At 42.5% G+C, this 1,105,449-nt stretch overlaps 6 protein-coding genes, 1 long non-coding RNA gene and 1 pseudogene across 20 annotated transcripts; 4 read left to right on the top strand and 4 right to left on the bottom strand.

Annotated features, from left to right (window-relative positions):
• Nucleotides 1-12,663: 12,663 nt before the first annotated feature.
• On the bottom strand, nt 12,664-34,373 carry LOC129563202 (uncharacterized). Its single transcript, XR_008687317.2, has 3 exons — nt 33,668-34,373; nt 31,255-32,673; nt 12,664-13,488 (listed from the first exon to the last, which is right to left on the bottom strand). It is a non-coding gene; the product is annotated as an uncharacterized LOC129563202 (long non-coding RNA).
• A 99,668-nt stretch (nt 34,374-134,041) lies between these two features.
• On the bottom strand, nt 134,042-895,279 carry RAD51B (RAD51 paralog B). 10 transcript variants are annotated; one of them, XM_055435705.2, is made up of 12 exons: nt 895,160-895,262; nt 892,403-892,468; nt 891,976-892,087; nt 887,056-887,169; nt 884,158-884,274; nt 864,458-864,594; nt 847,346-847,465; nt 844,627-844,810; nt 424,126-424,222; nt 304,645-304,748; nt 259,581-259,659; nt 248,400-248,888 (listed from the first exon to the last, which is right to left on the bottom strand). In XM_055435705.2, exons 3-12 carry the CDS (start codon nt 892,057-892,059, stop codon nt 248,872-248,874), a joined length of 1,053 nt encoding a protein of 350 aa, XP_055291680.1. In that variant the 5' UTR covers nt 892,060-892,087; nt 892,403-892,468; nt 895,160-895,262; the 3' UTR covers nt 248,400-248,871. The 10 variants fall into 10 exon arrangements, with proteins under 10 accessions (XP_088695647.1, XP_088695644.1, XP_055291680.1 ...); XM_088839515.1 differs by lacking the exon at nt 248,400-248,888 and adding an exon at nt 254,635-254,743; XM_055435704.2 differs by lacking the exon at nt 248,400-248,888 and adding an exon at nt 256,813-256,955.
• A 1,798-nt stretch (nt 895,280-897,077) lies between these two features.
• ZFYVE26 (zinc finger FYVE-type containing 26) lies at nt 897,078-964,422 on the top strand. 3 transcript variants are annotated; one of them, XM_055435699.2, is made up of 42 exons: nt 897,078-897,162; nt 897,637-897,914; nt 899,867-899,945; nt 903,544-903,633; nt 905,071-905,572; nt 906,103-906,233; nt 906,803-906,967; nt 907,107-907,195; nt 908,610-908,773; nt 911,598-911,801; nt 913,035-913,646; nt 914,136-914,222; nt 917,033-917,101; nt 917,694-917,845; nt 919,722-919,923; nt 920,766-921,029; nt 923,212-923,331; nt 923,426-923,590; nt 924,814-925,032; nt 925,648-925,750; nt 926,581-927,323; nt 928,856-929,052; nt 933,017-933,121; nt 934,821-934,943; nt 935,322-935,498; nt 936,815-937,061; nt 937,777-937,875; nt 940,581-940,744; nt 941,775-941,911; nt 943,824-943,855; nt 944,610-944,746; nt 945,818-946,038; nt 949,449-949,596; nt 949,820-950,029; nt 950,804-951,022; nt 955,400-955,597; nt 956,515-956,714; nt 957,446-957,587; nt 957,884-957,943; nt 959,126-959,308; nt 960,011-960,055; nt 962,345-964,422. In XM_055435699.2, exons 2-42 carry the CDS (start codon nt 897,721-897,723, stop codon nt 962,546-962,548), a joined length of 7,602 nt encoding a protein of 2,533 aa, XP_055291674.2. In that variant the 5' UTR covers nt 897,078-897,162; nt 897,637-897,720; the 3' UTR covers nt 962,549-964,422. The 3 variants fall into 3 exon arrangements, with proteins under 3 accessions (XP_055291674.2, XP_055291675.2, XP_055291677.2); XM_055435700.2 differs by lacking the exons at nt 897,078-897,162; nt 899,867-899,945 and having other exon boundaries at nt 897,817-897,914; XM_055435702.2 differs by lacking the exons at nt 897,078-897,162; nt 897,637-897,914; nt 899,867-899,945; ... (4 more) ...; nt 907,107-907,195; nt 908,610-908,773 and adding an exon at nt 910,028-910,248.
• Nucleotides 964,423-996,138: 31,716 nt separating this feature from the next.
• Nucleotides 996,139-996,564, top strand: LOC148776411 (small nuclear ribonucleoprotein E pseudogene; annotated as a pseudogene).
• A 1,192-nt stretch (nt 996,565-997,756) lies between these two features.
• Nucleotides 997,757-1,006,474, bottom strand: RDH12 (retinol dehydrogenase 12). The gene is made up of 7 exons (XM_055436049.2): nt 1,006,259-1,006,474; nt 1,004,703-1,004,821; nt 1,004,077-1,004,232; nt 1,003,319-1,003,423; nt 1,002,373-1,002,582; nt 999,683-999,872; nt 997,757-998,593 (listed from the first exon to the last, which is right to left on the bottom strand). The coding sequence occupies exons 1-7, from the start codon at nt 1,006,324-1,006,326 to the stop codon at nt 998,491-998,493; spliced, it is 951 nt and encodes a 316-aa protein (XP_055292024.1). The 5' UTR covers nt 1,006,327-1,006,474; the 3' UTR covers nt 997,757-998,490.
• A 22,401-nt stretch (nt 1,006,475-1,028,875) lies between these two features.
• RDH11 (retinol dehydrogenase 11) lies at nt 1,028,876-1,040,015 on the top strand. 2 transcript variants are annotated; one of them, XM_055437405.2, is made up of 7 exons: nt 1,028,876-1,029,032; nt 1,031,081-1,031,199; nt 1,032,684-1,032,839; nt 1,034,247-1,034,351; nt 1,035,524-1,035,733; nt 1,037,325-1,037,520; nt 1,039,667-1,040,015. In XM_055437405.2, the coding sequence occupies exons 1-7, from the start codon at nt 1,028,959-1,028,961 to the stop codon at nt 1,039,767-1,039,769; spliced, it is 963 nt and encodes a 320-aa protein (XP_055293380.2). In that variant the 5' UTR covers nt 1,028,876-1,028,958; the 3' UTR covers nt 1,039,770-1,040,015. The 2 variants fall into 2 exon arrangements, with proteins under 2 accessions (XP_055293380.2, XP_055293381.2); XM_055437406.2 differs by lacking the exon at nt 1,028,876-1,029,032 and adding an exon at nt 1,029,525-1,029,654.
• Nucleotides 1,040,016-1,043,246: 3,231 nt separating this feature from the next.
• On the top strand, nt 1,043,247-1,060,355 carry VTI1B (vesicle transport through interaction with t-SNAREs 1B). 2 transcript variants are annotated; one of them, XM_055437407.2, is made up of 6 exons: nt 1,043,299-1,043,651; nt 1,052,799-1,052,857; nt 1,054,457-1,054,648; nt 1,056,773-1,056,946; nt 1,058,757-1,058,818; nt 1,060,025-1,060,355. In XM_055437407.2, exons 1-6 carry the CDS (start codon nt 1,043,537-1,043,539, stop codon nt 1,060,119-1,060,121), a joined length of 699 nt encoding a protein of 232 aa, XP_055293382.1. In that variant the 5' UTR covers nt 1,043,299-1,043,536; the 3' UTR covers nt 1,060,122-1,060,355. The 2 variants fall into 2 exon arrangements, with proteins under 2 accessions (XP_055293383.1, XP_055293382.1); XM_055437408.2 differs by lacking the exon at nt 1,058,757-1,058,818 and having other exon boundaries at nt 1,043,247-1,043,651.
• On the bottom strand, nt 1,059,937-1,094,548 carry ARG2 (arginase 2). The gene is made up of 8 exons (XM_055437404.2): nt 1,094,359-1,094,548; nt 1,093,353-1,093,425; nt 1,071,475-1,071,652; nt 1,068,878-1,069,037; nt 1,064,538-1,064,632; nt 1,064,259-1,064,363; nt 1,063,214-1,063,350; nt 1,059,937-1,060,791 (listed from the first exon to the last, which is right to left on the bottom strand). Exons 1-8 carry the CDS (start codon nt 1,094,467-1,094,469, stop codon nt 1,060,586-1,060,588), a joined length of 1,065 nt encoding a protein of 354 aa, XP_055293379.1. The 5' UTR covers nt 1,094,470-1,094,548; the 3' UTR covers nt 1,059,937-1,060,585.
• Between the last annotated feature and the right edge of the window lie 10,901 nt (nt 1,094,549-1,105,449).

Below are 1,105,449 nucleotides of genomic sequence, written 5' to 3' on the forward strand. Positions count from 1 at the left end.
AATTCTCCCCATTTCTTCTGGAGTACAGCTGGCCTGATCCTCTCCATCCCTTAGGAGCTTGCCATGAAGGCAGTACAGCTCTGATTTACAGAAAGGCAGGAAGGGAGGCGGGAAAGATCCCAATGCAGTGGGGGTATGAAATTGTCAATTGTGCTGATAAAATGAGTCCCCCGTGGCCAGAAGGTGACACTGTCTTGTGACAGAGCATTGATGGGAGGCCTCTCCATGGAAATGAAGCTGAGCTGTCTGCGTAATGAGAAGGTGCTGGCTGTGAGGGCCTGGGCACTGGAGGAAGGACTTGCTTAGCCAGCCCTGCCCAGGCGTGAGAACTCTGCTTTGGGTGCCTGCTGAGTCTCTGTGTGCTGCCTGCCCTCTTGGGGGTTATCTAGTGCCTCTCTTCCTTGGCTGATGCTCCAAGCACTTTACATTTATCTCAGTCATCTGCACACTCTGAGGAGTGGGGAAGAGACATATATTATCAGCATCACTTTACAGATAAACTGGGACACAGAGCAGGTGTGGCACACAGGTGGAGCTGAGACCGAGAACACACATCTGACCCTGGCTCGCGGGACACGCTGTGCCCTGTCCTGTCCACATTGTTCCCTAAGCCCAAACGAAGAGGAAAAATAGCTTTAGAAGAAAAACAGTGTTAGCCCTTTCAGTTCAGTTCAGTTCAGTCGCTCATTTGTGTCTGACTCTTTGCGACCCCATGGACTGCTGCACGCCAGGCCTTCCTGTCCACACCAACTCCCAGAGCTTACTCAAACTCATGTCCATTGCATTGGTGATGCCATCCAACCATCTCATCCTCTGCTGTCCCCTTCTCCTCCCGCCTTCAATCTTTCCCAGCATCACGGTCTTTTCCAATGAGTCAGTTCTTCGCATCAGGTGGTCAAAGTATTGGAGTTTCAGCATCAGCATCAGTCCTTCCAATGAATATTTAGGACTTTTATCTGATGGTAAACTTAATACAGAGACTGTGAAGAATTTCGAGTGGTCACCAAATTTAGGATATAGGTTCCCCCAAATTTGGTATATAGGTTCCTCTGAAGGGGAGGAAGAGGGCGGGACTGATGGTGTCAGGATAGCCAGGGACTTCAGCTGTATTAATAATGTTTTAGGATTGTTTTTTTTTGGGTGGTGAGAACAGGGGTGTTCTGTTTTTCTTTATTTCCTTTCTGCATATCTTAAATATTGCACACTAAATTGAAACCATTCTAACAGTACAAAAAGCATAACATTATTGTTCAGAATGAAGGCGTTTTAACTATTATTTCCAAGGCCTGGGGTATTAAGGGTTGAAAGGATTGTTTAAAGAAACAAAAGGGGGTGGTGGACCGGGACCAGTTTGGCAGAGAAACAACCATGGAATTTATTATCATGAAGTCAAAAATTAAAGCAAACATTCTAGAAATATTTAATGAGGGCCTACTACGTGCCAGGAACTGGTTTAAGCCCTGAAAAATGTAACACAGTGCCTGTTCTCATGGAGTTTTGATTCTAATGGGAAACAAAAGTTAAAATAGGTCAGCGCTCGGCAAATACATGAGTTAGGCTGAAAACAATAGAAAGGGGTTTAGAGATAACATTTTGCAGGGAGAAGACCTCTTGGAGGTAGGGATGCCCTGTGGACCCATCTCTTGGTCCCCAAGGTCTCCTCTGTGATGTTCCACTGCACGAATTTGGGAAACAGCCCAGCTCACCCCGGGGGGCGGGGGGGATGAGGAGAGGGTGGGGCAGAGCTAGTATGAGCAGCACCCGGGAGGCCTAGAAGCCTAAAACCTGGATGCTGTTTCCACCCTGGGTGTGTCCAGCGCTTGTGCATTATACTCTAATGAAGGGCTGGGCCAATGGTGGTGTGTTTCTTTCTTTCTTTTTTTTAATGAGGTGCTGTTTTGCATAGATAAATACTATGATTGTGATGTGGGAACGAAAAGGCAGATCATTATGCAAAAAGCACTGGTAGAGGTGAGATTATGAAACCAGTTCTGCTTCAGGCCTGCTGTCTGAGCGTGGGAACTAGGAGGTGTTTGATTGTCTGGGCCTCAACCTGGGCCAACTGGATGGAGGCCGCCCTCTCTAGCTCATCTATTGACTGCTGGGCTGGGACAACAGGAAGCACACCTCTCCACTTTTTACCAGAGATTCAGAATTCTGGGAATTGGAAGTGGAGGTGGAATGAAGGTGGCTTCCCCGCTGTGGCTCCCACCTCAATGTATGGCCCATGACTGGGGGGACCAAGGCTCCACCTTTAACATCTATTGAATTGATTCCTGGTTGTTGTAAAATGAGATTGGGTGCTTTAAGTGACCCTGGTGAGGCTCATAGAGATGCTGGGGCTGGAAGGAGGCAGGGAACAGAGAAAGGAAGGACTCTCTTGGTTCTAAGTTAACAAGCTGACTTAGTTGGGATAGCTGGATCTCAGAAGAGGAGGCGGAGACCTGCCACGAGATGCTACTTAGACAGTCAGGGAGGGAAAACGCAAGTAGGCTGGAGAGAGATGGAGAAGACAGCTGGGAAAGAAGAACCTGCACTCCAGTTTCCAGGCAACAATGTTGCCATGATGCCTCATGAAAGGAGGCTCTGTAGCTGCTACAGTGTGCAACCGCCTAAAAAACATCATGCACAGACTCTGCTTCAATGCCCCGTCTGCCTGCCTTTTGTCTTGCGGAGACTGAGCCCTGTTGACAACTTCCCTGAGGTCAGATCAAAGAGATAAAGCCAAGGTCACACTGTCCAGGATGGAGACACAGCTGCCCGCATCCCAGGTGTTGGCTGCAGCAAAGGCCGAAGTGAGAGTGCCCCCTACAGAGCACATCAGGGAGAGGCAGTCTGGGGGATGGGGATCCTGAGGGGTCTAGGAGGTTAGACAAAGGGCATCGATTCATGTACTCAATCAACAGCTCTTTGCTGAGTACTTCCCAAGGGGTCAGTAAGACAAAGATCCCATGTGCATGGAAGCGAAATCAGAATGACCACTTTATGTTACACGTCTGGGGAGCAACGAGATTGTTCCTCCTGGTTTTCCCTGGTTCCTCGTACATGGTGACAACATCAGCTCTGAACAGGAAGTGAGACTTGGCTAATGGTATTTGGTACAAACAGGCCTCCACTTCTATCCTCTATTGGTGGAATAGCAGGGGACGGGGCAGGGTGGGAGTTAGGGGTGTTGGCTCCACCTTTCCCAAGGTCTTGGAACTCAATCGGATGCTTCTAGATGTTACTGAGATGGTTGGGTGGTGTGGCAAGGAGTATCCATGGTGCAATTCAATTATGCTAGACTGTTAGTGAACCAAGTGTTCTATCTTTATTATGTGTCGAATCCTGGGACTCATTGACTACATTGTCTCAGGACTTCCCAATACATGCTACAGCAAGATCATGATGCTATATGAAACTCAGAACCCCTACATGTCCAGCTTCTTCAATGACTTGAACTTAAATTGACCTGTAAACTGTGATCCTTATTCCTGTGGCCCCACAAGAGTGACTTAGTAGAAAATTACAATGTACACATTTCATGTTATCCTAGGAATGGCCTTTGTACCTTATTTCTATTTTGTTCTTACTGCAGGGAATGACTGTAGATTCCTACCACACCACTAGTAACATTCCTGGAAATGAATTCTAAGGAAATTATTCAACAGAAACCAAAACTTCACATTTGGAGATGTTTACTGCTGCTAAAAATTGGAAACAATTTAGCACAAAGGAGATGTAGAAGATTAGAAGGTTAGTTGAATAAATGATAGCAAATCTGTAGGTGGTATATTATATATAATTCATATACATGGTAGTAAAGGAAAAAGATGGGCTTCCCAGGTGGTGCTAATGGTAAAGAACTGTCTGCCAATGCAGGAGACATAAGAGACTCAGGTTTGATCCCTGGGTGGGGAAGATTCCCCTGGAGGAGGGCATGGCAACCCACTCCATTATTCTTGCCTGGAGAATCCCATGGACAGAGGAGTATGGTGGGCTACAGTCCATAGTGTCACAAAGAGTTGGACATGACTGAAGTGATTAGCATGCAGGCAAAAAAGGAAAAAGTAGAATATAAGTAAGCATTTTTTATACATTCTGGTAATCTGTAAAGTATGCATTCATACTGAAGGTTTTTGCAAAAGAAGCTAATTGTGTCAGAATGGTGGGATACAAGTGATTTTTATTATTTTATAAACCCAGTGTTAATGTTAGATGTAATTTTAAAGCACTCTAAAAAAAGAAAAAAATTCCACTTTAGAATATCATAGTAACTCTTCATAGTCATTTCTTCATCACCCTAACCAAAAGACGGAGAAGGAAATGGTACCCCACTCCAGTACTCTTGCCTGGAAAATCCCATGGACGGAGGAGCCTGGTAGGCTGCAGTCCATGGGGTCGCGAAGAGTCGGATATGACTGAGCGCCTTCACTTTCACTTTCATGCATTGGAGAAGGAAATGGCAACCCACTCAAGTGTTCTGGCCTGGAGAATCCCAGAGACGGGGGAGTCTGGTGGGTTTCCGTCTATGGGGTCGCACAGAGTCGGACACGACTGAAGCGACTTAGCAGCAGCAGCAGCAGCAACCAAAAGAATTCCAGGAAAACATCTACTTCTGCATCATTGACTATGCTAAAGCCTTTGACTGTATGGATCACAACAAACTGGAAAATTCTTGAAGAGATGGGAATACCACACCACCTTACCTGCCTCCTGTAAAAATCTGTATGCTGGTCAAGAAGCAACAGTTAGAACTGGGCATGAAACAACAGACTGGTTCAAAATCAGGAAAGAAATATGACAAGGCTGTATATCGTCCCCCTGCTTATTTAACTTATATGCAGAGTACCTCATGAAAAATGCTGGGCTGGATAAATCACAAGCTGGAATCAAGATGGCTGGGGGAAATATCACCAACCTTGGATATGCAGATGATATCACCCTAATGGCAGAAAGTGAAGAGGAACTAAAGAACTTCTTGATGAAGGTGAAAGAGGAGAGTGAAAAAACTGGCTTAAAATTCAGCATTCAAAAAACTAAGATCATGGCATCCAGTTCCATCACTTCATGGCAAATAGATGGGGAAAATGTGGAAACAGTGGCACATTTTATTTTCTTGGACTCCAAAATCACTGTGGACGGTGACTACAGCCATGAAGTTAAGAAGACTTTTGCTCCTTGGAAGAAAAGCTATGACAAAACTGGACAGTGTATTAAAAAGTAGAGATACAATTTTGCCAACAAAAGTCTTGACAATAGGCAAGGCTATTTTTTCCCCAGTAGTCATGTATATGGATGTGAGAGTTGGACCATAAAGAAGGCTGAGTGCTGAAGAATTGATGCTTTTGAATTGTGATGCTGAAGATTGTTGAGGGTCCCTTGCACTGCGAGGAGATCGAAACAGTCAATCTTAAAGGAAATCAACCCTGAATATTCTTTGGAAGGACTGATGCTGAGACTGAAGCACCAATACTTTGGCCACCTGATGCGAAGAGCCAACTCATTGGAAAAGACCCTGATCCTGGGAAGGATTGAAGTCAGGAGGAAGGGGGCAACAGAGGATGAGATGGTTAGATGGCATCACCAACTCAATGGACATGAGTCTGAGCAAACTCCAGGAGATGGTGAAGGACAGGGAAGCCTGGCGTGCGGCAGTTCACGGGGTCACAAAGAGTCAGACACGCCTTAGTGACTGAACAACCTTTCAGAAAGCCCAGGGTACCCCAGCCATGCTTAGCTTCTGGAGAGTTGGAAGTGTAGGGGGCTGAGGTTGGGTTGCAGGCTGTGGAAGGATCTGGGTGAGGGAGCTGTCTCTCCGAGGCCCTGATGTCCCCCTTAGAGTCCGAAGGACGCCAGTGGTAGCTCTTCCTGTGCTCACATCCAGTGGGTCTGGAGGCTGGCAGCTACTTGATCACAGAAGACAGCAACTCTCACCACTCTTGTAAAGACCTGAGACCCATCCTTTTCTTTCTTTTTTTTGTAGCTTTATTAATAATTTTGGGAACTTGGAAACAACCAAGATGTATCTCAGTAGGTAAATGGTTGAATAAACTGTAGTGCATCCAGACAATGGAATATTATTCCCCGGGAGTTGGTGATGGACAGGGAGGCCTGGCATGCTGTGATTCATGGGGTCGCAAAGAGTCGGACACGACTAAGCGACTGAACTGAACTGAAAAAGATGAGCCATCAAGCCATAAAAGGACATACAGGAAACTTAAATGCATATTACTAAGTGAGAGAAGTCAACTAAAAGGCTACCTATTGTATAATTTCAACTATATGACATTCTGGAAGATGGAGATCTGTGATTGCCAGCGGTTAGGGCAGGAAGAGAATGAATAAGCAGAGCATAGATTTTTGGGGCAGTGACAATACTCTGTATGATGCCATAATGATGGACACATGTCATTATACAGTTGCTGAGACCCATTCTTTAACAGGAGGGTAACAGTTTGCAATACTGTTGTTGGAGAAGTAGGGCCAGACTGCACTCTCAGAGGAAAGAAGCCACTGTAATTCTTGCTCCCCTCACCTAAGGTGGGAGGCACTTTCTCCCTGGGGTGACCTGCTCTGTGACTGCCTCACTTCTGCTGTTTGTGCCCATTTACACATGACTTCCCTTGCGGGTTTCACCCTGACAAGTTAGCAGCTGGTGAGAGGAGATCGTGCTGATGTCAGCAGCCTCAGTTAACAACTGACAATGTCAGCTCACGCTCCCCGAGTGCCTTCCACTTAAGAGTCCTCACCAATTTCCGTGCATTATCTCATTTAATTCCCACTGCAACCCTCTGAGGTAGGCAGTATTATTATCCCTGGTTCACAGATGCTAAATCATTGCTTGAGGTTCTGCAGCCACTATGCTTTAAAACCAGGCAGGTTGGTTCCATATCTTCTGCCTTCTTTGGTGAGCAAGAAATACACCATTTTATCACCTGGAGCCCATCCGCTGCCACTTCAAATTTCAAGATAAATGTTTAAAGGGAAGAAGAGGAAGAGGTATTCTCATAGGTGGCATGCTTTGTGCTTGCTACAGATTTAGACTGGACCAAAGGCATTTAAACAGACTCTGGATCTTGAGGCCAACAGCAGATGAAAGCCAACAATTCTCTACTGAGTATAAAAGGAATCAACAATACAGATCCTGAAGAATGTCTCCGAGTGTCAAACACCAAGGGAGGTGGAAAGTACCAGACAAGGGTTTGTGCTTCCTTTGTTGGGTTGCCAGAGAAAATACAGGATACTCAGTTAAATTTGAATTTCAGATAAACAACACAAAATTTTTAGTATAAATATATTCTAATATACATGGAATACACTTAGACTCAAAAATTTTGTTGTTGTTTATTTTTCGATTCAAATTTTACTGGCAGTCCTGAATTTTTATTTGCTAAATCTGGCAACCCAATTTCTCTGAAGAGACAGTTCACAACCCAGGCACTGTGTTAATAAGGACAGAGGGGGAGAAGTACAGATAAGTACTTTGGAGAAAGAGCAGTTTTGGATGTGATCTGCTGGGTACAGACTCAGTGGAAGGGGGCTTGTGCTGGAACGGCTTCCTGGTAGAGCTGGTTCCTCAGGTTAAGTGGGAAGGATCTAGAAGAGCAGGGAGGGAGGAGGGCTTGCGGCACATGGGGTGATGGTGAACAGATGGTGAAATGCCTGGAAGAGACTTCACACTGGGAAGGACCAGAGGAGGAAGATCAACCTGGGGAGGGTCTTAAGGACCTTGGTAGGATTTTGGACCACATGTTTTGGATAAGGATGCGTAACCAATTGAAGCAGCATTTTAAAACGATTAATCTGGTGATAGCACGTAAGATTGGTGAGAATGGTCAGTGGGGTGGGGAGCTAAGCATGAGGTGGCCGGGGTCTGTGGGAAGGGAAGAATGATCAGAAAGACATTGCAAAGTAATGGCCTCGTCCCTTAGGTAGGATGTACAGGTGACCTGCCATTGCCTTCTCCGATCAAGAGGACAGGTGGCCTAAAGTGGCTGTCTTCTATCAAGTGGGGGATCTGGGCCTTGCTGGGTGCAGAGGAGAGGGCACCCTTGGTGCAGGGTCTTGGAGGGAAGATTCTCATGTTAGACGTACTGTCAGTAGTCTGTCATCCTAGAAAGACAGATGGAGGCAGAGTGAGATCACATCTTGTTCTGTTCTACCTGCTCTCTGCAACACGCGTGCACACATACACACATAGAAATACAGACACACACACAGACACATACAGACACACAGAGACAGAGACACACATATAGATACACACACACAGAGACACAGACACACACATGGACACACACACCCCTCACTATGCGCTCATTAGCTTTGTATAGATTTCCATAGAAAGGCAACTCCTGCTTTAACCTCAAACAATTTTTATTAGGGATGCAATTTCAGCTTTTGGATTCTGCGGTTCTTCTTCCCTGGGAGCCAGTCTTTTCGAGCCTCCATTCCACTCAAAGGTGACACCCGCTTGCCATGTGAACCGCTTCTCTGGCTCCTCCCACAGCTGGCACAACCCCTATTTCTTGTAAGAGGTTTTGAGGTCCTCTAAAATAAGGTATTTCAGCAGCCCGTGAGATTGTCAGTCCCGAAATGCCCGCCCAGCTGTTTTAGGTTTTCCCAGAAGAGTTACCAGGGCAAGAAGGAGAGGCCCAGACATGCTGGAAATAGAAATGGTCCCAGCCCTTTCCTGGGACTGGGTGCTACGGGACAGACCCACGGGGCAGGGCAGGGAGAGGCTGGGTCCTGGGTACCCTGGATCTGTCTGATCTTCTCCCTGACCTGGGGTGATGGAGGGCTGGTCTTACAGCAGGGGTGGCTTTCCAGAATGGCCTGGGGGAAAGGGATGGCCCCAGTGGGCCAGGGCACAGTGAGGATGGAGAATATTAACCCCCTCTTCCACCTCATCACTGATCACAGGGAGAGATCAGTGCTCAGACAGCAAGTCGTCCAACATTCCACTCCTGCCTCCTGTCCCTGCTCTTCAATCAGGTGACGATCCTACCTTATCCTCTTGCTGGGCAGGGCAAAGGGGGGCAGTCCTCAGGGTCTTCCCCAGGGAACTGATCAATGCCAGATATACTTGGGGTTAGGTTCCTGCAGAAACAATGGCCACCTCCCTCACACCAGGAGAGCTTGACTTTGGCTTCAGGGTGAGCTGAACTTCACTGGTGAGGTGGGGCAGGAAGGAGGCCGAGTCAAACGGTCTCTTCTCGACCTGGCCACTCTCTGGGGGCAGAGACTCACAGACTCACCCCACCACCACCCCTGTGCTGCCCACCAGGGGGCCGACCCCAGCCCTACAGAGCTGCGACCTTCCTCTGTTCTTTGGGCGACCCTGGGCTGGGCACCCTTTCCTGGAAATGTCCTTCCTCCATTGGCTTCTCTGCCTGGCGAACTTCTCATCTGACAAAACTAGTTCCACAGTCACCTCCTCTGTGAAGCCTGCTGGTTTCCTCCTCCTTTCCTCCTTGCTGTAACTTATAAAACCTGTTGCACTGGAAGCTTTGGGCCCTCAGCCCCCTGTGAGGCTCCAGAAATGGCCGGCCTAGGTCCTCTGAATGTTTGGGGTCCAACCTGGCTGGACTTTCAGGGTCCTGGGAAGGCAGTGCCTGGTGGCTGAAGCTCTGAGCTCCCTGTCAGCTCTCGGGGGCCTCCCCAGGGGTGGGCTCCTGACCAAGCAGAAAGTGCCCAGGTCAGTGCCCACACACACCACCTGGCCTTGCCTCAGCCTCATGCTCCCCGCATCCCTGGCTCATCTCTGAGGCACTAGATTTCTCTGTTCGCCCCCAGGCTCCTCCACTGACCACTCCCTGGCCCAGAGCTGGCCATTCTCGCTGAGTCAGGCCATCTGCTAATTGCCACAGGCAGCATTCCCAAGATGCAGCGGGCTGCCTGCGCTTGGAGGCCGACTTCAGGTGGTGCATTTGCCATGGAACTGGCATTGCTTCTTCCGACGAATGTTTGGGCAGACACCCCCGCCAGGCCTTGGGTGGGGGTGAGGTGGGGAGGAAGGCTCAGGAGGGTGCAGGGAGATGGGGAATGGACTCGTGGGGGACAGAAGGCCCCTCTCTGTGCCCATAACCTTTCTTTAGAGCAGCGGTTCTCCCTGGAGGCAGGGAGGTGATTCTCCATCCTGCCCACCCCCCAGCCTGGGGCACTTGGCAATGTCTAGAGGTATTTTGCATTGTCACAGCTGGCAGGGAGAGGGGATGGCTACTGGCTTTTATTGTGCAGAAGTTGGAGATGCTGCTAAACTTATCTGACAATGCACAGAACATCCCTCCTCCCCCAACAACAGAGGAGTAATCTGGCCCAAGAGTCAACAGTGCCACAGGTGAGAAAGAAGAGAGAAGAGGCTGGAGCAGCTGGTGTGGGGGGGCCTTGTGTTAAGAGGTGAACTCACGTGGGCTTCCATGAGTCCAGGGACGACGGTGCTTCTGCAGCCTTCTCTCCCTTTGGGTCCTCACGAGGAGTCACAGTTCTCCCTGCAGGACCAGTCCTGCTCCTCGCTGCTCATCTCCACCCATGCTTCCATATCTGGGGCTGGGGGGCAAGGTCTTTAATGCTGAGAAAACCTCTTACCTTCTTTAATTTTATTCCCTGTCAGCCCAGAGTTTCAGAGGGGCAAGGAAATGAGGGATTTCTTACTGTTTTTCAGAAAACACTACATATAAAGGAATACTTTTTTCTTTTATCTGTATATGTGCTTAGTCGCTCAGTTGTGTCCGACTGTTTGCAACCCCGTGTACTGTAGCCTACCAGGCTCCTCTGGGGATTCTCCAGGCAAGAATACTGGAGTGGGTTGGCATGCCCTTCTACAGGGGATCTTCCCAACCCAGGGATTGAACCCAGGTCTCCCACATTGCTGGCAGGCTCTTTACCATCTGAGCCATTAAATAGTATTTAATAGTAGTCAATACCATGAATCAATTGCTTATTCTGTACCGGGAACTTTCACATATGACGATATGATATCATTGTCACAATAGCCCTATCAGATGGGTAATGTTATTGTATTATTACTCCTTGAGAAAAAAGAAAACAAACCCAGCTGAAGTCCAGATGAGTTTCTTAAATTGCTCAAGATAGAGAGGTAGGAAGGGGCGGTGCTGAGATTGGAACCAAGTCTTTGCCCCCAAATTTGTAATTATTAATAGAACGCCCCTGACAATTTCTCCTGCAGGAAATTGGTGTCACAGAGGAAAGGGACCATGGGGCTCTCATGTCTGTCTGAACTGTGTCAGTGGGTGTGGTTAAGGGTGGGTGGGAGTGAATCTTTGGGCAGGTAACCATGGGGAAGGGGGGCCCTACTAAAGAAGAGGCTACTAGAGGACAACGCTGATTTTTGTGCAGGGATAACTAATACTACAGTCAGCCTGAGCCTAGGAAGCATCCTCTTTTTCCCCCCAGGCCCACGTCCTAACCCTGGGGAAGGTGGGTTGTGCTATCTAGCTCTGGGATTGATTAAATCGTCTGAAGGGAAGGACCAGGGTGCCACCCCCTGCCCAGAGAGCAGCCATCCAGCCTTGTCTGTCCGGGCAGCCAGCGTTCATCTGTCCATCCGGGGAGCTCTGGGCTGCTGGCTGCTGCCTAGGAGCTTGGAGGCTGCAGAAGGCAGGCGGTAAACAGGAAATGGTTAAGTAAGAGCAGGTGGAGCATGCTGGGTGCTTGAACAGGGCAGGAAATAGCTAAGCGGCTGAATGGACTCAAAAGAATGCCCTGCCCTCCTCCCCGAAGCTCTGGCAAAGGCGCTGTCCACCCACTCCTCACTGGCCGATGCTTCAAGGCGCTGGGTCTGGCAGTAGCCTGACCCCCTGTCTCCCACCCCTCAGCTCTGCAGGGCCTGGAGAGGCAGTCCTGGGAGGAGAGGGGCCCAAGGAGCCAGGCTATCCAGCCAGGACTGATGGGGCAAGAAGGAGGATGGTGTCCCTCCCTGGGCTGCCATCAGGCCATATCCAGTGGCCCAGTTGGGGGAGGCTGCAGGAGGTGGGCAGTCTCTCCAAGAACCAGAGGTTTTTCCCTTCTTTGAAAACAGGATCCGTTGCATTGACTAGGGCTTCTGTGAATATTATGTCTCACCCTGGATAAGAGCACACAGCCAGGCGTATGGCCTGAGATCAGGGAGGAAGGTTGGATGCACTGAGGTTCTCTCCCTCTGAACCTCAATGTCTCTCGTCTTCAGATATTTTCTGTACTCTGCCCTGGAATAAAGTCAGTGGTGCTCTCTTGATCCCCTCCTTCATGGGGACCTAACCTCATGGGCAAACAGGGCTCTGCTTCCTGGGGTCCTCTTGCAAGTGAGCTTCCTCCTCCACGGTAGATGGTCCAGTTGGTCTGGACTTGAAGCTGACACATCACTGTCTGAGGACCCCAGGCCATCTGGGTCTGAACCCCGGCTTAGGCCTCATCAGGCAGGGATTCCCACACTGCTGGACCCCCGAGGGGCTCGCAGGAACGCTGAGGCAGAGCTAGTCTGTCCCTAGTGCCAGTATGTTCTCTACCATGTGCCTCCTGAGAGCAGCAGTGCTGGATTAGGGAGTTGATGGCCTTGACCTCTGCCTGAGGGGGGTTACCAGTGGGGGATGAAGCTGTGCTCACATGTTTTCTTGACAGCTGTGGACTCAAGGGTCCGCTTAAATGATGATAATAACCCAGCTTTATTGGGTATTTGTTCTATTTATTACACATGTGTGAGTGCTAAGTCACTTCAGTCATGTCTGACTCTTTGCAACCCTATAGACTGTAGCCCACCAGGCTCCTCTGTTCATAGGATTATCCAGGCAAGAATACTGGAGTGGGTTGCCACGTCCTCCTCCAGGGGATCTCCCTGACCCAGGGATTGAACCTGTGTCTCTTATGTCTCTGGCATTGGCGGTTGGATTCTTTACCACTAGCACCACCTGGGAAGTCCTCTATTTATTATAGTAAGTATATATTTAAGTCAGATATGCAGATGATACCACTCTAATGGCAAAAAGTGAAGAGGAACTAAAGACCTTCTTGATGAGGGCGAAGGAGGAGAGTAAAAAGCTGGCTTAAGACTGAGCATTAAAGAAACTAAGATGGCACCTGGCCCCGTTCAGTTCAGTTCGATTGCTCAGTTGTGTCCAACTCTTTGCGACCCCATGGATTGCAGCACACAGGCTGTCTATCACCAACTCCCAGAGCTTGCTCAAACTCATGTCCATTGCGTTGGTGAGGCCATCCAACCATCTCATCCTCTGTCGTCCCCGTTTCCTCCTGCCTTCAATCTTTCCCAGCATCAGGGTCTTTTCCAATGAGTCAGTTCTTTGCATCAGGTGGCCAAAGTACTGGAGCTTCAGCTTCAGCATCAGTCCTTCCAATGAATATTCAGGACCCATTACTGCATGGCAAATAAAGGGGGAAAAGGTGGAAGTAGTGACGGATTTCCTCTTCTTGGGGTCCAAAATCACTGTGGACGGTGACTGCAGCCATGAAATCAGAAGATGATTGCTTCTTGGCAGGAAAGTGATGACAAACCTAGACAGTTGTTGAAAAACAGAGACGTTACTCTTCGACAAGGGTCCATATAGTCAAGGCTATGGTCTTCCCAGTGGTCACATGCAGTTGTGGGAGCTAGACTGTAAAGAAGGCAGAATGCCAAAGAACTGATGCCCTCGAACTGTAGTGCTGGAGAAGACTCCTGCAAGTCCCTTGGACAGCATAGAGATCAAACCAGTCAATCTTAAGGGAGATCAACCTTGACTATTCACTGGAAGGACTGATGCTGAAGCTAAAGCTCCAGTATTTTGGTCATCTGACGGAAAAGACGCTGATGCTGGGAAAGATCAAGAGCAGAAGGAGAGAGTGTGTCAGAGGATGAGATGGCTGGACAGCATCACAGATGCAATGAACATGAACCTGGGCACACTTCTGGGAGATGGTGAGGAACAGGGAAGCCTGAAATGCTGCAGTCCATGGGGTCGCAAAGAGTCGGACATGGCTGGAGGATGACCGAGCAACAACATATATTTAAATATGCAGCTGTCTTTATCTATACATATATTAACTCATTTAACCCATACAGCAATCCAAAGAAGAGGCACTTTGATTGTTCCTGTTTTACAAATGAGGAAACTGAGGCACAGAGAAGGGAAGTAACTTGCCCTAGTAGTGAGGCAGCCATGGGTTCAGGTACTCTGAATTGAGACCTGGGCAATTGGCTCCCGTCCACACTCCAGCCACTATGTTGAACTGCTTATGAGCCTTTCGAGGAGGCAGTCCTGGTTCCCCTGGATATTCCTAATGAGACCCTGATTCCTTAGGAGAAATTCCTTTTCTTTCAGGATCCAGAATGTCTGAACCTCCTTCTCTACCAGCTGAGGCTCCTGAGGGCTTTGATAAGAACCCCAGGGAAGAGGAGGAGAAACCTCTTTAGGCTGAGCTGCAAGTTTGGTATCTTCCACTGTCACCCACGTGGAGGCCTGAGGAAAGTACCACTGAGTCTCTTCATTCAAGAGCCATGTGTTGGCACCAACGTTGTGCCAGACACTGGGCTGGGCACCGGGAGGAGCCCGCTAAAGTAGACATGTTATGTACCCTGGGGTGTTGGAGGCCGAGGAAGAGACAATCAGATGTCTATTGACTGACTGTGGGAAAGAGGGAGATTTGGGGGTGGGAGCAGGGAAACAATGAGTGGGGCCCTCACTCTGCCAGCCAGCAAGTCAGGGAAGCTGTCCTGAAGGTGATCATGCCTTAGTGGAGCCTTGGAGGATGATCTGAGTTAGTCAGGAGAAGAGAAAGAGGTAGGGTGGCGACAGAGGCAGGGCCTTCCAGGCAGAGGTTATAGTGTAGGTAAGGACTTGCAGGTCTGACGTTGCTGGATGAAAGCAGAGAACATAAGTGTGTCATCATTCCTACAGGCAGTGTAATAGGAGATGAGCCAGTGGGATTGCATCACAGGACCTGCAAGGCCACATCAGGGCCTTGGGGCTTTGTTCAACCTCTGCCTCGTGACCTGAAAGACCATAGGACAGAGGAGGGCCTTGAAGGAAAACAGTGCAACTGGGCGGATTCATACTCCCTGATTATAAGAATCACTCTTAAGCTAGAGTAATCAAGATAGTAAATAGAACTGATGAAAGGGTGGACATTCAAAACAGCGGAACACAACAAGGACTGCACACATACATAGTTAATTTTTGACAAAGTGCAAGGGACATTCAAAGGAAAATGGACATTCATATGAAAAATGAGGGAAAAAAACCTTGGCCTATAACTCAAAATAAATTATAGGCCTAAATGTAAAACATAAAAGAATAAAAGAAACAGAAACAAAAGCATAAAAGAAAAAAAAATTCCCTAAAAGTATTAAAGAAGAAAACATGGGAGAAAATCTTTGTGATTTGTCTTTAGGCAATGATTTCTTATATAAGACACCAAAAGCATAATAAACTCATAAATGAAAAAGTTGACAAGTTGAACTTCTCAAAATTAAAAAGTTCTTCCTTTTTTCCCCAAAAGATACTGTTAAGAACATGAAAAGACAGGCCATAAACTGGGAGAAAATGTTTATAAAACATGTATCTGATAGAGGACTTGTATCTAGAATATGTTAAAAAAAACTCTCAAAACTTGATAACAAGAAAACAATCCAATTTTTAAAATGGGCAAACATTTGAACACACATTTCACTACAGAAGAGATAGAGATGGCAAGTAAACGCATGGAAAGATGTTTAGCATCATTAATCACTAAATTAAAATCATAATGAGAAACCGCTACATAACTTTTAGAATGTCTAACATAAAAATAAAACACACACACACACACACAAAACAAAAAACACACTAAAAAAAACAAAAACACTGATGATACCAAGGACTGGGAGGATGTGGAGCAACTGGAACTCATTCATTGCTGGTGGGAGTGCAAAACAGTTCAGCCCACTTTGGAAAACATTTTGCAGTTTCGTCGTCATCGTGAAGTCGCTCAATCGTGTCCAACTCTTTGAGACCCCATGAACTGTAGCCTACCAGGCTCCTCCCTCCACAGGATTCTCCAGGCGAGAGTACTGGAGTGGGTTGTCATTTCCTTCTAAAGGGATCTTCGAAACCCAGGGATCAAACCCGGATCTCCTGCATTCCAGGCAGACGCTTTAACCTCTGAGCCACCAGGGAAACCCCTTCATCTCCATAAGCAACCGCTTTCCCCAAAACTTGAATTTTTGAGTCGGGAGTCAGCGTTTGTCCCAAGATATACATCACATCCTTCCAAGTAAGGTCATAAAGCAGAGTAACACCTTTAAAAGCTCTAATATATTTTTCTGGGCCCTCTAAATAGTCTCCCGGATCCTCCTTGATTCTTTGTATTTCTTGATAAGAAAAAGGCTTATTAACTCTCATAGACTGATTATTTCTCCCAGTGGGTGCTTCATGAAGAGGCAACAGCTTGTGTGACTGTTCCTCAGTCTTTCCAGCTGCTCTTTGGCAGTTTAGTGTAAAGCTAACCATACACTTGTGGCCCAGCAATCCCACACTTGGGGATTTACCAGGAGAAATGAAACTTAGGTCCACACAAAAGACTGTATGCAAATATGTAACATAGCATTATTCATAATGGCCCCAAACTGGGAAAAAACCAAATATCCTTGGATTGCTGGATGGTTAGACAAACTGTTATGCCTCTTACAGTGGACGCTCACTATTCAGCCATGAAAATGAAACTGCTTGCACAGGCAATAACACAGACAAATCTTAAGTGGACTGTGCTAAGTGAAAAGCAGACCCTGGGGACTATGGACTATATGATTCCATTTACGTAGCATTTTGGAAAAGGCAAAGCTACAGAGATGAAAAAACTGGAGAATGGTTTTCAGGGGCTGGGGCTAGCGGCAGAAGTTGGCTACAAAGAACACTGGAGAATTTGGGGGGATGACGGAACTGTTCAGTATCTTCATTGTGGTGGTGGTTACATGGCTCCATACATTTGTTGAGACTCAGAACTATATGCAGTACATGGTTTTAAAATTTTTATTTTATATTGGAATATGTGCATGCATGCTAAGTTGCTTCAGTAGTGTCCGACTCTTTGTGACCCTATGGACTATAGCCCATGAGGCTTCCCCAGGCAAGATTATTGGAATGGGTTGCCATGCCTTCCTCCAGGGGATCGTCCCAACCTGGGGATTGAACCCCTGTCACTTACATCTCCTGCACTGATAGGCGGGTTCTTTACCAATAGCGCCACCTGGAAGCTCATATTGGAGTATAGTTGATAACAATGTTGTCAGTTTCAGGTGTACAGAAAAATGATTCAGTTACACATATATATGTATCTACTTTCTTTCAAATTCTTTACCCACTTAGGTTACAGAGTATTGAGCTGAGTTCCCTGTGCTGTACAGCAGGTTCTTGTTGGCTATCTGTTTTAAATCTAGCAGTGTGTACATGTCAACCAAAACTCCCTAACTATCCCTCTGCCTCACTCTTCCCCTCATAAGTTTGGATAGAATTATATTTTAAATGGAAGAATTTTGCTGCTGCTGCTGCTGCTAAGTCGCTTCAGTCGTGTCCGACTCTGTGCGACCCCATAGATGGCAGCCCACCAGGCTCCCCCGTCCCTGGGATTCTCCAGGCAAAAACACTTACTGTATGCAAATTATAAACATATGTATGTAAATTCAGTTCGGTTCAGTTCAGTCGCTTAGTCATGTCTGACTCTCCGCGACCCCATGAATCACAGCACGCCAGGCCTCCCTGTCCATCACCAACTCCCGGAGTTCACTCAGACTCATGTCCACAGAGTCGGTGATGCCATCCAGCCATCTCATTCTCTGTTGTCCCCTTCTCCTCCTGCCCCCAACCTTTCCCAGCATCAGAGTCTTTTCCAGTGAGTCAACTCGTCACATGAGGTGGCCAAAGTATTGCAGTTTCAGCTTAAGCATCAGTCCTTCCAATGAACACCCAGGATTGATCTCCTTTAGAATGGATTGGTTGGATCTCCTTGCAGTCCAGGGGACTCTCAACAGTCTTCTCCAACACCACAGTTCAAAAGCATCAATTCTTCAGCGATCAGCTTTCTTCACAGTCCAACTCTCACATCCATACACGACCACGGGAAAAACCATAGCCTTGACTAGACGGACCTTTGTTGACAAAGTAATGTCTCTGCTTTTTAATATACTATCTAGGTTGTTCATAACTTTCCTTCCAAGGAGTAAGCGTCTTTTAATTTCCTGGCTGCAATCAGCATCTGCAGTGATTTTGGAGCCCCAAAAAATAAAGTCTGACACTGTTTCCACTGTTTTTCCATCTATTTCCCATGAAGTGATGGGATCAGATGCCATGATCTTCGTTTTCTGAATGTTGAGCTTCAAGCCAACCTTTTCATTCTCCTCTTTCACTTTCATCAAGAGGCTTTTGAGTTCCTCTTCACTTTCTGCCATAAGGGTATTGTCATCTGCATATCTGAGGTTATTGATATTTCTCCCAGCAATCTTGATTCCAGCTTGTGCTTCTTCCAGCCCAGCGTTCCTCATGATGTACTCTGCATATAAGTTAAATAAGCAGGGTGACAATATACGGCCTTGACGTACTCCTTTTCCTATTTGGAACCAGTCTGTTGTTCCATGTCCAGTTCTAACTGTTGCTTCCTGACCTGCACACAGGTTTCTCAAGAGGCAGGTCAGGTGGTCTGGTATTCCCATCTCTTTCAGAATTTTCCACAGTTTATTGTGATCCACACAGTAAATTACTGTATATAAATTACAAACAATAAAGCTGACTTTTGGGACTTCTCTGGCAGTCCAGTGGTTAGTAGTCTATGCTTCCGCTGCAGGGTACATGGGTTTATAGGTTTAATCCCTGTCCGGGGAACTAATATTCTGCATGCCACATGGCCAAAAAAGAAATAAATCTGATTTTAAAAAGACACAGTGCAACTAGGTTTTAGGACAGAGGTGTGGAGACCCACCTTGGGTCTGGTTCCTGTTGCCTTTCTGCCTCCTTAGATCCCGAACTGCCCCTGAGGGCCCCAGTAAGCTCTGATAGACCTTACTCTCCTTGTGTTCCAGGACCAGAAAAGGAACTATTAAGGAGCCTCTGCTTTGCATATTGAGACCCTTCTTTTTATTAAATGCAAGTACCCCTGGGAAGGTGAATAGCTGAAGTTGAGAGAGGCTGTGGCAGAGTTGTTGGCAGGGAGTGGGGGAGGGGAATGGGAGGGTGGGAGAGGAGTGGGAGGTGGGGGTAGTGTCAGTGTGGTCGGAGGACCTGGCTGTATCCATGCACTGTGAGGACGCTGGGGCTGGGGCTGGAGGATGGGCAGAGACCCCAACCTCCCCCATCATGGCCTTTGGCTTTGTGTACACAGTCCTCCCTCCCTACGGGGCAACCACAGGCTGGACGTCCTCCCCCCTTCCCCTCCTCACCTTCCTTCTTCACCTCCTAATTATCCAATCCAAGTACAAATCGCCCCGACAAGTTTGGGTGATTCTTTCTCTCGGGCAACCAAACACTAAAGGCCTCAGCATCATTTCCTGGTATATTTCCACTCCTTTGGGTCCTTACGCATTTCTGTCCTGTTGGAAGTTTCCTAGCCAGGGCGGAAAGCAGGAGGCCCTGAGTACGCACCGAGGCCCCAGGCTTCAGTGATCTTGAGTCACGAATTACGGGGTAGGCACCCCACTCCAAGTCTCCTGCCTGGAAAATCCCATGGATGGAGGAGCCTGGCGGGCTGCAGTCCATGGAGTCTCTAAGACTCGAACACAACTGAGCGACTTCACTTTCACTTTTCACTTTCATGTATTGGAGAAGGAAATGGCAACCTACTCCAGTGTTCTCGCCTGGAGAATCCCAGGGAAGGGGAGCCTGGTGGTCTGCCGTCTATGGGGTCGCACAGAGTCGGTCATGACTGAAGCAACTTAGCAGCAGAAGCAAGGTTGGTTAGGGCACCTGTTTTTCTCCCTTAGCTGGTACTTGTACATATATATGTATTTTTTTATATAGCATTTTCTTCAAATGTGCCATTTACCTTCCCAACACAAGGCCTTAATATATAGTAAACTTTCTCTCTGAGGCTCCTCCCCTTCTCAAGTTTAATTTAACCACCACTGACTGTGTCTTATTAAGTGCTTGGTGCTGAGAAAGCAAAAATAAATAAGACAAGGCTCCTTATGTTGCAGAAGACTTTGGCCTAGGGAGAATGGTGGTAATAGTGGTAATAATAGTAATAACAACAGCAGTGCAATGGCAGGACCATTTAAGGAGCACTTATTATGTGCTGGGCATTTATGAACCCAAAGTCATTAAAAGCTCAGTAGAACAACAAGGTTGTCATTCTTGTTGCTCCCATTATAAGTGAGGAAACTGAGGCTCAGGGAAGTGAAATCATTTGCTGAGCTGGTATGTGGCAGAGTTGGAACTTGAGTCCAGGTCTCTGGGTCTCCAAAGCCACTATGCCAAGAAAAGTCCCCCTTGCCCCATGTGAAGGAAAGTCACTTTCCAATTAAAACTATGGCTTGGTGGGTCCTTAATTGGACCTACCAGAGAAGGAATGAGAAACAAAGATAATGTCAGTCTATCCCATAGGATGCAGGATGCAAGCTGCAGCCAGAGACTGTGCCAACCTAAGACTGTGGGCAAAGGAGGGCTGGGCCAGGATGCTGCACACACTGGCTAGCCAGCCCCCTCCTTCCTCCCAGGACCCTTCCCATTCATTGCATCCGCAGGGGATGTTTTTCTAAGATGTGAGATACAGGACTGACTACTCAGGGGTGGGCAGAGGCCTCAGGAAGATACTCTGAGGATGAGCCCCCTTGACTTGGTGCCCTTGCACTTCATTTTTTGGATAGAGGTAAGACGTGTACCTGATGTTGAATTCACAGCAGACTGATAAGTCATGCTCTGGCTCCATAAGTCATGTTGGGCTCTGCTGTCTAGTAAACAGAAGATGATCACTCATGAACAATGCGGGTGTGATATTGTGAAATGTGACAGTTCATGGGCTGAGGGGTGACTCATTCCTGAAGGTCTCAAGTCAGACCAATGTTATTTCCTTTGGCTTCCCTTGGCCCTTACCCAGACTCTCTTAAACACCTGTCTCGGTTGCTAAATCAGGGATGCAGGCGCTGGTTGGTGAGCCTGAATCCCTGTAGGTTTTCTGGCCTGAGACCAGTTCCAGAAAGAAGAGGAGATGAGACAATGTTACTGGAGCAATACTTTCCCGAAAGGCTCATGGATTTAAGCAGGAAAAGGAGGCCTGGTGCAGGTGACAGGGCGCAGATTCTGTGCCCATGGAGAGAAAGAGGTGCAGTGTTTTGGCTGAAGCCAAGAAAGTTCAGAGGGAAACATAGAAAATAACATTCCTGAGCATGATTGGATTTTTCTTTGTTTTCCCTCTCTACCCTTCTTCTCATGAGTTGGATGGAGGAGAAACAAAGTTGGAACAAGCCCCAGGATAAAGGCTGGGGATTTCTGCCTACATTGCAGTTGCCTCCAAGGGAGACCTGGCCAAGTGGAGCCTGGGGCAGCCTGTGTGGGGCTTCCTATGGCCTGAGGGCATGCTGACACTCCTGGAAGACCAGAGCAGGGGTCCTTCCTTCTGGGAGGCTTCCCAAGGTGGAGTGTTCTTTCCCTCCCATCCTTCCTCACACCTTCAGCAGCATCCTGAGCTTTGGATAGACTAAGCAAATGCTCATTGAGGAGAAAAAGCCCAAAAGAGGGTGTGGAGAAAGACTCTGGGAGGGTGACTCTGGGGCAGTCATCAGGGGCTGGAGATGTCAGTGAAATCAAGTGGGGAAGCCAAGACTTAAGAGGGACGTTTGACAAACAGAGCAGGTCCAAGCGGAAGGCGCCAGGCCACACACAGCGCTCCTGTTTTGGTTCAAGATGCCTCCTGGCTTTAAGCCAACCCAAGATACACAGCAGTTATCCAAATTATCCAGATTATATGAACACACTGTACAAAGACTGACCCCTTCTGGGACCTCTAAAATCATTACTTGAATAGCACCATTTTAACCCCAGTAGTTCTGGGGGGAACATGTCTATTGTATGAAGCCTGTTGTTTGCATGTGAAATGTGCAAATGACAGCTTATTCAACTCCTGGATCTTGAGGAACATCATAAAGACAAAGGTTCAGAACCATGCTCTGATCTTTGTTTTGTTCCCCATCTCTGTGATTTCAGAAGTCCCGTGCCCAGGACAATGCGATCTACTGAGAGCCTGGGCTTCTGGGTTACCTGGGCTGCAGACATGAGTGGCAGCAATGGGAGTCCTGCTACTTATGGCTTGCTTGGTCAGGGCTGGGCAGTTTACTGCCCTTGCAACAGGAAGCTAAAATGATGGCTGGGTGGGCTTCCCTGCTTTATGGCACCAGCCCTGGTATCACAAGATGTAGCACTGGAAGGGGCTTAGAGGATCCCTCCCAGGAGTTCTTTCTATAAAATTCCGAAGGTTGCCCTGTGGGGTCCCGGGACATGGGTGGTATTTTCATTCTCAGTGCCCCTGCATCCTCCCCACCTTATCTGCACACTTTGCAGGCCTTCTGCAGTTTGCTCCAAACTACCTCTGTCTCCTTCACTTCTTTCTGGGGAGAGAGAAGTTTCCCCTCATATGTTCTACTGAGCTCCCCAGCTCAGGATGCAATGATGAGCGCATTCTATTGCAAGGCTTCCAGGAGAAGAGCCTGTCACTTTTCTCTGGTGGAATGGGATACACAAAGGCAGGGTCTGAGCCTGTGTAGCCTACAAAGAAGCTAGTGGTGAGGGTGATGGGGGTGTACCGCATGTCTGCCTCCTTCAGTCTCCTCTTTGGGTTTTACGTGCCCACAACTTCCAGATCCCTTGGCCTGGTGATCACTGCCTTGTCCCTGCCCTTCCAGGCTCATCTCCCCACACCTTCCCCTCCACCCACATTCTGTGTGCTGGCCCCACTGACTGCCTGACAGCAGCACCTGGGGAGGCCCAGGGAGCCTCCATGCCTTTGCACCTGCTGTTACCTCTGCCTGGAATATGCTTGTTTCTCTGATAAGCTCCCATTCCTCTTTAAAACTCAAGTCAGATCTCCCGCTATCGGGAGTCTTCCCTGGGTCTGAACAGAGGGAGTCAGGTGAGCTCAGTGCAAGTCGCCAGCTTCTTTATCTACTTACATGGTGATTAATGATTGGCTCTGTTGTCTAATTCCCCTGCTCCAAAGTCAGGAGCTCCCGCTGTATATGGACAGCAGGCACTCCATAAAGGCCACTGAGTCAATGAATGAATGAGAACACGAAACAGACATATCCTTGAAGGGGAAACCTGCCTCCAGGAACCTGACTCAGGATGTCCCCTCCAGAGGCTGCTTTTCAGGGGCCGCTTCTCTACCTCCTGTCCTCAGAGCTAAGCGAGGAGCTCCTCCAGCTGGGGGCCACCTGCCCAGCCTCCTCCAAGGACTTCTTCACTGTAGTTCAGTTGTGGCTTTTCTGGTCAGTCCAATGAAAGACTTGCATATTTGGTGGTGACTTCAAGCCTGAGAATGCCTGGGACTCAGGTCTGGATTAAACAGAAGGAAGGTGAAACTTACACTCTCCAGTGAAACTGGAGAGAGTCTGCTGGGGGTGGGGGTGGAGCGTGCAGCACAAACAGACAGGAAAGAAAGGTTCCGGGGTTTGGGGGTGATTCCTTTGGGAGGCAGGAAATAATAAGGACAGTTTATTGAGCTGAGTGTGGGTGGGAGAGGGCTGTGGGAGAGAGTGAGTGACCCTGTGTGAGGGTGGATGTGGAAGGAAGGGCGTGGGTGAGCTTCCACTGTGAGAGGGTAGGAGGGAGCAGGAGTGCGTGTGACTCAGTGGCCCAGCTGGTACAGCAGCTGAACCGTAAGTGCCTGCAAAGGTTCACCATGAGAGCTGGAGGAAAAAATTAATCAGGCACGCACAGGGGCCAGGGTCACATCGGAGGGACAGAATCACAGGGGCGGTGAGCATCCCCCCCACCCCTACCCCCACCCCCACACACACTTAGGATCACTAACTCAGGCCAGAGGCTCTTCAACTCTCAGACTGGGACTCCAGAAAAGACTGAGGAAGCAGGAAACAGACATGGGGACTTGGCCCATGTCAGTAGTGGTTCCGTTCACTCCCCGTTTCTTTACAACACAGCCTTCAGAGGACGGGAGTGATCTGGGGCTCAGGATAGTCCCCAAGCTACTGAGGCGTGCCTGTTTTCCTTACCTGCTCGCTGTCCCCCAGCAGTTGATATACTAATAGCCCCCAGCATCGCAGGAGGGGGTGGACGGGGATCCATTTGTTTTTCCACGGTTTGACCTCTGGGTAAAACTCTTCCCCAAAATGTGCCAGTTTAAGTGAAAGCGATAGATCAATCCCTTTGAAATGCAGAAGCAGCTTGGGGAAGCCCCCTTTGATATGCAGCTTGGAAACGGGGCCCTTAAAACCTGGGTTAATTCTCCCGCTTTATTGGAGGCAGAGAAAAGGGAAGAGGAGGAAACCCAGGGCCAGTCATTAAGTCTGGGCACTTGAAAAGCCTGGGGCAGGGGCCGGGCGGCGCAAAAGGATCACGAAGGCGCGACAGCCCTGGGAAAAGCATCCGCGGGCCCGGACCAACTCTAATCCCGGTTCCCACCCAGACAGATGAGAGCGGAGGGCGCAGGGAAGGAGGGGCGGGCAGGACCGGGAGAGGCTCTTGAGGGATGGGGAGGCGGTTGCTATGGAGACGGAGCAAGCGGCTCGGGGAAGAGAAAGCCAAGGGCCAGCTTGGCAATTTCCTGAAAGGAGCTGAGAATTCAAGAGAGTGTGTGTCCCATTCACTAGCCGGCTCCTGCTTTCAGAGGCCCGGGGGCGGCTCCTCCATGGGAGCCAGAGCCTCACTGCTTTCCTGTTCTCCCCCGGGGCCCTAGTCTGGGCCCTTCATTGGAAACATCTGCTCCTCGAAGTACTCCTCGGTGCAGGGCACAGGGCTGCGGAGGAATAGTGCCCGAGGGTGATTTGCAGCTGTCTTCCCCCATCAGATTCGTGGAAGGGAGTCAAGGCTAGGTGTGGAGACAGCAGAGGCCCCCAAGGCCCTTTGGCGCTGGTGGGGTGATCTTGCCGCCTGGATTTCAGGATGGTGCCCACTGTTAGCTCTACAGGTGACAAGTCCAAGTCTTTTCCGGCAGATCGCTCCAGCTGTGGACCTGGCACAGCAGCCCCAGTAACTGTGCTCTGTCTCCAGTTCCCTGGAACCTCTGAACATAGTCTCTACCGCTGGCAGCCAGTGCTGTGCTCTCCACACAGCGAGTGGCCTGATGATGAGTGGGGGCACGAACTGGGTGATGCTTTAGTTGCGGCCTGTCCACATTGCTCTGCTGGGGCTGTTTTTTGTTTTGATTTTGAAGGGGAGGTAATTTGGGTGGAGGATGGGAGCTGAGAAAGTAGAAACTTGGGCTTTGGAGGTTTGCTGCTCCCATCCAGAGAGGCCAGGGCAGAGGACACCTCACACACAAGCTCTTGTCACCCCAACCCTGCTCTGACCTTGCTTGGAGTGCTGAATTCTGGGGAACGCATTTCCATGCAGCTGGGCTGGCCTTCCCCCCTGCACTGGTTGTGGCTCAGTGGGTCAGGGTTCACATACACAGACCCTCAGGGTAAGCTTAGCTGCCGGTCACAGGAGACAGTTCCTGGGCCCCCAACACACTTCCCTCCCCATCCCTCCTCTTGGGAATCTGCACCCCTATCTGTTTGGAGGAGCTTCGCCTCCACCTCGGACTCCAGCCCACCTTGGACGGAGCAGGGGCCTCCCAGGGCTGCCTGGTTCTCCCAAAGCCTTTTCCTGTGTCAGGACCACATGCTGACCATTGCAGGGCTCAGTAGTTCCAGACAAGGAGTCAACCAAACAAATCACAGAAGTAACTCCTTTCAGGTTTTTTTAACTCAGGGAGAGCTGGGAGCCCCTGAAAGGCAAGGGCAAGGCAGCGATTCTTTTGTTTGCCACCCCCACTCCCAGGGGAGGAGAGAGAGGCGGGGCAAAGGACCCCCAGTGAGCCCAGCTCCCCCAGAGCTGCTGCCACCTCTAGTCCCTCTGCTGTCCTGGGGTGGCTCCGAGGAGGGAGGCTGCCCTGTGCTGTATCACACCTGGCTCATCTAGGCTCCAGGTTTATGAAATTAAACAGAGAGCATCTCCCTGGAGCAAAAGCAGCAGGAGCTGGGCGACACCAACTCAGCTCCGTGGTCTTCTAGAAACCCAAGGCAGAGGCACCATTTGTTCTCTTTTCCTTTCTCCCTGATTTCAGGGAAGGGGGGTTTGGGAAAGGGGGTGGGAGTCAGGCTCAGAGACTGCCGGCATGGATGCAGGGGGATGAAGAAACAGGGGCAGGCCACACGGAGACACAGTCCACCAATGGCCCCAGAAAGAAAAGATGATGGTTGGAAAAGGAGGAGGTGTGTGGGCACAGGGCCCAGAGAGAGGAAGGGCACAGAGGAAAGGCAGACCACCTTGGCCCTGGAATGTCAGAGCCAATCCCGGTGCAAAGTGAGTGAAGGCCAAACTCAAGGCGTCTGAGATGTTGTCTGGAAAAGATCTGTGATGGTGGTGGAAGAGAGAGAGAGTGTGTGTGTGCGTGTGTATGCGCATGTGTGTGCGTGTATGTGTGCGTGTGTGCAGCAGAACAGGAGGAGCCTGTGTACACACACACACACTCACAGCTATAGGGTAGCCCTGCGCCAGAAACTGCTACATTCCTCTTAACCCCAAAGCCAGCCCTCTTTCCAAAATGCTTTCTCATTATTTGCAGGCATATTTTCCCCCACCGTGCTCGGCTCTTGTTTCTATATTGCTATACGCTTGCTGCGGCTGAGACCCTTTCTTCCCTGCTCTGTAATGCGACTGTAAAACACCTGCATTTTATTAATGCTGCCTGGAATGGGGTGGGCTGGGCCCCTCTGCGTGCCCCCCAGCAATCCTCCCACCGCGCTCAGTGAAGCAAAGCACGTGGGTTAACCCTGTGTGGTTGGGTCTCTGTCCTGGAGACATGAGTGTCCATGAGGGGTGCAGACATTGCAGAAGACTTGGAGTTTCTTGCGACTTCTAGACAGATGGGCAGGCATTCTGGGATCTCCCCTGACTCCGCACTTCCCTCTCCTGACACTTTTGGCCCGTTCCTCTTACCACTGTCCCTCAGTTTCCCTTTCCAGAATATGAGGACACCATTCTGTCTTGAAAGGAATCCTTGCAAAGTTCTAAGAGGAACTCTTCTAAAGGCTGGCCCTTTAAGCAACTGTTCCATCCTTTAGGAGCCAGTGGAACTAAACCATTCCAGAAAAATAGCTCCTTTCCCCTTTAAAACATTTTAAATAAGGAAAGCGTACAGAATGTAAAAAGGCCTCATATTCCTATCACCTGAGAGTCCTGTTAGCATTTTTTTTAATGCAGTGCATGTACATGGCTTAAAAGAAAAGGACCATAGGAAGGTATATCATGAAACTTAAGTTTCTCTTCTCTTAAACCATAGCTGTTCCTCCCCAAGGTAATGATTGCTAACAGTTCCTTGTATATTCTTCAGGGAAAGAGTTTAGATGTATGCTGACATCTTTTTTTAATTAAAAATAAATCTAGAATTCTTGCCATATCAGCACATGGAGACCCCCTTCATTCTTTTTAATAGTTGCATATTAATTTGTCATGTGACTATACCATAATTTATTTAACCAGTGTCCTAGTGATGGGCACAGAGGCTATTTCCATCTTCTAGCTTTACAAACATCGTTGCCATGAGGATCTTTGGTCATATGCCTTGGGTGTATATATGTGAGTATATCTTCAGGGAAGTTCTTACCAGCACAATACAGGGTCAAAGGACATGCTCTTTTAACAGTCTGTCTACTCTTTTTTTCTAGAAAAAGGTTATTTCTTTTCCTGTCCCCTTTCACTTTTGGTTTTAGCCAGGCAAACTCCTAGTCATCTGTCAGAACCTACCCAGCTCAAATTTCCTGTCCTCCCTGAAGCCTTCCCGGATTGAACCAGGAACCCACTGGCTCCCTCTTCCATGCTTCCTTAGCCCTCTTGCCTAAGCCTGATTGCAGCTTCCATCCTTTAAAGTGTCTGTTCTCCATACAGGATCATGATGTGAGCATAATGACATTTTTCCTGGGGCACAATGCTTTTTAAAATTTTTCTTCATGCAGTTCCACTTCTGGGTATGTAACCAAAAGAATTGAAAGCAGGGCAACTGAACAGATATTTGTACACCCATGTCCATAGTAGCAGTAGTCACAATGGTCAAAAGGTGAAATTAACCCACACATCCATCATGAGTGAATAGATAAAATGTGACATATACACACAGTGGAGTATTATTCATCCTTTAAAAGGAATGTAGTTCTGACACATGCTGCATCATGGTTGAAATGAAGATATTATGCCAAGTGAAATAAACCAGTCATATAAAAATGACAAACATTGTGTGTGATTCCACTAATATGAGGTACCTGGAGTAATCAGATTCATAGAGGCAGAATGTAGAATGGTGGCTGCCAGGAGCTGGCAGGAGAGAGAATGGGGAGATAGTGCTTAATGGGTGCAGAGCTTACACTTGGGAAGGTGCAAAACTTCTGTAAGTGAATGGTACAACAGTGTGAATGCTGCTGAACTGTAAATTTTAAAATGGCTTAAGATGGTAAATTTATTGTTATGTCTATGTTACCACAACAAAAACTTTTTTTTGTATGAAAATATACCATCTTAAAGACTCAAAGTTCCTGGTAAGCTCTCTCTGTGGGTTGATGTAACCATCTCCTCACCTCAAGGCAAGGCTGACCTATTCAGGATTGGAGAGTACTTATCCTATTTTCAGATATTTCCAGGGAAGGGAGCCCATTGCAGTGTTAGGCAATCTTTTCCAGTGTCTCAAAACCCCAGACATTCTTGGTACCAGACCTTTCCTGCTGCACCTGAAGTTAATTTTTCCTTGGTCAGTAAGTGCTTTGTCAGGCCCTGACTCTTCATACACTCTAAGGCTCTGGTTACATTATCCCCCAGCATCAGAGCTGAGGGCACCACGGCATAGGCTGCTGAGTGGACTCTGAGGGCCTGCTCGCTTCTCACCAGCATGATGGACGGACGTTGCTGGGCTTGAATCCTAAGCATAATACTGGAGCACAGGACTCCTCAGCCCTGGAAGGTAAAAGAGATACCCCCCTCCCATCTCTCACCTCATTTGGGGTGTGTGTGTGTGTGTGTGTTACTTAGAGCTTTTCCCTTTTGGCTCTCCAGCTGCATCCTCTGTTGAAGTCCTTTGGCTGACAGGATAGAGTTCCCCAAAGGATGGAGGTTGAGTTAGTTGAGTCATTTCAACAGCCCTTGAGACTCTCCTCTGACCAGAGACTGCCTCCTGTCTTAATCAGCTGCTTGGAAGGTGTATCTGGCAAACTTGTTCCCCACAGCCTGGAAGATGCTGACTTTTGCCAACTTAGAAACATCAAAAGGTTAGTGAGAGAAGAATAGGCTGAGAAAGACCTCATCACCTGGGTGCCTGTCAACCGCAGGCTTGCAAAGCTGCAAGGCCTGGCGCGGCTGAGAAGTGTTGTTGTCAGGAGCTGGAAGGAAGCGGAGGCTCCTCTGCTGTGAGGACCTGCCCCCAGCCCCCTTCCGGGGCAGAGAGATGGGAAGGGGTGAAGCTACATGGCGGCCCCACGCTCAGTGATTCAGATGTCACTGTCACCACAAAGGGAAATCCGTGGGGGGCGGTGGGCACCTCCAGAGACCTCATTCACTTGCGATTCAGGGAATGAGAACATCCCCCCTGTGTTTGCATGCCAGGCCTGACAACTAACGGAGCATTAGTCAACAGTCCTGTGCTGACGTTTCTGATTTCAAGTCTTGGTTTACATGAAGGACCGGCCTCAAGAAGGAGCTGAGCTTTGAGGAAGACAGCAGCCCTCAGGAACTTCCTGCCTCTAAAGCAGGGTCCCCGCAACTCAGTCCAGGAACCAGGGCTTGATGTGGGCTAGCTTGTCCGCATCACCATCAGCATAGTTTGTGCATCATTAAGCTGCCATGGTCCTTTCTGTGTGCCAATGAGCTGGAATGTCTAATGGAGGGGATTCCAACTGCCCTGCTAGAACTTTCATTGTGGTCAAGGGGCTTGCCAAGTGGTCCTAGTGGTAAAGAACCTACCTCCCAATGCAGAAGACATAAGAGATGTGGGTTTGATCCCTCAATCAGGAAGATCCCCTGGAATAGGAAATGGCAGCCTACTCCAGTATTCTTGCCTGGAGAATCCCATGGACAGAGGAGCCTGGTGGGCTACTGTCCATAAGGTCACAAAGAGTTGGACATGAGTGAAGTGACTTAGTATGCAAGCATGCAGGTGGCTAAGGGGCTGTCCTCTGTCCAGAAGCATTTTGGAAATGCTAGTATTAGTGTCTTCTTTTTTAAACATTTCAGTGCATTTATTTTTTGTTGTATTTGCTCCTATCCCATCCCTTTGGAGCAGAGACATCACTTTGCCAACAAAAGTCTGTATACTCAAAGCTGTGTTTTTTTCCAGTAGTCATGTACAGATGTGACAGTTGCACCATTAAGAAGGCTGAACGCCAAAGAATTGATGCTTTTGAATTGTGGTGCTGGAGAAGACTCTGGAGAGTCCCTTGGAGAGCAAGGAGATCACACATAAAGGAAATCAACTCTTTCCAATATTCATTGGAAAGATGGATGCTGAAGATGAAGCTCCGATACTTTGGCCACCTGATGCTAAGAGCTGACTCATTGGAAAAGACCCTGATGCTGGGAAAGATTGAGGGCAGGAGGAGAGGGGGCCAACAGAGGATGAGATGGTCTGATGGCATCACTGACTCGATGGACATGAGTTTGAGCAAACTCTGGGAGATAGGGAAGGACAGGGAAGCCTGGCATGCGACAATCCATGGGGTTGCAAAGAGTCAAACGTGACTTAGCTACTGAACAACAACAAAATCCCATCCCTCAACCCACAGAGTCACCCAGCCAAGGAGCGTGTTTCTGGAAACTCAAGAAAGCACCTGCTACAACAGATACAGAAAAGGTTGCCCAGGTTTCATATGAAGAAAAAGACTAAATCTGTGTTCTCCACCTTGGAATTCCCAGCATCTTGCACATTGCAGGCATATAGAGGCTCTGACTAATAGCTGATAGCTCTCTCAGGGAGGGACAAATAGTCACAGAGTTCAGTTGAATTGCCTAAATTCTACAGCAAACCAGCAGTGATGCCAGGGAGGAAAATCTGCCTACCCCTCATAGGCTGGTCCTCTGAAGGATACTGCTGCATCCTTTGAATGGCTTTAGGTGTCAGTTAACTCACCCAGGGGAAGCAGTGGTCAGGGCTGGGTCTCAAACCTCTTGGACAGGAAGGGCAGGGCTCAAAGACCTGGAAGTGCTGATTTTGGTAACACTGGGGCCTTCCTGCAGCAGTTGGCCTGGGGATTGATGTGGTCCTTGGAGTTGGAGTTCCCTTGGCCCTAAATTGCCAAGCAGCCAAATTAGGACCCAGATCACTAGAGGTGCTCCTGGAAAGGGTCTCCTCCCAGCCTGGCCTTGTGGAGCTGAGGCAGGGCTGGGCTCTTGCCTCTAGGACAGGCTCCAGAGAGCCCAGAGCAAAAGCAGTACACCAGTCTGTTCCTCCCCTGGAGGCCTCTGTTCTCTTTCCCAAGGAGAAGACTTTCGGCTGCTCTTTTTTCTTTTGGTCAATTGGGTTCAGAAAGCCCATTCCCCGTGGACAATGCTGATGGATCAGAATGTGAACAGGAGGGAAATTGTGACTTTGCAAGAGTGCCCTGTGCTTGGACTGACCATCCTTTGGGTCCTGGTCCTGAGAACCCAGGGCCCAAGGGCGTTGACACAGAGGCCCAGCAACTGAGCCAGGCTTTAGAACACCTTGGTTTGCCATGCCTCCGTTTGCCCCACCAGGAGCCTTGCCTCCAGGGGTTTTGAAAAGCTAGTCCAGGAAAATTCCTGAGATGGCAGGCAGCTCTGCTCCTTCCCTAGCCCCTGCTCTGCAGACTTCCCCAGAGTCAGAGTCCTGCCACATAAATTCTTGTTCTTTCTGTGGCCCACATAGCCTAGGGCACATCGGAGGCTGGAGACGAGGGTGGTTTCGCTGAGGCCATCAGAAAACCTTCTGAAGCTTGCTTGGCCACTGGCTGGGCCCATGGCACGCTCATGAAACTGGTGTGGGTCACCACAGGTTCTCTGTGGGACACTTAGCTCACCCCCTTAGTCTGTCAGAGGCCTGCTTCAATGTCACTGTCCTTTTCCTCTTCATTTTCCCTCTCCCCCCGGGGCTGTCCTCTTCCTCCCCTCTCCTATCTTCCTTCTTCTTTCTAAGCTCTCAGCACTGCATAACTGCCCGGACTTGGAGACCTGGAACATCTCACAGACCCAGCTCTTTTTAAGCCGGCTCCGTCGTTGTGGAGAATCTGAAGGCTTTTTCTTTTAAAGATAAGCTGGGGAGAGGGTTAGAAGAGTGCTGAGAAGTTACGCCTGTTTCTTCTTTCTTTTCCTTTCCCCCTCTGGGGCTGAGAGACCAGATTTTTTCCTTTTTTTTTTTTTTACAGTACATTTTGGCAGGCCCCATTTTTTTTCTGACAGAGAAAAAAAATAACAGGCATATTTTGGGCGATTACTCAACTGGGGTCCTTTGTGACAGGATATGCAGCTGCGTGACTAATGGAGCTGGCTTTCTCCTGGTTTCCTTCCCCTTTCAGAGCTCTTGTTTACTGCCCTATACAGGAAAAAAAAAAGCCATAAGTTACAGATTTTTATAAAAAAAAAAAATGCCTTGTGAGATACTCAAAGGCAATAAATCCTTTGGATAGTCCATTTCCAGGGCTGCAAACTCCCCACCCTCTCCCACTTTTTCTTTTCAAATGTTCAAACTCTTGACTCACGACATGTGAATCTTCTCCCACCCCCACGTCCCTGCTTTCTTCTGAACATATGTCCAGCAGATCGGCTGTGTGAATGTGTATGTGTGTGAGTGTGTGTGTGTGTGTGTGCAAGATGGAAACCATATTTTTACTGCTTAACTCAGCAATTGCTAAAGGAAAAAATAATGACTTCCAGGGGCCTCGGGACATTTTTTCCCCAAGGCTTTTGTGTTTCCATAATCTATGACAATTTTGTGGTGTAAGCAAAAGTTATTAGGAAACATGGAACGAGCTTAATGGGGAAGGGTATGTTCTTCATGGGGAGGGACAGTCTCTTTGTAGAGGAAATCCAGATTTGGCTGGCTTTGGATTTCAGAATCCTTGGACTTCCCGTAGAAGTTTTGGAAGAAACTCTCTAACTTATAGTGTTTGACAACTGGAACTAGCCGTTCAGTTCAGCTGGCTTTTTATTTCAGAATGTGTCTGGCCTATGGAGGGAAAAGCTGGCTAGCAGGTTGGGTTTGGTAGAGACAGCTTGGTGTAGATGAGGTGCTAGATTTGTGGTTGAGTGATGGATCAAGCCTAATGTGATCTGGGGCAAGTCACTTAATATAAGTCTCAGTGGCTTCTGTGTTAAAATTAGGAATAGAGTCCCCTCTCCTCTGGGCTGCTGGTGAAAAGAGTGAGATGGCAGAATTCCAAGGCATGGGGAGAACTGGACACAAGTACACAGAGATCACTCCTAATTTTTCCCCTTCCAAAGGGCCGAGTCAGGCTCTCAGAAAAGGGGAGATTCTCGTTCTCTGAGAATTACAGTGCCAGGTGGGGAACAGTAGAGGGGTTACTTACATGGGTGCCCAGGTCACAGGTGGGGCTTCCCAGGTGGCTCAGTGGGTAAAGAGTCTGTCTGCCAGTGCAGGAGATGTAGGAGAAGGAGGTTTGACCCCCTGGTTGAGATCTCCTGGAGTAGGAAATGGCAACATGTTCCAATATTCTTGCCTGGGAAATTCCATGGACAGAGGAGCCTGACAGGCTACAGTCCATGGGATCACAAAGAGTCAGACCCCACGAGTGACTGAGCTTGCACACATCAGGTCACAGGTATTCCAGGGGTATTTCCAGGATGGTATTGCCTTCAAGTTTACCCACGCCATGGTCATCTTCCACGCAGTTAGATTTATTAATATAACTTCGATCACATTCCATTTCTACTCAGGAAACTAACTCAAATCCAAACAAAAGGCACTACAAGCCCTGCCTTGACTACTTTTTCTTTGGTAGTTAACTCACCCTTTGCACAGACTCTGTCCTGGTGAAGTGAATATGGACCCAGGTTCCTCTAACTCCTGGTCCAATATTTTCTCCAGACGTTGTTTGAAGGCTCATCTGCTCCTTTACTTTCTATTGCTTTTCGTGTTCCTCTCTGTTAGACCTTGCTCACTTGTCATTTCTTAAAAGATTTCATCTAAAACTTAACTCCTTCTAGATTCTCCATAGATTAAGAACCCCTCGAGTAGATGCTCCACACCCTTTGGAAACAACGTTATTCACTTCCCAGGTCTCAAGTCTAATAACCTCAGCTAAGGCAGTTGACTTGATTTCACCAGAGGATAAACCGAGGCACCAGCCAGGGCGCTAACTGGCCAGGGATGTCACAGCAGATTCTTGAGACAAGAATAGAAACCCCACATCCTGATTTCGGCTTGCCTGGAGTTTAAAGAGGCACCTTAGCTTGGATATCCCAGAATAGTTTCTCCCTGGCTGACCAGCTGTGAAGTGATGTGTTGCAAGGGTTATTTTTTGCCTTGGCTTAACTCTTACAAAAACACCCCAGACTCCTAAAATCAGCCTAAGAAAATCCATTTCTCACAATGTCATCCGCTTGCCAAGTTTAAACCTGGTATATTACATCATGAACGCCTTTGGGCCTTATTCTCAGCTTACAGTGATGCTCAGGTATCTGAATTAAGTTCAGAAATCACAGTTTATTGAAGGAAACAGATCATTAAGTCACTCCATTGGACTGAAGCCGTGGACATTGCTTGTTTGGAGAAGCTGAGCACTGAGTGATGTTCTCTTAATTCCTGTGAACCTGGGCTGGCTGGAGCTATTTAATGAAGGGTGTGGCCATCAGATGTCATGAAGCCCATAGAGGCTAACAGGAAGGAGGAAGGGACAATGATGTACTGGAGCTGGCTTACATCGACTGATTGTTAAATTTTCAGGAATTTCATGAGCTGCTTGTTCAACAGAGCCATAACAGTAAATTAAATTTTATAAACTTAAATTAATATTAAAAACAAAGGTAATCAATACTAAAGACAGATCACAGCCTAATTATTTTGCTGCCGTTTGCTATTATCCATGCTCTGGAGTTATTTGCATTACATGGATGTAGTGAAAATACTACATAGTGCTATGGCCCTGTGCTTCTCTTCCCGAATTCACGTTTTGTGGCATCACATTCGGTAGTTGGGAATCAGACATAGGGAGATTATTTGTACCACAGAAACTGACACACTCTACAAATGGGGGCTTGATATATTGTTTTGTTGATTGTCTAGACTTAAGAAAGTGATAGAGAAAATGCTTAGAAGGCAGAATAAGCATAAAAGTATGTTCTCTCTGTAGCAATGACATGGTGAAGGACTCAAGTAGTCAAGGTAATTTTTTTCCAGTATTCAAAAACAACTATCCAGTTCAGCAAAGAAATCACTCCTGATGCTGACGAATGAGTGAAGTTCTTGGATGCATCCTTGTTTCACTTTTGACTTACTGATGACTGTAAGTGTGATTATCAACCAACATTCAATGTCAGTTCTCCATGTAGGAAACCGATGGTGAAACCATGACCATCAGTTCAGTTCAGTCAGTTCAGTCGCTCAGTTGTGTCCAGCTCTTTGTGACCCCATGAATCACAGCATGCCAGGCCTCCCTGTCCATCACCAACTGCCGGAGTCTACCCAAACCCATGTCCATTGAGTTGGTGATGCCATCCAACTGTCTCATCCTCTTTCGTCCCCTTCTCCTCCTGCCCTCAATCTTTCCCAGCATCAGGGTCTTTTCAAATGAGTCAGCTCTTCGCATCAGGTGACCAAAGTACTGGAGTTTCAGCTTCAACATCAGTCCTTCCAATGGACACTCGGGACTGATCTCCTTTAGGATGGACTGGTTGGATCTCCTTGCAGTCCAAGGGACTCTCAAGAGTTTTCTCCAATACCACAGTTCAAAAGCATCAATTCTTTGGTGTTCAGCTTTCTTTATAGTCCAACTCTCACATCCATACATGACTACTGGAAAATCCATCATGCTACTAGAAAAGAGGGCATATGAATCATTTCTTTGGGGTCCCAGAAGTAAGATCATTGTAGAATACCAGCGACTCAGCAGTAAGGGGCATGTCTGAAGGACGGAGTGGAAGAGATCAACACAGATGATACAATTCAGAGCCAGCAGCAGAGACTAGCCCATCAGAACAGGAATGCAGGAAATAAACTAGATAGGCTAAGTTGAAGTGTACTATTGGATACCAGTAAGTTTAGAGAATAGAAAAGCGTTGATAACTTCTAAGTTCACAGTGAGCATTAATACCGTTTATTCACACTGCCTTAAAGTTTGAAAGGCCTTTCTTATTCATGAGTTCATGTGACCATTGGAATAGAACTGTGAGGTAATAGATAACTTAGTTTTCAGCATCCTACCTATTTTACATATGGGAAACTGAGACTACAGATCGTTACGTTATTGGCCCAAGGTTTTTCTTTCTACATAGATGGCTAAGCTGGTACTTGATGAAGAAAGAGAAATAGTGCAGACTTTGGGGTCGGGGCTTCCCTGGTGGCTCAGACAGTAAGGAATCTGCCTGCAATGCAGGACACCCAGGTTCAATCCCTGGGTCAGGAAGATAGATACTCTGGAGAAGGGAATGGCAACCTACTCCAGTATTCTGGCCAAAGAATTCCATGGACAGATGAGCCTGGTGGGCTATAGTCCATGGGGTTGCAAAGAGTCAGACACAACTGAGTAACTAACACTTTCACTGTCTTGGGGTCAGACCCACCTGGGTTAAGAACCCAAACTTGTAGTTTATGTGACTTTGGTAACATTTGTCTTTTGAAGTTTTTTTGTATTTTTTGTTTTTTTAAGGAGAAAGACTGGTCTATAGGCTTTTTAAAAAATTATTTATTTATTTTTGGCTGTGCTGGGACTTTGCTGCTACACACAGTCTTTCTCTAGTTGCCGCGAGCAGGGGCTACTCTTTGTTGCAGTGTACAGGTTTCTTCTTTATGGCGACCTCTCCTGTTGCGGAACACGGGCTCCAGGGCATGCAGGCTTCAATAGTTGCAGCTCTTGGGCTCTAGAGCACAGGTTGTGGCGCATGGGCTTCGTTGCTCCTTAGCATGTGGGATCTTCCTGGATCAGGGATCGAACCTGTGTCTTCTGCATTGGCAGGCGGATTCTTAGCCACCGGATCACCTTTTGAAGTTTTGTTGTTCGTTTTTAACTTATCAAATGGGGACAATAATGTGCCTAATTTACAAGTTTGTAGCAAGAGTTGGTTTAGATGAGATAATAAGTGTAAAGGACCTGTCACTTAGGAGGCCTAAATTTGCACCCTGAAATGGTTCCCAGTGGCAGGCCAATTTATGGCCAAAGCTCCTTGTTGTGTTTGGTGTTTTAAATGCCGTTGGTGCTCAGGACTGAATGGTATATGTGAAGATAAACATGAAGGCGGTATAGTGCAGGGGCCAGGAGATTTCATTTGAGGTTCCTGAAATGTCATTTTTTAGCTTTGACCTTGAGCCTCAGTTTCCTCATCTGTGACACTGGGAGGAGCCTGCTTGGCTCCTCCCCTGGAAACACTGCCAAGGCTGAATGAGATAAAGCACTGAAAAAGACGCAGCTGGTCTCACAGGCCCTTTTGTTATGAACCCCTGGGGCCTCTGGCTCTGGGTGCTCAGATGACCACTCACTGCAGCAAGCCCACTGGGCTCCTTTGAGAAGAACTGGGCTCCTCTGGTAGATGCTGACCTCCCACTGGCCTGTCTGCAAGTGGAGACACGGTTTCTGGATGCTGGGCCAAGAGGCAAGTCAGCCAATCAGTGAGGCTCAGGTGCCAAGCACATGGAAGAGAACCTGCAAAGCACTCCGGGCTTTTTGCTCAAAAGCCGTGGGAGCGAGACAAAGGGTGCCTTCCCTTGCCACATTCTTCAGCAGCGGGCTTTCCAGCCTGCCTTGCCCCAGAAACGCCTGTGCAGATGTGAGCACGTACGCCTCCCTGGATGCTGACTGTGTCCCTGAGAGTGTGCATCGCAGTGCCAACTCCACTCTCCCACAGCTGCCTCTACACCTGTGGGCCCTGCAGCCCTAATCTCCCTGGGTCTCAGTTTCCAGACCTGCCAGGTAAGAGACTCAAGCACCCTAAACCCACTTCTTCCTGAGAGTTCTAAAAGTTCATGGGTAGTTTTAGAGTCTCTGGGACCTCTGTGGGACAGCCTGCCTTCACCAACCACATGCAGCCCTGTCCCTTGTTCTAACTCAGGGACACCGGTGTCCCCACACGTTACCCACTGTGAGGATCTGGAGTCAGCCTGCCAGGAGGGGCTCTGGTTTTCATTTACTGTGACCCTGGGTAAGTCACTGTAACCTGTCTGTGCCGTGTTTCTTTTATCCCTAAAAGGAAGACTCGCAGTCACATTTCCCTCATAGGTTTTTACATAGATGTCTGAGCCGGTATATCTGACATATGAGTTAACATACGAGTTAGCACAAATGTATGAGTTCAAAATGGGTAGGAAAAACACTTCAACCAGTGCCGGGCATGAAGCAAGACTAATTATAAGTGACGAATCATAGTCGTTACTACTGTCCAGTTTCTAGCCCAGTTATTATTCTGGTACCATTTTTCTGACTTCTCATTGTAGCCTGTCCCCCAGCCACCTCATGTTGGCTACTGCCATGAGCGCTCCAAGATTCACGGAAGCTTGGGAGAAAGAGAAGTTGCCTAAAGCACATGGGGAAGGAGGCTGAGAAGGGGATGAAGCTGGGCTTAGGGAGGGAGCGGGAGAACACAAAGGTCATGGAAACAGGATGAGGGAACAATCAGGATGAGGCCAACAGCCCAGCGCAGTAGCAAGAGCAACTGTGGCACGGGTCCACTGTTCCTTCCAGCATCTGCCTTAATCTAACTTTGAGTAACATGGTGGGAACTTTTAGTACTATGATGGTATAGAACTAGTTCAATTCTCCAAATACTAAGCTCTTTGAGGGGAAGCCTTATCTTTGCCTTCCTTGTGTCACTCAATATAAGGCCCTTAAATTGAACTGTGTTTGAAAGTTAGTGTATTCACCACACACCTCCTCCCTTGACTTAGGGTGGAGGGCTGAGAACACTGTGGCCTCTTGGTCTTAACCCCAGGCCTGTTCATGCTTCTGCTACTGTGCTGGGCCCTGTGGGCATCTGGAATCCCCGAGACACCCAAGCAAGCTGCAAGACTTATGCCGCTGCCCCACAACCTGTGCCACTTTCTGCTGTCACTTCTAACCCACCCCGTGGCCCCATGCAGGATCTGTGCCAGGTGAAACCAAGAGACTTGACATCTCCTCAAACAATATCTCAGACATGCAAGACCCAACCCAGATGTTTTTAGATCCCCCTGAATTTTCCCCAGGGCTTCCTTTGTGGCTCAGAGGGTAAAGAATCCATGTGCAATGCAGGATACCTAGGTTTGATCCCTGGATCGGGAAGATCCCCTGGAGAAGGAAATGGCTACTCACTTCAGTATTCATGCCTGGAGAATTCCATGGACAGAGGAGCCTGGCGGGCTTGGACACGACTGAGTGACTATTTAGCAATTCCCTCTAGATGCTGAAAAACCCCAATCCTCAAGATACGACCTCAGGAAGGGGAGTAGGAGAGACCTGGCTAGTCTAACTGCTGCCCCTCTTCCTCTCCTTCCTCAGTTTCTCCTCCTGACCCAGAAGAGCTTTCTGCTGTCCCCACTGTGCTGCAGGAACTTTCCTCAGGTCGTCTCCTGTCTTCTCTCCACTGTAGCTTACTGTAAGTTCTGTTATCAGACTTCCTGGCTCTGCTCCTGTTATGGAAAAGGAAGACTTTAATGTTTAGGATTCCTCAAGAGTCATCGTGGACCCTGCAGGCTGGTCAGTGGCCCATCGTCACAGACGGTGTCCCCTCCACAAGAAGAAGCCATAGCAGAAGATAACTCATGGGGAAAGGACAATACGATGTTTTAGGAGGTTCACCGATATCGCCCATGCTGCTTCTGTGTGCTTTGACATATCATTTCTTATTGTACTTATGGATGTATATTTAGAATAAGTGAGAAGGGCATATACAGCAAATGAAAGTGGACTTTGCCATGTGAGGAAAACAATTTTCATCTCTTTCGGCTAAAGCTTGTTTCTGATTTCTATAATTAACATACGCTACTTTAACTGAGAATTTCTTAACATTTTATTTGAAATTCATATATGAATGAATTAATATTTTATATGTAAATAATTCTATAGCCTTCATTTATATAACTATATATTATGAAATATATAATAACAATATATATATTATGTATTATATAACTGCACTCTCTGCAGTGGAAGTGCAGAGTCCTAACCACCGGACCGCCAAGGAAGTCCTAGAATATATACTATGCATTAGTATAATGTTGTTGTTCAGTTGCTAAGTCATATCCAACTCTTTGCAACCCCATGGACTGCAGCACTCCAGGCTTCCCTGTCCTTCACTATCTCCTGGAGTTTGCTCAAACTCATGTTTGTTGAGTCGGTGATGCCATCCGACCATCTCATCCTCTGTCACTCCCTTCTCCTCCTGTCCTTGATCTTTCCCAGCGACTGAGTCTTTTCCAATGAGTTGACTCTTTGCGTCAGGTGGCCAAAATATTGGAGCTTCATCTTCAGCATTGGTCCTTCCAATGACAATTCAGGGCTAATTTCCTTTAGTATTGACTAGTTTGATCTCTTGCTGTCCAAGGGACTCTCAAGAATCTTCTCCAGCACTGCACAGTTAGAAGGCATCAATTCTTCATCATTCAGCCTTCTTTACGATACCACTCCCATGTGTGTATAGAAAAGCTATAACTTTGACGTAGCGTTAGTATATATCATACTGTTAATATATATATGTTAATATATAGGTGACTGTTCTTAAAGAGATATTGGAAGATAACACAACAAAATAATAGTTTTTCAGTTGTGTTTTTTTCTGTATTTTCTGTTTCTTGCATTGGGCATTTATTATTGTTGTAATTAGGAGGGGAAAAAATGTGTGTGTGTGTTTCTGTTTGGTGGAAACAAAAGTTTTCAAGTTATTTTTAGGTCATTAGTTTTGTTTGTTTTCCTGGTAGAGGGTATGTGCTTTTCTTTCTTCCCCCCACATGTATAATATTTTTGCTTGTTTCTTTGTGCCATTTTTATTTGTTCTTGGCAACTGTACATTTCTTTTCATTTAAAAGAGAAGAAATCAGAACTCATATGCTTCTCTCTCCATCATCATCACCAGTAAATCCATTTTTACCCTTTGACTAACCTAAATTTAGAGGATAAGTATTAAAATTAGCTTTTTTTCCCCTTCTAGTTTTTTGAGATATAATTGACACACAGCACTGTATAAGTTGAAGGCGTCCAGCATAATGACTTGACTTACATACATCATGAAATGATTATCACAGTACATTTAGAAGACATCCATCATCTCATACAGATATACAGAAAAGAAATAGAAAAAATTTTTTCTCTTGAGATGAGAACTCTTAGATTTACTCTTAACAACTTTCATCGGAGAAGGCAATGGCACCCCACTGCAGTACTCTTGCCTGGAAAATCCCATGGACGGAGGAGCCTGGTAGGTTGCGGTCTATGGGATCGCTAAGAGTCTGACACGACTGAGCGACTTCACTTTCACTTTTCACTTTCATGCATTGGAGAAGGAAATGGCAATCCACTCCAGTGTTCTTGCCTGGAGAATCCCAGGGACAGGGGAGCCTGGTGGGCTGCTATCTACGGGGTCGCACAGAGTCGGACACGACTGAAGTGACTTAGCAGCAGCAATGACTTTCATATATAACATGTATCAGTGTTATGTATTTACCGTGTTGCAGAGTATCAGCTTTCCTTGGCATGAAAACAGGTACAATGTTTTTTTTTTTTTTTCTTTCCTGTTGGATCACTTCTGAAAGTTGGGCTTAGACTCAGAGGCTAAGCAGGACTTGATGTTTCAATTTGGCCAGATCCCACTGGTCCATAGAACTCGTCAACATGTGGCGGAGGAGGGGAGTAAGCATCTACTGTTGTTTACAAACAACATAAAAACCACACCGTAGAGAACGTTCTGGACTTAATTTTTATGCATGAGGAACCCTGTTGTAGGCGTTGCCTGTCTGGGAGTGGAGGTGGGGGTGTATGGACGATGAATCTGGGACTCTGTTCACAGTCCCAAGCAAGAGAAAGGTGAAACACTCTCAGAAAGGGGATGGTGAAGCTGCATCCTGGCTGTCCAGGTCACTGGGGAGATGAGCCTGATGATCTCATGGTTATTTTCCATCCCCTATGATCTGTGGGACTTGCCTAGTGCTTGTGTAGCTGTTTGTAATTTATTCTTTGGCTAGTACTTTCTAGATTGCTCTGAGGGAAAACACTGATTTCTCCATCTGTATTCTGAGCCATGTAAAGAGTAGTTTTAGGTTCCTACCCTCTGTTTATAGATTCCTCAGGAAATTTTATCCAATATAAAAATGTGCTCAAGAGAAAGAAAATTCTTAAATAGGTGGCTCTAGAGTCTGTGGACCCTCTGGGCTCCAGTGGGTCCATCTACAAACAAGGACTTACTGTTCCTCCTCCCAGCCCCATTGCCCTTGGAGTTCTCTAACGACAGATAGGCCTCCCTCTCTATTATTTTGAAATTCTCTGCTAGAAGTTTCAGTGTAATGGCAAATGTCATTTTTGAGGCCTCAGAATGTTTTTCACTCATCACTAATCATCCTTCCACGAAGCAGTTTTTAAATCCTTCCCTAGCACTAGCAAAGATTGAGAAACAATAGAGGTTTCATGCTCTTGTCCAAACCATGGAAAGTTCCAGGGGCTGCAGGAGGGAAGGATAGGGAGGAGAATAAAAACAGAATGTCAGAGTCTCAGGATGTCCAGTTTAAAATATTACCCTCTGGGACTCACTGCTTCAAACATGTCACTGAGTCTATAAATACCGTTCTCATCACCTGGAGTTGTGAAGCTAACATTGCTCAGCTCTCTCCTTTGCATTTATGGTCTCCTTTGGTTGCAGATCACTGTTCACTCAACCACCACCTTCCATGGGCCTCTGTGGGATTCTAGGCCTATCAGAGGTCAGCCTAGAAAGGAAAACCCATTACACCACTTCCCCTAAGCAGGACCACCTGGGCCCACACTCACAGTTTCACTGAACATTCTATTTTCCTTCCAGGTTATGCATCTTTCTGATCACTTAAATTCCTTTTTGCATAATCAATCAAATCTGTAGGTATTGCCTAAGGCCCTATAGTGTTCAAAGAGCTGGGGGTGTGTCCTTGAGGCAAGAATTCTGGGACACAGACTCAAGGAGACAAAGGCCAGCACATCTGAAAGAGATCATATGGGATGGTCATCCGTAAAGAAGTAAATTGTGTAGGGTGGACAATAAGTGTTGGGAGTGGAGAAGGTGAGGTTGTAGGCTCTAGGATTCTCTGAGGTTTGGCCAAGGGTAAGGGTTTGGTGGGAGGACAGGGTTGAAGCAAGGCCTTAGAAGATGGGCAAAATCTAGATAGATATCGTGAGCAAAGGTGATGGAAGGAGCAAGAACAGAGAGCAGGAATGAGCAGGCTGTTGTTTGGGTTTGTAGGTCTGACCAAGATGCAATTCACATGAGAGAAGGTGTGTTGGAGCAGACTGGAGCCATGGTGGCATGGGGTTACATCATAGAAGACTTCATTTAAAAATATATATGTAATTTATTTTTGTGCAATAAATAATTTTAAAAAATTGCTGTTGTTTAGTAAATGAATAAATTGTAGAAAAGATCTTAAAAAATGAACTTGCTACAGGACAGAATCACTGAGCACTGTAATTACAAAGACTCATCGTGAAGTCAGATTCAGGTTGAACCAAACCCATAAATGCAAGAAGAGCCCTGAGAGACAGTAACCCAGAGAGCTAAGCCCTCTTTCTGTCATCTCCTCTCACTGGCCTGGGACCTGAGAACAATTGGCACCCAGCACAATAAGCCGCAGGAGCTGGAAGGATCTCTGTGACCATTTCTCCCTAGTAATTGAAACCCAGAGAGATCAAATGACCTCAGTGGCCCAAGATTCAGGTTAGTTCAGTGGTGAATCATTTTTTAGTATTTATGTTGCACTGGATCCTGGCTGCTGGGTTCCCTGCAGGCACAGCACGTGGACCCCAACCCCACCCCACCCCGGCCCACCGCAGTGGCCTCCCCTGTTTGGGAGCATGGGCTCCAGAGCACACAGGCCCAGCAGAGGCAGTTCATGGGCCTAGCTGCCCAACAGCACATGGAATCCGCCTGGACCAGGGATTGAACCCCCGCTTCTTGCGTTGGCAGGTAGACCCTCAACCACTGGAACACTGGAGAAGTCCATGGAGGCCTTTAAACTCTTCTTTTTCACTGTAAGTTCCTGCGTGCTGTTTTCCAGATAAAGGCATGTTGCCAGCAGCGAATAGCTTGTCCCCAGACCTGATACTTGCCCTAGACTTCTTCCTCCTACCTTCTTCCTTATACTGGTCCACTAGTAAGCCCCCAAGCATGGACCCATCCAAGACAAGTGGTTTGCCTGGTTATCAGAGGTGCCTCATAGGCAGTCCAGGCTGAGTTTTCCTCATCGGAGAGTTTCATTTTGCCAACAGAACTGGACTGGAAGGAGGTTGAATCAAGGGTTTGGGCTATGTCTCCCCATGCTACCACCTTGGGAGGGCCGGTGGTAGACGCCAGGAGCTGGCTGGCATCAGGGTGCAATCTGGTAGCCACAGAAGAGATTCTCATCTTGGGAAGGTCTGTGAGCCCACAGACAGCTGCCTGGCTTGGCTCGGCTTGCTGCTGCTGCTGCTGCTAAGTCACTTCAGTCGTGTCCGACTCTGTGTGACCCCATAGATGGCAGCCTACCAGGCTCCCCTGTCCCTGGGATTCTCCAGGCAAGAACACTGGAGTGGGTTGCCATTTCCTTCTCCAATGTGTGAAAGTGAAAAGTGAAAATGAAGTCGCTCAATCATGTCTGACTCATAGCGATCCCATGGACTGCAGCCTACCAGGCTCCTCCATCCATGGGATTTTCTAGGCAAGAGTCCTGGAGTGGCTTGCCATTGCCTTCTCCATTGGCTCAGCTTGGCTGGGAGTATTTCCGGCAGAGATGAACGGAAAATGGGTGGCTGGTTGAGAGCAGACAGTGAGAGGGAAAGAAGGGTCTTCAGAGCTGAAATGAGATATTTATGAGCCCCTATCTATAAAAGAGCAACAGTGGTTTTGGGCAGTCTTGTTGGCAAACTTGAATCAAGTTTCATTGCTGCCTGAAGCAACAGGGGAAGATGAGGGTGGAAGGCACCTGCCAGTGCTGCTCTCCCCGTGAAAGGGAAAATGAGAAGGAGCACGTGGCCAGGAGGGCCAGGTGGGTCTGTAAAGAGACAGAGGATGTGAAGGGTCAGGATGGGATAGGGAAAGTCATGGCTGGGGATGGCCGCGGACTGGGGGCTTCCAGGGGTGGGAGCTATGGCAGCAGTTCTTGGGTCTTTTCCACGTCTGTGCTCCTGGCCTGCTGCCCATTGTTAGGATTCATGAGCTCAAGAAGCAAAGGTAAGGGAAGAAGGGCTTTTCAGCAGAAATGCCTCATAAACTAAGACTTGCTTCCACCAGCAGAAGTGCAGCACGGGGGACACTTGCCACTCCCCTCTGCCTGGTAACCATGACTTTCTCATTCAAAGAACTGTCCATCTGTCCAGCCATTTCGCCAAGCCTCGGAGCCCCATGCTGATTTCCTTTGGAAGAGCCCCAGCTCCTGGGGTGACCTCAGCAGCAGCAGGACCCACGGATGGCTCCAATCCCAAACTTCCCATCCCAGGCAAGGACCGGCCTGCTCCATGGAAGTTAAAGTAACACACTGGCTGTTTATGAGCAAGAGCCCTCAATAAAGTCATCGGGATGGTTCTCTCTGCAGCGTGTCTAATCTCCTCTGGCTGCCTTTCTGGGTCCTCCGCTCCCAATCTATTTTGGTCTTTCTCTTGTTTGACTCATTCTGGGACTTCCGTGCCATAAATCTGAGCCCCCTCCAGTGCTCGATCCCACCAGCAGGCAGACAATTCCAAATTAGCTGTGGTCATGGTTGTCCAAACTGACGGGCAGGGAAACTGAGGCACAGCAGGCTACAGGGCCTCGTCCCACCTCCTGCAGCGACCCAGCAGCACAGCTGCCAGCAAGACCCAGGGTTCTGGCTGGTACTTTCAAATTGGCTTTGTGGGGAAGGCTGGGGGCCATGTGAATGGTTAGAAAGCTCTTACTGGGCCACACTTAGCCACAAATCCCAGGGCTGTGTGGCAAATGGAATTGCAGTGTGTGGGTGTGGGTGTGTTGTAGCCTTGATGGTGCTGTTTGAAATCCTCCCCATGCCTGGAATTTGACAGGCAACAGAATAGAAAAGGGTCAGAAAACCCAAAATAAAGGGGATGGGAAAACAAAGAGCCTTCCCAAAGCCATGGTTCAAGTTGTGGGTAGAATATCTTCCTGTTTCTCATGCAGAGCCCCTGCCTTCAGGCCCCAGGGGCTGGCTGGGCTGGTTTGGCCAGTCCAAGGCCAGAGCTGAACTCCTGATTCCAACCCCTCCTGCCTCCACCAGGCCTCCCTGGGTGCAGGGCCTACGTGCTCTGGGGAGGGAAGCATGCAGTGGGGGAGACGAGGAGACTGTTAGGGTTTCAGACACTTTCTAGGTGCCTCGGGGGACCTACATATTTTCTATGTAAAGTTCAGTCTGTTTGCAATTAGGCCTGTCTTCTTTGCTTATTTCCGGAGAGATTAAAAATAGCGAAATCAGCTTAATCTGGGACTCTCAGAGATCAACAAGGCCACTGTTTCCAACAGCATGAAAATACCAAGCAGCCCCACCCTCATTCACGGATCACATGGCGTGGCAGGCAGGGTAGGCTTTTTGTAATGTAGAAACTTGAAGTTGCACGAATTCTCAACAGATAAGACTGTTTTGATCCCAGCAAGGATGTCTTCAACTGAAGTAGAAAGGGTTCCATACAGTTTAGGGTCTGAAGTTCTCTCTTTCCTCCTAACTGAGCTCAAAGCTGTGAAAGCCTTTTCAGAAAAACCTACTGGGGTTCAATTACTTCACTAATTTTTGCCTTTCCTTAGGGATTTGGGACAGAGTAGATCCTGGGCCGGAGAAGGCAATGGCAAGCCACTCCAGTACTATTGCCTAGAAAATCCCATGGATGGAGGAGCCTGGTAGGCTGCAGTCCGTGGGGTCGCTAAGGGTCGGATACGACTGAGCGACTTCACTTTCACACATTGGAGAAGGAAATGGCAACCCACTCCAGTGTTCTTGCCTGGAGAATCCCAGGGACGGGGGAGCCTAGTGGGCTTCCGTCTATGGGGTCACACAGAGTCGGACACGACTGAAGTGACTTAGCAGCAGCAGCAGCAGCAGCAGCAGATCCTGGGCAACTGTGGACACAAAGATGCTGCTCCTGACCTGTCACCATCAGCGCAGCAGATGTCCAAGTTTGTTTCATCAGAGATTGAGAGAGATGCTGGGGAATACCCCCCATGTGTGAGATGGCTCACTGAGGTGAGGAGGGCCATGGTCAGAGGAACACTCCTTCTTACGCTCTGCATTAGTCAGAGCACGAAAGACTGGGCTACAGTAACAAATACACCCCCACATCTCAGTTGTCACACCATCTGAAACCTGGGACATCAAGATTGCCGTAGTCAGGGAAGGCAGAACAGGAGGATTGTTGAGATGCTTTTAAGGGCCTGTAAAATTGTCTAATACCATTTCTGCCCATGTCTCTTTGGCCAGAACCCAGTCACTACCTGGCTTTGCCCTAACAAGGGACCTAACAATTTCCCGGCAAGGGAAGCTGGGAAATATCAGATTTGGGATGAGTGGGCATCACTGGAGGCTTTGACCTGGTGTCATCAGCCGTAGCATGGAAGCCTAAAGAACATCCTCAGAAAAACTTCTTATGAGGCTGTAGCAGGGCGGTACTATGGACTGACAGGGCCTGCTGTCACCCACCACTATTCCCTCCTGGCGTAGATGCCTGAAGGAATGTAGCTGCTTCAAGGAGACACCCTGGGGCATAATGCAGGACTAGAAGCCAAGATGGGACCTAGAACAGGTAGCGAAAGAGAATTAAAAAAAGTGCCTGGCTTATAGTGTAAGTAGATGTATCCCAGATCTTCAGAAGGCAGAACCAAGGTCCTTCAGTTGAAAGCACTTGTGCTTACGGCTGTGAGGGGCAGGGGGGGCTTCCCAGGTGGCTCAGTGGGTAAAGAACCTGCCTGCAATGCAGGAGATGTAGGTTCGATCCCTGGGTTGGGAAGATCCCCTGGAGGAGGGCATGGCAACCCACTCCGGTATTCTTGCCTAGAGAATTCCATGGCCAGAGGAGCCTGGTGGGCTATATGGTCCATAGGTCACAGCAGTTGGACATAAGTGACTGAGCACACGCACATGCTTATGGGGACCAAAGGTCAATTTCCCTACTAGACCCAGGCCAGGTGAAATGTCTTCTTTGTGTCTGTTTCACCTGAGGCTCTCCTACAGGCAGAACTCATGGGACAAATGCTTTCTCCTGCTTGAGGTGCTTCACCCCAACACCCTAAGGCTCCTCTGTTGCCTTCAACTAGGATGCAGTGGTCACATCCTTGGCCACTGTGGGGCTGTGGGGCAGGGCTCAAGTGCTTTTCTGGGATGGTGGTTAGGAAGGGAAATTCTACAAATAGTGAAAACTAAACCAAGAGAGATTTAATAAACGAGAGCTGATTTACATACTTCAACAGCAACAGAAATAGTAAAGCAAATCATCCAAACTGAATTGAGTGATCATTATGAATTTTCCTCTATGCTGGGAACTAATAGAACTTTGACAAGAGGATGTCATTTGTATAGAGTCCTCCTTGGTATTGGCTTGAGAATCTGGAACTGAGCCCTCACTAATATATGGATGAGCTGGTGGGAATATTGGTTCAAATCGGGTGTGATGGTTAATTTTATTTGTCAACTTATATAGGCTGTGGTGCCAGGTTATCTAGTCAAACACTAGTCTAGATGTTTCTGTGAAGGTATTTTTTTAGATGTGTAACATTTGCAATCTGTTGATTTTAAGTAAAGTAGATGACCTTCCATAGTGTGGGTGGGTCTTATCCAATCAGTTAAAGCCTTTAGGACAAAGGATGAGGTTTCCCAAAGAAGGAATTCTGCCTCCAAATTGCAACACGGAAATTTTGCCTGAGTGTCTAACCTTTGGATTCAAGACTGTACATCAACTCTTATCTGAATCCAGCCTGCCTGCTGCCAATTAGGAAAAAATCTCTCAACCTCTCTCTTGTCTTATATCTCTATCTCTACCTCCCATTGGCTCTGTTTCTCTGAAGAGCTTCAATTAATTCAATGAGGGGAAAGCGGAGATTAAATGAGAATTCATTTCATAGATGAACAGGCAATTTTTTATGAATTCATAAGGAAAAGGGGTAAATTATAGGGAATTATAAGTTGAAATGGTATAAATGAGGGAATTTTACTAAAGTAGTAGTATTTACTATTGCATTAAGTATATAAAGTGGGGTGTAACACAAACTGAACTCAATAGAAATGGTCTAGTGTATTAGCAATTTCATCTCTAAAAGGTGGTGTTTGCTGGGGGAACTTCCTGTCTGGGGCTCTTCCTCTTCCTGTCTGGGTACATCCTGGTGTGCTTTGCTCACATTTAAGTGTGTGATGAACCTCAGTCTGTGCACCTGAGCCACAGATTGTGCTTGCACATTACAGGCCTAGTGCTGGCCCTGCTGCCTTTCTTTTAGTTCCATTTAAGCCTTATGTATTCTTTTAAACAACTGTTAACAAAGGCTGGGGACAGAAAATCTGTCTCAAATTGCTTTCACAAAAGGGAAATCTAATGGTCCCCTCAACTGAAAGATCTGGAATGAGAACTAGCATCAGACGCAACTGGATTCAGGGTTTAAAAGAATATGTTGTCAGGACTTGATTACTTCCCATCTCTCAGCTCTGCTGGCTTCAGACTCAGTTTTCACATGTTAGAAAAATAGCTGCAGTTCCAGGCCCTACCTCTCCCAGATTTGAGGTTTAAGGGAAAGAGTGAGTCTCTTTCCCAGAAATCCTAGAGAAAACCTCAAGGTATCTAATTGAATCTGATTGATCAGCTGCCAGTTCTTAAACTAACCTCTATGCCCAGGAGAATGGACTGCAATGATTGTCTTGAGCCTGGATCATGTGCTTCATCTTGAGGTACCCTGGAATCTCATGGACTGAGAACAGAGGACACGGTGGGATTCTCCAAGAGGAAAAGGGGGCATGGGTACCAGAACAGTCGCTTAGTGCCAAATAGATAAAATGATGAATGAGAAAGCGGAAACATTCACAATCTATTCATTTACGGAGAAGCACCTCTGGGGGAAATGCCACTGTGAAGTTGGTTTATCCTTTTTTCGCCTGCCCCAGGATCTCTTTCCATCAGTGTTTGGTGCAAATGCTGCTGCCAGGGTGATGCAAGGTCTATTAGTAAAGTGTTCTTCCCTTAAGTCCCTTTCCCAACACCCAGCTCTGTTTCCAGAACCTGATTATAGACACAGTTGGGGAGGAGGTGGGGGAGTATATTTCTGACAAAGTGATGTTTCCATTTCACACATATGACTAATAAGGAACTTGGCCAGGAATAGCTCTTTATACAGTTTTGAAAGCCCTGGCCTAGACCATAAATCACTGAATGGAGTTCTATCCACTCCTTTAACTTGAAACCCAGTTTCCATCTGCCCAGTATCCTGCCTGAAGACCGAAAGAACAGAACAGTGGACATTGAGTCTCCAATGGTGTCATCCCAATGGGATAGCCCCTAGGCCTGTGGGGAGGTCACCTTCCCGTGGCATTGCCCTCAGTGGTGATCTGCGGTCAGGCAGAAACTCAGCATGGTCCCTGACTCCCTTCTCTGTATGCCTTGCCAATAGAAGCCTTAAAAGTCATGGAAACATCTCTGGTTTTTGAACTCAAGGGATTTCAGCAACAGGGGTCAGAGAGTGAAAGGCTGTATAGGAGTATGTGGAAGCGCAGGTATCTCTGGGCAGGAAGATGCTTGTCCTTGATGCATCCATGTGAGTAGTAGGAGGGAAGGGCTGAAAGGAGAAGGGTATGGCAGAGCTTGGGGCTCTTAGGAGAGATAAACCAGGAAAGAGAAGTGTGTCCAGGCTGAGAATCCAGGACACTTTGTCGTGCATTTCCATTAGGATAGAGATTCAGAAACCCACCAAGCTTCCAACACAAGAGCTAGAGAATAATGTGGCATGAGACAGTCCACAGAATGAATTGACAAATTGACAGCTCGGTAGCAAAGGTTGGGGCTGAAACAGTGAACAAGCAGACCAACCCAATGGGATCAAATGTAAGCAAGACAGAGCAGGTGGAAGACTCCTTGGCAGCAAGTGGATACCCTGGGGCAATAAAGGAGGGAATTGTTCTCGCTCTTCCAATGGGGGGAACTGTATTCCTCCATCTTGGCAGAGCTTCCAGCTTTCACAGGACCCAGATCTTTGGGGAACCTTGTTTCACCCTATGCCAGCTAAAAATAGTTGGGTGAAATGTGACTGACCAGAGAACCTTTGTCCTCTCTTGGGTTTAGCTTTTGGACAGAGTTAAGAGACTCTCTTCTGAGCCTTATTTTGGTTAAGAACATCATTTGGGGAAGGATGGGATGGTGGGGGGAGCTCTGCAAGGCTAGGTGAAAGGGCATCACATTTCTGGAGTTTAAACGTGTAGGAATCATGCTTTGTGGTTGGGGGACTTTAAGATCATGTAAAAAAGGAGTAGGAAAGGAGTTCAGATCGAATATAAAAAACAGCCTTCTAGAGGATTCTCTGTTAAAACTTCTCTTGAAAGTAAGTATTAATAATAGAATTGACAGTTTCTTTACCTATTAAAATAGCAACAATAATGTTTGTTTGCTTTCTCCTATAGCGTGTGGACCAATAACCTGAGGTCCAAATTCCCTGGTAGCGATAACTAGTAAAATCTAGAAGCATGCTGGAGCTGATCCTATTGCCAAAGCAACACCCTCAAAGGTTGGATTTTCTTTTAATAATAATCTAAGATACTCTTATTTATAGAGTGATGCATTATAACTTGATGCTAAACTCAGTGTTTTACTACTATAATCTCATTGAGTCCTTGCAATGAGCATGTGAGAAGGGATTGAAAGTGAAAGTGAAGGTTGCTCACTCATGTCTGACTCTTTGCGACCCCATGGACTATACAGTCCATTGAATTCTCCAGGTCATAATACTGGACTGGGTACTCTTTCCCTCCTCCAGTGGATCATCCTGACCCAGGAATCAAACCAGGGTCTCCTGCATTGCAGGAAGATTCTTTACCAACTGAGCTATCAGGGAAGCCCCTGTTCCCATTTTTCAGAAGAGAAAGCAGAGGTTCACGAAGTGAAATAGCCATAAAATGAGAAAATGGTGGAGATAGGACTCAATCCTGGTTGGTTAGACCGTAGATTCTGTGCACTTAACCACTATAATGTTCTCACCAGCACCTACACAACACCTGAACACTGTTGTCTAAGGCTTTGGGCAACATGATTCAGAATGGGAGTGCATCTATCAGCATCCTGGCAGGAGACGAATGGCACACTCCAAAGGGATAATTGAGGAGAATTTAGAAACGGGAAGACTTACAGGTTGAGTAAGGTTAAAGGAAACTAATAAGGTATGGGGAAGCCTTCCAGGGCTAGTAGGAGTAAGAGCCTATGGGGAGAGGGACAGAGGCATGAGAGAAAGTTCCTTAGGAGAGAACTGCCCAACAGGTGCTATGGCCCTGGGTAGAGGGACAGTAGAGGGACACAGCCAAGTAGGGGCTGGTGGAGAGGAACCAGGGGAATATACACCATTGATGTTGCCCTGCCTTCCTCTCTGTGGGTGCCTCTCATTGGCTGAACCCAACTGAAGTCAGAGGGCAAGGGTGCCCAATGATGGTCCTCAAAGTTAGCTTCCTGGGGCACAGAGCCAGGGGAGAAGGATGAAGAGGGGAACTGGAGGAGCAGATGGACAGATGGACATGCCCAGCCACAATGAGATAACAAGTTTGACTGTCTGAGGGTAGCTTCTGCTTTGGGGTTCAAGGATAATCTCTTTCATCTACAGGTAAAGGAATGTCTTCTAAGGATGTGAGAAAGAAAGTTCTGGCCATTACGAATCAGCATGGAGTCACCAAGAAAAGAGATTGCCTTCAAGTTGCTGTTTTAGGGAGGGCACGGGAATCCTGAGTTGGGAGCTCATGGCATTGCGGTAGGCAGGAAGGACCTTAGGGCATTCTTGAGGACAATGAAGCAAAGACAGCATAAATAGAGTGGCTGGGGATGTGCTCAGAGAAGTGAAGTGAAAGTTGCTCAGTCGTGTACAACTCTTTGCCGTCCCATGGACTACATACAGTCCATGGAATTCTCCAGGCCAAAATACTGGAGTGGATAACCTTTCCCTTCTCCAGGGGATCTTCCCCACCCAGGGATCAAACCCAGGTCTCCTGCATTGCAGGTGGATTCTTTACCAGCTGAGCCACAAGGGAAGCCTTAAAACGCTGATAAGCAGATGAATGTCAGCCTGGACAGATAGTCCCATCAGTGTCTCAAAGCTCCCCCAAAGCCTTTATATCAACAGTTCCATCAGAGACTAGGAAGAACCATCAGAGGTCAGGCTTATCTACGAGTGGCTAGGAGTAGCTCATACTTTGGATTAAAGAATTTAAATCCACCCCCCCAATAATAGATAGTTTGGATGAATTTTGGCTAACTGTAACAGGATAAACAATAATAGGGTTAAAGGTACATCTGAAACCTTGGGGCCTAAACAAATGGACCTATCCATCTTGGATGGGAGAATGTGAAAAACTTGGGGGTTTATGTTGATGATAAACTTGACATGAGTTGACCTGCATGATTAGCAAGAAAATTGGTGTGATTTTAGGTGACATTAATTGACAAAAAGCATTGAAGACAGGGAAGTATTTCTCTTGCTGGACCCTTTACTGGTCCATCCCATCTGGAAGGCCACAATGTTAGTCCCTCAGTTGTGTCCAACTCTTTGGGACCCCATGGACTGCAGCCTGTCAGGCTCCACTGTCCATGGAATTCTCTAGGCAAGAATACTGGAGTGGGTAGCCATTCCTTTCTCTAGGGTATTTTCCTGACCCAGAGATTGAACCCAGGTCTCCTACATTGCAAGTGGATTCTTTACCACCTGAGCCACCAGGGAAGCCCTGGAAGGCCACAGTGAGCATCACTTTTAAAGGAGAAGCACAGATGGCCCTGCATTTGGGGAGAGGCATGGCGATGGAGGAGGGTGTCAGAGAGCGTGGCACGTGAGGAACACGTGTGAAAGAAGAGAAGCGGCGGATAAGCGAGAGGGAGAACAGGAAAGGGGTCTTCAAGGTGCCTTGTCCATGTTGTGTAGAATGCAAGCACCGTGCCCATTCAGTTCAGTTCAGTCGCTCAGTCGTGTCTGACTCTTCGCAACCCCATGAATTGCAGCACGCCAGGCCTCCCTGTCCATTAACCTCTGTCGTCCCCTTCTCCTCCTGCCCCCAATCCCTCCCAGCATCAGGGTCTTTTCCAGTGAGTCAACTCTTCGCATGAGGTGGCCAAAGTATTGGAGTCTCAGCTTCAGCATCAGTCCTTCCAATGAACACCCAGGATTGATCTTCTTTAGGATGGACTGGTTGGATCTCCTTGCAGTCCAAGGGACTCTCAAGAGTCTTCTCCAACACCACAGTTCAAAAGCATCAATTCTTCAGCGCTCAGCTTTCTTTATAATCCAACTCTCACATCCATACATGACCCCTGGAAAAATCATAGCTTTGACTAGACGGACCTTTGTTGGCAAAGTAATGTCTCTGAAGTCTAAAAAGAGGCCAGCCAATCTGGCAGTCAGAGAATGGAGTGAGGTCGTGGGTCTCTCTCCCTGGAGGTGTTCTGGCCACAGGTTGGTGCAGAGGACACTGAGGCACAGAGTGAAAAGGACGCCCGTATCATTTCAGAGGATCTCTGGTGAGTCCGAATGCCCAGCTGCATGAGCAATGTTTGCACACTGACCATACATTGGCTGCGGTCATGGGGATGGAGCACATCCAATAACTGTTTGAGAATCTTGGGGATGGAGGCTTCCCCAGTGGAGTGGAGAGAGCCTGGGTTGTGGGGTCAGGCAGACCTGGGCTTGCCTCCTCTTGGCCATGTCTGGCTGGGAGACTTCAGAAGATTTACTCGGCTCTTCGGTGCAGGCTCCGTGCTGGGGAGCGGAGTTCAGGGAGCTGCCATGCTCTCTGCCTCCTGCCCTGCAGCATGCCTTGTAAGACATACAGGGGCTAACATGGGTGGAGGCTGGGGTCAGCCCACACTTAGTTCCCTTTGCCTTTTATTTCTTGCAAGGAGCTAGAGCTAGGGACATTGGCAGGAAATCATGAAGGCCCAGGAATTTCATGGGTCTTTATGCAAAATTTGTCCCCCTCTGTCCTTCCTGAAAGGTGCTGAGCACCAGGCCTGCCTCTTGCTGCTGTTGCTGCTGCTGTCACTTCAGTCGTGTCCGACTCTGTGTGACCCCATAGATGGCAGCCCACCAGGCTCCCCCGTCCCTGGGATTCTCCAGGCAAGAACACTGGAGTGGGTTGCCATTTCCTTCTCCAATGTGTGAAAGTGAAAAGTGAGAGTGAAGTTGCTCAGTCACGTCTGACTCGTAGTGACCCCATGGACTGTAGCCCACCAGGCTCCTCCATCCATGGGATTTTCTAAGCAAGAGTACTGGAGTGGCTACTCCTTCCTAAAGGGCTGCTCTTTCTCCACAGCTTGTTCCTGGCTCATTCCTCCCCCTCAATAACTTTTCCTTGAAGATCCTCCCCATAATTTGGTGGCAGTGGTGGTGGGTGGGTGGGGTTGGGAGGATGGTGCCAATAATAGGGTGGCCACTCTTTCTTAGCAGGCGGAACCTCCTCTTCCTGTGCTCCTGGGTACTGATTCTGTACAGTTCTCCATGTCCTGGGTGGGGTAAGAAGCCTTCCAGTTTCAGAGTTCACAAGCAGCCTGAACGAGTGGGTGTTCCGCCCATTTGTTGAGGTTCAACCCAGACACCACCTCCTCTGGGAAGTGGTGCCTGGTTTCTCCCCGTTCCCTGGACATTCTGTGCCATACAAGCAAGCACTGTCAAGGGCCAGTCTCTTTGCCCGCGTCACTGCAGTCTCCCCAACCCCAGAGTAAACCCTCGAGGGCTGGGACCAGGTCATCTGACTTTCTGAATCCATCACAATGTTTATCTCTGTCTTGGGAAGACAGTGAAAATGGGAAAGCATGAGTCGCTCAGTCATGTCTGACTCTTTGCGACCCTATCGACTACAGACTGAGTGGTTAGCCATTCACATTTCCAGGGGATCTTCCCAACCCAGGAATAGAACCCAGGTCTCCTGCATTGCAGGCTAAGATTCTTTACCATCTGAGCCACCCAGGAAGGCCAAAGTGAAAACATTAGTCACTCAGTCAGTAGGTACTCAATAAAAGCTGCTTGATTTTTTTTTTTTTTCAACCTTCCTCTCACGAAAGTCTAAGTCTAGAGCGGGAGGAGTAAACACAAAGTTAGCATTCATTCATTCAACCAACATTTCACAAATGTCTCAAACTCATGATTCATAAACTAAAACTGCCCATAGGCATGTCTCATGAGGTCAACAGTCAGTTTTGCTGTTGTTTTGTTTAAAATTATTGCAAATGTTTGGGGAAAAAAAAAACTGCCCACAGATTTTACTCTGGATTTCTGGGCTCTCTTAAATGTTCGGCTGACACTGAGCTGTGGCTCCCCTCTGTAGAAAGGCCTTCTTTAGGTCATGGCGGTCTACCCAACTTTACCTCTTTGGGTTCCTGCTAACCTCCTTCGGCATTTGCATTTCGTTTGAGAGCGACTGACGTCAGTAGGAATCCCATGGCATTTTGAGTTTAGAGATATCTGACTTCCTGGGTTATATCCTGATCTGCTGGATGTGCCTCTCCAACCCGCTTCAGCCCAAGATTCTTTCTCTTCCTGGTGCGCCAAGTCCTGATTCCCACAGTGGGCCCCCTTGCTCTAGTCGCTCTCGCGGACAGAGCTTCTGGCAGTAAACTGAGCATCCCTGCCCTGGGGGCCTCGCCCAGTGCATGGGCAGCACCAGGTGGGCAGGTGTGTGCCCCAGCAGGGCCCGGCTTCAGGTTGAGCCCAGAGACCCCAGCGGCTGCTTTGTGTGTGTCAGGTCCCAGGCCGGGGGTGGGGGAGGCTGTGTGGGGAGATCACCCACTCCAAGTGCCACTTCCCTAGAACCTCCTTTCAAAGACGCCCTGGGAAGTGACCCGAGGTTGCCCACGCTCTGAGGGCAGTAGGGACCCTGCCGAGGGCCCACTTCCTGCCCTCCTCAGGCCCAGATTTCAAAGCTGTCGATTCACTCTTCCTTCTCTTCCCGCCCGCCTCTTGCCCTCCTCTCCTCCCCAACATTCTTTGCTTCTTGTTTATATTGCAGAAAACATCTGCGAAAGTAAATGACTGAGATGAAAGATCTTGGCAAAGAGCTATTTTTCTTTGCTTGGCTTAAAGCGGGACAGATGAAGACTTCAGCCTCACCCTCGCCCTCCCCAGCGGGACTCCCTCCCCCACCTCCTGGGGAGAAGAGAAACGGGATCTGAATGAAGACAGACCAGAAGGTGGCCCAGCCGGCCCCAGGTCCCCAGGCAGGGGAGGTTGTTTTTCCAGTGGAACAGGCTGGCCTGGAGGAAAAGTCCGTGGAAAGAGGCTCGGCTTGCTTCTGCAGCTGGGTCTGCAGTGTTTCCTGCCGGCTCTCTGCTCTCTGCCTGCATGCGCTGCAGGCAGCGTGGCCATGTCCACTAGCAGCAAACCCCTTGTTCTGAGCTCTGAGGCATGTTATGGAGGAGGGACCATAACACCAGCTTTCCGGCCCTCTGCTTCTCTCTCTTGACGGCTTGCTCAGTTTTACAGGGAACGACAGCCTGGGCTTCATGTCTTCTTTCCCGCCCCAAAGGAGCTGTGTGGTTCTGGATAAGTTAGTAACTTTTCTGATCCTCAGTTTCTCCATCTATGGGGATAGTGATACTTAACTTCACACAGAATGGAACAATATAACAAATCACGCTCCACACAAAACTGGGCACTTCATATATACTTAAAAAATGGTGACGAGGGGGTGGCACTGGTGGCGGAGATGATGACCCGATGGGATGTGGGGTGGGAGGGAAGGAGAAAGTTGATGCTGAGTCTCTGGATGACTTGCAGGACCTCCATCTTCTCTGCAGATGGAGCTGAGTTTTTCCCCTCCTCTCTGTAGAGGGATTGGGGTCATGAAGTAGAGCACATACTCTTGACATACCTGAGATGAAGGGGCGATGGGGAAACTTCACCATTCTAGGGGCTGTTTCTCTGTGTCTGTAGGCTCCATGGTACTCGCCAGCCCTCCTGTCTGGTCGTCACTAGTGGAGGGAGGTCAGAAGCCCTTGTCATGTAGATGAACTCCCTGTGCCATGCATCATGAAGACAGACCTGTCAGGGCTGGCTGGGGCCGGGTGGCCTGGGGTCTCTGGGATGCTGGCTTAGAGGTTCCCATAGGAAAAGGCAGAGGATGAGGCTGCCCTCAGAAGGTGGCTTGGGGAGCCCTTCCCAACATGTCACCTGCCCACCTGGCCCAGAACCTCCCTCCTTTACACTCTGCCTGACAGTCCTGCTCCCGGAGTCCTGCCATGGCCATGGTCAGATCTCAGGAAGATACCAGCATCTGGACCAGGGATAGGCAGCTCTCATTCGGGAAAACGATGAGCAAATTCTTACCAGGATGGCACATGGGGGTAAGTTTGACTCAGGTACAACAGGAAGAAGAAAAGTTGGCACAGATGCATGGCTTAGGCGGAAAGCAGCTGACAGCAGAGGTCCAGGGAGAGAAACTTCCTCCTAGCCTGATCACTGTCCAAACTGAATCTGGCAGGCTGGCCAACAGAATCCAGGATGTTTGTTCATAGATGATCAAGCAGGTGGGCACAGAGCGGAAGGCCCAGGCTGACGGCCTGTCCCAAGGCTACCAGACTTGCTCTGTCAAACCTTTCGCACCCCATGGAGAGGTGACCTTCTTCGGTGCATAGGCCTCCCTCTGTGAAGTATAGACCTAGGAAGCAGAAGTCTGGATCTGTCTCCTCTTTGCGGACTTGGATGCCTGAAGCCCCCAGACTGACCCTACCAGGGGAGGATGCGCCCTGACTGAGTCATCTACCAGCTCACCTCTGCGCCTGTGAGTTGGGCCCTTCCAGTCAGTGTCAGGCTACTCAGCCTCCCCCGCCAGGCTCACTTCGTATCATTATACAACCATCTATTTAATGATGGGGAAACTGAGTCAGAGAGGTCAAGCACCATGCTTTGGTCACACAGCAATAAGTTCCAGTTAGGATGTGAACCTGGTGTGTGTGGCTTCAGAGCCTCTGTATCCCCTCTCCACTAGACCAGCCCTGACCAATCAGGGATGTCCCTCGTCCAGGGATTAAATTGCCAACATCCACTGGATCATCGAAAAAGCAAGAGAGTTCCAGAAAAACATCTATTTCTGCATCATTGACTATGCAAAAGCCTTTGACTGTGTGGATCACAATAAACTGTGGAAAATTCTGAAAGAGATGGGAATACCAGACCACCTGACCTGCCTCTTGAGAAACCTGCATGCAGGTCAGGAAGCAACAGTTAGAAATGGACATGGAACAATAGGCTGGTTCCGAATAGGAAAAGGAGTACGTCAAGGCTGTATATTGTCACCCTGCTTATTTAACTTATATGCAGAGTACATCACAAGAAACGCTGGGCTGGAGGAAGCACAAGCTGGAATCAAGATTGCCAGGAGAAATATCAATAACCTCAGATATGCAGATGACACCACCCTTATGGCAGAAAGTGAAGAAGAACTAAAGAGCCTCTTGATGAAAGTGAAAGAGGAGAGTGAAAAAGAAACATTCAGAAAAAAGACAGAAAAAAACAACATTCAGAAAACTAAAATCATGGCGTTTGGTCCCATCACTTCATGGCAAATAGATGGGGAAACAGTGGAAACAGTGGCTGACTTTATTTTTCTGGGCTCCAAAATGACTGCAGATGCTGATTGCAGCCATGAAATTAAAAGACTCCTACTCCTTGGAAGGAAAGTTATGACCAACCTAGACAGCATAGTAAAAAGCAGAGACATTACTTTGCCAACAAAGGTCCGTCTAGTCAAGGCTATGGTTTTTCCAGTGGTCATGTATGGATGTGAGAGTTGGACTATAAAGAAAGCTGAGTGCAGAATAATTGATGCTTTTGAACTGTGGTGTTGGAGAAGACTCTGGAGAGTCCCTTGGACTGCGAGGAGATCCAACCAGTCCATCCTAAAGGAGATCAATCCTGGGTGTTCATTGAAAGGACTGATGCTGAAGCTGCACCTCCAATACTTTGGCCACCTGATGAGAAGAGACGACTCATTTGAAAAGACCCTGATGCTGGGAAAGATTGAGGGCAGGAGGAGAAGGGGACGACAGAGGATGAGATGGTTGGCTGGCATCACCGACTCTATGGACATGGGTTTGGGTGAGCTCTGGGAGTTGGTGATGGACAGGGAGGCCTGGCGTGCTGTGACTCATGGGGTCGCGGAGAGTCGGACATGACTGAATGACTGAACTGACTGAACTAGTCCAGGGGCAGCCACAGGTGACTCAACTAATTCAACTGAAGAAAGTACTCAGCTCCTCAGTCACACCAGCTACACTCTCGTGCTCTGTAGCCACGTGTGGCTGGTCCTATCCGACAGACATGGAGGCTGCCACCTGCCCAGGAAGTTCTTCTGGGCAGGACTGTGAATGGGCTGTGCTAACGTGCTATCGTTTTAGTCATGCCACCTAAACCATTAATAAAATTAACAATTAGTAAAATAAAAACAAACTAATAAAGTAGCTACAAACTAGCTATTTTTCAAATCTATGTCTTCTACCCTCTGCCTACCCAGCTTATCTGTCCCCAAGGGGAAGGTGGTAATTAATCCCCAGGCTCTGGGAAGGAAGAGGAGCCCAGCAGAGCAGAGAGGCTGGGTCCAGGCACTCAGCCCTGTCCTCGGGCCCCTCTGTACATTCCTTGAGGTGTCTATGCAGATTTAGGGCCTGGCAAACCCCTCACGGGGCTTCCGTGGTAGCTTAGCTGGTAAAGAATCCACCTGCGATGCAGAAGACCTAAGTTAGATTCCTGGGTCAGGAAGATTCCCTGGAGAAGGGATAGGCTACCCACTCCAGTATTCTTGGCCTTCCCTGGTGGCTCAGACAGTGAAGAATCTGCCTGCAATGTGCAAGATCTGGGTTCGATTCCTGGGTTGGGAAGATCCCCTGGAGGAGGGCATGGCAACCCACTCTAGTATTCTTGCCTCGAGAATCTCCATGGATGTAGAAGCCTGGTGGGCTACAGTCCACAGGGTCGCAGAGAGTTGAACACAACTGAGTGATTAAGCTGCAAACACTTCAGGGCAGCAGGGCCATGGGGCCTGACTCCCTCACCCACCCAGGCAGGCCCAGAGGTCGTCCTTTCAGTCCCTCAGCCCTCTGAATAGGCCCTGTGAGTGAGCTTTGTGCAGAAGTGTGCAGAAAGGCCCTCTGTCTGGGAGCCCGGGAGCTGCTCTGAGCCCTGCACAGAGGCCAGCCCTGTGCAGCTCTGCCCAGAGAGGTCGGCCGGGGGAGGGGCAGCATGCTCCGGCGGCACACATCACCTCCCTGTTCTCACGCTGGCTCGTGTGGGACAGACCGTCATCCTCGGTTACCCTACTGGGAAAGAGGGAGCCGAAGGATATGAGAATCAGAGCTGTATACACTGCCAAGGGGCTGTGTGCAGTCTAACTGGAGTCTGGCAGCTACCCTGGGAGGCAGGTGGGACTCCCTATGATCATCTTCTGTGGCGGACTGAGATGACTGATGGGCACAGGGAAACTGGCCCTGGGCACCCAGCCTTACTTGACAGAGCAAGTAAGTGCCTTGTCCTTTGATTACATCCCCACTCCACTGCTAGCACTGGTGGTGGCAGAGACAGAGGCTGTCTGAAGTCCAGTGAGCAGGTCGCTTGATCTCTCCGAGGAACTGAGGGTCTCAGATCTGGACTCGCCCTGCCTGAGCCCCTTCACTTTGCACTGGACGCGTGGACTTCTTCCTCTGGACTCTCCCTTAAGTGGAACTCCCAGAAGGCAAGAATCTTGTTCTGTTCCTTACAAGAGCCAGTACCTGGACCATGCCAGGGACTAAGAAGGCCCTGAACAGACATTAGATGGACGGATGAATGGCTGGGGTTGAATGGGGCTGAATGTAGGCACAGCAGTGTCACCCAGATCCTGTCTGCTGTGAGAGAGTTAACTGTCTGGGAGAAAAAGAGGTATGCCAGAGCTGGGACGGTACCACCCCTGTTCAGGACAGTCTCTATTTCCTCCTTATCAGCAGCAGGATGCAGGGAAGAGAGGCTGCTCATTTGTACAACCAGGCCCACTGGCACTGCTGATCCGCCAGGACCCCAGATCTGAGAGCCAGTCTCCGGCTCCTCTCTTGCCCCTTGGCCTTGGTGGTTGGAAGCCAGAGACTCGCTCCCAGGGCTGACTTCCGGTGGAGGCAAGAGCCCCACGGGCTCTGGGCAGGCAGGCTGGGGCTGGGCGGAGACTGTAACTGTAGCAGGAGCCATGTGTCAGAGGGGCCGGGGCTGCACAAGAAGACCTCAGCCAGGCTGAAATAAATCTGCCCATCTCCCCCCATTTGCCTGCCCTCTCCCCCGACCTGCACAGGTTTGCAATTCATCTGGCGTCCTCAGATGCTGTTCCTGCTATCAGATGATGAAAATAGAGCTTCATCTTGAAGCAAGAAAGAAGTAGCTCACTTCTCCCCTTCCTACTCCATTCGAGCCCCTTCCCTCCCCCCTCACCATGTGTTCTTGAAACCTGGGGCTCTTCCAAGTCCTAAATGTGCTGGAAAGTATATCCCGGAGCAGCTGCGAACCTGCTCAGGCTGCAGTGGCCCGGGGTGAATCAGAAACCAAGAGACAGGCAAGCTAACAATGCAGACCCTTGTTTGTGCACTGAGAGAGATCACCATCAGTGCTGGGGCTCCTAGGAATGAGGGGCAGTGAGCTCACCCCACCCCGCCCCCCCCCACCCATAATCATAGGCACACACATACTCACACCCACCATTTGCTTCCTGGTACCATCCACACACCTTGCCCAGCAGAGTAGACTCTGGGAGAGGTGGTCCTTAGTCCAGGTCCATGATGCCTGGCCAGCTGGGCTAGCCTCTCTCTAAGCTGCTTCTATCCCAGCCGCCTGCTTTTTCCCTCTAACTTAACTGGGAAGCAGTCAGGGGGAGTTGGACGGGAGGGTTTGAATGAAGCCAAATGGATTAGGATTGTCTCAGCTTCCCTCTGAGCTGGGGGACCATGAAGGACAGTGGGATGCACAGCCAAAGGGGCTTCTTGGAGCCCGAGAAGATTTTGGGAAGCCTGTTTGCAGGAACCAGACACCCTGGAAAAAAAAAAAGAATTTGCAGGCAAGTCTCAAAGCAGGCCAGTCACAGAGCTGGCAGCTGCTCAAGGCCGCGGTGGAGTCAGGGGCCTTTCCATCAGGCCTGATTACAACCACTCACGATCCTGGCCAACTGCAGGCATTAAGTGCCAAGTACCTACGGGGGTCTGAGCCACCCACAGAAACTGCCCTCTTCACACTCACCACATCCTGGTGAGGTGGGGGCGAGGGGGCGGCGGGTTCTCCTTCTACCGCAAATGGACAAACTGAGGCTCAGTGCCACCTGACTGCCAGACGCTGCTGGTGACAGAACACAAAGCTCAGTCCCTTAACCCAGTTCCTAAAGGTGAGGTTCCTCCCACCAGCTGCCTCCCACGAGCCTGGAGTAAAGGCAGGAGAGGAAGGAGGCTTAATGTAAACATTCCCTAAGGTAAACATATTTCCAGGGCCTCACCTTCCCTTGTGAGGCAGACGTGGTGCGATCTCCAGAGTGTTTCCAGGATACAAACAGGCCTCAGCTCCAAGACTGACGCAGATGGATCCTATCCACTCTGAAGCACCGGGGTCATGTCCAACTCCATTCTCTTTCTTTGTCACCCATCCGCCGCTGTGTCTGAGTTTTGCAAGTTCTGTCTCAGAGACGGCTCTCAAATCCTGCCTCTTCCTCTGTCCCCAAGCACCACTGCTTTAATTCAAGCTCCCATCATCTCTTTCTGAATTATCACCATACCTGCTCATCCCACCCTCCCTGCCACCATCCTATCATACCAAAAATGCATCTGCTCATGACACTTCCCAGCCTGAAAATCTCCTTGCTTTCCTTCATCCCCAGGCTCATGTGCAAGCATCTTAGCCACACAAGACCCTTTATAAACTGGGGCCAGCCCCAGTTCATCCTCATCACCTGTTGCCTCCCCAGGTACCTGCCATGCGAGGTGCATGAAACTGTTCCCTGAGGCCCCTGTGCCTTTGCACATGCCATTCTCTCTTCTTAGAATATCCTCCCCCTCCCCTAACTTTGTCTCTACCCAGAAATGCATACCTGTCCTTTAGAACACAGTTCAAATGGCCTCTAACTCCATGCACAGTCCCATGTTTGCGCCTCTTTCGTAAGACTTCTTAGAAAAAACCTGTAACCATCAATTACATATTTGTCTATCCCCTGGGGGTGATTTTACCTTCTGGGGACTTTTGGCCATGTCTGGAGACAACTTTGGGGATCACTGTTACTGCCATTTAGACGGTAGAGGCCAGGGATGCTGCTGAACACGGTACAATGCACAGGACAGACCCAGGACTAAGAATTATTTAGCCCCATATGTTAATAGTGCCAAGATTGAGTCACTCTGTATTAGAATGTATATCTCTAAGGTGACTTCTTATTTGTGTCTTTTTGTCTGCAGTGCTTGGCCTAGAGAGGTATCTGACAAATATATGGGCAGACTGACCAATAGTTTTATGTCCTCTCCATCTATAACATGTGAGTCACTTTGAGACTAGGTAATTTGTACTTAAGATAAATTGACCAATAGTGAGGAAGTATATTGAAAAGGCTGGAATAAAACATGTACGTGAATTGACGTTTGCATTCACTGCAGGAAAGGATCTATATAATACCATTGAAGTAGATGTCAAGTTTGGCATGAACACATATCTCCACTGTAGCATCTGTTTTTTAATTAGACAGAAGCCTGTAATTGAGAAGTATCAGGTGAATTCTTCCAATGCAGGCTCACGGCAGGAGTTGACCCTTATTAGGTCAGAGGACTCAAGGATCGGCTTCATGTCCTACTGGTGGGATAGGACCAACTTGGAGTCATTACAGATAGAATCTATAAAAATGATTAAAGTTCTGGACGCCTAGGCCTGATGAAGAAATGCAAAGGAATGATATTGTTTAATCTCAAGGAAGTGATGGCTGAAGGGAGTCCTAGTGGCTGTACTTCAGTAACACAGGAGGTTTCTAAGTGGAGGACATGACCAGCCATTCTTTGGTGCCTAGGATTGAAGAAGAAGCAGCCTTGGGGGTAGGGAGAGGGATGGAGGGAAATGGCCCCTGGACAGAGCAAGTAAGTGCCTTTTTCCTTTGATGACATCCCCACTCTACTACTGGCACTGCTGGAGCTCTGGGGAGAGGGCTGGCCAGGTTTCAGGCCTTGCCTCTGGAACTTTCCTTTGAGCTGGGGAAGCAGGAAAGACAAGGGGAGCCTGGGAGGCAGAGGGCAGGAGTGTCAGGGAGGAAAAAAAGGCGAGAAAGAGGGAGAAAGGAAAGCAAGAGCAGAGAGGCAGCTGGAGAGACATCAGGAAAATGTCGAGGCCTCCGCATCTGGAAAACAGACCGGGGGCTATATTTAGACTGCCATGACTTGCAATAATTTGTGCAAGGGGGGAAAAAGGAAAATGTGAATTTGGCATCGTTTCAGTGAGGGAATGAGTTATAAGAAAAGAACGGCTTGATAGGGGAGAGCCGTGCACGAAGCCTCAGCCCTGGGCCCTAAGGAAAGGGCGTCTGAACAGTGCAGGCCGTCAAGAGTGAGTGATGGTGTTTACGGAGCCTGATCCAGCTCATGCCCATGTCCCCAGACAAGCCCTGTGCTCTCCACCAAGGACACCAGTACATTCCTGGGCGTGCCAGGTGGCCCGTCAGCCACGGCACCGAGATGTGGGTGAGGATGCCTCAGGGGGCTTTCTGGAGAGTGAGGGCCGAGGCAGGGGTTCGGCGTGGGGGCTCAGAGCTCCTTGAGCAGCACTCTGTAAATCCTAGGAATTTGTATATATTGCCGAGGCCTTTCTCCAGCTGGATTATAAATAGAGGATTAGTTCAAAGGCAGGCAGCCTTTTAAAGAGATGGTGCCAAAAGAAGCCTGCAAACCAAATACAGTAAAACCTCCTTAAGCCCCTGTTGCTTTATTCCAAATAGCATATAAGTCAAAGCAACAGGATTTCCCCGGCTAAGTGCTCCATCGTCCTTTAGGAAAAAATCTAGGCATTTCAAATGGAGCTATAATAAAACTTCAGTTATCCAGAATGGAATGTATTATTCCATACAGTGGAACTTTCTGGCTAGCTCAAGGTTTGCTCTTTGAAACATTACATTTAAAATGTAATTATTTTGAATGGAAGTTTTTCTAAAAAAAAGCATTCACTTCCTAGGTTTTGAGATGGAGTATGCTGATTTTAATTTAATATTGTTATTATGCTTAAAGTTATCTTAATAAACTTTAGTCACCATGCTGTTCTTCCAGTGGACCCAAGACCTTGGAGATATGTGTGGCCATTGTCTCTATCCCAAGTCGCTTCATGTTGTTGTGCTTTTGGGGTTCGTGAGTCTACTTTTTATCAGGGAGCATGCCATTTTACTCCACGACCTAACTTTTTTTAGTCTGTTCTGGGTTGAGAAACCAGATATGCCAAGTCGTTAAAATTCTGTGTAAACAGAAAGTAAACAGAATATGAGTGAGGAATTTAGCCTCTTCTATTCCTATAGGATTTATTCAGTCTTTCTTAGAGGGTAATAGTTCATCTAGTTCTCTGGGGACAGTTGCTTTGAATTATATGCTACTTTAAATAAACCAATATGAGCCTATGCAGATAATTTTGGCTACTTAGACGCCACTTGGCTCATCTCCAGGTTCTGGTCTGATTTTAGATAGTGAGGTGTCTGGGTAGTTATGTTTTCGGTAGAGGAAGTCTGATTCTCCTTTGAACCCTATTTTCTCAAGGCCCTTGCATTTGAGGTCAATGGATTTTTTGCCTGCCTGTATGTGAGGCTGGTAGTGTGATTAAACCCAGCACAGGAAAAAGACCATAAAGAATGACCCTACCCACTTGCTCACAAATGTCCCATTTTCTATGTGCTGGAAGATGATGATGATTTCCAGGCAGGATGCTGAGCAGAAGAGTCATATGTAGCATCAAAAAATGGGAGGATAGGAAGGAATTGGGTTGTGTAGTGGTTCTAGGTAGAAACTGGATATTCAAATCAGGCCAACCTGGGAGGGCCTAAAGGTCCTTGGGTTGTTTCTGCTATCTTCTGGTTAAGCAGTGATAGTCTTTCTGTGGTTAATCAGATTCAGTGCTGTGTCAAGTCCTCAAATAGCTGATCTCCCATCAGCAAAGTTCAGACAGAGAAATTAGGCTCCACCGGGGGAAGTGACTTTCTATTTTCCCAGACCAACAGGCCAAAAGGGGACTCTCAGATGCCCTGCAGCCCAGGCCACTGCACCAAGGCAGTGCTCTGTTAGGTTGACTCAAGACAGGAGGAGTCTCACATTATTTCAAAGAGGGTCCTGAGAAGTGCTATTACAACTTTCTCTTATATAAGAGCTCAGGGTCAGACATATTTTACTCTCATATCAGTGTCAGATTAAAAGACAGTTGGTCCCTTTGCTGAGATGTGCCTCATGGCCGATCTGCCCACTTGCTGATCTAAGGAAATGTGCCCTACACAAACCATGCTCTGGAACACATAATCCACCTCCGATGGAGGAGCCTGGTAGGCTGCAGTCCGTGGGGTCGCTAGGGGTCGGACACGACTGAGCGACTTTACTTTCACTTTTCCCTTTCACACATTGGAGAAGGAAATGGCAACCCACTCCAGTGTTCTTGCCTGGAGAATCTCAGGGACAGGGGAGCCTGGTGGGCTTCCGTCTATGGGGTCACACAGAGTCGGACACGACTGAAGTGACTTAGCAGCAGCAGCAGCAGCAGCAACCAATGATGACCAAAGATTGAGATGGCCTGGCTTAAAAAGATGAGCCAGGATAAATCAATCCTTTCAGGAAAATCTAGGATTGGAAGTGGAAAGACTGGGCCTATTGGACCCTGACGTTGAAAATGTAGCTATGATGGGGCCATGATGTTGGCTGAGAGCTGACTTTCCTACAGTTAAATGGGAAGTGGGAGTAAGAAGTGGAGAGCAGAGGTTTGGAGAACGTGTAGAATGTGAAGTCACTAAAGGAGGGCTGGCTGAGCCCCTCACAGCTGTCTGTTCCTGAATCCTTATGGATGTCTATGATCTATCTAGAGGAAGTCTCTTCTTTGCAACAGAGAGTGCTTTGTCTAAGACTGCCACAATCTCGTTAAAACACTTTCTCAAACTCCAGGAGCTCCAGGCTAGATGCATCTTAATATGTCCTTCTTCAACCCGAGGAATTCCAAGTCTTTAACCTTTCCTCAGAGGACCAGTTTTCCAAGGCTTTAATCTTCATGTTGTCTTTCTCTGATCCCTCCTAAAGATTTCCAAATTCTTCATGTCCCATTGCTCCATCTGGTGCCAGGGTTGCCCTCGGGGATATCCAGGACTGATTGCAATGCACCCTGCACTCCTGGTCGTCTACCCTGGGACCACACTCTGCTTGATTTCCTAATGACAGAGCTGTCCAGCTGACTGACATGCAGACCTGCTTCTCCCCTAACCTGATACCCCTCCAGGGTCATCACTGTTACAAAATAGTGCAGCCAGGGGCTCAGCAGTTATCTAGCCTAACCCTGTCATTTTAGTAATGAGGAAACTGAGTCCCGAAGAGCTACATAACTTGCACAAGTTCAGGCAGAGTTGAATAACTTGCTTTTCTTGTGTGTGTGTGTGTCTGTGTCTGTGTTGTGGGGGGGGGGGCGGTTTGCTTACTCCCACTAGTTTATAAAATTCTATAAGCTTCAGAGGGCATTTTGAGTTGTTAATATTCCAATTCAAATACATTATTTGTTATCTTTGATGACTGCTAGACATGCGTGTGCACCACACAACTTGGTATTCACCCATGGTAGAATGAACCTCTAAATCCCACTAATGCTCATCTTTTATATGACTGGTCATGGAAGTAGGGTATGTGAAAACTGATTTATTGGGGTAAGGGAAAAATATTAGAATATTTATTTTAAAAAATCTAATTTGTTGTCTTTTATAATGTACATATTATAGTAAATATACACACATGCATATAGAGTATATGTTTATTTACTATTATATATAATTGTAAAACTCCACATATAAATAAATATATATATATACACACAAATATATTTGGAAGATCTTCAAGTTTTTTTTATTAGTAGGCTTGTGCAATCAAGATTTTAACACACAGTTCAAGTTCAGAGCTGCTGCTCACAAAGGTACCATATAATGTAATATGGTGAGGATTGTGCATATTTACCCAAATTCTACCTCATGCAGTTTGGTACAGCAGTACTTGTACTTCAAAGGAAAAACTATAAAAATAAAAATGGCACAATTTTATTATTATTAATTATTGAAAGTCACTCAGTCGTGTCCAACTCTTTGCGACCCCATGGACTATACAGTCCATGAAATTCTCCAGGCCAGAATACTGGAGTGGGTAGCCTTTCCCTTCTCCAGGGGATTGTCCCAACCCAGGGATCAAACCCAGGTCTCCCGCATTGCAGGTGGATTCTTTACCAGCTGAGCCACCAGGGGAGCCCCAACTGCAAAATACATTAAGCAAAATTAATCATTTCTGATTTTCCATTTCTTTATAAAAAAGAAACCTATTAGAAAAATAAGAGACTATTACTTTCTTAACATGCAAATGCTTCTTAAATCAAAAGCCAAAGCTATTCTTTTTAAAATTTTTATATTATTTACTTATTCAGTTCAGTTCAGTTCAGTCACTCAGTCATGTCCGACTCTTTGCGACCCCATGAATCACAGCACACCAGGCCTCCCTGTCCATCACCAACTCCTGGAGTTCACTCAAACTCATGTCCATCGAGTTGGTGATGACATCCAGCCATCTCATTCTCTGTCGTCCCCTTCTCCTCCCACCCCCAATCCTTCCCAGCATCAGAGTCTTTTCCAGTGAGTCAACTTGTTGCATGTGGTGGCCAAAGTATTGGAGTTTCAGCTTTAGCATCAGTCCTTCCAATGAACACACAGGATTGATCTCCTTTAGGATGGACTGGTTGGATCTCCTTGCAGTACAAGGGACTCTCAAGAGTCTTCTCCAGCACCACAGTTCAAAACCATCAATACTTCGGGGATCAGCTTTCTTCACAGTCCAACTCTCACATCCATACATGACCACTGGGAAAACCATAGCCTTGACTAGACGGACCTTGATTGGCAAAGTAATGTCTCTGCTTTTTAATATACTATCTAGGTTGGTCATAACTTTCCTTCCAAGGAGTAAGCGTCTTTTAATTTCCTGGCTGCAATCAGCATCTGCAGTGATTTTGGAGCCCAAAAAAATAAAGTCTGACACTGTTTCCACTGTTTCCCCATCTATTTCCCATGAAGTGATGGGACCAGATGCCATGATCTTAGTTTTCTGAATGTTGAGCTTCAAGCCAACCTTTTCACTCTCCTCTTTCACTTTCATCAAGAGGCTTTTTAGTTCCTCTTCATTTTCTGCCATAAGGGTGGTGTCATTTGCATATCTGAGGTTATTGATATTTCTCCTGGCAATCTTGATTCCAGCTTGTGCTTCTTCCAGCCCAGCTTTCCTCATGATGTACTCTGCATATAAGCTAAATAAGCAGGGTGACAATATACAACCTTGACGTACTCCTTTTCCTATTTGGAACCAGTCTGTTGTTCTGTGTCCAGTTCTGACTGTTGCTTCCTGACCTGCATACAGGTTTCTCAAGAGGCAGGTCAGGTGGTCTGGTATTCCCATTTCTTTCAGAATGTTCCACAGTTTATTGTGATCCACACAGTCAAAGGCTTTGGCATAGTCAATGAAGCAGAAATAGATGTTTTTCTGGAACTCTCTTGCTTTCTCCATGATCCAGCGGATGTTGGCAATTTGATCTCTGGTGCCTCTGCCTTTTCTTAAACCTGCTTGAACATCTGGGAGTTCACGGTTCACATATTGCTGAAGCCTGGCTTGGAGAATTTTGAGCATGACTTTACTAGTGTGTGAGATGAGTGTAATTGTGTGGTAGTTTGAGCATTCTTTGGCATTGCCTTTCTTTGGGATTTATTATATTAAATTTATTTATTTAGCTATTACTATTTTGGGGGGGCATGTCATGTATCTTGTGGGACCTTAGTTCCCGGATTGGGGTTGAACCCGGGCCTTCAGGAGTGAAAGCACTGAGTCCTAATCACTGGACCACAGAGACTATTCTTAATGGCACAACATTAGAGACATTGTCATTAAAAGTGGAGACAAAATAGAGATTACATGAAACTATACAATTTTATTATAGAAAAATCATTTGAAGTTTCTTCTAATGCAATAAGACATGATACAACAATAAGAGGTAGAACTCCTAGAAAGGAGATGAATAAAATTAAGCTTTAGATGTAGGAGATATGGGTTTGATCCCTGGGTCAGGAAGATTCCCTAGAGAAGGGCATGGCAACCCACTCTAGTATTCTTGCCTGGGAAATCCCATGGACAGAGGAGCCTGGTGGGCTACAATCCATGGGGGTCACAGAGAGTTGGACACGACTGAAGTAGCTTAGCACACATGCACACAAGTAGATTAATGTAAGACACATAAATAAAAGCCAACAAGTAGGGCAAATTATGTCCATTTCTTCCAAAGATGTGAAAATACAAGGATAGAAGTTCCCATATACTTAGAATTTTAATGTTGGAAGAAATCTTAAATATGTACCTGACCTACAGTAGGTGCTCCAATAAATATTTTTTGAATATATGAGTGATTAAATGACATTGATAAGTTCACTTTTAAGAAACATGGATTTTTCTTTATGTATAAGATTAAGAGGTTCCACAAATCATTGAGAAGGGAAGGACTTTATTCAGCAAATAGAGCTGAAAAAAATTAGAGATTTGAGAGAAAAATTTCAGAGACTCATTGGACACCATTTTCAAATAAACGCCAAATGCTTCAAAGAGTTAAATATAAAAACAAACAAACAAAAAACAGGTAAAAGTACCAACACAAACTTCTAGAGGAAAATATAAATGAATGAGCATACCTAATCTCTAAATGAGAGAGGACTCTAGACTCAAAGCAACTGGAAGGGTCATAAAAAACTAGAGATTTGACTATATAAAAATGTTTAAATACCTTTACTTTGAAAATTATAGAAGCATAACTAGCAGCAGCAACTAAAAGGCAGACACAAGCTGGGAGAAGTATTTGCAATGAAATGGTGAAAGACAAAAGGTTATTATTCTTTAAGAGTTCATATACTTTGATAAGAAAAACAAAAAGATAAATGAGCAAAGGCAGGAACACATAGTTTATGTAAAAGGAAGTGCAAAAGATCAACTTTTAGAAAGGAAGGACCAGATTCATTGATAATAAAAACTTTGTGATCAATCATTTTCTTCTTAAAGAAGCAAAGTTTTACTTATTTTTAAATGAAATAACTCAAAGATGCCAGTTTTGTAGGAAAACAGGCATTCTATTCACTATTGGGGGAAAAACTAGCATCACTTTTCTGACAAGACCTTTTGCCATATGCTTCTTGAAAATGTTCATCAACTTTGATCCATTACTTCCACTCCTGAGAATTCTACCTGTGCTAAGTTGGCTAGACTTAGCAAATAAAAATATAGAACACTCACTTAAATATGAATTTCAGGTGTACAACAAATATGTTTTAAGAATAAATTTGTCCCCTACAATATTTTGGGGACTAAAATACTAAAAAATTATTTATTGTTTCTCTGAAATGCAAATTTAACTGAGCATCCTATATTTTATCTGTCAATCCTTGCTTATGGAAATAATTTAGAATGCTGCAAAGATTCAAGCACAGATCTTTGTTACAATTTTATTTATGATGATAGCAAAAATATCAAAAGAAAATGATCGTAAATTTCCAACAGTAGGAGAACAGGAGAGGGTCTGTGTTTGAAGTTTCTAATGACAATACTTATGTTGTTGTTCAGTCCGCCAAGTCATGTCCGACTCTTGGCGACTCCACGACTGCAGTACACCGAGTTTCTCTGTCCCTCACCATCCCCCGGAGTTTGCACAAGTTCATGCTCATTGAAACAGTGATGCCATCCAACCATCTCAGCCTCTGCTGCCTTCTTCTCCTTCTGCCTTGAATCTTTCCTAGCATCAAGATCATAAGGACAATACTTATAATGGGAGGTAAAGTTAAGATGGCTACTATCAAAACAGAACAAAACAAAATGGAAAATAACAAGTGTTAGGGAGAATGTATGAAGAAATGGGAACCCTTGTACACTGTCGGTAGGGATGTAAAACAGCACAGCCAGTGTGGAAAACAGTATGGCAGTTCCTCAAAAAATTAAACATACAGCTAACATATGATCCAGCAATTCCACTTCCAGGTATATACCCCAAATAATTAAAAGAAAGGTCTCGAAGAGATTATTTGTACACCTGTGTTTATAGCGGCATTATTCATAATAGCTAAACTGTGAAAGAAACCCAGGTGTCTATTGATGGATATAGGGATAAGCAAAATGTGGTATTGCAATAAAATATTATTCAGCCTTAAAAAAGAAAAGAAATTCCGACACAGGCTATCACATGAATGAAATTTGAGGACATTTTGCTAAGTGAAATAAGCCAGTCACTAAAAGACAAATACTATATGATATCACTTATTTATATAAGTGGGCTTCCCTGATAGCACAGTTGGTAAAGAATCCGTCTGCAATGCAGGAGACCCCGGTTTGATCCCTGGATCGGGAAGACCCACTGGAGAAGGGATAGGCTACCCACTCCAGGATTCTTGGGCTTCCCTTGTGGCTCAGCTGGTAAAGAATCTGCCTGCAATGCGGGAAACTTGGGTTCTGGCCTGGAGAATTCCATGGACTGTATAATCCATGTGGTTGCAAAGAGTCAGACACGACTAAGCGACTTTCACTTTTATTTTTCACTTTCATCACTTATTTAAGAAAATTAGAGTAGTCAAAATAATAGAGACAGAAACTAGAGTGGTGGCTGCCAGAGGCTGGGGGGAGGGTGGTGAGGAATTGGTGTTTAATGGGTACAGAATTTCAGTTGTGCAAGAGGAAGAGTCCTGGAGATGGAAAGTGGTGATGGTTGTACAACAGTGTAAATGTCCCTAATTTATATGGCAACCCACTCCAGCATTCTTGCCTGAAGAATCCCATGGACAGAGGAGCCTGGTGGGCTGTAGTCCGTGGGATGGCAAAGAGTCAGACACGACTGAGCGACTGACACTGACACACGTACACTTAAAAAAGGCTTGGGTGGTAAATTTTTGGTATATTTTACCACAATAAAAAATTTAAAACAAGTGAGGCCAAAGCTATGATCTCAAGTATATAGAACAACAAGCACAGGTTCAGCTCAGTCGCTCAGTCGTGTCCGACTCTTTGTGACCCCATGGACTGCAGCACGCCAGGCCTCCCTGTCCATCACCAACTCCCAGAGTTTACTCTAACTCATGACAGGGGAGAAACACAAAATGCCAACAGTGGCTCTCCCTGAGTGCTGAGACTATTTTTATTCTCTTCTCTCTATATTAATAGTTTTGTTTTTTCCTAACGTCTCCAGCACCAGCATAGATCAACGGCAGGTGTGGAGTTAATTAAGAAAATAAAATAAAACCAAAATTGAGGCACGGTCCCAACCTGAACCATTGTCTGATGACATATCTAGGAGAGTCCAAACAAATGACACTCCAAGGTGAGATAAGAAATGGATGGAGGGGTGATGCCTCTTCTAATACAGCCCTGCTCTTGAGGCAGAGATTCACAAAGGAGGGCAACCCTCAGGGTGGTATGAGGGCTTCAAAAAGTGGCAGCAGAAACCAGGGTCCTGTTTCCACGTGGGGTCCCAGGATGGAGTCCCAGCTTCAAAGAAGGATCCTAGGGGCTCCTAGAGGGACAGAGAAGAGGCAGAAAGAGGTAGTTCCTGTAGTTGGGTGACCAGGAACAGGCCCCAAGGCAAGGGTCCTGGGCCTCAGCCTGGCACCAGAAGAGGGGCAGACCCCACAGCCCTGCAGAACGCTCACCTCTCCCCCAAGACCTTAGGGGCAACCTTCTGAGCATTCAGTAGGTGCTCATTGCATGAACTGTGATGAACACGTAAATATCTGTTGGCGTGAATCAGCATGCCAGTAATGTCCATGGCATACTAACCCTCCAAGAACTCTTTTTTCCCCCCTCAAATCTTATTTTTAATTGCAGGATAAATATTTTACAATATTGTAATGGTTTCTGCCATAAATCAGCATGAATCAGCCACAAGCTTACACATGTCCTCTCCCTCATAAAGCTCCCTCTCAAAGCTCCCTCCCGCTTCCCTCCCCATCCAGCCCCTCTAGGTTGTCACAGAGCACTGGCTTTGGGTTCCCGGGATCATACGGCAAATTCCCACTTTGAATTTGACTTCCTATTTTACATACGGTAAAGCATATGTTTCAATATTACTCTCTCAAGTCATCCCACCCTCTCTCTCCCCCACTGTGACCAAAAGTCTGTTCTTAATGTCTGTGTCTTCTTTGCAGCCCTGAAAATAGGATCATCAGTACCGTCTTTCTAGGTTCCATATATGTCTGTTAATATGTGATATTTGTCTTTCTCTTTCTTACTTCATTCCGTATAATAAGCTCTAGGTTCATCCACCTCATTAGAACTGACTCTAATGCATTCCTTTTCATAGCTGAGTAATATTCCATTGTGTATATATACCACAACTTCTTTTATCCATTCATCTGTCAGTGGACATCTAGGTTGCTTCCAAGTCCTAGCTATTGTAAATAATGCTGCAATGAACATTGGGGTACATGTGCCTTTTTCAGTTATGGTTTCCTAAGGGTATATGCCCAATAGCTGGATTGCTGGTAATTTTATTATGGTAATTTTATTCCTAGCTTTTAAAGGAATTTCCCTACTGGCTCAAAGAATCTGCCTGCCAATGCAGGAGACACAAGAAACCAGTGTCAACCCCTGGGTTGGAAAGATTCCCCTGGAGAAGGAAATGAGAACCCACTCCAGTATTCTTACCTGGAAAATCCCAAGGACAGAGGAGCCTTGCAGGCTACGGTTCATAGGGTTACAAAGAGTTGGACATGATTGAGAATGCATGCATATGCATACTGTTCTCCATAGTGGCTGCATCAATTTTCACTCCTATCAACAGAAAAGAGGGTTCCCTTTTCTGCACACCCTCTCCAGCATTTACTGTTTGTAGACTTTTTGTTGATGGCCATTACAACTGGTGTGAGATGATACTGCATTGTAGTTTTGATTTGCATTTCTCTGATATGAGAGATGTTGAGCATCCTTTCAGGTATTCATTAGCCATCTTTGGAGAAATGTCTACTTAGGTCTTCTGCCCACTTTCTGATTGGGTTGTTCATTTTTCTGGTATTGAGCTGCAAGAGCTGCTTGTATAATTTGAAGATTAATCCTTTGTCAGTTGTTTTATTTGCTGTTATTTTCTCCTATTTTGAGGGCCGTCTTTTCACCTTGCTTATAGCTTCCTTCATTGTGAAAAAGCTTTTAAGTTTAATTAGGTCCTATTTGTTTATTTTTGTTTTTATTTCCATTACTCTGGGAAGTGGGTCATAGAGGATCTTGCTGTGATTTACATCAAAGAGTATTCTGCATGTTTTCCTCCAGCAGTTTTTATAGCTTCTGGTCTTACATTTAGGTCTTTAATCCATTTTGAGTTTATTTTTGTGTATGGTGTCAGGAAGTGTTCTGATTTCATTCTTTTACACATTGCTGCCCAATTTTCCCGGCAACATTTACTGAAGAGACTGTCTTTTCTCCATTGCATATTTTTGCCTTCTTTGTCAAAGACAAGATCCCCAAAGGATCTTGGGTTTATCTTTGGGATTTCTATTTCAAGAACTCTTCTCTACTAAGAGTCAGCCAGTCATCTCCTCCAGCCAGCCAGGGCTGGACCTCCCCATTTAGAAATACTTCCAATACTGCATTTATACTGTTATATATTAAGGATCTGCTTCTGTGGCTATCAGCCCTACCAGAGTATAAGTCTCTTGAGGGCAGGAATTTTGTCTGGGTCCTTTAAATACCCAACGCCTAATAAGGTTACCTGGCCCCTAGTACGTGCACAATAAATGTTCACTGCACGAATTACCCAAAACTGACACTGAGCAAAGCACTTTACTCAGGGATAGATTACTTGTAACCCTTCCCACAGGCTTGAGAGGCAGGGAACAGGTAAGGAAACAGAGACTCAGAGAGACAAGCGTTTGCTCAAGTGAAGATGGCGATGCCTGGATGCCTGGATGCCAAACCAGGTCTTCTCACCCCAAAATCCATGTTCCCGCTGCTGCTCCACAGCAAGTCATTAGTGCAGTTCACACCTTCCCAGGGGTCACGCACACCTAGTTCAGGGGTGTGCTTATGGAAAGCCCTAGGGAGTCACTGCCGGCTGCTGCTTCACCCCACTCCAAGGCCTTGTGAGAGTCGCATCCAAAGGCTCTTCCTGAGTCCCCCTTCCCTGAAGACTGCAACACTGACCCATTCTCTCTCTTTCCCCTCAAGCTGCCTCCCTTGACTTTCTTCTCTGGCTTCGCCTCCTCCTAACTCCTAAATGTGGCCACTCTGCCCACTTGCCCACCTCATATAAATGAAAGATTTCCTTTTCTGCTGCCAACATACCTCTTCAGATCTGAGTCCCTCTCCTTGTCCTTGCAGCTGAGATGACCTCCTGACTGCCATGTTCTGAGATGCGTGGCCAGCCATGGACTATCCACAGGGCCTCTGCAGGTGCCTGGGCTCTGGTCAGCAGAATGCCTGGTTCATATAAAAAGAAAAACCCTGTGCCAGGTGGATGTCAATTGCAGGGTGACCTCCAGCACTGCATGCTGAAGGGGACAGAGCCCTCCTCAGTCAGGATCCTTGAGTCTTTGAGTTATTGGAGGGGCACAGCCCTACACCGAGCCCTGGGCCGAGTGAGCTGTACGTGAACAAGGAATAAACTCCTATGGTGTGTCTGAGGTTTGGGAGTCTGCTGCAGCAGCTAGTAAACCTCAGCGAGTTCAGAGCCCTCACTGATCTTTGTGTCCCTGGCTCTCCCCATCACAGAGACTCCCCATTCTCCTTCACCCTATAACTCATTGCCAAAGCAACCTTCCTTTGGTCTATCTGGGTCGTGTTGCTATTGCCCCCGCCAAGTCTTCAATGGCTCCCCTTTGTCTACAGACTCCAGGGTGAGCCTCTGGAAGAGGCACAGAGCCTGCGGCTCCATCCCACCCCGCCACTTACGCTCTCTCTCCCGTTCTTGCACTCTTGTCAGATCCAAACTCAGAGCTGCCCAAATGTTATCCTGTCCACTGTTGTCTCCGCAGCTTCTTTGTTTTTTTCTCCATCTTTGTCAAAATCCTCCCACTTAAAATCCTTCCTTCTCTAAGACGGGGCTTCCTGGGTCCTCCAGCCACGTGGAAGGATGCTCACAGCCCACCATCCGCTTGCCTCTCGAGTAGGGGCCCATCCTCGTCGCTGTGCTGCAACGCCGTGAGCCTGTTCACCCCTGCTTCTCTCCCTCCCGCTGGACTGTCGGCTCCCCTGAGCACAGGCCTGGATTGCCACTGTGCCCACCAGGCCAGGCAGAGCTCAGATACAAGGCGGGTGTCTGTGCCCCCTCCCCGCAACAACCTTCCATCTTTCGTGCTGGAGGGTGAGGCTGGTGTTGCAGAGTATACACAGCCAGCTCATCCATCTTCCTCCTCCCAGCACACTCAGAGGGCTAACTGCGTGACCTTTTGCATCTGTGGATTCCTCTCTCTTCCCCCTCTCCTTTTTTTTTTCTTTTTAAACACAGGCCCTTGGAGCTTGCTCGGAGTCCTGGCCAAGCTGGGAAGAAGTTGGCTGCTCAGTTATATTTAGGCTAGCAGAGACATCAATCTAAGGCTCTTTAAAAATAAAATCCTGTTTCAGCTGGATCCCCGAGCATGTCCCCACCCACTCCGAACAAGCTTGTTGGCCTCCTCCGGGTCCCCAGTCTCAATGACAGCCCCTTCACGTGGCCCACACATGTGTGACCACGTGATAGGATGGCAGCGATCAATTCAAAGATTTCTCTCTCCTTCCAGGCTTTCCTCCCCTGCGGCTTTCCTCTCCTTACTGTAGTCCAGGGGACTACGCAGCCTTCTTCCATGCCTCTTCCCTCTCAAACTAGGCAGAGCAAACCTGGCGAATGGACAAGATACTGCCTCCTCCTCCGGAGTTTCTGGGTCCTTGTTCTCTGTCCCCACCAGGCTGTCTTTATGGAAACGGGAAGAAGCCAAAAGAAGACAAAGATCAGAGATCGAAGAGGAAAGCGGAGTCTGTAGTTGTGCTCGAACGTGTGATGGGGGCTTTTGAATGCACCGTTCTTGCCGGCAGCCTAGTGGGTCCTGGCGTGCATGGGTGTGTGTGTGCAGGTTCGCAGGCGTTGTCTGCCCTTGTGCACGTGTGTAGCACACTGCGGGTGGATGAGACCCAGCCCACGGGAACGCTGGGGCTGACCCTTCCTACTCCTTGACTTGGCTACCGCAGCCCTGGTTCGTTTCCATCCCCACTGATGAAACACTTCTTTATGTCTTATTCACATCCTGTCTTGACTACCACAATTGTCTCCTTGCCGGGCCCACATGTCTCTCATCACCAATGGGATCCAAATGTTGCTGACAAAATAATCTCACTGCTTTTGTTCTGCAATCACATTCCTCCACTTTCTGAAATTCTTCTCTGTCTCCCATTGCTAGGGGAATCGCACACACAGACCACCGTCTCTTTCTGTGTCTTCACACCCCTCCCCACCCTGTCCCGCCCTCATTGCCCTTCTGAAGCACTCGCTTTCCTCCTCTTGCTATTCCGGGGACCACAGCTCTTTGGGGCCTGCACAACCTCTCAGCACTATTTATTCAGCCAGCAAATGTTTACTAACAGTGACAGACACCCTCCTAGGCACTGCAGTGCAGCAAGAACCAAACTGAGGACAGACAGTCAGCAAAGAAAAACGTAAGAGCATGTTGAGACTTACAGGGACTATGAAGAAAAATGAAGCAAAGGGGACTTCCATGCTGATCCAGTGGTTAAGAATCCGCCTAGTAATGCAGCGGACCTGGGTTTGATCCCTGGTCAGGGAACTAAGGTCCCACATGTCGTGGACCAACTAAGCCCAAGTGCCACAACTAGAGAGTTTGTGTGCAGCGGTGACAGATGCAATGAAAGCCTGAGTGTGATGCAAGAAGACCCAGAGCAGCCAAACAAATAAATACTTAAAAAAATGAAACAGAGAGAGGGGGCCGGAGACCACTCTTACACAGAGTGATCAGGAAGGCCTCCCTAGGAGGCCTGGAACATTTCCCCCACCGTTTTTTTCTCCATGTGAGGTGTATGGCTGGCATCTTTAACATCCCCCTGCTTTGCCAGAGGTCTTCACTCCCATCCTTCTCTTTGTATGGTGTTTATCTTGATCTTAAGAGCAGGGGAGGCACTGGGCACAGCTCAGCTGCAGCAGGAGAAGTGCTGCATTATTAACTCATTAGAGACTCATCCTGGCCGGAAGGAACCACGCACATGCACGGAAATCATTAAACAGGTCCTCTCCTGGTTCCCTGTTCAGAACACAATATGGCGCCTGAATAAGTAGTAGCAGCTTTGTCCAAGTGTCCTGTCCGTGTCTGAATCAGGTCTCCTCCTTCCTAGAATTAGGGTGCATCTATTGGCATTGGTGACCACTATCTGGCCGACTACTCAGGGGGAGCCAGGGCTCCCCTCTCTTCTGACAGTGGAACCCACTGAATGGATGCTTGATGTCCACCAACACCATCTTCACCTTGAAACAGCCCAAAGGAAAAGTACCTTAGTGATAGAGGCTTCAGTGAACAAGTTTATTAGCACCTGAAATGATTAACATTAAATAAACAGCAATAAAAATGGCTACCATTTAAAAAACATTGTGGTGTGTGCGTGTTTTCTTTCCTGGGGGGGAAAGGCTAGGGGGCAGGAAGATGGAGTTTGGACCTTTGTTTTGACTGGAAACAAACTCGTGGCCTGTCCATGTTCCCCTAGAGCCTTCCGATGGCAGCCAGATCAAGGGCGATGGCCATGCTGCCCATGACAGTCTTTCCTGGCCCCATAAAAGACAGTGTAGTCTGTCTAGACCCTCCCAGTCCAACACAAGAGCCACTAGCCACTGTGCCAACAGAACACCTGGAACGTGGTTAGTCCGAACTGACACATGATATAAACATCAAACACACACTAGATTTTGAAGACTAAATGTCAAAAAGTGAATGTGAAATACCTCACAAATTAAATTTAGAAAAATGCTTGTTTTAAAGCATCATTTAAGACAGTTACACTTTGTCCAATGGGAACCCCTCTATACAAAGCAGGTAAAAGTGGAGCTGCTCAGGTGGAAGAGAGGGAGGAGGATTTGGGGGATCTCTGGAGGGGGCCTGGGAGAGAGTAGGGGTATCCTATCCATGATCAGAGCCTGGTCTGGCTCATTTATTATTGGGTTGGATGGTCCATTCATTTGAAATTGTGGGGGAAATACCCAGAGGAGGCCCCCATTCAATCATCCTAAGTGGAATCTGATCTTTATCTTGGGATAAACATTCCGAATGGAAGGTGAGTGCTGGGCGATAAGGAAGATAAGGAAACCATATGGCCCTGTCAGGAGGCTCCCAGGGCCTTATTCTCAAAAGGATTAATGAATCCCAAAGGGGGTCATCTCTTTTCTGCTTTGAGGAGGCAAAAGCCCCAAAGCCCCCAGTAGGGATGGGAACTGACTGATCCCAGGCAGGGAGGACTAGCATTCAGAACTTTCTCTTGCCTTCCCTGGGCTCCTCTCTTCCCTACACTTGTCCATCCCCCACTTCACAACAAAGTCCTTCGGTTTTGCGACCCCATGGACTGCAGCATGGCAGACTTCCCTGTCCATCACCAACTCCCGGAGCTTACTCAGATTTGTGTCCATCAAGTCCTGTGGGCTGTTGTAAATGAACCCCCAATCTATGGACCACACTTAGCACCCCAGGCTTGCGCAGGGTTGGCGGTGGGGATCTGAATCCTCACACCCTCTCGATTAGGCAAAATTTCCAGAGACTCCACCTGTGTGCACCTCCCCGTCCCCACACTGGCTATTGGTAGCTGCCCAGGTGGCACAAGAGGGGCTTTCCTGGCGGGGATATGGGGTTTCGGTGGGCCTGCTGGAACTGGCCACGTGGCATGGCAGGGCTGAGAACCATCAGTGGTGGGGGAGGGCAGGTAATATGAGAAAGGGAGCCGGGGCTGAGGGGAGGGAGAGGCGGAGGCTACGGGCTTTTGAGCACGTTCTCTCCTCCCCTACGTCACGAGGCACCTCATCCTTCATTCCTCTGGCACTGCCGCCCGCACAGCTGTTCTCTGACCCCCAACTGGAGACTGTCAAAGGCATTCAGTTTAGGTACAAAAGCGGGCCCTCAATGCAGAGAGGGGGTGGCTTCAGGATGGTGTGAGAGTGGTCACAGACAAGAAGAATTATGCAAAGAATAACGAGTATTTACGGAGGGCTCTGTCAGGTGTCTCCCTTGATTGTCACGTTAAAGCCAAAAAAAAGCTCTAAGAGGGATGTGTCATTTTGCCAAGGAGGCAACTGAGGTTCAGAGAGGCTAAGCCACTTGCTCAAGACTGCACAGCTGGTGTGAGCTGGAGCTGGGAGTCAAACACAAGAGGCTGACCCTTGGAGCCCCAAATTGTTGAGGCAGGCGGGACCCAGCACATGAGTGTTCTTGTCACACTGCTGCGGTCAGCGACAAGCAACTGGAAGACACGTTTCCTCGTCCACGCTGCGGCCCACCCTGGGTAACATGGGCAGTAGCGCCTAGCTGCCAACCAAGTGAACCTGTGCCGTGGCCTCACACCTTGCTCGGTGGAACAGCCCAAGCCCTCTGTGGTCCAAAGAGCCTCCGCTGAGAAGAGGCCACCCTCTCACCCCCCAGCCCCAGCAGGGTCACATTTAAGGGAGAGGTGGGAACAACTCTCGGTGGAGGGGAGGAGGCCCCCAGAGTTCCAGTCTCAAGCTGGCCCTGGCTGATGGCCTTGGTCTGGGGCTTTTCTGTGCTCTGAGCACATCTCAACATTTGGAGAAAAACAAGAAAGTGAACAATAGACGTTTGTGGGCTAGAGGACAGGGCCGACTTCCCCCTGGGACCCGCGCTGTTCATAAACTGCCCCAGCTGCACTCTCACGGCTGGGATGTCACAGGAGCCTGGCTGAATCACAGCCTTGTCCTGGCTGGGGCCGGCGACTGGCTCCTTTTATATAGCATTGGGGGGGATGCAAATGCCGGTGGGGGGAGCCAGGAGCTGGGGGTGGGGTGGCATGCTTTCCTGCCTGGATTTGGGAAATCAGAAAGGACGCATCGGGCCTTGGCATTGTAGCTCTGCCAAGTCGCCCCCTGGCTGACGTGTCCTGATCAGAGCTGTTTGCCCCACAGGAAAAGAATCAGCTTTCTATCAAGTGGACTCTGGGCTCCACCCCAGAGAGCTGGCTCTCCAGAGGACTGGGAGACTGACCGGTGCTGAATGCATCTTACCCAGCTGGTCAAGGTGGCTCCTGGGCACCATGCTGGGTGGGGTGGGGGGGTGGGGTAGTGGTGGGCTACTCTGAGTTGCCCCCACTCAGGCTTTTCAGGCACTGCTTCCCACTGTGACAGCCAAGGGCAGCAGGGCAGGGTGTGGTAGGCCAAGAAAGAGTCAGTGGATGGAGGGCTGCAAGCCAGAGTTCTGATCCCCTTTTCACGTACGACTGACCCAGTGACCCTAACTGAGGCCCAGTCAGCCAAGTTCCTTGACTGGGTGCTCTCCCACCTACCCCCAGGACCCCCGACAACTTCGAGGGGCTGACACGGAGCGACCCTGTCTGCATGGCATTGCTGGAAAAGGCTGGAGTGTGTCTAAAGAGGCTGTTCAGACATCACATCACAGTCCCAGACTGCCGAGAGGTTCTTGCACTCACTTGGCTGCCCTCCCTGGGAAATGCTTTGGATCAGACAGCATTTCTGGGTTGTTTTTGCCTGAGGAAAGTGGTAAGAATTCAGCAAGAGGTCTTTCGTTGGAGGAAAAGTCAGTGGATTTACTTAATAAAAGTATTTGTAAAGAACCACGGTGTGGTGGGGGAGGTGAGGGGCAGGCAGCAGTACAGGGCTGAGACTGAAGACGCCAGTGTGAGCAAGAAGGCCCACGGATGAGGGGAACTTGTGGCAAAGGGAGAGGAATTTACAGACAGATGGTCTGCGTCTGGAGGAGAAAAAAGATTTCGTTAAAGAGTCTAAGGCGTTCAAGGTGCTTTCCTAGTGGTTCAGACAGTAAAGAATCCGCCTGCAATGCAAGAGACTTGGGTTCAATCCCTGAGTTGGGAAGATCCCCTGGAGAAAGGAATGGCAACCCGCTCCAGTACTCTTGCCCGGAGAATTCCAGGGACAGAGGAGCCTGGCGGGTTACAGTCCATGGGGTTGCAAAGAGTCAGACACGACTGAGCGACTAACACTTTCACTTTCAGAGGGTTCAAATGACAGCACTAGGTCGCCCTTGCAAGCACTCATCAACAGTCTGGTGCCAAAGAGGTCTTCCCAAGGGTCTCCTGGTCCTTCAGTCCTTTGGTCACTTAGCAGACACTTCCTGAGGGCCGCTGAGCCTGGATGCTGAGGGCTCTCCTTGCCCTCAGAGCTCTCCCAGGCAAGCCAGTGACGGTGACACAGTGCGCAAAGAGTGAGGACAGAGAGTGGGCAGCGGGCACGCAGTGAGCGGGCAGGAGCGTGAGCTGAGTCTGCAAGGAAGAGCCGGGCGTCAGCCAGGCAGCCCAAGGGGAAGGACAGCTAATCCAGGCAGAGGGCACGTCTGTGCAACCACGGAGAGGGGAACGTGCCCCCGCCCTCACCCCGGAGACAGCTGGGACAGGACTGTGATGGGAGCCTGTGCCCAAAGAAGAGGCCAGCCCGGCAGTCTTTGCCTTCGACTCTCCTGATTTTCTGACAGCCAGGCACAGGCGGGCTGAGAAAGCCTCCTGGTACAAGGGCTTCTGTTGAGTTCCCTTCTGGCACATCCACTCGAGGCCTGTTCCTGACTTTGGTGCTAGGGGGACCCCCGTGGTGACCGTGTCCTTGGCCACCATCTCCTTTCATACCAAACGCTTTCCTGAGAATCCACTGGTTTCACATGCAAGAGGCAAGCAGCTGACTTGCACGTTCTAAAGGAAGGCTCTGTTCCCAGGAAGTTAGAAAATATTATCACTCTATCTTCTGGATTTCCAGTCTCATGGCATCTCCCTCACCCCAGCTCAGAGAATGGAATTGTAGCATGTATATTATCATAAGTGACCAGTCCAGGTTCGACGCATAAATTTTCCTCTGTTCATTTCTTTGCATTTGTGCTTTTTTAATAAAATTCTTTTTTAGAAATAAAAAAAATAAAAATAAAACTTTGTTGGCAAAAAAAAAAAAAAAGAAAATGTTATGAAATCAGTGCAGGTTTAGAATTGAAGAAATATGGTAAATCCTGAAACACACCACCTTTAGATAGAATCTTTGACCTTGTATGTTCAGAATTTTATATATAATCTTTTATTCTTTTCCTTCACGATTGAACACACAGTTGACTGGCTCACATCCAGTGTGCAGTTGATTGAAGCTAAATATTCCTCATGTTCGGCATGCCTAATGATTTCCATCTTTGTCTCAATTATATTAGGTTTATGAGACCTGCACTTCTTATCACTAGCATCAGCACTTCATTTTTCCATTTTCCACTCATTCTTATAAAATAATAAGGTCGAAATGCAATAAAATATTTAAATACATGCACAAACATTGCTGAATGGTCAAAAGGTGACACTGCTGAAATTGAACTGTTGGCTGCCAGGCTGTGTTTCCATGGGATGGCTTGAAATGTTAGTTCATCTGCCAACCTGGGAAAGCCTGAAACCAACATCTGGCTCAAGGGGGAGGGGGTGGGGTGAGGGCTAGAGGTGATACGGGCCAGTGTTGAATGTACAGAAAAAGAGGGCTGTACCAAAGTCAGAAATACAAACTAAGTCATCTGGAATGACCCCACCCTCTGAAGCTCAGTGGGAGTATAAATCCTGCTACCTCCTGCCCCAAAGGGCAGGCACTGCCATGCAGTGAGGTTGGTGATGGTTTTTCTCCAAGCAGTTTGTATGACGTCACAGATAAGCTCCAGTAAACATTCTGACATCTCTGAGGCTGTAGGTGTGTGAGCGGAAGGGGATTGTAGGGACCCCTATCCTATTTTACAGCTGGAGAGATTCTATACACTCATCACCAGGAGTCAAGTTCTAGGTAACACTTTTCCACACAATTTATGGCAGGCTGGACTGCTGGCGGCGGGGGGCTGCTGTCACCTCCAGAGATATGGGGCTTACTGGCGAACAGAGTGGTGAAAGGACACTCCGTGTTGCTTGAAGACATTCCTCAGCAGACCAAAGAGTGCCTGGAAACAGACACCCAGGATTTCTCTGCCACTTAGCAACCCTGGCAGCAGAGCGTGACTTACATCTCTAGGCTTCAAGCTAGTGTGGTCCTTGCAAACTCAGCAGCAGTTCTAGGGGATACACTGAAGAGTGAGTCCTAGACTCTCATCGGAGCTGCCTGACACTCAAGAATCTTTTCTCAAAGCTTCTTGCCCTTGAATTAGAATACTTTATTTGGAAAGGACTTTCGGAGGAAATGGTAGGTGAAGCCCGGGTCTTTTAGTCCACAACTATCTAGCGCCTCAGAGGGGAAAGAATCCAGTGGTGCCTGTAGGAGGCTTGGCCTCCAGGCCTCTGCCTTGCCTTTCTGAGTGGCTCTGGACAACTTCTCTCATTTGCAAAGACGGTTGGTTTGTATGAGCTCTAACACTCAGTGTACTGGTGAACTGAGATAACACGTGAAATGTGAAAATTATAAAGCACGATTCTAAAGAATAAAGCTCAGGAAATATTTCTGGTCTTCACAGCTGAGGAATGTGACCAAGGCAATGTGAGACCCACCCTGAAATCCGTAACAAACCATGAGGGGGGCTTTGGGGGCTCCCGTCAGGCCTAGAACAGCCACATCGAAATCACAGCGCCCTTTGCTTCTGAATCAAATCCTCTGAGCCAGGTCCTCCTCCTTCACCTGCCCTGTGGAAGGCTCACAATTTCCCTCCCAGACTCTGAGGGGTCTTGGGGACTTTGGTCACAAACTTAAGACCAAGCTCACTTTTCAGAATTGCTAAGGCCCACATTTTGTGTTTTGCTTTAAGTTTCCAAGACCTGGTCTGAAAGGCAATGTTTTTCCTGTCATTAAAAGAAGAAAATGGGAAAGAGAAGTGGGTTTTTGACTGGCGTTTTGCAAACCTCCCCAGAGTACAAGAACTCCTCCTTCTCAGCAGGTAAACAAACACCTGAGCTGGGAAGAAAAACTACCTGGGAGTCTGCAGAGAACGCCAGCAAGACAAGGGAGGGGCGGGGGTGGGGTAGGGCCAGCTAGCCAGCGAGCTGAAAGCCTACTTTTGTTTGAACCCCATCCCAGCCTTCACTACCTGCCCGTGGGAGGGAGAAGCCTCGCCGGGGCGGGTATGATTTCCCCGAGGGGGCTATTCCTAAAACTGAGCGGGGCACCTCCAGGGCCTGAAAGCTGGGGTGCAGATGTGCCTTTTCTGGAGCTCCTCTTGGGCCCCCAGCTTGGAGGAAGAAGTGATGACCCTCCCCCTTCCTCCCCCTCCCCTCGTTCGGGTTGGTTTGCGCTGGAATGCCACGCTTTTCAAAGTGTCTGAGTGATCGGCACTTTCTAAATATACAGCGATGGAGAGATAAGAAACCCAGCGTCTGGCTTCGCCGGTTCGTGGCCCTCCTGGCAGCCCCGGGGCTGGGGCAGGGCCGGCCAGCCACCCCGGTGGTTCGGCTGAAATCTCAGCACCTCCTCCCCGGGCCTGCGTTGGAAATTTTGGATTCTGCTCATTCCCAGGGTCCCCAGGTTCCGATCTTTGAGTCTGGGACAGGGAAACAACAACAACAAAAAAAGACGAGGAGACACCCCCCACCCCCGTCCCTTCCTCATCACCCACCCCGACGACACAACCCAAGTGACCCAAAAGGCTGCGTCAACTTGGCGAAACACGAGCGTCCCCAACGGGGCGGCCGCCCCCAGCCCCCTTCGCCCCTCGCTCGGCCCCACAATGCGCCCTTGTGCCGCGCCTGCAGCCAGGCCGGGGATTTGGCGCAGGGATGGGGGGAATAACCGTCAGATATTTAAAACAGAGCCGAGGGAACAAAGCAGGTCTTTGTGTACCAAGCAGCCTGGAGTGGGGAGATCGGGCGGGCGCGCAAAGTGCTGGCCCAGCGCATGCGCCCAGCGGACCGGCCGCGCTCGGGTTACCGAGAGTTTTCCACCCCGGTCCGCGAAGCCTTCGTTAACCCCTTCCCGGGCCGCTTCCCGGGGTCGGCGGAGAGAGAAGCTGGCTTTCATCTGCTGGCCGTTACACGTTTAATTGAAAAAAGAAATAGTCGTTTTCCGTGTTTCTATAGGAAGCACAGATCATTAAAATAAAATGATATACCAGTTGGGAACCCAGATTTTAAATGACCGAGATTTAATGGGACGCTTGGGCCATGTAAAAATCGAGGCATTTCGAAAAGACGCCTTCTTTAGGCGTTAGCGAAACCTTTTTAAAGGCCTAGTTCTTCTGTCTTGTGTATGCTGGGTGACTGGCTGTTTTATTTTCCTGTTTACTGTCACTTGGGATTTGAAAGATATGTTGGTTATTGTCAAAGCCCTGGCCTTTGTTTGGGGTTGTGGGCTGGCCGATGTTTATATATATAAATATAGTTTTAAAATAACTAAGTAGAAGTGGAGTGTGCATGGTACAAAGATAAGATTGGGTCACGAACCAAGAAATATAATTCATGCAATCAATGCACTGGAGTTTCTGAGCTAGAGAGGAGAAGAAGAAAAATAGTAATTATTAAACATTTTGTTGCTTGAGAGGAAGATTATTGAAGAAATCTCCCAGCTAAGATAGACTAGGAATGACTTAGTGGGGGATGGGTGCACAGAATACCCCATCCTGCTGTATACTGGCAATGATTTCCTCCCTCCCCCACCCACCCCACTTAATGGGGGAGTGTCAGGCAGAGGCTGGGAGAAGCTAACTGCAGACTTAGAACTGTGAGTTATTATGCTTGAATTATCCAGAAGAATGGGAAAGGCACCAGGTGATCCCAGAGCCTTCAAAATAAGGGAGGTTAGATGAAGGCCCCATCAGAGTAAGTCAGGGGGAATGGAAGGCATCAGTGTGGTGTCTCATAACTTCTGTACCGGGACTCTGCTTTAGCTCTCTTTGCTCTGCCTGTGAACATGCATCTAAGGAATTTATGGCTTTTTCTTTTTCCTTTGTAGCTCAGTTACCAGGTGGTCACAGGAAAGCAAAGAGATTTCTATGTGGGGTCATCTTGGCAACACGCTTCCTCATCATCCTTGACCTCTGGGTCTCCAGGGCAACCACCGCTGGGATGTCACTGGCACCAGATCGTGTCCCTTAAAGGCCACGCTGCAGCAAGGGCAGATAAAACAGTTTTGTGGCAACAGTCACGTAGCAGACTCGGTCTCAGATGAAGGCTGGTTACTTAGGATGATGTAAGTGGTTTTTTTCCACTCTTCTTTGCGTTCTGAGTCTAGGACAGTCTAAGAATGTACCTTGGGATGTGAGGCAAGAGAGCAGTGTGGGGAGAAACTTGGCCAAGTACCTTCTTCTGGACACAGGGACAAAGTCTCTTTCCTCTCGACTTCCTTAGCCCAGAGCTCATTTCCTCTCCCTCTCCCAGCTCAATAAAAGAGTTTTATCTTTATCTACAGGACGTTGTGGTAGGCAGTTTCCAAAATGGCAGCCCTCAGCCATTTTCCTTCTAATGTTGGTGTGCTGCTTCTCACCTCTTGAATCTGGGCGGACCACGGAGACTTGCTTGACCAACAGAATATGGTGGGAGTGACATCCTGGAACTGTTAAGACTTGGTCATGAGAACCTTGTGATCTCTGTCTGTGTTTTTTAGAACCTTCACTCCTATAAGAAGTCCAGGCTACACCGAAAGGCCAGAAGTAGGTGCTCTTGTTAAGAACCCTAGCTGAGCTCTCCACCAGCATTCACATCACTGCCAGCTTGTGAGTGAGAATCACATGGCTGTCTAGCTCAGTAGTGCCTTCAGATGACTCTAACAGGAGCCACCATTTGACTCTAACTGCAACAGATTCTGAGTGAGAGCCAGATTGAGCTGAGCTCAATCGGCAGGGGTGTAAGGGATAGTAATAAATTATTTTAAGTTGCTGAGTTTGAGGGCAGTCTGTTTCATAGCAATTGGTAATTGAATGGGCATAAAATGCTGGAGAGTGAAAAAGCTGGTTTAAAACTCACCATTTAAAAAACTAAGATCATGATATCCAGTCCCATCACTTCATGGCAGATAGAAAGGGAAAAAGTAGAAGCAGTGACAGATTTTCTTTTCTTGGGCACTGAATCACTGTGGATGGTGACTGCAGCCAGGAAATAAGAGGATGCTTGCTTCTTAGAAGAAAAGCTATGTCAAACCTAGACAGTATATTAAAGAGTCAAGACATCACTTTGCCAACAAAGGTCTATATAGTCAAAGGTATGGTTTTTCCAGTAGTCATGTATGGATGTGAGAGTTAGACCATAAAAAAGGCTGAGCGCTGAGAAATTGATGCTTTCAAATTGTGATACTGGAGAAGATTCTTGAGAGTCCCTTGGACAGCAAGGAGATCAAACCTAAAGGAAATCCTAAAGGAAATCAACCCTGAATATTCATTGGAAGGACTGATGCTGAAGCTGAAGCTCCAATACTTTGGCCACGTGATGCGAAGAGCTGACTCATAGGAAAAGACCTTGATGCTGGGAGAGACGGAAGGCAAAAGGAGAAGAGGGCGGCAGAGGATTAGATAGTTAAAGATAGCATCACTGACTCATCGGACATGAACTTGAGCCAACTCCAGGAGACAGTGGAGGACAGGGAAGCCTGGTGTGCTGCAGTCTGTGGGGTCAAAAAGAGTCAGACACAGCATAGAAACTGAACAACAGCAAAATGCTGGATGGAGAGGGAAGACAGAGAAGAGGCACTTGTGGTAACTCATTCACTTCGAGGGGCTCCAATATCAGTCTTTACTGTTCCCCCGTGTGCTCCCAATGCCACCTCTCCTTTTGCGATGTGCTTGGCACACAGCACCAAAATCTTGTATTCCTGCTAATTGCTCCATGTGCGTTTGTGTCTTCCATGCCGTGGTGGACATCGTGAGGTAGGCTCTTATTTAATTCCTACCCTCCCTAACAATGGCAGATTTGTCAAGTTGTTCCTCTGGATAAACTTGGAGAATAACAGTTGAAACAGCATCACAATGTGCTTAGTGGCTTGGCTTTTGCTGTTTCACATGTAATCGCTGATGTCTTTTATCATGGCTGTCAGGGGGTTACAACTGCATGGATGGAAGCAAGTCCCACAAGGATGTGAGCCCGCAGGACTCCCCAGGCTCACCTATGGACTTGTATGGACACCGGGGTCCATGGTGGAGATGCAGGGCTGCTTCTGTAGAACTTGATGCTTACTCAGGGTGCCTCATTATACCTCAATCTTCCAACGAGACCTGGAAGTTCTGGTGCTTCAGGGTGGTAACGTGTGTCAGCACTGAGGCCACACAACCTGAGTTCGAGTCCCAACTTTATCTCTTATTGGCTGTGCTCTCTGAACCTCGAGTTCCTCATCAGTAAAAGTAAGAATAGTGATATTCTTCATCTGAGTGTTGCCTGGGGATTCTATGAGATTCTGCTAGCAAAGTAAGCATTCTGCTCCATTCCTGGTGCCTGTGGGTGCTCAGGAATTGTTGGCTCCTATTGTATGCACTTCCGTCAAGGCATGGGTAGGCTGTGGATGTACACTTATCTGCAAGGTCCTGATTGAGGTAGCAGGAGTGGTTTTTACTTAGAAAAATCAACAGGGATTATGGGGCTAGAGGAGGGAGACTCACCTGAGAATGAAATTGCCCAGGGTCCTGGATGTTCCAGTCGTCTGCTTCTTGGGAGATCAAGCAGGACCCATACGACATTGACTTGATTTTACTGACTGAGATACTCACATGTGTCCCACCACCCAGAACTGCCTCGGCATACTATGAGTTTCACATGGCTCTGGGAGCCTTGGCTCCTCTTCCTGAAGATAGGGATAGACTTGTCCCAACTAATCCCCTCAGCGTCATTCGCAGGGAATTGCCTAGCCCAGGTGCCATAGAGTATTTGGAGCTGATGGGGGAGGGAATTGAGGCTGGGGGGTCCCCAGAGCCTCGGGAAGCATTTTGGTTCTATCCCTTGGTTGCACTTCAGGCTCCAGGCTGTGAACATGTCAGGAGCACTAGGCGAGCTGTGACTTGCAGTCCCTGCTCCTCTCAGTGTCCCCAGCCCATAGTTTGTTTTTCAACCTCCAGGAAGATGGGGCAGATAGACAGCTCCCAAAGGAGACCATGTTGGAAGGCATTTCTGAGAGGGGGCAGCAGCGCCTGCCCAGGAGTAAGTTACCCTTGGCCCAACGTGCCTGCAGTGTAGAGCAGTGAGTGAAGGACATCACCACCCTGTCCTCGGGGTCCATCAAGTGTTTGCTGGGGTCACAGTGCCTTTCCCAAGCGGTACATCATGTTAGGCCACCTTTCAGACGGTCCTGTCAGGGAATCCTTCTCAGTATGGAGTGTGTTCTCTGGTGAGAAGCCTGGCCCTCCACAGGGAGGGTCGTTTTCCTGAGAAAATCCCAGCTTTACCTCATCTTTCAGGGGCCTACTTCCTGACCAACAGGCTCAAGGTACGTGAAGCTAGAGCCCTGTGTCTGGGAAAGATTCCAAAACTCTGGTGTTTTCAACACAGAACGGTTATACTTACTGTAAATCTTTACTCTCCTTAAAGTATTTTAACAGAAGACATTCGATCCTCCTTAGTACATCTCAATAGTTCATTTTCTCTGTCATCTGAACTCAGGACATAGAGAAATAAAACCTTAACTGGACCTACTGGTTTATCCATCATATTCTATTACCTTCTAAGAAGGCTGCCCTATTTGCATATCTAATCAGTTGAGGAGCACCTGGTTAGACTATTTAGGTGATGACAAGGTTAGGATTGGCTTATTTCCTTCCTCAGATGCAATTCTTTGGGCTCTCCACCCAGGGTCACTGCTCATCCACATGGCACCTATTTGCAAATTAGAACAAGCCACCCCTCCCCCTGTGTGGATGTAGCTATGCCAGGGGGGCACAGCTTGGCAAGCAGAGTGAGGGCTGGATTTCAGCCCCTGCTTTGTGCAGTGAACAGTCTGTGCAACTGTGCATGGTGGCCCTGCCTGTGCACATTGTCACTAGTTCAGTTTCTTTTCTTGGAGAGGTGTTTGCTGGAGAGGGAGAGGGAAGAGAATGCCTATTGCTGTATGTAGAGACAGGTTCCTGGAGGCCCAAGAGCAGCACTTGAATGCAGGCATGTTTTGAGAGTTTCAGGGCATTTTCCAGTAGGGAGCACTTTTCCTGGGACAGAGAACCCAGTCTTTGAAGTTAAGACAGACCTGGGGGTTGGAACAGCTGGCCAGGCTGCCCATAATCCTGCTGGGAAATCTGACAGCAACCAGCCCCAGATTTGCTCGTCTGGATGCTTTACAGGAATTTCCAAGAACCCTTCACTCTCTTCTGAGAAAGAGAGAGTAGGGCCGTGGAGCTAGTCTCCCCTTGCCTCTTCTTGAGCTTTGGTCTGTGGTTAGGACATCTGGGTGCAGGGAGTTGTAAGCCATCTCTGCTTTCAGATCTAAATCCAATCACCTGTCAAGGGGCTGGCCTTCCCTGCTTTGATGAGCCCATTTATGGAGTTCTCCAGGGTGTGATCTGCGGGGGAGGGTGTGATCCGGAAGACTTCTGTGGAATCTCAGGGGTATCATCTTCCCCAGCTATGCCCCAGCATACTCACCTCTAAAGCAGAATGGACAGCATGCAGCTCGTCCATAACATGAGTAGACCTCATGAAGACACAACTTCAAGTTCACTTAGATTGTTCTACAAATGGATACATTAATAGACTCAGCCCCGAGTCCTGCTGGGAACCAAAGACTCTCAGGAAACATGTGGACGTTTGTTCATTTCCTCATCTATTCATTTAGCAAACATTTACTGAGTATCTACCATGTGCCAGTTCAATACTGCTGCTGCTGCTGCTGCTGCTAAGTCACTTCAGTCGTGTCCGACTCTGTGTGACCCCATAGACGGAAGCCCACCAGGCTCCCCCGTCCCTGGGATTCTCCAGGCAAGAACACTGGAGTGGGTTGCCATTTCCTTCTCCAATGTGTGAAAGTGAAAAGTGAAAGTGAAGTCGCTCAGTCATGTCCGACTCTTAGCGACCCCACGGACTGCAGCCTACCAGGCTCAACCATCCATGGGATTTTCTAGGCAAGAGTACTGGAGTGGCTTGCCATTGCCTTCTCCAGGCTGGGGTAAAGAGGTAAATGAGAAAAATACTCTCCTGCTGTCTGTTTAAATGCCATTTCCTTGGAAAAGCCTTTTCTGACCACCCCTCTGCACACTCCTTTTTGATAAACAGCATTTCACTTTAGTTGCTTGATGCATTTCTGTTTTCCCCACTAGTCAGTTTCAGGAGAGGAGGGACAATGTCTACACTTGTCAGATGCCTCTGTACCAGTCCTGGCTAAGCATGGCCCCAAGTATTGTGTGTTGATTGAATCCATTTGTTCTCCACCAAGTGGACTGGATCAGAATGGCTTCTTGTCCTGTGATAGTCCAGTGTTTAGGAAATACATCTCCTGTGGGGGGTTGAATCCCAAGCAGGGATTGTTCTGCTTCTGAGAGGGTCAGGACCAGATGATGGCTAAGGTTCCTTCAGCCTAAAGCCAGAAATTCTAGGATGGATGAGACTCTGGAAGCCTGGATAGTAAAGGGGTAATCAGTGTATGGGGTGCAGGCCAGGTAAGAGGGATACTTGCAGAACCATTCCATGTGCCCTGGCTCTGGTCTTGCTCCCTCTTTAGGAAAGAAAGAAAGCTGTGACCTGAGAGTTCAGCTTGGAAGAGGCGCCCTCATCAGTGGGCTGGATGCTGATGTCGGTACTCCAAGCCCATGTGACCCCCACCGCTTTCCAACCAACCAGAGGCGGAGGAGACAGAGGAGAAGGGGGAGGCTGTGGCTGTGGACCTGCCTCCTGCACCTCCGAGCTCTGGATCTGGTAACACTGATTGTCGCTGTGCAGAACCCAGGTCACCGTGGAAGGAGATTATCTGGGCCTTGGTTGTGAATAGCACTGTTTAATTCTTGTTGGCCCACTAGATACTGGCCTTCTGTTGTCAACAGTAACAGGAGGGAAGTCCATCCTTTCCATGTTGGGAGCTCATTTTTTCTCCTGTAAATGGGCTGTAACCAGGCTGGGGCCCCACACAGAGGCTGGATGCTCTGGGCACCCCCAGAGAAGCCTTAAGGTCCAGACCCTGGTGGCCAGTGAGGAGTAGGTAAGTTTAGCTCTGCCCCAGGCAAACTGAGGTTTCCGTAGTGGCTCAGAAGGTAAAGAATCTGCCTGCAATGCAGGAGACTCGGGTTTAGTCCCTGGGTCGGGAGGATCCCCGGAGAAGGAAATGGCTACCCATTCCAGTGTTCTTGCCTGGAGAATCTCATGGACAGAGAAATGGGCTACAGTCCATGGGGTCACAAAGAGTCAGACACAACTGAACAACTTGTACTTCAGGCAAACAGAGGGTGGCTGGGGGAGGGGGGACCTGTGAACAAGAGCTATTAACTCTTCTAAAATGAGACTCTGTGGTCCTTCCTTAGTTTTAATGGCAACACGATAGCTGTGGGGCTTCCTTGGGTAGGCCTAGCGCACAGGGAGCAGAGGGGGGAAAAAAAGGAAAGGAAAAAGTGAGAGAAAACAGAAAAGACACTTGTAAGTAGAAGGCTAATCACCGAAGAATGGATGCTTTTGAACTGTGGTGTTGGAGAAGACTCTTGAGAGTCCCTTATACTGCAAGGAGATCCAACCAGTCCATTCTAAAGGAGATCAATCCTGGAAGTTCATTGGAGGGACTGATGCTAAAGCTGAAACTGCAATACTTTGGCCACCTCATGCGACGAGTTGACTCACTGGAAAAGACTCTGATGCTGGGAAAGGTTGGGGGCGGGAGGAGAAAGGGACGACGGAGAATGAGATGGCTGGATGGCATCACCGACTCTGTGGACATGGGTTTGAGTGTACTCCGGGAGTTGGTGATGGACAGGGAGGCCTGGCGTGCTGTGATTCATGGGGTGGCGGAGAGTCGGACACGACTGAGCGACTGAATTGAACTGAACTGAAGTAGAGATAAGGGTTGGGGAGGGGATGAGGAGAAAGGTAACTTGGAAAAATGCAGTGACACCCACAGCAGCCTTGGGCACCACTTGGAGTGTGAAGTCAAAGTAGGTCCCACAGGCCCCACAGGCCTGGATGAAAAAAATAGGGCTTCTCTCTAGCAAGGGACTTCCTTCCGCATTGGGAATGAGCTGCCATCATGGGTGAGTGGGTAGGTGAGTAGGACAAAGATCAGCAAGTTGGAATTTGCCAGGAATTGAGTGGGTAGACGCGAGAGACGCCTGGCTCCGGTGGCGCAGACGCGAGAGACACCCAGCTCCGGCGGCGCAGACGCGAGAGACGCCCGGCTCCGGCGCAACCAACCACGTGCAGATTTGTGGCTGAGAGGAGCTGCCCCACGCCCAGGGTTAGGGCGGTGGCCGAGAGGAGCTGTACCACATCCAGGAGGCGGTGGCTGCTTGGGCACCAGAGGGCCGAGAGGAGCTGATCCACATTCAAAGCAGGAGGGGCGGCCTTGAGGAGATACCCCTCGTCCAAGGTAAGGTACAGTGGCTGCACCTTGCTGGAGCAGCTGTGAAGAGATACTCCACGACCAAGTGGAATATAAGAATCCAGTGTTCTGGGGAGGAAGGAACAAGATGGCGGAGGGATAAGACGGCGAGACCACTCTCTCCCCCACAAATTCATCAAAAGAACATTTGAATGCGGAGTAAAGTCCACAAAACAACTTCTGAATACTGGCAGAGGACATCAGGTACCCAGAAAAGCAGCCCATTGTCTTCGAAAGGAGAGAGAAGAAATCCAGCTCCACCCACCAGAACACCAACACATGCTTCCCTAACCAGGGAACCCTGACAAGTCACCCGTCCAACCCCACACACAGCGAAGAAACTACGTAATAAAGAGAACTCCACAAACTGCAAGAAGAGGGAAAGGCCACCCCAAGCAAAGCAATATAAGCAAGATGAAGAGGCAGAGAAATACCCAGCAAGTAAAGGAACAAAATAATTGCCCACCAAAACAAACAAAAGAAGAAGATATAGGGAATTTACCTGATAAAGAATTTAGAATTTTGATGGTGAAAATCTTGAAAGCAAAATGGAGTTACAGATAAATAACCTGGAGAAAAGGATTGAGAAGATGGAAGAAAGATTTAATAAGGACTTAGAAGAAATAAAAAAGAGTCAGTATACAATGAATAATGCAATAGATGAGATCAGAAACACTCTGGAGGGAACAAACAGTAGAATAACAGAGGCAGAAGACAGGATAAGAGAACTAGAAGATAGAATTGTAGAAATAAATGAAACAGAGAGGAAAAAAGAAAAACGAATTAAAAGAAATGAGGACAATATTAGAGACCTCTGGGATAATGTTAAACGCTCCAACATTCGAATCATAGGAGTCCCAGAAGAAGAAGACAAAAAGAAAGACCATGAGAGAATACTTGAGATAATAGTTGAAAACTTCCCTAAAATAGGGAAAGAAATAATCACCTAAGTCCAAGAAACCCAGAGAGTCCCCAACAGGATAAACCCAGGGCGAAATACTCCAAGACACATATTAATCAAATTAACAAAGATCAAACACAAAGAACAAATATTAAAAGCAGCAAGGGAAAAGCAGCAAATAACACATAAGGGGATTCCCATAAGGATAACAGCTGATCTTTCAACAGAAACTCTTCAGGCCGGAAGGGAGTGATACTTAAAGTGATGAAAGAAAATACCCTACAGCCCAGATTACTATACCCAGCAAGGATCTCATTCAAATATGAAGGAGAAATCAAAAGCTTTACAGACAAGCAAAAGCTGAGGGAATTCAGCATCACCAAACCAGCTCTCCAACAAATGCTAAAGGATCTTCTATAGACAGGAAACACAGAAAGAGTGTATAAACTTGAACCCAAAGCAATAAAGAAAGTGGCTACGGGATCGTACTTATCAATAATTACCTTAAACATAAATGGGTTGAATGCCCCAACCAAAAGACAAAGGCTGGCTGAATGGATACAAAAACAAAACCCCCATATATGTTGTCTACAAGAGACCCACCTCAAAACGAGGGACGCATACAGACTGAAAGTGAAGGGCTGGAAAAAGATATTCCATGCAAATAGAGACCAAAAGAAAGCAGGAGTAGCAATACTCATATCAGATAAAATAGACTTTAAAACAAAGGCTGTGAAAAGAGACAAAGAAGGAAACTTCATAATGATCAAAGGATCAATCCAAGAAGAAGATATAACAATTATAAATATTTATGCACCCAACATAGGAGCACCGCAATATATAAGACAATTACTAACAAGTATGAAAGGGGAAATTAACAATAACACAATAATAGTGGGAGATTTTAACACCCCACTTACATCTATGGATAGATCAACTAAACAGAAAATTAACAAGGAAACACAATCTTTAAATGATACAATAGACCAGTTAGACCTAATAGATATCTATAGGACATTTCACCCCAAAACAATGAATTTCACCTTCTTCTCAAGCGCACACGGAACCTTTTCCAGTATAGATCACATCCTGGGTCATAAATCTAGCCTAGGTAAATTCAAAAAAATTGAAATCATTCCAAGCATCTTTTCTGACCACAATGCAGTAAGATTAGATCTCAATTATAGGAGAATAACTATTAAAAATGCCAACATATGGAGACTGAACAACACGCTGCTGAATAATGAACAAATTATAGAAGAAATCAAAAGAGACATCAAAATATGCATAGAAATGAATGAAAATGAAAACACAACAACCCAAAACCTCTGGGACACTGTAAAAGCAGTGCTAAGGGGGAAGTTCATAGCAATACAGGCACACCTCAAGAAACAAGAAAAAAGTCAACTAAATAACCTAACTCTACATCTAAAGCAACTAGAAAAGGAAGAAATGAAGAACCCCAGGGTCAGTAGAAGGAAAGAAATCATAAAAATTAGGGCAGAGATAAATGCAAAAGAAACAAAAGAGACCATAGCAAAAATCAACAAAGCCAAAAGCTGGTTCTTTGAGAAGGTAAATAAAATTGACAAACCACTAGCCAGACTTATCAAGAAACAAAGGGAGAAGAACCAAATCAATAAAATTAGAAATGAAAATGGAGAGATCACAACTGACAACACAGAAATACAAAGGATTATTAGAGAATACTATCAGCAATTATATGGCAATAAAATGAATAACCTGGAAGAAATGGACAAACTCCTAGAAAAGTACAACTTTCCAAAACTTAACCAGGAAGAAATAGAAAATCTGAACAAACCCATCACAAGCACGGAAATTGAAACTGTAATAAAAAATCTCCCAGCAAACAAAAGCCCAGGTCCAGACGGCTTCACAGCTGAATTCTACCAAAAATTTAGAGAAGAGCTAACACCTATTCTACTCAAACTCTTCCAGAAAATAGCTGAGGAAGGGAAACTTCCAAACTCATTCTATGAGGCCACCATCACCCTAATCCCAAAACCTGGTAAAGACCCCACAAAAAAAGAAAACTACAGGCCAATATCACTGATGAACATAGATGCAAAAATCCTTAACAAAATTCTAGCAATCAGAATCCAACAACACATTAAGAAGATCATACATCATGACCAAGTGGGCTTTATCCCAGGAATGCAAGGATTCTTCAATATCCGCAAATCAATCAACGTAATACACCACATTAACAAACTGAAAAATAAAAATCATACGATTATCTCAATAGATGCAGAGAAAGCCTTCGACAAAATTCAACATCCATTTATGATAAAAACCCTCCAGAAAGTGGGAATAGAAGGGACGTACCTCAACATAATAAAAGCTATATATGACAAACCCACAGCAAACATTATCCTCAATGGTGAAAAACTGAAAGCATTTCCCCTAAAATCAGGAACAAGACAAGGGTGCCCACTCTCACCACTACTCTTCAACATAGTTCTGGAAGTTTTGGCCACAGCAATCAGAGCAGAAAAAGACATAAAAGGAATACAAACTGGAAAAGAAGAAGTAAAGCTTTCACTGTTCGCTGATGACATGATCCTCTACACAGAAAACCCTAAAGACTCTACCAGAAAACTACTAGAGGTAATCAATGATTACAGTAAAGTTGCAGGATATAAAATCAACACACAGAAATCCCTTGCATTCCTATACACTAATAATGAGAAAATAGAAAGAGAAATTAAAGAAACTATTCCATTCACTGTTGCAACGAAAAGAATTAAATACTTAGGAATATATCTACCTAAGGAAACAAAAGACTTGTACATAGAAAACTATAAAACACTAGTGAAAGTAATCAAAGAGGACACTAATAGATGGAGAAATATACCGTGTTCGTGGATTGGAAGAATAAATATTGTAAAAATGAGTATACTACCCAAAGTAATTTATACATTCAATGCAATCCCTATCAAGCTACCAACAATATTTTTCACAGAACTAGAACAAATAATCTCACAATTTGTATGGAAATACAAAAAACCTCGAATAGCCAAAGCAATCTTGAGGAAGAAGAATGGAACTGGGGGAATTAACCTGCCAGACTTCAGGCTCTACTACAAAGCCACAGTCATCAAGACAGTATGGTACTGGCATAAAGACAGAAATATAGATCAATGGAACAAAATAGAAAGCCCAGAGATAAATCCACGCACCTATGGACACCTTATCTTTGACAAAGGAGGCAAGAATGTACAATGGAGAAAAGACAGTCTCTTTAACAAGTGGTGCTGGGAAAACTGGTCAACCACTTGTAAAAGAATGAAACTAGAACACTTCCTAACACCATACACAAAAATAAACTCAAAATGGATTAGAGAGCTAAATGTAAGACCAGAAACTATAAAACTCCTAGAGGAGAACGTAGGCAAAACACTCTCCAACATAAATCACAGCAGGATCCTCCAAGACCCACCTCCCAGAATATTGGAAATAAAAGCAAAAATAAACGAATGGGACCTAATTAAAATCAAAAGCTTCTGCACAGCAAAGGAAACTATAAGTAAGGTGAAAAGACAGCCTTCAGAATGGGAGAAAATAATAGCAAATGAAGCAACCGATAAAGGATTAATCTCCAAAATATACAAGCAGCTCCTGCAGCTCAATTCCAGAAAAATAAATGACCCAATCAAAAAATGGGCCAAAGAACTAAACAGACATTTCTCCAAAGAAGACATAAACATGGCTAACAAACACATGAAAAAATGCTCAACATCCCTCATAATCAGAGAAATGCAAATCAAAACCACAATGAGATACCATTTCACACCAGTCAGAATGGCTGCTTTCCAAAAGTCTACATGCAATAAATGCTGGAGAGGGTGTGGAGAGAAGGGAACCCTCTTGCACTGTTGGTGGGAATGCAAACTAGTACAGCCACTATGGAGAACAGTGTGGAGATTCCTCAAAAAACTGGAAATAGAACTGCCATATGATCCAGCAATCGCACTTCTGGGCATACACACCGAGGAAACCAGAATTGAAAGAGACACGTGTACTCCAATGTTCATTGCAGCACTGTTTATAATAGCCAGGACATGGAAGCAACCTAGATGTCCATCTGCAGACGAATGGATAAGAAAGCTTTGGTACATATACACAATGGAGTATTTTTCAGCCATCAAAAAGAATGCATTTGAATCAGTTCTAATGAGGTGGATGAAACTGGAGCCTATTATACAGAGTGAAGTAAGACAGAAAGAAACGCACCAATACAGTATACTAACACATATATATGGAATTTAGAAAGATGGAAATATAACCCTGTGTACGAGACAGCAAAAGAGACACAGTTGTATCGAACAGTCTTTGGGACTTTGTGGGAGAGGGTGAGGGTGGGATGATTTGAGAGAATGACATTGAAACATGTATGTTGTCATATGTGAAACGAATCAGCAGTTCAGGGTCAATGCATGTTACAGGATACTCGGGGCTGGTGTGCGGGGATGACCCAGAGGGAGGATAAAGGGAGGAGGGAGGTGAGAGGGGGGTTCAGGAGGGGGAACTCAGGTACACCTGGGGCGAATTCATGTCAATGTAGGGCAAAACCAACCAATATACTATTGTAAAATAAAAAAAAATAAATTAAAAAAATAATAAATAAAAAAAGATAATTGAAAGTTAAAAAAAAAAAAAGGAATTGAGTGGGTAAAAAGGGGGAGAAACAAAGTCAGGAGTGAGAGAATCTAATAAGAGATGAAGCCAGTTTTGGCAGGGACTGTCAGCTACAGTTTTGGCGCCAGGGGTGGTGTGAGAGGGCCTTCTCTCCTCCCTCTAATCTCTGTCCTAAAAAAGCAAGCAATCTAAGTGAAAAGCAGCGTTTACTGTACAAGCATCCTGAAGAAAGCCCCCCGGCCTCTGTGCCACCCATATTTCACATCTAGGTCATTCTTTACGGAAATTCTAGAGCTGCCACTAGTCAACTGCAAGGCAGTGTGTCTGCTCTCCCCCAGTCCCTTCCCGGACCAAGTGAATGAGGTTGAGGAAGACAGGTGAGAGCCTGAAATATGATTAGAGCAGGCGGGGAAAATAAAGTCCAGATTAGTTTGAGGATAGGAAAAGTTAAAGAGCCTTAAGCTTTTCAGTCACTCCTACTCAGGGCTTTGGAGTATTAATTACTCTAACAATAAGCAAATCATTGAGTGGATTGTCTCCTCTCCCTTCAGTAAAAAATGTCAAGTACAGGCATATTCCCAGGGAAGGCCCATTGGGAACAGTTCATTAGGATCAGGGTCAAGGGTTAGCAGGCCAAAGGGTTTCATCCTCCAAGCCTTGGACCAAGAATGTGGGCAGCTGGTGTAGGGAAGAGTGAGGCTTATTTCATGAAAGGCCCTTATCCTTCCAGAGGGAAACTGTGAGTCAGTATACAGCAGCTAGGTGGTGGGGGCGGTTAGAAGGGACGTTAGACAGAGGCTGTATGGAATGGGTCCCATTCTTAGGACCCTGCTACTTCAGGGCCCTCCAAACTCACTCAGGAATCCCAGGGCTCCTGGGTAGGTCCAATCCAGCAACCTGCCTGGGTGAATTCTCTGGTAAGTCTAGGTTGCTGATAATGTCTGCAAATAACAGGAAAACAATGGCAGTTTCTCTAAAAAGAGATGCAATGTCACGTTTAAGACTGCGTAAGAATAGGGATGAGGAGGCCTCATTCCCAAAGAAGTGTAAACCTTACCTGAAAAATCTTGGAAGGAGCTGTAGGAGGAAGAGTGAGCAAGAGAGAGAACGACTGAGCAGTGGCCCTGGAGGCTTTGGCACTGAGTTCCAAGGTGGGCTGAGAAAAGGCACATTGTATTTGGGCAAGGGTCAAGTGAAACTCTAGGAAAATGTCAACCCTGGAGAGTGAATAGACTTGTCATGTTAGATGCCTCAAAGGGGCCTTAAGTGTTCCTTTGATCAAGGGGAAGACACAAAAGGTGCACTATGCAGAAATAACCTCCCCAGGAAGGCAAGTGGGTTTAGTGGGTTTTCAGAGAAGGGCAGAAGGCCACTTCATCATCCTTCTCACAGGACAGGAAGCTGGTGGATGCCTGCCCGAGTAGTCATGTTTTCACATGTAGGGTCTTCCCCGGTCTTGAAGGTCTTTGAGGATAGGTTGCCACCAACTGACTCCTCTTGCTTGTGGATTCCTTCCACCATACCTTTGGCATCCATTTCTAAATCTGCCTCAGCCTGCGGGGTGGAGGGGGGCTGCAGTACCAGCTCTGTCTGATTTACTTTATTGACCTTTTTTTTTTTTTTTGCTTTCTGGACTGACTACCTTTATATAACATAAACCCTTAAAACTCATGACTTTCCCTTCTTTATTATTTAGAATCTTGAACTTTCAACATTTTTCTTTATTTATGCTATTCATCTGTCTTTCTAGTTAAAAACTAAAAATAAATGTTTTTCCAGGAAGCATGTGTCAGGAGAGAAAAGAAGCTCCTGTTTGTTGAGCCCTACCAGTTCAGGCTAAAAACTGAGTGGCTTGTATGAACTTGACCTTGATTATGATCCCTACTTGATGGTCATCTCTATGTAAGTGTTCTTCATTTGGCCAGCTAGCTTAGCCTTCAGCAGGTTATATCCATTGCTAAGATCTGGAGGGAGGAACTTGAATGACCCTGTGAAGCAGAGCAGCTAAACCAGGAACTGCAGTGTGGGAGTAGGGGACAGAAAAAAAAAAAAAACAAAACAACTAAGGGACATAGAGGGGCCACTGTTTGTCCCAGGGCTGCTGCTGTGGTGTAGTCTTCTGAATTAGGGCAAGATGAGGATGGATGAAGCCAGTCGAGGGATCTGCCTAAGGTCACACAATTAGTGGACAGCAGATTGTTCACATTTAGGGGCATCAACCACTCTGTAGTATCAGTTGGGGGCCTGGTGGGGAAAATAAAGGGAGTTTAGTGAAGGGATTATTTAGCAAGGTATGGGCAGGGCTTAAGGAACTGACAAAGGATGGTGTGATACTTCAGATTTAATAACTTGGAGGAAGTATTACCATCTCTAAGTTTGAAGTGTGAAGAAGAAGGAATAATTACTAGAACCCAGAGAGCAGACCTGTAAGGAGAAGGCTGCCTGACCCAATTTGTGATCTTTGGTGGAGACACTAATCCGCAGTGATTGGCAGGGAAGGAACTAGGGGGATAAATAACCCTCCTATCTTCCAACTTCCTGCTGTTACCTCCCTTTGCCTGGGTACAACTAGAGACCAGAGGTCACAGGAGCACCATGGATGCCATATGGACAGGTTCATCATCTGGGGTGCCAGTTAGGGTGAAGGGTGGAGGCTGCATCTGGAGGAGCACATGGAATCTATCTAGCCACCTAAGAAAACAGACAAGATTGGTTCATAGTAGCCTCTACATTTTTTTCTTCCTTCTTTATTGTACCTGATCCTACATGACTTAGAGATGCTCGAGTTTTACTAGTCCCTTTCTATACCCTGGGACCCCCAGCCTAGTCATCAAAATCTAGACACTCTAACATCTCTAAGTCATCCTCTCTTTTCTAGACCCTGTTGCTCTATCATGGCTAGAAGTGGAAATCACTATTATTTCTTTAATCAAAATCAGTTCTTTTGATTTCCACTTCTAGCCATGATAGAGCAGCAGGATCTAGATTTACCTTCCAACCATCAATAATTAAAAAAACGAGACAACATAAATGTACAGATGGCTTCAGATTCTGAACAACAGGCAGTACACGACCGTGATCCCTGAGATGAAGGAAATAAAGGAGGTGAGCCCTGTGATTGGAGATGTATTTCTAGATGATGCACTAGGGGAAGGAATCCTGAGCAGAGTACTGTGGTTTTGCTGAGTTGAAAGACACGAAAAGGAAGATCAAAGAGAAACTTTGGATGGAAGTTATGGGGCAGAGGTCTAGACAAGAGAGGATTCTGTAGAAAAAGCTCCAGGAATCTGCATAAGGGTCCTCTTGAGTACTTGTTTAATACGAAGATGTACACACGGATTGAAGCTCAGTAAGGCTGGGCAAAGAATGACCAGGAGCTGAATAATTCACAGACTGCACATGGGACTGAGAAATGTTCAAATATTAACCAACTTGATCCCCTCGGGCATTTAGTAGACGCCCCATAAGGGCCCTGCCCAGCCAGTAGAACTAAACTATGCTGTGTGTGTACTAAGTCTACTGAGTCACTTCACTTGTCTGACTCTTTGCAACCCTGTGGACTATGGCCTCCAGCCTCCTCTGTTTATGGGATTCTCCAGGCAAGAATACTGGAGTCTGGTTGCCATGCCCTTCTCCAGGGGATCTTCCTGACCCAGGGAGTGAATCTGCATCTCCCGCATTGCAAATGGATTCTTTATGGCTGAGCCACCAGCAAAGCCCAGGACTAAACTACCCCTAGAGAAATGAAAACTTTAGACTCACTCTAACAAAGCTTAAAACAATCTCCTAAGAACTAGTCCTATCCATAAGTAACCTACTGCTGCTGCTGCTAAGTCACTTCAGTCGTGTCCGACTCTGTGCGACCCCATAGATGGCAGCCGACCAGGCTCCTCCGTCCCTAGGATTCTCCGGGCAAGAACACTGGAGTAGGTTGCCATTTCCTTCTCCAATGCAGGAAAGAGAAAAGTGAAAGTGAAGTCACTCAGTCGTGTCCAACTCTTAGCGACCCCATGGACTGCAGCCCACCAGGCTCCTCTGTCCATGGGATTTTCCAGGCAAGGGTACTGGAGTGGGGTGCCATTGCCTTCTCCAATAAGTAAACTAACTGCCTGCTAAATAAAAGTCCAATACTATTTAAAGGAAGGTTTTAAAAAAAAAGAGTAGACAATCCACAATATAACTTTAAAAAAATCCAACATCCAATTAAAAAATCACTAGACTCACCAAATAGAAGGAAAATGGGACTCAGAACCAAGAGAAAAATCAGGCAATAGAAACAGACCTGGAAATGACAGAGTTGGTAGAATGAGCAGACAGGCACTATGTAAAGTGTGCTCAAAGATCTAAAGAAAAACATGAATAAAATGAGGAAAGAAGTGACGTATGCATGTGTGCGCGCTTGTGTGTGTGTGCGCTTGTGTGTGTATAACCAAATGGAACTTCTAGCAATGAAATGGTAAGATATCCGAAATTAAAAGTCATTAGATGAAATTTAAAGCAAAATGGACACTGTGAGGAAAAATAAGTGAAGGTGAAAACACAGCACTGTGCAATGGTTTCTCAGCTGTGACACCAAAAACACAAGCAACAAAGGAAAAAAATAAACTGGACTTCATCAAGATCAAAAACATGTGTGTGTCGAAGGATACTATCAAGTGAAAAGACAACTAATGCAATGGGAAAAATATTTGCAAAGCACATATATGATAAATGATTTGTATCCAAAATACACAAAGGACTCTTACAATGCAACAATAAAAAGACAAATGTCCTACATTTAAAAAAGTGGCAAAAGATTTGAATAAACATTGCTCCAAAGAAAACATACACATGGCCAATAAAGGCATGAAAAATACACAACATGTATAGTCTTTAGGAAAATGCAAATCAAAATCACAATGGGATATCATTTCATACCTATCAGTACGGTTATAAGAAAAAGACAGACAGTAACAAGTGTTATAAGAATGTGAAGAGATTGGAACCCTCATATAGTACTGGTGAGAATGTAAAATGGTACCACTGCTTTGGAAAACAAATGGACAGTTCCTCTAAAAGTTAAACGTTTAGAGTTACCATCAGTTCAGTTCAGTTCAGTTGCTTAGTCGTGTCCGACTCTCCGTGACCCCATGAATTACAGCACGCCAGGCCTCCCTGTCCACCACCAACTCCCGGAGTACACTCAAACTCATGTCCACAGAGTCGGTGATGCCATCCAGCCATCTCATTCTCCGTCGTCCCCTTCTCCTCCCGCCCCCAACCTTTCCCAGCATCAGAGTCTTTTCCAGTGAGTCAACTCGTCGCATGAGGTGGCCAAAGTATTGCAGTTACCATATGACCCAGCAATTCCACTGCTAGATATGGTCCGAAGAGAACTGAAAATACATCTGCACCCACACTTGTACATGAATGTCCATAGCAGCACTATTAATATTGGCCAAAAAATAGAAACAGCTCAAATGTGCATCAACTGATGAATGAATAAAATGTGGTATATCTATACAATGGAACACTATTCAGCCATAAAAAGGAACGAAATTCTCATACACGCTTGGATGAACCTGGAAAACATGCTTAATGAAAGAAGCCAGACACAAAAAGGTCATATATGGTATAATTCCATTTATATGAAATTAAAAAATAGGAAAATTCATAGAGGCAGATGGTAGATTACTGGTTGCCAGGGGCTAGAGGAGGGAGGAATGGATAGTGACTGCTAATAAATATGGGATTTCTTTCTGGGGTGATGAAAATAGTCTGAACTTAATAGTAGGGATTGTTATAAAACCTTGTGACTATACTAAAAACTACTCAACTATACACTTTAAAATGGTAGATTTTATGGTGGATTAAAAAAATAAGGATCTGATAGAAATATATCAGTACTGATGCTGATAAAGGCTTTATGTGCCAGTCTTCTCAGGAATATCTGATTTAACTTGAACCCTCCCCTCAGAAACTATAGAATCTGTTTTCTCAAAAAGTCTAGTTCCTAGGACTTTAGATTTCATTCTCAACTGTAGTTGCTACTGGGCTGCCTCCAAAGTCAAATGAATCTTGTAACAGGTAGTACAGGAGAACTTGTATTTTAGGGTCTATGCAAATTTCCCTGTAGTGTGAGTTCTTTAAAAAGCATTGCCAACTTGCTCCCATAGCTAGTGTCGATTGAAAGAATAAAAGATGATGAAGAGACACTGTACTGTTTACAAGGAGTATTTTCATATTTACACTCTTTTGAACTTAGGCATTTAAATTTCAATTAAGCATCATGACTTGCCACACAGGAGCAGACTGTGAACTCCAGCCCCAGTTTCTCTCACCTCCCAAAACCTAGTCTTTCTTAGAACATCTGATATTCATTTTTAAACAGGTCATGGAGAAAAGGCCTCCTACCCAGCCCTCCAAGGATATTATGCAGGCTTTCTGGCATTCAAGCAACTTCCACTGAGAATCTTCCATTGGTCTGCATTCAGCAGAATGATCTCCAAACTAGTCATGGGAAGCCCTGGAGGTTAAACGGCTTGGTCTAGTAAGCTCACCTCCTTAACTGTGATGTTGTACCTCCTTTTTTCACTCCTGCAGGGCCTCATCGCCCATGACATGTATGTACCTGTGCATACATGTGCACATATGCTCACCTCCAACCCCCCCCACACACCCCACCCAGCCACCCAGCCTCCCTCACACCCACCCATCTACCCTCACACACAGCCTCCTACCCAAATACACACACCCCGGACTCCCACACATACACCCTCCCACCTACTCACACTTACACCCTCCCACCTACCCACACTCACACCCTCCCACCCTCCCACACACACCCTCCCACCCATCCACACACCCACCCTCTTTTGAGATGGGAATTGAGTCACTTGACTGTCTTCTCTAGCAGTGCTGTGATCACAGCTGAGTCCCTACTTATATTTCTTTTGTTCTAATTTTATTATGGTAAAAACTATAGAATGTAAAATGTACTGTTTAAACAAGTTTTAAGTAAACGATTCTGTGACATTACCATCCATCTCCAGAATTTTTTCATCTTCCCAAACTGAAACTTCCTCCCCATTAAAGTCAGACTCCCCATTCCTCCTCTGCTGACCACCATTCTCTCTTACTTTCTGTCTCCGTGAATTTGACTCCTCCAGTTACCTTATCTAAGTAGTTTCATACAGTATCTGTCCTTTTACAACTTCTGTTTCTCGATGGCAAAGTGTCACTTAGCTCCATTGTTGGCCCAGAGGATGGGGGTTTGATGGGGGTAACCCACCCAGGGAAGGGAATAGGAGAGACCAGACCATAGAAACAGCCCGAGTTTCTATGTCAGAATCAGGAGGGCTCTCTCACCATGACAACAGCTGGAAATTCTTCTGTAAGTTGGCTGTTATAAACAGGAGCCCTTACAAACCCAATCCCAAACACAGGAATTCTCCCCTTGTTGGTCTGTCTCCTGGGCCCCATCGAGACAGCTGGACTTCCCACGCAAGTGAAAATATTCAAGCGCCCGTTCCCAGGTCAGCCTGCTCCCACTTACCTTGAAAGAGAACATAAGCTCCTTCAGAGGAATGAATATTTTTCTGTTTCAAGTTATGTAGAATGCAATGTGAAGGACTTTCAAAATGTCCTTCGCTGTGACTAATTGTGGTTGATGCAATCTATGCCTTGGCAGGTTGGCACGACATGGTATTTACTCAGTCAGGTCTTTGAAATTCACTGCAAAGATATGAGTCTCCTGCATGATCCTGCCACCAGCTTTTGTGAAGATGAATGAACCAATTCCTTATACTGAAAGAGAGAAACTTTCACTGGATTTGACGTAAGGTCACAGATAGACGGGAAACAAGGAGATGTGAAAATGAAGGTGAATCTCACAGGCACTGTGCTGTCCAGACCAGAACTGGTGGTGGAGGCCTGAGTGCGTTCTGGGTGGGGGTGCCCAGGCACAAAGCTATATGAACCTTCACCAAGTGAAAAAGTTTAGCTTTCCCCAGATCCCGCTATGGGAACTCCTGCGTGACTACCCAGTGTGAACAGCCAGCTACCCAGATAGTGAAAGTGAAGTGAAAGTGTCAGTTGCTCAGCCATGTCTAGTCCTTTGCAACCCCATGGACGGTAGCCCACCAGACTCCTCTGCCCATGAAATTCTCCAGGCAAGAATACTGGAGCCAGTAGCCATTCCCTTCTCCAGGGGATTTTCCCAACCCAGGGGTTGAACCTGGGTCTCCTGCATTGCAGGCAGATTCTTTACCATCTGAGCCACCAGGGAAGCCCCTACTTGACTTTTATAAAACACGCTAATTTGTTTATTTTTGGATGGTGCCTCGTTTCCTCCTAGGAGCCATAAGCCTTAACCAGCTTCAGAAGTCCTGCTGTGGCACAGACGATGCTGTCATGAAGGCAGGAGGAGCTCCTCCTGTCTCCGCAGAAGACCTGGCCACAGCAAATGAGATTGATCGCGGGTGTCAAGGATTGGAGGGGGAGGCGGAAGATTTAGAGAAGAGGAAAGTAATTTTTCCCTGGAGACGTTGTAAGACAATGATGTTCTTTGCTAAGAAAGATGAGAAAGCAATTTCCCCAAAGGTTCAGGAAACAAGGTTGTTTCACTCATTGTTGGGTATTCAGTGTAGACCTGTGGGTGCTGGAAAAATAGGCTAGGTGACCCCTGGCGGCCCCTTGGCTACACATCTGAGGTCTCTCTGTTCTGTTCTTAGTCTGCCCAGTTTAGAGGGGGAAGAGCAGAGTTGAGGACAGTGGGTCCCTACCTCTGCAGTGAAAAAAAAGTGAAAGTGTTAGTTGCTCAATTGTGTCCAACTCTTTGTGACCCCATGGACTGTGGCCCACCAGGCTCCTCTGTCTGTGGAATTCTCCAGACAGGAATACTGGAGTGGGTAGCCATTCCCTTCTCCAAGTGATCTTCCCAACTCAGGGATCTGAACACGGGTCTCCTGAATTGCAGGCAGGTTCTTTACCAAGCTGCCAGGAAAACCCCACCTACCTCTGTAGAGGGCATGTGTAATTGGACACTGGGCAAGTAAGCCTGGGATTCCTTTATTTCCTGAGTAACCAGGAACCAGGAGACCAGGGCTGGGATGTGATTCTACTGCTGACTAGCATCTAAGACCAGGCCACAATTGTATCATGAGGGAATAGGACCCAATTCAAATCCAACAAAAGTTTCTTAAGTATGTCTGGGCTACAAAGTTGAGCAAGCACTGTCCTTTGGCCTGTAGGGCCACTCAGAGAGGGAGATGAGACACATACCTGTGTTCGGACACAGTTGTAATAGGAAACCGACAGTACTGAGAAGGAGAACGGGGACGGGGACAGATTGAGTCTGTCTCTGGAATCTTATAGGCTTCCTGGAGGAGGTGAGCTATGAGCTCGGGCATGAATAAGGTTGGATAAAGTGTTGATAGGTGGATATGGGAGCAAATAGGAGGTGTCTTTGGCAGAAAAACAAGTGAATAAAAAGAAGGACCAGCAAACTGGTGGGGAGAGGGCGGCAAGTTCTGGGAGCAGAAAGTAGGCATCCTTGAGTAGGGCTCATCACACAGTAGGTCTTCAGTGACTATCAGCTAAGTGATGATGGAGCAGTGAGGACTGGGCCAGAGCAGGGGCAGGGTCTCCCCGTCTGGGGAGCCATAAGCAGTGTGGAGTCCACATGCGTTTCTGAAAGGGAGATGGATCACTATCGTTGGCTCTGTGTTCAAGGGCAGGTGGACCATGAGAGGGGAGCCCAGAGGCCCAAGGAAGACTTGATAATGGCTTGAATTTAGATAACCACAGTGGGGTGAGAAGGATGTAAAAAAAAAAAAAATAGAGCAAAAGAAAATTCTGCAGACTTTAGGTTGATCAGAAGTACAAGGAGAGGGAGAAGGAGAGAAGGACAGTTTTGAGGATTTTGAGCCTGGACATTGGGGAGAGTAGAGATTCACAGAGATGGGCAACCTCCAGAAGAGAGGTGGGTGTAGAGAGGAAGCAGCCAGTTTAGTTTTGTGCAGAAAGACTTTGACATGCCTATGTAGAGATGACTAGCAGGCAGGTGGAAGTGTGGAACTTTGGTAGCTAGTGATCTGGAGCTCATGGACATAATGGTTGAGGGTGTGGTTGTAGATGAGACAGACGAGGGGGATGTGGTGAGGGGGGAGGATGGCCAGGCAGAGAAGCAGGTAAAGGGCACCTGGATGGAGAGGAAAGTAGGAGCCCAGCAGGAAGTAACAAGGAGCCTAGAGAATAAATCTCAGTGGTGGGAGGGGTGCCAGGCCATGTGAGGAGGATATGAGGTGGCTCCTGGGCCACTGTTGCGAGGAAGTCCTATGAAATGGCCCAGGACCAGCAGCCGATTGCCGAGGCCTAAGAAGAGGAAGTAGAAGGAGAAGGTGTATAGGACCTGACAGAGAAGTTTGTAATAAAGGAAAGGAGAACAAACTGAGAGGAGGCAGCAGGGCCAAGGGAGACCATTTTAGGTTAAGGCCATGCTTCTCACCCATGAATGTGCGTTCAGATCACAGGAAACCTGTTAACATGCAGCTTATGACCCAGGAACGAGGGCAGGCTCAGCATGGCCTGGAAGAGATGGGAGTCGATGTGCCATCTTGGACCAGGGAAGTAAGTTAGTTGTGCTGAGGAGGTGGGAGGTCAGCTGCACTCAGACTGAGGGAAGGGTGATGTCAACGAGCTACGGGGCGGGGTAAGGAGACTGAGGGAGTCCCTGTGGAAAGGCCTGGACTTTCTCTGTCAGGTGGGCGGTGAGAGATTCTGGAGACAGAAGGTAGAATGGGGCCTGGGGGACTCTGAGGAGAGTGAAAGCCTAGGACAGTGGTCTGGCTGACTTGCTGGCTGTAGAGCAGAGCAGGACTCAGGTAAGCTGTGTAGCCAGGGTGGCGACTCTGCCCTTTGCAGATCCTGGAAGCTCAGAGAAAATGGGCTGGTGGGCCTGAGGGTGCAGATGAGAGCTTGGTGGAGGGAAAGCTCCTGAAGGGAATGGGGGCAGGGTGCAAGCACAAGAGACAGGGTTAGAGGGGAGAGCAGGAAAAGGGAAGATGTGAGAGGAGGAAGTTGTGGTCCGAGAGCCACAGGCAGAGAAGGTCTCAGAGGTGAGCAGTCATGGGCAAAGAAGGTGGCCGGTCAGGTACGTGACTGAGATGGAGCAGAGTGGAAGCTGGAGGGGTGAGGAGGGGCCAGAGAATGGAGGGCAGGGTGAGGGGGGAAGGTTGGTCTTGTGGCAGAGTGATGACCATTGAGGGAGAGTCAAAGCCCATCAGCACTGGTCGGGGTGGAACCCAGCCATAGCCTGTCAAATTCCTGGGTAATTCCTTCTCATTTGCAACAGCACCTGTTTGGAGGCCAGGATGGCTCCCAGAGGCAGAGGGGCCTGCCCTGTTCTCATTCACTCAGTCCCTATTTCCTGAGGCTCCTTGAATGCAGTCTTGGGCTGGGAAACTGGGGCCTGAGTTTCATGTGTTTGGACTGTGACATGGAGTGGAGGGTGAGAGAGAGGATGCCTCAGCGACTGACCTACTGTCCCACAGCCTGCACTCCATGGTCATCCAGCCACCTGCAGCCGCTCTCCTGGGCCAGGGAAGATTAAAACCCCATCCTGACATCAGGCCCTTTGGCACTGAGCTTCTAGCAGGTCCTGCTTTCCCAGCCCCTGGGATCTGCATCCCATCCCCCTCAAACTGTGAAGGCCTGTAGTGGAGCCCGTGCGTGCCCCTTGCACATCCTCCACCAAGGAGCTCTGCTGGGACAGGGCGTGGCACTTCCCGCCTCAGGAGGACCTGCTGGCGGCGTGGCTGGACGCCTGGCTCGTGGGTTGTTACCTTCAGTTTGATTCTCTTTCTTTCCCTGGTGAGCTTCAGCCTGTGATTGTTTGCTCTTCCTCAGTGGTTTGGGGAACCGGTGGCGTCTGGGGAGGAAAGAAGAGGGAAGGGAACTCTCAGATGCTGTGGTCGGCCCTCCCAGAGGGTTTCCCCTTGCCTGAGTGGCCTCCATGGGCGCATGTCCAGAGTCAACCCTCAGACCCTCAGCCCTTGTCGGACTGCCCCATGCGACGTCCCATCCAGGCCCTTGGGACGCCCAAGCTCATACCACCACTGCCAGAAACTGCCATGGGCTCCTTCCCTCCAAATCAGAATTAATTTTTCTTTACTCCCTGCACTGAGCCCTGGGATTTCTTTGCCTGTCCACCTGGCTCGTCCTTCCAATGCAGGTCTTTGTAGGAAAGGGATGGGAGGTCGGGCGCTGGCCTTCGTTTGGCCTGATCTTCCCTGGGTGACCTGCAGCCAGTCCTGTGTGGTCAGCCTTGCTATTTTTCCCCAGGTCCACAGGGGACCACCTCTGGCCCTTCTCCAGGGTGTCCTCCGCCGTGTCCTTCTGTTCATTGTCCACGTGTTCCTTCTCCCTTCCCTGTGTCCCCTGGTTATACGTCCTCAGGAGGGGAGGAGAGCTCAAAAGGATTTGTGCAGAGACACTGGGCAGAAGAAGATAAATGAAATTTGCAATAAATCCAGGAGCAAAGTTGTAACTTGACTTAAAAACAAACGAAAGGGCCAGAACTGCACTTAAGCTCAGTAGACGCTCATCTCACAGTATAAACAGAAAAGGGCGGACGTGGGCTGTGGAGCCTCGCTCAGACTGGGACGGCGAGGGAGGGGCCTGGAGTGGCCCCCACTTCCTCTGGGAGGGCTGGGTTGTGGGGGAAGGTCTCCATGGCCTCGTAAAGGAGAGAGAAGACGCTGGCCCTGCCTTGTTTGCCACTCATTTTTCCATGACTTATCCTTATGAAAAGATATTCTCAGGATTGGGCCAGAAGGTTGTTTAGAGGAAATGCTTTCTTAGGCTGGGGTCGGGCAGAGAGAAAGCTTCGACCACTGGAGAGCAAAGTGAAGCATGTGTGTGAGCTCGCAGGCCTCAGCCTGTCCTGGGACTGGAACATCGGGGAGTTTGCTGGACCTCTCAGCTGGCTCAGAGGACTGGGCGGCACCACACTGGTCTTCCTGCCCTCAGACAGTGGCCGGCTCATCGTGACCCTGGAGGGCGTTTCTCTTGCTGGAATCTCTGTGCCTCGCCTAGAAGTGTGAGGCTGTAATTGCCACAATTACAGCGTCTTGCCTTTATATATAATTTCAAAGTGATTCCACACACCCCTTCTCATCTGAAGTGGAGCAGATAGCATCAGCATTTTATGGGCAGGAAAATGGACACAGAGAGGGAAAGAGATCTATCAAAGGTCACACAGCAAGTCAGCAGTTGACCTAGGTCAGTGCAGTGGAAAAGGTGGGTCCTGAGGTATCATTCCCACTCAGTTAATAACGAACTGTGTGATCTTGGGTGAGTGACTTAATCTCTCTGGGTGCAGGCTTTCCTCTGTAAGATGCAAATCCCTCTGACGTTTAAACAGATCGGCTGCTGTTCTGTTTAACTCTGTGGCTGGGCTTTTCAAAGTCAGGAAATTCAGGGGAAACGAATAATGTGTCAAGGAGTGTAAACATGGCACATCTTTCTGGAGCCTCATTTCTATACTTGGCTATTTCTGGAGGGGAAAAAACACACTAATGTACAAAAAAATTGTGAAACAGGATGGCCAGACTACAGAAGAGGATGCAAAATTTAAACTTGACAACAGGAAACATCAAGGGCATTCTGTCCTTGCTGTCTGTTTTGGGTTCTCCCAGAGTGTGTACATATTTGTACTCTCTTGCTGCCTGAGAATGATGTTCTGGGACCCCCAGGCAGCTGAGCTGCAGAGACCCATTGTGCTGGTGAATGTGGTCTGGGTGGGGACCATGGGGTGGTGCTAACGGAAGAGCTATTCTCATCCCAGGCTTCACACTGGTATCACCTGATGAGCTTTTGAAAAACACCGAGACCAGGTCCCACCCCAACCCAGCGAGCCAGAATCCTGGGTGTGTGGTTAGTGCTCTGTGAGGTGAAGAGCTTCTGGGTGATTCTGAAATGCAGTGTGAGCTGGGTTCACTGCCTTACAGTTCAGACTTGGGTGTTCAGGAGCCCCAGAGGGTCCATGTCCAAGGATGGGAAACAGTGACAGACAGACAGCTCCCTCCCCTCTGCCTCCCAGCTGTTGCTTAGACTACAGGAGACTGAATTCCAGAAGGCCACACTCCCAACTAAAGGAAAAAGGAAGTGAGGTTGCCAGGTGGTGGTGGGGCGAGTAGGTGAAGAACAAGACAGAACTTGGTTAGGGGCGGAGGAAGGGTGTTCTGGGTTGGATGTTGTCCCCCTAAAATTCATGTCCTTTCTGCTTCCCTGGTGGCTCAGCGGTAAATAATCCACCTGCAATGCAGGAGATGTGAGTTCAATCCCTGGGTCCGGAAGATCTGCTGGAGAAGGAAATGGCAACCCACTCTGGTACTCTTGCTTAGAAAATTCCTTGGATAGAGGAGCCTCGTGGGCTATATAGTCCATGGGGTCACAAAGAGTCAGATATAACTTAGTGACCGAACAACAACAACATAGGAATCTCAGAACATGAACTTATTCAGAAAGAGCATCACTGTAGATGTAACTAGTTAAGATGAGGCCATATTGGAGAAGGGGGAGCCCCTAACACAACATGACCGCTGCCCGTATGATAAGAGGAAAGAGACACACAGGGTCGATGCCATGTGAAGAGGGAGGCAGAGACAACTGAGGACGCAGCCATAGACCAAGGGATGTCGAAGACTGTGGGCAACTGTCAAAAGCGGGGAGGAGGGCCTGGAACAGATCCTCGCTCAGACTCCAGAAGGAGCCGACCGTGTTGACATCTTGGTTTCAGACTTCTAACCTCCAGAACTGTGGGAGAATGAGTGTCTGCTGTTTTAACCCAAGCTTTACTGAGTTTGTGATGCTGTTATAGCAGCCCTAGGAAACAAGTGCAGAGGCTGATGGTAGTAAATCCCTGCTGCAGACCCTCCTCCTGTGACACTTGTAACAGAGACCAAGGCCCCGGCCCCAGTCATACTGGGGACACCTGGGGAGCAGCAGGGTGTGCCTGGCTTGGTGCCAAGGATACTGCAAGGCAAAAGGGGGACACAGTGGGCTCTTTCTACTGAAAAGCTGAGGGGACAGAGTGAGATGTGACCTGTCCAAAACGTTACTCTATGAAGGTAAGCTGAGAACAAATGAGTCAATCCAACCATTAACGCACTCACTCACCACCTATTTATAGAGCCCTACTGTGTGCTGCGGAGAAGGCAATGGCAACCCACTCCAGTACTCTTGCCTGGAAAATCCCATGGGCGGAGGAGCCTGGTAGGCTGCAGTCCATGGGGTCGCGAAGAGTCAGACACGACTGAGCGACTTCACTTTCACTTTTCACTTTCATGCATTGGAGAAGGACATGGCAACCCACTCCAGTGTTCTTGCCTGGAGAATCCCAGGGACAGCGGAGCCTGGTGGGCTGCCATCTATGGGGTAACACAGAGTCAGACACGACTGAAGCGACTTAGCAGCAGCAGCAACTGTGTGCTGAGCTCTGGGAACATGAAGGTACAGAGCCCAGAGCCAGCCCTGCCCTGCACTCAGGAGCTTGAACCCAAATGAGGAGTTTGGGTCCATGGGCATGGCTCTGATATTTGGTGACTAAAAGGGAGCAAAGAGGGCATCCTGGCTGGGAGCCATTGTGCTGCCACCAGGGCATTTTGCGGGGCTACTGCAGTCTCTCTGGGCTTCCCCAGTGACTCAGAGGTTAAGAATTCACCTACAACATAGGAGCCGCAGGAGGCGCATATTCGCTCCCTGGATTAGGAAGATCCCCTGGAGGAGGGCATGGCAACCATGGACAGAGGAACCTGGTGGGCTCCAGTCCGTGGGGTTGCAGAGCGGGACACAACTGAAGTGACTTAGCACGCATGCACACACGTGGTCTCTCTGCCTGGACTGGGCCCAGGCAGGGCTGCAGGGGGACATGTGCCTGTGAGGCTGAAGAGCTGGGCTCTGCTTTCTTCTGCAGAGTTTACTGCAGGTGTGAAGTGGCCCAGGACAAACTGCAACCACAGGTGGGATGCTGTAGGTGGTGAGACAGGCCTCAGCAGCCACCACTAATTGTACAAATCCCCAAATCTTGGGAATATTTTCAGCCCATTTGCACTTATCAAGTATCACACTGGAAACCCCAGGAACTCACGCAGGATCAGAACAGGGAGGATTTCACACACTTGGTCTGGTGCAAGGGGAGTGTCTTGGAATGGCAGCCTTGAAGCAGGCCTGGCCTCCCTGTTCTGGGTCACCCACATTCGCATGAGGCCCAGCTGCTCCCCGCACACGTGGCCCCACATCCAAGTCCGCTCTCAGACTCGGCAGCCACAAATGTCTGTGCTCCCCCGGCTCTCTGGTTTCTCCTTCCCATTTTGGGGAGTCCTCGAAGCCAGGGATTCTGGCAGTCTAAGAAATACAAAGTTCAGGCCTGAGGCTGTGGGTTTTTTGAAGCTCCAGTTCATTTGGGCTAGAGGTGAACACTTTCTTTCTGAGACCTCGGCAGGCAGGATCTGAAGCAAATTTCAAAGAACAGTTGCTTTCCCCACAGCTTCTCCCATGGGTCTGGGTAGTGCTTCTCTGGCAAGACTGACAACACAATGATAGGCACCCAGCTGGCCTGGAGGCTGGAGAAGTGGCCTGAGGCAAGACCTAGGTACCTGGGTTCCCTGCTGTCTCTTGTTTCACAACAGCCATAATCATTAACTCCTTGAAGCCTTTTATGAAAAGTTCCCTGTTACCTGACACTTGAACATAATTAAAACAGAACAACTGTTTGCGGTTCACTTTACCTTTTATGACCTCATGGATTTTTATAAGGACGTTCGTCCCAGAACACTTTCTTTTCAAAGGCTGTATAGATATGCTGAGAGCCCCCAGAAAATGCTGAGAACGGGACCTTAATCTCCTCATGCTCATAAAGGAAAAGATGAAAGAAAAACAGATTATAAAAATAACACATGGTCACAGAGGGCACATTGGAAGACACAGAAAAGAATAAAAAATCCAACAGAAGCCACCCACAATCCTACCCCTAGAGACCATGGTCAGTGTTCTGGAGTATATATACCCTTCCCTGGTATGAAAATGTCTCTTCACATCTGCACCTTAAAAATAAAAATGGAAACAGACTAGCAAGGCAATTTATAGTTTTGTAAATGAGGCCCTAAAATTGTGGGTAAATTTGATATGCAAGTGTGCTCAGTCGCTAAGTCGTGGCTGACTCTTTGTGACCCCATGGACTATAGCCTGCCAGGCTCCTCTGTCCATGGAATTTTCCAGGCAATAATATTGGAGTGGGTAGCCATTTCGTCCTCCAGGGGATCTTCCTGACCTAGGGATCAAACTTGCGTGTCCTGCATTGGCAGGCTCATTACCACTGAGCCATCTGGGAAGCCCTTAAATTTGATATAAGGATTAGTAAAAAAGGAATAAAATTAATCCATAAGTAACTGGGGGTCTGCTTTGTCTAAAGTACTGTGGGGATTAGTGATGTCTGCAGCACAGGGCGAGGCCTGGAGGTAGAGGGAGAAGACAAGTGACACATCAGTCAGTTCAGTCACTCAGTCGTGTCCGACTCTTTGTGACCCTGTGGACTGCAGCACGCTGGGCTTCCCTATCCATCACCAGCTCCCGGAACTTGCTCAGATTCATGTCCATTGAGTCAGTGATGCCATCCAACCACCTCATCCTCTGTCATCCCCGTCTCCTCCTGCCTTCAATCTTTCCCAGCATCAGGGTCTTTTCTAATGAGTCAGTTCTTGGCATCAGGTGGCCAAAGTATTGGAGCTTCAGACACATAGAGAGGCTTTTGATATCTGGATGTTGAGCTCTTGGCAAAGCTCACTGTTGGGCTCTCAAAATGTTTTGCTGCGTTGAGCTGAGCGGTGCCCATCACCAAGGCTATTCATTATTCACTTACTCAATAATTATTTACCTTGTGTCTGCTGTGAGTCAGGGGTGAAAGGTGTTTAGGTGTTAGAGCGGGGGACCATTGTGATGAGAGTGACATTTAGGAGATTTATATGAGCAATGGCTTACCAGATGGATGGTGTGACAGTTAATTGTGTGTGTCAACTTGGCTAGGCCATAGTATCCAGATATTTGGTGAAACACCAGTCTACATGTTGCTGTGAAGGTAATTTATAGATGAGATTAACATTTCAGCCAGTAGACTTTGAGTAGAGCAGATGACCTGCCACTATGTGGGAGGACCTTGTCAAATCTGTTGAAGGCCTTAAGAGAAAAGACTGGGGTTCTATTGAAGAGGAAATTCTGCCTCTGGACTGCTTTCTGACTTGAGATGCAACATCAGCTCTTCCCTGGGGACTGGCAAGATTTCAGAATTGCCAGCTGCATGAACCAATTCCATATATATATATATTTAGAGAGAGAGAGAGACAGAGAGGTATAGGTGTAGGTATTGTTGTTGTTGTTTAGCCACAAAGTCATGTCCAACTCTTTGCAACTCCATGGATTGCAGCACACCAGACTCCCCAGTTCTCCACTAAATCCTGGAGTCTGCTAAAATTCATGTCCATTGAGTCAATGATGCTATCTAACCATTTCATCTTCAGCCGTCCTCTTCTCTTTTTGCCTTCAATCTTTCCCAGTATCAGGGTCTTTCCAATGAGTCAAATCTTTGCCAAAATACTGGAGCTTCAGCTTCAGGATCAGTCCTTCCAGTGAATACTAAAGGTTGATTTCCTTTAGGATTGACTGGTTTGATCTCCTTGCAGGGACTCTCAAGAGTCTTCTCCAACACCACAGTTTAAAACCATCAATTCTTCAGCACCCAGCCTACTTTATGATCCAACTCTCACATCCGTACATGACTATGGGAAAAACCATAGCTTTGACTATACGGACCTTGTCAGCAAAGTGACGTCTCTGCTTTTTAATATAGTTGTAGGTATATGTAAGCATATAAAAGAATATTACATATCCTATTTGTTCTGTTTCTCTGGAGAACCCTAACGCAGATGGGAGAGGAGATAGTAGGAGGAGGACCAGTTCAGTCTGTCAGGATGCTGGAACACGGCAAAAATGGATGTATGTGTGTGTATTCATCCACGTGGGTGTCATTATATGCATGCCTACTTGGTTTGTGTGTTTCTGGATGTGTGTGCCTCTGTGCATATCTGTTTGTGTGTATCTGTTTGAGTACTTATGTCTGTGGCTATATCTGGGAATCTGTGTTTGTGTACATCTGCATGAGTGTGTGTGTCTTTGTATTGTATGTCTGTGTGGGCCTGCGTGTGTGCCTGCATCTCTCTGTATGTTTGTGTGCCTCTGTGTGGCTACCCACACAAGTGTACAAGTGCCTGTGTCTGTTGGTGGGGGGAGGTCTGTCATGGTATCCTAGAAAAGGACCTCTATTGTTGGACTTTTGGTTAGTTTCTGAGCAGCAGTGCAAACTGGGTTTGGGAACCAGGCAGGAAGGTGGACTAGCAGGAAAGCAAGTCTCGTGGTGCATGAAGTGGAAAACAGCAAGATGGCAGGAGACTCAGGTGGGTTTGGGAACAGGATAGCTGGAGGCCAAGGTGATGCTGAGAGGTCTGGGTGAAGGGAGCAGTTCAGGGACATACACATCAATCTGCCTTGAGTCTGGAGTTTCCACCAGCCAGGGACAGTTTTTTGTGAGGACTAGGTTGGGGCAATAAGGGGCTGCCCTGAGGGGATGGCAATGGAGAGGGATGTCTGGAGGCTGGACTGCACAGGAATGGTCAACTGGCTTGGGGACGACGGTGACTTCAGTTTAGATTTGCTGGACATCGCAGACATCACAGAATAAGATTTTCACAGGTGAGGACGGGGTAGTGACCAGTATCATACTCTAGAAGGGATAAGGAAAATAAAGACTGAGAAAAAGCCATTGGGCTTGACAATTTGGTGACCTTGCAACCTCAGTGGAAGGGTCAGAGGTTGGTGTGTGGGAAAGAGGAAGTGGGTAAGCAGGGTAAGTGGGTAACATTTGTTGGACTCCACTAGTGGAAATGAAAAGCACCAGGATAATAACAAGAGTGGAGAGCAGAGTTGAGTTATGGGAGCCTGGTGCATATTGGAATAAAGAATGAAACTCAGTCATCAAGATATTCACCCCTGATCCCATTAAGTACTTCCTCTGAGAGCTGGCAAACTGATATCCTTTAATCATGCCTTATATTTATAAAGGCCTTTCTCCAAAGAACTCCAAGTGCTCAATAAACATTAATTAATTCACTCTCGCAGCCCCCTTTAGGGAAAAATTGGTGGCAGTTATCATCATTATGTTTACAGGCATAGACATTGTGGCCAAGATGAGAACAGTGCTGCCAACCAGGGTCACAAAGCTGGTCGGGGTGGGAGTTGTGTCTGGTTCCACCCCTTCCGCTGCTAGGCCATTCCTAAATCACCCACATCTTGCCAGACCCCCCAAGTAGCTGGTGAAACTTGGCAATGAGACCAAGTACAGGGTCCAATGCTTCAGCGGGTGACTGGGGGATAATCCCAGAGAGATCCTAAGGGCCAGCCGGCTGTGGGGCTCAGGCAAAGGGTCTTTTGTTTGCTCAGTCCTGGACCACATGGGCATTTAAGCAGCCTCCTCTGCTGAGTCCTTGAGGGTCCTGAGCAAATGCTGGGTCTAGGCAACAACAAAATTGCCAAACTCAAGAAAGCATGCAGTTGTTCCACTTTTTTTTGTTTGGTGGGTTCCCTCACACAAGAAATTCTCTAGTGCCCTCAAGTAGGGAAATATTCCCAATCCTTATGCTTGGGGCTGTGCAAGATCCACCCATTTTCTCAAAAGCAAAAAGATCTCTAAATGCAAAACATAGTCAAGGACAGCCCACTGAGAAGGTGATTTGGTTTCTTCCACTGAGTGATGAGCTTGGGTTTTATCAGGACAAGAAAGGAAGAGGATCCTAAGATCCCAATGGTGCAGGTGGTCTGCAAAGCCCCCCAGCTGCAGCCCCAGGGAGTATAGATGTGAGAATCATTACCTTAAAGTCATGCTGCGTTTCTGGGATTGGGCCTGCCCACGTCTGCTGAGCCCTGGGAGCTGGTGATACTCAGGCTCTTACCTAATGAGGACTGCTCTTGTGGGAGCAGCTAAGCAATTCACATTCCCATTCCAGTGTTTATCCACTTGGATGGACCTGGGAAATTCAAGGGGCCACCGGTTTGTTGGCCTGAAGCCAGGGTTTAATTAAGCCCCAAATCTCATGTGATTCCACCAAGGGGCTGAACCCCATGAGGCTAGGCAAAGGGAGAAGCAACCCAAAGAGCATTGGATCAGCTTCTTTTAAGTCTTCCTGTCAACCCATTGTTTGTGGAAGCCTTGCTCATTAGTGGGAATAATCCCTTCAAAGTCACAGAGCAGTGAACAGAAAACTGGGTGACCAGCCCTGCACAGGATCAGCTAAACTGTGGCGCCTACTGTAACACGTAGGTGGTTTCTGCTGCAGGCCATGGAACATGGATGTGCGTGAGGAAAGAGAGGATAAATTAGCATCCTAACACTCTCATTTTGCAGTTTAAGTTGCAGAATTCTTGGTGCCTGATCAGAAATTACCAAAAACATGTCTTGCTCATCGTCATCGTTTTGTTGCTAAGTCATATCTGACTCCTGTGACCCCATGGACTGTGGCCTCCCAGGCTCCTCTGTCCATGGGATTCTCCAGGCAAGAATACTGGAGTGGGTAGCCATTCCCTTCTCCAGGGGATCTTCCTGACCCAGGGATTGAATCCAGGTCTCCTACATTGCAGGCAGATTCTTTACTGACTGAGCTACAAGGGAAGCCCATATCTTGTTCAGGAAATGGCTATTTGAATTGAGAGACCCAGAAGGCCCAGCCAGTCTGAAGGGCAGAGGCCTGGGCCCCAGAGTCGAGGCCTCATCTCTGGCAGACCAGCAGACCCTGTAAAGAGGGTGGTTTGAAGGGCTTCTGAATGGAGGGAAGACCTGGGATTTTCAGGGAGTTTCTGTCTTCTTTTTCTTGTCCCCATCCCTCTTTCATAGCCTTGGAACAGAGAAAGTCCAGCCTTTTACCATAAGGGTGAAGTGGGCGAACAGCAGAATGGGCAGTCTTGGTGCAGACCCACCCCATGGACTGGGTGGACAAGGGTGAGAATAGCATTTCTTGACATAACTTGACACTGCTCAGATAAAGGTCATGGGTACAGGTTGAACATTGGCGGGGCTGATCAGATGGAAGGTTGTGGTAAAAGAACTAAAGTCTTCTCTTTCTCTGTTTTTTTTTTTTTTTTTCATTTGAAGAGAGTAAAGGGTGAGTTCTCAGGTTGTGGCATCAGATGGCCCGAGTCTGTACCCTGGAAAGCTGGTTCCACTCCAATGAGGGAGCCTACAAGCCCCATGCTGCTGCTTCTGGGAGCACTGAGGCCAGCGGACTTCCCAAAGCGGGCAAGACCACATTTCTGCCTTACGGCATCTCCTTTCTGCTGCAGCTGGGGAAATTGTGAAATTAGTTATGTTATATAATATTACAACAGCCTGGCACCTAGTAAGGTCTAGATGTTAGTCCCATAGTCATCTTTCTCAGCCTGGCGTTTCGGTTGGATGTAGGGATTTGCCCACACGGCCACAGATCCTGGCAGCCTCCCCCTGTTCTCAGAGTGTGGGAATCGGGCACTGGCCTGCATCCGAGGGTCAGTGCTACAGTGGGTCACAACGCAGAAGCCGAGGGAGCGGCCGGCGCAGAAAGGGCGCTGGAGATGAAAGCCGCCGTGTTTGCCTTTCCAAAGTGCCGCTGTGTTCCTCAAGGCCTGCAGCTTCCTCTGCCCTGCTGGGGTTTTTTTCTTCCCAGTTCCTCTCAGTGATATCTTAAGAGGCAAACTTCCAGCACTAACAGGAGGTCTTTTGTTCTCCTTTTCTCTTAGTGGACTTTAACCCAGTTACGACAGATGAGTCACTGTAAAAACAAACAAATAATAATACTCCATTTTCTTCAAGGCTCTTCCAGGCCTGCTGACAGCAAAGGGGGAACTTGACACTGCACCGGGGCCTGTGGGGCTTCTGCCCTCCCTGACCTTCTGGAGGCATAGCCCAGGAGAACCTTCCAGAACACTCTGGAGCCCAACACTGTGGAGCTGTTCATTGAGGCTCTGGCTTGTTTAGAATTTCATCCGATTTGGGGTGGCCCAGGGGCTCTGAGGAATTCTGGTCTCAGCACGATCCTGGCTGGGATTTACGCTCTGGCATCTGTCACAAACTCAATTCTGGACTTGCTTCCCCTTACACGTTAGTTTCATTATATGTGATGTTTTTATATGTATTAGACACTCGGGGATTTTTATCAGGAGGGGCTTTGCAGTGGAATATCTTCTGTTCTACTGAGAGATTCCAGGGCATGCTCAGTACACAAGTGCAGCCTGTATCCATTCAGTAAAAGTTTGCCAGGCACTCAGGTAGACACCAGAGATGGTACCCTCAGGGAGTGTTAGTGGCTTAGTTGTGTCCAATTCTTTGTGACCCCATGGACTATAGTCCGCCAGGCTCCTCTGTCCATGGGATCCTCCAGGTAAGAATACTGGAGTGGGTAGCCATTCCCTTCTCCAGGGGATCTCCCTGACCCAGAGATTGAACCTGGATCTCTTGCACTGCAGGCAGATTCTTTACTGTCTGAGCCACTATGGAAGACAGACATGTAAATAAATGAATGCAGTGACTTCTGATAAAGGTAAGAGGGCACATATGCCAAGGGTGGGGTGGGGTAAGTAAGGGGATGATCATTTGATCTGGGAATATTGAGAAAAGTGTCTGAGAGGAGATGACATTTTGTCTTGAGTCCTGAGTGTGTGTTCATCAGATGCTCAGGGGAGAAGGGGGCAGATACGACAGGCAGAGGGAGGGAGGGGGATAACCATGGGACGGAGACCCACGGAGAATTTGAACCTACCCTTGTACAAGCCCTTTCTAATCTTTGTCCAGGCATATTTGCCTGTTGCTTCAGTAGAGTTGGACCCTCCCTTTCCTGAGAAGGAGCTGTCCCTGGATGGATATGCCACTGGCTTCAGGACTCTGGTCTGAAGTATCTTCTGGCTGCATTAAACATGATGGCTTGCTTTGGGTCACCAGCCCCCTGGGCAGGCTCACTGCCAAAGAGCAGCCATGGCTTCTGTTGGTGGAGGTGTATATGTTCTTCAGAAAGTTGTCACCCACTGTCACAGTCACTGTGTTCTGACTCCCTGGAGCTCAGATGCATAGTAAAACACAAGCGTGTCTACAATGAAAACATCAGTTCAACTGCTTGGAAAATTTCTGCTCATTTTCAACCTCAACTTACAAGTCTGCTTGGTTGTGAAGAGCCCCAGGAGCCATAGGTAGAGTGAGAAGCCCTGGGGCTTGTCCTTACTTTGCTTTAGGCATTAATCATGTTGCTGTTTAGTCACTGAGTCGTGTCTGATGCTTTGTGATCCCATGGACTGCAGCACATTAGACTTCCCCGTTCTTCCCTATCTCCCAGAGTTTGCTCAGGTTCACGTCCATTGAGTCAACGATGCAATCTAACCACCTCGTCCTCTGCCGCCCTCTCCTCCTTTTGTAATTTCCCCCTCTCTCTGAATGCCCTCCTCCTGGGCTGTGAGCTTAGGGATGGTAGGTAATGCATGATATTTGGTTCATGTACATACCAGATGGTCAATACATGTTTGTTGAACAGACCCAGGAGGTTTGGGTTGGTTTGGGTTGGTCTGTTTTGCATTGTCTGACAATGATATCAACTGAAAGCTTCACATTCATCAGCTTTGATAATGAGACAGTAGGGCCTCAGGATTTCCTACTGATAGTGCTATTTTGTGCACAAGTAGATCTCTCTTCCCCAGGAGCCACTTACTTTGGAGAATTTAAAATCACATGGAGCCCACTATGGCACTCTCAGGGGCAAAGGGGATCCTCATTTATTTTTCCAAGCTGACTTCCTCACTTCAGCAAATCCCAGGAACTGAAACAGGATCTTCTGTTGAATCTGTTCTGTTTGGGCCCCGTGAAATCCAGTACTTTATATTTCTGTGTCTCCCCATCTTGTGATCTGGCAAGGATAAGATTGACTTCCCACCATCAGGGTTGATCTAGGTCCATCTCCTTTTATTTATTTATATATCTTTTAAGAAGGCTTATCTAGGACCAGGGCAGAGGAAGCCTTATTCAATAAAGAAAGTGCTCCTCAGCTGGCCCTTCCTTCCGTGGTCTCTATTCTGCCGTCTTCGGATGTCCCCAGGCAGTCAAGAGCAGAGGACATGAAATTATTTCAGTGGCGAGGCTGAGTGGGTGTGGACACAGCCCGGCCTAGCCTCAACTTATTTCTCTGCTTTGGGAGAACTCAGGCCCCTGCCTCAGACTTCATCTCTTGGGGTTGGATTATAGTTTTCAAAGAATAAATAAAAAATTCCAGGAACAAGCTCTGTCTCCATGACAGTAGATGGCTAATTACTTCTGAGAAAATGGAAACCTTGGTCTCCTGATGTGCGCAGTGACAGGCACAAGAGGAATTTTCCAATACAATAGGGGATGAACTTTCCAAAGTCAGGCTGACTGAAAGAAGCCACCCTCTGACTGCACCCTTAGGGGGATATGGCACCGCCGGGGTGGCAGACGGAGCTGGAGGCGGGAGTGGTGGCCTGGAGGGCAACAGTTCGCCCCTTCCAGTAACATCTGCCACTGACAGGAACGGAGCCTCCAGGACAGCTGGGACACTTGTAGTGCTGACTCCTGTGGTGAGGAGGGAGACAGTCTAGCCTGTTTTGCTTAGATGAGGAGCCGCTAAAAGCTACATGGTGTTAGTCGCTCAGTCGTGTCTGACTCTTCGTGACCCCCATCAGACTGTAGCCCGCAAGGCTCCTCTGTCCGTGGGATTCTCCAGGCAAGAATATTGGAACTGGTTGCCCTTTCCTTCTCCAGGGGATCTTCCCAACCCAGGGGTCGAACCCAGGTCTCCTGCCTTGCAGGCAGATTCTTTACCATCTGAGCCAACAGGGAAAACCAAATCTGTGGCAGACATGGCGCGTGCTAAGGGCCGCCTCTCTCAGCAGTAGACTTCTCCGCGCTCTGGCTGTTCCCTCCTGAGAACTCATTTCTTACCCCCTTCATCCACTCTCTGGGCACTCCCTCCTCTGTGTGAGGCCCTGTCCTGGGAACTAGGCACACCAAGCCAGATCGTCTCAGCCCCTCAGTTCTGTTCTCTCCATCTCCCTTCCTCATCCTTCCATGAAAGAAGCAGGGTCACGGCTCCTCCAGCTCCTTCCCATGTCACTGTGACAGCAGGTTTCTAGAACTCTGAGGGACGCGATGCCGTAAAAAGGGCCGGGAGAAGAGATGATTCACTCTCACGTTTGAAAACCCATGGAGCAGCTGTTGAGGTTTGTAATTGTTCTCTGTAAGCCCTTGTATACATATTAAAAGATCCCTTGGAGAAGCTCATTCCTGATTAGGAAAAAAAAAAAGATTTGGGTACAATTAATTCCCAGTGTCGGATGGAAATGAAATCTTTCCAATACTCAGTGACTAATTCACTTTGGCGCTGTTGTCCAGGACATCAGCTACTCCAGTCCCCCTGCTCCATCAGGGTCTCTGGTGGGAAAGGCTGAGGCGTCTGAATCTCCAAAATCAAATGGAGAATAGACATGGGATAAGAAACAGGAAACACATCTGTGGATCCCTGAGATAATAACTTTTTAAATACAATTCTTTCCCCCCTGATTTGGAACAATATGTATGTGTTTATGGGAGAAAATTTGAAGAACAGAGACAAATCCAAGAAAGAAAATAAAAGTCAAGCCAAATCTTAATACCCAGAGACAGCACTGTTAACATTTTTGTATGTATTCTTCCAGTTAAAAAATGTACACAGTATTTTTTTTTCTTGCACAACTGCTACATTCTATGCATACTGCCTTATAATCCACTTTTTCCTTAATGATATGTTGTGAACATTTTCCCACGAGATTAAGCCTGTTTCTAGCCCATAATTCTATCGACTGTCTTCCATCATACAGATGCTCATTCAACTTATACCTCATGGGTGAATATTTAGGTTGTGCCTAATATTTTTTGCTATTAGATAACAGTAGATATCTGCAGATAACAGTTTGTACCCACTCGCGAGACTAACTCAGGCTGCCTCGTTGTCCTAGATGTATATCACCTAGTTCTTCCTCAGCAGCCATCAGTCATTTTGGGCCAGACAGACTCCACCTCATGACTTCCCAACTCTTGCTCAGAAAACAAGGACAAGCAATCTACTCAAGAATGCGTAGCCCTGAGACGTCCCTCAATGCCTCAGAAACATCCACCAATATGAAAAGATAGCTGTGTTCAACTTATTTCTTCACAGATGCATTGTTTCAGACAAAACGGGGGCCCTTAACTGGCTCCCCTTTGACTTGATCGTCTTTTTCACAGGAGAGGGAGGGTGACTTTAATAGCTGTGGAAGCCTGTAATTAGAGGGTAGAGCAGTGAAGACAACTGGGAGCATGCGTTCCAGACTGAACCATCCATCATTTGGAACCACCGTCTATGTTTTGTATTTTCAGTGTTGCTGTTCTCTCCGTTAGAGTAGGTCACCGTGAGGGGAATAGCACAAAGACCCAGGGCTCCCTGTGTGCCAAGGAGCTTATACTGTTCTTGGCCTGGCCAGAGGAGAGCACTGAGCAGACTCCCAGCTGAGAATCTGGGGCAAAATCTAGGTCACTGGTTCCCAGTTCAGCTCAGCTTCAAGAAGCTCAAGCTGCCACGTGGGGGTGTGCCTTAGACACCTCCAGTCTCCATGTCGCTGGTACTTCAGGCCAGAGGAAGCCAGAGGAGAAACGGACTCTGAGGTGGAGAGGCAGGTGCTGCAGGCCTGACAGTTGGGTCTGGGTGGGAGGGATCAGTGGTCACCTCCCACACCATCACCCCTTTCTCATCCCAGTGGCCCCACGCACATCTTCAGTGGGCTTCAAATGACGAGAAGGAAGAAATTCTCATTTCAAGGCAAATTGTAAGACCTTCTTGCTATCCTCTGAGGTCCCGAGGCTTCCAGAAGAGGCCTGTAGGGGAAGACTCCAGGGCAAGAGAATGAGTTCAAGGGGAATGTCATGGGAATCCACAAGATGGTTGAAATATGCAAAGAAGTATGAGAAATTAAAAGTAGGTGGGGCAAAAGGCTCACTTGTGCATGCATATGCACGCGCATACGGGCTCACTTAGTTTAATGGGACTTTGAGAGGAAATCGTCGTCTCCCGTGCATAGGAGAAGTCCTGGAGCCAGTTCTCTAACGAGTGGGAGTGGGGCGCTGGGCCAGTCACAAGATTCCCCTTAGGCTGCATGTCTGTCCCACCTCCAAAAGGCCATCCTTGCGCCTCAGCTGCTCTGCTCTGTCACCAGGTGCCCCTGCCCAGTCTGACAGCCCCACGTCCACAAACAAAGCACCCCAGCGAGCTGTTCCTTTCCCAAGCTGCTGAGGGGTCTTCTGGGGATTGGAAAGGATTGTTTCTGGGCCGTTCCAGCCTTGGCTGATGATCTCAGCTGTCTCCTCTTCTAGGAAAGCAGGCAGGGCTTCTAGGAAGGATTTACTGCAACAGAATATGGCTGCCGTCCACCGCCTCCCCCAGTCACCCCCGTCTTTCTTCCAAGCCAGAGGCTGAGGTTGGGAGGAGTTTATAGAGAGGATGCTGGGAATAGATCAATAAGCCTGTCCTGAGTGATTGAGAAACTGTGCAAAGGCAGCAGGAACCTCTCTTCACACCCATAATTGGACATCAGTGGTGACATTGTAAATGCCATCCCAGAAAAACACGCCGCTTCCACCCAGCCCAGGTGCCAGGCACTTGCATCTTGGTCTCTGGTGATTAAGAAGGGAGAGCCCAATGCCCTTTTGCCAGCCTGTTCCACCAAGGATGTGAAGTCCCTCTGTATGCCTTCAGAGTTCATCTCTCCCTCTCTTTGAAGCCTCCAGGGACAGGCTCTGACTGGTTCCTTTTACAGTTTTTTTTCTCTCTGTTGCTGAGACAACTTGGCCCTTACCTGGAGCCTCTGCCTGTCTCAGCCTCAAGGATCCAATGTGATAACAGGTTGATGGGAGCCTGAGAGCCAACCATGGGCCAGGCCCTGTTCTAAGGATGTCCCCTGTATTAACTCAATGAGTTCTCACAACAACTCTATGAGATGGGCACTGCTATTATCCTCATTGTGCAAATGAGAATACTGAGGCCCAGAGACGTTCATGAAATTGCCCCAGGTCACACTGTTGAAGAGTAGAAAAGTGAGGATTTGAACCTGGAAGCTGAGTTCTGGAGTCCTGTTCTTAAGGCCCCATTGCAGACAGAATCAAATGGCCCTGGTTCCATCCATTCAGCTGCTAGTCCAGATGTGACCTGAGGCCTCAATCTGATCACAGGATTCTGTCTTGCTCCTGTGCTTGGGTCTCTGCTTTGGAGACCTCCCGGTATGCCCATCTCTCTAGGATATCTTAGGATGCCCTATTGTAACCATGCTCCATTTCAAGTTCCAAAATCCCACCCCAAGCTTACTCTGCTGGTCATGGCCATGGACTGTGCTGATACTCAGAGGATAAGACTGGTGTCTTACTCAACTCTGGGTCCCACACAGAGCCCCCTGGTGCAGCGTTTAACACACAAGAGGTGTTCAATTTATATTTGTGGAAGGAAATCAGTATAGAAATGCTCCATGCCTCAGTTTCCCCATCTGTACAATGAGATAATAGCAAATAGAGTTTTGTGACAATGAATTAAGTGAATCTATATAAAGCACATAAAACAGAATCTGGCACATGGCAAGTACACTGTAAATGTGAAGACGTTAGCTGCTCAGTCGTGTCCAACTCCTTGCAATCCCATGGACTGTAGCCCATGAGGCTCCTCTGTCCATGGAATTCTCCAGGCAAGAATACTGGGGTGGGTTGCCATTCTCTTCTCCAGGGCATCTTCCCGACTGAGGGATCGAACCTGAATCTCCTGCATTGAAGGTGGATTCTTTACCACTGAGCCACCAGGGAAGCCCATGTAAGCAGTCGCTATTATCCATGTAGATATTGTCACTCCTCTATACAGGTGGATGAGCAGCCTGGTGAAGACTGTGGGCTCTGGGTCAGGAGCTGGGAGTCTAATCCTGGCTCTGCCACTTCTCAGATCCATGATCACTGGCAATTGACCTAACTTTTCAGTACTTGCTTTCTCATTTGAAAAATGACATAACAATACTTGTACCCCATAGGTACCTCACAGAATTAAATGACATAAATATATGCCAAATGCTTGGCATGGAGAAAGATCTCCCTGAATGACAGCCAAAAAAATTATTAGTATTACTACCGTGGTTCTGTGAAAACTGGGGTACATATATTTGAAGCACTAGGGCCACTTAGTCCTCTCCTTGCAACAGAGACCTACCTTGGATATTCCAGAAAGACCTGCTTGCGCCTCTCTCCCTTCCCTTGAACACCTCATCCTTATTGCATCATTACCCTTACATATATGGTGGAATAAAGGCCTGGGGGTTCTGCTGTTCCCTTATCAACCATGAAAGCAGGGCCTCCTTAGGCGGGAAGGGGATTGGTTCTTTTTTTTTTTTTAAGATTTATTTGTTGATTTATGGCTGTGCTGGGTCTTCGTTGCCTTCTCTAGTTGTGATGGGCCGTGGCTACTCTCGGTTGCCATGAACAGCCTTCTCATTGTGGTGGCTTCTCTTGTTGTGGAGCACAGGCTCTAGAACTCATGGGCTTCAGCTGTTGTGGCACGTGGGCTCTCGAGTGCTGGCTTAATTGTGGCACATGGGCTTAGCTGCTCCAGGGTGTGTGGGATCGTCCCAGACCAGGGGTCAAACCCCTGTCCCCTGCATTGGCAAGTGGATTCTTAACCACTAAACTTCCAGGAAAGCCTGGAGGTTTGGTTCTTGAAGAATGAGGAAAGCATCCTTTTCCTCACTCCTAGGATAGAAGAGACACGACATCATAGCTGTCCAGAAAGAAGGGTTCGGCCAGGTCCCTCTGGGAAGGAGACCTACAGAGAACACGGAGGGTAGGCTTTCTCTGACCATCTGGAGGTCACTTGCCACCTGTATCTTGCCTGGCTCCACACGGTTCTAGTTTTCTAGGCTTCATTCCTCTGGTGGGATCCCCTAGTGACAGGAGAAAAAGGGAAGTGACCAGAGGGCTATGTTGGGTATCTGGCTGGCCAGACAGTCCCACTTCCCCAGGGCTCAGCATTCCCAATCCAGTGGCCCTTGGAGATCCCCAGAGATCTTCCTGGGCAGAGCCAGAGCCTCACATGGATGCAGGTACCCAGTGCTCCTTAGAGACGGGGAGAGAGATGCTATTGCAGACACTTGATTTTGGGGACCCTGGAGAGCAGCAGAAATGAAACAAGCAGCCCCCTCTGCCCAACTCACCTCACCCACCATTCAGACACACACAGCGGGGCAAACACTCAGGGAAGGATGGCTCCAGACTAACAGGGCTGTTGATGTTGAATTGATTTTGAACCATCAGCAGGATCTCTGGTTATGACATTACCATAGAGTTGTTTCTGGAGATATGTTGCGCTGGAGGGGAATTCTGGAGGGTCATATGAATGGAGAAGCCGAGGACCAGCTCCCGTCTCCCTCTTCACCAGTGAGTATGTGCGACAGGGAAGCAAATGGCAGGGGGCGTCCTCAGGACCCTGCTGGAAGCACGTGGCTGCCGTTCTGCACGCCCAGCTCAGCAGAGCCGGGGTGAGGGACCATCACCCTTCACCCCTGCTTCCAGGGCTTCCTCCTTCCTCCTCTCCCCGCAGCCTTCATGTGTGTGTCACCCTGTTATTGAAGCCCAAGCTCACCCCTCTGTGGCTGACTTCCCTGAGCAGCCTCCCTTAATCCACTGTGGGGAGGGGGTGTCACGACTCAGCCTCCAAAACATGAAGAAATACGAACCAGGGTTTTAACTTGTGTCAATAGGAAGGTGAGAAGAGAATGGCGATGCCTGTAATGTATACAGTGACAGGACCACAGTGGAGAGAGGAGCGGGTGCTGGCTGGCTGGCCCTTCTCAAGTCGGGCAGTCACTTAGTAAGGACTTCATGAGATTGAGCTCAGGCCCCTGTCACTGTCCTTCTGAAAAGGCCCTTCATGTGAGGGTGCTGAAGATGGAACATCCTGATGACTCCCCCTCCGCCACGGTCAGCAGACGATGGCTCACAAGGGCTGGTGGTCCTTGATGGTTAGCTCAACTCTAAACATGTCCTGAGAGGTGAGTCAGTATCATCAGACACTCAGGTAGAAAGGCTGCAGGGACCTGGAGGAATTAAGGTTGGATGTACTTCTTTGGGCCTTCCCAGGCAGCTCAATGGTAATGAATCTGCCGGCAATGCGGCAGACCTGGGTTCAAACCCTAGGTCAGGAAGATCCCCTGGAGGACTGCATGGTAACCCACTCCAGGATTCTTGCCTGGAGAATCCCATGGACAGAGGAGTCTGGTGGACTACAGTTCATAGGGTCGCATAGAGTCAGATATGGCTGGAGCAACTGAGCATGCACACACGCACTTCTTGAGCAATGGGCAACCAGGTGAGACAGCAGGTGGTGTCGCCATTCAGCACTCCGGGTAGATCTGTCCACACCCCTGGTGGGAGCCCAGAGGAGGAATCCAGCTCTGCGCCTCAGTCTCGGGAGGTGATCAAGGGTTCTGAGCCCCAGGGGCCTTCGACACAGACCGGCCTTTGGCGGAGCACCTGCAGTCTCCAGGCTTTCTTTGCTCTGGGAACCAGACTCAAGACAAGTGACCCCAAGCCCTATAGGGCCAGTGGATGGGAACACCCTGCCACGGTGGCAAGCCAGGTAGAATTATAGGTGTTGATGTGAAGAGTGGCCAGACTGGTTTCAAGCTTGTCACGTACCCGTGGAAAACTGGCTCCATTTTTTAACAGCTGTCACCTTGGCCCCACCTGAGCCTGGGCAGACCGGCTGGCCAGGCAGTTTGACAAGATACGGGGCCACTGTATTCTCAGCCCTCCCTCTATCAGGCGGCGAAACCTTCCCAGACCTACAGAGCCAGACAGACACACAGCTCTTCACGTCTCACTGGAGGGACAGGCCAGAGCCCGAGGCCAGCACGAGCTTTCAAAATCAGCAGTTGGGAAGACACACTAATCAGCTGCCCTGGGGTGACCCGTGTGGGGACACAGAGGGGATAAATGTGAGGTGCTGGTGGAGGTAGGGAGGGAGGTTTTGAACTGGGGCTCAGTCTGAAGCGAAAATAAATGTCAGCGCAACGTTGACAAATGCACGCCGGGAGCCCAGATCTGCCTGCCTATGGAGTGTGTGTGTGTGCGTGTGGCTGTGTGTGTGTCACTTGAAGAGCTAAGTAAAAGGGAACAAATAAGAAAAAAAAAATAGTCCTTTCTATCCCTGTAACCATTAGAAAGAAAATGAAGTCCAAATTGCGTTCAGGGCTGCTGGGACAGAGGAAGAGAGCAAGAATGGAAAAAACAGGCCATAAAGATGCCAGGGCTGCTTAAGCAGAAACATCTGTTGAAGTCATAAGACTCAGGGCCTGGTCAGGCTTCTAACAAACCCAGGAAGAGGAGCGTCTGTGCTGGATCAGGACGAGCCCGGTCCGCCCCGCTCAGGGCCCCTGGGACCAGCATACGTGCAGCGGAGATACCTTCTCGAGGGCTCAGCCCCGGCCTGGCTTCTAGCAGGAGAGGAAACGGGGAGAGGGAGGGGGAGCCAGCCCCACGTTAGGAGGGCCTGCGGCAGTCATGGGGGCAGGGGCGTGATGGCAGTTTTGAGAGTGTATTTATTTCAAGCTTTAAACTCATTGGGGTCGCCTGGTGAGCCACAAGTCTCAACTTCTGTGTGAAAGAAAGAAATACGACGGTAGGGGAGGGAAGGGTCAGTTGCTGACCTGTACAGGAGCCAGGAGGCTGGCCTTGCTATTTGCAAATGGAGGCCACTCTCTTATTTGTGATTTTCGCCCGGGGCCAACTGTCTGAGGCCTACACCTCTTTGAACAACCCACAAAAGGGCAGCTAGCATGTATCGACCGTATAGATCCCTCTCTGGACCATGTTCTTTCTCAGTATCACCTCATTTAATCCCTCAGCAATCCCATCATCCCTGGAATGGGTAAAGACTTGTCTGGCATCTTCGGGGCATTTTTTTTACTTAATATTTTCATCTTAGGAGGAAATTGAGGCTTAGAAAGGTTAAATGACTCATCCAGGTCATCAGCCAGCACATTCCAGGGAACACCTGGGGACGGGCCTTCTCTCTTCTCCCTGAAACTAAAGTGAAAAGTAACTTCAGCCAAACACTACTGGGGAAGCAGTTCTGTGAGCCCAGCATGCAGGAAGACCTCGAGCTCCCCGTAGACCCCATTACATTATCCTGGGAAAGTGGGTGGAAATACCGAAACATCAACACAGGACACAGGGGAGTGGGTCAGTACCCCCAACCCCCTCAACCATGTGGGAATCTGACAGTGTCTCAAGGAAATGCAGAGGTGATAAAACCCAGACTCTGTACTACTTGCTCGTGGGAAATGGTCAAAGTGCTGTTCATAAGGTTCCATTGCCAAAGTCAGAGGTGGTGTCATCTCTTTCTAGAAGCCCTGGCTCTCAGCCTGGCCCTGCCTGGCCACATACTCCAGCTCCTTCACCCACAGCATCCATCCTACCACGAGGGCACTCATGTCCTAATTTCACTTATGGGGAAACTGGAGATGAAAGGCTATGACTGTTGTCTTCAGGATTCATGATTGGAGGTCTATAGATCCTCTCCAGAAAATGCAAAAGTGAAATAATAGCAAGAAGTCTGGCTGAAGCCCCACCTCCTGGGTAGCTGGCTTGGGGAAGACAAGGATATTGTTCTCTGAGCAAGCAGTTCTGTGCTGCTACCATTTACTAGGGGCGTCCCTGGTGGCTCAGTGGTAAAGAACCCGCCTGCCAATGCAGGAGACACGGGTTCAATCCCTGGGTCAGGAAGACACCCTGGAGAAGGAAATGGCAACCCACTCCAGTATTCTTACCTGGAAATTCCATGGACAGAGGAGCCTGGAGCATTATAGTCCATAAGGTCACAAAGAGTTGAACACGACTGAGTGACTAAACAGCAAACAACAATTTACTAGGGTTGGAGCCTACTGGTGCCAAGCCCCACGTCACATCAGTCAAACCTTTATGATAGACGACAGCATTTCTGCTTTCAAGTGAGGAAACTGAAGCTCAGAGAGAGGGCTTCACTTACCTAATGTCACACAGTTACTGACTGGCAGATCTGGACTAGAATCTGTGGGGTCAGAGATAGAAGCACCCTATGTCCCTTCCTGAGCACCAACGTGTCTCAGACTCAAGTGTGCCTCGGATCCGCTGGCCATCTTGTTAAAACATATTTCCTGATTCATCTGGGGCCTGAGATTCTGCCTCTGTAGCCAGCTCCGGCTGATGGACATGCTGCAGGCCCCTGGACCACACGTGAGGAGCGAGGATCTTCATCCCCCTGCCTTCTTTAATCCATACTTATCTGTGCCCTTGGGGCTGGCCTCTTTGATACAACTTTGCCACCAGAATGCACCCAGAAACCACCCATGAGGCCCAGTTAGCTACGCTTAATTACTGTTAATCATCCCACTCCTCCTTGCTCCTTGGGTGACTGCTGCAAACCTAACATCATCTCCGGGTGAGGAAGACTGGCAGGGTCTGCTTGAGAGAGTCACAGAGGGGATGGTGGCAGCGAGCAGTCGCTCCCCAGGGCCAGGGTAAGACTTTGATATGATCCTGTATCTCAGGGGAAATCGATGTGATGATATCTCCCCCAGTTGGTCTCTCCCATGAGCTGACAGGAATTTCCTGCTCAGACCAGCAGAGGAACTCGGGGTTTGCTCCTCCAGGGTCAATCTCGGTGGGAAAAAGAACACAAGCAAGAAGGCAGAAGCGGCTTTTGTCTGAGCCGCACACCTCGGGTTCCTGGTTCTGCTCCATTTGTAGCCAGGAGGACCTTCTCTGGCTTTTTTGCCCCAACCTCCAGGGCTGGCTCTGAGTACAGACCTTTCATGAGGGCTGGGGTGACCTGCATTCCACAGAAAGGAGGGGCTGGGAGAGGCTGGGACTCAGGTCTGCTCAGGAGCACAACGACAGGCTAGAAAGAAAACCCAGAAATCCCAGACCCTGCAGTCCATCTGCCGACAACTCTCCTTTCAATAGGCATTACCGAGGGCCTCCTACACACAGGTGCTCGGCTGGCACAGGTGTGTGGCAGAGACCAGGGGTCCCTGCCTGTAGCCCCATGGAGCCCACAGCTAGAGGGAGCTGATCTTTAAGTAGAGAAATGGAGTTGCATGCTAAGTGTCTGCGATGCTGGAGTTACAGGTTCTGGGTGTACGTTCCCTCCCTGGCCGTGTTGATCACCCAGCCCAGCTCTCTTCTCTCCGGTGAGACGGCCACCTCTTTGGGTAGACTTGCCCACTCTCACACTGACTTGCAAACACGGATCTCCCTTTCTTCCCTGGCGAGCCTCCCTGACACCACCCTTTTAGAACCCACTGGACATCTTGGTGAAAACCAGAGACACACATGGGCTTGTGCTTCCATGGGCATCTGGAACTTATCAGCACAATGACTGGCCAGGTCGTTCCTTGGGAACTCTGCAAATGTTTGCCCTGATCAAGAATAAACGTATGTGCAGAGGGGAAAGGTCAGGTCAGACAGGGAGGAGACGAGAGTTAAGGCTGGGTGTGCAAAGTGGAGGAGGGACTGAAACTGAGGTGGTGCTGCTGCAGCCTGGTTATCCCAAACTCATTACCACCCAGCCTCCAACTGCCCCCTGGGGTCAATCATCACCCTTGGAGCAGGAAGATTGAGGCTCTGTCTCTCCACGCCAGCCTGAGAGTTGGACTGCAATCTCCCCCATAATTCTCTTCTCTTTTTCCAGCCTAGGAGGTGCAGGCTGAGGGGAGGGGTTTGGAGGAAGGCTGATCGCAGCAGATTCACTATTCAAGAAAAGGCGTCATGAGCTGAGGATGCTTTGCAGGGAGTGAGGGGATCTGCCGCAGATGGGCCGTTGTCTTGGAGACACTAATGAAAAGCAGGCCTCGGAGAGGTCCCAGAACCCCCGTGGGCTGAGTTATCTCCCCCTTCTGCTGCTCCCCTTGCCTCCGTACCTCCAGCTTCAGATCAAACTCTCCGAATATTTATAAAACCTCTACCAGAAACAGAGAAAGCTAGCCACCCAGCCAGGCGTCTGCCCACGGCTTTCCGGATGTACTTGGGTGTCACTCTCTGACGACGTGGCTCATTATTCTATTTTTCTTCCTTGGAGTGAGCAGGGCAACCAGAGCAGAAGGGAGAAAAGAAAAATGCTTGCTTTGCCCTGTTCCGGCTGGTTTTGAATGGGGTGACTGACTTGGAGTTTAGGGACCTTATTTTGGGCAGGTCATCCTGGCCCTGCCACTCCCAGGTCTTCTGCCCCCAGTCTGTTTTTCCCTTGCTTCCCACCCTCTGTGAAAGCTGGACCCTTCCACTCGGGTCCTCCTTGGCTGTGTACTCAGTGCCCTTCCTTGCTGTGGCCCACCAGCCTCTTGCCTTCTCGTCTGTCCCTGGGAAAGTCAGAGGAGAGGCTTGCTAAGATGCTCTCAGTTCTTCCAAAATGAAAATGTAAGGGATTACGGGGATTGGCAGCAGGAGAACCTGGCCTTCTGCCACAGTGGAGTAGGAACTGGGCTTATTCTTTTTGAATTAAAGGGGATACAGCAAGAAATCAGAGCTGGTCTGAGAAAATCCAAGGGACCTCTGGTAATCACATGTTGGTTTTTTTTTTTTTGGCTGGGTGGTTATTAAAATGGATAGCAAGGAACTTGAAATACATGGGGTCTACTGGTGGGCTGCAGATCTGGGCTCTGTTCTACTGGTAAAGGGGAGGAACCATGTGCCCAGCTGATCAGTACATCATCTGATTGCCCTGCATGACAGCCCCAGCCTGTGGGTGATACAAAATTCCATGTAGAGGGACAGCAAGGGGATATGGGGAAGTCCTGCATCGGGTTAAGAGAGTTGACTATAGTTTTAGTGTCATTTCAACAATTTTTGCCTGGGTAAGTTACGAAATCTGTTTTTCTTGGTTTCCTCATCTTCAAAAAGTGAGGGTTGGATGAGATGGTCTTTAGGGTCTCTTCTAGTCCTGGATTACTGTGTAACAAGGAACAAATACTAACACCGTATGATATAAAGTGCTACATGAATATTTTTCATGGGCCAAATGTGGGGTCCAGGTGGTAAACCATGCAGGTGAGAAATCAGGAGGATTAATGGAACTATTGGGAAACTTTCATGGAGGTGAAATTTAAAGTGTACCTTGAAGAATGAAAGGGATTTGGACAGGAGAAAGTTGATGAGCTGGGGGCAGATGAGCAGATGCTGGGAGCAGGGGAGGAGGTGAGCTGGCTGGAGTCGAAGTAGATGTTGAGACACACTCGGAGGGAAGGCCTGATGAAGATGGGCGGTCGGGGCAGTGGGGAGCAGAGAGCGTGCAGGAGAGGAGAGTGGAGGCTTGCTCTGAGCAGTGTGACAGCTCCTGCTTCTCTTGTTGGTGAACCTACCCTGAGTGACGCCACCCGCACCCCAGCAGTGGGAGACGAGAGATGCCAGGGTCCATGACTGGAGGTTAGGGCCCTCGACCATCGGCTCATGCAGCCACAAGGAGGCTTGGGTTCTGGCTGAGGGATCTGACTCTTCAGAGACACTTCCTTTTGTCACCTTTCTGCCAAGGAGGCCAGCCAAGTGGCACCGGTTGGTAGGGATTAGAGTCAGGGAGTGACAGAAGAGAAAAACAAGTTCCCCACTGTGTCAGGAGCGTGAGACGGTGACACCCGAATGACCCCGAGGCACGAGGTGTCGGGCAGATGCCCAGTCTGGGATAGGGAGATGCCTGGGCGCACTGAGGACTCTTCTAGGAAATCTGGAGGTTCTTCCTCATTGACTACCTTCACCCCCAGTGGGCACCCCCATCCAGGGACAAGAGTGGCCCTTGCTATGGCCCACAAGTTAGGAGTCTTCTTGTTCTCCTCCAGCCACAGTCCAGCAACCATGAGCCAGGAGTCCACGGGGTAAAGGGACACTTCCCCCCAAACCCACACTTGCCCTGCTGCCAGACCTAGCTTCAGGTACTTGGACCCTGGAGTTTCCTGCCCAATTCCCTGAGCTTAATCCCAAGGTCAGTGCAGATCTCTGACCTATGTCTGACTTGCCAACAAGAGTAGACTATGCCACGGTCTACTGCCTCAGCAGTGACCAAGTGGTGGGTTTTGGGTGTGTGTGTGTGTGTGGACCTGGAGCTTGAACATGTGAGCTGAGTGTACAAACATGTGCACTCAAGACCCTACCAGATGGAGTCAGGCTATGAAGCCAGCCCTCTGCTTAGGCCACCAGAATACAGTAGGGAACTCCGAGGAGTCCACAAATTCTAAATTCAAACTTGGCCTTCAGGTTGTCATGAAGGTGTATTTGTCAAGGGTAAGAGGAGAGAACATATGATATTTAACAGTTTGTTAGCTTGATTTGTAACTTTCCAATATTTAGACATGTGGGAGCAGGCCTCCGTTGTATTCATGGCTGGATCCCAAGTGTTAGAGGATGAGTCTAAGTTTCCTACCCACTTTACAGTCCTTCCTTCAACTTACAAGGCTATTAAGGATCACCGAGTCTCAGATGAGCTCATCCCCTCCTGACAGTCCTGCAGGTACCCTAGGCAAGCTCATGGGCAAACCCAGCGGAGGGCAGGCCTTGGTGAATTGCCCCCCTCCCTGCAGTCATCTCAGAAGGCACAGCGCCACGGAGCCCAGGCCTGCAGAGAATCTCCCAGGTATGTTACTCTGGCCTTGATCACGCGTTGGTCCTAGGGATCCTGTGTGAGCGTGCAGGACCTGCCTGACTGGGAGGCAGACTCGGCCCCTGAGTGATTTTGAGGGAACCTGGAGGATCTCCTTGGCTTGCCAAAACATCCGCTTCCCCCATGTTCTCTGTCTCCACCAGTGAGGCCTGAAATTTCTATACAAGCACCAAGGCCTCTCAGCCCCTTCTGTCTCTTACTCTGTGCCTTTGCCCAGATTGTCTGTTATACTCTGAATGTCCTTCTTCCACCCCATCCTAAAGACAGACTGTTCAATACAGAATTGCCTGTGAACCCAGTCGGAAGGCATCCATCCCTTCCCCTCCAAAAAACCACACAGTCATTGCAATTACTATTTGAAAAGTAATTAATGCCCATGGAAAGGATTACATATCCTCCAACAGGGTAGAGCGTAAAATGCAGAAGCTCCCTTACCTTCCTGAGGCTCAGATGCCCGTCTGCAGAGATGACCATGGAAACATGGTGGTTGTGTCCCATGTAGAACTATTCTGTGCGTGACCACCAAGGGAAGGGGATCAGAGATGAGCACATAATCATGCCTAGAACGAACCTTGGAGAAATGGGTCTGGTTAGAAGAGTCCGAAGGAGGCAAAGGATCTTGAGAAGAAAGCAGAGATATCAGTGGTGGAGAAGCACTGGATGCCGCGAGAGAAGACAGTGGGAGGTGCGCGTCAGGGGCAGCGAGGGGCTCGAGAGGGCGAGGACCGAGAATGTAATCAGCAAGGGTGATCAAGGTGGCCCTCTGGGAGAAGCAGGGATAGAAAACAAGCCCAAGCGTTTAATGGCGCCTTCTCCGTGCGGTTCACTGTGCTTCCTGAGTATTCAGTCATTTCATCCTGACAATAGTCCCCATTTGCTGATGGAAACAGGTGGGCAGAGTGCTAAGTATTCCAAGGTCACACAGCTAGGACAAGGCAGGGATGGGGATTTGAGCCTGGGAGACCAACGTGTGCTGGTCACTACCCTCCAGTCAGACCACAGTGGGTCTATGAGCAGGACATGAGGATGGGGGATAGAGTGGTGGGGTCTCTGCCATGTCTGGAACTTTCCATAAGGTGTCCATGTCCACCACCTTCCAGAACATTGAGGGGGCCAAGAATGGAGACAGGATGAATTTAAAGGGGGAAATGAGAGGGTCCTAGAGCTCAGGCCCTGTTTTGTCCTGGGATAGTGGGAGCCAGCTGAGGCCTCAGGGAGGGCAGGGCTCACAGCTGCTCTGCAGGAAATCAGTGCCTCCCAGGTGGCACCTTCCAGAAGCCCCCTTCAAAGCTCCATGCTGGCCCTGCTGGGTCCTTTTCTTCTCTCCTGCTTCCACTCCCTGTCGCCACCCCTCCCTGGCCACCTCCTCCTCCCGGGTATATTATCTGAACAAGGCCCTTCACAGATCCCGGTACCCTTGACTTTGGGGAGCACAATGTCATGAGCAGTTTCTTCTTTGCATTTTCTTTTCTCATTTCTTTCATTCATCCATTTATAAATTGAGATCATGTTGATTTATAACATTATATAAGTCATATGTGTACAACAAGCATTTTCTTTCCTCGCTCCCCTGATGGAGGGCCAGCCAGCTCCTTTGGAAGGGATGCGTGTGGGCAACAGGAACTGGGGTCAGGAGTTGTGTCCCATGCCGCAGGCCTAGAGCTATCCAGGCTGACTGGGGTGTGGCTTGTGTTTAGGAACCATGCAGATAGGGTTGTCAGATAAAATGCTGCTGCTAAGTCACTTCAGTCGTGTCCGACTCTGTGTGACCCCATAGACGGAAGCCCACCAGGCTCCCCCGTCCCTGGGATTCTCCAGGCAAGAACACTGGAGTGGGTTGCCATTTCCTTCTCCAATGTGTGAAAGTGGAAAGTGAAAAGTGAAAGTGGAAAGTGAAAAGTGAAAGTGAAGTCGCTCAGTCGTGTCCGACCCTTAGCGACCCCACGGACTGCAGCCTACCAGGCTCCTCCATCCATGGGATTTTCTAGGCAATAGTACTGGAGTGGCTTGCCATTGCCTTCTCCGGTCAGATAAAATAGAGAACGCCAAATGTAACTGGGGATTCAGAAAACAAGGCAATGATTTTTCAGCATAAGTATATGCCCAATATTTTAGGGAACATACTTTTAAACTAAAAAATCATTCACTGTTTATCTGAAATTCAAGTTTAAATGGGCCTTCTCTATTTTCATTGGCCAAATCTGGCAGTGCTACCCTGAAACAGAAACCCCCAGCCTGGCTCCCGGGACTCAGTTAAAGAGAAGCTCAGGAAGGTGTCATGCCTTTGATCTAGTGGACCTGCTTATGGCCTTGTGCTTCTTGAATAAAAGAAATCTCTGAGTTGTCTTGTTTTGCTGTCTGAGAAGCTCAAGTGCCAAATTAAGAGGTCCCTCCTCTGGCCCACTCTGGCAGGGGGGCCTATGTCTCCATGGGTGGTAGCCAGAGTGAGGCAGAGGGGTAGCTTGGCACTTTGGAAGCAGCTGGACAAAGATCTTGAAGCAGAAGATTAGGGGCTGCTTCCTTGCAGGAGAGGCTCTGAAGGATCTGCCTTCAGATCCTTGCGTTGTTGCGGCAAGCGAGGAAGCGAGGCCAGGTGTACGAAGGGCAAGTGGGGGCAGTCCTGCTGGAGGGAAGCTAAGCCTGCAGCCCAGATCACTGAATATTCCAGTAGTTCCCAAGAGTTAGGTCTGGGGTAGGGTGAGACATAAACGTTTTAGTTATTCCTGCAGCACACTCTCCTCTCCTCCTGTCTCTGATCACCCTTTGATCTGCCATGTGCTGGAAGGTACGTGCGTTGGGTACAGTGTCTAAATCCAGACTATTTTCTCTGAACGCCTTTCTGAAGTTTGGTCCTGTGACCTACTCCTTCCACCCTGACCTTGGCAGTTCATCATCGAGGACTTTTCCCTGTAATTTGATATAATCTTCAAGGAGAGAGGTTATCAAAAGACGTTCAAAACCTGGGGCTCAGATGTGATGTTTTGTTTGTTTTTAGCTAATTGTGTATCAGGTCATGTATGAGGGGCGCTGGCACATTCTGAAACCCCCATGAAGGCTGCCATGTCACACTCTCTATGAGGGCACTCTACTTTGTTCATTTTTGCTTTCTTGGCTTTTGCTTCCATTAGCAACGAGTTTCAACAGCTGTGGCAGCATTCTGCTGCATGGGCAGCGGTGTGTCTGACTATGTGCCGATGACACGCACACCACGCCCACCCCGCAGCATCAGGAAGGTCAGCGAGCTCGTTAGGAGTTTGCCTGATGGAAATGACCCGCTGGACCAGCTTGAAACCCCACAAAGCAAAACAAATTCCACACCCAACATTCCTCAGCTTTGATTCTACCCCTAAGGACAAATCATTCATTCATCCATTTATTAAATATTTAATGGAGCACTCACTACATGGAAAGCATTATTCAAAGTGTTGGGGATATAGGTTTGGAGAAAATAGACAAAGTCCTTATTTGTGTGTGTGCACATGTTGAGGGGGAAATGGCTAATAAACACCATCTATCTGGTGACAATAGTGCTAGAGAGAAAAAGCAGTGAGGGTGACAAGGTTGTTCTTTTCTGGAAGCAGGTGACAAACCCTTTTCTGATAAGCTGATAATTTGGAAACCTGAAATGAGGAACTAGTTGCAAAGATCTAGGGGATAAAGCATTCCAGACAGAGGGATCAGCAAGGAGAGGGTCCTGAGGGAGTCAAGCGCGTAATGCAGGAGGAAGAACACAGAGGCCAGTGTGCAGGGCAGCGTATGAAGGCAAGAAGAGGTAGGGGAGGAGTAGAGCCCATCAGGCAGGCCTTGACGGCCACCATGAGCACACTGGCCTTTACTCTCAGTGAGGCTGGAAGGCCCGGAACACTTTGAGCAGAGATGTGACATGATCGGTTTATGTTTTAAAAACAATCATTCTGGCTGCGGTGATGAGAATAGTTTGAAGGGAGGCATGGGAGGCTGAAGCAGAGATCAGCTGGAGGCTTTTGCAATAATCTAGGCAAGAGATGATGGTTGCTTTGACCAGCAAAGGAGCAATCAAGGTGGTAAGAGATGGTTGGATTCTGGGTTTATTTAGAAGGAATTGCCAGCAGGAACGGAGAAGGCAATGGCAAGCCACCCCAGTCCTCTTGCCTAGAAAATCCCATGGATGGAGGAGCCTGGTAGGCTGCAGTCCATGGGGTCGCTACGAGTCAGACATGACTGAGCGACTTCACTTTCACACATTGGAGAAGGAAATGGCAACCCACTCCAGTGTTCTTGCCTGGAGAATCCCAGGGACGGGGGAGCCTGGTGGGCTGCGGTCTATGGGGTCACACAGAGTCGGACACGACTGAAGTGACTTAGCAGCAGCAGCAGGAAAAGCCTCTTGATGAAAGTGAAAGAGGAGAGTGAAAATGTTGGCTTGAAGCTCAACATTCAGAAAACTAAGATCATGGCATCTGGTCCCATCACTTCATGGGAAATAGATGAGGAAACAGTGGAAACAGTGTCAGACTTTATTTTTCTGGGCTCCAAAATCATCCTGAGGATGCTGATTGCAGCCATGAAATTAAAAGACGCTTACTCCTTGGAAGGAAAGTTATCACCAACCTAGATAGCATATTAAAAAGCAGAGACAGTACTTTGCCAACCAAGGTCCATCTAGTCAAGGCTATGGTTTTTCCAGTAGTCATATATGGATGTGAGAGTTGGACTGTGAAGAAAGCTGATTGCCAAAGAATTGATGCTTTTGAACTGTGGTGTTGGAGAAGACTCTTGAGAGTCCATTGGACTACAAGGAGATCCAACCAGTCCATTCTAAAGGAGATGAGTCCTGGGTATTCACTGGAAGGACTGATGCTAAAGCTGAAACTCCAGTACTTTGGCCACCTCATGCAAAGAGTTGACTCACTGGAAAAGACTCTGATGCTGGGAGGGATTGGGGGCAGGAGGAGAAGGGGAAGACAGAGAATGAGATGGCTGGATGGCATCACCGACTCGATGGACATGAGTTTGAGTGAACTCCAGGAGTTGGTGATGGACAGGGAGGCCTGGCATGCTGCGATTCATGGGGTCACAAAGAGTCAGACACGACTGAGCGACTGAACTGAACTGAGATGCAGGGTGTAATATTCCCAGAGCAGGCAAGGAGGACTCTAAAACTTCTGGCCTGAAAAACTGGAAGGATGGAGTTACCTTTTATATATGTGAGGAGACTGAAGGCAGAGCATGTTGTGGGGATGAAGGAACTGGGAGTTTGATTGCAGATACTTCATCTGAACATGCCCCAGAGCTGTATCCCAGTGCAGATGTCAAGTAGGCAGTCGGATATGCAATTCTGGAATCTAGGGGAGAGGTCCAGGCCAGGGACTCAGTTTGGGAGCTGTTGGCAGATGGATGTCATATGAAGCTAAGAGACAGCACAAGATCATGTAGGGAGTAAGCGAAGACAGAGAAGAGAAGCGGTCTGAGGGTGGAGCCCTGAGGTCCTTCTCTGCGCTACTGAAGAGCCACGCTCAGAATTTGGTGGCAAGTCAGGTTACCCGCAGCAAAAGCTGGTTCTTTTTGGGTAAAGATTTCTTAAATCAAGAAAATCCTTGGGAGTGAGTGATGGCTGCAAATGGATTGCACACCTATTCTATTGCGCCTGGAGATGGGCAGATCTTGGTGTCCCAGTGAAACTTAAGGTGTATACAATGGGAGACCTTTTGAAGGCATGAAAGCCAGGCTACACAGGTAGATTGTGGGTGATCATGTGCTGATGACAGGCTCTGGGGCCTCATGAACCAGAGGTGTCGGCAAGCAATGTGTAGTGAAGTAGATCCCAAGAAACTGGCTATGCTTGGGGGCGGTGGGTGCTGTAGGGCAGGGTCCAGGCAGATTCGAAGAGAGAAGGCAGAGAGGAACCTTTCTGTGTGGTGGTTCAGGGAGTGGCCTCTGCAGTCATGCTGACCCAGGGTCACCCCCAACAAGTTACTGAGCTGAGCTATCACCAAGGAGCTTAGTTAGCACTGAGCCTGCAAGTGACAATCAGTAAATGGCAACTGCTAGGACTGTAATGATCATTCATGATCTTAGGCTACTCTGTCTACATCCAGGTCTATTCGGATAAAGATTCAGGGTTAGATTTCAGAAAAAGCAAGGACAACATGGGGTCCCTTAAAGATGCAAGTCCAGTTCCAAATTCCAAATGGCTGTACTGAAGGTAAAAGAAGGAGGAGATGTATTTTTATGAAGTCGGAAGCAGCTCCCTTACTGAGAGAAGTGCACCTTGGGAGAACGTGACTCTCGGCAGGGACACATTTTTGTCTCCAAATGAGACAAGAAAAAAGAGAAAGGCAAGGAGACGGACAAAGGACGGAGCCAGGGAGGTGGACGTGTGGGCTGAGCTGGTCCCTGTGTCAGCGAAGAGGCTGACCTCCACCACAGGGCACCAGGGAAGGGCTGCATTCCAGGACCAGCCTTTTCCCTTCCTTTTGAGACAAAACCCAGGCCTCAGCAGGGAAGCAACATGGCAGGTAGAATGGCCTGAAGGCAGAAGGGCTCAGACCAGGTCCAGGAAGGCGGCAGCTGCAACGTGGGATCTGGGTGGAGGTGGGAGGAAGGTGTGAAGAGAGCGATAGAAACCCTGGCTCGTGGCCTGGGATTTAGAACCTTATGGCAAGGACCAGCTTGACACTCAAATTTGTTACTCTTTTTAAGTAAAAATCAGTGGAACAATGAGTAAAATCACCAGAATAATAACTTTACATTTCTAGAGTAGAGGTGACAGGATTCATCCTCAGTTCATCCTTTTTGTGACTTCATTTTCAAAATGATTAAAGTCACAGACAAGGGCATGATAAAGTCTTGGGATGAGGAGGAACCAGGGGCTTTGCTTTAGTTATCTTGCAAAGGGGAGGGCAGTTCCTTGGGTTTCTGTGACCCTGGACATGCAAACCTAGCATTTCCCCCATCTCCTGGCACATGGATCTCCTCTGGAGTCATGGTCATCATAGAGATCAGTTTGGTTCTCTGGCTTTTAGGTTAAAGGTCAAGGCCTGAAAAGACTTGGACCCAAACTGGAAATTCTGCTTCCCTCTCCATGACTTCCAGCCAGTTCTAAAGCCCTTTCCGTTTGCACATATCTTGCAGAGGGCATTGGTCTCTCCTGCTCTGACGTAGGCTCCGGCCTCCTAAGCTTGCCTTCCAGGGAATCTCAGCAAACCACAAACAGAATGGCCCTGTTTATTCCTCCTTCATCCAGCCTTGTTTCTAAATAAGAGAAAATTAAATGTCTCCTCTTGCTCTTGAAATATCTGTATGCTGGGATCTGCTATACTGAGGCCGCGGTGAGTTCAGAAAAGAGCTCAGTAAAGAGCATGGATTCTGAATGAAGAGGCAGAGATCAAGCTCAGGCCCATCTCTGACCCCTCGCTGACCTCACGTCATGCTCCTGCCCCGAATCAAAGTCTAAACCAGATCTTGCCTCTAACACAGCTCAATCCAACAATAGAGTTCAGAGGAGCAATAGTGACCTACTTGTTAAGAGGCGAAGATATCTCCCACACTAGAAGCTCCCAAGTACCAAGGCCTGGATCATTCCTTGAGAATATTTCCCTGCATCCCTCAGGGCTAGTCATGCCCACAGTTTTAGTGTCTGTGTCCCTAAAGTAAGACTCATTGCTCATCACCAGGCAGCATGGAAAAGATGCCAAAGAGACTTGCATTTGAACAAGGATTTTATGTTTATGCATCCTCAGCCTTCTTGCAAAGGTCTTAACATCTCATTCTCCAAATCCTGGTGATCCACGAAGGATGAAACTGGCTGCCTGTTTGGCGAATAGGCTAGGCACAGGGGTGGCTGCTGGCTTCTACAGGTTTCTAGAATGAGCAGGGCAGAGGGCCCTGGCAGTTACTGAGCCTTCCTTTTTGAGATAGTCCCACCTCAGCAAAGGTGTACAAGAAGTACAGGAGGGGGTTATAGGGAAAGAGACAGAATCTGTGTTTCTGTGTTCTGAGACCTGAGAGGCTGGGGGTTGATCCAGTGATCAATTTCAACTTACCAAGTGGGGTCCAAGACACAGAGAAACATCCCCTGAGCTCATTTCACTCCAGATCAGCTGGACCCCAAACTTTTGTGAATTCTCAGCCTGGAGTCTGGCTGAGTCCCCAATCCTCCCACACCTAGCAGCCTGAGACGAAAAATCCCTGGCTAAATTGGCAGGCTTTCACCTCTCTCTGTGGAGCTCTGGAATAGACTAACGAGGTTACCACAGGTGCAGCCTTGCCATTAGCCATAAAAAAAAAAATAAAAGACTACTGTCTGTTGGAGAACAGTGATGGGGGACTCAGGCCCAGAACCTGTTCCTATGGGGCTCTCAAACCATGGGGCCATTTCAGTAACACATTGCTATTTCCCAGCCCAGGATCCATTGACCAAGCGGGCTCTCATTAGGGCGGTCCTGGTGGACTCAACATAGAGGCCCCAGTGCCCCCAGACACACTCGGGCAGCCCTCAGGGTGCTACCTACATGGGCTGCAGAAGTCCTAGGTGGAGCCATCCTTAGAAAGAGATTAACAATGATTTCTCAGTTTTACTATTTTAAATAAAGGTCTTCAGGGGAGTCCTGGGGCTTCACTCGTTCATTCATGAGCACATGCTGGAGCTTTGTTTGCAGTGGGAGAAACAGATAATAAACAACAGATACATATCGCATGTGTTATTTGGTGACAATCTTATGGAGAAAATAAGCCAGGGAATGGGCTTAGGGAGTCTTTGGGTAAGGGTGCCACAAATATAGGTTTTGTTTTGTTTTTTCGTTATGTAGACTGTTCCCTTGTGAAGAGAATGACCCAAGATATGGGGACTGGAGAGAGCAACCAGGGAGAAAGACTAGCAGGAGAAAGAGCAAGGAGCCCAGTGTGGCTGGAAAGGAAGAGAGAGGGAAGAGGAAATGGCAGGAGGTGCCAGCAGAGAAGGAGCAGGGCTCGATCATGTGGGCCTGTGGGCCACTGTGAGCCCCTGGCTTTTCTTGAGTCAGATGGGAGCCACTGGAAAGTTCTGAAAACAGGGGGCACACAATCTCATGTACATGGATCACTCTGGCTGTGGGCTTGGATGGTAAGCAGAGCAAAGTGAAAAGAGGGTGGCTATGGCAGTAATCTTGGTGAGGCATGACGGGCCTCCACAGCCTGGGTTTGCATCCTGACTCCATCTCATATGAGCTCCATTCCTTTGTGGTTTGTTGCTATGTCGTGTCTGACTCTTGCAACCCCATGGACTGTATCCCACCAGACTTCTTTGTCCATGGGCTTTCCCAGGCAAGAACACTGGAGTGGGTTGCCATTTCCTTCTCCAGGGGACCTTCCCAACCCAGGGATTGAACCCGGGTCTCCTGCATTTGGGTTTTTTTTAAATTGACTGAGCTGCCACGGAAACGCTCCTTTACTTTGGGTAAGCTGTTTAATCTCCCTCTGCTTCTGTCTCCTCATGGGTGAAATGGACTAGTGCCCGTTCTTCAAAGGGCTCTTTCTAGGGGGGTTGCAAGCATTAAATGAGGTAATACATGCACAGTATCTGGCACACAGGAAGAGTTCCAACATCAGCTATTATTACGCTGCTGCTGACGCTGTTTGTGGGACACAGGCAGTTTAGAGATGGGAGATTAATATCCTCAGGGGCAAAGGATGTCTGCATTTGACTTCAAGGGTTTTGATGGACTTCCTAAAGAGCAAACTTCAGCTTCTAACAAGGTGAGAAGCAGAGAAGCTGCTGACACAGGCCAGCCTGCAAGCTGCGAAGTCCTCAAGGCTGCTGGGCAGAGTTCATGAAGCAGGGCTGGGGCTGATGTGTAGGAGACAGACGAAAACCCACTGCGGAATTGAGAGGCTCCAGGGGCCTGTTGGACACTTAGCAAAATCCACTAGTGTATTTGGATTAGATATACTAACTCAAAAGGTTGACCGGACATTTTAGAATGGGTTACAAGCATTTCTGCTTCTAAGTCAGAGGACACGGGACAGAAACCAAGAACTTGAGGCTAATTTTTTTCATGGAAAATGACCCAGCTATGCACCAGGGTCTGAGAGGGTGTATGGACTAACAGACTTCTCCAGAATTGTATGCTGTCTTATTCTTGGGATTGTGGTTTTTCAAGTCATTCTGATAGGCAGTGGGATGACATTGGTATTCTCTACCCGTGTCTGCCTCCCTTCTTCCCCTTAGAGGCCTCTCACCCTTGTTTTTCCCTTCTTCTTATAAATGGGATTATCCAGTTCTTGAGTAAGTGTGGAGGGCAGGGATTTGTCTCAGAAAACAGACAACCAACAACCAAACAACCAGTAACTGACTAATAACCAACCAACTAACCAATGGCAGAATAATGGGCCCTCAAGGATGCCCATGTCCTAATTTTTGGAACCTATGAACATGTTACTTTCCAAGGAAAAGGGGGCTTAGGGTTATTAATTGATTGGCCTTAAAACAGGCATATTGTCCTAGATCGTCCAGATGGGCCCAATGTAATCATGTACCTGCATGCTAAGTTGCTTTGTCATGTCTGACTCTTTGTGACCCTATGGACTGTAGCCTGCTAGGCTCCTCTGTCCATGAGATTCTCTCTGAAAGAATACTGGAGTGGGTCACCATGCTTTCTCCAGGGGATGTTCCAGATCCAGGGATCAAACCTGTGATTCCTGCGTCTTTTGCAATGCAAGTGGATTCTTTACCGCTGGCCACCAGAGAAGCCCAGTGTAACCACAGGGTCCTTAAAAATGGAAGGGAGGCAGAAGGGGAGTTCAGAGTAATGAGATGTGAGAAAGATTCAACCTTTCATTGCTGGTTTTGCAGATGGAGGAAGGGGCCACAGGCCAAGGAATGTGGGTGGCCTCTAGAAGCAGGAAAAGGCAAGGAACCGGAGTTGCCCCTGGAGCCTACAGAGATGAACATGGCCCTGCCAGTATCCTGATTTCAGCACAGTGAGACCCATGTCAGGCATCTGAGCTCCAGCACTGTAAGATAATGAATTTGTACTGTTGAAGCCACTTAGTTTGTGGCAACGTGTTATAGCTGAAATAGAAAACAAACACAGTAACGATTTAAACTCTCCGTTCCACATGGTCAATCTCAGGTCTGCAGCATATGCGGCCCTCAGCCTGCTGCTCCAGCCAGTCATGGAATCTTGCCACTCTTGAACTGTGCCTGCCAATGTTTGAGATTCCTCCTAGAAGGGTCATTATGTCTTACATTTGCATAGAGCTTTCAGCCTTGCAAAGCACCTTCCACAACAGTTCATTATACGCAAAAGTTACCCTCCCACTACATAGAAGCCTCTCTGAGGGCAAGGTCCTAGGCTGAGGTATGTATCTCGTCATTCCTCATATGGAGATGCTTACACTCATGCTGAGTTGCTTCAGTCGTCTCCAACTCTTTGCAAACCCATGGACTGTAGCCTGCTAGGCTCCTCTGTCCATGGGATTCTCCAGGCAAGAATACTGGAGTGAGTTAGGGAGAAGCTAAGCTGTGATAAAAGTGGGCACAGGAGTGAAAACATGAGGGTCAGGAGGAGGTCACAACATGTTGCCAAGGGCACTGGCCCTACCTCCTGGCTTAGCCACAGCTCTCAGACTCAGACTCCCCAAAGACAGGGCCATACTTTGGCCCTTTAATTGTAGATAGAGTAAGGTGTTCAGTAAACAGTTGCTGGCAACATTTCCCTTAGGACTATCCCCTGGTTTCTTTTAGGTCCTACCATGAGCTCTACCAGATACTTTCACTCCAAGGATCTCCAGTTGAAGGACCCCCTGGAGAGAGTCTTATGGAGAGAGTCTTAATTCTGGGCATTCCTCTAATGTTGAACTCCTTTGTAGGTCCTGCTATGGTCTCTACTCCAGGCAGGACAGTCCCCGGGCTCGTCCCTGTCCCCATAGGTGGACGCAGGGCAGAAGGACCTGGGTGTGGGGAGCCAAGGGCTACCAGGGCAGGCCCGCTCTTCCCTCTTGTGGGCACGGCCTGTCCTGTTACTCTGGGTCACTCTAGGTAAACAGGGGAAAGAAAACAATGTCTGTCAGCTACAAAATGAACCCATCAGGAAACCAGTGTTACTGCCAAGTGTTCTCAGAGGGCACGGCAAACAAAAAAAGTGAAAACCTGCCTTTCACATCAGGTCCCAGTTCGGGTCCATGGGCTCTGGTGGCTCATCTGGGAGCAGAGACCTGGTGGCCCTTAAAGAGACCCCCTTTCTACTTGCCTGTCCCCACTCCTCCAGGGTTAATGGGCCTGTTCCCTCAGCTCCTGAGTAAGAGGCTCCTGACTGCAGAGCCAGTCGGGGGCAGAGGCTGCTGGGATCCAAGCCATCTTAAGCCGGGCTCTGTGGCAAACCCAGGAGCCCGAGGCAGTGCAGACTTGCTGGCTGTGCCCTTTCGGCAGTGGCATTCCCATCTCCAAGGAAGCAGCCACCTCAACACAGGACTTCAGCATCTCGTCCTTTAGGCACGCAGAGGTGTCCCATAGCAACTGGGGCTGTGATCTGCATATGACAGCGCTTTGCATCTATTCAGGACTTTTCCTCCCCCTGCTCTCTTTGAAACGAGCTTGCCCTATACCCAAGTTCCCTGTGAGTCCCATACAATGAAAACAGCAGTTGACAGGTTCCCTGTAACTCGTGAAATCTGAGTGCATCCAAGGGGAGAAAGAGAGCGCTCATTACTGAAACACAAAACGAGCGCCTTTCAAGGCGCGGCTAGTTGGCCCTTCAGTTTGCTACCGCTGACCCGCTGCCCTTCTGAGCACAATGAGCAGAGGGAGGAGAGGGAGAGAGAGGTCTTTGCTCCTTCAGTTCCCAATTGATCACCCTCCTCACCCCTCTGGGGGCTTCTTCATCTGAACAATTCAGGTGACAGAGGTCAGGCCTCCAGCCATTCCTCCGGGGAGATCTTCGCTCTCCCTGAAGGGACTTTCCCAGGTGAAACAAAGACAAGCTCTAGAAGCCTCAAACAGACTCCTGCTGGCAATGAAACGGCGGAAACAGAGAAGGGGGAAATTAGAGGTGCCCAGAATCACAACATGGGGCTTCAGCCCTTTCATCCAGCAAGGCCTCGACACCCTTTTCATACCCTGGGACTGGGCCACGCACTGTGGCAGCCCAGTCGTGTCCAAACTCCAACATGGCAGCCAATGGCTGTCCACGTAGCACAGGACTGGGAAAAGGAAGCCGTGTGAGGGGCACCAGTGGCCCACACTGGCGTTTAGCTGATTAACCAGACATTTAATACCCCCCAAAATCAGAGGATGAGAAAGAGGAGGAAGCAAAGGCAGAAGAAGAAGAGGAGGAAGAGAAAGAAGAATTCATGAAGTAGGCCAAAACAGTGCAAGCTTCCAAAGCAAGCCTATAGAAAACTATGACCCATTCCTGAGACTGTCCAAGGAGGACTCAGGAGGACCCAACCCTGCTGCCCGGATGGCCCACCCCATTGTGCAGAAATCAACACGGGACAGGGTGAATGAAAGAAATACACTGGCTCTGGGGCTTATCCCAGCCAGTCCTCAGAAGAGCAAGGGATGACTAAGCAGGATAGGGCTCTACTCTTTTCATTTCTGATTCCAGAAGCAGCTGCTGAGTGAGTACGCAGTCCGATTGGGCCAGTGATCTGCTATCAGTTTACCTGGGGAGCATAGGCAATCATTTAACCACTGTGCTTCTAGTTTTAACACTGGGAAATAAACTGTACCACTTGTAAGTCTCTAAATATACCATCTGGTTTCATTTTGCCATCTTCCTGCTGGAGTGTCCTCTACCCACTCCCCTGCCTGATAGATTCTTGCTACTTTTTCAAGCTACATATTTAGTGCTGTATTCTTTATACATAGATCTATATTAGCACTGCTCACATTGTATTATGGTGATCTGTTTACTTAGTTTTCTCTTACAAGACTAGAATCCCTTCTAGGGTAGGATCACCCTCAGTTAATCATTATTGATTTGGTATTGTTGGTGGTTTGCTACTTAGCTATCACCTGAAGAATTGAATTGAATCATGATTAGGATAATTGTTTCTTTTCAGGTCCTAGATTGGGATTTATTCAATAACCAAGGACTTGTGAACAGGGCTATGACACTACATAATTCTTGTTGTTGCTCAGTCACTTAGTTCTGTCTGATTCTTTGTGACCCCTGGGCTGCAGCACGCCAGACTTCCCTGTCCTTCACCATCTCCTGGAGTTTGCTCAAACTCATGTCCATTGAGTCAGTGATGCCATCCAACCATCTCATCCTCTGTTATCCCCTTTTCCTTCTGTCTACTATCTTTCCCAGCACGAGGGTCTTTTCTAATGAGTTGGTTCTTTGCATCATGTGGCTAAAGTATTGGAGCTTCAGCTTCAGCACCAGTCCTTCCAATGAATATTCAGGACAGATTTCCTTTAGGATTGACTGATTTAATCTCCTTGTAGTCCAAAGGACTCTCGAGAGTCTTCTCCAGCATCACAGCTCAAAAGCATTAATTCTTCGGCGCTCAGCCTTCTTTATGGTCGTCCAACTCTCACATCCATACATGACCACTGGAAAAACCATCTAGCTTTGACTAGATGGACCTTTGTTGGCAAAGTAATGTCTCTGCTTTTTAATAGGCTGTCTAGGTTGGTCATAACTTTTCTTCCAAGGAGCAAGCATCTTTTAATTTCATGGCTGCAGTCACCATCTGCAATGATTTTGGAGCCCAAGAAAATAAAGTCTCTCACTGTTTCCATTGTTTCCCCATCTATTTCCCATGAAGTGATGGGACCAGATGCCATGATCTTAGTTTTTTAAATGTTGAGTTTTAAGCCAGCTTTTTCACTCTCCTCTTTCACCTTCATCAAGAGACTCTTTAGTCCCTCTTTGCTTTCTGCCATAAGGGTGGTGTTATCTGCATATCTGAGGTTATTGATATTTCTCCCGGCAATCTTGATTCTAGCTTGTGCTTCATCCAGCCAGGCATTTCACATGATGTATTCTGTGAATAAGTTAAATAACAGAGCGACAATATACAGCCTCAATGTACTCCTTTCCCAATTTGGAACCAGTTCATTGTTCCATGCCCAGATCTAACTGTTGCTTCTTGACCTGCATACAGGTTTCTCAGGAGGCAGGTAAGGTGGTCTGGGATTCCCATCTCTTTAAGAATTTTCCACAGTTTGTTGTGATCCACACAGTCAAAGAATTTAGCGTAGTCAATGAAGCAGAAGATTTTCTGGAATTCTCTTGCTTTTTCTATGATCCAATGGATGTTGGCAATTTGATCTCTGGTTCCTCTGCTTTTTCTAAATCCAGCTACCTAATTATAGGGACCCTATGCACATGGGTATTATGAGAATGAGACCCCCAGAGCCATTCAGTATGGTGGCCCTGTTTATGAAACTCCTACACAGGCACAACGGGGGAATCCAAGTACTCGGAGCTTCCACCCTAGTTACAGAGAGGGCACTTACATGGAAGGATGCAATAAGGGCATTGTCAAGGGTGTCCCTACCTGTGGGTACAGCAAGAATCCTGGGGAAAGAGAGATCTGTGAGGACTACAGTTACTGGAAGGATTTTGGGGAAGAAAGTAGAGCTTACATTATTTATGATGATTAAAATAGGATTGTAAGAAGAAGGTGTAGAGAGAGTTTTAAGGGTAGAGAAACTGTTCTGTATGAAACTGTAATGGTGAATACAGGTCATTATATATTAGTCAAAATCCACAAAATGTATACCATGAATGAACCCTAATGTAAACTACGGACTTTGGGTGATTTTGCTGTGTCAGTGTAGGTTCATCACTTATAACAAATGCACTCACTCTGGTAGGAAATGCTGATAGTGGGGGAGATTGTGCATGTGTGGGGACAGGGTATATAAGAAATCTCTGTACTTTCTGCTCAGTTTTGCTGTGAATCTAAAACTGCTCTTAAAAAAATTAAGTCCATTTTTTTTTTACAAATGTATGAGTCCATTTTCAAGCATATTGAAAAAAAGAGCCAGCAAAATACATGGGGAAGGCAACAAACAACATGGCTTGACCATAGATTGTGGAAAAGAGCATGCATTAGAGAGTAATAAGGACTTATGTTGGGTAGGCAAGGTGGGGCCAGATGTCGAAGAGTCTTGTAAGTCAAGCAGAGAAGTTGGGACTCGATTTTGAAGAACACAAGAGGCCTTGTAGGTTTTAGAGCTGAGAAGTGATGTAATGAAAATTATAGCCGCAGAAGCAGTTTGACGAGTATTAAGAGAAACTAGAACACTCTCCCAGTCATCAAGGCAGCAGGAGTTTCTCCCAGCCCAGCAGCCATATGCTGTGATCTCATGATTATCTGTGAACAGAGCTATGGAAGATTGCGGTGGATCTGGTAGCAGTGGGTAAGACCTTACAGTGTTCCGTGAGTATGGACTTTCTAGAAATGGATCAAGATTGTGTTATGAGTGAATCAGGCATACCATGTGATGCAAGGAGTGCACAAGCGTGAGGAGTTGGCCTGGCTATGCTGCTTTCTTGCTGTTTGAAATATGGCCTTGATGTTGCTTTCTTAACGTCTAAATAAGACAGTGCTGTGGACAATGGGCTCCATTCACCTTCTTGTTTATTTTCTGGGTTTTTAGTACAGAGGGTGAGAGATGAAGATGTGGGTTTCTTTATAAATTGCACCTTGGGAGTGAGGCAGTCGTTCAACAAATAGTTACAGACTCTGAGGACAGAGCAGCAAAACTTCCTACTCTCCCAGAGCTACCATTCTAGTAAGAAGCTGTGTAAAGTTAGCTTCTCATCAGTTGCAGAGAAACACGGGTCCGCGAACTGCTTAAGTTGGAGAGGCCAGGAGAGAAGAGGAAAACCAGAGAAATATGGGGCTTTGGCACCATGAGGAGGGAGCAAGCTTACCTTGTTTTAGAAAAGCAGTCCTCACGTTTTCTACCCCACCATGCCCAAGGGATGCAAACAGATATACCGGCAAGAGTGACTTGTGGTCATCGTGATACCAGGAAAGGATGGGAGAGGTGAAACTCCCCTGGAGAGGAGAGATCCAGATACTCTCCCAGCTACATCAGGATAAAGGGATGGAATGAGACGCTCACAGGAGCAGTTGCTTCCTCTGAACATTCTCCAAAAATAGCATCTTTCCAGGAAGATCTTAAAAAAGTACTGTTGACATGAAGATGTTAAGTCCATCATGAAAATACATTAGGGGGAAAGCAAGATTCAGTCTGTCTAATGTGTAATCAAAGTATTAATAATCTGGCATGAGACATAGAGAGAAGCAGGGGTGGAGGGGATAGGGGTTAGGCTTCTCAGTGTGCCTGCTCTGCCTGGTATGGAGACCTGGCAGTACTATTACCCAGGTCTCAAGAATTAGTATAAAACTGGGTTAATGGATCCAAGTCATGGAGTGGCAGATTTCACCTCAGTAAGAAAAAAAACCTGCCTAAGGATGAAAACTTTCAAACAATGGCTCAGACGTCAAAGTAGTGGACAGCCCATTCTGGGAGAATTCAAACCCCAGGATGGTCATCTGTTGGAACAGTTATGTTAGACTCCATGGCCAATCAAAGCCCTCCTACTCTCCCGCTCTCAGATTCTAATTAAGGAAAGCAGAGACCTGAAAGGTAGAAGGAGGTATCTGAGGATCAGCCTCATCTAGAATCCAGAGAAAAACGTTTTAGCAGCTATTATAGGACCCCCAAAGCTGGTTCTTTTGTTTTTTAAGACTAGTAACTGTGGTGGTGAAGAAGACTCTTGAGAGTCCCTTGGACTGCAAGGAGATCCAACCAACCCATCCTAAAGGAAATCAGTCCTGAATATTCATTGGAAGGACTGATGCTGAAGCTGAAACTCCAATACTTTGGCTACCTGATGCGAAGAACTGACTCACTGGAAAAGACCCTGTTGCTGGGAAAGATTGAGGGCAGGAGGAGAAGAGGATGACAGAGGATGAGATGGTTGGATGGCATCACCGACTCGATGGACATGAGTTTGAGTAAACTCTGGGAGTTGGTGATGGACAGGGAGGCCTAGTGTGCTGCAGTCCATGGGGTCGCAAAGAGTTGGACATGACTGAGCGACTGAACTGAACTGAATTAACATTTACTAAGCACTTTACATGAACAAAAGTTCTAAACACCTTAATCCTTACACCCAGCAATGAAGTAGGCACTTTATTATTGCTACTTTATATGTAAGAAAGCAGGCACAGAGAGGTTGAGTCACTTGCTCAGGGGCACACAGCTAGAGAGTGCTAGGCAAGGATTTTAACACAGGTGGTCTCCCTCCACTACATAGTATAAAACCATTGTTGAACACCTACTATATGCAAGGCATGGTTGTAGATGCAAAAGCTGGTTCTCAAAATTGAATGTTGACAGAATTAATTCCCTGCCAGCCCTTCATCCCCAAGGGCTTAGCAGTCATTCCTTCTGCTGGGAGTCATTTTTTAAAAAATGCCCAAAATGGAGAGGTGAGAAAGTCAAAGAAGAGACTTGCTCAGAATTAGAACACAGTCCTCAGGGGTCTGTGCAGAAACTCCAGAACAGAAGGGCCTGGCTCTGGCTAAGTCAGATCCCACCTGCTCCCAGCCCTCCTTGGCCATCTCAGATGATTGAACAAACAGCTGTAAATCACCTTGTAAGAGAGGAAGCCTGGTCCTCACAGGAGGGCCTGAGACTGGCCCCTGATAAGGCCGCTCGTCGTGTCTGGCTCCCCGTCCCCACCCTTGCAGCCGGGCCTGTGGTGGATGCCGCAGAGTTCAAAGGCGCTACTTCCCTTGGAGCCACATCAAGGACTGGAGTGATGAAAGAGTCCTCTGACCTCCTCACAGTGAGGATGGAACCACCTTTGTATCATGTGCGTGTGTGTGTGCACGCTGAATTTTTCCTGTCACTATTGTGTTTTCATATGCACTAGATGTAGAATATCTGAAAACAATCATCGGAAATAGTCTCTCACCTACGGCCAGAGGCTGGAACCTGGCCCAGTGTCGGGGAGAGGATGTGTTCTCCCAGTGAGAACCTGGTGACCCATGTTAAGTAGGCTCATTAGAGGCTTGTGGTGGTGGCAAGCCCTCTGGGGAGACAGTAGGATTTCCACCCATCCTAAGGTCAAGGCTGCTGGGTGCTGGTGGTGGGCAGCTGACGAACTCTGTGGCAATAAGGAAGGCATGAGAGGCTCCTACAAGCCCAGCTCCCCCTCAGACCTGCACGGGCCTCCTATCTAGGAAACGGGAACACATCATACTCTCATAGGCCTGCCCCACGCTGGGGTGGACCGCCCAGCTCCAGAGGCCTCCGGTTAACAGAAAGTGCCACAGCAATGCTAACAGGGGCCGTCCAGGCCTCTGCGGTGTGACCTCTCCAGTGAGGAGCCAGGCCAAGTGGTGGGCCAACGCCCACAGGCCAAGAAGTAGAGTGGGAACATTGAGGAGGGAAAAAGTGAGAAACATGAAGGTTTGTACTGAGGGATACTGGCCGGGCGAGCCGGTTTGCCGGCCGTCTCGGCCATTCTCTGTTGGCCCTGAGATTTAAAGGATCCAACGAGGAAAAATCAGGCTCCAAACCATGATAGCCAAAAATCCCCGAAAGGAGCAGATCACCCTTCTTCTGCCCCAAACACCAGGCCAAGCAAATGCTATTAATAACCCTGCCTGCTCCCAGGTCCACTCAGGGTGCTCAGGGCTGCAGCCTGCTCCTTGGATGCGGCCAGCTGTTTCAAACAGGTTTGGGAAAGTGATCTTTGGCACAGAATGAAGAAGGCGTGTGTGTGTGTGTGTGTGTGCGCGCGCGTGCGCGTGCATGCGCACACGCGTGTATGCACGGTGTTGGGGGCACCCATGAGTCCTCTATCAGGGCCAATGTTATTTTTAATTGCCGAGAATCAGCCCATGGCTGTTCCTCAAGGCTGCAAAGCGCAGGCTTGCCAGGGGTCGGAAACCGACTTCAGAGGAGGTAAGAAAGCCAGTCCCAAGGACGGTTCATTACCGAGCTGTCGTGTCTTATGGAAAATCAGGTGACGCCTCGGAGTTTATACAATCCTCTCCCCACCACCTCTCCCTCTTTCATTCCCCTCTAAAAAGGGAGCAGTGAATTTGAGCAATCTGGGAATTTTGGTTTCTGCCCTGCCCCTGAAGCATGACCGATGGCCCATTTTTCAAGCCAAATCTCACCCCTTGCAGGCAGCTGTTAGGAAACCACAGAAGGTGCTTGAAGGAGCACAAGAAATGGCTGGTTCTAATCTGGGGGGGAAAAAAATGAATTAACAAGGCAGCTACTATGGAAGAATGTTTTCTTTTCTTCGGCCTCAGCCTGCATATTTTCACAACATGTGTACTCTGTTACCTTGTCACTTCCCTGTTTTCTTTGGGTAAATAACTGGGCTCTGGTCTTAGGGGAAAAAAGGAAAAAGAAAAAAAGCCAGATCGGGAGGATCTCTGGGAAGGCCTGCCTGGCTGGGCTGGAGGGGAGGAGCATGAGCGTGCTCTGGGGGCCAAACAGGCGTGTTCCAGACCCAGCCTGGCCCGTTCTGGATGGGGCTTCTCACTGAACTCTGCAAGTCACGGTGTGGGAGTCAGGGAAGGGGGGCAGCCCCCTCCCTCAGCCGTGGGGCTGGCAGGCCCCAAAGCTAGGGGGAAACAAAGGACTTTTCTCCTTCGCCAAGTCAAATGGGAAGCCCTCTCTGAACTCCACAGAGTCAATAAAGCACACCCTGGCTCTTCTCCTAGCCTCGTCTTCCCACTCACCAGGGAGCCACCCCAATGAGGGGGTGGGGATCAGTTCCAGGGGGCCCCACTGTGAACCCTGCAGGACCTTGGTTCCTTTCATGGAACACAGAGAAGGGTCTTCCTTGTTAGCAACAATAGCTGGTGTCTGGATGTAGAAGCAATGGTCTCCATCTAGAAAATGCTCCATGGGTTTTGAGTTTCCCTTGCAGAGATGTTACTTTGTTCTTTTTCACTTTTCTGGCCCAGGGATACTTACCTTGGACTTTTATCCCAGATGAGTACAAAACAGCATTGCTGACCTTTAAGACATGTGCTACTGACAAGGGGGCAGGGAGACAGTTGCTTCGTGGCTACCTGGTTATCCTGACAAATTGAGATCTTTTATTTACAGAGCTATAGCATCTCTTAGGTGCTCACAGCTGATCATTAGATCAAAGAACAATTACTGATAGTGCTCCCAATACTATACCGCTTGCAAAAGGAGCTAATTTGCCATACAGTGAAACACGTGTGCTGGCTCCACCCTGCAGGGGGAAACTGGGGCAAAGTGTCCTTCAAGGCCGAGATCAGTACGACCACCACCCCTCCCCCCCAAGGTGGCAGAGGCATAGAGTCGTTAGTTGGGAGCCGTCTGGACCTGCGTTTGTGCCTTTCCTTTCTCCATCTGCTCGGGAGTCTTTGATTCCAACCTGGAACCCCCTATATCACTTTGTAGATCACACAGCCTTCAGCAGGCGGAGGTTTGGAATTCAAACCCACAGTTTTCAGTTGCAGAGTTCTGGCCCCCATCTGTTGAGCAGAGCTTCCTTCAATATCACTGGGAGGGCATCCATGTTCCGTGAGGTGGGGTCACTGGGAGAGGAAGGCAGGTGTCATTGTAGGCGTTGCTTATTTCAAACTGGCACTTGCAGGGCGTCAAGGGCCTTCAGAGGGAGGAAAAGGGAAAACCAAAGGCTTTCCGGTAATAGGGGAACAAAGACACTCATGGACCATCCAAACTATTCGTGTGGCCCAATTCTGCAAAAGGCAGCCTTGGAGAGGTGCTTCAAGGCAGACAGGCAGTGGTGAGGACAAAGGCCCTGGCCCAGGTTCATGGAGCCCTCGCTGTTCCCAGGACGGCCCAGGACTTTGTACATATCATCTCAGATTTAACCCTCTCAATAACCCTCGGAAGCAGGTACTATTCTCCTTTTCCAGAGGTGGACACCGAGGTGCAGAGACAGTAGGTAGCTTGTTCAAGTTCGCCCTGAGAGATTGGACAATGGCAATCACCCAGGCAGGGTGAGTCCAAAGCCAGGGCTTTTGTTCTTCATGCGGGACTGACTCTGGGGAGAAGCTGCAGGAGCCCCCCCTTCTCACAAACAGCATTTAGGAGCAGTTCCTTCATCGGGCTTGACGGCCTGTCCCACGCCAGCAGAGAGCGTCCAGGTCTCCCCAGTCACCATCCCAGCTGTGTTTCCGTGCAGGGCCCTGCAGTGTTGCTCCCTGAGCCATCACACTCGGAGCTGCCCTCCCTCCACCCAGCTCCCCAGGACCAAGTCCGTGCCCACCTGGTTTATATTTGTGCCTCAGTCCTTACTCTCACACTCGGGTCTTTCCTTCCTCCTTGTCACCCTTTCCTCTAAGTGCCCTGGGTGGCGCTTTGCAGAGTAGAGGCCCCAAGTCAGCCAGCCTGACCAAGCATCCAAGGGTGGCCATTAGACAACCAGCACCGGAATCCTCTAGGGTGCTTCAAGAATGCAGATTCTCAGGCGCTGCTGTAAACCTCATTAAAGTTCTCAGTAGTGAGACTGGAAATCTGAGTTTTAAACAAGCTCCCTAAGGGGTTCTGATGCTCCCTAAAGTTTGAGGCCCATAGTTTAGGCTTTTTATGAATTACGACGTATCGAACATGAGCCAGACGTAGCCACACCGAAACCAGACAGCAACACACTGAACTCTGCCTCTTGTGGTTCAGAGGCTGTAGAGCAGGCGCCGTGCAAAGAGTTGGGAGTTTATCTGGTCCCCGGCGTGGGTATTCTCAAATAGGGAGACTGGGCTGAGAGGAAGGGAGGACTGGCACAGGAAGCTGTAGGAGGCGACGTGGTCTCTCTGCCAGTCCATTTGAAAGTCCTGGAGAGGCGAAGGCCCTGGCAAAAAATTCCCCAGCAAAAGTTCCAAGTAGAGTGACTCCAGAACCCCATTTTAAAAGGCATTCCTGAATCTGGCCATTTCCTGCTGGATGATCCCAGCAAACAGGATGGAGAGTAAATCAGGCCCTAGGGCTTTCAGAAGGGAAAGCAGATAGCCTGCAAAGCGGAAAGAACGTTTTGGACACCCAGGTAGGCCACCCGGGGCAAAGGAAAGGACATTCCAGTACTGCTGAAGGTCACTTTCAGAGGCTTAGGAGAGAGGCTGCCCCTGAGAGACCCTGAGTCCCCAAGTCATTAATGGAAAACAATCCTGGGCAGGTCACTGTGTCCAGATAATGAGATTAAGCTTTTGATCAGTTTGGAGTTTGAGGAAATGAAAAAAAGAAAAATCCTTTATCAAATTGGAAGAGTTTTTCCTCAACTCACCAACAACTCCAAAACAACTGAACACAGAGCAGTTTAAACTTGGCATGTGGTAGAACCTCCATGAACATAATTTTTCAGCTCATTTGAAGGAAAATAGTGCTATTTTGGTAACCACCTATAACATCTGGGCATGCTCAGTGGAAGTAACTCAAGTGAAAATTTGACTGTTAGTCTGGAAAGTGGTTAGAAGATGAGATGGAGATGCTGTCTAAAGCCTCACCAACCCAGTGGACATGAATGTGAGCAAACTCTGGGAGACAGGGTAAGACGGGGAGGCCTGGGGTGCTGCAGGCCGTGGGGTCACAGAGTGGGGACACGACTTAGCAACTGAACAAAGGTGACAGAAAAGTGGGACTCGAGGAGAGAAGGAAGTGAGGCGGCAGGGACACGGGGAAACTTTGGGTACCCGGAGGCCAGCTTCTCCTTCTCCTCTGTGTCCACATGGACTCGGGTGAGCCACGTCGTCTCTGGGTCTGGGGAACACGCAGAGGAGCAGGGCCAGCAGAGTGGCTGCCCGCGCAGATACACGGAGCCTCTGTCCACTCTGCATGCTTGAGTCCTCCTCAGAGCCCAACCTGGGCAGACCCAGGCCTTCCCACTGTCTCTTCAGTGGGAAAACCGCAGGAAACAGACTAAGAGCAGCTCTGCGGTCTTCTGCAGATTAATAAGATTAGAGCATGACTCAAAGTTGCCCCCATGATGTGTATTTATATAGTGTCATATATTTATTTACATTGTGTTGCGGAGCACTTATACAAATCATAAATAACTGTCATTTGTATTTATATAATGTTTCGCATATAGTGTCATGTATATTTATACAGTGTCATATATATGACACTATACAAATATAAATTGAGGGTGTTCATATGTATATTACAAATACCTATTACATTATAGGAATATATAGGTAAATATCTATATATCGGTATTTGTATATGTATACACATGGGCTTCCCTGGTAGCTCAGCAGTAAAGCATCCACCTGTCAATGCAGGAGATGCAGGTTCAATTCCTGCATTGGGAAGATCCCTTGGAGAAGGAAATGGCAACCCACTCCAGTATTCTTGCTTGGGAAATCTCATGGACAGAGGAGCCTTAACGGCTACAGTCCATGGGGTCGCAAAAGAGTTGGACATGACTTAGTGACTAAACAACAGCAAATATATACACACACACACACACACACACACACACACACACACAGGCACATATATGTTGGTATTTGTATGTATATATAAAACACTATACAGAAAGACAAATCACATATATACACCTGCATTAGCCACTGGTTAAGTTACCTAAGACTTCCCAATGAAACCACAGACAATAAACATTTGACTCTTACTGAGGGTTGAATTGTGTCCCCCAAAAGATATACTGAAGTCTTAAGCTGTGAATATGACCTTATGTGTAAATAGGGTCTTTGCAGATGTAACCAGGATGTGAACTAAAATGAAGTCATACTAGAGGAGCGTGGGCCCTTGTTTCAATGACTGGTGTCCTTGTAAGAACAGCAGAGACAGACGTACACAGGGAGAAGACACAGACACGCAGGGGAGAAGGCCCCATGGGGATGGGAAGAGATTGGACTGAGGCGTCTTATAAACCGGGAACTCCAAGGATTGCCAGCAACCATCTGACGCTAATAAGCAGCAGAGACGGGTCCTTCCTGAGAGCTTGCATGGCTCTACAGGCACCTTGACTTCAGACTTCTGGTCTCCAGAACTGGGAGAGAATGCATTTCTGTTGTTTTAAGCCACCCACTTAAGCATCAGTGTGTGTCTTTGCTGGGGCAGCCCTAAGAAATGAACAGGCTTCCCGCTGTGGAATGGAAGAGAAGCAAAGCCTTCATGTTCACCAAGCTTTTGCATCTGCAGAGCCCCCACTTCTTGGCCCCTTTCCCTGGCAGTCTCTCTCTCTCTCAGGGGAAGGGGTAGGGTGGAGACACTTAACTGTTTCCAACTGAAACCAACATCTGACAGATTATGAAGCTCCCATACCCCCTAGTCCTCGATGGTGATGGCTGATGGCTCAGGGCAACTGGCCACTTACCCTAAGTCCAAGCCTGGTCATTTGGAAACGGGGAGGGGAGAGAGGATGACACTTCATAGCCTTTTCTCCCTGCCCCACTTTCTCCCAGCACCAGGACAGCTTTTTTGAGAGCTTTGAGCCCTCAAAGTGTGGTGGAAATTTATGGCTAGTGTTCTAGATGGGAGTTTCAGGCTGTTACAGAGTTTTGTCTTTTCACTTTAATGGTACACAGGAATCCTCCCCACCCTCCTCCAAACAGCCACACATCTTTTTAAAATTTGCACCTTTTTTTTTTTTTCCAGACTGGTTTCCTATGGTGAAGGAGAGGGTAGGAAATGCCCAATAAATCATCCATCTGTCCTCACTCAATTGAGAGGCAGGAAATGCCGAGAACAGTCCCCTTACCTTTTCCACTTTGAATATAACAAGAGCTATCAGGACCCTTTGAAGGGCAACCCCTCTGACAGCAATATTAATTCTTCAAGGCCACTGGAGTTGTTTCCAGGCACCAGACCCAAAGGCGGCAGGCAGATTTGGGATGCTGACTGCCTCTGCTGCCTGCCCCTGCCGTGGGCAGCCTCTCCCTAGGCTGGCTCTGGGAAGTGGATGCAATCAGCTGCAATCTAAGGGGCTCCATGTCCACGGCATGGTAGTAACTCTCTGCAGGACAAAAGGAATTTTAATCCCTAGTCCTGTCTTTAAGGAGTTTACAATCTAGATGGCACAACAGCTAAGTCATGAACATCAAGAAAATGATCCCATACAAGGGGGTTTATAGGAAATTTCCCAGGAGAAGTTGGGTGTGTATGAAAGAAATGGAAGATGCTTACAGGCATGAAGACCAGGAAGGGCTTGGGAACACGGTAAGAGGAAGAAGATGCCGGAGCTCCTGAGAACAGGCTGGAATGAGTGGTGAAGCCACTCATGCCTTCTCGGGGGATGGTGAGAAGCTGGGGTGTGTGGAGAAGGCCAGGCAGGGACAGAAAACAAGGCTGGAGAGGTGGAGAGGCCTTGAGTTGGGAGGCGGGGGGTGGTCTTGAGAGCTTGGCTAAGAATGGTGGGCAGTGGAGGACAGATTGAAACTATGCCCAGAATCTGTGTAAACGGGTTGTTCCTCCCAAACGATGGCTTCCCCTTGGACTTGAATTCAGAAAAGGGCCTGGGAGGCCTGATGGGCCTCCACCCCAGACTTCCTGGTGGCCATGTTGTGGGTTCTGACATGCACTTCAGAGCAAACCTTGCCTCAAACCTTGTGGGATGTTTTCTCCTCCAGTCTCCCACACTAGAATCACCCTTCTTTGTTCCCTGTCCCTCGTGCTCTTTCTGGCCACCTCACCTCTCAGACGGCCCCCACCTGGTGTGTCCCCTGCCTGCCCTCCACTCCCGTCTCCTCTGACCTTCCCTGCTTACCTGGCCCCTGCCTTTGGGGCAGGTAGTCCTGTCCTTCAGGAGTACGAGGCATTTTCAGCTGGGCCTGCTTTTCTCCACAAGACTAGCCCTCTGGCTCTGCTGGGGCCACCATGCTCCATCCAATCCAGGCTTTTAGGAACAACCTGGAAGGGAGCAGGCTGCTCTGTGGAGAGGGGGGTATGCAGGGAGGGTGCAAACAAGAGCATGGTGGGGAGGCCGTTGGCTCATGGGACAGCCTGAGCAAGGCCTGGGAAGGAAGACACCTCAAAAAGGAGGATAGGAAAGTCAGACCTGAAGGTGGGTCTTTCCTGAGTGATGTCTGTTCCCCTCACCTGACCAGGAGCCACGAGTCTTTGTCTGTGCCTTCAACACCACTTCTCCAGGCCCCAGCAGGCTCTGGACATGTGTGGACACTCAGCACATATCCACTGAATAAGTGAAGTGGGGGTGAAGGGTAAGTGAGTGACTCAGCGGTGTCCCCACCAAAGAGAAGGGACCCTCTCTGCAAGCCCACGGCCGATGATGGGGTTCTAGACACTCTATCCTCAAATATGGCAACTTAAGACATGAAATATTTTAAGCTGAAGGAGTCTGAGAAAACAATAGAAGCAAGAAAGTCACTCTGATTGTCCTCCTGACCCTTCTCCCCGACCCAGCCCATAAAACCCTCATGTGAGGGGTGCCCTTCCTGTGACCGGAAGTGTATCTGTCTCTGAAGACAAAGGAACGCCAAGAAGAATCCTAGCAAACAAGCTTTGCCAAGTTTCCCTGGTTTGTTCCACTGATCTCATGTTCCTATCCTATCCCTCCACGACTGCCCACTCTTCATCAGACCTAGCATAAAAATATCCAATCTGTTTCTCTGGGTCTCCTTTTCCTGATGAAGGCCCTCATGTCACATACAGCTTGCATTAAATAAATGTGTATGCTTCTCACCTGCTAATCTGTCTCTGGCACTTTAATTTTCAAGCCCAACAGGGACCTCGAGAGAATGCAGGAAAACTTTTTCCTCCCTTACAGGTTGATGACCAGACATCCCAGGAACTCTGGCAGGCAGAGGAGGGGACTCACTCCTACATCTGTCGCCTATTTCAGCCACTCTGAGTCACGCCTGGCTGCAATCGCAGACAGCACTGAAAACATCCCCTGAGACCACACGTTTCCCCTCCCACTAGATGGACCTAGACCCTCACTGGTTTAGGATGTGAACTGCCTGCTTCTCTTGAGGGCCAATGTGGGCTTCTTCTCCCTGCAATATCTGCTTTATGGACTGGATGTCAAGGCTTAATGTGTTATCTCTTTCATAAATATTTTAATTGTAAAAGATGACTGTACCAAACTCCACATACGTGGTTAATGTACAGTGTTTGTTTTTCTCTCTCTAGCTTCACTGTCTGTGTCAGCCTTTAGGTCTGTCCATGTCTCTACAGATGGACCCTATTTTGTTCCTTTTAGTGGTTGAATAATATTCCATTGTATATATGGACCATACCGTCTTTATCCATTCATTGGTTGTTAGACATCTAGGTTTTTCCCAAATTGTACAGATGAGCTTGTTTCCAGGGCAGGAATAGAGACAAAGTGTAGAGAACAGACATGCGGAGACGAGGGGCGAGGGGAGAGTGGGACTGACATACATTCACTACTTTGCATAAAATAGACAGCTAGTGGGAACCTGCTATAAAGCACAGGGAGCTCAGCTCAGTGCTCTGTGATGATCTAGATGGGTGGGGTGGGGCTGGAGATGGGTTGGGGGGAGGTCCAGGAGAGAGCGGATATATGTATACATAGAGCTGATTCACTTCCCTGTACAGCAGAAAATATAATTGTAAAATAATTATATTCTAATAAAAAAGATAGCTGTGTTGAGCATACAGCATTTAACAGAGGAGAAGGAAAGCAGAGAAAGGGACCCAACACATATTCATTCCCTATTATGAACCAGTCACCATTCTAGTACTCTTAAGAAGTCTTTATTTATTCTAATACCTCTACTGCTACTCATTCAACAGTTCCTTTCTGAGCACCTACCATGTCCCAGGCACGGTCTAGACTTGGGGAAACAGCAGGAAGAAAACAGACAAAAATCCTGTCCTCATAACATTCACATTCTAGTAGATGGACAGGGAGGCCTGGCGTGCTGTGGTTCATGGGGTCGCAAAGAGTCGGACACGACTGAGTGACTGAACTGAACTGAACTGAGAGTAAGCAAACAAGAAGATGAAGGGTATGTACAGCATAGAGAAGGTGATTCATGCTATGGAAAAAAATAAAGCTGGGAAGGGCAGGAAGTGCCAGTGGTGGGAGTTGGCTGTCGGAGACACACAATTTAAAGTAAAGAGGACAGGGAAGGCACCACTGAAAGGTGTTATCTTTTTGGATTGAAGAGGTGAGGAAATGAGCTGTGGTGACATTTGGGAGAGATTTTAGGTGCAGCAACTGCCTGCAGAGGGTACAGTCCTGTGCATATATGATCTGTTCAAGGCTCCGCGAGGAGGGCAGTCTGATAGGAAGAACACTAAGTCCATTCTGATCATGGAGAGAACTAGCTTTTCCTGGTAGCTCACCTGGCTAATTCATCTTGCTAAGGAGGTCAAAGTCATAGGCTTAGGATACATTTGTTTCCCAATAAATGTCATCTCACAAGGGCAGAAGGGACAATACCAGAGAAAGGATGGTCTGTCACAACTCTGTCTTTCATGCTGGTCTGGAGCCCAGCGCCACTGTTGCTACCTGTCTGCTTAGACAAATCACGTTCTATGAACTCAGATAAATCACAGTCTCAATTTTTTCTTTTGCAAAATGGGTACACACTTAATAACTTTCACCCGAAGATGTTGGACTAGGACTATATTGTATAAAGCATTTGTAAACTGTGATGTGCTGTAGAAATTGTTCACTGTTGTTATTATTATACCATAAAGCAATTCAGGGGCTCTGTTCAGCTCATGCTGGATCTGTAAAGCCATTCTAACAGGCAAATATAATTTCTTAGTTCTGTGTGCCAAGTTGCAAAGACTATTTTTACTTATTATTTGGAGTGGGAAAAGACTGCATGAGGCTCTCTGGATGATCTATCGAGCCATTTCCCAAACTTGAGATAACCCTACGATCCCACCCTTACCCCACCCCCATCTTAGTTTCTGTCTCCCAGCCTCACTGGAGAGAGTTGTGTGTCTGTGCCAATTGCCTCTGTTACTAAATCCCATGGTGTGACCTCAACTGGGCACTCAGTGCTGCCAACAGCTTTCATTCTTTGGTTAAGCCCTTGTTTGCTTCCTGTGGTGAGAACTCCAAACCCAAGTCCCCAACTCCACATCCACTCCCCTTGCTCCGGCAGATGGCTTGGCTTTGGCCACACTAAGGTGCAAGTTCAACAACATGGGCTTTTCCCAGCCTGGACATTTCTTGTGTGTGCACAGGCCAAATCACTTCAGTCACATTTGACTCTCTGCAACCCTGTGGACTGAAGCCCTCCAGGCTCCTCTGTCCGTGGGATTCTCCAGGCAAGGATACTGGAGTGGGTTGCCATTCCCTTCTCCAGGAGATCTTCCGGACCTAGGGATCAAACCTCTGTCTCTTATGTCTCCAACACTGGCAAGCAAGTTCTTTACCACTAGCGCCACCTGGGAATGCTGGACATTCCTTACCAAACCTTAATCTACTCTTTACCCATCTTTTCTAGATCCAGAGCCAACATTATCTCCCAGTGGAGGGGATAAGGTCTTTCTGTACGGGTGGGCACATCACACTTTCTATAAAAGCAATCAGAGTGAACAAAAAGGGTTTATCAATATGTGCTGTTTTTAAGAGCTGAAGCTGGGAACCAACTCTCTATGTTTAACAAAAGGGGATTGGTTGAATTCATTATGGGTTCAGCCATGAGATATCAAGAAAAACTTCTTAAGTAGTAAGATCCCAATTTTTCTGAGGGCCAAAAGAAACAAAAATTTTTTTTAACAACAACACAAATATGTGCATGGGGGTAAAAAAGACTGGAAGGAAATACACAAAAATATAAATAGTGATTATCTTCAGGTGATGAGTGTGTGATTTTTATTTACTCTTAGTCCTTTACCATGTTCTGAAATTTCTACTGTAAATATATAGTATTTTTATAATTAGAACAAAAGGCAAAAATAGTATTAACAATGTTTCTCTGAAGAAAGGCCACTTGTGATTTAGTTCTGCTTGTTTCCCTTTAAATGCAGCCTTTCTGGGTGGTGTCTGGTTGACAGCTGCACAGTAACTCTTGTTACATGTAAGGACTAGAAGCAGAGAAAACCATAACCAATTAACATTACAGCAGGAACCAAGGCATGTAGAATGGAAATGCCTCAACGGGAACGTGTTAGTACTAATTTTTTTTTCCACTGTTGGACAGGTGTTTAGGGGAATGCGCTAAATTCGCTCCAGATAATTTATATTTTTAAAAATGCTTTGATTACTTCATTTTTCTGCCTTCTTTTTCATGGGAACTTTTCACATGTGGAACCATTTGGTTATGGCTATTTCATTCTAAGTCTACTTAATCTATTTATCTGAGGTCCTACTGTGTGCCAGCGCTGGTAGTGTACGGGGTTGTCTACCAGGGGTTCTCAACAGGGGACGGTGTGGCACCCCCTACCAGGGGCTTTGGAAGTGTTTGGCGGGTGTTTTTTTGATTGTCAAAAGTCACAGAAGGAAGGGCACTATTGACTTACAGGGGGTGAGGACCAAGGTTGCTAAACAGCCTACATTATGTAGACAGTCCCGTGAAACCAAGAATTGACCTACCCCCGTGCCAACACCCTGGAGGAGAAGAACAGAACTGGATAGTTGATGCTGACCACGTCTGGGAGGGACAGAGAAAGGAGGGCACAGCTGCTTCTCAGCAGCAGCCTCGTATCAGTGCTGAGGCAGTAACCGTGCTGAGGCAGGGTTACTGGATCGCCTAGGTTTTCCAGCAAAGCCAGAGATGTAGATGATGATGTAAAATTTCCTGATTTTTAAAAAATACTGCAGGGGCCAAACAAAACACATCTGTGGGCCAGATTTGGCCCTCAGGTTGCCAATTTGCAACCCCGTCTTAGGGAGAGACACAGTCCCTGTCTTCATGAAAGTATAACGGAGCCCTTATGAGTTCAAGTTCAGGTTCAAGAGTGGACAAACCTGGGTTCAAATTGCAGCTCTGTCATTCACTACCTACAATTTCAGGCAAGTAAACATCCTCTGAACCTCACTTTCCTACTCCATAAAATAGAACACTCATTGGGAGTGTTTGAAGATTAATCTTAACAGAAGTCCCCAACAACTTGCATATGGGGAATGTGTAATAACGTAGAATGACCATTATTATTAAGTATGTCACAACCTAAAACAAGCGCCTGCCGTGTACAGCACACTGTGCTAAGTGCTCAGGACTTAACAAATAAGTGCGAGGGAGAGTCCTTGACCCAAAGGGACATTCTGAAAAGTGAGAGAAACTCTGGATATTGTGAGTCAGTCAGCTATAAGAATGTTACCTGCATCAGTTACAGGAGACCAGAGGAGGGTCTTTCAGGGTTAGGGGAGTCCTTCCAGACAGAGAAGGAGCAGGAGGGGCAGCCCAAGCAAAGGCAAGATAATAAAATCATCATAATAACTGGTTATTACAATGATAACTGTGACAAACTAGGCCCTCTCTAAGTACTCTATGGGTTGGTAAGTATGCTCCTTTGGCTTCATACACGTGAGGGACAAGGCATGAGATGGGAAGGGTCCCCTGGAGCCAGGGCATGAGGATGCTGAATGCCAGGCCAGAGCATAGCAGTCTATCTCACTTGTTGGCAGGGAAGGGAAAACACAGAAATGACCTGTGGGAGTGGTCATCAGGGGTCAGTGAGCCCAGGATAAAGCAGAAGTGGAGACGAGACAGCAGACTTGTGGAGAGACCCTGTGTGGGGGTGGGGCCTGGGAATGGGTGGGGAGCCCTGTGATGCTTTCTTTACCAGGTCTCTGGATGGATGAAATTTGGGAGGTGGTGGGGGATGCTGCCAAAACTGACTGCCTCGGGGGGATAATGGGAACTTTATAGAAGGAAAACAATTGTAAACTCATCTCTTCCCACCTGTATGCTCCTCTGGCTCTCCTCCACTAGTACATCCGTGTTCTCTGCTGACCAGGTCTTGTGGTTGTAAATACCTTTTCCTTAACTAATTTTGAAAATTTGGAAGCATCTCCTTCTTTTGCTAATGTACTATTATCTTCACATCTCTCCAGAAAATACTCAGCCCTTCTTTGTCCCCAGCTCTCTATAAAAGAGATCATTGCCAGGGTCGATGGCTTGAGCACAGCAAAGCTTCCAGAGTTCTGACCCTTCCAGGCTGGCTGATATAAAATCCCTTACTGCATACAAAGGAAGAGTGTGCAAATTCTGTGAAACAATTTTTTTTTTCCAGGGGGAAACTGGTAATCCACTAAAAGAACAAACTGTTTCTGAGCACTCCCACACCATTTATCGTCCAACAGGCAAAATGCTGTTTATACACGAGGCCCATCTACTTCTCAAAGTAGAGCAAGCTTCTCCCAGAGAAGATTTTTGTTAGCTGTGATTATGATTTATTCAACAGGATGGAGAGTAATAAGACTATTAGGCTGGGCATGCGTGATGCCTGAGGCTCTCTAGCCATAACCTGTATTAGTCCGAATCAGTGCCATTTCATTGCAATGCATCTGTAAGAAAGAAAAACTCCATGAAACATCACTGAACACCTCGGTCCCACAGGTGGACTCCCTGGTGGCTCAGATGGTAAAGTGTCTGCCTACAGTGCGGGAGATCCAGGTTCGATCTCCAGGTCGGGAAGATCCCCTGGAGAAGGAAATGGCAACCCACTCCAGTACTCTTGCCTGGAAAATTCCATGGATGGAGGAGCCTGGTGGGCTTACAGTCCGTTGGGTCGCAAAGAGCTAGACACGACTCAGCAACTTTCTTTTTCTTTCTTTGTTTCAGTCCCACGATGACGGTATAACTCTCATTGGGGATCATGCACCTTAAGGCTTCCAGTAAAGGACGCCTTGCTCTAAAGTGAGTCTGCATTTCCAGGAGGCAAAGTGAACAAGCACAAGTATGGGTGGACGGACACGACGCACGTGCAGAGGGAGCGTCTGTCTGGGTGTAGACACAGGAAGGAGGTGGGGCCAGCTGCGGAGAGCTGAGAGGGCCTCTCATTGCTGCACTGGACCCTCAGCCATCCAAGACCCACTACTTCTTTTCCCAAAGCAGGACAGCCTATGTCCCCCTTCAGAGACTCCCTGCCCCCCCAGTTCTTCTCCCAGGTCCCACCCCACCCTGTGAAAAAGATGCATGACAGCTTGCAGAGGCAGAGTTATTAGACAGCAGTCTGAGCTGACCGACATTTTCACAGGCTGCCTCCTCATAGACGACAAGCTTCCTGTCCCCAGAGATGACCAAACATTGGCTCAACATCTATCAGCAGAGATTGCAGCTTCCTCAGAAACAAAGAAATACCCATCAGACCCTTCTTTCCTTCTTCTAGAACCTCCTATAAAACTGTGTCTGGGCCATGGATGAAGTACCAGATAGAGGCTAACAATCCCATGGTTACTGGGTCCGGTGATTTGGTGTAGGTCATTTCTCTTTGGTCAAATGGGGATTTGGGCTCAAAGAAATCTGAGCCGGCTCCTGGGATGAACATTCTGTGACTTGTAGTTGCTGTTGCTTAGTCACTTAGTCTTGTCCGACTCTTTGAGACCCCATGGATGCAGCACGCCAGGTTCGCTGTGCTTCACTATCTCCCAGAGTTTACTTGAAATCATGTACATCATGTCAATGATGCCATCCAACCATCTTATCCTCTGTTACCCTCTTCTCCTCTTGCCTTCATTCTTTCCCAGTATCAAGGTCTTTTCCAGCGAGTCAGCTCTTTGTATCAGATGGCCAAAGAATTGGACTTTAGCATTAATCAATGGAAACAGTGATAGACTTTATTTCTTTGGACTCCAAAATCACTGCAGATGGTGACTGCAGCCATGAAATTAAAAGACACTTGCTCCTTGGAAGAAAAGCTATGGCCAACCTAGAAAGAATGTTAAAAATCAGAGACATTACTTTGCCAACAAAGGTCTATCCATTCAAAGCTATGATTTTTCCAGTGGTCATGTATGGAAGTGAGAGCTGGACTATAAAGAAAGCTGAGTGCTGAAGAAATTGATGCTTTTGAACTGTGGTGTTGGAGAAGACTCTTGAGAGTCCCTTGGACTGCAAAGAAATCCAACCAGCCCATCCTAAAGGAAATCAGTCCTGAATATTCATTGGGATGTGAAGAATTGACTCATTTGAAAAGACCCTGATGCTGAAAAAGTTTGAAGGCAGGAGGAGAAGGGGACAACAGAGGATGAGGTGGTTGGATGGCATCACCAATGCGATGGACATGAGTTTGAGTAGGCTCTGGGAGTTGGTGATGGACAGGGAAGCCTGGCATGCTGCAGTCCATGGGGTCGCAAAGAGTCGGACACGACTGAGTGACTGAACTGAACTGATTACAGTGAATATTCAGGACTGATTTCCTTTAGGATTGACTGGACAGTGGCTCAAAAATTGGGGCCATTCCAAGTCCAGCTCAGAGCCTTGGGATTAGCTTTGTCCTTCAGACGGTGGGGACAGCTGGAAGCATTATCTGGTGGCTTTAGAAAGACCCGACATGGCCCTGGGCTCTAAGTTCTTTCAGCTCCCACCCTGACTCCCAGTGCCTGAAATGTCAGTCTCCTAGTTGTTTCCTGGGGATTTGAATCCTCCCAGAGACTGATCAGGGGTTCTGCACTCAAATGCAAATTATGCCATTAAATGCTATAGGGGTGGGAGGAGAGATTAGCTGACAACCCTGGGAGCCTTGCCTGAGGCCCTTGGGAGTGACAGCCCCCCACAGGGGTAGGTCAGGAGGGAAAGAGTAGGAAAAGGGAGTGAGCTCAGGAGGGGTCAGAGGCCTCTGGCCGTCCCCACTTCATCTCCAGTGTGATCTGGAACACGGCCCTGGGTGGGGACTAATCCCCAGGCTACTCACCCTCTGCATTGTCATGGCAGGGTCAGAACCCCCACCCCATGTGTCACTGGTTACCCTTTTGGCCCTAAGTGCCCTGTGCTAACTCACAATTCTCCAGGCTAGGCTCAGAAACCAGGCACATCCCTTGTTCCTTTCCTTTCTCAGAGGCTCAGAGAAGTTCAGACTGAAAGCAAGGAGAGGGGCCTGCGGAGGCTGCCGCTTGGGAAAGGGCACACAGAGAGTGAGTGGCAGGGCCAGCTAGGAACCAGCTCCAACAGAGTAACCCAAGCTCTTCTTCCTGCCCTCTCCCCATTCCACCCCACAACCCTTTGCAATCAGCCAGTCTAAAATTACCATATTTACAGCATCTGCAGCCAAGCCGAGCACTAAACAAGATGAATAGCCATGACGCACGAGCTGAGTAAAGTATGCAGCAGGGCTAGGCTGGGCTGGGCTGGGCACCAGGGTGAGTGAGCTTCAGAGGGAGACTGGTGCGGTCCCAGGTAGGGTGATGGACAGGATTCACCCGGCACTAAATGGAAGTGAAAGGGGGCAAGGAAGCCCTAGTAATGTCAGTCTGCTAGAAAAAGAGAGAGGTGGAGCAGTTAACAAAGAAGGGGAGAGAGAGATAGAGAGCTCTAGATAAATGGATGGATACAGTCAGATGGAGGTGCTGTGCTCTGTTAAGTTGCTTCAGTGTTGCCCGACTCTTTACTGCCCTATTGACCATAGCCTGCCTGGCTCCTCTGTCCATGGGATTCTCCAGGAAAGAATACTGGAGTGGGTTGCCATGCCCTTCTCCAGGGGATCTTCCCGACCCAGGAATTAAACCTGTATCTCTTACCTTTCTTGTATTGGTAGGTGAGTTCTTTACCACTAGCACCGCCTGGGAAGCCTAGATAGATGGATAGATCGATAGAATATGAAAATATGATGCTAACTTTACAAAGCGCCTCCTTTTGCTTTCCTCCCTAAGAGGAAACTGTTGAGGCCTGTAAGACAGGATCCTTTAAATTATGTCTCTGTATGTATGTGTGTGTGTGTGTGTGTGTGTGTGTGTGTGTGTGTGTTGTGGGAATCCTCCACTGGAGACTTGCTTTGACTTCTTACAGTGGGACACCCATGTCTCTGAGTCCCCAGGCAGCCTTTTCCATGTAAGCTCTGCTCAGCCACACACACTAAATGACTCCATTCATAGAAAGGGTCTGAAAGTCTGGGAGATGGAGCTCTGGGAGAAACCAGGGGGATGATGGGAGTGTGTTCTGAGTCAGGGTGTCCAACATTCTGTCCCAACCTGGCCTGTTCTTTCCATGGGAGGGAAAATGCCCCCGCAAAGAGAGTGGAGACTTAAGACCGGCAGATGCTTTCTCAGAGAATTTCAGAGCCAGGAGGAACCTAAATCCACCAGTGATAAGGGGAAGAGATGGGCTAAGGAATCTAGGTCTGCAGACTCAGAGACGTGACCTGATTCTCCCATCCTGAGGCTCACAGAAGATTCCCTGGCACTCTAGGGCTCTGAGTGAGCCGGACTGCTGGACCCCTATGCTCCTCTCTGGAGTCAGAGCACCTCCACTTTGGTCTGCGTTCCAGGCTTCTCTTTAGGTTTTCAGTTCTTTTCCACAACATTTTCAGTGACGAAAATCAGTGTGGAAATCACTGGTCTGTCCTGGCAAGCACGAAGTGGAAAGCAGTACACGGTGGCTGGAAGGCAGGCAGGCAGAAGGAGGGTTGGTAGAAACACGGTGGGATGTGGCAGAGGATGCTGAGCACTGAGGAGAGGTTGGGAGCAGCTCTTCCACATGAACTAGCTCTCCGAGGAAACCGTCTCCCTGAGAGAACTGGAACCAGCTGCCAGCCGCCATCACCCTGCTGGACCCTGAACCGGACCCCGGAGTGGGGGCTGTTTGTCAAGCAACCGTCAAGTTCCCTTGAGCCATTCTCAGCAGAAGGTGATAAGAGGCAGGACGTGTTGGTGTTAGAGTCATAACTGCCCACCCAAAAGTGTTTCCAAGCTAAGGACATCCTCAAATAGCCTCATGTCTAAATCTGGCCCTGCCCTCAGGGTCTTTCAGAATGTGAAAATACTGATGAACTACACAGAAGTGTTTCTGTTCTTCTCTGCGGCCCAGAATTGCTAAGAACCACTGCCCCCGCCGCAACATCATTAATATGGGAAGAAGTAGGCAGTTAGTCACCAAGATGGCAGCTACCATTCTCTTGGCTCTGTCCTGTGTGTGTGTGTTCAGTTGTGTCCAGCTGCTTGCAATCCCACAGACTGTAGCCCTCCAGGGTCCTCTGTCCATGGGATTTCCCAGACAAGAATACCGGAGAGCGTTGCCATTTCCCTCTCCAAGGGATCTTCCCAACCCAGGGATCAAACGTGTGTCTCGTGCATCTCCTGCATTGGCAGGCAGATTCTTTACCAACTGTGCCATCTGGGAAGCCCTGGGTAGACCCATATTTCTCAGTTAGCCAGGAATCCCTCCTCCCTTCTCCTCCTATCTCTAAGACCTCATCTTCTGTCTCCTTCACTGGCTCCTCTTTTCCAACCTCCCTTAAATTATATTTCTTCCAGGTTTGGGCTTCTGTCTTCTCTGAACTCTACTCTGAGTGCCCTTATTCTCTGCTGGCTCCATTCATCACTGAAAACCTGTGACCTCAGCCCCCACCACCTCCTGAATTGCCCACATATATTTCCAACTGTCTGCTGAACATCTCCAGTTGGACGTTCTACAGTTGTCTCAAATCACACGTGTCCAAAACTGATCTCATTATCTACGGTCTCCTGCTTCCCACGACAAGCCCCTCCACGGTCCCCCCCCTACCCATCCTCTCTCCGTCAGTGGTATCACCGGCCACTCAAACCTTCCAGTGGAAACCTTAGAATCACCCCGACCCCTCTCTCTCCCAGATCAAAGTCTGTCGGTGTTAACTCTGATGAACCCTTTGACTCTCTCCTTTCCATCTGTGCCACCTTGAGGCTCTTAGCATCTCTCTGCTATTACAATCCCTCCTACGGGATCTCCCAGGCTTGCATCTCCCTCCACTTTACAAACAGGAGACAATTGTCTAAACACAGATTAGATTCAGTAAATGTTTGCTGAGGGCCCACTCTGTGCCAGAACTGGGCATACAACAATAAATATGACTGGGAGGATCTCTGTCCTCGTGGGGCTCACATCTCAGTTGCAGAGTCAAAGGGGAAAAAGCACAAGACACATGAATGAATAAAATACTTTTAAACTGTAGTAATAATGGGTAGGGTGAGTATCTGTGCCACCAGCCATGTAAAGATCTTCAAAGGCTCCTCAATATCTATAGTACCTAGTTCAACTCCTCAGCTTGGCATGTGAGGCTCTTGCCAATCTGGCCCAATCTTTTTTCAATTCTTCTCCCACAACTTCCTCTATCCTCAAGCCCCTCTATTCTGTGCTCCAAATCCCATTCATCTTTGAATCCCAAGTCCCTTGTTACTGGCAAGTAACAGATGGGTAATAAATGTTTGGGGAATCAATGTGTGGATGAATGAATGGTGGATAGGGTTCCAACCAGAGTAATGCCCTCTCCCCTTTCTCACGTCTGCTCTTTGGTGAAGCTTTTTTCAATGACTCCTTCCCCTGAGTCTCCACGGTGTTTCCACAGTTTCTGCCCCAGGTACTTGTAATATTTGACTGTCTCTCCTGCTAGCCTGCTAAGGCATTGAGGGCGGTCTTGTTCCATTCTGAAAAAATGCCTGGCACAGACTGGGTGCATGAAACATGCCAGTTGAATTGACTGTGAAGAGCATGAAGCAAAGGCAAGTGATTGTTGTCCTTTGTAGACTATTTCCTGCTAAAAAAATTTTAGTGGCCAAAACATTTGGATGGAAAGAAGCAGTGTGGAGACATCCATTGCCAAGTGGATGGTCAGAGGCACACACCTCCTCCTGTTCAAGGAACAGCTTCAAAGAGCCTAAATTTGTCACTGTGTCTTTGCCTTTGAAAATATTTTTGCACAACCAAGGAGAGAACAATGAAGCAGATATGTGTCAGTGGAGACTGGTGCTCAAAGATTTGCCTGTATTCATGTGAACAGACACTCCCCTGGGTTGTGAGTTGGTTCTAGGGTTCAGTTCATCCCTTCAAAGGATGTGCAAAGAAACAGCACCATTTCCATCCTAGCAACTAGGGTACTTGTTTCTTTCCAATGACCTTAAATGGAACCTATCTTCTGTACTGTTCCCACCTCGCATTCTTGGAACTTCCTAATCATTATTCCCTAAGACCAGAATAATTGAACACAGGGGTCTGTTGGTCTTTGGTAAATACATTCAGAGTCCCTGGCTTCTTTGGCAGGATGAGGGAAAAGTGGACAGGGAACCAAGAATAAAAATTGCAATAAAAATCCGATTAAAGGTAAGAATGAAAATAGGAGTTAGATTTTCTGAAATTTTTTTTAGGCTTGGAGCCTGCTCTCAGAAAGGTCCTGGGCATGTGCCAATCTGCCTGGCTTTCTCAAATCACTGTTGATTTATCTGAATTTCACACATGGTCACCTCATCCTCTTTTCTTTTCTCGGTCTCCCCAGAAAGCACCCCACCCCTGACCTGAGCATTTCATTACTCCTATGTCCTTAGGGACCATTTCAGATTTTTTTCTTGACAGCCGTATTTTATTCACTCTGGTTCAATGTTGCCAACTCAACTGTCCTCAGCCAAGCCTCCAAAGGAAATATGATCCACTTGCTGCGTCAGATCATTTGGAAACAGATACGATTGGCTTGGAGTTGCTCCACGCGGGCCTGTAAAATTGCTCTCTCTGCTTCTAAGTGGGTTGGGTCAAACCCAAACTGAGGCAAGAGGCTTCCAAGGAACACAGAGGAAAGGACTGGAGTAAGTGGCGGTGATTCAGTCATTGGACTTCTTGCTTCTGAGTCAGTATTAACCTTCCACCGGCAGCAAGGATATGTAGGCGGCCTTCACAGTCAAACTAAAACAGTGAGGTCTTCAACACTGGGGTTCATGAAACATTTTACAAGAGTAGCAAGGATGCAGTCTTGGTTGGTGTGAATCTCTTCATTCAAGCCAAAATTCAAGCTTACAATTTTGTGTTTCCAAAATAAATGAAGGTTAGCTAAATCAATTTTGAGATTTATGTATCTTGTGTAAAGTTGGCAGGGTGTTTATACTTCCACTGGGCCAGCTCCACAAAATACCATTGAAATTCTCACGTGTATTGTCCCACGTCTCTCTGGAATCTTAAAGAGGGTTAATTTATTCTTTGAATTAATTTTGCACTGTGTCACTTTGTTCTAATTAATTAAGAGGTGTCTGATATAACGAAAGAGCCTAAGTGGGGAATCAGAAACCAGGTCAAAGCTCAAGCTACGTCATTCCTTGGGCATCTCCCTTACAGTACCTCAGTTGCCTCATCTACAAAATGGGAATTGTGTTACATGTTTTGCAAACCATAAAGCATTATATACATTTAGGGAGGTTTCGGTCTTAGAAACGCCTCTGTGATTGAAAATGAAGGGCTTCTCCAGGTTCCACTGAAGTAGTGGGTCAAAACAGCATGATAGGGATATGAACGTGGGTGCTCAGATCAGCAGGACACTGGCCTGTTAGCAAGTCTAGTTCCTACTGAAGCAAAATCCTTTAATCTCATTAATTAGGATTTTTATATATTTTTTATTTGGAGTAAGTCTTAGAAGCAAGCTATTCAAGTATAAACTCAATGGAAGAATTTTTCTAGATTTTCCTATCAAGAACATCATGGTAATGCTTAAAAATCAATAATATGCCTTGGCTATTGGTATAGCTACTCTGAACAATGTATGGATGATTTTTCAAAAATTAAAAATAGAGCTACCATATGGGCATATATCCAGAGAAAACCATAAATTGAAAAGATACATGCACCCTAATGTTCATAGCAGCACTTTTTACAATAGCCAAGACTTGAAGCAGCCTTAATGTCCATTGACGGATGGATAAAGAAGATGTGGTACATACATATATATATTTCATTGTATATATATATACAATGAAATATTACTCAGCCATAAAAATGAATGAAATAATGCCATTTGCAGCAACATTGATGGACTGAGGGATTATCATACTAAGTAAGTCAGAGAAAGACAAATTATTACGAGATCACTTACATGTGGAATCTAAAAAATGATACAAATGAGCTTATTTACAAAACAGAAATAGATTCACAGACATAGAAAACAAATTTATGGTTGCCCAAGGGGAAAGAGGGGAGATAAATTAGCGGTTTGGGATTAAAATATATGTACTATGGTATATAAAATAGATAACCAACAAGGACCTACTGTATAGCAAGAGAACTATACTCAATACCTGGTAATAATCTATAATGGAAAAGAAAGTTAATAAAAAGGATATATATATCCTATGTATCTGAAACTAACACAATTTGTAAATCAACTATATTTTAATAAAAATTAAAATGGAATAGTATGCCTTTGCCATGCTATGTCTTGCTAAATTGCTTCAGTCCTGTCCAACTCTTTGCCACCCCATGGACTGTAGCCCACCAGGCTCCTCTGTCCATGAGATTCTCGGGGGGATGACCCAGAGGGAGGATAAAGGGAGGAGGGAGGTGGGAGGGAGGTTCAGGAGGGGGAACTTATGTAAACCTGGGGCGAATTCATGTCAATGTATGGCAAAATCAACCAATATAATATTGTAAAATAATTTGCCTCCAATAAAAAATAAATTAATTACCAAAAAACAAAAAGACTACTGGAGTGGGTCACCATGCCCTCCTCCAGGGGATCTTCCTGACCCAGGGATCGAACTTGCATCTCTTGTGTCTCCTGCATTGGCAGGCAGGTTCCTTACCATTAGCACCACCTAGGAAGCCCCAGTATGTCTTTACTGAATGACTTCTAGGCCCAGGACTTCTAGGTTCTAGAGAAGACGTATAAAAGTCTTTGACTTTAAGGAATTCTGTGTTTTGGGAAAGGGGGATTTTACACAGACAATCCTGGAGAAAAAAACTGGAAGTGGGATGGTAGAAGCTCTCTATGGAAGAAGTTAACAAACAGCAGCCCTAGGGCCAAATTCAGTCTACCTCCTATTTTTGCAAAGAAAGTTTTGTTGGAACACATGCTCATTGGTTTATGTCTGTATTGTCTGCGTCTGTTTTTGAACTACAATGGCAGAATTGAGTAGTGACAAAACAGTATGGCCTATAGAACTTTTCTGGTCTTTTACAGAAAAGTTTGCTGACCTCTGGCCACAAAGACTACACTGACAATATAGCTTTGCAATGAACGGAGTTATTTGGGTGACATAAAGCACAGAGCAAGTTTTGGGGATGAGAAAACATACCCAAAGAATCCTGTATGCCATCCAGACTCAACCTTCCTCTCTGACCTGTAAGGGTTTCCAAAGCAAGAATTCTTCAGTCACGAGGGACATAAGCACTGTTTCAGTCACAGAGGACATTCCCACTGTGGACAGGCATGATTAATTGATTGTGATGGGCAGGCTCATCCTATCAAGACTCTGCAAGTAGTAGGATGTGGCTTCTTGGAAGGACTATGGCATTTCTCCATGGAGAGGGGCAGGTGGGCCGTTTACCTATCACAGCCAGTTCTCTTTAACCATCTATTCCTTGCCACAAAGAACCGAGTTGCCAGATTTTAATAACTTAACCTATATCCTGTCAAGTCTTTAAGGAGAGAAGGGATAAATTGAATTGGGCAGGATAAGGAATTCCAGGGGGTACAGAGGTCAGGTAGTCTCTGGGCAGGAACGAGCACTAAAAACCCTGAAAGAGCAAAGAGAGTTTTCTTCTCTGTGCTCCATGAAGGAGAGTACACCCTCTTCCTTTCTATTTTTCTTATTAAAGCATTTGGAGGGGAAAATGAAAATAAAAACAAAACAAAAGCAATTACAACCATTTTTTATGGCCAAATATGGAGTTAGGAAAGAAAATAAAACACAAACAAAAAAAACACACTCTGGTTTTCACAACTCTAATCATCTGGCCCTACTCTACAAAATCTTAAATCTTACGCCTCATGTGAATTCTTCATTCTAATGATGTCTGTTTCCTTCTTGCAAACACACCATTCAATTTCACCCTTTGCTCCTGGTTGAAATTCTACTTCATTTGGAGTCCTCTCAAGCCTTCCTCAGCTTCATAAAGCTTCCCTCACCGCTCCTAAACCCACTCTCTCCTCCTCCCCCTGGCTAGCCTCCTTGTGTGCTTCTCTAATTGTTTTAGGTCTTCCCAGATGACTTTCATGGGGTGGATGTATCATGCATTTCAGTAGCATCTAGAACCATGCAAACCCAAGTTTATAAATACTTTTTGTCTGACCATCCAGCTAATAGTATGTGTCATTCAGAGAAAGGAGTGACCAAGCTGGAGAATAAATAACCCTCTCATTTCTCTATGAAGAACAAGCTCTTGGGAAGGTAGCAGGTGAATTAAACTGAATAAGAGTGAGATGGATTTGTGACGTTCATGGTTCGTGGGGTCAGAGCTTATCTCATTTGTCAAGGATTTCTGGGTTTTAAAGAGTTCTGATGACCCCCACACTGGTCTGCAGTGGACCCCTTGGACTTTGAGCCTCAAAATGAACAGAAGAAACTCAGAATTTTTCTCCTATGTTTGACCTCAGCAAATAGTTGGAATTCTCTATTTTGTTTTGAGTTAAAAACAAAACAAAAAGAGGAACAAGACAGGATTCACTGATGACTTGAAAGTACTTGGAAAGAGCTGAGAACAGACAGATCTGTCCAGTGGATTCTGCCCATGTCACCTCAGCCCAGCTGTTGGGGTCAGATGCCAGCACAGACGTGCTCTTACAAGGACACATCCTGCCAGGCGTACAGGGCCTATAGGAAGTACAACACAGAAGACAAGCCTAACACCCTTCCTTGCTGCATCATAAAACCCGCAACTGCAGGAGGCTTAGCTCCCAGCAGCCTGGAAGATGTGGGGCCCAGCTGGAGTCCGTACTTAACATCCTTTCACCCAGATGAGGGAAAAAAGTCCCTCCTTTCTCACCCCTTCCCCAAAATTAAAACAATGAAAATCAGTTCTCATTATCCCGATAATTAAGTCCCATTCAGCCAGCTGACAGCGGCCAAAGAATGATTTTTCTGTGCTGCACTGTGTGGCTGCCCTCCATGGCCCCATTCATGGGCCACTGTGTGCATTTAATCACCCTTAGTGGGCTGAGCTAATGAAATGCTAGGGCCTTGCCCTGCCCTGACCCTGCTGCTATTTCTATCTGAGCTCAGCACGTCCTTTGCTTGACAGTTGCAACCGAACAAGCAGATTTTTCTCTCCCATCTATGGAGTGTAAAGAGCCTATTTTGGCAGGCTGTGGGGCTGGGGACCCCGCTGGAAACCCAGTGAATGCCCCTGGAGGTTAACTTGCAAAGCTGTTTTCCAGACTGAGAGGCGGAGTGGAGGAGGGGTAGAGCTCTGGAGACATTGAGGGCTGTGGCCCCCATGCATGAGAGGAGGAAGGGCAGGGGGCTCTTCTGAGGTAGAAAGGGAAGATGAGCCTGGTAGAAGTAAGGGACCATGCAGCGGGGCAAGCTGATTTATCCTGACGCAAACCTGAACAAAAGCTCTTTGTCAGTTATCAAAAATCTCCCTCCCTCACTGGGGTCAAAGTGAGAAAATTCATCTCGTTTGGTCTCCAGTTTGCAGAGCCTGGTGAAAGAGGGTGATCTCTGCCTAGAGACTGCTCCCTTGAAATTCCCCAAGATTCAGAAGTTAGGGAACAGGGTACTAAAGTGATGGGACTCAGCCATATTAAAATTTAGGGAATTATAGTTAGCTAATGAAAACAAAACCCAAAAAACAGTTTTCTTTGAGGAAAGGTGGAGAGAAGAGGCTCCAAATGTACAAAAATGTGTGAGCCTGGTGGCTTTATCTGGAAAGGAGACATCTAATGAAGGGCCTGACTCAGGGATGACAAACTCAAATGCCCCCGGGGGCCAGAGAGGTCACCAAAATGAGTGAAAGCAGACAGGTGGGAACTGTGGCCAATGCGAAAACCCCTGTCCATCCAGGGAAGGCAGTTAAGATGTGGCCTCTGCCCCTTCTTGCCATACAGATAGGCAGGCTCTGAATGACATGATTTTCTGTGTTGTGTTAAAAAAAGAAACCAGAAATCTCTAATTCTTATATGAAATTTCCCAATTGTTAATGTTGGAAACGAATTCAAGATGTTTAAAAAAAAAAAAAACAAGCACGGTAGCCAAACAAAATATGTTAGCATACTGCAAGCCCACTCCTCACGTTCTCAGGGTCTGGGACAAAAGCACAAATGGAGGCCCATGTATCACATGTCGAAATACTGAAAAGGTAAAAATCAAGCTCACTAACTGTTAAAATATGTTCTGTCTGCCTATAATGAAAAAACATGCCTTCCTATAATGACCTGGAAAGTGAAAAGTGAAAGTGTTAGTCGCTCAGTCGTGTCCGACTCCTTAAAACCCCATGAACTGTAGCCTGCCAGGCTCCTCTGTCCCTGGGATTCTCCAGGCAAGCATACTGGAGTGGGCTGCAAAGCCAGGTATAAATTCAGAGTTCGAGGTCACCTTGGAGTTCCTTACAGAAATGGGGCAGCAGCGGGGAGTGCTGATTCCTGGTCCCCAGCTTTCTCTTCCCACTCCTGGCTCTGTCCCGTGTTGCCTGGGGCCTCATACATTCACACAGACACTCCAGCCCACAAGTCCAAGCTTTGGCTCCACCCCTACATTTCAAACGGTCACCCTTTGCTGTCCCTCTGGCTTAGTGGTACCCACATCAAGGGTGCAGTCTGCCCTTGGGGACGACAGACCCAAATGGGCTTAGAGACCCAGCACATGGTCTAGAAGGAGGAGCATAGGCTCACATTGGTCACATCTCTTTGGTCCATGGTATTAGACAAGGGACAGAGTTAGGCCCTTTAAAGCATGGGTTTCAAGGCAGGGGTTCTCCTTACCAAGATCTTGATGAAAGTGAAAGAGGAGAGTGAAAAAGTTAAAGCTCAACATTCAGAAAACTAAGAACATGGCATTCAGTCCTGTCATTTCATGGCAAATAGATGGGGAAACAGTGGAAACAGTGGCTGACTTTATTTGGGGGGCTCCAAAATCACTGCAGATGGTGATTGCAGCCATGAAATTATAAGATGCTTACTCCTTGGAAGAAAAGTTATGACCAACCTAGACAGCATAGTAAAAAGCAGAGACATTACTTTGTCGACAAAGGTCTGTCTAGTCAAGGCTATGGTTTTCCCAGTAGTCATGTATCGATGTGAGAACTGGACTGTAAAAAAGGCTGAGTGCCGAAGAATTGATGCTTTTGAATTGTGGTGTCGGAGAAGACTCTTGAGAGTCCCTTGGACTGCAAGGAGATCCAACCAGTCCAACCTGAAGGAGACCAGTCCTGGGTGTTCATTGAAAGGACTGATGTTGAAGCTGAAACTCCAATACTTTGGCCACCTGATATGAAGAGCTGACTCATTGGGAAAGACCCTGATGTTGGGAAAGATTGAGGGCAGGAGGAGAAGGGGACGACAGAGAATGAGATGGTTGGATGGCATCACCGACTCAATGGACATGGGTTTGGGTAAACTCCGGGAGTTGGTGATAGACAGGGAGGCCTGGCATGCTGCGGTTCATGGGGTCGCAAAGAGTCGGACGCAACTGAACTGAACTGAACTGAAATATCCATGGAGGAGCTGGGAATTGTGGGAGTTGGTTGTGCCAAAATACCTAGCACCCATTTTCCATGCCTGACAACACCCTGTTTTCTTTTGGGGGGTTAATCTCTTCCCCATAGGATACAGTCTGTGGATAGAGCTGGTTATTAGGAAATTTGTGGTCTAAGTTAGACCAATCAGATGCTTCTTCACTGGAATATGAGTTTTGAGCAGAGGAACAAAGAGAGTGAAAATGTTAGGAATGTCACTCCATCTAAGCAGCATATCCTGAACAGACTTTTATGACCCTTTTTGTGATTCTTACTTTCTAGAATTCTTACCTCAGAGATTGCAGAACTTGATTGCTTCTCATCCATTTCTGTGACTGGGTCTCTAGTCTCCCCTCATGCCTGTAGGCATCCTACCTCCTTCTTTTAAACTCCCTTGGGCTTATGTTAGCCAGAAGTGTTTCTGTTACATGCAATCAAAGAACCTTAAGGGACACAAGTTATTGTATCCATTTATCACTATACCTAGTGCACCATCCCATGGATGGAGGAGCCTGGTAGGCTGCAGTCCGTGGTGTCGCTAAGGGTTGGACACGACTGAGCGACTTTTCACTTTCACACATTGGAGAAGGAAATGGCAACCCACTCCAGTGTTCTTGCCTGGAGAATCCCAGGGACGGGGGAGCCTGGTGGGCTTCCGTCTATGGGGTCAGAGTCGGACACGACTGAAGTGACTTAGCAGCAGCAGCAGCAGCAGCAGTGCACCATGAGTGGAGAAGGAAATGGCAACCCACTTCAGTATTCTTGCCTGGAGAATCTCATGGACAGAGGAGCCTGGGAGGCTACAGTCCATGGGGTCACAAAAGTTGGACATGACTTAGGGAGTAAACCACCACCAATGTACCATGGGTACTGACCTTCAGTCCAGTTTACCTAATGTTTATCGAAACCTTCCATATATCTTGACCTCTGGGTAGCTCACTGAAGGATATGATGTAGAGACTTAACACAAAAACAGTGGCACTATCCCAGGTTTCTTTCTCCCGGTTACACGGATTCAGTTTCCTTCTTGGTTTTCCCGAATTGTGGAATGTTCATTTCATTTTTCTCTTCACAGCATGAGCTGTTCAGAAAATGGCCAGCAGACTCTCAGCACTTCAAAGGACACTCCCAGAATGAGTATATAGTTGGAATCAGTATGACAGTGAGTCAGCCTGGTGAGCCTAAGGCCTGCTGTAAGAGCGATGTGTCAATATCACATGCTTAGAAACTAGCTTCCAATGCGCCTGACTGCCCTTGATCAAAGCTAGTGGAAAAGGCTGAGGGTTTGCCAGGTGGAACGAAAAATAATGAAGAAGGGGGATAAGTGAGGGGTGGGTGAAGATATGGAGGAAACAAATGAAAAGAACTAGGAACTGATTGCAGAAAGTGCTTGGGTCACAGTGAGAGACGGACATGAGTATATGACATTAGGGGCAGCAGATCCCTAGACCAGCTTTCGAAATCAGTAGCAATATTTATTGGTTAACTTTTAATCTCATTGCTCTTTCGTCATTTACCATCACCTGGGCTCTTATCTTGATACTGTTCTAGATGTCCACCAACCACAAGGGTAATTTAGAGGTTAAGAATACAGGGACTCTAGGCCCAAACGGTAACTAAAGTGTGTTTGAACTTCAGCTCTACCACTTACTAGCCCAATGACCTGAGTTAGGCAAGTTATTTAACCTCTCTGTCCCTCAATGTCCTGACCTATAACATAGGGTGATAATGATAATGCATATAAGCATTTAGCATACTCTGGTACATTAGTGCTCAACAAATATTAGCTACAATTATTCACTCAACAAATGTTGAGTATCTATGATATTTCATTCCAGGTGCTGTTCTGGTTGTTGGGATATATCAATGAACAAAACAGACCAAGATACCTGCCTTCATGAAGATGACATGCTAGGGCAGGTGGGAGTGAAGGCAGAGACAATTAACAATGTTGGTGCTATTTTTAATATCTGACCCAATTATTATTATCTGACCCAGTACCCACCTATTTCACCAAACTTTCTGAAATTCCTTTAAATCTTTATCCACTTCTTTAAGCATTCCGCTCTTCTTGGTGTCTTAAATGAAACCAGTATGGCCCTGAGGATGTGGTTTTTCCCATTGCCCTCAAAAGTGGGTTATGCGTTTTCTCTCACTGTCCACATATCCCAAAGCCTGAAGATAGAAAAGCTGGTTTCCTTTCTCCTCCTCATCTTATATGAACCACATCTCTTCCTTAGGCTGTATTCCTCTGTTCCCATTTTGTTGCTGTCATCAACAACCTCCTCTTTAGCCACTTATTGCACACTGCAGCACCCAACTCACCCTCCTCCCTTTCACTCCTATTTCTGGCATCATTCTTCATGACTTCAACATCCTGAGTTCCTTGGCCTCCTCACTTCCAGTGATCTGTTCTTCCACCTTCCTCAGCCATGTTAAGATGGCTATAGCCTAGGTATTGGAGAAGAAAATGGCAACCCACTCCAGTATTCTTGCCTAGAGAATCCTGTGGACAGAGGAGCCTGGTGGGCTGCTGTCCTTAGGGTCGCACAGAGTTGGACACGACTGAAGCAACTTAGCATGCATGCATGAATTGGAGAAGGAAATGGCAACCCACTCCAGTGTTCTTGCCTGGAGAATCCCAGGGGCAGAGGAGCCTGGTGGGCTGCCGTCTATGGGGTCACACAGTGTCGGACATGACTGAAGCGACTTAGCAGCATCAGCCTAGGTACTGTCATCACAACTTTTCAAGTCTAGATTTCATTTGTCATATGATCCAACCACCCCTTTCATCTTTTCAGTTAACTTTCTCTAATATTTCTCCTCCAATCAATTAAGCACACCTGCTTATTATTTTTGTGTTATTTTTCTCTGTTTTGTTCTACTTGTCACCTTCTCGCAGGTCCTTATTTTTCTCTTTACCCATCATCGGTGTTACAGCCCATGATTATAAACACTGCCTACAAATACTACAAATATCCTCGACTTCTTTGTCCCTCTTTCCTCAAGTCAAACTTGCCTACTATAACCCCAAGCTCATTAAATCCGACTCCTGGAGAAAATAATATACTGAATTGATTGATCAAACTTTAAATAGATGACTACAGCAGTTCTCAAATGAGTCCTCAATATTGCCCAGAAATCCTACTTTGTTTTCCTAGTAAGTTCATTCTTTTTTTTTTTTTTCCAGGATCACACTTTATATCTCTTCTCCCTCTCAACCCTCCAATGATCACCTACTTTTAGCTGATGATCTCACCTCCTGTCTCAATGAGAAATAGAAATAATCAGAAACTCTCCTATCTCCCCATAATGACATCTCCAAATTAGTATGTCTTCCCTCTCATTGTTTAACTAGGTATAAAACTCTAGATTAACAATTTTCCCCCTCAGATCTTTGAAGATATCACCCCCTTATCTTCTAGAACCTATTGTTATTGAGGAGTCTATCATCAATGCAATTTTCATTCCTTTATAAGTAACTTCTTTTTCTTCAAGTAGCTTTCAGTATTGCCTTTTTATCCTTGAAATTCTACAGTTTTACTGAAAATATAGATATGGATTTATTTTTATTTATCCTGCTCAGTATGCAAAACTCATTTTTCCAATTAATATGTTTTCAAATGTTTCTTTACCAGCCCCTCAAGTTTCTTCCAGAACTTTTATTAATATTAGATATAAATTGGAACTTCTCTATCTTTCATGGCCTTAACTCTGACTCTGGGCTACTTTTTTTGGGTGATTTCTTCAAGACAACCTTCCCACTTACTAATTCCCTCTTCTTCTGATTTGCCTAGAATATATTCTATCTAAAGATTTTACCTTTCTGATTTTCTTTTATATTTACCAGTTCTTCATTTATGTCTGCTGTTTCATAATTAAATTTTAAAAATGGATGTTATTCTTTGAGTATTTAAACCACGCAAAGTTTTTGTCAGATTGTCATATTAATTTCTTTTGGACAAAACTGATCTAACAAGTGTTAATTTTGTTGACTGTTTTTCCTAGTGTTGGGTATCTTTTTGAATGCCCATTTGAGTGGGTGTCCTTTTACTTTCTTTCTCTTCATCTTTTCTATTCTAGAGCTTTTATAGAGGTCTCTGGTTCAGAACTAAATGATAGCTTGAGATCCTGCCCAACCATGGTATTAGTGATCTCTCCCTGAGTAGTAGAAGCACATGGTTTTTGGTTGCTGAGCTGTGACTACTTCCTCGTCCATCTAAAGGCTTACAGTTTCATGGAAGCAGTCCTAGGTAGTGTCATCAGCTTTTGTTTTCCAGCCTTCTTTCTCTCGTGAGGAAGCTCTACGTCAGTGCCTAACTTTAAGCCATGAACCTAACTCCAGTCATCGACTCTGCTTGGAGCAATTTAGTCCTCCCTACCCCACAGGAGCTTTTTTTCCTCCTTCTGGATTTGAAATTCAGCCAGCTGCAGTTTCAGCATTGTCTACCATATTAACATGAATTCACTGAGAAAAAGAAAATCAGCTTCATTTGCGGAAGCAGAATTATTTAGAGTTGGACAGACCAGGGTGTCAACCACAGACCCACCACTTACTAGCTGGAAGTCTGGGGGAAAGTTATCTAACTTGTTTGATTATGTTTTCTCATTCATCAATTAGAAATGATAATACCTACCTCACAACTTTGATGGGATGAAGTTTGAAACAGTGTCTGGCACCCAGTAGATGCTCACAACATGCATTAGAATGATTATCAACCAATCATTTTAAAACATAAATATTTAGTTGCAAACAAATCCATATTTGTAACCAGCAGTCCCCCTCCCCTAAATATGGGCTTAGAACTTAGAGACTTTCTCCTCAGTACTCTCTTCATGCCTCCCTCCTGGTACTTGCTGATCAAGATGCTTAATAATATGAATTTTAACAGGCTGATCATAGGTTCTTACAACAGATCAGGTAAAATTTCACTAATTTAATTTGGACTTTATAATTTATATCCAACTGTCAAAGTATTCTTGAGATAGTTTATAATAACAGACAATAAGTTAGATGAATAATAAAAAGAGAAGTTTGAACCATAGAGGAGAAAGGGAGAAAACATGCCAAAAACCTGAGCTAATTGTTTCTGTAATTGAGAATTAAATTTGTTTAAGGCTTCTTGGCAGAGAAGGCAATGGCGAGCCACTCCAGTACTCTTGCCTAGAAAATCCCATGGATGGAGGAGCCTGGTGGGCTGCAGTCCGTGGGGTCGCTAAGGGTCGGACACGACTGAGCGACTTCACTTTCACTTTTCACTTTCACACATTGGAGAAGGAAATGGCAACCCACTCCAGTGTTCTTGCCTGGAGAATCCCAGGGACGGGGGACCCTGGTGGGCTTCTGTCTATGGGGTCACGCAGAGTCGGACACGACTGAAGTGATGCAGCAGCAGCAGCAGCAGCAGCAAGGCTTCTTGGCAGCTGAAGGCAAAAGAGTGGATAGTGATGGGTGACATAGTTCTCAATGGCTAAAGTTTTTCTCTGAAGTAGTTTGGCAAGGTTCAGTTCAGTTCAGTCGCTCAGTCGTGTCCGACTCTCCGCGACCCCATGAATCACAGCACGCCAGGCCTCCCTGTCCATCACCAACTCCCGGAGTTCACTCAAACTCATGTCCACAGAGTCGGTGATGCCATCCAGCCATCTCATTCTCTGTCGTCCCCTTCTCCTCCCGCCCCCAACCTTTCCTAGCATCAGAGTCTTTTCCAGTGAATGGGCTAAAAACCATTTAGGGGTTGAGCTCCATTCCCGGTACATGGTGTGGAAGCAGGAATTCTCTACATAGAGGTGAAATCTATCCTTCTGGCTTTAGAAATAGGCTGAACAACTCTGGATTTGGGTGACTTAGTGCAAATATGACTCTCAGAGATAGGAAGCTGGGATTGAGGACTTTTTAAACAGTAATGTTTTGAAAACCTCAGGCAATAAAAGATACATATTTATTGCCAAAATTTGGAAAATACAAGAGTATAAAGAAGAAAACAAAAAAGGTCTTTTCATAATCCCATTGCCTACAATCATTATCAAAACTTTAATGAATTTCCTTCTAGATGTTTTTCTATGTATACATATATTAGCTGACTTCTTGTAGTTTTCTTCTAGTCAGGTGACTATAAATTAGGTGGTCTTTGGTCCAAGTGGTTACTATATTTAATAATATCTATTGCTTGCCTACTGAACGCCCAATGTGCTCCAGATATTTACAGGTATTTACAGTCCTAATACCAACAGGTACAAGGCAGTTTTTCATGTTTGCAAAGAGGTTATATAACTGGTTTTAAATAACACCCAGTGAGAGGAGGAGCAAGAACACATGCTCGGGTGTGTCTGACTCTGCAGTGTAGTGTTTCTCTCTTACTAGGTGGCGCTTCTCTGAGACACAGGCATCTCCTTGGTGCCTGGTACTCGCCTGTGACTCCTGGGAGCAGGGGTGCCTAGGTCTGACATCAACTCAGCCGGCTCGTGGGTGCCAAATGGCCAGAACAGAAAGCAGAAGGAGCTCGTTCTTTCCCTTATCTCTCTCTTTTCTTTTCTCCCCTTCCCCTACATGTTGGAGGTCACTAACTCCAGTATGTGGGGTTTTCAGGTTAGCTCAGGCAGCTGTTCTGATGGGTTTTGCTCTGATAAAATATTGTGATTCAAACATCTTTTATGGGGATCAAGGTGAGAGAAAGTCAGAAATCGTGGTTCTGTTTTCAGTCTCCATGATACCAGAGAGCAAGGAACATTCCTGCTTGTCATTGTTAAACTGTGCTTTACAATTGAAGCTTTGTGCAGTTGTAAGTTCCTTCTCTCTTGAGCCCCCTTATCTGCCCAGAAACTTCTCTCTTGGGTCAGTCACAGACTGAAGCGTCCTACAGCAGCCCTTAAGGAGCTATGAATAACCTGCTCCCTCTACATGATCCAGGCTACATGGCCGCCAAGACAGACTGGCTGCCACACCCAGAAGGGGCAGTTAACTGTGAGTGGCTTCTGGCCAATGCGAGTAGCGTCCTGTGCGCCGGGGGTGCTTCTGCCTGAAAACTAGCCAGTCTTCTGCCCTCTTCCTCACCGCTTTTGGGACCTGATTAGCTAAGTGTCGAAGAACCAAGAGGCCTACATGTCAGGGCTCCTGGTTGTCCACATGGTGGGCTGAGATCCTCCGAGTGGAGAGCTCTGAGCCACCTGGATGAATCTGGCTGGGTTGACAGTGGATGTGAGTCAGCAACTGAGATGCCCTCTCTCCACTACATTTGCATAACTCTAAGCATAGGGCTTTGTCTTTCCCAACAGTTACTCATTTGACCCTGGCACAACAGAGTCTGCTTCCTGAAGGAGGTGTTTGTGGGAAGAAAACTTTTATAAGGATGTTACACACCTGAGCTTCCACACTGTATGTGGTGGTAATTCATCTCAATTGCTGGAAACATAAAACATGGCAAACCATAAAGAGATGGTTTTCCCAATGTGCCAAATGACTTGTCCTTGAGGCCTGGGGCTCATTTAATAATAATAGCAACCAGAACACAAACAGTAATAACAACAAATAACTCTTGCATAGCACTGAACATGTCACAGGAAGTAATCTAAGCACTTTACCTATATTAACTCATATTTTCCCTATTTTACAGACAAGAGATGAAACACAATAAATTTAAATAACTTACCTAACATCACAGAGTTAGTAACAGACTGAGCCAGAATCCCAGGAATCCTAGCTTCTTAACCCAGACCAAAAGTTTGACTTGAATGTTCATGTGAGAAGAATAGTGGATAGAAGAAAACCATAAATTTTGCCACATACGGCTTCTCAAACCCAAGGATGGCTCAGGTGGGCCTCCCACACTTAGCATATCAAGGTTCTGTCATGTTAACTCCATATTCTAGATCTCAGAGCAGCTGTGGCTGGCTGTTTGGAAAGACAGAAAAACTCCCCCAAACCTTGAGCTGGCCAGAAGGGTTTGGCATTTTGGATGGATGTGTCACACCATACTGGGGAGAGGCCTTGGCAACACTGCCCCGAAATGGACCATGCCAGCTGAGAAAAGGCCCCATCCAGGGAAAACTCTGATGACTGGAGTGTGTGCACGCAGATGGTAACTGGCCAAGGGGTGGGGGCAGTGAGGGTTTCCAGACAGTTACTGGGAAATGCTGAGGTGGCCATCATGGTTTCTTACTCCCAGGTCATGGACCCTGAGGAGATTGTTGTCTTTCTTGTTGTGGCTGTCTATGGCCTTGGATTAGTTTTCTATGACTGCTGTCACAAATTATCATGAATGTAATAGCTTAAAGCAATACAAATTTATGGTTCAAGAAGTCAAAAGTCTGACATAGGTCTCACTGGGCTAAAATCAAGGTGTTGGAAGGGCTGTGTTCCTTTCTAGAGCTTCTAGGGGAAAATTCATTTCCTCCCTTTTCCTGCTTCAGGAGGCTGTCCACATTTCTTGACTCATGGCCCCTTTCCACCTTTAAAGCCAGCAATGGCCCATCAAAGTCTTTCTCATATCACATCATTCTGACTCTTCTGCTTCCCTCTGCTGCATTTACAGACCCTGTGATTCCATTGGGCCCACCTGTATAATCCAGGATGCTATTTCTAAAGTCAACTGATTAGCAACCTTAATTTCATCTGCTTCCTCAATTCTCTCTTGCCATATAACATAGTCATAGGTTGCAGGGATTAGGACATAGACATCTTTGTGAGGTCATTATTCTGCCTACCATAGGCCCCAAATGGAAAAGCTGAGAGCCCTGATCATGGGCATTTAAGACCAACTGAGAGCCTGCTAAGCAGCTGGCAGTCTCTGCTGCATCCTGGAGAAGAATCACCTGGCATCTGCTGCAGAGAAAAGGTTGGGAAATCATATAAATGATGCTTAAAGAGCTTCAGACACACCCATCCTCCTGAGAAGACTCAACTCAAAGTCTAAAGCATCAATGCCTCTGCTCTCCACCAGAGCCTAGAAAAAGAACCACCCCACAGGGTCAAATTAATGACAGCAGCCAGGAATCCTCCTGAACAATGACCACAAGACACAGTGTCCAGGAGAATGTGACCATTCTCCACAGTTAACTCAGCTCCAAAGTCTTGAAAGTGTTTCCAGAACATTTCTTAATCATGTGTTTTGGATACATTCAGTCCAGTTCAGTTGCTCAGTCACGTCCGACTCTTTGCGACCCCATGAATGACAGCACGCCAGGCCTCCCTGTCCATCACCAACTCCCGGAGTTCACTCAAACTCACCTCCATCGAGTCGGTGATGTCATCCAGCCATCTCATTCTCTGTCGTCCCCGTCTCCTCCTTCCCCCCATCCCTCCCAGCATCAGAGTCTTTTCCAGTGAGTCAACTCTTCGCATGAGGTGGCCAAAGTATTGGAGTTTCAGCTTTAGCATCAGTCCTTCCAATTAACACTCAGGACTGATCTCCTTTAGGGACACTTTATTCAAAAGCAGCTTGAGCCTGTGAGTGTTTCACATGTCTCCCTTCTAGGGTTGTTAATGTAGTACTTGTAACATGCTTCTATTTCTTGGTCTTGACACAGCTCCTTCAGGAGTATGCAGGAGAGAGGCCTCTGATTCCAACATTGCTTGGTTACCCATTCAGGGTTAACTCCAGCCATACACTTTTAGTCTGACCAGATTGAAAAGTTTGGATTTTTAAAATTTTAAGCATCTTATTATTATTTAAATTTTCAGTGCTTCTAAGCCACTCCAAAATCATGGCAGCAGCTTTCTCTGTTGGTCTCTTATGAGCAGGGTTGATTCCCTCTGTGATTCCTCTCCATGTCTCAGTTTCCTCATCTGTACCTTGAGGATAATAAAAGCACCTGCCTCAAAGGGCTGGAGTCAGGAGGAGATGAGAGACCACACAAAGCCCTTAGAATACAGCACAGTACTTGGTAAAAGCTCTGATACATCTTGGCTGTTACAATTATCAAAAGACCTAACAAGATATGAAGCTTTTCTCTTATAGTCAGAGAACCAGTCATTTTGACATCTCAGGAACACTGATATTCACCCAATCTTGACTGCAGCAGATATATTCCTAAGCAAAGTTTCCTTTGTACTGCTCTACAGGAATACTATTCCCATATGGCTGTTTCTTATAGTCAAAGGGAGACATCAAGCCTCATATTTCAAGTGGGTGAATGACAGGCAGATGGAGAGCAGAGCAGCTATACCAAGTTCTCTTCTCAGTTTGGAATAGGAGCACAAATACAGCAGAGGGCATTCTCTTGGGGCTCTCTGGTGTCGTTTATCTTAATTCAAACTCAAAAGAGAAGCCTCCCAGAGCAATGTCACGTGGCTCTCAGGGTCAGCCCAATCCTACTAATTCAAAAGGCCACCTGGACAATCTTTCTCATGAACAGATTTTGGCCAAACCAGTTTTAATCCAGCTTCAAACCTCCATGCCCCAGCTCCACTTCCATCTCTGTACTTTGTGGCACAGTGTTGAACAACACAGAACAGTCATTGGGTTCTGTAAAGAAGCATGAGTTCTCAGGCTTCCCGCCCCACCCCAGGACTGCTTGCTGACCTCTGACCTTATGCCTGGTCATCTGCTCTTTCCACACTCATCATGGTAGTTACCCAGCCTGCCTCCACACGGCCAGATTCTACAAGCAAGCCCAGAAGAGCTTCAGGGTTGGAGACCTTCAACCCCAAATGGCACATGGGCCACATAAATTCCTCAGATATGCACCCCAAAGCAAAAGAGCCTCTGGGGATTCAGTTTCTCTCATCAAGTTTGAGCTGAGGGAAAAACATTTTAAAGGCATGTACGGAAAGCTGTCAGAGAACTGTTTTGCTCAACATCAAATGCATTCCAGGCCTTATCTAATCAGGGAGTCTTCTTCACAGCTGATGCAGAGGCCGTTCCTGCAAATTGTTCCTGAGCCAGGGAAAGGGGCCTTGATTTTAAATACAAAATAATGGTCCTTTTGGCACAGGCAAAGTCGGTTGGCAGCTGGAGGTTTGGGGTGACCCCTGACCCTCTCCCACAGTTCCTCCTGAGTCCCGCTGCACAAAACTAAGCCATCCTCAAATCCCAGGCTCTAATTGGCTCTGGTTTGTTTTGCTTTTCTATTCTATCCAGAGCTTCAAAAGGCGCTTCCATAATTGTTTGAGGCATGAAAAAGGCAGGTTTCAGCTTTCCTAACTGGAATTGGAGGTAATTACTGTCTTGCCCACACGAGCCGGTACATGCTTCAAATCAGATGGCCCTGGGTTGTTTCATAAAATGTAGCTGGGCCTCTGAGGGAGGATTATGGAGCCTTCCAAAGGCTTTGTTCCAGAGAGAGAAGAATTTGAACACCTCAGAGATGGTGAGGGGAGTTTCCATATTCTTCTGTGGTCACTGCAAGCTCTACCCAAGAAGCTTGGCTTGAAAAGATTGTGTTCTCAATCTAACAAATCCAGGAGGATTTTTGGTCCTCTCTCTAAAGAGACAGAAGCCTGACACCTCACGGGACTCCCATTTTGTTTGTGATCAGAAATGACAGGCTTGGCCTGGGCTGTCCTCCTGAGACACCTCAGGATGGGGCCAAACGAAGCCAGGCATAGTGAGAGCCCACCTCAGAGCACCAGCTTGGGGTTCACTTTTATACTGTCAGCAAACCCAAATATGGAGTCTCAGATTTACCTCCCCAATGTGGACTGGGAAGCAAGACCCTGTTTCAAATCTCAGCCTATGAGCTGCATGTCCATAGGCAGCTGAGTCACATGGCAAATCCTTCTTGGCCTCCCCTATAAAGTGAGAAGAGTGACTGGCCCAACCTTGTAGGGTTGCTGTGACAGCTAAACGAGGTCAACTGTGGAAAGTGATTGAGTGTAGCACTCACTACACATAGTGACTGCTTAATTAATGTCCACTGTTATTAGCTAACATAATTGTCAGGGGCATGGTTATGATGCCAGAGGATCCACTCTGCAAATGGTGGAGATTTTCAAGACTCTTGGGAGTCTTGCAATGGAGGAAGAAAAGAAGCTGCTGCAGGAGGAATGGAAGGAAGCTGAAGGGGGAACAGGGTGATCACCCCTACCCACAAATGTCTTCCCTCCCAAGGGCATCACCATAAATATACTAGGTTTCCTGAAACTGCACAGATTTGAGATTTAGTTTTGGCTTTTTTCAATGATATATCTCAATGAGGATTAGGTGGTTAGACAGCATTCACACACCAGTGTGAACTGGTTTACTTGCTTTCTTCCTAACACCTACACACTCAGCATCTCCAAGGGGCCAAGGAACTTGAAACTGAGGAAGAAAGAGAAAATAACAGAGCTACGAGGCACTTCCCAGGACAAGGCTAGTTGTTCCAATTCTGGAAGTTCTAGTTTAATCCACTCACTGGCCCACAGACAGCCTGCTTGGCTCATGGGAAAAAAAGGATGTGGGAGTCAGTGTCCTGGGGGCCATGAATTGCTTTTCTGATTTTTGTATTTTCATGTCCACTACTCCTAAGTGCAATTGACCAGCCTTTTCAAGTGGCTTTCAGGGCTCCTCCTCTGTCCAAGAGAGCTCCATATGGGCAGCCCAGGGTGCAGTCCTTTTACATATCATCCCTAAATGATCTCATCTGTGCCCTCTGATGAGGGCTCCAGTCTTCTTCTGTGTTGCTGACTCCCAAACCAGCTTCTCTCCTGAGTTGGGAATTCAGTTGCCTACGTGACATCTCCCTTTCAAGGGTTCCCAACTAAACTTTCAGCAACCCCTTCTCCCCACCCCGTGCCACTCAAAACAATGAAAACAAAAAATCCCATCAATAAGGTCTTGTAAATGTTCTCACCGTGGATGACCGTCAAAACCATTGACCTCTTTGTACCATCTGCTCTTCTTTCACAGCATTTCAGACAAGGTATATTTATTTTTATATATTTTTGTATAATATCTCTCAATAGACTGAACTTCATGAGGATGAGATGTGGTCTATCTGCCTCCTGTTCTTCCCTGACACGTAGTGGTGGGGGGTTTAGTCACTAAGCTCTGTCCGATTTTTGAGACCTCATGGACTGTAGCCTGCCAGGCTTCTCTGTCCATGGAATCCTCCAGGTAAACAATAATGGAGTGGACTTTCATTTTCTTCTCCAGGGAAATGAATCTTCCAAACCCAGGGATTGAACATGGGTCTCCTGCATTGCAGACAGATTTTTTACCAACTGAGGCACCAGGAAAGCCCTGACGTGTAGTAGGTTCTTGCTAATTATTTGCTAAATGAATGAGTGATTTCAAAGTGGAGATGAGTCTTTGAGTCAGGAGGAGAGTTCTTAGGTACAAGAAGGCCATGAAACCTCAGAAAAAATACTTGAGATCACATCTTGCTTTCCTGAAGTAGGCCATTTGGCCACTTCCCCCTTCCACTTGATGAAGTTTCATATTTGATAAAAGCCCTGAACAGTTAGAACAAACAAGTAGGCCCTGATCGTGAACTTGATGAAGTGCTGTGAGCCTAAATGCCTGATATGGGGAGTGCCTAAATTATACTCAGTGACATGGTGGACTCTCAACTGTCCATTCCAGTGGATAATTTAATAGCCAATAATCTAATAGTTTGTAATTTAATAGTTAATAATCTTGAAATCTTAATAATCTTTACATGTGGCTTTATGTTTCTGAATTTTGCGTCAGGATACAAGGAGCTCTAACAGTTTAAGCATTCACAATTTGAGCTGAAATGTCCAATGTCACTGTCCCAGTTGCCTGTTAACAACTCCTCTGGGCTCCAACCACATGCAAAAAAAAGCAAACAAAAAACTGCATTGGGCTTGAGAGGAAACTGCGTTGGTATTTTTTGGGGAGTGGGGCTTTGTCAGAATTGGAGTCCAAACTCCAGCCCTTCCTTCCACTTACCAGCTCTATTTTCATGTGATCTGGCCTGGTCTTTGGTTTCTCATCAACACCTACCTCCCAGAACTGTTTGGAAATGTAGTCAAGTTTTCAGAAAAAATTAATCTGTACTATTCCCTCAGGTAGATGCAAAACAAGTCAAAAGTAACGTTGAGCCCTCTGCAAAGTTTCTGTTTCACCTCTGAGGACCGAAAGATCTCTTTTCTTCTCTTTTTCTTTCTTCTTTAAAGGACCTTCTCTTCCTGATCCAGTGTGCTAAAGTAAACATGGACCTTTTTTCATAAATCATATCTGGCTGTGAAAGCTCCTGCTAATGCCTCTACAAACCTGAAAGAAAAGTGCTGTCCTAGGCAATCTAATATGGAAACCCTGGGTCCTGCTTGGGCTCCTCTGCCTGGAGCCCTGGGTATGGCTTCTACTGGCCCTATCGATGGTGTGAATGGTGGTGAATTTCTTCACGCTAATGCATATGTCTGGGCGTTTGCTCATGTTGTCCTGGGTCCAAGTCTCAAGGTTAGAATGTGGAGACATCCTGCGATCCAAGGCAGAACCAATCATGTTGTCAGTGGGTGGATGGGACCCCAGAATTCCCACCTCCTTTTTCCCGTCATGAAGTTTATATCTCGAGGGAAAACAGCTGTCCGGGTTCAGGCCAACTGGGACTGAAGCCAGCTGTTCCTTCTAGATGCCAAAAGCCAGATGTACACCCACTCTTCTCTCCCACTCCCTAAGCCTGAAGTCTTAAACTTTATCAAATTTATTAATAACTTTGCTAAAAACACATCTCTCCAGGCTCCCCTCCAGAAAATTTGATTCAGTGAGTTCAGGTTGACCAGGAAATCTGCATTTAAATAGCAACACCTCCACCCCTACCTTCTTTCTTTCCCTGGGAAATTCAGATACAATTGCTCTGAGAATCATACTTTGAGCAACAGTCTCCACAGTGAAAGCTGGTAAATGTTTAACAACTGATTCTGGAGGGAAAAGAGTCTGTGTTGTACCTATTGACTTCCATGATGCAACCATCCCCATCACGGTCAATTCAAGCTACCAACAATGACACCCTGATTTAGCTTTGTTTCTCCCTGTATTCCCAGCTCTTGGAGGGGTTTGTTTTAGTGACTGATTTCCAGAGACCTCTAGGGGTTCCAAAGCAGAAAGAGAGGAAAAGGGAGCAGGAAAGAGAATGCAATTAGTGAGGGACCCTGGCCTTGGCCACATTGACAACCTTGTTCAACCCTGCTTTTAGCAGGAGGAGGTTTTCAAACACCTGCTTCTGCCTCCGTTTGATAAGATTTCTGGTCGACTCACATAAACCTGATCCTGCTGACCTAGGGGATGATGAAAAGGCTGAGTGTTGGGCACCCGAGGGGATGAAAGGGGCTGGGGGAGGACCATGGTGTGGTCATATGACCCGGGGTCGCCAGCGGCTTAAGCCCTTTTGTGCCCCACCCCCACCTCCAGCTCTGGCCCAGCTCTGGAAGGTTTTGGTGATTTCCTCCCACCCCCGACTAGGCGAACAGATGTGGAAAGGTCTCCAGTTCCCAGGGCTCCGGACAAAACTGCTGGTTGTTTCTCCCCCGCCGGTGGGGCCCATGATCACAGACAGAACAGTCACACATCACTCACCAAAGAGCTGAGCCCAGTCAGGTGCGGGTTCAAACCTACTCTGTGTGTCTGCAGTGAAAAACTGAACTGAAACGGACTGAAAAATAACCCCGTCCCTCTCTGCCTTGCTCTAAGTCCACTTTGTGGAAATGCTGAGGACTTTAGGAGAGGCCGGGTTGTCAGCTTTTCCATGGCGACCAAATCCTCACAGGTGCCCTGACCTTTAGAACGAATGCAGCCTCTCGGGCCTGCTGCTTCTCTTGTCCTGATCGGTGGTCCTGCCAGAGGGAGTGAGCCCTCTTGCCTGCTTTAAGTCTGGAGCGTGAAGGACCCCACTGCTCTGAAAAGGATGCTGCTGCAGTGCACTGAGCTTTTATAGCTCATTGGATGAAAGGGAGAGAAGAAATGCATTATAAAGAAAGGGGTGCAGGTGTTAGCTTCCTCGTTTACCTTAATTATACCATCCTGATCATCTGAGGCATTTCTCAGAGCCTAGCTTTCTCCTACCATCCACACACCTTTTGTAACTGGGGCAAACAGAAACATAAAAATACCCTAACCTCCCTTATAAAAAGAACCTTTCTCATATCTACTCTATCCACAAGAGTAAGCTGGTATCTAACAAACATCTAACGATGTTTCTAGTTCATGTAACAGATCGTGGCCATCATAGTCTGACATAAAGACCTGGTACACGCATGTGTAAGCATGTAGCACACTCACCTACAAATGCTGTAAGTGATGAAACAGCACCCATTTCTCTAAAACGATGGGTCTCAAAGTGAGGTCTATGGACCCCTGGGGTCCCTGAGACCCTAAGAAGGTGTTTGCAAGGTAAAAACTGTGTTCATAATTCTAAGACGTTATTTGTCTGCTTCACAGTGTTGACATTTGGGTAAAATTGTCATATTCTTCACTGCCACAAAGTCAGACCAAAAAAAAAAAACAAAACTAATTTCACTTAAGCGTGTCTGAGATGAAGCAGTAAAAATTGTTAATTTTATGAAATCTTGCCAAAGTCCAAGTCTTTTGAGTATTTTGTGTGGCAAACTAGAAAGTAAGCATAAGGTATTTCTGGTGCTTTCTGAGGTACAGTTGTTTGTTCAGAGAAAAAGCATTTGTGAGAGTGTCTGAGTTGTGAGTTGAACTAGCCACTTTCATGAAATACCATGTTTACTTGAAAGGACTGCATTACCAAGGTTATTCAGACTTGGTTATTTGACAGTCATTTTCTCCAAAAGGAACAATCTGAGCTTGTCGTTTTAAGAAAGATAATTGACAGTGCTTGTTGTCAAAATAAAAACTTTCAAGCAAAAATTAAAATTTCTGAAAATTTGTATCTGTCTCAGTGAGCTTAATACTGTCTCAGTACTTAGAGAGGTTTCTGATAAGATCAGTGGTGATAGCAACAAATGTGAATTTTTAGTTTTCATCATGTAGTAGATCAGATTCAGATCGGCATAACTTAGTGAAGCAATATTTTCCAAATGACCATGCATAGACTACAAAATCATGCATGGGCAAAAGATCCATTCAGTGCAACACAGACCAATCAGATTTTAATGAAACTGAGTACAAAGAGTTCATTGAGATAGTTTCAGATTCCACATTGCAAGTAACCTTTAATAAATGACCATTTATCGAGTTCTGGTATAGTGTCAAAGAAGAATATCTACAATTATCTGAAAAGGCTATTAAAAATATTCCTCCCTTTTCCAACTTCGTATCTATGTGAGGCTGGGTTTCCTTCATAAACTTCAACCAAAACAATATTATCACGGCTGATTGAATGCAGAAGTAGATACGAGAATCCAGCTGTCTTCTATTAAGCCTGACATTAAAGAGATTTGCAAAAATGTAAAACACTGTCATTCTTCTCATTAAATTTTGTTCTGTTTTGTTTTGGAAAGCACAGCTATTTTTACAGTAAGATTGTGCTATTTTAAAGTTTTAAATAAATGAATAAAGTTTTGGATTTTTGTTAATTAATAGGAATTTATTCATATAAATATATGTTAAATGGTTAATAAATAAGCATTAACACAATATTGACTGGGAGATTTTTGCAGAAACTAATGCCCGTGGCTGACAATTTATTATGTAAGTATATATCAAAACACCCACATTTGAGTAAGTATCAACAACTTTTTTTAAAATTTAAATAGTTTTTTGTTCTAATTTTTAATATGGTAAATGACTTAAATATCTATTGCTGCATAGCAAAATATTCCAAAACCTAGTGGCTTAAAACAACAATAGTCACTAAACAAATAAAGAAGATGTGGTACATACAGAGTGGAATACAACTCAGCCATAAATGAGAATGAAATAATGCCATTTGCAGCAATGTGGATGGACCTAGAGAATATCACACGAAGTGAAGTGACTCACAAAGAGAAAAACAAATACCATATGATATGACTTATATGTGGAATCTAAAATATGACACAAATAAACCTATCTACAAAATAGAAACAGACTCACAGGCATAGAAAACAGACTTGTGGCTGCCAGGAGGTAGGAGGGTGGGGGAGGGACAGATTGAGAGTTTGGAATTAGCAGATACAAACTAGTACAGAGAAAGGGTAAACAAGGTCCTACCGTGCAGCAAAGAGAGCTATATTCAAAATCCTGAGATAGACCGTAATGGGAAAGCATATGAAAAAGTATGTGTATGTATGTGAATAACTGAATCATTTTGCTGTACAGGAGAAATGAACACAATATTGTAAATCAACTATACTTCAATAAAATAAATAGAACTCCCCCCACCCCGAAACACACAACCATCACTTGTTTCCCCTTAGTTGCTGAGGATAAGGAATTCAGGAGTGGCTTGGCTGGGCTCTTCTGGTTCAGGGTCTCTTGAGAGGTTGTACCCTTAAGGCCTGACCAGGGCTAGGGTATTTGCTGTCGAGGTAGTACACTCACAAGCCTGGACAGTTGTGTCTGGCTATTGTGAGGGGCCTCGTTTCCTCTTCACATAGGCCTCTCCCAGTGTCCTAAAAATGCGGCAACTGGCTTTCTCTGGAGGGGACAGTAGAAGAGAGCAAGAAGAAATCTGTAGCCCCTTTTAAGGCCTAGCCTCTGAAACCAGCTGAAGTCACATCTCCTCACTTCTGCCATTTTCTGCAGCCACACAGACCAGCCCTCATTCAACACACAAGGGCATGAATGCTGGGAGATAAGGATCACTGGGGACTATTCAGGAGGCTGGTTACCCCCAGATTTATCAACAGATGCAAACATGTAAACAAAGGCTTTTGTGGCGGGGGTGGGGGGGGCTTCAACAAGTTTTAAGTATAAAGGGGTCCTTAAGAGCAAAACCTTGAGGAGGCATGGCAACCCACTCCAGTAATCTTGCCTGGAGAATCCCCATGGACAGAGGAGCCTGGCAGGCTATAGTCCATGGGGTTGCAAAGAGTCGGACACGACTGAGTGACTAAGCACAGCACAGCACGTGAGCAAAACATGTGAGAGCTGACAGCCGTGTTGATTCTTTTCCTTCTCTTTCTCCTTCCCCTCTTTCTCCTTCATCTCTCCTTCCCTCTCCCACTCCTCTTCCTTCTTCTTCTTTGCCTCCTTGCTCATAGTCATACGATCATTTAGGCAATTTCTTGCTCACTTACCCTCCACGAACTTGGGGACAGTTCCTTCTAGCTTTGTTTCTTCTGACCTTGAACTTATCGGGGGTTCCTTTATGAGTTTAACCCTCCTTGTAGCCTTGACCTATTGGATTCTTTTTGCCTGGCAATACTTGGGGCCCAAGTCAGCTCTAGTCTTCTCAGGTCAGGCTCCCTGAACAGCACACATCTCCAAGAGGGGGTTATTGGTGGGAGAAAAAGAGAGGCTCTGAGCCCAGTGCCTGGAAGCACTGGACAGAAAGCAAACTCAACAAGGCAGGGTCCCTACCTTCATGGAGATGACAATTCTAGAAGTGAGAAGAGAGAAAAACAATAAAACCAATACCCACATGATGCACAGTCATCTCTCTGTGGAAGCAAACCCTGCAGATCTGTGGACTTGGGTACCCATGGGGATCCTAGAAGGGAGACTGTAGTAGGTTACAGAGTGGTAAGTGTTAAGGAGGGGAGGCTGAGTCAGCTCAAAGCAGGGAGTGCAAGGGGGTATGAGGAGAACTTGAGATGAGCCAGGTGATCAGAGGGAGCTTTGGCGAGAAGGTGACATTTTAGTGAAGACTTGAAGAGGTAAGGGAACAGCTGCAGCAAAGGCCCCCACACGGACACGTATCTGGTGTGTTTGAGGAAAGCAGGAAGGCAGGGTAACTGGAGATGAATGAGCGAGGGCGAGAGGGGAGGGCAGAAAGGTCAGCGTTAGCATGGGTGAGATCCTTCAGGGCCCCCAGGGCCACTGGAAGGACTTTTGACTTTTTACTCTCGATGGCATGGGACTCATTGTGGGCCATGTGGGGATTTGGAGCAGAGTATGTTGAGAATACACTTCAAGGCAAGTAGAAGTACGTGGGCCAGTTAGTGGGAAGTGGAAAGAGGGAGGTTGGCTGGAGGTTATCACAGGTGATTGAAAAAAAGTTGCTGGTGGCTTGGACCAGGATGCTGGCAGAGGGGAAGATGAGAACTGGGTGGATTCTGGACAGATTTTGAAAGTAGAGCCAATATCATTCTCCAGCACCTTGGAAGTGGGGTGTGAAAGAAAGTCGGGGTTTACGTATGACCCCATTTAGGTTTGGGTCATAAAGAGCCCAAGGGTTGGAGCTGCTATCACTGAAGAGAAAGCTGCAGGTGGAATAGCTTGCAGGGGGAGATTCAGAAAGTCCCTCTGGACATGGTAAGTCCACACTGTTTCCTGAGTTTTCTGTAGAAGCCCAGCTGCACTTTCTCCCCTGGGTTCCCAAAAGCAGAGATTCTGAGTACTTGTACAGGCCCTTCTCCTGCCATTCTGACAGTAGACAGTGAAAAAATCACTCACTGTGTGCAATTTAATTTAAAAGAGCAGGAGACTTGTTCTTGAGCCTCTCACTCTTTAATTTTTTCTTTGTCTTTCTTATCGGAAATGAAAGAAAACAGCCAGGGCAGATGGGATCTCAGGTCTAGAAATCCTAGCAGGTAATTTGGGAGTTGAAAACAAATCTCCCCTGAAATGCATTAAGCAGGTGAAGGGGATTCCAGCTTCAACTCTGAAACCACACCTTCTCCTGGCCTGGCAAATAACTTCCTTCCAGCCCCAGGCAAATCCACTTCCACACACCAAATGCCTGCAGTTAATAAACGTTCAACAACAATAAAGCCCCAAAGAAGAAAAAAGAAGACTGATTGGAGGCTAAGATACCAGAAGGGCTGCTTGAGAGCCTCTCCCTGCAGGCTGCACCCTGAGAAGGAGCATTCAGGCAAGGAAGCGGGGGCCCAGGGGTAGGGGAACCCAGACAGACTGCTTTCAGAGTATTGGAGCAGGGGAATATCTGACTTGAGTAAAAATGATTATATTCTTGAGCAGACTTGCCCACTTGTTTCATTAGAACTTCACACCCCTGACTGTACTCAAACCCTCCAAAATGGCTAAAAGTTCCAGTACTCATCACAGAGCCATGATCTCAGTCATGCCTCCTGCTAAGCATGGCAGGATTGGAGATTCCAAACTTGGGCCTTGATAAGTCAGCAGAGAGTTAACGGGGATGTTCTCAGGTCCAGGGAGAACTGAAAAAAATAAAGATTATGTTATGCTGTGAGAAATTCACTCACTATTACTTATTATTCCCATTTTAGAGATCAGAAAACTGAGGCTCAGAGAGGTTGAATGGCCCCACAGCTGGTCAGTAGCAGAACCAGGATGGGGATTCATATAGTAAATCATGGAGATTGCTGTTTGCTAGGTACCTATAATGAGACAGAAGTACCCTGTGCTTTGTGAAACTATCCAACAGAACTTCCTGCCATGACAGAAATGTTCTATGTCTGCACTGTCCAATACCATGATAGTTACTAGCTCCATGTGGCTATTGAGCCCTTGAGGTGTGCCCAGTGGGATTAAGGAACTAAATTTTAAATTTCATATCATTTTAATTGACTTAAACTTAAGATTTAAATGTAAGTAGCCACACATGACGGTGGCTACTGTATTGGACAGTGTAGTTGTAGCAGATTCAGTAGCATTTCCAAAAGTTTGTTAAGCATGGAGACAAAAATTGCAACCCGAGGCTGACTGAAACCACAGTTCATGCCTTTTCCCTCTCCCCTCTGCTCCCCAGTTAAGTCACCTGCATTTTGCAAAGTGAAGGGCTTGGGAATGAAACTGACCAGACAGAATACAGTCAACCAGAAATAAAGCCCGATCCCCTAAAGGCCAGGCCTGTATTTGAGCCTGCAGCCAAACTCCCCACTGGGGGCTTAAGTATCAGCAATTTTCCAGAGCCTAACCAGTGGTGCGGAGAAGGCAATGGCAAGCCACTCCAGTACTCTTGCCTAGAAAATCCCATGGATGGAGGAGCCTGGTAGGCTGCAGTCCGTGGGGTCGCTAAGGGTCGGACACGACTGAGCGACTTCACTTTCACTTTTCACTTTCACACATTGGAGAAGGAAATGGCAACCCAGTCCAGTGTTCTTGCCTGGAGAATCCCAGGGAGGGGGGAGCCTGGTGGGCTTCCGTCTATGGGGTCACATAGAGTCGGACATGACTGAAGTGACTTAGCAGCAGCAGCAGCAGCAACCAGTGGTGACCTGATGGGTTGAGAGTTCTCTGACTCACGGATCCCAACCCTGATATTTAAACAGCACCATTTCCTTTTTTGGGGCTTAAGACTAATTGGTAGAGAGGTAGTGAGCTCCCAGGCCCAGCCTCACCCTGTTGAAACATGTAGCTCTCTTCGAAGGTTTCCACTTCAGGCACCGCCCTTGAGGTGCAACCACCACCTGCCAAGGGTCTGAATGCAAATGTTTAACCGGAGCTGCGCCATCATCACTTTGTCAGTGTCAGCTTCTCTATGGCCCTCTTGTGTGCATCTCTGCAGCATCACTCTCCTGCTCCAAAGACATCCCATAATGCTCAGAACAGAAGTGAAGTCTTCCTTCCCTGACCTGGGCTCTGCTCACTTCTCTGACCTTCTGTACCCTTGACATCCCTATTGCTCCCTCTGCTCCAGCCTGGCTTCCTGGCTGTTCCCCAACACATCCAACAGGTCCTTGTCCCAGGTCTTCGCATTTATTATTCCTTCTGCCTGAAATGCTCTTCATTCAACCTTTGCCCAAAGGTCACCTCTTCAGAGAGCTGTTCCTGACTCCTGTGTGTAAAAGTGTCCCCTCACCCCTGTCTCTTCATTGTGCTTTACTTTTTTCAAGTCACTTATCACTAGTTCGTGGATGTGTGTGTGTGTGTGTGTGTGTGTATAGTATATACTATATATATATATACACACATATTTGGCTTCTTGTATGTTGCCCCCCCAAGATGTAAACAGAGTAAGGAGGGACATTGTCTTTTTCCACTCTGTATCTCCACCATCTAGAATGGAGTCTGGCGCCTAATTGCTCACTGAATATTTGTTGAATGAACCCATGAATCAGTGAATGAATGCCTGCATGACTGCTCAGGGTGAGTGTGGTGGGGGTGGGGAGGCTCAGACTTGGCTTGCTCTACACAGATCAACGCATCCATGATTTGGATACTACATCGTGAGAGAAGAGATTTGTAAAATTTCTTTTGCCTTGGGAAAGTTAAAGATCACAGATGATCCAAACCTCAGTGCCAAGTTCTCTGATTTATAATCGAGCAGTTATTCACACAGAGGTAAACAAGAGCAAAGGACTGACAAGCAAAATTATATGAGAATGATGGGAAACAGACCAAGGGACCCCTACAATCTGTATTCCTTCAACTGGCTTGGGTTTCCCACAGTATCGGCTCAGACTTGGATCCAGAGAATCCCTGATGATTGTCACTCCCAGAATCCTTTGGGCTAGGCTGCCTAGGTGGTGACTGCAAGCGGAGGCAGCCTAGTTAAGTCCATCCTTACATGACAGCGATATTACTAAGCCATCTAAAAGGCACATCCAGCCCAGTAGGTGTTTCCCAAGGGTGCCCAGGCTCACAAAGTTTTCCTAAAACCTAAACTTGGGAGGGGGGAAGATTTTCCTTTCCTTCTTTATTGTATTCCACAGAAATGTACCTCTTTTATTCCATCTCAAAAAATTTAAGGAAACAAAATTAACGCGCCTTAAAGTGTCTGGCTCATAGGAGATAATCAATAAATATTAAATGAATGAATAAAAATATCAAGGCAAAGGGAACTGTAGCTTGGTGAGGAATGGTATTGTTGAGCAAACTGATAGTCAGAAACCATGTGCTGGACCCGACCCTGGCTTCTGGCCTCAATTTCCCTATTTGTAAAATGGGCTGGCTAGACTTGCATTTCCTTCCCAGCTCTGATAGTCTGTGATTCTCTGAACATGCCAGCATAGCTTTCATGTGGATGAAGGTCTTACTCATGTCCTCCTGAAAGCCAGGGCTGCGGCTCTGGAGCAACAGAGGCTATTTCATTGAAATTCTCCTAGACTATTTTTCATGTCCCCCATGAAAGAACGCTCTGGAAAGTAGCCACCATCAAAATAGGAAGGAAAGCCAGGCTGGGGTTCCATTTATCAGATAATACAGGCTTAACCGAAGTTCCTGTTGCCCTCCCTATATGGTGATTCTGGGAGTTTGACCAGGTTTCAGAGGTTTTGTACTCAGAGCGGCAAGAAATCATCTCTGTGGCTTGTGGGATTTGGTACCTATTCCCCTTCTTTCCGCAGCCCAAGGCTGTGGGTGCCAAGTGAGGGCCCCAGTGATTCCCTTCTCCTTCCAGGGCCTCCGTGCTGCTGCTGCAGCCTGAGGAGTGCACCCCCCACCCCCGGCACCCCTAGAGGTACCATCAGAACATACAGCACTGGCCCGGATCAGTTCCCTATACACCGCGGCGCTTTATTTAAGCTGCATATGAATCGGACCGTTTCCTTTTACTCGCAGAAGTGTCCTGAAGCACCCGCCTAAGAGAATTCAGACTCCTCTACTTCTGCATCTGCCTCTGCAACTCTTGTTCAGGAGGAAAAAGAACACTGGGCTGAAAGTCAGAGAGCCAGAGTCCAGCAGGAGGCATCTTTTTTGGCCTCAGTTTCCTCAGATGTGAGGTCAGGATGGGGTGCTGGTCGGGCACCCTCCCTGCCTCTTCCTAGCCTCATGATTCCTGCCTACCCTCCACCCACCCAGAGGCAGAGCCAGCTCTTTCTCATGAGGGAGTATTGGCTTTGTATGTGATGCAACTTCTATAAAGGCAGGGGCTCTTCTTTTTCTTTTCTTTTTTATGTTCTTAGGTACTCTAGGAAGAGAGAAGCATTTTTATGATCCCAGTAACCAAACAACATAATGAAAATCATGGTAACCATCAGCCTAATAAAACCCATGGCAAAAGCCTCCACATTCTCAAACAAGACCCTGGGAATTCAAAGCTCTCTGAAGCCATAAGTGGCCAGGGCCTTGCTAAAGGCCTTGGGCCGCTGGCTGATGGCTGATGAAAGGATTTTAACGCGCCACTGAAATTCTCTTTTCCAAAATAACCACTTTGAAACCTGTTAATTACAGACACACAACCAGCCCCAGTCCCCCAACAGGACCTGGGGCTGCACCAGGGAGAGCCCAGCTCCATTTCTGCCCTTCCATGGTGCTACACGTGCTTTGTGTTGGGTGAATTAGCTTCAGGAAGAGAATCCAAATTAATTAAAACCACATGGCCACTCCCCTCACCCCCGGCCTCCTACCCCACCTCCCTCCCCTGGAGACAGAGGCCAGTTCAGTCTAATTTGGTCCAGTGTTTTTGTTTCCTAAAATCTGTCTTGGGCCCTGGGCCATTAATAGGTTGCAGCTGATTTTAATCTACATGAATCAGAGACCTGGCTTCTTGGGCTTTAAGGAGATTACAAATTGTGTGTCCCACAAATGGGATGGAAGGGAAAGGCCCTAGGTGGGGAGGGGCAGGGAAGCAGATCCTGGAAGGCACACAAATGCTGCTCTCCATTATGGGGGTGGGTTTGAATGAGCCTGTGGTCTCTCAAAGCTGGGGGAGGGGAGTGAAGAGGAGGTGAGGGTCTTGCCGCTCTGACCCCGTGGTAGGAACACATAACCTGGGCCTGTGTAAACAGCATTCAAATCAAAGATCTGGATGGACAGAGAGATCCCTACCCACTTATCTTCAACAGGTTAATTTCCCAAGTGTTTGCTGGACATCTACCATGAGCTAAAGCAGGGTCAGCAAACTACAGCCCATGGATCAGATCAGGTCCACAGTCTGAATGTGTAAATAAACTTTAATCGGAAGACAGCCATGCCCACTTGTTTACATATTTTCTACGGCTCCTTTAGTGACTGTGGCAGAGATGATATGGCTTGCAAAGCTGAAAATATTTGCTATGTGCCCCTCATAGTAAAAGTTTGCTGACCCCTCAGCTGGAGAACTATGGGGCGGCCATTCCACTCTCAGGACAAGAGGAGACAGATTTAGGATCCACTCAGTTCCCACACCATACTAGGCTCCTTGCAAATATTGCTTTTTAGGGAAGTGTCTTTATGCTCACTTAACCAGTGAAACTCCAATACTTTGGCCATTTCATGCGAAGAGCTGACTCACTGGAAAAGACTCTGATGCTGGGAGGGATTGGGGGCGGGAGGAGAAGGGGATGACAGAGAATGAGATGGCTGGATGGCATCACCAGCTCGATGGACATGAGTTTGAGTGAACTCCGGGAGTTGGTGATGGACAGGGAGGCCTGGCGTGCTGTGATTCATGGGGTCGCAAAGAGTCGGACACGACTGAGCAACTGAACTGAACCAGTGGCAAAAGGAAAAAAGGCTAACAATCTGGCCACTCAGTTATGGGTTCAAAGCACTTGCCCTGACAACACTATACTCCCATTTCACAGGTGAAGACACTTCTACCCAAGGAAGGATGTTACCCCGGGCTGCAGTGGCTGTGACCTGGAATATCCCCTCTTCCTCCTCCCTTCCCCCTCATCTTCTTGGTTATACTGGGCCTTGAACAGAATCACAGCTCAAGAGACTGCCACATTAACTTGCACAGAAGGTCAACTCTCTGTAAAGACCTCCAGCAGACAGGATCTGAGAATTCCTGTAAAGAATAATGATCTGTACTCCACATTTCCATCTCCACTGCTGTCCCCTGGTCCCTCTTCCTTGGCAAGCTCCTCCTTGAACTTTAGGTAGTGCCTCAAAGGATTGTAGAATCCACTAAGGAGCCATGGGTCACAATCTTTAGAGTCCTGCTGTTGTTCAGAGGTCTCCCAGTTCACTGCATGCTAAGTGAGTACTAACTCGCTTCAGTTGTGTCCAACTCTTTGCGCCCCGATAGACTGTAGCCCTCCAGGCTCCTCTCTCCATGGGATTCTCCAGGCAAAAATACTGGAATGGGCTGCCATGCCCTCCTCCAGAGAATCTTCCCAACCCAGGAATCAAACCGGAGTCTCTTGTGTCTTCTGCATTGGCAGGCAGGTTCTTTACTACTAGAGCCACCTGGGAAGTCCACTCCCAGCTTACTGCTGCTGCTAAGTCACTTCAGTCGTGTCCGACTCTGTGTGACCCCATAGATGGAAGCCCACCAGGCTCCCCCTTCCCTGGGATTCTCCAGGCAAGAACACTGGAGTGGGTTGCCATTTCCTTCTCCAATGTGTGGAAGTGAAAAGTGAAAGTGAAGTCGCTCAGTTGTGAAATGCCTGAGGCTGATGGAAGGGCTCCAACTGAGCCAGGATGAAGTATAAAGCAAATTCCTATCATGAACAACTGATGTAAGTCCCAAGTTGAAACAGAGTAAAGCCTGGGAAATGCCCCCATAAGCATCTTTGGGTCCCACCATCACAGGGACTCTGTGCTCAGGAAGAGCCTTAAGCAGGACTTAGATCTTGGCTTGATAAAGGATAAGGTATGGTCCTCAGGCTTCCACCTTTCGGTGAGCCTCCTAGCACATTCCCTGGTTGGTACTCTTCACTTCCAGCAGCACCATGAGTTGTGGGTGTAATCCTCAAAGTTGTGCTTTACCTAGACTTGGTCTCCTGATAGGGTTGGGCTCTTTGCTCCCTGGAGCCCAACAGCTGGGAGACTTTTGTTCCAGCTTCCCTCTACTCTAAACTAGAGAAAGAACAGAGGCTCATGACTGTCACATGGATATATCAGGAAACCATGCAGGTGTTCAGGACACCTGATCTAGCAAGGTCCTGAGCTGGGCTGATGAGCGAGCGATATTGGCTCTGTTGTCTCTGGTCATGGCTTCATGACCCTTGAACAGAATGGAATGCACCATGGTTAATTAGCGGCCACTGAAAGTTTGTTACAAACTGGGTGCCACATGGATGAACACTCTGACAAGACAGACTCTGAGAAAGTCACACGCCAAGGAGTTTGTAGAGTGCAGTGTCTCCCCACGTTGAGGCGTTCAGAAATGCCTGCCCACATGCACACCACGAGGTGATGGCGCAAACTCCTCAACTTGGCTGTGGATGCCAGCCCGAGGACCCTCTGTGATCTGGGGTCCCCATGCAAAGAACAGAGTGCTGAAGTTAGGCGCTACCCTCTGTGCCACCAAACAAAGCTGAGTCAGAATAAAGCTGAGTGAAAAAGCTCATAAACAGGTTCTGGAGCTGGGCTCCCAAACTGAGGCTCAGAGTGAAGCCAGAGAGCCGAGCTTAAAAACGCATAAACACACAAGAATGCCGTGCTGCTATTGGCTGAGCAGATTGGGTGCTAAAATGGCTTCAGAGCGATGATGCAGGATGGCATTAATTTTGAGTTCAATCATCTCTCCCTTTCAAGCCTATAAAGGTGGGAACATTGGATTTTAAAACTGAAAATTGATTTCACTTCTCCTTCAAAAGACATGGGCAGCGACTACCCTCCCTTCCCCATCCTCTTGAAATACACTGTCCCTTGACTCACCTCTGACACCTGGAGCTTTTGCTCTAAATCATATTTTGTGTCCTGTATAAACAAGGGCTGGTAACTAGTACAGGAAATGAGCTTCACAAGCATTGAATGTGTACCAACCTGTGGTATGGGCAGTTGCCAGATTTTTTTCAGAGAATTTTCAAAACTCGCAAAACTTTCTCTCAGCTTCCCCTCGGCACGCTTGAATGCACGCATACCCGCCACCAGGGCTCGCACACCCGAATGCAGAATTTCCCCTCAGTTTCCCCCGACACACACAAATGGAGATGTGTGTTCACACACAGCTGCCCTCCCATTCTCAAAACTTCCCCTTGCTTCTCCCCATCTAGAAATCTGAGCAGCTAAGTGTCTGGGGGCTCCCTGTCACCCTCTCAGACACACGTGAAGCTTTTTGCTCACTCAGCATACCCCCGGCACGTAGGAACTCAGAGCCAAGTGTGTTTAGGTTCCCATGTGTACACACACACACACACACAGAGCCACATTCCAACAGGCTCAGTCATATACTTGACAGGCCTGGGTCTGCTTGCCATTGTTTCCCCTATGCCTCTAATGGGACATTCATGTAACAGAGAGGTTTGCCATCTGTTTTGTTGTATTTGCCCTGAGCCTGAGTGCTGGGAAGGTGGTTTTTTAAAAGTACGTGTGACAGTAGAGCCAAAAGCAGGGACAAAGTCGGCCCTCCTAATTTCCTGCCTGAGTTTCATGTGCTAATAAGCAGGGTTAGAGAATTTCTTTATTTGCTGCCCTGTCTGAAACCAAACTGGGAGGACGGAGGCTCAGCTGAGGAATTTCCACAAATATTATTGTCAGAGGGTGTAAAAACCGCAAAGCTAGTTTATTACAAATGCAGCATGATGAACCCTGGGTTAATTTTAATCACATTTTAGGTCTTATGCACCAACCTGTGCTGGCTGTTTTACCTTGCTGGCTGGAAACCTAGCAGTAGTCCTTGACCACAAGAGAGAGGATCTTTGGGCGTGTCCAGGTGGGGGAGTGAAAGATGACCCTGTCCAGGATGACGCAGGACCGACTCATAAATGACCACCTAACTACCAGCTCAGGATCCTGCTTTGCCACCTCTCGTTATTCTAGGCCCAGGCTGCCTGAGGGCAAACTGTGTCCTCTGAGGGCCTGGGCAGAAAGCACCAGCCACACGGGCAAAGACCAATTTGGGTAGAAACTAAAGGAGATGAAAATGGGCCCCAAGTGACCACCCCTGCTCTGGGAACTTTGGTGCACCAGGAGGGCTGGATTTCCCTGCCTCCCCGCCACCACCCACCCCCTGCAGTAAATGTTGCACCACATGTGCACACACACTGACACGGTGTCTGCATTGACCAGAGGACCCGCTAATGACCAAGTTCATTTTTTATTTCCAAGAGCCTGATGGACTTCAGGCATCTTGGAAATTAACCCAACTTGCTCGTGTCATGGGTCTGGATGGAGCAGATGCTTGCCATTGTGTCAGTCACACATCACAGTTTATTCATGGTTTACACAAGTGGGGCAGTGACAGATGTCCCGCTGTGCTCCACTGAACACTGGCAAGGAGACGGCTGGAGTACCTGGGCTTTGTCCTCAGTCCTTGCTTGTAAATGCCACGCCACCCTCCTCCCCAGCAGAGTCCTTTCTTCAAATAAAATCTTACTAGAAGGCCCAGTGTGCAAGAGTGATAAAAGCAGAGTTGCTCTGGTTGCAAAGGAAGGGGATGAATTCGTTGTGTGTGTGTGTACATGTGCGTGTGTGTGCAGGGGGTAGATGGGGGTCCCCATCTCTTCTGGTTTCATCCTGAACCTTCCCCCTTCAGGGCCTCTCTGAGGGCTTCCTTGGATCCCAGTTTGGAAACTGCTATCACAACCCTGACTATTCATTGGAAAGACAGATGCTGAAGCTCCAATACTTTGGCTACCTGATGCGAAGAGCCGACTCATCGGAAAAGATCTTGATGCTGGGAAAGATTGAAGGCAGGACGAAAAGTGGGCGACAGAGGACAAGATGGTCGGATAACATCACCAACTCAGTGGACATGAGTTTGAGCAAACCCTGGGAAACAGTGAAAGATAGGGAAACCTGGAATGGTGCAGTTCATGGGGTTGTAGAGTCGGATACGACTTAGCTCCTGAACAACGTCACAATGCAGGCAGGCCTTTTCTCATAACAGCTGTTGAACATCAGTAACCAAGAAAACACACAAAGTAAAGAACTGCTAGAAATTTGACAAACCTTTCAGATTAACCTGAATTTTGCATACTGTTGATTCAGGCTGTAGCCCCTATTTGGTGTAGGGTACAGAGGGAGGAACCTCTTGCTGAAACTCCATGGCCCCCATAGATCTACAGCTCACAAATTTTGGGGAAATCCCTGCACAGAAATTAGGCGAGGAGTAAGACATAGGAATTGGGGTCCTAGAAGGAGTCACACAATGACAGGGGCCCCAAGGAGGGAAGCAACTTACACTGGGAGAAAGGGGGTGTCCCTAGGGGTAGGCTGATGCCCTTGCCAGTGGCAGAACTTAGTATCTGTATATGGTACACCATCTTCAGAGATCCCATCACTGGTGGCTTCAGCCAGGGGCGCTTGGAATATTGCCTACAGGCTTTTCTGCTTCCTAAAGTTACTGGCATTTCATGGATGAGGCAGGAAGGACAAAGTCCCCTAGTACACAGGACAGTCCCACACAACTGAAGAACTACTCCAGCCTTTTACTAATAGCAGGCATGGCTTTCAGCAATAGTGAAGAAAGAAAAATCCAGCTAAGGGTGGGTTAAGGAAAGCACAGTGAACATGTGAGTTATAAATGATTTCTGTTTATGCAAAAATACGACATGATTGGAGCTTTTCCTTAGTGTGGCCAGAGCGGAAATGGAATGTGAGGTCAGTTCAGTTGCACAGTCGTGTCCAACTCTTTGCAACCCCATGGACTGCAGCACGCCAGGCTTCCCTGTCCATCACCAACTCCTGGAGCTTGCTCAAATTCATGTCCATAGAGTCGGTGATGCCATCCAACCATCTAATCCCCTGTCATCCCCTTCTCCTCCTGCCTTCAGTCTTTCCCAGCATCAGGGTCTTTTCCAATGAGTCAGTTCTTCGCATCAGGTGGCCAAAGTATTGGAGTTTCAGCTTCAGCATCAGTTCTTCCAATGAATATTCAGGACTGATTTCCTTTAGGATGAACTATGTTATTAAAGCCAAGAAATGACATGACTGGATATGAACCAGCAAAGGGGGATGACTCTCTTGCAATTAGATCCCTGTTCCCTTCTCCAGCTGTCTGAGCCTCAACAGCCCCTGTGTGCAGCAGGCCTTCCTGGATGAGTGTCAGCCCACATGTCATTTTCCCATCTTCATCTTCAGAGGTGCTTATTGTCTGGTGAGTGGCCCATCCCAGACCTCTGTGCCCCATGACTGTGAGCACCAATGATGGACATAAGCCTAAGTTAAAGAGCACAAGCCTATGTTAAAGAATGGGCCTATGGGCGAACAAAGGGGGACTTACATTATGTTCGGGTCAAAGTGAGGCCTCCTTCCTCAGCTGTGCCCCCCTCATTCCTGGACCCTCCAAACCTCTCAAAGAAGAACCTAGCTTTAATTGCTGAGTCAGGAGACACAACTAAAGGTAGCGCCTCATACAGCTTTGGGGAATGAGGCTGTGCTCCCAGCTCGGCTCTGTACTCCGTTTACTTTAGGGAGAACTAATGGTTTTAGTACTCAAGACTGTCCACGCCTGACATGAGGACCACTGTCCACACGTGTCCACCACCTCCAGACAGGGCCGTGGGGATGAGGACATAATGAGACCCTGTGGGGGCTTTGGCTTCCTGGAAGAAAGCTGACCCAGTGAGGCTTTATTATCTACCTACTCAGCTTTTGACTGATCTAGTTTTCTTCTGTTTTCGCTTTGGGGAGGTCAGTGTCAACTTTATTAGGGAGTATTTCCAAAAAGGCCTTCTTGCACCCCAGAGCAGGATTTTATTGGTGCCTTGGAGAATTTCTTTCCATAACCCAGACCCTGTAAGGATGCTTCTTGATCAGGGTTAAAGAGTCCTGCGTGCATTCAGTTGGTAGCATCGACAAACACATGCCTAACCTGAGAGGCAGTGAAGGGCTGGAAACAGTGGGGAAGGTTATGAACTTTGGAGCCAGGCCATCTGAGGCTGAGTTCTGGCTCTGCAGTTTCATGTATGTCCTAGCAGAGCCTCGCTTACCTTTTGGGATCTCGGTTTTGTTGCTTGTAAAATGGAGGTAATCCCAATCATCTCAAGGGAAAAGTAATAAAAAGGTCTAGATCTCCTAGTGGGTAGTGGGTGGGTGATCAGTAGCACCCAACTGTCTCCCCTCTTTAGGATCTGGGCTCTGGATAAGTCGGGAGAGAAGCCGCTGTCCTCCATTCTGTTTCTCCTCCCTGAGGCCCTCTGTCTAGTCCTCATTCGTCCACTGTGGAAAGAATGCCAGCTGGTTAAACCAGAGGTTCTGGAACTTTCTTATCTCAGTTTCCCCCACACTGCTGGGCAACTACTTCCTCCACACACTCCCTCTTTCCCCCTAAAACCTACAAGGCCTCCATATGACTGTCCCCCTCCACCCCCACCCCCCACACTTCAAACCTATCCTCAAAAAGGAAAAGAAAAAATCCTTCTTAGTCTTTCAAGAAAGACAACGCAGTGGAGATGGTTTTGCTCTGCTGCACCCGGCTTCAGAAAAGATCAAACTATGGGTTCCATGAAGTGTTGGTTCTCCAAAGGGAAGAACCATGAGGCCAGGCAGAGTGGGCTGAGGCTGTCCCAGAGGGACCAATCCAGGCAGGACTGACAGGGCTACCCTCATCCCGGATCCACCTAGAAGGTGCCTCCAGAACACACCCTGGCAGAATGTCCCTATTCAGCCTGAGAGAAGTACACTGAAGGCATCCACATAGGGCCCTGTCCCACCCTGATGAGGCTTCTTGCTGTTTCTCAGTTGCCAGGGAGGAGAGCGGATGCAAGAAAACCCTTGAACAGGCACCACGGAGGCCAATGCACTTTAAATTAAGCTTCCAGTGTTTACATGAGGCCGGGCTTCCCACAACTCCCTCGGTGCACGGAGCTTTGAGGTGGTGTATTTAGCCTGTTTGTTCTTTCAGAAGTGTGCCTGGGAAGCTGGCAGCTATTTGTTTCCGAAAGGTGGGCGCTCATCAGGTGGGTGGTCTTTGCATTTTTCTGTGTGCTTTGCTTCCCTTCCTCTTCTTTTCAGGACGGCTGAAGGGTTTACTTTCCCCTGGCCCACACTGCTAGGGGGTTTGGCTGCACAGTGCATCTGTGCTGGGTTTTCCCACAGGCCCCTGCGAAGGCGGCCCGGTTGTCTTCAGAAAGCCCTGGGCGGCCCCGTGTGGGGGGTGGGGGGGGAGTGGGGCTGCAGCTGTGGGCCTCCTCCCTTCTGGAGGAGGCTTTGATCAGGTTTTGTGGGGGCTGCAGGCAGCCTGACCTCCCATCTCCAGCGTCTCTCAGGTGGAAAGTTCTGTTCAGCCTGTCTGTGGCTTCAAAGGCTGTCCCTCCTTCAGGCCGGGCCGAGACTGATAATGGTTCTCGTTTTGTTGTCATGTGATCTCCCAGCAGCCCCCAGCTTTCCATTGACAGGCTTCTGCATGTTTGCTTGGGCTGCTCTGGCTGAACTCAAACCACCTTTCTGGTTGAGGAAACACATTGACATCCTCTCCCATTGAGGCTCCTTTGATGGCGCAGATATGACCGCCAGCCCAGACAAAGGTGACCGAGCCCGCTGCAGCCAGGCACCTGGGGAATCAGACCCTGGCACTGGGCAGAGCAGAACGTCTGAGGGGCCAAGGACTCCCTGAGCCCCGCAGGTCCACGAGGAGGAACCCTCGGCTCCACCCTTCCTGTCTCCTCATTCCAGGGCTGAAGTAAGGTGATGCTTTCTGCTCCAGTTCCCCCCAGGAATCCAGTCGTGGGGCCTGAAGGTGCACACCACCCCATGAACACAGGCAGAGCAGAGGAAAGGCCACAAATCCTGGAGCTGACTATGTTTCCTGAGAACTTGAGCAATTCACTGTCTGAGCCGTAGGCACTAGGCCAGCCAAGCTCGGGAAGTTCCTTTTCTGGCCTATTATTTCCAAGGGTTGTGGCCTTACAGCTTCAGTTCTCAGCCCCAGGGGTAAACAACAGCTAATGCAGCCACTCCAGGGCCCACTTCCGGCTACCCCACCTCCCCAGCGCTGCTGACCCTGGGCTCGGCCTCCCAGGGCTGGGCTGGCCGGGGTGAGAGGACCAGGGCTGGATGACCACGGCGGCTGTCAGTGGGTTCTGATGGGGGTGCTGCCTCACTGAGGGCTGTGCGCCTCACCATGAGGACGAGGTTAGGCTGCACACTGCCCTTCGGTTTCCTCATATTTAACATGAGGGTGGCCAAGGGCAACAGGAGCGGTCAGGAGAGCATCCTTCTTCCCCAGCCTGATAGCACAGAGCTCTTCCTTCCTTTTGATCGTACTCAAAACAACTCCTGCAATAGAACAATGAGCCTGGGAGGAGGCCGGGAGAATTTATTATGCTGCTGTCCTGCGGCTCAGCCTTGCCTGACTTTATCTCGCACAGAGGTCTGCCTGGGAGGAAATCTGGCAGGTCCTTGGGTCATCTCTGGGCTCCAGCTCTCTCCAACCCAAAGTGCTGGAAGGACGGGGAAGCAGCTGCCATGTTAGCCACGGCCTGCCTAAGCCACAGCCAGTGGGGGATCGGTGTAGATCACCTAAACCTCTGACAGGGACTCAGGGAAACGCACAGGGGCTCCAGCCAGACAAGAGGGGGTCTCAGATGTGCCGGGCTGCTCAGGACACGGCTTATCTAGAGCCTGTCTCTCAGTTGGTTCCCTCTCTTTTTCGGCTTGGCTAGGGAGGGAGTGATGTGGATATGTTCTCTGTGTGTGTGTGACTGTCCATCCAGTCTCTCACTTGGTAGAAGCCACTTGGCTAGGGGTTTCATCTCTTTCTCCAGCAAGGTGAGAGAAAAGAAAGGCTCAGGGCCTTGGGGCCAAGAGGACCAAGATGGGTCTCAGTTGTGAGTGCTGCTGCTGCTAAGTCACTTCAGTCGTGTCCGACTCTGTGTGACCCCATAGACAGAAGCCCACCAGGCTCCCCTGTCTCTGGGATTCTCCAGGCAAGAACACTGGAGTGGGTTGCCATTTCCTTCTCCAATGTGTGAAAGTGAAGTCGCTCAGTCATGTCCGACCCTTAGCGATCCCACGGACTGCAGCCTACCAGGCTCCTCCGCTCATGGGATTCTCTAGGCAATAGTACTGGAGTGGCTTGCCATTGCCTTCTCCGTGACTATATATTTTGCTAAACCTCTACCATTAGCAGGGCTTCCCAGGTGTTGCTAGTGGTAAAGAACCCACCTGCCAATGCAGGAGACATAAGAGACGCAAGTTCGATCTCTGGTTCAGGAAGATCCCTTGGAGGAGGACGTGGCAACCCACTCTAGTACCCTTGCCTGGAGTGTCCCATGGACAGAGGAGCCAGACAGGCTACAGTCCATGGGGTCGTGAAGAGTTGGGCACAGCTGAGTGCACACGCATGCACCATGCTACTGTTAGCAGAGTCCAAACTGGTTCTCTCAGCAAACTTAATCTGTCATCCATCACCCAGCTGTGGTGCCAATGCTGCTAATATTCAGAAAATAAACAAACCCCCTTCCATCATCCAGCTGGGCGCTGTGGGATGTTGTGGGAATCTGGACCCACTGCCTTTGTGGAGCTTGAGCCTTGTGTAATGCTGTGGATCGAGCATAGGTAGACATGGGCTCACTCGCTGAATGACCTTGAACAAGCTACAGGACCTCTCAGAACCTCAGTCTCCTCACCTGAAAGATGAGGGTGGGAATGCTAATCTTGTGGCATTATTTTGAGGATTAAACAAGATAATGCATGTAAATGTATCTAGTATGTATTCAACATTCTAGGAGTGTGGTTATTCCTGTTACCACCATTCGAAACAGGTAGGGAGTATCTCATCTGACCGCCTTAGATTTTGAGTAACTTCTTCACGTGAGACGTGGGCCCCGCGCCCAGCTGTGAGGCCCGGGAATGTGAGGAGCAGAAGAGGAAATGAGCCTGCAGCATAAAGTTCACAAAGCACCTCAGTCACCGGCAGCAGCTCCAGGACTGAACTTGGTTTTCCAGACTTCCAGACTCTCCCGCTCTGCAGCCCCTGACTGTCTCTGTGCATCTCCCCTGTCTTAGCTACACCAAGTGATCACAAGCTTTATGGCTTAAGCAACAGAACTTTATTCTTTCACAGTTCTGGAGGCCAGAAGTCCAGAGTCAAGGTGTTGGCAGGGTTGTGTTCTTCCCCAGGGGAGGATATGTCCTTGGTTCTGCCGGCTCCAGGTGGCTCCAGATGCTCCTTGGCCTAGGGCGGCATCACTCCAGTCTGCCCTGGTCACGTGGCCTTCTGTTACAGGGACAATTGTCATTGGATTTAGCCCACCAGGGTAATCTCATCTCAAGATCCCTAACTTAATTACATCTGCAAAGCCCTTTTTCCAGAGAAGGTCACATTCACAGGTTCCAGGGATTAGGGTGTGGACATACCTTTGCAGGGGGCACCATTAAGCCCACCACACCCGCTAACTCTGCAAACTGTCTCATTGGATTGTGACTAAAAAGTTAAGAGCTCTCACCTGTGGCTGGGGAGGAGGCTCTCTTCTTTCTAGGCTGACATCACCAGGTTTCCATTTGACCCCCAAAAGGGAGTGTGGCTCATCTTTGAAAGATAATCTGGCTGTTCCTTCTTTATTTACTGGCAGATAGTAAAGACTATAGTGGGTCCCTCCTGCTCTATGAAAAATTGAGGACCACCCCACCTCAACCATACCCAGAGGCAGGGTTCAATTTCAATTCAGAACTGCATCCTGGGGCCTCCTATTCTTAGCGAGATACATTGGGGTTTCCAACCTCATTTTGCCTCTGAGGCTTATGAGCGAGCTTCGAAGACCTACTTCCCAACAGTGTGGTGAGTCCCCTTCCTTCCAAGTCCCTGGAAGCACTAATTCTCCCTGAGCTCAGGCCCTTCCCCTTCTCTTCTCCTTGCCATCCTCCCGAGGCCCCACACTCACGGAGAACCCCCAGGGGACCCATTCCTCTCTTTTCTCAGAGGCCTCCTCAGGCCCTCCTCCCTGGCCCCTCTTCTCTATTCCTCTTTCAGACCCTTGTTCAGCCATGAAGGCCTCTGTCTAATAGAAAGAGTATTGTCCCAGGGTTTCCCCAGCCCTCTCATGAAGGCCTTCCTAGATGGCTGAGACCTCAGCTGCCAGACTGTGAGAAAAGGAAGATTAGAATGCTACAATATTTTTAACTCTTCCAATCAAATAATACTGATATGTAGATTTAACGCAGGCCTTGGTTCCTTCTAGGTGGTTTTGAGAAAGAAGCCGGTTTTGTGCTCTTTCCCTCTGAAGAATCGGATTCAGCAGGGGACTCTGTCGATGGCCTTACCTTTCTTCTCAACAGGTTACTATTAATAATTCTCACATCTCTTTCTTTAAAGGTGTTCTCCCTATTTCTGGCTCGCAGATGTTGCTGAGTGGTGTGTGGAGCATGCAGCATTCACAAATGTGGGAGCTCTAAACACTGGATCACAAGCTAACAGTCCCACATGTTTACTGGAAAGTGGCCAAGGGTGGAAAAGTCACTGTGACGCTACAGTCTTGAGGATAAAGTAGGAGTGAAGACTTAACTGGAAAGAACTGAAAGAAGACAGAGCAGACGTGAAGTTCTTCAGTGTGTTCCTTGTTTAGCTGATTCAGCAATATGTGAACCGTGAACTCCCAGATGTTCAAGCAGGTTTTAGAAAAGGCAGAGGCACCAGAAATCAAATTGCCAACATCTGCTGGATCATGGAGAAAGCAAGAGAGTTCCAGAAACCATCTATTTCTGCTTCATTGACTATGCCAAAGCCTTTGACTGTGTGGATCACAATCAACTGTGGAACATTCTGAAAGAGATGGGAATACCAGACCACCTGACCTGCCTCTTGAGAAACCTGTATGCAGGTCAGGAAGCAACAGTCAGAACTGGACATGGAACAACAGACTGGTTCCAGATAGGAAAAGGAGTACGTCAAGGCTGTATATTGTCACCTTGCTTATTTAACTTCTATGCAGAGTACATCATGAGGAACGCTGGGCTGGAAGAAGCACAAGCTGGAATCAAGATTGCCGGGAGAAATATCAATAACCTCAGATATGCAGATGACACTACCCTTATGGCAGAAAGTGAAGAGGAACTCAAAAGCCTCTTGATGAAAGTGAAAGAGGAGAGTGAAAAGGTTGGCTTGAAGCTCAACATTCAGAAAACGAAGATCATGGCATCTGGTCCCATTACTTCATGGGAAATAGATGGAAAAACAGTGGAAACAGTATCAGACTTTATTTTTTTGGGCTCCAAAATCACTGCAGATGCTGATTGCAGCCATGAAATTAAAAGATGGTTACTCCTTGGAAGGAAAGTTATGACCAACCTTGATAGTATATTAAAAAGCAGAGACATTACTTTGCCAACCAAGGTCCGTCTAGTCAAGGCTATGGTTTTTCCCATGGTCATGTATGGATGTGAGAGTTGGACTGTGAAGAAGGCTGATCGCTAAAGAATTGATGCTTTTGAACTGTGGTGTTGGAGAAGACTCTTGAGAGTCCCTTATACTGCAAGGAGATCCAACCAGTCCATTCTAGAGGAGATCAATCCTGGGTGTTCATTGGAAGGACTGATGCTAAAGCTGAAACTGCAATACTTTGGCCACCTCATGCGACGAGTTGACTCACTGGAAAAGACTCTGATGCTGGGAAAGGTTGGGGGCGGGAGGAGAAGGGGACGACAGAGAATGAGATGGCTGGATGGCATCACCAACTCTGTGGACATGGGTTTGAGTGAACTCCGGGAGTTGGTGATGGACAGGGAGGCCTGGCGTGCTGTGATTCATGGGGTCGCGGAGAGTCAGACATGACTGAGCGACTGAACTGAACTGAACTGAACATGGCAAGACAGATGGGCAAGAAGTTCATTACTCTCTGAACCGTCCTGCAGCTTGTCTACCAAGGGCTCCACTTTCTCCCCTTTCCACGTGTGTGCAGAATCTGTATCTTCACATATAGACTGTGAGTTCTGTGTACATGGAAAATGGCCCTTTAGACCTAGGAGGGCCTCGTGTCACTTTAGAATGTGACTCCCAGAAGGATAAAATCTGACCTGTGCTCATACATTGCTGGTGAGAATATAAAACAGTTCAGTCACTGTGGAAAACAGTATGGCAGTTCCTCCAAAAGTTAAACATAGAATTACTATATGATCCAGCAATTCTACTAACCTCATAGAATTGAAAACAGGTATTTGCATAAATACATATACACACAAACTCATAGTAGCACTATTCACAATAGCCAAAAGGTAGAAACAGTCCAAATGTCCATCAGTGGATGAATGGATAAACAAAAAGTGGTATATCCATACAATGGAATATTCAGTTCAGTTCAGTTGCTCAGTTGTGTCCAACTCTCTGCGACCCCATGAATCACAGCACTCCAGGCCTCCCTGTCCATCACCAACTCCCGGAGTTTACCCAAACTCATGTCCATTGAGTCGGTGATGCCATCCAGCCATCCCATCCTCTGTCATCCCCTTCTCCTCCTGCCCCCAATCCCTCCCAGCATCAGGGTTTTTTCCAATGAGTCAACTCTTCACATAAGGTGGCCAAAGTATTGGAGTTTCAGCTTCAACATCAGTCCTTCCAGTGAACACCCAGGACTGATCTCCTTTAGGATGGACTGGTTCGATCTCCTTGCAGTCCAAGGGACTCTCAAGAGTCTTCTCCAACACCATAGTTCAAAAGCATCAATTTTTCAGCACTCAGCTTTCTTCACAGTCCAACTCTCACATCCATACATGACCACGGGAAAAACCATAGCCTTGACTAGACGGACCTTGGTTGGCAAAGTAATGTCTCTGCTTTTTAATATGCTATCTAGGTTGGTCATAACTTTCCTTCCAAGGAGTAAGCGTCTTTTAATTTCATGGCTGCAATTAGCATCTGCAGTGATTTTGGAACCCAAAAAATAAAGTCTGACACTGTTTCCACTGTTTCCCCATCTATTTCCCATGAAGTGATGGGACCAGGTGCCATGATCTTAGTTTTATGAATGTCAATGGAATATTACACGGCCATAAAAAGGAATGAAGTACTGATTCATGCTATAATGTGGATGAACCTCAAAAACATGCTAGTTAAGGGAGCCGGACACAAAAGGTCACGTTGTATATGATTCTATTTATATGAAATATCTAGAAGAGGTATATCCAGAGAGGCAGAACACAGATTGGTGTCTTTCAGGAGCTGGAGAAAGGCTGATTGGGGAGCATTGCCTAATGGGTATGGGGTTTCCTTTCAGGGTGATGAAAATGTTTGGGAACCAGACAGAGGTGGTGGTTGTACACAAAATTGTGAATGTACTAATTGCCACTTAATTGTTTACTTTAAAATGGTTATACTATGTGAATTTCACCTTGATAAAAATTTAAAATGTGGCGGAAAAAAAGAGAAAGAAAACCCAAAGCTGACCTTTGTGTTCCAGGCACACACCCCAGGCACTGCTCTCATTTTCACTTCTTTGCACCTTCCTGGGCAGACCTGTGTGCCCATTTTCAGTGCCAAGGCACCCAGTTGGCTTAGGGTGCAGATTACTGTCAGCCTTGCTCTTGATCCCACTTTGGAGACACATCCTCTAAAATGCTGTGACTAAAGTTGAGTCTGCATAGAGGCAAGCAAATGTTTTGAGAGAGAGAACAATGGGTGCGGGTGAGAACACCTTCAAAGCCAGACTGTTGTTTCACAATATTTGGGTTTTGTGGCAGTAAAATGGCCTTTCTAAGCAAGATGAATGGGCTTGTATATTTCTTTGTCTTTAAGAATTTCTACAGGCTGCAAAGAAGAAAAAGAGCACAGGTGGTAATACACCTAGAGAAACATATTTAGGGCCTGCCTAAAGCACACAAAGCCTGTCTAGGACCCTTTGAAACTGGTGTTTGCTGAAGTTAGGAAGTAGAAAGTTCATGTTTCTATTACATTTGCTCCAACTTTGAGAAATACGAAGAGACGTTTTAGTTTTGTGCTTCGAGGACAGAGGAGATTTGGGATGTAAGAGGAGAAAAATGCCTATAAGGAGAACTGGGGGCACAGGGAGTTCTTCCTGTTAACTGGGGCAGAAAGTTGTAACTCTGATGACTGTAACTCTGACTCATTCACGCCCTCACTCTCACTCATCCACTCACTCGCTCACTCAGCATGGGCCAGACCTGCACCAGCAGACAATGGGTCAGGATACTAGCTGGAGCAGCCAGAGAGGCCCCAGGCCCTGGCCTTCCTGCCTCTGCAGCTCAGTGAGAGAGTGGGGGTGGGCACCCTGGGAATGTCATGGGCATAGTGCTCAGACAGAAGCAGAGGGCCGTGAGAGCTCCAGAGTCGCTGCCTGGGTTTGATGGGAAAGGCCTCCCAGCATGGTGACATATGAACCCACAGTCGAACAGGACTGCAATAGGGGACGAGCATTTCAGGCAGGTAAGCACAGCATCCGTGTTGGTCCAAAAGCCAGGAAAAACGGGTGGGATTCTGGGAACCTGGCATTTGGAAGGCTGGGGAGGGCTGCAGAGAGGAAGGGAGGCTGTCTAGGCAGGTCAGGGCCAGGTTAGGAAGAGCCTTGCATTTGACCCAGTTCTTTCTGCTGACTTTTTCCTTTTCCTAAGAACAGCAATCAAATATTTATCATAAGGCATTCCCTTTAATCCTCTCAAAAGCCCCTTTATACAGATGAAGACACTGAGGCTCAAAAAGGTTAAGCAATATCCCTAAGAGGGCTGCACACATCACTGGGATGTGTAAGGTGTAAAGAAATGCCCGGCATAGCTGAGCAGTTAGCATGGCAGAGGCAGGGAGGAGAATGGTTCAGGCAGGGCTCTAACTGCATGCAAAATATTTCATTTCTTAAGCTGGGTGTGGGTCAGTGTTGCTCCTTAAGCCTTTCTGTATGTGTGAAATTTTCCTAATGACTTTTCAAGTATTGGGGTAGCTTCAGTGTTGAAAAGCTTGCAGTGCAAGGAGGCTGAGGAGCTCTTGGAAGCACAAGAGCTGCCCTTTCATGTTCCAATGCCTGCTGAGCTTCCCACTGTGTGGCATGTAAGTCGCTATGTTTTTATTCCCCTTGCCAAGGTCTCAGTGGCAACATTTGTACGGAAAAAAGGACAAGGAGGAGGTTTGACCCTCCTGGCCCTGGGGCAGATGGTTACTGGGACTGAATGTTTCCCAGGGAAGGATGCAGGAGGAGAGAGGAATGAGTCTAAGCTCCACTTTTTGTCCTTGGGGAAGGTTTATGCCCTGCTTGATGGCTATGTTCTGAGTTCTTTTTCAAGTGAATTTCCCTTCAGTTACACTGTTTGCTTTTCCTGCTAGAGCATCCTGCCCCCTCCAGTGCAGCCTCCAGGAGGAGACCCAGCCCCTGCCTTCCTGATGTGCACAGCTTAGAACAAGAGCCGTCTGCCCATCGGACATCCTTACCATTTCCAGCTATTGAGTGTAATCAGGTGTGCCAGGATCTGATTTCAAAGCCCAAAGCAAAGGGACTCCGAAGAATCCTCTCTCCCTGTTGCTCCGGTGGGAGACAAAGGGGACTGAACAAACAGGATGTGCTGAGAGCAGCACAGAGCACTGCCTCAGCAAGATGGGAGGACGGGATGCAGGGCTGGAATAGATGGTTTTTGAGCTGGGGCACTGGCATGTGTGGCAAATCATGCCCAAGAGAAACAAGAAGTAGGACAAGATGAAGAGACACCCTGATTCATCTGACAGCCTCTCTGGATGGCTCTTGATAGACAGTCGCACTCTTCAGGGTCCAGGGAGTTACTGAATCCCTGCCCTACTACAAGATTCTGACTCTGGCCATTTGCAGATTTGTTGATATTTTGGAAATTAGAACTCGCCAAGCTTTGTGGGGTAGGAGAGGAGTGGAGCTCAGGGATTCACATCGTAGCGAGTCAGGACTGATGTGGGGCGCAAGTGGGGAAGTTGCGATGGGCGCCGTCCAACGTTTCTCTCTTTTGTTCCTCTCTTTTATCCCAGACTTTGATTTTATCCCAGATTGCTGATTGGACTTGGTAACTTACGTCTAGTAAACTCTCTCAATCATGAACCTGAAAGAGTACAAGATCATTCCAGAGAACAAAATCCTTCTTAAAATGATATGGGCCCAGGGAAAATGTCAGTACTTTCTCCTCTTCTTCCCACTGTCTACATTTTTACATAGGAGAAATCAGAGATTAAGTGTTCATCAAGGCCAAGGACTTCCACTGGGACAAAGGGAATGCCCTTGGGGGTAGGCTGATGCCCTTGCCAGTGGCAGAACTTTGTATCTGGTGCACCATCTTCAGAGATCCCATCACTGGTGGCTTCAGCCAGGGGCGCTTGGAATGTTGCCTACAGGTTCTTCTGCTTCTTACAGTTACTGGGGGATGCACCTGGCATTTTATGGATAAGACAGGAAGGACAAAGTCCCCTAGTACACAGGACAGTCCCACACAACTGAAGAACTACTCCAGCCTTTTACTAATAGCAGGCATGGCTTTCAGCAATAGTGAAGAAAGAAAAATCCAGCTAAGGGTGGGTTATGGAAAGCACAGTGAACATGTGAGTTATAAATGATTTCTGTTTATGCAAAAATATGACATGATTGGAGCTTTTCCTTAGTGTGGCCAGAGCGGAAACGGAATGTGAGGTCCTTGGGGGAATTCTAGCTACATCATATGGACTAACTAGGGCTGTGTTTTTGAAGGGGGCAAGGGGAAGCCAGTAGATACCATCCAGATTTTTCTCAAAGGGAGAGATATGAAATCCATCATTCTACTCATAAGCAAATGACCCTCAGAAAGAATCTGAATTCTAGGAGGATTTTAAGCACAAACACAATGTCTTTCAGAACTTGATTTATGACTCAAGATGAACCACTGCTAACACTGGAGTTACCAAGCCACAGAGGGTGGGAAAGGCAGGCCAATTAATCAAAAGGTGGCAGGAGCCTCCTCCAGGTGAGTTAACATACAAAGGGAACACAGGAGCCAGACGGAGAAGAGAAAGCCAAGAAGAAAAGAAATACCTATTCCCTCATCTCCTGGTGTGGCCAGGAGACAGATCTGCTTGAGGGGAGCCTGGAGGGCTGATCTAACTTGAATTCTCTCTCAGAACCACTGTGACTGGAGCTTGTCTAAGTGGAACTGAAACCCTTGCTCTAGATTCCACACACATGTGTTAATATGTGATGCTTACTTTGCTCTCTCTGACTTCACTCTGTATGGCAGTCTCTAGGTCCATCCATGTCTCTACAAATGACGTATTTCGTCCCTTTGTGTGGCTGAGAAATATTCCATTGGAAATACATACCACATGGTCTTTACCCATTCCTCTGTCAATGGATGTTTAGGTTGTTTCCACGAACTGGCTGTTGTAAATAGTGCTGCAGTGAACACTGGGGTAGCATGTGTAAAATAGATGGCTAGTGGGCACCTGTTCTAAAGCACAGGAAGCTCAGCTCAGTGCTCTGTGATGACCTAGTTGGGTGGCAGGGAGGTCCGAGAGGGAGCGGATAGATGCATGTATGTAGCTGATCTACTTTGTTGTACTGCAGAAACGAACAACATTGTAAAGCAATTATACTCCAACAACAAAATAAAATAAAAAAGAAATCCTTGCTTTGTCACTCACTAGTTGTATGATCTGAAGCAAGCTACCTAAACCTGAACTTTGGTCCCTCACTTGAAAAATGGGTTAACAGTACCGCTCCAGAGAGTTGTTAGGTAAATAAGGGAGCATTTATTGAGCACCTTCTAGGTGCTGGGACTGGTGTAAGGTCCCATAGCGACAGCGGAGACGGTGGATACTTTTGGGAGATCACTTATGTCGTAAGTTGAGTGCAGACACTGCCCAGCACACAGTAGCTACTCAACAAATGTCCTTAAAAATGTGTTTTCCAGTCTAAAATCATCATAGTTATGTTGTGTGAAACCAAGGAAGAATAGACAAGTAAGGCTTGGTTGAGTGGTGAAGGCAGCAAAGACCCAGTCCTGGGATCCTTGCCCCTGCCTCGCTACCCCTCCAATTCCTTTATAACTCTACCAACGTGGCATCTGTTTGTACCAACCTGTTTGTGCCAGGTCTTTGGACTTGACATGGCACTTTGTATCTTAGACATGGGTTTTACATAGAAGGGAATGTCAGCAGTTTTCAAACCTCGTCTTCAGAGCAAGAAGTATTCCACAGAGAGCCTGCAGAGATGGTGGAGGAGATCTTGAGCTCATATTCCCTTCAACTGGAGTAGCCCTTCTTGGTCTGCTTTATACCCTGGACCTCTGGGAAAGATCCAACCTATTTATTGAGGGTCCTTAATGTGCCTGACACTGCTCGAGGTGCTTAGGACACAACCTGAAAAATCAAAGATGCCTGCCCACCAGGGCTTAAATTGTAGCAGGGAAGACACACAATGAATGGCAAACATAGTGAGTTATTTGTCATGTTGCATGGTGATGAGTGCTTCGGGAAAGTACAGGTAGAACAGGATGAGGGTAGCAAGAGTGGGCTGCAGCTTGAACTGGGTAGGTCTCATGGAGAAGATGACATTTTGGCAAAAACTAAGCAGTCAGGGATTCATGCCAGTATCTGGGGAAATAGGTGTGGGCATCAGTTACAGACTGTCTGGGAAAAGAGCATTCAGACAGAGGGTTTGGAGTTGCAGAGACCCCAAGGGGAAGGATTCCTGGTGACTGGAGGAAGGGCTTGGAGACCTGGTGCTGCAGCAGGTGAGCTGGCGGGGGAGCTTTGAGATGGGACACCAGGTGCTTTTGGGCACGTGGGGCTTTAAGGACAGGGGAGAGACTTTGCTTCCAGTCTCAGCGAAAAGGGAACTACTTCAGAGTTTTGAGCAAAAGAATAACATGACCTGATTTATCTTAAAGCCGGAGGAGGGGTCAGTGTAGTAACCCTGGTTCAGATCACAGTAAAGGCTGGAAAATCTCCTGTTTGCCTACCTGCTCACCTTCATGGGTCCCTCAGGCTGAAAATGAGACAGATTATCACTGTAACCATTTTATACACTGGGAAATTGTGACTCAGGGAGGTCACATGCATTCACTGAGGTCACAGAGCTGGAAGGTGGCAGTCTGGAGACTAAAGTCCTATAGCCTCCTCTGAGTTACTCTCGGCAGGTCGCTGGGCACCAGGATCTGTCTGCTCCACGGTGTCCATGTAAGTCTGTTGCGTCCTTGACGACTCTTTTGGTCCAGGAAAAAGACCATCTGGGACTTCAGTAGCCCCCACTAATCTGCAGAGGATATAAATTTAAGACCCCCAGTGCCTGATCTGGGGAAAGTACTGAACCCAATATATCATACACCTTTTCAAGTCAAGAAATTTCACCTTTTCACTTGAAGAAAGCACTTCACTGCTTCTCTCCGGCCCAACCAAAGTGTCAGTATCACTGCTCTTGCACTTTGGGGCCATTATTAAGTAAAATAAGGGTCACTGGAACACAAGCCCTGTGATACAATCGGATAGCCCAGAAGGTTATTAAGAGACTAATGCGCAGGGAGAGCATACAGCATAGACACGCTGGACAAAGAGATGATTCACGTCTAGGGCCGGCTGGAGCTGAACAGTGCAAGACTGCATCATGCAGAAGGGTATGCAATTTAAAACTTAAGAACTGTTCATTTCTGGAATTTTCCAGTTAGTATTTCTGGGCCATGGTTGATGGTGGGTAACTGAAAACAAAGAACATGAAACCATGGAAAAGGGGGAACTACTGTAATTTGCTTTTCAAAATCAGTATTTTACTTAATTGAAAAACCCAGTTTTCCCTTTGGCTTTCAAGTCCACCTTACAAATCTTCCTTTATTCTCGTTAGACATCGTAGATGCTCCATAAAAGTCTGTGGGTGATGTCCTCACATTTCAAAGATCCTTTCTTGCCTGATGCCTCAAGAACGCACCCAATATATTCTACATCCCACTTCGTACATTCTGCAGTAAATCACACCAGAAAGGAAGAGAGAGCCTGCTGGCAGCCTGGGGTGGAGGTGCCACCGGGCCAGATGGAACTGATGAAAGGAGGTAGGGGGAGGGCTGGGGTCCAGGCTCAGGGGCGACTTCCTGCCAGGCCTTGTGCTGTGGGCTCAGGGCACCAGGGACAGGAGACTCCAGAGGCCCCTGAATGACGGAAGAAAGGGAAATGCTTTCCCTATTCCCTCTCTTCCTTCGTATCTTGACTCTGGAGAAGTATTGGGAGGACAGAGTGGCAGGCTGGTTTTGCTTTCTGCCATGTTGATTAACAAGGGGCAGCTTTGCAGCAAAGAGCTGCCTCCAGTAGCCCCTCTTGGTTCTTTTACTTCCTTTGCTCTCCCCTCTGCCTCTCAGGACTCCAGCCCTCCCCTCCCCTACATCCCCTCCCGAGTTCTTTGGGTCTCAGAGCTCTCAGCCTCTCCCCCTTCCACATTTCCCTCCAAACCCCACGCTCTTTGTTGCTGAATTCAAGGTTCTCAATACAATAAAGCTTTGATGATTTGCCTCAATTGAGGAGGAAGGTCAGCTTAAATGAATGAGGGTCTGAATAATAGAATTTTAAAGCAAGGTTTAGTTGCTTTCGTGTTGGAAGGCATCCTTTCCAGGGTAGAAGCTTTGGCATTTACATGCACTTAAGAGCTCATGTTGAGAAATGGGGCAATGTGTCTTAGAGACCCTTTTACATGCTTCAACAGAAGAGCCCTTTATAATCGGCATATACTTTCTTTGAATGTTTCTGCTCCTCAAGCCTTTCATTTTTAGTGACCAACATTTCTTATATCACCGTGATTTTACTGGGCTTCTCACACATCCGCCAGTTTCATTACCTAAACCCTTTATGACAGACATTTCTACTCTAAAAGTCTCTTTAGACATTTTAAGTTTTCAATTACACAAGCAATACATGAATATGTTCATGTATAAAACCTTAAAAATAACAACAACAAAAAACCAAACCCTTAAAAACAACAATAAAGACCTTATAAATAATGAAAAAGTTTCTGTGTCCCAGGTTATAATGCCACTATCATTAAGATGGTACTAACATATCATCCTAATAAAAAATCCCTCACAAAAACCACTTCTTTGGACCCTATCTAAAAAAAGGAATCATCTACATCTGATTGGGTTTTACTTTCTTGCAAAATATGAGTCGTCTCTGAGGGATTTAAAACTCCCAGTCTCTCCCATTCAGCACCATTAAGCCCAGCTCCTCACCCCCCACCGCATTTCCTTACTGCATCTCTGTCACATTCCATTCCTACATCTCTGCCAGGAACGCTCCCTAAGATGAATGTTAACAATGATTAAATCTAGATAAGTATACTTGGGTATTCATAGACTGTTTCCTCTATGTTGCTGAATGTTTAAACATTTCATAAAATAAGAAAAACTCATCAAATTCTAAGAACAGCAATATGGCCAAGTGACTCTTGAAAGAAAAAGAAGACCAGATCTAGTCACCACTGTCCACCTCCTCCTCCTAGGGATTCCCAGGCCTGCGTGGGGCAAGGCTGAGTCTCATTTATATGTACTGTAACAAAAATTATGCATGGTGTATTTCTTAGTAATGTTCACACTTTGGTAAATCCTTTCATTTACATTTATTTCCTTTGGGGGACAGGTAAGGCAAACATGGTCTGCATTTTACAGATGAGGAAACCAAGAGGTTTATTGATACTACCTAATACTCACTGGAAAACACTCTGATGCTGGGAAAGGTTGGGGGTGGGAGGAGAAGGGGACGACAGAGAATGAGATGGTTGGATGGCATCACCGACTCTGTGGACATGAGTTTGAGTGAACTCCGGGAGTTGGTGATGGACAGGGAGGCCTGGCGTGCTGTGATTCATGGGGTTGCAGAGAGTCGGACACGACTGAGCGACTGAACTGAACTGAATAATACTAGCTCAGTTATTAGTTTTTTAGTAGGAAGCAGACATTCTTCTTGGCATCTACATGTATTAACTGATTTCATTCTCATAAAACCTCTGAGTTACATGTATAACTTGCCCGAGATTACTAAGCTAGTAAGGGGTGGGCTGGAATATGAACCCAACAGTGTACTCTTGACCCTGAGCTCTTAAACACCTACATCCTCATGTGATGACATTATAGATGTCTTTCTAGTATTCTGAGAATGGAAATTTGCCAGCCTCCAGGGTTCATTTAGACTGTAAATGTGTTTATTCGACCTACAGTATTTTATAATTTTTGAATTACTTTCCATAATGTAAAGATTTATTTAAAGAAAAATGTCATCTGAAGATCCAGAATTCTGGCTTCCCTTGAAAAATCAGAAGTTCTGGCAACATTATCTCCTTTAAAAGGAGGTAATTAAGGTTAAATGAGGTCATAAGAGGAGACCCTAATCCAAAGTGTCCTTACAAGAAGAGGAAGAGACACCAGGAGTGCATATAAAGAAAGGCCACATGAGAACACAGCAAGAAGGCATCCATCTGCAAGCCAAGGAGAAAGGTCCCAGGAGAAACCGAAGCACCTGGTACCTCGATCTTGGACTTCTAGCTTCCAGAGGTGGGAGAAAATAACTTTCTGTTGTTGAAGCTCTTCTGTGGTATTTATTATGGCAGCCTTAGCAGATGAAGACAGCAGGAACTGTTTTCCATGCATCTCCTGCCCGTCTGTTCTACCTCCCCAGCCCCTGGCCCCTTTCCTCAGCACAGATAATCACCTAACACCTAAGGGCATTTGGATCAGTTATTAAAAGGAGTGGTCAGCAACTCCAAGCAAGAGGTTCTATGACTTCTGCAGGGTGCAAACACCACCATCAGATGGTCTGGGAGGGTGGGGAAAGGGCTGGGAAGAGGCCACTACCAGCGCGAGGCACTCAGGGCATTTTGCTAAACTTGAAATGGGGAGATGCTGCCTGGAGTACATGGCATAAGGAGACTTGGGAGCTGAGATGTGGGGTATTAGCAAAACTCAAGGTGGGTGAAGGAACATTAAGTTACAGGTCCATCCAGCTATTACAGGTCCATCCAGGCCATTGCTTGGGTTTAGCAAGCTCTTCTTGTCTGCAGAGTCTGAATTAAGCTTAAACAGAGTGATGGTCAGAATAATTACTGCGGAATTGATTTCATCTTAAGTTTTCCTATGGGTCTCCTCCAGGTGTTCTAGTTAGAGAGGCTTATATTTTTAACACAAAGATACGTAGCTGTTTGCTGATTAACCCCAGAGGGGCCTGGAGAACTGGGAGAAAGCCAAATTGGCTTCTGCTCCATCTTTGTATCAACTTTCAAGCTGTTAGAGTTGTAATGACTGTGGAGGGGGGATGATGGGAGGGAGACATCAGACAAATCCTAGATGGGCCCTAAGATCCCAGGGGACAGCCAATAGCAAAAGACTTCAAACCCAGATTTCAAATGGAATGAGCAGAGATCTGGAAGTGGTCCAGTGAAACTGGCTCTAGAATTTCACAGCAACAGGTTTAGAAACACCATTAACACCACCTTCTCAGCCATCTTAGATTCCTAGGGAAACTGCAATTTTGTTGTTGTTCAGTCGCTCAGTGATGTCCAACCCCATGGACTGCAGGACCCCAGGCTTCCCTGTCCATCACCGACTCCTGGAGCTTGCTCAAACTCATGTCCATTGAGTCAGTGAGGCCATCCAATCATCTCATCCTCTGTCGTCGCCTTCTGCTGCCTTCAATCTTTCCCAGCATCAGGATCTTTTCTAATGAGTCAGCTCTTCACACCAGTGGCCAAAGAAGTGGGGCTTCATCTTCAGCATCTGTCCCCCCAGTGAATATTCAGGACTGATTTCCTTCAGGATTGATTGGTTTGACCTCCTTGCAGTCTGGGGGACTCTTAAGAGTCTTCTCCAACACCACAGTTCAAATTTTAGTCAGTAGATAAAAGTATCAGTCATAGGACAAGGGTTGACCTGTGATTTAATCAACACTGATGCTTTTGAACTGTGGTGCTGGAGAAGACTCTTGAGAGTCCCTTGGACTGCAAGGAGATCCAACCAGTTCCTTCTAAAGGAGATCAATCCTGGGTGTTCATTGGAAGGACTGATGCTAAAGCTGAAACTCCAATACTCTGGCCACCTCATGTGACGAATTGGCTCAATGGAAAAGACCCTGATGCTGGGAGGGATTGAGGGTGGGAGGAGATGGGGATGACAGAGAATGAGATGGCTGGATGGCATCACCGACTCGATGGACATGAGTTTGAGTGAACTCCGGGAGGTGGTGATGGACAGGGAGGCCTGGCATGCTGTGATTCATGCGGTCGCAAAGAGTCGGACACGACTGAGTGCCTGAACTGAATTGAACTGAACATACTCAGAGCTCAGGAGAGAGCAGGAAAATACAGAGTTGTCTAGATTTCCCTTGAATTCATTTCTAGCTTCATGCCCACTGAAAGGAATATGGAAATACTGAAATTTGAACGTAGATGGTTTGGGTTGGGTTTTTATCATCTGATGAGGGATAAAGGGAATGGTCTATAATGAATAAAAGGCAAAGCTCAGTATCACAAGTCAATTTTCTCCCTAGTCCTCTATTGATGTGTGGGATTCAGACAAGCACAGTTTCTCTGACTCAGTTGAAATAGGGCAACACCACACATGATCAGTCCTCCAAAAGCATCATGAAGATTTGTGAAAACTGCCAATGAAGAGCTTTGTGCATCTTGGGAGTACACAATTGGCAAAGACCTTATTTAAACAGAGTCCTTCATTTGTGTTTGAAACCTTAGTTTGAAAGTAAATTGTTTGGCACTTACTATTCAAGGATCTGAGATCAGGGCTCCCTGAAGCCTAGGTGGGGCCAGGGAAAGGCAAGGATCTGGGATGGGGACTTGGAATGCTACGGCTCATCCAGGCATTCTGCGCTTCATCATCAGGGGTCAGAAGGTCTTGAGGATTAGCTGAGCCAGAACACCTTCTCTCTCAGCTTGGTCAGCGTTCCTCAGTGGACGTTTTTCTTGCTTCTGCTGATGTCTGGTTTTGGGGAGAGGGAAATTGCTGTAAAGACTGGGAGAAAGTGGAAAGTGGTGCTTCTGGTGAAGGTGTGCTTCTGGTGGGAAGGAGATTTTCTTTAACTAAGAAAGGATTTCATTTCCATTCCTCCTTCCATATCACACCTTGCCCAATTTTCCTTCTATTCTCACATACATGTTAAGATCTCTTCCTTCCATCCCAGTCATACACCTCTGTGGCTGGGTATTTTCACAGGATGAGAAGCAGGATACAGAAGTCAGGGGTATGTGCATGGTTGCTTCAGTCATGTCCGACTCTTTGAGACCCTATGGACTATAGCCCGCCAGGCTCCTCTGTCCATGGGATTCTCCAGGCAACAATACAGGAGTGGGTAGCCATTTTCTCCTCCAGAGGATCTTCCCAACCCAGGGATCGAATTCGCATCTCTTACATCTGCTTTGGCAGGTGTGTTCTTTACCAACAGAACTACCTGGGAAGCTAGAAGTCAGGGATGGGGGATGAGCAATAGTGGGGGACCAGGCTGTGATGGGGGGGTCAACGGTGATGAGAAGGGGGGATAGAAGAAAGAGAGAGAATGAGAATCTGTGCAGCAGGCTGGTTAAGGGTACAAACTGCACTACGGTTCATTCCTGTCTCACTCTCCATGGCCTCTCTAATGGAGCTGCCTTGCCCATATCTGCTACTGCTTAGGCAGCTATGCTTTCAGCTCCTCTTTCAGCCCACAGCTAGTGACCAATGATGTTATCTGAGAAAAAACAATAAGATGAGTCTACGCCAATCATATTTTCTCCTAGGAATTCTAACTACTAAATACCAAGGAAAAATGCCAACAGACTTGGAGTTGAAAGGCTGAGGTGGACAGAGAGGAGCTCAAGAGACCAGGACGAACATATGCCAGCTGAAGTTCTGAATAAGCAGAACTGTAGTGTGCAGGGCATGTCTGCTGGCAGAGAGTTGCCTTGGGCATGTATGCAGAGAGAAGCAGAGACTCTAAGGTAATGAAGCCCCAGGGTTGCCTTTGCTCCTCAAGGTTTTCCAGTTCCAAACCCCTTGTACCCTTAACAACATCTGTTCCCTTTTACCTGAGTAACTGAGTTTCTTCTCAATGGAAAGAGCCTAACTGTAATTGTTTGCTCAAGTTCTTGTAAGTAAGCTGAAATTGAATTATTATCTGAAGACATTTGCTTTGGGGAAAAGGAGTAGGTTGGTTCGCTTAGCAAACATTACCTACCACCATGGCTTACTTGGAAGCATCTTGCGTTCTTGAGATTAGGTTTTAGGCAGGAAATGGTGTGACCCAATTGCTCCTTTTGTTCTTCTGATGTCAAAGCAAGTCAAAACTACATTTCAGTCCTGAGGAAAGGAGATCTTGGCATCTACAAAGAACTGATTTAGTCTAAGAAAGGTAGGACCTTTTAAAGTTACTAAGATCCATGTCAACAAATCTCTCTAAGGGAAGCTTCAAAAGCATGCATTTTTACTTAGTTCAAAAGAGCAGAGAAGTGTGGCAGCCATATTGGTTCACCAGCGAGATCTCGTGAATCATTTCTCATCTCGGATTTCAGGGCCCAGGAGGGCTAAACTGGAAGGAAAACTGAGAGCAGCTCTTGTCAATATGAGACCGCAGCCATTATGTCCACAGCCTCTTGGAAATGTCCCCCAGCAAGGCTGCCATCAGCACTTGACTGAAAACACATGGAAGCAGCCCACTCAGAGCAGGAATTCATTATTGGAAGAATAATAAGGGAAAGTTTCTTTTTTCTTCTCTCTCTCTCTGCTGCTGGGAAAGCTGCTTTCTGGAAAAATCACAGGGCTTAGAGGGAATTTGAATCATGTCTGGTAACAAGGGATGGAATGGAGGCAGAAGGGCACATTTCCAGAAGTCTTTTCACACAAAGCATGATGATCCTGGGCAACTTAAGGCGAGTCGTTCTGTCTTTGATGTTATCATTTAAGTTGGGCCATGGCTGCCTTTAACCCATTATCCTTTCCCAGAGTTATTAGTATCGATAGCTTAAGGGAAAAGAACCCAAAGTTAAATGATTTTCCTTTGCTACTCCTCTTTTTCAAAAAGGTCACCATTTTGTGGACTAAAATCGGCTACAAAATTATTTGGTCTTCAGTTCTCAACTCTACCTCGTTAAGTCTTTGCTAAATGCCCAGTTATCCAAGGGAAAGGAACAAGGGGTGGACGAAAAAGAAGGAGATGTTTACCACTTGCCGGGTCTGGAGTATGTGGCAGACATGGCAAGTATTTACCAATCTCCAGTTCACCTTTCCTTCCCAATACAGTTGAGGTTGGATGGATGGGTGGATGCATGATTACTTGGCCATGAAAGAAGTGATAATGTGTTGTTTCTGGGAAGAGGCACTCAATTGCTAGTATACAGCACCTCCCCCCATTGGCAAATGTGAAATGTATGTTGATACTGAATTGAAGTACTGAATCATCCACACAGAGGACAGCCTCCCGGGAGGGTCTCTCTGATATGCACAGATGTGGTTTTAAGTCACTGAGATTTCAGGGAGTTGCTTTCAGCAACAAAACTAAGTCTGTCCTGATAATAGGCCCACTATTGATTGGTCTTCTCTCCTCCAAGTTCTGTTCGGAGTTCTGGAGCACTTGGGCTACATCTGAATCCCACCTTCATTGAAATTCAGAGAAGTAGGCCATGTGCTTTCTCTCCCACTTAGGTTATTCATCTGAGAGGAGTGATGGACTATTTCCCTCCATCTGAGCAAAAGTGGCCTCTGCTGAATTCTGTAATGGAATATAAAGATGCTCCTTTCATAGCCATCAGACAAAAGTGATGGTGATAGTATTAAAATCGAAGCTTAGGGAAAAAATGACACTCCCAAGTGGTTCTAAGACCATGACTTTTTAGGTCAGAATCTGATATTTTGCACTTCCTCTTACTTTCATTCCCCTCTCCTCCATTACCTAATCCTCACTGCCAATTTCCAGAATTCTTATTTGGCAATCCTGGGTTTGCAGGATGAACTTCTACAATCCCATCTCCGGAATTTGTTCACAAGATCAAACTAAAAGACACTAGGCATAGAGTTTGGCACTTCTGGGTTAATTCAAAAGTGTTTACTCCATGGGCGGACGGGGACCACACACTTCTGAATCTTCACCAGGACTACAGCACATCAACAGAGCAGGCACGGTGCTAGAACACTTAGGAAGACAAAAGGTGGACTTTGCTTACATATGTATAGGCACATACATCCCAAGAAATCACTGCATTACAGCCAAGTTCAACAAAAGTAATTAATGATACAAGCTTCACTAGCATTCCGTGAGTGGTACCAGTTTGGCAGATTTTCAGCTCAGGAGTGCCACCTGTGTCTTCTTCCTTGTGAATATTCCCTGGGGCAGCTTTCCTATGCATGTCTCCCCATTTTTAATAAAAAGAGAAGAAGGCAGTGATAGATCCTCTACCATATTCTCTGCAGTCACTTCTACTGGAAGATCCAACTACCAGTACTGCTCTGATGATTCTTTTATTTGGAAAATATTCGCTGAATTCCTACTATGTGTACAGTATTGTGCTGCGTATGTTAGTGAGGGTGACTAAGAAAGGTTGTAGCAGATACGAACAGAAAGAGTACAGGGGTGAGGGGGAAGAAGCAAGGCTGCCAGGGTTCAAATCCACACTCCATCACGTTCTAGCAAGAGACAACTTTTCTTGCCTCATTCCTCATCTTTGAAGAAGGAATGACGTAAAGTCCGACCACGTGAGACTGTGAGGCGGTAAGATAAGTGGATGCAACCACAGTGTGTGTGAGACGCACACAGCAACACTGAGTGTTGGCACAATGCACAGACAGTACTTAGGTCCTTTCCCGGCAGCTTAGTTTGTGATGAAAGTCCTGGTGGACCTTGGAGCAGGAGAGCACAGGGATTGGTTTGTCTGTCAATCTGAGCAGAAAGCACTGTCTTATTATTTTCTGGCTCAAATAAAAAAAAAAAAGGCCTCGGACTTCCCTGGTGGTCCAGTGGTTAAGAGTTTGCCTGCCAATGGAGGGGACATGGGTTTGATTCCTGATCTGGAAACTAAGATCCCACAAACCACGGGGCAACTAAGCCCATGCACACATCTACTAAAGCCCCTGCACATAGATCCCGTGCTCCACAACAAGAGAAGTCATTCAAGTGAGAAGCCCGCACACTACAAGAGAGTAGCCCCTACTCACTGCAACCAGGAAAAGCCTGCACGCAGCAACGAAGACCCAGCACAGTCAAAAATTGAAAAGAGAAAAAAATGAGTGACCTCAAGTAGGAAGCTATTTAATCTTTAACATTTGGGACTGAGATATGCTTTCCTCATTCCTTTCTCAGACATTCCTAAGCGCCCTGTTTAATGTGTGAACTGCTTAGCTTTTCTTTCTGGGTGGACAGTGAAAGTGCAGAGAGCGCGAATTAATAGTTACAGAGAACAAAATATATTTCTCACCTTCCTGAATAGTCCCTGGCTGTTTCAAGTTAGTCAGCTCATCTTCAAGAATTCATAGGAAATGTACATTGAATCAGCTGCAAAAACTCAGCTTGGTTTTCACAAATGTTCTATTGAAGACCACAAGCTCTCCAAAGGCCCCTCGCTCTGAAGGAGACAGATGACCACTGTCTGGAAACTCGGCATCCTCCACCTCTTCCAGGTCCAGCAAAAACTTTCTCACCCTCCAATGCCCAGTGCATTGTTTGCTCTCCAGGAATATCTTTCTTGATTCACTCCAGCTGCATAAAATGTCATTCCTTTGCCCTTTCAGCCTGTGACTTGGGCGTACACCTACAATGTCAATTTTATTTTATTCTGCTTTATGTTGTAGCGGGGAGTACATGAGTCGTTTCCATTCCTCATAATACATACACATAACCTATGTTTCTGAGCTTTGCCTTAGTATTTGGTATGTGTTCAACAAATGGTGAGTTTTGTTAAGGAAAACTTTGTCATTTAACCATTCTTCGCTGATCAGGTACCTATTTTGTGTACGACACTCTGTTGGGCATTGATGGCAGACATGAGATAGGACAAAACTTGATTCTAGCATCCAAGGCATTTATAAACCTCTGAAGGGAAAGCAGATACAGGGTGATTTTATAGAGGACAGACTGAGTGTCAGCAACAAGTTGGGGGAAAGAGGCCCCAATGTCAAAGGCTGGGAAGATTTGATGCCTGGCTTTGAAGAGGCTGAACCTGCCAGTTTTGACGCTTCATTTGGAAACCTCATGCGGTACGAGGAGTAGGCTGGGCCTTCTGCTGAAAATGACTAAATTATCCTGTGGGTCACCAATTGATTGATTTGCTCATTGACTGGCCCAGCCTTGGGCTTTAAATCTAAAGAAATAATTTCATCCTTTATTAAACACTGCATGAATCTCATTCTTTGTTCTGCAGGGCTCTACACAATATACCAGTGAAACTTGAATTTACACCACAATACATGTACCACTAATGACCTTCCAAATGCCACTAATACCATACGTGTCCCGCTTCTCAGTTGGATCCGAACCTGTCAGTGAATTCTGAGCCCACTGACCTCCCTCTGACACAAGAGCAGACCCCCACGCCCATGCCCTCCCTCAGCCTCCCCCATCCTTCCAAGATTTCATTTCTGAATCAGTTACTCTTTGGAGACCCCAATTCCTTTACACCTACTCTTTTTATTTGGTGGACAATACTTTATTCGGAAATGTTCCCTCCTGTAATTACAAATCCTGTTAGTCCTCCTCCTCCTCTCCCCAGGGGGATTGTGGGCTTTAATTAATTAATGTGGTTAAACCGCTTTGAGGTGCCTGGTTGAAAGGTGCTATATAAGTGCAAATTATTATTATTATGGCTGTTGCCATCCCATGGCGGCAAAGCCTTCAGTCCCAAGCATCTAGAGACCTGAACAAAGGCCTCTTCATCTTCACCATCCCTGCTAGGTCTGAGATGGCTGGCTCAATGGTGAAGGGGTGGGGGGGCGCAAATCTGTTACCATCTCAACAGCAATCAACTAATTAATCCCCATTATGTTGGCTTCCGTTTCCTTCTTCCAAGCAGCCCGGTCCTGTTTCATTTCACAAATCACGCCCCCATCAGCTCGAGACAAAGGTCATAGTGTCCCTATGGCCTCTGTGGGTCTAAAGGAAAAAAAAAAAGAGAGAGAGAGGGAGAGAAAGAATGTTAGAAAAACCATCACTGTCATGAAATGCACTAGCTTCTCACCAGCAGTCTAAATAAACTTCTCCTTCCGGTGGCAGTCCTCTGACATGCATACCCATCTATCTATTACTCAGGGAGCCAATGGCTTTGTAAACCAGAGACACCCAGAAAGTCAGCACAGGTGTGGGCTAAGGCCCCACAGCCCTGGCTGGACTGCCGAGAGCTGTGAACTAAAGGGGAGCCTTTCTGGGCCGGGTGGGAAGAGGTCATCTAGAGAAGCGGGAGCCCCCTTTAGCTTCCTCTACTGCCCCCAGGTTTCCCCTGAGAAAGCCAGCTGCCATCTGTAGTCAGGAAGCCCTCACAAAGACTGGGGGCTATGATTTAGATGTTTTGTGCTACACCTAGCACACCCCGGCCCTGAACAAATGCCTAGGGCTTCCACTGCGATGGGAGCCATTGAAAACAGCCCTGTGGGGGAGACCTGGCCTCTCGAGGGGACGCTGCTGACCAAAATGCTTCTTACAAGGTTGTGCCTCAGACCCTTTGTTAGCGTGGACGTGGGCGAGCCTCAGGGGGTCATGTCTTCATCTGCCTCCATTTATCCTCCCTATTGAAGGGCTCCTTCAGGACATCGGTCAGTCTCTGTGGGAAGTGATTTGGAGAGCAACAAAGGAACTTGGGCCCTTTGGGGGGGCCTTCAGAATTCAGTAAACATCTGGACACGGAAGGCCAGGTTCTCAAGCAGTCTAGCTGCGGAGATGTCAAAAGAGAGAAAGAACTGTGTGTGCAATGCAAGCTCTCAGTTCTGTGGCGACATTTGTTGTCAAGAAACAGAGACACCCCAGTAGGTATATAGGAAGATTTTTCAAAAGCTCCTCTGTTTGTCAGTTTTTTGTGAGTGCAGTGCACTATTTGTCAGTTCTCATGGCATGTGTGAGGAAATAGAAGTTTCACATGGCTAGGGAGCAGCATGTGATGGATGCTCTGATTCTGTGTGGACTGTGAATAACCCAAGGTTGCATAAGCCTGTCCTGGGAATTGTTGTTAAACGTTTCTGTTATCCTTGAGCTCTGTAAAGCACTTTCTAGTCAAGGTGATTTGTTGGCTTCTCATCGGGAGCACATTTTAATTGACAAAAAAATGAAGTACTGAGGCTAAGTGATTTACATTTCATCACATGATAAAATTCAGGATCTGAACTCTTGACTCTCAGTGTTCCCTTTATTGTTGAATCAATCCATTTAGAACACATTAGTCAGCATGATTCAACATGAGTCACACGGCACTAATCAGCATTCCCCAGCCTGCCCAAATCTATCCTCAAACAGCAAAAGAAACTGGCCTCTGTCAAGAGACAATGGAATGCTGTTTTCATCAGTATTCAGGAGCTGACATCCAGTTCAAGTCCCATGTCCTCTCAGGAACCTTCCTCAGTCATCCCAGATGGAATGAGTCTTATTTCCTCTATCTTTTCAGATCCCATTGTTTGAACCTTGATAATAGGTGTGGCAGTTTGCTATTCTGTTTCTAAGCTAACTATTTAGATTGTCAACTACTAAAATAAGGGAATTTTTTTTTGTTTTTAAATCAGCCTCTCTCCTGAGCACCATGGTTTATATACAATAGATGTTCAAGAAATACCTGATTAACTGAACTCACTGAAATGGAGCCTAAGTCATATTCCAGAAAGAACTCCAAGTCCTTCTGGAAGAGATTTTCAAAGAAAATCAATAACCTGAATTGATTTAACATCTTTGGGTATTATTACCTGGGCATTTTCACAAATGCAAATTGTTAACTCTGCAAAGATAGCCAAATGGCTTCCCGGTTCCAAAAGAGGAGTATGGATCGATTCTAACCATAGTCCAGGCCTTGGAATAAGTTTTTCTCTATAACCTTATTCAAACTGACATTTTGTTTCATGGTTTTTTTTGAAGGTGGAGACAGAAAAAACATTTTGGGAAAAAAATTGTGTTTAATCTATGACTTTGGAACCAAATTTATACTCTGCTTTGTGCTATAAGCACTAGCTCTTGTTCGAGCATTTTTCTTGAATAGTGCACAATAGCAAAATACGTCCTAAGTTTCTGCTTGACAGAGATTTTGTTTTGGAAGGGGAACCAAGATTTTTGGGTGTTGATCTTTGGTGGCATTACTGACTGATAGTCTACTACTCTGTTTTAGACTCTATTAAAGAATGTCCTGATACCATTTTAAAGATACATTTTTTTTTTTTAAGAACGGAAAAGAGATTTATCTAAGCCAAACTATTTTCCAGGTAACTCTGAGAAACTGCAATATTTATACTGCATTTGGACATGATGCAACAAGTCCAGCTCTAGGGTTTGTACTATTGTACCCTGGGGCCTAATCTCTGTAACTATGCTCCTCTGAAAGAAATGTATCATTGAATATGATCATCTCCTCTCTCTCTCATGATAATAGAACTCCTCAAATTTGGCTGGGCACATGGCCACTGAGATTAACAACTACATTATCCAGCCTTACTTTCCATACATCTATAGATTGGCAGAAATGATATGTGTAACTTCTTGTTAATATCCTTAAGGAAGGGAGCTGCCCTTTCTTCCTATTGGATCTCTGTCCCACATAACTCCTGTTACCTTGATATAGGACATGATAGTGAGCCATTTTGGATCATGACAACAAAGGCAGCCTCTCAGGCATGCCGGAGCAACAAGAGAATTGCCAGGGTCTCTATGGCAAGCCACTCCAGTACTCTTGCCTAGAAAATCCCATGGATGGAGGAGCCTGGTAGGCTGCAGTCCGTGGGGTCGCTAAGGGTCGGACACGACTGAGCGACTTCACTTTCACTTTTCACTTGCACACATTGGAGAAGGAAATGGCAACCCTCTCCAGTGTTCTTGCCTGGAGAATCCCAGGGAAGGGGGAGCCTGGTGGCCTTCTGTCTACGGGGTCACACAGAGTTGGACATGACTGAAGGTGACTTAGCAGCAGCAGCAGCAGCTGGACCAATATGTGGGGCTGAGTTGCTGTATCAGTTCTGGACTGCATTCCTCCATAATGCTACATGAGAAAGCAGTCAACTTCTACCTTGTACAGCACTGTTGATCTAGGTTATGGTTCCACCCAGCCAAATTTATGATCCAACTAAGGAAATTTCTTGAAGGATCACTATATCAATGTGACTGATCCATCATAGCTTGGGATTTCAGGATTCAAGATTCAGAATGGGCCTAGACTATCCCAATGGAGGCTTATGAAACCCCAGAGGTAAGTTGTCACAGGGGCTGCCATGACGGGAGACAAGGGGGCCCAAACTCATTTCGGATTTTATGAAAAATCACAGGAGCCCAGGCTGAGTACTTGGAAATGACTACAAACCAAATTCTGAGGCAGTGAGCATCACTTCACCTTTCTGGCACTCAGTCCCCTCACCTGAAAATAAAGATGAATGGAATGAAAAGATCCCTTTCTGGGAGAGAGAGGAGTAGAATAATCAGTTAATCATGTAACTGTATGCATAAAGCACGTGTGACAGTGGCTCAGTCATGTCCAGCTCTTCACGACCCCATGGGCCATACAGTCCATGGGATTCCCCGGGCCAACATACTGGAGTGAGTAGCCATGCCCTCCTCCAGCAGATCTTCCCAACCCAGGGGTCAAACCCAGGTTTCCTACACTGCAGGCGGATTCTTTATCATCTGAGCCACAAAGGAAGCCCACGACTATGCAGAAAATCTCTCTAGAAGCTATGGAAAGCTTACACCCCAATGGTGTAGATAAAAGAGTACATAAAGAATACATAAGAAGATTGCCCATGGAAACATGACAATGCACTTATCATTATACACAGTTACACAGGAATTGGTCCACTACTTCCAAAGGAAGCACAAATTGGTAAACTTCTTTGAAGAACAATTTGGGAAAATAAAGAAAAAAGTGTGCATCCCCTGGCTAGCCATTCCATTTTTAAAAATTATATATACCTAGAGAAACTCTCATACTTGCATATACCAAGAAACATGTGCAACAGGATTCAGTAAGTTAACAAGTAATCAAAATTTCTGTCAATAGGGAAATGTATATCATGTGTTATATTCATACTGTGAATATGGACATCTCAGTTAAATTGAAAGAACAAAATCCATGTATATCAACACAGATATGTCACAAAGCATGATGCTAAGTGAAAAAAGCAAGTTGTGGAATGATGTGTACACAGACTATTTATGCAAATTTAGGATGCACTCAAAGCAAATATGATATTTGGATTCACATAACCAGTCCATTCTAAAGGAGATCAATCCTGGGTGTTCATTGGAAGGACTGATGCTGAAGCTGAAACTCCAATACTTTGGCCAGCTCATGCAAAGAGTTGACTCACTGGAAAAGACTCTGATGCTGGGAGGGATTGGGGGTGGGAGGAGACGGGGACGACAGAGAATGAGATGGCTGGATGGCATCACCGACTGACATGAGTTTGAGTGAACTCCGGGAGTCGGTGATGGACAGGGAGACCTGGCGTGCTGTGATTCATGGGGTCGCGAGGAGTCGGACATGACTGAGCGACTGAACTGAACTGATATGTAGAAAAGTTTTTCAGAGACGGGGAAAGATATATATCAAACCCTAGAGAGATTTTACTTCTGTGGAGCAACATAGAGGAGAGAGAGAATCGGCTAGGGATAGGTACAAAGGAGCTTTGAACTGTGTAAGGTGATATTCCTATACTTTAAAAAAAATCTGAAATTATGAGTTTGGGATTAACATATGTGTGTGCTAAACTGCATCAGTTGTGTCCAACTCTTTTCAACCCTATGAACTATAGCTTGCCAGGCTCCTCTGTCCATGGGATTCCCTAGGCAAGAATACTGGACTGGGTTGCTGTGCCCTCCTCCAGAAGATCTTCCCAACCCAGGGACTGAACCTGCATCTCTTATGTCTCCTGTATTGGCAGACGGGTTCTTTACCACTAGTGCCACCTAGGAAGCCCCAAGGAAGTGAAGTCGCTCAGTCATGCCCAACTCTTTGCGACCCCATGGACTGTAGCCTACCAGGCTTCTCCGTCCATCGGATTTTCCAGGAAGGGTACTGGAGTGGGTTGCCATTTCCTTCTCCAATATATAAAATAGAGAAACAACAAGTATCTACTGTATTATACAGGGAACTATTCAGTATTGTGTAATAACCTATAAGGGATAAGAATCTGAAAAAGAATATATATATTGATATCAATTTACTGAATACCTGAAACTAACACAACACTATAACATCAACTATATTTCAGCTTAAAAAAATCTGACAAAATGTTAACATTTGTTAATTCTGGATGTTAGAGTCGTGGGTTTGGCTTTAGTATTTTCTGTACTGTTAAATATTTAAAATATTTTTTCTACATTAAAAAGAAAATCTGTCTTTGAGGCTAACAGCGAGAGTGAAAGAAGGGACCAAAAGCCGAGGGCCAGTGTGGGACTCTGTCATGCAGAAAGGGGATGAAGGGGCAACGCTGCGAATGGGAGTCCGGTGTTCTCTGCCCTGGGAAGCGCCTCTTGGAGGGGCAGGCAGAAGCAGCTCAGGACAATGAGCCCGGCATCCGCGGCCCTCTCCTCCATGCCCTGTGGGAGCGAGTTCACTCTGCTCCACTGAATCCCAGGGCTCTCTGCCAGGCTCCTGAGAGCATGCCAGGCTGTGCCAGGTGTGTGGGTGATATTTACCAGGCAGACACCTCCATACCTGGATGGATGGATTCAGACTGAGAATCTTCTGGGTCACTCTGAATCCACTGGGCAGAAACATTTACATGGGTTACTGATTGTAACTGAAATCTGATGAACTCAGATGGTGGTATCTGGGGGCAAAGAAGTTTTCAATGAATCATCCAGTTGGCTCAGTGACTAAGAAAATGGGGTGGAAGAATCTAACCCAACTTTGTTACAAGGGAACAAACAGAGGAGATTAATGTCTTTCCCAGTGTGCTTCAAAAAATCGATCAAACAATCATTTTTGACTTTACAAGGAAGATGAGGCATATCGCGTCCCAGTTTTCAAATCATTATTTTTTTATTTTCTGAGTCCCTATATACTGGGTAGTTAGAAAAACGGGAAACTAGCTTTGTTTCCAGAACCTTCTCTGGACCTATCTCAGGTGCTCTGGGGCTTCCCTGAGGTCCCCCATCCCAAAGTATATGCTGCTTATTCAAACTAAACTAATAAAAGCAGCACCAGAATCAAGATTCAACCTGCCTGACCTGATCTTTATTTTTTTAAAACAATTTAAAAGCACATAATTCTGCTCTATTGAGAAACTAAACCACTGTCCTCTATCCTGTTCAAAACAACTTGGTTTTTGTTTTTCAAACACTTCCTAGATCCCTAAGTAAAAGGAGACTAGAGGGCAGGGAAGAGTGATCAAGGAGGACACTCCCCCCCCCCCCCCCAGACTCCGAGCCCACTCCTGCCTTTTCCCTGGCCAACCCTTCCTAGGGTATCTGCTCCTTTGCCAAGTTGGCAGGCCTTTATTACCCATGAAAGTCACAATGGCTCCAGGAGACTCGGGCTCTGGGTTGTCCCTTCACCTCCTGTGGCATCAGCAACAGTCTGGCTGCTTTCAGGGACAGAATCATTATTCCTGGCCTTGACACAGAGGTCCAGGGGCTGCAGCTGTGCTCTGGGTGGCACAACATTTGGGGCTTACTGGGGAAGCAGAGGCCATGACCAGAACAGATGTGGATCAAGTTGGATTTCAGAGTCAACATTCCCTTCCCATCTGCAGCCATGTGGTTCTGTGGACCCACTCCATGCAAGCCAATTCCCAAAGCCAAGTCTCGCTTTTCCCTCTCCTCTCCACTAGGTCCTGGCACCCCTGGGCCTCACTCTGGGCCAGTCAAACCTCTAAGCTTTCCCATTCAGTGGGCACTGGGACTTCACGGGAACAAAAGGGAAAATGGATTAATGGGATCTTCCTTGACCCCCTTCCACCTTTCCCAGTTGAGTAGCACAAAACAGCTGAACTCATCCTCTGCTGGGACCTGGTCCCTCTTAGAGTCAAGAAGCTGGGGGCTGTGAGATCCCTCTCCTTGGGGGCCCAAATGTTTCCAGGGTCCGGGGGCCCAAGTATTTCCAGAGTCTTGAGCTCAACCAGGAGAGGCCAGGATCCTGGACCAGTGGGAGACAAAGAAGATACGAACAACGCAGTATTACCATGGTAACAGCCTGAGCCCAGTAGCCTCCTGAAGATGCTGGGGTGGGGGGTGGGGGGGTTTCTTTCTTTCTTTTTCCTTTGCGAAAGGAGAATAGTTCCGCTTTCTATTTTACTACAACAATAGCATGGACCGGCTCCTTCAAGTGTTTCAAAAGCAGCCTGAGAAATCTCTAACCAAGCCCCTCAGTCTCCCCAGCCTGCCGTTTTATTGTACCTCCCATCCCTGTGAACAAAGGGGCGGGAAGGCTGAAAGGCCCCCGGTGGCTGGCTTGTTCTCAGCATCCTAATCCTTGAGAATTGGGGTGGGGCGTGGCCTGCGGAGCTGGTAAATCCAATGTGGGCCTCACCTTTTATTCTCTCCCTCCCTCTGCTTCTGCACTCAGGAGCTCTTCAGGTATTATAAAACCTCCTGGTTAGCAGGCTGGTAGGAATCTCGGGGCTTGCTAAGGGGATAAAAGGCACCCAGCGATCATTCCCAGATTCACTAATAGCCCTGTCCCCTCACCGCCTCCCACCCCCACCAAAAGCCAGGCTAGCCTATTTGGATTGTTTTTTTCCTGCCACCCCAGGCTGGCTCCATTACAAAGAAGGAAAGTGGAGCCACAGCGGCTGGCTCTCCTTTAGTTGGTAACCCAGGAACTGCCCTCACTCTTCCAGCCCTTCCCTTCTCTGTCTCTTTGCCCCTCAGACAAGGATTATACACGCCCCCATCTCCCCCCAGCTGCGGGTGCCAACCTGCATGCCACTTCAGGACTGTCAAGGCAGAGCAACCTCTCACACAAGAAAAGCTTCTTGGCCTTGACTTCTGAGACCTTTCCAAGGTTATCACCCAGGGATCAAAGGTTTCTTTGCTTTAAACCTGAAAAACGGTGCAGGTGTTTTTTAGCTCAGTCATCTGTTAAACCTGGGGGAAAAATAAGCTTTTACCTTCCAGGTTGTGGCGATCTCATGGGTACAACTCTACTGAGCTAAGTGAATGATAAGTACATCATCTCCTCAGAGAATCAGATAAAGGTGAAGTGGGAAGGCCTTTAGAGATCACCCAGGCTGATGACTACAATCCAATGAAGAAAAACATTTTGCACTGCAACCTCTGTACATAAACTCATAATGCATGTACATGCACACACAATCACACAAGAAATATTTCACAAAGCAGTACAACATATGTGATATAATCTGTTATTTTCTATTCTCTCTTTCTTTTTTTTCCCCCAATGCTGGTTGTGATTCCTTAATTTTATTTCATGATCCACCAATGAGTCACAAAACAGTTTGCAAAGCACTGAGTCAAGGTCAACACTGTCTTTTTCAAGCTGACAAAACTAGGATTCCAAAGATTTTCTCAAGAACATACCAGAGTTGGAACGGAAATCCAAGGTGGGTCTAATATCGGAGGGGCCCCCATTTTTCTGAGGATCAGAGCTCCTTTTTGTTTACTTAAAGCCTTGGGCGCACATAGCTAAAGGGGAGGGAATGCCCAGAGGTTTACATGAAATGGCACTGCTGATAGGGGCAGAAGGTTCCTGCTGCCTCCAGAAAACCTCAGAGAGGAAGGTGTGGCTTCAAAAGCAAACAGGTGAGGCAAACATTTTTATTTACTGGTTGGGATTCTTGCATCATCAGACACTTTCCTAAACGTTTCTATTTCCTGGACACCCTGTTCCAGGCCAGCCTCCTTCAGTAATCCACTTTCTCTCGTTTTCCAACTATTTCTAACAGTCATTCTTTGCAGCTTTCTAACCCCTACCAATTTACTGTGGTTTCAGTTTCTACTTTCCCTAAACAACTTCCTTTTTCCTGGCAAAATCATGACCTTAGCAATGAGAGTCAGAGAGGCAACTCTGTGAATCTCGCTTCCACAATATTATCCCAAAGTTATCCAATTAAGACTGGGCTTTCAACTGTTGTTTACCAAAATGCCCAGTGATCAAGATATAGGCATCATATCAAGGCTCTCCTACAAACTATCTGGGCAGAACGGGCTCTTTTCCTCCTGAAATTATCTTGTAATCTTGCTTAGAACTTCTTGAAATCTTCGTCTAAATTTGCTATTTGCTGGAGTTCTAATCTTTTAAGGAAGGCTCTAAAAATGAAAAGCCAAAGGGCACACTGTGCACAGTGTAAACACAAGTCCAGCTCTCTGACTGCTTATTACTTATACACCCTTAGAGAGTCTGTAACAAAGAAGACTGCTGTTTGCTTTGCTTAATCTGGTCTTAAAATCTCTGCTTCTTTGTCAGAAAACAATATTTGCAATTGTAAAAAAAAAATATTTACCAAGGAACTTGGATAGCATAAGTCAAAGGCTAAGAGCCAAAGGTCAGGAGTTCTTAACTCCAAATTTCCCTGGACCCGAGTCCCTGCTGTGGAACTCAGCTACACCAAACAAACACGCGGCTTTCTGGATCCATTAAGAAGTGGATGCTTTAGAAGGCAAGGAAAGGGAGGGCTGAAGCCTGTCCCTCAGTCTGAAGCATTGTCCAGTGGCTGCCTAGAAGTCCTGCTAGAGCTTTGTAATGCAAGGTGTCTCCATGGGGATACTGTAAGGGCTCACCCTATCTCACTAACCTGGGGAAAACACTCAGCTTATAAAATCCTAAAGGGCAGATATTCTTCCCACAGACAGCAAAGACAATATGCTCCTCGGAGGTTCTGAGCAGACGTGTGCCAAGCATCTCTGTGGGTGACGCCTCCAGCCCAACAGTGGGGGACAGATGTGTACTCTGAGCACTTCTGTGGGGACCCTTCTTAATCTACAAAGCAGCCTGGGACAGCTGACCCTCCAGGTTATGTTCAATGGGGTTTGAATTTACCCCCTCCTCTTCGTTGTTTTCTGCAGACCTGCCATCAGACGATGCCTTTTCTAACCACCCTGATCCTACATCAAGGAATGACGCCACTCAATCGGCTTTCTCCCTTGTTTGTTGAATTAGTTCCAGCTTGTGGCCTTGAGGGGCTCTTCCATGAGTCAGAACTCAGGCCCATGTCACAAAGTGCAGGTCTGCAAGGCCTGGTCCCTGGTCAGGACTTGAGTACAGGGGGAAGAAATAGAGTAACCAGAAGGAGGCCGAGGAAGTGGTCTGCTCATGGAGCCTTGACAAAGTGCTCCACAGGCTGCCAGCCCAGATGGTTTTCCCAGCTAAGTGAGAAGGCTCTGAGGCAGGGCTGGGTCCCTTCCCCCATGGGATCTGCAAAGAGGATTGGAGGAGTTGCAGTTCCTAGCCTGCTCGACTTGTCCCTCATTCTTGGGTTGTCCCACTCTGTTAGGGAACTCTGTAATTCTCCCTGACCTCTGTCAAATTCTTGCCACAATTGCCAATCTCTTTTATCTTATCAGGATCAACATCACCGGCTAGTTCTTCTTGGCCTTTGATTCTGTCCCGAAGGAGCTTCCATCAGGAGCAAAGCAGTAATTATCACCCACAATGGGCAGTGCTGAGCATAATTAGATGAAAGAAATGGCTTTGTCTGAAGATCTTACCTTGAAGAACCAGGCCTTCCTTCTCGATGGTGTAGACAAAGGCGGTGAAGGGTGCCAGAGGGGACTTGGCAATGAGAATCTGCACAGAAAGCATATTTGCTCAGGATTAGTCAAAGGAAATAGAGATGAGCCTCTATTCACTCCTCTTCCCACTCTGAAGCAAAGTGGTAACATGTGACCACAAACTGTGAGGTTTATTTACTTTGAAATTATTTTAGAACCAAATGAGTGTTATTCCTTCAAACAACTGACCACCTTGGTAGGCTGTACATCAATTCCAACTATTCTATCAATGAAGGCCATATTCTTGAGCTAGTTTTAGATATAAGTTTCATTATTATCTCACATGTTTAAATAGCTACCTTTCTGCCCAAAGATAATTTAGCCTGAGCCTCTAACTATATTCATAAATTTAGCTATTTTACTAAAAAATTCAAATCTACCCCTAAAAGACAAAGATTTAACCTCACTGCAAATATTCAAAATAACTTGATAAAGGCAGAGCCATCGCAGGTTGCCTGGTTGGCCCCAACTCTTCACCAAGTCTGTAGTCACATCCTTCGCCACGTGACTTCCTTCCTTCCTACTGGAGGTGTAGAGTATTTCCCATGGACCTTGACCATAGGTTTGGCCACATGACTTGCATTGACTAATAGGTTGTGCCAGTTCTTAGCCTAGGCCTCAAGAAGCCTCACAAAACTTCACTTGTTCTTTTTATGCTTCTGCTACTGCCAGAGAAAAACATGTTCAAGCTAATTTGCTATCTCAGAAGGAGGAAGAGAGACACTTTCAGTTCATTTCATTTCAGTTCAGTCACTCAGTCGTATCCGACTCTCTGCAACCCCATGAATCACAGCACGCCAGGCCTCCCTGTCCATCACCAGCTCCCAGAGTTCACTCAAACTCATGTCCATCGAGTTGGTGATGCCATCCATCCATCTCATTCTCTGTCGTCCTTGTCTCCTCCTGCCCCCAATCCCTCCCAGCATCAGAGTCTTTTCCAGTGAGTCAACTCTTTGCATGAGGTGGCCAAAGTATTGGAGTTTCAGCTTTAGCATCAGTCCTTCCAATGAACACCCAGGATTGATCTCCTCTAGAATGGACTGGTTGGATCTCCTTGCAGTATAAGGGACTCTCAAGAGTCTTCTCCAGCACCACAGTTCAAAAGCATCAATTCTTCGGCGATCAGCTTTAGGTCCAATCTAAATAGCTGACCCCCAGGAGATCTACACACACATTGGTTAAATGATTATGACTATATGCACACACCTCTCTGATTCTGAAGTTGTCACAAAGCATTACTGCAGTGACAGTTGGCTGACATACCAACCAACACAAAGTATCAAAAATATTTTGCGTAATGGCACTCTACTATGAAGATACCTACTTTAAAAGGGATGTTCATTTGATAGTTAAAAAATTACTATTATTTAACCCTTTAATACACTGCATATGATTCCACAGAACCTCTAAGAACTAGTGGATTATGTATTATTATTGTATTTCTCCTGAAGGAAGATGATGATCTACTTCCTGTTTTACAAATTAACGTCATCAAAAAATAGTGATAGTTTGGCACAGAGCCACTTAGGTAATCAGGGAGAGAGGGGAGAAGGAAGAAATAATTTCAAATAACCAAAGGCTTACACTTGTACTATCTCAATCTACAGCAATTCAACAAACATTCACTGTCAACTATGATAAAGGGTGGAACAGAATGGTAGAAAGTTCACAGGTTGTAGTCATGGAGTTTGAATCAAGGTTCCTCGACTAATCAGCTTGATGCCTATGGGAAGTCAACTGATGCCTATGTAGTCTCTCCCTCGTAGCCACCTCTTTTCTTCCTTAGAGTTAACAACTCCCCAGGTTTCAACATTTTTATGCCTTGTTTGCAGCTAGGTGTGGTGATGTGGCTAAGCTTTGACTAACAGAAGTGACAAAAGTGACAGGTAGAACTTTTGGATTATAAGAAAATTACGGACTCTTCACTTTCCCTTTCCCTCTTCCCAAGGGCCAGACCCAGCTTCAACCACATCCTGGGGGATGATGAAGCAATATATGAGAAGGAAGCTGGGTGACCTCATAAATCAGTAAAGCCTCCCACCTGGTCACCTGTTCAGCTCAGTACAGAGCCACTTGTGCGAACCACTGTATTTTGGATGCCTTTGTTACTATGGTATAGCCTGAAATGTACCCAATACTTAGGCTCTGGACAACCTCACCTTTTGGAGCCTCAGTTTCCTTACAGGTAAAATGGAGACAACAACACCCACCTAAATGAGATAATGTTGAAGATTGAGTATAAAAAAATGCCTGTGTTGGGCTTTCCTGGTGGAATCCTGTCTGCCAATGCAGGGGACATGGGTTTGATCCCTGGTCCAGGAATATCCCACATGCTGCAGAGTAACTGAGCCCATGTGCCGCAACTACTGCACCTGTACTTGACAGTCCAGGAGCCACAACTACTGAAGCCCTTGGACACTAGAGCCTGTGTTCCACACAAGAGAAGCCACCACAGGGAGAAGCCTGTGGGCAGAAATGAAGTGTAGCCCCTGCTTGCCGCAGCTAGAGAAAAGCCTGTGCAGCAGTGAAAACTCAGCATAGCCAAAAATAAATAAATAAAACTAAAATAAATTAATTTTAAAAATACCTGTGTCAAACTAAAAACCTTAGTTTGAATATTTCCAACCAACTCACTACATATGATTCCCAAGTTCCCCTTAACTTTCACTTACCAAAAAGCAATATACTTGGCTTTTACCTGAAGGATTCAATTCAAGTTGAATCTCCATTTTGATAACTGCTCTAAAGTTATCTAGATAAACTAGCTCTCATTCTCAGAACAAATGAGTAGATGGTATAGGTGGAAACTTACATCTTTATGTCAAAAACTTCTCACCTGATAGTTAAAGTGGATCATTTCTGACAGAGATAATGTAGGGATGGTTCAATGTGAATTTATGGGTGCTCCTTGGTAGGGGAATGGCATAGCAGAAGAGAGGACAGTGCTTCTCAAGCTTTAATGCTGGTATGAATCACCTACAGGTCCTGTTGACATGTAGATTTTGATTCACTAGGTTTTGAGTGGGGCTTGAGAATCTGCCTTTCTAGCAAGCTCCTAGGAGATGCTGATGCTGTGGTCCATAGACCACATTTTGAATAGCTGGGTACAGGAAATTAGCCTGACTGAAGAGTCTAAGGTGGAGAAGCAAGAGACAGGAGTCCTGGAGTCAGTTAGGGAGCTACTGTAATAATTCAGGGATGAGGAAACAAGAGCCTAAACCACAGGTATGTCAGGAAGAATGGGAAAAGAGGAAATGGAGAAGAGAAATAAAAAGCCTTTAGATAAAAAATCATTATAAATAAACATATACCAAACCTCAGATCTTCATTGCCTGCATGAAAAATTGGACATGAAAAGCCAGAAGGGCGTAAATAAACAGTATTCAATAAACTATCATTCTGTATTTTTGAAATTTTATTTTATAGACCACAGAATCTTAGAATCAGAAAAAGGATATGATATTCCAATGGAGAAGGCAATGGCACCCCACTCCAGTACTTCTGCCTGGAAAATCCCATGGATGGAGGAGCCTGGTGGGCTGCAGTCCATGGGGTCGCTAAGAGTCGGACATGACTAAAGTGACTTAGCATTCCAATGGAACACAGTAAATGCCATCTGAACTGAAGCCTTTCAGCTCAGTGGCACTACCCACCATCATCTGATGACTTCCTCTTCCAGGAAGCATGTGCCCATTCTGTGAGCAAGCCCAGAGCCTGAGCCAGAAGGACCTCACACGGAAGGTTCTCACACTTGGAAGTACCTCCTTTCCAGGAAATCAAGGGTTGGACAGGGTTTAAAATGAGCTATCAAAAGGATGATTGTATGCAGTTAGAAAGAGGAAGTGATCAGTTACGTCTGATGAATCCCACTTCCTTTTTTGGGAAAAAACTTCCAGATTGATAGCCCAGAGGGCTACCACCAGCATGAACTATCAGATTTTCAGCAAAAAAATGTAACAAATTCTCAGTAGCCTTCTGGATAAAGTGAAGATAAGGTAGACTGGATGCTAATACCATGAAATGGATCTGAAAGTATCGAAAAGTTTAGTAACAATCTGGTATGGGGTAACAACCTCTAGTAGAAGGTACTGGATTCTATCCTCAGTCCTATCTCATTCAACGTACTTACTGACCTGGATGCACACACTGATGTATTCAACCACATCCATACAACAGGGAATAGAACTGATAAAAATTGCTACCCTAGGAGAGCTTACATTCTAAAGGAGGCAAAAGATAATAAACAAGATGAATATGCAGTGAAATATATCGCATATTAGATGATTATATATGCTATGGATAAAAAAAGCAGAGAAAGAGTATAGGACGTGTATTGGATTAAAAGAGGGAGTTAAGAGACGCTTACTCCTTGGAAGGAAAGTTATGACCAACCTAGATAGCATATTAAAAAGCAGAGACATTACTTTGCAAACAAAGGTCCGTCTAGTCAAGGCTATGGTTTTTCCCGTGGTCATGTATGGATGTGAGAGTTGGACTGTGAAGAAAGCTGATCGCCGAAGAACTGATGCTTTTGAACTGTGGTGCTGGAGAAGACTCTTGAGAGTCCCTTGGACTGCAAGAAGATCCAACCAGTCCATCCTAAAGGAGATCAATCCTGGGTGTTCATTGGAAGGACTGATGCTAAAGCTGAAACTGCAATACTTTGGCCACCTCATGCGACGAGTTGACTCACTGGAAAAGACTCTGATGCTGGGAAAGGTTGGGGGTGGGAGGAGAAGGGGACGACAGAGAATGAGATGGCTGGATGGCATCACTGACTCGATGGACATGAGTTTGAGTGAACTCTGGAATTGGTGATGGACAGGGAGGCCTGGCGTGCTGTGATTCATGGGGTCGCAGAGTCGGACACGACTGAGCGACTGAACTGAACTGAACTGAACTGAACTGAAGAGACGATCTCACCTGCAAAGTCACATCTGGACTCATGGATCATGTAACTAAACCCACTGATGAGACGCTGAATACGGCAACAGGAGACACCAAATTTAGAGGAACCGTTAATATATTAGACAACCGTTATGTGAAAACAAACTTCACTTTGGTTAGAATGTTGGGACAAATCCTATGAATCTTTAGGACACAATTTTATTTAAATACATGTAAAGCCTTGTCCTTAAGAACAGGGGACTAATTTGTTCTGGTTACAGAATGGGGAGGACGAGATTTAACATTCAGAAAACAAATTACGTATTAGTTTACTACAGTTCAGTACCAGTCAGCTGGGAGATGTGGTTTGCAAAAATCTAGTGTGATCTCAGGTTGTATTAATGGAGACAGAGTATCTAGAACAAGGTCCTACTCTGCTCATTCAGCAAACCATGGTGGATGAAATATGTTTGGATTTGAGCCCAAATTCCTACAGGGAAACTGACAAGAGAACGATTGGAGGAGAACTCCATCAAGATGGTTAGATACCCAAACCAACCTATGACCATAAACACTTCAAAGCAAACATGCTGGTAAGAGGCCTGGGGTGAAGGTAAATGCATATTGCTTTTAACATGAGTTTTCTGACCTGAAGATTCTCTAGTGTTATGTGGCAGAGTGAAGAAGTGTAAATTAGCTTTTTAGCTTAACAGATTTCAGGAAAAAAGGTGATGTTTGCCACGTTGTCTTTGTGAATACATATTGACTTTTCCCTCTTTTAGACTTCAATGAGCACCCCGTGCCCTTGTGCCTTTCAAACAATAAATAACCCTCTTATAAAGCAAACAACCCTCCCTAGCCGATAACTCAGGCTGCTCTGTTTCAGAAGTTCACTCAACCTATATGCTGGGGTGTTCTAATCATTGTCTGACTTGCGCTGTTTTCGAGTGCCCTCCTGTATTCTTCAATACATAAGCCCTGCAGCTTAATAGAATCCAGGACTTTCATGAAAAGTTTTTATCCCACTCAACCCTGTGTGTAATATGTGAAGTTGGTTTTAGAACCTTCTGAGGGTTCATGGAAATATATAGCTGGGTAAGAATGAGTATAGACATGTGCGGCTCTGAAAACTCTGGAACTCCACAAGACAGGTGTGTGGTACTGTGAGAATTTGCACTTTTTAAAAGACTGCCATCTGAAACTCACACATATAAAGAACAAACTAGTGGTGGCCTGTGGTGGGGGTGGGTGGACCATTAGGTGTAAGCTAGGCTTGAGGATATATTGTACAACATGGAGAATATGGCCAATATTTTGTTGTAACTGTAAATGGAAAGTAATCTTTAACAATTGTACAAAAATACAAAAAAAATTTTTTTAAAAAGAGAAAGAAAGCAGACACAATCATAGAGCAGACAATTAATTAAACTTTCACCATTCAGTTCAGTTCAGTTCAATTACTCAGTCATGTCCGATTCTTTGTGACCCCATGAACCAAAGCACGCCAGGCCTCCCTGTCCATCACCAACTCCCGGAGTTTACCCAAATTCATGTCCATCGAGTCGGTGATGCCATCCAACCATCTCATCCTTTGCCGTTCCCTTCTCCTCCTGCCCTCAACCTTCCCCAGCATCAGGGTCTTTTCAAATGAGTCAGCTCTTTGCATCAGGTGGCCAAAGTATTGGAGTTTCAGATTCAACATCAGTCCTTCCAATGAACACCCAGGATTGATCTCCTCTAGAATGGACTGGTTGGATCTCCTTGCAGTCCAAGGGACTCTCAAGAGTCTTCTCCAGCACCACAGTTCAAAAGTATCAATTCTTCAGCAATCAGCTTTCTTCACAGTCCAACTCTCACATCCATACATGACCACGGGAAAAACCATAGCTTGACTAGACAGACCTTGGTTGGCAAAGCAATGTCTCTTCTTTTTAATACGCTATCTAGGTTGGTCATAACTTTCCTTCCAAGGAGTAAGCGTCTTTTAATTTCACGGCTGCAATCAGCATCTGCAGTGATTTTGGAGCCCCCCAAAATAAAGTCTGACACTGTTTCCACTGTTTTTCCATCTATTTCCCATGAAGTGATGGGACCAGATGCCATGATCTTTGTTTTCTCAATGTTGAGCTTCAAGTCAACCTTTTCACTCTCCTCTTTCACTTTCATCAAGAGGCTTTTGAGTTCCTCTTCACTTTCTGCCATAAGGGTGGTGTCATCTGCATATCTGAGGTTATTGATATTTCTCCCAGCAATCTTGATTCCAGCTTGTGCTTCTTGCAGCCCAGCGTTCCTCATGATGTACTCTGCATATAAGTTAAATAAGCAGGGTGACAATATACGGCCTTGATGTACTCCTTTTCCTATTTGGAACCAGTTGGTTGTTCCAAGTACAGTTCTGACTGTTGCTTCCTGACCTGCATATAGGTTTCTCAAGAGGCAGGTCAGGTGGTCTGGTATTCCCACCTCTTTCAGAATTTTCCACAGTTTATTGTGATCCACACAGTCAAAGGCTTTGGCATAGTCAATAAAGCAGAAATAGATGTTTTTCTGGAACTCTCTTGCTTTTCCCATGATCCAGCGGATGTTGGCAATTTGATCTCTGGTTCCTCTGCCTTTTCTAAAACCAGCTTGAACATCTGGAAGTTCACAGCTCACATACTGCAGAAGCCTGGCATGAAGAATTTTGAGCATGACTTTACTAGCGTGTGAGATGAGTGCAATTGTGCAGTAGTTTGAGTATTCTTTGGCATTGCCTTTCTTTGGGATTGGAATGAAAACTGACCTTTTCCAGTCCTGTGGCCGCTGCTGAGTTTTCCAAATTTGCTGGCGTATTGAATGCAGCACTTTCACAGCATCATCTTTTAGGATTTGAAATAGCTCAATTGGAATTTCATCACTTTCACCATTATGATGAAAAAAAAAAAAAAGACTGCAATACATTTCTACCTCAGTTTATTTTCTAGAAATATGTGCTGAATTCTCAGTGGGATTGCAAAGATCAAGGGTGTTGCCTTTGATCCCATACCCTTTCATTTCATAGAGCCCAGTTCAGTGCTTTACATGTGTGGTCTCTGAAAATGACAGATGGACATTTTCTTCACTGTTCCTCACATCATCCCCATGCTACATGTGTGAAGGTTTCTCTCAGCGTACAAGTGAAACCCTGGAAGCCTGGGTACTCTGAATAAAACATGGGGGGAGAAGTTGGCTCCTGGAGCTCACTGGCCTCCCTGTATAGACTCTCTTCTCTCCTTTTATATCCCTCCACTCAGGTGCCTATTTTGATCTAAGCAAATTACTTATCAGCTGATTCTCTTTTGCTCTAAAGCAGAGTTGGTTTAAACCTTCTAGTGCTGAGGAAACTTTACATTTTGCATTTTAATGTAAGACTGTCAGAAGGAAGTAATAGACCTAAAAATGGTGAAAAGTCTTATGGTTTGGGGTGGGTTGGAGGACCTTCCAAGGGTCCCACAGTAATGATGATGGAAACAACAACCAATAGACATTATTCCTCACAATAACCCTCTGAGGTAGATAGCTTATAAGTGCTGAAGACAAGATTCTGGCCCAAGCCAACTAGTTCTGTAGTCTGTATTTTCAACCAGCATGATGGTAACCTCTAATCTGTCATGCATAGATAAATCCACATCCAAGGGATAAGACATCAAGGAGGCAAAATACATAACAACAAATAAAGGCATTTGCTTTCCAGCATAGACACTGCACAGTTCAAGACAAAGAAGGTCATCCATGCAGGTTGACTCAGAGGTTCACAAGCTTCCACACTGATCATCTTCCTTCCGTTCTTCCTGTCTCAACGTCCAAATCCTACCTACTCGTGGAATGCTGTAAAAATACTGCCTCTTCCAGAAAGCTCATGCCAATTTCTTTAGCCTGAGGTAATGTCTCTCGAATCTATCACACTTTATCTATAACCTCTCTAATAGTACTCCCTGTTTTCCCCACCATTTTATAGTTAGTGCCCCTTGATTTTTTTACCATATGTTTGAAGGTGAAGGACATCATCATCATTGCTGCTTCTCCTAGTCCCAGCAACCTCCAGTATGGTGTTGTGTGCATAACAGAAACTCAATTATAAAATACAAAAAAAATGGTGACTCTCAGAAGCTCTGACTCATACCTATTTTGAGGCTTATCTGGCAACCCATCCCCTAAGTTGGGGGACTTAGAATATGTCATATAGAAAAGTGCAGGCTGCCCTGTCAATCATTGCCAAGACTTGGCTTGGGCAGGACCACAGTCTTTGGTTTCAGCTTGCTATAGCATCACATGTTTTTCCTGGCCTGATCCCATTTCCAAGAGGCTCAGAAAGTGGAAAAGGAGCCACAGAACAGAAAGTGCTGGGCATAGGAACCTCAGGCATCCTCCAGGATGGTGACACCTTCTAGAGATGGTACTTGTGTCCCTTTAAAGTACAGGTGTGACCCTCCTCAGGAGCAACCCGGCCTACCCTTCTCCTCCATGGGTGGCCAGGAAGGTCAGTGTGGACAAGACAGCACAAATACATGAGGAACCTTAGGTAGAGGCTCTCCTGGAGGCTGCTTTTATAGAATTTGGGTCCTGGCAGGGTATATGAGTTTCTGCAAAAGAGCTGTGACTTTAGGAAAAAGTGAGTTTTGCCTTTGTGGCCCAGGGAAGCAGACATGAATAGGCAGTCATGTGCTGAGGGTTAGCTGGCACCAATTCTTCCACTTTCTCTTCTCTGACTCCTGTGCCAGGCAGGCTTCCTTTAACACTGCTAATGAATCCTTCCTCTCTTTTATTTCCTTCCCTTTCCCACCCATTACCCCAAATCTCATATTGGTCAGGGGCAAAGGGCAGAGTAAAATGAGCTGGCAGAAAGAAGTGTAAGCACAGTTTCTTCCTGCAGGGGCAGGTGGTAGGCCTGGCTTTCTTTCTATCCCTTTCTTTCCATCCACAAAATGCAGGGACCAAAGACATTGTAATGTGTTCAGCTGAGAAAGCTGGGGTGAGAAACGGTTGAGTTGGATAGCTCAGAAATAGGACTTTGCATCCATCCACAGATTTCTAGCTTGATAATTTTTTAACCCTATCTCTGTCTCCCCCATGATCAGCAGGATTGTGTGGTAGTTGATGAACTCACCGGCGGTGTCCTTGTTAAACACTTCTAATATTTACATCTGTACACAAGGGACCTGCTGAGAAGGAAGGGAGCAAACCCACTCATTCTAAAATGTCCTTCAACAGGGACACCATTATCTCATTTCGCCTGGATGTCTGGGCTAATAAAACCTTTTGCAAGCTAACCAAACCTTTCCTCTAGCTGTGCCAAATGTCTGCGACAGAAATCCTTCATGCCAGAGATTTTCCTCCTTGTCCAAGACTTAGAAAAAGGTTGTTTTCTCAGCTGCTTTGAAGCCCAGGAAGAGAGCCAGGGAGGCAAACAAGCCAGCCAGTCTTGCATCAGATAATTCAACAGGCTTTTGATAACCTCGAGTTTTCTGTCCTTTCCCCAGGTTGAGCTGAACTCTCCAAGCCAAGGGACAGAAGGGCCGGAAATGCTCCAGACAGGAAGATCTCTGTGGCTGGAAGGAGGCCACAGGAACAGGGTGGCTTGAAGCATAGTCAGTGATCCTCAAAGGAATTCCCTAGTCATTGTGTTAAGAGAGCTGGAGGGAAAGGTGGCAGAGATCCAGGTCCCAGTACATATCTGGATTGTATATTGATTAGAATCTGCTTCATCACTTGGAAAACCACTCTCCATCGAACACTGAAGCCTCAGTACCAACAGCTTTGCAAGATTATGAGGGGAGGGTAGAGAAAGAGGTGAATGGTGTCTAAACTGCCTTCTCAAAATAGGGAAGCAAGATCTGTAGTAGTAATACTGTGCTGGAAAATGACAAGGTGGAAAAAGGCACTGTATTTGAGCAGGCATGAACTTATTAATTTATCTACATGTGGCCTATTTCACAACTTTTCCGACAGAAACTGGGGGCAGAAATCTAAAGTTGATCTGAGTCCCTTATGACATATAATTCTAAGCCTGGGAAGATTCTCCTAGAAAGTTTGGCCCTGAGGCTACAAGATCTTATTCCCCTCCCCAGAGTATTACTATGCTCTTTCATAACATCTCTCTGGGTGAAGTGATTGTTTAAAAATGTTTATATAAAACATTAGATTCCCAAAGTTTATAAACTAAAATAACTTGCTCCTTAAAGAAAACATTAATTTCTTCAGATCAATAGGCTATTAACTTAGTAAATTATGCAATGGTAATAGTTCAGGTCAGAGTAGTATTTTGAGTTTATTATTTTTCCTATCATTTTATTATGAAAAATATCAAACATGCAGCAAAATTAAAAGAATTTTATAGTGAATACCCATAAACCTATCAAGTAGATTCTACCACTAACACTTTATAATACTTGCTTTTATTACTTATCTATCTACCTACCCATCTTAGCTCTATGTTGTTACATTTTATTTATTTTTTACATTTTAAATTAAATTGCAAACATCAGTGCACTTTCCCCTAAATTCTTCAGCATGCATATAATTAAGCTTAGTATTTGTCCATATATTTTAAAAATCATGTTAGGTTTCTTTTTTTTTCCCCCGGTGAACTTTATATGTGGTTTGAAACTGTTAGTGGTTTTTTCCAAATTATACTGAAATTAGAGAGAATTTAGTGTCTACACCTATATGGTAGCATGCAAATGTATATAGTCAAAGAATACGGGTCATTAATTCTATATTAAATGTCAGCTGTATTGAGGTGAATATGCATATGATGAAATTCTTTTTAACAGTTTTATTTACCTGTTTATTTTTGGCTCTGCTGGGTCTTCATTGCTGCTGGCTTCTCTTTAGTTGTGGTGAGTGGGGACTACTCTCCAGTTGAAGTGCGAGGGTTTCTCATTGCAGTGACACCTCTTGTTGCCTGTGTAGCACAGGCTCTAGGGTGTGTGGGCTTCAGCAGTTGCGGCTCCTGGGCTCTAGAGCACAGGCTCAATAGTTCTGGCACATGGGCTCAGTTGTTCCTTGGCAAGTGGGATCTTCCTTGCCCAGGGACCAAACCTGTGTCTCCTGCTTTGGCAGGCAGTTTCTATATCACTGAGCCACCAGGGAAGCCCATAAAATAAAATTCTTAATATAGGTATTTAAGCTATATATTTCCCTCCAACCACTGCTTTAGCTGCATCTCATAAGTTTTGGTATGTTGTATTTTTGTTTTCATTTTCTCAAAGTATTTTATAATTTCCCTTGTTATTTATTCTTTGACTTGTTGCTTATTTAGAAGTATGTGAGTGTGTGTTTAATTTGAACACATTTGAGAATCCCCCAAATTTCCTTTTATTATTATTAATTTAGATCAACAACCAGAAGAAGGGATACATAGGATGAGGTCCCAAACAAAAGAACTTCTGTCCTAGTGGAGCTTGGAGCCCACCATAGGGGAGCGTTCCGGTTCCCCAATGTGGAAGCTCTCTGAACACCTCTCTTTTTCAGTTTTTATGGAGGCTGAATTACACAGGCATAATTGATTAACTCATTGTCCATTGCTGGTTGACTCTATCTCTAGCCTCTCTGCCCTCCCCAAAAATCAGGGGGTGGGACTGGAAGTTCCCACTCTCTTTTCATGGTTGGTTCTCCTGGCAACTAGCAACCATCCTTAGGTGCTATACAAAAGTCAGCTTCATTACATGAACCCCATTGTGGTAGAAACAGCTTGTTATAAGTAATAAGTAACCCATTTCACTGTGATGGCTCTGAGGCATTTTCAAAAACTAAGAGATGAAATATTGCAACAAATGATGCTCCTGTTGTTCTTATCACTCAGAAAATTCCAAGGGTTTTGGAATCTATGAGTTAGGAACTATGAATAAAAACTAAATATAAATGAGAAATATATTTTGGTTATCTGAATGACCAAATATATATATATATGTATATATACATATATATATATATTTCTTATAAATCACAATATTATGGTATATAATTTCCATTCTTTTATTTTCAACTGATTTGTGTCTGACTTTAAAGTTATCTATTGGAGGCAACATATAGTTGGATCATGGAGGTGGGGTTTGTTTGTTTTGACCCATTCAGCCAATCTCTGCCTTTTGATTGATGTGTTGAGTCCATTTACTTTTAATGTGATTATTGATAAGACAGGATATATGTCTGCCATTTTGCTATGTGTTTTTCTGTATATCTTGTGGTTTATATTCCTCTATTTTTCTATTACTGATGTCTCTGTGTTAGATATTTTTCTAGTTTACCATTTTAATTCTCTCGTTTCTTTTACTATCTACTTTTGAGTGTTGAGTCCATTTACTTTTAATGTGATTATTGATAAGACAGGATATATGTCTGCCATTTTGCTATGTGTTTTTCTGTATATCTTGTGGTTTATATTCCTCTATTTTTCTATTACTGATGTCTCTGTGTTAGATATTTTTCTAGTTTACCATTTTAATTCTCTCGTTTCTTTTACTATCTACTTTTGAGTTATTTTCTTATAGGTAGCCCTGAAAGTTGCTATTAATGTTTTAATATTAATGTTTAATGTTTATGTTTATGTTAATGTTTTAAATGTTTAATTAATGTTTATTAATTAATGTTTAATGTTATTAATGTTTAATTACTATTAATGTTTTAAACAATATTAATGTTTATTAATGTTTTAATGTTTATTAATGTTTTAATTAATGTTATTAATGTTTATTAATAATTAATGTTTATGTTTAAACTATTAATGTTTATTATTAATGTTTATTAATGTTTTAAATGTTTATTAATTAATGTTTATTAATGTTTAATAGTTTAGACTGATGCTACCTTAAATTGTTTACAAAAAAATTGCTCCACCATAGCTCCTTCTCTTTTTCTCCTTTACACAACTATTGGTATGCAAATTACATATTTATACATTAGAAGTCTACCAACACAACTTTAGAGTTATGGTTTTATGCAGTTGTCTTTCAAATCATATTTGAGAAAAAAAACAAAAACCTCCCACATTCATACTTCTATATTTACTTATATATTTACCTTTACTCATGCTCTTTAATTTTGCACGTGGATTCCAGTTACCCTCTAGAGTCTTTTCATTTCAACTTGAAGAACTACTTTTAGTATTTCTTGTAGGCTAGGTGTACTAGTGACAAATTCTAAGATTTTGTATTTCTGAGAGTGTTTTAATTTCTTCATTTTTGAAGGATAGCTTTGCTGAATATACAATTGTTGATTGACCGTCTTCCTTTCAGCAATTTGAATACATCATCCTGTTGCCTTCAGACTTTCAGAGTTTCTGATTGGAAGTCAGCCTATAATTTTATTGCGGATGCCTTGTAAATGAGGTCATTTAGTGATTAATGACTGAACTGGATTTGACTGAACAGATTTCCCTAAATAACCTGTATCAGTAAGTCTCCCAAGCCTTGTGTGTGTGTATGTGTTTGTGTGTTGTGTGTGTGCTGGGGCATGCATTCAGGGAATTTAAAGCTTTGTCTTAATGTTCACTTCCTGTTCACACAGAACCTCAAGGTCAGCCAGAAGTAACAGCTTAAGGTCTTGGGTCCTTCTTGGCCATGAGCAAAGCTCTGGGCAGGTGTGTAGCATTCTAGCCTGGTATATGTATGACCTTTACAAAACTCCTTGAGGACATCTCATCACCCAATTTTTTTCTTTAAAATATTTTGGTCAGCCACTTGTTAGTTCTACCAAGTAACAAGACCTTAGGCAGCCATGATGTAAACAATTGCCACCAGCCTGTAGGGTAAGGCTATTCACACAGACCAAGCTCTGAGTCAGGTCAAATAGTGACAGTTCTTTTGCATGGGGCTTAAAGGGACCTCCAAACCTTTCCAAGCTACAATTCAAAGCTATTGTAATTGTGAGATGGTTGGCTTTCAAGATTACTACACAACTGGGGAAAGAATGATGGAATTTGTAAAAGTTTAATGCCACAAATCTTGCTGTTCTTACTGAGATTCACTTGGTTTTCTTGAGTAAAAAGTTGCCAGATTTTCCAAGCCTCCAGTAATTTACAGAGTTCTGAAAAAGTTGATTTTGACAGTTTTAATCAATGTTCTTGTTGCTTTTGAGGAGATGCAAGTTGCCTGAGTGCCTTACTCTGCCATTCTATATGTTAAGTCTCCCAAGACAAATTTTTAAACATTGATTCAATATCATCTTTGTTATCTCCCCCTGTTCAACTATGCAATTCTCTTTCTGTTTAAAATATTTTCACAGTTCTAGAAAATTGATTATTTCATTTTGTTTTAAATCAACTTAATGCTTACACATAATTCAAATAAGATCATTTGTTATTATCTTCTACCTCTTTAATTGAGCTTATGTCAACCATCATATTTTTAATTTCCAAGAGCTCTCTCTTGTCTTCTATTTCTAATTCAACACATCCTACCCTTGTTTTTATATAATTTTTAATTCTCTGAGGATATTAATTATAGTTTAAGGGCTTTCCTCCCCTAACTCTTGTATTTTCTATAATTCCTCAGTGTTCTTTTTATTTGTTTTCACTTTCGTGTGTGAGGTACATTCTATGAGTCAGGCGACCCTTGGTTGTCCAGTCATTTTTAAATTATATAATAGAAAATATATTTTACTCTAAAACTATAATTAGAAATAATGTGCACATGGTAAACTGGTGGGATTCACTGGGGACTGATAAATGTCAATACATGGAGATATCTTTTCAGAGGTAGACTGGTATTTACAGAAAAGACTTGTCCAATCTCTTGTCTAGTTCCTATACTCTAGAAGCAGGGCGGAGAAAGGGGTTTCAGGTTCACCATTTGACAGGTGTAATCCCTTGTTTTAGGCAATGCCTCCCACTTTGTCCTCCACTTTTATTTGAAGTCCAAGTCTGAAACTTCTTTAATTCATTTTCTCCAAAGATAAATTTTGGTCTTCAACTTGGATTGGAGATTGGTCACCTGGCTGTCAGGGTGAAAAAGGTGGTCCAACTATTTCCTATATTTCATGTAAAATTTTCAACCAATCTCCTGTTTTCATCTTCTCTGCTTTCTGTGATGTCTGGTGCTTCCAAGTCCCAGGAAATCTTTTACGTGTGCCACTGTTACACTACACTGAGAATACTTTGGCTTCCAGTTTCCTCTGTTATATCTTGTCAATCTTCCATCACTTCCTGTCTTCCAATATCTTGTTGAAACCTGTTGATGTTTCAAAGAGACCTAATCTCCTTGCCCTTTGGGGTCAACCATTTTTATTCTTATTAAATGGAAATAACTTCAGATAGATCATGAGAGAGAGTGGAGATATAAGTGGTCAAACCTTCACGTTAGACAGGAGGCCCTCTTTGTGAGCTTTAGTTCTTTTATCTCCAGTTGGGTAATGAATTGGTGGTATTATGACAATATCAGCTTTGAGCGTCAGTTACACACACACACACTTATGCACACACTATATATAAAATTACCATACACCTAAAAGCTCCTCTCAGTGTCAGATAATATAATTTTTAACTATCTTTAAATCATCCGTTCAGGGGACTGAAAAAAGGTGGCTTGAGGCCAAGTATGATCATCATTATTACAAAATGTAAGTTGCTTTGAATTCAGTCACTGTGGCTTCAAATCTTGGCTGTATGATTTGGGGCATTCTAACCTCTACCTCTCACTTTCTTTATGTCTAAAATGAGCACAGTAATACCAGCTTCATCAGCTTATTGTGAAAATTAGTGAGATGAATGAAATGAATAAAAAAAATATGGCACATCATAAGAACCTAAGAAATGTAAGTTTCTTTCCACTGTGGTGGGGGAGCAGGTAGAAAATGTGGGAAGGTTAGTGATTTTTCTCTATCTTGAAGGCTAAAGAATTAGTTCCATGATCTATTTGCCTTTGCTTACTTTACTGCCCATGTGAGATGGTCTATGTGTATAAGGCTAATGTACAGTTTTATACACAGGCCACGGCACTGTACATTTAGGTTTAGAATGAGATTTCTAACCCTTTTTGAAATTGTTAGTGTTATCATTTGTTAGTATTGCTGTGGGGCGTGTTAAAGAAAGATGTTTGTATTACTAGTAAGTTCATGGCCATCAAATACCACATTTAAACTTTAATGTTTCTTTTAAAAATCAAAAGTTGGTATAAGTATTACTGGTTTTAACTTTCAAGTATGAACAAGTATGTGCTGGTTGCATTGTCTGAATTTAGAAATTTGGAAATTTTAATCTGGCTCCAATTAAAGCAACTAAATACTGTTACAGGCAATTTCAAGAGACAAAAACCAATTCCCTTTCTCTACCATAAACCAGGAGTATAAAAATGACCAGAAAAATAAGATGCACAGGAACTCTGTCTAGATATAAATACTAAGTTCTCTGAACACCTGGTGAGATGGGCCTAGCACTGTCCACAGACCCAGAGGAAGCAGAGCTGGCCCTTCTTGTCCCGGGTCTGCTAGGAGACAAAGCCAAGGGAACTCTGGCCTGCAAGGGTCACTGAAGGAAAGTTGTGACTGTGCTATTATTATGGTAAAAAAGATGCCAGGAACTCAGAGGGTGTGTCTTGAATTCTGAAGCACACATCCCTGTTACATCATGCTTGGGGCACACGGGATTTTCTTTAGTCTCAAAGGAACTGATTCGAGGAAGGCAACATGTTTCTATGTAGAGAGACTGAACTCTGGACTTGACATCTCCAAAAGTGGCTGGTCAAGTGGGACTGGCTTGTGTAATGGACCACATCCTTGCCCTGTTCTGAAGGGTAGAGAAACTATTGCTGGTGGGAATCAACACACTCTTTCTTCAGAGCAGGGTCAAATTAATTCCCTCTGTTACCGCAGCATTCTTACTATTTCCCTAAAGCTTTTCTCCAGTGGAAAAAAAGGGCAAAGGACAAGAAGGAAACACAAGACAGGATTTCAGATGACTTCATGGGTGTAACAGAGAGACAATAGAGTACCTTTCTTAAGCTTTCCTTTAGGGCTTCAACTCAATCAAGTTGGAACCAGTCTTTGCAACAAGCTCAATCAGATGGAAGGAAGCTGCAACTTCATATAATGACTCTCTGGTGTTGCTGGGGCATAATCAGGAGTTGTCAGTTTAGTCTTTTGTGTTTTTAATGGTACTGTATCTAAATCTTACACTAGATATAAAATATAAAGTGATGCATTTATTACATATTGTTGGAAAATTAAGGTATCTTTAACCTAAAGAAACAGGTTCATAGACTGAAATAATTCAAGAAATGGGAATCTGCAGAAGGACTTTAGAAAGAACTTGGGAAGAAGAGCTTGATAGCCACCAGACTGGATTTGGAAGGAGTCTAAAACTTTCTGATCTCTTTGAGAACCCATCAGATTTCCATTTGGGGTCTACTTTAAACATCAGGTCTCCTGGCAGACTTGGTAATGATAGTGATAAGAACTAACAGTTATTAAGTTCTTGTTATGTGCCAGGCACTGTCCTAAGACATTCAACCTTACGAGGTGAATGCTATTATTATCCCCATGTAACCAATGAAGAAATTGAGATACAGATCATGAAAGTCTACTGATCAACAGAGGGGCATGTCTGGTTGCCCATACCCATGCCCAAAACTTTTATTTATACAATATTGAGAACAAGTGTACTTATTAGGCAGCCACTCATGGGAACTGATTGGAGGGGCTGCCAAAGGTCCCTAGTCAAAATTTTCCCTCTCTCGCTAACTTGTTAGGGTTTGAAATTCTCATTGGAATCAGACATTCAGATAAAACCTGTGTCTCCAGGTGGTCTCCCTGTTCAACACAAACAGTGTGTTCTACCAGGCAGAGAAACTTCTCCAGAATAAGTCAGTCGATAATCTTGCCTAAAATGCAGGACCCTGAAGAATACAGATGAATATTGACCATCAAGAGGGTAGAAAACTGTCTAATGTAGATGTTCTGTGGGCTGGGAAATCTCGACAGGGAGCTTTGTAGGGTTAGCAAGGCCTGGCACGGAGCCCCTAAAGGAAGGAGGTGAGGGTGTTTAGTTTTCCTTTTTGGTCCTCATGCTAATGATCAGCTCTGTTAAGAATTTAGGTGCCTTTTAAAGTATCCTAGTCCCAAACACACTTTTTATCCTTAATGTTGACTGGACTGCACTGAGGAATTATTTGCCAGTTCTACCAAACTACTGACTCTCTTTTTTCCCCTGCCACACTGTAAATATAGCTTTCTTTATGTTTCCCTGATTATATAAATAATACATGTTTACGATAAACCATTCAATAAATATAGAATTGTGAGGAATAAAGCAAACCAGCATTTTCCCAGAAATTCTGGGTAAGGGAACTCTTGATGTCAGGGACCACAGAACAGAGTGGGAGCTGGGGTTGGGGTAGGTGGTGGGTGGTCGAAGCTCCCTTCTCTCCCTTGGGGCCATTTGGAGGTGGGATGGGAGGCAAGTCCAGAATATTTGGCCTTAAAAAGTCCTAAGCTCTTTCTGGTTCCATGCCTTTCCAGTGTCAGCTTCAATCTGTCACCCCTCTGCTCCTGTCCCCACCACCAAGCAGGGAACTGCCTTCTGGAATGGCATACAGCAACCTTGGCTTGGCCCAATTAGGAGGTACAATAATGTGAAAAGCCTCTCCTTTGTTCCCCCAGGGCACCATCTTAAATAACAACTCTATTTTCCCCCTCCTTCCCAAGGATTAATCATGTTTTAGAAGTAAACGAGAGCTCTGCCTCATTACTATGGGACAAAAGCTTTCATCGCAAAGACAAGAGCCCACACATTGACGTTTTCTTAGCGCTGAGACAGAGTTCCTCTAATAGCAATGAGGAAGAATGATTAGAGGTAACTCCCCTCATGACACCGTGGATTCCTCTATACACAGGCAGGCAGATTCATCTCTAGGGGAGTCAGCCAGGACTCTATAAAAACTGGGACACCAAAGAAGAAGAAAGGCAAGGGAAAAAAAAAAAAGAATGGAAGCAAAAAAACAAAAGCCAGGTTCAGTAACACAAGAGCAGAGATTTTAGTCCTCTTCCAAACAGCTGCAGAATCTCCAGCTCACAGAAGTCATGGGATGGAGAGTGTGATTTGGGGGGAAAGCTTGGGGGATGGGCCTAAAGGAATCCTATTGTTCTGAGCTTGGATTTATTTGGTGACCTGGAGCAGTTTTCTGAGCCATCATCCCCTTTTAAAATCAGGATCAAGAGAGACGACCAATTAAGGCGAGCCCTATTAAAAGACATTAAAAAAAACCAACTATATTTTAAGATCCATTTCGGCCCAGATCAGTAAAGAACAACTTTTATGGAGTATTTGTATAACATTTACTGTGCTCTTTGGGGTTTCTAGATAGAAGGGGTTAGACAAGGTTAACAATGAAGCAAAGAATGGCGACAAATATTAGTAGACTGCCAGCTATTTCTGAGTTGAAGCTATTGAATGCTACTTCTCCAGCTTAGATCAAAGTTGCTTGTTTTATTTAAATAATTAAAAACAAAAATGCTTAAAGTTTTCGAGTTTAAGGAGTGTGCTATTTCAGTCATGTTAATGTCATCATCCTCTTGCCTGTTGTTCCGTCACTAAGTTGTCCCCGGCTCCTTGCGACCCCATAAACCGCAGCACGCCAGGCCTCCCTGAACTTGACCATCTCCCAGAGTTTGCTCAAACTCATGTCCATCGAGTTGGTGATGCCATCCAACCATCTCATCCTCTGTCGTCCCCTTCTCCTCCTGCCTTCAATCTTTCCCAGCATCAAGGTCTTTTCCAACGAGTCAGCTCTTCACATCAGGAGGCCAAAGTACTGGAACTTCAGCTTCAGCCTCAGCCCTTCCAATGAACATTTCGGGTTGATTTCCTCTAGGAATGACTATTTTGATCTCCTTGCAGCCCAAGGGACTCTCAAGAGTCTTCTCCAACACTGCAGTTCGAAAGCATCAATTCTTCAGGCACTCAGCCTTCCTTATGGTCCAACTCTCATATCTGCACATGACTATTGAAAAAAACCATAGCTTTCACGATACAGACTTTTGTCAGCAAAGCAATGTCTTTGCTTTTTAATATGCTGTCTAGTTTTGTCATAACACTTCCAAGGCAAGCGTCTTTTAATTTCATAGCTGCACTCACTGGACACAGTGATTTTGGAACCCCAAGAAAATAAAATCTGTCAGTTTCCACTTTTTCTCCATCTACTTGCCATGAAGTGATGGACCGGATGCCATGAGATAAGTGTTTTGAATGTTGAGTTTTAAGCCAACTTTTCCACTCTCCTCTGTCGCTCTGATCAGGAGTCTCTTCAGTTCCTCTTCACTTTCTGCCATTAGAGTGGTATCGTGTGTATATCTGAGGTTGTGATATTTCTTCTGGAAATCTTGATCCTAGCTTGTGATTCATCCAGCCCAGCATTTCACATGATGTACTCTGCATAGATGTTAAATAAACATAGTGACAATATCAGTTCAGTTCAGTCGCTCAGTCGTGTCCGACTCTTTGTGACCCCATGAATCACAGCACGCCAGGCCTCCCTGTCCATCACCAACTCCCGGAGTTCACTCAAACTCATGTCCATCGAGTCAGTGATACCATCCAGCCATCTCATTCTCTGTCGTCCCCGTCTCCTCCCACCCCCAATCCTTCCCAGAATCAGAGTCTTTTCCAGTGAGTCAACTCATCGCATGAGGTGGCCAAAGTATTGGAGTTTCAGCTTTAGCATCAGTCCTTCCAATGAACACCCAGGATTGCTCTCCTTTGGAATGGACTGGTTGGATCTCCTTGCAGTCCAAGGGACTCTCAAGAGTCTTCTCCAGCACCACAGTTCAAAAGCATCAATTCTTCGGCGATCAGCTAATACTCCTTTGTCAATTTTGAATCAATCTATTGTCCATGTAAGGTTCTAACTGTTGCTTCTTGGTCTGAATACAGGTTTCTCAGTAGACAGGTAAGGTGGTCTGGTATTTCCATCTCTTTAAGAATTTTCCACTTGCCATCCTCTTGCCTACATTTCTATATATCCCTATCATGGAATATTATGCTGCTGAGAAAAAAGATAAGTAACTATATTTACATGGAAAGATTATCCATGATGTATGGATGATATTTTGAGCACACACATATTTTAATACATGCACAGAAAAGCCTAGGAGATTATATACCCCTGGAAGATTTTCCCGTCTACTATGTATATTGTTTGCTTTTTTTTCCCACAAGCAAGCATTACTTTTATGTTTCCTATTTCAGAATAAATAAGCAAAAACATTCTTCCCTTCATACAGGTAGGGAAAGTCAAGTTAAAGAGAAAGTGAGTGTTCTGCCATACTTAGTCAGCAATCTAGCCAGGATATGCAATTTGTTGTTGCCAGAAATTTCCTGTTGAGTGGCATACACTGTAGCTGAATGCCATTGAAAGTAGATCATGCCAAAACAAAAACACAGGACCTAAAAAGGACAGACATTTTGCAATTATATAAAACCATATTTAAAATAAGTGTAAGCAAGAGTTGCTGAGAGCTGAATGACTTAGTTAATGTTATACTAATTCAACAAATATTTACTGTGTACCTCCTATGTCCTAGGTACTAAGCTAGACATTAGGGAAAATGAATATGATGAGGTTCCTGCCCATAAGAAGCTAAATGGTTAGCTCTGAAATAACCGACAAGGCCTTGGGGATCCAGAAGATAACACATACAGAAAACTCTTGCTTCCCAGCCCCTTGCCTCAGGGTGAATGGCAGTCCAAGGTTTTCATGGCATAAAGTCCTGTACTTCTAGCTTTTCCAGATTAATTAGATCAATCTATAAAAGAGGGGTCCTTGTAGATCATATGGATCATATATCCATTTAATCTTAAAATGAGTGTTCTTTCTCCATCAGAGAAGCAAGACTCCTTGCAGATAAACCAAAGGACCTCACCATTGAACTATCAAATTTTTTAATTTCTCAAAATTCAGTCTTGGCTCTCTAGTATCTACTTTTCAAACTCATGGTCAGGTCCTTCTCAACCTGGCCCAACTCATTGCCCTGGTTTCACCTCTTACCTCCTCCCCTCCTGATCACTCCCCAATCTAACTCTGCTAATTAAAGATGTCAGGCGTGCCTTACCTTGGGCTGTTCTCTCTCACCTGAATGAATTTCATGAGAGACCAGCTCAAAAGTCACCTCTGCTGTAAAATTACCCTTCACCTCCTTTCTCTGCATTCTTCGTCATTCTTCCCTCCCCTCTATTTTAAGAGGCCTTGATCACGGAATGACTCCCAGGCTTTTTCCTCAGGCCATTCCAGTTGTTACTGAAATACTGCCATGTCATTTGGCAAATATCTGCTGCTCCTAAGGCCCCTAGGGCTCCACTATTTCACTAGCCCAAGGCCCCGCCCACGTGATCCAGTCTAAGGGGTTACTGCCTGGTGCAGGGGAGGGGATACTCCGGAAGCCCCTCATGGTCTCTCATCTGTCCTGCCTGGTCCCGCCTCTTCAGGACCAGTGGTACAATGCTTGCGCTATCCTCCTGCTCCTCATACTACGTTATGTTCAGTGGTTCCTAGCCTTGCCGATCCAGCTAGATTTTGAACATTTTGTTTTATTCGTCTTTGCTTTTTCCAGAGCTTAGTCCAGTACACAGTAGATGTTCAGTAAATGCCAGCTTGCTAAATGACCACATTTCCAAAATTATTACTAATCTCAGCTACTTATTTGATGCCACTTTTGAACTGGAAAGAGTATTTTACAGCCCATCATTAATGATTAAGTGAAACTAAACCAGAAAATGCTGTATTTTTATCATGGAAGAAATGACATCAAGTACTTCCATAAAGCTTCGTATGTAGCAAAGACGCCATGGCTAACTAAAAGCTCAAAATTATTTTTTAATTGCTTTTAAGTCATTATTTTTAACTTACTCTTTATCTGAACTGTTTCAAAGAGCCTCATAAAACAGAAAAGCTGTTGAATGTGAGTTTCACACCTTTTTTTCTCTCTAGAATAGTGGAGGGGAATAAGAAAAAGTCTGAAAGGAAACCAGTGAGAGGTTCAACAAATGTAAAAGGAGGAAGAAGAGATGCACAGGGATAGAATCATCTAGAAACATGGAAGGTGGGCCTGAATAATCAGGACTGGTCTCTACCTAATGGGAGGATATAAACCAATTTAATAATAAAGATTCTCGTTATTAGAATTTTCTGGCTTCACATTGGTACACAACTATGAGCATCTAAGGCATGTATTATTCAGATGCAAGTCAAAGAAATGAAACTGAAACTAAATAAAAAGAAACCTATTGGCTCACATAAATGGAATCTCAGGCACAGCTGGATCCAGGGCCTCAAATGATGACCTCTGAACTTCCCCCTCTCCCTGTTAGGGAATCTCTTAGTTTTGTCTCCTTCTGGGTTGACTTCACTGTCATTCTCAAGTAGGTTCTCTCTGGATAGTGGCAAAGATGGCTGCCAAGAGTGCCAGGCTTACGTTCTACCAATGGAGCAATTCTGATTATTTTAGCCAAGTCCCAGGATGATTCTAAACTGACTGCTGCAAACCATCTCTACAGAAAGAGGGTGTGATCCCACCATTGGTCAGACCTCAAGCCAGTGGATACAGAGCAGGCTGAAAATGGAAGAGAGGTGACTCCTTATAGAAAATCAGGGCTCAGTCACTTCAGAGTTAAATCTGAGTTGGACTCCATTTTCCACCATTTACTAGTTGTTTTTGCTTCAGAGAACCTGAGCCTATTTCCGCAACTGTAAAATCAGAGTAATAATACCCATCTCATAGTGTTACTGTAAAGACCCATCTCATAGTATATTGTAAAGATAAAGTTTGTATAACTCTCAACATGTACCTGTTGCAAAAATGGCCAACAGTTAATGTTATCATCAGCATTCCCTGGGGCATTTATAGAAAGCATAAAGGCTACCCCACAAAGGCTCTTTCTTACAGAAATGAGTAGTAAAGAAGGTGCATAGCCGTAACCTAGATGCAAACCATGGCATACAGCCTCATTTTTCAGTACCCCTGGAGTCCACGGGCTTGCTCTTGGCACTTAAATAGAATCCCTACCTTCAATTTTTTAAATTCTTCTCAGCCCAACACCACATTTGTTTTCTCTTTACCGTACAAGTTCAGTAGAATGGATAATCCCCCTTGTTCACCAAATTGATCACTTTCCAAAGTCTTAATTTCTAAGGTTTCTCAATATAAGAATGATGTAACCTGAACATGGCCAAAGACTACTTAAACTTTAAGGCGAGTCGGCAATTAAGAATGCTAACTTTGGCCACCTCATGCGACGAGCTGACTCACTGGAAAAGACTCTGATGATGGAGGGATTGGGGGCAGGAGGAGAAGGGGATGACAGAGAATGAGATGGCTGGATGGCATCACCGACTTGATGGACATAAGTTTGAGTGAACTCCGGGAGTTGGTGATGGACAGGGAGGCCTGGCGTGCTGTGATTCATGGGGTCGCGGAGAGTCGGACACGACTGAGCGACTGAACTGAACTGAACTGAACTCTACTAACTCCAATAATTTTATTATTTCTGGCCCAGTGATAAAATCTGAGGAGAAATGGGTTCAGGAAAGCCAGTCAATTTTAAGATATACCTGCAGAGTTGTACCTTAACTTAGTGAATAATAATTAAGCACAGCAACAACTAGTAATGGCTTAACCTCTTCGTGCCTTGATTCCTTCATCGTAAGATGAGGATAATAGTACCTATCTTACGAAGATGTGATGACTGAATGGATAATTACATGGGACCATGTAAGTGGTTAAGCATTTGATGTTAGCTGTTGTTGTTGTTGTTAAGCACAGCTACATTGAAAACCAGTAAATTGATGATCTTACTGGTCCTTTGCCAAGCAAGAGATCTTTTTCATTTTGAAAGAAAGAAAATTTAAGAGATCTGGCCAAGCTTACAGGTTTAGAGATGCATGAATTTGGGAAGAGAATTCAGCAGTCTCTTCCCCTAACTTGTCCCTTTGTTGTAAGCCTTGTGGGCCAGCTCTTTAGCCTTGAAAGCAAAGTGTGAAAGTGGGAAGATAGCCTGTAGTTCTAGTCTGCTGTTAGCTTTGGGCTCTGTAATGAGAGTCTCTATCTACCTCTGAACCTCACAAACAGAGACTTGAGAGGGAAAATTTGCCAAAGTTCAATTGCATATCAAAGAAAGCCACAGAGCCAGAAAGCTCCCTATGGACCCACACAGCCGCTTTGTCTACTGCCAAGCCATGGCCCTAATGCATGGATACGCCTGTAAGCCAAGAGCCAAAGCCACAAAGTTCCACCAGTTCATTTAGCCTTGGCATTTCAACGTACTGAGGGATCTGTTATTTGGGTTGTTGTCTCATTGTTAAGGGGTAAAAACAGAAACATCCTTGTCATCGGAAAATTGGTTTACTAAAATCACCACCACTACCCCAACCCAACCCCAAACCCTACCGTGAGAATAGTTCCTCTGCCTTCTGTGAGGAAATGGAGCAAAGGCCAGCTTTTCCCCATTGGTGAACCCTGATTTCTTTGTGGTCATCCTTTCCCATGGACTCATTTGGATGGGCCAGTTCCTGCATCCTAGGGTAAGGGCAGCTCTATAGCCAATGTCACCAATGCTTAAATCGGGCATGGGGTCTACTTCTATCTCAATCCCTGCCCTTCTCAAGGGAACCATGCATGATGGCTTAGTTTCTATTCCAATAACCCTTCAATTCTTCCCTAACATCTCCCCCCCTCCCCACAAAAAATTGTAAACACAAAAGGATTCATAACTCGTTCCACAAAACTGGGATTTGCTTGTTTCTTCAAATGGTACCCTCAAATACCGTGACTACAACTTTTCTCCCTGGATGGCCATGATGCACTGAGTTTTCAAAATGTCCCCAGTTGGACAGCTACATAGAGGACTCACACCAGAGAATTCTGAAGTTACAAACAGTAGCTTGTCATGCTTGGAGAAGTCGATTCCATTTGAGTCAACAAACATACATTGGGCATCTGCTCTGCACTGTGCTGGGACCTTTGGGAGTGAGTCAGCCCTGCCTTCTAATTTAGCTGAACGCCTAATGTGGCAGGAAAGTACTACCTAAAACCACACTCAGTGGGAAGACAGAGAGCCTTGTGGTTGAGACAAATGCAAAGAAATGGTATCATCCAAGCCACACCATAAAGGACAAGAAGTAGGATTTCTTCAAATGAGGGCCTTCCAGGCAGGTAATACAGCCTGAGCAAAGAAAAAGGGTAGAAAGTTCTAGGCACTACCACACACTGCAACGTTTTACTGAAAGCACATAAATTATGAATAAAGAAAATGTACCTAGTACTAGTAATATTTCTTATTTGCGAATTCTGTTGGAATGCTTGAGATTCATCTCACATGGAAGAGCTTTTATTATTTGAAGCATACAGCTGGTTTTTTTTTTTTTTTTTTAATTTATGTTTTTAGACAGGAAAAAGCAGTCCTTGAGAAGCAGTGACTTATGCAAGGCTGGGCAAAGGTCAGTGTCCTGAACTTTGCAAGCAGCCAGGCTGGAGGCGGATCTCAGAATTCACGTTTTCTGCCATCACCACCAGACCACCCTGCCATCTAATAAAACCAGCCCCAGGTCTTGGTTTTGAACATCTGAAAGTGGAAAAAAATGTGACAGGTCAAAATCTCAGATTCCCTTGGCTTTCTAATTACTTGCAAATCCACATAAGGCTCACATATCACTCTCTTCTCACTTTGTCAGCATCTGAATTTGTTTGGTTGTCGTGTGAGTGATGAAACCTTAAAAGCTATGTTGATGTGTGCAGCATGTGGAAAACCATTCCTAGGTTCTCTCTGCCCTGGAAAGGCCAGAGGTACATGTACACATTCTTATACACCCAGATAAATGGATCCGTCCACTTGTGTACACACTCAACATCACTAGACACTCATTTAAAAAAACACAGCGTACTGTGTGCTGACTTGATGGGAAGCCATGGGCTAAGTTCTCAGACACTGGCCAAGAAGAGATGGGATCCAACCCATCCCTAGACCACAAAAAAATACTTTCAACCACAGAGCTGGCTGCAAAATATTCTTTTTGTAGGAAACAAAATGTTTCCAGCCCTGGGATTTTTTTTTTTTTTTTTAAGGTCCTTTCACTGTTACTGAGTAGGAAAGGCAAATGCTTAAGCAAGAGGCCAAGTAAACATCTAAGGAAACCAAAACCAGGCTCCTTTGCTGGGAGAGTAGAACACAGAGCGAGTGAAAGGCACGCTGGACAAGCCCCGGGCCTTTCGAAGTCATGGGGGCACAGCAACTCCGGCAATTATTCATGTGAAAATGACCCCAGTTTAATCCCAGTTCACTGCGGTTCCCCGTGTTAGCTAAGCAGACTTGGACAAGCTGCTTCACTTTTCCCAGCCTCACTTCCTTAAGTGGCAACAGTGAATAATAACAGCGCTAATATCAAAGGTTACTGTAAAGAAAAAAATAAAGAATATGTAAAAGTTGCACAATGCCCAGGGCATAGTAGGGACTCAAGAAATAGGATTTGCGAAGGTTGGTTCCGGAACTCTAATAAGTCACCAGAGAACTACCATCACAGACGGTTAGAACCCAATGATTCCTTAGAGATTAACACTCCAGCCCCCACATTTTATAAATTAGAAAACAGTCCTAGAGAGAAAAGTTTAAGTTGCTCAGTTGTGTCCGACTCTTTGCTACCCCATGGACTGTAGCCCGCCAGGCTCCTCTGTCCATGGAAATCTCCAGGTGAGAATACCAGAGTGCGTAGCCAGTCCCTTTTCCAGGGGATCTTCCCAATGCGAGGACTGAACCCGGGTCTCCTACACTGTAGGCAGGTTCTTTACCATCTGAGCCATCAGAGATGAAAACGTGTGACCAAGTCATCCAGTTAGTGGTAGATCCTGAGCTAAGACCTTGCAGACTGGATGCAAAGAGTAAAGAGAGTTAAAAGTAATTCACGTTACAGAGGACACCATGTGCTATCTGCTGGCAGGGGATCTTAGACCTAGTGTATCTAAGAATCACCTGGGCAATGTATAAAACAAGCAGATACCTAGAACCACCCCCAATGCTGCTGATTTAGTTTAGGAGGGCCCAGGAATCTGAATGTTAACAAGTTCTACTAGTGGATTCCAAGAGGTATTCCTCTGACCACTGGTCAAGAAACATTACAAGAGGAAGTCATTAACCAAATAAATATTAATAACTGTGCAGAGTGCTAGGGTTATATACCATGGTTCAGCACAAGCAGTGTGGCAAGCCCTACCATAAATAATGTAGAATGTTCCCATTGTACAAAACAGTAATTGAGGTAGAACATGGAACTGCTTCATCTTCTAGATCTATTTTATAGAAGAAACTGTGACTCAGAGTCCTCTGCCCAAGATCACGCATCTAATTAGAAACAAAGCTAGAATGCAATTCTAAAATATCATTGCCTGTTTTCACAATGGAGGAATCTTTTTTGTAAGTACTTAGAGGCGAAGACCGGAGAAGGTAATGGCAACCCACTCCAGTACTCTTGCCTGGAAAATCCCATTGATGGAGGAGCCTGGTAGGCTGCAGTCCATGGGGTCGTGAATATTTGGACACGACTGAGCAACTTCACTTTCACTTTTCACTTTCATGCATTGGAGAAGGAAATGGCAACCCACTTCAGTGTTCTTGCCTGGAGAATCCCAGGGACGGGGGAGCCTGGTGGGCTGCCGCCTATGGGGTTGTACAGAGTTGGACACGACTGAAGCGACTTAGCAGCAGCAGCAGCAGCAGAGGTGAAGACAAAGGGCTATGTATGTATATTTGCTATAGGCTAGGAACTATGAATTAATTTAAATCGCTGAGAGAATAAAAAAATTATCCTAGCTTTTTGATGCAATAAAATGTAAAAGTTCTCCCACGGTGTGTCTGGGGCTATTACTCATTCTATCAGCTCCTTTGCAGGCTAATGGAAGAAACTTGGTTAGAAGAAAGAAGTAATACCATACTGGACATTTCAGAGACACCAGAAACTCTATTCACATTAGTGCACACCACCTGCTTCCTTTTCATTAAAATTCTGCTCTTCTAATATAAAACATATATCTGACCCCAAGACCTATAAAGTTCTGTGCGTCATCAAACAACCACACAAGTATCCTCTTTAGTGGTTACTGTGTTAAAGAATTTGGGAACTTCCTGGACATAGCCCAGATGAATCAATATGGGGCTGGATTCAGAGTCATTCGAAAGGATGGAGTTTCAGATATTCCCGGTAGTGATACAGTATGTAAGAGCCTCTTAGCAATTTCTGGGGGGTTCACCCCCACAGACTAGAAATGATTACTCTCTAATTCTTGGCCCAATATTGAAGGATCTGAGAAGGTACACAAATATAGCACCCCCACTTCCATTTTTCTTTGATGAGTGCTTTAAGATAACAATGATCCCCCAACAGAGTCCCTTCTGAAAGTTGTTAAGAAATGTAGGCAACAAAGCACAGTGAAAGCCTCAGCTTTTTGTTTGGAGAAAATCAGTAATGTATTCTGCAGTTGGATGATGCCCATCCTCATGAGAATCTCAGAAGGATCCTATTCATTAAATTGGTAATGGTGGCCTTAGAAAAGATTTATTATGACTTAGATCAATTTTATGGGGCTTCCCTCATGTCAGTAAAGAATCTCCCTGCAATGCAGGAGATCGCCTGAAATGCAGGAGACCCGGGTTCAATCCCTGGGTCAGGAAGGTCCCCTGGAGAAGGAAACAGCAACCCACTCTAGTCTTCTTGCTTGGGAAATCCCATGGACAGGGGACCTGGAGGGCTGCAGTCCACGGGGTTGCAAGAGTCAGACATGACTTAGTGGCTATACTACCACCACCAGATCAATCTTATAGTCATTATTATTGGCCTTAGAAGGGGATAATAGAATTCTCATTATAGAATCAGAGGTGGAATCTGAATTAGTAACCAGCTACATAGTAAACCACTTAATCATCCTGTCCTTCCTGGAGAGAATTCCAACCTTCAGAGCTGCTCCTCTGCTCCATGACATCAGTGCATTCAGAGAATGCCAACTCCTCTTCCACGACGGGGAAGGGAGCCTGCCAGGCTTCCAACAAGGGAGAGGCAGGGTCTGGATATGTGCATACAGGCCATGAAATATTTCAACACATCTCTTTTAGGTGTTCTGTGGGTTTCAAGCCCCCAAGCCCCCATGAGGCGTTATTTCCAGCCATTAAAATGTTTCCTGAGCTTAGATACATCTGGAAAGTTTTGGAAAATCCCACAGGAAGGAGACTGAGCCAAGAGAGCTCCTTTTCTCATGCCATTCAAGAAGCACTGCACAAAATGTTTGCCTCCAAGACAGCCCAGTCCAGGAACCCAACTCTCAGGACTGGAGTATCATGGCAAACAGAAGGGCTCTTTGGGGAACAGAACCAACGGAGACTATCTAGGGTCTCATATCCATGTGCTAACCAAAGAGCTAATATAGACCATGTCAGTCAAGGTCCATCAGAAAAATGGGACTCACCCCAGGTAGTTTAAGAGAGAGAGTTTAATGTTGAGAACTAGTTACAATGTGTTGGAAGAGCTTGAAAGGAGAATAAGGAACAGTGAAGCAACATAGAGACCAGCAACAGTAAGAAGCCACTATTACCCCTAGGGCTGGAGTAACAAAGGAAGGGGTGGTGCTGTTAGGGCTCAGAGGATGGAGCTGCCCATCTCCAGCTCTTCACAGAGCTGGGTCCACAAAGGGATTGTGCTCAGTTGCTCAGTTGTGTCCAGCCCTTTGCGAGCCCTCCAGGCTCCTCTGTCCATGGGATTCTCCAGGCAAGAATACTGGAGTGGGTTGCTTCAGGGGATCTTCCTGGCCCAGGGATTGAACCCATGTCTCTCACATCTCCTGCATGGATGGGTTCTCTACCTCCAGCACCATCTAGAAGCCCATATAAAGGGATCACAGAGGAGGAATTGGGGTCATTGGAGACGTCACTGGAAAAAGAGAGAGGGTGGCAGAAATATGTGGCTTCTCCCAGGGCCCCAAACAAAGCAGAATCAATGGAAAGGGAGCTTGGAAAGGCAGATCACATGGTCAGTTCCCTGTGGTACTAACCTGAGCAGAGGAAAGGCAGGGAGTGTATCTGAGAGCAAAGAAGCAACTGACTGGCAGGACCCAACAAGGCAGGGCCTCTTGATTCCCAATTTGCAGATGAGGATCTTTAAAAAACAAAACTTTGAAGCCTAAACTGGTAGTTCTCCAAACTGGTTACTGATTCTACACCCCAGACCTGAAGTTTGCCAGAATTCCCAGGAGCAGGAGATACACCTGTCCTCACTTTCCCCAGCATGTGTTTCCAAACTTCACTTCCTGCACATTCTGATGACCACTGTCTCTTTATGGAAACCAGGGTTCTCAAAGAAGGAAATAGCACTGAAGGTTGGGAAGAAGGGAATGATGGGCTGGAAGAGATGGTGCAGGGCCAGCGGGGGGAAGAGAACATTTGGACCTAAGATTCTGCACAGTTATAAAAATCCCTTCTGATCTCCAACCTAATCCCTGACGGCAGTCACTGAGGTCTGGTGGAAGAGAAGAAATCACTACTCTGTCCCGTTAGGGAATGGCGTGTGTTCTGGGCAAGGCCTGCTCTGTCCCCCTCCCAGGCCTGCTCATCTCCTGGACAGGCCCATTCTGTGAGTGGATGAACAATAGCCTCACTACTCACTTATATCAGAAATGACCCTTCTTCCCACCTCTTTCCAGGCCAAGCGCGCTGCTAGTATGCTGTTGTTCCTGCCCGCTAGTCGTTGCATCTCTTTTCCTGCTTCTCCATCTCAGTGACCACTGTTCCCATTCAGGCCCTCATTTCTTTGCATGTTATTTCAAATGCCTCCAAACCCATATGGCAAACTCCTGCTCAAGAGCACCTTGCAGAGTATAAATCTGATGTCACAGCCCTGCTGGAAGTCTCTCATGGGGGCTTCTAAGCCTTCACAGTCAAGTCTAAACTGTCCTGTCTTTCCTTGCTGTATCTCTCTACACAGGCCTCAGTTTCCCCCACCCCTACCCATTGCGCAGACACCGCCCATATCCTCTCCCCAGCAGCACTAAAGAAGGACCGTTTGCAGTTCCCACCCTGGAGCCTTTGTTCATACAGCTTCCTCAGCCTCCTTTCCCACCTGCCTGGTCAGTACTGATATGCCTTTCAAGTCTTAACTTAAACATTATACCCTCCTCTGAATCCTCCCCGACCATGTTTTCCCTGCTGAGGGTTCTGAGCATCCCAATACAGATGACCACTCTGTCCTCCAGTGAAGTTCCCCCAGTTCCTCCTTGTATATATTGATATTTATGTCTGTCACTCTCTACTAGGCATCTTCCTCCTGCTGTATGGCTTTTTGGGGCAGGAAATCAGACTCATTTGACTTCATATCCCCAGCATTTGGCACACACATCTACCCGGCAAAGATCTGAAGGTAGAAAAGGAAGAAGGAGGGAGGAAAGGATGGTAGGAAAGGGGAGTGTCAAACACTTAATGGTCTAGTCTAGATAAAAATAGAAGAGTTATAAGAGGATCCATGTCTATGGTTAGAGCATCCACAAAGGACTATTATTACAATTGCAGACTCTAGAAGATTTATTGCGAAAGCCTTTAAAGCTGTAATGTATACCATTTCTTAACTGAGGGAAAATATTCAATTTTTAGGAGAGGGGGAAAAAAAAGTGACCAAGACTTCACAGATGCTATGGCCGTCACTCAGCCAACTTGTCTCAGTGGGTTTTCTTTGCAAATACTTGGCTTTTAGACAACCACAGCGTGTAATGAGACTCCCTATACACAGGGGTCCTGGAGACAAATGAAGCCTCTGGTAGAAACGTCTGCTGTTTAATAGGTTAAAGGCTGGTTCTGGGAAGAACTATTCTTCTCCAAGCAATGGGATGAAATGCTGACATGCTCTTAGCAGAGGCTGTCTCAGGGATCTCAGAGTGAGGGCTATAAATACGTAAGGTTAGTCACAGGTAGAAAGTGGAGACCAGTCACAAAGAAGAGCCTAACTTTCCATGTGTGGCCGTATACAGTGTGTCTGGAAAGAATACTGTCTAACTATAAACAAGAGGGAACAGCATGGTATAAGCGTGCCTGCGGAAGGGGAAGAGGTCACACGGGATCTGTTGCACTTGGATTTTAAGGAGGCCCCCGTAAGAGAACACAGAACCGTCAGAGTCTTCCCATTTCACTAGACACTGACCGAATCTTCCTCAGCAGGGGCAGAATAATGTTTTCAGAGAGGAAGAGACAACTCAGGAAGGCTGTAAATGTAAAACATGGCACTGACTACTCCATGGGGAAAGTGACTTTGCAAGGAAAGTGTAAGGAGGCAGAGATGGCTTATATGTCCTGCTGTATCATCCATGAGGGAAGGGCTGTCGCTGCCACCGTACCTCCTGGCCTGCAGGTTCCCACTGGAAGAGACCATGAACAGGTGGGCACAGATCTGTCTCCAGTGTGGGCAAGACTCCACCAAGGCTATTTTTTTCAGCTTTCATGGAACATGGCAGAACACTGAAGCCAAATCAGAATGTGAAAAAGAAACCAGCTGGAAAGGCCAGAACTTAGCAGTTAAGAGAGGAAGGGCCAGGCTCCCTGACTGGATGGTGAGGTTCAGAGGAGCTGAACATGTCCCATGGAGCTCATTCTTCCTCAAGGGTGTTCTGTAGCTACCCAGAGCCACATCATCATAGGAAATAACTAGGGATTATTTAACTAGTGATTATTATACAAAGCTCTCTCAAGGCAAAGACTCAGTTCATTCTTTGAAGGCAGCATTCTCCCTGGTTCAAACATTGAAGGTGGCCACGCCACAGTGACTGTTTGGAGAAATGTTCTGCAATTACTTCCAAGCAGTGTGCATGAATAATCTTATATTAACATGGGGTTCAGTATAGGATGGGCTTCCCTGGTGGCTCAGATGGTAAAGAATCTGCCTGCAATGCCGGAAACCTGGGTTCGATCACTGGATTGGGAAGATACCCTGGAGAAGAGAATGGCAGCCCAATCCAGGATTCTTGCCTGGAGAATTCCTTGGACAGAGAAGCCTGGTGGGCTACAGTCCATGGAGTCACAAAGAGTCAGACACAACTGAGCAACTAACATTTTCAATATAGGATGATGGTTAAGAAGAGAGTGTGTATGTATAGGGGGGCCACCCCTTGATTCAGGGCCATGTGATTCAGAGCAGTTTTTAAAAACTCTGTAAACCTCAATACATTCATCTTAAAGTATACCAAGTAATACTTCTCTCATAGAGTGTTTGTGAGGCTTGAACAAGAAAATGCCCACAAAGTATTTACGAGAGTGACTGGCACAAAGGAAACTCAATAAATGGTTGGGAAGACTGAGCAAAGCAACCAGAAAGTCAGGACTGTGCAGGGTGATTTGTGCTCAATCCCTTCCCGACACACCAGATGCCTCACTTCTAAGGTTTACTGATGCATCTCTTTCCGGAAGTGTGACACAAAGGGAATTCTGTTACTTAGAGTCATGGATCATGATCTCGGCTCAGTCTCTCACTGCTAGTTCTGAGTCAAGGATTCAGAAAGTAGGCATAGGTAGGGCCACTGTACACTATAGCTTGGCTCTCCAAAGGTGTTCGCCAAATCATGATCCCTTTGGTAACAATAAAACAAGGGTCCAAGACTCCAGCACACATGTTCTTTGTCCTAGATGCCAGAACTCTTAAGCTATGCCAAGCCAAGAAGGGAAACTTTCAGAAAGAGACCCTCTGTGGAAAAATCTCTGCTTCAAGCATTTGAACGCTAAGGCAGTTGCCAGCAGTCATTGACTGGTTTAAAAATCTGAAGGTGACTGGAGGGGTGGGTGTGGAGAGAGGAACAACAGGGTAGGAAAAGGTTGAGGGAAAGAAGGAGTGAGTATGTCACCTCTGGTAACTGAAAATCCCAAATTACTTAGATCAGCAGAAATCAGGAAAGCTCAATGAGTTATACTGCAGTTGACAACCAATCATGCATTAGATAATGTTCAGCATATCATAAAATATTATGGTCACACAATCAGACATATATATTCAAATAGAATTCTAGAGACATACTTGATTCATTTCCCCTCACATCTCCATCATGCAAATGCTTTGTCTGCTTCCCATACCCCTACACCTAATTTCATAAGCCATTAAGATTTTGGAAGGGTCTGAAGCCCCACCCCATGCACTGCTCCAATTAGACTGAAATGCAAACCGGCATCGAACCAAGCAGATCCCTGGGAGGGAAGCAGAGGCCACAGGCTCAGGCAGGCACGCTCTACCATCCACAGCAATCAACCAGACAATGAGTTCTGTAAGCTGGACCTCCTTGGTTCATATGTGTGACAAACTATGTTTTTCAAATCATATACACGGACAGGGCAAGGAGCATTCTGAATCAGTCACGTGCCAGAAGTCACAAGCCAAATAATGGCAAGAGTAAGAGAAAAAAGCAAGAAGCGGCTCATCATCTACTTCCTAATGTCCCTGCCCCAGAGCAGAAGTGCTGTTCTAATATGCAATTTAGTAAACTCTGGAGGTAAGCTCAATGACACTCAAGATCCAGCCATCCCCAGGGAAAAATCAGACAGAAAGATAATAAGAGCTATTCATTACAAGCCAAAAGAATCACCACTCAGACAAGGCTTCATTTTCTAGCATCTCATTTCATTCCTAAATTAAAAATAAATTCCTTCATCTTAGAGAATATGGTATAGCCAAAAACACTTACGCTCCAGAGTTAACACAAACCTGGCTTCAAATCTCAATACTACTACTGGATATACAGTATTATCCTCTTAGCCCGTTTATCTATTTGTAAAAAGGAAGATGATGAGATGTATACTAAAAGGTTCTTGTCGAAGTTAATGGAAAAATGCATGTGGAATTATAAAATCTGATACCCACAAAGAACTTCCTTCCATCCCTGGAAATTAAAGAAGCTTTAAATTAGTGCTGCCTAGAGCACAGAAATGGAGAAAGGATATTTTTCACTACCAAACAGTGGGACCCCAAGATTGTAGAAAACAGGTCCCCACATGGGCTACTTCTTGCCTTCTTTGCTCTCTCTGTACCATTTGGACTTCTCAAACTAAAGATGCAAACACGTAAAAAATATAGCTATGAAGTTTCTCTCATGTTGAGAGAACCAGACACACAACTCCAGTACTCAAAAACCATTGAGCACATCTAGCCTATGAAGATAGGCAACAGGAAGCTCAAGATTTTAAGGGCGACCCTTTATGAGCACAAAAGACCATTTGCAGGAGAGGGGCAGAGAAGTCAGCCCTGTTTGCAGGATGTTGTCTGTAAGTCATTCAACTGGGAAGTCCATGCTCATGGTGAGGTTCAACTTAGAAAAAGTCACTTATTCACTTATCTGGGCCCAAGCGTTTAAAAGGCTGATGATTCATTGCAATGCGGGGTGGGATGGTACCTTTCAAAAATATTTTTCTGCAGAGTTCTGTAGAACCTTTTTATGAACCACTGAAAGTCAGAGGGAATATAAATATCACATAGCCTGCAAACACAGTAATTTGACTGGGTTGGGGACTTTTTTGCCCAGTTTTCTTACTAAAAGTCGGCAAAGTGAAAATAGCAACAGATTAGAAGTTGAGAGAATTTAACTCCAGTTCCATTTCTACTGCGTACTAGTTGTGTGATCCTGAATAAGTCATCCCTAATTGTTCACCCTTTGATGAAGGGACTAGAATAGACTATGGGTCTGAAGACCACTCCTGTGAGAATCACCAAAAGTACTTGCCCTCTCTGAGTGGTCATTAGGGGCAGGGCCTAGGTATTGTCACTGTTAATGAACACCTGGGATTTTGTTTGTTTTCTTGTTTTAAATTTTATTATTTTTCATTCTGTTCATTGGAGGATAATTGCTTTACAATGTTGTGTGAGTTTCTGTTGTACAACAATGTGAATCAGCTATAAGTTTACAAATATCCCCTCCCTCTTAAGCCTCCCTCCCACTGTAGTTGATACTCTCTGGATGAGATGATTCCTAGAGGGCATCTCAGGGCAGCGACACTGTCATATTCTAAATGGTTTTGTTCTAGTGAAAGTGCTGGTTCATTTGTAAATCCGTTTACACTTTATACAGATATGGAATCCTTTGTTCCCCTTTGCTTCTCCTAACCAAAGAACCCCATTTTTCCCCTCACTCATAGCTAACCATGGGGTTGCAAAGAGTCGGACATGACTGAGCAACTTCACTTTCTATAGCTCACCAGCCAAGGCTAAAATACAACATCCTGTCCAACCTTCATTTTCAAATGAGCCAACTAATAATCAGCATCCTTGACTCCCGGGTCACTGCCTTGTCCACGAGATCTTGTAGTTGTTTCCTCTGTTGTTTCCCTAACCTGACAATGAGGCCTTCAGTTTGATTCCAAAGCCCTGAGTCTCTTCTACTTCCTGCCACAGCTGAGATTTCTCTAGAAATCTCTCATTCACCTATTTGCTCTGGTTTACTTGGCAAGTTAGAGCTGGGAGGGTCATTGAATAAGGAGATTTGGTGCCAGACAGTGTGTAAAAGTAAAACTAGTCATAGCTGGGGGAGAATGACGGAGGTAACAAAACACCGGTGAAATGAGTGGTTCATCACAGGGGAAGTCACCTAAACACGCAGTGACTGGACCACTCATTCAGCCCCTGACCGTCGGAGGCTGTGATCCTTAAAGAGAGAAATGAAGACATGTACTAAGTCTTTCATAAAAACAAATGTATTCAATTTACAGCAGTATTCTTTATTCACAGACGTATTCTTTCTACTTTCTGGTGTTAAAGGTACTTGAACCTTTTTTAAAGGGTGGCAACAATTAATTTTGCAACTCTATTTGATTGAAAAAAAAAAGACATTCAAAACTTTACGTTGGTTCCCTAACTCTTGCTTTGGTTTGATTTTTCTTTAAACTTCTATTGACCTCAAGTGGCTCAAAATCTCCTAGGGACATGGGCACTCTTCCTCATCAGAGGTCTGTGGTCTTTCATGTACAAATTATCTGAAAGGGGGCACCCCCATCAGAAGCATGGGGGCAGTTGTGCAAAGTACATTTTAAACTGTCAATTTCCAATGGAACCTCGTCATTGGAAAAGGGAAAAGTTTTCTCTACGTTAGCCCATTCACAAGGGTGATTTTGGGAGCACACTGATTTTTTTCAAAGTCCTATGGAGTCCTGAGTCCTATGGAGTTCAGGTTTTTTTGGTAAGTGGTGGGAAAGATAATTATATTCTTATTTCGAACGTGGAGATAGAAACAGGCAGTGTGCGCTTGGGGATGTGAGTTACCCTTTCGAGGTCAGAACCTGTCTTTCTCCTCTGTGAGTCTTAGTTCACTGCATCATTTGCTGTCACTGTCTACTTTTAGGTGCGATTTCCTTAGATTTTAATACCCTTACCGGGTGACCTTAAAAATGAATCCTCTTAAAAGTCCCCATTTTGGGGTCCCCTTTCATACATTCTCCCAGACTCAATAGCTGTTAGAGCACTTGCGATGGAAGAGTGTAAGCCATGGGTTAGACTTCACACAGGAGAGGCTCTGAAAGGGAGGTAACATTTATACCCAAGGCAATGTACTTGGCTGGGATTCTCTGTTCCCCTTGCTATTTCTGCAGATATTTATGCTTAAAAAGACATTTCTCCCACCCCTGCAGCACAGCCAAACTTCTCCTCTGGCTGGATCGAGTCACCATTGAAAAAAAAAACGAACAGTCTCTTTGCTTAAGAAAAGCAGATGAGTTGGGGCAGAAAATAAAGGAACAAACAAGATGAGTGCCCTGGAGCCATTTTACAAAGGTAGAGGTTCATAAAGATTTATAAAACTGACTTAACATCAGGCAAAACATCATTTCCAATCTCTGTCTTTGTTTGGGTGAATAGGGATATATGTTTGATATTCTTGCCCCAAATCTGCCCTTCAGTTTATCTGGGAGAAATGATTTATCATCTTTTCTTTCAGTTTTTCAGTCCTTCATTAAGCTTTTCCAACCACACAGTAGAGAACTTAAGACCTGTGGAAGAAAGCAGCAAAGATTTCTTATCCTTCCCCGCGGCCAAAGTCCCCTGGCTGCCTGTTCCCTGAGAGCAGCTGCAGGACTCCTCCTGTGCTCAGCCTGGGTCTGTGTTTAGGCCTCTGGCTTGCTTACACAAAGGAATTCCAACTAGGATTTCAAGGGAAGCCTGGTTCCCACTCTCCTACAGCCACCAGCAGGCAGGTTCTGCAAAAAGATATTCCTATAATCAGTATTCTTACAGTGTATCTACAGAAGTATCTGCTTGAATTATAAGATTTTATGCTCACCTTTAAAAATGACTATTACTAATAATTTAAAGGAATTTTACAGTGGAAAACTCGAATTCTATGGGGAAGAGTGATTCTAAATAGGCAGTATACCCTTCTTCCTCAAGATTGCGTTCATGTGTGGATGCAAGGAGTTTCTTTTTCTTTTTTTTTCTTTTTCAAAATACATGCATTGAACGTGTGAGGGTCAAGCACTTGTCTTGCCTCTGAGGGTACACAGTTAAGATTCAGTCACAGCCTTCACAGGATCACAAAGACTTGGACACGATTGAGCATGCACGCATTACAAAATCTTCACAGTGATGGGGTTTGAGTCTTTCAAAACACAAAATGGATACGGAGTGAAGAATTCCGTCACCAAAAAGGAAACACTAAATACTTTCAAGATGCAAAATAACCAGGGACTTCGAAAAAGCCTAAGGATTCAAGTAAGAATCAGAGTTTGGTTAATAGGATTGGTCTTTAGGCTCTTCCCTCCAGTGTTCTGTAACTTCAGAGTGCTTTCTGAGCAGAAGATGAAAATATTATTATAAAGTCCATTTCAATAAACCTCCTATATGAAAAAGTTACCTCTCTCCAATTTGTTGAAATAAGAGTCATAATATTTATTTCATCAAGGGGGTGTGAAGCTTAGTTGGGATTAATTTACTTCATTACTCCTTCCAGGGCACTTAAAAATTTATATAATCCCATATGTGGTTTGTATGAACAGACTACATGAGGATCTGATGAGAAATATTATGAATATTTCATCAAGTTTTTTTCATCATTCTTTCAAGTATAACCACCCTCATTCTAACTTTTCCAGTCCCTTGTTACAAGGCACCTGGTTACTATAAGAGCTGCCCCGAAGGAGTCCTTAGCCGATCCATTCTACGAGCCGCTGCCTCATTCATGGTTTTCCTTTGTTGTAGCAGCCGCCACCTCCTCTGTTCTCACTGGATGCATGATGCTGGTACAGCATGTACTCTTTAGATGTTTATCTGTGAACAACTACAGGACATCCACTTACACTTTGAATCTCTAACATCTTACACACAAATTGGCAGACAAGAGGTGATTAAATAAAGGTGTATCAAATGAATGTGTGACCCAAACCTTCTGCTCTTGTTAAAAGGCAAACCTCAGCCTGGATCTTCTGAACACGTGACCTGTCCTTCTGTTTCTCTTCTTTTGCTGTTTGACCTCCCTCCCACATCTTCTCCTTCCTTTTTCACTCACCTAATTTGATCTATTTAAGGCAGAGATTTTCAACCTTGGCTGCACAGTAGAAGCATTGGAGAGAGTGTTACAAATAAAAGGAACACGAACTCATGGCCCCATCAGCAGAGATTTTGATTTACTTGGTTGGGGTGCAGCCCTGGCGTTGGTATTTTGTAAATGTTCCTGTGGTGAGTGGGAGGTGCAGCCAGGGCTTGAGAAATGATTTAAAGTGATACTCAAGTCCCACCTTCTCCTGAAAAGATGAATGTGCCTCTGAGGAGTTCACCTTCCTCTGGCTTCAAAGCAGTTATCGTTTTTAACCACTTATTAGATCACAAATGAAACACTGCCTGGGACAGGACCTCAGTGTGAGTCTGCTCTTTAACTCACTCACTGCATTTTGGTTCATCTCCTATACTAGACTGGAAGAACCCTGAAGGCAGGAACTGTGTCTTCTACTTTGCACGCATATAGCGGACCAAAACATATTTTTGAGCATTAAGAAACAAAACAGAACACCTAGTTTTGGAGAAGGAAATGGCAACCCACTCCAGTACTCTTGCCTGGAGAATCCCAAGGACGGAGGAGCCTGGTAGGCTACAGTCCACAGAGTTGCAAAGAGTCGGACACGACTGAGCGACTTCACTTCACTTCATTTCACTTAAGGATATGTCTTTGGTAAGAATAAAAATGCTGCAAAAAGGGTGGGGCAAGATTGAAGGAGAGGAGGGAAAGAGTAAATAAAAGTCAAATGGAAAAAAAGCTAAATTAGTCCAAAAGAAAATGTTTCCCAGCTTCTTAAAAGGGTTTTTTTTTTTCAACACTGAAGAAGAATAAACAAGAGAATTAACTTGGCTTGTGCCCTGATAAGGAGATTTCTTTCCTGGTTATATAATTTTACAAAGTTTCCAGGGTGTAAAGAAAATAATCACCCACGGCGGACTCCTTGCCTTGGACTATACAATTCAACTCTCGGGTTAATCGGCTTGCGGATCTGCTCAGCTTGACCTGACCCCCTTCCAGCTCTGTGGTCTCAGACTAAGCCTCACATTCAAGAGCCCTGTTGTAGAGCTCAGTGTCATAGAAAGGGGATAAAACATAATCCTTATTCTATAACCTTGATCCTTTGGTCTAGTGGCCTCTACCTGTGCAATAAAAAAAAAAAACAAAGAAAAACCCACAAGCTATCCTGGTATCCTCCCCAAGCAGCTGGTGCTCCATGGGTCTGCCCACACAAGAATGATCCAGGCAAATTCTCCTATTAAACTGAGTTAGAAGGAAATATTTTGTGCAATTACCTTAAAAGATAGCTTTCAAATCTTATTTTGTGCCCATATCCCAGAAAAAGTTTGGCTTTCATATGGCTTTCCTACTTGATCAGGAAGTAAGATCACAGGAAAGGTTCAGGGAATCACTAGGTACACACTTTGCTAAGGCAAGATAAGGTCATCAAATAGAGACATGTTTTCAATACCAACATTTATCCTGGTTGTTAGGCCACACATTTAACAACTGGTCCCAAAAGTCACGTACATTTCTATAAATTAATTAAATGTACATTCTTTTGCTTGGGTTGGCCATTTTAACACTGTTCATATTTTACTTTAATTTACTTTCCGATTATTGTGTGCGAACATGATTCAAAGACATTTAAGTCCACTCGATGGATTAGTAATGATGGTAACAAGTTGCCCTTTGTAGATAAAGATGACGCTGCTGACCTATCTAATAGGACAGGAGTTGATAGACTGTCACTGATCTATCCCTGCTTTGCTCCCTGTTCTTCTTGTGGCTAGTGGCCTGCATTTGACCTTATGAGCCAAGAACCAACAGCCACCCAAATCCTCCACTCACCAAAGGTACACAGATAACAGTAGCCCGCCAGCTACTTTCTGTTGACACTGACAAAAAAGAAATGACTAATTAATTTACTAAAACAAAAGGAAAAGAAAAGTGCGGCTCTGACTTCTTTATTTACTAATAAATGCTAAGCAGAATTACTAAAACTGGGATCTGGGAACCTGGAATCCATGGTACCATATACAATAACCTGAATCAAAAAATCCGTGTGTACCATCTAAAATCAAGAACAGAGATAAACTATAAGTTTTGAAGGCATAAAGTTAAGGATCCATGAAAATGAAAGCATTCACAAGCAATTTTACTTTCTCAAATTAGAGTTTCGGTAGTAGTGCTTGACAGTCCTTAATGGTATCCCTGATGGCTGTAAACAGGGTCTATTGAACATGATTTATAACTTAATGTACAAACCAAAGGTTATTAGGTTCTACCGGAACATTTTTTAACGTGTTCCACTGAAAGAGAAGTAATGGATTTAGAACCCAGAATACTTAACTCATCAGGGAAAAGGTATCACCGAGGTAATGAGCAGGCCAGGGCCTGAACACTCAAGAATGTTCCCTTCAGTGAAAACAAGCAGCTCTGTCTTCTCAGAACATGGCCGACTCAATCATCGAGCTGGAATGTTATTTACACAGTCCCGAGCAAACTAAGAAGAAGTCTCTGGTCTGTAACCAAGGGCACTCAGAAAGTTATGTCTGCAACAGGCAAAGGCTCATGTCTGTTTTTGATGATTCCTGATTCCTTGAAAAACAGCCAGTTTACCTAATGCAGGTAAAGGGAAACAACTCCCTTCCCACCACCTTCTCCAGAAAGGACCACCAGCATGATACTTCATGCCTCTTTCATTAATAACTTGGATTTGTTATATATTTAGCAAGATGGGCAAGTCTGGGTTCTGAATTCTGCCCCATCCAACAAAACAGGATAATCACCCTGTCTTCTTTCTCCCACTTGGAGGAGAGGTCAAGATGGAGCCTAGTCCACAAAGCAGGATACAGCTGAGGTTAGATATCAGGAAAAATAAACTTCCTAATTATAAAACTTTTCACAGAAGGGGTCAGAGTGTGGTGTTCTTTTCTTTGGAGTAGGAGGGGAAATTAAGAAAGATGTAAAAAGTAACCTTTCTGGTTACAAGTGGGGATTTGAGTCCAGGATGCTGCTGCTGCTGTCACTTCAGTTGTATCCGACTCTGTGTGACCCCAGAGACGGCAGCCCAGGATAGACAGCATTAATAGAGTTCTGAGAGAGTCATTATCCTTTTGGATAATTTCTGGCATCATTCAGTACTTTAACCTACTGGTTTATGAGTTAATGCAAAAGTACCCAGGATCTGGAGAAGAGTGTATTCACTTAGCAGAGTCTGTGTGGCGTAAGGATTTCAAAACATCCTAACCTCAAGAAAAAGCATCATCATTATTTAATTTATACAAAAATTATCTAGCCCTTAACAAATACTAGCTAAGAGAAATGATCATTCATTCACCCTTTAGAGGTAGAATGTTGGCGATCCCTTAGGGGTGGAAACCTTGGTCACTCACCAAGCTACTGGCAAAAATCAGGGGGCAATGCTCTATTTTTTGTATTTTTTTTCCTTGTATGTGACTTACCTACCCAGTTTATTAGAACTGCTATTGAGGTAGGCAGGGAGACTGGTTTCTTTACCCACCCTCTGACAGTGTTGGCCCAGGACAGACAGCATGGCCAGTACTTTCAGAAGATGAACACCCAGATAGATGGTACACTTTGTTCCCTGACCTTGACAGCCAGAGAACATTGTCAAAGCACTCACCTGTCTTCTGTCTGAACCAAGGTACTGGAAAATCAGCCGGGTGTTCACACTGTGACTCCAGGTGTTTCCTAGCGCAGCTGTCAAACAGCTAGATCCAGAAGTGCCTGAAATGAAACAGAACGAAAGCATGCTTACGGACACCCAATCTCATCATGGTCTTCCACTTAAGCAAAAGTCCAGTCACTGTTCATGGCTCAGACATACTTGGGAGCCCAGGTCACTACTACAAAAGTTGATGAAGGAAAGAAGGAAGCAAGGGTTTAAGGAATATGAGACTAAAAAGAAAAACCAGCATGGGTTTCCTTCAGCCTCAGTGAAAGTACCCACCACTGGGCTCAGAGATAACAGAGTTATATATCAATAAGAGGTTGCAGTACAAGGCAGGTTGGAGCCATTGCTAATAATAAATCAAGCTACTCAACATCCATGGCAGAAAGACATAACTCGACTACACAGAATAAGAACCAGTTATGAAACAGTCTTAGTGTAATAAAGTTGTAAGACTTTTCCAGCTTGATAAGACTCTTAATTCAATTTCCCTTATCAATATAGAAATGGAGCATATATATATAAAATTTCTATGCCTTTCCAACCTGAACATACATGAACCCAGAAGAGGAATCTGGAAGATATCATTTCATATCTAATCTGTATTAGACATTCTTATCCCAAGAGAAACATTCTTTTACCTTCTAAGACTTTCCTATAAGGGGGAGGATCTGAAGTAAACTTTATCTGACTTTCTAGTCTATACCAAGTTGTATTTCAGCTACCCTCTGACATCTCCAGAGCATCACTGATCTCTCTTGACATAACCAGAAGGAACCCATTCCTGCACTTCTCCCTTCTTCTGTGTTAGCGACACACTCACAAGTCCCATCACTTAGAAGTCAGCCCTGACTCTCATCTGGAGCACACTCTGAGGTCTCCTCCAAGCTCCTGTGTTCACTTTGGTCCTGGGCCATGAAATGAGTCTTAGCCTGAGGGGGCATATTGGACTTGTAGTTTCACTTGTGTCCTCAAAATGCTATCTCTTTCCAATGAGGAGACCAAGGACCAAAAGGCTGAAGTCCACTGAATCTGCTAAAACGAGGCCTTGAGTGTCTCATTTGTTGCCTGCTCAAGGCATCATCTCACGTTCACCCTCTGTGTGAAATAGGAATTGGTCCTCTTTTCTGGGTCACCATCTTTCAGGGTGCTCTCCCAACTCTGCATGGTCTTAAGCTTGTTGCTGTTCAGTCACTCAGTCATGTTCAACTCTTTGGAAACCCATGGACTACAGCATGCCAGATTTCCCTGTCTTTCATTATACCTGGAGTTTGCTCAAACTCAAGTTGATTGAGTCGGTGATGCCATCCAACCATCTCTTCCTCTGTTGCCCCCTTCTCCTCCTACCCTCAATCTTTCCCAGCATCAGGGTCTTTTCCAATGAGTCGGCTCTTCGCATCAGGTGGCCAAAGTATTGGAGCTTCAGCATCAGTCCTTCCAATGAATATTCAGTGTTGATTTCTTTAAGGATTGATTGATTTGATCTCCTTGCTGTCCAAGGGATTCTTAAGAGTCTTCTCCAGCACCACAGTTCAGAAGCATTGATTCCTCAGGCACTCAATCTTCTTTATGGTCCAACTTTCACATCTGAACATGAATATTGGAAAAAACATAGCTTTGACTACATGGACCATGACTACATCGGCAAAGTGATGTCTCCACTTTTTAATATACTCTCTAGGTTTGTCATAGCTTTTCTTTCAAAGAGCAAGCATTTTTTAATTTCATGGCTGCAGTCACCATCCACAGCGATTATGGAGCACAAGAAAAGAAAATCTGTCACAGTTTCCACTTTTTCTCCATCTACTTGCCATGAAGTGATGGACCAGATGCCATTAGTGTTTTGAATGTTGAGTTTTAAGCCAGCTTTCCCACTCTCCTCTTTCACCCTCATCAACAGGTTGTTTAGTTCCTCTTCACTTTCTGCCATTAGAGTGGTATCATGTGCATATCTGAGGTTGTTGATACTTCTCCTGGCAATCTTGATTCCAGCTTGGGACTCATCCAGTTCAGCATTTCACATGATGTGCTCTGCACAGAAGTTAAACAAGCAGGGTGACAATATACAGCCTTGACGTATTCCTTTCCCTATTTTTTTTGGTGTTTTAAAAAAATGTTCATTTCACGTTTACTGACCATGTTGATCCTAACCCTGTGCTTAGGGAAAATCCTTGTGATGAAAATCCCGGTTTCCATAGGGAATCAGGCCCACACTTGGAGAGAAGAATGGTAATAAACAAGACCACAAACCCCATCAGGGATGCGAGCACATGGAGAGAGTGCTTGGGATCAGGAGGCTGCACCAGTGGGTTCCCAGCCACGGCTGGAAATTGTTCTTCCATGTCCAGTTCTAGCTGCTGCTTCTTGACCTGCATATACATTTCTCAGGAGACAGGTAAGGTGGTCTGGTATTCCCATCTCTTTAAGAAATTTCCAGTTTCTTGTGATCCACACAGTCAAAGGCTTTAGCGTAGTCAATGAAGCAGAAACAGATGTTTTTCTGGAACTCTCTTGCTTTTTGTATGATCCAATGGATGTTGGCAATTTGATCTCTGGTTCCTCTGCCTTTTATAAATCCAGCTTGTACATCTGGAAGTTCTCAGTTCACGTATTGCTGAAGTCTAGCTTGAAGGATTTTGAGCATTACTTTGCTAATGTGTGAAATGAGCTCAATTTTGTGGGAGTTTGAACATTCTTTGGCATTACCTTTCTTTGGGATTGGAATGAAAACTGCTGAGTTTTCCAAATTTGCTGGCATACTGAATGCAGCACTTTAACAGCATCATCTTTTAGGATTTGAAATAGCTCAGCTGGATTGCCATCACCTTCACTCTCTTTGTTCATAGCGATGCTTCCTAAGGCCCACTTGACTTCGTACTCCAGGATTTCTGGCTTTAGGTGAGTGATTACACCATCGTGGTTATCTGGGTCATGAAGATCTTTTTTTGTACAGTTCTTCTGTGTATTCTTGCCACCTCTTCTTAATCTCTTTTGCTTCTGTTAGGTCTTTGCTGTTTTTGTCCTTTATTGTGCCCATCCTAGGATTAATGTTCCCTCGGTACCGCCAATTTTCTTGAAGGGATCTCTAGTTTTTCCCATTCTACTGTTTTCCTCTATTTCTTTGCACTGTTCACTTAAGAAGGCTCTCTTATCTCTCCTTCCTGTTCTCTGGAACTCTGCATTCAGTTGGGTGTATCTTTCCCTTTCTCCCTTGCCTTTTTCTTCTCTTTTCTCAGCTAGTTGTAAGGCCTCAGACAACCACTTTGCCTTCTTGCTTTCTTTTTCCTTGGGATGGTTTTGGTCACCACCTCCTATACAATGTAACAAACCTCATCCATAGTTCTTCAGACACTCTGTCTACCAGATCTAATCCCTTTAATCTATTCCTCACCTCCACTGTATATTCATAGGGGATTTGATAACTCTTGGACTCAAATACAGCAACAGATAAATGTGGTTCAGTGGTTCTAGGCTGGAAGTGATTTTGTGGGCAATACCGAGGTGTGAGTACTATCGTGTCTAGAGGGTAGAGGTCAGGGATGCTGCTAAACACCTTGTGATGCACAGACCAGTCCACGCAACAAAGAATTATCCAGCCCCAGACACAACAGAGCTGATGGTGAGAAGCCATGGGTTAAAAAAAAAAACAACAAAACATATATTTTTCTCTGGTTCAAGCAGATTTGGGAATTGGATATCATCCACATTAGAGCCTTAACAAGCCTGGGGTTTCAGACTGAGGGAGAATTTAATGAAGGAGAGAATAACATTTAGGGTGACCTTGGTTCATCATATATACAATTCAAAACACAAATGAATTAATTTGAAAACAAGTAATCTGGACTGTGCTGATCTGACCACACTGCTAACTTCAGGACTAGGTGTTCTGAAAGCTTTTCCATCTGCAGCTGCGTCTCTCTCTAGCCCCATTTCTCTGGATGGATGGTCCCGTAACCTCCTGACTTCTCTGTTTCCATCCTCCTTGAACTCTTGTCAGCATTTGGTAAAGCTTCTTCCAGCGTCCAGTATACCAGCCTCTTTTCTTCTCCTTGTACCAGTCATGTTGAGTATTCCTTTTCCTTCTCTGCTTTTTTTTTTTTTTAAACTACCATTTTAAGTTTATCATCCTAGAACAGAAATGTCTTAATATTTCAGTTCAGTTCAGTTCAGTTCAGTCGCTCAGTCGTGTCCGACTCTTTGCGACCCCATGAATCACAGCACGCCAGGCCTCCCTGTCCATCACCAACCCCCGGAGTTCACTCAAACTCATGTCCACAGAGTCGGTGATGCCATCCAGCCATCTCATTCTCTGTCGTCCCCTTCTCCTCCCGCCCCCAACCTTTCCCAGCATCAGAGTCTTTTCCAGTGAGTCAACTCGTCTTAATATTTAGGAAGTCATATTTCTCAGGATATCAAAATGGAATGAATTTTTACTTTCTAGAATTGCTTTCTTCTGCTATTTGACACAAGGAACGGATTAGATGACCTCTAGGATCCTTTATGTTATTGTAGTCCCAGAGTTCTATTATCAACTAAATTTCCCAAGTAGTCATATAACACATTTTAGGGTCAGATGGTTAAAACTGTACACTGTGGCAGATTCAAGCAATTCATCTTTTAAATTTCCTGTTATCAACACATTTAAAATATAAAATATGTGCTAAGAACATTTACCATACTTTGTCAGCTAGCTTATAGGTACATTAAGAGCTGGAATCCTGTCACCTTGTGCAAATATAAGTCTAACATGATGCTTAGAATACTGTAGATGTTTAATAATTATTTTTAAGTGAATTAATGAATATTGTTAAATATCCAGAGATATATATTTTCATTAGAAAAATTAGTAAAATTATTGTGTTGCTAAAAAGTGCTCTATCGTCCCTGACTCTGCAACCCCATGGACTGTAGCCCACCAGGCTCCTCTGTCCATGGGCCTTTTACAGGCAAGAATACTGGAGTGGTTTGCCATTTCCTTCTCCATCCTTCTTGGCTTTTCCTCTCTCTCTCTCCTTAGCTGTGGGTGGACCTCAGAGAGCTGATCGTGAGCAGTTATTTCCCTAACACCCACATGCCTTCAGTGGCTAGGATAAAGTAATGTATATTAATAAAGAGACAAAGTGTCTGCATCTTAGCCAGTAGAAAGTCTTCCCTACCACAAAGAGACGTACTCTCTCCCATTTTTCTTGAAATACATGGACCTCTCAGTCCGTCTTTCACTCTCCCGTTTATGATAGAGACACATTAACAGAGAAGTATTTTCTGCTATAAGAAAGCCAACACTGCAAGGACAATAGCCACTGATGTTCCTTTTTCTTGCATTTTTACAAAACAGCTTTGTTGAGACAACTCACATGTTGTACCATCCACCCATTTTAAGTGTACAGTTCAATGGTTTTTACTATATTCACAGTTGATCAACCATCACTACAATCAACTGTGGAACATTTCATCACCCTCAGAAGAAACTCCAGATCTCTTAGTCATAAGCCTCCAGCCCTTCCTTCCTGCCTTGAAGCCCTAGGCAACCATTAATGTGGATTCCATCTAATATTAAGTGCTAGGAGATGATGGGGAATAGTGGAGATGGTGGTGAATTAGACAATTCACCCATGATTTCAAGGGGACAGCCCCCAACCAGCTCCAGCTGCTATTGTCACATGGCAATAAGAGTTCATGGTTAGCCATATCTTTTGATCTTATTTTAAAAACCAATACTTTAAGTACAATCTTCTGATTGGAAAATGCTGGTTTATTTAAAACAACTTTTAAACATGTTAAACGACTCACTCCCACCAAGCTTGCAAGGTCTGCTCCATGCGGGATGTCCTCACTGCTGACAAGAATGACACCCCCAGGGGGAATGACTTCTAAGCCTCTGTCTTAGTGTCCCATGTACCTCAGCACCTGTCCCTCATGTTCAGCTACAAGATCTGCAGGCCTAACATGATGAATTTGGGTACCATAAATTCAGTATCTTCAAATCAAGCTTGTACGCTTCCCGTATAAACTTACTCCTCCTTCTTTAGCCTTCTAGTTAATCTGATTTGAAACCTTCAGTTCAGTTCAGTTCAGTTCAGTCGCTCAGTCATGTCCGACTCTTTGCGACCCCATGAATCACAGCATGCCAGGCCTCCCTGTCTGTCACCAACTCCCGGAGTTCACTCAAACTCATGTCCATCGAGCTGGTGATGCCATCCAGCCAACTCATTGTCTGTTGTCCCCTTCTCCTCCTGCCCCCAATCCCTCCCAGCATCACCAGTTAAAAAACGTCTCCCTCTCCTGTGCTTCTCAGTTTCAATAAACTGTGAAGTCAGATTCGTTTCACTGTAAATGTCTCACCTACATCCATTCGTTCTACCCCAACCTAGATCAGAGGCATGTTAGCTTTCACCTGGGGATGGCTGCGGTCACCACGTTGCTCTGAGTTTCTCCCTAGGAAAGCATCCTTTATTCTACTGTTTGATTCAGCTGCCCAGGCACACAGCTAAGCGTGTTGCCCTTTCACTTATGAGCAGCAAGCTCAGAAACTTTTGGCGGCCCCCGAGTTCTTTTGAAGAGTTCTAAATTCCTAAGACTGGTGCTCTTGCAGCTGTGTCCGACCTGCTTCTCCACACGTCTTCCTCCATTCCACTTCATAAAGACTCTGCTCCATTGTAATCACTCCTTCCTGATGTCCTCCACCTCCCATGCCCACACATCATCTTCAATACTCCTTCTTACACGCCACCTCCCTGATCATCACAGAAATAATGCCTTCCTCCTTCAAATGCCCATAACACTTGATATAATTCTTTCATGTTGCTGCCATTTTCTATCCTGTGGCATGCTACTTGTGTGTTTTTCTTAGCACCTCTGATGTATATTTTAAGAGGACCAAGTCCAAGTCTGATTTATATTAGTATGCCTGATTCACGAGGTTGAAGACCCAAAGGATGCTTCAGAAACTGTGGTTAAATAGTCAATAAGTTATTACTATTAAATTTTGAACTATGTTATATATTTGTTTTAGCAGCAGATTTACATTCTTAATCCAATCTTGCTTAAGCCAAAGTTAATAGGTTTACATTTTTCAAGCAAACTCTAGAAGCTTAAGTGATAGGATGAACTGAGCCTGAATTTGAAAGTTCACCAAGGAAGAGCTACATGTGAATACTGAGGAGTTGCTAATGAGTTCAGTTCAGTTCAGTTAAGCACTCAAAAAAAAAAGTGGTGATACAACTGTAGGTGTTGCCCAGGTCCAAAAGATGTTTACAGGGGTCAGAGCCATAAACGGCCAGTAGTGCCTATTTAAAGAATTCCATGTCCCTAAATGAATGAAAACAGAATTTTAGAAAAGGACCCACATGCTTGGCTGCTTGTCAGACAGGTAAGCTTGGGTCCTTAACCCAGGGCCATGAGCGAAAATAACCAGAGAAAAGTTTCCAATGGAAACCTTGAGTGGGCAAGCTTAGGGAGCTATATCTTCAGGAGTGTTTACAAATGCTAAGCCACCACAAGAGCAATAACAGCAGGACCTTAGATGATAAGGAAATGGGAAATGTTAAACGTTAAACATTAGTTGATAAGGAAAAACAATATTTTAAAAGTATAATACTATAAACTAGGCACTAGGTAAGCCCTTTAAATAAGGAGGGCTTACACCCTGTTTGAGCTTTGTATCTTAGGTACATCTTTTTTGATCCTGAAAACCACCTTATGAGGTAGGTAATATCATCATCCCTATCAACAGACCAAGGCTGTAATAGATTAAGTAATTCTCCCAAGGTTACAAGTTGGTTAATGATAGAGCCAGGGTTCAAAACTAGGCTGAGTCTTTTTTTTTTTGGGGGGGTGTATAGTTGATTCATAATGTTGTATTGGTTTCAAGTGTACAGCAAAGTGATTCAGATTATATATATATCTTTTCCAGATTCTTTTCCTTTACGAAAGTGTTAGTCGCTTAGTCATGTTTTACTCTTTGCGACCCCATGGACTATAGTCCGCCAGGCTCCTCTGTCCATGGGATTTCCCAGGCTAGAATACTGGCGTGGGTTGCTGTTTTCTTCTCCAGGGTTTTTTCCTTTATAGGTTATCACAAAATATTGAGTAGAGTTCCCCGTGTTATACAGGTAGGTCCTTGTTGGTTATCTCTTTTACATATAGTAGCAGGTTTATGACTGGGTCTTAACCACTATTCCAATTAGCCTTCTCTTGGCTCATTATGTCAAATAGCTGGCCACTCTGCCAGCCTGGGGCGGGTGCGGTGGTGGTGGCTGGGAAGGGCCTGAAGGGCCCAGAGGCTTATTGCTGGGAAGACACTGATGGAAGTATGTTGTTAGCATCTTATCAACTCATCTGAACTCTGCGTGTCACTCAGGCTCTACGCTCGGCTTCCTTTGTTCTGATGCACAGCGATAACCCAGGGCGAGGGGTTTCCAGAAAGACGCTGCATGCCCTGGCTTGGCAAGTTATTTAACCTCACTCAACTGGCCCAGCAACTGGATTCAGGCAAATCAGGTGGCCTGAAACTGACCCTTTCTGGTTGGAGGATTAAAAAATCTGGTCAAGATTGAAAAGTTATTTCACTTAATAGGACCCTGAATATGGAAAAACAATTGAAGGGTGGTTATAGGTGGTGGCATGGCTTGAGAAAGGGAAGTGGGGAAGCTATCAGTTACTATAAATTTGTAATTTTATTTTCAACTAGAAAACTCAGTGGTCTCTAATGTCTTTTGACTTTTAAGCATTCCTATGTGAAGGCTGGTATAGATGATCATTAATGCTGTTTATAGGAAATTTAAGGTGGAAGGAATCTGCTTATTGGCTTTTCAGAAAAGGTGATTTCCTGCCCAGTGACCTAATTGGTCAGGAAACAGCTGTGTGAATCTTTCTTAAGCTCATTTTAGCAGAAGGTACAAAAACTGGGGCATTCTCTCCCTCTCTCCTTTTCGATGACTGTGATATTTAGATCTGCAAGGCAGTATGACTTCACTGTACTAGAATTTGGTTGATTCCAATACAAATAAAAAATCAAATAAGTGAACTGGGTTTTAAAATTTTTTTCATTATTGGAGATTTTTCATGGTCACAAGATTGAGCTTATAGAAGTACCTGAGTAAGCTCCGGACAGAAAATCTAATTTATTTACAGTGAAGTCAGGTCTCTTTGGGAATCCCCGATGGCTCACTGGGAAAGAATCCGCCTGCTATGCAGGAGATAGGGGTTTGATCCCTGGGTTGGGAAGATTCCCGGGAGAAGGAAATGGCAACCTACTCCAGTATTCTTGTCTGGGAAATCCCATGGACAGAGGAGCTTGGCAGGCGACAGTCCATGGGATCATAAGAGTTGTTCATGACTTAAAACTAAACCACCACCACCAGATCTCTTTAAAAAAGACCGAGGGAATAGTCATCCTCTACTGTCTCAGAGACACTTTCAGGTAAGTCAAAGCAAACTCTCTCTGTGATTGCTGATCCATCTGTAAAATGTGAATAATAATTTTTGCCTCCAGGCAACCAAAGGTTCCCGATGACCCTTAGATGAAGATACTTGATATGTATAAATGACAGAACAATGATGATCAAACACTGAAGATAAAATTCTAGGGAGAAAAGAAGTTTAATCATCATCTAGTACTTTTTTTTTATTCTTACAATGAGGCAGGCTAGTAAAGCTCAGTAATGAAGTGGTTAAAACAGCAGGATTTGGATTCTGGAATATCTTTCATGATGACTACCTCTGGATCCATTCCCCTACTCCTTTGGAGTGGGAGTGGTTATGCAGACAAATTTCTTACAAGGCAAGAAGCTCTCTCTGTCTCGCCTCTGCACAGAGGGTGTAGTCCTTGCGCAATCAGCCTGGAGGAGGATAAGCAGGTTGCTATGAAGCCTTGATTTCCAAAAAGGTAATGGGCCTCTGGTACCAACCAGTGTCAGTATTGAGGGAGCTTTTAATGAGGAAACTCCTTCTCTAAAAACATTGCAATTTATGACTCTTATGCTAAGCGTTTCTGGGAGGTCAAATGGAATCTCCAGTATATAACATGAAAGTGTGCCCTGTGGCAAAAGGTCAACTTTAAAAGACTAGACTTTTCCATGCTTTAAAAAAAAAAGTAAACAAAGCAGCGACTCCCAGAATAGGCACCGAGGGGAAGGAGAAGTTCATGGCCTGAGAGGGCTGGCTTCTCTGGACATTAGGTCTCTCCTGCCCCTTTAAATGAAAGACAATTTATTGAGACTAGAAAGAGGAAATTTTAAAAAACAAAAAAGGATGAAAATACAAATGTTTTCAGTACTTAAATAAGTTTGGGGAAGGGGATGGTGTCGTTAACCATTGGAGTTGACATTCTCTTTCTGATCGCTCATCCTCACATCTGAAACATGTTCTATATGATGCCTGATGGCGTATGGCTGGCTGGAAGGCAGGACCCTGGAATTCTATTTCTGACTTAGCTGTGGGCTTTTATTATTATTTTTTTTAATATTTATTTATTTATTTGGCTGTGTCGGGTCTTAGTTGAGGCACGCAGGATCTTCGTTGCTCCATGTGGGAACTTCTGTCGCAGTGAACAGACTCTAGCTGTGGCACACGGGCTCCAGAGCATGTGGACTCTAGTTGTGGTGCACCAGCCTAGCTGCTCTGTGGCATGTGGGCTCTTACTTCCCTAGACAGGTATGGAACCCGCATCCCTTGCATTGCAAGGCAAATTCTTAACCACTAGACCACCAGGGAAGTCCCTAGCTGTGGGCTTTCAATGAGACCAGGTGGGAGAAGAGAATGATGTAACCGAGAACACCAGACAGACCTTGGTAATGACCAGTTAGTGCACTTCTCTGAGCCTCTGTTTCCTCATCCACGAAAAGAAGGGGTTGCTCAAAATGATCTCAAAAGTCCTCACCTGTACAAAGAACTTTGAATCTACTATATTTTCATGGCAAGAAATTAGTTCCTCATTCTGGGCCTTACTTTTTCCAGGAAGTCAGACTGCTCTACTCCATGTGCTGTTTCTGAATGTCTGTGCCCCACCCAGCCCTCATCTAAGACTGAGGAGTGCAGATGTGGGCTCCTTTTCCTAAGAGCAGATTTCTCCCCAGACTAGGGATTTTCTTAGTCTATCCTACCTACTAAAACCTTTTGATGGGTAAACATGTGTTGGCTAGTGGCCAAATCCCAGCAAACACAACTTCATAAGAACAAAGCTTAAAGATGGGAGTCTGAGTGAGAGAGTAGGGATTAGAAAGGGATTATCATTCATTAAATTCCGTTTCCCCTGTTTAAAACCAGGCCCGTGGAAGTTGCTGAGCTTCAGCATATGTTTTTTCGGTTGTTGTTGTTGTTGGGTCACTCGTTTGAACTGAGGAAGTGACTGAGAATCTTGTTTAGCCCCAATAGAAAGATGAAGTAGGGAAATATTTAGATCTTTTCCTCAAGCTTCCCAGAGTAGCCTGAGTTACTTCTGCTAATGGATCATGAGCTCTTTTGCTATTTGACGCAGAAAGCCAGAATTTCAGCAGCCTACACTGAAGAGGCTGACTATAAAGAGGGAGGAAGACTGCAGAGGGTAGGGTATTTGAGAATAAGGATTCAAGATGACTGACAAGTTCCATAAGGCCACATGGCAAATGAGAAGGAAATTCAAAAAGGAGGGGATATGTGTATACATATAGCAGATTAACTCTGCTGTACAGTATAAACCAACACAACATTGTAAAGCAACTATACTCCAATAAAAATTAATTTAAATAAAAAGCGACTGAGACAAGCTCAGACATCTGTCCTCCAGCAAAATTAATTTCCCTGGAGGCTTGTGCTTCACTAACTGAACCTGTGAACCAGCTGTATTTAGCATATAGTCTACTTCCTTGGGTCTTTAAAATTGCCGATGGTCTGTAGGTCAAGTTCCGACGGAAGTGATATTTCTGATCTAGCTCTATAAATAGCACACTGGAAAAAACCCATCAGCTGCATATGGCCCAGGGACCACACGCTATTAAGTAAGTAACCACAGTATCTGTGCTGCCATTTTAGATGAGAAAAAAAAATCTCTTATTTATAATCTGAGCCTTGAGTTTCTCAAAATACTTTAAAGTTATTAGTCTTCTTTCAAATTTACAAATAAAGGATCTGAGGCATAAAACCACACAATAACTGCCTCAACAGCATCTGCCCACTGAGGAAGACCTTCGGCCTGAGTAAAGAACAAGGTTGCTGCATTTGAGAAAACAAAGGATTTCATTCCCAATGTCTCTTGGCGAGAGGTGAAAAAGGTGAATGCAGTCCAGAGTCTTTCCTTGCACAACACACCCAGGCTGGTCCAAGTTTCCGTAAAACTCATTCCTGAGGAAGGTAAGAAATGTGAAGAAGACAAGATAAGGTGGGATGATCAGAACCTTTGGAATGCAAGGGTTAGAGATGGGGCAATCCTCCACAGCAGAAGGGAGACATAGAGTTAAGCTAATCACTAGGATAAAGACTGGTTATGCAGCAGCACAAACCACTCAAACAAGTCCACTGGTTTTTGTGTGGGGAGGAAATACTTTAAGTTTCCCATAGTCTCAGAGTGGTTCATGTAAGCTATAATCCCACCAGAATGCGTTAGAAAATGAAATGGGGACATTTCAGTAAATATATTGGGATGAAAGAGAGAAATCAGGACTGTTCACGGGCCAACCAAGATGCATGGTTCACCCTACAGAGATATATCTTAGGAAATGTCCAGAATGGGGATGAGGATTCTCACCCTACAAAATACTGGTCCTTCCAGAACTCATCTCATTTACCAACCAGAAGTTCTATAGGGGATACTGCATAGGGCTTTTATGTTTGCAGTGACAATCGTAAAGGTCCTCAAAGACAGCTAGGAAAATACAGGCCTGAGAAGAACAGAACTAGGGTGTCAGAATAGAAAGGAGCAATCTGCCCCACCCAGCTCAGTTTCCATCTTGCCCAGGAGGCCATGACCCTGAATATTTTCTCCAATGACACAGTTTTCCTCCTGTTATCCTCCATTTAAGGAAAAAAAAAAAAGATTCTGAACGGTGGCCTCTAGCTAGATCTCCTGACCCTTTGAAAAACTCTTTAATAAAAATAAATTCACTCACTAGAGAAAACACATGCTATCCTTAAGTAAATGCCAGCAAAATAAAACAAAGGGAAAAAAATCCCCAAACTCAAACATTTAAGGAAATTAAAGACTTTTTTTTCCCTCTTAATTTCGGTGTCCTTCAGTATAAGCCAGGAAGATGGCTTATGTGAAACAGGCTTTCTTCAGCAACAATGTGTCCCATCTGTTTGCTGAGAATTCCTCAAACTGTGCCCATCAGCCATCTTGGTATGAGTTCTGCTTTTCTACTCTCTTTGTAGAATCTGAGGCTATCAGAGCCAGATTGCAGTAAATCTTAGGTATTATATCTGGTTGTCATCTCATTTTTTTGACCATTTAATTTTCTTTTTCAGGTGACTCTGTTTTCTTGCTAAAGCAGAAGGAATACAGCCAACTTATCCTGGTTACTGACTGTTTACAGTGGCTCAGTGGTAAAGAATCTGCTTGCCAGTGCAGGAGATGTGGTTCAGTCCCTGGGTCAGGAAGATTCCCTGGAGAAGGAAATGACAACCCACCCTAGTACTCTTGCCTGGGAAATCCCATGGACAGAGGAGACTGGCGGGCTACAGTCTACGGCATGGCTGAAGAGTCAGACACCATTTTGTAACTAAACAACAACAATAGTCCTGGCTTCTGGAAAAAGATCACCCTCAGATATGTGCATTGCCTTTGGAGAAAGTTGGGAAGGGTAAAAAGTCACATATTTTTTTTCCTTATCAACATTGCTTGGAATTTATATATTCTTTAAAAAATGACTTTATTTCTTATTTACTTTTTTACTTATTTTGTTTGTTTTTAAAGTGGCATATCACTTACCAGTCACTTTTCCTGGGCAGATTTAAAAACTATGCATGTGTGCTAAGTTGCTTCGGTAGTGTCCGACTATTTGCAACCCTGTGGACTATATAGCCCATCAAGTTCCTCTGTCCATGGGATTCTCCAGGCAAGAATATTGAGAATTATCTGGTGGATCAGTCAGTGAAGAATCTGCCTGCAATGCGGGAGAATCAGGTTCAATCCCTGGGTCAGGAAGATTCCCTGGAGAAGGGAATGGCTACCCACTCTAATATTATTGCCTAGAGAATTCTATAAGATAGAGGAGCCTGGTGGGTTACAGTCAAGGCTTATTAAAAACCATGGCAAAATAATATTTAGTAGCTTTTCATAGCCAAGGCATTAGTTTGGACAATGAGTAAGCCAGGTGACAGCCCATTTGATTAAAGATCAAAGGGATACTACTAACAGTCACAGGGTTTGTCTTTGGGAAATCAGCTTACAGGACAAATCCAGGACAAGGAGACAGAGTCTTTTCCCAAGGCCTCAGCTGATGCAGAATTTGGCCCAGGTAAGTCTGCTTTTGCTTCAGGCTGACACTGGATCACTGGCTCTTTGCAAGTAATTAGGAGAGAAGGAGGGAAAACGTTGTTGTTTATCAGGAAATATGTTGTTGAAAAATATTCCTATAAAAACAGCAGTGGCTTAAAAAAGATCATCAATGTAGAAAGACATTTCAACTGAATACAATGTGTTATCCTGAATTGGCTCTTGGATCAGAAACAAAAAAAATTGCTGTGAATGACATTATTAGGACACCTGGCAAAGTTTGACTATGGCTGGTATATTAGATAATGGTATTATATCAGTGCTAATTTCCTGGGTGAGATCACTGTATTGTGGTTATGTCAGAGAAGTTCTTGTTCTTAACAGAAAAGTGCTGATGTATTTGGAGATGAAGGGTCATGATGTCTAAAAGTTACTCTAAAATGGTTTAGCAAAAATAACAATAATAAATTAATATTATAAAAAAATAGACAACAGTGATATGAAAGAAATCAAATGAATAGGGTAAAATGTTAACAATCTAGGGGAGGGATATGTAGGAGTTCATTATACTTTCCTTGGAATTTTTTTGTAGGTTTGAATTCTTTTTCTACCAAAAAAAAAAAAAATTGCATGAAAATATAGGCTGGCCTACCCTATGAGGAGATTTGGGTAACTGATAGGAAATCAGGATACAGGACTAGATCTCTGGAGAAATGACTAAAGGCATTCTTTCATTTGTGTGTTTATGCATCAGAATCACCTAAACCAGGTAAACCCCTCTAAAAAATGCAGAATCCTTGACCCCATACCAAACCTAGTGAGTCAGGATCTCTAAGCAGTGATTGCCCAGAGGTCAGCATTTTCAAAATGCTCTCCCAGATCATTCCTTTGAAAACAAGATTACATATTAGGCATTTGTTGTTTTGGTTGTTAACTGTAGGTTTCGCAGACCCATGGACAGCCCATGGAACAAATGTTATGAAAATCTCTACCTAATACTCCATGATGCAGCTTTTCATTATGGAAGGCAACATTCTGGTGAATGCCCTTTGGACTGTTTTCCAAGGAGGGTAGAGAAGAGATGTAAATGCTCTTTAGAAATTCCATAATTCATCTGGTTAGACTGCTTGTCAGAAGAATCACCCAAGACCCTAATTCCGAAAGTGAACGAGGGGCAGCTGACTGCCTGGGGCATGAAACAGGACAGGGTCAGTAAAGGGGCCCCGGTCCCCATGCAGGCAGAGACCCTCAGTAAGGTCCTCAGTCAGGCTCCCTGACCACCATGTCTTCCAGAGGCCAAACACAGCTCAGCTTTCAGAGTTCAAGCTCCCTGCTTTGTTTCTCACCAAAGAGAACAGAAACAGAAAATAGAGAATGAAATGGGATTGGAGACAGACGCCCTGAGGTGCTTTGAAAACTCCAGGGAACATAGGAGCATCCAGTGAATCCAAGTTAAAGTGCATTAATACATACTGCTTCCTTCAAAGCGGCTACATTGGTGTAATCATTATTCCCATTTCACAGAACAAAGAAGTGACCTGACTCCAGAGACCCACCTAGTCAGAGGCAGAGCCGGGGCCCAAGCCCAGGTATTCTGCGACTTCCTGCTGTCCCAGTTGCTTCCCTTTGGGCATCTGAGAGCACATCATCCTGGGGAATGCTTCTAATTATCACCTTGCCCAGAGTGTGAAGATTTATTGTTATGCTTTCCTCCGGCCTCATCTTAAGCACCCCTTTGGGAAGCAGAGTGATCATGACAGAAATCAGGATATTTTCATGCGTGGGAGGGAATGGAATGCTAGCGTCACATATGTTTGTTGCCCCTGAAGGCTCTAAGAAGGGGTGGGGTGGGGGAAGCAGATTGTTGAATCCTTGGTGAGGCAATCTCAGAACCCACAGCACCCTGAGTTTTACACAAGAACCCCAAAGGTTCTTCGGGTTTCTTTCCCACACTGGTGAACTCAGCTTGGCTGCTGTGTTCCTTCAGTTCAGCCTGTGTCTCCCTGACATTTGGAGCTGGGCTTCCTGAGTCAAGGCGAGGATAGAAGCAACTGCACGTCTCCTATTTTGCGATGTGCACACACACACACAGAAGCACATACATGCACGTACACCAGGGCTATCTATCCCCATGCCTGTCATACCACCACAAGGCTCAAAACAAATGGCAGCCGCCAAGGAAGGGAAAATCCCATCTGTGACAGGAACTCACAGTGGCCCCCAGATCACAAGCTGTAAGGTCCAAACCACGTGCAGACAGCTAGGGTGTAGGGGCTCTTAGGCAATGCAGATGACCTTGCTTTAACTTCCTCAAGTGTTCCTCCAAGAGAGTGTCCCAGTCCTTGGTGCAGCACAGCGTTTCAGGCAGCAGGCTCGTGAAGGGAAAGGGAACTGATGAACCGAATGTGCTGATGCTAACAGGGTTATTTTAATCGGGGGAACTGGTTTTGGTGGCAGCAGGCTGTCAGTCCACATCTTCAAACCATGAGTTCTTAAGCAAGGCAATTTCCTTCTTCCTTGAAGGCTACTGTTTATCTATGGGCTGGAACTATGGGTTTACTGAAAATGACCAGTTTCATCAAAATAACCAAGACGACTGGGTTGGTGTAATTTGTCTCCCATCTCAGAGGTCAGCTGATATAAGACATTACGGTAAAGGACTACCTACCAGGTAACATTTTTGGGGATGATTAGTACTTTCTGAGTAGTAGGCTCAATACCTTACCTACATTATCTCTATGAGGGAGATGTCATTATGATGCCAATTTTCTAGAGAAGGAAGCTGATCAACAGGGAGAGTCAGTGATTACCCAAGGTTGCTCAGCAAGTGACAGAGTAAGGACTTGATCCCAGGTGTCTAACTAGTCACTTCAGCCATTTAGATGGTATCACAAGAATGACCACTCATTTCCCTCTCTGGAAGAGAAAACTCATAGGGCTGCCTTACCCCATTTTCTAAATATTCTACTCATTTTCTTCTCCATGTTAAACGATAATATTTAATGTCTTATTCAGAGTCATCTGTGCCTGACTAGAAAAGCATATTTGATTAGCGTTCTCTCTCTGTTGTTGGGAAACTCTTAGTCATATGATAGGTTTCTTGAAACTGATACCAAAGAAAAATAAATCTCCAGATTCTGTAGCTTTTCAACTGAAAATATGTCAAATAACCTGAGTTGCCAAAATCATGACTGGCTTTCCTTCTGTGACTATAATCTCCACATCTGGTTCACCTTCTTTGCCAGAAGAACATTATCATATGTCTTAGGATGTTGCTGTGTTTTATGACATTTCCAAGTGGAATTGCTATGTTAATCATCATTACAATCCCATTGATAATTGCATTAGTGTTTTTCTCAATGCTAACTGCACAATAAAAAATAAAGCCGCAGAAGGCAAGTATGGGAGAGTCAGAGGAGACCCACAGGAGCCAACTAGCCCATTTTCTCATCTGTACTTCATGGCAGATATTACTATAGTTGTGAGATGCGTGGCAATACAACAACTACAGTTATCATGTACCCATTCCTACTATGTGCCAGATGTGATTCCAGGCGCTTTACATGATAAAAATCTCTTAATCATCTCAACAATATGAAGCTGGATACTATTATTGCCCTCATTTTACAGATGATGAAACTGTGCTCACATCTGTACAGCTAGTAAGTGGTGGAGAGGATTCAAACCCTCACGGTCCAGCCCCAGGGCCTGTTCCAGCCTTGCCCATGATTCTGACAGGCAGTCCAGGCTGGGAGTCCATGTTCTAGCTGACTTCCCATGGCAGCAGCTGAGTCTGATCCCAGCAGGGGATTATTCTAACATCCATAGTTAAGGATGGCCCATAATGTTTTCATGACATTACCATAGACACATCTTGTTTATGAAACAGCGTCACAGTACAAATACAAGAGTCACGTATTAAGCATTTTTTTGGAGTAGAAGATTTTTATCAGCATTGTAAGATTTTATCACCATTGCTCTTAAGGAAAGTGACATACCTATGGTGACACACTTAGTCACAGGTCAGTGCTGGGACAAACACTCCTTCCTTTGTCCTGGAACCTCAGGACCTAGTGCTTCTCTTAGACAATATTGGCCTCCTGTCTGACCAAGCATCTTTGTAAGTGGACACAGCTCTACAGGGCCATAGGGAACACAGCACCCACTTCGCAGCAGCCCTGCCTCTAAATTAAAAACAGCACAAGACACGTGGACTTAAAAAAGAAAATAAATACAAACAACACAATAGAAATAACACAAATAATAATAAATGGTGGAAACACCTCGAGGGTATAAACATTTCTTTAAACTGATCATCAAGTTCCTTCTTGAAAGAGGCAAGTGCCTGCCAGCAGGAACCTAACACTTATTATTATTCTGTGTTCTCTTTCTGCATGACTGAAAGGTTTTTCTATCCTCCCCACTCCCATCCCTATCAAAAGAATAGCTCCCCCCATCCAAGACAATCACAAAGTTCAAAAGCAGCTAACTCTCACTTCAAAAAAATTTTTTTTTAAATAAAAACTCCAAAACCCATAGGGGTTGTAAAACAGCTTTGTGTGGAAGAAGGGCAAGTTTTCTCTTCAGAGAAGCTCATTTCATAGGGTTGGGCAAAGAGAGAGATGATGATGGGGTGGGGGGCGGGGAAGGGTGGGAACGCAGAAGAAGGGGAGGCGGGAGAGGAGGAGATAAAGGAGGAAGAATCATTGGCTTTAAAAAGCAACATTGTCCAGAGAGGTGAAAGGGAACAGATGGCCGTGGAGAATGTGGCCCTCAAAGCCCTGAAGAAAGGGGCAATGCTGACAGATCTTGCTGTTTCCCATTGATGCCTGAATGTTCTAGTGTGGGGAGCCGAGGCCAGTGCAGGGGGGTGGAACAGACCTCTGTTCCCAGCGCCTCGCTGGGGCACCAGCGGCGTGGAGGATGACTGAGAAAAAGAGCAGGCAGGGGGCGGGGAGGGCAAGCAGCTGTGGCCGCAGAGGGCAGGACAGCCGCGGGGGCCTGCGGGTTTCCACAGCCTTCTCTTTTGGCCCAGCCAGGAAAGGTCAGCCCAGCACTGGTCTTTGCCCTGGCAGAGGTGAAGGAAAGGACAGTGGCTGGGGCCCAGTGTCTCAGCATCCTTCCCCCCCGGCCCAAAGGCACTGGGGGAGGCCTGCCTGGGACCAAATAGATACCTTGGGAGAGGGAAATGAAGAAAATATTCCAAATGCTTTTAGAGGATTGAAACTACAGTAAACAAGAAATCTGGGTCTTTGAAAGAGGTCAGAGAATCCTGCCAAGTAAGTCCCATATAATTTCAAGGAGTCTCAGGGCAGAGAAGATATGCTGAGGAAATCCAGCAGGAGTTGGGGGGCAGACTCAGGAAGCAGCCCAGAGATCTGAGTCTGCCCCCAAAGAGGTACCAAATTCTGAGCAGGGCTTCGCTGGACACAGTGGGATGACAGGAGGAGAGGAGGGATCTTTGGCACCCAGGGTGTGTTCGTGTGTGTGTGTGTGTGTGTGTGTGTGTGTGTGTGTGTGAGAGAGAGAGAGAGAGAGAGACAGGCACCAGGATGGGGTTGCTGCTGGGCTCACTGCTGGTGGATGTTACTGGAGACTCACAAGTCACCATGGAGCAATGTTGGTATAGGCATCTCTGGTCTCCTGGGAGTGTTAACCCCTGCATATGGAGGCCTGGATGATTGGTTTAAGGAGCTAAGGGTTTGCGGAAGCAGCGATTGCAAAAAGGCCCATAAACTGGGGTACAAAGATGCATCCATCGGTATACTTTCCTTAATATAACTCTGATCAAGAAAATTTCTGTTCCAAACGACCCCTTGAACTCTCCCTAAAGCCTCTAGAGGATGATGAAAGAATTCAACCCTGCTCCTACCCAATGAGGAGGGAGCCACATTCTTCTTGGCTCACTGTCCTGTTGGCCCACAGAGACCTGCACAAGCTCAAAACATTTCTCTGGTTTTGATTTGCCTCTCTCTTCTCTGCCATGACTCAGAAAATAGAGAACTGAACTCAGGCCTAAGGATCTTGAGACAGTGGGGCATGAGTTTGGGGAAAGAGACCAGAATCATTATTTGGAAACATTCCTATACATCTTAGACCCCCACAAATACCTCTCATCTAACCCTCAGTGGGAGTTGTTGTTTAGTCACTGTGTCCAACTCTTTGCAATTTCATGGACTGTAGCCCACCAGGCTCCTCTGTCTGTAAGATTTCCCAAGCAAGAATCTTGGAGTGGTTTGCCATTTCTTCCTCCAAGGGGATCTTCCCGTCCCAGGGATCGAACCTCTGTCTCCTGCATTGGCAGGTGGATTCTTTACACTGAACCACCAGAAAGCCCTCAGTGGGAGTAAGAGAAGTTAAAAGGTGGCTCTAAATATATTTAGTGACCTGGCACATTTATCTTAACCTGGGCTAGATCTCCATTTCCCCAGGAAAGAGGATGTGGCAATGGCTGTCAAGCCATATTGCACTGTGCATACACCGAGTTACTGAGAAAATTCCCATGGAGCAGTGTAATAAAAAAAGATCAACCATGATGAAGACCTTGCCTTTTTATTTCCCAGCTTCATCCAAATTGCTCCCCAGGGGCTTTAGATTTAGAAAGCTCCACTAATCAACCTTATAAACAGCAGCCCAGCCACTACACAGAAATGACTTTGTATAGTTCCTAAGTGAATTTACCCCTGGGGATAGAAGATGCCCAAGGCTTTAACAATTACAACAGAACAGAGCCTCAGGAGAATAGAAGACAAGTACGCTTTGACATCCCAACTGAAACTCCAGGCTGAATCCGACATAGAAGAATGTAATTACCTTTCCTAGTTTGACGGTACACTAAAGAAACTGGAGAAGTGGAATACTTATTAGGTCCCCACTAATCCTCCTCCTAAATTCAAAGCAGGGTCAGTCCCTGGAATTCATTTCTGGGTATTCTTACTCTCTGCTATTGTTAAACAGCTCAATTGATAAGTGCTTGCAGCTAATAATGCTTTCTACTGAGCCCACCCCTCCTCTTTCCCAGCCGCTCAAAGCACTTTAGAAATATCACCTCATTATTCTTTACAACACTCAAGTGAGCCTGATAGGTGGAAAGGTTCATTATCTTCTCCTTACCAACAGGGGAAATAGACAAAGGAAGAAGTGACTCATTTGAGCCAACAAAGCAGGGGCAGAACTGGAAATAAAACTCAGCCGTCTTCTAACGGGACATGTCCTGTGTCAGCCTGGAAAGCTGTTTTTGCTGATGGGGCAGGATTTTCTGGCTGTGGGAAGTGTTGTAATCAACAGGTCCACAGAACTGCGATACTGTCTGGAGAAGGAGGACAGGAGTCTACTGGAGAAGCCCACGGGGGTGGTCCTAACTGGCTCGGATAAGTCACTTTACCTCTGATTTTCAACGTCCTCCACAGGAAAACGAGGGGTTTCAGTGAGAGGATCTTTAAGATCTCTTCCAGCTCGCTGGGCTTCCTTGGTGGCTCAGACAGTAAAGAATCCTCCTGCAATGCAGGAGACACCCACATCAGGAAGATCCCCTAGAGAAGGAAATGGCAACTCACTCTAGTATTCTTGCCTGGAGAATTCCATGGACAGAGGAGCCTGGTGGGCTACTGTCCAAGGGATCGCAAAGAGTCGGATACAACTGAGCAATTAGCACTTTTACTTTTCTTTTCAGCTCCTTAGATCATGAGTGGAGTGAGAATTTCAAAAGAGGGCCTCTATGTTTCACCAGCCCCTTGTGACAATCTGAGCTTCATTTTGCTTGTAAGCCTGAAATAGCATCCTTGTCTCTTTATAGAGCCTCTGTGTCATCCAATATCCTTCCAAATGACAGCGGCATCAAATCAGTCTTCCAGGTGGGAGATGCGAGAGGTAGTCCTGGAACATCAAGGCTAATAAAGACTAAAGAGATGGAGGGAGGCAGGGAAAAGGAAGAAGCCTGGAAGGATTAGCAAAAAAAGAATTGGCAAACAACATTTCGAGTTTGCCCAGGGCTTACCGAGGGATACTCCTTACATTCCAAGGAAACTATGACAAGTCGTTCAAAGTTTAAGAAGGCTCCAAGGAAATAGCATTTGCTTTAGTTTTTCTAAATACAGGGTTCACTTGCCAACCCTAAAAGCCACGTGAACAACGCCCTCAATGTACCCTGCAGTGGTGGTTTTCCATTTAAAGAGAATTTCATTTTAATGAAATAACATTGGTGTGCCTTCAAGTTAATTAAAACAGGATTTTACAGGTGGCTTCATAGTTTATAATTTGTGTTGCTTGAGCCAGATATGTCTAAGCATTTAGAAAACCCGAAGTATTTTATCTCTCTGATCTTTTATACTTTCTTTTCAAGAACGATGCTTTGATACTCTTTATCACAAAGAGGGTTGGAGAGACAGGACTTTTAGTAAAATCAACATTTGTTTGCAGGAGAAGCAGCCCCCGCAACCAGAATAATGACTTTGGAAAGAGTCTTGGGTGATGGGCTGATTACAATGACTGGATATAAAGGACTGACTGTGTAGCCGCCAGAAAGAAACACATTTTTGTAATATCTCAGTTGTTTCTATTGGCCTGACCTTCCTTGCATTCACCATGGGAACTGAGTCAACAAGTTTGCTTGCTTTTATTTCACTGATTGCAGCACATTCTTTTTTTTTTTTTTCCCCTCCACATACAGGGAAAAAGAGTAAAGAACAAATGAAAGTCAAAGACTTGATGATCCAAAAAAAAATGGGTATAATTTTATTTATCTTCAAATCCAGCTGCAAAAGTGACTAGCTGCAAGCTTTATTCCATCTGCTCTCTCTGAGGACCTCAGCCTGACCTTGTGGAACCTTCTTTCTGGGAAGTTAAAGAATTTCCAGGATTAGCTCAAGCCTGGAGGCTGCCAACTGTGACAATCTACAAAGCCCTCTTAGGTAATGATTCAGACGCCACTTCTGCTCAAGGCCAAGATGGTCCCGGATGAATTGGAAATATTCTAATTCCCTGGACCTAGACCATAAAGCAAACTGACCCCGGAAGAATTACAGAAGGGAAGTTCAATATGTCTGCATACTAAAGCCTCGACAACAGACATATCTGTGACAACACAAAAGTAACTGAACTTGAAAAGCAAGAATTAAGAGGTTATCAGAATTAAATTTAAAAAAGAATACTGGAAGGAGGGGAGGAGGAAGGGAGGGAGGGAAAGAGAGAGGAAGAGAAAGAAGCTTTATAAATTGAACAGCAATTGATCTTCATCACCTGATTCTGGAAGAAGGGATTTTCTGAATATCTCCTGAACTGAACGTTTGAATTCTCCAGAAAAAGGTCAAGTTTCCAGTGACAATCAGATAAAATGCCAAATATCTCTCACTATTATAATTCCAAGGTGAGGAAAGGGGAAGAATGGATTAATGTTCTCAGTTTATCGTTGGATGGCCCAGAGAAGTGTATGGCTTTGGATCCTACCAAGGATCCTACCAAGGATAGTACTAGTTTAATGTAGCCTAGAGCTCACCCTTGGAGAAGGCAATGGCACCCCACTCCAGTACTCTTGCCTGGAAAATCCCATGGACGGAGGAGCCTGGTAGGCGGCAGTCCATGGGGTCTCGAAGAGTTGGACATGACTGAGTGCCTTCACTTTCACTTTTCACTTTCATGCATTGGAGAAGGAAATGGCCACCCACTCCAGTGTTCTTGCCTGGAGAATCCCAGGGACGGGGGAGCCTGGTGGGCTTCCGTCTATGGGGTTTAACAGAGTCGGACACGACTGAAGCGACTTAGCAGCAGCAGTAGCAGAGCTCACCCTAACCACTCCTCTGACATGTCTTTCCCTGTATCTCCTGAACAGTACAGACATCTGGGTAGGTAAGAGAACAATAAACTGAGCTTCCAACTTGATTCTGTGATGAACTTATTCTGTGATTTCCTTGGACTCAGTTTCTCGATTTGAAAAATGAAGGAGTAGGATTAGAGGCCCTCTGAACTGAATACCCCCTCCATCTCTAATATGCCCTAAAACTACTGTATCTCTGCATAGATTGGCTCCAGCATTTTCCCCAGCCACACTACATTTTCTATCTTTGTAGTTTTATCCAGTGCTGGTCACTAGGTAGGGGTGCCTTACAGAGATTGTGAAGTCTCAGGTCAGGAATTCAAGCTTTACTGGCCACTTCTCTTTACTCCTACAGAAGAACATTAAAGTCAGAATACCAGTGTTCCAGGTGACCTCACTCAGGAGAACCCGCTGGCATATGCCAGTGGATACATTCCAAATGGGAAGGGATGAAGACCCAAATGGGGAGATTAATAATGTAAATAAAAACTACAACAGGGTAAGCTCTCTATGCTAACATCTAGGAAATCAATGGGTAGCTTTTGAAATAAAAGACTAGAACTTTAGGACTCAGATGTTTCCACTACCCAAGATTTGCAGTCTAGTTTATGACCCAGCTCATCAACTATCTCCATGGCAATGGGTTTCCACAATGTTAGTTGAGGAAATTTTATGAATGGTCAGCAATTCCAAGGAACTTTTCAAAGATATTGAAAATGTTATGTAAGTATTATTTCTATGATCTCAAACAGATGTGGCAATGAGATTCTCCATTTGAGAAATATAGGACATTTTATCGATTTATCTAGGATAAGAGTGTAAGGACTAGACCAGAGACTCCAATAAGTCACTCACAGGATTACCTGGATTCTGAATGGGTTATCAGAAAAACTGGATTTAAAAGAGTAGAGAGAAATTTAGAAGATTCATTGCGAAAGAGGTTCAATTCAATCTGAGTATCTGATTTCCCTGGTGACTCACTGGTCCATTTGCTTACTATCTTTATTTAGAAGTCTTTTGGAAGCCTGACCAGGATGGAGCAAATCCAGATCTATCAAAATGACTAATACAGATAATAACGTGTGTTCCTGATTTTTTTTAAAAAGTAAGTTTTCATTTTTCTATATTACCTTTCAGGTTAATCAGAATGCAACCTTAAGACAGACCAAGGTTTAGAATACTTTGGTAGATCTGATATATTAAACAAAAAAAGCAAATCATGAAGTAGTATGTGCACTAGGGTCTAATTAAAAAAAATGTACATAAGTATTATATGCATAGAAAAGTGGATAAAATTATAAACACTGACATTTTATATTATCTTACTGGAATGGCATTATGATTTTTATTTTCCTTTTTGGTTATCTATATTTTTTATTGTTACCTACAGCAACATGGATACATTTTATAAATATAATGTTGAGCAAAAGGCAACAATACCAAAGAAAATATATTACATGATTCTGTTTATATGAAGTTTAAATACAGGCAAAACTAATCTATGTTTGTAGAAATCTGGATAGTGGTTACCTTTGGTGGAAGTGTCCAGGGTAGTGATGGAAATAGGGAGCTTCTAGGGTAGTCAAGGCAATGGTTTTTCCCGTGGTCATGTATGGATGTGAGAGTTGGACTGTGAAGAAAGCTGATCGCCGAAGAATCGATGCTTTTGAACTGTGGTGTTGGAAAAGACTCTGATGCTGGGAAAGGTTGGGGGCGGGAGGAGAAGGAGACGACGGAGAATGAGATGGCTGGATGGCATCACTGACTCTGTGGACATGAGTTTGAGTGTACTCCGGGAGTTGGTGATGGACAGGGAGGCCTGGCGTGCTGTGATTCATGGGGTCGCGGAGAGTCGGACACGACTGAGCGACTGAACTGAACTGAACTGAGGGTATAATAATGTTCCTTTTTCTTACTTTGATGTGGTTACACATGTGTGTTTGCTGGAAAAGTTCACAGAGTTGTCCACTTATGATGCATACACTTTTTTGTTTGTGTTATGCTGCACTTTTAAAGTTACTGAAATGAAAACCAAACCAAGCTAAACCAAACCTGCATCCAGAGGCTTCCTTACACACACACACACACACATACACACACACATACTGTCAAGAAGTTGAGAGAAATGACGGTTCTTTTGGGGTGGGGAGAGATACTTCAAACTGAACTTTCAGGTATACAACTGTCTCCTTCGGATGGTGGTGATCCCAGGGAGAAGACGACAGTATCCCCATAGCTCCGTCTCTGAGGAAGGGGGCCTGGAACCAGGCTCCACAAAAGCAGGAAGAGAAATTCAAATCTATGTCACAGAAAGGTCCTGATCTGTTGATGGTGACTAGAAATCCAGGTTTTCATTTGACTCAGCCTCACTATAAGGCTTGATGAATCAGCCTGGACCAGATGCGGCTACACTGGGAGGTACACTTCCCGCACTGAGTGTGCATTCATAAAAACAAGCGAAAGTGACTATATTTGCTAGAAGAGAGGCGCTGTGAAGGCCAGGACCTCATATCCCCAGCACCTAATGCAAGTCCTGGCACAGAATAGAGGCTCAATAAATATTTTTGAAGTGAGGGAGTGTATAAATCCACTTTCAAAAAGAGGAAACTGTTACAGCTCAAGTAGAAGTTACCATGAATGGTAAACAGAGAGGAAAAAGATGTAGTAAGATGACATATATTTAGTGATTTGTGTCTCTGTTTGTCACTTCAGTGTGCCTCAAGGAAGCCAAGTCAAGAATGGGGAGGTTTGTGTTACTGTAGATTTTTGGTAAAACCATTTAGAAAAGCCCTGTCCAATAAAAATACAATATAGCCCACAGATATAATTTAAATTTTGTAATAGCCACATGAAAAAAAGAAAAAGGTAAAATAAATGTGAATAATATGTCTTATTTAGTATGTCTACAACATTATCAGATAAACATGAAATCAATTTTAAAATTAAGATATTTTACATTATTTTCCCTGATACTAAGTCTTTGTGATCCAGTGTATATTTCACACTTATAGTACATTTCAAATGATTAATAGCCACATGTATCTAGCGACTACTGTATCAACAATGCAGGTCTGGGGCATATCCATTTGGTGGAAGTTCTTTTACAAAGATGAACAGGGTATGTGTGTGTGTGTGTGTAAAACTGCCAGAGAGAAAGAGAAAAAAGCTGACACTGACTTAATGGTATTTAATACCAGCTCCATCTGTTCCTGAAATCAGCCATGTTCCAGTTTTTAGTTCCTATAGATACACCAGTATCCTTTGAGAATTTCCACTTTCTGCTCAAGCTATTTCAAGTATGGTTTCTGTCACTTGGAATAAAAAGAGTCCTGACTTATAAAGATAAATATAGGAAAAACACGCCCATAGGTGCATCCTGCTTTAGAGGCACAACATCTGTCAAAGAGTTGACACTAAATCAGCATTGTTGAATTTATAAATCAAGAAATAATAGCATTAACAAAAATTTAATTCTGAAAGTTTTTTCTATTACTTGCTGTAGGTTGCACCATCAATTTGTACATCACTTTTGAGAACAAATGAACCAAAGTCTTGTTCTGGCTTGAAGTATTCCAGGTGCATTTTAACTGTAAATTCTGAATCAAACAGGAGTTTAATAAGGTGCAGGCGCTACAAGTTACCTGGATACCATCCATCTGAGACTGCTGCAATGTAAAAGAAATGAAAGAACAGCCTTTCTATCAGCCAACATCCCTCCTACTTCATCTCACGGTTTGTCTTTCTGCCAACACACATTTATTTCTGTGTGTCTTTGGTTAAACATGGAACTGGAATTTGAGGGGAATGGGTCGAGAGCTTAACTTCACTGAGGTTAACTTCATTCTGCTATAGGTCCAGACCTGAATGGGAGAGGTGATATCAATGTAGTTTTATCTGGATTCTAATTTTCCCATGTCATAAACCAGTCTTGGGGCATCCCAAATGCATACATGGTCCCAGTTTCCAGGACATTAGGGCAGGCAATTACTGCCAGCAAGGTGGAAAGGCACAGCTCAATGAGAGGCTAAAACAATCACCCTCCTGCTGCTTGATGGGAAACCCTCCTGCGGTGAGAAGAGAGAGAATTCTATAATGAGGGTTTCTGGCCTGGCATTCAAACCCTCTAATGCTAAAGGCACATGCGATCCAGGGAGACTGGAGGAGATGGTAAAGGCCAAAGGGTAGTAGGCAGTATCAGAGTAGAGAGTCAGAAAGGACCAAAAAGAGCAAGCTCTCCATCACCTCCTGCTGTTAAAATTCCCTGATGAGCCCTGCAGGGACTGAACGTGGGAGGAAGTCTGCAGAATTCTCTGGAACTTCTGCCATCCCAAGAGGTGTGAGCTATTGAGTGCCAAGGAGAGAAATGGGGTACGGTATGTTATTGCTACACTTGTCTATGTCATAGGCTTGTAAAGGCTTTATATCCTGTGTAGATCATTCATCATTTGAGTTGGGAACTTAACCCAGTTGTCTGTGGACTTGTTCCTGATTTGCCCTGGTTGAAAGGGTTAAGCAGGTCAAAGAATACTTAACCTCTAATATTTGAATTTTCTGCTCGTGATGAGTAGGAGAGACACTTGGAGGCCCCAGCCAGAAATCAGGGGCTTCTGGCTTCCGAAGAGAATAAGAACTTATGTGTGGCCTTATGCAAGTCCCTGCTTTTATCTCAAAGTTTAAATTTGTAAAAAACAAGGGGCAACAAAACTTTCAAAATATCCTGCCCTAAATGTTAATAAGAGCACATCTGAAGAACCTACAAATTCTGGAAACAACACTGAGGAAACAGGCAGATTCAGTTCAGTCAGTTCAGTCGCTCAGTCATGTCCGACTCTTTGCGACCCCATGAATCACAGCACGCCAGGCCTCCCTATCCATCACCAACTCCCGGAGTTCACTCAAACTCATGTCCACAGAGTCAGTGATGCCATCCAGCCATCTCATTCTCCGTCGTCTCCTTCTCCTCCCGCCCCCAACCTTTCCCAGCATCAGAGTCTTTTCCAGTGAGTCAACTTGTCGCATGAGGTGGCCAAAGTATTGCAGTTTCAGCTTTAGCATCAGTCCTTCCAATGAACACCCAGGATCGATCTCCCTTAGAATGGACTGGTTGGATCTCCTTGCGGTACAAGGGACTCTCAAGAGTCTTCTCCAACACCACAAGTTCAAAAGCATCAATTCTTCGGCGATCAGCTTTCTTCACAGTCCAACTCTCACATCCATACATGACCACGGGAAAAACCATAGCCTTGACTAGACGGACCTTGGTTGGCAAAGTAATGTCTCTGCTTTTTAATATATTATCAAGGTTGATCATAACTTTCCTTCCAAGGAGCAAGCATCTTTTAATTTCATGGCTGCAATCAGCATCTGCAGTGATTTTGGAGCCCCAAAAAATAAAGTCTGACACTGTTTCCACTGTTTTTCCATCTATTTCCCATGAAGTGATGGGACCAGATGCCATGATCTTTGTTTTCTGAATGTTGAGCTTCAAGCCAACCTTTTCACTCTCCTCTTTCACTTTCATCAAGAGGCTTTTGAGTTCCTCTTCACTTTCTGCCATAAGGGTAGTGTCATCAGCATATCTGAGATTATTGATATTTCTCCCGGCAATCTTGATTCCAGCTTGTGCTTCTTCCAGTCCAGCGTTTCTCATGATGTACTCTGCATATAAGTTAAATAAGCAAGGTGACAATATACAGCCTTGACGCACTCCTTTTCCTATTTGGAACCAGTCTGTTGTTCCATGTCCAGTTCTGACTGTTGCTTCCTGACCTGCATACAGGTTTCTCAAGAGGCAGGTCAGGTGGTCTGGTATTCCCATCTCTTTCAGAATGTTCCACAGTTTATTGTGATCCACACAGTCAAAGGCCTTGGCATAGTCAATGAAGCATAAATAGATGTTTTTCTGGAACTCTCTTGCTTTCTCCATGATCCAGCGGATGTTGGCAATTTGATCTCTGGTGCCTCTGCCTTTTCTAAAACCTGCCTGAACATCTGGGAGTTCACGGTTCACATATTGCTGAAGCCTGGCTTGGAGAATTTTGAGCATGACTTTACTAGCGTGTGAGATGAGTGCAATTGTGCGGTAGTTTGAGCATTCTTTGGCATTGCCTTTCTTTGGGATTGGAATGAAGACTGACCTTTTCCAGTCCTGTGGCCACTGCTGAGTTTTCCAAATTTGCTGGCATATTGAGTGCAGCACTTTCACAGCATCATCTTTCAAGATTTGAAATAGCTCAACTGGAATTCCATCACCACCACTAGCTTTGTTCGTAGTGATGCTTTCTAAGGCCCACTTTACCTCACATTCCAAGATGTCTGGCTCTAGGTCAGTGATCACGTTATCGTGACTATCTTGCTCGTGAAGATCTTTTCTGTACAGTTCTTCTGTGTATTCTTGCCACCTCTTCTTAATATCTTCTGCTTCTGTTAGGTCCCTACCATTTCTGTCCTTTATAGAGCCCATCTTTGCATGAAATGTTCCCTTAAACAGGCAGATTAAGGGGCCACAATAAGTGACCACATTAAGTGGCTAAAAGCAGAAACTCTGGAGCTGAGCTCTGGGTTTCAGCTCTGGCTCCGCTGCTTACTAGCTGTGTGCGTCTGGACAAACTACTTAATCTCTCAGTGTCTCAGTTTCCTCATCTGTAAATCACAGAGGACATCGGTAATCAAAAATAAGTGAAAATGTTAGCTATTCAGTTGAGTCTGACTGTTTGTGACCCCATGACTGTAGCCTTCCAGGCTCCTCTGTCCATGGAATTCTCCAGGCAAGAATTTTGGAGTGGGTAACCATTCTCTTCTCCAGGGGATCTTCCCAACCCAGGGCTTGAACCCAGGTTTCCTGCATTGCAGGCAGATTCTTTACCAACTGAGCCATGAGGGAAGCCCATCTGTAATCATGCTGCTGCTAAGTCACTTCAGTCATGTCCGACTCTGTGTGACCCCATAGATGGCAGCCCACCAGGCTCTCCCATCCCTGGGATTCTCTAGGCAAGGACACTGGAGTGGGTTGCCATTTCCTTCTCCAATCTGTAATCATAGGTACCTTTAAATGACTTCATATATGTTAAATGCCCAGAGCAGTGTCTGGCAAGATTAGTAAATTTTACTACTAACAAGCACAACATACTTTCATTTTCAGAGCTGGAAAAGACTTCACAAAATATTGAGTCCTCAGAAAACACCTTTTCACAGATGAGAAAACCAAGGGCCAGAGAGGTCAAAATAAGTGAACAGAAATGACTCGCATAGCCCAACCAGTCTGTCAGCAGAGACAACGACATTCTTGAAAAACTATTCTCAAAAAGTTCCATAAATATCATCATTGGATGTTATTACTGCTGGACTAGGACCAGAAACGAGATGTTTCTCTCCTCCTGGTTACTCTTCCTCGGCACTGTCCTAGGGGACAAATAAGGGCTCACTTGTTCTTAGTTGCCCAATGGGCTCTTGTGCCCCTCAGCATTTTCAGAAAGGATGAAAGACCATTTGGTTGATAGTATGTAGTGCCATCAAACTTCCAAGATGGTCAGCCTGAAATGGCAGTTGCCTTGGCCTGTGGCATGGTGGGTGTGAGGGCAGGTGCAGGGAACAGGGTGCTAGTGAATAAAAGGCCAAGGAGTCTTCTGGAAAGGTGCAGGCCTGGCAAGCTGCCCACTGTGGAAGGCAGCAGCCCAGCTGACAGGAGAGTCAGGCTAAGCAGCCCCACTATCTCCTGGAGATCTGGATCAAGCTCATAGCCAGGGGAAGTGGGGATCAACACAATGTGGTGTCCGAGCTAATGAGTTAGCAAAACAGAGACAGATGGCAACTGCAGTAACTTAACTCTCCCATCTCTGTTTGCAATGCGCTCCCACTAGCTTCTCCTCTGTCCTCATGCTATCTAACTCTACCCGGCCTTCTTGGCCCATCTTAGAAGATCACAGTCACAGAGAAACCATCCTGTGTGAAAAAAAAAAAGCTGTAACAGGACTTTCTAAATATAACCATCACCCACAAGTGGGGTATAGTGGTGAGAATGTCTTTCAGAGAGCTTTGGAGAGATACTGACCTAAAGGAAAAGCAAAGTTAATTTTATTGAATTCTTGTTATTTTATAGTTGACATATGATTCCGCATAACAACGGCTTAAAAGGCACATAGTTGCAAACGAGAGTGCTCAGAAGGGTGTAATTTATAACTTGGGGATGAAAACAAGAAAAGGGAACTTTTATTCTGAACCCAAAATAAGTTTCCTTTAGTCAGAACTATAGACTGTGGAACAGTTTCCTTCATAGGCATTTATTACATGTGATAAATGATGCTTGTGCATGCTTAGACCAGACCTTACCACTTTGAGAGGCAAACAACCACCTTACAAGTTATTTTCCACACTGTACTTCTTGTAGGTTTTTTTTTTTTTTTTCTTCTGCTTCTTTTTCACTGGTCATTGTTTCCAGGTGGTAATATTGTGTCAGCTGCTCAGAGACTCACCTGGCATTGACGCCAGCTGAGATTGAGCCCTGCTGGAAAACCTGCCTCATACTTTTCAAAATTGGTTCATTTTTATAATAATCTCTTTAGTAACAAAATTCCAATATGTAAACAACAGAAGAGCTTCAGAAAGAAAAAGAAGCTTAAAAAGTCCCTGAGTTATGTATTTTGGTAAATGTCCTCCACTCCAGCTATTCCACCTCTATTTCATTCAGTAAGGTAAATAAGAGGCTTAAAAAAGTTAATTTAAACGTCACTGATGCAAATGGGTTTTGCTTTTGCAAAGTGAAAAGCTGACTCATGAGAAGAAACTTAAGTGGTCACTAAATTATTCAACAGACCATGCACCTAAATAGATATATTGAGAAAAAAGCCAATATCCCCAAATTTGCTTACCCATTGACCCTCTGGAGGCTCCTTGCTCACCTCTGTCTTCTTAGAACAGGACCTTGGGACTGACACAGTGAAAGTGATCATCTGTAAGGATCTCCAGCTTGTCAGCCAGCAGGGTCAATTCTAGACCAAAGGATATCTGGGGAAATACTTATATTCTACCCTTCATCATAGTTAGGAGCAGCAAAATATGACTATAGAGACCTTGAACATTGGGTACAGAAAGTAATGCTCTGAGGGAACCAAATACAACCTTTTTGGAAGTGGAACTTCATGGTGGAACACACTTCCCAACCCTAAGGGTCAGCTGTCTTTCATGGGAAGTAACTAGGCACGACTTCCTTGTAAAAAGACGAGGATATCCTGAAGAAGTGAAACCGGTAAATGATCAGCATCTAGTTCAGTTACATTTCCTGCACTGTACACTATAGGGTTTCTCAGCCTCAGCACTGTTGGCTTTTTGGCTGGGTAAGTCTTGGTTGTGGGGCTGTCTCATACATGATAGGATGTTTAGCAGCATCCTCCAGAAGTATCCCCCTCCAGCTGTAAGAAACAAAATGACTTCAGACATTGCCAGACATCTCTAGAGTGGCAACATTACCCTAGCTTGAGAATAACTGGTACATTAGCACATAAGGTAGAGCTAAAATTCTGAAAAAAGCTTGAATGGGAGACAGCCGATGCTTTGGAAAGTTAAGTAACTAGCTTGTGATATATATCTTTATCTTGCTTAATAAGGATCCAGCTCTTAAGCATCCAGAGAGAATGAAATACTGAAGAAGAGCCAGCACCAAATGACAAGTGGCACTGATTACTTTCGAAAAGGGAGATATTTAAGATCTACACATGGATACATGTATACGTATTGCTGAATCCCTTTGCTGTTCACTTGAAACTGTCACAACATTGTTAATGGGCTATACTCCAATACAAAGTAAAAAGTTTAATTTAAAAAAAGGAGGAGACGTTTAAGAGCAAATTAAGTACTAACTGATTTTCCCTCCAGCTGATTTCTTATCTAGACAGAAGAATCAGAGGAAACTAAAGGAATATAAGAAATATAAACAAGGCCATCTGGTATCAGAAAGTATAGTGATCTGAGTCTAAAGACCAACAGGGCTGGGCTCAGTTGAGCCAGAAAAAGCCATGTGACACCATGCTGCTGATTTAACAAGAGGATTTATCCTCGCCCCCCCACTTGTCTGTAAGAGTCCTTTCAAGCTTTTACCATGTCACCTTCATATCCTAGGAAGCTCTCAACATACCATCAGTAGGATATGTCTTTAAAGTGTTTTTTGGAGTAACCAGGATACTTTTATGCTCGTCCAATCTGTGAGATGGCTGGTCCAAGTTAAAGCTAGATAAGGGAATACAACCTCAAAATCTTCATTTTGCTCACATGGGTGAGCGAATCAACTATACTGAGTAGCATCTAAAGAGTATTAAGTTCTGCATCCTTGTGGGACGGACAGAGTGTCATCTGCAGTAGCTATTCTTTCAGTGAATGAATGAAGGAATGATTTTGGAAGCTAATTACAGGGCAACTCTACTCTTTGGCATTTAAACAGAAATTCACCATGATCGATTTAATGGAATTAGAAAATAAAACTGTATTGCTTTAAGTGAAACTCGCATTACCAAAATTCTTCTAACGAACAGGTAAAAAAATACATCCTAGGGATGACTACCTGGTAAAGTGAAAAGACGAGAATTCTGGTGGCCCAGATTCTAACTAGCTAACAAGCTGTGTGATCCTAAAAGTCCCTTACTGTCAATGGGACTTGGTTTCCTCATCCAAAATAAGAAGTCACTTTCAGCAGCTAAATCTGGTGATTGACAGGATGAAGAAAAGAGAATATACAGAAAAGCTGGAAAAAATGAAGGATTTAAAATAAACATAAAACTGATTTCATGGTTTAGGTTCCACTCTTTTTATTTAGAATCCTATCAGTGGATGCTGGTTAAATGGACTCTGTTGGTCAGATCTAACTTAAAATGACCGAAGTATCCGCCTCATTTATTTTCACAAGACTAGAGTCACTACCCTTTCAAACTGAAGGTTGCCTCACGTGGGTTTCCACAAACACAGCCTCAGTGTAGGGAGAATTAACACATAGTTTTCCTCCTGCAATTCAAGTATTCTAACCTAACACCGAGAACCCTGAGATTGCAACAAAACATGTGGGTTATGTTTTCACTGCAGTGTCACTGGAGGGGCTGTGCCAGCCTAGCTTCTGAGGAGCATGGCACAGACATAGCTCAGAGACTTGGCTTTTCTCAGTTTCTTTTTCAACCGATGACTCTCTGTAAAAGCTAGTGATCCTACTCCATCCCCCACCCCCACCTCCATCTCTCTGTGGGGAATTATAATGTGATTAAATACTCTTAATTATACACACACACTGACATCCTGAGGAAACTGATGAAAACTACCTGGCAGAAAGTATAGGTGTATATTAACTCTAACCATCTGGGGCCTGCTGGGGCACTAACCACAATCCTTGGCTTTTACTCCCCAAGTGAGATGTCATTCCAAGACCATGTGTGTGGTCAGTTAATCATGTGTGTTTCAGTTTGGCTGGGTGACCATGCTCTGCAATTTCACTCTGGTCCCCTCACATCCTTTGCTTTTCAATATGACCGACAACTGCTGTCAGAGAGGAATAATCGGGAGGCAAAGGAGCCTCCTCATTGACCAGCCGGAGCCAGACCCATTCTATACAGTTCCCAGAAGCTACTTAGAAGCCCACTTTAGCACAAGAACATCTTCAGAACCCTGGGGCTCCGAGAAAGAAGCAATTAGGAAAATGACAGAAAAAGAAAAAAAGAAGCCTGGAATTTCAGGAAGTGGTTCCAGGAACAATGAGTATATAAAAAAGAAGTGGAATCACTTTTTCCAGGCAATCCACTTTCAAAGACAATGCAATCATATGACAATAACCAGCATTTATGAGTATGTGAGTGAACACTATATGTTTATAGACACCACAACAGCCGCCAACAACGGAAGAGGGTGACTAGATCCCTTTGTGACCAGGAGACTCCCTGGTCAGCCTGTTATAACTTCACCACACTCTTGGGAGCCTAGCTTACCAGCCCAGAGAGCTGCCTTGATTGAAATGTGATGTCCCTGGTCACTAATAGTTCTCTTGGGAAGCAGAGGGAAAGTAGCCAAACCACACCATGGAAGGAACACACCAAACATCTCTCCCCTCTCCACTCAGACATAGCCTGACCACAGAAACTGTCTTCCCACCAACTTGTCTACTTTCCGTCCTCACTTTCTAACTCGGTTCCACTGATTTGCCTCTCCATGTACTCTTTACACATATCCATCATTTCTCTCCTCTCCCTATGGTGGGAGTTGATTATTTCGGTCAGCTCCAGGCAAAGTGACACCGTTTCCCATATCTACTCTGAGCCGAGGAAACCGATCACAGGCAGGAAGGTAGATAAAGCCAGAAAGGGGATTTCCTCTGTTGGACTGTCAGTGCACCTCTCTCAGCAGTTCCCTGCTCTTTTCCCTTTAGAGCACTTGGCAGTCTTTGAGCAAATCCAATTGACTGAGAACTTGAAAAAATCTTGGACAAAATGTGTGCAGCAAAAATTATCTCCAGTGTATGAGTTTTTATCGGAAGGATGACTTTTTCAGAGTTGTTCATCTATGCACTCATCCCCCAATAAATATTTATTGAGTAATCTCTAAGTACAAGGAACCGGGCTGAGTAAGACCAGCTAGGTCTTTTAGTAAATAATGTCATATGACTTATGTCAGGCTAAACAAGCCTGGTAATATTAGTCTATCCTAAGTGAGAAGCTTCACTTAAACTTTCCTGGAACAAAACCACAGTGGAATAGCACAATATGGCAAATCACAGCTACCCAATATATATTGCTGCTATTATTGGATGAAGAAGCATTATTGTTGGAAAGAACGAGTAAACTGAGTCAGAAGACAGGAGGCCTAATGGACTTATGGACATGGCTGGGGTCGGGGGAGGAGAGGGTAGGATTGTGGCGAGAGTAACATGGAAGCATATATTACCATATGTAAAACAGATAGCCAATGGGAGCTTGCTGTATGACTCAGGGAACTCAAACTGGCACTTGGTAACAACCTAGAGGGGACGGATGAGGGGCAGGTGGGAGGGACGTTCAAGTAGGAGGGGACATGGGTAGACCTGGCTGATTCATGTTGATGTCTGGTTAGAAACTAACACAATACTGTAAAGCAATTATTCTTCAATTAAAAATAAATAAATTTTTAATAAAAAAGAAAAGATAGGAGGCATCTCTGGACCTCAGTGTCTTCATCTGTAAAATGGGGCTCCTGCTACTTGTTTACTTACAAAATGAGATTGCATCGAGAATCAAAAGAAAGAACCTACATGAAAGAAGGCATTTTGTATAGTCTGAAAATAGAAGGCATATATAAACTATAGCTGCGATTGCTCAGTCTTAATGTAACAGATGAGAGGAGCTCATCTTTTCACTTCAACCAACACAGAAGCCTTTATAGAAGAAGGTGGTCTCAACCAGGTCAATTACCAATAAATTAACTCATCTGAGTCTTAAAGGGAAAGAGAAACTGCTTTGGGGAGAAACATGCTCTATGAATTAAAACATAGTGATTGAAAACGGGATATTTAAGTTATGAAAACTAAAGAAGCCCACGTGCTAGAAGACTCAAACATATTAGGGTGGTCTAAAAATAATTAGGTTGAGTAGGATGAGGATAAGAGAGTTAGAGCTAATATTTTGCCCGACTTATATATCTAGCTTATGAGTATATGGAAATAGTCCAGTGTTTCTCAAAGGGGAATGATATATTGCTTCCTTTTAAAGGAGAAAAATTATTTGAGACACCAAAAATACATTTAAAAACCTCTAAGAGACCTTACTCTGAGTTTCAGAATTGTCAACTTAAGAAACTTAGGATTTACTTATTGAAAATCTTTTCATTGCAAAGCATTGTCTTCATAATAAAAAAAAAAAAGATATTTAAAATAAAAACATAAAAATAAAAACCCTACAGAATGTGCAGATTCCAAGTTGCCACAGCCCCCATTTTGAGAAATCTTGATTCTTGTCTCACCCCTTCCTTTCATGGATGAAGGAACTCAGGTCTGTGAAGACACAGACTCTCCTAAGCCACACAAATGGCTATTAGCAAAAGCAAGCCAGAAGTCTAGGTCACCTGATTTCTAGAGCAAAGTCTTTTCCTTCTTTAGACAAGGCCTCCTCTGTTAGTGGCAGAGCTCACTATCTGCTCCAGACAGATACTGGTATTGTGTTAGCCCAGAGACAGGGAAACAGATGGAGGCGAGAAGGTTTGAAGGGGAGGTGACGTGGGTGTGGCTGATGCGGAAAGTTGCAGCTGGGCCAGCAATTTGTAAGAGAGTTATTTCCAAGGAGAGATTCTTTTGCTCACCATTGAAACAAATGAACTTTGGGTAGAAAACCAAACAGTTTTAATAGCGGTGCATTTCTGCCTAACAAGTTTGGGCAGAAAAGTAGGAAGAATATGGTCTCAAGCTAAAAACCAGAGAGGAACTGCAGAAGGTATGAGGTTATAATTCAGGGTGGCCAATTTAATCAGCTCATATTCATTAAACACCCACATACACATGGCGCTTTACAACAAACCCCTTTCCTCACGCTGAAGCATCCACGGGCCTGTTTTAAACGGGCCACCCCGTACATGTTGGGAATCTGGCCAAGGTGTTAAGGCAACTGATTCCCTTCCTAAGAAAAATAGGGCAGATTTTTAGACGACCACAAGTAAAGGAAGGTTAAGGCTTCTAGTTTTACATCCCATCTGAAAACTGGGAAAGACTTAGGGAATCTGTTTTCCAAGTATCTGTTTGCAAAACTCAATAATACGTTAAGCCTTTCCATTTAGACCAATAATATCCTATACTCTCTCCATTCCCAGACTTTACCCTACAGTTTCCCTGGATGCATTCCTTCTCCTATTAGAACTAAACTCAAGTGCTTTATGAGTATTCCCACATAATGACTGAAGCATTATGGCCCTTGAGTTATGTATAATTAGCCAATCAATGATTTCGGTCACTTCCAGCCTTTGCATAATAAACTCATTGTAATTCAGAAAGCATGTTCTTACCTCTGCCTGTTAAAACTGCCAAGAATAGTTTCAGCCTTACTGATTTATCAAGTAACTTTTGATTGTGATCTGATGAGAAGACTGACTGGGCCCGCTGCCTGACCCTTCCCTGGAACAGGTCCTAACAAGTTTTTGGTCTTAGGTGGTCTCTCTGAATATCAGGGAGCAATGCCACACAAGTCATTCCACTTGGGTCCTTGCTCAACTCTGTTGGGACATGCTGTGACTTTTTCAAGATATCTCTGATCATTCCAAAGATTGTGACACATACAAGAGAACATCAGATGTTCAGGCAAGACTAAAAAAATTGCCCTGACATGAGATCGTTTTCTGATAACTTTCTTATTCTTGCATGATGGATTATATCCACAACAAGATCCCAGGATGCTCAGGACAAGACTCAAGGTATCTTAATTACTGCTAATAATGCAAAGCACATAGTAGGTATTCAACTGACCACTGCTGGCTGATTGCTTGTTTTTAGGTTTTAATTTGGTTTTGTTTCAGCAGGTGGCTTAGGAAAATGAGATGGGCTCAAGAGGTAGTTGACATAAAACGCTTGTTTGCAGGAACTCTGTCTCCAGAGAAATAAGCAGGGAGAAACAGGTAGTTTTCAAGGATTTTGGTGAATCATAAGAGTTATAAAGTAATAAGCCTATTTTAATATCACCTTCCCCTTTTACAAAATCTTTAGGTGGTCCTGATGACTCTGCCTTGGGCATGCATAGCATAAATTGCAGGTGGCTTATTTGGCATGTCCCCCTCAGGGGGCTTTCCTGGTGGCTTAGACAGTCAAGAATCTGCCTGCAATGCAGAAGACCAGGGTTCAATCCCTGGGTTGGGAAGATCCCCTGGAGAAGGAAATGGCAACCCACTCCAGTATTCTTGCCTGAAGAATTCCATGGACAGAGGAGCCTGGCATGTTATAGTCCATGGAGTCACAAAGAGTCAGACATGCCTGAGCGACTAACACTTTCACTACTTTCCTAGTTCAGGAATGAGTTTGGGGCCTAGGAGTCCTCTAGTTTAAGAAGTAGAACCTTATCAATATTCTGAAAGCTCCTTGTGCAATCTTCCCCCATAGCACCATCTTGTCTCCAACCTGAGTTAACCTTTATTCTAAACTTGGTAATTTTCAGTCCAGCTACCGTCAACACTTCAAAAGAAGTAAGTTGCTTCGGTTATGTCTGACTTTTTGAGACTCTATGGACTATAGCCCGCCAGGCTCCTCTGTCCATGGGATTCTCCAGGCAAGACTACTAGAGTGGGTTGCCATGCCCTTTTCCAGGGGATCTTCCCGACCCAGGGATCAAACCTGGGTCCCCCACATTGCAGGTGGATTCTTTACCGTCTGAGCCACCAGGAAAGCCCCGTCAACATTTCAAAAATCCTATCAAATTTACACAGGATAAGGTTCCCTAAGTCAGTATAAGGGACAGATTTACTTTTCCCTGGGATGAAATCAGCTAATTCATTAATTCCCTCAGCAAATGTTTCTTGAATGTCCACTATTTGTCAAATGAAGGCCTAGGCACTGGGAAAATTGCTGTGAACAAGACAGGTGTGGTCCTTGTGCGCCGGGAGCCTGTCTAGATGAGCAAATAGTCACACAAGTAATTAGTTATAATTGTGAAAAGTGCTCTGTTGAGGTTAGGACACCCTGTGAGGTATAACTTGAGGCCACAGCCCAAGAATGGTCACAGGGTCTGGGAAGGTGGCCCTAAGAAAGAACCATGAAGACCTGAGCCAGAGACGATGCAGCCTAATGACAGTAGGTATCAACAAGAAAACCGAATCATTATCTAACCCTTATGGTTTGTTTACTAGACCCAAACATTCAAAATGTGGGGTCTGACATATACACACTACCAGGTAAGATAGTTAGCTAGTGGGAACTGCTGCATAACAGAGGGAGTTCAGCTTTGTGCTCTGGGATGACCTAGAGGGGAAGGATGGGAGCGGGGGTGAGAGGTAGGGCCAAGAGCGAGGGGATATATGTATATTTACGGTTGAAGCTCAACATTCAGAAAACTAAGATCATGGCATTTGGTCCCATCACTTCATGGGAAATAGATGGGGAAACAGTGGAAACAGTGTCAGATTTTATTTTTGGGGGCTCCAAAATCACTGCAGATGCTGATTGCAGCCATGAAATTAAAAGACGCTTACTCCTTGGAAGGAAAGTTATGACCAACCTAGACAGCTTATTAAAAAGCAGAGACACTACTTTGCCAACCAAGGTCCGTCTAGTCAAGGCTATGGTTTTTCCAGCTGTCATGTATGGATGTGAGAGTTGGGCTGTGGAGAAAGCTGATCGATGAAGAATTGATGTTTTTGAACTGTGGTGTTGGAGAAGACTCTTGAGAATCCCTTGGACTGCAAGGAGATCCAACCAGTCCATTCTAAAGGAGATCAGTCCTGGGTGTTCATTGGAAGGACTGATGCTAAAGCTGAAACTCCAATACTTTGGCCACCTCATGCGACGAGTTGACTCACTGGAAAAGACTCTGATGCTGGGAGGGATTGGGGGCAGGAGGAGAAGGGGACGACAGAGAATGAGATGGCTGGATGGCATCACCAGCTCGATGGACATGAGTTTGAGTGAACTCCGGGAGTTGGTGATGGACAGGGAGGCCTGGCATGCTGTGATTCATGGGGTCGCAAAGAGTCGGACACAACTGAGCGACTGAACTGAACTGAACTGATGGCTGATTTATACTGCTATACGGCAGAAACCAACACAACATCAGAGCAATGCTATATTCCAATTTTTTTTGTTTTTAAACGTGAGGTCTGTAAAAAGAAATACAATAAATAGTGAATTGTTTAGGAACCTCTACTCTAGAGTGACCCACTAGCCACAGAAACTGGGATGGGGGAAAGTGTTAGGAAAATCCAGCTTTACCACCACACAAAAGAAGATTAAAGAAGATCCTTGCATCCCAGCTCCTGGAGTGCCATTTCCCCAGATTAAGTAGCAGGCAGGTCACAGGTCTAAACAGGGTAGTGCTAAGTTTCGGTTGTTGAAGCAGTTACAGCTCTACTAACCTTTACAGCCACGACTGTGTCAGTTTTTCCAAGCAGGAGAAATGGATGGAAAGCCAGGCCACATCTTAATAGGGCCCTGGTGAGCTAATGGGTGTGATTATTTCATTGTCTCGGATTCACGCCAGCCCAGGCTCATCAGATACAGGCACAATCCAGGAGAAACATGACCTCACTTTCGACATGGGACTGTGTGCTCAGATGCCAATAGGAATTTAGCGATCCCTCAGTGCAGGTAAAACTGAGCTCTTTACGGTTCCAGCTAATGAGAAGCATACCAAAGTTACCTAAAACAGTAAAGCTAATATTGACGTTAACTTACTAGATACCATGAGGGTAGGGGAAGCCAGGAAAAACTTTTGAGACCATCTGTGCTGTGTGTCACATCCATATGAAGGAGTGTATTTAAGATAAATTGCCATCTCTTTAAATGATTAAATGATTAAGTTACAGATTTATGGAAAGCTTTAATCCCACCAGCACCGCAGGATCATTAAGCGGTTGAGGCTATAAAGGTGAGAATCTCAAGATTTTAGGTGTGCCACAAAGTGTCCACTGACGTGCAAACCTTTGCCAGGGTGACTTTATGCCTCAGTTTTCCTGACGAAAGAAAAGCAATTTTATCACTGAGCTCACACAACTGTGAGAAGAGCAAGGGCTCTGTAATCAGAAACACTCCTGCATTTGCTAATTCATTTTTCAGAATCCCCTCATTATATCATGTCAATATTCACCGGAAGACCCTAGGAAGCACAAGACAAGACTTCTTGCATTCTAACTGCAGCTTATAGTAGGTTCAATCATTATTTATTCAATAAACCTTTCCTGAGCATCTACTATGTGCCAGAGACCCTGTACTATACACTAGGGGTATGCTGCTGCTGCTGCTGCTAAGTTGCTTCAGTCGTGTCCGACTCTGTGCGATCCCATAAATGGCAGCCCACCAGGCTCCTCCGTCCCTGGGAGTCTCCAGGCAAGAATACTGGAGTGGGTTGCCATTTCCTTCTCCAATGCATGCATGTATGCTAAGTCGCTTCAGTCATGTCTGACTCTATGCGACCCCATGGACAGTAGCCCACCAGCCTCCTCTGTCCATGGAATTCTCTAGGCAAGAATAGGAGTGGGTTGCCATTTCCTTCTCCGATACATTAGGGGTATGCTGCTGCTGCTAAGTCGCTTCAGTCATGTCCGACTCTGTGCGACCCCATAGACGGCAGCCCACCAGGCTCCCCTGTCCCTGGGATGCTCCAGGCAAGAACACTGGAGTGGGTTGCCATTTCCTTCTCCAATACGTGAAAGTGAAAAGTGAAAGTGAGGTCGCTCAGTCGTGTCTGACTCGCAGAGACCCCAGGGACTGCAGCCTACCAGGCTCCTCCGTCCATGGGATTTTCTAGGCAAGAGTACTGGAGTGGCTTGCCATTGCCTTCTCCGAGGGGTATAACAGGGACTAAAAACAGACTAGCTCCCTGCTCCAGCAGACTTTAGCCTTTGCTGAAGACAAGTGCCAGAACCGACTCTTAACTCCTTTGTAAGCTGAGGCACTGGGTAACTTAGTAATTTGTTAAGCTTCATTTCCTCATCTGAAAATGAAGATAATATAACCCATCTGATATGTGAATGTGCCTAAAATTATATCTGACACTTATAAGGTGTGTGCATGCTCAGCTATGTTCAAGTCTTTGCGACCACAAGGACTGTAGCCCACCAGGCTCCTCTGTCCATGGAATTTTCCAGGCAAGAATGCTGGTGTGGATTGCCTTTTCCTTTCCCAGGGGATCTTCCCAACAGGAACTGAACCCATGTCTCTTGTGTCTCCTGCATGGGCAGGTAGATTTTTTTAATCACTGCTCCACCTGGGAAGCTGACACATATAAGGTGTCCAAAAATATTGGTTCTTTCCTTTCTTTCTCCAAACCACAAGGAAGACACTAATGTTTAGAGTTTCAATAAAAGATATTTCACCAGTTCAAATGAGCAAGCCATTATTACTATTGATCATTTAGTAAGCAATGCAGTTAGTGGAAAGATTTCTGGCTTTGGAAACACAGACAGCGGAATTAAAGTACTGACTCTCCCTCTTACTGGATATGTGGTCTTGAGCACAATATTACTATTCAAATCTCTCTGGGTCTCCATGTCCTTATCTATAAAATGGCAATGATGGAGCAGTTTTGAGGGTTAAATAATTTTTTTTAGCTGGTATTTTCTTTTTTTTTTTGTCTTTATTTTTTAATTTTTATTCATTTTTTAGCTTTTTTTTAAATTTTTTTTTTTTTATTTTACAATGTTATATTGGTTGGTTTTGCCATACACTGACATGAATTCGCCCCAGGTGTACATGAGTTCCCCCTCCTGAACCCCCCTCTCACCTCCCTCCTCCCTTAAATAAGATGATCAATGCAACATGTCTAGGTTAACCAATGTATATTATTCGCTCAGTCATGTCTGATTCTTTGTGACCCCACAGGCTTTAGCCTGCCAGGTTCCTCTGTCCATGGAATTCTCCAGGCAAGAATACTGGAATGGGTAGCCATTCTCTTCTCCAGGGGATCTTCCTGACCCAGGGATCGAACACAGGTCTCCTGCATTGCAAGCAGATTCTTTATTATCTGAGCTATCTGGTTGACCAATAAGCTGTGAAAAATAACTGGGTGATTAGCAAGTAATAAAGACACAAACACAGCCTATCTCAAAGGAACTGATTTGATTTAATTATTACAGTACTATTTGTATGTACTTTTCTTCATTTACTTCATTTATTCATAGAGCAACAAAAGTACAGATTAAAGGAATATATCATTAATCATAAGGATGTAGTACATCACAACAGGATTTCTGGGAGAAGAAATGAAAAGTGCCACAAAAAGGCAATATCACTGAGACGTCCCTGGTTATTCAGTGGTTAAGAATCCACCTCACAATGCAAGGCAAGTAAGTTCAATCCCTGGGTGGGGGGCTAAGACCTTCATATGCCTTAAAGCAACTAAGCCAGGATGTTGCAACTAGAGAGCCTATGCACCACAACTACCGAAGGCCATGTGCTCTGGAGCCCTTGTGCCACAACTAGAGAGTCTGTGCACTATGAAAGATCCTGTATGCTGCAACTAAGATCCAACACAGCAAAATTTTAAAAAATAAATAAATAAAGGTAATATCACCACCTTAAAGCGGGAAGAAAGTTCTGTTTGACTCTCCTGTTGCCATCCTTTCAGGGGCTCAAGAATTTTATCATCCATAAGCCTAGCTTTTTTACTTTCTAGTTATCAGAACACAAAGCAGAAAATAGAATAAGAATTCTTCTTCTTAGAAAATAAGAATTTTAATTAACCCCAGCATACTGATAGCATCTGAGCAGAATTCAATTATCTGCAGGGGAATATACTAGACATATACCATATGTGAAGTCCTCTGGTCATTACTCTCTTTCCCTAAGAGGGTCTGTAGTACATGCAGACATGAGTCAAGACTTCTATCATAAATATGAAAGAGGCGTAATGTGAATGGGGAATGATGATATGATGAATTGATTTGGTGAGTGTCTCTAAGCAACCCAGTAAGGGACAGAATGAATTGGGTCAGAAATGCCCCTGGGAGAGCTGGGAAATGTGACTTCTGCCAAGTGGGGCAACTAGGAAGGAGGCAAAGGCTCGCATAGCTTCCCAGCTCCACACACTCTATCGGGGGGATATAAACAGGGGGCAGGGGAGTCTTTAGAGATGGTTCACTTGACCACCAACATTTTATCCCTTCTTTATAAATCCCACTTTCTCTAGTCCACAGAACTGGCAGCCACTTAAGTCATATCTTCTTCCTGAGCTCTTTCGCTGTCGAGTAAATTACCAAGTCTAGACCTGTTATTTGTTTTCCCATGAAATCATTAGGAATCAAGGCAGTGGTGGCTAAGTACAAAGATTATCTGAATATTTCATGTCTTCTGCCATCTCCAACTTTTCTTCCCTCTCTCCACTTTCTGTTGACCATCTCATGTCTAATTTCACAGAGAAAAGTGAAGCCATAAGAAGAGAACTGCTTCATTCTTAATCTTCACTAAATCTACTGACGCATCTACACTTGTCCTCAAGCAGTCGTCCTTCTTCTCTGGTCCAGTGGATAAACAGTCCTGCTTCAACCTAAGGCCAGCCCATCCACGCAGACCTATATGCCGTTCCTGCTTACATCCTCCAGGTCTCTGCACTTACTAGTGGTGATCCTTCTTTCTCTCCAGCATTAACACATTTTCCGTTTCTACTAATCAGGTACATCAATACAATAACATAAAATAAAAACACCTTTGACTTCTCCAGCTTCCACTCCATTTCCTTTTTTCTATTCATAGCAAAACACCTTTAAAAAGTTGTCCATGTTATTTCCTTATCTCTGATTCTCCCTTAAACCTACTCCAGTCAGGCTTAAGTCCCCAACATTCTACTGACACCATTATTATCAAGTTCAACATTGACTGTATCCTGTCAAGTCCAAGGGTCAATTCTCAGTCATCATCTTACTCAACCTCTCAGCACTGGGTCTAGCCCCTTCCTTCTTGAAGTACTTGCTTCCTTTGACTCCCAGAAAAATCATACTCTCAGGGATTCCCCCACCTTATCATCCCTTCCCTCCCAGTCTCATTTGTAGACTTCTCTTCTCTGTCTCCAAATGTTGCTATACCTCTGAGATCAGTCCTTAGGCCTCTCCCTATCTCCAGTTCAGCCCATTCCCAAGAGTTCGAGACTTATATATTCAGCTGCCTACTTGATATCTCCACTTGCATGTTTAACAATCATTTCAAACTCAACTTTTCCAGAACAGAAATCCCTACCCTACTCTTCTCCACACAAATCTGCGCTTTCCTTCAGCATTCCTAGATCTGGGGGCCTAAATAACATCACAGAACTTCATAGGGGGAGAAAAAAACCCCAGCATTCTATGTTATCTAGGCTTCCAAATTTAGATATTCTTAATTTTTTAAAATTCACACATTACCTCCAATCTATTTGTAGGTCTTGTAAGTAGTTTCTTTCTTCCTTCGTAAGTAGTTTCTTCAAAATTTATCTAACCACCCCTTTGCCACCACTACCCAGTCCAAACCATATCATTTTTCACCTGAATTAGTGTCATGTTCCCTGACTAGTCCCTCACCTTCTGCTCTGGCTCCCTATAGTCTATGTTCCATAGAGCAAGTTGAACGACCTTTCTAAAATGTATGACATGTCATGCAATGGCCTTGCTTAAAAATTTACATCATTCTTAAAATGAAATCCAAACTCCTTACCTTGCTTACACACCCTGAAAGAAATGAAAGTGAAAATCGCTCAGTCACATCCAACTCTTTGTGACCCCATGGACTATATAGTCCACAGAATTCTCCAGGCCAGGATACTGGAGTGGGTAGCCATTCCCTTCACCAGGGCATCTTCCCAACCCAAGGATTGAACCCAGGTTTCCTGCATTGCAGGCGGATTCTTTACCATCTAAGCTACCAACCTCTCTATCCAACTTACCAGCTTCACCAGGTTGTTGTGAATATAGAACTAAGTACCCAAAGGAACTTTAAAATTATTTGGTACCATAAGCAGACAATGTTGTTGATGCTACAGCTATTACTGGATCAGTTGCCCTCTGGTAAAGAGTTTTAAATACGTCTTCTAAACATAAACTGTTAAGTTTGGCCAATGGCTGTATATTATTATAAACAGACTGTGTAACAGGCTGATCCTTTCATTCTTGTTAATGGATTCAGTCATTAACTTCCTGCTATATATTTAACTTTGTCTTTTTCCCTTTCTGGCTGTGGGATGTCCCTAGCAGGAAACAGCAGCTGTGTCACTAACCCTGGATGTGCTCCAAGGCCATTTCCATATCCTGTGGGAGAACCATCCCCTCAAAGTTTGTTTTTGCAGCACAAAGTAGAAGAAAGATCGTTTTTAAAAATATATGTTGCATACAGCACTTTTCGTCCTACGTGACTTCTGTGTGACCCAGAGGGATGACTAGGCTGCAGTTTCCAATTCTGCAACTTGTACTGAGTTAGTCATTATAATTATTCCATCTATTACTTAAATTTAGTAGGCTCTGGAATGGAATCTAGCAGCCAGAAATAATGTATAATGACTTGGGAGGGAAAATGAAGGATGTGGCACCCGTTTAAAGAACAGGAGGAGTTTATGGAAGAGGTCGATCATTGACTGAGTTGCACTAAATTCTAAAGCCAAGCAACTAACATGTTTTCCCCTGGGAAAGGGAAACCTTCACATTTTACTCAAGAAGGAACAATGGTATGATCAGCAGAGAACCTTAGTGGACATAGCAATGCCTTGTGGATTACCAATACTACTTCCTGAGTGTTTTGATTTTCTCAAGGAGGTTTCCCATAACTCAACTCAACAGACTCCATCTGTGCAAGAGCTGGTGTGCTGAAGTGCAACATGCCAAGTCCGAGACAATGCCAAGAAAATCCTGATGGTGGTTTCCTAAACGAGTTTATAAACTTTACAAATAGCCAAACCCATTGGCACTAGGCTATCTGCCTTAACTGACTTTCATTTTTAGACAAAAACTCAACAAACACATGAACAATCTGGGGATTCAAGCAATGAGCCCAATAAGTGATATCAATATGGAACCACATCTCATCTCCCAAGAGGGATGAATCACCGGCCTCTTTTTTATTACAAGCTAGTGCTGGCTGCAGGGAGGGGAGCTGGGTACTGGCTAAACTGTACAGCCAAGAGACCCAGGAGGCTGTTGCTTTTTGTGGTCACCATCTCACTGTGCACAGAGGGAAAAAAATACAATGATGCTAAAAAAAGAAAAGAAAACAGCAAACAGATTCTACATCTACTCTGAAGATAAAAATCCCAACTTGATTTTTCAGCTACACTTCAGATGTTTGTCATCTATTTCATCTAGGGCTCTACAGACTTCCCCTTCTGATTCTCAGGCAGAAAATCTTTCTTATAAATTCACTGCTGTCTTCCATTTCTTAATGTAGAAGAGGTGTGTTCCCTACTTTGGGAAGAAGACATAACTTTCTTACATTAGGACTTTAGAGGATTTATCTCATTCACCACTTTAGGGATGATATGAAGATGCTAACATAGCAGCCTTGGTAACATATATGCAGCCCACGTACCACTCCCCACTACAGAGACCATGGGAGCTGCTATTAAGCAATTACAAAATAGTCATCCAATAAACTACTACTGATTCTTTGGAATTGAATAGAAGATGGAACCTATTTGCCACCTCTGATTAGAAGCACCTAGATAATATAGGGAAAAAAGAAGAAGGAAACAAATTTACTTTATAGGAAGAAAAACATGGTCTGCGAGAAAACCAAAACAAATATGAGAGAGTTCAAGTATTTTGCGTTTATTCCTGTAGGTGGGGGCTTCCCTGGTGGCTCAGTGATAAAAAATCCGCCTGTGATGCAAGAGATGTGGGTTTGATCCCTGGGTTGGAAAGATCCCCTGGAGAGGGCATGGCAACCAACTCCAGTACTCCTTCTGGGAAAATCTCATAAACAGAGAAACCTTGCAGGCTATAGTCCATGGGGTCATAAAGAGTTGGACATGACTGATGTGACAGTACACATGCACACCTGTAGGTGGCTAAAGATTTAGCCATGAGGGGTGGGAGTATTGATATGAGGCGGATATGGGCTTTGCCAAATGCTGATGGAGGATTCTGAGGATTTATTTAACTTCTCTGAAGTTGTTTATTGTGACTACCTAGATAAAACACTTGCCTCATAGGTTTCTATTCAAATTACAGGAGAAAAATGAAAATAAATACTTGGGTCACAATTAAGTTAGTTTCTTTTCTGATTCGCTTTCTGGTATTTTAGTTCTTAGAAACAACTCTACCCAGCTTTGGTAGTATTTCTTCAGTTAAAAAAAAAAAGTCACCTTTAATTAGTCATAAATAGATAGCAGGATTCTTTGAACTCTTTTGGAATCCAGACAGCTCTACAGACATTAAGATAAGAATGTCAATTCTAGAATGTTCCCCCATGAGTTCTTCTATGTGGGTGCCAAAGGCCTCAGAATGTCTATACCTTTAAAGATATATTTCAAAATGATGTATTTTCAGAAGTTTTCACTCCTTTCCCCATTTCTACTCAACTTGGGGCTCTAACTTTTTCCTTCATCACTAATAATTCAACTTCTTCAGGACCCAACAGGACCCTTCTTGATTCTTCTCCTCCAAGAGAAGAATGACAGTTTTGGCCAATATTGCTGCTGCTAAGTCACTTCAGTCGTGTCCGACTCAGTGTGACCCCATAGATGGAAGCCCACCAGGCTCCCCATTCCCTGGGATTCTCCAAGCAAGAACACTGGAGTGGGTTGCCATTTCCTTCTCCAATGTGTGAAAGTGAAAAGTGAAAGTGAAGTCGCTCAGTCGTGTCCAACCCTTAGCAACCCCACGGACTGCAGCCTACCAGGCTGCTCCATCCATGGGATTTTCTAGGCAAGAGTACTGGTGTGGCTTGCCATTGCCTTCTCCGGGCCAATATTGCTAATCTGGGTCAAATCACTCACCAACTTGGCCTTGGTACAGAATCTTTCCCAGTGTTGAACCCTCTGCCTGGAATGCTTTTCTTCATCTTTCTGCCTCCTAGACTCAACCCTTGTCTGAGTGAAAACTTTAAAACAAGTTTTAGCCCCCTCCTGATCTGCCCATTCCTAAGAAATAATGGCTGCCTGTTTGCATGCTCCTTCAGTCTTGATGAACCTTTATTTCAAATATCTATTCATGGGTCTTACTCTACTTGTATTGTTTTATGCTTTTTATATGTTCTCAAGTCTGGTATACAGTTCAATTCAGTTCAGTCACTCAGTCGTGTCCGACTCTTTGCAACCCCATGAACCACAGCACGCCAGGCCTCCCTGTCCATCACCAACTCCCGGAGTTCACTCAAACTCATCTCCATGGAGTCGGTGATGCCATCCATCCATCTCATCCTCTGTCATCCCCTTCTCCTCCTGCCCCCAATCCCTCCCAGCATCAGGGTCTTTTCCAGTGAGTCAACTCTTCGCATGAGGTGGCCAAAGTATTGGAGTTTCAGCTTTAGCATCAGTCCTTCCAATGAACACCCAGGATTGATCTCCTCTAGAAAGGACTGGTTGGATCTCCTTGCAGTATAAGGGACTCTCAAGAGTCTTCTCCAACACCACAGTTCAAAAGCATCAATTCTTCGGCGATCAGCTTTCTTCACAGTCCAACTCTCACATCCATACATGACCACGGGAAAAACCATTGCCTTGACTAGACGGACCTTGGTTGGCAAAGTAATGTCTCTGCTTTTTAATATACTATCAAGGTTGGTCATAACTTTCCTTCCAAGGAGCAAGCGTCTTTTAATTTCATGGCTGCAATCAGCATCTGCAGTGATTTTGGAGCCCAAAAAAACAAAGTCTGACACTGTTTCCACTGTTTTTCCATCTATTTCCCATGAAGTGATGGGACCAAATGCCATGATCTTAGTTTTCTGAATGTTGAGCTTCAAGCCAACCTTTTCACTCTCCTCTTTTACTTTCATCAAGAGGCTTTTGAGTTCCTCTTCACTTTCTGCCATAAGGGTAGTGTCATCTGCATATCTGAGGTTATTGATATTTCTCCCAGCAATCTTGATTCCAGCTTGTGCTTCTTCCAGCCTAGCGTTCCTCATGATGTACTCTGCATATAAGTTAAATAAGCAAGGTGACAATATACAACCTTGACGTACACCTTTTCCTATTTGGAACCAGTCTGTTGTTCCATGTACAGTTCTAACTGTTGCTTCCTGACCTGCATACAGGTTTCTCAAGAGGCAGGTCAGGTGGTCTGGTATTCCCATCTCTTTCAGAATGTTCCACAGTTTATTGTGATTGACACAGTCAAAGGCTTTGGCATAGTCAATGAAGCAGAAATAGATGTATAGATACATCTAATTTAATCTAGACAACAGAATGATGACCGAGGAAGTGAATATCAAGCACAATTTGAAAGAATATCATTGTCATCATCTCTTAATTCCAATAATACAACTCATGAACAGTTTTATTAAGTGGCTATTTTATAGAGGCTTTCAGGTTGCCCACCCATGAGATGGACCATACACAATTACAAGGATTCCACAGAAGTCTGCAGTCCCTTCTTGCATTTTATAAAGAGCACTTCAAAATGCTCTGGGGGGCGGGGGGAATATCTGTTTTTATGTCTTAAAGCTCCTGAGAGTGAAATGTTACAGTTGGAAGCCACCTAAAGCTCATTTATACACTGAAGTTATTAATTCTCTTCTTATATGTTTGATATAAGCCCTAGGGCACTTGGGAGGGTGATCCAATTACCCAATTCAGAGAATTGCCCTTTTCTTTCAACCCAGTTCAGAGCTCTGAAAATTTTGTTCCACCAATGACTTTTTGTTTCAGTCAAACAAGGTCACAGAAGAGGCCAATATCTGCCAAGGCCAACAGGGGTTTCATTTACATGCCCACTAATGCGAGCAACATAAGAACCTCTTGAGAGCATTAAACTAGGGTGTGGGACAACAAGCCTGTTATTTATTTACCAGCTCCTGACGCCACCATGGCCACTTCTAGCTACTCAACATTTTGGGTTACCATTTTTGATTTAATCATACTCATCTTCTGTGTATCTGGAAGATGCAGTGGGACATGCCAGGAGGCAAGAGACCTCTGGGAAGATACTGAGATAAGCCCAGAGGGAAGGAGCTTGAGTCCAGGCAGATCAGGAACAATCTGCCTGTCCTTTGAGTCAAACATTTCCAAAGGTAGCTTATTAAGGATGCAGGATCAGGGTGTTCTTTTGCTATTCATCATCTGCTACAGCTCTTATATTAGTGACTTTATTTATTTTTGTTGTTTCCTTTAACATGAATACTAAAGCATGAGTTGGTCTATCTTTAGCTAAGATTGGAACACGTCTATCATGGTCAGAGAAAAGATGGTCTGGCCAACATCCTATGACTCTAAGAGAGAGACACTGGCTCTCTTTGGGGAATTGACTATGGTGTGTTTGTTATGCGAAGCTAATGAACAGTTGAGCATAAACCTTTAACAGATGGTCCAGAGAAATATGTCAACATGTCAATCCGTTTATCAGAACTTCCAGGACTCCAAGTTTAGAATTTGTGAACAGTGAAAATGACACTGGGATTGTTAAGACTTAATCTTAGGAATGTTTATTAGTCTCAGGGATAGCTAGTGATCAAAAAAATGTTTCTTCACTTTACCAAAAAGTGATACCAGTCTTTGAATTGTCCTGTGTTTGCAACAGAGCAGTCAACAGAAACATCTGGAAAACTCTCCTTCCTGCTTGAGTATTTCACAAATGCATTAAAATTATCACTGGAAAGAAGTCAGGGAATGAAAAGGTAAGGGAAAAAAATGTTATATTTTTCTAGTGGCTCAGCCGTAAGGCCAACAGTTTTTGAGCCTTATATGGTCAAGAGGTGATAAAATTTTGTAAACAGTTGAAAACATGACTTATACAAGGTAAAGAAAGAAAAGATAGTTTTAAAATATAATTTAGACAGCCATTCGGTTTCTGATAATAAATTAGGCTCAGATGAGAGAATGTCTTGATTGCTCTTTTTCTTTGGAACAAGCAGAAACAATTTGCAGATCACACCGATTAGTTAATGATCTGGAAAGGTAAGGTTTTAATCATAAGCTTTAAAATTAATTCATCATCATGTGGTTTTGGGACAGAGTTTAATCTGCCTAAACTCAGGTTTTCCAGATGAAATATCTAGATTATATGATACAATGTAATTCATGAAATAAAAAGCCTTTAAAAATGATAACGTGTGCATATGTAAGCTCTAAGGTTACTTGATCCTCAGCAGTCTGAGACCTAACACTAAGATAAATAGGATAGAGTCTTGGTTTCCAGTGGTGCTATCAGGGTGGGGGAGAAATAAACTACATCTTCCCTCATGAAACAGCTACATCAGATAAAGAACCTGACTTCTCTTTATTCCAGGTTTCACATACAGACCCTTTTCTTTTCACATATTCCCCTGAAGCTCTGGCATTAAAGCTAGTGATCTGACCTGAGGCAGTCCACAAAGCTGGGTTTCCTCCCAGCTCACTTTCACTCTCCTGTGAATTCTAGCCTTAGTTATCCAGTCCCAAGCACTCTCTGAGTGCCTGGGATGGGATGAGAAATGTGCGGAGTACCAAACCTCTGGGGCGCTCAGCCCAGAGCCTCATCACCACAGTCAAGGGCAGTCAGATGCCAGCACAGAGCCCTGGGCATCTCTGCCCCAACACCTGCCAGTTCCTGCCTGAAACTATCAAAGAACACTAGGGTTGAGGGAGCATGAGTGGGAAAAGGGTATCTGGCAGAAGGGAAAACACGATCCTGGTCTCAAAACAGCAGTAAAAATAAAATCACACACACACACACACACACAGGCACACATGCAAGATTCTTTCTGGCTTCCATTGAAGTTGCCTGAGTCCTTCACACTGGAACTACATGCAAGAGGATTTTCTGAAAAAACAAACCGCACACACAACAGACCTTACTGCTCCCTTGAAGGGGCTTATTTAAGGCAAGGAAAAAAAGGCCTCCCATCATTCCTGTGAGAGATCATTGTCCCCCTGGTTGCCACAGCGCCCTGTGAGGCTGTGGGAAACAAATGACCTCAGAGGCGCTGCAGTGTGTGTCACTGCGAAAGAAAAGAGACACGAGGGGGCTGGGGGAGGGAGGGAGGCTGCCTGCGAGCGGAGCCCCCCAGGCCCGGCCATCCTCCAATGACAGCCCTCCAGGCCCAGCAGGAAGGAGGCTCCTGCCCCCAGGAGCCTCCATCCAGCCAGTAACGGGATTAGGCTCCCACTCCCCAGGAGCAAAGCGTCTTTCTGGACGTCCCGCTGCTCGCCCTGGTCAGGCCGGCCTCTAATTGGCCCTCCTCACAAAGTGCCCGATGATTGTTAGTGTCTCAGTCTTGTTGAATGGGTGTCTTGAGTCAAGAGAGGGCTCTTCTGGGGCCTGTGGGGAGTGAGTGGTCGTAAAGGGAGGGAAGGGGGTAAGGCAGCAAGGGGTGAGCGGGGTGGCCGGGAGGTGGGAAGTGCAGTCCTGAGAGAGGAGAGGACCAGGAGAGGAGAAAGCGTCAGGCCGAGCTCGACGGTGAGGCAGGGCCAAAGGAGATCCCGAACACACATGAACTCTGCCACACGCGGCCAGTGCCCGAGGAGGAAGCCCGCTGCAGGGTGCCCTCACCCAGAGCCTCTGCGTAAGAATGGGCAAGCAGCCGGCCAGCAGAGCGCCGGCCTCTCTCCACAACACAGCACTCTCCTGCAGATGCTAACACAACATCCATTTTGCCTTTTCTTTGGGAAGCTCTGTGATTTCCATGTTATACATGGGCACAGGGACGCACACAGTGAAAGACAGGCTCAGTCTTACTAAGCGGGTGCCTCTACCTTCAACACACACACACAAACACACCACCAGCCTGTTTCCAGCCCTGCCTGGTGCATTACGAGGCTGGTGGAAACACGGTGGTAGAGCATCTTCTTTAACACATTCAGAGGTGACACCAGCCCTGGGTCTCTGCTTCTGGCCCGCCACTTGAACCCCGGAGTGACGGTAACCACAGGGTGACGAGCAGGAAGACAGAAGCGGGCACAGGTCTAAAGAGCCCAGCACACCACGGTCAGGGGGTCTCCCGAGTCCCAGCCTGCACCCTTCAACGTGTTCTGTCTCTACACCAAGGCAAATTCAGAAAAGACAGATTAGCACAAAGAAAAAAATATATGTTAACACATTCCTATATACACACACATAAATGTACAGTTTCTGTATGAAATTTCTTTTGTATATGTGTGATTTCCCATGCAAATACGCAGCATCTAGGTATATATGTTGCTTCTTTACAGCTTAGCTGCCTAGGTTAATTCTACTCTCGGCATAGGACCATTCTGAAAAAGAAGCTGCAAAAATTGTTCTCAGCCATAGAATTTGTTTTGGCCTCTGGCAGCAGGAAGACATGGTGTTTTGCAGTCTCAAGAGTAACAAGAGCGAATATGAAAAACATTTTTGTACCAAAAAGTCTTTCCTCACAAAACAGGCTCAACTGTGGTAATGCAGGATTTTGCGCCAAGCTGGCAACTGGGAAATACTAGTTTGCAGAGGCTGGGTTTGGCGCACAAGGTTCTACCCATTTTGAGTTGTTTACCAGGAACATGGATGACTCGGTTACCCGCCCTCCTCCTGGTCGTGCCTGGGACAGTGCAAAAACACCAGAGGCACTGCCTCTCACAAATACATTCACTCTCCTGAAAATACACATTCAAAAAAAGAATGAGAAGGGATTAAATATATCACATTTCTGTTACGTTTCTTTCAGGCCTGGTGCCTACTTTTTTTCAGAGCAGTGATGACTATGAGAGTGTAGACTCTAGAACCAGAGACTTGAACCCAACCTCCCCAACTTAACCTCTCTGTTCCTCCATCTTCTCAACTGTAAAAAGAGCCAGTGATAGTACCTATGTTATCAGATTGTAAGAATTAAAGGAGTTAATATTTGAAAAACCTTTTAAAAAGTGCTTGACACATAGTAATAAATATTTATTAGTTGCTATAATAATTATTAATATTAAAGTATCTCCCTTGTCTCAATCCCTTTTAGGAGTTTGAGTACCCCAGTAAAGGATTTATAAAAACAATGACAAGGGCTAACTTTTGCATTTTTTGAGAACTCACCATGTGTCAGGTCTTATATTTATGTAATTCTTACAACAATTCCATGAAGAAAGTTTGTAGGCACCTTCTTAGGGCTTCTGATAGAGGCACTGAATTCGTTTGAACCATGCAATATGGCAAATCTTCAACGGTTTTCGATATACTGTGAAGAAAGCTGATCGCTGAAGAATTGATGCTTTTGAACTGTGGTGCTGGAGAAGACTCTTGAGAGTCCCTTGGACTGCAAGGAGATCCAACCAGTCCATTCTAAAGGAGATCAATCCTGGGTGTTCCTTGGAGGGACTGATGCTAAAGCTGAAACTCCAATACTTTGGCCACCTCATGCGACAAGTTGACTCACTGGAAAAGACTATGATGCTGGGAGGGATTGGGGGTGGGAGGAGAAGGGGACGACAGAGAATGAGATGGCTGGATGGCATCACCGACTCGATGGACATGAGTTTGGGTGAACTCCGGGAGTTGGTGATGGACAGGGAGGCCTGGCGTGCTGTGGTTCATGGGGTCGCGGAGAGTCGGACACGACTGAGCGACTGAACTGAACTGAACTGAACTGAATTTCCTTTAGGGGACAATAAAGACTTCAGGGGAACAAAGACCAGTTCAAGGAAAGACACACGGAACAAGGACCAGGAGGCTACTGCTTTGCTCCATCCCCACCCTCCAGAGCTAAAACATGAAGAGAGGGTATGATGCTTAGAGGCAAAATGGGAAACGAGATGATACTCGGAACAGAAGAAGAGAGACTAAAGGTCAAGGGAACCAAGTGTAAGGGATCAAGTGTAAAAGCTGTGGCTCTTGAAATTCCTGGAAAGATTTCCCCAGGCTCAGAAAAACAATTTCAGGGCCATGTGTTCAATAAATAGATATTTATTGAGCATTTATTAGAGGCCTGGAAATAGAGTAGGAATGAGTTAAGACCTGGATTCCAACTTGGGTTCAGTTATTTGTTAGCTAAGTGAACTTTCTGAACTTCTAAGCCTCAATTTCCTCATCTATAAAACAAATATGACATCACCTACGAGGTACGGTTATTGGGAGGATAAGAGACAATGCATGTGAGAGGTACCTAGCACAAGGCACATGTCCCCAAAAGAGCAAGTATTATGTTACCATTACTGATGCCAATCTTAACACCCTGCTGCCCTGGTACCACAGGCGCTGTGCTAGACACCTAAGATTAGGCCCTGCTTTCAAGCCATCAGCCAATGGAAGGGAAGGGAAGTGAAGTGGAAGTCGTTCAGTCGTGTCTGACTCTTTGTGACCCCATGGACTATACAGTCCATGGAATTCTCTAGGCCAGAATACTGGAGTGGGTAGCCTTTCCCTTCTCCAGGGGATCTTCTCAACCCAGGGATCAAACCCAGATCTCCCGCACTGCAGGCGGATTCTTTACCAGCTGAGCTCAGTGCATTTAGGGCAGCTGGATATGACCAGGAGGACTTCACCAGCCAAGGATGGGGGAGAAAGCTTCCAGGAGAGGGAGTGGCACCGGCGAAGGTGGAGAAGCCCCAAGGGCAGCTCTGTCGAGGAGTGTGTTTTGGGGGAGACTGAGTGAGGAGGAATTAGGAGGGAGGTGGGCCACGGGATGAAGAACAAGGACGTGCATTTTCTCTTCTGCGTTCATCAGGAGTTCGAAAACAAGCAAGCCTAGACAAATTTCAGGAGCTTCTTTGAGTGCCAAAGAATTTTTCTTTTTGGATTGTTTGAGAGTTTGTTGTTCGAGACCCGGAGCCCAGCCCAGGCTGACCAGGGTTCCTGTGTAGGCTACAAATAGGGAGAAAGGTCAAAAGTAAACAAGCGAAAAGTCTCCAGGCCAAAGACAAACCAGAGGATTCTTTTTTTTTCTTTCTCTTTCTTCTCGTCTCTGAAAGGACTGGTGTCCAAAGTCTCTACTTCAAACAAAAAGAACAGACAGTTCCAGCTTCTAAATGCTGGCAGAGGGGAACAACTACTCTTTTTAGAGAGAGAAAAAACACACCACCCACCACACACAACTTTCGGCAACATTTTTGCCAGCAGCATTCAAAATGATTTCGAGTTAGCCAAGAAGAGCCCTCAAAAGGTGGAAAAAAAAAGAAAAAAAAACAAAAAACATTTCACAGATAGGCATGGCTTCTGAGAGAGGTAATTGCCTCTAGGAACTGCTGGGTCCTGCTTACAGCAGCTGACTGCCCTGGCTGCCCGGCCCCCACGTGTTTGCAGGCAGCAGCTGTTTGTGTTTACCACTCACCACCTTGAAGCAAGTGGGGGACTTGGTTTTCATTCTCCCCCAGTTATGGCCATTCTCCTTTTCCCCAACCAGCCCCCTCCCCCTCCCTGCCCTCTCTCCAAACAACAAAACACCCTGCCTGCCCCTGAGCTAACGGAAGCCAATCACCCAGAAAGGGAGGCTCTATGAGCTTTCTGGGGGCTGTGGGCGGATGGAAGGGATTAAAGCGAGGTGTGCTTTATGCCTTTTGTCCTTTACTCTCCCGCTGCCCCATGGAGTAGCCAAGTCCCCACCCTTGGACAGGTCTGCTGGTTCCTCTTGGTGGGTTCTGTTTTTCTTTCCTCCCCTACCGTGGTTTCTCGTGAGTTGGGTGGGGAGGATGCAGTTAAACTTCATTTCAGATGCATCATAAAATTTGGAGAGGCAGGCCTATGGCCTCTGTGAGCAAGTGGGGTATGGTTGGCTGCAGCAGCGGCTCCTCTGCGGGGTGGTGTGAATTTGGAGAGGTTTCCAAGAATTCCGTCACTACTAGCAGACAGGCAGCAGAGGAACACAGTCCTGTCCACCTTCCCTAGGCCTACTGTCTCCCATTAGCATTGTAAGTTTCTCCTTTTGTTAAGGATACTTAAACTCCATGGCATAGTTTATCATAAACATGCAATACTCTGAAAATATCCTTCTAATGGTTTTTAAAAAATTTCTTTACTATAGGCTTTCATATCATGCCATCTAACTGAAGAATAATTTATAGCCCACATCCTGCATTCCATGGACCAACCAGACCATAGCCCTCCCAGAGTTTCCAGACTGGACTAAACAAGCCATTCACAATATGAAAAATACAAACAGGCGATATACACACAAAAGATTCTTAACCTCTCTAGGAATTGAAGTAAAGCAAACACAATCAGCAACAAGATATCATTTTCATATGAGAATTCACAAGACTGAAAGAAAATACAATCCCCCAGTGTAGGCATGCGAACTGATACCCTCCTCACAGGTAGTCTGGCAGTTCACATAAAAATAGAAACACACATATGACCCATAATACCACTCAATCAGTTCAATTTAGTCACTCAGTCGTGTCCAACTCTGCAACCCCATGGACTGCAGCACGCCAGGCCTCCCTGTCCATCACCAACTCCCGGAGTTTACTCAAACTCATGTCCATTGAGTTGGTGATGCCATCCAACCTTCTCATCCTCTGTTGTCCCCTTCTCCTCCCTCCCTCAATCTTTCCCAGCATCAGGGTCTTTTCCAATGAGTCAGTTCTTCGCATCAATGGCCAAAGTATTGGAGTTTCAGCTTTGGCATCAGTCCTTCCAACGAATATTCAGGACTGATTTCACTCAGGGATGTATTTTAAGGAGATGATTAGACAAGTTTCAGTTCAGTTCAGTTCAGTTCAGTCGCTCAGTCGTGTCCGACTCTCCGCGACCCCATGAATCACAGCACGCCAGGCCTCCCTGTCCATCACCAACTCCCGGAATTCACTCAAACCCATGTCCACAGAGTCGGTGATGCCATCCAGTCATCTCATTCTCCGTCGTCCCCTTCTCCTCCCGCCCCCAACCTTTCCCAGCATCAGAGTCTTTTCCAGTGAGTCAACTCGTCGCATGAGGTGGCCAAAGTATTGCAGTTTCAGCTTTAGCATCAATCCTTCCAATGAACACCCAGGATCGATCTCCCTTAGAATGGACTGGTTGGATCTCCTTGCAGTACAAGGGACTCTCAAGAGTCTTCTCCAACACCACAAGTTCAAAAGCATCAATTCTTTGGTGATCAGCTTTCTTCACAGTCCAACTCTCACATCCATACATGACCACGGGAAAAACCATAGCCTTGACTAGACGGACCTTGGTTGGCAAAGTAATGTCTCTGCTTTTTAATATATTATCAAGGTTGATCATAACTTTCCTTCCAAGGAGCAAGCGTCTTTTAATTTCATGGCTGCAATCACCATCTGCAGTGATTTTGGAGCCCCCAAAAATAAAGTCTGACACTGTTTCCACTGTTTTTCCATCTATTTCCCATGAAGTGATGGGACCAGATGCCATGATCTTTGTTTTCTGAATGTTGAGCTTCAAGCCAACCTTTTCACTCTCCTCTTTCACTTTCATCAAGAGGCTTTTGAGTTCCTCTTCACTTTCTGCCATAAGGGTAGTATCATCAGCATATCTGAGATTATTGATATTTCTCCCAGAAATCTTGATTCCAGCTTGTGCTTCTTCCAGTTTGGAAATCTGTAATAGGATGTTCATTACAATGCTTTTTTGTGATAGTAAGAAAAAAAAAAACCAAACCAGAAAAACCCAAATGATCAACAATTGGGAAATGCATAAACGAACTATGGCACATTTATTTAATGAAATATTATATATAGCCACTTTAATTAATAGTATTATTCTTTATTTATGAATGTTGAACTGACTCAGAATTATTGGAACTAAACTACCACTCAGTAAGATTTATATTAACATTTTATTTATGCAATGCAAAGAATTTAAAAAAAAGGTGTTTCTCTAAAAACAGACAAAATAAAAATGTGATGCAAAAACATATTTGCACTAGTCCCACCAAAGCATGAGTGTCATCTCTACTATTCCTGAGAAGGTCACCCCTGCAGTGACGAGTCCACATCACTGTACACCATGGTCTGCTACACGATCACAGAGCTCACTTCCTTCACTGGAATTTTTCCTGAACGCTGAAAGGCACTGAGATACTAGCTCTAATCCTAGGATTACCTTCTGCTTTTACAGAAAAAGAAACTGAGTCACGCTGAGACCACGTGGCTTACACAAACGCATTTCAGAACTTAAAGTTTGAGATGGGACTCTGAAGTCAAATTTCAGTCCCGAATCCACCCTTGAGTTTTCCTTTCCTTCCTCAACTCAAGAGTGATTCCAGAGGTTGGCCTACAGATTCCCAAGGACTTAACTGATTCGTCTTCCCTATCAGACAGCATAAGGTTTTCAGACTTTCTGAGTGCCCAGAAGCAACAAACTTCATTTTTCTATTTTAAAACATCAGAGAGAGAGATGCAAAGGTTATTATAAGCAGATCACCAATGTTGCACCAAAAATAGTAGTGACTGTGGCTCTTTTTCCAGTGTTGTTACTTTACAAGTAATCTCTGTTGAGAAAACACTACCCCTATAGTCAACAATTCTAAATATTTTTTTGTTGCACGGAAGTGGCAATGAGAAAGGATCAGATGTTTGTTTGTTGGTTGGTTTAACATCACAGATGGCTCTTACATTGAGTACATGTGATTTAAATACATCTCTTAGAGACCCACAGACTTGGGTGGATTACTCCATTTGGGTGGCCTGAGATGCCCAGAAACCTCATAATAGAATCACAACTATGTGGACACAGGGATGGTCTTCCTGAACCATTTCCCCAAAGTGGCAACTATTCTAGAGAAAAATTATAAGTAAATGTTGACAATTTTGTGTTCCCCGCCCCCTGCTGCAACAATCAGACAACAATCGGACAGGCCGGCCCACTGCAACACCTATGCTTTGTTCTGTTGTAACCTGGCTCCATTTCTGCCTCCAAATTTTTATCCTCTCCATGGCTGACCCCCATAGCTGCTTGGAAACCCACTTTTCTCAACACTAGTCTTTGCGCTCATCTTCCTCAAGGGCCAGTCTGAATCTCCCATGGGCAGAACTGGTCACGGAGGAAGGAAGGGACAGGAGAAAAGGGCAGGCTAATCTCTGCGGCAGCACCCAACACCAGATCCAGCACTTTCCCATGCACCCTCCCTCCAGTACCCCAACCCCTACACTGACACACGCAGAGTGTCCCAGTCCAGCTGTTGGGACAAAACACCAAAAAAGCTATGCTGCTGGCTCACTAAAATACAGATAAAGGTGGTTTCAGTCCTTTGTGAACACACCATTACCATCAAGACATCAATTTCTCTTTCTCTTTGAGGTTAAATAAGGTGGCTGTAATTTATCTTCTAAACATTTTAAAGGGCAAGGAGGTGTGACTGGCAATTATGCCAAGATACCAGGTGTACAGCAGGCCTGACCTCAGAAACCGGGCTAGGTATATAAGGAAAACAACACAAAATAAGGAGAGGCTGGGGGAGGAGGCCCAGAAGGGACTGTTTGGGCTCTTAACCTGCTCTCTGACTTTGCAAGTCATAAAAACCCTCAGAAACTTCCAAGGAGCTGTGTGCTCGCTTCAGGAACTGGGAGGATGAGAAGTTTTATGACTACACCTTGCAGGCTAAACATGGGGAAAAGCCTTGCCCGCCCCCCTTCCCCGTCATATCCCTCCCCCCCACCCCACCGGATTCCCATCTGCTGGTAGTGAAAGCAAGAGCCACAGGCAGGCCAACCCTGGGGGTCCTCAGAAAAGATGACAAAGGGGTGACTGGATTCAGGGGCAGACCTAGAAGATCCTCAGGGAGCTTGTGCTTGTAGGTATCCCTGAATCCCCTGAAACTCCCTCTCTGAGGCCCAAACCCCTTCTGATGACAACTAGGTGGACAGTCCTGTCTCAGTGCCTGGCAAGTGGGATGGGAGGAGAGTAGGGCAGACTCCCCAAATGAGCACCCAAGGCAGGAAGGCCAGGACAAAGTCCCCCTGGTGCCCCAAGGTCCTCGTGAACACAGTGTCTCATGGAGAGGACCCTGATCAATTCAGATTATTGATGGCATCAGCCTAGGAATCGAGGCTGTTCTTTGGGGAACAGTTTTGCAGCCCAAACAACCATCTTCTCTGGGAACTCTTGGAGCCTGCCCACATGGAAGTTGGAAGGGTTAGGAGAGGCATCTCCTCATGGGAAAGAGGCTGCCTGGTCACTTTCGTGGTTCTTGTCAGCTCTCCAAATATGTCCATGTGAGGCATGAGAGCTAACCATGGAAGCAGAAGCTTACCTTGGCATCCTCACAAGTGACGATGGCAGTTACAGAAACACAGCGTCACGCGGTTGCTGGCCCCTCCTCTTACCCTGCATGCTCTCTCCTCTCCCAATCTCATTTATTAATTTATTCATTCTATCATCCATTCAGTTAAGCATATAACCCCACTCATGGCTCAATTTCCCTCTATAAGGAGATGACTCTCCAATGGGTCTCTCAGCCCAGATGTGTTCACTGAGCTCCAGACTCATAACTTTCTGGTCTGTCTTCTCAGTGTCTTACAGGCATCTCAAAATCAATGTTTCCAGGGCCAAGCTCATCCTCAGCCCTCAAAATCATTTCCTTCTTCTCACCTCCCTAGCATTACCCCAGAGTAAACAACCAGCAATATTCCCTCTGGAAAACTGCATCTGCCATCCAGGAAAACTCCCCACCCCCTCCCAACATCTCTAATTCAGCCAGAGTGAGTTTTCCAAAAAATACATCTTATCTTGCCATCGTGTGCATTGCTCAAAACAAATCAATAGTTTTCCTTTGCTCTTAGAACAAAGACAAGAAGCCCATTCCACCCCCTGACTCTCTGGGGGGCCGCACATAGCCTCACTCTCACGGTCTCCTGCACACGCTTTGTACACTCCTGCTTCATGCAATGACCCCTTCCAATCAGTTCCTTCAATCAAAGCTATGGTTTTTCCAGTAGTCATATACGGATGTGAGAGTTGGACCATAAAGAAGGTTGAGAACCTGAAGAATTGATGCTTTCGAATTGTGATGCTGGAGAAGACCCCTGAGAGTCCCTTGGATTACAAGGAGATCAAACCAGTCAATCCTAAAGGAAATCAACCCTGAATATTCACTGGAAGGACTGATGCTGGGCACTAGAGGGTGAGATGGTTGGATGGCATCATCAACACAATGGACGTGAGTTTGAGCAAACTCCGGGAGACAGTGAAGGACAAGGAAGTCTGGTGTGCTGCAGTCCATGGGGTTGCAAAGAATCGACTTAGTGGCTGAACAGCAATAACAAATCAGTGCCTATCATCCCTTTAAACTACTCTGAAAGGCATGTTGAATTCTCCTGTAATGCTCTCTTAGCCAAAGCAGCCCTCTTCTTGGAGGTAGGGATCACAACTACAAACTGTCATTCACATTGGGTTTCCCTGAGTCATCGCTGGCTCCTCTCTAGACTGTAAGCTTTGTGCAGACGGGGGCCAAGTCTATTTGGTTTCCCCCAGGTATTCATTAAATAAGTACTGAATAAAGGAAAGAGGGAAGGAAGGAAGTCTGGAGAGGGCTTATTCCCACACTCTTGAACGCGTTCTGAACTTTGCTACTTTCCGAATTTTGTTTATGTTGTTCCTTTAGTCTAGAAGATTCTCCCTGCTGCTGGTTAAAACCTGATTTCTACTCAAAACCCCATTTAAATGTTACACTCCAGGATCTGCCCTTCATTTCCGGCATTCTTTGAATCTGGTCCTGATAAAGGTGATTCATATCCACAATCACCTTCTGAGAGGGTCCATGTCTTAACTGTCTCTATATCCCATCACCACCCCTGTCACCAGCTTTTGGGCTTAGGATGGTGCCTTCTACAAGTTTATTGAAAAGAACTGAACTCAGCAGAGACACTGTTAATAAGACTGAGAGGCACCACGTTGCATGGCCACACTGCTGCCCAGTGCCATCCTACTGAAGATGATACTGAAGCTGCCCTGCAGTTCTGCTAAACTTTTTTAAAAAAGAAGTCAAACAGATGCAATTTTCACCTTCTAGTATCCCAGTATTTAAGAAAGAGAATGATAACAAGCCAAATGCTTAAAGAGGAGCATGGCAGTAAGTGTGTTCCGTGGGCTTGATGAACGGAGGCGGAGGGAGTGAGATCCCTGGGGCAGCCATCACCTCCCCTTCGCTAAATCAGGGAAGCCGTCTCTCTTCACTTAATTCTATTTACTTAACACGAGCCTAAAGAAAACTTGTTTTACTTTATCTTTCTGTCTCATGGTTGCCACGATATAATTTTCAAATGAAATTTCTAAATGCAGACCACACACGATATTCCAATGGACCTAACATTGATTTATGCTGAGACTTGGGGGGAGGGAGATACTCTGAAGAAAGATGCTTAGCCAGCAGTTTTCTGACTGCCAGCCTTCCTTGCTTGGCTGTAGCAGATGGGAGTTTTGTGTCTCAGTTACTTCTGGATTTGGCCCATTCAAGACTTATATCATCTATACTCTACCAAGTAGGCATGAAAGGCAAAACCGTGATTCCTCAGACAACCATGGTGATAGAATATAAATTAAAAGGCCCTTGCTTGCTTAGCCTTCATCTGAAAACATCAGAATGCAATTTGTTGGACAGATTCTATAATCTGCAGATGAAGGCAGTTATAGGGCTCAAGTTTATCCAGCGTTAACAAGCCCTAATAGTCTAGTTCAGCTCAGACATAACAAACGGAAATGGCTTTAAATTATCCTTCCCGAGAGACATGATTTCATAAGAGAACAAACTCTATATGCGCACAGAGAGATTTCCAATGTAAACATGTGGTGGAAGCTAAAAGCTGCAGCCGGGTTTCAAGCCTGAATATGCCAATGGCAGGGTATTTGATTTCAAAGACACCGGTTTCCTCCCAGTGCAATAGCGTGCATGCATTTTTTGCTGACTACACTTTGAACTGCAGATACACACAAGCTTGCATATATGTGTAATTTTATAGTTTTCTTTCTAGCTAGGATATTAATAAATTTTACTTAGCCTTTTCCATGCATAAGTATGACTGGGGTACAGATGCTGAAGGGATAGAGTTCCTCGCGGAAAACACAAGACTCACTCATCACTCGGGCTGTCTGAAATGCAGACTAGCCTCTGAGGTGAGCAACTTGGCTCCTCCACCTTCAAGTGGAATATCAACCCAGCTTCTTTGGAGTATGAAGAAGTGAGGAATGGAGCATTCCCTGGCACTCTATAGAGGATAGCATATATTAACTTGTTCCTCTTGGTCTAGTTAGGACTGAAAAGCCTAAGAGCAAAAATTTTTAATGATAATCATCGAAAGGCCATTTGGCCTGTGGGCCAAGTGAGGTCTGCCTCCTATTTTCATATGATCCACGAGCTCAGAATAATTTTTACATTATTCAATCACTGGGGGGAAAAAGACAAAGGAAAAACAATATTTTGTGACATGGAAATTATACACAATTTAAATGTCTGTATTTATGAATAATGTTTTATTGGAATACGTGTGTGCATGCTCAGTTGCTTCAGTTGTGTCTGACTCTTTGCAACACCAAGGACTGTAGCGTTCCAGGCTCCTCTGTCCATGGAATTCTTTCAGCAAGAATACTGAAGTGGTTTACCATTTTCTCCTCCAGGGGATCTTCCCGACCCAGGGATCGAAACCAGTCTCCTGCATCTCCTGCATTGCAGGCAGATGCTTTACTGCTGAGCCACCAGGTTACCCAGCCAAGCACATTTGTTCAGACATTATCTATGGCTTCTTCCTCACTGCAATGGGAGAGTTGAGCAGCTGCAACCAAGACCACATGATTTACAATGAAAAGCCTGAAACTTTGATTATCTAGCCCTTTACTGAAAGTGTTTGTTGATCTCAGATCTAAACCATGAAACAAAGGCAATATTAATTTTCAGTTGCTTTTGGGGATGGGGCTGTTTTTAACAAACCTATGCATTATGCCTAGGAACTCACAATAGAGCTAAATATACTCTGTGTTTCTACAAGAAACCACTTAGCCAAAACTGTTTGTACAGTTTTCCCGCAAGAAACCACAAGCAGGAAATCTTAATTTTTATTTAAAAAAATTCTTGAATTTGAAAATTTTGTATGACTCTCGTCCAGTGGCCAACATACAGCCTCTGATTCAGAACATGAGCATCCCTTGAACTCTTCACTTTTCAACCATTATAAACTGTAAGAAAACAGTCTGGGCTTTGCGAAGTATTTTATGCAGTGCACAGTGCTTGCATGCTCAGTTGTGTCCGACTCTTTGCGACCCCATGGACTGTAGCCCACGAGGCTCCTCTGTCCATGGGATTCTCCAGGCAGGAACACTAGAGTGGGTTGCCATTTCAGCCTCCAGGGGACCTTCCCTACCCAGGGATTGAACCCACATCTCCTGCACTGGCAGGCGGATTCTTTACCACTAAGCCACCTGGGAAGCCCCAAAGTACTTTACGTTGTTATATAATTTAAAAAAAAAAAGCTGTCTACATTTCTCATTAGAACCTATCACAGAAGGTATATTTATTTTAGTAACATTAATGACTTTGTACTGTTACCTCTTTGAAGAATGTTCTTTTTACTTAACTTTGGTCTGTGCCTTCCCTCCCATAGCACGAGCCAAGCAATGGTCACTAAGTAAATCCTTGCTGACTTTACCAACCATCTTTGCTTCTCAACTTCCCTCTTGGCCTGTTGGTTTTCAGAACCTGGATGGAATTCTGAGCCAATTCATTTATTCCATCCCTATGCCTGAGAGATGCATGTTTAAAATACTCCAGAAAGATGAGGCTCTCAAAAGCTTTAAAGTCCTCTCTCAATATACACAGATAGTCTCTGCTTGGCTTCCCATGCAATCTTTCTGTGTGTGGGTGTTTGTAAGATAAAGACCAAAAGTGGCCAGCAGCTCTTTGAACCCTACAAGGAACAAAGGCTGCTAACATCAGTAGTTGAAATTACTGTAGGCAGAGCCTTTCACAAGGCTGCTTCTTAAAGCCAATTCTTTACAATACAGGCCCCCCTCCCCAACCATTTTGGGGAAGCAGCTAATTCTATATTCTCAAAGTTACAGGAAGTAAAGGAACACTGCTAATAAAAATTCCTGAATTGATCTTCTTTCATGCATAGAAACATGCATTTAGTCAACAAACATTTATGGGACATTGCTAAAGTGTCAGATAACTAAATCCATGTCAGACATGGATTTAGTCCCCAGGATCTTTTCAGTCTACAGGAGGCAGAGTATTGCAGACAGCTGATGAAAAAAAGGGTATTAGAGATTACAAAACACAGAAGGAGACACATGGAAGACAGTGCTTGATTTTTCCTGAGGGTGAGTTGTCAGAAAGACTTCAGAGATGAAGTTGCACTTGGGTTGAGTCTTGAAAGCTGAGCTAGTTAGGGGGCAAGAGAGTGGAAGGGGTAAATTATAGGCAGAAGAGCAGCAAAAGCAACCCCCCAAATGTGAATGAGCCTAGCCCATAAGAGGTACTTTGAGCACTTCACAATGGCTCTAGTGTATGTGTTTTGGAGGAGGAGGGGTGATGGCGAAATGGGACTGAGAGAGAAATCATTCAGAGACATGGCTGGAGAACTCAGCAGCTGCCAGATCCTTGAAGTCCCTGCATGTATGCTAAGGAGTTTGGACTAAATCCTAGAGGCAGTAAAGAGATTTCAAATGCAAGAGTAATACAATCACACTGTTACATTAGAAGGAACACTTAGGCCACAGTCAGAAAAGGAAAAGGAGGTCTATAAAGGGGAATGCCGGATGGGGTCCAGGAGAAAGAAAATTCAATGTGTGAACTTAGACACATTGGATATGAAAGGTGTCAAGGAGGAAAACCTGATGATAGAGTGGATATTTATGGGGAAGGGCAGCAGGGAGGAAAAGAAATCGGCTAATTCCAAGTTTCTGGTTTGGTGATGGGGTAGCTGGTGGAGCTTTTCACCATAAGGAGCAATAGGATCCTTTTTGCTTAAAAACAACAATAAAAAGGATCAGTGCCTTCCGGATTATAATCTAGGCTAAGAAATCATATATCTGCCCTTGTGGCTTTTGAAGGTCATGGATTAGATTAGCATGCCAAAGTTGAAGCCATGTTTTGGAAAATGATGGGATATAAATAATTATTATGTAAAATACCAAGATACTTATTTTTTAATCCATTCTCTGCACATATCTAAACACAAACACAGGATCTTTCTAAACTCTTTGAGAGGACCATTGAATTATACACTCTTTCTGCACCTGAATTCTGAACCCATCAAAAGAAACAGGGGAGGTGAAAGACATGGTTTGGGTGCACAGCAACTGTGGGCTTCCTCCAAAGTGGATCAGGCAGTGGCTCCCATGCCTCTGTGGCCAGTGGAAGAACCTACTTGAATGTGAGCAGTTCCTTCCTTATCCCAGACTCACCAATCAGATGAGCCATTCTACTTTCCCTGGGGAGGAGTGACCTAGGGTCTAGTGAAATTTTTACTATTGCTGTTTTCCTAATTTAAGCAGTACATATGATAGATAGATGTTAGATAGGATCCAATTCCATTTTAAAAGCATCAGGTGGCTTTTGTGTCCCGGGTACTGAACTAGGCACTGGACATTAACAGATGAAAGACAAAGTTCTTGTCTTCAAGTGTTCACACCCTGTTTCAGGAAGATAGATCTGTAGAAGAAAGATAACTGAATAACAGAGCAGAGGGCTAAGCAAATATTTACAAGCAAAGAGAAAGTAATAATTAGTTGTAACCCTGGGGCACTGGAGAGAATATTAAAAAGGACTCAAACATTTTTTCTTTTACTACTTATAATATTTCAAGCTGTCATTTGTTTTTTTTTTCATTAGTGAAGGCTTTTTTTTTTTTTTTGCCAAGGATGTGAAAGTGCCTAATGGGCAATTGTGTAATGTATGGGTGGACATCTGTTCTTTCTGCCTACTCAACACCCCCTTCTCCTGTTTCTGGTAACAGAAGCCTTCCTTTTCTTTAGAGAACTACTCAGCCCCAACTTTAGGCCTCTTGCCTCCCTGCCTAAGGGGTAGGCAGGTGATCTAGTGGTCCAATTGGATTCTGTTGGGGTGTAATGACTTAAAAGCAGAAAGAAAAAGGACCTCATGCTTTCTGATATCCTAAGTGATAAGGACCAGGGAAGCTACTGTGTCATCATGTAGCAAAACCTGCTGAGAATAAAACCATCAGGAGAAAGGCAGAGCAGAGAGGTGGAAATATCAGAAGCAACAATGATGACATCACTGGAAACGGAGTTAGATTTACCCCTTAGATCTCAATTGCCCAATTAATTTTACCCAATAGATTCCACTGAATCTGCTACTTACAACAAAAAATCCCAGATAACACAGTATTTATCATAAGCTTACAAATTACTTGAGAACATTACTTATAGATTGTTTTTATTTTACCCTTGACTGAAGATGTTAAAGCTGAGACTTCTGCAAAGCTTTATGAAGATGCTTACGATATGCTCCAGGACTTGCCGGTTATGCTCTAAGTGACACAGTGTCATCTAATGATGAAGCTACTCTGATACAGTAACATTTATCAACTATCACTTTCAGTTTTTAGCTTTCCTATCATGTGCTCAGTTGCATGGAGTTTTAGCCATGGGACCACCAGGAAAGTCCCTTTCCTATCATATCATACTTATAACCCAACCTTCACTAACATAAATTTACTGTGATTTATCTGAGCCACTGTGAATTTTCTTTGCATTATAATTTACTGAAATACAGTCTCCTTGGTTCTTGTTGCCCTTTAAAGAGACCAAATTCAATTCTAATTTAGTCATTAACATTGTGCTATCTCTTAACACTCTATCTGCTCAGTTCACCTGAGTGATACCCGCAAGATTAAGTCACCGTGATATGTGGAAATTGTTGTTGTGCACCTTCCCTGAAGGGGAAATTAGGGAAATTAGAATCTTTAATTGTAGGAATGGGTGAGCCTCTGTTTACTCAGAAGTGAAACAGAGACAGTGAACCCTATTCCTTTTTCTTGCCCTGTAACAATAAAATGGGACAAGTGAGAGCACGTGGAGACCTCTGAATACCAAAGGTAAGAGTGTTATCCACTGTTTTTGTATTTTACTTCCTCTAACAAACTCTGTTTTCATAGAGAGCCAAATATTATGGGTATCTTTGTATACAAAGATATATCTTCCATATTTGTAAGATGCTCATAAGACGATTAAAATAGGAGTGAATAAAATCTTACCTACTTTCCTTGGTAACTTAGTCCAGTGTTTCAATACTACCTGGAAGTTATTTCTAATAAATATTTCTAGGTAAATGCTATTGGTAAAACACTATTGAATACCAATCCTTTGCCAGGCTCTATGTTTTATGTTTAGCATTTCCTCTTTTTTTTTTTTTTTAGGTCCTTGTGTTGACAAAGAAAAGGCAGGAAACTTTTCTGTAAAAGATCATTATAAGGTCACATCTCAGCACTGTCTGTGATGAACTACCTCAATGCCTTTAAACATTTTTATTCTGATGATTAAAATTATGCATATTATAGAAAATAACTGTGCCATTCAATTGCTCTTGCTCTACCACTTTTTGACTTTTACTACTTAGGAGAAGCAGATTTCCCAAGGCTCCAATTTTCTCAACATTTTTAAAGTGATGCATATTTATAAAAGGGAGAACAGGGGATAAAGAACAGCACATTCACTGTTTGGCATCTGCCAAATTAAAACTCCCCGATATGTGGAAATTGTTGCAACTCAACTTCCTTAAATGGGAAAATATTGGCAATAAAGCTGAAATCAAAAATAAAGTGATTCAGTATGGAGAATATGGCAAGTAGATAAATAGTTCAAGATATCTGAACAGCCTTCATGCTGAATTCAGACAGGGTGGCCCTTTGGCAGCCATGTTTGAACTGTGTTATCTGATTTGTAAGGGCAGACACATCACCTGTCCTTGGCCAATCTGATCTTCTCACAGGAATTTAGACTGAAAGCTGCCAGTCAACCTAGACTGATCAGCTGAATTGAGGACATACATAGTCTTGGGTATTGAGGAGGCTACCATGTTGGGACATGTGTTTATGGTGAAAGAGGCTCTGTGGACATGAGTTTGAGTGAACTCAGGGAGTTGGTGATGGATAGGGAGGCCTGGCGTGCTGTGATTCATGGGGTCGCAGAGAGTCGGACACGACTGAGCGACTGAACTGAACTGAAGAAAGAGAAAAAGAAAGAAGCAGACATACAGAGCGAAGCAGAGCTCTGAGATCACAAGATTTGAAAGGAGCTGGGAAGATAGAGGGATGCATGGGAAGAGAGGTCTAGCTTCCCTGGGTCCTTGTCAGTGCTCCAGTTTCAGGACTGGGTCTTTTTAAGAAGCCCATGTAGATCCCACACACCTGGGTTCTGCAAGACTCTCCTGCTTTCTTATGGTAAATTTCTCTTTTTTGTTGCTGCTGTTGTTATGGGCAGTTTGAGTGGGTTTCAACTATTTGTAAGCAAAAGATTTTTAACCTAGGCAATAAGACAGTGGTTCTCCAAATGTACGGATATCAAGGGGAAAAGTGTGTGTGCGGGGGGGGGGGGGGGGGGGGGATGAATTAGGAGAATGGGATTGACATGCGTACACAATTGATTCTATGTATAAAACAGATAACGAATGAGAACCTGTTATATAGCCCAGGGAACTCTACTCAATGCTAAATGGGAAGAAAATCTGAAAAAGAAGGGGTATATGTAAACAGATAGCTGATTCACTTTGCTATACAGAAGCAACATCATAAAGCAATATTTTTTTTTTTTTTTAAAGAGACAGTAGTTCTCAGTTCTGGTTGAGCATCAGAATGCCCTAGAGAGGTTTCTGAAAATCCAAATACCCCTGCTCAGACCCCTAGCATGTCTGATTCAGCAGGTCTGGGACAGAACCCAGACATGTGATGCTTTTAAAAACTCAAGAGAAGAACTATGGTTGATGGAATGGCAACCAGAACACAGCAGAAGGCTGGGCATCAAAAGAAAATGGACATTCCAGGCCAAGACAACAAGGGCAAAAGGGGAAGGAATACCCACAGGACGCAAGACTGCACACCACTTCCACAAAGCTGCACACTGTAAATGACTCAGCATGCACTTCCATGCTGAACAAACTGTGGCCAGGTCAGTCTTCTGTGTCATGAAAGGGATTTAAGGCTCCAAGGATTCAAAGTATTTCAGGTTTGCTTTACATAACAATAAAGTATTCCCTGTAGCTTTAAATCTAAATCATTTTGGTATCTGGATGCATCAGATCTTAAAAAAACATTATTTAGCTAGACAATTATAGGTTATGATGGGCTGGGCAAGGCACAAATGAAAATAAGATGTGGGTGTGTGCAAAAGAGGCAATTAAGTGGGAATTTGGTATAGAAATTCTCCCCTGCACAGGAAGAAACTGAGTCCAAAAGTTGATTGTATTCATCTGACAACAAAATTAACACCTAAATTATGGAATAAATTAGTAAGTATAACTACAAATGAAATCACCCTCTTGTAACTTTGACAAAGGAATTTATCTCAGGTTTAGAGAGTAATCTTTTTCTGAGCTAGATGAGAAAGATTACTGTAATGTTTGTCAAGATTTTTTCAACAATGACAAAAAAGTTTGTAATCGTCTACTCTATAAAAATGTATCTTTTAAGAACTACATTCTTTGGTTAAGAGGCACTGGTAATAAAGAAAGACATGGTTAGCTCTCCTGCAAACCCTGGGAATGAATTCTCCACCAGTGAACAGACTGGAGTCTGAAAGGCACATAAGGATTCATGTACAGCAACAGGAGTTTCAATAACAAATAAAATAAGAGGAAGATAATCTGATTTAGAACTTAGAAACCTCTTCCAAGTAATAAATACAAATTTGGCAGCGAGTAGAATTCTGTCATCATCTTAGGTTCAAGTTCAAGGTACTTCTGTCAAGATGACTGTAGGAATTTAGGGGGTGGTTATTTACCTCTTGAAAAACCTCAAGAACCTGCTGGTAACTGATTGGAGAGTACCACAATAATTTGGGAACTGGACAGGAAGACCCCTCAAGGAATGAGTCCTCTACTACGGTCACTTCACTGCTTAATATCCCCCACCGATGGCCCCAGGTGTACCAAAAGAAAGGAACACGTGTTAAGTGAAATGTAGTGAAAAGAAAATATAATCACTGCCACTCCTTTATGACACTGTTCTGGACAAACAAATGATCTTACCTTTTTGAATTCTGCTTTCTTAACTCCAAACAGAGACTCATCCAAGTCAAATACAAAGGAAGATACTAATGACAGCTTTGAGAGTAGGTATGTGGTTTAAGGCAAAAGATGGCAGAATCATAATTAAATATCCAGTTTCCTCAATCGCTTGCTCTACAAATGATGTAATAATAAGAGCTAAGACTTGTTGAACACATATATCAGACAGCATCCTCACAGATGACAGTATTAACTCTTTCAACTCTCATTATGGCCCCTGAAATGGGTTTGATTAATATGCTCATGTTTACAATGGCACAGAAGGGTTAAATAACAGCCAAGGTAAAATACCTGAAACAACAGAGCCAGGTTTTGTCCAGGCAACTGCAAGTTCTGACAAGCCCTTTCACCTCTATGCTTTCCTGCTTCATGTGTTATAGTGACCACACAGTCTTCACTTTTCTCCTTCCAGTCTCTTCAAGTATTTCTGGTCTAATGGCCATTTCCATAACACTAAACCTGTGTGGGGTACCACTGTGAAGGCTCTGAAGAAAGGATCTGCTTCCATTCATTTCCACACGGCAAACTTTTATTACTGGAAAATCATAGTCATGGATTCTAGTCCCAACTCTACCTTTAGTTAGCTAGTGATTTTGAACAAGCCTCTCAAGGCCTCAATTTCCTCATTTAAATAAAAGAATTATATTAGATATTTTTAGGATATTAGAGATTCAGTTCAGTTCAGTCGCTCGGTTGTGTCCGGATCTTTGCGACCCCATGAATCACAGCACGCCAGGCCTCCCTGTCCATCACCAACTCCCAGAGTTCACTCAAACTCATGTCCATCGAGTCGGTGATGCCATCCAGCCATCTCATTCTCTGTCGTCCCCTTCTCCTCCCGCCCCCAATCCTTCCCAGCATCAGAGTCTTTTCCAGTGAGTCAACTCTTCGCATGAGGTGGCCAAAGTATTGGAGTTTCAGCTTTAGCATCAGTCCTTCCAATGAACACCCAGGACTGATCTCCTTTAGAATGGACTGGTTGGATCTCCGTATTAGAAAATACCCTGAGGCTATTTTCCAGCTCTGCAAAATGTTAATGAAAAACACAACAACAGAGAGAGATTCTAGGCCTCTTCTAGAACACCCATGCTGGTGGGCCTTGTCAGCACCACCTTCACAGAGCTTATAAGCAGCTCTAGGCAGGAAAATGAGTCACAGTGAAACCTGTTGATATCAGAAAGGAAAGTCAGTGTGCTCCAGGACAGGAAAGACGCAAATCAGAAAATTATTGAAGGATTCAAATATGCTGATAGTACTAGTCAAATGCATGGATGGTTCTCTTCTTTTTTTAACTCTGAAAAAATTTTAAATATAGAAAATTACAGAGAAAAAGATAACACATACAGTTTCTATATTTTCTTCAGTTTTTTTCTTTGTTGTCTTGTATGTCTAAAAATATATCATGCTGAAGTACCATAATCACCTTACCTTCTCCAGGTGACAACCATTCTCAAGAATTTGGTATGTATTCTTCTAGTCTTTCTAAAATAGTCTCTTGGGACTACATAATCTTATCAGTGAAGCAGAGAGTATCTCTAAGGCACAAATTCAGAACTGTATTCATTGGGTTGCAGTGTTTGTGCCTTTCTACATTTAACCTGAAGCTGCCAGATTGTTCTTCAAAGTGCCAGTACCAAAAAAAAAACAAAGTGCCTGTACCAATTTACTCTTCCATTAGCAATGGAGTCCTAATCTCTACACATGCTCACCAACTTTAGGAGTTTTCAGTTTTGGTTTTGATAGAGTTATTTGTTTTGTTTGTTGCCAAACTGATGGGTTAAGAATGGTATCTCATTTTTGCATTAATTTTTATTTCCTTAATGACTTGTAAAGTTGAATACTCAGGTTTCTTCTAAAAATCACCAGTTTATAGCCTTTGCCCATTTTTCTCTTGGGTTGCCATTTTCTTTTTACTTACAGAATATGAATATACTGAACATCTTAAGGCAAAGGGGCCACCCAACCTGGGGGCAGGCTTCGTGGCAGAGCCTGCATCAACAGCGCCAAGAGTGAGGTCATGTTATTCAGGAAACAGCTAACTGGTTACTCATCTGGATGGGCAGGTTGTGGACAGAGCTCTTGGGTTCTTTTTCACTTGCTTGGCCATTTGTCTGTTCAATCTGCTACTCAACACCTCTATTTCCTAGGCAGTAAGAGACAGAAATCTTTTCAAGCCTTTTCATGATCTCTCACGGACTGAAGAAGAAAAAGCCTTGTACTCTCTTAAGCTTTCTAAAGACAAGTTTCATTTAGATGAAATGACCTGAAAATGTTTCCTCTCAGCTTACAAAACATTTAAGAAAAGAGCAGATGAAACTAAACTGAAATGCAATTTTTATAAAGACATTTAGCTTTATTTCTCTGCACCTTCTGAGAAACAGGAGGAAATATTTTTGTTTTCTTTGCCCTAGGGTTAACTAGAGACAGCCTAGTGTGAGAAATACAGCAGATGCAAAGTCTTCTCTTCTGTAAGGTGAGTGAGTATGTGGCGTAAGTTCCTTCCTCAAGAGAACCTAGATCTTTGAACATGTGGGCACCAGGCTGCTGCACGGCTCTGTCCCCAACTTCCTCAGTGGAGAAGAGTCATGCACCCTACAGAGGTTTAGAAAGGAAACAATGCTATGAAAGGGAGCTTAGTCTCTTTGGGTTTCCCTGAAATAATGATCTCGTGTCAAACCTTGACTGTTAAAATGAATTGTATTTTGATTAATGACTTTTATTCTGTTAAAAAAATAAATGACCAAAGTGTGTGTTTATATATGCAGAGCTGTATATTCTACATGTGTATGTGTGTGTCTCCTTTGTGTTTGTGGGTGCATACCCAGAGTGAAAGGGCCAGCTGTTTTAGCAATTTATATTTGGGGGGTGGGAGGGTAATACAGTAAGTTCTGTTGAAAGGAGATGATGGGAGAGAATCTGATACCCTGAATCTTTCAACAAGACAGAGGTCAGAGGGCAAGTGTGGAAATAAACTTAGAAACTAGCTTCTTGTTTCTAAATCAGTTCTTAAAAAAGTCCACCTATAAATGTGCAATCCGTTTGAAAGCCAGGTTTTGTTGCTGTTGTTAGGAGGTGTTTGGACTGTTTGCTTGTTTGGTTTTATTTCTCAGTTGATTCTTTCTACAAAATTCAGTCAGAAGATGTGTACGGGTAAGGGATTGTGAGGTCCTGTTTTATCAAAATCACCAGCTTCAGAAAACTCTTCCTCTAGTCCTCTCAACAAAAGGTTTGCAGACTTGCCATTCTCTCTCCCCAGTTAGTCCCTGTAACCTGAAAACTACAGATCTAGAAATTATCATTTGAATTTATTTAGAGTAACTGACTGAAGTCAGTCAACCTCTGCTTATTAAGAGATTTGCTTAAAGACTGGAAAGCCTCCTGGATAAATGACTGGCAAGCGACCATGTGGGCTCCATGAAGGAAAAATGACGGTTGGTGTGTAGTATGCAGAGACTGTAGCCTCTAAGCAATGTGGCCAAGGAAACTGCAGAATCCAGCAGTGAAGCCAATTAGTGGATTATGTGGATGCATGAAAAGTATGGTCAAAGGATTGCCAGACAGTAGAACTTGATGTAATGGCCCAAATATCAGGTTGGCCAAAAAGTTCATTTTCAGAACATCTTATGGAAGAACTCGAATGAACTTTTCAGCCAACCCAACAGTATAGAAGCACATGGAGCAACCTGTGGGCTTTACCACTTTTTTAACCTTAACTTTTAAAATAAGTCTAGAACTAGAATCAAAGCAGTAATAATGCCAAAGCTATTGTGCTTCAGAATAGCTTTTCTATATATAAACTAGAATTGTTTCCCTAAGTAAAATCCATTTTCTTGAGTCTTGGTTTGAAGTCTAATTCTAAATTAGATGTGTAGGAAATAAGTCAGATACCTACCAAAGCCACCATTAAAATGCTCCTGACTCATTATGGAACCTATATACTTAACTCTACCTCTCAAAAAATACTGGCACAATACTAAGCTATCCCATGATTTGTCTCATTTAAATGAATTCTCATTTGCTTTCTAATGCTAAAAATGGAGGAGTAGAAAACAGAAGTCCTTGGTTTTATCATTACTTGACCACTAGGTTTCTTTTTTCTTTGACATGCTATTTGTCTGTACACAATATTTACTTCTTCACAGGCATATTAAGAGAATTAGAAGTAACTCCTGGGCCGAACTACATTTAAACTAAACCAGTAGGTGTTTGTTCATGTTATCTTTTAAGGTATGCACCAAGCAGTTCCACAACTCTTTTGATAAGCAAATTCTCAATCCAGTAATCACAGAATCTTCAGTTCAGTTCAGTCGCTCAGTCGTGTCCGACTCTTTGCGACCCCATGAATCACAGCATGCCAGGCCTCCCTGTCCATCACCAACTCCCGGAGTTCACTCAAACTCATGTCCATCGAGTCGGTGATGCCATCCAGCCATCTCATTCTCTGCCGTCCCCGTCTCCTCCTGCCCCCAATCCCTCCCAGCATCAGACACTTCTCCAGTGAGTCAACTCGTCGCATGAGTGGCTTAGTGAAGAGAAATATTAAAGTTCACCTAGTCCAACTTCTTTATCCAGTATAGAAATCTCATCTGCTTGAAAAAATCCTTCTTTACGACGAATAAAATACCTAAGGCAAGTTTCTCTTCATATACTCAGTGGAGGTGGAAAACATCAGCCATTTCTTTATAAGAATTCTTTCTAGACTTAAACACCATTTATTTTCTCCCTTCAGTCTTCCTTTCTGTAGGTTAAATAGCCCACTTTCATCATTCTTCAGAGATCTGATTTTCCATGCTTTTAATCAATTCAATTGCTTTCCACATCCTCTCAAAATGCAGAAGCCCAAGCTGGGCATGGTGACTGAATGACAGCTTTGCCACTAAGAGTCTCATTAATGCTGAGTATGGTGACTCAGTCTTTCATGCCAATATAGTCCAGCATCGTGTTAGATTTTAAAGTGTACTTAAATATATATATATATCTACACACATCAGTTCAGTTCAGTTCAGTTCAGTTCAGTCGCTCAGTCGTGTCCGACTCTCCGCGACCCCATGAATCACAGCACGCCAGGCCTCCCTGTCCATCACCAACTCCCGGAGTACACTCAAACTCATGTCCACAGAGTCGGTGATGCCATCCAGCCATCTCATTCTCCGTCGTCCCCTTCTCCTCCCGCCCCCAACCTTTCCCAGCATCAGAGTCTTTTCCAATGAGTCAACTCGTCGCATGAGGTGGCCAAAGTATTGGAGTTTCAGCTTTAGCATCAGTCCCTCCAATGAACATCCAGGATTGATCTCCTTTAGAATGGACTGGTTGGATCTCCTTGCAGTATAAGGGACTCTCAAGAGTCTTCTCCAACACCACAGTTCAAAAGCATCGATTCTTCGGCGATCAGCTTTCTTCACAGTCCAACTCTCACATCCATACATGACCACGGGAAAAACCATTGCCTTGACTAGACGGACCTTGGTCGGCAAAGTAATGTCTCTGCTTTTTAATATACTATCAAGGTTGGTCATAACTTTCCTTCCAAGGAGCAAGCGTCTTTTAATTTCATGGCTGCAATCAGCATCTGCAGTGATTTTGGAGCCCCAAAAAACAAAGTCTGACACTGTTTCCACTGTTTTTCCATCTATTTCCCATGAAGTGATGGGACCAGATGCCATGATCTTTGTTTTCTGAATGTTGAGCTTCAAGCCAACCTTTTCACTCTCCTCTTTCACTTTCATCAAGAGGCTTTTGAGTTCCTCTTCACTTTCTACACACATACACACATATATAAATATGTGTGTATATGTAATTGATTTTTACTTTGACCTCTTTAACTGTTATTAAAAAATATTTTTAACATTAACTTGTTTAAAAGTGAAAAGTCCCCAAATCATTTAGAATGTGCTTCTTTTAAGGTAAAAACCTAGTCCTCATAGGGTTTTAACAAATTTAATCACAGATGGCACACATAGCCGGTAATATACCTTATTACAGGCCCGAGTCTGCTCCTGGAATTTTCAAAATTTCATATGTGCATCATCTTGTTTTCTGGAACCAAAGAAAAATAACAACACTCTATGTAGTTCCCTGGGTCCTGCAGCTCAAGCTGACTGTAGACTCTTTTTAGTAGCTTGTGGCCTCCTGAGGGCTGGGGTCCCAGAAAGTGATGAATTATCAAGAGTGTGGATGTTTTACTCGGGAGTCCAGGTTAGAAATGACAACAGTGCAACTCAAATGGTCATCAGGGGCAAAACAATAGGTGGGGTCCATTAATGGGTCACATCACCAAAAGGAGCTGGGCCTAAGTGCTTAAATGATGATGGGAAGCTGTCTTTCTCCATCTTCCAATTCTGTGTTCCAGTGTTTTGGCATTTTTAGGCAGACTTCCATTAAGTAGTGACTATACGCTTACATAAGGGCTTCCCTGTTGGCTCAATGGTAAAGAATCCGCCTACAAAGCAGAAGATGCGAGTTTGATCCCTGGATTGGGAAGATTCCCTAGAGAGGGAAATGGAAACCCACTCTAGTATACTTGCCTGAAGAATCCCATGGACAGAGGAGCCTTGTGGGCCATGTGGTTGCAAAGAAGCGGACATGACTTAGCGACTAAACAATAACAGGCTTACAGAATACCAGTTGAGGGACCCCGGCAGAGAGAGAAGGCTCCTCTTTTCTAGTAGCTCCACCCAAACTCATGGTGGATTCTCATATCCTCACCTTGGGTCTCATATTTATTCCTAAACCAATCACCAAAACTCTGCTTAGTCTGATCCAAGTTCAGAGTCAACTTCTAGAGCTAGAAGGTGGCATCAACTTCATGTAGACCACTAGATGGAGATTAGTATGGGGTAGTTCCCCAAAGGAAAACTTTGGAGAACTGGTGCAGACTAGGTGCTATTTCCATAAGAAGGGTGAAGAGAAGTGTGGTAGGGAAGAACACGCTCCTCTATTCACAGCCCTTCAGGAAGGCCACAAATAGCATGGTCTGTGACACACAGAATGGAATTGATAAGGGCTTGAAGAATGAGTCCACTGGCCAGCAGCCTGGCCCCTTTGTGACCGTGGGCCCAGTACCAGCACAGGCCTTCAAGCACTTAAGAATTAGCACTGCTTAGCAATGCACCAGGGAAAATGTTTGCTGGGTTGGAATGGTTGGGGGTGGTGGAGAAGGGAAAAGGGTTGAGAAGACATAGTCCTTTCTGTGTAATTTCAGGGAGGGCAACCCCAGAATTAGAGAAATCACTCCCATGCATCTAAGAAGTAACATATATTTACTTAAGGCCTATAATGAGAATTCCTTTAGCATGTCTTTGATCCCTGGTTCAGTGAAGTTCTGATCAAAATTTTGCAGTGAATTTTGGCCAGCTCAGTAAAATAGCTGGGGTGGCCAGAGGAACAAGGCTGGATAAAGATGTATGAGGTATGTGGGAAGGGAGGAAGAAACCGGGGCTCTATAGAGGGGAGTGGGTGCCTATAAGGCTCTTGGCAGAGGCAGGGCAGCTGTTCTAGAAAGTTACCTACCTTTGGAAAGTGATATAAGAGATTTCTTACTGAATATCATAGTAATATGAATGCTTATCAGCGAACAATCAGAAGATAAGGTCCTATTCTAATCCTGTGCTGAAATGTGTCACAATCATATTTACTACAGCACAGCAACTACCTTTTAAATTCCAGTTTATTTTGCCTTTTATAGTCTTCGCAATTATGACTTTGATATTTGTGACAATTTTATACTGTGTTTTAATAATACCTTCTTCAGAGATTAATATCCACTCATAGTGGTTAGAACTTGAAATAATTACGGTCTGTTTACCTTTGGTTTGGTTCCTTGTTGAGTCTTAAGTTAATTATAAAAATATTTGTAAGTAATAAAAATAACCTCGTTGGGTAATATGGGCATTGGTATTAAAAGCAAAAGAGAACCAGGAAATTTAGTTGGATTCCCAAAGGAGTCTTTGGCTGAGAAAGCTTTGGGAAGCACTGGGCAAGATGTCTCCAAATATAATATACTCTTGGCCAAAGCATAGAAGGAGAATGCGGTAGAGAGAAAAAAAAAGAGAGGAAATGGAACAACTCTCTTTGTACAAGGAAATATCTCTGAGAAACAGCATTTTTATTCTCTGTATGCTCTGGAAGAGAACAGACTTATATACAACTTCCCCTACAAAAAGAAAGGCTAAACTAGTAAGCCATTGAGAAAAACGACTAAGATCATCAAACTGAAGGTGTAATTAGTATGGCAGAAATATTTTATAACCTATTAAAAATCTAGCTTGCCAAAACAGATAAGTTGAAATACACACCCTTATCTCTAAAATCAAACACACACACATGTTTGCCAGCTACTTTCCTGTGTGCCCCTCCAGAATACTCCACATCCTTTTTCACCCTGGTCTCTTGCTTTGGCATCTGACCTGTGTGGACCATATCAACAGGACCCTTTCCTGGCTTTGACCACTGGGAAACACCTACAGGAGATGGGAGGTGGCAGAGTGGCCTTGGGCTGTGGGTTGCCTGCACCTCCTGAAGGTCTCAGATTCCCCCCAGACAGCCTTTTCTGTCTCCTGCTTCTAGAATCCAGTCTGTCCCCTCATCCTTTCAGGAATAGGGGTACTAGTGAAACCCTACTATTATTAGCCCTGGCAGACCTGCACAAGCCCCTGTCCATTCCACTAAGAGTACTCCTTTTATCATTAAAGTCTCCTGAATGATTCTAATGAAAGCCATCTCTTGATGGGATCTTGGCTGATACAACATGTAATATATTCAGTTGAAGAAAAAGTAATTCAGTTGTAGAAAAAGTTCTAATGGCAACCTGTGCCTCATTTTATTTCTAGTCCTAACATTTACTACTATTTTTATGAGAGTTGAATGCAGGCCAAGCCAAGGCATAAGGAGGTTTATGACCAAAAAAGCCTTCAGTCCTTTGCCCTCTACCTAGACATAGATATCAAGGGTGGAGCAAGGACTGCTCAGCTTCCAGCACGTTGACGTGACCCTGCCTTCTCCTCCCCACTGTCCTCAAAATCCCCACCTCATCTTCCAGCCTGCCACTCCTTCCTTCCATTGGGTACTGGTGGGGCAAACAGCACTGCTTGTAATAGTGTCCAGGACAGTACTAAGCACACAGTAAGCTCACTCAGGGAGACAAGTCTTACTTACTCATGAGTTATAAAGTCATTAGTGTTTAATAAAAGATTAAAGGAAACTGTCAGAACCCCAAGTACCTCAAGAGCAGAAACCAGGTCCCAGCCATGGGTCTGGTCCCCAGACCTAGCTCAGTGCCTGACACTCAATGGGGGGCCATTACAACATTTCTCGAGATGAACTGGAGTGTCTGTGCATGGGGACAGGAGGGCGGCAAGTGCCGTGGGAAGCCACACTCGTGTGTCCTGAGTGTACGTTTCCACTGTGTGTACAACGGTGCACTTTCTGACTTTCCTCACTCTCCTTATCAGAACATCATCAACGTCTCCCACAGTGGTATTAAAACCTATTTTGGGTCATGGACTTCCCCCTTTGAGAAGCTGATGAAAACAATATACCTGCTCTGACACCAATAGATAAATATAGGTCAAAGACTACAGGCAGAGAAAAAAATATTCTTAGTCAAGATGGTCCATATGACCCTGAAGCAGACATGTTCTCTGTGTAGAAAAAAGGCAGGATACAAGGTACTCCATGAGGGATCTAAGAAGATGCATTCTAGTCCAGACTTCACAGAATACAACCTAGATCTGCGGTCCCCAATCTTGTGGCACCAGGGACTGGTTTTGTGGAAGACAATTTTTCCATGGGCTAGGGGTGGGGTGGTTTTGGGGTGATTCAAGTGTATTACACTTACTGTGCACTTTATTTCTATTACATCAGCTTCACTTGAGATCATCAGGTGTTAGATCCCAGAGGGTGGGTACCCCTGACCTAGAGGAACTAGCTTTCTTTATTTAAACCCCGGCAGCTGATAAGAATTTGGGCCCTGGGCTAAGTGTGGTACTTATCTTAACTCTTAAGTTAGCCCTTACCTTCATCACGTAGGTACCAGTGTTGTCTTCATTTTAAAGATGAAGAGGTTGAGACCCAGGGAGGTTTGGCAGACTGCTCAAAGCCAAGATTAGAACCCAGGCAGTCCCACTCAAATACTTATATTCTTAACCAGTCTGCTCCTGCTCCCTCACTGGTGAGCTAATACCTGCTCCTAACTACCTTGTCTCACTAATGGAGCTTTATTTGCACCCATTTGTTGAGCATCTACTGAAGGGAGAGGCATTGTGTTAGTTGCTATGGGAGGCACAGAGATGCACACAAGAGAGCTTTCTCTGGACCCATAAACGCCAAGAAATAGAATGGGTAATGCCCCATTGACATTAATAAGGCCATACAGCAGAGGCAAGGAAGAACTGGGCAGAGTGTAAGGACAGGTAGACAAAGCACTGAGCGGATGGGTCAAAAGCAACCCGAGAGGTGATACAGACTTCACCAGTCATCCCTGCCCAGACACGCAGCTTGGGGGAAGATGATCTGTTCAGGCTACCTGGGCTCACATGGTCCATGCTTACAGTATCCAAGTGGACTTTAGAACATAAAACAAGAGGTTAATTTGAAAACCAACAAAAGAGGACTGTAAGTAAACTGCACAGTTTGCTATGCTGGGCACTTATCAAACGTTCAAGTGAAGATATGGTGGTATTTACGGCCCTGAAAGAGGTGTGGCGACTGCAGGGATCTGTGCTGCCTCCTTTTCTCAGCTGCTTCTCCTGCTCCCCCTGGCTGGCTGTGTAGCTTCAGAAGACTCACAATGGCATACCCTGGCCGGCAGGGTCTCTGAACTCCTTCTGCAAGTTCTCCGAGTATCTGAATACCATGGTACAAAGTCAGGTCTGAACTCTCAGAAGAAGGTCGCGGCTCCGGCTGCTGCTCTCGGTGCAGAGAATCTGTGCATCACTTCCTCTGATAGGTTCTCCAGCACCTTCTTGTTTGTGCTATGCCTCTTCCCTGGCAGACCTCCCAGTTCTCTAAGGAATGTCACCCTTAGCTGCCAAGGCCTCGGAGTCAATGCCCAGTGAGTTCACACACTGGGGCTCAGCCCAGTATCTGGCACATTATAAGAACTTAGAAAAGGTTTGCTGAAGAATGAAGGCACAAACAAAGGCAGGCTCCCACCTCTGGGCCTCTCAGGGACCCTGCCCTCTGCTGCATGGGCAGCAATGCTCAGCTGCCACCGAATGACCAACTGCCCAGCCCACAGCTAGTCCCAGCCTCACTCTGGACACACTACCTCTCCCATCTGCTCCCCTTCCCAGATCCTCTGGTCTCCCTGGGTGTTCCTGTCTTTGGGTCCGGAAGCCTATTTATCTTGTCCTTAGGCTCTCCTTCTCTTCTGGACTGAGGGTTGCTGGGAAGACTGCCCCATAGAAACAGGAGATGTTTTCCTCTCTGGAGTCTTGCTTTCCTTGTTCAAATTCTCACAGTTGCCATACCTACTAGTCAAGGTTAATAAAACCACACATTTACAAACATCAAAAGCTACCCACAAATGGGGAAAAAAACATAGCACTTTATAATTCTTCCAACTGTCTTTGCCAACTGTCTTTCTAACATGTGAGAGCTACATGGCCACGTGAGTCTATAAATATATTTATCAAAGGGTGGACATACATACCATTGTGCTGGAGTGGCAGAATTTACTTTTAGAAAACAGCTTTTCTCGTATAATTTTATTTATCCATCCACCAAAAATCACACAGGATATGAGCAATTGCACCCCACTGGTTTATTTTTTTTTTTTCGAGACGGCCTCTAATGGGTATGCCAACTTCTCCATTTTGCTCCAACCTATACACCTTTGAGCAGAGGTGCTGTGACTTTTTTCCAACTGTGTTTAGTCGTTTTCCCACTAGGCCTGCAAAGTTGGAACATTTTTGGAGGCAGGCCATTGCATTAAAAAAAGTACTTTTTAACTGTTCCTTTTCACCCAGACTTTTTCAAGGTGCTAATTAAACGCATTCCTGGTAACTGTGCAAAGCCACTGCCTTTAGCCTTCTATCTGTAGGTACTTCTTCTTTCGTCTATCCCACATTTGAATCCCAGCACACTGCCCCCAACACCCCAATCTCACAGTGGCTTTGTCTGCCCTGACCCATTCTGGACAAACGGGAGGCTTCATTGTCTTAACAGAAAGCAGGAAGGCACCGGCCTTTCAACAGAACAGATCCATAAGGCCTTGAGGCAAGATTCATCTAGGGGCCACTTGACTCTCAGCCAACTGTTTCCTAGTCTGCAAAAGCTCAAATCAGCCAAACAAAACATTTACAGAGTACCATTTATGTACAAGGCATGAAGAATGATACAAAACCATCAGAAAGGTGGTCCTTACCCCTCAAAAGAAGCTTGTGATCTAGAAGAGAAGAAAGGCTTTGCACTTAAATAGATACTCGATACTACTGGGCCACACATGCTGACAGCCAATATGAGGTAAAGGCAGCAAGGGCATCTAGACACATCTGGAAGGCATGGAAGAGGGAATTTGAGTGGAAAATAATCAGTCAATCAGTCTGGCCAAAATGCAGGTGAGAAGAGGTACATTAAGACCAGACTGCCAAAGTTCTTGAGTGAAGTTATAAAGTGTGTTAGGCTGCAGTCCTTGGATTTATATCTCTAAGGTGTCATAAAAGAGCTGAATACACCTATTCATGTATGAATCAGAAGAAGGATATTCTTATCGCTCTTTGCCTTGCTATATTTCCTTATTTAATACAGTGCTTACTATGTGCTAAGCCCTGTTCCAACAGATTTATAAATATTAATTCATTGGATATGCACTGCAGTGCCGTGAAGTCGGAGTAATTATTTTGTCCTTTTTACAGCTGGGGAAACAAAAACACAGAATTTAGGAGATTTGCTAAGGCCTATACCTGTGCTGCCTCTCCTGCTCCCAAGGAAGAACAGATGATGGACCAAATGCTTCTGTCTGCTGAGCCCCTCAAAGAGGCAAATGAAATACCATGTGCAGAGATTAATCAATAACATCTTCACAGAACTTCTTTTGAAATATTTTAATACTATCACTTGAGCTTCCTGTGCTAGCGGTAAAGAATCCGCCTGCCAATGCAGGAGACGCGAGACCAGGGTTAGATTCCCAACTCATGTTGGGAAGATCCCCTGGAGAAGGTGACCTGCTCCAGTATCCTTGCCTGGAGAATTCCATGGACAGAGGAGCCTGGCGGGCTACAGTCCACGGGGTGACAAAGAGTCGGACATGACTGAATACACATACATACACACACGACTATCACTTACTAAATTGTTCCTGAAAGCCCCCCGTGCACCAGGATTCCACCACCAAAAAGGAGGGAAACCGAATGTTTGCAAATTTACCAAGTGTAGAAATTGACTATGTTACACCTGAAGTGGGGAGAGGAGTTAGAGATACAAAAGAACAGAGGGATGGATGTCAGGAGGGAAAATAAAGGGGGAAGGAGTGCCTGGGGCTGCCCTGAATTTCCATGGAGAACAGAACAAGCTTGTTTTTTATCAGATGTGGAGGGCTAAAGAAGAAAATTGGAATATTATGCTTCCCACCTCCATTGTTTTTCCTAGTGTCCCATTTCTTGTTTTAAACTTTCTTTGAGAGATAGATGGACCTGGTTTTTAAGACTATGAGGAGTTAGGGGTTAAAAGAATCAGGAACACCAAGAAATACAGCAAATGGGGAAAGGAGACAGAGAACAAGGGCGCAGAGGAAAAGAAGAGAGACAGCTCATTACGCTACTCCGGGGAAAAAGAAAGATGGGAGACAGGATGAGAGTCAGGGGAAGAAGTCTGGGCCAGTTTTTCACCAGAAAGAGTCAGTGTTCGAGTGTGACCCTGTGAAACAAATTCTTCCAGACCCTTGAGTCCATAACCCACAATTTGAGAAATGCCATTGTGTAGACCGCACCCAACAGAGATATTTTGCACTTAACAACTGGGCCATAGCAGATGATGGGAAGAGAACAGCCAGCTCCATGGATTTCCCCAGCTGGAACAAGTAAAACGTTTTACTTGATGAGATCAGAATGCTGACAAATCACTTCATATAAGGAGTGAACCAGGAGGAGCACGTGTTGGTTCAAAAAGAAAATGGTGTCTGGCGGTATATTTTTGCTACTTCTTTACCAAGAGGAGAGCTGGGTGGAGGGAGTGGGTGGGGCACAGAGGCCTCCGCCTTTGCAGGAAAGTTGGCTGAGCACCACAGCAGCTCTGCAGAGTTTGGACAAATGGCCATTTTGGAACTATCATATGATTCCTATGTCAGCTCATCTTGGAGCTGTTAGCTATTTACAGTCTTATGTTGGAAAGTCTCTTAAGGCTCTTTAAAGATATTAAAATGATGACACATTTTAAAATGCTGTAATAAAGTTCCTGGGCTTTCCCCCCCCCCCCGCATTGATTTAATAATTCTCATGTAAAATAGGAAGCATCCAAAGGTAACAACTTGCAGTGCCCAACTTTCTGTGTGTATTCCACTGCTGCATGATACATATCGACAACAATTTTGTAGGGCCAATTCCAACTATTAAGGACCAAGGAGAGAAAGGGATGCTATTCCAATATCAATCCAACTGGGTTCTGGGGAGGGAAGAATGGGGATCTAAGGGACCATATGTGGTAGAGCAGTGGTTAAACAATGGAGTTTTAGAGTCAGACTGATCTGAATGCAAATCTCAACTCTGCTTTTCAATGGCTCTGTGACCTGTAACAAGTTACTTCATCTTTTTGAGCTTTCATTCTGTTGTTTGTAAAATGGAAATAACAGTACCCATCTAACAGGGCTGTTAGGAGGCAATATGACCCATGTAAGTAGATATTGGAAATGCAGGTAAAGTAGTGCATTCAGTTAAATGACAGCTATAATTAATCTCAGACACAAGTTTGGTAAGAACCCACTTCACTAGCCTGGTAGAAATTTTGTAGAAGCAAAAATTCAAGAGGGCCCAGAGCTATCCTAAAGATGTTAAGCACTTTGGATTTAAAAGGGAGCTCCAAACTTCCCTAGTGGTTCAGGGGTTAAGAATCCACCTGCCAATGCTGGGGATGTGAATTCAAAAGAAGATTTCAAATGTCATACAGCAACTAAGCTCGTGGGCCACAACTACTGAAACACATACACTCTAGAGCCCACATACTGCAGCAGCTGAGACCACGTGCCTACAGCCTATGCTGTGTAACAAAAGAAAACACTGCAATGAGAAGCTCAGGCATCGCAGCAAAGAGCAGCCCTGGCTCGCTGCGACTACGGAAAGCCTGCATGCAACAGTGAAGACCTAGCACAACCATAAACAAATAAATAACCTTGTAAAATAAATAAAAAATAAAACGGACCTCCAGTTCTGATATGCTCATCTAGTTAAAGCTGGGACAAAGACGCCATCCAGGTGGCCTACCAAGTATGATTTTGACCTACAGTGGATGTCGGAGAGCCATTCCCAATAGACATGAATCCTCAGAGCCACATAAAGATAAAGAAATGAGGAGGGACCTCCTTCACCTTCATATGACTAACCTGATTCTATATTCAGTTCTTTCTCATATACTGTTCTGTTTGGGTTCAAAATTGAGAGTGACTTTCAGTCATCGTGAAAGCTCCCACTCTCCTTGGGTGGCATTTTTATCACATAAGTAAGTGTAGGATTGCTAGATTTAGCAAATAAAAAATACGGGATGTCCAGTTAAATTTAAATTTCTGATAAACAATGAATTTTTTTAGTATTAAAAAGTATACTTACTTTGGTATATCTCAGTACAATATTTGGGATGTACTTAACACCAAAAAATGATTTGCTGTTTAGCTAAAATGTGGATTTAACTGGACATCCTGTAGGTTTACCTGGCAACTCTAGACAGTGGCCAAGAAACTGCCCTTTTTAACCTGCAGACTGGCAAAGCAAAGTTACCTCCATCCATAATCAAAAATGCATTGGAAAACATACGCCAAAACCCCCACCAAAACCCTAAACCTCACAGTTCTTAGGGCTGTTACTTCTCGGCAAATACAGTACTAAATTTACAGACTTAAATAATAATAATAATAATAATTTCCCCACCCAAGAATCTTTTTTTCAAGCATCTGGAGGCCTGGCGTGCTGTGGTTCGTGGGGTCGCGGAGAGTCAGACACGACTGAGTGACTGAACTGAACTGAACTGAAATCTAGAGAAAAAGAATAACAATAGGAGGGGATTTGCCCTGTGAGGCATATGAATACTTATTGGTCAACTGACGTTTCAGACATGATGCTTCTAAGAGAATGACATCTTGCTTTTTCAGTTTTTCTAGTGACTTCACTTTTCACTTTCACGCGTTGGAGAAGGAAATGGCAACCCACTCCAGTGTTCTTGCCTGGAGAATCCCAGGGACGGGGGAGCCTGGTGGGCTTCCGTCTATGGGGTCGCACAGAGTCGGACACGACTGAAGCGACTTAGCAGCAGCAGCAGCAAGGCCAATAGGATGAGTTACGTCCTTCCAAAAATCTCTATTCTTTATTCGTCATGAAAAAAAAAACAAAACACGTACAGAAACATTTCACCAAATGACACAGCATTTTCTTTGGCAGGTTCAATGCCACAAAATATTATGAAATTAATCTTTGGGGCCTAAAGGGCACTGCCCAACAGTGCTGGCCATTGTCTCTAGTCACAGCTGCAGCCTGGCTATTCACACTGACCCCAGAGAGAGGTCAGCCATGTCGTGAACAAGGCCACGCCGTAGGTGGACTGTCCATGCAAACAAACAAATACAAAACTCCCTCTTCCTTGGTTATATCAAAGACAACTGAGTTCTTTCCTTCCTGAGTGAAAGCCAACAGGATTCCTTATTTTGCAAAATATCCCCCCAAACAACTCCAGGTTCAAGGTCCTTAGCAACTTAAATTTAGAAAGTTTACCCTGTGGAGCCCCGGGAATTTTAAGTGAATGGTACCATTCTTATCCATTTTTTTCTTCTCAGACCTCCAATCTACTTCCTAAGTCTACTCAGGTACAAGAATGACTCCTTCAAAGGTTAGGAGCCAATATATCCAAGTGGTCTTTTTCTTTTTAAATCTTCTTGAAAGTAGCATGAAGCTTCTGTGCCAGGGTGCAACAGGCCTGTGGCTAGGTAGGACTGGACAAACACACGGAATCTGGTCCAGCTCATCAACCTGGCACCAGAATGAACTGATCAGAGGAGAGCTTTTTAAATCATGGGAACCACTAGTGAAAAGTCACTGGTGCTTTGATGGTGGCCCAGTAGGTGGTGGCGATATGATGAATCATGAAAGAAGAAACTGAAGAAGAAAACTAATCATCATATCCCATTGGCATAGGGCCTACCTAAGAGACAGAGAGAAATAAACCATGTCTCTAGGAAGCCTTCCTTGATATAGTCAAGGGAATTCTGAACTTCTGATCCACTTGACTTCCCTGTTTCTGATACAGATATATAGAAATACTTCATACTATCAGACATATTGGTGGCTTCCCTAGTGGCTCAGATGATAAAGAATCTGCCTGCAATGCAGGAGACCAGGGTTCCATCTCTGGGTCAGGAAGATGCCCTGGAGAAGGGAATGACTACCCACTCCAGTATTCTCGCCTGGAGAATTCCATGGACAGAGGAGCCTGGCGGGCTACAGTCCATGGGTCACAAAGAGTTGCACATGACTGAGTGACTAAAACTTCACTTCACTGCATAGTTTTATTTATCAGTCCATCTTGGCTTGATCACTGTTCTCAGCATGCATCCCAAGCTCTCCTATCCCTGAGCCTTTGCTCGCATCTTTCTTCTGGACTGCTTCCTAATACTCACCATGCCTGCTGAAGTCCTACCTATGGGTCAAAATTCAAATTTTCCAGCTTTTGAAGTAGTGTTTGGATACTTCTTCTTGGAAGGCTTCCCTGAAATGATCTTTCTTTTGCCTCTGAATTCTTAGCGTGTTCTGGTCTTTCCGCTTAAATAAAGTTATTACCATTTGATAGTGATGGTCTTGTTTTCCCTACCAGTTATAATGCCCCCTGAAGACAGGAACCAGATCTTACAAAGCCTTGTCCAAATAGAGCAGGGGGCAGGGTACTCAACCTATGTCAGCAGGATTGATGTAGTTATTAACTATGTCTTTGATTTCTTAGTAATATCTTCTCTAGGAAATTTTTACTGATGACATTTCTGATACTTCATGGCACTTAACTCTACCACAGAACTTATGATATCATACTGAAATTATCTGTTTATACATAAGCTACATAAGCCACTGGACTACAGCTCTTAGGTAGAAACCTTGGTCCACTCATCTATGTATCTGCAGTGCCTAACATAATACCTGAAGATGGGCGGTCAAGTAAAAAAGACTCGATGAGATGTTCAAGGTGGACTATAAGTTCTCTGAGGGGAAGGTACACACATTCTCACCCACTGTATCTTTTCTTTATAATTAAGAAACATTAATTGATGTCAACATATGAGGTTAGGTTATGCAGCAAATATCTGCTTGGTTCTTTCAGGTAGGTCATATTATTTGATGAGCAAAAATAAGTAAAGTCTTCCTAAATATAAATGCTAATCTCAAGGCTTCATGTACTTGGAGAAACTTAAGACTTAGTTGTCTCAAATGACATCCTGTGTGGCCCTTTTCCTTTGTCCAAGATACCTCAGAATTTATTTTTGCACTTTAGCATGACCTGCATTCCATTTATGATCATTATTTGGCATTTTCAAATAAGTCCCATGAAAGTTCTAAAACCAGATTGTGTTGATGGTAATATAACTCTCTAAATTTACTAAAAATCATTAAATTGTATACTTACAATGAATGAGTTTATGGTATGTAGATTACACCTCAATAAATACATTTAAAAAAATTTAGTCTACTCCACAAGGAAAATATCTTCTTTTCCATTTTGACTCCAGGGTCTACCATAGTACCAGATATCATGACTGTTCCTTGTTAGCCAGGAGGTGCATCCATGCTAGCAGGGGTGCTCAGGCAGGTCACCAAACGTCAACAGCTCTGCAGAGGTCACCATAAAGGCACTGTTGTTCTATCTCACAGCCGAGAAGGAAAGGAGAGTTGCCATGGAATATCTACTCTCTCTTGCATCCCTAATTAGAAACATGTGGAAGAGGGCCCACCCACAGGTCAATTCAGCAAGAAAGGCCCCGTTTCTTCTGCCTAATGTTGCATGTTGGCTGAAGTCAGACCTCTCCCTGGGCCTGCCATGGGAATGGTTTCAAATTATAGAAGTATCTCCAAAGGCCACCATCAAAGCACCAATGGATTTTCACTGGTGGCTCCCTGTGATTTGAAAAACACTTCCTTGACCAGCACATAATTAGTGCCAGGTTGGTAAACTGGAACCAGTTCCACAGATTTGTCCAGTTCCACTTGGCCATAAGCCTGTTGCACCCTGGCCCAGATTATACACTGCTTAGACGCCCCCTAGTTAGGTGAAAGGCAGCTCTTAACAAAATTTAAAAGTTCTGGGCAGCATCTTGGCAACACAGATCACACAAATGTCTACATTCTTTCTTGTCATCCATCTAAGTTGAACTTAATACTTTAGTTCTTTCCGTTTTACAGATGAAGGCTATAGGACCAGTCTCCAAATCATTTTGATGAGATATCAAGAAAATGAATGAGAGATGCCATAAACTCTATTTAAATAGTTAATGCCCTATAGAAAATGCCAGATTAGTCTGAAATGTTATTTATTGTAACGCTACCCAAAAAGAAACGCTGCTGTTTTCATTCAGAAAATAACCTTCACTTTTCTTCAAATTCTGAGAGAGAGAGTGGACTTGTTTTAGTAGAAGAAAATCCATATTTACTCAGCTTACAAAGAGCTACAAATGCTGGCAGATTTAATTCTTTAAACACACTAAAATGGTCTCTCTCTCTCTCTTTTCTTTAACATAGGGAGCAATACATGAAAAGATGGTTGTGTTGGCCCAACATGGGGTCTTCTGCAAAGACCAGATCGCTCAAGAGGCCTGCTTTGATCTGACCAAAGACTGGTATTTAATCTCTTGAGTGGAAGAAAGCTATGGTTCTTAGATTAATTATCCAGCTACAGATCTGTTGCCAAGCTGTTCCAGTCTCTCCTCCTAATGTGAAAGAAAATGGCATTTACTTCAAACCATGTGGGAGAGCCAGCTTGTGCCAGAGAATATGCATTCCTTCTCCACTCATTTACAGACACACGAAAGGTCACTGTTTCATTAATGTGTGTTGAGAGTGATGATCAGTCTGAACTGCATCGTTTCTTCTAAAATTGCCAGTCAGAGGACTAGGGACTGACAGTGGGTGATTCTTGGAAAGAAACTGTGAAAATTAGAAGGAGTTTAATGTTATATGTGAAGAGTTATCTTCTTGGTTGAGATGTAACACTTCAAATGAGATAAAGACTGAAAAGCCTTCTGGTGGAACCCACACCAAGTGTCATTAGCTGGCGTTCTACAGAAAACCAGCTGGGTTCTGGCAACTGGATGACAGTGTCAGTAGGTGGGGAGGAGGAGTCATATCTAGAACCCATGATTCCAGTTACACTGGCCACATGCTCTACAGGAAAGAGACCACTGTTGCCTGTCATAGGGACCAGAGGATCAGAACTTGGGCTCACTGGATGATCTTGAATGAATTTCTGACCCTCTCTGTGTTTCTGCTGCCTCAACTATTAAAACAGAAATAAACATACCCACCCGCTTTGGTGTGAAATGAGGTTGCATCACCTTTTTGGCTCCATAATCAAGACGTGTCTTGTTAGTATTACAAGGCTCTGTAGAATCAAGTGTGTGGAAGCTCTGGGCTTCCAACATACGAATTAACGCCAGTACCAGATGATCAGCGGCCAAATGTGAAATCAGAATCTCTAAAAAGAGGCAAGCATTTTACATCTGCCTTTCAAGAAGCTGCAGCCACACCCAACTACCAGGGCCTGCAAAGAAGTGACTTAACACTGGCTGCATTTCTTTGGCTAGCCAATGTCTCACGGACCACCCCCAAGAGGTGTGCACAGGGTGAGGGTCTAGCTGAGTACATGGGGGTCAGAGGCTGGGGGTCAGGGACAGAAAGGACTCCGTGGAGTAGGAGGAAACTGGGCGGTGGACCTGTCTTTGAGTCAAATGCTTATTTTTCTCTAGGCAGAATGATTATAGGGAACTTGCTGTCAGCACTCTTAGACTAATCTCTCCAGACACTTCTCTGAAGAGTGCAGGACTCTGATCAAACCCTTCCCAAATCAGCAGTTGAGGAGGTGGAAGGAGGAATTTTAAAAGCTGGTGATGCACACAATTCTTAGTTGCAAGCTAGATTCACTCTGCCAGCACATAGTACTTGCTAGACCCTAATCTTTGGCTGCCAGTCCTGGAGAGGCTACAGCCATCTGAGGCCATAGGGATCTTCAGGCTCCTGACTCCTCATTCCTTGATTTCAAAACAGCCAAGGGAAAACGAAGACTAGTTACTAGGAATCTGGCCCTGAACAGTCCTAGCTATTGTCACACCATTCCTTAGGCTTTCTATCAGCAAAACCATTTGCATCACTCCAGACCCATCCCTGGCCCCATAGTCTTGTTGACTGTCACTCAACCTAGGATGGTTCTAGGGAAACTGCAGGTCAAAAATGAAGGATGCCTTTGTTTTCATCTCTAAGATAGGATGGCATGTGGTCCTGAGTGCCAAGGTACTGAGATAAGAGGGGTGCTCAAAATGCCCAGATGGCTAGAGAATGAAAACCCGCAGAACAGAGCCAAGTTTGCACAGCAGACAAGGACCACTGTGGCTGGGGCTGGAAGTGGAGTCTGTGGAGGCCACAGGCAGCAGCGGAACTAAAGGGAAGTCATCCCCCGACTCAGCTGGTGGGAGTTGGGCAGCTTCCCAGCTGGAAGGGGCTCTCAAACACATCCCTGTAAGCTACCCATGAAAGACAGAGATGCCTTAAAAACAACAAACAAAAGGAGCTGCTAATCAAGAGGAACTTTAGACTTAAGGGGATTCAATCATCCTTCCAGAAAGATGCATGCCTGGGCCAAGGCCCAAGAGCATGACATTCAGCTGCTGTCCTCCTCTCCGGAGCCCCAAGTTTGGAGGCACTGAAAGGGGAAGAGGTTCACAAAGGAGGCAGATGGGAAGCCCACCCCCCACCCCATGCAGTTCAGTTTCCATACAGAGTATTAGAATTCACCAGGTATAAGCAATCCAAGTAATCAGCTGCTTGGAACCGAAAGAGTGTTTGGAATAAGAAATCAGCAAAGACCGCAAAACTCATAGCATTCCCTTTCCTCTAAACTTTGAAAGTTACAGCCATGTGGTGGTTGAAGCACAGTGCTAGCAATCTTGGAACCATCCCAGGTTCTCACTCCTCAAGACACCCCAAGCAAGGGTTTTTTCCATGGTTGGATAAACAAAGGTGTTTTGTGCAGATAGTCCAAATGGTCTCAATTCTTCTCTTCCAAGCTTACTACTTATAACCAGGCCATTTTGTTGACAATGGCTACTCCCTCTATTTCTTTCCTAATATTTTTCAGTACTATCTCAATTGCTTTCAGCAATATTTTATCTTCCGCAGATTCTTCAGAAAGAAAGGCAATTATATCATCAGGTGACGCAAACAAAGCAAGACAGTGGAAAAAGAGACACAGTAAAAGCTTGCTAATGATGCTTAATGATAATTGTGCAAAAACTTGCATAATGATAATTATGTGAAATCCATAAACTGTGGAAAGGAACTGCTAATAAGACATTCTAGTTTAATTGGGTTTTGAGAACTGTGTTTCTAGAGTTGGACTTTTTCTCCCCTGAAAGTCCAGGTGCCTTGGTTCAGGGAAAAGAGGAATGTACCTGTTGCCTCAGCCAGCAGACAATGGGTTGAAGACTGGAGGACCTGCATAATCTGTGTGGACACCCACAGGGCAGAGATGGAGCAAGAGAGCCTTCTCCCGCTGGACCTTCGTCCTCAACACATTTTAAACTGAAGACAGCAGGGAAGCAGAACGATGGATTGGTTCTATCTTCTGCTTTAAACTCACAAGGATTCAAAGCAACTGAGAGGCTCCTGGGATCTTTGCTCCTCCCACTTCTTTAGGTAGCATCCATGCAGACATCTTCATAATCAGAAACAATTGCTCTGTTTACAATTTACCCTTGGGAACAGGGCCTTTCACCAGCACATTTTGTTTTAAACATCACATTCCTCCTCCACGATGCCGCTACTCTATAGGAATACGGGCCTTTCTGGATGTAAGGCACTTGGTAACTCCCACCAGTGGATAAAATAGTATTTATTTGATTTGAAGTAAAGAGCAGAACTGAGTTTTGGTGGGTTGATTTGCTGCACTATAATATGTTCGAGGCCAATATCCAGTTCCCTTCTTTTCATCCCTCCGTCCCTCCAGATGACATCAACATCTATGAGTTCTGTTGAGTCTTCTATACAGCACCGTTGCTATTTTAAGTATGGTAATGGACGGAGGGGAGATGATCTTGAGCTGCGATAGCTCCAGGATTGCATTAGAACAGGATACCTTTCAAAAAGAGAATGCAAGCCCTTCAAAAAGAGAATGCAAGCTCTTCATAAGAGCAAGAATTCAGGATGTCCTAGGTCACTGCTGGTGGCATTGTCATTTATCACTGGCTACAGGACACAGTGACCAGATTTCCTGGAAGTAAAAAAAAAAAAAAAAGACATTTTTTTCTCTTGACATCAACCATTATCTATTTGTAAGAGATGAGAGGGAAAAAGGCATGCACATGTTAGACACAACACCCCCCAACTTTAAAATAGTCATTGCCCTCTTTGCTGCTTCCAAATAAACCCATTTTGCTGGCAAAAAATAAAAGAAAATAATAACTGCTTGCTTCCCAAATGGCCTACTCATTAAGTCTCATTTTTCTATTTTGCCATTACTTCCTCTTCAGAAAAAACTGCCTATGGGTATTCTGTTAAAATTGATTTTGTTGGATTTCTTTCTTGAACAGGGCTTCTTGCTGTTCCTCCAACATGCAAAGCACAACACTGCCTCAGGGCCTTTGCATACTCTGTGCCCTCTGCCTGGTTCTTCTTTCCCTAGATGGCCCCATGGCTTACCGCCAGGTCTTTCCTCCAATGTCACCTTCTCCATGAGTCCTCTGACTACCCTAGTAAATCACCACCCTGCCACACAGGGTTCCTTTAACTTTTAACACACTCCCAGAGTTGAATATTAAAACAAAACAATAGCAAGTAGTGTGCATACTATGACTGCAATGCTTCACTCAATCACTACTGCAAGTAAAATGCAAACAATGAGGGTTACTCACTGGCTCCATTAAGAGCTCTGACACTGAACACTGCCCCAAGGATGACGTTCATCACCCTCATATGCTCCTCCATTGTAATGGCGCCATCTTTCCTGATTTGGATCCAAGTCCACTTCTACTGGATTACTTGCTGGGCTGCGATGAACAACGTTGACAAGGCAACAACAGTCTACTCTGGCCACTCACGGAAACTTTCTGGGGAGACTGAGTTTCATCCATATAGAGATGAGGTATATGGGGTTGGAAAAATGGGAAATAAAGAGTTAAAAGGCAAGGGAAGAAAGGCTACTCTCTGAAGAGGTTCATCTCCAAAGTATTGCCTGATGAGAGACCGGGCTCCCTGCTGGGAGGACAACATGACTGAAAACATCTCCACAGGGGAGGCTGCGCCATGACTGCAGTGTCCTGGGAAAGCCTCTGCGAGAGGAAGTGAAGTGGTTCACAGTGGGGTTAAAGAGAAAAAGGCAGAGGACAGGGTGGAACCTGGTTCAAATAAGCAAGGTTGCTCTCCACTCTGTGGAGTTTATTTTTGCGACTTAAATGGGAAGGAAGTCCAAATGGGAGGGGATATATGTATATGTAAGGCTGATTCACTTTGCTATACAATAGAAACTAACACAGAATTATAAAGCAACTATACTCCAATAAAAATTATTTTAAAAACAAAACCAAAAAAACTAGCTTTCCTTTTCAGAAAAAGGTGATTTGCTCTTGCAACAGACTGTTCTTTTCCCTCTCACGTTCAGCCTGACTGGAGCCTTTTATTATCTTAAATAATGAGAAAATGATTGAGAGTCTTTAGGCTATGGCAGCTCTCGGACCTACAACAGCCCAAACAACAGCGTGGCGTTCTCCCAAGTAATGCTGTGATCGCATCTATCATGCAGTTTTTCAGACTTTGTGGCTTCATAAAAAGCACAAACACAGAGGATGAAAAAAGTAGAACATTTAAAAATTCATAGAGTGATAAAAGGAAATCAGGTTTGGTTGCCTGAGGGGGAAATAGCCAACAAAGTTTTGATGTGATCCTTTCCATCCTAGAGTGAACAGGGTATCTGATTTTACTGCTACTCAATGAAAGATTCCAGAGGAGGATGGATTTTATGTGGGAGTGATGTGGGTATCCTCATAAGATTTTACTGACTCAAAATTAATTTACGTATATGGTACTGAATCATAGAAAACAGGAATAAAAATGAAAGACTCTCACTGCCTGACAATGACATGACTCCAGACTAACATAAAATATAGCAGAATCAAATAACACCTTACAAAACATCTTACATATTCATCAAATTAGGTTTCCCTATGATAGCCAGTCCAGTTGATTGACATACATCATCCTGATAAGTCTAAAAATATCCCTTATATAATATTATCACATTCTATTGAAATTCTCTAAGCATCACAGCTAGAATAACCATTTACCATAATCATCCATTACTTTTGGTCTGAGGAACTAACTCAGCTAGCGTCCAATACCAGTGGTTCTGTGTCCAATCCCTCACCACAGCTCCAGCAGAGATCCTGACCTTGCCATTAGCTGGAAAGTTTTATAGCAAACAACACTGCACTGAAAGATGCTTCTTTAGCAGGATTTAATAAAAGTGATTACTATCTTTATTAATATTGTTGTTGTTGTTAGGAAAGTACTGTGGAATGTTCCAAGGGCAGAGCAAGAACTTCACGCCCCTCACATGAGTGGCCTAGAGCAGCAAGTCTCCAAGCACCTTTATCTACCCTCTGATTTTCATCTCCAAACATAATAAAAGTTAAATCTAGCAGGAACCGTTTGGCTTTATGATCTTGGAAGATGCCCTGTTGCTTAATGTCCAGATGTATTCATCTTCCACCCTTTGCCTCTCTCTACTTCTCTGTGATTCTCCTTTCTCCTTAATGGAAAATAAATGTTCTTTACTCTTGGGCCTGCCATTTTCTGCTCCAGAGGCTTGAATTGTGATGCTGGTGACCTCTCTGTGGCTCATTTCACTGCCAGGACCAGTGCCAATGACTTGGCTTCTACTTTAACAACTGGAAAGTGGGCAGCAGACACCACATTTGATGAGGCTGCCCTGCCTCCAAAGCCTCCCCATTTAGGCAGATGAAACAGAGCTGCCTTTCTTGGTGGAGAACGTGAGCTATCTCATGCCCTCTTAGTTAATGAAGGGTCTTGCTTTAAGAATACTTTCCCAGTCCATTAGCCAGACAATTCACTAAATAACCTGAGTTCCTAAGAACTCAATGTGGAACACCAATCTTCAAGTGGCACAGGAACATCATAAAAGAGAGTGATGTGGCATCAAAGATATATGCATAGGCCTCACCGTGAGATAAGTGGTGTTGGGATATAACAGCGAGGGCTTTTCCCCTCTGTTTTATAAGCACCTTCCCTTTCAATATTGTCTATGAGCTGAGATCAATGGCAGCTTTTCCAATAGAAAGTGCATTTGGTTTCAATTCACTTTCATAACAACAGAGACTAACCCTTAGCAAGATGGAGAACATTAAGCTCCATTGTTCAGACTGAGGATGACTTACTTGGGTGGCAGGAAGCAGATCAGCCTTTTCTCCAGAGAAAACGCCTGTGGGTATCAAACCTCATTCTCAAACAGCCCCCCCCCATCTTTTTTTGCTTTATGACAGTGAAAGGAAATCAAAGAATCATCTCCAATCACAGAACAGGAAGGGACCTCAAAAAAAATCATCATCTGACTCAGCTTCCCCTAGAAGGTTTTTTTCTTAAATAATTATACAATGCCTTGGGAGGCATTGTGATTTAATAAGATCGAAGGGTACAGCAAAGTATTTTATAAATTATTTTAGTAAGCCCCCTCGTGGAGCCTTTTATTATCTTAAATAATGAGAAAATGATTGAGAGTCTTTAGGCTATGGCAGCTTTTAAGATTTTAGATGTTGGTGAGTGGAAAAGGTAGAAATAGGATCCAAGCTGTGTTTTTCTGGCAAAAGAAAATACCTGTGCCCCTACTTCACATCTCAAATAACCAGAAACTCACTCTCCATGATTATAATTATTCAGAAATACCCTACCAGTTACATTCTCTTTTCTCTCACAGACAGAAAGAAGGGCACATTGGATAGGCTAATACAAGGGAAGAATTCTGATGTACAACATGTCTTCCCTTGTATTTCCCTTCCCAGGGAAAAAAAAAGAACCACCCAAATGGTGGAATTATGTAATTCTACCCTTGTGTTATTTAGAAAATGGCAGGGGGAAAAATACCATCCACTGTCTGTTCCTCGAGCACCTCCAATCAACGGCTCTAGCCATTTAAAAACATGTTTCCTGGCTTCAGACTGGCTATAAATAAATTTAATAAGCATGAAAAAAAAATCACTGCATCATTTACATTTCTCTCTCAACTCCAGCTGACAAAAATCCAGTCCAGATGTTTGTTTTGCAAGAACAACAGCAAGAGGGTGAACTTCAGTCTTGAGCATGCGAGCCCCAGAAAAAGAGGATGTGTGTGTTTGAAGAGAAAGGGGCGGCCAGGTAGGCAGGGAGGGTATGGACAAACCTGGTTTGATACTGATTTCACAGAAACATGGTAATGAATTTATTTCGTGTGTAAGAAATCCAGTTTATTAGCCTTTCCCCTGTCTCATCACCCCTTTCAAAGCCACAGGGGCTTGGCTGGTGAAGCCTGAAATGGATGTTTCATAACCTTTGCTTTTAAATTAAACAAATGACCTCAGATTTTGGAGCGGTTGTTGACTCAGGGGAAAGTATGCCATTAAACGTGTGCCAGAAACAGATTTAATTGGTATAAGTCCCAAAAAGTGTTCGAAAGAGCACAGGCTTCCCGCATATAGATTTCAGGGGAATTACTCAAAGGCCGCACAGCTTTGTCAGAATTGGAGACGTGAAACAAGGCAGCTGAAAGACTCCGTATCAAAAGGGTAAATTCAATTCAAGAGATATTAATCTGATTACCTAAGCCAGGCCGTGAATCGGATATGCTCCATTGTGCGCCCATGTTCAACCTGGACGGCTGGAGGAGCCAATGGCTTCCTTTTCCCTGACATATAATTAAGTTTTAAGAGACGATCGAGTTACAGATACAACTTTTAAAGAAATATTTCATTCAGGAGTGGCATTTACAGTGCTTGCCTGTTGCAAGAGACATTGTTCACTGTACTTCCTTGAGCCACGCCAGAGAGTGTGGGGATCAGGGCCTAGGGGCTTGGTGTTTGCATTTCAGGCTACAATAAACGCTCTCTGTGCACCTGCCTGGAGGAAAAACCAGTCCAGCCGCCTCCCAAGACAAAAGGGCCCTGTATTAAGTGCTGAAAACCCAGACGTGAACTGACCCTGGCAAATTCCAGCTAGAAAAAAAAAAAATCAATATTTTTGTCCAGTCCAAGAGAAGCTGTCACGTAGGTTTCTGGATTTCCTTTCATCTCACGGAGTCTGAACACAGTGACCTGTCAACAGAAGTCACCTCCTTTCTCATGAGTCTCCTTGCCTTTCTAGATTCCCTTCCTGATGGGGAAATCCACCACCTGGCACACCATAATATGTCCTCCAGTGAACAACACACACTCTCTTGCTCTCTCTCCACCGGACTCTTACCACTGAAATCTTATTTGGGTCATTAAGGACATCCTCCCAAAGAGACAGCATTACTGACTTGCTTGTTTTTAAAGATTTCCCCAATACACACTTCCCACAAACTCCAGATACACTTAATGGCAAGAATATTTATCAGTTGGGCAGGCAACAGATCAATGTCAGAGTTCCTTCATTCCTGTCCCGGTTCCCGAAGCCAGTTGGTCAAAGGCCATACTAGGCCACACAAACCAATTTTCGATGACTTCTCCTGGGAGAGCTATTCAACTCAGGAGAGCTATTCAGCTCAGGCTTGTTCTAATTTGTGTCTGGAATCAATCATGCTAGTCTCAGCTGATCTGTGCATTCTCATGAAGCAAAGAAATTTCTCACAAAATTTGAAACGCAACCAGATGAGGCTTGGGCAGCTTTACCCCGGGTCACAGATGAATAAACTAAGAAGGGCAAGGTGATTACCTCAACTTGAGACTGTAGGTTGGCTACAAAACCAGAAAAGGATCCATGAACTGTAACCTCCTACTTCTCTCAGCCAACCCTGAGTAGAGGGTAAGATAAATTAAGTTGTGATTTTGGAAACTTTAAAACTACCTAGTAAGGCATTGGCTACAAACCATTTCTGAAAATTTTTGGTGATGAAGAGCTAAACTTTAAGGGGTTAACAACTTTCTCAAAGTCACCCCAAAGCTTCTCCAAAATCTCCCTCAAGGGGGTAGGAAAACCAGATGATTGACACAGGGAAGCCAGATTCACTAACAGAATCATTCCAGCTGGATGAGCGTCATTGTTTGTGTCTGGAGAGCACACAGGAACCAAGTGCAGTTTACCTGATTTGGGGCTCATTAAACAGCTGGCCCAGAAAAACAGCCACCCACCACAGGTGCTAAGCTCCCCTGGCCAGCCTGGCAAGTTCTCAGAAAGTGTGGGGCTGATTTACAGCCTGCCACTTTGTGAGTGGGTCTAAGCCCATGATGGAGATTGGCTATTGGCTGATATCTAGGGACCTACCTATACTGTGATTTAGGAAAGATTGATCAGGGAGTCCATCTTTATGCCCTGATATCTCAAGATGGTGGCCCAAGCCACCACAAGATTATACCACAAGATCATGATGGTTTCGCCTTTCCTTGAGTATTTCTGACATAAAAGATGTGTCTCCCTCAACCTGGTAATTCACTAGCTGCTGGGCTGTAGTGTGACTTTAGCTGTTCCATGTGTGTGGGCCTCATATTCTGGCCTTTCCTTATATTCTTATCTTTTCCTGTCCTATCCACGGTAGTACAACACATACAGCCAGTTTGGATGTAAGGTTAGCTCATTACAGTAGGTAGGAACTCTAGGGTTCCGACCAGATAAAGCTGCCAAAAAATTAGAACTAGCCTTTATGTTCTAGAGGGCAGAGACCAAGCCTGACACTGTTCTTTTTAACCCTTGAAACTCCAGGAAGCATTTCTTATTATACATGTTCTGTTTTGAATGAATGAAAAGTTGACTAGACCAAAGCTCAATTTTGAGAAGTTAAGTGACTTGCTCAATATAACACAGAGAGTTTGTGGTAGGGCTGGCCCTTGAATACAAGTCTCCTAATTCCAAATGCGGTGCTTTCAGTTCAGTTCAGTTCAGTCGCTCAGTCGTGTGAGACTCTCCGCGACCCCATGAATCACAGAACGACAGGCCTCCCTGTCCATCACCAACTCCCGGAGTTCACTCAAACTCATGTCCACAGAGTCGGTGATGCCATCCAGCTATCTCATTCTCTGTCGTCCCTTTCTCCTCCCACCCCCAACCTTTCCCAGCATCAGAGTCTTTTCCAGTGAGTCAACTCGTCGCATGAGGTGGCCAAAGTATTGCAGTTTCAGCTTTAGCATCAGTCCCTCCAATGAACACCCAGGATTGATCTCCTTTAGAATGGACTGGTTGGATCTCCTTGCAGTACAAGGGACTCTCAAGAGCCTTCTCCAACACCACAGTTCAAATCTACTGTTAAAACACACTGTTCTCTAACGTCCATTTGTAGAGAGGTTTCAGAGGGCAGACAGTCTGTCACCACTCCCTTCCATGTCAGCCATAATGGATGGCCCACAGGACTCCTATGGAACCCTGCCCCTTGTCCCATTACACAGGCTTTTACCTTGGCCAAGATCACCTTCCCCTTCTCTTCCTCCTCTAGGTAACAGCTACTGATCCTTCACAATCCAGTTCAAGTGTCTTCTCATGAAGAACCGTCATATAGCACTCCCACCCCCAAATTAGGACTCTCATGTGCTTCCCCAGCAAAACCCTGATCCAAGAACCATTACAGCACACTTTGTATACACATACCTCATGATTCCCCAACAACCTGACTATGAGCTTTCCAAAGAGCTGGGCCTTAGCTTCTGTCTCTATATCCCTAAGCCGTCTGTCTAGCTCAGGACCCAGTAGAGAGTCCTGGTAAACACCCCTATTTGTAAATCATACTAAACTACCTCACTCACAACTCTTGTGTGAATATGGGAGATTCCTTTTCCCACAGCAGAACTGTTGGGCTCCTTTCTTCTTTGACATTTTCCTTATGCTGCCTACTGTTTTTCATTAACACAGTCAGCGCAGGCACATACTTCAAGCTGACTGTACTTGGTAGGAATTTTAGAGCATACGTGATATCTTGGCAATCACAGTGGCAGTCTCATGCTTCTTTTAGGTGAGCACTGGTCTAAAACTTTAAATCATTCTTTGATTGTCCCTCTTGTAGCTGGAGATGTCTCATTCACTCATCAAGTATTAACTATAAGGACCAAGCACTCTTCCTGGCTCTGGAGATTCAGCAGTGAACAAAAGATAGAAGGAAGCCTCTCCTTAGGGAGCTTACATTCTAATGACCCTATGACAAGGTTCTCTTGCTGATTTACCTTAATTTGGGGCTATCACGTCAAAGGGCAAGCTATTTTTCTTTGTTCGAGTTGGGTCTCTGAAGGAGTAAGGAGGTTCTTCCTGGCTGGAAAAGCCTGACTTTAGGCTCTGCCAGCTACTTATTCACTGATGTTGGTTTCATGAGTTCTACCTTTAGAGATTTCAATCATCTATTCTGTCTCTGGTCTACATCTCTCTTAGAGGCATGTCCACCTTGTCACGCAACTCAGAAGCAATTTATTTTAGTGCTTTTCCAGCTTCATTTATCTATACATTTTACAATGTTATGTTATTTTCAGGTGTACAGCAAAGTGATTCAGTTACATATACATATATATCTGTTTTTTCAGATTCTTTTCCTTTATAGGTTATTACAAAATATTGAGTATAGCTCCCTGTGCTATACAGTTAAGGCCTTGTTGATTATATATTTTATACATAGTTGTATGCTCATGTTAATCCCAAATCCCTAATTTATCCCTCCCCCGTTACATTACATTTAAAAGCAAAAAAGTCTGTCTCCTTACTGCTTCACCAACTAGGCTGTCATCCATCCTATATAGCTGAAAGAAATACTCCTGAGAAACTTAGATTCTCTGAGCTTCTTTATGGGGCTATTAGATAGAAAGATAGTGCTGAAAAATAAACATCAGAACCTAAAAAGGCCTCCGTGTCTTCTATTAAAACATAAGCCATCTCCAACACACACACAAATTTCATTTCATCCTTCAGACCCTCTCTTAAAGGAAGGAGTAATTTTGTTCCAGCACATTGTAAATGATGGAGAGGATGTAACCGACAGACACAGAGTACTCCCTGCACACATTTCAGTCCGCCAGCTGCCATCTTGGCTTCTCTGCCTTGTCTTAAGTAGGGGTAAATGATGGTTGGCCACAGGATAAACAGTCTGTGCTAATGTACCTGCCGCATGTCCCTGAAGAGGAAACAACTTATACACAGGTAAGCTTAGGCCTCATATCTCCTCAGATAATAACTGTTTAGAGGACGTAGTGAATTCTGAATAAACAGAAGAGACCGCTCTTTACCCTGAAGAGCTACTCTAGGGCTGACAGTGGGCATAAAGAAAATTAGATCAAAGAGGAGCCAGATCTGGAACTAGAAATAAAATGTTTTCGAATATTTAAAAAGAAAAACAGTATGTTGGATTTAACACATCGACTAGCAATAGGGCCATAATACTAAAACTTTGATCTAAAAGAAGATGATTTTGAGAAAGAACATGACTGAAGGCCATTGACAAAGGTACACAGACTTCCGTGTTTACAAGCAAACTTAATAAAAATATCGGCTCAGTTGGATGCAGTTGTTTAACTAGATGCTATGGTTGGGGACTCTGTAGGTACTTCCTACTAAAAGAATCTGCCCTTCACACATAACAGCTTATAAGAGGAAAATGCCCTTTATCAATGCACCCAACAGAAAGGATGGGGGTACTGGCTGAGTTCTTTACCATATGATTTCTTGGCTATGGCTGATTGGACCAAAAGATAACCCAGCCACAGAATTAGCAGGTGTGAAAAGGTAAATTGGGCTGATCAGCTCATATGGTCCAAGGTCAGTGCCATGGAAAGATGAGACAGATAGGAGAAAAATGAAGACAGTGTCCCAAATTTCAACCTTTCCAGTTTCCAAGAAATCTGACTGTACTTTGCTTTCTATTTGCACATAGCCATGAGAATGCCAACACATCCTTACAGAAGATCTTAGTGGATGAAAATTTAAGTTCTAAAGCCAGATTCTCTGAGTTGGAATCCTGGCTCTGCCAGTAATGGTGTTACTTTTCGAGGACTCAGTTCCTCCACCTAGAAAATAGATAATGATTACCATCTGCCTCAGAGGGTTGTTGTGAGTATTAAATGTGATTGTGGATGTACAATGCCAGGCACACAAAAACATGGTCCATGAATGGTAGCGACAGTTACTAGTAGACCTGAGGTTTTTTTCCAGTAAACTTGAGTGGCTTTCTGTTTCTTGCTACCAAAAGAGCCCTGAAACAGTCTAGTAAATACTGTCTCCCAGACATGAGGCAAAGCCTGAAGAAAACTCCACTGGTGACCCAGTGAAGGCATGTGGCTGCCAGGAGTCTGATGATAACAACTTCTACATGCCTGTCTCCTCTCTTAGGGTATTGTCTCCTTCAGAGCTCAGATAGAGATGCTTTTGTCTTGGTATTTCTGTGCCTAACATGGATAAAGGACTCAATGCATAAAGAGAGTTTCTCAAAGTTCCCATCACTTCATGGCAAATAGATTTTGTTTTCCCCCTGGCCTCTAAGATCACTGCAGACAGTGACTGTAGCCATGAAAAGAAAAGACACTTGCTCCTTGGAAAGAAACCTACAAAGCAGAGAGATCACTTTCCCAATAAAGGTCCATATAGTCAAAGCTATGGTTTTTCCAATAGTCATGTATGGATGTGAGAGCTGGACCATAAAGAAGCCTGAATGCCGAAGAATTGATGCTTTTGAACTGTGGTGCTAGAGGAGACTCTTGAAAGTCCCTTGGGCTGCAAAGAGATCAAACGAGTCAATCCTGAAGGAAAGCAACCTGAATATTCATTTGGAAAGACTGATGCTGAAGCTGAATCTCCAATCCTTTGGCCACCTGATGCAAAGACTCCTTGGAAAAGACCCTGATGCTAGCAAAGATAGAAGGCGGGAGGAGAAGGGGACGACAGAGGCTGAGATGGTCAGATGGCATCACAGACTCAATGGATATGAGTTTAAGCAAACTCTAGGAGATAGTGAAGGGCCAGGAAGCTTGGGGAGCTGCAGTCCATGGGGTCGTAAAGAGCCGGACACGACTGAGTGACTGAACTACAACAACAAAGCAAGGTTCCTAGAACAGCAGTATTAACCACTCCTGAAAATTTGCTAGAATTACAAATTCTCTGGCTCCTCCCAAGACTGACTGAAACTTTGGGAGTGGGAGCTCAGTGGTATGTGTATTAATAACCCTCTCAGCATGATTTTGCTGCACACTAAAGTTTGAGACCCACTGGAATGAGGGTTCTGTTGGGGAAACACCACTTCTTATCCTTGACTGAAGTCCTATTCTATCTGGGGACCATCCACCTTTGATCTCATGGCTTAGGCAGGGATACACAAGAAACTACAACAGAGGATGGAGAAACATTCCCAGCCAGCCAAATAAGTCTCATCAGTCATGTTGATCAAGGAAATGACATGTTGCCAATGGATCATCCTCTCATTCTTCTCACAGAGACCTCGGGAAACTCCCCATCGTGGTGCGCCAGATGTCCATGATCTGCACTGTCTCAGCCCTTGCCTTCCTCTATGTGCCCCCTGCACTCCCAGTCATAAGGAATGATTCTTATCTTCTTCAGATGACCATGCTCTTGCCATCATAGCTTTGGTAATGATCTATCCTCTATCTAGAACATCATTCTGTTATCTCTGTATCCTTAACACTAAGTATAGCTCCTGGTGCATAATGGGTGTCCCATTTCCCTAAATATTTGATGAGCTCATTGTTTCCTTACTTCCAATCTCCCCATCCCTAAGCCATCTAACACATCTCATCTAGAGAATCCACAGAGTAAGTATTATGATCATTTTATCATAAAACCTTAATTCAGTCTGGCATTTGAAGTCTGGCCCCAATCTACTTCCAAATTCATTGCACACGACCTCCTATGTTTACTCTAAAACCCCAGGCAAATGTCCTCTTCCCAAGGTATGCTACATTTTCCTACAACAGAGATCCTGTATTTATTGAGTGCCCTCCAGGAGCTAGGGGATACAGGAGTGATCAAGACAAAGTCCCTGCCCTTGAGAAGATTATACAAAAGCAAGGAGGCAGTCCACAAACCCATAAACTAATAAACTTATAAGGTCAGGTAGTGATAAAGGCAATGAAGAAAATAAAGCCGGCTTAAGGGATTAGTGAAGGTTGGGATGGGGGTAGCGGTTTCATCTAAGACAGAGATGCAGGAAGGAAGACCTCTCTGGGAAGATGACACTTGAGTGAGACTGAAGGTAGTGAGGCAACAGGCAAAGCGAAGGTCTGGACAAGTGCCCCAGTCAATGGGAACAGCAAGTGCAAAAGGCCAGAGACAGAAAGCCCAGAGTCTAAGGAACAAGGAAGTGGGCTATACAGCTAGAACAGGTTTGGAGAAGGGGAGACTGATAGGAAAAAGGGCAGACAAGGCCCATTTTGAACTTAACGCCTTAGTTCTCAGCTTTTCCTGATCTTTTCTGTGCCTCTTGAAATCCTATCCATCCTTCGAAGCCTATCTCTTCTACCTTCTTCCCTGGACCCTTCAGTTCTCCCTTTACTGAAAGAGATGTTCCTTTCTTCCTAAATCCTGGAGACTTTGTTTCACACCCTACTGTCTAAAGCATTGCACGCATTCTACCCAAATACTGTTCTTCAGAACGACTCTCAAACTGCACCATAAATATCTTGAGGACAGGGATCATATCTTGCTCATTTCTAGATTGTAACATGAACATGGTAAATACAGTGCATAAAGTAGGGGCTCCACACTCATGAAATCATAAGGTTGGAAGTCACTGAAAGGTCTCCTCACCTAGCCAAAAAGGTGTTGTTTTTTTAAAATTTTTTGGAGGGACCAAGGCTCTAAAACTATGCTAATATATGCAGGAATGTAGCTAATGCCCAGGAAAAGTTGGTCTGACTGAATAAAATACTGTTTAATCCAACTGGTATTTATCGACTGGCTTATCAGAAAAAGGAAGAAAAGCAAAGCCATCAGAGAGATCCAAACCTAGGGCACAGCTAAGCTGGACTGTCTATTCTAGGGCCAGACCACCTTACCAGACCTTGTTACAATCCTTCCCAAATCCTAGTAAACACCACCAGTGCATTCTAAATGTTTTTCATGCCACATAGCAGCACAAACTAAGTTATCCCCCAGCACCACTCCTAGAAACCAACCATACTTTTCTTAAGATTGCTGACCTTCAGTTCAGTTCAGTTCAGTTCAGTTCAGTCGCTCAGTCGTGTCCGACTCTCCGCGACCCCATGAATCACAGCACGCCAGGCCTCCCTGTCCATCACCAACTCCCGGAGTACACTCAAACTCATGTCCACAGAGTCGGTGATGCCATCCAGCCATCTCATTCTCCGTCGTCCCCTTCTCCTCCCGCCCCCAACCTTTCCCAGCATCAGAGTCTTTTCCAGTGAGTCAACTCGTCTCATGAGGTGGCCAAAGTATTGGAGTTTCAGCTTTAGCATCAGTCCCTCCAATGAACATCCAGGATTGATCTCCTTTAGAATGGACTGGTTGGATCTCCTTGCAGTATAAGGGACTCTCAAGAGTCTTCTCCAACACCTAGACACATTTCATCTTTGGTACAGTACTCTTTTCACTGATGGTAAACGAGGATCTCTCCTCAAAAATCCTTCTAATCTGTAGCCCTCCGGGATCACACCTCTTCTTGACATCCCATTCTCTGGGTCTTCGGCCCCTCTATCTCTGTAGTTGAAGCAATTGGCAAAACTGGCTTTGGTGTTCTCGTCCTTTCTGCCTTCATGACACTGAAGGAACATGTGTAGATCTGGGAAATGAGCCCGTAAATCCTAAATAGTGAAGAGGTCTGAGGGTGAGGGGAAAAGACTTTCACAACATTTAACCCTGCTCTCCCATGAAACACCTCAAAGACTTCTTCCCTAAGAAAACCTTCAGCTCTCATCTCATTTGATCTTAACGTACCCCCTGCCTCAAACACGTCTCTCTGGCAAACTCTCTAGCAAAACAGAGCTCCTGATCAAGAAGTGCTTCCGGGGGGTTGACTTCACTGTTCCTTTCTCCATTTGATCCCTTGGCTATGGTTGTATTGCCCCTGGCCTCACTGCTGAAAATCCTCAACAAGTTCCTCTCCCCTGTGAGACTGACAGTTTTTCAGATGTTTGCAGGCTGTGCCCAGTCCCCTCTCAACTCTGGCAGCCCCCACCTCACATAACATTTAGGTTTCCTTTTAGTTAAATACTACAAGGTTTGGGTAGTGTTTCAATCTTCTAAGTTTTCTCTATAAATTAGACCTTTCATAGCACCTGAATCACTGCTAGAAGTGGTAGATACCCAGCTAAGGACCCTGGATGTTTGACTGCTAGGGGAAGCATAGCACAGGTAGGTGTGTGTCCCCTTGTAACCAAAAGCATATGAGGTTGTGTGTGTTGATCCACATCTGCGGCTTTGGAATCAAAAATTGAAAGGTCACTAGGACACATACATTTTTTGCCCCAAACTCTCTCCTAAGCGGCAGCAGTGTGCAAACCTAGGATCTCAGGAGAGGAGCTCTGACTTTGGTTCTGGCACCATCACCTCTCACTTGCTGTGGGGCCTTTGGGCAACACCCTTCTCGCCTTCATGCTTCACTTGCTTGAGACAGATCAAATGATTCATCACATTAAGACATTTTTTAATACTATGGAAATGCTAATGTTCACATGTTGATCGTCCTTGTTAATATTAACCGTGCAGTCACATGGCGACACTTCATGTTTTCAAAGTGCTAATTATAACCAACCTGCACCATGACCCCGAGAGGTGGATTTTTAAAGCTGCTTCAGCCCACACTCATTTTGCCCAGGGTCCTATCTAAATGAACAATGAGTTTGGGGTTGGACTGTGCAGAGCCTTGGAGCCAAAGCATGGACAGAGTCCTGCTAACTTGACCAATCCACCCCAAAGTTTGTGGTTAATGGATTACAAATTTGGGTAATGCTGGACAATAAATTACTACTATAATAATAAAGCTGAAAGTACACACAATTTAAGCAGAAACACCAGTGTTTTTTATCGGAAATGAAAGAAACCATTGATCATAGCAACTGTCTGAGATTAGCAGGGAGCCACATTTTCAAACATCCTGCAGTAAATCCAGAGCAGATCCAGCTGGAAAGCAAGAGTGGAAATAAAACTTGAAAATTCATACCATGCTTTGAAGTCTGCCTCTTTCACAACCACGAGTCCCTGATTTGTCCCAACCACTCCGAGCTGTTCTTGCATGTTGAATTTATTTTAAAAGAGACACAAGACACACACTTGCATATAATCTATCAAATGGACTCCAGCTTTTTGCAAGGATGGTTTGCTAGGGAATATGAATCCCAAAATAATTTCTCGTGCACATGGAATCAGCCATCAATTCAATTGGAATAGAAAGGCTCCCAATACTAAAACTAGAAATCATTCTCAGTCCTAGTAAATAATACTTTTTCTCTTGTGTTCTTTCCCTGACCCAGCCAGATACTTTAAATTTTTAGTTTTTAAGGCTATTATCTACCAAAACTATTACTACAGATAAGAGGATATTAACATGCCACCCGAGGCTCCTAAAATGGACATGTCACCACACTGGAGTGAATGCTATCCCAAAACATTTTCAAAGGAAGGAAAGCCAATGATCTAAGTTGAAGAGAGCTTCAGTCTTGCACAGGCTCCACAATCACCGTACATCAATCTCAACTACCAGCTCTGCCTGGATAGACAGGGACTCAGGAAGCCCTTCCGGTCAAATTCCAGGTGACTTCAGAATAGAACATGGATGGTGTCTTAGGCTACCTGGACTATTAGAGCCTTTCTTCACTGATCACTAGAGGTAAAAGAGATGTTCTCTGTGACTGAAATTCCAACATCCTTAACACCTTCAATGACCTTGAGGAAGAAACATCAAGGGCATCTAAGAAATATATCCTTGGCCACAGAACAGTCACAATCATCTAGTGAGTAACCAGACACTGAACTTCATAATAACCTACACGCTTGAGTTTCCATCAGCAGAAAAAAACACCGAAGAAGAAAATACTTTGACTCACAGTGCCCGATCAAGAACAATGTAGATCATAAAGTCAAAAATCCTGATTTCTGCCCTTGGGTTCACAATATAACTTTGGTTGGTTTGTATAAGTGTCGACCAGTCCATTCTCCCACTTGAAGGAAAGAACGTTTGTGAAAGGTAGGCTGAAAACTGACAAGCACATGTACACATGTGAGGAGTTATTTTAACTAAATAGGGAAAATTCACTTTGCCTTCTAATGCCTTTTAAGCACACACAGCTTATGAGCAGAAGCAATGTCGGGGAGTTCTTTGGGGGTCACTACTCCCTTCGTTGACTCCCCCTGCCTGGGAGCTGGATAATTTACCTGGGGAATGAATCCTCGAAGGGAATCAGACCATGGACCCTAGCAGTGAACGTGGGCCTACATAATCCAAGCATATATTTAATAAGAAAAAAAAAAACCCAGCAACACAAAAACAAAGAACTCTCAACTTTACAAACACTGGGAGGGCAACAGCTGGTCAGCCGAGATTAAAGGAGCGTGAGAGAACACCTCCCATCTCCTGCCTTCTCCTCCCCCATCGAGGTCCCTGCAGCCAGCCAGGGCTCCCTTTTACAGCCCTGTGCAGATGACCTTGTTCCAGCTAAGATAGGAGCTCTTTTGATCTCAGCAGGGGGAAGCTCTGGGCCTGCAGCTGGCAGATATTAATAGTACAGGATCCGCTGGTGTGGAAGAGATCTCTCAGTTGGGCCAGGTCACTCATATTCCCTGCTCTGCGTCAGAGCAGAAGGGACCTCATCTCTGCACATCAGCCCCTGCTGGGTACTTCTCTCGGGTCAACTCGGATCATTTTCTCACTGGCTGCTCTTGGCTGCTTGTTCTCATCCTACAACTGTTTTCAAGGGAGTGCTGTTTTAAGCTGTACCCTCTGCTCTGCAGCTGAAATCCATTACAGGACAGGGTAAACCCTGGACTCAGCCCATCACAGATTAGCCCATCAGCTAATCTCAGTGTGCTCCTCACTCTCACTGGCTTGCACACTTATTGTGTACACGTTTGCGTGGGAGAGAGACAGCAAGAGCAAGGGACAGACAAACCCAGAAATGTTTACAGGGAAAGTGACAGCAGGACGGGGAGAGGGAGCTGTTAGAGGTATGCCGATGTATCAGTGCTAAGATTTCCAAAGATCCGCCCCATTATGCTTAATCTAGGATGACAAGGTCACTCTTCCCACCCTGTAAATCAGAATTTTAAAACCCCATCAATGAGTGAAAGCTCCTGACCTTCAGACCCACATCGCAATCTAATAATGTTACAACTAGAAAAGACTTCAGCCATCTTATATTCATCCAATCTGTCATTTAACAGAAAAAAACTGAGGCCCACTGTGATTAAAAGAGCTGCTTAAGCTCACAGAGCTAATGGCACAAGGGCAAAGACGATACAATGAATGCTTACAACAGCAACAGAGCGATTTATACATTTCAATCACAGCAACATTAATAAACACTGTGATATAGTTGAATAGGTATAAATATTCTAAGAAATTTATTATTTTTTTCATTCACTGGTAAAGAACTTCAGAAAAAAAAAAATTCCATAGACTCTTTATCTGCTTTGCTATGCAAGGAAAAGACCAAAAACATCAATTGCTTCCATTCTCCCTTGGGTTTCACATTAAGAAAAAGTTGTCTCGGAGCGAGCTGGTAACTGTCCCTTTGCTGTGAACATGACTTTACCATTTTCTTAAAGCGGTTACACTGGAGCCCCAAAGCAAGTTCCTTTGTATCTGTTTTGTTCCTCCTCTTTGCTTGAGATAAACCAGGAAGCAGGACAAAGAGAAGTACTCTTGCTTACTGGTTTTCAAATGAGGAAACAAGATATTCTCTTGTGGTCTCCTAGGAACTGAATAAATGTGTGTGTCTGTGTGTAATTATTATAATAACAATTTTTAGTCACATTCATAGGCGATTCCCATGGTTAACCGTTGTTGCAAAGCACTTACTATGGTATTGGTTCAGCATTTATTTACTGCCTACTCTGTGCCTAGACGGTCTTCCCAAGTGGTACAATGGTAAAGAAGCTAATACAGGAGACGCAAGAGAGGCGGGTTCAATCCCTGGGTTGGGAAGATCCCCTGGAGAAGGAAATGGCAACCCACTCTAGTTTTCTTGCCTGGAAAATTCCATGGACAGAAGGGCCTAGTGGGCTACAGTCCGTGGGTTCGCAAAGAGTTGGACACAACTGAGCGACTGAGCACACACACACACACACACACACACACACTGTGGCTAAAACCCCTTGCTGGTCACTCAGCAAAGGTTTTAATCCACAACATGGATTAAAAAAAAAAGAATACAAGAAAGCCTGTGTCCTTAAAATATCTGCCAATTCAGTAGGGAAACCATGAAAAGTTAAATTATTTTTAAAGATCTATCTTACTGACCAGGTAGAAGGACCACAGAGGAGGAACCCTGGAACAGGCAAGGGGGTTTTGTGGAAGAGGTGGTCTTTAAATAAACCTCGAAGGAGTGGGAAGATTTGGGAGGAAAAGAAGAGGTAGAAGTAAAAAGGGGGATGCTATTGTAGAAGGGCAAGCTGTCTCTGCAGAGCACAGAGGCAGGGGTCAGGAGAGCAGACAGAAGGGCACTCACTTGCTGGAGGAGCTTCTCAGAGGCTGAATAGGAAGGAAAGGACAGGCCATCAAGAATTAAGAAGTATCAACTTAACCTAGGATATTTTTTGGGGGAGACTGATCCACACGAAAGGAAAGGAAAAAACCTGATTTTCAGTATGTGTTGATTTCCATGGTGTAAATACTTCCACCCTGGTTGATTGCAAGCTAACAGGCCACGAGTTCCTGAATATTTTAAAATCAGCTTGTTGATTTTTACCCATTCTCAGGAAATGGGCTAAAATAATTTCAAGATTCATGAGTAGGAGAATGACACAATAAAAGGAAGCCAGAAATGGGGAAGTGGGTGTATGTGGTAGAGGCTGGAATTGGGAAGGCCGTTATGGAATTTATGAAAATAATCCAATTGTGAGTTTTTAGTAAGTCAGTGTATTGCTCACGACATAACTCATAAGAGGGGACGGGTACGTTTGGAAAGAAAAATCAAGTAGACTTGATGATGAAAGGAGTATATGGAGGGAAGGATGACAGGTGCTTCAGCTTTTTATCCCAGGTGATGGGGGAATGAAACGCGTCACCGAGTGTGGGAATAGGGTACCCAGAACATTTTACGCTTTTTAGAAGTGATTCGTTTTCATCCTGAAAAGCGCCACCAAGAAGCATGGATGTAGTCCTTGCCATTTGGGGGACCATAAACCAAGGCCAATCCATGGAAAACCACCTGAGCAGTTAGGAGCCCTCAGTTCAGTTCAGTTCAGTCGCTCAGTCGTGTCCGACTCTCCGCGACCCCATGAATCACAGCACGCCAGGCCTCCCTGTCCATCACCAACTCCCGGAGTTCACTCAAACTCATGTCCACAGAGTCGGTGATGCCATCCAGCCATCTCATTCTCCGTCGTCCCCTTCTCCTCCCGCCCCCAACCTTTCCCAGCATCAGAGTCTTTTCCAGTGAGTCAACTCGTCGCATGAGGTGGCCAAAGTATTGCAGTTTCAGCTTTAGCATCAGTCCCTCCAATGAACATCCAGGATTGATCTCCTTTAGAATGGACTGGTTGGATCTCTTTGCAGTATAAGGGACTCTCAAGAGTCTTCTCCAACACCACAGTTCAAAAGCATTGATTCTTCGGCGATCAGCTTTCTTCACAGTCCAACTCTCACATCCATACACGACCACGGGAAAAACCATTGCCTTGACTAGACGGACCTTGGTTGGCAAAGTAATGTCTCTGCTTTTTAATATACTATCAAGGTTGGTCATAACTTTCCTTCCAAGGAGCAAGCGTCTTTTAATTTCATGGCTGCAATCAGCATCTGCAGTGATTTTGGAGCCCCAAAAAATAAAGTCTGACACTGTTTCCACTGTTTTTCCATCTATTTCCCTAGAGGTCCCATATATTCCATCATGAATAATTCTCAGAAAATGGAAAGTGCAGAGGGGCCTGGAACAGCTATGTTCACCTACCCAGGCCCACAGCCTTTTACCCTAAAAGAAATCAGACTGCAAACTAGCAGAACTCAGAAATGTCAAGTAAGAACTTTCAATAAAACTAGAAACCACCCACTGGCTCAGTGGTGTAATTCCCCTAACTACGTAAACCAGAGCCAGTCTGACCTTTGCTAGCATGGGAAGGTGGATAAAGTTTGCAGATTTACCTACATGGAGAGTTTTTTTCTTTATCTTTCTGTAAAGCTGATTGGGAATGCCACATCTCTAGTACGTCATACTAGTATATACATTTAGATAGCCCCAAAGTACCCAGTTCAAAAAAAAGTTTAAATTGCTGTGGGACCATGGGTAAAGCCAACATAGAAGCATCAGTCTCAAAAACAAAGTCATTTAGCAGTTTACCAGGTCTTGTACCAAGGACCCAAAAGAAACTATTGAGGAGTGACAGGCCTTAAGTAGTGGTGAAGATGCCTGTGAAGACGCTTCACTGAAGTGAAAAAGGAAGTTCACTTGTAGAGACAAAACAAGTTAGAGACAGAATAAGAGATTCCACAAATATAAGGAATCAGACGCCAGGAAAGGTGGCCAAGCAAGACTCCATCGCCAGGCCCCGGCTTGGTTCACTGGCCAGCACCTATTAGCTGTGCGTCTCAGTTCTCAACAGGAGGCAGAGAGGTGGTGGCGGGGCTGTATGTCAGTGTCAAGTTTCAGCCCCTCTAGGACAGATCCCTTACCTTCAGACAGGGACGAATCATCAGCTGGAGACACCAGGTCTGCCTGAGAAGCTAGGGCTCCGCTCAGATGGGTTGTAATCTGATTCGTCAAGATAACCTGTGAACAGACAAGGAGAAGGTAGAGGGAAGGGAGAAGAGAGAAGACCAAATTAATTATTAGAGCTATGAAAAGGCAGACTGTGGTTTAGGGGAAGACTGCTAAGTACACAGGTAGGAAAACCTCAGCTCTGACTTTCATCAATTTTATCTTGAGGCCAGAATATCTAGCAAAGTCTCCAGGTCCTTCAAATCACAGAAAACCCAGGAAACGGACTGACTTTTTTTTCAGCTTAAACCGTTTATCAATTCTTTCTAAATGCTGAGCAGATTGGGACAGAGAGGCATTGTCATATCAGCTGAATAATATTAACACAAGGCCAACCAGAGAATGAAAATGCACGTGTACACATTTTATCATTTTTAAGATTATATCCACAACATACAATATCACAGTGCTGAAGAGAAGAATCATTATTTAACATCTGAACGCCTGGGGCTTCTTCCCTTGTTAACGTGAAAATCAGAATTTTCTTTCCAAATTTGTGAAATTGGAATAAAACTCATCTCTAAAGGACTAGCACTCTTCTTTTAAACAAGTTGAATTCTAACAAAAGAATTTTGAAGTCTCACTACGTATTTAAAACACAAATGAATAGAATCCGACCTATACAAAATAAAGTTCATAACATTTAAAATTCCTAGAAAGAACTCTAAAATTACTTAATTCACATGGTTTATTTCCACACACTATTTTAATATGTGGTTCTATCAAGAAATTATTCTTTTCCTTAAAAATTCTCGTTTATAAAATTTACTCTATTGTTTATAAAGCTAAAGAACAAAACATAGATTCTCTCTTGGAAAACTGCAGCCCGACTAATGCCACGATCAGTTCCCCAGATTTGGGTGTTCCCAACATGGGCACATTGGTGAGCCGTTTTGGTCCCTCTTCTGAAGAACTAGGCATTTGGTGCCTGGAATATGCATCTGGCCAGACTGTCTTGGTCTGTCCCAAGGGTCAGCTATGGTTTTGTTGCCATCCTGATTGGAGTAGAAATGGAAATTGTCTCCATTCTTAATTGTCCAGCTTTTCAGCTGCACCTCTGTTGCTGTCTCTTGAATGGACCAATGACAGATTATAAATCCTATGCCAATGGCAGCTTAATTGGGGGGCGGAGAGGGCAACAGGATGGCAGGGTCAGGTAAAGAAATGAAGTACTCTATTAGCAAAGACAGCCTGTCCAAGGTCTTTGTGTGTCAACAAGGCTCGTGTGAGTCCCCAGTTTCTCTGCGGTGATGATCTGCAGATATCTGCCAGATATTGTATCTGCCATAATATGTATAAAACATAATAATTATAATATGTAATAATGTATCTGCCAGATATTGCAGTATTCCACTGAGTGCTTGCTAATATTTTCCCTCCTATTTTTTTGTATTGCTTATTTTCATCTGGATGGGTAAGAATCACATATGATAAGTCTTTCAATTAAAATGTCTGGAAATGGTCAAATAATAGCCTGCTCTCTTATGAAACAATATTCATATTTAGGAGCAAGAGTATTTCCTCTTTATTTTATAGGGTATGAGCTTTGGAGTTCAATAGAACTGGGTTCAAGTTCTGACACTGTGAACCTTGGGAAAGTTACTTAAATCTTCAAACTTCATCTATTCATAGGTAAAATAACACCTATCTTATAGAATCATTATGAGAATTGAATGAGATAATCAATAACCAATGCAAGGTATTAAATACAAGGTCTGGCACATGATAAATATCCAGTAAATGTAAGCCATTGTTGTTGCTACTATTTCCTTCAAAAGGGTGTTATATAGGTTAATAAATTATTAATAAAGCATATGCCACATGCTTCAGATATTAGATCTAATAACAACATGAAATCACAATTTTCTACATCAAGATCAGCACCTGATCATTTCTGCCAATCTTAGTCCTTCCTAAGCTTTCTTTAGTTGCAAAGAATTATGTAAAAATCTCAGTAAGAAAAAGATAGTAATTATTTAAAGCAAGGCCAGCAACAAACTGATATTGTTCTGAGAGTACTACATAATTTGTCTACTAGTGAAGAAAATAATGCATCTGCCTATCATAGTCTTTTTAAAAAAGTGAAGCTTCGAGAGATCTAAATATGTAAGCTCTACTTTTTAGGGAATTCTTCTAAAAGATGGCTTGGTGAAAATGACTAAAACACTAGTGATACAGTAACAAGAAAAATAGTTACTGAATACTGACCATGCAGAGCATGTTACTATGTACCCAGGGGAAAAGAGATGAAGGCTTGGTGTGTCTTTTTAGTAAAACATTTACTAAGGTATCCAGACCACTTATTCTCAATTGCATTATTTTTTCCCTGGTCCTACAATGGAAACATGTACTGAGATGATGTTTTTATTATACATAGCTAATAAAAAATGATACCTTGCCAAGCCTAAAAGCAAACTACAGATGTGCCTCCAAAGATACACACCCCCACCACCACTTCCAATGAAAGAGCAGACAGAGAAGAAAACATTTTCACTCTCCAATGACAAAAGAACAAGTGCTTCCATGGTTTTGATAATAATCAACTCCCTTTTTACTATGAGTCTGAAAGCCAAATTGCTGAAGGGATACACAGCAACCAAACTCGGGAGGGTGCTCTTACTGAATTGTTGTGATTTGCTAAGCCTGTGATCAGCAAAATGATAGAATGGAACCTTTCCAAACAGCATCGATTACAGATAATCATGACTTGGGTGGAAGCCTATAGATGTGCTGTCCTCTGAGGCAATCTGGAGTCATGAAAACGACACTCCTAAAATAACTTATCAAATACTATTACATTTTATGAACAGAGTCTTAACACTATCTGCCTTCAGAAAATGAGTTCTGATGCTGACACTTCAGACGGGCTTTCCTGCGGCTTTGCTCCGCTGAAAAGATGAAGCCGTCTCACACTTGGTACTGAATTGGTGCAAGAGTGCTGTGTACATGATGAGGTTGAGGAGTTTGGAGTCAGACACATCTGAGTTCAGATCCTGGATTCCACCACTTACTGTGTGATGATGGGCAAGTGTCACAACTTCTCCGGGTATAATTCTTAATTCACAGAGTTCGGGAGATTAAGGTGAATAATGCACATAAAGTCCTGAGGATAGTGCCTGGCCAGTTAAACGTTAACTTCCATCATTGTCTTTAGTTACCTTTTGCTGACTTTATACCTGGCTTGTTTAGACAGAAACCTGTGCCTGATTCCCTTTTGTACACTATATAGTACACGGCTGACAAGGAACAAACGTTGGCTGGTGATATGCTAAAAAAGCAATACAAATTTAAATGAAAGAGCACACTATTTTTGCCATTTCTCTAAAAATATGACTTGTTGAAAATATATAACATTCCCTCTTCCTGCTACTACCATCAATTCAATTTCAAATCCAAAAGCTAGAGTGAGACTCTTGAACTAAGGAGAAATTTTGCTTTTAGGTTTTTTTTTTTTATGGTTGTAATTACATCTTTACATCTGAAGCCAGGAGGAAATGGAATTCAGCTTAAAGTCTACTCTTCAGACCAGAGAAGATGACCTACTTACTGGGAGAAATAGGCAGCTCTATACAATGTATAAGGTAACTACTAACTAAACTCCATTCAGCGTTAAATAAGGAGAGATCAATTTCTCCCCAGATTTCCTTGCGATGACAGCTGGTTATAGGATGTTTCAGGTACACAGGAAAGGAAATGATTCTCAAATCATGTCACGTACACCTAGAGTCTCATTGTGAGTGCTCCCCTCCCCAGGCAAAATAGAGGGGTTTCATAAGTTTGCCCTTGGGTTCTAAGTTTCCCTTGCATCACCCAACTTCTCTAAATGCATCCTATTCAATCCTTGTATGTACTGAAGTTGAACAGTTAAGCTCAATTCAAGGGAACAATGAAGCTTTCTAAGGAAGAAGTTTCAGAGTAAAGATTTATAAAAAACCTAATAGCCCCTGCCTTCATAGAGAGGAGGACTTCTCTCATAAGCTAGCGAGGAGATGGAAAAACATGAACCATTTAAAGACAAGAAGAACTAATAAGGCAGACAGGTGGGAATGAATGTCATTTTTGTCAGATGGCAGAAGGTCCTGGGGAAGAAAATCCAGCCAACAGACGAACGAAAACATGACTCCCTTCCAGTAAGTAGCAAAAAGGTAGCTTACGAAAGGAAATACCTAGGGATAAGCAGGTAGGACTTCCCAATTGTCACAAGGTAAAGAATCCAAGGCAGGAGATGTAGGTTTGATTTCTCGGTTGAGAAGATCCCTTGGAGAAGGCAATGGCAACCCGCTTCAGTATTCTGGCCTGAAAAATCTCATGGACAGAGGAGCCTGGTGGGCTACTGTCTATGGGATTGCAAAGAGGTGGACATGACTGAGAGACTGAACAACAAAGCAGGTAGGAGAAGTAGGATAAGCTGGTCAGAAGAACCATCAGCCCCCAGGGTCAGGGAACTGGTGAGCCGGAGCCCACTGACCAATTGAGCCTCACCCTCCACCAGTCTCTGTGTCCAGTGCGGACCATCTGCCTTCAGTGGGCACACCTTTCTTCAGCGACACTAGGACAAGACTAATCTAGGCTATACCTACACCCCACTCATGCCTCCCACTCCTGGTCCAGAATAAATTCTGCCTTATGGGGCCTCTGTATGTGTCTAGTTTGTATGTGCCTAACCTGATTCACCCTACACTGAAGTATTAAAGAATTATCTTTGTGGGGCCCTTCATGAGCAGCCACTTAGTATAGTCCAGCCCACTGAGTACTACAAAGCGATGGAGAGAAGAAAGACTGGGACATTGCTGGAGAAATCAGGGTGGGAATTGTCAGGCCTAAAAGTCCAGTCTTTGAAAAAGAGGCTCTTTTTATTTGACTCTTGGGAGGCAACAAAGAGGGATTATGCAGTCAATCAGGAGTAGAATAAGTTGGAATGGGATATCTGGCCCTGTTTGGTCAGCAGAAGAGAGATTCATGATCAATAAGACAATAGCTCAACATCTATAAGTCAGATATTTTTAAGGACCTAAGAATATGGCACATGCCCTCATTTAGCTTTCTGTGCGGGCAGGTGAGAGACAAACTTTTTAATCCCTTCTTTTCAGAGAATGAATTAGAGTCATAGGCCTGAGATTAATAGTTCAGATAAGAAAGGAGGTCGGCAGGCCTCCCTGCCCACTCTTCCTCCCAAGACAGCACTGGGCAGAGGAGAAGAGAGAGAATAACTCTCAGCCCACAGCCACAGACAGGTCCAGGCCTTGGTGCCTGGGTCACCAGAATTTGATCTAATAAAAGTAATGAACAAAGGGTCTAACATCTAGAAATACGTTAAAAGATTATGAAAATGCTACACTGTAACAAGTCCAATCTTGTGGCAAGACAGCTTTCAGACTCTGATGTTAATAAATAACCATAAACCAAGTAAAGCTTCAGCCTCTATGAAAGGGCTAAGCATTTGAGGCAATCCTAGCCAAATTCTGCCAGTCTTTTTAGTGGCTTTCATTGACTTCAGATGCATGTATGTGGCTTGTCATTTCCAAAATCCATAGGAGGCTTGAACACTAAAGCTCTTCATGTTCTTGGTGCAACGAAGTTTGAGAAGTCATCTGGGCTAGAGGGAGCTTCCTTGGTGGCTCAGCTGGTAAAGAACCCGACTGCCAATGCAGGAAACACAAGAGAAACAGGTTCAGTCCCTGAATGGGGACGATCCCCTGGAGTAGGAAATGGAAACCCACTCCGGTGTTCTTACCCGGAAAGCTCCATGGACAGAGGAACCTGGCAGGCTACAGTCCACAGAGTCACAAAGAGTCGGACACAACTGAACACACACACACACACACACTGGTCTAGAGGAATCATGGGGCAACCTCAGGCATGTTGGGGGTGTTTCTATACCCATAAGGACACCAGCTTCCCCCTCCTGCTCACTCTCTGCCAGAAACCTGCTATAATGTAACAGAGAATCAGAGAAGTTTCAAGATCACTTTAACTGAGCCTGAAGAACTAGGTGCAGTGAAGGTCCTGAACTTACAGATCCCAGAAGAGGCAGCCCTCGGGATAACCTGGCCAGCTGGAGAAAGGACCTCAGCTGAGTGAGAAAGAGAGACTTTGGGACTGCTGCTACTGCTGCTGCTAAGTCGCTTCAGTCGTGTCCGACTCTGTGCGACCCCATAGACGGCAGCCCACCAGACTCCCCCGTCCCTGGGATTCTCCAGGCAAGAACACTGGAGTGGGTTGCCATTGCCTTCTCCTCTGCTCTAAAACTGCTTGCCTGATGCCAAATCTAGCACTCTCAAAACGATCAAGCTCTAAACTAAAATGGCATAGAAGTTTTTTTAAAGAATATAAATATATACATATATGGGTATAACCAAGGGCTTCCCAGGTGGCGGTAGTGGTAAAGAACCCACCTGCCAATGCAGGAGACAATAGAGACAGGGTTTTGATCACTGGGTCAGGAAGATCCTCTGGAGGAGGGCATGGCAACCCGCTCCAGGATTCTTGCCTGGAGAATCCCATGGACAAAGGAGTCTGGCGGGCTACAGTCCACAGCATCGCAGAGTTGGACATGACTGAAGCGACTTAGCATGCGTGTGCGCGCGCACACACACACACACACACACACGTATAACCAAATCACACTTTGCTATACACCTGAAACAATACTACTGCTGCTGCTGCTAAGTCGTTTCAGTCATGTCTGACTCTCTGCAACTCCATGGTCAGTACACCAACACAATATTATAAAGCAACTATACTTTGATTAAGAAAAATAAAGGGACTATAGCCAAACTTTTCCCCAAATATGAAAAAAATATGACCGGGCTCTGGTTTGAAGCCCTGTCAAACCAGGGCTCCGGTTTGAAGCCTGTTTTTATTATTTTTATATTAAACAGAACCTATCTGCTTAAGGTGCCCTTTTTAAAGATGTTACTTTTGGTATCTAGAATGATCCGAATTGCCAGGTATGACTGTGACGGAGCCTTACTGTCTAAACACAGGCCTTGATTCAGTCAGAAATCCTGAATTTTCATCCTGACTCGGTTAAGGGTTACTGAATGCCTTGCTCTTAAGGAGACAGAGGGTGGAATTTTCCTGTGAGAAATTGTTAAGGTTCGTTGAGTCCTTTCATCACCAAGGCTTGAGAGAAAGGCCCTGGAGTGGTTTTCACCATCCTTTCCTCTTGCCTCCCAACCATGACAGCGTCTGCCCCAACCGGCCTACTGAATAGGAGCTCAGAGCAAGAGGGAAACTGTGGGGGATGGGGGGAGGTGGGGAGAAGGCCAAAAAGAGAAAGGGGGTGCTCTGAGTACAGCGTGGGAACAGGGTAAGTCCCCCTAAAAGCAGATCTGGAAAGCCATTCTCGCAGACCCAAGCCTCTCCTCTGACTATTCCCCACCCCTCCCTTCCCATCACTTTCAGCTTTGAAAGGAGATATCCAATATTTAAGGAAAAGTCAGACCAAATATTTTGGAGTTTGAGCGTCACAAATCTGGTTTTACTATTCACTGGCTTAGTTTTGCCAAGCTCTGGAAAATTATAAATCATTCCATGATGGGGGAAAAAAGTCATTTTTCTCTAGCTTCAGCCCAGAGAATATCAACTGTCAGCTCTAGAATAAAGAACTGATAGGGTTTTAGTATTCCAGCCTGCCATTTCCATCTTGAAGTTCTGCGTGACAACTGTTCTCTGGGAAAATCTGAAAGGCTATGGGGGATTTTCCTTTAGAAATATTTGTGGTAAAAGGACTAAACTGAACTTTGGCTTGACGAAAAGATTACTGTGTGAGTTAGGAAGCCTGCCTTATTGCTTTGGCTCTGTCACTAACCTGCTGTGCAATTTTGGGAAAGGCTCTGAACCTCTCTGTACCTAAAAGTGAGTCTATATAAGACACGAAGAAAAGAATGTATTATGACTGCAATGGCAGCCCACTACGAAAAAGGTTTCACACCACATCGGCATTAGTGTTGTACTTAATATTTCACCACTATCCTTGGTTCTCATCATGTCTATCCTTAGGAAATCCATCCTGCATAGAACCAATTGGCAGAGTCTGAGGAAGAGAGGAGGGGGGAAAAATAAGGGAGACAACTTTAAATAATTCAGTGTTTATGCTGAGAATATTTTCAACCTTGATAAAATCCACATCTCTAATAGTAGACCTGGGGGTGGGGGGGAATCTCTGTTGTAGATTTCACTGTGACTTTCACAGGTAAAGCTGGTAGGGGAGTCCCTAAAGAAGATACTGGCTCGCTATGAGGCAACAGAGACAGAAGAACAGAGAAGAATCTTCTCATCCTTGCACACATACACATTCAGTCACAAAGGGATTGAGGAGGTACTGCTTACACTCTGTTGCAGCCATTGCCTTGACCACCAAGTTTAGAGAAAATGCATTGAGGTAAGTACCATGTCTGCCATTTGGCCAAAATAAACACACGAGCAAACTGAGCTGCACCACAGGGCGGCTTTCCCCTTGGCCTACTTCTCCTGGGGTGCACTACGAGAGGATGCAGTGGAAACCCTGGGCCGGCAGCTATTGTGCCGCGGACGTAGGCGTGAAGTGCTCGGGTTCCACGGTCGGCTCACTGTTCCACTGGCCCCAGTGGGGCTGAGGTTAACACGTGTTGGTTCCGGGTCTCAGATGGGGCGACAGTTGTAATGAGGCCACAAAGAGCAGGCTGGTGTGCTGTTTCCACCTTCAGCCCAACCTCGGCGGCATCCTGTCAGCGATGTGGGGCCCATTGCAGGAAACAACACGCAGCATTGGTGAACTGCGACAGTGCGTTCGCAGCGGCTTCAAATGGTGCGCACACCAACGGGGTGTGGCTCTGCAGTTAGCACGGGGGCAAAAGAGGCTTCGGAAGCCGGGGCTTGGAAAAGAACAAGGCCAACTGTCAGATGACTCTGAGGTTCCCAGACGTGGAAGAAACCTCCCTCCACTGTACATTTCCTGTGGCCGAGTGGCTTTTGCAGGGTGTTTGTTTGGTTGTCTTCGCCCACGCCCCTACTGCCCACTGAGCCCTACAGAAAGGCAGGGGAGGTGAATTTCCAACACCCGCCTGAGTTTCTGCTGACCTTTTTAGGTGTTTTGTTTCTTGGTGGTGCTTTTATTCACCTGTATGCCTGGGCTCTGGGGATTCCCCTCTCTTTGGTTTGCAAAGAGGATTAGAAAGACAAAGTTTTATGATCAGTCCATCACAGACGGCTGCTATTAACTGATTTCCCCTCCTTAGACTCATCTAAGATCAAGAAAACACTCCTGTTGAGTCACTTGCTCCCTTGGGGGTCAGAAAATGCAGTTCTTGGGGGAGTCCAGCCTGATAAACACTGACCTGGCTACTCTCCAGGCCCCACCATGCTTACAGTGGCTTCGAGGAGGGAGAGGCTAAAGCCCAGAGGGGTCTCTGAGGAACCTCCAAAGCAGGATGAGCCAACACTGGTCTGACTCCTTGTTTCCCTATTTCACAGAGCAAATGGCAGGCTAACCAAGGGCTCTCCAAACTCAGTAAATAGATGTGTGCATTCAACTCTATCTCCAGAGGAAATCTGTGGCATAAAATGGGAGCAGAGGTCACTCACTGTCTGTTCAAAAGGAGGTGAAAAGGTCTGCCTAGGAACAAATTTCCAAGGCAGCAGCCTTATCAGATATGCTCTTGAACAAAAACTATTTATATGACGTCCTCAAGGAAGGGATATTGTGTAAGGTGTTATTTAAAAACAAAAGGTGCAGGGTGGGGTAGTGGCTGGAAGCTGAAGCAATGCTGTCTGTGTCTATACTTAAATATATGATATCAATAAATGCAAACAGTAATCAACTTTGATTAAACAGAGTCAACTTGGGAAAGACACAAGAAGAACAGGCCCAGAATAAATACATTAAAATGGTTAAATATTTACATGGTGAGGAGGAGCAGACTTCCTTCCAAGGCAATGCCACGTAGTGGAGATCTTCCATCATGGCCACTAATAAGCCAACTGCCGATCACATGCTACAGGCTCATAAAATGGATATCCTGGCAGGTCACCCTCAATGCCAGATGACAAATAGGCCCGAGTCTCCCATACCCACTCTGGTGGCTTGGGAACGGCCACCTGAAGCACTGACCTGGGAGGAAACATGAGGTGACGTCAGGCGTCTGTGTTGCTAGAGCGGGTTGGGGGTCACAAGGCTGCTGAACTTGCCCACTGTCGCATGAGTGTGCCCTCCTGAAATTCTCCGTCACTTTAGTTGTTTTCTACCTTCTTGTTCACCTCGCACTTGACATCATTAACTAGTACAATCGCACCATCTTCCACAACATGATACTTTAGATTTTTCAGAGTTTGTTCACAGAATTTTCTCAGTTGACCCTCACTACCTTGTGAGGGAAGCTGAAAAATAACCCAGGCAGCTGCCATGTGTCAGAAGGGTGGGCTCAGCGGTCAGACCTCCTGGGTTTCCATCTCAGTTCCACCACCTACTAGCTGGATAGTTTCAGGTAAGATACTTAGACTCTCTCTGCCTTTCTTTAACTCTGTAACTGAGATAACAATCATACCTATTGTGGGGATAAATGTCTTGGATACAAAGCACTTAAGACAGTGCCTAATATTTGCTGCTGCTAAGTCACTTCAGTCGTGTCCGACTCTGTGCGACCCCATAGACGGAAGCCCACCAGGCTCCCCCATCCCTGGGATTCTCCAGGCAAGAACACTGGAGTGGGTTGCCATTTCCTTCTCCAATGTGTGAAAGTGGAAAGTGAAAAGTGAAAGTGAAGTCGCTCAGTCCAGTCATGTCCGACCCTTAGCGACCCCATGGACTGCAGCCTACCAGGCTCCTCCATCCATGGGATTTTCTAGGCAATAGTACTGGAGTGGCTTGCCATTGCCTAATATTTAGCCGGTGCCTAAAAAACATTAGCTTTTTATTCTATCCACTTCAATTTTCCCAGTGAAAAAAATTGAGGCTTGTGACCTCTATATTCTATCTCTATATTTTTCACAGTTGACTCACTTGGACTATAGACCCCACCCCAAGTGCCCCTGTCTGAAATAACCCCTTTACTCTTCTTTAAGTTTCCACCTTTCTGGGGCCAATTTAAATCTTACCTCTTCCATGAGCTCTTTCCTAACTATGCTAGCTGACACTGATCTCTCGGTTCTGAACACTCCCACCCTAGAATCAGTACCAAGTAATTCAGTATGAGAATTTCCCCCTAGTTATGTCACCCATGTTATTCTTATCTTTTGACCTTCAGTGTAAATGCTATGAGGTTTTATGTGTTTCTAAAGGAGGGGAGGTAGAGGCAGGGAAACCAGCATCTACTGAGCACTTCCTATGTATCAGACCTTGTACCAAGTACTTTACATATATTAGCTCATTTCATCCTCATACCCCAGTGAAGTAAACATTATTATCGTTTGAAGATGAGGAAACTGAGGTTTAGAGAAATTGAGCAATTTTCTGAGACAAAATAGCTAGCACGTGGAAGAGCCAGATTCAAACCAGATCTGTCTGGCCCTCTAGCCTACGCTGGTTCTACCACATAAAAGGCTCTCAACATGAAAACTCACAGCCTTGTGGATCTTTGTCGATTAATTTCTTCAGAGCCAGCCATTTGCTGATATAACACTGACCAAGTTCTGGGCTGTTTAAAGCAAAATCATATGTAAAAGAAAACTGTACAAAATGTTTGAGAATAAGACAAGATTTCAGTGACAGGAAGAAAGCAGTCGACTGTTTGACTGCTGTCTGGTAGAGCTGGAAATATTGAGTCTTCAGGCCAGGGAGGAACCATGCTCTAGCAGAAATGGCGAGAGAAAGGACACAGACTCCTGGAGTCTATTTCTGTTTTGGCCTCTAGCCACTTTGCTAGTATTTTCACTTCTGCTAAAATGCGATGACAAGAGTTTCAGAAGAAAGGCTGCCACATAAGAGCAGAATAAGAACAGGCAGTTAGTTGGTTAAAAGTGGCAGAGCCGCAAACAACACTGAGATTTGGAGCAGGAGTTCACAGCTGGGACAAATTCCACTTGGGCATTTGTCTTTCCAGCTTCACATCAATTCTTAGAGAGCAGCACTGGGTATGGAGCAGTCCTTAAATCTAAATGATGATAATATCTATGTGGTCTTTTTATTTTTTTTACTCTTCACTATTTTTAAAAAGTTATAGTTGATTGACAATGTTGCATTAGTTTCTGATGTACAGCAAAGTGATTCAGTTATATATTAATATATACTTTTTCAGATTCTTTTCCATGACAGTTTATGTTTTTAAATACCCGACAAGGGTTCTCTTTAGTTTACTGAGGATTATTCACATGAGTCATTCAAGAAGCTTGTTATTTTCCTACTTGAAATGATGTTTGCATTTATTTTCAGACTGGTGACTCCATACAATGGTGGTGCTAAGCGAGAAATGACTGATTCGCAATATGTTTTGTTATCAATTCATGAAGTGTATTAGTGCCTCTGAATCCTGGAGGCCCCAGTTTTATGGTGAAGACACAGCTGGGATGGAGGTAGTAGGGAGAGAGGTTTGTTCTGGGTCTTCAAAGTGATCCAGTCAAGAGACTAGGTCTAAAAGACTGGAGCCCTTGGCAGGTTTGTGGATATTCCTGCAACTCTTTAAGGGGCACCATGATCTCTCTGAATAGAAGGAACACAGGACCTGTGGGTAGTGCTATCATTTCCACATTATCTAGAGACCCAGTGAATTCAGAATCCTGGAGCTGTGGGCAAGTCTCGTGGAAGACTTCCTGCTCCCACGAAGGTCTGGAAGGGATCACTGCTGGGAACGGGTGTCCAGGAATGGGAGGACAAGCAAGTTTTCTTCTATCTGGTTATTTACAACACAGTGTTCCTTCTCATGGACTCCTCCTGCCCTCCCCAGGACCACACTGAAATGACTAAATCTGCCTGTTGCTCCAGTGAATCCAGTCAAATAAATAAGTCAATCCTCTTTAAGTTTGTGGTCTCAACTCCTTGTTGGTTTATTGCAAAATTAAAGGGCACACAGAGTAGAACCATCAATCAGTAACCAGCAGAGGAATAAGCTCTTTGTAGAATGTACTGAGAAGCAGGAAAGAAGATGGAAAAAATATGAAAAGAAACCTCATGAAATGGTCATTTGTTAGGAGAACGGTGGGGGGGAAATTCACATTTCACATGCAGCATCATTTTGGAAAAGTCTTATTAAAGGTTTCCTATCTCGCCAGGAGAGCAAGCACAGGAACGCAAACAAAAATCCCTCAAAATGATCTGTCATTTATTAGTGCTGGTTTCTTGTGGGTTTTGCTGTATTCCATAGACACAGCCAGAGATCATGGGGCCAAGAGGCTGGAACAGTGACTCAGCAGGCTCAGAACCAGGGGAAGGAGAGGCAATATGACCTCTGTTTATTATAGAACAAACAAACAAATATAAACTGGCTCCCTTCGCCCTTCACCCCAACCTGACCTTCCCTTAGCCCTCTATTATTTAAAGTAAAAGCACCTAGTACCATGTCTTATTGGGAATTTTTAATAAATGCTATTTGATGAAGGTAGAACCTGAAAAGCAATATATAGTCTAGGGTTGTGTCCCCACTGGGTGCCAAATACCTCACTCAGCACCCTATTAACATAACCTTCTCAGTCCTCATTGCAATCTTATGAGGTAGATGAAATTATTCTTCTACTCTGAGGATTAACATATTTAATAATGTGCCTGTGTGCTTAGTCGCTCAGTTATGTCTGATTCTTTGAGACCCCATGGACTGTAGCTTGCCAGGCTCCTCTGTCCACGGGATTCTCCAGGCAAGAATACTGGAGTGGGTTGCCATGCCCTCTTCCAGGGGATCTTCCTAATCCAGGGATCAAAGCCAGGTCTCCTGCATTGCAGGTAGATTCTTTACATCTGAGCCACCAGGGAAGCCCAATAATGTGCCAAGCTTATAGCAAGCAGCTGCCCAAAATCACTCTTTCAACCAGATATACTAGGTTCAAGCATGGCACCAGGAAGACGACTGTGGCACTCTAAATCCTGATGGAAGAAATGAAATTGGTGGTATTAGAACTAGCATAATGGTAACCCACCAGTCCTAAGTCTACCTTGCACATTATCTACTCCAGATAAGTTTCGTCTCTGGACAACTAATATTCTTGCCCATTTCACAGGAGAGGAAAGCAAGGTGCCAAGAGGTGTAGGTAATTGCTTACACCAATAAAAAGAAGTGCCGTTAGACCATAACACGACTTTGATTCTTACCCTTGGAAAGATGTAGCTTTTGAAATATGATAACTTGTTAATGGGGAAGAATTCTTTATAATATCTCATCTAAATCTCCTTACCACCTAGTGATAAGGTAGGTATTACATCTCTTTCAGCATCAGGAAAACTGAGTAGCCTATAGTTTACAGCATATAAATGGACTCAAACCCAGGTCTTCTGACTTCAGATCCCATGTTCTTTACATTCTTTGATCCTAATGGGGAGGGTAACTTGCAGAGAGGCAGACTGATGGTAAAGAAATAGCAACCATGAAAAAGCTGGGTCTCAGGTCTTTCTGTGGAGAAGGCAATGGCACTCCACTCCAGTACTCTTGCCTGGAAAATCCCATGGATGGAGGAGCCTGGTAGGCTGCAGTCCATGGGGTCGCGAAGAGTCAGACATGACTGAGCGACTTCACTTTCACTTTTCATTCTCATGCATTGGAGAAGGAAATGGCAACCCACTCCAGTGTTCTTGCCTGGAGAATCCCAGGGATGGGGGAGCCTGGTGGGCTGCCGTCTATGGGGTCGCACAGGGTCAGATACAACTGAAGTGACTTAGCAGCAGCAGCAGGTCTTTCTGGGTCTCAGGTCTTTCTGAAACAAATATGAGCTGCTTGTGGAGTTGTGAAGCCCAGTACAATGGGATCTTGGCTTTACTTCACTTCTCTACAGAGATGACAATCTATATAGTGTTAGAGCTTCTATGGTCTCTCTGAAAGTAGTCCTCCATTACCAATATGAGGCTCATTATAAGTGCTATTATGGTTTATCAAAGTAGTCCCATTCATAATTCAGCCAAGGAGTTCCCAAGAGAGGACAGAGGAAATAAGAAGCGAGAGAAAGCCATATCTGGGACTAGGTAAGTCCAGGGCAAGACTGAAAGGATGTTAAATAATAAAGTATATAATTATAGCCTTCCACTCCAGGCCTCATGATCTTCTCTCTCTCCTAGGTACCCCACAGCCTTTGTACACTCATCCTTCCCAGTAAAGCAAGAGTGGAACCCTTCCCAGACTTCCTTTCCCTGCCTGCACTACCTTGCAGGGCTTTAAGAGCCCAAGACCCCATCCCTGTACCATCTACCACTGCTCAGATTTGTACAGCTCTCTCTAAAGAACTAAATTTTAAATAAGTCGTTAGTGACTTTGGCTGCAGATCTTCATGTTACCAGATAGAGCCCCTGCTGCTACTGCTGCTAAGTCGCTTCAGTCGTGTCCGACTCTGTGTGACCCCATAGATGGAAGCCCACCAGGCTCCCCCGTCCTCGGGATTCTCTAGGCAAGAACACTGGAGTGGGTTGCCATCTCCTTCTCCAATGCATGAAAGTGAAAAGTGAAAGTGAAGTCGCTCAGTCATGTCTGACTCTTCGCAACCCCATGGACTGCAGCCCACCAGGCTCCTCCGTCCATGGGACTCTCCAGGCAAGAGTACTGGAGTGGGGTGCCATCGCCTTCTCCAGATAGGGCCCCTAGTCATGTATCTAACCTGCTGCTCTAAAACAATGACACTGAAGTGGTACAGGAGGGTCTTGAATCTTCAAGTTCCAGGTTAATTCCTCTACACATTCTTTCCCTGCCTCTTCTGAAACAGAAAATCTGGCTCTACATCTGACTGACAGATTTCCCCCAGATATCTGAAGCATAGCTGAAATATAAACTGAATATCTGACAAAATAATATTATTCAAGTAATTTATTAATTATTAAAATTTAAAATGTTAATAAATTGGTTATTAAATACTAACTATGGTCAGAACAAAAAGATAAGACTGCTATTTTCCTGTTAAAAACGGGAAGCAATATGAGCAGATGAGCAAACTAGAATGAAAGGGAGCAAATAAATAATCCCTGTCATGCAGGAGTCTAGAAGATGGGGCAACATGACTTCTCACTGGGGGACTCAGGGAAAGTGTCATTTGATCTGGGCCTTGAAAGACAGGCATCATTTGGTCGTTGAAAGTTATGTGAAAGGTCATTCCAAATGGCAAAAGAGGTCCCAATATTGTGAGAATTTGGATCTGCAGCATATTTCAGAGGGGAGCCTTAAACTGGAATACTAGGAGTCACTCAAAAGGTAATCAGTTTGCATTTCTTTACAGTAACAGACCAGACATTTATATCAGGAATGTATCTGTCTTTAAAATGAGATAGTTGAAAAAATGGAAACAGATCTCCCAGCTAAGAGACACTGGAGAAAACCTCCCTTCTTCATACAACTTCTTAAGCCACATCCTGCCCTTTCAGGGAAGAGATGGGGTCTCCACAGTACCATCCTGCCACGGGGGTTAGTTCCGACAGGAAAGGTTCTTGCAGTGAAAAAACAAACACTGCACGAGAGAGAGAGAGGAGTCAAGGGCACATGTGTGTGCGTTTCAAACTGTAGAGTTCAGTTTCAAACTGTATTTAGAAGCTAAATTCTGCTAAAACACATCAAAGGGTATCAGGCCCCATTACAGAGGAAAGGAAAAGCCCTAATTCATATGCAACAGGGTTTAGGAAAAATCTTTATGAAAGACTTCTTAGCAAACTAGCAGAGTGAAAACTAAAACAAAACAACAACCAAAAAGTCCTCAAATGACTGCATCAGAGACCATTCTGGTAGTTTCCCTTCAATTCCTTCATAGGCAGAAGAGACCCCATTAGATTTCAGAGTTTTCCTACCCTGGAGAAAGAAGGCATTATGAGCCAAAGTAGAGTCCTCTGATTTATTCCACTTCTTAAAAAAATCTATTTTTTTCCTGCCAGTCGCGTTTCAACATGACTGACAAACTTTTCCACTTTTCTGTTTACGTTCTCTAAGCCAAGAGCAAAGCTCAACTATGGTTCAAATAAAAACGTTAATCAATATAACATATAAACATATTGATTTCATGTAAATTTAGTCAGTTATTTAGTAAGTACATGTGAGTCACACAGAAGTCCCCTTGACCCCAACCTAGACTTGGGAATAAGGAAAATAAAATGACCCTCTACGGGTAACCTATGTAATCAGCACTTACTGGCTCAAAACAGAATCACACAATAGAAGGATAGGCTATGTTATCCATAAAATAATGGATCTAGGCAATAATCTTCAGTAGATGATCATTAGGTAACCATAAGGTGAAAAGTTGATAGGGAAGTTAGCAATAGACTGATGAGGCCATCATCCTCTGAATCCACTGATCAATTTAATCATCATTAAAGGTGGTATAACCAAACATTATTCCCTTATGACAATAAAACTGCAAGTACATAGCACAACCCATTCAATTTTTTGCCTAAAAAATCCAAACCCTAATCTAATAACCACTAGTTTATAGGATATGGAAAAACAAGTTAAATGACACCATGACAAAGCCATCAGCCAATCACTAGAAAATACGGCACTCTATATTCAATTTCGCCAATGAATCAATGTCACAAATGAAGCTGCAGGGGGTGTCACAGATTAAAAGAAAGGGAATGCAACAACCAAATACAATCTGTGGACCTTATTTAGATCTTTATTCAAAGTAAACAACTATAAAAGGACATTGTCAAGGCAATCAGGGGCATTTGAATATGGGCTGGGTATTACAGGATTTAATGAATTGTTCATTTTACTAGGTGTGGTAAAGGCACAGCAGTTATGGTTTCAAATGCCCTTATCAATTTAAAGAGGGAGGGTGGATGGAGAAATATGTTCCAGAGACAAAATTAAAAATACATACAAGAGAAGAAGGAAGGAAACATAATAAGGGTACATTTTAGAAGCTCACCATGGATACTTACACTGGCACAACAATGTAAGTGTTAAATATGATTTTAACTAAATATATAAGATATAACCATACAAGAAGGAAGAGAAAATAAGTTTTCAGTGGTCATTTCCGCAGATGTCATCTTCACTGGGAAAATCAAAAATAGTAATTTGAATACACAATTTAGAAATGTGGGAGTAACTAGCAGAATCAGCGAGGAAAGCATGAAACACAATTATGCTATAATGATGTGAAAGTGCCTGCTTCCAGAAAGAAAGAATCAAAGGGCAGAAGTGGATATGGGGTGGGACATGCTGTTTTTCGATATAAGTATTATATGATTATTAGATTTATAAAACAAAATATGTTTCACTCCGATGAAAGACAAAATGTAAATTAAAACATACATCAGAATGATGTGGGGAGGACGTTTGTCAGCCAAAAATTAATATAAAGGATATTGAGAGGCAGAGGACCGAAACAGTCATCTCTTTAAAGATATACAGATGGCCAACAGGCACATGGAAAGATGCTCAACAGTGCTAATTATTAAAGAAATGCAAGTCAAAAGTACAGTGAGGTATCACCTCACACCAGCCACAATGACCATCATCAAAAAGTCTACAAAAAATACGTAGTGGAGTGGGTGTGGAGAGAAGGGAACCCCTCCTCCTGTTGGTGGAAAGGCAAATTGGTACAGCCACTATGGAGAACAGTATGAAGTTTCCTTTAAAAATTAAAAATTAAACATACAATCCAGCAATCCCACTCCTGGGTATATATCTGGAAAAGACTCTAATTCAAAAAGATGCATGCACCCCAATGTTCATGGCAGCACAATTTACAATAGCCAAGACAAGGAAGCAACATAAGTGTTGCCTCACACGCAGTAAAAGGGAATATATTCAATGAAATACTACTCAGCCATAAAAAGAATGAAATAATGCAATTTGCAGCAACATAAATGGATTTAGAGATTATCATACTAAGTGAAGTAAGTCAAACAGAGGAAGACAAATTTCCTATGATATCACTTATATGTGGAATCTTAAAAAAAAATGATGCAAATGAACTTATTTACAAAGCAGAAATTGACTCACAGACATAAATTTATAGTTACCAAAGGGGATCATGGGAAAGAGTGATATTAGGAGTTTGTGATCAGCAGATACAAACTATTATATATAAAATAGATAAAGACCTACTGTACTGAACTAAACTCAATATCTTAGATTAATCTATAATGGAAAAGAATCTGAAAAAGAATATATATACATATACAAGTATTTTGTGTGTGTGTATTACTGAATCACTTTGCTATACACTTGAAACTAATAAAACATTGTAAAGAAACAATACTTCATTAAAAAAAAAAAAAAGGATAGAGAAAGAAACGGTGGCAGTACGGATTCCAAACCCAACTAAAGCTGCCAGGCCCCTGGTATGTGGGACCCCTCCCCTCTCCATGAGCATAGATCACTTGACAAGGAGGGCTGGACTGTGGGGACAGACGCAGCAGGCTAACGGCTCCTGATACCATAACCCTCTGAATCACTTAACCCCTTGATCAATTCCATACTTACCAAGGAATCTGCCAATCACTCGATTTCTCATTTATAATTTGCTTTAAAGGGGAAACATGCTAGCTAGACAGGCATGGCTGTTCAATGCATAAAAGAGCTTTCTTTTTCATCACAAAATGAATAATTTGGCATTCTACTGTCCTAATTCGGTCCCTCTGAGCTCTGGGACCAAGAACAGGCCAGGTCCTCCTGAGTGTGACAAGCTCTGGGTCAAAATGTGGGCCGAGGCCAGATCACCAGATAAAGCCCACCTTGCCAAACTGCCTGACTTTGGCCAGCAGCCTCCTCCTCAGAAGCTGCCCCAGCCACAGTGTCCTTTCAGAACAGGACCCTGAGCACTTTCACAACAACCCAGTGAATCCCTATTATTTCCCTACATAACACTAAACAGTGGAGAGGCAACTGTGTCTGACCACCTCCAGGAAGGTACAGTGGACACGTGCGGCTCTTTTCAAGCAAAGATATTCTTCACCACGCACTTTCAGGACCCCACAGGGCACTGTGAGCAGAAGCTGAAGTACCAAGAGATTTCTAAATACAGGAAATGTTCATAGATATAGTAGTAGAATATTTCAATTTTTATAAAGAAACATAATAATAAATGTTACTGAGTACTTTCAAAGTGCCCTAATAGGACTTTCCTGGTAGTTCAGCTGGTAAAGAATCTGCCTGCAATGCAGGAGGCCCTGGTTCGATTCCTGGGTTGGGGAGATCCCCTGGAGAAAGAAGAAGGCTACCCACTCCAGCATTCTTGGGCTTCCCTGGTGGCTCAGATAGTAAAGAATCTGCCTGCAATGTGGGAGACCTGGGTTTGACCCTGAATTGGGAAGATCCCCTGGAGAAGGGAAGGGCTACCCACTCCAGTAATCTTGTCTGGAGAATTCCATGGACAGAGGAGTCTGGCAGGCTACAGTCCATGGGGTTGTGAAGAGTCAGACACGACTGAGCGACTAATACTACACAGAATAACTCATTCACTCCTCACAAAACCCTGTGGTGTGAAAACATTCTGTTTTTATTTCCATTATTAATTTACAACAGTGGAGAATAAAACAGTGAGGTTGAATAATTTGGCCAGGGTCACATGGCAAGACAAAGCATGGATTCCCACAGGAACCATACAGTTAAAGGGTTTGGATGATGTGAAGTGTCTTGCTGAGACTCATACTGCAAGTGAAGATTAGAGGTGGGAGGAGGCATCTCTCATAAAAGCAGGTGGAAGCTGATGGAACCCTGGAAACAGCACAATCTCCCAAACCCACGGCTGCTGGAGCCAATTCCATTGGCTGCAAATGTGCTGACTCAACACCCAAGTTATATGAAGTCCCTCTGAAGATCACTGGGTGGAGCAGAGCCCCTGTGGCAACTCAAATGAAAAATTCAAAAATCACCCCTGAAATCCAAACAGAATTGATTACAGACCAAAGAAGGGGCTATGGCACATAAAAAATGTTTGCTGTTCCATTTTAAGTTGAAACAAGTATTTACAAAGATAATAAGCATTTGCTTTACTCTCCCTGAAGAAGGCGAATGCAAAGAAAATGGCCACATCAATTTAGGAGAGTCCCAAGGTTCTACAAGCATGCTCTTTTTTCAAACCTCCATTTATTGAGCAGCTACTTTGTGCGAGCAATGAGGCTAACTTTACAAACATCATTATCACCATCCTCCAAACTGCTCAAGTTAATGGATCCCTTGCTATGAGTTTCATATGGATTAGCTTCTTACCACTATCCTATGAGGTAGGCCAGGGTATCATATCCATTTGACATATGAAGAAGGTGAGCTTAGAGAGTTTGTTTAAAAATTGCACAAAGTACTGGGAGAGCCAGACTTGAAGGTAAAGTCCAGACTCCAGATCTACAGGCATGCAAAGCCTTGCCTCATAACCATCAAGTCATGTTGCCTCTCTCTCCCTTCTGATCTTTACAACATACCTCCAAGGTTAGTGCTACAATTCTTACTTTACAGATGAGAAAATTGAGACTCAGAGAGTTTAAATCACTTTCTGAAGACATAGAGCTGGTAAGTCACAAAGCTGGGGTTCAAATTCAGGATCATTTGACTCCAAAGCTCAAGCTTTTCATCACGACACTACATCATCTCTCCTTTTGTTGGGCTGTTAGCTCATTCATACAAGGACTCTGTATCAAGACTTAACTACACACCAGGCACCATTCTAGGCTCTTCAGATACACAGTGACTAAAACAGCTAGAAATCCTTGCCCTTGAGGAGTCTATATTATGACAGACAGTGGAGGCAGACAATGAACAGTAAGTGGTAAAGAATACTGCATGTCCAAGAGTGATCATTTCTAGGGGAGACAAACCAGAGTAAAGGGGATTTAGTACAAGGTGTCGGAACAGGCTGTGATTTTAAGCAAAATGGGCAAGATAGGCTTCATGGGAAAGGAGAAATATGGACTTGAAGGTGCTGAGGCAGCAGGCATGTGAGTATCAGTCAGTTCCCCAACTCCTCACCAGAAATCTTTAAAGAGAAATCCTCTAGCCCTTTAACATCTTATCTCATGTGAAAACACCAAGAAAGCAGAAAAGTTCAAAAGCCAAGAGCCTTTGCTTGGCCTCCTAAATTGCCAAAAATGCATAGTGCAAGGTGACAAGCAAATACGCAGAGCTCATCCACCATTACAGATGGAAATGGGAAGCTTGGGTGACTGTGTAGAGGCAAGGGGGAAAGAGGAGGGGCATATATTTAACCTATAAAGAATGAGCTCCCAAAGTAAGCAGCTTTTTGAGGCAATCTGGGTGATGTCTTCGTCAAGCTCTCAGTCTACAGATGTTAGCATTATACAACTATTCCCATAAAACTGCTCGGCATAGCAGCCAAAGACCAGCTGAACCCCTGTGACCTAAATGTGATATCTCCAGCAAAACCTCCGAGACAAGCTCCATTACACTTTCCAAGAGTTCACAAGGCCTAGGCAATCCTGCTGTAAGAACTTATTACAGGGCTTGGGTCACCCGGGAGTTCAGCCTATGTCTGTGGGAAGTTACAGAGATAATCTCTTAATACAAACAAAAAGAGAATCCCTCTATTAGCAAAATCCTAGGAAGCTATCCCTCTACTCTCAAATTTTGAACAGGAAACACCTAAAGCTAGGCACTCAGTTCTGGTACCTGGCCTCCTCTATGAATGGTCCCTGGTTGAACCGTCTTCCCCTTCCAGTTCACAGGCACTCTTCTTTGACTGTATCTGAGGATACAGCAGTAAGTGTGTGTGTGTGTGTGTGTGCACGTGTGAGTGCGCGTGTGCTCAGTCACTCCAGTCATATTCAACTCTTTGTGACCCGATGGACTATAGTCCGCCAGGCTCCTCTGTCCATCGGATTCTCCAGACAAGAATACTGAATTGAGTTGCCATTTCTTCCTCCAGGGGATCTTCCCAACCCAGGGACTGAACCCATGTTTTTTATGTCTGCCTACATTGGCAGGCGGCTTACCACTAGTGCCACCTGAAAAGCCCCAAGGATACAGCAGTACATATCCTACATTATCTCCTTTGTTGGGTTAGATCACAGGGTAACTCATAAAGGAGGGGAAGTAAAGCAGCAGTTTGGTCATGGAAGTTAAGACTGAAAGTTATTACCAGACTTAACGCTAGTAAAGTCTTACAGACTATTTGAAACTTATTCCTACTTTTGATTTCCTTGTTGACCAATGGGTAAAAAAGAGAGTCGTTTGAGAACAGCTGTTTCAATTGGCAGCTGTGTACGATCAACTGAGCAGCGAAACCCAGGGCCCTGATCCAGGACCTGCGCTCCAGCATCAGATCACACTGCTGTTCATGATGCAGTTTCTGCAAAAGAAATGAGAGTGCAAGCTTAGGAAAAACCAAGAGAGATGGAAATAAATGCAGATTCCATCCCTCACTGAGTAACATGTTATAAGTTCATGGAGCCCCGCTGGGTGATAACAGAGCAGGACTAATAAAACCTCCATCTCCCTGTGGAGGGAGCACCCACGCTAGCGAGGGTCTAGCAACATACAAGAAAACCGGAGATGGGTCGGACATTTCAGATATGATGAGTGACATGAAGGAAACAATACTGTGTGGGGGCTACTGATGGGATGGTCAGGGCAGGCCTGTCTGAGAGAGGGCACTTGGGCAGAGACCTGAGTGGCTCTGGGGCAGCACAGAGTTCAGGGCAGAGAGTCCCAGGCAAAAGATGGGTGCTAAGGTCCTGAGACAGAAACCAACTTGGGGTGCTCTGAGAAGCCAAAGAAGACCCATGTGGCTGAAGGTTAGTGAGAGAGGTGGGCAAGGTAGACTCAGACAGCGTCTGGTAGGCCAGTGTAAAGACTGTGGGTTTGAATTTAAAGGTGGTGGGAGGCCACGAGTGGGTTTAAAGCAGGGGACTGACATGATCTGGTCTATGTTTTAAAGTGTGATGATTCTGAGGAATCAGAACTCCACCTCTGTATCCCCCTTGTGAAATTTTACATTCTATGAAATCCACTTCAGATATTCAAGAAGTTCACTCCCTCTTGTTTGAAAGAGAGGGAGGGAGAGAGGGAGATAGAAAGGAAGGAAAGAAGGAGAAAGGAAAAAATGTATCCACTAAGACTCTTCAGGCTGCTAAGAATTGAGAGAGGTGTAGGCGTCTATGGGGTCGCACAGAGTCGGACACGACTGAAGCGACTTAGCAGCAGCAGTAGGGACTTCAATACAGGGTCTCAAAAACACAGCATAATAGGAGAAAGACCCATTAATTGTGTGGACTGGAGCCAGGGGAGTGCTCTCATAGCCCCATCTTCTCAGGGCGACCAGAGGGTGAGACCTGGGAGGAGAAGGTATCTGATCACACTGTTTCACACTGTTCCAGCATATTCTTAACAGTAGTGATGGCCCTGAAGCAGAATATTTCTAGCTGGCAACACTTTCAAAGAATTTCAGTTCATCCAAGGCAGGATATGGTCTCACTCTATCGTCAAGTCATTATTACATCCCTACTAAATGCAGAGCAGGAATAGAAAAAGATGGAGAAGTGAATACTGTGTAAATTACAGATGCAATGTGCCTTTGAGGATTAGAAAAGCTCATGGGGAAGACAGAAGGAAGGGGGAAAAGAGGCACAGTGGTACAGGGCTACCTTCACATATATGGAGATATTTAGAGACAGAGCTCAGTCCTAGGTCTTTGGCTACCTGGTCCATCTCTGTCTCAGATGAATGCACTCACAAGGCCCATGGTTTATAATTCTAATTGTGACGAGACATGACCGGACATTCTGGAGGAATCTATATCTCCTCCTGTTGCTGCCCCCTAAAAGACAAAGGTCATCCATAAACAGCCACTTGGCTGAATCCACTTCAGTAAACGCAATCTCTTCCAAACCACCATCACTTTCACTTCCCCATGGGGAAGCTACAAAATGTACATGGGAGGAAGTGAGAGTGACCAGCTGGTGATCATTTGTCTTTTTTGGAAATGCACCATCTACATGCGATATATATATGCATACACAGAGGCAAATGGCAGCATGGTGTGTATGGTTGTGAGCGAGCGTGTGTGTACACACATACCTATGCATTCTAACAGCTCGTCCAAGAGAAATAAGCACCATCTCAATATGTCTACGAAGTGTCTAAAGTGATCTCTCCCAGGAAGGGAAGATAAAATTGGTCTGTTTTCTCTGGCCAACAAGGAATGCAATTCTCTCGTTGCTTGCCCACAGAGAAATATTAGAACTCAATCAGAGGCTTTATTTTATATGTTAGTCTCTACCTTCCACTCAAACAATTTCCAATAAAAATGGTCTTTAGGTCACTTGTTTAAAACGACAGCAATTTGTAATGGGAGTTGATAGTCTACACTGAAGTCCCTGGCACATGACTTGACATCTGAAGAGTTCAGTTTTATCTGTGTGAAATGGGAACTATAAAACTGACACTCCTCAGAGCCAGGCCAGCGGGAGTGTGTGCATGAAGCAAACTATTTAATTTATTATGCGAAAGCAACATGAACACAGCAAAAAAAAAAAATGGATATTTTATAATATATTCATACTCAATGTGATTTATATGATCAATCTGATGTTAACTCAGATATATCAGCTGAGTTATAGTCCTCTATTGTCAACGAGAAAGACATGAGACTGAATTCTTGGCCCATGGGTCAACTATTTCAAAGACAATTTTCTCTACTGTGAGGAAGACTTGCCTTCATGGGTCTGCACAGGCACCACATGAGCTCTGGCATGGAAATTACTCCATAAAATGGCTTATATCTAGAAGTGCCGTCTTTTTGATTAGCTTTAATGTTTGCTAAATAATCCTTCAAGTTCTTACTTAATTCTCATCTATTATCGGTTTGGATTTTTATAGCAATCTTTCGAGATACACAGAAAAGTTGTTACTATACTTATTAATATGGTAAAACTGAGATTCAGAGAAATTACTGGAATTGTACTTTCTAAAGGAGGTAGGATTCTAATCCCAAATTTTGACAATGTCCAATTATCATCATCTCTGCAAAAAATCATCATTATCCAGCAAAATATGAATTAAAATGAAACTTTAGCAAAACTGCAGCATCAGAAGGCAAATCAGTGTTTGCCTGAGGCTGTGGGAGGGAACTGACTGCAAGGGAACATGAGGGAACTTTTGGGGGTGATGAAAATGTGGTTTTTAGGTGGACAAGTTTGTCAAAATGCATACACTTTATTGTATATAAATTTAAAAATTTTTTAAAATCTGATGTCAATATAATCTCCCAATTTTACTTTTCCAGAAATAAGATTGCTCTTCATTATTCTCTTTTCTACTGCCTATATCCAAAAGACTATCTCCTTGAATTTCCCTGTGGTAAACAAGTTCTGTCATTACTTCCTTAATGTTAAATGCAATGACATTCTAGGTTTGCACAGGGGAATTTTCTTTTCATATAATACTATTTGTATTTGCCTTACCTTAGTTGCCTAAACTGGGGTATGTTTTTAATATTTGTGGTTGTCACAATGTTTCTGTGATTAGGGCTACTCTAGGGATCTGAATCAGCTGGATTGTTCATATTTGGAGCTCAAAAGTAAAAGAGCAAACATTTCCAAAGAGCAAAAAAAAAAAAAAGTAATTTCTTTCCTGAGAGCATAATCTACTTCCCCTTTCCAAATTGCTTTTTACCCAGCCGAAGAGCGAACAGGGTCATTGGAGGAACACAGAGGCAGACTCCTATGTCTACTATTCTGGGTCAGGGTGCCTAGTGAGAACTTGAGGCTTTGGTCTCCCTGCTTTGGAGCCGATTTGGAATTCTGATTCTGTTTCCCCAGAAGATCAGTCCTCTATCTCTGCAGCTCTACACAATATATACAACTACATAAATAAATGGTTAGATGATGTATTCAAGAACACAATAACATTTACATCTTTTCACAGCACTTTACAAAGTGCTTTCATATTTATTAGTGCACTTGAGGCAACAACCTTGTGAAGTCAGTGCTATTCTTAATCCTATTTCATAGAGATATCAAAGTCACTGGGAATATGTGCGGTTTGTCAAAAGACACTCAGCTCTTAAGTGCTGGAATTAGAATTTTGTTTCATAGCCTGTCCTCTGCTCATTTATACCACATTGCCTCTGATAACTTCACTTAGATCAAAAAGCCATCTGCCTTCCAGAGAAGGAAGTATCTAACGCCTGTTTCCAAGACTGCAAACACGGATCACTTTGCTACACAAGGACTTTCTCATGAGTAGGGAAAGAGATAAAGAATAAACCCAATAGGATCATCCATCTGCCATCCACAAACCCAAAAGGTACACTTTATCCTATTTGGTGGCACTTCAATTATAGTGCATTTCCAACGTCACTATATTTATAATCCACATTTTTCTGAGCATGATCATATTCATCCCTCAAAACACCAGCCATCCACTCCCTCCTCTATGAGTACTTCCCTGATCTTCCAAAGGGAATTATTTTCTCTTTCTACTTGATTCATACCAATAGAATAGCACTTAACTGTCTTATTCTACACAGTCAATTATTTTCATCCCAGTCTGTCCTACTGGTCTGGGGACACCTTAAAAACAAGGACCATTAGCTCAATCACCTCTGTGCCATTGGCACAGCACCCGATCCTACGGAAATGATTGCTGAAAACTCACTATGGGACCTAATAATTATTGGTGATGTTCTTAGCCAGAAATGGGCTTCCTGGGCAGCTCAAATGGTAAAGAATCTGCCTACAATGAGGGAGACCTGGGTTCGATCCCTGGATTAGGAAGATTCCCCTGGAGAAGGGAATGGCAATCCTCTCCAGTATTCTTGCCTGGAGAATTCTATGGACTGAGGAGGCTGGCAGGCTACAGTCCATGGGGCTGCAAAGAATTGGACACAACTGAGCGACTAACACTTTAGCCATAAATGAGTGATGCATCTTAACAGACCAAACTTTACTAAGGACAAATCACTGTCCCAAAGACACAGTAGCTCTGCCATTATAATGCTACTTAAACATATAAATCCAGCTTAAGAATTCTGTTTTAACCACTGATAAAAGTTACCACAGGTGTCTAGTTCATAAAGATTTATTCACTCCAGACATCAGGGTAATAGGAAGCTCTATCAGTGAAGTGAACTGGATACAGACTAGGAAGCTGAAATCCAAGATTACCCGACTCATTCCAAGACATCTGGTCACTTGGCCACTGTTCTATCCAATCCACTTGACCTAGATTATCCCATTTACTTCACACCAAACCCTGTGGTAAACACATGCCACCATAAAGGTTGAGTTCAGAGAGGTCTGAACTCAAAGGTCTTCAGACTCTATATTTCATGTTTTTCCCAGTATTCAACCTCCAGAGATACAACTTCAATTTGAGATACATAACATACAGACAAGGCAGATGAGAAGTGGTAAAGGAGATTAAAACACAAAGTGAACAGCTCTCTCTTACTTCCTGACATCCATTCTCCCTGGATCCTGAAAGATTCTAACATCTTATTCAGTACTCTGAAATGTCTCCAAACTGGCCTCAGCCTCTGCCCCTGACAACCATCTTCAGTTCAGTGCAGTTCAGTTCAGTCACTCAGTCGTGTCCGACTCTTTGTGACCCCATGAATTGCAGCACGCCAGGCCTCCCTGTCCATCACCAACTCCCGGAGTTCACTCAAGGCTCCATAAAAGTTCCAATAACCAACTTGTGTCCACTTTCCCTTTCCTCTCTTTCCTAGTCTATGGAAAGGCAAACACCCTATGAGATAACTCCTGCACCTGTGGAATTCCCCACAAATTGCTAAGGCCCCTGATATTCCATAGTATCAATTTCTGGCTCATTCTAAACCTTCTCACAAACTCCTATCCTTCCAAAATACTACCTACTCAGAAACTTTCTCTTCTTTTCTACTCTGGTAAATTCTAAGACTATAAACTTCTGATATATATCAGAAGTCCGGTTCCATCCCTGGGTGTAAGTCCAGGAGAATGTGCATGTGTGTGGGCTAAGTCGCTTCAGTTGTGTTCGACTCTGTGACCCCATGGACTGTAGTCCACCAGGCTCTTCTGTCCATGGGATTCTCCAGACAAGAATACTGCCATGGGTCGCCATGCTTTCCTCCAGGGGATCTTCCCAACCCAGAGATTGAACCTGCATCTCTTGGGTCTCCTGAATTGGCAGGTAGGTTCTTTACCCACCTGGGGTGGCACCACCTAGGAAGCCTGCCAGGAGAACAGGGCTAGTCAGAATTGTCCTACTCATTTAGGAGCTATCATCCTAGATAAACAAAATATTCACCGATACTCTAAGCAGCATGCCCTGACCTGTAGAACTCTATCCACTGTTTTCAGTGAATCTGGATGAAGTGGCAGGAAGGTCATGGGTTAGAGAATAGGTCTGCAGATCCATCTCAAAGGTTTGGCAAAGTGGGACAAAGGCTCACCCCTGTGTTTGAGGGGGGCTTGGCTGTTCTCCAGAAGAGAAGTATGAGTTAGTGAGAAGATAAGCACCCAAAAGGTGAAATTTCCATAGAAAATAAATTTGCTGCTGACAGTCTCTTTGCACAATGCTTCTTGGCATCCCTTGTATGTACTATACACTGCTTATGATTTTTGCTTTCTGTTTTCTGATGATCAAGGCTGCCATGAGTGCTCATTTGAACCAGATGTTTTCCACAAGAAAATGTCAGATGAGGGGGAAGGGCTAGACCCATTATGAAAGAACATAGGCCCTACAACCTTCCTCCTCCAGGAGACTGCAGATTTGACTCAGGTTTCCGAATCGAAAGCCTGACAGATTCTTTTTCGCTTACAGTAAAATTTAGTTTATGTCTTCAGATAACAACTAATTGTTAAGAAAAAAAAAAAAATTGTGAAATATATTAATCTTTGCCATATATGTAATCAATATGAGCAAAATAAATCTAAAATGTAAAATTAGAATTAAGTATTCATAATGAATATTATTGGAGAAGGCAATGGCACCCCTCTCCAGTACTCTTGCCTGGAAAACCCCATGGATGGAGGAGCCTGGTAGGCTGCAGTCCATGGGGTCGCTAAGGGTCGGACACAACTGAGCGACTTCACTTTTACTCTCATGCATTGGAGAAGGAAACGGCACCCCACTCCAGTACTCTTGCCTAGAAAATCCCAGGGATGGGGGAGCCTGATGGGCTGCCGTCTATGAGGTCACACAGAGTTGGACACAACTGAAGCGACTTGGCAGCAGCAGCAATGAATATTATTGTAAGATTGAAATTCAAAAACGTCATTTAAACTTTGGTTGAAAATACACTGTTAATGTCACTGGGACTATCTGCCCTGGGAACCCTCATTCCAGGTCTTCCCTGGCTTCTGCGAAATAAGAAATGTCATATTTTTGCAAATAAGCAGTCTCTGTTGGGTTTTTCTCACTTGCAACAAAGTCTTGATCAAAATGTTGTACTATGCATTACAATCTTTTGTGTTCAAACTCCCTTGGTGGACCCATCTGTTTTACAGGCAACCTGCAAAAACCTGTGGGAAAGTGCTTAAAGACAATGCTATCTTCAACCCTCACAACTGAGGCTCAGAGACTCGCTCAAAAATAAATGGCTCTCCATTGAATGATCTGTGGTGACATAGATGGGAAGGAAGTCTAAAAAAGAGGGAATATATGTGTATGTGTGGCTGGTTCACTTTGCTATTCAGCAGAAACTAATACAGTATAATTGTGTGTGTACAACCATAGAATATAGCTATGTATATACAACCATAGAATATAGTTGTGTATGTGCAACCATAGAATATAGCTGTGTATGTGCAACCATAGAATATAGCTGTGTATGTACAACCACAGAATATAGCTGTGTATGTGCAACCACAGAATATAGCTGTGTATGTGCAACCATAGAATATAGTTTTAAAGCAGCTATATTCCAATAAATTTTTGTTTTTAAAGGGAAAAAAAAAAGAACAGCTGAGAGTCCTAGAGAGGATTCCAATCCAGGCTGGTAAGACTCAGAATGCCATCTGTGTCCTCAAGGAATGGGTAAAGGAGTCAGTGAAAATCCTACAGTAGGGATTCTGAATATGAAGTTTCAACTGCACTTTAGTAAAAAGCTTAGGTGGTGCACTGGGACAGGTTGTTTATCTTTCCTGGTGGTTCAATCAGTAAAGAATCCGCCTATAATGTGGAGATCTGCGTTGGGTTGGGAAGATCCCCTGGAGGAGGGCATGGCAACCCACTCCAGTATTCTTACCTGGAGAATCCCATGGACGGAGGAATCTGGTGGGCTGAAGTCCATGGGGTCACAAAGAGTCGTACAAGACTGAATGACTAAGCACAGCTACCAAATCTGAAAGTTTCGTGCATCTGAATAAACAGATGTGGCCTTGGGGTTTGGGAAGGGCTGGGAAGGGAGTGGGGAGAGGTGCTGGGGGGAGTGCAGCAGCCTGGGAAAGGGGCTGCAAGGATCATACAAGTTTGACTTTCACTCTGCTCCACCCCTAGTATCTCAGGCCACTCCCATCTAACGCTGCCCCAGCCACAGAACCATGAAAGGTTGAACTTGCTCCTAAAACCTCAGATCCTAAATCCTCCTGCTTCCCTGTCTCTTCTTTCCAACACTGTTTCTTATTCCTTCCACTCTGTCTGTAAGGGCACAAGTACACATTTGTGCACGCGCGTGCGCGCGCGCGCGCACACACACACACACACACAGGCAGCAATGCTCACAAGGAACAATGCACTCCAGTGTTGTCCTAAGGTGAAGGGCTTCTCAGGGAAAGGTGGCATGCCACCCAGCAGGGTCTACTCCTACATCACTTGGATGGCCCTGAGCCCTGCACTTACTGGAAGAAACAGTCTCACCCAGGAACCACTCATCAGCCCCTCTTCCCTGCCTGACCTTGGAATCCCTGGCCCACCACCTCTGACCTGAGATTCCCTTGTTCAGCTTTCTTCTCTTTTAATCTCCTAAGTTCCTTCTGCCTCATCCCTTTTCTACTCACAAAGCCCAGGATCAATCCTATACCTGTCACTGGTTTGGGGGTGAGGGAAGAATATGAGTCCCAGTTATGTCTACCCCTTTGGGATGAGTAGGATTTTCAAGTATCTAATACAGAGGGTCACATTTGCCCAGGGATTGCCCTCTGTAGTTAGCATCTGAGGCAAAATTTACATAGTCAAAATTACCCTGGAAAATCCCTTAAACCTCCCAGTAAAAAATATAGGGTTTTGCAGTTATGACACTGCACAGTAATATGTGTATACAGTAATATGCATAGCATATAATTAAAATTACAAGCACTAAATACAATTCTGCAGTATTTTTAATTATATACACGAAAGCCCAAAGTTGAACTTGAATAAATTAACTGGGCCGCTGATGTTACCTAGGCCTCTTTCACCCCCAACTCCCACAGGCTTTCGCACACTTCTAAATAGGCTTAAGGGCTCCATTTACATGAAAAGACAGACAGCTCCGGGAACCTTTGAGGCCTTCTCTTAAGATACACAATCACCACAAAAGAATAAGGGAGAGCATTCTTTCACACAGATCTCTTTTCCTGTTTTTGCCTTGTGGCAGGAACAAAAGAAGATTTCTAAAAGAGAAAGCCGGTAAGAACTGTGGGCAATAACTTCTACACCAGGCTGTGAAAGATGCCCAGTTTCAGATGCTTCCTGGGGCTGCCATGTCCACCGCACTCAACCTGGAGGGAATGTAAGGGTCTTTCAAACCAACTGGTCCAAGGTATCTGAAGGATGCCCCAGCCTAAAGAGAAAATCAATTCTAAGAAGCCAGGCAGAATGAACTGGAAACGGCATTTGAACTAAAACGTGGGGTAAAACAAATGTTACCAGAGACACTGAAGGATGAATGGGAGCCGAATAATTTTTGCAAAGGTGCTTATGGGGTCTGAAGTACTCATTCGCCAAGTTTATCTTTCAACACAGTGTCAGTAACTGCTTATCTTAGCTGTTGAATATTCCTGTAAATGTGAGAAAATAAGCTTATTCCTGTATCATTATCTGTACTTTCCTCCTCTCCTCCCTACTTCTTCCCCCTCCCCATCTATATGCACACAAGGTCTCAGTCACTTAAGCTTGCACCTACCCCAGGGCCTTTGCACCAGCTATTTCCATCTATCTTGAGTACGTTTTCCTCAGTTCTTCCCATGACTGGATCTGTCATCATTTAGGTCTCAGCCCAGGTTGAGTCCTCAAAGAAGCCTTCTCTAACTACCCTTTTTTTTTTCAATTTATTTTACTTATTTATTTGGCTGCCAGGTCTTAGTTACGAATGTGGGTATAGTTCCTCAATCAGGGATAGAACCCTGGCCCCCTGCATTGGGATCACAGGGTCTTAGTTACTGGACCACCAGGGTAGTCCCTCTAGTCGCCCATTTTACAGCAGGCAGTCTCTCCAGGATCAATACATGTACCTGTCTTCTCCCTGTTTGTGGTGGTTTAATCACTAAATTGTGTCCGACTCTTGAGACCCCATGGACTGTAGCCTGCCAGGCTCCTCTGTCCATAGGATTTTCCAGGCAAGAATATTGTAGTGGGCTGCCATTTCCTTCTCCAGGGGATCTTCCCTACCCAGGGATCAAACCTGGGACTCCTGCACTGCAGACAGATTCTTTACTGATTGAGCTACCAGGGAAGCCATGACAAGCAATGACAAGATTCTATTTACCTTGTCATATGTATCACTACTGGAAAATAGTTATTTTGCTTACTGTCTGAATCCCTTCATTGGAATGTAAGCTCCTTGAAGACAGAAACTCTGTCTTCACCACACTCTCCTAAATACCTAGTTCATGCCTGGCTCAGTGTAGGTGTCCAGTAAATATTTGATGAGAGAATAAATAATTCTCAGAACAGTCATAAAGCTATGGCCATGTAGCCTTAGCCCTTCTGCTTGGACCACAGCATCATGGCCAGGGAAGCCTGTCTAACTGGTACCTGCTACCTTAAGTACTAGGAAGAGGCCAAGAGGGAAAATAGAGCTTTAAGAGATGACTTTCAAGCTTAAATTTCGAGAGAGCCAAGAATATTATAGGATTGATTGGTTTGTGACTCCTCTATATACTGTCTTCCTTCTCTGCCTACTAAAAAGAGGGGAGAGGCACTAGAGATACAGAACCATCACCGACCAGGAATCTCAGGTATATCCCTGTCTGAGGTCTCCAACAGACCAATTCTTTGTACCATGAATGAAAACCCAGGCTCCTTATACTTGGTTCAGCTAGACTCAGTGAGAACACAGGGTTCCAATTTATGGCTTTGTGGGAAAAGAAAGCATGGTTATGGCATAACCATAAGACTCATGATGCCTTCTTCCTTGATGAAAAGAATCGACCCACTTCTTTTCACAGTACCTGCTGAGATTCGAGTCCACAGAACTTTACCAATCACACTGTAGACCCCACACCACACTGAGAACATTGCCACAGAGGATAGGAGAAAGAGTCAGCAAGCTCAACACTGCCAACTTTACAGTAGGAGACAACAGACAAACATGAGCATACAGGCTAACTGGAAATATCAGAAGAGGCTCAGAGGGCGCTCACCCTAAGAATCACTTATTATAGGAACAAATAATCCACTTAGAAGACAAGATGCAGAAGGCTGATGGAATCAATGATAATAAAGGTATGTGTTTCCTATAATCTGAACCATGAAAGACACCGAACAGTTAACTAGAGAATCGGGGATCAAACAGCATACAGTGACAAACCATGATGAACGGCGGAACAAACGAATATTTCCCCCAGCATCTTCTAATGTGTCAGGCGTCATCCTCATTACCCCGGTTATGTCTACACGGGTATTTTATTCTCATAATAACCATGTAGGGTAAAAGTTCAATTTTATCCTTGTTTATACACATGAAAACACGGGAGACCAGAGAGATGTGACTAAAAAATACCTGAAGGGGACATGTCAAGATTGGAACCCAAATCCTGAGACTCAGTAGGCAGTTCTCTTTTTATTTCCCCACAATTTCTTTGATCAAGATCTCACAGAACCCATCTTTGTGAAACAGAAAACCACACATCAAATGAGTTTTCCAAATCTAATGTTTTTGGTGAAAATGACATAAACCTTCAAATTAAAAACAAACAAAACAAAGGATGTAATCCAGGAAAGATATAGATCTCAGAAGGCAATTTTTTCTCCAGATGGTGTAGAAATAATGATACTGGTTTTGACTTATATCATTTATTTTTCAGAAATGTTTGGTACAAATATCCACTGGAAAATATTTAACTGGAAACAAAACAAGACTAAATTAAATATTATCACTGGTTGCTTACCAAAATTTTCTAGGATGACTAAGAGAATTTATAAAATGTGTTGCCAGCTTCTTCAAATAGACCGGAGCAAATGTAAAAAATATACTTTAGTGGTGCTCTGTGTATGTATCCACCACAGATATGTGCTTATCCATGGTCTGCTACCTACCTTCCTTTGAAATCATATGAAACTACGGCCATTTATAACCACATTGTCAGATTACAATTGGCATTATATACTTCAGTTCAGTTCAGTTCAGTTCATTCGCTCAGTCGTGTCTGACTCTTTGGGACCCCATGAATCACAGCACGCCAGGCTTCCCTGTCCATCACCAACTCCCGGAATTCACTCAAACTCATGTCCATCGAGTCGGTGATGCCATCCAGCCACCTCATTCTCTGTCGTCCCCTTCTCCTCCCGCCCCCAATCCTTCCCAGCATCAGAGTCTTTTCCAGTGAGTCAACTCGTCGCATGAGGTGGCCAAAGTATTGGAGTTTCAGCTTTAGCATCAGTCCTTCCAATCAACACCCAGGATTGATCTCCTTTAGGATGGACTGGTTGGACCTCCTTGCAGTACAAGGGACTCTCAAGAGTCTTCTCCAACACCACAGTTCAAAAGCATCGATTCTTCGGCGATCAGCTTTCTTCACAGTCCAACTCTCACATCCATACATGACCACGGGAAAAACCATAGCCTTGACTAGACAGACCTTTGCTGGCAAAGTAATGTCTCTGCTTTTTAATATACTATCTAGGTTGGTAATAACTTTCCTTCCAAGGAGTAAGCGTCTTTTAATTTCATGGCTGCAATCAGCATGCACAGTGATTTTGGAGCCCCAAAAAATTAAGTCTGACACTGTTTCCACTGTTTTTCCATCTATTTCCCATGAAGTGATGGGACCAGATGCCATGATCTTCATTTTCTGAATGTTGACTTAACCATGCCAATTCTTCTTCAATCCCTAGAAAAAGGCAAAGCCTGTGAAATCCCATGTGGTGACCCCAGAAAAGGCCTTTAGAACACTTTATTTGTGCTTTGAGAGTTTTTATATCATCCTCCTTTTCTTTGCATATTGCTCAGTTTTTCCAAAATAGTAAGAGAGCAGATAGGCCCTTAATGGGATAAAGTTTGAGTGGAAGGACAGCATGCTGATGAACTCGTCTCCACAACTTCCTGAAATCCTGATGCTTCCTCTACATATGATTTTCAACATTTAAAAATTTATCCATATCGGACTTTCTGGGTTGCTCGGTGGTAAAGAATCTGCCTGCCAGTGCAGGAAACACAGGTTAAATCCCTGATCCGGGAAGATCCCACATGCAGTGGAGCAACTAAGTACTTGTGCTGCAACTATTGAGCCTGTGCTCTGGAGCCCGGGAGCTGCAGCTACTGAGCCTCTGTGTGCTGGAGCCCGTGCTCCTCAACAAGAGAGCCACCGCAGAGAGAAGCCTGCTCACTGCAACAGAGAGTAGCCCCCTCTCGCCAAAACCACAGAAAAGCCTGCCCAGCAATGAAGACCCAGCACAGTCAAAACTAAATACATAAATAAAATTATTTTTAAAAATTCATTCACATGCATCTAAAAGCAACATTTTGATTTCCTTGAGACAATCAAGAATTTCAGTATGATTTATTTGATGATGACAGCACTTTCTACTCTCTTTTTTTTTTGAAAAGAGACTCTTACATTATCCATTTCATTCAACAAATATTTATAGAGCACCTTCTATATAACAGGTTCTGTTTTAGGGATTGAGATGACAGCAATGGCCAAAACAAAGTCCCTGCTTTGTGGAGCTTACATCATAGTAGGATACATTGTGTTGGTGTGTAGGTTGGAGAAATGACAAGCAGACAAGTGCAGCTGTAGTCAAGAGGGAAATCTGATCAAAATGATGGGAGCCCATGTAAAACCTTGGGGGCCAGAGTGAGGATTTTGGATTATATTCTGAGACAGATGACAAGCCATTGGAAAGTTTTAAGCAGTAGAGTGATAGTGATTTATGTTTGGAAGGACCACCCTGGCTATGTAGGGGGAACAGACTTAAGAGGGCAGAAGTAGAAACTGGGAATCCAGGCTAAAACAAGTTACCTAGATCACTGATGATGGTGACTTGGTTAGTGTGATAGAGGTGGAAGAAGGAAGAAGAGAATAGGTTCAGGGCTTACTTTGAAAGTATAGTTGACAAACTTGCTGATGGATTGAACATGAGTGAGGAAAATATAATCAAGAAGGACTCCAAGATTCTTGGCCTGGGAAACTGCGTAAATGGTGTGCCGTTAACTAAGATCACGAAGATTATGAAAGAACAGCTTTGGGGAGAAATCAAGAGTCTTGTTTTAAATATATTAAGTTTGACTGCCTATTAGACATACAAATGGCAGTGTCAAGAGGTATTTGGATATATAAATCTGGAACCAAGGAATTCAGAGCGGGAATCGTCATGTGTATATTTAAACCAGCTGATATTTAAACCTGTGGGGGGCCTTCCCTGGCAAACCAGTGGTAAGACTCCAAGCTTCCATTGCAGGGGGCATGGGTTCAATCCCTGCATGCTGCATGGTGTGGCCAAAATAATAATAATAATAAAAACCATGGGACAGGTACAAAGAGAATAGTAAAGAAGTCTCTCATTGACCGAAAGAATTAACATTGCTAAAATGTCTATACTACTTACAACAATCTACAGATTCAATAAAATGCCTATCAAAATTCCAAAGGCATTTTTCACAAAAACAGAATAAATAATCCTAAAATTTGTGGGCAACCACAAAAGATCTTGAATAGCTAAAACAATTTTGAGAAAGAAGAAATCTGAAAGTATCATATGCCCTGACTTCAAACTACATTGCAAAGCTATAGTAATCAAAACAGTATTTTGTTGCTGTTGCTGATCAGCTGCTAAGTGATGTCCAACTCTAAGGAAGCTCTATGAACTGCAGCATATCAGGCTCCTCTGTCCTCCACTATCTCCTGGAGTTTGCTCAAACTCATGATCATTGAGTCAGTGGTGCTATCTAACCATCTCATTCTCTGTCGTCCTCTTCTCCTCCTGCCCTCAATCTTTCCTAGCATCAGGGTTGTTTCCAATGAGTTGGCTCTTTGCATCATGTGGCCAAAGTATTGGAGCTTCAGCTTCAACATCAGTCCTTCCAATGAACATTCAAGGTTGATTTCCTTTAGGACTGACAGGTTTGATCTCCTTGCAGTCCAAGGGACTCTCAAGAGTCTTCTCCAACACCACAATTTGAAAGCATCAATTCTTAGGCATTTAGCCTTCTTTATTGTCCATTTCTCACATGTGTACATGACTACTGGAAAAACCATAGCTTTGGTTCTATAGACCTTTGTTGGCAAAGTGATGTCTCTGCTTTTAAATACACTGTCCAGGTTTGTCATAGATCTCCTTCCAAGGAATAAGCACCTTTTAATTTCATGGCTGCAGTCACCATCCACAGTGATTTTGGAGCCCAAGAAAATAAAACAGTATAGTATTGGCACAAAAAGCCATATGGAACAGAATAGAGAGCCAAGAAGTAAACCTCTGCATATATGGTTAATTAATTTATGACAAAGGAGCCAAGAATATACAATGGGGTAAAGGGAGTCTCTTCAGTAAATGGTGTTGGGAAAACTGGGCAGCCACATGCAAAAGTATGAAACTAGATCCCCTATCTTACACCATACACAAAAATATTAACTGGAAATGGATTAAAGAGAGGAGGAGGAGAAGCAGCAGCAGCATGATGTCCCAGAAGCCAAGCCAAGTAAAGAAAATGAATCAAGGATCAACTGTGTCAAATGCTAGTGAGAATGCCTGAATGATGAAAACTGAGAACTGGCCCCTGGAATCAACAAAACAAAGGTCATTAGTAATCTTGAAAAGATTGGTTTCAGGGGGAGGCTGGGAACAAGAGCCTCATCAGAGTGGGCTGAGAAGAGAATGGATGGTGAGTTGAACACAGTGAGTGCGGATTTAGATACGCCCTTTGAGTTGGAGGAAACACAGGGTAGCCAGAGAGGAAATATGAAATCTAAAGTAGATTTTCAAGATGAGTATTATTCCAGTTTTAATGCCGATGGGAAGTGGAGAGGGAGAAATTAAGGAAGAAGGAAAGGCGTGAGGAATTCAAGGAGGTGAGAGTAAGTGGGATCCAGTGCACAAATTAAGCACTGGCCTTAGAGAGGACAAGGGGGGAAATGAGTAGAGGTAGAGTTGACAGGGTTGTTAGTGGGAAGATGAGAAACAATCTCTTCTGACAGCCTCATTTTCTCAGTGAAATCTGAGAAAATTTCATCAGCAAAGAGCAGAAAAGAAGTATCATATGTTAGAGAAAGAAGAAGATATGAAATGGTTATTTCAGAGAGGCGATGCTGGGCAGGACTGAAGGCATTCAGGTAAAGATTATAAACATAAATTCAGACAGTATGTGTTGTATTTTAGTGAAAACCAGAGTGGACAAAGAGTTAGGCTTAATTAGTATAGAGGTATTCTATAGTCTATTAGAATGAGTATAGAGGTCTTCCAAAGGGTATGAGTATGATGAAGAGCAAGAAGTTGAGAGTATATACAAAGCTGCTATTATCATAATGGACCATGGACTCAGTTTGGGGGTCTTCATGTGATCAAGGTGTTTTTGGAGTGGGGATAATAGAATAAATGACCTATAAATACAGGAGGTGGAAGATACTTGAAGTCATGACTTTGGAAGAGGGGATGGGGTAACTGTAGTATCAAGTGTAAGGTAAGCCAATCAGAATGGGTTGCTGAAGTAGGATGGAAGGAAAGATCCTCCAGGGGAGGGAGTCACCCTGAGAAGTTAGAATGTTGGACAGATTATCTACATGGGGTAATGAGATCATCAAGAAGGATTATAAACATAAGGTGGAGAACAATGAAGTCAGGAGCCTAGCAGAGACCAGGAAGTTGAATGTTGACCATATTTTAGAAATTGATATTTCATAGGTCTGATTTCCTCCAGTTTAAGTTCTATATTTTCCCTCTCTAATTAGAAATTTTTTTTTTATATCTAAAAAAGAATTTTATTAAAAAAGCACAAATGCAAAGAAATGAACAGAGGAAAATTTATGCGTCGAACCTGGACTGGTCACTTATGATAATATACATGCTACAATAACTCTTGCTTCTGAGTGAAGCTCAGCATCTAAATATGAGTCTAGGTAGTAGTAATTAAAAACAAATCCATATGCTGGAATAAATAACAATAATCAGTTTCATGTCCCTACACTAGACACTTGGGTTTCCCTGATGGCTCAGCAGTAAAGAATCCACCTGCAATACAGGAGATGCAGGCTTGATTCCTGGGTCAGGAAGATCCCCTGGAGAAGGGAATGACAATTCATTCTAGTCTTCTTGCCTGGAAAATGCTGTGGATAGAGGAGGCTGGCAGGAGTCCATAGGGTCACAAAAGAGTGGGACACAACATAGCAACCACACAACAACAACACCACCACCAGACACTTGGATCTTGGAATACTGCAAGCAGGTCTCCTAAGAAAGACCACCTATCAACAGTCCTTTCTGCTAGTATTGGCACAAGTTATGCCCCCTTCCCCTTTCTCATATCCTCTGATATGAATGAAACTCTCAGTAAATTTTTCTTCAAATGTAGCCTCTTAATGGCATCCTTCTTCTTCTTCCCCCAACCATGCTGCTGCTCCCATGGCCTCCTAAGTAAAATTCTGAGCCTCCACTGCCTCGGTGGTCATATTTTAGACCAGGTTTATCCATTCCCAGTCAAAGTTGATTAGAGCAGAGAGTTAAGCAACTGAGTCAAGGACAAGAAGTTAGAGAATTTGACAGTGGGTGGTGGATCTGGAAGAAACTACCTGGACTGCAGCTGAGACCTGGCAATGAATGAGACTCCAGCAGTGCCTCTGTTGAAGTCTACCTTCTGGTTTTTGCCTCCATGAAGCTTCACACTGTCATGACTCCTGTTCTTGAATTTCCAGGGGATTCTTCTTGCTTTGCAATAAATCTTCTTTTCATTTGAGCTAGTTTGAGTAGATCTTTATTCCTTACAACCACAAAAGTCTAATTCCAACAGTACCAGTATGAACTATGACAAACCTAGACAGTGTATAAAAAGCAGAGACATTCTTTTGCCAACAAAGATCCATATAGGCTACTACTGGTTCTTCCAGTAGTCATGTACAGATGTGAGAGTTGGGCCATAAAGAACGCTGAGCGCCAAAGAATTGATACTTTCAAATTCTGATGGAGAAGGTTCTCGAGAGTCCCTTGGACCGCAAGGAGATCAAACCAGTTAGTCCTAAAGGAAATCAACCTTGGATATTCGTTCAGAGGACTGATGCGGAAGCTGAAACTCCAATACTTTGGCCACATGATGCAAAAAGCTGACTCAGTGGCAAAGACTCTGATGCTGGGAAGATTGAGGGCAGGAGGAGAATGGGATGACAGAGGATGAGACGGGTTAAACATCATCACCGACTCAGTGGACATGAGGAAACTCTGGGACATAGTGAAGGACAGGGAAGCCTGGTGTTCTGCAGTCCATATGGTCACATAGCGTCGAATAAAACTTAGCAACTGAACAGCAACAACAAACCCCAGTATGAGAAGGAGGGGAAAAAATGCTCGCTAGTAAATCATCCCATGGGGATGGTCATGAACTGCCCTAACAAAGCAAGCAACTTGTGGGACAGCCTTGAATGAGAAGATGATGAAAAAGATAACTTCATTATTTGACACCACACACACACACACACAATCTGACAATATGGTCCCCACTGAACTGTATCCTTGAGATGACATAGTTTTCAAGAATAAGTTGTATTTTGAAGGAACCATAGAAATCATTATTAGTGATACATATACACACACTTACACACATGTTCAGTGAATCTAGGGCTTTTAAGTTTTATTAAGACAAGACACAAAGCCCACAGGAATTTCCCAGGGTCACAGTAATTTTATTACTGACTAAAGAGATAGGCTTCTCAGATAAGGAAAAACTAATCAAAACCAACAACTAGTTTCAAATCTTACTACCCACGTCACCTCACAAAATTCATGCTTCTGAATCTCAGATACCTCGCCATTAAAAGAGGTGCATGAGCTCAATCACTCAGTCATGTCCTACTCTCTGCGACCCCATGGACTTGGGGCTTCTGTGTCCAGGAGATTTCCTAAGCAAGAACGCTAGAGCAGGTTGCCATTTCCTACTCCAGGAGATCCTCCTGACCCAGGGATTGAAACTGAATCTACTGTTTCTCCTGCATTGGCAGGCAGGCTCTTTACCACTGAGCCACCTGGGTACATACGTGTTTATATATAAAGCTACATGGCCTCAAGTGGTGTCAGTTCAGGTCCACTCAGTCGTGTCCAACTCTTTGCAACCCCGTGGACTGCAGCATGCCAGGCCTCCCTGTCTATCACCAACTCCGAAATTTACCCAAACTCACGTCCATTGAGTCAGTGATGGCATCAAACCATCTCATCCTCTGTTGTCCCTTTCTCCTCCTGCCCTCAATCTTTCCCAGCATCAGGGTCTTTTCAAATGAGTCAGTTCTTTGCATCAGGTGGCCAAAGTATTGGAGTTTCAGCTTCAGTGTCAGTCCTTCCAATGAACACTCAGGACTGATCTCCTTTAGAATGGACTGGTTGGATCTCCTTGCAGTCCAAGGGACTCTCAAGAGTCTTTTCCAACACCACAGTTCAAAAGCATCAATTCTTTGGCGCTCAGCTTTCTTTAGAGTCCAACTCTCACTCAAGTAGTGTATATGCATGCATATATATATGTATATCAGTATTAGGAAGAGGCAAGGTCCTTTGCCACCAGGCTTCCTCTGTGCATTTTCATCACTAAATTAAATCCTGGCTAGTTCTACTTTGACCTAGTGATTTTTAAAAACAATTTTTTTGTTTACAACAATTTCACCTTAAAGTTATGACTCTTACTTTGTGTTGTAGGAAATTGTACTTGCTTAATGTTTGGAGAAGGAAATGGCAACCCACTCCAGTGTTCTTGCCTGGAGAACCCCAGAGACGGCGGAGCCTGGTCGGCTGCCACCTGTGGGGTCGCACAGAGTCGGACACGACTGAAGTGACTTAGCAGCAGCAATGTTTGTTACAGAAGTCTGAAATCAGCATCTTAGTACCATTTAAGTCACTATGAAGACATAACATAGCAGATCTAAGACTGCTATTATTTGAGCTCACAGGTTCACCCTGAGTTGGGTGAAACATTTGATTTCCCACAAATGAGGTGTTTACAGATATATATAGAATACAGATATTTACAGGGTTTTACTGAGCGACTGAACTGACCTGAACAGATATTTAAATGAAATAACTATATTAAACATTTAGCCCCTTGTTGGGCACATAAAAACTATTTTAAAACATCAGTTTCCACACTTTACTGTAAATGGTCTTACTTTCCTCATAATTAATAAATAAATATACTCATTAACCAAAAGGATGAACTATCTATTCTGCATTCATTTTAAAGCACTATTTAATTTAAAATTTTTTTTTTTAGAAATCATAAACCTTAGTAAGGACTCCTGTTCCATATTAAGGGCTCAATGCATAAATCAAGAGATAATTTATTTTTATTAATTTTTGATTTTCTGCTTTTCCAGGTGTGAGGATTTTGAAAAAAAAAAAGTACATGCACAAAAAATAATGCATATATTCCTAAAGAAAAAAATTAAGTCTTCCTTGTTCACAAAGTTAAACTATATATTTCATTTGTTGTTAATTCTTGATTACTAAGTAATTCTTTGGAGAGATAATATCTGTTCTACTTTACTATTTTATTTACTCTTTGAAATGAAGCTTTTATTTTTATTTTTTTCTTTTAATTCTTTTTATCTTTTGATCCTATGGCCCATTTCTCCCACCCACTGACCCCCTCATCTGTCAGTCACCAGTCTGTTCTCTGTATCTATAAGCTGTTTTCTTTTTAATCTGCATATAAGAGAGATCATATTGTATTTGTCTTTCTGACTTATTTCACTTAGCATAAGGCCCTCAAGGTCTACCCATGTTGCCACAAATGGTAAGATGTCATTCCTTTTTATGGCTAAATAATATTGTATATAATAATAATATTGCATACATATTCATATATATATATACACATATGAACTGAACTGATGTGTGTATATATATATATATATATATATATATATATCACGATTTCTTTATCCATTTACCCAACAATAGACATTGAGGTTTTCCCTATCTCGGCTGTTGCAAATAATGCTGCAATGAATATGGTAGTGTGTATATCTTTTCATGGTAGTGTTTTTGTTTTCTTTGGATAAATACCCAGACGTGGAATTGCTGGATATGATAACTTTATTTTTAATCTTTTGAGGAATCTCCATACTGTTTTCCATAGTGGCTGCATCAATTTATTCCTTTAAAAGCACAGGTTATGATAGAAATAAAAGACATATACTCTCCTTTTATGGAGTTTACAATTGAGTTAGGATGCCAAAAATTTTCACAGAAAACAACATCTGAAACTCTAATATATTCATATAACAAACTTTAGGATTTTATAATATTGCTAAAATGAAAATCTTTCAATCAAAAAGATTGCCAATCCCCACCACCTTAACCAGTCAACTGTCTGCATTTATCTATGCTCTATCCTGACCCATATATACACGTTTATAATTTCATGTTCTGATTTTATTGCTTTGTTGTTGTTCAGTCACTCACGTCATGTCTGACTCTTTGTGACCCCATGGACTGCGGCGCAACAGGCTTCCCTGTCCTTCACCATCTCCCGGAGCTCGCACAAACTCATGTCCACTAAGTCGGTGATGCCATCCAACCATCTCATCCTCTGTCGTCCCCTTCTCCTGCTGCCTTCAATCTTTCCCAGCATCAGGGTCTTTTCAGATGAGTTGGCTCTTTGCATCAAGTGGCTAAAATATTGGAGCTTCAGCATCAGTCCTCCAAATGAATATTCAGGGTTGACTTCCTTTAGGATTGACCAGTTTGATCTCCTTGTAGTCCAACGGACTCTCAAGAGTCTTTTCCAGCACCACAGTTCGAAAGCACCAATTCTTCACCGCTCAGTCTTTTTTATTGTCCAGGTCTCACATCTATACATGACTACTGGTAAAACCACAGCTTTGACCAGACAGACCTTTGTAGGCAAAGTAATATCTCTGCTTTTTAATACGCTGCTTAGATTTGTCATTGTTTCTCTTCCATGGAGCAAGGATCTTTTAATTTCATGGCTGCAGGCACTGTCCACAGTGATTTTGGACCCAAGAAAATAAAGTCTGTCACTGTTTCCATTGTTTCCCCAACTATCTGCCAAGAAGTGATGGGACCGGATGCCATGATCTTAGTTTTCTGAATGCTGAGTTTTAAGCCAGCTTTTTCTCTCTCCTCTCCCACCTTCATCGAGAGGCTCTTTAATTCCTCTTCGCTTATTGCCATAAGAGTAGTGTATCTGCCTATCAGAGGTTATTGATATTTCCCCTGGCAATCCTGATTCCAGCTTGTGCTTACTATTATACAAAAATTCTTATCAGTGGAACATCTTCAAAATTATCATTTAATTTTAAATTATCAATTAATGAAAGCACAGCATATTAAGCGAACTAGTCATTCTTCTACTGTTAGACATTGAGGATGTTTTTCCCTTTATGAATAATGCTGCAAATAATTTAATCAGTGTACTGGTCATTTTGTAATGTTTGTTCAATTTTAGATTTTATTACTTTTCCCTACATCGGATATCCCCAGAAATAAAGTGTTAAAATAACAATGTTGTTCTTAGAAAGACTGAAATGACTTATGATCTCTTTAGTATACCTTGTATGAATAAAACTAGGTTTTTTTATATTGATGACTTTAGTATGTCTCTGACTCAATTTGATTGCTTCCTATGCCCAAAGTTAGTCTTTTTGTGCCAACTGTCAGAGCAGTAGAAGTTTAGCACAGCAAGAGAGAACTGGTGATGGATGAAGACAGTAGGAAAGGCAAGTGAAGAAGGTGGAACTTGACTCAGCCATTGTAAACATACCTCAGAGAAGAGGGACTCTACAGATAAGGAAAGCAGTTTCAGAGAAAATCCTGAAGTATATGATGAAGCAGTGTGACTCAAAGAACTGTTTCCCTGAGAGGCAGAAGTATCACTGGGGAACAGCTAAAACCACCTGAAAGGATCAGAAAGCCAGATGTAAAAGCTGAGACTTCTCAAACTGAAATTAATTCAAGGTCCCAGTCACCAAATCAGATGAAACATTTAAATGGACTTTTGGTAAGTCTTCTCTGGGGGTAACTTCAGATACAAAATCTACCTGAGAGATGAAGAGAAACTTCTTGCTCCTTTCCAGAGAGAACACAGCAGACATCAGATGGTGAAGGACATGACAGAAATGGTGAGTGAAACGGCCACCAACACTGCCCAGGACAGGCAACAATGATATTATAACTTCAGTTCAGTTCAGTCACTCAGTCGTGTCCGACTCTTAGCGACCCCGTGAACCACAGCACGCCAGGACTCCCTGTCCATCACCAACTCCCGGAGTTCACTCAAACTCATGTCCACAGAGTCGGTGATGCCATCCAGCCACCTCATTCTCTGTCGTCCCCGTCTCCTCCTACCCCCAATCGCTCCCAGCATCAGAGTCTTTTCCAGTGAGTCAACTCGTTGCATGAGGTGGCCAAAGTATTGGAGTTTTATCTTTAGCATCAGTCCTTCCAATGAATACCCAGGATTGATCTCCTCTAGAATGGACTGGTTGGATCTCCTTGCAGTCCAAGGGACTCTCAAGAGCCTTCTCCAGCACCACAGTTAAAAAGCATCAATTCTTCGGTGATCAGCTTTCTTCACAGTCCAACTCTCACATCCATACATGACCACGGGAAAAACCATAGCCTTGACTAGATGGACCTTGGTTGGCAAAGTAATGTCTCTGCTTTTTAATATGCTATCTAGGCTGGTCATAACTTTCCTTCCAAGGATTAAGCGTCTTTTAATTTCATGGCTGCAATCAGCATCCGCGTGAACTATAACTCCAGTGACCAGTCCTCAAATTCAATGCCCAAATAGGGTAAATCTGTATCCGCTTGTCCAATTCAGCATGTCACCTGACCAAATGTAGTCAGAGGTAAGGTGCAGAACATATTTCTTTGGTTGACCACAGTATAATGTCTTGGATCCAGATGAACTTTCTTTGCACAGTATTTATTATTCTAATAAACCAAATGGAATGTTTAGAGATGACTGGAGCAATCTGATTGGCAAACTTACAGGGCATTAATTTTTCCAAGGTGACTGGTGCATAAAAAGTGAAACTATAGCACTCATGTAAACAATCCATCTGCCTCATTTCCCTCCCCCAGGCACCTCTAATTTTCAGCTTATGTTAGCTGTAAGACAAGCTAATGTTTTTAGTGTAGAAAAACAGCATTATCCCAGAGAGAACTTACTTTAAGAAAAAGAGGAAAAATTCTACAGCCATACAGATTGTTTATCAGTAGATACCCATGACCAATGACTAAAATGAATCATTACTACATTTCAGCAGACAGGTGAGCCCATGGCATGAACATCTCAGAAATGAAATACTAACTTATTCCAGGCACCAAAAGTTCCACTTTAAGTGAGAAAACTTTGTGATAACTTTTGTCTATTAAATATGCATACTTTTTAACTGATCCCAAAGAAATTACTACAAATCAATAATACAGCCTAGTCTCATTCTTTCAAAACAGGTTCCTCCCTGTGGGTACTCTGTAAATTTATAGAGTGATTGATTATCTTATGAGGCGAACAATTTATCAAAGAAGTTGGATAAGTCAGATGTGAAAGCAGGATTTGGACTTATGATCCAGAACCAAGAGACACAGGCTCTTTCCTGTGGCCAAACAAAAGGTCAATTTTTAATTATCTCCAGGTAATTATCTTTGGCAAATCTTGCTTTCAACTTCTTGCTGATGTTATTAACTCTTCCTATCAATTCCTTTCCCCCACTGTCTTTGAATTCATTCTTAACCCCAAAGAGGAAACATTTTTTAAAATAGTTGAAACAAATTCCTTAAGATATTAATTTTTTAAGAAGAGAAATAAGAATAGGAAGAAAAAGCCAGGTGGAGGAAGAGAAAGAGAAAGAAATGAAAAAGAGAACAGGGAAGAATGAGAAGTACCAAGTATAAAGGGAGGGTAAAGAAGGAACGAGAAGAGAGAGAAGAAACAGCTCTATTTAGGGTGATAAAGAGAATATTTCCAGGAGTGAAAGAATCAAGACAACAGAAAGGAATATGCTGGACTATTTTCCACCTCCACCCAAATCATCTCTTGATTACTCAGTACCTAAGGAGTGCTTATAAAGCCCAATGCTATGCCTTGCATTCAAAGAGATGAGGGCTCTTCACAATGTTTATTCCATGATCCCTTTGGTGGTTTGATGAAACCTATGGAAACTTTGTCAGAAAAATGTTTCCTAGTGTACAAAAAAAAAAAAAAATAGGATAACAAAGGAAGCCAATTCTATAGAAATCCAGTTATCAACATAACTTCTGAACATGTAAAATATTAATAAATGTGCTTCTTAATCTTTTAAATTTTTAAAAAAATTTTAAATTGATACTTTAGAACTGTGGTGTTGGAGAAGACTCTTGAGAGATCCAACCAGTCCATTCTAAAGGAAATCACTCCTGGGTGTTCATTGGAAGGACTGATGCTAAAGCTGAAACTCCAATACTTTGGCCACCTCATGTGACGAGTTGACTCACTGGAAAAGACTCTGATGCTGGGAGGGATTGGGGGCAAGAGGAAAAGGGGATGACAGAGGATGAGATGGCTGGATGGCATCACCGACTCGATGGACATGAGTTTGAATGAACTCTGGGAGTTGGTGATGGACAGGGAGGCCTGGCGTGCTGTGATTCATGGGGTCGCAAAGAGTCGGACACGACTGAGCGACTGAACTGAACTGAACTGAATCTTTTAAATAGCAAAATCTAGTGGTCGGTCTAATATAATTACTATAATGTCAAAGTAGTGACAAGTGTAAAGAATTATTCAAGAACAAATCAAATGTAATACTAAGTATCTATAGTTTAAAATCCAGGTTGTGCTAATACTATTGAGGTGTGTGGTCTACATTCAAAATTGAAGGAAAAGATCAATTTCATTAAAAGGTTAGTGAAAATGAGATGTACTTTTTTTTTGTTATCCAAGTTCACAGATATCCTGAATTCAGGGAGAAGAGGGTTCCACTGACCCTAGGATGAGAATCTCTTATCCTATTCTTATACAGAGTAAAAACAAGTAGAAGAGTCTCTTTTAATCTAGCAGCAACATGAGATTCCACAAAATTATGCAGACCAAAGTTGCTGAGAAAACCGACAACTCTGAAGAAATATAGCTGAAGAAACAGCATGAAGTGGCACTAACTACAAAGGCTTCTTGGAAAAGGCAAGTCCTTTCCAAATTCTTAAAGAAATGCAAACACACTGGGGACACTGACTGATTGAAATATACAAGCCCCAGCTCACACCACACATCAAGGTAAGATCTGGACAAACTAGAATTAAATATAATTAAAACTATTCAAAACTAGGAGAAAATATGGATGCTTTTCTTGGTTTGTTTTTAGTGATTGTTGAAACAGAGCAGGATTTAGCAGAGAACGTTAGGCTAAATAAATACACTCTGTCAAACATACGGCAATACAGTGAAGTCAGAAAGAGGACAGGCTCCCAAGACAGGCTGCCTAGGTTTATGCCTCTTCCGTCTATATGATATTCTGTGCCTTAATTTCCTCAACAAGGAAACAGAGATAATATTATCTACCTCACTGATTTGTTGTAAAGAGAAAACACATACATATAAAACTGTTGACATGGTAGTCAAGTGCTAAAAATGTGTCTATTATTTATTACAGCTTCTTTAAAGGTCCTTTCAAGCCTACAAGTAACTATAAAGGAAAGTACTGATATATTTGATTACACAGAAATTCAAGACTTTTAAATAGCACCGGTTCCATAAACAAAATTAAAAGGTAAATGAAAAATTAAGGAAAATAATTGAAATGAATATGAGAGACAAAAGATTAATGGTCTGACCTCAAAAAGAGTTCTCACAAATCAATATAAAAACACACACTAATATTCCAATAGACAAATGAACAAAAGACATAAACAGATGACTCACAAAACACAAAATACACGTAGAAAATTTGCTCAAAAGAAGTTTTAATGATGTGAGAAAATACCTGAAGTAAACTGTTAAGTAGAAAAAAAACTGGACCGAAACTACATACAGCAGCCTATCAACTTTATAAAAACACAAATACGTTGAAAAGAGAAGGGAAGTAAGAATGTTAAAGGCGTCTCTGGATAGAGGGTTATGAGAAAGTGATTTTTATATTCTTCTTTATATTTTGCTGCCTTTGTGAATGGAGAAATTGACCAAGTTTACAATGGGAAACATTTCTTTTTAATAGACAAATAAAATAACATTGCAGTATTGCTTGGAATAGTGAAAAATTAAGAGTCCTCTAATGTCCATTTATAGCAAATGGGTTAGAAACATACATAATATGCATGCATATATTCAAATAACTTCATAAGCAGCTGTTATAAAAGAATGAAGTATATTATTCTGCCATGTTTTAACATAAAAAGAAATGCTACAAAACAGTTAAGTATAACCTCATTAAAAATATTATGTATATTTCTCCACTATTTGCCAAAAGATGCATATGTGTGTACGTTTGTGTGTGTGTGTGTGTGATGGAAGGAGAGATGGTGGATGAGAAGCAGGGGAATAAATTAGGGTCTGAGGGAGTATACTGCATTTCCAGAGTCTAAGATAGGATCATATTTAAATGTATATTCAAAAATACATATCCAAGCTAGATTCACATCATTTTATATGGCTTCTATTTCACCATCATATAATTTTTCAAGATCTAAAGTTGAGGCCCTACACAGACAATTTCCCAGGAAAACCAGGACCTCATCAGGGTCCGAAGCTCAAAATGTCCACTGCTAAAATACAATAAACAATTTTTTTAGACTGTAATTTGCTTCCCAGGTGGCACTAGTGGTAAAGAATCTGCCTGCTAATGCAGGAGACACAAGAGACGTGGATTCGATCCCTGGGTTGGGAAGATCCCCTGGAGTAGGAAATGTACCCCACTCCAGTATTCTGGCCTAGGAAATTCCATGGATAGAGGAGCCTGACAGGTTCCATGGATAGAGGAGCCTGACAGGTTCCATGGGGTTGCAAAAGAGTCGGACACAATTGAACACACACCTTTCTTTTGCTGCTTTCAAGTTTTAGCTGCTTGACTGTGAAAGTAAAAGTCCCTCAACCATGTCTGACTCTGCGACCCTTATACTATACAGTCCAAGGCATTCTGTAGGTCAGAACACTGGAATGGGCAGCCTTTCCCTTCTCCAGCAGATCTTCCTGACCCAGGAATCGAACCAGGGTCTCCTGCATTGCAGGCGGATTCCTTACCAACTGAGCTATCAGGGAACCCAGGTCTCCTACATTGCAGGCAGATTCTTTACCAGGTGAGCCACAAGTGAAGCCCTGCTTGACTATAGGTATATTCAGTTCCTTCAGGCCGGAAGATTCAAAGATGAATCTGAGCCCTCTCTCTTTTGTAGAAGCTGCAAAAGACCTCTTAGAAATAAGCAACTCAGAAAGGAAAGCTATTGGCTATGAAAGATACTCCTTCTAAATTCTTGATAAAAACCAGCTCTTTCCTGAGCCTTTCAGGTTGTGAAGGCTTCTCAGGTCCATCTTCATGGGCATGAGCCTAAGGCAACATGGCTGAGTGAGAATGGCATTCAGTCACAACAGACAATGGTGGTTTTCCTTTGACATTAGAAACTGAAGAATTTGTACATAAATATATCAGCATCTCATCTTTAAACAACTCTATTAGTTCTTGCCATCAAAAACAGTACTTCACACTTTTATAAGGATGGAGCTGAAAAAAGTACAGACCTAAAGTCTGAAGAAAAAATTCAGTGGGAAAATGAGCAAAGTTGTTGGATCCAGCAGTCATGGAAGCAACTGAAGTTAGCTCGTGTACACGGAAGAACTGATGTGGTGTTCACAGGACACTTCTGAGAATAGAGTCCATCATGGAAAAGTGTCTTCTTAAAACTTTTTTGTTTTTCTAAACATTAGAGTCAAATGACAACTCCTTCACATTCCTCCAAAAGCTTCCACAGGTTTTAAGCTATTTACTAGCATTTTAAAGAGAAAAAGCCAGGGTCCTCTCCCCTTTTGCAGCTACACTTTCTTTAAAAAAAAAAAAAAAAACACATGCTTGGCTTTTTCACCTTATGCTTTTAAGAAGGAATTTTAATGGGCTGGAGCTTCTCGTGGTGTACAAACTTAGGAGGGAGGAGCAGAATAGTAAATTATACCTTGCAAAGATTCTGAGCTCACTGGCAGTGGCCAGTTCTGTCTATAAACATAATCTGTCTTTAAGAAAGAAAGAAAAAAATGTCCTCCTTGAAAGGTATAGCAGAGAGATGAATCACTTTTCCTCAGGATCTGTCACATATGAACCAAGGACTCGTCAGTGACTCCAAACAGCAGGGCTGTGACAACTAGTCAAAGACACACTCTTTTTTTTTTTCCAGCATCTCTCTTTTCTCTGGAAGCATTTTCCTCCCAATTAATATAAGTTATGAGGCTGTACTGAAGATATCCGTAAACTGACACTCAAGAACATTACTTGGCTTTATTATGTTTGAAAATCAAGGCAAACTGACATCTCTGGCTTGTGTCCATGAGGGGGGAGGCGCCAGAACCTCTGGTCACCCTTGGCTACAGTCTGGCCACTGCACTGGGGCTGGGCCCCCAGCTCGCCTCTCCCATTTTGTTTTGCCAATATTCTACCCTTGCCCCACAAATGCCCCCTAACCCTCAGTTGTATCTCATTATTTTCTTACTATTAGATCTCAGTCCCTCAGGTCTCTGGTTTTAAGACGTCATTTAAATACAGGTATAAGACCCTCAGTGAAGGATGGTCATCCTAAGGTTATGAGCAACCTTGGGCATACCCCAAATGCCTGTTGCTGGAGAAAATTCGGAGGAAGACCTGGCCTATTTTGGGTAAGGCTTTTCTCCCTATGGACAAAAATAATAAAACCATGGCCATTGTGCTTTTTTCATTTTGGAAATACAAATCTAGAGAAGTCTGTATGTTCAAAAACATCTGATGAAAGGAATTGACTACATTTTGGTTATGTCTCTAAAAAGTCAACTCGAGCATTATAATGGGAAAACTAAGTTTCTTGACTCAGAAGCAAACATGGAAACAAGCCGTGACTCATTTCTGTCATTGTTCTATTCGAGAAACTTAAAAGTACGGCCTGCTTACTGAGGATCCCACATAAACACGCAGAGACACATTTGCTGTTGTCCTAAGAGCAGAAGATATCACTTAATTGAAGGGTGTGAGAATAAAAGATGGGACAAATGGTGGCAGGGGGTGGGGAGAGGGAGTAGCGAAGAGTGATGAAAATAGCAAAACGATCATAAATAAATAATTCAGAATGGATGCTCAGTACAAAAGTGGAGCCAAGCCAGGCTATAGTTCTGAGCCTGCATCTCGGGTTATTTTGAGCAACACATTTATTCACTAAAGCACCAAAGCAGCTATTAGAGGAAACAATAAAGAGGTCCCTTCCCCCTGGAAATTTGAGTCTTGCTTTGGAATTTTTATGACATTTCATTCTTAACAAACAAGAAGGTCTCACAACCCTCTTTGAGCTTCAAAGCCTCCCCATGGTGGTGGCCTGAGATGGATATCCTTGGCCTGATTTATGCATGTTTTTTCAGGTATTCTCAAAAGTCACATACATAGTTTATTCTTTATGAAAGAGTGGCATCTCTGGAGGGCGAACAAACAAACAAAACCCCCAAGTCCCTAAGCTGCAGACTTGCCCTGATTACTGGGACTCGCCTGGGTCCCTTCAACAAGGAGCCTTCACGTCACCAACGTCTTCCCTGAAAACTCAAGTCAGGGCCAGCACCCTCAGCTATAAGCTAAAAATACCCTGAGATTCCCAGTTGGAAAGTGGAGTAGGGTGTGGTGAAAGCACGGTAAACTGTAGTCCAGTTCATGCAACAAGTGGGTTCCTGAAAAGTCAAGGTTGAAATACTTTTTTCTTCATTTTTGTAAATGGAATCATTTACAATTCACATCAGGGAACGTGCTATTTAATGAAAATCTGATTGTGGCTCCAGTTGTAAGGAATGCTTTTATAATTAAAATAAGACCTTTCTGTTTGATCCATTTTACACATTCAGACTTGGTTTCATTGGAATGCCTTGAGGTAGAGTATACTTAGAGTGCTATCACTAGACTTAAATATGGATTGTTTTGTTATAACGATATTCTTTTTCAGCAAAAAATCCGAAGAAGTATTTCTGCACCCCCAAGCACATCCTCTTTACAACATGAAAGGACAAAGCCAGTGCAGCTCCGTTTAGCACATCCTGTGGCACGTGAGGGGTTCAGGGTAACAGACACTTCGGAGCACTGAGACTCGGGCAAAGCATTAGGGGGAGAAACGGAGGCAAGGTCCCATACACCACGTGGCAGCATTTCTAAACCCACTAAACAGCTGAACCAAGATCAGGCTGCTCTTTAAAAACAAAACCCTTCTGTATACCTGAGTTAGTGAGGGCAGCATTGTCAAGCTTGGTCCAGCTTGGCCACTGCTGCCCCTCCACCACACCCGCTGACACCACTTGGGTTCTAGGGCTCAGACCTCTTTTCCCCAGACCCTCCCTGACCCACTGGCACACAAGGGCAAGAGTGCCAGCACCATTGGGTGTGTCCATCCAGATTTGCCGTTTCAAAGCAGCTGCCTGCAGGCCTTGTCTACATGGATGCAATGGGGCATACAAATTAAAATGCTGGGGAGCTGGAAAAAAAAGAGGGAAACCTTAAAGACAGTATCTTGGAAGCATATGTTTTAGAATCACTGCAGCCAGCTCCCTGTCAAGAAAATATTGGCCAGGTTGGTTGGTCCAATCTCATGCAACCACAGATGGTTTATGCCTCCCAGTTCGGGTCCCTGCTCTGAGAGCAGCAAGAAACAAAGGCTGTCATGCTCTGCGGTGTAGTTATTCTGCCACCTAGTGTTACACATGGAAACAAACAAATAACATCTTTAAACAGACGCTGTGTTAAAAGAGTAAAAAGAATCAAGAACACTGCTAAACTGCATTTTTTCCCCCTTTCTTTCTTAAAAAGAGCATCCTTCATTTATGCTGGCATCCTGGGGAGGCATCACCAACAATCACAATAATCCTTTTCTCATTTGAATGGAAAGACGGGGAGCATTAGGTCTAAAGTTCAGGATGTGAAGGAGAAATGAGGATAACCGCAAAAACCCATTTTAATGATTTTTAAAAGGCCGAGTCCCTCCATGGAAGGTAAATGGCACTAATTGAATAAAACAAGCCAGGAAGTAAAATCCATCTGGGCAGGCGCAGTGTAGCCACTGTACTTTCTGTCTTAGAAAGAAAAAAAAAAACAAAACAGGGATTGCTCCATAAGGCATTGTCACCTGCGTAATGCATGCATCAGGGGGTAATGAAATGAGTTGCGGGCTTAGAGCGAAAGCCTGGGTTTGAGACCCGACTCAGCACCCACCTGTGCTGGGTGAGTTACTCTGTATCGCTGGGCTTTGTTTTTCTTTTCTGGAAAACAGTTGTACTTATGCCTACTTTCCCTACTTTTACAAACTGTCCAGATACTGTCTTTAAGGTTTCCCTCTTTCTTTTCTTTCCAGCTCCCCAGCATTTTAATTTGTATGCCCCATTGCATCCATGTAGACAAGGCCTGCAGGCAGCTGCTTTGAAACGGCAAACCTGGATGGACGCACCCAGTGGTGCTGGCACTCTTGCCCTTGTGTGCCAGTGGGTCAGGGAGGGTCTGGGGAAAAGAGGCCTAAGCACTTGTCCCCAAGTGGTGTCAGCGGGTATGGTGGAGGGGCAATTTGAAAATATATGCGAAGGCGCCCTGTCAGCTGTAAAGCACTATGGAGACCATCTCCCCCACCCTGTTGTACCCTTTTTGGTTGACAGCATCAGTTACGTCTATGCAGCCCTCTGTGTGAAGGGCTTGCATAACCAATTTGTGTTTATTCTCAAGTAAGTATACTTCCCAGGTGGCTCGGTGGGTCAACAATCTGCCTGCAATGCAGGAGATTCAGGAGATGCAGATTCGTTCCCTGGGTTGGAAAGATCCTCTGGAGGAGGGCATGGCAACCCTCTCCACTACTCTTGCCTGGAGAATCCCCATGGACCAAGGAGCCTGGTGGGCTACAGACCACAGTGTCACAAAGAGTCGGAGACCACTGAAGCGGCTGAGCACAGCACACGTGCTTTTATGGTTATAAGAAGTATTAAATTAGAAAATGTTCAAATAGTTCATGCAACATAGGAGAATCTCCCCCACTAGAGTAGTGAAGGAATTTGCATTATTGTGTAAAATCAGGTTACTCCAAATGTGTCTCCTCAAAGTTACATTCCCTTGAGAATGATGAGGTTATCTTGATCAGCTGTTTCTACTAAATCCATATATTCATCCATGTTCTTAAAGTTATAGAGAATCTGAACCGAAATTTCCTTCTGGGGGCAGAGCTTTTGTTGTGACAATAAACCCAGGCATCAGGAAACTTAAGAGTTTTTCATTTCTGTTCCCATACTAACTAAATGGTTTAACTTCAGGCAAGTTGCTTGAAGTTCTCAATTTCAGTTTCTGAAAGTGCAAAACGTAAAGGGCAAAAAAACCTGCTCCTCCCAGTTCAATGATGAAAAGCTGTTCTTCTGCTTTTGACAGTAACATTTCAAAAAAATTTAAAGCTCATGGAAGACTAGCTACAATGTGATCTTCAGAAAAGTCCTAAAAGCTGTGTAAGTTTTCAATCACAAGATACAAAGGACAGCGTCAGGAGAGGGGCCACTGTGGGGTGGGGGTGTGTGTGCCCTCTCTCAGAATCTCTTAAAGCTAATCAGAAACCACCATGGGCTAAAACAAACAGGCTGCAAGAAAATGCTTACCCAGCCACCTACCTAGGCTTTCAAAGTTCCAAAGAAAGACTTTGCTTCCATGTAGCTCCGAAAACACCCTTTGCTCTTTTTAGTAATATTTTTAACAACGCCAAGAAAAGAGTTCTATTTATCCAGATTTCCTCTCTCCCTACCAATGTCAACATTAGCAGGGAGGACGGCAAAAACAGCCTGGAGTTTTCCTGACATGAACGTCAGACCAAAGTCACACGGCAGAGGGGTCAGGCTTGGAACCTGACTGCCAATAGAGGATACAAGTCCTGCCTAGAAAAACCTAGCCATGGATTTCTGTTTCTGAAATCTCAACCACACTGGGTGTACAGGCTCTTCTTCCCATATGGAAGTGCCTTATTTTAAATGTTCCAGGTTCCCTCTCCCTTAGGAGAATGTCGGTGCCTAGTCTTATAAAAATGCTCAGCCTTTGCTCATTCTCCCCCTCCTCACCGGCTGCTGGTTTGTGTGCATCCTGGCACATTTGGGCCAGCAAGATTCAGCCCTTCCCTTCCCCCATCCACTGGAACCTCTACCCCCTGTATCAAAAGGATTTTTTCAGGCCTTTCCAATAATCTGCGGGAGGCCATGGAGACAGATCTAATCAGGGTTTTCATCAATCTTTCTCTGCTGGCCAAACAGAGCCAGGAGGCTAAATGGGAAGGTGCTGGACTCTTTTTTCTCCCTCAAGACACACTTCTGTCCAGAGAGACAGGACCCACTGTGTGTTCCAGGGAGCTAATATTTTCCTGGGGAAAGTTCAGGGATTTCACATTTGCCCCAAACCAAATACACATGAAGTTTTAAGTCTAAATTCCACAGAGCCTTTTAAAAGGAGGGGCCTAGCCTCACCTTGGCTTACAACAACCACGAGGGCTTGTTGTAGCTCATTCATTTCGGCAGTTTTCCAGAACAGCTGACAAACTGAAAATAAGCACACTCTGTCCGTCCTCCCCGCTCCTTAAAGCCCCATACCACCTCTCTGTCCCCTGCTGCTGCTGCTAAGTCACTTCAGTCGTGTCCAACTCTCTGTGACCCCATAGACGGAAGCCCACCAGGCTCCCCCGTCCCTGGGATTCTCCAGGCAAGAACACTGCCTAACCCCTACCACTCCGCTCCCGGGAGCAGAGATACACTCAGCATAACACACAGGTAAAAACCACCTCTGCCCCAACTGCTCAGAGTTCAGGATCAATCTTGAACATTCCCTGTTTGAGATTTCAAATGTAAATCATCGCTGGTCTAAATCAGACTGTTACATTAAAGCCCTAAAGAGCAGGAATTCACCTTTTGGGGAGGTGTGTCTAAGGTCAAAAATCTCCTTGGAGAGATGCCTCCATCCACTTCCAAACTGCCTCTGTGTCTCTGTCCTTCTCGATAAGCAACAGGAAGGGGATATATGGGGTAACTTCTGTTGTACAATTTGAATCAACTATTTGAGGCACACCGCCTCTGTGCTTCGCCACCCTTGTCAGAAAGCTGATTTGGGAGAAGGATGTACGAAGCAACACATGCTACAAAATTACACGGATGCTATAAAATCTAAACAACAGACTCCAAGTAGGAACCTAGGGCCCCATGTAAGGTTCTCTGCCATGTATTATTAATACATCAGGTATCTGATCAACCACAGCTAGACATCACCTTGACTCTGGACTCAGCAGCAGCTCCAGTTCCCCAAATGGTCAAGCTGAGATAGGCAACCAGTTTATAAAGTCTTTTAGTAAGAACCATTTTCCTAGAAGCATTAAATTGATAACCACCCCAGTTTGCTGGATCCTGCCCTTGCTAGGGCTCCTCTAGATCACAATCCAAGTGAGATCAAGACCCCGAAGACCAGGGCAGGCAGGGCCTGACTGTCCTAGAGAGGACGGAGGAGAAAGCGAGGACACAGGTCACGGTTCTGCACAGGTGTTTTCACCTTGGTGTCAATCGACACATCTCAGCTCTTTTGTGTTAGGACATTCATCTACCCAAATGTCAGAAGATTATTTTCTTTATGAAGTATGCTGATTAGTTGCCAAGGCAACACCTGTGCATCCACTTTTTTGCCATGGGAAGCATTCTAGGAAATCCATGTATGAGATCTGCCTAGAGATCACCCACCCAGTGGCTTGGAATGCAGTGTGACCAAAGGCATTTCCAGAGAGCTCACAAAGCACAATGGCCACGCATGGGTGGATTTGCTGGATGGATTAGACAAACCAACGGCAACCTTTCCTTCTTTTGTTTCCATCCCTTCCAGTAGATTGGCCTTGTTACCAATACTGATGCCAAGACTAGCAATTGCTCGCAACAAAGAATTGTTGTTAACCCCTACCCCCTGCTTCATTCACCCTAATTATTCTCTAACAATACAATGGCTTCAAAAAGCCTCCAACTGTCCAGCAGACACTATGGGCCAGAGGAATCACTGAACACAAGCAGCCTATCAATAAAAGACAATACTGAAGCAGCTTCTGTCTGGGTATTTGCCCCATCTTCTCTTAGACAATGGGAGAGAGAGCTCAGGGAATAAAAAGGAAGTTCTGCCCTTCAGATCTTTTGTTTGTCTGCCAGGGTTGTATCTGTTCCAAGTTCTTGGGTGTATCCTTTACCGCTCCCAAATACAGGAAAAAGCCTGCATTTCCTAGGAAATGTAGCTTCTATGTTTTTGATGAATTCTTATTGTGGACAAGTCAGACTTCAATGAGGATTCTGGTTCAGATTTTTTTTTTCTTCTAAGGTCAAGTGCATTTCACGTACAGAGAGATGCGGGCCACTGACTTAATTCATAACAACATTATAACATAAATAGTTCTTTCCATAACATTTTAGATGACAGCATAGAGCCCACCAACGGATCAGCATTTTGTTTGGTTTGGCTTTTTTATTTTTTAAACAGATAACATGGGTTAACAGAGTGACTGAATAGCAGAATAAGAGATTAGAAGCAGGCCATCGTGAAAGAAAACCTGTTTAAGAAATTGAAACTGATATAATAATCTTGGAGGTTTCCAAACAGGGAGAAAATAAAGTCAGCAGAAAATTAAATGAGAGGAAGCCTCTGTTGATTTCAAATCAACATATAATTAGATTGGGATGCACCCATAGTGACGAAATGCCAGCGGAAATAAAAGGTCAGTTGTTTCCAATACTCAATGCTGTCAGTTCCATGTTTAAGGAGAACAGACCCACACAGTAACCCAGAATCTCAAAGATATCCCTGAATAAAGAGGATTCATTTCAGTCATCAAGTAGAATGTGTCCACATGTAAATGGAACATGGGACTTGGAATGTATAGTGTGTCAATTACTGTAGAGCAATCAAACCAATAAAAACTAAGGTTCCAAACCATGCCCACTGCAAAGCTATAATAAATAAGTCAACAAAGGGAAATTAAATTCCCCAAGGAAGAAAAAAGCCAGATTAAAAAAAAAAAAAGTCAGTTAAGATTGAGACCTCAGAAAATACAAAATAACACCAAACATGACAATTTATTGGTGATGTTACTCAATAGTTCTTACATGCTAAATGACCTAGTTAAAAAGATAAACTATTGAAAACATGAAATAACGTGCAGAAAGTTGCTGTTAGTTTAAAAGTTTATATAAGTATATTTACAATCAGAAAAAAAATTGAACAGTGCTTTACAGAAAACTTCAGTTTAGCAGAACTTGCAAAGGTTAAAAAATGTGACCACCTTGAAAATCTGTCACTAACTATAAAACAGTCATCACAGCAATAATTCTAGGCAAGTTTTTGGTGCATTTTGAAAAATTATAATTAAAATTAAAAATTATAATGCCAAACATGTATTAGAAAGAGAAAGGTCGTTAAATATCATATGTGAATCAAAGCAATGGGTGATCTGAAAGCAACAAGCACTAATTTGCTTTAAAATTTCTGGTATAAATACTCCCAGCTTTTAGATGTAAATTAATTCTGAAAAACACCACTTACATCAACAATAGAGATAATCATGCATAAGGTATGCACTATTTATAATACTGTCATTAGTTAGTAGATACTAAATCTCACTGACCAAAGGCCTCTGTAAGGAAGGGTTCGATTTCTGGCTATGGGGAGGATGGTCAGCAAACAGCATCCAACATTAACTCCTTCAGGGTCAGCCCCAGTTTTAGAGGCCTCCTTGCCTGAGGTTATGACCTTCCAGGAGTAGATCACATCCACATCCCTTAACTAAGAGGCATCAGTGGGGGAGGGAGGGAGTATAAAGGCCACAGCAAGTTCTAGAGTAAACCTTATTTTTAATTATTAATATAATGTTAGCTCATTATTAGTCTAGTGGAGGGATTTTTTTCTCACTCTTTTTTAAATTTATTTTTAATTGAAGAATAATTATTTATAGTATTGTGTTGGTTGTTGAATAAATATTTATAATATTCTGCCATATATCAACATGAATCAACATAGGTATACATATGTCCCCCAGCATCAAGATATGATGCTTTGAACCATGGTGTTGGAGAAGACTCTTGAGAGTCCTTTGGACTGCAAGATCAAACCAGTCAATCCTAAAGGAAATCAACTCTGAATATTCATTGGAAGGACTGATGCTGAAGCTGAAGCTCCAATATTTTGGCCACCTGATGCCAAGAGCCAGCTCACTGGAAAAGACTCTGATACTGGGAAAGATTGAGGGCAGGAAGAGAAGGGGGTGACAGAGGATGAGATGGTTAGTTGGCACCACTGATTCAATGGACATTAGTTTAAGCAAACTCTGGGAGATACTGAGAGACAAGGAAGCCTGGGGTGCTGCAATCCATGGGGTCACAAAGGGTCAGACATAACTTAGTGACTGAATAATAAGAACTCCCTTATGAACTTCTGTCCCACCTTCCACCCCATCCCACCCCTTTAGGTTGCCATGGAGCACCGGTTTGAACTGCCTGGGTCATACAGCAAATTCTAGTGGGAAGATTTTTTTATTTTAACTCTAAAACTTGCTACAGGGTTGACTGAAGCTGTTAGATCCATACCACAACTCAATTCCTCCCTCTGTTCAAGCCTGCCCCTTTCCCTGCCTTTTGCAAGTATCGATTCCCAACAACATCTTGCACTGCAAAGTTCACTTCAGTGTATACTTTCCGGAACCCAACCTGAAACAGTTAGCTGTCAAAAATTCATCCACTTGTTCAACACATAAGGCCTGTTCTATATACTGGGGATTCAGTGGTGAATAAATCTTTGCTCTTGCTGGACTTCAAATCTAATAGGGGAAAAGAGTAAATTCACAAGTATGTGTGATCAATACAGACAGTGATAAAAACACCAGAAGAAAATGAACCAGGGTAACAGGTAGAGGGAGCACAGAGCAGGTGGGAAAGTGCAATGTAACTTTAGCTGAGGAGTTCAGGGAAGTCTTTCTAGAAGATGACTTTCTAATCAAGACTTGGACATGCCAGTGATGTAATGGTCAACACTGAGAGCATTCTAAGTGGCCGTCTGCACAGTTGTAGGTGCAAGGGTCCTGGGGCAGGAACAGGTCTCGTACATTGAAGGGACTGCAGGAAGGCCAGTGTGGTTGAAGTGTGGTATTACAAGGTAAAAGTCAGAGAAGAAAATGTGGACCGGCTCACGTATCTTCATTACTGGACACTTAGTAACTCAAAAGGTAGAACTCTTATTTACCTGAGTAAGAGCACAGGTTTGGGAGTAGACAACCTAGTTTCAAGTCCTGGCTCTACCTCTGACTAGCTGCTGATCTTGAGCAGGGTACGAACCTCTCTGAACCATACAGCTTTCATGACAATACACTGAAAGTATCTTCCTCATAAGGTTATCTTGAGTGTTAAGTGAGATAATATATATTAAAAAAAAAAAGTTTAGCATGGTGCCTAGCACCTAGGAAAGGCTCAGTAAATTGTAGCTGCAATTATTATTTTTGACCCCAGCAATAGCACAGTTTCTAACATTCAGCAGGTACTCAGAAAGTGCAAGTTGGTGACATAAGGTCAAATCCTGATGGCACATATACTCTGTCCTCTGTTTAAACAGTAGAGGAAACTATGAAGTTCAACTGAGGAGACAAGAAAGTGACCAAGGGGGCCTTATTTATTCACCAAATATTTGTTAAGGGCTGACATGTAAGAAGAACTAAACTTCCTACCTTTGTGGGACTTAAAACCTAGAAGAGGAAAAGAATTTGTGCTAATCATTCTCCAGCTGTCTATGACAAGAGCTATCCAAGCGTAGACTAACCAGGATTCAGAGTCTGGAGATGACCAGAAATCGCTCCCTCGAGGGTACTGTGAAGGGTGATGGGATTTCTGATGAGCAAAGATGGCAAAAGGGACTCATCCTGGGAAAACAAGGTGTATCAAGAGAAACATAATGTGAAGACAGCAAGTTCATCATTAGGCAATGTCTAGTCCAGGCTGGCTAGAAGACAGTTTATGCTGTGGAGTAGTGAGAAATCGGTCTGGACAGAGCAGTGTGGAGCAGCCTGTGCTGTGCTGTACTGTGCTTAGTCATGTCCAACTCTTTGTGACCACATGGACTGCAGCACACCAGCATCCTCTGTCCATGGGGAATCTCCAGGCCAGAATACTGGAGTGGGTTGCCATGCTCACCTCCAAGGGATCTTCCCAACCCAGGGATCGAACCCATGTCTCCTGCATTGCAGGCAGACTCTTTATCTAGAAGGCCCTCAAGTGCGAAGGCACAGTGTGAAGGAGCCAGAGAAGCTTCAGAGTCAAGATATGGCAAGGCTCAGGAAATGATTTATCAGCTGAGTACACAGTCAACCCAAGCAGGGGGAACCTGGGGACAGGGCAGACACCGCTAGGTCATTTAATCCTGATAATAACTGAGTCACTGTTTTCAGATGGGGAAATGAGGAAATGTGTGCCCAAGGTCACACAGCTCAGAAATTTTGGGGGTGAGTTTTGGGAGTGACAAAGTCAGTCAGTGTGACTCCAGAATTTGTGAAGACAGAGACAGAACTGGGCAGGAGGATCATGTAATGGTCTTTTGAATGGTAGGGGTAAAAAACATGGGCTGGACTGCCAGGGGTAGGGTAGGGGGGCAGCAAGCAGGGACCACAGGTTTCTGAAAAAAGAAAATCTGAGAACCAAAAGGATTTAAATTAAATGGAACTTATTTATTTGATTGAGCCAAAATGATAAAACCAAATATTTTATTATAACACTGTGATTGACAACTCTAAAAGAGCATAAATATGTTTTTCTCACAACAAAGAAAGAGAGAAAAGAGATTTTTAAAAGAGAGAGAAAGAAGGTTGTCTAATGCTAAGTTCGATCCTAAATAGCACCTTGCAAGAGGGAAGAATGTGCAATTTGGGTTTGTTAATGTACCAGAGCCACATTTTAAAAGGAAAGACAAGATATCATAGAACAGGTCCTGGTGGGTATCAGGACTAAGGCCATGATAGCATACAGACAGCTACTGGCCAACAGAACAAATGATAAACATCCTGGCTTTTCTTTTGGTTTCATGAGCTAATATATACGAAGTGACCAGCACAGTGCCTGAAGCCAAGCAAATGCTAGTTCCTCCCTTTTCCCATCTCAGCTTCCCACTCTAGCCAACAAAAAGGTAAGATAAGCTCTCTTTCTCTGAAGGTTTAAGTTGGAAAAATATAAAGTAGTTCTCTAAATCTTCAGAAAGAAAAACATCAAGGCAAGTGTCTATGGGTTAAAGTCCTGGAGTTCCGGCCTTACCTATAAGTGAGTATAGGTATGGGAATAGAGCCTGTTTCCTTGAGAAGTAAATGAAGCAGGAAGGTGAACAAATATTAGGCCACACGAAAACAAGAGGCCGTTTGTACTCTGGATACTTTATCTTATTCTTCAATTGACTCACCAGAAAGAGCAAGTTCCTATATGTTAGAGGAATAATTGTCCTTTATCACCATATTCCCGTCTAGCAATTGATGAGTAAAGCACTTCTAATGAAAGATTAGGTAAATGAAAGTATTGATTATGCCTATGCTGTAGAAAAATTACCCTAGACACTCACATGAGCTTTAAGTCCCAGTGACTGAAGGAGAAAGGCTTACGTTGCCAGGGCATACCGTCTTCTTTTTCTCTCCATTCTCCCTGACAGGACAATCACCAGAAGTTCCTGTTTATTGTCTGTCCTTCCCTAAAGTGTTTGTGTGTGGAAGTGTGGAGCTGAGGCTGTTAAAGGCTTCCAGATTTTGAGGTGAAAGGTGCTGTTTTAAGTCTTCCCATTCATTACAGATGTAATAGGCCTGGGCTGTGGCTCTAAATACACACAACAAGGTCTGTTCTGAGATAAAGGAAGTGAAAGATCTGAGGCAGTCTTTATTATTGCAGATATAACACCCCAGGTAATAAGGGTGTCCTATAAAACCCACTGTTGCTGATAAAGAGGGCTTGGGGGCTCCTGGAGAATTTCAGTGTCACACTTAGTGAAGAGGTCTCTTTGCTCTAGACGCCTACATGGATGTTCTTGTGGTCAGACAGCGGCCTTTTATGTAGACTCAGTAAAAATATGGAATAGTTGTGGACTGGAAAAATGTGGCCAATGAAGATTTTTCACATCCAGAATAATATCTTTCACTTTTTCACTCAGATATTGATTGCATTACAATTAGGGTAGCCAAATTTTTGCAACTTGAAAACCTTGCCAGTGAAGTTAAGGCAACGATGGAACAGACTATTCAAAATGCAATTGTTGGAACATCTGATAATTAAATCAGATTCTGCTGGACAAAAACGACTCATGTGGTTCTTCTGGCTGGCGGTATCACTAAAGGAGGCTCCAGAGTCTCAGAACTGGATCAGAACCACTGGGCTGGGCTGATGGGATGGGTGCGTAGAAGTGAGAAGGCGTGAAAGGAGAGAGAGGGCAGTGAACAAAAGCAGAGAGTGGTGAGTTCACGAAAACAGATCCAAGTCAGGCACCAGAGTCAAGCCCTTGGACTCAGTGGGGGAAAAAAAAGTATAGCTTCTTGGGAAAAAAGAAGAACCTGAGTCTAGAGCAGGATCACTGCTTCTTCCCTTGGAAGGCCAGTGTCTAAGTCTGGGGTGTGTGTGTGTGTGTCTGGGGTGTGTGTGTGTGTGACTCAGTCATGTCCAACTCTGCGACCTCATGGACTATAGCCCACCAGGCTCCTCTGTCCATGGAATTCTCCAATCAAGAATACTGGGGTGGGTGGCCATTCCCTTCTCCAGGGGATCTTCCTGACCCAGGGATCAAACCAGGATCTCCTGTATTGCAGGCAGATTCTTTACAATATGAGCCAACAAAGAAGCCCCACCTAAGTCGTTAGGCCTGCTGTAATCAAGTCCATTAACTGGGTGTCTTATGACAGAAATTTATTTCTCACAATTCTGGAGGCTGGAAAGACCAAGTTCAGGGTGCTAAAATGGTCAGGTTCTAGTGAGGACCCTCTTCTGGAATGCAGACTGCTATCTTCTCATTGCAACCTCATGTCACAGAAGGAGCAAGAGAGCTCTCTGGGGTCTTCTTAATACAGGCACTAATCCCATTCATGAGGGTGCCACAGGTGATAGCCAGGGGAATATATGCAATATATGATGTGGTCTGACCATGAGAACTGAGATGAAGCTGAGAGTTCCAGTGATGAAGAAGGGTTCAGTTCAGTCGCTCAGTCGTGTCCGACTCTTTGCAACCCCATGAATCTCAGCACGCCAGGCCTCCCTGTCCATCACCAACTCCCAGAGTTCACTCAAACTCATGTCCATCGAGTCGGTGATGCCATCCAGCCATCTCATTCTCTGTCGTCCCCTTCTCCTCCCGCCCCCAATCCCTCCCAGCATCAGAGTCTTTCCAGTGAGTCAACTCGTCGCATGAGGTGGCCAAAGTATTGGAGTTTCAGCTTTAGCATCAGCCCTTCCAATGAACACCCAGGACTGATCTCCTTTAGAATGGACTGGTTGGATCTCCTTGCAGTCCAAGGGACTCTCAAGAGTCTTCTCCAGCACCACGGTTCAAAAGCACCAATTCTTCGGCAATCAGCTTTCTTCACAGTCCAACTCTCACATCCATACATGACCACTGGAAAGGGTTAGCATGACCTATTAGCAACATTTCCTTATAAAAATTAATAAATTCTATTTTATAAAAAAATGTTTTTTAAAAATCAAAACCACAATGAAATACCACTTCACAACAACTAGGATGGCTACAAGAAGAATAATAAAAAGTGCTGGTGAGGGTATAGAGAAACTTGATCCCTTAGACGTTGATAGTGGAGAATGTAAAATATAAAGGTTGTATAAAGAATGTAAAATAGTGCAGTCACTTTGGAAAAAAAATGTGGCAGTTCCTCAAAAAATTAAAACATAGAGTTAAGACCAACCATTTTGCTTCCTAGGTATATTTCCAAAAGAAATGAAAACATATGTCCTTTCAGACATTTGTATGCAAATATTCATTAGCACCATTATCTATAATAGCTAAAAAGCAGGACCAACCCAAAGCCAAAGAGACAGAAAGCAGATTAACGGAGGTCTAGGGGTGGGGAAAGAATAGGGAGTGGCTGCTAATGGGTATAGAATCTGAGTATGAAAAAGTTCTCAAAAGCAGTAGTGGCAATAGTTATACAACTATAAGCCAAAAAATACTGAATTGCACACTTTAAATGGGTGAACTTTATAGTAAGTGATTTTTTTTTTCCCATTTTTGGCTGAGTGGCATGTGGGATCTTAGTTCCCCAACCAGGGATCAAAACCACACCCCCTGCAGGAGAGGTGCAGAGTCTTAACCACTGGAGCACGAGGGAAGTCCCTATGGTAAGTGAATTATATCTAAATAAAATGCTTTTGAAATATCATGCTAATTTGTAAGTTTTCTAAGTAATTTTGATGGTGATGCCCACAAAGGAAAACCTACAGAGGTGAGGCATGAAACATGCAAGTGAGGTATGTTGAGTGTAACAAAAAAAGGAAACGGTGGAGATATTGGCAAATGGGAGAGATATGCCCACCCTCAAATGAGCAGCAGTTATGCAGCTCTCATCAATCATCAACCTGCAAGAATGCAGTCCAATGTTGTCAGATCTCCCAGTTTCCAAAAAAGTCAGAAAACCTGAGTTGTTTTACAATGATTTCTCTCAATCTGTTAACACTGATACTGAATTCATATTTTCCTAAAGACATCGAGAGAGTTAAGTATGGCCCATAGATCTGTAGGCCAGAGGATCCCATGACTGCCAGCTTTTGACCTTCAATCAATATATGCACCTTCCTTTGCTGTTAGCAAAGTTGATGGCATTCAAGGAGCTCAGAAACCTTTATATATATTAAGTGACCTCCAAAACTTGAGACAATCCAACAGGTTGAAAATATTTATCACAGACCTCTTGGGTATAAGGCACTGAAAGTTAGGAACAAGAACATATGTCCTGGTCAGTCAATTATGATGATAAATGGAAAGTGGCATTTCTGAAAGAGGCAGGTGGCTCCAGAAGCCTGCAGGAGATAGTCATGCACCCGGCACTAAAACTGACCTCCTGAGCTCCGGGTACACCACTGGGCCCCATCACATGATCCTTAGTACTGGCTCTGGACTAACTGAATTTGTTTATTTTTTCATTGCTTCAGTAAACAGCAGGGGGAAACAGACTCCGAGTTCCTCAATGTGCTTATGAGCTTCCATTCAAGATGCAACTCAATCTTCCAGAGTCAAAAGGGAAGAGACACTTGAATCCAAGTGCTCTGTAGGCTAGAGGAGATTTAAATCTCTGAGTTGCCTCAAAAGCAGAAATATTTTTTTCCAATAATTTTCTTCTGAAGGAATTTCCCAGGACAGGGTGTTTTGAGGCAGGTACATCCCAGCTCACATAATTGAAAAAGCAGGTGAACAAAAGGGAGAGAGGTCAGCTGATGCGATGAAGGGTCACACAGATGTCCTTGAAAATGGGCAAGTCCTGGAGAATCAATTTGTGTGCTTTCTCAGAGACTTAAGGAACAGATTGTTACAATTAGTTCAGGGGCTGCTTACAAATGATGCTCCTATTGTGTGGATGTCTGCAAATCTCTATAGGGCCAGCAGTCCTTTGGAATCCAGGTCAGCCAGGGAAATCTGAGTGGGAACTTGTGTTTCTGTGTCTCCAGGAATGACTCCCCAACTCCTCCCCAAAGCAGCACATGCAGAATAATGGTCTATATGGGGTCAGTGTCCTGCTAGCCTTTGACTGAGGCTTCCAACCTCATTAAAAAATGTATTAGTCACACGTAGGAAAATAACAGAATCCAAAGTGTGTTCTACCACAGAAACAACCAACATGGTTAAAACAGCCAGCTAGTAACTCCTAAAACTCTCTCTGCACAGCGTGGATAGATTCCTGACCCACAATCTAAACAGAATACACGCTTTACTGTCCTTGGCCCCTTTTCCTCTTCGGCTTCACTGATCTAATCAGCTTCAAGTACTTCACCTCTCACTAGCACCTTAATTTCAACTCAACATGTCACAAAGGAATCTCATCACTCCCCAAGGCTAGTTTTCCTCCTCATTTCTCATGGTAAAGCATCATGGCCCACCCAAAGACCTGAGTCCCTCATCTGGGACATCATCCACACATCAATCTCTGTATTCGACCCAACATTACAGTCTGCCCACATCACTCCCCAGATGCATCTCAAATCTATCCCTCACCTTTGCCCCTACTGCTATCACTTCTAGACTGTGCAACAGTTTTCTAACCAGTCCCATTTTGTTACCCTCTCTCCTACCCCACATTAGCATCAGGACTCTCTCACTGAAACATAATCAAATAAAGTTACTCTTTCTTAAAAACCTCCATAAGCCCCTCCAGTGCTTACAAGAGAATGCCTTAGGATGTTATCCATCGGAATCTTATCCCAACTTAACCTATTTAGGCTCTTTTTTTTTTTTTTTTGCCACAATCCCATGTTTAAAATGTCTTCTTCCACCGTGAACATGCTATATTCTTTCTCACATGCTGTTTCTTCTATTGATGACTCTCCTTGCCTTTATTAGAGTGAGAAGTTTCTACATATTCTTAAAGTTTCAGCTCTAATGTTTCCTTTGAAGAAATATTTGCTGCTGCTTCCCAGGTATTTGGTTTGTGCCAATCACAAAGCACAAACACAATGCTGAACTCTAGGTCTGAGGCCATGTCTTATTCAAAACTGTATCTTCCATGACCAGTACACTCAGGTGCTTAATAAATGTCCATGAGCTGAATGACTGAACCAGGAAATTAAAGCATTCTGAAAGCAAGAAAAACAGACTTTCCAGTATAACTAAGTACAATCAGGAATCTAAAAATGAACACTTCTTCAAAAATAAACTTCATGATGAGGAACATTAGCCAGACAAAATAATGTAATTGATAGACGTGTTCTTGGCTTAGACAACCAGAACTGACCTTTCAATCCTGTGAATATGCCCTCTTAAGGAAAGCAATTAGTATAGTGCCCAGCATACCATAAGCACCATATATATGTTTGCTGTTGTTATTAAGGGGTTATGTTCTGACCCATAATCCATCTAAACAAATATAAAAATAAGCTGTCATAATGGAATTCTATTGTCTAAGTAAGTGGCCTACAATACTTAATCTTACAATTAGAGCCTAAAATCCCCACACATACCCAAGTCTCCTACTGCGAATGAAAATACCCTGCTTCAAACACATGAATGAGCCAACGCCGTCTGGCCATAGCCCACATACTAGTATCTGAAGACAGACACTTAAGTGCTTTTGACACTATATTATAGGTTTTTCTATAGCCCAATATCGAGTCAACTGATCTACTCAGCCCCTCCAGTACCTACAGCTATTTGCTAGAGGCTTGAATGAGTCAGGAGAAGAAAATGATTAATCCACTTGAAGACATTTGAAAGCTGGATGAGAGCCATCCTGTGAGTAAAACCTCAGAGCTGTGGGGCTGCAGCCATTGGAAAGTTAGGGGATTTCCATGGTTGAAAACATTTGGCCGCCTTGCTATGGTCATCTGACCTCGCAATAAAGACAGAACAGGCTTAGCTGGGTGATTTACCTCTGATAATATCCTACGTCTGCTGCCTTTGGCTGTCTGCTCTGACTTGACAAAACCAAAGCTACTCCCCCTGAGCCTTATAATTTTGGAAGTGGCTCAGAAAATTTCCTCTTTTTCCTCCCAGTGGGTATCATTCTCAGTCCTTGGCTTCACTTTTATGTATCATGAGGCTTAAATGAGAAGTGGATATAAAGCATCTAGCTCAGTACGTGGCAAACAGGAGGTAGCTCTATTCTTCTTTAGGCCATGCTGGTCTCCCAACTCTCAGGCCAGAGAGAACCAGAGTGCTTTTCTTTTTGAAAACCTGGCAATACCATTTCAAACCACTTTTCCTGCTTAAGATTTCTATCACTTGCCACTGTTCCTCTTGTCGTCTATTCGAATTCTTCCAATCCTTTTATAGCGGATGTGAATTCTGGTTTACTCTTTTTTTTTAAAGATGCTACTCTAACCTTATCTGGCTTTTATTTCCCTAAAGTTACTAGAGATACTGCATCTGAGAAGTATAGTTGTATGCTCTTTGTTCGTTGTTTAACATGTAATGTTTTATTGATTTAAGAAGAGTTGCTCAGATTTCTAATCTCTTGGTCTTTACCAGTATGTCTCTACTTACATTTTCTTACCCTTTCACAGTTTGGGCACTGCCGACTTTCTTCTTTCTTTCATTTAAACATATGAATCACTTGGATTTTATTACCATTTATTGCCATCTCTTTCCTGGTTCTGCTTTCTATTCTATCACTGCATTCATAACACATTCTTTGTGTTTGCTATCAAAAATGTGTCAGCAGGATCTACTAATGCCTGACTGTTTACCAGTCTCTTGTCTCTGTTTCTCTCTTTAACATCATCTGTTTTCCTTACATAACTTCTTAGAAACGTGTCCATTAACTTAATGAAGAAAGAAATGTAGGCAAAGCTTGCTGCTTAATTCTCTTTACTGCCAGGAAAAAAAACAATCCAAGAACCCCTCCATTCAACAAACTAGCTGCTTGAGCAGCATCATACATCTCATATACACATACAGACAGACATATGCAACCTTTCACTGACAGGGTTTTCATCCATTGATTCATGGTTCACAAGGCACTTGTTGAGCAACGCTAACTGCTGCTTTTCACTGTGTTGGCATGGAGAGAGGGCCCTGAGGATTTTGCCTTTTGGCCCACAGATCAGTAAACACATTAGGGATTAACAGTGAAGAGATAAGAAGCTTGGGAATAGGGCACCAGAACATTGATTTTGGAGGAGGAGAACAGAAGGGAATTTCAGGAAAAGAAAGAGAAGTTATGAACTGTAAGACCAAATAAGGAAAAGAAAGAGAAGGATGAAGCAGGATTAGAGAAAGGAAGATTTAGAGAGGAAACACAGGATTCAAGGAAGGAAAGTGGAGTGGCTAAGGAAAGAAATCAGGAACAGAGGCAACGAGAAAAGAAAAAGGTGGCAGGCAGCTGGCCATCCACTTGAAAAAGCAAGCATAAAGGAAAATATTTAGGAATAAGTAAATACAGATGAGAAAACATTCCAAGTCAATGTGTCATCCTCATTTTTAAAATCCCCTTTGTTATTATAATCTACTATCCATAATATGGCTTCTGGTTAGAAATCACTCAGCCTATAGAAACTGAAATATCTGTCTTGCTGATTCTTTTGAAGTCAGCTACTCTCATCAAAGCCCTCAAAGACTCAAATCCTGTCAATTGACATAACTCAAAAATGAGAAAAGAACTAACTGGGATGTTCTTCTGACAGTTTACTTCTAATAACTGGCCTTCCATATGCGATAATGACAATGATGGTGTTTTTTAATCACAAAGAATTTTAAAAATTCATTTTGCTCCGGGCAACTACAATGACCGAAAGATGCCTCCTGTTAATTACTGATTTAAAGCCTGAAAGTATACTGGGGACAAAAGAGCATGAAAATTAGAGCCAAGGACTCCTAAGCTGGGTTAAATATCTGTATGGCAACTCCTAAGAAACAGAAAATATCTGCACAGCTCCCTTTTTCTTTGGCTGTGAGGCTGAATCTATTCCCACTCTGTACAGACTCGTAGTTAGCATCTGTTGTCTTTGAACCTCCCTTTCTTTCAGTAGAAACACCATGGTTTGGAGCACCATCCCGACCTTCATTGTAGGCAGCGCTAATGGGATTGTCATCCCAGGTACAGGTGATTCTGCTAGCCAAGGGGTGGGCTTATAACCCAAACCAGCCAATCGAACTCTCTCCTGGGAATCTGATTAATTAGCTAATCAACAAAGATCAGAAAATATCTGGAATGGATTCATTCCCAAGGTGGTACTATGATGTATCCATTTGTTCCTGTTTCCTGTATTCCTAGAGCTGTCCTACTCTACTTTTCCTTCAGTTATATGATTTTCTCTGTATCTATTCCAAAATTGTTTTTTTTTCCCTTTAAATCAGCCAGAGTTAGCGTCTGTTAATTTTAATTAAAAACTCTCAACTAATACGATCCACATTACATTGAATCAACAAGTCATCTGTGTAAGACTGTCCTACAGCTTGATGCCTTTTGTAACCTCTCAACTAGCTACAGGCCTGTTCTCTGTGCCTTGCAGTCCTAGAAACCCAGCTGAAACAATTTAACTTGTTCTGAAAAGCAGGGCCAGAATGCAGTGACATGCTAGAAATGAGATGAGTCAATCTAGTCAAAAAGTTAAAATTTTAATATGAGATGAAGCTGTAGTCTGGTTTATGATGGCACCAGAAACTGGTCAGGACCATTCTGTCAAACCCTAAGACATTCATTTAGAGACGAGACAATCTAGAGAACTGAGGGTGGGGTGTGGCTACAAAGATACAGATCTATAACACAGCTCTGAGCCCGGCCCCAAATTGAAGCCTTGTCTAACTGACAGGGCATAGCAAGCCCCACATTGGAGCTGGGATACTTGCCCTGTTGGTTACAGCTTTTAGGGCCAACCTCTTGGTCTGGAGACAGGGTGACTGACCACCTGAAAAGGGAGCACTATATAGCATATGCCAAACACCTTGCAAGAATGTGAGGAACTTCCTTGATGGTCCAGTGGTTAAGGCTGTGCTTCCAATGCAGGGGGCATAAGTTCAATCCCTGGTCACGGAACTAAAATCCCAAATGCCTGTGTGTCCAAATAAATAAGTAAAATTAAAAAAAAAAAAAAAAGAACGTAAGGGAGTCTATGACTAGAGACTGTGGCTGGGTTATTCCCAACACCCTGGATACTGCTCTGCTCTGAAACTAACTGTGAGGAGATTAACTCAGATTTTATTGCAGCTGTCTACTCCATGGGCTCATTTCTCTCTCTGCCTGCAATATAAAAGACCTTGGAAATGGCAATGTAAGCCAGAGGCATCTTACATAATATCCAATTCTTACCTACATTGAAAATTGTCCAGAAGCCTCAAACATTATTTAATCATCTTGGTTCTTATCACATACTATTCTAAAATGCAATGTGTTGCTCATATTATCCACTAAGGCCCCTCCAGGAAAGAGTTTTATAAGAAACCCTATAAATGCCAAGAGTTCCATAGGTGTGCCGAGAATAAAATGAGGCCGATAGTGACTAGGTTCTCCAGCTCCTGGCCATTAAAACATGTTAACTTGACCAGGATGACAACTGTTCAGTTCAGTTCAGTTCAGTCCCTCAGTCATGTCCAGCTCTTTGTGACCCCATAAACTGTAGCACGCCAGGCTTTCCTGTCCATCACCAACTCAAACTCATGCCCATTGAGTCGGTGATGCTATTATAAGTTAATAAAAAGATTTAAATATATTCAAATTAATGTAAGAGAAAATAATTACTTCTCAGAAATCTAGAAGTATTTACTTACAAGAGAACTTGCCATTTATAAACTTTCAAAAGTATAAAGCTACGTCTCAGTCAACTTAGCTCATCAGCGAAAGATGTTATTAGCTGTTGCATGAATAGTATCTTTTGGGATTTAGGAACAAGTAGACTTTTGGAACTTATCTGTTGGTAACTTAAGAATTTCTGTAGTATTTTTAGAGGACATAAGGGTTTCTTTCCAAATTGGCTAGGTTCTGGGATTCCAGATGAATCCCTGAAAAAAAAAAAAAGTCATACTTTATTTCCACAGTCTACAGAAAGCTACAAAAGCTGAGACTCAGATGGGACCTTAGCAATCATTTAGATTACATTTCACCATTTTACAAAGGTCAAACTGCATGTGCGGGACAGTTAGAAAGTAGTTACTTGATGTAAGTCACACAGCTGATCAGTGGCCTGGCTAAACTGAGAGCACAGATTACCTGACTTAAGCCCAGTGCTTGTTTCACTATACCAAGTGCTTTAAAAACCAGCTAGTGAGGGGCAGAGTAGGGATTTAAACCCAAGGAATCTTCAGACTGAAGGACTGGCTACAGCCCTGAGCCCCCACAGGTGGGGAGGTACACTCCTGGGGCTCCAGAACCTAGTCCTGGCATTCATTCATTCATCCCATCCAACATGCATTTATAAAACACATCTGATAAGCCAGGAGCTGGTCTATGTAGGCATAAAACGATAAATACAAATATAATTAAGTTCCTTCAAAAAAAGGGGGGAAAAGTTGCTTTCTAAAAGCGCCTCTTGATGTTTTAGTATTAATACATTTTCACGCTGTGGTAAAGGCAAGAGAATTGAGGCAAAAGATAAATAAATGTGTACAATCATATCAGCAATAATGATTCAACATTATGTGAACTGTTTTGCCAGCAATAGGGGCTATTTTCAGTAAGCTAACAAGTAAGGCCTAGAAACCATTATGACGTCTACTTCTGGTCCAGAAGAGAGACCTCCAGTCTTGCCTAGGATGGAAAAAGGGGAACCTGAACACATGACTACTCTGTACACTGTCTCCAAACAGAAATAAACTCTCTAGACTAATCCATGAGAAGAAAGCACCATTTCACTGAAAAGATCTGGGAGGGGTTTGGTCTCCTTGGAACTATGTTGAAGGGACCATGGCTGTGAAAGGTGAGGGTAATATTGCTGCCTTGGAAATCGAAACAGCTAAAATGTACTGAGTGCTAACACTTAATTGCTTTCTCAGTAATAATCATAGCTTCACGGGCATTGTTTCATTTAATCCTTACAACAACCCTCTGAGGGAAAGGCATCAGGAATACCTCCTTTTCATGGAAGACTGAAGTAACTTATTGAAGGTCACTAGCTATTGACGGGCAGAGTAGCGATTTAAACCTAAGGAATCTTCAGACTGAAGGACTGGCTACAGCTGTGAGCCCCCACAGGCGGGGAGGTATACTCCTGGGGTTCCAGAACCTAGTCCTGGCAGCTGGGAAAGCTCCACCTACGTCTCAGCCATGCTGAGGTCCAAATCAGAGGATTTGAGAGGAGAGAAAAAAAGAGAAAAGGGACTGTCTGAAAAAAAGACAGGAGAGTCCTACTGCCCTCTCAGTCAAAGCCACAGGCCTTGGAGGATGTGTATCTCTCCCTCCTGATACTCTGCCTCTGACCGACTTGGGTCAAGGAGGCATTATTGTACTGTGATAGGCATCTGCATGCCTGGAAAAATCTCAAAGATGCTTCCAACGCTTCTGAATTAAAGTCTTTGACGACTCCATCAAAGATTCATTATGTATGGCCAGCACCTTCTATAGTGCCTACCGTATTAATAGGGCACAATAAACATTTCTAGAAGGAAAAGGGGAAGTGAAGGTTAAAAAAACTAGAAAGGATTCTCAAACAATTGATCAGTGCCCTAGCTCAGTGATAGAACATTGGCCTGGGAGTCAGGAGACTTGGGTCCTACCCAGTTCTAAAACTAGATGCATAAAACTGATGAAACAGAAACACTACTTTAAATCCAATCCAGCAACAGACTGAAAAATCAAAGATTGCTAATTTTGAGGAAAAGTGAAGAAAAAAAAAAGAGTAAGTCTCTTAAACATACACACTGCTATATTTAAAATAGATAACCAACAAGGACCTACTGTACAGCACAGGGAACTTGACTCAATATTATGTAAGTGTCCGTTGCTCAGGTGTGTCCGACTCTTTGAGACCCCATAGACTCTAGCCTACCACACTCCTCTGCCCATGGAATTCTCCAGGCAAGAATACTGGACTGGGTAGCCATTTCATTCTCCAGGGTATCTTCCTGACCCAGGGATCAAACCTGAGTCTCCCACATTGCAGGCAGATTCTTTACCATCTGAGTCACCAGGGAAGCTCTCCAATATAAAATAAAATTTTAAAAATAAAATAAAACTTAAGCTCTCTGGCCTTCAGCTTCCTCATCTATAAAATGGGTTGATCTATGGAGGAGATAATATGTAAAGCAGTCTTGTGCAATGGCTGGCCGAGAAGGGGCTTTTAACCTATCTTTACTGATATGATAGTTTTCATCTTTTAAACTCCATTCTGTCATTTAACTTGGCCTCCTTACCTTACACATGAGGAACCTAAAATATGGAGAAGTTTAGTGGCAAGAACAATATGATCGTTATTAATTAATTAACTTTAGTACAGCTAGGACAACAATGAAGTTCCCTCAGAAGTGTGGGACCCTCTTTTCCACTCACACTGCTTCAGGACTTGATCGGTACTCTTGTTTCTCTCCTGCTGTCCATGAGACTTCTGAAAATAATGCCACATGATTGATGAGATTCAAAGAAACCATCGGATCCGTGCCACTGTCTTTTTTTTTTGATTAATTTTTTAATTGAAGGATAATTGCTTTACAGAATTTTGTTGTTTTCTGTCACGCTCTGGTGCCACTGTCTATGAGCAGGATTTATTTCAGGAAAAACCAACACAAAAACCAGCACAGGGAACTCTGCTCAATGTTATGTGGTGGCCTTGATGGGAGCAGAGTTTGGGGGAGAATGGATACATGTATTTATATATGGTGAGTCCTTTTACTGTCTACCTGAAACTATCACAACATTGTTAATCAGCTATACTCCAATATAAAAACTTTTAAAAAGGACTCATTTTAAAACACTTAAAGAGAACAGAGTTATAACCTTCAGAGGTGGAAATTCTAGACATTTTTCAGTAGTCTACTCCAGTCTTGCTTCTTAGTAGATACTTCCTTATATCTATCCCCAATCCTTCATACTGAAGTTTAAGCCTCTTGTGTTATTCTCAGGTGAGATGGAAAACACATGTCACTGTTTTCTGCTAAGCATGTTCATGGACGCAAAGATTGCTATTAAATTGTCTTTTATACTCTTTTCTTTCCAAGCTGACTAATCCCAGTTTCTTTAAATTCCCTCATACTCTTCTTTCCCAATCCTTTAATCACCTTTGTGGCTGAACTCTCAGCTACCTCAAGACGCAACTCCTCCCCGTTAATTACAAATCACAGATCTGAGCACAATTTCCTACTATGGTTCTGAATGCTGACTAGCAAGCTGATTGTGTCATAGTTCCTACAGGAAGGTTCCCTAAATTAGCATTCCAAGATCATGCTTTGGTTTGTAAAACTATAGCACCCTAATTTAGGGTAAAAGTAAATTATCCTTCATGGCAAACTTAAACTGGCTATCTCCCAACTCTCAACATGCTTCTATCTTCTCTCCTATAAGCAGTTAGGGAGAACTACCTTGGAAGAATAGAGGAAAAACATAAGAAAGTATCAGAGAAAGTATCAGTAAGTTAGCTGAACAGGAATCCTAAAATGTGTATCAAATGTAAATATAAGGAGATTTGGGTTTTGTGCATCACTGTTTTTACATTAATACAGATAATTCAGTGGCATCTAAGAAGTAATGAGTTGCTGAAACAAAATTTAGTTATCATGCACTGTTCCTACAGTGTTTTCTCCTTCTTTGCACAATTTTTCTAAATTCACAATATTTGAGGAAAAAGAATTTTTATAAACTGCACAGTGGCATGTCTAAATACTTTTTTCTCTAACAAACATACTTATCTCCTATGTTTTCTGTAAGTACCACTGAGGCTCAAAATGAAAATAGCTTTTTAGGATGTCTTTTGTTGTTTACATGAAGAATTAAGATCACAATAGTATGAGCCATATATTAACATCAACTTAATGAATATTTGTCAGATACCTGCTATGCACACACTAGGTGCTTAGAGATTGGAAAGAATAAAAATATATATATATAAACTTGGAAGGTTCTCCAAAGCAGATGACATTTAAGGTGAACACTGAGGAGTGAGCAGGATTTTGACCCCACACTCAAGCTGAAGGAACATCCACTAAGCACAGAAGGCAGGATGGCATTCCTGACACAGCTAATGACACACTGGCCAAGGGAGTCACTAGGAAAGAACTGAACTGGATTCTGGAGAGACGCTATTTTTACAGTAATTTTTCCAACTAAAAGTCATCCAAGTACCGTTCACACAGTCACACTATTTCAGTGCAATCTCAGTTAGTGAGTAAACAACTAATTAACACAACAGGCTTTGTGCAGGATGGACACTACGTAAAAAGGAGATGGTTTAAAAGGCCAGGCAACCCAGGGAAACAAAGTCATCTGCCTTTTATGGTTTCAGTAACTTCACTCACCGTGGTTTCACAACCTTTCTTCATTCCACAGTGGGATCACTTGGTCCCACTTGGCAACAAGGGACTTCTTTGTCTGTGCATGTGTGTTTCTCAGCAAGAAGAAGAACAACAACAACAAAACATGGCTGAGGTTGACTTGCAATTTTTTACTGTGCCTTTGAATCATGGACGGTATCAGCACAGCTCCAGAAATCGGGTTTGTCAGTTAAGCCTCCCTCCCTGCCGGCTAAGCAGCAGAGCATGAAACATAAGCCATAAAGGAACAAGAACAGGGCTCAGGGGTTATTTACTGTTGTTCTCCAAATACATCTCTGTGACAGAATGGAAAATGGTCACTGGGAATCCAAATGATAGTTTCATCAAGCCCGAGATAATTTCTTAGGGTATGCTTTTCTTTGCTCTTTCTTTCTTTTTCTTTAACTTTGAAAATTTGTTAGCAAAGGAGAAGGAAAATGGTTGAGAAATGTCTGAGAATGGTTTGGCAGAATGGAGTGTGTGGCTGAACTAGCCAGTAGGAAGGAATTTTGAGTTTTTCATGGCAGAATTCTCAAGTCACATCCTCTTACAACTACACATGCCTGTTAGTTAGTTAGTTAGTTAGTTCAGTCGCTCAGTCGTGTCCAACTCTCCGCGACCCCATGAATCACAGCACGCCAGGCCTCACTGTCCATCACCAACTCCCGGAGTTCACTCAGACTCATGTCCACGGAGTCGGTGATGCCATCCAGCCATCTCATTCTCTGTCGTCCCCTTCTCCTCCCGCCCCCAACCTTTCCTAGCATCAGAGTCTTTTCCAGTGAGTCAACCCGTCACATGAGGTGGCCAAAGTATTGGAGTTTCAGCTTTAGCATCAGTCCTTCCAATGAACACCCAGGACTGATCTCCTTTAGAATGGACTAGTTGGATCTCCTTGCAGTCCAAGGGACTCTCAAGAGTCTTCTCCAGCACCAGAGTTCAAAAGCATCAATTCTTCGGCGGTCAGCTTTCTTAGGTGTGTGCTAATGTCCTCAATTAAAAGAGTTAAAAGCACTGAATGGGAGATGGTGAACTAGGATGATGTATATGGATGTACGTGGTCACAGACCCACACATTTGTGTGTGTGCTGTTTCAACAAAAATGAAAAACTATCGAATAAAATGCCAGTTCACCAGACATTTATTAAACATGTGTATGATCTGGATCAAACTTTGGTGAGGAAGGCTAACAGTAATGAGAAAAGGACCCTGTCTTGGTGGAAATCCTGAACCACAGGAGAAAGAGGAAGGTAAATGTATTCACTTGGATGCGGGAGGCGGAGTTACTATGCCCCTAAATTGTGACTTGGGCAGCTATGTGGACAATGATTTCCCACTAACAAAAATGGGAAAACTGTGAGAGATGGTCATTTTGGAAAGAAAGACTAACAGTCCAGACCTGGGCATTCTGAGCTGCAGGTGGCTACACAACATCTAGTAGATATCCAGCAAACACTTGGACACATAAGCCTTGAGCTTAGGGGAGAAGTCTGGGCTAGAAGTAGAGTTCTGAGACTGGTCGGGGTATGGGTGGATTTCATAAGCATAAATAAGAGATCGCCCAGGAAGAACACACAGTGAGAAGAAAATCAAGGGAGGCATCTAGAATGCTGTAATAGACAGTGATAGACATACCTCCCTTGGGTGGCCACTCCGTGCAGTCATTTCATGCGGTACTTCCAGGCACAGAGGAGAAGAACATGGGAGCTCCAGCTCTCCAGGAGATTATTTTATAGGTATTTGAGTAAGACACTTTTCTCCCTTGATATCAGAGGTAACTCCTCTATGTGTGTAAAAGCTGTCACTTCAGAAGTGCCTGACCCTGCAACCCTATGGACTGTAGCCCACCAGGTTCTACACTATCCCTCAAAATTTACTAAAGTGACATCGAGAATATTATTTTGTACTTTCTTTGCCTTTCCAATATATTTCCCTAAGCTTTTCATTTTGTTCTTAAATGCACATCCAGGCATTATTAAGGGCTTCCCTGCTGGCTCAGACAGTAAAGAATCTGCCTGCAATACAGGAGACCTGGGTTCAGTCCCTGGGTCAGGAAGATTCCCCTGTAAATGGCAACTCACTCCAGTAATCTTGCCTGGAGAATGCCATGGACAGAGGAGCCTGATGGGCTACAGTCCACAGGATTGCAAAGAGTCCGACATGACTGAGCAACTAACACTTTAACTTTCACTTTTCAGGCATTATTGGAAGGACTTTACAGATTATTTCATTTAGATATCACAACAACTATACAGGTTGATATTACTACTCCATTTCACAGATGTAACAATTAGGATACAGCTGCTGCCAAAGAGCATACAGCCAAGACACAAAGCCAAATGTGTCTGTGTTCACAAGAGTAAATCTACGTTCTTTAAAGAGTTTTAAAAAAACATTATTTGGCCATGTTGGGTCTTAGCTGCTGCACGTGGGATCTTTGTTGGGTCATTTGGGATCTTTCCTCGCAGCACATGGATTCTCTAGTTGCAGCATGCCGGCTCTCTAGTTACAGCGCTCAGGCTTATTTGCTCCACGGCATGTGGGATCTTAGTTCCCCGACCAGGGATGGGCAGATTCTTAACCTCACTGGACCACAAGGAAGTCCCATTCCATGCTCTTTTAAAAGTCCTCATGTTCTGTATATCCATTCCTCATGAAGAGGGAACAAATGATCACCATCAGCAACAGGAGGGAGGTTCTGTAAAAACTGAGCATCTGCTATCAAACACGCTAATCCATCCTCACCTACTCCCAGGACCAGTGAGTTAGCATGCTTTGAGAAGTGGTCTTCTCTAAGACTGTTGAGTAAATGCCCAAACTTGTAAGGGATGAGAATCTGACAAATGAGAAGGGACTTGTTGCATCCATCATATAATGAACATGTCTGTTTAAGAAATGAAACATGTTTGATGTAGGTTTTTGTAGCTTGTGAATAATACTGTGTTGGGCAGTGAAATAAGGAATTCGAAAGTATCTTACAAAACTGAAGAATAAAGAATTGAAAAGCTAAATAAAATTCAAAACCCCAAATCTGACAGATATCCTGAGGGAGGAAGAGAATAGACTATATGACGTTAATATAACTCTTTAACAACTAGGCAAGAATAAACAAAATATAGTGTATCCATGCAATGGAATATTATACATCCATAAAAGGAATGAGGTTCTGATTCATTCTACAGTGTGGGAGAAACTTGAAAATATTATGCTAAAAGGAAGAAGTCAGACACAAAAGGCAACGTACACTTTTGTATGCAATGTCTAGAATTTGCAAATTCATAGACCCAGAGAGTAGGTTAGTGATTGACAGCAGCAGTGGGGGAGCGGGACTGGAGAGGATTTTAAGGTAACCAAGTGGGATAAATAGAAAGACATGTTATGGACTAGATGAAGTCCAACCGGGTTTATGTTAAAGTCAACTTTTTTTGGATATTCCAGCTTCCTATTGTTTTCCTCTATAAGTCATCCTTATGGGAGAAGAAAAATTATCAAATTCTCCTGCTCCAGATGAACTCAGAAGCTCTGATACACAAGATTCAGGTGTTCTGTCAAAAACACTGATGCTGGGAGTTTTAGCTACTTAGAAGTTCCCATTCTCTTTATTAATACTTCCAGAATTTTCTAATTTTCCCCTAATTCTGAAAATTTCTCTGCTGCCAGCTTTATCTCTGCCCAACCAGTCTGTCAGACTGGAGAATTTTTCTCATTCACCTCTTGCCAGACTTTGGGCTTCACAGAATCCCTTCTGCTCCCCTCCATGATAACTGCGTAATCAAATATCAATATTTCAAGTTGTGCCTTGATAAAATATATACAGCCCACTCACTAATACATCATATTTTCATACTGAAAATTCCACAAAATCAAGCTTTTGGATTGTTAGCTACATACACTTTCAACATAGAACTATGAATTTTCTGATATAATTAGGGCAACTTTGCACAGCTCTTAACTATATGCTTTTTATCTCTAAAGAGAGATCAATACACTCATGTCATAATTATACATTTGCAATTTGTCTCTTGATTAAATAGATCATGCCATATCAATAGCACTCACACTCAGGTAATAGCAAAACTAAGTCATTCCTTACAAACTGGCATACTTTCCAATAAGCACATATTTCCTCAGTGTCCATCTTCAGAGTATCGTAAATAATACTGGCAGCCACATAAACTAACACAAAATGCATTGATAACTGCCAGCAATACTGAAAAGAAAGTACACATCTCCCCTTACTGAAGCCAGAATCAAAGTTAGACCAGAAATGAATCAGGAAATATTATCATCTTTTCCTAACCCCTATACTAACTTGGAAGTGAGGTAGGGGCATGTGTGGAGGGGTAACATCAAATAATCTTTACAAGTCAGAACAGAACAGGTCTTAAAATTGTTTTTGGCTCCATTGCCTTTGGGTTGGCTCCTGAGACAGAAGTCAAGCTGTGACTTACAGGGTTATATTAATTTTCCTTACGCTGCTTAATTTTAGTAGCATAGTTTCCACATACTCTAATTTCTTGTTTTCAGTGTTGTCTGACATGTCTTGTAAATAGTGTGAAGCTGGTTTAACTGTACAACATTAAATTTATATCCCCACTAGGTCTATAATCTAAAGACCCGCCACTTATAGATAAGGAGTAGTTCTGACCTCTGGGAACTACTGAGAATTATGGAGAAATCCAACAAGCCCTTCTTACTTTTTAAAACTAACCTTCAACAAGAAGGCTTTGCTCATGTCTACAAAGTTGTCCTTTCAAAATTAGGTAGACAGACACTTAACACTCCAGACCCTGAGTCTTCCACGACTTCCTCTGTTTTAGAAAAACATTCAACATAGGTGCCCAACTCTGTGCACCACATTTTGTAGGTCCCCTTCCTCCACAGAGACTACGAAAATGGAGTTTATTTCAAATTTAATTTAGCCCAGAGCCACACAGTCCCACCAGGTAAAAAATCTTGTGATTATCACTCTAGGGCAGGGATTGTATATCTCCGATGTTCAGAACAGATGTCAGTGATGCTTCAGACAGACAGTATGTCTGAGTGTCTGCTCATTAATACAGCAGTTCTTGTGCTCTTCGGGGCTATGATGCCAACTCCCAGTGATGGAAGCTAAACCTACTTCCCCTGTCTCACACAGCCCTATCACAAAACACTGACTCACTAAAACAGCAGTTATGTTCTTGACCAAGGGATCTTTTACAAAGCATCACTTTCTGTAAAAGAGTATTTAATCAACCACAAATAATATGCCTTTACAATGTGTAGAAAAAAAGTCTCTGAAGTTTCCATATTACTGATAACCTGAGATTCTAAGTTGGAGGCTTTTAGAAAGGAGGAATGAAGAATGATCTGAAAGCAGCAATGAGGAAAACGATGATGCTGACCCCACATCCGGGGCTCATGGTAGGAGACTATGGAAAATAACTGCCATTAATTAAGAGGGCAGCCGGCTTAGATACACGAGAAGCAAAGTTCTCCTAGAGTTAAGAGGGGAAAGGAGTGTTCCAAGAAGAGGCTGGGGATATAGGATGCCAGATTTTGCTGATGTCAGTTTCTGAACTGTAGGGACACAGGACTTGGCAGGGAGATGAAGAAGGGGTGGAAGAGAGGAATGAGAGTTTTGCAGATAAAGGGTTTCCTACAAGTTGGGCTCCTTGTGACATCTACACAGTAATCGAAGCACAATGAAATCAGATCTGTGTTACTAGAGGCAGAGATTGATGACCAGGCTGAGAGTGGGGTCAGAGAGGGATGATTACCTGGGTTCCCCTTGACTCCTGATAACAGAGTATCCAATGAAGTTAAGTAAAAGGGGATCTTATGCAAGTGCATATACCTGCTCTTGATTCCTGATGATGTAGAAGGGGATACATAAATCCATATCACAGAGCAATATACATTTAACTTTTTTTCCTGTGCAATTTTAAATTTAATTTTATGGCACCAAAAAGATGGAGAAACAGCTAAGATAATGGAAGCTGGATGGCATTCTTTAAGAAGATTTTGGGAAACATTTGGGAAACATTTTGGGGAGTCTTAAGGATAGTTCATGGCTTAGGGAAACTGATTTAAGTATGTTCGATAGAATGCCCTCTTAAACTTTTCTAAGACACCATGGTAAAAATCACCTTGGGAAAGTTATAAAATCTCCTTGAGATTCAGCTCCCTTATCTGTCAAGTGGTTGGAAGTGGGGAAAAGGCTAATAACACTTATTTCCTAAGGCTGTTATGAGGATGAAATGATGTAAAAATATTTTTTAAAAAAGTCAGTGATGCAAGCACAGCACCAACCAGAGAGTACACGCCCAATAAATACTTAATTACCTCTTTCATTTGTTCTTTACAACAAACCCATGAGTCAAGTGTTATCTCCATTTTAAAATGCAGAAACAAATTTGTAGTGAGATTCAGAAACTCATTCCTTCAGGAAGAGGCTGAGCTGGGATTTTTAACTGCTGAAAACTGACGCCAAAGTTCCTTCTGCTCAATCTGTTGTCTCTCCTGTTTGTTTGTCTACTACAGAGTGTCAGAACTTACTTCCCCCAAGTTGGTTGAAAAACATGCTGCCTCTACAGATGTCAAACCGAGCAAACAGGTGTACCTGGTGCAGGGTCACGTATGAATCACCCGCAGACAAGAATCACCTGCATTAAAAGATGGTGATGGTGAAGATGAAGACTACTAAGAGAACATCAGGAACTTAAGAACCTATAAGAGCCAGAGATTCTCTTTGGTTCTGAGTGAGTTCCTTTATATGATAAGGGCAAAATTTGGCTGTTTTCATTCGCTACCTCTTTTGTTCAGAAGCTAAATTGTGTTCAACTTGTTATGACCCCAGGAACTGCAGAATGCCAGGCTTCTCCGTCCTGCACAATCTCCTGGAGCTTGCTCAAATTCATGTCCACTGAGTTGGTGATGCCATCCAACCATCTCTCCTCTGCCGCCCCCTTCTGCTCCTGCCCTCAAGTTTCCCCAGCATCAGGGTCTTTTCCAATAAGTCAGCTCTTCGAATTAGGCGGCCAAAGTATTGGAGTTTCAGCTTCAATGAATATTGAAGCTTCCAATGAATATTCATGGTTGATTTCCTTTAGGATTGACTGGTTTGATCTCCTTGCAGTCCAAAGCACTCTCAAGAGTTTTCTCTAACAACACAATTGGAAAGCATCATTTCTTTGGTGCTCAGCCTTCTTTATGGTTCAACTTTCAAGTCCATACATGACTACTGGAAAAACCACACCTTTGACTATACAGGTCTTTGTCGGCAAGTGATGTCTCTGCTTTTTAATATGCTCTCTAGATTTGCGATAGCTTTCCTTCCAAGGAGCAAGCATTTTTTAATTTCATGGTTGCAGTCACCATCTACTGTGATTTTGGAGCCTAAGAAAAGGAAATATGTCACTCTTTCCACTCCCCTTCTATTTACCATAAAGTGATGGAAGCAGATGCCATGATCTTAGTTTTTTTAATGTTGAGTTTTAAGCCAGCTTTTTCACTTTCTTCTTTTACTCTCATCAAGAGGCTCTCAGTTCCTCTTCACTTTCTGCCACTAGGGTGAATTCATCTGCATATCTGAGGTTGTTGATATTTCTCCCAGGAGTCTTGATTCCAGCTTGTGATTGCTGCACTCAATATGCCAGCAAATTTGGAAAACTCAGCAGTGGCCACAGGACTGGAAAAGGTCAGTCTTCATTCCAATCCCAAAGAAGGGGAATGCCAAAGAATGCTCAAACTACCGCACAATTGCACTCATCTCACACGCTAGTAAAGTCATGCTCAAAATTCTCCAAGCTAGGCTTCAGCAATATGTGAACCGTTAACTCCCAGATGTTCAAGCAGGTTTTAGAAAAGGCAGAGGCACCAGAGATCAAATTGCCAACATCCGCTGGATCATGGAGAAAGCAAGAGAGTTCCAGAAAAACATCTATTTCTGCTTCATTGACTATACCAAAGCCTTTGACTGTGTCGATCACAATAAACTGTGGAACATTCTGAAAGAGATGGGAATCCCAGACCACTTGACCTGCCTCTTGAGAAACCTGTATGCAAGTCAGGAAGCAATAGTTAGAACTGGACATGGAACAACAGGCTGGTTTCAAATAGGAAAAGGAGTACGTCAAGGTTGTATATTGTCACCCTGCTTGTTTAACTTCTATGCAGAGTACATCATGAGGAACGCTGGGCTGGAAGAAGCACAAGCTGGAATCAAGATTGCCGGGAGAAATATCAATAACCTCAGATATGCAGATGACACCACCCTTATGGCACAAAGTGAAGAGGAACTCAAAAGCCTCTTGATGAAAGTGAAAGAGGAGAGTGAAAAGGTTGGCTTGAAGCTCAACATTCAGAAAACGAAGATCGTGGCATCTGGTCCCATCACTTCATGGGAAATAGATGGGGAAACAGTGGAAACAGTGTCAGACTTTATTTTTTTGGGCTCCAAAATCACTGTGGATGCTGATTGCAGCCAGGAAATTAAAAGACGCTTACTCCTTGGAAGGAAAGTTATGACCAGCCTAGATAGCATATTAAAAAGCAGAGACATTACTTTGCCAACCAAGGTCCATTTAGTCAAGGCTATGGTTTTTCCCGTGGTCATGTATGGATGTGAGAGTTGGACTGTGAAGAAAGCTGATCACCGAAGAATTGATGCTTTTGAACTGTGGTGTTGGAGAAGACTCTTGAGAGTCCCTTGGACTGCAAGGAATTCCAACCAGTCCATTCTAAAGGAGATCAATCCTGGGTGTTCATTGGAAGGACTGATGCTAAAGCTGAAACTGCAATACTTTGGCCACCTCATGTGACGAGTTGACTCACTGGAAAAGAGTCTGATGCTGGGAGGGATTGGGGGTAGGAGGAGACGGGGACGACAGAGAATGAGATGGCTGGATGGCATCACCGACTCAATGGACATGAGTTTGAGTGAACTCCGGGAGTTGGTGATGGACAGGGAGGCCTGGCGTGCTGTGGTTCATGGGGTCGCGAAGAGTCGGACACGACTAAGCAACTGAACTGAACTGAACACGTTGCATGATGTATTCTGCATATAAGTTAAATAAGCAGGATGGCAATATACAGCCTTGTCATACTCTTTTCCCAATTTAGAACCAGTTTGTTGTTCCATGTTTGGTTCTAACGGTTGCTTTTTACCCCACATACAGGTTTCTGAGGAGACAGGTAAGGTTGTCTGGTACTCCCATCTCTTTAAGAATTTTCCAGTTTGTTGTGATCCATACAGTCAACGGCTTTAACTTGTAGTTAATGAAGCAGAAGTAGATGTTTTTCTGGAATTTCCTTGCTTTCTCTATGATTCAACGAATATTGGCAACCTGATCTCTGGCTCCTCTCCTTTTTCTCCACCCAGCTTGTACATCTTGAAGTTCTCAGTTCATATACTGCTGAAGTCAACTTGAAGAATTTTGAGCATCACCTTACTAGCATTTGAAATGAGCGCAATTTTATGGCAGTATGAACATTTTTTGGTACTGCTCTTCCTTGAGATTGGAATGAAAACTTACCTTTGCCATTCTTGTGGCCACTGCTGAGTTTTCTAAGTTTGCTGACATACTGAGTGCTGCACTTTAACAGCATCGTCTTTTAGGATGTGAATAGCTCAACTGGAATTCTATCACCTTCACTAGCTTTGTTCATAATAACGCTTCCCAAGGCCCACTTGACTTCACACTCCAGGATGTCTGGTTCTAGGGGAGTGACCACACCATCGTGGTTATCTGAGTCTTTAAGACCTTTTTTGATTTAGCTCTTCAGTACATTCTTGTGCATTCTTGCCACCTCTTCTTAATTTCTTCTGCTTCTGTTAGGCCCTTGCTGTTTCTGTCCTTTATTTTGCCCATCCTTGAGTGAAATGTTCCCTTGGTATCTCCAATTTTCTTGAAGAGATCTCTAGTCTTTCCCATTCTATTGTTTTCCTCTATTTCTCTGCCTTGTTCACTCTCCTTGCTATTCTCTGGAAGTATGCATTCCGTTGGGTAGATCTTTCCCTTTCTCCCTTGTCTTTTGCTTCTCTTCTTTCCTCAGCTATTTGTAAAACCTCCTCAGAAAACCACTGCCCTTCTTGCATTTCTTTTTCTTAGGGATGGTTTTGGTCACAGCCTCCTGTACAACATTACAAACCTCCATCTATAGTTTTTCAGGCACTCCATCTACCAGATCTAATTTCACCTCCACTATATAATCGTAAGGGATTTGATTTAGGTCATACCTAAATGAAACCTAAAGAAAGTTTTTTTCCCCACTTTCTTCAAATTAAGCCTGAATTTTGCAATAAGGAGCTCACGATTGGAGCCACAGTCAGCTCCAGGTCTTGTTTTTACTGACTGTATAGAGCCACTCCATCTTCAGCTTCAAAGAACATAATCAATCTGATTTCAGGACTGACCATCTGGTGATGTACACATGTAGAGTCATCTCTTGCGTTGTTGGGAAAGGGTGTTTGCTGTAACTATCATATTCTCTTGACAAAACTCTGCTAGCCTTTGCCCTGCTTCATTTTGTAATCCAAGGCCAAACTTGCCTGTTACTGCAGGCATCTCCTGACCTCCTACTTTTGCATTCCAATCCCCTATGATGAAAAGGACATTTTTTTGGTGTTAGTTCTAGAAGATGTTGTAAGTCTTCACAGAACTGGTCAGCCTCAGCTTATTTGGCATTAGTGGTTGGAACTATACTTGAATTGTTGTCATGTTGAATTGTTTGCTTGGAAAAAAAAAATTCATTCTGTCGTTTTTGAGGTTGCACCAAGTACTGTATTTCAAACTCTTCTGTTGACTATGAGGTCTACTCCATTTCTCCTAAGGGATTCTTGCCCACAGAAGTAAATACAATGGTCATCTAAATTAAATTCACCCATTGCCATCCATTTTAGTTCACTGATTCCTAAGATGTCGATGTTCAATCTTGCCATCTCCTGCTTGACCATGTTCAATTTACCTTGATTCATAGACCTAACATTCCAGATTCCTATGCAATATTGTTCTTTACAACATCCGACTTTACTTTCACCACCAGACACATCTATAGCTGAGTGTCATTTCTGCTTTGGCCCAGCCGCTTCATTCTTTCTGGTGCTATTAGTAACTGTCTTCCATTCTTCCCCAGCAGCATATAGGACTCCTTCTGACGTAGAGGGCTCATCTTCCAGTGTCATATCTTTTTGCCTTTTCATACTGTTCATGGGGTTCTCACGGCAAGAATACTGGAGTGGGTTGTCATTTCCTCCTCCAGTGGACCACATTTTTTCAGGACTCTTCACTATGATCTGTCCATCTTGGGTGGCCCTGCACAGCATGGCTCATAATTTCATTGAATTACACACGTCCCTTCAGCACAACAAGGCTATGATCCATGAAGGGGTTTCCTCTTTATACGTTGTAAAGAACCAATGTTAATGAAAACCAGTGAAGCAGCTGCAGTATGTACATAGTGAAAAAAAAAATTGCTGAGCAGTCTAAAGATTTAGATTCTGGCCTGATTGAGGTTACTGAGTAGCCAGATGGCCATGGGCAGGTTCATAACCTCTCTGGTGGTAATAATCTATCGATTATGAGCCTGGATTTCAGAACCAAAAGCCCTCGATTTGATTCTGGTTCTTCTGCTTACTACTGTGTGACCTTGAGCAAATCACTCTCTGAGCCACAGCTTCCCTATCTCAAAATGGAGATAATAATACCTCATTTGTTGAACTATTATTATAGGAATTAAATAAACTATTGCAGGTAGTTGGCACAGAGTTGGCTTTCAGAAAACATCTAATTATTACCAACCACCACCAATCTCATAGTTTCACATTCTCTGTTTCTGAAATGAGGCAATAATATCTATCTTGCCTCCTGTGTTCTATCTTCCAGACAGTATTATTTGTGACGATTATCATATGTGAAATAGCATTTGGGAAAATGTAAAAGACCATATAAGAATATGGGGTTATTATGAGGATAACTCAAGAGAGAATTGAATATACTATCTCTGACATCTGAGCTGACAGAGAGGATTAATCTTGACATTTTTTGAAAATGATAACTACGTCCTAAAGGTCCCTAAATATCTAGCTGAGAAAAACAAAATGTTCTTCAGGTTCTCAGAACTCCAAGGTCTTTTTTTCGTAATATATTTGGAACCCCTAAGGGATCATTTAACTCATTGTATAAATGCAAAACAACAACAATAAAGTGGAAATCAAGGGAAAGATGGTTTCACAGATCGCCCACAAGACTGGGAAATAGTTACTACAGCACAGTGCAATAAAGAGGCTTACAAATTGAGTCCTAGGGGAACGATGCAAGTTCTATTTGTTGCATGTGGATATCAGTGGCCAGAAGCTGGCTTCTTCTATTCTGTGAAGTGCCATGTGCATAAATTTCTAGACTGTCATTCCCTTTAACTCAAAACACTGGTGAACAAACAGCTGGAACAAAGCCACGTCCAAAACATGACCACCACAACACTCAGAACATTGGCCGTCTCTTGTTGCTTAAACTCAGCCCTTAAACCACCGACTTCCTTAACTCAGAGTTGTTGCTCAGTGTGTGTCATAAATGATCTCAGAGAACCTTAGGGACGGGGTCTTAGAAATCTTCTATCCCCCACAACTCCCATTGCTGGCAGGGTCGTCTTCACACCATTCCACACAACAGTCCAGGGACAAGGCTGCCCTGCTGATCTGGTTGCCCTTGGAGCCACAGATGACCAGTAATGGGGCTAACACAATTCCCTTGCCCTGAGGCTTTCCTGAGGAGTCACCTGCTAGAGCAACATTTTGGTCTTTTTTGCAGCCCCATCCAAGGATTCCAAGAAGGATTTTGGGGCAGATGTGAAATAGGCTCCCTTCTCTCTCATTCAGAGTATGGAAGATATTGTTTTCTCTCTCTCTTTTTTTTTTTTTTTAAAGCAAGTACCTGACAATGTTGACTCTCACTGAGTTACCCATCAACAAACACCCCTAAAACTTCTCCTCATTACTTGCTATCAAACCAAGCTCCTGCCTTCTTTTTAGGACTTATCACAATATTTTGCTAACCTAAGTGTGGATTTACATCGACCTGTGTAAAATTTAGACTCACTGGCTCAGAGACCTTATTACAGTGGTTAAGAGTGTGGGCTTTGGTGTCAGGCAACTGGTCCCTGTTCCAGCTGTGCCTCTGTGGTGGGAGGACTTGAGGAAATAACATCTCTGTGCTTCTATATCTGCCTATCAAATGGGGTATTAATAATGTACAACTCAGAGGGTGCTTGTGAGGATTAAATGAGGGAATCCATGGAACACATTTAGCTTTCTACCTGGCACATGGTAAGTGCTCAATAAATGTATTTGTGGTTGTTATCAGCAAACCCATCCCATCAACCTACACAGATCTTTTTAAATCTGGTCTCTCTTATTGGATGTGTGAGCCATCTCTTTCAACTTTGAGGCAACCATATGTTACACAAATACATCTTCTCTCTTTCATCAAAATTTTAAGTGAGAAAATTGGATAGAACAGTATCAGCAAACAGAGTCCTTACTGTGATGATCTCCCTTTAGATTGTCATCAATCCAAGCTCAAAACCACTTGGTTACATTTGTTCAACCAGCTCTGAGTTTACTTAACCCAATGAGACATCAAGGATATAATAAAAATCTCTGCCAAACACCTCAACTCTATTCTATGACATTCCCATAAGCAATCAGAGGAAATGTAAAAGAAGGAAATAGGAATGCTTTACTTTAATGAGTTCATACTGGCTTTTAATAATCATCACAAGGTGTCATTTGCTTTGGTGGTAAGATGAGAGCAGCTCTGTGTAGGGCTCTGAGTCAAGCATTTTACATAGATTATCTAATTTCATCTTCATAACAACCCTTTGAGGTTGGGGTTATGATGATCTCTCTCCCCTTTTACAGAGAAGGAAAAAAGGCTTAGTTCATACATTTTATAAATGGCTGATCAAGCATTCAAACCCAAATCAGACTCTAGAGACTAAATTATCCAAGTGTATATTATCTCCCTTTTGTACTAAATGACAGCCTAAGACTATACGAACTAACAGCTAGGGTCCAGTTACAGCCTTGCAGGCCCAGAAACTTGAAATTGTCTGTATCCCAGAGTTGACAAGGGTTAGTTCTCACACTTCACCTTAACCAAGTTCATAATAAACCAGTGCTGCAAACCAGAATGCCAATTTATTGCTTTATAATAGTGATGTATTTTTCACACAGACTAGGATACTCATAACATTCTGACCAGAGCATTTCCCCCTTCAGACAGTTCTACCTACAGAGGCAATTGATAATCATGAGGTATCAGAAAGAGGAGCTTGCTATAGAACTGGAATGTCGAATTGAATTTCCTACAGAGGAAGGCTCTTGCCAGGGGAACTGAAACCTTGAAGACTCCCATTCCTATAGACAATTACTGGGGACACAGAGCACAACCAGTGTTCACTTTGGATGCTTCTGATGTTGACTAGCTTCCTTTCTGACACATTTGTGTTTTACTTAGGTTTTGGCCACCTCATGCAAAGAGTTGACTCACTGGAAAAGACTCTGATGCTGGGAAAGATTTTGGGGCGGGAGGAGAAGGGGACGACAGAGAATGAGATGGCTGGATGGCATCACCGACTCGATGGACATGAGTTTGAATAAACTCCGGGAGTTGGTGATGGACAGGGAGGCCTGGCGTGCTGTGATTCATGGGGTCGCAAAGAATCGGACACAACTGAGCGACTGAACTGAACTGAACTGAACTGAATCTTGCCTGCAGAATCCCATGGACAGAGGAGCCTGGCAGGCTCCATGAGGTCGCAAGAGTTGGACACGACTTAGCGACTAAACCATCACCATGCCAGTCTTTGGCTTAGAGATTATCATTCTCTTTAGATGAATTTCCACATCTTCGCTCTAATCCATTCTCTGATGGCCATATATATAGATATAAATTTACTTCCCAACCAAGTCCTTGAGTAACTCCCATATCTAGTCTAGACTCTATAACATAGCCAGCTTTGGCCTAAAACCTTTGACTCAGTTAAGAAAAATAGGTGCTCTCCTATCTTTTTTATTTTCTTTCTTAGTGTGTGCATGCGTGCTAAGTTGCTTCAGCCGTGTCCGACTCTTTGTGACCTTATGAACTACAGCCCACCAGGCTCCTCTGTCCATGGGATTCTCCAGGCAAGAACACTGGAGTAGGTTGCCATGCCCTTCTCCCGGGGATCTTCCTGAACCAGGGATTGAACCCACATCTCGAATGATTCTGCATCGGCAAGCAGGTTCTTTACTGCTAGTACCACCTGGGAGCCCCCCTTTTTAGTACAGAAATAGGATTTGAGATGTTCTTTTTCCTGTCTTCTCCTCACGGTGGTGTCACTGGGGAAAGGGGGAAGAGAAAGAGCAATGTGATCAGAGAAAAGAAAAAGGACTATTAACTGATTCGTTATATAGCCCTGTGTTATTTGTTATAAAAGGTATGCATTACTTTCATGGTTAAAATTCCAATGCTTTAAAAAAAATAAAAGTTATCTCATCTGATAATATAAATCTTCCCTGTGACATACCTTCACTGGTAGTCTAGTTTACTCTTAAACACCTCCAGTAATGGAAACTCACAGACTCTTGAGGCAATTCATCCCATGTTTGGACAGCTCTGTTAGAACAATCTTCTTATTATTCAGTTCAAAATCTGTCTCTGAGTAGCTTCTGCCCACGGCCTTGGTTCTGTCTGTCTCTTGAGCCCCAAAGGACACATCCCATCCTGCTTTCCTTTAGACACATGGAGGCCTCATGCCAGCTTAGATACTAAGCACAGCATAGCTCTACTTGCTTGCCTTTTCTTCTGGTTGAAGTATTTTCTAGGGTTTATGAGAAGGATGCTGAAAGATGATAGAACAGGATACATGCTATGAATGTTTTCTAGACTGTGATTCCTGAGACTGAGCCAGAATACCTTGGATTCCTGAGAATCTATCATGGAAGAGTTTACTGCCTTGTTTAACACTCTCACTTACAGAAAAAAGCAGGTAGCCAGACGCTAATAAAGGCTCTAAGCCACAGTTCACAGAAAGAGTCCAGCGTACAAGCAGTCAGGCCCTTGAACTAAAAATGGAGGTAGTCCTATATGCAAACAAATCAGAGTCATTTGGCATTGGGAGAGGAGGGTAGAAGGAAGGGTCATAGAGAATGTTCTTGTTGATTTTAGACATTCCTACCTAGGAAATGCACCCTGAGCAATGCTCTCATCCTGACCACAATCCATTAGTCAGAGAGAAGATCGAGGAAAACAACGCAAATTTTGAAGTGTGGGAACATCACTATCACTGAACTGAAGCTTGAGAACATGAAAGTGAAAGTGACTGGAAATGAAGTGAAAGAGTTCGTGATAAAGAATGAAATGTGAAAATGAAATAACATTTTAAATGAAGCATGCTTCTCATTGCCTTTCATTTAACTCTGTGACTCAAACTGGGAATTCCTGTAACACATTCAGAATCCTAGTGAAGTGACCTACCTACTCTTTTCTGAAGACCTTATCATAAATATCTGGGGAATAACTCATTTCATGTCATTGTGATAACGATCAGAAGAACATCTTTGCTTCTGCAGAGTGCTATGTGGATGACAAAGCACTTTCCCACTTTCTCGTTTAACCCTCATACCAGCTTTGTGCGGTGGAGATTATTGTCTGTCTGTTACAGGTAAGGAAACTGCTTTAAGTTCAAGGTTTTTTTTCTATGATATTACAGCAGCTGAGATTGCTATCACAGTCCACCCAGACTTCACCAAAGGCAACCATGACAGACAGGATGATCACTCCACTACCTAGTCAACCAAATAAGCGAACCCGGTTTCTGCAATGATTCATGTCTATCTATGTACCCTACACTGGGTTATCATCCTTCACATTTTTAAAAGAAAACACAGACATGGACGAGAATGTTTTCAAGATAGTACTATTTATTTGGTCCTGGTGTATCTGATACTGCAACACAAATACTGGTCATTTTTATTTGTTTCAGGCATGCATCTAAAAACTGTGGTTCCACTGTTACCTGGTCTCAACTTTTCTAACTAGAGACCTATTCTCAAGATATTCCTAGAGTGTGCTTCGCTAAGATTAATACAGCCTGATGAAATTTCAGTGCCAAATAAGGAGAAAGATTATGTGCTACATTCCCTGGAGGTATATTACAGCCTGGCAAGTAGCTTCCTGCAATACCAATTTAAAAAGATTAGCAGGAGGAAGAAAACCAAGGTTACAATAAAAGATTCATTACTAAGAGTTCCCAGTATAATTCCTTTCTTTGAAGCCCAAACATAGCATCTTCTAACATGATGGTAGTAAAGGCACGAGTATCCCAAGGGCAGTAGATCCCTGAGTGTACTGAATATTTTTCTATCATTTTCTCAAAAGCAGATTTAAAGTAACATTCACATTTTTTAGACCTAGACATTCTTCTTTCTCCTGACTTCATTCCTTTCAAATGTTGAAGAAAAATGAAATGAGTAAGACAACAAAGACACTTTTTAAATTCTCTTGGAAAATCTCATCTTTTTGAAGGGAATCATAGTGAGAGGGACACGTTCCCTGGAGAGAGTAGCAGTGAAGCTGGTAACAAGGCCCTAGGAAGCAGAGAGGTTGCCCATCAAAGGCCGCTCAGAGACCGTCAGCAGAGGTTGCTGCACAATCGGTCACTGCCCTGAACTCAGGAGGGACGATGAACAGTTCTCAAAGGCCCTTGGTCACCTCCCAGTGCCCAGCATGGTGCCTGGCTCACACAGCCTTCTGTAAATATCTGTTGACTAAAATCAGATAAAATGGAAACAAGCTCCCGTATGTGCCAAAACGTTAGACATGTAGAACATGCTTTTGAAATTAAGTGGAATGTTCGCTACTGGAAGAAAGGAGAAAGAAATACTATTTTTAATCTACTGTCTTTGAGTCTTGTAATATGAAGGATAAGAAAATCTTCCTGGTCCATCGGAGTTCGCAAATGGGATTACCTATCACGAAAGAGGAAAGGACTTCCACAAAGTGCAACAGCTTCGAGAATAGCTGCAACCACTCAACAAAACAGAACTTCACAGATTTACATAATGGATCTCCACAGATTCCTTTCAACTCAGACTGTACCTTCAGATTGCCTACAGGGTTTGCTTGTGGGAGTAGCTACCAAACTGTTGCTGAGCTCTGTTACAGGACAGGGTGTCACCACACAGATCTGATACATAGCATCTAAAGAATAATACATAACCCCAAAGAGGTTTTACTGTTGACTGTAAAATCCCATGGATGGAGGAGCCTGGTAGGCTGCAGTCCATGGGGTTGCAAAGAGATGGACATGACTGAGCGACTTCACTTTCAGTTTTCACTTTCATGCACTGGAGAAGGAAGTGGCAACCCACTCCAGTGTTCTTGCCTGGGGAATCCCAGGGACGGGGGAGCCTGGTGGGCTGCTGTCTATGGGGTCGCACAGAGTTGGACATGACTGAAGCGACTTAGCAGCAGCAGCAGAGATGCTGTGATGTATGGTACAGCTGCAGACCCGGGAGGAAGGTCAACTGGCCTGAGTTCAAGCTCCACTATCTTCCAGCTGTGGGACCATGGACACATTATTTCTCCTCTCTGAGCCTTGGTGTTCTCGTCTGGAAAGTGAGAGGCTTAAAGCAGTTGACCTCAGAGATCCTTTCCGATTTCTAGCACTTCTGACTCTGGGAAGAAAAACAACTAAAATTACACCCTGTATTGCTTACATGCCATGAAGAAAACAGGTTGATGCATCAACAGGTCACAGAGACATGGATCCCATTAGCAAAAGCTCAGCCTTTCTGCGGCTGAAAGGAATGAGAAGAATATTTTGGCTTTCAAAGTGGGCAAAGATTTGGTTTGGACGTCTCTCTAAAAAGACAGCATGTCTCAGCAGTAGAAATGGTGCCAGTAGCCACAGGCTGGGTCACTGCCTTTAGTGAGGGAGGCCCAGCATGCAGAACACAAATTTCTTAATTACCATTACAATAACCTTTACCACACCTTGTTTTTCTTGGGGGCTCTCCTGGTCAGGTAATCTGAGTTAGTAGATTCAACCCAATTTATAAAATTTGAGACTTTTTCCCACTGTAGGTAAGATTACATGCTATTTTAAGAAACCTCTTGGGGGATGAGGAAATATGTTGTTTTTCTTTTAAATATTATACTGTATATCAATTCCAAATGCTAACTGAGCTTTTAAAGAAAAACATGAGTTCCCTAAAAATAGCCTGTCTACAATGCCTCTTAGATTTGGTCACTTTATACACAGAACATACTTGCTTATTAGCGTGTAATTAGAAACAAAATGGTATTTGGTGAACATATCTAAAAGAAAAAGTAAATGTGAATATCCCCCAAACATTTAATCAAATTTTATCATAATTAGCCTGAGCTATGTGGCCACGTTAAAGTTGTACTCTCAAAAAATTCTCCAATGAGCTCTACTTTGTAAAATCTTTGGCAATCAAATATCAAACCCAAAGGTCTAGTCTCAATCTTCCATTTTTTCTGACCATTTTGAAGTATCTGACTACTGAAAATCTTTCCAGTCTTGACCATCATGACTCTACTGGCTTCTCCTCCTTTTTTGACTCCATTTTCTGTATCTCCTTCCCTGAGCTATTTTTATCTCTACTACAATTTCTTCAATGTATCTCAAAATTCAGTGGCCATCCTCTGCCACTTTCACTATCTTTCTCTTGCCTTTGGATTTGGCAAACTCGACTTACGCCTTACTCTGTGTGGGTGACACCCTAACCTAATCGCTAAACTTGACACTTTCACGTGAGTTTCAATTCTCTGTCTCCCTACTGCATGCTGGACTTCTTTACCATTTTGCCTTATCATTATTTCAAATTGAAAGTCATAGAAACTGAATCAAGCAAGGAAGAAACCTGTGGGAATGGGCTAAATTTGGAAGAATAAGGATGAATTCAGTTTCTAAAATATGTATATGTATGTATGTATATATGCAGGTGTGTATGTATGTATATAGTTCTCAACTCTGTCCACAAAAGGGCCAAGAAGCAAAGATACTCCAAAAGTAATGAGCCCACCTATTCCCAGAACTTGGTCTCTAATACCATTCCACTACAAAACAACTGAGGATTCTCGGGAAATGGGCAATTTGAGGACTAGGAAGGATTAGGTACAGATGAGCCTAAGATAACTTACTGTGCCAAAAAGTAAGGAAGTAAATATTTTTAAAAGAAAGGGAAATAAATGGTGAGGATATGGCACAAAAACACATTAGTCAAATCTGGGACAATTTGAGCACCAAAGTGATTCAGTACAGTGTTGACCGTTAAAACAAAACAGGAATCCATAAATCCAAACTGGTAAGGGATGGATGGAGGAAGAGATGGATGGATAGATAGATGAGAAAAAGAAAGAGCTCTTTTGCTTACTGGAAAATAGCTAGTGTTGATTGGTAAGTGTGGCGGGAATGTTGGAGTTGGAAATTGTGATTTTGCAACTATCTTAAAAAGTTTGAATTATGAAAGAATCATTAATGGACAGTAAATCTGGGTGAACCATGAGGAATAAGATATTTGCTTCCCACTGACTGCTTAGTGTTTGCAAGGGAAAAATAGTACCTTTGTAGAGGAAAATCTAATAATACCTTGACCTGATGATTAAAATTTACATCCCAGTGAGAGAGGCAGATGAACATTATGTGCCTCCAGATATGATAACCTGAGAAGAACAAAACATTTACCTGGCTGACAAGGCATAACTCAAGCCTAATCATGAGGAAACTGAATAAAACAAATTAAAAATAAAAGGGGGTGGAGAGATGAACCATAGTCTTCAAAAATATCAGCCATAAAAGAAAATGAAAGGCTATGAATATGTTCCAGTTCCAGATAAAAGGAGACTAAAAAGGAAAGACAATTAATTGTAATACTTTGTACCGCAAGGAGATCCAACCAGTCCATTCTAGAGGAGATCAACCCAGGGTGTTCATTGGAGGGACTGATGCTGAAGCTGAAACTGCAATACTTTGGCCACCTCATGCGACGAGTTGACTCACTGGAAAAGACTCTGATGCTGGGAGGGATTGGGGGTGGGAGGAGACGGGGACGACAGAGAATGAGATGGCTGGATGGCATCACCGACTCTGTGGACATGAGTTTGAGTGTACTCCGGGAGTTGGTGATAGACAGGGAGGCCTGGCGTGCTGTGATTCATGGGGTCGCGGAGAGTCGGACACGACTGAGCGACTGAACTGAAACCTAGACTTTTTTCCTGTGCTAGAGAGAAAAAAATGCTGTGAAAGACACTGTTGCATTACTGACTTAATTGACAAAACTGGAATATTAGAGATAGTGTAGATAAACATATCTAATCAAATTTACTACAGTTGATAATTCTCTACAATGGTCATGTAAGAGAATATCCACTTTTTCTGAAACACAAACTTAGTATTTGAGGGTAAAGGATCAAGATAAACATATCTGGAAAAAATTATGTATATGTACACAGACAAGTGGTAAGTTATAAAGCAACTGTAGTCAAATATGACTGGGTAAAGGTACTCGAATAGACTATTTTTATTTTGCAACATGTTTTGCACTTCCCAATAAAAAGTAAGAAACTAAAACATACACACAAAAAAACAACCAAGCCGACCAAGCAACCTGGACTGAAAACCACTTTTCCCTATTTTTCCAAGACAGTGGTCTACATCTTCTGTTGACTTCATGCCCCCAACAAGCTTAAAACCGTGCATTTTTCCTCAGGACTATTCTCTCCCCCATCTCTCAGAGCCATTTCACCATATTCGGCCTATATTCACCCTTCATAATGTTCCACGTCCATCCCTTCTTTTGAATTCCTACAATTACCTTTTTATTTCAAACGTCTGTGTTGTGCTATGCTCACTCAGCTACATCTGACTCTTTGTGATCCCATGGACTGTAGCCTGCCAGGCTCCTCTGTCCATGGAATTTTCCAGGCAAGAATACTGGAGTGGGTTGCCATTTCCTACTCCAGGAACAAACATCAAACATCTACCATTTTACAATAAAGTATTGTTGCAATCTGTAGATTCATCACTCCAACTGTAGGCTCTCTACACTGAAACATCTTATGCTTCTTTATCTTATTTGTCTCCCAACAGTTGTCACTCACTGACTCAGATTTTCACAATGGACTCTGTATTGCCTCATATAAGTGAATAAATCAATTCAAAAAAGTGCTTCACTTCTTAGTCTAACTTTAAAAAAGAATTAATTGCATTTTGTTGGCAGAAGAAAGCTGAAAACATCAGAGTCCAAAGAAGAAAGTCAAACTCATCTCAGAACATACAGCTGTTATGGATCCTCTCTAATTTTTCCCCACATAATAAATATAAACACTTTACAAAATTGGGACCACAGTGTATAATCTATTTCATAACCTACATTTCCATTCTTCCCTATACCACAAGTATTTCCCCACTGGAATAAATATTTTTATACAGCATGATTTTAATATCTGTAGAGTACTCCATTCTCTACTTATCGTCTTATCCAATCCGTTTTCTGAGAATTTTCCCCCCAACTTTTCATTTTTATAAAAAGCACAAATAAAAATATTCACAAAAACATACTTTATACTCATTTCTTCATGATCTTCTTAGGATGAATGGCTGTTTTTTTAAATTTAAATTGAATCACATCTTCTACTGTTTCATGAATACAAAAAAAACTATGAGCTTTTTGGTTGCTACGCTTTTACTCCCTTTCTCTTGTTGCCTCCGTGACTCCTCTGTGCCAATCTAAAACAGAAGCAGGCAACAAATTTTAAATGTCCTTGTATCAGAAGTCCTCAAAAAATGGTCTTGGAATGACTAACATCCTATTTACTCTCCCAGGCCTCACTCATGTCTCCCATCTTCCACAGGGCCTTCCCTATAAAAACTGCAGGCCACAGTTATCACTCCTTCCTGATAACCACTGACACAAAAAAGACAGGCTATATTTTTCTCTCATTGACAAGCAGATAACAAGTTTGTGCATCTCCACTTGGCAGGTAAGAGAAACATGACATGAAAAGGTAATTTACTTGCCAACGGTCTGGTTCTGAGTCTCAGAGTCTGACTTTGTGCCCTAAGATGAGAAGAGTATTCCCTGGGAAATTTTCTGTGATACTAAATAAATCCATCCCTGTTAGGCCCTAAATGTCTGACGAAAGCACGTGCTGACTGGGTGAGCTTAAAGTTAAAACCAAATGGCTTTTAAATAAATTAAATGCATGAGTACTTCAGGTTAATGAATTCTCTTTGCAAAACTATCACTAAGATTCAAGCACTGTCCTTTTCATTGCTTTCAGGTAGATCTATTTTACTAGAACTGCGCTAAAAGGTCTGAAAGGGGGGCTTTATAGAATCTGCTTTAATAAATAGATACAAAGATTCATACTTAAAAGATCGATACATTATGTATTAACAGGAACTTCTGAAGGGTATGAAAGTACTTTAGAAAGATTTTTCTCTTAAATTATTTCAATATGAAACTTCCTAATATGATTGCATTTTAAAAATAGATTAATGAGTAAATAGAATAGCAATGAAGATCCAATATTTAAGCAAAGCAGTCAAAACTACTTTGGAGTAAAATTTTTATCGTATTACAGCTTCTGGAAATCCAGTTGCTGCCTTTATATATTTAGAGAGAAAATCAATGTTTTATTTTACGAAGTTCCTTCAAGAAAAAATTTAAGCATAAATGAATTAAGTCAAGGGCAGAGACACCATCAGAGTTGCTTTCAAGGCTAATAAAGAAAAAAAGGGTTGAGGGGAGTTCTGCAGTTTAAGTGAGAAAACACACTTTGCAAAACTTGGTGCCTCAGAAGTTGTTTTTGTCAATTTAAGAATTTTCTGTAGTAAAGTTTTATGCACATTATTTACAGTCTTAAAAAGATAATAGGTAACACTTGAAATAAAAAACAATGACATAGCACTGTCCGTTGCCCTCTCCAAGATGGACAAGTTCCATCAAAGGGAGGTTAGAAGGAAGCAGTTAATACCACTGTAGTAATTTCCCAATCAAAGTCGCCATTCTGACAGCCTCTGTTCTCAGGCTCCCTCATGCTGGACACTGAGATTGGTTTCATGGACAAGGAAGGTGCCACAAAAGAAATGATTAAAAACAACTAGAAGACGATTACTCCTTTGTGACTCCTGCCTGAGAACCTGAAATCTGAGCAGAATTCATCTCAGTTTTTCTAATGAATTCCTCTGCTGCTGTCATGCGGTTAATTCTCCACGTTTTCTACTACTCTGATTATTAAAAAAAAAAAGAAGAAGAAGAAGTAAAAAGGAAAAGGAGCCAGCCAATATAAACATCAAAGGGTACTCCCACTTCTGTGGCCTTCAGATATTTTCCAGAGCTGGATTTTGGGGACAAAAGAGATGGTGTGGGGCGAGGGAGGGGGTGAGGGAGAGGTGTTTGCTTGCTCTGTGTTTCCTCTGGGCTAGAATGAACCAAGTCAGCCCCACAGTGGCACAGAGCAAGTAGGTGGCGTGTTTCATATCACAAGGCAGCAAAGGTTTCCTCAGCGAGGCTAAGAGATATTCCCTCAGCTTAACCAAGACAGACCCTGGCTAGTGCCGCACCTCAGCATGTGGAGGATGAGAGCTGGGCCCTTCCTAAAGAGAGCCTAAGTTGCAGACATACTGCTCTGGGCCTCAGACCAAAACACTGAAGGGGGTAAGGGGTGGCACGGAGAAGGGACGAGGAAGGCAAAATGAGAAACTTAAAACCAGCATAACTTTTCATTTCCTGAACCTAAAGCAAATAACTGTTTGTGGTATTCACTGGAGTTGGAGAGTTTTTGGTTTTGTTTCGTTTTTTTCTTCTTTTGCCAAGCTTGTAGACTCCACAAGCAACTGAAGGGAATGTTGGTCTGAAGTTAATAAGATGAGACTGAATGGGAATAAATGTAAAAACCTATTACATGGATACAAGAAAGAAAACTATTACATGCTTAAGGTCAGGGTGGGAGAGTGACCAGGCTGAACAAGAGTTCATGTGAAAAAGATCCAGGGGGTTTTAGTTGACTGTGAACATTATGTGAGCCAGCAGTGTGGCTTGGCTGCTGACAAATCCAATGCAATTTAAGGCCAGATTAGCAGAGGTATAGTGTTCAGAGTAGGAAAATAGTCCTATGCTGCACTGATTCAGATACAAGTGGAGTGCTGCCTCCATCGTGGGTGCTAAGTTTTCAGGTATACATGGAAATACCTGGAACACGTTAAGAGTGTCATAGAAATAGAAAGGGTAGGGAAATCACATCACAGGAATAATTGGAAAAACCAAAATTGTTTCAACTGGGAAAAAAGAACACTGTGGGCAGGTGAGCAATCTGCAAATACATAGCTGAAGAGTTGTTTTGTGGAAGAAAGAGCAAGCATATCTCCATGGCTCCAAAGGGCAGACAAATGGGCAGAAAAATAAGTCAACGTAATAAAACATTGTCTAACAATTCAAACTGTTCCAAAATGGAAAAGGCTGTTTTGTCTAAGAATTACTTTTCCACCACTGAAAGAGTTCAAGGTTTAATGAACACCTGGCAGGGATGTTATAACCAAGTGTTCCGGAATTCAGAGGGAGACTAGTCTCACTGCCTTGTCTTTCAGACTTTCTGAGTCTGAGAACCACCTAATGAGACATAAATAACATTCAAAAGAAAAGGCATCTATCATTTGCTTAAATCCTTCTATATATCAGTGAGAAATGTCATAATCATTCCACAAAACACTATAGTTTCTTGAATTTGTATCATAATAAGGAAAACCCTGCTCCAGTTACAGTCTTAAACTAAAGAAACCCTTATTTGTAGGAATTTTAGCATTCTCATACCCTCAAACATTTTTCTTAACCTATTTTGCTTTCTAGAGAGCTTGTCTTCAGACACACCACATGCCAAAAAAGGCATATCCTTGATAGCAGGGTCTATGCCCTATTCATCTCTGCACTCTTGGGCCAGGCACAGAGCCTGACACAAAGTAGATGCTCAAAAATATTTGCTAACTATGCTGGGACTGTGCGAGGTACTGTGGAGGGAGCAATAAACAAAACAGGCTTGGTCCTAGCTGTTGTGCAATTTACAGTCTAGAGTGAGCCATCAATATTAAACAAAGAGTCATACAATGGAACACATAATCATAAAACTATAACAAAATTTTTTATTACTATAACAAATACAATCAATAAAAAGTAAAGAGGAAGATGAGGGATTATAAAGGGAAATCTAATTTTCTTAAAGCAGTGATCTTTATAAAGAGTCTTGCAGGAAAACAGGATGAGTAGGCTGGGTAAAAACTAGGAAGAGGAAAGAACACATACATATAGGTATTGCTCAGATCACGAACTCCTTACTGCCAAATTCAGACTTAAATTGAACAAAGTGGGGGAAACCACTAGACCATTCAGGTATGACCTAAATCAAATCACTTATGATTATACAGTGGAAGTGAGAAATAGATTTAAGGGACTAGATCTGATAGATAGAGTGCCTGATGACTATGGACAGAGGTTCGTGACACTGTACAGGAGACAGGGGTCAAGATCAGTCCCAAGAAAAAGAAATGCAAAAAAAGCAAAATAGCTGTCTGAGGAGGCCTTACAAATAGCTATGAAAAAAGAGAAGCCAAAAGCAAAGGAGAAAAGGAAAGATATACCCATCTGAATGCAGAGTTCCACAGAATAGCAAGGATAGGTAAGAAGGCCTTCCTCAGAGACCAATGCAAAGAAATAGAGGAAAACAATTGAATGGGAAAGACTAGAGATCTCGTCAAGAAAATTAGAGATACCAAAGGAACATTTCATGCAAAGATGGGCTCAATAAAGGACAGAAGTGGTATGAACCTAACAGAAGCAGAAGACATTAAGAAGAGGTGGCAAGAATACACAGAAGAACTGTACAAAAAAACATCTTTTTGATCCAGATAATCACGATGGTGTGATCATTCACCTAGAGCCAGACATCCTGGAATGTGAAGTCAAGTGGGCCTTAGAAAGCATCACTACGAACAAAGCTAGTGGAGGTGATGGAATTCCAGTTGAACTATTACAAGTCTTGAAAGATGATGCTGTGAAAGTGCTGCACTCAATATGCCAGCAGATTTGGAAAACTCAGCAGTGGCCACAGGACTGGAAAAGGTCAGTCTTCATTCCAATCCCAAAGAAAGGCAATGCCAAAGAATGCTCAAACTACCATGCAGTTGCACTCATCTCACACGCTAGTAAAGTAATGCTCAAAATTCTCCAAGCCAGGCTTCAGCAATACAGGAACCGTGAACTTCCAGATGTTCAAGCTGGTTTTAGAAAAGGCAGAGGAACCAGAGATCAAATTGCCAACATCCGCTGGATCATCGAAAAAGCAAGAGAGTTTCAGAAAAACATCTATTTCTGCTTCATTGACTATGCCAAAGCCTTTGACAGTGTGGATCACAATAAACTGTGGAAAATTCTGAAAGTGATGGGAATACCAGACCACCTGACCTGCCTCTTGAGAAACCTGTATGCAGGTCAGGAACAACAGTTAGAACTGGACATAGAACAACTGCCTGGTTCTATATTGGGAAAGGAGTCCGTCAAGGCTGTATATTGTCACCTTGCTTATTTAACTTATATGCAGAGTATATCATGAGAAGTGCTGGGCTGGAAGAAGCACAAGCTGGAATCAAGATTGTCGGGAGAAATATCAACAACCTCAAATATGCAGATGACATCACCCTTATGGCAGAAAGTGAAGAACTAAAGAACCTCTTGATGAACATGAAAGAAGACAGTGAAAAAGTTGGCTTAAAGCTCAACATTCAGAAAACTAAGATCATGGCACCTGGTCCCATCACTTCATGGCTAATAGATGGGGAAACAGTAGAAACAGTGACAGCCTTTATTTTGGGGGGCTCCAAAATCACTGTAGATGGTGACTGCAGCCATAAAATTAAAAGACACTTACTCCTTGGAAGGAAAGCTATGACCAACCTGGACAGAATATTAAAAAGGGGAGACATTACTTTGTCAACAAAGGTCTGTCTATTCAAGGCTATGGTTTCTCCAGTAGTCATGTATGGATGTGAGAGTTGGACTATAAAGAAAGCTGAGTGCAGAAGAATTGATGCTTTTGAACTGTGGTGTTGGAGAAGATTCTTGAGAATCTCTTAGACTGCAAGGAGACCCAACCAGTCAATCCTAAAGGAAATCAGTCCTGGGTGTTCATTGGATGGACTGATGTTGAAGCTGAAACTCCAACACTTTGGCCACCTGATGGGAAGAGCTGACTCATCGGCAAAGACCTTGATGCTGGGAAAGATTGAGGGTAGGAGGAGAAGGGGACAACAGAGAATGAGATGGTTGGATGGCATCACCTACTCAATGGACATGAGTTTGGGCACACTCTGGGAGTTGGTGATGGACAGGGAGGCCTGGCGTGCTGCGGTTCATGGGGTCGCAAAGAGTCGGACACGACTGAGTGACCGAACTGAACTGAAAAGTTGTTGAAAGATGCGAAAGAATGAGGAGAAGCAAGAGTGGGATCATGCAGGACTTCACGGATAGCACTGTTATTTCCAGGTTTCAAGATCAGTGCAATGGGAAGCCAAGGAAAAATTTTAAACAAGGAAGTGGGATAAAACCATCATGCTGGCCGCTGTGTTGAAAAGGATCAAAACAGTGTATTTCAATCCATTAATGGATCATGAAGTGAATTTACTTGACCGTGGCAGTATAAAAAAAGAAAAAAAAAAGACAGAATTTAAAAAATATCAGACTGTGTCATACAGAGTGAAAGTATTATTTTATGACTCTCTCATTTCAGAGTTACTGATAGAAACAAAGCACAGACATATGTGTACTGTGGGTATCGTGAATGTATTTTTTATTGTGAGTCATAATCAAAAAAGGTTGAAAGCCTCTAATGAGAGGGATTAAGAGCAAAACCTCGGAAACGAGTTAGAAAGTGAATGGAGTAGTCAACAGGGTAAATAATTTGAGAAGTGGATAGATTCAACACATATCCTGGAAAGAGACATCGAAAGGACTTGGGGATCATTTGTATTTCAAGGGCAAATGAAAGGTAGATGTCAAGAATGATCAGGTTTCTCGTACCCATTAACTTGGAAAAAAAATGAAGACAGCACAGTAAACCTAGCTAAAATCTGGACTTTTCTTCAGACTATCGAAAACAAGTAAAAAGGATCCTAATGACTCAAAACAGTAAAAACTCTCCTTGGTTTCTTCAGCCTCCTCTACATGAGATCTTTAGCAACATGGCCCATGCCTTCTTCAGATTTATATTCCTACCAAGTAAAGCATGCGTGCTCAGTAATTACAAACTGAATGAGTTAATGAATGGAGCAAAATAAAAAGGGAAAAAAAAAAAAACAGTCTTATGGGAAAATAAAATGTCCTGTGTTTCTCAAAGGAAGAACAAATCAACTTGATAGATCTTTCTAATAGAAAGATCTTATTAATAGAAAGCTACATTTTACAAAAGTAAAAGAAGAATCTCTTTAATTAAAATCCTACTACAAAAGCACTCTCATGTCTTTTATCACAGAGCACTCATCAATCTTCAAGAGTCTCTTCCACCACACTGTCATATCTCCTCATTCTCTATACCAAAGTGCAAGAGACTCAGGTTCTAAATTCACAGCCTCAACATTACTTTGATTACTTCCATTACTTGGTATACAGCAGGTATAATCCTCAGTTTAAATGGAAGTAATGAGTTTTGGAGAAGATCCAAGAATCTAAAGCCACCTAGCAGTAAAATCCACAGCAATCCACTCCTTGCCTTCTGGTTCGTAGTAAGTCATGTGACACTCTGATAATACCCTGCTGAACTCACATCATACTTTGTTGACCTTGATACATATGAGCTGCCTATTAAATTTCCTCTCCCTCCTGGGGAAGACATAGTGCCTTCTGCATTTACTATATTGTCCATGATACTTAGCAGTTCTGAACAGAGGAGACACTTAAGATTTCTTGACTGAAGGACTATTAAGATGAAAATGTTGATCTCCTGACTTAGAGGTTGTTACACTAGACTCTGCTCCCTTCATCAGACTGTATTGGCTTTGCATGCAAAATAGCATGTCTTCCATTACAAAATAGCAATTGCCTCTTTCCAAAATGAAAAACATTTTCCATTGCAAGCTACACTTGCAGCTGTGATGTTGAAATGTCCCTCAAGTAAAGATTTTTATCTGTGTTGCAAAGGGGGAAAGTGTAGCTCATAAGCTTAATTCTTTAAACAAATCCAGTAACTCTGTTCCTTTGGTCCCAGACAGCCCTCTTGGCTTGTTTGTTTGTTTTAATGTCCCACGCTATTTACCCCAAGTTCCTGTAATAATCTGTCTAGTGCGTGTGATCACATTAAGATAGACTATTGTTGGTACAATGAATATGATCCCTATTATCTCTTAAAGCTAGCATGCCATTCCACATAAAAAGAGCATTGAAAACGTGGGTAGAAGGAGAGAGGAAGCCCAGGGGTAAGAAGCTTGAAGGAGGCCTAAACAAACACGTTCAGTCAGAGAAGCTCATTCTCCAGCATTCTTGTCTCAACCTGACTTGGTCAAACAGATTGAAGGCAGATATCACCTCTTGTTCTAGCCAACTATCCATCTTAATCTTTGGGTATCTCAGAAAAATGCAAAGCTGTTATGTCACACTCTGTCACTGAAAACTTGAGGTACTCCTTTTCAGATCAACACTATTGTAAAGAGACTTCTGTATTTGATCAAGAGTTTTCCTCTCCATCTCTTAGCCCTCCCTCATGGCAGTTCTGAGAAATGCTATGAGAAATGTTTCCTTATGTTAATGGAAAAACAAGAGATGCACACAGCTTTGTATCAAGTCAATCATTTGGATGCTGCATGAAGATAGAGTCCTGGTCCTCAGTAAGTCTGCCTCTCATAGAGGAGTAAAATGTGCACAAAATCAATTGAAACATAAGGTAGAGTGAAATAAGTGCTTCAGTAACAGGCCAAATAAAATGGATCAGTAAGCAACATTTATGTCCAGGTGGTAAGCAGAGGGCAAAATGTAATGATGGAAGGAGTACTTCAGCCTTATCTCTAAGGATGTCAAGTACTGTAGAACACCAGTCTGCAGTAATGAGACACGTTGGGACCAAGACCTGGGACCCTTTGCTATCGTGCTTGTCCCTGGACAAATGTCTCCTCAAGCAACAAAATAAAAGAAATAAGGGACTAAAAATAACCACATACATGAGCAGTTGGGACAAATTACGGACAACAAGATACAAAAAGACCAAAAACCCAATTGCCACTTCTTAAGAGCAAGGAACAAAAGCAGGGTACTATGCATGTTCCCTGCACACAATACCACCAAAAGGATGGGCAAAACACCTAAGCCACCCTCAGGCCCTATACCTGAACCCACCCCTACTCTCACTTCATATAAGGAACCAGCTTGCCCCACCTTAGGGAGTGAGCAAGCAAGGGAACCTGTTACTTGTGCTCACTCCCTCCTGCTGCAACAGGAACCCGGATAATGCTTTGCCTGGATTTCCTGTCTAGCCTCTTATCTATTTCTATTGATTAAGGAGGCCAAGAACTCTGGTTGGTAACGGTAACAGCAAAATCCAAGCCACACAGGAGTGTATGCTATACTTAGGGAACCACATGAAACCAGTGTGGCCAGTGGAGAGGGCTCACAAGGGATCAACTGAAGAGTTAAAAACTCATGTAAATGAAATCCACAAAAAAGCTATCAGTAAAAAATAAATTTGATTTTAAACTTTGGAAACATTTTGAGTGCCTCAAAGAAAAAGCAGTTACCCCAGCTTTAGTTTTATTCAAATTCAATTTAGAATGAAGTTGACAAATCAACAAGTCTGAGAGCATAACCTATTACTCAATTCTTAGATTTAAAAAATTCACTCACATGCATGATCAATTCCAAAATTCATTCACAAAATGATCCTATCCTAATTCCTGGATATGACCCCCTCTTTTAACAAGGGTAACTCACAAGATGATTCTCATAAGATAGGATATAAAAGTTAAAAAAAAAAGAGAGACTGACATTTAAGGTCTCAACCATTAGTTTGAGGGGGTGGGGGAGATGGGGCAGTTAAAAGAGCTGCCTGGAGAGATCTGGTCTGACTGTTTACATTAACATCAGTAGAAACATATGGTTAAAAACATACAACTTGAATTCTAGATAGCAAAATGTGCTTTCAGAGAACCAATATATAACTTTAGTGACAGTGACTGACATATAAGAATTAATCAAGTTTGGAGCAACCGAAAGGAACAGTCTGAAGAGTACTGGCTTAGTGTTCTACTACTGGTCATCAGCTGAAACATAAAGTTAATAACACGATCATTTAAATTCAGACGAGTAAAATCTGTTCTCCAAAAGGCCAATATACAATATTCAATAACTTTTGAAAGTCACATGAAGTCCCCTTCTTTACACAATGAAAGATGAAGGAGCATCCAAAACGAAGACCTCATGAAAGACTCCTTTCAAATAGTGGCCCTTGCTGCATACTCTTGATTAAGGGCTCATAAATAAAAGGAAACAACAGCAGCAACTTATGATTAACCACGGTATAGTGTTTCAAACAGTGAATAACATTATAGTTATTGCAACCAACAAAAAACTCCTTACATTGGTTCAACATGACCTTGATTTTTGTCTGGCCTGTAGGTGACCTGAATTGAAGAGAGATGCCTGGGTTGAAATTTAACTCAGGGTCTGAAACGCTATATCACATGGCTAGAAAAGCCGGTGATGTTGCAATGTCAGGAACCCCTGCTCCACTCAGTGTGATTGGATGGTGCAAGGGTGAATCTAAGAAGAGCAGTGAAAAATAAAAGTAACTGGTCAGTCTAGGACAGCCCTTCAATAACGTCCAAACATTTGTGAACAGTCTGAATAAACCACTCAGGTTATTTTTAAACAACCAAGGTAACTTTACTGCCTGCCATGGGCAAGTGCCCTCTAGATTAACGTGGTAAACAATTCCTGAGTGATTTATGACATAAACTCTTTCTCTGCCCTTTACTGAGGGCAGAACTCTTCAGGAGAGCAGGAAAAGGCTTTACCTCTTGATTTATAGGTTAAGACCAAAACAGTCTGAGTTTTTCTGAGTATGAGAATCTATGCTTAAATAAGACCTGGGCTTTAAAAGAGAGATCGTATAATACAAGGAAGAAAGGGTCTTCCATTATCTGCTTCCCTAGAAAGCATACACTGAGAAGCTGCCAGTGTCTTCTCAGTCTTAGATCGGCTAAGACTTGATTCTAAGAACTGTTTTTCCCCTGCCCATAACAGATGAAACTAGAGACTGACTTTTCTCATTTCACCTGGTAAGTAGTCATATTACTTAGTTCTCAGTTTCTTAACATAGACCTCAAATTACCTTTTATTGGGTTGTCCTATTAAGTGGCCTGATTATGCAATAATTTCAAACTGTTACACAGAAACTCAAGTTTCCATAAAGCAGATCTATGACCTCTATAAAACCATAATCACGGCACATATGATTAATTTTTGTCTGTTTATCACCAGGTCACATCTTAACACAATTTAAGATTTAAGCAATCACATTTCTGTTTCCAACTCTGCTAACAAAACTACTCAATCCCTCTAAAAATGAACAATAACATTTATCTAACACAGATACATTCTTTCAGCATATTTTAAAAAGTCTACAGTAATACAGCATTAACTAAAAGCATTTGGATAATTAATATCGAGAACTAAGGAGATACATACTTCACAGGAAATAAGAGTTTGCATAAATCTTCCATTTCATTATTACTAATGAAATATATGATACAAATATATACAATATATTTATAAAACAGAAACTCACAGGCATAAAAAACAAACTTCTGGTTACTGAAGGGAAAAACAGAGAGGGGGATAAATTAGGAATTTGAGAGTAACATATACACACCACTATATATAAAATAGATGAACGACAAGGACCCAGTGTGTCGCACCGGGAACTACACTCAATATTTTGTAATAACCTATATGGGAAAAGAATCTGAAAAAGAATATATACACATGTAACTGAATCACTCTGCTGTATAATTGACACTAAAACTACATTGTAAATCAACTCTACGTCAATAAAAAATAAATTAAAAAAAGAAATATATGACATTAACCACACAAAGAACTTCAAATTTATTAGTCATCATTTAAATTAATGGGATAAATTCCTAGCTTCTAGAAAGATTATGGATTAGGGTTTTGAACAGTTCTGAGCACAGAAAAGATCCTAAATGGACACTCTTTAAATTGAGCAGTCAGTCACAGGGAATAAAAACTAATTTTTAAGAATAGAGAGTTTAGATAAAATTCTAACCTGAACTTGGTACCTTTCTGTCCCCAAATCTAGAGTGTCCTGCACATTAAATAGACATCAACAATGACGTGAATGAATGAGGTGATTGATTGCTTAGTTAATTAATGGAAGAAGGGCAGTTGTATAATAAAACTAAGGCCGAAAAGGGGAAAAGGTATCTGAGTTCACAAGGACAGAAAAAAACATGCCCATTTGGTGCTATTGTTTAGCTATTTCTAGATATACTTTTCAGAGTGAAAGATTTTGTCACTCAGTCATATCCGACTCTTTGCAACCCCATGCACTGTAGCCCACCAGGATTCTCTGTCCATGGAATTCTGTAGGTAAGAATACTTGAGTGGGTAGCCATTCCCTTCTGCAGAGGATCTTCTGGACTCAGGAAGAATCAAACCTGGGTCTCCTGCATTGCAGGCGGACTGTTTACTATCTGAGCCACCAGGGAAGTCCCAAAGAAGAGTTTATAAAAGGAATCAGTGTAAAGTACTATTTCAGCCTGGATTTTTCTAGCTCAGAAAAGGTATCTGGGCCAGTCTCATTTTAAATAGGAAAGTGTGTTTACTTCCTTGGAGAGCCTAATGTAATTTAAAGGAATTGATTTCAGGATCATTTTTCAAGGAAGATTACTGAACCCTTTTGTTAAGTCAAATTACTCTGAGCAAGTTTTCTGATATTTAGCTTAAAAAAAAAACAAACATAAATACTATCTCCTTTACTATGTCGGCAACTCTTAGTGGGATAAGCAATTTTGAAATTAAACATCCATTTCCATTTCTTAAGCAGTCTAAACCTAGACTTAGGAATTTAAAAGGGAAGGCACAGTTGCTTTTTACTACAAGAAATAAATAATAAGGGGAAGGCAGTTTGATCCTAACCATATCTCTCTGCTAATACCTCAAGTCTTAAGATTTATATTTTCCAGTAAAACTTTATCAAATGGGTGAGTGAGTGAGTGAGTGAAAGTCGCTCAGTTGTGTCCAACTCTTTGGGACCCCAACGACTAACCATGAAATTCTCCAGGCCAGAACACTGGAGTGGGTAGCCTTTCTCTTCTCCAGGGGATCTTCCCAATCCAGGGATTGAACCCAGGTCTCCTGCATTGCAGGCGGATTCTTTACCAGCAGAGCCACAAGGGAAGCCCAAGAACACTGGAGTGGGTAGCCTATCCCTTCTCCAGGGTGTCTTCCTGACCCAGGAATCGAACCAGGATCTCCCTCATTGCAGGGAGATTCTTTACTAACTGAACTATCAGGGAAGCCTCATCAAATAGGTAGATAAATGGATAAAATTTGTTTTTGTTCATGGATCCATAATTGTTGCTGAGGAAATTGCTACTGAGTTATATCTCTTCACTTTTGAGGCTAGTGGCAAGGAAGTAAACAAATATACTTGGTCACAGTTCTAAAAAAAAACCTTTATTGTCTACTTCCCATAAAGAAATCAACACTAGATGGACTGAGGAAATTATAATTGTTACTAATTCACTGAAGCACTTATTGAGTATCTCTAGAGAGAAAGGATGAATAAAATATGGTTCTTAAGTTCTGAAGGCTTACAGTCCAGGTATGAATTCAGACTGGTAAGGTAAGTTTCACTCTAGCATCAGAACCACCGTAATAGAACTAGCATGGAGAAGAGAGAGGAGTTCTTTACTCTGCCTAGGGAGTCCAGCAAAATCTCACCAAAGAGCTGATGAGCATACAAGCTCCACCAAGCAAAGAAGCTAGGAAAATGCATCTTCACAAAGGGTAAGTCAATGCAAAAACACAAAGGTAAGAGTCAGCAAGAAAGGCAGTTTGTGAAGCATGTGTACATGGAATGGGATGATGGGAGTTGAAACTAGAGAGATGAGCCAAGAAAATCTGACCTATGAAGCTAATGAGTTTGGATTCTATTCTGTAGAAGAGAAATTGACAGATGTTTTTGGAGAGTGGCTGGATCAGATGTATTTCTCAGTGGATAACTCATTCCATCTTTCCAGGGCAGATCAACATCACCCTTAAATCCAATTAGTTTTCACAAGCCCTGTGCTGGAAAGAATGCCAGGATGGGGGAAAAATTTACTTTTCTGAAGTCATTAATTCATGACTCATACTATCAATACAACAGTCACAAGTAATAGGTTGGCCAATAAGAATGTAGCGCCATGGCCAAACTGAAAAAGCTCTGACTTTTAAAAAGGTTTTGCCTTATTTTTTAAATCACTCTCCGGCTCTCTTGTTTTTCACATTGTAAGTTATTTACCATCCAGATCAGGGTCTAAGGGGCTCTGAAAGAAAATGAGAAAAGTAAGGAAACCGGTATAAAAAATCCTCCTATGAAATATGTTCAAGATGTAATGATGTAACATGAGGGGAAAAAATGTGCAAAACAGTATGTAACATAGAAACACATTTTTGTTCAGAAAATTCATAGTAAATGCATTCATATATGCATTGAAGAAATGTAAAGAACTATACACAAACTTGCTATCAGTAGTTAAGTCTAAGATAATGGGGGACTATTTCTTTTTCTCCATGATATAGTTCTTAAAAGTCTGAATTTTATGAGTATGTACTACTTTTACAAGCAGAAAAACCACTGAAGGATCAATTTGATTTAAATAAAATCTTTCAACAATGGCCTATAATCACAAAGGCTGTGGGAAGCCAGATAAGTGAACTAAAGCACTTCCATGTGACAGTCACCACTAACAAGCAGGTTTGCCCCATTTCTATGTGGTCAACATAACATATCAAAGGCAGGGTTTCTAGATTAGCAGACAATCCTCATTTATCTCCTCACTTTCTTCAGGAAAATGGTGTAATTCCTCCCTAAGGTCATTTTTTTTCCCCCAAATATGGACTTTAAAGTGATTATTTTAATACTGAATAGTTTACTGTTAGTCTGTATGAGCAGCAAGTAATCTTTAGCTTTTGTCTTTGTGAGAAACAAATATTCAGGTTGGGCCTGCCAAATTTCCTCCTCTTGGGGGAGCGATAAACTGAAATGGTGAATTGAAGATATTCAAGATGCCTCATTAGTTTCCCTGGTGGCTCAGATGGCAAAGAGTCCACCTGCAATGCAGGAGACCCAGGTTTGATCCCCGGGTCGGGAAGATCTCCAGGAGAAGGGAATGGCAACCCACTCCATCATTCTTGCCTGAAGAATCCCGTGGACAGAGGAGTCTGGTGGAGTACAGTCCATGGGGTCACAAAGAGTCAGACACGACTAAGTGACTAACACAACAACAGCTGTCTTATAGTCACAGCAGGTCACAACTAAAGATCCGTGTGCCCCAATTAAGACTTGGCAGCAGCCAAATAAATCAATAACTTTTAAAAAATATGTCTTTATGTGTTCCACTTCCCCTGCATAGAAATTCTGAATCTTTAAGGCCAAGTCTAACCTGTCAGCAATAACATGTGATTCTCCTAACTCTTTGAGACAGTTGGAGTTAGAACTTATCTCCATCTTTTTGCTTTTCATGATTTTTACATTTGAAGAGATACTCAGCTGGGAAAGGGCAGTAAATAGAAAAGGAATGCATTCCCAGTGCATAAAATCTGGAGGAAAAAAAGTAAAAAACAAAACAAAACAGAACCAAGCCAAAGAATCATTCATAGTCTTACCACCAGACATAACACTGTTACTCCTTGTGTCTAATAATTCTTCTCTACATTCTATAAGTGTTGTGTTAGTTGCTGAGTCGTGTCTGACTCTTTGCGACCCCATGGACTGTAGCCTACCATGCTCCTCTATCCATGGGATTTTCCAGGCAAGAGTACTGAAGTGGGTTGCCATTTCCTATTAAGTCCATTTTAAAATGAGAAAATTTTCACATGACTAATCAACATCAAAATGGAATTGTAGCATGTATATTATCATAAGTGACCAGTCCAGGTTCGACGCATAAATTTTCCTCTGTTCATTTCTTTGCATTTGTGCTTTTTTAATAAAAATACTTTTAACTGTAAAAAAAAATAAAATAAAAAAAAAATAAATAAAACTAAAAAAAAAAAAAAAAAAAAACTAGGGCTGAAATTCATGAACACGTTCCGTCACACCAGGAAGCTCCTTTCTTCCTACAGACCTTTCCCTTTCACAATGCCCAAACATTATAAAGAAGAAAGCTTTAGGGACTTCCCTGGTGGTCCAGTGGCTAAGACTCTATGCTCCCAGTGCAGGGGGGCCTGAGTTCGATTCCTGGTCAAGGAACTAGATCCCACAAGCTGTAACTAAGCCTCAACACAGCCAAATAAATAAATAAAATAAATATTTAAGAAAAGAGGAAAGCTGCAGAAAAAGATTCTGATATGTTCATATTTTGTTTCCATGTACTATGTAAACTTACCAGTGGTCTTTGGAATTAGGCAACTCTAGTAGAAAAAACAATTGTTGAACTCAATGATCTCTAAAATTCTCTTTAACTCTGAAACAATTCCAATCTTCTCTGAATGATAAAAGGCCAGAGGGCAGGGGCAAGAATCAGAGTCAAAAGGATATAAGATGAGGACAAAATAAGTAAGTCAAAAATCTCTTAAATAAGGTGTTAACAAAGCTAGAGTCAAAATCACAAACTGATGTCATAAGTTTGAACAGGGGTCAACTGAGGAAAGACAAACAAGTCCAGAAGGATGAAGCTGAACCAACAAATACATCTGTCAGAGATGGCTGATTGTGCACAGAACCTATTTCCTCTTCTACCTGGACACATAGCTATGTCACATTTTCTAGTTGTCCTTATGTTCACTATGGCCGTATAAGTCCAAGCAAATGGAATATGGATGGGACTGATCTGAGACACTTCCAGGGTTGACCTCTAAAAACCTCCCATTTACAAATCTTCATGTGCTTTCTTCTTCCAAAGAGACCTTGGAAGTCACTTGTTGAAAATGACTGAGCTACAAAGTGGAAGGAATTTCTGCTTGGAGAAGAGCTTTCCACCAACTAAGCACATCTAATTAAATTTGATGGGAGCAAGAAATAAATTTGATTTCACTGAGTCATTGAGAGTTAGGAGTTTATGTATGAAAACAACTAGTGTTAGGTGACAAATCAAATAGGCCCTATGGGCAAGGCCAGACCCTGACACAGTCGTGGATAAGCCTGTCTTCCTTAATCTAGGGCCATCAACTGCTGACCAGATTTTGATAGGAAAATGCTAACAGCACATTGAATGCTTTCTTGTCAGTGAATTCATACTTTGAATTTCACATAGGTTAAGAAAGTCAAATGATAGATAGAATCATACATATGTTATAAACAAATCATGAAAAGATACAATGAAATCCAAATGTCCAAACAAGTTTGAGAAGACTTTGATCACATTTTATGGTAAGAAAAGCATAATTAAAATCAATTATAGCATATAGAAAAAGAAATACAAAAAGGCAAAATAGTTGTCTGCAGAGGCCTTACAAATAGCTGAGAAAAGAAAAAAAGCTAAAGGCAAAGGAGAAAAGGAAAAATATACCCATCTGAATGCAGAGTTCCAAAGAATAACAAGGAGAGATAAGAAAGCTTTCCTCAGTGATCAATGCAAAGAAATAGAGGAAAACAATAGAATGGGAAAGACTAGAGATCTCTTCAAGAGAATTAGAGATACCAAGGGAACATTTCATGCAAGATGGGCTCAATAAAGGACAGAAGTGGTATGGACTTAACAGAAACAGAAGATATTAAGAAGAGGTGGCAAGAACACACAGAAGAACTGTACAAAAAAGATCTTCATGACCCAGATAACCACGATGGTGTGATCACTCACCTAGAGCCAGACATCTTGGAATTTGAAGTCAAGTGGGCCTTAGGAAGCATCACTACGAACAAATCTAGTAGAGGTGATGGAATTCTAGTTGAACTATTTAAAATCCTAAAAGATGATGCTGTGAAAGTGCAGTACTCAATAAATATGTCAGCAAATTTGGAAAACCCACTAGTGGCCACAGGACTGGAAAAGGTCAGTTTTCATTCCAATCTCAAATAAAGGCAACGACAAAAAATGTTCAAACTACTACACAATTGCACTCATCTCACACGCTAGCAAAGTAATGCTCAAAATTCTCCAAGCGAAGCTTCAACAGTACATGAACCAAGGACTTCCAGATGTTCAAGCTGGATTTAGAAAAGGCAGAGGAATCAGAGATTAAATTGCCAAAGACCGCTGGATCATAGAAAAGGCAGGAGAGTTCGAGAAAAACATCTACTTCTGTTAATTTACTACACCAAAGCCTTTGACTGTGTGGATCACAACACACTATGGAAAATTCTTCAAGAGATGGGAATATCAGACCACCTTATCTGCCTCCTGAGAAATCCATATGCAGGTCAAGAAGCAACAGTTAGAACTGGACATGGAACAATGGACTGGTTCAAAATTGGGAGAGAAGTACATCAAGGCTGTATATTGTCACCCTGCTTATTTAACATATATGCAGAATACAATGTAAAATGATGAGCTGAATGAAGCTCAAGCTGGAATCAAGATTGTCGGGAAACATATCAATAACCTCAAATATGCCGATGACACCACCCTTATGGGAGAAAGTGAAGACGAACTGAGGAGCCTCTTGATGAAAGTGAAAGAGGAGAGTGAAAATGCTGGCTTAAAAATCAACATTCAAAAAAGATCATGGCATCCGGTCCCATCACTTGGCAAATAGATGGGGAAACAATGGAAACAGTGAGAGACTTTATTTTCTTGGGCTCCAAAATCACTGGAGGTGGTGACTGTAGCCTTGCTCCTTAGAAGAAAAGCCATGACCAACCTAGACAGCATATTAAAAAGCAAAAGCATGACTTTGCCAATAAACATCTGTCTAGTCAAAGCTATGGTTTTTCTAGTAGTCGTGTATGGATGTGACAATTGGACCATAAAGAAAGCTGAGCACTGAAGAACTGATGCTTTTGAACTGTCGTGTTGGAGAAGACTCTTGAGAGTCCCCTGGACTGCAAGGAGATCCAACCAGTCAATCCTAAAGGAAATGAGTATTCATTGAATATTGACTATTCACTGGAAGGACTGATGCTAAAGCTGAAACTCCAATACTTTGGCCACCTAATGCAAAGAGCTGACTCAATTGAAAAGACCCTGATGCTGGGAAAGATTGAAGACAGGAGGAGAAGAGAATGACAGAGGATGAGATGGTTGGATGGCATCAACGACTTGATGGATATGAATTTGAGCAAGCTACGGGAGTTGGTGATGAACAGGGAAGCCTGGCGTGCTGCCGTTGAAGGGGTTGCAAAGAGTTGGACACAACTGAGCGACTTAACTGAATTGAACTGATAGCATATAGATTTTTCAAATCAGATATGCAAAAGAGAGAAAGGGAAAGTGGTATGAATTGGAGGGGACATATTTGCGTCCCCCCCCCAAAAAATTAACATATTGAAACTCTAATTCCCAATGTGATAGTGTTTGGAGATGGGGCCTTTGGCAGGTAATTAGGTCATGAGAGTAGAACGCTCATGATGGGATTAGTGCCCTTACAAGAAGAAACACAAGAGCTTTCTTTTCTTCTTGCTGGTCATGTGAGGATAGAGTGACAAGGAGGCTATGACAGAGGTAAAATAAAACTAATATTTAGAGAAACTCTACCATGTCCTAGAAACTTTCACATATTTATTCTTGGTTAAGTCTCACAACAAATCTGGGTGGTACTTATTATTATTCTCATTTTCATGAAAGAAGAAATCAAGGTGATAGCAATTAAGTAATTAGCTGAAAGTTACACATCCAGGAAGTGGTGCGGCCTGCATTAAGCCCTAATCTGTCTCACTGCAAAGATCATGCCCTTTTCACTATGTCCTTGCTACCTTTATATCTGTATGCATCTCAAAGGATTTGCAAAAGTCTCTCTGACTCTAATACGCTTCCTGGATGACCCCAAAGGTGACAGCCCCATGTCTCACCAATTTAGGTACAGTCAGAGAGCCAATGCTCTTTAAATCTCCAAGAAACAAAGTGGCAAAGCCCTCAACATTTTCCCCAGGAGGTGATCTCTTAGAACATGCTTGGGGAAGATACTTAGAACTCATCTCTGCAGTGGATGTTTTCTTCCAGCTTCTGGCAGGTTGTGAGAAGATTAACATCTCTGGCTCAGTTTTACCACATGAACATTTCATGTGGGCACATGCACATATTAGCCACCTGCACTTCAAGTCACCTGACCTTCAAGCCAGATCATCAGAAACTGGCATATATCGAGAGGACATGTGAGGACTTCCCTGGCGGTCCAGCGATTAAGACTCTGTGTTTCCCGTGAAGCAGGCTCGGGTTCAATCCCTGGTCAGGGAACTAAGATTCCACATGCCACATGGTGAGGCCAAAAATATTTTTTAAAAAGAGGACCTGTGAAAAAAGAATCCAAATTAAATGAGATATTAAAATATTTACAGAACTTATACAGTCCCTGTTCAAGCAAACTCTGATGCCCTCAAATCTACAAACACATTTGTTATACTGTGTGAAAGCAGTCCGTTTGGAGACAAAGTTAAAACCGACATGCTGATCTGAACTAGTGGGCAACAGACTGAAATGCTTACAGCAGTCAAAATTGGAAAAAGGAAATCACAGACTTACCCAGTACAGTTCATAGCTGTTAATTTAGCTTTGGAAAAATCTCTCCTAAAGGAGAACTTCTAAATGGAAGCCACAAGATGGCCTGAATAATAGCAGTGGTTTGTAAGGGGGGCCAACAACCCAGGAGAGCACAGGGACCACACAATAGACACACGGCTTCTCAAGTCCCTTTTCCCTTCAACCACTGTATCATCACAGCAAAATCCCTCAGACTGCCCCAGGGCTTGAAATTCTTCATCTATAATGCATATATAATTATATTCTTTAGGAAGGTATTGGATCTAAATGAAAAAAATAAACGTACTGTTTAAAGTCAATTGTACTTATTAGCCATATAAGATTGGAGAACAGGATGCCTGACTTTTACTCAGAGGTTTTCCAGTGACTCACTGTGTAATTCTGAGGACAGAGTCCTTTGATCTTTAGTTCCTCAGCCCATAACCAGGGAGTTTTAAATTGTGCCCCCAACCCCCACCAGTCCTCTTGGAGGGACCCTTTCCAGCTTCTTTTGCCCTCAGATGAAAGGATCTATAGACGTGGAAAATTGTTGTTTGGTGATTTCCTATATCCCCCTTTCTAGAATTTCAGCCGTTCTCCTTTTACATGAGGGACACTGCAGAGAAATCACTGCTGTGCACAATTGAAGCCACAGGCTTAAAATTTCACCGTTGGAGGGGCAGGCTGAGAAGGAACAAGTCCGGCTTTAACACCACAAATATCTCCAATTACCAAATGTGGGCAGACAGAATACAGAAAAACAAGGAGAGATAGAAAGGCCCTTGGTATTCTTCAAAGCTTCCCTTGTGGGATGAAAGTTCTTCTTTGAGGCTTCCAAGGCAGAAAGCCTGGGCAGCCTGCACACCTGGAGTGCATTAGTGGGCCCTGGACTTGAGGTGAAACAGGCTGAATTTCATCTAGATGCTTCCCACAATCCATTCTCATAAAAGCTCACAGTAATTTACCAGCTTAGGAACACGGCATGGTATTCATGGAGCGCTGAACCCTGGGATTACCTTCCAGAGTCGCAGGATAAATCCCACTGCTCATCTATGTAAACACACTTTCATCTTGATTACCTTGAACTCAAGGAGAGTTTCATTTTGTTTGCTGTGGCACAGGGTCAAGACCAAAACCCACCCTCAAATCATTCTCATAACCCTCCCAGAAGCCTTTCAAAGAGCATCCAATGTTGATGTAATAATAAGTGAATTTTCACATTAGGCTGTGTGCTCACCTAAATACAAGACACTCCATGCTTCTACTGTTTGCCTCCCTTTCCTCACCAGCCTCATGGAGGTGATGCTGGCTTGTCTTGCCACTTCCCCATCTTAGTGTTCCCAACGAATTTAGACAGGAATGCTCACAGTAGACACCAGACAGGATCCAACTTCACCATGATGGCCACATGGCTGCTCTCATCTAGAAAATAATCGCTTTTGTCCTTCCACATTTCCCCATCTTTTCCTTACCTCTTGAAGTATGTAACTCAGCATAAGGGCTCGCCCCACCGCTGTGCTTATCTATTATTCTCTGCATCTGCTCCCTAAGGTATCTCTCCCCACTCCCATCTACTTAAAGAAGAAAGAGTGCATAAGGCCAGGGACTCGAGTTAAACGTTCTAGGCTCTGCAAATTCATGACCTGCATGCCCTTGGAAAAGTTACTCAGCCTCTCTTTGCTTCAGTTTCCTAATTTGTAAAATGAGGATAATGATGCCAGCAACCTCGTAGAGTTGTAAAGATCAAATACATGATAAAAACAACTCATATAATTCAATAACAAAAATACAAGCTATTTGAAAAATGGGCAGAAGAATTAAATAGATACTTCTGTAAAGAGACATACGGACAGTCAATAGGTGTATGAAAAGATGATCATCATTGCTAATTATTAGAGAAATGCAAATCAAAACTATAATGAGGTATCACCTCACATTGGTCAGAATGACTATAATTAAAAAGTCTACAAATAATAAATGTAAGATAGGCTGTGGAGAAAAGACGTTGTTGAAAAACACACTATAGAAAACATAACGCTGCATAAAACTGAAAATAGTTACCATATGACATAGCAATCCCACTCCTCAGCATAAACCCAGAGAAAACTATAATTCCAAAAGATACATGCACCTCTATGTTCATAGCAGCACTATTTACAATAGCCAAGACCTGGAAACAACCTAAATGTCTGTCAGATCGCCAGTCCAGGTTCTAGGCCTGAGACAGGGTGCTCAGGGCTGGTGCACTGGGATGACCCTGAGGGATGGGATGGGGAGGCAGGTGGGAGAGGGCTTCAGGATGGGGAACACATGTACACCCATGGCTGATTCATGTCAATGTATTGCAAAAACCACTACAATATTGTAAAGTAATTAGCCTCCAATTAAAATAAATTAATTTAAAAAAAATTTTTTAAAAGTCTGTCAACAGATGAATGAATAAAGATATACACATACAATGGAATATTACTCAGCCATCTAAAAGAATGAAACAAGGGATGGACCTAGAGCTTATCACACTAAGAAAAGTGAACCAGAAAGAGAAAGACAAACACAATATGATATCACTTATATCAGAATCTAACATATGACACAAGTGAGCATATCTATGAAACAAAGACTCACAGACATGGAGAAGAGACTTGCGGTTGCCAAGAGGGAGGAGAGATGGGGGAGGAGAGCATTGGGAGTGTGGGATTAGCAGATGCAAAGTAGTATATATAGGATGGATTAATTTTAAAAGTCCTACTATATAGCACAGGGAACTATTTTCAATATCCTGTGGTAAATCATAATGGAAAAGAATATAAAAAAGAATACAGGTATGTATAACTGAATCACTTTGCTGTATAGCAGAAATAAGCACAACAATGTAAATCAACTATCAGTTCAGTTCAGTCACTCAGACGTGTCCGACCCTTTGCAACCCCATGGACTACAACACATCAGGCTTCCCTGTCTATCACCAACTCCCGGAGCTTGCTCAAACTCATGTCCACCTAAAATATTTTTTTAAAGGATCAATAATACATGATGTTATAACAGTGTCTAAAATGTTGTAATGCATGATGATGAACATGATGATACTCCCTTTACCAATGCTGAGTACTTTTCTTAAAAAGATTATTCCTCTAACTGGTCCCCTCTAAGAGTACAGTATAGTAATGCAGTGTTACCAGTATAGCCTCATCTATCAGTGGACAGATGAGCTGCTACCTGCAAAGCACAGTGAGCAAAGGCAAATGGAGGTAGGATAAACAAGTTTGGGCAAAGTGTTAGTCAAGGGCAAAATAAAGATGAATGGGTGGAGCGCTCTAAATACTCTGTACTCCATCAAACTAAATGCTCTAAAAATGCAGGTGATGGTTCAGAATCTACTCAAATTTGGCATATTTTAAGGTGACAGATGCTGCCTCCTTTCCTTCACTTCTGCTGTTGCTCAGGCGCTAAATCATGTCCAACTCTTTGTGACTCCATGGACTGTATCCCACCAAGCTCCTCTGTCTATGGGATTTCCCAGGCAAGAATACTAAGGATGACTATTTGAGTTAGGCAGTGCTCTGGCCTATACATGTTCTTCAGAACTGAGAAACTGTTGGTGTCAAAGGCCCAGCTCTAGTCACAGAACGCCTTGGAGGAATACACACACAGACATTGTCCACCATTAGTAAAGGAATCAATTGTCTTGAAGTAAGACCCGAACTGGCTGGAACCCTAGTCTTCGTGGCTCCTTGTAAGCCATTTGTATCTTTAGCATGATGTTTGGCATAACACTCCTATGGGGTGAAGGATGCGTTGCCTGTTTACCCATGTCACAGACGAGCACTCTAATGTGTGAGCCCTTTGGCAGTATTACTCCCAACACATACAATAATAATATAGCATAATATTTTTCAAGTTGTTCTCCTATCTAAATTATGTTATCACTAGAGATGTCCTTTGAAAAAAATATTCCAGGTACCATAGAATAATTAGTACCCATTTTTGTGTATCATGGCATAGAAAGGTTGAGAAGCATTGCTCTAGGCTAATACCAGAAAAAAACCTACCATTCAGTAAGCTCCAAACATTTAATGAGAACTTAGTAAGTACAACCTAGTAAGTGAAACGAGGCCTTTACTATTCTGCACTTTAATTTCCTATCTATAGGTCAGAGATAAAATATATATATATTTATCTCTTTGGATTGATCTGAGGGTAATATTAGCTATAAGTGCTTTGAAATTTTTAGGTGAAGAAAAAAATAAGTATTTATATTTAATTTGCTGAATGAAATCTGCTTTATCCCCAAGTAGATTCTTGTCAAGAAAGAAAAAAATAATAATAACAACAGAGCCTTATCCTAAAAACAAAGCCTATAATCCAGGGATTATATATGAGGAGAATCTACCACATTCTTGAGTAACAAGGAAATCACATACCAATAAACAGTAATTTAATGATAAAAGGAATGCTAACACATACTGGAAGTAGCTCCTTTATCTTCAAAGGAAAAAATATTAATGAAGGAAGAAGGGGTTTTACTGTACTTTGCAAGAAGGTGGCACTAATCTCACCTGCTTCTATGTCCAAAATGCCAATATACTCCCACAATACTTTGACAAACACACACTTCTTTGTGATTCAGACCAGAGCAACATTTTCATCTATGCATCTCATTCAAAGTGCCCTTTATTTCAACTTCTTCAACAGAACCAAATACTTTGCTCGAGTTCTGACCTCAAAGAATCCTATTTTGTGTCTGCCTGAAAAAATCGGGCAAAATGAATTTTTTACAACCCAAACAACTTCAATTGCCAGCCACACAAAACAGGAGCAATGAAATGGATGTGTTAGTGTGAGGAAAGCTTTCACGGTGCTTTCCTGAGAACTCCTTTCTCTCTTGACCCTACATTCTGCCAATTTCCTATATGTTAGCTATGGGCCAGGACTGGGAAGAAGTCCAGATGCAGCCTAAAAATTCCTTGGTTGACTTATAGGAATAAGAGAAAATAAAACAGCCCGACCTTCAAACTTTTAACAAAGAAGGATTTGGAAAGGAATGTGATTAAATAAGCTGTGGGTAGTTTAATTACTTGGATGACCGAAATCTGAATCCAATCTCCAATGCCAGTCCCTCACATGATTATGGTCAAGTACTAACCCCATTTTGTCACTCATGAAACCGACAGTATAGGCAGGGAGATGATGACAGAGAAAGTGTGTACAGTACATTGCAACACAGAAAGTGGTAACAGTAAAGCATATAAAACAGTAACAGTCTCTCCAACAGCTTTAGAAAGCATATTCCAATTAATTGGATCACCAGGGAAGAGTCTTAGTTAGAATTTTGATAAATGCCTTGACCAGACACTAATTTTCACTGTTGTGAAAGTGATTTGATTTAGAATTAAACAAATGGTTTTACATTGAAAAAAAAAAAGAATTTTGATAAATGAGTCCAGAGTTAAATACTAAAAAGCTGCCTATCAATTAATTGACTCTAGGTCTTTGCAAAGAGATATGGGTTTCCAGTTTATGATTACCATTGTCAAAACAGCCTCAGGGCAGGGAAGGAGGGTGAGAAAAGAAGAAGACCCTGATTCTTGCAAAATGAAGGCGGCACATAGTCACCAGCTCAATGCTAGGAAAGTGCCTTAATGAATGAAAGCAGTGCTAACATGATCTGGTACTCTACCCTCTTGGATGAGCTGCCCCTTTCAGGTAATGTCAAAGTCATGTGCACTGAGCTGTTAAAGATACTTGAGGAGGAAAATGTTCTCCAGCAAGGCAACTTTCTTTAAAGTATTTTCAGCCCCTAGTCACCTCAACAGTGGTCTCAAGGAACAACAGATAAGACAAGGTGAAAGGTTGGTCAAAGGTCGGAAAGTTTGCACCTTTTGGCTGGACAGTTCAATTCTTTTAACCCTTGGAAGGCTTCCTTAAACTAATCTTATTTATATGTGTTGCTAGGAGTTTCAGCTTAGTTTTTTTTAAGTTTCATTACCTTTCATTTTCATCTCTTCCCACTCATTCTCTCTCCCTTTTGCTTCCCCTCTCCCTTTCCCTCCCCTTTCTCTTTCCTTTTCTCACACTCTCTCAAATCAGTTTAGAATTGTTGGAGAAACCTCAATGATAATGCCAAAATTAAAACAATTTTATATTTTCTCCTTATGAAAGGACTTCAGCTCTAAGCGAAATGATATCTACTTGTGATGGATCATATGTTTTTAAAGAACCATTGAAGAAACCTAGTTACACTTGGAAAAAGGATATTGCTAGATGGGAATCAGTAAAGCATACATAATTAGATTACTCTGGTAATGGGCAGCAACAGGATCATTCTAAAAAACAAGATCATTCTGAAAAAAAGATCCTTCTCTAAAAACAAGAACCTAAGTGCCTTTATGTGCACACACATGCATAAACAGAGGCAGCTGCTGGTGGGCTGAGTGTCTTTCCGGCATCCAGGAAAAGGTGGTACTTTTAAGGATATACATAGGAGATACAAAGGAGATACATCACTGAGTATGTCTGTGTATAGCATTACGTGCTGTTTGCCCTTGAAGGGAGATGTGACAATGTACACTCAGTGGCATTCTAGGGTCAAGAAGAATAAGCTTTCACAGAAACAAGTCTAAATCCTCAAAATTATCTTTCTTGGCTGGTTCTTGTAGTTATAGCTTGGGAGAAAAAAGCTCCTCTGCTCATTTTGTGACATTTCTCAACTGTGGATGGCAAACTTGACGACAATATTATGAACAAAGTGATTTAGAACAGGTCTCTAGTAAAAAAACAGAACTCGAGTCTTGGCACAGGGCAGTTGATTAATGTGCTCTGGGCCCAAGAAATGCATACTCTTGCTGCTAACTGAAACAACCCAGCAGCCTTCTCTGGTAGTTACCTGGGTGACATTGTGCTGTTATCCTACCCTGTTTGGGCACTGTTATAACTATTTCAAGGTTGGTTACCATTTGACTCCCAGAATCTGGATATTCATGGTCCAAAGTTTACCTTTTTGTATTTAAATGGATGTGTTCAGAGGTCTTCAATATGAAACATTAACAACTATAAATTCATGCAATGTTCATCCTCTCTGGAGACTGAAAGTCTTTATTGATGCTATTTTGTTTTAGTTTTTAATGCTACAGACATTACATTCCTCCACTATCCTTATGGAAAATCATCAAAGGATAATTGAGTTGCCGAGGTAAAGGCAATGGTCAAACTGAGAAGTGAAATCTTAATTTCCTGATTCACTATTTTACCACTAGATTGTATTACATTATTTTTAGAAATGACCAAGTATTTGAGAGCTAAGTGTGCAGGTTTTGAAACTACTTGGACCTGTGTTTGATTTTGTTTCCCTGTTTACTCTTGTGGATCTTGAATAAGTGACTTAACCTCTAGTTTTCACTTTCTACAGTTCACGCAAAGTCCCAGAAAAGTAGGTAAGTGTGAGCTGATGTTTCCCAAAATGCATATACTGAAGAAACAAAATCTGTCTCTTCATCTCCCAGAGTTAAGGACTAGATCGATTGGCAAGTCAACATACACTCAGAACACAGCTAACAGAACACACAGCCATGAAATTAAAAGACCCATGCTCCTTGGAAAAAAAGTTATGACAAACATAGAGAACATATTAAAAAGCAGAGACATCACTTTGCCAACAAAGGTCCATATAGTCAAAGCTATGGTTTTTCCAGTAGTCATGTACGGATATGAGGGCTGGACCATAAAGAAGGCTGAATGCCAATTGATGCTTTTGAATTGTGGTGCTGGAGGAGACTCCCGAGAGTCCCTTGGACTACAAGGAGATCAAACCAGCTAATATTAAAGGAAGTCAACCCTGAATATTCACTGGAAGGACTGATGCTGAAGCTGAAGCTCCAATACTTTGGCCACCTGATGCGAAGAGTGAACTCATCGCAAAAGACTCTAATGCTGAGAAAGAATGAAGGCAAAAGAAGAAGGAGGTGGCAGAGGATGAGATGGTTAGATAGCATCACTGACTCAACAGACATGAATCTGAACAAACCCTGGGAGATACTGAAGGACAGGGGAACCTGCGTGCTGCAGTCCATGGGGCCGTAAAGAGTTGGACACGCTGAGTGACTGAACAACAACAAATAGAACACAACACCCAGATGGAGTCCCAGCTCACCAGGAGGAGCCAGTCAGTTAGAGCACAGAACTAGCAATTTCCTGATGACTGCGGTAAACAGGCTGCTATATCAGTTACTGCAATAGAAGAACAAAGGAAGGGAAAACAGGTAACACCTCAATGACAGATACTGAAAATTCTTTGTAACTATTCTAAAAAGTGAATGTGTAGTCAAGAATCATGAAGCCATCATCTTTGAACTGTCGTATTTTCAGATGAGGAAGTGGAGGCACAAAGAGGTTTACCCAACAGAATAAGTAGCAGTAGAAAGATCTGAACCTAGGTCAGACTAATTCATACATTTTCTATCGATACTGTGAATTTACTACAAGATGATGATCCAATGTGTAAATGTTAACTGAGAACTTACCTCAGCCACCTGGAATTTAAACTGATACCATAAATTCCAGAACTTGAATTTGATTTAGGAACCATAAAAGAACTCTGGTCTTACTGGTGAGCACTGGCACACTTAGTATCAAGTCCCAGCAATGATATAGACAGAAAAGCATCACAGGGTGAGTCAGCAATAGCTCACCTGATGCAACCCAAAATAGGTGTTTCTTAGTTGTATTCCATGTGAAGACTACCTCGTGTCAGCTATGTTTATAAACCATGATGAGCTCATCCCAAACACAGGTGGGAAGGCCATGAACAAGTACACCTACCAAGTCTTTTTAAGCTATACCTATAATGGGTTCCGTCGCTCAGTCGTGTCCGATTCTATGCGACCCCGTGGACTGTAGCCTACCACGCTTCTCCGTACATGGGATTCTCCAGGCAAGAATACTCGAGTGGGTTACCGTTTCCTTCTCCAGGGGATCTTCCCGACCCAGGGATCGAACCCAGGTCTTCCGCATTGGAGGCAGACGCTTTAACCTCTGAGCCACCAGGGAAGTAAGTGGAAATAAGCTGTCTGATGCATTTAATACTTAAATTACGCTACACGACTGACGAAACTCAAACACTGTGCCTCTCTGGTATGCTCTGTGATAGTCGCTCCGTCGTGTCCAACTCTTTGTGACCCCATGGACTGTAGCCTGCCAGTCTCCTTTGTCCATGGAATTCTCCAGGCAAGAATACTGGAGTGGGTCGCCATTTCCTTCTCCACTGGTATGGTTTACTTTGATTATAAACATTTCAACTATATTTAAGTTCAGCAAAAGCATCTTAAGCTCTCCCTCACCACTGACAGCAAAAGGATGAAAAAGGAGTTTGAGATTGTGAGTTTCCATTGGATAGGAAAAAAAAAAAACCATGGAGAAGAAAGAAATTAAATGACAAAATGTAGTATATTAGTATACAAAAAAATCATATAACTAAATCAATGTATTGCTTTATTTCATTTTTAATCTTTCAGGAAAATCTTGATCACCAGGATTCAAAGTATGGCTGAAGAAAGGGAGCAAACATCCTGTTCCTTTCTCATGGGCAAATATTTTTTAATATTTACACTAATTGAATACCATTGTTTTCAAGGAGCATTAAACTAAAAACTGAGATGAGGATTATAATACCACAGAGCTCAACCATCTATAGCATTAAATTTTCTTGTGTAATGCAGGATTAATCAACATGAGGTTTAATTAACTCATTTGATTCACTGCAAGTTCAAATAGATGGGTCAGATAGATGTGTAGGTCTCATTGACAAGATCATATTTAAGTAAAGAATGGAGAGGGTAAGGAACTTAGTCATGGGATTATCAAGGAGAAGAGCATTTTAGCCATTAACCTTGATCCAACCCAACACTCCTAGTCTTGGCCCCACTGGATGGGGTCTCACCACATGATCTTGGCTCTGCTCCAGCACTGTTCCCTCTTTTCAACATAGCTTGTCTTAGGTTCATATGCTTTATTTTTAAATAGCTTCCATTAAAGAGCTTTTAACACTAAATCTAAGTTGCTCTGATCTTAGCTTGGGGTCACTGAGGCCCGTCAACACTATATGCTTGTCTTAGTCAAATTGATGTGTTTTTTGTTCTTTTTTTTCCTCTTTCTCATTGTTGTTCTTTCTTTCTTAACTATCTGGACTCTAAAATCTACCAGAAAGAAGAACTTACCAGCAACTCCACCAGAAGCTAACTGTGTAGAGTAAGAAGATAGCAAAATATGTAAGGCTCAGTAGGAAAATAACAGAAGGAGTAGTTTGAGTAAGCTCTGAGAGTTGGTGATGAACAGGTAAGTCTGGCGTGCTGCAGTCCATGGAGTCGCAAAGAGTCGGACACGACTGAGCGACTGAACTGAACTGAGGAATTAATAGGGGTTGCTAATTAACATTAAAAGAACATGAAATTAAAAAACGCTTACTCCTTGGAAGGAAAGTTATGACCAACCTAGATAGTATATTAAAAAGCAGAGACATTACTTTGCCAACCAAGGTCCGTCTAGTCAAGGCTATGGTTTTTCCCGTGGTCATGTATGGATGTGAGAGTTGGACTGTGAAGAAAGCTGATCACCGAAGAATTGATGATTTTGAACTGTGGTGCTGGAGAAGACTCTTGAGAGTCCCTTGGACTGCAAGGAGATCCAACCAGTCCTTTCTAAAGGAGATCAGTCCTGGGTGTTCATTGGAAGGACTGATGCTGAAGCTGAAACTCCAATACTTTGGCCACCTCATGCAAAGAGTTGACTGGGATTGGGGGTGGGAGGAGACGGGGACGACAGAGAATGAGATGGCTGGATGGCATCACTGACTCGATGGACATGAGTTTGAGTGAACTCTGGGAGTTGGTGATGGACAGGGAGGCCTGGTGTGCTGTGATTCATGGGGTCGCAAAGAGTCGGACACGACTGAGCGACTGAACTGAACTGAACTAACATGGGCTAGTCAGTGCCATAATTACAAAGATGCCCTGTAGAGTAAGTTTCTAGTGGTTGAGGTTTCAGTGGCTAGAACGTTCCCCTTCATGGACCAGTACGTGACCACAGATGTCAATATAATAACCTACATTGGAGTATTTTATATATTTTACCCATTTTAAGACTTCGCTCTTTCAGCGCTATGCATTCTTCCTTGAGTAAATATTTATCTATGCAGTCTAGTGGTTACAGCCCAAGGGAAAAAGCCAGGAAATATGGCTTCTTTCTGCTACTGCTTTTCAATATGACAATGTGAAAGTCATTTCTCTTTAGTTCCCTCTACTAAGGAACTAAAAGTCTATGCCCCTGGACTAAGTTCTAGAGACCTTCACACAAAATTACTCATATTCCATGGGATTCTTATCCCACTAAAAGTGCCCAAGCCCTGGAATCTAAATCACTGAGTAATCAGTCTGTTCTTGTCACCTCTGGGAGCCTGATTAGGCCTTCCAGTTCATAGAAGGAAAATCTACAGCCCAAAGGTTATTCCCTAGGTCTCACTGAACCTACTGACAGCTGTCTTGGAGAATAAATTTTTGGTTCTCAGGTTGAGTTGCTCTCTCAGACAGTATGACAAAGTAGCAAACAGCTCTTTGCCAAGAATGCAGAGAATATAACTCTATCTTTAAACCTGACCTGGGATTCAATAGCAACAGATCAAACACAAAAACTTATTAACTAGAAATGACTCAAGCCAGCTCTACTTGGCTTTATAAATAAGAATAAAAAATATGCCTCAACAAATTAGACACTGAACTAAGTATTTAAGAGTGTATACCCATTTGAATTCTGCCACTGACTTGTTGGGGAACATTTTTCTGAAAGTCAAAACTTCCCTGGCTTCAACTTCCTCATCCATAAACTTTTTTAAAATGGTATTGTACTATAACTGGGTTTTTGCAAGCAATAAACTTAAAAATTCCTTTGAAAAATGCAAATGCCTGGAGCTGTATAATCAGTCACATCATCTTCAGAATAAAACAAAGGCAAGGCCCTACTCCTGATCCAGATGGCCCTACACTCAATAAGAAGAGACCTTGGAGATTTGGCTCAGAAGTGAGTAAACAGACTACAATACAGGAAGGGCAAGCTACTGGGGAGGGAGGCCAATGCAGGTTAATCATTCACAGGATTAAGTGTCTTATTTCTCTTTCATAACATAGGCTTGACTAGCTGAAAATATACCCAGCCAAGCACAAAAAGCCATCAGTGGTTAAAAGGAAATAATTGAATGAGAAAGGAACCATGGTTCAGGTTCACATCATTTTAATTCTCTTAAATTCTTCCTTAAAGGGTCTGTCTTCACTTGAAATTTGAGAGAGATCAGTTCAACCTGGATACATAATTATTTTTCTTCCCTACACCAATTTATATATTGTATGAGTGAGCTTCCATAAGTTTACAGATTTTAGTGTAAGAGTTTGGCAACAGCTCTCAGTCCTGATCTCAGCTTCTTGCTATGTGACTTAGGCAAGTCTCTTAATCTAGCTAAGCTTCTTATTCCCCCAAGTTAGAAAACAGAAATTCTGAATTGAGCCCTGGCTAACAAAGGCACAAGCTCATTAGCGCCTGGCTCTCCCTTCCTTAGAAGATGTTTGTACTTTGCAATGTGATTAGAGGTCAAGTCAGTGAGGACAGGACAAATGTATTAATACATGTAATAGGTTAAGAATGAAATGACAGAAGAACACACAGGATCAACACTCTCCTCTCAACAACTAGCCAAGCATTTCCTTACCCTTCTGAATTAGAACTGGACAATTTAAGGGAGAAGGGAAGGTACAAAATGAAATTAGAGACTAAACAGAATATAATGGAAAGAAGCATACTAAAAACTGGCTGGTGGGTATACAAATTTAAACAGAGTTATGATATGGAGATGTTCAAGTTTTAATATTTTCATCAGCCTAAAATAAGAATATGAGATATGATGAATATGATGAAAGGTAATAACTGCCTAAAACACTGCATTTAATTTTTTCTTTAGAAAATAATAAAATGAAATTTTACAGTGAACAAAACTGTAATCCTTTTCTCTAGAAAAGACTCTTCTCTAGAAATTCTTACTTCTTTTTCATACTGTCAGGCTCCAGGGTAACAGAAAATGATGAAGGATCAAATAAGGTAGAACCTCTTAGGAAAAAGAACCTACTGTATAAAGATATGAACTCAGTCAGGCTGAGAACTTGTCCACCTCTTCACGCAGGAAAGCAAGAGACTTCTGCTACTTGCCAGGGTATGGAGGAGGAGCTAATTTGTGTGTTGACCTAAAACTCTCCCTGGACAGGTGGGGCTTGCTCTTCCAATGACTCCTGATGAAAATTTACTTTGTTCTACCAATCAATATAATATTGTAAAATAAAAAAAATAAAATAAAATAAATTTAAAAAAAAGAAAAAAAAAAAAGAAAATTTACTTTGTTCGACCCAAAGGCTAAAACCAAGACATAAAGCTTTTATTTGGGGAAACCTTGGTCTAAAACTCAATGAAGGCATTATTCACTACACTTCCTTTTTTCTTTTACTTCAACTCTTTATGCTCAGAAATGAGAATAAAAGTTTTCATAGTCTTTCCAAAATGTAACTTTCTAATTATAAAAAAGAGATATAACCTAAATGGAAAATCTAGAAGAATAGTGATGGAAATTATGCTAGAATGAGAGAATTCATTTTGTGGCCATTAAAAATCTGTTTACAAAAAAATTTTTATTAGAATGAGAAAATGATCATTATAAAATGGTAAATGAAAACACTATACAAGATTATGTATACTATGAGCTAGAGTTTGTAAAAATTTAAATATTTAAAGATGAAGGAAATATAATGTTATTAACAGTAGATATTTTAGGATAGGTTTTAGATCATTAATTTTTTATAATAGCTTTATTGAGAGATAATTCACATACTATACAATTCACTCATTGAAAAATTCTCAATCATTTTTAAAATATTCACCAAGTTGTGCAACCATTACCACAATCAATTTTAGAACATTTGTATCACTTCAAAAATAAATCCTATACCCTTTAGCTATCATCCACAAGCCCACCCACTCCCATCCCTGCTGCTGCTGCTGCTGCTAAGTCACTTCAGTCGTGTCCGACTCTGTGTGACCCCATAGACGGAAGCAACCACTAACCTCATTTCTGTCGCTATAGATTTCCCTGTTCTGGACATTTCACACAAATGTTATCATAGAATGTGTGATCTTTGGTGAAAGGCTTCTTTCACTTAGCATAATGTTTTCAAGGTTCATCTACATTGTAACATGTATCAGTACTTCATTTCTGTTTAATGTGAAATAATATCTCATTGTATGGACATGCCACATATTGTTTATTCATTCATCCACTGATGTCTATTTATGGCATTTCCACTTTGGGGGTATTACAAATAATGATGCTATGAACATTTGTGTACAACTTTTTTTCAATTATCTTAAGTGTATACTTAGGAGCAGATGGATCCATTTTTAAAACAATTTTGTGCTCCCAAATTTTATATGTACAAGGTATTTCTAATTCTTTTATTATTAAAGAAAAGTAGTTAACAAAAAACGATATCCCTTTGAGTTCAATTCTCCCATTGCCAGAACTTCCCAGCCCAATCTCTCATGCTCTCCGAAACCCAAGCCAGACATTTTTTAGTTAATTACCTAAAATGTTTTTAACAAAAGCTTGTTCTCAATTGGACCCTGTACTGGGCAAATTAGAGGATATGAAAGAAATAGGAAATGAGGTCTTTGCTTTCAAGAAAGGAATGCTGCTAAACTCTAGAGAGAATGCTTGGGAGGGAAAACCACTAACATTAACCTGGGAAACAGAGCAATAAGGCATATTCAAGTGGGGTGGTTCCATCCTGCACTGCAGGTGAACCATCTTATGGCTCAACAGAAAACTAAGTCTGAAAACTGAACTTCACAGTCACTGCAACCGTCTGTAAGGAGGGCATTTTTCTAATGAAGAGCCTAAGGCAGGGAGATGGTTGAAAGTTTCTTTCTACCCCAGCTAAGTATCACTTGCTCGTTTCTATGCACACTCACACGTTAAGTACCAACAAGATTTGTTTCTGTTTAGAAAAGGCTGTGTTGGCAGGGCAGTGTAAGGAAGTGGAAAAACAGTACAGTTGTAAGATAAACTAGGACTCCACCTGGGATCTCCAGTTCAAAACATGCCCATTGGTTCAAAATGCATCCTGCCCTCATATATACAGATATCACTAACCACGTGTCTCAGACAGTAAAGAATCCTCCTACCAAATCAGGAGACATGGCTTCAGTCCCTGGGTCGGGAAGATCCCCTGAAGAAGGCAATGGCACCCCACTCCAGTATTCTTGCCTAGGAAATCCCATGGAAAGAGGAGCCTGGCGGGCTACAGTCCATGAGGTCACAAAGAGTTAGACATGATTCAGCAACTAAACAACAACAAACAACTACCTCTTATACCACCTAGGCCACAAGAGAATTCAAGCCCTGAGGACTCAGCAATATCCACAGAGACAGTTGTTTGTGATATAAGATATCACATTGAAGGAAGGGATTAACATCTTAAAATGCAACATGCTATTTTAAATATATTTAGGTGTTCTGAAATATAATATAATAAACACTTATATACTTGACTTAAGATATAAAACAGTGAGGTGTATTTTAAGGACTAAATAAATGGAAAAAATCAAATTATGCAAAGTTAGTGACCAATAATAAAGTAAGAAGGTTAAGCCATCAACAAGAGGTCTTAGAGTAAGGTAAATCACTTTGAGTGCAGAAAACTGGAACCAGGCACTAAACAATAAAATGAAACCAGGCCATTTTAGGATAATATAACTTGTCCCAAACATGACTCTGGCCTGGGCCCTCCCTTGTCCTTCTTCACTGCAGCCTCCTCTGAAGCGATGCTTCTCCCAGGATACCAGATGAATCATTTGTTAGAGGAGTGAAGAAAACAGCCTCAGATGAGAAAGAACAGAGACCAAAATTCATAGAGCGTCCTATGCACCAGGGGACAGGGGCTATATAAACAACTGTGAGAGTGATTAGGAAAACAAAACAGCAAGAATAATCCCTCCTGAAAACTGAAAGCGGAGAGTGCCAGGAATGAAATGCTTTGGTGGAGGTATACCCATGTCCTAGGACGGGAATAAAGGCGGGTTTTAAAGGGCAAGTCTGAAATATACTGGCTGAATGTGACCTGCCTTGCTAAGCCTGGTTCTTGTCATGGCTATTATGCCCTCAATTTCATGAACATCATGTTCACTTGGAAAAAAAAAAGAGAGAAAACTTGTTTTAGTAGTAATTGCACATCAATACGAGAGTCCTATTATTTCTATTAAGTTAATTAACCTATTTTTGAAAAGTATACAAAATAGATCACTTAAGTGGGTGTGACCTTACCCAGTGAACTATGCTTTTAAACTGTCTGCAACTATTAAGATTTATAGTCGCCTTTATCAACATCTTAGCTGGAAAAGGCTGGCTGAGTGAAAGGCATGTAGCGCCAGGAAAAGACACCGTTGGTCCCTATCAATCAGCCTGTTATAACTTCATGATATTTAGATAATATGATTAGATTTTCAAATTGAATGCTGTTTAATCTAAATTCCAGAGTGCTTGTGTAATCATGTCATATTTTTAAGCTCAGGCCAATAGTCTGAAGGAGAGAATTTATAACTGAGGTCTATAAATATAATAATGTTCTTCCTGGACTGCTAAGGAAGAAAACTGTTTTACCATGGCATACATATGTGGGCAAAAACTACTTACAAATTTTCACCACTATCATCATCAACAGCATAAAAGGACTTTGCAGAATTGAGCACAGTGTTAGGCAATACACAATAGTTTTGTGCTGTATTTTGGTCCTGGGTTGATGGCAAAAAATTCTAGAAATCCATTTCTATTAAACACCAAATTTAATTCCATTTATGAAGCGATAATGTTCATTCGAGCCTCTTGGTCATATGACCCACCTGGTTCCTTGGTCATATGGCCCACCTAAAGAAGTGATATTTGTGCTATAAGTAATAACATTCACTGACAATAAGATAAAATATATTTCCAAGCTCTCATACTCTAACGAAATGGTCTCATTGTTGGAGAAAGAAATGCACATCTCAAAAAACATCAAGTCTCCCAAGTCTGATAACCTCCTTAGAATCTGTGAGCTCCAACATTATATATATGAAATATGAAGTCTTTCCATGTTGAGACCTCAACTGAGAAATAGTGAACTGTGTCAAAGTCAAAGAGCAGCAGTCCAATCTAACTCATTTTTAAAACTCCAGTAATGATCTACCAGGCTCTCAGAAACTGACTGAACAGATTAATGAATGGGTGTGCAGAAGCTGGCTCTTCGATGCCTCCAGAAGAAAATCTAGGCTTCTTAGGCTTTGAAGCTTTAGTCTCCGTTCCCACATTCATTTCTTCTCAAATACAGATCTTCATGTGTGCTTCACACAGAGTGAAGTGAATTATTGGTTTTTTTCTTCCAAATTCATGTCTTAGCTTGCATTTTCCTTTTTTTAAACTTTTTATGTTATATTGAAGTATAGTCGATTAACAACGCTATGAGAGTCTCAGGTGCATAACAGAGGGACTCAGCCTGACGTTTTCCTGCTTTATTCTTTTTGCAGGAAGGTTTTCTGCTCCTTGTGTTTAAATCCTACCCACATTTTACATATACTTCAGAGGTTTATTCCCAATGAAATGGATGTAAAGGGATTCTGAACCCAAAGGTACAGGGTGGGCTGGAAGAGGTAATAGAATTGAACTGAAATGGAAGATTTAAGGAAGAGTCTACATCCTGGGAGAGACAATATCTGCACCTTAGCCTCTTTCTCTCCCTCCCCTCCCTAAACTCTGGCAACCAGATGTTTAACTCTCAAAAAGAAAATTGAAACAGTCTTCCCTGGACAAAAAGATTTCTTTTCTATGTAGAGAAAAGACATACAGATGTAGACATTTGGAGGTCCACCCACAAGACACTGTTTCCATGCCAAAAACCGTCTAATAGACACCAGTCAACAAAACTGCCCATGTACCTAAAGCACCTGTGTGTGTTTGTGTGTGTGGTACAAACATGTGATGCCCACACATGTGCATGCACCTCTTACTCTTCAACACAGAGTGCCAAAGAACATCAGACTTTTGAAAGAAAGCCGCCAACATGAGAGATAAAGAGCAAATCATAATCCCATCCATGTCCCCTGTGTCATAAAAAGTTTGTTTTTCCCAATGTGAGAGTTGAACCATAAAGAAGGCTGAGCACCAAAGAATTGATGCTTTTGAATTGTGATGTTGGAGAAGACTCTTGAGAGTCTCTTGGACAGCAAGGAGATCAAACCACTCAGTCCCAAAGGAAATCAACTCTGAATACACATTGGAAGGACTGATACTGAAGCTGAAGCTCCAATACTTTGGCCACCTGATGCAAAGAGCTGACTCATTGGAAAAGACCCTGATGCTGGGAAAGATTGAAGGCAAGAGGAGAATGAGATGACAGAGGATGAGATGGTTGGATGGCATCACCAACTCCATGAACATGAGTTTAATCAAGCTCTGGGAGATGGTGAAGGACAGGAAAGCCTGGTAAGTTGGGGTGCAAGGGGTCACAGAGTCAGACAGAAGTTAGTGACTGAATGACAACAATGAAACAACTATATTAAAGATGCTTGGGCTTCCCTGGTGGCTCAGAGGTTAAAGCGTCTGCCTCCAATGCGGGAGACCCGGGTTCGATCCCTGGGTCGGGAAGATCCCCTGGAGAAGGAAACGGTAACCCACTCCAGTATTCTTGCCTGGAGAATCCCATGGACGGAGAAGCCTGGTAGGCTACATGTCCACGGGGTCGCAAAGAGTCGGACACGACTGAGCGACGGAACGGAACGGAAAGGGCACTTCTGGGGACATTAAGGATACGATTTTCAATATTTAGCACGCGGAGAGTCGGACACGACTGAGCGACTGAACTGAACTGAACTGAACTTTGATAAGATCTGTATGAATATCAATATAATGATGATAGAGATGTCTATGTCCCTTTTATTAGTGAAAATGTAGTTTAGCAAAGAAGTGGTGAATTAAGAAATATAAATTTGGTATATTTATGTTAAGATAGTGTCCATCCTGGGCCACTGTCATATCTAACCAACTCTTTGTGCTTGACCCAGTCCTTAAAATTATCCTCCATTTTTTCTCTTCATACTACTTCTCCTTCCCAATTTAGAAATCAAAACTCCTATTTTCCTCAGAATCTGGTGAGCTGGCATGGAGAGAGTGATCTGTTTGACTAATAAATTCTGAAGTATTTAATGACTAATAGATCTGTGTCTCCTTCTAAGGCAAGGGGCTAAAGAAAAGAGGATGCCAGGGTCAAAGGCCTTTGGCTCAGCACTAGCTCATCCACGCAATGGAATGACCTTAGGCAGATCAGTGAATTGCTTTGAAGTTATATTCCTTTACCTCTAAAATATATATAATAGAAATCTATCTAATAAGGTTCTTTTCAAAACTAAATAAGACAGTGCTTATGGAAGGACTTCACAACTATATATAAAGTTCTAAAGAGGGCAGGAAATGTAGATAGAACATCAGAAAACTGATGAATGAGTCTTTAAGGTGAAATTCCAGACTATGAAATCTCTGGGTAAGTACAAGGGGTATGGGAGCATTCTTGATCCTTCACTCATACAAGCAAAGACCAATTATACCTATCAAATCTTGATCTGGGTACTTTTAAGGGCCATTTCCATGCAACACTGAAAAGGAAGTGGAATTTGAGCAAGGAGATATGGTTATGGGACTTTACTTCATCCATCCATGCATATACTCAACTATCTATCCATCCATCCATCCAAACAACCAACCAGGTCCTAGCTCTGTGCCAATCACTCAGCTGGACATGAAAATACAAAACTGGACAAGATACAATCCCTCTGGTAGTCAAGTACGAAGAAAAGGAAATACACAAAATAAGTGCCATAGGTTTCATAGGAACTGTGTAAGAAATATGCACAGGGTACGATGAAGCAAGATTAATCAGTTCCATTTGAGTCACTAGAGACTTTATGCTGAAACTGGGTGTTAAAAAACCAACAGGTATTCATCGATCAAAGAAATGGACGGAGAGAGGGTAGAGTGTTCAACAACACGTATGTTTAATAACCCACAACTATTCAATATGGTTGAAGCATAAACCAACGAGAGGATGCAAAGCTAGAAACAAGGTAAAAATAATTAAGACTGTGATAATATCAGAAGTTTAAATCTTATTTTGCAGGGACACAAGAATCCACCACCAAATTTTTTTAAGTGAGAAAGTAACACTTTATGACTTGCATTTTGGAAGACTCTTGAGAGTCCCTTATACTGCAAGGAGATCCAACCAGTCCATTCTAAAGGAGATCAACCCTGGATGTTCATTGGAGGGACTGATGCTAAAGCTGAAACTGCAATACTTTGACCACCTCATGCGACGAGTTGACTCACTGGAAAAGACTGTGATGCTGGGAAAGGTTGGGGGCGGGAGGAGAAGGGGACGACAGAGAATGAGATGGCTGGAGGGCATCACCGACTGTGGACATGAGTTTGAGTGAACTCCGGGGGTTGGTGATGGACAGGGAGGCCTGGGGTGCTGTGATTCATGGGGTCGTGGAGAGTCGGACACGACTGAGCGACTGAACAACAACAACAACAACAACCTAGAAATGGTCTGAGAACAGACTGCAGTTGGGTAGGTCTGGTGGCAAGAAAACAACTGCAGTCATTCAGTTGTCCCCAGTAGGTCAATAAAGTGAAGCTGAAAAGAGAATACAGATCCACATTCCTGGCTTTCACTGTCTCTTCTACTCTATCACCATCAGCCACCTCTGGGATGTTATCACTGGGTGGGTACCTTGTACTATATTCGCCTGGCACTGTATTCACAGCACTGGGTCAGATCACCCTTTTATAGAAAAAGGTATTAATGCAGAGGAATGGGAGTGGAGGTGTGAGTAGGGAATTGTCTCTAAGGCCTTTCAGCTATTTCTCTTATGCATGATGTTTACCAAATTAAGTGGATTATTCTACAGCATGCAAAACTTAAAAAGAATTTCATAAAGTACATACAACCTTGAGTATAAAGTCAATGCAAAATATATGTGTGTGTGTGTATATATATGCATAAGTAGAGAGTTGGTTTTGGTCATTACTTAAAAAAGAAAGTTTAATGAGGGATACAAGATGATACAGAAAGCTGGCATGAGACTGGAGCTCTATACCACATGATCACCAGTACAAATCCAGTCCAGGCCTGGTGTGACTGGAAGATACTTTGATATAATGGTGCTTTGTTGGCTAGTATGAAATAACTGATCTGTTTCATGCCAGTTCTCACAAGACAAGCATCTACATCACAAAATAAATAGCACTCCTGACCCTAATAGGACTCTGTCCAAGAGATAAATTCTGGATGAATAAAGTCTGAATTTCTGCCTCCCTGCGCCTTTCTCCACCATAAAGGCGGTCCCTGTTTCCACTGTTCCATCCAAATCAATAACCTCGAGATGTTCCTTATCTCACTGTGGCAAAGCCCACATGCCACTGTGCAATCTTACTTTCTAAGATGATCCATGGAGGGTCCCAGGTTTACACACAACATTAACTGGTGCAAGGTTCCCAATGCGTTATTAGTGGGACAAAAGAATAAATTTCATTTTAAAGTGATTTTCAAATCTTCCTACAGAAGGACATCTGAAAGTACTTAAGAAACATACCATATCCCTTGTGACTGAAAGAAAGAAAGAAAGAAAAAAAAAAACCCTCTTCTGTCTTGCTCCATAAAGGTTATTGAAAATACCATGTGATTAATGCTATTTATATGGCATTGAGCTAAACTCAAAAGGTAACACTTAACCACTCTCTGTTTACCAAGTTAATCCACCAGATTTGTTTACTTTGCCTGATTTACTAAGACAAATACATTGAGTGTCTGAAATGTTTTATCTGGCCCTGGGAAAGGAAAACTAAAGGAGTGTTGTGCTTTTATTAATAGATAAGTGCAAACAGGCCCTATCCTATCAAATGAACAGCTAGGACCTTTGGCCACTGTTTACTGAAAATAAAATTAGCCTTGGCTGGCAGGTACTTATCAGATCTGAGAATAATTAACTACCCACATCTGGTACATGTTACTGAAAATGCTAGTGGGAGCCATTAACTTTGGTAAGGGTTATTTTTCCTGAACAGCTAACATCCCCCTAACATACCATCGGAATGCACCCTTTTCTTCCCAAACACACTCATGGCGGCACCAAAAGCAGTTCCACAAGCTGTTTCCCCACTTCAACTCCACAGAAAGCCAGTCCTAGAAATCTAAAAGAAATTACTGAGACATGGCTGGTTCCCACCACACTCCACAATGCTCACCCATGGGATCACCTGCCCTAGCAACACAAACAAGGGTCATTTTAAGTTAATCAATAATAACACTTTGTACTTTAAGTTTTCTGTTTTGTTTTGTTTTTCTTAAAGGACTTCAGGGGACATCACCAGTGTAGAATAAAATGAGTACAGCTTTCACAATTTGAAAGGAGAGTCTCTAGGAACCAACATCCCTTAGTCAGCTGAAGAGGCAGTAATCAAATTGAGGTAACCTTGGCCCTAGTTCATTTCTTTCCTATACTAACAATATCTTTACCAGGTAAGAGTTTTTACAATTTTATTGAAGGAAAGGAAATGCTCTAAGGCATTTATATAAATAAGCAATGCAAAATAAATCATTTTATATTTATATCACAGGAACTAGAGCCAGGAAACTCAAGGACTCTGCAATTAGCTTGCTGTAAAATTCTAAACAAGTCAGATGACTGGTTTAGTCAAGTGACCTCTCTTCTCTCTGCTCTGTAAACTAAGAATACCAACATACCCCACAAAACTGTGGGGAGGAGTAAACTTCTGACAGCACCAGGAAAATGCATATAAATGGAGAGATAAGAAATTCCAAATCTCCAAGAACATTTCTTCTCAAGGAAATTAGCAGGACTATACTAATAAAGTGTAACATTTTACCCAGCACCATTTACAAAGGTATTTTCCCAAAATGTTTTGTAGACATACAATTACCCCTTCTACTGTATCAGGAGGACTTGCATTCTAGACACTAAGACCTTGGGTGGTTTGAAGATAAGTAGTTGCCTTATTTCCTGGATTTTATGAACAATGAATAGATGGCCTGTTTATACACCCATATCTTACTAAAATATGCTAGATGGGCAGATATTAGACATCTTAGTAGGTGAGGACACAAGCTAAGAAATGGGGATCTCTAGAGATATGGAACCAGTAAATAAGGCTTGAGGACTTCGCAGGTGGCTCAGTGGTAAAGAATCCACCTGCCAAGCAGGAGATGAAGTCTTGATCCCTGGGGAGGGAAAATCCCCTGGAGAAGGACGTGGAAACCCACTCCAATATTCTTGCCTGGGAAACCTCATTGTCAGAGGGGCCTGGTGTGCTGCAGTCCATGGATTTGCAGAGTTCTGACATGACTTAGCCACTAAACAACAACAACAAATAAGGCTTGGGACACAAAACGAGGTAAGGGTAATATGCATGGAGGAAATATAACAAAGGGGAAGGGACTGAGGCCAAAAGAAAACAGAAGGAACAAAAGAAGCAATCATAGAGCTGGGTGGTATGGTGAGTTAAAAAATGAAGCCAAACCAGGGGGATGATAGGCATGGGCTGAAGGGACCTCAAGTGATTAAAGCAAGACAGAAGGAGGGTCTTCCATGTGAGACACCAAGGCAAGCAGGAATTATTTGGTTGAAATCGGAGAAAATGCTGTTGATCTGGTTTGGGTTCAGTGAAGCTGAAAAGAATTAGAGAGAAATGGATCTGTAATTCCGTGCATGCCCAGCATTGTGAGGCACCTGGAATATGATACTGAAAAATTATTTGGTAAGACGGGCAAAATGAGAAAAGTCCAAAATCTTCCAATTACAATAATAAATTTGATTTGCTGGATTGTTAAAGACTTCTCTGTCAGTGCCTCCTGTACTGTCCCTCTACTGAGCCCATTACTCTACTGGAACACTATGTGAGGTGTGACTCAAGAAGTGCAGCTTTCCTACGTTATTCAGATTGGCACAATCCAGAAAGCACTTGCAGTCTTAAGGAGGTGGACTGTTGGAAGTATGGTCGTGGCATTAACCAAGCAGGTGGATTTCTCTGAAGGGCAAAGCCCCATAACCAGCAGCTCAGTTGCTCAGTCGTGTCTGACTCTTTGCGATCCCATGGACTGTAGCCCGCCAGGCTCCTCTGTCCATGGAATTCTCCAGGCCAGAATACTGGAGTGGGTAGCTCTTCTCTTCTCCAGGGGATCCTCCCAATCCAGGGATTGAACCCAGATTTCCAGCATTACAGGCAGATTCTTTACCGTCTGAGCTACCAGGAAAGCCCCTATAACTAGCAGCTACAGTATATTAAATATACTCTTCTGCCTTCATTCCTTTTTCCCAAAACATGTGCTGATTAAAGGAAAAAAAAATCTGTACATTTTCTAGCACATTAAATATCCTATTAGCATCATAATTTTAAAAAATGCCTTGGCTGAGAGGTTAAAAAATAATTATTTCCCCTCATATAGAATCTTCTATTTGAAATGTTTAAAAGGCTTCTAAGATAAACTTATATATTTGTTTGAAAATTATTCAGTGTTCATGGAAGCAACGCAAATGTCTATCAGCAGATGAATGGAAAGATGACATGGTGTATATATATATATACACACAAAGGAATGCTGCTGTTGTTGCTGTTGTTTAGTTGCTAAGTTGTGCCCTACTCTTTTGTGACCCCATGGACTGTAGCCCACCAGGCTCCTCTGTCCAAGGGATTTCCCAAGCAAGAATACTGGAGTATTTGGTTACCGGTTGCCATTTTCTTCTCCAAGGCATCTTCCCGACCCAGTGATTGAACCCTAGTCTCCTGCATTGGCAGGTGGATTCTTCACCACTGAGCCACTAGAGAAGCCCATACTCAGCCATAAAAAGAATGAAATCTTGCTATTGGTGAAAATGTGGATGGACCTAGAGGGTATTTGCTAAGTGAAATGAATCAGATTTCTTACATGTGGAATTATGCCTTCACTTATATATGGAATCTAAAAAACAAAATGAATTTTAAAAAATGGAAACAGACTCATAGATATAGAGAAGAAATAGGTGGTTTCCAGAGGAGAAGGGGCAGGGGAATAAGAGAAATAAGTGAAGGAAATTAAGAGGAACAAACTTCAGTTATAAAATAAATAAGTCACAGGTTGTAATATACAGCCAAGGGGATATCATCAATAATACTGTAGAAACTTTGGATGGGGACAGATGGTTACTAGACTTATCATTTCATAATGTATTTAAATGTTAAATCACCATGCTGTATACCTGAAACTACCATAATACTGTACATCAATTATATTTCAATGAAAGAAAAAGAAAACTCTAAGAAATATACCAAAACCCCCACCTCTTAGAACTAATAAGTGAGTTCAGCAAGGTCACAGGATATAAGACAAGTAATCAAAAATTATTTCCACATACTAGCATGTACACTGGGATGCTGTTGTTGTTTAGTTGCTAAGTCATGTCTGACTCTTTGCAACCACATGGACTGCGGCCTGCCAGGCTCCTCTGTCCATGGGATTTTCCAGGCAAGAACACTAAAGTGGGTTGTCATTTTCCTTCTCCAGGGGATCTTCCTGACCCAGGGATCAAACCCAAGTCTCCTGAACTGGCAGGCAAATTTTTTACCACTGACTGAGCCATCAGAGAAGCCTGTACACAGGATACTGAAATAAAATTAAAAACAGACCTGCTAGGTGATCAAGCAATCCTACTTCTGGGTATATATTTGAAGGAAATGAAATTAGTAACTAGGCAAGATATCTGTACTCCCGTGTTCATGGCAGCGTTGCTCACAATAGCCAAGATAGATATACAACCTCAATGTTGAGAATAAATAAAGTGTGATATACACACACCCACGTGCACACAGTCACACAATTACTTAGCCATAAAAAAGGAGGAAAATCCTTCCACTTGTGACAATATAGATGAACAGGGAGGACATTAAGCTAAGTAAAACAGGCCAGACAGAGAAAGATAAACACTGTATCCTCTCACCAATAGGTGGAATTTAAAAACGGAAAAGTCCAACTCAGAAGCAGAGAGCAGAATCACGGTTGCCATGGTGGGTGGAGGAAGTGGGAAATGTTGGTCAAAGGGCACAAACTTTCAGTTATGAGATGAAGTAAGTTCTGTGGATCTAATGCACATCATGATGACTACAGTCAGTAACACTGTACTGTATTCTTAACACTTGTTGAGGATAGATTTTAAGTGTTCTCACCTCACTCACACAAAATGTATCCATGTGAGGTGATGGATGGTAATTACCTATGGGAATCATTTTACATTGTATACATATATCAATCATCATGTTGTATGCTTTAAATACATACAATTTTATCTGTCAATTATACCTCAAGAAAACTAGGAAAAATACTATTTATCGTCACTAAAATAAATGAAGTATTTAAATGTAAGTCAAACAAAACATGTACAGTACGTGTATGCTGAAAACTACCCAAAACTCATAAAAGTAATAAGATTAAACAAATGGAGATAAATACTGTGAAAAGTTTTTAATGAACGCATTCAGTATTTGATTTAAAATAACCCTAGATTAATAGTTTAAAGAAATTTTATATGAAATAAAAATTATACCTGAAAAATTAGCTAAAGCTTTTATAGAACAATTTTTTTAACTTTTTTTTAACCTTTTATCTTACGTTGGATTATAACCAATTAACAGTGTTGTGCTAGTTTCCGGCGCACAGCAGAGTCATTCAGCCACGGGTTTTCTTGTATCCCTTCTCCCCTAAATTCCCTTTCCAACCAGGCTGACACATAACATTGAACAGGGTTCCCCATGCGATACAGTAGCTTCTTATTGGTTATCCATTTTAAACATAGCAGTGTGTACATGTCCATCCCAAACTCCCCACCTATCACTCCCCCTCCCCCTTCCCCCAGTAATCATAAGCTCATTCTCTAAGTCTGTGAGTCTATCTCTGTTTTGTAAGTTTATTTGTATAATTTTTTTTAGATTCCACACATAAGTGATATTACAGATATTTTGCTTTCTCTGTTTGATTTACTTCACTAATATGACAATTTTACCCAGTAAAGAAGAGAAATCAATGTTCTAATATTGGCTGTTATGAAAATAAATAAGTTTCTCTGAATCGATAGGCTACTGAACTGTACCTAGATGTCTGAATCCTTCAAATCTTGATCTGTATCATACTTTTCTTTCAAAATTTTTATTAATAGTAATAGCTTGGAACTGGAACCTTATCATAACCTTAGCACTATATTGGCATTTGGGACCGGGTAATTCTTCATGTGAGGCACTGCCCTGTGCACAGATGCTCAGCAGCATCCCTGGGTTCTACCCAGTAGTATCAACTTCCCTGCTCAGTTCTGACAACCAAAAAAATGTCCCCAGACCTCGCCAAATTTCCCCTAAAGGCAAAATCACCCCAGCTGAAAACAACTGCTATAAAGGAACGACAACCATCACAGTTTCATTCAGGAGAATGTGAAGTGAAAGTGTTAGTTGATCAGCCCCATGCCAGGTCCCTCTGTCCATGGAATTCCCTAGGCAAGAACACGGGAGTGGGTAGCCATTCCCTTCTCCAGGGGATCTTTCCCACCCAGGGATCGAACCTAGATCTCCCACATGGTGGGCAGATTCTTTACCACCTGAGCCATCAGCGAAGAAGCACGGTATTCTAGGGATACAAGTTATGAAGAAAAGAAGATGGGCTTTATAGAGTTATGAAGACTGGAATTAGGACTATCACTCAATAGCTGTGTAGCCTTCTGAAAATCAACTTAATTAAGCCTCAACTTCCTCATTAATGAAACGGGTATAACAATATCCTAGCAGAGATTTGTCTTTGCTCTCCAGCATCCCTTTTGGGTCGAAGGGGTTAAGAAGTCCTCTCTTCCTTAGGAAGAAACAGTTTTTCCACTCTCATTGTATTGCTGTGCTTCAGGACTGAGCATGTGAGGCCCGCCTAACCCGTGAAATAAATGCATGCCCTAGGCATTAATTAATAGTGCAAGGATGGGCATGTGACCCAGGCTGGGCCAATCATACTCAATTCCGAGGCGTTTTGCTGGAGAAAGAGGAAAGATTCATTCTCCTTCTCCTGAAGTTGTTAAGCTAGTCAGACCATAAGCCTGGAGCTTCTGTGTGGGAAAAATCAACCCAGTGGAAAATAAAGTCAAGAGACATAGAGAGACCAACCCTGATGAGACGATGTAAAATACCTGAAGTTCGATCTACCCCTTATGTTCTTCAGTTATGTTAGCTAATGAATTCCCTTTTATTTTTACTTAAGTCAGGGTTGAGTTGGGTTTTATCACTTGGAACCAAAAGGGTCCTAACCTATGAGTTACCTATCTCAAACAGTTGTTGAAAAGACCAAGTAAAATAATGAACACAATAAGCCTATAAAGAGCTTCCTTCCTCTGGTTCTCACTTTATAGCAATCAAAACAAACACAATTATATAAGACCAAAAAACACAATGCAGTCAAGGATCAGACAACAGAACCCATGATTGGCTTTGAGTTCTTTTCAATAAACTGGTATAGAGAGTCTGCTGCTGCTGCTGCTAAGTCACTTCAGTCATGTTTGACTCTGTGCGACCCCATAGACGGCAGCCCACCAGGCTTCCCCATCCCTGGGATTCTCCAGGGAAGAGTACTGGAGTGGGTTGCCATTGCCTTCTCCGGTATAGAGTCTAAAAGAGCTTAAATTCATGGAGCCAAAAATTACTATGCTTTGAGTTACCTACTATAATGTCAATGAATAGCACATGCAAATTAGGTTTGTCCTCTTTGTTGCCACATTTCTAGGTGGCCAACAGTAAAGGTTTGCTTTGAGTATAATGATTTAATATTAATAGCTTGTTGTTGTTTTTTTTTAATAACTTCCAGAAGACTGAAAGAGGGGTTAAACAGTGGATTAAATCATTAAAATATCAAGATTGGGACTAGGGTGTGTCGAGTGAAACATCTACCTTAGATGCAAAACTCGGTAATCAAGGTAGAAGCAAGGTAAATGATATTTTAATGCACAATTTTAAAAATCAAAATTAATGCCAAAAATCCATGATGAAGAAAATATCAGAATTTTAAATAAAGGCAGGGTCAACATCATTGACTTTTTCCTTTGCCCCAGGCTTCAAAATGGCTCACCATGGCATTCCAGAACAGTAAAATTTCTAAGCTATTAATAGAAAAAGCAGAGGCATATCTAGTATTCACAAACAACATCAAGGACCTAAATGCTCTTGAGAGGCAACCCAGTTGAGAACTCTGAATTGAAAGCTAACCAGCTCTGCCAGTACTAAGTTACGTAACCCAGAAAATTACTTGGTCATTCTAAACTTTAGTTTTTTCACACATAAACTGAAAGGGCTACGCTAACTGATCATCAAGAGCTTTCTTAACTCTAAAGTTCTATGACTATATTTTAAATTGTTTGATGTCTAAAAAGAAATAAATACCAGTATGTTGCAGTCCAGCATTCGTGTTATCTAGGAGCTTATGAAATAACAAGCTTCAACCATTCAAGTCTACCAGTGAAAATAACCCAGGTTGAGGGTTTCTGTTTGTTTAGTACGAGCGCTCTCACATGTTTCACGTGCCATTTGATTATAAGACCCTGCAGGGGGGAGGTCAGCAGCTTTCCACTGTGGATATGGAGTAGCAAGGTTGACCTGTGTCTCTAAAAGCTGAAATAATTCATACGGCCCACCCACTGACAAGTCTGCTGAAGCATAAAATAATTGGGTTAATAAGTGACTGCTTATAATTCCCAACAATTTTCAGATATAGGAAAAGGAAAATCTAAACTCAACAACAGCAAAGAGAAGGTAACAAGTATCTGGAACAGGAGTAAGAAAAAAAATAATCTATTCATTCTTTAAAAATAATCTATTACATTAAAAGTGATAAAAGTAGCAGGTGACTGAAAAAGCAATGGAAAAAGACTGAGTGAAAGTCGGTCAGTCGTGTCTGACTCTTCGCAACCCCATGGACTATACAGTCCATGGAATTCTCTAAGCCAGAATACTGGAGTGGGTAGCCTTTCCCTTCTCCAGGGGATCTTCCCAATACAGGATCGAACCCAGGTCTCCCACATTGTAGGCGGACTCTTTACCAGCTGAGCCACGAGGAAATAGAACATGAACACTAAATATGAAAAACTAAAATGCCTGTGCTCTGATCCAAGCATGTTAATTTTTTTTTTTTTTTTTTGCTGAACCCTATGAAATAAAGAATTATCCAGGCCTAGGAGATAAAGGGACTCAGTAGCTTTTGAAAAGGACCTTGTAAGTAAAAACAGAGGCCATTCTTTTTTTTAAATCAATATATTTTTAACTTTGTATTATGCAAACTTTCAAACACAGACAAGGTATACAGGAAAGTACAATGATCCCCCACATACCCACTAACAGTTTCAAAAATTATCAACTCATGGCCAGAGTTATGGCCTATACCCTCACTGATTTCTCCCAGTTCTCATAAAGGGATATTCGTTTTAAGTGCCACAATAAACAAATCTTTTGGGGCCTTAGTTTCCTTGTTTATAAGATGCAGGCCATTATACTCACTTCCTTACCTACTACAAATGAAGTGATGAAAAACAACCAAATCTTCTGAGCCTCTTCTAACACTTACTGTGGTATTTGAATGTAAGAAATAACAATAATATAAACAAATAATCTTTGCTTTAAATAGCTCAAAGTGCTTTGGAAAAATTTATCTTTCATTTTCCCAGCACTTCTATGGGGCAAATGAAAGTATCATTATTCACCTTCAGCGGATAAACTAAAGAGAAAGGAAATGATTTAAGCCAGAACCAGTGAAGAGTCGACAGTAAGGGAAAAGACGAATCTAAAATTTCTGATTTCTCAAGCTCTATTATTACAATACGTCATCTCCATCCTCACCGTGACACGTGTAGATGAAAATTGTTGTTTTCTCTAAAGAAATGGACTTATACTCTATTAAAGAGTTTGTACATTTAAGAGTTTGTACATTTAAGTTTGTAGGCATTCAAATACATTGAGTGACTTTACAGCTCACCTCGTAGATTCATAGAAGAACACAATCTTAATTAGATAGCTCAGCATACCTAAAGAAGACGGTAAGAAATAAAGTAAACAAAATATACCTGTGGTTCACTGGAATTGAACAATTACAGCTGGCCATTTCACAGGTTTGAAATCTACCTATTTACTTGGCAGATGCAAACATTACTTCAGTGTTACAGTAGAGAATTATACCACTTGGGCCCAGTCCATACTGCCACAGGCATGGATGATGCAACTTCCAACTCAGTTACAGAGTATTTTTATAGCACTTACCAAGTCATTATAACTTCATATATTTAAGGTATTTTCTTTCCGATTCATACAATGGTTCCTGTTCACTGTGTTTGGTCAAGGCAGGTTGGAATGGGATGCGGGGAGGGAAAAAAAAAAAGTCTGTGGGAAGGGTGTGATGAGAATAGTCTGCTATGAGCTACATGTTCCTTCAGTTCAGTCACTCAGTCATGTCTGACTATTTGCAACCCCATGGACTGCAGCATGCCAGGCTTCCCATTCCATCACCAACTCCCAGAGCTTGCTCAAACTCATGTCCATTGAGTCAGTAATACCATCCAACCATCTCATCCTCTGTCGTCCCCTTCTCCTCCCACATTCAATCTTGCCCAGCATCAGGATCTTTTCCAATAAGTCAGTTCTTCACATCAAGTGGCCAAAGTATTGGACCTTCAGCTTTAGTCCTTCCAATGACTATTCAGGACTGATTTCCTTTAGGATGGACTGGTTGGATCTCCTTGCAGTCCAAGGGACTCTCAAGAGTCTTCTCCGACACCACAGTTCAAAAGCATCAATTCCTCGGTGCTCAGCTTTCTTTATAGTCCAACTCTCACATCCATACATGACTACTGGAAAAACCATAGCTTTGACTAGACGAACCCTTGTCAGCAAAGTAATGTCTCTGCTTTTTCATATGCTGTCTAGGTTGGTCATCACTTTTCTTCCAAAGAGCAAGCAACTTTTAATTTCATGGCTGCAGTCACCATCTGCAGTGATTTTGGAGCCAAAGAAAATAAAGTCTGTCACTATTTCCATTGTTTCCCTATCTATTTGCCATGAAGTGATGCGACTGGATGCCATGATCTTCGTTTTTTGAATGCTGAGTTTTAAGCCAGCTTTTTCACTCTTCTCTTTCACTTTTATCAAGAGGCTTTCTAGTTTCTTTTCATTTTCTGCCATAAGGGTGGTATTATCTGCATATCCGAGGTTATTGATATTTCTCCTAGCAATCCTGATTTCAGCTTGAGCTTCTTCCAGCCCAGCATATTGCATGATGTACTCTGCGTGTAAGTTAAATAAACAGGGTGACAATATACTCCCTTCCCAAATTGGAACCAGTCTGTTGTTCCATGTCTGATTCCAACTGTTGCTTCTTGATCTGCATACAGATTACTCTCCACTATGACCTGTCCATTTTGGGTGGCCCTACACGGTGTAGCTCATAGTTTCACTGGGTTAGACAAGGCTGTGGTCACATGTTCCTTAAATATTGCTTTTTGTTCACGTCATGGAAGACATCAGGGCAAAGGCTCTTTCTCTTTCTACAGTGTCATGAATAGCCAGCTGCGACCTGAGCAATGTCTTCTAGGACCATCATAGCAGAGATTACAGCTACTTAAACATTCAAGTGTATAGTATAAAAGTTTTTATAAGAAGGGAATTTGTCTCCAATTATTTCTATCCAACTTTGAAAATAATATTAGAAGTCATTGCCTATGCAACATCTGACTCCCTAAGGCTTTTTGACAAGTCAACTATAAACCAACAAACCAACAAATAGGTTTAAATTAAAATTTTAACATTGTAGCTTGCTATTGTTATTATTATTATTATTATTGTTTTATGTAAAATGTAGGGCTCAAGTAAAAGGCTGCTTCTAAAATAAGGCAGAAAACAGAATGAGGATATAATAGAAAGAGTAGTGAACTGGCAGTTAAGGAACCTAGGTTTCCATCTTCTATCTGTACTACAGAACTCTTCTGGGCAAGGTAGATATGTCAGTTCAGTTCAGTCGCTCAGTTGTATCTGATTCTTTGTGACCCAATGAACTGCAGAAGCCAGGCTTCCCTGTCTATCACCAACTCCCGGAGCCTACTCAAACTCATTACCATCGCATCGGTGATGCCATTCAACCATCTCATCCTCTGTCGTCCCCTACTCCTGTCTTCAATCTTTCCCAGCTCAGGGTCTTTTTCGATGAGTTGGTTCTTCGCATCAGGTGACCAAAGTATTAGGATTTCAGCTTCAGCATTAGTCCTTGGAGGACAGCAATTTTCTAGTCTGTCAGGTGAAATATATGGTCCAAGTGATTTCTAAGATTATTTTTAATTCTATAGTTCTTAGACTACCTAATTTCATACCTACTATTCATTACATTTATTTAGTGTCTCCATTTTTCATTTTCCTATAACATGTTTAAAATATTAATTACCCCTCTATTGATTAGCTTATAGAATAACAGTCTGAAGCAGAGAAAAAGAAGCACTCCTATTAAAAGAATTTTTAATGCTCTTTAATAGGTCTAGCTTAAAAAAGAAATAACAATAAGATTTTCTAGTTGTATAAATCCCACCTAATCAGGTCATTTTCTGAGATTCAGAAATGACAGTTTATAAAAGGATAACATACAGATGTCTGGCCCAGCACTTGGCATAGAATAGATGTTAGAAAAATATTTGTGTACCTAACACTTCCCCCTCTACCACCATTTCTCCAAAATCACCACCCCAGCTACCAAAGGTAAGTCTTTTACAAACTGTGACACTCTCTTTGAATCAGAGATGCCATGGAACCAGACTGAGAACTCAATTATGAATAAGACTTTATACCTTATGTCAGAGTCCCAAATCTTACCAGAAAAACGTGTGTGTGTGTGTGTGTGTGTGTGTGTGTACACACACATATATAAAAAGTTTCTGTTTTCAAATTGTCAAAAATAGCCTTGGGTACATTATTCATAAAAGTAAATTTGCAAATAAATGGAAACCGTTATAATTCATTATAGTTCAAATACATTTTATATTTTCCCAAACACTTCAAGAGAAAATATCACTAATTATACAATGATTCTATTATAGGAAAATTAAATATGAATAAACATAGAATTTATAGTTAAAATGAAACTCTAAGCCTCTGGGATTACAACATGTACAACCAGCCAAACCAAGACTCAAATAGAGCAAGATACGTGGTTGTGATTTTCATAAATACCAAGAGAAATAGTTTTTCTAAAAAGCCTTCTTGACTTAAAAGAGTAATCCACCTAAAAAGCTGATGACTAGATAAAAGGGAGATCAGTCTTCTCCCATAAAGAGACATAAAAAGCTAGCAATAACAATGCTATTGAAAAATATTCTGGGATTTCAGAACTTGAAATATAAAAGCTTTTCTCTGTGGAGATGAACTCCTTCGATTCTCCAAGGGCTCTGTCAACATCATCAACCTCAAACACTTGGCTCTCACAAAAAATGTGATGACGCAGGAAATTGTCTGGAAACAAACAAATAAACAAAAAAAGCATTCTCTTTCCCTGGAACCAGAGTTGCCCCAATAGAGCAGGCAAGCAGCCAGTATTTCAGGGCTTCATTTAAAAATCTGTTTAATTGTTCCATTCCAATTCAACAAGCCCCTCTTCTAAGAAGTACAGAGAGAGGAAAAAAAAAATCTTACAAGATATTATTTAGGTCTTACTTCACTAGCCCCTATTGAAGAAAACCTTAAGTGCTAATTAGTCATATAAACTGGGCAGATGAACTCCAAGTCTTTGTGTACCAGTCTTAGAAGGGTCTTTCTGTTCTGAGGGCCTAGTCAATTTGAAACTCACACTTGCAAATTGCAACCTAGATTCACAATTGCATGCTAATTACTACTGTTTATCCATGAACTTTCCTACTTTTACAAAAGTAGGAAAAGAGAAAGCAGCTACAGGAACTACCTTATCACATTCTAGTTGGATTTTTGCAAACATTTATTGACTAGGCTGACATTATAGGGGCTATAAGAACAGGTAAGAGATAACCTACATTTCTCTAGCATTTTCTTATTTTTTTCTGCTTTTTTTCTTGGCAAAAATCACTTGACTTCCCTGTGAAGCACAAATAAAGCGAACAAACAAAACCAAAAATCTCACAGCTATTTACCAACATAAAGAAATTAAAATAATACTGTACTATGATACCAACTCAATTCACTTGACATCATTTCCTTTTTACATAATATGTTCTTTGAAACTTATAAGTCTAGTTGCGTGTGATGGCTTTTCCCCTCAGATTCAATGTTCCCCCCCGAATGATGTGATTGACTATTTGTTCAATAAATCTTGTTGTGTAAATGTTTGTGATGGATATGAGTGGAAGAAAGAATAGATAATGATAATTCTGAGATTAATTCTCTTTCCAATTTCTCAAGTTATGAAAAAATACCATGGATATTTTGGTTAGAGACTCCCTCTTTTGCTATTGATCATTTTTATAACCACCATTGAAAACTTAAAAGCTTTATTGCTTCTGACCAAGATGGAGTAATAGGGATCAGATTTACCCCATCACCTAGAATAGTAAAAAAAAGAAAAAAAAAGTTTTAAGACAAAACATATGAAACAACTTCCTGCCTCCCTCCCAAGACATTGGACATCAAACAATGAAAAAGAGTGATCCCTTAGAGATAGGAAAACAAAGAACACTCTATGATTGCCCCAGCCTACTGCCCTGAAATAATTTCTAGGCTATGATACAAGGCGATAGAACCCAGATGGAGTCAAGCAGACCCCTCAAGTTGAGGAGATGAAGCCTAGGACCTGGGAAGAACAAGGCAGCTAGAATTCTCAAGAGAGATCTGTGGAGAATCCCTCTCAATATATGTATGTGAGGAAACTGCTTGAGGCTGTAGAAAAAAAGATTTGATAGAAGTAAAGAGACAAGTGCCTGGTACTCACACAAAGCCAGGCATAATGCCTATCTCCTCATCAACCAGTCTGTACATTTCATAAATCATGGAGCACCGAATAGAATATACAGTAGGATCTTGCCTTGATAGGGAAGAATAATTAGGTTTAAACCAAATGGTTCTGGTTCTGCCCCACCCCCACCTCCAATCTTAAAAGCAAGATACAAAAGGATCAAACTGTTTCCAAACAATTCAACTGTATCCCAAAACAAAGCTTAACATTTACAGGAGTACAAAAAAATACAGCACCCAAGAATGTGAAATTCACAACGTCTAGCATCGGACACGACTGAAGTGACTTAGCAGCAGCAGCAGCATCTAATCAAATATAACTAAATATGTATAGAAACTGCAAAGTTGAGACCTATAATAAGGAGAAAAATCAGTCACTGAAATGGACTGACATAAATGTCAGTATTGACATAAATGCTAGAATGAGTAGACAAGAACATTAAAATACTTATTTTAACTATATTCTGTATGTTTGAAAAGTTACATAGAGATAGCATAAAGATCCAAAATCAAACTTTTATAGATAAACACTACAATATATGAGATGACAAATACACTGGATAGAATTAATGGTAGAAGTGATAGCAACATAAACTATCTAAAATGAAACACAGAAAAAAAAAATCAACAAAATGAAAAGAGCATCATTGAGCTATGAGACAACCTCAGGTGGCTTACTATATGTGTAATAGGAGTCTCCAAGGAGGAGAACAGAAGTAAAAGAGAAGAAAAACTTTTGGAAAGATAATGGTCAGGATTTTGTCAAATTTGATGAAAACTGTAACTCCAAATGTCAAAAAGCTCAACAAATCCCAAACATAAAAAACATAAGAAAATGACATAAAGGTACATCACAATTAAGTTGCTCAAAACCAGCGAAAAGAAAGAAAAAGGAACAAGAGAAAAAGATGTGTTATATACAGAGAAACAAAAATAAGCAAGTTTCTAGTTAGAAACAATGAAAGTAAAAATACAGTAGCACAACTTCAAAAAACTGAAAGAGAAAACTGTCAACTGAGAATTCCATTCCCAGGAAAACTATCTTCCAAAAATAAAGGTAAAATAAAGAGCTCTTTAAACATACAAAAGCTGAACAATTTCATCACCAGCTGACCTACACTACAAGAAATAATAAAATAAGTCCTTCAGGTAGAAAGAAAATAACATCAAATGGAAATCAGGATGTATACAAAGGAATAAAGAACAATGAAAATGATACCTACTAGGTAAGTATATAAGATATTTTATTACTTAAATATATTTTAAATAAAAGTGGTTGCCTAAACAAAACTTTACGTGTGATTCACAATTTAAGTGTAACACATATAAATAAAATGTATAACAACTACTAATAAAGCTACTGTAACATTTGTATACTATATGTGAAGCGGCATAATAGAAGCTAGAGTGTGATAACTTGAGATGTATAATAGAAATTCTAAAGTAACCACGAAAAACAAATAAAGTATTACGGGTAACAAGACAAGAAAGGATATAAAATGGAATAATAAAAAATATTTAATCTAAAGGAAGATGGGATACATTAATGTACAAAACTTAATTGCTTCCTGTACAAAACTTAATATACTGGTGGGCTTCCCTGGTGGCTCAGCTGGTAAAGAATCCGACTGCAATGCGGGAGACCTGGGTTTGATCCCTGGGTTAGAAAGATCCCCTGTAGAAGAGAATGGCAATCCATTCCAGTATTCTTGCCTGAAAAATCCCATGGACAGAGGAGCCTAGCAGACTATAGCCCATGGGGTTGCAAAGAGTGAGACATGACGGAGCGACTATTACTCACTAACTCACACCAGCAATGAACAATTAGAATTTGAAATTAGAAACACAACACCATTTATACTGCCACTGAAAGAGAGAGAGAGAAATACTTCGGTATAAATACTTAGGATCTATATGAGGAAACTATAAAACTCTGACGACATAACTCAAAGAAGATCTAAATAAATGGAGAGACATTCCGTGGATAGGAAGCCCCCATATTCTCAAAGAGTTGATTCTTCCTCAAATCCCCATAAGTTGCCTTATGGATAAGGACAAACTGATAATAAAGCTTATAAAGAAAGGCAAAAGACCCATAGTCGTCCACACAATACAGAAGAAAAACAAAATTGGAGGACTGAAACCACCTGACTTCAAGACTTCCTATAAAGCTACAGTAATCTAGGCAGTGTGCCATCAGTGAAAGAACAGATAACTAGATCAACAGAAAATAATAGAGAGCTTATAAATAGACTCACATATAGTTAACTGAATTTTGACAAAGGAGCAAAAGGCAATTCAATGTTTCAACAAATGGGGCTAGAACAGTCAAACACCCTCATTTTAAAAAATGAATTTAGACACTTAGCTTACACCCTTTACAAAAATTAGCTCAAAGTGTATGATAGAACAAAATATAAAATACAAAGTCATAGAACTCTGGAAGGTAAAATAATACAGGAGAAAAGCTTGGCAATGAGTTTCTGGATATAACAGCAAAAGCTGTCTCCAGAAAAGAAAAAATTGTCAAGCTGGACTTCACTAAAACTGAAAATTTCTGCTTAGCAAAAGACACTGTTAAGAGAATGAAATGGCTTGTCCGACTGAAACAAAAACTTTACAAAATGCCTAGTGATAAAGAATTCATATCCAAAATGTACAAGGGACTCAAAAAACTTTTAAACAATCTGATTTAAAAATGGGTAAAAGATTTGAATAGACATCTTACCAAATAAGACATAAAAGTGACAAATAAGTATTTATTTAAAAGATTCTCAACCTCATATGTCTTTAGGGAATTGAAAATTAAAACAATAATGAGATACCACGGTACATCTATTAGAATGGATAAGATGCAAAGCTCTGACATTATCAAATGCTGGCAAGCATGTGAAGCAACAGGAACTCCATTTCATTACTGGTAGAAATGCAAAAGGGTATAGCCACTCTGGAATAGTTGTCAGTTTTTTACAAAGCTTAACACACATCATCCTGTGATCTAACGAATATACTCCCAGGAAATTTATACATGAAAGAAAAAAAACAGTATACCTCTGATTTGTAGTCAAGTGTTCACAGTAGCTTTAATTATAATATCCATAAACTGGAAAAGAACGCCACATATCCATCACTAGGTGACTGGATAAGTAAATTGTGTTATATGAATACAATGGAATACTACTTAAAACGAGTGAAATAGTGATACATGCAACATCATGGATAAATCTCAAAATAATTAAGCTGAGTGAAAAAGCTAGACGAAAAGAGTTTACCCTAAATGATTCTGTTTATATAAGACTCTAGAAAATGCAAACTATAGTGACAAAAACAGATGAGTGGTTTGCTTGAAGAGGGTAAGGTGGGGAAGGATGGAAGAGATGGATTAAAACAGCCACAGAGAAACGTTTGGGGAAGATGGACATGTTCATTATCCTGACTGTGGTGATAACTTCATGGGTGTATACATATGTTAAATCTTATTGAATTGCATGAAAGATGTGCTGCCTACTGTCAATTATGATTCAATAGAGCTGTTAAAAATTTTTAACACTCCCATTTTTAGTCTCCTGTTTGACTCTTTACTCACAGTGACTCCTTCCTGTTGTGCTGTCTTTCTTCACAATAGCCAGTTGTTTCAAATATAAAGAAATACTTCCTCATTCACCACTAAATAAAAAAATATTGAATGAAAACCTAATGTATGTTAAGTCAGTGGACTGGCCACTTGAAGGGGATACAGTTGGACAACACAGGGATAGATGTCAGGTAACAAGGGATAAGCAACACCAATGGTGATAAAGTGTAGTTCATGTTGCCAGAGTTTAAAAAGCCTCAGAGAAGAATTAAACGGGAAGGTAAATTTTAGATCACAAAGAGCTCTTCCAGAAAGTCTTAAAAAAAAATGATAAGGTTAATACGTCAGAATTTCACAAACACAGAAGTCAAACACAAGTTCTTAAATTCTTTTAGACTCTTCTCATTTATTAAGTTGCAATATAATAAATCCCAAGGAAAGGACATACTATTAGGGAGGAGCTAATTCTAAACAGTCGATTATAGAAACATTTTCTCATAGTATGTCTTCTGTGTGAAAATCAAGGAAACAATGTAGGCCCGGTATCATCTAATTGAAATATTTCTCCTGAGTTTATAGACTTCAGTTGATTGTACTAAAATTTATCAACTTTGGCACGTTCCCCTTAAGGGTCAGGAATCTCTGGCTGTTATGCCTCAAGTGGAATAAGTCTCCTGGAGAAATTCTTTTGCTACCACAACTATTTCAGTGCGGTTCTAAGTGGTAAGTCCCAATGCTTGCCAAATTCCTCTGGTTTGATCCCATCTGGATGAACCCAAACTAGAGCAAAATAGCACCTTCTACTTCCTGCTCATATTCGATTATAATATTCCTCCAAACTCATGTCTGCTTTTAAGAAACTGCCAGGCAGAGGCCTTTAGCCCAACATATGACAGTAGATAGGAACATGCGCAAGGAATACCCATTCTGCTCTCTACCACTGCTGCACTTTCACTTTCACCTTACTGAAAAAGCAATTTAAAAAAAGAATCTACACCTCTATGTATCTAACCATAGTTATGGACCAAATTCCATGGATTTGAAAGTACCTAAGCAATGAAGGATTCCATATGGAGGAAAGTAAATAGTGTCTCTTTCTAGTTGCACTTAATTTCTCTAAAATCTAAGCCAAAGCTCTTTCTCCCAAGCCCTCTCTTTATTAAAGAAGCAAAATTCTTTCTGTCTAGTTTCTCAAGGCCCTTGCATCCACTTCAAATTTAAGTGCATTCCAGTCAGCCAACGACATCAATGCAACCCAAGAGGCCCTCAACTGAAATTCCCCTGAATCACTCCTTCTGAAGCTTCCAAACCTTCTTTTGTTGCTTCCGGCCTTTGCTAATTCAATCTTAGCTTTTGTTTCCTAACTCATTCCTCCTCTCCATGCCATAGGGTTCAACAAGAACAACAATAAAAACATAGATCTACTTCCTTTTAACAGAATGATCTTGGACCCCTTTATGTTGAACATAACTTCAGCCTATTCTCCAAACAGGTACGTATAATTTCACATCAAAGCTATTCATCACACAGCTCACTGAGTTTCAGGATAACAGTAAATATTTCAAGCTTCTCAAAAATATGAATATAACATTCCATATAGCTTATATTCTAGATTTATACCCTAGTGTTTATCTAAATGAAAACCAGGGGCCAAACCCAAGGATGCTCCAGATGTCTTCCTAAGTTAAGTTTAACTTGCACAAAAATTTTTGGACAAGATATACTGCAGCTAAGTACAGATGAAAGCCATAAAGAAAAGGGAAATGCATGAATCACTGTCATTGTATAAATAACTTTCAGGAATTCATTTTCAGACAACTCACCCCATTCATATTTTAACGCTAAATTTAGGAGAATATTGAAAATGTGATGCTCAGACTAGCCAATTATAAAAATCTATTTTAATAAATTATTATATACATATATAACATTTCCCTATGATAGGTAGAGTTTTATAATAATAATTTGTTGAACATATGTATAACAGGCATATTGTATAGATCAGATAATGCAATATTCATAATAACCCTAAACTGTTACTATTATTCTCACATTACAGAAGAAACAGAGTCTCTAAAAATTACTTACTGTTCTGTCGCTCAGTCATGTCCGACTCTTTGCGACCCTGTGGACTGTAGCCTACCAGGCTTCTCCGTCCATGGGATTCTCTAAGCAAGAATACTGGAGTGGGTTACCATTTCCTTCTCCAGGGGATCTTCCCGACCCAGGGATCGAACCCGGGTCTCCCACATTGGAGGCAGACGCTTTAACCTCTGAGCCACCAGGGAAGCCCACTACTTGCCCAATTTACCCTACCAGTAGGTGGCAGAACAAGATATTCACACCCAAATCTCTTGCTTCAAAACCTCTGCCCTTTCCAGGAGGATGCACTCCCTGGCTGTTGAAGCAGTTATTACTGGTCTAGTGATTTGGAAAATTCCTGACACATGGAGTCTGGAGTAGTATAATGGAAAAATACTTGTGAGCCTATCCTCTGGCAGGTATGTGACCTTGGCCTAATCCTGTTCCTTTGGTTGGCTTTTTCTCATCTATGAAATGAATTTTGGGTGGTTAACATCTAAGGGCCCTTCCAGCACTAATGCTTTATCAAACTATAACTCTATGAATTACAGACAACACAAAAAATGTGGCCTGGACAAAAGGATGAATGACAGAAGGGTTAACTTGGCATAGGAGACAGTATAACCAAGTAAGTCCAGGACTGAGAAAAAGACAAGTAGAACTGAAACAAAAACGGCTTTGTAATATTGATATTATATTCCCAACATGAACAAAAAGACTTCACATAGTTCTTATAAAGCTAAACAGAATCCTATCACCAAAGGATTTTATCAAATAGACTCACCTATTTAAATTTAACATACGTAACATTTAATAAAATAAAAAAATCATATAGACAGAAGAAACCATCAGACAGATCCAAATACAGACACATTTTGAGTTTTGCTTTTTACACTAGCTTCAGAAAACTATGTAAAGTTCTTATATAAACAACAGTGTGAATTGGTTCTGCCAAGTAGGAGGCAAGATAGTTGATGGCATTTCCAGAGTGGCAGAGAACAACCCATTGGACCTAAAGAAGCTCTCCTTATCAGCAAAAGATGACTGTGAGGCAATCTTGCTGTGTTTTGCTTTCAATATTCAGGCCAGCAAGGTCAGTCTGTGCATGCTGAAATGATTTAAAACCTTCATGACTTCTCCTTATATTCAGCCAAGATTCTTCAAGCAGATTTCCTGATTCTTGCTCAGTTTTCTAAAATGATGAGAACCAAGTGTCTCTCCATCACTCAGAGCCAGCACGAGGTGTATGCAGACAAGGTTGGTGGGAAAACACCGAAAGCCAGAGGTGAAAGGACACCGAAGCTAGCCACCCCCCACAACTGGGGCTGGAGGGACAGCGACCAGCCAAGAGCTCTCTGGGCCTTGGGAGACGTAATGGGCTTGGGATACACTGTCAGAGATGAGAAGGGGTCAAATTTCTGGGCTTGTAAGCTCTGGCTATCCAACTCAAGCTCTCGCAATAGATAAATATGTTTTATGTGGAAAAAAAGGCAAAAAAAAAAAGAAGAAGATGGGCAGAGAACCTGAGACAAACCAAAGCTTCCATATGATGTTCACATACAAAAAGGCTGAGGAATGCAGAGGGAGGAAAAATCTCCCCCAAAGAGAGGAGAGGAAAAAGTCAAAGCCATCAGTTGCGACATTTGCCAAAGAAGGAGAGTGAGAACACTGCTCAAACTGCCCATAAACCAGGTAAAAGTGACTCTGGGTTCTGACAGAGTCCACACCCTGACAATGCCCCACTGCCAAGGCCACCACCTCTGGGCCCTCACTGACAACTCCAGCTGCTTTCCAAAGCCCCAGAAAGCAGCAGGCAGAATACAGTGACAGCTGGAAGAAGGGGATTAGGCAAGGAGCTGGCCTAAATAGAAGTACAGCCAAAATGCACAAATATGAAGGGAGAGAGACAATTTTCCTGTGTGGTTTGTGTGTGTGGTATGGGGGTAGCTCAAAATAAGAGTGAGCCAAAGTTCTGGCCTTGATTGCCTGGAGGCTTTGGCAGTCTCGGCTTTTCTCATGCAGGCCAGGAAATGGAGCTTTCAGCTGTCTGCTTCAATGTTCTCAATGTCACCATTTTCGTGTTCAGCCCCTGGCTCGTTTGCATTTTCTTCTTTTGGGGATTAGCACATGTGTGTAGACAAAATCCATTTTGGTTATTCAAGACTCTGTCATTTCCGCCCAAACCTTATTTGTCAACTAAGGACTTCAAGAAGTCCTGACAGTATAATACAAACTATAGAGTAAGATGATCTGCAAGGGGCCTTTGAGACCATCTAATGCACTCTGATTTTACAGATGGGGAAACGAAGAGTACCTAAGGAAAGTGGGATGATCTGCTGAAATCATACTAATATTTAGAGAGCAGCAAAAGTCAAGACAAATATCCAATTCTCCCATTCCATCCAGTCAGTGCCCTCCCTGTCCACAAATACCGGTGTTCCTTTAGGACTCCATCTCAGACAAAATACTAATCTTTCCCCGTCAAACCTTTTTATTTTTTTAATTTTTTTCAAACCCTTTTAAAAAGAGAACTTGATAAGAACTGTGATATATTCTCTCTGTTTACTTATTTTAAAATTGCATATAAGTTTGGTAAGTAACTATCCAAAATGTTAGGTCTTAAGGAAAAGAGATTTGGAGACATATAACTGACAGCACTCAGAAAAAAGACTAACCTAAAACCAAGCAGAATATCTTTATTTCTCTGTTTTAGGAGATGGATCCAAAAAATATAAACAAGTGGGATCTAATTAAAACTAGAAGCTTTCATACTGCAATGGAAGCCATATACAAAACAAAAAGAGAACCTACTTAGTAGGAGAAAATATTAGCAAATAATATGACTGATAAGAGGTTTCATATATATATATATATATACACACACACACTTATATTTGTATATATAATATTTAACATATATATCCATATGTGGATATATATATATCCAGCATATATAAACAGCTCATACAACTCAACATTATAAAACACCCCATACAATCCAATTAAAAAATTGGCAGAAGAATGGAATTGACATTTTTTCCAAAGATGACATGCAGATGGCCAACAGGCACATGAAAAGATGGTCAGTTTCCTAATCAACAGGGAAATGCAAATCAAAAACCAAATGAGTTGTACCTCATACCTGTAAGAATGGCCATCATCAAAAAGAACACAAGTAACAAAAGTTGGCAAGGATATGGAGAACCGGGAACTTTCTACTGGTGGGAATCTAAACTGTTGTAGCCACAGTGGAAAACGTTATGGAGGTTTTAAAAAAACTAAAAACAGAACTATCATATGACCCAGTAACTCCACTCCTAGGTATATATCTGAGGGAAAAACACTAATTCAAAAAGATACATGCACCTCAATGTTCACAGTAGCATTACTTACAGCTGCCAAGACATGGCAGCAACCTAATTGTCCATCAACAATATCCATCAAGTGGATAAAGAAGATGTGGTATGCATATGTATACACATAAATATATACACACACACACATACAATATATAATGGAATTTTTCCCTTTTTGGCAAAACAATTTCTGATGTTGAGAAAAATCACATTCTCAGAAAAAAGTAACCAACTTTTAAAGGCTTTAAAGGTTCCGATTCAGAAAAGGCGTTTGTGAGTGTGGAAATATGGCCCCTTGGCATCCACAGGGAATTAGTTCCAGGACATCCTGTGCAGACACAAAAATCCTCGAATGTTCAAGTCCCTTATATAAAATGGCTCAGTGCAGTTGGCCCACCATATCCACAAGTTCCACATCTGTGGATATGCAGGGCCCATTGAATATCACTTTACAAGTACATAACAAAGCAGTCTATCTTCTTTTCTGATTTGTTTTTGAGAAAAAAAAATTTGTACAGTACTATGGAAAACATATTAAAATATGACATTAAAACATAAAAACAAAAATACCTCCCTTCGCTGCATCTACTGTAAGATGAAGCCAATTCTCAACAGACTATTGACATTCCAGAAAATGTCCACATCACCCTGAACAGAGTAACTGTCACCACATAGTTACTGTGAAGGCCCCAGAGGCACCCTGCAGAGGGCCCTCAGTCACATCAGTGCAGACCACGGTTGCTCTTGGAGGGAAAAAGAGGCTCTGAGTTGACAAATAGTGGGAAACACAAAGAACTGGCTGTAGTTGGCATCATCTGTAGTTTTATACAGGATACCAACAAGGGCATTACAGGGGTTGTTATGGTCGTTAAGGTGAAGCCTGTATGTGCCCACCTCCCAGTCGACATCCTTATTCAGAGGAGGTCACTTATAGAAGGTGGGGAGATGAATTGAGACAGTAGCACTGAAATACATACAATACCATATTAAAATAGATAGCCAGTGGCAAGTTGCTGTGTGACACAGGGAGCTCAATCAGGTGTTCTGCAACAACCGAGAGGGGTACGATGAAGTACGGGGTAGGAGGGAGGTTTAGGAGGAAGGGGACATATATATACCTATGGCTGATTCACATCGTTGTATAGCAGAAACCAAAATAACACTGGAAAGCAATTATCCTCCAATTAAAAATTTAAAAAAAAATTTTTTTTAAAGAGGTCTCTTGTTGAACTCTACAATGTTCTGGGTGGAAAAAAAAACATGGAAAAAATATCCACAGGGAATCTCAAGTCTAGAAAAATGAGTTAATACTTAACTTATGTCAAATTCAGCTGCTTTGATTTAGCAAGTCACAATGGTTAAAACAAGCCTTCCTGGGCAGCTCAGCTGGTAAAGAATCCACCTGCAATGCAGGAGGCTCCAGTTCAATTCCTGGGTTAGGAAGATCCCCTGGAGAGGTGACAGGCTACCCACTCCAGCATTCTTGGATTTCTCTGGTGGCTCAGGTGGTAAAGAGTCTGCCCACAGTGTGGGAGACCCGAATTCAATCCCTGGGTCGAGAAGATCCCCTGGAGAAGGAAATGGCAACCCATTCCAGTATTCTTGCCTGGAGAGAATTCCATGGACAGAGGAGCCTGGCGGGCTACAGTCCATGGGGTCGCAAAGAGTCGAACACAACTGAGCAACTTCACTTTCACTTTTCTCACTAAGACCTATCTGTGATATTTTCAAGATGCAAATGCCCTCTATTTTGGGGGCTGGGGGGTTGGAGACTTCAATAACTAGCTAAATTAGCTAACTTTTCTTCCTTCTGTATACTTAACAGATATCCTAGCGCTTACTCTACTTGAGGTTTTAACTTAGAGAAATCTTTGCGTAAGAGAGTTCCTTATCTAGGCCACTAGTTCTAGGAGCGGATTTGTCTTCTTGGAACTGAGACAACCCAGGTTGCATGAATGGGTCTACTCTCTCTGGCACTGTGAAGACTGCCTCCTCAAAGGGATCGGGCTTGATTTTGGTACAGTGATGGAGGTGACCATATGCCTGCTTTGCTTGGGGCAGTCCAGGTTTATTCCCATTGTCCCAGAGTAATTATTAGTAGAGCCCTTTCGCTCTCCAAAGTATCCAGTTTGGACAGTAAGTTAGATGGTCTTGACAATGTCTTGCATGAGTAGGGCTAGCATTCTGCTTCTTCCCACTGTGTGGACAGGTCTAAAAGAAGCCATGCTGGGTTTTGTTTTCAAAGTAATATTTCTCCAAACTCTTCTCCTTAAAGAAAGCCAATCATGGAAGAAAATTCCTCCTGATCTCCTGGTGTCTACATCTACTTTGCCTTTCTTGACAGCTCTATACGACAGCACGGGCTACTTGTTCTCTTGTTACTCACCTAGTTCAGAATTTGAACTACAAGGTGTCACTTAAACCAACTATTTCAAATTGGTTGGACTATAACCTATTGATCAAGGGCTACAAATTAACCAGACTGGGTTAACTGCTAGGCTAATAAAACACTAGGCAAAAGCTAGCACATAGATTTACCCCATCATCAGAAATGGGGGCAACTCAGTAAGACAAGAGCCTTTTTTGAAAAAGTATTAAATCTCCCTGTGAGCATGGCAGGGGGTATGAAAAGGAATGGAAAAGAAGCACCATAAATTCTGAATAGTGAACCTTGAAACTGACGTGCATTTGGCTTTCCATACCCCAGTGGCAGAGAAACCTCAGCAGTTATCCAGGGCTTTTAGAGAGTAGGGTAAAATTATAAGAACATTTTTATGAGTTGTGGCTGGCAAGCCCTAGCCTGTTAAAACTCTTTAAAAACCAATGCCTTGGTGGAGGTAACATTTACTGTTTACTGTAGCTCTGGTTGTTAAGGGTTACTGCTAAGGTCCCAGTTTTCCATGACATCAGCAGCATTCCAAGGGAAGTGTGTGTCAGTGACTTTCAGTAATGACTCCCTTTTCCAAATGTTCAAAGCTTCTGCCAAGCTGCCCTACACCTGCACACCAGCTGAGCTGGAGGAAAAGGAAAAGCAAGATGGATTAAGTGGGATTTTTGTCTGGGTTCCTTAATGAGACTAAAGACATTCTTCCTTCAGTGTTTGGTTTGGTGTGATAAATGGATGCCAATCCCTTTAGGAGTAACATGACTCATCCTTACCTTTTCCTAAACCAATTTGAATACCTCTCAAGACTTCTCACTATAATATTTTGAATAAGTTTTTCAAGACTTTTCTTCTTGCGGGAGAAGTGTAGGGCTTAGTGACAAGATCACCACGGCATGCCAGCGCTCTGGAAGGGATTCCGAAGGAGGCATCTGCTACTCCCCAGATTAGCAGAAAACAGAAGCAGTGAAGCGACATTACTGTGTAGCTGCTGTAAGGAGCACCTGGCTTTCAACATTTTAAGCCAGATGTGTCCTCTCAAGACAGCAGCAGACCTCACTCCAGAGTCTGTCCTCAGCAAAATGAGGATCTGGTTAACTTCATCCAAGGGTACCTACTGCCCACTCAAGAGGCTTGTGACTAGGTACTGTGGCCAATACTAATTGTGTACTTACTTATTATATAAGACAGACCTTCTCTCCAAAAGGCTTGAGGCATTTTTTTGACATGAAACTCATCGGTGTTCATGACAACCCTGAGAGGTGGCAAAATATTAGTTCAGGTGTGAGAAACTGGGGGCTGGGGTTGAGGAGAATTAAGTCCTTTTGCCAAGAGCAAGGCAGTAGGAGATCCCCTAGAGGCCCAGCCCCACACCTTCACCCCTATAGTAACTGGCCCCTTTCCAGGCTGGCTCCAGTCTGCCCAGGCTAACTTGCTCTTTTGTCCCAGTCAAAGAGCTTGTGAAAAACACAATTTGTTGTTAATGAGGCTAAGCTTGAAGCTAGCAAGAAAAATAAGAACAACCATATATAAAGACACAGAGGAATGTCTTCTTAAGTGTTTTGATAAGAATGATTTATGCATTCAGTATCTTCTTCTATGAATGACACAAGATAGAAGATTCAATCCTTCCATATGTCAGTTTCCTCACCCAGAAAAGCTATATCATGAAAAAACACCACAGATGTTTGGAAATTTTAATAATTAATATTTTAAACTGCACAGAGTTCTTCAAGGGATAATCTCTAAAATGTGAAAAACCACAACTGAACAACTAAGCACACACACAGCCCTCTTTTATGGTAAATAGCACAGATCTAGAAGAAATTCCTTTACCTACTGTATATTTGTCCTTAGGAAAAAGGAATAAATTCAAATGCTTTCAAGCAATTCTTAAAAGCCCCTACAATTTAATAAAGTAATAATCATCTTCATCTTTGCAGAAACAATGAGGATTATATTTTAAGCAGTAGGGGTGGCTTTGGGCAGCCACAGATAATATACTAACAAAAATGACTGTGCCTCGTAATTGCTCTTAGATGTCCTCAAAAAGTGTTCAAACATGAAAAAATAGTAAAGGAATCATTCTCACTCAATCGTAGATTGCCTATGAAGATTGGAAAACACAAGTTTGGGTTCAGTTCCTGAATTAAACTATAAAAGTCTGTCCAGTGTAACCTCACCCTGCGTCCTGAGCCTGTATCCTTGAATGATTTTTAAAGAGGGAATTTTACGATTATGACTTGTTAGCAAGAGACTGAGCTATTATCCATAAGAAAACAAGTCTCTTTCAATAAACTTTCTGGTACACAGTTATCCCTGAGCAGATATTCCTGAGACTAAATTTCACAAATCATTCTCATAAATAAACAAATACACAAATTAGGAAGAGGGGCTGCTGGCATGGGGCATACCTAAAATGCTAAGATTCTAAGAAAAAAGAATTGGAAAAGAAAAGTTTCTTTTCTTCCTGAAGATAAAAGATTTAATGAGTGACTAATTCCCCTCAGTAAAATCCTTTGGTACTTGCCTTACTCTGAGCCACACTAATTTTGCCAGGAGCCTTTTCTGTTAAAAGATGTTGTTTTACAATGTTTAGCTACACACAAAAGCATGTAACAAAACGGCAAAATATGCTTCTGATTTTGTTGTTACCAACCTATACTTACCCAGAGACTCTAAGTGCCAAGCGTCTTTTATCTAACACAGTCTGCATCTTTCACCAGCCTCCCTTCCCCACATGAAGTATCAACGTCATTAAGAGTGGAAAACTGTGGGGATAAAAACCTGAGCCCTGGAAAAAAGTACGAAATGGGAATCTGCCTCCAGCTCTGCAGATTTTCAAACTTGTCCTGGCCTCTGGGGTCTGGAAGCTCAACTTCTGTGCCCAGAATATGGCTGGATGAGGAAGGCAGTCTCAAATCACACCCTGAGGGCTACGAACAGAACACACACTCCATACAGACCTCTAAGGAGGTTCAAGGGCTTGCGGGATGGGGAAGCCTTTCTCATTGGCCCTTGGTGATGTCATGCCCATGTCTCCAGGGCCCAGGAAATGCACCGTGACTAAAGGAGCGCCTCACTTGTGAATACACATTCCATCTCAGAAGGGCAGCAGCAGGCAGAGTTTCAAGGCAACTGAGACCCAGTTAGAGAATGCCAGTCAACCGCACACACAGAGAGCCTTCAGTCGTCCTGAAATAGATTCTTATTCACCGCATTGGAAAACCCCACAACGGCCTGTATCCCCGTGGCAGGAGAGTGATCCTAAAACTGAGCTGTTTTGCCTCTTTTTAAAAAAAAAAAAAAAAAAAAAAATTTTTTTTAAATAAGTTTATTTTTGGCTGTGCTGGGTCTTTATCGCTGCGCAGGCTTTTCTCTAGTTGCATAGGCTTCTCAGTGTCTTATTGCAGAGCAGGGGCTCTAGAGCTCACAGGCTTCCGTAGTCGTGGTTCCCGGGCTCGAGAGCACAGGATCAGTACTTGTGACACATGGACTTAGTTGTTCCGTGGCATGTGGGAACTTCCTGGACCGGGAATCAAACCCATGTCTTCTGCATTGGCAGGCAGATCCTTTACCACTGAGCCAACAGAGAAGCCACTGTTTTGTCTTATAAGTTACTCTCTTAAAGGAAAGAAAAATGGTAACTGTAATACAGCACACATCCTTCCAGATTTCTACTGACAAACTTTCTCTGTAAAGGACCAGATAATACAAATAGCCATATGGTCTCTGTTGAAACATTCATTTCTGCCCTAGCAGTGCAAAAACAGCCATGAAACTGAAACTGTTAGCTGCTCAGTTGTGTTCGACTCTGCAACCCCATGAACTGTAGCCTGCAGACTCCTCTGTCCATAGGATTTCCGAGGCAAGAACCCTGGAGTGGGCTGCCATTTCCTTCTCCAGGTGATCTTCCCAACCCAGGGATCGAACCAGGTCTCCAGCATTGTAGGCAGATTCTTTATCATCTGAGCCACCAGGGAAGCCATAGACAAGACCTAAATGAATAAGCATAACTGGGTTGCAATAACACCTGATTCACGAAAACAAGCAGCAGGCTGTATCAGCACTCTGGCCAGAGTTTGCCAGCCTCTGTATGAAAGAGTGAACCACTCATTCCTCTGCCATAGCCCCAGGGCAAAGTATTCTGAAATGAGTGTGCAGTTACAGGAAAGGACGGGAAGGAGTTTCCACAATCTACCAGTGGAAGAAGACTCTAAAGATAGTTTAGAGAGAGGAAGTCTGGCCCATAGTTTCAGAAAGCAGGCTCTGAAGTCAAATGACTAGGTTACGAAGGCTGACTTTACTACTGACAAGGTATTTGGTCCCTCTGAGCTTTGGTTTCTTCATCTGTAAAGTTAGGTTCCAAACTGTTCTTACTCAATAGGGTTAATATGAGTTCAGTGAGACGATACATGAAGAAAGTTCAGCCTGGTGCCTCGGATACTGGAGTGCTCAATAATTATCTGCCACTATTGCTAGATTATTTTCTGCTGCTGCTAAGTTGCTCCAGTCATGTCCGACTCTGCACGACCCCATAGATGGAAGCCCACCAGGCTCCCCCGTTCCTGGGATTCTCCAGGCAAGAGTACTGGAGTGGGTTGCCATTTCCTTCTCCAATGCATGAAAGTGAAAAGTGAAAGTGAAGTCGCTCAGTCATGTCCGACTCTTCGCGACCCCATGGACTGCAGCCTACCAGGCTCCTCCATCCATGGGATTTTCCAGGCAAGAGTACTGGAGTTGGGTGCCATTGCCTTCTCCGAGATTATTTTCTAGGCAACCATAATTACTACCCTTGACTGCAGTAGGTCAAAGTAAAGAGGCAGACTACCACATATGGTGGTACATAGAACTTCTATCTAATTACATTAATATTTATTAATAATATCATCTTTAGTAGTTGCATAGAATTTCACAGGGAATGTATCATAACTGAACCAAATTCCAATTGTTCAACATCCATTTATGGTCTGTTTGCCATTATAAACAATAGTATAATGAACATCTTAAACATGTACCTGTGAATACTTGTTTGAATTCTGTTTTATCCATTTTAAAGAACTTAAAATTATTCTGAAAATTGGCTCTGGAGAAAGATTATACCAATCCCTACCTCCATCAGCAAGGCTTTCCTGGTGGCGCAGTGGTAAAGAATCCACCTGCCAATACAGGAGACTTGGGTTCACTCCTTGGGTTGGGAAGGTTCCCTAGGAAAGGAAATGGCAACCCACTCCAGCATTCTTGCCTGGAAATTGCCATGGACAGAGGAGCCTGGTGGGGTACAGCCCATGGGGTCACAAAAGAATCAGACACAACTGAGTGACTAAACAACAATTTCCATCAGCACTGCAAGAGAGGATCTGTTTCCTAACATTCTTGACAATACTATAACTACTTTGTTTCAACACTGGAAAAACTAAGACCCAGAGAGGTTAAAGGACTTGCTCAATTTTAATGAAAAAAGCTTAATGTTTCCTTTGGCCTGCAATTTTATAAAATTTTCATAATTATTCTGATAATAGCGAATCTTCCCAGAAGCCATATAATTAATTATTATTATTATTAAATAATGCCATTTTATGGTTGAGAGAGCTGGAGCCTAAAAGTTGACAAAGTAGCCAAAGTTACTCAGATAAGGCAAAGGATACAGAAGAAAAGGATCAAAATACAAATAAACTTCATCCTACAATCGGGTCACACCTATAATACCACAACAACTCAGGCAAAATTTAGTTTAAAAATCAGAAAACTGTTCTCAGACACTAATTTAATTTCCCTGTATTTTGGCAAATAGCTAATCCAAAGACCTATTTTTTCTCTTTGCTGTTAAACTAAATAAGCCTATAAAACCAAATGTCCTTTTTTCCCAGAGAAAAAACTTAAAACCCACAAACTTTTGACAAGACAGTCACAGATCTAGACATTTGTTAAGGCTGTTTTATTCACTCTACCTATTATCTTGCTTTTTTCTTAACACTTATCACAATTTGAAATATATTACTTGTTTGTAAAAACTAAGTTCCATGAAGGCAGGAACTTGTTCACGAGTCTGAATCCTGTTTACTATCTTTTCAGTACCTAGAATAGTATGTGGAGCACAGCAAATAACTGATATTTACTGGATGTACCAATGCCATCTATGCATTTCCCTGGCTGTACAACCTCCAAGGCAAAAAGGCTTTGGCATTATTTTATTAATAACAGCTGTCCTTACTCCCTGTTTACAACACTGCAAATAAAACAGCATCCTAATGGAGAAGAGGAGTTCCTCACCAGTTGAGTTCCTAGCCAACGATATCCCAATCTAACCCCCACTATTAATCACACCATGCCACAGTGTTGGCATACCATCATCTCCCTACCTTACCTTTTCACCTATGAGATGCTGCTACTGTTAGTACACACGCCTGCGTGCACTGGTTTTACTTATTTGGTTTATTTGTCTCCCAAAGAGCCTTCTTAGTGGGTCAGTAGTTAGACTGAAGTTCTAAAAACAAGTGTATCACTGGATCATTGTTTTATTTAAAGATGTGATGAACATGGTAGCTGACTACCCAAAACCCACTGTCTCAAATGACTGATCCAGCCCTATGTGGTTCAATATGGCATCCACTAGCCACATGTGGTTAAATTTAAAATAATTTTTAACATTCAGTTCCTCAGTTGCACTAGTTTTAATTGCTCAATAACTGCCATGTGTGGTTAGTGGCTACTGTACTGAACAGCACAAATACAAAACATTTCCATCACTACAGAAAGTTCTGTTGGACAGCATCGAGTCTAGTCAAACATGGTAATGCCATTCTCCTTGCCTGAAACTGATTTTAAAATGGGCATGTAACAGAATTCTGGTCAGTAAAACATATGGGGAAGTATGTCAAGAGGCTTTTAGGGAAGGTTTCCTTATTCCTAAAAAAGTTGCACAAGAGTCTCTCTGCTGTCTTTGGATAAATGTTGGATTAAAATGTGATAGAAATGTTATAGCCATCTTGTGAACATGAGGAGAGTCAATCTAGGAGCAAAGCCTCGCCACTAAAAGGCAGAGTAGAGGCATGGATGGAATAGGAATTCTTAATGAAATCAATGAGCTGCTGAATTGTTGCCAACTCTGTATTCTCAACATGTGAGATAACAAGATGATAAATTCCCTTTTATTAAGTCATTTGGAGTAGTTTTGTAACTTACAGCCAAATGCAACCTACTGATAGAGTTTTACTTCTATTTTTTATTCAGTTCAGTTCAGTCGCTCAGTCGTGACCGACTCTCCGCGACCCCATGAATCACAGCACGCCAGGCCTCCCTGTCTATCACCAACTCCCGGAGTTCACTCAAACTCATGTCCACAGAGTCGATGATGTGTAGTACTAACAATCTACAAGGACTTTCCACTTTGATGTAGGTCCCAAAGTTCAGCTGTAACAATGCTAAAGAATATCATCTCTCACAGATGTGAACATCTTAGTTTCCTTTTCCCTCTGTTCTTAACTCTATTGATTCTATCACTTTGTTATCCTATCAAAGAACAAAGAATTTAATGCAAATCTAAAATTTCAAACTCAGAATGTTTCTTAACCAATTTTGCTTTTTAACTAATGCATTTTAGATGCTATTTTAGAATTTTCTCTATGTTTGGGCAAGTTACATTTAAGCCAGATTACAAATAGGTCACCCAGTTTACAGACAGGAAAAGTGTCCTATTTATAACATAACATCAACATGGAATCATATTTTTTATAAATGATACAAGATTAAAATTTTTTAAAACATGGCTTATGCAAAAAGTATATTAACTGGTTCATTCAAATGGCATATTAATGGGCTCATTTAAATGGCTGGGCTTCATTTTATAGAATAAGGTGAATGGGAGCCTTTGAGATCTCATATTTAGAATCTTCAATCATGCTTAAGATAACTTAAGGCTTTGCCAAAAATTTCCTCCATTGGCAAAAAAGTAACTAAATATGAGGATTATCCTCCTCATAACAAATTTTCATGTGTATGCTTGTAAGTATTACTTGTTTGGCTTAGTTTTCATTTTAATGGAATGCAGCCACTCCCAAAGCATCAAAATCATTCACTGAAATTTGGACACACTGGCTAAGTGGGGAAGATTCTGTGACAAGAAATGGGAAATAAGAACATTTGATTTAATCAATGAAACACAAGCAACACAAGTCTATAATATTAAGAAATAAGAACAAATATTATAATATTAAGAAATAAGAACAAAAATGTAAACTCCATGAGGGCAGCACCTATGTGAATCTTGTTCCCAATTATAACCCTAAATCCAGCACAGTCCTGAGGTTCTGGTACATGCTTCAGTATCTTAGACTGAGCAAATGGACTATCCAGAGGAAAAGCCAAAAGACAAATGTGTATAACCAAAGCAATATTGAACGTGGCTGCACTTGCTGGTGTGTTTGGGACTGCGTGGAGACAAAACTACTAGTAATGTGAACTGTCTTTATTTGCAAAATCAGTGGTACAAGTAGAATCACATGTCCTCTCTCCAATCTGTAGTATCTTGCTTAAATTAAAAATGAAACTACCTCCTTAAAAGACTTGAATTTTCTTTTCCTTCATTAATTAAAATATCACTAAAGAAAAAAATAGGTGTTAAAGTAAAAAACTGTTAGTCACTCAGTCGTGTCCAGCTCCTTGCAACCTCGTGGACTGTAGCCCACCAGTCTCTTCTGTCCATGGAATTCTCCAGGCAAGAATACTGGAGCGTGTTGCCATTTTATTCTCCAGGAGATCTTCCTGACCCAGGGATCAAAACCCAGGCCTCCTTCATTGCAGGCAGATTCTTTACCACCTGAACCACCAGGGAAGTTCACAATAGAGTCAAACACACAGGCATTCCAGTACATTTGAATACTGTATACTAAATGATTTTGTTTTAAATTTAACCATATCTCAGCTTCTCAGCAGAAAAAGGAGGTGGAACAGGTAATTTACTATCTTAAAATTCTTTAGATCACTCACAAATATGCAAAATATATTCTTTCATTATTTAAAACAGAATAATCTTCATCAAAATTTAAAACTTGTGCTCTGCAAAAGGCCAGGTTGACAGAATGAAAAAACAAAAGTTTGGTAGAAAACATCTGTAAACCACATATCCAACAAAGGACTTGTATGCAGACTATGAAAAGGATTCTCAAAATTCAACATTAAAAAAATCAAACAGTTCAATTAGAAAATAAGCAAAAAGGTACACAGAGACACTCCAGCAAAGAAGATGCACAAATGGCAAGTAAGCACATGAGAAGATGTTCAATGTCATTAGTTAGAAAAACATAAATTTAAAACATAATGAGGGATGTTCCTAGCAGCTAAGTAGTTAAAACTCTGCGCTTCCAGTGCATGGGGCATGGATTCAATTCCTAGTCAGGGAGCTGGGATCCCTCATGCCACACAGTTTCGCCAGAAAAAAAAAAATCAAACAATGAAATATAACTATACACCTATCAAAATGGCTAAAATTAAGATTTGTGATTAACACCAGTGCTTAAGAGAATATGAATAACTAGAAGACTCATACACTGCTGGCAGGAACGCAGAATGGAATAGCCACTCTGGAAATAGTTTGACAATACCTTTTAAAACTAAAAATGGATTTATCAAACAACCCAGATAAATACTCTTAGCCATATATCTTAAGAGAAAATAAAAATTACATTTGGAAAATTGTACATGAATGTTCATAGCAGCTTTATGCATAATAGCCCCCAAACAGAAAATAGCCAAATACCCTTAAAAGGGTAAACAGTTAAACTACAGTACATCCATACCACAGAATAATACTCAGAAATTTTAAAAAAATGAATTACATATCCACATAGCAATGTGGATGGACCTTAATGAAACCTTCAGTTCAGTTCAGTTCAGTTGCTCAGTCGTGTCTGACTCTTTGCGACCACATGAATCACAGCACGCCAGGCCTCCCTGTCCATTACCAATTCCTGGAGTTCACTCAAACTCATGTCCATCGAGTCGGTGATGCCATCCAACCATCTCATTCTCTGTCGTCCCCTTCTCCTCCTGCCCCTAATCCCTCCCAGCATCAGTCTTTTCCAGTGAGTCAACTCTTCTCATGAGGTGGCCAAAGTATTGGAGTTTCAGCTTTAGCATCAGTCCTTCCAATGAACACCCAAACCTTACTGAATGAAAAAAGTCAATCTCAAAATGGTACATGTGGAAGTTCCGTTATATAACATTTGTGAAATAATCTAATTACAGATGTGGTTAGTGGTTGCCAGAGGTGAGGGACTTGGGGATGGTATGGGTGTGGCTGTAGAGACCTTTATGGTAATGGTACAGTATTCTGATGGTGGTTAAACAAAGCTACACATGTGATAAAATGCAAAATTATATGCACGCACACACACAAATGAGTGCATATATAACATCTGTGAAAACTAAATTCAATGGATTTTACCGATTCAAGTTTCCTGGTTTTGATATTGTACTCGAGTCATGCAAAATGCTGACACCAGGGGAGGCTGGGTGAAGGGCACATGAAATTTCCCTGGATATTTCTTTGCATTTTCCTGTGAATCTATATTTCAAAAAAAAAGTTTTTAAAAAATCATCTTAAAACAAATAATTCAGATTTAAGAGTGCTCTCGCCCTCTGAAGATAATTATGTGATTTTAAGTCCTTAAGTTCCATTTTTTTTAAACCTTTACATGACTCCTCCACTGGATGAAAGAAAAGTGAAAGCTGCTCAGCCATGTCCAGTTCTTTGCAACCCCATGGACTATACAGTCCATGGAATTCTCCAGGCCAGAACACTGGGTTGGGTAGCCAGCCTTTCCCTTCTCCAGGGGATTCCCAACCCAGGGACTGAACCCAGGTCTCCCTCATCGCGGGTGGATTCTTTACAGTCTGAGCCACAAGGGAAGCCCAAGAATGGGTAGCCTATTCTGTCTCCAGAGGATCTTCCTGAACCAGGAATCTATTCTTTTTTTTTTTTAATTTTTATTTAATAAATGGTACAAAGCACAATGCCATAAACATTAACAGTTAAAATTTCACCAAATGAAAAAAATACTATAGAATACACAGTTGCAAAAAGCTACATTAAGTTATTTTACAACTGCCTCAAGCTGCAAAAAGAAAAAAAACCCAATGCCATACCTAAGTTATCCCTTTCTCAAAATAATGCCATTTATATTATAAACCACGAGCTCCCCATCAAAAGACAGGAACTGCTTTTGTTAATTCATATATATATGAATATATATATATATATATATATATATATGACTGCATCACTTGGCTATACACCTGAAATAAACACAACACTGTAAATAAAATATAGTATAATATAAAATAAAAATAAGTAACAGATCTTTGGGGCTTTACACTGAGTTAGAGTTCCTATCAGAGGGATAACAGCACCACAGCCGCACTGAATCCTCATGAAGGAGGCATATTCATTTTTAAATCATACAATATTTTCTCAAACTAAAAAAAAAAAAAAAATTGCTGGGTAAATATTTCCTGGTTTTCAACCAGAATAACTGTGGAACTGAAACACACAGAAAAAGAAAATCTCAGATACAACCCAAAACTAACACAGGACTGCCTTATTTAGAAAGCAGTTGGAATATTTGTATCTCCAAGTTGGAAAGAATTTAGGGTTCTAAGTTCTTAGAAGTTAGGGTTCTAATAACTCCAGTTTAAATTTCCACCAACAGAAGTATCCTTTCTGTAATATCTCTGACTGACCCAACCTTTGTTTAAACAGATACAGTGACAGAGCAATGGATTCTTATTGTTTTACCTGCCCACCACATTCTTTTCAAACAAAAGCACCCCTTTTTCTTCTGTGGTGAACTGCTTTGTCCCAATTGTGGTTCTACCAAGAGCCAAATTTCTCCCATACTCTGGTTCAGTCCAGAGAAGATAGCTGACCACACTGAGCGTCCTGACCCTTGTGTGTGCCAAGTCACTTCAGTCGTGTCCGACTCTTTTGCAACGCTATGGACTATAGCCTGCCAGGCTCCTGTCTGTGGGATTCTCCGGGCAAGAATACTGGAGTGGGTTGCCTCGTCCTCCTCCAGGGCATCTTCCCGACCCAGGAATCAAACCTGTGTCTCTTATGCCTCCTGCATTGGCAGGCAGGTTCTTTACCACTAGCATCACCTGGAAAGCCCTCCTGTCCCTTAGCCTTAGTTGGTTTGCCCAGAGTGGGACATCTGGCCGAAGTTGGACCAGAGCCTTTCCCCAAGATTCTTCTCAAATGTGATAGAGAAAGAGAGTTTCTCTGCAGTGTTGTGAAATGTGAGACTCAGGCACTCAGCAACCATGTTTCACATGATGTACATGAGAAAGTCTGCAGAGAAAAAAAAAAAAATGAAGCCAATACTCAGAGAGAGGAAGTGATAGGAGAAACAGACATAAGACCAGCTGAATCTGAGTCCCTGGTTCTAGTTTTTCTGAGACCCAGTGGGATGTCTGCCTTTCCCACAGTTTGGCTGGTCAGTCCTTCCCTTGTTCACATGAGATAGTCATAGTATTTTTCTAATAATTTTCTCTTTCTACCAAGCTAATGCAAGACAAATTTCTGCTGCATGCAACCAAAAGAACCCTAATAAAAAATAAGAAGTCCATAACCTCGAAATGCAGCCTGTTAACAGCTCTGTTGGAATGTTCTTCCTCAAGTTAAAATTCAATAAGAACTCCTTGACATGCTAACCCTTGTCCTACATCTATACCAAGTCTCATCTCTTTTCCAGATATTCAAAGATCACAATCACATAACCTCTTGTGGAAATTTGTTACTTTTTGACTGCAGAGCATGCTTCCCGATATCAATAACAGAATCCCAATTCTTTGTGGGAAATCACCTCTCCCCTATTGATTGTAGCCTGGTAGGACTGTGAGTCAAGGTACCCTGCCTCCCTTTAGCCAAAGAGTGAGCACATGACCCAAGTTAGAATCCCTAGTTTTGAATCTTCACAAAAATGCTGAAGGTTGCTGAGGACTGATGGCTCTGGCAATGAAGCCCTGAGGAACATGACCACAGGTTAACTGAGACCTCTGCTGAGACCTCATTTTTTTGTAACCTGATTCTTCTATCTTCTCTGAGTCTATAAATTCCTTGACCCTCTTCCAGTGAGGTATATTATTGTTAAAGTTACCTAGTTTATGCAATCAAAGGCTCAACTGAAACATACCCACCCCCCAAATTCTCTTTTTACATTATGTAACTGAGCACCAAAGAATTGATGCTTTTGAATTGTGGTGTTGGAGAAGATTCTTGGGAGTCCCTTGGACAGCAAGGAGATCAAGCCAGTCAGTCCTAAAGGAAATCAATCCTGAATAGGTATTGGAAGGACTGATGCTGAAGTTCTAATACTTTGGCCACTTAATGCGAAGAGACAGCTCATTGGAAAAAACCGTGATGCTGGGAATGATTGAGAGCAAGAGGAGAAAAGGGAGACAGAGGATTGTTGGGTGGCATCACTGACTCAATGGATATGAATTTGAGCAAACTCCAGAAGATAGTGAAGGACAGGGAAGCCTGGCATGCTGCAGTTCATGGGGTCACAAAGAGTCAGACGTGACAGAGCCTGAACAACAATAGTCCAGTTTGATAAACTGTACTATTTCTTGTGACTTGACTTCCGATCTCTAACCTGAATGATTCCCTCCTAAGTAAACTCATTTATCAAAAAGTTTCTGAACAGTCAAAAAACAGGTGGCCTGGTTGTAGCAGAGCTAGAATAATATTTCCATCTTTGGGCCAGACACATGCTTATGCAAATATCGTTCATGTAAAATTCCCTGTCACAAGTGTATGAGAATGACGGTAGAGTTTGAGTTTATGGAAATTAAAATTTTAGGTCTTTTTCATACTAATTTCTATAAAATTAAATGTTTCCTGCCCTAAATTATACAGTTGACTTTTAAAAACCTGAGTAACATTTCAGCTTGTTGGGATTATATAGTTCATTCTAGCCTAGCCTGCAAAGGTTTACCAGTGTTCTGACATGGTTGTCACTGAATTTAGGAAAGAAAGCAAATAGAAGTGAGCTTTATTCTCTTGCAATGTGAACCTATCCTGATCTAACAAAGGAATGAACTAATAGTCCTATTATCAACTTTACTAAAGGAATTTAAAATTTTTATATTTGAATATTTCAGTTATATTAAAAAAATAAGCTAAGTGAGTGCAGAAGAATTGGTGCTTTTGTATTGTGGTACTGGAGAAGACTCTCAAGAATCCTTGGGACTCAAGGAGATCAAATCAGTCATTCCTAAAGGAAATCAATCCTGAATATTCATTGGAAGGACTGATGCTGAAGCTATAGTACTTTGGACACTTGATGTGAAGAGCCGACACATTGGAAAAGACCCTGATGCTGGGAAAGATTGAAGGCAAAAGGAGAAGAGGGCAATAGAGGATGAGATGGTTGAATGGCATCACCAACAAAATGGACATGAGTTTGAGCAAACTCCAGGAGATACTGAAGAACAGACAAGCTTGGCCTGCTGCCGTCCATGGGATCGCAAAAAGATGGACATGGTGACTCAACAACAAAAACAAAAAATGAGTATAAAAGGACCTTTAGGCTGCTGATACCCTTTTTCCTAAGAGATGAAGAAAAAAATTAGGAAAACAGAAATAAAAGACACACATGCACAATCAGGAACATAGATGGTATTAAAAACCAGTAGATCACAAAGCTTTATTTATTAACTCTCAATCATATGCAGCTGCCATGTACTTCTCCGCCTTGGTGTTTTCAGGAATCTCCCAGGGAAGTGAAGTGAAGCTGTCACTGCTTCACCTTTTCTCATTTTATCTTCAGCATCCTACTTCAGTTCAGAAACTTCATACTGCTCAGCAAGGCTTCAGCTAAAGAATCAATTCCAACAAAGAGATGTTGGGGAGACTGGCTAAAGCAAAATCAGTGGACGCTTTGTCTGAATTTCTGAGAACTTTTCCATTTTAATTTTAAGCATGGCTTTAGTCTAGGATATGTTACATAATAAAACGTTTGAAGAACAAGTACAAATGTAAAGCAATAGAGAAGGGTGATCCCTAGGAAAGTAGGCTGGCTGCCCTGTCTGCTCCCCAACATCAGTTTCCATTTTGTTGAGTTTATTTTTATCCAGGATCTGAATTGCTGCTACTCAGTCTCAAAACCCAGTCTATTAAAGACAGTAAGAATGGGACCTTATACTGAGATGAGTCACATTAAAAAAGTTCACAGGAGCTAACAGATGTAATCAGGATACTGATTTACTAATCATGTGAGTGAAATCAGTTACTGCATAGACCAGGAACATTTTAGTCCATCAATCTAGCATACTTTCTCCCTTGCAGGAATCCTCTATGGACCTGAGAGTGACCACCAGGAGCTGAGAGCAGGCCCCAACTTCGATTAGAGCTGACAGCAAAAAACAAGACTTTAGTCCTATCACTTCATGATTCCTGCCAATAACAGAAATGAGCTTGGAAAAGGACCCTGAGCTCCAGATGAGAATGTTGCCATCCAACACCTTGATTTCAGGCTGAATATAGAGAACTCAGCCATGCCGTTCCCTATTTCTGACCTATAGGACCATGAGATAACAGGTTGTTTTAAGCTGCAAAGTGTGTCACAGTTTAGTAATTTGTTATACAAATATAGAAGATTAATACACCTATAGACCCATGATTCTCAAAATGTAGTTCCCCCAGCCAGCATCACTATCATCTAGGTACTTATTAGAAATGCAAATTCTTGGGCCAGAGGAATTTGGAGCATAGGGCCCCGCGATCTGTATTTTAACAAGCCCTCCAGCTAACTCTGAAGTGTACCGCAGTCTGGGAACCACAGAAGTACATGATGGTTAAGGCACAGGCAACTTGACCTTGTGATCATCCATGCTTCAACAGCTGGCCAACATATTTTCTGACTGATACACTCTTTCTCTGGGATGTTAATACATGCTATTTAGTTTTGTAGTCATCTGTTTTTGCCTTGGCATCATACTCTTTAAAACTGTTGTGTAAATATCCACTGGGCTCCAGTACTTCTTGATTTGCAGTTTAACCTCTAAGGATAAACCTTATATTACCTCATTAACTAAGAGGCATCTCACTGTGGTCGTTCCCCTAGGCCAGGGGTCCCCAAACCCTAGGACCAAATGCCTGAAGATCTGAGATGAGCTGATGTAAAAATAATATTAAAAAGTGCACAATAAATGTAATATGCTTGAATAATCCTGAAACCACTCCCTTCCCCTCCAGTCTGTGGAAAAATTATCTTCTATGGAAATGATCCCTGGTACCAAAACGGTTAGGGATCACTGCCATGTGGTATCTACATTGTACCATCTAGCTCTCCAGTGAAAGAATAATACAGTGAGTTTAAATCTTTTCATCTTGGTTGTATGTGCTACATTTTAGCCACCCAAAACTTTCAATTCATACAACTCTGATGGTCAGTTTTAGCAATAAGGACCTGGAAGTGAGCAACGTGCCTTACTAGATAAAGAAAACCCATAAAGCACAGTAGAAAAAGTCTTGGACTAGCTGCCAAAAGACTCAGGATCCAGTGAGGCTCTAACAGGGTCTAACTGTGTAATCCTAAGAAGTCAGTTAACATCCCAGAGCCTTTATTTCTTCATATATAAAATGAAGTGCAATGGAAGGGCTCTAAGGTCTTCTGCAGCTAAATTATGTGTGGCTTTCTAATTCACAGATCACTCCTCCCAAAGCCAGACCAGTGCCCTTGATGATAAAAGAAAGATATAAAGTAGTAAATAATATTGCAAGTTGCTTCATTTGCATAATATCTCACAAGAGGTAGAAAATGCTAGATATCTTTCCATCTGTAGGAAGCTATCTTTGGGAGTAAAGAGAAATTAATTTTCAATGACACATTAACTTTTAAAATTAGAGGCTTATCAAAATTAGGTTGAGAATTTAAATTTAAATGATTTCATATCACTTTAAGAGGAAAGGGATAACTTATTAAGAGTTGGATAATACCAATTCCTTTCATGTGAGAATAGGCAGAAAAGGATCCTCTGTCACATTTGATCTGAAAGTTACAGAAAATGTGACTGCTAAGAAACTTTATTCTTGTGATCTAATTTGATTGTTCCCCACATTACCTTTTCTGAAAATCTGTTTCTCTAGATAATAATCTAAGACAGAAATAGGGAAACAAATAGGATTAAGCTTCTAAAGGAATGAAGCATAATTTTCTTAAAAATAGAACCGAGGAACAACCAACACCAGACAACCCATATTCTAGCTTGTAAGACACCATCTTTGCAACTTTTATTTCAAAAGTCATTTGGTCCAGTGTTCATTTCCAAGCAGGCAAAAGAACTTTCACTTGAAAATTAAGATAAAGAGAGATTTCTCTGGTGGGCCAGTGGTTAAGAATCCACCGTGCAATGCAGGGAATGAAAGTTTGATCCCTGGTCAGGGAACTAAGATACCACATGCCACGGAGCAACTAAGCCAGTATGCCACAACTACTGAAGCCTGTGCACTCTGGAGCCCAGCACCACAACTAGAGAGTCCGTACACTGCAAAGAAAGAGCATACGTGCCACAACTAAGACCCAATGCAGCTAAATTAATTAATTTTTTAAGTTAAAAAAAAAGATAATTAAGATAAATAATTCATATAGGTGTTTCTAATTCAGTCCAGTTTAGTTCAGTCGCTTCAGTTGTGTACGACTCTTTGCAGCCACATGGACTGCAGCACACCAGGCTCCCCTGTCCATCACCAACTCCTGGAGCTTGCTCAAACTCATGTCCATTGAGTCGGTGATGCCATCCAACAATATCATCATCTGTCATCCCCTTCTCCTCCTGCCTTCAATATTGCCCAGCATCAGGGTCTTTTCCAATCAGTTCTTCACATCAGGTGGCCAAAGTATTGACGCTTCAGCTTCAGCTTCAGTTCTTCTAATGAATATTCAGAACTGACTTCCTTTAGGATTGACTGGTTTGATCTCCTTACAGTCCAAGGGACTCTCAAGAGTCTTCTCCAACACCACAGTTCAAAAGCATCAATTCTTTGGCACTCAGCTTTCTTTATGGTCAAACTCTCATATCCATACATGAATACTGGAAGAATCATAGCTTTGATTACTTTGTTGTTAAAGTAATGTCTGCTTTTCAATATGCTGTCTAGGTTGGCCATAGCTTTTCTTCCAAGGAGCAAGCATCTTTTAGTTTCATTTGGTCATATTTATTTTCACATTCAATTCAATATTTATTGATCATCTATCATACTTTTCAGGCTCTATGCTAGCAGCCTGGGAGTAAGAGGCACAGTTTCCACACCCAGGGTGTGCACATTCCTGGAAGAGACAGACCATTTCTTTAACAGGCAATTCTATCAATGTGCTGTGCTTAGTCACTCAGTCACGTCAGACTCTTTGTGACCCCATGGAGTGTAGCCCACCAGGCTCCTTTGTCCATGGGGATTCTCCAGTCAAGAATACTGGAGTGGGTTGCCATGCCCTCCTCCAGGGGATCGTCCCAACCCAGGGATCGAACCCAGGTCTTCTGCATTGCAGGCGGATTCTTTACCATCTGAGCCACCCCAAAAGCCAATTCTATCAATTGATAAAATAAAAACTCAAAAATTTAAGTCTAAATATGATTATAGATCAGACAAAAAGACAGGAATCAACTCTACTTAACCTTCTAAGAGATGACAGATTATCATCTCTGGGTTTTAAGGTGAGAATTAAAAGCAAAATATGCTTCATGACTTGATGATATGAACACAAAGTAGAATACTTCTTGAGTACTCACAGTTTTCCAGAGACAAAAAGTATGGAGATGGAGGGGACAAAGGGACAAAGCATGTATATGTATTGCAATGTGCAACTGTAATTTATGCTTTATTATTATTACACAGTATAGCTAACTTTGGAAAATGGGCCCCTATCTTTCCCATTCATATAACTTAAGGCCACTGTTCACTAAGTCCAATAGTCATTCAGTAGAAATTTAATGGGTACTCTGTGTGTCCCAACACTATGATAGACTCTGAGGAAATACAGATAGAGGGCGTAGTCATGTCCCCAGGGAGTACAAAATCTAATAGGAGAAACCCCTATGCAAGCAAATCACTGGAATAGTGTGTGAGTAGTGCTTTAAGAGAACATAATCCGAGCAGAGACAAAGGAGTAAACAGACCTTTTCAGAGGAAGAAATCAGGCAGGTTGGGGCAGGTGCCTGATCTATTGCTACAATCAACGGTCTGGATATAACAGTTGGAGAAATAAAAAATGAGGAAGACAAAATCCCTACCCTGTTTTAATCGTGGATGGGGAGAGAAATATATAAAAACCTAATTAGAGGCAGACTGAGATATGAGATAAGCACTGTTTTGTAAATGTAAAGTGCTTGGTAAAAGCAGAGAAGGGATGACTGCTTCCTTTTCAACAAAGGCAATGAATGAAGAAAGCTACATAAAGGAGGTGGTATTTGCAGCAGCTAATTGGCTTATATTCTAGGTTCTATTTCTACTGGGAGACATAAATGGCTTCAGTTCTGAAGAGGTGCTTATAGATTTTCCCTGACACAAAGTCTTTATAGAGAAACTGCAATAAGCAAATACATTTTCTGCAGAAAGAATCCACCCAAACACCTTGACAATCTCATTCCATATATTTCACACATGGTATCTTTTATGTCTGGGAAAATGGGCTAGGAAATGGTTCAAATACCCAAGGGCCTCAAAACATATATGTTGGAAAGCGTACCTAATTTCCAAAAAAGGTTGAATTGCAGAAAATAGCCATTTTGATTGGAAAACAAGCTGGTCACTTCTGCGTATAGACAAATGCTTCAGTTTAGGCATAAGGGAAGTAAAAAAATTCCTCTGCTGTGGAGAGGGTCAATGCACAGCCTCTGCTCCAGTCCAGCAGCAATCTCACACTGATCAGAGGTACGACAGTGCAAAACCCATCTCGGGGTGGACAGGTAGATACAGTTTTATATTTGTTCAAAGGAGTAGAATACTTCAGACTGCTGCTTCTCATCTTTGCTGACAGTGATTTAGGATTAGAAAACTTGAAAACAGAACAATCCATTAAGAAGAAAAGTAAATGTGCATCTTGAATGTGAGATTTTTTTTGGCATATACAAGAACTAAATGGCTCATCAGGAAAAATAATACAACAGAACCAAGAAAGTAAAAGTGATCAGAAAAGTAGGCCAAATAAACTAAGAGTAAAGTATGAATATTCAAAAAAGGAAACTGATTCTTTTTTGCTACTATGGGAAGTATGCGCTCAGTCACTCAGTCATGAAAAAACATCATTAGCCCAAAGAAACTGCATGGCTATAAGAAATAGATGTTTATAATTCAATCTCCATTTCATTACAATTATTGTAGCCAAGTAATTCATGTCAGATCTAGCAACAGAGAAGCCATGAGAAAACCCCAACTTCAAAGGTATCATTTCAGTAACTTCTTTATAAACTCTGGTTTTATGTGATTCCTGTGGGGCCTTAGTACCTTATCATATTTAATATACTTCTAAAAAACACCATGAGAATGGGCTTTGATTGAACTCCTATTCTCGAAACAGAGCCTACCATCAAATTTCATAGCAGATTACGTGATAGTTAAGATCAACTCTCTAATCACCCAAAAAGGGATTTACCTTTACAAAATACATCTCTTAAGTATCTAAATGATTATAGTATCTCCAGAAATAAGGCACTTTGTCTTTCCCACTCATAGACTCCTGGCAATCAAATTGACCCAAGTCACATGGCACCGATTATGCCTACAAACCTGGATGTGTACACATTAACCAAAGTGCTCTGCCACTGCTCATGTATCAGCTTTCAGGCACTTGAATTTGTATTAAAGATGCCCCAGATGTAAGAGTTCCCAGATTAAGTTCACATTTTGAGGTGCACAGGGCACTGAGAATTACATAGCCAGCTACTTATAAATGACTGCGTGTGCTTTTTCCATTGCATCCTTTCTTCCAGCTCTCATGGAAACAAGCACTGCCACAGTCCCTCGATGAGCCAGCAGGGCCCAGTCATCTGGCAACCATGACTGGTCTCTCTGGCATCTGAGAAGAACATCAGCTAAAGAAAACGAGAGGATAAAAAAAGAAGTGAACACAAATCATTTCCCACCCCCTTAAATTCTACAGTTCCACTTGCCTGACTCGAAATTAATTTTGTTTTGAATGCTATGTAAATGGATGCTAGAGCTCTATCCAATTTTCAGACCACTGTCTTGCTTGCCCAGTATAGGGCTCAGTAATGTTACTGCTGGCATGAGAGCTCCACAAAGCTTCTGACTCACTGATATAATATTTTAAATAAGGATATATTTCTCATCCAAAATGACATTATGTGAGAAAACTTAAGCTTTTGTCATCTGGTTTCTCATGAGAACTTGAGAAAGTTATATAATCTTTCAACTGCATCTTTATATCATTATGAGAATAAGAATATCTGTCTTCTTTTTATTAACAATTTATGAGACCTATTCATTATTCAAAATGAACCAAAATGATTTGCAAATTCAGTGACATTAAGGAGCTAGTTCAGTGTTTTAAATCAGGAAAAACTCTTATGGGGTTTCAAAGAGTAGAGATGTAATAAAATAACTAAGTGAAAAATCACACCATCTTGTATACAAAAGTCCTTTTTGTTTGACTAGAATCTTGAAACTACCCAAAGTCTCATTAATCTGCCACCCTCTGAATAAGAAACGTACCAACATAATTGCTCCTCCATTAGGAATATATAGGCTTGAGGTCAAAGTGCATGAAACTGCTTAAGGTCAAAGTGCATGAAACTGCTTACTCAGGGTTACCCAGCAGCTTCATGGTAGGAATGGAAAAATAAAGCTGGACCTGCCCCGTTGGATGGAATTATGAGTTTACATATCCTCCTTTCATTTAAGGACATTTCCAAAATGATGGTTCCAATCTTTCTATGTGCTTACCACACAAACAAACTTTTCTTTTTTAAAAATGGGGAGAGTTCTTTCCCTCAAATATCTATTTGCCAGATGATTTAAATAGCATATCATAGGTCTTGACCTATAGATCACTAATCAAGAGAGTCCAGGGACCTAATACATCATGTTGGAATATTAGCTCCTACAGAAACAGTCAAATCAGAGCAAGTCTAACCAAGCTTTTATCCTTCTAAGAGAAACATTTGAAATTCCACGCAGTTTCCTGTGCATGTAGATCTTTTCAATAACAGTCTGAAATGCAACCATGCATTGACATCATCTCCCTTTTAAAATAAGTTCACAATATTTACATGGTTAATTTTATTTTTTTGGAATAGGCAAAGCCTGCACATAATATAAAATACAAAGAGATCTGCACTGAAAAGAGAATCTCCTTCTTTATAAAATACAAAGGGATTTGCAGTGAAAAGAGAATCTCTTTTCCCTATTTCCCAAGCATCAATTCTCTCCCTAAAAACAATCCTATAAAGATAAGCCAAGCTTTTCACGTGTGTAATTTTTACAAATGGTAGCGTATTAAATTTACTGTTCTAACTTTGCTTTATTACTTAACAATATGATTGTTCCATTACCACTGTAGAACTTCCCCATTCTTTAAAAAAGTTGCATAGTATATTCCATGGTATATCATAATATATTTATCAGCCCCCTACTGATAGACATTTAAGTTGTTTCCAAACCTCTGGTATTACAAATGATAATGCAATAACTATGCTTATGTCGCCATTTTGCTCAAATGAAAGTACAAATGTAGGAAAATTCCTAAAAGTGGCATTACTTAATCAAAGTATACACGAATTCAAGGGGTTGTTTTTGATAGACTGACCATTACAGAAGTTGTTTCAATTTATCATTCCACCAGAAGTATGAGACCAATTGTTTCCTCAAACCCTTAACAATCCACTTTTGATTACATTTCTTTATCTTCAACAATCTGATAATGTTATTTCACTAAATCTATATTATAAGTGAAGTTGGACATCTTTTTCTAAGTTTAAAAATCATTGGTATTTACTACTCTGTCTGTCCTTGTCCTTTATCCATTTTTTCTACCAAATTCTTGGTTATTGTATTCTTACTTATTTGTAGATGCTCTTTATCCAATAAAGAAAATAGTCTTGGTCTGTAATATATATACATAAGATATTTCTCTAGATTTTCATTTGTTATTTGATTTTGGATATGATGGATTATTTTTTAAATTAATTTATTTTTTAATTGAAGGATAATTGCTTTACAGAATTTTGCTGTTTTCTGTCTTGGTCTTTTGGCTATGATGGATTATTTTCAATGAAAAATTTTGTTAAGTATATAAATGCATCATCTCTTTTATGGCTACTGGATTTTGTATTTTATCTTGAAAAGCTTTTTCTCATTTTATTCTTTACATTTAAATTATGTTCCATTATGAATTATTTTGTAATAAGGTTTAAGGTAAAAGTTAACTTTATTTCTTTACAGAAAGTTAACATTTATTAAAGCTCCATCTTTTCCTTTATGAAGCATAATGCCAATTTTATCATCTGTGACCTTTCCATGTATGTATGTTTATCCAACATATATTTTTTGAATTCCCCAGGCTTTTCCACTCACCTATATCAGCATAAATTATAGTTCAATATTTTTATTAAAAAGATGAACTAATTCACCTCTATATTCTTCTTTCTCAGCATATTATTATGCATTCTTATTTTTATCAGGTTTTCAGTTGAGTCACTTCAGTTTTCCAGATATACAATTCTATAAGATTGAAAGTATGATTAACACTCCTCTTTCCAATTTTTTGTTTACCTCTAATTGTTTTCTTGTAAGACTACTTTGGCCAGTATCTCTATAAAAGTATTAAGTGATAGTGGGAATAGAGGTATTGTCTTAATAATTTTATGGAAATGCTTTTACTGTTTCCTTATTAAGCAAGATGTTGGCCTCTCAAATTAGGTATATACATACATATATTTTTTAAAGTATCTTCATATGAAAGACAACATAGTAGTCAAAAGCACAAACTTTGCAACTAAATTCTTCTACATATCAACTATGTAGTCCTGAGTAAATAAATTACCTAACCTCTTCAAATTGTCGTGCTGGAGAAAACCCTTGAGAGTCCCTTGGATGGCAAGGAGATCGAATTAGCTAATCCTAAAGGAAATCAACCCTGAATATTCATTGGAAGGACTGATGCTGAAGCTGAAGCTCCAATACTTTGGCCATCTGGTGCAAGGAACTGACTCATTAGAAAAGACCCTTATGTTGGGAAAGATTGAAGGCAGGAGAAGAAGGGGATGACAGAGGATGGTTAGATAACATCACTGACTCAATGGGCATGGATTAGAACAAACTCCAGGCAATAGTGAAGGACAGGGAAGCCTGATGTGCTGCAGTCAATGGAGTTGCAAAGAGTCAGATACGAGTGACTGAACAAGAATCCATGGAAGTTATAGCTTTCTTCTGTGTGTTCCAAATTAGAACACTTTTTAATGTTATCTCATATGAATAACACTAGCTATAACAACTGAGTACTACTGTGTACCAGGCATTTTACATATATTATCTCTAATCATTACACTAACTTTGTAACCATGCCTTATTAGATTTATTTTAAAAGTAAAGACACTGAAAGTCAGACCATTTATGAAACTTTTCCAATGATTCGAGGTAGTAGGAAGTTGTAGTAGACACATAGTATGGCAACTGCCTACCAATATGCTTCTAAGAGATGTTATTTCACCCTGTTGAGTGGTAGCTGCTGCTGCTGCTGCTAAGTCACTTCAGTTGTGTCCGACTCTGTGTGACCCCATAGACGGCAGCCCACCAGGCTTCTCATTCCCTGGGATTCTCCAGGCAAGAACACTGGAGTGGGTTGCCATTTCCTTCTCCAATGTGTGAAAGTGAAAAGTGAAAGTGAAGTCGCTCAGTCGTGTCCGACCCTTAGCGACCCCACAGACTGCAGCCTACCAGGCTTCTCCATCCATGGGATTTTCTAGGCAAGAGTACTGGAGTGGCTTGCCATTGCCTTCTCTGTGAGTGGTAGCAGCAGGTTTATACCATATGATTCTATCCTCATGTCCAGTCAGATGGATGAAAGATACTAACTTGACCTAGGATCCACAATCCATAGGTGGTTAGTGAGTGCCGACTTACCAATCTAAAAACAGATTAAGCCCAATCAGATTTTCCTCTTCAGTATGAGAGTCGGACACAACTGAGCGACTGAACTGAACTGAACTGATGAACCTTGCCAGTGGTGGGTCATCCCTACCACTTAAACTTTCTCTTTAAAAATAACTGTTAGGAAAACAGAAAGTTAAGAAGTTCTAAATGGTCAGAATCTTGATAACAAGTGACAATTCAGCCCTCTGCCCCATTTATCTTTGTAAATACAGTGTTTCTTATTTAAATAACAATTTCAGCCTAATTGGAAGTGTTGTAGGTAAAAAACTGTTCAATAATTTCTCCTATAAGATTATTCTACCTCTTATTAAATCACAAATATTTGTGAGAGCAGAGGAAACAGGGGAAATAGACACTGTTCATTTAAATTTCCTTTCTTAGAATTGCTTAACTTTAAAGCACTTGTGGGCATCCCTGGTGGCTCAGTTGGTAAAGAATCTGCCAAAGAATCTGCCTACAATGTGGGAGACCAGGGCTCAGTCTCTGGGTTGGGAATATCCCCTGGAGAAGGAGAAGGGAATGGCTACCCACTCCAGTATTCTGGCCTGGAGAATTCCATGGACTGTAATAGTCCATGGGGTCACAAAGACTCAGACACGACTGAACGCCTTTCACAGAAAACACTTGTACAGTATTTACATAGTCCCTTATTGTAGTAGAAGTAGTGGAAGAAGCTAAAGTCACTTGCATCACTGCAAAAAAATGTACCTAGTCCCTTGTATAATTATTAATTAATTCATTTATTCAATAAATACATATTCGTTGAGCATCTACTATGCTCGCAGAATTGTATTGAGTGTAAGGAATGTGTGTGCGCGCTCAGTCACATCTGACTCTTTGCTACCCCATGGACTGTAGCCTGCCAGGCTCCTCTGTCCATGGAATTTTCCAGGCATGGTAAGTGGGTTACCATTTCCTACTCAAGAAGATCTTTCTGACTCAGGGATCAAACCCATATCTCCTGGACTGGCAGGTGGATTCTTTACCACTGGACCAGACCTGAGTGTGAGGGATACACTGGTGAATAAAACAAACTTGGTTCTTGCATTCAAAGTATTTATAGTCTAGAAGGAAAAAGACATCAAACAAATAACTGGACAAAAATTAATTATAGTAGCAGAAAGCACTATATAAGGGAAATAAGATATCTCATAGAAAGACTAGAGAATGAGAAACTAACATAAAAAATTAATTAGTACAAATAAGTTTTAGTCATTATGCCTGCAAGAATAATCATGATGACCAAACTGAGTTCATACTAGGAATATAAGGATAGTACAATGTTAAGAAATCAATTAATATAATTTACCATATTAGAACATCAATAGAAAAATTATATTAGCATGTCTTTACATGATGAAAGGTATTTTATAAAATTCACCATTCTTAATGAAATGATTTTGTACTTTTATTGACTGCTTACTACATTTCAAGTGCTTTATGAGTTCTAACTCATCTAATCCTTCATAAAACCCTATGAGGCAATAATAGTATGGTCATTTCATACAAGAGCTAACAGGTCTTGCTAAAGATTTGGATGGTATCCTAAGAACGATGGGACGTCACTCAAAGGGTTAAACAGAAGTATGATGTGGTCAGAGTTGCATTTTGAAAAGATCATTCAGTATAATACGAAGGTACAAGAGCAGATATAGGGCAACCAATTAGGGAGCTATCAGAGTAGGTTCAATGATTAACAAACATTAGAGCCGCCTAGTTAGGAAATGGGGAAGTTATTAAGAAACTAAATTTAGGGAGATCTACAAAGTTACTGAATAGAGAGATGATACATATAAGAGGTATTTTAGGTGAACTGGAGGGGGGAAGGGAATTATAGTTAGACTAGGTAGGAAACTATTGTGACAGATAAGGCATGAGGTAGAGAGAGTCTGAACTGAGGTTACAGCAAAGGAAATGGAAAGGAAGGCAGAGATACAAGAGGCTCTGAGCATCATAAAAAAAATCCAGAGCTTGCTATACACCTGGCACCCTAGTAACAGACAGGTCTTTTGCTTTCATGCACTGTGAGCTCCTTTGTGTCCAAGCATATCGTACTTTTCATTTCAGCAGTCAGCACAAATTTTAGGCCACAATAAATCAAATATTCACAAGACACTGACAGAGACAGATATTTTCAGAATTACATTCGGAGTCTATGGCCTCCTTTTCCAAGGGAGTACTTTCTTTTAAATGTTCTTATTGGGAACTGTCACAGATCACACTTGAAGTCTTAAAGAGACATGACAACTAAATGCACTGTGGGATCCTGGATTGTATCCTGAAACACAAAAGGATATTACTGGGGAACAGGAGAGATTTCAATAATGTCTGCAGATTAGCAAATAGTATTATCTAGTATTTATCAATAACAATTTCCTGATTTTGAGAACTGTACTATACTTCAAGTAGATGTTAACGTTAGAGAAAGCTGGGTGAAGAATAATGGAAATTCTCCTATTTTTCTAACTTCTTAAGTTTAAGCTTTTAAGTTTTTAAATTAATAAATACCCTTATTGATGGCAAATTGTTTTTTTTTTAACTATAGAACTGATTTTGAAATCAAAAAAGAAAAGAAAAATTAGTGCAGAACAAAGGCTGGTGAAAAGGTCAGTAATCTATCTGGGTAATAAATTTCTTGGTTGGAGAGGAGTTGATTAAAAAAACATGGTGTGACTTTAGGTAAATACAACTCTGTTTTCTTTTACAGTTTTATAGCTTCCAAAGGCAATTCAAAAGGACAAGGTCCAAAAATATTTTTCGCAATAACAGCATTGTTGAATTAGTGTAAAAGAGTGGCTACATTGAAGAATAGCGTTCATTTAAACAGGGTACCTTATGGTATATTTATTCTAAAAAGTGACTCTTCGTTACTTTTAACACCTCAGGGTGTTAAAGCAAATTCTGTGCGCTTAGTAAGTGAAAGAAAAGTTAATTGAATGCAATAATTTATCATGTCTCCTGTTTTCGAACACAAGAGTCTGAGTGATTTTTCTAATCTCGTCTGTTAGGAAGTTCTTCTAGTTTTACCTTTTTGAGGTTATGAGAAAATTTATTACTCCTCAGGAGAAATTTGCTATTCTTTGGGGGGGGTGGAAGGAAAGTACAAAGAGAAACAGTGAGAGAGAAGAGTGGTGTACAGGCAGCATGCAGTTAGCAAGGTCAGCTCTCCTAGGTCATCCATCCCTCAGTAGGTCTCAGTGTGTGTTCTATCAAGGTCAACACTGATCATCCCCCAGACATATTCACCAATCTGTGGGCCATGAACATTTTTGTAAAATTTATAACTAGGGACCTTATTCATGAATTAATAAGCTCAGAGTTTCATTCATTAGAAGCTGTATTATAAGGCCTTTGAACCATATAATTGAAAAAATAATATATAAAATTATATAAATATATAAACAATTACCCAAATAGCCATGATGCCCAAGTCTACAACAAAACAGAAGCATTTTATTTATTTCCCTAATGGAATAATGTTGTACAGGTTATAGGCCCAAGCCTTGGAATCAATGTCCTAATTTCTCTATCTTTTGCCACTTAATTTGCCTATATTTTGCTTGTCTTGCTTATAAAACAGATTTAATAACATTGTTACCTTCCAGGGAACTTATGTAAATGGATGAATATGGCTGTAAAACAGTTTGCAAACATCAAGTGTTACATACTTACTAATTTCTTGAATGTGCTCATTATATTGCCTGCTTTGAACCTTAATATTTGCTTATAACTCTACACTCCAGATTTCCCCAAGGAAGAAATATTAACTTTACTTGCCTGTGCCTTTATAGACATCCTTTATATAAGCAAAGTCCAATTCCTTATACTGCAGAACCAGGAACAAACACAACTAACTAACCAAAAACCCCAAGCAGTATTCACAGATGCTCTAAGCCTGTGAGTATAAAAAATGCCCCTCAGTAATAGCTAAGCATATTCGTTCAACATTTCCAGCCAGGGATTTTAAAGAAATACAATGATTTAAGAGAGTTAGTAAAAATTTAAAGTTCACAATACTCTCTCACAACTCTCAGATTCTCTGCTTAAACAGAAGACCATATTCTATCACTATTCAAAGAGCAGAATCCTACAGAGGCTAAAAGAAAATTTTATATCTGAAGATTTGAATCATTTAGCCTCTGTTACTATAGTTTTACACATTTTCTCAATGAATCCCTTCAAATTACTGCTACCTGTGCTCCACTTAGCCAGTATGAAACTATTACTCACTTGAAAACACAGCCACACTGAAAGTTATTAAGATGATTAAATGAGATAATACATGAAACATTCTACACAATATCTGTTCAGGAGTATGAACTCAATAAACATAATTACAAAAATGATTTGCAATTAATAATAATAAATTCTTACAATTCAATTGATGTTCAATAAAAATGATGTTATGAATGTCTTAGGGAAATACCAATACTTTTACTTGTACACCAAACCCATGACAATGGAACACAAGTTAATAAATATTTAGCCCATATTTTGATAAGAAATTCAACCCAATAAGAGTAACAAGACTAAGAAAATAAGTACTCTTGACATAACAATTTTAACATGTTGGTATATTACAAAATAGAACAGAGAAACCATCATATGTAACTGCACAAATTTAAAGACAAAAGGCTATGTATAACCCTCACAAGCTTCAATTGAAAGAGTGACTATCATACTAAGCTGGTAGATAAGAAAAATACTGTCATTCAACTGTGTGACACTCAGATTACATAGCTGAAGGATTATTATGGCAAGTCAGCATGCAATCTATATAAAGGAGTCAGCATAAAACAAGTGGTATTTCAATGTAACTTGGAACAATTTCTAGCATATAACGAAGAAATAGTCAAATTCCACTTTCATAAATTCAGATGCATAACAAAAAGCATGATTAGGCAAAAAGCATGTCATTCAATAAGGGTGAAGTGTTTGCCATGACTCAGGATTGGCCAACTGTCACTAACAAGGATCAAAAGTATTTAAGACAGAATAGTAAAACAAGCATGAGTCCTGCAATTCCTAGGACATCAGTGAATCCACAGACATGAAAAACTATATATAAAATGAATGTAGAAAAACTCCCATCAAAAGATTAAGACTTCATTCATACCAGGAAATTCTTTCTGGAGAGAAACTCTTATGCACTAAATATTGGCAGGTCCACAGCTAGAAGTCAGAGTTAATTTACACTTCAGAAGATTCATACTGCAGAGAAACCTCATGGATGTACTATCTGTGGGAAATCTTTTGCTGAGAAATCATATCATTGACTACATCATTTAATTCATACAAGTGAAAAACCTGTACATATAATGATTGTGGGAAGGTCTTCACTAACAGGTCAAATGTGAAGAAATCTCAAAATGTTTATCCTTAAAAATAAAGCGTGTCAAGAGGGAGGGGATATAAATATACCTACAGCTGATTCATGATGATATATGCCAGAAACCAACACAATAGGAAAACAACCCTGAATATTCATTTGAAGGACTGATGCTGAAGCTGAAGCTAAAATACTCTGGCCCTCTGATGCAAAGAGCTGACTCACTAGAAAAGACCCTGATGATGGGAAAACTAAGGGAGATAGTGAAGGACAGAGAAGCCTGGCATGCTGCAGTCCATGGGGTAAGAAAGAGTCAGACACAACTTAGCAACTGAACAACAACACAATATTATAAAGCAGGTATCCTCCAATTAAAAATAAATACATTAAAAAAAAAAAAACAAAAACGCTTGTCAACGTGGCAACTGTACTAAGAGTTCCACTGAGTTACCCCAGTGGTCCCCAACCTTTTTGGCACCAGGGACTGGTTTCATGGAAGACAGTTTTTCCATGGACTGGAGGGTTAGAAGAAGGTTCAGGTGGTAAAGCAAAACTATGGGGAGCAATGAGAAGCAGCATTTGAAGTTTCATTTGCTCACCCACCTCTCACCTCCAGCTGTGCAGTACCAGTATGCAGCCTGGGGGTTGGGGACAACAGTTACCCTGATGGCCAGGGATCAGTTATGATGTGCAAGAGAGAAAAACCATTTGTTTCTGGAAAGTGATCAAGCTTTCTCAAAGCAATCAGATCTAATAATAAAGTTGAGACTCTAGGCTGCAGAAGTGCTTATGAATATGTTATATGTGAAAAAGCCTTCAACAAAATGTTGCTCACACTGTTCGAGTGAACGCATTCTCAAGAGAACTTCTAACAACACCTAGCTGAAGGAACCTTTCCTAACTGAGACTCAGTATTGCTGAGTATCACACCTTTCTGTTAATAGCTTAATGTATTAGAAGAGCCTTACTGTAGAATAGACTAAAATTGGTGTTTCTTTAAGTATTACTATATTTATTAGCAATCTGAGATCTTCATCTATGAAGTCTTTGCTCAAAACTATTTTTCTTAAGAGTTTTCTTTGATTTGTACAATCCTGAATATATTATGGATACTAGTCAGTCATTCATTATGCACAGTAAAAATTTTATTCCAGCTTTCATTATAGTATTAATATCATTTAAAATAAGGACAACATTGATTAATCTAAATTACAAATATGGTTTGCTCCAAGAAAACTAAAAGTAGCTAACGCAAATTCTAGTGAGAATTAATAAAATCAGTAAAACAACAATATATTTTAAACATAAATATGCTATTCTGCCTGATAGAATCTATAAATACTTTCAGGCAAAAATTAGACATCATAGGTTAGATCTTATGGGAGTTTAGAGAACATTAAGACAGCCAACCTTATAAGCATCTCTTTGTAATGCAGGGAAACTATTGCCTGATTATATGAGGTAAGTAGTCTTTATGCTGTGGGTTTATTAAATGTGTAAGGAAGAAAATGACGATGACATGTACCCTAAAAGCACACTATATTCTTAATATCTTTTTGGTTAAGTCTCACTTCCTGAGTGTTATGTGCACTGACTTCAAAAGCATCTGGCAGGGTTTGCCTTGGATGACTGAAGACGACCATCTCCTGGAGCTGAGGAGCCTGGAGAGCTGCCACCACTTCTCCCACTGAATACAGCTCAACAGAACCATCTGGGTCACAGCTGCATCCCCGCTGTCAGCTTTGATTTCTCATGGCTACACTAAAAACCATCACCTCAGCTTGATCACACGATAATTCAATCTATATTAGTACAGTGAAGACTCACAACATTAACAATTAAAATGTGCCAAGAAATAGGGAAGACTATCTGCAGAGAGAATTACGTTTGTGGTTGTGTCGTGTATCCCAATACACATTTTGTCATCTCATCTGAGGTCAGGTAGACAAAAGGACTGATCATATTTTGTGGAGGGGAATAAATATCACATTGATGAAGAAGGAGAGAAATATATTATTAAAACTATTATTGACATAAATGCCATTAACAACAAGTAATTATTATATCAACACTCAGAAAAACACTTTTCCTCACAGCTCACCAGACCATAAGCTCTCAAGAGCAAGAGACATAGTTCACCAATTTTTCTGACATCAGTCTTAGAATAGTACCTAGCACAGAGCGGTTGCTCAAGAAATGTTTTCTGAATGAATGAGATGGGAAACTGTTGAAGATTATAAAAGGTAACTGATACAAACAATTAAATCTCCTCTACCTAGGTAACAATAAGACAAGACTTATGATTTAATTATTTATGTGATACAGAAAAAGTAAGAAGTAGAGAATATTGGAGCTTCAGCATCAGTGTTTCTAATGAATATTCAGGACTGATTTCCTTTAGGATTTAGGATCGACTGGTTGGGTCTCCTTGCTATCCAAGGGACTCTCAGGAGTCTTCTCTAACAACACTGTTCAAAAGCATCAATTCTTCAGCACTCAGCTTTCTTTATAGTCCAACTCTCACATCCATATATGACTACTGGAAAAACCATAGCTTTGACTAGATGGACCTCTGTTGGCAAAGTAATGTCTCTACTTTTTTATATGCTGTCTAGGTTGGTCACAACTTTTCTTCTAAGGAGCAAGTCCCTTTTAATTTCATGGTTGCAGTCACCATTTGCAGTGATTTTGGAGCCCAAAAAAATAAAGGCTGTCACTGTTTCCATTATTTCCCCATCTACTGGATGGGACCCAATGCTATGATCTTAGTTTTCTGAATGTTGAGTTTTAAGCCAACTTTTTTCACTCTCCTCTTTCACTTTCATTAAGAGGCTCTTTAGTTCTTCTTTGCTTTCTGCCATAAGTGTGGTGTCATCTGCATATCTGAGGTTATCGATATTTCTCCCAGCAATCTTGATTCCATCTTGTGCTTCCGCCAGCCCAGCATTTCTCTGCGTATAAGTTAACTAAGCAGGGTGACAATATATACAGCCTCGACATACTCCTTTCCTGATTTGGAACCAGTTTGTTGTTCCTTGTCCAGTTCTAACTGTTGTTTCTTGACCTGCATACAGAATTCTCAGGAGGTAGGTCAGGTGGTCTGGTATTCCCATCGCTTGAAGAATTTTCCACAGTTTGTTGTGATCCACACAGTCAAAGGCTTTGGCATAGTCAATAAAGCAGAAGTAGATGTTTTTCTGGAACTCTCTTGCCTTTTCAATGATCCAACGGATATTTCAATGATCCAACAGATAGCACACACAAAAAAATTACAGACCAAAATCACTGATGAACATAGAAGCAAAAATGGTCAACCCAATGCTAACAATTCATATCCAACAATACAGTAAAAAGATCATACACCATGATCAAGTGGGATTCAACCCAGGGACACAGGGATTTTTCAATATCTGCAAATCAATCAATATAATACACCACATCAACAAAGTGAAGAATAAAAATGATATGGTCATCTCAATAGATGCAGAAAAAACTTTTGACAAAATTCAGCAACCTTATGTGATTAAAAAAAAAAAAAAACTTTACAGAAAGTGGGCATAGAAGGTACATACCTCAATATAAGAAAGCCCATATATGATAAACCAACAGCTAGCATCATAGTCAATGATAGAAAGCTGAAAGCATCCCCTCTAAGATCAGGAACAAGACTAGGATGTCCACTCTCACCACTTCTATTCAACATAATTTTGGAAGTCTTAGTTATAGCAATCAAAGAAAAAAAGAAGCAAGGGAAGTCCAAACTGGAAAAGAGGAAGTTAAACTGTCACTTTGCAGATGACATGATACTATACATGAAGATCCTAAAGATGCTACCAGAAAACTACTAGAATTCATCAGTGAATTTGATAGAGTTGCAGGTTACAAAATTAATACACAGAAATCTACTGCATTACTATACACTAACACTGAAAAATCAGAAAGAGAAATTCAAGAAGCAATTTCATTTACCATCACATCAAAAAGAATAAAATATCTAGGAATAAACCTACCTAAGTTGGTGATGGACAGGGAGGCCTGGCGTGCTGTGACTCATTGGGTCTCAAAGAGTCGGACACGACTGAGCAACTGAACTGAACTGAACTGAAGGGACAAAAGACCTGTAGTCTGAAAACTATAAGATGCTGATGAAAGAAATCAAATAAGATATAAACAGATGGAAAGATATACCATGTTCGTGGAAAGGAAGAATCAATATCGTCAAAATGGCTATACTTACCAAAGAAATCTATAAATTCAATGCAATCCCTATAAAATTACCAATGGCATTTTTCACAGAAAAAGAACAACAACAAAAATCTCAGAATCTATATGGAAACACAAAAGACCTCAAAAAGCCAAAGCAATCTTGGGATAGAAAAACAGAGCTGGAGGAATCAGGCTCTCTGACTTCAGACTATATTACACAGATACAGTCACTAAAAGAGTATGGGACTGGCACAAAAATAGAACTATAAATCAATGGGACAGAATGAAAACCCAGAAATAAGCCCATATACCTATGGTCAATTAATAAATGACAAAGGAGGTAAGACTATACAGTGCTGGAAAGACAGTCTCTTCAACAAATGATGCTAGGAAAACTGGACAGCTACATGTGAAGAATAAAATTAGATCATTCCTTAACTCCATACACAAAAATTAGCTCAAAATGGGTTAAAGACCTAAATGTCAGACTGGATATTATAAAAATCCTAGAGAAATAGACAGGCAGAACACTCTAACATAAATAGCAGCAATATCTTTTTTGATCCATCTTCCAGAATAATGGAAATAAAAACAAAAATAAACAAAGGGGACCTACTGAAACTCAAAAGTTTTTGCACAGCAAAGAAAACAATAAAAGCAAAAAGACAACCCATAGATTGGGAGAAAATATTTGCAAATGATGTGACAGATAAGGGATTAGTCTCCAAAATTTATAAACAGCTCATGATGTTTAACAGCATCAAAACAAACAACCCAGTTAAAAAATGGGCAGAAGACCTACATGACAATTTCTCAAAAGAAGACATATAGATGGCCAATAGACACATGAAATGATGCTCAACATCGCTAATTATTAGAGGAATGCAAATCAAAACGATAATGAGATATCACCTCACACAAGTCAGAATGGCTATCATAAAAAAAAAAAATCCACAAACAAAAAATGCTAGAGAAGGTTTAGAGGATAGGGAACCCTCTTATTCTGTTGGTGGGAATGTAAATTAGTACAGCCACTATGGAGAACAGTATGGAAGTTCCTTAAAAAACTAAAAATAGAGCTACCACATGGCACTGCAACCCCACCCCTGGGCATATATCCAGAGAAAAACATGATCTGAAAGGATACATGCACCCTGATGTTCATTACAGCACTGTTTACAATAGCCAAGACATGGAAGCAGCCTAAATGTCCATCAACAGAGGAATGGATAAAGAAGATGTGGTACATACATACAATGGAATATTACTCAGCTATTAAAAAAGAACAAAATAATACCGTTTGCAGCAATATGGATGGGCCTGGAGAGTGTCAAACTGAATGAAGTAAATCAGAGGAGGATCAATATCATATGACATCCCTTATATGTGGAATGTAAAAAGAAACGATACAAATGAACTTACTTACAAAGCAGAAACAGACTTAGAGAACAAGCTTATGGTTTCCTGGGGGGGAAAATGAGGGGGAAGGGATACTTAGGGAGTTTGGGATGTACATATACACACTGCTATATACAAGGACCTACTGTTTGGCACATGGAACTCTGCTCAGTGTTATGTGGCAGCATGGATGGGAAGGGAGTTTGGGGGAGAATGGATACATGGATACGTATGGCTGAATCCCCCCCTTTGCTGTTCTGCTGAAGCTATCACAACATGGTTTGTTACTTGGTTATACACCAATACAAAATAAAAAGTTTAAGAAGAAAAGAACAATGTTTTTGGTATCTGCTCTAAAGCTTAACCAGGAGAAAAAGGAAGAAAGCATTCAGAGGAATTAACATAAGCAGTTTCAGAACTAAGAAGCAAATGTTCTCATCAACAAAATCACTGGTAAGCTCATGGCTTACTTTCAATAATGACATCTGCTTCAGGGAATGTCTTTGGAAAAATGGCGAACTTTGCTGGTGCCTCTAAACTGGTGCCTACCCCCACTTATTCTGTAGAAGTAATAAAGAATATAGGAGTTGTAATGTGAGGATGGGCTTCCTTGGTGGCTCAGAGGTTAACGCGTCTGCCTCCAATGCGGGAGACCCGGGTTCGATCCCTGGGTCGGGAAGATCCCCTGGAGAAGGAAATGGTAACTCACTCCAGTATTCTTGCCTGGAGAATCCCATGGATGGAGAAGCCTGGTAGGCTACAGTCCACGGGGTCGCAAAGAGTCGGACACGACTGAGCGACTGGACAGAACAGAACAGAATGTAAGGATAGTTTTATTCCTTTAAAGGAATACTTTAATTCCTTTAAAGGTGGTTTCACATGTAGCACTGTATCCACTGCTGTGAGGGCCCAGCAGAGACCCTACTGAGAGCTATCATCTAGCAGGAGGGTTGGAGGACAGCAGAGTGAGGCTTTCCAGCAGTAGCAGGGTTTTAGGGTAAGATACAAGGACAGATACCCAAACAATGAGCAATGAGGTCTTGCGGGTCAGAGAGCAGCATCACACAGGTAACACAACATGAATGCTTTGAAACTACAAAGTAGATTCACAAGTCAAAGGCTTAATAACATCATAGCTCTTCTCACCATAGGAGACCATCTGCTTTGAGTCTGTGACGGGATGTAATTGCTCCTTTCTTGCTGTCAGCCATTTTAAGAGACCCCGGTGGCACCTCTGGCAACCAAACCTAGGTGGTCCTTCCCCTTTGGCATTTTGGTAGGAACACAGAGGTACCGGGCAAAGGAAGTGGTTTGGTGAACATTACTAAATTTGCAGTTTAACCAAAAGTACTCAGAGTGGCATTGTAGTGGGGCTGTGCTGTATTTACTTCTCAGAAAGAACTGCCGTACACTTGATATGTGAAAAGCAGCCTTGAAAGCAGACACCTCCTCACCAAGAGCAAATAATAATTTAAGATGAATGAACTGAAAAGACATGCAACAGCACAACCACATGAGAGCTTTTGTGTATGTAAATTTGCTTGTTTTTTAAACCACTGATATCCTGTTTCTGAAAACTTAGTCCCAGCCTCTATTCTTCCCTAATAAACCCAATCAGTTTCTGACAGTTCTTTCCCAAACAGCTGTCTTTCATTTAATTTCACTTAGTGTGCAAACCGTGTCAAGTTGCATGCACAAGCATACTGTGAAGAATTCATTTTCTCTAGTTTCCTGGTGACAATAAAAGAATTTAATAATAAAAAAAAGTTGAACTTTGGCCTGAAATGTTGCTGTCCTGCCGAAATGGTGAATTATACAAGTGGAAGTGATCCAAAGGTTATTTGGTCCACCCCCTACCATGCAAAAGAGCCTAAACAGATCCTTTCATGTAATTATCTTACTTGTTCTTTTAAAATCTTATAAGAAGAATTCTACATTCTCACTAAACAAATCTGGCCCAGACCTTGATAATTTGAAGAATGAACTTCCCCAGGGATAAGTGCAGTGGGGAGAAAAAAAGGATTTAGGACTCACAAACTAGAACAGGTAGGAATGTAGAATTAAACAAATAAGTATTATCCTCGAATGGGTATCAAGAGAAGATCAGGAAACACTTTTGTAAAGGAAATTTAGTTCTTGAAGGAAAGGGACATGATATTGCATAATAGTTTAAAGCATGAACTTCAGAGTTTAACAGCCATGAATTTAAATTCTACCAATGCTATTCCAGGATAATTCTCTTATCTTCAAAATGTGTATTGACAATAACATTTTATCGAGTTCTTGCTATATTTCAGGCACTATTCTAAATGCTTTACATTCATTAACTTATAGAGAAATGCTTATATTACAGAGCTGTATAGATTAAATAAATAAAGCAATAATATAAAGTGCTTAGCACAGTTCCTGTATTCAATAAATGGTAATAATTATTAGTCCTACTTTTACTTATGAAAACCTAAACTGACCATCATTAAGACTTCAGCATCCAAAGTCCTAAAAAAAGAAATTAAAGTAAGTAATGCAGCTCTGCTCCCTCCCTGATTCCCTTCCATCCAATGCAGGTTAATAACCTTGAGGCAGAGGTGAGAAAGGAGATTCAGTTTTGTCCACTTACCAAAGTAATAATGGTAAGAAGAGGGGATTACGGGATACTGTGAACACTTTCCCATTTTTTTCAGCATATTTAAGAATCTCCTCATCCTCCACTCCTATCCAGCCCCCTTGTGTCCATGGTACGAGTTCTCTTGAGTTCCTAACCCATCAGGATCTTGAATACAACAGGAAACCTCAAAGAATAGGCCTGCTGCCCCCTTGTGCACAGTTCTCCCACCTTAAACTTTCACCTTTCACAGAAGACACACTAAACTTACCCTGATTTCTCAGTAGCTCCTGAATGTGATGGTTCTTGGGAATGGCATACGTCTAGTTATGAACTTCAATAGAATTTGGACTTCAGAGACTTCAAACTATTAATAATACTTATATGTCAGCATATCTCTGGGTAGTAAAACCAGACATCTATGTTCAGTTCAAGCATAACGTGAACTCAAGGGAGATACAACTGAAGGGTGACTAGGAAGCCACTTGTCTAAGAGACTCCCCCGAACCCTCCCCCCCCCGCCGCCGTCTTGGAGAGAAATGTTTAAAGTAGAGAAAAATGACATGCTTCAGATTGAGAGTGAATATATTGAAAATCTACCTGATACGATAATAAGGAATTAAATAAGTGAGAAAACTGAATTAACTTTGATTAAGGAAATCAATTTTTAAAAATTTAAAACACAATTTCCCTGAATGTAAAAACCCATAAACCTTAGAATGAGTTATCTCTTTTAAAATTAAGGTTTTCTTTAAATTAAGATTGTTTATTTCTTAGGATGGTTTTAGTTAAAGCATTTCACTAGGAAGAAGAGAGTGGATGTTATCTCAAGATTCCACTTAACTCCAAGATGGTGTAATAATTAAAATGCATTTCTGGCATGAAAGGGTGAAAGTGTTAGTTGTTCAGTTGTGTCTGACTCTTTGCAACCGTGGGATTCTCCAGACAAGAATACTGGAATGAGCTGCCATTCCCTTCTCCGGGGGATCTTCCCGACCCAAGGATCAAACCTGGGTATATTGCATTGCAACCAGATTCTTTATCATCTGAGCTACCAGGGAAGTCCATTTCTGGCATGAAACCATGTTATTTCTTCAGAAATTCAAGTGAACAAACAAGCCAACTGCCCATGATACCACTGAAAGTAACAACTATAAGGTTAGGGATTAAGAGTACTGAATTTGGATGTTGCTGTCATTTGAATTGGGCAGAAAGACTAAACAGCAAAAAGGGAAAGTTGCTGGTGAGCAGGACCAATGTATGAAAGAGTTGATTAAAATTAACAATTCAAATGTGCTGGCAACTGCATTTACACAATTCTCTCCACGTTTTTCAATGACTTGGAAGGCAGGCAACGGTTACAGGGATCCTCAGAATGCAATTTCACAAGAGGCTAAAACATAATCTATTTTAAAAGGGAAGACCAGAAATAAAATTGGTGATGCCAGGGCTTGTGTTATCAAATACTGCCGCCCACTCTTTCCCCGCCCCGCTTATATTACCATCACTAGCAAGTATGCCTGGGCCAGACACCACATTCAGAACCATGGCTCCTTGCTGTCTATACTACAGGCCCCAAATAACTGGTTTCTTTATCCAATCACCCTGCATAAGAGGAAATATTATCTACCAACTACAACACAGGATCCTCCAGCACTCACCCCGGGGAAATGCATTGGGAATATCAATGGAAAAGAACTGTCCCCCAGCAAAGATTTTTATCTTCTCTTTCTACCAAGATCCCTATTTCTCTCAGCAAACTTTGCTTCCTGTTATAGAATGCTCTGGGTAGGACACTCACACTTCTCACCAGCACTATGCTAGAACATTCAAGAAATAAAACCTACTTCAATTCCATGTTTACGAAAGAGACACGTATAAATCCATACCATAAGCTGGGCTCACAGCCACATTATAAAAGTCATATTTCACCTGCCTGCATTTTATCAAATCATGAATCACTTCTACACTGACCCACCAAGACTCTTGTGCTCTGGCCAGGGAGCATTTAAATTGGGTGGCCAACAAGTGCAATGAATAAGGAAGAATGAAGGAAAAGCAGTTTCTAAATCAAATCTGTACTCCTGAAAATAAACACATAATCTGAGTGATATAATTACAACAATATGCCACTTTTGGTTTGAAAATTAATATAATATTAAGGTTTTTAAAAAAGGAATCAAGAAGAAAGTATAAACAAAATGGCATCATATTGTATCAGTTTTTGCCTATACCTAATAAGGCTAGCCAGTGTAAAGTAAGGCAACAGACAGACAGACAAAGAAGATTAAAGATCCTCATGGTAATAAAAGTCTACATTACACTGTACTCAGACTGAAATAACCCAAATACAAATAGATAATCCAAATTAAATCCAAACTCCCAAAACCAGATACATCTAACAGTTTCATTGAGAAATAACTCACACACTATAAAATTTACTCTTTTATAATTCAGTGCTTTTTAGTATAGTCAGAGTATATCACCATTATCAATACCTAAGTCCAAAACATTTTCATTACCCCCAAAAAAATTCATTAGTAGTTGGTCCCCATTTTTTTCTTTCTTTTTTCTTCCCTAGCAACCACTAATCTATTTTCTGAACTCTTAATTCTAATCCATTGATCTGTATTTGTACCCTATGCCAGCATCACATTATCTGGATTACTGTAGCTTTGCAGTTAAATCTGAAGTTGGAAACATTGAGTCTGCCAACTCTGTTTTTCTTTTTAAAATTATTTTGGCTATTTTGAGGCAAAATGAATTTAGGATCAGTTGAAGTTTTGATAGAGATTGTATTAAATTTGTAGATCAACTTGGGGAATATTTCCATCTTAATACTGAGTCTTCTAATCCACAAACACGAGATATCTTTCCATTGTTTAGGCTGCTTTAACTTCCTTCAGCAATGTTTTGCAGTTTTCAATGTAAAAATATTCTAATTTTTTTTGGTAAAATTTATTTCTAAGTGTTGTACCCTTTTTGATGCTTAAAGTATTAGGAGTGAGTGTCTCTTCTAGTCTTGAAGCACCAAGGTTAAAAAGAAATAACTATGTCCATAATCAAGCATGTTCAAACCAATGCTATATGTTTATAAACATCTTTAATGAAGGAAATAGTACTGATTATCAAGAGGCAGTAGAATGCAGGAAAATGCAGACTGCAATCAAATAAGACAAGTTCTCCAAATAAATAGATTTGGTATCAGAAGTTCCACATCCTTGGATTTAACTGATTAGGCATCAAAAATATTTGAAAACCATCCAAAAAGTTACATAAAGCAAAACTTGAATTTGCCAAGAACTGGCAACAATTCACATAGTGTTTATATTGTATTTTCAACTATATAATAGCATTTACATTGTATGAGGTATTATAAGTAATCTGGAGATAATTCAAAGTTCTGCACAGCAAAGGAAACTATAAGTAAGGTGAAAAGACAGCCTTCAGAATGGGAGAAAATAATAGCAAATGAAGCAACTGATAAAGGATTAATCTCCAAATTATACAAGCAGCTCCTGCAGCTCAATTCCAGAAAAATAAATGACCCAATCAAAAAATGGGCCAAAGAACTAAACAGACATTTCTCCAAAGAAGACATAAAGATGGCTAACAAACACATGAAAAAATGCTCAACATCCCTCATAATCAGAGAGATGCAAATCAAAACCACAATGAGATACCATTTCACACGTCAGAATGGCTGCTATCCAAAAGTCTACATGCAATAAATGCTGGAGAGGGTGTGGAGAGAAGGGAACCCTCTTACACTGTTGGTGGGAATGCAAACTAGTACAGCCACAATGGAGAACAGTGTGGAGATTCCTGAAAAAATTGGAAATAGAACTGCCATATGATCCAGCAATCGCACTCCTGGGCATACACACCGAGGAAACCATAATTGAAAGAGACACGTGTACTCCAATGTTCATTGCAGCACTGTTTATAATAGCCAGGACATGGAAGCAACCTAGATGTCCATCTGCAGACGAATGGATAAGAAAGCTTTGGTACATATACACAATGGAGTATTATTCAGCCATTAAAAAGAATACATTTGAATCAGTTCTAATGAGGTGGATGAAACTGGAGCCTATTATACAGAGTGAAGTAAACCAGAAAGAAAAACACCAATACAGTATACTAACGCATATATATGGAATTTAGAAAGATGCAAATGATAACCCTGTATACGAGACAGCAAAAGAGATACAGATGTATAGAACAGTCTTTGGGACTCTATGGCAGAGGGTGAGGGTGGGATGATTTGGGAGAATGGCATTGAAACACGTATGTTGTCATATGTGAAACGAATCACTAGTTCAGGGTCAATGCATGTTATAGGATGCTCGGGGCTGGCATGCGGGGATGACCCAGAGGGAGGATAAAGGGAGGAGGGAGGTGGGAGGGGAGTTCAGGAGGGGGAACTTATGTAAACCCGGGGCAAATTCATATCAATGTATGGCAAAACCAACCAATATAATATTGTAAAATAATTTGCCTCCAATAAAAAATAAATTAATTACCTAAAAAAAAAAAGAAAGAAAAAAAAAAAACAAAGTATATGGGCTGATGTGCAAAGATTATATGCAAGTATTATGCTATGTTATATGAGGGACTTGATTATCCCTGGATTTCAGTATCCAGTCTTCCTGTCAATGCAGGAGCCATGAGAAACTCAAGTTCGATCTCTGGGTTGGGAAGATCCCCTGGAGTAGGAAATGAAAACTCCGTCCAGTATTCTTGACTGGAGAATGCTACAGACAGAGGAACCTGTGTGTACAGTCCGTGGGGTCCCAAAGAGTCAGATACGACTGAGTTACTGAGCGTACACGGGGGTCCTGCAACCAATCTCCCTCAGATATGAAGGGACCACCATACTTGCTCCTGTTGAATCTGGGTAAAGCTAGAAAACATTGATCCAGATAGGGGAAAATGTTCAAGGTTTGATAGAACAACTGAAAATAAAAACCCCACCATGTCTGTATTATATTGATTATAATAAAATAAATGCGTTAACAGTGCTAAGGTACCCCAATTTTTAAAAAAAGAATGAAATGTTCCTTAGGCTCTCATTTTCTGTAAAGTTCATTTTTTCAAAAAACCAAAAAGTAGAAAAGATAAAAAGAAAACGAATCCCATGTATATCTAGAAACCCCTAGTTTCTGGGTTCTTATGGTTTCTCAAAACTTCATAGAAGTATCTGTAAAAATAGGAAAAGAGAACAAAAACCAATGTCCAAACCAAAATTCAAGTCCAGTTGCCATATGCAGCCTCTAAAAATGGCTTCTAATGTTTGAACAGACTTTTTCATTTCCTGTAGTTTTATCTTCTAAGAAGATTAAGAAAGAGCTACTGTTTTGCATTTAAAACATGGCAATATGACTGTGAGACACTCTAAACTTGGCATTCATCTTTACTAATAGATTTGAAAAACATTTTTTTTCCCACCTCTATTTCATTCGCATAGCTGCAAATCAAAGGAAGATAATTCCAGAAACTGTTACAGAAAGGATAAAGAATAAAGATCTTCAGAGAATCAATAAATAGAAGCTATATAATACTGTCATTAATATTGTTAAACTTGGCTTCTATGCTTTTAAAAGGCTGCTTGTTTCATCAAACAAAAGTAGCTGCTCTCATTGATAGGATTTAAAAGACCTTTAATAAAAGCAAAAAATTTACTTGTAATTTCAAATAATACTTTCAGGTTAAATAAAGTATTTGGAGTCAGAAATTAAGCTCCAGATACTATCATTCTAGTATACAGTCATTAATGTTTCTAAAGTATCCCGTTTGCTTTTTGAAAAATAATAAGGCCAAATTAAAACAACTTAAACCATGCATGTTAGTAAAAAAAAATAAAAGCAAACAGAAGTATAAAATGAATATAAAATTCTTCCTCTCTTATCCACAAACCCATAGCCAGGCTCCTCAGAAGAAACCGTTAACTGTTTCTTACTAACAACCTGAAATTTTGCATTTACTGGCCAAGAGTAACCAACCATACACACACAAAAGAAATTTCAAGCCTACTATTAACAAATATAAACCATCTTCTTTACTGCAAAATATAAGTATGCACATAGCTAATTTTTTTCATTATCAGTGTATGACTATAACACAGTAATTAGAGAACTTAAGAGCTTGAAGCAACTTAGAAGAGCATTTACCTGAAGAGCATTTATCTTTGTTTTAGAGTGCAGGAAACAAACTCAGTTAATTAGGTAACTTGTCCAAAGTTAGTTAACTGCCAGAGCTATGTGTAACTCTTAGGACTGAGAAGCTCTGCTATTTTGTTCCTTGCATAATTTTAAAGATATTACTATTTCCTACTAGACCTTATTACAGATGTAGCTAACTTCTACACAAGAGCAGTAAAATGATTGATTTGATTTTCACAGTTGAATGTCTAAGAATTCAGAGAGCTAACAGCCCTTACCTGCACCCTGAGTAATACACAAATAACAGTATCTCACTAAGACACTGGAGAGGCAAAGTTCCTGGTTTCATCAGAAGTGAAGGAAATCTATCATGGATTCCTTGTAATCCACTTAAAAGAATCATGTGGGCCAATATTCACCCAATTGGTATGTGAGCAGAGACAGGATGTCAACAGTCTAGAGATAACCTTGTTCCAAAGCCACTGTGTTTATAGCAAGACTCCACAGTGTTGAAAGGTACTTTACTGAATGACTGCTAGTAGAATATGCAATGGAGTGGGGAGATTAGATAACCAAGTTTTAAGACACAGAATTTGTGTTGGTCACACCATGTGACCCGAGGCCTATCTTCTAAGTTCTTTGTTTCTCAGTTTACCTGTCTTTTTAATCTGTCACAAAAGTATATATAGGTATGGGGAAGGGGGTGGGTTTCCAAGACTTTTGCAAACAAAGGCCTTTCTCAAAGAACCAAAAAATACACCGAGCTTCTTGAGCCCCTTTAATTAAAACAACAACAAAATAGAAGCAGCTGTTTGCCTTCCCCCATATCTTTGTAAGTGTCTATAGAAGCCAGAATCTTCATTGTCTATTATCTATTATATAATCCTTTTGCTGATTCTTTGTACCTTTCAAAATCACACAGAAATAGAAACTGCCCCTTAAGCCTGACCTGGCACTAAATACTAAAACTTCTGTAGACTGTTAGCAGTAAAAATGCCAAATAAGAATCTCCCGGATATACTCCGTCACTGTGTATGTCGTTACTCTGAGTTTCTGGGATTTGTCTCCAACATAAACAGTACTCTTGTCATACTGAAGGAGGTTACCTCAGCCCTTCTGAAAGCTGTGACTGGGTGAGGTCTATTCTCTAAAACAAAGACAGGAGGAGGATAGACCAGGCAAGTCACAGCTAATACTGAAAACTAGTAGCACTGATAACTAATACTAACAAATGCTAACTATCACTTCTAAGAGGGAACAAAATATGCTGAACCTGCAAAATTCCCTACATTTTTACAGGAGTAACTAACTGTATTTTTCATCCGTAAAGCACTTTTCTTTTGAGGGATTATTTGATATTAATGCCCTTTTTAATTAATATTTTAAAAACTTGTTCTCTGAAGTGGTCTGTCAAAAGTAGTCAATAATATATTTTCTTCTTCTTTATTCTAGTCCAGGCAATGACCCCTATCTTCCTAGAAAATCTTAAAAAGCTATCCTTCCTCAATCTGTACTAGTATTTTAAGTCAATTTTGCACACTGGGAAAAAAGAATGAGAAAGTATGATAAGTTGTGGAGGCATAAAATGTTTTAACAATAGTCACAGAAATTCAAACTATATTCACAAGAGTCATAGTCTAGACTCTCAGTTATTGGCACTTAATAAAGTAATTAACATTTCATGCAAAGATGGGCTCAATAAAGGACAGAAATGGTATGGACCTAACAGAAGCAGAAGATATTAAGAAGAGGTGGCAGAAATACACAGAAGAACTGTACAAAAAAGATCTTCACGAGCAAGATAGTCACGATAACGTGATCACTGACCTAGAGCCAGACATCTTGGAATGTGAAGTCAAGTGGGCCTTAGAAAGCATCACTACTAACAAAGCTACTGGAGGTGATGGAATTCCAGTTGAGCTATTTCAAGTCTTGAACGATGATGCTGTGAAAGTGCTGCACTCAATATGCCAGCAGATTTGGAAAACTCAGCAGTGGCCACAGGACTGGAAGAGGTCAGTCTTCATTCCAATCCCAAAGAAAGGCAATGCCAAAGAATGCTCAAACTACCGGACAATTGCCCTCATCTCACACACTAGTAAAGTCATGCTCAAAATTCTGCAAACCAGGCTTCAGCAGTATGTAAACCGTGAACTCCCAGATGTTCAAGCAGGTTTTAGAAAAGGCAGAGGCACCAGAGATCAAATTGCCAACATCCGCTGGATCATGGAGAAAGCAAGAGAGTTCCAGAAAAACATCTATTTCTGCTTTATTGACTATGCCAAAGCCTTTGACTGTGTCGATCACAATAAACTGTGGAACATTCTGAAAGAGATGGGAATCCCAGACCACCTGACCTGCCTCTTGAGAAACCTGTATGCAGGTCAGGAAGCAACAGTTAGAACTGGACATGGAACAACAGACTGGTTCCAAATAGGAAAAGGTGTACGTCAAGGTTGTATATTGTCACCTTGCTTATTTAACTTATATGCAGAATACATCATGAGGAACGCTGGGCTGGAAGAAGCACAAGCTGGAATCAAGATTGCTGGGAGAAATATCAATAACCTCAGATATGCAGATGACACAACCCTTATGGCAGAAAGTGAAGAGGAACTCAAAAGCCTCTTGATGAAAGTGAAAGAGGAGAGTGAAAAGGTTGGCTTGAAGCTCAACATTCTGAAAACAAAGATCATGGCATCTGGTCCCATCACTTCATGGGAAATAGATGGAAAAACAGTGGAAACAGTGTCAGACTTTATTTTTCTGGGCTCCAAAATCACTGCGGATGCTGATTGCAGCCGTGAAATTAAAAGACGCTTGCTCCTTGGAAGGAAAGTTATGACCAACCTTGATAGTATATTAAAAAGCAGAGACATTACTTTGCCAACAAAGGTCCGTCTAGTCAAGGCTATGGTTTTTCCCGTGGTCATGTATGGATGTGAGAGTTGGACTGTGAAGAAAGCTGATCGCCGAAGAATCGATGCTTTTGAACTGTGGTGTTGGAGAAGACTCTTGAGAGTCCCTTATACTGCAAGGAGATCCAACCAGTCCATTCTAAAGGAGATCAATCCTGGATGTTCATTGGAGGGACTGATGCTAAAGCTGAAACTCCAATACTTTGGCTACCTCATGCGACGAGTTGACTCACTGGAAAAGACTCTGATGCTGGGAAAGGTTGGGGGCGGGAGGAGAAGGGGACGATGGAGAATGAGATGGCTGGATGGCATCACCGACTCTGTGGACATGAGTCTGAGTGAACTCCGGGAGTTGGTGATGGACAGGGAGGCCTGGCGTGCTGTGATTCATGTGGTCGCGGGGAGTCGGACACGACTGAGCGACTGAACTGAACTGAACTGAACTGAAAGTAATTAACACTTTCGGTTTTGTTCTTCACCTGCTGTTTGCCTAACTTTGTGCTGCTTCATTTTATTTTTTTAATTACCATATTCACCGCAGCAGGAAGGAAAACACAACAAATTAAAACTCAACGTGGTCATCTATTTCGCAGTTGCTCTCAGAAAAGGTTTGATGCAAAAGAGACTGAATATGAGGTTTTGAATTATATGAAAATTCCTGTAATTATTTCATTATTTTTTATAAATCAATAAAGTAAACTGCTATAGTTTTCTCCACTGTATATAATGTTGAACCCTAAGCAGCTCAGAAGACATAGTGGGGGAAAAAAAGTACTGGGTGTGTCAGAATCTGGGTGAAGTCCTTGAGTCTATACTTGCCATCTGATTTTCCCTAGGCAAGCCACTTGACTTCTCTGGACTTCTGTTTCTCTTTACAGAATGGAAGGGGTGGGCCAAATGATCTCTAAAGCTCTATAAGTCTATGAAAATAATGAATTATTTTTAGTCAATTAAATATTCGTAGCCCTCTGAGGTAGGTCAAACTCAGGTAAAAAATTATTCATTAAGATTTTCAAAAAAAAGTAAGGCACAGTGGAAGGATGAGGGACCAAGGTCCACACCCAGGAAACAGAGAATCAGAGTGCCCCCTGGCCTTGAGGTAGTTTACTGAACTTGAAACACAGGCCATATTGCAAGTCCATAAACTCTCCCTGAAAAAAATTACAGACTTTCAAAAATAAATCTCTGCATAACAGGCCAGAATTTTTACACATTCCACAGGCAAACAAGCACCCAATGTGCCATTTTTAAAAGACATTTGTATTTGAACATTTTGCTTCTATGGATGAGGTCGTTGGAAATACACTTTTATCTCCTTTCTTCCCCATCAAACTCACACATGTTTACTAGGCTGGCTCTAATCCGAGCACGAAGGAGGTCATAAGACAAGAGTGTGATCAGGAAGAAAGTCAGAGAACGTCCCCCACCCTTTGAAATTTTAGCTCCTGTCCAGGCACCCCCTCTCACCCCACACTCCTCTCATAAAACGTGGTATTTATTTATCTTTCATTCTTCTCAAGGGTGCCTGGAGAAGCCTGTCGAGTGAGCTGCCACCTTCCAGATTTAATCGGTTTTCCTCAGTTGTTGGGCAGCTCTAAACGCAGAAACCAAAGACTCTTCTGCTCGACTGGGTGTTCTCAATACAAGAGCTGGCATGGCCTCACACAAACTTCATCCAAGTGGAACAATAACAATATTAAGTTCCCTCCTATCACAATGGCCCTAGTGTTATTTGGTTGGGTTGTCACTCCACCTGTCAGCTGCAACCAGGGGACAACGAATTTGCAAATTTACACAGTTTTCTTAGGAATGTTCTTTCTTTTTTCCTATTTGGACACTCCGCTCCTACAGCTCCTATTCTTCAAGGGCATGGGGGCTTATTTAAAGAGAGATTGTTTACAATTTAACTGGAAGGGTGCCTTGCTTACCAATGGGAAACTGCCACAGAGCAGATTTAGCTTACAAAGTAGGCAAGCGACAAGGTAAGGAATAGCATCCAAAACTATGATTTCTTCCATACAGAGAACAAGCTGGTGTTTTCCAGTGAGGAGAGAGAAGTACGGACGGGCGAGATAGGGATATTAAAGAACTACAATGTGTAAAATAAATAAGCAACCAAGAGATACTGTACAGCACAAGTGTGTGTGTACTTAGTCGCTTAGTCAGTTGTGTCTGACTCTTTGCAACCCTTTGGACTGTAGCCCACCAGGCTCCTCTGTCCATGGGATTTTTTTCAGGCAAGAATACTAGAGTGGGTTGCCATTTCCTCCTCCAGGGAAACTTCTCAACCCATGGATCAAACCTGCACCTCTGGTGTCTCCTGCACTGCAGGCAGATTCTTTACCTGCTGAGCCATCATTATTTTGTAATAACTCTAAAAGAGTACAGTCTGTAAAAATATTGAACCACTATGTTGTACATCTGAAACTAACATAATACTGTAAATTACCTATACTCCACTTTTTTAAAAATTGTGATTTCTTGTTTTAGTAACTCAAAAGGATCTAAAATGTTTTGCCCAGGATTGTGGGCTAGACTGGGGGTCTGGAAAAAGGAAATGGGGGTATTTATATCTAGTCATGGAAAGGGAAATTTATGTACATCCACAATTTGTGTCAACTCAAAGAAATAAAAGCTTAAGACACTTGCACACATTCCTGAACACCATAATTAAATATGGCTGGATTGAGGGTCTGTCCCCTGAATCAGTATCCTACTCTTCAGTTCAGTCGCTCAGTCATGTCCGACTCTTTGTGACCCATGAACCACAGCACGCCACGCCTCCCTGTCCATCACCAACTCCCGGAGACCACCCAAACCCATGTCCATCGAGTCGGTGATGCCATCCAACCATCTCATCCTCTGTCGTCCCCTTCTCCTCCTGCCCTCAACCTTTCCAAGAATCAGGGTCTTTTCAAATGAGTCAGCTCTCCACATCAGGTGGCCAAAATATTTGAGTTTCAGCTTCAACACCAGTCCCTCCAAAGAACACCCAGGACTGATCTCCTTTAGGATGGACTGGTTGGATCTCCTTGCAGTCCAAGGGACTCTCAAGAGTCTTCTCCAACACCACAGTTTAAAAGCATCAATTCTTCCATGCTCAGCTTTCTTTATAGTCCAACTCTCACATCCATACATGACTACTGGAAAAACCATAGCCTTGACTAGACGGACCTTTGTTAGCAAAGTAATGTCTCTGCCTTTTAATATGTTGTCTAGGTTGGTCATAACTTTCCTTCCAAGGAGTAAGCGTCTTTTAATTTCATGGCTGCAATCACCATCTGCAGTGATTTTGGAGCCCAGAAAAATAAAGTCTGACACTGTTTCCACTGTTTCCCCATCTATTTCCCATGAAGTGATGGGACCAGATGCCATGATCTTTGTTTTCTGAATGTTGAGCTTCAAGCCAACTTTTTCACTCTCCGCTTTCACTTTCATCAAGAGGCTCTTTAGTTCTTCCTCACTTTCTGCCATAAGGGTGGTGTCATATGCATATCTGAGGATATTGGTATTTCTCCCAGCAATCTTGCTTCCAGCTTGTGCTTCCTCCAGCCCAGCGTTTCTCATGATGTACTTTGCATATAAGTAAAATAAGCAGAGTGACAATATACAGCCTTGACAGACTCCTTTTCCTATTTGGAACCAGTCTGTTGTTCCATGTCCAGTTCTAACTGTAGCTTCCTGACCTGCATACAGGTTTCTCAAGAGGCAGGTCAGGTGGTCTGGTATTCCCAATTCTTTCAGAATTTTCCACAGTTTATTGTGATCCACAAAAAGGCTTTGGCATAGTCAATAAAGCAAAAATAGATGTTCTTTTGGAACTCTCTTGCTTTTTCAATGATCCAACGGATGCTGGCAATTTGATCTCTGGTTCCTCTGCCTTTCTTAAAACCAGCTTGCACATCTGGAAGTTCACGGTTCACGTATTGCTGAAGCCTGGCTTGGAGAATTTTGAGCATTACTTTACCAGCATTAGGTCTCCCTAGATAGTAAAAATCTAGAGGTTCTTCTCCTGAAGAAAAATGAAAAGCAGGGAGAAAAAAGGACTTCCCCATAGTAGACGTTTTCAATTTCAGAAAAGAATAGACTTCACCATTAAACAATAAACAGTGCTGACATTTAACAGTATTGTTCATTGCTTTCCCCGGGACCCCTAGAGTAGGGCCTGGTACGTGATAGGTACTCAGGAAAGTTACTATCTTTGCCTAGAACCACCCCTCTCCCATACCACCACCTGAGACACATGGCTCCTCTCTTCATTCAGGTCTCTGCTCAAAGGTTTCCTCTCCAAACATGTCTTGCTTGACTGTACACTCTAGAATCTCTGTATCCTTCCTTCTTCATTTTCCTTATAGCACTTAACACTATCCAATACTATACATCTATTTGCTAATTTTATAATTTCCTGTGTAGTAACTGTTCCCTGCAGTAATCCCAGCCTCTCAGCCAACATCTGAAACATAGTCTGTACTCAATATAGATACTGAATAAACAGATTGGTTATAGCCTACAGACTTTTTCTATTCCATATTCAGTCGGTCAGTCACTCAATTGCTGATTATTTGCTACATGTTGGATACTGTCTAGGATTAAAGAACCCAGGTTAAGAAAAGGCCCCTAGGGACTTCCCTAGTGGTCCAGTGGCTAAGACTCAGTTCAGTTCAGTTCAGTCGCTCAGTCGTGTCCGACTCTTTGAGACCCCATGAATCACAGCACACCAGGCCTCCCTGTCCATCACCAACTCCCAGAGTTCACTCAAACTCATGTCCATCAAGTCGGTGATGCCATCCAGCCATCTCATTCTCTGTCATCCCCTTCTCCTCCCACCCCCAATACCTCCCAGCATCAGACTCTTTTCCAGTGAGTCAACTCGTCGCATGAGGTGGCCAAAGTACTGGAGTTTCAGCTTTAGCATCAGTCCTTCCAATGAACACCCAGGATTGCTCTCCTTTAGAATGGACTGGTTGGATCTCCTTGCAGTCCAAGGGACTCTCAAAAGTCTTCTCTAAAAGCAGAGACATTACTTTGCCAACCAAGGTCCGTCTAGTCAAGGCTATGGTTTTTCCCGTGGTCATGTATGGATGTGAGAGTTGGACTGTGAAGAAAGCTGATCGCCGAAGAATTGATGCTTTTGAACTGTGGTGGCTAAGACTACTTACTCCCAATAAAGAAGGCCCGGGTTTGACCCTGGTCAGGGAACTAGATCCCACATGCTGCAATGAAGATCAAATATCCAAGTGCCACAACTAAGATTCAATGCAGCCAAATTAAAAAAGAAAAAAATAAATAAATAAAGGCCCTTAGATAAGGAAGAAAGTCAAGATAACAGTTTAATGTGAGATGAGCCATCTGCTGTGAATAAAGGAATGAGGGCAATGACAAAAAGCATTTAACTCAGACTTGGCAGAGTCAGAAGAGGGTGTTTGCTATGACCAGTGCGTTCTCTTGACAAAACTCTATTAGCCTTTGCCCTGCTTCATTTCGTGCTCCAAGGCCAAATTTGCCTGCTACTCCAGGTGTTTCTTGACTTCCTACATTTTGCATTTTGCACTCCAGTCCCCTATAATGAAAAAGACATCTTTTTCCGGTGTTAGTTTTAAAAGGTCTTGTAGGTCTTCATAGAACCGTTCAACATCGGCTTCTTCAGCATTACTGGTTGGGGCATAGGCTTGGATTACCGTAATATTGAATGGTTTGCCTTGGAAACGAACAGAAATCATTCTGTCGTTTTTAAGATTGCATCCAAGTACTGCATTTCGGACTCTTTTGTTGACCATGATGGTTACTCCATTTCTTCTAAGGGATTCCTGCCCACAGTAGTAGATATAATGGTCATCTGAGTTAAATTCACCCATTCCAGTCCATTTTAGTTCACTGATTCCTAGAATGTCTATGTTCACCCTTGCCATCTCCTGTTTGACCACTTCCAATTTGCCTTGATTCATGGACCTAACATTCCAGGTTTCTATGCAATATTGCTCTTTACAGCATCGGACCTTGCTTCTGTCACCGGTCACATCCACAACTGGGTATTGGTTTTGCTTTGGCTCCATCCCTTCATTCTTTCTGGAGTTATTTCTCCACTGATCTCCAGTAGCATACTGGGCACCTACTGACCTGGGGAGTTCCTCATTCAGTATCCTATCATTTTGCCGTTTGATACTGTTCATGGGGTTCTCAAGGCAAGTATACTGAAGTGGTTTGCCATTCCCTTCTCCAGTGGACCACATTCTGTCAGAATTGACTGATTATATTCTTTGCAGCCAAGATGGAGAAGCTCTATACAGTTAGCAAAAACAAGACCAGGAGCTGACTGTGGCTCAGATCATGAACTCCTTATTGCCAAAACTTAAATTGAAGAAAGTAGGGAAAACCACTAGACTATTCAGATATGACCTAAATCAAATCCCTTATGATTATACAGTGGAAGTGAGAAATAGATTTAAGGGACTAGATCTGATAGATAGAGTGCCTGATGAACTCTGGACGGAGGTTCGTGACATTGTACAGGAGACAGGGACCAAGACCATCCCCATGGAAAAGAAATGCAAAAAAGCAAAATGGCTGTCTGAGGAGGCCTTACAAATAGCTGTGAAAAGAAGAGAAGCAAAAAGCAAAAGAGAAAAGGAAAGATATAAGCATCTGAATGCAGACTTCCAAAGAATAGCAAGGAGAGATAAGAAAGTCTTCCTCAGCGATCAATGCAAAGAAATAGAGGAAAACAACAGAATGGGAAAGACTAGAAATCTCTTCAAGAAAATTAGAGATACCAAGGGAACATTTCATGCAAAGATGGGCTTGATAAAGGACAGAAATGGTATGGACCTAACAGAAGCAGAAGATATTAAGAAGAGGTGGCAAGAATACACAGAAGAACTGCACAAAAAAGATCTTCACGACCAAGATAATCACAACGGCATGATCACTCTGTCTGGAGCCAGACATCTTGGAATGAAAGTGAAGTCAAGTGGGCCTTAGAAAGCATCACTATGAACAAAGGAGGGTGGAGGTGATGGAATTCCAGTTGAGCTATTTCAAATCCTGAAATATGATGCTGTGAAAGTGCCGCACTCAATATACCAGCAAATTTGGAAAACTGAGCAGTGGCCACAGGACTGGAAAAGGTCAGTCTTCATTCCAATCCCAAAGAAAGGCAATGTCAAAGAATGCTCAAACCACCGCACAATTGCACTCATCTCACACGCTAGTAAAGTCATGCTCAAAATTCTCCAAGCCAGGTTTCAGCAATACATGAACCATGAACTTCCAGATGTTCAAGCAGGTTTTAGAAAAGGCAGAGGCACCAGAGATCAAATTGCCAACATCCGCTGGATCATGGAAAAAGCAAGAGAGTTCCAGAAAAACATCTATTTCTGCTTCATTGACTGTGCCAAAGCCTTTGACTGTGTGGATCATAATAAACTGTAGAAAATTCTGAAAGAGATGGGAGAAACCCCGATAAACAATGGAAAATTAGTCAATGAAAGGATGGAGGAAACATACATGAAAGATGAACACATGACATTTCCTAGTAGGAATGTGACTGAACTGTCAAATCAGGAAAATTTACATATGATGTTGTATATTTATATTCCGCACCAGTGAAATGATTTGTGACAATTTATGAAAATAAACTCTCCCTTGGACAGCAAGGAGATCAGCAAGGAAATCAACACTGAATATTCGTTGGAAGGGCTGATGATGAAGCTGAAGCTCCAATACTTTGGCCACCTGATATAGAGTCAACTTATTGGAAAAGACCCAGATGCTGGGAAAGATTGAGGGCAGGAGGAGAAGAGGACAATAGAGAATGTGATGGTTGGATGGCATCATTGGCTCAATGGACATGAGTTTGGGCAAACTCCAGGAGACAGCAAAGGATGGGGAAGCCTGGCGAGCTGCAGCTCACGGGGTCACAGAGTCAGATACGATTTCGTAACTAAACAACAACAACAAATGAAAATACACTTAATACAAATAAATAACGACTTCCCTAGTGTCTCAGATTATTATAAAGGTTCTGCCTGCAATGCAGGAGACCTGGGTTCGATCCCTGGGTCAGAAGATCCCCTGGAGAAGGAAATGGCTACCCACTCCAGTATTCTTACCTGGAGAATTCCATGGACAGAGGAGCCTGGCAGGCTACAGTCCATGGGGCCACAAAGAAAAAGAAACATAAGATCAAAGAGGAACACAGAGAAATAATGCTAGGTGTAACAATGCTAAGAGTAAGATTAGCACACAAATGCACATTGTTTATTTCTCCACAGCTATTAGAAATTATGTGCAAATTTGGCTCTAAGGTACTTAAAGAAGAAAATATAATCAAATATAAGATTCATAATAACCACAAGATTTTTTTTTTTTTTTAAAGAAAATCAAGCAGTGTTTCCTGACCCAGAGGCTTGAGGAATTTCATTTCCAGGTCATCCTAAAGATGAATGTAGATTCTCTATGATGCAACTTAAAGATGTCCACCTCTTTCAGCAACAGTGGGAGCAGAGAACAGGATTAATGTTCTCTTTAAAATTAAGGAACCTAATGAAGATACCACACTCTACACAAATATGAATTTTGAAGATAGCCCATGAAAAATATAATGCAGTCAAGCAGAAAAAGAGGCGAGTTTAGGAGTTATGCTTGGCTTCAAATCTTTGTTCTGCTACTAATGGCTGTATGACCCTAGAAAAATCACATCCACTTTCTGAGTCTGTTTTCTCTATCTATAGTATGTGACTTGTAATGAGGAATAAATTAGATGAAAAAAATACATAAAGTGTTAGTATAGTGCTGAGTATGTGGACACAAAATAAATGAGGGGGCATGGGGCAGAGTACCAACAGAACCGATACAGCAAAAAAAGAGAACACATGACATTGAGGCAAGGGAAACGTGGAATCTATATGTGACAATGGAAGACTTCTTCATACTGTAAAAGAATTGAGTATGGTGCCAAGAGAGCACCATCTCTATTATTAATGGGATGTAGCACACTCCTCAAGTGTTGGTGGGCTGGAAATAAGTCAAGAACACAGTTTCAGACTAAGATGTTTTTTACTTTTTCAGTTACAAGTAATCAATGTTAAGTGTTTGTTATAAATAGGAAGATCAACACATCAAATGATAAAGGCCAGTAAAATAATTCATTCATCTAATTTCCAAGTAACCATCCACATATTACTTCTGCATGTCATCAAACTTAAGCTGCAGTCAAAAGAACACTTATGATAAATGACTTAATTATAAACCTATACTTGCCAGGAAAATTTTTTTTAATTTAACAAGCAACATAAAAAATAACCAGGGCCTGTTCTCAGTGGTAACTACTCATTTTGTCTTATGGCAGGTGTACACATGCACTTGAAAAGAAACATCTGCTTTCTTTCTTACAGATATCTTCACCTAAGGAATAATAGGAAAAATTTGTTTCTCCTACACAAGCTTTATAAGCAAAAAAAAAAAAAAAAGAAGAAGAAGAGCCCACAACCAGATGTAGTTATTTGCTGCTGCTGCTGCTAAGTCGCTTCAGTCGTGTCCGACTCTGTGCGACCCCATAGACGGCAGCCCACCAGGCTCCGCCATCCCTGGGATTCTCCAGGCAAGAACAGTGGTTTTTTAAGAGCATTTTTTTTTCTTATAGGCATCTTACTTACAAATTATAGCAATTAAAATATTTTAGTTTTATTTTCCTTCAATTAACCGCTTTTAGCTGGTCACCTAACCTATTTTCTGATTACCTCTCTAAATTTTATTCACTATGTCCCCAAATCACTGGGTTAATCATACTTCTCAGTCCAGAATATACTATCGATGCAAGGCCCCTCTCTTAGTCTATGGCAGAAAGTGAAGAGGAACTCAAAAGCCTCTTGATGAAAGTGAAAGAGGAGAGTGAAAAGGTTGGCTTGAAGCTCAACATTCAGAAAACGAAGATCACAGCATCTGGTCCCATCACTTCATGGGATATAGATGGAAAACAGTGGAAACAGTGTCAGACTTTATTTTTTTGGGCTCCAAAATCACTGCGGATGCTGATTGCAGCCATGAAATTAAAAGACGCTTACTCCTTGGAAGGAAAGTTATGACCAACCTTGATAGTATATTAAAAAGCAGAGACATTACTTTGCCAACAAAGGTCCATCTAGTCAAGGCTATGGTTTTTCCCGTGGTCATGTATGGATGTGAGAGTTGGACTGTGAAGAAAGCTGATCGCCGAAGAATTAATGCTTTTGAACTGTGGTGTTGGAGAAGACTCTTGAGAGTCCCTTGGACTGCAAGGAGATCCAACCAGTCCATTATGAAGGAGATCAATCCTGGGTGTTCATTGGAAGGACTGATGCTAAAGCTGAAACTCCAATACTTTGGCCACCTCATGCGACGAGTTGACTCACTGGAAAAGAGTCTGATGCTGGGAAAGGTTGGGGGCGGGAGGAGAAGGGGACAACCGAGAATGAGATGGCTGGATGGCATCACCGACTCTGTGGACATGAGTTTGAGTGAACTCCGGGACTTGGTGATGGACAGGGAGGCCTGGCATGCTGTGATTCGTGGGGTGGCGGAGAGTTGGACACAACTGAGCAACTGAAGTGAACTGAATTTGGTTTTTTTTTCCCCTTTATCTATAATTCCTGTTCTCTCCTACATAAACACTTAACTGTCTGGTGACTATCTTTGGATATGGACTGTTTATTTGAAAAATATAAAGTACTGTCTTGTGTATGTGCTCACTTGCTCAGTCGTGTCCAACTCTTTGCGACCGCATGAACCATAGCCCACCAGGCTCCTCTGTCCATGGAATTTTCCAAACAAGAATACTGGAGTAGGTTGCTATTTCCTACTCCATCTTGTATACATACATGTTTAATATACTATGAATCCATAGCCATCTTTTTTTCACTGAATCCTCTCTTCAGACTGCATCCATGATGTAATATGGCCCTTGAGTTCATACCAAACTGCTGTATCATGTTCCAAATATGAATCTGCTACCTAAAACAATGCTGCTATAACCAAAAGTGACATCTAGATGAATTAAAGCTTAAAAGTAGTGTGGCTAACAGAAAAAAAAAGTCAGAGAGTAACCCATGGTCTTGAATCCTAACAGCATAAACTGTAAGATTAAAATATACATAAATTTTAAATATATTTGCCAAACTCAAAATTAAGATCTACATCAACATGAAACCTTAAATCAAGCCATGATAGTAAAAAGCCAAATAACTAACTAGTATGTAAAGAAATGTTCAACTTCACTAGCAATCAGAGAAATGCAAATGAAAATGAAATATCACTCTACACCCATCAGTTTGGAAAAATGATGAAGTCTAAACATTGCAAATCTTCGCAAGGATGTGAGAAGCAGGAACAGTCAACTCCTGTTGGTGGGACACAGACTAGGGCAGCCTTTCCAGGAAGCAACCTGGCAGCACTTAGAGATGCTCAGAATGTGTGTTCTTGATTACCCTGCAATCCTACTCCCAAGTACAAACCCTGGAGAGTTCAAAGATGCTCTACACTGCTGTCTGTGGTAGCAGGAAGGAAGAGGTAATCCACTTTTTTATGCAATATAAAAACATGTAGACCCAAACTGTGAAAATATTTCTATCTCTATAGATTTTTCAAACAAAGAGTCTATCATAAACTTTCTGTAGAAAATTAGAGCATGTCTGTAAACCTGAAATACAAAACAAAAATAGCACATCATATTTGCATATGTATATTATTTTCCTACGGACTCAAAAGAGATTTTTCTTAAATTACTGAATACTCTATAAACAAAGGCCCTAAATATCTCATACAAGATATGAGGAGCCTGGTGGGCTGCAGTTCATGAGTTCACAAAGAGTCGGACACGACTGAGCGACTAAGCACATTAGAACTGCAAATCTTACCTTGTTGTTGCAGTGATGATGTGATAACAATCAATGGATAAGAAAGTTGAGTTCTACTTAAGACTCTAATGGTCATTTAATAACAAAAAGTCCCTTAGTTTTAGTTTCCCACAATGCCTTAAAGTAAATACAGTAATGCATTTCCAAGAATTATAGCATGTAAACACTGGGAGTTGAACAGACACAACACTCTGAGTGGGCTTTAAAGATAAGTTTGATGGACACTGTACATGTTAGGGTCTCACATTATTACACACATGCATACACGTGGCTCTGGCATCAGGGAGAGATCTCCAGGAGACTGGGTTTTAAATAAGACAATAATTGAGTCACTCTGGAAAATTAGGGAAAACAACTTGAATTATAAATATGATCCCCTGGAGAAGGAAATGGTAACCCACTCCAGTATTCTTGCCTGGAGAACCCCATGGACGGAGAAGCCTGGTAGGCTACAGTCCATGGGGTCACAAAGAGTTGGACACGACTGAGCGACTGAACGGAACGGAACTCAGTTTTCTAGAGCATCTCTTAAGTTTCCACATACCTTCCCAAACTTCCTATGTGAATCTGAAATGATAGCACTTGCGGGGTGAGTGTGTGTGTTCACTCACTCAGTTGTGTCCAACTCTTTGTGACCCCATTGACTGTAGTCCGCCAGGCTCCTCTGTCCATTGGATTTTCCAGGCAAGAATACTAGAATGGGTTGCCATTTCCTCCTCCAGGGGATCTTCCCCATCCAGAGATCAGAAACCGTGTCTTTTGCAACCCCAGCGTTGGCAGGCGGACTTTACTACTAGCACCACCTGGAAAGCCCGCACTTGGGGTGTAAAAGCCCACAGATATCTGCTGCTTACAGCTCTTCCAAGAAACTACCACCCTGAACTGTGTTTTAAATACACAAGGTCTTCACATAAAGCCTGCATGTTCACACACACATAAACATCTACCTGATACAGAGGCAACCTAAAGAACCACAGTCAGAGGAAGGGTGGGGGCGAGGGGGAAGTTGGGGGTGAAGGGCATGTGCAAAATGCAAGACAGGCTCTCGGCAGGGATGGCAATTTGAGAGGCCCAGGCAGATTGGGACGTATGGCTTTGTTCCATGCAAAGGTCGTCTGAAGCAGAGTATTTTATTTTCGCAGTAAGGTATTGAGTTCTGAGATCTCCGATACACCCAGGGAACCAGCAAAAGCTGGTCTCAGCACTGTGCCAACCCACCGCGGGCCCCCCACCCCCCACACCAGGTCACTAATGAAGGTAGGGGGCTGTGAGAGCACCCAAATAAAACACAGGAAAAGGTGAAAGAGGACTCTGAGCCCGGCCCACTCCTTTTATTCCAGGGGAACAACCTTTTCTGTTCCGAGGAACTAATGAGTCCTGAACAGGAGTGGGAACAAATCGCACAGTGGTTCCCGGGAGGGAAGACATAGGTCAGTCTTTGTGTTTCAGGGCCGGTTCAGTTTTCAGAACATTTCCCAGCCAGGACCAAAAGCAGCCTGCACAAAGGAACTGGAGCAGTGAGCTACTTGAACTGTCTCCTGCAACACTCCAGAGAATTGGGTGCTTCGGGCTGGAGTGACGGTGGGGGTGGGGAGGAGGAGCGAGGTGAGGGGACCCCAGGAAATCAAATAAAGATGGCTTTATTTGAAAAGTTCATGAAAACTTTTTCTTTCCAGAGTTGTTATTTTGAACTTTATCTCTTCTAAGGGACATGAACTTTAATCCCTCAGCAGGCTTTTAAACGGAGAACGGAAATAAAGGAATTTTATTTTTCCATCCTCACCACTTAATTAGAGGGGCTTTTACAGTATTCAAGGTTTTAATTGCCTTCTCCCCTTCTCCGACCCCCTTCTTCAGTTATGACCAAAGAGCAGCTGAGCCAGAGCCAAACAGAATCTGAAGCTTCACTGAAAGAGGAAAAAACACCAGCACAATGGCCCTAGACACTGTTTCTCTCCCCCTTCCCATCCCCTTCCCCCATCTACCTCCCTTCCTCCTGTCCCTCTCCTCCCCCCTCTCTCTCTCTTTTTTGTGTCTTGTTTAAAAACATCTCACAGCATTTCTGGTGCAGAAGAAGATTTCCTGGCATGACTGATAGCAGCAACACAAAGTTCCCAATTATCTGAAGAAAAGCAAGAAATGGAAAAAAGAGAGGGGAAAGGGAGTTACTAAACAGAGGGAAAGAGGGGTTAAAGAGACTAAGTCTATTTAAAATATATATATATATATATATATGTGTGTATATATATATATGTCACTGAGATGCATTAATAGAAAATAATCAGGGTCCAGTAAAAATTTTATTTACTTCCATAGACTTTTAAAATATAGAATTTTATCTGTTTTCTATTTATACAGCCAAATAACCATCAAATCAATACCAATATATAACAATCCTAATGACTTTATTTCTATTGTCCTTCCCAGATACATTTTTTTTAAAGAAGTGATGTTTTCTGTACAAAATCAGAGTAAGCTAAGAGAATTGCACTTATGATTCATTGAGTGAAAAAGTGAAAAATTTAGGGGAAAATTGGTTCAATCTAGTCATTAAATATTAAAATCTCCATTGCTTGCTGTGATAATATTCTTTTTGTACTTTATATGATATTGTAATGATTTAGAGTAACTTACCATAGGTCAACAACCCTGCTTAATGATTCGCTATCTAATTACTACATCTGATTACTATCTTAGGGGCTCTCCAGGTGCTGCAGCAGTAAAGAATCCACCTGCCAATGCAAGAGACACAAGATCCTGATCCCTGGATCAAGAAGATCCCTTGGAGAAGGAAATGGCAACCCACTCCAGTACTCCTGCCTGGAAAACACCATGTGTAGTCCATGGGTTCACAAAGAGTCAGACACGACTGAGCAACTAAGCACACACATATATTACTACCTTAAGAGTTCTGATCAGCAAATGTCCCAGCTGTGGCCCTAACAGAATTATCTGATGTAGGCTGAAATAATGTATGGAAACCCTGAAATCAAAGAGTAAAATTTCTCTGACTTCCAAACTCATCTCACGCTAAGAGCTTAGACAGTTTCCATTTGCCTAACCCTATCTTATCAATGGTACAGTTTTACTTAAGGCTATTTGACTCTCACCAAGTAAGGGTTGATCCCTGTCACTGAAACATGGAATATGGCACAGTAATCGAAATCACAGATTAGTAACTGGAAATTTCTAGTTTGCCAAGAGGCGCTGTGCATATGAATTCCAATAAATAGGTTTTATTGTAGGTGAGTACTCTGGGGAAGTGACTAGAACTATATGGTTTAGCAGTGTGTACATTTACCTGAATGTCTACATACAAACACCAAATGTGTCAGAATAAATGCTTCTCAGTACAGACCCTGACAAAAGCAGGAAATGAATTAAAAATGAAAAATGAGGAGAAAGCAATATTAATCATTGTTAATAAAAAATAAAAGATTGGCAGCAACCTAAATGTTCATTAGTAGGGGCCTACGTTAAATAAGACTACCATCTACCCATATAATAGATACCATTGTTAGATATAATAGAGGCCACAAGAAAGCTGTTTACAGACCAACATGAAATTATTTTCAAGATACATTGTTAAGTGAAACTAAGCAACATGAGAAATAGTAGTAAGCATTTATGTGAAAAGGAAAATTCTTTTGTTACAAATAATACACATATATGTATATCTTCTATATGTATAAATTATTTATGGAAAGAAACAAAGGAAATTAGTTAACAGAAACTGTACTTCAGAGAGACTAATACAGTGATTTGGGGGAAAGAATGAGCAGAACACTTCTTCCTACAGACCGCTGTGTAGCTGTGTAGCTCTGGAATCATGAACCAGGTGAATGTATTTCCTATTTGAAAATAATACAACTGAAATTTAAAATCTAATTTGCCAAAACAATGCATAATTGTCCATCAGGGGAAAAATTACTATTACTCTCTAGATCAGTAAATTCTGTTAATGTATTGGTCAATGCGTACGTCAACATTCTATGAACATGGCACTGGTAAGAACTCCTAACAGAACAGTACGTGCTCAGTCTCTTTAGTCGTGTTCGACTCTTTGTCACCCTACGGACTGTAGCCTGCCAGACTTCTCCGTCCATGGGATGCTTCAAGAAAGAATACTGGACTGGGTTGCCATGCCCTCCTCCCAGGGACGTTACTGACCCAGGGATTGAACTCTGATCTCTTACATGTTCTGCATTGGGAAGCAGGTTCCTTACTGCTAGCACCATCGAGGAAGCCCAAACAAAACAGTAATTAACAACAACAACAAAATCGATGGCTGCTTTTTCCTCAATAACTTTCTCTTCAAATCAATGCACTTGCAATGAAACAGAGGCAGCATTAAGATTCAATTAGTGAATATTGATAAAGCTCATTTTCCTAAATTATGGAAAAGAAAAAAAATGAGATGTTTTTGCCTAGTTTATTTGTCTATCATTAAGAAATACACACAAATACAGAAAAAAGTTTGACACAGGTGGTTCCAAATTTAAGTGTTAAAAACTAAAATTTTGTCCTAGTTCCTCTCTTTCTTAAAAAAAAAAAAAAACCTGTATTTTTTCTGGTGCTGAAGAAGACTCTTGAGGGTCCCTTGGACTGCAAGATCAATACAGTCAATCCTAAAGGAAATGAACCCTGAATATTCATTAGAAGGACTGTTGATGAAGCTCCAGTACTTTGACCACATGATGCAGAGTCAACTCACTGGAAAAGACCCTGACGCTGGGAAAGACTGAAGGCAAAGGAGAAGTGGGTAACAGGATGAGATGGTTAAATAGCATCACCGACTCAATGGACATGAATTTGAGCAAATTCTGGGAGACAGTGGAGGACAGAAGAGCCTGGTGTGATGCAGTCTGTGGGGTCGCAAAGAGTCAGACACGAGCTTAGTGACTAAACAACAATCATTTCATGATGTGACTGTATGATCTGGACACATGTCCTGGGGCCACAGCTAAAAGAAAGTTTAGGATGCTCCACAGAACTGGGACCACAGCCCCACTCACATATTCTAGGAGCTGATTCAAGAAGCATTTGAATCTTTGGTCACCTTCTAAAAAATTCATTATCAGTTATACCAACCCAAAACCTGTGATCTCTGGAGGACACTCTTTTGTACTTAAAGAGTAGTAAATAATAATATCCTTTAGGGATCTCATTATAGGACAAAATTTTTTTAAAAAATTTTTAAATTTTTTAAAGAGCCATAATAAAGTGATAGAGACTTATAATTGTTAACTCCTGACTTCAAAATTTAAGATCATTGTTTCCAGGTCATGTTAGTGCTAAAAACTTAGGGTTTTCAACTAAGAGTTTGCTCCCACTGGAATTCATAAATCATATCAAGGCCAGGATTTCTGCAAAGCCTTATAAATGGAAGCCATTATTCTGACACTAACCTTTAGTGAAATTCCTTCAATTAATAGTTTAGGTCTAAGTTTCAATGCCCTATTATTCAAAAATAATAATTATGTTGTAATTTAACTGTTAATAGTTTATCTCTAATTGATAGTGGCACCAGATATTGACTACTAAACTTTTTCTTTTTCTCTATCAATACCAAGCTGACCAGGCACATAAGCGTTGAGAACTGTGATAAAACATCTGTTCTTCAGATGAGAAATCAGACTTTTCAGCTAATGCTCTTGAAGAGAGCAAACTCAACCCTCAATCATGCCACTGTTTCATAGATTATCATCTAGGTGAAAAGAAGATAACTGAGAATAGCAGAGAGGTTTTCAGAAAAGGCTGAAACACTCACCTTGGAACTAATCAACACTTCAGTTTGGGGACACTCCACCTTATTGTACTCTTCAATGGTCCGGGGCCTGGGTTTTGACAGACACTCCAAAACAAATGCAGCTATTCAAACATTTCCCATGTCTGAAAAGTTTCTTGAGTATTCAAGTACATTGTGAAATGTGATTAACATGCTTTGATTTTGAAAAACCCCAGAGAAAGAAAAGAATGTAAATAAAAGAATGGAAAATATATATACAACTGGACATTATGGAAGAGAAGAACAGACAGAAAATATACAAATAAGATTAAGTTGCTACATCTGGGGAAGGAACATAGACCATTCCTTTAATTTTCTGTGAAGTAAATGGGAAGCAACTGTTTTTATTCTTATTTTGCAAATAAGAAAATCAGGCATGAAGCAGAAAAGTTCACAATGTGGAGGGGGAAAGTTACAGGTTTACAGAAGTAATGATTGAGTGAGAACAGGAAGGTTAAGTCACAGGAAGCCAGGTTTTAATCTTTCCTTTGAAAGAAGGACCCATTTGTTCTTTGTATCTGTCCTTCAAGAAAGTTGTGAACTACCTAATAATCACAACGTAATATGCAATGATCATGTTCATGCATACAGAATATTATTTTAGCCAGGGAGATCAAATAAATCAATCTTAAAGGAAATCAACTCTGAATTCATTGGAAGGACTGATGCTGAAGCTGAAGCTCCAATACTTTGGCTACCTGATGCAAAGAGCCAACTCTTTGGAAAAGACCCTGATGCTGGGAAAGACTGAGGGCCAGAGGAGAAGGAGCGGCAGAAAATGAGAAGGTCAGATAGAATCACAGACTCAATGGACGTGAATTTGAACAAACTAAGGGAGATAGTGAAGGACAGGGAAGACTGATATGCTGCAGTCCATGGGGTGGCAAAGGGTCAGACATGCTTAGTGACTGAACAGCAACAAAAGAAGTGGAGAGAAAGGGAGAAAACACAGGGGCCTTGATGTCTAGGAGGGTGTTTATGTGTGTAAGGAAGAGGGGCTGGGCGATGGAGAGAGAGTGAGAAACACACCTGAGATCTTTTTGGAAACAGAAAGGGGTAAACAAAATTCATTTTAAATAGATGGCACAGATGTAGTCTAATGTTATTGGAAATGAGAAAAAAATATATACACATTAAAAAGACTTGTCTTTTTGCTTTTTATATTGTTAGTGCATTTTGATTTAATATTCAAATAGCACTGGGTGCAGCAGTGACAAAGCAAAAATCAACTAAAAGATTTAGATTCCACTGAGATAGGCAGGCTCATTCTAATTCTCAAATATTTACTTATACTGATAGTAATTTCTATGCTACAACTATGAAGAAAATACTACTATGACACCCTCCACTTTCTTGAGCATATCAGAGCTTAGGCAGAAGTAAGAGCTAAACATTACTATCGAGAAGGCAATGGCAACCCACTCCAGTACTCTTGCCTGGAAAATCCCATGAATGGAGGAGCCTGGTAGGCTGCAGTCCATGGGGTAGCGAAGAGTCGGACACGACTGAGCGACTTCACTTTCACTTTTCACTTTCCTGTACTGGAGAAGGAAATGGCAACCCACTCCAGTGTTCTTGCCTGGAGAATCCCAGGGACGGCGGAGCCTGGTGGGCTGCCGTCTATGGGGTCGCACAGTCAGACACGACTGAAGCAACTTAGCAGCAGCAGCAGCAGCAAGATTGATGTACATTTTTTTTAACAGCCACAAATATTATAAAAATTAGTGGAACCATACAATTCTAAGCTACGTTTAGACTACAATTTTTACTACATTCTGCCAAGACCACATGAAACTTGAAAAGTATAGCAAGTAATAATTTATCTGCAGAAACTTTAATTGAACATACGCTCTTAAGTGCTCCTTTCCTGAAATCATACTGGCAGAGTGGAGAGTTAACAATATATGAACAATTGTAAAACAACTTTTAAAATGCACACTAAGATCCAAAAAATGAAACGATTATTTAGGAAAAATGGTTTCTGAGAAAAAGCTATAGAGAAGTTGGTTAGGTTCTAAGGCCACACAGATTCCCAGAAGAAGGTATAGCATGTACCATGAAAATATGGATAGCCATTTAAAATAAATCCAGGATTTTAAATACACTAAGATATAGTTAAATATAGGGTCTTAATAAAACCAGTGGCCTAGTCAAATGGAAATCCAGTACCTCTTACATCACAGCTAAAGTTCATCTTTCAGGAAACATTCAAACAATTTGCTAAGTCTGCTATCAATTATCTTTATAAGGTTTTAATGTGACATTCCACCTAGAAAATCTTCATCATCTTTATTTAGAAAATAAATAAGGCTAAGGCTTAGAATTTAACTAATATGCTACATTATTTTTACTTTATGGGCTTCACAGGTGGCACAATGATAAAGAATCCACCTGGGTCTGGAAGATCCCCTGGAGTAGGAAATGGCAACCTACTCCAGTATTTTTGCCTGGAAAATTCTGTGGACAGAGAAGCCTGGCAGGCTATAGTCCATAGGACCGCAAAGAGTCAGGCACAACTGAGTGACTGAGCACACATACATTTTTACTTTATCATCTGCTACTGATAAACTATTCCACTGATAGAATAAGAGCTGAATGCAAACCAGAAATGACACCTTTCACATATTGCAAACCTAAAGGGCAGCTGAAACACAGATAGGAAATAACACAATATTCTTAGCCATTCAATTGAAATAAATACATACCCTTAAAATAATAAAAATAAAAACTAGAAATAATTAATACGCGTACTCCTTCAGGTAATATCTGCACCATATGTGTATGTCATGGAGAAGGAAATGGTAACCCATTGACTACCATCCAGAGGATAAAGCCCAGGATTACCACCATTTTAACCTTCTATTACATGACTTTTACTCCTGGTCTATAGCTGAATGAATCAAAGTAGACATAACACAAATCAAGGCAATCAGACTGTCTCACTTGAGAATATGAAATTAGAGGCACATAAACTGGTATTTGGGCTTCCCAAGTGGTAAAAGCAATAAAGAATCCACCTGCCAATTCAGGCCACGCAAAAGATGCAGGTTCCATTCCTGGGTCGGGAAGATCCCCTAAAGAAGGAAATGGCAAATCACTCCAGTATTCTTGCCTAGAAAATCCCATGGACAGAGAAGCCTGGTGGGCTACAGGCCATGGGGTCACAACAAGTTGGACGCAACTGAGCACACGCACACGTGTATACACACACACACACACTGGGAAATTTAACATGTCAATGGCAGACTATTAAAACAAAGGTTTTGCTGAGTTTCTTAGAGCTATGTTAGTTCCTTTTCTTTTTTAAGTATAGCTGTACAACTATTTCTTGAATTCTGACAGGTCCCTTATATTCCTAAAGGAAATTCTCACTTTCATGTAATAATAGAAATGAATTAAAGCTTCTTTAAGCAAGAATCTGGGGCAAGTAATTTATTTCACAGTAATTGTAACACATAAAAAAATACTAGATGTATTCTAAGAAGTAAGAAAGTTCCCTAGGTGTGTTAGTTCAAACTTTCTCCCAATTAGGAATTATTTTGACAACCTCCTAAGAAGAAGCTCATGCTAACTACTTCTGAACATAAGAAGTCAGCTCTAATTGTCAGGTCCCTTTCTAGAAGTAACTAAATATCTGTATTCCTATAACTTTGATCCACTGATCATAGTCTGTCTTCTACAGAAATTGGATTTATTCTGCTTTAGATGTGCCATTTTTTCAGCTTTTTGAAAAGCGATGCCCTATTACTCACTTATGTTAACTCTGCTTCAGGTTAAACTTCTCTAGCCCATTCATCTCATTTTTTAAAACTGAAATATAGTTGACATATAATATTTTATAAGTCATTCATTCTTACCAGTGTTTGGTAAAGGCACTTGATAAAATATTCATGAGGATAAGATAGTTGATTGCTATCTATAGCTATTAAGATATGAGTACTACTAATAAAAAGACTACTTTCAGCTCCTTCTATTTGTGAAGAAAAGGCATGAAAAAGTACCTCTACACCAAATGAATAGTTCTTGTATAGAGAAGTAATATCATCTCAGTTAGACATAAGGAAACTGACACATAGAAGCCCAGTTTCAAACAACCAATACTGCCCTCAATATTTCCTTCCCTATTGACAATTACACCCAGTGGTAGCAAAACTGTCAAAATCAATTCCCCTAGAACTCTGGGAATCAAACAAAAGGCTTGCAACAATTGAGAATTACCAAATGACTCAGCTATTCCTTTCACCCCTAAGTAAAAATACAAAGGAACTGACACATGTCCATACAATAACCTGTATACATATACTCATAATAGCATTATTCATAACAGGCAAAAAGTAGAAACAACCTGAATGTCTATCGAGTGATGAATGGATAAATAAAATTTGGTATGTCCACACAGCTGAGACTGAAGTTAAGAAGCCTCAAGACCATGAACGCTGAGGACTACCCGCAGTCACCAAACACTGGGAGAAAACCATGGAACCAATTTTCTCTCCGTTTCCAGAAGGAATGACCCTGCCAAGAAACTGATTTTGAAATTCTAGGATCCAGAACTGTGAGAAAATAAATTTCTGTTGTCTTAGGCCAAAACAAAACAAACAAAAATGAAAACATTATATATGTCTTTCTAGAAAAATGGAAAAGTGAAAAGAAAATTTTAAGTATTTATTACATTATCAATCCAGCAGAAAAACTAACATTTTTCTGTATTCTCCCTCATACTTTATTTCAGGTATTATCAATATAGTTTGAGATCTCAACTATACACACAATTTTATAAAATGCCCCCTTAATTATGTTATGTTTCCTCATACCATTACAGATTATTTGCAAACATTATATCTTCTCCTATTGAACCATCGTTCTCCTACTGAACATTATATCTTCTCCTATTGAACCTTTGACTGTGTGGATCACAATAAACTGTGGAAAATTCTGAAAGAGATGGGAATACCAGACCACCTGACCTGCCTCTTGAGAAACCTGTAGGTAGGTCAGGAAGCAACAGTCAGAACTGGACATGGAACAACAGACTGGTTCCAAATAGGAAAAGGAGTACATCAAGGCTGTATATTGTCACCTTGCTTATTTAACTTCTATGCAGAGTACATCATGAGGAACGCTGGGCTGGAAGAAGCACAAGCTGGAATCAAGATTGCCGGGAGAAATATCAATAATCTCAGATATGCAGATGACACCACCCTTATGGCAGAAAGTGAAGAGGAACTCAAAAGCCTCTTGATGAAAGTGAAAGAGGAGAGTGAAAAGGTTGGCATGAAGCTCAACATTCAGAAAACAAAGATCATGGCATCTGGTCCCATCACTTCATGGGAAATAGATGGAAAAACAGTGGAAACAGTGTCATAACAGCGTTATTTTTTTGGGCTCCAAAATCACTGCAGATGCTGATTGCAGCCAGGAAATTAAAAGATGCTTACTCCTTGGAAGGAAAGTTATGACCAACCTAGATAGCATATTAAAAAGCAGAGACATTACTTTGCCAACAAAGGTCCGTCTAGTCAAGGCAATGGTTTTTCCCGTGGTCATGTATGGATGTGAGAGTTGGACTGAAGAAAGCTGATCACCGAAGAATTGATGCTTTTGAACTGTGGTGTTGGAGAAGACTCTTGAGAGTCCCTTATACTGCAAGGAGATCCAACCAGTCCATTCTAAAGGAGATCAGTCCTGGGTGTTCATTGGAAGGACTGATGCTAAAGCTGAAAGTCCAATACTTTGGCCACCTCATGCAATGAGTTGACTCACTGGAAAAGACTCTGATGCTGGGAAAGGTTGGGGGCAGGAGGAGAAGGGGACGACAGAGAATGAGATGGCTGGATGGCATCACCGACTTGATGGACATGAGTTTGAGTGTTCTCTGGGAGTTGGTGATGGACAAGGAGGCCTGGCGTGCTGTGATTCATGGGGTCGCGGAGAGTCAGACACGACTGAGCGACTGAACTGAACTGATTGAACCATCATCCTCCTTAATTCTCATAATATTAGGTTGCTTTCAAAATTTCACTATTATGAATATGACAATGAATACATTTTTATATATCTGATTATTCTTTTTGAATATACTGCAAGTCAATAGATTGATCTCACCAGGTCAAAGGAAGAAAACACTCTTTAGAAAATAACATCCATGTAGTGGTTTAGTCACCAAGTCATGTCCAACTCTTGTGACCCCCTGGATTGTAGGCCACCAGGTTCCTCTGTCCATGGAATTTCCCAGGCAAGAACACTGGAGTGGGTTGCCATCTCCTTCTCCAGGAGATCTTCCTGACCCAGGGATCAAACGTAGGTCTCCTGCATTGTAGGCGGATTCTTTACAGCTGAGCCATTAGGGAAGCCCAATACTGAAAAATATTGTATAAATATCAATAACATATTTAATCACTGAAATATTTGGATTATTTTCTATTTTTCATTTTAAAATAACAAGGCAGTAAATTCTTTATAAATATTTATATTTATGTATGATTTTTTAAGATAGTTCTTCTGTTAATCATGATATTAAAAAAACTTTACAGACAATTTCAAAATTCCTGATATGATGATACTAAGTTACATTCTATGGGAGCTGTATCATTTTACACCCCCAAAGGTCTATGAGTGCATTCATATCATACATAACTTTAGGCATTATTGTTAAACAAAATAAAATGAAATCAGTAAGTTTTAAGTATGCCTGGTGGCTCAGACAGTAAAAGCATCTGTCTACCATGCGGGAGACCAGGGTTCAATTCCTATGTCAGGAAGATCCCCAGAGAAGGAAATGGCAACCCAATACTCTTGCCTGGAAAATCCCATGGATGGAAGAGCCTGGTAGGCTACAGTCCATGGGGTCGCAAAGAGTCCAACACGACTGAGGAACTTCACTTTCACTTTCAAAATATATGATTTTTTTATGTTTAAGGTTTTTGTATTAATAAAATATTAATATTTTAACACAAGTCTATTAATCTTTTATTTCTTCCACTGCTCTTAGACTTAAGAAGTTATTCTCTATTGAGGTTCACATCAACACTTACTGATGCTTTTAGATTTTTTTTAGTGCTATATCTGGTACTTAGGATATATCAGTTGAGATTAAATACCTATTTCAAAAATATATATACACTGAAAACTGACAAAATCAGAGCCAACCTTCAAATGAAGCTTGAATGACCCTCACATGCCTCTGCTAAAGCAATATCAAGACAAAACAAAGGGTTGCTTTGCTTGTTAATAATATCATGTCAGTCGCTCAGTCATGCCCAACTCTTTGTGACCCCATGGACTGTAGCCCACCAGGCTACGCTGCCTGTGGAATTCTCCAGGCAAGAATACTGGAATAGGTAGCCATTCCCTTTTCCAGGAGATCTTCCCAACCCAGGGATTGAACCAGGGTCTCCTACATTGCAAGCAGATTCTTTACCATCTGAGCCAACAAGGAAGACCTCACAACCCTATAAATGAAAGGAAGTTTCATTCAAGAAGGAAAATGAAAACTTTGAAGAGAAAAATAAAAGGAGAACAGAAAAAGGAAAGAAGGAAAGCTTTCGTAATGTTAAAATTTTCAAGGCAATTGCAATGATCTTCATTTTCAATAAACTTGCAATTTAGACTTTCAACTTTATAAAATAGATACTGGAGGCAACTACTTTTAATATTTGAGGCCTGGGAAGTAAGGAACACAATATCCTGGTTGTTAAGAAGAATTGATGCTTTTGAACTGTGGTGTTGGAGAAGACTCTTGAGAGTCCCTTGTACCGCAAGGAGATCCAACCAGTCCATTCTAAGGGAGATCGATCCTGGCTGTTCATTGGAAGGACTGATGCTAAAGCTGAAACTGCAATACTTTGGCCACCTCATGCGACGGGTTGACTCACTGCAAAAGACTCTGATGCTGGGAAAGGTTGGGGGCGGGAGGAGAAGGGGACGACCGAGAATGAGATGGCTGGATGGTATCACCGACTCTGTGGACATGAGTTTGAGTGTTCTCCGGGAGTTGGTGATGGATAGGGAGGCCTGGCGTGCTGTGATTCATGGGGTCGCGGAGAGTCAGACGCGACTGAACTGAACTGAAGAAGATATAATATCAGAGAGTGGCATCTACTGGCAAATGATAATATTGTAACCCAATTCTAGGAAAATATTATAAATATCCAGAAAGTATGCCTGTGTGATATTTATCTTATATTTTTGCAAAGATATAAATAATTATATATTTTAAAATATTCAACAAGATTTCTATATCTAGCATTGCTTATTTTTAGTATGTGTACTGCTCACATGAGCACACTAGCATTGCTTATTGATCTCTAGCTGCTATTATCACATAATTGCTCTCTACCTCACACCATAAAATTCCATGAGGCAGTGAAGCCATCTGGTCCTGGACTTTTGTTTGTGGGAGTTTTCTGATTTATTTCTCAAATTTTCTATTTCTTCACGATTCATGGTGGGTTGTATTTCTAGGAATTTATCCATTTCTTCTAGGTTGTTAATTATTTTAACCTCTTTTTTAATCATTTGTGGGAATTTCTGCCTTTGATGATAAACAATTTATCACAATGCAGTAGTAAAGGATATAAGTTAATACTGTTTATCTGTATATCATCAAGTATATCAGAATTCTTGAACATCCTAATCATACATAAATACATAAGTAAGTCAATAATCATTCATCCTGCAAGGGATTTATTAAGGAAAGAACATTTTTAATATCATTTCACAAAGCCAGCACTACCCTGATACCAAAACCAGACAAGAACACTACAAGAAAATTATAGCTCCATATCCCTAATGAACCATATGCAAAATTTTTCAACAAACTATTAAGAAACTGGAAACAACAACACATTAAAGGCATCACACATCATGGTCAAGGTGGAATTTATTTCACAGATACAAGGATAGTTGGTTCAACATCCACAAATCAATCTATGTGACGGACCATAGCAACAAAATAAAGGAAAAAATCATAGGACCATCTCAATAGATTTAGGAAAACTTCACAAAATTTATCATCCATTCATGGCAAAAACTCTCCAGAGAGTTGGAATAGAGGCGAGGTACCTTAACATAATAAAGGCCATATATATATATCAAGCCCACAGTTAACATCATATCCAATGGTAAAAAGCTAAAAATTTCTTCCTCTAAGATCAGGAACAAGACAAGGATGCCCACTCTTACCACTTTTATTCAACAAGGTACCGGAAGTCCTAGTCAGAGCAATTAGGCCAGAAAAATAAATAAATATATATATATATATCAAGCCCACAGTTAACATCATATCCAATGGTAAAAAGCTAAAAATTTCTTCCTCTAAGATCAGGAACAAGACAAGGATGCCCACTCTTGCCACTTTTATTCAACAAGGTACCGGAAGTCCTAGTCAGAGCAATTAGGCCAGAAAAATAAATAAATGACATCCAAACTGGAAACAAAGAAAGAAAACTATCTTTATTTTCAGATGACATATTATATATAGAAAACCCAAAAGACTCTAACAAAAAAAAGAAACTATTAAAACTAAATCAACAAACAGTAAAGCTTCAGGATACAAAATCAATATATTCAAGATGGAAGGGACATCAGTGATCATCTAGATCAATGTCTTCATATTTACAGGTGCAGAAAGTAAAGCCCCAAATTACTGCATATTTAGATAAGTCTTTCTCACTTGTTAGGAATATTAGTTTATTCCTACACTGTTGAGTTTGTGGAAATTAGTACAATATACTACTACCACCATAGCCTAACTATTAATAGCTCTCCAAACGGATTGAAACTTAAAGAGGAAAAAGTTCCCTCAATACAATTAAAGATTGGTTCAAGTACATGTATGGCTGAGTACATAAACTGTTCACCTGAAACTATTACAACATTGCTAATCAGCTATACCTCAATACAAAATAAAAAGTTTTGTTTTTAAAAGATTAATATAATCTAAAGATACATTGATACAATGAAGTATTATGCAGATACAATGAAGTATTATGCAGTGGAAAAAAAGAATGAGGAAAATCTCTATGAACTGATATGGAATGAGTTAAGAATAATATTAAGAAAAACTACAGAACAGTATCTATGGTGTGTGACACTTTTGTGTAAGAAAGAAGAGAAAAAGAAGTATAGAAGTATCTGTTCAAATAAGAAATATATACATATCTTCAAAAAAAGAAACACCAAAAGAATGCACAAGAAATGAGAGAGATTAGATACTTACAGATGGGTGGGTGGGAAATATGGGGTATGGAAATGACATGGAAAGAATGGGAGGTAATGCCTCTCTGAATATAGTTTTTCATACAGTTCTGAGTTTTGGAAACATGTCGATGTTTTACACATGCATGCACCCACCCACACACATAATAAGAATGACAGAAGATTTGAAAATGAAATATAAATAGAATAAGTGAATCAAACTTGTATTTTAAATGAATAATACAACCACACTTGATGGAGGAGCAGAGAAGAACTGAGAATGGCAAACTAATCCAAGTAAATTTTGGACACAGTTATTTGCACTATAATAAATACAACCATATTTATTAGACTAAAAACAAAGCACCCTAAAACACTGTACATAGTTAACAAGGTTCCTTTGGTAGATATGTGGGTTAGCAATTCTGAAATTGCTTTCTTTGCATTTTGCTGCTGCTGCTGCTAAGTCACTTCAGTCGTGTCCGATTCTGTGTGACCCCATAGACAGAAGCCCACCAGGCTCCCCCATCCCTGGGATTCTCCAGGCAAGAACACTGGAGTGGGTTGCCACCTCCTTCTCCACTTTGTATTTTAGGATTGAGTAAATAAGTAAATATATTGAAGATAATGGATCCAGTTTCTCACTGTCAAAAAAAGAGGGCTAAAAATATGGAAAAGAGGAAAAGTAGAATGAACTTTGTGATACTGAATTGGAATTGGAGTAATCAGTACGAACTCAAAGTTTTTTACAGGAAGAGATAAGGACAAAATATCATTTCTGTGGTATTAGGGCTCAAAATACACAATCTGAATCTGATCATAAGGAATTGGACAACCTCAAAATGATGTGCTTTGAATAAAATAACAAACCAGTACTAATCAAATATGTTAATAATAGAAGACAAGGATGACTAATAAAATGTCTCAAAGATTAAGAAGCATGGTAAGTAAATGCAACACATGATCAGGGATTTTAATTTGTTAAAAAGGCTATTATTGAAACAAATGAAAGAATCTGAGTAAGATCTATAAACTAGGTAACAGTATTATACCAATGTTTATTTCCTTTTTTATACATATGTTTTTTAGTTTTTAGCTTTTTTAATTTTATAAATAAATAACTACATTTTTAAACCACAGCAATGTAAGTAAATATTCCTTCCAACTGAATGGGCAGTAGATCCATCCCTTTTTCTACAGAAGAGGATCAAGCTTCCATAGGTTAAATTAAATATAGCTACCAATAAAACAAACGGATGATAAGACAGAAAACAAGAAAGAGAAGGTGGCACAGCAGGTGTCCATATAACAGGGAGGCAGGGAATTGGGACAAAGGAAGACATCAAGAGAGAAAAAGAGTAAAGAAATCTAGAAATGACTAGAGGTGACGAAGCGGAAGTTAGGACTAAGGACAGAGAAGAGTGAATGAGGGAAACGATTATGGTTAATAATGATGAGGACAAACGCAGGGTTCCGTCCTGGACTCGATCGCTAGTTAATTCCTCATTACGGTAAATTTTCCCATCAGTAAAAAGAAACAAAATATTGAAATTCGATCTCGGGTAATATATGTTAGTTATTACTACTATCGTTAATTAATTACTAGTAGAAACTGAAGAAATACACTTTGACGGTGTTACCCAAGTTGGAACTAAGAAGAAAATTTAAGAGATTTCTGGTATGGAATTCCCCAGATGTCACATTTTGCTTATCACTTATTTCCTCAAGATATTAATGTCCTAATTGCAACAGAGGCTGAAACAGAGTGAAATGTAGAAAAACCAGATCTTCCTGTCATGTTCAAAAAATTTGGAGTCTGTAGTTTGATTGCAGTTTTTCAGTTTGCATACCATTTACATCTCAAAATGCCTTAAACCTCAAGTAAGTTTTTTTCGTAGTTTTGAAACCTAATGAGTTGATCCGTTTGTAGTTCCCTTAACAACAGTTGTCAAATAAGGAAAAATACTTGTCAAATAAAAATACCAAATGTGAAAAATGTCCAGTCTCTTTAGTAAACAAAGATTCCATTGGGAATTAGATTAGCAAAGGAAACAGCAACCCACTCCAGTATTCTGACCTGGGAAGTCCCATGGACAGAGAAGCCTGGCGGGCTACAAACCTAGGGTCACAAAGGGTTGGACATCACTTAGCTGGCTTCCCTGGTGGCTCAGAGGTTAAAGCATCCACCTCCAATGTGGGAGAAATATATATATAACATTTATATATATATATATATGTGGATATAGTGTTACGTATGATCATGGCATTTGGTCCCATCACTTCATGGGAAACAGTGGAAACAGTGTCAGACTTTGTTTTTTGGGGCTCCAAAATCACTGCGGATGCTGATTGCAGCCATGAAATTAAAAGACGCTTACTCCTTGGAAGGAAAGTTATGACCAACCTAGATAGCATATTAAAAAGCAGAGACATCACTTTGCCAACCAAGGTCCGTCTAGTCAAGGCTATGGTTTTTCCCGTGGTCATGTATAGATGTGAGCGTTGGACTGTGAAGAAAGCTGATCGCCAAACAATTGATGCTTTTGAACTGTGGTGCTGGAGAACACTCTTGAGAATCCCTTGGACTGCAAGGAGATCCAACCAGTCCATTCTAAAGGAGATCAATCCTGAGTGTTCATTCGAAAGACTGATGTTAAAGCTGAAACTCCAATACTTTGGCCACCTCATGCGACGAGTTGACTCACTGGAAAAGACTCTGATGCTGGGAGGGATTGGGGGCGGGAGGAGACAGGGACAACAGAGAATGAGAGGGCTGGATGGCATCACCGACTCGATGGACATGAGTTTGAGTGAACTCCGGGAGTTGGTGATGGACAGGGAGGCCTGGAGTGCTGTGATTCATGGGGTCACAAAGAGTCGGACATGACTGAGCGACTGAACTGAACTGAGACCTATGGGAAAAAATACAACCAAAGGGATACAGGCTAAAACGCACACCTGTGGGCCACAAAGAAAGTTTCATGGGGGAAGGGGAAATAAAAGTGCCCAGTAGGGCCAGTCAGATTAAAGACGGCCTTGGAGGACAAGCTGAGAAATCTGGGCCTGATGCTCAAGGCATTCTTAAGAAGAGGAATGACAGGAGAGAAATGTTTTAGAAAGATAAATCTGGAATGGTATGTAAGAGCATGAGAGAGAAGGGCTCATTAGGAGGCTGCTGGCTTAATGAAGGCCTGGATTATTCTCTTGGCTATGGTGATAGATTCACAGGTACAAACCCAAGTCGGAAACTCTTGCTATAAAACCTCAGTCTTAATAGCAATTCCAAAGAGATCTTGGGCTCTAGGAGCTACAGATTACTTGGATACAGGGAATCTGGAGTTGTTTGTAATCTAGAAGGTGGAGGAAAGGGCAAGGAGTGCCTCTGAGAAGGAAAGATGGAGAGGCCTCTGGGTGTTGGCAGAGGAACAGAGGCACTTAATTGGAGAAGTATTCTGGAACATTATTGCAGCCTCTAGGAACTCTGATGTGTTCTGGCACCTTAGAGAGAATTGGGACCTGGCCCAGGGTCTGAGGAGTAGCTCTAGAGCTAACAAAAATGTCCAAGGTACTGATTCCCTGACTCAGTCCTATCATATAAACTCTATGAAGGCCGATCTTAACTTTCTATTAAAGGCATAAAGAATACTTACTCACTATGTAACCATCTAAACAATGTAAAATTTAGTTACTCCCTCGTATACTTCATCTAGGCTTAAAGAAGTGAACACCCAACAAATATGTCCATATCACTTTCAAAGCAGTCTTTCTTCTGATAAGACTTTTTCACAGTTTAAAACTTGTTCACACACTAAACACAGCAGACAAGGGTTCAGTTAAAAACATTTATCCTTTAAAAAGGAAAATTTCCTTTCCTTCTTTCTAAAATAAAACCTCAAAAAGAAGGAGAGGAAAGAGAGAAAGAGAAAGAAAAAGGTGAGAGAAATGAAAAGACTATAGATGCAAAGTGTCTAGCTTTCTTTCTTCCTGTAGGCATTGTCTCCATACAGTGAAGCCCACTTAAAGAAGCAGACTCATTTATAGACATTCCCTGAAACAAAACCTCAAGACATAATAGCATCTATCCTTATAGTATATAAGGATATAGTATTTGTAAAGTGCTTAACACGGTGCCTAAGATATTGTAATTACTCAGAATGAGAATAAAACACAGTGGTCAACAAAATCAAAAGCAGGACAATAGCAAGACAATACTTATTCATCACGGGCAAAGATGTGAATAGACATTTTCCATTGAAGATATTCAGTTGGCTAACAGGTATATGAATAGATGCTCAATATCACTAATCAACAGGGAATTGCAAATCAAAACCCCAATGAGGTATCACCTCACATCTGTTAGAATGGCTACTATTAAAAATAAGACAAGTGCTGAAGAGGATAGAAGAAAAGGAATTCTTTTCTTTTTAAATTTTATTGAAGTATACCTTATACAGCAAAGTGACTCAGTTACACACACACATATATTCTTTCCATAATGATTTATCACAGGATATTGAATATAGTTCCCTGTGCTATACAGTAGGACCTTGTTTATCATCCTATATATAATAATTTGTATTTGCTAATTCCAAAGCCCAATCCTTCCCTACACGACCCCCTGCTTGGCAATCACGTTTGTTCTCTATATCTGAGTCTGTTTTTGTTTCATAGGCATATTAATTTGTATTGTATTTTAGATTCCACATGTAAGTGACATCAGACAATATTCGTGTTTCTTTGACCTACTTCTCTTAGCATGATAATCCCCAGATCCATCGATGTTGCTGCAAATGGCATTATTTCATAATTTTTAATGGCTGAGTAATATTCCATTGTATACATATACCGGATCTTCTTCATTCATCTGTCAATGGACATTAAGGTTGCTTCTATATCTTGGCTATTGTGAACAGTGCTGCTATGAAAATAGTGATGCATGTATCTTTTTGAATTATATTTTTGTCTGGGTATATGCCCAGGAGTGGGATCATATGGCAAATCTATTTTTAGTTTTTTGAGAAACCTCCACTCTACTCCACAGTGGCTATACCAATTTACATTCCCACTAACGGTACAGGAGGGTTCAAGAAAAAGGAACTTCACTACATCTCAGGTGAGAATGTAAATTGGCACAGCTACTATAGAAAATAGTACGGAGGTTCCTGAAAAATTAAAACACAATTGACACATGATTCAGAAATTATACTTCTGTACATATATCTGAAGAAAATAAAGTCACTATCTCAAAAGAAATAGCTGTACCACCATGTTCACTGCAGCATTGCTTACAATAGCCAAGATATGGAAATAACCCAAGTGTCCATCAACAAAAGAATGGATAAAGAAAACGTGATACACACATACATATGCACACACACAATGAAATATTATTCAGCCATTAAAAACAACAAAAAAGGAAATCTTGCCATTTACAGCAACACAGAAAAATGGATGGACCTAGAGGGCATTATACTAGGTGAATTAAGTCAGATAGGGAAAGACAAATTCTGTATGATATCACTTAAAAGGTTGGAATCTGAAAAACTGGAACTCACAGAAACAGAGCAGATTGGTGGCTACCAGATGCTTGCCAGGTAGAGGGGGTGCATATCATTAAAGGGGACCACCTTCTAGGTTTAAGATTAATCAGTTCTAAGGATGTAATGAACAGCCTGATTACTATACCTAATAATTCCATATTATACACTTAAAAGTTGCTAAGAGACTCGATCTTAAAAGTTCTTAGCAAAAACAAACAAAAAAAACCTATGTGAGATGATGGTTAACTAACCTTATCAACTAACCTTATCATACTAATCACTTCACAATACTATATACGTATGTCAAACTATTGCACTGTACACTCTAAACTTATATAATGATATTAAATCAATTACATTTCAGTAAATATGGAAAAATGCATAAATAAAGTCATGCAACCATAAGAAAAAAGTTGAGTCATTAATCTCCAGATGGTTGATGTTACATTATTACTCTTTATTTTTTCTGACTGTTTTCAAATTTCTGCCAACAGGTACATATTTTTTTTTATAATCATAAATGTGAAAATATCTAGGATTTTGTTTAAAAGAATAAATTCTTAAAGAACACCCTAAGTTTGTTTCTGAAGCTTATCTCAGTGATCTATCTTTGGATGAAGATCAGATGCCTCGTGACCTGCAACCAGGATTAAAAAAAAAAAAAAAAAAGGACATAATTTAAAGGACTGTCTCCAACCTGGATGGAAGGACTTTTTTCAGAAGAAACCACACTACACCAGGATGAGAAGATGACGACATCAGAGGTAGACAGCTTGCCCAAGATGCTGGACCTGATTCGTATGATCATTTATAATGTTTTCTTGACTTCTTAGCCCTCTGCATATAAATCAAATGCTTTGCTACCATAGGCCTGATACTATGCTAGTTTTAGAAATTAATCCAATTGTCGAGTTTGTAGACATGTAAAAGCTCATTCTGCTTATACAAAAACTCTGTTAGACTTGTGTCATCCTAATGTCCTTACACCATGGCAACAGTCTGCTTCTAAATTGGAAAATTAAAAACAATAGCTGGAAATCAGAGTCAGGGCTATGGGAAATCCAAGATGGCTGCTTGGCTTTTCCCAGTTCCCTGACAAACCTCATTTTTTATTTGATGGGTTAAAGCCTCCTTGGCTACAGGGTCTCCATAATGAAAAATCATGGAATATTAAGTTTTGTAAAATGTTAAATTAAGTTTCTAGTTTTGTTAATGTCTAGTGTTTACTAAGACTCACTGCTGAGACAGTTCCTTGTTACGTGATACTGCTAAAAGATTTAATTAAGTTATTAAAAAGGACACTCTAGGTTAGTTTCTAAGGCTTATCTCAGTAACCAATCTTCAGATAAAGGTCGGATGCTCCATAATGTACAACCAGGAGATTAACACCAGACTATAATCATTTAACAAATGAAGTCAGGTGACTTGGGGTATACCAGGCTTTATCTAATGAAAGTTCTTGACTTATAATTCTTATTTTACTAATAACTGCTAGCTATGGCTATATTATTTCCTATGTCACTTGTTTCACTGAGCCTGTGATATAATACTGAACTGACAGTTCCATATGAGATCAATAATTGTAATAATGTGACTCTGGGTATGGGAAAAAGCAACAAGAGGAAATATTTTCCTGGACCAAGAGGCTAGTAAGACAGTGGTCCAGAGACTTTTGCTACTTGCAAGGCCTGGTCCAATTTTAGCACACTGAGTGGCCCATCACTTCCCTAGACCTGGGAATGAGCCTTCCCAGCACCGCGGGACACAATGGCCATGAAATGGTGTCACATGGTCAGATATGTGGCTATGAAGGGACCCTGCTGACTGGAAGTTAGTACTTGCCAGCTGCCTCTACAAAGATTACATCATGACCATTGCAAGCTGCTGACCTTCAACACCCCCTGAAAGAAGTTCAGGGTGAAAATCAGGAATGAGGCACTCTGTGCTCTGAAAAAAAAAAAAAAAAATGGCAGAACAGGCCTTCAGATAGTTAGATCTTTTCAGGAAAAGGTTTTATGAGTTCCAATTCTTGCATCTTCTCATACCTAGAAAAACACTGACATCATTAATGGTGAAATCTGCTTTGGCTATTAAAAAAAAAATTTTTTTTTTTTTACAATTAAAAGTCAAAATAGAGTAGCTATGGTTCAGACATCCTGGGAAATAACTATTTCCGAGATATCCTGAAAAATGATATTATGGGTGTGATTTCAGATTAGACGCTGTGACCTAATGTAGAACTTAATGCTCCTGTAATGCATTTTTGCTTCTGTACTTTGCTTGCTTCTTGTAAAACCAGTTACTCCATTTTAAGATAAGGTTATTTTTAAGTAAAGATTCCTAAAGTTGTTTTTGAAAAAATAAATAAATAAAACATCAAGCAAACAAACAAAAAAAAAGAAACAGGTTTACAGCAGAGTGCTTCAGTTGTGTGTTTACATATATGTCTCTCTATATATGTATATTCTTTTTCAGATTATTTTTCATTGCGGGTTATTGCAAAATATTAAATATAGTTCTGTACGCTAAAAAAAATAAATAAAATAGGGTAAATAAAAAAAAAAGAAATGGGAGAGGGTCTTATTTCCTCTGCCAAGTAGATACTGATAGAATTTTTATCTTCCCCCTCTGTTGAACACCTTGGCTCTCTTAATGACAAGATCAAACCTCTTCTCATAAACTTTATTTCCTTCAACTTGTTCCCTCTGATTCTTCAAAAGTTGTCTACCTGCTATTCTTTCACTTGCTTTCTGATCTTAAAGAATAAAAAACTTTACACATACTATATATAAAATAGATAATAAGGACCTACTATATAACATAGGAAACTATATTCAGTATATTTAAATTACCTATAATGGAAAAGAATCTGAAAATATATATATATACATATGTATGTATGTATAACAATCACTGTTATACATCTGAAACTAACACAACATTGTAAACCAACTATACGTCAGTAAAATTTTTTTAATTATATGTATAAAAAAATTAACAAAAATGAGCTCTTAAGAAGCTTACTTATAAATAGAAATCTTACTTATGTAGATACATGACACGTTATAGTAAAAGCCTCCTGTAGTGAATACATGATGTGAATTGGCCTCTTACTATGTTGAAAACACAGGAAATATTAGAATTTAAAAATTGCTAAAATCCTATTATCCTATATCTTATAAATACTATACTAAATTGGAAGATCTTTCATCCAATGAGCTTAAACTGGACCATAACATAATTCTATCTGACCGTAATGAAGTATGAATAATTAACCCCATTTTATACTGAAAACCACAGTTTGTAGATGGCTTTAAACATTTTTCAGAAGCAATATGCCTAATGGCTACAAGATGAACAAAGTATTCCACAGATTCTCTTTTCTTCCAAATTCCTGAGGAGGAAGCCACGGTTTCCAGTAGTGCTGCTACTAAATCTAAGAAGAAAAAACTGAGAAGAATTGAGAAAAGAATTAAAATAATTAAATTTTAAAAATTCAATATTTGTAAACCCTGACGCGACGCGAGAGACGCCGGCCCCGGCGCAACGAACCACACAAAGAGGTGCGGCCGTGAGGAGCTACCCCACGCCTGAGGCCAGGGCCGGCGGCCGAGAGGAGCTACCCCACGTCCAACAGGCGGTGGCTGCGCGGGCGCAGGAGGGCCGAGAGGAGCTACTCCGCGTTCAAGGTCAGGAGGGGCGGCCTTGAGGAGATACCCCTCGTCCAAGGTAAGGTACAGCAGCTGCACTTTGCTGGAGCGGCTGTGAAGAGATTTTCCACGACCAAGGTAAGAGAAACCCAAATAAGACGGTAGGTATTGCTAGGGGGCACCAGAGGGCAGACAAACTGAAATCATAATCACAGGAAACTAGCCGATCTGATCACATGGACCACAGCCGAATGTGGTCCACTGGAGAAGGGAATGGCAAACCACTTCAGTATACTTGCCTTGAGAACCCCATGAACAGTGACAAAGGGCAAAATGATAGGATAATGAATGAGGAATTCCCCAGGTCGGTAGGTGCCCAGTATGCTACTGGAGCTCAGTGGAGAAATAACTATAGAAGGAATAAAGGGATGGAGCAAAAGCAAAACCAATACCCAGTTGTGGATGTGACCAGTGATAGAAGCAAGGTCCGGTGCTGTAAAGAGCAATATTGCATAGGAACCTGGAATGTTAGGTCCATGAATCAAGGCAAATTGGAAGTGGTCAAACAGGAGATGGCAAGAGTGAACGTCGACATTCTAGGAATCAGTGAATTAAAATGGACTGGAATGGGTGAATTTAACTCAGATAACCATTATATCTACTACTGTGGGCAGGAACCCCTTAGAAGAAATGGAGTAGCCATCATGGTCAACAAAAGAGTCCGAAATGCAGTACTTGGATGCAATCTTAAAAATGACAGGATGATTTCTGTTTTGTTTCCAAGGCAAACCATTCAATATTACAGTAATCCAGGCCTATGCCCCAACCAGTAATGCTGAAGAAGCTGAAGTTAATCGGTTCTATGAAGACGTACAAGACCTTTTAGAACTAACACCCAAAAAAGATGTCCTTTTCATTATCGGGGACTGGAATGCAAAAGTAGGAAGTCAAGAAACACCTGGAGTAACTGGCAAATTTGGCCTTGGAGCACGGAATGAAGCAGGGCAAAGGCTAATAGAGTTTTGTCAAGAGAACGCACTGGTCATAGCAAACACCCTCTTCCAACAACACAAGAGAAGACTCTACACATGGACATCACCAGATGGTCAACACTGAAATCAGATTGATTATATTCTTTGCAGCCAAAGATGGAGAAGCTGTATACAGTTAGCGAAAACAAGACCAGGAGCTGACTGTGGCTCAGATCATGAACTCCTTATTGCGAAGTTCAGACTTAAATTGAAGAAAGTAGGGAAAACCACTAGACCATTCAGATATGACCTCAATCAAATCCCTTATGATTATACAGTGGAAGTGAGAAATAGATTTAAGGGACTAGATCTGATAGATATAGTGCCTGATGAACTCTGGACGGAGGTTCGTGACATTGTACAGGAGACAGGGACCAAGACTATCCCCATGGAAAAGAAATGCAAAAGAGCGAAATGGCTGTCTGAGGAGGCCTTACAAATAGCTGTGAAAAGAAAAGAAGCGAAAAGCAAAGGAGAAAAGGAAAGATATAAGCATCTGAATGCAGAGTTCCAAAGAATAGCAAGGAGAGATAAGAAAGACTTCCTCAGTGACCAATGCAAAGAAATAGAGGAAAACAACAGAATAGGAAAAACAAGAGACCTCTTCAAGAAAATTAGAGATTCCAAGGGAACATTTCATGCAAAGATGGGCTCGATAAAGGACAGAAATGGTATGGACCTAACAGAAGCAGAAGATATTAAGAAGAGGTGGCAAGAATACACAGAAGAACTGTACAAAAAAGATCTTCCCGACCAAGATAGTCACGATAACGTGATCACTGACCTAGAGCCAGACATCTTGGAATGTGAAGTCAGGTGGGCCTTAGAAAGCATCACTACTAACAAAGCTAGTGGAGGTGATGGAATTCCAGTTGAGCTATTACAAGTCTTGAAAGATGATGCTGTGAAAGTGCTGCACTCAATATGCCAGCAGATTTGGAAAACTCAGCAGTGGCCACAGGACTGGAAGAGGTCAGTCTTCATTCCAATCCCAAAGAAAGGCAATGCCAAAGAATGCTCAAACTACCGGACAATTGCCCTCATCTCACACGCTAGCAAAGTCATGCTCAAAATTCTCCAAGCCAGGCTTCAGCAATATGTGAACCGTGAACTCCCAGATGTTCAAGCAGGTTTTAGAAAAGGCAGAGGCACCAGAGATCAAATTGCCAACATCCGCTGGATCATGGAGAAAGCAAGAGAGTTTCAGAAAAACATCTATTTCTGCTTCATTGACTATGCCAAAGCCTTTGACTGTGTGGCTCACAATAAACTGTGGAACATTCTGAAAGAGATGGGAGTCCCAGACCACCTGACCTGCCTCTTGAGAAACCTGTATGCAGGTCAGGAAGCAAAAGTTGGAACTGGACATGGAACAACCGACTGGTTCCAAATAGGAAAAGGTGTACGTCAAGGTTGTATATTGTCACCTTGCTTATTTAACTTATATGCAGAGTACATCATGAGGAACGCTGGGCTGGAAGAAGCACAAGCTGGAATCAAGATTGCTGGGAGAAATATCAATAACCTCAGATATGCAGATGACACTACCTTTATGTCAGAAAGTGAAGAGGAACTCAAAAGCCTCTTGATGAAAGTGAAAGAGGAGAGTGAAAAGGTTGGTTTGAAGCTCAACATTCAGAAAACAAAGATCATGGCATCTGGTCCCATCACTTCAGGGGAAATAGATGGAAAAACAGTGGAAACAGTGTCAGACTTTGTTTTTTTAGGCTCCAAAATCACTGCAGATGCTGATTGCAGCCATGAAATTAAGAGACGCTTGCTCCTTGGAAGGAAAGTTATGACCAACCTTGATAGTATATTAAAAAGCAGAGACATTACTTTGCCAACCAAGGTCCGTCTAGTCAAGGCAATGGTTTTTCCCGTGGTCATGTATGGATGTGAGAGTTGGACTGTGAAGAAGGCTGATCGCCGAAGAATCGATGCTTTTGAACTGTGGTGTTGGAGAAGACTCTTGAGAGTCCCTTATACTGCAAGGAGATCCAACCAGTCCATTCTAAAGGAGATCAATCCTGGATGTTCATTGGAGGGACTGATTCTAAAGCTGAAACTCCAATACTTTGGCCACCTCATGCGACGAGTTGACTCACTGGAAAAGACTCTGATGCTGGGAAAGGTTGGGGGCGGGAGGAGAAGGGGACGACAGAGAATGAGATGGCTGGATGGCATCACCGACTCTGTGGACATGAGTTTGAGTGTACTCCGGGAGTTGGTGATGGACAGGGAGGCCTGGCGTGCTGTGATTCATGGGGTCGCGGAGAGTCGGACACGACTGAGCGACTGAACTGAACTGAACTGAACTGAACAAATCTATAAGGCTTCTCTTAGGCAATTAAACCATCATCATTCATGAGAGCGTGCACATCACACTCTCTATCATGCATTGAAAGAATTCCTCCAAAATTCATGTGTTGAAGCCCTAGTGCCCTCATCCCCAGTGTGATGGTTTTGGAGATGGGGTCTTTGGGAGGTAATTAGGTAAGATTAAATCATGAGGGTGGGACCCTCATGATGGGATTCAGTTCAGTTCAGTTCAGTCGCTCAGTCATGTCCGACTCTTTGCGACCCCATGAATCACAGCACGCCAGGCCTCCCTGTCCATCACCAACTCCCGGAGTACACTCAAACTCATGTCCATCGAGCCGGTGATGCCATCCAGCCATCTCATTCTCTGTCGTCCCAGTCTCCTCCCACCCCCAATCCTTCCCAGTGTCAGACTCTTTTCCAGTGAGTCAACTCGTCACATGAGGTGGCCAAAGTATTGGAGTTTCAGCTTTAGCATCAGTCCTTCCAATGAACACCCAGGATTGATCTTCTTTAGAATGGACTGGTTGGATCTCCTTGAAGTCCAAGGGACTCTCAAGAGTCTTCTCCAGCACCACAGTTCAAAAGCATCAATTCTTCGGCGATCAGCTTTCTTCACAGTCCAACTCTCACATCCATACATGACCACGGGAAAAACCATAGCCTTGACTAGACGGACCTTGGTTGGCAAAGTAATGTCTCTGCTTTTTAATATGCTATCTAGGTTGGTCATAACTTTCCTTCCAAGGAGTAAGTGTCTTTTAATTTTATGGCTGCAATCAGCATCTGCAGTGATTTTGGAGCCCCAAAAAACAAAGTCTGACACTGTTTCCACTGTTTCCCCATCTATTTCCCATGAAGTGATGGGACCAGATGCCATGATCTTTGTTTTCTGAATGTTGAGCTTCAAGCCAACCTTTTCACTCTCCTCTTTCACTTTCATCAAGAGGCTTTTGAGTTCCTCTTCACTTTCTGCCATAAGGGTGGTGTCATCTGCATATCTGAGGTTATTGATATTTCTCCCGGCAATCTTGATTCCAGCTTGTGCTTCTTCCAGCCCAGCATTCCTCATGATGTACTCTGCATATAAATTAAATAAGCCGGGTGACAATATACAACCTTGATGCACTCCTTTTCCTATTTGGAACCAGTCTGTTGTTCCATGTCCAGTTCTAACTGTTGCTTCCTGACCTGCATACAGGTTTCTCAACAGGCAGGTCAGGTGGTCTGGGATTCCCATCTCTTTCAGAATGTTCCACATTTTATTGTGATCCACACAGTCAAAGGCTTTAGCATAGTCAATGAAGCAGAAATAGATGTTTTTCTGGAACTCTCTTGCTTACTCCATGATCCAGCGGATGTTGGCAATTTGATCTCTGGTGCCTCTGCCTTTTCTAAAACCTGCTTGAACATCTGGAAGTAAACGGTTCACATACTGCTGAAGCCTGGTTTGTAGAATTTTGAGCATGACTTTACTAGCGTGTGAGATGAGTGCAATTGTGCGGTAGTTTGAGCATTCTTTGGCATTGCCTTTCTTTGGGATTGGAATGAAGACTGACCTTTTCCAGTCCTAAGGCCACTGCTCAGTTTTCCAAATTTGCTGGCAGATTGAGTGCAGCACTTTCACAGCATCATTTTTCAGGATTTGAAATAGCTCAATTGGAATTCCATCACCTCCAATAGCTTTGTACGTAGTGATGCTCTCTAAGGCCCACTTGACTTCACATTCCAAGATGTCTGGCTCCAGGTGAGTGATCATGCCATCGTGATTATCTTCGTCGTGAAGATCTTTTTTGTACAGTTCTTCTGTGTATTCTTGCCACCTCTTCTTAATATCTTCTGCTTCTGTTGGGTCCATACAATTTCTGTCCTTTATCGAGCCCATCTTTGCATGAAATGTTCCCTTGATATCTCTAATTTTCTTGAAAAGATCTCTTGTTTTTCCTATTCTGTTGTTTTCCTCTAGTGCCCTTATAAGAAGAGGGCCACAGAGGTCTCACTCTCCAAACACAAGCAGTGAGGAGAGGCCAGATGACTACACAGCAGGAAGGCAACTGTCTACAGCTAGGAAGAGAGCCCACACCAAGAAATCAATTTGCAGGTACCTTGATCTTGGAGTTCACAGCCTCCAGAAATATAAGAAATAAACACTTGCTGTTTAAGTCACCCAGTCTCTGGTATTTTGCTACAGCAGCTTTGAGCTAAGTAAGATGCTTTCTTTTCTCCTATCCCATATTACATACTGGCTTGTCCTCTGGTCACTAATTAATACCTACTGTAGAACAGCACTAAATGCAGAGGTAAGGTACTTTCTCATCATTTCACATACTTACTTGTGAGAATGCTTTGCTTCTTAATTTCAAATGCAGATTGCAAAACATTTTATGCTTCTCTTTAAAAAATACATAACTTGTAAAAACTAAATTACTTATTTATAAGACTTTCATTGATTTTTATTTACTAGGGTTTTTGGCAGAATATGTTGTTTACCACCCCTGGATAACATATTAAGATAACAAAATGAGTTTATCTTCCCTTATAGTCAAAAATTAATAGAATTAAAATCAGTAACAATTTTGCGTTCAGCCTCTACTACATAAAAGGCCCTGTGGGAGACAGCAAACAGAGCAAGAGTTACCCTTAAAATGTTTACTTACATTCTCTACTGTCCACATGTAACACATGTTCTCAATTATGAAGCAAATCATTTCAATTTTCTAAAAGGTAACAGCATCATATGGGTGGGATCCATCCTTCCCTGTCAACTTCACACAAATCCTGCCTGCTGGAACAGACTGCAGCTGGGCAAAAAGTCACATGTTTCATTGGCCATTAATGAGCACCCACTAATTAGATGATAACCAGTAAGAAAGGGAAGGAAGGAGAACAAGAAGAGAGGAGAAGACAAAGAAAGAAAAAAAAAGTTGTCTTTGTCAAATTGCCTGTTTTAAGGTCATCAGGACCAAAGTTTAAGATGAAAAACATGAAATTTTACTTACACTGAAAGACGTTTACAATTACTTAAAGTTGGTCCAAATAAAAAATTTTAGGCATACATCAGTGTGGTTCGTACAGACCACCTAATAATCTCATCTGTTAAATCAGTACCAGAATAAAGTCAAGGATTCAAAACAGATCATCTTGCTCCTTTGGCATTTTAAGTCATTTAAAGAACATATGGATTAAGGGAGAGATGAAGCCCATCAATACTAGCTCAATGATATATCCACAGTTTCCTGCACCCCACGATTTGAAGAAAATGAAGAAGTCTATGTCATTCTGTCATCTCCTACCACTAGTTTGCAGAATTCATAACTAGAATTTCCTAAAATTTCCTACCAGTTGGTTTTAAAATAATTGGGACATGGAAGACATCCATGTCAATTTGTTTAAAATGCTTTTCTTTCTCCTGCTAGATGATTATTTGCATTGCTGTTTTCTCATGGAGAGTGTGCAGTCAGTCATTCAAGTTGCTGGGACTGCTGTTTCTGAGCCAATTACAAAAGATAAGAAGCTGGCAACAGACAATAAGAAACTTTTTTTTATCATCACGCTTTGCTGTAACCCAATGAGCAGTGAGAAGTTCAGTGCCATATTTAGCCATGTCCCTTTCTTGTTCTTTAAAAAGTTATGACTTAGTCCTCATTTGTAAAGTCTCAGCATGCTTCCTTCTTTTATAAGCTTGTCTACAAACTGTAATGGAAAAGCTACTTCATGGCACCTTATATAACTTTAGTCCTCTCAGGGGTTTTGTCATTCCTGGTAATTTGGCTTTAGAACCCAACCCTATGCTTAGTCTTCTTGGGTTGTTGTTTTAATTCCAGCTTATTTCTGCAGAACAGAGTTGCTCTCTCTACTTGTTGAAAATCTTTTTTTTAATATTAGTTTTCAAATTAAGAGTTGGCCCAATGTTGCAGATCAGCTCGGCAACTTTTCTAAAGGTTTGCAGATCAAGCCAGGGAAGTAGAGTCTGGTTTGCTTTTGTGGTAAAAGTGATAGACAAATTTGGAAACTACTACTTAAAAATTCCAAGTTCCAAATCTTACTGAAAATATTTGGAGCCTGAATGCCATTTCTATCCTCATCTAAGAAAATGTTGGTACTAAAAAAACTGTCAAGTTCCTAATACTTGTCAATCATCAAATATCTTTTACAAAATAGTATTCTGATCAGTATAATGCAAATGAATCACCAATAAAGCAATTAAATTCCACCCAAGATATTCCTGTACTAAAATTCAAAGGAAAATGCTTGGCAAAATGCATCTTTGGATCTGCCAAACCCCAAACATTTGAAAATAAATAATAACTCTAAGATGCCTTGCCAAACCCCAAAACCCAAAGGCCACCCCTCTTTAAGAATGTCTGCATGTTTCTGACATGTACTTAGTCTTCATATTCTAAGCCCTTAAGTGTCAAAGGTCAAGAACCACCAACCAGAGATTTAATAAAACTGAAGCTCTAGGTAAATAAACTTCAAGCTCCAAAGCTCTGTCAGATAGATTCACACACAGTTCATCTGTTGAGAGATTTTTTTTTTTCCCATTCAACGAGTATTTTAGCCCAAGGATTACCTTTCATTCAGCAAGGATCACCTACATTCTAACTCCTGTGGTTATTAGAGAAAATCATGGGGTATTGAGAACTTGGCTTCCTCCATCTTAATAAAACAGTTCAAGTCCTAGAGGCAGTTAATCCCTGGAAGGCTTTGTGATCCCATCCCCTGACATGTTTGATAAATATGGAAATTGTAAAATGTTCTGACTTGTTAAAATTTTTTCAGCATGCTTAACATGCTCTTTGGCCTTCACATGCACAAAGTGCTGACTTGGCATGCCTGGGAGCCTCCATCACCTTTTCTATTGTGTATACACTGACAACCCCTGAAGCATAAATAAGTCACACTTCACAAAGAACTGTTTACACTCTAAGAGGGACTCTCCTTTTCTCAAGGAAACAAGAAAATGACAAAGGGGAGGGAAGAAGGGTGTGTGCCCAAAAAATGTGGCAGAAAGGAGAAAAGAGGGGAAAAAAAAGAAAAGTCTAAATGACTACAAAGCTGAAGGTCATTAAAATCTGGGTTGGGATAGGTGTGTCTACAGTTGGCTGATAAACAAATCTTTCAGAGTCTGAAATTACTATGGTAAGAAACAACCATCCCTCTTTGTTTCTCACTTTACAATATATAATGAATAGTATAGTTTTCTTTCAGTACTTCTTATAATTCAAATAAGTCAACTCCCTTTTAACATTATTCAAAGTTAAGAAAATGAAATACTATTACGACCTGTACCTGGCCACTAGTGAACAAGAAGGCAAGGTCTGATCTCATGAATAAATCCAACTTCCACTCATCTCAAATAACTAGTCATCTTGGAGACTAAATAAACAGCTACATAAATCCCAAGACAGAAGCCTGTAACTGCACAAACTGGGTGCGGTGTCTAGAAACCCTGCAGATTCCTCCAGGCATAGGATTCACAAGGAAATTCTATGAAAAAAAAACACACAAAGACAATAAGCTGATGAAATGCTGATGACGCACGGGAATACTTCAAAATTTATAGCCAGTTATGTTCATCAGTCACAGCCATTCTTGATATTCCCAGAACCAACCATCAAATTCCCAACACTCTGACCACTTCCACGAGATTGTCTTAATAGGGTCTCCTGAGGCTGCTGCTTATAGTAAAATTTCCAATTGTAAGAGCAACAGCAAGAGTGAGATGCAGAGCAGAATGGAAACTGAGGCCTCATGAGTGCAGAGGTAAGCATGGCTTAGAGAAAATAAAAGCAAGCAGTAAAATAGTTGAATTGCAGACAGAAGCAAGCAAAAGGAAAGATGCCAAGAGTCAGGACAGTATACATACTATTATAACCATCCAAGAATAACTGAAAATAAGTTGGAGCTGTGCAGACAGTTCTCAGGGCCTAGGTAGGTTTGGGGTGGGCAAGAAAAAAAGGACCAGGCCATTTCAGAGAGCAAAAAGTTGATCTGTGGATGCTGGGGAAGGAAACTAGGAGAGAAAAGAGAGAAAATGTTGACTTCTCAACCTAGCCTTATACCTCAATTAAGGAAAAAAGGGAAGCAAACAAAAGATGACTTCAAGAGAGAAAAATAACCAAAGTGATTGAGAACATTATTTCCTACCTTCCCATCCATAACTAATGGATGTTTCTCAGAAATAGCTATATCTCAGAGCAGCACGGCATGATGGTCTCTTCCACTCCCTTTTACTGCAGAGAGTAAAAGAGCCCAGTCGAGGCATCCATCTTTTCTTACGGAGGCAGACACCACAGGAGTCTGGATCAAGGCTTCTCACACCTTGTCTATCAGAATCACCCGGGAATCTTGTTAAACTTCAGATTCTAATAAATTAGGTCTGTATTAAGGCCAGAGCTTTTGCATTTCCGAGAAGCTCCCAGGTGATGCTGGATACTGCTGGTCTAGAAATCAAGCTGTGAGTCGCAGGGGTTAGTATGGATCTTTGTTAGATACATTTCGACTCAACTAATGACTCTGGACAAGTTAGTTAACAAATTTAATTTCTCAGTTTCCTCACCTATTAAATAGAGATAGCAATGCCTACCTCATAAAGTGACAGGGGGAATAAACAAGACTATTAGGCCTCATGCCTAGTTATTACTATCCACTGGTACATCATTTCCCAAAATGTGGTACACACACCATTGGTGGTACAAGGACAAACTTAAAAATTTTTAATTTTAGGCAATATTTTAATGGGTATTAGAAAAAAATAACAAACTCAAGATGATTACATTAAACTCAAGATTTCATGGGTACTGTCACCTAGAATAAAGCTATGTTATATGGGAAAAGTCAATTAAAAAATTAATAAGTAAATAAAGGTATAAGAGGTACGTGGATTTGACAAAAATGATGACGGTGATATTCAAATGACTAAAGTTGAAACATCAATTAAAACAGGAAGCCAGGGACTTGACCAGATTATCCCATCATAAGGAGCAAGTGTGTGATAAGAGTTCCAAATGTATTTCAAAACCTTCTGGTCACTCAAGGCTGAGAAACTGAACTTTAACCATATGATATTCTTACCCACCGGAGAAGGCAATGGAAAGCCACTCCAGTACTGTTGCCTAGAAAATCCCATGGATGGAAGAGCCTGGTAGGCTGCAGTCCGTGGGGTCACTAAGGGTCAGACACGACTGAAGTGACTTAGCAGCATTCTTACCCACATTTATATGTATGAATTGCATATACTATCATGGATCTTCAGACTATCAATAAAGCTTAGGAAAACAAATTCTGTTGAATAAAGCTATTTTCTCCTTTGATATGTAAACTACCAATCTAAACTAACTCTCAACAGTGGGCTAAATAACAGAATTATGCCTCCAAGAAAGGAAAGCTACGGTTTTATAAATCCAGTATTAAACTGTTTCTCTTTTCCAACAAACTTTTTCTAACACTACTCTAAGGTAATTTGTGGTCAAAGGGATGGATGTAGATGACTGAATAAATGATTTGTCATACCCTTTAACAATAGCCTTTAGAGCAAAGGGGGGAAACCTAAAGTCATGTATGAGTAGGAAGAGAGGCAGCACGTTTGTGAGTAGCATGGTTTTCAGAAGAGAACTATAAAAGGCTCCTTGATGTATTTAGCATTAATGTCTGGTACACTTGGAGCAATACATTATTCTTACAATTCTGCTTAGTTGGTTGATGGTTTTGTTCAAGTTAATGAGGAAAAGGAACATGAACACAGACGTATGTCAGAATTTCACTCATTCAGTTTTCCATGATGTGAACCACTTCTTTGCTGAATCAGATAATGGTTTCAAATACTGGAAAAATATTTTCTCAAGTTTTTTTGTGTTATTCATATTAGGTTGGTGCAAAAGTAATCGCAGTTTTGCATTGTTGAGCTTTGCCATTTGATTCTGAAATACATTCTTAAATAAATATGGTTACATTATACATAATTTTAATGTACACTTCTCATTTTATGGTTTTTGCTAATGACTCATTGCTTGCTATTTATTTTAGACTAGGGAAAGGATGTTAGACAAAAAGCAAATTCAAGTGATTTTCTTATTCGAGTTCAAGATGCATTGTAAAACAGTGGAGACAACTCAAAACATCAACAACGCATTTGATCCAGGAACTGCTAACAAACGTACAGAGCTGTGGTGGTTCAAGAAGTTTAGCAAAGGAGACAAGAGCCTTGAAGATGGGGAGCACAGAGGCCAGTCATCGGAAGTTGACTAAGACCAGTTGAGAGGATCATCATAACTGATCCTCTTACAACTACATGAGAAGTAGATACAAGAGATGTTAGAGATGCAGGTTTGATTCCTGGTTGGGGAAGGTCCGCTGGAGAAGGACATAGCAACTCACGGAGAATTCCATGGACAGAGGAGCCTGGAGGGCTACAGTCCATAGGGTCACAAAGAGTCAGACAACTTAAGTGACTTCACACACACCATATTCACCTGACCTCTTGCTAACCACTTCTTCAACGATCTCAACAACTTTTAGCGGGGAAGACACTTCCACAACCATCAGGAGGCAGAAAATGCTTTCAAAGAGTTCATCAAATCCTGAAGCCCAGACTTTTAGGCTACAGTAATAAACAAACATTTCTTGTTTGCAAAAATGTGTTGACTGTAATGGTTCCTACTTTGATTAGTAAAGATGTATTTGATCCCAGTTATAATGATTTAAAATTCACAGTCTGAAACCTCAGTTACATTTGCACCAACCTAATAGTAGCTATAGACATGACAAACTTCCAAGTTTAGTCTTCGTTATTGATACTTCATCACTTTCATGATGGTGGTTTAGTTGCTCAGTTGTATCCGACTCTTGCGACCCCATGGACTATAGCCCGCCAGGCTCCTCTGTCCGTGGGATTCAACCTACTGGAGTAGGTTGCCATTTCCTTCTCCAGGGGATCTTCGTGACCCAGGAATCGAACCCAGGTCTCCTGCATTGCAGGCAGATTCTTTACCAAATGAGCTACAAAGGAAGCCCCAGACAATTAAAAAAACAATAAATCAAGTCCTAATTTGCTGTGTTTGCCAATTTCCATGGTGTTGCTACTTCTTTGATTTCAAGTTACCAACAAGACATCAGTGAACATAGAGTTGGAAGAGGTGTCCAGAAGTATTCACTAGTATATAGTATTTCCAGTACAAATAAAATAGGCACAAATAATTTCAAGAGCATTGATAACAGTAAAATGTAGTAAAAAATAATTATGATGTGATGAATTTTTAGTACTAATCTTTTTGCTTTTAATATAACTTATTTTAATTAAAAGTTTATATAGTTTAATTTTTAATGCTAACAAGCTCAGAAATTTTCTGAAAATTTAATAATTGGTTTTTAGGAGCTGGTGGGGGCTCGCTCCAGCATGTCACTAGCCTCCAACTACATCCCACACATTGTTGCTTATACCATCAGATTTACAAATCACTTTTCAGTTTTCTAAGTTAAAAATCACTTGGAGAAAGATAATAAATTTTGTATGTTAAAGAGACAACAAAAAAAAACCCAAAAATAAATAAAAATTGCATTACAGATACAATTTGTATCTTTTATGTAGTCAGTCTTACAGTTAGCAACAGAAAATGTAGGAAACATTTATATACCCAAAGGCTTTAGCAAATCAACTAATAAAAGCACCTTTGCATTTCTGGGAGAAAGAAATGTAGGCAGAAGATATCTGTTGGGGTAAAAAAGGCTTCCCAGGTGACACTAGTGGTAAAGAACCCACCTGCCAATGGAGGAGACGTGGGTTCGATCCCTGGGATGGGAAGATCTCCTGGAGAAGAAAATGGCAACCTACTCCAGTATTCTTGCCTGGAGAATCCCCATGGACAGAGGAACCCCGAGGGCTACAGTCCACAGGGTTGCAAAGAATCAGACATGAATGAGCACACACATGCATCAAGCTAAGAATAAAGATACTTGCATCCATTTTCACATATTAAATTGGTCAGAAAGACTTGATTTCCTAGGAGAATCCAAAGAAAAAGAAATAGCTGCTTATAAGTGAATCATAATGATTCTTTCTATAGACAAAAAAAAAAAAGCAACCACAATATAAATGCTTCAGATGCCATCATTACATGCCAATACAAACTTTTCAATCTGTAAAGATAAAAGGGAAAATTATAAGGAAATCCAAAGCTATTTCACTAATCCCTACAGCCAAAGTAAACTGGTGAGAGACTGAGAGAACTTCATGAAATGGTCATTTATGATTTAACTGGCACTTTTAAAGACTTTCAAAAATAAGCCTGCATTGCCTGGTAAATCTTTGAAAAACTGAAAGCGGTTAAGTAGCTCTCAGTCCTTTAGAAAAATTCAATTAACCAGCTTCACATTAAAAGGGTGAAAATTCACTACCTTCCCTTTCATGGAAAGTATGCTCATGTAAATGACTTTCCAAAACCAAGCATAGTGTCCTCTGGGTTTGTTTATTTCAAAAGTAAGTCTTCAAAGCTGAGGGAAACATACAGCACACATATTGTTTATCTCTACAGGATGGAACATATGGAAAACTTTATAACTGTCAAGAGTTATTACACTGCAAAACAAACATGTGGACATATACAATAGGGATAAATATAGTAAGACTCTCTCACAAATTGGAGATGCTGGAGGCACATGGAAAAGTTTACAAAAATTGCAATGTTTAAGACATCAGGAGGATAGTGGTGCTAACCCAGCTTAACAAAAAGACTGTATGCAATACACTCCACTGTTCCTTCTGAATTGTAACACAGGTTCAGGCATGCAGACTAATTTGAGAAGCAGACCTTAAAGAAAAGGAAAGAAGAAAAACTATTCCTTCCTGCATTGTGCTTAAAATTCCAAATAAGCATTATGGATACTAGAAGAGAAGAGTGGAGTGAGTAAAGCAAAGTCATAAATTTAATAACCACTGAGTGATGATAAACATTCAAATGAAAACAGTTGAAAAATTATTTTAACAAAATATTTATTATCAAGCATAATATTTCATTTTTAAAAACTTTAATGTATAGTAATATAAATTGCTGAATTAGGGTAATTTTAAAATATAATCCATTTGGCAATGACTTTCAGGGGAAAAAAGAAAAAAAGCTGGGGGGGCACTAAACCTATATTTGAAAATATAACAATTTGCAGTTGTCTCCCCAAAGCCTCTCTTTCAATGCGGTCTAGTATTGGTACACATGTTATTTCAAAAGTCTAATTTTCACATACAAAGCTTTCATTTAAAAAAGTAATAATATTAATTTCCCTTAAAAGTTCTCAATATCAGCAGTGCCCTGAAGAAAAACCCTTTTCAAGTTGAATATAAAGACAGAAAAGTAATCCTAAGGAAATAAAAGCACTCTCTGTTCAAAGCTCACATGAACTAAAGGCAGAGCCTGAAATAAGGCTTGGAAGTCCTTTCTGTTTTCTTTAGTCCCCTAGTCATTACTTTAACAGGCAAAGAATAGCTAAACAGCAAAACTCGTTGACGGAAGCACATACTTTCCACACACTCTAAGTGTCAAAGGCCTGTTTAGAGAAAGGCCAAACTATCCACTGCATCTTAGACACAAGGGCCAGAATTAAGAGATGTCTCTGACTAAGGAGTCTATTTCTGCCTCCACCACAGCCTCTTTTTGTAACCTTGGTGAAGAGATTTATCTGTTCGTCACTTGACTTTAAAAATAAAAATGGAGCCACGCAAACTCTACTTAGCTCCCTAGGATATCATGAGACTACAATAAATAATGTCCATAAAAGCTTTGATCTCTTCAGGAAAAAAAAGAATTCTGACATAGGCAACAGAGATTTTAGAAGTTCCTGAGAGACCAGTGCAAAGTCAAGGTGGAACACAAGGAACAGATAAACCACCAATCACTAGAAAATGCTTATTAACTCTTCTTATTTATTTTCCAGGTAAAAATGGTCTTTGAAACTAAGCCCATAATCTGCCATCTAGATCCTATCCAATTTCCACTTCCATTACATCCACTTACGCCATCACTACAAATTATAACATCTGAACAGATAAGAGACAGCTAGAGTAACTAAACTTATGATTGGAAAAGCAGAGGGAAAGTCAGAGTACTTGATTTCTACGGCCTGGCTCCTCCTGACAGTAAAAAGAAAAAAAAAATGAAGAATTAGAAAGTCAGTGGGAAAAGAATATTTCAGGCATCTTTATAGTCCCATCTGCCCCTCTCTTGAGAAGTCATCAATACAGCTGCCAAAGTTTCTTGATGGAAAGACGATTTTTTTAGATGAAACAACTGTACTTAATTGAATCTTACTTTCTGGATAGATGCCAGTATTTGCATTTAAGTTATTAAGGTTCTGGGGCACAATGGTTTCAGTTGAATCTTCTCTCTAAACTCTCTCATGTGTCTAATACATATAATTTCTATTTTTTAACTATTGGGCATATAGTGATGGCAACAGTTTGCTTCTTTTTTCCTTAGAAGTTCCACTCACAGTGGCCACACATTTCAAATGCCAGATACTTACTAATATACAACAAGAGAGCAGCATTTGAAAATTTATAATATGAAGTAAAATCACATAAAATAAAAAAGGAGTGAATGAACCAGCGTACGAACAATCTTCGCAAAAATTCTACATCTTAACATAAACTGTGTTTGTTAAGACTGACGAAAATCTTAAACCTTACTGAGCACCGAAGAATTGATGCTTTTGAACTATGGCATTGGAGAAGACTCTTGAGAGTCCCCTGGACTGCAAGGAGATCAAACCTGTCAATCCTAAAGGAAATCAATTCTGAATGCTCAATGGAAGGACTAATGCTGAAGTTGAAGCTCCAATATTCTGGCCACCTGATGCGAAGAACTGACTCATTTGAAAAGACCCTGATGCTAGGAATGATTGAAGGCAGGAGGAGGAGGGCACGACAGAGGATGAGATGGTTGGATGGCATCATCGACTCAATGGACATGAATTTGAGTAAGCTCCAGGAGTTGGTGATGGACAGGGAGGCCTGGAGTGCTGCAGTCCTTGGGGTTGCAAGGAGATGGACATGATTGACCAACTGAACAGAAATGAACTGAATCTTAAACCTTAGGGTTTTAAATCTACTATATAATCAATCTTTAATCATTACAATCTTCTAGGACATAATGGTAGGTCATGTTTAACTTCTATTAGCATTAACTAATTCTGATATTTTCTTTGTATTGAAAAGATACCGAAATGTGGTGTTAGGTTTTGTTATGAATCTAGTCTGTGTCATTAATAAGTTGGTACCATGGTCAGTAACAACAGGGCAATAATAGTTAATAGCCTTTGAAGATTGCATCTACCTTTTTATGTCCTGAAACAGGAGGCTTGGCTCCCTCAGGTGAACCAGGTCATAAACATAAGATGTCATATTTTTTTCTCACTCTCAGTTTCAAACTCATTTAATCTCTCTGAGCATCAGAAAGTGCAGTTTGCTTAAGACTAAACAGCAAGTAAATCACAGCAGAGGGATTAGAGCGCAAGTCCATCTTGCTTCCAATGTCTGTGTTCTTTTCATTATGCCCTGGGGCCTACTACCAGGGGGATAAACAGTATTTTTTATACTACTAGAGGAAGGCATGGCCCTCTTAGCATCCAGAATATCAGCGGCAGCTCCTGCCACCCCAGCCTTTCCTACCATGATTAAGCAGAAGGAAACAGTGAGAGGGGGAAACTTCAGATTGCTGTTCCCTATCTAACCCTGGATATATTTCTCCCATAGTATAAACAGCAGCTAGAGTCCACCTCCCGGAGTGTTGAAGTAGTAATGAGATAAGCTTTCCTTTCATATTAGTACTCAACAAGAGGAGATTAATATTGTATTTTCTTATTTTCATATCTCACCCAAGAATGTAACTCAGAATGTGTTAATCTGTGAGAAAGTAATTATTCACTTATTAAAACCCTTGAATTAATTTTCCTTAAATTAATTGATGTTTACACAGAGTATCTGAGCATGTACATAAAACAAAAACAGCTCATTTTATGAATACATTAAAACTGACATCCTGCCAGCCTTCCTAAGACAAACACCTTAAGTTATTTTTTTAAAGATAAGGATAAAAGGAAAAAAAGACTCCGGAAATAAGAGATAAAATGATGAAATCCATGAATACGAGCTCTTGACAGTTTTACTTAAAGTAAAAGAACTGAGTAAATTAAATTATCAGAGTCTAAAAGAACCAGAGATCATATTGCAACCAGGAAACAGACCTATCCCCAAAATGGATTTAGAATATATTTAACATTGGAGACACAAAGTTAATTCCTTCATCGGATCCTCTTCTGCTTCTGCTTGAAACCCAAGGCACACAGGATGAATTTACTTAATTTGCAACATTAGGAACCCCAAATTCTTCAGAGGAGTCCTCCAGGCTCCCTGGGTATAGACAATTGCCAGAGTAAAATTTGAAAAAAAAAAAAGAAAAATGGAACAGCTAACTAATAAGGACCTAGTGTATTGCACAAGGAACTCAACTCAATACTCTGTAATGACCTATATGGGAAAAGAATCTAAAAACAAAACAAAATGGATATATGTATAACTAATTGACTCTGTTGTACACCTGAAATTAACACAACACTGTACATCAACTATACCCCAATAAAAATTTTAAAAACAAACAAAAGAACCTCTTTAACCATAGATCCCTCTGCTGCTGCTGCTGCTGAGTGGCTTCAGTCGTGTCCAACTCTGTGCGACCCTATAGACGGCAACCCACCAGGCTCCTCTGTCCACGGGATTTTCCAGGCAAGAGTACCGGAGTGGGGTGCCATAACCTTCTCCAAACGATCCCTCTAGCTGCTGCTTTCTCAGTTTTTCCTGACATCAAAAATAAATAAATAATTGAAAGAGCTTACTCTTTTTCCCTAAAGGACTTTTTCATAACTAACTAGACTGACCTTCCTCTGAGGATTTTCAACAACCAATTTACCTTTTTTGCTAACAGTGCTATGCAAGTCTGCCTGAAACTGTGCACAGGGATATCCATTAAATTAACTCTAGCTAATGATAATTTTGTATCAAATGGGGTTATATAAATATAATAATCTTACATTCTTGTTATAGACTTAAGAAAGCAAATAATCATGATTGATCTAAAAATAAAAGTCTAATCCATTCGGGGAAAAGAATTTTGGCAAATCCTATGAAAAGCCCAGTAAATACAAGATTACAAATATTTCCCTGTAAAATTTTCCTATTTACACTTTTAATCCAAGATGCACTAAAAAATGAATAAAAGCTGCCACAAACTACATTATCAAACAAACAGTCAAACAATTGGTGGTCATATTAGTAAGGCAAGGGAAACTAACATACAGTGATCCCCTTGTAGCTCAGATTTTTAAAAAATAAAAAAAAAAAGGACTTCTTTGTTAAGAATAGTAAAAACACAATCAGTATCAGCTATATCAGCTACCTTCCATAATGAAGCTTTCATCAATACCCTTGAAGAAAATGCATCTAAGCCAGTTCCCATGTTTTTCCAGAGCATTTATTTTTGCCTGTCAGGGATGATTCAGCTCCTAACCTACTTAGACCCAAGGGTGACTGAGAAGGAAAGGATCATTAATCCATCGAGAGACTGTGGAGTGGCTATGAGAGCCAAAAAGTCTAAGTCACAGCTTTCTGTCCTGGTGCTTTCTGTTTAGTGTGCTGGAGAACAAGACAGTTCAGTAGGCTTCACCATTTTTTAAATGCACCACTAGAAGACTGCATGATTTAGATGTCTAATAGAAAAACTTCACAAGATTGTCTATGGAAATGTCATCCAAATAGAGCTGAATGAAAGTTGGCAGATGTGCTGATGTTAAGTGGCATTTCACACTCAAAAGCATCCACACGGGGGAAAAAATCTGCGTTTGTAGTACAGAATAAAAACAAACATTAAAAGATTTTAAAATAAGGGAATGTGTGAAGATAGAAAAATAAGAGCATGTGTTGAAAAGCAGTCTTATTATTTTCCACATTTACTTATGTTTAAAGATATATTCAAAGCTAAATACAGGAATGCCATATGTAGCTGTAAACCCTACCAAATGTAAAACAGGATAGTTTTTCTCCTCACTGAATTATCATTTAATAACAACATTTAATAAAACTTTGCTGAGTATCTACTATAGACCAGGCACTCCACAAGGGAATACACTGATGAGCAAACATTACATGCCTCCTGCCATCAGGGATCTACAGAAGAGAAAAGGACCTATCACATGTAACAAACACCATGTTGATACAATGATATGGGACAGACCACAGGGCACCAAACTGCAGGAAGGCCTATCTGAGGAAGTAAAACTTAGGTTGAGAACAGAAGGCTAAGCAGGAAAGAGGGATGATGAAAGAGGCAATAGAACAGTATGTGAAAGAGCTGAACAAACGAAAAAGAAATTAAATTCAATAGAGGGCTAAGGCATGGCCATGGGGAAACATGGTACAAGGTAAAGCTGAAGAGGTAAGATCTAATCAAGAAGGGCTCTGCCTTAAGAACTATGAGAAGTCGCTGGAATGTTTAAAAAGGGAATGATGTTATCGGCTTTGCATTTTTTAGAAGATTGCTCTGTCTACAGTGTGGAGTACGGAACAGTGTGGTACAGGAGTGAATGACAGAAAGCTATGATCACAATCCTGTGACAGGTGATAGATCTTTGGACTGCAATGGCAGCATCAAAGGAAGAAGAGATGAGGGAAAATTGAAGAAATATTTAGGAGGTAGAATTACCAGAATTCTGCTTGGTGATGCAGTGTAGGGAAGGAAGAAGGAGAGGACAAGCCTACCTTCCAGGCTTCTGATTTGGACCACTGGGAGATGCAATCACTGGAGGTGGACAGGCTTGGAGAGAGATGGATGGGAAAGTAACAAGATTAGGATTAAGATTGGGAATAAAATGTGAAATGTTTGGGAAGCCAGACCGGAGTGGGTTCTAAAATGAGGAGGAGGTAAAACTGGAGAAGAGGTGTGATGGGAAAAAGAAAAATAGGGTGTTAAATATGTAGTTGAAATAGGACAATTTTTAAAGATGAGCTTAATAAAATTAGGAGCCCATAGAAAGGGAAGCAATAATAAAACAAAAACCTTTCTTCTGAGTGATTGCTTTGTCCCAACCACAAAACTTATTAGCACTTTAAAAATATGAAACCTTTCCAGCTTCACAACTCTATGATATAGATATTATTATCTCCAACTAAGCACACAGAAACTGAGGCTGAGAGATGTTAAATACTTGGCCCAAAATTTCATAGCAACAGACCTCAAATTTGAATCCATATGTCTGATTACAAAGTCCACAGTCATAATCAACATACCACACACAGGATTAGAGAAAAATCAAGATACCTGTAAGGTGAAAAAGGATGGGCCCCAGGCTTTAGGAAATGAGGAAAGCCTTTTTATCATAACAGACAGGACAGAGGAAGAAAAAAAAACATGAAGAAACGTTTACTTTTAAAGGCAAATGAGGAACAGGTTTTCCATTTGAAGATTTCTATCTTTCCTATTGGGGCTTCCCAGATGGCGCAGTGGTAAAGAATTGCCTGCCAATGCAGGAGACGCAAGAGACACAGGTCCGATTCCTGGGTCAAGAAGATCCCCTAGCATAGAAATGACAATCTGCTCCTGTATTCTTGCCTAGAAAATTCCGACAAAGGAGCCTGGCAGGCTATAGTCCATGAGGTCGCAAAAGAGTCAGACACAACTGAGCGACTGAGCACACACATACATCTTTCCTATTGACTTGGAAGTAGTCATTTGCTGAGAATTAAGACAGGATTAAAGAGTAGAAAATAACTGAAACTGTCACCCATTTACTCAACAAAAGTCACTGGGTACTATTCTAGGCACAGGGAATATAGTAGTAAAACAAAACCAAGTTACCAGCTCATATGATCCTCAAGTTTATGCAGGGGAACACATAAAATAAACAAGCAAACAAGATAATTTCACATTGTGATATGCTACTGGAGGAAATTAATCAGGATTCTGGGGCCAAGAGAACTTACAGAAAACTGCTTTATATGAGGTGCTCAGGGGGATGCAAGCTGAGACTAGCAGGAAAAGCCCCAGGTGAAACACACTGCCATGGAGTCTGGAGGAGAGGGTTATTTAGGGAATGACAGAAGACTTCTCGGTAATGCTGAGAGCACAGATGAGGAGAGGGCCATGTATTGATGGAGACATCGGCCTCATGCTATACTTTTCTCCCACTGAATCTAGCAGCTTGGGAGCAATTGCAGAAAAAGCTCAGAGTCACCCACAGTTGTGAAAACACCAAGCAGACATGACTGATAATGGGGCACTGGAGTTCAGTAAGCTGACAAGAGATAAGTTAAGAGTTATGGTCCATGGAATCTAAAGTGAAGAGAAAAGGGAGTGAAGAACGCATGCCATGTAATAGCAAGTCCCTGTAAGGCTGAAGATTTGGTGTATAAGCTGGAAAGATAAGGAAATTATGGCACAGAAAAGAAATACCAGTTAGCTTAGCTGAGTAGCAAAGGCATCCTCAAAGAAGCAGAAGACTGGACTTCCCTAGTGGTCCAGTGGATAAGAATACACCTGCCAATGCAGGGGATGCAGGTTCTACCCCTGGTCCGGGAAGATTCCACATGCCGTGGGACAACTAGGTCTGAGCACCACAACTACAGAAGCCCCGCGGGCCCTAGAGCCCTGCTCTGCAGCAAGAGAGGCCACTGCAATGAGAAGCCCACGTTCTGCAACCAGAGAAAAGCTGTGTGCAGCAACAAAGACCCAGCTCAGTCAAAAATAAATAAAAAGAAGCGGAGTATTTTACAGCAGGTGAAGAAAACGCGGTCTAAAAGAAGTAGGGGTAGCCTAGGAAGACAAGGACCCGGTGACAGAGAAAGTGTGGGAAAATGAGGAGCATCCTTTCAGAAGAGCTATTAAAAAAAAAAAAATAGCATCTTAGGGGAAAGCCAGACCTTAAGTCAAGAGGAAGCTTCCTAAGAGTGGCTTACCAATGCTGAAATTTCAGACATGCCTGCCATCATGGCATCTGATCCTTGTGTGAAGGAACCAATTCTCAGGGTGCAATATTCTCCATCTATTGCTTCTCTTTTGCCCTGATTTCTCTAATATGACATTAACGTAGTAAAGGCAGAAATCCAAGAAAACCACTAGTCTGGAATAAACATCCTTTTAGACAAATAAAAAAAAATTATACTTGGAAAAAAAAGAAAGCAAAGCTGCCATGTTGACATCAGAACAGTAAAGCAGTTTATTTAGAGAGTCATTTGAACAAGGCAGACACAGTTTAAGGACCCAGGGGGGTTTTCAGTTTCCACCATCTGGTTATTTCCCCAAGTCCTCTGCCATGCATCACAAAGTTCTCTGTGAATCCACTTAAAAAGGAAAGGGCTAACACTCCTTTTTATTTGCTTTAACACTGCCCTCAATAAAAGGTGGTACATCTAAAGGATAAAATAAATATTCAGCCACAAAAATCACAGTACAAAAATATATTTACTTATGTGGAAAGGTGTTCTTTTTTCATTGTTGAGCATAAAAAGTAGACTTCAAAAAAGATATTGAGTATGAGCTTATTTTTGTAAACAGTAAATGTTTTTTTTTTATTACAGTTACATATGCATAACATAAAACTTACCATTTTAACTATTTTCAAATGTACAGTTTGGTGACATTAGATACAGTCACATTATTGTACAACCATCATTACCATCCATCTCCTGAACTTTTTCATCTTCCCAAACTTAAATTCTGTATCTATCACATGAAAATAATAAATTTTTACATGTGAACACGAAAAGAGTCTGACCTGATATACTCTAAAAACGTTAATACTGGACAATGCAATGATAAGTGATTTTCATTTCTAAGTTTTCAGTTCAGTTCAGTTCAGTTCAGTTGCTCAGTTGTATCCAACTCTTTGCAACCCCATGGACTGCATGCCAGGCCTCCCTGTCCATCACCAACTCCCGGGGTTTACTCAAACTCATGTCCATTGAGTCGGTGATGCCATCCAACCATTGCATCCTCTGTCTTCCCCTTCTCCTCCTGCCCTCAATCTTTCCCAGCATCAGGGTCTTTTCAAATGAGATAATTCTTTGCATCAGCTGGCCAAAGTATTGGAGTTTCAGCTTCAACATCAGTCCTTCCAAAGAACACTCAGGACTGATCTCCTTTAGGATGGACAGACTGGATCTCCTTGTAGTCCAAGGGACTCTCAAAAGTCTTTTCCAACACCACAGTTCAAAAGCATCAATTCTTCTGCGTTCATCTTTATTATAGTCCAACTCTCACATCCACACATGACCACTGGAAAAACCATAGCTTTGACTATATGGACCTTGGTTGGCATAGAAACATCTCTGCTCTTTAATATGCTATCCATGTTGCTCATAGCGTTTCTTCCAAGGAGCAAGCATCTTTTAATTTCATGTTTTGACTGTGCCTAAAATTTTGTAGGTGTTTAAAGGCTATTTCAGTAATCCAAATTTCCCTGAAGAAGTCTGTTATGAATCATGACTCTCCAAAATGTGTATGCTGCTGCTAAGTCACGTCAGTCGTGTCCAACTCTGTGCAACCCCATAGATGGCAGCCCAACCCCGTCCCTGGGATTCTACAGGCAAGAACACTGGAGTGGGTTGCCATTTCTTTCTCCAATGCATGAAAGTGAAAAGTGAAAGTGAAGTCGCTCAGTCGTGTTGGACTCTTAGCGACCCCATGGACTGCAGCCTTCCAGGCTCCGCCGTCCATGGGATTTTCCAGGCAAGAATCCTGGAGTGGGTCACCATTGCCTTCTCCAAGACAAAATGTGTATGTTAAAGTCCTAAGGTCCCCCCACTTCATGTGATGGTATTTGGAAATGAGGCCTTTGAGAAGTAATTATGTTAAATGAGGTCATGAAAGTTCCTTATGATGGAATTAGTGCTCATATAAGAGACACCAAAGAGCTTGCTTCTTCCCTTTCTCTCTCTCTTTACCCCCAGGCCTCACGATGTGAAGCCACATGCAAGCCAGGAGAAGGAAGTGAACTGGCAGGCAACTTGATCTTCAACTTGTGAGTCACCAGAACTGTGAAAAAATAAATTTTTGATGCTTAAGCACCCAGCCTATGGTGTTTCTATGGTGTTTTGTTATAGCAGCCCAAGCAGACTAATATACAACCATTCACTCAATTGTTACTGATCACCTAATAACTAATCATTTATTGAACAGCTATTATATGCCAGGAACATTATACCTTATCTCTAATCCTCTCAGTAACCCCACAAGCTAGAGGTTGTTCTATTCACTTTAGAGATAAGAGGGCTAAGGCCCAAAGAATAATTACCCAAGGTCCCATAACCAGGAAGTCAGATTTACCCACTCTAAGGTTCATTATCTATCAATCCCCATGGCCCACACATATCTGCATCACCGAGTTTATGGTGTTTTAAAAACACAATCCAGACAAATAAAAAGCTGAATAATTCAAAAGGTTAATAAGAACACACGATAAAAACACAGAAATAATAAGTACTAGGAGTTCCTAGGAGGGAGAGTTCAAGAGATCGTGAAATGCTTCAATTTCTCCTTCATAAAAATATAGAGAATTACATTAGACCAAATCCTGTTGAAACCCATCCAAACCAAGTAAATAAAGTGGTAAAAGACATTACAACCTTGGAATAAAGGCAAAATCCTAACAGAACTTGCTTTGACGTTTAAATTAGTACCTTTAAAAAAATCACCAAAAAAGCATTTTCTTTCTACAAAGAATCCCACAGGTGATTTGTTTCATCACATCTTAATCTTCAGGGGAAAAAAATTACACAGAATCTTTTCTAAATTGTCTACTACAGTTAACCAGTTATTAACTAAAAGGGACAGGAAAAGTAGTTAAAACTACTTTCTGGAAGTGTGTGAAATTAGATTATCTGTTTATATCGAAAGATAATTTGAAAAGCTCTGGAGAAATCCTTTCACAAAAGAAGAACTATAATGGTCAAATAAATTTTTAACAATGCCTAGATTAGACAGGAATGTGAGACACACAGGACCCACATCATTTTGAAACAATATATCTTCAGTTTTCTTAAAGTGAAGAGTTAGTGACTTAACTACAAAGCAGCTTTTTTAAATGGTATTTCTGAAGTTAGCATTTTTAATATAGGATACTTTTATAAAAACTCAAAATACTCCATGGAAATCTATGATAGCCTGTACATGAGATCTAGGGAGAAAAACAAATCTAGTATAGATCTATAAAAATCAAATTCGATGCTCTGTTAGATCCTGCTATAAAACAAAATGAGTCAACCAACACATTATAAAGCAATTGTACTCCTATCAAAAAATAAATTTAAACAAATGTCACTGGATGCAAACAGCTTTTACTTTTTCTTAAAGCATTTTTTATAAAAATTCCAATAAAACAGCAAGCAACAAACTAAAAGAACAAATAAGTTTTGTGTTTCTGAATTCCAAAAAAATTTAAAAACTTCATGTTTTATTGGTTGCTACAAGAAAATATTTAATTTCCAAAACAGAAAAGATATCTTGATAATGCTTTTAATTCAACAAAAAATTAGAGGTATTACTTAGAATTTGGTTTTGTGACAAAAATGATACTATGTTTTCATTATAAAGTATGTTCATTGCTGGAAATTTGTAAAGTGAAGATAAAGATTTAAAAAAAATACAGCCATGGTTTCACCACTAACACTTCCTTTTAATTAACATATTTCTATATTCATAAGAATTGTTGATAATTCTATATAAATTAGGTATTCAGCATTCTTTCTTATTCACTTAAACTTACGGCATTTTCCTATGCTATTATAAAGTCTTCAATAAAGTCACTTTTAATTCTAGGAAATATTCTAATACATTACTTAACCACAATTCATACTTTACCACATCACTTTGCCAACAAAAGATCCATATAATCAAAGCTATGGTTTTTCCGGTAGTCATGTATGGATGTGAGAGTTGGACCATAAAGAAGGCTGAGTGTCAAAGAATTCATGCTTTTGGACTGAGGTGCTGGAGAAGACTCTCGAGAGTCTCTTGGGCAGCAAGGAGATCAAACCAGTCAGTCCTAAAGGAAATCCACCCTGAATATTCACTGGAAGGACTGATGCTGAAGCTGAAGCTCTAGTACTCTGGCCACTTGATATGAAGAACTGTTCAGTTCGTTCAGTCGCTCAGTCGTGTCCGACTCTCCGCGACCCCATGAATCACAGCACGCCAGGCATGCTAAAGCTGAAACTGCAATACTTTGGCCACCTCATGCGACAAGTTGACTCACTGGAAAATGAAGAACTGACTCACTGGAAAAGACCCTGATGCTAGGGAAGATTGAAGGCAGGAGAAGTGGGCAATAGACAATAAGATGATTGGACGGCGTCACTGACACAATGGACATGAGTTTTTGCAAACTCCGGGAGATACTGAAGGACAGGGAAGTTTGGCATGCTGCAGTCCAAGGGGTCGCAAAGAGTTGGACACAATTCAGTGACTGAACAAACCAATAAAAACCCCACAATTCACTTTAAACTATTAGGTTGCTTCTTGTTATGCTAATAATGCCAAGATAAACATCTTTGTGTTCTTTTGGATTCACAGATAATTTCCTTAGCATAAATTCTAGCAATTAAATCACTAGTCAAAGACATATAATCAGTAAAGAACAGGGCCTGGGACAAGATATGCAATAGACTCAGCTTGCATAGGTTCACAAGTACTTATTGTTAAATTTTCAGAAATTCTCTAAGCAAGTTGTTAAACGCCAACATCATTAAAAATTAAATTCTGTAAATGTATAATTAAATTTTAAATTAAAAAATACTCAAAATTCACCATTTTTAACTGTATTAAAGACGCCAGCCCAGGCGGCGCAGACACGAGAGACACCGGCCCGGGCGCAACCGACCTCACAAAGAGGCGCGGCCGAGAGGAGCTACCCCACGCCTGAAGCCAGGGCCAGCGGCCGAGAGGAGCTACCCCACGTCCAATAGGCGGTGGCTGCGCGGGCGCAGGAGGGCCGAGAGGAGCTATTCCACGTTCAAGGTCAGGAGGGGCAGCCTTGAGGAGATACCCCTCATCCAAGGTAAGGTGCAGCTGCTGCGCTTTCTTGGAGCAGCTATGAAGAGACATCCCACGCCCAAGGTAAGAGAAACCCAAATAAGACGGTATGTATTGCAAGGGGGCATCAGAGGGCAGACACACTGAAATCATAATCACAGGAAACTAGTCGATCTGATCACATAGACCACAGCCGAATGTGGTCCACTGGAGAAGGGAATGGCAAACCACCTCACTATACTTGCCTTGAGAACCCCATGAACAGTGACAAAGGGCAAAATGATAGGATACTGAATGAGGAATTCCCCAGGTCAGTAGGTGCCCAGTATGCTACTGGAGATCAGTGGAGAAATAACTCTAGAAGGAATGACGGGATGGAGCAAAAGCAAAACCAATACCCAGGTGTGGATGTGACCAGTGATAGAAGCAAGGTCCGATGCTGTAAAGAGCAATATTGCATAGGAACCTGGAATGTTAGGTCCATGAATCAAGGAAAATTGGAAGTGGTCAAACAGGAGATGGCAAGAGTGAACATAGACATTCTAGGAATCAGTGAACTAAAATGGACTGGAATGGGTGAATTTAACTCAGATGACCATTATTTCTACTACTGTGGGCAGGAATCCCTTAGAAGAAATGGAGTAGCCATCATGGTCAACAAAAGAGTCCGAAATGCAGTACTTGGATGCAATCTTAAAAACGACAGAATGATTTCCGTTAGTTTCCAAGGCAAACCATTCAATATTACAGTAATCCAGGCCTATGCCCCAAACAGTAATGCTGAAGAAGCCGAAGTTGAACGGTTTTATGAAGACCTACAAGACCTTTTAGAACTAACACCCAAAAAAGATGTCCTTTTCATTATAGGGGACTGGAATGCAAAAGTAAGAAGTCAAGAAACACCTGGACTAACAGGCAAATTTGGCCTTGGAGCACGGAATGAAGCAGGGCAACGGCTAACAGAGTTTTGTCAAGAGAACGCACTGGTCATAGCAAACACCCTCTTCCAACAACACAAGAGAAGACTCTACACATGGACATCACCAGACGGTCAACACCGAAATCAGATTGATTATATTCTTTGCAGCCAAAGATGGAGAAGCTGTATACAGTTAGCAAAAACAAGACCAGGTGCTGACTGTGGCTCAGATCATGAACTCCTTATTGTCAAATTCAGACTTAAATTGAAGAAAGTAGGGAAAACCACTAGACCATTCAGATATGACCTAAATCAAATCCCTTATGATTATACAGTGGAAGTGAGAAATAGATTTAAGGGACTAGATCTGATAGACAGAGTGCCTGATGAATTCTGGACGGAGGTCCATGACATTGTACAAGAGAAAGGGACCAAGACCATCCCCATGGAAAAGAAATGTAAAAAAGCAATGGCTGTCTGAGGAGGCCTTACAAATAGCTGTGAAAAGAAGAGAAGCAAAAAGCAAAGGAGAGAGAGACGCCCGGCTCCCGGCGGCGCAGACGCGAGAGACGCCCGGCTCCCGGCGGCGCAGACGCGAGAGACGCCCGGCTCCCGGCGGCGCAGACGCGAGAGACGCCCGGCTCCCGGCGCAACCGACCACGTGCAGAATCGTGGCTGAGAGGAGCTGCCCCGCGCCCAGAGTTAGGGCGGTGGCTGAGAGGAGCTGTACCACGTCCAGGAGGCGGTGGCTGCTTGGGCACCGGAGGGCCGGGAGGAGCTGATCCACATTCAAAGCAGGAGGGGCGGCCTTGAGGAGATACCCCTCGTCCAAGGTAAGCTGCAGCGGCTGCGCCTTGCTGGAGCAGCTGGGAGGAGATACTCCACGACCAAGTGGAATATAAGAATCCAGTGTTCTGGGGAGGAAGGAACAAGACGGCAAGACCACTTTCTTCCCCACAAATTCATCAGAAGAACATTTGAACGTGGAGTAAAGTCCACAAAACAACTTCTGAATACTGGCAGAGGACATCAGGCTCCCAGAAAAGTAGCCCATTGTCTTCTAAAGGAAAGAGAAGAAATCCAGCTCCACCCACCAGAACACTGACACATGCTTCCCTAACCAGGGAACCCAGACAAGTCACCTGTCCAACCCCACACACAGCGAAGAAACTACATAATAAAGAGAACTCCACAAACTGCAAGAAGAGGGAAAGGACACCCCAAGCAAAGCAATATAAGCAAGATGAAGAGGCAGAGAAATACCCAGCAAGTAAAGGAACAAGATAATTGCCCACCAACACAAACAAAAGAAGAAGATATAGGGAATCTACCTGATAAAGAATTTCGAATTTTGATGGTGAAAATGATTCAAAATCTTGAAAGTAAAATGGAGTTACAGATAAATAACCTGGAGAAAAGGATTGAGAAGATGGAAGAAAGATTTAATAAGGACTTAGAGGAAATAAAAAAGAGTCAATATACAATGAATAATGCAATAGATGAGATCAGAAACACTCTGGAGGGAACAAACAGTAGAATAACAGAGGCAGAAGACAGGATAAGCGAACTAGAAGATAGAATTGTAGAAATAAATGAAACAGAGAGGAAAAAAGAAAAATGAATTAAAAGAAATGAGGACAATATTAGAGACCTCTGGGACAATGTTAAACGCTCCAACATTCGAATCATAGGAGTCCCAGAAGAAGAAGACAAAAAGAAAGACCATGAGAGAATACTTGAGGAGATAATAGTTGAAAACTTCCCTAAAATAGGGAAAGAAATAATCACCCAAGTCCAAGAAATCCAGAGAGTCCCCAACAGGATAAACCCAAGGCGAAATACTCCAAGACACATATTAATCAAATTAACAAAGATCAAACACAAAGAACAAATATTAAAAGCAGCAAGGGAAAAGCAGCAAATAACACTCAAGGGGATTCCCATAAGGATAACAGCTGATCTTTCAACAGAGACTCTTCAGGCCAGAAGGGAGTGGCAAGATATACTTAAAGTGATGAAAGAAAATAACCTACAGCCCAGATTACTATACCCAGCAAGGATCTCATTCAAATATGAAGGAGAAATCAAAAGCTTTACAGACAAGCAAAAGCTGAGGGAATTCAGCATCACCAAACCAGCTCTCCAACAAATGCTAAAGGATCTTCTATAGACAGGAATCACAGAAAGAGTGTATAAACTTGAACCCAAAGCAATAAAGAAAATGGCTACGGGATCCTACTTTTCAATAATTACCTTAATGTAAATGGGTTGAATGCCCCAACCAAAAGACAAAGGCTGGCTGAGTGGATACAAAAACAAAACCCCCATATATGTTGTCTACAAGAGACCCACCTCAAAACGAGGGACGCATACAGACTGAAAGTGAAGGGCTGGAAAAAGATAGTCCATGCAAATAGAGACCAAAAGAAAGCAGGAGTAGCAATACTCATATCAGATAAAATAGACTTTAAAACAAAGGCTGTGAAACGAGACAAAGAAGGAAACTACATAATGATCAAAGGATCAAACCAAGAAGAAGATATAACAATTATAAATATTTATGCACCTAACATAGGAGCACCGCAATATGTAAGACAATTACTAACAAGTATGAAAGGGGAAATTAACAATAACACAATAATAGTGGGAGATTTTAACACCCCACTTACATCTATGGATAGATCAACTAAACAGAAAATTAACAAGGAAACACAATCTTTAAATGATATAATAGAAGAGTTAGACCTAATAGATATCTATAGGACATTTCACCCCAAAACAATGAATTTCACCTTTTTCTCAAGCGCACATGGAACCTTTTCCAGGATAGATCACATCCTGGGACATAAATCTAGCCTTGGTAAATTCAAAAAAATTGAAATCATTCCAAGCATCTTTTCTGACCACAATGCAGTAAGATTAGATCTCAATTACAGGAGAATAACTGTTAAAAGTGCCAACATATGGAGACTGAACAACACGCTGCTGAATAATGAACTAATCATAGAAGAAATCAAAAGAGACATCAAAATATGCATAGAAATGAATGAAAATGAAAACACAACAACCCAAAACCTCTGGGACACTGTAAAAGCAGTGCTAAGGGGGAAGTTCATAACAATACAGGCATACCTCAAGAAACAAGAAAAAAGTCAACTAAATAACCTAACTCTACATCTAAAGCAACTAGAAAAGGAAGAAATGAAGAACCCCAGGGTCAGTAGAAGGAAAGAAATCATAAAAATTAGGGCAGAGATAAATGCAAAAGAAACAAAAGAGACCATAGAAAAAATCAACAAAGCCAAAAGCTGGTTCTTTGAGAAGGTGAATAAAATTGACAAACCACTAGCCAGACTCATCAAGAAACAAAGGGAGAAGAACCAAATCAATAAAATTAGAAATGAAAATGGAGAGATCACAACTGACAACACAGAAATACAAAGGATTATTAGAGAATACTATCAGCAATTATATGGCAATAAAATGAATAACCTGGAAGAAATGGACAAATTCCTAGAAAAGTACAACTTTCCAAAACTGAACCAGGAAGAAATAGAAAATCTGAACAAACCCATCACAAGCACGGAAATTGAAACTGTAATCAAAAATCTCCCAGCAAACAAAAGCCCAGGTCCAGACGGCTTCACAGCTGAATTCTACCAAAAATTTAGAGAAGAGCTAACACCTATTCTACTCAAACTCTTCCAGAAAATAGCTGAGGAAGGGAAACTTCCAAACTCATTCTATGAGGCCACCATCACCCTAATCCCAAAACCTGGTAAAGACCCCACAAAAAAAGAAAACTATAGGCCAATATCACTGATGAACATAGATGCAAAAATCCTTAACAAAATTCTAGCAATCAGAATCCAACAACACATTAAGAAGATCATACATCATGACCAAGTGGGCTTTATCCCAGGAATGCAAGGATTCTTCAATATACGCAAATCAATCAACGTAATACACCACATTAACAAACTGAAAAATAAAAATCATATGATTATCTCAATAGATGCAGAGAAAGCCTTCGACAAAATTCAACATCCATTTTTGATAAAAACTCTCCAGAAAGTGGGAATTGAAGGGACATACCTCAACATAATAAAAGCTATATATGACAAACCCACAGCAAACATTATCCTCAATGGTGAAAAACTGAAAGCATTTCCCCTAAAGTCAGGAACAAGACAAGGGTGCCCACTCTCACCACTACTATTCAACATAGTTCTGGAAGTTTTGGCCGCAGCAATCAGAGCAGAAAAAGACATAAAAGGAATACAAATTGGAAAAGAAGAAGTAAAGCTTTCACTGTTCGCTGATGACATGATCCTCTACATAGAAAACCCTAAAGACTCTACCAGAAAACTACTAGAGCTAATCAATGATTACAGCAAAGTTGCAGGATATAAAATCAACACACAGAAATCCCTTGCATTCCTATACACTAATAATGAGAAAATAGAAAGAGAAATTAAGGAAACTATTCCATTCACTGTTGCAATGAAAAGAATTAAATACTTAGGAATATATCTACCTAAGGAAACAAAAGACTTGTACATAGAAAACTATAAAACACTAGTGAAAGTAATCAGAGGACATGAATAGATGGAGAAATATACCGTGTTCGTGGATTGGAAGAATAAATATTGTAAAAATGAGTATACTACCCAAAGTAATTTATACATTCAATGCAATCCCTATCAAGCTACCAACAATATTTTTCACAGAACTAGAACAAATAATCTCACAATTTGTATGGAAATACAAAAAACCTCGAATAGCCAAAGCAATCTTGAGGAAGAAGAATGGAACTGGGGGAATTAACCTGCCGGACTTCAGGCTCTATTACAAAGCTACAGTCATCAAGACAGTATGGTACTGGCATAAAGACAGAAATATAGATCAATGGAACAAAATAGAAAGCCCAGAGATAAACCCACGCTCCTATGGACACCTTATCTTCGACAAAGGAGGCAAGAATATAAAATGGAGAAAAGACAGTCTCTTTAACAAGTGGTGCTGGAAAAACTGGTCAGCCACTTGTAAAAGAATGAAACTAGAACACTTCCTAACACCATACACCAAAATAAACTCAAAATGGATTAAAGATCTAAATGTAAGACCAGAAACTATAAAACTCCTAGAGGAGAACGTAGGCAAAACACTCTCCGACATAAATCACAGCAGGATCCTCCAAGACCCACCTCCCAGAATATTGGAAATAAAAGCAAAAATAAACAAATGGGACCTAATTAAAATCAAAAGCTTCTGCACAGCAAAGGAAACTCTAAGCAAGGTGAGAAGACAACCTTCAGAATGGGAGACAATAATAGCAAATGAAGCAACTGATAAAGGATTAATCTCCAAATTATACAAGCAGCTCCTGCAGCTTAATTCCAGAAAACTAAGTGACCCAATCAAAAAATGGGCCAAAGAACTAAACAGACATTTCTCCAAAGAAGACATAAAGATGGCTAATAAACACATGAAAAAATGCTCAACATCCCTCATCATCAGAGAAATGCAAATCAAAACCACAATGAGATACCATTTCACACCAGTCAGAATGGCTGCTATCCAAAAGTCTACATGCAATAAGTGCTGGAGAGGGTGTGGAGAGAAGGGAACCCTCTTACACTGTTGGTGGGAATGCAAACTAGTACAGCCACAATGGAGAACAGTGTGGAGATTCCTCAGAAAACTGGAAATAGAACTGCCATATGATCCAGCGATTGCACTCCTGGGCATACACACCGAGGAAACCAGAATTGAAAGAGACACATGTACTCCAATGTTCATTGCAGCACTGTTTATAATAGCCAGGACATGGAAGCAACCTAGATGTCCATCTGCAGATGAATGGATAAGAAAGCTTTGGTACATATACACAATGGAGTATTTCTCAGCCATCAAAAAGAATGCATTTGAATCAGTTTTAATGAGGTGGATGAAATTGGAGCCAATTATACAGAGTGAAGTAAGCCAGAAAGAAGAACATCAATACCGTATATTAACGCATATATATGGAATTTAGAAAAATGTAACCTGAACCCTGTATAAGAGACTGCAAAAGAGACATAGGCATTTAGAACAGTCTTTGGGACTCTGTGGGAGAGGGTGAAGGTGGAATGATTGGAGAGAATGGAATTGTAGCATGTATATTATCATAAGTGACCAGTCCAGTTTCGACGCATAAATTTTCCTCTGTTCATTTCTTTGCATTTGTGCTTTTTTAATAAAATTCTTTTTTAAAAAAAAATAAAAAAAAAAAAAGAAAATTGATATGAAAAATAAAAAAAAAAAAAAAAGCAAAGGAGAACAGGAAAGATATCTGAATGCAGAGTTCCAAAGAATAGCAAGGAGAGATAAGAAAGCCTTCCTCCGTGATCAATGCAAAGAAATAGAGGAAAACAACTGAGTAGGAAAAACAAGAGATCTCTTCAAGAAAATCAGAGATTCCAAGGGAATATTTCATGCAAAGATCGGCTCAATAAAGGACAAAAATGGTAGGGACCTAACAGAAGCAGAAGATATTAAGAACAGGTGGCAAGAATACACAGAAGAACTGTACAAAAAAGATCTTCACGACCAAGATAGTCACGATAACGTGATCACTGACCTAGTACCAGACATCTTGGAATGTGAAGTCAAGTGGGCCTTAGAAAGCATTACTACGAACAAAGCTAGTGGAGGTGATGGAATTCCAGTTGAGCTATTTCAAATCTTGAAAGATGATGCTGTGAAAGTGCTGCACTCAATATGCCAGCAAATTGGGAAAACTCAGCAGTGGCCACAGGACTGGAAAAGGTCAGTCTTCATTCCAATCCCAAAGAAAGGCAATGCCAAAGAATGCTCAAACTACCGCACAATTGCACTCATCTCACACGCTAGTAAAGTCATGCTCAAAATTCTCCAAGCCAGGCTTCAGCAATATGTGAACCGTGAACTCCCAGATGTTCAAGCAGGTTTTAGAAAAGGCAGAAGCATCAGAGATCAAATTGCCAACATCCGCTGGATCATGGAGAAAGCAAGAGAGTTCCAGAGAAACATCTATTTCTGCTTCATTGACTATGCCAAAGCCTTTGACTGTGTGGGTCACAACAAACTGTGGAAAATTCTGAAAGAGATGGGAATACCAGACCACCTGACCTGCCTCTTGAGAAACCTGTATGCAGGTCAGGAAGTAACAGTCAGAACTGGACATGGAACAACAGACTGATTCCAAATAGGAAAAGGAATACGTCAAGGCTGTATATTGTCACCTTGCTTATTTAACTTATATGCAGAGTACATCATGAGGAACACTGGCCTGGAAGAAGCACAAGCTGGAATCAAGATTGCTGGGAGAAATATCAATAACCTCAGATATGCAGATGACACCACCCTTATGGCAGAAAGTGAAGAGGAACTCAAAAGCCTCTTGATGAAAGTGAAAGAGGAGAGTGAAAAGGTTGGCTTGAAGCTCAACATTCAGAAAACAAAGATCATGGCATCTGGTCCCATCACTTCATGGGAAATAGATGGAAAAACAGTGGAAACAGTGTCAGACTTTATTTTTTTGGGCTCCAAAATCACTGCGGATGCTGATTGCAGCCATGAAATTAAAAGACGCTTACTCCTTGGAAGGAAAGTTATGACCAACCTTGATAGTATATTAAAAAGCAGAGACATTACTTTGCCAACAAAGGTCCATCTAGTCAAGGCTATGTTTTTTCACTGGTCACGTATGGATGTGAGTTGGACTGTGAAGAAAGCTGAGCACCGAAGAATTGATGCTTTTGAACTGTGGTGTTGGAGAAGACTCTTGAGAGTCTCTTGGACTGCAAGGAGATCCAACCAGTCCATCCTAAAGGAGATCAATCCTGGGTGTTCATTGGAAGGACTGATGCTGAAGTGAAACTCCAATACTTTGGCCACCTCATGCGACGAGTTGACTCACTGGAAAAGACTCTGATGCTGGGAGGGATTGGGGGCAGGAGGAGAAGGGGACGACAGAGAATGAGATGGCTGGATGGCATCACCGCCTCTGTGGACATGAGTTTGAGTGAACTCCGGGAGTTGGTGATGGACAGGGAGGCCTGGCGTGCTGTGATTCATGGGGAATTCTCCAAGCCAGAATACTGGAGTGGGTAGCCTGTTCCCTTCTCCAGGGCATCTGCCCTTGTTCAGGGGATCTTCCCTTCTCCAGGGGATCTTCCCAACCCAGGGATCAAACCCAGGTCTCCCACATTGCAGATGGATTCTTTACTGTCAGAGCCACCAGGGAAGCTGGCTCTTCTCCAGGGGATCTTCCCGGCCCAGGAATCAAACCGGAGTCTCCTAAATTGCAGGTGGATTCTTTACCAGCTAAGTTATCAAATGTTTATAAAGTATTTTTAAAGAATACTGTGTTGAGTAGTTGTTGGTGATACAGAAATGTTGACATCTTCAAGTAAAAAAGATATGAACAAATAATGATTTAACAAGACAAAAAGTGATAAATACCATACGATAAAATGATACAGAGATACAAAGAAAGGAAACCATGTCCTTAAGAATTTTAAAAGGTTCACAAAAGAACATTTTCAGATGAAAAACAGTGTCTTAGAAAAGTAAAATGATTAAGGCTACCAAAAACTCCATCCTCTTTCTTTTCTTTTGTTTTTTCTTGGCTGCACTGTGATGGAACTTGTGCGCCCTGCAGTGGAAGTGCAGGGCCCTAACCCTTGGACCACCAGAGAAGTCCCCAACCTCTTCCCTTTCATAGCACTTTTATGTATCTGCTTTATAATGTATCACTTCCCTCATCCTATGTTATAACAACTATTATATTCCTCTGCCCCACTACATTACTCATACCTTCAGAGCAGAACCTTCTTTGTGTCCACATCATAGTAGATGTTCAATAAATGTTTCTTTAATGAGTAAGTGAAAGGATGTACTAATGAATAAGAGCTGTTTATGAGCTTACAATTTGCTAAACACTGTCTGAAGCACTTGATATGTACTAAATCATTTCATTTTCACTACAACATTAAGAGGTAGTTGCTGCCATGACCAATGAGAGAACTAAGCTATTACACAGACAATGAAACTGAATCACAAAGAGATAATAATAACTAGAACAAAATCACACAGATGGCAGAAGAGGTAGACTAGAAAACCAGTCACCATGCTGCATCTCAGATAAATGAGTGAGCAGCAGGACAGCTCCTTTGAGCATTCATTCTTACACTATTTCTGAGTCTAAACAAGTAGATAAATAATGCCACTCAATGTAATCAGTTCATTCACATACATTACACATGTGTGTAATCAGATCACATAGTACTGATCTCTCTGTCTTATATTTTAAATTTAAAAATATAAAATTAGTGAGTCTTAGATTTGGCAAGTTTTGATATGCAAATTTCTACATGTACTCCTAATCAAATATGTTTTAAAAGAACAATCCAAATTTTACAATTAGAACAAAATTATTTAAATATTCCCCTATAATATTAGATACTTCATTTGAGTTTTGATACTCTAACAAGTGAAAGTTGCTCAGTCGTGTCCGACTCTTTGTGACCCAGGCCAGAATACTGAAGTGGGTAGCCTTTCCCTTCTCCAGGGGATCTTCCCAACCCAGGTCTCCTGCATTGCAGACAGATTCTTTAGCAGCTGAGCCACAAGGGAAGGAAAGGAAAGGGAAGGAAATACTCATTGGAAGGACTAAAGTTGAAGCTGAAACTCTAATACTTTGGCCACTTGATTAAGAAGTGACTCATTTGAAAAGACCCTGATGTTGGGAAAAACTGAAGGCAGAAGGACAAGGGGATGACAGAGGATGAGATGGTTGGATGGCATCACTGACTCAATGGACATGAGTTTGAGTAAACTCCGGGAGTTAGTGATGGACAGAGAGGCCTGGAGTGCTACAGTCCATGGGGTCGCAAGGAGTTGGACATGACTGAGCAACTGAACTGAACTGAACTCTAAGAAGGCTACCCTTTTCTTATCTGCATACTTCATACTTGTTACATATTTATATATGCAGAGACTAGGAGATACAGTGTTTCTCTTAATTTTTTATTTTGTATTGAGGGATAGCCTATTAACAATGTTGTTACAGTTTTAGGTGAACAGCAAAGGTATTCAGCCATACATATATATGTATCCATTCTCCCCCAAACACTCCTCCCATCCAAGCTGCCACATAACATTGAAAAGAGTTCCATGTACTATACAATAGATCCGTGTTGATTATCCATTTTAAATATACCACAATGTATAAGCAAGCATAAATTCATTAGACTCTGAGATATAGTGTTAACTGTGTCACAAATGAATCAGGGTGAAAGTCACTTTGGGCTACCCTTAAAATAAGACTACTGAATTCTGGGAGACCAAAACAACTGAAAAGCTATAAACCACTCGGTCAGAGACTGCTAAATCTCCAAGGTAAAAATCAATCAACAGATGTAAAAGAGCAGAAAAATCACAAAACTAAAAAGACCTAGGGTTTAAAATATACCCAACAAACATTCATACTGTTAATAAAAAAAAAAAGAAGAGAAGGAATATTTGCCCCTGATAAAATATCTTCATGACAATGGAGACTGAAAGATCACTGACCTTACCAACCAAAGGTCGTAATTTCAATAGCAATGAAGGAAAAGATAGCAATTAATATGTAAGATCATCACACCTAGACCAAGACATTGTATTGATTTTCATAAAAGGACACAGAATCAATCTATTAGTCAAGTTTGGTAAGCTAGTCCAAATAGACTAGCTGTCAAAAGACAGTATTATTCCTACTTATTGATATTAAGAAATCCCAACTTATTTACCACACAGCCAGCACTAAGCATATGACCACTGCACACATTTAAGAAATTACTTATGCGAAACTATGCCTCTCTCAAAGCAATTCTAAGGCAAGAAACAGAAGTATGTGTTTGAAGTATTTTTAAATCTTTGAATTAATACTGTGCAAGTTAAAAAAATCATAGTAACTTTTTTATTATCCATCAAAGTCAGAGAAAATTATATTCCAGTTAATTCAGTATTTTGATTCTCCATTTATAAAATAATCCTAGAGTATATGAATTAATATTTGTAAAATACTTAGTGTCTGGTATGTGGATTAAATCATATGTAAGTGATTGTTAAATAAATAAAATGATATAATTACAGGAAATTTTAATTCCAAAAATATCCTCAGCCTCCATCAAAAGTCTTTTTTTCTCCTCTTGAACTTGGTGGACTTGAGCCTGTTCTGACCATCAAAGCAGGAAAAAGAAATGATGTTCTGTGGTTCCCAAGGCTATGTCATAGAGAGGATAGCTCCAGCCTGGCTCTCTCTTTTTGGAATGCATGCTCTGGGGAACCCTGTTGGCTCACTCAAGGAAACACAAACTCGTCCATTTGGAGATATCACAAGGAGAGACCCATATGGAGAGGTACTGGAGCCTTCCTAGCCAACAGACAGCAATAACTGCCAGAGTGAATGAGTCTTCAGATGATTCCAGTTCCCAGTTTTGATTTTTCCAGCTCCAGATGTTGCAGAACAAAGAGAGAGGTCATCCTGCTGTGCCCTGTCTGAACTCCTGATCCACAGAATCTGTGAGCATAATAACCTATTTTTACATGCCACTAAATGTGGGGGTAATTTGTTACGCAGCCATAGTAACAGGAGCAATAAAACTGCTACACTTAAGATTTGTATTTCAACTAAAATAAAAAGGACATTAAAGTGACTTACAAAATTAGATAAAATGCAAATACGGCATGAATAGAACAGAGACTCATAAAATAAAGCAGAAACAATGGTCAGGCAATCAACACATTATCATAACAACAGTAATAGATACCAGTTATCTTCCATATGTAAGGTACTGCAAAGACCCGTGATTCAATGATTCTAAGAACCCTATAAGGATAATGGTATCATCTTTATTTCACATATCACCTGCAAACCAGAAATAAAAGGTTCTAAAACCAAAACTATGAAAAACATATTTTCCATATTTTCATCTTGCTTTGTTTATTCAGATGGCTTTTTTTGGATCCTTGTAATGGCCACCTCATGTGAAGAGTTGACTCACTGGAAAAGACTCTGATGCTGGGAGGGATTGGGGGCAAGAGGAGACGGGGACGACGAGAATGAGATGGTTGGATGGCATCACCAACTCTGTGGACATGAGTTTGAGTGAACTCCGGGAGTTGGTGATGGACAGGGAGGCCTGGCGTGCTGTGATTCATGGGGTCGCAAAGAGTTGGACAGGACTGAGTGACTGAACTGAACTGAACTGAATGGATCGTCAGGCTTCCCAGGTGGTTCAGTGGTAAAGAACCCACCTTCTAATGCAGGAGACATAAGAGACATGAGTTCGATCCCTCGGGGTCGGGAAGATCCCCTGGAGAAGAAAATGGCAACCCACTCTAGTACTCTTGAGTAGGAAATCACATGGACAGAGAAGCCTGGCAGGCTACAGTCCACAGAGTCACAAAAGAGCTGGACACGACTGAGTGACTAAACGACAACAATGGACCTCGCCTACTAATATACATTGCTAATCTATATTCGTAGGAGTCGGCAAACTTTTCTTAAAGGGTCAGATAATGAACATTTTAATCGTTGAAAGCTATATAGTCTTTGCTGTATATTCTTCTTTGTTATAGCTCTTTAAAAGTATAAAACAATTCTCAGATTGTGCTCACCACAAAAATATTCTGTGGGATGGCTCTGGAGCCATAGTTTGCCCAATAGACCACTATAGGGAAATGCTGAATACCAGAAGTTTGACCTAATAAGCTCATTCTTATTACAATACTTATAATAGTACCTACAGTTACACTAAATTAAGAAAACATTGTTTCTGGCTCCAGCCTATTATTATCCACTAAAACCACAAGCTTCCCTGAACTGTTGGTAAGTGAAAATACGGGGCCAAACATCCATAATTTCTATTACAATAAATGTCTATTAATAATTAACATTCACCTATATTGAAAAGGTCTATAAGACTATCTGAAAGAAATGATCTCTCTCGGGTCTGGCTGCTTTTCCAGGCATCTACATGGACATTACTATGTTTGTTTATTGAGATTCACAAGAGCCCAGTATGACTGATAAAACACTGACCACTTCTAACCTCTAGCATCAATCCTTTGCAAGAAAATGTTTATTTTTCTTGGCAGGAAGTGATGGAAACTGGTGAGAAATAGCCAGACTACCCTCATATGTAAGTGAACTGGAATTTCTAGGGAGCAGTCCCCGCTAGTAAATTTGTCTACATAGAGCTTAATCAGCCAAATTTACAGCTGTTAACAGGTTGTGCCTCTGTATTCCCGAACATATAAATAAACTTCTTAATCAGAACAAAAACAGGTTCAGAGTCCAGTTGTTTAAACTGGAGTTGGTACAGCCAGGACCTAACTGCAGTTAAAGTGACTATCAAGGAGAATCATAATCGTAGTAGAAAAGTTGTTTTCTAGTTTCCTCAAAGCTACAAAGATGCTGCTCGACAAACACTTCTGTGATCACCTAAAACCAAAGTTATACGATCTTATCTAAAATAAGAAGCCTAATCTAATGCCAAATCAAACACACTAGTTTTCAAGTTGAAGTTCCAAATTAGGAAGAAGCTAATTACTTACATTTGAATTGGAAGGAGAAAGATTTTTAAGAGTCTGTAAATCAGTAGGCCCTTAGAAACTGGAATAAGTATTGGAGGAAATGAAATCATATGTATAAAAATTTGTATTCATTTTTCTTAGGAATGCAAAATAAATAAAGTTTAAGTAAATAAAAAGCAGTAAGTATAGGCTCACAGACAGCCCTTTTTACAGACATAGGATAGAAAGTTGAACACTAGTAGCTTAAGTGCTAGCCATGTCATGGTAATAGAAACACTTGTCTTGATGAATTAATTAGTTAAAATAGTCATCAGGAAAAGTAATCAATCCAGTCACTGCAAAGACACAACTAGGCAATTTACATCCTCCAGTTTTGAAAATTCCTGGAAAATTAGAAGTGTTATTTAGAGGCATCTGATATTTTTACTATTGTGTATGACACTCTACATTTCTTTTAACTAAAAGACAAAGAAATACAAATTTCTTTGTATTGAGTACAAAACAGAGAAGCTAACCATATAGGAAAAGCCATCATCCATAAAAATAGCACTTTTGAGTATATATTACATAATTGACAGATTATACTTATTATAAGTTGAGCTTAAACAATGCCATATCCTGTTTGAAACCCAAATTTTATGATAGATACTCAAATGCTATATCTGCCAAATTCAACTTTTTCTCAAATTATTCTATTGTGACTTCACACTAAGTGCCCACCGTAGAAGCTGATCAGAAGAAACAGCTCAGGTATATATATTTTCAAAGTTCTGAGAAGGGCTCCAATAACATTTAAAATAATGACATTTAAGCACAAGTTTCTATGTATAAGTATCTGAATTCTTCTGACAAAAGAAATATTTTTATACTGGCAAAACAGAGCCCATTACTCTAAAACCTCATATATTTTCTAGGAAAACAGGGGGAAATTTAGTCTAAATAAATAAAATGAATAAATGATTCTGGGTCCCAAATAGCTGTCAGCTTCTCCAATAAAGCTGTATGTCTGATGACCCAAAGTTTCAACGATCTTTTTCTCTGAAGTACTACAGCATGTGTGGACTAATCACATGGTCAAGTAATTGATGATATATTGATTTCTACTGTTTTCAAGTCATTTTTTATGTTGCTTTGTGTCTTTAGAAGCTTTTGAATCTCAAAGCAATCTAAACACATCAATAAGCAATTCTTAAGAACTTTTTCCTGTAAGACTTTCCCTAGTGCTGTGGAAAGGTATGTTCCAATTAGCTATCACATAAAAATGTTTGAATATCAAGTTAAGGGTTTTCACTTAATTCAGAGATCATGGCAAGCCACTGAAAAAGAGTGAAATGGTAATAGCAATATTTGAAGAAGTGTAATCTAGACTCTTGTGCAGGTTGGATTAGAGGATTAAAGGACTGGAGAAAAACAAAACAAAATTAAGAAACTTCAACTGTACACAAAGTAAGTGGCTGGTGCCTGAACGACAGTGGTGGGAGGGAGAATCGAAGTGGGCACAGAAACAGAAAAGGGAATCTGAAAATTGTCACAAACTGGCAATTTATTAAATTTGAGAATAAGACAGAAAACATGGACCAGTTTAGCAAACATTTATGGAGACCTGACATTTGAGTGTCTACAAGGCACTCAAAAATTATGAAAATGAAGTTTGAACATAATCAATATTATAATATAGGTATGCTGCTGCTGCTGCTGCTAAGTCACTTCAGTCACGTCTGACGCTGTGTGTGTGACCCCACAGACAGCAGCCCACCAGGTTTCCCCGTGCCTGGGATCCTCCAGGCAAGAACACTGGAGTGGGTTGCCATTTCCTTCTCCAGTGCATGAAAGTGAAAAGTGAAAGTGAAGTCACTTAGTCGTGTCCAACTCTTAGCGACCCCATGGACTGCAGCCCACCAGGCTCCTCCATCCATGGGATTTCCCAGGCAAGAGTACTGGAGTGGGGTGCCATTGCCTTCTCTGAATATAGGTATAAGCAACATATTATAACAGTCCAGAGGATGGCACAATCAATCCTGAGTAGAACTGGGAAGACCAATGTTTTAAGCCTGACTGTTAGAATAATGTTATGCCAAATAATATGTATTCTTTCTTCAAGATGTATCTTAGTCCACACCACTTAAATTTCTTTCTACGAAGTCCAAGCCCAGATCATCTTTTATTTATAATACTTCATTAGATTCCCAGCATCAAACATGCTCTTTCACCTAGTTGCTCCTCAACAGAGTAAATCAAGTTCATTACCAAGTTTTACCACACTCCAAGGACAGAACTTTGGTGACTTTCAATGATTTTGAGGATCAACCTGTTACTGCCAAAACAGTCACTTCTTTAAGGCCTCTCATCCTACCTTTCATCTGAGCTCTTCTCACTTTGGTCATAAGAGTTTTACATTCCTTTTTATCCAGGTTAAAACAGTGTATCCTCATTGTTAATGTGGTTTGAGGAGCACTTGACCTAAAAGTCAGAAAATATGAGACTGCATACTGGCTCTAGCACCTCCGGTTACATGGTATCAGAAAAGTCCATGTGCATTCTTATTTCTCTATCTGAAGAAACAGAGCCAAACTTTGAGGATTTATGTGAAGTTTTTATAAAGTGAGAAGAGATAATATATAAAATTCTGTAAATATGAAGATGATTATAAATCCATATTAAGTAAACTCAACTCTTAATCAGTAACCAGTCTAAGTGGTTCAGGGCCTAGATCAGGGATTGGCTATTCCAAGTTTCTGACTCCGTTTATTTTGGCATGCCAGGTTAATGGGCAGAGTAGAGAGGCATATTAGATGACTTTTAATCTATATCCATGAAGCGATGTTCCAAGATTCCTAAAGCTTTTGGCTTTGTATCTCTATCCAAGCCAAATAAACTGAAGTTTTCATCTATAAGGAGAAACAAAAGCCTACCTAACCTTTTTAAGTCTGATTAGAGTAGAATTTCCAATAACTACTCCACAGTCTGTTTGTAAAACATTTTTAGCTTGGGAAATCTGTTTATTCACTATCCTCTCCTTCTATATAAATGTTCAGCTTGAGCCCTCTATCCAGTCATGTGTTAGCTGTCTATAACAAGGCTGCACAACTGAACTTTCTGCAATGGGTATGTTCCATAACCACACTCTCTAATATAGTAGCCACTGGCCACCTGTAGCTATTGAGCACCTGTAATGCAGCTAGGGCATCTGAAGAACTAATTTTTTACCTTACTCTTAATTTATATTTAAATGGCCACAGATGTCCACTGGCTACCATTTTGGGCAGTTCAGGTCTATTGCTTGTGTGCCAGAAATATGCCCATTAAGACTTGTAAAATTGCTGACAAAGTTGGCAGCCAGAGTGTCCATAACACCCCAGTTATTAAAATTCTGCTTAAAAAAATTCTTTTGATGTTCTTCAGAGTAAGGAGCTAGCTTACCACAAGTGCACCTGCATAACCATGGTCTCTGTCATAGCTCACTGCTCATGGTTTCCATCATGGAGTTCCCACTACTTAGAATGCCTTTCCTCCAACTGTATGCTAAGCAAATTCCCATTCATCTTTCAAAACTAGTTCAAATGTTGCCATCCCCACGAGCACTCTTTAATATTTTTGACAGCAGCATAGCAGAGTGAAAAGAGATGCAGTTGAGGAAAAAGGCAGATTAAAGTCTGAACCCCAGAATTACCCTTTACTACACCTTGAACAAATCTTAAGCCTCAATTTTCTCATCTATAAAATAGTAAAAAAAAAAAAATTGTTTTAGCAAATTTATTGTAAGAATTAGAAATGCTGAGCAACATTATATTATGACTAGCATTTACTTACACATCTACTTGTATCAGTCATTATGGAAGTGTAACACGTGAATTTTTTCTTTTCATTTTCATAGTAACCCTATAGTATAAGTAATATTCCTTTACCTTTTCATCTATATATTCAACACTGTTATTTGTTTATTCATTCAACAAACATTTAAGAGCCTAATGTGCCTGGTGAGAAACTGAGGATCAAAGAGTAAACCAAAAAAGTCCTAGAATCAGAAATCTTATATTCTAGTGGAAAATATAGACAATAAGCAAAAAAATATAATATCAGTAGTATCAAGTGTTACAGAGAAAAATAAGGCAAGATAAAACAGAAAAATAGAGGATGCTATTTTATAGAAGAGGTGGTCTAGCAAGGTCCCTCAACCAAGATGACATTTGGGCATGATAACAGAGAATGAGGATGAACTATGTGCAAATACGTAGGAAGAATATTCCCAGGAGAAGGAATAGCAATTTACTGAGAGTTATTATGTAGCAGATCCTAAGCTCAGTTCAGTTCAGTTCAGTTCAGTCGCTCAGTCGTGTCCGACTCTCCGCGACCCCATGACCAACTCCCGGAGTACACTCAAACTCATGTCCACAGAGTCGGTGATGCCATCCAGCCATCTCATTCTCCGTCGTCCCCTTCTCCTCCCGCCCCCAACCTTTCCCAGCATCAGAGTCTTTTCCAGTGAGTCAACTCGTCGCATGAGGCGGCCAAAGTATTGCAGTTTCAGCTTTAGCATCAGTCCCTCCAATGAACATCCAGGATTGATCTCCTTTAGAATGGACTGGTTGGATCTCCTTGCAGTATAAGGGACTCTCAAGAGTCTTCTCCAACACCACAGTTCAAAAGCATCGATTCTTCGGCGATCAGCTTTCTTCACAGTCCAACTCTCACATCCATACATGACCACGGGAAAAACCATTGCCTTGACTAGACGGACCTTGGTTGGCAAAGTAATGTCTCTGCTTTTTAATATATTATCAAGGTTGGTCATAACTTTCCTTCCAAGGAGCAAGCGTCTTTTAATTTCATGGCTGCAATCAGCATCTGCAGTGATTTTGCAGCCCAAAAAAATAAAGTCTGACACTGTTTCCACTGTTTTTCCATCTATTTCCCATGAAGTGATGGGACCAGATGCCATGATCCTAAGCTAGACGCTGAAAATACACAAGTGAACCAAATAAAGTGACTGTCCTCCAGGATTTTACATTAATGTCAATAAATGAACAAAACCATGTCTCACAAGTGAAAAGTTCAATGAAGAAAAGCGAAAAATAAAGGGAAATAGAGGGTGATGAAAGGAAGTACTGTGATTTCTACTTTAGAGATGAAGCTATAGAGAGCTTAAATCATAAGCTGGTAAATTATAAAGCAGGCATTTAATCCCATTAAGTAGCTCATTCTTTCAATTACTGAAACTCCAATACTTTGGCCACCTGATATGAAGAATTGACTTGTTGGAAAAGACCCTGATGCTGGCAAAGAGTGAAGGCAGAAGGAGAAGGGGACAACAGAGGATGAGATGGTTGGATGGCATCAAGGACTCAATGGACATGAGCTTGAGCAAGCTCCGGGAGTTAGTGATGGACAGGGAAGCCTGGCATGCTGCAGTCCATGGGGTCACAAAGAGTCAGACCTGACTGAGCGACTGAACTGAACTGAACTGATTCTCTCCCCACTATACTATTAATATATAGTCTCCACTGGGAACTACAGAATGACAAAATTCACAGTCCATTCCTTGTTACATCCCTAATACAAGTACAATGATACACAGGAGATGCAAAATAAGGTTAAATTAATGCAGATTTCCACTTTAGATATAATTATAAAAACTCCAATTAAAGAGACCATGACCCCAAAACCAGGCAGATGGCTCTCCTTATTTAGGGAAATTCTATTAACATATTCACAACAATAAATAAAATACATTTAAAGGTAAATGTGATAGGTTTTGGAAGGAAGTTGGAGTGAGAGAGAACTACTGAAATAGGCCTCGTATCTATTACTGCAACATATAACTATTCATATGGGCTTGGCAAAGGGTGAGCTGGGAGACTGTAATAAATGGGGGAGGACTAACAAAGTTATCATCACATGTATGTTAACCAAACTGGTGACAAGCCAGCAGTACTTGTCAAGCTTATTGACACTATTTGCCCAAGTATTTTCTTCATTGTCAACCCATATGACTTACAATGCTTCAAGTTTCAAAGCTGCTTCCTATCACTTAAAAAACTAGTTCACAACTGTCAGCACTTCAACTTATAAACAGAAAATCCCATGGCCATATGGAACAAATTCTCGCCATGCTATAATAATCTGTTTAATGTGTTTGAAAATATCTTATTCGTAATTGTTATACTTTTTTCCTAATTTAAAAGCAATATGTATCTATTCTTGAAAATGTGGAAAATTCAGAACTATCTAAAGGAGAAAATATCACCCAAAGATAACTGCTATCAGTGAAATGTGGTATTTATTTCCAATATAAAGAGGTGTTTATTTTTATATATGTATATGCATGTATATGTTTAATGGTTGTTATGGGAGTAGTTGTTGTTTTTCATGGAAGTGGTATACTTCTTACATAGATTTGTATATTGTTATTTTTCATTTAACATTAATATTACTTGAAAAGCAATTAGCCCACATTTTAAAGTATTAACTTTAATAATGGTAAAATATTCTACTGTATGTAACTAATCATCTCTCTATTGTTCATTTCAAATTTATGCCATTAAACTTGATGTTGGAATGAACATCACTGTATTCAATCTATATTAAAAATAACGATTATTTTCTTAGAATAAATTCCAAGCAGTAAAACTCTGGTTTAAATTATACAGATATATTGTATCAAGCTTTATAAGTGTTGTCAAATGTCTTCCACAAGGTAATGCCAACTTACATTTCTGCTACTGAGTTATCTGAGAGTTTCCATTCCACACTTGCCCACAAAAGGTATCATATTTTTTGAAAATATGCAAGGCAAAAAATAACATGTCATTATTGAATTTGCATTTATTTAATCAATGAAGCTAATCTTTTTTCTATTAGCCAGTTGTATTCCTTCTGTGAAATTTTTTAAAAAATATTATTTGGCCATTTTATATTAGAGATTAGTATTGTTTCTCTCTGATTTTCATGAACACTTTGTGTATAGAGAGATTTGCCCTTCATCAACACACATGCTGCAAATATTTCTACCTCTTTGTTGTTGACCTTTAAAGTTTTCCTAGTAAACAGATGTTTAAATTTTTCATGTAGTATTTATCAGCACTTTGCTACTAATTAGCTCCATTTAATTTATGCTGGAAAAGTTCCTAATACTTTTCTCTTAAAATTGGGTTGGAGCTGTTGATAAATGAAGACACAGGCCCACACATCCATAATTACTATTATAATAAATGTCTATCCATAATTGATCATTAAGAGAAGCTACTTGAAATAAAGAAATCCAACAAAGGGATAGTATATATAACACATAAAGAACTTTCATATATCAGTAAGAAAAAGGCAGATGATACAAATGAACAAAAACTTATCTAGGTACTTCACCAGAGAGACTATACAAATGACCCATAAGTTTATGAAGAAGGTCCTTAATGTACTTTCTCCCCAAGGAAAAATTAACAGAATACTATAATATTCAATATAGCCACTAAATGGCTAAAATAATTAAGTATGAAATCCCAACAGGAATGTGGAACATTCAGAATTCAAACACTGCTAGTAAGAATGAAAGCTAGTTCAACACCTTAGCTGTTGTACACCACCACTAAAACTGAACAAACACAAATCCTATGATGCAACAATTCAACTTCTCAGCTGAAGAGAATATGTAAATGCAAACAACCTGAGTGTCTATCAATAGGAATATTCAGTTCAGTTCAGTTCAGTCGCTCAGTCGTGTCCGACTCTCCGCGAGCCCATGAATCACAGCACGCCAGGCCTCCCTGTCCATCACCAACTCCCGGAGTTCACTCAAACTCATGTCCACAGAGTCGGTGATGCCATCCAGCCATCTCATTCTCTGTCGTCCCCTTCTCCTCCCGCCCCCAACTTTTCCCAGCATCAGGGTCTTTTCCAGTGAGTCAACTCGTCGCATGAGGTGGCCAAAGTATTGCAGTTTCAGCCATAAAAAAGAATGCAGTCATACCATTTGTAGCAATGGATGGACCTAAAGATTATCATACTAAGTAAAGTAAGCCAGGGAGAGAAAGATAAATACCATATGATATCATTTATATGTGGAATTTAAAAAAATGATACTAATGAACTTATTTTAAAAAACAGAAATAGACACGCAGATATAGAAAACAAACTGATGGTTGTCAAGGGGTGGGGGATAAACTAGGAGTTTGAGATTAAAACATCTGTACTACTATATATAAAATAATCAAGAAAGACCTACTGTATAGCACAGGAAGCTATATTTAATATCTTATAATAACCTATAATGGAAGAGAATATAAACACACACACACATATATATACACACACAGATAAGTTTGTATGTAAAACTGAATTACTTTGGTATACACCTGAAACTAATGCAACATTGTAAATCTACAATATTTTAATTAAAAAGTTTTAAAGGAGAATATGTAAATTTACTCATCAAAAGACATAGTAATATTGGCAAAACTTGGAAAGTATTCAAAAATCCATTTGTACTAGAATGGATAAATGATGTAGTGGATTCTATTGAGTGAATAATCACATAGTGAAATATTACACAGTAAACAGAAAGAATAAACTATAATTACCAAAACAATATGATGATATACAAATATACACAAATATACTGTTGAGTAAATGAAGCCACATACAAAAAAATTCTTTCCCTATGGTTCTATTTACATATAGTATAAGACCAATCAAACAAAACAAATTCTAACCTATGGCTTAGAAATTGGATTGTGGTTACCCCTGGGGAGGAACACATTGTGTCCTTTCAGCACACAATAAGGACTTCTGGGGTGCTGTCAATTTTTAGCTTCTTAATCTGGATTCTGGTTCCATACATCTATTCAGTTTCTGAAAATTCAGTGAGTTACATATTTATGATTTATGTACTTTTTCCATATATATGTTATATTCCAATATTTTAAAAACTTAAGAAAAAACAAAAAACCTCCCACCTAAAATCTCCACACTAGGTACAGAGGACGTAAAATAAGTTTACCATATCATCTTCAGGGAAGAAATAAATCCTATGTTATAAAACTTTTTACAGATAACAGAAAATAAGGAAAAGCTACCAAGTTTACTCTTTGATTAAAAGGTAGGTATAATACTAAAAAGAAAGAGATCCCAGGGTATTCCTTATCAAAATATTAACAAAAAAAACCTGGAAATATATTATTTTTATATAACCAAAAAGAGTTTGGGAACATAAAATTGGTTCAACACTAGAAAATCCATTAATATATGTTACTACCTTAATAGAATAAAAGAGAAAACCCATACAATTTACCTCAGTAGACACAGGAAACACATTTGTGAAATCCTATAGCGATTCACTACTTTTGAAAATGTCCACTGATTCAGCAACAAAAAGAAACTTTCTAACATGAAAACTGATACATTAGAGGGAGTCTCTTTAAATCTGGAACAAAATAAGGTCCCTACTATTGCCTAGAAAATCCCATGGATGGAGGAGCCTGGTAGGCTGTAGTCCATGGGGTCGCTAAGGGTCGGACACGACTGAGCGACTTCACTTTCACTTTTCACTTTCACACATTGGAGAAGGAAATGGCAACCCACTCCAGTGTTCTTGCCTGGAGAATCCCAGGGAGAGGGGAGCCTGGTGGGCTTCCGTCTATGGGGTCACACAGAGTCAGACACGACTGAAGTGACTTAGCAGCAGCAGCAGCAGCACCATATCGACTGATCGACTGAACTGAACCGAACTGAGCACCATATCCATTCAAGAATAAAGAAGTATGAGATTTGAAAAGGAAAGGATTGCCACTGCATAGGATAGGATTCTCTCCCTGAAAAATCAAAGAAAATCTACAACTCATTTTCATAAGCAAGTAAAGTAAGTTTGCTGGACTCAAAATCTGTACATAAAATCAATTTTTTGAGGCAATTACCAATGTGACTGTGCATAACTCCCATTTTTAAAAAACTCTTAAGAACTTTTATTAGAATAAACCTAATAAAAGATGTGTATGTGAGAGTTGGTCTGTGAAGAAGGCTGATCGCCGAAGAATCGATGCTTTTGAACTGTGGTGTTGGAGAAGACTCTTGAGAGTCCCTTATACTGCAAGGAGATCCAACCAGTCCATTCTAAAGGAGATCAATTCTGGATGTTCATTGGAGGGACTGATGCTAAAGCTGAAACTGCAATACTTTGGCCACCTCATGCGACGAGTTGACTCACTGGAAAAGACCCTGATGCTGGGAAAGGTTGGGGGCGGGAGGAGAAGGGGACGACGGAGAATGAGATGGCTGGATGGCATCACCGACTCTGTGGACATGAGTCTGAGTGAACTCCGGGAGTTGGTGATGGACAGGGAGGCCTGGTGTGCTGTGATTCATGGGGTCGCGGAGAGTCGGACACTACTGAGCGACTGAACTGAACTGACTGACTGAAGCTCTCTGGGGATAAAACTCTATAATATTACTGAAGAAGGTCTAAATAAACAGAGGAAAAAACATTTTCATGAGTGAGAAAATTCACTGTCATAAATATGTGAATTCTCCTCACTTAAGTTTTGAACTCAATATAATCCTAGTACAAATACAGGAGAATTTTTGGTGAAAATATATCACAGAAGTAGACAGATAATCTTCCAAACAATTGGTATCAGAGACAGAAGCAAAAGACATTTTAAAAACGGAAATAAAGATTTCAGGGGTGATTTCTGATTTTTCTTTTTTCTATTTTTAATCTTTTCATTTTCAGGGATAATATCTCTTCTCCATGAGACTTCATTTTTTGAGACGGGTGTCGCACCCCATGGCACGCGGAGCTTCCCAGGTGGCACTAGTGGTAAAGAGTCTGCCTGTGGACACAAGGGACTCCGGTTCGATCCCTGTGTTGGGAAGATCCCCTGGAGGAGGAAATGGCAACCCACTCCAGTATTCTTGACTGAAGAATCCTGTGGACAGAGGAGCCTGTCAGTTTACAGTCCATGGGGTAGCAAAGAGTCAGACATGACTGAGAAACTGAGCATGCATGCAGGTTCTTAGTTCGCTGACCAAGGATGGAACCCAGGATCCCTGCAGTGGAAGAGAAGAAACTTAACAACTGGACCACCAGGGAAGTCCTAAGCCTTATTTTTCCTAAAACATCCCAAAGCTTCAGAAACCAAACTAAACAATATTAGAATAAATACCTAAAGGTCACTGAAGAAATGAAGCAGACTCAATCCAGGAAGCCATCTGATTCTTAATAGACAGTATAAAAGATAATAATTGAAAACAAACAAACAAAAATCTCATTAGGACAAATCCTAACCTGAAAGTTAGTTTAAAATCCCCTTTAAACTTGTTTATGTTTATAATCCCCCATGAACAGAAATGTAGAAATACCATTCATATAATTTACTAAGCCCTTCAGTATTCCTACCAAATGTGAACACAGAAAGACAAACCAGAGTTTAAGAAAGATCTTTTCAGTGCTTTCATATTACCAATCATTTAGAAAATCTAGAGAATCAATGTTTGCAGAATGAGAAAGAAAAAAATGGAAGTAACCCAAGGAAACAGATACTAGAGAAAAACAATGAAGCAAACTTGGAAACTTGGGGACATGGTCTGGAGTTTAATATTAATGAAATGATCGGCTTAGAATATCAACTTAAAGTCATTTTGAATAGTGGTTAGGAAAATATCAGCCCACAGGAATTTTCCACAGGCCTGCCCAAATTTATTAGTCATGGCAGTAAATAGGAATGGTCTAAGGAAGTATACTTTTTACTATGGGTTAGATTTTCGGTTTGTCCTTTTTTCTGCATTTCACTTTCCTACTCCTAGGAATTTTCTTTTTAATATCCAAACTGCTTTTCTTAAGGGTCTAGACTATGCTAACTTTCATATGGCTATTTGCAAGCTTTCCCACATTTTACCCTTTAAGGCTTTGCTCATTTAGCTCCATAAAAGTAGAATGTTCTGGGCACACATCTAAGTATATCAAAATCCTACTTGACCTTCAAAGGAACAATTTAAATATCATTTCCTCACTCAAGAACTCTATGTATTTAATAATTCCTGTCCCTGTGTCCTCCATTTATTCTAAGGAGAAACTACTCCTTCATGAACCTCTGCTACATGCCAGGCGCTTGACAAGAGTTTCATTTTAATCTTCTCAATGGTCCTTCAAAGTACTATTCTCTCCATTCCACAGAACGGGAAAGTAAAGCTATGAGAGGTTATACAGCACAATAAGCCATGGATACGAGATTCAGATGAAGCCTCTCTGACTTTAAAGTCCATGGTCTTTACATAACTTTAAGCTGCCTCTATGATAGCCGTTACCATAGACAGAGCTATGATGAGTTGCTTATATGTCAGTCCACCCTCAGAGGCTATGAGGTCTTTGAAGGCAAAGACTCTGTCCTGTCTAGGTTTGAATGCACCTGTCCTAGTATATTGTTGATTATGTAGCACATAAAGCACTCTATTAGTGCTAGATATGACATGAGGAAATTATTACAATGCTCATTTTCCTCATATGATTAGCTCCTATAAGGCTTCATGATCATAAAAAATTAAGTACCTGGGACCAGAGTTATCCTCCTATTATAAGCAGTGAGAAACCTGGATAAAATATACCAAAGAATTATTGTTACACCGTGGACAAACATCAATATAAGACTGTGTCCCCTAAGTGAAGGGAAATGAATAAGGTAAGCCCCCAAATTACCCAGGATGTCTGTCTGAAAGCATTTTCTGGAACGCAACACAGGGAGTGGTAACCCAATCAGAGTACAGATATCTTGTTGACTTGGGGTGAACAGAGTCCAGAATTTGAAGACGAGAAGAGATGGACTCTGCAGGACAGAGTAGAGAGAAGGCAGCCATGCAGAGAAGAGCTCAAGAAATCTGTATAGGGGTCTTCTTGAGACTATGGGTGATAACTAAGTTATACATGTATAAAGGCCACAGAGAAACTTCAATGAGTGGTAATCTGAATAACGTCCAGAATTCATACAGGCTGTGACATACTTTGACCGTCTAAAGTAGAGCCCTCAATAAATATCTAGAACATTGCACAGAGACTCCCAAAGGGTCCCGGGTAGCTCTGGAATGGTACTTAAAAAGTAAGAATGCAGGGATTCCCTGGTGGTCCAATGGTTAAGAATCTGCCTTGCAATGCAGGTGACCTAGGTTTGATCCCTGATCAGAGAACTAAGATCCCACATGCCACAGAGCAACTAAGCCCAGGCGCGGCAACTACCGAGCCCACATTCCACAACTAGAGAGTCTCGGCACAGCAACAGAAGATCCCACGTGATGCAACCAGGATCCAAGGCAGCCAAATAAAATAAATCTTTTTTTAAAAGATAGAATTCATCAGGAAAACTAGGAGGGTTTGTTAAAACCCAGACTGCTAAGTATCACCCCCACAGTTTTTGATTTAGTGATTTTGTAGCACAGCTCTAGAATTCACATTTCTAACCAGTTTCCACATAATACTGATGCAGTTAGTTCAGGTAACGTATTTTGAGAACCACTGCCCTACAGAAAAGACAATTCTTGACTCCAACCCAGTTCAAGAGAGTTGATCCACAATTAACTTAAACAACTTGCCATACCTAAACCTAACACACACTTAATAGAAAGACAATAAAATTCTCCATTTAACAACATAACATTCACAATATCCAATAAAAACTATGAGACATACAAGGAAGCAGGAGAATTAAACCCATAAACAAAATAAAAGTTAGTAAATAAAAAGATACAGAAATAGCAGAGAAAGACTGCAAAAGAACTAAATTTACTTATTTTGTGAATATAAAGGGAAACAAAAACATGGAGAGAAATGAAAGGTACGCACACACACAAACCACAGCTCCTAAAACAGAAAAATACATTACCTGAAGTGAAAAATTCAGTGAATAAAATTAATCACAGATTAGACATAAGAAAAGATCACTGACCTTGAAGCACCATAGAAATTATCCAAATTGAGGCACAGAAAAAAGAAAGATAAAATTAACAAAGGCTCACTATCTGTGGAACAAAATCAACTATTTTAACATACATATAATTAGAGTACCATGCATGGAGAGGGGCAGGGGGTGGGGGATGTGCAGGACACTATTTGAAAAACTAATGGTCAAAAGTTGCCTTATTTGATGGGGGAAAAAAAAACAGATAAAAGCTTAACAAATGGTAGGCAAGATAAACATAAAGAAAACCATTGAAAATCACATCATTATCAAAGTGCTAAAAGAAAAGTTATAAACAGAGAAAAAATTTTAAGAAGTAGCGGAAAACACATTACGTACAACAAAGGTAAGAATTCCTTTGAATTCTCATGCAAAACAACACAAGCAGAATATAATAGAATGACAACTTTAGTGCAAAAAGGAAAAACACACACGCCCACACAAAATACTGTCACTGCAGAATCTGTAGTAAAAATACCCTTTAAAAATAAAGGTTAAATAAAGATTTTTTGCAGAAAAACAAGGGCTGAAAGAATTTATTGCAAACACATCTGCAATAAAAGAAATGTTAGAGAATATTCTTCAGGACGTAGTTCAATGATGCCAGATGAAAACTTGGATCTACACAAAGAAACAAAGAATATCAGAAAAGGTACATATGTAGCATTTATTATTAATTTTTAGTTTTAATACTTAATATTTGCTAATAAATATCAAATCATCATTTATAAATTGTATTATCATAGTAAACATGTACAAATTAAACTTTGATAATTTTATAAAATAAATTTAATTAAAATAGTATTTAAAAGACTCTGATGCTGGGAGGGATTGGGGGCAGGAGGAGAAGGGGACAACAGAGAATGAGATGGCTGGATGACATCACCGACTCTATGGACATGAGTTTGAGTGAACTCCAGGCGTTAGTGATAGACAGGGAGGCCTGGCATGCTGCGGTTCATGGGGTCACGAAGAGTCAGACATGACTGAGCAACTGAACTGAACTGAATGTTAAAAATAAAAGGCTTTTTTTCCTCATTTATTTAATTCCTTCAAACACTGTTTAAAGCACAAAATGTTACCTTTTAATAATCATTTGTTTGTTACCACTATGTATCACACATTATGCTACAATCTGGGGATAAAGTGATGAATCAGAAATAATATTTACCCTCAAGACACTTAGGAGGAAGAAAGACAGATAAACAACTATGCTTACATATGTGCAATATATAAGGATTTTTGAGAAGAGTAAGTACTTGCCATAGTCAGGGCAAGGAAGGAAGTGATCAATTCTGCTAGGAGGTACATTCTACGGAAAAGTCTTCATCCAAAGGTGATGACAGAGCTAAGATTTGAAAGATATACAGATGTTCAATAAGTGCATTTGGGGATGAAGGTAGGAAAACACAATATATTTCAGAAATAGAAGAGGCATAAGATAGTGTGAGTCAGTAAAATAATTCAGTAAGGCTGAAGCAGAAGACAGAACTAGGGGACAGAGGTGAGACCAGATAAAGGGATGACAGACCACAAAAATCTGTATCTTGAAAAGGAGTATGGATTTCAGAGACAACTAGGAGTACCTGATAAATTTTTAATTGCAGAATAATGTTTTATTTGTGTTTTTGTGTGTTTGCTTTAAACAGCACTTTCACAATAGAGACGTAGGGAAGGGATAGGGTATACGGAAAGGGCTGAGGACAGGACTGGAGATGTGGATACTGTATAACTTAGGAAATGACTAAGGAAACCTAAACTACGGCAAAGATGAACCACTTGCTCCTTCTTGATACTCTTCCTTCACTGGTCTTCCAGGACACCACACTAGGTCTCCTGGTCATTTCACTGGTTGCTTCTTCTCAGTCCCCTTTGTCAATTCCCTTTTTGTCCCCATCTCACCCAAACCTAGACTTCTTAGTGTTGAAGAGCACTGTGCTCAGTTCTTGTCCCTTTCTCCATCTACTCATACTTTTAGAACATTCATTTAGTCTTTGGTTTTAAATATCATGTATTTGCATTTGACTCTCAAATTTATTTCCACTGAATTCTGAACTCACGTATCTATCTACTCAATACCTTCACTTGGATACCAAGTAGACATCTCAAAGTTAAGAAGTCCAACAACTCAAGGCTTATTGCTCCCTTCTAAAGCTCTTCCACCCACAGCATTTTCATCTCAGTTGATGGGAAATAGTTACTCAGTGAGGGGAGGAAAAGAAACCTTAGATTTATCTTGACCCTGTCTGTTCTGCCCAGTATCTAATCTATTAGAAACCACTTAGCACTAAACACTCCATCCAAGCCACGTTCATTTCTTGATTAAAATATTCCAACAACCTTCTAACCGGTCTGTTTTAGTCCTTGCTCACACAATCTATTCTCAGCCCAGCAACCTAAGTGACTCTCTTAAAATATACATCTGGTATCTCTTCTCTGCTCAACGCGTACCTCCATTCAGTGCTCCACAAAGGCCCTACAGAAACTGACCACTGATAAATCTAAAATTTCATTTCCCATGACCCTTCCCCTTGCTTTCTTGTACTCCAGAGGTACTGCATATGTACTGGCCTCCTTGGTGTTCCCTGAACTCACCAGGGATACTCTCATCTTACAGTCTTTGCACTGACTTACTCTCTTTTTCTGGAAAGCTTTTCCCCAGATATTCTCTCATTCCTTTACCTCCTTCAGGTTTTTGCTCAAATTCCATCTTCTCAGTAAGGTCAACACAGACCACTATTTTTAAAATCACAACTCTTTCCACACTCCCACAGTTCAAAACCCCCATCTTATCATACTATTTCCTTCTTTGTGGTATTAATACCTTTTAAAATACTATACAATTCATTTAACTCTTCAGTTCAGTTCAGTTAAGTCACTCAGTCGTGTCCGACTCTCCGCGACCCCATGAATCACAGCACGCCAGGCCTCCCTGTCCATCACCAACTCCCAGAGTTCACTCAAACTCCTGTCCATAGAGTCGGTGATGCCATCCAGCCATCTCATTCTCTGTCGTCCCCATCTCCTCCCGCCCCCAATCCTTCCCAGCATCAGAGTCTTTTCCAGTGAGTCTTTTCCACTTGTGAGTATACAATTCATCAGTGTTTAGTATATTCACATTGCTGTATTAACACAACCAATTTCTAGAACTTTCTCATCTTAGAAAACTATACCCATTAAACAACTTCCCATTGCCACCTCCCCCAGTTCTTGGCAACCACATTCCACTTCCTGTCTCTATGAGCTGGACTACTCTAGATGCCTCATATAAATGAGATCATATACTATCTGTCTCTCCTACTGTCTCATTACACTCAGTGTTATGTTCTCAAGGTTCATCCATATTGTAACATTTCCTTTCTTTTTAAGGCTGAATAATTTTCCATGAATCTGCTGATAAACATCCGGATTGATTCTATCTTCTGGCTATTGTAAACAATGCTGCTATGAACATGAGTATGTAAGTATCTTCTCCATTTCTCTGCAATCTTGGGATGATTATGGGAAATGTTAGAGAAGACCATAAGCTGGGGATGGTAAGACTGATTGTTGGAAGCTAACATTTCACCAAAGAAACCTGGAAAACGTCAGAGAAAGACAACATGGCAGTAGCAATAGTCTTAGACATGCACAGATGACTTGAAGACCAACCAGTGGGGACCCCTTCCTAACTTAAACACTGCTTGGCTATATACGTCACACAGAGGAGGACTTGCTTCTCATTCTATATTTTTAATTATAAAAGCGCTACTAATAAACCCTACCTGGGTGTGATAATGATTTATAAGCTCATATTAACAGGTGCACTTTAAAGATGAAAGAAAAAGTAACCACTTTACATTAAAATAAATTAAGGATAAAACTTGGCAGCATAACCAGTGAATATGTTCAACACATTAACTTATCCTGCAGGCAATGCCTTTGCTGGCTTAATATTTCAAAAGGTTTCTTTTTTCAAGATCATTCCTGTCTACCTAGCAATAATACACACTGAACTAAAACTAGCCAAAAACATTCAGTCAAGAGAGCAAAACTTTTTCTTAAAAAGTTGTATTTAGTATGTTTAAGCCCTTTTACGGTATTTTATTTTTCTGTTCAAAGAGCAACATGGATACTAACAGTCCAAAGAAGAAAAACAAGAAAATATATAAAACTCTAAATCTGAAAGAAAAGAAAGCAAGCTGAAAAAAACCAAGTTCTGCCTGCGAATCCAGTCTCAAAGCAATGTTAATAATGACGATTATTATATAAAGTTATGATTAATAAAATCATAATTTTTATATGAATATATATAATCCAGAGTTGATGTCAGGATTTTCCAGAGTTTCTTTTTTTTTTTTTTTGCTATGCCACATGGCTATGGGAATGAGATGTGGGATCTAGTTCCCTGACCAGGGATCAAACCCAGATCCATGGCAGTAGAAACATAGAGTCCTAATCACTGAATTGCCATGGAATTCCCTATACTTTTTTTTGAAGTTTATATCATCAAAAAATAGAAAATATGGAGTGATACTTTTTATTATTTTAAATGAAAGTATTTATTGGCAAGTTATAAGAAACAGAGCCTATTACAGATTTTGGATGAGAGAAACTAGTATACATGAGCTTCCTATCACCTAGCAAAGTGCCTAGCATTTACCAGGAGTCAAAAGATATTTATAAATGAATGAATGAGTAAAAGAACAAATGAGAGACCAAACCAGTAAACTTGGTTTTTCTGATTATCTGCATGTGTTCATTGAAGACTACTACCTTCTAACAGCTACCATATGATCACCTAGGTTCTGATGCTAATAAAAAATGTATCAAGTATATACATAGTATTTCCTACAAACATTTTCCCTTCTAAACACTTTTGTTCAGTTCAGTGCAGTCACTCAGTCGTGTCCGACTCTTTGCGACCCCATGAATCACAGCACACCAGGCCTCCCTGTCCATATCCAACTCCCGGAGTTCACTCAAACTCATGTCCATCGAGTCGGTGATGCCATCCAGCCATCTCATTCTCTGTCGTCCCCGTCTCCTCCCACCCCCAATTCTTCCTAGCATCAGACTCTTTTCCAGTGAGTCAACTCGACGCATGAGGTGGCCAAAGTATTGCAGTTTCAGCTTCAGCATCAGTCCTTCCAATGAACATCCAGGATTGATCTCCTTTAGAATGGACTGGTTGGATATCCTCGCAGTCCAAGGGACTCTCAAGAGTCTTCTCCAGCACCACAGTTCAAAAGCATCAATTCTTCGGCAATCAGCTTTCTTCACAGTCCAACTCTCACATCCATACATGACCATGGGAAAAACCATAGCCTTGACTAGACGGACCTTGGTTGGCAAAGTAATGTCTCTGCTTTTTAATATGCTATCTAAAGGAAAGTTATGACCAAAGTCGGTGATGCCATCCAGCCATCTCATTCTCTGTCGTCCCCTTCTCCTCCCGCCCCCAATCTTTCCCAATTAGGAGATGGCTATTATGACCTCTTGGCTTCTCCAGTGGCTCAGTGGTAAAGAACCCACCTGCAATGCTGGAGACACAGGAGACAGGGGTTCAATCCCTGGGTCAGGAAGATCCCATGGAGGAGGAAATGGCAACCCACTCCAATTTTCTTGAGGGGAAAATCTCACGGACAGAGGAGACTGGTGGGCTGCAGTCACAGGGTCACAAAGAGTTGGACACAACTGAGCAACTAAGCATGCATGCACAATATATATTACATTCTAAATCTGTTCTCAGTAAATTTCATCTGCTTGATCAAGGCCATCACCCCTGCATGTTTAAAAACTCTCGATTCCTGTCTCTATCATCTGGTAACTTTAGCCATTCTTCTCCAGTTATGCATTATCTACAAATTTGATCAGTGTGACAGCTATCATTTCCTTTTGCCTCTTTGTTTATGCATTATGTAATATGAAGCCAAAGACAGGATTCCTGTAGTATCCCAGAGTCTTTCTTTTCTGTTCACACTCTTTCATATAATTATTCAACCAGCTGCACATTAACAAAACTGTATTATCATATCACTCTCACTCATCTTGCCCACAATGATATCATCATGATGGTATGGTCCATCATGATAAAATTCAGACACTTGTATTGCGTGTTAATAGCCTAATAATCTGCTAAAGGAGAATGAATTTAGGTTAATCTACCATAACATTTTTTTTTTAATAAACTCAGGTTGGCTCCTTAGAGATCAATATTTTTCCTTCTGAGTGCTCATCTGCTAAATCCTCTAACCCGGAATTTTATTGAGGAGGCGTGCTGTGATTCCTGGGGTCGCGGAGAGTCGGACATGACTGAGCAACTGAACTGAACTGAATGTCACATTCACCGCCTGTAGGGAACAAGAAAGAGAACCCATAGATGCTGTCGCCTTGCGTGTGTGCTAAGTCGCTACAGTCATATCCGACTTTCTGCACCCCTATGGGCTGTAACCCGCCAGGCTCTGTACATGGGATTCTCTAAGCAAGAATACTGGCGTGGGTTGCCACGCCCTTCTCCAGGGGATCTTCCCAACAGGGATTGAGCCCACATCTCTAAAGTCTCTTGCACTTGGCAGGCGGGTTCTTTACCACTAGGGCCACCGTTGCCTTAGGCTCAGTGATCCGTCCTCTCTCTCTTTTCCCCCTTCATTCTTCTGCGCGGAGTTCAATCTCAAGGGATCCTGAACAAGCAGAGGGAGAGGGATCCAGACAGAGGCAGAGGGAAAAAGACACTAACAACAGGGTTTCCGGATCTTACGTGCCCACCCAGCTCCAGTTCCCAAATGCCTTCCCTGCGCTGTTTTTACCAACAAAAGGAAGCAGTAGTTAACAACTGTTTGACCTATCTATACCTCTTTTCTTCTCCATTAGTATGTGGTATAGAGCTAACTGCGTGGAAATGGTTCATTCAGGGGTCTCCAACCTCCAGGATCTAATGCCTGATGATCTAAGGTGAAACTGATGAAAAAATAATAGAAATAAAAGTGCACAATAAATGTAATGCACTTGAATCATCGAAATCATCCCCCCTACCTCAGTCCAAGGAAAACCTGTCTTCCATGAAACTGGTCCCTGGTGCACAAAAGGTTGAGGACTGCTGGTTTATACTAAGACTTCACCTTTCCATTCTCCCTAAAAAGAAACCAATTCTAAAATCTTAACAGAACAATAGTCTGTGAGCAAAGAAGAGACTAGCATGAGATACAGCTGTATGATTATACCTTTCTGGTTTTGCTTTTTACTCTGTCACTTACTTACTACAAATTATCTGTATTTATAGGCTTTAGCTTAAAAAAATCTGCAAGTATTTACAAATAAAACATACTATGATCTTTTAGTAAAAAAAATATATATATTTTTTAAACTTGTCAAAGTAGTAATGCTTATTTCCTAGGCAGTAAATAATCATACCCAATTGTCATGTGTGACAGATCAGAATTTAAAGTAATGAATCTTACAGTCAATTTAAAAAAATGATGAAAAACATACAATTCATTTCTTCAACAAAGACAACTCTAGCATTTGTTAAGAAGCTTAATAACTTCAACCATTAATCCAGTCTCTTAAACCTTTCACGTTTATGTCTGAAACTATAATTCACTTAAATATTTATTGAGTGAATTTATGTTTATAAAAATATAATATATAAAAGTTTATATTCACATTTACAAATTTCTATTATGGATCTATCATCATGTATGTTTCTAGAGTATCCTAACCATAGTTAGGGAAAAGTTTCTTAAAACATGAGATGTCTTTTAAGCAAGTAAAGGATTATCATATGACAAATATAAGCAAAGTCCAGGATAAAAACATGGAATATTATGCTCCCTAACTGTACTATCCAAATAACCCCTGGACTTGAAGGATTTTGTTTATTCATTTTTACTTTTGTTTTTTGCCTGATTGTCCCATTACTAACAATTGCAAAATTGATGAAACGGTGTTAAGAATCAAATCACTATGACTGGCTACCATTTGAAAAGAATCATTTTGTAATTTCCTCTGGAGAATTAAATCCAGTTCAAACTCTTAAGGACATTTCATAAGCAGAGCATATAACTGCCTAAATTGGGAAAAATCCAAGGCTGGGCATGTAAATGCAAGCAAGCAAAGCAGGCAATTTCAAAGAAAGACCTCATACGCTTAAGGCTAAAATGATGGTGTAATACAGGAAATTTCAAATAAAATTGACAATTGTGGCTTTATAGCGGTGTTGCCCACCAATTCATTGCCCTGACCTAGCAAAATGAAAAAGTCATTGTAGGGTTTCTTTAATCTCATTTCCATATCAAAACGCAAGGTCAAACTGTTAACTCATGCAGTACTGTACAAACATCTTTCTTTTAGAAAATGTGTTGGGAATTTCTGTTTTATTCTGTATTATGTCTATCACAGACATCACAGAATAGTAGAATTACAGAATTTCAGAGTTGAAACCTGGGATATTGTTATTGGGGGATTTTTAGAGCAAATGCCAACCACGTTTCCTTGCTTCACCTGCAGTAATCCTTTCTCTGCTCCAAACTCTGATGTTTCGATTTGCTTGGCTTCACTGTGCGACAGACACATGAACTTGTATTCAGTAACAATTTCACCCAGTCGAAGGCTTTCATTTTTCAAAGGCCCTGACAACTTAAGTGATCTGCCTGAAGTCAAGCAGACAGTTAGTGGATAGATCAGGAATTAATAACCATACATAATTCTGTTAACTTCATAAAATAAGACATTGGGTCCAATTGAAAACAGAAATCCTTATTTTACAGGAAAGATACTTTGCCTGGCAGACAAATATTTTGCATTTTAAGTTTCTGCTAATTCAGAAATCTAGTAGTTTTCATTTAAACAAAACTAGAATATATCTCTGTAAGTCCATAACTCCTGAAACATGGCTGCTAAAGTTATTATATAGTGCAAACTACATTTTACAAACCACATTATAATAGTCTAAGTGTATAGTAATCAACTATCATCACATATAATTAAAGATAAACTCATCATATGAAAACAGAGATCAAAGCACTTTTAATCCTGCAGGGGCCATCATTTTCAATGGCCTGTTCCATGATCATGCCTTTAATTCACACAATTCAGTGGATAACAGGACTTCTCTTCCTGCTGCAGTAGAAATAAACTTCAAAAAATTCTGTTGGTTTTTTTTTTGACATATGAAATAGTCTCAAGTCATATCTAGGAAAAGATTAATGCATCACCAGTTTCTTATTAAATCTGATCTTGGAAAAAAACAGATAAGATGTTTTTCATTCTCTAAATCAGATTCTTATCTAAGCATACATTTTTCAGTTACAGGAAGAGTTTCTGTCTTCACACCATGGCAAGAAAGTAGAGCATCTGAATTACCTGGTATTTTCTGTTTGTCACTTGTTGTTGGGTTTTCTTTGCTTGCTTGCTTGCTTTGTATTGTTGTGCTTTTAGTACCTTCCAAGGCAATGAAACAGTACCTACTACCTGAGCAATTCAGTAAGAATGAACTGAGGACAGTATCGCTTGGCATTACACAAAAAACTCCCACTTCAGTCATTTCACTCCTCTAAACTTTGGCTGAACCACACTGACTGTTATTTTACTAAGGAAGTGATTGCCAAGTTATCCACAGGCACATACACACAGACAAACCACAATATGGAGAATGTCAGCCACTACTCCTAAGAATATCTTCACTAAAGTATGTGCTGAGTAACGAGGAGTTATTTGGTAAGTTCAGATAAATGTAGAGTTAGAATACACTTTCAGAGATAATCAACCAAGACAATAATTGTTCCAGACGATAGTTACAAATGTCAATACTAAGAAAACCCATGTATTAATGTTAGCCATCAAAACAAGAGAAAACTGTGTTTAAGGCTTCCCGAAAGCTATGGACCTTTACAAATAACTGATGAATCTTAGGGGAAATCAGAGCCTCTAAAAGGCTACAGTGCATCTTCTCAGATGCTGATTTTAAAATGGAAAACTTTTAACTTGTGCCTGCCTTGAAACTTTGGCAGAATCACTTTCTTATAACTTTGTTTAGTTATTAACTGAAAGGATAATTAAAGATAATAAACACCTTTTCTTGACAACCTCAGATTATTTCCAATCTTGAAAGACATAATTTTATGCCTAAGATCTTTCATCCTAATTTCACTGCCTATTGAAATATCAGAACAGATCCAAGCGCTATATTGGAATTTTGTGTATGGAAGGGGTCAAACATTATTGCAAAGGGTTTCCTCAGAGGAATGATGAAAAGAAATATGTCAATAAGTACAAGATTCACAGTGTTCTTAGCATGCCCCATATTATACTACACTTTGAAGCAGCTAATTTCCTTCAAGACTCAATAAAATAAAACATGTCTCTGTTGTTGCCATGGCATTTTTGGACATTAATTACTGAGAGTTAATTAATCTGTTATATCCTTCTCTATGTTTTAAAGAACCCTTTTAACCTACAAAAAAGTATGAAAGAGCTTTTGGTTTGTGAATATTTGTAACACTATTATAGGCAAAGTATTACATGTGCATGGAAGTGTAAAGAACAAATACGAACAGGATAAATCATCACGGTCTCTGAGGAACTTAGAACCTAGTTCAGAAAAGAAGACCCACACATGAGCACACAGCATGAGTATATAACATAGAGAGAGAATTAAACTACAAAAAAGAAACCACCAAGGTACAGTGGAAACAGCTGCACAAAACTCAAAAGAGACATTCCACAAAATTGAAAGTCTCTATTCTTCAAAAAATGTCAGTGTCATGAAAGACAAAGAAAAGTTAAAAGACTATTCTAGTAAAGAAAGCTAAAGAGACATGAAAAAGAAAAAAATTAACTTCCAATCCTCGGACTGTGGGGAAAATAGTTTACAAAGGTCATACTCTGGACAATTTGAAAAATTTGAATGCAGACTAGTTAAATAGTCCAGTATTGAATTTGATCAATGTACTGTGGTTATGTAAGACTGTCCTTGCTCTTAATAGACACATGCTAAAGTATTTACAGTGAATGGTCACAACCTTCGCAATTTATTATGAAATGGTTTTGATTAAAAGTATTATGACATATATGTATTTAAGAGAGAAAGAGGAAATGGGAAATGTAGCACAAAGTTAACAGTGGATATAAACTATGTGAGTAGTGTAACTATGTGAGTTCACTATACCATACTTGAAACTTTTCTCTATGCTTAAAAACATTTTTAACAACATTTTTAACTCAGTGAACATATAAGCTACAAAAGACCTTAGAAATTATCTAACCCAATCCTGGACGTAACTTTACAAGTGAAGAAACAGATCCGACAATTCGAGACATATGATAACCAGTGTAGATCAGTGGTCCTCTAACTTTTTGGTGTGTACTCCATCAGTAACATGTTTTGGGCATGTACCCCCACCCCCACTATATGTATTTCAATTATTTTATGTCTTCTGTTTGAATAATAATTTATCTTGTATAAGGCACACACGCACACAAATTAACCAGGATGAGATTAAAAATATTTGTAAAATTCCAATATTTTCTTCCTGCACCTCAGTGGAACATCCTGGGCAATCTCTCCCTCTCCCCCTACCTTGGTGACAAATGGCACAGACAATTCGAAGCACCAAAGAGGCATATATAACATGTGTGAACAGAATGTCAAGCACAACAGCCAAAGTGCATGCTCACTCATGTCCATCTTTTTGTATCCCTTTGGACTATAGCCCGCCAGGCTCCTCTGCTCATGAGATTTTTCAGGCAAGAAAATGGAGTGGGTTGCCATTTCCTCCTCCAGGGGATCTTCCTGACCCAGGGATCAAACCCACGTTTCCTGTGTCTCCTGAATTGCAGGCGAATTCTCTACCTGCTGAGCCATCAGGGAAGCCCAGAATATCAAGAAAAGGTTGACTTATGTGGCACCTGAAGCACTGTAGGGCTTAGAGGGATGGAAACTAAAGAGGAGAGAAAAGCAGAGGGTCCAGCTGAACAGAGACAGACAAAAGGCAAAGAAGAAGAAAATCACAGAATTTTTGGCATTCATACAGAGGCGCAGTGACACAAGGAGATAAAGGATAGCTTGATGATGGATTGTGAATGGTCTTGAATATAAATTCAAGGAAGAACAAAGCACATAGGTAATGGAAAACTTATATTTAGAGTAAGAAGTGTTTTGAAACTAAAAACGCTTACAATAATTAATACCTGGCAATGTCTTACAGAATTAATCCAGGAAAATACATAAGTCATTGGTAAGTTATGCATCAGGACTTCGCTATAACATTTAAGAACTAAATTGAATCTTTAATAAAAACAACTTCACCTAATATTTTTACTTGTCTAGTTATATAACTATAGATATAAAGTTGCTTCCCATCTGTCAAGGTGATTCACCATTAAGATATACCTAACAACTGTCAGCACAGGCCACTTATTTTGCCAATGTTATTTCAGCCAAAATGTCAACTGGTCACATCTTTTCCTCCAAAGTATTAAAATATCAAATAATTGACATGCTTATTACTATCAACAAGAACTTAAAAAAAAAAAACTAAAGTTTAGTAGTTTTGTCAGCTCATCTTAGACAAATCATTGCAGAGCTTTAAAGTCAAGTTTAAGTATCTCTTCCGTCTATGGGGTCTCACAGAGTCGGACACGACTGAAGTGACTTAGCAGCAGCAACAAATATCATTATATATATAAGGTCAAAGTCATACACCCCTAGTGTCTGCTCCTTGGTAGTTTGGTGATAGTTTGCAGTGAGAAAACACTAACGAATCTGTGTATATTTTGTGCATTATTACATGTTAGTACTGAGCTGTCCAAGTGGTGTCACTGAACCTTAGCAGAAACTCATTATTTTCTTTCACTCAGTCTGATGCTGATATAAGTTGGCCTACATAAAATTCCCCTTTTTTAAAAAATAAAGAGACCAACGAGATTTGACTTCACTTTCATAATGGAAAACTTAAGCACAATATATAAAATAACCAGAGAATCCTAACACTTCGCTTGATTTAGACTCTTTATTTTAACCACTGGTTTTTTTTTGGTTCTCATTCCTCACTTGTGATAAAATACAGTAATTTCCCTCCCCACATTATTTTGTAATTTAGTTGCTTAAGCAATACTATGTAACAGTTCTACATGGTTCCTCTGGATCCACTCCCTATGTTAATAATAAGCTGGTTTAAGAAAACACACTGAGAAGCTAAAGCAAAATATAAGGCTTTATCAAGAAAGTGAAAGAACAAAAAACAAAAATATTGGTATTTAGATATAGTTCCACAGAATTAAAAATAAAGCTTGCAGTTCCTTTTTTTATTGTTATCACTGCAGTTGTACAGATCTTTATGCAGAATGAAAGATGAATGCTGGATGGTCAGGGTATAATAATTCCCTTTTAAAATGGTCTTCTTTGATAACATTCTAGCAACTCTACAAGACTAAATATGGTAAGTGGCATGTGGGTCTCTTCAATACTGTATATGTTGTTATATTTATGTTTATAAATATATATTTGTTTATACATTATTTATAACATGTAAATATATATGCTAAATGATGTTGCTTTTGCTGCTAAATTGGAACTTAAAACACTTTTTTTTACAATATTTTTCTTTTTTTGAATTGAGATATAGTTTTATTGAACTATAAAATAGCTGCACATATTCAAAGAGTAAAATTTTATAAACTCTGAATCACACATCCTGCAAAACCATTACCACAATTAAGATAGTGAAGATGTCAATAACCCTCAAAGGTTTCCATGTGCCTCTCTGGACTCCTTCCTCTTCCCCTGCCCCTCATTCCTAGGTAACCAGTGATCTGCTGTCAATACAGAAAAGTTTCCATTTTCCAGAGTTTTACAGAAGTGAAATACTACAGTATTTACTTTGGGGAGGGGGCAGTAAAGAGAAAGTATGCCTTGTTTCACTCAGCATAATTATTTTGAGAGCCATGAATGTTGTTACATGTGCCAATAATTAATTTCTTTTTATTCCTAACAGTATTCTCTTGCATGGATATACTACAGCTTTTTTATCCATTCACACGTTACTGGACATCATTTCCATTTTGGGGCTATTAAAAATAAGGCTGCTATGATATTCATGTACAAGTCACCTTTGTATGGCAATATGCTTTTAATTCTTTTGGGTAAAAAGCTAAGTAGAATGGCTGGATTGAATAGTAGGTCTATACTTAACATTTAAGAAACTGCCAGAGAGTAGAGAGTGGCCATTATCAGGGGCTGAAGGGTGGGGGAAATGGGGAGATAACTGGTTAAAGGCACAAACTTTCATCTGAAAGGTTAATAAGGTCTAGTGTACTGCATGGCGATTATAGCTAATCATACTATATTATGTACTTGAAAGCTGCTAAGAGAGTAGATACTAAATATTCTCACCACACACAAAAAAAATAGTAATTATGTGACAGGATGGAAATGTTAGCTGATGCTAGAGCGGTAATCACTTTGCAGTATATAAATCTATCAAATCAACATGCATACCTTACATTTACACAATGTTCAACATCAATTATATCTCAAAATAAGCTAGAAAAAAGACACTGCCATTATTAGTGTATAGGAATGCAAGGGATTTCTGTGTGTTGATTTTATATCCTGCAACTTTGCTGTAATCATTGATTAGCTCTAGTAGTTTTCTGGTAGAGTCTTTAGGGTTTTCTGTGTAGAGGATCATGTCATCAGCGAACAGTGAAAGCTTTACTTCTTCTTTTCCAACTTGTATTCCTTTTATGTCTTTTTCTGCTCTGATTGCTGTGGCCAAAACTTCCAGAACTATGTTGAATAGTAGTGGTGAGAGTGGGCACCCTTGTCTTGTTCCTGACTTTAGGGGAAATGCTTTCAGTTTTTCACCATTTTTCACCACTTTTCTAATAATGAGAAAATAGAAAGAGAAATTAAGGAAACTATTCCATTCACTGTTGCAATGAAAACAATTAAATACTTAGGAATATATCTACCTAAGGAAACAAAAGATTTGTACATAGAAAACTATAAAACACTAGTGAAAGTAATCAAAGAGGACATGAATAGATGGAGAAATATACCGTGTTCGTGGATTGGAAGAATAAATATTGTAAAAATGAGTATACTACCCAAAGTAATTTATACATTCAATGCAATCCCTATCAAGCTACCAACAATATTTTTCACAGAACTAGAACAAATAATCTCACAATTTGTATGGAAATACAAAAAACCTCGAATAGCCAAAGCAATCTTGAGGAAGAAGAATGGAACTGGGGGAATTAACCTGCCGGACTTCAGGCTCTATTACAAAGCCACAGTCATCAAGACAGTATGGTACTGGCATAAAGACAGAAATATAGATCAATGGAACAAAATAGAAAGCCCAGAGATAAACCCACGCTCCTATGGACACCTTATCTTCGACAAAGGAGGCAAGAATATAAAATGGAGAAAAGACAGTCTCTTTAACAAGTGGTGCTGGGAAAACTGGTCAGCCACTTGTAAAAGAATGAAACTAGAACACTTCCTAACACCATACACCAAAATAAACTCAAAATGGATTAAAGATCTAAATGTAAGACCAGAAACTATAAAACTCCTAGAGGAGAACGTAGGCAAAACACTCTCCGACATAAATCACAGCAGGATCCTCCAAGACCCACCTCCCAGAATATTGGAAATAAAAGCAAAAATAAACAAATGGGACCTAATTAAAATCAAAAGCTTCTGCACAGCAAAGGAAACTCTAAGCAAGGTGAGAAGACAACCTTCAGAATGGGAGACAATAATAGCAAATGAAGCAACTGATAAAGGATTAATCTCCAAATTATACAAGCAGCTCCTGCAGCTTAATTCCAGAAAACTAAGTGACCCAATCAAAAAATGGGCCAAAGAACTAAACAGACATTTCTCCAAAGAAGACATAAAGATGGCTAATAAACACATGAAAAAATGCTCAACATCCCTCATCATCAGAGAAATGCAAATCAAAACCACAATGAGATACCATTTCACACCAGTCAGAATGGCTGCTATCCAAAAGTCTACATGCAATAAGTGCTGGAGAGGGTGTGGAGAGAAGGGAACCCTCTTACACTGTTGGTGGGAATGCAAACTAGTACAGCCACTATGGAGAACAGTGTGGAGATTCCTCAAAAAACTGGAAATAGAACTGCCATATGATCCAGCGATCGCACTCCTGGGCATACACACCGAGGAAACCAGAATTGAAAGAGACACATGTACTCCAATGTTCATTGCAGCACTGTTTATAATAGCCAGGACATGGAAGCAACCTAGATGTCCATCTGCAGATGAATGGATAAGAAAGCTTTGGTACATATACACAATGGAGTATTTCTCAGCCATCAAAAAGAATGCATTTGAATCAGTTTTAATGAGGTGGATGAAATTGGAGCCAATTATACAGAGTGAAGTAAGCCAGAAAGAAGAACATCAATACCGTATATTAACGCATATATATGGAATTTAGAAAAATGGTAACCTAAACCCTGTATAAGAGACTGCAAAAGAGACATAGGCATTTAGAACAGTCTTTGGGACTCTGTGGGAGAGGGTGAAGGTGGAATGATTGGAGAGAATGGAATTGTAGCATGTATATTATCATAAGTGACCAGTCCAGGTTCGACGCATAAATTTTCCTCTGTTCATTTCTTTGCATTTGTGCTTTTTTAATAAAATTCTTTTTTAGAAATAAAAAAAAATAAAAATAAATAAAAAAAATAAATAAATAAATAAATAAATAAATTAAAAAAAAAAAAAAAAAAGACACTGCCAAACTGTTTTTCAAAGTGACTATATAATTCTATGTTCCCACCAGCAGGGCACCAGAGTTCTAGTTCCTCCACATCCTCACCAGTGCGTGGCATGGTCAATCTTTAAAATTTTAGCCATACCAATAGGTATGGTATCTCACTTCTGCTTTCATTTGCATTTCCCTAATAATTGATGATGTTTAGCTTCTTTTCATGTTCTTATTCATCATCCATATAACTTCTTTGGTAAAAGAAAATCTGTTCAAATCTTTTGTCTCATTACTCGTTGGGTGTTTTGTTTTCTTGTTACTGAGTTCTTTATACATTCTGAGTATATACAAGTCCTTTATCACGCATAGGTTCCAAAAATATTACCTCCTACTCTGTGGCTTATCTTTCCATTTTCTTCTGAAAAGCAATTTTTTTAGTTTGATGAAGTCCAATTTATCAATTTGTTCTTTTATGGATTATACATTTGTAATTGTGTATAAGAACCTTTGCCTAACCAAGATAAAGGTTTGTCTATCTTTTCCTTTAGGAGTTTAACAGTTTTAGGTTTTACATGTAAGTCTATGATCCATTTTGAGTTAATATTTTATATGGTATGATATGCATCATTCTTTAATATGGATATCCAACTGGTTTAACACCATCTTTTTAAAAGAATGATCTCTCTCCAATTAATTGCCTTTACACTTTTGTCAAAATTCAGTTGTTCAATTATGTGTGGATCAAGTCCATTTATTTATTTCTCTGTCTTAATGACAATACCACATTGTCTTATTTGTTCTAGGTTTATAAGTCTTGATGTCAGGAAATGTTAGTCCTTGAACTTTATCTCCTTTTCCAAAGTTGTTCTTTAAGACATTTTTCTTTTTTTGGTGTAAGATGGTTCAGTGATAAATATGAAATACTAGAATTTCTGTCTATAACCACATGAACAGCAGACCTATTTCTTTCTTTAAAAGATAAAACCATCAGTGCTAAAACCCAAGCAATAAATCTTCAAAGAAGACAAAGTATAGTCTCCTACTGACTTCAGCAGGATTTATTTTAAAGTCTCTAGTATATATTAAGCATTGCTCAGATACCATAATTCAGCTCTTTATTTGATAATTTATGCAATTTAGGCAAACAGCCACAATTTTTAACTGATAACCTGTAGTAACAGAATATATATATATTTATATCTATTATTTGCTCAAAAGTCCATGAAAATCCAGTCAAAAGAAATAGCAGACAGTATTTCTATCATACTAAAATCCACTTGAAAAGGAAAGAACACACATACAGCAACAACAAGGAAACCTTTAATAAATCAACTACATACAACTGAGCAGGAGCTTGGTTGAAAAGTACTGTGGAAAAAACAGGGCCAGATGGGATTGTAGGAAGACTTCATAAAGGAGATTATAAATCAGAGCTTGAGAGAAATATTGGTGAGATTAGTATAAATGAGATCAGTTGATAGGAAAAGGCATAAAGTTATTTAAGAAAGATTATCCTACAGCACCAGGTAGGAGAGACTAAAAGGGAGAATTAACAACGTTAGGGAGCTCAGTGAGAAGACTATTGCTGTAATCCAGCCATGTGGTGTTGGGGACCCAGACCAGAGTGGTGGCTATTGAAATAAATGCCTTGAGATAAAGAATCTGAAAGTTAGAATAGCTAAGTACTTTAGCTATTCTAAATGTCCAAATCTAATCAAAGTCTAATACTATATTTTAACTGTACTTAAATAGTTTAGAACCATATACAAGTCACAAATGTATTTTTTTTTTAACAATTTACTTTTGTGGAGAAAAACAACTCTCCACACTCATCCTGAAGAGTAGTGAGGCCTCAGGGCTGCAAAGTTGTTTACAGTGAACTCTGAGGGGCTGCCACTGCCAAGTCTGCCCACATTGTAGCTTCATGTTTATAAAACAGCAAGTTAGTAAAGTACGTTTTTCTTCTTTCTCCTTCAGCAAAAATGAGTAGACTGGCTTTTAGCATATGGAAGCATTTTAATATTGCAAGTTCCGGGACAGAGGAGGGTAGATAATTTGCAAATGCCATCAAATGAAACATGTACTTTCAAATGAGGCTGATTAGGCAAGGTTTCATGTGGCAAAAGTTGTATTCATAAGTCTCCTTTTTTAGCAAGAAGCAAGTGTTCAATTTGTATAAAATGCAGCAGAGTGATCAAGGAAGACAGAAACTAAGCAAAAACCATGTGATTTAAGGACAACATTGGTGATTTTCTGAAAAGCACTTCTGAGTGTTGAGAACTGAAATTCAAATAAAAATTTAATTTTTATTTAAATCCCTTTTGGGGCTTCCCTGGTGGCTCAGACGGTAAAGAATCTACCAGAAATGCAGGAGATCCAGGTTCGATCTCTGGGTTGGGAAGATCCCCTGGAGAAGGAAATGGCTACCCACTGCAGTATTCTTGTCTGGAGAATTTCGTGGACAGAGGAGCCTGGTAGGCTACAGTCCATGGAGTTGCAAAGAGCCTAAGTGACTCACACAACTGAGTGACTAACACTTCCTTTCAGAAATATTCAAGTGGTGACAACAAGAACAAGGCAGAGGAGGGCAGTGGTTGGAAAGGGCAGGGAGTCCATTGAAGATAACAATCAAATCTCTCCCTGACAATCTTCTTGTGTGTCTCTGCCTCTCCCTCACTCTCTCTCTCCTACTTATCTTTTACCTTTAAGCATGTGCATACTCAGTGGCTTAAAGTAAAGTAAAGTCGCTCAGTCGTGTCCGACTCTTTGCAGCCCCATGGACTGTAGCCTACCAGGCTCCGCCCTCCATGGGATTTTCCAGGCAAGAATACTGGAGTGGGTTGCCATTTCCTACTCAGTGGCTTACCCACCAGGATCCCCTGTCCATGGGATTATATCAGCAAGAAGTGGGTTGCCATTTCCTTCTCCAGGGGATCTTCCCAACCCAGGGGTTGAATCCAGGCTTCCTGCATTGATAGGTGGATTCTTTATCAACGAGCCACCTGGGAAGCCCACCTTTAAGCACAGCTGGAGGTAGTGTAGCAGATAGCGAAGAAGTATATGTGAAGAACTGGCTTAGCTGTCAGTTTAAAAGGTTTAATAGATATTTATGGCAAATAGGACACTGGGGTGATTCACTGGCTCAAGCTAACTCAGTCCAAAGCAGGAACTCCTAAGAAGATAATACTTCCTCAGATCTCAGTGATGCTTTATTGCGATTGTGCTGCTAAGTACAGTTATCATCTTGATTTTACACACTTTCATCAGCCTTTTTGGAGAAGGAAATGGCAACCCATTCCAGTAGTCTTGCCTGGAGAATCCCACGGACAAGGGACCCTGGTGGGCTACAGTCCATGGGGTCGCAAAAAGTCGGACACAATTGAAGGACTAACACACATATGTGAAGAAGTATGGGATAAGAACAGAAGAAAACTAAAAGCGGTAATAATCAGAGCTAGCATCACTGGACTGGCATGTGTGAGCAGGCCCTGAGATGTGCAGGGAAATTAGAGGCAGGAATGCAGAGGCAGGGTGTATGAATCAAGGTGACCTGGGGAGTAACCAGGTAAATTCACAGCTGATACGCTTTATCTTCTCCAGGAAACACAGCCAAAAGTCATTAGCTACACAGATAAAAGGCCAGATCAAGAGCCTTAACCTTTTCAACTTCCTTTATTTCTCTAATTCAAATATTCTAGTGCTAAAGACAGGAATCTTGGCTGAAACAGCTATATGAACAAATAAAAAGGAAAAAAAAAAGTTTTTATATAAACATCAGTAAATTAGCCACAGAGAAAACAAAAATGTGCAAATAATAAGCTAAATCATAGTTTTGATATTATAAATAATCATAAAATACAAACCTAAAAAGAATTTGAGATGGCTGCAATGAAAATTTTAATGTTCTTCTTATATTCTAACCATAATACCAAATACCGTACCTATGGCTTTGGGGGAAAGTAACAAAGAGGAACAGAAAGGGAGGAAAAGAGGGAAATAAAAAAATTAAGGCATACAGGGAATATTAAGAGAATCCTATCTTCGCAAAAGCACAAAACTAAACTTATAAGAAAGCCTTCCTCAGTGATCAATGCAAAGAAATAGAGGAAAACAACTGAATAGGAAAAACAAGAGATCTCTTCAAGAAAATTAGAGATTCCAAGGGAACATTTCATGCAAAGATCGGCTCAATAAAGGACAGAAATGGTATGGACCTAACAGAAGCAGAAGATATTAAGAAGAGGTGGCAAGAATACACAGAAGAACTGTACAAAAAAGATCTTCACAACCAAGATAGTCACGATAAAGTGATCACTGACCTAGTGCCAGACATCTTGGAATGTGAAGTCAAGTGGGCCTTAGAAAGCATCACTATGAACAAAGCTAATGGAGGTGATGGAATTCCAGTTGAGCTATTTCAAATCTTGAAAGATGATGCTGTGAAAGTGCTGCACTCAATATGCCAGCAAATTGGGAAAACTCAGCAGTGGCCACAGGACTGGAAAAAGTCAGTCTTCATTCCAATCCCAAAGAAAGGCAATGCCAAAGAATGCTCAAACTACCGCACAATTGCACTCATCTCACACGCTAGTAAAGTCATGCTCAAAATTCTCCAAGCCAGGCTTCAGCAATATGTGAACCGTGAACTCCCAGATGTTCAAGCAGGTTTTAGAAAAGGCAGAGGCACCACAGATCAAATTGCCAACATCTGCTGGATCGTGGAGAAAGCAAGAGAGTTCCAGAAAAACATCTATTTCTGCTTCATTGACTATGCCAAAGCCTTTCACTGTGTGGATCACAATAAACTGTGGAACATTCTGAAAGAGATGGGAATCCAAGACCACCTGACCTGCCTCTTGAGAAACCTATATGCAGGTCAGGAAGCAACAGTCAGAACTGGACATGGAACAACAGACTGGTTCCAAATAGGAAAAGGAGTACGTCAAGGCTGTATATTGTCACCTTGCTTATTTAACTTATATGCAGAGTACATCATGAGGAACGCTGGGCTGGAAGAAGCACAAGCTGGAATCAAGATTGCTGGGAGAAATATCAATAACCTCAGATATGCAGATGACACTACCCTTATAGCAGAAAGTGAAGAGGAACTCAAAAGCCTCTTGATGAAAGTGAAAGAGGAGAGTGAAAAGTTTGGCTTGAAGCTCAACATTCAGAAAACAAAGATCAAGGCATCTGGTCCCATCACTTCATGGGAAATAGATGGAAAAACAGTGGAAACAGTGTCAGACTTTATTTTGGGGGGCTCCAAAATCACTGCAGATGCTGACTGCAGCCAGGAAATTAAAAGACACTTAGTCCTTGGAAGGAAAGTTATGACCAACCTTGATAGTATATTAAAAAGCAGAGACATTACTTTGCCAACAAAGGTCCGTCTAGTTAAGGCTATGGTTTTTCCCGTAGTCATGTATGGATGTGAGAGTTGGACTGTGAAGAAAGCTGATCGCCGAAGAACTGATGCTTTTGAACTGTGGTGTTGGAGAAAACTCTTGAGAGTCCCTTGGACTGCAAGGAGATACAACCAGTCCATTCTAAAGGAGATCAATCCTGGGTGTTCATTGGAAGGACTGATGCTAAAGCTGAAACTGCAATACTTTGGCCACCTCATGTGACCAGTTGACTCACTGGAAAAGACTCTGATGCTGGGAAAGGTTGGGGGCGGGAGGCGAAGGGGACGACCGAGAATGAGATGGCTGGATGGCATCACCGACTCTGTGCATATGAGTTTGAGTGAACTCCGGGAGTTGGTGATGGACAGGGAGGCCTGGCGTGCTATGATTCATGGGGTTGCGGAGAGTCGGACACGACTGAGCGACTGAAATGAACTGAACTGAACTGAAACTTAAAGCTACCAAAAGAATTGGAGTTTTACTTCCCACTGGCTTTCAGGACTCATTCTCCAGGGCTAGTGTAAAATTATACCGAGGATTAAGGAACACAATTAGCCCCAATGATGTTTTCAAGTTTATGTGTTCTTATATTTTGATTAATATTATTATCTAACTTTAACTTTTTTAGGAGAAGAAGATGCTGACATAAAATTTCAATTATTGCCCTTTCTTTGTGAATCAAACTCAGGAAACTTTCAAGAGAAAGAAGATAAAAGTAAATTCCTTGACTTATCTATGCCAAGGGGCTTGGCCAGGCCGATAGCTGAAGCAGGGATCAGAGGCCTTGAACTGCTCGCTACTTAATACCTGTTTTGCTCCAGGCAACTGTGAAACTTTTGCTTTGATAGTTCAAGGCTAAAAGCCAGTTTTGATTGTTGGCCAGAGGGAACATTTTTCAAATTAATCACTTCATACATCAATGCTTCATGAAAATGATGAAATGTAGTTCCAAACTGTCCTAAAGTCCCAGCTCATCCTCACTTATGGCTCTGGGAGTTAAGATTCATTTAGCAGCATTTTCACAGGTGACCCGAGTTTTCTAATTATCAATCAAGCAACATGTGAGTCAGACATGACTGAAGTGACTATGCATGCATGCACGTTGATACTACAAACTCAGTACACTAGAGATACAAGCAGTGAAAGAATTTTGCTCTCAGATAATTGGGATTCTAGTTGGGAAGAGACATTAACTCAAACTAAAGAAAGAATTATACTGTTTGGTGGGTGTGTGAGTGAGTGTGTCACTGAAAGTCACTCAGTCGTATCAAACTCTTTGCGACCCCATGGACTGTAGCCTGTCAGGCTCCTCTGTCCATGGAATTCTCCAGGCCAGAGCATAAATTAACAGAAAATTCAAATATTAAAAACTCGAATGGGCCAGAAAAAGTCCAAAGTAACTACTGAAAGTGGAAGGAACATAATGAGAGAGAATAAAATTTGGGAGAATATCAGTAATAAAGGCAATAAAAAAGCAAAATCAAACACAGTATTAGGGATGGAGCTGGGGGTTGATATAAGGTATAAACAACCAGTTTAACTAAAGAAGGTGTTTGTCAAAGCAACTGACAAGGGATTAATCTCCAAAATATATAAATAGCTCATGCAGCTTAATATCAAAGTAACAAACAACCCAAACAAAAAATGGGCAGAAAACCTAAATAGACATTTCCCCAAAGAAGATATGCAGATGGCCAACAAACATATGAAAAGATGCTCAACATCACTAATTATTAGAGAAATGCAAATCAAAACTAAAATAAGGTGTCACCTGACACCCATCAGAACGGCCATCATCAAAAAAAATCTACCAACGGTAAACACTGGAGAGGGTGTGGAGAAAAGGAAACCCTCTTACACTGTTGGTAGGAATGTAAACTGATACAGCCATATGGAGAACAATATGGAGGTTCCTTAAAAAACTAAAACTAGAACTACCATAGACCAGCAATCCCACTCCTGGTCATGTACCAGCAGAAAACTATAAATCAAAAAGACACATGCAACCCAATGTTCAATACAGCACTATTTCAATAGCCAGGACATGGAAGCAACCTAAATGTCCATCAACAGAGGAATAGATAAAGAAGATGTGGTGCATATAAACAATGGAATATTACTCAGCCATTCAAAGGAACAAAATTTGCAGAGACATGGATAGATCTAGAGACTGTCATACAGAGTAAAGTCAGAAAAAGAAAGCCAAGTATCAGGTGATACGGCTCACTTGTGGAATCTAGAAAAATGACACGGATGCACCTGTTTGCAAAGCAGAAACAGAGACACAGATGTAGACAGCAGATGGATGGATACAGGTCAGGGGGAGGGACTGGGAGATTGGGACCGACATATCCAGTACTCTGCATAAAACAGATAACCAGTGAGAACCTACTGTCTAATGGAACTAATGAGAACTCTACTCAGTGCTCTCAGTTCAGTTCAGTTCAGTCGCTCAGTCGTGTCCGACTCTTTGTGACCCCATGAACCACAGCACGCCAGGCCTCCCTGTCCATCACCAACTCCCGGAGTTCACTCAAACTCATGTCCACAGAGTCGGCGATGCCATCCAGCCATCTCATTCTCGGTTGTCCCCTTCTCCTCCCGCCCCCAACCTTTCCCAGCATCAGAGTCTTTTCCAGTGAGTCAACTCTTCGCATGAGGTGGCCAAAGTGTTGGAGCTTCAGCTTTAGCATCAGTCCTTCCAATGAACACCCAGGATTGATCTCCTTTAGAATGGACTGGTTGGATCTCCTTGCAGTCCAAGGGACTCTCAAGAGTCTTCTCCAGCACCACAGTTCAAAAGCATCAATTCTTCGGTGATCAGCTTTCTTCACAGTCCAACTCTCACATTAATGCTCTATGGTAACCTAAATGGGAAGGAAATCCCCAATAAGGGGGATATATGCATATGCATAGCGGATTTACTTTGCTGTACAACAGAAACTAACACAGGATTGTAAAGCAACTATATTCCAATAAAAATAAATAAGTAGATACAGTAGGTGTTTATTGAGAAAAATGGTTAAATAGGGTGAGGCTCCTATATGGAATACTTTGAATACAAACTTAGTTAGTCCAATGAAAGTCACAATTGGTTACGGATCAGAGAAGTGGCATCATGAAATTCTTTACAAATGCTGATTTAACAGCAACATGGGGATAAAGACCGAAAGCCAGTAAAGAAGTAGGTGGAGTTATCTAGGTGTGAAATGATGAGAACATCAACTAGAATAACAGCGTCCACTTATGAAACATTCAACAATATTTATTGAATGTCTGAATATTTATTATGTGCCTGTGTTACTACTGGTTCACAGAAACAGATAATGAACGTTCACTGCTTCAAGCCACTAAATTTTAGGATTATTTGTTACAACAATAGATAATTAATCTAAAAATGAAGCCAGCAAAAGGGACACCAAGTAAGGTTAGAAAGGCAGGAGGAAAATCAAAAAACATACTGCCATTGGAAACCAAGGGGTGGTAAGAGTTTCAAGTAGTAAATATGTGGATAGGGTTGGAAATAAAAGAATATAGGATGATGAAAAATTTTTTCAAATGTTACTGAACTTGGTACAGTTCACAACTAATTAAAAGCAGATAATATGCAAGAAAATGCTCAGAATAAAAGGTGATCAAATTGTTAGTTTCTTCCTTATGAAGAGAATGACAGGAAAGTAGTACAGGCAGCTGATAGACACCACAAACTTAATTTATATTTCTAAATCTATGGGTCAACTAGTAACTGATGCCTCTCATATAAAGTAGTATTTTTTGGAATACACTTCCATTTTGATCTAAATCCTAACTTTAGTCCTATACTTTGACCTAACAAAATATAAGCTTTGAAGTTATTCAAACCTCTATCACATTACCTACCATTTGGTGCCATAAAGTATTATATATTTTTTTGGCCAAGTGGCTTAGTTTCCCAACCAGGGGTGAACCCATGCCCATGCATTAAAAGCATGGAGTTCTAACCACTGGACAGCCAGGGAATTCCCTATAAATTATTATTTACATGTTTGCCATCCTTTCTACACGTAAATTCCTCCAAATTAGGGACCTATAGCTTACTGATCTGTGAAGTCTCAGTACCTAAAACAACATCTAACCCATGACAGATGTTCAGTTGCTAACTGAAAATTATTAGATATAGTAGAAAGACGTCTTTCCAAACATATTCATATATCATTTCTGAGGAATTAAGATTTTTCTGCCATTTTTGTCTCTGTTGGACAGTATCTCTTCACAGTAATCCCATCCTAGCACTGCCCCACTTGCCCACTTTAGAAAACTAGTTGAGATCTATCACATGTGTTCTCTTCTGCATCTATATATTCTGCAGATTCCACCTCTAATAATAAAGACATTTAAGTGTCCTCTTACTGTCAAAGTTAATAATACTCTATGATCTAAACTGAGTATTTTGCTCAGAAGATGAATCCCCTGAAAATAAAATAAGAATAATCATAAAAGACAGAAAGATGAGTGAAGGACAAGTTGGTATCATTAGACACCATTCATGTAAGTCGTTCCTGTGTCTCTTTTTGCATAAACCACTTGGGTTTCAATTTCTATAAATTTTGAAGAATTTACAAATTCTTCATTTCTGTAAAGTCAACTGCATTTCAGACTCAATCCTAACTCAACTCTAACTGAAATCTCCCTCTCAATTAAACTGAACAATCCTAAATCCATATTCTTTCCTGTCCTTTCTTCCGAGACCATTCCAAATGTTGGTTTAGAATGTCAAAATATTTATTTAGGTATTTCAAAAACCTAAAATTCCATATTCCCTTGCCTTCAAATTGATAACTGCCTAAAAGAAGTAATTAAGAGGCTACTGTTAGGAAAAACTTCAGAAGCATATGAAAAAAAAATGAGGTGAACTTATTAAACAGTTAACACTTAAACATTATATGCTTACTATTAATACTTAAGTCAATTTAAGAAACAAACCAACTATATTTTTAATTTTTAAAATGGTCCTGATAACACAAAATTAATCTATAAGTTTGCCACTTACAATGGAAATAGTCTACTACTTATCTTAAGGAGTCTTAATCAGGACAAATTCTTACACTGAAATTGTTTGTGGGCAATCACGCAGAACAGCTGCCTCCCAGGATGACTAAAATAACACAAATTAGATGTAATTGAGTTAAAGGACCACACCAGGTTTGTAATTCAATTTGTCCTATGTGGTTTGGGTTTGGGTTTTTTTTCCCCTCTAGCAAACCACAGTTTGAAAACTTCATCAAATGGGAAGTACAAAGAAATAGGAATATATAAGGCAAATACTTAGCATGAACAATTTACATAAAATCTTCTTTAACAGTTTAGACAAAGTTGTGTGTTTGTTTTTTTTTCTTTTTAAGTCAATGTAACAGACTTCACCTTTCTTTGGAGGTCCTATTCACTAAAACTTCTTACTGCCAACTTCTCACTCTATCATAATTTATCTGAGTTATAAAGTGAGTTTTGTTTTGATCTAGTTTCCTAACTTTGCACACTATTTACCTGGAACCACAAAGTAAATCCCAGGTTAAATTTAAGTCCACTTACAGAGTTCAAAATCCTTAGGGTCGTTACTGAGAGTCAAGGGTACGTCAAGAATTTTTACCTCAGTGGACATTTCATCAGCCTCAGATATGGTTGATTATACACTGCTGATAGACGTGGCAAATTACATTGTCATCACTATGTTGATAAGTTTTGATTTCTATGGGTCTAGCTAGCATAAACCTGTCCCTAGAAGCGTATTTCACAAAACGTCTTGAAACTAACCTCAAACCCTGGTTTTAGATCTACTCAATCAAAGCAATTTGATCACTGAGGGACTTTTAAGAAAAAGAGAATGAGAAATCTAGTGTTGCCTCTCACCACACACTTTCCATTAGAAGTCATGGATTTGAAGCAAAATTTCAAGGTGAAGAATTTTTCCAAATAAGTAGGTTGCACAATCAGCTCTCAATTCATGCCATGATAATAGTTTCACATAAAACCAAAGGATCTGATGTAATTAATAGACTTCATTTCATAAAATCCTATTTAACAAGATTTTCTTAATTATAGTTTAAGCAGAACACAGCAACAGAAGTGTGTATCTACTTGATAACCAATCAGAAAACAAATTTCCCTTTTTGAGACTGATTACCTATGAAGTACCTGGACTCTTGCTTGTATTACAAAGCCATTTTGCCTAGAGAAGAGAACATATGAAAATTTTATTGCGACAAACTCTTGCCCCTACAGCTTTTTACTGTGGCAGATACAGACATGAAAGGCACTTGGCCCAATAATTCTTCCTTGCATAACACTCCAGAACACAGTCTAACCCCCCTAAAGCTCAGGTTCCTCAGGTTTTCCTAAGACTCTAAAACCACACCCAAGAAGCTTAAGCTTCTTAGGTTGTTCAGACAGTAAAGTTATCAATCATGTCAAGTGAAGAGTTTTGGAAAATGATTTTTTAAATCATATTTTAACAATATTGGTATCAGGAATCAGTTTCTTCTAAACTAAGAGAGTTAGCTTTCAGTCTTCTGCCTGCTATCTCACATCACCTGACGTATACTATGCTGCTAAGTCATGGCAGTCGTGTCCGACTCTGTGCGACCCCATAGACGGCAGCCCACCAGGCTCCTCTGTCGTATACTATAAATCTTCCCAAACAGAAAAGTACTAACTGGCTAATTATAAGGGTCTCATGGATAAACCAGATGCTGGATATAAAATGGTTAAGACTATTGCCAGCTAGAACATGCAGAAGGCACTCAAACTATCTTGGGAGCCTAATCTTCACCGTCATGCCAAAAAAAAAAAGGGGGTTCCATCTTAAATGGAGAACAATGTGTGAATATTCAATGCTATTTTCTATCTTAAATTCACTCACAGTGAAAGTCATTTCCACAAATTTAAAAGGTTTATCTCCACTGAATTAAATAGACCTTAAATTATATAGATATTATCATTTTATAGATGGAGATATGTTAAGATTATATTGTAGGGGGTGGAGATGGGATAAATTAGGGAGTTTGGGATCAACAAATACAAACTATACAAAACAGATAAACAAAAACAGATATTCAATATCTGTTATAACCCACAATGGGAAAGAACTTGAAAAGGAATATATATGTGTAACAATCACTTTATGATATACCAGAAACTAACATAGCATTGTAAATCAATTATACATCAATAAAAAAAAATTTTTAAGTTAGAAAAAATTTTAAAAGATTATATTGTGGTTATCAACTCTTTCCACCAAGGCAGGATGACCACAGCTGCATAACATATAACACACAACCGTCACACAGACCATCCAAGAGATAGTCTGGAATTTATCATCCAATACTGGCCTTCCCTGGTGGTTCAGTGGTAAAGAATCTGATTGCCAACCCAGGAGTCAAGGGTTCGATCCCTGGGTTGGGAAGATCCCCTGGAGAAGGAAATGACAAACCACTCCAGTATTCTTACCTGGGAAATGCCGTGGACAGAGGAGCCTGTCAGGCTACAGCAAAAAAGCTGTCAGGCTTCAGCAAAGGGGTTGTAAAAGAGTCGTACACAACTTAGTGACTAAACGCCAACATTAAGTACTATGTATTCTTCAAGACTATCTATTATAGTTTATTTTCCTCTCTCCATTTTCCAAGTTTTCTCTAATGCCATTAAACTTTTATTTTAATAGTAATTTATTTTTAAGTACAAAACCACAATTCAGTATAAGTTTGCAGACAAAGAAAGAAAAAGCAACAGAAATATAAAGCATGTCAACAGTATCCTAATTGCGCTTCTTGGTTACTTGACTGATATGAATCCTAAAGCTCAAGAAGAATCAAATAATCTTTTTTTTTAACCTGCAAATCCATATTCCAAGACTATGTCTACAAACAGAAAAAAAAAAACATGTTCTAGTGGCATAAGTATAGCAAACTTAAATTTGGAACTAACTAGACATCAGCTATCTTTTTAAATGCATATGAAACTGCTGAATAATGTAACAAACTCTTTCTTATGTTATTAGTTCGAAATGTCAGCTGAGACGGGTCTGAAACATTCCAGAGTAGTTTACCTACTGAGTTATAAACATGACCATTCCATTTCAGCATAAGTTACATGTAGAACAAGTTTCATATGTGTTTATAAATACTCTGATTGTGAAATATATACTTTAAAAATTGTAATCTTAATTTTTCACATAACAGAATCATCTCCAGATGCAGAAACTACACAGCAAAACACAACTGGACTTCACACGATAAAGTGTCAGTTCTGTTCACCAGTCAGACCTGAAGCTTTGAAAGAATTCTCACACCCCCTGCGGTGACAAAAATTTGGAAAAAAGTACAATGAGAAAAGTATGCATTTCTTTACATTCTTTCCTCAAATATATATGTCCTTTCGACTACAATTGCTTTTTTTCTTTAAAGAGGAAGTTTACTGGTGTTTACATCAACTGAAAGAACAACAGATATTTTTCAAGGAGGTTAAGAGTTTTTTTAAACAGGTTTTTATCATAAAAAAATGACCAATCACAAGAGAGTGAGAAGTGGAATTTAGAAACAGAACCTGACATAATAACTCCACAGAAAGGATTAGAATTCAAATAAAGTGGCAAATTTTATATATGACTTTCTATTCCAAGGTTATCTAAAGGACAGAACTCATGGAGAATATTTCAACAAATATATAACCAAAAAAAAGAAAAAAAAAAAAAACCTAAAAGGTGTGTCACTAATTATTTGTCAAAGGCAGTAAATGTGTTCGAACATTAGAGCTGGAGAGAATTGTATAGATCAGATCAGATCCTACAATGTTACAAACTTTTACTTTTTATTAGTTTTCAGTATTTTTATTTCTAACATAGAAAACTTTTCCTTAGCCTAATGTTAGAGGAAACTTTAATTGAAACCACTCACCCTGGCCAGGCACCATAGTAACCATTTGGGTGAGTTATTTTACAACAGGAGGTCCTGGCAAGGAACACAAAACAAGCCACCAGCAACCTGAAGAATTCAGGAAAGGTCAAAAGGAGACCCCATGTGTCCTACCACTTCCCAGAATCCTTCTCACTGGCATCCAACTTGGCTGAGCAATGTGTGAGCCACCAGGAAGGACCCTGAGTAACCAAAGACAACCAGGAAACTAATCCCATCACCAGAAAACCAGAGACTGCAAGTCACATCGCAGGGTAGTCCTCCTGGGTTTCCTTACCCTCCTGCTCTCTGCCTGGGCACCCCTTCCCAGTAAAGTCTCTTGCATGTGTGTCTCCTCCGACAATTCGTTTCAGAATGTTAGACAAGAGCCCACTCTTGGGCCCTTAACTACAACTTAAACAAACAACTTAAACATTTTATTAGAATAAATTCTCTGAAATAAAACTGTCTACTATTTAAAAGAATCCTAGAACTCTAAAGAGCTTCCCTAGTGGCTCAGCTGGTAAAGAATCCACCTACAATGCGGGAGACCTTGGTTTGATCGCTGGGTTGAGAAGACCCCCTGGAAAAGGAAATGGCTACCTACTCCAGAATTCTGGCCTGGAGAATTCCATGGACTATAGAGTCCATGGGGTCGCAAAGAAGTGGACACGACTGAGCGACTTTCACTTTCACTTTTCAGAGCTCTAAAAGGCCTAAAAAAATCATCAAACCCCCTCAATTTACAGGTTTCAAATTTGCTTCTTGGATTAATTTGGGAATTTAAGTGCTAAACAGAAGCAACTGAGGAGGGAGGACTTGCGCATATGGAAAAGGGAAAACCAGATGTACACATAACATAAAGAGCCCTGGTTACATTTAGTTTCCAGCAACAGTTGGGGAAATGCGGTAGGGGAAGGGGAGGGGAGAGGGTGTTAATGTCAGTGATATCCTTTGAACTGCATCCAACAGTGTTTCTAAGACAGTCTAATTTTTAAGGAAAACATTCCTTCCCCCAGCCAGCAATTGCAAGCTTCTTCCTTATTTAATTGGCATCAGAATCTATATTGCTTGCTATAACTGTTTTTTCTTTCACCTTCTAATTGTACATATGAGAACACAGAAAAAGAGGAAAAGTAAAGCCAGTCCTAAAGGTGATACCATGTGGGAGGAGCTGAAAAAAAATGTTATAAATCATCATCTGTATGTGATAATATGAAAATATCTCCAATATAAATTGTAGAATCTAGAAAGGAAGTTTGACCAATGAAAGGCAATACATACAATACTGTTTTTGTGGGAAAAGCACACACAAACACCCACATACAAAACACTATGTGTCTTTCATAAGCCTATTTGTCTACCCCTGCATCTATCCCTAAGTCAACTCATATAAAAAGGCTTGCTTTGAAGGACAGACACCAAACTGAAAATAGTCATCATTTTCTGGTTTTGGTGGGGAGGTAACCAGGCTTGGGCTTGGGGATCATGGCAATCAAGGAAAAGCATTCTGTGAGGAGAGAGAAAGGAACAGCATGATCAAAAGTACAAAGAGAGGGGGAGCTCAGGAAACCATGAGGAAGCTGGTGGAACAAGCGGTGGAGGGAGAGGGAAATGTGGCAGAAAATGAGGCGAGAATAAGCAGACTGGGGCCAGACTATGAAACCCTTGCATGACCAGCTAAGTTTAGACTTTATCCCCTTGAAGGCAATGGGGGCCCATCAAAGATTTTTAAGTCAGAAGATGATATGATTGGATCTGTCTTTAAAGAAAAGTTTGACAGCAGTATGGAGGATGGACTGGAAAACGGAAAGCCTGAAAGCAGACAAGCATCTCTCCTAACAACTGAAAGATGAAAAGGGCCTAAACAAGGGTGATGGCTATGAGAATGGAGAAGAGGAAACATATTCAAAAGCAATTCTGGAGACAGAAGAGACGGGACTTGTGGATAGATTGGCTGGGAAACCGAAGAGATCACAAGGACTCAAGATGGATGTGAGGTTTCCAGCTGAGAGGATGGAGAGCTATTAAAGAAGAGCGAGAACACAGGAAGGGAGGAGGTTTTAGAGGCAGTGTGTGGGAAAATGAGATGGGGATTTGGTGAACTACATACGAAGCGATCAACTTTTAGCAAGCTCCAAAAGGATAAAGATCTTGTTTGCTGTCTCTGGGCTGTTGCACATAGCGCAACACCGTGTGTGTTTACATTAAGTTTGTGAGGATGGTACTGATGCTAACCTAGCCCAGGATAATTGAGGCTTGACAATATTTAAGATAGCTCTTCAAAGTGCCTGTGTGAAAGGAAATACGAGACAAGGTGGTTTGTTTTACTTTCTTGTCAAATTTCGTCTATGGTTGTTTCCAAAATAAATTTCCAATAATAATAGGGCTTTTAACAAGAAGGCCTATTACTAAGAGCAGCCTGCGGCAGACCATAATACCTCTCAGACTTTACATTCTACACATTCCAATAATCAAGTCACCTCACCTTTAATCCTCTTTCTTGTTCAGGAACCTGTAGTACCACTTAAGATTCTAAAACCTGCCACACCCAACAGTCAAACATAAGCAGAGCCATCTAAACAGTCTGAAAAAATAAAAACAAAAAACACTGCTGTTTTATTTGGAAAACCTTAAGAAGGGGGATATAGGGGAAAAAAAAACATTTGTTCCGGTTAATGTTGTGCAATGTTTTCTGGGGTTTGCCTCATAGGCATGCTGAAATCATAACTAAATAAATCAACTCCGGCAACACAAAGAAACAATATTCCCTTCCCCCTTGGACGCCTGAAGGAAGAATGGCATCTTCTCCATGATGTGCACACACTTTGGAGCTGCTTTGTTTTTAATCCTCTGCCAAGTCAAGTTTTAGTTTTATTTTAATCTCAGCAACCACAGTAAATTCCAAATCTTTGACAAGTAAATGCTTTCTTCCTCACCAAAATCCCACTCACTTTCCTAACTTCTGGAACTTAGGAGTTCAATAAATGCCTGCCCTGCAGACCCTTCTTCATGAGGAAAAAAATAAATACACTATAAATTAAGTGCATTTCCTCACATTTACAAGTTAGTCTACATGTGAAATAGGTTAAGATAAAATTGTTATCTCTCCTGCCGATCATTTAAAATATACATATATTTTTTTTTTTTTTTTCACATGTACTGTAGAGGAAAGAACAGCACAGAAACTCAGAAGATCTGAGCTGAAGTCTCATACATTTCATGTTAGTTAAGCAACTTTAAATTTGGTTTCTTTATATCTAAAAGTTAGAGAAATAGGCTCCTCCCTTTCACCTTAAAATTCTGATTCTTAAGATCATGGCTATTACTTGATTTTTCTTTTTTTAACACACAGCAAGCAGTCACTCAAAAAAAAATTCCTAAGAAAAACACTTTTCTGGTAAAATGGAATAAACCTCTGAAATTACCTAATCTGTACAGCTTTGAAACTATATTCCAAGAGTTATAAATTGTTTTCTTTATTGGAAAGTTTCTACTGTTTAAAGAAAAAGACTGCAAACTACTAACCTAATCCAACTCTGAAATTACAGATAAAGAAACTGAGATCAAGACTGGAAGAAGTATAACATATCCATAAAACACTGTGAGCTGTTAAATGTCATGGCGAGAGGAAAAGGGTCATAATAAATTTTTTTAAACGAGGATCAGTTCAGTTGCTCCGTTGTGTCCGACTCTTTGCGACCCCATGGAATGCAGCACACCAGGCTTCCCTGTCCATCACCAACTCCCAGAGCTTGCTCAAATTCATGTCCATCGAGCTGGTGATGCTATCCAACCATCTCATCCTCTGTCATCCCTTTCTCCTCCTGCCTTCAATCTTTCCCAGCATCAGGGTCTTTTCGAAGGAGTTAGTTCCAATCAGTCAGTTCTTGGCCTAACTACTGTAGTTTCAGCTTCAGCAACAGTCCTTCCAATGAATACCCAGGACTGATCTCCTTTAGGATGGACTGGTTGGATCTCCTTGCAGTCCAAGGGACTCTCAAGAGTCTTCTCCAACACCACAGTTCAAAAGCATCAATTCTTCAGTGCTCAGCTTTCTTTATAGTCCAACTCTCACATTCATACATGACTACTGGAAAAACCATAGCTTGGACTAGACAGACATTTGTTGATAAAGTAAATGAAGACAGTAAATTCTATATCTGAGAAACTATATATAAGTATAAATCCATTTTTCAGGAATAAATTCATTGCATCATTTCCACTAGTCTATAAATATTCAAATAATACAAAATAAACAATGAAAAATTCAACAAATGATCCAAAATCTCACTATTGAGAAATATGCAGTATTAAGATTTAGTGAATATCACTCCAGACAGCTACTCACACACACAGATAGAAGTATAAACTCATTTCTAGGATGAATATAGTGAAGTCACTCAGTCGTGTCCAACTCTTTGCGACCCCATGGACACCAGGCTCCTCTGTCCATGGGATTTTCTAGGCAAGAGTACTGGTGTGGGTTGCCATTTCTTTCTCCAGGGAATCTTCCCGACCCAGGGATTGAACCCAGATCTCCTGCATTGTAGACAGACGCTTTACCGTCTGAGCCACCAGAGAAGTCCAAGATGAATATACTCAGTTTTAAAAATAAGTGTATACTTCTAAAAAATAAGAGTATACTCACTTTTAAAAATAATAAAAATATATCAATGCTAATTTTACTTGAAAGTAACAGAATTTAAAACGAAACTAAAGCAATTTTAAACCTTAGACATTGCTTCTTCACTCAAAAAATATTAATTATAAAACATCCATGTTTAAGAAAAATTATAAAAAATCATAGAGATTACTATTACTTTAAAACTACTTTAAATTTTAGGCTATATTGACTGAGTTGTTGCTATGAAAGTTAAAGAGATTAATAATTTCCATTTCCCTTCCACCACCTCCCAATATTTGTTTTACTTTGCTGCGGTGTATAATTTTCACATCCTGTTACCACAGTTTCTAAATCTGAGACTTATATATAAATGTTTTTAATATTCAAAACCAGTTTTGTTTTGATTCACCTCTTGGTTGGCTAAATTTTAACAAGTAAGTTTTCCAGGGATCTCACAGATACTGTATTCTCAGGGTTCTTTCACATTTGAGGACTACATGCCTGCTGCCTTTATTCTTTAATAACTTGGCTAGATCCAATATTCTTAGTCATACTTTCCTGTATCTGACCTTTGCTGACATTGCTCCTCTAGTACTACACTTTGTTGTGGAGGAGTCTCAGACCCCTCTAATCTTCTCCCTTGCAGATGACTTTTGCTTTTGTGTGATGACTGAAGAAGTCTCTCTTCAGACACAACCAGGATATGAGTTGATCCTGATTCTTCTTTACCAATTTCAGTATTTGGTGTGTTATGTTTAACCTGCAGATTCAGCTCTTCATTTCGGCTAAGTGTTGCTGTTTCAATTCTCTGAACACCTTTTGAGTTCCATTTGTTGGCTCCTTTTCCTCACAGACGCCAGTAAGCTTCTCCTTGACTCACCGTGTGTCACATCTTTCACTGTTAACCAATATGCTTTCAGCTTTTACCCCTGTTTTTACGGTGATTGTGTCAAGCTTTTGATCCAACCAATTCAATTTTCAGCCATCTCTATTCCTTACTGATTCTCTACCACTTACTAGTTTTTTAATGGTGGTGTTCTAGTCCATAATTTTGTTTCCATAGCTCTACAATCTCACTTTTCATCAATATGAGCATATTTTTAAAGTATATTTATTATTTTTATTATTTATACTGTTTATGTGTGTATATACATGTACTATAAAGTCCAAAAGGCTATCAACAGGATTTTAATAGCTTTCTGCTGTAGTGATTTTTTTCTTTTTGCCTACCTAAACTTCCTGAATTTTTTGAACACTGTTACTCGTACACAGATATTGATAGGCACTAACACATATAGAGCTTATGTAACTATAACTTAAGCTAGCTATAAGTTTTAAGTATCCAGCTAAGCACTAACCATCTTTATGTCAATGATGCAAAATACATAACTTTCCAAGAATAAAGTTCTTCCTCAAGCTATGAGTAGTAGTAGTAAGTAGCTTTTTGAAAAAATAGTAAAGTAAGCTGTGCTGGTATTCTGATCACCAGCACCCCATCTGTCTCAGATAGAGATACAGAGCATGTGTGAGAGAAAACTTCTTCTGTTTTCTTGACAGATCTCATTCTTCTGTTTCAGAGGTTAAGGAAATAAGGACCTTAGAGAATTTCTCTTATCAATCTGTATCTGGATAAAGAAATTCCTTTCAGAGTCTGGGAAATTGTTGATTAATATGTCCAGGACCATCCAGTGTTCTCAAATGTATATTTCTCTTAAATATATTTCTTCTCGGGTATATTATGTATATATTGATAAACCTATACTCTGATGCTTTCAAATTACTAAAATCCCTGAGACAGGGTCCTGGAACAAAAGCCAAGATATAGGTTCCTCTGAAATGTTGCACTGAAGAAAATAAGAACCTTCACTGATTACTAACAAAACAAACGTGATTTATGGAAATCAATCATAAAACACTTGAATATTTTTTAGAAAGAGATGAAATGATGTCATGAAAACATCAAGTGAAATGAAATCAAACCACTCCTGAATTTGAGTCTCAGCTCCTATGAAACTGTGTGACTTCGAATAAATGATGGTTTATTCAGCTTCCCTGAACTTGATTCTTCTTCTGCTCAACAGATGAATAGTACATTTAAATACTTCATATAGAATATCAATTTTATATTTGTATATTTCAAAAAAGTTTATAAAGTGGTTTCATAAAAAAAGTCTTATTCTTGATAAGAAGAGGCATATTATAATTGATAAATGTTTTTAGATGTCTATATATATTTACATAAATATACATGAGAAAGAAGGTATAACATGATAATTTTAACTGTTTTATAAATGAATCTTTAATCATCTAAATAACACAAGATACATAAACATATTTATTCCTGGGCTATCTTCATTTTTCAATGCTAATATAAATTTCAAAAGTAAGTATTGAAAGAAAAAAGTAAGTATTGCCAAAAGGAACCCAAGAGAATCAAACAGAAACCTTCAAAAAGCTTCAAAATCATAATCTAAATTTCAAGATTAATAATATTGATTCCCCTTATAATAAGATTTGTTATGTTACACATACAGACCTCAATAAAATATAGAATAAAAAATTAAAATGAAGAATCTACAAATCATATAAAATAAATGTCACTTATAATAGGGTAATACAAAAAAAGGTTACATAAAAAGCTGACTATAATAAAAGTTGTAACAAGTAACCCCTAAAAGTTTTCTGAAATACAATAGAAAAATTCATGAGAAATCTAGAGCAAGGGCAGAAAAAGCAAGGTAAAGGGGAAAAGAAAGTTTTTAAGGAAATGTTTAAAACATCCTTAACAGTCTAGGATGTTTCTTTTTAGTGTTTGGAATATTCTAACATAACTAAACTTAATAATTGTGTCATAAAATGCCTTTGGATACCCAGATTTATAATTTAGTGATGCAAGTTTTAAACGATGGACAATCTGAAGGAGGATACACTAGTAAAATTTGTTTTTACTAAAACAAAGAGTTAGAAGATCTTCAAAAAATACTGAGTTCTTACTCACTTGGCTCCAGCTCCATTTGATCAAACTTAAAATTCAACCCCCAGCACTGTTCCAGAAGCCCATCCCCAAAAAGAATAGGGATGGAAATAAAGAGGATTTTTTTTTCCACTTAGCTTTTATCTGAATTTTCTGTTTACTGTATTCAGCCTTGATTTCATACCAAGTTTATTTGACAAGCACTTGGTGGTAAAACTAGACATGAAATTTTTCCTTCATGAAAACCAACGTGGGTGGCTTCTCTGTATTTTTCAGTTTTTTACAAGAGGGTGCCTCGTTGCAGTGGTGCAAGACCTCATAGAGCTGCAAGAGACATTGGGCTGCCCAGCCCGAGTAGGCATTCAACAGCTAATTTCATCTCTGTGTTCTACTGGATTCACTGTTATCAGAAGATGAGGGCAATCTGAAGACAGGAAAGAAAAGAAATACATAAAGAAAATCATCATCATGAAACAAAAATAAAGCTCCATGTACAGAGCTATATGCTAAGCATTATGCAAAGCAAATAGACATCATCCCTGCCTTCCAGAAGCCTCCATCCTAGAGCAGATGATGTTGACACAGACATATAAACAGACTTTCACAATGCAGAACAGAGACGTGATGGCTGCCAGGGCAGAAATAAATCAACAACGACTAAATATTTACAAAATGTGAGAGATTTATTATGTGTAATGTATTTTGTGTAATACATAGAATAATCTCTGGAATTGGTGAGTAAAGATGCAATTCATTGTGTCCTGACCGTACTCCATCTCTGACTCCTTATGTTTCAATCTTACAGTCTTACAGTGACTATGTATTGTCCTATAAAAATAAAATAATAGCATTTAAATTTCTGCCAGGTGGAATACACTGTAAGTGCACAGACATGACGATAGAATAAAGAATATTCTATTATGATTTCTAATGAAATGAATCACTATAGCAGTTCAATTTTTAGATACCTTATCAAAAATATTCTCACATAAATAAATTTCATGATACAAAGAGACAACCTTTTGAAATAGTTGATCTGAACTTTTGATGAGAGACAGGGAATCTGAGAATTATAAATGGTACTGACATTCCCCATCAAATATCACCTGTCCTATTTCTCTGCAACTTGTTCTGGCCATCTTTCTTTCTTTCTTCCTTCTTTTCTCCAATTTCTTTTTACCTCTTGTCTTCCTGTAACTGCAGGATCTACAAATGTATGATAGGCATAAGAAGCTCCCCAAACAATGGGAGAGACCCAGGGACCTTTTTTTCTTTTCAGAAAAGGAAGGAGCCTGTTTTTTCAGTTCAGTTCACTTCAGTCGCTCAGTCGTGTCCAACTCTTTGCAATCCCATGCACTGCAGCACACCAGGATTCCCTGTCTATCACCAATTCCCAGAGCCTATTCAAACTCATGTCCATTGAGTTGGTGATGCCATCCAACCATCTCATCCTCTATCATCCCGTTCTCCTCCCATATTCAGTCTTTCCCAGAATCAGGGTCTTTACCAATGAGTCAGTTCTTTGCATCAGGTGGCCAAAGTACTGGAGTTTCAGCTTCAGCATCAGTCCTTCCAATGAATACCCAGGACTGATCTCCTTTAGGATGGACTGGTTGGATCTCCTTGCAGTCCAAGGGACTCTCAAGAGTCTTCTCCAACACCACAGTTCAAAAGCATCAATTCTTCGGCGATCAGCTTTCTTTATAGTCCAACTATCACATCCATATATGACTACTGGAAAAACCACAGCATTGACTAGATGGACTTTTGTTGGCAAAGTAATGTCTCTGCTTTTTAATACGCTGTCTAGGTTGGTCGTAACTTTTCTACAAGGAGCAACTGTCTTTTAATTTCATGGCTGCAGTCACCATTTGCAGTGATTTTGGAGCCCAAAAAAATAAAGGCTGTCACTGTTTTCCATTGCTTCCCAATCTGTTAACCATGAAGTAATGGGACCGGATGCCATGATCTTAATTTTCTGAATGTTGAGCTTTAAGCCAACTTTTTCACTCTCCTCTTTCACTTTCATCAAGAGGCTCTTTAGTTCCTCTTCACTTTCTGCCATAAGGGTGGTGTCATCTGCATATCTGAGATTATTGATATTTCTCCCAGAAATCTTGATTCCAGCTTGTGCTTCTTCCAGCCCAGCGGTCCTCATGATGTACTCTGCATATAAGTTAAATAAGCAGGGTGACAATATACAGCCTCGACGTACTCCTTTTCCTATTTGGAACCAGTCTGTTGTTCCATGTCCAGTTCTGACTGGTGCTTCCTGACCTGCATACAGGTTTCTCAAGAGGCAGGTCAGATGGTCTGGTATTCCCATCTCTTTCAGAATGTTCCACAGTTTATTGTGATCCACACAGTCAAAGGCTTTGGCATAGTCAATGAAGCAGAAATAGATGTTTTTCTGGAACTCTCTTGCTTTCTCCATGATCCAGCGGATGTTGGCAATTTGATCTCTGGTGCCTCTGCCTTTTCTAAAACCTGCTTGAACATCTGGAAGTTCACGGTTCACATATTGCTGAAGCCTAGCTTGGAGAATTTTGAGCATGACTTTACTAGCATGTGAGATGAGTGCAATTGTACAGTAATTTGAACAATCTTTGGCATTGCTTTTCTTTGGGATTGGAATGAAAACTGACCTTTTCCAGTCCTGTGGCCACTGCTGAGTTTTCCAAATTTGCTGGCATATTGAGTGCAGCACATTAACAGAGCATCTTTTAGGATCTGAAATAGCTCAACTGGAATTCCATCACCTCCACTAGCTCTGTTCGTAGTGATGTTTCCTAAGGCCCACTCGACTTCACATTCCAGGATGTCTGGCTCTAGGTGAGTGATCACACCATCATGATTATCTGGGTCAAGATCTTTTTTGTATAGTTCTTCTGTGTATTCTTGCCACTTCTTAATATCATCTGGTTCTGTTAGGTCCATACCATTTCTGTCCTTTATTGTGCCCATCTGTGCATGAAATGTTCCCTTTGTAGCTCTAATTTTCTTGAAGAGATCTCTAGTCTTTCCCATTCTATTGTTTTCCTCTATTTCTTTGCACTGATCACTAAGGAAGGCTTTCTTATCTCCCCTTGCTATTCTCTGGAACTCTGCATATAGATGGGTATATCTTTCCTTTTCTCCTTTGCCTTTCACTTCTCTTCTTTTCATAGCTATTTGTAAGGCCTACTCAGACAACCATTTTGCCTTTTTGCATTTCTTTTTCTTGGGGATGGTCATGATCACTGCCCTCCTGTACAATGTCACGAACCTCCATCCATAGTTCTTCAGGCACTCTATCAGATCTAATCCCTTGAATCTATTTGTCACTTCCACTGTATAATCATAAGGGATTTGATTTAGTTCATACCTGAATGGTGTAGTGGTTTTACCTACTTTCTGCAATTTAAGTCTGAATTTTGCAATAAGGAGTTCATGATCTGAGCCACAGTCGGCTTTCGGTCTTGTTTTTGCTAACTGTATAGAGCTTCTCTATCTTTGGCTGCAAAGAATATAATCAATCTGATTTTGGTGTTTACAATCTGGTGATGTTCATGTGTAGAGTCTTCTCTTGTCTTCCTCTTCTGCTGGAAGAGGATGTTTGCTATGACCAGTGCGTTCTCTTGGCAAAACCATTAGCCTTTGCCCTTCTTTATTCTCTACTCCAAGGCCAAATTTGCCTGTTACTCCAGATATTTCTTGACTTCCTACTTTTGCATTCCGGTTCCCTATAATGAAAAGGACATCTTTTTTGGGTGTTAGTTCTAGAAGGTTTTTGTAGGTCTTCATAGAACCGTTCAACTTCAGCCTGTTTTTTAAAATAATTTAAATATATCATAAAAAGAAAGACTCTGAATTATGAGATCCTGGAGATTATGTGGGCCCCAGAGTGACCATCTTTCAGTCCCTCCAATTTGCCGTGTTCTTTTACATCCTAGGTGTTTTAGATTGCCAGGATCATCTTTTCACTCACTCTCTCCAGCTTACACAAGCCAGTATCTATTGACCTTTCCTCAGAGGTAAACCTTGAGCATTGCTTCTGTAGTTTTCCTTATATACTGTTCATAGCCTCTTGGATTTCTTCTCCCATGGTGAGTGAAAGTTGCTTCCTTGTGACTGACTCTTTGCAACCCCACAGACTTTACAGTCCATGGAATTCTCTAGGCCAGAACACTGGAGTGGGTAGCCTTTCCTTGTCCAGGGGATCTTCCCAACCCAGGGATCAAACCCAGGTCTCCTGCATGGCAGGCACATTCTTTACCAGCTGAGACACAAGGGAAGCCCAAGAATATTGCAGTGGGTAGCCTATCCTTTCTCCCGCGGATCTTCTCAATCTCCTGCAATGCAGGCAGATTCTTTATCAACTGAAAGCATTTATCATATCCTATGTAATCCACCTGTTAACTTATCTCTTTCCTCCACCAGATTGAAAAGTCCATGTGGACAGAAACCATGACTTTTCTTTATTACTTAGCTCTAGCACACCTCAGAGAAGGAAATGGCAACCCACTCCAGTGTTCTTGCCTAGAGAATTCCGTGGACAGAGGAACCTGGTGGGCTGCTGTCCATGGGGGCGCACAGAGTTGGACACGACTGAAGTGACTTAGCAGCAGCAGCAGCACAACACCTCAGAGAAGGAAATGGCAACCCACTCCAGTATTCTTGCCTAGAGAATTCCATGGACAGAGGAACCTGGTGGGCTGCTGTCCATGGGGTTGCACAGAGTCAGACATGACCGAAGTGACTTAGCATGCATGCATGCATTGGAGAAGGAAATGGCAACCCACTCCAGTGTTCTTGCCTGGAGAATCCCAGGGACAGGGGAGCCTGGTGGGCTGCCATCTATGGGATCGCACAGAGTCAGACACGACTGAAGCGACTTAGCAGCAGCAGCAGCAGCACAACACCTGGCACATGGCAGGCATTTAATGAAGGTTTATAGAGAGGCTTCCCAGGTGGGGCAGTGGTAAAAAATCCTCCTGCCAATGAAAGAGATGCAACAGACACAGGTTCAATCCCTGGATTGGGAAGATCCCCTGGAGGAGGAAATAGCAACCCATTCCAGTATCCTTGCCTGGAAAATCCCAAGGACAGAGGAGCCTGGCGGGCTACAGTCCATGGGGTCGCAACGAGTCGGACACAACTGAGTGAGCACGCACACACACACACACACACACACACACACACACACACACACAGCATCAGAGGGGCTTAGGGACAGATCCTGACTCAGCCTTTTCTCAGCTAAGTGATGCTGGGCAAGTGGTTTGACCATGCTCAGCTTCAGTTTCTTCATCTTCACTGGGCTGTTGCGGGGCTTCTCTGAAACAATGCTGGACTTGGCACAGCACCTGGCACAGCAAAAATGCTCAGTACTGTGGCTACATCATTGAGGAGATGAATGACTAAGCCAATCACCTGACCAAAACAATTAAAATACGTTCTAGATCTCTAGAACAGGACAGAGCTTCCTGCAACAGTGAAAATGTTCAGGATCTTTGCTTTCCAGTACAGTATATACTAATAAATACTAGTCATATGTGGCTGCTAAGCACTTAGACATGAACCAGTGTGACTTAATTTTTAATTATATTTAATCTTCATTCATTTTAACAGCCACAAGTGGCAAGTGGTTAATATATTGAACAGTGTAGCTCCAGAATCACAATGGGAATATATAAAATTATGCACAATTTGGTTTGCTTATATTGTGAAATAACTGGAACATTAAAGCATAGTTTGCTCAAATAATTAAAATTTCCAAGGTGAAATTTCTCTTAACAGGGTGCACATGTTTTCAGGGCAGGAATTTTATCTTGTTCATCAACATCTTATATATAGTAGGCATATTTTAAAACACTCTTTAGTTGAAATGAAGATAGCAACTGCTAAAACTTAAAGACTTTGACATTTCTTTTTTTTCCACTTTAAGCAAGTTACTCTAAAACTCAGACAATCACCACTAAAGTAAGACAAGACAAAGAAAGATGTTGAACTCTCTGAACTGTACGTCCTCCACAAGCAGCTACCTCAAGTATTTACTTTCAGACAAGGAACTAGGGAAAGAAAGAAGTTTCCTTGATACGTTCCATATCGCCACCTCTGCTTCATCTCTGCTTATACTATTTTCTTTGCCAAAAGCCTCTTACCCCAAACCCACCTTCACCATCCAAATTCTAAATGTACTATATCTTCTAGTTCATGTGCTGCACCCTCATGAAGCATTCCCCTTGACCAAAAAAAAAAAAAAAAAGGCTGGGATCTGGGAGTCTTCTCAGATGGTTCAATTCTGCTTTGTTCTACAGATGTTTGTCAAGTTCATTACACACAATGAATGGTACACAATGAATGTTAGCCCCATAGAATTTAATGTCTCACTTTTCTGAACTACCACCAATACCTATATGTAATATTTCATTTTTCATCATGTAAATTCAGAAAATTTATAGTCTTCTTGGATTGGATCAAGCATCTTTTACATATCTTGATTTGGAGTATTTCCAAACCTAGAGAAATGCCTTTCATATGAAAAAGAAGAAATCAGAAACAAGAGGAGCCAGACACTGTCATGCAAAACCATGCCACTGAGTGACAGAGAAGACATGTTTGGCGAAATCCCAAGCTACATTCCTAAAACAAGTCCCTGAAGAAATTCTGTTTTCTTTTAACACTTGAAAGAACCATCAGGTCCTCAGAGGATATTGCTTTTCTGTGATCCACCCATCAGCAGGAATAGTACCACTGTCATCTATATTTCTGGATCCAAGATATGTGCATCAGCATGAATTAGCTGACAACAAAATTCTTCACATTTTTGAGTGCAGACGTTCATGGAAATTTCTTCTATCCTTTTAAGTGAAAAAAACAAAAACCTCACGTAAATCTTACTAAAGAAAAGCAAGAAATAAGATTAACTATCCTCAACTGTGTTCTCACTGAAACTCAACAATTTAACTATTTCTCACAGCAGCTACTCCACATCTTTTCTCCTCTTTCCTTTCCCCTCACTCCTGGCAAGTGGATTTTCCTTCTTTAATGAGACGTCTGAGGTCATGTGGTACATTGTCCCTCAGCATCTGTCCTCTCCACCATGGAGCTACCGCACCTTCATCCGTCGTTCGTCCTTTTCCCTCTGATCTCTAAATATTCCCTCCCAACACCAATACCTGAACGCATACTCTTGCTCTCCCTCTTTCCAGATTCCTCCAATATCTGTCAATCAGTAATGAACCCTCTACTCCCCAGGACATTCTCCTAAGGCTCCCTTACCTCTGCCTACACACATGTTCATTTTCCCACTAAAAACAGACAGAGAGACAAGGGGGAAAAATCTTCCTTTCATCCTAGTGCTCCTATCCTTCTACTCCCATTCCTCTCTGTTCTCAAGTCCTGAAACAGAAGCTTACAATAGTTAAGTCATTCTTGATAATGTATTTATTATATAACTAGTGGATTCTTCTACCTGTATTATTCTCCTAAAACTATCTTCTCAAAGACCATTCAGGAGCTCAAAACCACTAAACCAAGTGGTGTTAATCATGACACCGCTGACTGAACTCTCATTAAAATGTTTTCATCTCTTGGTTTCCAAGTGACACACTGATCTGGAGAACGAACATGAGAGCCAGCTTCTACACCAACAAAATGCCTACTACCCTTCCCTCACTCATAAGATACAAGAAAAGAAACAACGGACTCACACTGATTTCTTCCCAACAGGGGAATTACGCACATAGAATCTGATCTATCAGGTGAGCTCGGGAGTACTATATAACCTTGGCACTGGCAATGTATGCCTCTGATTCCTTGTACCCTTTTGTTGATTACCAGCCATAACAGCTCCTGTGATGTTGAAATAAAAAGAACAATGGAATTAAGTTGAGCTAGAGGGCTACTGTAACCAATTTCCCAGAAATTTGGGGGGTTTTCTTTGGTAGAAAGGCCACTCACTGGACAGTGAAAAGTCTTTGAGGGAGTATAGCAGGAACCACACAGATAGTAGAATCTTCAGTGACCGCCGTAAAACAGGGTCACACAGCCTAAAAGAGGGACCTTTGAATAACACAGTGTCCTTCTCTCTTCATCCCCTCTTTGACCATTCTTGCCAACTTCTTCCTTTTTTTCTATTCGAATCCCCAAAGGTAAGTATTTCTTAAGGCTTCATCTTTTTTTTTTTTTTATGTGCTAGGTTTTCCAAGCTAATAATGAATGAAGGCAGAGCAAATGGGAAGGATGAAGGAAGGAAACTAGAATTATCTGCTTTCTGCCTGGTAGAGGGTTGGTATAGTAAAATTCAGATACAGATTCACGATTAATGTGGCGCCGCTGGATCGAACACTGCAGTGCAGAAAAGAAGGAGGGGGCTCTTCACTAGTCAACAGCCAAACATTCTCAGTCCAATTTGTATGCAACTTACAAGCTTTCAGTTACATACAAATTCAACCTAAGCTCTCCTGCTTGTGCTGTCTGGGAGGAGGGGTCTACAAGGCTTCATCTTTAATCTTCTCTTGTCTTCTTGTTTCTCTTCCTTACCATTCTTATGTGTCCCTACCCATTCATTTCAAGCATTTTCTAATCATCTTTTTTCCTCCTCAACCACTGTCTTAATGAATTGTCTTAACTTCCCAAACCAGCTCCTCTGCCTAATATTCCTCTTTCTGTTAACGGCAGCACCACTGCCCTAACTCAGGCAGATGCAAATCTTCCTTGAATTCTCTTTTCTTTTACTTACCCCACATAATCACAGTTCAGTTCTGCTGATTCTCACTAAATGTTTCTCCTTTTTTTTCCTTTTCCACTGCCACACCTTCTGTCAGGCCCTGATTATTTTTCACATGGGCCTCTCCAATGGCCTCTTAATTTTAAATCTTAGTTCTAAGATACTACATTGTATCCGTTCAGTTAAGTATTCTAAAGCACAGCTATTATCTCCTATCTTGTCACTGATGAAGAGTTTTCATGGACTCCCCACTGCCTAGAGAATAAAGACCAAAATCCTTCAGTTCAGTTTTTAAAACCTTCCATGCCTGACTCCAAGCTTTACTTTCCATTTTGGCTCCCACCACTCTCTTCCATAAAACCTACACTTTACCCTTTCTCAGCTCTGCCCTGTTCCCTAAATACATCCCCCATCTTCATCCCTGCTCCAGTTTGCTCATGCTTCTTTCTTTGCCAAAAGCCTAACTCCTACCCCAATTCCATCTTAAACTGTCCAAACTCTACACACACAACAACCCCAGGGGACTTCCTTGGCAGCCCAGTGGTTAGGACTTAGTGCTTCCACTGCAAGGGGCTCGGGTTTGATCCCTGGTCAGGGAACTAAGATCCCATAAGCCACATGGTACAGCCAGAAAAAAAAAAAAAAAAGCAAAACAACATCCAGGTCACCTGTCCTCCTTCATGAAACATTCATCTTGACAAAAGGATGGAATCTGTCTTGTCAGTAGAGTCCTCTCGGATGTTTGTTCTGCTCTGTGCTGTAGATATTTGTATATGGATGCTCTCTCCCTTACTGGATAATAAATTCTCTGAGACAGAAACAATATCATAACATCTTGTTATTTCTGAAATGCTCAGCATAGCAGCCTACAGGAGACGGATCTAGAATATGCACTGAATTAATGAAGTTTCACAAAACAGCTGATGTAGTAGCAGACACTTATTTTAAGATGCCAAAGAATGTCTGATTCAGAAATAGTTTCATGTTGAAAAGACAATTTTTGCTTTTAGAATCCTCAGAGAACTCTGAAGCTGCATTCTGCCAACAGTCTCTTTACACGCACCATTCCTGACAATATTAGATAACCTAATATCTTCAACTATTTCTATTTTTTTAAAAGCTCCTTTCCTTCTTCTCCTGCTCCTTCTCTACCTTATCATTTTTTCAGAGGCCATCTTTACTTTACCTCATGAAATTTAATATAGGTTATGATGTCACTTTTTCTTTTTCCTTGAAGACAGCAGCTAAACCCATCTGTCCTTCCTCAAAAAAAAAAAAATATATGTTTTTGGACAGGGCAAAATTTCAAGATGTCATTTAGGAAGGAGTTTAGAGTACATCCTATTACAGTGATATGTCACTATTTTTTATGAGCACTCTGCTAATTTACAGTCAGAATACAGGACCAGGTTTACTATTACTTCTCCCCATATATTAATATCTGATCATCATTAATATATTATATAAATATTTCATTCATTCTTCCATGTACAGATTTTATATGCTTAAAATCTCAACCTGGCATGTATTTTGTTTTGACAATGATAATTTAAAATAATTCTTTCAAGAGTTTGGACACCTTTTTTTAACTACCAGCTATTTTCTCTATAAGTGAAGCAGGGAGAACGTTCTACCTTTGGTTTGGGCAATATTTGGTAGCCCGTTGAGAGGACTGTTGAATCTTTTGTGGTGATACTGATATTACAGTAGCAAGAAAAATTAAAGTAGCAACAATAATTAAAGTAATTCTGGAATTAAAACAGTAGAAAGAGTACCTAATACTTTATTCATTCCAGTTTGCATTTATCCCAATGAAGAAATTTTTTTAATACCTATATACTAGTTTTATCATTCTAATAGCATTTGGAAATATCTATTGCTTTTACCAACATTTGTAAATCACATGGGGTTACTTGCTCAAAAGAACATGAGGTGCAGAAATGTTTCCATATGCTAGAAATAACGCCATCATTTTAATAAGGCAAGGGGGAAATGTGGTTTATTTTGCAAATAAATACTAAGCTATAGAAAGTGTCTTCAGGAGAATGAGGCACCTTCAAGGTTAACTATAAACAACTTTCCAGCCACCTAACATTACCTCACGAGACAACATGGTGGTATAAAGTCAACTGTGATTTAAATAAGTATTTTAATAATGTTACTATGGTTAAAGTAAAGTTTAACTTTTTAAAATGTATTTATTTATTTATTTTTGGCTGCACTGGGTCTTCACTGCTACATGAGCTTTTCTCTAGTTGCGGAGAGCAGGGGTTACCCTTCATCACAGTGCACAATTTTCTCATTATGGTGGCTTCTCTTGTTGCAGAGCACAGAAGCCAAGCACGCAGCTGCAGTAGTTGCTACCCTCTGGCTCTAGAGTGGGCTTTGGTAGTTGTGGCACATAAGCTCAGTAGTTGTGGCTAGCAGGCTTAATTGCTCCCAGGCATGTGGAATCTTCCTGGACCAGGAATCGAACCTGTGCCCCCTTGCACTGGCAGGTGGATTCCTATCCACGGCACCACCGGGGAAGACCCTAATTTAAAACTTGAAATTCAGATGATCTTGAACTCTCATCTACTGATAATGAGGCCCACTCTTTTGTGACTCCTGTGATTATACGACCAAGAGAAAACAGGTTCTAACTTTTGAATTTCAAAATTACTCACCATTCTTACTCCATTCTGTCTAAACCTTTTAATCCAAGAGGACAATAAGTTTTTGGGGGTGGGAGGAATGAACGCTACATTTAAGGCTGAAATTAGTTAACAAATAATTTTTCAATTTCTATTCTTCTAAAAATGTTCGTAAAACTTTCACTTAATAATAGCACACTACCACAGAAGAAAGAAAAAGACCAGAAGCCCTCTGACAACAAGCTGATATTGTTAGTACAAACCTCACCCAACTCCAGACCAAATGAGTAATAATACACTTCAATGGATACCAAACCATAGGTGACCAACTACATATACTGTAAGCAAATCTCCTACCAAAACAAAGATATTGTAACACTGTATGTTGAGTATCATTTATCTCCAGACCCTAATTCCTGTTACTAGAGATATGTACTATTTCTACTCTGTCTCAGAAGGCATCCAGAGTTCATTGTTTATTACTGGAAATACGGAGAAAACAATTCAATGACCAAAGAAGTGAAATGTCCCCTAACTTGAACTCAATCTTGCGTGATCCAAGAACCAACCAAGCCTCATGAGAGTCCATTTATCAAAGGGGTCATATCTACAATGTTCTTATAAACTATAACAAACTACTCTGGGCCTGCATATAGCTGGGCTCTTTTATGCAATAGGGATACTAATCTTTATGTCCAATTTAGTATTTGATCTAAATACATTTCCAAAAGACAGATGAATTAACAGATGTAACTATTTTACCTAATTTTGTCACAGTAGCCATACTTATGATTGGTATTCATTTCTGAAAAATATCATGTTTCCTATAATCATAAATATTTGCTGGGCTGTCTAAAGTTCTCTACTATGGGAGAGTAAACAGTGTTTCTTAAATATCTTATTAAAGACATTGTTCTTTAGGCAGTACATTTTTCCATTATGATATATACACACCAGTACACTAGGTAACTTAAGTGTTGTTAAACATCACTGATTGCCTGACACACACACAAATGAAGATAAAGTTCTTTTTCCTTTGTTAAGACCAAATATTTGCCTTTCAACAAAAAGTCTTAAGTCTGAATGTTCTTAAGTTGAATTGAGTCTTGTTTCACAAGTAATTTGCTTCAAGCAAAACATTCCAAAAAAGACAAACATTTTAATCAATAATTCAAAAAGTCACAATACTAATGTAACTCTTTCATAGGAATTCTGAATATGGAAACAGCAGATATTTTTGGAAGCTGAAGGAAAAACAAAGAAAACATAAATAAATAAAGACAATTAATGGAACACCAATCATGGGCCAGACACTAAAAAGAGAGTTAAGGGTACAGGCAAAGAGGGCCTTCCCCGGCGGTCCAGTGGTTAGGACTCCACGCTTCCACTGCAGGGGACCCACATTAGACCCCTTGATTGGGAAAATAAGATTCCCCAAGCCACATGGCACAGCCAAAACCAAAAAAGATACAGGCAAATAAAACACAGTCCTTGCCCTCGTGAGTTTATAATCGATCTAACGCCATTATTTTTCTTACATCAAAAGAGCTCAGGAAAATCAAACAGGGGCTCTGAATCAACCTAGAGGGGTGGGATGAGGAGGGAGATGGGAGGGAGAGTCATAAGGGAGAGGATATATGTATACCTATGGCTGATTCATGTGGAGGTTTGACAGAAAATAGCAAAATTATGTAAGGCAATTATCTTTCAGTAAAAAATAAACTAATTCTAATTTTTAAAAAAAAGCCATCCATATTGCCATTAACCCATGAATAAAAGATACACATGCCTTACAGGAAACTCTTTCAACTCCTGGAATAAACTGTTTCCCTAAACAAGAGGCCAGCTAACGAAGCCTTCCCATTTCTTTACGTTTTGGGGTGACTGTATATTATGTATTCAGTCATAGAGATATATAATATACATATTACTATTAACGATAATGATGACGATGAAGACAGCAATAGCTAATACTTGTGTAAGTATTCATTAAACTTCAGATACTAAACACCGTATTTATTATTCAGTCTACCCTTCACCATAATCTTTACCATATCCTATTTGATAGGTACTATTATTATGTGTGACAGTGTTAGAATTAAAAGGTCACTGTTTGATCAAAAAATTATTAGATAAAAATAAAAGACAAATATATCAAATTAAGAAATCTAATTCTACTTTTTGATTCACCTACCTAGAACCACAGGTAACAGCTTAATCAGGAAACCCAAACTGTAAGTTATAACTACCTGCTCTTCAGCAAAATATATGCAAAGGTCAAGATGAGAGGTGATAGGGAAAAAAGAAAAACTATACACATCTCCTATACACATCACCTATCCTCTTAAACCTGTGTCCCAGAAAAGTCAATTTGTATTATCAAAGAACTTACGCCAAAGACTTTGATCTAAAGGAATATCTTTAACCTGTGATGAAATTTAAAGAGTTAGGAATTAATCTTTTCAGTTATTTATTCCACTGAGATCTAACAACTCTTTTCATTTGCTACTGTTGCTAAGTCGCTTCAGTCGTGTCCAACTCTGCGACCCCATAGACGGCAGCCCACCAGGCTCCGCCGTCCCTGGGATTCTCCAGGCAAGAACACTGGAGTGGGTTGCCATTTCCTTCTCCAATGCATGAAAGTGAAAGGTGACAGTGAAGTCGCTCAGTCGTGTCCGACTCTTAGCGACCCCATGGACTGCAGCCTACCAGGCTCCTCCATCCATGGGATTTTCCAAGCAAGAGTACTGGAGTGGGGTGCCACTGCCTTCATTTGCTACTACCTTTCTATTTCATTTAAAAATATATATATATATGTACATGCACACATACTCAGTTGTGTCTGACTCTGCAACCCCATAGACTGCAGCCTGCCAGGCTCCTCTGTCCATGGGATTCTCCAGGCAAGAACACTGGAATGGGTTGCCATTTCCTACTCCAGGGAACTTCTCAACCCAAGGATTGAAACCCAGACTCTTGGGTCTCCTGCACTGGCAGGCAAATTCTTTACCACTACGCTACCTGGGAATCATTTGACTAAAAGATTATATTGAAAAGAAGCATTTTCCAATTCCCAAAAAGGTATCCCCCAATTGAAATCAGGATACCCCACTGAGAGTGGAGAGTTCTAAAACTCTCCTTCAAACACATACCTTCAAATCCCAAATTTACTCAGAGTCTCAAAACTGCAATCCCCACAAGGAAGAAAACAGCCCCTCCTTCTCTAAGATGCTATTTGGGAAGATACCTCTTTTCATGACCCTGAACTGGAGTGAATCTAGCAAACTTCTCTGGCTAAAGTCCTAATTACAATAATACTTAATTTTTTTAACAGTCATAGAACTCTTTAAGTATTTTGTGAATGCTATGGAGTTTCTTCCTAGAGTAATATTCCTGAGTACTTACACATAAAATTTCATACAATTTCAGGAGTTCTAAAGACTTACTGAAGCCCAGTTATGGACCTCAGTTTAAAACTCTTGGTCTGTTTCCTCATCAATTACATACCTTTCTCTAGCATAGGAGCTTGGGGTCATATGTGAAAATAATAGAACAAAACTTTTGAAAAAAAAAATCAGTTAAAAGAAAAATGTTAAACATCTCATAGTGGAAGAAATACTTGGCAATTTGGGTATCACTAGACTGGTTGGGCTTCCCTGGTGGTTCAGTAGGTAAAGAATCCGCCTACAATGGCAGGAGACCTTAGTTCGATCCCTAGGTTGGGAAGATCCCCTGAAGGAGGGCACAGCAACCCACTCCAGTATTCCTGCCTGGAGAATCCCCATGGACAGAGAAGCCTGGAGGGCTACAGTCCATGGGATCACAAAGTTGGACAGAACTGAGCGACTAAGCACAGACTGGTTGTACACCAAAACATTTCACCAAATGGCACAAGTGAAACCATCTAGAAGTTACCATAGTCTTACTGGGCACAAAGTCCATTATTCTCTCAGACTATTGCTGACATTTTCTTGCTTTATATGTTTCAATACCATTTAACCAAAGGAAAATTTTGACATTCTCAGTTCAGTTCAGTCTCTCAGTCATGTCTGACTTGCTGCAACCCCATGAATCACAGCACGCCAGGCCTCCCTGGTCCATCACCAATTCCCAGAGTTCACCCAAACTCATGTGCACTGAGTTAGTGACGCCATACAGCCATCTCATCCTCTGTCGTCCCCTTCTCCTCCTGCCCCCAATCCCTCCCAGCATCAGGGTCTTTTCAAATGAGTCAACTCTTCATATGAGGTGGCCAAAGTATTAGAGCTTCAGCTTTAGCATCAGTCCTTCCAATCAACACCCAGGATTGATCTCCTTTAGAATGGACTGGGTGGATCTCCTTGCAGTCCAAGGGACTCTCAAGAGTTTTCTCCAACACCACAGTTCAAAAGCATCAATTCTTTGGTGCTCAGCTTTCTTCACAGTCCAACTCTCACTTCCATATATGACCACTGGAAAAACCATAGCCTTGACTAGAAGGACCTTTGTTGACAAAGTAATGTCTCTGCTTTTTAATATGTGCATTTAAAAATATGCTTTTTAATGCCCCTGCTATCTAGGTTGGTCATTACTTTCCTTTCAGGGAGTAGGCGTCTTTTAATTTCATGGCTGCAGTCACCATCTGCAGTGATTTTGGAGCCCAAAAAAATAAAGTCTGACACTGTTTCCCCATCTATTTCCCACGAAGTGATGGGACCAGATGCCATGATCTTAGTTTTCTGAATGTTGAGCTTTAAGCCAACCTTTTCACTCTCCTCTTTCACTTTCATCAAGAGGCTTTTGAGTTCCTCTTCACTTTCTGCCATAAGGGTGGTGTCATCTGCATACCTGAGGTTATTGATATTTCTCCCGGCAATCTTGATTCCAGCTTGTGCTTCTTCCAGCCCAGCGTTTCTCATGATGTACTCTGCATGTAAGTTAAATAAGCAGGGTGACAATATACAGCCTTGACGGACTCCTTTTCCTATTTGGAACCAGTCTTTTGTTTCCTGTCTAGTTCTAACTGTTGCTTCCTGACCTGCATATAGACTAGTACACTTATATTTTCCTTACTCTACCTGTTCCATATCTGTAAACCAGTTTAGCTTATGGTGGGTTTTGTTGTATTTTTTTTTCATTTTTTGATTTTATAATTTACCTGTCCAGAGTTATAGAGAGAAGGGAGATTTTGCTCTTTCCTTGGCTAGAATCAGTATGCCTGAAGAAGTATTTCAATATAGCAATACATTCAAGCTAGGCATGAGTCTTTCTCTCTGGTTAAGGGCTCCCTGATCTACCTAAAAATTACAATGACTCTGAAATACATCTCTGCATATTCCCAAGCTTGCAGACTTCAAAGAGTTGCTATCAAATAGCTAACAATCTGCAAGGTCCATTAGGGCAGGGTTTGGTCACTATACTACGCCCAGTGCTTAGGAAGCCTGACACACAGCAGTTGCTCAAAAAATACACCTACACTGCACTGATGAAACTTTTAAACCGGCTACTACTTCTACCACTAAGTATGTGAGCTCAGCAAGTTACAAAACATCTCTGAGACAGTTTATTTATCTAAAAAAGAGAGAACAGCAATCCTCATAGAGTTATTGCTAAGATTAAGTAAGATCAAGTACACAAAGCGTAACAAAAGTACTATAATTATCCTTTAAAGGAGACCTACGTTTTGAGGCCTGTTAGGATGACTACAGCTGAATTTTTAAATATAACTACATTATAAACGAATGTGATTCCAATTAACTTTATGACATTTTTATAAAATAAATAATAATAAAGGATCCAAAAAACACTAGGAAAAGAAATATTAAATATAGAGAAAAAGAGCAGGAGAAATCTCATAAATCTCAATGTTTCAAAAGAAAACTATTTCCTTATATATTTGTGGCTTAAAACACAACTAACATTTTCCAAGTGACAAACCTGGCACAAACATAGTAACTGGGAAATTTATTTTTGCTAAAATTATTATCCAGCACTGTAAAAAAAAAAAAAAAAGCCTTACTTCTTAAAGGCATGCATCCTAAGATGAAATTGTCCTGGTGGTGAAACTTTTAAAAAGTCCATTAAAATGTGCTTTAGTTTTCTTTTTCCTTCTGGTGCTAGTTCCTTTAAAAGTTAAGTCTAAAGCGCCATCTACTGTGTCTGTCAGGATCACATCATTTTTGTTCCTTTTATCAGAATGCTAGAGAAATGCAAAACGTAGGAAATTAAGAATCTGTTACTTTAAAATTCTATTCCAAAAAATTTAGAGGGTGTGCTTTCTTTCGCATTACATATTTTTATACATATACTTAGTGTAACTGCCTACCTACATACACACACACACACTTTCATATCTGTGCAATCACTTTTCCTGCTTTCTTTTCACTTTCTAATTAGTAGGCCTAAACTCACTATAACAAGAGTATCACAGTAGGGACCAAATGCTTACTCCTGTATATTAGAAGAACAAGTAATAATAGTAGCAAAGTCTGACTGAGAATTTTTGTTGTTGTTCAGTCGCTAAGTTGTGTCCTACTCTTTGCAACCCCATGGACTGCAGCACACCAGGATCCTCTGTCCTCCACTATCTCCCAGAGTCTGCTCAGATTCCTGTCCATTGAGCTGGTGAATCTCATCCTCAGTTGCTCCCTTCTTTTGCCTTCAGTCTTTCCCAGCATCAGGGTCTCAAGCCCTTTCACCACAAGGCTGTGATCCGTGAAACTGGACTGAAAGTTTACTGTGCGCCAAATAGTGTTTTTAGAGCTTCTGACTCAATATCTCAAGTAATTGTCACAATAATCCTTTGAGACAGCTGCCGTTATTATTATCTCCATTTTACAGATAAGGAAACTGAGGCAACAAAGGAGTTATTCAAACTTTGCCCAAGGTAGCACAACTAAGTGTAATCAAACTATGTTTAAATCCAGATATTCTGGGTCTAGAACCCATCTCTTTACCATGATATCAAGCTATTACTATAGGTAGGTTCAAATAATGATTAATCAGCCTTCAGTCATCAGAACTGCATAGGACAAACTCTACATCACACGTCACCTTAATACATTATAACATCATTATCTCTCCCGATAGGCTTTTTCTGTACACATCTGTTTTTTCAGAGGTGTTATTTTAATGCAAAGAACTTTTTAAAATACCTGGGCCTTACTCTGGAGATTCTGATTCATTGTCTGAGCTGAAATTTGAAAGCCTTGCCAAATTTGACACAGTCAGTCTGGGGCCCAGCATTTAGAACAGTAGAGCTCTAAGACAGACATAGTTTATTCTTGGGCTATCCATCTGTTCTTAAATTAGAAGTTCTCCTTACTTTTCTCATATTTTAAAGAGTTTACACACAGAGCACTATGATGGTGAAACTGTCATAAATTTGGATTTTGTGTTTTACTGACTTTCAAGATACAAAAGTATAAGATTGATAAATGGAAATTCTTAATTCCGTTTTAATAATCTTAGAAGAGTAGGGAAGAAATGAAGTAAACCTCCCTCACTGCTTTCTGTATACAAACTCTTTTCTGACCTTCCAGATAACTTATTCTCTGTACCTGTGATTTTTCAAAAGTTACTCCATGAATTCTCAATGAGGGGGAAAAGAGAAGACAAAACTCAAGCACATTTCCCATCCTGCCCTCATTTAATCAAAATACATCCATAGACAAAGTCTGACAACCACTGACTTACTCCACTGACACTGGTGCAACTCACTGCTATCTGCTTCACCTGGATTTACCACCATGTCAGGAAAAAAAAAATCTTGAAGTAAGGGCCTATGACTACTCTTGTGAAGTAAATGAACAGATAGATGGATGGATGGATATAGACAGCTAGCCCAGAGCCTCTGTGACAGTGACTATCTTATTTATTAACCCACAGGGTTTTTTTAAATTATACAGATGGAAGTTTTAGTGAGAAAATATCAATGTATTAAATGAATCTCCAGTTACTATTCAATCTCTTCATTCCTCCTTAAGAGTACAGTTGGGGGACACAGAGTGCTAACAATTTTAAAAAGAGAAGGTCACTTATAAACATGGTGTATCTATAATGTAATGAAACAAGTGTTTTAACAACACTATCATTACATATCTATTTGAGTGACATTTGTGAAATAAATCAATCAAGAACTTACTCTAAAAGAAGGCCTGGCCATTTGCAACAACATGGATGAACCTGGAGGACACTCTGCTAAGTGAAATAATTCAGAAAGGGAAAGACAAATACTGTATGATCTCACTCATATGTGAAATCTAAAAATGTCAAACTCACAGAAACAGAGAGCAAAACAGTAGTTGGTCAGGGCTGGAGTGGGGAAAATTGGGGAGATGCTTGACAAAGGGACAGTAATAAGATGAATCAGTTCTGGGGATCTAATGTACAGTATGATGACTATACTTAGAGATGCAGTGTTATATACTTGAAACTTGCTAAGAAAGTAAATCTTAAGTGTTCTCAACAAACATAAAACAGTAATAACTATGTGAGATGATGGGTGTGTTAACTTGATGGTGGCAGTCATTTCACACTATATGCATATATCAAACCATTACCCTGTACACTTGGGTGTGTAGTTTGCTCAGTGACTCAGTTGTGTCCAACTTTGTGAACCCAGGGACTGTAGCCCACCAGCCTCCTCTGTCCATGGAATTTTCCAAGCAAGAATACTGGAGTGAGTTGCCGTTTCCTTCCCCAGGGGATGTTCCCAACTCAGGGATTGAACCCGCATGTGCTGCATCTCCTGTATTGGCAGGCAAATTCCTTACCACCACCGAGCCACCTGGGAAGTCCTTTGACCACTGGCTACATCAAAAATAAAAAATAAACCTAAAAAATTAAGACCTGCCACCCCAGAAAATAGTGAAAAGGATATATACTAGGAACTATTTCCCCAAAAAGCAGCATGCATAAAATGAGTATACAATCTTCCATGAGCATTTTGAGGGAAAACAGCACTTATGTGGATATACTACTGCTGGCACTAGCAAAGAAACTTGGACACCATATCTTTAAATCACTATGCTTTATAATTACAACTTTTACCACAGTAGTTTTCATTTTCTATACATCAAAATATTCCTTGTCCTAAATCTTCCTTTCATGAGAGGAATCAAAGCCAAGTCCTTTATAGGGACCCCACAGTCTTCCCCTTGGAGGACTTGGCAGGCTTCGTAGCTTCAACAAATTGACATTACTCCTGCTACTTCACATAAACCTTCACTTCAAGTTTGGTGTGTCTGCTACCACATTGCCCAATTCTTCCAGTCTTCCAAATACTATGAAGAAGCTTCCCAGAAATTCCTGTTTGGATCAGCAAAAACTATTTGGTGTCATCAGCAGATTTCACCATTTCCTTTTGGAGTCATTAAAACATTAAACAAGCACGATCTTGGTATCAACCCTCAGAGCTCCGACGATTAACCTCTCTCCAGCTGAAGTCAAGCCATTCTCGGTTATGTTGTGATTCCCATCGTAGGACCAGGACGTGTTTATTTGCTAAAAGCTTAAACTCTGGTGGATATTTTTTAACTGAAAGTTGCAAAATGCATTAGGAAAGTAAGGAGGAAAAAGTTCCCAAAGGAAAGGCCAAAGAAACCAGCAAAGAGAAACAGCTCCTACTTGAGTAGTCCTATCCAAGCCCTCAACCACTTCATATTCCACTCTTTCTGAAACCTCAAGCAAAGGCTGACCTTTGCCCTCCAAGTATTTACTTCTTTTCTAATCGTATGACAAACCTTACATGTGAAAATTCTACATAAATTATAACTAGCAGATCCAACTACCTTATCAGCTTTTCCCCCTTTTTATTACATTTGAAGGGAAAAAAGCTAACAGTCCTCACTCAGAAAATGATAAGGCTTCCTCCTCAGTTGAATCTGTACTTTGACCCAGAGAAATCACTCTTTCTTGTATTCAAGAGCAAATCTGCTTGAAGCTTTCATTCCGCTTTCCGAGCCTGCTCTCTGCAGCTGCACAAAAGATGAGACATGGGAATGAAAGAAAACTAGATTGGAGCCAAAAAGCAATACTGTCTGTATGCAAACTCACTCAAAGAGCAGCAAGGCTTCTATACATCCCTTCTCACTTTTGCCATCCTAGCAGAACCGTAGCCAAAAGGAGGAGGCGATGTACTGTATCTGTCCAATCCTGTTGAAAATTACTTCCCATATATAATCAAGGAAAGGATAAGTTCACTGGACGCACCTCCCTGCCTCTCCCACCCATCCCCCAAAACCCTCTCCCCACTCCGGTCTCTCGTATTGACACAGCCCGAGGTGGTGTCAGATCAACTTTTAGCTCTAAACTAGATGGAATGAGGCAAGATCAAGGGAATGACTGGAAAGATGCTCATAGGTCATCATCATCTTAAGATGCCTGTGGAGTAAGAGAATGGCAGAGACACTGCAGCAGTAAGCAGAACTTACTTCATCTGTCTTACCCCATGCACCATCAAGGCAGAATCTTCCCCTCCCAAAAGGCTGACTCTGCAGTAGACTTTCAGAAAGCCTGGCAGTGCATTAGCCTCCATGCAAAGGTGTCAGCTAAGGATAACCCCAGCAATCTACTCAGGCCAACAGTGAAGCATGCAACTGAGAAAGTTCAATCTCAAAATCAAGGGCTTCCCAGGTGGCTCAGACGGTAAAGAATCTGCCTGCAATGCAGAAGACCTGGGTCCAATCCTTGGGTCGAGAAGATCCCCTGGTGAAGGTAATGGCAAACCACTTCAGTATTCTTGCCTGGGAAATTCCATGGACAGAGGAGCCTGACGGGCTACTAGTTCATGGGGTTGCAAAGGGTCAGACACTACTGAGTGACTAACACACACATGCACCATCAAGATCAAACTCTGCTGGGATTAGAAGGGCATTCTCAAGGACTTTTTACTCAGATGTCATTATAGCTCCATGTTATTTTTAATGCTGTTCTTTGGATTTTGCCCCACACAGAATTCCCAAGTCACAAGACGATCATGAACAATGTCCAGATGTATAAAATGCAAAAATACCTCCCTCCTACTTGTGGATTCCAAGATAAACACCACAGGAAGCACGTGTGACTAAACTCAGGGTCCATTCCAAATTAAATACTGCATCATGTGCACAGTGCAGCGCTTAAAAAACAAAACTGCACAAATATTCTACACGGTTCATAAGCCCGACTTGGGCAAGCGCATGACCGCACTGTAAGAAGGAAACATGAATTGGAGAGTGGGGTAAAGGGTGAGAAAAGTCTCAGGCATGACCTTTCCCAGAAAATTGGTGCTATTTTCAGCCAACATTTGCATAATATAGGACATAGATGAAAGAAGAAATAGTACTTTTCTTTGTTTTCTTTCTACTGATGGCTCTCAATTCTAAAACCACCCAACAAATAGGAAAACCCTACAAATACTTCAGAATCCCCAGCTAAGTCATGCACAAACATCATTAAATATATACACACACACACACGTACACACACATGCACAAACAGAGGTAATGAATACTTAAATGTCTAGCCAGGCAGAATCCTTTTGATTTATAAACTGGGTTCTACACAGAGTACATGGAACCTTAGGGAGCAAAGAAATAGGGCATTCAGGTCATATGAAAAAAATCTACATTATTTTTATTATATTTCAAAACTTAAAGTTAAAAAAAAAAAAGATGAGTGGATGAATAGACAGTATGCAGAGAAAGTCTGGCTGAGTTCAGTCTTCCTCCCGTAATTTATCCTAAGTAAATGCTTCTAATGAATTCAGTTCAGTTCAGTCACTCAGTCATGTCCGACTCTTTGCGACCCCATGAATCACAGCACGCCAGGCCTCCCTGTCCATCACCAACTCCAGGAGTTCACTCAAACTCATGTCCACAGAGTCAGTGATGCCATCCAGCCATCTCATTCTCTGAGGAATTAAGATGGGGAAATGTTTACTAAAAGTCTTGATTTTTTTAAACCATTTAATAGATACAAAAGAATATGTATACTATGTAGGTTACTGAAGCATAATGATAAAATATATATTCATGAACCTATCACCCAATTTATGAATCAGAATATTCCCAATCCCAATGAAGTTACACGTGGGCTCCTCTTGAATTCCATCCTTCTATCTCCCTCCCGAAGATCATCAATATTCTGAATAATGCATTTATTTTATTCTTGCCTCTTGTAAAATAATTTTTACCACAACTAATGGCATGTTCTAATGTATTTGCTAATTCCTCTTTGTGCATGCTTCCATAATGGGGAGGGAAGAAAAAGTAAAGTCCTTCAAGTGTTAGTCACTCAATCATGTTCAACTCTTTACAACCCCATGAACTGTAGCCCACTAGGCTCCTCTGTCCATGGAATTCTCCAAGCAAGAACACCAGAGTGGATAGCCATTCCCTTCTCCAAGGGATCTTTTCTGACCCAGAGTTCTAAACGGGGTCTCCTGCATGGTAAGGCAGATTCTTAATCATCTAAGCCACCAGGAAAGCCATTACCTCAATGTGTTTTTTTTAAAAAAAGGAAGTATCTTTTTGCTTATCTTCCCCCAAATTTAAGTACCTCATGATCAGGAATTATGTCTCTAACTTACCAGTACCTAACAAAGTTATGAGCATAGAATAAGTGCTAAATACTTATTTTTCAATTCATCTTTCACATCAGAGCCCCAATGTCTTAAATGTTCCACAGTAGAGCTGGTCAGTAACAATAAAGATTGCTCCTTTAATCACTGCTTTTCTTCTATGACAGACCTCTGGGAACCAAGGACCAAGTTTATCAATTATCTTTCTAGATTCTGAATCAATATATAATAACAGTCACTACATGACCTCATCACACACTAGATAAAAACTTCAGTTCAGTTCAGTCGCTCAGTCGTGTCCGACTCTTTGCGACCCCATGAATCACAGCACACCAGGCCTCCCTGTCCATCACCAACTCCTGGAGTTCACTCAAACTCATGTCCATCGAGCCGGTGATGCCATCCAGCCATCTCATTCTCTGTCGTCCCTGTCTCCTCCCACCCCCAATCCTTCCCAGCATCAGACTCTTTTCCAGTGAGTCAACTCGTTGCATGAGGTAACGTATTGAAACTGCCAAAGTATTGGAGTTTCAGCTTTAGCATCAGTCCTTCCAATGAACACCCAGGATTGATCTCCTTTAGGTGGTACTGAAATTATCAAATGAGACGATTCCTCTAGAGTCATACAGTGCTGACTCCTTACTTGGAGAGCACATTATCACACACAAAAGTTTAATATGTATTTGAGCTACATTTAACCAGACATGCCAATGAGACCGGAGAAGGCACTGGCAAGCCACTCCAATACTCTTGCCTAGAAAATTGCATGGATGGAGGAGCCTGGTAGGCTGCAGTCCGTGGGGTTGCTAAGGGTCGGACACAACTAAGCGAGTTCACTTCCACTTTTCACTTTCACACATTGGAGAAGGAAATGGTAACCCACTCCAGTGTTCTTGCCGGGAGAACCCCAGGGACGGGAAAGCCTGGTGGGCTTCCGTCTATGGGGTTGCAGAGTCGGACACGACTGAAGTGACTTAGCAGCAGCAGCCAATGAGACATGGAGATGTCAAATGTTTTTCACTTAAAGACAGCATCGTCTACAAAGCAAACCAAACTGATACAGAAGTCCCCACTATTTGACAGCAAAGCGTTTCACAATCACTTTAAACATTACTTACTGAACACAAGTGTCTTTGAGGCTGTGTTCTTAAGGACAAACCTACAACTTCAATTACATGACCATTATGCAAAACGGTTGATTACAAATTTGTTCATCAGTCCAGAACAGCAAAAGTAGACAGTTTATGCCATTCTGGATTCAAAATTTTATTGTGCAACCTCTCCTAAAAGTATGTTAGAGAACTTCTCTGACATTTCTTTATTCTGAACAAAGCATAGATTAAGAAGAAAGAAATATCTCTCTGGGTGTATAAAGGAGTCAGGAGAGAATGTGCCAGATGAACTTAGGTCAGTCATAAGACATCAATCTAAAGGATCTTTCTAAAGAGAGAACTGCACGTTATTCCGAAAGACTTAACAATTTACACTTTAGAAAGAAAAGTTTAGGGAACTGTTCACACAAGTGCACCTACAATCTGGAATTAGTGCTATTATAAAAAAAATTTTTTTTTTTTTAATTTTTAAGTACTGCAGCATATGTCAGGCTACTTTACCAAACTCAAACCTTTTCACGTTAATACAGCTGAGAAGTCTTGGTCAAGAATCCATAACAGTTTTGATTGGTCGTTCCAGGAAAAAGTTTCGGGACATTGATCATCATTCTCAGAAAACTCTTAGTATTCTTTTTCAAACACTCCGTGAAAAAAAGAAGAAAAAAAATCACTCATCTGTACCTATCACTTGCTCCATATGACCATTTCTTAATTTATCTCAGTTGAGTTTAAAATAGCTTCACTGTTACCACTACACTTAGATATCAAGCTAAAGGTGTGGCAAGGGGACCAGGACTGTTCTCGACCACAGGATGAGACTCCGCCAACAAGACGTGCAAGTGATCACAACCGCCTCACTGTGTCCCTCCATGCTCATGCTCATCAGAGCAGTTCACTTGCCCACTATTAGTAGAACACCTTGACACAGACATTACATTTTCCCCTCACACCTCCCCTCCATTACCTAAATTAGGTGTTTGGTAGCCCAAGAGCAACTCTCACCGAACCTACAGTCAAAGAAAGACAACAGCTTGCAGCACTATGATACTGATGAGGACATTTCTCTGATAATGATTTGAGGACATTGATGAGGACATTTCTCTGATAATGATTTGACTAGAGCTGAACTACTGCCATCCCTGCTGGAACCAGTTGGTCCTTTGTTGCTTTTTGTTTTGTTTTAGCTGTATCTCTAAAAGCATACACTGCCTGAACCACAAAAGAGGGAAATAACTGTTATTTTCTCACAGTCACAGAGAGTGACTGTTAACTAGGTATGGGGTTTCCTTGGGGAGTGATGAAAATGTTTTGGCATTAGATAGTGGTGACAGTTGCAGAAATTTGTGAATATGCTAAAAAAAAAAAGTCTTATCTACTTTAAATGGGTGAGTTGTATGATATATGAATTATATCTCAATAAAGCTGTTTTAAAAACATTTCTGTTATTTGAAGGCTTTCTGTAATGTGTTCTTTATAAAACAACAAGTATTTTGATGTCTATAATGATACATCTATTTCATGATGTGCATTATTAATAGTAAAGCTCTTGCATTCAATAGATGTTGATCTTCTGTCACTGACTTCTGGGGGAGTAGAATTCACCCACTGGAAATCTGTCTTCCTGTCTTTTACTCCTCAACTCAACTTTGACAATTTCAATGCACATCTTTGTAAGGCAAAGTCCTCAGCAGGCCCTAGAGCCTGAAGTGTATTAATAATAGGTGCCATCAGTCCCTATTATATTAGAAATATAGAGAACTACAGCTGGGCTATTTACCTATGGTGAAGCAACAGAATCCAACATTAAAATTTGAGTTGGATTGACAAATCCATCTCTATCTGATGAAGGGTGTATCATTTGGTTATCTCTGAAAGTGCACTCTAATCTTATACTTCAAGTCTACACACTCTCTCATGCATATGAAAAGTGTTAAAGAAAGGGCTTTCTGGCATATTCAAAAAACACCTCTTGTAGAACGGAGCCCTATTAGGAATCTATCTTTTACTGAGTTCACTACCAAATATGATTTTCTCATCCTTTCAACCAAAATTTGTTGAGCACTCACACCTGCCAAACACTGGGATTACATAAATGAGTTATATTAGACACATAGTCTACCATAAAGGAACTCACTGCTATGGAGACACACAGAATGCTTTGTAAACAGGCAATGGGAGCAGTGTGCTACAGCTGAGGAGGGAATACTGGGCTCTTGGGAGAGTGTTCAAGGTCAGAAGCCTGAATTCTGGAACGAGCCAGGAAGGCTGCAGACTCTAATCAGGAGCTGGCTACTGAGGGCCCTCTCTGAATCCATCATTTTTCAACACACTTGGACACCTCCACACTCCCTCACCTCAGCCCAATAATGAACTACCCACTCTGGATTCCTGAAGAATTAGACCTCAAGCAGCTAATTTTCAAATACTTTTATAAGAAAAATTTCTTTGAAATTCTAGAAAAGGGTTTCTCCAGTAGGGGAATGAAACAGAGGATATGAAACAAACAAAACTAAAATTTTAAAGTATTCTCTTCCATATTATTTAATATACTTCAAAGAAAGGGTCAAGATTTTAAGTTCAGACTTTTTAAGCTCCCTTTACCTTGATAAACTCTCAGACAGCAGGGAGAAAATCTTGTTAACCAGGGTATCCTCAGTTGACTCTCATTAAATCAGAGTCATATGAATAAACACAGAAATAAATCAGCAACAAGTGGCATAGGAGCCATTTTCCTGAGGTAATGACTGACGGTATTTGACAACCTCCTTCACAGTATACCTGTTTACTTTCTCCTCTTCTCTCTTCTTGCCCTTCTTGACTTCTTTTCTCTCTATCGTCATCTCTTCCCTTCTTCTTTTCTCTCTTATTTTAAACGTGTCTTAGGACTGTCACCAACTCTTCTCTCTGGCCACTGCTTTGCTACACTGACCCCAGTGGTAACAAAGGAGGACCTGCATTTTCTAATTATAAAGCACCCCCTAGTGGTCTAAGCTTCCTTTATCCAGAGGAACCACATAATAAAACTAAAAAACCTGCAAGTTAACCGAGAAATGGGTTTCCCCAGCGGTTCAGTGGTAAAGAATCTGGTTACCAAGCAGGAAACCGGGTAATGGTTCAGAAAGATCCCCTGAAGAAGGAAACAGCAACCCACTCCAGTATTCTTGCCAGAGAAATCCCACAGAGAGAGGACCCTGGTGGGCTACAGTCCATGGGATTGCAAAAAAGCTGGACACTGAGTGACCAAATAACAACAACTAAGAAATACCAAAGAATTGTAGTTCTTCTGTTGTGCCAGTTAGGTCTTCTAGCAGCACCAGATACATTAAACCAGACCTCCTCTGAGGATTCTGATTTGTCAGGTCAAGGGTGAACTTTAGAGGTTTTCTTGTTCTGCTTTGCTTTAATTTTCTACATGACTCTTATGATCACATAAATTTGAGAAACACTGTCCTAGGAGGAAATAATTAAATCTCTGAGTACGGCAGGCCAGCTCTATGAGAGGGAGCTCGTGTATTTCCCAGGTCCTTCCTCTTAATCTATGCCACAAACAAACAAAAAGTTTGCCATTTCCACAAATAGTACTGAATCTCCGTATCTGTCTTCTTAATCCATACTTTTCTTGGGATGATTTTCTCTCTTTACTCATTTGGTAAATATCACTTAGAGTACTTCCAACCTCTATCTGGGCTTCCCAGGCGGTACTAGTGGTAAAGAACCCACCTGCCAATGCAGGAGACATAAGAGACATGGGTTCTATCCCTGGATCAGGAGATCCCCTGGAGGAAGGCATGGCAACCCACTGCAGTATTCTCATCTGGAGAATCCAATGGACAGAGGAGCCTGGCAGGCTGCAGTCCATAGGGTCGCAAAGAGTCAGATACAACTGAAGCAACTTAGCACAACACAGCAACAACCATCTATTTTATTACATTTACTTGTTTATAAATTAATTTCTTTAGGACTAAGAATAATCAGAGGGCAGGAATAATGTCCTAACTTTTCCTGTGTTCCCAGGAGATTAACTGATGTTCCCAGGTCATATATTATATAATGACCATATTTTATAGGAACTTAACTACCATAAAATCTTACATAGTATTAAAACTTAAAAATAATAAACCTCATTTTGATTATCTTTTTCTCCCCTTGCAATTTTTCTTTATATACTCACTCTATACATCCGCACAGTATATATATTAACTGTTACTCATTCATGTCTGATTCTTTGCGACCCCATGGATTGCAGCACTGACTGAGAAATTAGATAAGACATAAATATCATTCCATATTTACATTGAGAAATACTTATGTGACACAAAACTGCTACATTTTCTATTATAGCCAAAGCTACCAAAAAATGCAAAGTCTAAGCCAAACAGTAAAATTTGAATTTGCATGCAATCAATCTCCAACTATAAAATAACTTTATAGTGAAGAATTCCGCACACAAAAAAGGTCACTATTATATTGGGAGAACATTATCTTATTGGCAGAAGTCAATGGGGTATAAGTTATCTTGGGAGGATAAAATAATTATATAAAAAATTCAGTTGCTTTTTATACCTAAATTGACAACTGAAAGTTTTTTCTCTTGTACTATTCCATACTCATTGTAAAAACAAGACATTCTTACAAACATATAGTGTCATACATACAAAAATAAAAACTGATAAATGCTTATAAATACACATACATATATTTTAAATTCTTTCAACTAATAAGAAGCAATAGTTTCCCCCCATCCATCCCCTGAAAAAGAAAAAGACTTTCTTTCCTAGACTGTGGAATGATTTTTTGGCTAGTCCAACAGTCAGCTTCAAGTTGTTGGTTTGACAGTTCAATTACAGATTCTGAAGGAGCTAAATACTAGACTTCTAAACCCACATTCCAACTATGGGTGGTCTAGGAGAAGGGTACTAAGCTTTCCAAACCTTCACAGACTACAGTAATTACCTACTTCCTTGTGCATATGCCATACTGCAGTGTAAGTTGCTTTAAGTTGGGTACAGTTTATCCCCTAGCTCTCTGAAAGAGCTATGAATCTCCTTCAGAAAAGTTAAATACATCAAATGTCACTTCAGTCTTCTTAGAGACATGTTCCCTGGGTCTTACATCCTTCTGTCCTAACTGTATTTACCTTAACCTCTAGACCTGCTATTCAGCTGTTATCCTGGACTTTATTTCATCATCATTCTAGGAATTTCCTTTATGTCTCTCTAGTGTTATATCTTATTTTTCCTAATAGCTTCCCAAGGAAGGATGTATTAGGAGAAAAATTTTCTGAGACATTGCACGTTGGAAAATATTGTCATCTTATCCTTATAATTGTTTGGCTGGACATAGAAATCTATGTTTGATCATTTTCCCTCAGAACTTTAAAGGTATTAATCCATTGTCTACTTGCGTCCTGTATTACTTTTGAAAAGTCTGACAATCTGCTAATTTCTAATCCTTTCTTTGTGACTTGTTTCTCCTCTCTGCTGCTCTAAAATGTCTTGGTACTATGTTTCTTCCCACCCCACTCAACCCCCTATTCTTAGTGCTGAGCACTTTCCATTTAGGAATTCTTGTCCTTCTTTTTTCTTGTCCTGTTTCACTCATAATTTCCTCTTTTCATTTTCTTTGGTCTATGTCTCTGAGAGTCACATAAGGAAGGAGTTAGACCTCCTACATGGATTTTCTATGACTTTGCATCCCTCTGATTTTCATTTTCTGAGAGATTTCCTCGGTCTTCCAAACTATAATTTTTCATTTTGCTATTATAGCCAATGAGCCCTTTTCCCCTGAATATCTGGTTTTGCAACTTATGAAATGGTATGGACCGAACAGAAGCAGAAGATATTAAGAGGTGGCAAAAATACACAGAAGAACTGTACAAAAAAGATCTTAACAATCCAAATAATCACGATGGTGTGATCATTCGCCTAGAGCCAGACATCTTGGAATATGAAGTCAAGTGGACCTTAGGAAGCATCACTATGAACAAAGCTAGTGGAGGTGATGGAATTCCAGTTGAGCTATTTCAGATCCTAAAAGATGATGCTGTGAAAGTGCTGCACTCAATATGCCAGCAAATTTGGAAAACTCAGCAGTGGCCACAGGACTGGAAAAGCTCAGTTTTCATTCCAATCCCAAAGAAAGGCAATGCCAAAGAATGCTCAAACTACCGCACAATTGCATTCAGCTCACACGCTAGTAAAGTCATGCTCAAAATTCTCCAAACCAGGCTTCAACAATATGTGAACCGTGAACTTCCAGATGTTCAAGCAGGTTTTAGAAAGGCAGAGGAACCAGAGATCAATTTGCCAACATCCACTGGACCATCAAAAAAACAAGAGAGTTCCAGAAAAAACATCTCTTTCTGTTTTATTGACTATGCCAAAGCCTTTGACTGTGTGGATCACAGCAAACTGTGGAAAATTCTGAAAAAGATGGGAATCCCAGACCACCTGACCTGACTGTTGAGAAACCTGTATGCAGGTCAGTAAGCAACAGTTAGAACTGGACATGGAACAGACTGGTTCCAAATAGGAAAAGGAGTCCATCAAGGCTGTATATTGTCACCCTGCTTATTTAACTTATATGCAGAGTACATCATGAGGAATGCTGGGCTGGAAGAAGCACAAGCTGGAATCAAGATTGCCAGGAGAAATATCAATAACCTCAGATATGCAGATGACACCACCTTTATGGCAGAGAGTGAAAAGGAACTAAAGAGCCTCTTGATGAAAGTGAAAGAGGAGAGTGAAAACGTTGGCTTAAAGCTCAACATTCAGAAATCTAAGATTATGGCATCCGGTCCCATCACTTCATGGCAAATAGATGAGAAAACAGTGGAAACAGTGTTAGAATTTATTTCGGGGGGCTCCAAAATCACTGCAGATGGTGATTGCAGCCATGAAATTAAAAGTCGCTTAGCCTGGTAGGCTGTAGTCCATGGGGTCGCGAAGAGTCGGACACAACTGAGCGACTTCACTTTCACTCACTCCTTGGAAGGAAAGTTATGACTGACCTAGACAACATATTAAAAAGCAGAGACATTACTTTGTCAACAAAGGTCCCTCTAGTCAAGGCTATGGTTTTTCCAATGGTCATGTATGGATGTGAGAGTTGAACTATAAAGAAAGCTGATTGCCGAAGAATTGATGCTTTTGAACTGTGGTGTTGGAGAAGACTCTTGAGAGTCCATTGGACTGCAAAGAGATCCAAACATCCATCCTAAAAGAGTCAGTCCTGGGTGTTCATTGGAAGGACTGATGTTGAAGCTGAAACTCCAATACTTTGGCCACCTGATGCGAAGAGCTGACTCATTTGAAAAACACCCTGATGCTGGGAAAGATTGAGGGCAGGAGGAGAAGGGGACGACAGAGGATGAGATGGTTGGATGGCATCATTGACTCAATGGACATTAGTTTGGGTAAACTCCAGGAATTGGTGATGGACAGGGAGGCCTGGCACACTGCAGTTCATGGGGTCGCAAAGATTCAGATACAACTGAGTGACTGAACTGATTCTTGTTTCATGTAGCAATATATTCTCTGATCTCATACAGATAATTACGTCAGGCACTGTGCTAAGTGATTTATATTCACCATACTGAATCACCACAAGCAACCTGCGGGTATATGTTCTTATGCCTATGTGGATGCCTAACAGACATCTCAAACTCAATATATATATATACACAGAACTGAACTCCTGATCTTTTCCCTAAAACTCACCCTACCCACAGTCTTCCTCTTGTCAGTTAACAATTCCTCCATCCAGTTCTTCAGATCAAAAGCCCTGGCTCCTCTTCTTGTCTCATACAACATATCTAAACCATCAGAAAATTCTGTTGGCTGAGCCTACAAAATGTATACAGAATTCAGCCATTCTCACCATCTTCAGTGTTACTACTATGTCACCATCAACTCTCACCGAGGTTACAGTTACAGTGAAAGCCTCCTAACAATTCTCTCTGCTTTTTTTTTAACCCCCAACAATCTGTTCTCAAGGCAGAGAGGGTCTTTTAAAACTTCACTGAAAACTTCATTCAAACATCACCTTCTCAGTGATGCCAACCCTGATTACCCTACTTCTGTACCCACTCTCTTCCCTAATCCATTTCTTCATGATCCTGCTCTTCTCTTTCCTTTCTTACAGCAATTATGACTTCTGAACACACAATTTCTCTTTCCTGCTTCTCCCCACCACTAGAAGGTAAGCCACAGAAAGGAAGAGACCTTTATTGTTTTGCTTATTGATGCATCCCCAACACATGGAAGAGTAGTTAATAACAAACGTGTTGGATGAATAAAAGAATAACTTTCATATATAAGAGAAGTGAGGCCTACAACGATCAACTTGTCTAAGGATACACATCCAAATTATGAAAAACCAGGTTAAAATCCATGCTGGCCTGGTGCCAAAGTCCACATGTTTAAGTTAGACTGCCCCCTGTCCATGTCTATGATTAAAATGAGGTGAATCCTCCAGAGACTTCCAGGCTTTGCAAGTTTTCTCCTTACATTTCTAACAAAGGAAAATATATAACTCTTTGTTTAATTTCTGAGGGAGAGTGTTTATGCAAATATGTGAGACTGCAGAGGTGATGGCATTTAACTCAATAAAAGCCAGTAGATTAAGCAAGACTGGAAAATTCCTTTAGTCCTTTAGCTACCTAGATGGGAACAAGGCTGCCAGAGAAACATCTTGTTAGGAATCTCTGACCCCTAGTAGGATATGTACTGTTTCCTCCCACTTGTACTTATTAGCAAGGCATGCCTTTGTGGTACATACTATATGACTGTATCCAGGATTTTCCAATCTGTATTCCAAAGATTTACTTTAAACATATGCTATTATGTATTTTAACTGGACTATTGAAAAGTTTTTGGCTGCTTCCGCTATTCCTATTCAAATATCTAAATTGCATATTCTCCATAAATAAGAGGAAAACAAGCCTCAGGCTCCAAAAGGAAATATTACTTTTTTGTATTGGCAGCCCTAGAAAGGAAAGATAGAGACTTATACATGTTGTTACTTTAGATGACACTAAAAAAAAGAACCAATACTGTGGTACAAGTATGCCATATGATAAATATTCTCTGTGTTATGTAAGAATGACACATTTCATCCCCTAGAGTCAAGAGGAAAGCTGGGAGGAGGCCTTCTATTCATCTCTGGCAGTAGATCTGGGAGGCAGGACTAAAGCTGCAGAAAAACAGAACCGTGGTGCTTACTTTCACACTCACTGCTTACCTGATACCATTTCCCTCCAGCAAGGGTGAAAGACTCCAATAAAGCTAGAGGAATCAGTTCTGGGGGAAAAACAGTAAGCTATTGCCAAAATAAGGAAGGAAGCAAGCAGTGAGGAGTCTATGTCCAAAGAATTCATTCAGGCATTTTTCCTTTCTCCAAATCACTACAACTTTTTCATTCACTACTAAACTCAAGTCCATCCAACAAACTTTACTCAGTTATTGCAGCAAACAGCTGCTGCCTTTTTGTCTGCCTGGAACCTAATCCTGCCTTCTTCTGCTACAATAAATACACTCCATTTCTTTTGGAAAACTATCCCTCCAGTCTCTCAGACCATGTGTTTTGGGGAGGAACTTGCATCCCCATAAGGAGTGGAATGTGCCATTGGGGTCCAGCAGGAACCACAAACCCTGCTGCCACTGTGGGCATATGATGGGGCTAGTCCAGCCAGAATGAACTCCAACTTGTACAGGAGCTACAAAGAGGTGAAGACATAAATCCAAATCTCTTCTGCCAAAAGTGGACCCTGAGGATGAGGGTAACACTAACAAAAGTAGAACAGAAAGATCAAGAGAAAGAAGACTGAGTTCTGAGAAAATCATTTGAGCCTTTGGATTAAATCTCACTTGAAGCTAGACAATGTGTATGTGTGTGTGCGTACTGTAAATATATGTGCGTGTGCATATATATAAATATATATATATTTTAATATAAGGCATTCAATAAACATTTACGATTGCCTTACGGAGTGATCTGGAACAACTGGAAGTTCAAAAACAAGGCAAAGCTCCATTTTCAGGGATACAGTCATATAAGTATTTTATTCACTTAAGCTACTAGCAAAGTCCAAGACTATAATAGAGGCAGAGTAATAATAATATTTCTAGAATTATTTCTACTAACTTAATGTGCAGACATTCAGTCTTCGATTAATTAACCAAGTGATCAGTGAGATGTGCTGTTATTAAAAACAGCATTCTCTTTCCCACTGAGCAGTTTTACTGATCATTCCAAAGCCTTTTCCTTTCTCACTTGCCCCCTTCGTCTGTCCATTTCAACTTCACTTCCTCTCTCTACTTAGATCTTCCCAGTACTAAGTTAGAAATTCTGCAGTCTTATTTTATCAAAATAAAAGCATCATTCATTAACTTGATAAAATAATACATATCTCAGCCCTAAAACCAACATCTTACTTAATAAACACTAGAGATACATGATCAAATGCAAGGCAAGGATGTCCACTATCTCCACTACTATTCAACACTGGACTGAAAGTATTAGCCAATGAAATGGGCAAGAAGCTTATAAACTGGAAAAAAATAAAATTAAATAACTATTTTCAAATGATATAGGAGGGAACATGGAAAATCTTAGTGAATCAATAAGATAAATTAATTAAAACAATAAAAGAATTAAATAAGGTAGCAAGATATAAAATTCAAATATAAAAAACAATAGCCTTCATATGCAAGCATACTAAAGGATATGGTGGACAAGAAAATTCTACTTAATATAATAAAAAATAAGATAAAATGCTTGCAAACAAATTAACAAGAAATGTGCAAAACTTATATGACAGAAACTTTAAAAAACACTTGACAGGCACAAAAATAGACTTGAACAAATGAAAAGATATCTGGTGTTCTTGGACAGGATAACTAAACATCATAAAATTGTAAGTTCTCCTTGAATTAACTTCTAAATTTAATACAATCCTGATAAAAATACTAATAATATTTTTTGGGGAGCTAGACAACTTGGAAAAATAAACAAGAATCCGCCTCCAACGCGGGAGACCTGGGTTTGATTCCTGGGTTGGGAAGATCCCCTGGAGAAGGGAAAGGCTACCCACTCCAGTATTCTGGCTTTACAGTCCATGAGGTCGCAAAGAGTCGGACACGACTGAGCCACTTTCATTCATTTTTTCATTTTTTTCAAAGATATCCAGAAAAAAACACTAAAAAAGAAAAGCTATGAGAGGGAACTAGCCCTACCAAAATTAGAACATAAAACAAAATATCTATAATTAAAACATGAAGTATCAGCACACAGATAAGACTACAAAAGAGACTCTGAAATCAGAGCCAAATACATATAGAAACTTAGTAATAATAAAGGTGGTATCTCAAATCACTACAACTAAGGTGAATTTTAGAAAGAAAGAAAAAAAAGAAAATAAGAGCAGAAATAAATGGGACCTAATTAAACTTATGGGAAATAGATGGAAAAACAGTGGAAACAGTATCAGACTTTATTTTTTTGGGCTCCAAAATCACTGCAGATGCTGATTGCAGCCATGAAATTAAAAGACGCTTGCTCCTTGGAAGGAAAGTTATGACCAACCTTGATAGTATATTAAAAAGCAAAGACATTATTTTGCCAACCAAGGTCCGTCTAGTCAAGGCAATGGTTTTTCCCGTGGTCATGTATGGATGTGAGAGTTGGACTGTGAAGAAAGCTGATCGCCGAAGAATCGATGCTTTTGAACTGTGGTTTTGGAGAAGACTCTTGAGAGTCCCTTATACTGCAAGGAGATCCAACCAGTCCATTCTAAAGGAGATCAATCCTGGATGTTCACTGGAGGGACTGATGCTAAAGCTGAAACTGCAATACTTTGGCCACCTCATGCGACGAGTTGACTCACTGGAAAAGACTCTGATGCTGGGAAAGGTTGGGGACGGGAGGAGAAGGGGACGACAGAGAATGAGATGGCTGGATGGCATCACCGACTCTGTGGACATGAGTTTGAGTGTACTCGGAGAGTTGGTGATGGACAGGGAGGCCTGGCGTGCTCTGGTTCATGGGGTCACGGAGAGTCGGACACGACTGAGCGGCTGAACTGAACTGAATTAAACTTAAAAAAAAAAAGACAACCCTCAGAATGGGAGAACATACTTGCAAATGAAGCAACAGACAAGAGATTAATCTCTAAAATATACAAGCAGCACATGCAGCGCAATATCAAAAAACAAACAGAAAGAAAGAAAGAAAAAGACAGAGGAAGAAAGGAAGAAAAATGATAGAACAACTGTTTATCCATTTGGAAAAAGATAAAACTAGATCCCTACAACAAATAATTCACACAAATCCCAAAAGATCAGAGATTAAAAAGTAAAAAATGAAACTAGAGTCGATTCTTAGTATTCATGGCATTTGTGGCAATGTTCTACAAAGTCTCTACAAACATTGAATTCACAAATACTGAATGATTGTTCCTAGGGCAAACAAAGGGTTAGGTTCCTGCAAGCCTCTACTAATAATTTCATCAACTGATCAACACATAACTTATTTTATGTGTTTTTGTTCAGAGACACCTTATTTAATATATGTTGTTGAGTCATAAACATTGAACCCACCACCATGGCACTATAACTCATACCTAAATGAAGCTTATCTAATACACTTATTTTCTCCCTAATGGACATCACAGTATTCATGTGCTTAAGAACTGAAGTTGTGGGGACACAAATTCAGCACCACACTTTGGGGCCAAACAGTAAAATCACCAACAAAAAGCACAAAAATATGAAAAGGACACTGTCTACAATACGAGAGCTGAAAGAAGGCAGAGCATCGCCTTGTACAAACTCAGCTGAGACCATGATCACTGGTTGACTCGAATTTTTGCCACTTTGTAAATAACTGTAAATGACTGCAAGAGCACCGCAAGTATTAACCTGGGGTTACAAACACATTTTAGTACAAATACAGAATCCACGATGAAGATCACCTATATGTACATACTTCAAGAAAATACAAGTGGCTTCCCCTCTAACCTCAGTATAGGAAAAGGCTTTCTAACCATGACTTGTCAATGTCACGAACCTCCGTCCAGATATATCACTGCCTAAATTAAAATCCGTTAAAATCTCCTTCAGCTATGCTGTATGACCTTGACCCCCAGGCTAGCTTGATGAAGATGAACAGAGTAATCTCAGAAGCTACATGTAGATATCTGGATGGAGGTTCGTGACATTGTACAGGAGACAGGGACCAAGACCATCCCCAAGGAAAAGAAATGCAGAAAACCAAAATGGCTGTCTGAGGAGGCCTTACAAATAGCTGTGAAAAGAAGAGAAGCGAAAAGCAAAGGAGAAAAGGAAACATATAAGCATCTGAATGCAGAGTTCCAAAGAATAGCAAGGAGAGATAAGAAAGCCTTCCTCAGCAATCAATGCAAAGAAACAGAGGAAAACAACAGAAAGGAAAAACAAGAGATCTCTTCAAGAAAATTAGAGATACCAAGGGAACATTTCATGCAAAGATGGGCTCGGTAAAGGACAGAAATGGTATGGACCTAACAGAAGCAGAAGATATTAAGAAGAGGTGGCAAGAATACACAGAAGAACTGTACAAAAAAGATCTTCATGACCAAGATAATCATTATAATGTGATCACTGACCTAGAGCCAGACATCTTGGAATGTGAAGTCAAGTGGGCCTTAGAAAGCATCACTACGAACAAAGCTAGTGGAGGGGATGGAATTCCAGTTGAGCTATTTCAAATCTTGAAAGATGATGCTGTGAAAGTGCTGCACTCAATATGCCAGCAAATTTGGAAAACTCAGCAGTGCCCACAGGACTGGAAAAGGTCAGTCTTCATTCCAATCCCAAAGAAAGGCAATGCCAAAGAATGCTCAAACTACCGCACAATTGCACTCATCTCACACACTAGTAAAGTCATGCTCAAAATTCTCCAAGCCAGGCTTCAGCAATATGTGAACCGTGAACTCCCAGATGTTCAAGCAGGTTTTAGAAAAGGCAGAGGCACCAGAGATCAAATTGCCAACATCCGCTGGATCATGAAGAAAGCAAGAGAGTTCCAGAAAAACATCTATTTCTGCTTCATTGACTATGCCAAAGCCTTTGACTGTGTGGATCACAGTAAACTGTGGAAAATTCTGAAAGAGATGGGAATACCAGACCACCTGACCTGCCTCTTGAGAAACCTGTATGCAGGTCAGAAAGCAACAGTCAGAACTGTACATGGAACAACAGACTGGTTCCAAATAGGAAAAGGAGTATGTCAAGGCTGTATATTGTCACCCTGCTTATTTAACTTATATGCAGAGTACATCATGAGGAACGCTGGGCTGGAAGAAGCACAAGCTGGAATCAAGATTGCCGGGAGAAATATCAATAACCTCAGATATGCAGATGACACCACCCTTATGGCAGAAAGTGAAGAGGAACTCAAAAGCCTCTTGATGAAAGTGAAAGAGGAGAGTGAAAAGGTTGGCTTGAAGCTCAACATTCAGAAAACAAAGATCATGGCGTCTAGTCCCATCACTTCATGGGAAACAAATGGAAAAACAGTGGAAACAGTGTCAGACTTAATTTTTTGGGGCTCCAAAATCACTGCGGATGGTGATCGCAGCCATGAAATTAAAAGACGCTTATTCCTTGGAAGGAAAGTTATGACCAACCTAGATAGTATATTAAGAAGCAGAGACATTACTTTGCCAACCAAGGTCCGTCTAGTCAAGGCTATGGTTTGTCCCGTGGTCATGTATGGATGTGAGAGTTGGACTGTGAAGAAAGCTGATTGCCAAGGAATTGATGCTTTTGAACTGTGGAGCTGGAGAAGACTCTTGAGAGTCCCTTGGACTGCAGGGAGATCCAACCAGTCCATTCTAAAGGAGATCAATCCTGGGTGTTCATTGGAAGGACTGATGCTAAAGCTGAAACTCCAATACTTTGGCCACCTCATGCGACGAGTTGACTCACTGGAAAAGACTCTGATGCTGGGAGGGATTGGGGGCGGAAGGAGGTGGGGATGACAGAGAATGAGATGGCTGGATGGCATCACCGACTCGATGGACATGAGTTTGAGTGACCTCCAGGAGTTGGTGATGGACAGGGAGGCCTGGCGTGCTGTGATTCATGGGGTCGCAAAGAGTCAGTCACGACTGAGCGACTGAACTGAAACTGAATAGATAGTCTTCCTTGACAGTACATCAAAACTCAACAAGTGGTCATTTTTTAAAGACAAAAGCACAATGAGATATCACCTCACACCTGCCAGACGACTATCATCATAAAGAACACAGATAATAAATGGTGAAGAGGAGGTAAAGAAATGGACAATAGCTTTGCTACTTGAACTATTATCAGTGAACTCTTGAGGCTCTGTTACATTAAAATCCATTGTTCTACTTTGCACTTGAATGATTTTATAATATCATGCATTGGTCATGTGGAATACACTGGCTATCTTTCTAATAGCAACACATTTCAAACACCATCAATTTCATCAGAAATGTCTTCAAGTACTGGGAAGTTTTTTTCACATTTTCATTTTTGCTTGAAATCTTAAATTTTATCACTAGCAATGGTAAAATTCTTTTTGCTCATTTGGGAAAACTTCTGCCCAGTATCAAAATCTTAAATAACCACAGTCTATCAGTATTTTTTTTAATGGTATTCCATGAAAAAAAAAAAAAAGTTAGCACAATTCAAACAACTGCGAAAGTGCCACTCCTTGAGACAACCACTGTACATCAGAACGCACAATGCACAGTCAAATGGAGTCATAATAAAACATGTACTCAATGGGCAAGATTTAATGAAATTAACAATATTAACTGATTCATTAAAGACATTCTTAAGCAAAACTAGATTTTTTTTCACAAGGCAGTAAAGAATACAATGATTACTAACATAGTTTGGCATCACTGCCTTAATTTGAGTAAAGCACTACAAATTTACTCTTCATTGCTTTTTCACCATCAGTGCAAAGTCAGGACAGTGAAAAAGGCAAATAACATCTCAGTACAATTATGAAAACAGTTATGGACTGTGCACACCTCTGAAAGATTCCCAGGGAATGCCTCCTAACCCCGGGAGGCCCAGATCAAATTTTGAGGACCCCCTGTCTTAGGTAAGTGGTTCTCAACTGTAATGTGCATCAGAATCACCTATGACCTCAAATTAATGAATCAAATCTATTTGTACATTGACAAAGCACCATTAGATGAATCCTAGGTGCAACAAAGGTTAACAACTACTGGCTAGACAGTACAGTGATAGATAAAACTAGGATAATAGAAGTGGGAATGAACAGTAGGAGGCTGCCAGAAACTCTACTAAAAGACTTTACAGATTGAGGAAATGTAAGAATATGAAGAAAATCAAAATAGCAAAGGTTCTGAGTCTTGATTACTAATAACATTAACAGAACAAGAGAAGTCACGTGAAGCCTATTAAGGAACTAGAGAAATGGGAAGGAAGATGAATTATTATTTTCCTGATCTTCTGGACTAGAATTAATTCCCTCTTCCTCTACTCTCTCATTAAATGTTATTTGTATTCTATCTTTAGATTTTACTTTATTTTAAAATTTTACTTTATCTTTCATTGTATTACAGCTCACTGTTTGCATGTTAGACTCCCATTCAGTAGAAATTAAAACTCCTTGAGGACCTGAATGAGCTTGGGTATACCAGTCATAGGCTCTAACATATATATGATCTTGGGAGTTACTGAATCTCTCTAGCTCCAATTTTATCATGTCTAAAATGGAAATAAAATGATCATTTATTTTTTAGAGTAACTGTAAGGATCAGAGATAAATTTTCATAGTAACTAGCATAATGCCTAACACAGTAAAAACTCAGCAAATAGCAATAATAAAATCAATTGGCATACTGGCATTTGCATTAAAAGTTCTCCTTTCAGAGCTAAGACCTTTCTGATTGAACACAGACCTTTGGCAATTCACACAGTAAAGCATACCAGATACCATTCATCCTCAATTAATTATAGAAATGATCATCTAATTTGTGAACTGAATTATCCAATTTATCATGACAGAGGCTCATTAAGGCCTCTAGAAAAATGGACAAAGGAGTATAATTTAATAATCTGAGTTGCTTCTTTGGAATGCTGCATCTAATTCTACACAAAATGTAGAAGAAAAAAATTCTCAAATAAAATTCCCAGATAGACAGTGGATTTAATTTACTCATGCTATCTTTAACCTTCATACAGACAGATAATTTATAATTTACAGCAGGAGGAGAAAATTTTTTTCTCCATTCATGTAACTGAAACACACATCTGGTCTAAAAGGCAGCAGTTTGCAAGACGTACTCCCCAAACATTAATGGGTTAATAGTTCTAGAATAGAAGAGCAGTACAAAACTAGTTGAAATAGGAATGGGAGTGAGGAGAGAATGGGGAGGGGTGGTCCTTGGTAAGGTAAAATGCAACTCTCAAAGCTGGCTTTCAGCCAGCACAGCTAAGCTCACATCTCCTGACTTTCCAAAAATAACAATAGGGTCTTTTCCACAAGTAGTAAGGACTACAGTTTTAGGTTTCATCTAAAAATAACTATAAAAACAACCCAAAAAAACCATACATCAGTCAAAGTGTGATGAGAATTTTTTAAACTCTGTACCATGACCCAATAAATGCTGTTTCTATAACAACCAGAAATGGTGCCTATCCCCAACTCCATTATTTCTAAATGGCATGCTTGGAACAGGTTGTAAGTTCTCAGAGAAAAAACTCTAGAATGTCATAGTAGGATGCTTTCATTTGTAAGTAAACAAAAACTCATTTCAAAGTGGCTTAAAATAACACTTCTCCAGTTTTTGTGGTATATGAATCATCTGGATAGCCTATTAAAATGGAGATTCTGATTTAGCAGGACTAGAGTAGGCCCTGAGATTTCTTATTTCAAACAAGCCCACAGGTGATGCTAATGCTATCAGTTCGCTGACCACCATATCCATACCAGCGACTTAAACCACGAAGAAATATATGGATTAATCCTTCTGGAAACCCAGAGATAAGACTGTTCAACAATGTGATAGCTTTTCTATCTCTCTGAGATACCACCCAAAATGTCAGCTTCATCCTAAGGCTGGCTCCACCTTTTTGGGTACAGTATGGATGACAATAGTAATCAGAGCTATTAATACATGATTTCCTTGATTATGTTCCACAGAAGATACAGAGTGGCTTCCCATGGATCCCTTATAAGAGCAAGGAATACTAGCCCCAAAGCTTAAAACACTTTCCTGTTTGCCAGGATTAGGTCATCTGTTCACGCCTGAACCATCAAGCAGCAAGTAACCCTGTATCAACCAGGCCCACCCTTGAACTGAGGGTGGAATCAGCTTTCCTGATACTTGCTGGTTACATGGGAGTAAGGGAAACCCAGGGCTTCCCTGGTGGCTCAGATGGTAAAGTGTCTGCCTGCAATGCGGGAGACCTGGGTTTGATCCCTGGGTTTGGAAGATCCCTTGGAGAAGGAAATGGCAACCCACTCCAGTACTCTTGCCTGGAAAAGTCCATGGACGGAGGAGCCTGGTAGGCTACAGTCCATGAGCTCGCAGAGTCAGACATGACTGAGCGACTTCACTCTCACTTTCTGTTTCACTTTCAGGGGAATCCTGGAGAAAAATCACGGGTCCATTAGGAAGGAAGGAAGAAGAATGGATGCCTCAGTTCAGTTCAGTTCAGTTCAGTCGCTCAGTCGTGTCCGACTCTTTGCGACCCCATGAACCACAGCACGCCAGGCCTCCCTGTCCATCACCAACTCCCGGAGTTCACTCAAACTCATGTCCATCGAGTCAGTGATGCCATCCAGCCATCTCATTCTCTGTCGTCCCCATCTCCTCCTACCCCCAATCCCTCCTAGCATCAGACCTAGTAGACTATGAATAACCTCCAAGATAAATATTTTCTTCCCTCATCCCATTAATGTTTCAATGCTATCATTTGGTTTTGAATTCACTGCATCAACTTTTCCAGCTGTTAGAAATCTCATTATATTGGGACATCTTTAAAATCTTTACTGTCTTCTGTAAGATGGCTTGAAAAGCTCTTTCATCTATTAGAATTCATATTGGAGTATAACTATAAAAATAATTTCAAAATACTCATCAATCTAAATGACATGGAAGCTTTTTATTTCAAAATGTATAAAATAATATGCATAATAATAATAATAATGGCAACAGAATATATAGTAGCCTAGCAGTAAAGTAGGAAATAAATTCATAATATGGGATATATGTAGGAAAAAGTGAATAAAGAAATGTGGGCTTTGTTTCAAATCTATCTGTCTTTCCATGGAAGCAAGATTTCCTCCTAGGGTGAATTATATGGTATGCATACTATAGCTCAAAAAACTGTTTTTAAAAAACAAACAAATAAAACACTTCCCTCTAACAATACAGAGCAACAACTTGTGGAGAAAACTGTCTAAAAAAGACTTAGTCACATATGTCACAAATGTCAAACATCTACTATTTAGATTAAACAAAAATCAGTCACAGAAACTGCATCAGAGGTCTCTGGAAGCAACACCAAAAACGTGGTTTGTGTGATCTGACCTTCAGTGTTGCTCTGCCTCACAGAACTTCTAGACTCAGGAAACGTAACATTCCCTGGGAGAAACACTATTTGCTAATAACCAAAAGCACAGGCCAGAGTCAACCATATAGGCTCATAGCTTGCACAACAGTTGCTCCGAAGAAAATCTTGGCAAACATCTCAGTCATAACATACTAACAGAAGAGACAGTTTTTTCAACTACTAAAGCTAAAGGAATGTGATCATTTTACAGGTTAGGCTCACTGTTTTATAAAGGATCCTATCTTGTATTCAACACTGACATAAAGGAAGAACTATTAATTCAAAATCAGACCTACAATGCACAATACAAATTATTACATACATACTACACAAGGCTATCTTCAGATGTGGGTCAATAACTTGAAGTCTAATTGGTACCTAATTCGAGTCACTACATAAATCTGGCACTACACATATCTAGTGAAATATAAAATTTAAAGGGTATTATTATTCACAATAGCCAAAAAAAGATATAGAAACAACTTGTGTCAACCAATAAATGAATATTATTCAGTTATAAGAAAGAGGGAATTTCTGCCATATGCGACAACTTGGAGGACATTACGCTAAGTAAAATAAGGTGGATACAGAAAGACAAGTACTGTATGGTTTCACTTATACGTGGAATCTTAAAAAAAAAAATCAAAGAGACAAAGTAGAATGGTGGTTAGCAAGAACTAGAGTCGGGGAAATGACAAACAATGGTCAAACAGTACAAGCCTTTGACAAGTTCTGGGCATCTAACTACTTACAAAATAAAAAAGAAATGTCTTTCTGGCCTCCATGGACCTCCTTAATCTAGTTGTTACCTCTCCTTTAACTAATTTCCTACCCTCAATAAAAACTTCAAGTAAGCTGATTATAGAACAACTTTTTTTGCTTTGATGTATTTGCTCATTCCACCTGTGATACCTGAATTGCTTCCCTAATTCTATCCGTCCAAATCTTACTTATCTAGCCCAAGATCCATCTCTCCCTTTAAGTCAGCCCTAACAAGCTCTCTAAGTGACTTCTATGCACACTCAGTATTGACAACCATGAGATTTCAAGATCATGAAAACCTAGGGACTTTCCTGGCAGTCCAGTGGCTAAGCCTCTGTGCTCCCAGTGCAGGGGCCTGGGTTCGATCCCTGGTCAGGAAACTAGATCCCACATGCCACAACTAAGTCCTGACACACCCAAATAAATAAATTACAAAAAAAAAAAAATGAAAACCTCTCTACAGCAATTTTAAACAAATAGGCAATTATCTGCCTCACATTGGATGAGATGCTGATTCTGGGAAAGACTAAAGGCAGGAGGAAAAGGGGACAACAGAGGATGAGATGGCTGGATGGTATCACCAACTCGATGGACATGAGTCTGTGCAAGCTCAGGAGTTGGTGATGGACAGGGAAGCCTGGCGTGCTGCAGTCCATGGGGTTGCAAAGAGTCGGACACGACTGAGCGACTGAACTGACTGAAGAAAAAGTCTGAAAGCAGATAGTCCCCAGTTGACATCCAATGATGTTAACATCCTTAGAATACTGGTTTGTCACATCATAAGCACAAGACGGTTGCTGCTCCTTTAAGGCAGGAAAAAGGGACAAGTAACAAAGAACCATGCAGAAATATCACTTCTCTTTTATCTGGAAAGTGTTATAAAAAGCTTTCTTATAAGCTTCCCATTCAATAGGTTGTGGCAAACTTTATTTTTCAAAGGTAGCCACACCAACAAACTTACCCCAGCCCACACGTTCTTTTTACAATGTGATAGGTACTTCTCCAACTGAGAGGTCATATTCCCTCCCTTTGAATCTGGGAGGGGGACTTATGATAGTTTTGACCAACAGAGTATAGCAGAAGCGATGCTATGTGACTTCTGAGGCAACATCATAAAAAGAATACACCTTCCATCTGGGGCTTTCTCTTTCGGGAAACTCTTAGAACCCAGAAACCATGCTGAGACCACGTGTGAATGTTCTAGCTGGGTCCCCAGCAGACATAAGCATTAACTGTCAAACAGTACAAAGGAGCCTTTTCACACAATTCCAGCCTCCAGTCTTGGAGTCTTCTAGCTACAGCTAGAAGTTTTAAGCTGTTTTAAGTCACCACATTCTGGAATAATTTATTAAGCAGCAATAGAGAACTAAAACTGCTATGATTGGCCAGAACTAAGTCACATGACCACCTTCACCAGCAAAGAACCTCGGAAATGAGGGAACATGATTGCCATGAACTTAGCTAAGGTGCCCTGGAGAAGGAAATGGCAGCCCACTCCACTGTTCTTGCCTGGGAAATCCTATGGATGGAGGAAGCTGGCGGGCTATAGTCCATGGGGTCACAAAGAGTCAGACACAACTGAGCGACTAGCACTAACACTAGCTGAGGACACTGCCACCTTGCTGCTACTGTTGCTGCTAAGTCACTTCAGTCATGTCCGACTCTGTGTGACCCCATAGACGGAAGCCCACCAGGCTCCCCCGTCCCTGGGATTCTCCAGGCAAGAACACTGGAGTGGGCTGCCATTTCCTTCTCCAATGTGTGAAAGTGAAAAGTGAAAGTGAAGTCGCTCAGTCGTGTCCGACCCTTAGTGACCCCATGGACTGCAGCCTACCAGGCTCCTCCATCCATGGGATTTTCCAGGCAAGAGTACTGGAGTGGCTTGCCATTGCCTTCTCCACTGCCACCTTAATCAGGGTCTATTAACAATGGGAGATGGAAATGAGGACTAGATAGGCAACTAACAGTATCTGCCACAACCACTTGGTTAACACTCATTACCTACTACCTTATATCACATTGATCTTTTCTCAAATATATGTCTTACGTCCACTAGTAGAATATGAGTCTTGAAGGCAAAGATTATTTCATTACAAAATGCCTTAAATGGTAACTACCTTAAAACTATTAGTTATTTAAATTCTGAAGGGAAATATTTATATTATACTTAGTAAGAACTTCTAGGTCCCAGAGACTGTGAGGTTCTGAAACAAATGCACAAAAAAGATTTAATAATTTTTTCTTCAGCTTTTTTCAGAATAATTTCTCTGAGAAAATGATGGTGCAACTGAACAATGAAATAAGCTTTGACAATGCCCTGAAGTACACAGACAAATATCAACTGATCCCAGAGTTAGACTGAGTCATCAGAATGGTGTCTGGAAATCCTGCACAAAGCTGACAAATACAGGCACTAGTCCAGCCCTTTATAAACACTGATGTAGGCTAATTACCAATTGCAGGGTACTTTGTAAACATAAGGGCTAACCGTTTATTTTTAAATAATCACAATGATTTAGCAGTAAATGATAAACTTACTGTTAGTGCAACAGGAACCTTGTTGTAGTTTCTAGAAATGACACTAGCTCACAAGTACTCCTGACCACTCATTATTCTACTGATCATCTATTTCTATTCCTTTAAATAGCAGATGCTTTACCATCTGAGCCACCAGGGAAATCCAAATAATAATAGTTATATAGAAATCAGATGTTACTGAAATTTAACTTAAAATCAATCTTAACACTAGTCAGAAAACATTCTAAAACTTTTATTTCGGCTAAACATAAATGTGCTATCTGAATTTTAAAAACCCTAGTTTATCATTCAAATAACTAAAACTGAAAACAGCCACTTCCGTTGGTTATGAAAATATCAATTAATACTCACACAGTGCTTTAGAATTTAGTCCTTTCATAGATAGATAGACCTTCTTTAAAAATTACTACATATGAAAGTGATTTGTTAACTGTAAAAATCTCTATAAAAGTAATTTAGCAACCTGTATTAGCAATAAATATTACTAATAATATGAATACTATTATTCATCTACTAGTTATAGTGTGTATTAATAATAACATTACTATTATGAGTAACAATAACATTACGGCTTACGAGAAGGAATGTATATGCCTTTTCTACAGACGAGGACACTGAGGCTCAGGAAGGAGAACTGACTAGACCATAATCACAGTTAGTTGAAGTATCCGTTCCGTTCCGTCGCTCAGTCGTGTCCGACTCTTTGCGACCCCGTGGACTGTAGCCTACCAGGCTTCTTTGTCCATGGGATTCTCCAGGCAAGAATACTGGAGTGGGTTACCATTTCCTTCTCCAGGGGATCTTCCCGACCCAGGGATAGAACCCGGGTCTCCCGCATTGGAGGTAGATGCTTTACTTAAACTCATATCTTCAGACTTGAAATTCTGGGGTACTTTCTACTACATCATCCTGTTTGTATAAAACGTTTACTCTTCAAAACATGATTGACTCCCAAAGATGGGACAAGAAATGTGAAAAGAGAGGTCTACTGTTGAACAGAAAAGTGTCATTTCTAAGGCTCTAGAGCAAGCCAATCTCATGTCATTGGACAACCCGGTAAACTAAGCTAAAGATCACAAAGAAGAACAAAAGAGAGATTCACTGCAATATAGTCTAGGAAATGAAACCAACTGCAATAACTTTAAACTAGGAGCATTAAAAAAAAAAAAACTTCACATTATAAATTTTTCAGTATTTCTTTAAAATACTGCACCTTGCTCATCATAACTACAAACATCGCTTTATTTCAGGTCAAGTCAAAACTGTCCCTCCCTCAAATATATACACTAAAGATCCTTTGAGTCCGATGCTTATAAAAACTACCTTAAGTTGTAAGTTCCTAGGAACTTTTAATTAAATTCATGAACACCCAATTTTACCAGGCACATCTGGCAATGCCATGAAACTGAAATATCTCCATCCAGTCACAGCACGTATTAAGTCTTCATTAAATCTCAAAGCAAAATCTTAAGAGGTTGTCTGTACTTCAGATGTTCCTTAAAAGAGGTCCAAAGTACAATGTCTAGAAATTATTTTCCTAAGATAGCATACCTAACACAGGATTTAGGCTATGATTCGCCAATTCCAGCTGGAAATATAGAAATCCAACAAGTCTGCACATTCACTAGCAGATAAAAGGGATTAATTATACCCTTAACATACATGTATGATTTATATGCAGGTGGAAAAGCAACCAAGCTGTAACTGTTCAAATATTTCTCTTACTTGAAATACCAATACAGCTAACATAGAAGCACATCTACCATTACACTTCCAAACAATAATCAAAGCATTAAGCGAAGTATGAGATCTCCCATTGAAAAAGCTTTGGAAGAAATAATTCTGAGTATTGAACAGCTTTTAGTACTACCATAAGAAGCAAGGGGACTTCCCTGGTGGCGCAGTGGATAAGAAACCGCCTGCCAAAGCAGGGGACACTGACGGGCTCGACCCCTAGTCAGGGAAGATTCCACATGCTGCAGAGCGACTAAGCCCATGCTGCTGCAACTACTGAGGTCATGCTCTGGAGCCCATGAGCAGCAATTACTGAGCCCACGTGCCACAACTACCAAAGCCCAAGTGCCTAGAGTCTCTACACCACAACTACTGAGCCCATCTGCTGCAACTGCTGAAGCCTGCACGCCTAGAGCCTGTGCTCTACAAGAGAAACCACGGCAATGAGAAGCTTGAGTACCACAAGGAAGAGTAGCCCCTGCTCACTGCAACTAGAGAAAACCCATGCAAAGCAATGAAGACCCAGTGCAGCCAAAAATAAATAAAACTTTTTAAGTGAGGGAGCAGAATAATTTTGACTAGTGCTTTAGGAAACAATGCTCCACTGTGAATAAAAAATACATTCATTGGAATCAAACAGATTTGAGTTCAAATTCTACCCCTTTCACTCACAAGCCATGTGATTCTGGGAAAGTTAAAATCTTTAACGCTTACAAGGCTCAATTTGTTCAACTATAAAACAAGAATAATATAACCTGCCTCATAAAATTATTTAAAAGTATTAAATGAAAAATGTTTAAAATGTACTCATTACAATACCTGGAACAAAAACTGAAGTGCTCAGTAAGGTCCAGCTATTTATAATTAATAGTCTTTCAAGATGACAAACTAGAACAATGTCAACAACTACTTACTTCTGCCAGTAAAACAATTAACACAAACTCCGAAATACTAAATAAGGGGTCCTTGATCTTAAAAGGGACTTCAAAACCCAAACGTCTATGATCAAAATTTAATTTCAGAAGAAGCTTAGGTTTTTCAAATCACTAACGGTAAGAATAAGAGCCCTTGTTCTCTTTCTATCCACATACATTTTTCTCTCCCATAACAATCAAAACAGTCTTAAGAATTAAAGAGCCATCAACTGATTTAATGCTTTACTTTTTTTTGGCCGTGCCATGCTGCTTGTGGGATCTTATAAATAATAGTTCCCCTACTAGGGATCAAACCCAGGGCCCCAGCAGTAAGAATGCTGAGTCATAACTACTGGACCACCACGGAATTCATTATATTTTACTTTTAATAAGACATTTCCCAGAAGAGACGAATCCACGTTAAGAGAATCAAAACAAATAGGAAAATGTGAAATTGAAATTTTCCAATGGATAAACAAAAGATTAAAAAGGGGGAAGGAAAAACTGTTCAAATAAGAAACATCTAACTTTCAATAGTCTCTATTGTAAATTATTTTAATTGTATTGGAAGAGAGATAAAACCTTTAAACTACAGCTGTTACATGTTTACACAGACTCAATTATTTGGAAAATTTTCTTAAATCTTGGAAAGTTAATTAAATGCCTACTTTAATTCTTGTACTCAATAAAGGAAAAAATTCTAACTGCCATTATTAAAATTGTTTTCTGTTTTAAGGCTAAACTTTGCCCAGGACTTCAAACTCTATTAAAATTATAAGCTATCTGAGAAACAAATTTATTTGACTTAATAAACTGATGGAAAACAGAAATGATAAAACTGGAAGCTTCCAGAAAGAAGTCAAAATTTACAATGTCAAAGAATTAAGCTCAAAAAAAAAACAATTATTTTTTAAAAATACAAAGAGTTTTAAAGTGTAAAATTAAAACACTAACAACATATCAATATGTATGCACTTGGAAGATAAGTGTAATTTACACAACAGATACACTGAAGAAAGACAAAGAACATACAACAGTATGAACCAAAGAAATAATTTTTGTCTTTGAAAAACACAAGACAGTATCCTCTGACCAACCTCTCATATAGTCAAGACTGTAATTCAAATTCTTCATTTGAATTTAATTAAACATAGTGAGCTGTTCGTTGATTCCATGAAACTCAAGATCCAATTTATCTACAATGCTTTCCTTTGACAAGTTAAATATCGTAAAATAGAGTATTATCCAATATTGTTAAGCTTCCAAACAAGGCATTAAAGTAATAATGTATCAGAGCACTAATGTTAAATTCCCACTTTGATGATCACAACTCTTTGTATAAAATCTTGATCGATGATGTCTGAGAGAAGTTCTTCCATCATATTAAATTAAAGGTACAGAACTAGCAAATTATGAGCAAATCAATTTTAAAGAAGGAAAGGGGTTGGCAAAAGACATCAAAGTTTAGTTTCAAGTATTTTTTCACTTTTTATAAAGAATGTTAGAATGTTTTCCCTTTAAGTATTCTAATAAGACATGAAGACAATTAAATATGCATTTCATAAATTGCTTGACTAGAAAAAGTGATACAATCATTCTAAAAATATACATAGGACACTATTAAATATGGATACTATTCTATATAGGCAGCTCTGGAGTATACCTATAAGATAGCTCTGCTTTCAGGAAGCTTCCTAATATAACTAAGGAGCCCAGACATGGACACACAAAAATTTAAATAATACTGCAAAGCAATAAATGATTAAACTTCCAATTTAGAAGTCAAGACCATGTATACTACAAAGAAGACAGAACTGATGGAGATTAAAACCTGTGTGTAGAATTAACTGGTACTTAAAAATCAAGTGGTACAAACTCTCAGGAAAAAGAGAAAACGTGAGAGCTCAGACAACAAAGAAGAGTAAAGTTTAGAAAGGAGAGATGAAGGACATCCACAGCGAGAATAAACATAGGGTGACCAGGGATAGACCAGCAGCCAGCACCAAAGAGAAAAGGTCGAAGAAGTAAGCTAGAACCATGTGGAAGCAAACTTTAACTATCAGATCAGGAACTTAGAATGAATTATTCAACAAATACCAATTAAAGTATTTGTTGAGTCATGTACCCCAATTCGAGATGCAAAGAATACAAGTGTGAACAAAACAGAGACGTTCTCTCCCCTCATAGTGATGATAGTCTCGTGGCTTATTCCATAAAAAAAATATGGTGCCATGCAATTCTTCAGAGCAGAGGATGTGATCAGAGATATACTCTGGGAAATTATGCAGCCGTGATAAGTACTTAGGTAGAAAAGCAAAAGACCAATTAAGACACTGTAATAATAATCCAGGAGAGAAGATATAAGTGATAGTATTCAATTCTGCAAATACTTCTTTTTTTTTTCATATTCCTATTTTATTTATTTATTTATTTTTTACATTTCTTTTATTTGTTTATTTATTTTAAGTAATTTATTTTTTATTGGAGGCAAATTATTTTACAATATTATATTGGTTGGTTTTGCCATACATTGACATGAATTCGCCCCAGGTTTACATAAGTTCCCCTCCTGAACCCCCCCTCCCACCTCCCTCCTCCCTTTATCCTCCCTCTGGGTCATCCCCGCACGCCAGGCCCGAGCATCCTATAACATGCATCAACCCTGAACTAGTGATTCGTTTCACATATGACAACATACGTGTTTCAATGCCATTCTCCCAAATCATCCCACCCTCACCCTCTCCCACAGAGTCCCAAAGACTGTTCTATACATCTGTGTCTCTTTTGCTGTCTCGTACACAGGGTTATCATTTGCATCTTTCTAAATTCCATATATATGCATTAGTATACTGTATTGGTGTTTTTCTTTCTGGCTTACTTCACTCTGTATAATAGGCTCCAGTTTCATACACCTCATTAGAACTGATTCAAATGTATTCTTTTTAATGGCTGAATAATACTCCATTGTGTATATGTACCAAAGCTTTCTTATCCATTCGTCTGCAGATGGACATCTAGGTTGCTTCCATGTCCTGGCTATTATAAACAGTGCTGTGATGAACATTGGAGTACACGTGTCTCTTTCAATTCTGGTTTCCTCGGTGTGTATGCCCAGGAGTGCGATTGCTGGATCATATGGCAGTTCTATTTCCATTTTTTTGAGGAATCTCCACACTGTTCTCCATAGTGGCTGAACTAGTTTGCATTCCCACCAACAGTGTAAGAGGGTTCCTTTCTCTCCACATCCTCTCCAGCATTTATTGCATGTGGACTTTTGGACAGCAGCCATTCTGACTGGTGTGAAATGGTATCTCATTGTGGTTTTGATTTGCATCTCTCTGATTATGAGGGATGTTGAGCATTTTTTCATGTGTTTGTTAGCCATCTTTATGTCTTCTTTGGAGAAATGTCTGTTTAGTTCTTTGGCCCATTTTTTTATTGGGTCATTTATTTTTCTGGAATTGAGCTGCAGGAGCTGCTTGTATATTTTGGAGATTAATCCTTTATCATTTGTTTCATTTGCTATTATTTTCTCCCATTCTGAAGGCTGTCTTTTCACCTTACTTATAGTTTCCTTTGCTGTGCAGAAGCTTTCGATTTTAATTAGGTCCCATTTGTTTATTTTTGCTTTTATTTCCAATATTCTGGGAGGTGGGTCATGGAGGATTCTGCTGTGATTTATGTCGGAGAGTGTTTTGCCTACATTCTCCTCTAGGAGTTTTATAGTTTCTGGTCTTACATTTAGCTCTCTAATCCATTTTGAGTTTATTTTGGTGTATGGTGTTAGGAAGTGTTCTAGTTTCATTCTTTTACAAGTGGTTGACCAGTTTTCCCAGCACCACTTGTTAAAGAGACTGTCTTTTCTCCATTTTATATTCTTGCCTCCTTTGTCGAAGATAAGGTGTCCATAGGTGCATGGATTTATCTCTGGGCTTTCTATTTTGTTCCATTGATCTATATTTCCGTCTTTATGCCAGTACCATACTGTCTTGATGACTGTGGCTTTGTAGTAGAGCCTGAAGTCTGGCAGGTTAATTCCCCCATTTCCATTTTTCTTCCTCAAGATTGCTTTGGCTATTCGAGGTTTTTTGTATTTCCATACAAATTGTGAGATTATTTGTTCTAGTTCTGTGAAAAATATTGTTGGTAGCTTGATAGGGATTGCATTGAATGTATAAATTACTTTGGGTAGTATACTCATTTTTACAATATTTATTCTTCCAATCCATGAACATGGTATATTTCTCCATCTATTAGTGTCCTCTATGATTACTTTCAGTAGTGTTTTATAGTTTTCTATGTACAAGTCTTTTGTTTCCTTAGGTAGATATATTCCTAAGTATTTAATTCTTTTCGTTGCAACAGTGAATGGAATAGTTTCCTTAATTTCTCTATTTTCTCATTATTAGTGTATAGGAATGCAAGGGATTTCTGTGTGTTGATTTTATATCCTGCAACGTTACTGTATTCATTGATTAGCTCTAGTAGTTTTCTGGTAGAGTCTCTAGGGTTTTCTGTGTAGAAGATCATGTCATCAGAGAATAGTGAAAGTTTTACTTCTTCTTTTCCGATTTGTATTCCTTTTATGTCTTTTTCTGCACTGATTGCTGTGGCCAAAACTTCCAGAACTATGTTGAATAGTAGTGGGGAGAGTGGGCACCCTTGTCTTGTTTCTGACTTTAGGGGAAATGCTTTCAGTTTTTCACCATTGAGGATAATGTTTGCTGTGGGTTTGTCATATATAGCTTTTATTATGTTGAGGTATGTCCCTTCTATTCCCACTTTCTGGAGGGTTTTTATCATAAATGGATGTTGAATTTTGTCAAAGGCTTTCTCTGCATCTATTGAGATAATCATATGATTTTTATTTTTCAGTTTGTTAATGCGGTGTATTACGTTGATTGATTTGCGGATATTGAAGAATCCTTGCATTCCTGGGATAAAGCCCACTTGGTCATGATGTATGATCTTCTTAATATGTTGTTGGATTCTGATTGCTAGAATTTTGTTAAGGATTTTTGCATCTATGTTCATCAGTGATACTGGCCTGTAGTTTTCTTTTTTTGTGGGGTCTTTACCAGGTTTTGGGATTAGGGTGATGGTGGCCTCATAGAATGAGTTTGGAAGTTTCCCTTTCTCAGCAATTTTCTGGAAGAGTTTGAGTAGAATAGGTGTTAGCTCTTCTCTAAATTTTTGGTAGAATTCGGCTGTGAAGCCGTCTGGACCTGGGCTTTTGTTTGCTGGGAGATTCCTGATTACAGCCTCTAGTTCTGTGCTTGTGATGGGTCTGTTCAGATTTTCTATTTCTTCCTGGTTCAGTTTTGGAAAGCTGTACTTTTCTAGGAATTTGTCCATTTCTTCCAGGTTATTCATTTTATTGCCATATAATTGCTGATAGTATTCTCTAATAATCCTTTGTATTTCTGTGTTGTCAGTTGTGATCTCTCCATTTTCATTTCTAATTTTATTGATTTGGTTCTTCTCCCTTTGTTTCTTGATAAGTCTGGCTAGTGGTTTGTCAATTTTATTTACCTTCTCAAAGAACCAGCTTTTGACTTTGTTGATTTTTGCTATGGTCTCTTTTGTTTCTTTTGCATTTATCTCTGCCCTAATTTTTACGATTTCTTTCCTTCTACTGACCCTGGGGTTCTTCATTTCTTCCTTTTCTAGTTGCTTTAGATGTAGAGTTAGGTTATTTAGTTGACTTTTTTCTTGTTTCTTGAGATGTGCCTGTATTGCTATGAACTTCCCCCTTAGCACTGCTTTTACAGTGTCCCAGAGGTTTTGGGTTGTTGTGTTTTCATTTTCATTCATTTCTATGCATATTTTGATTTCTCTTTTGATTTCTTCTATGATTTGTTCATTATTCAGCAGTGTGTTGTTCAGCCTCCATATGTTGGCATTTTTAATAGTTTTTCTCCCGTAATTGAGATCTAATCTTACTGCATTGTGATCAGAAAAGATGCTTGGAATGATTTCAATTTTTTTGAATTTACCAAGGCTAGATTTATGGCCCAGGATGTGATCTATCCTGGAGAAGGTCCCGTGTGCGCTTGAGAAAAAGGTAAAATTCATTGTTTTGGGGTGAAATGTCCTATAGATATCTATTAGGTCAAACTGGTCTATTGTATCATTTAAAGTTTGTGTTTCCTTGTTAATTTTCTGTTTAGTTGATCTATCCATAGATGTAAGTGGGGTATTAAAAACTCCCACTATTATTGCATTATTGTTAATTTCCCCTTTCATACTTGTTAGTAATTGTCTTACATATTGCGGTGCTCCTATGTTGGGTGCATAAATATTTATAATTGTTATATCTTCATCTTGGATTGATCCTTTGATCATTATGTAGTTTCCTTCTTTGTCTCTTTTCACAGCCTTTGTTTTAAAGTCTATTTTATCTGATATGAGTATTGCTACTCCTGCTTTCTTTTGGTCTCTATTTGCATGGAATATCTTTTTCCAGCCCTTTACTTTCAGTCTGTATGTGTCCCTCGTTTTGAGGTGGGTCTCTTGCAGACAACATATATGGGGGTCCTGTTTTTGTATCCATTCAGCCAGCCTTTGTCTTTTGGTTGGGGCATTCAACCCATTTACGTTTAAGGTAATTATTGATAAGTACGATCCCGTAGCCATTTTATTTATTGCTTTGGGTTCAAGTTTATACACCCTTTCTGTGTTTCCTGTCTGGAAAAGATCCTTTAGCATTTGTTGGAGAGCTGGTTTGGTAATGCTGAATTCTCTCAGCTTTTGCTTGTCTGTAAAGCTTTTGATTTCTCCTTCATATTTGAATAAGATCCTTGCTGGGTACAGTAGTCTGGGCTGTAGGTTATTTTCTTTCATCACTTTAAGTATGTCTTGCCATTCCCTCCTGGCCTGAAGAGTTTCTGTTGAAAGATCGGCTGTTATCCTTATGGGAATCCCCTTGTGTGTTATTTGCTGTTTTTCCCTTGCTGCTTTTAATATTTGTTCTTTGTGTTTGATCTTTATTAATTTGATTAATATGTGTCTTGGAGTATTTCGCCTTGGGTTTATCCTGTTGGGGACTCTCTGGGTTTCTTGGACTTGGGTGATTATTTCTTTCCCTATTTTAGGGAAGTTTTCAACTATTATCTCCTCAAGTATTCTCTCATGGTCTTTCTTTTTGTCTTCTTCTTCTGGGATTCCTATGATTCGAATGTTGGAGTGTTTAACATTGTCCCAGAGGTCTCTAATATTGTTCTCATTTCTTTTAATTTGTTTTTCTTTTTTCCTCTCTGTTTCATTTATTTCTACAATTCTATCTTCTAGCTCACTTATCCTGTCTTCTGCCTCTGTTATTCTACTGTTTGTTCCCTCCCGAGTGTTTCTGATCTCATCTATTGCATTATTCATTGTATATTGACTCTTTTTTATTTCCTCTAAGTCCTTATTAAACCTTTCTTCCATCTTCTCAATCCTTTTCTCCAGGTTATTTATCTGTAACTCCATTTTGCTTTCAAGATTTTGAATCATTTTCACCACCAAAATTCGAAATTCTTTATCAGGTAGATTCCCTAAATCTTCCTCTTTTGTTTGTGTTGGTGGTTGGTGGGCATTTATCCTGTTCCTTTACTTGCTGGGTATTTCTCTGCCTCTTCATCCTGCTTATACTGCTTTGCTTGGGGTGGCCTTTCCCTCTTCTGGCCGTTTGTGGAGTTCTCTTTATTATGTAGTTTCCTCACTGTGTGTGGGGTTGGACAAGTGACTTGTCAAGGTTACCTGGTTATGGAAGCCTGTGTCGGTGTTCTGGTGGGTGGAGCTGGATTTCTTCTCTCTGGAGTGCAATGAAGTGTCCAGTAATGAGTTATGAGATGTCAGTGGGTTTGGAGTGACTTTGGGCAGCCTGTATATTGAAGCTCAGGGCTAGTTTCCTGTGTTACTGGAGAATTTGCATGGTATGTCTTGCTCTGGAACTTGTTGACCCTTGGGTGGTGCTTGGTTTTAGTGTAGGTATGGAGATGTTTGATGAGCTCCTATCGATTAATGTTCCCTGGAGTCATGAGTTCTCTGGTGTTCTCAGGATTCGGGCTTAAGCCTCTTGCCTCTGGTTTTGGTCTTATTCTTGGAGTAGCCTCTAGACGTCTCTATCTGTCGTTTCCAAGGTGGTTCCCTCTGTTTTAGCTTCTGTTTGCTGGTCTCTTCAGTGTCTAATTTCCGCCCTGATACTAGGGGGTGGGTGGACACTTTTTAAGGCTCAGTTGTTCAGTCCTGTTCTGGGAAGGGAGGAACGCTGCAGACGAATATCTCTGGCGTCTGTGGGGAGTGCTCGCAGCGTCTCGGTCACACTGGGTTTGCCCCCGCTCGCAGCGCATGTGTTGTCCCAGTCTACACTGCACAGGCTCTAGGTTGCTCTGCCGGGAACTGTCCGAGGCCGGAGCCGGGTTGTATGCACTTCCCAGGTCTGAGCGGCTCAAGTTCAGGTTCTCCAGTACTCCACAAAGGCGCAGACTTGGTTGGGCCTGCGTTTTGTGCCTTCCCCGGTCCGAGCAGCTCAGGGGACCAGGTGTTTGGGAAGCGCGGTCTCTGCGACTTATCGCCTCCCCAGTCCCCGCCACTCAGTTTTCTGGGTGTACAAACAGCGCACCTTCTCAGGGGGATATTGACCAGCCCGAGCCCAAGAAGTCCTGATTAGCAACAAGCCTGCCTGCAGTTTGTATCAGATGCCTTTCTGGGGCCGCGGTTGCCCCCTCTGGCTCTGGCTGCCCTCCCTGCCTGTCTCGGCGGGGGATGGGGGATGGGCCGACCGCAGCCAGCTCGCTCTGCTCAGTCCTTTATTCTGTGAGCGGGGCTGGCCGAGTCTTAGGTTAGAGCTTTCCGCCTTTTCGTGGGGAAGCTATCCCAGTCTGCTTTGCTCTCCCCAGTTCTCTCAAATTGTTCTCGCGGCTTGCCAGTCCTCTCTCTAAGCAGTTCAGCCAGCTCCTCCCTGCCCAGCCCCCGCTTGCTAATGGCGTATGCAGGCATCTGTGCTGCTTCTCCGCTGGGAGTTACCGTTTGGCAGGTAATATGTGGGTTTTAAAAAAATCTTAAAAAAAAAAAAGAGGGTTCTGTAGCCCTCTGAGATTCCAAGGCTCGCCACAGATTCACCAGTGAGAGTGTTTCCTGGTGTTTGGAAACTTCTCTCTTTTTAAAGCCTCCCTTCCCGGGACGGAGCTCTGTCCTTACTTCTTTTGTCTCTCTTTTTATCTTTTATGTTTTTTCCTACCTCCTTTCGAAGACAATGGGCTGCTTTTCTGGGTGCCTGACGTCCTCTGCCAGCATTCAGAAGATGTTTTGTGGACTTTACTCCGCGTTCAAATGTTCTTTTGATGAATTTGTGGGGGAGAGAGTGGTCTCGCTGTCCTATTCCTCCGCCATCTTGTTCCTTCCTCTTCTGCAAATACTTTTTGAGCAGTCTTAGATAAAACACCTCATTTCTCTGCATCCCTTTTCTCACTTAAGAATTGAAGTTTGCCACTCAGCTACAACCTTAAGTTCCTCAACTGGAAAATTCTACAAGCACATCAAAGCACTGCCTAATAAATGTAAATTAACACTAAAATATAAGAGCTACAATTTGCTTTCTTTCATCTCTAACTTTTTCTTACCAACTCAACTATGGAATTATAATTCATCAGTTTAACCACTATCTGTCTCCAAAAGCACACTCTTCGAAAGAGAATGGACCGTCAGGGTCAAGATCAGATGAGACCGAATTTAGCTAGAGCCTATGAAGATCTATGATGAAAGCCTCTTGATGAAAGTGAAAGAGAAGAGTGAAAAAGCTGGCTTAAAACTCAACATTCAAAGAATGAAGATCATGGCATCCAGTCCCACCACTTTGTGGTAAACAGATGGGGAAACAATGGAAATAGTGAGAGACTTTGTTTTCTTGAGTTCCAAAATCACTGCATGTAACTGCAGCCATGAAATTAAAAGACGCTTACTCCTTGGAAGAAAAGCTATGACCAACCTAGACAGCACATTAAAAAGCAGAGATATTACTTTGCCTACAAAGGTCCATTTAGTCAAAGCTATGGTTTTTCTAGTAGTCATGTATGGATGTGAGAGTTGGACCATAAAGAAAGCTGAGAGAAGAACTGATGCTTTTGGCTGTGGTGTTGGAGAAGACTCTTGAGAGTCCCTTGGACTGCAAGGAGATCCAACCAGTCAATCCTAAAGGAAATCAGTCCTGAATAATCATTAGAAGGACTGATGCTGAAGATGAAGCTTCAATACTTTGGCCACCCAATGTGAAGAGCTGACTCATTAGAAAAGACCCTGATGCTGGGAGAGACTGAAGCAGGAGGAGAAGAGAACTGAGGACAAGATGTTTGGATGGCATCACAGACTCAATGGAAGTGAGTTTGAGTAAGCCCCAGCAGATGGTGAAGGACAGGGAAGCCTGGTGTGTTGCAGTCCATGGGGTGGCAAAGAGTCAGACATGACTGAGCAACTGAACAACAACAAAAATGAAGATCTATGCCACCTCTCTTTATTTCTCTCTGTGTAATCTGTAGTTCCAAGTAAAGGACAGAGAAGGGAGTACACTAAGGCATTTACATATCTTTTAGAAACAGAAAAAGAATAGTAGACAAGGTACTTATTTCATTCTCCATTATACCACAGAAAGCCATTTGTCTTCTACAAGAAAGTCTGGTTTTTAGGACTACCAGCTCCTGGGAAATGAACTCAGAGCCTTTGGAACATTCTTAAGAGTGTTTTTGTATGCCGAATGCCTTGGACCACATAATACCAGTTGAATCAGATGGTTTATGCAAACAGTGTGATTTATGGCAAACACATACGTTGCTCTTGTGTTTAGTCGCTAAGTCATGTCTGATTCTTGCGACCCTATGGACTCTAGCCCACCAGGCTCCTCTGTCCATATGATTTTCCAGGCAAGAATACTGGAGTGATTTGCCATTTCCTTCTCTAGGGGATCTTCCTGACCCAGGAACTGAACCCAGATCTCCTGCACTGCAGGCAGATTCCTTACCAACTGAGCTACCAGGGGACTGGAATCTCAGTAGCTCAGGTCAGTCATGCATGCTCTGCATGTTGTGTGACTGACCCCTAGTGAAAACGCTGAACACCAGGGCTTGGGCAAGCTCTCTTGGTTGACTTTACTTTTCACATGTGTTGTCACATATAAATTCTGGGAGAATTAAACACGTCCATACAGCTCCACTGTGGGATGACACTTGTACCTGGTTTCTCCTGGACTTTGTTCATGTTCCTTTTCTCTTTGCTTATGTCAGACTGTAAAATGCCATGGAAAGAAAAGCCTAGTGGGCTATAGTCCATAGGGTCACAAAGAGTCAGACATGACTGAAGTGATAGCACATAATTCTATATACTTCTATGACATTATAATAATCCTGAAGTCAGAAATGGAGGTTAATGAAAGTATTACTTGCATTTAAAAGGGGCCAAAGCCTTACACTAGTTTGAGAAAACACTGCTTTATGAGGAGACTGCTCTCTGACCCTTCCTCTAAAATCCTTATCCTACTGGTAGCACCAGCCTTGGGTCCTGAGGCTAAGGAGAAAAGAGAAAGGGGCAGATCAGGGGATGGTAAACTATGGCCTGTGACCCTCCATCTGGTTTTGTAAATGAATCGTACTGAACTGCAACCATACCCATTTGTTTACAAGTTGTTTAAGGCTCCTTTATGCTACTATGGCTGATTGAGTAGTTGCCACAGAGACTGTAAGGCCCATAAAACCTAAAATATTACTATCTGGCTCTTTACAAAAAAGATTTGCTGACCTTTGGCCAGTGAGCTAATAGGGCAAAATGAGAATGCTCTCACTGGCATTTGAAAGTCCTGAAGCAAACAAGTGGGAAACAAAGCATTACTGTTTCTAGAAGAGAGATAAGACAATAAGATTCTCTGATTTACAAAATGAAGATATTAAATATTAGACATAAGGGCCCCTTACAGCTTTTTTTTTTTTACTTGTTAAGCTGTATTTGAAGCTCTGTGATAAATAAATTGAATTTAAAAAAACAACCAGTTACTACTATAACCCAGACCTGTCTGGGCTGTTTCTGGTGTTTGGTGATTATGAATTAAACCACTAAAAATATTTTCAGATTTTTGCACTGATATATATAATTTATTTGGGTAAAAAGAATACCTAGGAGGAAGATTGCTGGGTCATATGGTTAAAGTAGATGTTTATAAGAAACTGTTTTCCATAGTGGCGATACTATTAATAGCATTTCCATCGCTATGTAAGAGAATCCAAGGCACTCTGTATACTCAAATCTTTGTCAGTATTCAGTAATGTCAGGATTTTTGTTTTTTGAAGTATTTTAATAGGTATATATAGTAGTACTGCATTGTGATTTTAATTTGCATTTCTTAATGACTAATGATTGTGAGCATATTTTCTCATGCATATTTGTCATCTGTATATCTTCCTTACTGAAGTGTTTATTCAAATATTTTGCCCATTTTTTGGTCCATTTTTAAAATCAGATTGTTAGAGTTTTCATAGTTCCTTATATTTCTAGTTATCAGTCCTTTAACATATGAGTTGCACAAATATTATTTCAGTCTGTGGCTTATTTTTCATTTTCTGAAATGTTTTCAAAGAATAGAAATGATAATATTTTATAATTAATTTTTTTATGTCATTTAAGAGATCTTTGCCTGGCCCCAGGCCACAAAGATTTTCTCCCATGTTTTTTTTTCTAGAAGTTTTTATGGTGTATGATTCATTTTGAGTTGAGTTTCTATAATAGTGAAAGGAATTAGTTTATTTGTTATTTTTTACATATGGATATCCACTGGTTCTAGCATCATTTGTTGACAAACCATTCCTTTTCCATCAACTTCTCTTAGCATCTTTGTTCAAAATTAACTGCAAACTGTGGATTTATTTCTGCACTCTCTATTCTGTTCCATTGATCTGGTGTCAATCTTATCTTATCAGCAATACAATGTGATATTAATTATTATGGCTTTATAGAAGCTCTTAAAATAACAGAGTGCAAGTCTTCTAACTACACTTTCTTTTTCATAAATTGCTCTAGCTATTCTCAATCTTTTGCTTTCCTACATAGATTTCACAGTCACATTATTGACTTCTACCCAAAAGCCTACTGGGATCTACAGGATTGTGTATTGAACATACAGACCAATTTGGAAAGAATTAACATTGTGACACTTCTGAGTCTTGAATATATGAGCATGGTATATTTTCATTTATTCCGGTCTACTTTGATTTCTCTCATCAATGCTTTATAGCTTTCAGCATAAAAATCTTACATATATTTTGCTACATTTATCACCAAATATTTCATGGTTTAAGGTTCTCTTATTAATGGTATAGGTTTTAAATTTTGATTTCCAATTGTCCACCAGTAGCTTACAGAAATGGAGAAGGAAATGGCAAGCCACTCCAATGTTCTTGCCTGGAGAATCCCAGGGACGGGGGAGCCTGGTGGGCTGCTGTCTATGGGGTCACACAGAGTTGGACACAACTGAAGCGACTTCGCAGCAGCAGCTTACAGGAAAACAATTAATGTCTATATATTGATTTCCATACTCTATAATCTTACTAAAATCACTCGCTAAATCTATTTGCTTTTTTGGGTAAAATCTTTGGGGTTTTCTACCAAATACATCATACTGTCTATGAGTAAAGATAGTCTTATTTCTTCCAATCTGAATATATTTAAATTCTTTTTCTTGCCATATCACACTGGCTAGATTCAACAATACACTGCTAATTAGAAATCACAAGACTAGCCCATCTTTGCCTTATTCCCAATCTCAGGAAGAAAGAATTCAGTATTTCACTGCTGCTGCTGCTGCTACTGCTAAGTTGCTTTAGTTGTTTCCGACTCTGTGTGACCCCACAGATGGCAGCTCACCAGGCTCCTCTGTCCCTGGGTTTCTCCAGGCAAGAATACTGGAGTGGGTTGCTATTTCCTTCTTCCAGTATTTCACTATTAAGTATTAAATCCTTTATCAGGTTTAGAAAGTTCCCTTCTACTCTGGGTTTGCTCAGAGTTGTCATCATAAATAGTTAATGGATTTTGTCAATGGTTTTTTTCTTCCTACATCTACTGAAATGATCTTTCTTATTTATCTATTGCTGTGGTAAATTTTACATTTTAACGTTGCATTCAAAATCAGCCTAGCAATCCTGAAATAAGCTCTATTTGGTCATGATGTATTCACTCTTTTTATTTATTGCTGAATTTACTTTGTTAATATTTTTAAGGACTTGTATATTTATGTTCATGAGAAACATCAGTCTGTAGTTGTTTGTGTAAACTGATATTATTTCACCCTTAAATGTTTGATAGATTTTTACCAGTGAATTTTACCTAGAATTTTCTCTGTGGGATTTTGTTTATTAATTTATATAATTTTTAATTGAAGGATAATTGCTTTACAGAATTTTGTTGTTTTCTGTGAAACTTCAACATGAATCAGCCAAAAGTATACATCTGTTCCCCTCCCTCTTAAATCTCCTTCCCATCTCCCTCCCCATCCCACCCCTCTAGGGTGATACAGAGCCCCTGTCTGGGTTCCCAGAGACATACAGCAAATTCCCATTGGCTCTCTATTCTACACATGGTAATGTAAGTTTACATGTTACTCTCTCCATACATCGCACCCTCTCCTCCCCTCTCCCCGTGTCCATAAGTCTGCTCCCTGTGTCTGTTTCTCCACTGCTGCCCTGCAGATAAACTCTTGGTATCAGCTTCCTAAATTCCATATATGCATTGCTGCTGCTGCTGCTAAGTCACTTCAGTCGTGTCCAACTCTGTGTGACCCCATAGACGGAAGCCCACCAGGCTATTCTCCAGGCAAGAACACTGCATACGATATTTCTCTTTCTCTCTCTGACTTATTTCACTCTGTATAATAGGCCCTAGGGAAGTCCCTTAAACTCTATTTCTTTAATGGCTATGGGACTATCCAGGTTACATAGTTCTTTCTCAGAAAGCTTTGGTAGTTTATAGCTCTCATAGAATTTATCCATTTCATCACTAAATTTAGTGAAATGAAGTTGATCATAACAATCCCTTATTGTTCATTGAATATCTTAGGACCTCCAGTGATATATAACCTCTTTCATTCCTGATATTGTTAATTTGCTTTTTCTCTCTTTTTTCTCTTGATCAGTCTGGGGAGTCTTATCAACTCTACTAAACTTTTCAAAGAACCAGCTTTTTATTTCACTGATTTTTTTCTCTATTGTTTCCTATTTTTAATTTCACGAATTTACGCTTTTATCTCCCTTATTTCCTTCCTTCTGCTTATTTTGGATTTAATTTTTTTTCTACTTTTCCCTAGCTTAGATCACTGATTGCTTTAAATAAATATTAAGTAAAAATAAAATAATAAATATTAAAATTAAGTAATAAGAGATGGGAATCCCAGACCACCTGACCTGCCTCTTGAGAAACCTGTATGCAGGTCAGGAAGCAACAGTTAGATCTGGACATGGAACAACAGACTGGTTCCAAATAGGAAAAGGTGTACGTCAAGGTTGTATATTGTCACCTTGCTTATTTAACTTGTATGCAGAGTACATCATGAGGAACGCTGGGCTGGAAGAAGCACAAGCTGGAATCAAGATTGCCGGGAGAAATATCAATAACCTCAGATATGCAGATGACACTACCCTTATGGCAGAAAGTGAAGAGGAACTCAAAAGCCTCTTGATGAAAGTGAAAGAGGAGAGTGAAAAGGTTGGCTTGAAGCTCAACATTCTGAAAACAAAGATCATGGCATCTGGTCCCATCACTTCATGGGAAATAGATGGAGAAACAGTGGAAACAGTGTCAGACTTTATTTTTTTGGGCTCCAAAATCACTGCAGATGCTGATTGCAGCCATGAAATTAAAAGACGCTTGCTCCTTGGAAGGAAAGTTATGACTAACCTTGATAGTATATTAAAAAGCAGAGACATTACTTTGCCAACCAAGGTCCGTCTAGTCAAGGCTATGGTTTTTCCCGTGGTCATGTATGGATATGAGAGTTGGACTGTGAAGAAGACTGATCGCCGAAGAATCGATGCTTTTGAACTGTGGTGTTGGAAAAGACTCTTGAGAGTCCCTTATACTGCAAGGAGATCCAACCAGTCCATTCTAAAGGAGATCAATCCTGGGTGTTCATTGGAGGGACTGATGCTAAAGCTGAAACTGCAATACTTTGGCCACCTCATGCGACGAGTTGACTCACTGGAAAAGACTCTGATGCTGGGAAAGGCTGGGGGTGGGAGGAGAAGGGGACGACCGAGAATGAGATGGCTGGATGGCATCACCGACTCTGTGGACATGAGTTTGAGTGTACTCCAGGAGTTGGTGATGGACAGGGAGGCCTGGCGTGCTGTGATTCATGGGGTCGCGGAGAGTCGGACACGACTGAGCGACTGAACTGAACTGAACTGAACTGAATAAATATTAGTTTAATGCTAAATATTAAAAATTAATATTAAATAGGTTCTTTCTTTAATCAAGTGCTTATAGCAGAAAAGAAAATTCCCTCCAAGCATTGACTTAGTTGCAACCCACAGATTTTGATACACTGTATTTTCACTTTTACTTATTTCAAAATATTTTCTAAGTTCTTAGATGATTTATTATGTGACTCATGAGTTATTTAGAAGTGTTTTTACTTAATTTCCAAGTATCTGTGAATTTTCCAGACATGTTTCTGTTTCTAGTTCAATTTTCCTGTGGTCAAAAAACATACTTTGTACTATTTAAGTCTTTTAAATATGTTGAGATTTATTTTATGGCACCAAATATAGTCTATCTTGGTGAATATCTCATGTGTACCTGAAAGGGGTATGTATTCTGCAGGCATTTAAGTGGAAAGTTTTATAATCTAATCTCATATCAATTAGATCAAGTTGATTGATGTTATTCTTCTGACTTTCTATTCTTTCCATCAGTTACTGAGAAAGGAGGTTGAAATCTCCATGCACATAGACATGCTTGCATACAAACGTACATATGATCATATTCCATATTCATGGGTTCCAAAACTCAGGAGTCAACCAACCATGGATCAAAAATTCTCACTTAAAGAATTTCTGATGCAAAGCCCTGAACATAACACCCACGGATAAGGAGGACCACCATTTTACATAAGGGACTTGAACATCTGCAGACTTTGGTATCTGTGGGTGTTCTCGAAGCAAGTTCCTGCAGATACTGAGGGACAACTGTACATACCACACACAAACATATACACAGTGTGATGATCAAAATTAAATACAAATTATATTTTAAGCTTTTTTCCCACATTTTGAAAGCACTGAAATTTCACTATAGAGAAATATTTAAATTCAATGAAGCAATCAACCCACCACCCAAGTTGGTTTGACTCTTTATTCTCATCTGAATGAAAACATACCTAAAGTATATCAATATGCCAGGTTTCCTGGCCCTATCCACCACCTCAGATCCATAGCCAAAGAACAGGTTGGCGGGCCTGGCTTTTGGCCCAATCTTCAGAGATCATCAGACATTCACTTTTCACAGTTTTACTAAACTGAGATAAAATCTCTTCTAAAATTCCTGGCTTTGTGATACTATCTAGATCTCTAAAGCCTTTTCCAAGCTTAAGAATCTTAAGAACTATTTTTCTTCCTATAAGACACCAGTGTAAACTGAGAACAGCTCCTATATGATAAGATTCTGCCATCTAAAATTCTATTTTATCACTATATAAATAGTAAATAATATTAAAGATAGGATCATATAGAATTTAAAGCAAATAATAAAATTAAAGTTCAATATAAATATATACATGATTAAATCAAGCCTAAGAAGAAATGCAATATCTAAATTCACACATTCAATGTGCCTACTATGTGTTAGGCACTATTCCTGGTACTAAGAATAAAGCCATGAACAAAGAAGACGGAGTCTCTATAACCATATGATGGGGTGGTAGGGACACACAAACAATAAACATAAAAAGTATACAATGCTAGAGGGTGAAAACTAGGATGGAAGAACATAAAGCATAATAAGAGAGAGAGACACAAGTGGTATGATTAATACTTGTATGGTCAGGGAAGTCCTCACTAATAAGACAACAGGAGACAATAAATCATATGGATATAGTGCAGGAATATTTCAGGCTAAGGAAGAGCAAACACTTACTAGGACAGGAATGTTTGTGGACATGTTTGAGTAAACACAAACAGGAGACCCCAGTTCGATTCCTGGGACGGGAAGATCCACTGGAGAAGGGATAGGCTACCCACTCCAGTATTCTAGGGCTTCCCTTGTGGCTCAGCTGGTAAAGAGAACCTGCCTGCAATGTGGGAGACCTAGGTTAGATCCCTGGGCTGGGAAGATCCCCTGGAAAAGGGAAAGGCTACCACTCCAGAATTATGGCCCAGAGAATTCCATGGGCTGTATAGTTCATGGGGTCGCAGAGTCGGACACAACTGAGTGACTTTCACTTTCACTTTGAGTAAATACAAAGAGGCATAAGCTTGCTAATTTGAAAGGTACAATGAACCAAAAGACAGCATACTTTTTAACCCATTATGTTCCATAATGGGACACCTATTCAAAGTATAGTATAAAAGTTTAAAAGTTTATGGTTTTCCATTTAGACAAGCTAATTAGCCTACAAAGTCAGACATTTCCTAAAGGAAGTATTTTTCAAAAGCTTTCTAAAACCAATACTGAATTGTCAGAAAAACCAATACCATACTGTGTTATATAAGTACATGTTGTTTTCTGCGTTCACCTCTAAACAGAAAAACAAAGGCAAAGACAGAGGAATATGGAGATGCTAAGCACCCATTCTTTCAGAGGGCTCTATTAAAAACAAACAAAAGCAGAGGCCCTTTCTCACTCAGGAAAATAACCACCTGAGAAAAAACTGAAATGCATTAGTCTATAATTACCATAGAAAAACAACAAATACAACTTTTAAAAAGTGAATTTTCATATTCTACATAAGATTAAATCAGGCAACAATATAAATTAATGAAATAAACGTATACACTTAACTTTTCCACTCAATCAACTCTATAAAATATTTTTTAATTCCCTATTCTCCTTGACCAGGAAATATACAGTTTGAATTTGTCCTTTTATGTAACTGTAACAAAATTTAAAAGATAAACATCATCCAAGATAACTTTTACAGCACTTGAGTCACCAGGAATTATACCATATAATCCAAAATATGAATTTGAAAGCCATTAAAACATGCAGAACTTTCTGAATGCCACATTTTCTCCCTCAACTCCTTGTTTTGGTTTATAAATCTCAAAGGCAATGTGGTAATTTCCACTAATAGTACATATTCCTATGTTACAAAGATCCAAGGTTTTAATTTTCCAAACAAATCTAAAAATTATAAAATCATTACTAAATTTTATCTCAGTTTAAGGAATTTTCTTATCTTCTGTTGAGATGATACATGGCTAAAATTTAAAAGCCTGACAGTAGTAAATGCTGGCAAGACTTCAGAACAAGTTGCACTCTCCCACACGCTACTGATGGGAATATAACTTATTACTCTTGTAGCTTACCCACCATAAACTCTTACAATACATCTCATCTTCAGATATTCTGGTCCACTACTGAAAGTCATGCCAAAAGTAAGTTTTCAAGTTTTCCTTACTTACACTTTCATTTCTATCACTCCCAATGTTCATACCCTAAGAATCAATCTCTGGCTTTTGAAGTAAACCAACTCCTACAGCATACAAAACAGCACTGAACACAATAACAATATCTAAACCTTAAAAATTTATAAAACTGACAAATACTGTCATTAAAAAAAAGGTGTATAGATACGGGCGATTTCATGGCGTTTTAATTCTTATACTTACCTCAGTATAACAAAAGTAATATAAAAACACGCACAAAGAGTAAACAATGAGAGAGAAGAAAAGGACTGACTATAGGAACTTTGGAAAATAATATTTAAATCTGCTGTAGGCTCAAATCATGAAAAAGATAAAACAATCTCAACGGATAAACAAATTTTAGAAGATGGTGGTATTTGCTATAGCGATCAGACTGTGTTACCCTTAAAAAGTCATCTGTTTTATACTTCTTTCTAATTATATTATTTGATATTATAAGTTAGTGAACTTCATATAAAAGAAAGGAAAAAAAGAAAAACTTACTGGGATTGAAAATTCCTCAGCCAAATACTTCAAAGAGGCTGCTTCTCTTGCCAAGAACTTGTTCCTTTCTCTCATGTTGCCTTGAAGCTGTGTATCAAACTCCTTTCTTACCACAGAAGCAACAGAGTCAATAATCACAAGTTTAACTCCTTTTGATATAATTTCTTCTTCCAAAGATTCAATCCTGTAAAAGCAGAATATATAAGATAGTGGATGACTTTAAGGTATAATTCTTAAAAATAGAGCACTGCAAAGGTTAACCAACTTTAAAACAACAAATTACTCTTCTCTCTGATGCTGGGAAGGGTTGGGCGCGGGAGGAGAAGGGGACGACCGAGAATGAGATGGCTGGATGGCATCACCGATTCTGTGGACATGAGTTTGGGTGAACTCCGGGAGTTGGTGATGGACAGGGAGGCCTGGCGTGTTGTGATTCATGGGGTCGCGGAGAGTCGAACATGACTGAGCGACTGAACTGAACTGAACTGAAGTTACAGCAGTTAGTTCAGATATTCTCAATAAACATAGCTTATTTTCCAGCTATTCCATACATATTGCATTCTTTTGTAAATAGGCCAAAATATTTTCCTTTAGCTTTATTCCTTGGTTTTTTCATGATATTACTAAAGCTTCAGTTTTAGAGCAAAACTACTTGCAGTGGCCAGTCTCCAAAATGGCCCCCACTTACTCCCATCTGCTGGTATTCACATCCCTATGGAGTCCCCTTCCCAACTGTACCAGGGTTCGTCTGTGGACCAAATGACAAAACGATGGTGCATCATTTCTGACAGACAGGCTGTTAACGGCTACAGCTTCCATCCTGGGATCTTTCTCACTTGCCCACTGTCTCTCAGAGCACTCTCTCTGGGGAAGGCAAGATACCACTGTGGACCAAAAATGCCACCTGCCACATGAGTAAACAAATGATGTTAAGGCCATCAGGCCATCAGCTACTGAAGCTTCCCCAGCTGTGCACCATGAGGGAATTCAGGATGGAGAAAAGCAAGATACTGGCTCTAGATAGTTAAGGTGCATATCAAAGGAATGATTTCAATGAGCCTAGACTCTTGCATCTTCCCACACACAGAAAAGTGTTAAATTCATCAACTCAACATGATTTGGGGACCTCCATAGTGGTGGACCTCCCTGGTGGCTCAGAGGTTAAAGCGTCTGCCTCCAGTGCAGGAGACCCGGGTTCGTTCCCTGGGTCTGGAAGATCCCCTGGAGAAGGAAACGGTAACCCATTCCAGTATTCTTGCCCAGGGAACCCCATGGACGGAGAAGCCTGGTAGGCTACAGTCCACAGGGTCGCAAAGAGTCGGACACAACTGAGCGACGGAACGGAACGGAATAGTGGTCCATGGCCACCTCATGCGAAGAGTTGACTCACTGGAAAAGACTCTGATGCTGGGAAGGATTGGGGGCGGGAGGAGAAGGGGACAACAGAGAATGAGATGGCTGGATGGCATCACCGACTCGATGGACAGGAGTTTGAGTGAACTCCGGGAGTTGGTGATGGATAGGGAGGCCTGGTGTGCTGTGATTCATGGGGTCACAAAGAGTCAGACACAACTGAGCGACTGGACTGAACTGAACTGAACTGAACTGATAGTGGTCCAGAGGCTAAGACTCCATACTCCCAATGCATGGGGCCCAGGTTCAATCCCTGGTCAGGGAACTAGATCCTACAGGCCACAACTATAGATCCCTTGTGAACCTGCATGTTGCAAGGAAATTCCCATGTGCTGAAGTTAGCAACTAAGACCTGGAACAGCTGAATAAATAAACATATATATTTTTTTAAAAGATGTCTGGTTTTTCTTTAGTTAACAGTAATCTTTTGATAATCTGACTACCTGGTTTTTTGTTGCAGAAAATCCTATATCCTGGTTCCTCCCTTACATCCTTAGAGTAGTCCCTCAGAGCTATCAGAGAGGCTGTTCCCCAAGCTTAAGTCCTCACTATAACCACTGAATAAAACATAATTCTCAACTTTTAGGTTGTGCACTTTTTTGAGTAAACAACATACTGTAAGAAACCCTATGGAGAGGCTCACATGGTAAGAAATGGAGACCTCTGGCTAGCATCCAGAAAGAAACGGAAGTCTCCCAACCACTACATGAGTGATCCTGGAATTCTCCAAGATCTCCCAGCCTCAAGTGACCCTTGAGATGACTACAGCCCTGCCCAACAGCTTAACTGCAAGTTCTTGACCAACTTTAAGCCAGAAATACCCACTTAAACTATTCCCAAATAACTAACCCTCAAAAACTAGGTGAGATAAACAGATTATTTTAAGCTGTTAAATTATGGGGTAATTTGTTAACAGAACAGTAGATAATTAATATACCACTTAATTAGTCAAATCTAAAATGTTTATTCATTTAATTTTTCATTTTTAAAGAAATACTTGAACTGAACTGAGCAACCTTATGTTGGAGAAGGCAATGGCACCCCACTTCAGTACTCTTGCCTGGAAAATCCCATGGACGGAGGAGCCTGGTGGGCTGCGGTCCATGGAGTCGCTAAGAGTCGGACACGACTGAGCAACTTAACTTTCACTTCAACCAATAGGCTGTGGTAAATAAAGAACACTGAAATGATTTTTCTCTTAATCCTAACATGCAGGGACTTTTTTCACTCAGAAGCTGAAAACATGAAGAACAAAAGACTAAATCTTCAAAGTATTATTAACATGCCAAAATCTAAAACAGCATACCTTTGTAGAACTTCATCACAGCTGAGTTCCCGATAAAGATGAACTTTACTGCTTGTCAAAAGTAATTTTTCTTCAGTGTCAAAATATCTGGGGAAACGAGATTCTGCTATCTCAACTAGTCTGTGGAGGGAAAAAATAGCACAAGTGACAATAGTTAATATCGTCTGCCATTTGCAGCAACATAGATGGACTTGGAAAGCATTACGCTAAGTGAAATAAGACAGAGAAAGACAAACACTGTATGGTATCACTTACATGTGGAATCTTAAAAATACACAACAATCTGGTGAATACAACAAAAAAGAAGCAGACTCACAGATACAGAGAACAAACGATTGGTTACTAATGGGGAGTGGGGAGGGACAGTATAGGGGTGGAAGAGTTGAAGATACCAACTATTGGGTGTAAGACAGACTCAAGGATGTATTGTCCAATACAAGGAATATATCCAATACTCTGTAATAACTATAAATGGATAGTAACCTTTAATATCGTAATAAAAATTTTAAATAAGTCAATATTTAAGGTCACACTGCTAAACCTCTAATGACTATTACTTAGGAATCTCATAAGCCATAAGTAACACTACAAAAAAAAGCCTTATCAATACAGCTGCTGCTGCTGCTGCTAAGTCGCTTCAGTCGTGTTCGACTCTGTGTGACCCCATAGACGGAAGCCCACCAGGCTCCCCCGTCCCTGGGATTCTCCAGGCAAGAACACTGGAGTGGGTTGCCATTTCCTTCTCCAATGCATGAAAGTGAAAAGTGAAAGTGAAGTGGCTCAGTCGTGTCCGACTCTTCGCGACCCCATAGACCGCAGCCTACCAGGCGTCCACGGGATTTTCCAGGCAAGAGTACTGGAGTGGGGTGCCATATCAATACAGCAGGTATAAGCAAAATGGCTTTGTATATGATTTTGAAATGGAAGCCCTTCTTTATAATCCCTAAAAGATTACCAGTCATAGCATGAGCCCAGCAAGGGCTATTAGATCTCATCTAATGTTGAGTTCCAAAGAATAGCAAGGAGAGATAAGAAAGCCTTCCTCAGTGATCAATGCATAGAAATAGAGGAAAACAACAGAATAGGAAAAACAAGAGATCTCTTCAAGAAAATTAGAGATATCAAGGGAACATTTCATGCAAAGATGGGCTCGATAAAGGACAGAAATGGTATGGACCTAACAGAAGCAGAAGATATTAAGAAGAGGTGGCAAGAATACACAGAAGAACTGTACAAAAAAGATCTTCACGATGAAGATAATCACGATGGCGTGATCACTCACCTGGAGCCAGACATCTTGGAATGTGAAGTCAAGTGGGCCTTAGAGAGCATCACTATGAACAAAGCTAGTGGAGGTGATGGAATTCCAATTGAGCTATTTCAAATTCTGAAAGATGATGCTGTGAAAGTGCTGCACTCAATATGCCAGCAAATTTGGAAAACTCAGCAGTGGCCACAGGACTGGAAAAGGTCAGTCTTCATTCCAATCCCAAAGAAAGGCAATGCCAAAGAATGCTCAAACTACCGCACAATTGCCCTCATCTCACACGCTAGTAATATCATGCTCAAAATTCTCCAAGCCAAGCTTCAGCAATATGTGAACTGTGAACTTCCAGATGTTCAAGCAGGTTTTAGAAAAAGCAGAGGAACCAGAGATAAAATTGCCAACATCCGCTGGATCATGGAGAAAGCAAGAGAGTTCCAGAAAAACATCTATTTCTGCTTCATTGACTATGCCAAAGCCTTTGACTGTGTGGATCACAATAAACTGTGGAACATTCTGAAAGATATGGGAATACCAGACCACCTGACCTGCCTCTTGAGAAACCTGTATGCAGGTCAGGAAGCAACAGTTAGAACTGGACATGGAACAACAGACTGGTTCCAAATAGGAAAAGGAGTACGTAGAGGCTGTATATTGTCACCCTGCTTATTTAACTTATATGCAGAGTACATCATGAGGAATGCTGTGCTGGAAGAAGCACAAGCTGGAATCAAGACTGCTGGGAGAAATATCAATAACCTCAGATATGCAGATGATACCACCCTTATGTCAGAAAGTGAAGAGGAACTCAAAAGCCTCTTGATGAAAGTGAAAGAGGAGAGTGAAAAGGTTGGCTTGAAGCTCAACATTCAGAAAACGAAGATCGTGGCATCTGGTCCCATCACTTTATGGGAAATAGATGGGAAAACAGTGGAAACAGTGTCAGACTTTATTTTTTTGGGCTCCAAAATCACTGCAGATGCTGACTGCAGCCAGGAAATTAAAAGACACTTACTCCTTGGAAGGAAAGTTATGACCAACCTAGACAGCATATTAAAAAGCAGAGACATTACTTTGCCAACAAAGGTCCGTCTAGTAAAGGCTATGGTTTTTCCCGTAGTCATGTATGGATGTGAGAGTTGGACTGTGAAGAAGGCTGATCGCCGAAGAATTGATGCTTTTGAACTGTGGTGCTAGAGAAGACTCTTGAGAGTCCCTTGGACTGCAAGGAGATCAAACCAGTCCATTCTAAAGGAGATCAATCCTGGATGTTCATTGGAAGGACTGATGCTAAAGCTGAAACTCCAATACTTTGGCCACCTCATGCGACGAGTTGACTCACTGGAAAAGACTCTGATGCTAGGAGGGATTGGGGGTGGGAGGAGATGGGGACGACAGAGAATGAGATGGCTGGATGGCATCACCGACTCGATGGACATGAGTTTGAGTGAACTCTGGGAGTTGGTGATAGACAGGGAGGCCCCTGTGATTCATGGGGTCGCAAAGAGTCGGACACGACTGAGCGACTGAACTGAACTGAACTGAATGTTGAGAAAGCAGTATCTCTGAGGTTTAACGCAAAAATGTTATTTTATAAATGACCATCTGACTACCATCTATGTGTTTAGTAAATTAAGAAAAATGCTTTCAATTTCATGAATGAAATATATATTTGAATATTATCATTCTAATAATCAGATATTAGTAAATCTCCATGTCTCAGACCAGAAAAATATGATTTCTCAATTAAAACTCAATACATGGAGAAGGAAATGGCAACCTACTCCAGTGTTCTTGCCTAGAGAATTCCATGGACAGAGGAGCCTGATGAGCTACAGTCCATGGGGTCGTAAAGAGCTGGACGAGACTTAGCGACTAAATAGCTCAGACTCTTCAGGTAATTTCATTGTCAGTAACCCAATATTAGAATGTTTTCTCTATTAATCATTTTTTGGTGTTGTTCCAGTTGAGACAGAATCTCATCAAATCTCGACATCTATCCTGGGTAGAGAATGTCATAGGCCAAAGGCGTGGGCAGGGCTTAAGGAGAGAGCAGTTATTAAACAGAACTTTCTCTGTGTTCATTCTTGTTGTATTGAAGTTAAGCGGCAAGATGATTGGCAGTGGAATTCCTTCTCAGGATCACGTTTGCTGCCACATTAGTTAATATCAGAGTACTTTAATCTGAAGAATGATACTGTAACTTGATTGAACTAGTTCACTTTTAATTATCAATAGTTGTTTATTTAATACCCTCCTACATACTAGGGACCACTGTAAACCTCTCAGACGACTGGTATTTTTCGAGCGCTACAAGATTTATTTACATCCCTATAAAGAGAACTGGATGTTCGCTTGAACTCTGGAGATATACGTGTATATATTTGTTATGCAATGTTTTGCACTTGATGTCAGTGTACTTGGACTGTGATAACCCTCGTGCACTGGGTGGCAGGGGCGCTGAGTGGTTTCTCCTGGGAAGAGCTCACGTGGAGACCCGAGTTCTTCCCAAGAGCTTTTCATTGTGGGAGATCTGCTGCTAGGACCTTGAGGATGGGACCCAGTCCGTGTTTATGAGAGCGAATTCCTCTGCTCTGAGATGCCACTCGAGAACTCTGGAGAATTAAGGACAATCAGCTTCAAGAGTGTCTGGTTTCTACCAACTGTTGGAAAAAAATTCCACAGGTAGCATTCCTGCACCTCTCAAGGACGCCAGTTAACACCTGTCCTTGAGGACTCTACTGTGAGGGAGAACTCAGTTGGGAAAGCTGGAGCCAGCTCTGAGCTGTTCACAGGGGCAGGTGGACTGGAGGGCTGGAGCTCCTGCAGCCAGTGTGGGTCTGAGGGCTTATACCCAGCTGTCTGCACCAGGAGAGTCTAGTTTAGCCTCTGGCTGCTGAGAATGCTCACTGAACTAATGGGTCCTGGGAGGAGGCCATGCCCTGCAGAAGCAGGAGTAGCTCTTTCTTGGCCCTGCCTGGCTGCCCACCCCCCACCCCCAGAAGACCAGTCAGTACTTCAGGGAAGCATCCAGTGAAATACCAAACACCTTGTGATGAACTTCCACTGGAGGTCAGCATCTGGAAAAAAAAAAAGTCAATCCTTTGCCCAGTTGTTTCATATCATCTCTGTTGTTGGGCTTTGACAGATGCCCTGCCCATTCCTTTTATTTCCTGTGGGTCAGCCTCCCCAGGTAGCGGGATGGAAGAGCAAGAAAGTCTGCCCTTTGCCACACGAACAGCCGTTGGCCCAGAGTGGAGGGTGTGTGGGCAGCGAGTGGCACACGTGTGTGGTTTCCAGCTCTGCTGACAGTGGGGGCTCAGAAGGGCACGGAGCGGGGAGCGTCCATGACCCTTAGCCACCTGCCAGACTGAAGGCCAGAGGCAACTTGTTGTAAAACTAGGTGCAATCTTCACTCCCCATTCCCCTTCTCTTTTAGACCCATTCACTGATGAATGGTCCCTCAAGGCTGAAGGATCTGTTGCCTTGGGCGGGGGGCAGGGGGGGAGCGGAGAGCTTAACCTCCAGTTTCTACACCAATCTCAACCCTGTGGTTTTCTTAGTACCTACTGTGTGAGCTACTGACGTGACAGCTTCCTCCCTCTGACGAAAGCTCACCCGGCACTTCTGGATTATAGAATTCTTATCTCCTGCCTTGTTACTTTGGGAATTTTGATTTTCTTTGCTTTTGTTTTTGAGAAGTAACCTGAAAATTTCCTACAACACTAAATAAAATGGTAATGGTACTACCTTTCAAAAAAAAAAAAACAACTCAATACATACTAAATAAATGCTATCCAATTGCTCCTTTGTAAACAGGATACTATTTTCTAAACATATGGATGCTATCCACATTGCCTTTGTGCTTAGTCACTCAGTCATGTCCGATTCTTTGAGACCCCAAAGACTATAGCCCACTAGGCTCCTATGTTCGTGGAATTCTTCAAGCAAGAATAATGGAGTGGGTGGCCATTCCCTTCTCCGGGAGTTCTTCCGGACCAAAGGATCAAATACTGATCTCCTACATTGCAGGCCTATTCTTTACAGTCTGAGCCATCAGAGAAGCCCACCGTTTCCTTAGGAAAAAATATATATATTTTCTAAACATTGAATCTCACCTCAAAGCTAGATCAAATACACGGCGTAGGCTGAGCATTAGAGGTGACACGTTGAAACAGATGCAACTTTACGTTAATAATGTAAGAAATGGAGCAATACTAGAAATTTCAAATATTTCTGGTTTAAAATATAAATCTTTGAGTGTAACTGTCTCTGTCTCTGATAGTTTAGCAGTCCAAAACGTAATCATCCAAGGGTGACTGGGAGGAAGGACTGTAAACACTAAAACCATCCTATATTTTATGTTCCATTTAATGATACAAAAGTATAAAAAACACTTTTCATTTCTAAATAGTGAGTTCCAAGAAGAGGTCCAACTCTCACATCCATACATGACCACTGGAAAAACCTCAGCCTTGACTAGATGGACCTTTGTCAACAACGTAATGTCTCCGTTTTTTAAAATGCTGTCTAGGTTGGTCATAGCTTTTCTTCCAAGGAGCAAATGTCTTTTAATTTCATGGCTGCAGTCACCAGCTGCAGTGATTTTGGAGCCCAAAAAATAGTCTCTCACTGTTTCCATTGTTTCCCCATCTATTTGCCATGAAGTGATGGGACCGGATGCCATGATCTTCATTTTTTGAATGTTGAGCTTTAAGCCAACTTTTTCACTCTCCTCTCACTTTCATCAAGAAGCTCTTTAGTTCCTCTTCATTTTCTGTCATAAGGGGGGTGTCATCTGCATATCTGAGATTAGTGATATTTCTCCTGGCAACCCCGATTCCAGCTTGAGAATCAATATCCATCAAAGTGAGAACAAGATAGACCAAACAACCATCCAGGAGAAGTACTTGAGAGAGGTAGGCATAGGGATTGGAAAAAAAATGAGGTAAGTGATGAAAGCAAGAAGAAATGAGATGACACCAGCAAAGGCGGAATGGGCAAATTTTAACAGCTTGGGGGAAATGTGCAAATTTCTTGATTAGAGAAACTATTTGCTGAGTTTAGTGCTAATCAGAGAAGTCAGCTAAAAAGTTCTGACCCTTGGAGCCTCCTGCTTTTCAACAGGATAGTGATGGTGACATCTGCCGGAAACAGGGAGGTTTTTTTTAAATATTTGAATTTCAGTTGATTAGGAACCAGACTGGAGAAGGCAATGGCAAGCCACTCCAGTATTCTTGCCTAGAAAATCCCATGGATGGAGGAGCCTGGTAGGCTGCAGTCCATGGGGTCGCTACAAGTCAGACATGACTGAATGACTTCACTTTCACTTTTCACTTTCACACATTGGAGAAGGAAATGGCAACCCACTCCAGTGTTCGTGCCTGGAGAATCCCAGGGACGGGGGAGCCTGGTGGGCTTCCGTCTATGGGGTCGCACAGAGTCAGACACGACTGAAGTGACTTAGCAGCAGCAGCAGGAACCAGACTGAGAGTACCTAATGAGATGAAGGAGTACCTGATTCATTGGCGGCAACAACTGAACAGCTGACAGACAACAATAATTTCCTGCCTCTAACACTAGGCTCGATTTCAACTAGTGGCTCGAGTAGTGAAAGACTTTGGAACTTATTTCTGCTCTCTTGTTGCACATAGGTCCCTCAGAAGCAGGGTGGTCAGCGTGTGGACATGAACTATGTGGACATCATAGTTAACCATGCTAAGTAACGGTATCGATTGGTTATTTACATACCAATATGCTGTTGTTTTCCTATAAGCTTCTCCAAATGTTTACTTTAGAAAAATGTATCTAAAATATGTATAAATCAAAAACCAAATATAAATGTAACATTCTACAGGCCTCACATTAATCTAGAACAACCTTTATCACAAAGGAGCCTTTTTATAGGAACAATCTCTATCACAAAGGTCGTTTTGCTTACAGTAAGCAAAAGATCTTATCTTTTCCTCCCAGACATTAATTACAAAAAATTTGAAAGCAATGCCATCTAGTGGATGTCTTTTTTATAAAAAGCATTCTTTCCAAAAGATGCACTTAATATTCATTCATTCAACCAATATTTGAGGACCTATTATATGCCTGGTAGCTCAGCTGGTAAAGAATCCACCTACAATGCAGGAGACCCAGGTTCGATCTCTGGGTGGGGAAGACCCACTGGAGAAAGAAATGGCAACCTACTCCAGCATTCTTGCCTGGAAAACCCCATGGACAGAGGTGTATGACAGGCTACAGTCCATGGGGTCGCAAAGAGTCGGACACAACTTAATGACTAAACCACCACCACTATATGCCAGGTACCATTCTAGGTGCTAAGGATACAACAATGAACGGAAACAACAAAACAAAATCCTTCCCTCATGGAACTTACATGCTACTGAGAAAGACAAATAAATATATATGTCACATGACAAGTGCTTTAAAGAAAAGTGAGTCAGGATCAGAGAACAAATTGTAACAGAAGGAAGTAAGGGCTATTTCATGGAAGGTAGTCTGGGAAAGCCTCTTTAATAAACTGACATTTGAGCCAAAGTTTAAAGGGGATGAGAAAATGAACCATACGGCTATCCAGTGAAACAGCACACAGGAAGAGAGAATTACAGCAAGTGCACAAGTCCACTCTTTTGTGAGAAGATACCTGGTGTGTTGGAGGAATAAACGAGGAGGCTAATGTAGCAGCTGAAACAGAAACCAGGAGGCAGAATAAAAGGAAAGGTCAAAGAGACAGCCAGGGGCCAAAGACACAAAAGATTTTGGTTTTGTTTTTAGATTTTATTCAGTAAGAGAGGAAACCTACGATCACGACTGACACGATCTGACTTTTTTTAAAATAATTTTATTTATTTATTTTTGGCTGTGCTGGGTTTTGGTTGCTTCGCTCGCGCTTTTCTCTAACTTCAGTGAGCAGGGGCTTCTCTCCAGCTGCAGCGCGCAGGCTTCTCATTATGGTGGCTCCTCTTACTGTGGAGCACAGTCTCTAGGGTGTGTGGGCTTCAATAGCTGCTGCATGTGGGCTCACAGTTGCGCCTCTGGGGCTCTAGACTGCAGGCTCAGTGGCTGTGGTACACAGGTTTAGTCGTTCCGCTCCATGTGGGATCTTCCTGGACTGTGTCTCCCGCATTGGCAGGGGGATTCTTATCCACAGAGCCACAAGGAAAGCCCTGACCTTTTTTTTTTTTTTTGAAGAATTACTCTAGCTACCAAATGGAGAGTAGTCTACGGAGGGGCAAGGGTGACAGCAAGATCAGCTAGTGCAGTCATCCAGATAAGAGATGATGACTTGACCTAGAGAATAGCTCAGGTAATTAGTAATACTGCATTCAAGGTAAGAGTTTCAAAGAGGATCGAAGGGATTTCTTGACTAATCAGATGAGCAGTTGGAGAAATGGAATTACCATTCACGACATGAATTTGAGTGAACTCTGGGAGTTGGTGATGGACAGGGAGGCCAGGCGTTCTGTGACTCATGGAGTCGCAAAGAGTCAGACACGACTGAGCGACTGAACTGAACTGAACTGAAAGTGAAGAAGACTGGATTCAGATCAAGGTTTTTGTTATTAGTTTTCCCTGTTACTTCACAGCTCTTATATAAAAAGAAAGTTAAAAGCTTTACATTCGTGACCACATGCCAATTTGAAACAAAACATAAGCTTAATGTAAAAAAAAAAGCTTTTCAAAATTCTAGTTGAAATCTAGCATAATAAATATGCTGAAATATGTTTATGGTTTCTCAAAGCTTCTTGCACACGTGTAATACTTTCCTGTTTATTAATTCAGTATGTACTTGTTCTGGAGAAGGAAACGGTAACCCACTCCAATATTCTTGCCTGGAGAATCCCATGGACGGAGAAACCTGGTATGCTACAGTCCACGGGGTCGCGACACGACTGAGCGACGGAACGGAACGGAACGGATGTACTGTGGTACTACTAAGTATAATAATGTGAATCCATTAGTTCCTCACAGATTAAAGAATATTCCAAAGTTTTGTTTTAGTGATAATAAATACTTATGAATAATTTTTATTTTCTATCACAGAAATCTTCAGGATCTCCCTCACCACTAATTTACCTGGATTCACAAGTGACAGGAGAACTGAAAGTGAACCAAGAAAAACCTAACCAGACTCAAGAAGCCATCTCATAAACTGGTAAGGGAATTTATCGCCCTTACTGCTTGTCTCCTGGATCAAAGATCCTGGATTTGTCAGTAAGTCAATCAGTTCAGTCGCTTAGTCGTGTCCAACTCTTTGAGACACCATGAACAGCAGCACGCCAGGCCTCCCTGTCCATCACCAACTCCCAGAGTCCACCCATGTCCATCGAGTCAGTGATGCCATCCAACCATCTCATCCTCTGTTGTCCCCTTCTCCTCCTGCCCTCAATCTTTCCCAGAATTAAGGTCTTCTCAAATGAATCAGCTCTTCGCATGAGGTGGCCAAAGTATTGGAGTTTCAGCTTCAACATCAGTCCTTCCAATGAACACCCAGGACTGATCTCCTTTAGGATGGACTGGTTGGATCTCCTTGCAGTCCAAGGGACTCTCAAGAGTCTTCTCCAACACCACAGTTCAAAAGCATCAATTCTTCGGCAATCAGCTTTCTTCACAGTCCAACGCTCACATCCATATATGACTACTGGAAAAACCATAGCCTTGACTAGAGGGACCTTTGTTGGCAAAGTAATGTCTCTGCTAAATTTTAATATGCTGTCTAGGTTGGTCATAACTTTCCTTCCAAGGAGTAAGCATCTTTTAATTTCATGGCTGCAATCACCATGTGCAGTGATTTTGGAGCCCAGAAAAATAAAGTCAGCCACTGTTTCCCCATTTATTTACCATGAAGTGATGGGACCAGATGTCATGATCTTAGTTTTCTGAATGTTGAGCTTTAAGCCAACTTTTCACTCTCCTCTTTCACTTTCATACTATCAAGTATGTAAATGGTCCCAAGACCACACTGCCTTGCCATCAGAATCAGCCAAATTCAAGCTGTCACTACCACTACATGTTGCTCCCTGATTCACTGGTTTAGAAAGACTGATGTTCTGAGTAGTTTGATAGGAATTAAAGGGCACTAGTGGTAGAGTTCGGAGAAGGCAATGGCAAGCCACTCCAGTACTCTTGCCTAGAAAATCCCATGGATGGAGGAGCCTGGTAGGCTGCAGTCCGTGGGGTCGCTAAGGGTCAGACATGACTGAGCGACTTCACTTTCACTTTTCACTTTCACACATTGGAGAAGGAAATGGCAACCCACTCCAGTGTTCTTGCCTGGAGAATCCCAGGGACGGGGGACCCTGGTGGGCTTCTGTCTGTGGGGTCACACAGAGTCGGACACGACTGAAGTGACGCAGCAGCAGCAGTGGTAGAGTTTGAACCGTGAACTCCCAGATGTTCAAGCAGGTTTTAGAAAATGCAGAGGAACCAGAGATCAAATTGCCAACATCCGCTGGATCATGGAGAAAGCAAGAGAGTTCCAGAAAAACATCTATTTCTGCTTCATTGACTATGCCAAAGCCTTTGACTGTGTGGATCACAATAAACTGTGGAACATTCTGAAAGAGATGGGAATACCAGACCACCTGACCTGCCTCTTGAGAAACCTGTATGCAGGTCAGGAAGCACCAGTCAGAACTGTACATGGAACAACAGACTGGTTCCAAATAGGAAAAGGAGTATGTCAAGGTTGTATATTGTCACCCTGCTTATTTAACTTACATGCAGAGTACACATGAGGAACACTGGGCTGGAAGAAGCACAAGCTGGAACCAAGATTGCCGGGAGAAATATCAATAACCTCAGATATGCAGATGACACCACCCTTATGGCAGAAAGTGAAGAGGAACTCAAAAGCCTCTTGATGAAAGTGAAAGAGGAGAGTGAAAAGGTTGGCTTGAAGCTCAACATTCAGAAAACAAAGATCATGGCCTCTGGTCCCATCACTTCATGGGAAATAGAGGGGGAAACAGTGGAAACAGTGTCAGACTTTATTTTTTTGGGCTCCAAAATCACTGCGGATGCTGATTGCAGCCATGAAATTAAAAGACGCTTACTCCTTGGAAGGAAAGTTGTGACCAACCTAGATAGTATATTAAAAAGCTGAGACATTACTTTGCCAACCAAGGTCCGTCTAGTCAAGGCTATGGTTTTTCCCGTGGTCATGTATGGATGTGAGAGTTGGACTGTGAAGAAAGCTGATCACTGAAGAATTGATGCTTTTGAAGTGTGGTGCTGAAGAATACTCTTGAGAGTCCCTTGGACTGCAAGGAGATCAAACCAGTCCATTCTAAAGGAGATCAATCCTGGGTGTTCATTGGAAGGACTGATGCTAAAGCTGAAACTCCAATACTTTGGCCACCTCATGCGACGAGTTGACTCACTGGAAAAGAGTCTGATGCTAGGAGGGATTGGGGGCAGGAGGAGAAGGGGACGACAGAGAATGAGATGGCTGGATGGCATCACCGACTTGATGGACATGAGTTTGAGAGAACTCCAGGATTTGGTGATGGACAGGCAGGCCTGGCGTGCTGTGATTCATGGGGTCGCAAAGAGTCAGACACGACTGAGCAACTGAACTGAACTGAATGGTAGAGTACCTGGTACCCTCAGAAACGACTTGCACCCTAAGTAGAAAACTTCCTTCAGATCTAAGCTTGGCCATTGCTTCCACATGGTACCAACACAACATATACCTCTCCTTTGTATACTTAGCTATAATAGTTATAATGTTACATTTTTGTGATTACTTGATTGTCTTCCTCCCCTATTGCACTACATCTTTCTTTTTGGTTTTCAAGCTCTTCTGATTTCATAACAAGTCAGGAATGTCCACTTCCGCCTCTTATAGCTCCAGTTCTATATCCCTCCTCCCCAAGTCGCCACCTTCCAGGGCCCTGAGTCCCAGCTCCAGCTTCCCCAGATCCTTCAACCTTTCTCACACACAGATCCACTTGCAGTTCTAAGACCTGGGTTTATTTTCCTTTATCCATTTTATTTCTCACAAAGCTTTATTTCGAAAATCACTATTACTACTTACATTCATATTACCTTCCTTTTTTATTCTTAACCTCCAGCTCCATCTTTTTTTCTAATTATCCCCAATAGGAACAATACAGTATTTATTCAATTCATGTATACTGGAATTTTCATGGCTGCCAAAATTTCCATAGACAGGTCACTAATCTATTTATCCATATTCTCAAGGTGTGTACAGCATATAGTATCTAAAACTATATCAGACCCTAATCAGAAATCCAATAGGTAAAACAAATAAAAACAGACTTTTCCTGAAACAATCAGAAGAAGGGGATTCAGAATTCTGCCTGTTTGGCATTCCCTTCTCCCCAAGGCAGCCCCTAAGTACCTGAGGGTTTAGCACCAGACTGTACTATTATCTGGGCTTCCCTGACAGCTCAGTTGGTAAAGAATCCACCTGCAATGCAGGAGATACCGGTTCAATTCCTGGGTCGGGAAGATTCACTTGAGAAGGGAAAGGCTACCCAGTCCAGTATTCTGGCCTGGAGAATTCCTCGGACTGCATACTCCATGGGGTTGCAAAGAGTCAGTTGCAACTGAGTGACTTTCACTTTCATACTATTATCTAATTATTAACAGTATGGAAATACAATTGCAGTCTGTGACGAACATGTATGATTAACATACTGCTCAAAGTCATATAAAAATAAGCTAGCTAGTGCACTGTTGTAAAAAAATATATAACCAACCAATCATTCCAATTAATTCCAAAGTGCTTTTAAGTACATCACCCACAAGGGTTTCTTTTTTTTAAATAAATTTCAAACTTTTTACTTTTATTTATTATTTTTCTTTCTATTTACTGTCTTCCTCCTCCTTCTTGATAAAAAGATATTCAGCAATTTATTGATAGAAAATATTTTCCACTTACCCTAAATTCTCTAGATGTGAATCCTTTAATCTTCCATCATATTAATCCTTCAGTTTTCTTTCTCATTTGCCTTTTTTCAACCGGTTGTTTGTAAACACAAAATGGAGAGAGTGCTCCATATAGAGACATACAGAAAGCTAAAAATATTCCTTTTTCAGTCTTATTTTTCCTGCTTTATCTCTTTTCCAAGTCCATAAACTATCCCAGCTGTGGCAGACACTGTTAATTACCCACCAATATCCATTTCCACTTTTTCCCTGCAATGTGGGAACCTCAATTTCACTCAGGCAGTAATGTTAACCAGCCCCATCAGGCTTGTTACAAATATTTCTCCCCTGATTTTTCCCTCCTCTTTTGCAAGGAAGGGTGACCAACTGAGAATCTGGAGAAGGAGTCCAAAGCATGAAACGAAAATCAGCAGAGAAGAGGCAGCTATTCTGAAAAGTATACTTTCCTGATTAAGATATAATGAGCTCTTTCTCATCTCACTGACTTGAAAACAGAATGGATATAATGCCGAAAATGTACCAGCCCTAGGTCTCTACCACCACTGAGAAGCAGAACCACTGCCAGCAACTCAGGTCTTCCTGCTATGAGGGAAAAAATAAACCTCTTGTTTAAGCCACTATTCTCTGGGTATTCAACTGCTTGCAGGAGAAAGCTTTCCTGACCTACCCTTCCCAGCAACACCAAATAGGGATCAAACAGTCTTGTAATAGCACAAATGAAACGTTGACCAAGCAGGACAGAGCTGGTGCCACCCTGTAACCCCCTATGTCCAACTCCAGAAGGCACTACAAGAACACAAGTCTGACATCTATACAGAAGAGCACTGGGACCTTTGATTCAATCTGACCCTAGCACTAGATGATCGCACTTTTCAAGCCTTGTGAAGAATAGACTAGAAAAGTAAAAACAATATAAATTTCAATCCTTGTCTTCAAATGACCTTCATAAGTTCCCTGCGAGTTAGGAAACATTATTAAGTGACTGAAGTCACTTCAGCAGTGTCCAACTCTTTGTGACCCTATGGACTATTGCCCACAAGGCTCCTCTGTCCAAGGCATTCTCCAGGAAGAATACTGGAGTGGGTTGCCATTTCTTTCTCTAGGGGATCTTCCCAACCCAAGGATCGAACCCACATCTCTTACGTCTTCTGCATTGGGTTCTTTACCACCACCGCCACCTGGAAGCCCCTGTAAACTGGTCATTGGATCTGAAACCTTGATCACTTTCTGATTTGATTATTCTTCCATCAGGAAGTACCACAATGGCTGGTTGCCTTTTTGTGACGTTAGCATGCTTTTCTGTTTATGAACCGTTTTTATTCACACTTCTAACACCAAATCTGTAGGTTTTCTATACTAAGCAATTTTCCAATTCCCTATAGACACTAACTGTGTGTCCTACAAGTCAGTTCAATTCTAACACTAACTACTAGGAGTTAACTCAGACCCCACAGATTAAAAGCTCAGACTCACAAGACTGCCCCAAACTCAGTCATCAATCACAAGTCCCAGACCTCTGTTACCTCAGACCAGCCAGCAATAAAATGAGAGCAATACCTGCCCCCAACACCTCAACCGGTTCACCAACCCAGAAGCTCTTCAAACTCTATCAATTAGAGGGTTTTGGAAGATTCCATTACATGGGCATGATAGAAATACTGATTGATCCAATTCTAGTCCTTCTCCCCTGCTCAGAGACTGGGGAGGTAGGGCTGAAAGTTCAAACCTATAATCACATGAAGCTTCCTCTGGCAATCAGTTCCATTTAGATGCAATCTAGAGGGCCATCAAGAGTCATCTCATTAGCATAAATCAAGTATGGTTCAGTTCAGTTCAGTCGCTCAGTCGTGTCTGACTCTTTGTGACCCCATGAATCACAGCACACCAGGCCTCCCTGTCCATCACCAACTCCCGGAGTTCACTCAAACTCATGTCCATCGAATCGGTGATGCCATCCAGCCATCTCATGCTCTGTCGTCCCCTTCTCCTCCCGCCCCCAATCCTTCCCAGCATCAGAGTCTTTTCCAGTGAGTCAACTCGTCACCTGAGGTTGGAAAGGGGGTAATTATGAATACAAATGATGCTTCTCTCACTTCTATCACTCAGGAAATTCCAAAAGTTTTAGAAGTTCTTTTGACAGGAACCAGGATGGCTTCAAAATATATATTTATTATATAACAATATTCAGTGCCTAGAACCATTAGATTTTTAGGGTTTATAATTTGGTGATATTCTATTATTTCTTCTTCATTTATTGTCTACAAAAAAGACATATTTGCTACTTAGTAATATTTATATAGAAAACAGAATAATGCTTAATTTCCTTTTTTATAAAAACCCATTTTCAAAATAATAAGTTGCATCTCCAGAATTCTCCAAGGGTGATCAATTGTTGCTTTTCATTCTTAAAATAACAGACTCATGAATTTAAATATATTTTATGTGTCTTAGTCTACTTCTATTATTGTTCCATTGGTAATCAATTTGTTTCATCTTTGGCTAGTGCGAGCTCCTCAGGTTGACTCTTAAGTCCTTCTGATACTCCTGTAAGTAGTCTTTGATAGCTCTCTTGATATCTGATGTTTCAGATTCAACTTATAAACCTCCTAATACTCTGATTTCACTTCAGATCAAATAAATCCTTGCCTCTTACTAAAAAACAAAAACTTTATGCTCCATAACTAGAATTGGCCATTCCTCTATGGAACCCTTGTTCCTTTCTGTAGGAAATGGTATCTGGATTCCATGATCTGAGAGTAACACTCGTCAATTCCCTCATTTATCAAACATTTTCTGAGTAGTCAGTATGTGCCACTTGTAGGATTCAGCTGTGAAGATACAAAGATATAACACACACAGCTGACAAACCAGTGGTATATACTTAGGAAGAATAGATTATCCAGAAGTGTAGAACAAAGCAAATAAGCTCGAGGCAAAATACTCCATTTGGAATTTACCTGGTCGGGTAATACACTTTGATCTTTGTAGTACTCTTAGAGAAAAATAAGGAAGATTCATTGTGACACAATTAGAGAAAGACTCAAAGAACTATACCTATACTACACCTTGGCTAAGAAAACAGAATTGAATCAGTCTCCAGATGTTTAAAGCACTCTTGTCTATGAATGTCTATCAGAGTAGCAGAAGAGGAAACCAGACTTATCTTCAGATTATCAGAACTACATAAATGACTGAATGCCTTTCTCAAAGAATGTTAAAACAAAGGTCCTAGCCAAACTAAGAAAATATTTTCTTTCTAAGCATGCATATACTTACTATCAGTGTTTCCTGCATTTAATACCACATTATTTCAAAGATTAAAGTAAAATAATGTTCAATAAAAAATGTTTTGAAAATTGCAATTTTTTTCATTCACAAATATTTTACTTCCAACTAGAAATTACTTACAAAGCAGTTTACCTTTTGTCTTTCTTATTAATTTTCCTTCTTCTCCATCTTCTACTTACATTTCTCCCTGTCTCTTAAACTTGTTTCTGACTTTTGAAAAACACAGCTTATCCAAAAACTCCCTTTAAACCATAATAAAGGGATAGAAAAGACAAAAAGAAAATGTTTCCTGGAGAGTTAGGGGCTTTAGGAAGGTTAAGACCTCTGTATAGCACAGTGAACTCTTCTCAATGTTATGTGCCAGCCTAGATGGGAGCGCAGCTTGAGGGAGTATGGATACATGTATAAGTATGTCTGAGTCCCTTTAATATTCGCCTGAAACTACCACAACATTGTTAATCGGCTATACATCAAATTAAAACAAAAAGTTTAAAGTTTGAAAAAAAAAGAATATGCTTCCTGTGTATTAACAATACTCTATATTCTCAAAAGTAAATATTAATCTGTTTGTAAATATTTTATGCTGAATGTTACAAAAATAAAGCATTATAATAGAAAATAAAATCTCCTACCTTTCAGCACTAAATGCTGACTCTGTGTCAATGTACACAACAGCTCCTTCTAATCCTCCCATGTTGGTAGGTAATGTAGCCAAAATGCTCATCATTATACAAAACTGAGTTTTTCCACAACCTGGGGGACCTGTAATCTATAAAAATAAGAAGAAAAAAATATTATTTGTATAAACATTACAATCTAGTCAAAGCAAAACCCTTTTAAGAAATTGCCACAGTTCAACTAACCTGGGTTCCCAAAGGGAACACTGTTAATACATCCTTATATATATAAGGGTTCCCTGATAGCTCAGTTGGTAAAGAATCCGCCTGCAATACAGGACACCCTGGTCCGATTCCTGGGTTGGGCAGATCTGCTGGAGAAGGGATAGGCTACCCACTCCAGTATTCTTGGGCTTCCCTTGTGGCTCAGCTGGTAAAGAATTCGCCTGCAATGCGGGAGACTTGGGTTTGACCCCTGGGTTGGGAAGATCCCCTGAAGAAGGGAAAGGCTGCCCATTCCCGTATTCTGGCCTGGAGAATTCCATGGACTGTACAGTCCATGGGGTCGCAAAGAGTCGGACATGACTGAGTGACTTTCACTTTCACTATATATATAATAAAAGAACTTCTCCCTTGTGCATCTGGATTGGTCCTAGTTATGGACCATCCTTGGGAGAAATGAGAAAACAGTCACCAAAATCATCCCTGTGTTGTGCAAAGTTCAGATGAAAAACTTTGGCTGAGAAAGGCTTAAGGATTCATTGATATACTCACAACTTGAAGTTCTATATTTTTTCTCAATAAGACATTTATAGAAAGCTCTGAAAATATTTAAGAGGCTTTAATAATTGGTCTAGCATTTGTCATGAATTGGCCTTTAAAAACAATTTTATATTAGTCCCACCTAAAGGTACTTTGATCTTTATTATTAGTATTAATAAAGTATTTAAGAGTAAAAGGTATTGATGCATACAATTTTAAATAGTTCAGCAAAGGAAAAAAGTGTCTGTGTGTGTGTAGAAGAGAGATAAAGCAAATGAAACAAAATTCAGCAACTGCTAAATCTAGGTGATTCATACTTCGAAGTGTATATTTTAAAAGTTTAGTTGTTGGAAAGCTATTTTGAGACTATAAAATCTGAAAACAAGAGGGCATAGATGGAAAAGAACAGGGCATTAATCAAGGCATATTTGAGTCCAACAGGAAGTAGTTAACAAAAATTATTTTGAAATATTTAAAATAGCCCCTTTAAACATACTGTTTGGCATACTGGCTATGGCATCCAAATTTTCAGAACCAAAACACCATCCCTTTTGTGAGAATAGCACTAATGAATAATTTTTCACAATAGGAAGAAGGGAAAAGAAAAAGGAGAAAAGGAGGAGAGAAGAAAATCTGAGATAGAGACGAACAGAACTCTGAGCTAAACTGAGACACACCAGATCTGAAGACACTGTCTCAGATATACCAGGAAGCAGGAAAAAATAAGAAGTGATGACACAGGAGTCTAAATCATCTAGGCCAGTGGTTCTCAAATGTGACTGAGCTTAAACTCACCAGGCAAGCTCATTAACAGCATTTCTGGTTAGCAATAGGTCTGGAATGGGACCTGAAAATTTATATTTCTAGTAAGTTGACACTGATGCTGCTCCACATTTGAGAACTACTTTTAGAACTTAGACTAAAGGTAAACTTCATTTTTCAAAGTTTAACGTTGAAAAAAACAAAGGATCACAAGCTAGAAACCATGTGTTGACTTATAATCTCTAAAACAATGATTTAAACTTTTAGTGTAAATAATTGCTGCTAGCAATAACAGTGTGCCAGATCATGAGTGATCAGTGAAACTCCAAAATTCTTTGATTACATACGCCAACAAACACACCAAAAAAAACCAAACACAAACAAAATTTTATTACAATCCTCCAGTATATGCATATGTATTATATATAAACTATTTTTTTACTAATACATTATGGACAGTAAAAAAATACACAGAGATTAAAAATAAAAGATTACAAGCATTTAAAAAGTTTCATATATTTTTTCATTTAAAATACAAATCAATAGTTTCATAGCTTTAATTAAGAACTTTTTTTGATAAAAATATGCCATAAAGAAAGTAAAAAGATGACTTATAAGTTTGAAGGTGATATTTGTGATACATGTAAGTGACAAAGTAGTAATATCTAGAAACATAAAGAATACTCATATTTTATATTAGTTGTACAGATCTTTTCAATCTAATAAACAATAAAAATAAATGAAATTATGTACATTGTTTTTAAAATACTGATTTAAATATTTTGTAAGCCAGCAGCTGAAACAGTTCCTAAGTTCTGCTTATTGTAGTACTCAATTCCAATGTCTCTGTAGTTGAGAAAGGAAAATTGCAAAAGCTATTGTTCAACTTTGGCTAATAAATGTTCATCTTCCCTCAGGTCAATTGATTATTCTTGCAAACCAATCAAGATGTATTGTACTTTAACATTTTTAAAAATTGATTTCAAAATCAAATGAAACTATTTGGAAGACTTCTTAACAGTTTAGAAAATATTGTTAGAGTTTTTTCACAAGATATGTATATTTTTAAAGACAAAAACCACATCATAAAACATTTCCAAGCAGAAATTTGAGTATGTTCTGTATTTTGATCTCTGTCATTTAATAAGGAGTTACTTTCTCACTCACTGTAAAAGTATCACCTTTACTTCGAAGGGATGGAATACGAGTGTTCCATTGGTTGGCTGATTGCTTGATTTGCAATCTGCTAGGCAGCAAGTTACACAGTCACTTGTTTTACAAAAAGGATCAACAAATTTGACATATCTTTTCATTTTAAAAAAGTTTCACCCATTTTTAAATTCAACAGTTTTTTACAATCTTTGCTGTGAGATAACCAAAGAAGCTCTTGTGATTTAAATGATTTTTATGATCACTCCTCATCGTGCAGAGTACTATAATTGTCAATAAAAACTAGTCAGGTTTTTATAAAAATTGTACCATCCTGAAGCATTCTTCCACACATATGACATCAACTTCTGTGTTACTACAGACTAAGGATGATGTACCAGAAAAAATGCAAAGAATTTTACAAATAACATCCATATACTCATCAACCTAGACTCTGCAACTGCCATTTTATTACTATTATACTATTGTACTAGACTTCCCCTGTTGCTCAGCTGGTAAAGAACATGACTGCCAATGCAGGAGACGCAGGTTCGACCACTAGGTCAGGAACATCTCCTGGAGAAGGAAATGGCAACCCACCCCAGTATTCTTGCCTGGGAAATCCCATGGACAGAGGAGCCTGAAGGGCTACAGTCTATGGGGTCAAAAAGAGTTGGGACACGACCGCTGCTGCTGCTGCTGCTAAGTCACTTCAGTCGTGTCCGACTCTGTGTGACCCCATAGACGGAAGCCCACCAGGCTCCCCCGTCCCTGGGATTCTCCCGGCAAGAACACTGGAGTGGGTTGCCATTTACTTCTCCAATGTGTGAAAGTGAAAAGTGAAGTCGCTCAGTCGTGTCCGACCCTTAGCGACCCCATGGACTGCAGCCTACCAGGCTCCTCCATCCATGGGATTTTCTAGGCAATAGTACTGGAGTGGCTTGACACTGCCTTCTCCGATATATACATATACATATACTATTGTACAGTCTGCTAATACACTAGACTATCCATCAATCCATTCATTCATCAGTCCATCTTAGATGTTTTTAAATGTATTTCAAAGTAAGTCAGAGACATAAATATACTTTCCCCTAAAAGTTTGATGTGTGTATCATTAACCTGAGTTTAATAAGTATGATTCTTTTTTCTTTTAAGGTAAATTTTCCACACAATGAAATGCCCAGATCTTGAGTGAAAATTTAATGAACTGTAGCAAATGTATATCGGAGAAGGCAATGGCTCCCCACTCCAGTACTCTTGCCTGAAAAATCCCATGGACAGAGGAGCCTGGTAGGCTGCAGTCCATGGGGTCGCTACTAGTCGGACATGACTGAGCGACTTCACTTTCACTTTTCACTTTCATGCATTGGAGAAGGAAATGGCAACCCACTCCAGTGTTCTTGCCTGGAGAATCCCAGGGACGGTGGGGCCTGGTGGGCTGCCATCTATGGGGTTGCACATAGTCGGACATGACTGAAGCGACTTAGCAGCAACAGCGGCAAATGTATATATATGTAAGCAATCAGAACCCCTATCAGGTCAGCACAAGAATATTACTGCCAAGAAATTCCCTCATAAACATTGTTTTATATTTAAGAAGTCATTTGAGAATGTATCTTCCTTGATATAGCTTCACTTTTGTGGCTTAAAATAATTTAGTTCATGTATCTCATTACTGAAACAGAATCTAGCTAAGAAGATAATCTGGGGCTTATTAGAAACTTCTGTACGTTAACTGTCTAGCATCTTTCCTCAATGAATAATTTGCTTTAATTCTTAATGCTTCACATCATTGGCAATGATTTCCAGCTGAAAGTATTTATTCCTAAAAGAATCTATGTAAGTTATTGCCATGTTGCTTCCCCTGTCTTATGTCATCCATTTTACTTTAACAAAAGAACAGTTCAGTTCAGTTCAGTCGCTCAGTCGTGTTTGACTCTTTGCGACCCCATGAACCACAGTACACCAGGCCTCCCTGTCCATCACCAACTCCCAGAGTCCACCTAAACCCACGTTCATTGAAGGGTGTACCTAATGTTATTAAAAATGTATTGCATTTGGTCTTTTGTTATTAAGAAAACCCAAGAGGCTTTTAAATATCTAACATTAATTTTAGTGAAGTTTTTCAGATACTCAATATGTGTCGCATGACCTTAAACTGAAAAACTTTTGAATGTCTGTCTTTCTGTGATGTATGTTTCGTAACAATGGTTTCCTACTATCACTATTTCAAAGAACAAAATAACAGAGAAAGTTTTATTATTAACAATAATGGAGATAATTCCATATATCAAATTGTTTTCTAATTCCAAATTTTGGGAATGTCTTTACAAATGAGATTAGATTGTCACTGATTTTTACTTCATTAATAGGAGAGTTATCAGTAGTAGGAGAGTTATCAGCTCTGACTTTTACATACATGTGGTTCGTTTCTACTCACATTATTAGTATTGCCTTCAATATACAGTTTTTTTGCAGGAATTTTTTTATGCCATTTGTCTGTTTTGTGAGATCTGATTTAGTTAAATCCATAAATTGACCTAACTAGGCCCATGTAGAACTATAAGTGAGTGAAGTCACTCAGTCGTGTCCGACTCTTTGCGACCCCATGGACTGTAGCCCACCAGGCTCCTCCATCCATGGAATTTTCTAGGAAAGAGTACTGGAGTGGGTTGCCATTTCCTTCTGTAGGGGATCTTCCTGACCCAGGGTCGAACCCAGGTCTCCCGCATTGCGGGCAGACGCTTTACCATCTGAGCCACCAGGGAAGCCCAACATGTAGGACTATAATCTACCCCAATATGCTGAAAATAAAGATGTAAACAAGGTGTCTCTGTCAACCTTCTGTACCCTTTCCTCGTGGACTATTACCTGACACATGACAGTATAACATAGGGATCAAGTGAGGATGCCATGTATTAAATGTCAATTAAGCATGTACTGCAAGGAGATCCAACCAGTCCATTCTAAAGGAGATCAATCCTGGGTGTTCATTGGAGGGACTGATGCTGAAGCTGAAACTGCAATACTTTGGCCACCTCATGCGACGAGTTGACTCACTGGAAAAGACTCTGATGCTGGGAAAGGTTGGGGGAGGGAGGAGAAGGGGACGACAGAGAATGAGATGGCTGGATGGCATCACCGACTCTGTGGACGTGAGTTTGAGTGAACTCTGGGAGCTGGTGATGGACAGGGAGGCCTGGCGTGCTGTGATTCATGGGGTCGCAGAGAGTCGGACACAACTGAGCGACTGAACTGAACTGAAGGTTTATTTCATGTAACACCAATAAAAATTCTAGTATTTTCTTCCCATAACCTAATGGGCCATGCTACATACTCTCCTTTGGGGACTGGCAGTTTGGAAGAGCCCAAAACACATTTCATTGACTTTTTTATCATCATCAAAGACAATATGGATCAAATTAACCACCAGATATCAGAGCAAAGGAAATATTCATAAGTAAAGTTGAAAGTGGATTCTGAAGTGAAAAATGATAGCTCTTCAGAGTGTTAATCAATAGAGGAACAAAGGACTTCCTTTCAATATATACTATCTACCTATCCAGTTTTAGATATGTCCTAAAGACATACACAAGGCTGTTTATTGTCACCCTGCTTATTTAACTTATATGCAGAGTACATCATGAGAAATGCTGGGCTGGATGAAGCACAAGCTGGAATCAAGATTGCTGGGAGAAATATCAATAACCTCAGATATGCAGATGACACCACCCTTATGGCAGAAAGTGAAGAGGAACTCAAAAGCATCTTGATGAACATGAAAGAGGAGAAAGAAAAAGTTGGCTTAAAGCTCAACATTCAGAAAACTAAGATCACGGCATCTGGTCCCATCACTTCATGGCAAATAGACGAGGAAACAGTGGAAACAGTCGCTGACTTTATTTCTCTGGGCTCCAAAATCACTGCAGACGGTGACTTCAGCCATGAAATTAAAAGACACTTACTCCTTGGAAGGAAAATTATGACCAACCTAGACAGCATTTTAAAAAGCAAAGACATCACTTTGTCAACAAAGGTCCGTCTAGTCAAGACTATGGTTTTTCCAGTGGTCATGTATGGATGTGAGAGTTGGACTATAAAGAAAGCTGAGCACAGAAGAACTGATGCTTTTGAACTGTGGTGTTGGAGAAGACCCTTGAGAGTCCCTTGGATTGCAAGGAGATCCAATGAGTCCATCCTAAAGGAGATCAGTCCTGGGTGTTCATTGGAAGGACTGATGCTGAAGCTGAAACTCCAATACTTGGGCCACCTGATGCAAAGAGCTGACTCACTTGAAAAGACCCTGATGCTGGGAAAGATTGAGGGTAGGAGGAGAAGGGGACGACAGAGGATGAGATGGTTGGATGGCATCACCGACTCAATGGATGTGGGTTTGGGTGGACTCCGGGAGTTGGTGATGGACAGGGAGACTTGGCGTGCTGCGTCATGGGGTCGCAAAGAATCAGACATGACTGAGCAACTGAACTGAACTGAAAGATTTAATTAGATCTTTAGATACGTTCTGAGGTTTAATGAGCTTAAACCTATGAAATACTTTTAATATTTAGTGGAAAGGTGAAGCAAGCCCTCAACTTAAAAACATTTTTTAAGATGTTATATGTGAAAATACTTAGTAAAGTATAAAATACCATGAAAATGTAAGGTAGTATCTTATCATTCCATTTTCAAAGAAAACATGTTTTTAAAAACTCTGAAAGTTAAATGAGTGCAACTGGCATTTTACCTGCTTCATTATTTTTATGAACTGATTCAGTACAGTCTTGAGAAAAGTAGAACATCACATGAATAACATAAGATTTTGGGGTTCATTTGGTTTTCTATGTTTGCTTTACTTTGCTTTTAAATTTGAATATTAGCATTTTCTTTATGTAAACTAAAATAAATAATTTCTAATTCTTTAGCAACCTCAGATCCTTTTCATATATTTTTCCTCTCTTTCTAGCCTCAAAAAATATGCTGTATGCAATTTTTAAAGGTTGGCTAGCATTAAATTTCATTATTTTTTCAAGTTTACTTAGTGGGTTAAAACATTTCAACATTAATAATTTTTAGCTTCAGATAGTTTAGCTCTGACTTCTAGCAGCCAAACCACAAAATTTCAAATTGTGTTTAGTTCCCAGGTTCAGCTCCAATGGTGGTTAGAAAGAGCGAACATGCCAAACCAGAATAGTCTAAGTGATTGCTTCTTGGAAACTCCGAGTGAATACAGCATTTACACACAGAAGACACTGGTAAAATACGATTAGTTTCATATAGTTAGAGCCTGAGTTTCAACAGTCCTCCCTGAGAAATGTAAAAGAACAGAAAGGAAACATCCAGTAGTGAAGATCACTAGAATATCAATAAAGAAGCAAATATTAGCAATTGCTTTAAAGGGGAAAGAATTATTACCAAGAAAGTCTAATTGTGTGTGCATGTGTGCTCAGTCATGTCTGACTCTTTGCGACCCTGTGAACTGGAGCCCGCCAGGCTCCTCTGTCCATGGGATTCTTCAGGCAAGTATACCGGGGTGGGTTGCCATTTCCTCTTTCAGGGGATCTTCCCTCCCAGAAATCGAACCAAAGACTCCTGTATCTGCTGCGTTGGCAGGCAGATTCTTTACCACTGATCCATCTGAGAAGCCCAGTTTAACTGTACTGAAGTGAAAATGAAGCCTAGTCATTTTAGTCTCAAAAAAGAACAAGTAGCAGAGATGAATGTGAAACCCAGACCTAGTAGGACCTAGAATCTTACCAAGTAACTCTCCCCCACATTCAAGATGGGGTCAAGAGGATGGGGCAATCCACCAAGCCAATATTTTGCAGAGAAAATATAAGGACTGCCTGGATCTGATCTGAGAAATGAGCATGTGGAAACGTTACATCATCTGTTTAATGGCCTCCTTCCCCAGCATCCAACTACCTGTCTGCATGTGCTCTACGATTATGTAGAAATACAATTAGGTTTTCAAACCTAAAGAATTCTTTCTTAAAATCACTCTTTGAATCCCAAAGCAAACAAAAAGCAAACTATCTCAGAACAGTCAGGCAGCTGTTTGCCTTGTGAAAGAAACTTTCATCTTTAAAGTTATTTTATATCAACAAGTAGAAGCTTTTATACTTTAAATTCTCTCCACAACGCTCTCTTACTCCATACTGACAACTGCTGTTTTTAAAGTAAATGGAAAGGTAAGAGAAAAAAAGAAGGCAGGGTAACAGAGTAGAAAAAGAAAACAAGAGGACATGAAAATGACAAGTACCCCATGAGTCACATTAAAAAAAAAAAGTGTCAAAACATTACCATGTGTAAAATAGATAGCCAATGGGAATTTGCTGTATGACTCAGGGAACTCAAACAGGGGCTCTGAATCAACCTTGATGGGTGGGATGGGAGGTTCAAGAGGGAGGGGACATATGTATACCTATGGCTGATTCATGTTGATGTTGACAGAAAACAACAAAATTCTGTAAAGCAATTATCCTTCATAAATTTTAAAAATAAAACTTAAAAAGAAATTTAACAATCATATAATATGTGCCATATAAAAAACTCTATGAAACCTTTATGGAGAAAGATACTCATTTCTAAATCAGGAAATGAGTGAAGAATTAGGAACAATGATTCAATCAACCACATATGCTAAACTCCTGTCTTAGGACAGAGGCCTGGTTATCTTGCCTTTCAAAACACAGGGCAGGAGAAACAAATCTTGTCAGCAGATGATGTTCCAGGAATGCAGATCAGAAATCTCTCCCGAGTTTTCCTACTGCTGCTGCTGCACGTGGAACAGACCAGAACCTGACTGCAGCTTGAAAAAGAGATGAGACCCACCCTGACAGACCTGCAGACCCCTGAGCAAGAAAAATGACTGTCTGCTGCTGTTGTAAGCAGAATAAGCAGCCAAAATTATACTGATAAAGTATGTATGTTTTATATTTCATTGTTTATGCATTTCTATACATGCCAAGACCTTTGTGGACACTTGAATTTACAAGCCTTGACTTACTGTCTCCTGTAATCTTAGACAGCCCACCCAGTCAACAAGAAACAAGCAGAACTGTTCTAAGCAAAGATAAGGAAGCCAAAAGAGGAGTCTGGCATTCTGCCTCTACCTTTTTGGGACAGAAGAGTGGTCACCTCCAAAGCAAAACTGCCCCCTTCGAGGATACCTGGTCTCCTTAAATCATGAACAAACCATGTAAACGACTCAGGAAACACAAATAATGTAGACATGTGCCACATTGTTTCTCATTATTTAGAGCAAGGAACTGGGTATAATCATTTTTCTTAAATGTTATAAAGATTTGGCGGTGCTTCACAGGCTTACCCGTCCAGAGGTACTCTCCAACCAACCATATCTCTTTTCATTGACATGAGTTTGGACCAGTTTTCTATTCCTGTAATCTCTGGATTGCAATATGAAAATACCTTTTTTTAATGAGCCCTTTAAATACAACTTTTAATTTTACCTAATTATATCAGCATCTTTATCATGCATTCTCAGCAGGGGTGACAGTGACCTCAAGGGCAAAACTTGGTTTTGATCACAGAAGAAAGATGTTACTCTCTTTTCCATATAAAGCACAGATCTACATACAGTACATAAACAGATATATAGTATATCTACATGAAACAGGAGGGAAGAGGGCAGGTCACGACCTTTTAAAGAATGACAGGACATGACAAAGACTGGTTAGAACTAACTAGGTCCAAGATGGTAGACGAGCCAACCTCCAGCAGACCTTGAGTTTCATTATGTGCTCATGATAATATCAGTTAAGTCACTCAGTCGTGTCCCACTCTTTGCGACCCCACGGACTGCAGCACACCAGACTTCCCTGTCTATCACCAACTCTTGGAGCTTGCTCAAGCTCATATCCATCAAATCAGTGATGCCATCCAACCATCTCATCCTCTGTCATCCCCTTCTCCTCCTGGTAAAATAACATGCTAAATGACACACCCACCAGCACCATAACAGCTCTGAGGCCAACCATAGAAGGTCAAAAAGTGGGTGGTGGCCCAATCCCTGGAAACCCCCGCCCCTTCCACAAAATAATTGGAATAATCCCCAACTCATTAGCCTATGAAATTATCCAGCCCATAAAAACTACCCACATCACGTTTCAAGGCTCTCTTGCTCTCTCTTTCTGAGATGGTTCACACTCTCTGGAGTGTGTTTCTCTCTAAATAAAGCCACTTCTTATCTATCATTTTGTCTCTAAATTCTTTCATGACTAAGCAAGAACCTTAAATTCACCAGCAACGATTAAAATCTTGGGTGGGGGTGGAAGTGTTATTGGGGGGAAAAATAACTAAAAAGCTCCTTAAGGGGTGGTAATGAACAAAGATTGAGAAACACTAATCTGATCTATATTACCTCATATGAGAAGGCTACCATTACACGGTCTGATCTCCACATAACATAAATATTTAAAGTTTAAACTTCAAACATATCTTCCCTACCAATACTGTCATAATAGATGTAGAATCATCTGCTTATACATGCCATAAGTAAGGGATTTGATGTTCTCTGGGAATGAGACAAAGCCCTGTAGCTCACTCCCATTAGAGATTCAGCACAGTTGCTTTCCCTTTGATTTCTCCTCTGCTGCTTCTTCCTTTGGCATGAGTAGCAATTCTCTAATTCCACTTTTAATCTTGGTACTGTAGCTGAACGTACACAGATTCAGGGCAGTTCACATAAATCAAAACTGATGATAAATAAATTAGGGTGTTTTGAAGTCAGAGTCAGGAAAGAACAGCTATAAAAGTGACAGTAGAATGTTTCCAGATTTATTTTTCCTCCCTCAAGTCATCCCTAGGCCTGGTCGAAGTTTATTCAGCTAGATGCCTTACTTCTTATCTTCACCAGATCTAACTTCTACCTGATATCTGGGATGCTAGGTTTGAACTTTTCACCAGAAACAAAGGTCGAGCAACACAACTAGTTAGACATCTCCTCTGAGATCTGCATGAGCTCTCTATTGCTATGTAACAATTGACCACAAACTAGTAGCTTTAAAACAATCCTGTTTATTATCTCACAGTTCTACAGGTCAGGGAGCTGCTTTGGAGGCATCTTCCCCACCTCCAGGCAAGTTTTCAGATGATGGCAGCCTCAGCCAACATCTTGATTGTAATCTCCTGAGAGACCAGAACTGAAAACAGCCAGCTAAGCTGCTTCTGAATTCCTGACTCAGAAACTGTGTGAGATAATAAACATTTATTGATGTGTTTACCCACTAAGTTTTGGAATGGTTTGTTAAACAGCAGTTCAACACAGTTCTATACGTCTGTAGATATAGAATCAGAGAGGAACGACTTTAAAACTTACGAGGAAAAAACTCCTAAAATAATCACTGATGTTTATTAATAAAGAAATCAATTAGGTAGAAAAATCATATTTCTTAAATATTTGATATTTTGATAATTTGAAAAAAACAAATGGCATACAAATAAAAATAAATACCGTACTGTGGAAGAGCAGTAACATTAAAAGTTACTGAAGTTTGGCTTATTCCAAGACCAAACAGTCTGAGAGTGGAGGAGAGGTAGCAGGAACCAAAACATTAGAGTAAATAAGTGCTTAAAAATAAATAAATAAAACAAATTCATTCATTCAGTTAATATTTACTATGTACCTTTTACATGCTAATTGGAGAGGAAAAGGGCAACTCACTCCAGTATTCTTGCCTGGGAAATCTCATAAACAGAGGAGCCTGGCAGGCTACAATCGATGGGGTTGCAAGACTCGGACATTACTGAACAACTAAACTACCACCACCATGTGTGCTAATATTGAGAAGTAAAAATAAGAAGAAAAAGACAATTCCTGTCCACTTGGAATTTATTCTCCAATGAGGAAGACATTCATTAACTAATCACACAAACAGTAAAGCTGTAACAGTGAGAAGTACCTACATAGAAGAACCATAGTACATGTCAGTTCTCAAGGATACACAACAATTCTGCTGATTTAAACATAATCAAATAGGCTCAAAATATTCAAAATAACAGAACTACAAGTAAATTCGTTAACGATATAATGGACTGTTTTAACAGCCTTCTCTGGATTAGTATTAGGTCGGGTTGAAGAAAAAAATCAGCAAAGATGAAGAGTTGCACAACCCAAATTCCAAGCTTAACTGTCATAAGCAGAACACTCAATCGTTAGAATATAATCACTCTTCTCATGCACACTTAGGACACTTACAAAAGTTAATCACATGTTAATCCTTAAAACAAGCCTCAGAAAAATTCCAAGAATCAGTATCACACAAAATTCTTTGACTAAAATGCAAATAAGCTAGCAATCTAATTAAAATGTGAAAGAAAATTTAATTAAATAATTTAGATACTCAAAAATTCCCCAAAAAATCATGAGTGAAAGAAGTAATCCCAATGAAAATTTTAAAATACTATGAGAACTAAATTAAAATGAAAATATTCATCACCAAAAAAAAAAAAAAGAATGAAACAGCTCAGAGTAAAAAGAAGAAAAACTGAAAATTGTAAATTAAATGTGTAATTTAAGAAGTTGGAGGGAGGGGGAGAAAAATCCCAGAAAAATACAATTAGATAGAGAGAGATAAGAAACTAACAGAAATCACTCAAGTAGAAGACAGAGAAAAGATAGAAAACCAACAAAGAACCAAAATTAAAAGCATAGTTCTTTAAAAAGACTATAAAATACTCAAACATTTGACCAGGTCTTTTTATTTTTTTTTTTTGGTAATTAATTTATTTTTTATTGGAGGCAAATTATTTTACAATATTATATTGGTTGGTTTTGCCATACATTGACATGAATTCGCCCCGGGTTTACATAAGTTCCCCCTCCTGAACCCCCCTCCCACTTCCCTCCTCCCTTTATCCTCCCTCTGGTGACCAGGTCTTTTTAAAAGGAAGGGAAAGGGAAGACAAGTAACAGTAGAAATGAAAACAGGGAGGGGGGTAGAAACACATTAAAACCAGATTTTTTTTTTTTAATTTAAAGATGAGAATATAATGAAAAACTTTACAATAAATTTTAAAACTTAAAAAAATGGGCAAATCTCTAAAAATATCATTCACTAAAATTACTTAAAAAGAAATAAAAACCCTGAATAGTCCTTTAATCATTAAAGGAATTTATTTCATTGCTTTAATTTACGCACAGGGAAAATACTAAGATCAGACACTTTTTCAGGAAACTCATATCAAATTTTCAAGAAACAATGTACAAACTATTACAGAACATAAAAAAGAGAATATATTCTACAAATCATTCTATCAATTAGCTCCAAATAGATAACAGAAAAAATAACTCAAAATAGACCATAGACTGTATGCAAAACCTAAATAGAAAACTCGAGAAAAAGACATAGCAAAAATCTTTGTGTCCCTGGCCAGACAAAAAAAATTCAGAGTTGACACCAAGCATAAACGAAAAAAACAACAGACTAGACTACAAAATTTAAAACTTCACAAGCTGCCATTAAGAAAATGAGGAGAGAAGCCATAGATAGGACTGCAAATTATGTATCTGTTAAAAGACTTGTATCCAGAGTATACAAAGAACTCACAACTCAGTAACAAGAAAACAACCAATTTAAAAACAGGCAAAAGATTGGAACAGATATTTCATTTCTAAAAAAACATACAAATGGTTATAAGTACATGAATAAGTGTTCATTGTCATCAGTCACTGGGAAAACACAAATTAAAACCACAATGAATACTATTAACACTCACTAGAATAGTTAAAATTAAAATGATAAACAATAGTAAGTGTTGGTGAGAATATGGAGAAATAAACTATCATGCACTGCAGGTGAGAATGTAAAATGACACAGCCACTCCAGAAAGCAAATTTGGCAGTTGCTTAAAAAAACTAAACATACACCAATCATATGATCTAGCCATTCCACTCCTAGGAATCTACCCAAGAGAAATAAAATCCGATATCCACACAAAAACATGTCATATTCCTGATAGAAAAAACTATAAACAATCCAAGTGAACATCAACTAACAGTAGGATAAACAAAATATGTTATAACCATACCAAGGAATAACATTAATGTTGTTGTCCAGTCCCCCAGTTGTGTCTGACTCTTTGCGACCCCACGGACTGTAGCTCACCAGGCCTCTCTGTGCCTCACCATCTCCCAAAGTTTGCCTAAGTTCATGTTCATTGCATCCGTGATGCCATCCAGTCATCTCATCCTCTGAAACATTCTTCTGCCCTCCATCTTTCCCAGCATCAGGGACTTTCCCAATTAGTCAGCTGTTCATATCACATGACCAAAATACTAGAGTTTCAGCTTCAGAATCAGTCCTTCCAACGAGTATTCAGGGTTGATTTCCCTTAAGATCTGGTTTGATCTCCTAGCTGTCCAAGGGACTCTCAAGAGTCTTCTCCAGCACCACAGTTCAAAGGCATCAATTTTTCAGCGCTCTGCCTTCTTTACAAAGGTCCAGCTCTCACAACCATACATGACCACTGAGAAGACCCCAGCCTGGACCATATGGGCCTTTGTCAGCAGAGTAGTGTCTCTCTTCCCAATACACTGTCTAGGTTTGTCATAGCTTTCCTGCCAAGAAGCAAACGTCTTCTGATTTCATGGCTACAGTCACCAGAGTGATTTCAGAGTCCAAGATGAGCAAATTTGTCACTACTTCTACTTTTCCCCCTTTATTTGCCATGAAATAATGAGGTCAGATGCCATGATCTTAGTTTTTTTAGTATTTAGTTTTAAGTTAGCTTTTTCACTCTCCTACTTCACCCTCATCAAGAGGCTCTTTAGTTTCTCTTTGCTTTCTGCCATTAGGGTGGTATCATCCGCATATCTGAGGTTGTTGATGTTTCTCCCACTTCTCCTGATTCCAGCTTGTAACTCATCTAGCCTGGCATTTCTCATGATGTGCTCACCATATAGATTAAACAAACAGGGTGACAGCAGACAGCCCTGTTGTACTCCTTTCTCAATCTTGAACCAATCAGTTGTTGCATATAGGGTTCTAACTGTTGCTTCTTGACCTGCATACAGGTTTCTCAGGAGACCAGTAAGATGGTCTGGTAGTCCCATCTCTTTAAGAGCTTTCCACAGTTTATTATGATCCACACAGACAAAGGCTTTGGTGTAGTCAATGAAACAGAGGTAGATGTTTTTCTGGAATTCCCTAGCTTTCTCTATAATCCAGGGAATATTAGCAGTTTGATCTCTGGTTCCTCTTACTTTCTAAACCCAGCTTGGACATCTGGAAGTTCTTGATTCGCATAATGCTGAAGCCCAGCACGCAAGATTTTAAGCATGACCTTACTAGCATGGGAGATGAGTGCAACTGTCCGATGGTTAGCACATTATTTAGTACTACCCTTCTTGAGAACTGGGATGAGGATCGACCTTTTCCAGTCCTGTGGCTGGAGTGATATTAATATTACTCAACAATTAAAAGGAACAACCTTCTAATACATGTTACAACATGAATGAACCTCAAAAACATCATGCTATGTAAAAAAAAACAAACACAAAAGACTATATATTATACAATTCCATTTAAATGAAATGTTTAGAAAAGGCAAATTTATAGAGACACCAAGTAGATCAGTGGATGCCTAGGGCTGAGAATGGGAGTAGGGATTAACTATAAATGGACATAAGGGAATGTTTTAGGATAATGGAAATGTTCTAAAAGTGGATTGCGGTGATGACTTACTATAAATCCTCTAATACAATTGAATTATACAGTCACAAACATTGACTTTCATAGTATTTAAGTTGTACATTAAAAAAATTATTTTTTAAGTAGTCAAATGATTTATAAAAAAAAAGAAATTCAAGCTCATTAGTAATCAGGAAAATGAAAACAAAGACAGGCAGAAATTAAGTCAGATAATACCAAGGCAAGAAGATATGGAGCAAGAGGTATTCATGCACATCACTGGTAGGAAATTAAACAAGCACAACCACTCTGGAAAATAATTTGTCCTGATTCTGCAGAGTTACCTATGTACATACTGTATAACCAGCCATTACTCCAAGGCAAATACCCTCAACAGGGACCAGGCAGTAAATATATTAGGTGTTTCAGACCATGAGATCTCCGTCACAAGTACCTCAACTCTGTCTCGTATCTCAAACAAAACCACAGACAAAATGTAAACAAATGAACATAGCTGTGTGACAATAAAACTTTATTTACAAAAAACAGGCAGCTAGCCAGATTTGACCCCTAGGAAGTAGTTTGCCAATCCCTGCTCTAGAGAAATACTTGTATGTGTGATCCAGGAAACATGTACAACACTTTTCATAGGACTTATTTATATTAGCAGCAAACTAGAAACAACCAAATGTTCACTCACAGAAAAAGGGATAAAAAAAAAAAAGGTCATATTTTTCAAACTGGAGTATGATACAGCAATGAAAGTCAATTATACTCTGGCTACCTGCAACGACATGGATAAATCTTACAAAATAATATTAAGTGGAAAAAGCAATTCATAGAAGAGATATGCTATGATTTAATCATCAATATATGATGTAACAGAGCTCAAAAAGCAAAACCAAATAAAATGCTACATTTCCTATGTATATGGGTGGGATTAAAAAAAAAACTACAGGTACAGTCACTACTGGGAAAAAAAGCATAGGAACAGTAGAATCACTGGGCTGTACACCTGACACTAATATCGATATAATGTCGTAAGTCAATTCTTAGGATATTCAACTGTATTGTAACTAATTCAACTATATCGTAAATACTTTAAATAGTTTAAAAAACTACAAAAATGGCAGAAATTCAGGATGGAAATTATCTCCCAACAGAAAGCCAAAGACAGGATCAGGAAGGAGCCCACAGGTGATTTCAATGATTTTGGTGTTGTTCTGGGGCTTATATTGGGGTCACAGGCTCATAAATGTTTATAATTTACACATGCAGGAAGAATTTAATCTTACATACGGAAGATATATATTAAATTTTTGTTTTTAATAAAAGGTAAACAATCTCTGTAATCAGCTGAAAAGTCCCAAAAAAGACTGCAGAGACTACCTGTGGCTGGAACAGAAAGTAAAGAACTTGCCACTAATAAGCAATCAGGGTATTTATATTCCATGCCATCCTATCAGATCATGAAAAAACATCTCAGGGCTTGTAACTACCTCTTGAATTCAAAAAGAATTGATAAAAGCTACATGAAAAAGTTGACAAAGGTCCGTCTATTCAAAGCTATGGTTTTTCCAGTAGTCCCGTATGGATGTGAGAGTTGGACTATAAAGAAGGCTGAACACCAAAGAATTGATGCTTTTGAACTGTGGTGTTGGAGAAGACTCTTGAGAGCCCCTTGGACAGCAAGGAGATCAAACCAGTCAACCCTAAAGGAAATCAGTCCTGAATATTCATTGGAAGGAATGATGATGAAGCTGAAACTCCAATACTTTGGCCACCTGATGGCAAAGAATTGACTCACTGGAAAAGACCCTGATGCTGAGAAAGGTTGAAGGCAGGAGGAGAAGGGGATGACAGAGGATGAGATGATTGGATGGCATCACTGACTCAATGGACATGAGTCTGAGTAAGCTCTGGGAGTTGGTGATGGACAGGGAAGCCTGGCGTGCAGCAGTCCATGGGGTCGCAAAGAGTCGGACACGACTGACTGAAACTGACTGATGTGAAAAAGTACTGAAAACTCCTCCAAAACTTAAAACATAAAAAAGTATTTGTTGGTTAACCGTATTTTAGTTCAATTTTTTGCTATCCAAATAAGTAAGTTTATAACTATGGCTCACAATTGTTATAAAACTTTTTTTTCATAGACCTATTTCAAGAAAGGTCTAACTAGAGTGCAAAGATTATGGAAGATAGGATTCTGGCCCCATCTGGTGGCAGTGCACTGCAACAGCAGATTCTAATTTCTTTTTAAGATTAATTCTCACTGGTTCATTCACTAAGCATAGAACACACATTTTTAAATCTTTCAAACAAGGCTTACTATCTAAAACAGGTTCTCTATCTTCAGAGAAAACTATCTACAGTTAAATGTATGCCTATCACAATGCTTTAAGCATCTACTCCTATTAAAAGTTTGTTTCACGCATCTATGCCCCTGGAACTCTCAGGCAAGGAGGCCCTCAGGACTGCACTGGTAAACACAGCCTATGGAGTCACCACATCAGGACCATCAAGGCACATCAAGGCAGTTTTCAGGGAAAAAAAACCTGTTGTAGTTTTAAAATATCCTCAAATTTTTGACACTCAGTTCAAAAGGTAGAGTTTAATTTGCCTTTCCTTGAACATGGACTGGACTTAATGACCTGCTTCTGAAGAGAAGAAAGTGGCAGAAATGATGGTGTGTAACTTACAAAGCTAAATCATCAAAGGAATGGCCATTTCCATCTTGCTTGGGGGAATCAGACATCATGCCACGAGGAGACTCAGGCAGCCTGCAGGGAGCTCTCCAGGGAGAATCATGACCTCCTGCCAACAACCAGCACCAATCTGCCCCCTCACACCCCTCGACCGCATCTCCAGGCTAAGCCAGTCCCAAAGAAACAGAAATCAGTGTGTACTGTCGTGGAAGCCACTTAGTTTGTGGGTAATTTGTTATGTAACAATAAATAACACAACAACTGATTACTTCCTAGAACCAAATTTTATCTTTAACAGGGAGTAAAAATAGCTCATTTCAGTGTAATACTATGATTTACCTGCACATTAATAAAATTTCAAATTTTCCTTCCTAATGCACTAAGTAGGGATCCTGTTCTAATTCCCCCTGAATTGTTTCATATTATTTCATAATACTCAATTTCTAATTCAGAGAAACAACCACCCAAGTAGATTTCAGTCAATCAGCAAAGATTTTTCAAACATGTTCCTTTTGGCATACTACACTAGTACCACCAGGGACTGAGTGGAGAACCCTGCCCTTGAGGTACTTACAATTTAATTTAGATTAATATTCATGAAATAATTTATATTTCTTAATTATACTTTTTCCCCTGGTTCTGAAGGTTCTAGGTCAATGTTAGGTTTGGAAATTGTCTTCCTTACCTCTGTGAGGGATCCACAAGCTACACCACCATGCAGGGCTTCATCCAAGGCAGATAGGGTTGTAGACAAAAATGCTGATGAGTGAGCAGCACACCTCTGTGTCTTTATCTCATAAGCCTGATCGAAGAAAAAGTTTAGTTCTTTTCAACCTCCATATTTATTCAAAAACATAAGCCAACTCCAAATTCAAATTTTAGCAGCTAGAACCCAATTCATGTTTTTTTTTCCTTCTATTACTTATTTATTCTACAACTATTTACTCTGTGCCATGGACTGTGCTGGGCTTCCCTTGTGGCTCAGCTGGTAAAGAATCCACCTGCAATGTGGGAGACCTGGGTTCGATCCCTGGGTTGGGAAGACCCCTGGAGAAGGGAAAGACTACCCACGCCAGTATTCTGGCCTGGAGAATTCCATGGACTCTATAGTCCATGGGGTTGCAAAGAGTTGGACACGACTGACCAACTTTTCACTTCACAAGGACTGTGCTAGATTTGAAGGCTGCGAAATAAAAGACAGAGCCCCTGCCCTCACAGGACTCATAGCCAACTAGAGACTATGAAACTAGGACTAGAAAGTAGGCAATTACAGTTAAACACAAGCTACTGTGATAGGGCAAGTGGAGACTGGCAAGTGGATTTGTCCAGGTCAAATCACCTGATCTGAATTTTGTGATCCAGGGACGATCTGGATGTGTGAGCTAAAACCTGAAAAGGCTATGAGATGGGCAAAGGAAATGTGCATGTTCCTGCCAAAGATCATCTCTGACCCTTTCCTGTACCTCACCACCACCCACAGACAAACTATCACTAAACCCTATTCATGCTACCTCCTACGTATCGCTCAAGGTAACTGACATTATACCATTGGCATTAACACCACACGAATAGTCCATGTCACAATCTGTCTGGAATACGGTCAGAGATACCTAACTAGCCCACAAATATTTCCTTGTTCCTTTTCAATCACTTGTCTATGTTTAAAGACTGAGTTTTTTAAAAAAACATACTAGATTACTCCCTTTGATGACTTATCATTGCTCTCAGAATAAAGTCCAAAATCCTTAACAGGCCTGCAGGCCCCAGTGACCTGACCCTGCTTGCTTCTCCAGCTTCATCTCTGGCCCCTCTCTTCCTCGCTATGTTCACTCAGACCGGCCTGACCTTCTTACCATACAAGCACCATTCTCCTGCTCTTCATGGGGGTCTCTGCATTTCCCTCTCCCACTGCTTGCAAGCTCTTCCCTGCTCCCCTCCCTTCCCAACCCCTTTGGCTGTCTCTCTCCGGTTCATCCAGCAGGTTTCAGGTGAAGTGTTGCTTCGGTGAGGGAGCCCTTGCTGACCCCTACACTAAGTAATGTCCCTTTCAGTTTCTAAGCTCTTTGTACTTTTCTCTGATAGGACTTACCATTACTACAATTAATTAATCATTTATACAAGTGTTTGTTTAACGTTCGACTGCTCCCTCTAGACTGTAAGCTACACAAGGGCGGAAAACTTTATCAACCATCTTCACTACAATCTCTCCAGTACCTGACGGATCCTTGGCTGGCACTCGATGAATATTGGTTGAAGGAATAAATGACTGAATAAATAAATTAACAAAACAAAAAATCTTTGCGAGGGAATGAACTAAGGCTAATCCAATATTTAAGGCAGGACTCTAAAGAATGACTGTTACAAAAGTAAATGTACAACAAAGGAGAAAGATGGCTCCTTGAATTGGCAATTGGAATGGTAGTGACACTGCAGCTGAAAGTGAAGGACGTGGAGATTGAAGGTGAATTTCCTAGCCATCATCTCCTGCTTAATTATCTGACTAGGAACATGCAATACATATTGAATCACAGATGTCAAATTAAAAGGTTCTCTTTGTGCTTTACAACTTTCAAAATAGTGACAGGTTAATTTGAACCTCCTAATGAAATCATCACATACGATTTTAACTCTTTAACTTCTCCCATAAAACAAAGTGAACTGTTCAAACCTACTCTTTGTTGAAGCCAATGACAAAGCTAAGACTAGTGCCTATCTCTCTTTCCAATTATAAGTCACCTTCTGATGATTCTGCCTTTAAAGTATTTTCCTTAGATCACAAGCAAAACCTGAACAAAAGAAAATACTCAATCTGTTTATTGTTTTCAAAGTTTCAAATGACACTAATATTCCTTCCTTCCTCCTCCACAGAGTTGGATCCTACTTTATTGCTCAGTGGTTACCAAATTTCAGTATAACAGAGTAAGCAGTTTACAACCCACACAAATAAATATGTTTGTTAAACACTGGACAGACTTTCAGGTAACTCTTACTCTGAGAAAATAAGACATTTTCTACCATGCACTAAACCTACATTTTGAAAAGCTAAAGGCATGACACAGAAAGTATGAAATAATAGTACAACTTCATTTGGGCTTATTTCAAAAGACTTTAACTCCTCTCAGGAGTGAGGATAAGTTTTAAAGCATTATTCATTCAATCAATAAGTCGGTGTAAGTCCAATATGCATACACTCAGATGTAGAGTAAATGATGATGGTAAAAGTTAGTATTATAGAGACAGGGGCATTCTAAAATTAAGAGTATATTATAGTTTAACCACGAGGTTCACAAATCCCCCCCAAACAAGTAAAAGAGAAAGATGACCTTTTGAAATAACACTGCCAGCTACAGAGAAAAAAAATTCCTGTTACCTCTCATTCCCGTAACTCTCTCCCATGAGCTTATAAACAATATAAATTCATTCTCATTAGAGGACTAACTCTTACATTGTGAGGGTTGGTATTTTTGAGGTGTTCATCTCTATTTTTGCTTTTACCTTATCCCCTAAAAGATTTTAAAGAGAATACAGAAGCTTTTCAAAATAAAAGTCATAACCAAACGATAACTCTGAAATATATATATACCGTTTGCATCTGGGGTGCACAGGCCCTGCTAACCACACACAGAAGTTCATGGACACCTTGATAACTAAGGCCAGTCATCTTCATAAGCTCCAGTGGGGAAAGACACAGAAAGTCCTAAAAAACATAAAGAGACTATTTTAAATATACATGTACAACAAAGATACTGGAATTAAAAGGAAGCTTTCAACTGACACTGTCCATGTGTAAATAAAAGCACAATTCATTGTAGATAAGTTTGTATGTTTCTTATAGTATTTTCCTCCTAAATATTCCTTAACTAAAAGATATGACATAATCTTATCTTCTAATTATCCAATTTAGTATATACCAGAGGACACACCAAGTAAAAATACATAGCAGCAGAAATCAGCCCAAGTGGATATAAGCACTGCCCCTGTGCCCAAAAGTCTGGACACAAACAGGCACCCAGAAAGGAAATCAGTTTCATTCAAAGCTATAAGATCATTCAGAGGAAGTATTTAATAATTGAGAGAGAATAAAACCAACTATGGACTGAAATGTTAAATATCATATTTTTAAGAGTATTTCAAAGTATGAAGATGAAGGTTATCAAATGTATAACAGAGAAAGCAAAGACATCATTAACACACAAAGCAATTGGAAAAAGAAAAAACTCCAGCATTCTCTGAAAGTCCATCTTATTAAGGATTAAATCCTAATGTACAATGCTATGACAGCGCAGGAGGGCCAAGAGGAGCTACTCCACGTTCAAGGTCAGGAGGGGCAACCTCGTCCAAGGTAAGGAGCAGCGGCTGTGCTTTGCTGGAGCAGCCATGAAGAGGTACCCCACATCCAAGGTAAGAGAAACCCAAGTAAGACGGTAGGTGCTGCGAGAGGGTATCAGAGGGCAGACACACTGAAACCATAATCACAGAAAACTAGCCAATCTAATCACACGGACCACAGCCTTGTCTAACTCAATGAAACTAAGCCATGCCATGTGGGGTCACCCAAGACGGACGGGTCACGGTGGAGAGGTCTGACAGAATGTGGTCCACTGGAGAAGAGAATGGCAAACTACTTCAGTATTCTTGCCTTGAGAACCCCATGAACAGTATGAAAAGGCAAAATGATAGGATACCGAAGGAGAAACTCCCCAGGTTGGTAAGTGCCCTGGATATGCTACTGGAGATCAGTGGAGAAATAACTCCAGAAAGAATGAAGCGATGGAGCCAAAGCAAAAACAATACCCCAGTTGTGGATGTGACTGGTGATATAAGTAAGGTCTGATGTTATAAAGAGCAATATTGCATAGGAACCTGGAATGTTAGGTTCCGTGAATCAAGGCAAATTGGAAGTGGTCAAACAGGAGATGGCAAGAGTGAACGTCAACATTCTAGGAATCAGTGAACTAAAATGGACTGGAATGGGTGAATTTAACTCAGATGACCATTATATCTACCACTGTGGGCAGGAATCCCTTAGAAGAAATGGAGTAGCCATCATGGTCAACAAAAGAGTTCGAAATGCAGTACTTGGATGCAACCTCAAAACTGACAGAATGATCTCTGTTCATTTCCAAGGCAAACCATTCAATATCATGGTAATCCAAGCGTATGCCCCAACCAGTAATGCTGAAGAAGCTGAAGTTGAAGGGTTCAATGAAGACCTACAAGACCTGTTAGAACTAACACCCAAAAAAAAAATGTCCTTTTCATTAATAGGGGACTGGAATGCAAAAGTAGGAAGTCAAGAAACACCCGGAGTAACAGGCAAATTTGGTCTTGGAGTACGGAATGAAGCAGGGCAAAGGCTAATAGAGTTTTGCCAAGTATGTACTGGTCATAGCAAACACCCTCTTCCAACAACACAAGAGAAGACTCTACACATGGACATCACCAGACGGTCAACACTGAAATCAGATTCATTATATTCTTTGCAGCCAAAGATGGAGAAGCTCTATACAGTCAGCAAAAACAAGACCAGGAGCTGACTGGGGCTCAGATGAGTGAACCACCTTATTGCCAAATTCAGACTTAAATTGAAGAAAGTAGGGAAAACCACTAGACCATTCAGGTATGACATAAATCAAAATCCCTTATTATACAGTGGAAGTGAGAAATAGATTTAAGGGACTAGATCTGACAGACAGAGTGCCTGATGAACTATGGACAGAGGTTCGTCACACTGTACAGGAGACAGGGATCAAGACCATCCCCGTGGAAAAGAAATGCAAAAAAGCAAAATGGCAGTCTGAGGAGGCCTTATAAATAGCTGTGAAAAGAAGAGAAGCGAAAAGCAAAGGAGAAAAGGAAAGATATAAACATCTGAATGCAGAGTTCCAAAGAATAGCAAGGAGAGATAAGAAAGCCTTCCTCAGCAATCAATGCAAAGAAACAGAGGAAAACAACAGAACAGGAAAGACTAGAGATCTCTTCAAGAAAATTAGAGATACCAAGGGAACATTTCATGCAAAGATGGGCTCAATAAAAGACAGAAATGGTATGGACCTAACAGAAGCAGAAGATATTAAGAAGAGGTGGTAAGAATACACAGAAGAACTGTACAAAAAAGATCTTCATGACCCAGATAATCATGATGGCATGATCACTCACCTAGAGCCAGACATCCTGGAATGTGAAGTCAAGTGGACCTTAGAAAGCATCACTACGAACAAAGCTAGTGGAGGTGATGGAATTCCAGTTGAACTATTTCAAATTCTGAAAGATGAGGCTATGAAAGTGCCACACTCAATATGCCAGCAAATTTGGAAAACTCAGCAGTAGCCACAGGACTGGAAAAGGTCAGTCTTCATTCCAATCCCAAAGAAAGGGAATGCCAAAGAATGCTCAAACTACTGCACAATTGCACTCATCTCACATGCTAGTAAAGTAATGCTCAAAATTCTCCAAGCCAGGCTTCAGCAATACATGAACCGTGAACTTCCAGATGTTCAAGCAGGTTTTAGAAAAGGCAGAGGCACCAGAGATCAAATTGCCAACATCCGCTGGGTCATCCAAAAAGCAAGAGAGTTTCAGAAAAACATCTATTTCTGCTTTATTGACTATGCCAAAGCCTTTGACTGTGTGGATCAAAATAAACTGTGAAAATTCTGAAAGAGATGGGAATACCAGAACACTTGACCTGCCTCTTGAGAAACCTATACGCAGGTCAGGAAGCAACAGTTAGAACTGGACATGGAACAACAGACTGGTTCCAAATAGGAAAAGGAGTACGTCAAGGCTGTATATTGTCACCCTGCTTATTTAACTTATATGCAGAGTACATCATGAGGACCACTGGGCTGGAAGAAGCACAAGCTGGAATCAAGATTGCCGGGAGAAATATCAATAACCTCAGATATGCAGATGACACCACCCTTATGGCAGAAAGTGAAGAGGAACTCAAAAGCCTCTTGATGAAAGTGAAAGAGGAGAGTGAAAAAGTTGGCTTAAAGCTCAACATTCAGAAAACTAAGATCATGGCATCTGGTCCCATCACTTCATGGGAAATAGATGAGGAAACAGTGCTAGACTTTATTTTTTGGGCTCCAAAATCACTGCAGATGGTGAATGCAGCCATGAAATTAAAAGATGCTTACTCCTTGGAAGGAAAGTTATGACCAACCTAGACAGCATATTAAAAAGCAAAGACATTACTTTGCCAACAAGGTCCGTCTAGTCAAGGCTATGGTTTTTCCAATGGTCATGTATGGATGTGAGAGTTGGACTGTGAAGAAAGCTGATCGCCAAAGAATTGATGCTTTTGAACTGTGATGCTGGAGAAGACTCTTGAGAGTCCCTTGGACTGCAAGGAGATCCAACCAGTCCATTCCAAAGGAGATCAGTCCTGGGTGTTCATTGGAAGGACTGATGCTGAAGCTGAAACTCCAATACTTTGGCCACCTCATGTGAAGAGTTGACTCACTGGAAAAGACCCTGACGCTGGGAGGGATTGGGGGCAGAAGGAGAAGGGGATGACAGAGGATGAGATGGCTGGATGGCATCACCGACTCGATGGACATGAGTTTGGGTAGACTCCGGGAGTTGGTGATGGACAGGGAGACCTGGTGTGCTGCAATTCATGGGGTCGCAAAGAGTCGAACACGACTGAGCGACTGAACTGAACTGAAGAGCAATTTGCTTACCCTTGTGTTTAAACATACAACATCCACTTTATATATTTTTCTCACTTCACTGATAGAAAAATAATCCTAAAAATTTTTCTTGCTTTCAAGAGAAATTACCTATTTTGAGTATTGTCTCCTCATTTGAGTCATATTTCTCATGTAATTACAGAATTTCTTTACAAGGACAAAACTTCTCTAGAATCCCAAATAAATGGCCAGGTGTATTTCACCTTCTGCCATGAGCATTCTCCCGACCCAACCCTAACCAAAATGCAAAACTCTTGAAATCATATTTGGAAATACAAGGTAAGTGGTTTGTTATTTTGAATTAGCAAGCACCATCATTTATCTTTTTTTATAAACCTAAATGTTCATATTTCAGATGCAATTAAGAGTTATTTTGAGAGAGGGATAACTTAGGTGTGGTATTGGGCTTTTTTTCTTTTTGCAGTTTGAGACAGTTGTAAAATAACTTAATGTAGCTTTTTGCAACTGTGTATTCTATAGTATTTTTTCATTTGGTGAAATTTTAACTGTTAATGTTTTTGGCATTGTGCTTTGTACCATTTATTAAATAAAATTATTTAAATTGAAAAAAAAAAGAGTTATTGGGAGGGAAGTTCAAGAAGGAGGGGACATATGTATACCTATGGCTGATTCATGTTGATGTATGGCAGAAACCAAAACAATATTTTAAAGTAATTATCCTCCAATGAAACACATTTTCTAAAACTTGAAGCAAAAATTTTTTAAGAAAAGAGTTATTTAGGTACACTTAAGACTAATTTGCACTTAAGGTTTCTCACTGAGAAAAATTAAACAAACTGTACCTGACAGGTAACGATCTGATGTCTGTTCAGACGGTCACAAAGCTCTTGTGGTAAACCCACTCGTCTTAGTTTCTTGCTACCCATGCCTCCAGATTCAGCAAGAAAAAGAACGCTGAAAAAACATTGGAAAATAGCATAAGCAGTAGCAGATGGGCTATCCACAACACTCTACAAAATAAAACATTTTTCAAAACTACTGTTTGTCAAACATGGAAAGAAACAATATAAGAATCTGCATTTCACAAAAATTCTTTAAAAATTTATTAGACAAATATAATAATACCATTTCACATTTATATAGTATCTTAAGATTTTCAGTTCATTCATAAACTTTATTTGGATGTGTAATTAATACAAATATTTCCAAAGAGCATTCCCAGAAAGTCTGCTTTCATTGCACTGAAACGATAATAAACTTATTGATTACCTTCTATGTGTCAGGCACTCTTCCAAAGCTTTACATCAATTGCCACATTTAAGCTTCTCAACAGCCCTATAAGAAAGGTTGATGACAGGTCCCATTTTTACATATGAGAAAACTAAAGTCTGGAAAGGTTAGCCATTCCACTGTTACCAGAAATAGTAAATGGTAGATCCAGAATTTGAACCCAGGAAGTCTGACTCTGAGGCCTAGATAACCTTAGTCAGTACACTCTTCTACAAGTCCATTATCATACTGAACCTCTCTTTTCAAGAGTCAGAACAAACATTCTGAATCAATTCAGATTTTGTTATTTCAGGTGTTATTTACAAACTGAAATTGTTTTTTATTATAGTAGCTGCTCACATTCCCACATGCAATTAAATTTCACTCTTGCTGTTGAACCCTGTGAGGACTAAATGAGGCTCATGAAACATGTGCCTTCAGAGAGTTAGAATCATGTGATTCTCTGAATAACACAAGCAAAGGAGAAGCTGTATTATACTCAGATGGCAGAATATCCTCTGGATAAAGTAGAAGTAGGGACTCTTCATTGTTCCAGGAGATAAAACAATAAAAAGATCAGAAAAGGAGTCACATTTGGGAATTAAACTATTCACTGAGAATGTAGATATTCATTTCCAATACCATGGCCCAAATTTTTAATCAGATTAACACTCTTTCTCTCTCCCTCATCTTTCTCTCTCACACACACACATCCCTCCCAGAATCACAAAATAAGTCCTTCTCATTTCACTCAAAGGGAATTTGTCAGTGTTGGGTTTTGTGTCTCCAATAGAAAGTTTACCAAGTGACAACTGCTGAATCATCATTGCCCAGCGTCTTCACATACCAGGCAGCTCTGGGCAATGACATCATTTTGAGTAATAAATTCAATCTAAAAAGGAGAACAGGGCTTCTCTGGTGGCTCAGTGATAAAAGAATCTGCCTGCCAATGCAAGAGATGCAGGTTCGATCCCTGGATCAGGAAGAACCCCTGAAGAAGGAAATGTCAACCCACTCCAGTATTCTTGCCTGGGAAATCCCATGGACAGAGGAGCCTGGTGGGCTACAGTCCATGGGGTCACAAAGAGTCAAACACAACTGAGCACACACACACACACACACACATCACTTGCCTAGGTTACTCATATTGCCTCTGGTCACTCCCTGCCCTGGTGGGTGGGTCACCCACCCCCAAACCCACAAAAAAATAAATCGTTTGTTCCTTCCACAGATGCTTCTTAAGCACACATTCTGCTGAGTGCTGTGGCACAAGAATCACTGAAGTATATTTCTCCCCTTTGGAAACTCACAGTAAAAAATGAAAAGTAATATATACACAAATAATTAGTCATGCAGCAAGTATTGTCATAGGAATTTAAATGTGCCATGGCAACTCACTCCAGTATTCTTGCCTGGAGAATCCCCCTGGGCAGTTACAGTCCATAGGGTGACAAAGAGCCGGACATGACAGCAACAAGAACACACACACTCAGATGGGAGCAGAGAGGAATAAGCACCAAACTGACCCACAAGTCACAATCTTGTCAGAGGTAGCCTCCTAAACATGTGCCCCGATCCTGTCACTCTCATCCTTTCAAACTGCCCATGGGACCATGAGACCACAGGATAAACTCCACATTTCTTATGATGCCCTAAAGCCTCTTGGTAAACTGGTCCCTCACTTTCCTCTCATTCATATATCAGATTGCAAGCCCTGGACTCTGACCTTTCTGGTAAAATCACTTTCCTTACTTTCCTCATCTGAAAAACAGACATCGTTTAAATATCTACTTTGCAGGAATGTAGTGAAGGTTGGAGGACGTGGATGGTCACTGGCTCGTAGTGCTAAGAATTACTATCAATTCATTCAGCAAAACCAGTATTTGCGACCTCAGGTGACCTGCCTTCCAGCCATGGGCCATCCTGCCTCCCTGATTTTCCTCCACAAAGACTTCCTGCTTACTCTCTTTCTCTCCAATGTTCTCATCACATGCTGTACTCATTTGTTCGATAATCTTATTAACACGTTGTTATGGCTTGAACGTATGTTTCTTCCACGGTAAATTCCTGCTCTGCGTATATGTGCCAGTGCATGTAAACAAGGGTGTGAGGGAAGAAGTTCGACCCTGGAAAGTGAAGCCTCTTCTTATCAAGGAAGGAAAAATCTTCACGATAGAAAACTGTGAATTAACAATAATAGCTAATATTTCTTGAGCCCTTATTACATGCCACATTTCCAAGAACTCCGATTTTTACCCCATTTTATAGTTTGATATTGAGGCACTGAGTTGAAAAACTTAAGCAAAGCCTAACATCTAGCACAAGGTGGAGTCTGCATTCGAACCCAGCTATCTGACTACATATTCCACACTATTAAGTACTTCTAAGTCACCACCACCTGAAGACAAGCAGACACTCAACTTCCCTTAATGACGGGCTCTCCTTCCTAGACCTCAAACTGCTCACACGTGGGAAGATGGATGGACATAAAGAGGAGAAAACATCACCCCAGAATCCCTTAACAATAGCTCTTCCCAATAAGGTGCAGGTTCCACGCAACCCCCACAAAGGAAGACCAGACCCTCTAAGATCTGCGGCTGGACTCAAGATCCCAATGTACCTAAGGGGGCGTGCGCCTGCACCCAAGAGTGGCTCTCCACTCCCCCGATATCAACACCACGTGCCCAGAGAGGGAGCAGGAAATAATAAGCGCACCCCATTCCCCCAAACCACCCGCAACAGGAAACTTTCCAGTACCGGGTTCTGCAGCATCCAACTTTCAAAATTTCCCCTATCCCTTAACACTTCCCCGCGGAAAGTGATGAAAAGCAACAACCGAAGCGCTGGTTGGGTCGTCACCCTGGGGAACTATCCAATAAAAGGTAGGCACAGGCCCAGGGCGGCTCCGCTGCTTGCTGGGAATTGTAGTTCACACTCTATAATGTCTGTGAGTGAATGAAGCTGCTCAGTCGTGTCCGACTCTTTGCGACCCCACGGATTGTAGCCTACCAGGCTCCTCTGTCCGTGGAATTTTCCAGGCAAGAATACTGGAGTGGGTTGCCATTTCCTTCTCGTCCCAGTCAATTTCTCATTATAGTGATTATCCAAATCCGGTGGAGGAATACCAGCAAGGAGAATACAATGCCAGGAAATAACTTTCTCTTAATTTTCTATTCTTTATTTTGTCACTTCATTTAAAAACTGCTTAATGGACCAGAAAGACAAGTTAATTTTCTGAGAATAGATGAAAATCCACCAATCATCCAAGTTTTGGAAGAGAATTTTTGGTTTGCTTTTTTTTTTTTTTTTCCGCCTTTGGTGGTGAAATAGTTTGGAAAATATTGAATGAAACTGCTCAAACCAAAAACATGTAACGGGGAAAAGTCCGAGTCTATAGTTGAAGAACATAACGGAAACCAGAAAGTTTATATAAAAGCAGCTGTGATGAGGAAACCGAGTAAATCGTTTTAAGACTCAATTTCCGATTATTATATTTGAGAATGGCTTTTTGCTAATTCTTTGCTCTCATCTCCCCTGTGCATACCTCTCTGTCTTATCATTTTGCCCACTGCATCCTATTGACCTGCACCCCTCAGTAGACTGTGATCTCTTTTGAGGACAAGGACCGCGTCTTCTTCAGCTTCTAAATTAGAGTCTAGCGCACAGTTCACGGTTGTCGGTTCATTTCAGTACAGTTGTTCAGTCGTGTCCGACTCTTTGCGACCCCATGAACCACAGCACGCCAGGCCTCCCTGTCCATCACCAACTCCCGGAGTCCACCCAAACCCATGTCCATCGAGTCGCTGATGCCATCCAACCATCTCATCCTCAGCCGTCCCCTTCTCCTCCTGCCCTCAATCTTTCCCAGCATCAGAGTCTTTTCCAATGAGTCAACTCTTCGCACGAGGTGGCCAGAGTATTGGAGTTTCAGCTTCAACATCAGTCCTTCCAGTGAACACCCAGGACTGATATCCCTTAGGATGGACTGGTTGGATCTCCTTGCAGTCCAAGGGACTCTCAAGTATCTTCTCCTGCACCACAGTTCAAAAGCATCAGTTCTTCGGCGATCAGCTTTCTTTATAATCCAACTCTCACATCCATACATGACCACTGGATAACCATAGCCTTGACTAGACGGACCTTTGTTGACAATGTCTCTGCTTTTTAATATACTATCTAGGTTGGTCATAAGTCGTTAAATGAGCCAATACATAACGGGAGTTAAGCAGAAGGAACTGGAAATTCAGAACTTAGGGTTCCGGAATTATAAGGGAGTCCAAGTGAACGGAGTAACAACGGAGAACTTAAGTCTCCTTGATCTGGGTATCCCCAGGGCGTGGCAAAACACTGTCACTGGCTGGACAGTAAACGCTAGGTAAACGCTAACTTCAAACTAGGAGGAGAAAAGAAAACAAAAGAAAAAAGATCAAGACACACAGCTATTCCTGCCACTCGCTCCATCGAAGGTATCCAGGGGAGGAACTGTCAGAACTGTGAGGGATGGTCCTAAGGCACGTATCTGGTATCGCTTTCCCAGCCGGCTAGCTTGCTCAGGGCCTGAGGTAGAGTCACGTGACCCAAACAAATATGGCGCCTTATTTGCATCTTTCCTCCATTGACCAATTACAGTAGCCGATGTCAATCGTCATTCCCGCCTCCCTCCCCCCCCGCCGCCCAAGCCTGCCGAGCGAGATTTGTCACCTGACTCGGCTCAAACATGGCTTCGCTGGAAGATGTACAGATTTGGGCACCGGGAGCGGGTGAGTGTAAAGCGCCCCGAGAAGGCAGGAGCGCGCTCCACGATCCCGGTAGGAAGCGTCCCTGCGCCCCGGTCCCCACCGCCCTCCAGTTCTGACACCGATTCCTCTCCTGATCATCAGTGCTCTGCCTTAAAAGAGGGCTCAAACTAGGGAGGTTTCTGCTGAATTTCTTGTCGTTAAGGAGGCGACTACCTGGGGATTTGGAGCCGGATTGGGAATAAAGTTCAGGAGGAAATAAGGAAGTGGAGTTTTGGGTCTGCGTCGCGGGCTAATATGACGATTAATATTAATCAAATATTGGATGCGCCTAGAGAGAGAGGATCCACCCCTTGGGGAAAGGTGGAACTTCTCAAAAAGAGAGACAGTAACATGACAAATTAGAAAAGTAAGACCTACCTTTCCTCGTGCGGGTAGTAGTTGCTAGTTTGTCTTATTCCTTCCTTTTCTTCTCTCTCGGATCTGTATTGTTTCTAGGAGGTAGTCCACAAATGAGAAAAAAGCCGGTGTATTTTGTGTAATTCATCTGTTTCTATCTCCCTGCACTCTGTGCTGGGGAAAATGCACCATCCATTTGGAAAAGAGGAAGCTGCTTCCCAGAAGCAGCTTTTTGAATTTTTCTGTGAGTGCCTTCGGAGAGGAGAATGGGAACTGGCAAAGGCATGCGTACCTCAGCTACACGAGGCACAAGGGGATATCCCAAAGAAGGTGGAAGATATACTTCGGGCGCTGGTCCTGTGTCCCAGTCAGCTGAGGTAAGGGATCTCTCGCTTCCTGCCATGCTGTCACAGGACGGGAGAGGAAAGGTTCAATACTTGAGCTCTGGTCCACGTGCCTCATTCAATCACCTTTGAAGAATTAACAAAGGCAGATTGTATTTCACTTGGTCTGAAATTTTACTTCCATAATATTGATACATGCCTGTTTATTACTTAATCAGTTTGGCTTTGAACTATCATCTGAAACATCATTTAAGCCTGGAACCAGCATTTCATGTTTATTATCATTAATAATAAAGCATTTTCTTTGCCTCAATAAGAGCAAATCCTGCTCCCTTCTTGCTTGTGAAATTGAAGATACTGTTGTAGCTTTAACAAAGGACCAGAAGTGAGTTCACTTAAAGCTTTTTATTTTGAAATAATTAATTATAGACTCACAAGAAATGCATAAATAATACAAAGAGTACCCTTTCCCCAACTTCCCCCAATTGTGACATCTTATATAACTATAGTCAGTATCAAACCAAGAAATTGACACAAGTACTGTTAACTAGGGGGGCTTCCCTCATGGCTCAGCAGTAAAGAATTCACCTGCCAATGCAGGAGACTCGGGTTCCGCCCCAGGGTCAGGAAGATCCCTTGGAGAAGGAAATGGCAACCCACTCCAGTATTCTTGCCTGGGAAATCCCATGGACAGAGGAGCTGGCAGGCCATGGGGTCGCAAAGAGTTGGACACGACTAGATGACTAAATCACTACCACTGTTAGCTAGACTACAGCCCTTATTCAGTTTTCACCATTTTTTTAATCTGCATTCCCTTTGTTTTTTTTTTGTCCGTGCTGCACTGCATGCAGGATCCTAGTGCCCCAACCAGAGATGCAACCCACACCCCATGCATTACAAGTGAGAGTCCCAACCACTGGACCACCAGGGTAGTCCCAGTATGTATTCATTTTTATGTGTGTAGTTCTGTGCATCTTTAGCCATTCTTCGATTCATGTAACTACCGCTATAATCAGGCATCACCACAAAAGAATTCCCCCGGTCCCTGGGACTACCTGTTTGTGCATTGATTCCTTCCGTGTCCTCTGGCAACCAATGTTCTCTGTGTGAATTTTGAAGTTCTTCCTGGCAGTGCTATTAACAGTTAGTGGTATAGGAGTTAAACTTGAGTCTTTTCCCTCATTTTTCCTTACTCTTGCAGTTATTTGTAAGAAAGTATGGTATTAGCACATATAGAATGGAGATTTACATGATTCTTTTCTTCCTTTTTTTTTTCCTTTAAATTTGGATTCTAGTCAATTACTGTCTAAACTACTAACTTCAAAGAAAGGCTATGAACTCCTATAATTCTGTTTTTTATGCTAAGTCGCTTCAGTCATGTCCAACTCTTTGCGACCCTATGGACTGTAGCCTGCCAGGTTCCTCTGTCCATGGAATTCTCCAGGCAAGAATACTGGAGTGGGTTGCCATTTCCTACTCCAGGGGATCTTCCAACACAGGGACTGAATCCACCTCTCTAATGTATCCTGCAGACTTTGGCAGGTTCTTTACCACTAGGGCCACCTGGGAAGCCCCAATCCTATTTTTAGCATAGAGTTAAAAATAAATTTTTATGAACTTTCTGGTTTCTTTGATTACTTGATATCAGTTTCTATTTCAGGATTTCAAGTTTTCTGTTTCAGATAGCTTTGCTTTTATGGTTTTTGGTGGAATATTATTTTGTTTAAAAATAAGAAAAACTAGATAAGGAGATAGACATAGAATTGAGATCTTTTCCTTTTTTTTTAAGTGAATGCTGCTAGTTCTGTTCTGATTCTCCCTTCACTGATCTGTCACATACATTCAAAAATTTCTCATTAGGGCAGTGTCTTGCCTGTTCAGGTGTAAAACAGACTGAGCGGTGAAATCTAAATTTTGGATCACAAAGAAGAAAAAATCAATAGAAACTCTTTGTTTAGAATTTTTTTTCTTTTTACACTTTTCAGATGTGGACAGAATATCAGTCCTCAAAGATTAGCCTGGGTCTGGCTTCTTGTACTGGAAAAATGGTTGGCCCTGGAAAAGGTAAATAGGTTTACATTTCAAATTTTCTCCTGAGGCCAGGATTGAAAAGAACTTGGAAGGAGTTGTGAAATTTCCCTTCTGTCTGCTGCTTCCTTTATTTTGAGGTTTGTTGTATTCCTTTTTCAGTACTGACAGTGAGGTTGGCTTGAATATTTATTGATGTCTCCTTACCTAAATTCATTTATTAGTTTACTAACCTGCATTGACATTGAGTCACCAACCTACCATTTGAGGTTATACCATTGTGTTAAAAACCACTGTGACTCTTGTGCTGGAACAGAACTTTGGAGAACTCAGTGAAAGTGACAAGACTGTGAATAAAGTCTAATCCTTGTAATACTCAAGTAATGGAGACTAGCTGAATCAAAACTTGGTTGTTGATACAAAAACTGTATTTTAACTAGTCCAGTACAGTGAAATCTTATTGATTTAAACATCATTAGTTAATAAGTTAATAACTCACATGACTCGAACTAAAAGTTATCAAATAAAAAAACTGAATAAATTAACAGTGAAAGAAAACATAAGGAAGTGTTTAGGGTTTGTTTTTATTTTAAGAAAAATTACCATTCTAAGCTCTTTTAGAAATATGTGTTAATTATCAGAAATAAATATCCATTAAAGAAACTCTCTGAGGCAATTTTGTATTAAAGCTGACACTTTAAGATTTAAGTGAGGAACCTCTGACTCAAAAAAGAGATGACTGGCTCAAGGTCACCATAAAGTTAGTTGGCAGAACTGGAGCTGGAACCAGTGTCTTCTGCCTCCAGTTCCTCGGTCCTCTCCTTTTCCCACCTCAATATTATCTTTAGCCTACATGGACTTGAAAGTAAGAAACCGTAAATTCAGTTTTCTAAATGTCTATAATTCAGCCTAATTTTCTTCTTCCCTTCTCTTGGTCATCAAAATGAATTTTGTCTTTAGTTCTGAATTTTCCTGACACTTTCCATTCTTCACATAGATTTCAAAAAGTACCAGAAGTTACTAATCTAAATGCATTCATCATCCAGATTTTTGATAATGGGTTAGCAAAGAGAAATGACAACAGTAAGAGAGGGAAGAAAGAGAAGCAAAACTGAAAAATAATCAACCCCAGGGTGATTCAGAGCTGGCCATAGTTTCAGATCTAAAAGAGACATCTTCAACTGAAATATCCAGAAGTATCTTCAAAGAGAAAAGGGGGAAAAAATGTCTTACTGTTACCAAGGACCTTTTCAGTACACACATGGAATTTGTCAACCAAGATGAACTTTCGCCTCACAGAACATATTTGCTTACTCTATGCTAATTGGTGGTGGTTAAATTTCTGCACAGTTGCTCAACCAGATCTGAAGGTGAATTTCACTTCCCTGGCTTCTTTTCACAGACTTAAGAGTTGTTTTTCCCAGCATTGAAGATCATCTGGTCATTAAAGCCCCAGTGCCTCAGTTATTTAAGCAGTTTAGGGAATATTTTAAACTTTATACAAGGACCTCAGAGAATTTTAAAACTTTATACAAGGACCAAGACTTCAAATGCATTCTTGGAGTAGTTCTATAAAGCCAGTCTTTATCGTAGACCAGCCTTCATCTTCTAGGGACTTGCTGGCAGCTCCTTCTCCTATCTACCACCTGCTACTGAAAGCTCCTTTTTAATTATTTGTTGAAACACTGATTCCATTTTCCCTTTCCTTCATCCATTTTTGCCTTCTGCCTTTTTATGTTTTATCATGTAAACAGCATAATGTTCACAACCTGCTGCTTCTAAAAGAGGAAAAATAGAAACAGCTCCCATGTCCACAGTCCAGAACTGATTAATCTATTTGTAAAATACCATGGCACTATTAAAATTACTGTAAATGAGTTTTCAGTCTTGTGGAAGGATATTTGTATTCTGTTATGTGAAGAAAAAGAAAAAGCTGTTTAGAAAACAGTGTTTGTTATGCATGCCTATATGCATATATAGAAAATGGTCTGAATACTCTTAGAATACCGTTGTAATTATAGTTCTCCTTTAGTTGATAGATTTGGGGTATGTGTGTGTTGTGAATGTGTGTTTTCATTTGCCTGTTTGTATTCTCTGATTTTTCTACATTGAACATGGCCTTGATTTTATAATAAGAAAATCTGTGCTTAGAAACATAGGTCAAATCCTTGCCTGTTTTACAAATGTTAGATGTTTATGACCCTGCAGAGGCATAAAGTAACCTCATCCAGTAGAAAAAATACAAGCTAGTCAATCGTTAGGGCTTTAAATGAAAGTCCTAAAATCTTAACCAGTTCTTTTATTAAGAGCCTGCTCTCTGGCATTATCTACTCCTTCCTCTTAGTTCTCAATGGAATCACTAACTTTCAGCTTGCCAGATGAACTTTCTTTACCACCTTCTAATCACTAGCATTATGCATGAATTCAGGTGGCATAGAGCATTAGGGGAGGGCATGGTAAGAAGGATTTTGGACCAAGAACATACTAGATCTTATTAGCCTCTGATGTAATGAATGACACACGAATAACGTAAGTGAGCTCTTATGTTCTAAACTTCGCTTAATAGACACACAATCCTGCAGGTGCTTCTTGCCTTGATTTAGGAGACTTTTCAATAAAACCCATCTTCTGGAAGATTTAACCAGCTGCAAGATTTACAGGTGTCTCTGGTTTTAAAGAGTGCTTGTCAGGATTAGTCCCAGACTTTCATCTTATTTGAATTTGTGCCTAGAGAAAGGGGAACTATCATTTTAGTTTTAAGGACCAGGTGAAGGGAAGTTACTGTGAAATAAGCAGGTACAGAATAAGTCAGACGCTTTCTCTTCCTTAATGCATTAGTCGCCAATGACATGTCTCTTTAACAAACATCTTCCTTTTCATGCTTGAAATGATTGGAAAATACTTCCTAATCATTTCATCTTTACTGAAGACTGTGTCTTAAAACATCCCAAGGCCATAGGTTTGTTGATTTAGCAATTAAATGAGATTTTTTTAAAGTATGTGAAAACTTGGCACGTAGTAACTGGCACAAAATAAGTGTTTCATGAACATTAGATCTCTCCCTCTTTAATTTTCTAACTAAAAATGGAAATTAAAAATAGGGGCTTGGTCCAAAAAAGGATCATGTGGGCCATTCCATCCCAACTGACTCATTGCTGGGTATTTGGGACACCACAAGGAAGATTCTTGGAGAAGGTCCTCAAGTTAGGAAAAAAACCCATGAAATGAGCAAGCCTTGGCATTTGAGGCTGATCAGTGTGGGATTTCAGTGTTAGTATTTAAGGGGAGTATATGTTCAGTTTAGTTGTTTTTGTTTATGAAGAAAAGTGTCTGAATGAAAACATACCGAGAAATATAATGGTCAAAAGTATTTTATCAGAAAAGAAAGTACTTTATCTTAGAGAAAACAGCAGAAATAAGCTGAACTGGAGAGAAGTACTTACTTATAATTTTCAGCTAAAATATAGTCTTTCTCTTTTTTTTTTTTTTTTTTGGCTGTTCCATGTGATGTGGGGGATCTTAGTTCCCTGACCAGGGACTGGACCTAGGCCTAGTGCAATGAAACTACTGGACAGTCAGGGAATTCCCTTAACATATTCTTAATCTCTATGCTTCCATCTTATGATTCTTCTAGAAGTTACTCCCAACTGGCTTCCGGAGAAAACTTGAGTTTCTTTTATTGTCAGAAGACCTCCCAAGTGACATCTCAGAGGACATCCTCAAGGTGAGAGAGAGCCCCAGCTCTGTCTGCCCAGGGGTGCAATCACTCAAGAAGCTCAGCTTTCACGGATCCAGCAGAAACAAGCCCTCAGGATGTTGGCTGTTCACTTTTCTCAGTCCAGACCAGGGGGAGGCCCCTTCAAGGAAATTTAGAGATCGGGAAATCTTATCTAATTGTAGACTTCCTAGAAGTGTTTTGGCCAGAAGTACTAAGTATAGCTCTGGAGAAGGAAATGGCAACCCACTCCAGTAGTCTTGCCTGGAAAAATCCCATAGACAAGGAAAAAAAAAAATCCTTTTTCTGTAACAGTTGCATTGAATATGTTATAGTTAATCCTCACAACACCTTCTGGGAGCAGATTCAGAATCTTAACTAGATCTGTCCTTTAGTGCGTGAGGGATGCTCTGAGGCTTAATGCTTATTTTCTTCATGACCTGGCCACCAGCTAATGAAAGATATATTTACAGTAGGATTTAAGGTAGGGACTTTCACTAGGACTCAAGGTCCTTTGACTGTCTCGGAGGCAGGTAATGAAGAAGTATCCCCGAGCACCACCCACAGGAATGAAGAGTGGGAAATAACCTACCAGACAAATTATAGGCTCCAGAGATCTTGCCTTTTAAAGACTTACAGTCTAGTGGGGGAAGAAGGAAATATACACATAGCACAATTATATACTAAACCATATTGTTCTGAGCCCCACATAGAGGGAGAGTTGTGTGGGTTGGAGGTACTGGGGAAGGTTTTATGGAAAGAAAAAAAAAGGGGTTGTATCTGCAATGTTATGTGGCAGCCTGGATAGGAGGGGAGTTTGGGGAAGATTGGTACATGTATATGTGTGGCTGAGTCCCTTTGCTGTCCACCTGAAACTGTCACAACGTTGTTAATCTGCTATACTCCAATATAAAATAAAAAGTTAAAAAATAAACAATCAAAAAAAAAAAAAAGAACAGGCTGTCTCTGAAATCTTGCTTGGGATTTAGATCAAGGGTTAAAAACTAGTCTGTAGTGTTCTTTTAAAAATTGAATTTAAGTGCCTTGAGATGGGTACAGGGTCTTATAAAAATTTGTTACCTGGTCTGTGAGCTTGCAGTCCCTGATTTAGTGTGACAGTGTACATTTCAGGGGCAATGGGGACAGGGGTGTGGATAGACTAGCTTGAGGATGGAGGCCTTGGACAAATCTCTCTTTGCCTCAACCCCCTAGTTTGAGGACACCTTCCAAATGAGGATAATAGTAGTGTCTTCTTCCTAAGGTGGTTTTAAGTATTAATTTTTCTATCTAAAGAACCTGGCACATAGTAGCGACTACAGAAACGTTTGCTACTGCTACTATTGTATATATCCATGCATGTGTACTCTGAAAAGAGGGAAACGTCAAGGCTTGTAAGTGATGACATTCTGGACATACCACCCATCTCTCTCTTCATCCTCTATTTAGGAGCTGTACGCGGTCTTAGCACAAGACAGAGTGGACCCTGTGCTTGATGGAAACCTGAGGCAGGAGAGCTGGCCCCCTCGGCTCAGCTCAAAAGCTGTCTCTGTGCTCTGGAATCTCTTGAGGGAGGCCCCCCAGGTCGCACAGGGCCTGCTGGAGCTCCTGCTTGGGGAGGTTGATGGTGCAGGCCTCCGAGGCTGGCCTCTGCAGAAAGCACTGGTGGACCTCATTCGACAGGCACTGCGAACTTTGCGGGGCCCTACTGCCGCACCCCCAGGGACAGTTGATGCCATCTATGGGGCCCTGCGGATGCTGCGCTGCCCTGCAGAGCCGCTCGGGGCTGAGCTGCGTCTTCTGTGTGAGGAGCTGCTGGAGGCCTGCAGGTCCGAGGGGAGTCCCCTACGGGAGGAGCGGCTGCTGGGCTGCCTGCTGCACAAGGCCGGGCGGGACCTGGTGTCCCTGTACGGCCACACCTACGCAGAGAAGGCCACACCCTCGGGAAAAGGTGTGTCCCTGCACAGCTTCTCCTGTGTTGCCAATTCCACCCTGTCCAACCCCTCTGAATCCCTGCCTTCCATGTTGCTCTGGAAATCTAATGGGAGAAGCTAAGCAAAAATAGGCAAGGGTTCTGTAAAAATGGGCATCTGTGCTTTGTGAAAGCACAGATTTTGTAGTCCAAGATGGAGTGATGGAGGAAAGAATGATACACTAGCAGGAAAGAGGTGGTGCTACTGGGAAAGAATCCACCTGCCAATGCAAGAGCCACAAAAGTCGCAGGTTTGATCCCTGGGTCGGGAAGATCCCCTGGAGAAGGAAATGACAACCCATTCCAGTATTCTTGCCTGGGAAATCCTGTGGACAGAGGAGCCTGATCAGGGGAGCCTTGGGATTGCAAAGAGTTAGACACAACTGATGAATTCAGCACACACACTGAGAGAAGAAAAGAGTCTTTAAGATAGAAGTGTAGAAAACTTGGTGTAACATTTTGAAAGAGTGAACTCTCACATCAGTTGGGCTGTCTGTGTTAATTTTCAGTCCCACCGGATCCTCTCGATCCTGAGCGGGCAATGCTAGTCTTGTTCTCCAATCCTGACCCAGCCCACGCCTGGAAATTGGCCTATTTCTATTGCCTGAGCAACAGCAAGCACTTCCTCGAGCAGATCCTGGTAAGTCAAACTCAGTGCTTCTCCATCACACAAGTTCCCAGGGATCCTTTCCAGGTTTTTTTCATTCTTCCTTTCTCGCCCATTCATCTGTCCAATGCAAAGCAGTTTAATTAGTGGTAAGTCATCTAGTTTGTGTCCACCTCACAGTTCCAGAAGGCTCTGAGAACCGGTATCATTCATATTTAGAACTGCCAGCATTTCGTTTCATATCTGTCCTTGGGCAGGTATGTGTAAGCTCTCTGGAGGGTGTGAGGAAGAAGAAACAGTGGCAGCAACATGTCACCTAATTGACAGGGGAGTCTAATTACCCTTCTTCCAGATTGCAGCTGAGCTCCAGTGTAATTCAACAACTATTTATTAACTTAGTCTGTGTGCTACATCCTATGCTGGGATCTGCAGATACAACAGAAGTCAGTCCCTGCCTTCAGGAAGCTTACAATCTAGTATTTTTGTAAACATTTTATAAACAACTGGCCGTTTCTGGCATTGTTGGAAACCTCCCTTCTAAATGGAATATCTTCTCACCCTGATGCGCAGCAAGTCCTCTAGCCGTCTCCTTTGGCTTCCAGGTGACAGCACTCACCCTACTGAAGGACGAAGATTTCCCAAGTCTTGGCTGCCTGCTCAACAGAGAATTTAGGCCTCTCAGCAGACTGCTTGTGCTCCTGGGCTGGACACACTGCCAGAGCCTAGCATCAGCCAAGAGCCTGCTCCAGACACTCCACGGGACCCAGGTAACTCACGCTGCGGCCCAGGCTCCTCCAGAAATGTGTGTGATGAGGCTTTTGGCTGGGGCAGGGTACTGAAGTTGGTCACAGCCTCTGACCCCAGGTGCCTGAGTCAGCATCTCTTTCTTCTCCTGTATCAATGCAGGACCAAGGCTGTGATAAGCTCCTGAGGGATGCCTGTGATGGGCTGTGGGCTCACCTGGAGGTCCTGGAGTGGTGTGTGCAGCAGAGCAGGTACGGTTCTGTACCGCCAGCCCCGTTCCCATCACTGGGCACACTTGACCCCACACTCCACACGTGTGGCCTTTTCAACACATCTTCTCTATAAATGTCTTGAGTTGACAGTATTGACCCACAAGTAGTTTTTCCAACTATTAAACCAGGAAAGAAATATAAGTAGTGATGATCTTCACTACAGCCACAAGGTCATAACTAGAGGATAACTTAAGGATGACAATGATAACAAGAACAAAAGCTTGTGTTTCCTGAGCATTTACTGTATACCAGGGATTTCTTTACGCCCTTTACGTAATGAGCTTGACCCTAATCCTGTGAGATAGACACCAAAGTTATCCTCATTTTAAAGGTGGGGCCCCTGAAGCCCAGAAGTGTAAAGTAACATACCTAGAGTCACACAGCTTTTGGGCATGGTCCACATCCTTAGCTGCATGTTTGTCTTAAGTCATATTTTTATTCAACAACTGCCTATTGAAATGTGTGTGAGGCCCTGTGTTTTCCTGATAATTTAGCCTTCAGTTCAGTTCAGTTCAGTCGCTCAGTCATGTCCGACTCTTTGCGACCCCATGAATCACAGCACGCCAGGCCTCCCTGTCCATCACCAACTCCCGGAGTTCACTCAAACTCATGTCCATCGAGTCGGTGATGCCATCCAGCCATCTCATTCTCTGTCGTCCCCTTCTCCTCCCTCCCCCAATCCTTCCCATCATCAGAGTCTTTTCCAGTGAGTCATCTCGTCACATGAGGTGACCAGAGTATTGGAGTTTCAGCTTTAGCATCAGTCCTTCCAATGAATACCCAGGATTGATCTCCTTTAGAATGGACTGGTTGGATCTCCTTGCAGTCCAAGGGACTCTCAAGAGTCTTCTCCAGCACCACAGTTCAAAAGCATCAATTCTTCAGTGATCAGCTTTCTTCACAGTCCAACTCTCACATCCATACATGACCACTGGAAAAACCATAGCCTTGACTAGACAGACCTTTGTACTTAGCCTTAGTCTTCCCTAAATCTGGGTTCCTATTTTGTTCTTCACCCACCTTACCAGCAGAGGTGGAAGTAGCAAGGAGCCCTGACTCAAAGGAAAGCAGAGAAGCTCCTGTTGGATCTCAGCGAGGAAGCTTACAGAAATTAGGAAGCTTAATCCGCGGGCCCTTTTTAGAGTCTGCTGAGCACAAAGGCCCTTCCTAGATCCTTTCTAGACAAGTAAAAGGCTGGTTTGATAGATGTCCTTCCCTAAGGGTAAACAAATGCTATCCTCTGTCATGGTCCATCTGAAATTTAGTGTTTGGGGAAGTGAAACGTGTGGTGTTACAAGCCAGAGAGAAAAAATAAGAGGAAATGGAGACTGGTCTTTTTCCAAGCAATTATTTAAACTGTCTCCCCTTCCATCCTCCCAACTTTTGCTTTCAGCAACCCCATACCAAAGAGAGATCTCTTGTGTCACTTACATGGTGGAGACAGCCACTCAGTGCTCTACTCTCTCCATCACCTTACAAACCTTCCAGCCCTCAGGGAGGAAGATGTTCTCAAGCTCCTACAGAAGGTGCCAGCCAAGGACCCCCAGCACGAGCATGGTGAGTTGGCGAAGGAGTGACCTAGGGAGGGTTCCCCCCAGAACAGTATTACACATGTTTCTTTTAGCACAAGATTTATTTAGCATGATTGCTGGGATCTGTCAAGATGGGTGGTCCAGCAGGTACCTTCTAAATTAGTGCTATTTGCCCCAGTCAGATTATGAGATGTAGGGACACCCTCCCCTTTCTAGGTGAGGCCAAGGGAATCCTATGAGAGCAGTCCCATAGGGATCCAGCTCAGGAACCACAAGCATACCCTCATTCCACGGAATTAGGAACTGCCCTCTGAATTCACAGCATTGTCACTGGCAGTATTTATGCCAGGTTTTGGTGAGTCTCCAAGGTCCATTAGCTGTCTCATAGCACAATTTGTGCCTGCCTTCCCTCCTGTATCTTCTTCAAAGTCTATTGAACAGGTAGGATTTTTCTCTTAGAAGGGTCTTTTTCAAACTTTTTTAGAGTTTTTCTTTTCAAAGAAAGACTTGCCTTAAACAGTAACAAAGCCTTACTTTAACCTTAGATCTTTGCTGTAAATTCAGAGCCCTCGTAGCAAGCTCTTTCTTTCTGCTATCAAGCATCATATGATAGTGTGGTCTCAATCTACTACACAGGCCAGGGACCTTACCTCTGAGAGAAACAAACATTTTCATATGGCAGTAGATGTCTTTCAGCCTAGATATTGCTTTGCTTTACTTTTGTAAATTAATTTTAAATGGTGCATAATTACTTTACAATGTTATATTAGTTTCTGCTTTACAGCGAAGTGAGTCAGCTATGTGCATACATATACCCCCCTTTTCTGGATTTCCTTCCCATTTGGGTGACACAGAGCATTGGAGTTCCCCATGCCCTACAGTAGGTTCTCACTGTTGCTGTTTTGTCGCTCAGTCGTGTCTGCCTCTTTTGCGACCCCATGGACTAAAGCCCACCAGGCTCCTCTGTCCATGGGATTTCCCCAGGCAAGAATACTGGAGTGGTTGGCCACTTCCTTCTCTAGGAGCTTCTCGCTAGTTACCTATTTTATACATAGTATCACTAGTGTATATACGTCAATCCCAATCTCCCAATTCATCCCACTCCACCATTTATTTACTTTTTTAAAGGACCTACCACTAACTCTCCAGCTAGTGTTACTACATTCCTTTTTTTTTTTTTTTTTAAAGAAATGTAGACAACTTTAGCAGATTTCCTAAAAGTATTGGAACTCTATTTTCCACATACAGGTACAGAAATCTTCTGAAGAAGCATTTGAATTCTGTCACAGGACACACTCAGATCTTGAACTTGGAAGAGGCAAAAGAGGAGTGATAATAGGGCTGGACTAGGATGAGGCAGGGCTTCCCTGGTGGCTCAGCTGGTAAAGAATCCGCCTGCAATGCAGGAGACACCAGTTCGATTCCTGGGTCAAGAAGACCCCTGGAGAAGGCATAGGCTACCCACTCCAGTATTCTTGGGCTTCCCTGTTGGCTCAGAAGGTAAAGAATCCGCCCCTACAATGAGGGAGATATCGGTTCGATCCCTTGGTTGGGAAGACCCCCTGGAGGAGGGAATGGCAACCTACTCCAGTATTCTTGCCTGGAAAATCCCCTGGACAGAGAAGCCTGTCAGGCTACAGTCCATGGGGTCTCAAAGAGTTGGACACAACAGTGTGTCACACAGTACAGGGTGAGGCAAGAGTGGCTTCTGTCACAACAATGTTGGAGCCACTCCCTCTCTGGGTGCTTGCAAGTCCTAGCTCTGGGCAGTAATGCCATGAAGAGGTCAAGGCCATAGAACAATATCGACCTTGTTCTGTTTATTACCCTGACCTTGGCAAGGCCGAGCTTCTAAGAAGTGATCACTAGGAAACCTGTAAGGGGCTTGTTCCAACACTGTAGTAGCGAAGCATCCCTAACTACTCCAGTGTCCCTAGAGGAATATGCCTAGACAAAGTGTTCATATGGTAAAACTATATGCAGCCAGCAGAGATTTAGTTTATAAAGAAACATAATCCAGTGCTTATGCTCTAAGGGATTTGTAAGAAGTAGAAAAAGTAAAGTATATACAAAATGTTGTTACATTCAACTTAAACACATACACTTGTACACAGAAGTATGAAAGGGGTTAAACCCGAATGTACCTGACAGTGGTTGTGTTTAGCTGGTAGGATTGTGGGTGATTTTTTTTTTCTTCTTTTTGCTTTATTTCTTTGAACAGGTTGTACTTCTTCTATGGAAATAATTTGGGCTAGATTAAGATGTTTAGAGATTCTGTAAAGATTATGGAACCCTGCTTCCTAAGTTCAAAACAAATTTTTAATAAAAAATTATAAATTGTTAAACAAGTATAAAGGAATCTCAACAGAGTTTGTATTTTTTTCCCATGATGTCTGCTTTAGGGCTTTCCTAAAAATATCAATTATTTTTTTAAATTTTGTGTTACCTTTGCTCTCTTGTTTCTCGATCTAAACACATTTTAAGCTTCCTCTTGGATAATGCAGCAGTCTGAAAGTAGACTAAACTTTAACAAGTTTTAATTATTTAAAAAAGGAAAAACAAGTAATTTAAGAAATGCAAGGGGAAAGCTTGTTAAACAGCCAGGAGACCTGGGTTGAACCGACATGTAGAGGGGAGGTTGGTGGAGAAAAGGAAACAGGGGGACTAGACGTTGTTGTTGACTAGGAAACAAGACCCAGAAGAGATACCCATCACACTGCCCAAAAAGAAAGAGGGTGAAGAGCACTTAGGGGACTAGTAGTTTGATATCTCTGTGCTTCAGCCCCGAGTGCGGCCCTGGCCTAAAAAGAGCAACCCTGAAGATCTGCCTGTTTCTCTTTGCAATTCAGATTCAGCTGACGCCCTCGTCCCCACACATCTGAGCCAGAGTCAGAACCTGACTCTCTACCGGAGCTTCTGTGCCATGAAGTACGCCATCTATGCCCTGTGCGTCAGCTCACACCAGCACTCCCAGTGCCGGCAATGCAAAGACAGTCCCTTGGAGGACCTGGCCTCAGTTGCAGAGCCCGTGAAAGATCCTCTCTCCTCCCCAGGTACAGCTCCGCCCTCACCCCATCCCTGGAAGAATCTGGGCACAACCTGCCCCAGGAGGCTCTTTGCATGGGAACACTTTTCCACCAGGATCGGAAGGTGGCCTTTTATGATGCCCACGATTAATTTCTTTCATTTATCAGGCCTCTGTGAATCAAAGGGACATGGAGGAAGCAAGTGATTTGTTTAACTTTTCAGAGTCTGATCTAGTACCATGTTTTCCAAATGCTTTTTTTTTTATACTCAATCCGCAGTAGGTAGTATTTTACATCACTTCAGTTTGTACCTCGGTATATGATCTGTGCTTTTATGTGTACATGTATATGTGACGTATAAACTGAAATAGGGCTGCCCTGGTGGCTCAGTGGTAAAGAATCTGCCTACCACTACAGGAGATACAGGTTCGATCTCTTGAGTAGGGAGGATCCCCTGGAGAAGGAAATGGCAACCCACTCCAGTATTCTTGCCTAAGAAATCCCATGGACAGGAGCCTGGTAGGCTACAGTCCTTGGGGATCACAAAAGAGAAACTACTTAGCAACTAAACAACAAAACTGAAATAACTTTCAAGAAACATTGCTTACCCTTCCATACAGAGCACACTCCAGATTATTTTTCTGTTTTATTTCATTTTTCAAATGCAGTTAAGTCAGTGTCATGGGTCACAGCCTACATTTGAAAGAACCTTCTGTCCTATTCTCTCCCATTTTTCTTAATAACTTGCAACTCCTTACCTTGCCTTCCGTGACTAGTGTTCAGATCTCTCTCCCTTGCAGCTTTGGAATAGAACTTCACCTCTAAGCATGGTCATTTTTGGCCAGTGAGTATGTCTTAAGCGGCCTGGGCAGCCTGTGGTCACCTGTAGTGTAACAGTGAATGAAAATGGGAAATGAGGGATAAGGAACCTCCAGACTGCCTTCATGGTAGGAACTGAAATACGGAATGCTTCTCCGAGATGAGGAATAATGTAATTTCAAAAAGCAGAAACAAAATTCTGAGTGCTCAGTCAGCTGCACTTTTAGTTAAGGGAACAAAATCTTTCTGCAAATCATGAAGACGTGGCTTAGCGGTCTCTCATTTTTCTGACTGTAACCACACTTCCCTGAGTCGTTACAAAGAAAGAAATGAGTTAAAGTTGGGAGAGTGTTTGAGTCTGGCAAGTACTGTTTCTAATGTTTGCATTCTCTCTCTTTCCTTCTCCTTCTCTGGCCTCTTGTCTTACCCACGCTGCTTCAGGTGCTTCAGATCTCTTCTCAACGTACCTGGCTAGGTGTCAACAGTATCTGTGTAGTATTCCTGACTCTCTGTGCCTGGAACTTCTAGAAAACATCTTCTCATTGCTCCTCATCACCTCTGCCGATCTTCACCCAGAGCCTCACCTTCCCGAGGACTACGCTGAGGACGATGATGTTGAGGGGAAGGGCCCGCTGGGTTTGAGGTCCCCGTCAGAGAGCCCTCAGCACGTAGCACAGCCTGAGAGGAAGTCAGAACAGGGTGCCCTGGGTGCCACCAGGAACCTGGCCTACACAGTTCCAAGCTGTCCGAAGCCAGAGCCGAAAGACAGTTCCCCAGAGCCTCACGGGCACAGCTTTTTGGACCTAAAGCACTTTACGAGCGGTGTCAGTGGGTTCCTGGCTGATGAATTTGCGATAGGGGCCTTCCTCAGGCTGCTCCAGGAGCAGCTGGATGAGCTGAGCAGCCGCGGTCCCCCTGAGAAGCCAAAGCTGCTGGAAGGCCAGAGCGGGTCAGGCAGCAGAGACGGACTGCAGAGTCGCCTGCACCAGTTCTCCAAGGTTCTCTCGGAAGCGCAGTGGAGGTACAAGGTGGTGACCAGCATCCAGGGCTCAGGTGAGCGAGATAACAGAAAGGGAGGCGGAAGAAACATCTCAGGAATATGGGAAAGAGTGCATAGAACCAACTAGCTCCAGACACATCCCAGAGCCACCCCGTCAGAACTCGGGGACTGTTCCATGGCTCACAGTCCAGTTCAGATCTTCCCTGTTATTACTCCAGGAAGTGGACCAACTCAAAATTGGTCAACCTCGAAGGGAGGAGGGGCAGTATAGGAGTAGGGGAGTAAGAGGTACAAACGGTATTGTACAACACGGGGAATAGGGCCAACATTTTATAACTATAAATGGAGTATAACCTTTAAAAATTGTGAATCACTATATTGTGGAACTGTAACATACAATATTACATGTTATATATAAACTGTAGCTTACATAATATTGTACACCTATAACTTATATAATACTGTACAGCAGCAGTGATACATCAATTAGAAAAAAAATTGATCACCCTCCCATATGACCCCCACTGGGTTTGCTGTTTCAGAGGAACAACCCTCCCGAAGATACCGACCCATCACCACACAGCACCCCAGTCTCCGCCGGGGTCGTCGGACAAGAAAGAGCCGGGCAGGTAATCCAAAGAGCTCTCCCCATGCCTCCATCCCACACACCAGGCAGATGGTGTATTGCTGCTTGTCTAGTATTCTTAAAGATAAAACAGTCAAGCAATTCTTAAAGTATCTTTTTTTCTAAATTATTGTTTATTTATTTGACTGTGCTCGGTCTTAGTGGTGGCATGTGGGATCTAGTTCCCTGACCAGGGATCCAACCTGGGCCCCCTGCGCTGGGAATGTGGAGTCTTTAGCCACTGGACCACCCAAAGATAAAGTATCTTAGAGCAATTCCAGATAAAGTACAAACAAAAGTGGTCTAAGATTATCCTAATCCCACTCCCCTAAAATAACCCTTGCTTATAGTTTTCTCCCAGAAATTCTCTATGCAATGCAAGCATATATATCATTTTATATATATGTGCCCTAAATTGCTGCAGTTGTGTCCACCTGTGTGATCCTGTGGACCTCCAGGCTCCTCTGTCCATGGGATTCTCCAGATAAGAATACTCGACTGGGTTGTCATGCCCTCCTCCAGGGGATCTTCCCAACCCAGGGGTCAAACTTGCATCTCTTGCATTGGCAGGCAGGTTCTTTACCACTAGTGCCACCTGGGAAGATACATAGATTCACTGTTACTGTATATGGAGAGCTGCAACTTTCTTTTTCCATTTACATCCTCTTACATATATAAATGTATCATACTCCATATTCAGAAGTCACTTCACTTATTTTAAAGACTGCTTAAGAGTCCATTGTCCTACATACCCTTTTGTGGGCATTTAAATTGTTTCTAGTTTTTTGCTCCTATAAACAGTACTACAGTAAACAACCCTGTATGTATGTCTGTGCATACTTGTGTGAATATATCTATAATATAGACAGCAGTTTAACAGAAAGTCAAAGTATATGTGGGTACAAAATATAGATGTAACAAATCGCCCCCAAAAAAGGCAGGCCAATTTACATTCCCATCATCTGTATATAAAAGCCTGTTTGAATATACACTCATCAAAAATGAGCAGGATCAGAAAACAATGAGTAGTATTAATCTTTGCCAATATGATTAGTATAGTAATGGTGTGTCATCAATTTAATACTAATTTTTAGTTTGAGATTGTGTTTTTTTCATATATTTATTGGCCATTTATAACTTTCAGTCTCAGGTCCATATTTTCTATTGGGTTTGTCTTTCCTGTTGAATTGTAAGAAGTTCTTTATACCTGAAGGAAAATATTCTGTCATTATGTGCTACAAGCTTTGCTCCATTTTGTCTATGAGCATTATACAGAAGTATTAAATTTTGGACAGTCATATTCCATTATGATTTTTGTTAGTTTTTAAATAATTAAAACTATAATTATATATGTAATTATATAATTCATAAATAGTTTCCTGTGCCCTAAAAAATACTGGGTATTTTGAGGGAGGTGAATGAGTCATAAACCGGGACTTTGCCTTTGAAGAATTTATAATTTACCTGCATAGACAATACACATGAAAAACTTAAACTGCCCAGGGGCATGGCCTGAAAACAGAAGAGATCTCTTGGAAGGGAAGGTCAGCATCACCTGAAAAGGCAGAGAAACAGGTTTTATAAAAGAGTTGACTATTGAACCAAACATAGAAGAATGAGTCAGCTTTAAATAAGCAGCAGTGAGAGATGCCAGCATCCTGGCCGGGCTGGAAGATACTGAGGGAGAAACCTGGAAAACTTAAAGGCTGGGCCCCTTAAGTGACTCAGTTAATTGGAGTCAAAAGGCATAGTTTGCGTTCACCCGGCTGATCCAACCCCAAATGCATAGTTCACTTTCTCTTTCCCGCAGCTGTCTGTTCCTTCCCCACAGTAAGCCAAGGAGGCTGCCTTACATGGCCTGACATTACCCTCGAATTACATATTGATCACAACAAGGAATAGCAAGCCTCCCTTGAAAGCCCCAGCACTTCAGGAAAGCAAGTGTTGAGAAGAAGATGCTTTTTCTCCAGGGCTTTCAATATCGTGGTCTTCAGCGTACCTGGCCTTATACTTTGGTTCCCTACTCTTTCAAGTACGAGGACCACCTTTTCTATGTCAGAAAATTTTTGTGATCCTCTTTGGCACCCTACTGCTTCCTGGCTATAATAGTTGTGCTTTTATTTTTTTTCAGACTGTTGACAGTGCTTAGTGGGCAGATGGGGGTCAGTGACCCCTAGAAGTAATTTGAAAGCTCCTGGGGCTCTGAGACCGAGAGCTTGCTAACCGCTGGTATAAGCTACTACCCAAATGAGCACTGGGGTCATATTAAGCCCGCCCTGGGGCATCAGTGTGCCCAGGGAGGGGTCCAGCCAGGGCCCTTGCTGTCACCCTAAAGCTGCTGCTCTAGCACCTTCCCGCAGACTCTGAGTCGCTTCACTCACCCCAGTTCCTGACCCTGCTCCTCTGCCAGGGCCAGCACCCCTCCCTGGAGCTTGTTGCTAGGTGTATCTTCATGCTGGAGGGGAGGTGGACCATCAGCTGAGGAAGCCTGGAGCCTTCTAGAATGAGACTAAGAAGATGGATCCCCATTTCTCAGGGCTCTCAGAAGGAGCAGCTGGACTGAGATAGGAGGAAATTCTCCTCCCTGCAAGGGGAGCAATACAGCTCAGCTAAAAGGAATAAAGACTCACCACTGGGGGGAAACTTGGTGTTTTCCGTAGGAACTAGTGTTTTGCTGTAGAAGGAGCCACTGGTGTAGTAACTACTCATTATCTTTTCACTCTACCTAGATCTCAGCTTTCAAGCCAACCTCCCACTTTCTGCACTGTAAGGTATTGATGGCTTATTTTCTCTGTTTCTTCCTAATACCTCTAGATGACCGGGACAAAGGTTCCAAATCATCCCTGGAAAATACGAGTAGTGAACTGAGCACAAGTACTTCAGGTATCTGTGTCCCTACCAGTTGCCAACTTCCAGTAACTTTGTCCTGATAGAGTTGTCATACCCCCCGGTGTGAAACCTTGGACTGAGCAGTTCTTGGTTGTGTTCAGCAGTGAAGGGGCTATTTCCCTATCAGCTGAGTTACCCATCAGTAGAGAGAAACAGAAGTAAATACCCAAGGAAAGTAGTTAGTACATAAGTCTTATATTTAAAGATGATAGCATATTAACAGATACACACTACCATATATAGAATAGACAAGGATTTACTGGGTAGGTATCACAGGGAACTATACTTATTATCTTATAATAACCAGTAATGGAAAAGAATTTTTAAAAAGAGTATATATAACCAAATCACTTTCTGTGTTCCTGAAAGTAATGCGATATTAACTGTACTTCAACTGTACTTCAAATTTAAGAAGAAGAGAAAAAGATGATAGCATAGGTGTGCCCTTCATTTGAGGAAAAATCAAGATCTATTTACAGACCTTTTAGAGAACTTTGAGAAGGATAGGAGTTTGGCAGCAGGTGACAATAGTTTTTCCTCAATTTCTGTCCCTTCTGTGGCCACCCATGTTCCTGTATCCCAACAGAGGGAAGTCTGAGTGCTGCGTCTGGGAAGACGGAGCTGGAGGGCCGACTACAGCCCCAGCCTCACAGTTCACTCATCCCCATGATGTTCTCCCCACCTGAGTCACTGCTGGCATCCTGCATCCTCCGGGGGAACTTTGCAGAAGCCCACCAGGTGAGGCAGGTTCTTGTGCAACAGGTGTTAGGAGCCTCAGCCTTACCTTGTCACAGTAAAGAGTGCTAAGGCAGCCTTTTACCGTCTGGGACCCGCAGGGCCACAGGAAGCGGCAGATGTGTGTGCACCCAGAGGCACTCGGGTATACCTGAGGGCGCAATTCCAGCAGGAGAAGCAGGAGGGAGTTTACATGTATGGAACCCCATCTTGAGCACTGTGCATTTCAAGATCCAGCCAGGGAGAAATTTAAGCTGTTGAATCATTTGTTTTCTTAACATAAATGGTGTTTTAGCAAGATAAAATATTGGGCGGCAATCAAAACTTTGGAAGATTTTTATATGTTTCCTTGTAGTCCTTCTCTGAACATATATGTGGTTTTATATAGTTAGAAATCACTGTACAGACCATTTTTAACAAGAAATAGAATGCCAAGTTCACTATGCAGGAAGTGGAGGGGGCTAGCAAACTGGAAGGTTCATGTGTGTAGGGGAAATTTCAGGGAGTAAAAAATCGGAAAGACCCTTACTCCCTCTGAGCTACTCTCTCTGAGCTTTGATATCCTCACTTGAAAACTGGACTTAAATGTAATACCTGCTTGTGCTGCCTCCTGGAATGTTAAGAGGATTGTGTGCAAGCTGTGAGAAGTACAGAAATCCTCTGCTATTGTTTAAATGTAATAGCATAAAACCCCACTATTCTAATTTTTAAAACTCTTGTTGTACTTATGACGCCTATGCTGGTCTCTTAACACACAGGTCAGAATTTTTCTTTCATGTGAGTTTACATGGAAACATCTATGTGATGGGATAATTTTTGTTTAACTTCCTCTGACACATTTTAGATATTATATTTTAATAACAGTGACAGTTCTGTCCCTCTCAGGAGGATAGGACTCTCACTAGCCTTTCTGACACCCAAACCAAGAAGTCAGTTATGAGGTCCCCGATGCTTTACCACTAAAGTCCTCACTTCCTTTTCTGAGACTTTGAGTTTTTCTTTTCTTTTTTTCTTTTTTAATAGAAGTTTTTCAACCTGGTTACAGAGCAAGTTGTGCATATGAGAAAATGCCAAAAAGTATTAACCAGAAAATAAAATTAGTTTCAATCTTATTGTCCAGAGCAACCAATACTAAAGATAAAAGTATATTTTTGCCAATGTCTTTCTGAAATATATGTGACCTTTATATAGAGCCAAGATCACTTTGAATCTAAAATTTTAGTGCCTTTTTTACAAGTATTTGCTCTGTAACTGATTTTAGTGACCTTATCTGATCATGTAGCTGCGTTTGACCATTCCCCTGTTAACTCAACACTTAGATTATTTTCAATCCTGTAATCATTGTAATAACTAGTGTAAAGATTATCACCTTTACACATTAAGACTTTGGAATTTTTTCCTTACGAAAGTTTCTCATAAAAATGACTGAGTCAAAGAATATAAACATTTTTAAAGCTCCATAGATTGCCAAATTGCTTTTCCAAAATTATTGTGACAGTTCATTCTACCACCACCCCCTGAGGGTTTATTTTTACACTTTGTCCTTACGATAGATGCACAGTAGTATGACTTTTAAATTCCCTGGATTACTTGGAAGGGAAGGCATTTTTTCATCTGTGTATTAGTCACATGTATTTTCTCTTTGAAACTGTCCACATCATTTGCCTATATTCTGCTGGGGCTCTGGTGACTCTCTTGCTGACTTTTATGAGTTATCTCTACATCTGATCTACTCTCTGCTCATCCAGCACTCTTCCAGCCCCACAAAGCAGCTGCCTCAGGGCCAGAGGCTGACGACTGGCAAGATTTCAGATGTGTAGACTCCCCCCACTCCAGCAGGCCCACCGGAAGCCACACTTCTTTCTCTCCCCCGTGACAGGTGGTGTTCACCTTCAACCTGAAGTCTTCACACAGTTCTGGGGAGCTGATGTTCATGGAGCGCTACCAGGAGGTGATCCAGGAGCTGGCCCGAGTAGAACATAAAATCGAAAACCAGAACTCAGACGGGGGTAGCAGCACCATCCGAAGAACAGGCAGTGGCCGCTCCACCCTGCAGGCCATCGGCAGCGCTGCGGCCGCAGGTCCGGCTTCCCTCTTGTCAGGTGGTGAGGGAGTTGTGGGAGGAGGGTGTGGGCGAGAAACCGCCCAAACCAGAGGCTCACCGTGAAGATGAACAGAAACCCAGGGCAGGATGCTTGCCTTGAAGAACAGCAGTCCTGACACCACCCCGAGTCATTTTCTAGCTGCGGCCAACTTTGCTGACCACAGGGGTCACTTATCTGCCACTTGAACTGTTCCATTAAGCCTGCCCTACATGACTTATACTGAGGAGTGTGAATGCAGTTTCCACCATGGGTTTTGATGGCCATTATCTTGAGCTTTGGGGAACTGATTAGGGTATCTTCTTTCATTTAGTTATTCAGGGATTATTTTACATTCCTAAAAAGTGAAGAAGTTTTCTCTAACATCTGTAGCCTGGGGTTCTCAGGTCTCCAGGCCCAACCTTGGCTGTACTGCAGAAAGAGCTCATCCTTTCATTGTTTCTTGAAAGTGGAATCTTGTCCCATGTTTTTACATCTTTTGCCAGTCTAGGCTGTATATATCAAGTTACCATCACACTGCCCCTTCTATATGCTCCCAGAAATTTTCTTTACAGATTCAAAAGAATATATGCATATGCTTTTTAATATGAATGGGCTATTATAACAAGTACTATTTTCTGCTTTGGTTTTTTAGCAATATATTTTAGAGATCTTTTCAGATGAGAACACACAGACCTACCACATTCTTTCTAAGCCTACTTTTAGGCCCAATCTGAAAGAAACCCTCACTGCTCCTGACCTTATAACTACTTCTCAAAATAAAAGTGGTAGTGAGCATCATTTTAACCTCTTGCCTTTCACCCCCACTGCTGGGTGTCTAGGGATGGTATTTTATTCCATCTCTGATGTGACCGACAAGCTGCTCAGCACCTCTGGAGACCCCATCCCCACGCTCCAGGAGGATTTTTGGATAAGCAGTAGCCCAGTAGAGCTCACTGCTCCCCTGAAAGAGGTTCTGGAAGATCTCAGCCCACCCGCCATGGCTGCATTTGACCTGGCTTGCTCACAGTGCCAGCTCTGGAAAACTGGCAAGCAGCTTTTGGAAACAGCTGAACGGCGCCTTAACAGCAGCCTTGAGAGTCAGGGTGAGTATGCTTCTTTCACATGATCCCTTTATTCTCAAATAAGGAGACAGGGTTCTGAGATGCTTGATAATTGTACAGGAAGAAAGTTACTGGGGAAGGAGGGACAAGGAGAAAGGATTTTAGTTCTTCATGTCCATTCTGGTGACTAGTCTGTTGAGAGTCTCACCTTCTTTTTTTCGTTAATTTATTTTTGGCTGTGCTGGGTCTTCGCTGTTTCTCTAGTTGTAGAGAGTCAGGCTACTCTCTAGGTGCGGTGCTCGGACTTCTCGTTACAGTGGCTTCTCTTATGGTAGAGCAAAGGCTGTAGCACATGAGGGCTCCAGTAGTTGTAGCTGCCTGGCTCTAGAGCACAGGCTCAGTAGTTGTGGCATGAGGGCTTATTTGCTCTGTGGTATGTGGGATCTTCCCAGATCAGGGATCAAACCCGTGTCTCATGCATTGGCAGGCGGATTCTTTACCACTGAGCCACCAGGAAAGCCCAAGAATCTCACCTTCTTAACAGACATAATAGTCTACAGTCATTTGGGGAAATTTTCTTCTGGTTTATAGATAAATTCAGGGAAGAGATAAACATTCAAAACTGGTTCAAATGGCATTGGTGATACAGTGGTGAATATAGCTGCCTTCCTAAAATGGTACAGATGGAATTTGCACCCCTAAACTGCATACCTCCTCACAGTGAATCCCACTTAACTTTAAACCTGGGTCTCAAACTTGTACACCAGGTATAAGGGAAAATTTTAGTGGATCACAGTTAAGGGGAGGATTGTACCTTGAGGTTAATAATATCCCAGAATGTGTCTATGGAATTCTTAGAGGAGTGAAGGTAGAAGAAGAAGAAAGAATCAGGCAAAGTGTCACTCCCCACCCGTCCTTGATACACACACCCAACACTGGAAGGACTGACGAGGCAGAAAGAAAGGAACATATTCTCTCTGAGTAATATGGAGGGAGCAATGGTGAACAGGTGTGATATGAGTAGCTTTTCCTGGGTTCAGTGATTCGCTGGGAGAGCTCACAGGACTCAGCATACAGTCATACTCATGGCTACAAATTATGTCATCAAAAGGACACAAAGCAAAATTAGCAAAGGGAAAAGGCTCATGGGATAAAGTCTGGAGGAAACCAGACATAAGCTTCCAGGAATTCTCTCCCACTGGAGTCAGACAGGATGTACTGAACTCTTCCAGCAGTAAGTTGTGACAACAAACAAGTGTGAAATGTTGTCTACTGGGCATCAGTGACCCAGTGCCCAAGGTTTTTATTGGGGGCTGGTGACAAAGGCACCATCTGCCCAACGTGTACCAAACCTCCACACTCTTGGAAGGAAGGCAGGTGTTCAGCATAAACCACACCATACAAACAGTTTAGGCACAATCAGACACTTTCATAATTTAGGTAAAATTTTATCAGTGTAGAAAAGCATCTACCAGTCAAGTTCAAAGATGCCAGCCAAGGACCAACCTTGCCAGCAAGACTTTCTGAGGATAGCAATCTCAGGCCTTCTGTTTTAAGTCTTTTATGCACACCCTTCCAAATCACTTCTAAGCTGTTGGCTTGAAATCCTTTAATGCTGACATAGTCCTTTTAAGAAAGTGTATGTGGCATACACAATGCTGTTTTTACTGAACAGTTTACTTCCCCCTCATAAAGTAAAGCACTTATATTCTAAAATGAATGAAGATTATATAATATTCAGGCCAACTGGTTTCATGCCAATCAGGAATTAATTTAGTACCTACTGCATTTCCAGATTATCCGAAGTTTATGGAGCACAAGAAGGGTATAAGGAATAATCTCTGCATAAAGTTCTTTATAGTCTAGTGAGGGTATCAGGATACCATTTAAGACAATTAGAGGAGACTGGATCCCAGCTCAAATTCTCAACTAAGAAAGGTACCAAGGCAAATCCACAAGAAGTGCCTGGTTGACTTGGGACAGCAATTCCCCAGGAATACCAGAGCTTCTGGGTCTGCTGCTGTGGACAGCTGAGGCATCGTGCCACAGATGGCCCTGGAACACAAGCATGGAATACACCAGGTTTACTGGTCTACTCAGCCAGCACAGCAGCCTCCCCCTTAATATTGAAGGAGATAAAACTTTACACGTAAATACAGGACTTTCAATCTCTGAAAGTACCTTAGGTTTTTTCTGCATTCCCTCTTGATTCATCCATTTCCAGGTCGCCGGCTAGACCACGTATTCATCAATGCTGATGGCATTCGAGGTTTTCCAGGTGTTCTTCAGCAGATCAGTAAGATTCTCAATTACCCACTTGTGTCAGCCGGGCAAATCAAATCAGGTGAGCTGCTTAACTACAATTTTTTCATCTCCTGGACTCGGAACGTTGGGTCAGCATCAGACCTGACTTTTTCCTTCTCTTTTGCTCTCCATAGAGAGTGGAGAGGATAAAGGAGGAGGTCCCCCACGGTGCAGCATTGCTGAGCTGCTTCAGATGTGTTGGCCCAGCCTCACCGAGGACTGTGTAGCCAGCCACACCACCCTGTCCCAGCAGCTGGAGCAGATCCTGCAGTCGCTAAGAGAAGCGCTAGAGCTGCCAGGTACCAGTCCTTCTGCAAGGGAGCAGTTGAGGTTGAACTAGGGCACGGACATAGTGGAGCATGGAGAAGCACATTGGAATGGAGGCTTAGCACTCAAAAGTGGGCCCTTGTGTGTGCGTGCTGAGTCGCTTCAGCCATGTCCGACTCTTTGCCACCCTATAGACTGTAGCCTGCCAGGCTCCTCTGTCCATGACATTCTCCAAGCAAGAATGGGTTGCCATGCCCTCCTCCAGGGGATCTTCCTGACCCAGGGATTGAACCCAAGTCTTCTGCATTAGCAGGTGGGTTCTTTCCCACTAGCACCATCTGGGAAGCCCAGAAGTGGGCCCTACCAGCCCTCTAGTTAACCAGGACTGGTCTTGTAACTAATCCCACCTGTTTCCCCACCTCCTAAGTGAAGGGATGCTTAGCACACCTTAGCATCCAGTGTTAGCTGGTACACGTTTCTCATTCCTAATGAGAGATATACCCAGAAGTCACTTCATAAACATTGACCAAACCATCCCCAAAAGAGTGCTATGCATTTCATAGAGGAGTTCCACCCCAGAAACACTGGGGTGAAAATGGAACTCTTCACCCTGATTTCTCCAGACTCAGAACTCTTCCTGGCTGAGAATCACTTGCACAGGGAACCAACTTGGAATTGTATGGTGAAAGTCACTCAGTTATGTCCTACTCTTTGTGACACCAGGAACTATACAGTCCATGGAATTCTCCAGGACAGAATACTGGAATGGGTAGCCTTTACCTTCTCCAGGGGGTCCTCCCAACCCAGCAGTCAAACCCAGGTCTCCCACATTGCAGGCAGATTCTTTACCAGCGGAACCACCAGGGAACCCCAAGAATACTGGAGTGGGTAGCCTATCCCTTCTCCAGCAGATCTTCCCAACCCAGAAATCGAACCTGTGTCTCCTGCATTGCAGGTAGAGTCTTTACCACCTGAGCTATCAGGGAAGCCCTTAGGATTGTGTAGCTGCCTTATAAGTGTAATACCCAAGCTGTAGGATGCCCCATGCAATATATTTTATATTTAAATACCATGCGGTATTTATATTTTATAAACTTAGGATTTTATAGCTGCCTTGTAAGTATAATACCCAAGTATAGGATGCCCCATGCAGAACTGAGCAGAGGCTCAGTTCCCATATTGTGTTGGAAATTGACCCAAAGCCGGATGCACAGACTCAAGACTGCATGCCTTCTCCTTCCGTAACTCTTCCCAGAGCCCAGGGGTACCCCACTCTCCTCCCTGGTGGAGCAGGTGGCCCAGAAAGCTCCGGAGGCCGAGGCCCACCCTGTGTATATCCAGGCTCAGCTCCTCCAGAAGAACCTGGGCAAACAGACAGCAGCAGGCGGCAAGCAGACTGACTACATGGGCACCTTCTTCAGATACTGCAGCACCCTGGCTGCTGTTCTCCTTCGGAGCCTGAGCTCTGAGCCTGGTAAGTAGCAGGAAAAGAAATACAGTCAGGACCAGCCCACGAGTGTCTAGGGCAGGGAAGAAGAAGGCATACAATGAAGAGGTTCTAGGTGCAGCAGTAGCCAAGGACACTAGATTTATGGGGTCTTCTCTTAGTCACCTCTGCGTTTTATTCACCTTTATCTCCCTGATGCCTCGTACAGGTACAGCACATGAGAGTATTCAGTACATTTTGATGGCATTAATGACTCAAAAATACTCTCTCAGATCTCCGATCTACTGTGGGTGTAAGGACTGAGAAGAGGAATTGAGTCTTTGTTTAAAATGCCAGATGCTTACTCGAGTCCACAGAGCAAGTATTACCTGCACTTCAGTCACATGGAAGGGAGCAGAAATTGGTATTTGTGGCTAGACCTGTTCACTGAAGTGTGTCTGTGGTTGGAAGTCTCTAGAACAGTGGTAAGGCGTAGATAAACCTGTGGTCAGCATCGTGTCAAGAATACCTTTTACCCAGAAAAATACCAATGAAAGGACTTTCCGTGTAATTTTGACACTATTTTTTTGTTGGTGATTCTGGAAAATAGGGCTCTGAGTGTTGCAGTCAGTGGTGCAAAGATCACTCTCTTTACTTTTGCAGATCATGTGGAGGTCAAGGTAGGAAACCCCTTTGTTCTCCTGCAACAAAGCTCTTCCCAACTGGTGTCACACCTCCTGCTTGAGCGACAAGTACCCCCAGACAGGTAGGAGCCGCCCCGTGAGTGTCAGGCATTGGCCTTCCTAACTGTTTCATCAAGGAAACCAAGGGCTCAGTGGAGCTGTGTTTGAGTTCAGTACAGGAAGGGGGATTTCTTCAACTTTTCCATTAATTTGCAGTTACTCTTATGCTGGCTTCATTAAAATTCAGTGTGCCTTGTTTCTTCCTATCCACATCTAAATAAAGGGGTTAAAATCAGATTAAAAATAAATAAAATTAAGAGGTGACTCTACTTAAGAGTAGGCAAAAATCCAAACCGTTGATAACACAATTAGTTGGCTAGGCTGTAGGAAAACAAACATTCTCACAGATTACCAGCAGGATATAAATTGGTACAGCCCCTGTGGGAAAGCAGTTTGTCCATGTCCACTAAAACGACGATCCGCATTTTTGACATTTTTGGCAGTCCACACCAGGAAGTTTATCCCGAAGCTTTATTATACATATGAAAAATGCTGTATGTACTAAGTCATTTTATCACAACTTTGTATGTCATAGCCATCGTCCACTAATAGGAGACTAGTTAAATTCAGGTTCCTCCACATAATGGAATGCTGTGTCGCTATTAAAAAAAAATAGAATGAGGGGCCTCTCTGTAGATATGGACAGATCTACCAGATGTGTTATTAAGTAAAAAAGCAAGGGGCAGGGCATTGGGTCTAATAGGCTGCCTTTTGAGTTAAAAAGAGGAGGGGGATAAGGGGAAACAGAGAGTCTGCGTTTACCTCTGTTTGTTTAAACATAAAGAAATTTGGAGATTGAGTGATGGTGCCCAGGCACTCAGGCCTTGCATGCCCTCTGCTTCTCTCCCTCCAGGCTGGCAGCCCTCCTGGCCCAAGAAGGTCTGAGCCTGAGCGTGCCGCAGGTCATTGTCAACTGCTGCTGCGAGCCCCTCACCCTCTGCTCATCCAGGCAGAGCCAGCAGATGTCAGCCCTTCTGACCCGCCTGGGCACCCTGGCCCAGCTGCACACCTCCCGCTGCCTGGATGACCTCCCACTTTCCATGCTGAGCCCGAAGTCAACTGAGAACCCCACACTGGAAAGAAAGCCCCCTTCCTCCCCGAGGGATTCATCACCCCCAGCCCTTACCTCCTCCGCCTTGGCCTTTCTGAAATCCCGCTCGAAGCTGCTGGCTACCGTGGCCTGTCTGGGGGCTTCCCGGGGGTCAAAGGTCACCAAGCCCACCTTGTCATGGAAGGAGCTTCGTGGCCGCAGGGAAGTGCCTCTGACAGCCGAGCAGGTAGCCCGGGAGTGTGAACGCCTCCTGGAACAGTTCCCTCTGCTGGAGGCCTCCCTCCTGGCTGCCTGGGAACCCCTCCGAGGGTCCTCCGATCAGGGGCAGAGTCTGGCCGCGAGTCTCTGTGGCCGGGCCAGTCTCTCTACCGTCCTCCTAGGCCTCCATTCTCCCACTGCCCTGGACGTGCTCACCGAGGCCTTCGAGGAAGCCCTGGTGGCTAGAGATTGGCGCCGGGCCCTTCAGCTCACTAATGTGTACGGACAAGATGTGGATGACTTGAGCAGCATACAGGATGCAGTCTTGAGCTGTGCGGCGGCTTGTGGTGAGCAGAAAGCTGTGTCTCCCTCCTTCAGCTAATGGTAATAACATTGAGCATTCACCGAGTGGATCATCACGTCTGATCCTCACAGGAACTCTAGAGAAAAGGTGCCACCATGGTCTGATGATACAGAGAGGCGAGCCAGGCCCAGAGCGAGGGAAACTGCCCAGGATAGTCAGTGGTGGAGCAGAGCTTAGAACCCAAGCCCATCAAACTTTAGGGCAGGCACTCATAACCAGTGTTCTCAACCCTGCATATCAGAATCTTTGGCAAATGTTATAGACTACAAATATCTGAGCCCCATTTCCAGAAGCCCATGATAAGGTTCAGGCAAGTGTTTGCTTTAAAAGAGCTGTCAGGAAAGTTTTTCTGTAAAGGGCTTTGTAGGCTCTACAGGCTTGGTGGCAACCACTCGAATCTGTCATTATGGCATGAAATCAGCCACAGACCATAAATAAGCAAGCTTGGCTGTCTTCTAGTAAATCTTTATAAAAACAGACCCTAAGGGGCTTCCCTGGTGGTAAAGAACTCACCTGCCAATGCAGGAGGCACTGATTTGATCCCTAATCCAGGAAGATCCCACCTGCTGGCAGAGCCCAACAGAGCCCATGGGACCACAACTATTGAGGTGGTCAACTGTGCTCTAGAGCCCACCGCAATGAGAAGCCTGCACACCACAACTAGAAAGTTGCCCCTGCTCACTGCAACTAGAGAAAGCCTGGGCAGTGACAAAGACCCAGTGCACTCAAGAGTAAATAAATAAATGATTTTTTTTTAATTATTTAAAACACACACACACACAGGGGCCTATTAGTCAACTCCTACTATAAAAGCTCCCCAGAGACTGACGTGTACCCAGAGGTGAGAGTGGTGACCTTCAGCCCTCCACTAGGGGGAGCAAGAGCCAGACAGGCTGTGGGTGGGTCCTTGGCTTCTTTATGGAAATGAAAAAATCCTTCCTTGAGAAGGTGGAGAAATCCACTGACTGGCTCCGAGGTCTTAATGGCTTGGAGTCTGTGTTTCAGCTCTGTGATGTGGGAGTGTGAACTTCTAAGTAAAAACAACAGTAAAAAAAAAAAAAAAAAACACCTAATTTGCCTGCAATAACTTTCAAGTTGTAATGTAGGAAACAGCATGGAAATTACAGGGAAAACCGAAAGTTCTGCTGACAAGTTGAGTCTGAAACGGTGCTGTGTATGCAGCTTGCCAAACCGTGGAGCTCCTCATGTGTTCTTCTGTCTTCTCTATTTTCATTCTTTCTCCCTTTTCTCCTTCCTTTCTCCTCTCTCCTTTCCTCCTCCTCTCTCTTCAGAAACTCCCATGACTTTGATTTCATTTGCATAACAAGAAACAAGATATAGCATCTGTCCTCATCATAGAATTGTTCCAAGTGTAAAAACTAATTCGGGCCAGTTGGATCTTCAGGATTCTCCCAACTTCTGTTTTGTGAAACTGAACACAGCCCTTCTCTTAAGAAGTAACCTGGACTCTTGAGCTCCCGTGCCAGGCTTGCTGAATATCTTTTTGTCTTGTAGACAAAGAAGGTTGGCAGTACCTGTTTGCTGTGAAGGATGCGTGTCTGAGAAGTCAGCTAACACTGCAGTTTGTGGACCGGTGGCCCCTGGAGTGGTGCCTGGAGATCCTGGCCTACTGCCTTTCAGATACAGCTGTCCAAGATGGGCTGGAGTGTGAGCTACGGAGAAAGCTCGTGGAGCTGCAGGTGTATCAGAAGGTATAGGACCTGGCATCAGGAGAAAGGAAATAGGCTTCTTACCCTGTTACCAGCTCCAGCCTGTTCTCATGTGATGGTGGATTTTAAGAAACAAAATCTAGGCCTGGCTATTTCTCTGTATCTAGCTTCTGTTCTTAGGTGAATATCGATAGAATCTCTTATCTGGTTCCTATTTTATTGACTCCTATGATTTTAAATATATATGTGTCAGATAAGGATTAAAAATCACAACAAGATTAACACTGGAATGATGCTCTACAGTCTGAACAGCATCTTTTTTATGTGTAGGCATTCCTTTCTTTTTTTTGCTGCACTTTGCTTTATTGCACTTTGCAGATACTGCTGCTGCTGCTGCTAAGTCACTTCAGTCGTGTCCGACTCTGTGTGACCCCATAGACGGAAGCCCACCAGGCTCCCCTGACCCTGGGATTCTCCAGGCAAGAACACTGGAGTGGGTTGCCATTTCCTTCTCCAATGTGTGAAAGTGAAAAGTGAAAGTGAAATCGCTCAGTCGTGTCCGACCCTTAGCGACCCCAGGGACTGTAGCCTACCAGGCTCCTCCATCCATGGGATTTTCTAGGCAATAGTACTGGAGTGGCTTGCCATTGCCTTCTCTGTTGCAGATACTACGTTTTTACAAATTGAAGATTTGTGGCAACCCTGCATTGAGTGTCTCTTGGCACCATTTGTCCAATAGCATTTACTCTCTTCATGTCTCTGTGTCACATTTTGAGAATTCTCACAGTATTTCAAACTTTTTCATTATTATTATATTTGTTATGGTGATCTGTAATCAGTGAACTCTGATGTTGCTGTCACAAAAAGATAAAACCTGGATGAAGGCTCAGCAATAAAATATTTAAGGCATGTGCATTTTTCAGACAATGCACAATTTATAGACTACAGTATAATGTAAACATAACTTTATTTGCACTAGGAAGCCAAACAATTCGTGTGTCTCACTTTATTATAATATTCACTTGTCGTGGTCTGGAACTAAACCCGCAGTATCCCCAAGGAATCCCTGTATATTTGAGCTTTGTGTACAGTTTATGTATATGGTGTCTTTTTGCTGGTGGTGGTCAAGAGTTTTTATAGAATTTAATCTCTGTCTTCTTTAAAGATTATTTTAAACTTCAGTTAAATTTCAGTGTTGCTGTTGTTCAGTCACTTAGTCATGTCTGACTCTGTGTGACCCCATGGACTACAACACACCAGGCTTCCCTGTCCTTTAGGGGAGTTTGCTCAAATTCATGTCCATTGAGTCAGTGATGCTATCTAACCATCTCACCCTCTGCCACCCCCTTCTCTTTTTTGCCTTCAATCTTTCATAGCATCAGGGTCTTTTCCAGTGAGTCAGCTCTTCACATTAGGTGGCCAAAGTATTGGAGCTTCAGCATCAGTCCTTCCAAGGAATATTCAGGGTTAATTTCCTTTAGGATTGACTGATTTGATCTCCTTGCAGTTCAAGGGACTCTGAGGAGTCTTCTCCAGTACCACAATTCAAAAACATCAATTTGTTGGCACTCAGCCTTCCTTATGGTCCAGTTCTCACTTCTGTACCTGACTACTGGAAAAACCATAGCTTTGACTATACGGACGTTTGTTGGCAAAGTGATAGCTCTACTTTTTAATATGCTGTCTAGGTTTGTCATGACTTTTCTTCCAAGAAGCAATTTCATGGCTGCAGTCACTGTCCATAGTGATTTTGGAGACCAGGAAGATAAATTCTGTCACTGTTTCCACTTTTTTCCCTTCTATTTGCCATGAAGTACTGGGACCGGATGCTATAATCTTCGATTTTTGAATGTTGAGTTTTAAGTCAGCTTTTTCACTCTCCTCTTTCATCTTTATCCAGAGGCTTTTTAGTTCCTTTTCACTTTCTGCCATTTAGAATGGTATCATCTGCATATCTGAGGTTGTTGATATTTCTCCCAGCAATCTTGACTCCAGCTTGTGATTCATCCAGCTCAGCATTTTACATGATGTACTCTTCATACCTAGTCATACTCCTTTTCCAATTTTGAATCAGGCTATTGTTTCAAGTCCAATTCTAACTGTTGCTTCTTGACCCACATACAAGTTTCTTAGGAAACAGGTAAGGTGGTATGGTATTCCCATCTCTTTAAGAATTTTGCCTTCTTGCACTTCTTTTTCTTGGGGATGGTTTTGGTCACCATCTCCTGTACAGTGTTACAAACCTCTGTACATAGTTCTTCAGGCACTCTGTCTAACAGATCTAATCCCTTGAATCTATTTGTCACCTCCACTGTATAATAATAAGGGATTTGATTTAGGTCATACCTGAATGACCTAGTGGTTTTCCCTACTTTCTTCAATTTAAGCCTGAATTTTGCAATAAGGAGCTCATGATCTGAGCACAGTCAGCTCTCGGTCTTGTTTTTCCTGACTGTATAGAGCTTCTCCATTTTCAGCTGCCAAGAACATAATCTGATTTCGGTGTTGACCATTTGGTGATCCCCATGTGTAGAGTCATCTCTTGGGTTGTTGGGAAAGGGTAATTATGTTCTCTTGGCAAAGCTCTGTTAGCCTTTGTCCAGGTTCATTTTGTACCCCAAAGCCAAACTTGCCTGTTCCTCCAGGTATCTCTTGCCTTCCTACTTTTGCATTCCAATCCACTATGATGAAAAGGCACCTTTTATTGGTGTTAGTTGTAGAAGGTCTTATAGGTCTTCATAGAGCCAGTCAACTTCAACTTCTTCGGCATTAGCAGTTGGGGCTTAGACTTGGATTATTATGATATTGAGTGGTTTGCCTTGGGAACAAATCGAGATCATTCTGTCATTTTTGAAACTGTACCCAAGTACTGCATTTTGGATTCTTTTGTTGACTATGAGGGCTACTCCATTTCTTGTAAGAAATTGTTGCCCACAGTAGTAGACATAATGGTCATCTGAATTAAATTCACCCATTCCCATCCATTTTAGTTGACTGATTCCTAAGATGTCAGTGTTCACTCATGCCATCTCCTGCTTGATCATGTCCAGTTTACCTTGCTTCAGGACCTAACATTTCAGGGTCCTGTGCAGTGTTGCTGTATACAGCATTGGACTTTACTTTCATCCCCAGACACATCCACAATTGAGCGTCATTTCCACTTTGGCCCAACCACTTCATTCTTTCTGAATCTATTAGTAATTGCCTTCCACTCTTCCCTTGTAGCATATTGTATACCTTCTGATCTTCTAGTGTCATATCTTTTTGCCTTTTCATACTGTTCATGGGGTTCTCAAGGTAAAAATTTCCTCAAGGTTTGCCATTTCCTCCTTCAGTGGATCATGTTTTATGAAAACTCTTCACTATAACTATAGCCATTTTGAAAGGGATAAATTTCACTTTCAGTTCAACCTTTCAAGTGAAAGGTTCTTGTGATGCATGTGTTATATTCAAGATCAAGAGGCTTAGGGAGATAGATTTACGTGATACAGCTACATGCTGTATGCTATTTAGCTATACGCTAATCTTTCCAAGTGTACTGGTAATGAGAGTCCAGAGCGCAACCAGGGAAAGTGAAAATGGCAAGTGAAAAAGATTTTTTTCCCACTCTTCCTCAGCAATTTTCATGCTGAGCTAAAATGCTACCTGAAGGGTGATCCCACAGAGCATTCAAGCCAGAAGAATAACCTGGATAGAGTTTTGAGATGAAGGCGCAAGGGACAAGTGACCCCAGAAGACTGAACAAGCTGCAGAGGAGTTCAGAAGCCTCTGAGAACTGTCCTACAGTTGTGGCCTCCCCACTCCAAATCTTGGCTCCTTGGTTATACTTGCCGGATCAGTTCGCTCATCCCTCCAAACACTCTGTCCCTTTGGTTCTTATTCCGTGTCTCTCCTGGCAAGTGTGGTCCAGAGACCTGGGGATGGCCCATCCCTGGAAACTCCAATGACTAGTTCCTGGACAGAGAAACTACAGTGTGGTTTGATAGCTTTTCTTGTCTTTCCTTAGATTCTAGGTTTGCAGTCTACCCCCGTGTGGTGTGACTGGCAGGCCCTGAGAAACTGTTGTGCTGAGGACCCATCAACTGTCATGAACCTGATTCTGGAAGCCAAGGTACCGTTTTCCTGGGTACTATTCTCCTTCCTCCTCTTTCTAGATTTGCCCCTCCTTAGCCAGTTAGGTAGACTCCTTTCCATATGTCAAGGTTCACATCTTTTTCTGTAATTACATAACACTGTTTTTTCTCTTTTTTATGCATGTGAAACTTACCAGCATTCAGAGAAGTGTATAGAATAAGACAGTTAACGCTTTTGAACTATCACCCTTGTTTTCATACATGAGATTTCCTACACTGCTCACAGTAGGTACAGAATACATACTCAATGTGGAACTGCTGCATCACGAGGCATGAGCATCCTCACCTTTACTAAGATGTTACCACATTGTTCTGGCCCACTTATTCTCCCACTCACAATCTCTATTGCTCCATCTTCTTGGCAATTTTGACATTGTCCAGCTTTTTACTCTTTGCCAATAAGATGGTATCTCATCATTGTTTTAATTTACGTTGTCATGATTACTAATGACCTTAACTACCTTTCCATGTGTTTGTTGGACATTGAGTGCTGAGTAAATTTTTTCTTTACCCTTTAAGGAGCTGATATATATCGTAGATCAAAATGTAGATATATTTATTCAGGTGCTGACTCATCCAGGAAACCTTTATTGACCACTGTGCTAGATAGTGGTGAAACAAAGGTCATTAAGCTTAGCCTTTGCCTTTGCCTTTGCGCAACTCATTATTTTGGGAAGGCGGTGGTCGGGGCGAGGGTGGGGGTCAATGTGAGACATATCCCTAGGTGATTGTGATATACCAAGTGACAGAAGCAAGCCCAGACTGTGATGGTGCCACAGGGTGGTGCCCTCCCTGTGAACATCTAATGTAGCCTGAGCGACAAGGGAACATCCTGAAGAAGGTGGCCCCAAGCAGAGTTTTGGGGAGAGCCTTCCAGATGCCACCATAGAATACTCAGACGTAGCTCTGAGAATTCCACTCTCTGAAACTTTAATCCAGAGCTCACAAATTGGGGGTGGGGATGCTGGGAGTAACAAGGGTTGATATCAATGGAATCCAACACCAACGTGTTTATTTGGCCTGTGCAGTAGTGGTCTGCAGAATTTTTAGCTTTTCATATTGATTTCATTGCCAGCATTGGAAAATAGGGAGATTTTTCAATTAAAAAAAAAATGTTTTTGTAATTTTTTTTTTTTTTCTGGCCATGCCGCAAAGCATGTGAGAGATATCTTAGTTCCCTGACCAGGAATTGAACCCATGTCCCCTGTAGTGAAAGTGTGGAGTCTTAACCACTGGACCTCCAAGGAAGCCCTCAAAATTTTTTTTGAAAATTTTTGAACTCTGGCAGCACTGGGCCTGCAGAGTCCTATGGCAACAGTCAGAGCTGAGTAGGCGCTGTCTCCTTTGACAGTCCTCTCAGTCTTCCCACTTCCCTAGTATCTTCCCGGCACTGACACCAAGCGTTAGCGGCTGTATGTCATCTGTTTCTTTTTTACAGTTGAGCTAAGAGGAAAAGGACATCTTTAGCTGCCTACTTGCACCATTTTCAGAACTTACCTTGCCAATTCCAGTCCTTTATGATCCCACTTTAATCCCACAACTAAGTTCCCATCAACACGTCCCAAGCTGTCCTGGGGCTTTGGCAGATTCAGGACTGCTGAGAATAACCAGGCAAGAGTTGAATGAGTGACACGGCCGGGATTTTAAGGGGTTGAAGGCATGTGTGTTTCCTTCCAGGAGTATGAGTTGTGTGAGGAGTGGGGCTGCCTCTACCCTATTCCAAGAGAACATTTAATCAACCTACATCAGAAGCATCTCCTCCACCTTCTAGAAAGAGGAGATCATGAAAAGGCTCTGCAGGTAAGCCTCCAACTCTTCCCAGTTTTCTTTTGGGAGGGATGCGAAGGTTGGTCGAATCGGATGGTTCTGTTCCTACTGGATCCCATTCAGAGCACTCACAGTCTCAGATCTGCTCCTCCATGAGCTGGTTATAGTCACCCTGCCTGTAAATGCCAACCCTGCATTAGGTGCCAGGTGGGCAGCTGGGTCCAATATCCTGCTGATCTTTGGTCCTGTCAAAGCCATCATTTGTGAAGCTAAGGGGTGGTGGGGGAAAAAAATGAGTGCAGAGAAAGGGTTAATCCAAGGTGAATAAACCGAAAGATTCTGTTCTCAAAACAAGGACTAAGAGTTCTTCTACGGGCCTCACCTTTCTCCTCTACCTTCCTCCTGCAACAGCTTCTACAAAGAATTCCCGACCCCACCATGTGCCTTGAGGTCACAGAGCAGTCCCTCGACCAGCACCCTAGCTTGGCCACTTCTCATTTCTTGGCCAACTACCTCACCACCCACTTCTATGGAGAACTGACCGCTGACCGACACCGTGAAATCCAGGCACTGTACATGGGATCCAAGGTCAGGAGGAGGAGGGGCTGTCAGGAAAGCATGATGGTCCAGCTCCCACTTCAGAGCTTGCTCTTCCAGGCATCTGCCTTCCTTGGCCTGTGCTATACAAAATCTTGACCCTAATAGCCCACCATATCCCTTAGAACTTAGCATTGCCTACTGCTCTGCCTCAAAAGTGAATTTTATGGTCCTCCTGTTCTCTGTATGCTTTGCCTGACATCTGCCATATCAAGGCTTCTAAATTCTGACCATGAATTAGAATCACCTGGACTTTCTAAAAATAGTAGTAGTTGACCCCCACCCTAGAGTATTTACAACTGAACTTTTTGGGACAGGGCCTGCCTGTTTTCCAGAGGATTCTGATGTGAGGATTTAAAACTGCTGCTTTAAATCCTTAAAGCTACTCTGTGCTAAAGGAAAGAGGTCAATTGTCTGTGCAGTGGGATAACCTAGTAGTTAACCTAGTAGGTTAACTTGATGTGTAACCTAGTAGAAGAAATTATGAGCTAATTTCAGTGGAGTAGTGTTTAGGAAAAGATAAGGCCTTCTAACTCTCTGATAATGATTATGATTGGCAGTCATACTGTCCCCTGAGTATAGAACGCACCACATGAATAGAACCAGTGCTGGTAGAGCCATGAACTTGACCACCAGCCTACTTGCTAAGAGGTCAACCATGTATAATGATCCTAAAGAGGATGATCCAGTTTTTCTCTTTTTGGATATACTGTGCCTGAGTGGAATCTTTGAAGATTGGCAATGATCAGAGCCAGTGAACATTTCAAGCCCAGTGATAAGAACCCCTAGGAAGAATTTAGAGTCATCATTCACCTGTAGGACCCTGGAGGTGCCAGGTTTAGTCCACCTTATATTGCTTATTCTAGCAAAGCCTGAGAAGGACGGAACGGTGACTTTAAGGATCAGGCAGAGGTCAAATATGCCTGGTTGGTCTAGGCTGGGGGTTAGGAGATCAGCACCTGTGAGCCAAATCCAGTCCTCTGCCTGCTTTTATAAATCATGTTTTATTGAAACACAAGCATGTACACTCATTTACCAGTTGAGTAGATTCCAAAAAGACCTTATGGCCTATAAAGTCTGAAATATTTACTATCTGAACTTTTCCAGAGAAAGTTCCCCTCATCTTGATTACCACCTGGAGGTTTTAGCTAGGAGTCCAGCCTTACTTCCTTTCTAAAAGACTCCCAGCCAGCTGACCAAGAGCCCATTGGTCCCAGATACCCTTCCCACTTCCCCGTGAGAATCTTGACTTTCTTCTGAAATTCATATCCTGTTTCCTTCACACTGGGGCTCTACCCCACTCCCAGGTCCTGCTGACCCTGCCCGAGCAGCACCGGGCCAGCTACTCCCACCTGTCCTCTAACCCCCTGCTCATGCTGGAGCAGCTGCTCATGAACATGAAAGTGGATTGGGCCACTGTGGCCGTGCAGACCCTGCGCCAGCTGCTGGCCGGCCAGGAGATTGGCTTCACCACGGACGAGGTGGACTCACTGCTTTCCAGATATGCGGGAAAAGCCCTGGATTTCCCATACCCTCTGCGGGAGAAACGCTCAGGTAACGGCCAGCATGCTCAGTGGGGGTTCTTCATGGAGAAGGAAATACCGTGCTCCACCCTTAGTTTTCATTTCTCCTCTTTTACGATTTTGAGTTGGTAGAGAATGAGAGGATATGCTTCAGGAGAGAGAGCTCTTTTGTATAGGAGAGATCTCAGTCTTGGAGGAAGTGGCAGGCTAACCTGAATGAAATGATGTGCATAATAACAGAAAGGTTCAGAAAACAAAACGTGCTGAGAGTGGTCTCTGTCTAGCCTTGGTGCGATGGGCTCTTAAGTGCCATCATTTTGATTTGAGGACTGTTCCCAGGGTCACATCAGATGTCACTAGTATGTGAGCTGACTCAGTCTCTAATAGAATGAAGACAAGGAAATAAATGAGGGCTAATGTTCCCAGCCAGCTTTTTTTTTTTCTTACTCCCTACCCTCCAGGACTATCACTTAAATATCTTCCGCTTCCCTCTGGACATCTTTAGATTTATTTTGTAGAATCCTAGTGTCTACATAGCTTATCTCACATGCCTAACATAGTTTATTTATTGAGGCGTTTGAGAAGCATGCTTATGACTGTCTTTGACGTCCTTCGGTCATTCTTGGCATGCCTGGTAGACTCAGGGGATGACAGTGAAACCAACAGGGCTTTGAACTAAATTCCTAGCAAAACAGGTAAGGTTTGTTTATGGTCGAATGATCTGTCAACACTTTCCTTCCCTGCAGACTCTGTGATTCACCTCCAGGAGACTGTCAGTCAGGCTTCAGACCTCGAGGCCTTGTCTAGGCCACCATCAGTCGAGTTCTCTTCTGCTACTGCTCCTGGTAAGCATGAGTTCTGAGAGTTACCCACTTTTCAGTTCAGTCTTGCCTTACTCTGATTTTCTGATTCTTTTGCTGCTTTTTTCATTTCCAGTCACAACATTCTTATAGATTTTGTTGATTTGTTCCAGCTTTGTATATCCCAGAAAACTCAGCATGTGAACGATTCTTATTATCTGCAGTAGTATATCTGTGAAGAGTCCACAAACAATGAATTAGCAAATACTGAACCATTGCTCCCGGAGAAGGCAATGGCAAGCCACTCTAGTACTCTTGCCTAGAAAATCCCATGGATGGAGGAGCCTGGTAGGCTACAGTCCCTGGGGTCGCTAAGGGTCGGAGATGACTGAGCGACTTCACTTTCACTTTTCACTTTCACACATTGGAGAAGGAAATGGCAACCCACTCCAGTGTTCTTGCCTGGAGAATCCCAGGGACGGGGGAGCCTGGTGGGCTTCCATCTATGGGGTCACACAGAGTCGGACACGACTGAAGTGACTTAGCAGCAGCAGCAGCAGAACCATTGCTCCTAGGGAAAATATGCTTGTATGTGTGTGTTTGCTTGTATGTATACACACATATATATAAATATATACATATACACACATTTTACATACATTATAATCTCAAACTGAAAACAGTTCATCCCAGTAGATTCTATTTTCTTTATTGTACAAAAGAGAAAAAGAGGCTCAGAGAGTTAAAGTGACTTGCCTGAAGTCACCCCATCCACGAGTGCATATTGAGCATTTGGGATTCAAACCCTGTCCAACCATCCCCAGAAGTGAGCTTCTTGTACTCCGTGCCGTACTGTCCTCTACTGGCTCCATTCTCTGGTCTGCTCTGTATGAGAGCTGAAATAAGAAAGCAAAACATGACCTTATTCAACTGTAAATGAGAACCTGCATAATAACAAGCCTGCAATTCAAATTATTCACCACTCTATGTATGTCTACAAAAGCAATGCAAATACCAATTTTGAAGTTAAAAGTAAATTTTAACAAGTAGGCAACTTCACAAATATGGAATCTACTAATAAGGAGGATCGACCTATTTAGTTGTCATGTTCATTCTCACCCTGTCCTACAGGTAGTTATTTATGTCTGTCACCCACACAGGGTGCAAGGTCTTTGAAGTCTCCTGCCAGTTCTCGGTCACCCCTTTTCACCACCCCTCCACTCCAATCTCCTGACTTTTGCCCAATGACCTGCACTCAGAAGAGGCTCAGCAAGTGTTTGTTTTGCCAACAGTCAGGAGAACAGGCTCCTGGGAGAGGTCAACAATCTCTCTTCTCTTGGGTGCTGCTAAGAGTCACTGTGTTTCCAGTTCTCTTTTTCTGTGACCTGCCAACATCATTCTGCTAGGTACCATACCATCCTTCTCCTTAGATACCATAAAGTAAAGTGGCATTTTGTGGCCCAACTTTGAGAAGGAGCCATGCTTCAGGATAATCAGCAGACCTGACAGAAGAGCTCAGGTATACAGGGATATGAGCAGCTGCACAAATCTGCATAAGGCAGCCTGAGCAGCTTTGGTGTACTTAATTTTTTCTTTATTTTTTATTATAGAAAATTTCCAGTACACCAAAGTAGAGAGAACAGTGTAATGAAGTGTCACGTACCTATTACTCAGTTGCAATATTTAGCATCTGAGTATGACCATTCTTGTTTTATCTGTACCCCTGTCCCTCTACTGGATTATTCTGAAACAGATCCCAGATATCATACCATTTTGTTCATAAATAAAACAGTGTCTATCTCGGGAGTTCCCTGGTGGTGTAATGGTTAGGGTTCAGGGCTTTCATAGCTATGGCTTGGGTTCAATCCCTGGTCAGCGAACTGAGATCTCACAAGCTGCATGGCATGGCCCAAAAAAAAAAAAAAAAAAAAACAGTGTATATCTCTGAAAGGTAAGGACATGTATAAAACAAAACCATAACATCATTCTCATACCTAAAACCAAATTAATGATTGCTTATTATTATAAACTATCCAGTCAATATTCAGATTTCCCCAGTAATCTCATGAGGAATTTTTTTAGAACTGGTATTTCTAGAATCAGGATGTAAATAATGTCCACACATGGCATTTGACTAAACTCTCTCTTAATAAGAATCTTTTAATCAATAGGTTTCCGTACCCTCTTTTTTCCTCTACCTCTTTTTTTATTTGTGAAGGAAACTGGTTCACTTGTCCCATAGAGCTTCTCACACTCTGGTTTTGTTGACTGTCATCCTGTGGTAATCTGGGTCTCCTCCCCTACATTTCCAGTACCCTGTAAATAGAATAGACCTAGAAGCTTGATTTGATTCAGGCTCAATGTTTTTTGGCTAGTATATTTGATAGGCAGTCTTATGCCTTCCATCAGGAAATGCACAATGCTCTTTTTTTCTGTAAATCACCAAGTTCAGAAACATGACATATTTATTTGGCTATTCCAGGTCTTAGTTGTGGCATGTGGCATCCAGTTCCCTGACCAAGAACTGAACCCAGGCCCCCTGCATTGGGAGCCAAGAGTCTTAGCCACTGGACCACCAGGGAAGTCCCACACAGTGCTCTTTTGGCAATCAGCCATCGATGATCATTAATTGGAGCTGTGCTATTAGGAGGCTTTGTAAAATGGTACAGTTCTAATTCTCTCATTCCTTTGTCATTTATCAGCTTGACTGTTAATCACCTTTTACTCTGACTTCTGGCTCTGACTCCCAGGTGTCTCCACTGTACATTCCCCGAGCCTGAGGGAGAGGAACTTCCCCCAGAGTCAGCTGCCACTGGAGTTTGTGCCCCCAGCGACACCCCCTGCCAGGCACCAGTGGGTCCCGGATGAGAGTGAGAGCGTCTGCATGGTCTGCTGCCGGGAGCGCTTCACCATGGTAAGTCTTGTCTGTCTCCAGCTTCGCCTGCGGGAGAAATGAAAGTTCTCCTTCATGAGCCTGCGTTTATAGTCACCTTCTGTCCCCAGGAGGAGAGGGTGTGTTCAGAAGGTCTAAGGCACTGGGTTTATCTTTGACCTGACCAGGATGTATTTTCTGAGTTCAGCTAGAGGGTAGACTGTCCCCCACTATTGAGTAGCCTTAAATTCTAAATCTCTGCCTTTCTTATGAAATAAATGAAAAGAGGCAGAGGTATTGCAGAAGGAGTGACCAAACATCAGAACATCTCATTTCCAGCTCTCGTGTCTTTTGCAGTAAGACAGGTGACCTGGTAATGGTTTTAAGTGCTGGAGCCAGAGGACTTCAGTTCTCATCCCAGCCCTACCTCTTCTTACTTGCAATGTGACTGTTAATCTTTTCATCTCAGATGCTCCCTTGTAACCTGGAGATGATGTATTACTTGGTTCATAAGCAGTAACTACAGTAACACGTGTTACCACACTGAGCACAGCACCTGACTGGCACAATAGCTCAGCATGTGGGAAAATGATGATGGTGTAATTTCTCTGTATTTGTTTCCTCCTCTTCTATAAAAAACGTATAAAATGTCTATCAACATCTTATGATGAAATAAGGCAGTATTTGTAAAACACTTGAAAAAAGGACACTTTTTCATCATCATCCATACCTTGTAGAAGTGTGTTCCTCACTGGCTCGGAAAGTCACTTTTTCCCCACTGCTTTTTGTTCTGTCTTCACACGTTTCCTCCACAGACAGGTAGGGCTTGTCAGAAGCTCTTGCAAAACTGTCTATGACTTGGGCATCTTTGCCCATCAAATGAGAGACATCTTTAAATGTCAGCTTTGTGAAGGCAAGGATTAGTGTGTTCTTTCTCAACAGAGGCCCAAGCACCTGATCATCTTAGCGAGTCGCAGGTGGCTCATTCCAAGGATAAACGGATTGACAGGTTGCTCACAGGTCCGGCCATCTCATTTTCTCCTCCCTTTCTCTTTCCAATGACACTCCTCAGTTCAACAGGCGTCATCACTGTCGCCGCTGTGGCCGGCTGGTGTGCAGTTCCTGCTCCACCAAGAAAATGCTAGTGGAAGGCTGCCGAGAGAACCCTACCCGCGTGTGTGACCAGTGCTATAGCTACTTCAACAAAGAGTGAGTGTCCTGCAGCAGGGCCACTGCCGCTGTTGACCAGTGCACCCTCCCCTGGGTCCTGACGTACCTACGAGTCTCATGAGGGAGAGCATCTCAAATCTGAGCAGTTACAGAAAGTTTTCTTTTCACATTCACACTGAAATGCCATTAAGCCTGCGGTGTAATGGTTGACCTTGGTCAGAGAGACGTCTGAGAGAGGAAGTAGGGCTGTGTTGAAGCAGAGAGCAAGCTCGCACGTGATGTTCTGAGATCAGGGCACTGGGTTCTTTGACCTGTGCCCTAACTGAGGCCATTGATCTTTGTTTGCCAACACCCTCAACCTCTTTTCCAGCCACAGTTGGTCTCAGCTGGACTCAAAACAACACACTCACCTACTAAATGTTGGGGCCTCACTTACATCAGCTCTCATCGACCTCATCATTCTGGCTTATTATCCACGACTCAGAGAGCCCCCACACTTTCCTACACACACTTCTCCTGGGGACAAATCTCAGAAACTGCTCATGCCACTGGCAAAACAGGCCAAGTGTTTTTTGCCAGCTCAGTGTCGCTCAGTTTTTTCCACTATTTCTAGCAGCAAAAGAGGGTAAAACTAAGTGCATATGGGAATATGAGCCAAAGCAGCTATCCAAAAGCCAAATTACTTTGACTTCTTTGTGTTTTATGAATGACTTAATTCAACCTCAAACGCATGTTTGTGTTTCTTTTAACATGAACTTTTTTAGCATTGTTTATCATGGTGATTACTGACCTGACAGAAAGGAAGATGTGCCTTGCTTATACCACGGTTTCTGTGACCCTGGCATTACCACTGCCTCCCTCCTGGTGGGGGACAGGGAAATTACCCGTTTATCTTTCTGCTGAGATTTGAAATGAGCAGTCAGTAAGGATTCTTTCACTCAGCAATCACTCAGCAGTAATCACTTTTCCCTTAAGGAGCCCCTATTTTAGTGGGAAGACAGCCAAAACACAGACCACAGAGCCCTTTGGTAAGTGCAGTATGGAGACACACCCAGCTTAGCTCAGTGATCAGGAGAGTTTCCCAGGGGTGTGGCACTTGGCCTAAGCCTCCTTAGAGGATGAAAAGTTGGTGAGAAAATAAGTCAAAACAGTGTGTGCCCAAAAGTGGGAGTAACACCTGCAAAGTCAGGGACAGGAGAAAATGCAGGTCCTTTGAAAAGTGTAAATAGGTAGGTCATGAGCTAAGGTTCTAGACTCAGGGGCTGGCAGCTGAGCTGGGAGGACCTAGGGAATGGCACAATGGTTTGGAGCTTGCTCTTTGGAAGCATGGGCTGGGATTGGTTGACCAGAAGGCTCCTCATGCAGGTGATAGACTTGGACTCTGGCCTGTGACATTGGGATTTAGTGGTTAATGGCACCAACTGAACTTGAACAAAGCCTGTGACAGTGTGGATAGGACTTGTATGGGTTGAGCAGAGGTCATGGGTGGTAGGAGATGGTCTCCAGAGACAGCCAGACCATGAGGAGCTTTGTCTGCTAACCTGCAAATGTGGAATATTTGTACCCCGAGGAGCTATTAAAGAATTTTAAGCAGAAGCATAACATAATGCATTTTTTGAAAGCTTGCTATAGCTACAAAGTAGAGAATAGACTGGCAGAATCAAGGAGACCAGTTGAGAAGCTACTGCAGAGGCAATAGCATTGAGTGATGAGGGCTGTCTCTGAGACAGGGATGAGGAGAGAGGTGAGGATATTTAAAGAGGTATTCAGGAGATGGAACCGACAAGAAATGCTAAGTGGTTGGCTGTGACAGGTGAGAGAGAAGAGTTTTGGATGATTCCCTGATAATCTCGGTGGAGTAATAGTAAATGTCAGTGCTGTATACCAAGCTCAAGGAGGAGGAGGAATTCAGTTTTCACAGGCATCTCGCCTTTTCTTTCTCTGTTTCCAGTGTACCAGAGGAGAATCTAGGACAACCAGAAGGTAAGGCTGACTCACATGCCCTGTGACTTCCTTTTTTTGACTATGCTGCCAGGTTTGCAAGATCTTAGTTTCCCAACCAGGAGCTGAACCTGAGCCCTTGGAGGTGAAAGCACAGAGTCCTAACCACTGGACCTCCAGGGAGCTCCGTCCTTGTGACTTTTCCTTTTTATGCTCAAGTTAGCCATTCCTTTAGCATATCTGCTGCAAATGACACCCTCAGTGGCAACTCAGTCTAATAGGCTGAGCAAAGAAAATTCTTGGCATTTCTATCAGGCTGTTTCCCTTGGTTTGTCATCATATTAACTTATCACACTGGCCCATTAGCTTCCAGCATCGAGAATGCCAGTAGCCAAAGAATTGGGTCCTTGTTTCCCACTAGGTTCCCCTTGACCACCATCCTGCCTCCCAACGCTCCCTCCCTCCCCTTAGTAATCACTATTGGTAGTTTATGCAGGTTGGTTTAGAGTGTTAGGTGGCTCAGCCCTCCATTTGGGAAGCATGTACCTTTCAGGGCTTCTCACATGAAGCAACAGGGTTGTGTGGCAGATATTGCAACACTCATCCCAAGTCTATGCCTGGGGAAGAAAGTTTGAGGTACCCAAGGTGATCTCCTGAAGGAAATACAAGGGACCAAAAGGAAAGAAAGAGCTCTAAGTTAGCAGGCAGGGATCTGCCGACAGCTCATGCCGCTCACTGGCTAGGCTAACTGAGCTGCTGCCAATGAATGACACGCGGATGGTATTTGTCTTCTCAGCCCCAGACAGCTCCAAGAGCGAAAGCCCTCCGTATTCAGCTGTGGTGAGAGTCCCCAAAGCAGCAGAGGTGGAATGGATTTTGGATCTGAATGAGGAGGAAAATGAGCTGGTGCGGAGTGAATTTTACTATGAGCAGGTAATAGCGATAAAATGGATAGTCATTTGAGTTTCCTTATGATGTGTGTAGTCTGGAGAAGGAAATAGCAGCCCACTCCAGTATTCTTGCCTGGAGAATCCCCATGGACAGAGGAGACTGGCGGGCTACAGTCCACGGGGTCGCCAAGAGTCAGACACGACTGATCAGCTGAAAACACACACACGCATGATGTGTAGTCACATAGCAGAAAATGCAGAGTTGGGCAAACACAGGCTGGTCTTCACTTGCTCACAGTGTAATCACATGGAAGCTAAGGCAAGGAAACCAGTTAAAAGCACAAAATGAGGAACAGCTTGAGAAATACACAAGAGGAAATCAGGAAAGCCTTCGTGGCATTTATGATGAGCTTTGGAGGTGCGGTAGGAGTTTGACAAGCAGAAGTTCGGGTGTTGTGAGGGGAGTGAGGATAGGGGAAGGGCAAAGAGTTCCAAACTAGAACATCCAAGCAGAGACACGGTGTCCAAAATAGTTGGGGAGTTAGAAGTGGTTTAATTTGGAGGAAACACAGGGTGTTAATAGAGGTAAGGTTGAAATGGGCTATTTATGTGTAGGGCCTTACACTCTGCAGTGAGATATATGTACTTAGTAGACATGAGGGGCCATGGAGTATGCTTTAGGAATATGAATTTTAGCAGCACTGCGTCCAGTGGCTTGAAGCAGAGACCTCTCCAGGTAGCTAAACAAGCAAGGCAACTGTTGTCCAAACCAGCATTAAAGAGTACCTGAACTCCTAGTAAACTGAAAAAGAAGGGCCCCTCTGGACATTCCCAAGCAGTAGGTGACATGTGGACACAGCTGCCTTCTTCCCAGTCAGGTGACAAAACCTAACAGCCAGAGTACGACTTAGAACTTCTGAAATGGGTTTAGTTCCACTTCTGCTTTTGTTAACTGTGTTTAGTTCCACTTCTGCTCTGTGGGAGTTTGGCTTCTTCCACCTGAGTTTTTCAGGCTTCCTGGAACGTGTAGAAGTCCTGCCTCCCCAGCTCCGTTTGAAGACTGACCTGGTCCCTGAACTCACGGTGTGCCTCTCTCCTCTTCTGCTCGGGCCAGGCCCCCAGCGCCTCCCTGTGCATTGCCATCCTGAATCTTCATGAGGACAGCGTGGCCTGCGGCCACCAGCTGATCGAGCACTGCTGCAGGCTGTCCCAGGGGCTCACCAACCCCGAGGTGGATGCGGGGCTGCTCACGGACATCATGAAGCAGCTGCTCTTCAGCGCCAAGATGATGTTCGTCAAGGCAGGCCAGAGCCAGGACCTGGCACTTTGTGACAGGTAAGCGGAAGTGAGTCCCTGTTCTTTTACCTGGTGGTCATGAGATGCGAGTTCGATCCAGGGATGTGAACTCCCCCTGGAGAAGGAAGTGGCAACCCACTCCAGTATTCTGGCATGGCAGGCTGTAGTACATGGGATTGCCAAAGAGTCAGACCCAACTTAGTGACTAACAACATGTTTATCCAACTTCTTTTTCTGATCCCACTGTGAGTTTGCACCTCCCCATTCTCTGACAAGACGTGCTGAACTGTTTTGCATCCTATCTGACATTGGCGAAATGCCGTCACCAGACCACGAGCCATCCTCCTCACCCTCCCGTGACAATTCTTCCCTTTCCCTGAGGGGTCCTCAAGGAAGGTTCTCTAGCTATACCTGGTGTGAAAGAAAGACTGGCTAATTTGTAATTAAAATTAATTTAGGGGAACACCTTTCGTCCCTGTGGAACTTTCTGGCTTTTAAAGAAAATGTGTCCTGGGACTTCCCTGGCTGTACAGTGGTTAAGACTCCGAGCTTCCACCACAGAGGGTGCAGGTTCGATTCCTGGTTGGAGAACTAAGATCCTACATGCTGCTCAGTGCAACCAAAAATTAAAAAAAAAAAAAAGACAAGGAAAATGTATCCTTAGCCTTAACCAAAACTCTGCCTAGTCTTGACCAAATTGAGACTGTGGCCTCAGGGAGTTGTGGATGACAGATCTTTGAAGCACACTGTGGACTGATCTGTCCCTGCACCCCAAGGAGAAACATGAGTCATAAAATAGAAGTCTCTATGGAAAAGGGAGGATTCTGCACAACCTGCTCTGCCTCCATTAACCTGACAGTGAAAACTCCCAATTCCCAGCTTAACCACCCAAATGTGTGACTCATGTTGTGTGTTCCCAGCACTCAGTCCTACCCAGATTTCAGAGCAGAGAGCATAATTTTCTTCGGCGCGTCAGTGCTTCAGACACTTGCCCCCAGTCCCGGCCTGCACACTCACCGTTTCACCAAGTACAGTGACGCTCAGCTTCACCACTTCAACTTTAGATGACTCTGGGCCTCAGTTTCCTCCTCTGGAAAATGGGGGTGATAATGATATTTATTCCATATGGCTGTTATAAGGATAAAGTGTGAGTACTATACCCATATAAAGGGCTAAGAACTGAGCCTGTATACGCCAAAAATGTCAGTTTTATTCTTATTAACAAAGACCTGAAGGTTGAGAAAGGCAGAAAGAAGTGGGACAGAAAGTAGAAGGAAATATATAGGAGTTAATTTTACTCCTTGATGAAGAGACAAAGGTTTCTATATCATTTTTCAAGTTGACAAAAAAAGAGGAATATAATATGTTAAATACAGTTTTTTAAATAACCATGTAAAGAACCAAAACTATACCAATTTATCAGAAATGGGGGAGAAGAGAAGCAAAGAACAGAAACCATTTCATATAGCAAAAGGTAGAGTTAATGGCAAAAATCTTGAGATGTCTGAATATTTCTCAAATATCAGAAATGTAAATGAAATACAATCTTATTAAGAGAAAAAAGATACTCAGATTGTGGGGAGGCAGAACAAATTCAATAGTAAGTCCTAAACTTCCTTCCAAATCCAGTACAGATGGAGGCAATATCCACTTTGGGCTAAGTAAGCAGAAATTAAGGAGGTCTTTGCTTCAGTAGGATTCTCATCCACCCTCAGGTGCCATGGGCTTCTTGGACACGTAACAGCAGTGGTTTCAAAGTGCACGTTCTTTCTGCCCAACCCTGGAGTCCTCACATTAGCTGCACTTGTACCCAGTTGCTGACAACGATAGATTCATCTCATGTATTGAGAACTCCTGGTTTTCAGAGTAATTTTCCACTGTTTTAAATACCTTCTTCTGGTACACAAATTGTTGTCGTTCAGTTGCTAAGCTATGTCCAACTTTTTGCAACTTCATGGACTGCAGCATGCCAGACTTCCCTGTCCTTCACTATCTCCCGGAGTCTGCTCAGACTCCTGTCCATTGAGTCGATGATTCCATCCAACCATCTCATCTCTGTCATCCCCTTCTCCTCCTGCCCTCAGTCTTTCCCAGCACCAGGATCTTTCCCAGTGAGGTGGCTCTTCGCATCAGGTGGCCAAAGTATTGGAGCTTCAGCTTCAGTATCAGTCTTTCCAATGACTATTGATTTCCTTTAGGATGGACTGGTTTGATCTCCTTGCAGTCCAAGGGACGCTCAAGAGTCTGTAGACAAATAATGTTTAAAAACAGAAGCTCAAACCGCCTATTACACATATCCAGTACATGATGGTACCGAACTTGCTTTTATACACTATACTGTCTCCTGCCCTGCCCCCACTAGTTGAGACTCACTCATGTCCTGAATCCCTTTCCAGGGAAATCAGTGGACAAGACAGGATCCATGGAGGGGTTATGATAGAATCTGATACAAGAGTCAAGAACCTTGAGTGTAGGCCCGTCTCAGGTGGGACCACACAGAATGATCCCAGACAGCTTTCTGGAGTCTGTCTTTAAAAGGTTTTTGCAATCACCAAGATATCAGGAGTAAGATCAGAGGCAGCAGTCCTAGTAACAGTATCTATCCTTGACCCAGATAGAGGATGTCAAGTCCAGAGTGCTAGAATCAAAGTGAAGGGCCAGGAGGCCCCTGTCCAGCAGCATTCCAGAGGATGGTAGCGCTGTGACCTCCATACTGACTGGAGGTGCAGACCCCTGATACAGTCTGTATGCGCTCTCCCAAATAGGCTTCCAGAGAACCAAAAAGCAATGGGTGGCCTGTGAGCTCCTAACATTCAGTGTAAAGGCCTTGCCTCAAATAGACCTGAGTGTTCCAGAACATCCCTGCTCCACGTATTGATAGCTAACATTTAATGAGTTCCTGAAAGCATCCCTGGAGGGGCTTCCCTGGTGGCTCAGATGGTAAAGAATCTGCCTGCAGTGCAGGAGATTTGGGTTCGATCCCTGGGTTGGAAAGATCCCCTGGAGAAGAAATGGCAACCCAATCCAGTATTCTTGCCTGGAGAATTCTGTGGACAGAGAAACCTGGCAGGCTACAGTCCATAGGGTCACAAAGAGTTGGACACAACTGATCGACTAGCACTACATCTATCGCAATCTACTGCAAAGCTCCAGATACCATCCTAAGTCTTTTCCTTCAGTCATTTCATTTTATCCTTAAAATGCCCTGTTATGTCCATTTCACAGATGAGTACATTGAGGCAGAAAAAGGTTAGCTAACTTGCCCAAGATCATAGAGCCACCAAGAGTTGAGAATCAGAAAGTCTGACTCCAGAGCCTATTTGCCCGTGTACCTCCCAATTCTCATGATCCCATTTCACATTAAAAACAAAATAGGAAAACTTTAAGCAGCACCTGTTCCTGGGAGGATCCTGGGGAGCCTCACTGCCATGCCCTTTTCCTCCTGGTAGCTACATCAGCAAGGTCGATGTGCTGAATATTTTAGTTGCTGCCGCCTATCGCCACGTGCCATCTCTGGATCAGATCTTGCAACCGGCTGCGGTAACCAGGCTCAGGAACCAGCTCTTGGAAGCTGAGTACTACCAGCTGGGTGTTGAGGTGAGGCATAGAGCTGATGTCTGCCCCAGTGAGTTACTTCCTCCACTTTTCCTTGGCCACGGAGTGTCTAGGGCATGACCAGCTTGCCAGTGTGGGAGTCATGGCAGGTGGGGTGGGGTGGGGTGGGGGAGATTGATTGACAACAAGGGGATAGAATCAGTCTTTGAGACCCTCAGGCCTGGCTGCAAGTCCTTTTCCCTGAAAGGAGCAGTTTTTCCTCCAGGTCTCCACAAAGACCGGCCTTGATACCACTGGGGCATGGCATGCTTGGGGCATGGCCTGCCTCAAAGCTGGGAACCTCACTGCCGCAAGGGAGAAGTTCAGCCGCTGCCTGAAGCCCCCTTTCGACCTCAATCAGCTGAGTCATGGCTCAAGACTGGTACAGGAGGTGGTCGAGTACCTGGAATCCACAGCGAGGCCACTCCTATCTGTGGTAAGAGCATAGCAGGCAGAGGCTGGGCTCAGGGGGACAGCGAGGCCCCAGAGCAGTAACGGCCTGGGAAGAAGATCAGCTTCCATCCCACTGACAGTGCAGCCCTGGCCCAGTTTGAATTTCCTTCTTTCCAGTGTATGTGGTTGCTTTTCCAAGAAAGTTGCCTAGTCGTGTCCTACTCTTCGTGATCTACGGACCTGCTGCACGCCAGGCTTCCCTGTCCCTCACCATCTATGTGACTAGATAAGTCAAAGAGTCAAATTTCCAACAGCAGAAAGAATTATTTTAAAAACATGAAAATTACATATAATCCCACATCCAGACTTAAGCCGTATTTAGATTTTGGTGACTTTTCTTTGTTACGTTTTTGAATTAAATTGCTGTCGTACAGTATATAGGGTTCCACAGGTGGTGCTAGTGGTAAAGAATCTGCCTGCCAATGCAGGAGATACGGGTTCAATCCCTGGGTCAGGAAGATCCCCTGGAGGAGGGCACGGCAAGCCACTCCAGTATTCTTGCCTACAGAATCCCCCATGGACAGAGGAGTCTGGCGGGCTACAGTCCATACGGTCGCAAAGAGTCAGACATGACCGAAGTGACCTAGCACATCATGGCATACGGTTTATGTGTAGAATTTTATATCCTGCCTGTTTTCTACCCTTACGAGAAAGCGTTTTTCCATATTGTTCAGCGTTTTTTGAAAGCAGTGTTTTCAGAGACTGCTGAGAACTCTCTGGGTCTCTTGTTCCCTCTCACGCTGTCCTCTCTTGGCAGCAAGATGATGATTTCTTGGCCACCTTGAAAGAGCTGGAAGCAACCCTCCGGACCCAGAGCCTCTCTCTGGAAGTGATTCCTGAAGGGAAGATCCTGAACAACACCTACTACCAAGAATGCCTCTTCTACCTGCATAACTACAGCACCCACCTGGCCATCATCAGCTTCTACATGAGGCACAGCTGCCTGCGGGAAGCCCTGCTGCACCTGCTCCACAAGGTGGGACCCTCAGACACGGCTCTCACACAGCACTGCCTGCCTTGCCCACCTGGCTTGACCTACCCAGCTTTCAGGGGGGCACTAACCCCCCTTAATGTTACCACAGGGTTCAGCTGTAGGGTCATCTCAGGCAGAGTCAAGTCCAAATGGCAAATTCTAGGGATTTCCCTGGCGGTCCAGTGGTTGGGACATCCTTGGTCAGGGAACTAGGATCCTGTGAGTTGTGTGGCGTGACTAAAAAAAAAATAAATAAACCCACAAATGGCAGATTCTCTCTACACAAATCATGTTTGGATGAGCATGCCAAAGTCTTAACCTGGATCCCAGATTGCCCTTCTCACTGGCAATGACAAATTTCATCCCTTCTCCCGGAACATACAGCAGAACTAAATAATAGCTGAGAATGTGGGCTCTGGAATGAGATGCTTGGTATGAGTGGTGTGACCTTGGGCAAATTGCTTAACTTCTCTCCGTTTCCACGCCCTTCCCACCTGCTGTGGACTGTGTCCTGCTGGTGACCCAACTGCACGTCCACTCAGAGTTGTCACCACAAAGGCCAGGAAGCATCCTAAGACATAGATCCTAAGTTTGGGCCCCAAGCATCTCACGGGAGGAGAGTTTGCTCTTTCTTCCTCTGACGTCCTCTGCTCTCCTCTCGCAGGAGGCAAAGGAGAAATGTGTTAATTCCTTGGAGCCACTGTTAAGCCAAGTCAAAACTCCATTTCACCATGACTCTTTGGCCTTCTCTTTTTTTATCTGAATGTCCCATGAAGTTTTTCTGAGGAAAAACTGATTCATACCAAATTTCATACCAAATTACTTTAATTTTAATCTGCTGCCCTCATCCAAAATAGTAGCCAATAAAAGTTTACAAATAGACATACCTTCTTGTACCTCTCCAAGTGAGTCAGCAGTACAGAGTCCTGGTAACCCCACCCCTACAGGATGTTGGAGACGCAGGTTTGATCTCTAGGTGAGGAAGATCCCCTAGAGGAGGAAATGGCAACCCACTCCAGTTTTCTTGCCTGAAAAATCCCATGGACAGAGGAGCCTGGCAGTTTACAGTCCGTGGGGTCGCAGAGAGTCGGACACGAATGAGCACACACACACAGGACAGCAGAAGGGAAACGTTTTCACTACTGCCTTAGCTACTGTGTCTTACCCGGGTGTCAGGAATATTGTAAAATTTATATTATTTGGTCTTCGATTGCTAATTGTTTCTGTTTACTCAATTTCCAAATGAGTTTTGAGATAAAGCTGCTTCACCTCACCCAGTTCTGTTTCTTCTGATGACCAGTCCAGAGAGTTAAGCTGCTTACTTACTTATCTTGATAAAAGCTGATGACAGCATTGCCCCTGCTTTACATTAGTCGGAGCTCGGAAAGAAGCCTTCTTTCTGTCTCCTGTAATCACAACTACCCTTGAAGTGGACGATCTTACCTTCTCAAGCAGGTGGAGAACAACAGAAAAAATAAACATTGTGAAGACTACAGCTGAATGCCTGGAGCATGGAAGATGCCCATTCCCTGCCTTTCATCCCTGAGAGAGCGTTCTAAGACATAGCCATGTTATTTATGTTATTCATAAATCATGTGATTCCTCTCTCTAAAAGGCCTTTGTGGATCCCCATGGCTGTAAGATGAAGTCCACATTCTTTAGCATGAATGCAGAACACAAGAGGATCAGGTCCCCTTATTTCTCCAGTTTATTTTCACCACAAATCCCATCTATGGTCTGTATTCCAGACTTGCCAGATTGCTTAAATTTTCCTAAAATTGTACCACGCCCATTCTTACCTCCAGGAGTCTGCATTGCTGTTTCCCCTCCCTGGGATGCCCTGCCCCTCCTTGTTTTCTTGGAGAACTCCTGTTTGTCCTTCTAGACCCTTTCTGTTGAGTATTCACCTCTTCCTATATACCACCTCTGTGCCTAGAATCTAGGTTTCTTATTGCTTTTATCCCAGTGGATTGCAGCTGTTTCTTTACAATTGTATCTTCCTGTCCGGACTGAGAAGGCCCTTACGTGCTATCTTCAGGCACCTGTCCTAGTGCCAGTTATGAATGAATGAGTGGATGAAATGAAAGTTCTTAAGGGGTTGCTCTCCTGAGATATTCTACCTTTCCAGTGCAGCTGATCTCCCTACTTCTTAAAGTGTGTCCTACAACTTTTAGGTTAGGTCTGAGTTTTCAGGAAGAGCCAAAATTGGGAAAGAAGCCACTCACCCACTGTGGATGTCCTAAAGCCCAGATCCTCTCCACTTCTAAACAGCTTGTGCCCAGTGCTTCAAGGCTGGCATAGTTGTGCTGCCATGAGTTTATAGCTATCCTTCACTTCCCATCACTTACTCATAATCTAAAGTCTAAATGGCCAAATGATGTTCTTTTCTATGACTATGCAATGGGGAGTATGACTCAGGGTCTCTGAACCACAGATGAACTTCAGAATTGAGTCGATTAGTGTGTGTGTACACTTTCCTGATGAGATCCATGATATTTATCATTTATTCATTCACCCAAAAAATAGTTATTAAATAGCCAAGGACTATTCTGGACACCAGAAGTACAACAGTGAAGAAAAAAAAAGGCAAACCAAAAAAAGCTACTTTTATAAAACTTACATTGTACTAGAGAGAGAGAGACAGTAAACAAGATAAATAAAATATATAGTGTAGGTGACAAGTAATAAGAATAAAGTAGGGGAGAGGGACAGAGAAGGCAATGGCAAGCCACTCCAGTACTCTTGCCTAGAAAATCGCATGGACAGAGGAACCTGGTGGGCTGCAGTCCATGGGGTCGCGAAGAGTCAGACACAACTGAGCGACTTCACTTTCACTTTTCACTTTCACACATTGGAGAAGGAAATGGCAACCCACTCTAGTATTCTTGCCTGGAAAATCCCAGGGACGGCAGAGCCTGGTCGGTTGCCGTCTATGGGGTCGCACAGAGTCGGACACGACTGAAGCGACTTAGCAGCAGCAGCAGGGGAGAGGGAAGAGGCGAATTGTACGATTGTAGACAGGATGTCTGGACAGGTGACATCTGAGTGAAGGCCTAAAGAAGGTGGGGAATGAACCATGCAGATTGTGGAGGAAGCACAGTCCAGGTGGAGGGAGTCACAGGGCAAAGGCCAGGGTGGCTTAAGCAGAGTGAGCGGGGGAAAGGGTGGTAACAGGTAAGGTCAGAAACCTAATAGGGCCCAGATCAAATAGGGCCTTGCAGACATTATGAGGACTTGGGCTTTGTGCTGCGTGAGAAGGAAAACCTTTGGAAGGTTTTGAGCAGAGAAATAACGTGATATAACTTATGTTTTAACCAAATCACTTGGGTTGATTGACGTTAGTCAAAAAAGAGGCAAGAGGTAAAAGAGGTAGATCAGGGAGGGGGCCATTGCAATCATTCAGGCAAGTGGTGCCCATGATCTGGACCCGGGTGGTACATAGAGGTGGTGAGAAGTGGTCAATTACATATAGATTCTGTGTATATTTGAGGTGGAGCCAATAGAATTTGGTAATGACTTCTATGTTGCAAGGTAAGAAGAAGATGGTGAAGGCTTTTGGTCTGAAAAAATAGAAGAATAAAATTGCCATCTGAGAAAGGGAAGCCTGCAGAAAGAGCAGATTAAGGAGAAACAATCAGGAGTGCAGTTTTTTATCAGTATGTATTGTTCTCTAGATACCCAGGAGGACTTTTTGGATTGGCAGTTGAATATAATTTAGATATACAGGTATGGAGTTCAGGAAGAATAAACAGGCTAGAAATAGAGATTTAGATATAATCAGCAAATAGCTAGATTTAAAGCCCTGAGACTTATGAAATCAAGACAGTGAGTAAAAAAAAGAGAAGAGGATCCTCCTAAGACCTGGGGAGCTTAGGAGGCATCAACCAAAGAGATGGAGAAGGACTAGCCAGAGAAATAGAATGAAAACCTGGCAGGCAAGCCATCCTGGGAGCCAAATAAAGACAGTTTTTCAAGGAGCAAGCCACCAGCTATCAGCAGCTGTTGACAGGATAGGTGGAAAATAAGGACTAAGAATTTTAGATTTAACAAAGTGGGGGTCTTTGGTGACCTCAGGGGCAGTTGCAGTGGAGTCGTAGGTATAAAAGCTGGATGAGAGTGCGTTCAGGAGACAGTCGCAGGAGAGGAATTAGAGACAGGGAGTACAGATACCTCCGTCAAGGCGCTCTTCAGAGCAGAGGAGAGAAGCAGTCATTGGAGTGGGATTCTCAAAGGGATCCATCTGTGATGCGCAAAAACATTTAAGTAGCACCGCTGTAGGAGAATGCTGAGGGACGTGAGTGGAAGGAAACTCAGAACGGGTCCCAGGCAGTGCCAGAACCAGGCTCAAGACTTCTGACTTGTTGCTTTGCCCTGCTCCAGGAGAGTCCCCCAGAAGTCTTCATAGAAGGCATTTTCCAGCCAAGCTATAAAAGTGGGAAGCTACACGATTTAGAAAACCTCCTAGAATCTATCGACTCATCCTTGGAAAGCTGGGGAAAGTACTTGATTGCCGCCTGCCAACATTTACAGAAGAAGAACTACTACCATATCCTGTATGAACTGCAGCAGTTTATGAAGGTAATAGCAGCCCCATCCTGCCTGCTACCTCTGTCCCTGCAGCCCTGCCATGAGGTGGGTCTGCACAGGATGAGGGAACAAGATTGTGGTTTGGCCCGTAGCCTTGCTCCTTGACCCAGGCTATGGCAAATCCATGTTGCTCTGAGGCATTCTTATGTAATATCAGGATTTCCATCCTCATCCCAAAGAGGCAAACTTTAATCTTGTCAGTAATGGCATTCTTCAGAATTCAGGAAATGTAAAGATTAAAAAGAAGAGGGATATGCTAGTGGATATCTAGATAAACGTGGGGCGTGAATGCAGAATTCATAAGGAATGGTGGAGAAGTATTTTTAGAGCAGTTGCATGAAAGCAGAAGGATCATGTTTCTTCCAGTCTGTGAGGGTGGCCAACACTCACAGAGACGTTGAATGATTCAATGCCAGAGTGAAAGTAATAGCAAGTCGAATGGAGTATCCTAAGTCTCCTTTTTAAAGATCTCTTTTGTGGTGGAATAATGTCCCACCCAAGAGTCTGGCCAGCTGCTTACCCCATGGCTCAGCAGGTCAAGAATCCTCCTGCAATGCAGGAGACACCGGAGACACGGGTTCCATCCCTGGGTCGGGAAGATCCCCTGGAGGAGGAAATGGCAACCCACTCCAGTATTCTTGCCTGCAGAATCCCATGGATGGAGGAGCCTGGCAGGCTACAGTCCATGGGGTCACAGAGTTGGACATGGCTGAGCATAAGCACAGCCCACAAGGCTGCAGAAACAACTGACAAGAATCCAGCCAGTCAGTTGACTTTTGGATCTCTTGGGCCTCTGAGGGAAGGGGTGCTGGCAGCCAGACATCCTGGGTGGAATTCAGATCAGAGTTCTCCCCGCATCCCCACCCTCCAAATCTCCTTTGAGCCAAACATTCTTTTTCCTCTTCCAGGACCACGTGCGGGCCGCCATGACCTGTATCCGGTTCTTCACTCACAAAGCAAAGACGTACACAGAGCTGGGAGAGAAGCTCTCCTGGCTGCTGAAAGCCAAGGACCACCTGAAGATCTACCTCCAAGAAACCTCCCGGCGTAGTGGAAGGAAGAAAACCACCTTCTTCCGAAAGAAGATGACTGCGTCCGATGTGTCAAGGTAGCTTGGGGTTCAGGGAACAGTTGGGGCGGTGCAGAAGGGCTGGAACCGGGCGGGGGGGGACTGTTGGTGACAAAGCCGCCCTTGCCCATCTCTGAAATCGTGGGAAACGTATACACCTGATAGGAGTCATTCACGGATGATAGTGTCTGGTGTTAAGTCTCAAAAGTCTCTAGAGGAGCTTGTAGGAAAGAGTCGGGGAGGGAGCAGGGATTAGGCTCACCCGTGGCAATCAGGCTAAACCCCTACCCCATGCAAGAGGCAGAAGAAGTCCTGGGTGGTCCTTCATCTCCGTCTCACGTCGCAGTACTCTCCTTGTGGTTCATCAGGCACACTGGCTCCTCAGCACCCCGAGTCCTTCCCTCGTCTCAGCCTTTCTGCTGAGGACACATCTGAAGCGAATGCTCACTGCCACTGTTTTTGCCTTCACAGTCCCGATCGCTAGATGCCTTGATGTGTTTATTCCCTCCCCACCTCTCCTCTAGCCTCTGAGGCCAGGGTTCATATCTGTCTCAACCTCTGTTGTTGTTAGCAGCATGCCGTGCTCCGTAAACACTCATCACCCATTTCTGTCCTGTCGTCACTTCTCAGAGGACACGTTGGATCTCTTCCCTCCACACCCTTTCTCTTGCCCTTTCCATTGCCATCCTGTTAAGACTTCTCAGTCCCCCCTGGTCCCAGTTACCCCCGAGTTCTCCAGAGGCTAGACTGTGTGTCGTCTGTCCCCACAGGCACATGAACACCCTTCAGCTGCAGATGGAAGTGACCAGGTTCTTGCATCGCTGCGAGAGTGCCGGGACCTCCCAAGTCACCACCTCGCCTCTGCCAACCCTGTTTGGAAATAACCACATGAAAATGGATGTTGCCTGCAAGGTATGCCTGATGTCTCAGACCCCCGGCAGGCCGTTCTCTTTCAGAATGCTCATCACGCTTGGAATCGTCTGATTATTTCAGTCGTTTGTTTGATGCTTGCCTCACCTATGGACTGTGAGCCCCAGAAGGCTGCAGCTTGAGTCCATTTTGATGACTCTCGTATCCCTCATGCCTGTGCTCGGTAGAGTCTTCACGGATATTTGTTGAATAAATGAATGAACGAGGGCCTTGTTCTTGACTGAGGGGCTGCTCCCGTCATTATTGCTTCTGTAAGCATGTTTCCCTCTCCTTTTCAGGTCATGCTAGGAGGGAAAAATGTAGAAGATGGATTTGGAATCGCATTCCGTGTTCTGCAGGTATGACCGGATTACTCAGGATTATACGGGCAGGGATCAGCACATGAGCACAGTTCTGTGCGAGATTATTCCTCAGAAAATTTTTATCCCGAGAAAAGCAGATTTATACTACATCAAGGATGAAAGCAACGAGGCGGCTGTTATAAAACTGGGTCAAGTTCGAGACCAAAGGCCACTTTGACAAAAGCCAAGCAACTGGTGACAAGTTCATCAAAGCTGTCAAATAAATACCTGAAACCGGGTCTAGGACAGTTCACCACAGCTGTCCTCCTTGCAGGAGAGCACGGCCGGAGGTGGTGATGCAGGGGAGAGTGGTCCTATTCAGCGGGAGGGGCTCCCTGGCAACAAGAGCCACCCCTCCACCCTTCATCTGCCCACGAGCCAGCTCGAGGCGTACGTTTTTTGTTGCTTGTGATAAGAGGACCCAGGTACAGCTGTGGCACTGGAGCAGAGGATGGAGCAGGGCGCTGAGACCGTGAGAAGCCAGACCACCCCTACTACACAGTGACACAGAGGCACCCAGAGGCCCCTCACTCTCCAGGCAGGCAGGGTCTTAATTAACACTGTGCACATCTCAAGGATCAAAGACAGCAAGCAATCCAATCTGACAGATCGCTTTTCTTCCCACCCGTTTTCTGTGTTGGACAAAGCTCTCCATACACAGATACCCCCGTGGGCAGGCCGAGTGACAGCTCCTTTCAGACCCCAAGGCAACAAAGTATTTAACCGGTAGTTTCTAGATCATCAGCCCTTTGGCGAATCGGTCTGACTCCTAACACCACAGCCTCTCTTCACAGAGCACCTGGTGTCCCGGGCAGCCAGTATCAGCCCCTGACATCCGTTTTCCAAGAGAAGGTTGACTCGTTAGAGGGAGAATGAACTGGTCTTGGGCATTTGATGAGAATATCTTCAGGCAGTGATGTGGCAGCAAGTGAGATGTGCCAGCATAGATCTCAAAGTCCCAGTTTTCGTGCTTGCTTCCCAAATGTCTGCCAGACTCCAAAAGAGGAACTTTCCACTGGTTGTCTGCTTATGTATGTTTCCTACTGAGTTCCTACTGGAACTGCAGTCAATTTGGCGTGTCTGCCCCAAGCCCGTTCGGAGCTCTGTAAATGTCACCTTCCTTCCCCCAGCTGTGGAGTCCCTGCCTCCCTACCCTTGTCATCCTGTGTTCTGTTCTAGGACTTCCAGCTGGATGCCGCTGCTACCTACTGCAAGGCTGCCCGGCAGCTGGTGGAGAGAGAGAAGTACAGTGAGATCCGACAGCTGCTCAAGTGTGTCAGCGAGTCGGGCATGGCGGCCCAAAGCGACAGGGACACCGTCCTCCTCAACTGCGTGGAAGCGTTCAGGAGGATTCCCCCCCAGGTACGCCCACCCCAGACCTCGGCTCCTCCATCTGTTTCAGTGTCTTCACATCCCCCTTCTTTACTTTTCTCTTCCCCATCATGTACCCGAAACTCCACAAGATCCCTCTTTCTGACTCCTCTATAATAATGGCCTTACCCTAATCAACCCTTCCCTGGAAAGAAAATTCATGGTACGTATCCAGAAGCCGCCCCTGAGCTGTTGTCTGATATTATTGACACCTGGAAGTGTCTGCGAACAGATGGAGTTGAGTTTCTCCCAGGGATTGTAGACGAGGTCAATGTGGGCCTGCAGGTGGCATGTCACCTGCAAAACTGTCCCGATGGCTTCTTTGTGGGATGAACATCATTCATAAAAGCCAAGGAAAACCTTTTGGTCTGATGTTGATTCTCAGATTCCCAAGCTTAGTGTTATCATTAGATTTCCTCTCTTGCTTTGATAGCAGGAGTTGAGGTGTTTTGTTTTTTGTTTTTTTGGCCACACCCCGAGGCTTTGGGGATCTCATTTCCCTAGCCACGGGCTCTTGGCCGTGAAAACATCGAGTCCTAACCACTGGACCACCAGGGGTTTCCCAGGAGTTGAGTTTATAAGGAAGGGTCAGACAGGCATCCCCACCCAGAGTCAGAAGGGCTGGGCTGAGACGGAGCTGAGCCCCAACTCCCACGCTCCATCTCACAGCCGCTGTGTCTCTGTCCCACACAGGAGCTGGAGGGCCTGATCCAGGCGATACACAGTGACGACAACAAGGTGAGCAGAGCTGTCTCCTCACCCAGTACTGCTCGGGAACAGCCCTTTGGACTTGCCTTGTCACCTTCACCCCTCACTTGCTGACGGCTCCATTGAACCCCTATCTCACCCTCTTTATTATCAAAGGTGGGGCCGGACCCAGATGAGGGCGGAGAAGGGAGGGAACAGGTAGAGAGCATGAGAAGGGATGCTGACCACGTGAGCCTTGGCCCTGTCTCCTCTGTACCCCCAAGACACACAGGCCTTTCAACTCTCCCCATTTTTCATGGAGGTTTTCTCTCCCATCCCTAGGAAATCCTCACTTGCCAATTGTCTCACTGAATAAGGTTCTTAGAGTGAACAGGCATATCTTTATCCTAAAGGAGCAAGGATACCCTCTATGGTAGGGAAAAAACCCAGCCAGCCCTTTGTCCAGCAATGCCTGTTAATCCTCAGTCTCCAGAACAGGCTTTTCCCTTGAGGCCTGCGCCTGCTTCCTGTTGCATAGGAAATAGGTGCACCTCGGTGAGGGTGCCAGGCACAATAAAAGTATTCCCAGCTGCTCCAGTTTAGCAATCCACCTGTCATTCAGGGGAAGGCCTGCAGACCAGGAGAGGCATGAGAAAACCCAGCCAGCCCGCCCTAGCCACTAGCAGTGGCATCCTCTGGCAGCTGAGTCCCTCGTGAAGAAAACTCGTGTTAGCAAACAACTTCTTACAACCACGTTGCTGCTCCCCATGGCGGCATTGCTATTTCCTGAACTGAATTTCCAGGGCATGTTTCATTCATGGGTTTAGGAAGGATCTGTTCTTAACATTTCTTCACCTAATTCTTCAAGATCCTGATGCGATCCTATGAAAAGGAGGGAATTCTGACATCCCAAAATGTAAAAAACGCCTTTTCTAGAATCAGATTGAGAACCTGACAGCCAGGCCTGATACCCAGGCTTCTTGATTCTCAGCCTGTGTGTGGTTCTTTTCTAAGCCTTCAGGGAGCCTCCTGCTCTGTAGGACAGAGGCTTTGTCCCTGGAGAAGATGGACCCTGAAATCTCTACCGTCACTGTTACTTCTCCAGATTTTTTCTTCTGTCAGTCGCTGTTCTAACCTAAGCCCACAAGATCTTGCCGTAAAAGAGCTTTATCAGTTTTTATTCCAGACTTTCTGGAAAAATGCCCTTCTCTAGGTATGGAGTTTTGCCTGTTGATTTGGTGGTATTCTGTTCAATGTACACTGGTGCCAAATGGAGCTGAAGGCCTGGGTGAGAGCGAACATCCCAGAGCAGCAGGTGGATTAACCAGACCAGAGCTCGGAATGTGCCAGACATCTTGCAGCTGTAGATTATCTGTAATTGAGCTTAGAAAAGGAAGACTTTAGTGACTGAAGTAAAAAAAGAAGGTAGAGCTTTGAAACATGAAGAGAGGAGTCCTCTCCAGCCACCAGGAGGACTGTCATGGCAAAAGGCAGCTGCTGGCCTGGAGGCCTGTGGCAGCTCACCAGGACCTTGCCATTTGCTAGCCTGGAGCCCTGGCCAACCAGGGAGGTGCTGGTGGGGTCAGGGCAGGGAAGGAAGGGGCTCTCATCTCCCTGTCACTCAGAACTCATGAGATGGAGTGTGTCCCGAACGCAGGAAACTAGACTGCCTCTGATGCAAACAGCAAGTAAGGTCAATCTGGGGCCACCCTTAATTAGACTTTTTTTCTATTTGTGCATCTGCGTTTCTTTCCCCAGGCTTCCTGGTAGAAGATTTTTGATTCAGCAGGTCGAAGGAAATAGAGAAAGGGGTCCTGTGGGCCCACTGTGGGGGCAGGCTTGATAACTCATTCACTCATTCACTTCCTGCCTATTCGTGGAACAGCCACGTGCCAGGCCCTGTGCTCGGCTCCAGGAACGGTTAGAAAAAGCAGACACTCTTCCTGCCCTCCTAGTCAAGGAGACAGACATCAATCAAATAATCACCCAAATAACCACAAAAACCACAGTTTGTCAGCAGTGAGGCCCGGAGAAAGCTGTAGAGCCCAGGAGAGTGAGGAGGGCCTTGAAGGGAGTAGATAGAGGCCAGGCTCTGCCTGCCTGCCTTCTGCTTTTTAAAATTCTTGGCTTATTTATAATAACTTTTACACTGTACAGTAATACAGTATAATATCTTAGTGTCCAGACTATTTAAAGAGTGTCCATAACGTAATAAAAGCAAGAACCCAGTTATTGGTAGGTGAGAAGTGCTGTCTTGTCTCTCTTCACGTGGCCCCGTGTGCTTCTTGGTGACTTGTCAGTGATGTTTCCCTCCGGCTGTCTCTCACATCCAATTGCTAGGTTCAGGCCTACCTGACGTGCTGCAAGCTACGTTCTGCCTACCTGATCGCCGTGAAGCAAGAACACTCTCGGGCCACGGTCCTAGTCGAGCAGGTGCAGCAGGCCGCCAAGAGCAGCGGGGACGCAGTGGTGCAGGACATCTGCTCCCAGTGGCTTCTGACGAGCCGCAGCCGGGGTGCCCATGGTTCAGCCTCCAGGAAGTGACCCTGGGCTGCAGGGCCGGACAGTTGTGGGGCAGGAGTGATGGGCACACTTCCAGCTCTTTCCTCCTGTGGGGCAGGACTTCCCTGGCTCCGCCCCAGGTCAGAAAGAGCTGGAATTGGACCCGACCCGCCATCTTGAGCAAAGATAGGATCTTTCACGCAAGTGCCATGTTTCTGTAAAATTGTGGAGTCTGTGTGTGTGTTTGTCTGGAGATGGCCAGTTCTTTCTACCTCAGAGTGAGTGTGTGTGTGTGCACGCTCTTCGCGCTCATGTTTACGCCCAAGCATTTCTGAACAAATGAAGCTCTCCCCAGCTGCAAAGAGGCACTTTACTTTTGACTTCTGCCTGTCTGAAAACCTTCCTGCGTTTTTGGTTCTTAACCCGGGTTCATCCTGTTTGTACACAGTCCCCTTGGTGTGGAGACGTTCCAGTAGCTGCTCGTGACTAGAAGGGTTTTTGACTGAGAATGATGGAGCTGCATCAGAAGGCTTGCCTCTTTTCCCCTCCTTCCCATCCCCAGATGCGGAGATGGCTTTGGGGCAGGTGGTTCCTGTGGTGTGAAACCGTTCTAAGCATCTCTCCTCTCACAAGCACAAGAGTTACTGTGAGTTTTTGGAAAGTGGTCTGAACAGAAGGGTCCTCAGGTGCTAGCTTCCGAAAGCTGTGTCTGCCTGGACACCTGATGGAGTCTGGAGCCCCAGACACAGGCAGGAGGGGCGCCATCGTGTTCATCCACAGGGAGAAAAAAGGGAACCTCTCCAAACAGCATTGCAGAAGAGTTGTCTACAGGCATAGAACTGGCTTTTGTCAATATTCCTGCTGCCAAGTAAGAGAACGTGACTTCCTTTTGGAGAGAAACAGTAGCCAAGGTCCTGGGACTGAATGGCTAGACTTTGCCTGTTTGAGTTACAGTCCTATTTATACCCTTTAAATTGGTTAGAAAATTGCTTTCTCTTCCCATCTGCTTCTCTTCAGTCTCTTCAGGACAGAAGGATGGACATACAGAGACCCAGAGTCAATGAGAAGGCAGTGCACTTCTTTGTCTTAACAGTGGGAGTCAAAGGTTCACTTTAAAGTTGGGCCTGAGGACAAGAGTTAAACAAGGGGATGATGAAATAGGTCATGTCCAGTTGGTGAGCAACCAAATGAAGTGCTCCTTTATTTAATTGGTGTGGGCCTGTCTTCCCACTGGAGATGTGACAAGCTTTTGGAAAAGGTCTGCCCTAGTCCGTGATGTGAATTTGCAAACAAGGAGTGTGAGGAGAGCTCCACAGCTGCAAGCCTCCCACCAGCCAGAGCTCAGCCTGTCAGTCTCACAGGGGCTGCTGAGAGGAACGGGAGCTAGAAGCCCAAGTCAGTATCTCTGGTGCTTAGAAACCCTGCAGATCTCCCTCTGAACCAGGTTTTTTAAATAGTGAACTAAACAACTCTAAGAGCATCTGTAAAAGTTCTGGTCCTCTGAGGAAGGGAAGAGATGGCAAAGAAAATACTAGACCCCTTTATGGGGAAGTTGGATAAGTGGCTTTTTCTTCTTCGAGTCGTAGAATGCATCTGTCTCCCAGGAAACATTCCTCCCTGGCATCTGCTTGCCCTTCTGAGTCTCCCCTTTTTGCACTGAACTTGAGCACTTTATATTAAATGGATTGCAAATCTCACAGCCATTAATTTGAGATGTTAAGACCAGATTTTCCTGACATTTTCCTCTAATTAATTGAACTGTAAAATAGGCAACCATTGACTAGACTGACATAAGATAAGGCTAAGTGCCTTTGGGCATCAGGCTGTGGTCTCCAGCAAAACAATTAACTAATGGGCAAGTCGATGGGTTGAATGTTTGACTATAAGCAAGTCACAATAAAATGTCTGTCCTACAAGTTCTTGGCTTCATGGCTCATTTGTGCTGTCTTGCTTTTACCCTTCCCTTCTTGCCTTGGGTTCTGTGTGGAGAGAAAAGGTGGGTGGGAAAGATGAAATGACCTTCAACTCTTGAACTTCTCAAAATGATTCCTATTACAACTCAGGCCTCTTGGGTTATGATTTATCTCAAACTTCCTAGGTGGCTCAGATGGTAAAGAATCTGCCTGCAGTGAGGGAGACCCAGGTTCGATCCCTGGGTTGGAAAGATCCACTGGAGGAGGGCATGGCATCCCACTCCAGTATTCTTGCCTGGAGAATTCCAGGGACAGAGGAGTCTGGCAGGCTACAGTCCATGGAGTCACAAGGAGTCAGACACAACTGAAGCAACTAGGCACACACAAAAACTCTACCACCAGCATTTTTTTTTTTTTTTGCTTCATTCAGAGTGGTGGGTGGAGGTAGGTTATACATTCATCAGGTAGAGAAGGCAAATGAAAAGTCCTTCCCATCGCTGTCTCCTCAGCCCCATCCCCTCCCAGGGGCTACCTGTGTGACCAGTTTCTCATGTATAGTTTCAGAACTCTTTTATGCATATAGAAGCAATAGTGACTGACATATTCTGTGGTGAAGATATGCCACAATTATTTAACCAGTCTCTGTTGACGGATAGTTTAGGTTGTTGCCATCTTTACCACAACAGATTATGCTGCAGTGAATTATCTTGTCATGAATGCCCTGGGTCAAAGCCTTCCTGGCAGTCCAGTGGTTAAGACTCTGCACTTCCAATGCAGGAGTTATGGGTTCTGTCCCTGGTTGGGGAACTAGGATCCTGTATGCTGCATGGCATTGTCAAAAAATTAAAAAGCCTCTGAACTAGAATACCCTGGGTCAGAGAATATGAGCATTTGGTGACTGTTGTCAGTCACCTTCCATAGTGGTCATGGTAATTACCTGTCCTACCAGCAGTGAAGACAAAGGCCTGCTTTCCCACACCCTTACCTCAACACTTAGCAAACTTTGTAGATCTCTGCCAGTCTGAGAATGAAAAATGGAACTCTGAAACTTTTTTTCAAGCTGTTTTTTTTTTTTAATTCTACGTGTCTTTTTAATATCAACCAAACTGTGACTCTTTGAAACCATGGGTCGGATCTTTGGGGAAAGTAGAACTCACACTGGACTTGTTTCCTGGCCGCCCTCTTATAGCACCTGTGTGCAGAATGACACTTGAGCCACAGACAGAAGCTTTGCTACCATTATCTTCTTTCCCCAGGAACATAATCTCATCCAATATCTCATCCAAGAAAATTAACAAAACTTCAAACGTACAGCAAACAAAAAGTAATGATGAAAGTCGACCTGAAAACCCCCTGTTGGGGATCTGGCACAAAGATGCTTCAAACAAAGGAAATTGGAACACCCAAAGTAAATTTAAGATAGAGAACCCGGACTATGTTTGGAAACCTGAGATGCTCCAAATTTACTGGATGTCTTTGGCTGGAGCTTTAAGTGAAGGAGATCAAATGCTCTCAACTTCTTCATACTCAAGCGACCAGATAGCGACGGTCACCGTAACCCTGAGGGAAACGGCCTGTCTTGGTCATCGGCCTCCCTTCTCTAGCAATGATGTTAACTGGCCCGTCCTTGAAGCCTCCAGTTCTTCTCCAGCAGATTTATTCGACATCTGGCTACTGAGTGGCCTCTTCAGTGGGCTGCTTTCACACTCCTTGTTTCTTCATGTTGCTCTTTCTGCTTGGCATTCTTCTCTCACCACCTCCATCACCCCACCCTCCAATCTGCTCTTATCCAAAACCTTCCTTCAAGCCCATTTCTTTTTTTTTTTTTTGGTCACACCATTCAGCATGTGGGATCTTAGTTCCCTGACCAGGGATCAAACGTATATCCCTGGCAGTGGAAGTGCAGACTCCTGTCCACCAGACCACCAGGGAATTCCCTTTAAACCCACTTCAAGTGCCTTTTCTACACATTATTTGCTGCTCTGGCTGTACTTCCTCTTCATCCCACTGAAGGACTGAAATCCTTAAAGGTCTCATCCATTCTCACTTGACACTCATATGCTCTCCCGAATAATCCATAGCTTCAGCAATCATCTTCATTGGCCAAGTTATAAACCAAATTTGTCTTCCTTAACTTTTTTCCACATCAGATCCGTCTTTGATTCTTTTCTGAAACTCACCCAGATGGCTGGACTGCCCCTAAAAATATTAGCATGTTCAAAATGGAACACATCCTATTCTACTCACAAACCTTCCTCCTTCAATGAATATTAGTATCATCAATTAATTAGTATTAGTATTACTATTGTGAATGCTGCCTGGGTTAGAAACCTCAGGAGTTCTCTGTATTGACTCTTTCTTTTCCCTCAAAACGAAATGAACGAAGTCACTCAGTCGTGTCCGACTCTTTATGACCCCATGGACTGTAGCCTACCAGGCTCTTCCATCCATGGGATTTTCCAGGCAAGAATACTGGAGTGGGTTGCCATTTCCTTCTCCAGGAGATCTTTCCGACCCAGGGATTGAACCCAGGTCTCCTGCATTGTAGGCAGACGCTTTACCGTCTGAGCCACCAGGGAAGTTTGGAAATGTCTCATCATTCAATAAATATTCAAGTACCTACCATGCATCAAGCATATATCCTTTTGAAAGCCAAGACCTCCTATCCTGCTTTCCCAGTTGAAGAACCTGGCCCTTCGTCACCTTACTTCAGGTCCTTGTCACTTCCTCCTCTGACTGTTGCAGAAGCCTGTTTTCTTCATCTCAAAGACCTATCCAAAAGTTGCACCTCCAACCAACTCCAAATTAACAGACAAAATACTTCTGGAAAAAATAACTTTTCTATGATCTTCAAGTATGGGAAGTCTTTCTAAGCAGATATAAGTTCCAGAATCCTTGAAACATTTAATGGTTCTTGTTCAGTCGCTCAGTTGTGTCCAACTCTTTGTGACCCCATGGACTGCAGCATGCCAGGCTTCCCAGCCCATCATCTCCCAGAGCTTGCTCAAACTCATGTCCATTGAGTCAATGATGCCATCCAACCGTCTCATCCTCTGTCGTCCCCTTCTCCTCCCGCCTTCAATCTTTCCCAGCATCAGGGTCTTTTCCAATGAGTCGGCTCTTCACATCAGGTGGTCAAAGAATTGGAGCTTCAGCTTCAGCATCAGTCCTTCCAATGAATATTCAGGGTTGATTTCTTTTAGGATTGACTGGTTTGATCTTCTCACTTTCCAAGAGACTCTCAAGAGTGTTCTCCAGCCCCACAGTTCGAAGGCATCAGTTCTTTGGTGCTCAGCATTTTTTATTGTCCACCTGTTACATCCATACATGACTACTGGAAAAACCACTGCTTTGACTATATGGACATTTGTCAGCAAAGTAATATCTCTGCTTTTTAATACACTGTCTAGGTTTGTCACAGCTTTTCTTCCAAGGAGTAAGCGTCTTAATTTCATGGCTGCAGTCACTGTCTGTAGTTATTTTGGAGTCCAAGAAAATAAAATCTGTCACTGTTTCCCCATCTATATTCCATGAAGTTATTTAGCTGTTATTGTGATTAAAATGTCCCTAACAAAAAGATTCATAATTTTAACCATTTTGTTTCTTTGGAACTCTTTATTTTGTATTGGAGTATAGTTGATTAACAATGTTGTGATAGTTTCAGGTGAACAGCTTAATTGACTCAGATGTATGTATGCATGTATCCATTCTCTCCCAAAACCCCTCCCATCCAGGCTGCCGCATATCATTGAGCAGAGTTCCATGTGCTATACAGGAGGTCCCTGTTGGTTATCCTTTTTAAATATAGCAGTGTGTACATGACCATCCTAAACTCCCTAACTGTCCCTTCCCCCTGGCAACCATAAGTTCTCGTTTTAACCATTTTTTAGTGTGCAGTTCAGTAGCATTAAATGCATTCACATTGTTTGCGACCATCACCACCATCCCTCTCCAGAATGTTTTCATCTTCCCAAACTGAGACCCTGTACCCATTCACCATTAACCCTCTATCCCTCCTCGACTGCCCCTAGTCCGTGGTAACCACCGTTCTACCCTACGTCTCAATAAATTAGATCTTTGTTTGTCATATATGTTGCAAACATGTTTTTCCAACTTTTGATAGTCGTTTTATTTTTGTTACAGGATCTTCCCAACCCAGGGATCGAACTTGGGTCTCCTGCATGGCAGGTGGATTCTTTACTATCTGAGCCACCAGGGAAGCCCATATTTTAAAAACCCATAAGCAGTACATTTGAATACATAAAAACTGTCTTTTCATTATGTTAAGTGAAATCTAAGCCAGATGCAAAAGGACAGATAATAAATAATACATGATTCCACTTACATAAGGTACCTACATCAATTTTATCAGTACTTCAGGGCCCTTTCTGAACAACAGTTGTGCTGAGAAGTTTTTGTTTCCTGGTTCCCCACTTCCCTCTCTCAGAGAAGGAAATGGCAACCCACTCCAGTTTTCTTGCCTGGAGAATCCAATGGACTGAGGCCTTGTGGGCTAAAGCCCATGGGGTCACAAAGAGTCAGACACCACTGAGTGACTAGGCAACTTCTGTCTCTACTCTTCTCCCTAGGATATGCGCTCTTACTCCTTTAACCCTTTGTGTCTCTTAAAGCTACCTTAGTCTGCCTTCCTGACATTCAATTTTGTTAATTTCTTTATTTTTAATTGAAAGATAAAGCTATACAATATTGGTTTCATTTTTGCCAGGCATCAACATGAATTAGTTATAGGTGTAGTATGTCCCCTCCCTTTGGAACCTCCCTCCCACCTGCCACCCTTCCCACCCCTCTATGATCCCTGAGCTGACAGTCAATTTTTCCTTGTCATTTTGATTCCTCATAGACCATAAGCTCCTGGAAGCCAGGGTCATCTTTTGCTCATCTTCGAGTTCACTTACAAATTACTTGTGCATTACTTACCAGTACGTAAATATTATTTTAAATTAAACTGTATAGTATAAAGCATGCCCTGAACCAGAAATAGTTGAGAAAGTAAACATTTTAAACGTATCTGTTCAAGAGTCTCTTTCCAGGCTGTAAGCTGGTCAGATAATGGTAAGATCAAATGACTTATTTATATCCCCAGGACTGAGCCTGGCACGTGGTGGGCTGTCAGTCAGTTTTAGCTGAGTTTTTTAATTGGATCGAACCAATGGGAATAGTTTACTTGAGGAACATACATCCACTGGATCGTCAAAAAAGCAAGAGAGTTCCAGAAAACATGTATTTCTGCTTTATTGACTATGCCAAAGCCTTTGACTGCGGATCACAATAAACTGTGGAAAATTCTGAAAGAGATGGGAATACCAGACCACCTCACCTGCCTCTTGAGAAACCTATATGCAGGTCAGGAAGCAATAGTTAGAACTGGACATGGAACAACAGACTGGTTCCAAATAGGAAAAGGAGTACATTAAGGCTATATATTGTCACCCTGCTTATTTAACTTATATGCAGAGTACATCATGAGAAAGGCTGGGCTAGAGGAAGCACAATCTGGAATCAAGATTGCCAGGAGAAATATCAATAACTGCAGATATGCAGATGATACCACCCTAATGGCAGAAAGTGAAGAAGAACTAAAGAGCACCTTGATGAAAGTGAAAGAGGAAAGTGAAAAAGTTGGCTTAAAGTTCGACATTCAGAAAACTAAGATCATGGCATCCAGTCCCATCACTTCATGGCAAATAGATGGGGAGACAGTGGAAACAATGGCTGACTTTATTTTTCTGGGCTCCAAAATCACTGCAGATGGTGACTGCAGCCTTGAAATTAAAAGACACTTACTCCTTGCAAGAAAAGTTATGACCAACCTAGACAGCATATTAAAAAGCAGAGACATTACTTTGTCAACAAAGGTCCATCTAGTCAAAGCTATGGTTTTTCCAGTAGTCATGTATGGATGTGAGAGTTGGACTGTGAAGAAAGCTGAGCACCAAAGAATTGATGTTTTTGAACTGTGGTGCTGGAGAAGACTCTTGAGAGTCCCTTGGACTGCAAGGAGATCCAACCAGTCCCTCCTAAAGGAGATCAGTCCTGGGTGTTCATTGGAGGGACTGATGTTGAAGCTTAAACTCCAGTACTTTGGTCACCTGATGCAAAGAGCTGACTCACTTGAAAAGACCCTGTTGCTGGGAAAGATTGAAGGCAGGAGGAGAAGGGGATGACAGAGGGTGAGATGGCTGGATGGCATCACCAACTCTATGGACATGGGTTTGGGTGGACTCTGGGAGTTGGTGATGGACAGGGAGGCCTGGCGTGCTGCGGTTCATGGGGTCGCAGAGAGTCGGACACGACTGAGTGACTGAACTAAAACTGAAACCTGTATAGAAATCAGTTCCTCGGAGAGAATAAAACTTTATGGAGAAAATGGGCAAGATTGAACATATTTAAAGACAAGCTGAGGAGACACTTTTCATTTCTGTGTTGATATATTGAGAACATTTGAGTTGACGAAAAAAATCCAACATAGTAGTTACTTCAATTTAATGGAAATAGGAACTCAAAGAGTAGAAATTTGATTCCCACTATCTTTTTAGAAGTAAATTGTTGAACTCTTCCTAAGTCACCTGTATCAGACAGCACCGATAAAGAATGTATTTTTCAGAGCTAGAAGCAATCACAGAACACGTTGACTACATCCCTTATTTCATTTTTTATTCACTTATTTATCCAACAAATATCAAGGTTATATTGTGAGCTGTATGCTAGAGTTTTCAGAGTCATAGCAGATGCCCAGTCACTTGTTATAAGTCTTATGTATTAAATATTGAAAGGATGTCCAAGTATAAATGAGAGCTCATGGGAGGAGTCCTGGATACAGACTAGGGAGAAGTCAATGGAGGCTTCCCAGCAAATGTGATGCTCAACACACAAATAGCAGGAGAAAGAGGTTCCTGGCAGGATGAACAATTTGTCTTGGGATCCAGAAACAACAGAGCACCTCACTGAGAGAAATCAAAGAACTTTCCAGGTCAGCATGCTGTGACCTGGTGATGTGGGGTCTTATAAGCTTGTTAAAGAGTTTGGGACTTATCCCACTGAAAAATACAAAAGCATCAGAATGTTCTAAGCAAGAGAATGACATGATGTGTCTTTAATTTTAAGGTCACTGTGGCTGCAGAATAGAGCACAGGTTAGTTGGGGCAGGGGGAGGAGGAGAAGCAGAGATTTTGCCAGATTTGGATGGTAGTTGAGGCTTTCCATAGCCCTCAGAATAGAGTCCAAATTCTCACCAGGGCTCACAAGGCCCATCCTTGTTAGACCCTCACTGTTGCTGTTTAGTCGCTAAGTCGTGTCTGACCCTTTGCAATCCCCTGGCCTGCAAGACTCCTCTGTTCTTGGGATTCCCCAGACAAGAATGCTGAAGTGGGTTGCCATTTCCTTCTCCCACACATCTTCCTGACCCGGGGATCAAACCTGTGTCTCCTGCATTGGCAGGAGGATTCTTTACCACTGAGCCACCAGGGAAGCCCTATTGGATCCCTACCTACCTCTCATTTCTCACCTTCCACCCCCACTCCCTTCTTTCAGCTTCTCAGATGTGACCATTCTTTGCCCCCTGTGAGCCTGCTGCCTGATCTCTCTTTACCGTCTCTTCACCTGGTGAACAAGTCTTGCTAAGCACATGGCACATGGCTTAGGACATCTTCTCAGATCTCTTCGCCCCACCCAAGACGAGCTTGGGCACTTCTGCCATGTGTCCCTGTAGTAAGAGCAGAAACAGCATGTCTCTTGTTCACTTTCTATCACCCATACTTGGCAACAATCCTGGAACATTGTGTATACTTTTTTAAATAAATGAATGATCCAGTGGTGGCATGAGGATATCTACAATTTTTTTATTTTTACTTTTTTTTTTTAACAAAAGCTTGTTCTTAAAAGTACAATAGATTTCAAGACAACACTTCATTCTAGCTATCAGTTCAGCTGAGTTCAGTTCAGTTCAGTTCAGTTGCTCAGTCGTGTCCGACTCTCCGCGACCCCATGAATCACAGCACGCCAGGCCTCCCTGTCCATCACCAACTCCCGGAGTTCACTCAAACTCATGTCCACAGAGTCGGTGATGCCATCCAGCCATCTCATTCTCCGTCGTCCCCTTCTCCTCCCGCCCCCAACCTTTCCCAGCATCAAAGTCTTTTCCAGTGAGTCAACTCGTCGCATTAGGTGGCCAAAGTATTGCAGTTTCAGCTTTAGCATCAGTCCTTCCAATGAACACCCAGGATTGATCTCCTTTAGAATGGACTGGTTGGATCTCCTTGCAGTCCAAGGGACTCTCAAGAGTCTTCTCCAGCACCACAGTTCAAAAGCATCAATTTTTTGGTGATCAGCTTTCTTCACAGTTCAACTCTCACATCCATACATGACCACGGGAAAAACCATAGCCTTGACTAGACGGACCTTTGTTGGCAAAGTAATGTCTCTGCTTTTTAATATACTATCTAGGTTGGTCACAACTTTCCTTCCAAGGAGTAAGTGTCTTTTAATTTCATGGCTGCAATCAGCATCCGCAGTGATTTTGGAGCCCAAAAAAATAAAGTCTGACACTGTTTCCACTGTTTTTCCATCTATTTCCCATGAAGTGATGGGACCAGATGCCATGATCTTCGTTTTCTGAATGTTGAGCTTCAAGCCAACCTTTTCACTCTCCTCTTTCACTTTCATCAAGAGGCTATAGGTGGCAACAAATGTTATGGCAGGGAATCCAGGTGTTTTAAAGAGGATGGAATTAAGAATCATAATTGCCTCAGGCACAAGGTACAGCTTATTTTTGCCAGATTTATTAATTCTACCTGAGGCTGCTGCTAAGTCACTTCAGTTGTGTCTGACTCTGTGTGACCCCATAGACGGAAGCCCACCAGGCTCCCCCATCCCTGGGATTCTCCAGGCAAGAACACTAGAGTGGGTTGTCATTTCCTTCTCCAATGTGTGAAAGTGAAGTCGCTCAGTCGTGTCCGACCCTTAGCGACCCCACGGATTGCAGCCTACCAGTCTCCTCTATCCATGGGATTTTCCAGGCAATAGTACTGGAGTGGCTTGCCATTGAGGGCCCTTTTTCCCATGGCCTTCACTTTTAGCACCTCAAATGTCTTCTGCTCCTCCTGTTTCTGCTTGAATGCCTTATCTTCCTCATCCATTCCCTTGGCTTGCTTCCTGGGCAGCTGCAGGGTCTTCTTCTTGCCACCTTCGTGGCCCCACACCGCGCCTGCCGCCCTTTCCCCAGACTCTGCCACCAGAAGTGGAGGATGTCTACAATTTAAGGGCAGGAAGAGGAAGAACCTGGAAAGAAGTTCCAGAGAGGGGAAGAGAACTAGGAATGCAGTTCACAGAAACCAAGGGAACAAGTGTTGATCTCTTGTTTCCACGTGGTTCTACTTACTCTCATAAACCACCCCCAAAGAGTGAAGGAGGGCAACAAACAGAAACTTCATCTTTGATGAAAGGAGACAAATGTTAAGAGAAATTTTCAATATGAAGATTAAACAATAGAGGGAGTAACGCCTCTTTTACTGTGAAAAGTAGAAAGGAAGATAATACAAATGGGATGTAGGTAAGTTTGCTAGTGTGGTAGCAGAAAGTTGAAGTAGTTGGGACTGCTGGCTTCCATGTTCTTCATGAAATCAGAGGAGAAATCACCTGTTACTAATTCAAGGGAGCTGCTTCGTGAAGTGGCTTAAAAATATGGAGAGGATGTGAACCTCTTCATATTGTAAACTAAGGGCTATTTTTACAACGAAGTTCTTGAAGTTCACTTGGGCCCCTGAGAGTTAAAGGAGTTGCTGGGAGTTGGGGAAGTGAGTTAACTGGGGAGAAGAAACCAGATTGCTTTCAGAAGGCATTTTTATGCAAGTATTGCTGTCAAATTGCCTGAGTGATATCAGAAGATTTTGAATTCCCACAGCTCCAATTACTCATGATTTGGGAGTGGGGGGATTTCTTCATTTTAAATCAATGTCACCTGTGTACCTAATTTTGTATATGTATTTTTTTAAGATTTTTGATGTAGACCATTTTTAAGGTCTACATTTATTGAATTTGTTACAATATTGTTTCTGATTTATGTTTTTGGTTTTTGGCTACAAGGCATGTGGGGGTCTTAGCTTCTTGACTAGGGATCAAACCCTCACCCCCTGCATTGGAAGGCAAAGTCTTAAACCACTGAACCACCAGTGATGTCCCCTGTATCTGTAATTTTGTATTCCTTTTAAAGATAGAAGCAAGGTCCAATTCTGTAAAGAGCAATACTGCATAGGAACCTGGAATGTTAGGTCCATGAATCAAGGCAAATTGGAAGTTGTCAAACAGGAGATGGCAAGAGTGAACGTCAACATTCTAGGAATCAGCAAACTAAAATGGACTGGAATGGGTGAATTTAACTCAAATGACCATTATATCTACTACTGTGGGCAGGAATCCCTTAGAAGAGATGGAGTAGCCTTCATGTCAACAAAAGAGTCTGAAATGCAGTACTTGGATGCAGTCTCAAAAACAACAGAATGATCTCTGTTTGTTTCCAAGGCAAACCATTCAACATTATGGTAATCCAAGCCTATGTCCCAACCAGTAACGCTGAAGAAGCTGAAGTTGAACGGTTCTATGAAGACCTACAAGACCTTCTAGAACTAACACCCAAAAAAGATGTCCTTTTCCTTATAGGGGACTGGAATGCAAAAGTAGGAAGTCAAGAAACACCTGGAGTAACAGGCAAATTTGGCCTTGGAGCACGGAATGAAGCAGGGCAAAGGCTAATGAGTTTTGTCAAGAGAATGCACTAGTCATAGCAAACACCCTCTTCCAACAACACAAGAGAAGACTCTACACATGGACGTCACCAGATGGCCAACACAGAAATCAGATTGATTATATTCTTTGCAGCCAAATGGAGAAGCTCTATGCAGCCAGCAAAAACAAGACCAGGAGCTGACTGTGGCTCAGATCATGAACTTCTTCTTTCCAAATTCAGACTTAAATTGAAGAAAGTAGGGAAAACCACTAGACCATTCAGGTATGACCAAAATCGAATCCCTTATGATTATACAGTGGAAGTGACAAATAGATTTAAGGGACTAGATCTGATAGAGTGCCTGATGAACTATGGATGGAGGTTCGTGACATTGTACAGAAGACAGGGAGCAAGACCATCCCCAAGAAAAAGAAATGTGAAAAAGCAAAATGGCTGTCGAAGGAGGACTTAAATAGCTGTGAAAAGAAGAGAAGCAAAAAGTAACAGAGAAAAGGAAAGATAAACACATTTCAATGTAGAGTTCCAAAGAATAGCAAGGAGAGATAAGAAAGCCTTCCTCAATGATCAGTGCAAAGAAATATAGGAAAATAATAGAATGGGAAAGACTAGAGACTCTTCAAGAAAATTAGAGATACCAAGGGAATATTTAATGCAAAGATAGGCTCAATAAAGGACAGAAATTGTATGGACTTAACAGAAGCAGAAGATATTAAGAAGATGTGGCAAGAATACACAGAAGAACTGTACAAAAAAGATCTTCACGACCCAGATAATCACAATGGTGTGATCACTCACCTCAAGCCAGACATCCTAGAATGCAAAGTCAAGTGGACCTTAGGAAGCATCACTACGAACAAAGCTAGTGGAGGTGATGGAATTCCAGTTGAGCTATTTCAAATCCTAAAAGATGATGCTGTGAAAGTGCTGCACTCAATATGCCAGCAAATTTGGAAAACTCAGCAGTGGCCACAGGACTGGAAAAGGTCAGTCTTCATTCCAATCCCAAAAAAAGGCAATGCCAAAGAATGCTCAAACTACCGCACAATTGCACTAATCTCACACACTAGCAAAGTAATCCTCAAAATTCTCCAAGCCAGGCTTCGACAGTACATGAACAGTGAACTTCCAGATGTTTAAGCTGGATTTAGAAATGGCAGAGGAACCAGAGATCAAATTGCCAGCATCCACTGGATCATGGAAAAAACAAAAGAGTTCCAGAAAAACATGTATTTCTGCTTTATTGACTATGCCAAATCCTTTGACTGTGTGGATCACAACAAACTGTGGAAAATTCTTCAAGAAATGGAACTAGCAGACCATCTGACCTGCCTCTTGAGAAATCTGTATGCAGGTCAGGAAGCAACAGTTAGAACTGGACATGGAACAATGGACTGGTTCCAAACAGGAAAAGGAGTACGTCAAGGCTATATGTTGTCACCCTGTTTATTTAACTTATGTGCAGAGTACATCATGAGAAATGCTGGGCTGGAGGAAGCATAAGCTGGAATCAAAATTCCTGGGAGAAATATCAATAACCTCAGATATGCAGATGACACCACCCTTATGGCAGAAAGTGAAGAAGAACTAAAGAGCCTCTTGATGAAAGTGAAAGAGGAGAGTGAAAAAGTTGGCTTAAAGCTCAACATTCAGAAAACTAAGATCATGGCATCTGGTTCCATCACTTCATGGCAAATAGATGGGGAAACATTGGAAACAGTGGCAGACTTTATTTGGGGGGGCCTCCAAAATCACTGCAGATGGTGATTACAGCCATGAAATTAAAAGACACTTACTCCTTGCAAGAAAAGTTATGACCAACCTAGACAGCATATTAAAAAGCAGAGACATTACTTTGCCAACCAAGGTCCGTCTAGTCAAGGCTGTGGTTTTTCCAGTGGTCATGTGTGGATGTGAGAGTTGGACGATAAAGAAAGCTGAGCACCAAAGAATTGATGTTTTTGAACTGTGGTGTTGGAGAAGACTCTTGAGAGTCCCTTGGACTGCAAGGAGATCCAACCAGTCCCTCCTAAAGGAGATCAGTCCTGGGTGTTCATTGGAGGGACTGATGTTAAGCTGAAACTCCAGTACTTTGGTCACCTGATGTAAAGAGCTGACTCACTTGAAAAGACCCTGATGCTGGGAAAGATTGAGGGCATGAGGAGAAGGGGGTGACAGAGGATGAGATAGCTGGATGGCATCACTGACTCAATGGACATGGGTTTGGGTGGACTCCGGGAGTTGATGATGGACAGGGAAGCCTGGCAGTTCATGGGGTCGCAGAGAGTCGAACACGACTGAGTGACTGAACTGAACTGAACTTTTAAAAATGATCCCCTGAGCTGTATAAGCATCCCTGGATCCATTGTTGACTGTGGAAGAGCAGGTAATCCGGTAGCACTGAAAGCCAAGTTGACCTTGAGGACCAGTGACTGATAGTGGCTCCAGTCTGCCAGGGTGAATTATTTTCTCCAGCAACACTCTTGGCATGTAGAAATCAGACAGCTGTATTGTTCTAGCCTTTGCCAGAGAGGGTGATAATGGGACATGGAATTGGCAGGAGAAAGTTGGAGGAATAGAAGATTGTGGTTGGAGTGGGATGTTGGAAGTTAAGATATTTGAGACACAGCAAGTTCATGGGATGACAAAGTGCCCGGGGTGGTTCTTGTCATGGGAATGGGAGGTGAAGGGGATGGAGGAACAGGTCAGTGCAGAGGATATCAGCGAACTGAGTCTGAGTGGACACTTTCAAATACTAGTGCTTTGGGCAGCCCATGTATACCCACAATCATCACACTCTTCACTTGGTCTTCCTACAGTACCATGTTGTTATTTGAGTTGTGATAGTTGCTCTGTAATCATACTCTCTCAGAAACTTAATGAAGCAGAATTCCATTGTGTTCAGTAAACATTCAATCTTTCTTTCATGCCAGATCAACATTAAACCTCCAAGATAGACATGTGCCCTGGCACAGGAAAGGAGCCTCTTTTCTGGGAATTGCCAGGGTCCAACACCCATGTCAGGATTATACTATGGAAGGGCTCCTTTTCTTAGTCATGCACTTTTAAAAGCCCTACATTTCACAAGCATATACAAGAAAATATATGTAAGAATGTATGGACATCTCTTTACTGAGGTTGTTAGTGTCCAGTTCTGACATTATGTGCTACCTGATACCCTGGACATTGGCTCCCATGACAAGCACTGTTTAAGCCCCAGGAAAATACATCTTGAGAACATCCAAATGTTCTGAAGGTGTGTAGATTGTGCTGTTGCTTCTGAGTGCAGGGAGAATTTGAATAGAGGAAGCAATTGGGGGCAAGACAAATTAATTAACTTGTCAAATTCTTTCTCAGCATGATTATAATGAACACTTGCATAAAAATAAGTATCATTTTCAGTAGTGCTGAGTTTCTATTTTCTTGTCTCTCCATATTCTAATACACATGTGTTTGCAACACTTGTATAATGGAGGCTAAATAATAATCAATTTATATTACTTTTAAACTGATAGACATGTCAGTGTAGAGGAAGCATGCATGAAGCATGACAGCCATGATTTACAGTGGCAACTAAATGGATATTGAACATTAGAATTGTAAATAGTTTTATTTTCATAAAAATTCATAGAAATATTTAAATTTTTAAAGACAAAAATTTAGCTTTATTTACAAAATTTTGATTAAAATGTTGATATTCAGTGATAATATACTTTGTCTTTAATTTTAATAGTGAATTTAAATATTTTAGAAAATAAACTGACATTAAAATTTTTTTAATTTCAATTTACATTTTATGAAAATGTATTTAACTTGCACATATTTTGAATAAAAGTATATTTTATATTTTTTTAATCCTTCAGTTAAATAACTACTGCCATTAGAATGCAAAATATTCAATGATTACAGCAACATAATTCACGATTGTGTTGAGATGAAAGCCATGTGGAGCAGAACCACCCTCCCACTCACATCCCCGCATTGGACTACGAGGAAGCATTAAGCTGCCAACATTTAGCATTGTTTGTTACAGCAGTAGATAATCTACTCCTTCTATCAGAATAAATTATACATGATGTTCTATAATCTTTTCTGCTGATTATTTTGGCTAAAAGATATCATGTAGAAAAAATAGATTGTTCATACAGATTAAAACTTGGATGAATACCTGTAAAAGTAAAACAGAGCTATTAAGGTTCTGTACTAACATGTTATCACTAGTTATCACTGTGGATATTAAAATCAATGAAAGATGACAGATCTTTGGAGTGGAGAAAAATACAATGAAACAGAAGGAAATTAAAGGTGATAAAAGTAACTCAGGGAGGCATCTGCCTTAGATCAGCAGTGACGATGGAAAAAAGTAGGTTAAAAAGGATAGAATACTGGTGGCTCAGATGGTAAAGCATCTGCAGCAATCAAGGAGAACTGGATTCTATCCCTGGGTTGAGAAGATCCTCTGGAGAAAGGAATGGCTACCCACTCCAGTATTCTTGCCTGAAGAATTCCATGGACAGAAGAGTCTGGTGAGCTACAGTCCATTGGGTCACAGAAGAGTAGGACGCAACTGACCGACTAACACATTTATTGTCAGCAATTTTATATGCCTCAACATAATACTATAGTGTCAGTTAGGACATCAGTTCAGTTCAGTTGCTCAGTCATGTCCGACTCTCCGCGACCCCATGAATCACAGCACGCCAGGCCTCCCTGTCCATCACCAACTCCCGGAGTTCACTCAAACTCATGTCCACAGAGTCGGTGATGCCAGCCAGCCATCTCATTCTCCGTCGTCCCCTTCTCCTCCCTCCCCCAACCTTTCCCAGCATCAGAGTCTTTTCCAGTGAGTCAACTCGTCGCATGAGGTGGCCAAAGTATTGCAGTTTCAGCTTTAGCATCAGTCCTTCCAATGAACACCCAGGATTGATCTCCTTTAGAATGGACTGGTTGTATCTCATTGCAGTACAAGGGACTCTCAAGAGTCTTCTCCAACACCACAGTTCAAAAGCATCAATTCTTCGGCGATCAGCTTTCTTCACAGTCCAGCTCTCACATCATACATGACCACGGGAAAAGCCATTGCCTTGACTAGACGGACCTTGGTTGGTAAAGTAATATCTCTGCTTTTTAATATACTATCAAGGTTGGTCATAACTTTCCTTCCAAGGAGCAAGCGTCTTTTAATTTCATGGCTGCAATCAGCATCTGCAGTGATTTTGGAGCCCAAAAAAATAAAGTCTGACACTGTTTCCACTGTTTTTCCATCTATTTCCCATGAAGTGATGGGACCAGATGCCATGATCTTCGTTTTCTGAATGTTGAGCTTCAAGCCAACCTTTTCACTCTTCTCTTTCACTTTCATCAAGAGGCTTTTGAGTTCCTCTTCACTTTCTGCCATAAGGGTAGTGTCATCTGCATATCTGAGGTTATTGATATTTCTCCCGGCAATCTTGATTCCAGCTTGTGCTTCTTCCAGCCCAGCGTTCCTCATGATGTACTCTGCATATAAGTTAAATAAGCAAGGTGACAATATACAGCCTTGACGTACTCCTTTTCCTATTTGGAACCAGTTGGTTGTTCCATGTACAGTTCTTACTGTTGCTTCCTGACCTGCATACAGGTTTCTCAAGAGGCAGGTCAGGTGGTCTGGTATTCCCATCTCTTTCAGAATTTTTCACAGTTTATTGTGACCCACACAGTCAAAGGCTTTGGCATAGTCAATGAAGCAGAAATAGATGTTTTTCTGGAACTCTCTTGCTTTCTCCATGATCCAGCGGATGTTGGCAATTTGATCTCTGGTTCCTCTGCCTTTTCTAAAACCTGCTTGAACATCTGGGAGTTCATGGTTCACATATTGCTGAAGCCTGGCTTGGAGAATTTTGAGCATGACTTTACTAGCGTGTGAGATGAGTGCAATTGTGCGGTAGTTTGAGCATTCTTTGGCATTCCCTTTCTTTGGGATTGGAATGAAGACTGACCTCTTCCAGTCCTGTGGCCACTGCTGAGTTTTCCAAATCTGCTGGCATATTGAGTGCAGCACTTTCACAGCATCATCTTTCAAGACTTGAAATAGCTCAACTGGAATTCCATCACCTCCAGTAGCTTTGTTCGTAGTGATGCTTTCTAAGGCCCACTTGACTTCACATTCCAAGATGTCTGGCTCTAGGTCAGTGATCACGTTATCGTGACTATCTTGGTCGTGAAGATCTTTTTTGTACAGTTCTTCTGTGTATTCTTGCCACCTCTTCTTAATATTTTCTGCTTCTGTTAGGTCCATACCATTTCTGTCCTTTATCGAGCCCATCTTTGCATGAAATGTTCCCTTGGAATCTCTAATTTTCTTGAAGAGGTCTCTTGTTTTTCCTATTCTGTTGTTTTCCTCTTTTTCTTTGCATTGATCTTCTTACCTCTCCTTGCTATTCTTTGGAACTCTGCATTCAGATGCTTATATCTTTCCTTTTCTCCTTTGCTTTTCTCTTCTCTTCTTTTCACAGCTATTTGTAAGGCCTCCTCAGAGAGCCATTTCGCTTTTTTGCATTTCTTTCCCATGGGGATGGTCTTGGTCCCTGTCTCCTGTACAATTTCACGAACCTCCGTCCAGAGTTCATCAGTCACTCTATCTATCAGATCTAGTCCCTTAAATCTATTTCTCACTTCCACTGTATAATCATAAGGGATTTGATTTAGGTCATATCTGAATGGTCTAGTGGTTTTCCCTACTTTCTTCAATTTAAGTCTGAATTTGGCATAGACTTCAGTAATAAAGACAATTTATGGTATTATCTAACAAGCCTCAAGGCTAGGCACTCCAGTCTTGGCTAATTTAGTGACTTATTACTTTATTGTAAGTGATCCAGCTTCTTTTTTACTTTCCCTCTACTATCTTCAGCATGTAAGCTTGGTCTTTGGGCCAGCTCAGCTCCACTTATTTTTTTCAAATTATACATTTTTAAAAATTTTTAATTAGAGGATAATTGCTTTACAATGTTGTGTTAGCTTCTATTGTACAACAATGTGAATCAGCTGTATGTACATCCCCTCCCTCTCAAGCCTCTCTCCCACCCTCCCCATCTCGCCTCTTAAGGTCATCACTCAGCTCCACTTATGATTCAAGGTAATTGTTATAGATTGAGATGTAACATTCAGCCATGACAACGTCTAGCAGAAAAAGACAGAAAATTTCTTCATGTGTCTCACTGTTTGATCGATGAGGAAGGCCTCTCCTCAAAGCTTCCACATCCCATGATTGAGGCACATGCGGTTTTCACACTCAATCACTTGCAAGAGAAATGTGCTCACCATGATTGTCTTGGAGCAGCAGTTCGCAGCCCCAGGTTCACAGTCCCAGGTATTGGCATTTTATATATTATAAAATACAGCTCGGGTCAGGACTTTCCTGGTGGTCCAGTGGCTATGACTCTGCACTCCCAACACAGGGGGCTCCAGATTTGATCCCTAGTCAGGGAAGTAGATCCCACATGCCACAATTAAGACCCAGATCAGTTAAATAAATATTTTTTAAAAATATAAAATGCAGCTAGGCCGGTCAGGAAGCAACAGTCAGAACTGTACATGGAACAACAGACTGGTTCCAAATAGGAAAAGGTGTACATCAAGGCTGTATATTGTCACCTTGCTTATTTAACTTATATGCAGAGTACATCATGAGGAACGCTGGGCTGGAAGAAGCACAAGCTGGAATCAAGATTGCCGGGAGAAATATCAATAACCTCAGATATGCAGATGACACCACCCTTATGGCAGAAAGTGAAGAGGAACTCAAAAGCCTCTTGATGAAAGTGAAAGAGAAGAGTGAAAAGGTTGGCTTGAAGCTCAACATTCAGAAAACAAAGATCATGGCATCTGGTCCCATCACTTCATGGGAAATAGATGGAAAAACAGTGGAAACAGTGTCAGACTTTGTTTTTTTGGGCTCCAAAATCACTGCAGATGCTGATTGCAGCCATGAAATTAAAAGAGCTTGCTCCTTGGAAGGAAAGTTATGACCAACCTTGATAGTATATTAAAAAGCAGAGACATTACTTTGCCAACAAAGGTCCGTCTAGTCAAGGCAATGGTTTTTCCCGTGGTCATGTATGGATGTGAGAGCTGGACTGTGAAGAAAGCTGATCGCCGAAGAATTGATGCTTTTGAACTGTGGTGCTGGAGAAGACTCTTCAGAGTCCCTTGTACTGCAATGAGATCTGACCAGTCCATTCTAAAGGAGATCAATCCTGGGTGTTCATTGGAAGGACTGATGCTAAAGCTGAAACTGCAATACTTTGGCCACCTCATGCGACAAGTTGACTCACTGGAAAAGACTCTGATGCTGGGAAAGGTTGGGGGCGGGAGGAGAAGGGGACGACGGAGAATGAGATGGCTGGATGGCATCACCGACTCTGTGGACATGAGTTTGAGTGTACTCCAGGAGTTGGTGATGGACAGGGAGGCCTGGCGTGCTGTGATTCATGGGGTCACAGAGAGTCGGACATGACTGAGCGACTGAACTGAACTGAACTGAACTGAGGCCCGGGTTTGATCCCTAGGTAGGGAAGATCCCCTGGTGAAGCAAATGGCAACCCACTCCAGTATTCTTGCCTGGGAAATCCCAAGGATGAAGGAGCCTGGTGGGCTACAGTCCATAAGGTTGCTCAAGAGTTGGACATGACTAAGTGACTTCACTTTTAATTTTCTGGGCTGAGAATACTGCAAAAGGTTAATAAGGGTCACAGTAACAGCAGTAGCCAATAGCATCTGCTGAAACTACTACTTCTTAATTTCCAAATAAAATATGAAATTTTTTTTATTGAAATATTATTTTCCATCAATTCTTAAAGAGCAATTTCTCTTCTGTGTTCATTGCATTTGGTTTTAGACCTTTTCCTGTGCCTTTGTATACTTATATATGTACCCATAGAAGATATATGATATCATGTTACATGTGTGTATAATTTTTTAATATGAATCTTATCACCTGCACATATTCATCATTCTGCAACTCATCAATTTATATGACTATATACACATATATATAGCGTATGCATATGTGTGTGTGCGCAATTATTTTTAGGAGTAACTATCCCAAATGCAACTGTCCTAATTCATTGTGTGATTACACCAAAGATCATTTAGTTTTCCCCAGCTGATGGACTTATAGGTTCTTTCCAATTCTTTTCTAGTACAAACAATGCCTCTTTACACATAAGGAATAATGTTTATGTGTCGTAATGTTAGTATTTATTTTTAGTACTTATAAAAAATAACTACTGTAATGTTATTGCAGATAGTAAGAAGTAAATCTCTGAGTAGAATTGGCTTCTCCATTTCTTCCACTCATCCCAGCAGTATATAAAAATATCTATTTCATAGATTTCTGCCAAAATTTGTTAAGCAATCTAATTTTTGACAATCTGATGACTGAAAAATTACATTATGGCATCTTGTTTTGACTTGTAGTTCCTTGATTATTACTAAGTTATATAGACCATTTTTATTTCTTCTGCAAATTTCCTATTAATATCTTTTGCAAAGTGGTCTGTTGGGTACTATGTCCTATCTTAATTGACAAGTAAAATTTCTTTAAATGAGTACTACTCTTTTCTCTGATCTGTATATCAGCACAATAGATGCTGTGGGGCGCCAACCAGAGTCTTAATTTCAGAAATGAAGACCTGGACTTCCCTGATGGTCCAGTGGTTAAGAATCTACTGCCAATGCAAGGGACACAGGTTCGATCCCCAATCCAGGAAGATAACCACGTGCTTCCGGGTAACTAAGCCCATGCGCCACAAATACTGATCCCTTGAGCCCTCGAGCCTGTGCTCCCCAACTGGAGAAGCCACCACAGTGAGAACCCTCGCACCACAACTAGAGAGTAGCCCACATGCAGCAAGGAAGACCCAGTACAGCCAAAAATAAAGAATTAAATAAACAGAAACAAAAAGGAAACAAAGCTTCCATCCCCCTAGATGCTGGGAGCATAGCTGACAGTTCCCAGCTGAGTCTCTCTCTAGAACATGCCTCCACCAAACAGAGAGCCCTCACCCAGGTCATGCCCCCTTCCTGGACACTGCCCACATCTGGTTGTGGTGTGGGGGGATCAACCTCTTCTGCTCAATTCAGGACAACTCAGTTCCAGCACTCCCTGTGAGATCAGGACTGCCCCACAGTTCCACTCCCCTTTTGCCCAACCCTATTTAGCATCCCTCCCTCATAGACACTGATCCCAAGAGAAGTCCCTGCAGACTCCCTGTGTGCCAATGTCCATCTCAAAGTCAATCCCCCAGGATACTTGACCTGAATTACAAGTATACTCATCAATATCACTTGACTTTTGACTTAACCTTTGGCATGTTTTTTTAGGTATATCCCTCTCTTCCTGTATGCTTCTTGCTTTTCAAATCTCAAAAAGACCTTCCCTCTTCTAAGATCTTCAAGATATATTCCTATATTATCCTCTAATACAATTTTTTTAATCCCTCTAGTATACCTGTTTTTAGAATGGTGTGAGACAGGAACTCTAACCCTAGGTTTTCACTTGGAGAACTGTATGTTCAATCCCATATATTAAACAGTCCACATTTTTCTCCCTAATTTGAATTGCAACATCTACAGCTGTCACATTCTCACATGATTTTTCCCTCCCTTACAATAGCTGAATGCTTCCTAGCCAAACCTGAGATTCTTTAGATACTAAAAATAAAAAGTAGCTACAGTGCCTCTTCAATGGTAAAAACTACAAGGTGTAAAGCTTGAGAGTTTTCAACAGCCCAGTGTCTTGCCACTTGCTCTGAAATGAAGCCCACATCCAGAGAAAGGCCCAGTACAGGAGTGTGGTGATTCTGATGCTTGAGTTCTAATTGTTTCTGAGATCTATCCCTGCCCTTTCCCACTTTCCAGTTTCAGTCCTTCCTTGAATTTATGAGGAAGGTATTCCATGCTTTGTTTTTTGGCCTACGATTTCTCAAAGTGGGTGTATATCCTGTAAAAGAGGCCAGATACACAAGATAGATCCTCCACGGCTTGGAGGCATGGTGACACATAGCACAGACTTGACTTGGAAAAGGATCAAGTGCCAACAAAGGTGATGTGCGACAGCTAGTCATCCCTTAGGTAATCTGTGCCCTGGGACTGTTTGCTTTTCGACTTTCAGATGTCTATTTTATTTCCTTTCTCTTTAGTGTCTCGGGCAAGTTTTCTTTTTTAGAAATTTAAGCCAGTCTCAGTGGAGCCGAAGGGAAAGATTTTTCCTCACCTGGGCTAGGCTAGCTGAGCATCTCAGCGCATAACAGAAATGAAGACTAGTGAAGGCAGTGACCTGGGGCGGCTAGAGAGTCACCAAGGAGCAGAGAAATCCACAGTGTCTGTCTTTCCCGAGCCCTGATCTGTGATTTTGTCTCCTGTATGCTATGAGGCTTTCTAGCAGGCAGGAAGGCATATCCATAGCACAAGTGGAATGGAAGGGAAATGACTCTGTGGTCACAGAAGAAGCTAAGGCGCAGAGATGAGACACTAGAAGGGTGACTCAGCCACCAGATTCCCCAGCCTTGTTTGTGTTGGGCCAAGGCCTTTCCTTTGTGTGGCAGTGAACATGGGGCAAGTCTCTTCTGGAAACATAACAAGAGGTCAAGGCTGGTACTTGTTCCATGCCCAGGCTGAACAGAGAAGACAACATTTTCGGGCAGAAAGTCACACAGAGACGTAATGAAGCCTGAGCATGAGAGGCTTCCAAGAGAGGAGCAAATGCTGAGAGAGGCTGAGTCTTATGGGAGACTAAGGCCATGAGCAGTGATGGAGACTGGAATCTGAACAAGGGAAACAGTAGCCGAAAAATACCAACTACCTGTGAAATCACACCTCTTTTTTTCCTTTCTTCTTTTTTCTCTTTTTTGCCTTCTTTTCTTCTCAGCTCTCCCATAGTTGGCATCACTACTGTTAGGTATTAATGCACCCAACGATAGGATGGGATAAACTTCCGATTTAATATATCTTCCCTGGCCAAATAATATTTCACAGACTTCTTTCCATGAGAAGCTGTGTAGCATTGTGGTCAGGAGTAACCACCCCAGCCTGAACCACCTTGGGCTGGCTGAGCTGTGCCACTTGCCGAGGATGGCGGAAAAGGGGGAATGCTCTGGTTGAGTCACTCTTCAGGAAGTAAGGGGATCTACAGTATGGGAGTTACGATTAGGGAAGTAGGATTGGGGCAATTTCTGTGTTTTCCAGAGACCAGGGTTAGGTGATATGTAGGGAGTGCACTCTCCCCGATCTCCCTAGAATTCAAGGGGATGGATTTCTGCAACAAACATCATGACCCTCAACCATCAGCCCACAAAGTTCCTAAGACCATTAGGCTGTAGGGGAGACAAGTCTCTCTCTCTTGGGTGTCAGAGTCCCACTCAGATTGCTTACATCTGCCTCCCCACTTTAGACGCGCCGCTTCTAGCATTTACAGACCCTGAGGATTCTATATTCAAGCTTCTGTCTTGGCCCTGAGTCCTAGGCCCCATTCGGTCGCTATGCCCCAGGCCCTGTACTCTAGACTGAGATTATCAGCACCCTGCCCCCAGCAATTGGTCCCAAGCTCTCTGAGTCTCTTACAGCGTTAGTCACTCAGTCATGTCCAACTCTATGTGACCCCATGAACTGTAGCCCGCCAGGCTCCTGTGTCCACTGGGTCCTCCAGGCAATAATACTGGATTGGGTTGCCATTCCCTTCTCCAGGGGATCTTCCCAAGCCAGGGATTGAAACTGGGTCTTCAGCACTGCAGGCAGATTCTTCACCATCTGAGCCACGGGCGAAGCCCTTGAGTCTCAGAGAACATACAAAGATGTTTTTCGGATTTCAGGTATTTAACACAAGTCAGGAATCAGATTGGAGTAGGAAATGGCAACCCACTCCAGTATTCTTACCTAGAGAATCCCATGGACAGACGAGCCTGGAAGGCTCCAGTCCATGGGGTCGCAAAGAGTCAGACACAACTGAATGACTTAGCACGCACAAATTGGATAACCTTTGTTAAGCCAACTGTGCTAGCAAAAAGTCTGCCAAACACAAAAAAAGTACAAAATGTAATAGACCAAAGGATTCCAAGCACACACATACTGTAAGTATTTCATATATTTTAAAGAACAATTTTTTGAATGGGTTAGCATTCTGTTCTCTGAAAAATATGTTCTATAGAGAGAAGATTCCACTTTATTTTTTTAATTAATTAATTATTTATTTTACTTTACAATATTGTATTGGTTTTGCCATACATTGACTTGAATCCGCCATGAGTGTACATGTGTTCCCCATCCTGAACCCCCCTCCCACCTCCCTCCCCCTCCCATCCCTCTGGGTCATCCCAGTGCACCAGCCCCAAGCACCCTGTATCATGCATCAAACCTGGACTGGTGATTCATTTCACATATGATATTTTGCATGTTTCAGTGCCATTCTCCCATATCATCCCACCCTCGCCCTCTCCCACAGAGTCCAAAAGACTGTTCAATACATCTGTGTCTCTTTTGCTGTCTTACATACAGGGTTATCGTTACCTTCTTTCTAAATTCCATGTATGTGTGTTAGTATACTGTATTGGTGTTCTTCTTTCTGGCTTACTTCACTCTGTATAATAGGCTCCAGTGTCATCCACCTCATTAGAATTGATTAAAATGTATTCTTTTTAATGGCTGAATAATATTCCATTGTGTATATGTACCACAGCTTTCTTATCCATTCATCTGCTGATGGACATCTAGGTTGCTTCCATGTCCTGGCTATTGTAAACAGTGCTGCTATAAACATTGGGGTACACGTGTCTCTTTCTATTCTGGTTTCCTCAGTGTGTATGCCCAGCAGTGGGATTGCTGAGTCATATGGCAGTTCTATTTCCAGTTTTTTAAGGAAAGAAGATTTCACTTTAATAAACATGACTGCATTTGGTTTTATTTTTTAATTCTATTTATTAAATTATAGTTGATTTAAAATGTTGGTTAGGTTTGGGTGTCCAGCTTCAGATTCTGTTCCAGTAGAGGCTATTCAGTTCAGTTCAGTTCAGTTCAGTCGCTCAGTCGTGTCCGACTCTCCGCGACCCCATGAATCACAGCACGCCAGGCCTCCCTGTCCATCACCAACTCCCGGAGTTCACTCAAACTCATGTCCACAGAGTCCGTGATGCCATCCAGCCATCTCATTCTCCGTCGTCCCACAAGACCTTAAATATAGTGCCCTGTGCTATACAGAAAATCTGTGTTGTTTCTCTGTTTTTTATATGTACTGTGCTTAGTTGCTTCAGTAGTGTCCAACTCTTTGCAACCCCATGAGCAGTAGTCCACCAGGCTCCTCTGTCCATGGGGATTCTCTAGGCAGGAATACTGGAGTGTGTTGCCATGCCCTCCTCCAGGGGATCTTCCCAACTCAGGGATCAAACCCAGATCTCCCACATTGCAGGCAGATTCTTTACCATCTGAACCACCAGGGAAGCCTGCTTTATGTATAGTGGTGTATGTATGTTAATTCCATACTCTTAATTCATCCCTCTCCCTCACCTTTTCCCTTTGGCAACCATGGTGGTGGTTTAGTCACTAAGTCATGTCCGACTCTTGTAACCCCATGGACTGTAGCCTGCCAGGCTCCTCTGTCCATGAGATTCTCTAGGCAAGAATTCTGGAGTGGGTTGAATTTCCTTCTCCAGGGGGATCTTCGTGACCCAGGAATCAAACCTGGGTCCCCTGCATAGAAGGGAGATTCTTTATCAACTAAGCTACGAGGAAAGTCCTTGACAACCATAGGTTTGTTTAAAACAACTGTATGTGAAAGTGGATGAACCCATCCTGTGAGGAAGTTTATTCCAGAATCATAGTCCCAGGTGGCTTGGTGGTAAAGAATATACCTGTCAGTGCAGGAGACAAGGGTTCGATCCTCAGGATCGGGAAGATCTCCTGGAGAAGGAAATGGCAATCCACTCCAGTATTCTTGCCTGGAAAATCCCATGGACAGAGGAGCCTGGTGGACTAGAGTCCTTAGGGTTGCACAGAGTTGACATGACTGAGCATGCATGCACTAGGCCAAGATCAATGCCAGTGTGTTGCCTAGATATGACATCTGCCATCAAAGCCTTGCAGCCCTAGCACAGCTTTGTTTCTTCCATTTACAGCCAGCCCTGTCTGATGTGCATTAAGGCCCCAAGCTCACCCCTCTTGCCTTAGTGCTTCCACTGCACTGCTTAACACTCACTGGAACACACAGGTGTGGCTCTCGCCCTCCCAGCTATAGCTGTCCCCAAAAGCAGCTCTGCCCGCTTGCTTCCATATTGCGCGCTCCTGGTTTCTGATTTATGTGTGTTCCTCCAGCCCAGAGGAGACATGCAGGATCATCAGCGCCTGGCGTGCTCTCTGCCAGCTCTGTTTCCCACCCGTGCATGGTCTTTTCCTGTTGTTTTTCTTCTCTCTCGTCTTTACCCCTTCATTCTTCACCAAGCATTTTCCACTGGACCCAATAGCCTGTGAAGCAGAGATTATAGGTCCCAATAGTGAACATACCTCGGAGAAGGCAATGGCACCCCACTCCAGTACTCTTGCCTAGAAAATCCATGGATGGAGGAGCCTGGTAGGCTGCAGTCCATGGGGTCACTAAGGGTCAGACACGACTGAGCGACTTCACTTTCACTTTTCACTTTCACACATTGGAGAAGGAAATGGAAACCCACTCCAGTGTTCTTGCCTGGAGAATCCCAGGGATGGGGGAGCCTGGTGGGCTTCCGTCTATGGGGTCACACAGAGTCGGACACGACTGAAGTGACTTAGCAGCAGCAGCAGCAGCAGTGAACATACATTGGTTGTTTTCCCAGCATTCTCTACCCTGCCCCTTTGCTCATTCCCAGTCCTAGGTTTTTCCTTGAGGGACTTTGTTGCTTCCTCCACTTGTTAAGATTCCAGGTTCTAGAGATGGACTATCTGTGTCCATTCTACCACTTACCAGTTCTGTGAACTTTGGCAAGCTGCTTAACTTCTCTGTGCCTCATTAGTAAATCATGGAGATAACAATAGTACCTACCCCAGGGGGTTCTTGTGAGGATCAGTTCAGTTCAGTCCATCAGTCATGTCCGACTCTTTGCAACCCCATGAACCGCAGCGTACCAGGCCTCCCTGTCCATCACAAGCTTCCAGAGTTTATCCAAAGTCATGTCCACCGAGTCGGTGATGCCATCCAACCATCTCATCCTCTGTCGTCCCTTTCTCCTCCTGCTTTCAATCCCTCCCAGCATCAGGGTCTTTTCCAATGAATCAACTCTTCGCATGAGGTGGCCAAAATATTGGAGTTTCAGCTTCAGCATCAGTCCTTCCAATGAACACCCAGGACCGGTCTCCTTTAGGATGGACTGGTTGAATCTCCTTGCACTCCAAGGGACTCTCAAGAGTCTTCTCCAACACCACAGTTCAAAACCATCAATTCTTCGGCAGTCAGCTTTCTTTATAGTCTAACTCTCATCCATACATGACCACTGGAAAAACCATAGCCTTGACTAAACGGACTTTTGTTGGCAAAGTAATGTCTCTGTTTTTTAATATGCCATCTAGGTTGGTCATAACTTTCCTTCTAAGGAGTAAGCATCTTTTAATTTAATGGCTGCAATCACCATCTGCAGTGATTTTGGAGCCCAAAAAATAGTCTGTCACTGTTTCCACTGTTTCCCCATCTATTTGTCATGAAGTGATGGGACCAAGATAGCAAATCCTAATTAATATAAGGGCTTTCTGTGAACTACTGTTCTGTGAACTATTATTCTGAGGTGGGGTGGCGTGAGGTGGAGTGGACACCGGCTCCAGGTGTGGATGGTGATTAGCCTAACATTTCCTGCAAATATGGGTTCAATAAAGGACAGAAATGGTATGGACCTAACAGAAGCAGAAGATGTTAAGAAGAGGTGATGAGAATACACAGAAGAACTATACAAAAAAGATCTTCACAACCCAGAAAATCATGATGGTATGATCACTCACCTCGAGCCAGACATCCTAGAATGCGAAGTCAAGTGGACCTTAGGAAGCATCACTACGAACAAAGCTAGTGGAGGTGATGGAATTCCAGTGGAGCTATTTCAAATCCTAAAAGATGATGCTGTGAAAATGCTGCACTCAATCTGCCAGCAAATTCAGAAAACTCAGCAGTGGCCACAGGACTGGAAAAGGTCAGTTTTCATTCCAATCCCAAAGAAAGGCAATGCCAAAGAATGCTCAAACTACCGCACAATCTCACATGCTAGAAAAGTAATGCTCAAAATTCTCCAAGCCAGGCTTCAACAGTACGTGAACCATGAACTTCCAGATGTTCAAACTGGATTTAGAAATGGCAGAGGAACCAGAGATCAAATTGCCAACATCCGTTGGATCATCAAAAAAGCAAGAGAGTTCCAGAAAAACATCTATTTCTGCTTTATTGACTATGTCAAAGCCTTTGACTGTGTGGATCACAACAATTGTGAAAAATTCTGAAAGACATGGGAATACAAGGCCACCTGACCTGCCTCTTGAGAAAGCTGTATGCAGGTTAGGAAACAACAGTTAAAACTGGACATGGAACAACAGACTGGTTCCAAATTGGGAAAGAAGTATGTCAAGGCTGTATATATTGTCACCCCACTTTTTTTAACTTATATGCAGAGTACATTATGAGAAACTCTTGGCTGCATGAAGCACCGGCTGGAATCAAGATTGCTGGGAGAAATATCAATAACCTCAGATATGCAGATGACACCAACCTTATGGCAGAAAGTGAAGAAGAACTAAAGAGCCTCTTGATGAAAGTGGAAGAGGAGAGTGAAAAAGTTGGTTGAAAGCTCAACATTCAGAAAACTAAGATCATGGCATCTGGTCCCATCACTTCATGGCAAATAGATGGGGAAACAGTAGAAACAGTGACACACTTTATTTTGGGGGGGGCTCCAATCATTCTCTGTCATCCCCGTTTCCTCCCACCACCAGTCCCTCCCAGCATCAGACTCTTTTCCAGTGAGTCAACTCGTCGCATGAGGTGGCCAAAGTATTGCAGTTTCAGCTTCAGCATCAGTCCTTCCAATGAACACCCAGGATTGACCTCCTTTAGAATGGACTGGTTGGATCTCCTCGCAGTCCAAGGGACTCTCAAGAGTCTTCTCCAGCACCACAGTTCAAAAGCATCAATTCTTCAGTGATCAGGTTTATTCACCGACTCGATGGACATGAGTTTGAGTGAACTCCGGGGGTTGGTGATGGACAGGGAGGCCTGGCGCGCTGTGATTCATGGGGTCGCAAAGAGTCAGACACGACTGAGCGACTGAACTGAACTGAAAATCACTGCAGATGGTGGCTGCAGCATGAAATTAAAAGATGCTTACTCCTTGGAAGGAAAGTTATGACCAACTTAGACAGGGACCAAGACCATCCTCATGAGAAAGAAATGCAAAAAAGCAAAATGGCTGTCTGAGGAGGCCTTACAAATAGCTGTGAAAAGAAGAGATGCCAAAAGTAAAGGAGAAAAGGAAAGATATAAGCATCTGAATGCAGAGTTCCAAAGAATAGCAAGGAGAGATAAGAAAGCCTTCCTCAGCAATCAATGCAAAAAAATAGAGGAAAACAACAGAATAGAAAAGACAAGAGATCTCTTCAAGAAAATTAGAGATACCAAGGGAAGATTTTATGCAAAGATGGGCTCGATAAAGGACAGAAATGGTATGGACCTAACAGAAGCAGAAGATATTAAGAAGAGGTGTCAAGAATACACAGAAGAACTGTACAAAAAAGATCTTCACGACCAAGATAATCACGATGGTGTGATCACTCACCTAGAGCCAGACATCCTGGAATGTGAAGTCAAGTGGGCCTTAGAAAGCATCACTACGAACAAAGCTACTGGAGGTGATGGAATTCCAGTTGAGCTATTTCAAGTCTTGAAAGATGATGCTGTGAAAGTGCTGCACTCAATATGCCAGCAAATTTGGAAAATTCAGCAGTGGCCACTGGAAAAAGTCAGTTTTTATTCCAATCCCAAAGAAAGGCAATGCCAAAGAATGCTCAAACTACTGCACAATTGCACTCATCTCACACACTAGTAAAGTCATGCTCAAAATTCTCCAAGCCAGGCTTCAGCAATACGTGAACTGTGAACTTCCAGATGTTCAAGCTGGTTTTAGAAAAGGCAGAGGAACTAGAAATCAAATTGCCAACATCCGCTGGATCTTGGAAAAAGCAAGAGAGTTCCAGAAAAACATCCATTTCTGCTTTATTGACTATGCCAAATCCTTTGACTGTGTGGATCACAATAAACTGTGGAAAATTCTGAAAGAGATGGGGATACCAGACCACCTGACCTGCCTCTTGAGAAACCTGAACGCAGGTCAGGAAGCTACAGTTAGAACTGGACGTGGAACAACAGACTGGTTCCAAATAAGAAAAGGAGTACGTCAAGGCTATATATTGTCACTTTGCTTATTTAACTTGTATTCAGAGTATATCATGAGGAACACTGGACTGGAAGAAGCACAAGCTGGAATCAAGATTGCTGGGAGAAATATCAATAACCTCAGATATGCAGATGACACCACCCTTATGGCAGAAAGTGAAGAGGAACTAAAAAGCCTCTTGATGAAAGTGAAAGAGGAGAGTGAAAAGGTTGGCTTGAAGCTCAACGTTCAGAAAACTGAGATCATGGCATCTGGTCCCATCACTTCATGGGAAATAGATGGAAAAACAGTGGAAACAGTGACAGACTATTTTTTGGGCTCCAAAATCACTGCGGATGGTGATTGCAGCCATGAAATTAAAAGACGCTTACTCCTTGGAAGGAAAGTTATGACCAACTTAGACAGCATATTAAAAAGCAGAGACGTTACTTTGCCAACAAAGGTCCGTCTAGTCAAAGCTATGGTTTTTCCAGTGGTCATGTATGGATGTGAGAGTCAGACTGTGAAAAAAGCTGATCGCCGAAGAATTGATGTTTTTGAACTGTGGTTTTGGAGAGGACTCTTGAGAGTCCCCTGGACTGCAACGAGATCCGACCAGTCCATTCTAAAGGAAATCAGTCCTGTATATTCACTGGAGGGACTCATGCTGAAGCTGAAACTTTAATACTTTGGCCACCCGATGGGAAGAGCTGACTTATTTGAAAAGACCCTGATGCTGGGAAAGATTTTAGGTGGGAGGAGAAGGGGATGACAGAGGATGAGACAGTTGAATGGCATCACTGACTCAATGGACATGAGTTTGAGTAAACTCTGGGAGTTGGTGATGGACAGGGAGGCCTGGCATGTTGCGGTTCATGGGGTCACAAAGAGTCGGACACGACTGAGTGACTGAACTGAACGGAATGAACATAGCTCATCCCTCGCCTTAGTGATGAGTTCAGGAGGGAAACCAGTATTCCTCCCAGCCAGTGAAGCACAGGCAGACTTGCTGGGGCTTCTGCAAAGAAAAGTTTCCTCTTTCTTCAGAAGGACCATTTCTCTTTCCCTGATTCGAACAAACCCACAGTAAAAAGATATCTGTGAGACAACGAGGGGAACTGAAACTCTGAGCATTATTAATAAATGAGATTTGGGAATTGTTAATGCTGTTAGGAGTGATAATGGTATTGTGGCTTTGTAAAACACAGAGGTTATGGAGATAAGTACATTACAGTCTTTATGAGTGAGTATTTGATGTCTGGAATGTGCTTCAAAGGGCTTCCCTGGTGGCTTGACGGTAAAGAATCTGCCTGCAGTGCAGGAGCCCTGGGTCAGGAAAATCCCCTGGAGGAGAGCATGGCAACACACTCCACTATTCTTGCCTGGAGAATCTCATGGAGAGAGAAACCTGACGGGCTACAGTCCATGGAGTCGCACAGAGCCAGACACGGCTGAGTGACTAAGCAGCAGTATGTGCTTTAAAATATCTACCCAACTTTAGAGTTGCTTTCTGAGAGAGAGTGTGGCGCGGTGTGGTGCTTGTGAGCTTCCAGCATGGCGTACTGGGGCCCGGGCCAGAAGGTGCAGAAGGTGATGGTTCAGCCCATCAATCTCATCTTCAGATACTTGCAAAATAGATCGCGGATTCAGGTGTGGCTTTATGAGCAAGTGAATATGCGGATAGAAGGCTGTATCATTGGTTTTGATGAGTATATGAACCTTGTATTAGATGACGCAGAAGAGATTCATTCTAAAACAAAGTCAAGAAAACAACTGGGTTGGATCATGCTAAAAGGAGATAACATTACTCTGCTCCAAAGTGTCTCCAACTAGAAGTGATAAATGAAGTGAGAAATTGTTTGGCAATACTGTTGGTTTTTTTAGGTGTCCTTTGTTAGAGATGTAGTTCTAAAACATGTATTCATATTGTTCTGCTCACCCTTATGTTATTACCAGATGACAATAAATGATGTGGGACTGTTAAAAAATAATAATAATAAAATAAAATAAAATATCTACCCAACTTTCCCCCAACCCCCAACTCCAGCAACAAAAAATATCAAGAGGAAAATAGATGAAACAGGATTGACAAAATGTTAACATTGTTGAAGCTGGATGATAGGTAGGTACCTGGAGATTCACAAAACTATTTGCTTTGTTGTTGTTTAGTCGTTCAGTTGTGTCCAACTCTTTGCAACCCCATGGACTATAGCCCACCAGGTTCCTCTGTCCATGGAATTTTCCAGGCAAGAATACTGGAGTGCATTGCCAATTCCTTCTCCAGGGCATCTTCCCAACCCAGGGATCAAACCTGCGTCTCCTGCATTGGCAGGCAGATTCTTTACCGCTGAGCCACCAGGGAAGTCCACTGTTTGCTTTCCTTTCATCTATTTGCAAATTTCCTTAGTAAAATAGTTATTGCTTCCTTGTTTTTTTAAAATTTATTTTATTTGTTTTTGACTGCACTGGGTCTTTTTTGTTGCATGCAAACTTGCTCTAGTTGAAGCCAGTGGGGGCTGTTCTTCCCTGCAATGTGCAGTCTTCTCATTACGGTGGGTTCTCTTGTGAAGCATCAGTGCTAGGGCATGGGCTCCATATTTGGGGCACATGGGCTTAGTTACTCCAAGTCTGTCTGCTATGGAAATAAAGGTCACTTTTGTCACCATATGCCCTTTAGATACGTTCAAACTGGAAGCAATAACATAACTTCTTGGGTCAATTGACTTAAAAATTTGGCATCTCTCTGTCTCTTCTTGGTGAACTTCAGCACTTAAGGCAAGGAGCAGGTCACCCGGGGCCACAGTAGATGAGAACAGGGAGGCCAGAAGAGAAGAGAGCTATGGTTTTAATTAGAGTGTTTATCAGAGCTTGATTTTTCTGTCTTCATATATCAAATTAAGTGAAGTCCTCTACTGCCTCTGACCTTGATCTATAGTGAAGCTCAGCATCTGTGTAATTTAAATCACTCTTACCACTTCTTGGATAGTCAAATGTGAGAGCTGGAAGAAACTTGAGAAAACCCCCAACTGAACCATCTTATTCTGTACCTAGAGGATGTATTATAAGATTATGAGTCAGTGGGTGAGAAAGTGAAATACTACTCATTGAACTTGGTTTCAGTTCTCCCTTGCTACCTGAGAGAATAAATAAGGCAAGAAGATGAATACACAGTCTTTATTTTCTCTAAAATTGAGGCAAAGGCAACTCTTTAGAAAAAGAAACAATCTACATGATTGAAAATGGGAAGATCCAAACTTATACAACGTTATATGTCAATTATATCTCAGTAGAGCTGAAAAAATTGTTTTTAATTAAAAAAAAAAAAAAACTACTGGAAAGAGAAGACAGGCTCCTGTGCCTTTACCCTGGAGCCTTTACACTGCAGCTCCAGGATACTCAGAGGAAGGAAATAAGTCAGCCAAGTTTGAGCCAAAATCCTCCGGAGTTGGTCCAGACTCCAGACTAGTGTTACAAAGAGGAAAGAGATCAGTCAACAGTCTTTGAGCCTATAGATCTTCGAAAGATGTAACACTGATGTTCATTACCTCAGCTGATATGCTAACTGGCATTTCAGGTCTTGGTGAGGAAACTGACCCAGTTCCCCAGGTTCTTCCGCCATCCTCAGGCCCAGCCTCGTATCCGCCCCATTCTCCTGGCCCAAGAGGGTGGCCTACTCTGTAAGTCTTGGAGAAGAGCGCTCTGTCGGTGTGACCACCTTATGCCAGGAGCCAGCCTCATGAGAGAGTTGGGTGTGCAAAGATTTCTAGAAGGGTCGGGAGTATCAGAGCAGGCCAGGGTTCACTACAGCAGCCTGCCAGGACAAGCCTGCAGGGTAGGCCTTCTCCTCGGTCCCTGTCTCTCATGGTGTGGACTCAGCCTGATACAACTGTGCCTCTTCCACCAGATCTACTCCCACCGGATTCCCAGAAGCTCACAGCTGACGTTCCACAGGCGCTCAGCCGTTTTGTTATTCCGGGCCCTGGGTGACACCCAGGTCTTCTTGCAGTCACTGGAGGGCAGAGAAAGAGAGTGAATATCCAGGAGTGAGAATGGACAGTCCGGAAAAGTTTACATCCTCCTTCTCGGAATAGATTTCTAAATGTATAAAATATATTAGATAAAAAAGAAACTTAATGTATTAAAATGCAATTTTAAAATATTTGGGGTTTTGCATTGACTTTTTAATTTAAAATTTTTAATTTTCTTGGTGTCGAGTTGATTTACAGTGTTGTGTTAGGTGCAGGTGTGCGGCAAAGTGATTCAGTTAGACATGTACAGATCTTCATTCTGTTTTAGGTTCTTCTCTCATAAAGGTTATCACGGAATACTGAGTAGCTTTCCCTGTGCTATGTAATAGGTCTTTGTTGGTTATCTATCTTATATATAGTCTAAAATATTTTAAAAACAAATGTATAGCATAGTAGCGTGTTCATATCCCTTGGCAATGGTTGCAGATACCACTGAATGTCACTTCTGCTCACTGATCCTTTGAAATCTGGTGGTGATTAGACCCCAGGCTAGCTCATCTAGTAGACAACAAAATGTGTATTCTTACATTCCATCAGTTAATGCCAATCTTGGCAACTTTGGGAGACAGAGTTCACACTGGGAAACAGTGGCTTTGCCCTGAAGCTTTGTGCTATGCGCTATTTAAAAATTCATGAAGGAAGTCAGCCAAAAGCTTCAAGGCAAAGAAAAAGGTTCTGCAAAGGCTTACCTGGAAATGTGGCACACAGGTTTCAAACAGAGCCATGAAACCGACTCTTGTTGTTGTTGTTGAAACCAGTTCTTGCAATGTTTCAAAGCTGTTGTTTAGTTGCTAAGTCATGTCTGACTCTGTTGAGACCCCATGGACTGTAGCCTGCCAGGATTTTCCAGGCCAGAATACTGGAGTGGGTTGCCATTTGCTTCTCCAGGGAATTTTCCTGGCCTGGGGATTGGACCTACGTTTCCTGCATTGGCAGGCAGGTTCTTTACCACTGAGCCACCAGGGAAGCCTATGTATCAAATCTAGGCTTCCTTTAAAAAGTAAAAGCACTTGGTTTACTGGCCCAACCTGAATCTGGATTCCCCCATCAGGCACACAGCTGCTACACACCTGAAATACTTGCCGCTCAGAGGCTCCAGGCCCTCAGCCAGCGCACAGTGCAGGCTGGTCTGGGCCCCCTCCCACGTCGTCTTGAGGAAGGGAGAGAAGAGCCGCCAAAGCAGGCACAGCAGGAAGGAGTGTCGGACCAACTCGGAGCGGACGATGCCTGGGTGCACCGCGTAGGTGGTGACGCCCGTGCCTAGGGCAAAGAGGGCACAGTTAGACCAGAGACACACTCCCAGGCCAGGAAAACAGCTCATCTCCTGCACCAATATGCACAAGTGACAAGGGCCTCGGGAACCCCTGTGTTCTAAAGACACCACTTCTAGCCAGGTGGTGGTGGTGGTGGTGGTTTAGTCGCTAAGTCGCCAGGTAGAAGCTCACAAGTAATTCATTGATGTTATCCAGAAAGATCCATAACTTTCTCAGTCTTCTATGCGCCAGATGGAGTGCTTGGTTGAAGGTCCTTCTATTTCATTGTCATCGTTTCTTTTTAAGATTCTTTTATGTGGACCATTTTTTAAAGTCTTTTATTTAATTTGTTACAATATTGATTCTGTTTTATGTTTTGGTGTTAGGGCCATAAGGCCTATGAAATCTTAGCTCCCAACCAGCAATCAGATCCATACCGCCTGCACTGGAAGGGGAAGCCCCTGGGCCACCAGGGAAGTCCCTGTTTCAGTGTCATCTTAATCTGGCTTAAACGGTGTCTTTGGAATTTCTATTGGAGGGTCTCAGGGGTAACAATTCTGTTAGACGGTAGGAAGCTAGGACCTTGTTGTAAACTTCATTTGCCAGGTAAGCACATTTGATGAAGTATATAGGTTGAGGGGTGTTGATGGATATGATGAGAGCTACTGAAGGCCCCTAAGACACCCCTGCTACCTCCACTGTCTTCAGTATTTATTACATACAGGGGCTGTGCTACGTGTTTTACATGCTATCTCATTTGACTCGCAAAGAGGTTCATGAGGTAAGCAATACTAAGAAGCCCACTTATAGCTAAGGAAACTGAGTCCTCATCAGACAGGTTAAGGAAATTGCCCAAGATCCCACCTAGCAGGTTGCAGAGCTAAGGTCTGAACCCCGATGTAGAGCAAACAGCATGGACTTCCAAGCTGCCTGAATTTGAATCTTGTCTCATTTAAGAATAATATATCCTGCTTGGGCAAGTTTCTTAAGATATCTGTGCTCATTTCTTCCTTTGTAGGGAGGGGGAAAGTAATAGCATTTACCTCACAGGAATATTGTATTAAATGAGTAAAGACATCAGTGGTACATGGCACACACAAACTCTCAATTATTGTTGTCATTATTAGTATTTTTTTACTTTTTATTTTATATTGGAGTATAGCTGATTAACAATGTTGTGGTAGTTTCAGATGGACAGCAAAGGGACTCAGCCATACATATACATGTATCCATTCTCCCCCAAGCTCCCCTCCTACCCAGGCTGCCACATGACAGTGAGCAGAGTTACCCTATTCTTCTACATTCTGCATTCTGATAGTAAATACCATTTCCCCCAAACTCTCTTATTCACTAGAGCAAATGGTCCTCTAGATTCAAAGATATCAACACCTCCACAAAAACTCCAGGAGAGCACAGAATCATAGAATTAAGAGTGACCTCACCTCCCCTTACAGCTGAGGGGATGAAGTCAAGGGAGATTAAAGGGACATGTTTGCATATGCACGTGGCTCTACATATGGCAGAGCAAGAACTCAGACCCAAGTGTCTGAAACCCTGACTCCAGGCAGCGAGTGGCTGCTCTGTAGCTCAGCTCACCACGTGAACCTCAGCAGAAGGCCCAGTGAAGGAAGCAACCTGATTTAAATCTCAGTCCCCACATTCCAGCACTTGTCCTTCACTTGCTGTATAATCTTGGGCCGGCCACTTCTCTGAATCTCAGTGTGGACCCATAAAACAGTAAAAACAATACCTATTCTGCCTGTTGCAAGAGGTTGTCATAAAAAAATCAGATGAGGGCTTCCCTGGTGGCTCAGTGGTAAAGAATCTGCCTGCCAATGCAGGAAACACAGGTTCCATCCCTGATCCAGTAGGATCCTTTATGCTGTGAAGCAACTAGGCTTGTGCACCACAACTATTGATCCCGTGCTCTAGAGCCTAGGAGCCGCAGCTGTGGAGCCCACGTGGCCCAACTACTGAAGCCTGCGTGCACTAGAACCCACACTCTGCAACAAAAGAAGCCACGGCAATGAGAAGCCTGCGCACTGCAGCTAGAGGGTAGCCCCTACTCTCCGCAACTAGAGAAAAGCCCTCACAGCAATGAAGACCCAGCACAGTCAAAAATAAATAAAATTATTTTAAAAATCAGATGAGATTATAAATATGAAATACTGGGCTGACCAAAAGGTCCATTCAGGTTTATCTGTAAGATGTTATGGAAAAACCCAAATGAACTTTTTGGCCAACGCAATAAGATGTGACAAAACACATAAGGTTTATAGGTTTTCCTGACCCCTGTTCAATTTTAACAGTCCTTCCCAAGGGCAAGGACTCTGTTTTATAACCTCATGCGTTTTCACTCTGTTTGTAACCTCATTCTCCTTAGTGCACAGAGCTGCCACTGAAATGTGCATGCTTGACATTCTGACTTCAGAAGTTTCTGCCAGCCTCGAAACTGGGCTAAGCCCATGCTTTGGCTGTCTTAACCCTGGCCTTTTCTCTAGACTCACCTTTGAGCCTCTTGGCCAACTCGCGAGTGAAGAGCACATTGGCCAGCTTGCTGTGGCAATAAGCGAAACCCCGGTTGTAGTACTTCTCACCCTGGAGATCATGGAAGCGAATCTTGCCAGCATGGTGGGCCACTGATGACAAGTTCACCACCCGTGCAGGAGCGGAGTCCTTCAGCTGCCCCAGGAGCAAGTGGGTGAGAAGGAAGTGACCTGTGAGGAGAGCCGGTGAGGAGGTGGGGGGGAATGTAAGAGCGGACTGGCAGCCTGGGTTTGGGTGTGAGAGCTGGCGAATGACAGGACTCGAGCACTAGCTCACTATCTTCTGGGTGTGAACACATTGATACCATGAGCAACTTAACGCTAGTGATCAGTTAACCTGAATCAGTGGAATCCTCAAGGCAAGGGCCAGAGCTGGACTGTAGGTAAGGCAATCCAGATATAATCTGCAGTTATTTGTACCTTTGCCCTTGCCCCAGTCAGGGGCAACTGCGAGCTTCGGACATCTCCGCTCTAGCTATGATCACACAGCAGTGGGCATGGACAGAAGGAAGGATGAAATATTCAGGGAAGATAACACGTGCTTATGATCAGAGAACATTCTCCATGATACCCTCACGAAAGCCATCATCTTGAACTCTGAACCATAACCTCTCTCATACCTTAAGTCTCGAATGTCTGCCTCCTCCATGGACCAACCCTTGGTTTACTTGTTATAGTACCAGCCCCCTGTGCCAAAGATCCCTGCAACCCCACATCTGGCCCTGCTTGGCAAGTCTTCGTTACCCTGGTTCCCTTCAAGAATGACCTTCTTCTTCCTGGTATCTCCTAATTTGGGGGGTTTCTTAATGGTATAGGTAAGAGGAGCTAACTTTTTTGTACTGGTTAGGAGAGAGATAATGAAGGAAAAACCAGTATGCCTTGCTTTCAGTCACTCAAAGATACTCACCCAGGTGGTTGACTGCCAAATGGGTTTCAAAACCATCAGCTGTTTTGGAATACGGGCACAGCATCACTCCTGCATTGTTGATCAGAATATGAAGCTGCTTTTCCTCTAAAGAGCACAGCCAAGGAGACCATGTGATTAGCTGCCTGTCCCACTTCTGAGCGTTTGTTCCTTGCCTTGGGGCCTATCTCAGTGATATTCAGTAACCGCTGTCACTGGGCTTCTAATTTTGGTTGCTGTTGTCTTCCTGGACACCATTCATCCATTCATTCCGCAAATGTGTATTCAGTACTGACTTGGGACTGGGCTAGGCACTGGGCACACAGCGGTAAGTAAGACAGACACAGTCCCTAGCCTTCACAGATTTCCCAGTCCTTGATGAGAGATGGTCATTTTCCAAGATACAGAAGAATATTAGCAGCAACACAACTTCCTCTAGTGCCTGTGGCCACAGAAGGCTGATTCTCAGAATCAGAGAAGAGCGTGGCATCAGGGCCACACCTTGATGCCAAGGTGCAAGCCCAGACAGGGAGCTGACACCTCCAACATCCCCACTGCTGAGGCAAGAGAATGATAACGATCCTGCCCAACCTGTCCACCCGCTATCCCTGCTCCAGTTCCCTGCCCTGCTAGTTCACGCAGCAGAACCTGTTCAGTGGGATCCATGATGGTTCTGATTCTACAGTCAGAGATGGTCCAGGGTGGAGCAGCCACTCCCACACCCAGCTTCCTGCCTTTCTAGCCACCTACTGGGGCCTCACCTGCCAGGAAGCCCTCAGCAAAGGCTCGGATGGATTTGGTATCAGATAGGTCCAGTTTCCGTACCAGCACCTGGGAGTTCTTTGTATCAGCTCGGATTTCACTGGCAGCAGACTCCCCCTTCAGTACATCTCTACAGGCAATGTACACTCGGGCTCCTGGGGCGAAAACAAACAGAGGACGACATGTTCAGAGCCTGGGCTGCAGAAGAGTCTAGTAAGTGAGTTCGGGACCGGTGGGCAGAGCACTCCCCCTCACCATTCTTAAAACAATGAGTGGCTATATTGCCACTTCTGGATTCTCCTTGCTATCAGTTTCAGCCCAGGCTGGGAATCCTGATTTTTACAACCCTGGTTTTATATTTACCGTAGCTAAGGATCTCCCTTTAGAATAATCAACCTGACCAATATTATATGCAGGCATCACTGTTTTCCTTACTTTATATAATAAGGAAGGAAGGTTTCAGGCCATAGAGTAAGTTGCTGTCCCAGCTGGACTTGAACCCCAGGATCCTTGAGTTCCTGGCCACAACCTCCAAGCCCATGAGGAAAGATAAGGGAACGTGAGCAGAGCTCCTAGCAAGAAAGGCAGGAGGTTCTGCCCTGTGGAGATGAAGGGAAAGACTTGCCTCTGCGAGCAAGCTCTCTGGCCGTCTCCTTGCCGATGCCTGTGTTGGCGCCGGTGATCACCACCACCTTCCCAGAAAGCTGCACATTTGTTCTACAAACCCCGCCAGCAAAGAACTTCCTACAGGCAAAGGAAACAAAACATTTATGCACCGTCTTTTCTAACCCCACAAGGAGATTCATAAAACCCACTCGCCCTCAAAGAGGGATTTCTTTGCTTTGTTGTCAGGAGACCTAAAGCAGCTAATCTTCAGGGGACAGCGTTGTCCCAGTGAGCAAGGCAGTCTCCTGCTTATCAGCTCAGGTGGGGAGGTCATGTGCCCGGAAGCTACAAATGATCATCAGAGCAAATAAAATCAATTATCTTGAGCCAGAGCCAATGGAGACCTTCCTTATTAGATAACAAAGATATCTCGCTCTTAACTCTAGAGGTTCTTGGAGGTCAGATTCCTCCTCTAACCTGAGCCACAAACATGAGAGGGGTGGGCACTCGTGGAGTCAGTGGTCCTGAGCCCTCGCTCCTCAATAAGCATCAGTGGTGAATAACCAATGAACAGCACCTCCAGGGGTCCCGTATGTAAACATGGCTCTTGGGTTGCCTTGCCAGTTTTAAGAGAGCCTGAATATCCTGCCATCTTGTTAGAGATTTCATTCTAGCCGTCAGTGCACAGAGAGAAAAACCTCCCTTGCTCAGACCTCTGTGCGAAGAGCATCCTTTTACACAGAGTTGACCTGACAAGTTCCCCAAAATAGGACAGGAGGGAACAGACCTGACATGACCCGAACATCATCCAGCTGCCAAGCACTAAGCTAGGCACTTTCCAAGGGAATTTAATTCAGTCATTCTGTTATTATCCCCATATTACAATGGAGAAAGCTGAGGCTTGAAGAAGTTCAGTTGCTAACAGTGGCAAAACTGGAATCTGAACCCAGCTTTCTCTGCCAGGACCTAGAGTAATACTTTGTCCTTGATGTGCCCCTTTAACCTTTTGACCATCAGCAATTTAAAAATTCTCTACTCAGAACACATATTTCTCTGACATCTCCAGAAATCTTACAGCAAAATAGCCATCTCCAAACATTACTTATCAGTAGTTTCAAAGTGGGGAGAGTTTGTTTCCTTCCCAAGATGCCTGGTACTTAACAATGAGTCCCTTGGCAAGGACCACCCATGGTAATGCAGCAAGCCCACCTTGACTGGGGATACTGAAGAAAGGGAGGTCTTCAGAGGAACCCACGGGAGTAGAATGAAAGAGCAAGGTCTCCCCCATAAGATGGCTTTCAAGCTACTTAATAGAGTCATCCATTCAGCCTTTCACGAGCTTCAGAATTCAAACCCGCCTCTCCTCTCCCAGCCCCAGGAGCTTCCTTCTCATCTTCCACTGTGGAATTCATAACCACCTCCTTCCTTCGTGCTTTCTCTGCCTTGACTTTCTCTCCCTTAGCCTCCATCCCTTTCTCCTCCTTCAGCAGCTGAGAACTCATCTACTTACAAGCTCCATGGCTCCCAACTCAGGGCTTTGTAAATTATTCAATGAATTACTGAATTAAGACAAACCTGATGGATGGAGCTGTCACATACAGGAAAGAAAGGAAGGAGGTGAGCAGTCCCAAGACAACCAGCATCTTTTCAACTTCTTTAGTTGCTGCTGCTTCAGCAAGAGTAACTTCTACTCCAACTCTGGCTCGGGCTCCTCCTGGTCTGGCTCCAACTCTTGGCTGCTTCTTACTGCTTCTCTCTCCTCCAGCTCCTCTCGCTCCTGGGTGCTCAGCAACAGCCTGGCTCTGAGCGTAGCCCAGAATCCTATTTAAATCCGAGAGCTGTCAGAGCACAGCCTGCTGGGAGATGTAGTCCTGGGGGAGGAAGACAGAGAAAAGAGCAGAGCCTCACATTGGCAAAGAGAATGAGGGCAGATGGAGAACAGCCCCCTAACTTTCCCACCCTCAATCATTTCTGTTATCTAGGGGGTGTATTCTCTCAACCACCCCCAGCTCCACACCTGCAAAATAGAATATTTTTAACTTTAGCAACAGACCCCATGATACTTGAAATACAGTGTGATTTAAATAGACAAGAAAGAAACCCCCAGGAGAATGATGAGAGAATTCAGGAGAATGGTTTCCCTTGATGGGGAAGGGGTAGAGATTGGGGTGGAGCATGTTAGGATCTTCTGGTGGGGCATGCTGGTAGTGTTCTGTTCTTTGAGGTGGCTGCTGTAACACAGGTGTGCTCACTTTGTGAAAATTCAGAGTCATGCACTTGATCTGTGCACTTGGTGGGTTTTTTAAATTTTTAATTTATTTTTTACTGTACTTGAGTCTTCATTGTGGTGCATGGGCTTCTCATTGCTGTGGCTTCTCTTGTTGCAGAGCACAGGCTCTAGGGCACATGGGGCTTCCGTAGCTGTGGTTCATGAACTCAGCAGTTGTGGCCCACGGGCTTAGTTGCTCCACAGCGCGTGGGATCCTCCTGGACCAGGGATCAAACCGGTGTCCCCTACATTGCAAGGCAGATTCTTAGCCACTGGCCCACCAGGGAAGCCCTTGACTGTGTTCATGTTCTATTTCAGTGAAGTTAACCCACACGTACACATGCCAAAGAAAAGGTATGGTATGTCAGTGCATGGTCTCTAGAGTGAAATTTATGGTTCACATCTCAGCTGACCTGTTTACCAGAGCAGTGACCTTGGGTAAGTTACTAAACCTCTCTGTTAATTCAGTTTCCTCACTTGCATAATGGGGATGATAAAATATACACCTACCTTTTAAAGTATTTAATTAAATAGAAAATTTGAGACAGAAACTAACACATTTAGCTGTGTGTAGGAGTTGGCTGTTGTCATTAGCTGTACTGATTTCTGTCTCCTTTGCTATTTCACTTGCTTTATTCAAGGGGTTAGTATAGAAAAGCAAGAGGTAATGAATGCAGGGGATGTTCAGTGGAATGCTATTAAAGATGAGGGGAAACATAAGAAACAAACCTAGCAGAAACTCTCAGAGCCCTCTGGAGCTGTGTGAGGGGATGGGAGGAGAATGTGAAGGGTTCACAGCCTCTGCTCACTCAACATTCCTCTCCTGGACGGGACTCCAAGAGTTATGCCCCAGATCCGCTCCCTCCTGCACAGATAGAGGAGGCTCCTAAAAGACATGAGTGATGAAAAAAGACTTCTGTGGCAGGCAGTTGCTCACTCCCTCACTCAACGATTCATCCATTTAATGAACATACACTCACTGAGCATTTCTCAGTGCCAATCCCGCCCCTTTTGAATCCCAAGAACCGACGAACAGAACAAAGAGTAGTCAAATCACTCCCAAGGCAAATCCCTCTTGATTCCCAGGTTGCCTGTCCCATATCTTCCCACTGCTCCTACACTGGCTTCAGTTCACTGCAGCAATGACAGTTGCAAATAGTGCAAAGTCTCTGAAGCCCCTGAGGGGAACTTTCTATTGTTGCTTCTCAAAGTCTGTCTCCTTGAGATGGATGTCTGCCAGGCCAACGTGGTCCTGTTGATTGGACAGAGCCCTTTTCTTCAATACCTGCTGATACTGGGTCTGCAACACCATAGATTTTATGTGAAAACAAGATCTGTTGGTGTTTTATTTGAGTCCTCCTTACCTCCTTACCCCCATGTAATCAGAGCTACGGTCAACTAATGAGACAGACACAATGCCATACCATGAGAGGGAAGGTAATCTGAGTCTTTTGTACTAAAGTCTTGTAGGCTCCTCATCACTGCTGAATCAAATTAAAATGCCCTGCCCCTGTGGAGATGATATGCAATTGATCTTAAATTTGTCTGGGAGGCAGAGAGCCCTAAAGTACAGCATATGGTGCTCTGGAGCAGCACAGATAAGACATTAGAAGGAAGATAAGACATATAGAATTATGGAAAGACACAAATAATTTTCTGAAAACATGTTAAATATTGCAATTCAAAGACCATCACCAGGTGATTGATTAGCGCTACCAAATGTTAAACTACGTTAAAACTATACCAACTTAAATGGTGTGGTGAAAGTTAAGTCGCTCAGTCGTGTCCGACTCTTTGTGAGCCCATGGACTGTAGCCTATCAGGCTCCTCTGTCCATGGAATTTCCCAGGCAAGAGTACTAGAGTGGGCTGCCATTCCTTTCTCTAGGGGATTTTCCTGACCCAGGGATCAGACCCAGGTCTCCCTCATTGCAGGCAGACGCTTTACCATCTGAACCACCAGGGAAGCCCTAAAAATGGTGTGGTACAGGCAGGTAAATGGTCAGACAAATCAATAGAGCCAAATGGAAAGCCAAGAAACAGACCCCAATACATATGGAACTATAGATATGATAAAAACTCCATTTCAAATCGGGGTGGGGTGGGGCAGATGGAGTATTTAACAAAATATAATACCTAGGTACACAGTTGGGAAAAAGTAATCTTGATCCTTATCTTATTCTTTGCACAAAAATTTCAAATAGATCAAAGATATAAATGGGAAAAACAAAACCATTAAAGTATTAAGAAAAACCATTGAACAAATTTTTAAATGATTTTAAAGTGATAAAACCTAATAATAAGATAGGAAATACATGCATTGCAGATAAGCATTTAATTTATTTAACATATAAAAAACTCTTAAAAATCACTAAGAAAAAAAAAACTAAATTAAAATAATAGTTTACAGAAAAATAAATACAGGTGGTTCTTTAACCTCACTCATAATAAGATAAAGCAAATTAAAATTGCACTGGGAGCTACTTTTCACTTATCAGTTTGGCAAAGATCAAAAAGATTATAATATGATCCACTGGTTGAGAGTATGAATAAATAATGATGAAATGCTACTGAGAGAGTTGATTGTTACAGAGAGAAGTGTAGAAACATCTAATTAATCAAAGTTCTTACCTGTTGATCTAGACATCCCACATTCTTGTTTTTATAAGATCGTCATTGTAGCACTGTGTCTAATAGGGAAAGTTTGAAAACCCTTCTAAATGTCCTTCAATAGTATAGCCATACAATGGATACTATACAGCTGTAACAAAGAATAATTTTTTTAACACAGGGATGTGGAACAATCTTTGAGAACACAGGGTAAAAAGTCAAGGAGCAGAACAGTGTTTATAATATGTTACCATTTTTTAAAAAAGAATATCAGTTCCATTGCTCAGTCGTGTCCAACTCTATGCAACCCCGTGGACTGTAGCCTACCAGGCTTCTCCGTCCATGGGATTCTCCAGGCAAGAATACTGGAGTGGGTTACCGTTTCCTTCTCCAGGGGATCTTCCCGACCCAGGGATCGAACCCGGGCCTCCCGCATTGGAGGCAGACGCTTTAACCTCTGAGTCACCAGGGAAGCCCTAAAAAAGAATATATGGACGTATTTATCTGATATGCATAGGCCATCTCAGAAAAGATAAGAAATAGTTAACAGTGGTTGCTTCTAGGAAGACAGGGGACAGGAATAGGAGGCTTTTCACTGAATGTACCCTTTTTGCACCTTGTGAACTTATAAGCCATGGCTTACTAAAAATTAAAGTTTTGAGCAAAACGACCCAGGTCACTTTGAAACAAATTGTTTGTTTATTTTTGTTAAAGTAACCATTGCAATATCACAAAACAAGGCTATTTCTCAAAACTGTATGGAGATATACATGTGTTTCTGTATATGCAAAAACAACATTTAAAAAAAATTTTAATTGGAGGATAATTGCTTTACAATATTGTGCTGGTTTCTGCCATATGTCAACATGAATCAGCCACAGGTATATGTATACCCCTTTCCTCTTGAACCTCCTTCCCATCTCCCACCCCATCCCACCCATCTAGGTTGTTACAGAGCACTAGATTGAGTTCCCTGCGTCACAACAGAAAATTCTGTTTTACATATGGTAACATACGTTTCCATGCTACTCCGGTTTGTCCCACCCTCTCCCTCCCTCCCACAGTCTTCTCTATGGCTGCGTCTCCATTGCTGTCCTGCAAGTAGGTTCATCGGTACCATGTTTCTAGGTTCCATACACATGCATTAATATGCAATATTTGTTTTTCTCTTTCTGACTTCACTGCCCACAATAGGCTCTAGGTTCATCCACCTCGTTAGGACTGACTCATATGTGCTCTTTTTTTTAAGCTGAGTAATATTCCAGTGTATATATGTACCACAATTTCTGTATCCATTCATCTGTTGATGGACATCTATGTTGCTTCCATGTCCTAGCTATCGTAAAAAGTGCTGCAATGAACACTGGGGTACATGCATCTCTTTCAATTATGGTTTTCTCATGGTATGTGCCCAGTAATGGGATTATTGTGTCACATGGTAGTTCTATTCCTAGTTTTTTAAGGAATCTCCCACTGTTCTCCACAGTGGTTGTAACAATTTACATTCCCTCCAACAGTGCAAGAGGGTTTGCTTTTCTCCACATCCTCTCCAGCATTTATTGTTTGTAGATTTTTTTAATGATGGCCATTCTGACTGGTGTGAGGTGATATCTCATTGTAGTTTTGATTTGCGTTTCTCTAATAATGAGTAATGTTGAACACATTTTCATGTGTTTATTGGCCATCCATACATATGTCTTCTTAGGAGAAATGTCTGTTTAGGTCTTCTGCCCATTTTTTTGATTGAGTTGTTTGTTTTTCAGGTATTAAGCTACATGTGCTACTTGTGTATTTTGGAGACTAATCCTTTGTCAGCTGTATCATTTTCAATTATTTTCTCCCATTCTGAGGGTTGTCTTTTAATATTGTTGTCTTTTATTATTTCCTTTGCTGTGCACAAGCTTTTAAGCTTAATTAAGTCCCATTTGTTTACTTTTGTTTTTATTTCCATTACTCTAGGAGGTGGGTCCAAGAGGATCTTGCTGTGATATATGTCAAAAAGTGTACTGCCTATATTTTCCTCTAATAGTTTTATAGTTTCTGACCTTATATTTAAATCTTTAATCCATTTTGAGTTTATTTTTGTGTATGGTGTTAGAAAGTGTTCTAGTTTCATTCTTTCACATGTAGTTGTCCAGTTTTACCAGCACCATTTATTGAAGAGACTATCTTCTCTCCATTGTATATTCTTGCCTCCTTTGTAAAAAAATAAAGTGCCCATAGGTGTGTTGAAACCAACATCTTGACCTACTTCATCATTAGAATCGACACCAAAATCTGACACTTGCTTTTTAAGGACTTTAATATTACATGTGATGGAAAGAGATGAAAGCATCAGGGGAACCAGTGCAGGAACAGACCAAAAATTCAGCTATGAGTAAGCCCTCATCATTTGCAGCACCTCATCCCGACACTTGAAGTCACAGATCAGAAGGTAACACCATCCTTGAAGACTGTGCTTGGAGAGATCACATGACAGGAAGCTGGAAGGCTGCTTTATGATTTGACTTTTGGTCGCAATTTATATGAAGTCATACTGCACTGGCCACCTGGTTACCCCTGCCCTTGTTACTCTTGAAAGGGACTTCTTACAAATTAGAGCAGGAGGAAGAACTATTAACTTCTTCTCGCTCTCTCTTCACCTTAGTCTTCAAATCACAGATTCTGGAAGCTCAGCAGAGAAGTAGAGTGTCTCAAATTCAAACTTCCTACCACAAACTGCCCCCACCCCTCCAAAAGGGACTGTACTGCACGGCACAGATATTTCTATTTCTGCCATGAGGAACTTGCTGCCTCTTCCAATGTCCCTACCCCCAAACTACTAAAATGGTTAGTTTTATCCAATAATAATGATTGTTCCTTTTTTCCAGTTTTCTTTTTTTTTTTTCAAACTATGTGTGCTGCCAAAGCAAGCACTGATTGTTCCTTTTTCTTGATTTTAAAAGATGAAAAACTCATTATCCTTCTTAAAAAAAAAAATGTCTACTGCTAGTATGTAATACCGGAGAAGGCAGTGGCAGGCCACTCCAGTACTCTTGCCTAGAAAATCCCATGGACAGAGGAGCCTGGTGGGCTACAGTCCATGGGGTTGCTACTAGTTGGACACGACTGAGCGACTTCATTTTCACTTTTCACTTTCACGCATTGGAGAAGGAAATGGCAACCCACTCCAGTCTTCTTGCCTGGAGAATCCCAGGGATGGTGGAGCCTGGTGGGCTGCCATCTATGGGGTCGCACAGAGTCGGACACGACTGAAGCGACTTAGCAGCAGCAGCAGCAGTATGTAATACGTATTGATTTTTCCCGTATGGGTTAGTGACCCTCACCTACAGCAGGTACTATCGATTTTGGAGCCAGAAGATTCCTGTGAGGGATTGTCCTGTACTTTGGAGGAAGTACTTAGTACTTAGCAGCATCCCTGGCCTCTACACATACAAGCCAGTAGCACTACTTGCCCCTGTGACAACCACAACATCTCCAGCCTTTGCTATCTACTGAGGGGCGAAGCTATCCCATTTGAGAGCCACTGCTCTCCAAGAGGTAGAGCCTTCAGGATAACAGAATGATACGACTTCAGTATGTGTGTTAATAAAAAGGATTAGAGCACAGTAAGGTTTTGCTTTGTATCCTAGGCCTTTCACTCAGCTGGAGTTTAGCCAGATTAACCTGTTTATCCATGGTCAGTTACTAGTACCTTTCCAGGAGCTAAAGGTGCTAGCTATCTCCTAACCCTTTCACCTTCTCCCAGCTGAATTCTGCGGGCATCCCACTTGGCACTAGTGATAAAGAATCTGCCTGACAGACAATGCAGTGGATGCAAGAGACTCGGGTTCCATCCCCGGATTGGGAAAATCTTCTGGAATAGGAGATGGCAACCCACTCCAATATTCTTGCCTGGAAAATCCCATGCATAGAAGAGCCTGGTGGGCTAGAGTCCCCAATGTCACAAAGAATGGTACACGACTGAGCATGCACATATTCTATTCTATTAAAGCTTAATTCTGAATACCTCTGATGACTCTATTAGTCTACTAGGGCTGGGATCTGTGCACTCCTCATGAGGAAACTTACCAGGGTGATGGGAATGTTCTATATCTTGAGAGGGTTTGGATTATATGGATCTATGCATCTGTTGAAACTCAGTGAATACACACTAAGATTTGTGCATTTCACTATATGTAAATTTTGCATCAAAAGAAAAAAACTGTAGACAAATATTAAGTTCTAGTTAATGACATACATCTGAAGTTTTTTCAATTTTATTTAGTTTTTTTGTGGCACTGGAGCTTTGTTGCTGCGTGCAGACTTTCTCTAGTTGCAGCAACTGGGGGCTACTCTTCATTGCGGTGCACAGGCTTCTCACTGCGGTGGCTTCTCTTGTGGAACATGGGCTCAAGAGCCCATGGGCTCAGTAGTTGTGGCACACGGGCTTGATTGTTCCATGGCATGTGGGATCGTCCCAGATTAGGGATCTAACCCGTGTCCCCTGCATTGGCAGGCAGATTCCCATCCACTGTACTACCAGGGAAATCCCCATCTGGAGTTTTTAAATGGGAAATATGTTCACATCTGTGATTTACTTTGACGTGCATTAATCTAACAAGATAGATGATGATAGAGGGAAGACATTTTATTATACTTGCTTTATTTTTGTGAAAAACCAAGCATAATAAATCGTTAATGTACAATCTAGGTGATGGACATGTGGATGTTCACTGTAAAATTCTTTAAGCTTTTATGAATGTTCACATTTGTTCACATTAAAATGTTGAAAACACACACACCTTTTGTCATGGAGAATCAAGAGACATAACATTTCAGAATAAAAAGTTGGAAAACATTGCCATATATATGCTTTTTTAAAAATTGAAGTATTAGTTGAACGATTTACAATGTTGTGTTATACTTTTTTCTTTTTTTGTATTTAAAAATAATTATCCAAAGATTATTATGGTACAATATTGAGAAGTATAGAACAAAATGCAACGATAGGAAGACAATTGCTCTACTATATAGTGATGGGAATTTTCTTCAGCTGAAGAAGTTTTACTATCTTTAAGGTTTAATTTAAATATCCTCTCGTCCCTGAAGCATTCACCTGCCCTAATCATCACCTCCTTCTCTTATTCCCATACGTGGTATTTACCTCTCCCTAAAGGCTTCCATCCGGAGAAGGCAATGGCAAGCCACTCCAGTACTCTTGCCTAGAAAATCCCATGGATGGAGCAGCCTGGTAGGCTGCAGTCCGTGGGGTCGCTAAGGGTCAGACACGACTGAGCGACTTCACTTTCACTTTTCACTTTCACACATTGGAGAAGGAAATGGCAACCCACTCCAGTGTTCTTGCCTGGAGAATCCCAGGGACAGGGGAGCCTGGTGGGCTTCTGTCTATGGGGTCACACAGAGTCGGACACGACTGAAGTGACTTAGCAGCAGCAGCAAAGGCTTCCCTCAGAGAACGCACTGGCACCCCACTCCAGTACTCTTGCCTGGAAAATCCCATGGATGGAGGAGCCTGGTAGGCTGCAGTCCATGGGGTCGCGAAGAGTCAGACACGACTGAGCGACTTCACTTTCACTTTTCACTTTCATGCATTGGAGAAGGAAACGGCAACCCACTCCAGTGTTCTTGCCTGGAGAATCCCTGGGACAGGAGAGCCTGGTGGGCTGCTGTCTATGGGGTCGCACAGAGTCTGAAACGACTGAAGCGACTTAGCAGCAGCAGCAGCAGCAGCAGTAAAGGCTTCCCTGGTGGTAAAGAATCTGCCTGCAATGCATGAGACCCAGGTTTATCCCTGGTTGGGAAGATCCCTTGTAGAAGGGAATGGCTACCCCATCTAGTATTCCTGCCTGGGAAATCCTGTGGACAGAAGAGCCTGGCAGGCTACAGTTCACGGTATTGCAAAGAGTCAGACATGACTGAGGGACTAAAACACTTTGAAGGGAACCATAATAGTTTGGCTTGTAGCTTAGTTAGGCAAATTCCTGTCTCCACAACGCAAGGATAGAAACCGGGTCTTCCTTTTTCTTTTTCCCCAGCACCTAGAAGCAAGATTTGCATGAAGCAGACACCCAATCAATAGTGGTGACTATGACTGAATTTATAATAATCTCTTTCTGGTTATCAAATTCTAAAATATTCTAGATTAATTCTTTGCAGCTTTGTGAATATTGTGAAGATTTTAGATCTAATAGAAGTGAGTTGTGAGTCATCCCTATCCGTTCTGTTCCGTTCAGTCACTCAGTCGTGTCCGACTCTTTGCGACCCCGTGGACTGTAACCTACCAGGCTTCTCCATCCATGGGATTCTCCAGGCAAGAATACTGGAGTGGGTTACCATCTCCTTCTCCAGGGGATCTTCCTGACCCAGGGATCGAACCCGGGTCTCCCGCATTGGAGGCAGACGCTTTAACCTCTGAGCCACCAGGGAAGCAGAGAATAATTAAAAAGGGAATGCACTGGGCACTAGAGATTGAAATGTGATGGGATGTAAAAAAAAAAAAAAAAGCTAAGAGGGTTCTGCAGTTAAGTCTTGGGGAAATTTTTAAATAAAAGAGGACCCCAAGGCCCACGCCTTAGATCTGCACTGTGAGACCTCAAAGAGGAAGGGACTCAGCTGTCCAGACTCTCTGCCAACTCGAGTACCCACAGCCACCAGCAGAGTCACCCAATACCAGGACAAGGAGAGAGACAGAAAGCAAATGCTTCCTAGACCAGAGGTCCCCAACCTTTTTGGCACCAGGAACTGATATCATGGAAGACAATTTTTCATGGACTGGGGTGTGTGAGGGCAGGATGGTTTCAGGATGATTCAAACACATTACATTTACTGTGCACTTTATTTCTATTATTATTACATCAACTCCACCTCATATAATCAGGCATTAGATCCTGGAGGTTGGGGATTCCTGACCTAGACTACTTTAAAATGCTTGACTATAATCTGTTTGGGGTAAACCAAAACCTATAGCACAGAATATAAAGAATACTCACAGTTACTCACTAGCTAACGAAATAAAACATCAGAAGTGGAAGGCGATGTTGGAGGGCTTGATGTCTACTCAGTTTCTGGGACTCTTTTAAAGAAGAAGAACGCAGTAGTATGAGACCACAGTACCTGAAAGGTTCTTAGGAAGCTGAAGGGTGTGGAGGCGGTTGGGGGACAAATGGCTGGAGCTGGACCAACCATGCTGCTAGGAAAGGAGCTCAGTGCAGAGTGCTCCTCGAGGACTCCCCAGCTGTACATGTTAGGCAGTAGCTGGAGGTGACACTAAACATAAGACTATGTGCATTCACATGACAGATGGACACACTGGTCGGTTGCTTCCTCTGTACTGACCCACTGTGATAGCAGTGTTATAATGGACTCCATGAAGGAATTCCTCAAGCTATCAGATTCTTTCTCTGCCAGCGAACCCCATGTGCTAAGCCTGGCCAGGGTACCTGGACACCATATTGTTTCTGCTGAGGTGCAAAGGGAAGGCTTGGACCTCCCTAACTCTGAGCACCATCATGCAAGCCTTTTGGACTTCATTAAACTTGTAACCAGAAAAAAAAAAAAAGAATATAGTAGTATGAATAAATATTAGGTGCAAAAGTGAAAATAAGAAGTCAGTTACGAGAAAAGAATTCAATAACATATTACAAATGTTAATCATTTTTTAGAGTTTTTAAAATTAATTAATTTTTGGTTGTGTTGCGTGTTTGTTGCTGTGGGCAGGCTATCTTTAGTTACCACTAAAGGGTCGGACACGACTGAGTGATTTCACTTTCACTTTTCACTTTCACACATTGGAGAAGGAAATGGAAACCCACTCCAGTGTTCTTGCCTGGAGAATCCCAGGGACGGGGGAGCCTGGTGGGCTTCCGTCTATAGGGTCACACAGAGTCGGACACGACTGAAGTGACTTAGCAGCAGCAGCAGGGGCTATTCTTCCTTGCAGCGCCCCATGGTTTCTCAATGCGGTGCCTTCTCTGGATGGGGAGGACTGGGCTCTAGGCCTGGGGGCTTCAGCAGCTGTGGGCCTTGGGCTTAGTTGCCCTGCGGCATGTGGAATCTTCCCAGACCAGTGATCAAACCTGAGTCCCCTGCATTGGCAGGTGGATTCTTTGCCAGTGGACCACCAGGGATGTCCTGGGCTCACACATATTTTGAATGATAAAAATTTCAGTAATTTCACAGAAATACCGAAGAATGATTTCACTTGTTAAATATTTGTCTAGATTCCTAGCAAGAACACAGTTTAAAGATGGCATACTTTGTGGTTGCCAAGGGGGAAGGATAGGCAGTTGAGGGTTGGCCTGGGAGTTTGGGATTAGCAGATGCAAACCTTTTTATAGGGAATGGATAAGCAACAAGGTCCTATAGTATAGCACAGAGAACTATATTCAAAATCCTGTAACAAACCATAATGGAAAAGAACAAACATAAAACTGGCATACATTCTTTCGTTCCATGGAGATGTAGGCCTTTGTTCCCCTCCCTCCCTTGAATCTTGATGGGCTCCACGTGATTGCTGTGTGACTTCTGTGACCAACTGACTACAGAGAAATGTGCCAGTTTCCAAGCCCAGACAAGAAAAGATTTTCTATCTTTTCAGTATCATTCCTCGAGTTCTGTTATTATGGAAGAAGTCAAACAAGCCTGCTGGAAAGACCATAGAGGGGCCCTGAGACTATGTGGAGAGGGAGGGTGGTACAGCTGAGTTCAGCTTCTTGTTCTCCTTCCTGAGATTCAAGACGTGTGAGGAGAAGCCTTCTTGGACCCTCCAGATCAACCCAGACATCATCTGATTTCCTCTTTGGGTAATCGCAGTCAACTCCATATGGAGAGGCAGAAACACCTAGCTGAACCCTGCCTGAATTTCTGACCCACAGTTCGTGAATGCTATATGTGGGTGGATTGTTACACAACTATAGGTAACTGAAAAAACAACCTAAGAGAACTGTCCTGGAGAACTCGTGCAAGCCTATATTTGCAAAATAATTTCCTTAAGTGATAGGAAGGAGCAGACAGTCTTACTAATGAAATCTTACTATCTATGCGTTTATCTTTTAAATAAAAGCTTAGAAGAGAAAAAGAAAATAATATGCCCTAGATCAGTACTGAGATTCCAAGGTGACACAAGTGGTAAAGAACCTGCCTGCCAATGCAGGTGATGTAAGAGACGTGGGTTACATCCCTGGGTCAGGAAGATCCTCTGGAGGAGGAAATGGCAACCCACTGCAGTATTCTTGCCTGAGAAATCCCATGGATAAGAGGAACCTGGTTGGCTATAGTCCATAGGGTTGCAAAGTGTCAGACACAACTGAAGCGACTTAGCATGCACACATAGATCAGTTCTACCCTGAACCAAGTTATGTTGACTGGGTCACCTTCAAACTCTGATCAAGCATGATAATGGAGCATATTAGCTAATATACATGTCTGTTAGTCAACTTCATTGCTAACCATTAATCTGTCCTGGCACCAGTCTACCCAGGAACATATTTTTTTCCTAACAGTACCCATAAGGTTGGGCGTAGGCATAAAGAAGGGAGGTGTCATTCACTAGATTCAAGGCACACAGAGGAGAGGCCAAGACAGTCAAAGGGAGAGATCTGGCAGGTAGTTGGAAATACAGGTCTGGAGCTCAGAGAAGTCTGGGCAGAAATTGTTTTATTGAGCATTACAGTTTGTTTGAAAGTGAAAGAGGAGAGTGAAAAAGTTGGCTTAAAGCTCAACATTCAGAAAACTAAGATCATGGCATCTGGTCCCATCTTTTCATGGCAAATAGATGGGGAAACAGTGGAAACAGTAGCTGACTTTATTTTCTGGGGCTCCAAAATCACTGCAGATGGTGATTGCATCCATGAAATGAAAACACACTTACTCCTTGGAAGGAAAGTTATGACCAACATAGACAGCATATTGAAAAGCAGAGACATTACTTTGCCAACAAAGGTCTGTCTAGTCAAGGCTATGGTTTTTCCAGTGATCATGTATGGATGTGAGAGTTGGACTGTGAAGAAAGCTGATCACTGAAGAATTGATGCTTTTGAACTATGGTGTGGGAGAAGACTTTTGAGAGTCCCTTGGACTGCAAGGAAATCCAACCAGTCCATCCTAAAGGAGATCAGTCCTGGGTGTTCATTGGAAGGACTGATGTTGAAGCTGAAACTCCAATATTTTGGCCACCTGAGGTGAAGAGCTGACTCATTTGAAAAGACCCTGATGTTGGGAAAGATTGAAGGCAGAAGGAGAAGGGGATGACAGAGGATAAGATGGTTGGATGGCATCACCGACTCAATGGACATGAGTTTGGATGGACTCCAAGAGTTGGTAATGGACAGGGAAGCCTGGCGTGCTGCGGTTCATGGAGTCTCAAAGAGTCGGACACAACTGAACAACTGAACTGAACTGAACAGTTTGTTTGGGGGGATAGCAGCATGAATCTAATTATCTCATTCCACCTGAAACCTTTCACTGGGTTGATTTCAGGATAAAGTTGTAACTCTGACTTGGAACACAAGTCCTTCATAATTTGACGGTTGCCTGTGTCTCTGACCTAATCTGCCATCCCTCACCCATACCCTCCCCTTCTTTGATCTAGATTCCTTCATGTTCTTAGAACACTGTGAACTTGGTCACCATGTGCCCTCCAACCCACGCCTGGTGTGCTTTGATCACCCGTCCACCCCATCTACTGGCCAGCTTGGTTCAACTGCCCCTCCTCCTGGCTTCTTGACTACCCCTTTCCTTCATCGGTTGGAGTTTTGTTTGCCTGCCCCAGGGGTGCTCCACTCCTGTACCCTCAAATGGCCTGTGCTATTTGTATAACAACCCTTTATCGCGGTGCACCCTTACTGATATTTTTCTGGCTGTTGAAAGAACAAACATACCACACTGCACACAGGGTTGCTGAGTGAACATTCTCAAACATAAACCCATTGGTCTTCTCCCTGAACCAAGCCCACAACCCCCTCCCCTCCACAATTCTCACTGGAATTCCCTTTTCATGAATAATAAACAGCCTCACATCTTTGGCCTTTGTATCTCTGCTGGGCTTACACACTCAATTGTGTCCGACTCTTTGTGACCCCATGGACTGTAGTCTGCCAGGTTCCTCTGTTCATGGGGATTCTCCAGGCAAGAATACTGGAGTGGGTTGCCATGCCCTCCTCCAGGGGATCTTCCCAACCCAGGGATCGAAACCAGGTTTCCTGATTTGCAGGAGGATTCTTTACTAGCTGAGCCACCAGGGAAGCCCTTGGATCTCTGATGTACCCCCAGTTCCAGGCCTCAGTTGAAAACTGGCTTTGTCCTGTGGACACCTCTTTGCCTGCAGTCTCTGAAGTGGAGGCTGTTGCTCCTCCCACTCTCCACCTGCCTCGGCTCACCAGGGCCAGGGTATCACTGTCTTCTCCACAACCCACTCCCACTTTGAGACATCTCCTCCACCCTGACATGAAGCGCCTGCCCCTTCTTTGGCTCACGAGACTCCTCCTCTCTGACCCTCTATGTCTCTTCTTTCACAGATGACTTTGGCGCCCGGTTTTCAGCCTTCTCATCCTACTACTACCACCATCCAGGTGACATCATTATCTTCCTAGATGAGTCAGCAACTCCCTGGACCCTCGGACCCCTGACCTCCTCTTCACCAGAAACCCTCTCCTCTGCCTCATTCCTGTCCCTAGGCCTGTCAGCACCTGGAACCATCCTCCTCTGAAGTTTTACACTCAGGTTCCCCCTCTCAGCACCTCCTACTTGTCTAGGTCTCGTGGCATGAATCCCAACAGTTATTTAACCCCAGGAGGGCCTCCAGATCACCATAAATACCTGCTGTCATCACTTCCATTCTTATCCAACTGAGATATCATATCTACCACTTCAATCGTTCTCTTGCCAATATCCTCAGCCCCTGACACCCTAGTCTTTCTGCGCTAAGAGCCTAAAAACCCCAACTGTGGATGAACCCATGCTTTGGTCTTCTTCGTGCAGCTGCTAGAGAAAAATCACATCATGTTGCATGATGATGCCGTTATAAGTGCAGAGTCACCCAAGACTTCCAAAGAAAGTGTCAGTCAATTATTTCCCTAATTGCGAGCAACCTCATCTCCACAAAGATTGTTTCACATCTTTACTATCCCTCTTAACTTCTTGTCTCAATTTCAGCATGTATCCTGACCTCTTCACACACACACACACACACATACATAGGGACCATCAGAAGAAATAGTCTTCAATATTCTGCTACCAAGTCTAGAAGTCTGTTTGAATTCATGCTCATCATAGTTTCATTTCCTCCTGAAATGAATTTCTCCCTAGCCCACTGTCTCCTGCTTTCTCGGGGATTTTATTCTGTCGTTTATCTCCTATCTTCTCTTGCTCTTTCCTCTGTGCTCTTTAAAAATACTCCTCCCAGGGAATTCCCTGGGGGTCCAGTGGTTAGGACCCTGTGCTCTCACCACCGAGGGCCCAGGTTTGATGGGGGAGCTAATCTTACAAACGACGCAGGGTGGCCAAAAATAAAAAACTGAATAAAAATGCCACTACTCTCCCACCTCCTCTTCCTTATACTAAATTATCTCTCTTTCCCAGTTTGAAAAGTTGGCTACACTTTCTACCTTTCTGCTCACCCCACAGCCACCTCCAATCAGGCTCCCACCTTACCACTTCTCTGAAACTATTCTCCCCAAAGTCACCGATGACTGACACAACGCTGAATCTAGTGGGCAAGTCTCAACTCTTACGTTGCCTGACTTCTCAGTAGTCTAGCACACTTGATCACTACCTACTTCTATTGTCCACAGTTTTTTTGAGTTATAATTTATATGCATGTTAAAAGTATATGGTTTGATGAATTTTGGCATAAACATATGCTTATCACACAGTCTATCACCACCATCAAGACAATGAACACATCCATCACCTCCCAAAGTTTCCTTATTCCCCTTGGTAAAACCTTCCATCCCTCTCCTCTTCCTCCCCTCTGCCCCCATTTCCAGGAAGCCACTGGTCTGCTTTCTGTCATCACAATCTATAATCTACAGTTTTGCTTTTTCTAAGATTTTATATAAATGGAATCATTTTGGTCTGGCTTCTTTTACTCAACATAGTTACTTAGAGATTCATTCAGACTGTTGAGTGCATTGAAAAATCTATTCTTTATTATCGTTGAGTAATATTCACTGTGTGGATATATTGCAATTTGTTTATCTGTTCACCCGCTGATGGACATTTGGATTTCCTATTTTTTGTTAAAACACAGAAAGGTTCTATGATCATTCACATGCAAGTCTTTGTAGGAATAATCTTCCATTTATCTTGGGAGGTAACCTAAGAACCATATGATAGATGTAGGTTTAACTTCCATTTAACTTTGTGAGAAATTAAAAAACTGTTTTCCAAGTAGTTGTACCATTTTGCATTTTCAAAATGTGTGTATGAGGGTTCTAGTTGCTCTACATTTTCATCAATACTTGACATGGTCAGTTTTTATTATTTTAGTCATTATTGTAGGTATGTAGTGGCATTTCGGAGAAGGCAATGGCAAGCCACTCCAGTACTCTTGCCTAGAAAATCCCATGGATGGAGGAGCCTGGTAGGCTGCAGTCCCTGGGGTCTCTGCGAGTCAGACATGACTGAGCGACCTCACTTTCACTTTTCACTTTCACGTATTGGAGAAGGAAATGGCAACCCACTCCAGTGTTCTTGCCTGGAGCATCCCAGGGACAGGGGAGCCTGGTGGGCTGCCGTCTATGGGGTCACACAGAGTCGGACATGACTGAAGTGACTTAGCAGCAGCAGCAGTGGCATCTTATTGTGGTTTTAATTTGTATTTCTCTAAGGACTAATGCGGAGAAGGCAATGGCACCCCACTCCAGTACTTACCTGGAAAATCCCATGGACGGCGGAGCCTGATGGGCTGTAGTCCATGGGGTCGCTAAGAGTCGGACACGACTGGGTGCTTCACTTTCACTTTTCACTTTCATGCATTGGAGAACGAAATGGCAACCCACTCCAGTGTTCTTGCCTGGAGAATCCCAGGGACGGGGGAGCCTGGTGGGCTGCAGTCCATGGGGTCGCACAGAGTCAGATACGACTGAAGTGACTTAGCAGCAGTAGCAGCAGTAAGGACTAATGATTTGCGCATTTTAAAAATGTACTCATTTACATCTATATATCTTTTTGTTGGAGTATCTGTTCAAATCACTTGACCATTTAAAAAACTGGGTTGCTTTCTGAATCTTGAGTTTAGGGAGTTTTTAAAATAGTATTCTGACTACAAGTCCTTTATCAGACATGTGATATGTTAATGTTTTCTCCCAGTCTTTATTTTTCAAAGAACAGAAGTTAACAGTTTTGATAAAGTCAAACTTATCAATTCATTAGTCTATGGATTATGCTTTAGGTATTGTACCTATTTCTTTAAATGTCTTCATAATGCATTCTGTTATATCCACTGGATTCACTCTGGCTTATGCATGTGTGCTTAGTCGTGCCTGACTCTTGCGACTCCATGGACTGTAGCCCGCCAGACTCCTCTGGGATTATCCCCACAAGAATACTGGAGTGGGTTGCCATTTCCTCCTCCAGAGGATCTTCCTGATGCAGGGATCAAACCCACGACTCCTGCGTTGACATATGGATTCTTTACCACTGAGCCACCAGGGACCCCTCCTTCTGGTGCCAGTTACCAATTTATTGCCTCTCGGATCCAATTCATCATTTTTGCCTACTCTGTGAGAGTGAAAATAGACCCTTCTTTGGCATGTGGCAGGATGTTAAGCTTTGTCAATAGATGGCACTGCAGAGACGCTGAAAAAGGAAAGGGGTTTGGCGCCCTAGCTCTGTAGACTTCTGTAGCATGCTTGGCTCCTGCAGGGCCAGACTCCTGTGAGCCACACAGCTTCTCCAGTGCCTGGCTCCATCATCATTCAGTTGCTCACAGCCTCCCCCAGTAAACTTCCCATCAGGTGGTTTTGTACAGAGTGCCTCCAGTGAGACATCTCTCTGTGGGACAGCTTACCCCAGCACAGTGGATTTCCATCAAATTCCACTAATGCAGCAGAAAGTGACTTATTGGCCATTCAGTGTAATATATGCTCTATCAAGGTCTGGGCTTCAGTCTGGAAGTGGAAAGGGTCTTTTCCTTGGGAGTTACATCTCTGCCCCAAGTAGAAGCTATTATATGTTGTATTGTGTTGTATTATTTATATTATGAGTTCAGTTCAGTTGCTCAGTCGTGTCCAACTCTTTGCGACCCCATGAATCACAGCACGCCAGGCCTCCCTGTCCATCACCAACTCCCGGAGTTTACCCAAACTCATGTCCATCGAGTCGGTGATGCCATCCAGCCATCTCATCCTCTGTCATCCCCTTCTCCTCCTGCCTTCAATCTTTCCCAACATCAGGGACTTTTCCAATGAGTCAACTCTTTGCATGAGGTGGCCAAAGTATTGGAGTTTCAGCTTCAACATCAGTCCTTCCAGTGAACACCCAGGACTGATCTCATCAGTAACCTCAGATACACAGATGACACCACCCTATGGCAGAAAGCTAAGAGGAACTAAAGAGCTTTCTTGATGAAAGTGAAAGAGGAGAGTGAAAAACCTGGCTTAAAACTCAACATTCAAAAAACAAAGAACATGGCATCCAGTCCCATCACTTCATGACAAATAGATGGGGAAACAATGGAAACAGTGACAGACTTTATTTTCTTGGGCTCCAAAATCACTGCAGATGGTGACTGCAGCCATTAAATTAAAAGCAGCTTGCTCCTTGGAAGAAAAGCTATGACAAACCTAGACAGTGTATTAAAAAGCAGAAATATTACTTTGCCGACAAAGGTCCATCTAGTGAAAGCTATGGTTTTCCAGTAGTCATGTGTGGATGTGAGAGTTGGACCACAAAGGAGGCTGAACATCAAAGAACGGATACTTCTGAGCTGTGGTGTTGGAGAAGACTCAAGAGGCTGTTCGACTGCAAGGAGATAAAATCAGTCAATCCTAAAGGAAATCAGTCCTGAATATTAACTGGAAGGACTGATGCTGAAGCTGGAGCTCCACTACTTCGGTCACCTGACGTGAAGAGCTGACTCACTGGAAAAGACCCTGATGCTGGGGAAGATTGAAGGCAGGAGAAGGGGATATAGAGGAAGAGGTGGTTAGCTGGCATCAGCAACTCAAGGGACATGAGTCTGTGCAAGCTCTGGGAGATGGTGAAGGACAGGGAAGCCTGGCGTGCTGCAGTCCATGGGATCACAAAGAGTCAGAGACATGACTGGATGACTGAATAATGACAGCCTGCTGTTACAATTTTAAATATTGGTCATAGTTTTCAGCTGTTCTTTTAATCTTCTTTAGAGTTCTCTTTACTCCTTACTAGCCTATGGGTTGGGAAACTGTCCCATAGGCCAAATACAGCCCACTGCCTGTTTGTGTAAGTAAAGCTTTATTGGAACACAGTTATGCTCATTCATTTACATATCGCCTACAACTGTTTTCATGCTACAGTAGCAGAGTTGAGTAGCTGCAAAAGAGACAGCCCCCAAAACCTAAACTATTTTTCTCTACAAGAAAAGTTTAACCACCCCTGTATAAGTCAGTTCATTATTCCAGGCCCTCATGATGTTTAATAGTTCTTCACATTAAACTTTCCCTGTTTAAATTTACTGTGTAACTTTCCTAATCTGCTCAGTCCCAATCTAACATGTCTCCAACCTCTCTGTCCCCCTTTCGCAGACTATTTCCAAGCTGAGCTTCCTCTAGCTATCCTATAATGTAAGTGCTCTCCTCTTCACTTTCTCTAACTTCCTTTCCACTTGGCTTATCTGCTTCCCTATCTTCAGTCATCAGGTCTGTGGAATTAACTAAAGAAACCTTGGTTTTTAATCTAGATTCTATGAATGAAATTGCATGCAAATTTTGTGTGGATGCACAAATGTGCGTATGTATAAGAAGTTCTCTAGCCTCATCTTTTGGCACAATGGCTCAATAGTTGAGGGCACAGACCCTGGATACCACCTGCTTAAGTTTGAATCCCAGCTCTGCCACTACGGCCTGGGCTAACATATTTAACCTTGTTGTTGTTTCAGTTTCCATGTCTAAAAAGAGGGAAAACTGTAGTATTAATATCTACCTCAGAGAGTTGTTATGAGAAGTAAAGTAGTTAATAGATATAGAGCCCTTCTCCAGTGGCTCAGACGGTAAAGAATCCACCTGCAATGCAAGAGATCCAGGTTGGATCCCTGGATCAGGAAGATCCCCTGGAGAAGGAAATGGCAATGCACTCCAGTATTCTTGCCTGGAGAATTCCATGGACAGAGAAGCCCAGTAGACTACAGTCCATGGGGTCGCAAAGAGTCAGACACCGCTGAAGCAACTTAGCCCACATGGCACATAATAAGCACTATATAAGCATTGGGTCTTATTGCCATTTCTGGCACTGCCCCTAGACTCTGTGGCCTAAATAGAGCAATGTTTTCCTTTGTTCTAGTGGCCCCTGTTTTAACTTTGTGTGCTCACTCAAGTCCTCTGCTTAGAGAATTCTTGCCTATATGTTGCTTGCCCACTAACTTCTGACCTTCTTCAGGCTTCAACTCAAAGAGGTTGAGTTGTTTCCTCAAAGAAGTGTTCCAGATTTCCAGATCAGAAGGCATCTCCTGCTGTAACCTACCAAAACTTTTTCTATTTCCCCTTGTAACCCTCACCACAATTTATTCATAGTAATCACTTGATGCCAAGGTAATTTCCCCCTGGCTCCTTCCTGGACCTCAGCACAGTGCTTAATACATTGCAAGAATACCATAAAGTGAAAGTGTTAGTTGCTCAGCCGTGTCCAACTCTTTGCGACCCCATGGACCACAGCCCGCCATGCTCCTCTGTCCATGGAATTCTCTAGGCAAGAATACTGGAGTGGGTTGCCATTTCCTTTTCAAAGGGATCTTCCCAACTCAGGGATCGAACCAGGGTCTCTTGCCTTGCAGGTGGATTATTTATTGTCCGAGCCACCAGGGAAGCCCAGGAATACCATAAACATTTGTCAAATAAATGAGTGAATGTATAAGGAACAAAACATGGGACAAATATTGTTTCTGTTGTTTAGTCTTTAAATCGTGTCCAATTCTTTTGCAACCCCATGGACTGTAGCCCACCAGACTCCTCTGTCCATGGAATTACTCAGGCAAGAATACTGGAGTGGGTTGCCATTTCCTTCTCCAGGGGGTCTTCCTGACCCAGGGATTGAACCTGCATCTCCTGCATTGGCAGGCAGATTCTTTACCATCTGAGCCACCAGGGAAGCTGATTCAAATATTAGATAATCCAATAATTAGCATGTGACAAAATATGATGACTATTAGATAATCAAATTTGTACTGTGTGAAGGAAATAGTCTTCCTTGCTAAGTGCTGTAAAATACACTGGCTTAAACTGAGCCTGGAACATGTGTCTTTCAATCAAATGGAAATGAATTGTCCAGAAGAACCAGAATACTATTCCTGAGTGCAGTCACTAATCACAGACAGATGATGACTTAAAACATTCCCCACCTGAAAACATTCATTCTCTGGAAACAAGAAAGTCCTCAGATGGGAAAGCTAAAAGGAGTGACTGATCAGGGAACCTGCTTGTTCCCAGAGAATTTCCACGCTTTATGCAAGACAGGATTAAATACTTTCCCGACTGGCAAAACCAACTGTGCTAATCTGAGAAATCCACTGCTACCCTGGGAGTTAAAATAACTAACCCAAGTCTTCAAGAAAACTATATTCTATCTTCAGTTAACACTCAAACACCAGGAAAATTATACTTTCTATTTCATGTTTTTATTTCATTATAATTCAAAAGACACGAAGTGATTCTCCTGTAATGTCTTCAGGGACGGATTTCTTCTGCTCCTTTGGGTGAAGGAATCCCTAAAGAATCCACCTTCCCCCCCACCCCCACCCCGCCCCGCCACCAACTGTCAGACTCCAACCGCTCCTCTCCTGTGTTATCAGCCTTAGAACATTTTCCTGACGCCAATATTTGACCTCTGGCAGAAACATGCGGTAACCGATTAACCATAATTAGGGAAACCTGAACCAGGGTCTGGACTTGGGCACCAGGGTAGAGAGGACTGGGGAGGTTTCACGGTGGCCAAAAGGGCCATGGGAGAGCCGGTTGGATGATCCCAAAGGTCCCAGATCCTAGCCGGCTGGGGAGTCCTTGCGTATCTGGGGCAAGATCCAGCTTCTCTCGGCGTCCGGGAACTAGGCGCGCACATGCCAAGCTTAGGACTACATTTCCCAGAAGGCTCTACTCCCCCGGTTGTCGTAGTTTACCAGGGCGTGTCTTGGAGGCGAGGCCGCAGTCGGCGAGCACGGCTGGGGAATCTCGCTGCTGCTCCGGGAGCCGCACCTGCCTCCCGGCGAGATGGTTGGGGCCCTGCTCCTGCTCCTTCTCCTCCTTCTCCCCTTTCTCCTGTACATCGCTGCACCCCAAATCAGGTCTGTGCAAATGTACTGCCTTCCTCTTAGAGAAATCTGCGGGGCGCGGGGCGGAGGGAGACATACCCCCTCATCGAAGCTCTGAGCTTCAAAAGGAGGACAGGAAACCTCCGTGCGGGGCTCCAGGTAGGGGATGTTCGGTGGGTCGGAGGAGGTCCAGCTGCCCGGGGAGAGGAGGGCGAGATCAGGAGAGCCCCTGGTCGTGGGAAGAGGCTGCAGTCCGGAGCACCCAGATTTGTTTCCTCGATGCCAGTCGTGAAGTCTGCAGCCCCGCTCTTTGCTCTCGTGTTGCTGTTGGATTGGCTTTTCCTCTGGGCAGATGCTGTGAAGGAGAGAAATGAAAGGATTTCATCTCTCTTGCCTTCTACCATGCCTTAGCAGCAGCAGCATGGGGTGGGGCGGCGTGGGGGAGGGCGGCCCCGAGGCTTGCCCTGGGGTTTGGGGGTGAGGAGGAGAGGTTGAGGGTCGTGGTCTCTTCACCAGGTAAAGATCAGCCAATGGCTGGCATAGTGCCCCAGACAATCAGCAGCGAGTTGCCGGACACGCAGCCTGCTGATTGGTTCTGAGTAAGTCACCAGTAGTGACGGTGGACCTGTGACTGCAGAGGACACTCCTTCCCTCGGTAGGGACTGGGTCGGGGGGAAGGGAGATGCGGTCAAGGTCCGACTGGAACTGGAAGGCGCGCTAGCTCACCCTCCGCCGTTTCTTCCACATTCACCCCTTCCTTCCTCGTTCCTCTCCTCGCTCGAGCCGCCTCTCCAATTTTGTTGTTGCTCCCCTGAACTCGCCGCGCTTCCACCTCTAGAGGCTCACACGAGTGCGATACTCGGATGAATACGCTGCTTTTTCTCTCTTTTCCGCCACAACATCCTCTGATCCACACAGAATCTCAGTGAAACGTTGAACCTGGCGTGCTGCAGTCCATGGGGTCGCAAACAGTCGGACCCGACTGAGCGACTGAACTGAACTGAAAATACTGCTCATACCTCAAAGAGATTTTTCTAATCCAAGTTATACTCCAAGGATCATGTTGCCAACTTACCAAGCTAGGTCATGGGGGCTGGACCAGAGCTGGAATTTCGTAGTTGGTTGTCTCTTTCTTTCCTGCTGGTTAAGGAGAAGGAACAGCTGGGTTGAGGTCCTCGTGGGTGCTCCTGGAGGAGAAGCGGAATGGATGTGGGACAACATTGGGGAGGATTGTCTGAGGAGAAAGATACCCGCTGGTGGGCACCTTGCTTCCTTTTGGCCTGTTAGTTCTAAGCAGGAACTTTAGTGGCTAGCAGTGTGTGCTTTGCAATTTTCAATGAAACATTTAAATTAAGAAATGTGTATCCCAGTCAACTGATTCTTTTAAATTGAGTCCCCAGGCTTTGCAGAGTAAAGAACAATCAAAGACCTAGTGCCTGTTTATGCATTCATTCCTTTGGAGAAGTGGGGTAGTGTATTGCTTAGGAAGAAGGACTTGTACTGATTAAACCAGGATTGGAATCTCAAGTTCCGCTCTGTACCTATTTACCTCATGTTTTGCCTTATTTTTAACTGTGTTCATGTGTAGGGGGCTGGCGGGGGAGGGTGATTCATTTTGTCCCACGTTGACAAGCTTTCATAATTTTTAACTGTTTTTGTTGGGTAAGCTGTTTTAGTCAACCATAAAGGCCATAAAGTGCCAGTTATGGACCGATTAGCATCAGTGAACCAGTTCTTTCTTTTTCTAGGCTGAGTCTTGTGATTTCCTCAGCCAAGGAAGAGTTCCACCAGGAGCTCAAATATTCATCCAGTTCTTGGACTGTGAGGAGCTAAAGTTAAAGTTGCCCTTAAAATAGAATCATTTCTGTCCTTAAGCAAGAGCAGAAAAAATTTGAGCAAGAAAATCTGAAGAGCAGAAAACTTTTGTTTTCTTTCTTCCAGTCTTCCTTCAGTCTGTAAAAGGACATAAGTAGAAGGAACGAAAACAGCCGTCAGCCTTGGGATGTGTAGATATGGGGGTGTTGCAGGAGCCTCTGGCTAAGGCAGAGAAAATGACAAACTGATAACTCCTCTGTCTGCAGGAAGATGCTGTCCAGCGGGGTTTGTACATCAACCGTCCAGCTTCCTGGAAAAGTGGCTGTGGTCACTGGAGCCAACACAGGCATCGGGAAGGAGACCGCCAAAGAGCTGGCTCGAAGAGGCAAGTCTATCTGCTTTCAGTTCCCTCCTGCTACTAGTTTGTTTGTTTTTTTTAAATTGAGGTATAGTTGATTTGGGGCTTCCCTGGTGACTCGGTAGTAAAGAATCTGCCTGCAATGCAGGAGACCCAGGTTCAATCCCTGGGTCAGGAAGATCCCCTGGAGAAGGGAATGGCTACCCACTCCAGTATTCATGCCTGGAGAATTCCACGAACAGAGGAGCCTGGCGGTCTACAGTCCATGGGGTCTCAAAGCGTCAGACACAACTGATGACTAACACCCTGATAGTTGATTTTACAATGTTGTGTTTATTTGTGTTAATCACTTTGTGTACAGCAAAGTGATCCAGTTATACATACATTCTTTTTTATATTCTTTTCCGTTATGGTTTATCTCAGGATATTGAATATAGTTCCTTGTGCTATATAGTAGGGCCTTGTTGTTTATCCATCCTATATGTAATAGTTTTCATCTGCCAACCCCTAACTCCCAATCCACGCAACCTCCTCCCTTCTCCGCCTTGGCAACTACAAGTCTGTTCTCTGTGTCTATGAGGCTGTTTCTGTTTTGCAGATAGCTTCATCTGTGTCATATTTTAGAGTCTATATGTAAGTGACATCATATGGTATTTGTCTTTCCCTTTCTGACTTAACTCCACTTAGTATGATAATGTTGCTGTAAATGGCATTATTTCATTCTTTTTAATGGCTGAGTAGAATTCCATGTCTATATGTACCATATCTTTTTTATCCATTCATCTGTCAGTGGACATTTGGGTTTTTGCTTGTCTTGGCTTTTGTGAATAGTGCTGCTATGAAATAAAGGTGCATGTATCTTTGGGGATGATAGTTTTGTCAAAATATATGCCTAGAAGTAGATTTCTGGTTCATATGGTAATTCTATTTTTTAGTTTTCTGAGGACTGTTTTCTATAGTGGCTGCACCAACTTATATTCCCACCAACAGCATAGAAGGGTTCCCTTTTCTCCATACCCTCTCCAGTTTTTATTATTTATAGACTTTTAACAATGGCCATCCTGACTGGTATGAGGTGATAATCTCATTGTAGTTTTGATTTGCATTTCTAATAATTAACAATGTTGAACATCTTTTCATGTGCCTGTTGGCCGTCTGTCTTCTTTGGAGAAACTGCTATTTAGGTCTCCTGCTTGCTACTGCTATTTTATCCCTTGCTATGATGACCATTTTCATTATTTCCTCCCAGGCATGGAGTTCAAGAACATTTGAAGGGCCCCACTGATCTGCTGGTCTGAATGTTGTACATGTTCTACATATAATGGACATAATGAAAAGTGTTGATTTATTTTTCTTTCCTGACTTATTCATCAGATACCTCTTTGTGAAGTAGGGGCAATCCCTTTTTAGAAACAAACAGTAGACAATAATATTTAACATTAGAATTAAGTCTTCTATGCTCACTCAAAAACAGAGCCAACAGTTTGTCTCTCCTATACATTGGTTGACAGGAGCCCGTGTGTATTTAGCTTGCCGGGACGTGCAAAAGGGGGAATTGGTGGCCAGAGAAATCCAGATGATGACAGGGAACCAACAAGTGTTGGTGCGGAAACTGGACTTGGCTGATACTAAATCTATTCGCGCCTTTGCTCAGTGCTTCTTAGAAGGTAAGTGTCCAACTAGGGACTATGCAGTGGGTCTTATAATCAACATGGAAGACTTAGCTAAAAGGAAAAAATTCTTCTCCCTCTCTGACACCAGAAATGCTAGACAAGATACAACCAAAAACTTTTGGATTCATAGTGGAACTCCTTAGTAACAGAGGGAAATCCTCAAGAGGCAGAAAAAAAGTGACTTTGAAAAGTCATAGCAGACTTCCTCAGTGGTCCAGTGGTTAGGAACCAACCTGCCAACTCAGGGGACACAGGTTCAATCCCTGGTCCAGGAGGACCCTTCATGCCTTGGGGCAACTAAGCCTGTGAGCCATACCTTTCTAGAGCTCGTACTCCACAAGTGAGTAGCCCCCTCTCGCCACAACTAGAGAAAGCCTACATGCAACAACAAAGACCCAGCAGAGCCAAAAATAAATAAATAAATAAAGTTCACCCAAAAATGTCATAGTAGTGCATAAGAACTAGAGCCAAAAATCTCATATGTGTACCAGAACTCCATATGGGCTTTAAGGTCCGGAGTCCAAATATCCGTACAGAGATAAGAGATGAGGCCTCAGGATGTTGAGGGCTGGGTTGCTGTACCTGAGGCTCCACATCAGGCTGGGATCCACAAAAAATCATCTGGTCCACGGTACAGGGGGTTAAAAAAAAAACAACCCAGGCCAGCTGCTCAAGGATATGACAAAGAAGCCTATCATCTCTCTAGGAGGTGGATGAATAAAAGGTCATCTGCAGGAAATTAGAACTTCAGGCTGACATCATTTATGAGGGCGAGGGGAATTTCATTCACATCACTAACTGATGCAAGAAACTTAAGCTGAGAAATTAACATAAAATCCTGTAGTGTCACATCAAAAGCAAGTCCAAGAGCACTCTGTAGACTTTTTCCCTCATAACCCAGGGATCTAGGCCTCCCAAGGAAAACAACTTCCACTGATATGTGCTTTTAGACAAAAATTACAAATGATATGAAAAAAGAAATCATAAGAGAGTTGGCAGTTGAAACAGTGGTGAAACCAGTGTTTCTCTGGGGGCCTGAAACCAAGTGGCAAGGAGGCATATCAGACATCCTGTTTTTCTCTTGTTTTGGAATTTCTCATTCAGCTGGGGAAGTCTTTCTATTGGGAGAGATAGAACACTTCCCAAAAGTAGTAGGTCCTGAATTGGAAAGATTGGAAAGGCCGTTTGGTCATGTTATGTGGAATTTTTCCCTGTAGTAAGAGTATGTAGGATTCAACTAGCATCTTAAAATGAAAAACAATACAAAGTAAATATGAAGGGAAAATAGAGGAAAGATTGAAGCCATGCATCCCCCTTTTCAAAGCGTGGGTGTGGGGCAGATTTCGAAGATGTAACAGCCGTGGCTGGCCACATACAATCTCCGTCTCCTCTTCCCTTCAGAGGAAAAGCATCTCCACATTTTGATCAACAATGCAGGAGTGATGATGTGTCCCTACTCCAAAACAGCAGATGGCTTTGAGATGCATATGGGAGTCAACCACTTAGGTAAGAAATCTTGTCTCATCACAAAGCTAAAGGGAAAGTGAAATTCTCATTGGAAAATTTAGGGTCATATGGCGCCTTCTTTGTGGTGTGAATGGACCTCTGGGACATAACAGACCAAAAATATATTAATTTAATAAATAGTGTGGTCCTGCCAGAAATCTCAGGCTCCCATGAGGTTCCCCCCATTTTTGAATCTGTGTTTCACATTCAGTTTAACTTAACCTGATTGGAGTGGGTGCTATGTTGCTTTCTTTGTAGCCACCCTTGTGGCAGGCATCAAATGGAGACCATCGGCTCTTAAACAGTTGTTACCGAGTCCAAGCTTACTCTGCTCACTGCACGACAGGCCAGTGAATCCGAGAGGCGAGGTGTTGAGGCAAAGAAGAGACTTTAATCAGTGAGCAGGCAGACTGAGAAGATGGCAGGCTAGCACCTCAAAGTAACCATCTTATCAGGGTCTGGATGCCAGGTTCCATAATAAATCAGAGATGGGGATAGGTAAGGAAGCAAAGTAAAAAGACCGTTAATCTTGCGAACATCTGCTGGAATGGCAAGCCTCAGGCAGGGGATGTGTTCATTTCTCCCTTCCTGCCATCCACCGGTGGACAGGATTCTAAACAAAGGCACTTTTAGTTTCATAGCCAGGCAGAGGGGCAGGATTCTCTGAGGCAGACCATTCTGTATGATTTTAATAACAAAAGCAGCAAAAAGCAAATCAAAGAAACAGTTCCACCGTGGGGTCAGAATTGGCTTCCTCCCTGCAACAGTGATGCTATTCAAAGTTGGAATAAGATGTGACTTCATATTCATGAGGGCTTCCCTGATAGCTCAGCTAGTAAAGACTGCCTGCAATGCAGAATACCTGGGTTTGATCCCTGGGTTGGGAAGATCCCCTGGAAAAGGGAACTGCTACCCACTCCAGTATTCTGGCCTGGAGAATTCATATTCACATAATCTAGACCTCTATCACTCTATCATAGAAGGATGTCTCATGTCTTTGGCTGTTCCTATGTCCCTAAACTCTCATTGAACTTGTTCTGTAGTTAATAATGAATTAATAAGGCAAAAAGCTTTATTATTGGATTCTCTGTCTCCCACAGTGGATCCTGGCTCACCACTACTCCCTTTACCCCCACATTGGCCCTGAAAACTGTTAATTCTTTTTCTGATAGGTCACTTCCTCCTGACCCATCTTCTGCTAGAAAAGCTGAAGGAATCAGCACCATCGAGGGTGGTGAATGTGTCTTCCTTAGCACATCACCTGGGAAGGATCCACTTCCATAACCTGCAGGGAGAGAAATTCTACCAATCAGGTCTGGCCTACTGTCACAGCAAATTAGCCAACATTCTCTTCACCCAGGAACTGGCCCGGAGGCTAAAAGGTAGGCTTAAAAGTAGTGAGTATGGAGACATGAGTCAGTGTCTAAAAGTCCGTAGCTAAAAGTCCCAGGAATCAGAGCTGTTCACTGGAGCCCATCTGGTGGACAGCACCTGCTTTCATGGCTCTGCTTGGGTATATGGTTTTAGTAAACAGCCCACAAATGAGTGTTGGAGGTGATGGGGGAGTTCTGAAAGCTTGGCTTTGGCATTTACTAGCTGCATGACCTGCAGCAAGTTGCTTAACTTTTCAAGACTTAATTCCTCATATGTAAAGTGGGACTGCTTCATGGGTTATTGTTATGATTGAGTCAAGCCTCATGAGCAAGTCAAGGTTTTTGACTTACAGATAGAATGGAGGGACCAAAACTGGAACTGGCTACAAACACTAGGATGAAACAGGTCCTGGGACTATAGAGGGTGAGGGGGTCTCCCTAACAGCAAAGGATCAAATAAAAGGGAAATGCATGCTTGAGGAAGGGAGTCTCCAGACACAGCCAGAGGTCCTTAGCACAGTCTACTCTGGGTTTCCAATAAAGAGTAAGGAAATCCAACGTGGACAATTAGAAGTGCTTAGACTTGAGGCAGGCAGATCAGGCAGAAGGAATCAGACACAGGCGCTTCATCACTGGAACAGGAGTCAAACCACATGAACAGCTGTGAGATGGGGAGGAAAGTCTATGCCTAGGGCATGATATCCTTTATCAGCTGTAGATACATCAGGGGAACTGGGTGGTGAAAATCAACCAAAAGTTGGTCAGGGTGCTAGGGGGGCCTCGAAGTGGAGAGATGGGTCCAGCTGTGAGGATCAGACAAGAGCAGAGGATACACTAAGGAAACCTGATGGATGAGGATTAGGTGGGAAATAAGCCGTGACGCAAAGAAAGAAACCTGGGCATGACGGAAGAGTCATTTATTCAGCCATTCAATAGCCATGTATTCAGGGCCCGTGTTATTCTACACAGTGGATTAGGGGCTGGGGGTGGAGTGGTTCACATCCAGCCGGAGAGAGAAATAATTAGCAAGTTTTCATCCATCTGTCCCATGTAAAACGAATCTAGTAATGTGTGAATAATTTTCACTGTGAAAAGAGTTCCAATAACATGGAAGTATACAGAGTTAGAGATGAAAAACCCCCTTTATTTACTCTTCTCTGTCCCTCTTCTGCTTCCCCTCCACCACCTGCCCCAAGAAACCAGTCAACAACTTGACGTGCACCTCTCCAATTATTTTCTTGTGCATTTAACTGTGTATATACCGTACTTAAGGAACTGAAATTCTAACACAGTATTTCAGAGATCTTTCCATATAGTACTGGAGATTTACCACCATCAGTGAAAAGGCAACTTTAGGAAGGCAGTAACAATGTCAAGCACTTCTGAGCGGGTCCCGGCTCCGCTGCTTGCTGACAGTTACCAGCCACGCTGAGCCTGAATCGTAGTCTGTGAAGTGAAGGTGTACATTGCTGTGAGGAGTGCTCGTGACAGCATCAGGAGAACAGCGTCCGCAGCAGGCAAATGTTCGTTCAGGTCTCCTGCCCTCTTTGGCCATTTGGCATCACCAAGCCCTGACTTCTCTTTCTACATGGCTTCCCAGCGTCAGGCTCTGGCGTCACCGTGTACTCTGTGCACCCTGGCACGGTCAACTCTGAACTGGTTCGGCACTCAGCCCTCATGAGATGGATCTGGCGCATGTTCTCCTTCTTCATCAAGACCCCTCAGCAGGGAGCCCAGACCAGTCTATACTGTGCCTTAACGGAGGGTCTAGAAGTTCTCAGCGGAAACCATTTCAGGTACGAATGTGTCTGTTTTTGAAGATGGAATTTTACTGCCTATAGGAAATTATTTGGATTTGTCTGATACACTATACCCTTTAAAAATTATTTATTTATTTATTTGGGGGGGGCTGCACTGGGTCTTCATTGCTATGTACAGGCTTTCTCTAGTTGCACCAAGTAAGGGCTACTCTTCACTGCGAAGCCTGGGCTTCTCATTGTTGTGTAGCCCGGGCTCCAGGCGTGAGGTCTTTTTAGTAATTGTGAAGCATGGGCTTAGTTGCTTTGGAGCAAGTGGGATTTTCCTGGACCAGGGATAGAACTTGTGTCACCTCCATTGGCAGGCAGATTCTTTACCACTGGACCACTAGGAAAGTCCTGAAATAGTACAGTGGTTTTGTTGGGGTTTTTTTAGTAACTTTATTTATTTTAGGCTGTGCTTCAAGGGCTTTTCTCTAGTTTCAGCGAGCTGGGGCTACTCTCGAGTTGCGATGCGTGGGCTTCTCTTTGCAGTGGCTTTTCTTGCCATGGAGTCTGCGGGCTCTGGGGCAAGCGGGCTTCAGTAGTTGTGGCAAGTGGGCTCAATAGTCGAGGTTCCTGGGCTCTAGAGCACAGGCTCAATAGTTGTGATGCATGGTGTTAGCTGCCCCACAGCATGTGGAATCTTCCCAGACCAGGGATTGAACCTGTGTCTCCTGCCTTGGCAGGCCAGATCCTTTACTGTGGAACCACCAGGGGAGCCCCCAAAATGGTATAGTCTTAAAAATTGTTTCTCACATGACTTCAAAGATCATGATTCCCTGTGCTGCTGCTGCTGCTAAGTTGCTTCAGTTGTGTCCGACTCTGTGCGAGCCCATAGATGGCAGCCGACCAGGCTCCACCATCCCTGGGATTCTCCAGGCAAGAACACTGGAGCGGGCTGCCATTTCCTTCTCCAATGATTCCCTTTACTCAATCATTAAAGAAAAAAAATAACCCTTCATTGAATCCCTGCTGTGTACTAGATGCAGAGAATACAAAAATGAGTAAAAGAATTATTCTTGAGAAACTTTTCTGGGCAGTAAAGAGTTGGGATATCTCTGCTGTATTTAATGGGGACTTAATTGGAATTACAACAGTGAAGAGAAGGTATATGAAACAGATGGGACCTTATTACCATTTCTTTTTATACGATTTTTTTTTTTAAAGTGGACCATTTTAAGAGTCCTTTTGATTTTGTTACAATACTGTTTCTGTTTTTGTTTTGGTTTTTTGGCAATGAGGCATGTGGGATCTTAACTCTCCAACCAGGGATCAAACCTGCACCTCGTTGGAAGGCAGTGTCTTAACCACTGAACCACCAGGGAAGTCCCCATGTTCCCATTTCTTTCCTCCTATCATCTTTTCCTTCTTTTGTTGGTTTTGAAGCTGACTTTACTTGTTCTTTGAGTTTAAAAGTAGTTATAACTGTAAATCCTGGGTGTTCATTGGATGGACTGATGCTAAAGCTGAAACTCCAATACTTTGGCCACCTCATGCGATGAGTTGACTCACTGGAAAAGACTCTGATGCTGGGAAGGATTGGGGGCAGGAGGAGAAGGGGACGACAGAGAATGAGACTCGATGGACATGAGATTGAGTGAACTCCGGAAGTTGGTGATGGACAGGGAGGCCTGGCGGGCTGTGATTCATGGGGTCGCAAAGAGTCGGACACGACTGAGCGACTGAACTGAAACTGCAGAAAGAAGCAGCACTTTTTTAATCACTCCAAGCATCTATGAGCAATGTAGTATCTCAGCCACGACACCACACAGCATCTTACAGAGTTGACCTTACAGACATATTTGAACAAGATGGACATACACAGGTATCAGCCCGGCACTGATATTATAATTAAATATTTACATATGCACACACACACGGGAGATATAAAGACTAAATGACATGTATTATATATCAAACACACATTCTGATCCCCGGTGGTCTAGTGGGCTCCAAAATGGTCCTGACCCCATTTTTCTCTGGGGTAAAGACTGGAGAGTGAAGACAGGACAAACACTGGTCCCGTGAAGCACCCAGAGCGTATGTCATCCCTGGGTTATTTTTCTGTCGTGTTCCTCGTGCCAGGCGGAGGGCAGACTGCATTTTTAACCCCGTGTTCTAAGCCTCTCTCTTTCCCTTCCAGTGACTGCCATGTGGCATGGGTCTCTGCACAGGCTCGTAATGAGACGGTAGCGAGGCGGCTGTGGGATGTCAGCTGTGACCTGCTGGGCATCCCTGTGGACTGACTGATGATGGCTGCTGGACCCAAGAGAAGCTTGAAGCAGACTACTCAGCATTCCCTGCCAAATGATTCTCCTTCAGGATGGCCAAAACCTTGAGCACAAAGCAAACCTTCCAACCTTGCCTGCTTGATGCCTGATAAAAGCCCAGTGTACACTGCCGGATTCATCCAAACACCTTGCATTTGTCGAGGTTATTTTGCTCCTATTACTGCCCGTTACTAGAGCTAATATAGGCTAAGTAGACCCTCAGCTGGCCTCCAAGCTCATCTTTTCCTTCTGAAGCCTCTTACCCAGGGGAACCTAAGCTGTGGCAGGGGTTGATTGATGGCACTTTGGATTAGTTTCTATCCTCTTTGTCCACAATGTAGTTCTTCCGAACCAAATTCATGGGGAGGCATGATTTGGCCTCAGCTAAACTCCAGGAGTCCCCGTGGCTTGGCTCAAGAGCAGGGTTTGTCCTTCTCTTATGAAAACCACCTTGGCACCAACATCTGAATTCTTTCAGCTCTTCACTGAATCTAGATTGTGGCATGGCTTTATCTCTGACAACCTAAAGCCACTGCTGCTAAAACACTTTCCCATGCCTAGACCACAGAATAACTTCTTTTTCTAAGAAGGTGGAGTTTACTGGATGGCAGAGATTTGCAGAAAGGCAGAAATAAGCGTCAAATTTAAACTGTCATTCATTTTTCTGCTGTTTCTCAAATCAGCAAGAAGGTAATAGAAAAGGCAGTTTGAAAAGATAGACCACTTGACTTCACTTACTGACCCTAATTCATGGAAGCTTCCTCTTTGTGCCTTAGTTTCTCTTAGAAAACCAGAAGAGGAAGGCTATTTAATGATTGTCCCTGAGTATATCTTTGTGTGTCTTCTTGTGTTGGGAGTATTCAAAATAGTCACAAAGGAACAGTATTGAACTGGACCCTAGTGCAGATAAATAATCAGAGACAGAGCAGACCTGTGTCATTCAGTCTTTGATACAAATAGGAAATGAACTCTGTATATGCTGATAACTACCCACCAAGAAGCACATGGGTAGCAGGGAAGAAGTCCAAAAAAGAGAAGAATCCTGGAAGATAATGCATGCAAAGGCAATGAAGGGGCTAGAAAAGGGTGTTTTGTTTTATTTTTTAATGCACAGCTAAAGATGGTAAAATCCAGCAATAGAAGAATTGAGGGTGACTACCCTGTGTTCAAGCATGATAAGACACTGTTTTAACAAGCACCCGTCAACCTACGTGGCAGAAAAAGCAAAAACAGTCCTCCACCCCCTCCAATTCTTTATTCAGCAAAATTATCTTAAGGACTGGTATTGGTAATTATGGTCATTTTAAAACTCTTTCAGGGCATTTCCTTAGATTACCATAACAAGATTAAAATGTCTACTGTATAGTTTACTTGAAGAATGTTTATCCAAAGTAATGGAAGTCTGAGAAATTGGAACACAAACATGTTCCATCACTTGTTTGGAGTACATTCTTTTATTAGAGTTTGTGATTTTCTTGGACTAATAATTACATGTTCACTTTGGTGGAGAAAAGAGTTATAGGACCGTAGTCTTCTCATATTTGTAAATAATCTTTTGTTGAACTTGTTTTGACCATTAAACTATGTATTTAGATATGGTCATTTTATGGAAAAATTGGAAAACTTTTGATAATAGTACAGAACTGAATTAATATTTTACTTAATTTATATTGAACTGTCAATGACAAATAAAAAATCTGATGATTTACCATGTTTTTATTTACCAGAATAAAACCTGTAATAATTAAGCAAATTTAATTGAGTCAACAGAAGAAAGCAATTAAATGAAAGTTTAATTACGGTCAAAAGAAGAAAACACTTTTCATTACTATGGTTATGCAACCAGTCCTCATTCATGAGGATAATTTGTCCCAGAGTTTGCCACAGTGCAGTCTCAATTCAAATGCTATTAACTTGGGTTGTTGATAATTTGATTGTTCATTCACCCATTTCTACTAATCTTTTATGACACTGTTCAAAGACCACTTTTTCCAACCCAGGCTATTTATTATCTTTCCTTTTTGTACCTGCCCCTTCTGTAACACAGTGCTATGGGACTTATCACAGTACACTGCTACTAACAATCCCAGACTTTGCTATCTCTGAATGCTCAATGAATACTGGTGTCTCCGTGGTAAAGAATCCACCTGCAATGCAGAAGACTTGGGTTCCACCTCTGGGTCAAGAATATTCCCCTGGAGAAGGGAATGGCTACCTACTCCAGTATTCTTGCTTGGGAAATCCCATGGACAGAAGAGCCTGGCAGGCTGCAGTCCATGGAGTCACAAAGAGCTGGATATGACTGAGCAACTGACACTTTTCACTTCACAGGACTTATCACAGTACACTGCTACTAACAACTGCAGACTTGGCTACACCAAGAGCTCAACAAACGTTTGTTGAATCAAAGGTCAGTGAACTCTGTCTAATAAAAATAAGGGCCCAGGAGATTTACATCACCAAATCAGTTCCCCCTGAAGTCATAAGTATCTTACTGTGTAGGCAGTCTTCAGTATTCGGCTGCCAAGGAAACATTTCAGAATGAACTCCATACGCAAACCATGTAATCAACGGAAATAGGAATTTTCCCCTACTAAACCACGGAAACTCACAGAGTGCAGGAAAAGGCTTTGTAATTGTTAACACATTACACTTAATGGGAAAGAGACCTGATGAAGCCAGATCTGCTTTGCTCACTACATTATAAATTATCCAAGCGCAGAGGGTGAATCTATTCACCAACACATGCCCAGAACCCAGCATAAAGGCTACGCTTAAATTGACAAACACCTGCTGAGTGAATGACTGCGTGAGCAAGCCCATATTTGAGCTCAGAAGGAAATGACAACCCACTCCAGTGTTCTTGCCTGGAGAATCCCAGGGACGGGGGAGCCTGGTGGGCTTCCATCTATGGGGTCGCACAGAGTCGGACACGACTGAAGCGACTTAGCAGCAGCAGCAAATAAGAGGCTGAGCGCATATTTGACGGGTCGCACTGATGCCCAGTGACCACTCTTGAAAGCATGTCACTCCGGTCACCTGCCCCCCAATAAAAGTGCTTTCAGCTCGGGGGCAGGCAGGCACCTGGTCCAACTATCTTCTGAGAACTGAAAGCTAACAGCCGGAATGTGAATTGAGAAAGTCAGGATAGTCACACAGTGCGATGATTGTGAACACGACAGCCAGGTGCCAACTGATACCTAACCGCGGCGCATCAGGGTCACGCCGGCGGCCACGGTTACAGCAGGACCACCGCTTCCAGCAACTCGTGACTTCCGAGTCGGAGCGTCTTCCGCGCCGAACTACAACCCCCGGCATGCACTGCAGCGCGCCCCCTTGCCGGAAGGCGGGGCCCAGGAAAGAGGCGGCCGCGTCTCCCGGCCCGCGGATGCCCATGTTTTCCTTCCGCCATCGGGCTTCCTCGCAGGCTCGGACTGAGTATTTCCGGGGTTCCGAGGCTGCCGCTCGCGCCAAAGCGCCGCCGCCCCTTCAGAGTCCCCCCGGCCACGGAGTCAGACCAACTTTCTGTCAGGCTTTGGCGTCCGGCGCGCCGTCAGTGACGGCATGCAGGGGGTGGGCGTTCCGGCCCGGGAGGACCCCGGCGCGGCCCCGGAAGCGCCTCGTCTTGGGCGGCTGAGGCGGCGGTCGCCGTGATGCCTGCGGGGCTGGGCGGCTGACGGCGGCGTAGGATCAGGCCTTGGGCCCAGAATCTCGGCGCCCGCTGCTCGAGAGCGGCCTGCGCCATGGCCACCTCCGCCGCCTCCTCGGAGCACTTCGAGAAACTGCACGAGATCTTCCGCGGCCTCCATGAAGACCTGCGAGGGGTGCCGGAGCGGCTCCTGGGGATGGCAGGGACAGGTGAGCTGGGGGCGGGTGAGCCAACGGGAACCGCGCTCCGCTAGCACAGGGAGGCAGAGCCCCACCTCCTTCCCAGACCCCCGCTCCCGCCTCCTCGCTCGGCATCCTTGGACACGCCCCCTAGGGCTGGCTGAGGCCCGGCGTCCAGAATCTCCGTGCCGCCACTTAGGTACCCAGGGATCCACCACGGAGCGTCATCTCTCTCATGAATCCCCGTAGCCTTCAGAGTTCGCTCGTTTCATTTTCACTGTGGCAAGATGGGCATGAGAGACCTTAGACCTGTGACCCTTAAGTCTGTAAAGTATAATTGGTTTTCTTTGTGGCTCTCAGTAGTTTGTTTTCCACGCTTAAACGTATTCTCTAAAGAGGCCCATAGTTTTCACCAGACTGGCAAAGGACCTGTAGCACAGAAAGGGTTAAGAACCCAAAGCCATCATAACTTTTGAGGCTGATGTAAATAACCAGTCTGGGGGCGGGTGGGGGTTGGGGGAGGGATTGGTCTTTAAAATTAGGATGGTGGCCTTCAGGTGCGATCCTTTTATGACCTCTGCTTAGACCTTCCTGCACCTTGATTTCATAATGCAGTGTGCTGCAAGCTTGGCTTAGGGGAGCTAAGAGTTTTCTGGTTGAATCTGTATAGGAAGGTCTATCATAGTTCTTTGCCTTAAAACAAGTAGATCTTGATGGCAAGGCCGATGAGACTTTCATTGGAAGCTTGAGTGTTTGCTCTGAGAGTTACCCAGGGTCACATGAATTGAATGACTCTGGTGAGAATGAAACTCTTACTTTTGTTTAACATATACTTATTAAGAGAGTCTGCTGTGTACTCAGGACCGTCTAGATGCTGGTAATATTGCAAATTGCTGTGAAAAGACTTAGAGATCTCTGTTCTTATGGGTCGATGATTATATATAAATATTGGGAAGTGGTGTTAAGGGCCATACAGGAAAATAAAGCAGGACAAGGAATGGGGAACCTCTAATTGTAAATTGGGTGGCTGTGAAAGGCCTCTTTGAGGAGGTGGTGTTTGAGCAGAGACTTGAAGTGAGTGAACCATGCAGAAATCTGGGAGAAATAAGTTTCAGGAGGACAGAATAGTACTGCAGTAGTCACTAAGCAGAAGTGAGCTTGGTATGCTCTAGGAAGAACTAAAGGGCCAGTGTGTTTAGGGTGGAATGAGCAAAGGAAATAGTAGTAGTAGATGTGTTCTTGCCTGGAGAATCCCAGGGACGGGGGAGCCTGGTGGGCTGCCATCTATGGGGTCGCACAGAGTTGGACAGGACTGAAGAGACTTAGCAGCAGTAGTAGTAGATAAGGTTTTAAAGGGCCAGATTGTGTGGGGCCACGTGAACCGTGGTAAAGGATTTGCATCTTTATCTGAATACAGTGACTTGAAGTTAAAGGCTGCAGAACAGGAGAGTGATTGGATCTGATTTACATGGTTAAAAAATAAATCATTTTTTTTTCAGCCTGGTGTTGATTTAAATTTTGCAAGATTTGTTTCTGTAAGGGTGTGGTTGTGGTTTAGTTGCTAAGTTGTATCTGAATCTTTCCAACCGCATGGACTGTAGCCCACCAGACTCCTCTGTCCATGGCATTTCCCAGATTGGAGTGGGTTGCCATTTCCTTCTCCAGGGGATTTTCCCAACGCAGGGCTTGAAACCCCTGCATTGCACTTGGTCTCCTGCATTATAGGCGACTTCTTTACCAACTGAGGCATCAGGGAAGGCTAAATAATGCCAAAGGACATTCTGTTTCCAAAAATAGAAAACTTGTATTCACTTTTGTCATCGACCTGAACTTCTAATTGCTGCAAAGAGGACAATCAAAAAGGTGTGAATTTCTACCGGAGTACAAAAAGTCTCAACACAAGTTGCTGGTAACATTTAGTTGTTCAGTGGGTAAGTATATATAGTATTTGCATATCCTCAGGTTATAAGAATTTCAACAACCTTCAGTCTCCTTATTCACTGCTTTGTTTATATTCCTTAATAAATATGTGTTGAATAAGTTGAATTTAATTAAGCAAACATACTGGGGTGTCATCTCTGAATCCTTTTTTTCTTGTCCTGAGAGGACTTCATAGGCTTTCCAAAGCTTTCCTATCATGAATTATTAAGCACTGAATAATACATTAATCCATAATACATCCCTTGCATTTAGCTTATGCTCTGTAATTGAATTCAGTATTTTCAATAAACATCTATCAAGAATTATGTATCACTCAGTGTCCTGGGTCTGGGGAGTTCTATGAGTTCTTGCCTTGAATGGGAGCAAATTTCCAAAGGGTATGATGAGTCCTAAGATAGTTTTGAGACCTTTTCAGAAAGGCTACGGAGAAGGCAATGGCAAGCCACTCCAGTACTCTTTCCTAGAAAATCCCATGGATGGAGGAGCCTGGTAGGCTGCAGTCCGTGGGGTCGCTAAGGGTCGGACACGACCTTCACTTTTCACTTTCACACATTGGAGAAGGAAATGGCAACCCTCTCCAGTGTTCTTGCCTGGAGAATCCCAGGGATGGGGGACCCTGGTGGGCTTCTGTCTATGGGGTCACACAGAGTCGGACACGACTGAAGTGACTCAGCAGCAGCAGCAGCAGAAAGGCTAACATGGCCATAGAGGAGTAAGAGGAAAGCTTCTCAGAAAGGAGAACTTCTGAGTGTAAAGGGTTGAGCGGGAGTTTGCCTGAGAGGGGAAATGAGAAGAGACAACAAAGGAAGGGGAAAAAAAGTCAAATATTCAGAACTATGACTGAAATTTAAGATGTGTATGGGAGATCAGTAGTAGATGAGGTAAATAAGACACAGCCAGACCCTTAAGGGACCTAAATATCACATTAAGATATCTAAACTTGATACGGAGAATCAGTAAAGGATTTTAAATTCTTTTAAAGGCCAGCCCATGTTGATACCAAAGGCAGAAAACATCACAAGAAAAGAAAATTACACGCCACTATTCCTGATAAACACAGATGCAAAAATCCTGAACAAAATACAGATGCTAAAATAAAATCAGACCATATGATTGTATTTTAGAAGGAGAATGCAGGTGACTGAGCAGAGGTTGAAAGAGAGGCACAAAAATATACTGGGGACCATGCATTGGTGGATTTTTTTTCTGGGCTCTTTTCCATTCCATTGAGCTTTGAATCTGTTTTAATGCCAGTTACCATACTGTTTTCATTACTATAGCTTTATAACATACAGTTAACCCTTGAACACCAACCTTTTGTGTAGCTGAAAATCCAAGTGTAGCTTGTTGGCCCTCCTATCCAAGGTTCCTCAGTATCTGCAGATTCAGCCAACCACAGCTTATATGGTACTGTAGAATTTACTGTTGAAAAAATGTGTGTATAAGGGAACCTGCCCAATTCATACCCTTGTTCAAGGGTCAGCTGTAGTTTGAATCAGAAAGCATGATGCCTCCAGCTTTGTTCTTCTTTTTCAAGATTGCTTTGGCTCATTGTGTTCTCTTGTGGTTCCATACAAATTTTTGGATTGTTTGTTCTGTTTCTGTGGAAAATGCCCTTCGTTTTGCTAATATTTTGTTGAGGATTTTTGCATCAGGGATATTGGTCTGTAATTTTCTTTTCTTGTGATGTTCTCTGGTTTTGGTATCGATGTAGTGTTGGCCTCATAAAAGACTCTGGAAGAGTTCCCCCCTCATCTGTTGTAAGCTGTATATTTTGTCTGTTAATTATATATCCTAAGCACCTAGATGGAGAAGGATATGGCAACCGACTCCAGTACTCTTGCCTGGAAAATCCCATGGACAGAGAAGCCCAGTGCAGGCTACAGTCCATAGGGTCGAAGAGAGTCAGGCATGACTGAAGTGACTTAGCACTTAAGCACCTAGAACAATGGCTATTACATACTTGGTGCTCTATAAATATTTGTTGAATGGTTGTATGAACAACTGTGAATTGTTGGGAAGGAAATAGTAACTATCAATATATGATTAAGTGTTAAAACTGAAGGTGATTTTATTTACCATGTTTTCCATATTGTCATCACTTTTAAAATCAATGTATACACCTATTTTTAAAAAGGATAGGATTAACAGACACAATGTGTCCTACTTTAGGAAGTTTGTGTGGCAGGGACAGTCCATTAGCATTTGTGATACTTATTAGTTCATTTATTATTACTTTAAACACCCACAGCAATAATTTGTAGTCTTAGTTTTGCAGCATCGGAAGAGGTCTCTCCACATATCTCAGGCTGCTGTAAATTCTTATCCAGTTAATACAGTAAGTACCTATTGTCATGGTTTCTAGTTTTAGTTTCGTAGCACCTGAAGGCATCTCTCCACATGTTGTAATGAACATTGTAAAATTATTCAATTTTTCACTTTAATTCACTTAAGTTTCAGTTGCTATACACAAAACTCCATTATTTTGGAAACCAGAAAAAATGATAACTATGGAGGACCATATGTAGCAAGTTGGTAAACACAATTACTCACTGACTGCAGAATGTTAATTTTTCCAACCCTTCATATTCTTTAAATTTAGTTTTTGCTTAGTTTTTCCTACCTAGGAATTTACTTTAAAAAACAGTGGTAGTCACTATTTATTGAACCCTTAACATGCTTAGCATTTGCTGTGTGTTTGTTATGTGTATTGTCTTTTTCAGACAACTGTACAGGTCAGTGCTGTTATATTTCTTATTTATAATTGAGGAACCAGGCTTAGAGGGATCTGATGCTTTAATTTCCTTTATGGTGTGAGATCAAGTTAACCATGAGGTCTACAAAGAGGATGTAGGTCCTAGAAATGCCGCAGAGGGCACCAAAAGCATTAATCACAAATTTTAAAGATCCTGGTGAAACTGAAGTTATTTCCACAGTTCTAATGGACCAAGATGAGTCATTCCGGGGCTGTGACAATTCAAACCGCCTACAAGTGGCTCAACTGGTAAAGAATCTATCTGCAGTGCGGAAGACCTGGGTTCAATCTCTGGGTTGGGAAGATCCCCTGGAGAAGGGAAAGGCTGCCCACTGCAGTATTCTGGCCTGGAGAATTCCATGGACTGTATAGTCCGTTGTGTCACAAAGAGCTGGACATGACTGAGCTACCTTCTTTTCTTTTTCTACAAGATGGAGAGGTTGCCACCTTGGTTGAAATGAGGTGGGCTTTCTCTAGCACTTTCAGAGCTGGGTGTTTCCATTTTATTCTGTGTCTGAGACATTGTGCTGCCATGCACCTAGTTTACCAAACATTTGGCTTCAGAGTGAGTCACTCACATGTGAATGGTTTGGAAAGACATGAGGGGTCAGGAATAGTGTTATTTGGAGTAGCTCATTCTTTCTGAGTTTCCGGTGTCCATTCTACCTGGTATCAGTCCTGCTGTTTTGTAGTTGATTGTAGTGTTAATTCTGCTGCTGCTGCTAAGTCGCTTCAGTTGTGTCCGACTCTGTGCGATCCCATAGATGGAAGCCCACCAGGCTCCCCCATCCCTGGGATTCTCCAGGCAAGAACACTGGAGTGGGTTGCCATTTCCTTCTCCAATGCATGAAAGTGAAAAGTGAAAGTGAAGTCGCTCAGTCGTGTTGGACTCTTGGCGACCCCACAGACTGCAGCCTACCAGGCTCCTCCGTCCATGGGATTCTCCAGGCAAGAGTACTGGAGTGGGGTGCCATTGCCTTCTCTGAGTGTTAATTCTAGCTCCCTAAAAAATGAAGAGATTTGAAAAGATTATACCTGTGTACCTTGGGAGCATGAAGACACCCCTCAGTGCCATAGTGTACATGGTATGCATGCCATGGTTAGGAGACTTGCATTCTGTAACTAGTTGCTGCACAGCTTCTCTTCTCTGTGGCCTTGGGGAAGACAGTTTGTCCAGGCTCTGGTATCCTCAGCTGTAAAATGAGGTTAGACCCGATGATTTCTGAGGGCCATCTCAGCTCTTAACATTCCTTAATTTCACAATTCTGAGCAAAGCATAAAGGAACAGATATTGATACCTCTCAGTTGGGTAGGGGTTCCATCTCTTGAATCTTTAAAAGTGTGTAGGCTATAGAGCACTCCTAGGAGAATATATGTCTTATGAAATCAGAGAGTAGAGTATTCCAAAAAGACTGAGAATAACAGAATCATGCAGGGAAGTTAGTGAAAGGATCAAGACTCTGTGGACTACCTTGCCACCCCCCTACCCCGATTCTTATTATACAGCTGCATTCTTTGAATTATTCTAGAATTTGTCTCTTAGGAAAGCAGATATTCATATCCTTTAACAAGGATTAAACGAGGAGAACTTAGGGCTAACAAAGATGTAGGGAGATCTTGGACCAGAATGCACTTACAGAATACTGTCATCTTGGATCAGGAATGCGTGAGTGTGCTTGAGTCTGGAGATGTGCCTCTTCAGAGGAGTGGCGACACTCAACACTTCTGTGAATGCGTGTTATAAAATGATATGATAGCTCTCCATGGAAGTAGCCATTCTGGATTGCAGATGTTATTTCACTGCTGATGGGCGGAAACACAGCCCACTCAAGGATAATAAGGCTGCTTTAGCACTTCCATTGGAGAAGGAAATGGCAACCCACTCCAGTGTTCTTGCCTGGAGAATCCCAGGGACAGGGGAACCTGGTGGGCTTCCGTCTATGGGGTCACACAGAGTCGGACACGACTGAAGTGACTTAGCAGCAGCAGCAGCAGCAGCACTTCCATGCTGGCTCAGACAGGGAGAATCTGCCTGCAGTGAGAGAGACCCAGGTTCAATCCCTGGGTCACGGAAGATCCCCTGGAAAAGGGAATGGCTACCCACTCCAGTGTTCTTGCCTGGAGATTTCCATGAACAGAGGAGCCTGATGGGCTACAGTCTATGGGGTTGCAAAGAACAGCTAACACTTTCACTCTTGGTGGTAATTTCATGGTGGTTACCTCATGGTTGGTCAAGAGGTAGGCCTTTTGCTTTGCCTGAACTTTCTCCTTTTGGGGTGGGGGGCAGCACGTTGTGAGCAGTGTGTGGTGAAAAATAGCTCACCTGGAATACGTATTAAGGGAATGCTCATGACAATGAATGCAGCCTAGTAAAGGGTGGATGATCACTTGACTCTTGAGGGCAATAACAGTGTCTTAAGAAGCACCCTACCAGGTTTAGAGTTCTAGAACCTATGAGATGTATAAAAGAAAAAGTAAATTTCTCTACTCAGAGGGAGATTGAGCTCAAGTTGAGAATATAGAATATATACAGCCAAGTGATTTAAGTTAAAAAGTAATGGACAGCTGACATACTAGATGCTATGTGAGTAACACAATGTAAATCTGTATAAAGCATGACAGTGGTGTTACTTCCAACATGGGATTGGGTTTGAAAGTCAAGGTGTGAGATGAAAATCAGGGTAAACAAAATTATCCAAGAAAATCTTAGGACAGCATGTTGAGTACCCGCATCCCTTCATAGGCCTTACTCTGCTGTTTTCTTGGCACTGGTAAAGATTGCTTTCTTCAGTCGATGGCAGTGCTGGCTTGTATTTAGAAATCACACTGCGTGAAAAACACATAGACTGTCCTCACACATGCTGCAGTATGGAGGAGCCTTCACGGTTTTATGTGAAGTGAAATAAGTCAAACACAAAAAACAGATATTGTATGATTCCTCTTATAGGAGGTGCTCGGAGTAGTCGGATTCATAGACACAGAAAGTAGAATCGTGGTTACCAGAGTCTGAGGGGAGGGCGTATAAGGGAGTTCGTTTTTACTGGGTGTAGAGTTTCAGTTTGGGATGATGCAAAGGTTCTATAGATGGATAACGGTGATGGTTGCCCAACGTTGTGAATGTACTTCATGCCACTTAACTGTACACTTAAAATGGTCAAAATGGTAAGTTTTATGTTATATGTATTTTACCACAATTAAAAAGAAGTATCCCAGATTGTGAATGTAATCCCAAAAGATGAATTCAAAACATAAGCAGTGGCAGTTTTGTGGTAATAAGTAGATTATATGTAGATTTCCAGGGAGAACATTCATTTTGCTGTATACATTTGAAAAAAAAAAAAAACTCCTCATAAATCGGGCTAATTTTTGCTTCTTAGGTGTGATTTGCCTCATTTCCTAGGTGAGGAAGGAAGTTAGGTCCCAAAAAGATGAAGAGAATTATCCAGGCTTACATGTTGAGTTAGGCCCAAAGCTAAGACCAAAACCTAATCCCATTTACTCCTCAGCACTTCCCCCCATACAAAGTTCACCAGGTACTCCCTTCATCATTGTGGTGTGTCTAAGCACCATTTTTACTGTAATTATTTCCTTTATATCAATATTTCATGTAAAATGCATTTATTTAACATAAAAAGTTACTTTAAAAGGAAATTTTATATCCCTGCCTTAGATGGAAAATCTATGAACTTAGCTATATGATCCGAAAAGCTACAATGAAGACAAAACAATTCTGGTTTAGTTAGATGTCCTTGCTTTGAGGCTAAAGCTTGTTCTGTTCTTTTAAAAGAGGAGATTAGTAGTTTTAGGTATTAAAGACATACTAGAACTAAAATGACGATGCAAAGGATTGAACAAGGAATGACGTCTTCCCGTGTGAGTCAGTGGTATTTTATTTTACATCATTTCCTATGCCGCTGCCAGTGGGTATGGCTAAGAAACTTGTGCTGTATGCCTTGCAGGCTCTCCAGAGAGCAAAGTAGGTGGGCTTATATTTTGCAGAAAAGCAGTGGGTAAGGGTTAATATAGAGATGTGATTTACCGTGGGGATGAAGATTTCAGAGAACTGGTATTGTTAAACATTCTTATTGATCAAAATGTGTCTGGTCCCTTTGTTACGGTCGGTGAAAAAAGATTGACAATAATTTAGACCTGTTTTCTTTCTTAGTAGGAATGCTATTGGTCTTTGGGGCCAGATCATTGTTACGGAGGACTGTCCCTCGCATAGGTACTCTTGGCACTTAAATGCCAGTGGTAATAACATCCCTCCCCCCACCCCCTACCCTGGTTAATTGTTGTAACTAGTTCCCTTACATTTCTAAATGTCTTTTAGGGGTGATTAAGTACTGTAGGGTGGCAGCAGCAAGTACTGTAGGGTACCCCCAGGAAGGGAATGGGGAGTATATTCTAAGCAGAGGGTATGTCCTCTACAAATAAATGTTGGAAGCAGGATTGAGTATTTAAAACGCATCTATCTTTTCCAGAAGAGAAGAAGAAGTTGATCAGAGATTTCGATGAAAAGCAACAGGAAGCAAATGAAACGGTGAGAACAGGAACAAGTCCTTATTTCCTCTTCCTGTTTGCTGGTCTTTGCCAGAAGTAATGCTTATGACATTATGATCACAGATTTAACTGTTCCTGTCTGTTGACCTTAGTTTTGATTATTTCTTATTAAATGAGGCCAGTTGATGGGGATGGGTGTTGAGTAAAACTTGAAGGCTCCCCTGAAGTGAGTCCTTGATAAAACATTGCTGATACAATAAGGACATTCTCATCCTTTTACCTGGGTGGCCTTTTGAAAGCTCATTTTAAAAGCTGGCCATTAAGATAACTTATTCTCCTTTGTTAAACTTACTGTCACAGAAAATGGAGCTCAGAGGTGGTTCCTACTCACATTGCCTTATTTTTAAAAATAGAAGGTTTTGGCATCTTGAGCAAGGCATGCATGGTCAGGATGAGTTCTCAGTCAGGACCCAAAGCTTATCAGAAGTTGGTCCAGGTTGCTAAGCAGTTTAAGAACTGCTTCTCATTTAACCTGTGACTTTTCTTTAAAAAAAAAGAAAGAAAGCAAGTTTTGCTCTTACCTTTTAGAAGTAAGGGTCCTCTATCATCATCACATTGTGCTCTAGCTTTAGCAAACCCTTTTAGGAGGCTGGAGCTAAAATCTCTGGTAGCACTCCAAAGAAATAGTTGCCTCTAGTATCTTCTACCCCAGGGTAGACTGAAGAATTCTTTTTAAGCTAGAGAACTTTGTTGAAGAATAACTCCTTTATTCCAATGAAGTTTTGAGAAGTTAAGCCCATCTGCATCCTTTTTTCTGTTCTGCATGTATTTGAAGAAGGATCAGCCTACCAGACTGTGGAAACTATCACCTTCTTAATGGGAGTACCAGAAACTTTTCTAATACCTCTGCACTACTGGGCATATATCTGTGATCTCTGTTCCAGAGCTGGGCCTCTTTTTCAGTTAACATCTTGGTAGCATTTTCTAATGTTAACCAGTCCTACTCTAGCCATCCAAAGCAGAAGAAAGTGACTCATGGCCTCTTACAAATGAGTCTGTGTGTTACAATTTACTTGTCCCAGAAAAATGGAAATGATTTGGACCCCTGGTTATTCTGACATGGACACAAACAGTTGATTTTCAGGAGGAGGAAGAGGAGAACCTTAATGCCATACCCCTAATCATTTTTAGTACAGTAAATCCCTAAGTGCTTCGTGATAGCACTTGAACCATAATGGGCTAAGAACTGGTATACTGAAAAGAGTATGAAGATCTGGAACCCTGACTTATGTAATCTTGAACAGGTTTCTTCAAGTCTCATATATGAAGTAAAAGTATTTCCTACCTTTTTGATCTGTTGTGAGGATTAAATGAGAGAATATATGTCAAAATGTTTAATAAGCTATAAGGTACTTGTTAGTTTTCTCACTCATTCATCACATACTTTTTGAAGGCCTGTTCTGTGCCTGCTGGGCACTGTGCCAAGCACTCAGTAATGAAGTGAAGGTGTCACATGTGGTCCACATGTTGAGTATTTCTTTAGGATTGCCTGTGGTTTGATTAGTCCAAACTAGACATAGTTACCCACATGAGAGAGAATAGAAGCAGGCCGTCTATTCACTACTCTCTGCCCTCCTAGCTGGCAGAGATGGAAGAGGAGCTACGTTATGCACCCCTATCTTTTCGTAACCCTATGATGTCTAAGCTTCGAACCTACCGGAAGGACCTTGCCAAACTCCATCGGGAAGTGAGAAGTACGCCTTTGACAGCCACTTCTGGGGCCCGAGGAGACATGAAATATGGTACCTACGCTGTGGAGAACGAGCATATGGTAAGCTTCAGCTGTCTTTTCCCTGTGGGTCTGTGGTACAATGATTAACCGAATTGTGGAGTACAGTTCAAGTTATCAGTGCATACTTGACTGGTTTTTTCCATCTTCTCTTCGTTCTTGCATCCAGTTTTCCTTCTCCCCTTGGGTGCCTGCCTCTACTGAATTTAATGCAGACCATTCCAAACAATTTACCTGTTTAGATATTTTTGTAACCTTAATGTATAAAACAGTGCTTGATGGGTAGTGGTGATATACAAGTGTTACCTATTCATATTACACCTGGACTCTGTAGTCTGACTCACCAATCCAGTTTCTTTCTCACATATCCCCCCAGAGTTCAGTTAGGATTTTAACTTATCAGAGCACTGTTACAAAAGTAACCCACGCTTTCCCTTACGTTTGTATCAAGATGGCCCAATAGCCCAGATACAGTAGAGAAAGCAGGATGCTTCTCAGAAAGGGGGCTGACGCCTTACTTCATCATAATAGCAAGTGAGCCAGGCTGCCTCTATAGCCTCCAGTGTTCTCATTTATAAAATTAGACTACTAAATTGAAAATCTGTATTCTCAAACTGTCTAAAGAAGCTAGATAGGTAAAGGAGGAAAGCTTCACAAGGGTTAAATTTCACGTGTTACATTTGGGACTATATTCCACAGCACAAAGTAGAAATGGCCTGGCTGGTAATGTGGGAGACAAGTGGGAGGGGGCCCACTAGTGAGACTGTACGGATGTAGAAAGGCTGATGACACAGTTTTAAAGAAATCCTAATTCATGAAGGACCCTTAATATAGTTTAAGAGACATTCAAATGATACTAGCCTGACATTCCTGATGTGAAAACTAGAGTATTTGAGAGTGATGTAAAATTTTCAAAGGAGAGTGGGAAAACGCAGGCAAGTAGTACTTCTTAAAAGTGAGATGAAAGGTGTACAGTGACTTTGGTCATCTGTGACCCAAAAACAAAAAGAGGGAAGATAATTCCAAGCAATAATTTTGCTTTAAAATTATTAGTTTTAGAAATTATAAAAACAGTATAGGTATATAAACTACTTTCAGTAGAATTACTGTTCCAAATCTGGGGTTGATTGATGTGACCTTACTGTCTCTCCCTACCCTTTCTTAAGCCCAGTTGAAAATCCTCATCTTTTATGTTTAAAAATGTTGTTTTCCTGCTGCTTTTAAGCCAGTGTAAACTGGGGTTGTCCATATGCTATATATGAAGTGAAAAACCCTTCTTGTTGCTTCTGATCTGGAAACACATCTTTCAGCTTCTTAATGGTGGTATCGAGTGCTAATGGTCACCTGCTCAGTAATAGGCCCTGTGAGCTGAACCCTTTTCCAGAGTTTGTGCGCAAGTATGCTCTGAAGAGCTAAGAACTTAGAGCAGCCTCCATTTCTGCCAGTAGTTTCTGGCCTGACAAAGGCTGCTTCAGTCCTCACGCCTTCTGTGCTTAGGAATAGGTGGAATAATACTATGGTGGAGTTTCAGAAATAGGGCACTTACTTGGCCCCAGATACTACCTCTCCTGAGAGCAAATCACCAGTGTTATAACTTCAGTATTTGTTTTTTGTTAGGCCTGAGGTGAAATTCTTTGGACGCTTACCAAGAGTGTAGCTACTTTTTTCCAGAGAGTAGTAGTCTGTCATACTTTTAAGTGATTTCTGTGTGTGCTGAAAATGAATAGCTTATTCGTGGTCACTCAGTACCAATCAGTGGGAACTTTCAGTGGATTACACTATTTCTAAGGCGATAGAGTTTAGTTGGTTTGCCCTATCAAAATGATAGGATGTATGCATTTTCAGGTAGTTCCTACATCCCAGATCTGGGCCATTGCCTCTCAGAAGTTGTTAGTCCAGGAAGCACACGAGTCAGTTCAGATTCATCAGGAGCACAAGGAAGATGCTCTGGTGTATTCAATCCTTTCCTTGCCTCACTTAAGTGTAACAAGCAGTGGACTGGGAGGTATTGTGATCCTAGATTGAATCCCAGGTTCTCTTGTAGTCTGATTCATTAGCATCTTTGATTGTCTTACAAGTAATGAAAATTACTGCACACTATATCCCTTCTTATAAATTCATTTATAATGGAAGAAGTCTAACAATTCCCTTCCATACTCCTGTCAGAATCGGCTACAGTCTCAAAGGGCATTGCTTCTGCAAGGCACTGACAGCCTGAACCGGGCCACCCAGAGTATTGAGCGTTCTCATCGTATTGCTGCAGAAACTGACCAGATTGGCTCAGAAATCATAGAAGAGCTGGGGGAACAACGTGACCAGTTGGAACGTACCAAGAGTAGAGTAAGTCTGGGTGGATAGCGAGAGGGGCAAGAATGGGGAATATAGGTGGGCCCATTACACCCTGATGCTTTGCTGCTGCCAGGAGCTACTGCAGTTCCAAATTCAGGGTATGATTTTTTACGTTCTTATTCTTTTCTCTGTTCATAATTTGCTTAACTAAAACATATCCCTTGGAAGTAATTTTACTTGTAAGATTTAGAGGTCATTGGGCAGGGGACTGAGATTGCAGAAACCCAGTTTATGCTTTTATTGAAGATTGTCAAATAGGATTGTAGCCATACCATCCTTTTATTAGGTCCTATATTAGGTCCTGTATTATGAACTAAATTTCTATTTCTCACACATCTAGTAGAACACCTGCTATTCTTATGAAAGCGTCATTTGCTTTAAAAGAGTCTAGCTTTCCTGTCATTTAGAGCCAAGGCTGTTTTCCACATGTCATAAAATAGTACTGCTGACAATTTATAGAGGTTTAATCCTGAACTCTTTAACCTAAGGTAAGGGAGATCATGGGCTTCCCTGATGGCTCAGTGGTAAAGAATCCGCCTGCAGTGTAGGAGACACCAGAGACAGGGGTTCGATCCCTGGGTCGAGAAGATCCCCTGGAGTAGGAAATGGCAACCCACTCCAGTATTCTTGCCGAGGAAGTCCCATGGACAGAGGATGTGGTGGGCTACCATCCATGGGCTCACAGAGTCAGATATGACTGAGCAACTAACACTACTACACTAAGGGAGGGCACTGAGAAAACGAAATCCTTAGGCCAAATGATGACTGTACTGTGGCCTCTAATCTACTATCACTCTGAGAGGCTCTGGAAACAACTTGTTTCTCCCTTTCTGTACCATCTGCAAAGAAATTTTAAACTTTGCCAATGGAATGCTGTATTAAGAGCATGAGGCAGATAAATGAAAGACAGATACAGTGGGCAAGACTTAGATATGAGAAAGTCATCCCACATCCCCACACTGAGCTGTTATCATCCCACCTTAACAGCCGTAATTCTCCACTCTTAAAATCAAGTCAGAATGATTTTGACAACTTAAATTCAAGTCACGTATCACCCCCCTCAGTGAAAATTCACAGTAAAGTACTGAATTCAAGGTAAGCTGCAGAGAAAGCAGCTTGTTTGCAGATTGCATGGTTTATTTGTTTTTACTTTTGAACTTACTAGATGGATTAGTTGAATTTAAAAGCTGAGGAATGAGCTGAGAGATCAACTTACCAAGGCCACTGGTGAACAGGAACGGATGGCAGGTGGCATCTGTTGAAATATCCTCCAGCTATATAGGTTAGTAACAGGCAACCGAAAGGGGATAAAAAAGGCTTTTATAAAAAGATTAATTCCTTTCATAATTCAATGTAAGTATCTCTTAAAAGGGTAAAGGAAAAAGAACCAGATCTCAAAAGTGATAATCCACCAGCCCACAAAAACAAACATTAGCTCAGGAGGCTCTCCTGGAGTTTGGCTGATGAAATTCACATCTTAAGTTGCTCAGAGTTACTTCAGTTACTGGCAAGGTACACTTGAAGACTTTGTTTTGTGTAGCCACAGTGAAGGATTAGCTTAGTCCCAGAGGTCTCCTCACAGCAGCCTTGGGATACAATCATTCCTAGGCCTACTGACAAGTATTAAAGTATCTTGTACTTTTCCAGTTTCTTCCATTTACAGAGGCCATCATTTAAATTGATTTGATCTCTGGGAGTTTTTCAACATAAACCCTTTAACACCCGTCAATTTACTAATGTTCAGTTCTACAGTGTGTACTTCTATAAGAAGAGGGAAATAATTGCTATTTTCTCTTCTCAGCTGGTAAATACAAGTGAAAACTTGAGCAAAAGTCGGAAGATTCTCCGCTCAATGTCCAGAAAGTAAGTTTTAAAAATTAGTCACAGAATTAATTTCTGTTAATTCTAATCTTTCAGCTGAGAATGTCAAAGCTTTAAACCGTGACTTGCAAAGGTACTGATAGAAGAAATAAAGAATATCACATAGTTAAGTATCCCAGGAAAAAATCCATTGTTGGAAGTATATATAATGCTGTGATTTGGAGCAGTGGAAAACTGGTCCACTGGAAGGACTTTTCATCCCAGTTTACATTCCTTAGAGAAGACAGCACACGGGAACAGAGATTCATATTTCTGGAAATAAATTTTTAAAAACTTAATTAGAAAACTTTTCACTGCTATGGCTTCGTACTTGATTTTGGCTCTGCTTGCCCTTTATGGGAATCAGCCCTTACTTGGGAGTTCTGTCTTGTTAGCAAGGAGTTGACTTGAGAAAAAAACCCTTTAGGTAAGTGCTGACAGCAGCAGAACCATGGGCAGAGGGTATTGGCACTGAGGCTGAATTTGGGGGTCAGTCGGTGTAGGTAGTATAACCAAGTCATGGAACTAGCAAGAGAGTGAGATTTTCCAAAACTGGTAAGTTCCTTGTGGAGCAGGAGGAAATGTCCAATTTCGGTTCTTTGTGTTAAAGAGTATAGGCGCTTCAGAAAAATTTCTACCTTTATAGAGAAAGAAAGGCAAGAAGTTGAGAAGACATTGAAAGGCACTCCCAGCTTCAAGTTACTTGTCCTAAAGCAGAACCACCTCCTTGTACCCGAGCTGGACTTGGACACTGGAGTCTCCCGCCACCCCTTCTCCTATTGTGTCCTCACAGCTGTAGTATGTGGTCAGGGCAGCTGTAGATGGTTAGATAGTGAACTTCTACTTTGAAATCTGATTCAACTGATTTAAAAAATGGTATACTGTTTCACATGTACATTTAATATTTTTCTAATTAGCCCATCATAGAAAAACTACTTTTAAAGTGAAGTACTAATTACTATTTGAAGACACTTTAGAAAAAAACATTTGTATGTTTTGGTATTTTATTGCCCCAATTTTCAGTATTTCTGTGAGGTAGATAGTAGTAATTATTTACAAGATTACTAAGTGGTTACATGATCAAACAAAAATTCAGTCTGCCTCACAGTATCCTGCCTTGGCCCCAGGTCAAACGCCTCAATATTAAGAATGGAAAGAAATAAGGTTACCCAGACTTCTGACCACATCCCACTTTGCTTCTCTTTGTAGAGTGACAACCAACAAGCTGCTACTTTCCATCGTCATCTTACTGGAGCTAGCCATTCTGGGAGGCCTGGTTTATTACAAATTCTTCCGCAGGCATTGAACCTCCTATAGGGAAGGGTTTGTGGACCAGAACTGTGACTCTGTGAATGAATGGCGTTAGAGGTGTGGAAAAAATCTTATTGCTGCTGTGAACTAGCAGTTCAAGAAGGCACTGTGTAGCCAGACTGTGGGTGGAGGGGGGAAGACGGAAAACCACTGAAATGTGAAGGAACAGCAATAAGACCTGTATGATATACCAAGGTAATAAATGTCGTTTATGACTTCTTTAAGTTTACATAGTGCTCCAACATATTAATACCCTGTGAGCGTCAAAAAACCAAATACATGTACAGTACTATTATCGGTCACCAAAATGAAAGGGAAGGAAACTTTACAATTGTGAGAATGCACAAATGTTCTCATTAAGGCAGTATTGACCCAGATGATCATTCAGTATCTGTCACTGCAAACGCCTCACGGCTCTGGAATGCCCACTGTGACACATGTGTCAACAAACAGTATTCCCTAAATTCTTACACGTTCTTCACTCTCTGATTCATCTGGTGAGCTGGGAGTAGGAAGTTGGTCGTAGACAACATGCCCTCCCTCCCTCGTCTGCCCGAAACTCGAAGCAATGACGTCCACTGCCAGGCTGGCTGTAGCCTTGGCCTCCTCCTCTGACACAGCCAACTGAGGATTGACTTCAACGAGATCCAGAGCCGAGAGCAACCCTGAAAACACAAAGCAGGACAAAAAGAAAACTTCCTAGCTGCTCCTTTCAGTGAGGGTCGTCCCACCTGGGTAGAACAAACCAAGATGAAAGGGTCATTTTCTACTAGAAAATTACCCACTGTCAGGAAGGCCCTTACACCTCATCCTCTTGGGCATGAATTTAAGTTAGAAACACTGGAAATGTCGGAGTAGAATTTAAAGAAACCTTTAATTAAATCAGTTATCCCTGTTTAATGAACATAACAGGCATGGCTGACAAGCTTTCTGGTTAGGATGAGTTAGGTCGGGGTGAGGGGTAAGCAGGGGTGGCAGTAGGAGTTCCAGTCTAGTTGGGAAAATGTATCATTTCCAGGATTTCTAGGGACCTCCAAGATGCCTGCCTGTAGTTGTGTGATGAGTCTCACTAGCCAGCACTCTATTCCCACTTCTGAACTCTGGCACTGTGTAGCTTTTAAGACACCATGTATCCTAAAGTATAACTGTTACTGCATATCTTACTCTCACCCCTGCAAGTTTGAACTCTGAGGACAGGCTCCATGTATGACACAGTTCTTAGGTCTCCCTTCAGACTGATGCAGTATCTTGCACTTGGTCATATTTAGTTTGAACTCCAGTTACCTTCTGTGAGCGTCTGGGTACTTGTGCCAAAGGGTTTGAGGCGGGAAGATTAGACCAAAAAAGAACCTATCTAGACCTGCCCTCTGCCCCTCCCCATCAACATATATATGCCCTACTTCTGGGTGTTTATCTTTAGTTGATAAATCTGGATGTAGTTAATCTATCTCCTTTAAGAGTCACTAGAAGAAACTAGATTGGAGAATACAAGTATCTGAATATTTAGGGTGGCCATAAAGCCTGGATACATGGATGAATATACCTAATGACTTACGGATATTACATTTTAGTACATGTACATTCAATGCTAGTACAGCCGCACAGTGTGCAGTTCCTTAGGAGCAATGTGGAGTTCAGTGCACCGTGCAGAACTACAGTGAGCGGCTGGGTCCCCCAGTTCCCGCACACGCATCTGTATCCAATTTCCACCTACTAAATGTGGACCTTTTACATAGCCCAGAAGTAAATCAAGAGGGTACAAGCTGTTAAAAACATACTACCCATGTAGTATGTTTCTAGACTACTGCCACCTTGTAGATTAATTTAAGCAAACTGCTTTATCTAGTTGATAGTCTCAGGACAGACAGCCTTTTGGAATAGAATGACACTGCAGCAGGGGAGGGAGGGGCAGGGTATGACCACTGCCCCCATCTGAGTGCTGGAGGTTACTAATCTCTGCTCTAAGAGGTGTCAGTGGGAACCTCAATGGAGAATTGAATTTCCAGGTTCACTGGCCAAGGACAACTTTCAGTGTCTACAGTTGTAGGTCTGAGAAGATTTTCATGTCCCATCAGATCAGATTGACAAGCATTCTTCTTTCTGTAGTGCCTAAGGTTCTGGTAGGCTCCAGAGCCAGGGAGACCATTTCTCAACTTCCATATCCCAACCCAGCTAATCAAGGGTTTCCTGTAGTCCCCGACTTTTCAGTCCTGGGGTCTCTGCTATTTCAACCCCAGTTTCACGAGGTGGTATTGAAGTACCATGCACTAATTGTTTAAATTTTACAATGAGAGGTCATTTAAAGTAGCCTTAAAACCACGAGCTTTCTGACAGAAATGGAAAGTGTTTGCAAATGAGTATGAGTTTGGGGACAGTAACCTCTTGTAGCTACTCTTTTCTAAAATTTTTTATTAATTTTTTGCACCACGAAGTTTGTGGGATCTTAGTTCCCCAACCAGGGATCGAACCCAGCCACTGCAGTGAAAGCACCAAGTAAGTCCTAATCATTGGACCACCAGGGAATTCCCCTCTTGTAGCTACTCTTGCTCCCCTAGCTTTCAGTTTACTGATCTTCCTGTCAGCCATTCATCTTCCAGTATCCCCATATTACAGATCCTAGCAAACAAGCTCTAGTGTAAGAGTTCTATGAAAGGGCACAAGGTATTGCCCAGCTTTGAAATATCTTCAAGGGAAGCTTCAGCTTGACGTTCTTAACTCCCCGTAAACCAATCTCGTAGTGTCAGGGTTAAAATTAGAGCTATTTGGCCTTGCCTTTTAGTCTTCATCTGCCTTTATACAATTCAGATGCAAAGAATTACATCAGTTTGGCAGTTTATTCTTGTATTTATTAAGTGTTTAAGTGGACAATATTTTTTTTTTACTCAGTGTTACCTTAATGTAGTTTGTCATAAGCCAGGTCCAGACATGCCTCTAAATGACTCATTACCCTGACCACATGGCTTTTAGCTATAGAAGTTTAAAGAGAAACAATGTCTCCAGTGACATATAATAATAGAAAAGATCCCCTGGCAGGCAAGAGGCTTCAGCAGATCTACTTAGGTAATTAACAGGTTGATCACTGCTTACCTGTACTGTGTATTTCCTCAGTAATATACATGCCTTCTCGATAGGTCAGTCCCCCTACAACAGGGGTTCCTGTGGCTGGAGCCAGCGTAGGGTCAAATGCATCAATATCGAAACTCAGATGGATTGGCCTTTGTCTTCTTGAAAGAAGGAAAATAAGAGAAAGTCATTTGGGCTGTACTTAGATATCTGTCCTTCCTACAGCTACAGCTGCTAGGTTTTGTTGCTGTTAATGCTAGTACTTTATTAATACAGCAGATTTCCAGATCTCCTGTTCTGAGAGTTATTATGTTAGATGCTTACACACCACTTCATAGTCTTGCCCTTGATTCTGTCTGTCTCACACTAACTCCAGTTTGTATTTCTGATTTACCCTGGGCTTTAGAGCCTCTTACATTAAGAACTATCAACAGAGGGAATTCCCCACTTCCACAGGACATGGGTTCTGACAAATTCTAGTTGAAGTTGGATTGGTCTAGGTTACAGTTAGTTATTCTCTCAGAGTAGAACAGCAGCTCTGAATTTATGACTGCGATCTTACCATCTCCCAATTCCAACTTCAGTTTAGCCGAGGCATCCAATGGTTGAAGGTAACATACAGTAAACACCTATATAGTAAATTATTGATACTTCTTAACACTTTAAGAAACGGTATACTACCAAGGTGGCAATTAATCATCCAGAATGAAGACTCAGCACTGGGAAAATGTTAACTAGCATCTGATGCAGATCATCTTTCTATACCACCAAGATTTGCTTAATATAAAACTTTCAGATGATGCAATAGTTGAGGCTGGGAAGAAGAGAAAAGTTGGAACAATGAATGCTTCTCCTCTTGAAAGATAAACATTAAAAATGGAGCTAAAGAGAAATTCACCGGAGCTGTTTTCCCTCCCAGCCCCAGAAGAGCATGACTGAAGTTTCATAGTCTCTCTTTCTGAATTATAAGGTCATTATCCTCAAGAGACAGGCCAAAGTTTACTTCCCACTGAGAGTCTGCCCAGTTCCGTTTGGGACCTAGAAGTAGACATCCATTGTAGTTACTTACTTGCCAATCAGCAGATCAAATGTCTGTTCCATGACCTTCTGGATACCAAGTCGATCTATGTCTCTCATGGAAAAATACTGGATATCATAATTCTTTAAAATAAAACTGGTGAGATATAAAGGAAAGAAGCCTTAGCTAAAGAGCAGTTTATCAATCAGGTGTGGGAGTGGGGCTTGTCTTTATAGTGACCTACAACAGGTTGACTCCAGAAATAACTTATCAAATGGAACATTAGTGGCCAAGACAGGCCCAAAACTCAACCCTAATGTATCAACTTACTGTTCAGGAGGGTCCACGTCTCTTAGTCCAATATATACAATACTTGGGGAAGAGATACAAGGTTTGATCCAGGAAAATCCTGGGAGCTGTGGTACCTGTGAAGAGAAGGACTCATCAGGGATTCTTGGTCTCCCCAAGATAATCACTGTGTGTGGTGTGCTTTCTCTTCTTACATGCAGTGTATGTGTAAACCAGCAAACACACGATCTGGGAAAGAACTGGCAGAAGTGGAAATGATTCAGAAGGGCAGCTGGAGAACACAGCATAGTCTTCTGAAGAATAAAATACCTTCTCTTAACACAATCACAGAAAACTAATCAGAATGATCACATGGACTACAGCCTTGTCTAACTCAACAAAACTATGAGCTATGCCCTGTAGGGCCACCCAAGATGTATTTTTGCTTTGAGAACCCCATGAACAGTATGGAAAGGCAAAAAGATAGGACAATGAAAGATGAACTTCCCAGGTCAGTAGATGTCCAACATGCTACTGGAGAAGAATGGAGAAATAACACCAGAAAGAATGAAGAGATGGAGCCAAAGCAAAACAACACCCAGTTGTGGCTGTGACTGGTGATAGAAATAAAGTCTGATGCTATAAAGAACAATATTGCATAGGAACCTGGAATGTTAGGTCCATAAATCAAGGTAAATTGGAAGTGGTCAAACAGGAGATGGCAAGAGTGAACATCAACATTTTAGTAATCAGTGAAATAAAATGGACTGGAATTGGCAAATTTAACTCAGATGACCATTCTACTACTGTGGGCAAAAATCCCTTAGAAGAAATGGAGTAGCCATCATACTCAACAAAAGAGTACCGAATGCAGTACTTGGGAGCAGTCTAGAATGACAGAATGATCTCTGTCCATTTCCAATTCAAACCATTCAATATCATAGTAATCCAAGTCTGTACCCCAACTATTAATGCTGAAGAAGCTGACGTTGAACAGTTCTATGAAGACCTACAAGAACTTCTAGAACTAGCACCCAAAAAAGATGTCCTTTTCATTATAAGGGACTGGAATGCAAAAGTAGGAAGTCAAGAGATACCTAGAGTAACAGGCAAATTTGGCCTTGGAGTACAAAATGAAGCAGGGCAAAGGCTAACAAAGTTTTGCCCAGAGAACACACTTGTCATAGCAAACACCCTCTTACAACAACACAAGAGAAGACTACACATGGACATCACTAGATGGTCAATACCAAAATCAGATTGATTACATTCTTTGCAGCCTAATGCCAAAGTTCTATACAATCAGAAAAAACAAGACCAGGATCTGACTGTGGTTCAGATCATGAACTCAATCTTATTGCCAAGTTCAGACTTGAAGAAAGTAGGGAAAAGTCGTTAGACCATTCAGGTATGACCTAAGTTAAATCTCTTATGATTATACAGAAGTGACAAATAGATTCAAGGGATTAGATTTGATAGAGTGCCTGAAGAACTATCGACAGAATTTTGTGACATTGTACAGGAGGCAGTGATCAAGACCATCCTCAAGAAAAAAGAATGCAAAAAGGCAAAATGGTGTTCATTGGAAGGACTGATGCTAAAGCTGAAACTCCAATACTTTGGCCAAACCTCATGCCACGAGTTGACTCACTGGAAAAGAGTCTGATGCTGGGAGGGATTGGGGGTGGGAGGAGACGGGGACGACAGAGAATGAGATGGCTGGATGGCATCACCGACTCGATGGACATGAGTTTGAGTGAACTCTGGGAGTTGGTGATGGACAGGGAGGCCTGGCGTGCTGTGATTCATGGGGTCGCGGAGAGTCGGTCATGACTGAGTGACTGAACTGAACTGAGGCCTTACAAATAGCTGAGAAAAGAGAAGCTCAAGTCAGAAGAGAAAAGGAAAGATATACCCATTTGAATGCAGAATTTCAAAGAATAGCACAGAGAGATAAGAAAGCCTTTCTTGGTGATCAATGCAAAGAAATAGAAGAAAACAATAGAATGGGAAAGACTAGAGATCTCTTTAAGAAAATTACTGATACCAAGGGAACATTTCATGCAAAGATGGGCACAATAAAGGACAGAAATGGTATGAACCTAACAGAAGATATTAAGAAGAGGTGGCAAAAATACACAGAAGAACTATACAAAAAAGATCTTCATGACCCAGATAACCACAATGGTGTGATCACTCACCTAGAGCCAGACATCCTGGAATGCGAAGTCAAGTGGGCCTTAGGAAGCATCACTATGAACAAAGCTAGCGGAGGTGATGGAATTCCAGTTGAGCTATTTCAAATCCTAAAAGATGATACTGTGAAAGTGCTGCACTCAATATGCCAGCATATTTGGAAAACTCAGCAGTGGCTACAGGACTGGAAAAGGTGAGTATTCATTCCAATCTCAAAGGCAATGCCAAAGAATGCTCAAACTACTGCAGAATTGCACTCATCTCACAGACTAGCAAAGTAATGCTCAAAATTCTCCAAGCCAGGCTTCAACAGTCCAGATGTTCAATATGGATTTAGAAAAGACAAAGGAACCAGAGATCAAATTGCCAACATCCATTGGATCACTGAAAAAGCAAGAGAGTTCCAGAAAAACATGTATTTCTGCTTTATTGACTATGCCAAAGCCTTTGACTGTGGATCACAACAAACTGTGGAAAATTCTGCAAGAGATGGGAATACCAGACCACCTTGACATAACCTGCCTCTTGAGAAATCTGTATGCAGGTCAAGAAGCAACAGTTAGAAGTGAACATGGAACAACAGACTGGTTCCAAATCAGGAAAAAGTATGTCAGGTTGTATATTGTCCCCCTCCTTGTTTAACTTATTTGCAGAGTATATCATGCAAAATATCAGGCTGGATGAAGCACAAGCTGGAATCAAGATTGCCGGGAGAAATATCAATAATCCCAGGTATGCAGATGATACCACCATTATGGCAGAAAGTGAAGAACTAAAGATCCTCTTGACGAAAGTGAAAGAGGAGAGTGAAAAAGCTGGCTTAAAACTCAACATTCAGAAAACTAAGATCATGGCATCTGGTCCCATCACTTCATGGCAAATAGATGGGGAAACAATGGAAACAGTGACAAGCTTTTATTTTCTTGCGGTCCAAAATCACTGCAGATGGTGACTGCAGCCATGAAATTAAAAGACGCTTGCTCCTTGGAAGAAAAGCTGTGACCAACCTAGACAGCATATTATAAAGCATAGATGTTACTTTGCCAGCAAAGGTCCGTCTAGTTAAAGCTATGGTTCTTGCAGTAGTCATGTATGGATGTGACAGTTGGACTATAAAGAAAGCTGAGCGCTAAAGAATGCTGAGTGCCGAAGAATTGATGCTTTTGAACTGTGGAGTTGGAGAAGCCTCTTGAGAGTCCCTTGGACTGCAAGATCAAACCTGTCAATCCTAAAGGAAATCAGTCCTAAATATTCATTGGAAGGACTGACACTGAAGCTGAGGCTCTAATACTTTGGCTATATGATGTGAAGAGCTGATTCATTGGAAAAGACCCTGATGCTGGGAAAGATTAAAGGCAGGAGAAGGGGACAACAGTGGATGAGATGGTTGGATGGTATCACAGACTCAATGGACATGAGTTTGAGCAAGCTTCAGGAGTATGGTGATAGACAGGGAACCTTGGCATGCTGCAGTCCATGAGATCGCAAAGAGTCAGACACAGCTAAGCGAATGACCTGAACTGAAGGTGGCCTTGGTTTCTCATTAACTTACCTAAATAGCAAGAATACTGCTGACTAGATCTTTTCCACCTCTTTGCACACTATTGAATTGTTTACAGATTGGTTCTCGAGATGGGAACCAGGTTATGTTTCAAGTCCCCAAGAGTCAAAATGTGAATTCTGCCTAATGAATAACCTTTGTACTGTCCTGGTTTAACTTGGTCCCTTACTGAGGGGAGGGATACACAGATTCTAGTCCATGCCTAGCATGAGGTCTCATGTCTTCTGAAGAGCCTGGGAAAACATTACCGAGGTAATCATGGTTTTAATTTGTCTTCTAGACTGGTGGGTCCAGGAGTGAGGCCCAGGAGCTTCTTACCAAGAATTCTTCAGGCTGGAGGTATATCCATATCACTAGAGGGTACTGCCCACTACCACATTCCTTTATTATGAGATGAGATTATGAACCACTCCAAGAGCAGGGCCCGTGTGCTAGTCATCTTTATGCCCCCAGCATCTAGACTATCTGGTCCAAAATAAGTTTGGTGAACAAATGAAGAAGTGGGGAACATCACTACCATCACCATAAATCTGTCCTTCACAGAAGTCTTACTGAACTAGATTCTCAGAGCCCCAGGAGAACCCTTACGACCTGCTCGACATTCTCTTCATTTCAGCCCACAGACCTTGTCCCGTAGTTCTCTGAGGAGAAATGAAACTGGCTGTCCGTGTAGATTTCCAGATGAAGTGGTGAGGGGTGTATTGATGTCAGCATGCGCATCAACCCAGATCACACCAAGGTCTGGGCAGTGTCGGGCATGGCCACTGATGGTACCGATTGCCAGGCTGCAAAGAACAAATAAAATATCTTAAAGGCCCCCTGCTTGGCAAACATCACTAATAACAAATATCCTCAGCCAACACAGCTCACACTTTGTCCTCAGGGCGAAATCATTGAGTCTGGATTTGGATAAGAACAGAGTCTGGAGGCTCTAGATTGAGTCTGGATTTGGATAAGAACAGAGTCCCTGGGACTGTCATTCCCAAAGACAAATCCTGAATAAAAGACAGGGAGAAATGGAAGGCTCTAAAGATTCAAAGCTGACAACTGGTTATTCCTGTGGTGTGCCAGGTGTCATTGCTGCCCCTAAATTCCTTTAATTGGATCCATTAGCCTTGGCCCAGAAAAGGACCCAAAATTTTTGTTCAACAAATGAAATCCTGTTAAAGAGTTGATCAGTATGTAACAATTCACTAGTACTACTTAATATCTCTTGAGAGACCAAGAAGAACGAATTACTTTTAAAGAATCAGTTATATTAACTTTTTAAGAATAAAAATTTGTATTACCGCTTTTTAGAAAGATTATGTGATGCTTCCTAAAAGGAGAAGTCAGCGTTTTAAAAGACATTAACAGGGCAACCCAATTAAAGACCTCATTAGATCACTGAATAAAACAGAAGTTTATTTGCATGTTCTATACATTAGCATGACATTCAAGTATTGTTAGGTGTTTCTGGTTTTTGCTTTGCTTGTCCTTGGTCTCTGCTTACATTAGCCAACTGTCTTGTCTGAACTGAAGGAGTACAGCTGATGAAATTGTGTTTGGAAAGCTGCTCAAGCTTCCCAGAAACCAAAGAATTTGTGCTCAGGGCAATGGGCAATGCAGCTTAAGCATCTTAGGAACTAGCCACAGTCAACCTTTTGGTCATTATACCCTGAGGTAGCATTTTAAGCCCTGTGTGCCATGCAGGACCTTTTCAAGAGAGAACATGGTATGGTGCTAAAAGCACTGGATCAATTCAGAAAACTGGGGGTCTTTCTAGGAAGAACTGTGTGAAATAGGACAAGTCATCTAACTTCTCTAGACTGCTGTTTCCCGTTCTATAAGATAAGGATAATAATAATATTAAGTCGGTTTGATGATCAAAGCAGTAGTGTATGTTACACTGTTACAGGGAGCTGAGTGACTGAACAATGCCTCTTTCTTTAAAATATTCAACAGCTGTTCAGATTATACACACACCCCTTCCTTTCTAGAATCTTCCAGACGGCCTAGGTTTTAGCAGTGAGAGGACTGCAATCTTGATACAAACAAAAGAAAAACCAAAGATTGTAATTGCAGTAATAAGTGGTCCCTAAATAGTAAGCCAACCAGAAAAGAGATAATAAATAAATGAAAGAGACAATAAATGAGCTCTCAGAGCTCAGAGAGCACTGAGCTAAGAGCAAGAGACCCACCTTGAGTTATTTAATCAATTTCAGTAGAGAATCTGGGACAGACTTCCTTACTTTCCCTAAAATTTTATTCTTAATGAGGAATCTACCTGTCTTTCCAGTTCTGTTAATTGATCTGAAAAGCTGAGTAACTCAGGGAAGTTGCTAGATTTGATTTCAAAAGACAATTTAATTGCCCATAGTGGTCACAATGGACTTGAATCCAAGCTCTACTACTTCCTGGCCCTAGATGTTATCCAGCCTCTGTCCCTCATTGTACCCAGCAGTGAATTAGATAAAATAGTATCTGACTCATGGCACGGTTTTGAGGATTAACTGAGACTATTAAATGCTTGATATTCCTAGTACTTCCATGGCATTTTTCTTTCTACCAAAAAAATCATTACTTAGCAGAAATCATACTCCCCGTGAAATCTGACTAGTCCAGCCCAGACTGATCTCTTCCTTCTGAGATGTAGAATTCAGTATTTTTTCCTCATTCCATGTGTATTTATGTCATTTAATTCTAATAGATCACAAGTATACAGTACTCCTTGGCACTGCTTGACAACTCATCAGAACAGTACTCAGTAAAGTGCATGCTGATTCACTGAGAGGAAGGATCAATAAGCCACCTAGGGTCCATACTGTGGAGGTAGAGAAAGTATTCACATGCCAAGTGGGGGCATTTCTAACAAACCTATAAGCAGAAATGCTTAAAAAATAAACTCAGCCTATCAATGGATCCCTCCAATTCTAAATAACCAAAATGAAAAGTCATTAGAAGTTTTAAGGAAGTTTTCCAAGAAGTAAGCATGCAACATACCTTCTAAAAATTTTTCTTAGTCTAACTCTGAACTTGTCCTCATACTATGTGACACATCTTACAAAGGAAACTACATGCCTCAAGTGGTTCCTGATCTTAGACATGAAAATGCTATGTACATGATACCCTAGAAATTCTAGAGTATTTTACTCTCCATGAAGAAACTGAGACAAAGAAGCTAACTGATCAGCCCAAAGAACCATGCAGTCCAGCCCGTCCACCACCCTGGCTTCCTCTTACCTGTGGTCTCCTCCAACTGTGACACAGCTGTAGCCACCTGACACAGCTCGGCTAACCACCTCCGCTAGTTCCTGGTTGGCCAGGCCCACTGAGCGAGGATTCACTATCAAGTTGTTATAGAGATCATCTTTGGGAACTGGAGTAAAGTTCAAATCTCCGAAGTCTTTAAGGTGGCAGCCTAGAAATGAATGAGGGATGACAAGAGTAATCATGTTATTCCCACTTTTACTGGCCTGGGGTCACAAATAATAGTTGTAACAGAGTACACATCAGGGTAACTAAAACCTCACGCTACAGTGGCAGGATTCTCTCCATCCTCCCAGCAATCCTGTGGGGTAGATCCTTTTAGGAATATCATTTTGCAGATAAAGAAGCTGAATTTTAGAAAGTTAAACCCAGCAATGTTCACTCACTTAACCTACCAATCACAAAACTGGTCGCAATTAGAGCTCAGATAGCCTCAAGTTACAGAGTGAAAGTAAAATACCAAGAGGAACTGAAAGGATTTACAGAAAATTAATTAGCATTAATTTAGAACAAAGAAACAAATATAGGAATTTTCATAATATCAACTTTTTTAAAAATAAAAGGCCAACCTGAGTACCTAAATATCTCTTATGTTTAGGAGGCTTTTTTTTTTTAAGTAATTAATTTTTTATTGGAGGCAAATTATTTTACAATATTATATTGGTTGGTTTTGCCATATATTGACATGAATTCGCCCCGGGTTTACATAAGTTCCCCCTCCTGAACCCCCCTCCCACTTCCCTCCTCCCTTTATCCTCCCTCTGGGTCATCCCCGCACGCCAGCTCCGAGCATCCTATAACATGCATCGACCCTGAACTAGTGATTCGTTTCACATATGACAACATACCGTGTTTCAGTGCCATTCTCCCAAATCACCCCACCCTCACCCTCTCCCACAGAGTCCCAAAGGCTGTTCTATATATCTGTGTCTCATATACAGGGTTATCATTTGCATCTTTCTAAATTCCATATATATGCGTTAGTATACTGTATTGGTGTTTTTCTTTCAGTTCTTATTTACAAGATCCCAAACACTTGCAACTGCTCAACAGAAAGTCTTAAGACTCACAATCCTATTAGGCACTTACAGTATGCCATTCTATAGGTGAGGGAACTGATGCAAGGCCCGAAGGTCACACAGTTTCTAGGTGTCAGAATCAGGATCCCAATTCAGGCAGTCTCCCCCAAAGTGTGTATTCTAGACTATGCAGTTGAGACCTCAAAGACTCCCTCTTGATTCCAACACTGTAAGAACTAAACAGCCCTCTCCGAGGAGCCAGCAAGACAGCAGAAGGGGAGCAGGCAGCAGTGGATCTTCCACAAGCTCACCCACAGGGGTGAGCACCCAGTGGGTGACACAGCTGCATGGCACCCCATGGCCTTGGTAGAAGCTCCTGGGCAGGACCAGTCTTGGGGATCGACCCAAAGAGAAGCCATAGGTACTAAAGTCATCCCACTCAGATGGTGGGTGTCTACAACCGCAAGACCTTCACCCGGGTGGAAACCAAGTCCAAGATTACTGGACACTACCTGGCTGAGTTCTTCATCACCTACAGGCCCAGGAAGCATGGAGCCACCCACTCTCCTCCTGCTTCATCCGCCTTGAGTACCTGTTTGGCCAGTAAAGGCACAGACTTCTCTTTAAAACAAACAAAATGAGCTACTGGTACATTCTGACAGTAAGCTGTAATATTTTCCCACCCAGGCAGGGTTCACAGTATTCCAGCAAATTGTGGCATTAGTCACTCTACATTAACCTTTAGTAATGGTCCGTCTAGTCAAGGCTATGGTTTTTCCAGTGATCATGTATGGATGTGAGAGTTGGACTGTGAAGAAAGTTGATCGCCGAAGAATTGATGCTTTTGAACTGTGGTGTTGGAGAAGACTCTTGAGAGTCCCTTGGACTGCAAGGAGATCCAACCAGTCCATTCTAAAGGAGATCAATCCTGGGTGTTCATTGGAAGGACTGATGCTAAATCTGAAACTGCAATACTTTGGCCACCTCATGCGACGAGTTGACTCACTGGAAAAGACTCTGATGCTGGGAAAGGTTGGGGTCAAGAGGAGAAGGGGACGACAGAGAATGAGATGGCTGGATGGCATCACCGACTCTGTGGACATGAGTTTGAGTGAACTCCGGGAGTTGCTGATGGACAGGGAGGCCTGGCATGCTGTGATTCATGGGGTCGCGGAGAGTCGGACACGACTGAGCAACTGAACTGAACTGAACTACATGTTAATCTTTAGTGTAAGTACCAATCTTTCAATCTTAACCACTTATATCAATAAGTCAGTTACATTTAAGGTGAGGACTAAATAATCTAACACTATCAGGAGATCTGAGTAAACAGAATGTTAGAACAGCTTGTATTCTTAAGGGCCTCCTTCTCCAACTGGGATCCAAGTATGATGAGGGCAGGGGCAAGGGGTAGGTCACAGGATAGACATCTTAATGTCTGCAGAGATTTGTGTTAAAGATCTGGATTAAGACCAGCACAGAGCAGTCTTGAATGGAAGTTGTACAGTTTGAGCTTTACCTCTTGAACCCAAACTCAATCCAAAGCCAAACTTCTGAGAGAATGTAGAAACTTGAGAAGCCATGGTCTGGAACATAAGGCCAACAATGGCCTGAAACATAAGCCCAACCAAGGGGTCACCACTAGTAAGGATACTGGAAGCAAAACAGACTGCCTTATCCTATTCTCAATTAAAGGTAAGATGCATATGCAGCTAGACTTCTGTGTGTATCTTCTTCGTGTACCACTGCTTTTTTAAAAATAACATGAGAGATCCGAAACCAGAGAAGATCTCAATGACTAAATAAAAAGGAAAGGTTCTGGAGGTAGAATATGAAAACAGACCAAAGATATTGGGAACCAAGAGAAAAAAATAACCAAATAGAACAACTATAAAAAATTTTCTTAAAAGTCTTTTAAAAAGAAAAAAGACACGAGTGTGGTCACTATTAAGAGGTAGAAGAATACACAGAGGAACTATACAAAAAACATCTTCATGATCCAGATAACCACCATGGTGTGATCACTCACCTAGAGCCAGACATCCTGGAATGCGAAGTCAAGTGGGCCTTACGAATAAAGCTAGTGGAGGTGATGGAATTCCAGTTGAGCTATTAAAGATCCTAATAGATGATGCTGTGAAAGTGCTACAATCAATATGCCAGCAAATTTGGAAAACTAGAAGTGGCCACAGGACTGGAAAAGGTGAGTTTTCATTCCAATCTCAAAGAAAGGCAATGTCAGAGAATGTTCAAACTACCCCACAATTGCACTCATCTCATATGCTAGCAAAGTAATGCTAAAAATTCTCCAAGCCAGGCTTCAACAGTACGTGAACTGAGAACTTCCAGATGTTCAAGCTGGATTTAGAAAAGACAGGGGAACCAGAGATCATATTGCCAACATCCATTGGATCATTGAAAAAGCAAGAGAATTCCAGAAAAAATCTACATCTTTATTAACTACGCCAAAGTCTTTGTGTGGATCACAAGCTGAGGAAAATTCTTCAAGAGATGGGAATACCAGACCATCTTGACCTGCCTCCTGAGAAATCTGTATGCAGGTCAAAAAGCAACAGTTAGAACTGGATATGGAACAACGGACTGGTTCCAAATTATGAAAGGAGTATGTCAAGGTTGTATATTGTCACCCTGCTTATTTAATTTATATGCAGAGTACATTGTGCAAAATCCCAGGCTGGATGAAGCACAAGCTGGAATCAAGATTGCTGGGAGAAATATCAATAACCCCAGATACACAGATGACACCACCCTTATGGCAGAAAGTGAAGAGGAACTAAAGAGCCTCTTGATGAAAGTGAAAGAGGAAAGTGAAAAAGCTGGCTTAAAACTCAACATTGAAAGAACAATGAACATGGCATCTGGTCCCATCACTTCATGGCAAATAGAGGGGAAACAGTGACAGACTTTATTTTATTGGGCTCCAAAATCACTTCAGATGGTTGACTGCAGCCATGAAATTAAAAGACACTTGCTCCTTGGAAGAAAATCTACGACCAACCTAGACAGCATATTAAAAAGCAGAGACATGACTTTGCCAATAAAGGTCCGTATAGTCGAGGCTATGGTTTTTCCAGTAGTCACGTATGGATGTGAGAGTTGGACTATAAAGAAAGCTGAGCACCAAAGAATTGATGCTTTTGAACTGTGGTGTTGGAGAAGACTCTTGAGAGTTCCTTGGACTATAAGGAGATCAAACCTGTCAATCCTATAGGAAATCAGTCCTGAATATTCATTGGAAGGACTGATGCTGTAGCTGAAGCTCTAATACTTTGGCCACCTGATGTGAAGAACTGACTCACTGGAAAAGACCCTGATGCTGGAAAGACTGAAGGCAGGAGGAGAAGGGGACAACAGCAGATGAAATGGTTGGATGGCATCACCGACTCAATGGACATGAGTTTGAGCAAGCTCTGGGAGTTGGTGATGGACAGGGAAGTCTGGCGTGCAGCAGTCCATGGGGTCACAAAGAGTTGGACACGACTGAGTGACTGAACTGAACTGAAGGTCACTATTTACTGAAACTCAAAATATGGAAGGACACTTTGGATTTAAGAGAAATAAAGCATTAACTTTCAAGTTAATATTAGGCCTTGTCACTGTTGCAAGACAGTCTTGTGCTGGACAGATTCTATGGCAGTGCCTATATTTGGATGTTTTAACTTCCCTCCAGTGCTCCAGTGCTAAGTTGCTTCAGTCATATGACTCTTTGCAACCCTATGGACTGTAGTCCGCCAGGCTCCTCTGTTCATGGAATTCTCCAGGCAAGAATATTAGAGTGGGTTGCCATGCCCTTCTCCAAGGGATCTTCTTAACCCAGGGATCGAACCCATGTCTCTTAAGTCTCCTGCATTTGCAGAATGGTTCTTTATCACTAGCACAACCTGGGAAGCCCCTTTAACTTCCCTATCCAAGTTTATCTCAGCATCTCCTTAAACCACATCAAGCATTTAGGCTCTTCCTAGGTGTTTTATGTTAGGTGTATAATTAGAAAGGGTTTATAATCTAAGTAAATAATGCTAATATTAATTTTTGAAGGCTAACTCATTTAATCCTCCCATAACCAATAAGAAATAAGTGAGAACTAAAGTGATCAGCCTGCTGGTTAAGTGACAGAACTTGAGGAACGCTCAAGTCCAATCATGGAATATAGGATGTAGGCTTTGATAAGCACAACAGAAACAGTACTAACTGGGCTCACTATTGTTTCAGTTCAGTTCAGTTCAGTCGCTCAGTCGTTCGACTCTTTGCGACCCTATGAATCACAGCACGCCAGGCCTCCCTGTCCATCACCAACTCCTGGAGTTCACTCAAACTCATGTCCATTGAGTCGGTGATGCCATCCAGCCATCTCATTCTCTGTCGTCCCCTTCTCCTCCTGTCCCCATCCCTCCCAGCATCAGAGTCTTTTCCAGTGAGTCAACTCTTCATATAGGTGGCCAAAGTATTGGAGTTTCAGCTTCAGCATCAGTTCTTCCAATGAACACCCAGGATTGATCTCCTTTAGGATGGACTGGTTGGATCTCCTTGCAGTCCAAGGGACTCTCAAGAGTCTTCTCCAACACCACAGTTCAAAAGCATCAATTCTTCGGCGATCAGCTTTCTTCACAGTACAACTCTCACATCCATACATGACCACGGGAAAAACCACAGCCTTGACTAGACAGACCTTGGTTGGCAAAGTAATGTCTCTGTTTTTTTAATATGCTATCTAGGTTGGTCATAACTTGCCTTCCAAGGAGTAAGCGTCTTTTAATTTCATGGCTGCAATCAGCATCTGCAGTGATTTTGGAGCCCAGAAAAATAAAGTCTGACACTATTTCCACTGTTTCTCCATCTATTTCCCATGAAGTGATGGGACCAGATGCCATGATCTTAGTTTTCTGAATGTTGAGCTTTAAGCCAACTTTTTCACTCTCCTCTTTCACTTTCATCAAGAGGCTTTTGAGTTCCTTTTCACTTTCTGCCATAAGGGTGGTGTCATCTGCATAGCTGAGGTTATTGATACTTCTCCCGGAAATCTTGATTCCAGCTTGTGCTTCTTCCAGCCCAGCATTCCTCATGATGTACTCTGCATATAAGTTAAATAAGCAGAGTGACAATATACAACCTTGACATACTCCTTTTCCTATTTGGAACCAGTCTGTTGTTCCATGTACATGACTGTTGCTTCCTGACCTGCATACAGGTTTCTCAAGAGGCAGGTCAGGGGGTCTGGTATTCCCATCTCTTTCAGAATTTTCCAGTTTATTGTGATCCACACAAAGGCTTTGGCATAGTCAATGAAGCAGAAATAGATGTTTTTCTGGAACTCTCTTGCTTTCTCCATGATCCAGCGGATGTTGGCAATTTGATCTCTGGACCTCTGCCTTTTCTAAAACCTGCTTGAACATCTGGGAGTTCACGGTTCACATATTGCTGAAGCCTGGCTTGGAGAATTTTGAGCATGACTTTACTAGCGTTTGAGATGATTAAGTGATTAAGAACTCAAAATATGAAGGCTTATGTTGCTGGTCTTAACTGTTCCAGTTCATTACAGAGCTGAATCAGAGAGGGGACCACGTCATCCTGACGCAGCCTGACGCAGCTTTCTCCTATAATGCCTGCTGCACCAGTAGCATTGTAACACCCGAAGGACTAGTGGAACAGAGCGTAAGATTGGTTTCTAAAGAAAATGAGGATCTGAAAGAAGAAATGTACGCCTTGTTTGGAAACAGTTGAACAATTTAATAGGAATGAGATGTCTGCATACTGGAGCTAATCAATATGAGGTTATAGGGAACATAAATTATGACCCACAGGCTGTTTCTGAGGTGTAGAGAGGTTGATGGGAGGTTAATTTTTTTGTTAAGAGCAAGATGAACTGAGTAAAGTTAAAGCAATCAATTTGAGTGCTAGTGGCAAATTTTCTGGTTCAATAAACAAGAAATGGTCTCACCAATTTTAATGAATCTTGGAATAATAGTGAAAATTGCACATATTATAACATGGAATAGCTACCATGCTGGAGGGAGCTCTCTCTTCTCAAATCTTTTGTGCTTCAGATCAACTCATCTGCAAGTCTAAATTGGAAGAGACACAATATTCCACTGCTGCTCTTTCCTCTTTTAGAAGGTACTGTAAGATGAAATAAACCTGAAACTTCCAAGGAAGCTCTCATATCAAATAGATCTGGAACCAACTGGAAAGGGCTCTCATTTTTCATTTGCAGTGGGGAAAAAAGTCAAGCCCTATATATACTGGCACCGCCTCACTGCTTCTCTCCCCAGTGCTGGAAATAAAAATACACTACTACTCTGATCTTTTAGGCCTGGATGTTACCTTTGGCCTTGATAAACCTCTCAGGTTCCATCGGAGTGGAACGAGAACACAAGTGCATCCACAGAATGATGCAACAGGAAGAAATGAAAAGAGCCCTATCTGACCTTAGCAATGTCTGCAAACAGCACTTCTATTTCAGGGCCCTCATCATCAGAGAATTCCTGAAAGAAGCCAGTGACAGGAAACCAGGGAAAGGAACAAAACTTGTCTCTCTCTGCCTACCATGTAGTACTGGCTAGATGCTTTATGGAGAGCTGCTAATCCTCACTGCTTCCTCTGTTGGTATCCTCATCCACATACTGCAGAAGAAATTCAGCAAAGGTAAATGGCAGCTACAGTTCAGAGCATGCCTGAATCCTCCTTTGGTTAGAGAGCAGATAAGAATATTACGAGTGAGCAGGCATTTCTCCAGCAGAAGGGCACGCCGTTCTCTCTGCTGCTCTACTTGTACTTACAGGTAGCTTTGGCTGCTCCCAAGGCCTCCAGCAAGTCAAGAGAGATGGGTCAAGGGGGTTGACACATGGGTGAGTATAGCAAGCCACAGGGAGCCTATTGGCGGAATATTAGACTTGGAGTAAAGCTCAGAGTCTATTGTTGTTGTGCTGTTGTTTAGTCGCTTAATTGTGTCCAACTCTTAGCGACCCCATGGGCTATAACCCACCAGGCTCCTCTGTCCAGGATTTCCCACACAAGAATGCTGCAATGGACTGCCATTTCGTCTCTGGGGGATCTTCCCGACCCAGGGACTGAACCCATGTCTCCTGCTTGGCAGGCAGATGAGCCACCTGGGAAGCCCGAGAGTCCATTAGTGTACAGTCTTTTGAACTGTCCTTGAATAGGATGAGTGCTTATGATTTGTCAGGAATAATGAGTCAGTGAAACGTGCAGAAAAACGAAGACTCTGAGTTCTCATTTGGTGCCAAGAGAACACTGGTGGCTCCTAAAGTTACAGATTCATATATTGTACATGGCAGATTTCATCCCACAGAAAGGGAATTCCTGGTATTTTAAAAGGACTGCACCTGCTAATTCTTAGAACCTCAAAGTTGTACCTGGAAGACCAACTTATTGAAAACAGTTATAATGCTACTATAAGACCACAGTTGAGGAAGGCCAGGGAGAGTGGGACAGGGGGCTCGAGCATGGAAGGTTAATCCCGGCATCCAGGCTGGTCACTTCAGACATGTGCATCTAACACATACCGGACTTAACCTCAAGATCAGCTGATATAGACCTGGTGTTACTAGATGCCTATGCATGAATGTGATCCTGGTGTAAAAAAACCCCAACACAAAACAAGCTCGAAAGTTTGGCTCAAGACATGTAACAAGAGATGACTTGCAACACCATTTATATTTATATTCTATTCTATTCATATTTATATTGTTTCCTGCTAATTGGTTTTCCAGCTACATCTGAACTTCTTGCCGAAGGAGAACAGGGCATCACCTGCTGAGAATAGGCTTAGTGATGTATGCCCCTCTGTACCCAACTCATGTCAACCCTCCAGGCACTTCTAGACCATGGTGAGCCAGCCAGCTCAGCTTTCTCAGGCAGATCGTCAGTGGACAGATGGCAGCCTGATTCCAGCACAGGCAGGGGCAGAGAGAAGAAAAGGGTTCCTCTGGCTTCCAAGTCACTGCAACATAACCACTTTCCCTCATTCCAAACAAGACTGTTAAGCTTCTCTGAGAAAAAGATCTGTTGTTAACATGCTGACAAGGTCTCAAGCTACTTCTATATCTAACCACAGAAAGAGATGGCAATGCTCCCTGGGGCTAAAATATTGTTCTTTAGAATATGCGATCTTTTTTCTTTTTTAAATTCTTGATACTTCACCTTGTTCCAGGAAGAACTGAAAGGGTGGGTGACTACTAAGGCTCTGCCAGTGAACCAGTCCACATGTGTAGCTCCCTGCCCTAGACCTGGGCTAGCATCCCAGTGAGTTTCCCAAGGTACCTCAACAAACCAGACTGACCACATTCCACACATTCCATGGAGACCAGGTGGCCAGGGTGGCTCATGTGGTCACAACAGATGCAAAGGAAAGACTTGCTGACCTCTGGCCCCTGACTCCCCAGAAGAGTCAAGATCTCTAACCAAGTTCAGTCTCTTAAGTGTGCCCCACCCTCACACAGTCGTTAGTTCAAATAAGGTAACAAGGAAAAGCCTACACACACTAAGGGTCACGTTGTATTAGTTCAACTGGATGAGGCATCTTTGAGGTTTTTCTCTCCACCCTACCCTTTTTCTTACAACAGATGGTGTAATTTAAGACTTCCCAAAACTTGTTTGTAATATGTCATTTTGAGAAGGACTAGAGTTTTCGGTGAGAAGTAGCCAATACACACAGGCCCATTGATTTCTCATCACAATGGCTCCTAAGGAGTCCAGCTCTCACACACAGTTCAAATTTTCTACCTTCCCTATAAAAGAATTTAAAGGCACGACCAGTTTCATTTGGGACACTGATTCTCCAAAAGCCCTAACCACAATGCCACACCCCGCTGTGACTCAATTCTCAGTCACACAGGAAGGTATTGTCTACTTCTTTTCCTATTCTGTAATTCTGGTTTCTTGGGATAGAGGAGGGAGCCAGAAAGATGCTTTCTATATTCTTATCAAATCTTAGCATTACTACATCTATTACAGGAATACACCCTCCCTACCAGGAGAGATTGCTTATTAATAGAGAGGACAAGTAAATGTATTCAAGCACTAAGTTATTTAAAATAACCACAGTAATCCCTTAGGTTCTAGGCCTCTGAACAGTACTGTCTTGGATATGAAAGGAACGATGCCACTTCTGTCTAAAGCACTAGAGGTCAGCCTTACTTGAAGCAGTCATCATTGGATACTCAGGTTCTAGATTAAGACCAAGCATGTTTCAGAAAAGGAGGCAAAAACTGGTCATCGCTGCTTACCAACACTTAGTGTGACTAAGTTCATTCAACTGGTAGCCCAACACCTTGTAAGAATTAAACAATTTGATACATGACAGATATATAGATTAATATATATAATCTGATAATAATATATCAATTTGATATATTATTTATTGTCATACAATTTTTAAATCTGGGAAACTAGGGAGCTCCTAAGGAGCAAACCATTTTGAGAGAAACGAAGTTGTGATCCAGGAAAATCCCATGGGTCATGATGGGAATGAAGTTCCAGAAGACAGCCAGAATGCTTCGCCCCCATTTCTTCCTTCAACAAAAGCTGACTGTGTGCTGACTGTGCGCCTGGCTGCAGCCTTCAGGGTGCTCACAGCCTGGTCAGAAGATAGGCGGGGAAAGCACAGACCGGTGCTAATTGTGATGACGCCGTCAAACACAGGGTGTGATGGGAAGAGTCACAAGAAGGTGCTGACTCAGACCCAGGATGAGCCAAGAGGGCATCTCAGAAGAGTCGGTATCTGAATCTTGAAGGTTTTAGCCAGGAATAAAAGGAGAAAGGCTTGCCAAGCAGAAAAGGCATATAATGCCTTCAGCCCTACACAACAATGCCCAGGGACCATCAGGGATGACTGCAGAGAGATGAGGCAGGAACAGGCAGGGTTCAGGTTCTATATGCAGTAGGAGCTACTAAGGTTCAAGTCAGGAGGTGACAGATCAAATCTGCACTGTAGATCTGGTGATCTGGTGGCCTCTGGAAAACTGCCTGGCCTACAGAAGAGCAGCCGCCCGAGGGGCTATAAAGACAAGGCGTTGGGAGAGAACTGACAAGATTCCAGCAATAATTAAGAGGGTTATGGGGGAGAAAGGGTTTGCCCTCCAGCTTTCTGGCTCTGCTACCACCTGTGATAAGAAGGCACAGGGAAAGGGGGTAGAGATGATGGTAAGTTCAGTTTTGGATGCACTGACATTGGGGTGTTAGAGACTATCCTGTTGATCATACACAGGCACGAGTTAATGGCTCAATTCAACAAGTTAAAGGCTCAACAAGTATTCAATGACTGATGACATCACTTTGAATGAAAACATGTCACCTGGTGGCTCAGATGGTAAAGAATCTGCCTGCAATGCAGGAGACCTGGGTTTGATCCCTGGGTTGGGAAGATCCCCTAGAGAAGGAAATGGCTACCCACTCCAGTATTCTTGCCTGGAAAATTCCACGGGCAGAGGAGTCTGGTGGGCTACAGTCCATGGGCCCACAAAGAATCGTATGTGACTGAGCAAAAGAAGCAGAACTGCCAGGAAAAAAACCAAAAAGCTGGACCTGAATTTGACCAAGAATCTAGATTCAGTAACCAGGTGACAGGAAATACAGAGGACAAAGAACATGTCACAGAATGCTACAAGGATGCCATCTGCAAAATCCAACCTGGCAGATTCTACAGACAAATGACCTAGTTTCCTCTACAGATCAACCACAAGTATAAATCAGTTGGGCACTGTGAATCTTAACTGCATAAAGACAGATACAAATTGAAAATAGACTTAATTATCCCTGTTGAAAATAAGGGTAGACTTTTCCCCTCCCTGTGTTTCAGAATTTCTTTCTCTGTCCTTTTCACATGTAAGCAATCTTTACGACTAAATAGGCCTCATAACCTAGGAATGTTTCCTCAAGGAGCTGGGAACCACTTTTTGAAATGCAAACATCCAGGGTCTCAACTTCCCAGTTCTAAGGGCATGGATGTTGGGCTCCTTGCTTCAATTTGCCAAAAAACTACCTCCCAGGTTAAGATGTGAGATGTTTGTTTCCCCTCTAGATAAAGCCAGTCAACTAAAGTAGTCCTTCCAAGTTCCATGATAAAGTTAGAATAAGCTGCATATGATATTTTTTCCAGTAGTCATTTATGGATGTGAGAGTTGGACTATAAAGAAAGCTGAGCACAGAAGAATTGATGCTTTTGAACTGTGGTGTTGGAGAAGACTCTTGAGAGTCCCTTGGACTTCAAGGAGATCAGTCCTGGGTGTTCATTGGAAGGACTGATGTTGAAGCTGAAACTCCAATACTTTGGCCACCTGACGTGAAGAGCTGACTCATTGGAAAAGACCCTGATGCTGGGAAAGATTGAGGGCAGGAGAAGGGGATGGAAGAGGATGAGATGGTTGGATGGCATCACTGACTCAATGGACATGAGTTTGGGTAAACTCCGGGAGTTGGTGATGGACAGGGAGGCTTGGCATGCTGCAGTCCATGGGGTCACAAAGAGTTGGACACAACTGAGCAACTGTACTGAACTGAACATGTGATATAACTGTGTGCATGCTAAGTCGATTCAGTTGTGTCTAACTCTTTGCAATTCCGTGGATTGGAGCCCACCAGGCTCCTCTGTCCATGGGATTCTCCAGGCAAGAATACTGGAATCGGTTGCCATGCCCTCCTCCAGAGGATCTTCCTGACCCAGGGATCGAACCCGAGTCTCTTCCATCTCCTGCATTGGCAGGTGGGTTCTTTACCAATAATGCCACGTGGGAAACCCTGTGACATAAGGTCAACTATCAAAGTCTTCTAACTGGAGGACTAGTTATTAATCTTGAAAACATGGATTGTCCTGCACCTGCTTGGCTATAGAAAAGAGGAAGATTTCTTTATCTTTGCAATTTTTCAGCAGATTGCCTGATTTAATGCTTATTCAAAATAAACTGTTTTCCTTCTCTATCACCTTTGTGGACAGGTTCTCAGTTGAGAAATTCTTTTAAATTATATTTCCCTGATACTCTGTATTTGATACTAACTTATTTTAGATGCAGTAAAGTATTATAGTTAATTTTAAAGCTTTCTTGAATTTTGAAGAAATACAATGAAATATTTGCAGATGAAAAAAACATGATGTCTGTTATTTGCTTCAGAAGGTATGGAGGTGGGATGAGAAACATTGCCAGGTATGGATAATTGGTACTAGGTGATGGACATCAAATTCATTATGTTACCATCTCTACTTTTCTTATGTTTGAACACTTCCATAATAAAAAAGTTAAGATACATGGAAGTCAGCTGGTATATAAGTTTGGAGCTGGAAGGAAAGGGAATTTTAAGTGTTGGAGATAAAGCTCTGGAGGCATCAATGTACCAGTACCAGGAAGGCCATGGAAATGGACAAACTGCCAACCAAGGCAGCATAAAGCAGGAGGATCAAGGGCAAAAACCCTGATGAATACCAACATGTAGGTGGCAGAGAATATTGCAAAGAAACCTGAAGAATTAAAAGCAGAAGAGGGTGGTGTCAGTTTCAATAAGGATGGCATGGTTAATAGTGTCAAATGTGAATGTTGCAGAATCTACCGTATTAGAAAGTAGGAGGTCAGGGACCTTAGCAAAATCAGTTTCATTGCAGTGATGGCCCAGGACACCAGGTTATAGCAAGGAGATGTGTAAAAAGGCAGTGGGGAAGCCCAGACAGTGGCTCTGAAGAGAAGCAAAATCTCTGGACAAGGGCTAGAAGGCTACATTTGGCAGACAGGGGGTGGGAGGTGGGTAAGATTTGCGCTGAATTATTGAAGGGACAGGTTAGTAGACAGGTGCTGAGAAACAAGGGAAAGAAGGGCTAAGTGCTGGAACAAGGTCACTCGGGAAGTAGAGAGGCACAGGCTGTAGACCACAGGGAGATGGCATGGCCGAGAATCACTTGTCCAGTATCTGCTCTTCCCTTCCTCCAGAAAGAATTCTATTAATAGCTGAGGCGTGACCCCCTAGAATAGACTAAATTTAACATCTTCCTTCCCAACTGGCTATGGCCATGGGACATGCTGGGGCCAAGAGGATAAGCAGAGGCATCCTCCAGCAATGTCCTGGGAACTTCCCTTACGGGAAAGTGCAGGTTCTCCCTCTGCCCACTTCTTGGTTCATTCTCCCATCCTGCCACCAGAAACGAGGCCAGAGCCTTAAGCGACCATTAGATAGAGAGGCCTTGCTGGTAATGCAGCAAGATAAGAATCTAGGTCTGAATGTCAAGGAACTGGGCCTCCAAACCAGCTCTGACTTCTCTCTAGACTCTCTTTCCTGGAGAGTGAACTGTTTTTCTTAAAGCACTGTTATTTGGGACTTTCATCACGTGCAACAGTACCTGCCTATCCAGGAAGGACTGGATACCTCATCCTCTAAGGAGAGTGTCATAACATCTTTGTTCAGTTCAGTTCAGTCGCTCAGTCGTGACCGACACTCTGCGACCCCATGAATCACAGCACGCCAGGCCTCCCTGTCCATCACCAACTCCCGGAGTTCACTCAAACTCATGTCCACAGAGTCGGTGATACCATCCAGCCATCTCATTCTCTGTTGTTCCCTTCTCCTCCCGCCCCCAACCTTTCCCAGCATCAGAGTCTTTTCCAGTGAGTGTAGATACAACTAATTGGGGGGATGATGGGGAGAAGAGCTAGAAGTTAAGGGAGTTCATACTTGAGTTGGAAAAACAGAATTGTGGGTAGGTTTGAAATAGCCATCATGAGAAATACAGGAATTTCAGAAGAAGCTGGAGACCATAACTTTATGATGGTGCCACTCAGCTTATTCAGCCATGATGAACTGAGAAGGCAGCTGACTGCCCCAACTGAGGGGCTAGGTTGTATATGGCAAGTTGTGAAGCTCTCAACTACTTCTACTGCTGACTGTATGACCTTCAGGCCATACTTTTTTTTTCCATTCTCAGCTTTTATTTATAGAACAGTGTGCTAAATAACAAGTTGAAAAATTTTCAAGCATACAGCATTATTATGTCCCTAAGAAGTTTGCTTTTGAACTGTGGTGTTGGAGAAGACTCTTGAGAGTCCCTTGGACTGCAAGGAGATCCAACCAGTCCATCCTAAAGGAGATCAGTCCTGGGTGTTCATTGGAAGGACTGATGCTAAAGCTGAAGCTCCAATACTTTGGCCACCTCATGTGAAGAGTTGACTCAATGGAAAAGACTCTGATGCTGAGAGGGATTGGGGGCAGGAGGAAAAGGGGACGACGGAGAATGAGATGGCTGGATGGCATCACCGACTCGATGGACATGAGTTTGAGTGAACTCCGGGAGTTGGTGATGGACAGGGAGTGATGTGCTGCGATTCATGGGGTCGCGGAGAGTCGGACACGACTGAGCGACTGAACTGAACTGAAATGAACTGAACTGAACTGAAGAAGTTACAACCTCAAGTGAACTTCCTTGTTCTTAGAATATTCTAATTCATTTTCAAATTTTAAATTGTGGTAAAATACACATAAATTTAAGTTATGGTAAAATACACATAAAAATAACCATCTTAATCACTTTTAAGGGGTATTAAGTACATTCACATTGCTAGGTAATGATCACTACCATCCATCTCCAGAACGCTTTCTTATAAACCTGAAATTCTGTACCCATTAAACCATCTCTCTCCATTCCCTCTTCTTCCAGTCCCTGAACCACCATTCTACTTTGCCCCTATGAATCTGACTACTCCAGGTGCCTCATAAATGGAATCATATAGTATGTCTTTTTGCAACTGGCTTATATGACTTAACATAATGCTCGAGGCTCACCATGTTATAGCACATGTCGATTTCCTTTCTAAGGCTAATTTCCTGTTGTATGTTTGTACCGCATTTTGTTTATCCATTCGTCCATTAAGGGACGCTTGGTTGCTTCCACCGTTTGACTAGTATTATGAAGCATGCTGCTATGAATATGGGTATACAAACATCTCTTCGAAACCCTGTTTTTCAATTCTGTTGAATATGTGCCCAGAGTAGAATTTGTAGATCATCTATTAACTATTTTTAACTTTGATAAAATGCCATTCTGTTTTCCACAGTACCTGAATGATTTTATATTCCCACCAACAGTGCGCAAGGGTTCCAATAGCTCCACATCCTCACCAACAACTGTTATTTATTTTTGATGCTAGCCATCATAATGTCATAATTTGCTCTTAGGAGTAAGGATCCTATAAGAGCAAAAGTCTATCACAGTGCCTAGAACATAATAAAGGTTAGCTATCAAACAACTTTGAAATATAAGATGTAAGTTAAATTCTGTGCTGCCTTTTTCTAAGCAGGAAAGATACAGTTATATTAAAATTTGCCAAATCCACCCAGTAATGCCTATATTCAGATTTGCCTATATTCAGGCTCATCAGTGATGAGTGCTTTTGCCAAGGCATTAGCAAATTACTAATTCCAGAAAAGCTTAACACACTCCAAAAAGAAACCAGACCCATTAGCAGTCACTCCCCATTTTCTCTCCCCAGGGTCCCTGGGAACCACTAATCATTTACTATATAGATGTGCCTGCTCTGGACATTGCATGTAAATGGATTTATACAATATGTGGTCTTCTTCCTTCTTTCACTCAGCATCATGCTTTCAGAGTTTATCCATTTTGCAGCATGAACTGGCAATTCATTCCTTTTTGTGACTCATTATTCCATTTTATGAATATCATGTTTTTTCTTAAATCTCCTACAAGAACCCAGATTTTTGGCTGTTCTTGAAAAACTGGAGGTTAGAGTATAGAAAGGCCCTCCCCTTTCCTCAAGACAATCACTGGAAGGACCTTAGGAGTAGCTTTTTGTTCCCTCAACATTCCAGGCACCTTTCTATCTCAGGGTCTTTGCACTTCATTTACTGCACTTACCTTCTTCTTGAAATGCTCTTCTTTCAGATAAGCACATGGTTCCTTTCCTTATCTCCCACAGGTCTGCTCACAGGACCCCTGCTCAGTGAAGCCTCCTCTCTACATCTGCAATGCTTACCCCATCCCCCAACGCTTACATTCATTTCTTTATGTCATTACATCTGACATACTGTATGTTTTAATTATATCAGCTTCCAACCACCCCTCATTAGAGTGAGAGTTCCATGATAAGAGGTATTTCTGTTTTGTTCACTATTGTATTTCTAGTATCTAAAGCTTAGTAGTGCTCAAGTTTTTTGAATATACAAATTAATGAAATTGTGGGCTTCCCTGGTAGCTCAGATGGTAAAGAATCTGCCTGCAATGCAGGAGACCAGGGTTCTTTCTCTGGGTCAGGAAGATCCCCTGGAGAAGGGAATGGCTACCCACTCCAGTATTCTTGACTGGAGAATTCCATGGATAGAGGAGCCTTGCGGGCTAAGGTCCATGGGATCACAAAGAGTTGGACACGACTAAGTGACTAACACCTGCAGACAGACACAATGCAAATTAGTGAACTTGTTATAGTTTTTAGCGACAAAAAGCTGATCCTAAAAATAAACCTATTGTTCAGTCACTAAGTCATGTCCAACTCTTTGTGACTGCGTAGGCTGCAGCATGCCAGACTTCCCTGTCCTTCAGTATCTTCTGGAGTTTGTTCAAACTCGTGTCTATTGAGTCGGTGATGCCATCCAACCAACTCATCCTCTGTCGACCCCTCCTCCTCCTGCCCTCAATCTTTCCCAGCATCAGGGTCTTTTCCAATGAGTTGGCTCTCCACTGGAGAATAGAATGGCAAACCACTTCAGTATTCTTGCCTTGAGAACCCCATGCACAGTATGAAAAGAAAAAAAGAATAAACCTAGAAATGTTTAAACAGCTTTGACGCATACTTTGTATTAGTTGACATTTTAAGTGCAATGAGTTTTGGCAAATATATGTACTCCTATAATCTCCACCATGCTTAAGATACAGAACACTGAAAGTAAAATTATTAATAAGTTACAGTTAACACACTAAGGTCGGTCTGTTTACCATAGTCAGGCATGCCTAGAACTTGATGACGTTTTCAAGTTTTAGGCTTGGGACTTCCCTGGTGGCCCAGTGGTTAATACTCTGCCTTTCCAATGTAGGTTTGTCCAGTGAAGATACTACTGTAGCTGTCAAGTCCACTACTAGCAGGTAGGAAGCACTGCAGTCTGCATGGCTGACCCCACGGACAGAAGCTACTGCTGGAACTGCCGCCACCATGGCTCCTCACAGAATGAAATCTTTACTGCTCTGTCCAGAATGTCAAGACAAGGTTTAGGATGGGTGTTTCTATTGGTAGAGCTGAGGTCAAGTGCCCACAACCCTAGTTACAACAAAAATGAAGTGGAATGTAGATGGAGAGAAGTCTGAAGAGGTAGTTGAGGGTCAAATTATAAAGGATCTTTTTTCTGAATATTCTTTTTTAAAAAAAAAAAAGTATTTTGCTCCACTGGGTCTTAGGTGCAGCATGTGGGATTGTCAGTCTTCACAGTGGTATGCAGGATCTTTTTATTTTTATGTGGACCTTTTTACAAATCTTTATTGAGTTTGCTACAATATTGTTTTTGTTTTATGTTTTTGTTTTTTTGGTCACAAAGCATGCGGGATCTTTAGCTCCCCTACCAAGGACCAAACTTGGGAGGGAGGTAATGAATTTTGTTTCCATCCTGTTGAGTTTGAGACATCTGTGACAGTGAGATGAAGCTACTCAGAAGAAAGCTGGAGGAACACTGGTGACATGAGCACTTGAGAGCTGGAAAGAAGAGGAGGATCCCACAAAGGAGTCCAGGAAGGACCAGGCAATGGGGGGAAGGCTCAGGAGACAGCAGTGTCTTGGCTTACAGGATATTTCAGGAATAAAGTGGTGTATAGTAGAGAGGTCCAGCAAAAAAGAGGCTGACAAACCAGTAAGCTTACTCAGGGTAGTTTCAGTACAATGGTGGGATGGGAGCCAGGCTGAAGCATCATTATCATAAAACTATGTGTGTGATGGCTACCATTCTCTACCAAACATTGAAAGCACACCAGACCCCTGCACTCACATAGCAATGTCCCAAAAAAAACAGCTCTGATATGTCTATGTTTAAACTATCTCCGACTCTCTATTGGTTCTTGCTGAAGCAAACCAGATGCTTAGGTCTCAACCAGAGATTCCTGCCCTGCTCTCCAATGGAGCACCAAATGGGACAAAAGCATAAATGTCCCTCACTTAGTTGAGGGGAACAATGGCTTCCTGAACTCCAGAACCCTTGGCTGATCTCGGGAGCACGGTTCATTTAGGCTGTCGTTTCCGTGGCTGCCATCACTCCTTACCACAGATGGATCAAATTACCATAATTACCATTACAGACACCTCAAACTATTAGTCTCAGTTTATAACTAGTTTACCCACAGAACATTCATTCCCCTTCTGGAGGAAAGAGTGCAAATTACCATGACCATAAGCGCTAACTAGAATCAGGAGCAATGGCCCTGCACCTAAGCCTTGCCAGAGAAATTACATCTTCATTTCTCTCAGGCTCTCTTTATATACTAAAGTGGTCACCCAAGAGAGGAACCACTGAATGACCTAACTAAGCCCAGGGAAAGGAACAAACAAACCCAGACAAAATCAAATACATTCATTCAAGGGAACAGGAAGTTTAACTGATGCCATGGCAACACCAGCAGCCTGTGACATCAGAGCAGAAGGCAAGGAACAAAGGGATTTGTGAGCTACCTTTCCACGGGTCTTCTCTCCCTTGAAATTTGACTCATGCTGCTTATTTGGTACTGTTTCAGAATAGTGCCATTTAAAACTTCTCTTGGTACTTTTCTCCAGCATCTTCTTGGAGATTAGCCAAAACCACATGCTGGAAATCTGCTGAGTGCCACAATCTTATTAATATGCAATGAGATCCTATTTCAGACTGCTTGTAATACCGGGTTGCCAATCAGCTACAGGGTAAGGACATAAAGTGTAAAACTAAAAATATCTGGAAAAAATTAAAGGGGAGACCAAATAAACTGAAGCTTCATCATCACTTTAGGTTGGAAATTTACACAAGAAGTTTTTGAGCGAGTGGAATTTTTAGGGAGAATGGCTTCCCCAGGTTGGAGTGGAAAAATACCAGGCTCTGTGGCCGGAAAGAAGGTCTACAAAGCATGAGCAAGAGAAGCTGCTATAAACGTTCCCCTCCCCCTCATTCAGCAGCGGCAACTGGGTATTACTAACCTCCCCTGTAAGAAGCTACAATTGATTCCAGTCAGGAGTCTCTTAAGGCAGAATAGAATGAGCAGGCAATTTTAAACAAAGCTAGCCTCAGTTTATCAGATGGGCTGCAGGTTTACCCAGTATTAAAAAATAGCGATTAGCAGAAATTGCTTTCCTCAGTGTAAAAGACACTTTTAAAAAGAAAAAATGTACAGCTGATTCAGAGAGACAGTATCTTCATTTATGGGGTTCCCTGGTGGATCAGACGGTAAAGAATCGCCTGCAATGCGGGAGACCTGGGTTCAATCCCTGAGGTGAAGATCCCCTGGAGGAGGGCATGACAACCCGCTCCATTATTCTTTCCTGGAGAATGCCCATGGACAGAGGAGCCTGGTGGGCTATAGTCCATGGGGTCGCAAAAAGTCAGACATGACTGATCAACTAAGTACACACACTTTCATTTATAAGCAGGAAGAGGGGGACGATCTCATCCCATCAGGTAACTTGTTGACACATGAAGAGTAAATCTTCTCTCTCATCTTTGGTGGTAAACTTGGAAAGTTATTAAAGTGACCAATTATAGTTCTTTCTTCAGTAGGTTTCTTTATTATTTAACAGAAAAATTTTCAATATTCAAACCAAGACACCACATCCATATGTAGCCAGAGGTATATGAAGGGACCCTCAATTCAAGGTGATTTTGGAGAGTTCATTAATCCTGTTTTAGAGGGAGATGACCCACCCCTGGAATGGACTCAGTGATCAGCAGAGATTTCTAAGCAAGCATGGGGAGGGGATTTGTAGTCCACCTAGCCTCTGTATTACTGTCTCCAGGACCTATAGTTCCCTACTGCCACGCCTTTTGCACTTTATAGCTCCAGAAGAGATATGTGAATGATCCTAATATAACAGAGAAAATGGCCTTGAATAGCAGCTAGAAACATTTGAGTTCAATATAAGAAAGTTCTTACCATAAGGGTATTGGAATTTGGTGCCCTGTTACTAAAAAGGTTTTCCATTACTAGACGAATGGCATATAATCTGTGGGTGGGATTTACTTCTGGCTTTGTATGTTTAGAACACTATCCTGATTACAAGACAGCAATATTACTTTTGATTATCTGGGTTGTCTGTGAAAATGCCCATGCCTGGGTCCCACTTCAGAGCCAGAAAATCAGATTCGTCCTCAATGAAGCCAATGAATCTCTATGTCTGACAAGTAAACCAAGTTATTTTCATAATCAGGGAAGTTTGGAGAACACAGATCTAAGTTTCTGCTTACAGTCATAGCAAGTTCTTAAAATTAAGGAGGAAACAAATGACTTGAAGACAGGAAATTGGTTAGACGGATGAATCAGAAGGACCTCTGAGTTAGGAGAACTAGAATTTCGAAGAAAGGCTGACTGTCCAGTGGGAGCGGGAGCCAGCATCCTCAGCACCACTTTGCAGTCATCAGCACTTGTTCCAGGTCCTGCCTTACTCCACCTCCTTGCCTTCCCCATTTGCTCTTTATTGCAAGAAGATTTTGCCTGAAGACTCCTCCACAGATCTTAAGCTGCAGGTGAGATCCAAGGGAGGATGGGAAGCGCATTCCAAGCACACCGTGCAGTTCCAGGATATAAGAGAATAAGACTCTGAACTGGCCTATTAACAGCCTTCAGACTTCTAAAATCCAGCCACTCACCCAGATCCGACAGCCTTTTCAGCAAGCCAGCTTCTCTTACTGCAGCGGGACCATATTCCACTCCTTTTCTTTTCTGTAAGTTAAATTAGAGCTAGATGTGAGGGAAGATGACTGAAAATAAGATCATTTTAGTCCACAAAAAATACAGAAGTTTGCAACGGTATTCTTAGTTTCCAGCAGATCCCTCTGGAAACCTGTGACAGTATCAGCCCCTCCTTTTATTCTTTTAATCTGAGTTCTGGTCATTTCAAACACTTGGAGGGAAGGAGGAGAGAGACACAACCACTGGATTCAAATCAACCTCCCAAGCCACTCGGTGTCGGGAAGGGCAGGCGGAGATAAGACTGAGGCTGAGCCAAGTCAGAATCTGGCTGTCGGGTGCGTGCGTCGCTGGCCTGGGCTGAGCCCTGGCTTCTCCATCAGTGAGCTCTCCATGACTGCAGATTTCTTTCATTGAAGAGAGGACAAAACAGCCCCTTCAGTCTTCCCGCCGCTGGAGAGAGAAGCGCCGACTTCCTTTCCAGTGAACGCTCTTTCTGAGAATAGACCCTGGAGGCTTAAATCCTCGGTCGCTCTCTTTAGCCTCTCCGCCCTCGATTTTCTACCGGGGATTCTCCTCGGTTTCTCCTCCTCCAGCCCCTCCGTGAAATCCTCTCCCGTCTTTCCTCTCCTCCATCACCCAGAGGGGAACCCACCCCTTTCTCGCTCCTCGGAGGGGAGGCCGAAGAAACCCACCAGGCCGCTACCGCCGGTCCGCCTCGCAAACAGGGTGCCCTCCATCCCCTCCCTCCTTTCCCATCTTCTACCCGGGGGGAAAAAAATCCCACGTGCTCTCCCGGTGTCCAATCGCCGGAATCCACCACCTCATCCGCCTCTCCGTTTCTCCCCATCCTCTCCTCGCCTCCTCGTTCTTTCCACCGGTCCCGATTTTCTCCGGGGCTCGAGTGAGGGGCTGGGGGGGTGGGGAGAGGAACCCTACCCCAAAGTGTCAGGTCCCAGTCCTCACCTGTCCCTGGGAGAATGGGGCTCCAATGACAGCCACGGAGTGGACGGACTTCTTCCGGACGGAGTGCACTTGCGTCCGGAGGAGACGCGAGAGGTGACTCCTCAGGGACATGATGGGCAGCGCAGGAAGTAGCAGACCCAGGGGGCTGCTGCGCGCTGATCGCCGCCCGAGGTGAGCGCCGGGGCCGGCAGCGCTTAAAGCCTACCGGCGAGCGCCGCCCCGCCCCGCCCCGCGACGTCACCGCCGCCCGGCCCCGCCCAGGCCCCCGCCGCCTCGCCCCCGGCCAGCCCCCGGCACACCTTCCTGCAGGCCCCGCCCACCGCTGCTCCGCGCCCCTGCTCTCGCTGATGTCACTTGGCTCAGGTCCGGGCTCTCGGGCCAAGGACATGCCCCTGCCGCTGACGCCACAGGGCCAAGATCGGGGGCCTGGCCAATAAGAGGGAGGTCCCGGAGAGGTGTGTCCCTTGGCGGGAAGCGGCCGCCGGACGCCCCCCTCGCCGCCCCAAATTCGCGAATTCCGCGGAACACGCGAACCAACCAACACGTACGTAGGCTCGAGGATCGTGACTCTTCGCACAAATGCACGCCTGGCAGATGCCAGTTCTACGGAAGAGTTGGCTGGGGCTGGACTTGGTCCAGCCCCACGTGAGTGCCTGGCCAAGACCAAGCTGGTGTCCATCGGCTCCGTTTCATCTCAGAGCTCAAGGTCCAGGAAACGTGCTTATCACCCACTTTGGGCGTCAAAGGCTAGGAGATCCAATATAGATTAGAGCTCTCCGGGAGAAGAATGTTAATATTAATAACCCACCTATTTTAGGTATTTGGGACGTGAAGGTTAGGATTTATAAATTACCTTCTAGGCGTTTTCAGTTCTTCATCTCAATATCGGGAGTACCGAGTATTAAAAAACAAGCATAGCAACGTATCTGAACTACTTTTCAATTTTAGGGAGGCGAAAGAGCTGACAGTAACTACTTAAATAGTAATATTCTAATAACCGACGTAAGTTCTAAGAACTTTTAGCCCTCTAACAATTCCATAAAGTAGGGACTATTTTAAGGTCGTGGAAACAGGATTAGAGAAGATTTACTTTTCCAAAGTCAGGAAGCTTGTAAGTGGTAGCTACCTGACTCTAGATTCCAAGCCCTTAACCATAACTAGTGTCTTACAGGAATGACTTGTAATGAATGACTTACAGGAATCTGGACGTTAGTCCTATCAAAAATAAATTTTTATGTAAATACCTGAAAATTTTTTCACCTGATGCTAACTTACATGCTGCTCTCTAAAATATTTCAGAAGTCTCCATGGCAATGTCGTAATTCCAAGGAGCTTTAGCACTATAAGGCAGGTTTTGTTTGTTTGTTTGTTGGCTGCGCTGAGGGGGCTTGTGAGGGATTGTAGTTTCCCCGACCAGGGGACCAGGGTTCCATCCGGTTGTTAGTAGTGAAAACACGGAGTCTTTCCGACTGGACCACACGGAATTCCTAAAGCAGTTTTATTTTTAAAGGATAAATTTTATACCTGTCTCCCCCTGCTGGTTTAGAAAGAGGTGTCTTTGAAGCCTTAGCAAAATAAGCAGAGTATTACTGTGAGGCAGTGGTTTTGAAAGTGTGGTCCCAGATGAGCAGGGTCAATATTTGCATGCTTGGCAGAAATGCAAATTACTGAGTCTGACCCCCAAACGTTATTGGCTAAGTAACTCTGGGGGTAGGGCGCTAACAGCCTGGGTCTTAAACAAGTTCTCCAGGGTTGGGGAGTGTGGAGAGCCTGGATGGGGCTGTGGTCAGGGAGTCACTGATTGTCACACTTGAGCAGATCCTTGTAATTATCTCAGTACGTTTTTTCTTGCCCATTGACCCATTTTTTCCCCCTTGCTATGTTTTCAGAAGCTGATACTGTCACAGATTACCTCAGGTTTTCCTGGAAACCTCAGCTCATGAGCACCTACTGTGAGTCACTAGATTGATTTTCTAAAGTATTACATGAATCCTGCATGTCACTTTCACTGGTCTTCCACCACCTACAGTTTACTCACAGGTAAATTACTAGTTCCACAATACTATACATCAGGGGAGTGAATAGTAGATTTTTATATCACTGTTATACTTTAAAATTATTAATTTTATATATCTGAAATATTTTATAATTCATTTATTTAAAACCCAAAGTTCAAATAACAGATCTGCTTTTATTTCCAAAATAGGTATTTTCAAAATAAGTAATTAAAGATAATATTCTAAAATTACATAAAAGAACAAGTTAAATTTTAGAAATTTATTTTAAAACTTGTAGTACTCTTTTATAGCATAGCTCTTGAACCTTTCCTCAGGTCCAAACCAGCTGGTTCTCTTTGTCTTCTTCCTTTGTAGGAGGACCTAGAGATTCTGCCTCTGCAATTCACTGACTGCCAACACATACTCTGTCCCTTGATAGGTTGCTGGGAGTGTGTGCTGGAGGTGATAGGTGGGGGGTGGTCAGTAGGTAAGACCTGACGATGGTGTTGAGAGATCTCCCTGGTGTAAATACTCCACAAAGGCTATCATTTCAAGCTACCAATGTGATGTAACTGAACATGAAACTGGGAAAATATGCTCATTATAAAATATTTTCACCATATGTATACAATCACCATAAATAACCTCAAGAGCATAAAAAAATAAGATATAGTAAAATAATTAGGCATTAAGTTTTGAGTATATCTTTGTTTTTATCATGATTTACTTGTAAGTTTATATAATTTGACTTTTAATGATGGCAATGTTTAACAACTGGCTTGCAAAATTCCTGAAAATTTGACAATAGGGTCTTGTGTGTGCTTAGTCGCTTGGTCGTGTCCAATTCTCTGCAGCCCCATGGGGACTGTAGCCTGCCAGGCTCCTCTGGCCATGGAATTTTCCAAGCAACAGTACTGGAGCAGGTCGCCATTTTCGGCTCCAGCAGATCTTTCCGACAGGTGGCTAAAAGCAGTGTCCAGCACACCACTGTTTACTACAAATCTAAGGGAACTCAGAGAGGACTAAATTGCAAATTCTCAAAGGCAGGAACCATGACTCTTTCTGTTCATCATTTGATCCTTTCCAGAGTACAGTGCTTGGCACATAACAGGAGCTTGGTAATGACCAAAACTTAGACTTTTACGAAGCCCTTATTCACGGTCCTTGGTCTATGACTCTGATGTGGTAAGTGGAAATTTCCAAAGGGCTGAGCTCATTGACCACACCTTTTGACTCGAAAGTCTGTGTATATACTCACTCAGTTGTGTCTGACTTTTTGCGACCCCGTGGACTATAACCCACCAGGCTCCTCTGTCCATGGGATTTTCCAGGCAAGAATGTTGGAGTGCGTTACCATTACCTCTTCCAAGGAACATTCCAAACCCAGAGATCAAACCCGAGCCTCCTGCATTTCCTGCACTGGCAGACAGATTTTTACCACTGAGGACCTGCGAAGCCCGACTCTAAAGGTTAGAGCCTCTTAGTTAAACTATTCATGTATTCTTTTATTGTCAATATTTAACACATTTAAATATTGTCAATATTTAACGTGAAAAAAAAACATTGTTCTATGTGCTGTTGACAACGACAGATAAAATCTCATCACTCGCAGTACTTACATTCTAGTGGGGAAAGCAATCAAGTAGATACATAATTGAGCAAGCTCCTGGGAAATACTGAAGGACAGGAAAGCCTGGCGTGCTGCAGTCCATGGGATTGCAAAGAGTCGGTGGTGACTTAGTGACTGAACACACACACACAGATACATAATTTCAGATGGCAGTAAATGGTATGGAGAAAATAATGCAGAGTAATGGAACCAGATGTACTGTTTTAGAGAGAAGGGTCAAGAAAGGCCTCTGCAAACTGACATTTGAGCCAAAGACCTGAATGATAAGGAGCTACCATAACAAGTTCTAGGAAAAGAGCCTTTCAGGCTTACAGGAACAGCAAAATCAATAGCCCTAAGTTGAAACCGGCTATGGGTCAGAAGAACAAGAATGCCTATATAGCCAAAATATCCAGAGCAGAGGAAACACGGTGACTTGGGTCATGTTGGTAGGTGGGGGTCAGATGTCAGGGGCATCGTTGAAGAGGATAAACTTCAGAAAAAGAATTTTTACAGAAAGGCAGAGGATTAATGTTTCTGAATCTGCATTAGGGAGTTGGAAAATGTGGTCCCTTATTTCTTGCTTTTCCATCCTGGAGCTGGGAGAATTCATACAATAAAAGTAAGGAAGCCGAGATGAGTTCTAAGGAGGGTTAGACGTAACAGTCTGTTTATCATGCAGTGGGGATTCCTGGGATCAGTAGAAAGCCCGAAGTGAGGGGAATAGAGGAGGGGACGTAGGAGTAAATGGCTGGACTCATTGCCTGCCCAACCAGTAGTCCTGCCTGAGCCCCTCACATACTCGTCACTCCCCGCCCACAACACAGAGGGGGGTTTTATTTTTAGCCTTGATCAGTGATAAAGAAGTAAAAACAGACCAACAGCTGCCATCAAAGGCCAAATGAAATTTAGGTGTGAAATCTTTTAGTGCCAGCAGAGGCTGGGGCTGCAAAGTACACCAGAACACTTTGTCCTTTGTTCAGGTTCTACACTACAAACAACCTTCAAGCCCTTTGCACCTTACTGCTCTTTCTGTTTAGGACCTTTCTTCCTTTCCCTCCCTCCCTTCCTTCCCTTGCTTAATTCCTTCTCATTCTTCAGGTTTTCACTTTGAAGTCACTTCTTCAAGGAAGCCTTTCCAGACCCTCCAATGCTGAGTTGGATGCGATAGTACTAGCTAACATTATTGAATGATTACTATATACTAGATTGGAGAAGGAAACGGCAACCCACTCCAGTACCCTTGCCTGGAAAATCCGATGGACAGAGAAACCTGGTAGGCTACAGTCCATGGGACTGCAAAGAGTCGGACACGACTGAGCAACTTCACTTCACTTTATATACTAGATACCCGCTCAACATGTTACAAGTGTTATTTAAATTTTCATCACAATGTAGTGAGGTAGACACTGGTATTATCTCCATTTAAGATATGAAAACCAAGACTTGGTAAGGCAAAGTCATTTGCTCAGGGTCACAGAGTAAGTGGTCAAAAGCATAATCCAAAACCAAGGCAGATCAAGGGTATTGATTACCCTTCCCCTGGTTCACTGAAGCCTCTGACTTACAATCATCCATTTAGAGGATTATCTCTTTCTCCTGGAGAGCAACTTCTTTGAGAGCCTGAATGGTGTCTTACTATCTTTTAACATAGTGCCTGGTACAGGAGGAGTATTCAATAAATTTCTATTGAATAAACAGGTACTAAATGACATATGTAAGTGTCTTTAAATTGAAATATAATTAATTTACAATGTTGTGTTGGATTTGGGTGTACAGCAAAGTGATTCAGATTATATATTTAAATATACTATATTACATACAGTATATATCATACACATATTTTCATATTCTTTCCCAGTATAGGTTATTATAAAATATTGAATATAGTTCCCTATGCTATCCAGTAGGACCTTGTTATTTATCATAAGTGAGTTTTAAAAAAATTCATGTCTCTGTACACACTGCTATGCTTAAAATGGATAACCAACAAGGACCAACTGTATAGCACATGGAACTATTCTCAATGTTATATGGCAGCCTGGATGGGAGGGCAGTTTGGGGGAGAATGGATACATGTATATGTATGGCTGGGTCTCTTCACTGTTCACCCAAAACTATCACAATATTGTTAATTGACTATACTCTAATAAAAAATAAAAAGCTTTAAAAAATTAAAAGAAGTTATGTCTCTTTATGAAAGTTCTGAGGATGTAATTACCACTCTTATATGGGGCAGGGAAGAACTCATGGAACTGGCATTCAAGCCGAGCTTAAGGATTTTCCAGGAGGAATCTGTAGGTTGTTTGAAACTTCAGTGATGAAAGTGGAGGGAGAGAGTCAATAAATATTTGGGCTCCCACTATTTATCAGATAGTGTTCTAGGATCTGGGGGTACAGTGATAAAGAGCCCAACCTCTACGTGAGACAGAGAATTGTAGGTATTGATCTGCATGATAAATAAAACATGTGTGATAAGGTAATGTGGTAGAGAGTATGTATGGGGGAGAACTTTGTCAACCAGTGCAGTCAGGGAGGTGAGGGACAGAGGTTAAAAGTACAGAGCAACTGAAATACAGGGTACTTAGCTGCAGATTAGGAGAGGTTTTAAGCCTGGGTGAGGAGGAGGATGGTGTACTAGAGTAACATATATGTAATATATATTATATAATATAGAGTAACAGAATGGTGGTACTAGAATGATAGTTCTAAAAGAATGAATAGGGACTTCCCTGGTGGTCCAGTGGTTAAGAATCCGCCTGCCCACACAAGGGACTCAGGTTCAATCCCTGTTCCAGGAAGATTCTACATGCCATGCTGGAAGCATGCTAAGCCCTTACACCGGAACTACTGAGCCTGCACCCTAGAGCCTGGACTCCACAACCAGCAAAGCCATCACAGTGAGAAGCCTTCGTACCACAACTAGAGAGTAGCTCCCGCTTGCCGCAAGAGCAGCAAGAAGACCCAGAGCAGCCAAATATAAATAAAATTTAAAAGAGGGATTGTGTGTTTTTTTTTAAAAAGGATGAACATCCCACCAAAGTTGTATGGAAATTATTTTAATAATATCTGATATGAGCCATAAAAAGAACATTAAAAAAAAAACTTAAGCCGAGCCTCCTGAAAACACAGTTACCATTGACTCCTACCCCTCACTCCACTGAGGGATTTTCCTGATTGGGAAATGACTGACCTTTAACACCAAAGAGGGAACCAGCTGCCTATTGGCGTCAAAAAGCCAAACGGAATTTTCCATACTTTGAAGTATGAAGTCCTCCCCACTTCTCCTTTTGTTAAGCTGGTGTATATAGCTTTACTCTGGCTATTCAGTGAGTTACTCTGAGTAACTTCCTTTCCTCCTGTTAATCTATTGTCAGTTAATTTGCAAGCCCCCTCCCAGTCACTTGAACCTAAAATGGCAGAGGAAAAGATTTCTCCCAACAGTTTTCCCTGGCAGCTGATAAAAAGAACCTAGGGACCTTTTTAAGAAATACTCACGTCCCTATCCTCCTTCCCCCACCATTCATTAGTTATCAGAGATGGACCCAGACAATAGAGTTTTGAAAGCTCCCCAGGTGGTTCTAATATGCAGTCAAGATAGAGAATCAAGCATGAGGAGTTAGATCTTTCAGTGCTTCACAAACTTTAATGTGTAAGCAGATCACCTAAGAATCTTGTTAAGCTCAGATTCTGAGTCTGCAGGCCTATGGGTGAGGGTGGGGGAGGCTTCCCAGGTAGCTCAGTGGTAAAGAATCAGCTGGCCAATAAGGAGTTGCAGGAGACGTGGGTTCAATCCCTAGGCTGGGAAGATCCCCTGGAGGAGGAAAAGGCAACCCACTCTAGTATTCTTGCCTGGAGAATTCCATGGATAGAGGAGCCTGGCGGGGTACAGTCCATGGGGTCGCAAAAGAGTGGGACACAACTGAGCGCACGCACACACACACACACACAGATTTTCAGTAAGACCCAAGAATCTGCACTAACACGCTCTTAGGTGATATCCATGCGGCTGCTCTACCTACCACACTTTGAATGGTAAGGCTTTCTTTAACCAGCCTTTTTTCCCCCGCACTTTTCCTTTTAAATCTTCAGAATCATTTTCACATGAAGGTAACAACTTCCTAGGCTACATAGTTGTGGCTTCATCAATGACTTAAAAAAGTCGTTGATACCCATCACTTGAAATTGAGCTGAGAATATAATGGTCTATCTGAACCTGTTTCTCAAGACCATGTCCTTCAAACTAGATCCATCATTTTAACTAACCTTTTCCACATTTGGTTTATTCCATTCAAAACTCTTTAGTGTTCAAGGATATACAGTCGCTTGATGTTTCAGGAGTGAGAGAACACCCCCCTCACCCCCATCCCTACCCCCCCACCCCCCCTCCCCGCCGCAACACACACACATACAAAGGCCATTGTGTTCTTTGATTTGAATCGAAAACATTAATTGTTCCTATCCTAAAGTGCCACAAGGTGGAGATATGACTCCAAGAAAAAAACCCCTCTGCTTTCTATGCTATATCCGTTTCTACAGGTTTCCTTCTATTTCTGTGTGTCTATTTTCCCTTTCTAGTTGTCTATATTTTCCCACTATCTTTTTTCCTTATTTGAAATAGTTACTAGCCATTTTCACTGAGCAGGAAAACAACAGCAGGGTATGAAGTAAGTTATGGTAGATTAACAGGCTGGAACTTTATGTAGCTATTTTAAATGTATTCATAAATTCTATAGAAATATGGAAAATGTTTGCCAAAACATTCATTTTTAATTATTGTTAAATTATACTGAGGTGATTCTAATACTTTTGCTGCCTACATGAGCAAACCAAAAAACCTATAAATGCCTCAAGGTTAAGAAATCTAAACCTAAGGACAATGAATCACAAATGGCCGACCAGGTTTTCCAAATAATACAACCTTATGCTATAGCCTCCTTATACAGCCCTTTTGCTTTTTTGCATTTCTTTTCCATGGGGATGGTCTTGGTCCCTGTCTCCTGTACAATGTCAAGAACCTCTGTCCAGAGTTCATCAGGCACTCTCTCTATCAGATCTAGTCCCTTAAATCTATTTCTCACTTCCACTGTATAATCATAAGGGATTTGATTTAGGTCAGAAAGTGAAGAGGAACTCAAAAGCCTCTTGATGAAAGTGAAAGAGGAGAGTGAAAAGGTTGGCTTGAAGCTCAATATTCAGAAAACAAAGATCATGGCATCTGGTCCCATCACTTCATGGGAAATAGATGGAAAAACAGTGGAAACAGTGTCAGACTTTATTTTTTGGGGCTCCAAAATCACTGCAGATGCTGATTGCAGCCATGAAATTAAAAGACGCTTGCTCCTTGGAAGGAAAGTTATGACCAACCTTGATAGTATATTAAAAAGCAGAGACATTACTTTGCCAACAAAGGTCCGTCTAGTCAAGGCTATGGTTTTTCACATGGTCATGTATGGATGTGAGAGTTGGACTGTGAAGAAAGCTGATCGCCGAAGAATTGATGCTTTTGAAGTGTGGTGTTGGAGAAGACTCTTGAGAGTCTCTTGTACTGCAAGGAGATCCAACCCGTCCATTCTAAAGGAGATCAATCCTGGGTGTTCATTGGAAGGACTGATGCTAAAGCTGAAACTGCAATACTTTGGCCACCTCATGAGACGAGTTGACTCACTGGAAAAGACTCTGATGCTAGGAAAGGTTGAGGGCGGGAGGAGAAGGGGACGACCAAGAATGAGATGGCTGGATGGCATCACCGACTCGATGGACATGAGTTTGAGTGAACTCCGGGAGTTGGTGATGGACAGGGAGGCCTGGCGTACTGTGATTCATGGGGTCGCGGAGAGTCGGACACGACTGAGCAACTGAATTGAACTGAACTGAACTGATGCTATAGCCAATCAGATGATTTCCTTGTTTTGCTTCCACCTTTTCTCTATAAGGGCTTCCCTGGTGGCTCAGTGGCAAAGAATCCACCTGCAATGCAGGAAACGTGGGTTGGATCCCTGCGTCAAGATCCCTTGGAGAAGGAAATGGCAACCCACTCCAGTATTCTTGCCTGGGAAATGCCGTTGACAGAGGAGCCTGGCAGGCTGTAGTTCACGGGGTCGCAAAAGAGTCAGACACTACTTAGCAACTAAACAGGAAGAACAATTTCTCTATAAAAGTCTTTTCCCTAGCGCCTGTCAGTGGAATGAGAGCTCTTACTAACTTCTGGCTTGGTACTGCCCTATTTGAATCTATTTTTTCTCAAATAAACTCTTATTTTTTTTAAATGCCTCAGTTTATATTTTAACATTACAAAATGGTGTGTATTCTATCACTATGATAATATTTTAAAGTGCAGAAACTAAGAGAGAATAATGGAAAAGTAATATGTAAAACTGAAAGGTCTTTAGGATTTGTGTAATTTTTTTCTCTCACATTTTCTGTATTACATCATCTTTTCAATAATTAAAAACATTAAAACAAAAGGACTCAAATGTTTGAGAAATGAAGACTTGTTTAGGTGACAGGGTTAGGAACATATTATAAAATTTCAATTTGATGTTTTTGGGAAATAATAAACATATCTTATTAAAAGAAACAGGTAATAAAATTTTTAAAATATATTATTTGTAAGAGTATCAAATAGCACCAAATACCTAGCAATAAGTGTGATGAAAGATGTACAAGATGACTGCAGAAGACCGCTAAGAGAAAGTAAAGACCTAAATGAACAGAGATACACAGTACCAGGTTCATGGCCTAGAAGTCTTAACATAAGTAAGATGTTAAAAAATAAATAAGCAAAACAAAAGTTAAAAACAACTAAAGCAAAAGCAAAACAAATAAGCTGCAAGAATATATTGTACAGTTCAGTTCAGTTCAGTTCAGTCGCTCAGTCGTGTCCGACTCTCCGCGACCCCATGAACCACAGCACGCCAGGCCTCCCTGTCCACAGGGAATATAGCCAATACTTTATAATAACCATAAATAGAGTATAATCTTGAAAAACTGTGAAGCACTATGTTGGACACCTGAAACTTATATATCATAAGTCAACTATACCTCAGTTAAAAAATACAAGATGTCAGTTCTCCCTAAATTGATTGATAGATGCCATCCAAGCAAAATTTTTGGTGAAAATACAAGGAACCTAGAACAGCCAACAACAGTCTTGAAGGAAAATATCACAGTTGAAAGACTTAACACTATGAGAAATCAATGCCTACTGTAAAGTAACGAGACAGGTTGATGCTGGCACAAGGAAAAACAAAAGAGAACAACAGACCATAATGGGGTCTGAAAACTGGTGTCACAGAGAATTATTGTCCTTGGTGTGGGACCCCCCTCCCCAGCATTTGGTGTCAGAAGTGTTGTTGAGTGTGGTAGTAGTGTAAGAGCAAAGGAGAAACACAGTAGACCAAGTTTTTTCCATAACAGTTTCATATACGTAATGTAACAGCAAAAGAAATCTCACTAAGAAAAGCTATATAAAGAGCGTATCCA

Source organism: Moschus berezovskii, chromosome 9 (genome assembly GCF_049115385.1).
Source record: "Moschus berezovskii isolate FMDL1 chromosome 9, NW_MosBer_1.0, whole genome shotgun sequence".
Taxonomy (NCBI): Eukaryota; Metazoa; Chordata; class Mammalia; order Artiodactyla; family Moschidae; genus Moschus; species Moschus berezovskii.

Bases quoted from the DNA above. Each gene is read 5' to 3' on its own strand.
- RAD51B (XM_088839521.1), bottom strand. From the start codon at position 892,059: ATGGGTAGCAAGAAACTAAGACGAGTGGGTTTACCACAAGAGCTTTGT. The intron at 884,275-887,055 runs GTATATATATAT...TTCTTCGATCAG, and splicing joins GTGCACCCCAGATGCAAACG to GCTTATGAGATAAAGACACA. The intron at 844,811-847,345 runs GTATGCTGTTTT...CTGCTTTTACAG, and splicing joins TGTGATGAAGTTCTACAAAG to GATTGAATCTTTGGAAGAAG.
- ZFYVE26 (XM_055435699.2), top strand. From the start codon at position 897,721: ATGCACCATCCATTTGGAAAAGAGGAAGCTGCTTCCCAGAAGCAGCTT. The intron at 935,499-936,814 runs GTCAGGAGGAGG...CCCCACTCCCAG, and splicing joins CACTGTACATGGGATCCAAG to GTCCTGCTGACCCTGCCCGA. The intron at 957,944-959,125 runs GTATGACCGGAT...GTTCTGTTCTAG, and splicing joins TCGCATTCCGTGTTCTGCAG to GACTTCCAGCTGGATGCCGC.
- RDH12 (XM_055436049.2), bottom strand. From the start codon at position 1,006,326: ATGCTGGTTGTCTTGGGACTGCTCACCTCCTTCCTTTCTTTCCTGTAT. The intron at 1,004,822-1,006,258 runs GTTTGTCTTAAT...CTTTGCCTGTAG, and splicing joins GTGACAGCTCCATCCATCAG to GAAGTTCTTTGCTGGCGGGG. The intron at 1,004,233-1,004,702 runs GCAAGTCTTTCC...TTTTCGCCCCAG, and splicing joins CAGAGAGCTTGCTCGCAGAG to GAGCCCGAGTGTACATTGCC.
- RDH11 (XM_055437405.2), top strand. From the start codon at position 1,028,959: ATGGTTGGGGCCCTGCTCCTGCTCCTTCTCCTCCTTCTCCCCTTTCTC. The intron at 1,031,200-1,032,683 runs GCAAGTCTATCT...ATTGGTTGACAG, and splicing joins CAAAGAGCTGGCTCGAAGAG to GAGCCCGTGTGTATTTAGCT. The intron at 1,037,521-1,039,666 runs GTACGAATGTGT...TTTCCCTTCCAG, and splicing joins CTCAGCGGAAACCATTTCAG to TGACTGCCATGTGGCATGGG.
- VTI1B (XM_055437407.2), top strand. From the start codon at position 1,043,537: ATGGCCACCTCCGCCGCCTCCTCGGAGCACTTCGAGAAACTGCACGAG. The intron at 1,056,947-1,058,756 runs GTAAGTCTGGGT...TTCTCTTCTCAG, and splicing joins TGGAACGTACCAAGAGTAGA to CTGGTAAATACAAGTGAAAA. The intron at 1,058,819-1,060,024 runs GTAAGTTTTAAA...TTCTCTTTGTAG, and splicing joins CTCCGCTCAATGTCCAGAAA to AGTGACAACCAACAAGCTGC.
- ARG2 (XM_055437404.2), bottom strand. From the start codon at position 1,094,469: ATGTCCCTGAGGAGTCACCTCTCGCGTCTCCTCCGGACGCAAGTGCAC. The intron at 1,064,633-1,068,877 runs GTCTGTGGGCTG...TTCTCTTCACAG, and splicing joins TCAGAGAACTACGGGACAAG to GTACCACAGCTCCCAGGATT. The intron at 1,060,792-1,063,213 runs GTAAGCAGTGAT...TTGTGTTTTCAG, and splicing joins TGAGGAAATACACAGTACAG to GGTTGCTCTCGGCTCTGGAT.